Source organism: Gopherus flavomarginatus, chromosome 2 (assembly GCF_025201925.1).
Source record: "Gopherus flavomarginatus isolate rGopFla2 chromosome 2, rGopFla2.mat.asm, whole genome shotgun sequence".
NCBI classification, from domain to species: Eukaryota; Metazoa; Chordata; order Testudines; family Testudinidae; genus Gopherus; species Gopherus flavomarginatus.
The window spans coordinates 98,901,420-100,054,852 of NC_066618.1; the positions used below are offsets into that span (position 1 = coordinate 98,901,420).

At 41.7% G+C, this 1,153,433-nt stretch overlaps 2 protein-coding genes across 4 annotated transcripts; one reads left to right on the plus strand and one right to left on the minus strand.

The window, feature by feature from the left end:
* Nucleotides 1-14,678: 14,678 nt before the first annotated feature.
* SEC61G (SEC61 translocon subunit gamma) lies at nucleotides 14,679-21,033 on the plus strand. Its single transcript, XM_050937851.1, has 4 exons — nucleotides 14,679-14,838; nucleotides 18,100-18,199; nucleotides 19,047-19,149; nucleotides 20,806-21,033. The coding sequence occupies exons 2-4, from the start codon at nucleotides 18,106-18,108 to the stop codon at nucleotides 20,813-20,815; spliced, it is 207 nt and encodes a 68-aa protein (XP_050793808.1). The 5' UTR covers nucleotides 14,679-14,838; nucleotides 18,100-18,105; the 3' UTR covers nucleotides 20,816-21,033.
* A 1,216-nt stretch (nucleotides 21,034-22,249) lies between these two features.
* Nucleotides 22,250-519,283, minus strand: TPK1 (thiamin pyrophosphokinase 1). 3 transcript variants are annotated; one of them, XM_050937807.1, is made up of 9 exons: nucleotides 519,203-519,283; nucleotides 518,444-518,500; nucleotides 437,997-438,071; nucleotides 321,460-321,529; nucleotides 269,975-270,047; nucleotides 220,933-221,028; nucleotides 195,350-195,496; nucleotides 135,579-135,690; nucleotides 22,250-22,570 (listed from the first exon to the last, which is right to left on the minus strand). In XM_050937807.1, the coding sequence occupies exons 2-9, from the start codon at nucleotides 518,484-518,486 to the stop codon at nucleotides 22,440-22,442; spliced, it is 747 nt and encodes a 248-aa protein (XP_050793764.1). In that variant the 5' UTR covers nucleotides 518,487-518,500; nucleotides 519,203-519,283; the 3' UTR covers nucleotides 22,250-22,439. The 3 variants fall into 3 exon arrangements, with proteins under 3 accessions (XP_050793764.1, XP_050793766.1, XP_050793765.1); XM_050937809.1 differs by lacking the exon at nucleotides 22,250-22,570 and adding an exon at nucleotides 54,799-54,995; XM_050937808.1 differs by lacking the exon at nucleotides 22,250-22,570 and adding an exon at nucleotides 74,604-74,896.
* Between the last annotated feature and the right edge of the window lie 634,150 nt (nucleotides 519,284-1,153,433).

A 1,153,433-nucleotide genomic window follows, 5' to 3' on the forward strand; every position in this document is an offset into this window, starting at 1 on the left:
TATGGGGTTTGTGATATTTGGTGTTTTATTTAAAGAGTCAGCTGCTGGAGACATTTGATTTAGTGAGAATCACAGTTTTCAATTTTTCAAAAAGTAAGTTTCTAGTCCTTGTGGTTGCAAAGAAATCTTGAAAATGTGACCCAGGGGCCACTAAAGCCTCAGGAAGCAGCCAAAGAAGAAAAAGAACCCAAAGTGTATTGTTTAAACATCTCATGATTTTTAATTCACTCTTATGATTTTGGGGGCCTGACTCATGATTTTAGAACATCTGGAATTTATAATGCCAAGGGCCATTAAAGCACAGGAAAAACAATTCCTGAGGTCTAATCTACACTACAGACCTATATTGGTATAACTATGTCTCACAAGGGTGTAAAAAAATCCACAAACCTGAGCAATGGAGTTATACTGACCTAACCCCCTTGTAGATAGCACTATATTAGCGAGAAAGCCTCTCCCATTGACATAGCTACCGCCTCTCACAGAGGTGGATTAACTATGCCCTGACATTGATCTTTCCATGGAAGGTCACCAAAACATCTTTCTTATGGAACTTCAAATATATGAGTACCCTTTGAACGAGAACATTGAAATTTAGTTCCTTCATCCATTATGGGCCACCTTTAGAACATCTTGGAGCTGTTGAACCAGTAGGGAGAGGGAATGAGCCCAGCAGACTCCCGGGACATTGGCAAGCGGATTGGAGCAACTGTGTGTGTAGGGGAGAGAGGTGGCAGGCAGTAAATAGCACCTGTCTTTGATTCCATCATTTGCATTCCTTAATTTTATTCTAGTTCCTAGTGATTGTGTACCATATGAATACTAGAGGTGGGCGACTAATGACAAATATTACTTAAGAATTTTTTATTCCAAAAATGTTGTGAAACTCACAAATATTCAGAACTGATTTATTATTTTTACCCAGCTCTCTAAATTGGAAAAAATATTTGCAAAATCATTTATTGGAAAAATATTGGAAAATTCTTCAAATAAATTATTTACTGACTATTATCTGACAAGCTGTAATGATAGACAGACCCTGGCATGAGCAAAGATTGCAAGGTCAGTTCCAGTTTCTTCTTGAGGGAGCTCCTTGTACCATCTTGAAGGAAGCTTTTGTACAGTCTTCCTGAGAAGTTCTATCTCACAGGAATGAACTTTACTCTTATTGTGGGGGGTTCCACTGTGTCAGAGGGGCAAAGTTGTCAAACACCATTTTCATTCCAGAGCATTAGGCGGTCTCTTAGATATCCTGGGACAGGCCATGAAGCCTCCTGAGGTAAGGATCAAGACCTTGAACTTGATTTGAAATTCCATGGGAAGCCGGGATAGGGAGTGGAAGACAGGTTTGATGTGTTGGAGGTAGCCCATGTTGATGAAGAGACATGCCACAGCATTCTGTACTAGCTGGAATTTTCTTAGCCTTGAAGGCTTCATGCCAAGGTATATCACATTCAGACAAGAAGTGACAAATAGAGTGAATAACTGAGGCCAGGTCTTGATCCAGCAGGATGGGATGGGGTCAACTAGCCAGGCTGGCCGACGGGGGAGGTGGGCAAAGGGGGCAACTGCAAAGGGACCCAGGTGATTTATAAGGCTTCCTGCCTGCCCTTGCCCCACACCGATCCCAGAAGTGGTGGGAAAGGTCCTACAGCTCCTTGGGGAGGTAGGGGGGCAGGTGCTCTCCAAGCGCTGCTCCCGCCCCTAGCACTGATGGGAACTGTGAGGGCAGTGCCTGCGGGCAGCTGTACGGAGACCCCCAGGGCCCCTTGTCTAGGAGTTGCTGCAAGAAAAGTGTACCAGTCGCTTTCAGGAGCTGCCCAAGGTAAGCACCGACCCCCTGGGCCCCTCCTATACCCCAAACCTCTGCCACAGCCTAGAGCTCGCATCCTGCACGCCAACTCCCTCCCAGAGCCTGCACCTCGCATACCCTCCCGCACCCAAACTCCCTCCCAGAGCCTGTACCCTGCACCCCAACCCCCGTCCCAGCCTGGTGAAAGTGAGTGAGGGTGGGAGAGAGTGAGTGACAGAGGGAGGGGGGATGGAGTGAGCAGGGGGTGGGGCCTCAGAGAAGAGGCAGGACGGGGGTGTGGCCTTAGGGAAAGGCCGGGCAGGGCAAGGGTGTCTGGGTTTGTGCAATTGAGACAGTTGGCAACCCTATTGGGCAGGCATGTGGAAGTCCTGGCTGTACTGGAAAAGCAGCCGGCAGCTCACTGGGCACCAGCCAATGCAGGCGCAGCACAGCCCAAATTGTCAGGCAGACCATGTCCGCATGGGCACGGCTTGTGTGTGCGTGTGGGCCAATTGACTGTTCTGCCCTGGGGCCCGGAATTACTGTCAGCAGGCTTGCTCCTTGCTAACAGGAAATGGTAGAAAACACTACTTGTGAATACTGCTATGTGAGAGCTTCGTGTCAGCGAGGAATCCAAAAGTACTAAACTAAGGACTGAACTGACCAATTGTGGGGTAGCAGCTTCAACCAAAGGAGACTGCACCGTGGCTTCAAACTCTTCAGAATGCTTTCCTCTGCCCACCTGCATCTGTTGTGTTTAAGCTCAGCTTCAGCCAGCTGTTCTTCATCCATGAGCTGATTTCTTCCATGCACCAAGCCATCCTGGTGGTAGTAATGTGGCTGTATAAGATGTAGGATCAGGGCCCGGCCTTAGGGAAAATGGTAACTTGTATTTTGGCACACCCCTCCCCCATCACCATTCGTCCCCATGGGATCCCTGGGCTTCCCCTCAACCACATCGCCTCTGGGCCCTACTGCCTCCCCCAGTATTTAATCTGTATTGAAAGAGATGCCAGCGCTCAGCCCTGGCACAAATTAAGCACTGGCAGGGCAGCCTGATACCAGTGGGTGCTGGCTGGGTATGCAGCTCTGAAGGCAATGCCACCGTCAGCAGCAGCACAGAAGTTAGGGTGGCATGGCATTGCCACCCTTACTTCTGCGCTGCTGCTATTGCTTGTGGTGCCTGGTGCTCGCATGAGGCTCAAGGCGGGCATCGCGGTATCACATGGGGCTGCATCTTGGCAGCGCCCGCAGCCCTCCTGCAGCCCTCTGGCCATCCCTGGCTCACTGGGGTGCCATTTAACATTTTGGGGGGTGGGAGGAAACATCAAGTATGATTCCAGAGACTCTTAGGCACCTGAAAACTCTAGGGTTTTTGCAGATAATAACATAGGAATTAGCTGACAGGAGCACGTCATCTAATTGTTATATACAGAAAGAAAAAATATATAAACACACCAATTAAAGCCACATTTAAAGTTTATATGTAAGTTTATAACAATCAAAAGATAATACAGCAAGATATTCCCAATCCCAAGCCTTGAGGTATCAATTCTGGAGCTTTAACACAAATATCAGAAACACACACTTGATACTTTGTACTCTATCTTTAGTAGAGATAAATAAAATCTGCTAACTTTCTCTAGCAGACACACTCTGTTACACTGCTATTTTAGTCAATTGTTTTTCACTCCACTAAAAACATACTTAATTTTAACATACGTGATTAAGGGTTTTTTCTCTTTTATTAAAGAAGGGAATTAATTTTTCTAATTTCTTTGGCATTTATGTTTACCAATCACAATCATGTACATGACTCACTAACATTTGACTCCATCATTGCTATTGGTATCCTAGTTGGAACTTCATTTATTTTCATGAACATTTTAAGTTATTTTACAGATATGACTAAAAATACAATTTAAAAATAAGCAACCTTCATCTGCCCAGCATCTAAAGTTATGTGTTTAGCTAATGGTTTTAAAACTGCCACTGCTAAGGTTAGTACAAGCTAAAGTTACATTCTAGAAGGATACTATTATTTGATTGTACCACTTTAAATAATGAATGACAAAGCACAACACGATAATAAAAGTAATAATGATAATTACTCCAGCCAGAACAGGTTAAGCATTTTAGAACTCACTACTCAAGGAATTAAATGTAAGCATAAGAAAGAAACAAAATTATGAAATGCATAGACCAGTCAAAACACTGAAATAACTGCACTTGAAAGAATAAAATTACAGAGAATATATGTGCACTGGAGGATGTACCAAGAAGTAACACCACCACCACCAAACGTATGTTTTGAGGGTTGAGTGCAAAAGAGACAGTGTGTGTCTGTACATGTGTGTGTGTGTGTGTGTGTGTGTGTGTGTGTGACAGAGAGAGACAGAGAGTGTGAGAGAGACAGAGTGCTGTCCCTTTAAGCAGAGTGGCACTCACCAGTCTGAAGACTTGTTCAGACAGCAGCAGCCCCCAACAGCTCCATCTCACTTCTGAGCCCTGACCTCGCTCTTCCCCCACTCTGCGGAGATTGGGTATATGGGCGGGGGGAGGAGGACACCCTGATGCCAGTGCCCCTCCCCCTGCTCCGCCCAGCTGACAGGAATCCCCCAGGGAACAGCTGGCCAGGGGTGGCTCCAATGCAGGGGCCAGGAGAAGCAGCGGGGGGATAGGCACTCCTGCTCCGGAGGCGTCCCGCTTACAATGGTGCCCCAGGCTTTTGCCCCGTTGGCCCGTATTGAAGGCTGGCTCTGTGCAGGATAGGTAGAGATGTGTCACCTGCATATTGCTGGCACTGGAGTTCATGTCATCTGACCAGTTCTCCTAGTGTTTGCATGCAGACGCTGAAAAGGACCACAGAGAGAATTGAACAAAATTACTATTATCTAGTTTCAGCGAGGAAAAGAGAGCCAAAAGGAGGAACACTCTGGTTTTGTGGTCAACTGTTGCCCAGGGTTATTTTGTAATCTTTTAATCTTTGTTGACACTCCTAGATGATGCTGAATACATAAATAAAATTATATTTAACATAAAAAGTCAGCCCACAAACTATTAACTTACATGTGGCTGAAAATAAAGAAATACACTATATTGGAAATACAATCTTAGCCTTCAGCTGTATTAGCATCAAGCTGAAATAAAATATTGCAAGTATTTTATCAGGGAAAACGTTAATGAAATAGTTTCTCTTTAATCACCTCTCATACATAAATATGTCCTCTGTCTCACTGAGGCATCTATTTCTAAGTTAACTTCTTATCTTCTGTTTGCCCTTTCAAAACTTTATTCTGGATTCTTCACAACCTTTGAGTTTCGTTGTCATTTTTTTATACAATCCTTGTTTCTGTCAAAATCATATTTTTAATGCCAATGGAGATACAAATATTCAAAATAACCATGTTCTTCAGTTCTTCTGAATGTTATTGAATAAAAATTTTGGATTAAAAGGTCAACTTTAAAAATGCACACAATAAATTCACTGATAAAAATCTATTCTAACAGCATCCTGCACCTTCTCCACTGCCACACATTACATTATTCATGTCATCTTCACTGAATTTTAAGCAGTGCAAATCAAAAGATGGGGCTCGTTGACTGCTTGAGACTAGCAAAATTTCTTTCGTGCCCATAGTGCTGAAGGCTGATCTAGCGGCACTTAAATTAATGAAGCTGATGCAGGGAAATAGAGCACAGACACTTAATCACTTCCTTCAGAACAAAGAATCTTAGCTATCATTTTTCCTCACATTAATCCCTTAGTATGCCCTTCCTTCACACGCACACTTCCACAGCCATTATGGAGGGAAAATCATCATTCTTCTCATTGTAAATCATGTAGAGATGCTCAGCAAATAAACAAAGACTTATAATCACATTAAGATCCCTTAGTGGAATGAAAAATAATTTTTAAACCCTCAGAAGCAAAGATATTCCAAAGATTTCCCAGGATAAAATAAATCACAGATATTTACGATATTATAAAATTAAGAAATAAAGGCCCTATCTATCTTAGGATCTTCCATAGCAGTAGTTTTCAAACTTTTTTTCTGGCGACCCAGTTGAAGATACTTGTTGATGCCTGTGACCCAACAGAGCTAGGGATGAGGGGTTTGGAGTGTGGGAGGTGCTCAGGGCTGGGGAAGAGGGTTGGGGTGTGGGATGAGGGCTCCAAATGGCTCTTATCTCCTGGAAGCAGCAACATGTCCCTCTCACTCCTAGGTGAAGGGGTGGCCAGGGCCAGGGGGCTCTGCGCACTGCTCCCGTCTGCAGCACTGCCCTGCATCTCCCGTTGGCCACGGTTCCCGGTCAATAGGAGCTGCGGAGCTGGTGCTTGGGGCACTGCACAGAGCCTCCGTGGCCACACCTGTGCCTAGGAGCCAAAGGGGACATGAGGCCACTTTCGGGAGCCACATGGAGCTGGACACTGTGGCCAACCGGACACTTAAGGGCCAGGTCAGGTGTACTGACCAGAGCCGCCAGGATCCCTTTTTGACTGGGCGTTCTGGCAACCCTCTGTCAGCCCCATTCAACTGATTCTTCCCCCTTCCGCAGTTCTTCCAGTCAATTGAGCATTTGCCTCAGCTAACTGACCCTCTTCCTTTAATATCCTCACCTGATGTCCTGACCCTCCTGAGTCTGTCCCCACCAAGCCTCTGCCTCCCCTTTCCTCCCTCAGTCAATTGATCCCGTCTCTCATCCCTCTCAGGCTGCCCAAACAACAAAACCTGTCTCTCTTTCAGTAAAAAGAGCCTGTGCTCTCCCACATACACACACATCCAGCCATTTTAGACTGTGCCTCGGCCCCTATTCCAGCAAATTCACACTTTGCCTTCTACAATTTATCTGCTGGCTTTTTTCCAGGCTAAGTGATTCTCAGTAGCATCCTGTGGGCTGCACTGGATACGTGCAATGGGAGGGCAGCTGTCCTGTAGTAGGGATTCAGGACAGTGAGTGGAATACCTAACCTAATTCCCCTGTGAGCAGGAAAGAGCTGCTCTTTCTCTTCCCTTGCAGCCCCTGGGATGCAGCATGCAGCCCTTGACAAGCTGCGCTGGGGAGACAGAGGATATTCTAATCTCTCCTGGCTTATACGAGTCTGCTAAGTACCCAAGGGGCAGCAGGAAAAGCAGTGAGGAGGGGATGGGGAGGTGCCCTCTATTGCACCCCCCCTTGCTACCAGCCTGGTGTCTCCTCTGTGACAGTCTGAACTAACTGAATGCAAAATATTGACCTGTCTCTGCAGACAGCAGAGGCCTTAGAGATTTAAAGGTGCAATCCATGAAAAACAAAAGTGTTAACAGTTACACCACCAAGTATTGCACAGATCAAAACACTGATAATTTGATATCTGTCTGGTAGTCTATCTTAAATGAGTTTTGTGGTTTTAGTCTAATTCTTGTGGATAGGCACCCACATCTAAAAACCATCTCAGCTGACAGCGTCAACCTTGCTACAAGTTTCAGCACAGAACATGAGGCCTGGATGGCAGTGAAAACTGATTATCCTTTGATCCCAATCAAGGATGAGGCAAATCAGTGGAGCAGCAGTGGGAAGTCTGTGCTACGGCTCATACTATGGATAATTTGATTGCTTCACTTTTCAGTTCTGAAAATCTGCCCCGTTCAGCTGAACTCATTCACTCCTGCCTTCTCAAAAAAAACCCCTCAACTCTTTTTTAAAGGACACTGCTAAGTATTACAGTTGTTGTGTGTACGGGTTTAACTCCCTACAGTTTATAACAACATCTTTGCAAGACCTATTCTAGCCCCACCAAAGCTCTGTACGTTGTCAAATATATTAGACATGGTGTTGAGATATTTATACAACTTGCTTTCAAATGCAGTGTCTGACGCTTTAAAAGCATTGCCAAAAATACATAAGATGGCAGAACCACACTGTTCTATTTATTATTAATAATAATAATGTTTATTTCTGTAATACCTAGGAAGCAACCAAGAATGGGGCACTATTCTGCTAGGCACTGCACAAACACAGAATAGCAACCAGTCCCTGCCACAAAGAGCTTACTATCTAAACAGGGAAGATGGATAATGGATAGAGGCAAGGCATAGAACATACAAGCCTGGAAAACAATGTAATGGTTGCAAATGTTAGTTCCATGATTTGTTTCTAGTAGAGTTTAGTTAGGTGGAGATTAGCTAAACAGAAAGACAAGTGTAGGGAGAGGGGATGCTGAAGGGAAGTGGCTGGAGGGCAGGAGGGTAAGAAGTATAGGTTCATTCTCTTGTGTTTGTTTTTTAACATAATACCCATCACCATATAGCTGGGTTCTGCACAAAAGCCTAAAATACCATTAATTAAAACAAGGCAGGGGTTCAAAAACCCAGCAAGAAACAGACACTGCCAACAAAAAGCTAAAATAAAAATACTCCAGAAAGCATTTTCTCATCGTAAAAATGTATGAAGAGACACAAAATATAAGACAGGGCTGCCGCTTATAAACAATGAATATCCAGAACGTAATCTACATTAGCATATTACACTGTGGGACAATAATTTTTTCTGTCTGCTGAGAGTTATTATTTATTACTTATCTACTGCCACAAATTCAGCATTGTAAAACTCATGAAAATTTATAAGTACAGGCAAAAAACTTACTTGCCCATCCCCATCATGATGACAAGTAAAATGAAGAGACGTTGGGGTGGAGTAGTAATATTTTAGTCACAAAAAAAGTGCTTGTCCAAGGCATGTAGAATTTTTCAAACTTGCTGTAAGATTTGTAGCTGGCTCTTTATAAATATATAAACAGATAAGATCATTGCCCTGAAGACCTTAAAGCTTAATTCATGGAATAACTGGTCAAGGACAAGGGACTGTCCGTGGAAATATTCATGAAAGTGGATGGAAGGAGGAGAGAGAGCACTTGGAATCCAGACTTTCTAACTCCAAATCTAGTGCTCTGTCCACTGGACCGCATTGCTTCCCCTGACCTGGACCTGAATAGATAGCCTGTGCAAGCTGACAGAGATCTACCCCATTCAAAAGGCAGATTGCTGCATTCCACACAAGGGTCCTGATTCAGGAGAGAATCTCTGTTCATGAAGGGCATTTAAGCATGTGCTTAAAGTTATGTACATGCATAAGCCTCACTAATTTAAAGGGGCCTTAAGCAGGTGCTTGTGTGCCCTTCCTAAATACAAGCTGCTTTCCTGAGTCAGCACCTCAATAGCTCTTGCTCCAAGTAAGACATGGTATAGAAATTCAGCCTGGAGACCTAGGTAACTGGGATGAGGTATATTAAGATTTTTGTTTTTTCTGTCTGTACAGGTAAGTTGAACAAAGAAAAAGAAATACAGGTGGCCAATAATACAATTCATTTTATAATGTTTCCAGGCTGTGAAACAACAGCAGAATCAAATCTATAAAAGAGTGAATCAGTGAGCTAAGCAGATAAAATCTCACAAGATAAGTACACATAAAATAAAACTAAATTATTGTGCCAGACCAAAAATGTTTTCCAAACCAAAATGGTCTTTGTAATACAAAACTTGAGACCTCCCACTTTGAGGTGCAGAGAACCCACAACACTGAATCAATAGGAGGTGAATGCACTTCCAAGAGAATGCACTGAACACATTGCAGGATCCAGGTCTGAATTTATGGAACTTCTCAATACCAAAGAGATGGTATTCTACAAAGCTGAGAGAGCAGAAACAAAGATAATAAGTATTCAGAACCCTTAACAGCTTTATGTTCTTTCCATCCATACATCACTATCATCGGTTTTACCGTTTCCATTTTACAGAAATTAAAGAAGTTAAGTGACTTGCAGCAAATCACTGTTCATCTATTCTGCCCTGTAAGAACTTAGGACCTTGATTTTAGAAGGTGACATGGTATAACCCATAATTGCACATAATGATTTCAGATGTTCAAGGGTAAAATCAAAGACTTCGAAAACAGATTTATTCATGGCATGAACACAGACTGCAAACACATCACTGCAGAAGACATTTTGTTCCTCTGCTACAAGCATGCCATTCACTCCTACTCTGAAACTAAATGGCTTCTTGAGTAGTTTAGTTACATGTCCCTGAAAATCAAGAATGACCCACTTCCCAGGGCCTGACTGGTTTTAAAAACCCAGTATTTTATCTAAGTTTACAAACGTCCCCCCAATTCGCCCCCCGCAACTCTAGACAATTTTCTCGGTGCAAATTTCCAGCATAAAGACTGAAGAAATATGCACCTCAAGGACAATTCCTCCCCAAAGCTCTCTGTAATCTCCATCATCCAGATGAGACTTTGAGTCACCCCTCTTTGCCCACAGGGAGTCAGACACTAGACCTCATCTGACTCCGGGCAGTGTTCTGAGGGGCAAGCTTATAGACAACTTAGCCACGCCATCACCACATGCATCTAGCTACCAACCTGTCTGCTGTCCTCTGTACTTCTTCCATCTCCTCTGCATCAGTGCAGTGGCAAAACAAGACTGTAGGAAAGCACAGGAGGTTAGGAAGAGTGGTGGAGGGAGCATGTTTTTGGGCAATGAAGGGGAAGGAAGGAAAAGGATGGAAAGTAGAAAAGTGAGCACAGTTCTCTAAAGCTCAAAAACCAGAAGGCAGTAAGAAAAGGTTCCATATAATTTTCTTAAAATCTCATGAATTTTTAGCTATGATTTTGGTAGTCCCAATTACTGAATTTTGAATGTCTGGGGTTGGCAATACTTATGAATCATAGAAGTGTAAGACTGGAAGGGACTTCGACAGGACATCTAGTCCAGTCCCTTGCATTTCAGGCAGGACTAAGTAATAACTTGAGTCTAGTTACTAGACCATTCCTGATAGGTATTTATCTAACTTGTTCTTAAAAAACCTCAAAGGATGGAGATCCATGACCACCTTAGGAAATTATTCCAGTGCTTAACTACCTTGACAGTTAAGATGTTTTTCCTAATGTCCAACCTAAACCTCCCTTGCTGCAATTTAAGCCTATTGCTTCTTGTCCAATCCTCAGAGGGCAAATGTCTTACTAAAGTCAATATATACCACATCTACCGCTTCCCCGCTATTCACAAGGCTTGTTACCCTGTCAAAGAAAGCTATATTTGTTTTACGTACTATTAGAACTGTTTGTATATGTTATTTTGAGATTTTATTGAAATCGGCCATCTTGAATTTCATAAGTTGTAGTTGGAACTCCATATTTGTGTCCTTCTTCCCCAGTTAGTTTGGCACCCTTTCCGAGGCGTAATTCCCTGATTGGTTGCAGCACAGACTTACTCTACCTAGCAACCTAAAAGGTGAAAAAGTACTACTTGACCCTAACTAACCTGCCCAGAGACAGAAGGATATATAGAAACCCAGTGCAGCCCGTGTCCATTCTATCTGTGTGGTCTTTGAGAGGCAAGATCAACATCTCCCAGGAGTCAGAGTTTACCTGAGTATCATGTCTGATCTGAGTTCCTCCTGTGAGATTCCAGCATCACAGTAGAAGGTCTAGATCTATCCCGCTGAAGCTGAGGAAGACTGAGTTGACAAGCCATCTGTTTTGTGTCTCGGTGTCATCCATCTGAAAGTAACATTAATCGTTATTAATAGGCCTGTAGTCTGTTAAGGTAATTGGTGTTATATATACAGTTTGTTCTGTTTTACATACATTGCTTTCCCCTCTCCCATTACTGTATCTTACCCTTGAATAAATTACTTACCTGCTTTGCACCCTTATCATTATGTCCCTATTTTAAACAACACCAGATGATAGGATCTTTTATCCCTCAAGCTCTGTCTATAGGGGCAGGCGGGAGGAGAGGGGGGGCAGTCCTGCTAAGCAACTAAATTAGAACTGTTATGAGCCCATCTAATCTGTTACTACACAACATCTGGTAACAGGTTGGCCTGACATGTTGACTGTTACTTATCACCTTATTATCTTCTAGGTATTTGCAAATTGATTATTTGTTCCATTATCTTTCCAGGCACTGAAATTAAGCTGACTGATCTGTAATTCCCCGGGTTGCCTTTATTCCCATTTTTTATAGATTGGCACTATATTTGCCCTCTTAAAGTCCTCTGGAATCTCTCCCGTCTTCCATGAGTTTTCAACGATTATCGCTAGTGGCTCATATCTCCTCAGACAGCGCCTTAAGTATTTGAGTATTTCATCAGGCGCTGTGAACTTGAAGACATCCAATTTGTCTAACATAATTTTGAACTTGTTCTTTCCCTATTTGAGCCTCAGATCCTACACATTTTCACTGGCGTTCAGTATGTTACATGTCTGATTACTACTAACTTTCTTGGTGAAAACTGAAACAAAAAAGTCATTTAGCACTTCTTCCATTTCCACATTTTCTGTTATTGTCTTTCCCCCATCATTGAGTAACGGGACTTCCTTGTCCTTCCTCCTGCTTCTAATGTATTTGTAGGATGTTTTCTTGCTTCCCTTTGTCTCTAGCTAGTTTAATTTCATTTTGTGCTTTGGCCCTTCTAATTTTGTCCCTACATGCCTGTGCTGTTTATATTCCAGGATGTTTGTATTTATCCTTCATAATTCGACCTAGTTTCCACTTTTTGTAGGACTCTTGAGTTTCAGATCATTGAAGATCTCCTGGTTAAGCCAAGATGACCTTTTGCTATACAGTACTTCCTCTCTCTCATGCAATGGGATAGTTTGGTCTTGTGCCTTTAATAATGTCTCTTTGAAAAACCTTCTCTTGAACTGTTTTTCCCCTCAGTCTTGCTTCCCATGGGATTGTACCTACCAACTCCCTGAGTTTGCTAAAATATGTCTTCTTGAAATCCGTTATCTTTATTCTGCTGTTTTCCCTCCTACCATTCCTTAGAATCATGAACTCGTCACTTCATGCTAACTTTCACCTCAGCTGCCTTCCACTTTTAAATGCTCATCCAGTTCCTCCCTGTTTGTCAAAATCAAATCTAAAACAGCCTCTCTCCTAGTAGCTTTCTCCACTTTCTGAAATAAAAAATGGTCTCTAATGCATTCCAGGAACTTGCAGGATATCACCCTTGTTTTTTTACCCTTTTTTTACCCAGAGACTTTCAACAAGTTTGTATCCCATTTCCATCTCAATCCCAGTCCAAGTGTGTATACATCTTTGATATTCAAGGCATCAACTCTTCCCTGCCTGTCCTTCCTCAGCAAGCTGTACCTTTCTACACCAATATTCCAGTTGTGTATTATCCCAAGTCTCTAAGTGATCTCTCTCCTGTCATCCATCTCCATCCTCTGATGAACAGAGGTTAGGGACACTATTTTTTACCCTTCCTGGCTAATCACCATTTATGGACTTGCCACCATGAATTTAGCCAGTTCCCTTTTAAACGGCCATACCAGGTCAGACCAAAGGTCCATCTAGCCCAGTATCTGTCTACCGACAGTGGCCAAGGCCAGGTGCCCCAGAGGGAGCCAAGCTAACAGGCAATGATCAAGTGATCTCTCTCCTGCTAGCCATCTCCATCCTCTGATGAACAGAGGCTAGGGAATATCAGGGTTGGAAGGGACCCCAGAAGATCATCTAGTCCAATCCCCTGCTCAAAGGGGGACCAATCCCCAGACAGATTTTTACCCCAGTTCCCTAAATGGCCCTCTCAAGGATTGAACTCACAACCCTGGGTTTATAGCAGGCCAATGCTCAAACCACTGAGCTAGATGTGGATGACCTCTGTGAGGCCAACTATGTTATAGTTGTGTTCTAGTTCTTCCTGTTTATTCCCCATATTTCTTGCTTTAGTATACACACTTACGATAATGATTTCATTTCCCCACTATGTTTCCTCTTGTCTCCCCTCTGTCCCTGCTATAAGTGCACATTCTTTCTCCAGCCCCCCCACCCCCCAGTCTAACCCTTCTCTCAGGTTGCCATGTGTTTGACTTACCTGTGGGCTTTTGTCTCCTAGGTGTCTGAAGTTAGGCTCCTACATACGTATTTGGACAGCTGAATAAAAGAGGCCTCATTTTAGCGTGCTGAGCCCACTCACACTTCTCCCTCAAAATCACACTGAAGCCAATGGAAGCCAGGGATGCGCAGCACTTTTGAAAATTCTGTCCATTTCTGTGAAGGTGCCTAAAACAAATTTTGAAGCCTAAGTTCAGGTACCTGGATGTGAACATTTGAGCTCTATTGGGGCATAGGATTTTCTGTTGCCAACAAATAAAAAAAAACACCTGCCCCTGGGTTTGCATGTTATTTGAAAATAGCAGAAATCCCTTACACATCAAAACAAGGAAAATAACAGCCACTGTCCCACTGGCTGCCTGCCCATTCCCACGTCCACAATGCTGAGCTGTCTATATGACTCCCCTCTCACTGTACTGTCTGTTGGGAAGGGCCCACCATGGGAAACTGTAGCCCAGAGGCTCCCCAGCTGGGTAATGCCTGCAAGAGTGCATTGGGTTCCTATGCAGAGAAGGAAGCAGAGCCCATCTTTTTGTTCTGCATTTGTATAGCACCTTGCACAGTGGAGGGAGGCTCTTATCTGAATGGGGCTCACAGTCCCTCCTGCAATACAATTAACATAGTGGCTCACCACAGTGTTGCTACTACTATGGGACGCTGCATTATGCCAACGCAACCGCTGTGTAGAAACGAGAGCGGGAGCTGTTACTACCCCTAAGCCCCCTCCCACGATAAGGACCCACTGGAGAGCGCAGCACCACAGGGCGGGGGACAGACCGAGCGCATTGGAAGCTACACACAGCAGCGACAAATGTACGTGACGCGTCCACATCAACATTCCACCCCCCACCCTTCCCTTCTTAAACACGTAACTCTCCGCACCTGCGCACGCGCAGCTTGCAACACCCATCCTCTCCCTACCCGCGCGGGAGTGGGCGTGGCCTGCCGCATTGCCTCAGAGCGCATGCGTCAGAGAGGGGCCGGGCCTGCCAACATCCCGGCCGGGAGCAGGGGACGACGGCCTGGAGAGGGGGGCGTAGCGTCGGGGGCGGAAGTGCCGACGTAGTTTCTCGTTCCGGTTCCGGTTCCTCGCCGCGACTTGGGCAGTTGCTACGTGTCCTTAGCGCGAGCGGTTCGTTCGGCCCCGGAGCCTCAGGTGAGAGCGGTAGCGGCTCCTCCAGTGGGGGAGCGGGCGGGGCCCCCGCCAGGCCCCAGGGCAGCGCGCTGGGCTCCCCCCTCCCCCCCGGTAGCTCTGAGGGGGGCGGTGAGCGGGGGGCGCCGTCATTCCCCCGGGCCCTGGATGCGCCGCTGGGGCTGTAACGGGCTGGCGGGCCCGGGGCTCCGTGAGCTCGTGTCCGAGGGCTGGGGCCCGCCTGGAGCCCGCACGCAGCCAGCCCGTCTCCCCTCCCCCCGGGCCCGAGGCCGCTCCGCTCCGTACGTGGAGCGGGTGTCAAGGGAAACGAGAACGTGAGTCCGGCGAAAGCTTCGGCTACGGCTGGTCCGCGAAATCCCGGCCATAAACCAGCCCCTCCCCCATTCCCTCTGCCAGCTCCACTATCCCCCCACCCCCGGGGGAGAGCTTGACGAGTCATTGCTCTTCTTCAGGGAGAAGCCAGCAGTGAATCACAGCAGGGTCCTGCTCCCTGACCACGGCTCCTAGGGGGTGTGGTGATACAAATCCTAAAAGGTAGTGTGACTACATCAAATGTTGGGCCATCTGATTCCACGAGGAAAAGGGCACTAGTTTCACGTCTCTGCATGCTTAATAATTGCAGCTGACAGCAGCGTGTCGCCGAACTGCCTGCCCCCTGCTATTGTAGGATGGTTTGCCTTACTAAAGAAACTTCTGATTTGTATTTCATTCAAGCAGATGTGCGAACAAAACTGTAAAACGTAGTAGATTTGTAACTCATTGCACCCCTCTTGCAAGTTAAATTTTTGCAAAGGAATAGGTTTTAACTGATAACTTGAAGATATTTAGTATCCGAGGGGTAGCGGTGTTAGTTTGGATCTGTAAAAGCAGCAGAGAGTCCTGTGGCACCTTATAGACTAACAGACGTATTGGAGCATCAGCTTTCGTGGGTGAATGCATCCGATGAAGTGGGTATTCACCCACCAAAGCTCATGCTCCAATACTTCTGTTAGTCTATAAGGTGCCATAGAACTCTTCACTGCTTGAAGATATTTGAAAGGTATCACATGGCAGTTGGATCTTGCCCTTTGTGGGTACTAAAACCTCCTTTGCTATCTAGGATTTTGATTAATTGCAATTAACTCATGCAATTAACTCAGAAAAATTAATAGCACTGTTAAACAATACAAATCCAAATATTTAATAAATTTCAATGTTTTTCTATTTTTTAAATATATTTTTCTAATACATTACAGAATACAAAGTGTACAGTGCTCACTTTATATTTTTATTAAATATTTGTACTGTAAAAGATAAAAAGAAATAATATTTTTCAATTCACCTGATACAAGTATTTAGTGCAGTCTATTTATTGTGAAAGTGTAACTTACAAATGTAGACTTTTGTGTTACATAACTCACTCAAAAAGCAAACAATGTAAAACTTTAGAACCTACAAATCCCCTCTGTCCTACTTCTTGTTCAGTCAATTGTTAAGACAAAGAAGTTTGTTTACATTTACGGGGATACTGCCTCCGCCTTCTTATTTATGTCACCTGAAAGTGAGAACAGGCATTTGCATGGCACTTTTGTAGCCGGCACTGCAAGGTATTTACGTGTCAGATATGCTAAACATTCATATGCCCCTTCATGCTTTGGCCACCATTTCAGAGGACATGCTTCTATGCTGATGATGCTCGTTTACAAAAAAATATGCATTAATTAAATTTGTGACTGAACTCCTTAGGGGAGAATTGTATGTCTCCTGTTCTGTGTTACCCAAATTTCATGTTATAGTAGTCTCGGATGATGACCAAGCACATGTTGTTCTTTTAAAGAATGTTTTCACAGCGGATTTGACAAAACGCAAAGAAAGGTACCAATGTGAAATTTCTAAAAATACCTACAGTACTTGACCTAAGGTTTAAGAAGGTGAAATGCCATCCAAAATTTGAGAGGGATGAGGTGTGGAGCATGCTTTCAGAAGTCTTAAAAAGAGCAACACTCCACTGAGGAATCTGCAGAACCTGAACCACCAAAAAAGAAAATAAACCATCTGCTGGTGGCATCTGACTCATGATGATGAAAATGAATATGTGTTGGTCTGCTCTACTTTGGACAGTAATCAAGCAGATCCCATCATCAGCATGGACGCATGTCCTCTGGAATGGTGGTTGAAACATGAAGGGACATATGAATCTTCAGCGCATCTGGCACGTAAATATCTTGTGATGCTGGCTACATGTGGACTTGTAGGCTCTAAAGTTTTACATTGTTTTATTTTTGAATGCAATTTTTGTACATAATCCTATATTTGTAAGTTCAACTTTCATGATAAAGAGATTGCACTACAGTACTTGTATTAGGTGAATTGAAAAATGCTGATGCTTTTTATAGTGCAGCTACACCTCTACCCCGATATAACGCTGTCCTCAGGAGCCAAAAAATCTTACCACGTTATAGGTGAAACTGCGTTATATCGAACTTGCTTTGATCTGCCGGAGTGCGCAGCCTCTCCCCCCCCCCCCCCCAAGCACTGCTTTACCGTGTTATATCGGGGTAGAGGTGTACTTGTAATAAAAAAAAAATAAATTGATCACTTTGCATTCTGTGTTGTAATTGAAATCAATATACTTGAAAATGTAGAAAACAACCAAAAATACTAAATAAATGGTATTCTGTTGTTTAACGACACGATTACTTTTTTAATCATGTGACAGCCCTAATTTAGATCATGACACACTCAAATGTTTACTGTTTGTTGTTCTGGTTGTAGTTAAAACAAAAACACACCTCCTGGAAGACTATTCACGCAACTTATAGATGAAAACTATAATGTGATAGTATATCAGTACGCCAGTTAGATTCAGAATGTATAAACTGGTAAATATAGAAGGAATAATGAAGACACAAATGGAGGAACACTATGCAGGAGAATGGGAACATCAATAAGCCTCAAAGGATGTAAAAATTGGAAGTCAAAGTTCATGGTTCTTTGGATTGATTACTTGACTGTGCTAACGGGTGTGGCTCCATCTCCTGGGTACAAAATACATTGCAACAAACTATGGATTTTTAACAGCTTTGTAGACTTAAAAAAAACCTAGAATCCTGACATTGTATGTGATTAAAGACTGAATGTGAAAATGTTAACACTTTAATGTACATTAAATAAGACCAGCAGAAGGGCAAAGGGAGGATTTGCCTCTTTATGTAAGATGTGAAATGATTTTTCAAAATGATTCTTGAAACAATCTGTGTATTAAAATTGACCTTGCTCTTGCAGGCAGTCATGGATCAAGTAATGCAATTTGTTGAGCCCAGCCGTCAATTTGTAAAAGATTCCATCAGGCTTGTTAAAAGATGTACTAAGCCAGACAGAAAAGGTAAAGTATGCAAGAAGGAAGATTAAAGGGAAAAATACCCTAGGGCCGTAATGCTCATTTCACTTTAATTTTCTATCTTATGATATTGTCTGAACGCAAAAAACAGGAAGTTCATGTGTTTATAGGCATACTGATGTCTATTCATTTTTCATGTTGACTGATTCTCAATTTTGCACTTGTGTAGCAAACAACCTGTTTTGCACAGTTTTGTCTGAAAAATCATGAAATGCACTTAATTCTGTGTGTAACAACCAATTTGAAAGTTTTTTTTTTTTCTTTTTTCTGGTATACATCTTGCTGAAGTCAAACTTGTGATAGCAGTATGGTAGTGAGTTTCTGAAGCAGTCTACACAGCTGAAGTGTTCTCAAATGTAAATTGCTTAATTTCAGAATCCTTTTGATAATGGCTTCTATGGACGCTTCACATCCTGATGTTTAGTTAGATCAGATTAATCTTGTGCAGTGTCACTAACTTGATTTTACTTGCTTTCTTTTGGAAATTGAATACTTTAGTACTTTGTTTACAATATTGTCTGACTTAAAAGTTTAAGTTAGCTAATCTGGCTTTAAGTAATGTGTGATTCTGTATTTCATAATCCTACAAGTATTAATCCCTGGAAACCTAGTATTTCTAAAACTTGGGTTATTTTTAGAAATGAAATAACGGTGTCTGTCTCTGGGCATTTACCATCTAAAAGGCACTTCTAAAGCGCCTTTTATCTTAACGTTGGGAGAAACTTTCAAAGGCACAAATCTCTCCATGGTCATTGTAGTAACCTAATCTACTGCATTTTAAGTGGTAGATTTAAATTTACAGGACTAAAACCTATAACTTCTTAAATTGCAGAATTCCAGAAGATTGCCATGGCAACAGCAATAGGTTTTGCGATAATGGGATTTATTGGTTTCTTTGTGAAATTGATCCATATCCCTATCAACAACATCATTGTGTAAGTAAATCTGATAAAATGGTAATGCCAGTATCAGAACATGAATAACAAAGTGTTCAGAGTTGTATTGATAACTAAGCTTAATATTTCAATGAACACAATCATAAGGCCGTTTTGGTATTCATTTATCCAAGTACTTATGTGGCCCCCATCACTATAGTACAGTATAGTGAGCACTTCAGCAACCTTCATCTATATCTTGCAAACATTCAGGAGTTTTCAGTAAATCAGTTTTGCTTCAGATATATTAGTGCTTCAACTTTTGTTTACTAAATAATATACTGCAAAATTTTAGTGCTATTCATTGCACTTGTAGATGAGAGAAGGTGGCCCACAATGTTTAAATACTCCTGGGGGAATTCTTTACCACTGTGCAATGCAGAATTTATGCAGAATTCCATGTTTCCCCTGTGGAATTGGGCCACAGAGCTGCTGGCCGCCACTAGGGGCTGCTGGACTTAGCAGAGCACAGTTTACAGTGAGTGGTGTGCCCAGCCCAGTGGGGATAGAGGCTGCACGTTGTGGCTGCCCAGCTTGAGCCTTATTCTCCTGGAGACAGGAGAGGGCCTGGGAAACTCAGCTCTGGCATAGGGTGAGGAAGAGCAGGGTCGCACCACACCATGTCCCCTTGCGGGACAGTAAAGAAATTGGTGGTGCATGCAGCTGGGCTCTGGGAGGAGGAGTGTATGTGTTCCGGAGGGGAGCGCAGGTGTCTGGGATCTGGGGACCCCACATAGCCCAATCCAACACTCCTCAGTGGGAACTGGGTCATTAGAGGGTTTCTTTAACTCCTGGGAGAATCTTTTTAGTTATATGTGTTGTCGACAGGTATTCTGAAATAAATTACCAAAATAATTGAAACTGGAATGCTTTATTTGTCAAATAAAACAATATCAATATGCAGAATTTTTTTGGTGCACAATTGCCCCAGGAGTAATTACTCGTTGCAGGTTTAGGCAGTACAGTAGTTTGTTTAGATTTTGCATTCTCAACTTTCCACTTAATTTTTAATTAGAAATTTCACCAAGTGACTTGAACACTTGCAGAGAATGTAGTATAAATGAGGCATATAGTTTTGAGAAGTTAATGTTTTGAGATTGTATTGGAAGAAAACACCCAACAAAGCTAATAAATAATAGTACAAAATACGTTTATTAAAATAAAGCAGTGTTTCCAATATTACATAACTTTTGTACAATATACCACAATTTATGCAGTAAGCTTTTGCATATGAACATTGAAGCTTAAATCAATCTGGTAAGTAGCACTACAAAAATCACGGATAGTGAAGGTTTCAAACACTTCAATTAAGACTTCTTAATTGGTTAAAAAAGCAGTCATTTTGGCAAAGTTATTCTCAACCATTTCCCTAGTAGGGATGCATATTACAACAAAAGTTCCAGGACCCCTCTCCCATCTAATCAAAGAAAAGAGGGTGACTGTAATCCTCTGACATGTTTCCTGCCCCTTTGGGAGCAAGAGTGGCATAATGCTCAAATTAAGAAAACTCTCTCAGAGCACAGATGAGACTAAGGAACCATGTAATGTCTGTGCTGTTTTTAAGGCATAGTGGGGATTTAGTTCCAGTTAGAATGGGATGATATAATTTAAGATAGCAGTCTTACTTGAAACTGATCAAACTCTCTTGTTCTACAGTGGTGGTTGAACACTCATCAAGAAGATCTATTACCTGAAGTTTGGAGTGATGGACAATGGGCATGGGGTGGGGGTTTGTTTATTAATATTTCATAAATCTGTATCTTGTTTACTTACTGCTATAAACCAGGTTAAGATTTAAAAGAAACTTGCCATCTGAGTTAGTCTCATTTTGTTTTACTGACTCTTTGAACTCTCTTGGTTCAGTAAATAAATAACTTGTCACTGTGTGCTGCTTATTGTATGAGATGAGGTAAAGTGAGTGAACTGCCTTTCTTTCTTTCTTGCTTTCAGCAGTAGAATAATTCTTTACATATTTTGGCCCAGCATTAGATGGTACTAAAACCAAAATTCTAAATCCATTCATATTAAACACTAACCTACTGCCATTTTCCTATATTGTGTCTTGTAACTGGGGGAGGGAGACCCTTACAAAAAGGAATGTGCCTTTATAAAGTGCTGTCAGAAGCATAAAGCAAGCTGAAAAGACTTCACTCTAGTCTTTGAGCTGAAGTAACCTTTGGTTTTACCTATAAAAAGTAGGGTAGTTTTCCCAGATCTTGTTCTAAACACCATCTCTTTAAGAGGCAACAACTGAAATACATACTTACAGATCACATTATCAGCTGCAGGCCCTTGCCCTTCCTTACCAAACAGTTTTGGATTCCACTGATGTGTCTACAGTGCTTTTCAAGATGGTGCAGCTTGACACCAACATTAGCACTAAATTTGTTAGTGTTTAGCATCTATTCAATGACGTGGGCGTTCTGTGCCACCTTACGCTAACGAACTCTACAAGAAAATATAGCAGTTTGGTTATCACAGCAGTCTGTTCAAATGTTACAAATTAAAATGCAACTTTATCCGGTTGTTTAAAGAACTTGCATGAACTTCTGTATACAAAGCTCATACAGTTGTGACAAATCTAAACTTAATCTATAAAAGCTTGCACACTAACTATCACTTTATTAGTTTAATGCTGCTTACCTTCTGTTAATTAGAAGTTTGTAAATAGTACTTGATGCTGGAAAGTAGAAGTAAAATGGCAGCACAGAGAGCAGCATTAAAAGAAATACTCAGCCTTCTATTCTAAACTTCACTGCAGGGGTATTGCTGTTTTTCTTTAAAATTTGCAATTAGCTTTTACGTCTACTTCACTTGAGTTATGTTACTAAACAGCAGGGTAGAAGATCAGCCTGTTCTAGTCACATTAAACAGCAAAAGGTTTTCTTATACAAAACAAGAACATACATAATACATCATTTAAAATTTGACTTGGGAACAGATTCTTCAACCACTGATTTAACAGTAATATTAAAACCTAATATGTACATACTCCTGCATGGAGTAAAGTAGGTCAGTCTATGCCCATTAGTCCCTTCCGTGCTGCTGGTTTAGGAAGTGCATGTGTCCTACACATGGAACTAGAAGGAGATATTCTGTTTTGTCACTATCCGCCTAAAGATTTTTTGCTTGACCAGTTGATCTCCATTGTCTTTCCTTTCCCTCTGCTCCTCCAAAAATTTGTTTGTTTTTTTTTTACTGCTGGCACAGTAATTCTGTTTCTGTTAATGAGTGAAATTTTCCAATAAGTTGAAAGTCTTTGGTCAGCTGAAAGAAAGGCAGTTATCATCTTAAGCATTTTGCTTATTTTTGATACCCATTGTCCACAGCAACGGTTTATCTGTTTCTATGGTCACAACTTCAGAGTCGTCATAGGTATTTGAAGTGCTGACAAGTGTTCCAAACTTTAGCACATGGTTAGCTGTAAACAATAAAAATAATTTAAGTAAAGTCCAGGGAAATCTCTTTACAAAGGCATTTAAAAAGCAAACTGCCAAATAAGCAAATGAAGTGACATTTATTTCTGCTCTGGTTAAGGTGGTTTAAATTTCATGTTGACTGCAATGAGGACAATAGACTCTAAAAATCTGTATATATATCCCTTTGTCCCCTAAATGTTTATATCCAAACCATTCTTGATCAATATGTGCCATCTCAAAAGTAATTCTGCGTAAATTTAAAAACTAAATCCATCATCTCTACTACAGAATAACAAAGTAAAATACAACCAACATTAAAGCACAGGCCAGCAACTGACAGTAGCATGTAAATTTATTTTTTCTGCATAAACTAATTGAAAATAACAGGTGAGAGAGAATCCTTCATTTTCCACTGTAGGTTAAGTTAAGAATTCAGCTCTGCCTCAGTCATCAGTTCACATTTTTAATAATACTGGTGCTTTTGAAAGGCAGCTGAAGGAAACAACTTACATGAATCAAGTACTTTTTTGGCCCAGAGTGATTCATAAACAAAATACAGGCATCATCTCCTTTTGGAATGAAGAAAACCCAGGGGTAGAAGAAAGCAGCTGTTTAACAATGCACAGCAATAGTTTAGGAAGGGAACTGAATGTAGTAGCCAACTGAAATTCCTGCAAATGGTAATTACTCAAGTTGGAATTTGGCCAAGGTAGCAGGGTCAATTCCTTTACACTTGCATGAAGTACCATGGGATCTTTAAAGGCCAGTATGATTAAAAGAGGAGAAAATTACCATATTCCTTTCCACCAATTTAAAGGTTGGAGTGGGGAGAGGGATAGCTCAGTGGTTTCAGCATTGGCCTGCTAAACACAGGGTTGTGAGTTCAATCCTTGAAGGGGCCACTTAGGGATCTGGGGCAAAAATCAGTACTTGGTCCTGCTAGTGAAAACAGGAGTCTGGACTTGACCTTTCAAGGTCCCTTCCAGTTCAAGGAGATAGGTATATCTCCAATTAGAAAAAGTGTACTTGTACCCTTGCCACATATCACCCATGCAAGATGATGTACACCGCATACATTGGATCCCTAGTCATTAAAGCTTGTTTCTATTAGAATGATTATTTTAATGTAACTACAGCTGGAACTGAGATACATCAGCAAGGCTCCACATATCAAAGTTTGGGAACCACTATTCTAAGCAATTTCTCTTATAGCTGAGGTGCTCAGGAAGTGAGCTTGTTGGGCCATTTTTGTTCTAGGTCACCTTCCACTGCCAAACTGGCAGCAGTTTTCCAGGGAGAGAAGCAGCTTCTTACATTATATAAATGTGGATTCGCATCTGCCAGGATCAACCCACAATCTACTAGCTTTTACCTCTATCCACACCTGCGGCAGCAAGCCATCTGGAGGGGCAGAAGGGAGTGGGGGAGGGAAGAGGCAACACAAGGGCAGGGACTAGGGGGAAGGGGTGGTGTGGAGGAGGGGGACAAGCCGCTGGACAGCCCCAATTCTGACCTGATGCCCAGCTCTAGCTGCTGGCCGCCAGACCCGAGCATGCTGCACCCCTCAGGCTGCCCAAGCCAGACACCATAGGACAGGCACTGCCATGAGATATGGCACCGGAGCCCAGCTGCTGCTGCTCAACATGTACCTGCCAGGTACTGGGCCTGCTGCCTCAGGGGACAGGATGGGGCCCAGGCTCAGAGCCCCCACCACACACATGGGTCTGCCCTCCCTGCGGGTACCTGGCCTGAGAGGATAGGGATGGGCTCCCAGAACTTCTCACCCATTCCTGCTTCCTACGCCTTGGGCTCACTGACTTTCATCCCTTTGCTTCCCGAGCCGTCAGCCAGGCAGCTGGGCTCCTTGGCACTTCATGGACTCTCCATCCCCTGCCAGCCATCGACTTTCCTCCATTCTCCCCCTTCCCTTCTTGCTGCTCCCAGCCTGGTTGGCAGACTTTTTATCCTATTTAAAGCACTCCAGGCTCTGTCAGAAATTGGATTTCCTTTTCCTTGACATGTTGCCTGGCTTCATAACCCCAGCCGAGGGGAAGTGGCTGCGGCTGCTGCGAATGGAGACTGGGGAATGGCTGCGCTTTATAAGCCGCCCAGCGGGCGCTAGGAAGAGGCAAAGTGCCTCCAAAGTGGTTTGGGGCTTGGCTTGGCCCGGTGTGAATGCATCTCTGTCTTCACTCCAGATCCATAGAGCCCTGTGCTATTGTATCTGCATCCACTGCACTGTCCTCAAAAACGGTCCACAGATTTGCAGGGTTCTATATATAAAGATTATAATATCCATCCATGTGTGTATTTTAAGATCAGTAAGTCCTGTACCAATTTCTGCTTAGCAAGAGCATGAACTCCAAGATTATCCCCAATTTCTGCTAAGCAGTATCACTAGGCTAAGGCCTTTGCAGGCCACTTAGAGGAAAATATTTACAAGATGTGCTTATTTTAGCCATCAGTTACATTATTACTAGCTGATGGGTAAAATAAGCACATAATCCACAAAATGGTAGCAGGATCTACATGGCAGGGTACAGGGAGACCTTCAGAAACAGAGCTCAGGAGTGTGTAGAGACCAGCAAGACCCTTTCTGTGGTCTCTACATCCTGTCAATTTATGCAGCAAAAATGCATCAGTTCTGGTGGATCTGAAGCTGGACCCCTCTGGATTTGCAATTAAGTGGCCCAATGTAAATGAAAAAGTCTTTGCTTTCTGGGTGCACAAACCATGGAAAGTTACATCAGTCAACTAAGTAGTGGGCTGCTTTATTTGCAGCCCCAGACCCAAAGAAATTCCCATTCCAGACATGAATGGGGGCTGGGCCATTCACATGTATTGACTGGCTCCTTGCCTCCCACAACTCATTATGCGGGACTATCTCCCTCATCTTAAATCACAAACTAGAGGAGTTGCCATAAATCTCGGGCAAAGCAATCTCTGCATAGCCTCAAGAAGTAGGACAGACAAGAACTAGGCCTAACTTTATAATATACTTATTTTAAAGTAATCCTTCTGCAGGTCAAACCTTCAGTTGCTGTTCCTATAGGCCCTACCCTCACTTTAGTTGCTGACTTGGGACTGTTGAGAGGCTTCTCTGTCAGCATTCATTATGGTAGTGTCCAATTCACACAGCCCCTTCAAAATTCTTTCCTAAGTCGCTAAAGGTCTTGGAAACCTTTTGGATCACAGAGGGGTCTGCGTTTTTTATTCCCCTACCCTGCCAGGCAAGAATACATTAATTCAACAGGAAACAGCTACTGTGTTGGGTCAAGATCATACTCGCCCAAAACTGGTTACCTATCTTTCCTGTTGTTCTTCGAGATGTGTTGCTCATGTCCATTCCGTTCTAGGTGTGCATGTGCCGACATGCGTGGTCACCTGAGATTTTTGCCTTAGCAGTATCTGTAGGGTTGGCAGTGGCGCCCCTTTGAGTGCTGCACTCATGTGCCGGTATATCAGGTGCCACTGACTGTACAGCCTCGGTTCCTTTTTGCTGGCAACTCCGACAGAGGGGCAGGAGGGTGTCTAATAGAATGGACATAAACAACACATCTTGAAGAACAGGTATGAAAGGTAGGTAACCATTTTTTCTTTTTCAAGTGCTTGCTCATGTCGATTCCATTCTAGGTGACTCACAAGCAGTGCCAATGGAGGTGGGCTCAAAGTTCATGGTCTTGCAGCACTGCCCTGCCGAAGCCAGCATCGTCCCAGGCCTGCTGGCTCAGTGCATAATGAGATGTAAATGTGTGGACAGATGACCAGGTAGCAGCTCTACAGATCTCTTGGATCGGCACCTAGGCTAAGAAAGCCGCTGATGACGCTTGCGCTCTAGTCGAGTGCTCTTTGACTATAGCCACACTCGCCAGCTCATAGCAGTATCAGATGCAGGCTGTGATCCAGGATGAAATGCTTTGAGCAGACACTGGGTGACCTTTCATCCTGTCTGCCACCGCAATGAGCAGCTGTGTTGACTTACAGAACGGCTGTGTCTTATCGACATAGAAGGCCAGCGCCCTCTGGATGTCCAGGGCATGTAACCTGCACTCCTCTTCAGATTTATGGGGCTTCAGAAAGAAAATATCTTGGCCAGTATGAAACTGGGAAACTATCTGGGGCAGGAATGCTGAGTGCAGCCGCAACTGGACTTTATCTTTGTAGAACACCATATAGAGTGGATCTGATGTAAGCGCTCTTATCTCAGACACTCTGCAGGAGGATGTAACCACCACCAGGAACGCAATCTTCCAGGAGAGAAGGAGAAGAGAGCAGGAAGCCAGAGGTTCGAAGGGAGGCCCCATGAGCCTTGACAGCACAAAATTCAAATCCCAGGGAGGGACAGGATCCCAGACATGAGGGTAAAGATGCTCCAGATCTTTCAAGAACTGGGCCACCATGTCGTGTGTGAAGACCGATCTTCCTTGGAACGAGGAGGAGGGAAGTGTGGAAAACCGAAATAGCAACCAGGTGGACCCTGATCGATCACAGGAACAAGCCCTGATGTTTGAGGAGCAGATAATCAAGGATCACCTGCAGCGAGGCCTGCTCTGCCTAGATGCACCAATCCGAAGCCCAGCATATGAATCTTTTCCACTTCTCCCAGTAAGTCGCTTTGGTGGAGGGCTTTCTGCTACCCAGCAAGACCTATTGCACCTGGGTTGAACATTCACACTCTTCTGCATTCAGCCATGCAGTCAAGTGCAACACCTCCAGGTTTAGGTGCAGGAGACTGCCGTGGTTCTGGGACAGCAGGTCCGGCCAGAGAGGGAGTTGCAGCGGTGTGGCTACCGAAATGTCTAGCAGCATGCCAAATCAGTACTGATGAGGCCACTCGGGGGCTATCAGGATAACCCTTGCCCTGTCCCATTTGAGCTTCATGAGGACTCTGTGGTTCAACCGCCCAGCAGGAAGGTGTACATCAGGGCTCCCGCCCATGGAAGCAGGAAAGCATCTGACAGGGATCCCCTGTCCGTCCCCCAGAGCGAACAGAACACATGGCATTTCCTGTTCTGGTGGGACTCCGCCTGGGGAGTTCCCCACTTTTGGAAAATCAGACTGGCTGCCTCCAGATGGAGCGAGCACTTGTGGCAAGACGAGACGGTCCTGCTGAAGCGATCTGCTAGCACATCCTTGGTCCTGGGCAGGTACGCGGCTATCAGATGAATGGCATGCCGCACACAAAAGTCCCAAAGCTTGAGAGCTTCTTGGCAAAGGGTCAACAACTTGGCTCTGCCCTGCCATTGATGTAATACATTGCGGTGGTACTGTCCGTGAGGCCCTGCACCACCTTGCCCATCAGGTGGGGCAAGAACACTTGGCAGGCCAGGCGAACAGCACGTAGCTCCCTGACATTGATGTGAAGGGCCAGATCGTCTCTCAGCCAGCAGCCTTGAGTGCTGAACTCTCCCTGGTAGGCTCCCCAGCCCAGGTATGAAGCATCTGAGACCAGGGTCAGGGCTGAGGCTGCGAAGGTAACACCCTCCAAAACTGTCCCAGGGTTAAACCACCACTCCAGGGATGACAGGATGTGATCCAGCATCATGACTACCCGGTCTAGATCGTGTCTGTTGGGGGTGTAAACCAATGCCAGCCATGTTTGCAGATGCTGGAGGTGGAGCTGGGCACAACTAACCATGTATATACAGGCGGCCATGTGGCCCAGCGACTGCAGGCAGGTGTGAACCGGGATGAGCAGATGGTTCTTCACATGGGAGATCAGGTCCGACATGGCCTGAAAACATCCCTCCGGTAGGAAGGCCCTGGCTCGCATGGAGTTGAGAAACACCCCTATGAACTCAATGCAGTGGACTGGCCTTAATGTGGATTTTTTCTTGTTTATCAACAGGCCCACGTAGTGGCAGGTGGAATGCATGAGATCGAAGCTTCTCTGCATTTGATCCGAGACCTGCCCTTGATGAGCCAATTATTGAGATATGGGAAGACCTGGACCCCTCGATGTCTGAGTAAGCGGCAACTGGCGCCATTCATTTCGTGAAGACCCTTGGGGCTGATGAGAGGCCAAAGGGGAGCACAGTAAATTGGAAATGGCATTTGCCTACTATAAAATGGAGGAAATGCCTGTGACCTTGGAATATGGAGATATGGAAATAGGCATCCTTCAAGTCGAGGGCAGCATACCAGCCTCCCAGATCCAGGGAGGGGATGATGTGAAATTTCAACTTTTTGAGAGACTTGCTGAGGCGTTGAGCATTCAAAACGGATCAGAGGCCCCCTTTGCTTTCGTGATTTGGAAATAACGGGAGCAGAAACCTTTCCCTGCCATGTGCCAAGGGACCTCCTCCACTGCCCCCATGCGCAGGAGGTTTTTGACCTCTTGAAAGAGTAGTTGATTGTGAGAAGGGTCCCTGAAGAGGGAGAGGGGGTGGGAGGAAGGGGCAGCCATAAACTGCAGGGTGTAAAGTTGAGACACTGTGTCCAGCACCCAACAGTCTGAGGTGACTTGGGAACACGCCGAACAGGAGGGACAAAGATGGTTGAAGAGTAGGGTGGATCCTGGAAGATGACTGGGGTGTCGCTCTTGACCACACTCTCAAAAGGAGCACTTCTGGCCCCCGGGGTGAAGTTCCCTCTGCCTTGACCTCTAGAGTGCCTCTTGCACTGAGCCTAGTGCTATTGGTGCCACTAGCTGTTGGTCCGAGGTGGCGGCTGATGAGAGGTGTGAAGGAGGCATTGCCATAAGCAGCACTACCCACATGCTCAAATAAGGCCTCTGCGCTGGCCACTGGCCGTGCTGCCAAGTCGGTGCTGTTGATGTTGACCCGGCCTCAAGTGCCCATTTGTGCCAGTGCAGTCTAGGCAAGGGGCTGAACTAGGCTTCTGTGCTAGAGGAATCTCCTTCTGGTGACCACGGTGGGGCAGTCAGTGCCTGGGTTTGTTTGCTGACCATTACCGTTAGAGACCAGTGCCCAGAACAAGGTGATTGGTGCCTGTATTGAGGGGACTGGTGCTGGTGCCAAGGGAACCAGGGACACAATGAGGAGCACTCCCACAAGGCAGGTGATCGGGGCGTGTGCCGAGAGGATGACCGGCAGGAGGGTGAATGACATCGGTAGTACGGAGATTGGCGTCTTCCTCTAGGCAATCCGCGTTGAGATGACAGAGACCACAAACGTGGCACCAGTGACTGAGGGCGAGCCCCAGAGAGTCGGGGCTGTGACTCCAGTGATCTGCGGTGCGGTGGTGGAGAGCACTGCTTCATCTTGGGGGATTGGCGGCAAACCACGGCTCCCTGAGTAGTCTTAGCAGCTGGCTTGCCCTTGCGGGGAGCCTTTTCTGGTTCCTGAGGCACGTGCTGCACTGGCGGTGCAGATGGAGGCCTGGGCTTGGCGCTGGGGGAGCCTGTGAAGGTGTCGGTGCTGTAAAGGTGTTAGGTCCCATGCTGCTCCTGGGAGTTGGTGGTGGACCTTTCATGGGGCTAAGGACCCCAGCTGGAGAGGTACGAGCGTGCAGCTCGGGAGTGACCGGGCAGCCCATAGCGGGTCCCTTGCCCGATGACCCATGGCCCTTTTTGCCTGGTGCCAGGGAGCTATACTTTCTCGTCTTCTGTTTGGGCACCAGTGATGGGAGTGCACTGTGTACTTGGTGAGTCCTGGCAGGGCTGCACGGAGGCTGGATGCAGGGTGAACTCCATGAGGAGTGCCTGTAGCCGAATATCCTGCTCCTTTTGCATGCGGAGCAGGAAGTTTTTACAAATTCGGCACTTCTCTGTAATGTGTGGTTCCCCCAAGTACTTGAGGCATAGGCCTGCTGCAGTCCATGCAAGGCATAAACACTTGAGCCTGGGACATGCCCCACCTGGGGAGAAGTCCCCTCTGGGACCCTAACTGCTAACTACTAACTAAACTTAACACTAACTACTATAGACAAACTATTGACAAGGCCCTAAGGCGCGAAGTCAGTAGATGAAAAACCTCTAGCCCTTGCAATGTAAGGAAAGGCATTCTGACTAACTCCCATGGATGGTAAGAAGGAACTGAGAGGGCGTAGGGTCAGCAGCGCCTGATATAAAAGCACCTGAGTGCAGCATTCAAAGGGGCATCACAGCCGACCCTATGGATACAGCTAATGCAAAAATCTCTGACGAGTGCACATGTGGGTGCACGCACACCTAGAATGGAATCGACATGAGCAAGCACTCGAAGAACACCACAGGTTATAGTTCCAGGAGGGCTGTATCAGACAAAAACTACTCCTGAGGGAATTCTGAGCCAAAAAATTGAAAATTCTGCACCAAAAAAAAAAAAGTCTGCACATAATACTTTAAAATTATGCAAATTTTGGCAATGAAGAAATGTGAAGGCTCCATAGAGGTGGGCAATCACCTTGCAGCTCCCCCAGGATATGGACTCAGCGGTGAGACTGCACCTGACCCTGACACAGTGCAAGGGCCAAGCCCACCCCAGAAACTACCTGGGGCCCTGCTCCTCTGCACCAGGCGTACTAAGTGTGGGCAGACAGGCTCAGCCTGGCAGGATCCAAGTGTGGATGGACTTAGTGTGGGGAATCCAGATATGGACTGAGAGGATTCTATGTGGGGCAAACTGGGTGCGAGGGGGTCTGAGTGCAGCGGGGGCCTCTGGATGCACAGGGGTTCATCAAGGGGATTCCGGGTGCAGGGGCAATGGGACTCTGCAAGGGCATGTAGGTGAAGGTGGTTGGCACTCAGCGGGGGGTCTGGGTAAGGAGGGAATGGGGTTCGTTGGGGGGGGGTCTGGGTATCAGGGGCTCAGCAGTGGGATCTGAGTGCTAAGGGAGTGGGGCTTGCTGGGGTTGGGTGGGTGGGGGGTCTGGGTGCAGGTGGTTGAGGCTCAGTGGGTAAGTGTCTGTCTGAGTGCTCATTAGGGTGGTCCAGGTACAAGGTGGTGGGGCTTGCTGGGTGGGGGTTTGAGTGGAGGGGGCTCAGTGGAAGGTGGTCTGGCTGTAGATGTAGGGGGTTGGGGCTCAGCTGAGGGGTCTGAGTGTAGGGGCGGGGATGGAGCTTGCCCAGGGGCTCTGGGTGCAGGGGGTAAAGGACGGCACAGTAAGGGGTTGAGTGTGGTAGTCTTGGTGAGGACATTCCTGGTGCAGGGGGCCAGGCTCGGTGGGGGGGGTTTCGGTATGAGAGGTCCAGATGCACAAGAGTTGGGTGGACAGTGGTGCAGCTCCCTGTACAGTGACCCCTCTCCCATGGCTGAGAAGCAATGCAGTATGGACCTTCCTGCAGCCAGAAGAGGTTTCTGGGTGTGGGTCTGACCCAGCCCCAGCTGTTCCTTACAGGGCAAGAGGAAGTCCTGTCTTCCTCAAGCCCAGCCGGGACTAGCAGCTGAGCCTGGCACAGGGTAGGAGCCACCAGCCGTTGATTCGCCCTCCTCTCCTCCCCTCTCCCCCGTGATTTACCTCTCCAACAGCTGCTCCAGGCACCCAAAACAACATGACTGCTCTTACGGCTTCCCTTTGTTTCCCCGTCAGAAGTCATTTGTTCTGCAGGGAAGCAAAGAAATCTGCAGAGGACGCAAATTCTGTGTACACACAGTGGTGCAGAGTTACCCCTAATAAGACTCATGCTACAGTTATTCTTCGATAAAGGCCAGAAGAATGATTGCCATATTTGGGGTCGGGAAGCAATTTTCCTCCAGGGCAGATTGGCAGAGGCCTTGAAGGTTTTAAGTCTTCCTCTGCAGCATGGGGCACGGGTCACTTGCTGGAGGATTCTCTGCACCTTGAGGTCTTCAAACCACAATTTGAGAACTTCGATAACTCAGACATAGGTTAGGGCACTGGTTTCAAACCTTTTCGTCTAGTGGGTGCCAGACGAAGGACCACTGCAGCGGTGGAGCACCCGCCGAAATGCCGCTGAATTTTGGTGGCATTTCGGCAGTGATGCCTCTCGATGACGCCGCTTGCCATCGACAAGCGGTGTCATCGAGAGGCATCCCCGCCGAAATTCGGGGGCGATGCCTCTCGATGACATCACTTGTTGGCGACAAGCGTCATCACTGAGAGGGTCCCTGCCGAAATGTCGCTGAAATTCGGCGGCATTTCGGCAGGTGCTTTCCCGGGGGCCAGGACGCGGGCGCATTAAGATGCCCCCGTGGGTGCCATGGCGCCCGCAGGCACCGCGTTGGGGACCACTGGGTTAGGGGTTTGTTACAGGAGTGGGTGGGTGAGATTCTGTGGCCTGCATTGTGCAGAAGGTCAGACTAGATGATCATAATGGTTCCGTCTGACCTTAAAGTCTATGAGTTAGTGTCGGCTGACTACGTAATGGCTGGCTAGTGTTAGAGCACTGGACAGACATGTAGGAGAGACTTGGGGTTTATATGCAACTCTGCCACTGACCTGTTGGATGAATTTGGGCAAGTAATTCACATCTCTGGGCCTCAGTTTCTCCATCTGTAAAATGGGGATAATCGTACTGACCTTTGAAAGTGCTTTGATACCCACTGATGAAAAGCTCTGTATAACAGCTAGGCATTTTCATTAGATTGCAGACAATGGGAGAACTACTCCATCATAAGAGAGAGCAGCCTCTGCAGCTGTCTAGTCAGAGAGGCCTATGGAAAATGCTTTCCTCTGGAGAAAGCCTTAAAATAGCTTGCATGCTTTGTTTTGCAAGCTTTGCAGTTGATCTTATTTCCTTAAAAGCAACTCTGCATTTCTGAATTTTCATGCTAAAAACTGATGATCAAGTTAAACATTTATAATATACAGTCAGCTCGCAAAAGCTGTTTACAATCTGAAATGTCATAGAATTTCTTTACACTGTCTCACAGACATTTAATTTTGTCATCTTTGAATATAGTACACAGATTGTACATTGCAGCTTCAGGGAAAAACACCGCCCACCCCTAAACAACCTATCTGTTGTTCAGCCCAGGACTTTTCCTCTAGAAATCTGATGGTTTAATAGTAGTATTTATTGCACCTTCCTTAATATTTTAAACATGATTCCTATTGTTTCATCTCCAAGTATGAAATAAAGGCTCAGTAACAAACCAAGCATTAAGAACCTGTCAGCATAATAAAACAAAATTGGAAGCAGTAAATCTTCAGGAATAAAATATTAAAAATGAAGTACGTTAAAAGAGGGACAAGTCTCTCTAATATCCCTGGGACCAACACAGCGACAACACTACAAACATAAGTTAAAAGAAAGATTGTCCGTATAACTTCCTTTCTATCCAATAGGGGGAGCTTTTTATCTTCATCTACACAGGATTTTCTTCTTTGCAAGGATGGAAATAGAGGTGAATATGCAAAAGGATATAAACAACACTTTATTGATTCACACAGTTCAAATGGAAAAGTTCAAATGATTTGCTTTCACACCCAGCCAACATTTCAACTAGTGTAATTAAGAAAGCACATTTTTAAGACAGCAAATGAGCAGTAATGTGTGGCGAAGTAGAGTTGAGCTGGCAAAGGTAATAGAACTAATGCAGCTTCTATGTTTAACTGTTAGTCTTGCAGAGAAAATTTATTACATCTTAATGTTTGTGTTACAACATCATATGCTAAGTTATCATATTCTCAAAGTATCAGAAAATAGAAACAGTAAAGCTCTATTTGTTAATATCTGATCCTCATTCCCTGGCCAATGCAAGATTATTCAACATAGTCCATTTTCTTATGTTGTATCAAATCTAGCTTGAAAAGTCCCAAGTAATGGCTCATCTATTCTTTTCAGGAAGTTTTTTCTGCTATTCACTCTAATTAAAATTTTCCTTTTTTAAGTGCCATCCCATTACTGCTATTTATACCTCCATATAGACCTAGGCAGAGAACAGAAGTTATATTTTTGAGGGGATTTTGAGATTTCAAAATCTGTTTTCATTCAGTTTCAGAACAGAAAAATTGCTTTTTTTATTTTGACTTTACCTTATAATTATAATACAGAATAAGAAAATGTATAATGAAAGTCATTTCAAAAGGAAAAATCAAAAGTTTATATCCAATAATGTTGAAACATCTTATTTTGATCTTGGAAGTTCTTTTCCTCCTGTTCCCCCCTCAGAATTGGAATTTTGGTGAAAATGAAACAAATTTTGCAAAGTGTTTCAATTCAGATGGAACTGAATTTTCTGATGGAAAACCGTTCTGCTGAATTTCTTCTGACAAGTCCTACCTCTAATTGCTGTATTATTTTTTCATATCCCTCCATCTGTAAAGCCAAGCTACTCTAATACCATGAGTCTAATTGTCCAGGCTTCCAAGGGAAAGACAGTATAACATATATTTTCAAACTGTAAAAATTACCTAAAAGGAACTCTGCCATCTGTGATGCCTTGCTTTTAATGTGTGACATCACAAGACCTTCCAGGGCTAAAAGCAAATGCTAATTTGCCTTCGGAAAAGTGGGGATCTTTTTTAAATGTATACCTTTTCCACTGATAAAAAACTCCCATTTCTAGCCTTGATGAATCACAGCCTGTCTCTGGAATATTGCCTTGTCATTTGGGGGGGAAGTCAATATTTGGGGAGGGAGAAGGAAACAGTTCTCTCGTGGTTTTTATATGATATGACAGCCAGATATTTGGAATGCTGGCAATAATGTAGAAAGAGATGGATTAGTGGGGCTCATGATAGATGAGAATTTTGAAGGGGCATGATACATATAATTTATTACATGGAGATCATTACTACATATGTACATATTCTTTGGTATATTTTAACCTCTAATGATCAAATTATAAACAAAGCCTCACATAATCTGTGATAAACTCAGTGTTGGCAACACATGATTTCATTGCAGGTCTTGTGATATTTGGTGCTCTTCGTAAAGCCCCAGTCCCCAGGGACATGTGTTTAGGTGATAATCTCAGCCTTTATTTAAACCAAAAAACCCAGTAAACAAGTTGTTAACCCTCATGGCTGCCCAGAAAAGCTTGAAAATGTGACCCAAGGCCACTGTAAAGTTTCAGAAACTGGAAGGCAAATAAAAAGAACAGAACATTTATTTTTAAAATCCTTATGATTTTAATCTAATCTCATGAGGTACTGGGGCCTTACTCGTGATTTATGAATGCGTTGAACTGGCAATGCTGCAAGCTAGACCTAAATTCTGCTGCCAAGCCACTTGTTTTCTGTGGTTCCACAGCACTGCAGACTGGACATTCATCTGCAACATCAGAACAATTAAAACAATTGAGTTGGTTTTTTTTATTATTATTAAATTATAACCCTCAGCCACAATACAGCTTAATTGTGTTAAGCACTATAAAAACAAAGAGTAAATGGCAGTCCCTGATCCAAAGAATGGGATTTCAAATATCGTATACGTTTTAATAATTGTATGTATTCATATTTTAATATGAATAACCCTTTAAGGTTACTTTCATGGTTCCCATGTGTCATAAGTAGTATTGTGTAAAGATGAGATTCATTCCTGCTTGGAGGGGCCTGCATAGGCCTATGCACCTCTTACAACTCACTTAAATCCTTAAAATATCATGAATGGGAAATAAAGGATGCATAGCCCTCTGCACAAGGAAGCATTTCACCTGAATACACCATTGGATATGGCATGAATTGGAGCTGGCCACCCCCTGAGTGCCCCCTTTTCACTAGAGGTAGCTCTGCAGTGCTCCACCACCGTTGTTTCCTTCACAGAGGCCACGTCCACACTACAGAGTAAAATCGAAATTAATAAAATCGATTTTATAAAACAGATTTTATAAAATCGATTTTACGCGTCCATACTAGGGCACATTACTTCGGTGGTGTGCGTCCATGGTCCTAGGCTACCATCGATTTCCGGAGAGGTGCACTCTGGGTAGCTCAGTAAAAGAATGGGACCAATAACTTCGATTTCCATCCATACTAACCCTAAATCGATTTAGTAATATCGATTTTAGGGTTACTCCTTTCGTTTAGCTGGAGTACAGAAATCGATTTTAAGACCCCTTAAAATCGATTTTAAGTGCCTTGTAGTGTGGACGAGTACAGCGTTAAATCGATTTAACGCTGTTTAAATCGATTTAACGCTGTAGTGTGGACCTGGCCATAGTTCCTTAAACTCAAAAGTCCAAAGGAAATAAAAACAGTCCCAAGGGGGTCCAATTTATTCAGTCTTCAAGCACACGCTGGCCTTTCAGGCCTGAACACCAGCTCAATGTCTCTTTCCCCTTAGTTGGCGGGTTACTAGCTCTCTTTCTCAGAGCTTGACATAACTCAAAGTCTCTGTAAGAGCTAATCTTGCTTTGCTGCTGCTGCCACCCCTCTCCCCACCATAACTTCACAGTTTTCTATTTCTAGAACCACCTCCATCCCCTGCTGCTTTTTATAGGGAATCAGCTACTTTCTCAAGGTGTGCCTCCTTTAGTACTCACAGTTGGCTAACCCCAAGCCTGCCAGCCATTAAGCGGAGAGCCATTCTGTTACCTGGCACAAGGGAATCCTGAAATTCATCTTAAAGGGTTAATTGAACACAGTATTCTCCAAACTAGTTAATTGCATAAATAAATAGCATTAGATAAGAAATGAAATTTTGGGGTGGTGGCAGCAGTGAAGTTTCTGAAGATAATTATTAGTATTACCATAGCACCTCGGACCTCCAGTTACAGACGGGGATCCTTCTGTGCTAAGTACTGTACAAACAGAGAACAGAGATTACAATGACAGACCTCTCCCAACATTAGCAGTTATCGATGCAAATCAGTATTGTCCAAATGGGGAAAGGGGCAGGTTTAGTGGGGAAATTAAATGTTGGGAGTACAAAGAGCCAAACTGACCCCCAACTCTCTTTTCAGTCGTTTAATGAATCAGGTCCACAACATTTAGCCCTGATCCTGTAGCTGCCACCAAAGAATTGGGGCCTTACTTTGACCCAGAAGTTGAAGAGGCCAGTACCCTTGTGACCAGAAAAGTTGTTATGGTGAAGTGTCTGCCTCCCTTTCTCCTTCCTCCTCTTCCCAGTTCTGAGTCTCAAATACTTCCTGCAATATGTAAGGTCACACCTTGCCAGTTTCCATTATTGAAAATAGGCGCCAGGGTACAAGCACAATGCCTCTAGTGGCATAGATATGTGGAATATCAGAAATAATTAATAATTAATTACAAGCCTTATTAAAATGCATGCAATCCTCTCTCTTTCCCCCTAGGCAAATGTTGCATTAAAAGTGATAGAAAATGAAGATCAATAAGCTGAAACATACGTTAACGTGAAATATTGAATTACAATTTGCTATCCTATTACAATTTACCTGGAGAGGATTTCCCTGAAGTCCTGTGTAAAGAGCAAAAAATCTGCATTTAAATGGGGATATGTTAGTAATGCATGAGCTTGTGCTTTGCAAGTCACCGTGTGCCTGCAGAAGAGCAAGCATTCACTTTACTATTTATTTTCAAAAAATTATAAGGTTACAGCCCGATTCTCCTCTCACCTCCAATGTTTTTACCCTTGTGTAACTTGACTGACTTGGATTTATACTGGTGTGAATGAAAGGAAATATCAGGCCCTTAATCTCCATGTGCTGAAAACTGCAAGTCCTAAATAAAACAAAACACGAACTGCGATATTCTACAGAGCCATATAGAGAACAGCAATTGTTTCATGAAGAATTTCAGACTTTTGCTTTATTCCAGTTTGGAATGAATACCAGACATTTTAAAATTCTCTGCAAACGAGAATTTAAAAAAAAATTAAAAACCAAAATGGTTCATTTCGATCATTTCAAAATGAAATTCCATCAGGCAGGCTGACAGGGAGCCAGTAAGCACCAGTTCCCAAATGCTCAGACTCCTGGCACAGCTGGGGCTTCCAGGCTCTTGACTCCCTTCATCCTACCATCCCCTCCCAATCTCTCTCTGCTGGTGATACTTTAATCCCTGTCACCGACATACACCATTGTGTTTGTTTATTATTAGGATAAACTAAAGGGGAGAATGCAAGTTAACAGGTATCAAATGCATCTCCCTTCATTAGTGATTCACCTTTAGACAGCAGGCGATATTTTCGTCACCATGCTCCCCTGTTGAGCAGTTCCAGTGGGGGCGAAGCAGCGTTCATTTCTGCTGTTAGGCCCGCTGTTTCGAGTCTGCCTGAGGGCTGCACTGAGTTACCACATCCTCCAGTAAACACTACCCAGTCTGCAATCTGTGGTGTGGGGTAGAGGTGTGTGCGAGGGCGCTACATTGCCACAACTCCCTCTTCCAAGTGGACTTTGACCACAGGGGTCCTGTGCCTGCAGCCAACATCACCCAGGGGTGAATCAAACCCAAAGTGGCAGCTTTAACTCTTTGTTCCATTGTTTTCTCTGGCCTGAACCATTTATAAGCATGGTTTTCTATCTGGGTATCAGGACATGATTAATTACATTTCTCCTGCTCTCTACACTATGTTCTCTGGGTTCCTGATAATTTATGTTACACATCGACTCATGCCTTATTAAAAAGGCCTTCATTTTTGGTTTTTATTTTGTTTAAAATTTTCCAGGAAATTATCAATGTTTATTACAAAAATAAAAAAAGGGTGAAAATCCATGCAAAAAATTAATTTCACAGTTTTCCAGAGCAGGGAGTGAGGTCTGGGGGGGTCTCCCAGGTCTGATCAGGTTACCAAGTGGCCATATCTCCTTCCAGAGCAGGGAGCCAGGTCCAGAGAGTTTCAGCACTTCTTTATTTAGGACTTGAGCACTGATGTACATAAATGCATGTTCATGTGTGTATTTTCTACTACATTGCCTTACTTTAACAGACAGTCTTGCATTTATACGTAACCTAATTTATTATTAACATAAATATCTACTTAATATAGTGTTTTGGATTTTCTTAAGTTTATTGTTATTTTCATGTACTTGAGTGGTCCAAAATTTCCGTGAAAAAACAAACAAACAATAGCTTTTGTAAACTGGTTAAAACCCTCCACAGCCTTACATATTGAGAACATAAGAATGGCCATACTGGGTCAGACCAAAGGTCCATCTAGCCCAATATCCTGCCTTCCAACAGTGTCCAATGCCAGGTGCTTCACAGGGAATGAGCAGAACAGGTAATCATCAAGTGATCCATCCTCTGTTGCCCATTCCCAGCTTCTGGCAAACAGAGGCTGAGGACACCATCCCTGTCCATCCTGGCTATTAGCCATTGATGGACCTATTCTCCATGAACTTATCTAGTTCTTTTTTGAACCCTTTTATAGTCTTGGCCTTCATAACATCCTCTGGCAAGGAGTTCCACAGGTTGTGTGTGTGTTGTGTGAAAAAATACTTCCTTTTGTTTGTTTTAAACTTGCTGCCTATTAATTCCATCTCGTGACCCCTAATCCTAGTGTTATGGGAAGAAGTAAATAACACTTCTTTATTTACTTTTTCCACACCAGTCATGATTTTATAAACCTCTATCATATCTGCCTTAGTCGTCTCTTTTCCAAGCTGAAAAGTCCCCATCTTATTAATCTCTCCTCATACGGCAGCCATGCCATACCCCTCATAATTTTTGTTGCCCTTTTCTGAACCTTTTCCAATTCCAATATGTCTTTTTTGAGATGGGGAGACTACATCTGCAAGCAGTATTCAAGATGTGGGCGTATTATGGATTTATATAGAGGCAATATGATATTTTCTGTCTTCTTATCTGTCCCCTTCTTAATGATTCCCAACACTCTGTTCGCTTTTTTGACTGCCGCTCCACGTTGACTGAATGTTTTCAGAGAACTATCCACAATGACTCCAAGATCTCTTTCTTGAGTGCTAACAGCTAATTTAAATCCCGTCATTTTATATGTATGGTTGAGATTATGTTTTCCAATGTGCATTACTTTGCATTTATCAACATTGAATTTCATCTGCCATTTTGTTGCCCAGTCACTCAGTTTTGAGAGATTCTTTTGTAGCTCTCCACAGTCTGCCTGGGACTTAACTATCTTGAGTAGTTTTGTATCTTCTGTAAATTTTGCCACCTCACTGTTTACCCCTTTTTCCAGATGATTTATTAATATGTTGAATAGGACTAGACCCAGTACAGATCCCTGGGGACACCACTATTTACCTCTCTCCGTTCTGAAAACTGACCATTTATTCCTACCCTTTGTTTCCTATCTTTTAACCAGTTACCAATCCATAAGAGGACCTTCCGTGTTATCCCATGACATCCCATAAGTTCACTATATGAGCCATTGAGCCAAGATTTAAAAAATGTTTCCTAATAATAGAAAGCTCCCAGCTTTTGTAATGCATTGCTTATTCCTTTCACTTGTAATATGTTTGTATGGAAAAAAAAATCCTTATAACAGGCCAGACTTGACTGGGGTACAAATCTTAAATAAATGGGTATTGCACAGCTTGGGAGAGAAGAAATTCTGCTCACACATGCCAGGTGCAGGAAACCAGCACAGCTGTTACAGAGCCCACAGAGTGATGTTAGCCAGTGGATCTGCATAGGCAGCACTGCCCTCAGCACAAAAAGAGTTCCCATGCATGGCTGCTCCACAGCCTGCCTCCCCAAGCACTAGAACCACCATGGCTCTGCTATACATATGGTCTCTTGTGCCTGTGGAGGGAATCGAATGTGCATAAGGGCATCAACCTGAAGCCAGCTCCTGGTCTGCGTTTTATCTGAATTTAAACAGGTAGGCCTCATCCTCACGTATACTTACAATGATCTCCAACAATAATTCAGCTCTATCTCCAGTATCTTACATTGATACACCCGGGTTGATTTGCCACTCTGGGACAACGTGCAAATACGATTAATGTGTGCATGGAAAGGGCTCAATTATGCTTCGAAGCCTGTGGTGTTTTGGTGAGACAGGAGCACAGCACCCCAGTGGCAGTGACTGGACTCATTAATCATGGGTAAAGCAAACAGGTGGCTACAGTCGTTAACATTAATGCAAACAAACCCAGTACTTAACCTGTGCATCATAAGCCAGCTTCCAACTAAGGTGGCTTAGGAAGAAGCTTTCCCTGGGAGCAGGTTATCCCATAATTGTCAACTGCAGGGATTCTTCTTCAAACATCTGACACTGCCCACTGTTGAGGACAGGATGCTGGACTAGATAGATCTGACCCCATATGGCAATTCCTATGTTCTTAATACCTCCGTTGGCACTAGGAAGAATGTAGTCTGAAGTGGCGGCTGTTGTTCCAAGTGTTAGTGTGCACTGCCCTTCTTCAAGCACTGGCCTTCCAGCACTAGCCAAGGTGCAAAGGAAATGGACACCAGCTACATTTCCAACCCAGCCAAACATGCCCCTATTGGGATTTGCAATGCTGCTGGCAGTGCTAGTCATTGCATGCAAGGACTGCAGCCTGTCGCATTACGGTTAGTGGGCTGGAGGAGGGGGTGATAAAAGGCTCCCTACATGCAAAATTCCAGAGCAGCCACAATTTGGCTTTTAGTGCTCCGATTATACACAGCAGCCTTTGCTCAAACTAAACCTTACAATAAACAACTCTACTGTGCAGATTTTAACAGTAAACTGCCATTTAGTACAAGAATTTTATAGTGTTTATGGAAATATGATATTGCATTTACATAGGCAAATGAAAAGAGCAAACTAGAGCATTCATCCTCACGCACACAAGGTCATCACCAATGAAGCAGCTGCGCTTTTGTCTAAACCATTCCTGTTAAAGGGGTCATTATTATTATTTTAAAAATATACATTGATCTGCTGCAGACAGCTCACAAGGTGTATGCTCATCTCCTTGCTCTCTCTGGCAGCTGATCTATTTTTGAGCTCAGCTGAATGACAAATAAGGCCTATTATATGTCTAATAGAAAAGTGACAATGTTTATCTTTATCCTTTCTAGCAGCATTGGGCTGGGATGTTTTTAAGCTTCATATATGTAATTATTTTTTACTCCTACAACCACTACGTTATCACTTAGAATTTTAGATTACTGCACTTTCTTCATAAAAACAATTAGACACAGATAATATCACCCCAGGATGAGGCCAAGCTAATTATTTCTGTTACAAAATGTCCCCTTAGATTTGCATGTGAACTTTCAAGGTTTTTTGATTTTTAATTTTAATCACTTGTCTTTACATTAAACAAATTCCTTCTACTAGCAACACACTGTGTACATCTAACATCTACACTATTTCATTTATAAAATCATTACTGAAGCTTTTTATTTTAAGGCAGTCTGTTTATATAAAATCTTGCAGATGCAAAATATAGTGAACACTCACAAATTGTTGGCATTCATAGAGTGGCAGCCATTGCCAACTTGTTCTGCAGAAAATCAGCAAAGTGTCTATGGGCACCCAGAAAATACAGCAAGGAATTTCACAGGACCCCAAAGATAAAAAAAACAAAACATAACTGAGCCCATGATCCTACAATTAACTGGTTATTCCCATTGAAGTCAATGCAACTATTTGTATAAGTAAATGTTACAGGACTGGTAATTACTGGTATGCGTAAAAGTTGCGGGGCTGGGCATCAATACATTTTAGCTAAATATATTAGCCTAAATCCTAAGTGGTGCTGAGCACCAGTAACTCCCATTAACTTGAATGGAAGTGATAAACAGCTCTCAGCTCTCAGGATGTGCCTCACTGTACAACTTTTTTCTCGGTAAAAGATTATTCATTGGGAAGCAGGGCAGGAATGTGAGGCTTTTACAAGAGTCACAGAATTGTATGTTCTGCTCTGTTTTCATTTTGATACAGCCAAACTTGATATCTTTAACTTCTGCTTTGCAAAGTTAGGGCTTCCAAAGTCCAAAATTAGCAAGTGTTTTCAGCACTCAACAGAGATGGTTGGTAACGGTTCCAGCATGAAATCATCCTGTAATATCTTATGTGGCAACATTGTGACAGAACATATGTGAAACTATCATGACGTTGCCATCCACCTTGCAAATGGTTACACATGTGGAAGTACAGAAAGAACTGACAGGGATTTGTAGGGGATCTTAATGCATGACAGTTTCTGTTAGCAAGAGTTAGGCTAACTGTAACCCTAATAACGCGAGATTTGTAGAAGCAAGGATTGTGTGAGGCGAGTGGAAAAGAACTGTGTGAAAAGTTGATTTTCAACCTTGTGTAGATAATACAATATGTAGACTGGCATCTCTTAAGTGAGAAAAACAAGATATCAGGATGACCTATGTATAAACAAAATGAAGCTGTTGCTTATTATCGTCTGTAACAAAAGTATAAAGGCTTGCTGTAATTGTTTACCTGTTGAGAGACCTCTCCAGGAAGGGGAGACCCTATGTCCTAGTGCGCTCTCTCTCTGTTGTAGCTGCTAAACAGAATAAAGTATCTGACTCTGCTTCACCCAAGCAAAAAAGTGAGAACAGAGTTTTTCTCCGACAATTTGGGGGCTCGTCCGTGATGGCAACGCCAACGGACCCACAGATGGCTGCTATGGATCGTTCCCCTTCGAACCCCATGGTGCCACAAGAGAGGTATGAGACCTTTCGAAATCTCTATTGGGGTGTCGGAGGACGACTGTCCGTGGGGCCTTCTGTCTCTGTTGGGCTCACGCCATCTGAACTTATTGACTGTGCAGCAAGATCAGATGCAGAGTGGTATTGGGGAAAGGCCCCAACAAGGTTCGTTTATAGCAGTACTGGGCAACTGCTTAGTTGGCCAACAAGGGGCTCGTCCAGACTAGGGGGGGAAAATCGATCTTAGATACGCAAGTTCAGCTACGTGAATAACGTAGCTGAAGTCGAATATCTAAGATCGAATTACTGACCCATCCAGACGGCGCGGGATCGATGTCCGCGGCTCTCCGTGTCGATTCCGGAACTTCGTTGGGGTTGATGGAGTTCCGGAATCGAAATAAGCGCGCTCGGGGATCGATATATCGCGTCTAGATTAGACGCGATATATCGATCCCCGAGCAATCGATTTTAACCCGCCGATACGGCGGGGTAGTCTGGACGTACCGAAGATAATGCATAGGGAAATGCATTAGATATGCACCGGTGCTGAGGGGTTTTTACCACCTCAAGAGGGGTTGTTATACCACCTCACGGTATTGGGTCCTGATGTAAGGTACAGATGCATTGCAGTATATGGAAATAAAGGCCTTGGTGTGTGGGTGTGTGTGTACACCAGTGTGAATGACTATTACCGGAAGACGCTCAGAGTACTCTGTGAAGCGAAAGCTCGTGACCAGGACTACTCTAACGCAAGCCTGGTAACTAGAGGATCTTAGAAGGTCTGACCCACGGTGGGCTAACTCGGCCTGGCATTGTCCGGCAAGGAAGCTACCTGGGTCTAGGAGTGTGTGAACCCATCTTCCCTCCCGCTTTCCTTTCCATGTGGGCTACTGACAGTCTGATCATTTCACTGGATACAATCAGAGTAAGCAGCGCCGTCTCCTGAGACTAGCCGACGCTCTTTGCTGAAGGGAGATCTTGGAGGGTCGTGGCCATCCTCGTTAGCCTCTCCTGTGAGTACCCTGTAGGGAGAGATCCTGAGTTTATGTGCTGCTAGCGGGGACAGGGCATCCTCCCTCTGTGTGTGTGTGGTAAAATGGGTGGGGGACAGTCTAAACATTCCACCTCAACCCCTAAGGATACCCCAGCATATTTCATGTACGTACGTAATAGTCCTAAAACCTGCAGGTATTTCGAGAATTGGAATCTTTAAACGTGTGAAAATCCATCTAAAAAATGCCCACGAGAAGGTACCTTCAAACTAGATAAGATCATACATCTAACAGGAGCTTTTAATCACCAAAAAAAAAGGCTCTGACATAGTGTGAGCAATTTGTCTATTGAGGAAAGGAACGGGTTAATTTGAAATTCAGCTTGGGCCAGAGATAGAGAAAGTTGCTCTGTGTTCAAGGTCAAGAATCAATGCAGACCATGCTAAGTACAAAGAAAAACTGCTTTCAGCTCCAGCTGGCTGTGAATAAAAATATAGACAGAGGCAAACCAAAGGCAATACAAATTACAGAACTGAGATTACATTTGCAAAGTTTAACTGTCCAGTGAGCTCCAACAGTGTGCCTTTGTGACCTCGGAGCCGGTGTGGCTTGGTGACATCGAAGAAGCCAGAGGCAGCCGACCTGGACTGGAATCTCTGAAAGAGACACCGCAGGAGATTCCAGAGCGTAAAAGAACAGCCCTTCCAAGAGTGGAAGCATGTTGGAAATTCTGGACAAGCTGTATACAGGATAATCTCCCGTCCACCTCTCCCCCTTCTCTGAACGTTATACACAGAAGTGGCCAGTCTGGACATGTGAGAGTATGAAAATGGCTCAGGGCTTGGGGCATTAATGTTTTTCCTGAGTGATGTGGGAGCATTCCCAACATTCTCCGTTGTTCTATTATTTTATTAATGAAGCTTTAAAATTCAGTTATATGGTGTGTTTTCTTTATCTTCCCCCAGTGATCCTGTAGTGTCAGCCTGATCACCTGACACAGGGAATAGATTGGTAACAGAAATTTGTCACAGTTTGGTGAGCAATTGAGAAGGGGGAGCCCTGCAGAATTTACACCATTTATTTGTTTTACCCTTGTTATTTTAGGTTTGCTTTGCTTGGTACTGTTGGTGTTATATGTTGAGGACTGCATTATTAATGGTGAGCCCTAATAGGATAAGGAAATAATAGGGTTCTGGTTATATTCTGTTTACCTGGTTACTGTATTTCTGTCTTATACCTTTGGGTGCTAGGTCTGTGCGCGGAACTGAGCTTCTTGTTCGTAATTCCTCAGGGTGGAAGCCATAATGTGCGAGGAAGCCCTGAGGTCGTATTAAGATCCTTCTGTTCTGTCCCCTGTAGCAGTCAGTGTAAGAGAGATTGCTGGCTTGGATTTTTTGGATTAGACCATTATTCCCTCCTTCTTTCTGTTTAATTCTCTGAGTGCCAAAAAAGGGGATGGGTGGGTCTCAGCAGAAACCCTCTAAGGATAGCCCTTCGGATTACATGTTAAATAAATGGCCTTTACCCGGTGTTCAGAAAGGAATGCTAAAGAGGAAAGTTCTTGGTGTCTTTGAAATGTTTGTAAATAAATTCAGGCAAAGAAATTATTAGATTGGAATTATTTGGCTATGAACAATTTAGTCGAATTAGCTAAAGAAATGTATACAGTGCTATGTAATTGAAATCTTATTAGGCTCTAAGGGGCACTGTAAATAATGATGTTTTCTTTCAGTGTTTGAAAGCAGGAGTTAAAAGTAAAAAGCCATCAAAATTCTGGTAAAGTTAATTATGTCCCTTTTAAGGTAAGAATCTTTAAGCTGTGAATAGCTTTGGATCCAGAAGCAAGTCAGAAAGCATCTGTATTAATGCAAATTATCTAACTGATAAGGTAGAAGCCACTGAAACCTGGGCTGCCTATGAAACAAATACAAGAAAATATGGGGTAATTCCTCTGTTTTGCCTGAAATCAACAAGGGTATTTGTATATTTTAAGTGATGATTGACTGCCCAGACGGGGTAGATCTGTTTTTTTTGTCTTTCAGATAATCAGAGAAAACTGATGCCAGCATAACAGCATTCAACGTACCATGCATTTACTGGCACAATAGGAATTATGTTTTGTGTTCTATGTTCTGTCTTGTGGTGTTTGTCTCGTGGCCAGAATTGTAATGTTTAGTGTTTTCATGGGATGGTCTGGTTTGGAATCAGGCAGAGATGTTGGATTGGAATGTAGATGCTTGTTTTGCTCAACTTGGAATACAAAATGTTTGGATAAATCAGGAAAATGTGATATACTAAAGTCTAACACATTTGCTTAAGTAAGAAAAAGAAACTTCATTGGCCAGATTGTTAATTAAAAAAATTGTTATTAATATTTGCATACCAACAGTCTTTGGAAGCAAGGACATGAAAAGTTAACCCACTCCCCATATTGTCCATGGGATCCTTCTGGCTACCTCAGATTTCTAGCCAGAGGGCTGGGGGTGTTGGGAAGCTATTGGACACCAGAGGGTGTATTGAGTGAACTCCTCAAAGTGGGTGTGCTTGTCCCGGCTTGTTGCTCCAAAGCTCTGTAATAAAGTTATTTTAGTGGAAGGGTATATGTGGCATACATTGAATAATAAGACTGATGTACTGTATAATGGCAATGTTTATGTGTTCGTTGTTGGGAAAAAGTGTAAGAGTGAAGAGTGGAAGTTTCCTTTGCAGGTTAAAAGAAGCCAAGAAGGGAAGAAGGAAAAAGAACAGAATGAATTAACTGGGAAAGAGAAAAAAAATAGCTAGTATGCTCAGTCTAAAGATAAGACACTGGCCCCATTCAAGGACACTGCTCACAGTTAAGACTTGGCTGACAACCAAGAAAAGGGGGCGGGGGGCTTGAATGTGCCCAAACAGCTGTGAGATCTGCAAAACACTGCCAGGCACTAATGAAATGTGTTAGGTTTTTTTTCTCACAGGTAAAGATGCGCTACCCAAAGACCCTAGCAGCCCTGCCACTCTTTGAGACCAGGAGACTGGATCTATGTAAAGGTCCACCAATGAAAGACTGCTTTGGCTCCATGCTCGAAAGGCCCTTATTAAGTCCTGCTGACTACCAACACCACTGTGAAGTGCCAAAGACTGACTGCTTGGACCCATGATTCTCACTGCAAAAAGACTTCTTCACCTCGGGAGGATTCTCCTACTGATGATTAGCCTATTCCTCCTTCTAGCTCTGCTGTGCCTTCTGGACAGCAGGGAAAGAGGACAAGGTGAAGTGCTAGTAACATCTTCCTTGTCCACTGACAGACCTACTGTGCCTTTGAATTTTTTTAGAAGAAGCAAAACCATTACAGGGTGATGTGCTGGTAACCTCTCCCCTGTAGGATGCAGAACCACGACTGTTTCGGGAAAGAAGAAGGAACACTCACTCCACTGAAATTGCCAAAGTCCATGAATTCCTGACTAGAAAGGACATTAAGAACTGACCCTGGTGAAGAAACAAATAAATATACTCTGGCAGGAAGAAATTTGTGGGACCCATGCTTGGGAATGTGGTATTGATTGGATTTTGGGGTTTATTCTACAGGCTGCGCCCTTGTGTTCCTGATAAATCCTTCAGCATGCATAGCGCTTCCTAATTGGATTTTAAATAACAAATACCAAAGGCACCTTGTTGCCACTACCTCTGCCATCTCCTCCATTACACTATTACCTGTTTAATACATCCAAATATAGATAATGCTATATACCAATGGCCAAGGTCTTCACACTTTAGTGAATTATTTAAAGATTGTTTGGAAAAAAGAAAAAATACGTTTAAAGTTCAGGATATCCCATATAAGCACACAATTGAGTGGAGAATAAATGGATCTGTGGAAATAAAAATCTATGATATCACTACAAATAAACCCCAAGAATCTGTAATTGAAATTGATGGGTTCCACAGTGAAGTAGATATGACGGCTATTCCTGGAATTTGTACTGTGTTACATGAAAGAAGCCCTTATTGTTATTTGGTCACCCAATTAGTGATTAATTAAACAAATACCCAAAGAGTTTGTTCTGCCACTGGAAATTTTACCTGTATTGAAATTATTCCAGTGACTAATAATGTAACCTGTACCTTATTGCAATACACCCCCTCCTATGCTATTAATGTCAATGCCTTTTGAAAGTACCTGAGAATAGTTAAATAACAGATGTGATATAGTACTACACCAAAGAGAGATGTATTAGGATATCAATGGATTGTGATTAATAAAACACTAGGGACCGTCAAATTTACATTGCCCTTATCCAGTTTCCAGATCACCTCTACATACCCAAATTGCTCACAAGGGGCTGCCATTAGATTAGCGCAACAGAGGACCTGGGTTATTTCCTCTGGAAGAAGAGGGATTTGATCGGATCCCTATGGGATGGGGTCAATAGTGCAGCAGCTGTTTGGAATATTCTTAAAAGCCAAGAAAATGATGAGAAATTGGGCCAACTAGAAAAGGCCACTAGCCTTATTTCTGGAGCTCAGCTAACCCAAGTACAGGCTGGAGTTGGTGAGTTACATGTCATTTCTCCCCGTAGTTCAATGACCCAGAAGTTACTGACAGAGATGGTATTGAATATCACTGAGGCTGGGAAGGCATTGCAGTGGGATCTAATCACTAATATGTTTGAAATGCAGGATTTCCTGAATGGCCAGCTGATGGCCATTCGGAATGATCTTGAGCACCAGACTTCGCCCACTGCACTTACAGACACATCAGGAGTACCATCTGATCTGTGGTCATGGAGACATATTTGGACACTTTCTGAGTAGAAGTGTGGACATTCACAGTGCTCCTTCCAAGCATATGGACCGGTTGGGGGGTGTGGGCTCCCACATACCAAATACTGACGGGTCCATGGGGAGGATGCATGTGGGACTGGATTATTCACCGTGACATCTGGGAAATTAGAACACCTGGTATATCTAACTAATTTATAGTCAGTGCCCCTATAATAACACCTGACATTTTGGATAGGAATAGGGAGTCAATGAACATTTTGGCTGTTAGAACCCCTACAGCTTCAGTGTATCCATAAACTGAAGCCAGGGGAAGTTGTCACTGTTTATGATAATGTTTGCTGGGAGGCTAGAGGACAAGGAACTATCCTGACAGGATACCTACTTTTTCAAGCTAATGATAGCTGTGTATATGTTAAAACCACCACATTGCAAGATATACATTTTAATCTCATTACCACTGCAGGCAATCATATTGTTTATTGGCCTACAGATAGAATTTTGCAAGTAGCCCTTAGTTTCCAGATACCCTTTAATTGGACCAGCTTAGTACCTGAATGATTTCAAAATTTGCTTTCACTGTTACCAGAGGTTCAAAGAATCTCAGAAATACAAGGGCAAATTCATATGCTTCAAAATCTATATCAAGTTTATAAGCTGTATGAAAGGCATTCTTTTCGAGTGTCTACTTTATGTACTAAGTATGATATATTGTGCTTTTTGACCAAAACTGTACATCATATTATTGCTATGGGAATGTTATTGCTTGTATTGTTGTTTAGTTAGTTTAGGATTGTTATTGTTGTTGTAAAAGACATAATAGTAATACCTTTCATGTCCATGCTAAGCATGCATTGTCATTATATCCAACGAAAACCCCTAAGGTTGAAACATCTGATGTAGAATCAGAAATCCACGGCTTAATGCAAATAGAGATTTGAAAATATCTGTTGTACTAGAAGTACAAAAGGGGGGAGTGTGGAAGTACAGAAACAACTGACAGGGATTTGTAGGGGATCTTAATGCATGACAGTTTCTGTTAGCAAGAGTTAGGCTAACTGTAACCCTAATAACGCGAGATTTGTAGAAGCAAGGATTGTGTGAAGCGAGTGGAAAAGAACTGTGTGAAAAATTTCGACCTTGTGTAGATAATACAATATGTAGACTGGCATCTCAAGTGAGAAAAACAAGATATCAGGATGACCTATGTATAAACAAAATGAAGCTGTTACTTATTATTGTCTGTAACAAAAGTATAAATGCTGCTGTAATTGTTTACCTGTTGAGAGACCTCTCTAGGAAGGGGAGACCCTATGTCCTAGTGCACTCTCTCCCTGTTGTAGCTGCTAAACAGAATAAAGTATCTGACTCTGCTGCACCCAAACAAAAAAGCGAGAACTGAGTTTTTCTCCAACACACAAAACATCATTAAACTTTGTTTTCAAATAAAATGGAATTAATCTTGCTTCTTTCATTTTTATTTTTTTACATACAAAGTAGGTACGGTTTCAAGGGCCCCCTTTTACAAGGTGCTGAGTGTCTCCTTCAATGCCTTATCCTCAGTGTAGGTGGAGGGTGCTCAATTGCAGGTCAGGGCCTCAAAGCAAAAACTGGACTCAGGTGGGGAAGAGGTTGTGTCCTAATGAAAAATCCAAGCCAGCATGTGTACAGGGAGTTGAGTCTATATAAATCCATGGCGTGTCCAAACCCTTGAATACTGGCTAGTTCTGGTCATTTTGTCTTACAAAAAGAGATAGTGGACCTGGAAAAGGTTCAGATCATAACAAAAATGATCAAGGGTATGAAATAACTTCCATATGAGGAAAGACTAAAAAGATTAGGGCTGATCAGCGTAGAAAAGATGACTGCCTTACAAATTCTAGAAAGGACACAAATGAATTGTATTGGTATATGAATTTGTACTTCAGATTGCTTATAGCTCAGATATATTGGGAGATTTTTCTTAGTCTTGTTTGTGTACATTCTTTGGCTTATTTTGTCAACATACCAAGGGTTTCTATTTGATGTAAATAAGATAGGGGATTTATCAGCTTTAAGACAGAGCCAAGTCCCAAGGATCTTACTCTTACACTGAGCTGAATGCAAAGATCTTTATTCTAGCACTGAGCTCAACGCTGAGGTCTTTAACTCAGTTTTGCACTCTGGTGAATTCGCATTGGTTTCAGTAGTGAGTAGAGCCCACAGTGAATACAATTTTCAATTGAAAAAAAAGTTCTCATTCTCAATCTTCTTTAAAGTTCTCCCCACCCCACTTTTTTTTGGGGATAGGGGAGAGAGGGATTCCCTTTTGCAAATTGGCCTAGCAATATCTCTGACTTCAGAAATGTGTCACATACTCATGGGCCTGTTATCGTTAAGGATTCAGTGGTTCTGGATATATTTTCCTCCAGAGACCAGAACATAGAACAAGATTTCTGCCTAGGCTGAGTGAAATTAAAAGCCTCAGCATTAATCATGCAGTTTTGTATTAGATACCGACCAAGTCATGTGATGTAATCTCCCGACTCTTAAAAACAGAGGCTTAATGCACCACTAAATTAATAAACTGGGATACTCTGCAAAGACATTAATGTTTTAATAGTGCAACGATTACATGTAGTCCAACCTTCAAATATGTTGTTCAAGATGAATTACAACAGTAACACTGCAGTACAGTGATGTATGTCAGTGGTCTCTACAATTTTAGGATATGGAGGACCTGGTGTTGGCTTTCAACTTAATCATTAACCCAAAGTAAAAAAGAAATTTCACTCTCCACCTTAAGAACACTGGAGGAAATCAGAAAGAATACAAACTACAAAGACATTGCCACTAATTGGAATAAAATAAGAGACTAAATCAACTACATTATAGCTTGTCTGGATTTCTGTCAACACCAACTAATTTCTAGCACTTGGGTTTAAAAGACAATGACAACTGCAATTGTAGAGTAAGGAAATACACTCTCAAAGCGTATCTTTTCAGGACTGTTCTGAATTCTTGTCAAGTGAATCTGATTTATAGCATGGGACATGCCTCATCTTGCCTGAAATCTCTGGTCTTTTTCAGGCAGATATTACTCAACACCAAATACTAACATTTGAGAAGCAGATGGAAAGACACATATCAGCAATTACTGAAATCACCTTTCAATGTTTTATTTTAAATTTAAAACACATTTACAGGTGTTTAGTATTTTACTCCCACTGATTGGACATGGTATCTCCTATTTTGGCCACGGTGTTTAAACACGCCCTGATTTCAGTATCACTTAATAAAATATTTGATATTTATATAGCACTCCCTGTTGCTTTACAGACATTAGTCAATCCATCCTGACAAAACTACCAAGTAGAATATGCCTAAATCTACACAGAAAACGGTCATAGCTCGGATTATAAATCCTCATGGGGCAGGGACAGTCTCCTACATATGTTTGTATATTGCCTAGCACAGCAGTTCTCAAACTGTGGGTCAGGACCCCATTTTTTAATGAGGTCATCAGAGCTGGCTTAAACTTGTTGGGGTGGAAGCCTCACCACCCAGGGCCAAAGCTGAAGCCCACAGGCTTCAGTCCTGGATGGCGGGCTCAGGTTACAGGCCCCAATCCTGAGGCTGAAGCCCTTGGGCTTTGGCTCCCTCGTCCGGGGCAACGGGGCTCAGGCGGCTTCAGCCTTCTGCCCCCCATCCTGGGATCGTGTAGTAATTCTTGTTGTCAGAAGGGGATCACGGTGCAATGAAGTTTGAGCACCCCTGGCCTAGCACAATGGGCCCTCAAACCCAATGGGGGCTGCTAGGAGCTCTCATAATACAAACGACTAGAGCTGATTGAAAAATAGCTATTTTCTGTGAGAAATTTCCATTTTTTTGTTTTCAGAAAAAAGTTTCCCATGAAAATATTTTGTTTGTTTTTTTTTTCCAATGAAAAAACAAAACCTGAACATTTTCAGTTTTTTTTAAAACAGTTTTTTGGTAAAACTTTTAAAGATTTCATCAGTTTTCAATTTCCAATTTTTCATTAAAAATCTCAAAAAAACATTGTTGAAAATAAATTTCCGTGAACAAGTCTCTCAAATGAAAAGCCATTTTTTGTCACAACTACTTTTCAATAACAAATTTCAATCAGTTTTATAGACAAACAACAATGGAGAGCTCCTGCACTCATTCTGCACTCAGGTCATGCCTTCCTCAAAGCATCAGAGGGATGAAAATATTACACTGTAAAAAAGCTTCTAAATCAAAAATGCCATGGACAGCAGACTAAGGCAGTTCTCAAAGATATGGCAGGAATATAAGAGAAGGAAACAAGCCACAGACAAAAGAGATGATGATGATGATGATGAAGCAGCAGCAAAGCTGGGCAAGTATTAATACCATCTGCCATCTGAAATTTCCAGGTGATGGGGAAGATAGCTAGTGTGGGTGATTAATTCTAACTTTATTTTTTTTTGTTTGTTTCCACACATCTTTTAAATGTATCTGTCTGCTTAAAATTAAACCTGTCCCCAAGGCACAATTGTGTATTTTCAGTCAAGTTAAACTAATAATAAGAACATTCCAGCCTATTGTATCTTGAGGTTTAAAAGACACTCAGCACTAGAATGGTACCACATGGTGTCAAGGTTTTAATCCACTTTGAACTTTAGAGTACAAATGTGGGGGACCTGCATGGACCCTTCTAAGCTTAATTCCTAGCTTAGATCTGGCAAGCAGCCACCAGCCAGACGTCTGTGTCTGGCACACTTTCTGTTCCCCCAAAACCTTCCCTGGGGAACCCAAGACCCAAACTCCTTGGATCTTAAAACGAAGAGGAATTAACCTTCCCCCTCCTTTTCCCCCACCAATCCCTGGTGAGTTCAGACTCAATTCCTTGGATTTTAAAACAAGGAAAAATCAATCAGGTTTTTTTTTAAAAAGCTTTTAATTAAAGAAAGAAAAGGTAAAATCAGGATGGAAAATGCTTTACAGGGTACTCAGATTCATATAGACTAGAGGGATCCCCCTCCCCCCAGCCTGAGATTCAAAGTTACAGCAAATAGAGGTAAAAATCCTTCCAGCAAAAAGACACATTTACAAGTTACGAAAACAAACATAAGACTAATCCACCTTGCCTGGCTATTACTTACTATTTTGAAACATGAAAGACTGATTCAGAAAGATTGGGAAAGCCTGGGTGTACGTCTTGTCCCTCTCAATCCCAAGAGCGAACAATGAACAAAACAAAAAGCACAAACAAAGACTTCCCTCCACCAAGATTTGAAAGTATCTTGTCCCGCTATTGGTCCTCTGGTCAGGTATCAGCCAGGTTCACTGAGCTTCTTAACCCTTTACAGGTAAAAGAGACATTAACCTTTAACTATCTGTTTATGACACATGGTTTCATAAGAGTGGTTTTAATGCACTTCCTATGCATCACCTGGTGTGTTTAGCGATAGTTTTAGAGATATAATGTCACCTGCATTTTCCCCCTATGTTCTAATCTACAACAGGAACTTTCAATGAGAACACAGCAAGAATTCAGGGACATCCTAACAGAATAATCTTGTTACACCAGATGGAATAGATTTGACTAGTAAGTAAAATTAGTTGAAAATTTTCTGTGGAAAACCTTTTTAATCCAAAGTGAAATTTCCATAAAAAATGTCTGGTTTTGTTTTGGGAGATTGGAGGTCATCAGAAAATTTTTTGTAGTTTTCAATCAATCAATCTTTCTATGAACCTACCCACAAAATTAGAAAAAAACAAGATGAGGACAAAAACAGTCTTCATTTTTGTAGAAATTTTTCATGGAAAAAAACCCCATAATCTTTCCCCCATCATCTCTACTGCTAACAAAGCTCATCTCTCTGATTGGCAAAGCTTATTTGCTTATGAAGATAAGATTCCTTTAGATCCAGAACTCTCCTGATGGAATAGCTATTAAGCTAGTCTAATATTTCCATCCAGAAACACATTTGTTTGTTGTTTTAGGTCTAGCACTGCTCAGGTACCTCTATAACCTTTGGGGACCATAAAGAAGACTAAGTGCCTGCCAAAGAACTTTTTTGTTGATTCTTCACAGCACTTGTCCCCAAGTAATGGTAAATGTGCGTCTTCCTTTAACTGAATCTCCCTGGGAATTGTTGATGCTGTTGATTGCATGAATATTATAGAATTCAATGCAAATATGAAATTTCTGGGTCACCACCACTTAGAATCATAGAATATCAGGGTTGGAAGGGACCTCAGAAGGTCATCTAGTCCAACCTCCTGCTCAAAGTAGGACCAATCCTCTACTAAATCATCCTAGCCAGGGCTTTGTCAAGCCTGACCTTAAAAACCTCTAAGGAAGGGGATTCTACCACCTCCCTAGGTAACCCATTCCAGTGCTTCACCACCCTCCTTATGAAAAAGTTTTCTCTAATATCTAACCTAAACCTCCCCCACTGCAACTGAGACCATTACTCCTTGTTCTGTCATCTGCTACTACTGAGAACAGTCTAGATCCATCCTCTTTGGAACCCCCTTTCCGGTAGTTGAAAGCAACCATCAAATCCACCCCCCCAATTCTTCTCTTCTGCAGACTAAATAATCCCAGTTCTCTCAGCCTCTCCTCATAAATCACGTGCTCCATGCTCTTTTGATTCAGAAATTACCTCTTTCTGTATCTTTTGTTTTCTGATTTGTTTTCCTTTGCAGGCCTGTGATTTTCACTAGATTTCTTAGAAGAGCTAGAATTGTTGGGAGATGTTCTGTATCTTCTTTCAGTTTCAGTACAAATCCTGCACCACCTTAATGTCCCCTTTGGTCTGATAGAAGTATAAGATCAGAGATATTTCAGATTGTGATTTAGAAATCCTTGATTAAATGTATTTCTTGTCTGATTTCCTTGATGGTTGCTATGGCTTTTGGATAGTGTGTCTTATTTCCACAAATTGGAGTCTTTAGTTTTGATTGACATGTTCAGGAGCTTGGACTTTTGCTTAGGTTTTGTCTAATTTATGGTCTGAATCTTGCCTTTGTGTGAAGTCAGTGTGATGCTCCTTTCCTTGTTCCTGAGATCAGAGCTTTAACCAAGAGATTCTGATTCCTCTTCTGAGGGGAAAGTATGATCCTGCATAATCTTGAATTTCAGACTCATTGAGAGGAACAGCCACTTCAGCACATCGAGGTAATGAGGAGATTTGAAGACTGTTTTGAGGCTTTCCCATAAAGATGGCATCACGCATTTTAGCACTAAATGGGAAATTCTAAAAAAAAATTATCTAGTTGGGGCTCCCTTGTTATGAAAAAGTTGAGGAAATCCCCTTGTAATAGGGCACTTCTCCCGAGACACATGTATGACCAGAGCACCATTTCAAGGCCTCAACTGAAAGTGAGAGTCACGCAACAGAGTCTAATACAAATTTTGTTTTAAGCTGAGATAGAGAGGTGAGCCCATGCGTGAGTAGTGATATCACTACACTGCATGAGAATGTGACCTTACATGCAAGAATAAATCAGGTTATACATAAGCTTTATTCTAAGGAGTTCATTCTGGGGCATGTAAGTGGAGAGGACAGCAATAAATTGTAAAATTTGAAAGTGATGTGCAAAAACATAGCAACATGATGGTTTTAATGTCAGTGGCAGCCAGGTGGATAAATCTCTGCATGCTACTTTGAATGTGTATCCATAAATAGTCAGCTGATTCTTGGGCAAAGGGCAAGGACCTTTAAAGAAGGTGGGAACTCTGCATAAAATTGTTACTCTGATAGCAAGTCTAGAGTCAATCAGCTTCAAAGAATGATTTACAGAAATTCAAAGTATATTATGTTGGAAATGGACCTAGGAGCTTAATGCTAACGTTGTACACTAGGACAGTCCCTTGTTTAGACAAGGGGTTGGGCTTGCTAGGGTATTGCTAAAACCCATCAATTGGGGGCAGGAGGCAAAAGGCAGCCGTAGATTTGACATTCAGAAGGGAAAATGACATTTGGGAAGTCTGCTGACTTGATGCAATTCACTAGCTGATCTCTTTTGCCTGAGATAACCATAGGTAAACCCCCATAGGATTTTCATTCTCTCTCCTGAATCCCAGACATCAAGTCAGCAGAGGCTGAAAGCAACAAGGAGATGACCTCTTTAATTTGTAGAACAGAGAACAGACAATATCATTGACACAGTGTAATGAACCATTTCCCTCCCCCTCACTGTGATTAATGGTGTGGAGAGGAGGCCTGCTCTCTGAGCTGACAGACAGGATTCTGGTCCTAGGGGCATGCCCTATATATCGCTCTGTGTGAGCACATGCATGAGAGATTGGCAGCTTAGAGCTGTGTCAAGAACCTCTGCTATTGTCCAGCTTACCCTTTCCCAAACTCCTCACACAATCTGTCTAGCTTCCAGGGCGGCATCTTTAGAACAGTATTACTTGATGGAAGGAATTGCTCTTCTTGATGCACATAGTGCAAAGTAATGTGACAGTGACTGACAGCAAAAGGGCGGGCGGGGAATGAGTTAGAACAGTAAGAGGTGGTCTGGGAGGAACTGAAAAATAAAATATTCCTCATTACAACATCATGTCTGCACTGGAAGACATCAGAGTGAGTTGCTGTTTATTCTAGACACTAAAATCAGTTAAACTGATATAAGTGTAGTGCAATAAAAATGGTTTTCAGGTGAATACTGTGGGGCTTTTTTAAACCTGATTTTCCCCAAATGGAAATATTTAATATATTTAGGAATCTATCAATGCACTTCTCTCCCCTCAGTGTTATTGGGCATTACAATGAGAACAGAAACCTCAGAGCCTAATCCTACCTTAACTTAGACTGGTATGCTACACTCCCAGGCACCTCAGGCCCTGACTCTCCTCTCACACTGGAAATCCAATTATGAATTTTTATTAAATAAAACAATTAGGCTGATAAAATACACTAGACTGAGGTGCACTGTGTATTACTGGTGTTTTTGCAGTCATGTTATGGGTTTCAGGGTCCAAGAGCAGAAAATTCTTCCATCACTCATTTTTGTATGAAAAATGAAAAATATACCCTTTGTGCAAAATCTGCTACTCTAAAACAGGTGCTTTGAAAGCTTTGGGGTTTTTTTGTTGTTGATGTTATTTTGCCTTTAAAAAAAAATTGAGGAGTTGGAAAATGATAGTGAAATCAGAAAAACATTACAGTAAAACTTCAGTAAACTGCAATAATCTGAACCAATAGTGCAGTATCTTGTAGTATTTGTTTTCAAAAAGGGGGGGTGCAGTGGAAGAGAAGAATGCTATTACAAAATATTGCTAAAGAAAAGACCAGAGACATAAAAAAAGATGTTAATGGGAAATGGACTTATTTGAATGTATATTACAGCTGGATCTGATGTTCAGGGATTTATTTTTACATAAAACACCAACTTTTAAAGTGGCAGTAGTCATACCTGAAACCTCCACCCCTGCTGCTATTTGGAATGATGAGTTCTACAGGCTTTCCATAGAAAGCTGCCAAGCCTTCAGTCAGCCTCAAGGAACTGCCTCGCTATTAAGGTGATAGCACTGTACATTTCCTTCCATTGTACGTATATGCAATCTGTGTATATTTCAACCACACAAGCTAGTGTAGGACCTGGTCTTAAAACGTATACTGTCCTAATCGTGTCGGTCAGAGGCATGGAAAAACCACACTGCCTAGTTGACCGCTATGCTGAAAAACCTCCCACTGTAGATGCAGCTATGCCAACAGGAGAAGGCTTCTGTCAATGTAGCTAATGTCATTCAGGGAGGTGATGTTTCTATACAGGCAATCTCCTTCTTTCCGCATATGCTGCATCTACGGTAGGGGCCTATGTCAGCATACTGACGCAGGCATAGGCTCTGTAGTGTAAATATAGGTTTAGAAAAGGTCTTCTATGGTAACTGTCTCAATGCCAGTGCAGAAATCATTTGGTCCAGCAATAAGGATTGAATTCTAGACCCTCAGATTAAAATTTTCATGCACTACCAACTCAGGTATCCAGGTGCACATAAATAAAGCATTGGGCAATGTGCTATAGTACACTGCTTGATACAACATTCATACACACTATTTTAGGAGTGCTCTCGGAGTCATCATGAGGCAATGTAGCCAGAGCACTGATCTGGGACTCAAGACACTTAGGGTTTATTCTGACCTCTGCCACTGGCCTGCTGGATTACCTTTGGCAAGTCAGGTCATATCTTTGTGCATCAATTCCCTCATCGGTAAAATAGGGATAATGATACTGACATCCTCGGAAAAGCCCTTTGAGATATATGGTGGAAAAACACTGTATAAGAGCTAGATATTATTATTATTATAAATAAAATCTCCTCCACTAACAGATTAATTTGAGATGCTCCCAAACCAAAATGCTGGATGTAACTGCCCCTAAAACTTTACAAAAGTGGCCCCCATCTCAATATCAGGGTCAAACTTTCTACAGGTTTGAAAGTTCCTGTCATTTCTATTAGTATTCCCCATTCATATGTATGAGAAATCTCTTTCAACCAATAAAAACTTTGAAGCAAGTAGAGTGTGACCACTGCAATGGGATGTAGCAAAACACTGAAGTGAAACAGCTCTTTGGAGTTCAGTTGCAACCCTGAAGGGATCATGGCATATCTTTAGGATCAAGTCACACTCAGTTTGGACCTAGCCTCGTTGGATCAGCTAACTGCTCTTTCCTTTAGCCCATGACTTAGCAAAGCACTTAAGCATGTGCTTAAAGCCAAGTAAATGTAGAAATCCTATTAACATGGATAGGATAGTACACGTCCAAGTGTTTTGCTGAATTGAGACCCCAACCAGTATTAGATCCAGGTTTTGAAAAGGGACACGATGGTGTAGTGAAAAAGGATGGAGTTAAAAATATGGAGTTTATGAGGATTTAAGCAAAAAGGGCCAGGGGAGTGAAGAAGATCTTACATCTACAGAACTTCAGAATATCTGGAACCACCAGTGCCTCTAATCCTTAGATATTTAAAAACCTGTTTTGACTTAAGCTCTTTATTGATGCTCTAAATAATGGTGAAACAAATCAATAATTGTGGGGTCTGTAAACTATTCTCTTTTCCCCAACAGCTGTTTTCCTTACAGTGATTATGGGAATTTCCCCCTCCCCCCCCCCCGTCTCTTGAATAAATGAAGGACACTTGCTTCACTTAGATATGTCTTGTCTGAGCCAAATGGCTATACATTTTGACATGCACATTTAAGAAGCACATGGCTCTGAAACTGAAGGGCATTTGCTAAGAAAGGATTGGGGTTCAAAAACCAGTGAATCTGGAAACCAAAGTTGTCTCTCCCGTTTTAGCACAACTTTGTTCCAGAGGGTGGCAGCAGTTTTCTTTCACACATTAAAAGAAAAAGGAGTTAATTTGACCCTAGTTATGCTGTGCCAATTTGAAGGGCACTATGAAAGCCTGGTATTACTTTCTGAGGAAGTTAAAGAGAGGAGAGGGGAAAAAAAGCCCAGCCTTTTACACCAGCCTTTAACACATGAACTAGAAATGTGAACTAGGAAATACATTCCATGAAGTGATCTAGACATTCCGACAGCTGCAATTTATCAACATAAATTACTGTGCTTAGCTGCAAAGCTTCTGTCATACAAAGACAGTGCACCTCCTAAATTGCTTACTGCCCTCTTCAATAATAATCTTAGTTTTTAAGATCTAGATATTCACTGATAAGAGACAACTCAGTGCATACAGAGACAGAAAAATTCAAGTCTCATGTACATCATTGGACACATTCACACACTGCTCTATTAATCTTTAGATTTTTCTGCCTAGATGTGCCAACAGATTACATTTAGAGAAGAAAATGGAGGGGAGACATTTAGATAGGGTGCTGTTGAGCAGTAACCAAACCTGCCTGCCTCTCTTTAATTTTAATCAAAGAAAGAACCTTCTGACAAAAGTTGCTGTTAACACCTACTGATATCCACAGATAGAATTTGAGGAACACAACAGCATGAAAACATGAAGAGCTATGGTAGCTTTAGTAAATATACCTCCAGTTTTACTAACAAAAACACCATATCCTGTAGACCCAGGCAACTAATTATATATATTTTACACACTGCATCACTGAATTTTGCTTCCTCTGATCTCAGTTCATTGGGATCAAGTTATCTGGAAGTTCTAGAGGTGTTTTTCTTTTTTTAAACAATTTGGTGTCTCCTGTTTGACTCAAGTCACTTAGACAGCTCCTTCACATTTTCTCCATCTCTTTTTCAGTTGTCTTCCTGGGGCCCAAACTTCACTCACACAAAACAGGCATTGAAGTCTATAGGAATTTTACATGAGTGGCAGTGTTAAAATAAAAGTCACCAGTATGATTTGCTTTAGTGCAGTGCCATTGATTTCATACCACTCCCCATCATCATGTATGCTGATATAATTCCACTGATATCCAAGTAATGCAGTGGGGAATTGGGCACATATTTCTTAACAGTGTTATTACCAATATATTAGATTATGAACATGGAATGGATTTCAGCTATTCCATGGCCAAATCTTGCTCACCTTACTGAAGTAAACAGTAGGTTGGTACAAATAAGGGAAAAATGTTCTGTCCTCGCAATAGACTACTCAACATTTAGCAGAAGTCCTGGTGATAAAGAAAATACTTATGTTCTATATTTCAGGCAGCAGCACAAACTGTTTCAAATGTTCGTATTTTAAAAAAGAGTTTTAATTTACATTTAAATATTATTTTTTAAACATCTTTTAGCAGTTTTTTTAAATGGTCAAACAATTTTAGTCCCAAAATATAACTATTGGAATGGTACCACAAGACACCAGAGACCCAGGAAAAAAGATGTACATCAGTTATTTTTTTAAAAATAATTTTGTCTTTTAGCCAAGGAGTTAAACTACAAAGGGATTTGTGTCCACATTTCACAAAGAAACATGAAGGGCCCAATTCTATCACCCTTACTTACATTGAGTAGTCCCACTGAAATAAAAATCAAGCCTTTTAACTTTCAATAGTTGCACTGAGGGGATCATTTCATTACACAATGGCCACTTATTTTCCTTGGAGTAAAAGGAAAATGCTTATCACAAAAGGAGACTATACCAACTCTGGCTGCTTTCATTTTCCCTCTTGAAAGCCAAAGATCAGAATTCTAAGTGATAGTGAATTTTCCAGCTTCTAATTCTGTTCTAGTATGCTGGTAGGGATGGAGCAAGGCCCTCTATGACTGGATCTACTGTGGTTCCAATAGACATGGAGTTGGCAAACAGATGATTTTGCACTGCTGAGACTGGGTTCCGTGCTAGGGCTAGAACAGTGCCTCTGGAAGGACTCAGAGCTGCCCTTACCCAACAGGTGGATGGATTTTGCTACCAGCCATCCTGTAATTCTCTGTACAAAGAAAGAGGTGATTCACTCAGACTGTGCGGGGGAGAATTTTCACCTGTAATGAACTATGCCCTAATTTCCATTGAACTTTACAGAATGCAATGGAATATTTTTTAACCTAATTATGAAGGTTACATTAAAAATCCAAGGCAGATGAGTCTTTACCTGAAGTTTTAATAATGACCTTTTTGACAGCTTGTGGTAATTTTTTTCTAATGCCCATTTAGCTTCTTAATCAGTCATTCTCTTTAGTAGACACAATATGTGCTGTAGCTTTCCTGTTTGACAATTCATCACTCGAATGGCTTTGACTGTATTGAGGTGCTTCTAATGTGCCTATTTTTACAAACACTAGATGGAATAATAAAGTAGGCTGAACTATCAAACTAAAATATTTAAATACTACACACTGTCCAGTATGTAAACACCCCTCTTCCCTGACTGTGATAAATAAGCAGCAGAGCCTATGGTGATGGAGGCTGCGATAGATCAAATAGGTTCGTTAGAAAAACAGAATGCCAGCATTTCTCTGTATATATTTCTGACCCTTTCTGACGACTATGGTGTACACCAAATGTACACTATAGAGCCTATGCTGGCATAATGATGTCACCATAGCCCCCTAAGGTAGAGGGAGCACATGCTGACAAAAAACAGCTGGAACACCACCTCTCTGAACAATGCTAGCTACGCCAACAGACGTGCTTTTCTGTCGGCATAGCTGCATCTATACGAGGGGTGTGTGTGTGTTCTATCAGTGCAGTTGCTAGAGGGTGTGGTTTTTACTCCCACATTCCTTATTGAGATAGTTATGCTGTATATGTTTTAAGTGTAGACTAGGCCCAATGCTTTTCCCACTTCTTTGTCAGATGGAGGAAGCAAAGCAAAGAGCTTTATTTACTAACCTTCAATATAAAATGATAGAAGGTTGAAAGACCAGTTCTTGATTAGTCACCTATCATTCATTCTTGAGATGCTCAGTGCTATGGTGGCAGCAGCATATTCAACCTCCTGATTCTCATGGCTGCCCAAAGATGCAGTGTTTGCATGGGACGAAAACAACATTTTAAGTTTACTTCTTTATTGGAGAAAAACAATTTAACAAACGGCCCCTGAAATGAGGCATTTCTCGGAGAATTGACCAGTTGAGGTTAATGGCCCTTGGCCATGCTGTGGGCTATAAAATTTCCCAGCCAGCCATTAATTTCCAGGAAATGCTGTGTGCCTCATTACTGCTTAAACAAAAACACATATTGTATATGTGGCTGACTCAAATTATTATTGGAATTTTGCTAAGCACAGATAAGGGTGTAAATGTAATGTGCTTTAAAAAAAAGGAGGCTTTTTTTTTTTGGGGGGCAGACAACGACGTGTCTGTCAGTTGAAGGAGCATTTAGAAGTCAAATACATGCCCTGGGAAATGCTCTTGTTTTGTCCTTATGTGAAATGGTCACGTGATTAGAAACTGGAATTAATGAAGACACATCTTCATTAAATAAAAGCAGTCGATTGACTTTATTCTTCTTGCACATTCATGAAGAAATACAGTTGTGGGTTGTTGGGTTAAACCTTGTTTAAACTGAGACTACATTGTATACATGTAAAATGTCACAGCAGCAAAGCTACAGCTGCTGCTGTAGCACTTCAGGGTAGGTAGACGCTACCTATGCCAACGGGAGGGGTTCTCTATCACTGTAGGTAATCTACCTCCCTGAGAGGAAGAAGCCAGGGTGATGGAAGAATTCTTCCATCAACCTAGCATTGTCTATGCCATGGGTTAGGTTGGCATAGTGATGTCTCTATAATTATGTGGATTTTTCACACACACCCCAGGAGAGACATAGCTATGCTTATGTAAATTTTCAGTGTAAACCAGCCCGTGCTATGGCAACCAGAGGGGTTCTCAGTGCCAAGTCTTCTGTTCACATAGTGGCATCTACACAAGGCATTAGGTCAGCTGAACTGCATCTCTCAGGGGTGTGGATTTTTCACACCCCTGAGAAATGTAGCTATGGCAATGTAACTTTTGCAGTGTAGACCAGCCCCGATTGTAACAACCACTCTTCACTCAGGTCAAAGATCAGGCCTGGTCTACACTAGGATATTAGGCCAGCATAACTACATTGCTCAAGGGTGTGAAAAATCTATACCTCGAGCAGCATAAGACAACCTAGCCCTTGGTGTCAACATAGCTACCACCTATCGGAGAGGTGGAGTACCTATGCTGACAGGCGAAACCCTCCCGTTGGTGTAGGTAGCGTCTTCACTGAAGCAGTGAAGCTGCCCTGCTGAAGCGTTTTAACTGTAGACAAGCCCTATGAAGCTATAGCAGTCTCCAAGACAAAGGCACACCCAAGATCACTCAGTGTTGTAATGACTTGGGTAGAGGGGTTCTAGCTGGGAATTTTGTATAAGGGTGTGGGGTGAAGAGTAGAAGACAGCACAGAGAGAGACAGAGACCTGGTCTACATTTAAAAGTTAGGTTCACACAGCTTTGGTGCTCAAGATGTGAAAAATTCATGCCCCTGAGCGCTGTACCTCTGGACCTAAACCCTCAGTGAAAACATAGCTAGGTCAATGGAAAAATGCTTCCATCAATTTTCTATACAGTGTCAAGACTTTAAAGTTCAACAATTCAGGTCTGGGCCTATGACAGGTTTAAGGTCCAGTATCTTGTGATTATGAAAGACACTAATGTGTCTTGTGATTATGAAAGACACCAATGGAACAAGGGGATATACCAGATTTCCAGTGGGACACACAGCATACGTGTCTAGCCGTGGACTACCCAGAGATACCAGACTTTAAAGTCTTGAGAATTTTATCTAGAGGAAAGTGGTCCTAGCTCATTTTTAGAGGTGTTTTACAGTCATGAGCTATATTTTTTTCTCCTACTGAAACAGAAGGAATCATGAGGTGGATTGTGCTTTTAGACACAGACTTATTTAAAAGGCAGGACATAGCTATATCATCCCAGGAGTAGTCTGGGAAAAGAATTGTGACTTGTAGTCCTTACCAGCAGCAGACTACTTTCCATTGTCATCTTGGAGAGGCAGAGCAAAGACTCTGTCCATTCCACCTATCTGTAAGAAGAGGAAGTGAAGGGCGTGCAACTCTTACTCTGCCCCTTGCACCTCAAGTTGACGTGAGGAGTCTATGAGAAAGATAGAGAGGTTTTTTCATCATTCATTTGGGCGGATCTGTTACTCACTCATGGCTTTGCCACTCGTAAGTAGCTAGGACATCCTAAATTAATGCTAATAAAACCTACCTACCATAACACACCACCATGTATATCTTATTTATGCTGTATATACACATGCACATAGTGTCTCTAACCTCTTCTTCAACTCCTCTGTCTCTTATCTCTGCCTTTTCAATCACTCTCTCATCTTCCCCAACAATGCCCTCCTTTCTTTTTCCTCTGCTCCCCAATCCTCTTTCATTCTCATCTCATATGAATTCTCACAATTAATAAATCAATCCTTTCTCCAGTGAAAAGTGAATGCTCCCCTAACAAAGGAATGACCTCACTTTCAGAGTTGCTGAACACTTACACTTCCCACTGACATAAATCAGAGTTGGGGTTACACACAACCATTGAAAAATAGTCCACAATGGAAGACTTTCAGCTTTCTGAATTTATCATTTATAACATACAACCTTCCAAATTATTTCACCTCAAACCTGGCTTGTTTTGTAGATATCACCAAGACTTACTAAAGGTAGACCTGAAAATGTGGTAGTGCACCAAAGTTTGTGAAAGAAGGTCCAGTTAGTCGTCTTAAACTGTAAAAGACTCAGCACATACATTTTGTCTTGCTATATATGTGGACAGGGCCTAACACATTAGGCACTACCAGAATATACCATAATCAAGGCTATGTTTTAGTCATGGGTATTTTTAGTAAAAGTCATAGACAGGTCACAAGCAGTAAACAAAAATTCACGGCCTGGGACCTGTCCATGACTTGTACTGTTTACCCATAGCTAAAACTTGAGCTGGGACCCGTGGGTGCTTTTGGTGGGGGGAGGAGGGCGGTCTGGGGGCACTGAGGATCCTGGGGGGTGGCCTGGGTCCCCAGCTGGTGCTGGGGAGGCGTGTGGCGGTGTGCAGCCTGGGACCCTGGCTGGCACTTGTGGGGGTGGGGGTGGGAGAAGTGGGCAGTGGTGTGCAGCCTGAGAACCCCGCTGATGCGGGGGAGGGGTAGTGGTGGCGGTGGGGGTGGTAGGCTCCCCACCCAGCTCTGTGTATCCTTGCAACTCCTAGGGGGAAGGAAGGCCAGGGGGGCTCCACGTGGTGCCTCTGCTGAGCTCCAATTCCGCAGCTCCCATTGGCCGGGAACCACAGCCAATAGGAGCTGCGGGGGCAGTACCTGCAAGCAGGGACAGAGCGCAGAGCTCCCTGGCCCCTCTGCCTAAATCAGGAGTTGCAGGGTCATACCAGCTGCTTCTGGAGAGCCCCCCCAGGTAAGTGCCGCCTCGTACCCTAATCCTCTGTCCCAGCCCTGAGCCCCCTCCCACACGAAACTGCTGCTGCTGCAAAAGTCATGGAGGTCACAGAAAGTCACAGAATCCGTGACCTCCATGACAGACATCCAGCCTTAACCATAATTAAGCTTAAGATTTTGTCACAGACATTTTTAGTAAATGTCATGGACAGGTCACGGGCAAAACAAAAATTCACAGAAGCCATGACCTGTCCCTAAGTTTTACTAAAAATATCCCTGACAAAATGGGAATCTGCAGAGCCCCACATTACTTCAAGTGGGACAGTTGCAGGAACTAGGAGCTGCCTGTAGCAGCTGGGGGCTGTGGGATACCCCTACCACCTGCAGCTCCAGGTGTCCCCCACTACCTTGGGGGCTTGGAGCTTGGGGGTTCCCCACCACCCAGGTAGGCCAGGAACTTGGGTTCCTCCACAGCAGCCAGGAGCTGTGTGCCACCCCTGGCGGCCGCAAGCTTGGGGGTTCCCTGCCACCCCCAGCAGCCCAGAACTTGGGGGTTCTCCCACTGTCACTCGCTGGGAGTTCCCCACAATGCCAATCCTGGCAACAGAGAGTTCAAGGGTTCCCTTGCTGCCCCCAGTGGCAGGTAGCTGTGGGGGCTGCCAGAGGTGGCGGAGGCACCCCAATGGGCAGCGAGGAACCCTCCAGCTCCCGACCACCACAGGCTGAAGTCACGGAGACCACTGGAAGTCATGGATTCCATGACTTCTGCAACCTCCATGACTAAATCACAGCCTTAACCATAATACATCATCATCATCATCATCAGTTGACAAATAACTTCTAATAAAAGGGAGACCATATCTGAAGATAGACCAAAGGGAGCAAAGCTAAGATTGAGTTTTCAAACTTAATTCTGCATTTCCTGGACCATATTCTCCACTGAATTGCACTTAACGTAATAATTGACATCTGTGCAAACTGAATGTAAGTGACACCATTCAGCATTTTACACCCACTTTGCGCAGATACTAGTGACTACAACTGATGCACAGTAGTGGACAATTGGGGTCCACTGATTTTCAACCTTAACATTGTATTTCCTGACAATTTCCTGACAGTTTACATGAGCAAACACTTGTTTGCAAATATGCAAGTTTTGCGCACACACAGTATGGAAGCCTATAGTGGGGCGGTCACCCCGCTCCAGCCCCAAAGGGGTTAAAAACAGCCCTGGGAAAGGGCTGCCCTGGGGAGCCAATCAGGGCCAGGTTGGGCCCTATAAAAGAGCTGCAGAGCAGTCTCTCTAGCTGTGGAGAGAGAAGGATCTAGCTGCTGGAGAGAAAAGGGTACCTGGAATAGAGTAGTGCTGGGGAAAGGCAAGAGAAGCTGGAGAGCTCCAGCCTGGTAACTCCCCAGGCTGCAGGCCTTGTGCAAGGCCTAAGGAAGATAGTGGGGCTGGAGAGGTGCAGTCCGGGGTTAGGCAGGGGCAGCTGATCCAAACTCCCCTTGCCAGTGATGAGTGGTTTACAGACTGCAGTCTGCCCCAGTGAGCGTGGGTTAGATGACGACTGGCAGTAACCTTTAAGGCAAGGTGGGGACAGAGGGTTGGGGGTTCCCCTGGGAGGGGAGACCCAGACTGTGGGTTACTGCTGGGGGCAGAACCCTGAGGAAAGGGCAGCAGGGTCCGAGAGGGACATGGGGGCCCTAAGACAGGCAAGACACCAGTCTGCAGAGGGTGGTCCGGGCTGGAATCGAGCTAATTCCCAAGACGACCATCAGGAGGTGCCACACCGGTGAGTCTCACTTCACTACAAAGCCCTTTGAAGCTTTGTCCCCAAGTGCTAGCCATTAGTCTGTTCCAGGAGCCCACTGAGGCAATGCACCATGATTAGGAAAGTCAGTAGGTGATTCAACAGAAAATACTCTAGCTCTCTTTCTTCCATTCTACAGAAACTCAACATATTTATGCACGTATGTGAAGTCATGAAAGAATCAGGACACAAATATTAATTTTGTGCCATAAAGCTGATGAGCAGTATTGCAAATATTTGACATCTCTAATTGGTACTGCAAAAGTCACAGAGAAATGTACATCCACTTATGACAGCATGAACCTCCGACATGAATGAATTTTAGTAATTATTATTATATTTCATACACCAAACAAATGGCGCATAACAGATTATCTTAAAATGTGAAGTTGAAGAGATGGTGAAACAGTCTTTCTGCCCTGGCAGAATGAATAGAATGAAATTCTAGCCTGTGCCATCCCTCTAATCAGAGAGCTGGCAGTGGTCTTAGTTATGTATTAATAGTACTTCTTATTTTAGGTTTTAAGCAATAAACACAAAAAAAAAATACAAAAAAAAAAAGAAATGTTTATCCAATACACACCAGAAAAACACTAGAAAATGTTACTTGTATATAAGGACTTGTGTACACAGAAGTGCAATGTAGACTACGGGGGTGGGATTTCTAATGCGCACTACTGTGTTGTACATTAACTGGTCCATGTAGACCCTGATGGTGCATACTACTCAAGGTTCCCTAGTGGGCTTTCATGTAGTGCTGCGTGAAACAGTACTCCATTAAAGCACCTTAGGAAACAGTTACGAAGAGATTATTCATTACAGTATATGCTACTGTATTTACAAAGGAAACTAACTCCTCCAATTTGGGGGAATTACTAAAAACTCAAAAATTGCTAAAAATAAAACCCAAAATATGAAAAAACAGAAGTCCTATATATCTCTCTCTATAAAATATGTGTGTGTGTGTGTGTGTCTGTGAGAGAGAGTATATATAGACACATTTACATAACCATATATTTACATTTATAGCTAATTGCATTTTGTCCTTTTCTAACAGTTGAATCTCTCATTCATCTTTCATGCACATTATTAAGTGATATGCCTCTCAGAAACGCTATGGTTCCAGGAGAACAAGGGCACTTACTGTGACGACTGAGATCTTTGACAACTGATTTACGCAAATCCACCTGTCTCCACTGTTAGCATGTCCTCCCCACTTTTATTGTCGGTTTATTCACAAGTTACATATCTAAATCCTAGATGAGAGCTCCCTTGGGCAGGGTCTGTATTTGTACAGTGCCTCATAAAAATATTTGTTTATGCCTTGTTGTGGTTCCCACGCACTATTGCAACAGAAATAGTCAAATAATAAATAGTAAATTATAACAGCTTAAATATGAGTCACACTTTTCTCATCTTGCAAATATTTGGAAAAAAATCCTTTCTGCACCAGAGACCTTTTGAATTTTTTTGGCAAAACAAAAGAGAGATTGTGAGACCGCCCTACCTCAAAACAGCCAATACTCAGTGATTAGGGCACTCACCTGGAAAGTGGGAGTCATTGCTTCAAGTCCCTGCTTTGCCTGATTCAGATCAGGGACTTGCATTTGCATTTCCAATATCCCAAGTGAGTGCCCTAACCATCAGGTGTGAGGGTATTTGGGGCACCTAGGGCTATGAGTCACCGTGTTACTCCCTGTCTCCAGTGAGAGGAAATCTTTCTTGTGGTATCTGGGGCCTGGTCTACACTACGCGTTTAAACTGATTTTAGCAGCGTTAAACCGATTTAACGCTGCACCCGTCCACACTACGAGGCCCTTTATATCGATATAAAGGGCTCTTTAAATCGGTTTCTGTACTCCTCCCCGACGAGAGGAGTAGCGCTAAAATTGGTATTACCATATCGGATTAGGGTTAGTGTGGCCGCAAATCGACGGTATTGGCCTCCAGGCGGTATCCCACAGTGCACCACTGTGACCGCTCTGGACAGCAATCTGAACTCGGATGCACTGGCCAGGTAGACAGGAAAAGCCCCGCGAACTTTTGAATTTCATTTCCTGTTTGGCCAGCGTGGAGCTCTGATCAGCACAGGTGACCACACAGAGCTCATCAGCACAAGTAGCAATGCAGTCTCCTGAGAATAGAAAAAGAGCTCCAGCATGGACCGCACGGGAGGTACAGGATCTGATCGCTATATGGAGAGAGGATTCTGTGCTAACAGAACTCTGTTACAAAAGATGAAATGAAAAAATATTTGAAAAAATTTCCAAGGCTATGATGGAAAAAGGCCACACCAGGGACTCAGTGCAGTGCAGAGTGAAAGTTAAGGAGCTCAGTCAAGCCTACCAGAAAACCAAAGAAGCAAACGGAAGGTCCAGGTCAGGGCCGAAAACATGCCACTTCTACGCTGAGCTGCATGCAATTTTAGGGGACTGCACCACCACTACCCCACCCCTGTCTGTGGATTCTGAGGTGGAGGTTGTAATCTCAACCATGGCTGAGGATTCTGCGGAGGGGGAAGATGAGGAGGAGGAGGAGGAAGAGGAAGACGACCTTGCAGAGAGCACACAGCACTCCGTTAGCCCCAACAGCCAGGAGCTTTTTGTGACCCAGCCCTCCCAGCCAGGAGCTTTTTACCCTCCCAGCCCTCCCAAGCCACTAGCCCAGACAGTGAAGCCATGGAAGCAACCTCTGATGAGTGTATCTTTGTAAATATAAAACATGGTTTAAAAGCAAGTGTTTTTTAATGATTGATTTGCCATGAGGGCTTGGGATGCAGCGGAAATCCTCTAGGGACATCTCCATGAAGCGCTCCTGGAGGTACTCCAAAAGCCTTTGCAGAAGGTTTCTGGGCAAGGCAGCCTTGTTCCGTCCACCATGGTAGGACGCTTTACCATGCCATGCATGTAGCAAGTAATCGAGTATCATTGCATGACAAAGCATAGCTGCGTACGGTCCCGGTGATTGCTGGCATTCAAGAAACATCCGTTCTTTATCTCGCTGTGTTATCCTCAGGAGAGTGATATCGTTCATGGTAACCTGGTTGAAATTCAGGGATTTAAGTAATGGGACAGAGATGGCCATTCCTACTGGGCTGTTTGCCTGTTGCTTAAAAGAAATCCTTCCTTGCATGTAGCCAAGCGGGGGGAGGGAAATAGTGCTGAGCTTTTTCACATTTGGCTATCAGGGATCTTCCCTGATACCAGTCACGTGGTGGTGGTGGGGGGAAGGGGGGGTGATTAGCAGTGATCTTCCATGATACCAGCCATGTGGTGGGGGGAAGGGTAAAGCGATCATCCCACAGAATTGGAGGGCGGGTGTGTGGCTTCTGCTGTTGCATGTTAACAGGAAAGAAGCATCACTGAACGGGATTTGCTTGGTTTTTGGGAAAGGAGGGCACTGTGTATATGAAGGCTGCAGAAGCCGAAAGACAATGGCTTACTATGGCCGCATCCAAGCTGAATTCTGATGCCCGGGCCTGCGCTTGTGAGATCTGTAACACCAGAGCCACAGGCACTCAATATTAAGATGCAAAATGCGACCTTGTAGTGAAATCACATGTGCTATGTAAGGTTAATAGTGTTGTTCACTGTGAAAGAGTATAAGCATTGTTCTGTAAAATGTATCTTTTTAAATACTTCTCTCCCTTTTTTCCCCTCCCTCATGCAGCTGCACATTTTTCAAGTCTCCCTACTCCATCCTGAAGACTATCTCAGATAAGGCGGAGGAAAAAGAAGACGCGAGACGAAATGTTCTCGGAAATCATGGAAGTGACCCGCAATGAAAGAGCTCATCTGAATGAGTGGAAGGACGTGGTATCAAGTTACAGGAAAGATGCCAGTGAACGTGAGACAGGAGGGACGCTCGAGATGAGAGGTGGCGCCAGGAAGATAAGAGGTGTAGGCAGGAAGATCAGCGGTGGCGGGATGCAACGCTAGGGCTGCTGCATGATCAAACTGATATCCTCCGAGGTCTGGTGCAGCTTCAGGAAGAGCAGCGGGGTCACAGAGTGCCGCTGCAGCCACTGTGTAACCACCCTCACCACTCACCATGTTCCATATCTTCCTCACCCAGACGTGTAAGAAAGTGTGGGGGAAGGCTTCGTGTACCCGCCCACTCCACCCCTGTGGATAGCCCAACCAAAAGGCTGTCATTACATTGAAATGTTTTTAGTAGCCTTTTCCTTCCCTCCTATCCTCCTCCCAAACCACACCCGGGATACCTTGTCATTTCTATCCCTCTTTTTATAATGACTTTTAAATAAAGAATCATGATTTTTAAACGATAGTGACTTTATTTCCTTAAGCAAGCTGTAATCGAAGGGGGAGGGTGGGTTGCTTACAGGAAATGAGTCAATCAAGGGAGGGGTTCATCAAGTGGAAACAAACACAACAGTTACACCGTACCCTGGCCCGTGATGAAACTCGTTTTCAAAGCTTCTCTGATGCGCACCGCTTCCTGGTATGCTCTTTTAATCGCCCTGGTGTCTGGCTGCGCGTAATCAGCGGCCAGGTGATTTGCCTCAGCCCCCACCCCACCATAAAGGTCTCCCCCTTACTCTCACACAGATTGTGGAGCACACAGCAAGCAGCAATAACAAAGGGGACATCGGTTTAGCTGAGGTCTGAGCGAGTCAGTAATGTGCGCCAGCGCGCCTTTAAACGGCCAAATGCACATTCTACCACCATTCTGCACTTGCTCAGCCTGTAATTGAACAACTCCTGACTACTGTCCAGGCTGCCTGTGTATGGCTTCATGAGCCATGGCATCAAGGGGTAGGCTGGGTCCCCCAGGATAACTACAGGCATTTCAACATCCCCAACTGTTATTTTCTGGTCTGGGAAGTAATTCCCTTGCTGCAGCTGTTTAAAGAGACTAGTGTTCCTGAAGACACGAGTGTCATGAACCCTTCCTGGCCATCCCATGTGGATGTTGGTGAAACGCCCCTTGTGATCCACCAGTGCTTGCAGCACCATTGAAAAGTACCCCTTGCGGTTTATGTAGTGTGTGCCCTGGTGCTCTGGTGCCAAGATAGGGATATGGGTTCCATCTATCGCCCCCCTACAGTTAGGGAATCTGATTGCTGCAAAGCCATCCACTATGACCTGCACGTTTCCCAGAGTCACAACCTTTCGTAGCAGCAGCTTAATGATTGCTTTGGCTACTTGCATCACAGCAGCCCCCACAGTAGATTTTCCCACTCCAAATTGATTCCCAACTGATCGGTAACTGTCTGGCATTGCAAGCTTCCAGAAGGCTATTGCCACTCGCTTCTCAACTGTGAGGGCTGCTCTCATCTTGGTATTATGGCGTTTTCGGGCAGGGGAAAGCAAGTCACAAAGTTCCATGAAAGTGCCCTTATGCATGCGAAAGTTTCGCAGCCACTGCGAATCGTCCCACACCTGCAAAACTATGCGGTCCCACCAGTCTGTGCTTGTTTCCCGGGCCCAAAATCGGCGTTCAATAGCTAGAACCTTCCCCATTACCAGCAGGATCTCCAAAGTGCAGGGGCCCGCAGTTTGAGAGAATTCTGTGTCCATGTCCTCATCACTCTCGTCGCCACTCTGCCGTAGCCGTCTCCTCTTCCTCGCCTGGCTTTGCAGGTCCTGGTTCAGCATAGACTGCACGAGAATGTGCGAGGTGTTTACAACGCCCATGATTGCGGTATTGATCTGAGCAGGGTCCATGCTTGCCATGGTATGGTGTCTGCACAGTTCACCCAGGAAAAAAGGTGCGAAATGGTTGTCTGCTGCTTTCAGGGAGGGAGGGGTGAGGCTGTACCCAGAACCACCCGCGACAATGATTTTTGCCCCATCAGGCACTGGGATCTCAATCCAGAATTCCAAGGGGCAGGGGAGACTGCGGGAACTGTGGGATAGCTACAGAATAGCTACCCACAGTGCAACGCTCCGGAAATCGATGCTAGCCTCGGACCATGGACACACACCGCCGAATTAATGCGCCTACTGTGGCCGCATGCACTCGACTTTATACAATCTGTTTTACAAAACCAGTTTATGTAAAATCGGAATAATCCTGTAGTGTAGACGTACCCAGGGCGTCAGCTCCCTCACACCAAGAGCCTTCAGCCACTCAAGCACTCTCCTCTGGGCTATCTCAGTGCCCTAACTTTACCTTACAGATTAGCAGTAGGCGCATCCCTTTGAATTGTTCCCCTGTGGAATCCAGCCCCTGACACTGGCTACTCACAGAAATTCCAGATACACTGCACCGCAAGCTGCAATATATGCCAGTTTTACTTAAACCACTACTTCTGTAAACTACACAGCACTTGTGAGCACTTACAATAAAACCAAGTAGGTTTATTTGAAAAAGAATTAAAATTTGACCGCAAGTGAGACAAAGTGATGGAAACAACTGGTTGCAACACAATCATAAAATGTGAACCTGGGTCTACACTTATCTATAACTACCTTTCCAATCTAATAAAATAGGTTTCTGCCCAAAGTTGCAGAGTTGGGCGGTTTCACAAGAACCAGGATCTTCCCCACTCCACTTTTTAGGGTGTTTCCTCCATGAATGGATATAGAGTGCCTTTCCCTCTATTATAATGAAACAGTCGTTTTCAATTGTCTTTGATGGCTTTCTGTTGATGGTTCTGGGATGTGGCCAGGGCAAACAACAGAACCTTGTATTAAATTATTGGCTGGCTGGGGAAGGCTAGGGAAGGGTGGCAAGGGAGGGGTCCCTCTTGCTTGAATGGGACATCTCTGAGATCCATTACTTCTGGTGACTAATTTTTACTCTAAGTCCACAAAGTATATATTCAATGTAAACATGTTAATCCTTAAATGTTACCCATACATACATCTTGCAATGATTATGAGACTTGACAAGCCATGAGCTTTCTGTAGATACCTTACATATTAGTCTTTATGGATAAATATCCCATAAGACGTCCTTGCTCTAGTGAGTTTGTTGGGTCTGAGGTGAGTTATTTGCAAAGAACAGGGGACCTTTTGTCATGGAGCCTTTGTGTCACACCACAACCCGACACATACTGGCTATACTGGGGTAGGTCTCTCTCTCTCTGACCAGAAAGTTGATCCTGGACCTCAAAAAACTTTCCCAATAAAAATTTAGTCCAAACTAGTATGTTTGCACAACACATTTTGGTTTTGATGAATCTGTATTTTCCAACAAAAAAGTAACACTTTGTCCAAAAATTTCTCCTTAGCTCTAGTTGAGGATGCTCAGCTCCTTTGGAAATCTCGATTTAGGTGCCTAACTTTAGACACAACTTTGAACATTTTGGTCATGGGTAACTGATAAGTGAAAACTTCTGTTTTCAAAATTTAGTTGGCATTGACATTAAAATAGAAAGTTGTGGGAGGATGGTTAAAATACTGATTAGTTCTTCTCTATGATTAATTTTGATATCATTCACATCCTGGAGATGATTAAATGAATCATTAGCACACTGTTCTCTGGCATTTTCCACACACAAGCGCAAATAAATATTTTCCTTCTGAGCTAAATAAATACATATTTTACACCCCCCAGCCCCTCTAAAAACCTATGTTAAAAGAATGTAGTTCAGATTGCAGTCAAGCACTCAAAAGTTAAGAAATGTCAGAATTATTTGGCATCCTTGTGCATATGCATTAGGATCCATTTTTAATCACTTGATCGCACTATTTTTTTCCATTGCCTCACTGACTTTAGTGGGTTTTGGATCAGGCCCATAACCAATTAAATTTGCTAATTATTTTGCCAATGTAATACTCTGGAGCAAAATTACCCCTGCATTTATGCACTAGGGACTGAAAATATGCTGTAGACGGTGAGGCTCAAATTATGATGGTGCTGAACGTGGCACAGATGGCTGATTGGCACTGAAATAACATGAAATGAGTACTAGAGTCCTGCCTGATCTTGATATGATTCAACATACATTGCTGATAAGGTCTTTCGTTTGTATAAAGAATTTTGGGCCAAGCCCTCACAGTGATAAAAGGTCTCCTGAAAGGTGAACACGTTCTTCAGCATACTAAAGAGAGATTGCTGCTAGCAGCAGTGTGATCCACTTAGCTTCTGCATACAAAAGGAATTTTCCTACTTCACATTTCTGAATTAGTCCATCATTCTTTGTGAAGGATTGTAAGTAATGGACCATAGCCAGCACCTGGCCAGTCACTACCTTGTTTTTATTCTGATTTATAGACAAACAACTTCTTCCAAGTGTGATCAGGATAAAAGTTACCATCTGATGGCCTTTTCAGCTGTGAGATTTCCATAAAAGTATTATCTTGTGGAAATCAATCCTTTAAGATGTGCTCATGGAGAGGTAGGATTGAAAACAAGAATACCAAAGATTCTTCAGGGTTTGTGTATGGTTTACATATCTTGTAATTCCATAAAGTGTTCTCACGTACTAGTGATGAGCACATTATAAATAACCAATTAAAACTGAAAAAGAAAACAACTCTACAAGGTGGAGACAAAAACTGACAGAACCATTTCACATTATTAAGGGCTCGTCTATGCCAGCATACTGTAAAGTGCGAATTTAAACCTATGTAGTTTTACTGCTATAACCCTCACTTGGATACTTATTCCTTTGCATACCATTTTTCAGTTTACCTATGATATTTTGGAAGGGGTTTAAGCTAAACCACTCTTACTCTGGAATAAGTGTGTCCAAATGGGGAGTTATATGGATATAATTACATCTGTATAACCAGTAATGCTTTCCTCTTGTAGACAAGCCTTTAGGCTTGCTCAATCTCTACTCAACCTCAAATCCTTCTGTAAGGGTCCGGTGCTGGGGCTCGTCCCTCTCAGGTGCGGCGGGGAGCCAAGGCACCTCCCTACAGACAGCAGTCTGTGCAGGGTCCAGACCCTTCAGAAGGGCCAAGCAAACAAACAGTCTCTAAGCAATTCTGAGTCCTAGCCCTTCAGCAGGGGCTAAGCTGACACAGGGCCGATAAGCCCGGCCCTGGAGCAGGGGCAGGGCAACAAGCAGTTTGGGCTCAGGGCCCTTCAGCAAGGGCTGAGCAAGTACAGAGTCTCTAAGCAGTTTGGGCTCAGACCGTTCAGCAGGGATGAGCAACACAGTACATAAGCCCGGCCCTTGGGTGGGGCAGGGCAGTAAGCAGCTCACAGCTCAGGCCTTCCAGCAGGGCTGAGCGCATACAAAGTCTATAGCCCAGGCCCTTGGGTAGGGCGGGGCAACAAGTAGTTAGGCTGAGGCCTTTCAGCAGGGGCTGAGCAACAAGTTAACAGTATATAAGCCCAGGCCCTTGGGCAGGGCGGGGCAGCACGCAGTTCAAGCTCAGGCCTTTCAGCAGGGGCTGAGCAACAAGCCAACAGTATATAAGCCCAGGCCCTTGGGCAGGGCGGGGCAACAAACACAGGTAAGGGTCAGACCCTCAAGCAGGGACTGAACAGCGAGTTAAACAGCACAAAAGGCCTCCTCAGGCCAGGGGGAGGGGGAGTCTGCCACCCTCAGAAGGGTGGTAGGGGGGACGCAGGCCCTCCCACTCCACTGCGTCCCAGCCCGGGGCCCTAGCAGCAGCAAGGGTTCGCTGCAGTCAGTGGGGAATCCTGGCCACAACACACTGACATTGGTTCAGGGTCCCCTGGAGCCAGACTGGGGTCGGCTTCTACCGGGCCACTTCCGATCTCTCCCTCTCTAGGTACCTGTCCTTCGCCGGTGTCGTCCGGCGGGTCCCAGACCATGGGTTCCTCAGGATATCGGGCATAGGGAAGCTCAGGCAGCTCCTCTGGATACCGGGCACGGGGAAGCTCAGGCAGCTCCTCTGGATACTGTGCATGGGGAAGCTCAGGCCAGGGTTCCTCCGGGTACCGGGCCCGAGGCAGGTCAGGCCAGCGCTCCTCCGGGTAGTGAGCATGGGGCAGGCTGGGCCCAGTGGAAGCTCGGGCACCAGCGTCTGTCTTCTCCAGTAGCCTGTGGCCAACTGAGCGCTGAGGCCAGGCTTTTATACTTTCTGTTCTGCCCCTTGACTTCCGGGGGGGGGGGGGAGAGGGGGGACAGGTGACTGTGGCTCCGCCCACTGAGGCACCTGTTCTGGCTCGTCCCTCTCAGGCACGGCGGGGAGCCAGGGCGCCTCCCTACACCTTCTCTCATGAGAGACTAGCACAATTTCCATGGAAATCAATTTCCCACAGGGCTAGCACCAGAGACATGACAAACTCCATGTATAAGACCAAGGATGGATTTTTGGTTCCCAGTTTCTTGCTCCCCAGGCCATGCAGAATTGGGTGAATGCTGAAGAAGGTGACATAACTGGTTGTCAGGGACAGGATGCATTTCACATCACTACACAGTAGCCCCACCCTAGGCCAATTAAGGAAGGATATAGGAATTTCATCTCAAGTCATTCTGCAGCAGCAGAGCAGAGGTGGAAACATGGAGCTTCAAAGCAGTGGGAAACAGCCCAGATCCCTTATGACTCCAACCAGGGCCAACCAAACAACATACATTGTCTTTAAAGCTCTGATAAGCTGTGCTACACTCCATTAGCTCTGTGAAGTTTTATGCGACATGCTGTCACTCTGGAAGCAAACATGATCTAATCCAGTGTATCAGAATAACAACATTTAATCTGGACAGAATAGAAGCTGCTCTGCCCAGCACTGTCCGATTTACATTTCTGGAAGAGAGAAGACTTTTTCTGATTCACTGCCCAAGTGCTGCTGACAGAACCTGGGCCACAAGCCCGTGGGAGTGGAACGTCTACCAGGAATGGGAGCACAGTGCTGCAAGCTGCCTACAGCTCTCTCCTGAGGGAGCCTGGTTGGATTGAAGGGGCACTGATTCAGCACATCTCCTAGACAGTTGCCACTGGCAGAGCTTCTGGGGGGAAGTTAAAGCTGCCCCTCAAGGAGAGAGGTGGGGAAATCCCCACTCTGATACTTCTGTGCCCCTATGAGCCCCAGGGAATGCAGTTTGCTGTGCAAACCTGGCTTTATGTTTCTAGGGAAAGTACGACATTCAATTCATGTGGGGAAGCAACTGAAACTGGTGATTATCCATTCTAGCAGCCTCACGCATACCTACTGGGGAGCTAAAAATCAAGATAATTACAACGAGAAGAAGTTTAGAAGAGACTTAGTGAGCTTCAACACCATGATAGCAATAATAAATGCTGCTAACACAAGTCTTTTGCTGAAAGCCTGGTCTATGCACAAAGTTGTCCTGGTATTAATATAGATGTGACTTCATATCAATTTAGTTAAAACAGAGCAATAGGGGATATGAATACTCATTTTGGTCTACACCTGACTTAAATCTTATGTCATCTACACTTTATGTCAGTAAATTTACTGGTAGGCATGCTAAACACGTATGATCAGTTTTAAACTGATATACAATCAAAACCATTTTAAGTTCAACTGGTACAACTTCTGTGTCTACACAAGCTCTAAAGCAAAGGTTAATATTTTCTATTGCGGATCCCCTATGGTAGCTCATCAGGATGGCAGATGAATCCCCTATCTTCATCATAAGATGCCACTCCCATTTGTCTCCTATGCCCCAATCAAGTTTTTGAAGAACAAACCAGGACTTTCACCAGTTAAGGTTCCGATTCAGCTCAGCACTTGAAGCATATGCTTAACTTTAAACAAGTCAATAATTCCTCTTTGTCAAACACAAGTAGTCCCAACTAAAAGTACCTATATGCTTTAAGTTAAGTAACTGTGTGATCGGAGGCCCAGGGGAGCCAGCTGAGGTCACTCAATTAGGGTGAACTGTAAAGAATGGGGCAGACAATCCCAAAAGCTGATGGATATTTTAATATTTAGATTTACCAAATCAGCACAAAACACCTGCTTTATTACCTCACTGGTTACTCAGAAGTCAACAAAACAGTTCCCTTAAAGTAACCAAGCCTCAGGCCTCCATGTAGTACCCAGCTCAAATATGATGAGGATTAATGAAAATCTTATTCATCATATTAAAGAAAAGATTCTACCAATTCCAAAGGATCGGACACATTACCTCCCAAGTTAATGAATATTCAAGATCTTACCCAAACACATGCTTACAGCCAATTCTTAATAACTAAACTAAAATTTATTAAAGAAAAGAGAGAGAGTATGGTAAAAAGATCAATATACATTGTGACAGATCCAGGCCAATGGGGTACAGGAGTCCGGTAGAGGGCAAATATACTGGTCACTGGATGACTAGGTTTCTGTTCCCTGAGTGACCAGAGCAGGGGCTGTACTAGAGTAATCAGGAACCTGCTAGAACCAATTCAGGCAGACAAGCTGATTAGAACACCTGCAGCCAATCAAGGCAGGTTAATCAGGGCACCTGAGTTTAAAAAGGAGCTCACTCCAGTCAGGCCGGGAGGAGCCAGAGGAGAGGAAGTGTGTGTGAGGAGCTGGGAGCAAGAGGCACAAGGAGCTGAGAGTGAGAGGGTGTGCTGCTGGAGGACTAAGGAGTACAAGCGTTATCAGACACCAGGAGGAAGGTCCTGTGGTGAGGATAAAGAAGGTGTTTGGAGGAGGCCATGGGGAAGTAGCCCAGGGAGTTGTAGCTGTTATGCAGCTGTTCCAAGAGGCACTACAGATAGCTGCAATCCACAGGGCCCTTGGCTGGAACCCGGAGTAGAGGGTGGGCCCGGGTTCCCCTCACACCTCCTAACTCCTGATCAGACACAGGAGGAGTTGATCCAGACTGTGGGGAGGATCACTGAGGTGAGCAAATCTGCCAATAAGCACAAGACACATCACGGTAGAGGAGGAACTTTGTCACAACATACAGATATAGGTTCAATTCTTGAGGTTTAGATATATAGCAGAGATGGTGAGCTTTGTAGTTCCAGAGAGTTCTTTTAGAATTTAGTCCATAGGTTATGTCCAATATCATATTCAGGGTGTTCCACATTAGGACTGGGAACTCATCTTGCAACTCAAACTTCCCCTGATGAAGCTTAAGCAGATCTGAGATGACAGGATCAAGACCCAAGGGTCTTTTAGACAATGTTCTAGCCAGGGCCACCCAGAGGATTCAGGGGGCCTGGGGCAAAGCAATTTCAGGGGCCCCTTCCATAAAAGAAGTTGCAATACTATAGAATACTATATTCTCATGGGGACCCCTGCGGACCCCCCTCTCTCCCCGGGCAGCCCTGGTTCTAGCATCCATTTGACCATACAATACTGGGTACACAATAGGCAATCAGGGTGACTGAAGCAGATCTACTTCCTAAGCATCTCTGGTAATTATTCACACAGATTAACATAAGGCAATTGCCTATTTTTTCCACCATTCGCAGATGATTTGCTATACATTTCAAAGAGAGATTAAGACAGCAACATCCTATGTTTACAGTTCATTTAAATCATAGAATCATAGACTTTAAGGTCAGAAGGGACCATTATGATCATCTAGTCTGACCTGCACAACGCAGGCCACAGAATCTCACTCACCAACTCTTGTATCAGACCTGTGTCTGAGCCATTGAAGTCCTCAAATCACAGTTTAAAGACTTCAAGGTGCAAAGAATCTTCCAGAAAATGACTCATGCCCCACGCTGCAGAAGAAGGCAAAAAACTCCAGGGCTTCTGCCAATCTGCCCTGGAGGAAAATTCCTTCCTGACCCCAAATATGGTGATGAGCTAAACCATGAGCATGTGGGCAAGACTCACCAGCCAGACCCAGGAAAGAATTCTCTGTAGTAACTCAGATCCCACCCCATCTAACATCTCATCACAAGCTATTGGGCATATTTACTGCTAATAGTCAAAGATCAATTAATTGCCAAAATTCGGCTATTCCATTATACCACCCCCTCCCTATCAAGCTCAGTCTTCAAGTCAGATATGTCTTTTGCCCCCACTACTCCCCTTGGAAGGCTGTTCCAGAACTTTACTCCTCTGATGGTTAGAAACCTTAGTCTAATTTCAAGTCTAAACTTCCTGATAGACAGTTTATATCCATTTGTTCTTGTGTCCACATTGGTACTGAGCTTAAATAATTCCTCTCCTTCCCTGATATTTATCCCTCTGATATATTTATAGAGATCAGTCATATCTCCCCTCAGCCTTCTTTTGCTTAAGCTAAACAAGCCAAGATCTTTGAGTCTCCTTTTATATGACAGGTTTTCCATTCCTCGGATCATCCTAGTAGCCCTTCTCTGTACCTGTTCCAGTTTGAATTCATCCTTCTTAAACATGGGAGACCAGAACTGCACACAGTATTCCAGATGCCTTGTATAAGGGTACTAACACCTCCTTATCTCTACTGGAAATACCTCGCCTGATGCATCCCAAAAGTGCATTAGCTTTATTCACGGCCATATCACATTGGCGGCTCATAGTCATCCTGTGATCAACCAATACTCCGAGGTCCTTCTCCTCTGTTACTTCCAACTGATGCCTCCCCAGCTTATAACACAAGTTCTATGATTCTTGTTATTAATCTCTAAATGCATGACCTTGCACTTTTCACTATTAAATTTCACCCTATTACTATTACTCCAGTTTACAAGGTCATCCAGATCTTCCTGTAAGATATCCCGGTCCTTCTCTGTATTGGCAATACCTCCCAGCTTTGTGTCATCTGCAAACTTTATTAGCACATTCCCATTTTTTGTACCAAGGTCAGTAATAAAAAGATTAAATAAGATTGGTCCCAAAACCGATCCCTGAGGACCTCCACTAGTAACCTCGCTCCAGCCGGATAGTTCACCTTTCAGTATGACCTGTTGTAGTCTCCCCTTTAATTAGTTCCTTATCCACCTTTCAATTTTCAGATTGATTCCCATCTTTTCCAATTTAGCTAATAATTCCCCATGTGGAACCATATCAAATGCCTTACTGAAATTGAGGTAAATTAGATCCACTGCATTTCCTTTGTCTAAAACATTAAGATGTTCTTTTGATCTCTGAATTAACAGAATACAGCACAGACAGGGACTATTTGATTACATTGTTGACCACTACCAATATATATGTAAATACATAAAAACAAACATTATCTCCCCATATGTCTTTAAGGGTTGAATTTGAGTCATTCATGCTGCCGGATGCTTAGATCTTTCTGGTCATGCGTCACAAATGCTTAAGTGCTTTACTGAGATAGGGCCTAAGTTAATGAGAAATATGGGTGCTCAGAACCTCTGAAAGTCAGTTATTTAGGCCTTCAGCTTTTTTGCCTTTGTTTCCAAGTAGAATACCACCTACATAACAGATATCTTCTGAGGCTTTTCAAATTCACATTTGACCATTTTGGATTCTCTTTCTTTCACCTGTTTCCCCTCCTCCCCCGTGTTAGCTTCTCTCTTGGTCTCCAAAATTATTTTAACAACCTTAAGTTCTGTACCCAGGTACATACTGATGAGCACTGTATACATAAAAATTAATTGATCCAAAGCTGTACAACTCTGTCACACATTCTCAAAAGGTGCTGTATTCCTTGCTAGATACCACTGCAACAGACACTCTATCAAAAGCCTAAGATAGATAAATGTAAACAGTCATTATCATAGTAAGCAGGTATACCACTACTTATGGAATCCAAGCTTTTGAGTTTACCGAGGATCTGACTGAGGAAAAAAACCACAAAGAGGCTTACCATGGTTGGGAGTGATATACAAGTCCTACACAGATGTACACAAGCCAACATTACACAGACATGCGTAACAGCTAAGGCAGGTTTTGTGCCCCAGTAAATGGTAAATAAACTGCATTAGAACCTGAAGCAAACCCCACACCCGATCATCAGGCAATAATTAGTTGTTGACTGTGCTCAGATCACTGTAACTTGGTGACTGGTTAGGAAATGGCTAGGGAGTAGGCAAGGAAATATTTCTCTCAAGAAATCAATTCAGCTACCTCAGGAAAATATGATTAATGTTTTCTTGGGAAGCTGCTGCACTGGAGGGACAGCGATGTCTATAGACATTATTAATATAGAGTGCACTCCTGCTATAAAACTCACTCAAGTAAGGCTACCTAAGATTGAATTACCGACCTGTCAAGTCTCAAAGACTTGCCCTGTAATACAAAGTTTCTGTCTGAATCGTGTCCGCACAACAAATCTGTTATTTCTCTGTGTTTCTGCAATCTGATGCCATGTTTCTGCAAGTGTATGTGTAGGCTGTTTGATATATTCCTCCCTCCCGCCCCGTGCAACCACTTTTGCCTCTGTGATTAGGCTTAGATAGACTAAAATGGCCATGGAAAATAGAGAGGGACAATAGTGACCCAGGCAAAAAGGTGGCTAATGGCAAAAAAAATCTTGTCATATTAAATATTTAACTGTTGTGCAGGGAGAAGAGCAACTTAAATCTCACCCTTTATCAATGAGATAAAAAATACTCCTTCCTTATATTTTATAGCTTTATAGTATGGGAAATGGTTTCTTTATAGTGGTGTTTAACTTGCTTTGGAAGTTATTGTAGGACTCACACCCTCTACTGAAAACCAATCTGAACATAGCATTACATTTCCTTAACTACCAAGACACACACACACGCGTATTGTATAAGTATATACAAATGCTCACACTTGTCTATACACATGTACATATACAGCAAGTCCAAGAGAAGGACACTGTGTTTGAGTTTTTTTGTTTTAACTAACATGCTTACAATTTTTAATTCTCTTCTCAAGAAAAAGGACATTACAGAGGTTTATTGGAAGGCTTCTTGTTACTGCAGAATAAGACAATTTAGTCTCATGATACCAATGTCATGATAAAGTACAAGTTACTGTGAAGTAACATGAAACTTTTCTGCACTTCACTTTTTATCTGGGATATTTTTATACATGTGCAAATGAGCTCATATATCATCCAGCTTGTCATTAGTTTATCCAAAACTCGACACAGAGTATAATTGTTCATGATGTGCAAATAATATTGCAAGTACTAAGAGCTGTCAAAAGTATTTAGCAGGGCCAAAAGTCACCAGGACAAGGTAAATGTAAAACTTTATAATGTAAATATCTTCCTCCCACCATCTGTAAGCCCACTGAATTTGACCACATCTGGTTTGAGGTGTTGGCCTCTTTCCTCTGTTCAGAGAAAAACCTGTTTATCAACAACCCAATATGTCAGGTTTAAACACCTTTTAGTCACAGACTTTAAATTATAATATCAGTGAGTATCCATAATTCCGTGCACATCGCTGTTGCATACATTTCATATTGATTATTGACCACTGTGTTATTAGTTTTCACATGATGCCGTACAAGGCATATTTTGAACAAATAACATTGCAGTGTTGTGTAGGATGAGAACATGAGTGTGCCTAGAGGCACGGGGGTAGTTGATATTAATTGCACACCCTGTAGCTACTCTGGAAATAGACACATATGTTCAGTCTCCAGGGCTGTCAATCTGGTGCATTTTGCCAGCATTGAAGTTCATATTAAAAATAAATAAATAATTAAAGTAGCCACCTGGACTAATTTTCTGTGTGTCCCAAATTACTTCATTTACATAATGATCACTTGGGGAGGGCAGCTCCAGATCTCCCTAGGCAGGTGGAGCGGGACATCATGCAAATTGTGTTCATTACTCTCATGCAAAGTTGAAAATGATGAGAGAACAAACAATCATACAGGTAAACTACAAGGACCTAGTCGTCTTAAATTTTCTGTTTTCTGTCCTCACATCCCCTTTATGTTCTGGATGGGGAAAAATGTAAACAGGCATACAACAGATGGAAGATGAGAATTAATGTGAGAACAGGAGAAAGAGAAAAGAAGGACAAAGAGAATGGGGACCAAAGAGAAGTTGTGAAGAACAGAGGGGAAATCCCAATTTTACATATAAATTATGTAATAATCCTTCAGCTTTAGCCCCAGATTTCAAACCATACTATTCTTTTTAACCGAGAAATGGGTTTACCAAAAGTTGGCAACCTGAGCAGTCATTCAGCCGATACACAACACTGATTTCTGAACAGAGGAGATTCCAAACAGGCCTGCTATTAAGCACGGGCAATTAATTGGCCTTCTGTTCTAACAAATTAAAGGAGCAGAGAAAGTCTACATTATCTTGGCTTTTGCAGAAGTGACCTCCTAAATTTATAATAAACACTAAATTGAATGTGCTGATTTACAGCCAATAAAAAAATCTAGATGTAAATGCTTTATCTTTGGTAGCATGGAAATGCCACTAGAGTGCTCATTTTTTAGTCTCAAAGTTGCACTAATTCTTAATAAAATATTTTGAAAAACTCTGATTAAGTATAAGAAGAAAATGTTAGTCAACACAGCACTTGTTGCCATTAAAGATTATGCAAAAGTGCCAGATGACACATTTTCCTGTGCTACTGATTTCAAATGCTACATCAGATTTAATCCCTCCAAACTGCAGAGTTTAGACCATATGTCTTCAGTATGACAACATCAAAAGGTGCATGTAGGGGAGTGCTGAGGTGAGTTTGTTTTGAAAGACTGCAGAAATGGAGATGATGTAAAGTGATAAAGTAATCCTTCTGACAGTCGAGGAGTCAGCTGGCTACATGCCACAGCCTCACAGGGAAATCAACATAGAGGCTACTCTAGAGAGTTTGCAGCTGCAGCAATGCAGCAGCACTGCCGTAAGCTCTGTAACATAACTGCTTTAAGCTGACGGAAGAAAGCTCTCCCATCATCTTAACTACTCCAGCCCCACGAGGGGTGGTAGCTATGACGGTGGGAGAAGGTCTCTTGCCAACATAGCGCTCCTTACACTGGCGCTTAGGTCAGTGTAACTTAAATCATTCAAGGGGGTGTTTTTTTCACAACACTGAAAGACATAAGTGCTGGCGCAGACCTAGCTTTGGGAGCAGACAAACAACAATGCCTGCTGTGGAGCTCAGAGTACATACCTCTAGCAACAAAGGCTAGCCAGTCTACACAAGTTTAGCTCTCACTTGCATAAATGACAAAGGGGAGCCAAATTGTTCTGTTACGTTCAGGGACGGTGCAAGGAAGTTTTGTGCCCTAGGCGAAACTTCCACCTTGCACCCTGCACCCAGCTAACCCCATTCCTCCCCACGGCAGCTAACTCAGCCCCCCACCCGGGGAGCGCCCCTGCAGCAGCTACCCCCCCGCACTGTGACAGCTAACCCCTCTCCCCCTGTCCCCCCATGGCAACTAACCCCACCCAGGGAGACTCCCCCGTCCCCCCACGGCAGCTAACCCTACCTAGGGAGACTTCCCCCCTCTCCCTCCCCAGCCACGGCAGCTAACTCTGCCTGGGTAGCCCGCCCCAGCTCACCTCAGCTCTGCCTCCTCCACTGAGCACGCGAGTGCTGCTCTAATTCTCCTCCCTGCCCAGGCTTGCGGCGCTGATTGGAGGAGACTTAGAGCTGGGCTGTGTGCTCAGCGGAAGAGCCAGGGTGGAGGTAAGCTGGGACGGGGAGCTGTTTCCCTGTGCGCCCCCTCCCCCATTACTGCGGGGAGCCTTCCCCGCGCGTCCCCCACCCAGCTCACCTCCATTCCACCTCCTCACCTGAGAGGACTTTTAGGCGCCCCAGGCAGCCGCCTAGTTTGCCTAAATGGTTGACCGGCCCTGGTTATGTTGCGAGGTACTGGTGACTGCATCAATCTCAAATTCTTTGAGACTGAGTGTGAACAAGCCTGTCAATTAATGTAATAGTCAGGATAAAATAACCACAAGCCTCCCTCCCCCACCTAAGACAAAAGGAGTTAGTAACCTGCTCGAGAGTTTTGGACTGAATAGGCGGAGGGGTTTTGCTGTTTGGGGAAAGGGAAGGTAGGGCAGGGCAGGAGGCAGAACACACAGAATAAGAGATTCCGGGCCAGAACAAGAAGGCCCAGCAGAAGCCTGTAAGCACTGGTGTGGCCATGGAAGAAACCTACAGAGGTCACTGAGATCAGCACTATACCTACAGCTGGGGTTGACCTTGCCTGTGTTAGAATGAGAATCTCAGCCAGTCTTCAGGCAACTGTCTGAACAGGCAACTTTCCCCCTCATTATCTCATTATCACTGCTTCACCCAGTTTTCTTCTTGCAAATTGTAAGTACTTACATTTTATATGTACACATGCTACTACAAATATATATATGCAAAAATAAGGGTATGTCACCAAAACATACACATCTAAACCTGTACATAGAAAAAGAATACATAGGGCTGTGGAGATAAGGCAACAGTGTTATAGATGGTTACAAGCACATCAGGAGATTCATAGATTCCAAGGTCAGAATGGCCCATTGTGATCATCTAGTCTGACCTCCTGTATAACAAAGGCCAAAGAACTTCCCCAACATAATTCCTACAACATATCTTTTAGAAAAAATATCCAATCTGACTTAAAAATCGCCAGTGATGGAGAATCCACCATGACCCTTGGTAAATTGTTACAAAGGTTAATTACCCTCACTGTTAAAAGCATGCCTCATTTCTAGTCTGAATTTGTCTAGCTTTAACTTTCATGCATTGGATTGTGTTATGCTTTTGTTTGTTAGAAGAAAGAGCCCATTATCAAATATTTGCTCCCCATGTAGCTACGCATAGACTGTAATCATGTCATCTGTAACCTTCTCTTTGTTAAGATAGCAGCAAAGAATCCTGTGGCACCTTATAGACTAACAGACGTTTTGGAGCATGAGCTTTCGTGGGTGAATACCCACTTCTTCAGATGCATGTGAAGAAGTGGGTATTCACCCACGAAAGCTCATGCTCCAAAACATCTGTTAGTCTATAAGGTGGCACAGGATTCTTTGCTGCTTTTACAGATCCAGACTAACACGGCTACCCCTCTGATATTTGTTAAGATAAATACAGTGATAGACTCAAGGAGCTCAATCTCAAGCATGTTTTCTAATTCTTTAATCATTCTCACAGCTCTTCTCTGAGCCCTCTTCATGTATTCAGCATCCTTCTTGAATTGTTGCCACCAGAACTGGACAGAGTATTCCAGCAGCTCTTCAATTTAATGTGTGCCATGTTAACTTTCTTTCTTTCTAGTTTTTCAGTCAAAAGTCAAATGCCTTACAGAAGTCTGTCTATTACATCAATACTATTACCTTTATCAACCAAACTTTTAATCTCATTAAAAAAGATATTAAGTTAGTTTGACAGGATTTATGTTCCATAAACTGATGTTGATTGGCATTAATTATATTACTCTCCTTTAATTTTTTGTTAATTAAGTTGATTATCTTGCCCAGGATCAATGTCAGACTGACAGGCCTATAATTACCAGAATTACCAGGAGAATGCGTAAGAAATCGTAGCAAGCAACTCACTGACCTCCTGGACTCTAACAATTTCTAACCACTGTGACCTTAAGAGTACTCCAATGCCAGAGGGAAAGGGCTTCCTGCTATCTAGCAGTGAGTCTCAGCTGGCCTGATCAGCTCAGTGTACCCCATTTCACTGTTGTCACATAAAGTATCTTACGCTAACTGATAACAAGCTGGTCACTAACACAGTTACGTGGTGTATTTATGAGTGATATATGAAAAATTATAAATATGCGCTGGAAGTATGCTGGAAGTATGCCCTTGAAATGCATTTGGCAGGTAGGGCTTGAATCAGCTGACCCTAGACAAAGGAATGTGGTCTCCAGTGTAAACTGAGCCAAGACAGACAATGGAAGTACATTTATATAAGAGGTAAACAAAGCCGTCGAACCTGAGATTGGAGGAGATAGCCACTTAACTATCATGATATGAGGAGGAGACTGCAAAAAATAACATGACATCAGCTCCCTGATGGACACAGAAAACTGAACCCTCAGGAGGGTCTCCTGACTTTGAAAACAAAGAAACTTGGAGGATATAAGCAGAGAAAGCCATTTTGGCATCCTTCACCTGAAGAGACAAAGAAACCAAGTGCTAGGAGCTCTGTGTTAGATCCTAGCTAAGGACTGGCCACCCATGCTGGAAGAACAACTGTGGTGAAAAAACTACTCTGAACAAAAGGCTCTGGTTTGTTAAGTTTGGTTTCAGCCTTAGAAACACATTTTTACTTTTGCTTATTTGTAACCATTTCTATCCCAATTCCTTCTACTACCTGGTATCACTTAAATCTCAGTTCTTTGCTAATAAATGTAATCTTGTTTTATTACACATCCATCTCAGTGCGGAGTAAACCGAAGAGTAAAATCCTCAGCCAAGCTAACGGACTCGTGCTGCGCCCTGACTCTCGAAAGAAGCAGGGAACTTTTGTGAGTGATACAGCGCGAGGGGCTGCGCACTAGAGAGGAGACTTTTAGTGAGACTCAGGACTGGAGGGGCTGCTGTGTCACCTTGCATGGAGTAACCAAGCTGGTGGAAGCTAGGATGAGGTCACTGTGCTGTAAGCAGGCTGCTGGTGTCAGGGCTCTGAGCCAAAGCTGCATGGCACAAAGCACCCAGGGTTACAAGGCAGATGGTGACGCAATCCCTTACTGGTCTGGATGAACCCCCAAAGCATCACAAGCATTTATTTAATAGATCTATTAACTCTTTATGAACTATATATAAATGGAACCCTAATATAAAGGGTGACTAAACTTCTAGAGTGTTCTATTGCTTTAATCTCCCTGTAAGCATCCACTAGCAGTGTCTTTTCCACTTGTTTCCAACTCTGCTAACCTCTTTGCCAACACTTCCTTGTTTGTCTAGAGCAATTCAAGGGGTTGTGGGAATCAGTAACAGGGAAAGGAAGGTGTAAATGCACAAACAAGTGAATCTGGTGTAGCATTAGGGGGCTCCTTGAAGTGCAACCACCATGAGTCGCAGGCAGGTTAACAGCACAGAAATGAAAGCAGAGTTATTAAATTAAGCAGGAAGGCTGGGACACCATGAACTAAACAAACAGAGAAGGAAGCAGAAGGCAATCCAAGCTGTTGTGCTCACTCTCACGTGCACATATCTTTAACTTTCAGCAAAACAGTTTTATCATAATTCTGCAGTTGCTGGCAGGAATATCTGAAAAAAAAATCTCCCTCCACATGCACAAGTTCTTCCACAGCTGGCCAGCTGCTTTACTAGCAATACTTTGTGTTGTCTTGAGGGAGCAATGTCTATGCAAGATGCATTAAAAAAATTCTGCAGCACGTACCTGTGAAGAACTGTGTGTTCTATTTACTACCATCACTGGGGGAGGGGGAAGGGCAGGTTCAGCTTCTTTTGATAAAGCACTTATCTACAAAGCCATATTTATAGAAATTTAAATATTGACTGGGAAGGCAATTTTAAGTGCTGGAAATAATTAAAATACTGAGGGGAGAAATGGGAGAACATAGTGACCATTGGCTTGTTGCCATGCTGCAGGCTGGAGTCATCCCAGAGATAAGGAGGTATTTTTGAATTTTGGATTCCCTTCCCTCAAAGAGCTGTAGCTTAACAAATTCACAGAAAGCCAGCATTTAGCAAATAGGAAATGATGCGCCAGTTTTGTTGAAACATAGGTCAACTGCAATTGTCAGGGCCATTTATATTGCATGGATCCCCACTCTTGCTGCAGAACTGTAAAGAATCTCACTCTCAAAATATTTTTTCTAGCCCTGATCATAAATGTAAGGCAAAGCAATGTTACCCAAGCAGCCTGAAAAACCAACAGCTAGGAGATATTCAAAATGCTGCATTCATCACAGCACCTTGTTAACTATCAAACCTGAAGGTGACAATTTAAATATCAGCACAACTATTTCACTGAAATATTGTGCTTTTGCCACAATCTCAAGCTGCCTTTCAAGCAGCCTCAGGTGCGGAATTTAATATCAAAAGCCATAACAAAGAGAAACACTGTTCCAATTCCACACTTGTAATTCTAGCATTTATTTAATTAAACACTTACTTTTTTTTTTTTTTAAAAGGACTTGTCTACATAGGAAAGGCATACTGGTATAACTTCCCCCTTATTTCAATGTAAGAGGTGCCCTTTTCAGTTGGTTTATGTCGCTTGGGAAGGGAGTTAAGCTAAATCCAAAACCACACTCATACCAGAGCAGAGTGTCCACACAGAGAGTTATATTGTTATAACAACAGCAGTTAACCATACTAGTATAATTGGGGGAAAACGGGGCCTTGGGCTTTTTTACACTACAGATGCTACAGTGGCACAGCTACGATGCTGCAGACGTTTTTTCCCATCACTTTAGTTAACCCACCGCTCAGATACATTCTTCAACCTAGCCGCATCTACACTGGGGGCTAGGTTGACCTAGCTAGAATGTTTTGGGGTGTAAGTTTTTCACACCACTGAGTGACACAGATAGGTCAAGCTAATTTTCAGTGTAGACCAAACCTTGGATATCATTAAACTGCAAGTAATGTTCAGTAGAAAGTCAGTAATGGGTCCCATGGAAATTCCAGAGATCTCTGAATATGTATGGTACTGAGCAATGCAGTGGTACCCACAGCCGTATGTACATTACACATGGCACATACCATTGAAAGGGCTGGATTAAGGCAACCTAGGGACATGTCTCGGGCCCAATTCATTGGGGGGGATGGCAGGGCACCTGAGCTCTGACTGATCTGGTTCAGGTATTGATGCAGGAGCTGGCCCAACAGCAATGGTGAGGAGGAGCACTGCTGACTGCCCCACTGGCCACTCAGGTTTCGTCCCATGACCCTCCGTCATGAGGAGGAAGAAGTGGGGCCAAAATGGAGTGAGTGATGTTGAGACCTGGTGCACAGGGGTCACAGCACCACTCTGGTTTGGCTCCGCAACCCCTCCAGGACAGGGACCATAGAGCCAAATGTGAGTGGGCAGGGGTTGGGCCAGAGTGCTACTCCTTGACACTGGCATGGGGCTGGCTCCTGCACCAGGCTCCCTCCATCCTGGGAGCCTATTCTACCTCACTTCACTTCCAACAGTCTGTGTGTCCCCTGTCCTCCCTTGCCCCACTCTGCCTGCAGGACTCGCTCAGCAACAGCTTCAAGATCTGTTACAGCGTGTAGAGCTGCAGTGAGTGCCTGTGTAGGGAAGCCAGCCAAAAGAGGGGTGGCTGGGAGCCCTCACGGGTTGGGACCAACAAGGAGTTTTTGCCCAGGGTAGATGTCATGCTAAAGTTAAAGTGAGAGTGGTTCAGTGCACTGGAGTGATGTGAACTGGAGAATACAGAGGGAAGGGTGCCATGTCTACAAATCTCAAACTATCCTTCCAGGAACTAATTTTAAAAGAAAGGTAGTTTGTGAGACTTTGTGGAACACTTCCTTTCACAGCCACAGGACTACCTGCCCCTTTACTAGTCTTTGAGCACTCAAGTGTTCATCCTCTTGCCCTCACGATTCTTCCACTCCTAAATTGGGACCCAGGTACATTATCTGGTGTGTACCAACTACTCATCAGCCTGCAGGTCTGACTGGGTTTTCAACACCCACATTTCCTCCCTTTTGGAAGCTGAGAGCCGTGATACTCACCAACACCCTTCTTAGAACAAAATATTTTTACTTAGCACTTGGAACACAGCATTACAAGGGAAAAAAAAGAGAGACATTAAAATAACAGATAACCTATAGGCATATTTAATCTCATCTAATCTTACACTTCACTACAAGCTGAAGTTGGATAGGCTTTCCTCTCAAGTCCAGTTCTTCCTGTCTATGAAGGTGTCTCACTCTCTCTTGTTCATACTGGTTTGGGTTAGTGCCATTAAAGACACTTGCGCTGGCATTGTCTCTTAATAACCCTTACGAGTCAGATGGTGATGGTTACCAGGAAGGACCTCTCTTCTCAGTGGGTAGACTCTGCTACCTTGACAAACCCCATGGGTGAAAAATCCATTCCCATACATGGTACAGAAACACCACTCTAGTGCAGAAATAGTATGCATAATTATTAAAGAGAACTGCAATATTTGTCATAGTAATTACTGGAGAAGATCAGGGAAACTGGAAAAGTAAAACCAAAACAGAGTGAAAGGAATGGACAGGCACCAGTGTAAGTGCATGGAGAACAAGTCGGAGGGATGGAACAAGCTAAGGTGAAAACAAATGAAGACAGTGAATGAGGAGAAGAGGAATGGGAGGATAGTCTCAGTCTGGAATGTGTTTCCCTGAAATGGAGTGGTTGGTATAAACAAAATACCCAACTTAGGATGGTGGTGTGGTTACATCTAGATAAAGTTTTCTCTGACAGGAGGAATTCTGTTTGTCAGGGGAATCATTTTTAAAATTGTGGTTACATCACAGCTTGCTGCTTCAGAGAAAAGAGACAAAAGAAACTGGCTGTGGTTACAAATACAAGTGAATTTCCAGTAAAAATAGCAACAGTTGCTTTGAATCATTAAATATTACTTAAGAGTAGCATGTAGAATATCTGTATTATTGACAGTCCTATAACTTTTGATTAGTTCATAAAGCTTGATTGGCAAATTGATAAGGACTTATTCTGTTCTGTTAAATAATGAAAAACTTTCCAAAATATAGATGCAAGAGTGTTTATTCCTTCCTTTTTTAATGATATAGGTTGACAACTGAGTGCATTTATTATTGGATGTAGGTGTGTGCAGGGGCAGCTCTAGGTATTTTGCCGCCCCAAGCATGGCAGACAGACTGCCTTCGGTGGCCTGCCTGTGGGAGGTCCCCAGTCCCGTGGATTCGGCGGTATGCCTGCAAGAGGTCCACTGAAGCCGCGGGACCAGCGGACCCTCCGCAAGCATGCCGCCAAAGGCAACCTGCCTGCTGCCCTTGCGGCGACCGGCAGAGCGCCTCCCGTGGCTTGCCCCCCCAGGCACGTGCTTGGCGTGCTGGTGCCTGGAGCTACCGCTGGGTGTGTGCATGATTAGCCCCACCCTCTGACACACCTAAGGACTTCCTCACACTTCCAGAAAGTGGTATGATTGGCAGGGCCGGTGCTACCATTAAGGCGAACTAGGCGGTTGCCTAGGGCGCCAAGATTTGGGGGCGCCAACAAGCAGTGCCCTCAATTATTTTTTTACAGCTGTTTCTCCCCGAGCATGTGGTAGCTGCTCCACTTCTCCCACCTCCCAGGCTTGCAGCACTCATCAGCTGTTGGCGCCGCAAGCCTGGGAGGAGAATTAGAGTGGGGGCGGCGTGCTCGGGGAGGACACAGAGCAGAGGTGAGCTGGGGTGGGGAAGTGCTGCATGGCTCCCTGGGGGTGGGGGTAGCTGCCACGGGGGGGAGGGGTGCCTCAGGGCAGGGTGGGGGGCGCAAGATGGAAGTTTTGCCTAGGGCGGGAAACTTCCTTGCACCGGCCCTGATGACTGGCATGGCAAAGGACTTTCGAAATTCCCACACATATATTAAATGTAGCCACCACCTGTGACTCCCTCCATGAGACAAACTCCCCTTGGCTTTAGGAGTTACACCTCTTTCAGTGTAGTCAATCTAAATAAGATTTTCCTCTTTTCAGTCTGCTTATACAGAATATATGTAATTTGCCTAGTTGAAAAGAAAAAAGAAAGCACAAAATTAATGAAGTGCAAGGGCACCTGTGTGTATCTTTTGCTAGAACACAGAAGTTTTATACAGTAATTGCATAATGTTTTTCTTATGCTCCAAACTAGAGGTAAGAAAGAGTCATGTAAGTCAATTAAGTTAAAAAATTAGAAACAAATAGGCTGGTGAGGAGGGGAGAATAGGAGCCAAAGGCAGCAAAAGATTTACTGTTTTATGGCAACTTTATATAACTGAATTATTACAAAAGAATATTTAAGACACTTTCACATACAAAAAATTAGTACTTTCAGAGCTTGCAGTGTTGTTAGAGTCCCAAGATGGGGAACTATACTTCTCTCCTCCCTGCCCCGAGAGTCCATCAATAGGTAACAAAAGCAAAGCAGCAAACATTTCCACCTCTCCCTCGCTGAAAATATAAATGTCTTAAGTACTTTCCTAGGCCAGTGTAGATACAGTGCTGGATATACTGATTATCCTAAAGAAGTATTTGACATAAGGGGGAACATTACTGTTTCCCTCACATCAATGCACACAAACAGGGATTTGTGTGCATCTAGGTGGAGCAGCTGAGAGCAAGGAAACTCATCCAAAGCCAAGTTCTTAACCCTGAACTTCCCTGCTTCCCTTTTGTGCTTGCTTTACTTTTTATGTTATTTTTCCGAAGCATCTTTTGACTTTCAAATTTCAAAAAAAAGTTCATAGTTGTCTTTGAAAGATTGTGTTCCAGCTGCTGTGTCTCACTGAATTCAAACAGGCTGGGTAGAAGCCGCTAGAAAGAATTCCTTTTTATAATGCTCTGCTACAACCCACTGATTGCGCCATCTGTCCAACACACACTGAAGAATCTCTAAACAGAGAATAGCTGTAGGGGACACAGTACACTATTTGTAGATCTATGTTTGATAAGAGATAAGAGCTTGTATTAAAATAGCAAGCTTGGCTGCTTTGAACATGTTAGATATGCAGTATGTTTCTGGCACAAAGAGGGAGGAAAATGATAGAGCTGTCCAGATGGAAGGGGAAGCAAAGCCACAGGCTGGACAAGAAAAAGGTGATCCTGCCTGTGTGAAGACCACGTCAGTGAATTCTGCCTAGCATGTATACAAAGGAAGATCACAGAATGTGTGATGTTGGAGTTTTAACAGATGAGACTCTGCAATGCAGGAAGACGTGAAGGGGAAAAAAAATACAGCTTTAAATACCATGCAAAGGAAGTGCAAAATTGCACTAATAAAAATGGTAATGCTAAGGACTGTGGATAAGTATTTTATGTAATTATTATGGCAGTTCCAATAAATCTTTCCACACCAAATAATTATGTAGGAAAATCTCTTGTTGTGATAATAATTGCTATAAAAAGGCTCCTAAGTGGCTCTTCTATCATTATTTTTTATTAGTATGGCTAGGAAATACTTATGCTTTGGACTGGTATGCCATATGATAGCGAAAGAGTTACATATGGGCCACTGCTTAGGATGCCGGTTTATACCTTTGGAGAACAGAGTTCAATGCCCTGTTTCATCGAAGAATTCCTGAGACCCCCTTGGACAAGTCACTTAGCCTCTCTGTGCTTCAGTTCCCCCTCTGTGAAATGGGGATAGCAGCACTGCCCTACCTCACAGTGGTGTTGTGAGGATAACCACACTGTAGATTGTGAAGTGCTTTGAGATCTACTGATGAAAAGCACTATATAAGAGATAAGAGGCAGCTACTTATCTGTAACTGGAGGTTCTTTGAGATGTGTGGTCCGTATTCGGATTCCAGACGTGGGTGCAGATACGTGCCATATGCTGGAATGATTTGTATCAGTGTCATTTGACCTGCACATCCGCCATGTCTCACACTCGTGTCTGCAGCTGAGGCTATAAGAGATCATGTGGGTCGATGCCACTCCGGTATCCTCCTTACCATTCAGCAGTATAGTCCACAGCAGAGGGGACGGAGGGCAGGTATTGGAATCAAAATAGGGACCACGCATCTTGAAGTATCTCCAGTTACAGGTAAGTAACCTCCTCTTCTTCAGCAAGTGATGGTCCCTATAGAGATTCCAAATGTGAGAGAGTAGCAAGAAATGATCAGCGTGGAGATGGGTGTGAGGACTCATGAGAAGTCATAGCCTGTAGTATGGCGCGTCCTAAAGCCACATCCACAGCTGCTGCCAGGTCAATGGCATAGTGAGAAGTGAAGGTGTGAACAGAGCTCAATGTAGCTGCCCGACAAATGTCCTGCCATGGTATGCTGGCGAGGCAGGCCACATGCACCCACATGGAGTGAAACGTGACTCCAGGGGGTGGAGGTACATTACAGAGCACGTAGCATTCATGAATGCAATGAGAGATCCATTTGGAGATGCAACTCCACCACTGGGAGCTGCAAGGAGAGGGCCTGTCCCTTACAATGTTTGACAATGGCGACAAAGAGCGTGGGTGAAGCTGAAAAGGATGGGTGCATTGGAGGTAGAAGACCAGTGCACTTAGGAGATTGAGAGAGTGTAATGTTCTGTCCCTGTGGAAGGCATGGCGTTTCGGATAGAAGACAGAGACATGGATGCACTGGTTGAGATGGAATGCAGACACCACCTTAGAAATGAATTTGAGGTGCAGGCATATGGAGATCTTGTCCTTGTGGAAGACAGTGTTGGAGGAGGGGTCAGCCATCATAGTCGCCATTTCACTAACGCATCAGGCCACTGTGATGGCTACCAACAAGATCACCTTCAGTGAGATGTGGGAGAGAGCACATGGTGAGGGGATCAAAGGGTGGCCTGGTGTGGGCAGAGAAGGTGAGATTAAGGTCCCAAGAAGGGATAGATTTGAGCACCAGTGAAAAGGCATCAAGCAGAGCTTTGAGGAAGCCAACAGTGCTTGCGTGTGAAAAAAAGAAGTACTGTCCATTGAGAGGAAGGAAGGCACTGAGCGTTGCCAGGTGCACCTGGATGGAGTTGTGTGCGAGGCCTGATGTTTTGAGTTGAAGAAGGTACTCCAGTAGGCTAGGAATGGATATGGCATCCAGCGGGTAATAGTGGTGGTGAGCTCAGGTGTTGGATTGTTTCCATTTCTCTTGATAGCAGAGACTTCAGTGACAAGATGAATGAATCCCTTCATTCACGCAAAAGTTTGGGGGTGTCATAGGGAAGGTCCTCAAAAGTGGTTTGAACCTCTTTGGGAATCTGGAAGATTGTAGCCAGGAATTCCATGGAGTACAACGCTGATTGACAAGGAGCAGGAGGCAGTGTCAGCAGCTTCCCTTCATCCAACAGCACCTGGAACTGCCATTGCTTGTCCAGCAGCAGAAAATCATTAAACTCCAAGAATTTGAAATGTGAAAATCATATTTCGGCAGCATGGCTTGGTAGTTGGCTATACAAAACTGAAGTCCTATGGAAGAGTAGACCTTCCTGCCCCAAAGGTCCATTTTCTTCACCATCTTGGCTGGAGGGGTGGACTTGAGAAGTTGTTGGCGAGTGTGCTTTGTCGCCGCAAGGACCACCAATGAGTTAGTGGGTGGACAGTTGAAGAGGAAATCCACTCCATTCAAAGAGACAAAGTATCACCTTTCTGCTTGTTTGTGGGGGGTAGGGGCACGGGATGCCGGTGTGTGTCAGACTGTCTGCACCAGCTGCAGGGTGGCCTCATGGACGGGGAGGGTCCCTGCAGTTGGAAGATGTTCAGGAGTTGGTGTTGTTTGTCCTGGAACTCCTCCATTGGGAGCCCAAGATCTTCCACCATGCACTGGAGCAGCTTGTGATACTGCTTATGATTGTCATGAGGGGAGAGAAAGGTTGGAATCAGTGCCTCTTCTGTCAATGATGAGACTCCAGTGGGGACCAGCAGAACCAGTGGTACTGACTGCACTACCCTCCCCTTCTTCGTAAACCGATGGAGCTGCAGTTTGAACAGGGGATGGCTGGTACAAAGTCATTGATTAGACACCACTGGTGTAGGGCCAAACAGGTCCCTTCTGACCTTAAAGTCTATGATTCTATCAGGGTCTCGGACCAGTAGTGGGCCCTGCAGGTACTGGTACCATGGCTCCGCAGCAGGGTCATATGCTGGATGATAGGACAGTGTGCAAGACAAGGTAGACGAGAAGAAGGGCTCTGGCCCTTAGAGAGTCAGAGGATGGATCTGGCAGTGGCAAAGCCAATGGTGCCAGTGGTCCAAGGTGGTTGGAAGGGGTATAACTCTCCAGAAGGAGCAGCAGTGGTTCATCTACCGTAGACAGCAGGACCGAGGAGCCCATGGGTCCAGAAAGTAGAAGGGAAACACAGGTATGGCAGCAGAAGCTCCTCAGTAAGCAACAGCAGTTCCAGGTGGCCCAGCATGCAGAGAACCACGTGTGACAGACTGGAGGGGCCAGGCAGTGCCGATGGTGCAGGTGGCAGTACTGGAGCAGTGACAGAGCTGGTGAGGGCACCGCTGGATCATGCCTGTGCTTCACCTTGCCCTCTGTCCAGGATTTTTGGGAGCTGGAGCAGCTGGGTCGACACAGGACTTCTCACCTGACCTGGCTTGGCTCAGGGAAGCAATGCTGCATTTATGGGCAGTCTTGGACAGGGACCTATCCTTGTGCTCATGGTCATGCTTCTTATGTTCATGGTGGGGCTTGTTGGACCTCGGCAGTAGCAACGGAGCCAGTGCCCAGGAGGTTGATACAGGAGCACTGATGGATGTTGATGGACACTGCTCCAGCACTTCCACCAGTCCCGGATCCAATTGTGAACGCAGGTGCACAGCCTCTTCCATAAGGAACCTGCACAGACAAAGTTCCCTAGCTTCCTTCGTGTGGGGTGGAAACGAGAGGCAGATGGTGCAGCGAGCGATGACATAGGCTTTGCTGAGGCAGTACAAACACTACTGGTGCTCACTGCTCACAGAGGTGTGTTTGTGCATCTTTTGAAGCTGACTTGGTGTGGCATAAACCTCAGGGACAGGGGATAAACTCCAGAAGAGAGTGAATCTAACGAATTACACTACAAAAACAAGAAAAAAAAATACTATCAAGAACTATGTACAAGGAAAAAAGAATGGGCAAATCACTCCCTTAGCGAGACTAAGAGTATGAAGGAACAGAGGTTCTGACTCAGGCCATGCAGTGGTAAAAGGGAACTGGAGCAGTGTTGACCTGGACAGCCTCTCATAGCCTTGAGTATGGACACGAGGACAATACACAATGCATGTGCAGGGCAAGGGACATTGATATGAATCATTCTGGCTCCAGTGCATGGCACGCATGCACACCCACGTTTGGAATCCATATAGGGAACATCCCATGAAGAAGTAATCTTATTTTGTGTTACAGTCTTCTGACAGAGAATTTTTAGAGTTTAGAGCACTTAGGTACAATGGTAAAAAGATCTACAGACCAGAAAAGGGCCATCTTCAAATGATTTAGAAGTTCAGTTTGGATACTTATTTGATCCTTTTGAGGTATCCCTTCTGCAAACCTGTGCACTCTTACACCATCCCTTTGATGATCTCTTGCTCCTGGGGAAATGCTGGGTGACCCATTTTCTGCTTGGTTGCATGTGCTCTACAGAGGAAGGCTGGGCAATGTACTCCTTTTCCCACCCTGTTGTGACAGGTCTGTTGAATGGGCTCTTCAGCTAGGTGGTGGAAGCCAGTAGCCTGTCCACCGAGTCTTACCTCTTCAGTTTTAGCTGTATTCTTGGGCTTCCTTGGTAGTCATGCCCCAGAATGCATTGCTGACATCTGAAACCCCAGAGTGGGTGAGAGTCTAATGACTTTGTTGCTACTAATACTAAAGAGAATTGACTCCAAATTTCAAATATGTTGTGTAAACAGGTGCTAATGAGTAATACACTCTGTGCTAAGCTTCAAACAACAGCGATGAGAATGCAGTCACTAGAGCAGGGACTTGAACCCAGATGTCCCTCCTAGATGAGTATTCTAAACACCAGACTATGGAGTTGGTCTCATTCTCTCCCAATGACTAGTCAAGTAAATAGAACAGATTCAACAGGATAAATTGAGAGACCTACCTGAAACTAGCTAATAGCCTGGTGGTTTGAATGCTCAGGTGGTATGGAGAAGACCTTGGTTCAAGTCCCTACTCCAAAGCAGAAATTTAAACCAGGTTCTTCCATATCCCAGGTGAGTGCCTGAGCCACTGCGATATTGAATATCACGGGGACACCATCTGCTGTTTTATGATTCCAGCCATGTCTTTCCTTTCCTTTCAAGTTAAAAATGCCTTAAATCAAAACAATTTTTTCAATTTGCTGAAAATTCCAAAAAAAATATTCAGTTTCGGTTCTAGCTGAGCCAAAGTTCTCTCCCTCCCCCCATCCAATTTTTCAGAACTGCCAGTGAACCAAACATTAGTTATCCATACAGGTCTAGTAAAAAATCAGGAAATTCAACATGTTAAAGTTGCTCCTATTATACATAGCAGGACTGCTTATATGATTGTTTACAGGACTGGGACCTTAGAAGATTTATACATTTATTACCCATCAATTTAAGTTATTGTTTATTAGTGGCACAGTTCTGGGGTTAACTGCATCTCTGCTCCCTCCAGTGTTTCCTCAATATTGTCCTGTTAGGTTTCAGGCCTCCAGCCGTCATCTCCCTACAGGACAAAGTTTTAGGGTTGCAGTCCCCTTGCAATTTACTGAGCTTAACACAGCAGGTCTGACTTGAATCCAGTTCTGCTCGCTCCCAGGGGCTGTGACTAGGGTTGACAATTTTGGTTGGATGTATTCCTAGAGGTTTTGTCACATGACAATCTAATTCCTGGAGAGTCCAGGACAAACCTGGAGGCTCGGCAACTCTGACAGCACTTATCTGTGAGCGGCCAACTTTCACAAAGCACAGTACGTTTATTTTGGATTACCAAGAAAAAACATACAATAAAACAATAAACAGTGTACCCACACGCTAAGTTTTGCCAGGTGTTACCCATCCTCCATATGGAGGTTTCAAAGTCCTTCAAACCCTTCTAGCAAGGTTTTCCTCTCTTGGTGAAAGTCTCATGTCAGTTTGTCGATCAAGTGATGGTCGACGAATCAGTTCAGGCTGGCCCTTTATAGCAAAGCCTTGTTCTTTGTCTGCTGGGCCTCTTGAACCTGGTCAAACTCAGTATATGCTCTCCCCATCCCCGAGGGTGGCACGTCTCCAGAGTTGTTTACTTGTGTAGGGATTTGCACTAATTACCTCTCACTGATTTTAGTTCCAGTTAGTTGTACCTCTCCCCCATAGAATCAGAATACAATCCCTAGCTCACAAAGGTGCATCTAACATTTATAGCTATAGCAGTCTCAAAGATATTGCATGTGCCCATAATATCTGTCACATCTCAATAGACTAGTTTGTGAAGTCTCCCAACTACTGAGATCTCACCTCTGTCACAATTAGTATTACAGTAGTGCCTCGAGGCCCCCATTGTGCTAGCTATTGTACAGACACATGGTAAAGAACAGTCCCTGTCCTGCAGGGCTTAGGATCAAAACCAAAAAGTATGTTAAAAGAAGAGAAGAAAAACAAAGACACAAAGAGATACACTGACTTGTCCAAGGTCACACACAGCAGGCATGTGGCACAGCCAGGAATAATAATACCTAGCTCTTATAAAGCTCTTTTCATCAGCAGATTTACCAAGGAGGTCAGTATCATTATCTCCATTTCACAGTTGGGGAAACTAAGGCATAGGGAGGGAAGTGACTTGCCACGGGTCACCCAGAGACAAAGCTGGTCTCAATCCAGTGCCCTATCCACTGGACCACTTTGCCTCTTACTTAAATCACAGTTGAAAATTAACAAGAACATAACACACATTATGTTTCTATTATGGTGTTAAACCTCAGTGAGAGCATTCAAACCACTAAGAACACGACAAACTGATATTCATTGTAACATATAATTATTAATAGCAGCACTCATGAGGTGCTTTTTATATTCAAAGCACTTTGCAAACAATAGGGCCAATGCTCTCTCCCATCTGTGCAAGTCACTCCATTTGATGCTACTGGGAGATTTCCCTGTGTGAAAGGAACTTGAGTGTAGTGTTGCAAATGGTGCTTTTTACAAATGTCATAGTCCTGAAGTTCCCCCCCACCCCTTATTTATTTTTTATGCTTGGCTTGAGGAAGGTTAAGTTTACAAACAATATGAAGAACTGTCAGGTCCCTTTCTGTACATGGCTGAGCCATCTAGGAGCTCCTCAGCTCCCAAACACCCGTGAACACATGTGGGACTTGCTGATCAAGTCAATGACTCATTCCTCAACTGTCAGACAGGGAGTTTTCATTTTGACAAAGTTTAGCTTCTAAAGAAGAAAATGCTGACCCGTAAATTCTCTCTTGATATATATATGAGAGAGAGAGACGTCAAACACAGGTTTACATGCAAAGAGATAATATGTATAATCCTCAAAAAGGATCAACTACCCTTTCAGGCACAATTCTGCTGCTTTTTAAAATTAATCTTATGATATGTGTGATGGGTAACTCCACCCTGTCTGATTAGACAGTAGTTTATTTGTTTCCTGTGGAACAAAATAGCTTTATTAAAGAATCAGATACTGTGTAGCTCTCAGATGTAAATAATGTGTAAAATACAAGAAACTGCAGCATCCACTGTGATCTGGGAAGCTGCTCCTTCCCCAGCAGGGTCTGTGCTGGGGAGAGACCTTTATTGAAGTTCCCTCTGTGCCCACCCAAGGTGGGGACTTTCTCCAGGTGAAACTAGCCCCCCAAGGGCAGCCCTGGGCTCTGCTGAGTTTAACTCCTGAGCCAGAGCATATGCACAGACCCTTTAACAACAGCTAACAGTTGTCTTTCAAATGCTTAATGACCTAACTTTGATATCATCTCTCCTGCTGCGTACATCCAGTTTCCATTTCTGTTGAACACAGACATGTAACTTCTTAAAAAACAACAATAAGAAAACAACAATCCCAAACCAACAAAAATACCACCAAAGCTTTCTTCCCTGAAACAAGTTATAGATTCATAGACTCTAGGACTGGAAGGGACCTCGAGAGGTCATCGAGTCCAGTCCCCTGCCCTCATGGCAAGACCAAATACTGTCTAGACCATCCCTGATAGACATTTATCTAACCTACTCTTAAATATCTCCAGAGATGGAGATTCCACAACCTCCCTAGGCAATTTATTCCAGTGTTTAACTACCCTGACAGTTAGGAACTTTTTCCTAATGTCCAACCTAAATCTCCCTTGCTGCAGTTTAAGCCCATTGCTTCTTGTTCTATCATTAGAGGCTAAGGTGAACAAGTTTTCTTCCTCCTCCTGATGACACCCTTTTAGATATCTGAAAATTGCTATCATGTCCCCTCTCAGTCTTCTCTTTTCCAAACTAAACAAACCCAATTCTTTCAGCCTTCCTTTATAGGTCATGTTCTCAAGACCTTTAATCATTCTTGTTGCTCTTCTCTGGACCCTCTCCAATTTCTCCACATCTTTCTTGAAATGCGGTGCCCAGAACTGGACACAATACTCTAGTTGGGGCCTAACCAGCACAGAGTAGAGCGGAAGAATGACTTCTCATGTCTTGTTTACAACACACCTGTTAATGCATCCCAGAATCACGTTTGCTTTTTTTGCAACAGTATCACACTGTTGACTCATATTTAGTTTGTGGTCCACTATGACCCCTAGATCTCTTTCTGCCATACTCCTTCCTAGACAGTCTCTTCCCATTCTGTATGTATGAAACTGATTGTTCCTTCCTAAGTGGAGCACTTTGCATTTGTCTTTATTGAACTTCATCCGGTTTACCTCAGACCATTTCTCTAATTTGTCCAGATCATTTTGAACTTTGACTCTGTCCTCCAAAGTAGTTGCAATCCCTCCCAGTTTGGTATCGTCCGCAAACTTAATAAGCGTACTTTCTATGCCAACATCTAAGTCGTTGATGAAGATATTGAAAAGAGCTGGACCCAAAACAGACCTCTGTGGAACCCCACTTGTTATACCTTTCCAGCAGGATTAGGAGCCATTAATAACTACTCTCTGAGTACGGTTATCCAGCCAGTTATGCACCCACCTTGTAGTAGCCCCATCTAAATTGTATTTGCCTAGTTTATCGATAAGGATATCATCTGAGACCATATCAAATGCCTTACTAAAGTCTAGTAAGTCTATTGCCCAAATCATCTTCTGTTACGAAATATAAATCATTGCCAGACCCCAAGGCCCTACGCCACAAAAGCTCTTAAAATCTTCTCACCAGCTGAGAAGTTGTTCCAAATATTGTATTGCACAAAGTGTATTGTAATATTGATATTGTCATACAAGTGATTGAGATTGCCCAGAGTACATGAGGATATGCGAACAATTTTACAAACATTTCTGGGTGCTCTGTGAGGATTGCTAAAGAGGATTTTAATAATGAGATTTAAACCATTTTATTTAATTCACCTTAAAAGCTGTTCTGAGTCAAATGTTTTCAAAACTCAGATATTTTAAGGGAAATAATGAATACTGTTAAGAATCTAGTTTATAAAAGGAGAAAATCAAGGGGAAATGAGGCAAACTTTATGCGAGAATAAAATTATGGCAGAATTGCTAAAGAACATTCCCAAGTTCAGGAGATACCATGCTTTATTCTAAATTATTTAATAAAACAGCAACAACACTTTGTGCTTATAAACTTCCTTTGCATCCCACAGTCTCAACGTCCTTTATTAATTATTTAAGCTGCCAAATGCTCCTGTGAGATTCAGCAGGTAAGCATTATTAGACCTATTAAACACATATAAACCAAAATTACGATGCTAAATTATATGCAGAGTTATTTCTTTTTAAATTGATTTCTCTCTATAAAAGAAGATGCCGAGTTTACTATAACTTTTAGAACAGGATTTTATGGGTCAAATCTTTAGTAGGCAGAATTTCACTGCACATTTGCATATACAATTACCCAATCAGCATGCAAAACCTGGGTAATAGTGCACACAAATGGATAACAGGGCAAGCACAATCCAAACCAGAATTGGTGATGGGGTGGAGAAACTGACATGCTGATCAGTGGGTCCATCTGCTCCTGTTTCTGACAGTGGAAAGTTCCAGTCAATTCAGAGGCAAGCGCAAGAAACCCTGTATTAGGCAGTTATGGGATAACTTACCTCCAGGGGAAGTTTCCTCCTAATCCCCTACAGGGTTGGTACATGCTATGAAACAAATGTTTATACGCCAAAGTCTTTTTAAAATATTTACAATTTTAACTCTGGATGCATTCATTACCCATATGACTATACAGTAGTCTTGGATTCCCGCTAAGCTCTTGGCTTCAATAACATCTTTTAGCAATGAATTCCAAAGGCAAATCACACATTGTATAAAAACTGTTTTCTCTTATCAGTTTTCAATTTTCTACCTTTCAATTTCACTGAATGTCCCCTGCTGACTATGTAGTCTGTATTTTGTTTAAGTTCCAGAAGAAATGGATATTTACAGCAGTAATCATTGATAAGTAGTGCCATTTTAACTAAAGTTTCAGAGGCATACACTGAATTATGAATTGATAAAATGCAGTGCATCTGTTCTCAAATGTTAGGTACACAGAGTAGGATAATTTTACTTATTGTTTTGTTACAAAAGCTAATCTTACTGTATAAAACTACTCAAGCCAGCTATCAATACAGGAATGGCTAGGGTAACATGATTTCCTTCCTTTTGCATTCAGAAAAGCAACTGGTCCATTTCTTTGGTGCTGGCAGTTCTGAAGTTCACATGGAATAATTACTGTGGTTAGTGACAGTGGAGACTGAACTATGGTGTCTAGGCTGTAGCGGGAGCTATATTTTTGAATCATACTGTACCAGCACTAGCAAACCTTAATCTGACAAGGCCTAAGAACTAAAATACTAAATAGTTTCATGTATTTTTTTTCTTTCTCAGACAAGAAACAATGGCACATTTTTTCTTTTGCTGAAGGGAATAAGCAGCTTAGAAACTTAGACTCTCATTGCCAATACCATATATTAACTTGTCAAGCGTTGGGGATGCTGGCTTCAATGTCATCTGTTCCCACCAGGCTTTCAATTTATCACAGAGGAAAAAACTTGGACCAAACCATAGAGCCAGTTCATTGATGATGCTACACTCCTATACTCTACCTGGTTTCAACAATTAAAGATAATGTCTTTGAACTCCCTGCCAGAACGAGGTCAATACAATGAACACCCATGCAGATTTTGGACTGGATAAAATACAACTGTGAGAGGGCCTCTCCTCTTTCACAGCTTCTCAGATGTCTGCTGTCAGTGAATGCCTTCAAAAGACTGGCTTTTGCATTTTACTACTTTCAGCCTGCATAAAGTTTATAATCATTTTATTCTGAGATGACACGAACAAGCCGAAGTTAGCAGATGCAAGTCTCTGGTTCTAGAAAGTATGCAATGTCAAATTTTATCCCAATCTATACAGACAGTTCCTTTGATGCTTTATGTGAATGGAATGAAGAAATTCTTCCTCACCTAGACTTATACACACTGGTTTACATCCGCTCTCAGCTATACCCACACTGCTCTACTGACCTGCACTGTATTGCAGATAGTAGAGCAGAACTGTGTACAATTTTTCCAACTACATCCAGGTATATACACAAAACTTGCAAAAATGATTCTGCTCCCCTTATAAACATTGACTCTGAATACAGACACAAGGGTACACAGGCCCAAGAGCAGAAGTTAAAACAAGATAAAGTATTGACTACTCAGATGTTTTCTTTATAATATAGTACATGAACAAGTTCCCCATGTACTAATATGTATTTGTTACAAGGTATGTATTATTTATTTATATTGCTTGGACTATTCCCTGCATTGATTCCATTATATTTCTAGACATCTGATTGAAAAGTCAGTTAAGAGGGAAAGGGCAGATCCATTTATAGGGACCTTTGACATCCTTGGGGGGCTTTGTCCACTTGATGTCATGTAATTTTTTGCCCTCTACCTCATACATTGCTTTTCATGTATCTCCATTCCCCTATATGTAAGTCAAATGACCTATTCTAAAATCAAAAGTAGAATGTTTTAGCTTATGGGAGACTAATTCAAGGAATAAAAAAAGATCTTGAACTTCTAATTATTCTACAATGGCCCAACTGAACATAAAAAGAATAAATCAAGTAAGAAAATACTACAGCGGTAGTCAGCAGACATATTTCTCTCCGATTATTATATACTCTGTCAATGTCAAACTCTGTCATTAGCACGTGCACCTCCTTTTCTTTCCCTCCCTCTCCCCTATTACCCTGGGGAAAATGTTTGGTGGTGGCATAAAAGTCACGGAGAGAAAATGGCTGCAGTCAGAATTCTGACTCCTTAGGGTACTACTAGCTTCCAGTGTGTTTCCAGGACACCAAAGGGTTTATAGAGTAACTACAATATTGAAAACTTTTTCATCTAATGAGCTTAACACTACACTGCAGTTTTGCCTTTTCACTATAGGTGGTGCTATGAGCTACAAATGCGCTTATGGAAGTTTTCCACATGCCTTTTTTTCAAATCCTAAAGCGGGCTCATAAAAAAAATCCCTAAACGCAACATGCACTGGACTTGGGTCTTGTGTGTTCATATGTTTTGCTACTCTCATACTTCCCATAAAATGATTCTCAAAGACCAGCAGAGAGAGAGTACATCAGAGGGGCTACATTCAGAGATGAGTCTAACCAGACAACTTATTGTAGTATCTCCCTTATGTTTGTTTATTCCCCCATATACATCAGTCTCTAATTAGCCCTCAATCTGTGGAAGGGAATCAGTGATCATATTGGCTCAATTTAAAAATGGGTAAATTTAGATAGAATAATCAGTTAATTCTTCCTATTAGGGTTAGGCTCTGGAATAGTCTCCTAAGCACAGGTGCAAATGTCTGATTGTTTGGAACATTTAAAACCAGGCTGGTCAAAAGACTAGGGCACAGACCCTCAAGATGGTGTAAACTGTCAATGGATTATAACAATTTACAACAGCTAAGAATGTGCCCCAGATAATATTTTTAGAATACAATCCTGCATTGGCAGGGGAAGAGTCTAGAGACATTAAGATTTTACTCATAGACTCATAGACTCTAGGACTGGAAGGGACCTCGAGAGGTCATCGAGTCCAGTCCCCTGCCCTCATGGCAGGACCAAATACTGTCTAGACCATCCCTAATAGATATTTATCTAACCTACTCTTAAATATCTCCAGAGACGGAGATTCCACAACTTCCCTAGGCAATCTATTCCAGTGTTTAACTACCCTGACAGTTAGGAACTTTTTCCTAACGTCCAGCCTGAATCTCCCTTGCTGCAGTTTAAGTCCATTGCTTCTTGTTCACAGGCTCAGACATTTTCTAGATGTCTGAGCCTGTGAATTCACACCTCACATGGAAACACTGAGGATCTGTTACTGTCAGCTGCAAGAGATCAAAAGTCAGCAGCTGGGAAAAAAAATGCAATAACAAAAATTATATATTTTGATCTGTATTTTGATTTTTTAAACACCCCCTTCGAACCCCCATTGTGTGTGACAATAAGTGCTGCCCACTCCCCCCAAATTTATTGGGTAACATCAGTTCAGCTTCCTACCCCTGCAGCTCATTCCCCCGCTCCACCTGTAGTTCTTTATCCCCACTCCCAGGCCTGAGGGGGGCTGCTGCAGGCTCTCCCTTCTCCTTCTTAGTCTGGGAGGGAGAGCTCCTGGGGCTCTACACACCCCTTTCCCACAACTGTCCTGTCCCAGGAGGCCAGGGCATCCCTACCAATTATGGTGCCCTACGCAGCCCGAGCACCTGCTCCCTGCCTCCCCCGGTGGAGGGTCTGGGTGGTGTTCAAGGCCTGTGGGCCATGGTGGCAGGAACTGTGGGGAGCCCCACAGGCCCAGCATGGGGGATTAGTGGGGGGGGGGTCTGGCACTGGTAGCAGGAAGTGGAACGATGCTGCCCCAGCCAACTCCGCTCCCCCTGCCCCAGCCGTGTCACTCGGGGGAGGGGTCCCTCCCCTCTGGTGGCAGGAAGCAGACTGATACAGTGGGGATCCAGCAGAGTGGAGCAGGCTGGGGCTGGGTTGCTGTGCTGTCCACCACTGCCAGTGAGTGCAGGGGTAGGCCTGACCCCTGCTACCATCGCCAGGCCACCCCACTAATCCTCTGGGAAGGGGCTTGGGAGAAGTGGTGGAGGGAGTTGTCCCAGGCCTCACCCCCCCCCAAGAACACACAGGGGGGCCAGCTGGGGACAGGACTGGCTGCCAGTGCTGCTGCATACGAACCATGCAGCTGCATAGGGCACCATGAAATCTGGGGCAATTTGTGCCCTATGCACCTGCATATTCTGCATATGCCTCAGGACAGTCCTCCAGGAGGGGTGCTGCAGTAGGAAGGAGCAGATACGCTGTCCTGTCTCTCTCATGAGGGGCAAAGAGGTAGAAGAGGGAGCAGAGTTCCACTAATCTACTGGACTTTTTGCTCCCTCCTCTCCCCTTGTGAAAGCAGGGAGCATGGAGAGAAAGAATGCAAGATGCACTCCAGCACCCTCAGATCTCCTGTTGCCAGGGCTGCCTCCAGGCACCAGCATTCCAAGCAGGTGCTAGGGGCGGTAATCCGTGTGTTTTTGCCCCCAAGCAGTGTGCCGAATTGCTACCACGGATGGCAGGGGCAGTCCGTGTGCCCTTAGGGCGGCACGCACGTTTCCACGGCGGCGGCAATTTGGCGGCAGCTTCTATGTTCAGCTGTCGGCAGTGGCGCAGCTTCTGTCTTCCAGCTGAAGACAGAAGCTGCCGCCGAATTGCTGCCACTGTTGAAACACACGTGCCACCCTAACGGCACACGGACTGCCTCCACCATCCGTGGAAGCAATTTGGCGCACTGCTTGGGGCAGCGAAAACAGTAGAGCCGGCCCTGCCTGTTGTTTTTTAAAAAAAAAACAAAAACCAACAACCTTCAGTTGGCAATACTACAGATACTCACTTTCCAAAGCAGCTACCTCATCTCCTGGTTAACTTTATTAAAAATAGCAGTTTCGCTGGCAATATCAACAGGATGTTGACTCTGGGACCAATTTTATGAGATTTTGAATAAAATTTCTACTCATGGTTATGTAGAGCCTATGTAACATCTAAGTGCAATGGGCGTGCACAAGTGTAACAGAGCAGAATTTAGCCATCTATTATGAAAATAAAGTGATAGTGGTAGTAAAAACTCAGACATTTTCAAAATAATAAACTGGGTTTATTAAAAGTGAAACAATCAATTTCGTTGATCTATTTTCTTTCTTTCCAGGGGAAAAAAAGAAGAAGATTATTTAGTGCGGACACATGCTTGGGAGTTAAAAGACCCAGGATGGATTCCCCGTTTGTCCACAAACTTCCCATGTGACTTTTAGCAAGCTAAGCCCCCCATGCCTCAATTTCCTATTCTGTAGAACGGGAATCGTGACACAGAACCCATTTGTGGTTCACTACTCTGTCAGCAGCTCTTGTCACGCCCGACATACTCACTACACTTAACACATGTGTAATCTGTATCTAAAAGGTGGCATGTAAGATATCATTGGAAAACTAATAACTCACTGATCATGAATAAGCATGTACAAAATGTTATGAATATGCACTAGAACTATACTCTTAAAATTTCTTTGGCAAGCAATGTATAAGCACAATCTACCTTAGATAAAGAAACGTGTATTTGATTCTCTGAGCCACTACGTTGTCAGGCAGAGACAATGCAGGTCCATTTTTACATATGAGGTCAACAAAGTTATCAAGTCAACAAGTGTGGGAGATGACAATGGGGTGTCTACACCCAGTATGAGAGAGAAGCTTAGTATGGGTTTTACTTGTCAAAGAATACATTTCAAAGATTTACTGGTCTATAAACATGGGGGTTGGGGGAAGGGAGCTGAACCTCAAGTGATAAGCAATTCAATCAACTGATTGTATACAATATTACTATATTATTAAGGAGTACTGAGCTGGGTCTTTTATGAAAGCCTGTGTTACACTAGTGATTAATATCATTGCGAAGTGTATATATTAATACTACATAAGGAATGAGGAATACTCTTTAATATTATGCTTTACAGTCTGTAACCCAAACAAAGGGAGAAACAGGTCTCTCCCAGCCACGAGGGAACATCACAGCTATCTACCTGTCTCCAAAGAAATTAAGCAAAGTGTGACCAAAACAAAAATGAAAGCTCCATTTACACAGAAATCACACAGGGGGTTTGGAAGCCCACAGAAAGGGAAGAACAGCATGAAGTCATCCTGTCTTTTGAAGCAAGGTCATTGACCTATGGAAGATATAAGCAAAGACAGAAGCCATCTTTGGCATCCATCACTAGACAGACAAGGGAAGAGCACTCTTGCAAAATGAGAAAGATGGTTCCTTCAACCAAAAGAGGCTGAAGTCTCTGGGAGGTAAATATCAAGGAGGAAAAAAACAACCCATCTTGAACAAAGAGAGTACCTTGCTATGTTAAGTTTTACACTTTTAGATGCACATTTTCACCTATAGTTTCTTGTAACATTTCCTAACTTTATTCCTTTGACTTGGCATCCCTTAAATTTATTAACAAAAACATACTTTTTTTTAAGCTATAAACCATCATAGTGCTGTATTTAAGAGGAAGGATGTATTTACTACAGTTTAATAAATAAGCTGCAATGTGCTTTTGTGTCAGCAAAAATACAAACGAAATTTATTATTTCTCTGAACTGTCCAGGAGAGGGCTGGATACTGCAGAGCACATGATTTTCCCAAAATTCAGGACTGCAAGTGTGTTGGGGTCACAGTAACCTTGCTGGTTGTAACCAAGTTTGGTGGAAGCCAGAATGGGGCTGTAGCCAGGCTGCTGGGGTCAGAATAGCTAAACCAGTGCTGGCTGCGTAGCATGCTGACAGTCAGGAAGTAACCTGCATGCTTGCACAGTGGCTGAGAGTGTCCCACACTGGGAGCTACAACAGCAAAGCACTGTAATGGCACCCAAGATTGCAGGGCAAGTGGAAACACAGCCCCTTACTGGTCTGGATTGTATCCTAAACCCTGTCACAAGAATATAGTATTTTTCCTACCACACAGATGTTGTCAGGTTAACAAATATATTAAAATTCATAAAGTGCTTATAGATCATAAGATGGCAGATGCTATTTAAGTGCAATAAATCATTTCTTTATGCATTTCCACTTCCTCCTCTGCAGAGATGCAGTAAGGAAAAAACTTGTCATTCTTCCTTTTATTAGTGAATGAAGCTGGGAGCTAAATACACTGGTGACTCCGACTAACTGATTTGATAGTGTTTATGCACGTTGTAAGCAAGGAACACTAAATCAGAGTATAAACAAATCTTAGGTTAAACTCTAGCACATAATAAAAACGATGTTCTTGCAATTAGCAGTTCCCAATTTTATTTTCCCTGTTTAATTTTCAAATAATTCCCATATTAAAACATAACAGCAGATTGCACAGAGAGAAAATACTGAAATGGTTATTTCCCCCAAATTTAGAAACCATCTGTTTTGAAGTTTTATTTGGCTAAGCAAATTACAGGATTCACAGACCATCTAACTCTTAAATACATACAAAATATCCTTTTCCTAGTTTCTAAGAAGAATGTATTTAGATGAGTTATTTTGCATAATACGTCCAATTTATCCCTTTTATATTAACTCTGGCATCTGTTTTGCTGCTGCTATGTGTAACAATCGCATCAAGGGTGCTCAGAAAGGTTAATGCAGACGATAGACTGGCAGTACTTTCAAGTGTAAGGAAATAGGGATACCATTTCACTTGCATCTTAAAGGTCAACAAAATATAACCTAATTCATGTCTCATATTCAGACACAAGAACAGGCACACAAGATATGCACAGGCAAGTTTATTTTCAGTACTGCAATGACACAGTGAAAGTACGGTAAGTTAGATTTCAGCACTATAGATAAACTGAGGTCAAGAACCAGAGCGTACAGAGCAAATACATATAGAGCTGTAACAATTCTATGGTTATTCACTGGTAACTTTACCAAAGACAGTTTATGTACAAAGAAAAGTTACCTTCTAATTAATAACTGAGTTATTTATTATACAATACCAAGAGCCAGTGTTGAATCCAATCTGCTGTAATACAATCTCTTTCAATTAATCTAGTTACCAAATATTGTTGTAGTGATTATCAAGTGGCAAATCAAATGAAATTATAGTATAACCCTGATTACATGAGCCCCCATCATCCAAGCCTCCCTTTCTAAGGAACTGCTTGCTCATTTCGCTCCATCAGCTTCCAATTATCAAAACACACCTGGTGGTGCTCAAGTGGCTCATATAATGGGAACTCTACTGCATGCTCTCATACAGCCCTAAGCATTGCATTTTAAATTTCTTACAGGTCTCACCACTCTTACTGCCTGAAGTAAGTAATATACTCCAAGAAAGCAACACAAAACATTGGAGAGTAAGGAAAGAAATATAAAATATGAGAGATCACTAAAGAGTGATAAGAGATGGTTGTGTTCCCCTTTTTCTTCCCCCCTTGAATAATGAATGGGCTGGCTCCCCCAGTACACACAATTTACTGAAGATCAGCTGAGCTTAAAGTCTCCACGTGCTATGTCAAACTTTTAATTTTTTCCTTCCGCTAAACCTACTTACCAGCTTCTCTTGTGTCCATTGTCTGAGACTTATCTTGGTACCAGGCATGTTGACAGCAATGGCAAAGTTAATCAATCAATCATGCAACATCCCTGCGCATACCTCAGAATTATATTCTAGATCCCATATGCTGTTTAAAAGTTGTGGTTTGAATTCAAATTTGGTACATCAGCTCATAGACGCCAACTCCGAGGCTGGAGCACCCACAGAAAAAAAATAGTGGGTGTTCAGCACCCAACAGCCATCAATCAGCTGTTCAGTGGCGCCCTCTGATCAGTCAATTTGATGGTAAGTGGGAGGCGCTGGAGAGAAAAGGGGCAGAAAGAGGCGGAGTGAGGGCAGGATGTGCTTGGGGAGGGGAGGAGTGAGGGCAGAAAGAGGTGGAACGAGGGTGAGGCCTTGGCAGAAGGAGCGGAGTGGGAGCTGGGCCTTGGGGCCGAGCCAGGATGGAGAACCGAACTAGGAAAATGAAAATTGATGTCTGTGCATCAGCTTGTTGCTTACAGGTTCCATCCTTGCTATGGAAGAAACTAGTTACAAGGTTATATAATGGCAAACACATAAAGCCATCAATCACTTATCAGTTACAATTACCATTTGCATCCATTTATCTAATCACAGTCTGCAGTAACTGCCATACTTTAGCAGTTCAAAACCACTTTATTTAAAGATGGAAATGTTGAGCATAACTGCAACATAATTATTTTAACATTCTGTAGAGCTCTGTTAACTCATATTTCTGTCTCTTTTCAGGTTTAATATACATTAAAGAAAATGGTGTTAATTTACATATACATACCCTCCACTCTCTCACAAGCAGTGATATCTATGTGCTAAACTGCATTTGGCATGGAGCTTCGACCATCTCCTAGGCACTAAGCCCACTGATCAATCTCTGCTGGTACTACTACTATTTCAAACCTCTGTGCTACGTCTAACACACATCATCTAAAAAACAAAACAAAACAACCCACCATAAAAATATTTCTCATTTTCCCTCAACTGCAGCATCCTTCCCATCCTCCTTTCGCAACTACACTGGCCTGATGTGTAATACTGTCCCTTGGACTAGTGACAGCTTAAGTATGCTGCCTTGCAACCCCGGAAGGCTAGAAATAGAAGCATTTTATCTGTCAATGATGGGGACATGGGACCAGTCATGCCTGGGTTAAGAGCAGGAGTCTTGCCTAGTGGTTAGAGCAAGAGCAGCTAGTCAGGAAATGGAGCACAGTTTCAGAGCTGAAATCAGAAGTCAGGACTCAGAGCCAAGAATCAGCCCTGTGCTACCTGGAGCAAGGCAAGGTAGGAGCTAAGCTAGCAAAAGCAAGCGCAGAAGCTATCATAGCTATGGGTGAATGCTGAACTATGGCTGCTGCTGGGCTTAAGAGCTGGTCTGCTGACTTGTCCAACCAAGGACGCAACCTACTGCTGCTGTTAGATTGCTCAGAGACTGGCTGTGCTGCAGGCCCTGATTCCTGACATTATCGCTGGCGGAGTCCTACTTTTCCAATGACCATGACTCTCTTTGCTAGCTTGCAAGAGGATTTTTGCTATACCAAGTAAACAGTGAAACCTTGAAAGTGAAGTGATTATTCATCTATATATTTTTCCAGAGTAAGTGGACTATGGGTGTAATTCAGCCTTCTGCCCCAGGATTTTTGTGAACAACTTCATGGGAATTTGTAGGAACCAAAATCCAACTCCTCAATCAACAGAGAGGCCCACAAGGCTGCACTACAATTCCCACTCTGCAGCTGCTACACCAACCTAGATAAGTGCCTATATAATGCTGACAGACCCAGGTTGTTGAGGGGGCAGGATTGAACCTGGGATCTTTGGACCTAAATGCATGAGCCTCTACTGCATAAGCTAACCACCACATGGCTCTTAGCCAAGGCTGTAACAGATTCATCAATCTCTACGTGGCCTAGGTGCCACTAGAGAGGGACAGAGCACCACAGCAAACAGGTATGAGTTAAACCGCTAATTCCTTCATACCCCAGTGCAAGGTATTTGGATGATTAGATCCATGTCTTACACTGGAAGGTGCTAACGACTTACATCAACTGGGTCTTTGATTTTTATACAACAGACCTCATTAAAGTCAATGAGTGTCCTAAGTGCTCTTCATTCAGGGCTAAATGAGAAGAGCAGTTAAGCCCCTTTTACAGAATCACAGGTGGAAACAATGGAAGCCATGGCCAAGGCTTGGCAGGCCGGAGCAAGGACAGGGAGAATAAGGGGATGTCTACACAGCAAAAAAAAGATACCCATGGCTGGTCTGTGGCACCCAACTCAAACTCACGGGTCTTGGGCTGGGGGGTATTTCATTGCTCTGTAGACTTTCAGGACTGGGCCTGAGCTGTAGGACCCCTCCCACCTTACAGGGTTCTACAGCTTGGGATACAACCTGGCAAGGCCCAGAATATTAGCAAAGGGGAACACAGTTAGGTGAAGATTTAGGGTATGTCTACACTTAAAACACTAGAGCAACTCAGCTTAGCATGGGTCTGCCTTTACAAAGGGGTAAGCAGGTACCATAGTGCATTAAAACAATGAGTGCACTTTCTGTTTCACTACAGTATAAAAGGAGGTTTCTCAATATATTTCTGTGCACTGACACGCTCATTTCATCCTTAGATTCTAATTTAGCATTTATCTGCTATGGTTATGCTTATGATCCATTCTCTGACTGTGCACACATTCATGACATATTGTAACCACAGGTGTAATCTGTACTGCGACAAAAAAAAAAAAAAGATTGAAAGTACTTTCAGACTGCCTGGCCTATTCTGTAGATGGCACTGTATGTTAAACAATGATCTTTTCCCCCGCCTACTCTACAGATAGTGTGAAGCATTATCTAAACACAGTATCTAACACAGCACGAAAAACATGCTTACTTACATCCAAGGGATCATTCCACAATATTAACCTTTAAGCACAACTCTGGAAGGGATCTCAAATTTGTAATTTAATTACCAGATTCCCCTTGGTAGGTCACTTACACGCAGTATTGCCCCAGTGAACCTGCAGGAGGTACTGCGTAGAACAATTCCTAATCTCAAATTTTATATATTTTTTAAAACATTATTTCTAATTATAGCAAATGTGAAATATGTACTGAACAATGGCTCACATCCGGCCTTTTGAGAATCAAATGGCTGTGCATCACACAGTTAACAAGAGCCAGAAAGAAGCAGTGTGAAAACAAGACTGGTTGGAGCAACCGGGCATCAGAACCATGTAAATCGAAGATTGAGAGAGACAAAGGAAACAGCTGATTTTTGCAATGGGACACAATTTTTCAAGGTGAATTTAGCTGGGGAGCTGAAGTAATACTGGAGTCATTAAACCACATCCTTCACTTCCTACTCAGACCGAACACTCATTGAAGTCAGTCAATTTTGCCTGAGTAAGAGATATAGGACTGGGACTTTGACTTATAAAGCTGAGGAGGAAAGTCTTAGAACCATGGAGGAAAAGAAGTCCAAACTGTTTCAGGAGTACTTTATTTAGCTTAATAGCTCTTCCTCTGGCCTGCTAAGCTGGGTGACCTTGGGCAAGTCATAGCCTATCTGTGCCTCAGTTTCCCCATGGGTAAAACGGGTATACTGATACTGACCTCCTTTGTAAAGTGCTTTGAGATCTACAGATGAGAAGTGCCACATAAGACCTAGGTAGTAGCAGTATTTTATATGAAAATAGTTAGATAAATTACCAGTAGGTGGCACCAAAGAATATGTAGCATACTTCTTAAGTCTAGCAGAACCAAAAAACTTCTTGTGCACTGCAAGAGGCGTTTCCCAGCAGCTCTTTACATCAATTCTTAAGAAAAAGAAGGAAGAAAGCTTTATTTAAAAGACTTGCTCCAGATTTTTGGTATTTTATGTAGTTCTATTATGAAAACTTGATATTTCATTTTAACTACCATTACAAAAATGCATTTTTGCTTTGGCTAGTTTGTCTGCAGGTTAATATTTCATAGACCCCAACATATAACATTATGTTAAACTTCTTTTCCATCCCCTCCACTAGGAGTGCCTTTTGCTATGTAGGGTATTTGTATTAGTGGCATAAAAAGTTTCAATCCCAGTGAACAATTTTATAACCAAATATGAAAATAGTATGGCCATTTTTAGGTCACATGAAGGCACAACATGTGGCTGCTGGAAGAAGCAATTTCAAATTTATTATGGGTAATTCTTTAACTCAGAAGTGTTATGTGCACTTACAAATTTGCAGGTTGGTACTATACCCTATTACTTTTGGCTACTTGAGACAAAATATAATTGATTAGCAATATTTCCGTATGTCCTAGAGTACGTTGTCAACCAAATTGTCATAAGAGAGTGTACTTGATGCTTCAATGGCAGCTGTACTGATAGGATCTTATGTTGAGTTATAGGTCAACAAGCAAGAGAGTTGGGATATGAACAAGCTATGAACAAAATGTTTGAAGAACACTTGTTCACACAACCCAAGTCATGGTTTCATACTTCGCCCTGACAATCCAAAGTAAAATTAGGAAGAACTCATGTAAATTATGATTGCCATTCCAGAACACATAATATACGAGTCATGATTTTAAAGTCTGTTATTTTGCCAATTCGCAGAGATAGCAATGGGAGCTTTACAGCAGTAGAGAGAGGAGATATTAGGGGGACTCAGCACTCATGAAAACTCCTGAGATTTACAGATTTAAAGTTACTATTACATTTTAGGTTATTTTGGAGGTTATGTCTACACAGCATCTAGGAGTGAACCTTCCAGCCCGGGTCCACAGACTCATGTTAGACTGACGCTAGTACTCCAAAAATTAGTTGTACAAATGATGCATTTATGTTGTCGCTTGGGCTGGAGCTTGGGCTCTCAAGCTTAGAGAGAGGGGTGGGCTTGACAGCCCATGCTGCATCGTAAAACACCATCTACACAGTGAATAGTTATGCATGTGTTTAACTTTATTCAGTGAGTAATCCCATCTGGATTTAGCAGAGGAAGGATACACCAAGAAGTGCTACATAATTCCCTAAGCCTTCACAATTAAAGTGAGTGAGACATTTTCCCACTACTTCGATGAGCACAGAATCAAGCATCTATAAAATATTAATTCTACAACATATATGGCATATACAAAATACAAGACAGTGGGGTAGGATTGAAAAGGTTTTATTTTATAGGTTCCTTACTCATGAGTAGTAAAGCTGCTCAAATTATGCAGGTCATCCCAAGTTCATGTTGTTAAAACCTTTTTAGTCACGCACCATATCACCATGTATGCTGTATTTGCCATATACTTTATAGAAAATCTTACAAATGGATTAGAGAATTAAAAAAGTTACTGTTCCTATGACATAACAGAAGAATAAAGTGGCTACAGATAAAGTATGAAGAGCAATCAGTACCTTTTGCTAAGTAATAAAACAAATATAGATTCAAATCTGTAGAGCCTTTCCAAGTTTTACATCTAGATACTAGACAAAAAGTACAATATTTGGAACTGCTGTGAGCCTGACTTTTTCAGCTGCCCACCATACCGTGTAGTACAGCAAATAATGTATTATTGCTATTAAATAGGCTGATGATGGGAAACAAATCACCAGTTTACAAACGAAGATCCTATATTTTAACTAATTATCAGCCAATTTCAGAGCTGCTAAATGCAGTAAAAAAACCCTGAAAGATACTAATTCATTCACACCTCCAAATCAGTTCTGGATCTGACAATACCATCGTGCTAATAAGGCCAGAATACAGATTTCTGAGGATAAAAAATAGCTTTCTACAATTAATGAGTTCATAACATTTTTCTATAATACATCGTTTTATAAAATGAACATGACTGATTTTTTTCTTTAAAAATATAAATCCATGCCACCATCCCTGATGTAGCATCTCCAACTGATTTGCTTCAAAATTAAGAGCCTTATTTTTGATGAGTGCTCAGATAGCTGATTAGAAAATTGTCTTACAAACACAGTCATTAAACAGCAAGCCAATCAGGAGAGCTACAGTGCTGCTGGAGGCAGGGTGTAAATTATAATAAACTAAACTAATGTGCCACATTGGGGGAACCTAGCAGTGCAATTATGAGACATTTTTTATTGATCGTTAGATTATAACTGCTACACTCTGGCTTGTACCAGCAATTTATTTATATATATATATATAGTGTGTGTGTGTGTGTGTATTTTTTTCTATACTGTAGGTGCAGAATATAGAGAGGAATATGCATTCGCTATCTATTTGCTGTATGTCATTTATGTCATCGAGCTATAATCATTATAGATGAAGATGTTTTGACTGGTTTGAAAATGTTTACTGTTTTTATCAGTATTTCCTTATAAGAAGTAAATGAAATCTCTTTTCAAACAAAATATTAAGTTTAGTCATTATATACAGACATATATACACATACGCACATATTATGCATATGTGTAGATTACCGCTCCCGCCCCTTTGCCCCCCCAAAAATGGAAAATACCTTAAAAGAGCATTAAGGTTGCAAAAGCAAGAACTCCAAATTTGTCTCTGCAACTTTAATATTGCCCCTTTGTGTGTATGCATTATAACACAGTCTTTAATTACATGATCTCATACTATTTTTTTCACAGAACCCCTGATTCACTCAATGCATAGGATGGATCTGCTCTGGGGATGAATCTGAGTTATGTAGTGAATGAAGCTTTTATGTGTATGACCCCTGCCAAATTCCATCATGTGGAGTCATAATGACCTCTACATGTGTCAGCAGCACAGTTGGAACCTTCAGATCCACAGCACAGAACTAAAGGAATATCTGACAGCAAGATAAGATTGTCATCCTCTGTTTGGACCAGCCACTAACAGGACTATGTTAACATGAAATAGGTACCTTTTAAAGCATACTAACAGAGCCTACCTGGGCAATTAGAGAGCAGCACATTAGACAAGCCCACTGTTTGGGGAAAAACAGATTTGCCACAATGCTCTATATCTGGAATCTAAGCAGAAAACATATAATTCCAAATCATACTCATTTTAGTCAAGATTGCTACAGGCTACAATTAAGTGTCACACTGAATCATGAATGAGCACGGACCATATATTTTTCTGTGCATTGTATAGAGCCAAAAGCATGCATGGTGTTCAACAGAATATCATCACCAACACCACTATAACATCACATGGTGGCGAGGGAAAAAGCCTTTACTCCTCTATAGAAATAATTAATGGCCTGATGGCATAAACCAGAAGAGACCAGAATGCTGTAGGCACTAGAGCTGGGTGAAATTTCATTGAAAAATGTAATTTAGGAGGAACCAAAACTATTCACAAATTTGTGTTAAGTTTAGCAAATAGTTTTGGCCAAATAAAAAAAAATTAGATTTTTTTTTTTTGTATTTTGAAAAAGTCAGAATGGTTCACTTTGAGTTGTCATTTCGTTTGACCTGAAGGAAAGTTTTTTGATGTTTGTCATAAACAGATAGTTAAGGGTTAATGCCTCTTTTACCTGTAAAGGGTTAAGAAGTTCACCTAGCCTAGCTGACACCTGACCAGAGGAACCAATGGGGGAACAAGATTTTTCAAATGGAAGGAGGGAAGTTTTCCTTTGTTTAGAGTCTCAGTTTCAGCCAGAGCGAAAAAGATCAAGGAACCAGCCTCTTATTAGAGTAGTAAGTTTTAGAAAGAGATAAATAGGTTTATGTTTATTTTCTTTGTAACTTGTCTTGGTACCATTAAGGGAATTATCAAAATTGGGTATTTGGGTATTTTTTGTGTAACTAAGTTTTTGCCTAGGGGAACATCCTCTGTGTTTGGAATCTGTCGTCTGTGAGAGTACCTGGCATGCTAATCTCTACCAGAGGGTTTTCTTTTACCTTTCTTTTCTTTAATTAAAAGCCTTTTTCTTAATTCCTGATTGATTTTTTCCTTGTTTTTAGATCCAAGGGGGTTGGATCTGGATCCACCAGGAGTTGGTGGGAGAAAGGAGGAGGGATGGTTAATTTCTCCTTGTTTTAAGATCCAAGGGGTTTGGATCTGTGTTCACCAGGAAATTGGTGAAGTCTCTCAAGACTACTTAGGGAAGAAAAGTAGTGCTTGTGAGTGTTGGCAGCGATACCAGATCTAAGTTGGTAAGTAAGGTTAGAAGTGTCCATGCAGGTCCCCACATCTGTACCCTAAAGTTCAGAGTGGAGAAGGAACCTTGACGGTGTTTCATTTCGGCAAGGGAAAAAATAAAATAAAATCAGTTTTGTTTTGAAATTCTCCTTCGGTTTCAGCCACCACACTGAAAAATCAATTATTTACTCAGTTCTATTAGGCACCCCTTGGAGGTGAACCATTTAATCCCACACTGAAGTACCAGAACTCTGGAGTCTCTTTTACTGTTTGACAAAACACACATTTATCCCACTATACCGGTAGCTGGAAATTCTAACAACTGACAGAATGTGGGGAACAACTACACCAAGACACAAAATGGAAAGTGAAGGGTGGGGGCAAGGGAGGTGAAAAAAGGACAGGGCAAAAGAAGAATAAACCAACATAAACAGCACCACTTGGCACCTTTATTATGGCAACTTAGGTGAGGACAAGGGCACAGAGAAGGTAATGTTTCTCAGAAGCCCTGGGATGAAGAATTACACTGATTTTTGCAGTATACAGAATTAAAACATATGTTTGAAAATATGCTAATTGGAAACAAATCAATTTTTAAGCGTACAGTTTAATATCGAGCTCTATCCACAGGCAGTTTAAAAACAAATACAATAGGATAAACTATATAGTTCTTTAACTTAGCTCATGAGCTAACATATCTCACTTTTCAGTTACAGGAACTTGAACTAGACATGATTGATTTGTCCTTCTTTCAGTCCTTGCCCTTTTGTGATTCTGCAGAGAACACCAGGAACCAGCAATAACTCACTACATGCCTCAGAGATCTTTTTTATTTTTGGAAATCTCTCAGCAACATGACATCTCACATTTGTTATGGTTGATTCTGGGCATTTAAATATGCAAACAGTTAAAGTATATTTGCAAGGGATATGACAAATGAGCATTTGCACACTGGCCAGTTTTTCATTGACTTGCATTCAAGAACACGATTATATTTCAGCGTTGCCTCCACAGTTGTCTAAATGAGTTGATTTCCTAATATTCATGTGGGCAGGTTGACTGATGAGAATGACTTTAGTATAAACTCAAGAGTCTCTCTCTCTTGGATATATTCCACTTCCATTATACTGGTATAAATTCATAGTAACGGTTGAAGTCAGTGGAGTCACTCTGGATTTAAAATGGTGTAATGAGAGCAGAATCTGACCTTTTTCCTCTTCCGACATCTCTTCCCCTGCCACACCACAAAAAGCCTAAATTCACTTCCTACTTGGCCTATTTCTGTTGATTTTTAAGTGATTTTAGTATGTTAAATTAAGTCATTGAGCTATATAAATGAGTTGAAGAACCAGAGCTGGGACTGGAACTAAACTGGTCTTGAAAGGACATGGAAGAGATGCAAGGGGAAGATAGATTTCATTCTCCTGAGACCTCTCCTACACCAAATGTCTGAAGGAATGCACCACTGTATTTAACAGTAGAACACAGCAGGATTCAAACAAACATCGGGCAGGCTAATTCAGTCTGGTTTTACTTACAGTTATGTTCCCAAACCATATAAGAGGGGGCCATTTCTCTGTTGCAGAAGAGCTGGAACCTTCCCCCACATTTCAGTGGATGTCTGGATTTGGGGAGGCGGTCCAGACTTGAGGTTTGCACATAGACTCTGCTTTTACCAGGAGGTACCAAAAACCCAGCTCCAATGCCTCCACCACACACTTCTGATCCAAATTTTCCAGCTCAGTCACAATTGTAAACATTATTTTTAGCTTTTAAAAATTGCAGCTACCATACACTGAGCTGAGCATTGCTTTAGTGCGGAACACTTCTTAGTTTCAATATATTTTATGCATTAGGCAGTGCCCCTGTCGTTGCTCTGTGAACTGTTGCTCAGCTTTGACATCAGTCCGCCCGTACCAGGACACCAGCCTCACTGTGAGTATATTTCAGCAGGCCTTGTCTTATAACAACTGACCAGCCTCCTCAAAGGCAGACAACAAAATGCTTACAGCTAAGCAGCTAATTTGCTGGCAATAGGTGGACACTGCCCAAAGTGACTGTAGCAGCAGCACTGATTCTGATGCCCAGTGCTAAACGGAATTTTAAAAATAAGGAAACTGGAAGGAAGCAAGGTACTGCCCATGGGAGCTCTGAAAATGTTTCCCAGTTACTGAACTAGAAAGATATTTATTTACTAATAGAACAGAAGGAGAATGGATGCTTCAAACTGTTGGTTGTGAAGCCTTTCACCTATTGGTCACTAGTTGAAATCCAGCCCACGTTGGAAAATGCTGCCCTCTGACAGCCTGTAGAGATGAGTTTCATTTAGTTGTCTCTATCCAATTTCTAGTGGCCAAGTCTCAGTATCATAAAAGCCATCATCACTACCAGGACCAATCATTTAACACTCTGAGAAGGGGCACCAAGGATTAAAAGGGGGTGTTGATTATCTGTGCTTCCTAATTGGAAGGAGGCCCATTGGCAGGGCATCATGGGGAAGCCTGGATTGCGGTGAACCATACCGTATTCAATTTGGGGGATAAACATCTCTTCAGAGTCTCCACTGATGTTAATTCAGAACTTTTCCCTGAACAATAAACCCATAAAGTAAGAGAGACTCAATTGGTTTAAGATTCCAAATCAGTAGTTCAAATGCCATCTAAAATACACTTAAACAACAAGCCTGAAAATCAGCTGCTTCTTCTCTTTGGAGTTCCAAGTTCTATGTTTCCTTTGCAACACTTGGCCATAAACACTTAAAACAGTGCAGTGCCTTTAAAATAAAATTGTAACCCTAACAGTAATGGCAGCATCCCTTTTTCTTTTGTGGTTGGGTGGGAGGATTCTTCAATTTTATGAGCACAACAATTAAGCAGTTTAGAAACAAACAAGGAACACAAATATAATAAGTAATACAGCAAAAGTTTGATTTTTACTATCAATGGCAATATTTAAAAAAAGTTTTGGCTGATATTAGCAAAAGACTATTGACAACAACAGAAGTAAGAGCTTTCTCTTATTAATTATTATTATTATTCTTGCCTCCTTGTAGTCAAACAGTAGGGAGACACTGTTGCATAGAAATAGTTCACAGCAGTATAATTCCCACACTACAAAAGCCAGTTTGCACAAAAATTACATAGAAAAGAACTACACACACTGTGCTCATTTACTTGCAGAGGCTAATAATATAGGTATCATAAGGTACAGCATATGAAAGGAAATATGCATTGAGTCACAACTTACTATTTGCTAATGAGATCATTCTTTACTACAGAAAATTCTTAGAATGCCATTATCCTCCAGCCAGGTTCCCTTATCAATAGCAGTACTGCTGCTTTCTTTCTTCATTCTCAGTTAACCTCCATGAAGGGACCTCAGAGGATATATACTGGATAACACTAGCACTTGAAGATTTCTTTTCTTTTTAAATGGTATGAAGCGGTTATCAGCAAGCAGCCAGATGAGTCAAATCAGAGCTAGTATTATCTAAATTCTCTGTTGTAAATCAGATTTTAATGGAGAAAAGATTTATATCCCCTTGGGACCAGGTAAGGAATATGTTATTAGTGTGATCCAGAATGTGTACTTTACAATAGTAAATACAGCTCGGAATTGTTCCCCTGAGCAATTTTCCAACTTCTCCAAATTTCTTTGCTCATAAGGTGGAAACTAAAACAAATGAATCTCCCATTTTTTCCCAATACTAGTAAATGACAGTTTGTAAGGAAACATTTACACATATATATGCACATGTGCATACACACACACACTTTCTCTATAGTATTGTATGTGAAATCAAGACATAAGCTGCATTTGCTTGACCACTGGAAGGAGAGTTTATGTTTTAATTATTACATCATAGATGTAAGACTTTTGGTAGCATCCCTCAGCACAGTTTCTGTCAGATATTTATCCCTTTCATAGACTTAAGGTCAGAAGGGACCATTATGATCATCTAGTCTGACCTTCTGCACAATGCAGGCCACAGAATCTCACCCACCCACTCCTGTAACAAACCCCTAACCTACGTCTGAGTTACTGAAGTCCTCAAATCATGGTTTGAAGACCTTTCTATTCCTATCCAGAGCCTACAAAGTCTCACAGTATTTGTGAATTGAACGTAGATCACATTTGACTGGCATTTGAGAGCTTTTTATACATTTTCATCACATAGGAATTTACATATGCCCAGAAAGAACACTGTGTTAAACTCATAAGTAAGGTTGATAAGTGAACCAACACTTAAATATACTGTAGTCCAAGAAAGTTTGAGATAAAACAACAAAAGAAACTAAAAATGCTGGAAAAATGTTATTTGTATTACAATAATGCCTACATGCCCCAATAAAGATCCAAGGCTCTATTATAGCTAAATCATCAGTTGATTCATCCAGCTATTATAGCACAGATTCTAACTTAATTTATAGCTGAGACACTTAAAAATATGTGATGGTCCAGAAATCAAGTTTTTAAAACAAGCCTTTCAGATCTTTTTCTATTAACTGATGACAAAATGAGGAAAAGTCTTCTACTTTTTGTCACATTTAGCGTGAAAAATATCATCGATTTACACACCCAGGGTTGAATTTATAATATTTATAAGCATTCTGTTCATTAAGGCTTACCGGGGATGGGCATGTCTCATACTTCCATGCACAAACAAACAGGCAAAGGTCTGCCATACCCAAGCTATCAGCAAAAATGACGACACTTGAGTCACACTTCATAGCAATGTGTGGCTCCTTTGCTTCTTTATATTATCCTTCGTGGGTAAGTGCCATTTTCAATTTAAGTGTAAAATCATAGGCAGTACAGAAGTCAGGAGGATAATTAGCGATAGCTAGTACTAGTGCTATGGTATTTTTCCAGCAATTTTAATCTAGAGCTTGTCATGAGAAAAGAAGCTTGTTGCGATGGAAATTAACATGCATTCTAGATTTGGGGTCTTTGTTTTTACTTTGTTTCACTGCTTTTTGTTTCACCATCATCTGAATAATAATCAGATTCAGAATTTGAATTATTAATGGTTAGGTTCAGCCACTTACTTGGGCACAGGATCAGTTTCAGGCTTTAGAGTCTCAAGTTGCTTTTGGAATACCTACCAGGTCTTCGGCGGTATGGCTCCTGCGGGTGAAGGACCTGCCACCAAAGACCCGGTAGGGAGCCACCCAGTGAGTACACCTCTCACCCATGTCCACCCATGTCCTGCCCTCGACTGCCCCTCTCAGAAACTGCAACCCATATCCCCCCCCCGCTCCTTGTTCCCTGACCACTCCTACCTGAGACCCCCCCCACCCTTACTGCCCCCCAGGACCCCACCCTCTGCCCAACTCGCCCTGCTCCCTGTCCCTTGACTGCCCCGACCTCATCCACCAACACCCGGATACCCCAGTACTCCCACGCAGCACCTACCCAACCCCCCTTCCCCATCCCCTGACCGCCCCCCTCAGAATCTCTGCCTGATCCAACCCCCCCCACCCCGCTCCCTGTCCCCACCTTATCCAACCCCCCAATCCCGGCCTCTTACCCCCGCCGGGGACGGGCCGAAGCTGTGCCACACGGCCGGAGTCGGGACTGGGGACTGGAGTCGGGCCCGGCCTGGGCCAGAGCCACGCGGCCGGAGTCGGGGTCGGGGCCCGGCCCGAAGCCGAGGCCTGGGCTGAGGCCCGTCCCGGAGCTGTGCCGCGCAGCCAGAGTCAGGCCGGGCCACATGGCGCCTGGAGCCCTCCTCGCGCCCCGTCCCCGCACCAGTTCCAGCTCACCACTGCTGTACCTCCCAGAATTCAGCAGCTAATCACAGTATTGTTGGTATCATAAGCACTGAGGACAACTGAATTCCCAGTCCCATGCCATCTGCAAATTGTGTCTGATACCATTCCAACCCTCCAAGTCCACTCCCCTCAAACCAACCATGGAGTGGTTAGTAAACCATGTCTCCATAAAAAACAAACATCTCTTTGGCCAATAAAATAAGGTTTAAACTCAGATTTCTTCATACAGAACGTATCTGAATGGATCAAGCCAATTATGTGTGTGACAGATTTTTAGTATCATTTTAGTATACAGCTGAGTACACAGTCCCAGCCTAACATATTCTGAATTGCCTGTTCCCACTTTTCTCTTAAGTAAAACATCTATTAACATAAACTAGATTGTAAACAAAAGGTATAGGAGAAGAGGTGAGAGCACCTACTAGAAGACAATTATGCACCTATTACACAGATGACCATTTAGCAAATTCACTGGTCAGATGCTGCTGCTTATACTATTTATACTTTTGAAAATGATTCTGCACCCTCTTGCCCAAATGAAAAAAAAACAAGCAAAAGTGGCTCAATATTTACATACACAAAAAAGCAGACAGCCACTCCAGCTGCACTTCACGAGTTTAGGCTCCTTTTTTAAAATTCTAGCCTACACGAGTTTGGTGCCCCAAATCCATGGAACTTGGACTCCTAACTCTCAGGCTCCTTTTAAAACCCCAGTCTTATGTTTTCAAATAACCGCATTTGAGGTTATATAGTGTAATAATGACTGCACACAGTGCTATCTTTAACAATAATGATCCCCGTTAGCCTTTTGTGGCACTTATGTCATAGAAAGTTCTGGATCCCATTCACTTCATGCATGACCCTATGCTAGGGGATTCCCCATACCTCTGCATTTTCTTGTGATTCAAGAATGCCCAACATGGAATATGCCCGACTGCTATATATGTAGTTACTATAGCAAATATTTAGAATAACTCTTGCCCATTGCCAAACAATATTTATTTCTATCTGGTCAGGGTATATTTAGTTCAAGCAGGTCAAACCAGCACATTTTGGACATTCTCTTTTCTCTTTGATCAAAGGCAATAAACCTTCAATCTACCCTTTCCTTTCCCTGTTTAAATGTCACTATGGTAATAGCCTCACTGACAGACATGGCGGGTCCTTCACATGAAAATAAACATCATCAGGTTGGACATTCCCACTGGATTCTCTATCTGATTCCATAGAAGACTGGGAGTGGTAAGGCAAGTTTAGAATTGACTGTCTGCTAGCAATGGTCTTCGGGGAAAGAGCTATCACAACATTTTCCAGACTTTATTTACAATCAGGATCTACAAATGCTGCGTTACGATAAGCTATGGTGCTTTTGCCAAATTGCTATCATCGTTTTTTGCAAATTTTCTCTCATGAAAGAGACCACAGCTTTAGAAGCAACAGAAAATTCCATAGGACATATTATATGAGGTAGCAGGCAGACTCTCTAGAATTACCCTGACAATCCTCTATGCTTCCCAGACAGGGACCTTGTTAAGGTAACAAAGGTCATGTCATTCAACTCAGGGAAAATTTGATGCATTTGAAAAATAACTAGCATTTGAAACAAACAAAAAGTTTCCTCACAAAGTTCATCACATTTTGATACAGTGCAGTGTGTAACTTCAGCTGGCTATTTTACGAAATGATGTGAACTCCTAAGACTCTGCTTCATTAACTTAATGGTGGTTTAAGCTTCCTTCTCCTACTCTCTGTAAGTCTGGGAAATTTATTGAGACATTATGTTACCCATTTTTTATACAGTAGACACAAAATTCATTGTACAGCCAAAAGCATATGAGTGAGGAGGATTTAGAAGAATCTCATCCTATCCCTATCATTGAGAACACATTATCATAGAATATCAGTATTGGAAGGGACCTCAGGAAGTCAGCTAGTGCAACCCCCTGCTGAAAGCAGGACCAATCTCCAGACAGATTTTTGCCTCAGATCCCAAAATGGTCTCCTCAGTGATTGAACTCACAACCCTGGGTTTAGCAGGCCAATGCTCAAACCAAGTCTTTGAAATTAGAAGATGAGTGCTCCTTTTACATAGTACAGCCAACCCTTACAGACCAGTTGAACTGTGCCAGCCAGCCAGCTCTTCACGCTGATCTCCTGCATCTGGAAGCTTCCTTCCATTCTTAATTTAATGCAGAATTCAGAACCCAACTACTAGTGAGCCATTGCTAACTAACTAGTGATTTCAATTGTGCACACTCATATCTGCAGCGGAATTTAAGGCTTTCCAGATGCTGAAGTGCAAGAGACCATGTAAAACTATGTTTTGCCAAAGATTAAACCCCTAGTAAAAGATAAAAGCAGATAGCTAGATGTGAGGCAGGCAGCAGTGGCACAGTAGGCCCCAGCAGAGTGGCTGGACCTCAGATTCAACATTACGAAAGAGAAAGTATTCCTGTAGGGGCTATATATGTGAGTGGGCACAAGAGTCTACCTATGTAGATCAGACTGCAAGATTAGGACCTAGGTTAGAATCATAGGTCTGGAAGAGACCTCGAGAGGCTATCTAGTCCAGTCTCCTGCACTCATAGCAGGAGTACATATTATCTAGACCATCCCTGACAGGTGTTTGTCTAACCTGCTCTTAAAAATCTCCAATGATGGAGATTCCACAATCTCCTTGGTAAATTTATTCCAGTGCTTAACCATCCTGACAGCTAGGAAGTTTTTCCTAATGTCCAACCTAAACTGCCTTTGTTGCAATTTAACCCATTGCTTCCGGTTCTATCCTCAGAGGTTAAGGAGAATAATTTTTCTTCCTCTTCCTTATAACAATTTTTATGTACTTCAAAACGGTTATGTCCCCTCTCACTCTTCTCTTCTCCAGACTAAATAAACACTTTTTTTTCAATCTTCCCTCATACTTAATGTTTTCTAGACCTTTAATCATTCTGGTTCCTCTTCTCTGGATTTTCTCCAATTTGCCCACATCTTTCCTGAAATGTGGCACCCAGAACTGGACACAAAACTCCTTGTCAGCCTGGAGTAGAGAAGAAGAATTACTTTTCATGTGTTGCTGACAACACTCCTGCTAATACATCCCAGAATGATATTTCCTTTTTTGGTGTGCAAGTTTTACAGTGTTTACTCTTATTTAGCTTATGATCCACTATGACCCCCAGATCTATTTCTCCAGTACTCCTTCCTAGGCAGTCATTTCTCATTTTGTATGTGTGAAACTGACTGTTCCTTCATAAGTGGAGTACTTTACATTTGTCCTTATTGAATTTCATCCTATTTACTTCAGATCATTTCTCCAGTTTGTCCAGATCATTTTTAATTTTAATTGGATCTTTCAACCCCTCCCAGCATGCTATGCCATTATCTAAATCATTTAATGAAGATATAGAACAGAACTGCACCCAGAACTGATCCCTGGAGGACCCCACTTGATATGTCCTTCCAGCTTGACTGTGAACCGCTGATACTGTCTGGGAATGGTTTTCCAGCTTGTTATACACCCACCTTATAGTAGCTCAATCTAGATTATATTTCCCTCATTTGTTTATGAGAAGGTCATGGGAGACTGTATCAAAGTCAATTACTGAAGTCAATATATACTACATCTACCACTCCCCCTCTCCCCCCTTATCCACAAGGCTTGTTATCCTGCCAAAGAAAGCCATTAGGCTGGTTTGACATAATTTGTTCTTGACAAATCTATGATGACTGGTTTTAGAGTGGTAGTTGCGTTAGTCTGTATCAGCAAAAACCCTGTTAGTCTCTAAGGTGCCACAAGGACTCCCGGTTGTTTTTTTCTATGATGACTGTTACTTATCACCTTATTATCTTCTAGGTGTTTGCAAATTGATTGCTTAATTATTTGCTCCATTATCTTTCCAGGTACTGAAGTTAAGATGGTTGGTCTGGAATTCTCCAGGTTGTCCTTATTTCCCTTTTTATAGATGGGCACTATATTTGCCCTCTTCCAGTCTTCTGGAATCTCTCCATCTTCCATGACTTTTTGAAGATAATCACTATTGGCTCAGATAGCTCCTCAGTTAGCTCTTCGATTATTCTAGGATGCATTTCATCAGGCCCTGGTGATGTGGAAACATCTGACTTGTCTAAGTCATTTTTTAGTTGTTCTTTCCCTATTTTAGCCTCTGATCCTGCCTGATTTTCACTGACATTCACTGTGTTAGATGCCCAAGAAACACATTCACTCCCCCGACAAGTAACGGGCCTACTTTGTCCTTGGTCTTCCTCTTGCTTCTAAAGTATTTGTAGAATGTTTTCTTGTTACCCTTTTTATTTATGTTATTTGTTTATATTCATCCTTTGTAATTTGGCCTATTTTCCACTTTTTTTAGGACTGAGTTTCAGATCACTGAAGATCTCCTAGTTGAGCCAGGATGGTCTCTGGCCAAGCTTCCTATCTTTCCTATGCAGTGGCATTGTTTGCTCGTGTCCTTAATAGTGTCTTTTTCAAAAACTGCCAACTCTCGAACTGTTTTCCCCTTTAGACTTGCTTCCCAGGGGATCTTACCTACCAACTCCCTAAGTTTGCTAAAGTCTGCCTTCTTGAAATCCATTATCTTTATTCTGCTGTTTTCCCTCCTACCATTCCTCAGAATCATGAACTCTACCATTTCATGATCATTTTCTCCTAAGCTTCCACTTTCAAATTCTCATCCAGTTTCTCCCTATTTGTCTAAAACAGCCTCTTCCCCCTACTGGATTTCTCCACCGTCTGAAATAAAAAGATGTCTCTGGGTTAGTAGAAGATGGCCTTTATGGAAATTTCCAGTGCTTGTGAACCACTTCTTTGGTTCTTTTCTTTTCAATTTTAATGCTTCTCCACAACAACAAAAAGTTGACTTCATTTTCTTGGGTAAAAATACCCTGCATGACTCAAAGGAAAAATTTCCTCTTTCTATTTTTCTGTCAAAAGAATTTTTGTCATCTTTTTCTCTTATAACAAATACTCCTGTTTTAGGGCAAATGCACTTTACCCATTTTAAATAATAATAAAGAAAAGATATATTCATCCAGAGTTGACAAGTAGACAGTACATGTCAAGCAGTTCTCAGAAAGTGAGGTGCCTTTAATAATCTGTATCACACTATTATTTCTCTCTCATAACTTTATGGCTTATAGGCACGAGTTTAGGCACTTGCAGCCTTACCTCCCTGAAGAGTAATGTATCAGGATGGTAATGCATCATGACCTCAACAAATGTTCTATTTAAACAGTATTATGATTCCCAAAAGCAAAACATATTACAGCCTGTGATGTCTTAGGTTTTAATGTAATTCATGCATTTCCTTTTCTGACTGTTTTATTGCTGGAAAAACTTGCTCCACTAAAATTTACTATTTCCTCCTCCCCCCTTAAACATATAGGACAAGATTTAAATGTGCACGGGTGTAAATCTGAAATAACTCCAATTAAGCTATCCCTAATTTGACATGGTGTAAGCAATGAGACATCTGACTTACTGAGGTTCCATTTTAGGCCTGTTGTAGTAACGTTGTCACAAGGGTTCCCAACTGGAATGAGGCCACACCACTCGCTTTCAAGTCCTGTGTTTACATACAGTTTGTGCTTTCCCTGCAATACAGAAAGAAGTCTTCTTTAGACAGTAGCAACCAAGGACCAGGAAGTCATTTATACAACACATTTAAAAAATGCAGTAGACAGGGCCAGTGCAAGGAAGTTTCATGCCCTAGGCGAAACTTCCACCTTGCACCCCTCCCAGCTAACCCCCCACCACGGCAGCTAACTCAGCCCCCCCACCCGGGGAACCCCCCCACAGCAGCTACCCTCCCCGCCGCGACAGCTAACCCCTCTCCCCCCCGTCCCAGCATGGCAACTAACCTTGCCTGGGGAGACTTCCCCCTTCCCCCCTCCCCGACAGCTAACCCTGCTTGGGGAGACTCCCCCCACCCCCAGCAGCTAACCCTGCCTGGGGACACCTCCTGCGGAAACTAAGCCTGCCTGAGTAGCCCGCCCCAGCTCACCTCAGCTCCGCCTCCTCCACTGAGCATGTCGGCGCTGCTCTAATTCTCCTCCCCGCCCAGGCTTGCGGCGCTGATTGGAGGAGACTTAGAGCTGGGCTGTGTGCTCAGCAGAGGAGACAGAGCAGAGGTGAACTGGGGCAAGGAGCGGTTCCCCTCTGTGCCCCCCCCCTCGTTACTGTGGGCAACCCTCTCCGCGTGCCCCCCACCCAGCTTACCTCCACCTCCTCGCCTGAGGGAGCTTTTAAGCACCCCCAACCAGTAGGCGCCCTAGGCGGCCACCTAGTTTGCCTAAATGGTTGCAGCGGCCCTAACAGTAGAACACATCTGAATTAGAGACAGGACTGATCTTAATTCTCCCAAAGCTCAGAAGTATTTGGATCTGGGATTTCAGTGTGGCCTATCATACAGAGAGGGACCAATCAAAGATCCAGATTTGAAAGTATGGGATTTTGAACCTGGGCTTTTGGTTTGGCCCCATTTCTAATCTGAATCCAACACTGTTCCTTATTCCTCTGCACTAGCAGTCACATCCAAAGTTAGGTTGTTTTTTCCTCCATTTTGGAGGAATCCTGATCTAGTCATTAATTTTTTTTAAACGGTTGACTTTCCACATGACCTATGTAACCCTTTAGAAACAAAACTAGGCAAAACTAGTTTGGGGGGTTTCATCACAAAGCCAAAATTTTGGTCACGTTTGTAAGTTTCAAGTACTCTCCCTTCTGGAAAAGGTTCTAAACCAGTAATGAAACTAATGGGGTTCTACAAAGTTTAGAAGTGTTCCAGAGAAATAAATCTAAAATCTATGGAATTTAAGAAAATGACATCCCCTTTGTTAGGTTTTTAAACAGCATCCAAAATAATTCCATAGCAGGGATACAATTATCTTAAATATGTTTATATAGAAAAAGTCATTTTCCATTATGTATTATAGGACTTTTCCATAAGGGTTTGAGTGAATCTTAGCTGAATTATAATTTGGAGTGAAAAATTAATACTTGTTTCAAATGAAACTGAAGAGGTGTGAACCCATTTGAAATATAATGATATAAGAACACTACAGTAGGACATGAAGTGAAACACTCTCTAGTTGAAACTGAGTTTCTCATATCTCTAATGTTCACTCATTTCGTGGCTGTTAACATTCTCTGAAAGAGCTACTTTTAGTGATGTCTTATTTAGGCTTATATGTAGCATAATACCCTTCTATTAGCTGTCCTAGACCCTCAATTCAGCATATTACTAACTTTAAGCATGTAAGTAGTCCCAATGAACTAAAAAAGAGTGAACAGTGCAAAGTTCAGAGGGAAAGGAAAAGCAGCATTTCACAGTACAGGGACAACAATTATCTGTACTCATTTATATATGAATTTTTTTCCTGTAACAGAGCTAGCAGGAAACATCAAGGAAGGAAAGAAGGAAATTGTGCTAATATTTGTGGAAAAAATATCAGATTCTTCCTGTATAATTAATTTGTTCTACATAACAAAAGAGATAAGATGCTTCAGAAGTACATGATTTTGGTTTTTATTCTCTCAGCTGCATGGGAGCACTTCACTTCTGTAAGTGCTAATCGGAGTCACAGACATAATTCCCTCTCAGAACAGTGAAACACTTGGGTTTTTTTTTATGATTTATTAATTTTTCTATCAAAATGGGTATTTAAAAAATACAAAACCAAGAAACCCAAAATGTATCACTTACTGAGTGTATTACAAAGATTAAGATCCTGTTTAAAGCAAAAGAAAACTAGTTGTGTAACTCAAGCAATATCCTAAGTGGCAAGTAAATAACCTTTTACCGAAAGAAAATATTGTAAGCTTCAGCCTTGTATTTCATGTTTCCTCTCCCACAGCAGCCTCCACCACTGTGAAGTGACAAGTTAGAAGACGAAAATAAGGAACAATACCTTACTGCCAAGATGAATTATCTGAGGTGTTTGACAAATTCTACTGCTTATGCCAAATACCTTATAAAAATCCTCAATATGAGCCATGCTCTCAGTTATCAAATGAACTTTAGAAAAGTTGTCAATTAAAAACTATCAGAGTTCAAAGCTTTAACCTGTTTGGTTGTTTGCAAAGCAAGACAGAGAACAGTTCAACATTGTCTATCTTCTCAAATCACGCAATTTCACAAGGTGCTGAGCCACAGGTTTCCATGGGTACTGTGGATGATTCACAAATGCAGATATTTACAAATTCATGCCTAATGCCCTTTTAGCCATTCAACAGGCATAGCTATTTCTCTACTGCAATGTTTCTCATCTCTTGTGAGCATTACCTTCCTGGGAAATTGCTCTGGGCCCTGGTCTACTCTACAAGCTTATGTTGGTATAACGTCCCTAAGCAATGCAGTTATACCAACCCCTAACTCGGGGAGGTGGAGTACCTACATCGAAGGGAGAAGCTCTCCTGTTGGCACATGTAGAGTCTTCACTAAGCACTGCTGTGGCACAGCTGTGCTGCTGCAGTGCTTTAAGTGTAGACAATCCTGAGTTACTCCGCAAGAGGTTCAAGCTACACTGAAGTGTCTCTCTATTTTGACACCCATTGGTAAAAATATGAAAAGCAGCAAAGTAAAGATGGCTGGCCTAAGAGGGACCTGGCTTAATTCCTGGCTTCTCAATCTCAGTTTCTTTGGATTGCTAATCTTGAGATCATTCTCTTTTAGGCCCTGATTCAACAAGGGGGCTACTCACATGCTTAAAGTTAAACACCTGCTTGTGAAACAGATGCCTCTAAAAGTATGTTACTTATACAAAGAACATGAGATCTTTAAAACAAAAATACCTCAGGTTATTATCAAGGTGTTGTCAGTTCTCAGGGTTTTATCACAAGAGTTGTGATATTTCATGTTTTTCTCAAAGCCCCAGCTTACACAGCCGAATGAGTACAGAAGAATCTCATCTTTCATTTAAGAAAGAAAAGTTTCTAGCCTTTATGCTTGTGGAGAAAAGTCTGAAAACAAACACTAAACACTCAAAACCCAGATGGTAAATAAAAATAATTTACAAGCTAATTACAAATTTATCTTAAATTAAAATCTCATGATTTAAGCCACTCATGATTTTAGGGGTCTGATTCATGATTTTTGTATGCTCAGAGTTAGCAATATTTAAAGGTCCTTTGTTTTCAGTTTTCACCAATTTTTACTGAAATTCTGGAAGTGCTGGATCTCCGCAGATATACCTCTCTCCTTCTGGAATGGGGGGCCAGCTCCAGGGGATCCCTCTGGCACCTGAGGGATGCTCCAGAAGGACAGACGACCATTTGGTAAGCTGGGTGTCCTGTCCCACAATACTAAACCTAATATTTTCCCAGAAAACTGTGAAGTTAATGCTTGCATTGATTTTCATCTGTTTTTAAATTTTTGTAGTAAACACTGGCACATTGCTAGGAAATTTTAAACAAAGTAAAGCCAGAAACAAAGGGCCTTAGCAATACTGTACAAAGAATAAATTGACTTATTTAAAAAAAAATCATACATTCTTAGGGAGTTTATTTTGTTTTGGGAAAGAAATATCTTAAAAAGTTAACAAATGAGTTCATTTCTTTGGCAGAAAGATTAAAAACAACAACACATTTGTACAAAAGGGCTAGACAGTCGAAGCACTGTGAGCCGCCCACAGGGAAAATTAGGTGCAGAATGATCTTTTCAACTTCCCATATAGAAATCTTCCACAGAAGCAACACTTAAGGGAGAATTCACAAAAATCAGAGTAATCGTTATTGGTAAATTGCAACCACAAACATTAATTTGCTCTTATTTTTAAACTTTAAGATTAAATAAGCAAATAATACACTGGTGCTAAAAAATGAAACTGGTACTGTGTTTATAGAAACCTTTCTAGAAACTAAAGTTACAAAGTTTAAGAGTAAAAAGAAACCCAAAGATGGATTAAAATTACTTCCTTTTAAGTTTTTACCTCTGAAGTAGACAGCTGAACTGCTTTAGCATTTTAACTTACAAATCAAATATCATTTTCTAATGTTACTGGTGATAATAATGGCAAATAATATAGCCGTATTGATTTTTATCTTATAAAGTAGTTTTGAAAAAAAACATTGATCGGTTTTGAGGATTGATTCAATTTATTTTTCCCACTTTGTGTCTGGTGCTGGGAAATGAGATCAACTTCTAAGTTTAGCAATATGAAGAAAATGTCAGAAGGTTGTTTTTTTAGTGTGTTTTATCCACACAGGCTTAACTTTTACCCTTGTTTCTGATGTGTTACTCATTTTAGGTGCCATTTTAATAAGAAAGCACTAACCGAATAGGAGACAAACACAAAAATACTTGGTGGTGGTAAAGAAAATCTGAGAAACAATTTTCCCTCTGTAAAGTCTCCTAAGTCAAAGGGAACTAATGAAATAATCAGCTGAACACTGATACCTAACTAACACATCAAAGATAACAGGAATATATAACCTTTGGGGGTGGGCTAGCTCAGTGGTTTGAGCATTGACTTCCTAAACCCAGGGTTGTGAGTTCAATCCTTGAGGGGGCCACATAGGGATCTGGAACAAAATCAGTACTTGGTCCTGCTAGTGAAGGCAGGGGGCTGGGTTAGGCTCAGCTCCATGACTTTTCAGGGTCCCTTCCAGGTCTATGAGATAGGTATATCTCCATATATATTTGTTCAAAACTATGAAAGTTAAATGCGGGTAACAAGTAAAGAGTATCAAGTTGCAAGCAGCTGGGCTTTTAAGTCATTTACAGTGCCTAAGTGTCACTTCACAAAAACACAGAGGCAAGAACCCCATCCCAAGGCGCTTACAGAGTAACTTCAACAAATCCAATACAACGTGTAAACAATAGAATATATAATATAATTAAGGTGGTTCAAGCACAAAAAGATGTGCAGACATGATAGGTGCAGAGCTCAGCATAGGCTGACAAAACCAATTTTAGACAGATCTAATGGAGGAAAGGGGGATAGGAGTTGGTACATGGCAGTTGAAAGACTGTTCGAAATATAAGGTGGAGTTTGGAAAAAAGGCACAAGGAGGAGGAGACAAAAGATTGAAACAGTTAACAGAGAGGATGCTGGGAAGCATAAGAATGAGAAGGGGGGTATCAGCGGAGAAGTAGGAAGTGGATGTTATGGAAAGTATTGAAGGATGAGGAGTGTGAACTTTAACATGGAAGGAAAACGAAATCAATGAAGAGACCTAAGGACAGATGTCGTGGTCTGCGCAGGAAGGAAGATAGGCCTTAGCAACATCATTTGGGGTAGATTGGAAAGAAAAAAAAAAGGGAGATGCGGATAGTCAGGGAGGGTTCTTCAGTAGAGGAGATAATTAATGAATGGACTAGTGTTTCATTAGTGGGGATTCAGAGAGAGAGAGAGAGAGACAGATTTTAAGGTATTGGGGAGGAAAATGCCTCAATCTGGTGACAACCTATATATAATGAGAGAAAGAGAGGAGCTGGACATGACAATGAAGTTTTAACCTTGGGGTGTTTTTTCAGCAGTAAAGGGAAAGCGATGAGAGTGTTTATGCGGAAAGATAAATTTAGTTTGGAACAATATGGAGCGTCAGGAGATGAAAGGATATCCAGGAAGACACCGTGAGGACATATGGAAATGTGTGACAGGACAGATGATGGAAGATCACAAATAGAGGAGGCAGATGTAGGAGACATCAGCATCGAGAGGGATGTGATGGGCAGCTATTCTTCTTCTTCAACAGGACTCTGTTGTGGAGCCCACAAGGCTCAATATTATCCAATATTCAACACACACAACAAGTTAAGCCACAGACTTCAGTGACAGCAGTATGCAGTTGACACTCTGTTCTATGCAATATCAATATTTAGTTCTGCCATGAGTGCAGGAGACTGGACAAGACGACCTCTCGAGTCCCTTCCAGTCCTACAATTCTCTCTACTTCAAACACATGCAAAGCCATCATTCATCTTGCCCAGTGTCTGGGTGTGGTAGCTCTTTGATGAAGAGTAGATGGCTGAAACTAAATCTGGGTAAGATGGACACAATGGTGACAAGAGAAGGAAATCATTCTGAAGAACTGGCTGAAACCATATCATCATCCTCAAATGAAGAAATCTGTCCTCCAGTCAAAGCTTTGTATTGTGTCAGGGTTCTTCTAGTCTTCCAGCCTTCATCTAGATTCTTCACTGCTCCTGGACACCCATATGGCATTAACAGTCACAAATGACTTATCAACCTCTGGCTGGCCAAAACGTTGCACCCCTTGCTATTGCATGAAGCCCTGGCCACAGTAATGCACACTCAGGCTTGAGTACTGAAGCACTGTGTACTTTATACGTTAGACGTGAATGTCCTGAAGAAGTTCCAAATGGTGCATCCACCGGGTAGCAAGTCTTCTGAGTAAAATCAGAATTCACCACCCTGGTGCTCTGCCCACTGCCCTGTCACCCTGTCCAATACAAATTTAATAAATTTGTCTCAGGGATCACCTCTTTCCATGACCATGACTTTCCATGGCAGCTTGCTCTTCATCTGTGCCCACTGTGACACTCAAGTGCAGGGAATCAGGAGTTCATGCACTGATCGACGGCGGGACTGGCTCCTAGAGTCCCGGTGCCAGTATCGGCGGCTGGAACCAGACCGTGACCGTCTGGAGGCCGATCGGTGCCGCGAGTACGACCGGTACCGCCGAGGGGAGCGGTGCCGGGACTGCGAGCGGTGGCGGGATCTTGAGCGACCATGGTGTCGGGACCTCGACAGCGAGCGTGAGTCCCGAGACGGCGCTGTCATCATAGGTTTGCCCCTGGACGCTACCCGCACCGGAGGTACCGGGGGTGGAGGCTGAGTTGACTCAGTCAGGGCAATGAGGTCCCGTGCCGAGGCGAAGGTCTCTGGCGTCGATAGGACCAATAGCTCAACCCCAGTTCTTATGGGGGAGCTCGGCGGGACCGGACTCGACGGACCCTCCGGGCCTGGAGTCGACGGTGCCGGCAGCGCTGCGGCAGATGTTGGTGCCGAGCGCTCCACTCGAGTCTGCCTGGATGGAGTTGCAGACTTCAAGGGTCTTGCTTCTGCACCCGGTGCCGGGGAAGGTCGGTGCCGGGGAGTCTTTCCGGTGCCGGCGCGATCCAGTGCCGGTGTCGAGATGACGGCCTGCGAAGCTGCCGGGTCGAGTGCCGCTTCCATGAGGAGAGTCCTAAGTCTCTGGTCTCTCTCCTTCTTTGTTCTAGGCTTAAAAGCCTTGCAAATGCGGCACTTGTCCGACCTGTGCGATTCCCCCAGGCACTTTAGACATGCGTCGTGAGGGTCGCTGGTCGGCATCAGCTTCTTACAGGCCGCACATTGCTTGAAGCCCGGCGAACCAGGCATGAGCCCGGTGCCGGGTGCCGGGAAGGGCTACGGCCCAAACCGGCTAACAAATATCTACAATATTATTTACACTATTAACTATATAACTAACTACACTTAACTACTAACTACAACTATCAACCGTAGAACAAGGAGAGCTAGGGACGTGGAGGACAGCTATGCCGCGCTCCACAGTTCCAACGACCGACACGGCGGTAAGAAGGAACTGAGGAGCGGGTGGGCCGGCAGGGGTATATATCAGGTGCCATGGCGGCGCCACTCTAGGGGGCGACCTGCCGGCCCACTGGAGTTGCTAGGGTAAAAAGTTTCCGACGAACGTGCACGCACGGCACGCACACCTAACTGGAATGGATGTGAGCAATCACTCGAAGAAGAATCAGGAGTTCATGGGACCTTGCCAGTTGCTATACTGACTATGATTCCCACAATATTCTGAACAAAATTTAAGGCTGAACTCGTTATATTAGCTTTCTTTCGGTGGCAGCACAACAAAGTCTGAGAACAGCTGTCATTGTGTTATGTAAGGAAAGGGCAGAGAATACAATCTGTCCTACTGTTTTCTTTACATACGTTTGCACTTAGACATAATAATGCTGAGTACAAAAGATTACCTAACGACAAGCAGATAGTATTTGAGTCCATGGGAACAAATTAAATCTCCAAAGTTACAGTGTAAATGGAAGAGACGAAAGGAACAACGATTAAACCAAATAAGAATATGTTTATTTGTTTAAAACCAAATGTTTTGACAGGAATATTTTAAACAAATTCTGGATCCATTTCTATTGCTGTGGGATTTTATAAAAACTATTTTTTTCCAACCTTGAAATTTTAGGCCAGATTTGTTGCCAGAATCTTTCTGAATATGATAAAGCTTTCTGAAATGAATATCCTTTAAAAATGTAATATTGTAGTATTGGTATAAAGAGGTGTCACAAAGCAAGCGGTTGTGTGATTTGTCAAAGGAATCTATGATGCAGAGTACCAATTGTATCAACATTTAATTACACAATGGGGTTAGAGCTAGTCAAAAGTGGGAAATATTTGTGAATTTTTCTCTCTTTCTTTCTTTCTTTTTTTTTTTTTTTTTTAAATTCTGACCCGCCATAGATGGGATCTTCTTAAACCAAAAAAGTGAAGATCATTTACATCTGCTGTAGCGTCTATTTTAAATTAAATTGATTGATAGTTCTGTGTTACCCTACAATGGATTCAGCTACTGTTTCCCTTTACAATTCTCTTAGAATGGGATATTCTTAAGAGCACATGCAGAACAAATACAGTGACCACCAACACTGTTACAAGTAAAGTCTTGTTTGCATTATAAGGTATAATTGTAGCCAGTTAGTTCATTTTATCATTTAATTGTTACTGCTGTAGTTAACTCACATATTATATGTAATCAATGTGTGATGAATAGATAAGTAGGACAGGATTACACGAGTAGAAGATTGACAAGTATCTAGGAGTGATGGATTTGTATTACCGATATAAGTCGGGTAAGGCAGTAATGCACAGCCCACACTATGTTGGGAAGAGACTCTTCTAAAGTGCGTGATGGAATGTGTCATCACTAATATTACATGGTGCTGTAATCTCAGGAGAATCAATTATTTGCTCTTTGCAGATAATTTATATTTTATATATACAGCGGTGACCACTTAAATGTTTAACCTTGGAGGATACTAAATCTCATTTTACTGGCATTCACTACTAGAGGGGTTTCATCCCATAAACTTGTCATAAATTGTTTGAGGCAGATGTGTTCATTAATTGGGTCTAATAATCGTTATAATTCACTCTCTCAAGTACCTGGGATTTAATTCACTGTGCAATAGTTCCTTTATTAGGTGTGCCTCTTCTAGGGTAGCACTAGAAGTGTAAAGCCCTATCTCGCAGATAATTCAAGCAACCGGCACATGCAGTCCCATTAATTTCAATGCAATAGAACTATTTGCAGTTGATAGGAAGAATGTGCAGGACTAGATCCAAAGGTTGGACATTGTTTTGAAGTGCAATAAATTTACTATTTTTCAAGTAAAGTGTAGTTAATTTGATCATTTAATCGTGGTGTTGTAGTTAACTCTCATGTTATATGTAATCAATGTGTGATGAATAGATAAATAGGACTGGATTATAGGAGTACGAATTGACTCCTGAGATTACAGCATCACGTAACATCAATGATGACACTTTTCACCAAGCACAATAGGTGAGTCCCTTCCAAACATAGGGAATAGTGGGTAAAGTACCTTTCTACCTTTGGAACAGTAATTTTGTCCTCTGCTGTCAGGCCCATATGATGATTGGTGAGTGGTCAGCAATGGTAAGAGGAAAAAAAATGATGCAATCTTCAGGGGGAAAATATGTTTCCATCAGTTAAACTGCCAGTGGTGAAGACATTACCAAATATACACACAAATAAAGTGAAATTACAACACAGTCTGAAGTGAGCAGCATGGGAGTATGAAAGAGTTACTATCAGAGGGAACTTGGGAATTCAGTTCTTGCACACAAGAGCATCTTCAGGATTCACAGGTGCCTCATAATTTAACTGTTAATCTGCTTTATGAACGTCCCCTCCAAGTACTCATTTTATTAACCCTTATCTGCCAATTACACATGCATCTACACAACTCTTTTCAGATGATCAGAAAAGTACAGAGAGAAGATGTAAATTGGAAGTACAATAACCAAGAATATTGTGTTTCTTCTCAAATTTCCAAGCAGCTTTTTATTGGTCCATTATGACATTTTATCCTTAAGCTTGTGAGTTTGATGTCCTATACTCTGCAGGCCTATCATTATGGGCTAAGCAAAAGTATTAGCATTTTTAGTGATTTCATGCTTAAAAATCAAAACCACTCTAAAGGCCCTAATATTCTGCAATCCCAAAGTGATGAGTATTACAACATAATTTTCCTCACAATCCATTATTTTAGGACATTTAATATTATCATTCAGTCCTTTTTAGTGCATTTCTGTGTGGAAGAGTTTAGATAGTCTTTCATCTACATTCATTCTGTCCTTTTCCTACGATACCAGAGATCTGTGTGTTAATTCACATGGCAAGGATCTTTTCATATATCTGTGGCACAAATAACTTGCTGTGAGAGCCAAGAGGCTCAATTGCCTCTTCATTGCACTATTAAACCCCTATTTATTGCTGCCAGATGCCTCTGTACCAAGTCAAGATCAGCTAAGCTTCAAAGCGAGTAGACGGTTTCATTGCTTTCTTTGTAAGAACAATATCACATATCAGAAGAAAATGCTACAGTGGTTTCAAAATCAAGTTCGCAAATCTGTAGTACTCTTCTAAGGAACTATGTCAGGGTTTGGCTACACGTGGTAAACAGTATTCACTTGCTGATCTTAAGCATGATTTAAACAGTTGTGACTGAACTGGTTTGTTTAAGCTTGTTATTAAGCACGGGTTAAACAGAGATGTGGTCAAACTGGATTATAATGCAGTGTGGCCAGCTAGCCTAAATGCAACCAAACCATGTTATGATGAGTCAAAAATCAGTCTTCTCTTCTCCAGACTAAACAAACCCAATCTTCCCTCATTGGTCATGTTTTCTAGACCTTGAATCATTTTTGCTGCTCTTCTCTGGACTTTCTCCAGTTTGTCCAGATCATTTTGAATTTTAATCCTATCCTCCAAAGCACTTGCAACCCCTCCCACTTGGTATCGTCCTATAAGTGTACTCTCCATGCTATTATCTAAATCGTTGAAGATATTGAACAGAACCGGACCCAGAACCGATCCTTGTGGGATCCCACTCGCTATGCCTTTCCAGCATGACTGTGAACAACTGATAACTACTCTCTGGGGACGATTTTCAAACTAGTTATGCACCCACCTTATAGTAACTCCATCTAGATTGTATTTCCCTAGTTTGATTATAAGAAGGTCATGTAAGACAGTATCAAAAGTCTTACTAAAGTCAAGATATACCACACCTACTTCTTCCTGCCTATCCACAAGGCTTTTTAACCCTGTCAAAGAAAGCTATCAGGTTGGTTTGACACAATTTGTTCTTGACAAATCCATGCTATTATTTATCACCTTATTATTTTCAAGGTGTTTGCAAATTGATTGCTTAATTATTTGCTCCATTATCTTTCCGGGTACAGAAGTTAAGGCGACTGTTCTGTAATTCCCCGTGCTGTCCTATTTCCCTTTGGTCACTTGGTCACATGTCCTGGCAGCCATAACCCAGAGGCTGTCTGCAGCATCCCCAGAAAAGCTTCTCAGTGGGTGATTAGCATTCTAAGACCTATTGTTCTCCCTAACGGCTCTTCCCAATCGGCCATCCAGACTGATTGCATTCTGTCTAGTGGGCATTCCCCAGGTGTAAAAACATTTGTAATAGATCAGTGGCTCTCAAACTTTTGTACTGATGACCCCTTTAACATAGCAAGGCCCCCTCCTTATAAATTAAAAACTTTATATATTTAACACCATTATAAATGCTGGAAGCAAAGCGGGGTTTGGGGTGGATTTTGACAGCTTGTGACCTCCCCATGTAATAACCTCATGACCCCCTGAGGGGTCCCGACCCCCAGTTTGAGAACCTCTGTAATAGATGCATAGACAACATTCCTAACTTCAGATACAAAAATGATACATGCATACAAATAGAATGATCATATTCAGTAAATCATAACCTTTCAAATGATATTTTACATGACCCATCTTGCATAAAATATCTTAGTTATGCCATAATCATATCATAACCATATCTATGAAGAATATGGGGTATAGTGTCACAACTACATGTACACCTTTTTGGTTTTACTTCTGCTTCTAGGAAGGAGTAATCTGACGCCCTTGTAGCAGTGCTCTCATTGACAGACCTTGCTTCAAAAAACTGGGATCTTTCCTCTCCCAGCTGACTCTGAAGAGAAGTCACATCTCAGATGTCTGTGCTGAGGATGACTGATTATCCCCAAGTTCCAACCCTGCTAGTATTAAAGACAGAGCCCCATTCCCTAAATCAGGATATATTAAAGACTAGGTTGTCCTGCAGAAGCAGTTTCTTCCCTACCACCATCCCTTTCTCATGTAACAGCAGAGTCAATGCATAGAACATATTCCTTTTGGCAACAAAATGTACAGTGAATGTGGAATTTCTATTAAATATTTGTAGAGCACATGCTGGTACAACTCCATTCATTTCAAAAGGAATTGTACCCACTAATATCAGGAGTGAATTTGATCCTCAGAATCCAGAGCAGAATCCCTGTCACATTGAAATAATTTTAAATGGGCCACATTTGGTCCTAAACTATTTCACAGTGCTGTAAGTGTTACAGTCAAACTTGCACCCTTTCTCAAAGGTCTCTGACGGTCTGAAAGTAATATTTGCATTTTCCTGGCATGCCATTTATCATCACAGCCATAAATCTGAGAGATTATCTCTACAAAATTAAATTGATGTATTTAGAGTACCACCAAAAGGTAAAAGAAATTTTATTGGTTTGCAGCAAGGACAACAAAAAGCCCTGATGATATGTAATTGCTTACTGGACAAGGTGCTGACCTCCTGCACCTGGAAAAAATTAGTATTTAAAAACCTGAATCTACTGACTGACAGCACATCTAAGTCTTAACACTGATTTACACCTCATTTGCCTTTTATACACCAAACAGCATTTGCACTCTCAAAATACGTGACCAATAAAGGCAACCAGAATTAAATAATGCTGTACAAATTGCAGAGCAACATGAGGTAAAAAGAAGAACCATTACACAGAAAATATAAAACTAATGATCAATGTAATCATGCTTCATGTTGTAACAAAAAACCATGTAAGTATTGAGAGGTTGTAACAAATAATGTTGCTTATTCTATGCCTTTCATGTAATACTACAGTGATATAGGCTCAGTATACAGAAACTTTTAGCCAGTTTCAAACAGCAGCAGGTTGAACACAGAGGGTACCTTCCTGGAGAGAAACTAGACTTCAGGTCCCTTGTGTCCAAAAGCAATAAGGACTTTCGATAGGAGACAGGGGCTCTAAATACACAACCCAAAACAACACAACAGAGACTGATAAACAGAGACAGGTGAGATTATTCACAGCCTGTGTTTCCAAGGTAGGAAAGATAATTTTGACAAGAGCTGTCCAAGTCTAAAGATGAACAAAACAGTTTCTTCCCAAGAGAGAGATAGCAATAAAGAGACATTCTGAATAAAATAGGATGGATGGGAAGAGCACATACGGTTGAGTTGTTGAAAGCCTGAAAAGCCAAGCAATAAACTCCACATAACCTGAAGTACCAGTAACTTCTGGAAAAAAACTACATGGATGTGCCCAGCATTAAATAGCATATAATCAAGGATCATTTATTAAATAGGATGCAACAAGGAGCGGGCACCCCTGAATTCTGTATTCCTTTGTTCTAAATCTTGTCTGGCTATAGAGGCAGCTTCCCTTTGGAGAAGAGGAGTGCTCTTTACCTCATTCTTTCAGCCCATGAAATGAGAAGCCCACTTACACTAGTAGAAGAGATATTAAGCACAACATTTTGAACTGATATGAAGATTCTGTTTTCTGAGATTCCAGCCAAACACAAACTGTCAACAGACAGAGTATTCACGCAGAGCTGAAGAATTCGCATCCAACGTTAGCTTTAATTTGTTAAGTTCCAAAGACTTATATATTTATATATTATTCTCCAGGTGACGGACTAATTATTTTAATCAAAAAGGCTTAGATTATCATAATCATTTTTAAAGAAGAAATTAACAATTTTTGCAGCCTCAGTTTTTTGGAGGCCAATCTGATACACCTTAGAGAGGCCTGATTTTCAGAGAGCAGATACTTAGCACTTTTTGAAAATTAAGTCACTTTATGGTGTCTCAAGTTGAGTAGTCAAAATCTGAGGCACCAAAATAATTAGTCAATACTGAAAATCTTAGCAAGTGTGTAAATGAGCTATAGAAAGTCTATAATGGCTTAATCACTACATTCATCTTAATTGTATATTTATTTATATTTGAACAATAACTAGTTTTATATTGGATGTGTAGGGATTGAGAATAATTGTTTAGTATTTTGACACCTTGAAATTTATTGTGTGAAGTATAGGTAAAGAAGAGTATTGTTGTATCAGATGAACACAGCCCATTACTGTTTATAGGTCTAAAGCAGGTCTAAAGCAACTTATAACTCAAAGAGTTAAATACTTAAAATGACCTCCTAACATCTGAAACAATAAGAAATTGAAAAAAAAATCAATTACTTGACTTAATTATTTAAGGATTAGACTCCTGAAGAATTTACCTTTGTTTTTAGCTATGGTTAAACCAGGAAAAAGAAGTTAAATTACTTTTAAGTCATACCTGATTAGTGAATTTCAGAAGAAAGGAGAGAAAAAAAGTTTAAAAACTATTCTATATGAGTATCTGAGTTTGTAGTAGACTATCTACAGATGTGGAAAAAATTAATTATGGTTTGTTTTTATTACTGCTCGAGAAATAATTTTGTTTTAAACTAACACTTGAAAAACAATAATGTTCAAATAATTTCAACTTCTAACTTTAGAATAGATTTAACTAACAACAATAAATACTAATGGGCATAACTCTGATTACCAGAAGAGGGTCTGTATTAGGGTATTGTGTGAAAAAAATTGTCTTTCTAGAATGAGTAGAAGAGAATGAAGATGGATTAATACTGGGTAATATTTGAATTTCTCTCTGTTACTCTGCCACAGCTGCAATCAGTGGAAGCTACACGGAGCTGGAGCTATACTTTAAGGCAGCGTTTCTCAACCTTTCCAAATTTGTCTTGCGTACCCCTAAATGTCATCTAATTTAAAAACTACTTGCTTACAAAATCGGACAAAAATACAAAAGTTTCACAGCACACTATTACTGAAGAATTGCTTATTTTCTCATTTTTGCCATATCATTATAAAATAAACCAACTGTAATCAATATTTCAGTGTATAGTATATAGAGCAGTATAAATAAGTCATTGTATGAAATTTTAGTTTGTACTGATTTCGCTACTGCTTTTTATGTAGCAGGTTATAAAACTAGGCAAATATCTAAATGAGTTGATGTAACCTCTGCAAGACCTTTGCGCAACCCCAGGGTTGCATAACCTTTGGTTGAGAAGCACAGCACTAAGAGGAGATGGCTGAGGGTATGTGGGTGCATGTTCTCTCTGGGCTTGTATTCACTGCTAAAATGTTGTGGTTTTCACCTTGGTGCTGACCCACTGAACATACCTTGTGGTAAAAGTGAAGTACCTTATTTTCACTATGCTTTTATCTCAGGAAGAACACATACATTCGTAGCTCAAAGGAAAACAACATCTCTTTTTTCAGCAGCAAAGACAATCCTTGTGATGGCTACTCAGCTTTGGAACTCAGTATCATCCTTGGTCTGTAATAACCCTAGTTTATTCATTTTTAAGGAATGCTTCTGAATCTACTTCTTAACGACATATATTTCAAACAAACTGGTGAAAAACACATGGAATAGTTCATTAAAATTGTGTAACCCTTGTCTTTTCCACCTATTTGACAGGGTTTTTGGAGATGGCTGAGCATACTACAGACTGAGCATACTATGGCTGAACAGACTACAGAAGGTGGAAAGGAGAATTTTGTAGCTAATACAGCTGGCTGGCTGACCTTGAGATCATTCCTGTTCAGTTTTTTTTCCAGTGCTGCTCAGTGTATTATGCTGTTGTAAGATTAACTGTTATTAATTATTTGTATTACATAGCATTGAGGAGCCCTAGTCATGGATCAGGATGCTATCGTACTAGGTGCTGTATAACACAATAAGACAGTTCCTGCCCCAAAAAGCTTGCAGTCAAGTGTCACGGTACCTGGGTAGGCTGCCCTTTTTGAGACCTCAAAATGTACCTCTTTCAAATAGTAGGCCCATGCATCCACTTCACTCTGAGATGGTATCCTGCAATCTGGCCTCTCTCCAACTGGGTCTCTAGGTTACACCTCCCTGGGTGCCAATTGTGTTATCTAGAAGGTCCAACTGGGCTTGGACCCTGCCAGAATTCTCCTCTAGGAGCCTGTGACACAGAAATTACCCCTGTCAGCATCCTGATGAGCTGACCACTTTCCCTACTCTGCTTCTACAAGGAACAGCTTGCCATCCTCAGTGGCAACCACACCTCCACTGCCAAGAGCCCTGTGGATAGTTCGGGGGGACTGGAGGCAGCAGCCAGCAGAGCCAACCCTGAGGACAATGTGGTGGACAAGGATGTCAAGTTGGACGACGATGTGGGACAGGCGACAGGGTTGTCTTGTGGAGTGGTGAGCCAGGACCTCTTTTTGAATCTGGAGGGGTCTTGCCAGTCCCAGTACTCTGTCTCTAGCACACCTGAAGCAGGAGAGGAGAGCTCCGGTAAGTACTCAGTTTGCTTTTATATTGCACAGTGACATGAGGTAGAGATGTCCTTTATTTTGTTACATGGCGCACATGGAAGAAGGGCTAGAGATTAACACTGGGTACTGTTTGCATCTGCTTCTCATTCCTCTGTGCAGCTATGCAAAAGTTTGTTAATGCACACTGGGATCTCCCAGGAATCCTTCATAGAGATCTCTAGAAAACTTTCCTAAAGGTACTGTGCAATCCTCTGCCAAAGTTTCCTTGGCAGAACTACTTTGTTTCTTCCCCTGATGCAAGAAACTTTGCTGTGCCAATCAGTATTTACTTCTGAAGGACCCAAAGCAGCACATAGGCAAGCAGCCTACGGATCCGGTCTAAAGCCACATGCATGCAGGAGACGTATCCTTGCCCACCTCCATGATGCACTGCGATCCATTCTCAGAACTCCTAGCGACAGGTGGTGGTGCTTCGCAAAGTGGGATAGTTACCCAGATTGCACTGCTCTCTCAGTTGGTGCTCCACCGACACAAGGAGCATTGTGTGAATAGTCACAAATGATGTAATTACAGATGTTTATGATCATTGACATAACTTAAGTTGATTTAACTTTGTAGTATAGACATGGCCTAAAAAATAATCCAACCTTTTCCCAATTTGTCACATTAAACGTAAGACAAGGAATTACAGCTGGCTACAGACTGACTGACTGGGAGCATAAGGAAAGCCTGGGTCATGTAAAGAGATCTTTTTCACTTTTACTCAAATCTAAAATCATAAATCAAATATATATCCCCAAACCATGCTGCACTTTAGGAAAAATGCTTATATAATGAATCATATCTATACTGGTGGCAAGCAGGATGGGGAGCAATTGGCTGAATGGAACCAGAGAAGGCCTTTAGAAATTAACTGACTGGGTTGGGCAAGTCATCTATTTCTTCTGTTTTTCAACGGCTTTAAAAAGACACTTTGCAGAAGGCCAATGTGCATTTCTAATCTTAGGTCAGACGTACTTGTCAGTCAAACACATCCAGGATTTTTTATGCATATGTTAGATCAAAACACCATCTTCTCTCTAAGAGAGGGACATACTTCATTTAAAACAATAAAATAAAATTTGTTTTTTTTTTCGGAAAAAATACATAGAATAATCATTTTTTGTTCATAGAAAGCCAGTTCAGGAATCCAGGTTTTCTTTGGAAGAGTTTTCCAAGAAAGGTTTCCTATGCTGACATCATAATACATTGATTCAATTTATAGACTTAATTTCTATTCAACTGCATTAGTAGTGTTATAAACACTTTCCAATTTATAATTCCTATGTAATTAATGCATAACTAGAGTGGCTGAAAGCTAAACAATTATACACAGTCACTTAACAGATTTTATTATACTTAAGCAATAAGCAGGTGTGACACAGAGACCGCTTGGAAGAGGGTCCCCTGTTCTTTGCAACATCTCTCACCTCAGACCTGGCAAACTCACTACACCAAACATATCTCACAGGATATTTATCCACGAAGACCAATATGTAAGATATCAACAGAAAGCTCATAACTTGTTAAGACTCATAACTATGATGAGATACATGAACAGGTAATATTTAAGGAATATTGTATTTATATCCATGTATGCTTTATGGACTTGAAGTAGAAATTAGTCACCAGGAGGTAATGTATCTTGGTGATGGCCTATTCCGACAAGGGGGAGTTGTCACCCCAATCTGTTTGGCCAGTGGGAGGATGCAAGCCTCAGTTGTTCAACTTCACACTAAGACTCTGAATGGGAAACCATCAGAAGCAAGGACAAATAATCAAATCCACTTACAGGGAAAAAAGAAACTTTACAACAAGCCAGGGGTGTGCACCTTGTGTGAAGAAAACAAAAGGCTGTTTTCAGTATAACACAGGGAAGGAGAAGCCATTTCATTGATGAAATCCCTTGAGGAAGGGAGTGCTTTCATGGAAGTTTGAATCCTGGTTCTTAAGAAATGGATGGAACTTTGGGGAGGAAATCTACTGGATTAGATAGGAAAGTTAACTATTGTTACCATTTGCTTTCATCACACTCTCGTTTCTAGTTAAATCCTCATTCTCTTTTAAATAAACCTTCTTTTGTTTTATTATAATTGCTCCCAAGTGTTGTGTGATTTACAAGGTATAACTGGAGTACACTGCGCCTCTGGGTGTGGAGAATCTGGAATTTATGTGAGTAGCCAGTTTCAGAAACTAGGATGGTACAGTGGAATGATTCAAAGGGATTTGGGAATTTTGCTGCACCTATTGTTAACCTGCAAAGTGAAGTCAAGGTTAGCAGAGCCCAAGGGAGATGCTTAAGTGGCTGACATGCTGGTGGTGTGAGGGAGCTGACACCCAACACCATAGGAAAGATTCCTTCTTGCTGGAGGCAGAGAGAAACAAGATGCCTCACAGTCCTAGGTATCTCAAGAACCGTCACTGCAGGATGTTACATATCAGCATTTATTAGACATAGCTACTTGGCTAACAAGGTACTTCAAGCAACCACTGCTAAAGGGTTCTATTGGTCAGTATGAATTTACTAACTAGTTTCATGTTGATATTTGAAATTAATTAAAAATAGACCTTCCAATTAAAAAAAATCCTGAATTAAGTTAATCCAACTAATTAGCAGGAGACATGGTGTCTCCTTTTTTAAAATATAGACCTGTGTCAAGAATTAAGTTTAAAACGACAATTAGTAAGATGAAATATCTGAATTGTTATTAATTCTCCTATAAGCACAATGACATTTCTACATTTTGGTCTTTTAAAATGTCTAAATCCAAATTCAAATTAAGATTTGGAAAGGGATCATATATACAATGAAAAAGTGTATAAAATGTAACCAATTTTCATAGCTCTCTTACTCCTTATTTCAGATCAAAGTTTTGGATGTGGTCAGCTGGGAAATAAGGTAGCAGAAGTTTGCTTTCTCAATTGGTACAGTTATTTTCCCCTCCTTTCCTCTTCTACTCCATTAAAATTTTCTGTTGATAGTTTTAGGATAGTATTTTATCAGCCTCAAGGAGCAATAAATCCTTTGGAGTATTTCAGCTGGTTTTGAGGAAACCCTACTTCTGATAAGAGAGAGATGCCACTGTCTTGTCACTATCTGTTATCCTCCTGCCCAGAATTCCCCATAAAAGTTCTAAAAAGAATGAGAAGAGAGTGTTAATTTACCATACTTTCATTTTTTATCATCATGGATCCCATTTTCCAAATGGCTCCGCTCTCCACCCTTACCAGAGTCAAAGAGCCTACCAAAATAAATGCAGCATTGTTTCAGGACCTCCTTGTTCCATATGTTACAGACAGTATTCATGTAAAATCAAAATAAAAGAGAAATACCACTTAACAACTTTAGATTACTAACATGCAATACAACAACTGTAACCCACCTAGAATCAACCCCATATTGGCTAACAGAAGATTAGAAGCTTGGACTTGTGAACTACTCTTTTGGTGTTATTACTGTGATCATGCCGCAGTGAAATGGGCTTTAGAACATTGGAATTACCTTGCACAATCTTAATTCCCTTTAAAAGATTGAAGAGTGTAGGTCTCCACTGGAGTATTCTCTAACATAACTCTGGTTCCAAGTGCAGACACAGCTAGACAAAGGGAACTTTATCATCTTGATGCATGGATAAGAACATAGTATAAAGACCCTTACTATTAAGCACTAGAGAACTTTTTGAGGAAGAGACCTGAGTGTTCCTCCACACCTATCAGCTGTCCCCCCAGCTCCTGCTTTCAATAATGCTCAAATATTTTTTGGCTTAAACTACTGGTGTTCCTGATCAGGAAAAGGCTATTGAGTATCCAGTAGTGAAAGAGAGCCAATTAAATATAATACAAAGGTGTTAATAACTGATTTCAGCTACTCGCATATAAACGAGTCAAGTGTCACAACAGGGTAAGATTGAGGGAAGCAATTTCTTGAAACCTTAAAATGATTGCTGCTGCAGATGAACTGTTCTATAATGGCCTATGGATACTGAATGTTGACCTGCTTACTGGAAAGTTTATGATATACTAGTTTAGTTTAATAGTGGCCTGTAAGGAAAACCTGCAGAAAGAAACCAGTGGCTCAAGGTAAGCCACTCATTAGTAAACACTTAAGGCTTAAGAGTCAATGCTCTATTAGCTGGGGTTGAGGTGGCAGCCAAAAGCCTGGGAACTGACAAGAAAAAGGGACTCCCGCTGAGTTAAAAGGACTCTCTCTCTCTCTCTCCAGAGCAGGGGCTGTGACAGGCGAGCTGTTGGGAAACCAGACTGTTAGACAGGCATCCACTGGAGTATCTGAAGAAGCTAGGACTGCCTCGGCCACCACCGCAGGATGAAAGGGCTTTAGGTAAGAGACACACCTGCAGACCGCTGCTTTAAAATCCTCTCTCTCTAAATGCTTAACCCTTCCTCCCCCATAGTTAAAGCAAACAATACTTTGTTTGCAGAAGTCCGTCTGGCCTTTATATACACCACTGGTCACAGACTCCCAAAGGGAAGAACTGCACTTGACAAACCCAGTCGGACCTGCCAGGTAACCACAGTTGATAAACAGGGTACTGTAGCCCAGGGCTTGGCCTAAAAGTGGAAGAACTGCATGATTCCACCCCAGGAGAGGCCCAGCAACAGAAGGGATACACTCAGAGATCAGGAAGGGAAGAGAGGTGTAAATAATTGCTACTTGGAACCAGTCGCTTTAAGACACATAAAAGCTATTCTTGACTTATTCCTAAAGGGTCTAAAGTTGGTCACAATATAATTAAAGTAAACATCTCCAGGAATGACCACAATGAAACTAAACTCTTGTATTCTGGAGTCACATTGCTAAACATACTCAGTCATGTATATTGATTTAACAACATGTCATTGACACAGCCATTTATGCCACCTTTGATTTAAGAAAAAAAAGTGGGACAAATTCAGTCAGGCTTACTATGATAGAGCCTAAAGGCCAGCAAGAATCGGGCCCCATTGTTCTAGGCGCTGCACCATCACTGAGTAGCTGGCAGTTCCTGCCCTGAAGAGCTTACTATGTAAATGGGCAAGACAGACAGAGGATCGGGGAAGAGGTAGAACATACAAGTATGTTAGTGCCATTTATCGGGGGGTATGAATTCAGTTAGAAGGGGATAAGATAAGTGGAAAGAAAATGGAAGGGAAGAAAGGAGAAGGACAGGATAGGGGAGAAGAGGGTAAGAGGCACAGGTGAGGAATGAAACTGAGGTGAAAAGACTGTGATGGATGGGGAGGGTTGGTGCAAACAGCCAATAAGAACAGGGTAGAGAAAGTCCAGTCAAAACTATAGAAAGTTCTCTGACTGTTCAAAGGACCACAGGTCTCTGCGTTGGCTGCTTGTGCTCCTACTGGCTGGAATCTCTGGTTGGCTTCTTTCTGCAGTTCTGATTGTCTTAAACATTCTGCTTTACTTAGTGCTAGCTTTTTCTTTTGTTCCATCTTGGCTCGGGGGTGAATAAAAACCAGCAGCATACAGTTAAACTTGCAGTCTCCCACACTGCAAAGAATTGCATTGTTGAAAAAAAAATATACTAAGAACTTAAGCTTTTGGGGAAGGGACTGTCATTTATTACATATTTGCAAAGCACCTACCACAGTGTAGCCCAAATCCAGGAGTGGCCTTTAGAATACACATCATAACATAAATGTTTAATTATAAAATGAAAAGGTATATTATTTACTATTAAGAATCCCAAAACTCACTTTGCAATCACAATTATAATAATCAGGTGAAACAGACCAGAGATCAAATGGGAAGAAAGAAAAACAAAACAAAAACAAGCTACGAACACAGACTCAAGCAAACCAACCCAGAATCGTCCATTCTTCTGACATGGTTTATATTGACTACCAGACCCGAGATGGTCCTGAGCTGAATAGTTCAGATAACAGAAGTTAGTATCTGTATTTTAAGTTGGAGGGTGTTTAAAAGCCATGGTTAAAGTTTGGCCAGTTAGAGATATGAAGCTGCCATAAAGTTCAGTTCCCTTTCTGGATCCAAAATTTCCCCAAACTTTGTTGGCAGTAAGACTCTGGGTTTTCGTAAAAGTCTCTCTCTATACTAGACATTCATAAACCTGGAAAACATGTCACTATACAAGCTATAAAGAGCTATAAAGTTATTTTATGAAAAACATGGAGTTATCTTGAGAGAAAAGTTTGGGATTTTTTTAAGTAAGAAAATTTGAGAGTTTATCAAACTGTGAATTCCCCATACTTGCATTAATAGTTTTGTCTCTTTTACATATGTATTGGGTAGATAAATATTTTATGGAGACATTTTCTCCTACCTGCAATTTCTAAAGTTTGCAGCTTCTGCCACTCAAACAGGAACTATATTATATAGTCCAGTGATACTCACACTGAGGCTCGTGAGCTGCAAGTGTCTCATTAATGTGTCGATCTAAGTTATTAACCAATCACAATGCTTTTACTATGTTATTAATGCTTTTATTATATTATTAGTAAAAAATAACAGTACTTGGTCAGTCATTTTGCTGTGAGAATAATATAAAAACTAAATATTTCCCCTGTCATATTGTTTAAATACAAATATATAGTGCTATTGTAAATGAAACAATGAATTCTCACCATTGTGGCTCTTTTGGATAATGATGATCACTAATTTGGTTCTTGAATCACTGAGGTCTGAGTATCACTGATACAGCCAGTCTTACAATCTCCTGAGATGTTGATTTGTCTTCAGTCTAGAAAGATATTCATTACAGAAAATTCTCTCTCAAAGTACACTTGGGAATATCTGCTATAAGTCTACCGGTAGTTCTTTTTTAAAAAGGGCTTCATTGTGTGCATGGTTCTTTTGTTTTTTTAATGTCAAAGTTAATAGTTGCTTCAGAACAGGTATCTTTTTTCCTCTTGCTGCTTTGCAGTTTTCTTAGCAATCACATAATGCTTAGTCTTTGTATTATTAGTACTGTATATTCCTTAGGCAATTTCCATCAAAGCAGCTGGCAATTCTGTCCAAAAATTTCAAACACTCAAAAAATGTTTTCTATCAAGAAGTTGAAAAACAAGGGTAGAGAAAGACCTAACACAACATAACAAATCATAAGCTATTACCCTGACCTAAAGTTACTGAATGCATATATCAAAGGAAATTGACTGATTCCTTGAATGTCACAGTTAAAATGCTATGTTTTCTTTCAGCATGTTAAATGTCGGCAGCTTAAGATTCAAAGTTTAAAATGCCATTTTGTTTCTTAAGACTTGTACTCTCTTAACATCCTATGGGCTGATTCTGCCTTTTGATCCAATCTGCAGTTCTGTAGTTTGTGATTTTTCTTTTTTAAACTCCCAAACACTTTGGGCCAGATTTCGAAAGCTTGCCCTCTCTTTCAGTATTTGCCATTTGTAGGCATAAATAATTGCAGACACAATTCAGTTCATTTAGACATTTAAATACTTTATTGTAATAGGTCAAGAATTTAAATACATAAATAGCCAAAATTGCACAAACAGAGAGGCCTGGATAGAGCTGGGCTGAAGACCAGCCCTTTACATAGCTCTCTTCTGGGCCTGATCCAAAGCCAATCGAAAGCAATGGGAGTCTCTGCACTGACTTCAGTGGATTTTGGATTAGGCCCTTGAGGGGCTTGCTCACAAAATATTTGGCCAACTAGCAGCTTCTCATCAGCTTCAAGGCCTTAGAGATATGCATGTCTTTTACATCTAGGAGAGATTTTAACAAGATTGTTTTTCTATATTCCACCATCAGGAGCAGGACTATCCGGTGCAATTTATTAGATAATATCTCTAAACTCAGGATGGCCTTTTCATATATAACTTCTGTATAGTGTAAGAAGTGGCATTTGGCAAGTTACCACAGAATGAAATCAGATACTGCAGTTTTTCTCTATATTCAGAATAGGTGCTGTGAGATAAATGGAGAAGTTACTGCTGGGAAATGTTGGCTTTTTAATGGCAAACACTATAAAAAATGCAAAACTGGCCACTTAGGAACCCTACAAAGGATATGAGATTAAGCATGCAGGAATTTTGATACAAAAACTGTTGACTGTATTACACTAATCCATGGGTAACTATATATATCCAAACATATATTTCTTTAAAAACTGTGACCATTGTAACAGAAATAATAGTTCTCATTTAGAAAAGGCTGAATATAATGCGGTACAAGTAAATTAAATTACTCTGCAGTATGTAAATATGAAACACATGCTGGATGCTGAACTGGCTGATTTATACGTAATGACCCATACCACACATGGAGCTTAAACACAGGTTATATTTGCTAGAAGCATGTATATTTACCCCCTGTGCATAACCAGATAGATTTTAAAGCACAAGAGAATCACACATGGTGTATAATCACACACCCCTTAAGAAATGCAGCCATTTTTGTCTTGTGTACTCTTTGCATCTAAAAGAGCAGAAATCTACCCTTATTTCTTCTCTTTCACAGCATAAGTCTTCTGTCTTTCATACAAAGAATAGGTAAATGAAGGAGTGAGAAGGCTTAACAGGAGTCAAAGGCAGACCTCACCATAGGGACGTGATTTTAACAAAATAAATTTCTTAGTTAAGAGACACAAGGTGTGTGAGACAATATCTTTTATTGGAACAATTTCCATTGGATCAGGTCCAATAAAAGTGAGGGGTGGGGGGAGAATAAGTCAATCTTCAGCTCCAGTATGAAGTGTATGGCCATTATCCAGTTACCTGTTAATGTTTAACTTCAACAATCTTCCCTGTAAACCATGATAATGACTTCTGCAACTACTGGCACAGAGGCAGTGTCAGTTTGAGTGAAACAGCATTGCACATAATTATGCAACACAACTGAAATCCAATAGACTGCAGGCCAAACCTTTGTTCCAATGTAATCAATTGGACTTTTATCACAGTCTTCAATGGGATGAAGGTTAGATTTTGTTGCTTTAAGTAGCTCCTCCCAGAACTTGCAGATTTCAGTTGCTACAACATCCACTGCAGTGACCTCAGCATGTTGAAGTGGGCTAAGATTAATGGGTGGGTGAGTGAATGCCCCAGCTACATAAACTACACACGTCTCCTTCCCGTCCCTCCCCCGCACATTAGGGTTGCAAAGGTTTTATCATCATCTCCAGACTCAGCTTATAGAAAATGCTGCCACTTTTCTTCCTCTCAGACACAAAGAGCTCAACACCATCTATAGTTCCCCATTAATTTAAGGCATGATGCAAAGCCTGTTCAAGTCAATGGACTGGGTCCCAGATCAAAAATGCCGTCATTGTTCTAAAACACTCCATGGAATTACTTTGCTATCTTTCCTGGTCACTGCCCTCACCTAAAACTGGACTTCTCTCTTTCCCTCCACATAATCTCAATACTGTTGATGTAAGATACTATCCCTCTACAGCTCTGGTGTCTGCACAGAACAGCCTTCCTCCATCTCTCACATCTTCAACTCTCTATCTCATTTAAAAAAGAAAAAATCAGCTGAAAACATACTTTTTCTCCCTTGCCTATAAAATACCTCTTATTTTTTCCTCGCTCTACTGCAAAGTGTGTTGGGTGCAATTTGTTTGAAAGACAATGTGCAAAATATTGTTGCCAGGGCCTCGGTTACTATAAATTCTACAAGAGAGATGCAGCCATTTTGAAGAGGCAGGCTTTTTCTTGACACAATACTGTGTCATCTCTAGGCCAGTATGACCTCTGATGCAGCTGCAACTGTTCTAATTTCTTTTTTAACTAATAAAAACTAAATCTTACAGAACTCATTCCAATACTTTGTTACAATAATTTATTTGTAATTACATAGATGGTAAGTCACTGGCTAAACCAGAGGACAGTCCTTGATTTAACCACAATTTTTTCCGAAATGGAAGATCCTCATAGAGACATCCCTGTACAATTAAAAAAACAGCTAAGTACAAGTGCCGTAGGTGTGAGCCATTTACAATTATCTGCTCTACTCCTCACCTCCCTGCCTTTAGATTATCTACTCATTTTTTAAAAAGGCACCAAAAGATCCTCTTCCTGTAGTTATCTAAGCAGTTCCATAGTACATGCCTTAGGCAGAGAAAAAAACAAAACAAAACAGAATTTGAATGATTCCACTGACTCATATTCAAACTATAGAAAACTGCTTCTGAATGCAAAGAGTGTACATTAACTGATGTACCTTATACTTCCTTGCAGATTGGGGGTCTACACTACTTCTGCCCTAGTGTAAATAACTACCATAGAAAGGCCCCATCTCTGAGAAGTACAGCACTTCTGTAACTCTCATTAATTCTTAACCTCTTGGGATCATCCCTTTTGGATGTTGCACTTCAGTTCTTCATCCCATAGGTAGAAGGATGAGAGGTATCAGAATTAAACAGGTGAGTTTAGGCCACTGGCATCAGTTATAATTAGACTTGGAAGAATTAGATTTATATAGGCAAATGTCAGTAGACATCAATTTCACCATATATAAACACACACAGCGAAAAAAATTATAGATAGGCTTGAAAATGTATCTGAGTTTCTGAGTTTAAGGATACTTCTTTTTTTCCCCCTTTCATATTTTGATATGTGAAGTTGATAATGTGTTTTTTAATGGTTATACAGCTTTAACTTTTTGAATCTCATCATCTATTGTCACTAAATAATTGTTGTCTGGCTCTCTTCTTGTCTGACCTCCCCCTCCCCAATTTTTTTCCCCCACCACTGTGAAAATTTTAGGTAGATTAAAAAAATATATAAACATTGAGATCTGTCAAAATTATTAAAAATAAAAATTGAATTATGCTAAGTATAGTTATAATTATGCTTGCAACTGACAGCTGTGTGACTGCTATGATGTGATAATTCTGGCATCCTATTTACATTTAATTAATAGTCATTTGAGGGGTTACCAAACAAAATGTTTTCATTTGAATACAAAGGGACATCTTTCAAAAGACATTTTATTAATTCTTTTCATAGCGCAAGCTTGAATTCTGCCTAATATTTAAATATGAGAATGAAGGTCAAAAAGGAATATGTCTTGTTAGTCAAAGTTACTGAACCAAGGCCATTACATTAATTATTATGGAATGTATACCACCATTAGGAATTAAGATTGAAATAAAAATTAACAAGGATAGGCAAATTAATGTATGAAGTATTTCTCTGAAACCAAACTCTCGTTGTAATCTTTGCTCTGACAGTCATTAGTTTCTAAGCATGGTAAGCACTCTTGATTGTTAACTTGACATTTTAGAAAAATAGTCAGCAGCATAAAAGCCCCAGAAACTCTCCTGTCAAACCTTATTTTAGTACAACAGTTAGTGTTACAACTTGATGGACATGGTATCAGCATATACAAAATCTTTTCCCTGAACGGTTTGCCTGTTTTTCTTGTATTTTCCTATAATTTCTTTTTGATGTCTAATGATATCATTTTATTAATACCAGAATCAATTTGTGCTTTCAAGATGTGTTTCTCAGTCCTCACCCTTCTTTTTACCACATAAACATGGGAAAGTGCTAAGTTAAGCCAGTTATCTTTGAACGCCCAAACACTACAAGCAACTGAATTTTTTTAAAAGACCAAAATATAAAATTGTATATGTGGGGTCTCTTTGGTTTCATTGGGAGATGCAAGTGCACTGAAATGTGCACTTGACCTATACTCTTTAAGGCACATATTTTCTTCTTGACATGTAGTAGGAAGATGGCCTGAAACACAAGCCCATGTATCAAAGGCCTGGTACAAGGCCTGAGCTAAAGTAATCAAAACTTTGCTGATATAAAGCAAAGTTAAGTTGTGAGCAAGAGGCAGGCTCTGCTCACAGAATTTGGCAAGCATAGGGCTGATTCTGCAAAAACACATATTTCTAAAAGGTCCTAGGCACACAACACTCATGCAAGCACATTGCAGAAGGTTGGTACCACAACACCCCAATAAATGCATTCCCCAAAGATAACAGGAACATGCTGACCCATCTTAAGGCATAAGGTCAGGATGACAGCATGATGAATAGAGATGTTTTGATTGAACCTACAGGTACAAGGCAATGAGTGGTGACCTAAAACGTCAGAGGGTGGCACCCTGATATGTCAAGAGTAACATATAACTTGTTTGTATTGGTGTATAAAGAGGTATCGCAGAGACAGTGTCTTTGTCCAGCCAAGGGGGCAGTGGAAAGTCCCGCCACTGACTGAGCTGCCATAAATGTGCTAGCATAACTGTAGACATTGATCTGGGGAGCTAGGACTGTGCTTTGCTGACAATAAACCTGACCAAGCACCTTTGCACCTTAAGGGATTTTGTAGTCATTGGGCAGTGCACTCGAGATCTGCAGTGCCAGCTATCTGCGCAGAGCTGAGACAGCACACAGGGAGAACACACTCGCAGCCGAACATCTGACGACACGACACACAACTCATATTGAACACACAGAAAACAGGTTTGTTTCAGAGCCTGGACAAAAAAGTATTTTTATTTTACCAGCACTATACCACAGTTAATCATGTGAATGGTTTTTTTTCCTTATAAAAACCTTCTTTAAAGTGCTTATTTCTAGACCACAAAAATTTGCTTTAGGCAGAGATATGCAGAAGTTAACGTTCCTAGCTTCTGTAAGAAAAATGAGGTACTTTCCCATTCTTAAGTGTTAGTAGGTTCAGGCTAGTTTAGTAAAATTGGATTTTATTTTAATGTTTAAATTTACTCACTATTAGTATACAGTGGTATTGGTGCCCTGGGGTTCCTTTTTAAGTAAAGCAGCAAATTAGAAACAATTGTATCTGTTTAATTTATGGAAGGAATTTAATACAACAGAAATACGTGAACTGAAAAAAAAAATGCAGAGAGAATTTTTTCTCTCCATTTTTTCCTTTTCTTTTAGTTAAGTTTCCAATAATTTTTCACACTGGGTTTTGGTAACTTACCACAGAACATTGACCACAGTGATAAATCCATGATTTGGAGCAACCTTAAACCCATCTATATTGTTTCCAGCGGTCAGAGCTTTCATCGGTAAATTATTCAAGATGATGGATATTTGGCATTACAAAATAATCCAAGTATAAAACAGTCTTTTCTCTGATTATCCCAATAAGGATGATCATTTTGGGAGCACAAAACTTATTTAGTTTAATTCAGTGAACCTTCCCATCCAACATTAACATCTTAAAAACACTTAACGGTTCCAGGCTCAGCATGGTGTGGTTAACTGGAATCATGACCATCTTACTCTCTTGGTTTAAGTGTGCCGTTCTTTAATCACGGTTACCTTTTGATTTTACAGAGCTGTTTGAGTTCAGCATCTTCTTGCATATTAGTACCAAGATACTTGTCCTGATTTGCTTCCTGTGGTGTTGGCATTGCATGAGTACCACAAATCAGTGATTTCTTTGGCTGAATTGAATAAGTTGTCTCAGAGAACAAGCAACCTCTGGAAGACAAGAGGTACCAGTAATCCTTTGCCTCTGTAATTAGAAGACTGTCTCATACATATCAGGAGACTTTTCTACTCATGAACCCTTACCAACCACAGAGACTTTTGACAGGAGAAATTCAGAACAAAGAACTGCAGTAGCATGATGTGTAGGAGAAATTCTATAGTAGCATTACTGAAAGACGGTGTGGAATTTTCAAACACACTCAGTAGTGGTCTAATCTGTTCCCACTGAAGTCAATGGCAAAATAAATAATATAATAATATGAGATATACCAATCTCCTAGAACTGGAAGGGACCTTGAAAGGTCATCAAGCCCAGCCCCCTGCCTTCACTAGCAGGACCAAGTACTGATTTTTGCCCCAGATCCCTAAGTGGCTCCCCTCAAGGATTGAATCACAACCCTGGGTTTAGCAGGCCAATGCTCAAACCACTGAGCTATCCCTCCCCCCAGGGAAATGCTCATTAACTTCAGCTGGAGCAGAGTTAGGCCAATGCTGAACACTTAAAGCTACTCCTCAATTTTTTATAACACAGTGTAAATGTTCAAGTATAATTTCTATATGGTAAAGATTTCTCACTTTTTTCTTGATGATACTTAAAATATATTAGCAAACTGTACATTGTTGGGTTTTAGTTTGGTGTGATTATGGTCATTGTTTTTGATCATATATATAACAATGACCACAATCCCATAATTACACACACACACACACACACACACACACTAGTTAAGGCTACAATTTAATCAAGAGTCTTTTTAGTAAAAGTCATGGACAGGTCACAGGCAAAAATAAAAAAATCATGACCCCTGACCTGTCCATGATCTATATTAAAAATACTCATGATTTAATCTTGGGAGGGGGGAGAAACTCTTCAGATGGGGAGGGAAACCAGGGGCCCACTGTTGCTCTGGCCCTTGCCAAAGAGGCAGTCCCGGGTGCTCTGCCGCTGCCAGAGAGTCCCGGTGGCCCGCCACCGCTCCGGACACTGCTTGGGCAGGGGAACCCCAGGGGACCCGCCACCACTCCGGCGGTCCCTGGGCCGCTAACTCCCTGGGGCCGCCATAGCAGCAGCCGGTGCAGTTGGCTGCAGGACTTCCTGAATGGCAGAGCTGCTCCAGCAGTGGCCAGTGTGGCTGTCCCCTAAGGTCAGCCACACTGGCTGCTGCAGAAGTCACAGAGATTGCAGGAAGTCACGGAATCCATGACTTCAGTGACAGACACGAAGCCCTAACTATAATACACCCTCCCCCCTCGGTATGCCCAGAGCGGTGTGGGGTGGGGTGCGCGCGCGCGTGTGTGTGTGTGTATCTATAAAGTTTGCAGACTCTCTTTCCCCTTCCAATTCCACCCCAAAGTCAATTCAACTAAAAACAAAAAAAGGATCTCTAGCTAAACTGTGGTATGTAATCTATCATTTAAATCGGCATCTGTACCAGATGACTAGATGATAGCTAATGCAATGCCAATTTTTAAAAAAGGCTCCAGAATCGATTCAGGCAATTACTGGCCAATATGCCTAACTTCAATACCAGGGAAACTGGTTGAAACTATAGCGAAGAACAGAATTATCAGACACACAGATAAACATGATTTGTTGGACAAAGAGTCAACATGATTTTTAAAAGCTCCAGAGAGTCCTGTGGTACCTTACAGACTAACGGACGTATTGGAGCATGAGTTTTCATCCAGTGAAGTGGGTATTCACCCATGAAAGCTCATGCTCCAATACGTCTATTAGTCTATAAGGTGCCACAGGACTCTTTGCTGCTTTTACAGATTCAGACGAACACGGCTACACCTCTGATACTGAACATGATTTTTGTAGATTCTAACCTACTAGAATTCTATGAGGGGGTCAACAAGAAGGTGGACAAGGGTTATCCAGTGGATATAGTGTACTTAGATTTTCAGAAAGCCTTTGACATGGTCCCTCACCAAAGGCTGTTAAGCAAAGTAAGCTGTCATGGGATAAGAGGGAAGATCCTCTCATGGATCAGTAACTGGCTAAAAGATAGGAAACGAAGGAAAGGAATAAATGGTCAGTTTTCAGAATGGAGGGAGTTAAATAGTGGTGTCCCTTAGGGGTCTGTACTGAGACCAGCACTGTTCAACATATTCATAAATGATCTGGAAAAGTAAACAGTGAGGTGGCAACATCTGCAGATGATACAAAACTACTCATGATAATGAAGGCCAAAGCAGACTGCAAAGAGTTACAAGGGGACCTAACAAAACTGGGTGCCTGGGAAACAATGACAGATGAAATTCAAAGTAATGCAAAGTTGGAGAACATAATCCCAACCATACATATAAAATGTTGGGGTCTATATTAGCTGTTACCACTCAAGAAAGATCTTGGAGTCATTGTGGATAATTATCTGAAAACATCCACTCAATGCGCAGCAGCAGTCAAAAAGCTAGCCGAATGTTGGAAATCATTAGGAAAGGGATAAATAATAAGACAGAAAATATCGTATCGCCTCTATATAAATCTATAGTATGCCCATATCTTGAATAATGCATGTAAATCTAGTTGCCCCATCTCAAAAAACATATATTGGAATTGGAAGCTGTACAGAAAAGGGCAACAAGAATTAGGGGTATGGAACAGATCCATATGAGGAGAGATTAATAAGACTGGGACTTTGCAGCTTAGAAAATAGACAACTAAGGGGGGATATGATAGAGGTTTATAAAATCATGACAGGTGTGGACAAAGTAAATAAGGAACTGTTATTTACTCCTTCTCATAACACTAGAACTGGCGGTCACCAAATGAAATTAATAGGCAGCAGGTTTAAAACAAACAAAAGGAATTATTTTTTCACACAACGCACAGTCAGCCTATGGAACTCTTTGCTAGAGGATGTTATGAAGGCCAAGAATATAACAAGGTTCAAAAAAGAACTAGATAAGTTCATGAAGGATATGTCTATCAATGGCTATAGCCAGGATGGGCAGGGATGGTGTCCCTAGCCTCTGTTCACCAGAAGCTGGGAATGGGTGACAAGGTAAGGATCACTTGACGATCATCTGTTCTGTTAATTCCTGCTGAAGCATCTGGCATTGGCTACTGTCAGGAGACAGGGTATTGGGCTAGATCAGGGATCAGCAACCTTTGGCACGTGGCCCATCAGGGAAATCTGCTGGCAGGCTGAGACGGGAAACAGCGTCCAGCACATCCCTCGGCCCACGCCACTTCCCGCAGCCCCCATTGGCCTGGAACAGCAGACTGCGGCCAGTGGGAGCTGTGATTGGCTAAACCTGCGGACGCTGCAAGTAAACAAACCGTCCTGGCCTGCTAGTGGATTTCCCTGACGGGCTGCGTGCCAAAGGTTGCCGATCCCTGGGCTAGATGGACCTTTGGTCTGACACAGTATGGCAGTTCTTATGTTCTAAAGGTAAGCATGTGATAATTATTAGAGATTGGACAACATTCCCAAAGCCAAAATGTTTTGGTGCAAGTAGGTGCCTACACATAGTATAATGCATAAAGAAAGCATTAGACAACTTCAAAACTACAGGCATTACTACCAACTCCTCCTAAAATATATACTGCTTATATTTTTCATTAGCTTTCTCTCCACCTCCTCCCCCCGGTTTCGCTACAGTGATATTTCACTGTGGTCACTCTGCTCTAGTGTTCACTATGTTTATCCCCTGGTTATTTTCCTCTCCCATTTATATCAAGTCTAGTACATGGAATAAAAATCAACCCATGTTTGAGCTTAGCTATTTGCACCACAATGATCATAGCCAAAGATTAGCAAAACAAGTTCACTTATCCATAAATAAAAGAATAGTACAGATGGGCTTGAATTGAAACCACAAATCTGAATTCTAGAGTTTGAGGAAAGTTCAGATATGAGTTTGGAATTGACCTTTGTAATTCAGGCCTAGGAGCAGAGATGAAAGTCCATCAAATTTTGGTAGACGAGAATAAAATGAAAAAGGTATAAAATTTTGAAAAATATAGAAGGAATGAAAAAATGAAAAGTGTAGATATTTAACACAGGTAGAAGTGTCTTGTCAAGCAGTGGACTTTTTTCCTTCTTATTCTTGACATATAATGTCAGTAATGCCAATAAGAGTTGCTACACTAAGACATGTCAAGGCACCATTTCTTAGCTTGACATAACATTTTGACAAGAATTTTAAGCTCTCAAACTTTAATGAATATGGAACCAATAATATGAATACTCTGAATATATGTTTTGATTGCTTGCTGTCAATTAGCATCTTTCTCTACTATGATAAGCACTACCAGTACCCTCTCCAAATATGGGGCAGGGCAAGCCAATGAACTTGTGAGTAACACAATAATCTTTAAAATGCGTGTCACTAAAACTTTTACAGCACACAATTGCATATTTTCTATATTTTATGTATAAATATACACATACACCAGACCCTCGCTAGCATGCACGTCTATACAGCGCGAATTCACATATAATGTGGTCACGGCCATGGATCCTAAATTTAATTACTTTAATTGCAATTCATTTTAACATAGTCCCCTCTATAACACGTTAATGCGGTACCGCGCATGGATCCCAAATCCCAAGTTCTAGCGAGGGTCCAGTGTATATAGACATACATACCACAAACATGCATACAATTTAAACAGACATCTGACTAAATTCTGTCCTCTGCTACACCCAGAAAATCAATTTTACAGTTGTTATTTAGGCCAGGATTTTGCTCACTAAACACACATTTAATTTTTAAACAAACATATATATATATATACAAATATGCATGCCCTCAGAAATCCCATTATAAGACGTTAAATTAAAAGTGTTAGGAACCAAATTTCCCTGCTTGACACCAGGGTCCAAGAAATCATAATTTAAATTAACTTCTGCCACATCACTCACATGTTTTCTGCAGGCACTGCATTTTTAGAGCAACACGATGGACTCAAGTGCTTTAGGGAATGTGACTTCCATGACATAACTTTTTGAATAAAGCTAGAGAACGTCCATCTCTAAGAGCCTGACAGTCAGAACACCCACTGGGGGGGGGGAAGCACTGCATCCCTGACTGAGGAGACTGCTGAGGAGACCAAGGAGCACCAAGCTGCGAGTGAATTGAGTGACTTAACTACAGAGACATTCTAAGGTTAGGCTCCTCCCGCCTTACTCCGTCCTCCCACCTAGAGTGACCTGAGGCTGTGGCTGGACACTGCAAAAGATCCACAAGGGGCAATACTCGAGCCAAGCCACTACAGACTGTTTGAGGCTTGGCCTCTATAGTCCAAACTGAAGAAACAGAGGTAAGCAGCAAGGGGCTGGAAATCAGGCACTCCCACTAGGGAGTCCAGCCCTCTGAGCACCCTATTACAGGCATATCATGACAAATGGTCCTGAAATTAAATATGATAAAACGGAAACAGCCCTTTTAACCAGAGAAAGCATTGATCATCTTGGCAAGAACTATAATTCACAATGGAGTAGTATGCAAATAATTTGCAGTAGATATCATGTTGCTTTTTCCCCAAATAGTAATAAAACAGTGGCACGAAACACTGCTCCCACATGACTTATAACTGTACTCAAGTCATCCTTTCTATCCATTCATCTTATTCCTTTATGCACAATAGTTATAACATTATGTTTAATAGCACTCCCTTCAAAAATCATGTTCCTTTCTTGAGAACACATTATGGATGTATAAACATGATGAAATGTTCTTAGACAATACTTTTTATTTTTGAATTATGTACTCACTATGTATGTAAGAATATAGCTGGGGGGAAAAAGTTGAAGAATATTGTGTGCGTGCGTGCACGGGAACCTATAGCCATATTTGTCCACAGGCTCTTACTTTTTCGTAAGGCTAGTTTTAGCTTTGTGATAGATGTGAATTATGGATCTATGTGAATGTGTGTGTAATATACATCACAAACTACATATGTAAAAGCAGCAAAGAGTCTTGTGGCACCTTATAGACTAACAGAAGTTTTGGAGCATGAGCTTTCGTGGGTGAAAACCTACTTCGTTGGATGCATGTAGTGGAAATTTCCAGGGGCAGGTATATATAAGCAAGCAAGAAGCAGGCTAGAGATAACGAGGTTAGTTCAATCAGGGAGGATGAGGCCCTCTTCTAGCAGCTGAGGTGTGAAAACCAAGAGAGGAGAAGCTGGTTTTGTAGTTGGCAAGCCATTCACAGTCTTTGTTTAATCCTAAGCCTATGGTGTCAAATAAGCAGATGAACTGAAGCTCAGCAGTTTCTCTTTGAAGTCTAGTCCTACAGTTGTTTTGCAGCAGGATGGCCACCTTAAGATCTGCTATTGTGTGGCCAGGGAGGTTGAAGTGTTCTCCTACAGGTTTTTTGTATATTGCCATTCCTAATATCTGATTTGTGTCCATTTATCCTTTTCTGTAGAGACTGTCAAATTTGGCCGATGTACACAGCAGAGGGGCATTGCTGGCATATGATGGCGTATATTACATTGGTGGATGTGCAGGTGAATGAACCAGTGATGGTGTGGCTGATCTGGTTAGGTCCTGTGATGGTGTCGCTGGTGGAGATATGTGGGCAGAGTTGGCATAGAGGTTTGTTGCATGGATTGGTTCCTGACTTAGAGTTACTATGGTGCAGCGTGCAGTTACTGGTGAGAATATGCTTCAGGTTGGCAGGTTGTCTGTGGGCAAGGACTGGTGACACCACTGATTTCCTGAGGAAACTACAATGCATTGGTGACCTTCCAGAAAACACCATCCTAGCCACCAGGGATGTAGAGGTTCTCTACACAAACATTCCACATACTAATGGAATACAAGCTGTCACAAACAGTATCCCTGATGATGCCACAGCACAACTGGTTGCTGAGCTCTGTGCCTTTATCCTCTCACACAACTGTGACCTAACTAGATCAGCCACACCATCACCAGTTCATTCACCTGCACGTCCACCAATGTAATATACGCCATCATATGCGAACAATGCCCTTCCGCTATGTACATCGGCCAAACTGGACAGTCTCTACGAAAAAGGATAAATGGACACAAATCAGATATTAGGAATGGCAATATACAAAAACGTGTAGGAGAACACTTCAACCTCCTTGGCCACACTATAGCAGACCTTAAGGTGGCCATCCTGCAGCAAAAAAGCTTCAGGACCAGACTTCAAAGAAAAACTGCTGAGCTTCAGCTCATCTGCAAATTTGACACCATCAGCTCAGGATTAAACAAAGACTGTGAAGGGCTTGCCAACTACAGAACCAGTTTCTCCTCTCTTGGTTTTCACCTCAGCTGCTAGAAGAGGGCCTCAACCTCCCTGATTGAACTAACCTTGTTATTTCTAGCCTGCTTCTTGCTTGCTCATATATACCCGCCCCTGGAAATTTTCACTACGTGTATCTGACAAAGTGGGTATTCACCCACGAAAGCTCATGCTCCAAAACGTCTGTTAGTCTATAAGGTGTCACAAGACTCTTTGCTGCTTTTACAGATCCAGACTAACACGGCTACCCCTCTTATAGTAAACTACATATGTTAATTATGTACTACATTATATAGCGTATTTTTGTGATTCTGGTTTGTAGTCAACATTTCAGCTACATAGAGAAGAAACTACTTTTCAGAACCATTTTCTGTTGCTACTGCTGTATTTGCCCCTCACTTATTTTGATCAGTGGAGTAATTCCTTTCATTTTCTTTGATGGTTTCTAAGGTAGGAAAGACTTTCACATGTTTCTGATTGCCACTCAAGAAAATTAATTCAAGTTAAAGTTGTGAATTGAAAGTGGATAACTGCATAAAACCCTCTGTGGAGACTTTCATTCCGAATTAAAGTAGATTTAATTTGTCTTGGTGTAAATTAAAGTAATCTGAATTAAGACAAGTTTAATTCTATATGACAACGTCTACCACAGAGGGTTAATGCAGTACTTTAAATTCACACCTTTTAGTTAATTCAAATAGTTAATTATTCAGATAGTTTAGTTAATTTTCCTGAGTGTCCCTGTGTAGAAAAGTCCTCAATTAAAGGAGAAGAATGTTACATCCTGTGATACTAATTAGAACCAGTTCTGAGCAGGCTGACATGCTTTGCATGATTTGTTCTATCCTTGGAAAAGGAAAATTTTACTTTTATGATGGTGTCTGATTTGGGAAGCTCACAGTTTTATGCCTCTGGATGCAGTTGCCATTCAGACAAGATTTTTGTCTATATCTATTTAACCTTTGCCCACATGGATACTCATAACAATGCATCCTGTGTGTGTGAACCTACTCCTCCCTGAGCATTTCCATCAGAACATCTATGATTAGTTTTGAAACTTTTAAGATCTGCCTGTTCAGGCCGGATTAGGTCTCCACTTAACACTTTTTGCCAGTGGCAGATGGATTTTTATGCTAGTGATCTGTAAAACAGGATATTAGGCACAGTTTTTGGGTAATACACTGTTTCTTTGGTAAGTTAGATGTCCTGGAAAGATTAATGGGGTACTTAGTAAATTATTTAAATAGCCTCATGACATATGCTGTCTGAATACACATTATAGAGACAGAAATTCAATACATTACTATAATGCCTAAAGTTTCTAACAGGGATTGGGTCCCCTTTTGCACCAGCCACTGTACAAATGCATAAGTCTCTGACCTGCAGAATTTACATTTTAAGACCCAGATCCTGTGAATACTTACTCACATGAATTATTCCATTGATTTTAATGGGACTAGTCTCATGAGTACGTTTAAACATATGCATAAGTGTTCCCAGGATCAAGTCCTAAATAAATGGTGGGAGAAAGGAAACAACTTTATGTAATGTAAACAAAAACATCTTTTGAACATACTATGTGACAATGGTAGTCCACTGCATGCAAGTGTATTTTACACATATGTTGAAATATTAAATTATAAATAGCCTGTGTCTCCATAGTCTACACAAGTTTGTCAGATGCATCAGGTGAGCTCCCAGTAGAGGAGCTTTGTGTATTACAGCAGTATCAGCCATTGGTGGTATTTGCTTAATTTAATAAAATCAGTATTTTGAATCAATAGCCACTATTAGAAAACAATAGCACAGCACAAGGTGTGTGCACACACACATGGAGGAGGACAGTTGTATGATGTGGTAGGAACAATTCAGAAATTACCTCAGAAGGGCCTGACCAACATGTGCTATTGCTAATAATCTTACAATTCTTTTTCAAGGAGAATCTACTGCAATGAGAGTCTCAGATTGGAAAAATATTTTTCCAAAATAATGATGCTGTGATCTGGGGTCATCTTCAACTTCTCTTTCCATCTCCCCACACATCCAACATTAATTTTTATCCTGACAGCTTAATACCCTATTTGTTCCTCACTTGGACTACTGCCACCCCCTCCTCTTTGGGACCTACACTGTGTCCCCTACACTCCATTCATTATGTGGCTAAAATTATGGATGATCTGACCACATCACGTTCACGGATCTGATCGCAGAATCACAGAAATGTAGGGCTGGAAGGGACTTCAAAATCTGAGGCAGAACAAGTAAATCTAGATCATCCCTGACAGATGCTTTTCCAGCCTGTTCTTAAAAGACCTCCTATGAAGGGGATTCCACAACTTCCCTTGGAAGCCTATTCCACAGCTTAACTACACTTATACATTTTTCCTAATATCTAACCTAAATCTTCCTTGTGGCAGATTAGCCCCATTATTTCTTGTCCTACTTTCGGGACACATGGAGAACTCTTGATCACAGTCTCTTTATAAGAGCCCTTAACATATCTGAAAACTGTTATCAGGTTCCTCTTCAATCTTCAAAGGAATACTATGCTTGTGCTTCTCCAGTTTTCCGAGACCTCACTCATCCTCCAGGACTTCTCAAAGATAATTGCTAACAGTTCCAAGATTGCTTAAGCTAATTCCTTAAGTTCCCTAGGATGAATTTCATGAGGCCCGCCTAACTTAAAGACATCTAACTCATCTAAATATTCTTTAACCTGTACTTTTCCTGTTTTGGCTTGTTCCTTTCCCCTCATGTTATTCTTGTCTTTGCTCTTTTACCAACTGGACTTCTGCAACACCTCTAGTGGAAATATTTTTTCCTTGCCTTCAAGGCAATTGCATAACTGTGGCCCTGACTATATAGTTGATCTACATTCTTGCCTGTCTCCCCCTTGCTCTTTTTATTCTGCCAATATGTGACTGACTGAAATATGACTGTGTATATAATTGTTGCTACCATTGTTATACAATTGAAACAAATCTTGTACAAAGTCTATCTCGTAAGGTGTCAATGGAAAAATTATGATCTGCTAAGTATGTTGATCCCGTGATACAGAGATGATACATGCATAAAGTTATGAATATTGCTGTGTAGCTGCATTTCAAATGTGTTTGCTCCTGGAATAACATCCGCAAGATAATTTACATCCAGTCTCGCCAGCACATTGTGAATGGACTGTTCAAACTCTTGGTCCATTAAAGAAAACTTAACTCTCACAATGGGTCACAGAGGAAACTTGTCACATCCAGCAAGTCTCCCTGTGGATGCCTTAGCCTCCAAGTGGGCAATGGCTACTCCTGTGAGTCATCAAAGCCAGGTAAGGGCATGTGACCTGCTCATGTGACCCTGGACTCCATCTTGTAACTGTAATTTTCCATAAACTGAGACTGAGAGCTTTGTTTGGGACAGTGACATTCCATCCACATGGGAGAGGGTATAAAAGACCCTGGAAACATCACAACTGTGTCTTTATTTCCTGCTTCATTTCTCTGGATTGGATTTCTAACAAGGAAGCTCTAAACAAGAACTGATGACCCTCAAGATATTTGGGTAATTTCCAGAGAGACTTTTGCAAACTAAAGCAGTTTATTCCATCACTCCTTCAAACCTGATACAATCATTGCAAAGTTCTTGTAGGCATATAATCTACTGACCATATTAATTCTCCATTTCTTTTCTCTTAGAAACAAACCCTTAGATTTTAGCTATTAAAGGACTGGCAACAGCGTGATTATTGGGGAAGATCTGAGTTATATATTGACGGGGCTATGTGGCTGGTCTCTTGAGATCAGAAGAACCCTTTGTTTGATTAAATTGGTTTTGGAGCATGAGCTTTCGTGGGTGAATACCCACTTCGTCAGATGCATGTGGTGGAAATATCCAGGGGCAGGTATATATATGCTAGCAAGCAAGCTAGAGATAACGAGGTCAGTTCAATCAGGGAGGATGAGGCCCTGTTCTAGCAGTAAGTGTGAAAATCAAGAGAGGAGAAACTGGTTCTGTAGTTGGCAAGCCATTCACAGTCTTTGTTCAATCCTGAGCTGATAGTGTCAAATTTGCAGATGAACTGAAGCTCAGCAGTTTCTCTTTGAAGTCTGGTCCTGAAGTTTTTTTGCTGCAGGATGGCCACCTTAAGGTCTGCTATAGTGTGGCCAGGGAGGTTGAAGTGCTCTCCTACAGGTTTTTGTATATTGCCATTCCTAATGTCTGATTTGTGTCCATTTATCCTTTTCCGTAGAGGCTGTCCAGTTTGGCCGATGTACATAGCAGAGGGGCATTGCTGGCATATGATGGCGTATATTACATTGGTGGACGTGCAGGTGAATGAACCAGTGATGGTGTGGCTGATCTGGTTAGGTCCTGTGATGGTGTCGCTGGTGTAGATATGTGGGCAGAGTTGGCATCGAGGTTTGTTGCATGGATTGGTTCCTGAGCTAGAGTTATTATGGTGCGGTGTGCAGTTACTGGTGAGAATATGTTTCAGGTTGGCAGGTTGTCTGTGGGCAAGGACTGGCCTGCCACCCAAGGCCTGTAAAAGTGTGGGATCATTGTCCAGGATGGGTTGTAGATCCTTGATGATGCGTTGGAGGGGTTTTAGCTGCTAGAACAGGGCCTCATCCTCCCTGATTGAACTGACCTCGTTATATCTAGCTTGCTTGCTAGCATATATATACCTGCCCCTGGATATTTCCACCACATGCATCTGAATAAGTGGGTATTCACCCACGAAAGCTCATGCTCCAAAACGTCTGTTAGTCTATAAGGTGCCACAGGATTCTTTGCAAGTTTATGTTTGTTACTGGCATGGTATATCTAACATTAGAATAATCACCAGTTTGGGGTGGGTCTGCCCTATTTCTTAGGGGTTTGTCCTGAACTCATATTCTCAGCTGTAACCCACTGAGGCACAGCGACAGAACAGTACTAGCTTTGACTCCCAATTCATCTGCTTCTCCCACAACCGATTCAGTACCTTTCTCCATGCTTCCTACTATACTTTAAAATATTTTGGCCTGCGAAACGACATTTTTTTTTGTTTTTTTTTGTTTTTTTTTTTACCAACATTTAGATCACTATCTACTGAGCACACACCATATGCATTCCTCGGTTAGGGAACACCTAGAACTAGAGATGAGGTAAATTTAGAGTGTGGAAATTCTCCCTGTCCTCTCATCCACAAATGTTTTTTTTTCTGATTATGTATTAAAAGAGCAACATTACTGTGCTTCAGTATTTTGTGTGGATGACCGTTCATTGCACTGGCGACATAATGTAAGAATTTTCTGTGAAAATTCTTGGAATGTGAGCAAAACTGAAGTCTAACTGTAAACTCATTTCTATGCTGGTCTATACTTCTCTTGTGCTCATCCATCTGTGAAAGACTGTCACGTGTACAATTATTTTTATCCTTACAAATATTTTAGGCAGCTGAAGGTTAGGAATGCTTAAAAATGAATTTAATGAAATAAGCATGCACATAACCATCCTTTAACCTGCCATATGTGTGATCTATGATGACAATCGTGAGGGGTTTTGTAATATTTTGATGAGGGGAAAAATATACTTGGATGCTAAAACATCCACTACTCAAATACGAAGAGAAGAGGAGAAGGAGAACCTTGTGACACAGGTTTTCAAATGAGTTGAACAGTTTACCAGAATTTGACTAGCTAGTCCTCTTCCTCCTCTCTCTTTGATGAGGTTATTCATAAAAAAAAACTTATGAAATTAAATTAACAGCTGTGGATGTAAGATCGCTCGTGTTTTTTAGAATTGAGATTATTAATTTTCTGTATACATCTTATTTTCTCCTAAATGTAATGCTGCTGCAGCATCACAGAATACATTTCTGAATGCCATAATGAAGTTAGATCCAGACTAACATGGCTACCCCTCTGATACTATAATGAAGTTGTTACTGTTCAGGGCAACTGCTCCCGTACTCGTCCTGTGTGGTCCAGCAAGGGCACTTACTCTTTGGCTTCCAGCTCCCCTGCTATCTCTCTCCCTTCTAACCAGAGTATTTCCAGGCTGTACAGTTCCCTGCCTATACGGTGAATCCCCGAGAAAGTCAGTCTGCCTTAGCAGGCCTGCTTTGCTTTCGTCCTCAGAGGCTACAAACAGCACAATCGCCCACAATTAAGTTACCACACAGCTTTTCCTAAGCAAGCACATTTATTCTTAAGGAGAAAGCATTATGGAGAAAACATTAAAATAATAAAATAAACTACATACATGCTAAGAAGTTTACTAGACATCAACCTCCAACTTCAATAAGGGCTCTGGCATGTGAACAATCTTTCCAACCCCTCCAAGAGGTTCTTCTGTGGTTGCATGTTCATAACAGCTGTTAATGTACAACAAGCACACCCACAAATCAGTGAGTTTCTCCTTTGTAGAGTAAGGTTCAAAGACCCCAAAGAGACTCTGAACGGGTAATCATTCAGACAATGAGCTTCTCCTTAGAACATAATTTCAAAGGATTAGGTCAGGTGGGGATAGGGGGCAGGAGGAATTTGCATTCCCTTCCCCCTTTCCTAGGAAACCCACTTAACTTTAATTCACATTATTCCAAATAGTCCTTTGAAGCTCATAACACTGCCCTGGAGACATTAGTCATGTCTCCCCCTTAGAGATGTTATATATAGTCCCACAATAAACACACAAACATTTGTATTTTAATACAATGAACTCCTACGATCTTAATTTAATAAGATTTGTTTAGGATATTGCAAGACACTGCCATATTTATAACAGAAGTGATTTTATATTATGAACTTTTTGTTGCTTTTGTGAATTTCTGAGAATTCCTAAACAAGAAAAATAAATATTTTAGTGTGGGACTAGGTTTGTTTCATCAATAAGGTAACTCACGGTCAAGTTAGGGAGGCAAAATGACCCAGTGGATAAGATATTTAATTAGGACTCAGAAAACCTAGGTTTTATTCCCAGTTCTGCCAATGGCTTTACTGGGACTTTGAGCAAATCATATCACCTCCCTGTGCCTCAGTTTTCCAATCTATAGAATGAGGATAATGATATTGCCCGCCTTTATAAAGTCATCTGAGATCTATGGATGCAAAGTATTATATGGATTTGATCCTTGATTTCTGTGGCACAGGATCAGGGCCAATATAAAAACTAGGTATCAGTATTACCACTGCATCTTGCATCCTCTAACAAGACGAGAACATGGCCATGTCAAAACAATTATTCCCACCAGGGGCTCACTATGTCAAGCAACATCACAAGATCAACAGTATCATAGACAATTGATCGATTTAATGAATTCAGCATGGCAATACTCATTCGTTGCCAGCAAGAAATAAACAAAACAAACAAAAAACACCTTGCCATTTCTGTACCATACCCAGACCTAAAACTACAGTAAGCAAGGGCTGAAGAAGCCTGAACTCAACAAGTATTCTCAGATTTACTTTCCCACCATCTATCTCTAACTTTTCTCCCAAAGAAGATTAAAAGCAAGAGGTAATTAGCAAGATGACAAGTGTCAAAAGATGGTTTTTGAGAAGGCCCTAAAATTACTGCCTCTTTGTAACCAGTGGGGGCCTGCAGCTCCCCGAGCATCTCCAGAACCTCGGTGAGAAATAGTGGCACATTCGAGCAGAGAAGATACTTGTTTTTATCCCTCCAAGGAAACAAATCTCAATCTACTTTTCAGCAACCATTTATCTATAAAGTACAACAAGAACTCCTTCCCATAAGAGATTTTCACTCTGCTCCTAGGAGGACACAATGATGTTGTGTCAACTTAAAGCAACATTTGTCTGTGCCAGTCGCAAGTCTAGAGACTTGTGCCATTTTTAAAATGAGGAACTTTCAAATCACAGCACAAAGTTTCCTGACACTACACAAATAAGTTATTACCTTTTCTTTATTATCAGAAGATAGTGGTCAAGTAAATGTTGGTGACCAGGTGTACCAAAGGGGTGAGCAAGGAGGAGATATGTCTCATCAGTTCTATTTGAGTAGCACCATTTTGGACATGGTTAACTATGTCAGCTACCTCAGCCTAGTACTGACAGTTATTTCTGAGTGGTTTGCACTTTTTAACAGATTGCACTGAACAACAAACTATTCTCAGTTACACATGACTGGGGATAAAAGGTAAATGTTCAAGGATTGTTTGTTTTTTAAATATAGTTTCCTGAAGAATGGATTTGATATTTGAATGTGTCTGTTCATAGCAATCAGAGAAAGGCTTTTGTTAAGAGACCTAACTCCTAAATTCATGTTGGTATAAGACTTCCTCAAGGTCAAATGAGATATATAGCAGAATGTAAAGTGCAGCAGCTTGGTACCAGGTCTGTATGGAGTAGTTTTTACGAGGAGGAATTACTATTAGTAAATGAATAAACTAATGATGGTTGTTTGGTATTCACGCTGTGTCATAAATAGTGGATGTGCTGGGAAGAAAGGAGTTCCACTGAAAAGTCAAACACACAAGTGACCTAGAGGCAGCTAAGCCACGGACAGCATGGCACTTCAACTGAATTCATTGAACCACCACCTAAAGAAACTAAAAATGTCTGTAAGAGTGAGTGTGGTGGAGTTTCTTTAAATGGACAGGTTTCTAACTAGATGTAGTTTAATTCACAGCATACATGAACAGGCACAATGGATAATATTAGTATTTGTGTACTCCCAAGAACTTTGCTTTCCTCGCATAGGGGGACAAAAGTAGGCTCTTCAGCCACAGGGAGGTGTGGAGAACCACTGAGAAGGAAGAAGGCTTCAGAGGGTGGTTAGCAGCCCTGTACACAAGGAAACTTCTCTGCAGCAGCAACCAAGGAGCAAGAGGTTATTGGGCTTTGAATTCTGTCTCTTCCATCTTCCATCCATAGAAAGCAGGGAAGAGGAATGAATGTCCCTCATGGAGACGACTCTGGTATCTGCCTTCCCCACATGAATCTGCCAGTTGTCATTCATTTAATTACTTTAACATTTCCATTATCCCCAGGTGAGAAGTTATTGCCAGTGCCTTTCTAGTTCCCAAACTCCAGTGGCACAGATCATGTGGGTAGCTCTTCCTTGTATACAAATTTAACAGGTTTGCTGCTAATGATAAGCTCTTACTTCGGCATGCTTGAGTTAAGCCTACCACCATGACCTTCCACTGGCCTGTTCTTCTGAGGTATTTCCCCAGCTGAAAAAAGCTGCCAGTTGTTATAATTTGGAGGAAAATACCTATTTATTAGGAAGAACTTTTTAATGTTATTTTTCCCAAGAGAGATGTCAATGGGGACGGAATATGCTGGCCTCTATTTTGCCTCAGGAAAGGCATTGTACTGTACTACACTTTTTAGCGGAATATATGGAAGAGGCTTAAAATGGCTCAGATTCAAGAAGCAAATTCTTGTTTTACTGCCAGCACTTTGGTTTCTAGATGGGAACCATGCGAGCTAATTACTGGTCCATCAGATAATTTATTCCTCGAGTTAGATCAAAAGGATTCCGTTCTCGGTGTAGTTCTTTCATCTGCCTCAGGTGTTTGACATTGCTAAAACTGAAGACTATAATTCCATTAACAAAGAATGGGAACTTCTAATAAAATAATCATTCAGAAACAGATGTAGACATCAGTAAAGTTTAGATATTTCCCTATGAAGAATTCAATTAGTATTACATACTGATGGAAAAATACAGAGAGAAGACAGACAGATTAATTTAGCATTATGGACTGGATGGAAAATGGGATACTATACTTTTAAACCTGCAGGCCTTGATTCAACAAAGCACATAGCACATGCTTAAGTCTAATTGAATTTAACTGCTGTATGCTTAAATCTAACCTGTACAAGTAATACACTTTTGCCTTTTGCACTAGTATAATGCTCCTGGCTGTTGAGCTTCTTTTTAAAATTGTATTTCATTTATTACAGAGTTACATAAACATTATGCCTAGACTATAGGAAAATAGTTAATACAAACATAACCATCAAAAGTGAAGGGGAAAATATGTCTGCAACAAAACACATGAGTAAGGCTACAACAAATTTTAACCATTCTAAAACCACATTCAGAAGCCAAAGAACACCACAGATGTTACTGAGTCTGGTAAGATATCTCTATAACCTCCAGAAAAGTTAATAGCCTCCTGTCCTAACAGCAGTAGTTCTATGCCCATTCCTGCTCTGGGTAAAGACCACTAGAATTTGGCCATTGACTTCAATAGGAGCAGGTTCTCTGTTCCCATATGACTCTGGTCTCTTAACACTTTGTAGCACATGTTTGTTCTTCAGATAGCCACTATCCATTGCTGCCCAGAGGTGTGTTCTCTGTGCATATCTACAAGGCAGAATTTGCCTAGCAAGGCAGTGCAGCTGTCCTGGTTCACAATCCACTGCTCTAGCCATTAGACTGCTTCCCACCTCACCACTCCACTCCTGGAGCTGGGGATAGACCCCAGAAGGATATGAGTCGACAGCGTGCTCTTGTTGCCAAGAAGGCTAACGGCATTATGGGCTGTATAAGTAGGAGCATTGCCAGTAGATTGAGGGATGTAATCACTCCCCTCTACTCAACATTGGTGAGGCCTCATCTGGAGTACCGTGTTCAGTTTTGGACCCCACACTACAAGGAGGATGTGGAAAAATTGGAAAGAGTCCAGCAGAGGGCAACAAAAAAGATTAGGGTGAGGCCTCAGCTGTAGTATTATGTCTAGGTCTGGGTACCACAATTCAGGAAAGATGTGGACAATTTGGAGAGAGTCCAGAGGAGAGCAACAAAAAATGATAAAATGTTTTGTAATCCTAACCTATAACAAAAGATTAAAAAAACTGGGCATCTTTAGTTTTGAGAAAAGAAGACTAAGGGGCTTACCTGACAATAGCCTTCAAATATGTTAAGGGCTATTACAATGAGGACTGTGATCAATTATTCTCCATGTCCACTGAAGGTAGGAAAAGTAGTAATGGGCTTAATCTGCAGCAAGAGAGATTTAGTTTAGATATTAGGAAAAACTTTCAAACAATAGCCGGGGGGGGGATAGCTCAGTGGTTTGAGCATTGGCCTGCTAAACCCAGGGTTGTGAGTTTAATCCTAGAGGGGGCCACTTAGGAAGTTGGGGCAAAATAAGTACTTGGTTCTGCTAGTGAAGGCGGGGGTTGGACTCAATGACTTTTCAGGGTCCCTTCCAGCTCTACCAGATAGGTTTCTCTCTATATATATTTTCAAATAATGGTGGTTAATGGTGGAATAGGCTTCCAAGAGAGGTTGTAGAATCACCATCACTGGAAGTTTTTAAGAATAGGTTGGACGAACATCCGTCAGGGATGGTCTAGATTTACTTGGCTCAATGCAGAGGGCTGGACTTGGGCTTCTCAAAGTCCCTTCCAGTGTTACATTTCTATGATGTGAATCATTACAATTGGTAACCAATATGAATATCATATTTTTTTAACTATAAAAATGGGAAGCAGTAAGAGAATATGGAACGCAATGAGCAATCAAAGTTTCACTGGGTTTTTTTAAACATTTATCTCCAAAATTATATTTTGTTTGATTGTAATAAAATATATACTTCCAATGGTCAGTATTACAGGGCAGAACCTGTTCCTGCTGAAGTCAATGGATCGGATCATCAGCAAACCCTCTCAATTCCAACCAACTTAAAGATGATAGCCTTCTGCACGGTAGGGGGTGATACCTGATAACTGCACAGCTTCGGCAAAACTGGGGATATATCTGTACATGGGTTGGAATAATAAAACCATGTTGGTAATAACATATGAAAATTCAGATTTCAAAGTCACTTTCTGTGGTGAGACTGAATAGATCTCACTAAGTCAGTAAGGACGTGCTCATTTATCAGAGTAGTATAGCATTCTCCCCTGGGCCTCAGATATTACTGAATATAATCCTTCTTTCCAGGCTGATCCTAAAGTAACAATAAGAGTAAATGTAGTCAATCCATATATAGCTCAATCCACCAAGAAGGCAGAAACAGAATTAACACTGATACTAGAAGGGATTTGAAAAGCCTGAGCAATTTTACAAAGGGATCAAATTTAAGAGATAATATTTTTCAATATCGTTATGGGACCTGAGTATGGATGAACTCAGTACCCTGAGATTTGAGCGTTCAAAAACATTTCCAGTTTTTCTGTAAAGGACAATCCCAGTCATTAAAGCCTTGATCAGACTGAGTATTTTGTATTCTGAATTTTCTGGTTTTTGTAGTACATAATAATTGAACGTTGTTCTCTATCAGCTCAATTTTCCTGGCATTTACATTCAATCTAGGAATACAAGTACTCATTTTTCCCTTCTACAATTTTAATAACATGTAATAAAATACTTTTCAGACATTTATTTTCCTTGCAGAAGCAACTGTTTTATAGATTACAGATCCCATGACACTTGCCAATTTCTCTACAACACTCAATCAAAATTACATGGAGGACAGAGGAAGAATCTCACCTATCATGAGAGTCCTGCTAATATTAGAAGTGGGAACCAAACCACAATATCATGTTTCCCCTTACAGAAACTTTTAGGAGAAATTCACCTCAAATAAGGCAGTAGGATAAGGGAAAAGATGCTCTATGGAGAGGCAGTGTGACCTACTGGACAAAGCATTGGCAAATCCTGGGTTCTAGTCTCAGCTCTGCCTGATGTGCTGCATGACCTTGGGTAAATCACTTCCTCTGTTTTCTTTTCATTCTTTTGCTTTCTTGTTTATTTATGCTGTAAGCCAGGTCTATTTCTAACTATATGGCTTCTAACTGAGGTTTTCTTGGCAAAATCTGGAATTGATACTGTTTCCTGTATTTGGATAAACCAAACAAAATGATGATCTTCTAGTATTTATTATTAATATGAATTCATTGTTACAAGCATATACATGCATGAAAAGCAAGTTAATTCCAAAGCTGTAGTTGAGAATCTAAGAGTTGACTGAAAAGAAAAATTCTTCTGGCCTTTTTCTTATGAATAAAATCTTCTAGCTCAATAGAATCTGAACTGCTCACTGCAGTCTGCCTGTCTGCAGAGAGCCTAAATGTATGTCTACACTGAAGAAGAAAAAAGTGTTCTTAACTTGGGTTAGCTAACCCACATTAGCTCATTCAGGTTAAAATAGCAGTGGACACATGGCAACTCTGCTTTTAACTGAGGTCAGCAGTTCACATAAAAGCATATAGAGGAACCTGGGTTTGAACTCGAGCTGCTAATCTGAGTTAAAATCCTGTCTGCCAAGTCTTCATTGCTATTTAATCCAAGTTAGCATCATATCTTTTTTGCATGTAGACAGACCCCAAGACAAAACATGAAAGGTATGATCTATTTCCATCAGTTTCAATGGAGTGTTAACTCTGAAGCCTGAAGACCACAAAGTAAAAGTCATATTATTTCACTGTTGACTCTTTTAGTAGAAACACCTAATTAATGTGGTTATCCTACTACTTTAGGTCGCCTTCCCCATATCTCCTTGCTTAACAAATCCAGCTGTCCATACTTCCTACTATTTCCCTCAACCCATCATAACTTCTGAAGTGCAGTCAGGAACTAATCAATACAAAAGTCTGCAGCACAGTGAATAAAACCTGAAAGTGCAGAAAGTGTTAAAAAAGGCAAAATAAATATTACAGAGGCTACTATACTGAGTATTTTTTTTTCAAACATAACTCAATGGAAATTCATTTAAAAAGAAATTAAAGGAAGTTGCTGAACAATTTCCAGTCAGACGTGATATATGAAGAATTTGTTTGTATGGCAAAAGAAAATGTTCATATTGCATCACACACACAAATGAAGGGTATTGGAGTACTGCAAAAAGAAGTTAGTAAAAATCAAGATTACAAAAAAGTGAAGAACAATGGCAACATGAAAATCCCAGCCCTAAGAAAGTTAGTCTTTTAACAGAAAGCTTCTTTCGGTACAGTGCACCCTGTTTCCATGAAGCTGGAAGGATCAGTTATTAAAATACTAACAGAGTCCCATTACAACAGCTAGGGTCAACAGCAGAGGTAAACAATCTCCCAGGAAGAATTTTATTAGATTCGGGATGCTCCAATATGCTCATGTATGAATTGTTGTGGGACTAAATTAGAAGGTTGGTCAAAGATTGAATATTTGACAGCAGAACCATAGGAGAGCAATGAAATCTGGGTATTGACTCAAACAATAGCAGAGTCCAGATTTTAGAAATACAAAAGAAACCTAATTAGCTTATTTCTAGTTAAAACAGTATATTCTTTGGAAGATGCATTATCTGTGTGGTTAATCTAACTGGCCACAGGATATTACCCTTCTATCATAGAAAATATGGCTAAAAGAGGATTTCTTTAGTAATGAAAAATGTACCTCATTTGATAGTGGCGGTTTGGATATATAAAGCCTGTGTTAAAAGTTAAAGCCTAGCATCCTGCAAGCACTGTCTTCAAGTTTCATTGCAATTTAGAGCCCTATCCTGCAACCCTTACTCATGTGAACAGCTCTTACATATGCAAATTGACCTCTGAATTCAAAGCAGTCACTTGCATGAGTACAGACTATTCATGTATGCAAGGGTTGTGTATGCAAGGCACATACAATCTTTAATATTTTACATGTATGCCTGCATTAAATAGAAACATTTTGTAAGTATCTGCTGTCATACACTGCAAACAGTCCCTCCACTTACCCTATAAAGTGCTCTGTCACCACATTTGAATTACACCATCTCACAAAATTCAGGATTATTCTAAAACACACTTCTGAAAATTAGTGTAATACTGCACTTCTCTACTGATACTAATTATGCAATTCAAAAGGACAAGAGCGCTTACAAGGATATTTTTAACACTTTTTGTTTAATATTTTTAAATTTATTTGACAGCAATCATGTGACATACTGGAACAAAACAACTCAACAAAGTATCAGTGTGAGAAATTTGCCTTTAGATTTTCCTGTGGAAACAGCAAAAAGTAGAATAGCTCATAACTTCCATCCAACGCTTAAAATGGGAATGGGAAAAAAATTAATCACATCTGGATCAACTGAATTCAGTAGATGCAGGAAACAAATGGTGACAGTTACACAGCCTTGACCAAAAGAAATAGAGGCTTTTGTAGGCCACTTTTATACAGTGTCATCAAAGCTGTAATACTACAATAGTGAATGATTGTTATCCCACCGATATTTTCCTACAGGAGTTGGGCGGGAAAGGAATTCTTTCTAAAAAAAGTGTTGGAGTGCTGACTTGCATTTCTTTTAAGGATAGAAGCTGGGCAAAGCTATCTTCTTGTGAAATCAAATGAAGTTTCTGTTTCAGCAAGGAAACAGTGCCTTCCTCAGGGTAAGCTTCTTAAGAAGTGAGGGAGCAAGGGTACTGGCACTTTTAAGACTTTAATTAGGACTATATTTATATTAGTATATACCCATTTACATAAACATCACCCTCACACCCCAGCTGAGAGGCGTGCTGTACAAATGCATATAAAGACATGAAACTTTCAGTATATGGACTATCCTGTGAGTAGGCAAGCAAGTACCTCACATTGATAGGCTTAGCTACATCCAAAGACTTCAGAGGCAGCAAGACATTTGCCCAACACTGGAATTAGAGCATCATGATTAAATCTGACTGCAGGGAAAGCCAATGCAAAACAACTCAGCTTTAGGGATAAAATAAAATGGCCAGAGTTTCTATCATGTCTTATTCTCCTAGATACTTCTGTTTTAGCATTCCTCAAGCAGACATTCACTCCTCTGGAACCATCTTTGGTAGCCAATAACTAGGGGAGAACTTTAAGTGATTCAGTATTGTTTCAAGTATAAATCTACCTGCTAAGCAAGCCAAAGTAAAGTGTATCATAACCTTTTCTGGAAGGCATTAGTATATCAGTCTTATGAAGCCTTAGAAACACAACGTATTTCACAACAATCCCAGAACCCTCAGTGAAGGTTCAGACTCCCAGAGGAGGAATTCAGTCCATTTTCACTGTTGCTAGTTTTAGACATCAGCCATTCAGCTGGAAAGAAATTCTTTATTTTCTTCAACAGGCAGCCACAGAAAGATTTGCTTTCTTGAGACGGAGCATTTTATCCTTAAGAACTCCATAAAATGCAAGGTCCTGAATTAGGCCAGCTGTACAAAAAGAGGTTTTGGAAGTAGAAGAAGAGAGATTCGTTGCTTTGATTCGAGTGGTGATGTCCTCATGCTAGAAACAGAAACACTAAATGAGATGCAACCTTAGAGGAGAAGGAGGAAATTAAATATTTTGATATCTCTAGAACAGAATCTTAAAGAGCTCTTTCACTCAGACTACCATGGCTTCACTGTAAATGAGACTACCCTCACAATATGCCAAGAGTATATTCAAAATAGACATTGATGTTCCAAAATTTTGGGGAGGAATGATGAGGAGAGACTCAAGAATTGAGATCTGCCGATTAGGAACTTCAATAGGAGTGAGATCAGGACCTTAGAGACAGCCTTGTATCAGAAGAAAGGAGTGAGATCAGGAAACTCAGAGGCTGACCACATATTATCTGGATTTCCCATTATCTTTTACCATACAAGCAGGGACATCCTGGCAAACAAGGCAAAAGATGTTGCCACACCAAACTGCAACAACAAACCACAGGAGAGCAAGTACCTAATCTTATATTTTTTCTTGTTGATGCACGCCGCACTGACTATGCCTAGTCACAAAAGGAGCAAAAGTTTTGACTGGTGTGAAATCAGTTCACAGAACTTGACATGTGTGTATGTGTGAGAGTGAGAGAAAGACAGGCAGACATTTGCCTCTGTTGAGTAGTTTGCCTATTAATTGAGAGGATGGACTTGGGCCCCTGTCCTGCAAAACCCTGCACTGTGCAGAGCCCAAATGACTTCAAAGGCATATGAGTCTGCCCCTGTGGAGTCACTGGGAGGATCAGAGCCTAAATCTGTAGAGTTGAAGAAATGGTACTTCCCCCTCTTTTTTTGTGGGTGTAGCTCTGGAAGCTAATTAAAAGCCTGTTAGTTATTATTACAGCTATGACCAACAGCACTATCTTGCACTTCTATAGAGGTTTTCATCTCAGGATCTTATGGTATTTTACAAGTAAGTAAACTCCACAACACCCAGTCTGGTAATTGTATTTCAGTCACTTTATAGATGGGAACTCCTTGGCACACAGAGGTTTAGTGACTTGCCCTAGACTACACACTGAGTCAGCAGTGGAGCTGAGAAAAAAAACCCAGGAACCCTGACGCCGAGACCTTAGATTTAACCACAAGGGTTACACTCTTAATATTATCAGCATTCTATTTCCTTCCTCAGTTTCTATGAGCATTAATTACATTCCTCATTATTTCTTATGGGTAGGAAAAATATGAGGAAGTACAACACAGCATGGAAGAAATAGGTCAAACAGCATTTCTGGAGAGTTAGATAACTGACAAAAGTATTCTGGTGCAACATATTTTGAAGTACAAGTAGCAATACTTCTTCCCACAACTCAATGGTGGAATCCTGCATGGGGAACACGGAACTCCGCTCAGTATAATGAAAAGACATGCCTCATTAACTCTTGGACATCTTCTCATTTCTTGGTCATAAATCCTATTACCTTGTATTACAAACTGCCATAAAACTCACAGATAAAAGATAATTTATGCTCAGTGTACAGAAGCTAATGTTTCTGTACTCCCGAGAAGCACAGTACCAGAAAATGAGAAAGTATGTATGTGAAACCTTAATCCATTCATACTGAGCATGGGTAGCATGATAAACATGACTCTGAGGGCCTAATGTTCTTCAGCCAGGGTATATACTAATGGTAATTGACATTAGTAAAATTTCAAGCATAAAAAGTATGGACTGGTACATAAAATATCCTGTTCATAAGAAATGATTATTCCTTATTAAGGATTCTTTTTTCCACAGAGAGAAATATGATCACTCTTCATTGCAGGGACATGTATTCTATTTTTAATTCTTTGCTTAAATCATCACATTGGAAACTGCTTTAAAGGAAATGTCACCTGCTGGAGCATCTACTCTGCCTCCCTGTTTATAGTCAGAGGAATGAGACATACAAAAAAAAAAGATTCCACTAGTATGAAATCTTTCCTTTGAAGAAACCAAAGTGTTTTACAAGTGTTCAGCCTAAAAATGAAGCTCTCAAAGGTATTATTTTACCCATTTTACAGACAGGTAAATAAAGGCATAGAAAGAGGTTATGTGACTAACTAAGGGCACAAAATGAGTCAGCAGCATTGCTGCTTTCCTGACCTAATCATGTTGTCCACTTCTACAAACTCAGCCATACATAAAAGAATCAATTGACAGATAGATTTCTAAGATTCACAATGAATTAGGCAGGAGATCATTCTTAAAAAGTATAAAAAACTGACATTAAATTGATTAGGTTCTATACTTTCATATACTTAAAAACACATTTTATGAACAGGGATTATAAATGCTTTATCAAGCATTATATATCTGTCCTCTGATAGAATACTAATTTATAATACAGGTTACTGCAATTAACTCTACCTGGGGCTAGATCTTAAAACAATCCAGAAATTTAAACTGATTAAGACCGTGGCAGCCTGCTTAGCAACTGGCATATCTCAATGGGAGATGACACCAGTGTCCTGGGATCAGCAGTAGCTTCCAAATCTGTTGATCTTTAGGGCACAATGAAAGGATCACTGTTTATTCAGGCTTTGGGGGAATGAGAAAAATGATAAAGACTGATGTTTGTGGGTGAGGCAAGATAATTTTGGTGTGTGACTATCTCTGCTGATTATTTCTGAGGGGTAGGATTAGGGAAAGCTGCTGGCTTTATGTTGATGTCATCCTGTTTCTAACTATGTCAAAGACGTGTACAGCATGGGGTAAGTGTACTATCTATTTTGGTTATAAATAAAAAACAAACATAAAGGGAGGATACATAATATAGAACTATACTATACTCATGTTAACAAAAAAGTCTAATTTTATCTAGAGATAAAATGCTTTTTGCTCATACTTTGCTGTCCCAGAAACCTAACAACAAAAATGGATCCTTCCTCCTGAAAAGAGAATGGTTTCTGATCTGCATGCTACATGAATGTGAAAGATTTCCTTACAAGACGTTGTCACAGTTAAGGGCAACTGTCCTGTGATCTCCCCTCTGTGGTCCAGCAAGGGAACCTATTTTTAAGCTTTTGGCTCCCAGCAATCACCTCTCTTGAGCAGAAAACCCTATCTTTTCCCTACCTAACTGGGATTTTTCCAGGCTACACAGTTCCCTGCCTACATTGTATTATTCCCAGGTAGTCAAACTACCTAAACAGGCCAGAGTCAGTGCTTTGCTTTTCCTTCAGTAGCTATCAACATCATAGTTGCCCACAGTTATAAATTACCACAACTCTTTCTAAGCAAGCATATTTATTCTTAAGGTGAATGCAGAGAGAAAACATTAAAACAATAGAAGTACTTACTTGTACACTAATAAGCTTATCAGAGATCCCCTCCACCTCTGATAGGAGGTCAGTCCTTTAAATCTGACAAAGAGGTTTTCCTGTGGTTACAAATTCCTAACTGTTTCAGCTTAGAGCAAGAACTCAAACTGTGCATATCAATCTGTTTCTTTATACAGCTTGTGCCTTTTAAAGCTCCAGCCTCCAGGAACAGGTGAACTACAAACAATGGATCTCTCCTCAGAACATAGCTTCCAAAGGTTTCGATTCTGAACAACAGGTGGAGGGCATTTGTTTTCATCTCCCTCTCAAGTATTTCCCAGGAATTCCACTTCACACATACTACCTCCCCCCGCCCCCCCGCAAATCGTTCTTGTCTGCCACATTGTTCAGTATAGTCCTTCGATCATCCAGGCCCACAATAATAGGTAACCTTTGCATTTAATGCAATGGACTCCACAGATAGGGCTTTTCGAGAATATTGCAGAACACTGCCACATCTGTGTCAGATGTCCTTATTAATTTTATAATTTGTCTTTGTGTATCATGCTATCCCATTTCTTTTGTTCCTCACTTGTTTTATTTCAAAAAAGTCAGTTCATCTCCTACTGAGATCTAATTCTCTCCTACCTTGATTTTAAATTACAAAGAAAAAAGAGCTGTCATTTTCCTCAGCTATTTACAAGAGAAACTATCATAATGTAAACCTAAATTGAACAGAACAGGAAGAAAGTACTTCCAATATAGGATTATTTATTCCTATTTATAAACTACTTATTTGATTTTATCTGGAAAACAGAGAGTTAAAATTATTTTCCGAAAGGACCATGGCAGCAGATGGAAGACAATGGAGTGACAAGTTTAAACCAGCAATGAAATGGAATTGTGTGTCAGTTAGTTTTAAGATTGCTGTAAGATGCCTGCCCCCTGAATCTGCCCTTTATTTCTGAATACTAGAAACAGCCTGGAGTTATAAAAGTCATCAGCTGGCAATACTGTACATCAGCCAGAAACTGACTGAAAGTAGTATTAGCCTATGCCAATAAAAAACAGTGTTAACATGTTTGTAAAAGTGTAATAAAGGGGTAAAAAAATTATCAGTAAAACAAGAAAACTCAATTAACACATTGCATAAAAAAGTAATAATGATACAAAGGACTTTTGTTCAAGTTGTTAGGGGGCGAATTATTCCTCAAAATTACATAATCTTAGCTCTGACATTTTAGAAGCCATTTTTAAATACAAAGAATTAAAATAGCTACATGATAAAAGCAAATATTTTAATCGCTAAACTGGGCATTTCTAATCTTATCGAAACTCCTCAAAATGCTCTAGCTAGCTTTCTCAAAAGTTTCCTAAAATTAATTTGGTGTCAGTACAGTATGTGCAAATCATTCATAGGTAAATTACTTCCCACTTTCAGATCTCATCGCAATTATCATTCAGCCAAGGTTTTTCTTCCCTTTGTTCCATATCTAGCCTTTTAGCTCTGCAACTAATAATCGCAGTCATTCCTTGTCACAGTGGCAAATGAGCTCCTGTGCCCAGCATCCCTCCTACAGACAGAGTGCCTTGTGTTGATAATGTAGAATTCGCCTCTGTGGATTTAAATCTGCAATCTCTTATAGAACCCTATTAATACCTCTCAGATTACAGTGACGCACGCATGCATAGTGCAGGCTTGGTCATCAACCTTGCCAGTGAATCTCATTTTATAAGACAAACTGGATAAAAGTGTATAGCTAGTTAAACTTCCAGAAATCCAGCCATCAGAAAAAATATTTCCAAACAGAAGCCAATAAGTAGCTGTTAGAAAAAAAAGCTCTTTTACTCAGCTTTTGCTTCTAAATTCAATCTTAAAAGTGAAAGCTGCACAAGATATCATTTGTGTTATTTTCTGAATCAATAACTGGATAAAAACCTGATCACCACAAAATCAACACATTTCTAAATAGATTCCCTCATTAATCACATCTGGATTTCAGGCAAAATAAATTGCAGCACTCAGACTATATGAGAATTCTGTCTGACGTTTGTTAAGCCCTTGAATTTTCCTCTTGAGTTTCTCTCTCATGTGTCAGTCATATTTCTGTTTAAAATGAAAAAAAGGAGAGGGAGCTACATTTAATTCCATTGGAATTTAATTTAAAAGTTCAAAGATATTTCCATTCATAACCAATTACAAAACTGAATAAACTTTTAGCACTTACTAAATTTTCACTTTTTCAGTTTCCCACCCTCTATTTAAAATCTGTTCTTGGTGAGTTAATCCTGATCTCTACAGACAGAAGGTGCAAAATATACCACTTCTGCAGGCGTGCGGCTATAAGTCATCTCCCAGCTGCTAGAAATCTATTTTAAATCTAGAGTCTAATTCTACAGTCCTGAAGCAAGTGAAGCCCTGGTGAGGGAAATGGCAGTTTTGACTGTTGGAACTGCAGGATCATGTTTATTGTGGTCTCACACTTCATTTCACTTACAGATTGAAGTAGGCAAATGAGGGAGCACTCTTGAATAACTATAACTGGAGTGGGAGTGATATTAGTTGCATGAAAGAGAGTCTCCACTGATGCCATGATTTGGTCAAAGCGTCCTCCAAGTCCACCCAACGTCACAATCATATCAATCTAAAAGAAAAACAAAGGAGAACTTTAAGGACAATTCTCTAAATACAAAACAAAATATCAGAGTTTATGACAGGAACACAAACAATGCTTTAACTTTAGAGGCTTTCGCCCAGATGAACAGTCTTTGGAATAGGAATGTTACTTCAGGATTTGGCAATCTGTCTGCTAGCAACTTCTAAGTATCTATGGGCTATTACCGGTCTAATTGCAAATCCAGTGACTTCAATTAATTTGTGCCTATGTGTTTGTGAACTCACTGGCAGCTCAAAAGTCCAAATCTTCAGAGGGGTCCTTTAGCTCATGTTAGTTGTCCATGTGCTCATGAATTTAACCCAACAGCCACAGACAAGGACACTTTTGAAGATACTATCTGCAGAGGCACTTGCTCTGTGTTCCCTTAGCAAACATAGTGTCTCATATTAAAGTCATTTTAGTACCATTGAATACTATTATGTGACTCCTGGGTTAATAAAACTCCATGTGTTTGCCAGGGCTGTAGACTAATGCTTTATAAATTCATAGTCAGTGATGGTTAATCCAGTAACGAAAGAACAGCTATAACATCACACATGCACATAGTATTTTTCATCCAGAGATCTCAAAGTACTTTAACAAATACAAGCATTATCCCCATTTTACAAATGGGGAAACCAAAGCAAATAAATGCTGCCACACCCTTATTGCATAGTACCTTAGTTCAGGAGCAGACTCATCAACTGATTCGGTCTGCTCAATCAGTTAAGTATTGGTGAGTGTAAGGATGGCAGAATCTTGCCCTGATTGATCTGCATTTCGCCTCATAGCAAGTCAGGGGCAGAGCCAAGAATAATATTCAGGTCACTTGTCCAGTTGCCTGGCCGATAGAAAACACTGCTTGGAATAGGTCGCAGAGTCTGCAGACTGGGTTATAATCTCAACTCTGTCACTCAACAAGCAAGGCACAACCTCTTCATGTTGTATCTTTCCTTATCAGTAAAATGGGAACATTTGCCAGTCTTTGTAAAGTGTTTCCAGACCCTCAGATAAAAGGTATCTTCTACATGTAAACTATGATTAGTAGTAGTACCATAATATAGGTCAGTTATGATCAGTAATTACCTTTTTTTTGTAAGATGCTATTTTCACATTAGCCATAACTAGGGCCTTGCCACAATGCAGCTCTAAAACTTTTACGTCTGCTCTGAAATGGCCATCTGGTGGAATTTCCAGTTTTATAGAGCATTAGTCTACAGCCAGGGTGGCAACATGACATTTTATGCAACCCATGAGCCACATAATAGTACTTCATGTATCTGGAATGATATATTAATAAACATCAGCTTCTATTTTTATTACAAGGGCTAAGACTTTATGATTGTAGCATACTTGTTTGCATGCAAATTAAGCCCCTTTCCTTTAGTCAAGAATATTGCCACCTTTCCTACTACCCAGGGCAGGCCTTAGTGAAAATGATGCCCTGAGTGAACTTGTATTTTGGTGCCCCCCACCCCTTTTGGCTCCTACGGGCTACCTGGGCTCCCCCCCATCACCTCTGGACCATTATCTATACTTCATATGGAATGTCCACAGGAAAGTCCATTCAGTGTAGATGGGTGTCTCCCATGATCCATTGTGAGTTATATGTAGGATGACCATACTTCCCTATACTGAATACGGGACACCTGGCAAAATTACTCTTATTCAAGTGAGTTCAACAGCAATAAATTGTACAAACATTCAAATTAACATCAAGTTGACTGAGCCCCTGTTAAAAAGAAATCAGAGTATCAGGGTTGGAAGGAAGGTCATCTAGTCCAAGCCCCTGCTCAAAGCAGGATCAATCCCCAACTAAATCCCCAAATGGCCCCCTCAAGGATTGAACTCACAACCCTGGGTTTAGCAAGCCAATGCTCAAACCACTGAGCTATCCCTTCCCCCACAATAATGCTAGTTAGATTCTTTTTATTTACCTTCTTATCCTTAAGGCTTTAAGGTTCACATGGGGAAGGGTGACACACAAACCCCTACTCCCCCCCCCCGCCGGGAGGGGATGGACAGACACACACACTCACTCTCTCTCTCTCTCTCTCTCTCGGAGGGGAGGGGGTATGTCACCAACCAACCCAGCGTCCTCTGCCCGGCGCTCTCCACCTCCATGCCTGGCTGGGCACCTGGGATGGACCTGCCTCTCCTGGTACCTGCCATTGCATCTTCCTGAGGCAACATGTGTGTAGGGGGAGAAGGCAGAGTCACATGCCCCCTTTCCCTAGATTTCTGCTAGGGTTCACGCGAGATTGTGGCCGCCAGCAGCCTTTTGGCACTGTGCGGGAGGGAAGGGATAGGAGCTGCTTCCAAGCTGCAGGGGAGGGGAAGGGATGAACTGGCCCATGTCTTTGCAGAGCTTATCTCCCCCACGAATAATCCCCCATGGCTGAAAGCAGCTTGTCCCTTTCTGCCCATACCATGTCAAAAGGCAGCTAACACCTCCAGGCTGCTGCTGGCCACCAACATAACCCAGCTGTCTCCTATCCCCCAGCTACAGTGCGGGCAGGAAGGGGTTAAGCCCAAAGAATGCATTGTGAACCAGGGCCCAGGGAAGCTGACTGCAGGGGCTTCAGCGAACCCAGCCAGAGAGGTGACTCAGCAGGGGACGGTGCCTAGAGGACACAGCAGGCCTAGGCTCCCTGGGCAGGACTCAGGGTGGGGGGTTTGGTGAAGAGGTGCTAAGCCCCTGCCTGGGGGGGCTGCTGTGCAGCCTGTAGGTTCAGGGTGTGAACAGGCTGGAAATTGCTTTGTCCCTCCCCTCCCCTCCCTTCCGCTCCCTCCGGCCATTCCCCAGGTAGGCTGAAGGACAGAGAGGCTTCCCTAGACTCATAGACTCTGGGACTGGAAGGGACCTCGAGAGGTCATCGAGTCCAGTCCCCTGCCCTCATGGCAGGACCAAATACTGTCTAGACCATCCCTAATAGACATTTATCTAACCTACTCTTAAATATCTCCAGAGATGGAGATTCCACAACTTCCCTAGGCAATCTATTCCAGTGTTTAACTACCCTGACAGTTAGGAACTTTTTCCTAATGTCCAACCTAAATCTCCCTTGCTGCAGTTAAAAGCCCATTGCTACTTGTTCTATCATTAGAGGCTAAGGTGAACAAGTTTTCTCCCTCCTCCTGATGACACCCTTTTAGATACCTGGAAACTGCTATCATGTCCCCTCTAAGTCTTCTCTTTTCCAAACTAAACAAACCCAATTCCTTCAGCCTTCCTTCATAGGTCATGTTCTCAAGACCTTTAATCATTCTCGTTGCTCTTCTCTGGACCCTCTCCAGTTTCTCCACATCTTTCTTGAAATGCGGTGCCCAGAACTGGACACAATACTCCAGTTGAGGCCTAACCAGCGCAGAGTAAAGCGGAAGAATGACTTCTCGTGTCTTGTTTACAACACACCTGTTAATGCATCCCAGAATCACATTTGCTTTTTTTGCAACAGTATGTGCCAGTGCTGTGCGGGGCTTTGGCACAGGCAAGGCTTGGCTCCACCTGTCCAGTGCCCTAGGCCAGAGAGTCTTCAGCTTTCCCGGGGTGCTGGCCCAGCCAGAGGCAGTGGGGGAAGGAAGAAGCCTGCCGACCAGGATGTTGGTGAGCTGAGCGCTCTGTCCAAGGACTGCTTCTTTGCTCAGCACTAGGAGTGGGACACACTCTGCCGGGGGGGGGGAGGGAATATGGAGGAGCAGCAGAGCTGTGGGGCAAAGGGACAAAGCAAGGAGAGGAGAGCGAGGGAGGAAGTACGTAAAAGGCCCCACCATCAGCTTTGCACACCTACCTGCATCATTGGCCACTGGATCCCCCCCGCTCACCACTGGTGGGTAGATGACTGGCTAGCAGGGATCTGGCCAGCAGCAGGAGCCACCAGTACTGATGGTGGGTGGGTGGTGGGGAGAGACAGAAAATATGGGACAATTTGCCTATTTTTAAGAAAAAGTCGGGACACTTGCAGAAGGGCTTAAATACGGGACTGTCTCTTTAAAAACAAGACATCTGGTCACCCTAGTTAAGTGTCCCTTGAAAAGCCATTTACTTTGACTAGTCCCTCCAAGATGTGCTGGCTAATTACCTTGTGGGGTTACCCCAGGAGAAAACATTTGAAATACAGGTATAGAGTCAATATTCGTAACTTCAAATACAAAAATGATACTTGCATACAAATAGGATAAACATATTCAGCAAATCATAACCTTTTCATAGACATCTTACATGCCACATTTTGTACAAGATTTGTTGCAAATATAACAACAGTGGTTGCAACAATGATCTACATGGTCATGTTTTAATCAGATAATGTCACAATGAGTAACTGCTACAACTAGCAAATTCCTAGGCCACTGTCAGCAGAAGTAAGGGTGGCATGGTATATGGTGTACTGTCACACTTCTGTGCTGCTGCGGTGGCTTGTGGTGCCGTCACACAGAGGCTGCATCCTGCCAGAGCCCACGGCCCTCCTGCAGCCCCTGGCCACTCCTGGCTCACCATGAGCATTTTAACCCGAAGTACCAAGCAGTAATAACAATAGCAATAATACAAGAGTGTGTGTGTGTGTGTGTGTGTGTGTGTGTGTGTGTGTGTGAGAGAGAGAGAGAGAGAGAGCGCTAGTGTGTGTGTGACTGTGTGTTGGGGGATTGTGAGAGACACTGTGTGTGTATGTGTGTGAGACAATTTGTGTTGGAGGACTGTGAGAGGCAGAGAGTATGTGGGTGTGAGAGCCTGTGTGCGTGAGGGAATTTTGAGAGACAGTGAGCGCACTGTCACCTTAAGTCTCCCCTCTTCTCCTGCTTGGTCCAGCTCCCCCGTGGAAGTTTCGCTCCTCCTGACCCCAGCCCAGCTGGCCCCCGCTGGAGACCGAGCGGTGCAGGGCTACAGGCAGAGAGGGAGCTGGCTCCACTGCGGACAGCCAGTGGTGGGCCGTGCCGCTGGTGACCAGCCCTGGCCGCGCCGCTCTGGGCTCCCTAGGGATGGGACAGCGCCGGAGCCCTCAGCCAGCCAGCTGAGGAGCAAGGGGGTGAGTGGTCAGGGAGAAGCCTGCCGGCCCAGTGCAGGGGAGGGGCGGAGAAGAGAGGAGTCCGGCCACAGCCAGCCAGGGGAAGCCCGAGCCCTTTATGGCACTTCCCTGGCTACGGCGCCCTGGGCGTGGGCCCTGTTTGCCCAGCCTTGCTACTACTCCCAAAAAATGACATTGAACTAATGTAATAATTTTTATTAGCTGTGCACATATAAACGAGAAACACTGAGAGCCTTCCAATGAAGAAAGCACTATTTTCCAGTATTGATAAAGATCACAAAAATCTAAAATAGAACCAGCATAATCTTGGGTTTTCCTCCACTTTCCCTGCTCGTCTTACTGGTCTTCTGTTTAATAAAGTTACATAGCCTAGATCTCTAGCTAACTTAAGCTACCCTTTTCATTGTATTGATTCTATTGTAGAAACAAATGGTGTTAGCTTGACTGGTAGCAATTCCTATTCAACAAGGCTGAATCTGATGTTATATTGTTACAAAAAAAGAAGTCCTTTAAATCACTAACAATAGAAAGGCCCCAAACCCGCAACTGACAGCATGTGAGTGGATTGTTATATCCGTCCGGAACTTCACTGACATCAAAGAGGCTCTGCAAAGGCTCAGTGGGTGACCTGCATACAACATATGGTCAGCTATAGGATTGGGGCTTTAATTAGCCCCAGAGAGCCAATTTTCAGAGAGCTGCTCTTTAATTTTATGATATGGGTTTTCTACCATATGGGAACCTGGAAGGATTGTGTTCTTCTGTTTGACTTTGATATTTTCTGTCTTTTAATAAAATGGAAGGGAATACACTTTATTTTGACTTGTTGGACTGTTATGCTGCAATTTTAATATTCCACCTGACAATATTTAAGTACACTCTATTTAACTGGGGGTGGAGGAGAGGGATGGAAATTTGACTAGTTTTCCTCATACATTACACATTTCCCTCTACTGCAAAACTGCCAATTTGGATGCTGAATTTTGTTCTCAGATATGTACACAAATGTCATGAACTGTTTCAAGGGAACTCTTGTCATGAACTATAGGATCTATTGAAAATAATACTGTAAAGTCCTGGCTGAATTATTGTGTGATACCGGTAAAAGATTGCAAGTTACAAAAAAAAAAAAAAAAGTTTTTCTATTTCTATTAAAGTGTACTATAGTACTATACAAAAATGGTCTAAAATATGATTCCATTTAAAATAATGGCACCACACTGTTTTGGTAGATTAGTGAACAATACAGTACTTTTTTTAAAAAAAAAGTTTAGCTCTACTTTAGTGTTTTAAACATCACAGGAATATCCTGCTGAGGACAAAGCTATAAAATATCAGGGTTGGGTGAAAAAAGATGATATTCATTTTCACGTGATCCTTATATCTATTATTCAGGAACTATTTGGACTTGGGAAGATATGTAACAGAACTGTGATGAGTGGCAAGTGAAGACTGTGTAGCATCAGGAAGCAGGAAGAGAGAAGTCAGATTTTTGTTGCTTTGATTGTTGGCATCCCTGCCTTACAAAAGAATCCTGGCATCAGCAGTGACAAACAGGGCAGACAATATACTGATTTATAAAAGATCTGTCTGAAGCACTAGGTGTCAATGCAAACTTTTCTCTCTCTCTCTCTCTCTCCCCCCCTCTCCCTTTCTCACACACAAAAATGCACATCCACACCATCCAAAAATGATAACCTCCACTTAAAAAGTAAGATCATGAACCAAAAGACAAGAAACTCGATCCTGTCTTTGATATGCCAAGGGATATGCTTTGCAGTGTGCCCTAAAAAACACACAGACAAAAACAAACAGTCCCCCTCCCCCACCCCAAAATCTTGCTTGTTTTAGGTTATGGGGCAAAAGAGGAATGAATTCCAAAGCCCAGAACCTCTCACAGGTTCAGAGATTTTATGGCCAGAAAGAGACCACGAGATCATCTAGTTTGCCCTCATGTACAACACAAGCCATAAAATTCCACCCAGATACCCCTTTAATGAGCTCCCTAACTTGTGTTTAGCTAAAGTGCATCTTCCAGCAAATCTTCATTTTGATCATCAGCCCTTTATCTAAAATTTGTTTTCATAAAATGCTCTCCATTTACAGCAACAAAAATACAAAATATTTTTTGAAGTTTAAATCCTTAGAAATCATGGCCATTTAATAGCTGTGTGTGGGGAGGATCGTACTTCTCACATACCCACTGCACCTTCTCTAAGGCTTATCCATATTGTTTAGCATTTTACAGGACAACTCACTTTAATTCTGAGACAACTGGAGTCTAATGACCAACGTGGCAGTCTTTAAATGATGTGCTTGTGAATTCACAACACCAAGGATTTCAGGAGTTACTAACATACAATAAAGGAATACAGCAAGTGAGTCAAAAACATATTACTGTGTACCCGCAGCTCAAAAGAAACTGTTAGATTTCTCTCTCGCACAATAAGACTTGATTCTGAACACATGGTAACCACAGGGAACAAAGTCTGCCATCACATCATGATCAAATTGCCTAGTTTTTGCTACCTTTCCTATTGAGATTATTTAAATGCACAACTGGCTTTAAACAATATTCCTCCATATACATTGGTCTCGCTGACCTTCTTCCTTTTTGTGTGGACAGGTTAATTACCAAAAAATTAATTATGTAATTAAAGAATGTATATTTAAGGAACACAGGGCCGGCCCACAACATTTTGGCACCTGAAGTGGGGAGCTCAAATGATGGCCCCATGCCCATTCACTTGGGCCAAAACTTTGAAAGGTCTCAATTCTGCCTTCTTCCTGTTCTACTCTTCTCATGGTACTCTGCTCTCCCCAATAAAGGAGAACAAACAACTTAAAATGCCTTGTTCAAAAATTTTAAGTACTGTATACACTTGTTCATAAGCTGAATTTTTTTAGTAAAAAAGGGAAGCACCAGAGAAGGGTGTTGGTTTATGAACAGGTATAGAGAGGGAGAGGTGGGACACAGCCCCTCCCCCAAACAGAGGGAGCAAGGAGAGGCAGCACAGCCAGAAGGGAAGAGGCAGGGCCAGAGTCTCTCTGCTTCTGGCCACACTGCTCTCCCCCAATCCTCCGAAGCAGCTGCAGCTCCGGGGCTGGCAGGCTGCAGCCGTGCCGCCCGGCCCTGCCCCCTAGAGCATGCTGCGGCCACGATGCCCAGCCTGCCAGGAGCATGTTGCAGACATGCCGGTCGGTCTGGCTCACCAGAGCAGGCTGCAGCCGCGCTGCCCAGCCTGCTGGAAGAGCTCTACCCAGGTCAGAGACATTCTCCCCGGCCTTCTCCAGATAAGGTGGGAAGGGATGAGATGGGGAGAGTATAGGGGTCCTCAGCTAGGGGTGGGGTCATGTGGGGGGCGGTCACATGGGTTACTCCCCTGACTCCCAGCTTCTCCCCCTCCCCCCCAAAAAAATTTCCCCACCAGTTGCTGTCCCGGCTCGTCAGGGTAAGCAGCTGGAGTGCTGGGACACTTTTGTTTACTTAGGCTTACCTCCGTGCCTGAGGACACTTGAGGTAAACAAACCATCTCAGCCCACCAGCGGCTTGACCTGATGGCTCGGGAGCCAAAGTTTGCTGACCCCTGAATTATAGGGTTGGCTTATGAACGGGTTATAAACATTTTCCATTTTTACTTATCTATCGTGGGGGGGCGGTGTCAGCTTATAAGCGAACCAGCTTATGATCGAGTATATACGGTAACACTTAGCTTTCAAATGCCTGAACAGCAAATATAACTTTTCTTGTCTGCATAGTAAACACTGGCATTTTTATTTGTTTGAATAATCAAAGTAGTAATTTCTGTGCCTTCTTGGTTCCAAAGATTTGAACTGCTTCCTGCTGAAGGTCCACAGTCTGGGTCAGTTCATGCTCTATTGAGATGGTTGCAAGGCCGACCAGCCTCTCCTGTGTTATTGTGGAGTGTAGATGTGTTTTTATTAACTTCAGCTTGGAGAAGCTGCATTCTCCACTGGCAACTGTTACAGGAAGTGTTAGAAGTATGTGCAGAGCAACAAAAGCATTTGGAAAGAGGGTGGTCATCTTATTTCTGCACATATATTCCAGAACCGCCTTTGGAGTTGATCTTGCTGAAATGTATCTTGAAAGGGCTTTCAGTGCATCACCTAAATCACTCACATCAATATCGCTCATGTGATCATGTGTCAGCACTGTCTCTAGTGCCCTGCATTGCTGGTGTAGGTCTTCTTCAGGTATAGTGAGGAGTTTTGGAATATCATACAACATCCAAAATATACTGCTGTGTTCCTTGAGCTGCATGAAACTGTCTGTATTACACAATGTAGCACCTGGTTAAAGAATTCAACTTTGAATTGTTGTATGGGGTCTCTTATGGGATTATCCTGTGCCTCGTAATCAAAATGTCTTCTTCAGTGACTCTTGTATTCTTGAATGGGTGGGAAAATAGTTTCAGTGTGAAGTTCTTCTGCCAACTTCTGTGCACTCTTCAGAACGTTTTGAAATCCCTCATCTGACCGGTAAGACTGTAAGTATGACTTTGCTTTGTCCAGTTGTTCCATTGCTCCAGATACATCACAGTCAAAACCTTGGAGTCTCTTGCTTACAACATTTATTTCAAACAGTACGTCATGTCACAACACTAAGCTACACAGAAATCTGAAGTTATGTATGTTTCTTGTGAATCCATTTCCCTCTGCCCCTGTTCTCCCATGAACAGTTCCTGTCATAGCATTATCCTTCGTAATGGCAACTATGGGATCATCTATCTTCCCAATAGGGTGTTTGATAGGCTTTATCGCCTCCACTCGACTTTCCCATTGTGTGGCACTCAAAGGTTTCAGTGTCAGAGAGGATGTTCCCAGATGTTGCTTCAAAATTTGCCATCAATGAGTTGATGCAGAGAAAAATGCATAGATGCTTTTAATTACATTAAAAAATTCAGCAGCCTCACTAGAAGCTGATGCTGCATCACTGACCACCAAGTTCAATGAATGAGAACTGCATGGGACAAAAATAAGCTCGAGGGTTTAACTCTCTGATCCATTCTTTCCTGTCACGTTGGCACAATTATTGTAGCTCTGACCTCTCATGTCAGCTATTGCAATTCCCATATCTTCCAGATTTTTTAAGAAGCACATTTGTCATACCAGCTCCTGTAGTATCATCATCGTCATTACATTCTAGAAAATGACCTCTGACAGTCACCATTGCAGGTTCTGTTATTGCTACAAAATGCACCATTAAAGTCATTTGTTGTGTACGGCTGATGTCAGGTGTGCAGTCCAGAATAAGAGTAATGTCTTGCTGACTTCAGATCTGCTACAATCTTCTGTTTGACTTTTGTTGTTTCATTTTGAATTGTTTTTCCAAGGTAGTGATGTGTGTACATTTCTTGGGTGGTGACTCTTCTTAGATGCTCCTGGAATACAGCATCAAACTCAGCCATCAGCTTCACAATTTTAAGGAAGTTTCCATTGTTTGGCACACACAGCTGATCTGAAGTGCCACACAGTGCTAGGTTTTGGGTAGCAAGCATTCTCACAATGGCAATGAGCCTTTTTAGAACATTTTGCCAGTAAAGAGACTCTGATGCAATCTTCTCTTGATGCTGATCATCCATGGTGGCCTTTAACCTTAGTCTCATCTCAAGCTCTTTCCAACTATGGAATGCTCTCTGGTGATTTGCCGCCTTCTCACGGCATGACAGATTTCTAGCCAGATTTTTCCAGTTCTTTGTTCCTGTAGAACCCATTGTGGCTGGAACATTAGACTGGAAGAGTTTGCAACAAACTTTTTGTGTACATAAGCCAGAGTCTCTCCAGTTTGTCACTACTGGGGATTTCACGCCAGTAATGTGTTGGATGGAAGCTTCTATTTTCATTGTCTTTGAGGAACATGAAGTTTTTCACTTGCTGTAGCCGATGCAGTATAAGGAAGTCTCTCAGGCTCACGTGGGTCCACAGTCCTGGATCATTTAGATTTAAGGAACTAAACTCAGCAGCAGCTGTTTCTTGCGCCTCCACCACACTCTTCTCTGATCTACACTTTGCTTCAGGAATGAGCCTGGGTACATCCATTTGAGATGGAGATATGGATGCTGCAGTAGCTGCCAGGTCACCTGCACTCTAACTGGAAGATCAGGCATCTCCTCACCGCTCTCATCCTCACTGGGGCCAGAAGGCTCACCATGAACATTTGTGCCTATGTGTCTCAGGAGAGCTCCTTCCTGCTTAGATAGAAAACTTCCTTTGCTTTTTTTCTTTTTCTGAATGCTGCCCCAGAGGGTAGTTTTCTTCTTTCACTTATGACTGCTGTTCTGTGCCAGCCATAGAGGCTCTCAACATTCAATTGAAGGGGACAAATAAGCAGGCTGGCAGCAGGGCCTGAGTGAGGGACGATAACAGCATCTTAAGGGCCTAACTGTCTCCTACTACTTCACTCAGTTGCCTGTTCTCCTCAAGTGGGTTCACGGAAAGCATCAGGAAACAGGAAGCTCCCTGAGAAGCTGGTGTAAATCAGTCCAGGCGTCTTGGGGTGCTAGAGAGGTACATAAGAGGCTGCTTCCCCTCTCTCTCTCTGCAGCTCCTGCTGCTTTTGGTTATTCCTTCTCACCTTTTCGCCTGCTTGCCTGTTATGTCTCTTGTGCCCTCCTTCCTCCAGCACAGCACTCCACCATCTTGGTGCATCTAGAGCGGAGAGAATACATATGCACCAGCAGCAGACACAATTTTCTACACTCTGGGTCCTAGTGGCGCCCTCCCCTCCCCCCACCCAGTCTGGCACCTGAGGCAGCCACCTCAGTTTGCCTCATGGTAAGGCCAGCCCTGAAGGAACAGGTAAAAGGGAGAAGGGGAGGGCTCTAGGAAGCAGTGTGAACTGGGTGAAAAGGGTTTCCTATCTATATATTTCTACTATGACCATCACTGTGGTATCGAGATGCCAAATACAAAGCTAAGAATCACACTCTCTCCAATCTTTTGAAGCATCTTCACAGTCAGTGTCCGGCTGTATTCTATCTAGATTCTCATATTGTGCTCATCAGCATAGTACTGGATATCATGAACATGCGGATCATGGTGGCTTGGTTTTTTTTTTTTTAAAAGAGGAAAGAGCACAATCTCCCGATAACCAGATGACAGATAACTCTTACTTCTGTTGCCATCTTCATATCTTACAATAACCTTGAGACTGTGTGCTGTGGCACACAGAGGGGAAAATGTCCTCCTGTAGATGGTAAGTTTAATGCTCTGGGCCCAGTCCCAAAGGGCTTCACTCTTTCTACATGGGTTCAGCTCCAGTCAGCTAACTTTCAAACACACATGGCACTGGAACCTGTTCCACCTTATGATCTCCCTTAGCGAAAATCTGAAGGAGATATGATTGAAGACTGATCCTTCCATGATTTCACTTGTAGGCTTTTAGGGAAGAACAGCTGTTTGACCAAAAACTCTGAAATGTGTCTCAGAAGACTGGGCAAAACCAGTGTAGTGCTGCACAGTTCAGTCATATTACAGTTTATATGCAAGTCAGCAACACCTTCTGATCAACAGTGTCAAAAGCGCCCAAGAGATTGGTCAAATGAGCATGGATGTTTTGTCCCCTCTCTGTGACTATGGAGATCCTCCATCTCTAATGCCATTTCTGTGCCATATCCTGGTTAGAAACTGGATTGTGAAAGGGCTGAATGCTGTTTCCTTCTACTCTCCCATTCCTCTACTAGTTCTCATTCATAAAGAGATTATCCCTTTGTCCTTGATAATTTTTTTTAAAATTTCCCAATCGCCCATCCCTCACAGATATTGGAGAGCATTGCCCTTCATTTAATTGCTACAACACATAATAAAGGGGGTTATTTGGAGAGTCAGATACCTTAGCAATAACCAGATGCTTGCATTTACCTGCTGAAAAATGACTGTATAAATGGCACTGAGTTATATTTATTGTCTCCAGGTAACACTGTACTAAGTTTGATCAGTTTAGAAGAAAAAACACATTTTTCTCAGTCAGCCCTACAAATTCAGCCTGCAATCTCTATTTCCAGCTGTACTTTTCCTGCTTCATATATCAACAGCAGTATTCTGCCATTTGGAAAGTAGTTGATAATTCCTTTGATGATGCACGAGCCAGAACAGATTTCAGTTCACCTTCCCGTAGCTGTATTAGCTCTCTAGTGCTAGCTGGAGTGTAAAGAAGTCAATGTATTGTGATTTTTCTTTGCAGCGTGTAATATTTAAATGTAGTAATTTATAAATATGTCAACATTTTTAGGCCAAATAGTTGCTAAAAATCAATAATTTTTGTTTTCCAATATATGTTGGCCCTTCATTTCCTAATAAATCAATCATACATTGACATCAGACGTTTGCTCAGGTACAATCCTCTTACCTCTAGCAAGAACTTGCTCATTGCTGTAGCCAACTGACTCTCCAAGGGAAAAAACTCTCAGATGATGTCTGTCACTGTACCTAAGATGATAGCCCTCAATCAATTTCATTGTCACCTCACTGATTCCATTAATCTTGACATTATTTTGTTCCAGGTCAGTTGCCAGCTCCTTCACAGAGTCTCTCTCTTCTTATGTTCCTTCCCTTACATCTTTGCTACAGTATTTTTCTATTCATAGCCTTTTTTTTAATTTTAAGAAGGGAAGATTTAATTCACTGTGATAGCAGCAATAGTATGCCAATAGTATGGATTGCGTTGGTCTGCATAAACTGAGCAACATATTTGACAGTGAGCTACAGAAAGAGAAAAAGATGATCTAATGGCTAGATCATGGAATTGCAAGTTAAGGGATTTTCTCAGCTCTCTTACGCAACCTTGGGCAAGTTACAAATGTCCATACCTCAGTTTCTCTACCCGTAAATAAAATAAATAAATTATAAATATATTTGTTTTACCTGTATAATGCTGTAAAACATAACACAGCGTTTGACAGCCTTTGATTTAGGTTCTGTAAGTAAGGAAGGGCAGTGTCTGTGGTAAAGACGCTGGATTTGGAGTTCATTTTCTGACTCAGCCACAGACTGTGTGTGACCTTGGACAAGTTACCGAATCTCTTTGTGTCTCAATTCTCCATCCATAGAACAGAATAATAATATTCCCTTTGTCTCTCTTTTTGCCTGTTGGAGTGAAGTGCTATGGCCTGTGTAATGCAGGAGGCCAGACCAGATGATCAAAATAGTTCTTTCTGGCCTTAAACTCTATGGATGAAGGGTACGGTATTAAAGCAGTACACATCCTTGTTGCCCAGACTTACAGCATATATTTGCAGGTGGTTGCATTAACTTTCTCTCAGTGATCTCTACGGAGATTATGTAAAATCTGTATCTAGCACCACAGATGTGTTTACACCATGCACATAAATTAAAAGACAGTCCCTGTTTCCATCATCAATTAAGAGTCCATTGAAAAATTATCCAAATTGTTTCCATGGTAATTTGTTCTTTGTGAATGGTTTAAATCTCATGTTTCATTTAAATAAACTCCCTCATTGTCTGATTATTGGTTAAAGCAATAGAGGGCCTGATCCAAATAGAGGGCTCACTTTACCTAGTAAGTCTTTCCCATGTCTTTGACTTGGTTTGGTTCAGGCCCTACATGGTTTTCTAACCAAAGCTCTCAATTTAAATCTAAACAGACTTTCTTCTGTAAAATACACTAAAGCCTAATCAAGCTTTATGCCCGTTGAGCTTTTGCAGGTTTTAAAAAAAATAAGAGAGTGCAAGAGTTCCAGTGAAATCAACCACAGAAAATCCAGCAAAGCAAATCACTGCTCTCAGGAAAGAATTTAACTGAGATGATTAAACAGCTTCCCTTTTACTTTCAGAGACCAGTTCTTCACTGCACTGAGGTCTGAACTGAATAATGCAATTCTCTGGTCTGGTAGTTTGATGCTGCAATCTGAAAACAGAGGACCCTGTGAAAGACTGGAGAGGAAAAAGCTGGATCAAGTATGACTGAAAACAAATTAACTGACAAAGGTAGTAACAGTGAAGTAAGTTTTAATAAGACTGCAAAATATAACGCCAGCCACTGGTCAAAGGTATCATGATCAGCAGGAGATTATACCATAGGCTTAATTTTTTTGCATTTAATCATTAATAAAAATAGCTGTAATGAAAAACAAAAGGATGTGAACTATTTTTGACAACTTGTGGAAACTAATTCTGTCAGGATTCCCAATACCAGTCCATTTTAATATTTTAATCTATGACCAAAGAGTCATAGCTAAATGAAAATTGTATTAGTAACTCTGTTTTCTGAAGGGAGAGAGAAAAAGAAAGGGCTGTTAGAGGCCGACAACGAAGTGGAAGTTTTTGGAAACACTGCAGACAAACCCATGTCCCTGAATTTTTGTTCTTTAATACCGTCACCTATGTTAAATATTCATTCACTGAGATGTGATCCAAAAGAAACTGAGCACCCATGACCTACATTTAAAAACAATACCACAGTAGTTAAAATACATAGATCATCCAAAGCAAGAGGACTACGACTCCTAATCACTAGTCAGCAGACCAATATGATTCAAACCCACCACCTGACGCCAAACAGAAATCCTTCCCTCCTTTCCTCAGTGCTCCACCTGGGCTTGCTCAAATCACATTTGCTTTGCAGCATACCCAGGTGGTCAACAGATTCAAGAAATGTCAATCAGAGAAGAGAAGCATTCCAAAGGAAAGGCACTCTTCACTGCGAAGGCTCTGCCAGCAGTTCCCTGCTGTTTATACGGGGCGGCGGGGGTGTCCAACTTAAGCCTCTCTGCAGATCTTCACTGCAGCAGTAAGGCACAGACTGAAACAGTCTCATGTAGGAAGGTCCCAGACTATTCAGGGCTGGAAAGGGCAAAAGCACAGCTTTAAATTCCACCAAGTAGCTCAGAGCCAGAAAGCACAAATCCCAGGGCACCGATCAAAAGAGGATATACACCTTCTCACACCTCCCTTATCCTCAGACAACTCCCCATTCACTTCATGATAAACCACCTTTTAAAGTCCCTTTCTAAAAAAATCTTGCTTCAGCCTCACCTACACAGAGTCAATATTTCGTAAGTTATTTTTGTTCTCTAACCCAGATAAATATTTCCATTCACTTGAAGAGCACTGTAGCAGAATTTCGTTACAGCTTTGTGGGTAGAGTGCCTCCCGTTTCAAGTTCATATGTGTACATTTAACTTGTGTAGGTAGGGATAATTAGTTGTTTAATGTATGTAGAAGAGAATTGTAATAGGTTCTTTAAGTGACATGGGGAAAAATGCTCATGTTTGCCCCTTTAATTGGGCACAGTCAACTTTTAAAAAAATAAAACCTAACTATATTTCAAGATCAGTTTAGTTTCAGATACTACTCCTTAGCACTGCATCATCCCCACCTCTTTTCAATTTTTGTTCACATTCCTATTTTTAAAAATATTTCTCTCTTCCTTGCTGCTATATGAAACTGTTACAAAAGGCAAGAGACACTGACTTCACTATAAACTAACTAACTAGTCACAAATTTTTGTCCAATATATCAAGTAAACAAGGTGAAAAAATATATTTTTTCCTCTGATCTCAGTTATAACCAACTGAGGTGTTTTCTATCAGGCATGTATGTTTCAGGCTGACTGTGTCTCTTTAACATGAGAGGAAAAGTAAGTAATGGAAAATGGGTAATTTTCTCCCATTTGCTAAGCCAACCTTCAAACATTGGGGGGGGAGAGGGGACAAATCCCTGGGGTATTACTTCCAATAAAGTCCTTGCGACTCCATAGTTCTGCTTAAGGTCAAATTTTTAAAGGTAATTAAGTATCTAAACATGCAAATAGGTGCCTAGTGGGATTCTAAGCATGTAGCCACCTAACTCCTGTTGAAATCAATAGGAATTGGCCACCTACATGCTTTTGAAAAGCCCACTTAGGCATCTATCTGCATCTTTAAGTGTCTAATTACCTTTAAAAATCTCACTCTTAAGAACTAAGAACTATGATGAAAAGTAGTGCTGAATACAAGCTGCTGAATGGATAAAACTTGAGTGCTCTGATATGATTTGGCGTGATATTATTTCTCTTGCAGTAGTACCTACGAGCACAAGCCATAGATCAGGGCTCCATTAGGAGCAAATTTGGTAAGGATCCATGCTTAGTTTTCCCATAGTGCCATCTTTTATTCTTAGGGAAAAAAATCTAGACTTAGGAAAAATCCACATTGTAAAGATTTTTTGTTTTAAAAGGGTAACCATTTGTATTTGTATTTCAACATTCCATACCACTATGTAATGACATTCATCTCCAAAAATTACTTGTGGGGGAAGAGAGAGAAATTTTCATTAGCTAATAAGCGTATAAAATGGTAGCATTCTAAACACCAACAGTGAGACTTCTAACCTCGGTGCCTAAAGTTAAGTTCACCAAGTCTATCTTTAAGCCCTTAAATAAGTGGCCTGATTTTCAAAAGTGCTGAGCACCCAACAGATCACATTAACTTCAGTGGGTTTGGTAAACAGGTCTTTCTTGTGAGGGAGTCTATTCTATTTCTCCTGTGGCAAGGATGGGTTAGGTGTTGCAGCCCGAGGCCTCTTTTAGAACTACTGCAGTGTATTCAGAGTCATCTACGAGAACCAGGCCTATCTATTTGTCAACGTAAGTTAAATGTCTGCTGCTTTCTAAAGAGGAGCAGCAGAAGCTGGGACTTGAAGTGTTTCTTTATCACGATCCTCTAGGGACAATTGAATCAACATAACTAGTGTTCCAGCTGCGGATCATTGATGCTACAGACACATGTATAATCTGGGTCTGATTCTCCACTTGCACCAGTATCTCTAGTGAGATCAATGGAGTCACCTCAGTGGTATAAAACCAGTGCAAGAGGTGAATCGGGTTCATGTACAGCAGTAGTGGAATGGTTGTCAATCTGAAGCACAAAGGAACATGCAAGCCTATACCCAGGCCCTGCTTGAGTATTTACTCCTGGCAGTGAGGCTCCTGGTGGAAGTGTCTGCCATTCACCAGAGGGAATTCAGCCACTGAATTCCCAACTGTTTTAATCCTCCAGAGTATGAGCAGAGACCAGACAGTGCCACTGTCTTAGGGCCTCTGGGAGAGCTCTCGGGGTGAAGATCTTCAATCTGGCACGCCTGCTTAAGAACTGTGTCCATATGGCCCCCTTCCTAGTCCCCAGTGCTGCCTCCTCAGACACTTCCTGTAGCTTAAATGCATATCCTCTTCCAAAATCCCACTCAATGGTACGAGCCTCCTGGGTTACCTCTTCGAGGGGGCACATAGTAGGCATAACTTATAGAATTCACATACACGTTGCACAGAAATTTAACACCATTTATCTTGAAGCATATAAAACACACAGATCCTCAGAAAAAATCCTACATATATATCCCTGCCTCAGTTTCCTCATCACTCCAGAGCAGGGGTTCTCAAGCTTCATTGCATCACGACCCCGTTCTGACAACAAAAGTTACTACGTGACCCCAAGAGGAGAATTCAAGCCTGAGACCACCCAAGCCCCACCACCCCAGGTGGAAGATCCTGTAACCTGAGCCCCATCACCCATGGCTGAAGCCCTCAGGCAGTGAGACTAAAGCTTTGGCTTCAGCCCTGTGTCCCAGCAAGTCTAACGTCAGCCCTGGTGACCCCATTAAAACAGGGTCACGACCCACACTTAGAGAAAATAAACTGGGGGAAGTTTCCAGCCAGCCCATTGTCATTCAGAGGTTTCTTTTCGCATAGGCGGTCCTTGAGTTCATAGCCCCTGGTCTAACAAAAACATGACACAGCCCTGCCAGCTCAGGGTAGCTTCCACATTTACTTAGAGGCAATAATGCAGAAATATTTATAGTAACTTCATTATGTCAACCAGAATTCATAAGCTGTAAAGACAGAACCCCCAAATCATCACAGGTTGTCATTTAGTCCCTTCTGGAAAGGGCCAAGTGGCACATAGTGCTAATACCGTCAACTCTCAGTGATCATCATGAGAAATGAGGGTGTTCTGCACTCCTCAGGATCAGACACTGGGTTGATAACACTTCAGATTCCATCATCCAATCAGGAAAGATTTACTAAGGGCTTGTCTACATAAAAAATTAAAATGAATTAACTAAAGTTAAAGTTAATTTATGCTCACTAACTTCACAACTTTAGGGCATACCTACACTGCATGCTCCTTTCCGTGGTGTGTAGTGTAGATACAGGCATACTCCCCCTAGTCCGGATATGAACAGCAGCATAGACTGTGAGGTACAGCTTAGGAGAGTGGAGTAAAGACAGGCCTGAAGGGCCTGGGTATGCAGCCAAGTACATATACTACATAGCTCTCTGCTTACTCAAGCCATGCCTCCCCCAGCTACATGCTCTTTTTAGGAACAGAATGTCCTGCTGACTCCCTGCCACTGGAGCCCTTCTCCACTACAGAAAAGGCTCTGGCATTTGGGAACCAGCAGGGAAAGGGTACCCCCACTTCAAGGAAAGACTCCAGCAGCAGGGAAAAGGCTTTGGCAGGGCCAAAAGGTGTGCACGCGCACACACGCACGCGTGCGCACACACACACCCCTTTCGTCCTTGCCGTGAAAGGCTCCAGCAGCACTGCTTCCCCCCATCACAGCCTTTCACTGGCATGTGTAGCTACACACCGCAGCAGAAACACAGCCTGCTTTTCACTGTGACGTGTAGATACATGTACGCTACACGCCGCTGCCAGTGGTATCTAGTGTAGACATAGCCTTGTTAACTTTCCCGAGTGTCCCTGTGTAGACAAGCTCATAAAAGGACTTATTAATAACTAATGAAGAGACTTCAAATATAAACAGTCCTCAAAAAGCACAGGCTCAAGAAGTCAAAATCGGCTTTAATTTATTCATCCATTATTCAGATTTACAGGGAATTTTTATAATCTAGTGATAAGTTTAAAGTGTTATCTCTGTCTGGAAAGTACAGATTGTTCTTTCTTTAACTGTTCAATCTAAAATACCATCTACTTTAAAACTGATCTCTGAGACTTTTAATATAGCTTTATTATACTCCTTGCTAAAAACAAAGTTATAGCAGATCTTCATTTCCTTATATAGGCCAACAATATAAAAATGAATTTTACTGAAACTCCTATTGCCTTTCAAAAGGTTTAATGTTAATGCTTTTAAATTAATAAAACCATCAATGTCAGTGTGGAAAAGTTAAAGAAAAAAAGACTTTTTTAAGGTCACTGGTTATATATTAGCATTTTCATTTAAAAATCACATTTTTCAAAGCATCTCAACAGCTTCAGAACCTAGCTCTTTTAAATGGACAGTATAAGTCTGAATCTGAACTTTTTCTTTATCATTCTACAGAAAGTGTTTGCATTAGTTCAGTCCCTTTTCTATTCAAGAGAAACTATCACACACACACACACCCTAGTAAAGTCATGGGTTTATTTTGCAGTGTAAACTAATGTTGATACTGCTGGGAGACTTACCACCTTGGGAAGTGACTCATCAAGTGTCATACAGGATGTTAAGCTGAGTCTGGGTTACACATTACACCCATGGAAAATGTAGAAGGAAAACCCAGGGTGCTGTGTGAAGTGGTACTGGTGATTCAACAGGTGAGGGCTCATCTCTTTGAGTCAGTACTGAATCTATGGTCCACTGTGGTAAATACAGGTATGGAATGACAGGAGGTGCCAGAGTTTGACTGAATATAAGCCCAGTCTAGATCAGTCATGGTCATTGACGATTACATGAAATTTTTGCCAGAGCAGATGTGTTAGCCCCAGCACCTGAGTCAATTCAAACCTGGAAAATTATACTTTACCTATTTAAAATTAAGCAGGTAGTTTCAACTGGAGAAGTTATTCCTCATTTTTCCTCCTGGAAACTAATTTGTAAAAAGGAGGGCACCCAAAATAACAAGGGGTGTGGGTGGTGGTGAAGCTAGCCAGCAGCAGGGGCTGATGGGATAGGAAGGGAAACAAGCTGGCAAGTACCAAAGATGGGGAGAAAGACAAGCTAGAAGGCAGCAAAAGCTACATGAGGTTTGACTGCACCACTTTTTCTGATCCTGAAATTCCTGGCTGCCTCTCAGAATCCCAAGTGGAAGGGAGAGATGGGGCAGAGTGTAAACTTAGTTAGCTTTTGTGGTGTGGGGCTTTAAATACTCTATTGATATTCTAGATGAAGTTAAGTTGTATGAAGAAAAGGTTATTGGCCTAATTCTCCCTTCACATACATTGTTGCTAACTTTACAGGCTTCAGTGGAGTTACTAACTATTGTCACTAAGAAGCGGTGTGGCTTAATGGAGACAGAATTAAACTTGGACTCAGGAGACGTGGGTTCTACTTCTGGCTCTGCCACTAGCCTGTTGGGTGACCTTGGGCAAGTCACTTCCCCTCTTTGTGTCTCAGTTTCCCCATCTGGAAACTAGGGATAATGATACTGACCTCCTTAGTAAATCACTGAGATATATAGTGTTTTGCATCAGTAGATAAGCTAGGTATTATTACTGTTATAATAAGTGTGTTCAACGCCTAAGTTTAAAGGATTCCTTGTAGTAATATGCACTGCATGAGGGGGAGTGGGGAACGTGCTGTTTATCTAGGAAAGCCAGGTTTCATTAAACAGTAGACACAGTAATATATTACTCCAGAGAAGAATAATCCTAAATAAATTTATTGCAGATATTAAAATGAAATGAAATTGTCCAAATACTGATATGAAAAAGGACTTCATGATTAAAGTGGCAAAACAGGATGTGCATACTGAAACATCAAGTGACTTAAACAGTATAAAAAGGGCACATGCCAGAAGGACAGAGAGCTTTCCTTACATGGAACTGTATCCCATGGACCTTAAGAGAGCCATAAACTAGAAGAAAGATATAAAACAGAGATATAAAACCTTGGAAACAAAGTCTAGTGTCAAATTCCGTGTTTTACTTCATCCTCTCTCTTATCCATTCAACCCCCATTAAAGCGAATAGGGCATACAAGGGGAAAACAAGTCAGAATCTGGCTTTTAGAATTTAAGAAGTTTTGTCTTGCTTGTATCCTTCTGCAATGTACTACAATGTCTAATTATGCACACATATATAATTTGATGATTCAAAAATTACAGAATTATATTGGTATTTTATTGCACATTATTTGGTTATGGATACACAATGTAATACCAAACGAGGGCATGTAAAGCAAAAGCAAGCACTCCGGAGATGTTAGATACCATATTGAATCTGTACATGAGAATTTTTTTTTGGACTGTCTAAGGAAAAGTAATCACATGTGATTAACAAACAATGCTATGAATTATTTTTGTTAGTGAAAAATTCCCCTTAGAGACCTGCATAATAGATCTTGACTGACATTTAACTTTCCCTGAAGACATAAAAGAAGCAATTTCCATGGTGAGTATAGGCAACTCTCATGCCAATCCAGGAAAAACTCTGCTCAGATATCCAGGCTTCTAAATGTCGTATTTTGTTCTAAGACAGACTCTGTTACAGTTGATTGTGAGCATGCAACACATATTGAGTGCACTAGTTTCCTAGCTTTTTATCATTGCTTACCTGAAGAGCAAATGGGGAACACAGTGTAAGCTCAAAATATTTTGAACAAGTATGGATGTTACAAAAAGTAACTTCAACAGTAGTGCAAGGGAAAAGATGTTAGGGCCTTCTTTATACTTCTAGTTGACTAGTGTGATTGCCTCAACCCCAGCTGGCCTGAGGGTAAAAATGAACTTGCACACATAAGTTTAAGCTCTGGCACCAGGAAAACATCTTTTACTCAGTAACCATTCACATAAGGAAAAGGATTCTCTGAAGCCAAAATCCAAAAAGTACAAAGAAAGGTCTTCTTACATTCCCCAAAGGAGTATAGTATAATACCTTTCTGTTCTCGTCAAAGTTTCAGACACTAGGAGCTTCTTTCACTCTCTGCTGCTTTTATTTTTTGGGGAACAAAGTGATTGTGTGACTCATTACCATTCCCTTCTAGAGATCAAGCTGGCCATCATAATAAGCCTTCTGCCACAGAAACATGTGGTTGCTACCTTATCCAATGTCAGCATTGCTTGTATCTGGCTGTACTCAACCTCTGGTTTTGGGGTCCATTCGACTCATCCCTTGATATTTGTAAGCAAAATTTTCCAATTTGGGTGTCAAAGGCTGAGTACTGCATCTCCAATTGAAGTCACAAGAGCTGCAAGCACTTATCTCTAAATCAGGATCAAGCTTTCTCAGGCGAGACCCCTAAAAATTGAGGCACCCAAAATTAGTGTCCATGCTACTCCTGACAAATTACACTTAATGCTTGTAAGCAGAAGGAAACGTCAACAAAAACTAAAACTTTATATTTGTGATGCAGTCTGGGATTTCATGTGTGTCCTTTATGTATATCGAAGCAGTGATTGTTTCTGCCATAAGGTGGGTGCTAGAAAGAGAAAGGTCAACAAATAGAAAAATAAATGTATGTACTCCATCCAATTGCACGGCTCACAACTGATGGTAGCTTAGGTATTTTATGCAATAGATGACTCAAACAAGAAGTAGCCAGCATTTAATAAACACAGTAGCTATGTTTGGAGAAATCATGCCCTTTTCAGTTGATTGTATCCTCAGAAAAGCAAAAGGTTAGTATCAAATTCAAAGTCAACACCTCAGCTGTCATTACATATAGCAGCATAACAATCTAGTTGAATAGAAAAGTTAGATATTGTGCTATAGCAAACATTCTGAACAATTAATGCAATTATACTTAGGTTTGTGCTTCACAAAATATCAAGGATTTGAAGTGTGATATCCTTTATCAGTCTTAACAATATAATACATTACACTAGTAAATGAAAGCCAGATCACAGCAGTCAAAGATTTAAGGAAGAGGTTACTTGTTTCTGAAATGCCTTCGTAGACGTCACACTCCTACTGCACTCATTTCAACTGTGTGGTTATTATTCAGTTTTAAACCTCTCGTGACATCCCTTTAAAACCCATCTGTCCACAGTAAATTGGACTGATAAGAGCGTAGGGCACAGAACTCAATCAAGTTTAGGTTTACTGTAGTCCCTCCTCATCCTGGGTCCAATTCTGCCACCTTCATTCATAATGAGCAGCACTTGACTGGCTCAGTGGTCAAAGCAGATTCCGAAGCTTACCAGATCTTGGTGTTACAGGGTGAGGCAGCCTTACACTATCTTGTGCACCCAGGAGATGAGGTAGGGTACAACGGAGTAAACATATTTGAAAGGGTTTCCTGACTCATAAGTAGCCAGACAACAGCATCTGCAGTGTGTGGAGGGGAATCACCTACCCCAGTTTTTATCAGAATGGAGAATCTGTATTGATGGGAAAAGCACATAAAAAGGTGCATGGTGGGAGATTCCTCACCAGAATCTTTAGAAATGCCTCAGGGAATTGCTTCCCTATTAGAAGTTGAACACATTTCAAAAGGGATTTTAAGCAAAATAGATGCATTATGTATTTGCACAGAGAACAAGGGAGCAGGGTGGGGGTAACATTAACACTTCCTTCTTCCCCACTTCCACTGTAACAGAAAGAGAGCTGGTGGAGGCTGGAATCTTTACCCCCCTCTACCACCGAAGTGGAGAGAGTGAGTGAAAAGCTAGAGTCTCCTTCACCTCTCCTCTCTGGGGAAGGCAACAGTTGGTATTTCCTTTTTCTCCTTCCAGGATTTGCTTTTCGCCCTGTAGGTAATCCATGGAAGGAAGAGATCTTTCTTTAGAGGAGGAGTAAAAGGGGATTCTTTTTTCTTTCCCTATCAGGTGCTGTTGCTCTTCTACTGGAAGAAAAAGATGGGATCCCTAGTAACTTCTCATCATCAGCTCCCCCAAGCCAGAGAAGGGAGAGCTAAATTCCACCCTCTCACTCTTGGCTTAACCTTTGCTTACTCTGAAAATAGTCCCTTTGATTTCAAAGGGAGTAAGCCGTTGGTCAACCTGAGGTTCTTTGTTTTCTTAACTCCTTTTTGGAGGGCAGCATCAATGTCCAGAGTGCCAAGATTTGAAGAGTTATTTACATACCCAAGTGGGACTCTTGCTTTGAACACCAGCACCAGCAACCACCCACAAATCACTTTTCAACATGTTAGGCAGTTCATTAAACACAGATCAGTACAAGCTGTCTTAAGAAAGCTGTTTGTCCGTCTGTCTAGGGTAATTTCACCTAGCAAAAACAAATATTTACTCTCCATGCAGATTGTCAGGGCTACAGTAAATAACCATTTCATTTCAGTGCACGCTTAATGCAGTAGCCTAGGCTCTCTCGGGAGGAAGAGTTATAACTAGGTGACCAAGCAGCAAGCATGAAAAATTGTGTGAGGGGAATAGGTGCCCATATAAGAGAAAGCCCTGAATATTGGGACTGTATCTATAAAATTGGGACATCTGGTCACCCTAGTTATAACACTACCACAGATTGAAAGATTAGTTGGCTTTACCTGGAGACCTTTTTCTTCTATCTTTTTCTGAAGTATCTGAAGGCACTTGGTGAAGTCAGTGAAGTCTTGATCCGGTGTCTCTATCAACTCACACCCCTAGCAATAAAAATAGGAAATGAAAGAAAACACAAATGGTCAATTATTTCTTAGTTTCAAGAACAAGAAAAAATGGTTTCTCTAGTCATTTGCTGGTCTTATGATGTACATCATGACTATGTAGATTGGATTATATATTGGTGTATGTTGTTCTTAATTAAATGAACTGTGGCCCATTTGCCCACAAGTCTGTGCACAGAGATGCAGAATCAGAATACAAAAACTGTAAGGCGGAGAGATGCTGAGGACCTAAGTCCCACACCTAACTAGATACACAAGTTACCCTACTAAATTCAGAGAGAATATTTGAGAGTCTGGATACGCATGTCCTTAGGTGGTATGTTGGATCGGTGCCTTCCCAAGCAATGAAAGTTGCAAGTATTCAGCACCTTGCAGGATCACACTCTTTTCCAGTAGTTGCCCTGGTGCTGCAATTGTTACATTTCTACTATATGCTGAAACCTGTGTATAAATGTAAGGCCACAAAAACGTCAGCTTGCCGGAACTAGCAATGTTGTGTAAGTTAATCTGGAAGGATTTAAAAAAATCAAGCCTCCTTATACTACAGTAAATAATAGAGAACATTAAAAATGGAACAGAGCAGGAGTTTAGATTTCTTAATTCAGAGCTAAAATAATTCCTAAGCCTCTGCCAAAGAGCTGAGTAAGGAAAAAGTAATGTCTACCGTATAAAGTCACCATTCAAAGAGGTTTCAAGGATAAAACACCCCCGTATGGCATCATAAATTATAATAAGAACCATACTTGCTAGATTTAGAGGTTCCCTTACCTACCACTTCAAGGTCTCCTTAAAAGATTCCTGGCTCTATGTCTGTCTGATTCATTTTATATTTCTGCCCTACACTGTAGTGACCGATAAGAAAATTAGGTTCTCACCGCTCAAAACATATTATAAGAGTCTAAAAAAATATTGCATACAATGTTGGTAAGACAAATAAAACAAATCTTGTCAAGTTTCTCCCCCATCGCCATATTTAAAACATAGGGCCAGAAACTCAAAACAGAGGCAGAATTCACTAATGCAGCATGCAAGTAGCGCTTAGTCATTGGCTTACAGCAAAATGACAAATCTGCAATAGGAAAACGGGGTAAAATCTTATTTTGCTGACTGAAAATGTGTTTTCTGTTTACAGCTGGATACCATACACAAACAAACAAAATGGTAGCAAACTGGGGAAGGGGGGAAAGAAAGGGGAATCATTGAGAAGGGAATGGCACATATTTTGTTCCCAACACATGTGCTCCCCTCGAAAGCCTTTGAGGCCAAACCAGTTTATTTGTGAAGAATGAAGTAGTGGCTTTTCTGGCACCTGACAATACTCTAAAGTTCAGGGGCATATTAGGGTTGTTCCAATACAAGTGCACAGGGAGTTCCTTCCCCACCCAGCAGGCCTGTGAAGAAGGCAGCAATAATGCTATTGCCACCATAGAGAGAGAGGGAAAACCTAGCACTGATTGTAAGGCTCCAGGAGGTGTTAGGTAGTTTGAAGTGTGGCAGTGTTCCCACTCCTCTGTCCAACAGTGAAGGCTAGGAGGCAAGCACTGTGGGGAGCTACATAGCTCCTACAGGTGTAGAAAGAGCTATAATGAGCATGCTTTTGGAGGTTATATCCACTACTATCCTATGTGGGTATAACGTCTGCAAGCCACCAATGCCTCCCCTTCTCTCTCTCCCAAGACAACTATGGAGCCTTGACTGAGCATTAATTACAAGAAAGAGTCCTTTACTAAATCAGGATAAGGTGACTTGTAGAAAAAGTACAAGCAATGCTTAGAGCTGCTCAACAGCCAAGAAAACTTTTCAAATGTATTTAATGTTCAGACCCTGTGGGTAGCCGGGAAAACAAACAAAGCTGGGGGAAAAAAAAACAGCACTGCTCAATGCCTACACAAGTGTTCCAAATTAAACCTGCTGCCTGCAACAAGTGGCCACACTGGAGGCTGCCCCCTCCTGCCTTTGGATACAGCCTGTAGGACTGCATCCCTGCTGCTTCCTCCCACCTCGTCATACATTTCTTCGACTCCACAGAAGAAAAGTCAGACTGTTTTCTGGCTGACTTAGAATCTGTATCCAACTGTTTCTCACATAATCAGCAACTTCCCTGAGGCTGATAAAGCATCTATTCCTCAAAGCATTTGATCGTTGGACTTTCCTCTCTCTAAAATGACCTGAACAAATGGGAGCTTTTTTAAGGGAAAAAAACTTCTGGAACTTGTCTGCTTTTTTTCTTGTCTGCACTCTGAAGCCTTCTCCTCTGGAAAAAAAACTCACCTCAGGTCTTGAATAGCGTCATCTCAGCTCACCACTAGACACCCAAAGCAATTAGTGCCTCCACAGTCACTTCAAAGCATCCATCCTGATTACAACAGGTATCCAACCTGTTCAAAATACTCTACAGACAGCTTTTACACTCAAACTCTTGGACAACAGAAAAACTGTCCACAGAGTGTTTAGAAGAGGATGGACGCTCTTTAAAGGGAATTCCTCTGACCTCAATGAAGTCACTGGGATACAGCCCAGATCTGGCGAGATCCACCTTTAAATGCCTTCCTCTCATATTGTGCACGTGGTACGGTAATGAAAAAAGCCTCAGAGAAGTTGTGAAGATTTGTCATATTACTCCAAACCAGAAAGAATTTTCATCTTGACCAGAAAGATGACAGAAACCAAACCCAGGGAGGTTAGCGTGTGGTAGGGTTTCGCAGTGGAATGTTGCTAATACTGTGAGGTCCCTCTGAAGATATTGAACTGGCACTGAGTTGGACAATAATATTGCTAAATGTGATTCCTTAACTGAAGCCCACTTGAGAAGAGGAGTCTGCTCACTCACTAATAGTGGGGCAAAGTCATTGTTTTATGTCTCCAGTGACAGGAGAAACTAGGTTGTAAACAACTGCATGAAAAGACAAGAACCTCCTCAAACTGTTCAGAGTTCCCTAACCCGGAAATCTCAGACTACAATGCAAGGCTCAAGTCATGCTGGAAAACTCTGGAACACCATCCTAGCACTTCTTTGGGAGCTAGACTACCCTTCTGGCACTTTCAGTACTATCACTTATGGGTTATAGAAGTGCCAGAACACACTTCCAGTACCATTTTTCCACCTTGCGCATAGCCCCCATAGCCAGTCTTATAACAAAAAAGAAAGTGAAAATGACAGGTGATGACTAAATCAATGGCAGGAATGGTTACTCCCAAGCCTGGGGAGAAAGGACAGGAGAGTTTAGGACAGCTCCTAAATTCACAACAGAGAAGGAGGGTCTTATCTTTTGACAGGATCATTCCTTGGTTCCAGAGTGCTAGCAGAAGTAAGCAGTTTATAGGTTAATTTAACCCCCCCTCAACACTGAAGTATCCCTTTCTGCAATCACTGGCAGAGAGTCTTATCTACTCCCTGCAGAGTCAATTTCTGGCAATTGCAGGCAGACTATAACTCTGCATTAAAATCTAGGAAGGCTGAACTACTTTACACTCTATTTTTCAACTGAGGGTCTATGAAAGCTTTTACCATTTACCATTTTCTGTTATTAAGAAAGCCGTCTTGTAAGATGCTCTTGGAAAATAAAAAAAATATATAGATTGAAAAGAAGCTACAAGGCAGTTCTCATAAGACTCAACTACAGCAGCTTACATCCAGCAGCTTGCAGTGAAATATCACAGTTCTTAGAGGAACCAGAGGTATGCCACACTTCAAGTGCAAACACCAAAAATATTCTGAACAGTCTCACTAGAACCTTCACAGCATATTGACTGTAAAAGAGCTGGAAGAAAGATTCCAGGAGTCCAGTTCTCTAAATTCAAAATGGCATTTGAAGTGCTTAATTTAGTAACAAATCAAAAAGGTTGCTGTACCCATGGTATTGCTAACAAGATTAATAGCAAAAAATGAAGTCATAACTTGAAGAAAGGAACCCCATAAAAAGGAGGGAAAAGAAATATGTTTCTGCTCAAACTCCATAGCTGGTACAGCTTTGACAATTGCCCACATTATCCTGTGGGTCCCACTGTAAGTCATGTTGGAAAGTAATGACAAGAATGTGTAGGTAAAAACACCTGAGTGATCATGGAGGACTTCAATTTGAGTGACATATGCTGGAGGTCTTCTACTGTCAGTACTAAAACATCCTTGGAATTTCTAAATATTATAGATGACCATTTCTTAATGTAGAAAGCCTTGCATACCAGCACAGGGGAATTCTATATTAGACCTTGTCTTGATGGATAAGGAGGAACTGATCACAGCTTTAAAAATTAATAGTAGCTTAGGTACAAATGATCATGATTTGACCACTTTTATAGTGTGCAAACAGAATTCAAAACCAGCACACTGATATGAACACTTGGTGCTTTAAAAGGGCCCATTTCACAAAGCTGAAAATAATTATGACAAGTCAGTTTGGAAGAATGTAATCAGAAAAATGTGAATTTTAACTGGGAATTGTTAAGAACACTTTATTAGATGCCCCCAAAGCCACAATTCTACAATTGAGGAGAAGGCTGTACTGTTTAAAAAAAAACCTGATCTGGTTTAGAGGGGAAGTGAAGATAGTTTTTTTTTTAATATAACAAATGGAAGAATGAGGAATTAGCAGTAATGAATATAAATCTGAAACGAGGAACTGCAGAAAGTTAATAAGGGAAGAAAAGAGATACAAAGAGAAATTTGTGGCCAACAGAGTTAAAATAAACCTCCTTCTGACTGTCTTTATTTATGTTAGTAACAATAAGAATCCTAATAATGGTATTGATCCACTACTACATGGAAATGATAAAATGATCAATAATAAAGCAGAAAAGGCAGAAGTGTTCAATAAGTATTTCTGTTCTGCATTGGGGGGGGGCGAAGATAATGAGGAGGATGTAAAACATTCCATTCTTTCAATTCCACCAGTATCTGAGGAGGATGTTAAACAAAAGCTACAGAAGTTGGACATTTTAAAATCAGCAGCTCAAGACAACTTACATCCAAGAGTTTTAAAGAGCTGGCTGAGTGGCTCACTAGACCATTAATGTTGATATTCAATAAGACTTGGGACAATGGGTAACAATAAGTGCCTATGCCCCAACACTACTTATTTCCCAAAGAAAAGACGACTCAGTTTTATGGTCAGTTGAGTGACACCTTAAGAAACATACCCAACAATGACAAAATCTTATTATTGGGTGACTTCAATGCTTGCACTGGAAATTATTACATCACTTGGAAAAGAGTCATGAGCAAATTCAGAAATGGGTCTCTAAATACAAATGGAAAACTACTCCCTAGCGAGGGCAAACTCTGTGCAGAGTGTTATTACAAACACCCTTTTCAACGTGCCAGAAAAGTGGTTCTATTCTTGGAAGTACTGTCGGTTAAAATGAAGACACCTTCTAGACTAGTCATTACTCATCATAATGCCTGAGGAATGTTTACATTAACAGGGCTAGGCAAGGCACAGAATGTTTTGTGGATCACCAGCTTATCCATACTAGACAATCTCAGCATTCACAGTCCTAGACTGAAAATTGCCCCCAAACTAAACAGACGTGTCCAGGTCTCGAAATTTTGCACAGAAGAGGGAAGAACCCAGTTAGTAACTTCCATTCATGCCGCACTATTAAGCTGTGCAAATTCAAGAGTAAGCGGACTGTTGATGAAAAGTGGAGTGCCTTTCAAATTGCAGCACAATCAACAGCTGTAGTAGTCCTTGGTGTCCAAACTTAGCATCAAACCAGTCCATATTTTGTCAAGGACAATATTCAAGTACTCTTTGTGGCCCATCAGGCTATGCACAGAGTTGAACAACCCCTTCTCCTCAAAATCTGAAGTGCAGAAAAAGCTGCAGGAGATGGAAGACACTTAGTGGAGAAATAAAGGAACAGAACAACGAGCTCTTACTGATACTAACAACACCTGAGGTTTTTCTTCAGGTGTTAAAGTCCATTTATGGACCATGAAAAGCCAATAACTGTCCAATCCGGTCCACTGATGGCATCACCCTCCTGACTGAGCACAGTAGGATATCAGAAAGATGGAAAGAACATTTTGGGACTTGCCTCAATCGTGAGTTGAGTGCATGTGATCAAATAGACTCAATCGAGCAAAGAACAGTCCGATTTGAACTTGAAGGTCCACCAACCTTGGAGAAAACCAAGAACGCATTTATGGAAATGGCAAACGGAGTTGATGAAATCCCAGTTAAAGTGTTGAAACATAGTGGTCCTACACTTTGTAAAGCTTTACTAAACTTACTTTCTGCTGGGAAAATGAGATTTTATAAGCGTAAAGGGTACAGACATGATTGTGGCAATTATCATGGCATTTCACACCTCTCCATCACTGGTAAGACCCTTGGTAAGCTGTTGCTGAAAAGACTTCAGGCTATTGAAGATGATATACTCCCTGAATCCCAGTGTGGTTTTTTTTCATCATGCAGCACTGTTGACATATTTACCCTATGCTATTTATAGGAGAAAGCTTCTGAACAACAAATGCCCCAGTAGGTTGCCTTTGTCAACCTTAGTAAGGCGCTCTACTCCATCAGACGCTCTGTTCTGTGGTGACTTCTTGCAAAGTTTGGCTGCTCAGACAAATTAATCTTATATGCTGCTTCCATGACAACATACAGACCCATGTATCAGTGAGTGCCGACTCATCTGATCCCTTTCCTGTAGCCCATGGGGTTAAAGAGGGCTGTGTGCTTGCCCCTACATTATTCACTTTGTTCTTGGCTAGAGTGCTAGAAGTTGCCTCATACACTACCCCTACAGGTGTGACTTTAACAACCCTATTTGATGGCAGACTTCTAAACCCTTGCCGATTCAAGGTCAAAAGCAAATCCCAGCAAAATGAAATAAAGGATCTATTGGATGCTGATGACTCAGCATTTGTCACCCTTTCTGAGAATGACCTGCAGCATTTGCTGAATTCCTTTGCCCATGCTATATCCCTTTTTGGCCTTTGTATTAATATAAAGAAAACAGAAATCCCGTGTCACCCATCTCCTGGCAGAAGCCCATTACTTCCATCATCACAAGAAATAAAACCGAATGGCTGCCAATTAAATAATGTCAAGTCCTTCTGCTACCTAGGTAGCAGAGTTACATCAGCAGCATCGATAAAGAACTTTCAGCACATTTTATGTTAGTGGCCTCAGCTTTTGATAGTCTACAAAAAAGTCTTTGGACAAGATAGGGGTGTGAGAGAGGGAAGGTCAAAGTGTCCACAAAATGACAAAAACTTAGAGCTGTGCTCCCTTGTCTTCTGTGCTCTTTAGAGACCTGCCCCCTTTATTGTCACCATATCCCACAACTTGACTGCCTGCTACAATGCCACCTACGCAGCATAATGGGAATCAATTGCTCTGACACTCACCAACAATTGAGTACTACAGCTAGCAACCATGCTAGCATGGAGGCAAATGACTTGGGTCAGCCACATCATATATACGGATAACAATCGACTAAGAGTTCTAGATAGTGAATTTGAAAAAGGCAGTAGGAACTCCACTACAAGGACTGCATCAAGCAGCACATACAGTCTGCCGGGATGGACTTAATGACCTGGGAGGATATGGCACATGACAAGCAAGCTTGACACTCTGCTATGAAGGACGTAAAACGTGCAACAGAATAGCAGTTCTCAACCTTTTTCTTTCTAAGCCTCTCCCCCCTCATGCTATTAAAAAATCTACAACCCACCTGTGCCACAATAAGTGGTTTTCTGCATATAAAAGCCAGGGCCAATGTCAGGGGGTAGCAAAGCATGGTAATTGCCTGAGGTCTCATGCCACAGGGTCCTCTGCAAAGCTGCACTGCTCAGGCTTTGGCTTCAGCCTCCAGTGGAAAGGCTCATGGCCCAGGCTTCAACTCTATGTGGCAGAGCTCCAGCTTTCTGCCCTGGGCCCTAGTGAATCTAATGCTGGCCCTGCTTGGTGACCCCCCTCAAACCTGCTCGCAGTCTCCAGCAGGCCTCAGATCCCTGGTTGAGAGCCACTGCAATAGAAAATTGTCACGCCACCTTGGTGAACAGTAGGAGGGAACACAGACACCAACTTGCCTTGGCACGTTTCCTGAACTCTACATGTGGAAACTGATTTCCAACTGTAGTCATATTTAAAGACAAGTGACAGTCATTACAGGAGCAAAGGAATTACAACTGCGCTTGCCTGTTGCACAATGGGTTACAAGAGTGAAAGTCTGAATCCTTCTCCATCTACAAGCATCTTGGTACACTGAAATTTTTCTTCCAGCCCCATAACTTTTGAACCAAAAAGTTTTCATAGAAATACATATCTTTGCCACCATTTGTGTCCTTAAGTGCACCCGGCAGTATGGCTATTGAGGAATAAGGTACGAACCCATTTTTAAAATCTCGACATCAGAGTCTCCATAAGGCCACTGGCCTTGACTACCAGGTCAATGTAAGAGGGGGTTGCTCTGTGGCTTGAGAGAAAACAGCTCTAACACATCTTAGAAATGTTGAGATGCTACTCCTGACAACATTCCCTCTCAACATTCTTCTCAGGCTGACAGATCTTAAATCAAGTTGTGGAGTACTGCCTCATTTTACATGGTTCAAGTGCTCAGTGAGTGCCCCCAAAGCCTGAAACTGATTTTCAGATGGGGACAGACTGAAATGCATCATGAGGTTTTCACAACAGCGAGAGAGAGAGAGGATATGAAGAAATAAAGGAATATTTGGTTTAAGCAGCTGTGAAGCATGAGTGAGTCAAACATTCGCCACAGGCCAGGCTAATTTAGGATGGACTGGGATCTAAAAATATGTAACAGACTTGAGCTGATTAATTTGTTTGAATTATCAATCAGTAGGAAATTAAGGAATTAAATACTTTTTCAATTTTTGTGAAGGGACAGAGTGGGGCTCACTATTTTTTTAGGAATTCCAAATGATGCTGAGTAGAAAAACTACTGAATGATTTCCTTTTGGATCAGACTTATCCTAAAACTAAAAGAAATCATCTATTTTAGAGAACAAATCATTTAATTATTTTAGAAAACAAAACCAATTACTGTAATTGGTGAAAGGGACTTTAGAAGTCCAAAGGCACAAAATAATTAAGTGAAATGCATTCTTTCCAGTTTTTGGACTCAGCCTTTAGTTTATTGTTCAGCAGTACTACAGAGCTAATATTATGCAGACCACTTGTCTTAACTATGGGGTTATTTCATTTCAGACTTTAACTTTGGGGTGGGATGATCTGATTTGCTAAAACTTCACAGTGCAAGTGACATTGCAACTCAAGATTAACAAAAGCAATTTATTAATCAGGTTTCAGTATATGCAGCAAAGTCCAAACAATCAGTACTCCTGGGGGAATTCTGCACCACTGTGTGTATGCATAATTCATGAACCATGCATATTTTAATTTTTTTGTGCAGAAAAAGCTTCTGCTGGAATGTTGCTGCAGTTCCACCTTTTGTCCACCAGAGGGCATTGTGGCACTAGAACAGAGAAGCCATTCCCAGCTAGGGAAGAGAAAGAGCCTGCTTTCTTCACAGAGCCTGCCAGACCAGGTCAAGAGACAGGAAATATGGGGAGACAGACAGCATGGGGCTGCTGCAGGGTCAGACAGGGGCTCATAAGGGCTAGTGTGGGAGGAAAGACTGGGTCAGGGACTGAATGGGAGTTAAGACACAGGGCCACATGGGCAAAGGAAAGGATGCAGGGCCACATGGGAACAGGGGTGTGAGAGTGCAGGTCGGAGGGACATGTGGACAGAAGGTTCAGGGACACGAGGGTGCAGGGAAGATGTGCCTGAATGCATGGGAGAGGCTAGGGGTCAGCCAGAGTCTGCATGGGGGAAAGCTCACTAACAGTCCCTCCCCAACCCCCCAAAAATCTGTTCCAGACTTTTCCCACTCATACCAAACAATTCTTCAAGCTCACCCACAGACTTTTTCCCAGCAATTACTTCCCTCTCCCTCAACTCCTCCGTTACTCTGACTCCCCCAAGCCTTTGCACTGCCTCTAAGGGGTGTGGGAAATACAGTTCTGTACTGAAGTTTAAATTAATTATTACTCAGAGTTCTGTATTAATATGCCTAGTAAGGAATCAATTTGTCAAACATTTTTTGAATTTTTTTGTTGTCTATATTGTTACAGACATACTTGATGACAGGCATTTTGAAATAAATGACCAAAAATAATCAAAAACTGCTGTGATTATATTGACAAATAAAATATGCAAAATTTTGCAGAATTTTAAAATATTGTGTGCAGAACTTTTTGTTGCAGAATACCCCCAGGAGTAAACCAGAATTCTTACTCAGGCGAGACTCTCTTTAGCCAAAAAAACAAAAGTAAGGACATGACTTCTTACTAAGCAGGCATAACAATTTATCAAATAAATACCACCTGCTGGCATGAAAAAGAAAATATAAAACATATGTACCCCTCCACAAACCAAAAGCTACATCAACTTTCAGATTTGACAAGTGCTGAAAAAAGCTTCACAGCTGAAACTTTGACTTCAACATCTGCAGCCTCCTTCCCTGCTGGTTCCTTTCTCAAATGTTATTTTTTCAAAGTAAATAAGATGTGGGGTAGTTTTTGTTTGGTTTGTTTTATTTTAATGAAGCAGCATGTGGCTTCTGGTGGAAGATGGTTTTTTCATACCATATATTAGATGCTAAAACAGCAGCAATGAAAACATCGTCCACCATTGAGAAAAGAAGAACTGCATACTGTTTTAAGAGATTTCAGTGATTTCCTAAATGTGCAAAGTAGGAGAGATAATTTCCTTCTTCTTTATCCTCTCACACTTGCAGGTGCTTAGGGCATCCACCGGTTTATGCCATTTATTCCAGTCTTGTGCTGGTCTGTTTAGGCTTCTGATTGTCATGTTGATTGTTTTGGTTTCGTTCTCTGTTGTTCTGATTAATGTTTCTCTATACTGCCCTCGCTCTCTGTTTCCAGCTCGTGTCCATGTTTTGACATGAAAGCCATGATAGTGGCATACTTAAAGCGTGTCCTAAATATGTCCATCATTGTGTTCTTACAATATTTGATGTTTTAGATTAGTTTGCTCTACTTAGAAATTCTGATGTTGCAAGAAACTCTTTGCAATGGACTCTGAAGATCTTTCACAGACATTTAACTTTGGAATGAGTAGATCTTTCACCAATTTCTGTTGTGGATTTCCTTGACTATGTCCATAAAGGAGGACAGACATGATCCCTATGTTAAAAATTCATATTGTGCATCAGTGCCAATCATACTACTATTCCAAATATTTAAAATTCATGTAAATTATTTGCTACTTTTGATATGTTACTTGACATCTAGCGTGGTGTCAACTCACTGTTACATCTCCTTCCCTCAATATGTAAAATAACATCTTCTAGTGTTTCTTTCTCTACTCTAATTATTACTTTTGTTCCATATGTAAAAAGTATGTATAACAAATGTACATGTTAATGCACAAAGTATGAAAAATATTGTTTAATTACAGAGGAAAGTTGGGAAAGAAGGCAATTTGCTAACTATTAGAAATGCAAGATCAAAAGTAGAAATCTTTAGAAGGACCCTGGGCCTGGATTCTGCAGTCACTTATAGCAGTGTCCATCAAAGACACTGGGGTTACATGGACATAAAAACTGTGTAAATGGGAGAAGAATCAGGGCCTGTAAGTTTATTTGCAAGATACGGTCCCAGAGATTAATCACATCAAAGGAAGAGGCAAGCCAAAGACATCCAACTGCAAAGTAAAGACATGCAATAATAGTAATAGTCATCATTGTGATGGGTTCGGTCACAACAATCTTCTTGGGACTATCGCCTGATGTGCTAAAATTACCTCTGAGCTAGTTTTCCCTGCCAGCTTGGATCAGTCACAAAGCTGGGAAGAGAAACCACCTGACTCACAGTCCAGTGCCTTAACCCCTGCAGCACATTGCCTTTCAGGTGAGAAGAGATTACAGTACATAGTTTGAGGATTCTGAAACGTTACACCTTTTTCTGATACACGTAGGGTATGGACAAGTGTGGGATGGCAGCTCTCAGATATCACTTCTCAGAGGTTACAAAAGCAGGATTGTTCACATTATTTTGGATTTTTTGTAGCTCTGAAATGACTGAGAACTTCTTCAGATTTCATTAAATTATAAGCTATACTCAAATACAATTAGCTTATACTGTATTAATGTTCTTTTGGGGGGGTGGGAATGTATGCCATCTTGGTGACCTTCAAGACACTTGAACAGTGTCTCTTATTTTCACTCTAAAAATAGAAACTAGATATATTTTAGTCTCCAGCACTGTCATAAATTACTGTAGTATGCTGACTATCGCCCTCCCTGCACCTTAGAGACGTCTCTTCCACAGGTTGATGTGTTATTTTGCTTTGGCTTTTTCCCCCCATTCTTTTAATTCAATTTTGTTACTGAACAAACCAGCAAATTGTTCTGCACTGCATATCTTATACCTGTATGCAGATAGGTCAGGGGATCTTTCTCGTGTTACCTAGAAAATTTTAGGCTGTGCCTTTCAAAGGAGGTCTAAGAGGAATACAGGCATCAATATAAGAATAGGTTCCTCCATCTTATTTAGGGTCAGACTTACTCACATTAAACAGTACATTACTACACAAAATAGTCCCACTGAAACCAATGCACGGGGAAAAAGTACTCAGCATGAGTCAAAGTGTCAAAGTCTACACCTTTGGTAGGGCTGTGATTGTCACATCCCTGAAGAAACTTTTTGTAAAAGCATTCACCTGTATTCATTGTATTTCTTTAATCTACGGCCCTTGCAAATTCCTCTACTGTGAGACCTTCAAACTGTTGGGAGTCTATCCCAGACCTCTTTTCCACTCAGCTTCCCAAGAACTCAGTTCGACTTCAGACTTGGTCACTCAGCTATCTTTATTTGTCATACAGCAACGCTATGCTGAATTGATCAGATTCAAACACAGGGGGATGGGGTGGATGCAGAGTACACCACAGCTCCAAAGTTACACAGAAACTCTCTTCCTTATTATAAATCTCATTGCATTTACCATACATTGTACCACACTTTGGGATTTTGCAGGAACCAATCCCCTGTGTAGCAGGCACTGTCCATGTGCTGTCCATGCTTTGACTTCCTCTCTACCTCATACCTACACTCCTATCTTATTTTGTCCCATTATCTAGTTCATAGTAAATTGTTCCCTAGGCCTCCTTCCTCTTATCTTAGTTGGCTCAGAAATTCTGTATTCTTCACCTACTGACCCATTAACTTATCTTGTTCAGCATAAACATTCTGTTTTCAACCTGATGATTCATTTACCTCCCTAATTCTAATCTTCCAAGAAATGAGGCTTCCTCCATGTGTTAATTGCTCATGTCAGGCCAGGCCTCGGCTACACTAATAACTACTGGTGTGAAAATGTGTGAAATGCAGAATATACAATTTCTGAAGAAAGGTACATGTCTTAACTCCATCCACATTTATTTCAGTCTTTTATGCATTCTGATAACGTCTTTCCTTCTCCTCCCCAAACCTGAAACGCTGGCACTAAAAACTTTTTGTGTCACACATCAAGTCATCCTTGTGACCGCACAAACCTGATCTTTCCCTCCTTAAGCAGGCAAAACTCCCACCGACCTCATTGGCAGTTATGCCTGCATAAGTTGAACTAAGCAGGTGAGATCTCAGTAGTAAAAAAGTTTAGCTTCCTCCTAGCTTAATAATTTCATTAGGGTGAGCCAAGAAGCTGACTTCTCTAAAAATTCAGAATCTTTTTTCATATAATGGAAAAATAAATAAATCCAAATAATATTTAAACCTAACCACTCCTTTTTTGTCTAGTGCAAGTCATTAAATATAGCAACTTACACTATGCAAATTGTTTGTGGCGCGTAAAAAAGCTCTTATTCTAGAATCCTTTGCTTTACTTTTTAAAACAATGAATCATGATTCCTCTGAGGTAATGTCATGCCCCAAAGAAGTGGGGGGAAAACCACATTAGTATCATTTTCTCAGAATATATGCTGGCCCAAATAGTGCTCTAAACATGCAACTTTCATTTAATATAGACCAATAAGTATGTTTCTTTGTAGAAAAATATTTAGATCTTTTTGGCATGGGATAAAACTAGGAATTAAGAAATGCAAAATTTCCAGCGATATATTAAATTTATATATATTTTGGAGATATAATATAGACTGTGCTATTACCCCAACAGAAGCATAGACAAGGGATATACACAATTCTATTGAACATTAGATAACAAATATATATGGAATATAAACCCCTATGCTTCAGAGTGAAAGCCGGCTACTAGTTGATGAAAGTTACGAAGAAACTTCCCCTTTGGAAGGTTATTCCATAATTATCCATTGTTTGGAATCTAGTGTTATCTCTGCGGTAACTGGTATTGGCCACTTTTGGACATAGATGGGTCATCGAACTATATGAAACATTGGTCTGATTCAGTATGCCAGTTCCTATGTTCATGATTTTAAACTAGGCACTTAACTCTCCACTAAAGAGTACTTTGCCAGCGGAAACATGCTCCTTTGGTTTTGCTCTCTTATCCTTGAGTGGTACTTCTCTTACCTCTTGTATGAATGAAGGGCTGATTTTAAACCTTTGTCTCCCATGTGTTGGTCATCAGGAATAGGGATTGCATAGCTGGACTTAACTTTTTTTAATGTATTTGGTTGCTGAGGAAAAGTGTCAGGTTCATAATGCTGAAGACTGAAGTCTTGTTCATTTGTGAAACAGGGGCAGCATATCAGCAGGCTTACTCCCAGCATGATTCTGTCAGAACATCTAAACACTGAAGGAATATTTCTAAGTGTGGGATTCTTGAGTCTGAAATTCATAATGAGAAGGATAATTCAGATGAAAGTTGTTACTTCTCTCTGAAAGACTTGATTTCTTGGATTACCTGCTATAGCTACAATTAAAATAAAGTAGTGACCCCAAACTTTGACAAGAAAAGAATTGTAGAAATTTAATGGATTTTTCAGCTTCAGTGTTTTGTTACTCTCTTGGTAGGCAGATTTAAACAGGTTTTACCCATTCAAAAGAAAGTTAAATAAACTGTTCTGTGAATAAGCCAAATACTCTGAACCTAACAATGACAACAAACACCAAGAAAAGAATACTTTATCGGAAGCTTTATCCTCCTCCTCTGACAAAGATCACCAAACCATCTGGTAGCTCAGTACATGGTAACTGGAACACCGACATCTGGACAGACCCAAGGGAAACCTCAGACAAAAATTAAACCATTGGCCTGCAGAAATGTTTTGATACCATTACTGTTAAGTATGCCCTAGCTACCAATGAATTACAACTAGAAATGTAAGGTGCTTGCTTTAAGTTAGAATGCCCTCACTGGCTTGGTTCCAGTTACCTCAGAGGTCACCTCTCTCCTTTACAACACCATTGTGTGCTCAAGTTCACTCTATTTAAACAAGGGGATGATGAGAGACCATTTGCCATGAGGGGTCTTCAACACTGGAAATTTTTTCTCTTAATTGGTCTCCAGGAGACTGGATTTATTAATCTTCTGGGCATGGTTTGAAGCCTACCTTTTATCTCAAGTGGACTATGGAGGTTTGGCAGTTAGGCAGCATTCTTTTCCACCCTGTGTAGGACTCTACTCAAGTGAAGACCTGTTCAGCTCAGCTGAAGAACTGATTTAGTGTGTTGACACACATTTTTATGGGAGTGGGGTTTAAATAGTGTGTGAGGTGCCTCAAGATTGAGAAAGATGCCAAATGGATGAAAATGAATAAAATAATGTGCAGTTGGTTAACAGCAGCAGCTCAGCAAGCAAAGTGCATTACTATACAGTGTGTTAGGACTCTTCCTTGTTAGGTTACCATCACCTACATCTCACAGTTGGAATATTCCAATTCCTTAGATTTTCCTATACTCTACAAAACCTACCACTGGCATATCCAGTATTCCTGCAGGCTGTTTCACGCATGGTGAAGGTACGCTAATACTGTGTGTGATATTACACACCATATTATTTATGGAAATATGCTTATGTTATGGATATGACAGAATAGAGGTACTTTCTGCAAGATAGGTCTTGTAAGATATTAGAAAGGTTAAAGTTTACTGAATGTGATTATCCAATTTGTATGCACATATCATTTCTGTATCTAAAGTTAGGAATATGGACTATGTAACAATTACAACTGGGTGTGTATTGGGAAGACATCCACTAGATGACAGGCCATCAAATTTGATGGGCCATTAGGAAGGAACAATAAGACCATGAAGATACTAATCTCTCCCCCTCTTGGGATGTGTCCGGGGGATGTAACTGCGACACTACTAGGTCAGGTGGTCTTGTCACCTGATACTAAACATTTTCTGAGATTTCTTGTAACTTTCCACTTAAAGGAAACGGGGGACAAATTTGGGAAACAGAAGATTCCTGCCTTATGTAACCCTTATTAAGAGTGGGGAGGAAGGCAAAACGGGACTCCACTCCATGGCCGGTCTGCCCAAGAAGACAGATTGTTAAAGACATCTGAAGGGAAGGCAAGGGGGGAGACAAGGGTCCAGTTTGAAAAGAAATATAACTGGAACTCTAAGCCACAAACTTTGCAACCTGCCTAAAACAACATTTAGGGTAAGAAATTACATTTTGTAACCTGTTTCTTAACTATATTAAGCATAGTTTGCATATTTTATTTGCTCAGTAATCTGTTTTGTTCTGTCTATTACCTCTGAGTCACTTAAAATTCCCCTTTTTTAGTTAATAAACTTATTTCTTGTTTATAATATAACTCAGTTTGTGCAATTCATATGGGGAGGGGAAGACACTGCATTCCTTCCCCAACACTGAGGAGGCGACGGATTTCATAATATACCTTTGGGTCTGCACTCCAAGAGAGGTGGACACCTGAGCGCTGGGGCAAGTCCCTTAAAGCGGAGTCTTCCCAGAGCTGATCTCAGTGTCTGTGTCTTTCTGCTGCTGAGTGTAGCCCTGCCTGTGTGCTGGAGGAGGCTTAATAGCCTGGCTCAGCAAGACAGGTAAAAAGGGTGCCCAGGTTGGCAGAACAGGAGGGCTCACTGGTATCCCAGTACATCAGGTGGCATCCTAAGTGGTGCAACCTGACACACTGTGCAATACATAAACTATTTTATGCACACCTCTCTGTCCCCAGGGGGAAGAGTTTTTCCTCAAGCAGGTTTTGTTGTGGTGATTCTCACAGGGCCTGTTCAAATCTCCCTCTGTTAACTGATCCTGCTACACTAATATACTGTATCCACTTTAGTGGATACTTTGGGTCAGATTCTGATCTCTGCTACACTGGTGTAAATCCAGACTGAGTTACTCTAGCTTTGCACCAGAGTAATAGATCAGAATTTGATCATATGCACGCCAGGGTAATTCAGGTCAGATTCTGACCCGACATCCCCCAGTTGATGAGGGACAATGGACCAGTTAGTCCATCTACACATATATCAAATTGCAAGCTAAAATCCTTTGTATAAATCTTTGTAGTTATGGAAGTTTATCCTACTGTTTTTGGAACAGAATAATAGAAAAGCTTTGTAAAAAGTAACCAAGTGAAGGCTATAATCATATATACTACTTACTTTAAAACAAAGAAATTGTCTCTAAGATAAAAATGCACAAATTGTACCAAAGTCAATGAGCGTTGTGTGCAAATATCTGAGGCCCTACGTGAAACTTGGCCCTATGTGAGTCAATGTACTGCTCCGAAAAGGTAAACCTCTGCCTTGGGAAAGTGAGATGTTTCATTTTCTGTGGCAGTGTTCATATGTAAGAATCACCTTTGGAGGTATCCTCCTGTGCTTTTAATTCCCTAGCAGGTGCTTCTATTTACAGGTTAAGTTTACTGGTGTATGAACCTGACCTAACATGCCCTCATTCTGACACTGAAGAGAGCCTGGTGCTGAAGTGGAAATTCATGTTAGTGTACTGCTGTATAGACTGACAGTAATATCTCTGGGTAAGTGCATTATAGTAGAAATCATTTGCACTGGGACCAGGGAAAGAGCATATAGAACCTAAACAAGTCAGAAGGTGAAGTTTTCACATCCATGGTTTTGGCACATAAAACCAAGTTTTAGGGATTTCTTTTTGTTCCTTACATCTTTCCAGTCATATCTTAACAAAAATACTATTAAAAAAAAACAAACAGAATCAGGTTTAAGTAAAACTTCAAAGCCTGCTCCTCTCTGCATTTGTATTAATGATTCAAAAAAGCCTACAACTTGAGAAACCAAGTTATGGGAGGAGAAAATAGGACAGCACCACATTTGCTTGTGCACAATTTGAAGAGGTGGCAATTCCCTTACCACCAGGAAAACCATTTTCTGAAGAATATCTGTCAAAATAGATTCTAAAAATTTTTTTTCTTCTCAGGTCACAGTACACAGCAGCTCTGCACACACATCACATTTGAACATGTATGCTACGCACACTTTCAACATCTGTAAAATTCTGGATTTTCTGCACTCATTTAGCAAGCACCTATAGAAGGTTAAAAAAAATCAACATCCCCTCCTCTCCCCCACAAGCGCAATGGGATTATCAAGAAGTGAGAAATTTGAGAGAATTACCCTTTAACTACTCCGTTAAATTCTCGTCAGGCATTGCTCAAACAGTAAATATGCTTCCCCTCTAAATTTTCCGGAGTGGGGTGCCTTGTGTGACGGTGATTAATAGAATCAGATCATAGGAGCTAGAGATTAAATTGACCTATTTGTTCATCTTGTCCATCTTCCTGCCAGTGGGGAATTGTTCCATACAGTGTATTCTTAAATGCTGAGTGCAACTTAATTTTAAAATGTCTTCCCTTAGAAGGTATTTCACAGCGTAACAGATCCCACTAGAAGCTTTTCCTGATATTCAATCTAACTGTTCCTTTACTTAATCACATCCCATTACTTGCAGGCACTATAAAATAATAAATACTCCAACGCCTGTGTGATTCCAAAGGCTTTAATGAGACTTTGATGGCTAAAATACAGTATAACACTTTAGAAGTGAGTGTTCTGCCAGAGCTCACTTTTGCGAATAACAACTATATCATGTTCTCTTCCTCGTCAGCGCCTTTTCTTTAAGTCACATTTTGAAATCCCCAGCAAGGGGAGAAAAATTAAAAGCGTTACATGCATAAAAGAAGTGCATACAATAGATGAAACAATCTCTGTTGATGGAAGCCAGCAAAGCTCCTCCTTTCAGCTGAGCTCATAGTGCACTGATTTAGACAATGAGACTGCAGTTCCATGATTGAGTTCTGTCACACACGATTAATCTGGGAGCGGTGTGTTCGTCTGAGAGGTTCTATTTTTAGACTGGCAGGTACTACTCTGCAAACATTTGTATTAACCAGATGTATAAAGTATGAAATCCATTGACTATTTTTAGAAAGTGAGAACTCCATTCATGCATAAGGACGAGTTGTATGCACTTGGCATCTGGAAACAATTCCTGGGGCTTACTATTAACTACAAATAACAAACCGTTGGTGTGGCCTTCTTTTCACTCATCTGTCTTATCTATGTAGCAAAAAATGGTGTTGTGATCAAGACACTAGGCTAGTGTCAGAGTCATCGGCTGAGGCTGGAGTGGATGCAGGCCAGAATAGGGGCTGACTAGCAGGGAAAAAAGCATGATTAGAAGCAATCTGTTGAAATTACTGGCAATGGGAGCATTCCTAGCCAGATAGTGACCATTAGCAGCTTGGAGAGACTGCGTCCCATAGGAGCTTATATACCTGCCTTGGGATCACCTGGGGTGGGTTCTTACCTATGGATTGGCTGAACCCTGCTTGAATGGCATGGGTCCTATCATAATACCTGAAGGTAGTGGCCTATGATGATTCACCACACACTCCAGCTCAGGGATAACTCATCAGGCTTAAGCAGGCTCCAAGGTACCACAGCTGGAACTCCGGAGATGTAGGTTCACTTACTGACTCTGAAATGTAATTCCTGTGTGACCTTGTGCAAGTCCATTGGAGAGCCACTCAGGTTGCACAACGCTGTACAACAAAAAGATCTGCAACAGCTTCCTGTGTGATCAGCGTGCAACGGGAATTGCAAATGCTGGAGGATTTGCTGTTATGTGGACGACTCTCCTGCACTCCTACCAGTTCACAGAAGGGATGCAGGAAGGTCTCAGAGCCACAGCAGTAGCCAAATAATAGTTCCACAGTTGGAGGTGCGGAAAGAGGTTCCTCTGCACCATTTCCCTAGCTTAGCTCTTCTACTCTAAGCCCAGATATTCTATTTCTTTCTTCTGTGTCCAGCCCAGCTATGCTACTCAGGCTGGAAGCTGAGCTAATAATTTGGCCAGTGAGGTTGATCTAGGGTGAAATCTACTCAACAGTAAAATTCCCAGGAGACAGGATTTCACCTCCAATCCTTTACTTTACAGAAGCAAGTTTTGCCCACAGAGACAGCTATAAACATAGGAGGGTGCAGTATAGGAGTCTAATGCTCCAATAAACCTACAGAGCATATACAGTAAAGATATGTGCCCAATACTGTATGCACTGCTTAGTGTTATGGGCTAATTAGTCAATTTGTGTGCCTGGGTAGGGGTGCAATTACCTGCAATTACTGCCTGGAACAATACTGTCAATTTTGCATGCAAAACTTGCATACAATTTTTCAAGAAGTAGCTATGAATAGTCATCTGTGCTTTGGATAAATAATAAGCTCTTAAAACAAAAAAAATCTCAATCTTTATTTTTATTGGTGGATAGATTAGAAGGCATACAAATGCATCAATTAAAATCTATTCAACAGCTCTGTTCTTAGCCCTGAGGCAAGTTTCTGCTTCCGTTTCATAGAATGAACTCTCTCAAAGGCCAAGGCTGGAAATTAAGGATTCCATCAAGTAAAAACAACAGTTCCACTGCAGAGGATGGGAATTGCTGGTTTTCATTTTGAATATTTCATTGGGAGTTCATAGCAGAAAGAATTTAATAGCAGACTTAAGGCAAAGGTTGTGCTCACTAACAAATTATATTACTACTAAGTGAAAGATGTTACTATTTAATACTTTTCCTTCACGTAAACATTTAGCATCATTCTATTACACTCCTCAGTATTGTACATGACCAATAGCTTTTTCATACACCTGCTTTACCTTTCCTAACTTTATTGGTGTATGTTATGAAAATGGAATATAAACTGGAGTCTTCAATCTGACAGCACTTTGAATGCGACAACCAACTACTGAAATTACTATCTAAATGCAAGCTAATGGAATAATATATCCTATTTTAATGGTTTTCTTGAAGTGAAAAACTCTGCATGCTTTGTATTAATTTGAATGAAGTGAACAAAGGATCTGATTAGATTAATGAAAAAGGAATAAATACAAATTTAGCTAACAATGAATGCATTCTACAAGGTACAAGTACAAGATAAAAGAGGTATGTGCTCTGTATGTTTCTGGAACACACCATATTAGTGTGTCTTAATTATAGCAGAAACTTCTTCCTTCATAGCAAAATCATTCAAAATTTTGCTAATATCATGCTTTAGAGAGCTACAACATAGGACATTTTCATTAATTATTTATCTGTTCCCATAAAATTTGGCTCAAAGTGTTGAGAATGAACAGTACTCCTTATAAAACAGCTAAATTATACTACACAGGAAGAAATGTAGTTTTCCCTATGAGATGAATTAGAAAGACACTGTAAATAACATCTGTACTCTTACTGTACATCATTTTGGTGACAGACAGTACCGCCATGGAGTCTGATCAACGTTACCACTGAAGCAAAGCCAATTATCTTGATATGTTTGTATGACAAATTGCTGTTATTAGTCAACATTAGGATGTTCAATGAAGTTCCATGAGGCAGACATTAACCCCAGACAGACTTGTTTTGTACTCTCAAAAGTATCTATGTAAAAATTTAACAGGAGCGAGGGAGCCGGGAGGAGATTTATTCACTTTCAGTTACAGCAGGGGCGGGCAAACTTTTTGGCCTGAGGGCCGCAAGGGGTTTTGGAAGTTGTATGGAGAGCTGGTTAAAGGAGGGGGTTGTGGCCTGGTCTCCCCCCGGGACTCCTGCCCCATCCAACCCCCCCGTTCCCTGATGCCCCCCCCCGAACCTTCCCCCTGCTCCCTGTCCCCTGACCGCCCCCAGAACCCCCACCCCTGACTGCCCCATGCAACTCCTCCTCTCATTCCTGACTGTCCCCCACGATCCCTGCAAATGCACAGAAACTCACACTGTAATTAACCATTAAGGGCCTGTCCAGCACACTTTACTCAATGTATAAAATTCCTACTCACTGCAATGGGAAGTGAATGCACTGAACTACTTCCAGGAAACACTCCGCACCTTGCATGATCAGGGCCCAGCAACAGCCCACACAGTACAGGAGTTTCTATGGTATTAAACAGGAACACAGAAAAAGCAGCAGTTGTCATATTCTGGGGTTCAATTCAGACCAGTGAGAGACTGTGTCACCACTTGTATTACAACCCTGAGTACCTTGAAATATTTGTGGCTCCCTTCCTGGGACATTCACACAACCAGTACCCAGCATGCACTTGTTATTCCATATGCCATACAGCTCTGATTCAACCACGTTGAATCCAATGGTCTGCCAGCAGTTGTCAAACACTTGGTTGAAATTAGCAGGTGACCTGTGGAGAGTTATTTTCAGGTACGAGAACCGCATTATATGTAATTTGACGAGTTATAAAATTATATTATGTGCCTTACTGTTGTAAATAAATAATATGCATGCTTATTAAGACAGCACTGTAGATTTTCTGTGTACAGTGTATATGGTTAGTTAAATGTTTAGATGGCATATGTTTGCTCTTTACAAAATTCAGGAGTTTTATTTAAGTATCTTTGCATATTACTTGCAAATCATACCAAGAATCTTGTCAAAACTTAGGAGAAGTGGATTTGTGAAAAATGATTGCAAGAAACTTTGTGCTAATAAATCACTTTAATTTCCAAATACCAATAGATAAGTTAGCAGTGTCGTAGCTGTGCTGGTCCTCAGATATTAGAGAAACAGGGTGGCTGAGGTAGCTTTCCCCCCCCTCCTTTTTTTTTTTTTTTTTAATTGGACTGAAGTTGGTCCAATAAAAGATATTACTTCACCCACTTAGTCTCTAACTCAGGTATTAACACCCTACATTATTTGATAATTTAATTTATCAATTTAATTGTCATTAAAATAAAATCTATGTTCTCTACATAGCAAAAGCAAAAATAAATTCAAATCATATTAAGCTGACTATTAAATTGTAACAAACAAGCTAGGTGATTTTAAAAATACCTTTCTCAGAAGACAGGCAAAATTATTTGTACATATTAAATGTACACAGAAACGCAGTGTTGGCTAGGGATTAGAGTTTGGGACTGAAAATCATGACTCCTGGGTTCTGTTCTTTGGTCTGACACTGACTCTACAGGGGATCTTGGAAAAATTATCTAGGCATTTAAGTTGAGGATCCAAAAGTTAGAGGTTATATTTGAAAAGTTGGACTTAGCCTCTAAGTCTCAGCAGAACCATCTGAACAATAAAATACTCACAATGGTATTGCAAACATTTAATGAATGGTTATGGACTGTTTTGAGATCCTTCCATGAACACATCACATAAATATACTAGATATTACTACAGTGGGAACCCTCAGAAGTAATTGACACACAGATTTTAAGAACTGTGTGAATCAGGTACCTAGCAACAGCAAGTACAAAAATACATGCACACAATTCATGCTTGAAGTTACCATGACTTCATGTCTAATCACAGTAATTGGATATGCAGGTGACCAGAGGGAGGTGGCCAGTTAAAAGGCATTTCTGCAAATGGTTATCTGATTGCAAAATGAGCTGCAATCACAACATGCACAAATGGAGTTCATACAGTGTTATATAGACAATTTCAAAGCCTGGAATTTCTGTCACATTTTAAATTAACTCCTTTGATCAAATCCTGAGATCTTTACTTGTTGGTTACTAAGGCAGTACTCTCAGGAAGCAAGGATTAGATCTCTTCACTTTACCTTAGAAATAGAAATCTTTTAAAGAAGTTTGGGATTGTGCTGAAAAGTGTCCTATAAAATGGTTACAGTTTGTGACTCTGTTGTCCCTTAGATTTCCATATATATGGCTGTAGCGAGGAGACTCCTTTAAGTGTATTTAATTTAGTAGGAGCACACAGCTTAAACATTTGAACAAGTGATAGGAATAGACTACACATCTTTTATGGATATACATCTTTCTATATCCACCAGATAAAAATCAGATTTAGCCCAACTTTCTAATGCATCTTGTAATCTTCACGTGAAAGGCAGTACATAAGTGTGAAGTATTATTACCTAAAGGAATCTTATCTTGATCTACTGCTCTCTCTGAGCATTCCACTCATCGGGCACCAGCCTCCTCTCTGTCCCATCAACCATCTCGCTTCAGTCAGTGTGGGGATTTACAGCTGCTCTGTAGCTTGCACTATCTGGCAATCACCTTCTTGTATCCATCAATCTTAAGGAATCCATCTCTCATACACAAATCAATATTTAGTCCTTTTCCCACAATAGTTCATTTTGCTAACCCTCTCCCTAATTGTATGCAAGTCTGCAAAGCATTGAGGGACAGAGTTTACATGAAACAAACTTGTGTTGTATTATGTACTGCTTTACAGTAGATAATAAAGGAGATACAGGATACAGGAGATTCTTGAAGCTTAAATCAGAACATAACAATCTACTTCGATCCTCGGAATTGTGAAATCCTTCCCACGCACCTCTTCCCCAGCCCCCTTTGATAAGCCTTCCTTAAAAAAATGTTGTGTGTCATGTCATCATTTTAAGAAATGGGATTTAAGGCAAATGGTTGGCAAATTCACTAGCAACTTCAGTCTAATAAACCAATGCTTAGTTGCACTGCAGTTCTGGCTTCTGGTCCATTTTGCAGATGGCTGTATAGTTTTTGATTAGTTGGGAGTACAAATTGCACAAGTCACCAACAACAGGATTGTAGTCAAGTAGCTACATAAAATTATGTATATAATGAGATTAGTAAGTCACAAAGACATGAAGACTTTAGTTCCATACAAACCAGCATCATTGCAGTTACAGAAAAATAAATAGAAATATAGATAGCAAAGTAACCTCCACTGAATTGTGCACACTCCCTATTCAATGGAGACCATTAAAATGAGAGAGAGAAACACAGTATGTATAGGAAGCACCACAAGTGGGCATGGTTATAATACCAACAAAGTGCTACAAATACTTTATGTTGAGAATAAGCTGTTTTACAGTTTGTCTATTACAAGATACATACAGTTAAGTCTTACATCCCTTGGTCAAGAATTCATACTAGCTACTTATGTAAATTACCAGACCCTATAAGCCTCTGACTTTTTGCAAAACCTATTCAAATATTAATTTATGTATTTTATGTTTGCATTGCAGCTTTAATGGCTTTCATTATTAGCACCTCCTTAAGTATCCTAGCATGGGAATTACAGTTAAGTTTAGATTTCAATCAAAGATCAGGTTAGAGCTCAAAGGTCATCAGTTATTTCAGTCAAGACCAGACTGAAAATCCTGGCTCCAATGGCAGTTTTGCTATTGATTTCAGTGATTTCAATGGGGGCAAGGATTTCATCCAAGGACAGTTGAATTGTGTAGCACTGTTCAGGTTTCTTTGAGAAGTATGGCACTAAGGGCTATAATTAAGGCATTTTCCATAGCTATTGTAACAGCTTATTACCATCAGGTGGGATATTCCTGGTTGAAATATAAGCAGAAAGCCTTTCTACTGACGACAGAAGCTTCTTGACAGTTTGTAGCACCACTTTGATTCTCAGCCTGTCAGTCAGATTCTGAAGAGGGTTCCAACCTGTTCACAGGAATTCACTGAAGTTCTCAGACAATGCTACTGGGATGTTCCACTGTGGTAGAGGAAAGGACGGGAAAGAAATTGGCCCTGGTGCAGGACGTGGTGGTGGTGGTCAGATATTGTCATTATGAGAACAAATTCCCAGTCAGACTACATAGGCACCAAAAACTCTGAGACGGGGTTGGTATTATTGTGCTGGGTAGGTGTGCTGCCAACAGAGCTCCAGCTCTTCTCAAAGGGGAGTAGCAAACCTATGGGGGCGCTCAGACTATGGCCATATCTACACTTACCAGATATCAACGCTGCTGCAATCAATGCAGTGGGGGTCGACTGACCGGGTCTAGTGAAGACCTGCTAAATCGACAGCAGAGTGCTCTCCAGTCAACTCCGGTGCTCCACCGGAACAAGAGAAGTAAGGTAAGTTGACAAGAGAGCACCTCCTGTCGACGTAGCGTGATGTAGACACTGCAATAAGTCGACCTAAGCTACGTCAGCTCCAGCTGTGTGAATAATGTAGCTGGAGTAGCATAACTTGGGTCGACTTACCCCAGTGGTGTAGACAAGACGTATGAGAGCCCAGGGCTGCAGAATTCACAACCCAGATTTGAAGATCACAGGCAGACCAGTATAATAAAGGTAATACCAGAAAACTAAACACAATTTTCATAACTCACTTGGATCTGACTACCAAAGAAAGTAAAATTGTTCAAATTCATGACCATTGGGTTGTAGGACAACAGATGGTGACACTTCAGAGCATCTAGTTTGCAATAAACTGTAAAAATGTCTCTCCTACATCTGCCCACTCATCCTCTACCAACTCCTGGGACTGTTTTAATACTGCAAAGCCTTGAACATCTAAAGATGCTTTTTTTTCTCCCCTAAAATCAACTTGCCAAAGAAATCTCCCCTCCTCTGGAATGTAGAATTTCTCCCTGAAATTACACCTGCCTGAAGCCTAATACAGGCAAGATTCACATTGGCACCAGTAACAGCTTCTCTAGACAGAAGAATGTCACTAAAAAGTTTTAAAGTTTATTTTAACAGCTCCACAGAGACAAAAATAGGAACTTATAATATGAGACCTTGGAGATTCCCAGCAGGACACAACACATGCTTCTAGCTCCAGAATGGCCATGATATTGATCTTTAAAACTCTAGGGTACTAAAAAGCTATTTTAGGTTGGTTAGGGGTTTTAATAGCTCCTCTTAGGCCCAGCATGGTTAGATTTATGGCAACTGAGGCACTTTTTTTTTTAATAGACAACGGAATAAAAAAAATATTCCCAATACAGTTTAAGACCTCTCTCCACATACACAGTAGTGCAGTCAGCTGTCCATTCCATAGCCGTGAAAGTCCAGATCAGAACTTAAGGAGATCCTTCGTGGTTACATTAGGTAATAAATAATATTTTTATTTCCTCAGGGATTTTGAGAGAGCTACAAGGATCTGTACGTAATAGAACACTAGGTTAGTCTGCCCTGAAACTGCAGAAGAGATCGCAGAGAAGGACTGGGCAGATTTTGGAGCTACCATTTTTTTTTTCTATCTGCAAGTTTTCTACCAAAACATGATCATAGCTGAAATTGCAGGGGCTGGGCCTCTAGGGGGAATGAAGTTTCCAGGAACTCTTCCTGATCTTTCCTGGCCTTTAGCAAGTTGACAAGGTACACCTTAACGTCTTTTCACTTGCTAGGTTCCTAAATCTCAGTTTACTGCTCTAACTTATCTGATCACTTCAGAGGGGCCTTGCCATCTGGCCAACTATTTGGATTCTAAGGTGTGAACCAGGAGTAACACCCAGGCCCCTGGCTGGAACTCTTGGACACAGCTTCCCTTGCTGTACGCCTCAGCTTCCCTTGTTGTATGCCTGTGCTTGCCCCTTTTATACCTTGACTAGATTCTCTCTTGCAAACTTGCCTAAGAACTTTAACTTCTCTCAGCAATAGCACATACTGTACTAAGGCTGCGGCTTTGGAACTTCACTCCTCCCATGTTGCCTGAAGGAGGTTTAGGATTCCCCTTGGCTGTCTCCCGTAATTTGAATGGCGAGAACCCTGTTAATGCCTGACTGACTTCGCGGATAGTGAACAGGAGTTGCAGAAGTATTTGATGCCAGTAACTAGGTTCCATGGCTACCAACTTCCACAACATACTTTTCAACGTCTTATTACATTTCTCTGCCAGGCCATCAGACTGGGGTTGGTACACACCAATCTTATCAAGGCTTTTATCTTCAACAGGCTATTTAGTTCCTTCATGAATTGGGACTAAGTTGGTGTTATGATCTGTTATTTTCTGAGCAATTCCCACCCACACAAACACTTGCATGAGCTCCAGGGCAAGGGCTATTGCCTTCCTGGGGTGGAGTGGAATCACCTTGAGGTATTATGTGGCATAGTCCAATAGATGACTATTATGTGGTGGAATCCAGCTGCACTCGTCTCCAAGGGGCCCATCATGTCCATGCCAATCCTCTTTAATGGGGTCCCTATCAAAGGGAGGGGTATCAATGGGGATCGGGGTACCTTCCATTGACTTGCCCACTGCCATTCTGGGTAGGAGGTACAGTACTTTTGGTGGATGCCAGGAGTATTTTCTCCTGATCAAGGTTTTCCCTAGAGGGTATGGGCCATATGGCCTATACCAGGCCTAGTATTTCCCTGTGAGACTTCTCTGGGATGGAGGTGCTGATTCTCATCCCTCAGTGAGGGTTTTGGGATGGTGGCTGTAGTGGGGCAGGAACCCCGCTCCTGCCCTGAAGGGCTTAAAACAGCCCTGGGAGAGGGCTGTGGTAGGGGAAAATCTGCACTGATTGGGGAAGTAACCACAGCTGGGACCATGCTCAATGAGACTGCAGCTGGCCCTTATAAAAGGGCAGTGGACTGGGGAGCAGTCAGTCTATCTCTGCTTTCAGAGAGAGACAGGGGCCTGGCTGCTGGGAAGCTCAGGGTACCTAGAGTAAGGCAGGTCTGGGGAGCTCCAGGCTAGCAACTCCCCAGGTTGCAGGACCTTGTCCAAAGCCCCATAGAGGTACTGGGTTGTAGAGAAAGGCAGCAGGTACAAAATCCCCTTGCCTGTGATGAGTGGCTTATACTGCAGTCTGCCCCAGGGAGCGGGGGCTAGTTGGTGACTGGCAGTGGCCTACGACTGAGGCAAGGTGGGGATAGGGGGTGGGGGTTCCCCAGGGAGGGGAGACCCCGAGACTGAGGCGTGTACTGCTAGCGGGCAGCATCCCAGATAACGGGGCACCTGACTCCTCAGAGGGACACGGGGTCCAAGCAGCAGTGGGACACCAGCCTGCAGAGGATGCTCCGGAGGCTGGAAATGTTAATTCCCAGAGATGACCAGCAGGAGGCGCCGCAGAAGCGAGTCCAGCACCGCTACAGCGCCATATGAACCACTTTCATCCTCCAGCAGGAGAATCTGCATGAACTGTTCTAGGATCATTCTTTTGGCTAACTGGGCTCCTGTCTCTTTGCTGAGCTGGAGCCACGATCAACAATATTATCTCAGGTGCTAAGCCACCGCCCATGACTGTGCCCCAGGAATGAACCTTTCCTACAGAAACCGCTGATGGTACAGCCAGGAGCGCCGCCAGCTTTTCTGGCCCCCTAGGAGGCAGAAGGTCCTGCCCCAAAATCCTGCCCCCAACAGAGGCGGCGGAAGGTCCTGCCCCCAAAATACCACCACTGCCCAAGGCAGCTGAAGACCCAGCCACCGTGGTCACCGCCTCATAAATGTTAGCGCCCTAGGCGACGCCTAGGTCGCCTAATGGGATGCGCCGGCCCTGGGTACAGCGCAGTAGAAATTTCAAAGGCAACTAAGATGGGCACCATAAGTTGTGGATAGTCTTTTGCAGCCATCACATCTGCACTGCCTGGGCCACTCCTGTCAAGTACGGTGTTAGCTCTCTGCAGGTCAGCAAGCCACCATAGCAACCCTTGCAACAGGGACCAGGAATGCCTCAGAGTCACCCTGCAACCCCATTTTTGTTAGCTTTAGTGGAGGTCTCAAAACAGGGAGTGGGCTGTTTCCATACTCCCCAGTGTACCCTGATCTGAAACAGTATGCTGCATCACTTGTTGATCTCTTTGCTGATCTCTTTGCTGGGAGGCTAATTCCCCAGTAAGCTGTTGCAAGACTTGCTGCTGTTGAGGTGTGGTCAGCTGCTGGAGCAGTGTGTTACTGCTGCCCTTCATCCATACCCATTTCAACAGCTTGTCCACATTCATCTTTAGCTTGCTCTCCTTTTTTAGGTTGCCCATGTTCTCCACTACTTTGTAGTGGGCTTCACTCAGAGGCCAGCAGACCTAGTTGTCAGGCCATGACCAAAGAATCCCTTTAAGTCTGGGGACTCAGGGGTGGATGGTCAAGTCACAGTTCATCACCTTCCCTGCAGTCTTCAGACAGCCAGGGGAGGAGAGAAGGGTAGGGAGACCTTGGCCTACCCCTCTCTACCTGGTCCCAGCCCAGAGCCCAAGTAGAGAGAGGGGCAAGGGCTGGGTTAGTCTCTTTTTGGCTTCCACTCCAGACCTGCCTCCACTGAGCAACTTCCTGCTTTCTCTGTTTTTCCTTCAGTTTGGTGTGTGGCCCCGGACTTTTCCTTCCACAGGCTCAGGAATTCAGAGCATCAGCTCAGCCTCAGAATCAGTCGTATTGCCTAGACATGGCAAATGGGGAACAGGCCCTTGGCCTCCCACCTGAGTCTTACAGTCCCAGTCCTTCCCCAAAAGACGAGTCTGCTTTAGCAGCTGCTGCTTGTCTGCCTTCTTGCAGTCACTCTTCCTCCATCCGATTGCCAGAGCTCCCTATTAAGCAGGTCCTCCATAGAGCAGCTGTTGAGAGGCAGGGCCTTCTCGACGCACTATTTCTCAACCACTCCTTTTAATGTCTGTAAATCACACCACTTGCCCTTAGTGCCAGTTTCAGATCTCTCATGGCATGGAAGGAAATAGGGCTCCTAGTATGTTCCCACCACTCCAACAACCCATCCCATTAGAAGCACACAGTTTGCATTCCCTCACACTTACTGTTGAATTGTGGGCAGATTCTTCTCAGGCAGATCCACAACATAGAATGATTTGTCCCCAATTATGTGGATGAAGCCAAAATCTGGCTGTATGTTTTCTATGACTATGTTCCATTTTTTGGTATCAATGGTTCACTTAAATGTCAATGTCACCTAGACAGGCATACTAACTGCTGCCACGTTCACTCAAAACTTGGCTCACACTTACATCCCTTTCAAAAAACCTGACCTGCATTCTGAGTTTGTAGCAAAAACTAAGTGAGTTGGGGGGTTTGAGTCCTGCAATGTAAGAGCACAGCTCTAATTACTTACAAATAACCAACAGATACCGAACGTAAGCTCTTTGAAAGGTTCTGCCCTCAGAGATAAATAGTGAGCCCCTAAAAATGAAGACAAATTTTCTCTTATATTTGCTCCAAGGTGAAATAGATGGATAAGGCCCCCTACATCATCTATTCTAAGAGTCTTCTGCAGCTGGTGCTATATTAGAGCTGTCTTTTGCTTGAAAAGGTTTAATCACAAAATAACTCTGTTCAATTTTCTTCTCTAGATTAAGCAATCATTGTTTAGTACACTCCCCGCCACAACCCTTGCATTTATTTTCTTTCTAATGAATTTCTGCTTTTCTAAGTGTTCCAGTGTTTTCTCCATCACAGACTGACAGACTGGAGAAATGTCTTTTTAAGAGATCACAGAAGTAATTTCTTTGGAACTCTCAGGAAGAAGTATCTTCTAAAGCAATATGGTCTTTACTTTTTTCTAGACCGGGGTTCTCAGACTTTTGTACTGGTGATTCCCTTTCACATGGCAAGCCTCTGATTGTGACCCCCCCCATATGCTTTAAAATACTTTTTTATATATTTAACACAATTATAAATGCTGGAGGCAAAGCAGGGTTTTGGGTGGAGGGTGACAGCTCGCGACCCCTCATGTAATAACCTTGTGACCCCCTTAGGGGTCCCGACCCCCAGTTTGAGAACCCTGTTCTAGACTATTTATCAAGGGGAGGAAAAGAAAAAACACTTTCACTTTGGACTGAAAAACAACCCTATATTGAGGGCCCTACCAAATTCATGGTCCATTCTGGTCAATTTCACTGCCAGAAGGTTTTCAAGTTGGTCACTGTCATGATTTCAGCTGTTTATATCTGAAATTTCACAGCTGTTCTAACCATGAGGGGTCCTGACCCAAAATGGGATCATGGATGTGGGGGTGGGGGGTTGCAAAGTTATTGTGGGGATGGGATCCCCAAGATTGCCACCCTCGCTTCAAGAGCCATGGCGGATGAAACCCTGAGCCCAGCTACACTGAACCCGTCTGAAGCCACAGGGGCTGAAGCCCTGATCCCTGGCTGGAAACATGAGGGACAGAAACCTCAAACCCAGACTGCCCCAAGCTCCAGCTGGAGAAGTGGTGGGCGGAAGTCTTGAGTCCAGGCAGCCCCAGCTGCAGCTGCCAGGAGCAGAAGCCCTCAGCCCCGGCAGGAGACACTGTGGGAGGAAGCCCTGAGCTCCATACCCCGAGCTGCGGCAGGAGCCCCAGGTAAGGGAGAGGAGAAAGCCAGTATCTCAGCTCCTTGACTGCTCCAGTGCAGAAGTAAAGGTGTACCACTCTCATTGCTGCACTTCCTCTTGAGGTGGGTCTGATCTCCCCACCAAGAGTGGCTGTGCAGGGGAAGGACAACTCCTGTCCCTCCCCAGTCCAGCCCAACTGGCAGCTAGGAGCCCCAGGGTCCCAGCATCAGAGGGAAAACAAATCAGATTTCATGAGGAAGGGCAGATTTCATGGTCCGTGACACGTTTTCCTACAGCCATGAAATCTAGAGTTGAAGAATAAGATGGGGGATCACTCAGTAAGCTGAGTGGATGCAAACAATATGCATTAATACAGCTAACTGTAAAGTCACACATCTAAAAACAAATATAGGCTATATTTATAGGAATAAAAACTAACATGGGAAGCATGTAACCTGAAAAAGATTAAGGGATCATGTGGATAATCAGCTGAACGTGAGCTCCCCATGCAATATTGCGTCCAGAAGCGCTAATACAGTCCTCGGATGTACAAACAGGAATATTAAGTAGCAGTGGGAAGGTACCATAACCTCTATATATGGCAATGGTGCCGTTGCTATTAGAATACTGTATCCAGTTCTAGTGTCTACAGTTCAAGAAGGATGTTAAACGGAAGAAGGTTCAGAGAAGAACCAAACAAATGATTCAAGGATTAGAAAAATATACTTTAGTGACTGACTGAGGGAGCTCACTCTATGTAGTTTAATAGAGAAGGTTAAGGGGTAATGACTTGATGACTGTCTGTAAGGACCTACATGGAGAAAAGAAATTTGATAGAGGCTTCTTCAATCTAGCAGACAAAGGTATACAAGATTCAATGGCTGGAAGCTGAAGATAAAAATTTGCACCTTATTTACAGTCTAAATTTGTCTAATAATGAGCATAATTACCTACTGAAACAGCTTATCAAGGTTTCTGGTAGATTCTTCATTACTGGAAATTTTGAAATGAAGATTAGATGTTTTTCTAAAATATATTCTCTAGTTCAAACAGGAATACATTTAGGGAAGTCTGATGGAATGTGTTATACAGGAACCATAATTTTGACCATAAATAAAATGACCCTTCTGACCTCATAATTTAGCAATAAAATAATCAGTGTAGTTTTTGGTTGAACTATGAACAGTTTTGTTATGTAAATTATTGTTAAAGAGGTGCATGATCCTTTGCTCCTTGGAGAAAGCATATTTAAAATAAGTTATTAGCACCATCTAAAAAAAGGAAGAATTAAGGCTAGAGTTTTTAGAAGACCCAGAGGCGGACTGGCACTCAACTCCAACTGAAGTAGTCTCAGTTATATCAGCATAATGGCCTGATTCCAGAGTAAACAAAGTCTCTCATTGACTTCAAAACAAGCTGAAACTCAATGGAGTTACTCTGGATTTAAAATTTGACTCCATTTCTTCTCCTTTAAAGAAATTCCTACAAACAACAAGAATGAACCAAATTTTTATTTCAGGGAATATTCATGCAGTTGTATCCAGGAGCAGCGCCAAGTTTTTTGGCACCCTAGGCAGGGATCCTTCTGCGCTCCCGGTCGTTGGCGGCAATTCTGCGGTGGGGGGGATCCTTCCGCGCTCCCGATCTTCGGGGCACTTCAGCGGTGGGTCCCGGAACGAGTGAAGGACCCGCCACAGAATTGCCGCCGAAGACCCGGAATGCGGAAGGACTCCCTGCTGCCAAATTGCTGCCCCCCCCCAAAAATCCTGGCACCCGAGGCAACCACCTAGGTCGCCTAAATGGAAGCGCCAGCCCTGGTTGTATCCATCTATCTACTACAAGTCTTTTATGCATTGGAATAGGTAATTATTCTGCCTTTTCCCTTTTAGAAATACAGACACTAGCTTGGGAAGGGATGGTTAAAAATAGAGATTACAATCATACTTGGAGATTTAAAAACAAAAGCAGCATCTAAAAAGTGGTAACATAAGACCAGAGTCCTAAAATGTCACCAGTGCTGCATGTAAAGAAAGTGTCTATTTGACAGAAACTCACTCTTATTTTAGGATATGCACTCTGCAGGGCAGAAAGTGTCCTGCAAGACAGAGAATTCTCAATATTTTAAAAAAGAGGAGCCTAAATTATGCTCCTGAATAAGTGTCTGATTGACTTCATTGGGAATTTGTGGGCCATCACCACTTTTGACAAACTACACATTTATTTAGAAACTGACAAGCAGTATTTTCAAAAGCACTTAAGTGCCTTACGAGCATGTTGCAATTCCTTTCAATACAACATATATTCCTCAATCATTTAAGTGTTTATGAAAATCCCACCTGGATTAGGTCTCAGGAGTACAAATGTAAAGTCCTAGTTTTGAAAACATTGCCTCAAATGTGCAGAAGTGTACTATATTGTAAGGATATATGTTTTTAATAATATTATGGCATAAGGGAAATAAAAGGTATAATAAGACTGCCATTATAGATCATTCACAATACTTCCTGAATGGACAGGAAGTTGCAGACTGCAACAATGATAGTATTCAATAGAGCATTGTTCAATGTAGGCAAATGTTAAAGCCATGAGACGTAATCTCAAGAAATTTAAATCTAACTGTAGCGGTGCGACGTCACACAGGTGCAGTGCCTCCTGCTGGTTGTCCTGGGAATTAGCTTTTCCAGCTCCAGAGCACCCTCTGCTGGCCGATGTCTCGCTTGCCGCTGGCTCCCTGTGTCCCTCCCGGACCCTGGTGCCCTTACCCAGGTATTCTGCCCACCACAGCAACCCCAATCCAAGTCCTCCTCTCTCTACAGGCAGACTGTCTCTTGGCTTCTGGCCCACAGCCTTCTTATAAGGGCCAGCTGTGCCCTCATTAAGGCAGCCACAGCTGTGGTCAGCTACCCGCTCAACTTCCCCAGCCGTTCTTAATCCCTCTTACCCTGCTGCAGCCCTGGAGAGGGCTGCTTTTACCCTTTAAGGGCCGGAGCAGGGTGACCACCCCACTACACTAACACTCCTTGTCCTGTAGTTGAAATATTGGAGGCTCGACTGGTTTTAGTTGCCCCTGTACACTAAAATATTTTGGCTGTAAAATGGAGCTATCAGCAAGAGAAGTCAGAACTCCATCCTCATGGTGGCTGGTAGAGAAAGAGCAGACACACAACCAGTCATAAAGGAACTTACTGTACAAATTGTCCTCAACTGACAGTTTAATGAACTGGAAAGGCTATTGCAGTCTAGCTCCGTAAAAGGAGGGAGAGGAATCAAGACAAGTATCCACTGAGGATCTCCTGCATGCACACAGCCTCACATACCTGAGATATCTGTTGGACAGGTACAGAGCTTGCTTATACTTTGGGGCTTACTCTGTTTGTCCTTACAGTCATGTATGCAAACCTCCAGACTTAGCTGTTTGTAAAGAATAGCTAATGCTACCTATCTTTATTGTCATTCACTCTGGCAGAGAAAACAGAATGGGTGCAGTTCACATTCATCAGGATCTTAGGGAACTAATAATCTTATTTTAGAGTAAAACAAAGTAATTACACATTTAAAAAAAGACATTCCTTTGTTCTACTCGGGGAGCTTACCAAAAAAAAATAATAATAATTTCAGTAAACCTTTAGCAGGCCGCTATTGGTTTGTTTGGGTTAGTTCATCCTCATCCTCCGCAGTCACTTGATGAACAGAGGCCAATTAATATGTGTAGTTAACCCACTTCTACAAAATTGCCTGCCCATCACAATAGCTCTTGATAATTTGACAGACATTTCTGGAAGGGTACAATACTACTTCTATTAGTCTTCAGCAGAAGACCAACATAACCTAAGTCATCTTTTACCACTTGTTAGAAAACCTGGTCCCAACAAGATCTGAAAAACATCGTTTCAGAATAGAAAAATATATTAGTGGCATAAATACTATAGTTGTTAACACAGCAAATACTTTGGCTTCTGCTGAATAATTACACGGCATATAAATCAACCTAGTCACAGAAATCTCAATTGTGTCTACACTTTGCCCTGTGAAGAATGGAATTATCTTGTCATAAAAATATTTAATTTACTTGTCAAACTAATATTATATTAATGTAGTAAGGGCCCCTTAAATGAATACCTGTTAATGGAGGGTTTTATAAAAAGAGTTATTTAAGGCTTGGTTACACAGAACTATGATTTTTGCTATAAAATTGATGTGCTGGGTTGGCTGGGCAGCATTCTGTGGTGAGGAAACACTGGATCCCCCTAAAGTTCAGATATATCCAAAGCTTAGACACACTAACCTACTATCACTCCCTAGATCCAACCTCTGTTGTAGTAGAGCTCTGCCATATGATCTGTCAGCAGCCATCTGCCAAATGTGCCAGGTATCTCTAAAGGGAAGGTCTCACACTTTCCTCACACCCCAGGCAGCTGTTTTCAGCAGCCTTCCCAACATTATTTGAGGGAAGGCTTCACAAAGTGCCATCCCCAAAAGCAGCAGTAGTATCTTTTTAAAAGTGTTACAGAACAGAAGCACGTCCAAGAAATCAAAAGGACATGAAACGTGAGCTTTCCCAGAAAGGCTAAGCACTCTGGGACATCACTAGCAGGAAAACCACAAATCAACATCAGCGAATGGCCAGCACAGTTATAGATTGAAGGAGCAACCAGGGAGGCATTAGGAATGTTCTTCCAAACCTAAATTACTTTTCTATTTGAGTCCAATTTATGAATGGATGAAAGTTTGTGGTGCTGTGTGGTGACAGATCTTGGGCTGGTCTACACTAGAAAATTAGATCAAAAATCCACACCCGTGAGTGACATACTTAAGCCGACCTAAGTACTTGGGTAGATGGCATTAGGTGACCAGAATTCTTCTGTTGACCTAGTTACCGCCTCTTGAGGAGGAGGAGGATTTACTACAGTGGCTTTTATAGGTACACGTATGGAAAAAACCTGGCTTCATACTATTAGAGCAGGCCTGCACAACTCGTAAAGCAGCAAGGGCCACATTATTCCAAAGAAAACAGCTGAGGGCCAAAATCCCCTGGCCCCACGGAAACATCCCCCCCCCCCCGCTGGACCTCCAGCCCAGCGGAAACACCCCGCCCCAGCACCGCCCAACCCTGCAGAAACAAACCCTCCTTCCCCAGCGCCGCCCCACCAAAACAGCTCTGGGCCAAAAAGGTAGGTTGGGGGCAGGGAGGTGATACTTGATTTTAAATCAACCAGAGGCTCCCAGCTGAAGAGGTGGCTGGGAGCCCTCAGGGTCAAATTAAAGGGCCCAGGGCTCCGGCAGCTGGGGGAACCCAGAGCTTTGCGGGGCTGGGGCAGGGACTTAAAGAGCCCAGAGCTCCTGCTACTGAGGGGAGCCCGAGCCCTTGAAATCTCAGCCCCAGCCCATCCGCTAGAGTCGCGGCCGGGATTCAAATGGCTCTGGGCTGCCTGCAGCCACGGGGAGCCCTGAGCCCTTTAAACCTCAGCCGTGGCCGGGAATCTCTGCGGGCAGCCCAGAGCCCTTTGAATCCCGTCCGCGGCTGAGATTTAAAGGGCTCTGGGCTCCCCATGGCTGTGGGCAGCCCAGAGCCTTTGAATCCTATCCGCAGCTGGCAGGGCCGGCTTTAGGAAGTGCGGGGCCCAATTCGAACATTTTCGGCGCGGCCCCGGCAGGGATGACTGGAAAAAAAAAAAAAAAAAAAAAAAAGGAAAACAAAGCCTTTCATTTCTTAGCAACCAGTTCCCTATAAAAAGTTCTGCCACAGTATGTATTTTTTGTTCCAATAGGATTACCATACGTCCGTATTTTCTTCCCAGATGGCGATTTAAGAACCAAAAAGCCTGACATGTCTGGGAAAATACAGATGTATGTTAACCCTACCTAAAGTTCTTTTTTAAAAAGATGGGTCTGAACTAGAAATGAGCTCCAACACTCCCTGAGGGTGTGCTAGGGTGCATATGTATGGGCCCCAGCTGCTCCCTGCCCACCTTATTGAAGCAGGTGTGCAGGGTTACTTCCCTGGGAACTGCAGGACAACAGTGGACATGGGGCTGGAGGTAGGGTCTGGCTGCAGGCTGGGCAAGGGGTCTGGGGCAGTCTGGAGACAGGGGGTGTGGGTGGGCTGGCTGGTTTCAGGCAGGGCCACGGGGGGGTGCGGCATGGGTTGGCAGGGCTGGAGACAAAGGAGTGCGGGACTGGCCGGCTTCAGGCAGGAGGGTGCGGCAGGGGTTGGCTGGAGACAGGGCCGGGGGTGCAGGGCTGGTGCAGGCAAGGCAGGCGGTGCGGCAGGGGATGGCTGGAGACAGAGGCTGGTGCAGGGCTGGAGGTGCGGGACTGGCTGGAGACGGGCTGGCTGCAGACAGGAACTGGTGCAGGCAGGGGGTGCAGCCAGGGCTGGCTCCAGGCCCCAGCGTGCCAAGTGCGTGCTTGGGGCGGCATGCTCTGGGGGGAGCTCTGCCGGTTGCCGGGAGGGCCGCAGGCGGCTCCAGTGGACCTCCTGCAGGCATCCCTGCGGAGGGTCCGGTGGTCCCACGGCTCCAGTGTAGCATCCGCAGGCACGCCTACGGGAGATCCACCAGAGCCGCGGGACCAGCGGACCCTCTGCAGGGACGCCTGCGGGAGATCCACCGGAGCTGCGGGACCAGCAAGCAGCAGAGCGCCCCCCATGGCGTGCTGCCATGCTTGGGGAAGTGAAATGGCTAGAGGCAGCCCTGGGTGCAGGAGGGGTTGGCTGCGGGCAGCTGGTGCTGGTACAGGTGGTACAGACCATCCTGTATGGTGAATGCCCCCTCCTTTTCCCTCCCCCACCAGGGTAGCAGCAGCAGCCCGGCGCTCAGAGACTATTTAAAGGGCCTGGGGCTCCCCTGATTCCACTGCCCCAGCCCAGTAAATAACTGTAGGAGCCCTGGGGAAGTGACGGGGCTCCAGGGGCTATTTAAAGGACCAGAGCGGCAGAGGCAGCTGGAGCGACCCCCCACCCCCTGCTACCCCAGGGCTCTGGGGGCTATTTAAAGAGCCTGGGGCTCCCCTTCTTCTACCATCCCAGCCCTTTAAATAGCCACGGGAACCCTGGGGAAGCGATGGGGCTCCGGTGGCTATTTAAAGGGCCAGGGCGGTAGAAGCAACAGGAGCCCCGGACTTTTTAAAAAGCCCCCAGAGCCCCACAGCTCTACCCCAGGGCTCCAGCAGTGGGGATCTGGTGGCAATTTAAAGGTCCTGGGGCTCCAGCCCCTGCTGCGAGCCCCAGGCCTTTTAAATTGCCCCCTGGGGAAGCTGGGCCACCCCGGTACAGCACACTGGCTTTTGCGGAACACCATACTGGGGCTTGGGCCTGGGGCCCTCTTAGGGGTGGGGCCCAATTCAGGGGAATTGGTTGAATTGGCCTAAAGCTGGCCCTGGTGGCTGGGATTTAAAGGGCTCTGGGCTCCCCGCCACTGCCGGCAGCCCAGAGCCTTTTGAATCCCGGCCATGGCTGTGATTTAAAGGGCTCTGGGCTCCCCACTGCTGCGGTCAGCCCAGAGCCCTTTGATTCCCGGCCGCGGGCCGCACAGTGAGCCTCCGCGGGCCGCATATGTTGTGCAGGCCTGTATTAGAGGGTCAAACAATTCTCCCTCTCAAAATTCAATGCGAGCTGTACACCCAAGAGAAGAATTAGGTCCTAAATGCAAACCATTTTTACTTTTAAAAATATTCTTTTAATTAATTTTAATGACCCAGTTAAATTCCTCAGGATTCAGTTTTATCCCATACCCAGTCATAGAATTTAAGATTTAGAAAAAGAAATACATGAGAATAGACACGAGATATTTATAACCTTTAATATATGTGTTAAAACTGATAACATAACTAATTTTCATCAGTTAACATAGGGGATAACTGTTCATGTCTCCTGACTACAAGCATTTTCAGCCTCTAACACACACATGTAGCACTTAGTGAGCAAACAGAAAACACATTTATAGCTGAGCAAAACACTTCAGAGTAGAATGTAAACATACACATTAACATATTTGTAATACTGAGGCAATGTTCCTGAACCTAATACATACATTGGCGGGGAATGTGCTTTGTCAACACTGTATGCATTTGGCATTAACACAACCTTGATGAACAGTAAAAATCAGGAAATGTAACAGGAATGCCAGATGTGGAAGCAACTGATGAGTTATTAGAAAGGAAAGTTTTCCAGTTGTAGCCTCTATGTAAAAATAAGCAGTTCTCAAGGGCTTTTTTAAAAAAAGAAGATAGGGAAAACAAGCCTCTAAATTATCAATTAAAAGAGATACTGGACCTATAAATGCATATTCATAGTGTCTGATCGCAGATTTGAACTAATGCCCACAGAAATCAATGGCAAACCTCTCCTGTTGATTTCAATGGGGACTGGATTGGGCCTTCTGATTTTAGGCATAAGTGTGGATCCTGTATTATTTTAGGAACACCCCGACAACTTCTTTACTTTCAAAAACTTTTTAAACTGGGCTTTGTCTGAGGCACAACAGCAGTGCAAGTGCTTGTTTCATCTTTTAATGTAATGTTTAAACGATTTTAATAGAAACATTAGAAATATTGCCCTTATATAAATCCATGGTACGCTCACATCTCGAATGCTGTGTACAGATGTGGTCTCCTCACCTCAAAAAAGATATACTGGCACTTCAGAAAAGGGCAACTAAAATGATTAGGGGTTTGGAGAGGGTCCCATATGAGGAAAGATTACAGAGGCTAGGACTTTTCAGCTTGGTAAAGAGGAGACTAAGGGGGGAAATGATAGAGGTATATAAAATCATGAGTGATGTGGAGAAAGTGGATAAGGAAAAGTTATTTACCCATTCCCATAATACAAAACTAGGGGTCACCAAATGAAATTATTGGGCAGCAGGTTTAAAACAAATAAAAGGAAGTTCTTCACACAGCACACAGTCAACTTGTGGTACTCCTTACCTGAGGAGGTTGTGAAGGCTAGGACTATAACAGCGTTTGAGAGAGAACTGGATAAATTCATGATAGTTAAGTCCATAAATGGTTATTAACCAGGATGGGTAAGGAATGGTGTCCCTCGCCTCTGTTTGTCAAAGGGTGGAGATGGACAGCAGGAGAGAGATCACTTGATCATTACCTGTTAGATTCACTCCCTATGGGGCACCTGGCATTGGTCACTGTTAGTAGACAGATCCTGGGCTAGATGGACCTTTGGTCTGACCCGGTACGGACGTTCTTATGTAAACAGCTATATTAACAAGGTGACAACACTGGTGAAAGCAGTATCACCACATGTCCTCTCCATGTATGGTATCTTTTCCTCTAGATATTTCAAACTATGCAGGCTAACGGAAAAGATAGTTTAGTCTTTTATTATGGGATCACACAATATGAAGTTAGTGCCATTTCATATACTTTAATAATCAGAGGGGCAGGAGGAGTGAAGGATATATTAAATTCCTGTCTACCTCAGATATTATATACAGCAAATCCTAATTAAAAGGGGAAGTGAGATATAGTATTCCAAAAAGAATTATTTGACAGTTGCAGGGTAATTGTCCAATTTTAAAGACACTGAGTGCTTAAATGGGGCGGGGCAGGTTTTACATTAAAAAAATTATTTTAAGGTTGAATGATTTCAGGCAGCCTTCTTCTCTACTGAACTAGCAAAACCAAGTCTGTAGCATAGAAAAACAGCTCAGGTTGACCTTTTTATTGAGTAATAAAAGTTTGTTCTCTTCTGTCCCCAAAACAATGCGCTCCTAACTCATCATCTGTGCTTCACATTTATAATCATCCAGTACGCAATTAATATCCTGTTAAACTTCACAATCAAGTGGCTTTGTTCTCACACCTCTTCATCCATTACTACATGTCACATCTAGAGAAGATAAACCAAGAGAAATTGTTTTATGAACTTATTTAAACCAGGGGGCACTGATTTAAATTAAAGTGATTTACATCACTGATTTTAATAATGATTTACATCAGCATGCAGGAAGTCTTTATGTAAATACTTGATTTAGTCTTTGGAAAAAACAAATGTACAAATGTCAAAGAAGTTTTATTTTCATTTGTTGGTAATTAAAAAAACATGTTGATTTATAATTACATACAGTCCTTATACTAAAGGTGATGATTTTTGCTAACCAGAAAGATATTGTAGATCAAAATAAGCAATTTATATAGCTTAGCATACATTAATTCAAATTCTTTTTCTTTTTTTTTTTTTTATATTTATTACATTAGAAAACGGTGGCTCATTTCTTATTTACTAGAAAAAGTTTAATACAAATCACGAGTAAAAATTTATTTGGATAGAAAATGGAATTCAGTTAAAATGCACAAAATATAGCATTTTAAATTTTTTTCATTAGTTACATAAAGCTACCTTATATGTGCTGTGTACACAAGAAAAGTGTAATAAAAGACATTTGTATTCAAAACTGATTTATTAAACAAAGGAAGCATCATTGGCAATTAGTGAACTGAACTGATCACCATGTCCTTCAAAATTTTAAGAACTAGCAGATCCCATCTTCTCACACCTCATTTTTATTCATAGGTTAGAAGAGGAGAACAAGTGTTACTGTTTTTTCAACTCCCAATCAGTTTCTCAATTTTGAATGAACTAATCATTGAACTGACTGAACAGAAATAAAGAAAAGATTCTCTCTGCACCTGTGTAAGAGGCTACTGCTGTCAAAAGCTGGTTTAGCATTTCAAACTGATTCTTGGCATGTGGCCAGTGACTTCCACCAGCTCAGTGGCTTGACTTTCTTTAAAAATGTTTACTGCTTGAATTTTTAAGTTTAATTTAAATTTTAATATATTATAGTAAGTTTAGGCCTTCATATAGGTTGTCAAAATTAAATTTGAAGTGAATATATTACAAAAGAAAAATATAACTTAAATTAAAATCTGTTTTAATAAACTGCAACTTGATTAAAAAAAAAAAAGTGATTTTTTTCCCCACTCTGTTTTAAATGACTGCCCTGTAACACATGACATAACATTGCTGAGCCTGCTAAGGGAGAAAGGAAGGTGTTGCTGTATAATCCTGTATAATATTGCTTGCCTAGGAGAATGACAACAAATCAACTTAAGGATTCTGAAGGAGCTTATCTGTTCCATTTAAAACCTTTTGACTTTCTGAATATACCAAGGGATGCTGTATTTCCTATAACATTAATGTCATAATGAAGAAAATGGACCTGATTCTCTTCTTATTTACATCTGGGAAATAAGGAGTAAACTCACTGAGGTCAGTGGACTTAGTATGAAAATAGTGTGATGGAAAAACAGGCCCATAACTGTCTCTTGCTCCTTGACAAAACTGCTTCCAGAGCAATATATTTTATATCACACTTAACTTCATATGTGGGCTTCAATACTTCCTCTTAACCAGTGACAACTACTTGCAGATGAGTGTATTTTATGACATGATTAATTTCACATTTAAGCTTTAACAACTAACTCCTCTTATTCAGACACTTCAAAAGTGTCTGAATAAGACACTGCATTTATCTCAGTCAATCAATCAATGCTGCTTTCAGAAGTAGGGTTTGACACACTGACATTTTATGCTTAAGTGAAAATTAAATTAACTATAAAACCAGAGAGAAATGTAGCTTTAGTTTTACAAATATGAACAAATTTACATGCTGGTGTAAATTAGCAAAATGACACAATTTGTTTCGGATTAGTACCTTCAAATATTTGAACACAACTTGCCCTTTATTTAGCAAGTCATATCAAGAGCATATGATATATAAATTAAGTATCATACAAACTTTTCCACCATTTAGAGTCTGATGAGCACATGGGCTGGGATTTTCCAAAGCACTCAGGTGGTGGCCTAACTTTGCTCCACATGAACCCATACAGTTGTCCAAAGGCACGTCTACCCTCTAAACGAGCACAGCGGCACCTGTGTAGTGCTTCAGTGAAAACACAACTATGCCAATGAGACAGCTCCCCTTGCCCCATCAGTATAGTTAATTCACCTCCACGAGAGGCGATAACTGTTGACAGTAGCAACCCTCTCGTCAACATAGCGGCTGTCTACACCAAGGGTTTTAGGGCTGGTGTAACTGCGTCGCTCAGGCATGTGGATTTTTCACAATTTTATCCATCTATGCAGAGCAACAAAAGTTGCTCCGTTTTCCCATTTGCAATCATTCACTCAGTTTCCTAATAATATAAATGTTTCATTTAACAATTTATCTACATGCCTTCTTGACATCTTGTTTATCCCTGTCTCTTATTCCATGCTTTAGAAGCCGAGCTCAAAGGAAGGGGAAAGTTAAAGATCAATTATTTTTGTAGCAGTTGTCTTCCCATTTAAAATGTCCAAAAAACCATCTCAGATCAAACTAAATCAAAAAATGAGGGGTGGGGGCAGTGGAGCGCATGTAGGCAGGGCCCTATGAAATTTATGGCAATGAAAAAGAGTCACGGACTGAAATCTGATCTTTTGTATGCTTCTACCCTGTACTATAGGGATTTCACAGGGGAGACTAGTGTTTCTCAAACTGGGGGTCCTGACCAAACAGGAGTTGCGGGGGGAGGGGAGGGACAAGGTTATTGGGGGGGTGCTGTAGTATTGCCACCCTTACTTTTGCGCTTCCTTCAGTGGAAACAGGAGAGTGGTGGCTGGTGAGCAGCAGCCTGCCAGCAGCATCAGAGAAGTAAGGGTGGCAACACCATACCATGCCACCCTTACTTTGGCCACCCAGCTGTGACAGCAGCAGCACAGGAAAGTGGTGGCTGCTGACTGAGGGCCCAGCTCTGCATGCAACAGCAGAGCAGTAAGTGTGCTATACCATACCATGCCATCCTTACTTCTGCCCTGTGCTGGTGGGGGGCACTGCCGTCAGAGCTGGGCTCCTGGCCAGCAGCCACCACTCTCCAGCTGCCCAGCTCTGAAGGCAGCACCGTTGCCAGCACCAGTGCAGAAATAAGAGTAGCAGTACTGCAATCCCCTCCACCCCCAATAAGTTGTGAGGGGTCACAGGCTCCTTTTTGGTCAGGACCCCTACAATTAGAACACCGTGACATTTCAGATTTAAATAGCCGAAATAATGACATTTACGATTTTCAGAATCCTATGACCGTGAAATTGGCCAAAATGGACTGTCAATTTGGTAGGGCCCTACATATAGGGGAGCAGAATCTTAGCTGCTATAACTCAGCCTAGCTTCACTGAAATCAGATCAGTGTAGCTCCACCGATTTAAAAAGGAAACTGCCATTTTACACCAGCTGAGGACCTGTCCCAAAGTATCTGGGTAGGCATCATCTGTTTTTATGTGATTCATAGGTGTACTGTAAACAAAATGAGATGACTATAGGAACTGAGCAAACTACTGCTAGTCCTTTACTAGCTCAAATGTTGTAGTAGGAGACAAGAGTATGGAGTACTAGTCAAACTCTACTGTTTTGCCCCCAACAGAAAAATTTCATACGTTTACTTCCACATTTACATCTGAATTTCAGAGCAAATTATTTCAGGTTTTTTTTGTTTGGTTTCTTTGTTTTTATTAAAGTTTCTTTCCCTCAGCCAGGCACATCCTCACAGGATCTCAAGTCGAGCGGTGTCTTTTCTGGCTCAGGCACCACCACCAATAGCACAGATTCTTCAGGTTAGATTATGCCCTCAGTTACAGTCATACAATCACATTGAACTACTTGCTAGCTTTACATCACAAATACAAAGTTATAGGCTTACAGACACTTTTCGGAGTTGAATGGTACATAGGACCAAATTCAGAGTGGACTAAGTTACAGAATCACAGAAATGTAGGGCTTGAAGGGACCTTGAGAGGTCATCAGGTTCAGCCACCCCTGTGATGACACAAGCCCTAATACACTTAGACCATGCCTGACAAGTGTTTGTCCAACCTGCTCTTAAAAATCTCCAACGCAGGGAGTTCACAACCTTCCTTAGAAGCCTATTCCAGAGCTTAACTACCCTTATAGTTAGAAAGTTTTTCCTAATATCTAACCTAAATCTCCTCTGCTGCAGATTAAGTCCACTACTTCTGGTCCTATATTCTATGAACATGGAAAACAACTGATCAGTCCTCTTGATAACATCCCTTAATACATCCTCCCCCACACCCTCTCTTTTCTCTTCTGACTACTAAACACGCCCAGGTTTTTTTAAACCTTTTATCGCTCTCCTGTGTACTCTCTCCAATTTATCCACATCTTTCCAATTTTGGGTGCTATACTTTAGGACACAGTAGTCCGCCTGAGGCCTCCTCAGTACAGAGTAGAACAGGACAATTACCTCCCATGTCTTACATATGACACACCTGTGAATACACCCCAGAATATTAGTCTTTTTTGCAACTGCATCACGCTGTTTAGCTCATTCAATTTGTGATCTACTAACCCAAACTTGTTTTCAGTATGACCACCACCTAATCAGTTATTCCCCACTTTGTAGTTGTACATTTGATTTTTCCTTCCTTAGTGAAGTAATTTACACTTCTTATTGGATTTCATCTTCTTGATTTCAGACTATTCTCCAGTTTGTCAAGGGCATTTTGAATTCTAATCCTGTTCTCTCAAGTGCTTGCAACCCCTCCCAGTTTGAAGCCATCCACAAATTTTAGTCTCCATACCATTATCCAAGTCATTACTGAAAATATTGACTAGTACCAGACCCAGGATTGGGCTCTGTGGGACCCCACTAGATACATCCTCCCAGTTTCACAGCGAACCATTGATAACTACTCTGAGTACAGTATTTCAAACAGATGTGCACACACCTTTTAGAAATTTAACCAAGACCACATTTTCCTAGTTTGCTTAAGAGAATGTCATATTGGTTTGTGTCAAAAACTTTACTCAAATCAAGATAGATCATATCTACTACTTCCCCCATCCAGTAGGTCAGCAACTCTGTCACAGAAGGAAACAGATTTGTCAACAAACCAACCATGCTAAACCAACCTATGCTGGCTATTTCTTATAAACCTTAATATCTTTTAAGTGCTTAAAACATTCCTTTTATCATATATATTGTAACAGGAAAGGGAACTGGCATAAAAAGGTGCAACATCCCCTGATATAGCATACACCTTCTAACACTCTCCTACTAGTTCTTCCTCACCAACCCCACCACTACATTACAGCCGTCCCTTGTTTGAACGCATCGGCATGTAAGCTACACCCACTTACCAATGTGTAACTTATAACACAATATACACCCAACTATTAAGTCAAATATTCTCTGTGGTAACACTCTTCAAGCCTGATCTCCCACTACACTTTGAAATTAGCAGTTTACTTAGGCAGAATGAGTCAGATAAACACTAATAGTTAGCATAAACAACATTTTTTAAAACTTCATTTTGCAAACATTAACCAATTAAGCGTGAGTTCTTAGGAATTAATTTAGTTGCTGAATCTGGATCAGATTCACAAATTGTTAGAAGATGAAAACTCTAGATCTTAGCTACACAACACATGAAAACTCATGATCAGATGGGAGCTCTTTGATCAGAAGGCAATGCCAACAAAGCACCTTATATCCATTGTGCCTTAAGCAAGAACTCATGTTGGGCCTGGAGTGGTAGCATATTACAGTTGAACTAGCAGAGGGGAATTGGGCCATTAGCTATTTTCTATTTCAGTCTCAATAGGAGCATCCTTGTGTACGTTCTCCTATACAGCTGAAACCCAAAGAAGAAATATCAGATCTGTGAGTTTCTGAGGCTAAGTCACCCACCTCATATGGAACTCAGTTATTTAGCATGTCTGTAACTAGTGCCTGCGGTGCTTATAAGCAGAGTTCTGCAAATTCACAGAAGTTACTCCAAAAGGTCAGTTTTCTTAGGCCTGAGGGTAAGACTCAGCACACGAAGTCCCAGACAAACAGACTGCTCAAGTGTTATGTGCAGTCCAATAAAACATTCTCGCTAATGTACAGTAGCTTAAGAATAATGATTCTAAACATGATGTGGTGACTCTAAATAGCCAAGGCAAAGACCTAAAAAAAGGGAAAGTGTTAATATTAACTGTGCTGGTGAAAAATGTGCGGGCTGTATTAGCTACAAATTAACATATGCAGGAATCTGTCCAGAAGTCCCACTGAAGTCTGTATTAGTCAATGCAGGACTCACTGTTTTAATATGCGATCGAGAAAGTAGCAGTAAAAGAGTCTTTACATACTGTTTGTTGCTTGAAGGATAAAATCATAAAGCATGACAAATGACATTTCTGAAAATATCTGTAGAGCTTATGTGGGTGCCTTTCAAACTCAGACTTTCAGAAAGTTCACAGTAGTTTCTTGCCAAGAAAATCTCTACACATCTCTACCATATTGAGGTGATGCTGCAAATTCCCAACTAAAAGCCAACTGTATTAAAGTCGCTTTGTTTTTTCTATACATTATTACTTATTAAATTGTATTGAGCTACTCACATATAAACACAAGGCCTGGTCAAATCCCTCAGAAGCCAAGAGGAATTGAGGATGACCAATAGGTGGTAAGGATTTCTCACTAATGAGCTGGGACCCCATGGTGCTTTAACAAAAACCAGTGCAAATACACTAAAGGGATTGAATTTACCTTGACCTTGTAGTATTCCTTGACTTCAGACCTAATGGAATCAAAGTCACCGCTGATGTAATCAGGCAAGAAGCTGAAAGAAAAGCAATGAACAATACAATGAAAAATTAAGGCATCTTATTTTCTTAAATTAAAAAAAAATGAGGGAGGATATTCCTCTCTCAAAGGAAACGAAACAAGATTATGAAGTAGTCTACATCCAAAATTAATACTAAGTAAGCCCCTATCTTAATATGCTACAGGTCTAATAAACTGGTGTTCTCTCTTTTCAAAGGGGCAAATACTACACCTTTCCATAGACACGTGCAACTCCCAGATAGAGTTCAGCAGGAGCTGTGCATGCATATTTTAAGAAAGATTAGCTCTAAATATGTTTTTTGTTTAATTTAAATACATTGCCATCAACAAAACAGCTAAAAAGCCAATTCATTATACCATACCATCTAGTCTCTTAGAATCTTGTTCTTTTGCTAACAGCAGTAATAGTTTCAGGGTGTCAGACATTTAGCAGAATTTGTTCTTTTATCCAAGGGTTGCAAGACATTATAAGCAAGTGGAATCCAACATAATATCTCTGCTTGCATTGGCTTGGAAGAATAATGGATTACTTGATGGGAGAGGGAAACCACAAAAGGCCTAAGTGTGAGCTTCTATGTTGGCAAACAGCACATAGAAAGTTAGTTTTAAATCTCCCCCAAGGGATCTGAATTAGCCCTCTGCACCTTCAGATGTCATGAAGCCTTTAGAGCTTTTGTGGGCTGGCAGCCACTAAAGATAATTTGTTGCCCAATTTAGCACTCAGCAATCTGCTCCATACATTGCACCCACACACAAAAAATAGCTAATCAAATAAAAGTTACATGAAAATCCATTTAATTTGGCTTTCATCTTCCTAGTGATTTAGTATACTAGAAATGTGCTGAAGAAAGACAGTTTGGTTAATCTTTTTCCTGCTGTGGTGTGCTGGGATGCATCATATGAGATGCTGGGTTTATTTTCTCTCTAAATACCTATGGAGAAGAGGACTCCCTGTACTAATATTGGCAACTGATCATTTGGTTTTTCAGGTGGTTTGTTTTTTAAGTTATTACTGATTTTCTATTTTATTATGGTTCCCTATTGTCCCTCCCTCCCACCCCCCCTTTTTTTAAAAAAAAACAACTTGCCAGTGATAAGTACTCCTAAAATTATCTGTGCCTGAGGTTTTGGAAATATTATCTCCTTAAAAAAAAAAGAATGTCTAAGATCCATAAGAATTTAATTTAAATTAAATTCTTAAAAGCATATCTTCTAAAGTCTCATAGTCTTTGCTGTAAACAACAGAGGAATGGAGATTTTAGGGTATTTATTTTACCTTAAATGGGTTGGTTTCTCCCCAGTATAGCTTTTAAGTGCATCAAACAGATTTGTAAACTCCATTATTATTTTCAAACGTATAATGAAACTTTAACCGTGCTATATGAAGTATCATTTAAGGGTTTTGAAGAAAATAGTTTTCCCCCTTACTGAAATCTTGTAAGTTTAAATTTATATACGATAGCAAGAGAGATGAAAAGGCAAGATAGCATTATGAAAGTGCTGGTTACTGTTCCACAGATAACTTCAAAACTAACTTCAGCCTTAAGCAGGGATTGGGCCATTCTGTAACTTTCTCTTGAGGTCAGCATGATTTTTCAAAGACTTTATAAGTAAATTCACTCACTGGCTTATAACTTAAAAAAATTAAATTAATTTTAAAGAGGTCCTTAAAGAAATTTAGCACCACATCAGGAAAATTTTCTCCCACTTGATCTTAACAGAACAACACATCTTCTTTAAAATTCCCACATGATTAAAGCTCATAAAAATCTTCTGCACTAGTTTTATTAGATTTTTTTTCTTTAAAAGACTTAATAGTTATTGGCCATCATTGTTCTTAATAACTGAAAGTTGTTTTTCAGCAGGTGCTGAAAGTGATACTTTTCTACACAGCATTCATCATAGAACTACCCTCTTTCAAAACAGCCACCAGCATTCCCAACAAAAGCAAATCCAACCTGTTCTCAGGGAAATTAGCAATCCCCTATGCTGTCTGAGTTTTAGAAAGACTCTTGTATACTTGAGCAGGACACACCATGTTTTAGGTAATGGTCCTGCTTACCGACTGCAGTCAATCATAAAACTTTCTACACCTAATCCTCTCATTCTCAACAGTATAGCTTTACTGATGTCAACACAAGTGTAAGTGAGAAAAGAATCAGGCTCATTCACTTCAGTGGAAATAGGATTGGACTCCTGGTTTGTTCTGTTCAGACAAAGAACACCTGTTCAATAAAGCTGGTAGCAATTTAGTTTGCTATTGAGTCTAGGTATACTAATTAGAAGATCTCAGAAGCCTGAGAAACTTCAAAGGTCAATTCCTATCCTACATTCTTTTCCCTGCTTTCCTACTTGCTAATGCAGGGAGGCTATTAAAGCTAAGTTTACTCTAGATGTAAAAGATGGTCCCCCCACAAATCAATTCCTGCCCTTCACCCCACCCAAGAAGGAGAAACAGTTGTTATGAAGAGCATCATATGATATCTCACATTTACTTCTATGGCCTTCCATAGATCATTAGCTGTTTTATCATTAATCTTGCTCAAACAGCACACACAATCCAGAGGTTTTAATGTGGGAAAAACTGTCATTTATGATCACCTGCTTTCTCATGCTTTAATTCCTTACACTAATTACTAGCTGCAGTGTTTTTCTAGCCATTAAACATTTCCTAACATTGAAACATAGATGTTTCAAAAGACATATTGAGGGGCTAGGAGCAGAACTACAAGAGAAAGCGAAACAAAACACATCCTCTCCAGGTAGCAATTTACCTCAGAGAGTCTGGCTTAACCCAAATTGATACTAAGAAACTGTTGCTAGTTGAATTTCTATCCATGGAATTTTACAAACAGTAAACTCAAGAAACAAGTACAAACCAAAACAAGTAGCTTTGCTGTGTCCCTAGAACACACTGCTTTGGCTTCTGATCAATACAACTGCTACATAGTTCTCTCTCCTCTAGCCAAAATACATCTTCTTAAAATATTGACTTCAAATGGATTCAGCTTCACCTAATTATCTCAAAGATAGGCATACCTACCTGTGAACTCTGGCTGCAAATTAACTCCCCAAGCCCCAGGCCACTGCCTCCCCCTAGAAACACCACTAGGAGCTGGAATAGAGCACAGCTTCAGAATCCCCCACAGGGGGCACCGAACGGCCTGAGTGCCCAACTACAAGGTTACTGTAACGTCTCCTTTCTTCTCTTTCCCCAAAACATACAAAAACAAACAAAGGAGGAAAATCTTTGAAGGGATACAGCATTCCTGAAAGATGCAAAAGACATGCACCATGGATTAGATTCACAAAGTAACTTAAATGAGTATCACCATGACTATCTTTTAGGTGCCTGGAAAAGCACTGGGATTCACAAAATCAGGTTTAGGCATCTAGGCTTTCTACACAATGAATTGGGAGAGATGGGCATCTCAGAATGAGATTCACAAAAAACCAAGTGGCTCCTTGCCTAAGGTAGTCCAGGAGAGCTGCTAAGCCCTGCTGCCTCCCTCAGAGTTAGGCATCTAAATCTGGCCTGCAGGGGTGCAACTCTCTCTGCCTGGGAGTCTCAGCTGTAAACCCTGTTCTCTGTGACAGTCTGTACCTCAAAGCAGCACCCTGGAACCCCTATATTCACCACTGTCATATAATTATGATATCTTTTGTACAAAGTATGCCTTGTGAGGTATTGTTTTAAATGTCTTGATCTGTTGAATATTAATATCCTGTTGGATTGTATGTACTATAGTTATATGTGAAGTTATGAAGTATTGCTATATGTGTTACTGCAATATGTTGTGAGGTTGGGAACACCGAGGGCCAGCTTTTCAGTTACAACAAAGGAGTAGCCATCACTGGCCAGAGGTTCATTAATGGGTCATCAACACACAATACACTATCAAAGAGGCTCCTTAGAGAAGGCACATATGCAATAAAAACTGTTTGACCAATGGAACCTGCCTGGGCCTCACATCATAGCAAGGATCTTTGTAACAGCTGGAAGAAAGTATAAAAGAGGGAGAATTATATCATCATGTGGCTTCTCTCTCCCACTCCATCTCAACACCTGGAGAACCATCTGGAGGAAAAAAGATTTGAACAGTGAAAGAATGATCCCAGGCTGGAAAGGGAGTCAGTATGTGTACTGAGGAATTGTAAGCTGTTTTGCACTTTTCTTTCTCTCTGAAGGCTATGAACAGCTATAATTGCCAGCAGTTGCAAATTATGACACAGCTCTCTAAAAGCACGCACATTTATTCTTAAGGTGAAAGTATTACAGAGAGAACATATTTAAACAATAAACAAACCTACATGCATGCTAAAAAGCTTTCCAGAGGTCACCCGAACTCCAGCCTTGGGGTCTTATAGGTGTCAGTTCTTCAAAATCACAAGTGGTTTTCCCTGTAGTTACAAATCTGTAACTATCTCAGATTCAGAACAAAAAACACCCAGGAATAGTTCAGTCTTTCCTTTACACAGTTTGGTCATTTAATGTTGGCCTCAGGGAATAGGTGATCAGAAGACAAGGCCCACCCCTCAGGACGTAGCTTCAAAAAAGCTAGTGACCATCATGTTGAGTTTGAAGTGTTTGCAGAACTGGGACTGGGCCTTTCCTAACTCACTTTCAAACTTTAACTTAAAGAGTAAAATGCCTTTTTATACAATAAAAAAATCACCTTAGAAGTCACTTTATAATAAAATACAGTGTGGTTTTCTTAAATAAATTACTCTGGCATAACTACTCAGTTGTATCATTAATTCAAAGTTACAATTTCCTACTATTGATTTTCCTTGTGATGTAGCTCCTTTAGCATATAATGCTGTGCAATGAACCTTTTTAAAATAAATGTTAACACTGGAGACATGAACATTTGAAGACAGAGTACAGTACAGTTTGCTTTCAATTACAATACAACAAACACCTGCAGGCAGCCAGCCTGTCTAGAAGTCCATATTTCCACTTAACCCTAAAGTGGGCTCTTTGGCTGCTCTGTTGTGAGTTTTACCCTAAGGGAATGAGGGTTGGTTTTTACCAGGGGTGTTCTGTGAACTTAGCACTTAGAGAAGGATGCAGTAGGATAGCTGTGGGACTGACATGCCCTGTTCATTCTAAGAACAGGTACAGCAGGAGATTTGATTTTCTGTTTTTTGTTTTACATTCAGTTCCCACGCCAAATCAATCTATCAATTCTCTACTGAGATTATGCACAAGATTGTCTGAGACATGGAAACTGGTCACTAAGGGCTGAGACAACTAACTACAGTAACATTGTTACGTTGCTGATCAATTAGAGAACATGCTCATTTAAAGTTGCGCAATGCTCCCTTATAACGTTGTTTGGCAGCCACTGGCTTTGTCCACTGCTTGCAGGAAGAGCAGCCCATTGCAGCTAGCTGGTGGGGTCCTGGAACCAGAGTGGGCCAGCAGCCCCCCTATCTGCTACCCTAAGTTCCCTCTGCAGCAGCCACCCAGCAGGCTATCAACTGACGGGCAGTTCAGCTGTCCCTCCTCCCATTGTTGTGCGCAACTCCTGTCCTCTGCCTTGGAGCTGCTCCCAGGAACCTCCTGCTTGCTGTCCAGGAAGTGGGGGAGGGGAAGAGAGGTGCTAATGTCAGGGCGTCCCCTGCTCCTGTACCCCATCTCCACAGAGCTGCGGGAAACACAACAGGACTCGGGATGGAGGGAGCTTGCTGGCAACAGCTGCTGTCTCAACTTGCTGATCTACTTAAAAAGGCAATGTACTTAGAGTAGGGTCAGCGTACTTAAAGGGGCAATATGCGTCTTCTTTTCTCACAGACATGGTGTGTGTCTCTGTCTTTCCCTTGCTCTCTGACACACGCACACATGGTGTGTGTCTCTGTCTCTCTCTGCCATGCTGTGTCTCCTCTCTCCATTCGTGCTGCCTGTAGAGCGTGAGGCTACGTTAACAATAATGTGTTAACCCTTGAGGGCTCAGCCAAGTGCTAGTTCATCATTTAGCAGTAAGGCATTCCCTGGGACATATCGCTTCCTCTTCCACCCTCTTAACTTCACCACCTCAACCAAGCTTCACAATCATCATTGCTGTGTACAGTATTAAATTATTTAAAACTTATACTGTGTGTGTGTGTGTGTTTGAGCATTACACACACACACAATATAAGTTTTAAATAAACAATTGATTATATATATATAGTCTTTTGTCTGGCGAAAAAAATTTCCCTGGAACCTAACTCCCCATTATTTACATTAATTCTTATGAGGAAATTGGATTTGTTTAACATCATTTCACTTAAAGTTGCATTTTTCAGGAACATAACCACAATGTTAAGCAAGGAGTTACTGTAATTTCAAACATATCAAAAAAGCTACTAGATGACAGCAACTTGCAGTCACAGCACCTTCATCTGTATTTGAACTAGTCATCCAAGGTTAACAGACTCCATATGCTATAAATGTACTGTTACGTCTTGCAGAGCAGTGGCTCTCAACCTTTCCAGACTATTGTCCCCCTTTCAGGAGTCTGATTTGTCTTGCTTAACCCCAAGTTTGAACTCAGTTAAAAACTACTTGCTTATAAAATCAGACATAAAAATACAAAAGTGTCACAGCACACTATTACTGAAGAATTGCTTTCTTTCTCATCTTTACCATATAATTATAAAATAAATCAATTGGAATATAAATATTGTACTTACATTTCAGTGTTTAGTATATAGAGCAGTATAAACAAGTCACTGTCTGTATGAAATTGTAGTTTGGACTGACTTTGCTAGTGCTTTTTCTGTAGCCTGTTGTAAAAGTGAGACAATATCTAGATGAGTTGATGTACCCCCTGGAAGACCTCTGAGTACCCGCCAGGGTACACATACCCCTGGTTGAGAATCACTGCTGCAGAGAATAGTTTTTTAGCAGCATTACAAGCTCGAGTTCTCACGATTTTTCCATAGTGTGAACCACATCTTAAAATATAGATTATGGACACTTCCACTTCTGTTCATGATCCCACAGTCTACTTACACTTTCACTTGCAATCACAAAACTTCCCTTATTATTATTTGTATTGCAATAGCACATGGGAGCCCTCATCATGGACCAGGACCCAACTGTGCTAGGTACTGTAAAAACAGAACCAAAAGATGATCCCTGCCTCAAAGAGTTCACTAATTCTTAATGACAGCAACAGTAACACCTTACATAGAAAAGCAATATTTGGAAATTATATAGTGTACTTTTAGCTTCTTGTAGTGAGATTTAGCAGTTAGAAATGTGAAAGAGAACCAGCACACTGGCCACAATTCAATCAAATCACTTCAGCACATACATAACTGCTTTGCTGAATCAGGACGCACATGACCGGCCAGTCTGCTGTGGACTACCCGAAAGTGCTGCATAGACCACAATGTTAAGCTGTTTCCTAATATTTGGCAGTCTTGGAAATGAATTTCTTTCCAATGCCTTTGAATAGCCTTAACATTCAAGAACATTAAGTATTATTTAATTTGGAAATGTTATGATTTAAGGAAAAATATAAAATTGTGTGAGGCTATCACTTCAATAATGTATGCATTTACGCTTACCTCTAATGTAGTGTGCCACTCTGCAAATAATAAAAATATAGTACTTGAAATAAATTGTAGAATAGATTATCATCATCTCTAACTACTACCCAAAGCATACATCAGGGGGAAATTTTCTGCACAGGGACAGCCAAGCAACTTCCATTATCATTAATAAAAATCATGCTGCAAAATTCTCTGTTCTGAAAACCCTTTAGTGACAAGAAGAAATGTTAACGGTAAGTAGAACTGTTGGGTTTATTTTTGCTAATGTTTGAAATGGTTCTCCCATCACTAATGAGCTATGCAATATAAACTAAAATGCTACTCCAAGATTTCAGAACTAATAGCCTGCTTTTCAAAGGCGCAGAGCACCTGAAGATCTCATTGGCTTCAATGGGAACTGGTGTTGTCCTTCTGAAAAATCAGGTAATAAAATCTTCACAGAGTTGCTGAGCACCCTTAACTCCCTCTTAATTATTTATTGCTACTGACACATTACTTAAAAGGTAAGTATAACTGCATGCTCCACTGCAGTCATAAGTTTACTTAATTTGAAAGCAATGAGAGCTAAAGGCATTCAGCACCTTGCAGGAAAATTCTTACCAGCTCACAAGATCAAGCACTATACTTGGTTTTATTTGTTGGAGTCACAGTGGTTTGAAAAAGGAGGAATGGAGGTTAACAGAATCATCCATCCAAAATATGCCATCTTAGCTCAGGGCAGGCCAGAGGAATTTTGTAGTGGGATACACCCTGCTGTGTCTTCAAGAAAGGAGCATTGTAAATCCTTATCTAGCATGACTACATACCACAGCACATGGGTCTGAGAGCTCAGAGGATGACTACTTGTCCCTTGCTGCCAGACTATGGTCACAAAAAGCAGCCAGTGCAGAGGACAGGCTACGGATACAGAGTGATCTGGATTGCTTGGTATGCTGAGTGCAACCAAACAACATGCATTTTAACATAGCCAAATGCAAACATATACTGTAACCGAACGCACTCTATATTCACATCATACACGCTATTGTAATAATCTTTGTAAAACATATGCCTTGTGAGGCATCACCTAAAAACTAACAACTCACTGGTCAATAATATCCTGGTGAAAAGTATGTAGCAACATGACATGTACAGTTACGAACATAAGCTGAAATTATGACAGAAATAAGTTTACCAGACAAGTCTGGGTAGGGGTAAATCTGTTCCTCAAACACAAAAGAAAAGCTGATGCCTCTAGCCAGGTGTCACCAAAGCTGATTGTTAGTCACCTGTCAAGTGACCATTCTTTGGCAAAGAAGAGGGGCAGGAACAGATTGATCTGCATTTTAGCAAGCTACCACATGGAACCTCTTTCCCCATTAGATTCCATGTCTCCATCCTCACAGTGGGAAGCAACTTTATTTCTAGGGGTAACCCTCAGGAAAAAACATTTCAAAGGGTGTCTGGACTATTCAAGTGAGGAGGAATAACACTCCAGGGTTATCTTTTTTCCTCTCTCCCTATCTCTCTCTCTCTCTTTCACCTAAGAGGACAAAGGAACCAGCCCCTTGATTTTGGGAGGGATCCTGAAAGGTTGCTAGCAGTGTTGCTGGGTACATGTGGCAAGGATTTTACCTTGAAGCAAGAAGAGTTTGTTAAGTTGTAGTTACTAGAAAGCGTTTTATCTTTGTTTCTCTTGTAACCATTTCTGACTTTAATGCCTTATACTTGTTCTCATTTAAAATCTCTTGATAATTAAATAAACTTGTTTTATTTTTTAATCAAAATGAATCCAGTGTTGTGTTTAAACTGAACCGCTTGGTAACTCCTGTTAAAAAGCAAACTGTTGAATACTGACCCCTTACAAGGGCAATGGACCTCTAATATCTGAACTGTCAGGAGTGGGCAGGGCAGTACAGTGCAAAACACACATTTTTGGGAAAATTCAAGACTGAGGTCATCCTGCAAGTGGGAACTGAGGTTGGTAGAAGCCAGAGTGTGACTGGAGTGTTGTTGGCACGCTGCAGCTATCCACAGATGCTCAGGGTGTGACCTGCATGCTGTTTGTGAGGGGCCCAGGTTGGTAAAGCACTTTGAGGCACCGAAGGTTGCAGGGCAGGTGGTGACGCACCTCTCTGGATTGCACCCTGGAATCTGACATATATATCTATGAAAAAAGAATGTAGGCCATACTTACAGGATGGGAGACTCTATCCTCAGAAGCAGTGACTCAAAAAAAGATTTGAGGGGGAGGGGGAAGGTGGACTATCACTTGAGCATCAGCTCTCAGTGCAATGCTGTGGCCAAATGGACCATTGTGATACTTGGATGCATAAACAGAGGAACCTCAAGTTAGGAGTAAAGAGGTGATTTTACTTATGTATTTGGCGCTGCTAGAATATTGTATCTAGTCCCAGTATCCACAATTCAAGAAGCATGTTGATTAACTGGAAAGGGATCAGAGAAGAGCCACAACAATGATTTAAGAGTTAGAAAACATGTCTGATAGTGACAGATCAAAGGAGCTCAATCTATTTAGCCTAACAAAGAGGAGGTTGTGGGTGAATTGATTACAGTTGATAAGGACCTATATAGGGGAGAGAAATTTGGTAACAGAGGGTTCTTCATCCTAGCAGAAAAAGGTATAACACAATCCAATGGCTGGAAGCTGAAGCTAGACAAATTCAGACTGAAATATGGCATAATTTTTTTTACCATTTGAACAATTTACCAAATATTCTGGTGGACTCCCCATTAGTGGCAACTGTTAAAATCAAGAGCAGATGCTTTACTCAAACATATTTTCTAATTCAAACAGGAATTAAATCAGTGAATTTCTACAGTCTGTGTTATACAGGATGTCAGGCTATCTAATAATAGTTGTCCCTTCTGGCCTTGAAATCTATGAATCAACAAACTACACCTGTAACAGGATAAGGGAAAATGAAGAAAGAGTGTCAAGTTTCAGAACGGACTTAGTTCAGTGTGGCAACAAGGGGCTCAGCAATGCAAATGGAATCCCGATTGTTAGCTCTCAAACTCTGGAGCCTCAGCATATAACAATGGCATCCAGAATGCTTAATACGGGTCTCTTTCCTACCACTCTAATTATCTGATGCATCACCTATTGCTAACAAAACAATCACTCACCAGCACATCCCTGAAACCATGTGCTCAGGTACTTTGCCAAATAGAAATGGACTTAAGAAGCTGCTCAGGTGCTTTGCTGAACTGGAGTCCTAGTCCCTGATCCTACACTGAACTCCACATGGCAGAATTACAGGAGTGGGTGGGTGAGATTCTGTGGCTTGTGTTGTGCAGGAGGTCAGACGAGACAATCATAATGGTCTCTTCTGACTTTAAAGTCTATGATTCTATGATTAAAGTCTATGAATGCCATTGAACTCACTGGGACTCCACACAGATGCAGGCATCCACTCACCAGAGATTAGTGCAGGACTGGGCCCTTATGTCCTTAATGTGAGAGACAGGCTTGCATGTTCATTTTTCAGAATGCTTCTTGCTTGGGGGCACATTCTCCTCTTTATGTCCATACATAAGTCATATCAATGATTCAGTTGCCTAGATGCACTGAGCAGAGAAGAGATGCCTTATAATTATGGCAATACAAAAAGAAAAGAAAAAGGAAGAAAAACCACCAAGACAAGAACTACTGCAAATATATGTTTAACCTGAAGATAAAAGGGTTTAAAGAAAAAATAAAGTGTGTATCTAAAATGACACCATATCCTTATTGATTTGACAAGACGACTCCCCCGTGATTAGTTAAAATGTCTCTTGCTCTAGGTTCTAACCTAGCAATAAGTCAGCCACTGTGAACAAACTCCCTCCCCTCTATTAATTTAAACTCTTTCACTCCTCAGCATCATCAAGGATGTATTTGAGCATTTCAGATTTATTTCTATTCTTCTTTCCTTCCTCACTCCAAACAATGCTAAACATGGCGTAAAGGAAAACAGTGCATTGTGGGTTCTGAAATGTTCCTATTAAAAACATACATTAAAAAGAAATTGCTCCATTTCAGAAATACACATGAACACACGGGGAGACGAAGAGTGGAGGATGGGGAGAAGCTGCATAGTGTAGAACTGTTAACAGCCAATTGTATTTGTCTAACTACTGCACAGCTGACATTTGATAAATGAGTAGGATATGGAAGTCTTATGAAACTTTTTGCTGCTGTCCTCTACTGCAGCTTCCGTGCACTGGTGGAACATAGTGATGTTCCATTGGACCACTGGCATTTTAAATACGACCACAGCTAGTACACAGTGTATCACTGAAGCACATAATTGCAGAGACAGAAGATAAATGTATGTTCAGAATGAGCACTGAGTTCATGGTGGTGCCTAGTGATGTTTACAATATTTTTTCCTATTTTCAACAGTGTAACTCAGACAAATATTCTCCATTTTTCCATTTTCTACGTACCTTAATTATAACACACACACACATATGTCTGGGCTACCAAAAATGGCATTTGGGACAAGAAATAAAGGATGTAGCAAAATATTTAGTAGGGAGTTCCACTCTTTCGAGGTTAATACCTGGGTGAAAATTAGACAGCAAGAGGTCTGCAGAGAACACAGGGAAATTTGGATGTCTAAGTCAGGACTTGGACAAGGCTTCTGGCTTGTCAGGTAGTAAGATACATGAACATGTGGGAGAGCTGGGTTTGTTTTTTCTGTTCCAACACAGGGATCTCTGTCAGGACAAGATATGAAAACATCTTATGAGAAGGCGGCACATACAGTTGCTCCCTGACTTACGCAAGCATTCCATTCTGGAACACCTTGCATAACTCCAATTTTGCATAGGTCAGAAACATATACCCTACCATTACGCAAAAAAAAAAACCAACCAAAAAAACCTATTTCTAGCTTATGGAACTTTTTCCATAAGTACAGATTTGTGTAGGTCAGGTTTGCATAACCTGCATTGCTACTGAACACTACCAAGAAGATCAGCATGAGGGCGTGGGGCAGAAGGGGTGGTTCCCAGCTTGAGAGACACACTCGCACTAGTTCTCATCAAGCTAGCATGCTGAAAATAGAAAGGTAACCACAGTAGCACAGGCAGCAATGTGTGGAAGCCTATGCTAGCTGCCCCAAGAACAAACCACCCCAGACCCCAGGGGTACATACTCAGGGTGGCTAACCTGTGCCTCCGCACACCACTGCCTGTCCTACACAACTAGTTTGAGTGCACTTGCTGATGAGAGCTAACACGAGTATGTCTACTCAAGCTGGGAATCACACTGAGTTCCAAGTGTAGATGTAGCCATAGGGTAGTCTCTCGGCACTCTAAGCCTCAGGTTTTATACAGCCATAGAGCTGCAGCTGATGCACCAAGAAGGTTGCAATGACATCTCATGTGCAATGGAGTTCAATAACATAGAGGTGGGTGAAAACTCTCATCACATTTGAATTGGCCAAATATTCTGAACAAAGGTGAGATCTGTTGTACTTTCCAGGCCAGGTGGTGATATGAATCACCTTGAGCATTAGCTGGAAGATGCTAAAGCATATTACGTGTTGCTATGCTACTGTGATTGGATGCAATCTTTGAGAGTTAGAAGTTTCTGGAATGGTATGGTACTACTGCTACATTCTAATTTCAATATTAACTGTAACAGCTATTTATGTATAGTCATTATCTAATTGGTATAATTATGTATGGAAAGCATAATGTATACAATATTGTTCTCCAAAAACCATAAACTCCTATTCCTTGAGCAAGCAAAGAGTATCTTTATGTTGTTAGCAGTAGTGGGTGTAAGCCCCTTTTTCATGTGAGCAAGACAAACGCCAATCAATACTGTTGCCAACCAGATAAGTGGGACCATTATGAGGGTCTGTAAGGAGGCATGGGATGTGGTGTTGTCATTAGGCTGATGACGCCCAACTGTATGTGTCCTTATCCAACTCAGATGGTGTAGTACTGCTCTTCAGTCATTGTCTTGATGAGATTGGGGCATAGATGAGAGCAAGCTGGATGAAACTTAACCTAGTCAAGACTGAGCAGCTGGGAGAAGATGGCAGAGGTAGTATCAGTCCCTGTGATTGAGGAAGTATGTCGACAGTCAGTTACTAGGGGTATGTCTACACTACAGGATTATTCCGATTTTACATAAACCGGTTTTATAAAACAGATTGTATAAAGACGAGTACACGCAGCCAAACTAAGCACATTAATTCGGCGGTGTGCGTCCATGTACCGAGGCTAGCGTCGATTTCTGGAGCGTTGCACTGTGGGTAGCTTTCCCATAGCTATCCCATAGTTCCCACAGTCTCCCCTGCCCCTTGGAATTCTGGGTTGAGATCTCAGTGCCTGATGGGGCAAAAAACATTATCGCGGGTGGTTCTGGGTACAGCCTCACCTCGCCCTCCCTGAAAGCAGCAGACAACCGTTTCGAGCCTTTTTTCCTGGGTGAACTGTGCAAACGCCATAGCACAGCAAGCATGGACCCTGCTCAGATCAAGACCGCAATCGTGGACGTTGTAAACACCTCGCGCATTCTCGTGCAGTCTATGCTGAACTAGGACCTGCAAAGCCAGGCGAGGAGGAGGCGGCTACAGCAGAGCGGCGACGAGAGTGATGAGGACATGGACACAGAATTCTCTCAAACCGTGGGCCCCTGCGCTTTGGAGATCCTGCTGGTAATGGGACAGGATCTAGCCATGGAACGCCAGTTTTGGGCCCGGGAAACAAGCACAGACTGGTGAGACCGCATAGTTTTCCAGGTTTGGGACAATTCGCAGCGGCTGCGAAACTTTCGCATATGTAATGGCACTTTCATGGAACTTTGTGACTTGCTTTCCCCTGCCCTGAAACGCCAGAATACCAAGATGAGAGCAGCCCTCACAGCTGAGAAGCGAGTGGCAATAGCCCTCTGGAAGCTTGCAAAGCCAGACAGCTACCGGTCAGTCGGGAATCAATTTGGAGTGGGAAAATCTACTGTGGGGGCTGCTGTGATGCAAGTAGCCAAAGCAATCATTAAGCTGCTGCTATGAAAGGTTGTGACTCTGGGAAACGTGCAGGTCATAGTGGATGGCTTTGCTGCTATGGCATTCTCTAACTGTGGGGGAACAGATGGAACCCATATCCCTATCTTGGCACCGGAGCACCAGGGCACCCAGTACGTAAACTGCAAGGGGTACTTTTCAATGGTGCTGCAAGCACTGGTGGATCACAAGGGACGTTTCACCAACATCCACGTGGGATGGCCAGGAAGGGTTCATGATGCTCGCGTCTTAGGAACACTATAAACGGCTGCAGCAAGGGAATTACTTCCCAGACCAGAAAATAACAGTTGGGGATGTTGAAATGTCTGTAGTTATCCTGGGGACCCAGCCTACCCCTTGATGCCATGGCTCATGAAGCCATACACAAGCAGCCTGGACAGTAGTCAGGAGTTGTTCAACTACAGGCTGAGCAAGTGCAGAATGGTGGTAGAATGTGCATTTGACCGTTTAAAGGCGCGCTGGCGCACATTATTGACTCGCTCAGACCTCAGCCAAACCAATGTCCCCATTGTTATTGCTGCTTGCTGTGTGCTCCACAATCTGTGTGAGAGTAAGGCGGAGACCTTTATGGTGGGGTGGGAGGCTGAGGCTAATCACCTGGCCGCTGATTACGCGCAGCCAGACACCAGGGGGATTAGAAGAGCACACCAGGAAGCGGTGTGCATCAGAGACACTTTGAAAAAGAGTTTCATCACGGGCCAGGGTATGGTGTGACTGCTGTGTTTGGTTCCCCTTGATGAGCACCCCCCCCCGCTTGATTGACTCATTCCCTGTAAGCAACCCACCCTCCCCCTTCAATTACAGCTTGCTTAAGGAAATAAAGTCACTATTGTTTAAAAATCATGTATTCTTTATTAAGTCATTATAAAAAGAGGGAGAGAACTGACAAGGTAGCCTGGGTGTGGTTTGGGAGGAGGATAGAAGGGAAGGAAAAGGCCACTAAAAAAATTTCAAAGTAATGACAGCCTTTTGGCTGGGCTGTCCACGGGCGTGGAGTGGGCAGGTGCACAAAGCCTTCCCCCACGCGTTCTTACACGTCTGGGTGAGGAAGATATGGAACATGGTGAGGGGTGAAGGTGGTTACACAGGGGCTGCAGCGGCACTCTGTGACCCTGCTGCTGTTCCTGAAGGTCCACCAAACGTCGGAGGATGTCAGTTTGATCACGCAGCAGCCCCAGCGTTGCATCCTGTCACCGCTGATCTTCCTGCCTACACCTCTGATCTTCCTGCCGTCACCTCTCATCTCGAGTGTCTCTCTTCTCCTCACATTTGTCCCTCCTATCCGCACATTGGTACCTCCTGTCCTCACGTTCACTGGCATCTTTACTGTAACTTGATATCACGTCCCTCCACTCATTCAGATAAGCTCTTTCATTGCGGGTCACTTCTATGATTTCTGGGAACATTTCGTCTCGCGTCTTTTTTTTCCGCCGCCTTATCTGAGATAGCCTTCGGGATGGAGTAGGGAGGCTTGAAAAATTTGCAGCTGCGTGAGGGAGGGAAAACAGGAGAAAAGTTTTTAAAAAGATACATTTTCCAGAACAATGGTTATACTCTTTCACGGTGAACAACACTATTCACCTTACATAGCACATGTGATTTCACTACAAGGTCACATTTTGCATCTTAATATTGAGTGCCTGCGGCTCTGGTGTTACAGATCTCACAGACGCAGGTCCAGGCAGCAGAATTCAGCTTGCATGCGACCATGGTAAGCCATTGTCTTTTGGCTTCTGCAGCCTTCATATACACAGTGCCCTCCTTTCCCAATACCAAACAAATCCCATTCAGTGCTGCTTCCTTCCTGTTAACATGCAGCAGCAGAAACCACCCCCATCCATCCAATTCTCTGGGATGATAGCTTTACCCCTCCCCCCACCGCGTGGCAGGTATCATGGAAGATCACTGCTAAACACCCCGCTTCCCTCCCACCGCATGGCTGGTAGCAGGGAAGATCCCTGATAGCCAAATGCAAAAAAAGCTCAGCGCCATTACCACCCCCCTCCCCCCGCTTGGCTACCTGCAAGGAAGGATTTCTTTTAAGCCACAGGCAAACAGCCCAGTAGGAATGGCCATCTCTGTCCCCTTACTTAAATTCCTGAATTTCAACCAGGTTACCATAAACGATATCACTCTCCTGAGGATAACACAGTGAGATAAAGAACGGATGTTGCTTAAATACCAGCAATCACCGGAACCATACGCAGCTAGGCCTTGTCATGCAATGATACCCGATTACTTGCTACATGCATGGCATGGTCAAGTGTCCTACCATGGAGGACGGAATAAGGCTGCCCTGCCCAGAAACCTTCTGCAAAGGCTTTTGGAGTACCTCCAGGAGAGCTTCATGGAAATGTCCCTGGAGGATTTCCGCTCCATTCCCAGACACGTTAACAGACTTTTCCAATAACTATACTGGCCGCGAATGCATACCAAGTCCTCAGGGCAAATTAATCATTAAAAAACGCTTGTTTTTAAACCATATTTTATATTTACAAAGGTACACTCACCAGAGGTCGCTTCCATGGCTTCATTGTCTGGACTAGTGGCTTGGGAGGGCTGGGAAGGTAATTCCATCTGGGTGAGAAAAAGCTCCTGGCTGTTGGGGAGAACGGATTGCTGTGTGCTCTCTGCAAGCTCGTCCTCCTCTTCCTCCTCCTCATCTTCCCCATCCGCAGAATCCTCAGCCATGGCTGAGATTACCACACCCACCTCGAAATCCGCAGACAGGGGTGAGGAACTGGTGGTGGACCTCCCTAGAATTGCATGCAGCTCAGCATAGAAGCGACATGTTCTGGGCCCTGCCACGGACCTTCCGTTTGTTTCTTTGGCTTTCTGATAGGCTTGTCTGAGCTCCTTAACTTTCACACAGCACTGCACTGAGTCCCTGGTGTAGCCTTTCTCCATCATGGCCTTGGAAATTTTTTCAAATGTTTTTTCATTTTGTCTTTTGGAACAGAGTTCTGTTAGCACGGAATCCTCTCCCCATATAGCGATCAGATCCAGTACCTCCCGTGTGGTCCATGCTGGAGCTCTTTTTCGATTCTCAGGAGACTGCATTGTTACCTGTGCTGATGAGCTCTGCATGGTCACCTGTGCTGGTCAGCTCTCCACACTGGTCAAACAGGAAATGAAATTAAAAAGTTTGCGGGGCTTTTCCTGCCTACCTGGCCAGTGCATCCGAGTTCAGATTGCTTTCCAGAGCGGTTACAGTGGTGCACTGTGAGATACCTCCCGGAGCTCAATACCGTTGATTTGCGGCCACACTAACCCTAATCCGACATGGCAATACCAATTTCAGTGCTACTCCTCTCGTCGGGGAGGAGTACAGAAACTGGTTTAAAGAGCCCTTTATATCGATATAAAGGGCCTCGTTGTGTGGACGGGTGCAGGGTTAAATCAGTTTAACGCTACTAAATTTGGTTTAAACACAGTGTGTAGACCAGGCCTAGGATTCTCAGCTTAAGGGTTATTTTAGACTCCCAGCTGCTGTTCCATTACCATATTACAGCTGTAAGCTGGTCAGCTTTTCATCTGAACCAGACTAACGGGTTGTGACCTTTTCTTTCAGATATGGACCTTGCCACTGTTACCCAAACCTCAATTACTTCAAAATTAGGAACGCTGGATGTGTTCTATATGAGGCTTCTCCTTGCAACCATTCAAAGACTGAAACTGGTGCAGAGCACAGCAGTTCATTTACTGAGTGGGGCATCTCGCTGGGAGCATGTCACCAGAGCTCCAGGAACTACACTGGCTGTTCATTGGTCTCCAAGTGGACTTTAAGGTGTTGCTTATGACCTACAAGCCCTAACTGTCCTGAGACCAGGCTACTGGAGGTATCCCCTCTCTTTCCAGGCCATAATGCCACATCTATGGTCAGCAGGGCACTTGAGCTGGATCCCCTTCATTATAAATGAGACAGGATGGCTGCCAAGGTGTTCTCTGGGAGGGCTCCAGGATCCTAGAATCTGCTCCTTAAGTTTTGAAATAGCCCAAATTTGGTGACCCTTCCAGGACAAGACAACTGTTTAGTAGGTGTTTGGAGAGTGCTGAGAGTGATCTTTCCACAACAGTGCAGGGCCAGAGAGGAGTTTCTGTAGGTAGCTGGCTGAGCTCTGGTTGCTATGATTAATGCTGCTGGGATTTTGTATTATTAAGGCACCTGAGACCTTGGATAGACATCTTTTTAATTATTTTAAATCTAAATAAACAAACTTACCATATTAAAGCTGAAACCCCTCTTGAAAGACAGATTTTCCTAGTAGGGTACAGCACAAATTCCCTGATCACTGTGGAAACCGATCCCATCTTCCCCCATTCCCATCAAGGCTATTGCTAGAATTTTTTTCTAAGAATTCTCTATCTACAGAGTATATAGTACAGTGTAGACATTGTACCCAATGCTCTGAGAAACTCTTAGCAACAACTACATTTTAATAGGTAGGGAAGTGTTAAACTGATCTGTACTTAGCCTGTGTCTTTTTGTTAGTTTGTGTCTTTTGGGACTTGAGCATCAAACTGGAGTAAACAGTACCAAAAAATTATATGAGTCAGTAAAGCCAGCTGATGTGAATTTGAATAAACATGAGGAGCTGGGCTCGTAAGAAAGACAATAGTATTTTAAATAAGTTTGTTTCTGACCATAACTGCACTTTGACCTCGCTGCTCAAACTCTAGTTAAATTTCAGAAAACAATAGAAGAGTTTCTCAACCCGACTTCTCACATGTAAAAAACAAAACAAAACAAAACCACACTAAGCTGTGCTCTGTTCCACTGAAGTAAATTACTCAATCCTTAGGCTTTCTTCAGTGTGATTAAATTTAAGATTATTTGCATATACAAATGTATTTCTTCTTTTTTTTTCCTAGTGGGGTTGAGGGAGGGCAGAATGGACAACATAGTGTGCATCCATTGGAATGAAATCTGCCACTGCCATCTGTAGCAGTTTACTCCTGTAAGATGTTGAAGTCACTGAAGCAAACATCCAGATTTATGCCTACGCTCTGCACTTTAATCAACAGAACAGGCCGTTCGGTTGACAGTGACTTGCTGTGGGTTTGATTTGGTTTGATTCTTTTTTTTCCTCCTCCTTCTTCTTCATCCTGTTCCTTTGTGAACGAACTGAGATGTAACACATAAAATCCAATAAACATAGCGGGGGCAATTCCACACCGATCACTCCTGGGCTGTCTACTTTCCCAAAGACTGACCACTGAATATAAGAAGAAAAGTCAGTCTTGTTAATGTGTTGCTTTTGCTGTGTTTGCAGGCACAGATTCCCTCTTGCTTAGCAGTCAGTACAGCTACTAAATGTTCTCCGCAGACAAGTAAAATATTTCTACAAGTTAGCCATCCCCTGTGCCTAAATGCCAAAGCATGCAAAAGGGACAAGGCGAGGCGGGGGGGAGAGGGAGAGAAGAATAAGATAATATCTTTTACTGGACCATCTTCTTGTCTCTCTCACCAACAGAAATTGGTCCAATAAAAGATATCCTCTCACTTATCTTGTCTAATATACTGGGACCAACACAGCTACAACAATACTGCAAACAAAGCATGCAGAAGAAATCTATAAACATCATATTTTAGAGTGAAGAGGTATCTGAAAACGTGTGTAATAGTTAATCAGCCACAGAGTCTAATGTTATAAGGAGGAAAGGCACTAGTTTAGATAACTAGATAAAAATCACAGGACCAAATCCTGATGTCCCATGGACAGCACACAGAGTTTTTTTTGAGTGTGGACTGAGGGGCCTATCCTCAGCCGGTGTAAACTGTGAGAGCTCCTTCGAAGTTAATAGAGCTATGACAATTCACAACAGCTGAATATCTGCCTTTGAGCGGGGACTTTAGAATTTGGCTTATAATAGGTAAATGTTAAACCAGGCAATGTAGTTAAGGAGAGGTTGTGTAATATTTTACAGAGTGTTCATTTGATTTCAGAACATTTGACAATTTTGGAGTAAAGTTTCTTTCTGCTCATTACATAATCTACCATACTGAAACTGCAATGGGCATCATCAAAACATTAGGTATTTGCCAAAATGTACCTTTACCATGTAGCACTTGTAGTAACTATGTGTAGAAAGAGAAATACTATAAATACTGCAGTAAAATGAACTACTCCAGATGGTAAAGGTTTTTAAATAGAACTTACTGAACTAGAACATGTATTAGCAACTAGTTGTCAGTACAAGGATTTAGCAACAACACTCATTAAGAGGCACTGTGGATCTAAAATCCCATGTTGAAAATTCATCTGTTAGGGCCCAATCCTACAAACACACACTTGATTAACTTTACACACATTAACAGTCCCACTGAGTTCAATGAAGCTACACATGTATGAAGTTACTTGTATGCATAAGTATAGGATCAGGTCCTTACTGACCGATAGATATTTACGTTAAGATTTCCAATATTTTTGCTACTTTAAGTATATGTAGGAATGAGAGAAACATAATAGACACCAAAAGTCTCCATGTCAAAATTACATGTTTTTATACTTGAGAGTCAAGAAAGGATTACAGTTCAATACAACATTATTGGTTTAGAAAGAAAAGATGCATTACAAGTGCTATGGAGCCCCATATTGTGTTAAATTTAATGTCAAAACTTTGGCTGCCACTTGTCTGCTAAACTCGTTCACCCTTCGTAGATCTAATTATCGTCATTAAAAGCAGTGACATTCATTTCTAAGGCCAACTTTTAAATAAGCCTCAACCAGTCCTTTATTGTATCTGCACCTTTAGTCTTACATCAGTTCCTGATGTAGAATTTTGAGTGCAAATGCCAGCATTTAGCTATCTAACCAGCTGATGAACAATCCGGTAGTTAAATGTCTAAATTCAGTCATTTGCACTCACAAATTTGCACAGACTATCAAGGGACTCAAATTATAGGCTGTTTTTAAAAATACTACTGTTAACATTTACTTTTCATAGATGCCTTAGCGTATCATATGTTAAGAAAGTGTAAGGATGATATTTTGATTTTTAGTTCCCACACTTTGTTTTGACTGTAATCTTACAGTCTTACTGTGTGTATGTATAGTACCCAGCACAAAGTGCCCTCATCTTTAAAAAAAATATATCAGAGCAATCATAAGGGCTAAACATACTTTTCATTTTAAAATACTGAATGTTGTTAATATCAGACGCAGAGTATGAGAGTATAACATCCTTCCTCACCAACCTTCATTATGGATTAGGTTGAAAAGGGGTTACAACAATTATTTGTTGCCTTTTAATTAATTTATGCTATTGTATAAATACTATATGTAGCAACTACCATTTTTATTTATTTTATTAAATTTCAAGCACTCATTAATGCTTCATATGGAATCAAAAATTCCATTTTACAGTTTAAGGATATAGATATATAGTTACAGATACATATAATATATAATAGTACAAGAAGTTACCAAATATAGTAATCTGACTTGCTCCTCCAAAGAAGACATTTACAGCCGATTAAACACAGCCTCACTCCTTGTTCAGCCATTTACACTCATCAAAATTGGGTATAAAATGCCACCATTCCAATTTGGTAGCATTTTACATCCTTGTTTGCTCAAGTGTAAATGACTACACACAATGCAGATGAGTGGCGAATCAGACACTTTGAATTAATTTGTACTGAGCTGCCCTGAGGAGGAGCCCATAGACCACTTCTGATGACAGTTACATTACATTCAATGTCATTAGAGATGGCATTTAGTAGTTGGTAGAATACTATGGATGACAGTCCATTCTTTCTGTGAAAGACTCATTGCTAACTAAATTTTTCACATCATTTTAAAACTAATATTTGCATCAGGCTGTTTATTCATGAGTTTGAAAGATTTTCAGGCGTATGCAAAGTTGTGAGGGATAATCCAATCTGCCCGATAATGAGACAGGTGAAGGATGCATATTTTAACAGGCTGCTAGAAAACATTTTTCTAGCTGAAGATACTTCCTTAATGGTGTTGAAGAGATGATGAAAGTAGCGCTGAAGATACAGAGGACTTGATTTCATCATGTTACCAAAATATGAGCCAAAGTACAAATATTGCAATTCTAGATTATTAAATATATATGTAAAATGGGTGCAAAATAAGCAGTAAGATTCTAACATGTGTGCCCGCAAAACAGGGTTTGAGCTTGTGTATTGGCGTTCATATGCAGGCCAAGGGGCACAATTTAGATAATTCGCTTGTGAAAATTTGTCCCTAGAAGATCTAACGGATGAAACCATCCAGAGGCAACTAAGCAGCTTCAAAATATAATGTTGGTTAGATTGTGCCACCCTTACTCATGCTCGTTAGTGTTCCACTAAATGAGCCTACTCACTTTCTTAAGTGCTTACTACTGTGAGCAAAGACTGCATAGGCTACAAATAGAGGAAGGCAGAATCAGATTAAGGCAATCTGCTACCATACACATAACCCACGTGTCCCACTAATGCTATCCTCATGCCATGCCCCATCCCTTCCTTAGATGGCAGTAGCTGGTACCACCCACAGAATCGTTGTTCAGTGGGAGTCCACCATCACTCCTCTTTGGGCAGAATATTTGTTCACCCTTTCCAGAACACCATCCCCATTATCTTCAGGTGCACTGAGGTTCAACTGGAGAAAGGAGGACACAGCCCTCACTACCCCTATAAGAGCCATGATTAGGTGGCATTAGTGAGGGCCCCCTACCTACAGAGTCCTTTCTAGAACTCAGGATGCTGGGAGTGCCCCAGAGCTGCAGGTTTCAGATTTAACATTGTACTGCGATGAATGGGGGCAATTAACAACTCTCACAGCTATTTATTCAGACTGTCTGCAAACTCAGGCAGACAAAGCATCGGTTACACTCAGGCCATATTTGAAGGCTAGAAACATTTAATGTGAAAGCTGACATTCAAATATCATGTGATTCCAGAAGCCAGGCCCCTTCGTGTATACCCACAGTGTTTCTGTCTTAATGTAGCCCTGAGTAAAAGTAGGGTTTCTGCAATTTCCCATGTTGTTTTTTATATAATATGGCTTTGCTTATAAATGCAATTTATTTTGCCACACAAACTAACTAAGGTTTTGACTCCTAAGGGGGGAGGGATAGCTCAGTGGTTTGAGGCATTGGCCTGCTAAACCCAGAGTTGTGAGTTCAATCCTTGAGGGGGGCAAAAATCAGTACTTGGTCCTGCTAGTGAAAGCAGGGGGCTGGACCCAATGACCTTTCAAGGTCCCTTCCAGTTCTAGGAGATAGGTATATCTCCAATTTTTTTTTTAGCACAGAGTAAAACTGCCAACTGCTGGTACCTTAAGTTTCTGTCTAGATAGTGTAGTACATACAGTATAGAAGATTAATTAATTCTTCACTGATCTCTGAAATTACAAAGTGCAATATCTGGGCACAAGGCTGTGAACAGAAGTCTGAATCAGCTAATTTATACCATGTTTTCAAAAAATCCACATCTGGATTGACAACTTGTCTCTAACTCTTGTACCAAGGTCCCCCCCAATACACTTTAAAATCTTGAAATGCTACCGAAAGCACAAGGACTATAAGGAAAAATCTGATGGGACTCTTAAACAGGGACATGGCAATGTTTCTATAACACTGGTGTGAAATTTAAAGGCATGAAAACTTGTGGCAGCCTTTCCAGTGTGAACACAGTAAAAAGCACATTACACTCTGATTGGAAATGAAGTTCTACCTAGCTGGAAAGGCACTGCACTTTTGATGAAAGTTCTCTTAAGTATGTCAGGAATGTTATTAAAGTTCCTAGAACCATTCTTGAGATGTATTATGATTACACATATGCATGGCAGAGCTGACCACTTAATCCCCCTTCTGTCATATCCAAGTTCAGGATAAAAATTACACTGACACCCAGGGGTATTTTATAATAGAATATGTAATAAAATAATAAATTGGCAGATGATTTCAGCTTTGTCTTGTGGTACTGCATCATACACCAAATACTTCACAGCTCCTCATTCATTACTATTTAATTACAACATAATACCTTTCTTTCAGACTTAATTAACCTTTCAAAAAAAGTTTCTGACCTTGGGGCCCTTCTGCACATTTGCAATGTGCTGTTAGAATATTACCCTGCCAGGAAACATTTCCTCTTACACTGAGATTTAATGAAATACAGAGGTATTCATGGGGAATGTATGAGAGATGAGATAGATCCTTGCACATGGCTGCTTAATAAACACGATACGATTAGCATCCAAAATCAACACTGAGATGGTAAAAGATGATAAGAGTTTTTGAAAAAAAGAGAACAATTTCTTTTTAAAACAGTTATTACAGAGAACAAGACCATGGAAGCTGTTCCTGCCACTTCCACAAATGCTGCTATCATTTTTGCCTAGATAATTCTTATTTGCTTAAAGCAGCAGAAGATTAAGTAGTCCAGTGAGTCCCACCATCAAGAAACAGGGGATGGAGAAGAAAACAGAGGCATGGGTCCATCTCTCAGAAACTGCTGTCCAATTTGAAATTCTTTGATTCTAAAAGGAAATCAGAGAGCAATAACCTTTTTACAAGATGGGAGGTGGAACCACAGAGCATGAAAGCACTTACATTTCTTTACAGTAAAGCTTAGAATTATGGAACAATGTTGGCCCCACAGTGCCAATCAGCACAGTTGCATTCAGAGCATGTGTAGGTTCAGTAATCTGCTTGCTAGCACAGCTGTTAATTCCTCTAAAAAGATTCTTATCATATGAATTCCCACAGAGAGTCAATATCTCCGGAAATCCATCATGCACTCCACAACAAATCCCCTCCACACATACAAAAAGCCTCAAATCATCAGCCATCTTATACATAATGTTTATGTTATCTAAAATAGAGATCCATTTTTTAAAAAACAAAGAGATGGTTTCCCTCTTCTTTGTCCATTTGGTGATTCAAAGGACAGTTGTCAAATGCAACTCAAAGTTGATTTTTTAAGAGAAAATGTCACTAAAATTATTTAGCACTTCTCTTTTCCTGAATTATATGTTTGGGATAGTCTCTCCCTCTACCACTTGTTATGCACAAATTCAAATGGACCTGCCCCCAACAGTGAACATTACCTGCTGAAACCTACTATATAGGACAAGAGCAGCAATCCTATTGCCAGTTGTGTTGATGCTTGGATAGCCAAACACGTATTTTGTTTTACCTATAAAGAGCCCCACTTGCTTTCTTAAAGCCCAACAGTGGAGCAACCACAGTGATGTTGAGTAATATTTGCTCCTCTGGCAATTGCACATCCATGGGTAGTCATGAACCCATCACAGTCCAGAGGCTTTGTACCATTTTCTTCTTCCTACATCAGGTCTTTTGCCTTTCCTGGGTTGAGCTTCAGCAAAATCGCTTGATTTCTAACCACTGGAGGATGCAGATGATGGCAGAAGCTGTGCTGGCAGAGAGATAGACGTACAATTGGGTTTCATCAGCACATGAGTGTCACATGACTTCACAACATTTCATGATCTCTCTCAGCAGTCTCATGTAAATGTTGAAAAGTCTACAGACTGAAGGCAAAAAATAATGGCCAGTTCTTGAAATCTGGCCCAATATTTGCATGTCTAGCAATTTGAAGACTATAAATGAATTTTAGAGCTCCCAAAATATTACGGTTTCCAAATAAAGAACACCACAATCTATTCCCAAATCAGATGTTTAAAAAAAATTGTACTAACACCATGAATCTCAGCCATACCTGAATACCAAAATATTGCTCTTTAGCCATTTCTGCACTGCAGAATAAGATGAGAGAATTGTCAAAGATATCATCCTTTATCGACTTTGTCATTACTTCATAGCTCAGGCAGTCTAAAAATACTTAACTACAGCTCTGCTCCTTATCAATCTTCTTTCTGACATTCTATTAGTCCTCTTCACAATAATGGGATCATCCTCTCTCTCAAGCCACAATGACCCGAATAGTCTACAGTGAGATATCCATCCCTCTCTGTCCCCAATGTTAATGACGGATAATTGAGTGGGGCATATAAGTAATTATTTGCTGTTCTAACATGCCAATCACCTCTTTCACTGAGCTTAAAAGATAAAGTACTTTGTATTTTGGGGGGAACCCTCCCACACACTGTGACCCAGATTCAGGAAGGTATTTAAGCACATGCTTCACTTTAAGTGGATTTCCTGAACTAGGGTCCTGGTGAGGGCTCTTCAACTTTGAGATTCACTTCTGTCTTTAATCTGAAATAGTATGAATCTGTCATCTACCAGGCCATGCTGCAAGGCCTAACCATTTGTTTGGGCTTTTAGAAAGCTATGAGATGCTTGGGTGGATGGGATTTCAAACAGAACAGGGATTGGAACATTTCTCCAAGCAATTGCCTATTTAAGGAATGATTATTATAGAATGATCTGCTGCAGTTATTATTTGTGGTAGGTTGAGCCCAGGATAAAGTCTGGAAGCATGTGTAATCCAATGGGCAAGTTAATGATATAAAGGTAAGGGAGGTGTCATTTGAGTTGTAAAAATATATAGTATCAATTTCAATAGAGTCACCCTCTGTGGTGTGGCAGGGGGTACTCACTAGGCCTCTGTTCGGTGGAAATGTTGATAATACAATGTCATCAGACACAGGTCAAGTTGGATGTCATTCAAAAACCTTTATCCCACGAACACTATAGTACCAAACATGACAAACCTAGAACAATTAGGTAGTTATAGATTCCAGAAAATGTTTAAAAATCAATATATATACTCTAATATAGCCATGTCAAATATGGAGCCCCAACAAAGTTACTTGTGACTGACAGTACTGTGTTATCAGATAATGCTCAGAACATGATAGCTGATAAAAAAAAAATTAATGTTACAGATTACAATAAACTGAAGGAGTGCTTCAGTATGATTTGCCATCACTGAATCAGGACACAGTTTAGTGGTACTGATTATCAGTTTTGTTTATTATGCCAAGAATTGTAATAAGGCACAGGTTAAGACATCAGCATCCAGCCAGAAATTACTGGAATCCAACCGCAAACAATATGCACATATTTGCAGAACTACACAGCACATCACATAATTAATTACAATCCCAAAGTAATTTATTACAAAATCCTTGTTTTTCCTTTGGTCATGATCATTTTTAGGCATCAATGGCAAGACAAAGGGTACTGACTAGTAACGGAATCTTTGGAGAATATGACCCTGGAGGACCTGGTCAAACACTGCTCAGTGGCCCCTTACATGCTGTAAGAAGTGCACCCATAAACTGAATTTGCCAAGATTGGAGAGGAAGTACATAGAGCATCAGGAAAAAAATTGAAGATGCCAGGACAAGTGCCACACTAGGCCCCATGACATGCATTTTGAGAAGATCACCTTCTTTTGCCATAAGCTAGAAGCCAAAAGACATTCCTTACGCACAGTTTTAATATTTAAGACAGGTGAGAAAACGTATGAAGCAGTCACTCTTAAAGAGAATGTTGCACAGGCGGTAAAGTGGATGTATTGACCCAAAAGATACCCATGCATATGACATTGCATATCACATCGAGTGCAACACCAAGAGTATATGTAAAGTGTCTCATCAAAAGGTAAAAGCAACAGAAACCAACACTAACTTTATTACTGAGACTCAGCTGGAGTTCATAAATTGCCTCACAAAGATTCTAATGAATGGGAAAATAGCAGCAGTGGCTGATGCAGAGGCAAAATATAGAGAAATATGCTTTGAACAGGATTGGAGAGGAAAAAATGCTTAGCAGAAAGATTCTTAGAACACTTATTGAAGATGAACTGTGGGATATGGACATAGTTTTTAGCAAACCTATCCAGAGAAATCAATTACAGCACATAACCTTCAAAGCTGCAAAAGATCGGGCACTATCAAAAGTGGAAAAAAGCACTTATGTCAGGGATACAAATGTTTCCAGATGCTTTTTCTTTATTTAACAGAAAAGAATTTTGCCCTGAAGTACACCAAAGTTTTCAGGGATCTATAGCTGATGCCCTACCTGAAAACAATACTTTGTGGCCTGTACTTCTTTAAGTTGTGTACTGGTGTTTGCAGTGACTTCAGCATCTGTGAGTGTGACAGTAAGCAAGTGGAGCACAAGGCAGCCCTTGTATCACAAAATCTCATGTACAAGTCGAAAGGCAGGGTTCCAACATATACATGACAACCATGCAGCATATGAATAATGTATCAGTAGTGGCTGTTAGCTCAACGATTCATTCCAAAACCCACAGTAAATTCCTTGTGCAGCTTTCACACAGCATTGGCGCTTCTATCGACTACAACAAAGTACTCTGCCTGGAGACTGCAAACGCAAACGTTGTTCACTGCATGGAACTTAAGGAAGGATTCTACATTCCCCCAAACCTCATCAAGGGTAGGTTAGCATTTTGTGCTGCTAATAACCTAGGCTTCCTTGAAGATACAGCAGATGGCAAAGGTACCCCTTATTCTACTCTGCTACCAGGAGCATATTAATAGGGACCTGTCATAAAAGGATAGCTACGGGGTTAATGTTCTTTTATCTGTAAAGGGGTAACACCAGTAACCTGAAACACCTGACCAGAGGACCAATCAGGAAACAAGACTTTTTCAAATCTGGGCGGAGGGAAGTTTGTGTCTGAGTTCTTTGTTCTTTGTGCTGTGTCTGTGCCCTCTCGGCTCTGAGAGTGATTTCTCTATCTCCAGCTTTCTAATCTTCTGTTTCCAAGTTGTAAGTACAAAGATAGTAAGACAATAGGTTTATATTGTTTTTTTTTTTTTGTATTTACATGTGTGTAGTTACTGGAGTGTTTTGAAATGTATTCTGTTTGGATAAGGCTGTTTATTAACTTTTTTTCTTAAGCAATTGACCCTGTATATTTTCACCTTATACAGAGACTATTTTTGATGTATTTTTCTTTCTTTTTATAAAGCTTTCTTTTTAAGACCTGTTGGAGTTTTTCTTTAGTGGGGACTCCAGGGAATCGAGTCTGCAGCTCACCAGGGAATTGGTGGGAGGAAGAAGTCAGGGGGAAAATCTCTTTGTGTTAGATTTACTAAGCCTGACTTTGCATACCCTCTGGGTGAGGGGGGAAGAGAGATTAGCTCTCGGTACTTGCGTTTCCAGAACTGGAAACAGGGAGGGTGGAGTCCCTCTGTTTAGATTCACGGAGCTTGCTTCTGTATATCTCTCCAGGAACCCAGGGAGGGAACACCTGGAGGGAAGGAGGGGGAAGGGAAATGGTTTATTCCCCTTTGTTGTGAGACTCAAGGAATCTGAGTCTGGGGGTCCCCCAGGGAAGGTTTTGGGGGAGACCACAGTGAGCTAGGCACTGTATAAATCCCTGGCTGGTGGCAGCGTTATCAGGTCCAAGCTGGTAACTAAGCTTGGAGGTTTTCATGCTAACACCCATATTTTGGATGCTAAGGTCCAGATCTGGGAAAAAATGTTATGACAGGACCAGTCCCAGCATCAAATGCTGTTTGGATCAGCAAAGAAACATTCTTTGAAGGAGCTTCCCGACTCATTCACTTGCCAATCAAAGTCCAAAAATTCTGAAGCCAAGAAGTCCAGTTTTCAATGAAGCAGTAGTTACGCTGACTGCAATAGAGTCTTCTACATTCACCAACCTGGATCTCACTTGGTTATTGTGCAAAGGTGGGATGCATTCCAGAGGCAAAAAAATCATTGCTGAACAGATAGAAGAGCTGGATACCCATGACACTACATATCACACCACATAATTTCAGGAGAAAAGGTACATTTCAGCATGGTCAGCCTTTAATTTGGTGTTAAAGCTTTGAACTACAAAAGGTGCCAGAGCAAATGACCTATGTATGCATCCTACCAATTATACTTACTAGCTCCACGGATTGCTCACTTTAGTTAATATTTCTTATGCAGCTGGAATGCATGAACAAATACATTTGTGGTACTGAATCAAAACGTGTCACAACACTAGTGTGACGTTCCTCCGGAGTTATCTGGACCAGTGATCTGCTAGGTCCCTCCAAGCCTCAACTCTGGGAGCCAGCCATACCCTGCTCTGCTGTGAGAATCCCCACTCACAGGCTGTTCACGCATAGCCTCTAGCATGTAAGCGAATCCCAGCTATATGAGTGAACACTTTTGGCCAGCCGCTGCTTGGATTGTGCAACCAAATGACACTAGCCAATATCTCCGGTCTCAGACACAACTCTAGGAACCTCCGTCTTGCAATGTCCAGTTACACCCACTGAATGCTGCAAGCTTGTATGAGTTGATCAATTTAAAAAAGAAATTGATATTTACCAGGCTTGTTATCCCAAGGGAAGTCTCTGACATGCTTCAAACCAAACGCACTGCTTCAAGTATAACAAACAAACAAATTTATTAACTACAAAGATAGACTTTAAGTGATTATAAGTCAAAGCACAAGAAGTCAGATTTGGTCAAATGAAATAAAAGCAAAACACATTCTAAGCTGATCTTAACACTTTCAATGTCCTTACAAACTTAGATGCTTCTCACCACAGGCTGGCTGGTTCCCCTTCTGCCAGGTTCTCCCCTTTGATCAGCGCTTCAGTCACTTGGTGGTGGTGTCCGGAGATGGAGATGGAAGAGAGAGAGCATGGCAAATATCTCTCCCTTTTATCATGCTCTTTCTTCCCTCTTGGCTTTGCTCCCTCTCCCCCTCCCCCTTCAGAGTCAGGTGAGCATTACTTCATCGTAGTCCTAAACTGACCAAGGGAAAGGAGGTGACTCACTCATGAGTCCAACAGATCCTTTGTTGCTGCCTAGGCCAGTGTCCTTTGTTCCTGTGAGGTTGGGATGGGTTTGTCCCATACATGCCCTGATGTGGTGTGAACTGCCCCTCTGCTCCCGGAGAGTTTTGCCTGGGCTTGTTTTAAGCCATGAGCACACATGTTAGCCTCGTAACTATATATATAAAATTACAACCTATAACATTACTATAACAACAATGCTCAGTGCATCATGAGCCTTCCGAAGACACCCGACATGACAAACTTTGCACTGGATAGCACATAATCATATTATAAGGATGAACATGGAGGTGCAGAGTGTTCTCCCGAGGTACAGAGTGTCACAACTAGACATGGGCCTTTACAGGCCTGTGTCCAGCAGTGGTGGCCCTAAATAGAGATGTCACTGATGAAGACTTTGATAAATGAACGTTTTCAGGTCTACGTGCCAAGGTTAACTCTCCTAGGACTAGTTAAGATCAATGTCTCTTTTAGTTAAGCAATACATCCCTGTGTTTAAAGTATAACTTTAAAAAAATGTTACTTTTTTAATATTTGCTCAAATATATATCTACATAATTGTTCTAGGTTTGTCATATTTGGTACCATTGTGTTCATGGGAGAAAGGACTTTCTAATGATACCAACTTGACCCATGTCCGACATCACTCTATTATCAACATTTCCCAGCTGATTGACCTGAGCTGGGAAAGAGTGGCAGATAGTCCCACCTGCCTTGCCACAGAGAGTAGCACCACTGAAAATGCGGCAAAGAATCCTGTGGCACCTTATAGACTAACAGACGTTTTGGAGCGTGAGCTTTCGTGGGTGAATACCCACTTCCTCAGACTTCCACTTCTGAGGAAGTGGGTATTCACCCACGAAAGCTCATGCTCCAAAACGTCTGTTAGTCTATAAGGTGCCACAGGATTTTTTGCTGCTTTTACAGATCCAGACTAACATGGCTACCCCTCTGATGCTTGACACCACTGAAAATGTGATTCTGTAGATTTTTTACACAATCAAATGAGACCTCCTTTACCTTTCTCCCAGTAACTTGCCAATGGGAGGAGATTTTAACTACATTACACTCCCAGATGCCTTTTACTTTTTGTATACAGATCATAAATAAATACATTTATCTAGATCCCATTTTATACTTCAATAAAGTCACTTAAAACTACAGTGAATGAGAACTATCTGTTAGGAATGTAAATGGTGGCCTGGAATCTGACATCAGAATGGCAGTTATCTGCAGTTCAACTGGATGGCTAAAAAAGTTTGCTCCTGGAACACTGTAGTTGAATATATGTGACTAACAATTATGTGTGAATCGTTACAATGACCAAAAGTCTTTCTATCAAGTGGTTTTGGTTCTCCTGAATGTTCAAGTCAGCTTCCAATGTTGTGTTGCGTTTTTTTTTACTCCTTCAATTTACTCTTTCAATTGGAGCTACTTGAAAAATGGGTGGGAAAATGTCACCAAATTTTTTTTTTTTCTTTTGCAGTCTACTTTTGGAAAATTTCAATGAGATAGATAAGTGGTCAAAAACAGAATGATTTTTTTTTTCTCTCTCAGGCATACCAAATCTGGAAAATTCATCCTTTTCTTTCAATAGAAATTCAAACCGAAAATTGAAAAAAAAAATCAAAATTTCAACATGCTGTATCTACATTAGTGATTGTAGATATCTTCCACACCTACCCTAAAATAGCTTACTTTATCTATCCATTAATAGTATATCTAATCTCCAGTCCCTGAAGTATCTAGTATTTGGTTGAGATTATAGGTGAGATCCTCACCCCCTCTTTAGCCTCTTATGGCAGGGAACCGTCTAGAGCTAAAAGCCTCATGTCCAGGTGGGGGAAGATTCCCCAGTGCAGGCATTATGGAGGACAGCTCAAGGACCGCCTCACAAGCCTTGACATAGGGGGCATGCCAAAGTAGGAGGGGTACGTTGTGCTGTGGAGGTTCTGGGCAGTACTGCAGCCTATAAGGCAGCCTGGAGAGGGGGCTGTAACTCAGATAGGCCTGCAGCGCTGTCAAAGTTATACTAGAGACCTCTCCAGCTCCCAGAGCAGCCTCCAGTCAGAAGGTAACAAATGTGGCTTAAAGCCACCTTAGCTAATACATCCCCTGGGCTGAGAGTTGTGTGCGGATCTCTTCAAGACTGCAGTACAGAATCTTACCCTATGTGTTTCCAAAATTTGCATCCAAGACCTAATGTCAGATAATCCAAAAATAAAGTGATCTAAGGCATTTAAGGTTTGATGCACTTCCTAATGAAATCAATAGGACACTTTGCATTGATTTCAATAGGAGTTGGATTGGGCCCTTATTTGACAACTGCTGTCTCTGTCTATTCCTGTGTTATGAAGTTAATACAGGAAAAATCACCACCACCAAAATTAAAATAAAATCAATTTCAGTAGAGCTCGAAGTACACTCATATAACTCATTGGAGCCACAGCTTCCCCATACTCACCAGCTGCTTTTTAACACACAAAACAAAAATAAAAATTGAATATAGCGCAGAAGCAATTTGCAGTGTGACCACAGATAATCACTGGTCATGGTTTTCTCCTACAAAAAAATAATAAGAATTGCGAACATGGAGAGTTTTATTAATTCTCATATTATGTTTGCTTCCAAGCATTATTTATATGACCTTTCCTTTACTCTGCAATCAATTTAGTTCAACATTCATGGGCAACTCAGAGGAATAAACCATGAAAGGAGTGCATATCAAATAGCCTTGCGCTTTCCCATGGAACACATCTCTTTCCAATACAATTTCAAGATGTTCTGTATACAGCGCATTCAACCTGTCAACAATACAATATCGGTAAAGCTGTTAAAGTTAGGCAGGCAGCCCATCCCCCTCCTTGGGGACCTTTTGTAAATATTCAGATTGATTTTATTCAAATATCTAAATGCTGTAGTTATGAATATGTGTTAGTTTTACTTGATGTATTTTCAAACTGAATTGAGGCCATTCACTGCAGAAAGGAAGATGCCAGAACTGTTGTGAAACTTCTGCTTAAGGATTTTGTACCACGATTTGGCATTCCTGTGAGTATCAACAGTGATCGTGGAACTCATTTTACTGGACAGATTGTAAAAGAGTTATGTGCAGCTTTGCAGATTCAACGCAACCTTCACTGCCCCCATCACCCGCAGTCTGCTGGGACAGTGGAACGTCAGAATGGGATTTTGAAAAATTTTGAAAAATAAGCTAGCCAAGATCTGTGCTGAAACAAACTTAAAGTGGCCAGATGCCCTCCCACTGGCACTGATGAGCATGAGGGCCATTCCCAATCAAAAGACTGGACTCAGCTCTCAAGAGATTCTGACAGGGCGCCCGATGCGATTACCTGTTGCGCCTCCACTGACCTTAGCCCAAATGGACATTCATTTAATGGATGACACAATGCTTAATTATTGTCAGGCACTAGTGAAATGTGTTAAGTTTTTTTTATACGCAAGTGAAAGAAGCCCTACCCAAGGACCCTGAGCATCCCTGCCACTTACTGGAACCAGGAGTCTGGGTCTACATAAAGGTCCATCGGCAAAAGACTGCCCTGGCCTCATGCTGGAAAGGCTCTTTCCAAGTTCTGTTAACCACCAACACTGCTGTGAAGTGCCAAGGACTACCTACCTGGACCCATGCTTCTCACTGTAAAAAGACCCCTTCACCTGCAGATGAACCTCCGACTGATGATCAGCCTATTTCTCCTTCTAGCTCTGCTGTGCCTTCCGGACAGCAGGGAAAAAGAACAAGGTGAAGTGCTAGTAACCTCTCCCTTGTCCACTGACAGACCTACTGTGCCTTCAGATTTTTCTAGAAGAATCAAACCATTACAGGGTGATGTGCTAGTAACCTCTTCCCTGTACAATGCTGAACTATGACTGTTTCTGGAGAAGAGCAGAAGGAACACTCACCCCGCTGAAACCACCAAAGTCCAGGGATTCCTGACTACAAAAGACATTAGGAATTAGCCCTGGTGGAAGAGATGGAGTATTGTTACTTGGCAGGGAGGGATTTGTGGGGATTGTGCTTGGGAATGCGGGGTCGAGTGGTGGTTTGGATTTCTTCCAGGGGAGGGACTCTGTGCTTAGTGACAAGTACCATTAGGATGCACTGCCCTCCCTAATTGGCTTCCAGAAGATGAATACCAAAACCGCCTTGCTGCTACGAATGTTACCCCCACCAGCCCCTCAACCCTTGCCACCACCACTGTAATTTACCCAGATACAGGCAATACTGTATATGCTAATGAAACCCATTGGCCAAGGCCTTCACAGCATAGTGATTTATTGAAATTTTGTTCAAAAAGATTATTTTTTAAGGTTCAGAATAGTTCGTATGAGCAAACAATTGAGTGGAAAACAAATGGGTCAGTGGAGATAGAAATATATGATATTACTACAAATGCACCCCAAGAATCTGTAACTGAAATTGATGGGTTCTAAAGCAAAGTAGATATGATGGCTGTTCCTGGAGTTTGCAATGTGTTAGATGAAAGAGGCCCTTATTGTTATTTGGTCACCCAATTAGTGAATAATCAAATGAATACCCAAAGAGTTTGTTCTGCCACCAGAAACTTTACCTGTATAGAAGCTATTCCAGTAACTAATAATGTAATCTGTACCCTACTACAATATACCCTCTCATGCCATTAATGTCAATGCCTCTCGAAAGTATATAAAGATGTACAACCAAAAGACATGGTACAGTACTACACCAAAGAGATGCATTAGGATATCGATGGACTGTGATTAATACTACACTAGGGACTATCAAATTTACATTCCCTTATCCAGTTTCCAGATTACCCCTACATACCCAAATTGCTCACAGGGGGGCTGCCATTAGATTAGCACAGCCAGATCCCTGTGGGATGGAGCCAATAGTGCACCAGCAATTTGAAATGTTTTTAAAAGCAAGAACATGACAAGAAATTAGGACAATTAGAGAAAGCCACAGGCCTTATCACTGGAGCACAGCTAACCCAGGTGCAAGCTGGAACTGGTGAGTTACATGTTATTTCCACCCTTAGTTCTATGACCCAGACCATGACAGTCTGGATTTTTCACTACACAAATACATGTGTGCAAGTTCATGGCCAAACATATAAGAAGCTAGGGTAGCTAATTTCCCTAAATGGTTTATTTCTGGGAGTCTAAGTATACATTTTCATCTTATTCTTCTTTATTCATTACAATAAATATTCTGTCATAGTTATAGGATGCAATTCTTTGTTCTTAATAGCATTTTCTGTGAAAACAATTGTGATGCACAACATTTTAGAATGAAAAAACTGAAGGAGGTGATTCGTAAAATGGAAAGACTTGCCTGGGACTAAAATTAGATTAAAAAATCATAGAAGAGGAACTAGGAAAAACAGTTTAAAAATAAATGGATTTACATTTGAAAGTTATATTTCCTCATTACCGTCAAGTATGTACAAAATCTCTTTTTTGTGAGCTACTGACTTCACTAACAACACTAAATTTAAACAGATTTGTAGTACATAGAATCTGTTTTCAAAATGAAGGTGCATATTTGAATGCAAATTGTTTAAGTTAGAACTTCAGGCTTTCACATATTTATAAAAAGCGAGCAGGGCCTAGAGGAGAAAGAGAACGGAAAATCTAAGAAACATTCAGAATCTATTTACGCTCTAACAATCACTAATAAGTTTACTGAAAAAGCACTACAGTGACAGCAGAAAGTAATCTGAATAATTTGTGTTCAGGTGCCATGCTTACTCCCATTACCCAACTTCCCATAAAATTTGAAGTTTTGTGGCGTTCTCTCTCCTGCCACCTTCAGCTTCTCTCTGGGCTATGAGTACAAAAGCTCTGAAAAAGAAAACAGGTACTGGAACACTGCTAACCCTTGTCTAGTTCTCCACGTGGCAGCGCAGCATAGCTCACTTTAAGGCTTGTATGTTGAAGCTGTTGGCATCATGCACAGTTCTGTACCTATGGCTTGAATGCTCTTCCGTCTTCTTGGCATTCTTCTCAGCCCTTCCTTTAAATTGCAGATAGATGTTGTTGAGTCTGAGTTAATGTTGTTTTTTGAAAATTTAAATATGAACAAAAAGTCATATGAGCTTCCTGTTATGTCCATCTTTCTTCTTCTTTATTTATTTTTAATAAGAGAAGCTCTTTCCCACATGGTGTTAAAATTAATTTGTAATTCCTTTTTCTTCTATTTTTTTTAAATATTAATCTATAAAAGACACTATCACCCACCTGACCCTTCATTTCTATTGATATTCAGGGCCGTAATAACTCCACTGGCACAATTTTCAACCTTAATGCCACACAATTAACGAATTTCTCAGACACTGGCAGTTACTCCTAATGCACAATGAACTGGAACGCTAAACAAGAGTTCTTTAGACTAACTCAGATTTTTTTCTGAACTTCTTTTCCACTAGTGACTCAGTGCACAGTATTTCATTACTAGGAAATCCTAACTCCTGTCACCAAGATGGCTATAAATGACTTACCATGCCATAAAGCTGGAAATCACCCAGACTGCAGTGACATTGCTCTACTTACAGTATGCTGGAGGCACAAAAGTAGTCTATCTGCCCATGGAGCTGAAGCAATAAAAACCATTAGATTGTGGGAACAAAGTTTAGATGAATGTATCCCTATTTTACCCCAAACAGGTTCTCTGTCTGGCAGCTGTCACAGCTTCCCTCACTCCCCAATCTTATTATCCATTGTGGAGTAATTGTATTTTCATGAATTGCTATCACGTATAAAACATGATCCACTTAGCTTACCTCCTCCTAGTCTCTTTTCTAATAGAGAGGCAGAATTATTATACTATATTATATTGTATCGAGGGAAGTGATTATTCCCCTCTATTCGGCACTGGTGAGGCCACATCTGGAGTACTGCATCCAATTTTGGGCCCCCCCACTCCAAAAAGGATGTAGACAAACTGGAGAGAGTCCAGCAGAGGGCAACAAAAATGATCAGGGGGCTGGGGCCCATGACTTACAAGGAGAGGCTGAGGGAACTGGGCTTGTTTAGTTTGAAGAAGAGAAGAGTGAGGGGGGATTTGACAGCAGCCTTCAACTACCTGAAGGGGGTTCCAAAGAGGATGGAGTTCGGCTGTTCTCAGTGGTGACAGATGACAGAACAAGGAGCAGTGGTCTCAAGTTGCAGTGGGGAAGGTCTAGGTTGAATATTAGGAAACACTATTTCACTAGGAGGGTGGTAAAGCACTGAAATGGGTTACCTAGGGAGGTGGTGGAATCTTCATCCTTAGAGGTTTTTAAGCCCCAGCTTGACAAAGCCCTGGCTGGGATGATTTAGTTGGTGTTGGTCCTGCTTTGAGGCACACTAAGGCACAGGATGGTAAGCACCTGTACCACTGACTCCTGATTCCTAGTTTCCTGCTCTGACCACTAGACAACACCACCTCGCATAAGTGAAATTTACTCCATTATGCCTGATACTTCTCCTTAATATACATAAGGATTCAGTTAACTTATCATAGAGCTGATGTGCATGAAGGCATTACTCTAACAGTCCTAGAGAAATCACAGCCATTTGTCCATGGCTTATGTTATAGTTATTTTTGCTCCCATAACATAAAAAGAAGCAATCTACACTGAGATGGAAGAAACTACCATTTCATGAACTTTACAATAGTGTGTACAGAAGATGCCATCTTCTGGTTAAGTTCTGATTTTGGGGAGTTACTTCTCAGGGCCGTAATTCACCTGCGACCTCTCTCATGTGTTTTCCTATTGAAGAGCTATGATAATTTGTTGGAAATGAGCAACACTTTCTGATAATGCTGGTTATGTGATTTCCATCTTTAATTGCAATAGCTGCAGACATTCAGCTAAGAAAAGCAGTTCCACCTCAGCCTTGTAGTATAACTGGTAACTCACATTTCCTTGCAGCTGACTTTCTGGTATTTTACTTCCAAAGGACCTACCCACCTGAATAAAGTTTCTCAGGAACATACTGTATGTAATATAACTATAATCACCAGTGCCTCTAAGTAAACTTAGCTGTAAAATGGCTTTTGCAGCTGCTTCCAATGATATCTCCTTCAAAATTTATTCTCACTTTGTGCGATCAGAAAACCATACTACTTCTGGCCTTCCAACAATCTATAATGAATCAGGATAATGCTTAGGCAAATTTTCGATCTCCAGTTTACAGCATCTGATAACCAGCTGTCTAGAAATATATCATACTGACTTAGTCAATAATTCAAGATAAATACATCCTGATGCTTTGGATCTATATTGCTCTTTTATACCAAAAATCCAGTAGTAAATCCTTCTCAGATGTACCAATCATTTGCACCACTCATCATTTCTGTGAATGTCTGATTCAGAGACCCAGTAAGACTGATATGCTTACACAATGTAGCAATTTTATTGATCATAAATCTTTAGGAAATATTTATTGATGCAGGGAGCTAATTTTTGCTTAAATTTAGGATTATAACCACCAAAATTTTTAAAGAGCTTTGCTAATTCTGAAACAAACTTTGAATTTCATTATCAGAGTAAAACTATGGCCATGGCTACACTCACACTTTACAGCGCTGCAACTTTCGCGCTCAGGGGTGTGAAAAAACACCCCCCTGAGCGCTGCAAGATACAGCACTGTAAAGCATCAGTGTAATCAGGGCAGCAGCACTGGGAGCGCAGCTCCCAGCGCTGCACGCTACACCCGTAAAGGATGTAGTTTACATGCAGCGCTGGGAGACCTGTCTCCCAGCGCTGCCGCTCCGACTATACTCACACTTCAAAGCACTGCCGCGGCAGCGCTCCCGCAGCACTGCCGGGGCAGCGCTTTGAAATTCCAAATGTAGCCATACCCTATTAGAAGAACAATATATTTGAAAATGTACGGATGTGTACCAAAGTTTAATTAGTAAAATTTTAAATAAAGAAATATATGTAATCTTAATTGTTCCTACTATTAGAGGCCTCATCTGCACTAGAAAAAAAACAAAACAAAAACACATAAGCTAATTCCACTGTTTTTGTAAATAATCTTTATCCTTGACACAAGGATTTAAAAAAGACTCAGCCAAAAAAAAAAAAAAAAAAGAACCCGTTAAAACCATTTTTTACTCTAGCCATGGGGATACTGTGGAAATTAGTTTCCAAAAATAAGTTTGTTTTTAAGAATGCAGACCAGATCCAGCATCTCCTAAGAGATCAGGCTGGATGGTAGATCTACCAAACACTGATCTTGCATGAATCAGAAGGAGGCTGAAACCCTGATATTGGACCTTAACAGCTGTCCAACAGTCTTTTTTAGGGTTAGGCAGAGAATGTTTAATGCAAAAACACCTTCCCTAAAACTCTTGCCAAATAAACTGATTTCTCTCTTTCAAACTTTTTAGTGGTTTCTAGAGGTTCTTGAACTCTGGGCCTTGAGTTCAAAGGACAATTCCCAACCATCAGCTGACTGATGGTGCAGAGAGTCATTTCAAAAGATATTTTTCTTTATATTCTGCCTCATAATTTTCCTCAATTACAGAAATGTACTTTGGGAACAGACATATGTTGCTCTTTTTTTTTTTTAAAGACAGCTTGCATCCTCCTGAACACAAATGCTTCATAGCTTTTTAAGGGATCATGATGATCATCTGACCTCCTGTATATAAGAGAGGCCATAGAACTTTCTGTATCAAGCCCATAACTTCGGTCTGAGCTCTAGAATATCTTTTAGAAAGACACTCAGTCTTGATTTAAAGACTTCAAGTGATGCATGAACCACCAGGTAAGACACCCCTAGGTAAGACATTCCAATGGTTAATTACCCTCACTGTTAAAAACTTACACCTTATTTCTAGTCTAGAATTTACAATACTCTGTTGTTTTTAAAACACATAAAATTTTATTCTCTGCTGCCCTATTAAAGAACACTTCTGTTGTTCTTGTCCTCTCAATTCTACTCAGTTTTCTTTACACTATGCTGCCAGCAGTGACTTATGCTTCTTCCTCGGATTACTGATGAGGACAGGAGCCTCCTATGATTAGGCAAATTCTAAATTAAAAAAAATCTTACAACTATTAAATCAAAATAAGACAGGCTGGCTGCTGAATTGGCACCACTAAATTGTGCTTACCTCTGGAGAACAAAGGCAAGGCTGTTGAGATTTACTGGCTCGTCTCACCATATGTGATCTTTCCATATTTCATTCAAGGAAGCATGCTGTTCACCCTTAAGTAGAAGACTGCTCAGTTCTTCATTTCAGTAGTGAGTATGCTGCTTAACTTTCAAAATCCTATGGTGAAATCCTGGCCCAAATAAAGTCAATGTGAGTTTTCCCATTGACCTCAATAGTGCCTGGATTTCACTGCTGATCTCTTTATGCATACATAATCTCCTAGTTATTTCAACTTCAGCAGACTCAGGCTCTGAGTGACCTGCCCACGGTCACACAGGAAGTCTGTCACACAGCTGGAAATTGAACACAGGTCTCCTGCATCCTCTGAACCACACCACCATCCTTCCTCTCAGACTGTCCAGTTCTACTTTACTATGGCCTTAAGTTCTAATTAACAAAGGTCTTAATGCCTGCAAATCTGAAGTAAAGACTACAGAGCATTTACCACCATTCTAGAAAGTAGTATTTCAGAGACACGTGAGTGTAACAATTGCTTTTTCCAGTGTCAATATTATAACAGTTTTTAAGGCAGCTTCACCTTTATGTGCCTCAGACTGCTAGTCACATGGAATTAATGCCTTAAATCTTAATCAGAAAGTGTTTTAAAAAAAGTTGTTCAGAGATGGACAGTTAAGTAGTAACCTACCTGTAGAGTGGATACTATCACTCTATAACAATTCAGTGAAATGTGCAGCAGCATAGGATGATCAGACACAATAGAATAGAACTAAAAGGTTAATTTTCTTTTTTTGTAGTGGGGGGAACCCCCTTCTTGCTGTACATTAGAGCTGACAAAAAACCAGGAAATATATTTGCAAAAACGTTCACAAAATATTTGTCCTGTATTCTCATTGATTCTAAGGCCAAAAGGGACCATTATGATCTAGTCTGACCACCTGCATAAGGAAGGCCATAGAACTTTCCCAAAATAATTCCTAGAGAATATCTTTAAGAAAAAAAGCCATCCAATCTTGACTTAAAAATTGTCAGTAATGAAGACTCCACCACGAGTTTGGGTGAATTGTTCCAATTGTTAATTATTCTCACTGTTAAAAAAGTATGCCTTATTTCCAGTCTAAATTTATCTAACTTACATTCCCCGCCATTGGATTGTGTTATACCTTTTACGGCTACACTGAAGAGGCCATTATTAAATATTTGTTCCTCAAGTAGGTATTTCTAGACTGTAATCAAGTTACCCCTTAGCCTTCTCTTTGTTAAGCTAAACAGCTAAGTAGGCAGGAGGGATAGCTCAGTGGTTTGAGCATTGGCCTGCTAAATCCAAGGTTGTGAGTTCAATCCTTGAGGGGGCCACTTAGGGATCTGGGGCAAAAATTGGTCATGCTAGTGAAGGAAGGGGGTTGGACTTGATGACCTTTCAAGGTCCCTTCTACTTCTAGGAGATTGGTTTATCTCCTATTATTATTATTAGATGGACTTTTCTGAGACTATCCTTTAATCATCCCCAAGGCTCTTTTCTGAACCCTCTGCACATTAATCAGCATCCTTCTTGAACTGTGGGCATCAGAACTGGACACAGTATTCCAGCAGTGGTCACATCAGTACAAAATATAGAAGTAAAATAACCTCTTTTCTCCTGCTCAAGATTTCCCTACTTAGGCATCTCAGGATTGCATTAATTTTTTGACAACAGTCACCCTTGGTCACCAGTGTCACCCTTGGTCACAACAGTGTCACATTCAGCTGAACATCCACCACAACCCCCAAATCTTTTTCAGTCACTGTTTCCCAGGATAGGGTCCCCCATCCTGTAAATATGGCCTGCATTCTTTGTTCCCAGACATTCATTTACATTTACATATGTATTTACTACATTTAATACATATGTATTAACATGCATATTGTTCGCTTGCATTCAGCATACCAAGCAATGCAGATTGTTCTGGATCAATGACCTACCCTCTTCATTATTTACCAATCCCCCAATTTGTGTCATCGGCAAACTTTATCAATGGGTTTATGTCTTCTTCCACGTCACTGATAAAAATGTTAGATGGTGTAGGGCCAAAAAACAGCCCCTGCTGAACCCAACTGGAAACAGACCCACTTGATGATTTCCCATTTCCCATTATATTTAGAGATCTATAAGTTAGACTATTTTTAATCCATGTAATGTATACTGTGTGCATTTTATATCTTTTATGTTGCTGGAATTTTGAAATATACTGTCTCCATAACTGGCTGAAAAATGGGATTTTTTAAAATGAAAACTGTTATAACAAATTCATCTAGATTTCACTCCCACCCCAACTCCTCCAATTTAACAAAATCCTAATTTGGAAAATGTCAGCAAGCTCTAATGTACATTCCTATTTCAGAAAAACAAAATAACTTATTTATAATAAGAATTCCATGTGTAGTTTTTAATATTTTAAATATTTTAAGCTAATGATTTTGGGCCAGGGTGCAACCTAATCTATGTGCTGCAGCCTATAAAGCACCCTTTCCCCCATAGCCATAAGGTTTAGTGGTTCTTAAACTTTTGTACTGGTGACCCCTTTCATATAGCAAGCCTTTGAGTGTGACCCCCCCCTCAAATTAAAAATACTTTTTTATATATTTAACACCATTATAAATGCTGGAGGGAAAGCAGCGTTTGGGGTGGAGGCTGACAGCTCGCAACCCCCAGGTAATAACCTGAGGAGTCCCAATCCCCAGTTTGAAAACCCCTGGTTTAGCCCAGCATGTGGGGGAGAGAGGAGTCAGGAAAAAGCATGGTCAGTGGAGCAGCTACACCTGGATACCTCACCTGTGAGCAGAAAAGGGGCACTGTGATGGGGGTAGACTAGGACCCAAAGCTCCCCTGTTGGAGGCCTCAGGGTCCAGCCACACCCATCCCAGGAAAGGAGCAGTGGAGAGATCCTCCAAGCAGGCTAGATTGGCTGCAGGGGAAGCAGCCAATCAGAGAGGTTGCAGGGAGCAGCCAATGAGGGCCCAGCAGGCTCATATAAAGGGAGCTGAAAGAGCCTAGATAGAGCCATCTGCTTGCAGGGACTGAGTCTGAGCATATGGCCCTAGTGAGGCTGGGACTACTTACTGAAAGAACACAGACACACCCTGTCATAAATATAAAGGGAAGGGTAACAATCTTTATGTATGCAGTAACATAAAATCTCTCCTGGCTGGAGGTACAGAATCACTTCCCTGTAAGGGGGTAATCAGTTCAATTAACCTAGTTGGCACCTGACCAGAAGGACCAATTGGGAAAAAAGTTACTTTCAAATCTGGGAGGAATGGGGAGAAGGCTTTGTTTGTGCTCTGTTTGTTGGTTCCTTCTTAGGACAAAGAGAGAGACCAAGTAGGTAAACCAGCTCCTAACAAGATCCTGAAATGATAAATCTAGAATTACAGAAATTGTAAGTAATTGTAAGAAAATGTTAGATTCTTTTGTTTTAGCTTGTGAATTTTCCCTAGGCTAAGAGGTAATTTTATTCCTGTTTTGTAACTGGGAAGCAGAGTCAGAGGGAATCCTCTGTGTTTTAAATCTTTTTATTTACCCTGTAAAGTTATCTTCCATTCTGAATTTGCAGGTGTGATTCTTTAACTTTTTTAAAAATAAAATAAAATTCTTTTAAGAACCTGATTTTCAGTGTCCTAAAAACCAGGGATTGGTTTGTATATTATTCTTAAACCTCCCCAGGAAAGGGAGTGAAAGAACTTTGGGGGATATTTTGGGGGGCATAGGGCTCCAAGTGGCTCCTCCCTGAATGTTTGTTTAAATCATTTGGTAGTGGCAGCAATACCGTCCAAGGACAAGGAAAGGAATTTGTGCTGTGAGGAAGTTTTTAACCTGAGGCAGTGGAATATAAAACTTAGGGGGTCTTTCATGTGGGTCCCCACATCTGTACCCAGAGTTCAGAGTGGGGAGGGAACTCTGACACACCCAACCAGAGGGGGAACTCACAAGAGCTGGGAGCTGAACCCATTACATTAGGTACCAGGAGTAGGATTCTTCAGACCAACCCGATTAACAAGGGACATGTCTATGGAGGAGGATATCTGCCTATTGGTGACAGGCCAACAGCAGCAGGTAACTGAAATGCAGCAGCAGCAATGCACACAGACCCTGCTGATGCAGCTGATAGCCAACAGAGGCAACAGGAGACCTAGTTTGAGACACAACAGTGGTGGTGTGAGATCCATTCCAAGAAGCAGAAGCGAATAGAAAGACACTTGAGCCACATGACACCTTGTATCATAGGCCTGAAGCCCAGCCATGGAGATGCCATGGGTGGGGACAGTAGAGGGGCCTATGCTGGCAGGAACCAGGGAGGTATGGGAAGGTTTAACTGCTTTTATAGTGGAGAGACCGGCCACATAAAAAGATTTTGCCCTTTAAAGAGCTGGGCTCAACGCAAGAGGAAAGGCAAGGGCCTGAAGGATAGGCCGGATGAAAAGGGGACTCCAGGCACAAATCCATATGATTTAAGGGTATGTGCCCCAGAGCTGACAGAGGAACCAGACAAGGGTGTCTCTGGGCAGCAGAACAGTAGGGCTATTGAAAGGGTCCCGAGAGATACGCAGCCTATGGCCAAAGCAACGGAAGAAGTGGTATGTCTTGCCTGCAGGATGGCAGGGCATTTAAAGAGATATTTCCCTCTCAGAGAAAGGAGGGGCAACAATGGAAAAGAAAGATATCCCAAGCTGAGGAAAGACTAGGAAAGTCAAAAGAGACTGGGTGGGTTTCTCATGCAGGAGAGACCAAGACAGTGGCCTAGGACGGGGAGGGTCCGAGACTGACTACGTAAGAAAGCAGAGGGATTGGGAACCAGAAGAAGGATAGCAAAAGGGGTTCAGATGGTGCCCCAAGTACAGAAGTATAGTCTGGGGATCAGGAGGGGCAGGAGCAGCAGGATACAGTTGGACCCCAGACAGCTTTTCAAGTTCAGCCAGTTACGGTGGGAACCCAAGCTAGACTTCACAGTGAACAGATTAGCATAGGGGCTCAGACAGGGTCACCCCAAAAGAAAAAGGTAGAGCAGAACAGTTCTACAAGTCCCTCCTAAATGTTGATGAGCTAACCAAGCATCTGGAGTCAATAGAGCATGAAGTGGGGATCTAAAATGCCTCAGAGAGCAGCTGGTCATGGAACTCCAGCTTGCTAAGGCAGAGTAAAAGCACCTGCTTCACTTGATATTTGACCCTGAGATGGAAGCAGAGGCTCAGCATACAGAGATGGATAAGCTGTGGTGTGCAGAGACCCCAAAGCCCAGGAGGCAACAGTGAACTGAAAAGACTCTTAGATGCTCTCCAGGTAAGAGAGACCTGGAAGAGCAGATCCTGACTAAATGGGGCAAAATGACAAAGAAACACTCTCCGGTCAGGGAGGGAGGAGCCCCTGCTAGACCAGGGCAAGAGATAGTAGTAAAACTACTGCCTTGATCCTATTGGGAGGGGAGGAATGTAAAGGGGTGCACTAGGCCCAAAGGCCCCCTGCTGGAGACCTCAGGGTCTGGCTACACCCATCACAGGAAAGGAGCAATAGAGAGGTCCTCCAAGTGGGCTAGAGTGGCTGCAGACGAAGCAGCCAATCAGAGAGGCTGCAGGGAGCAGCCAATGAGAGCCCATCAGGCTTGTATAAAAGGAGATGAAAGGGCCTGAATAGAGCAGTCTGCTTGCAGGGACTGAGCCTGGGGATATGGCCCTACTGGGACCAGGACTACTTACTGAAAGAACGCAGACACACCCAACCAGAGGGGCACTCACAAGAGCTGGGTGCCTACCCAATAGATACAGGCACGAAGTGGGCAAACATAGACTCTGCTTCTCTTCCTACCCCCTCCCCTCCAATGCACCTCCCAGCATGAGATGGGAATAGGAGGTATCCTGTCAAGGGCTGCAATAACTTACTACATCTCCAGAGCCAGATGAAGTCCTCTAAAGACCCATTAAAATGTTGTAATATACTCTCATTTTAAATGATCTTTCATGCTACCAGGACAATAGTAAAGTGCCCTTTGTGTGAATGAGAATCAGACCCAAAGTCTCAGTCTAGTATTTTTAGTAGTATGCCTTAACATAGGGGTGGGCAAATCCGGCCCTTCAGGGCTTTGGATCTGGCCCGTGGGATCGCCACTCCCAGAAGCGGCCAGCACCACGTCCCTGCGGATCCTGGTGGAGCGGGCAGAGGGCTCCATGCGCTGTCCTCGCCTCCAGGCACTGCCCCTCACACTCCCATTGGCCGGGAACGGGGAACCTGGAGGCATGGCAAGAGCAGCACACAGAATCCTCTGCTCCCCATTCTCCAGGGGTCGCAGGGATGTGGTGCCGGCCACTTCCGGGAGCAGCGTGGTGCAGGGCCCAGGCAGGCAGGCAGGGAGCCTGCCCTGGCCCCGGTGTGTGCTGCTGCCACCCCAAAGCTGCTCCAGGTAAATGGAGCCGGGCCAGAGCCCAAACCTTTCCTGCACCCCAACTCCCTGCCCTGAGCCACCTGCTGTACTCCGGACCCTTCCTGCACTCCCAACCCCATGCCACACTCCGCAACCCTCCCTGCACCCCTGCCCTGAGCCCCCTCCTGCATTCTGCACCCCAACCCCCTTCCCTGAGCCCCCTCCTGCATTCTGCACCCCTCCTCTGCCCCAAACCCTTGCCCTGAGCCCCTTCCTGCACACTGTATCCCCTCCCACACCCCAATCCCCTGCCCCAGCTCTGCATGCAATTTTCCCACCCAGGTATGGACCTCGGGTCAAAAAGTTTGCCCACCCCTGCCTTAACACTATAATTAATTTATAATTAACATACTGTGGCTTTTAGTTTTTGATACAATACTATTAACTACCAAAGCTGTAAATTAATAAAATAGAAGACTATGCCTACATTAAAAAAAAATTAACATGTCAGTAGTCTCTGAAGAGACAGTTCTTTAATAATGTTGGACAGGGAATTTCAATAAAAAAAAAATCTTAGAAAAGTAAATGAATATTCTTTCCAGCAGACTTAGTTTCTTTAAAGGAAAATATAAAGCCCTGCTGGATTTAATTTTTAAAGGTTGACTTTGATGGTATAATTTACCTCCCCCAAAAAGAACACCCCAAGGGCCAAGAGAGTTTATGAAACTATTCAGTCAAGGTACAATCAGCTATTTTTCCTGAATTGCATTTATATTAAAATAATTAAATGTGTGCAGGAGAGATGAATGGGGCATGGAATGAAGTAAGATGAGAGTTATAGAATATTGTTGTTCATATTTCACAGCTCATTTTGTCTCTATCCGCAAAACATATCGTTTTTTATCAATCAAAACTGCTTGCTTTGAATCAAACAGGTTCTAGTTCACATTAAGGGTCAGGTTGTGTCTGCTGATGCACTGGGGCAGAGGGGAAGGGGAATACAGAAAGTAAAAGAGACGCCTTCATTCTTGCAACCCTAGGCAGTGGCCAGCCTCCATCACAGTCATTGCAATCACTGATCTTAGGCATCATGTTCCCCATGGATGCCAGGTACAGCTTGCATTGTGATTTCCCCCAACTTGGCAAAAAGGCAAAAAACCCATCAAAACAACACACCACACACTGCACCTTTATTTGGAGCTGATCAGGAAAGGAGGAGGGGGAATCTCATGAAGTTTTAAATAATTGAAACACAAAATTCATGCTATGGGATTCTCTTTGCAAACTAGTAAGCTTGCAATTCTGTAAGGAAAACACAAGGCTCAGGAGTGAATCCCCCTGTTTATCAGCTAGTTAGGCTTATCTCCCTTTCATATCTGCCCTTAAATATAACTTTACTTACTTACTTGGTTTATTGTACTTATCTATTCATGAAGCTTTGACCAAGCCAATCCAAACATACTAAAAACACACTCAGTTGATCCAGAGCAGGCTTCAAAAGAGTGCACATCTTTTAACATTGACAAGACTCTGAATCCAGTTGTCCTGTCTTCCATTATTTTACTTCCAAAATATTACACCATTTTGATGCAATGCACTGTGAAACAACCTTCTTTGCGAACAGACATGGGAGAGAAATCTGCTGGAAGAAAAGGAATGAACCTCGGGATTACGTTCCATCAGTCACATCCTTTCCATCAGTCACAGCCTCTTCTTTTCAAGACATTGTGACATTTGTATTCAGGTTTGGTCATGTATAAAGCTGCAGCATTGGCTCAAAGGTGACTTAAAGTAAGTATCACTCTTCCTCCTATCTCCAATATCATCTCCTACAAGCACCTAGATTTTCCTTAGAGACATCATTGAACCTTTCTTGGGACACTGCAGAAGCACCTTCACTAGGAACCCACCAGTGGATGGGATTTGCAAGGTTGCTCCACATGCCCAACTCTGATGAGCATATGAGGAGTGACAGGATCATAGTACAAAGTAAAGATGTCAAAGGATAAGAGGACTCGGCTTACAATAAAAAAAGAGAAAAGTTTTAGGCTGTTTCACATTTCTAAATGTGTAATATAAGGCAGAGCTGGTAAAATCATTAAATACACCAGGAAAAATTGCTATCCAGTGCCTCTTCTATACAAATCATTACATAATTGTATACTGAATATTTAATTAGATGAAGTGGTGGATAAGACTAGTAGATCTCTTACTTAATACAAGTATACAAAATACAAGTATCACTACAAGGTTAGTAAAGAATAACAAATCAATTGCTTATAAACAGTCCTCTTTAACTCTCCCCACCCTCAACCACACTCTCCTGTTGTGTCCTAAGCGTGTTGGCTAATGTCTCATCATATGAATGTAATTTTAGCGCCCTTGTGGCCAAGATGGAGTCTGCTCTGCAGGCAGCTTTGGTGAAGAGAAAGCACGCACAGGAATTCAGCAGGAGAAATCCCTTCCACCCCAGGGGCACCTGTTCTAAACTCCCCAGAGTGAACACACACACACACACGAAAAGTACAATGGATATAACAAAGAGAGGTATTTATTTACAGAGGGATAAGAGGAGAAATTACAACAAGGGGAAATATAGGGGGAGCAGTAAAACAGGGTTGCATCCAAACCAAGGCCCCATGGGCCCAGCGGTAGCACAGTCTGGAAGGGCAGACACTCAGCAATGTGTCTGCACACAGAGTTCAGGAGTCCTAAGCAAAGTTCCAGCCCAGTGGTGAGTCTTGGACGCTCCTGGTGGTCTTCAGCGCCAGTGAACTTTCCCCCAACAAACCCCTCCGGTACCCTCTTCTGCCACTCTCTGCAAAGCCACACAGAGCGATCACCTCCCCACTTAACTAGCTAACAGCCTCCCTCTTTATTCCCAATGCAGAGTCACAAGCCCCAGTACTCACAGCCCCATGCAGTTCTGGGCAGCCGTGATACTGGGTCCAGCTCTGGCTTGTCCTTCTTGGACGATTCCTCCCCGGCACAGGGCACCTCCTGTCCTGGGGTGTCCCCAATCGGCCACCCTGTCCTTCCCAGGCTTCAGGCAGGTTCTCTGTTGCTTCCATTGTGAAGGCCTGGGGGATGCTGCCCCTCTCTATCTCACAGCTTCAGAGTCACCCACTGGAGCTTCCCTCCTTTTTTCTCATTCTCCTCCTCCCCCGGAAAAAAGATTTAAAGGGGCCATGCTCTCTAAACTCTAAAGGGGTTACATGAAGATTTAAGGAGGAAAGAAGGAACATGGCAACTTGTTATGGGATGTACCAATCATCTCTCAAGACAGGAAAATGCTCAGAACTCATAAGTAATTACAGACAAATAAATTATACTGGTCTTTTCTTGGTAATGCTGTAAACGTCCCCCCAGAAAAAAAAAAGTCAATTATGTATTTCAGAATTTTAGGGAACTGGGGGGCTACTTCCTTTACTGTGCAGATGCTGTATGTTTACACTCTACCTCAGTTAAAATGATGGTGAGTTTAATGAAAATATATTGATCAGAATAGAGGAGAGGGATTAGAGAAAGACTGTGCAAACAGAAAGTGTAGGCCCATTGATGCACTCACTCAACATTAAAGGTAAAGTATTAGAAAATTTTATTATTAATGTACCTCTCATGATTTCCTTCTGTGATATCATACAGGTGATTAGCACCTCCATCAGCGCAAGCTCTTAGAACAGCTGAAAATAAAGAAATATGTTGTTAAAATACTGGCTCTGTAAGCAAATAATCTTATTTTTTTACTTCTAGACATGTCTGTGATGATCAGCACAATAGTGACTGAGACCCTTACAAACATCAGTAGACAAAGCTTCACAACAATTGAGTGGTGAAAACCTATTGTTAGAAGCATTATCCCAATTATATGGTCTATGATACAGAGGTACAGATGTTATTGTGAGACCTTGGGTAAATCAGTTATATCCATGGCGGAACAGAGAATAAACTCCAGAATTCTTTGGTTCCCAATCCTGCATCTCAACCACAAGACCACTCTTCACCTCCACCTTTCTCAGGCTTTAGGACTTCTTATGTCTACATACAAATTTGCACCAGTTTAATTAAACTGGTTTTCTTAAACAAGTGCAACCCTCCATGTGAACAGTTTTGTTTCAGTTTGGCTTTAGCTTGCACTTGTTCCCAATGAATGCAAGGTAAACCAAATAAGGCACTCAAACCAAAATAAGAATGTCCACATGGATTTGCACTTGTTCAACTAAATACACCTCTACCCCAATATAACATGACTCGATATAACACAAATTCTGATATAACGCGGTAAAGCAGTGGTCCAGGGGGGCGGGGCTGCGCTCCGGCGAATCAAAGCAAGTTCAATATAACGCAGTTTCACCTATAACGCGGTAAGATTTTTTGGCTCCCGAGGACAGCATTATATCGAGGTAGAGGTGTAGTATTACTCCTGCAGGAATTCTGTGTCACTGTGAATGTGCAGAATTTATATCCTCCACAGATTTCTTTGCTTCCCCAGAGAAAAATGACTTTCTGACAGGGAAGCAAGGGGAAGCCACAAGAGCAGTCATGCAACCCTCCCCAGCAGTATGTTTCAGGTGCCCACGGCAGCCAGCAGAGAGGTAAATCACTGTGGTGCAGGAGACATGACTGGGGAAGACCCAATTGCCTACCCTGTGAAAGGCTATTTCAGATGCTAATCCTGGCTGGGCTGGGGAGGACGGGACTTCCTCTTCTCCTGCACGGCATCCAGGGCTGGGTCAGACCCAACCCCGATTTCTACCCCCGCTGCAGAAAGCTCTGCAAACACCTCTCCCACTCCCTGCTTCTTAAACTCATCGCTCCTGTCATAAACAGATAGCTAAGGGTTAATGTCTCATTCACCTGGAAAGGAGTAACCTGAAACACCTGACCAGAGGACCAATCAGGAAACAAGACTTTTTCAAATCTGGGTGGAGGGAAGTTTTGGGTGTGAGTTCTTTGTTCTTTGTCTTGTGTCTGACCCTCTCGGCTCTGAGAGTGATCCTTCTGTTTCCTGCCTTTCTAATCTTTTGTTTCCCAGTTGTAAGTACAAAGAGATAAGACAGTAGGTTTATATTGTTTGTTTTTTGTATTTACATGTGTGTAGTTGCTGGAGTGTTTGAATTGTATTCTGTTTGGATAAGGCTGTTTATTCATATTTCTTTTAAGCAATTGACCCTGTATTTGTCACCTTAATACAGAGGGACCATTTTTATGTCTTTTTCTTTCTTTTTATATAAAGCTTTCTTTTTAAGACCTGTTGGAGTTCTTTCTTTAGTGGGGACTCCAGGGAATTGAGTCTGCAGCTCACCAGGGAATTGGTGGGAGGAAGAAGTCAGGGGGAAAATCTCTTTGTGTTAGATTTACTAAGCCTGACTTTGCATACCCTCTGGGTGAAGGGGGGGGGGATTAGACCTCTCGGTACTTCTGTTTCCAGGACTGGAAATAGGGAGGGTGGAGTCCCTCTGTTTAGATTCACAGAGCTTGCTTCTGTGTATCTCTCCAGGAACCCAGGGAGGGAACACCTGGAAGGTAGAAGGGGGGGAAAATGGTTTATTCCCCTTTGTTGTAAGACTCAAGGAATTTGGGTCTTGGGGTCCCCAGGGAAGGTTGTTGGGGGGACCAGAGTGCCCCAAAACACTCTAATTTTTTGGGGGTTGGCAGCTTTACCAGGTCCAAGCTGGTAACTAAGCTTGGAGGTTTTCATGCTAACACCCATATTTTGGACGGTAAGATCCAAATCTGGGAAAAATGTTATAACAGCTCCTCAGCTGCAGAGGGAGGGATCCCTGTACAGGGAGCTGCTCCCCCATCCACCCAGTCCCTGTGCATCCAGAACCTCTCATATCCAGACCCTCCCACCGATCCTCACCCCGCCATACACTCAGAAACCCTCTAATGAGTCCCACTCCCCCTGCACCAGGACCACCCGAATGAGCCACCTATACTCAGATCCCCACCTCACCACTGAGCCCCACTCCCCCAGCATCTAGACCCCCCTTGAAGCCTCCCAGACCCTCCTGCCGAGCTTTATCCCTGCACATCCAGAAACGCCCCCTGCTGAGCTGGAACCCCCCCCCTTCACCTGGACCCCCCTGCAGAGTCCCATTACCATTACACCCAACCCCCCCAACAAGTTTCTGTGCATCCAAATCTCCCCGCACCCAAATCCCCCACTGAACTGCCCACACCCAGATTGCCCCTCATAGAACCCGCTCAACCCACACTTGGATCCCCTGACACTAAGCCCCTGCACACTTGGATCCTGCCTTGCTGAGCCTGCATGCCCTCACCTGGTGCACATAGCACGGAGGGTCAGGGCCCTGGGATGTTTCTGGGTCAGGCCTGGTCCTTGCGCTGTGTCAGGGTTGGGTGCAGCCTCCCCACTGAGTCCGTGTCAGGGGTGGGGGAGACGGAGGGGGAGCTGCACAGTGATCTCCCACCTCTGTGCAACCAGTGGCCTATGTTCCCCAATGTCATGCTGGAGCCTCAACATTTATTTGGCAAATAAAATTTGCAGAATTTTAAAATATTGTGTGCAGAATTTTTAATTTTTTGTTGCAGAATTTTAAAATTTTTGGCACAGAATTCCCTCCAGAGTAAAATAGGTTTAAGAGGTAAATTTAAACCCACCAACTTTCCCATGCTGTCAAGTAATAGTACCCACACTGGGTATGTCTACACTGAAATTAAAATCCTGCAGCTGGCCCATGCCAGCTCATTTGGGCTCACAGGGCTTGAACTGCAGGGCAGTTTAATTGCAGTGCAGACTTCTGAGCTTGGGCTGGAGCCCAGGGTGTAGGATCCTGTGAGGTGGAAGGGTCCCAGCGCTCAGGCTGCAGCCCAAGCTCTAATGTCTAAACTGCAATTAAACAGCCTCGCAGCCCGAGTCCTGTGACCCCGACTGAGCTGGCATGGGCCAGCCATGGGTGTCTAATTGCAGTGCAGACATACCACAGACAGTGATTTATGCACAGAATGGAATAGGCTGTTAAAAGCACTATGGTCTGGTCTGATCCGATCCCTGTTTTTCTTTGTTTGCTTTCTTTCTTACATTCTCTGTCCCCCAAGGTACAAGTCTGGCTCTACAAATGGTAATCAAGTAGGCAACTAGTTCCTGTACTGTTCCACAGATGGTTTGACTCAATTGATATACCATGGCATTAGCTTTAAGTATTAAATCTTTAGCTAGCCTGGTCCAGAAGAAGCGAAATCACAATCAATTTGGCTGCTATCATTAGGTCACCAATTGATTTAAATTGTACTAACAAACAGAGACATGAGGCTTTATTTTAATCCTGTAATTTGCCATATTTTACCTTACATTTTATAAGAGGGAAATGTATCCTAACTGTATCATTACAACAAACACCCAGACATTATTCATAAGCAACCCTAGTAATGATAAGCTACTAGGCATACAGCCTTCTCTCACACAGGGCTTTAAAATATGACATGCTATTAAAAAAGTAAATGACCATCTTATATTACTTACACTCAGTGAGGTGCAAGCCTCTTAACAGCAATATCCAGGATAAAAGAGCCCTTAGACCTACATAGGGTCAGATCACTCTCTCAGCTTCCACAAGTAGAGGATGACTGATCTCATGATCTGAGGTGGGACGGGTGATGGCTGAGGAGGGGCAGGGGCGAGGGGAACATCTTTCTCCCTTCCTTCAAACTCCAAAGAAGCTCTGCAAGTGGGGTAGTTTGCAAGATTTTGGAGGAAGAGCATTGCATAATAGCAGATCAGCCTGGATTGGCTCCTGCTAACCCCATGGATTTCAATGTGAAAATCCAATGATGAGTTAAATACTGCTCCTTCCCGCATCCCTTTTTCAATCAACCAACACAGCCCATACCAAAGACACAGCATGGTCCAGTAGGTAAGTTACTGGACTAGGATCTATTCCTGGCTTAGCCACGGACTTCGTGTGTGATCTTGGGTAAGACACTTAAGCTTTGCGTGTCTCCTCTCACGCTGTGTCTGTCTTAACTATTAAGATTGTAAGCTCTTTCATAGAATCACAGACTCATAGACTTTAAGGTCAGAAGGGACCATTGTGATCGTCTAGTCTGACCTGCTGCACAATGCAGGCCACAGAATCTCAACCACCCACTCTTATACCAAACCCCTGGCCTATGTCTGAGCTACTGAAGTCCTCAAATCATGGTTTAAAGACTTCAAGAATCCTCCAGCAAGTGACCCGTGCCCCACATTGCAGAGGAAGGCGAAAACCCCCCAGGGTTTTGAGATAGGGAGTGTCTTACTAGGTGTCTCCATGGTACTTTGATGATTCGATCCCAATCTCAGCTGATGCCTTTAGGTGGCTGTGGAATAGACATACTAAATCATAAATGCATGGCCCCTTCTGCCCCTGGACTGGGCATACGCTTCCCTGCAATTCACTAATATCTGCAGGATTATGAGGCACCGTGCTAGACATTTCAGTCTCTCCCCAAATATTCCAGTGTTTCTTGGAAACTTTTCTGTGCCAGCCTATGCAACATTAGTGGTTGTTTTTTTCACTTGGGAATTAAACACAAGGAAGCTAAGTTTTTGAAAAAGCTATCTGAAAACCAGAAACTCCATCATGTGTATTCACACTGACACCTACATTGGCCATCAGTCGGGCTGGAACCTTTCAATCCACCCCACAGGCCTTTGCCACTTGAGCTAACAGAGTACATGATGACAGCTGGCATTCTCTATGTGAGCCAGCTGCAGGGTGGGAAGAGAATTAGACACATATATTTTGCTAGTGGGATTCAGATATTTGTTGACAAAGGAATGGCAAGGATCAAGAATTTGGGGTTCCATTCTAGATTTTGAGCTCTAGTGGTCACAGACCCTTTTGCTACTTTCCCCAAAACCCAATCCCTTCTGCCCATGACTCCTCCAGACTCTTCTGGTGCAAATCCTGTCTCCCCACCACAGCAGCTCATCCCCATCCCCCTATCACAGGCCAAGTCTACACTATAAACTTACATTGGTATAACTGGGTTTCTCAGGGGGGTGAAATATCTATGCCATCACGGAGGCAGGAGTTATTCAGCTGACAGGAGAGCTCTCTGCCGTTGGCTTAGAGCATCTTCACCAGAACCACTGCAGCTGCGCCGCTATAAATAATGTAGTGTAGACATGTCACAGTCTCTTTAGCTTCACCCACCCCAGTCTCCACCCCCTGAAGCTCCTCATCCTAGTATTAGCCTGCTCAGTTAGTTCAGTCTCCCTCCCTGGGATCCTTGCCTAGCCTGTTGCATTCCTCCTGCCTACTCAGAGAGCTCCTTGTCCCAGTTTCCCCCAACCTTCAGGCTCCTTGTTCAACCTGTTTCTCACCCACAAGCTCCTCCTCACACTGGTGCCCAGTCCCAGTAGATTTGATTCCAGCAAGACAGAGTTCATTCTTGTTAGCAGGAGCAAACAATCAGAAGACCTGACAAAGGTTGTTTCAGAGTCTGTCCGCAGTTTGTGATACATTATCAGGTTCCTAACTGCTTCTGAGTAAACAAATAGCTTATGGCAAAGAATACATCTTTTTTTCACCTGCGTTTGGCTGGAAGGTTGTAACCTTTTCTCTCAAATGAAGATATCATTACAGTTACCCAGTGCCCTTGTTATCTTGAGATTGGATTAGTGTAATTTACTTTTACACAGGGATAGTTGTAAAGATAGCTTCAGCTAGTATACAATTGGAAGCTTCAGCTAGTATATAACTTGGCAGTCCATTCAAGCAGCAGTGCTCCTTGCAAGAGAGCATATAGCAGCTGTGTTACGTGATCTACACTAGCCATCAGCTTGTTTCAGAGCACATAACGATCTTGTAATCTAGAAGCCGAGCAATATTTGGAATCTGGCTACGAGCCAGGTTCTTTCTCTTCTTACGATACCACAGCTGTAGATCAGCTGCAACATTTGTCCTAGCTATAGCCACAAGAGGACTGCAAGCAGGGCATTCTCAGTGAATGGCCCATCGATTTGAAATCTGCTTCTCTCCTCAGTTCAATAGAACCTCAAGTTTGTTGTCTTTCTGGGCATGCTCCAATGTCCATCTCTTTTCCCAGAGCTTAAAAAAGTGGACAGCTTAGAATTTATGGGGATGTTTATATTGATAAGTGAGAGGGAAGAGCCCATTACTAGTCTTTGGATTATTTGGAAGTGGTTTAGATCCTCAGCTGCTGTAAAGGGGATGACTTCATTGGAGATACAACCATTTATACCAGCTAGTGATCTGGCCCATTGTTTTTTAATATGTATGCACCCAAAAAACAAACCAAAATAAAATAACACTCTTTTGTTCTGGTAATCACTGCTGGGATTCTAATGAAGACCTGAAGCTCAACATGTTTTCCCTCTCATGTGCCACTCTCAAATGACTTACATTGGTATGGACCAAAGCCCAGGTGCTTTAGGTAGCTAGCAGGTAATTAACTGTTGGGCAAAAAGTCAATAACTCACAGTATGTTTACAGCTCTGGACCAAATCTTGCTTGATAAAAAGTAATTATATGTATTAGCTATAAGAACATGCAGCACTATTATCCACAGGAGTTTAAGCAGACAGTCAGCAATCTTGACCTTACGATTCAGATGGAAAAGTTTTCTATGCAAAGATAAAACAAGAAAAGAGAAGCTTATTTTATACAGTGCCTTTTATATTAAAGATGAAAGTGCTTTACAAATAGCTAATTGGCCACTGCTTAGTGCACCAACTGTGTAGGCAAATGTAGCAGGTTCTAGGCATTCATCAGCAGCTCACCCAAAATCGTTAAGTATTATTATTATTTGCATTATAGCAATGCCTAAAGGCTTCAGCTAAGATTTAGGCCCCATTATGCTAGGCACTGAGTACAAAGCACATAGCAAGAGAAAGCCCTTCCCCTAAAGAGCTTGCAATCTAGAGAGACAAGACAGACCAAAGATGAGGGGAAAAAGGCAGAGGTGCTCAAGGTCACAGCAGAGCTGAGAACAGAGCCCATTTCCCTTGCTAACAAAGACGCTGGGGGGGGGTGAGATATGGAATATCAGCCAGTATACGAATGTTATCCCCTGCTCTTTAACATCTACCTACACAGCCCTTAGACAGTTTAATATTTAATCTGAAAGATATCTCTAGCAGTGCAGCACTATGATCTGGACAACATCCCAAGGGAGGCAGACTCGAAGAACACAGCAGCCATTTTGATAGGCCTCTTGCAAGAGATACAAGAACAAGAAAAAAACACTAAACAAATGGAAAAATGATCCAATGGTGAAGCTGTCAAAGAAAGGAGACCTCAGTCAGTGCAAAAACTGGAGGAGCATTCAACTACTGTCCATCCCAATGAAAATAATTGCACAGATTATCTTAAATAGACTAAAGAAGGCAGTAGATCAGAGGTGGGCAAACTACTGCCCAGGGGCCACAACCGGCCCTCCAGACATTTTAATCCAGCCCTCAAGCTTCCACTGGGAAGTGGGGTCTGGGGCTTGCCCTGCTCCGGTGCTCCAGCCGGGGTCTTGCCTCACTCCACATGGCTACCGGAAGCAGCAGCATGACCCCACTCCGGCTCCTCCACATAGGGACAGCCGGGGGCGCTGCACGCCACCCCCACCCCAAGCGCCGCCCCCACAGCTCCCATTGGCCAGGAACTGCAGCCAATGGGAGCTGCAGGGATGGTGCATGTGCACAGGGTAGAACGCAGAGCTGCCTGGCCACGCCTCTGCATAGGAGCCAGAGGGGCGACATGCCGCTCTTTCTGGGAGCTGCTTGAGGTAAGTGTCGCCTGGAGCCCGCCCCCCTGATCCCCTCCTGTGCCCCAACCCCCTTCCCGCCCTCCAAACCCCTCAGTCCCAGCCCCAAGCACCCTCCTGCACCCCCAACGCCTCATCCCCAGCCCCACCCCAGAGCCCGCACCTCCAGCCGGAGCCCTCACATTCTCTTGATCCCCAGCCCCCAATTTTGTGAGCCTTCATGGTCCGCCATACAATTTCCATACCCAGATGTTGCCCTCAGGCCAAAAAGTTTGCCATCCCTGCAGTAGATTCAAGGCTATGGCAAGAACAGGCAGAGTTCAGACAGAAGAAATCATACATAGATAAGAACATAAGAACGGCCATACTGGGTCAGACCAAATGTCCATCAAGCAGTGGCCAACGGCAGGTGCCCCAAGGGAATGAACAGACAGGTTATCATCAAATGATCCATGCCCTGTCACTCAATCCCAGCTTCTGGCAAACAGAGGCTAGGGACACCATTCCTGCCCATCCTGGCTAATAGCCATTGATGGATCTATCTTCCATGAATCTATCTAGCTCTCTTTTGAACCCAGTTATAGTATTGGCCTTCATTAACACTCTCTGGGAAGGACTTCCAGAGGTTGACAGTGCATTGCATGAAAAAATACTTCCTTGTGTTTGTTTTAAACCTGCTACCTATTAATTTCATTTGGTGGCTCTTTGTTCTTGTATTATGAGAAGGAGTAAATAACACTTCCTTATTTATTTTCTCTATGCCACTCAAGATTTTATAGACCTCTATCATATCCCCCCTTAGTCGCCTCTTTTCCAAGCTCAAAATTTCCAGTCTTATTAATCTCGCCTCATACAGAAGCTGTTCTATACCCGTTGCTCTTTTCTGAACGTTTTCCAATTCCAATATGTCTTTTTTGAGATGGGGTGACCACATCTGCATGCAGTATTCAAGGTGTGGGCATACCATGGATTTATATAGAGGCAATATGATATTTTCAGTCTTATTATCTATCCCTTTCTTGATGATTGCCATCATTCTGTTCGCTTTTTAGACTGCCACTGCACATTGAGTGGATGATTTCAGAGAACTATCCACAATGACTCCAAGATCTCTTTCTTCAGTGGTAACAGCTAAATTAAATACCATCATTGTATATGTATAGTTAGGATCATGTTTTCCAATGTGCATTACTTTGCATTTATCAACGTTAAATTTCATCTGCCACTTTGTTGCCCAGTCACTCAGTTTTGTGAGATCCTTTTGTAGCTCTCTGCAGTCTGCCTGAGACTTAACTATCTTGAGTAGTTTTGTATCATCTGCAAATTTTGCCATCTCACTGTTTACTCCTTTTTCCAGATTGTTTATGAATATGTTAAATAGGACTGAGATCGGTACAAATCCCTGGAGGACACCACTAACATAACATTCTGTGACCGTGGCAAGGCAACAGAACCACAGAGCAAATGATACCACAAGGAAATGAATCCAGCTGGAACCAAGACAAAAAGTCATGCACCTTATAGGAGAAAGGCAAGCAACCTACAGATCATAACTTTGGGTGTTCAATACTATTGCACATTCATGTGGGAAAAAAAGATTCTGTACATGTACAGCATGTTCAACTGTGATGCTCTGAACAAAAGATAAGGTAAAGGCACATAAGGTAAAGAGAATAGGTTTTTATAACCACAACTAGCCCAGGAATACAAACTTAACGGCAATCATGTCTTGTAATTGCAATACTATGTATTCAATTCTCTTACAAGAAGGGCCTTTTAGGGATGTTGAAATTAACAAACATAATTAACTCTCCCAGTTATGAGGAGATGGGATAAACTCTCATATTGTCCCATAACTTTCTCTTGCCATCTTTTCCAAAGCATAGCTGTTAACATCTATCTCGCCCATTCATTTATTGATTTGGTAACCTAGTTACCATAATTAACCTACTGAAATAATCTACATGTAAGACAACCCCTACCTAATTAGTGACTTGAAAATGTGACATTTATACATAAAACTATGTGATAGAAATACACAAAATTGCTTGGATTGTTTGCTACAACATATGACTAACAAGTTCTTTGCCTTATCATTAAAGTAATAATACTAGTGATCAGGAGCAATGGAAGTCTTTAGAATTGTGCATTTATGTTTTCTGCACATTTTTGCTTAGTTCTACAGAAGTTATGAGAATACAGTCACAGAATCCATGGATTTCTTTTGCTCCAGCTCTCCATGCAAAATCCGCCCCATACAGTAAATCCATGTAATTTTCTGCTCTGCAGCGAGACATTAATGTAACTATAATGTCTACTTTTGACCATTTAAAGTAAGTATATTTTAAGCTAATTCATCTACAAGTAAAAATGTCTAGTCTTGTCACTGATATTTAATTGTACAACATTTATCCCTATATTTTCAGTGCTGCACAGGGCTTGAAATAACCATGATTAAGCATACCATCTGTGCTCAGGTTACGCTGTGATATCAACCAAATTAACAAGATATAAGGTTCTTTCCTAACCAGTAGTTACAAGTGTGCACTCACGTTGTTGTAAGTCAGTGGGAAATGAGAGCAGCATCACAGACAAGCACTCAGGACTACACAGGATTGAGCCAATAGTTATGACTGTGTCTGCAATTGCATTTACAACTTTGCATACGCCATTTCAGCCTCTGAACAAGTTTTGTTTTTAACAAGTGTTCTAAACAAAATGATGGCTGCTATTTTAAAATTCTACACGTGCAAAAAGAAAAAGTCTTATCAGTTGCAGATGTTTTATATGAACATCATTCAAGTGGGCAATTTAAAAAAATCACATCCGTCAAGCATATGTCATAAGTACTGTAGCTGAAGGTCCACTTCTATATGCCATGTTGGTGCCCAGAGCAAAAGACAACAATGTACTTCTGGTGAGGCAATTTTGGGTTCTCTTGCAAAACTACTGAATTCCTCCTGCAGTTATTGCACTGGGAGTTGTGAAGTCTTTAGATCTCACAAGCCAAACAGGGGCAGGATTGATCAAATAGTTAAATGGGAGACCATGAAAGAAAAGCCAGGATGCTGCACAGTTTTGTTACTGATTTAGTAAATCGCATTTTTCTCTCAGAGTCAATACTGAATCAATGAACTGCTATATAGTGTTCCAGGAGGGCAGGAAAAACACAACATACATCATTATAAACTAGAGTTGGTTTCCCCCAGGGAAATCTGATGAAAAAAAATATATTTTTGTTGACGTTTTTCATGGACATTTTTGTGTTTTCAGATGAAAAACCAAGATATTGGCCAAAAGCTGACAAATATCAGCCAAAAACACACTCTCTCACACACACTCACAATTTCAGCTCTAGGAGATGTTTTAAGGCCCTGTCAAAGGCAAAATTCTATCATCTACTAAAATTTGTGAAGCGGAAGGGACTCTGAAGATGAAAACTGATAGCGCCTATAAAATCAAATATATTCTTATTCAACTTTTTCCTCATATTTATTTATATTTTAAGATGTGCCTATACATCACTCATTGTGCATAAACAGCAAAAAAAAATTATGAACGAACCTGGTCAAAAAACTGAAAAGTTTTTTATTAAAATCTTCACCAAAAAAACCACTGTCTTCTGCTTCACTGCCCCGATCCCTTCATCTCTATTTATATGAGTTATGAAATCCTCCTTTCCCAATTACCCTTTCAAAGTCAACAAACACCACATCTTACCCCTGTTAAGCCTGTTCAGCAAAATACTCAAGTACATACCTAACTTTAGGCATAGATTGTTCCACTGAAGTAAATGGGACTGGTCAAGTATCAAATATTAAGCACATTGCCTGGTCAGACCGTAAGTTCCAAATCAATCGGTGCTTTAACAGGATCAAAACGTCTTGAATTGTGACCAGAAACTAAATGGAAATCAATGCAGATCGCAAGTATAATATGCCTAGTTGAAATTAGGAGGTATGATTCCCCGCTTGGTTAGAGAGGCTGACGCTAACTCTCATTGAGCTAGCATGATAAATATAGTAATGCAGTCCTGGTCGCATGGGCAGCAGCAAGTGGTATGGGCTAGCCCTGCACAATACATATCCAGAGGGTTTAAGCTGGTTTGTACTCAGCACAGCTAGCTCATGCCGCAGCGACACTATTTTTAGCACATTGGCTCAATGAGAGCTAGCACAGGTATGTCTATATGATCCCAAGGAACCTGATCTATTGGGAACTGATTGTCCACATCAAATTCCTTGAGCTGAAGGCAGTACAATTGTTCCTCCAGGCTTTTAGGTCTTGGGCAACAAACCCAAGGTAGCGCACATGTGAATAAACAACAGTGCAGTGTGTTGTTTATAAGCCAATAGGGTGACACAAGGAGCAACAAGCTAGCTCGGTGGGCTACACAGAACGCCATGCTCGGATACCTTTCAATGCTACTGGCCTACCAGTTCTGTCCAATCTCAGTCTGCTTGCAGTTATCATAGGACATTATCAGGAAGAGCTGACTGCAGTCAAGCAGACGTCTCAGAGAAAGAGGGATTCTGGTGGCATCTTGTAAATTGCGCTTTTGCGAAGGAAGCCACCAATCTGCAAGTCTTACCATTTTTTCCTCTCCCCTCCCTCCATCCCTTTCTAATCATAGACTCATAGACTTTAAGGTCAGAAGGGACCAATGTGATCATCTAGTCTGACCTCTTGCACAAAGCAGGCCACAGAACCCTACCCAGCCACTTCTATAACAAACCCCTATGTTACTGAAGTCTTCAAATTGTGGTTTGAAGACCTCAAGCTCCAGAGAATCCACCAGCAAGTGACTCGTGCCCCATGCTGCAGAGGAAGGCGAAAAACCTCCAGAGCCTCTGCCAATCTGCCCCAGAGGAAAATTCCTTCCCGACCCCAAATATGGCGATCAGCTAATCCCTGAGCATGTGGGCAAGACTCACCAGCCAGCACTCAGGAAAGAATTCTCTGCAGTAACTCAGATCCCATCCCATCCAACATGCCATCACAGACCATTGGACATACTTATCTGCTGATATCAAAGATCAATTGCCAAAATTAAGCTATCCCATCATACCATCCCTTCCATAAACTTATCAAGCTTAGTCCTAAAGCCAGATATGTCTTTTGCCCCCACTACTCCCCTTGGAAGGCTGTTCCAGAACTTCACTCCTCTAATGGTTAGAAACCTTCATCTAATTTCAAGTCTAAACTTCCTAGTATCCAGTTTATACCCATTTGTTCTTGTGTCTACATTGGTACTAAGCTTAAATAATTCCTCTCCCTCCCTAATATTAATCCCTCTGATATATTTATAAAGAGCACGCATACCCCCCTCAGCCTTCTTTTGGCTAGACTAAACAAGCCAAGCTCTTTGAGTCTCCTTTCATATGACAGGTTTTCCATTCCTCGGATCATCCTAGTAGCCCGTCTCTGAACCTGTTCCAGTTTGAATTCATCCTTCTTAAACATGGGAGACCAGAACTGCACATAGTATTCCAGGTGAGGTCTCACCAGTGCCTTATATAACGGTACTAACACTAATCAGAGTTCTCTGTTCTGAATTTGTATTTGAGGAAAGTCTGGCTACTTGCACATTTAGTTTGTACAGAGCTTGGAAATCTACCCTGCACTGCACTAGCCTACCACGCACTAATTGTTCATGTGGAGCCTGCTGGCATACGCTAACAGTTCTGTAGTGCTCTTTTATCTACTCCGCTTTGAAAAGGAACTAAATCAAAGTGCACTAAGGAACTGTTAATGCACAACAGCAGGGTCCAAATGGACAGCTGGGCTAGTGTGGAGTAGATTCACACCCCAGCTTGCCGCCACTGTGAACAAAACGTTTGTGTAGACAAGCCCGAAGGGATATTTCATGGTATCTGAGAAAGAGAGGTTTCTATGAGGAGGGGTTATACTGGGCTTCAAAAGCTTTGCGACCAGGTAAGGGGAGCTGCTACCTGCAGCAATAACATTTAGCAGCAGCCCTGATTCTAGAGTGCTGCTTTGTGTTGTATAAAGGCAGTTTACAAGATACGATCAAAATCTCCCTCTTATGTGCAAAAAGTCAAAGAAAACAAAACAGTTAAAATTAGGATATCTGAAAATCAGAAGTCAGATGAACATTCATTCAGGGGGAAAGTGCTTTTCTTTTCCTGGTTTCAGGGTTTTCACTGAATTTCTCAGCTAACAAATGTAATTCTTGGGCAAAAAGGAAGAGATAGTTGAACAGAACATTATTGGCTCATGTCATTTTTCTTAATATTAATCCCCCTTTTAGGACAGACATCACCCATCCTCCCACTCACCCACATGGAAAAAGAGAAGATAAACAAGGACAACAAATTTTTCTGAGGCTTCCTCCACTGGCAGGTGGCAAGCAGGACACATGGCCACACAGCCATGATCCCTCATGAAAACTATGGGAGCCACCACCAGGCTCTAGGGCAAGGGTTGCCAGCCTGAGCCTGAGAAGGAGCCAGAATTTACCAATGTACGTTGCCAAAGAGCCACAATAATACGTCAGCAGCCCCGCATCAGCTCCTCCCACCCCCAGCGCCTTCCACCCACCAGCAGTTGATCAGCACCTCCCCTTCCCTCCCAGCACTTCTCGATCAGCTGTTTCGTGGTGTGCAGGAGGCTCTGGGGGAGAGGCAGGAGAAGCGAGGGCACAGCAGACTCGGGAGGGCACAGGAAGGCATGGAGTGGGGGCAGGGCCTGTGGCAGAGCCAGGGGTTGAGCAGTGAGCATCCCTCAGCAGACTGGAAAGTTGGTGCCTGTAGCTCTAGCCCTGGAGTCGGTGCCTATATAAGCCGCATATTAACTTTGCTTGACGCAGAGCAAAGTCTATTTGTGTGATAGATATTGTTAGATGCCTTTACTGTGATTTGGGAACAGGAAACAAGGAGGAAAGCTAGCATCATCTGCTCAGTCAGGTGTCTGCAGAACAGCAGCAAGTCCAACCTGAGTCACTAGTGATCCATAAGCCACGGATGGGATTCACTAATTACCAGAACCTGGTTAGCTCTGAAGGGACTTTGCACCTGTTAATGCCAGGACTGAATTTAGTCCTGCATTCACAGTGTTTTTCTCTATTAAGTAGTACTTCAAATATCACTCTCCTTCCACTGATTTCTTAAATACATCCTACCAATACTCCAAGACTTTATATCCATTTCACCACAACTTGTCTACAGGTGTCTTGAACTTGAAGAGAACATGCACATAAAATCACAAATTAAAGTTAAAACTACTGAAAGTGTTTTCTTGCTGGGTTTATTCTATATCTATTACCTGATGTTGCAGATTAAATTGAGATGTTTCAGTGCTGATGGTATTTGTGAAGTTTTAAAATTAGATTGTTTAATAATTCAGAGCAACATGCAATAACTTTAGGTTTTGACTGACTTTTTATTTCTTCATTTCATGTTGTTTTCCATAGCAGCATCATTGATTTCTGACACAATGAAGACAAACAGCTACAAGTATGATGGAATGCTCCCACTATCTGTGATTTTAATTGCCATTCAGGATTTCCATCAAGCAAACTTTAAAAGCAAACTAACTTCATCCTTAATGGAAAAAATAAACTCTCAACGTTGACAGCATTTATGAAAACATATTTGTGAAAAGCAAGATTGTGTACGCACCCACTCGGGAAGTTCAGCAGCCTCTTATTCCCTGCACAAGCTACAGGGCTGCCAATCCTCCAGGTTTGGCCTGGGTCTCCAGGAATTGGCATCAACCCCACCCCTATTGAAAGCAACCCAGGAGATTTTAATAGGATATTTTAAGAAAATGACATTATGTCATGTTGTGAAAAAAAATCTCCTGGAATAGCTTCAGTCAGAGTTGGCAACCCTAATGAGCTATTTCTGAGGATGGACTCAGCACAGGTGGAGGAAGAGCAGGTATTTCAAGCCCACCACTCCCATCACCATGGTGTGTGGGGAGGGGTCAGACAGACCTGGTGAATGGGCAGGCTTTGATTCCACACTTGAATATGTTGACCAGCAGAGCTGAGACAGCATGGAGAGGAAAATAATCTGCTACTATTATAGACCAGTAGCAGAGTATTTCCCCGCTGAAGCAAGCATCACAATTTCTTCTCTAGTGTGCTCCTAGGGCAGTGCGCCTAGATGCTGTCACAGATCCACCCACCACACTGCCATGAGGGAAATCCAAGCCTCTAGATCCCTGGGTTTTTTTAAGTCTGCTGGGGCCTGAATGGGGTCCAGACATTGCCCTGGTCTTTGGGGTCCCTAAGCACGCTCCTGGGGTACAGATCCTTTGTCTACAATTCCATCCCGAGAGCTGGGACCTGCTGTCCAGTTGCTAAGCCCCTTGGCTCAGTGCTGATATTTCAGACTCCCCCATGCTTAAACAAGCCCTCTCCCCAATGTATGAGTCTTCTGGTTTACAGTTTAACTCCCTCTGGAGGCTTGTGGTAATTGTAAACCATTTACCACACACTTTGCCCAGAGTCTAACACAATCATATAAAGCACAAGAGAGCACAAATAATTTAGAAAACAAACATCCTAACGGCAATGCCCCTTACTAGCTTACCCTACCCTCAGGACTTCTTGTAGGGGGCAGGAGGGGGAATATGGGCTCAGGAAAGCAGGCAGAGGCCCAGCCTCATGAAGCCCCCTATGTAACCCACACACCTTCTGGGTGTGGTGTTCTGTCCCCTCTAGTGGCACCGAGATCACTTACAGAGAGATATTAATGAGTCTGCTCTGCAGCCTTAGCTAACAGCCAGTTAGCTTTTAGCTCATGTGGAACAGGTTCATGCACTAAGCTCCAGAGGTCCCAGGTTCGACTCCACCCACCAATAACCGGGGTCTGTTGGCATTTCACTTACATGCTGGGTTGCTTCTCTCTCTTCAGTTGGAGACCAAATGGCCAAAGACCCCACATAGATCAGCTCCTTATATAACTTTTAGTCCCTCTGTCAGATGATGTCCTGCTTGGCCTCCCCAGGTGAGCATAAACCCCAGCAAGGTGACTTCATTTTCAAGGTGACTTCTCCTCTGTTAAGCCAGTCATCCTGGCTGGGAGCCAGTCTATTGTCTATAGCAGTTATATTTCCATAGTCAAGCGCTTAAGTTCAATGACCCTCTATTGTTAGGCCTGTGTCCCCTACCATTGTTGGAACTTTCTTCCAACACGGAGTTGAAAGGACAACTAAAGAAAGCAACTAGTCCCCACCCCCATTCAAAATGGAGTTTGCCATCTAATAAAGATACATACAGAGAAGCATTAGGGATACAGCAGTTTTCATAGTAACACTTCATAATCAGTGGCGCCCTCAGCTATTTGCACGGTTTTTACCACTGGCAAGGGTGCCCAGATTTCAGCCTGTTGGAATAGGGGTGAGGGCTGGGCAGGCCACTTGACTGCCCACTCATGTTTGGCCCACTTATCCTTTTCATGGAGAATAGGTCTACCAATGGCTATTAGCCAAGATGGGCTGGTATGCAACCCCATGCTCTGGGAGTCCCTAAGCCTCTGACTGCCAGATGCTGGGACTGGACAATGGGACAGATCACTTGACAATTGCCCTGTTCTGTTCACTCCCTCTGAAACATTTGGCATTGGTCACTGTCAGAAGACACGATACTGGGCTAGATGGACCATTGGTCTGACACAGTATGATAATTCTTATGATCTTAACGCTGCAGCCCCTTCACCACGTCGTAATACCACTCATTCAGTTTTGTCCCCACTGCCATGTGAAGGAGTTTGGGGTAAAACTTGAATGGGCCATTGGGCAACCAGTGCTGCTCCTCCTTGCCGCTGCTGTGGGGCCAGCTCATCCAGCAGAGCTCCCTCCCAGAGGCCTGCCTGGCTCCTCCACACTTCCAACAGCGCGTGTGCCTCCCCCACTCTGCCCACAGGACTTGCTCAGTGACGGCCTACAGACCTGATACAAGCAGGTAGAGCTGAAGTGAGTGCCTGCATGGAAGAGCTAGTCAGGAGAGGGGAGGTGGGGAGCTCTGAGGAGTGGACACGAGGGAGATCAGTTATGTGTATTATGTGAAAAATTTCTGGGGGGCACCCCTAATCATAATATCAACCAGAATTCATATAGTTTGTATAGACAGATTCTAAATTGTCACGGATGCCATATTTCACTCTGGGCACAATGTAAACTTACAGTCTAACCCAAAATAAAGAAAATGTAAGATGAGTACTCTGATTTCAGACACAGTTATGATTTGTTTTTAAACATTTTTGGCTGATCAATTGATTTGATTTTGTTTTCTGACACTGGATTATACATGGCTTGCATTTGCTAAATCTGGTCATTTTTGATCCCTCACTAACATTTAGCAGCATGAAATATATTAACCATGGTATCCCCAGGACCAGAGTAAAATGTCTGGTTCTCCTTATCACTACAGAATATATGTCCCAACAAGCATCTTATTCTAGAATCCATCTGTAACCCTAAATGGCAACTTTCTTTCACTGAAATTTCAAAACAAAAATCAGATATTCCAATTTTCTTAGAAGGAGACTGGAATACCACAGTGCATGAATTCCTGAACAAACCCAACTCAAGTGGCACCTTGTTGAAAAACAACCCAAGATAGCCTGCCTTTCAAATTGAAAGATCTCCATTGAAAGTTGCTTGGAAACTTAAACATGTAAAAGAAAGTGACCACCAAGTCCAACTAGAGATTAAAAGGATCTATTAGAGTAAATCCAATCCCTCAGCCAATGCACAATTTTTCCCCATAGTATATTTTGAAATGCTTTAATGGGGTACATCAGAATCATTTGCTCACTTCTTGTATAGATTTCCCATCCACCCCCAGTCCTGCATGGATGCCAAAATAAGTAATTACTCCTTTCAGATCACATTCAGCACTCATATTCTCAGTTAGTTTCAGAGTATGGGATTGCACCCCAGGCACACAATGAGTGTGTGAAGGCTTAAAGAAAAAGTGGGAAACACAGAGTAAAAGTAAACAATAAAAGTAAGAGAAATGGAGCACAGAAATAGGAGAACAGAAAATGGGATGGAGATAAAAAAAGAAAGTTGTTAATTAAGGTACGCTTAATTAAGGTAAGCTTAGTCAAAAGAGCGAACAACAAATAACCCAATTAAAAAGATTGTTGGTTTCTGTTAATGGATGGAGTAGGCTAGTCTGGGGGTGGAGATTATACATTTTAAGTTAGCCACAGTTAACAAATACCTAAAACTGTCTAGTCATGCTACTCCATTCGAGTTATGCTCCTGGGGGAATCCTGCACCACTGCGCAATGTGGAAATTAGCAGAAATTAACATTGTACATGCAGAATTTCCTTTCCACCAGAGAAATGGGCTGCAGTGCTGCTAGCCGCCACTAGGGGTCACTGGACCTGGCAGAGCCCAGCTTGCACATAGAAGACACTGGGAGGGAGAGGGAGTCAGAACAGTGGTTCCCAAACTTGTTCCGCTGCTTGTGCAGGGAAAGCCCCTGGCGGGCCAAGCCGGTTTGTTTACCTGCTGCGTCTGCAGGTTCGGCCAATTCAGGCTCCCAGTGGCCATGGTTCACTGTTCCAGGCCAATGGAAGCTGCTGAAAGCAGTGTGAGCTGAGGGTTGTGCTGGCTGCTGCTTCCCGCAGCCCCCATTGGTCTGGAGCAGCAAATCGCAACCACTGGGAGCCGCGTTCAGCCGAACCTGTGGACGAGGCAGGTAAACAAACTGGCCCGGTCCGCCAGGGGCTTTCCATGCACAAGCGGTGGAACAAGTTTGGGAACCACTGAGTCACAGGGTTCCTGGCAGCTGCAGTTCCCAGCATGCCCTGAGGGAAGGAGAAGGCAGCGCACAAGAAATTCTGTGCAAGCCTGGGACTGAATATCAGGTTATTTCTTCCCCTGAATCCCAGAGCTCGGGGGTGGGGGGCAGAGGGGGACAGGAGTCTTGGCTCTGGGGTGGAGGGGCAGAGGTGAAAGTAAGCCGGTCCGGTCCAGCGTACCAGTAAGAGCCGGCAGGGGGCAGCTTCCTTGAGGCCAACAATTTAAAAGAGCCCGGCGCTCCTGCCAACTTTGCCACCACATTGTTTACTCTTTTTTCAAGATCCACTCACTATATAAACTCTTTCCATTCTAGATCTGTCTCCTCTGCTACTGGAGGCCTTCAGCCACTTGTCTTTCCCTGATATCTATTGGAAGAGACATCAATATCTTGTTGAAACAAGTGACTCAATGGCTGTAAAATGACAGAACCTTCTGCACTCCATTTTATGTAGACTAGAAATTGCAATGATGAACACAGCTTTGTGTTTGACAGTCTACCGCACTTCTCAAAATCTTCTTACAATTAGTAGTCAATAAACTAATCATGGACTTCATATGGGACAAGAATAGCAATGGATATCAGGTCCTTATGTCCTCAGGCCCTAATTCGGCAGTGCATCATTATTCAAAGCAGTCAGATGTGCTTTAAGTTAAGCACATACTTAAATGGTTTGCTGAATAGGGATGAATTTAAGCATGTGATAAAATGATGCTTTCATGATTTAGAGCCTTACGGAGGACTGATGGCCTTTTAGAACCTGATGTATAACTGTATTATTTTGCCTTCAACATCAAGAATCACAAATCAAAACTTTTGTTCAATATGGAAGAAAAATACTGCTCTGCTTTTTTCTGCATAGTGGGATCTCATCCACCCATTAAGTGAAAACCTATATTTAGCACACCCGGAGCTGTATTACAATATTGCTTCAAGAAATTCACTCCAGTTGAAAAAATTCCCCATGCACTTTGTTGTCTGAATTGTAATGCAGAAATATGATGTTTTTTGTTCACTTATTAAAACTGTTCAATAAAAACCATATTTAATAGGTGTGAATTCTATTACTGTGATTCTTCCCTTTAAACTTTGCTAGCTAATAAGAGCAGGTGAATGTGAAGACGAGGGTTCTTAAAATGTGACTTGGGTCACCATTACATCAATCCTGTGTCAACCTAACTACCAGATGTGCTGCATTACAAAATATTTGACGCTTTTCATTAAAAAGTAGTATGTTCCACTCCCACTCCATCCCAGTTTAAATACACAGCACTGAGAAGACAGCTTTGAATTATTTAACTGGGATTTTATCTTTCACAGACCCTGACAGCATACAATTTATATTATAGTTATTGAACCTTATAGCTTAAAAATTATAGTTATTTCCTTATGTACGTTCTTATGTTCTTTCATCTGCCTCTTGGTTCCTTGTTCTACAGAAATAAGATTTCATTCTTTCCCCCCTTGCCTATTTTGTCCCTGCACATCCATCCTCACTTCCTTCTGTCCCCCTCAAACCACCAACACTTCTGGGCTTTACAGGGAAAACAACTTAATTTTAGGGCTAGTATTCTTATGTGCTAATAGATCTATCTATCTACATAATACAGTAGACAGGGGCAGCTCCAGGCACCAGCGCAGCAAGCACGTGCCTGGGGCGACAAGCCGCGGGGGGCGGCCTGCCAGTCACTGTGTGGGTGGCAGTCAGGCAGCCATCGGCAAGTGTTTCTGTGGGAGGTTCGCCAGTCCCGCAGATTCGGCAGCAGGTATGCCGAAGGCGCAGGACCAGTGGACCTCCAGCAGAACCACTGACAAATCCGCGTGACCGGGGCAGACCTCCTGCAGAAACGTCGCCAATGGCTGCCTGACTGCCATGCTTGGGGCAGCAAAAAAATAGAGCGGCCCCTCACAGCAGAATCTCAGAGTTACAAACACCAGAGTTACAAACTAACTGGTCAACCACACACCTCACTGGAACCGGAAGTACGCAATCAGGCAGTATCAGAGACAAAAAAAATAAAGTACAGGACTGTGTTAAATGTAAACTTCTAAAAAAGATAAAGGGAAAGTTATAAAAAAGATCTGACATGGTAAGGAAACATTTTGTGCTTGTATCAATTAAATTAAGATGGTTAAAAGCAGCATTTTTCTTCTGCATAGTATGAAAGCTGTATAAGTCAATGTTCAGTTGTAAACCTTTGAAAGAACAGCCATAACATTTTGTTCAGAGTTAAGAACAACCTCCATTCCCGAGATGCTCATAACTCAGAGGTTCTACTGTATATAAATGAAACATCAGAAAAGCAAAAAGCCACACCTGAAATGAGGCAATTTCTCCTTCTCCTGCCCCATATCAGCAAAGATATCTATATACTAGTCATCTTCCCATTGTCTGCAGCCAGTAGAATGATTCCAAAAGCTAATTTTGACTATTTCAGTGGTTCTCAAACTTTTTGTATTGGTGATCCCTTTGAATACCAAGCCTCTGAGTGCGTCCCCTCCCCAAGAAATTAAAAACACATTTTTGATATTTAACACTATATTAAATACTAAATTTAAACTCTATTACTTAAAATGAATTTACCTTTTCTCACTGCTTTTAAATTAAGACAAACACATTTTTATCAAAATTAAATATAAGTGGAGAAGTTATTTTTAAGTAGAATTTTATTTTCATACTTGACAGCAATTAATGACCTGAAGCAAGTAATAAACCTCCACATGGCTGGGCTCCACCTGACAACCCCAGTACAGGGGTGGGGCTCACAGCGTCCTGGATGCCCCAGCTCAGAGCTCACAGCCTCTCTCCTGGTTGGGGTCAGGACTCGCAACCCCATGTGGCAGTTGGACTCAGGGATTGCAGCCCTACTCCTGGCCAGGGTTGGGGTCAGGGCTCGCAGTCCCATGGGGGAGTCGGGTCAGAGATCGCAGCACCACACCTGGCTGGAGCTCACAGCCCCGCTCCTGACCAGGGTTGGGGTTGGGGTTCATAGCCTGGTGCAGGGGTTGAGGCTCACAGCCATGCATCCCTGTCGGGGTTGGGGTTCACAGCCCGGTGCCGGGTCAGGGTTCGCAGCTCGGGGTCGAGGCTCGCAGCCATGCACCACGGTTGGGGCTTGCAGTCATGCCCTGGGATCGGGGTCAAGATTCATAGACTGAGGTTGGGGCTCGCAGCCATGCGTCCCTGTCGGGCTCAGGGCTCACAGCTCGGGGTCGGAGCTCACAGCCAAGTGCTGGGGTTGGGGCTCGCAGCTGCACACTAGGGTCAGGGCTCGCAGCCATGCGTCCCTCTCAGGGTCGGGATTCACAGCCTAGTGCCAGGATCGGAGCTCGCAGCCATGCGTCCCTGTCGGGGTCGGGACTCACAGCTTGGGGTCGGGGCTCACAGCCCAGCGCAGGGGTCAGGGCTCGCAGCTGCACACTAGGGTCAGGGCTCGCAGCCATGCGTCCCTGTCAGGGTCGGGGCTCACAGCCCGGCGCAGGAGTTGGAGTCAGGACTCAAAGCCGCTTGCCCAGGTTGGGGCTCGCAGTCCTGCAGCTCCACATAGGGGTCGGGGCTCGCAGCCATGCATTGCAGTCGGGGCTCACAGCCTGGCACAGGAGTCAGGGCTCGCAACTTGCAGCCACACGCTGAGGTCGAGGCTTGCGACCCCCCGCATAACTGGGTTGCGACCCCCTCAGGAGGTCATGACCCCCAGTTTGACAACCAATGGACTATTCTGTACCTGTAACACTTCACTATCAAGTTCAGTTTATTCACAAACTCCTCTTTGGTATGGTTTTCTTGCTGTAGACCCCTTCTTCTTCCTAGGATTATTGACAGGGAGGCCAACATCTTTTATATTTGATTTGGTCTCAGAAGATCATAAGCCCATTGGAACAGCCACTTGTATTTTTGTTGTATGTGTGTACAGTGCTTAACACAATGGTGCTCCAATCTCTGACCAGGTATTCTAGAGTTTGCCACAAATGCAAACAACTACAACTAGAGCCTGTCTGATCAGTCAAAAATATTTCATAATCTGTCTCCATGTATGATTTCATCACACAAAAATTTAAAAGCATCTTTTTTACCTGTTAGAGGCATACTAAGCCCAAGCCATCAGCTGCAAATAGATTTCCTAACTTGCCTCCGTGAGCTTGGATATTGTTTTTATACAATAGAGAGAAAGGTAGTTTCACTGACAAAGTGAAAAAGGACCTTCTGTTGCTATCTTCAACAGCAGAAGGCCTTGGCACCTGCTTGAAATTTTAAGTGGAGCAACAGTTTCAAACAAAAAAAAAAAAGATTAAATGATTCCTTTATGAAAGCAGATCAAACTTCCGTCTTTATAAAGTTAAAAAGACACCATGGTGATCTCATTTATTCATCATGTGCACAGGTAAAACTGAACATTATTAACTCACAGTTCAATCTATCAATATTCCCCTGGTAGAGAAAGAGTTTCATAAATTTGGTTTAACAGCTAGCCTTCCAGTCTAAGAAATATTTATTGCTGTTGCCCTTTTAGGAAACCAAAATCAATAGGCATGAAAAACAAAAAGCATATTAAAACCAGAGAAACTAGGTAGGTGAGTGTGGTGACATACTTGCTTGGGTCCAGATTCTGAAACCCTTACTCGTACTAAGTAAGTTCCTCACCCCTTGAGAAGTGCTACATGCAGTATTGGAGGCTTTTTCCTGCTCCTGGAGCCTCCTGTAGGTTGTCAATCTCACTTGTTGAACGTTCAGTGACTCGGCCCTCTGGTTCGGTCACAGACAAAAATGAACCCCTTCTGGGGTAGCAGAGTTCAACAAACTGTCTGCTTTCACCAAGGTCGTCAGCCTCAATTCTGGGCCCTTTAAATCCAGCCCTTCACTTGGGCATCTAAATGACTCTTACCCCCTCTCAGGGCTTAAAGGCCACTTTGCCAGTAGCCAGTGGGGGAACCTAGATCTGCCCTATTCAAGGTTCCAATCAGGGACCCTATGAACAGCAGCAACCTACTGCTCTCTTCAATTAGTTGCCTCTGCTTTCCTGGGTCTCTTCCCATCTGGTCCCTTTATCTTCCCCTTTGTCTTAGGGTCCTCTTTCTCAGCTTAAGCAAATGTAGCCTCTTGAGCTCCTGTGGACAGAGAGGAGCACCCTTCCTCGCTCCACTGATTCCAGCCAGGAATTGACCTGCTAAGGCCCTGCAGCTACTTTGATCTAAGCCTGCAGGGCTCTGATTGGCTGCTTCCATGCAGCCTCCATAGGCAGAACTGGAGAACCCACCTTTGCTTCCTCTTTCCTTAGGCAGGGTGTTGGAGGACTGGCAGGCCTTGTACACCCTATCATAGGCTACTTGAGTATTACTCAACATGAGTAAAGGTATCAGAATCTGGCCCTTACTGAATACTTACCGTACTATGTTCAAATATAGTGTGCCCAGAACTCTGGTGACATACCTAACTTCCACCTATTAAAGCTCCATGCCTCAAACATTATTTCCTCTTCTCCTTCTGCTGTTTTGCCCCTATTATCTTTAATCCCCTTGGCTTCTCCCTTTGTTGTTTCACCGATTCTTGTTTCCACATTGAATATCACCAGGCCTTCAATTCATCAACACTACAAATGTAGTCAGTCAGTCACTTTCTTTGCACAGCTCACACAAAGCCATGCACTGGGTGGTCTCCCTTCTACTGTAAAGAACTGTCATCCCCGCAGCATCTCCTATTGCAAGAATGGCCATACTGGGTCAGGCCAGTGGTCCATATAGACCAATATCCTGTCTTCTGACAACAGCCAGTGCTGGATGCTTCAGAGGGAGTGAATAGAACAGGGCAATTTACAGAATGATCCATCCCCTGTCGTCCAGTCAGAGGCTTAGGGGAACCCAGACAGAGCACGAGGTTGCATCCCTGACCATGTTGGCTAATATGAATTGATGGACCTATCCTACATGAACTTATCTAACTCTTTTTTTAACCCAGTTATACTTTTGGCCTTCACAACATCCTCTGGCAAAAAGTTCCACAGGTTGACTATGCATTGTGTGAAAAACAAATTCCTTTTGTTTGTTTAACCTGCAGCCTATTAATTTCATTGATTCATGTGTTATGAGAAGGTTAACAAAACACTTTATTCACTTCCTCCATACCATTCATGATTTTACAGAGCTCTACCATTTCCCCCTTCAGTCCTCTCTTTTCTAAGATGAACAGTCCCAATCTTCTTAATCTCTCTTCATAGGGAAGCTGTTATATACCCCTTATCACTTTTGTTGCCCTTCTCTGTACTTTTTTTTCAATTCTAATATATCTTTTTTTGACAGCATGTGACAGAACCGCACATGGACATACCATGGATTTATACAAAGGCATTCTATTTTGTATCTTATTATCTATCCCTTTCCTAATGGTTCCTAACGTTCTGTAAGCCTCTTTGACTGCTGCTGCACACTGAGCAGATGTTTTCAGAGAACTATACACAGTAGCTCCAAGATCTCTTTCTTGAGCGGTAACAGCTAATTTAGACTCCATCATTTTGCATATATTTTGGATTATGTTTTACAATGTGCATTACTTTGTATTTATCAACACTGAATTTCATCTGTAATTTTCTTGCCCAGTTACCCAGTTTTGTGAGATCTCTTTGTAACTCTTCAGTTAACACTGAACTTAACTATCCTGAGTAATTTTGTATCATCTGCAAACTTTGCCACCTCACTCTTTACCCCTTTTTCCAGATCATTGATGAACAGCACAGCCCAGCACAGATCCTCTGGGGACCCTGCTATTTCCCTTGCTCCACTGTGAAAACTGATCATTTATTCCTACCCTTTGCCTCCTATCTATTAACCAGTTACTGATCAATGAGAGGACCTTCCCTCTTATCCCACGACTGCTTACTTTGCTTAAAAGTTTTTAGCGAAGGATCTTGTCAAAGGCTTTCTGAAAGTCCAAGTACACGCTATCCACTGGATCACCTTTGTCGGCACATTTGCTGATTTCCTCAAAGAACTCTAACACACTGGTGAGACATGATTTCCCTTTACAAATGCCATGTTCATCTATGTGCCTGATAATTCTGTGTGATATATTTGCAGTATTTCCTAGTCTCTGTGTAAGAAAATACCACACATTCAGCAATTAGGTGAAGTAATGCCAATTGTTTAATAATGCTCACTGCATTAGAGACAAAAATATTAGAAAAAATTATGGCTGTGTAACAAAAGATAACTAAAAACATTAGAAATCATAAAAAATTAAAATAATTAAAGCTAGATCTTAGAAATAATGATTATTACAGTTTGGCTGGAGAACTACAGCAAACTTTAATAATGATGTTTGTAACTACATCACTCACTTTGCTCTTGCAGAAATCCAGTTTTGGCAATGCAGTAGTAACATCTCACGAACAACATTAAGTTTCCACTTTATTAAAGTAAAATGATATTAGTGTGGTGCACTATATCTACTCCTGCTGGGATTATTTTCATGCTGGAAAAAACAGTGTTATTTTTCTATTACCAAAATATGTTATCTATTTTAACAGTAGAAAATATATTTCACCAACACAAAACCTTTGATCAAAGAGGATATCAATAAAGTTTCTCTCATTATGAACTTAAAATTTGTAGCCAGCAGTAACATAGCTAACTTTTTTTCATTAATCAGTATGATTTACATAACACTAATGCACTTGCGTACTAAAATTAATAAATCAGCATTCAGTCCTAACATTCTTGCTCAGTTCTTACTCTCACTAGGAACTTTGCCTAAGTAATGTCTAAGTAATATGATTTATAATATATTTACATCAGAGTAGAGCCCAAAGACCTCACTCGGGATCCCATTGTGCTAAGCACCGTTCAGTAATAGTGGTAGACACAAGGTATGTCTATAGTGCAATCATGGGCTACGACTGCAGCTTTAAGTAGACATACTTGAGCTAGCTTTAATTTAGCTAGTTTGGTTACAAGAAAAGTAAAGCCACGGCAGTGCATGCGGGCAAGATGCCTGAATAATGCCTCAGGGTTCCAGTGCTGAAGTGCGTGTGGGGCTTGGTGGTTCGAGCAGCCAAGGTAGCTCATTAAAGCTAGCTCGGGCATGTCTGCTCAAGCTGCAATCACACCCATGATTTACAAGTTTACAATCTGAGATGAGCAACAACTGTAAGCTCCTTGGGGCAGGAACTGTCTTTTCGTTCTGTGTCTGTGTAGCACAAGGGGGTCCCAGTGAATGACTGGGGCTCCTAGTGCGTCCTGCAATATCATAATAATATAAAGGGAGAGAGGGACAAAATCAAATAGACACATTTATTACACACACATAAACAGGTCAGATTCTGAAAAGCACACAGTGTTGGCTTAGCTCTCCTCCCAGTTTAATCAATGGGACCACCGACTTCCGTGGAAGTGGAGTTAAGGCAAGTGCTTGTGAAAGTCCATCTTATGTTCTGAAAGCTCAAAACTTTTATGTTTTGTAATAACAAATAAATATCAATGCCTACAACTGTCCCTTCACTATTAAAAAGTGGCTCATTGCTTGTAGGTTCTGTGGTAGAAATGAGTTTGGATAAGAGACGTGACAAGGAGGTGGTCGGTGGCCTTACGTTTCAGTTAGGGGAAGGATTAGTTTAGAATAAAGTGCAAACGTATCTATGGCAGGAGCAGAATAGGTGATGCAAACTGGTAGCATTTCGAGGATGAATGATGTGGGGAGACTAGGCTGTGACAATCTTCACATCACTTTTGTTGCTGAACTCCACTGACCCATCTGAATTAGACCTTGATATTCAGAGTGAAATTAAATGCCCCCCCTCAAAAAAAGTTATGTGATAACACTCCAGATTATTATTTTTCTTAAATGTTAGAGTCAATTTAATGCAGGTAAACAGTGCCAGCCCTGGAAGCTGAAATCCTCTATATGTAGCAGGTGACAAGGAAGGTGGAACAGATTACATGTCGGTAGGTGGGCGAAAGGAGTCTACAAAATTGTACAGGAATGACAAGGGACATTAAGAGCAAGACTCACTATCCACTAAGTTCATTTTGCACTATTTATACAGTGCAAAGTGAAATTAAACTGGCCAGGGATTCCTCCTGGAAAAATCCCCCTATGTAGCAGGAATCTCTACTCGTGTAAAGCTCGGTGGCGGTGATGAAACTGCCTCCTGTGCCAGCTGCTCAGCACTCCAAGGTGTAAACAGAATGAAGGGAGATTATCAGGGCTAAGCTAGGGAGGTGGGCAGGGGGTAAGCGCCATGGCCCTCCTGCAACTCTAACATCTGCTGGGACCAAGCAGCCAGCCATAGGACTGCAGCCACCTCCCTATTGCCACCACTATTCACTACATCCAAGCGAGATGTGGGACCTGAAAGAATCAAAGACTTGGTATGTGTCATAGGTATTTAAGCACAAGCCTAACTTGTAGCACTTGAACTCAACGGTACTACTTACAGGTTTTAATCTAGGCACATGTTTAAGTAGCTTGCTGAACTGGAGTCTTATTCCATTGTGCTGGATAATATTAAAGTAGTGGGTGAGCTACATGAATCTACACGTTCTTACACCCTTCACTTAGTTACTTTGTTGGCTACACTTCCCTCTTCCAGACCCTTAATAGGCCAGTTACACTTGCACACTTTCTCTTGCATCCCTTTACCAATGGGTAACTTACATCACCTTACTATGATTTCTGAAGCTAACATGATATTCATATTGAGCCTGATTCTCATTCAAGCTGAGGCCGTTTTACATCACTTTGGCAATGTAACTAAGCCTAAAAAAGTGGGAGTAAATTATATTTGCACTCACTTTACGTCTTCTTTAAATGACTAGAGCAGTGTAAAGAATTAGGCCCAATGAAGCACTAAATGGACCAGAACTGCTGGCATGAAGGCCATTCCTTGCCTGGTGATAAACTGGAGACTGGAAGATAGGAAACTTAAATATGTCCAGGATAAGCTGCTGGCAGGTGATACAGGTGCAGAAAATTAGACACTAAAGATAAGAAGCAACATGTTTATTCTAGTCCTGTCTCTGGCAGCAGGTGTCACTATAAGGCAGCTGTAGGAGAACTCTGGGAGTATTGAGATACGAGGGCGAGCATAAAAACAAAGGATGAGGACAACTGAAAAATGAGGAGGAAAAAAAAAGTATTATGGATGGTCAGGCAACAGCATCAAGAATAGTGACATGGAAATTCTCAACAGCTGGTAACTGGGCACAGTTCTCACGTTAAGTGATATTTTGTTTGCAAACAAATTCAGTGGAGAGCAGCTTGCTAGTATACATCTGATAAATAAATACTTAAGTATGGAAAATCTCACATTGTTAGAATTAGAAGCAGCTATAAATAGCAGATATTATATCTGAGGGGTTTTCCATTTATATGCAGACTGTTCACTCCTTTACTAGTGTCAGTTGCCTGCTGTGCATTTAAACCATAACTACTATATTTAGTGAAAATAAAAAGCTATCTACTGCACAAATAAAGCACCTCTCAGGTGGAATAGTTCATTGACTTCCATGGGAAGAGGTAGGACAATGTGCTTCTGAAAAAAGCCATCCTAAAGCTTTTTCTAGCAGTGGTTCTTCTGAACCTAAAACTGCACATTTAAAATTCCAATCAAAGTTTATATAAATTGTTTTAGTAAGAAACACATGAGCGGTGGTGAGGTGGGATCACTGAAAAAGTCACAGCTGTCTTTTCCAAGTTCTTTTTGGGTTTGTGAAATCCTGAACTCTGGAAAAAAATGAATAAAAGCCCTGCCTTGATAAAACTATCTATCTTGATAAAACTATATCTATCCAATATAATCAAATAATTAAATGGGAAATTTATATTAACCTAGCACTGAGTCACTGAATTTAACTCTCAAAGGCTCCTAAATTATAGTGCCTATAAAGGTCAAGTGATCACAGATTTAGGATTAGGTGGATTATTTCCAAAAATCTGAACAGATTCCCATTTCCTCTCCCCACCAAAGGGTCCCTCATTGTTTCTGTAATTTAGGGGTGCTACCTTGTGGCTTTGCTGGTCTGGTCTTTTCTCATGGTGATACCTGGGATAAGCCACTCTCTACTTTAGACCACACATCATCTTGGGATAAGTCTGTTAAGCATATCATTAAAATGTGAGTGTAGCAAAATTTATTGAGACTCTTGAGAGTGCAGTTTGAAGACACTAAATAAAACTCTTGCAGTGATCGTTGAAACCACCAGAGCAAAAGAACCATCCCAGTAGACTCAGCATAAACAGGGTCTAAAATGTTGTATGAAGTTATAAGTAGAACAATGGAACAGAAAAAGGGAGCCGACTAGAGGGCAGGACAGAAGGATGAGGCCCTTTTAGTATCTGTAAAAGCTTTTCTTAATGTATTCAAATAGACCTCAACTTAAACCCAGATATCAGGACAAAAATGGATCTTAACTACCACATTATCCTAGAAAAATAGAAGACAGAATTTCTCACACAGAACATAATGTAGTAGGATCATGAATTTATTTAGGCATCAATTAAGCAGGGTCGTAAAGACATGATTAATTTTAAGCATGTGAATAGCCCCTTACCGAGCTCCAGGGGACCACAAGTGCCTAACTTCAAGCCTGTTATTAAAGTACGTACCTTTCTGAATCACGGACTATTACCTAATCTGCTCCTATTTAAAACACTTCCCCCTTTTTTGTTCCTTTATTGGATACTAAGAGCAAGGTGAATACAACTGAAAAACAAATCATTGGCCTGAGGAATGGTTTTCTAACCAACGGCAAATATGCAACTTTGAAAATGAATTTCGCCATGTAATACATAAAAGAGAATCTAATACATAAGCTGAAACAGGAGAGGAGAAAACATCATAGGTGAAAATTATTTTAAAATGTTAAATAGATCAACAAGTGCACAAGGAATAGTTTCCTAAAATTCTGAATTAACATAATTGGCAAAAGAAGAAACATGGACCCGGGAGATCCTCAGTATTGGGGGTGCATCTAAATACAGTGGATAGGTAAACTAACTAGTCTTAAACTTTTGAGATCCTAGCATCTTTACATGCTCTTTAGTTCAAGAAGTGAAGGCACTTTATCTGGCAGTAACACCATTACGTTCAAACAGGCTGATGCCAGTTCACTTCTGTTTGCCTTAATATGGAAATTAAGTATTTATAAATCCCCTGTTCACTTTGATATCTAAGTACTGGGCACAGTTTAAAGATACAGTAAGAGAATGTCCAGAGGACAGTCAGTTTAGTTCTCTATGTGTAGTCCAGACACCTGATTTGAGTGTGTTCAGGTCTCCATCCTGCTATCAAGAGCGCCGCCAGCTTTTCTGGCACCCTAGGCAGAAGGTCCCGCTCCCAAAATGGCGCCCCCAACAGGGGCAGCAGATGGTCCCGCCCCCAAAATACTAACGATGACCAGGGTGGCCGCCGCCCCGCAAATGTTAGCACCCTCACCTAATGGGTTGCGCCGGCCCTGCCTGCTATACATTCAGGCATGTGTTGTTATTAAGGAGTATCCTTTTGGGCGTCTGCTCCTCCAGTTCTCGGGGGAATCTTTGAAGGGTTTTTTACAGCATGGGCTGAATGTGGCAAGAATTGATTCTTTCCCTGGTCTAATTTGAGAGCGGAGACTGACCTGCTGTCAAGAAGGCTCTGTCCTCTGCTGCTTCAAGTCTGAAACATTAGTTGTCAGTTATCATAGTCACAAGGCCCATGTTATAAACAGACTGCCAAAAAAGTAGAAAACAACTCATTTTTAAACAGGTGCTGCAAAAGCAATCCCAACACTTCCACAGGGAAGAGCGAATAATTACTAGACTGGAAAAGTGCTGCATCACCAGTCCAGAGATTGCTAGAACATTGCTTCCTTGATTTACTGAAGCTGATGGAAACAGGACTGCTCAAACTTAATATGTTAGAAGCAGCTTGCAATTGGTCTTGCTTTAATGATTATAGGCATGGAATAGGAGTCAGCGCTGTTGCTGCTGCTGCTAGAGACAAATATTTAGTTCAAGAGGTAAAGCTAATGTTTACAAAGTAGGGTCACATTCCAGTAGGGGCACATAGGGCTGAAGCTTAAACAGAGACTGACACCGATCACAATCCTGAAAGTGCTGTGCACCTGCAACTCTTATAGAAGCAAATGGAAGTTGCAGGCGGTCAGACTCTCTCAGTATATGGCCATAATTCCTGCTAGGTGACCCATTAAAGTAGAATCAAGAGTGCGTGTAATTTTCCCATGGATGCCAGTGTGAATTCCCCTTTCAGCTTTAATTGAAGTGAACATTTATTTAGCAACTGTCTTTTTCAAGGGCACTGATTTTATGTTGTTTCCCATGAAATATTCTTGTCGCCCATGTTTTCCTTGGGGGAAGATATGAGCACTTACATGCCACACAACTGTACAACTGAGGTATTCTATGAGACACACAGACACTACAGAGCACAGAAAATTGCTCATTGACATGACTTTGACCCATGAACCACCCAGTACCAATTGGAAAGGGAGTTCCAAGAACATCCTTCTTCTGGTATGTACACTCCAGTTCACAAAAGAATGTCATGAGAGGTCTCAAAAAACCAAGGTCATGCTGGTCATTAACATCATTGTGAAATGCATGTACAGATTCTATGTGTAAGGAATTCTGGATGTATACTGAGAATATGTTTTAAAGTCTGGTTCTAGGTATAGTTGACAAACGGGTTTCCTGTTAGACCAAAGATGTTTATTCCCCTGTCTCTGGTTATCACAGTGAAAAGTCATTTACATATGAAGGGGCTCAGGGATTGGGGTGCACCTATTGTTAATCGGCATGGGAAGATGAAGGCTGGCCTAGCCCAGAGGAGGGTGCTTGGATGGCTAACAGACTGGTGGTGTCAAGGAGCTGATATTCGATTAAGCACCAGCAAGTAGTCTCTCTCCCTGGAGGCTGGCGAGTAACAAGTTGACTCAATCCTGAGTATTCTGAGAACTGTCACAATGCAATAGCAACACCTCAAAAGAAGCACATATGGTTTATTGCAACAATGAACTTGCGTAAGTCTGTATACAAAATTATCTTCCGTAAAAGTTTTTTTAAAAAATGTCTTTCATATCTATGTCACATCTGTTTTCCCTCTCTGAGATCAGTATGAAAACTTTGTCAGCCAACAGTTCTATAACACCATTCCATTCCCCTTCTGCAAAGGCTTCAGTGGAGCAACAGCATGTACTACCTTGCAAGTAATGGCAGTCAGGTCTCTTCAGATGTGAGCAATGATGCTTCTGCAGGGAGCAATGTTGCATGTGTTTTCTCTTGATGCTGCTGGCTGGCATAGCTTTATATCTAGTCAAATCTTTGCAAGAATGAACTATGAAGCTCTGCTCTGGAAATGGGGAAAGTATTATGGATTTTCAGCCTTCTCAGATTATTGGTGTGATAGACAGTCAGGAGACCACGGTTCTGTTCCTGGCTCTGCCACTCACCAGCTATGAGACCATGGGCAAGACATTTCATATTTCTATGCCTGTTTCCACTGTCATCATTTGTCTTGTCTATTTAGACTGTAAGTTATAGAGTGGCTAGCACAATAGGGTTCCAATCCAAGTTGGGAACTCCAGGCACTACTGCAGTACAAATAACATACAAAACACATGCCAAAAATAGACACCTTACAACATTATCTACAGCAGTAATCACCAAACGGTCGATCCTAGAGGACCTCCCAATCGATTGCATTCTCCGGTGGCGCAGCGGGGATGCCGCTAAGACAGGCTCCCTGCCTACCCCGGCCCCTAGTTCAGTGGTAAAACCAGAGACCACTTTCCAACAAATGTTCTATTTATTTTAAAGTAATGATTATAAGGGCTTTTTGGGGGGAGAAGGGAATGTAATTATGATGTCGCAAAAAGATATCAGGACATGTAATGAAAAAATACTGAATTAGTTCCTAAAATATTCAATATATTCAGTACATTCAGAACATTTCTGTTCCATGGAGTAGGAAAAGCATATTAAAATTCTATCTGTTTTCCTTATTTACTTTTTTCTAACAACATTAAGAGGATTGTACTGTAGTAAAAATCTAGTATTGCAATTTTTTATTTATTCTTCCCTCTCTTGTGGTTGCAAAGACTTTTCTTAAGCTATCCATATGCATGTGCACACACACACTTCCGGAAGGCAATACTGAACTTTGTTGTCAAAATGCCAGGGTCGCAAAAGTATGGCTTTTAGACAAAATGCAGATGTTTCAGTTCTAAAACATGGATTGTTACAACATGTTGCTTCACTGCTTGTGATGCCATATCTTAACCTGAATTTAAATCTCCACCTGCACAATAAAATGAGAGCTATCAGGTTGTATTCCATTTTTTATGCAAACCAGCTGTAGCAAGTTGCCAATATGTCCCACAGTTTGCAGAAGTTGGAGCTTTTCTGTCCTTATGTGAATCTAGATATGTAATTTATCTATCTTTTTAAATGTTCTACAACAAAAGAGCAACCATCCTAAGCTCTGGGCACCCTTAACAATCTCTTAAACAAAAAAAATCCAACACAGACTCTTACAACAAATAGATTCCCTCAATTATTCCACACACACAATTCAGAAATTCAGAGCAAAGACAACAACAAAAAATAAAATTCTCAATAAATAAATCCCCACCAGAGTCCCTCGCCCATGACTCCCAGCCTCATCCATCTTCTCAAAGGTCAGGGAGACAAGATGGACCTTACATCATATTCTGGAAGTAAAATTCAAGCCATTATAGGAGGTGAGGAAAGGAGAGGGGAAGAGTAAATTCTAATGGTGCAGGGTCCTAACAGAGTACACCCTGGCAGCAACCCCCTCTCTTTTACACCAATGGCAATCCAGCCCAGGTGCCACAGCTCACCACAGTTGTGGTAGTTTCTCAGAGAAGGGCTGGGTCTCAGGATCTGAACCACAGCTTACTAAAGTCAATGGGAGTCTTTCTATTGAAATCAACAAGCATTGGATCAGGCATTTAGATGGAAAGATCCCAGGCCATTTAGCTGCCATGTTGGATAACCTGTGCATGAGCTTGCACAGCTGTTTGTTTTTGTTTTTTTGTTTTATTTTGGGGGGGGAAGGAGAGAGGGGAGGTGGCTGTATATATAAAATCTTAAAAATTAAAACACTTAATTAAATTTCTATTCCCCATCTGCTTAACTATGGATCAGCGCTCCAATAATACCTCCAGAGACTACTCTAGCAAACAGTGGCATACCATATACAATAACAATACAATTTACAACAGTATACATCAATATAAAGGAAGAGCTTAAATAAAGTACAAGGACATATATACTGAACAACATATTTGACTGAATGAATTGTCCTATTAAAAAAACATTCCGTGCAGTATGGAATGGGAAAACCCAGACCTCACAACATCTGATGAACTTTCAGTCGGGACACTGTAAGCAATTATCAATTTCTGATTTATTTCTTCTATTAGAGCCCATACTCCTCACTATTCATTCATACGTACATTTGCCCTTCAAATCTAGCCTCTCACACTTGAATTTTTCCCATGATGCTGCTCTATTCCTGCCTATGTTTCTCCCCACCAATACCAACATTGAGGAGGAGAAGAAAGCAGGAAGACAACAGAAAAAAGAAGAAAATAAACTAGTGCAGCCAAAGATTTGTGGAAGTTTTTTTTTTAAATGCATACAAAAATCTTTAGCTTTAATAATGTTTCTTTAGCTAAACATTTCAAAGAATCTTTTCCTTATTTCTTGCCTGTCACTAGATGCTGTGGGTGCTGGTCCTGTCAACAGGGTGACTTGCATGGAGTCCTCAGTTCTGTCTGTTTTCTTCTGAGTATGATGCTGTGCTACCTATCTTCTGTACTTATACATGGCCCCCATTTCCATAGGATAAGACTGCTTCCCAATTTTAAAAATATTTATCCGCACAGCACTCCTGTGAGGCAGGGGAGTAATATTATCCTGATTTTACAGGTGGGGAACTGAGGCATAGACTTGGCCACGGTCACACAGGAAGTCTGTGACAAAGCAGGGACTTGAATCCAGGTCTCTCAAGTTCCAGGCTAGTGCACTAACCTCTGGACCACCCTTCCTCTCTAATCAGAGAGATACTGATACTGTCCCTCTGCAAATCCCATGAGTTTACTGTTCTCATGCTTCCAGGGATTTGTAATGATAGACTAATCTGCTAACCCCTTGCCATAATGTACACATTTAGGGTGAGATTTTCAAAAACAACCAGTGTTGGCCTATCTCTGCTCCCACTGACATCAAATGTTTCCACTGACTTCATGGGAGTGGAGTCAGGTCAGTGCTGAGGACATTTGACAATTCTTTCCACCCTTAAATTGCCCTCCAGAGACAATCTTCAGAGTGGCATTCAAACAGCATAAACAAGGGCGGGGGGGAGAGAGTTCTGCAGTGAACTCAGAATAGTATCAGTTTGCACATAATACAACTTTGATATGTTTTCTTCATAACTCTAAAGATGTGAATTCCCCCTTAAATAACAGATTTTACAGATATTATCATGTTGTGCTGCCCTTCCTCCCTAAATCCACCACTGAAAAAGACCAAGGACAAGTTTTATATAATATACATATGCACGCACATGAGGTTAGATGCATCCAAAGCCTGAATACCATATTAATAAAATTCAGAAGAACAAGACAGAGTACAGAACATTACTGAACCATAATTTCTTTGTTTTCCCAGAGTTATCTTAAACCAAGAAACACATTTTTCATGCTGAGACTGTCTGGAAGAGGATATCAACGGTATCAAAAATTCATTACGTTTGTGAATATCTGGAGATCAAAATTTCTCCGTTGTAAAATATCACAGGTGGTTTGAAAGTGAAAAAGCATTTGTATTTTTGAAGACATCAGATAATTTACCAGCACCAACCAGCACACATTCAGCAGCCTGTCTACCCAGCAACTAATCCATCCTGCACCAAGGCCGCCCGGGGGCGGCAAGTTGCCCGGGGCCCCATGGGGGCCCCGCGAGTCCTGGTCAAGAATCCCTTTCCATTCACCTGGCAGCGGTCCGGGTCTTCAGTGGCATTTCGGTGGCGGGGGGGGGGCCCTTCAGTTGCTCTGCCGAAGACGTGGAGCAAGTGAAGGACCCGATGACGACTCGGAGCGCCACCTGGTGAATACAAGCACCCCCCGCTTTGCCCCAGGCCCCCTGAATCCTCTGGGTGGCCCTGTCCAGCACATATCTCCCTCCTCCAAGCCTGACCCAATATAAACCCAATCTAGAAACTCTACTCAAGCAGACAGCGAGATTTGGGGGCACAACAAGATTCTGTGGCAGGATTTTGGGGTCAAGAATGGAAAATATTGGAGACTCATTGCACACTAAAGTGAGCACTTCTGAGATGCCACAAGACTGAAAGCAGCATTTTTATACTTTAAGCTCTAATGCTACTTGTCGCCTTCAGGAGACATGGGTATTCATGTGCAAAACACTACTAAAGGTGAAGATAATTTACCATTGAAGATGGCTGGAAATACAGAAAACTGAAATTTTGACAAAAAAATGTAAACAACTTTAGTGGATTCTTTTTAACATTTTAAATTGAACAGTAAAAAAATTCTCATCTCAAAATAAAATAAAAGACTCTACAGAGGGTTGTTATCTTAACTTGGAAAATAATGAAACTGTTATTACTCCAGTTTTATGTTTGAAATATCCATGCTCTAAAGAGACACCTGAGAATGCAGAGCAGAGTCTGATTTTACAGAGAAAGGTGGGGGAACTCATTTCATTCATTGCTCATTTAGGGCTTGATTGTGCAATGTGCTGCACACTCTCTGCTTCCACTGCAGTCAGCCATAGTTAGGCCTTGATCCAGTAAACAACTTACACACATGTTTAAGTTCCATTGGAATTAGTGGGGCTATACATGTGCTTGAAATTACGCATGTGGTTATGTCTTTGCTGACTAGGGATTTATTCATGTGCCTAAAGCTAAGCATTGCTTTGGTGACCTGGGGCTATAAATCAGCGGGCTTTGAGAGAGGTCAGCCTGTCACAGGAGTGATCACAACATGTTACAGATCTAACTCCCTCCACTTCATTTTATTCTTACATGTTCTGTAGCTTGTTTACATAGCATCTCACTTTCCGTAACACAGAATGGCAGACAAACTGACCAGGCATTCTCCTGCCACAGGCACAGACCCAACTAGCAAGTCATTGCGTTAGTCCAACGCAGCCCATTTTGAATTTGGCCCTACAAGTGTGATAACATCCACAGATAAACTAAGACACAATGTTTGGTGACTTTCCCACAGTTTACACAGCGTGAGTGGCACAGTCAGGAATACAACCCAGGATACCACCGCCCCTCTTCACCTCACCCACATAAACCTTTTCCTCTCCACTAGACACACTCAAGCACAAGCTTCTTGTCATCATGACAATAATCAAAAGTAACCGTTGTTATATTCTGGTTAATTCTTAGGGGGGGGATATATTAAAGTATTTTATTGAATGTGTACTTCTCGACTTCTACCCTCTTGGCGGGAGGAAGGAACATGCAGGCACTCAAAAGACATGAAGACCACCTGCACTGTGAGCCCTCCCCGATCAAACATCTGCTTGTCTAGGGTGGTGCTCTACATTAGCTCCCCCCACCCCACCTCCACCCCACACTCCAAATGATACAGACTCCAGAGACCGAGAAAGCAATAGCTGAAGCTACCACATGGCCCCGGATTTCCTGCTTCCTCCCACTGAGGCATACAAGCCCACACCAGATTCTCTATTCCATGGAAGAAGGATTTAGCTTACAGGGTTAGTGCAACTTCTCAATAACAGACTCTGTGCTATTTCTTGCACAGCAGTGACGGCCTGATTTGTGACTCCTTTACACACACTGGTGAGTAGTTACAAACACGAGTAGTCCTCCTGACTCCAGTGGTGCCATTCAAGTGTGTAACTGCTCACCACAGTGCATAAGGCAGTTGCTATTTGGCCCTTTGAGCATTCTCTGCATGGTGATAATCTTGCTTTTATGGGAGTTCTGCCACGGCTTCTGGGCTGGGGTTTGCTCATTTACAACCACTCTTGCCAAAGTACTCTCAGCAATGAAAGGGAAATACATACCTATATTTCAATCCCTATCCTATTAATAAAATCGGAATGATAAGACATTATTTAATCATTATTCTAAACTGAATATAACATTAATATAAGCATAAAAACTGAGGAAGTCTGAGCACACAATTTTACTTTTTTTTTTCTTTTTTTTTTTTAAGGATGACCATTAAACTCCACTTTCCACTGCCATTTGTGAGTTATGTGGTAATCCCAAGCACATGAAAATAAATTATTTACTCCACTTCCTCCTCCTCCCCTATGTTCTCTGTATTTATGGTGGTTGTAACTATGCTATTCATAAACAGAGATGGCAAACACAGCATTAACTAATGCAAAAATCAGCATTAACTAATAAAAGAAAATCTCATCAGGGAAGGGCAAAGTTATCAGCACATTTAAAAACACTTGAAGTTAGCACACAAATCCAGTTCATAGTAGCTTTTGAGTAAATTCAAAACAAATTCCCCTCACTGAGCACTGAATTTAGACAGAGGGGGTGTGGGGGGGAGGGAAGGGAGTAGAGAAATATGTGAGCAAGTAGAGCCAATATGTATACATTCTTCTTTTTGGCATAGTTACTGGGCAATGCTATTTCCTCTGGTTTTAAATATACAGCTTTAATTTATTATTTCCTGTGCTTTTTAAATATACAACTTCAAGGGCTTCCAAGTAATTATATTTAATGCAAACATCTGGGGGAAAGGAAATTTAATTTATATATATAAAATGAGCAATTTTAGAATGAAGATAGACCAAGCAGAATTTCAGCTAAAACTTTTTTCAGACGCAATGGAATAATCCAAACAAATTTATCACCGATGAATGATTCCTTCTGCTCATGTCCTTCTACAAACACATTCTGATTGATTACTGTCTATCTGGGACCATCTCCTTTCTTTCTGATACTACTTTCTCTGGCATGATGTATCTGTAAAATCTCCTGGAACCTCAGGAAATCTCCTAAAAGGCAGATATACTTTAATACCTTACATCAAAAGACACAAGGAATTTTTAAACATTGCAGAAAAAAGCTGGTTTGTATATTTTGAGAGCAGAGAAACAATATCTATTGTCACTACCATGTCTCTTCAACCGTAAATGCAGTTTCAGAAATACTTTGATTCATTAATTAACTAAAAAAAAATAGCATTGCTGTTCTACCACTGGCCCTGGTGAGTCTCAGCAAAGCAGTGGATGACTAAATAAATCATTCTAACCATGTAATAAAATAGTAATAAATACAGTAATATAAGGGATAATCAAATATGCTTAATCCTCCTAACTTGGGCAAAATACTAAATTTTAATGGGGGGGAGAGATAGCTCAGTGGTTTGAGAATTGGCCTGCTAAACCCCAGATTGTGAGCTCAATCTTTGAGGGGACTGTTTATGGATCTGGAGCAAAAATCTGTCTGGGGATTGGTCCTGCTTTGAGCAGGGGTTTGGACTAGAGGACCTTCAGAGGTCTCTTCTAACCCTGATATTCTATGATTCTATATATAAGGTAAACAGAGTTTGATGTTAACTTTAGTGATATTCCAGCTAATATGATATGCTAATATATTTGAAAAAATGTATTAATATGCAGAAATAATACATATTTCTGGTACAGTTACATAATAAAAGAACATATAGCCTCTTAAAGGAATGCCCTGGACTGCCAATCAACACTTTAGAGCAGGGGTCCCCAACGCGGTGCCTATGGGCACCATGGCACCCACAGGGGCATCTAAATGCACTCGCGTCCTGGCCAGTGGTGGAGCATCCGCTGAAATGCCGCGGAATTTCTGCGGTGTTTTGGCAGCAACACTTCTCGATGATATCACTTGTCGGTGGCAAGTGACATCATCGAGAGGTGTCGCCGCTGAAAAGCTGCAGAAATTTGGTGGCAATACCTCTCGATGACATCACTTGCCACCGACAAGCAATGTCATCAAGAGACATCGCCGCCGAAATGCTGCACGAATTCGGCGGCATTTCGGCAGGTGCTCCACCGCCGCCATAGTCTTTCTTCTGGCGCCTGCCAGACAAAAAGGTTAGGGACCACTGCTTTAGAGACTCACCTGGAGGGTGGAGGTATATATGAGAGTGCATATCCCACATGGTCTCTATTTACCCCTGTCTACATAGCTATTTTTAGCCATGTAGCATTCCGCTGCATCCTTGCTGCTGGAGCCTTTCCCCTCCATAGGAAAACAGACTCTGGGAGCAGGGAAAAGGTCTGGCAGGGAATGGCAAAGGGGAAAGGCTCAGCTTTTTCATATCGCCAGACTCTTTCCTTGCCACAGCGAAAGACTTGGGCAGCAGGAAGCTGCTGAAGCCTTTTCCTACTGCCTCCCCTCTGCCAGAGCCTTTCACTGACCTGTGTAGCCACACACTGTAGTCTGGATGCAGCCTACTTTTCATTGTGGTGTGCAGCTACACATACCCAATGAGCCACTGCCAGTGGTGTGTAGCGTAGGCATAGCCTAAGTTTGATCCCACAGATGACTCCATACTGTGAATTCCTGCACCTACATGAAGCCCCACTGAAATCATTAATGTCAATTTAAGAGGAATTTTCTAAATGCCATTCATCCTTTTCCAGTCCTATATTACAAGCAAAACAACCAGAGTTTTGCTATTGGGTATACTGCAATAATAACTTTATATTTACATTCCCCTCGCCCTTTTCCCCATTTCAGTCTTGTGCTGCATGTATTTTATTTGTTTATATTAGCACACTTACTGAGCCCATATCGCAAATTAAACTGAAGTCAATTTGGAGAGCAGTTCGGAAGGTTAATTAAGTGCTAATGATTTTAGCATTTGTTTAGATTAGTCTCTTTACTTAATTTATTGATGTGACAGTATATAAATGTGACATGGTTTATAAAAGACACTTGAAAAGTAAAAGGGTTGGTCTTGGAACATTCAGTTTTACATACCCAGAAAATCAACAGGTGTAATAAAAATTATGTTAAAGAGAAACTGTTAGGTTAAAAATCAGTCTTACAAACCAATTTTTTCCCACTTATATAACTGTAACACTTCAGAGCAGAATTATTAGATTCATTGACTGCAACGGGAACAGTGAGGTTTTCCCTTTTTCCTACAGCCCCTGTTGTGTATTATAGCTGAGTGAAAAATTTCCATCAGAAAATGCAGTTTCATCCAAATGTTTCACAGGAACGTGTCGATTTCAATTAAATTATAGATAGAAGAAAGTTAAAATGAATCATTTTGATAATACGTTATACATTATGTTTCTACCTTATAAAAAAGAAATGTTTCAATGGTTCTAAATCGAAATTTGTTCAGAAGTTCTATTTCATGGGAAATGTTGAAATGTCAGCTTTTCATTCTGAGACAGAATGAAACCAAGTTTTGAAATGTCAGAATTTCCAGTCTTCTGACCACCTCCAGTAACAGGTCATGCATCTTCTACCAAGAGGTACTGCATTTCAGTTGAGAGATTGTATTTTGGACAACATTTTCATTGGGAGCTGGGGGTGCTCAGCATCTCTAAAAATCGAGGCACTTACCTAGCTACCTAAATATGTGGTTGGATTCCTAACTTCAGGTGCCCATATTTGAAAACTCTGAAGATAATTTTGGGAGTCTTTGAGATACAGACATTATACAGTGAAATTCATCCCTGTACAGAGGACCCAAGACAATGCCTGAGCACCATTTAAGCCACGCATAAGCCCTCTTTTGAAGCTTTAAGTGGAATTTACTGTACAGGCTCTGTGTTGATTTCTCAGTATGCACAAGAGTGCATTTCATTCTCAAAAAAACCACTAAATTATTTTATTGTGCTTTGAGCAGAGAAAGTAAAAAAAAACGTCTGATGAAAACCTAAACCCCACAGTATCGGGACTGTATATTAAAAAGACCTTGACAACATTTCTTAGTAAACATTCTAATCCATGAAGACAGGCCACATGGGGAAAGAGATGCAATAAAAACAAAGTGTTTATATAGCAATCCAGAATATCTGCATAGAAGATAATGAAGAGATAGTGAACTTTGACATCAATCAGCTATATCTATCAAGAATGGATTATAGCTAAGGCAGAGGTAAAGGAAAAAAATTAGAGGAGTCATTCTGGAAAGCATTTTAAAAATGGCTTTATAGACACACAACACAGAGCACACAGACTTATACAGAACATGAATTTCAAGATGGATGTGTACTAACAAGTGTGGCTGCTTGACCAACAAACTTGTTATTAAAAGATACAATAAAGACTAATGACATTGATTGTTTGGAGAAAAGAGCAGGAACAAAAAAGGATTTGCCTTATGTAGAATAATAAAGTGACAAAGGAGCCATTTGATCAAACAATCTTCAATGGACTTATACAAAACTAAACATTAGCACACACTCAGCCATAATCAATAAAATTGCAAGAAATAAAATAGCAAGCTGCATCGAACCAAAACAGCAACTCTCAGTCTCACTGCTCCAACAGAACACTAGTAACAAAGGAAATCATATGCATCACAAGTGAGACAGTTGCCAGCTTAGTCTCTGCTCCAGTTTCTTTGTCTGCACAGCACTTGTCACGATAGGGTATCACTCCAGTTAGTCTCTAGGGACTTCCACAGTATGTATGTTAAATAATAAGATTTTGAGAGGAAGAATGGTCTTACGGCAGTGGACTGGAACTCAAGACATTGAGATTCAATTCTCAGCTCTGTTACAGCACCCTCTGTGACTTTCAGTAAGTTACTTGGTTGCTACATGCCACCGTTTCAGCATTTGTAAAATGGGCATACTACTACTTCCTTTCTCTCACCTTTTGACTGTCTTGCCTTTTTATTTTTAACGTTATATTTATTGTTTTAGATAAAATATAAACACATAAAACAAAACATATATAAACGACATGGACAAGACGGAAATACCATACAAATAACTAAATTCAACGCTGCTTGTTTGTAAAACTTTGGGGAAAAACCAACCAATCAACAAACAAAATAAAAACACCGGAACCTACAGAGGTTATGCAGGGCATCAACTGTTGAAGGGACTAAATAGATAAATAAGTGAGAACATAACCTATGCGTATTGGGGTCTAATATACCCGAAACTGCAAAAGTATGCAATAGATTCATGTGTCACCAGATGTCTTCATATTTTTCCAAGCATTTCTATTAGACAGTCATTTTTTTTCTATTAAGGCAGTAGTAGAGAGTTCACTAAACCAGTTTGTGTATGAGAGAGGAATGGCAGATTTCCATTTTCTTTAAATAACTCTTTTGGCCACTAAAATAGTTACTGCAATCCATTTCTTAATGTTAACTGGTAATACCAACTCATCCAGCACTAATAAAACACACAAGCCTAAGCTTTAAGGTGGTCATTTCTTTAATTTCCCTGGTTTCAATGGCAGTCTTTTATAGCTCATTTTCCAAGCGAGCCATTTGGGACTTTATATCACATACATCTATACAGAGGCAATTCATATGTTTTGAGACTGAATCTGGTCATTCTGTGAGGAATTCTTTCAGTGCCACGATATCATGGCTAGGTTCTGTGATGGCCTTGCGGTCTCCCCCTTCAGCTGCTTAAGTGATTCAGGCTTAGCTCTTTTGTTGCCTCTCATTTGTCCACTGGAATTCATATTCAACAGTTTGAAGTTTATCCAGGGGATTAATTTAAACTTTTATGAAAGAAACTTATTGCTAATTTGCTAGAAAAGTAATTATAAAAGATGAACTGATCTGTGAGGAGTGAGGTGGTCTGGGACTAGGCAACCATCTTCTTCACGGATACCATGTGACCTCCATCTTGTCTTTTTAGATTGTCAGCTATTAGAGGTAGTGACTGTCACTGTATGTTTGTACAGTGCCTAACACAATGGAGCCCTGATTTTGGTGGAGGCCTCTAGGCGCTACTGTAATACAAATACTAAACAACATAAGTAACGATATGAGCAAGAAAGAACCTTGCTTCCCGCCTACTTTTTGTCATATTAAATCCACGCAGCACAAAAGAACACCAGTACGACTCACTCAAAGAATCAGATCCCTGAGGGTGCTGCAGGCAGTTCAACGGGGACACTTATTACAGAAGTGATGCCCCTTGTGGGTGGTGTCAAAAGGATTGTGCTGCTGAGATGACATCTCTGTGACGAGATGCAAAGCAAGGTTCAAACCATTTGCAGTCACCGAAGATATCTTGATGTTTTCCAAGGGATGGGGTACTGTCTTTAGTGCCAAAATCTGCTATCAGCTATGTCTGTGTAAATCCAAAACTCCATTAGCTTCAACTAAGTTAGCCTGGATTTACGCTGGTGTAACAGAGAGCTGAACGTGACCCATCATTTCCTGGCCCAACTCTAATTTAGGTAATAACATCCTGTCAACCTGAATTTCCTGTACAGTATCAAGGGGATACCAAAGACTTCTTCCCTAGTTACCATAAACTGTTGTAAAGTAAGGTTATGCCTGAAATAATCTCTACTTCTACTTATTACAATTCTACATTCTAATCCCACTGGCCAGGAGCCAGCAAAAGTGTAATATTGCTCATATAGCTCTCAGAAAACAACAGAACATTTAAAGGGGATGCTGCACATATTTCAGCTGTTTTCATCCCTCACTACCCCATCTCAGGCAGCTACCAACTGCTGCCCCAGTTAAATATGTATTGATGTAAGGAAAGAATACAGCTGCCTCCTTTGCACTCTGGCTTTTCACATAGCTCTTCATTACTCAACACATAAAGGTTCAATGGGAATTTTGCCTAACGACTCCTTTTCCTATGCAACAGCAAGCAGGATGGGAACTCCAGGAGGCATTCCACATTATCCCTACACATTGGCTGTGCCTAGATAGCACAATTGAGTTCTTAAGTATCTCCTGCCTGGATGCCCAGTGTCCCATGAACTAACACAATCATAAAAATCCAGGGCAGGAATGGATCTCAAGTTGTCATCTAGTCCAGTGCCCTGCACTGAGGAAGGTCCAGGTATACCTAGACCACCCCAATAGGTGTTTGTCTAACCTGTTCTTAATCACTCCAATGACAGGGATTTCACAACCTGTCATGGGCCCCTATTCCAGTGCTTAACTATTCTAACAGTTGGAAAGCTTTTCTTAACATCTAACCTAGCTTCCCCTTGCTACAGATTAAGACAATTATTTCTCTCTACCTTCAGTGAATATGGAGAAAAACTGATCACAGCAGTACATCACTGGATACGTTCCATTCTCCCCAGTTTGACAGCTAACCTCTGATAACTATTCTATGGTCTTTCAAATAGTTTTGCACACATCTTATAGTCATTTCGTCTAGATCACATTTCCCTAGTTTACTTAAGAAAATGTCATGTGGCACTGTGTCAAAAGCCTAACTAAAATCAAGATATATATCAAATGTACAGCTTTCCCTCTATCTACTCGGCCAGTAACCCTGTCAAAGAAGCAAATTAGTTTGGCATGCCATCGTTTGGCATGATTTGTTCTTGAAAAACCCATGATGGCTAATCCTTATACCTCTATTACCATCTAGGTGCTTACAAACTGGTTGTTTAATAATTTGCTCCAGTATCTTTTCATGTATCAAAATTAGGCTGACCACTCAATAATTCCCTGAGTCCAGTTTGTTTCCCTTTTTAAATACAGTTACTATGTTTGCCCTTCTCCAGTCCACTGGGATCTCACCCCATCCTCCATGAGTTCTCAGAGATAATCACTAACAACTCTGAGATTGTTTCAGCTAGTTCCTTAAGTACTTCATGGTAAATTTCATCAGACCCTGCTGACTTGAATACATCTAACTTATCTAAATAGTCTTTAAACTGTTCTTTCCCAAATTTGTCCTCCACTCCTTCCTCCTTGTTAATATTGATGGTGTTAAACATCTGGTCACAATTAACCTTTTTAGTGAAGACTGAAGTAAAACAGGCAGTAAACACCTGGGACTTTTTGATATCATCAGTTATTAACTCTCTTTCACCACTAAGTAGAGGACTTAACACTTTCCTTCATCTTTCTCTGGCTCCTAGTGTATTTACAGAACTTTACTGCCTTTTATGTCACTTGCTAAGTAACTCATTTTGTGCCTCAGCCTTTCTGATTTTGTCCTTAAATGCTTGTGCTATTATTTTGTACTCATCATTAGCCATTTGTCCATATTTACACTTTTTGTAGGTTTCCTTTTGTTTTTCAGCTCATTAAATAGCTCCTGATGTAGCCATATTGGCCTCCTACTGTTCTTCCTATCTTTCCTTTGCATTGGGACAGTTTTCTGTGAAGTCTTTAATACTGCCTCTTCAAGAAACTGTCAGCTCTCCTCAAATCCTTTTCAGGAGACTCCTTAGAGTTTCTTCCCATGAGACCTTAATTACTAGTTCTCTGAGTTTGTTAAATTCTGCTTTTTTGAAGTCCACTGTCCTTATTCTGCTGCTCTCAATCCTTCCTTTCCTTAGAATCACGAAATCTATTATTTCATGATCACTTTCACCCAAACTGTCCTTTATCTTCAGGTTTGCAACCACTTGCCCCATATCAGTCAGAATCAAATTTAAAATGGCTGTCCTTCCGGTTACTTCCTCATGAAAGAAAAGTTGTCCCAATATATTCAAAGAACTTATTGGACATTTTCTCTTTTGCTGTGTTACCTTCCCAACAGATGTCTGGGTAATTAAAGTCCTCCGCTACTACCAGGTTTTGTGTTTGGGGTATTTCTGTTATTTGTTTTAGAAATGCTTCATCATGAGTAGAGCGTGCCTCCGGCATTTGGGGCGGCTGGGTGGAGCCCAAACTGAGCCCCCGCCCACTGGTCCGCCCCTGCCTGGCCTCCTCTCCCGCAGACTCCACCCATGTTCTCCTGCTCTGCCCCAGGCCCCGCTCCCGCTTTGCCCCCTCCCCATAGGGCCCTCGCCTGCTGCTCGCTCCCCTCCTCCAGCCCTCTCCCAACCCCTCCTGCCCAGTGGCCCCTCCTTCCTTAAGGGTGTGACAGGGTAGGGGGTGAAGAGGAGTGAGTGGTGGGGCCCTGCCTAACAGCTGACGGGTGGGGCTAGTGCTGGGGGCCTCAAGTGGTAGTGGCAGCGGCATGCCAAAGGTAGTGGGTCGACCTGTTTAGGGAGGCTTAGCCTCCTCTGGCCTATGATACTTGCCACCCATGTGCTTCATCCACCTCATCCTCTTGATCTGGTGGTCTATAGTAGACCTCTACCATGACATTGTACCTGTTTTTTCCCCTTTTATATTCACTCAGAGATTTTCAGCTGGTCTGTCTGTCACCGGCTTCTGGACATCAGAACAAGTGTATATATTCTTGATGTTGTATGCAACACCTACTCCCTTCTTTTCCCTGCTTGTCCTCCTGAACAAGCTATACCTCTCTCTACCAATATTCCAGTCATGAGGTTTATCCCACCAAGTCTCTGTGATGCCAATTAAGTCATAATTTAGCTTACACACTAATACTTTCAGTTCTTTCTCTTTGTTCTCCATACTCCTTGGATTTGTGTATGACCATCTAAGATTCGAGCAGATTCTCTCACCGTTACCCCTGTTGTTACTCCCATAACCCTACTGTATTTTCCATTGTCTCCACAAAATTTAGCCCTGTGTTAAGGTCACCTTGTTTTATACTTACCTGGTGGCTTTTGTCATCTGCTCCTTTTGGACCTAGCGTAAAGCTCCTCAGTGGGCTGACAAGTCAGTGTGCAAAGATGCTCTCCTCTTCTTGGTCACATGGACCCTATCTCCTCCAGTGTGAAATAACACGGCACAACTTTGTTAAAGAGAAATAATTATGTAGGAACTGAATGTTTTCAAGTGCTTTACTAAAGCTTTTAGACCCTACAGGATGTGCTTTATTGACTGATTTATATACGACTGATGCACTGTGAGGTGACCTCATGCGTTTAACTACTCAAGGCTTGTATGAATGGACAAAGAAACACACTCGAAACTCTTAACGTTATTCTGAAAATCCTCCAGTTCACCACTTCTTTTGTTTTGCTGCTAACTTACTTTGAATCCTACATGATATTTTCTCTCTACCTTTTTGTTCCCTCTATCACTTTTTTCCCTTTCTCCTCTTCCGAGTTATTCATCCCACCTCTTCCCTTTGATTCTTCCACAGCAGTAGCACTTTAGATCACAGTTTGCACAGAAGCACAGGCCTGGCTGGCTGTATTCCTCCTTTGTGCTGTGCCAGCAGCCAGGCTGCTCTCTAGCTTACTTCCCCATTTTTTTTTTAACCTAAGAAAAAAAACTAGAGACTGTGATTTATCTTCTTAAGTAAAAGTTCAAAGCCGCCTAGTTGCTTGCAAAGTGCTGAGGAGTGCAGTGGCTAGGCTAGGGGACAAACATGGCATTTCCTTTTGAAGTTCAGGCGTCTGAGAAGAGCTGGCAGCCAAACCGCAAAGGAAATTGCTACATCTCTCCTGCTCTTGCCAGCCAGCCCTCAGTACATTTTGACTTTCACTTAGAAACCTAAGTCTGCAACACTTAAGAAAAGGCTCACTTTAGCCTTAGGTAAAGGCAAACCTTCAAATATGCCCAGCTAGCCCCAGAGTGCTTCTGAGACAGCGGATGGAAGTCGGGTGGAGGAAACAGATGCTAAAGGCTGCCTTTATAACTACTGGCTCATGGTACATTTTAAAGCAATAAAAAGATCACGAAAGAATTTCTACTGTGGTTTCCCCCCACCCATTTTATTTGTGTAACAGGCGTCTCAAAAGCAATTATGCAAATAAGAAGGTTAAATCCTGTTTCTTCTGTGTTAACATGTTCTTGGGAACTATGGTCCTCCAGGGCTCCAGAGCTGCAAAAGAGAAATCCTTAACATCAGCCAGGTACAGGAATGGAGCTAGGATTGTAGCCACCAGCATCAGTCAACTCCTCAGTATCAGCCAGGCTTGGCCCAAGAAGAGTTGGTGTTAAGGGCTGATGTCATACTCACTTGCTCCACAGCAGATTTAAACACAACTACAATCCGCCCTGCCCTTCACCACACATGCACGTGCACACACAGAAAAGGTCCAATCAGTTAATCAGAACTCAGCTTTGCCAATAAATGTCAAAAGCTATATTATGATGCTAGAATTCTAGTAGCCAGCATATTAAACTTCAGATTTGTCAAGGAGGACACTGCATTTTTAAAAAGGGCACATTCATTTTGTAATATATAATATGTGGAACTAAGGAAAGGGGATCAGGTTTCAGGAGAGACCTGGACTGGAGAGGGACTAAAAGCTCAGAAATGCAAGCTTGGGGCAGGTGGCTGGGAATGAAACAGCAGTGCCTGACTGACTAATGCTGGCCTCTCCTCACATTTTATAAAGCTGTTTTTTACAACTCTGCTTGCTTGCTTGCCACATCACTTATTGATATCAAACAATAGGGAGAATATTTTCATAAACAGCGCTCTGGCCAAAGTTCAGTGTTATTTATTACTTGTTGAGCACTAATCACATAGTCACTGCTGCACAGAATACAACAGAGGTAAGAGTCTACATTTTCAGAACTGACAAGTGACAGTAGAGGCCAAATCTGAGACACCAGAGGGGGCTTATTTTCAGCAAGCACTGAGCACCAACTCTTCTGCTCCAAGGAATGTATGGCTGAACTACCAATAGATAGTAATTCAGATATGCAAAATGCCACAAGACCAGAAGGTGAAGCCAATCCGTAACAGTGCAGCAGGTTTTTGTTTCCTTTTTGTGAATAAATGACAACCTTTTGGGGGGTGATGGATTAACAGAGATAGGCTTCCTTGATCACATGTTTTGAGAAAGGATCAAAAGGAAGAGGGAGTAGAGATTTGGTACCTCAAGAGAGAGAAGTAATTCTAGGAACTAGGGGTAGATAATTTTAAGCTGTTCTTCAAAACTGAAGCACACGATACTACACAATCAAAGTTATGTCCTGGCCCAGTTGGAACAGAGTGATTCATATGGCAATGGCTACTAACTAACAAACCTGGAAAATATTTCTCAGATTTACAGTCAAACCCTTCCATAGCCCATTTCTGCTTTGCTTTACTTATCTCAGCCACAAGAATTCCAAAGCCAGAAGAGAAACAGGGATACAGTTGACATTCCTGCTGCAGAGCAGGTACAGTGGTTTACAGGTGTTCACTAATGAAAAAAAAGCAACCTGAAAGCTTTCAACATGCCATGCACATTATTACATCCAAAACCAGCAACAGCTTTTGAAGTGTCTCCTTACCTACTGTGAGAAGTCAGCAGTTTATATGTGAATACATTTTTCTTTCAGTCAGATAAACCACATGACAGCTAAAAAAGACTTACGCTGGATCAAATGATATAAGACAATTTAGAGAGAGCCAGATAAAACAAGGCAAAATATTGACTAACAGTTCAGCTGCTACGGTTCACTAATGATTATAATGATTAATATTACATTTTAATTTATATATAACCATAAACTAATAATGAGCTAATATAACTAATATATTTTAATGTATATGGCACCTCGTGGCATGAAGTCTATGGGTGCCTAACAACCACAGCTAATGTTGCGCCTGCTGCCCATTCTCTTCAACCCACCATAACTTGACATCATCCTGAGAGGGGGAACACAGAATTCAGGTTCTTCCTTTCTGCAGCCAGCCTGCTGCTCCTGCCATTTAAAGTATGTTCTCCAACAAGCAACCCTGCTGGGATAACCAGAGATAGGGAGCCTTTTAGACCCAATCTCTCCCTTGCTCCAGTTGGTCTCCTGCTCCACCTGTGGCTCAGACCTCATCACTCAGGCTGGACCTGGCCTGGATATATTTTTTTGTTAAGACCGGGTTCTAAAGAATTTGAATTCTGCCTCTGTCTTTGTACTGCAAGGAATGAAGCTGATACCTCAAGAACACGTTTATTTGTGCCTTGAGGCTGCCTTAGAGACAGATGCCAGCTTGAGTCTCAGTTTCCCCTGTAGTGCTGTCTATTGGGTTTTTTCTACTTGTTTCATTGACAGATTTATACATCTGATAGCTTCTCAAAAATATCCAAAGAAGAAAGCGAGATCCCTAATGCATTTTTGGCCCCTTTAGTAACATAGTTTGTATGGGATAGAAAAATATTAGGAGAAGTACTCCACGTCAGCCGCCATCCCACATAGCCAAGCATCTACAAGGAGTCCTGCCTCATTCAGAGCTAGATTTTTCAAAGGGCTACAATTTGCAAATGGCCTGGCCTCTCTATTATATAGTGCTAATTCTTCAGGCAAAATCTGCACCACAAAATAAATTACAGGCCTAAATCTAAGTACTGGTGCCTCTGGCTACCTGATCTGTGCCCACAGTTAGGCAAATAGAAATGAAGTTACTCCAAGATACCTTGAGTCTTTGGCTACATTGGGGGCGGGGGGAGGAGGGTCGTTGTAAGATACACAACTTCAGCTACAAGAATAGTGTAACTGAAGTCGACGTATCTTACTTCGATTTACCTACTGTCCTCATGGTGCGGGATCGACGGCCACGGCTCCCCCGTCAACTCCGCTTCTGCCTCTCGCCCTGGTGGAGTTCTGGAGGTGACCGGGAGCGCATTCGGAGATTGATTTATCGAGTCTATTATCCTTGTATTCCAACACAACTGAACCTTTTTGTTCAGTTATTTTTAAGTTTAAAATCACCATTGTACAATTACCAAATCTAGAAAATTTCATCTCAAAAGATGAAAGTTTTAGCAAGTTATAAGCAACTGACAAGGGGCTACAACAGAAACTTTCACACAACCTTGACTACAGATATCTTTAGTGCTTCAGCCATAATAAAGAGAAAAGAGCTGTTTTAGGCCTGGATACAAGTACTTGTCTAAGCTTTGCTATGCTTTTTTTCTTTTTATGTTGTACCACTATGTGCATGTTTATACACTGTTATAATCCACAGAATATCAAAGTTGGAAGGGACCTCAGGAGGTCATCTAGTCCACCCCCTTGCTTGAAGCAGGACCAATCCCCAGACAGATTTTTGCTCCAGATCCCTAAATGACCTACTCAAGGATTGAACTCACAACCCTGGGTTTAGCAAGCCAATGCTCAAATCACTGAGCTATCCTTCCCTCCCATTAAAATTTAGCATTTTGCCCAAGTTAGGAGGATAAAGCATATTTGATTATCCCTTATATTACTGTATTTATTACTTTTTATTACATGGTTAGAAGGATTTATTTAGTCATACACTGCTTTGCTGAGACTCACCAGGGCCAGCTGTAGAACAGCAATGCTTTTTTTTTTTTTAAGTTAATTAATAGACAACATGTTTTTATTGTGGAAGGTAACAAAGACAGTGAACTCCCGCTGTACCTGCAAGGTGGCGGGGGTCACAATTCCTTGGCACACATTACTAAAGGGATCTGCATGAGCCTCCATAGCCATGTAGGAAGCATCAACACTTTTATTTCCTAAATTCACTCTAAGTTGTATTTGCCACAGGTCTGCAGAACTGGTTGAGTTAATAATACATCTGAGTGCTGGATATTTTATCCCACATCCATTAAACTTGCTTCCTACACAGATTAGCCTCACAGAGTCACTAGATAGGTTTCTATTAAGTTTACAGACTCACTTGTTCATCATTACCTCTTTTTAACTAGCTTTGATTCAGCCTTTTTTTTTTTTAAAGCCCATTAAGATGTTTCTAGGAAGAGTCTTATGCTCTCCAAAGGAGAGCAACAAAAATGATAAAAGATTTAGAAAACCTGACCTATGAAGAAAGGTTAAAAAAAATTGGGCATCTTTTAGTCCTGAGAAAAGAAGACTTCAAGGGGAATCTGGTAATGAAGAGGACAGTGATCAAATGTTCACGATGAAGGTACGACAAGAAATAATGGGCTTAATCAGCTTAATCAGGTTATATATTAGGAAAAATTCTGTAATTATAAAAAACAGTTACCTACCTTTCGTAACTGTTGTTCTTCAAGATGTGTTGTTCATGTCCATTCCATTCTAGGTGTGTGCACGCCCACGTGCATGGTCATGGGAGATTTTTGCGTTAGCAGTATTCATAGGGCTGACTGTGGCACCTCCTTGAGTGCCACGCTCACGTACTGGTATATCAGGCACCACCAGCCCTACACCCTCTCAGTTCCTTCTTGCCAGCTATTCTGACAAAGAGACAGAAGGGCAGGTAATAGAATGGACATGAGCAACACATCTAGAAGAACAGTTACGAAAGGTAGGTAACCATTTTTCTTCTTCGATCGCTTGCTCATGTCGATTCTGTGATGGGTTGGACCCCCCCTCGTCTGTGGTGCCACCTGATGTGCTGGTGTCCCACTGAGCCTGCCTGTTACACCAACATGGGCTTCCTCATCCTGTCCTTACTGTGCCAGTCCCTCAAGCCTTCTCTGGCACACACAGGTAAGGCCACATCCGGCTGCAGACACAGACTTTAACCAGTTCTGTGTGGGAGAATTCAGCTCGGGGATTTACCCAGCACTCATGTGCACACCTCCCTTCGGGGCACAAACCCAAAATAATATTGTCTTGCGCTGTATAGAGAGATCTGTACCACCCAAGCTCATAAAAATCACCTTCTCTCTCAATGTGGAGGGAGATATGCACAGCTTGCCCCCTGCCCCCGATATGAATTGCAGAAGCTGGGTTTTGGAATAAACAAAAACAAGTTTATTAACTACAAAAGGTAAAATGCAAGTTATTATAATTGATAATAAACAGAACAAAGCAGATTACTGAGCAAATAAAACAAAACACACAACCTAAGCTTAATTCACTAAAGAATCTGGTTACGTATAGTAATTTCTCACCCATAATGTTATTTTTAGGCAGGTTGCAGAGTTTCTGCAGCGTAGAGTTCCAGTTATTTCTCTTCACAGGCTAGACCCCTGTCTCAGCCTGGACTCAGCCCTTGCCTTTCCCCAGCTTAGTTCCTTTGTTTCTTCAGGTGCTTTCAGCAGTCTTCCTTCTTGGGTGGGGAGGCAGTGGAGAAGAGCCTTGATTGACTCACTTCCCAGGCTTAAATAGGATTTACATAACGTGGAAATCCTTTGTTTCCAGTGGAAAAATACCAGCAGTGTCCAAGGTGGTACTCCATACCACGTGACATTATCACATGACCTTGCAGTATTAAAGCAACCATGAGACAAGGTTTATTTGTAACATCCACAGGAAGGAACTCCAAGAAGACTAGAGATCAGCATCTTCAAAGACCCATTGTCTTTCCTAATGGCTCATCCAGGCTGATTGTGTACTGTCTGGTGGGTGTAACCAGGTGTAACCACAGTTGTAATTGTTACATAATCAATATTCCTAACTTCAGATACAGGAGTGATACATGTATACAAATAGGATAATCACATTCAGTAAAACATAATCTTTCCATGACCCATCTTTCATAAAACATATTAGTTATGCCATAGTCATATCATAACAATATTTCTATGAGGAATATGGGTTGTAACATCACAGATTCCATTCCACTCACAAGCAGTATCAAGAGAGGTGGGCTCGGAGTTCACGGTCTTGTAGCCTGTAGCACTGCTTTGCTAAAGCCAGCGTCGTCTCAAGTTTGATGGGTAAGCATACAATGAGATACGAACATGAGAACAGATGACCAAGTAGGGGCCATACAGATCTCTTGGATTGGTACTTATGCCAGGAAGGCTGATGATGATGCAAGCTGCAATCCAGGACGAAATCCTCTGAGCAGACACTGGGTGAGCTTTCATTCTGTCTGCCACCACAATGAACTGCATTGACTTATGGAACAGCTTCATTCTATTTATGTAGAAGGTGAGCGCGCGCCTGATGTTCAGGGTGTGTAGCCTGCTCTCCGCATGAGGCTTTGGAAAGAAGACGGCTAAGTATATGTCCTGGCCAGTATGAAACGGGGAAACAACCTTGGGCAGAAAGGCTGCGTGCAGTCACAGCTGGACCTTATCCTGGTAGGCTATCCATATAGGGCGGCTCCAAAGGAAGCGCTCTGATCTCGGACACCCTGCGGGCTGATGTTATTGTGACCAGGAATGAAACCTCCCAGGAGAGAAGTGAGAGAGCAGGAAGCCAGAGGCTCAAAGGGAGGCCCCATGATACTTGACAGCAGGAGATTCAGGTCCCAGGGAGGGATGGGCTCCCAAACGTGCGGGTAGAGACACTCCAGATCTTTCAAAAACTACCATTATGTTGTAAGCGAAGATCGACCTGCCCTGGAACAGAGAATGGAATGCCAAGATAGCAGCCAGGTGGACCTTGATCAATGACGGGGACAAACCTTGCAGTTTGAGGTGCGCCAGATAATCCAGGATTTCCTGCAGCTGGGCCTACTCGGCCAGGATACGTCATTATGAGGCCCAGAATGTGAACCTTTGGCCAGGAAAGTTGCTGTGGTGGAGGATTTCCTGCTATCTAACAAGACGTGGTGAACACAGGCCCAGCATGCCCATTCATCCGCACTTAGCCATGAAGTAGCCAAGTTGTCAAGTGCAGCATCACTAGGTTCGGGTGCAAAAGGCTGCTGTGGTTCTGGGACAGCAGATCCAGCCAGAGGGGTAGCTGAGGTGGGGCAGCTACCAAAAGGCTCAGCAACATGCTGAGCTAGTGCAGGCGAGGCCACACGGGGGCTATTTGAATAATTTTCACCCTGTCTTGCTTGATCTTCACAAGGACTCTGTGAGTCAAAAGCACTGGCGGGAAGGCATACATTAGCGCCCCCAAACATGGAAGGAGAAAGGCGTCTGATAGGGAGCCCCTGTCCATCCCCAGGATCAAACAGAATACATGGCATTTTCTGTTCTTCCTGGACACGAACAGGTCCATCTGGGGAGTCCCCCACCTCTGGAAGATTATGCTGACTGCCTCCACATGGAGCGACCACTTGTGGTGAGAAGAGAAAGTCCTGCTGAGGTGATCTGCTAAGACATTCCCGGATCCAGACAGGTATGCAGCAATCAGCTGAATGGCATGCCACACACAAAAATCCTAAAGGTGGAGAGCTTCTTGACAACTTGGCACCGCCCTGCCTGTTAATGTAATACATTGTGGCAGTACTGTCCATCAGGATCTGCACCACCTTGCCCTTCAGGCAAACTGCTCTGAGCTCTCTGACATTGATGTAGAGGGCTAGATCGTCCCGAAACCAGCGGCCCTGGGTGTTTAGCTCACCCAGGTGGGCTCTCCAGCCAAGGTTTGAAGCACTGAAGACCAGGGTCAGCGATGGGGATGTGATCACGAAGGGGACTCCCTCCAACACCAACCCAGAGTCCAACCACCAATCCAGGACGATCTGATGTGGTCCGGACCCTGATTACTCAGTCTAGGTCATGCCTGTTGGGGATGAAGACCAATGCCAGCCACGCTTGCAGAGGCCAGAGATGGAGCCAAGCATGGCTGATCACGTATGTACACGCGGCCATGTGGCCCAACAATGGAAGGCAGGTGTGAGCTGTGGTAAGTGGGTAGTTCTTTGGCAATCAGGTCTGACAAGGCCTGAAAACGTACTTCGGAAGAAAGGCTCTGGCTCACGTAGAGTCAAGAACCGCCCCAACAAACTCTATTCACTGGACAGGCGTTAAGGTGGATTTTTTTCTCATTTATTAACAGGCCCAAGTCGCAACAGGTGGAACGCACCAAACCGAGACTCCTCTACACTTGCTTCCGAGATCTGCCCTTCATGAGTCAGTTGTTGAGATATGGGAAGACCTGGATTCCTCAACGTCTCAGGTAAGCAGCCACTGAGTTGGTTCCAGACATTTTGTGAATACCCTCGAGGCTGATGAGAGGTCAAAGGGCAGTGCCATGAATTGAAGATGGCGTCCGCCCACTATGAAATGGAGGAACTGGGTCCTTTGTCCGATGACCCATGGCCTTTCTTGGCCAGTACCAGGGAGCTGCGTTTCTTCGCCTTCTTTCTGGACACTGGTGACGGGGTGCACTGTGCACCGAGGCTGAGGTACTAAGTGAGTCTTGGCAGGATGACTCGGAAGCTGGATGAAGGGCAGCCTCAATGAGGGGAGCCCTCAAACCAATATCCCGCTCTTTCTGAGTCCCGCGTCAAAAATTTTTACAAATACGACACTTGTCCTTCACATGTGATTCCCACCAGCACTAAAGGCCAATTCTATGTGGGTCACTTACAGGCATAGACCTGTTACAGTCCATGCAAGGCTTAAACCCCAGTGACCAGGGCATGCCCCACCTGGGGCAAAGTCCTGGCTGAGACTTTAACTTCTAAGTCCTAACTACACTTAACAACTACTAAACACTAATTACTATCAACAATTATTTACAAGGCCCTAAGGTTTGAAGTCAGAAGAGACAAAACCTTTAGCCCTTGCTATGCAAGGAAAGGTGCTTTGACTAACCACCACGGGTGGTAAGAAGGAAATGAGAGGGTATAGGGCTGGTGGCACGATATACTAACACATGAGCACAGCATTCAAGGGGCCACCGCAGCCGGCAAGGCAAAAATCTCCAACAGCCACACAAGTGGGCGTACACGCTCTTAGAATGGAACCAACATGAGCAAGCACTTGAAGAAGAAATACTGGATATAGGTATATCTGTTCCTGCCTCAGTGCAGAGGGCTTGACTAGATGACCTCTTAAGGTCTTTTCCAGCCATGCATTTCTATGATTCTTTGATAATCAGAAGATATAAGAGATTACTATACTCTACAGTTTGATCAATCAATTGATACACTGCAGATTAATCTGGGTAATTCCTATGAGCTTTAATAAGTGTTATATCTAAATCCTAAATGCACTGCTGATATATTCAGCTTCTTTGAGTACACACCCCTGAAAACCAGCTAAAGCATGCAGGATACAATATTATTGCAATTAGTGGAATTTGTATTTCCTTGTCAATTTTATGCTGTTGCCCCACAGAAATCACTGCTGGACAGCTGTGGGAGGGAGAGATGTGTTTATGGCTTTTCAATAGATAGCCAGTTGTCTACAATCCAATCTCTGTATGTCCTGGGCATGCAGACTATGATTTATTAATTCCTGAATGGACATTCCAGTATTTTGCATACTAGCCATTCAGTTCTGTGCCATGTATTCCTTTTCGTTTGTGATGTATATTCCTGGGAGGGAATAGAACCCTTACAATAAAAAAATATCATTGGGAACCACTAAAAATACTATAATATTGTATGGTCATTTAAATCAATCTAGTTGGGAATGTATCTGTCACAGAAAAATTATACATGAAATATGATCAACAGCACAGTAATCATGTCATGCTAGATATACACAAGGGGTTGAACATTCAGGAGTTGGAACGAACAGCAACAAAACAATTATTAGGATGAGATTGTCACCCGGGATAGATCGGTATATCTCCATGGACTTCCACTGAGTAACAGTAAATCAGCATATGTGGGATGTTTATTTTCATCTAAACTACACCTCTACCTCGATACAACACTGTCCTCGGGAGCCAAAAAATCTTATCGCGTTATAGGTGAAACCGTGTTATATTGAACTTGCTTTGATCCGCCGGAACATGCAGCCCCACCCCCTCCGGAGCGCTGCTTTACCGCGTTATATCTGAATTCATGTTATATCGGGCCGTGTTATATCGGGGTAGAAGTGTATATATGGCTTTCTTCTGTTAAAAAACAGTCAACACAGTGGGAAATACGACAAATATGTATAAAATAATACCTGACAATGCACAGTAACAAGGCAATCCTGGATGTTCAAAAACAATTTTTTCTTCGTTATTGTGCACATTTATATTATTTTATACTAGCTTCCTTTACGATCCTCAGCCATGGATTTTAATTATTGCCAATAAGCACTAATGAGATCAGGGAACCAGAACAAAAATCAGTGTACACACATCAAAAAGACTGATTAAGTATTATGCATAAGCTGTGCAAGTGATTAGATTAGAGAGGTTTTAGAAAGAAAGTTTCTCATAATAATGCTGAATTACAACTCCTTTATTTCTCTCTTTTAAAAAAAAAACATTATTGTTCAGTGCTTTCTCCTGCTATTAGTCAAGACTATTTGAAAGTTCACTTTTAAAACAAAGGTTTCATTTTCTATCTTTGCACTACTGGCATTGCCTTTTTTAGTAGTTTAAAAATATAATTTCTTTCACCTACCACAAGCCTGTCCTTTTGCACTTAACACACATTGATTTTTCTCCCATCTCTTTAAAGGAACACCAGCCTTCATGGCTCTATTTTGTTTACTTCATCAATGAAATCAGTGGAAACGTGCACCAGACATTTGAGAACAGAGTTTGGTAGTTAATTGCTGTAGCAGAGAGAAAGTAAGGAGAAAACAATATAATGCTCTTCCGTAGGTCTTACTAAAAACAACAGCTTTTTACATACTTTATTGCAGGGGTCAGCAACCTTTCAGAAGTGGTGTGCCGAGTCTTCATTCATTCACCCTAATTTAAGGTCTCGCGTGCCAGTAATACATTTTAATGTTTTTCGAAGGTCTCTTTCTATTGTTGTATGTAAAGTAAATAAGGTTTCAAAAGGTTTAAGAAGCTTCATTTAAAATTAAATTAAAATGCAGAGCCTCCCGGACCAGTGGCCAGGACCCAGACAGTGTGAGTGCCACTGAAAATCAGCATGCGTGCCGCCTTCGGCACCCGTGTCATAGGTTGCCTACCCCTGCTTTATTGCAAGGTCTTTCTCTGAACCAAGAGAAATGAAGCATTCCTGTGACAACAAACTTCTTGAAGCCAGGAGAAAATCCAACCAAGCATTTGTCAAAAAATCATGTGAGTTCCTGGGTGAATGTTAAAGTATGACACTCAGTGTGAATTCACACAAATAAAATCAAATACAACTTACCTACAATAACAACAGCAGAAATAAGACAGACAGTGTACTATAGTTCGTTTTCTTCATCTTAAGAAGCGTATTCAATAACATTGGGCCAGGTTGGGGACACAGTGATTTAGTGAGGCAACACTTAAAACAGGGATTTCAAACATGCGGCCCATGGGCTGCATGCAGCCTGCAGAGTTATTTCCTGCGACCCGCCATAGGCGCCGACTCCATGGGTGCTCTGGGGCTGGAGCACCCATGGGGAAAAAATTAGTGGGTGCTCTGCACCCACTGGCAGCCAAGCTCTCCCCCGCCACACCTCCTCCTTCCTCACCCCCAGTGCACCGCATCCCTGCTCCTCTGCCTACCTCCCAGTGCTTCCCACCACCAAACAGCTGTTTGGCAGCGCTTAGGACTTTCCAGGAGGGAGGGAGAAGGAGCGGGGACATGGTGTACTCAGGGGAGGAGGCAGAAAAGAGGCGGGGTCAGGGTGGGGATTTGGTGAAGGGGTTGGAATGTGGGCAGGGAAGAGGAAGAGAGGTAAAATACAAATTAATGGATACTTGCAGCACAGCTACATTTAGCATTTCTTCAGCAGTAATTTAGCAGGGGATATAAAGAATATAATTTGCACTGATGTCTTTGAGCTACTCATTAGAGGAAGAGATTCTTGGGGCAGCGGTATGAAGGAGGTAAACGGACTCATTCTTGTGAATGATGTTAGTTACTTTAAATCCGTCTGTTCTGTGGAACAGGACAGGAGCTCTCTTCTTTCTGTATGACTCAATTCTTTTCTTCTCCCATGTCAGTGAGTTTCCCTCATTCTGTCTCTTCCCATTCTCCCAGTCACTTTCATTCTGCTTTTTGGTTAGTCTTCCAGTCACTTACTTTTCAAATCCTGTGGTCTGACTCTCAGGGCCATTTCCAACAAAGCCTCAAGTCAGAGAGAGAGAGGCAGGCAATTTTAGACCTTAGGGCTAAACACGAACACTGCATACAGCTGGGCACACCATCGGCTGGGATAAATTGTCAGAGTTCAGTGGAAGTCAGTGGAGCTATGGCAATTTACACCAGCTGAGGATCTGCCACAGCATTTCTATTCTGTAGGGCTATTATAACATATCTAAGGTTTCAGTGATGCGATCCTTGGGCCAATGTACTAGTCCTCATGTGGCCCTCATGATGATTTGAGTTTGAGATCCCTGACTTAAAATAATGCCAATTTCAAATGCTTAATGTCCATTCCAACAAATGCTCAAATTCTTAAAATAATGCCAAATGAATGCTTAAATTCCAATTCCAACAAACAATTTTTTTTATTAAAGAATTACTAAGGGTAAAACCTGCTCACATATGTTATTAGAAGCCAAGTCACAAAACATCTCTTATGCACACAAGTGAAGCACCACATTACACATGACATTAAACACTGGCAGTCTCTACCCTGCACAGTAAATTCACTTCCCCCTCCTACACAAAGAAACACACTGCACACAACACAATAATTTAGTCTGCATGATAATGCAAAGCCTTGACTAGAACCTCAGTAACATAAACATGTAGTCTGCATGGACACACATACACTGGTTATGTGTGATCTGTCATGCGGTAGATGGGGAAATATGAGGTCATAGTTAAGGTTTTATGTTACAGTGTTGGAAAAAGGACCAAAAACATTTTATGTCTTGGCTGTACACACATACTTTCCGACCCCAGCAGATCTATTTTTGGAAAACATTTATTTTTTAAAACATAATTTAAGTTTCTAAATAGTTTTGTGTCTATTTGAGGATGGATTTCTCTTGACTGGGAAAAGGCATTTGATCGAGTGGATTATAACCATCTATTTAAAATGATTTGTGCTTTTGGGTTTGGGCCCGGTTTTGTTTCCTGTATAAAGTTACAAACAGCATTGTATACAGGGTAATTAAAGTGAAAGGTGGTTTGAATTCTCTTTTTTAATATACACAAAGATTGGGCAAGGCTGACCTCTCTTCAGGAAGTTTTAGCCTCCCCCCCCACCCCCCACCACAGAGCCTCTCTTAAAAAAACTGAGAATTTGCTATAATAGCACTTTCCTTTCAATTCCAGACTGTGAATCAGTTTGTCAGTCTATGGTGAGAACCAAAATGCTCGTTGCTCATAAACACAATGTACAGGACTTACTAGATAGTCAATGTTTTTGAGAAAGTGTCATCTGCTCCCGAGGGTAGAGGGCTTGAGCCACCAAATCACTCAAAAATGTGTTTAATTTTAAGTAAGTGAGGAATTCTGCTGAATTCAATTCAGTGGAAACGTTTCCTCACCAGGTTTGCTGGGGAGTTTGTGTCTGAGCCAAAATGGTTAATAAATATTGGGTGTTATCTGTGGGGAAATGATTAACATAAACAAAACTGAGAAGCATCAGAAAGAAAGAAGGATTTCCCCTGCCTACGAGAAGCCAAGAAGAGTTTGTAATGAGGAGTGGGAGAGAGGGAGCAGCTGACACTATGCTCACAGGAGGATGGAGAGGGAAGGAGCAGAGACCCAAGCAGCTCTCGATGGCACTTTTCTCTCCCCACCCCTCCAGTAATAATTAGGTCAGCAGCTCCTTACTCTCTCCCCAAAGCTTGGGAAGGGGAATATCCTGAGACCTAGGAAGGGGCAAAGGAGGGTGAAAACCTCCTGGAGCTGCCCCTCTCCATACCTGTGGAGAAGAAGTGGAGCACCTTGCTACAGCTGCCTCTGCCCCACAGGCTGGGGAGCAAGGTTGCAGGGTGGGGCCAGAAATGAGGGGTTCAGGGTGTGGGAGGGGGCACTGGGCTGGGGCAGAGTGTTGGGATGCAGGGGAGGTGAGGGCTCCAGCTAGGATTGCAGGCTCTGGTGTGGGGCTGCAGATGAGGGATTTGGGGTGCAGGAGGAGGATCCAGGCTGGGACTAGGGGATTTGGAGGGCGGGAGGGGGATCAGGGCTGGGGCAGGGAGTTGGGGGGCAGGGGAGGATTGGGTGCAGGCTCCAAATGGCACTTACCTCAAACAGCTCCCGGAAACAGTGGCATGTCCCCCTCTGGCTCCCACACGAAGCTGTGGCCAGGTGGCTGTGCGCTGCCCTGTCCGCAGGCACCACGCCCGCAGCTCCCATTGGCCGTGGTTCCTGGCCAATGGGAGTTACAGAGCCAGCGCCTGGGATGAGGGCACGGCACACAGCCCCCAGATGCCCTATGTGTAGGAGTTGGAGGAGGGGCATGCTAGTGCTTCCGGGAGCCGTGGCAGGCAGGGAGCTTGCCTTAGCCCTGCTGCGCTGCCGACTGGACTTTTAAGGGCCCAGTCAGCAGTGCGGGTGGGTGGGGCAAGGGGCTGACTGGGGGGGAGCTAAGTTGAAGGATGGGCAAATGTAGAGCTGTGTGAGCATCACCGAATATGAAGGAATACAGAATTAATTAGAATGCTGGTGCTTGGAGAGAAGCTGGAAGCTCTACACACCTTCAGCCAGCCAGAAAGAGCTCCTGCCAGGTGGGAGACAAAAATCACTGGAGTCGATACATTGGGAAAGTTGGCAACACTAACTGCCACACTCAAGTTGAAGGTGGGCAGGTGAGTTCAAAAACCAACAAACCAAAATCCACAACATAATCTTAAACAAAAAGTCAAGATTTTCGGTGGCCTGACTTATGTTTTTTGAACTTTTGGGGGCTGGCAATCATAGGACTGATAGTGGTCAATTCCTAGCTTTCTACAACTGTTTTACATGTTTTGAGATTTTTGAACAAGGTTATTGGAAAGTGCTTCCACAAGACTCCATGGTAACTGCAAAAGCCTGAGCTACTTTCTAACCTTCGGAAGTCTCAAAACATTCAAAAAGCTTATAGAAAGCCAGTAATGCTTGTTTTCTGTTAACTTTATAGATTTATTGGTACAATAAGTCATAAGAAAACTGTACAGAATTGTAAAACTGTGCCACGTTCAGAGATTCAATAATGTTGCTAGTGCTACCTGGGAGGGAACAGTTGATGGTGGATGGTCTATAAAATCACATATGCAGTCCTGCATGTAAACTTATCACTCAAAAGAAATCCAGTGCACTTCACCAGAGGACTCTTACTGCCACAAATATGTTTGGGAACCACCTGATTCATGAGGTGTCTACGTCCTACCCACTGTGTACAGAAGAAGCCTCTATTTTTCAGCTGTTTTCTAACGTGTCCTAGATTGCAACCCCTCTTTGATCTGATTAATTCATAGTCATAGATTCCAAGGTCAGAAGGGACCATTGTGACCATCTAGTCTGACCGCCTATATAACGCAAGCCATGGAACGTCTCTAAAATAATTCTTAGAGCTTCTCTTTTAGAAAAACATCCAAACTTAATTTAAAATTGTCAATGATGAAGACCCTTGGTAAATTGTTCCTAGTTAATTACTCTCATCATTAAAAACATATGCCTTATTTCCGTTCTGATTTTGTCTAGCTTCAACTTCCAGCCACTGGTTGGTACTTCTAGACTGTTCCCAAGTCTCCCCTTAACCTTTTCTTTGTTAGGCTAAATAGACTGTGTATATCACTATAAAGGCATGTTTTCTAATCTTTTAATCATTCTTGCAATTCTTCTTTGAAACATCTCCAATTTATCAGCATCCTTCTTGAATTGTGGACAACAGAATCGGATACAGTATTCCAGCAGCAGTTGCACCAGTGCCAAATAAAGAGGTAATATAACCTCTTTACTCCTATTCAAGATTCCCCTGTTTATGCAAGGGTTGCATTAGCCCTTTCGGCCTCAGTGTCATGCTGGGGGCTCATGTTCAGCTGATTATGCACCACGACCCCCAAACCTTTTTCAGAGTCACTGCTTCCCAGGACAGAGTCCCCTGACCTGTATGCACAGCCTATATTCTTTGCTCCTAAGTTTATACATTTACATTTCACCATATTAAAACAATTGAAAACTGTTTGCTTGTGCCTGGCTTACCAAGCAATCCGGATGGCTCTGCATTAATGACCTGCCCTCTTCATTATTTGCCACCTCCCAATTTTTGTGTCATCTGCAAATTTTATCAGTGATAATTTTATGTTTTCTTCCAGGTCATTGACAAAAATGTTAAATAGCGTAGGGCCAAGAACTAAGCCCACCAGGACCCCACTAGAAACATCTGTTTGATGATGATTCCCAATTTACAATTTCACTTTCACACCAATCAGTTAGCCTGTTGTTAATCCACTTACTGTGTGCCATATTAATTTTATATGTGTCTAGTTTTTTAATCAAAATGTCATGCAGTATCAAGTCAAATGCCTTCCAGAAGTCTATAAAATCAACACTAATACCTTTATCAACCAAACTTGTAATCTCATCAAAAAAGATATCAAGTTAATGTGACAGGATCTATTTTCCATAAATCCATGTTGATTGGTATAGCAAGGTTGCTGGCCCATGAAATGAAATTGGGCTCAGCAATCCTGTTCCACAAGAGGGGCTCCTAGTTGAGCCAACTAAGGGGTGGCAGGGCAGAACCTGGGGGCTATGACACCAGGGTGTTAGAGCGGACTGAGTCAGACAGGAGTCAGACACAAGAGGGACAGGAGATGATAGTTGCCAAAGAGAGAAGGCGGTTCCTGCAAGCAGGCTGATGGCAGGAGAGCACCAAGAGGAATTTGCTGGCTGGCATAGACAACCTAGAAAGCCAGGTCTGGGCAGGGCTGAAGGCAGGAGCAGCAACAGAAGATGCTTGCTGGCTCTAGGCTGGAAAGCTGGAAGCAAGGGCCAGAGAAGACTGAAGGAAGGGAGAGCAGCAGAGGGACTTTATGTCTTGATATCTCCTCTCTGGAGACCTGGGCCCTGGAGGAACCAGGTGAGGTTCCCATCAGAGAGGCTATGGGAGCTCCCGCTGGGAAAAGCAAGGTTGCATCTAGAAAGAAAAGCCGGATTGGCTGTCTTGGCAGCGTGACAGAGGAGAATTGACAGAGTCCAGGTGAGGCAGAAGACATCAGGATGGTGAGAATGAGCCGGGTTTTAAGACTACTTGCAAGGGGGTGATGTGGACTCTGTTTGGGACTTTAGGTTATGGACTTTTGCATTATGGTTTTGTGACTAAATTATGTTAATGTCCTTGAATATCCGCTTATATGGAGTTACTGGGAGGGAAAATGAGGTAAGGGGCAAACATGCAGAGCTACCACAGGAGTGTGCCTCACAGGAGGCCACATGCCTACAATTAGCATTAATTATATTATCTTCCTTTAATTCTTTATTAATAAGTCCTATATGAGACTAACGTTTTCAATGTTCTGTGTATTGGCTTTTCACCAGGTGTATTATCTTTGGCATTAAGTAGCAGTTTAGCAAAAGATAAATAATAATGGATAGATTACTATTTGTAGCGTATCAGGGAAAGCTGGTAAATGTAACAGAAGGTAGTAAAGAATTCTAGCTTCAAGTGTGAATGAAGTTCAATGTTTACCCACTTTCTTGTGGTTTTAATAAATAATGTTGAAATTACATATTTAAAGATATTTTTCTAATTTGACATGTTTTGAAAAGGGCTGTTTAGAATGAATGCAGAATTAATGTTATGAATGGAGAATTGTTTGCATTTTTACTGTTCTATGTATGTGATTTAACTGATTTGGGCTGGAGTTTTAAGAAGAGTCCTCTGGGAATTAGGAGGCCAACTTCCAAAGGCTCCTCAGGTCATTCAAGTCTCTTTAATGAACTAGAAGGAGCACTTCAGAGGGCCAACCAGAAGAGTACATGCATCTCAGAAGAAATTCTAGTGAAGAGCTTATGTCGGACATTTGTTTTTCAGGGTTTACTAATTTCATTTTTCTGGCTTTATTTTTAGCAATATTTGAGTTTTCTGTAGATGTCCAAAAAGCAGGGGCCTTGGGAGCTCTCTCTTTATATACATTGTAATGACAAATGTATATCTTATACATGACTCAGTACAGCAGTATATACTGTAACACACAATGTCTTTGTGTAAGGTTCACTATGGGGAAGGGCGGAAAGGAGGTTAAAAAATCATGGAGAGTGGAGCCAGTGGGAAAAGGGCAATTAAGTACCTGTACACTGGTTGGCCCATATACTAGCCAGTCCATTAAAAGCTACATTCAACAGCATCAGGATTTCAGACCCTTTTCTTCAGGGTTGAATTCTATTTGTCCCAATAAAACAGATCAGCATTTAAACGGGGTCCTTTCCCCTGACCCAGGGTCTCCAGCAGGAGCCTACCCAGCTTTTTGTAGGTCTCACTCCCCAGGCTCTCTGCTTGGGAGTTAAGGTGAGTCTCTCTTCTTCCTCGCTAAAGCAAACTGACTTCATGTCTTTCTAAACTACTCCTTTCAGAACTGTACTCCCTAGGTCACCTGCCTAGAAACTAAGAAGAACCTCTCTGTACCCTTCTCTGCCCCCAAACTCAGGCAACCTGTTTCTGATACAGCTTTGACCCAGACTTATTCCCTTCACCAAACAAAAACCCTTTTCTTCTTTTTCACTCAGGGTCACCAGGCCCCTCAGGACTAGTTCTGCATTGTTTTCTGTAAATTATTCTAGAAACCTGTTTATCCAAACACCCACTTCCCTTTCTAATAAACTGCCAGCCTATTTCTCTGTTCTATTGATTTCCATTATCTGAACTCCCAATTATGCAAACATATTTAGCCTCACCCAAGCAGTTTGGATTACCAGGATTCTCCTGTAATTTAAATTACTGCCATTGTTAGTACTCATTTATTATTCAGACTCTCAGTCCCACTGAAATACCAGCCAGCTCTCTGCAGCAACTGTTTCTGGTTGTTTGCTTGCTCTTTTGTTTCACATATGAGCAATACTTTTTTTCATTTTGTTTTTACAGCTACAGTTAGGAACATTTGCTCTCACTACTCTTCTCCCCCACCACCCAAAAAAAACAAAACAGAACACCACCACCACCACAAAAACTAAGTAATTTTTAGAGAGATAGGAAACAGGTACTTTGGTGACTCAACAAACTGACCACGTAGTCTTTCCTCTCTATGTTATTGGTGTGAATCCAGCTCATGTCAGTAGCAAAAGTATGCATAGCTGTTGACTATTTTGTTTTTAATTGATATGAAAACAATTTGATGTTTTCAGTGTGATTCCAAATGGATAAGTTTCCAAACTATAAAGAATTACCACAACAACTGATAACTGGGGATCACCTCAGCAGAGATTCCACTGAAAAGACATTTACCTTTTTCTGTAACTGGTGTTCTTTGAGATGTGTTGCTCATGTTCATTCAACTTAGGTGTGTATGTTAGCCACATGCATCAGTGCTGAAAGTTTTTCTTTCAGCAGTATCCAAAGGGGACCGGCTCTGGTGCCCCCTGGAGCAGCGCACCTATGCCGCAGCATATAGGGTGCTGCCGGCTCCCTCCACTCTCAGTTCCTTCTCGCCAGAAACTCTGACACTGGGGAAGGAGGGTGGATTGTGGAATATACATGAGCAACACATCTCAAAGAACACCAGTTACGGAAAAAGGTAATTGTCTTTTCTTCTTCGAGTGATTGCTCATGTCCATTCAACTTAGGTGACTCCCAGCAGTACCCCTGAAGCCAGGTAAGGAGTTCACGGACATGCAGATTGCAATACAGCTCTGCCGAAGCCAGCATTGTCCCTGGCCTGCTGAGTGATGTGAACGTGTGCACCGAGGACCAAATCATTCCTTTACAGATGTCCTGGATTGGAACATACGCCAGGAAGGCCACCAAGGATGCCTGCGCTCTGGTCGAGTGGGCTCTGACTATCAGCGGTGGAGGGACTTCCACTAACTCGTAGCAGCTCCGAATGCAAGAGGTGATCCAGTTAGAAATCCTTTGTATGGACACTGGGAGGTCCTTCATTCTATCAGCTATAGAGATGAAAAGCTGAGTCGAATTACGGAAAGGTTTTGTCCGATCTAGGTAGAAAGCTTGGGCTCTTCTTACATCCAAAGTGTGGAAGCACCTCTCTTCACTAATCTCATGGTGCTTAGGGCAGAAGACTGGAAGGAAGATGTCCTGGCTCATGTGGAAAGCAGACACTACCTTGGGAAGGAAAGCCGGGCAGGGCCAGAGCTGGACCCTGTCCTTATAGAACACTGTGTATGGCAGTTCTGAGGTTAGGGCTCGCAGCTCAGAAACTCACCTCACCAAGGTCACCACCACCAGGAAAGCTACCTTCCATGATAGGTGAGATAGGCAGCATGAGGCCAAAGGCTCAAAGATCGGGCCCATGAACCTGATCAGAACCAAGTTGAGATCCCACTGAGGGGCTGGGGACCAGACTTGAAGAAAGAGCCTCTGGAGGCCTCTAAGGTACCTGACTGTCTTGTCATGGTAGGACACAATCTGCCCCTGGATTGGCAGATGAAAGGCTGAAATGGCCGTCAGATGCATCCTGACAGAGGAGTGCACCACGCCTTGGTTCCTTAAATGAAGCAGGTAGTCCAAGATCGACTGCATCAGAAAATGCAAAAGAGAGATGCCCCATTGGGATGCCCAGCGGGAGAACCTCACCTACTTTGCCAGGTAAGTCAGTCTAGTCAAGGGCTTTCTACTCTGGAGGAGGACCTTCTGGACTCCATCCGAATAGGACCGTTCATCCGGGTTCAGACACGCAACATCCACACTGGAGGGATGTGAGGCTAGGGTGCAAGAGTTGAGTGAGATCCGGTGACAGCAGGTCCGGTCGGTTTGGCAGGGGCCAGGGAGGGATTGATGACAAACTCGATAGCGTCCCGAACCACTGCCAATGGGGCTACCTCAGGGCGATCATGATAACCTGCGCCTTGTCCCTCTTGATTTTTGCTGGGACCTTGCTGATGAGTGGAATCAGAGAGAATGCATACTTTCAGCTTCCTGTCCATGGCAGGAGGAAGGTATTGGAAAGGGAGCTCTTGTCAGACCCCGTCTGGAGCAAAACCTGTGGCACCTCCTGCTCTGCCTGGTACCGAACAAATCCACTTGGAGAGTTCCTCACCTCTGGAAGATCATGCTGGCTACCTCCGGGTGGAGCACCCACTCGTGGTGAGAGGAGAAGTCCCTGCTTAGGTGATCTGCTAGCATTTTCCTGGCACCTGGAATGTGACATGCTTATAGATGGATTCTGTGGTCGATGCAGAAGTCCCAGAGATGGAGTGCCTCTTGGCAAAGGGCCAAGCATTGTGCTCTGCCTTGCCTGTTGATGTAGGGGCCTGGCTGCAGTGCTGCCAACTTAGTCTGCACCGTAGGAGCCGAAGCTTGACCTGCCACTAGGGAACCTGAACCTGAGCTAGAGCCTGAGCAGTCGCTCCTCTGCAACCAAGACGGGGCTGACTGGTGGCTCTGTTCTGATGGGTACCCGTCGCCCCTCCCGGAGTTGGATCTGGCTGACCTTGACGAGCGTCTGGATCGGGGCCTCAGCAACTGGCGGCACTTGGTGGATCCACGATGGCACCAGGACGGTGATCTATGCCTCACACTTAATGAGCAGTGTCAAGATGTGGTGTGGGATCAGGAACTAGAGAGGGCTTGACTTTGTGAAGATGTAGCCACGTGCTGTGACACCGCCCTGGGGGATCGGTGATAGTCCATGGAATGGTATTGTTGGTCCCTCGACCTGTCCCTAGAGCAGTACCGGTGCCACAGAGATTCCGGACACTGACTCTGAAACTCCTGCTGTCTGCACCCAGCTATCAGCAAGCCACGCTTGAGCTCCTCTGCCACGTCTGACGTCCGGAGACCAGATGCGGCTTGAGGCTTCTGCCTAACATGGTCAGAAGCATGTCAGCTGCAAGAGGGCAACCAATGGTGGGACATCCCCCGCGATGGGGAGCACTGCCGGAAAGGTTTACCCTGGTTTATCCCAGGACAGGGACCCTGGAGGGGCTGGAGTGGGCAGCACTGGGAGGGACATAATGTCTTGCACTATTGGCAGGGCATCCAGCGTGGATGGCACCACTATCCAGAGTAGTCGGCGGGGAGCGGGGTGGGCTACACCGCTCGACCTGAGCTGGGGCCCAGGATCCCAAAGGGGGTGAGGAGGGGCCTGAGACAGGGTCTTGGTCGATCCCAGGGCTTGTTCTTTCCCTTGCAGGAAGCTGGAGACCTTCCTCGCCCTGTCTTCCTGGGCTTCTTGTCTGGAGCCACGGAAGAAGACCAGTGCCAGCTTGTAGACGGTACCAGCGGGGCGCTGCACCGAGGTCGTGATGCTCTGCGCCAAACTGGAGCACTGCTCTGGCATCGGGGTAAGGACAGACTCCATCAGGAGTGTCTTCAAATGAATGATTTGCTCCTTCTTCATCCTGAGCTTGTAGGATTTGCAGAGTTTGCACTTATCACTAATGTGACCTTTGCCCAAGCACCGTAAACAACTATTATGTGGATCGCTAATGGGCATGGGCCTTTTACAGCGATTGCAGGGTTTCAAGCCCCATCCTGAGGTAAAGCCCCTTTAGGGACCTATAAAGTCTTTAACTTAACAAACAGGTTGAACTATTTAGAGGGAAACCATATACAATCATATTTGGAAGAGGCGAATGAGTTCGATCGAATGAGAAGCAACAGCTCTAGCTGAAGCAGCACCAGTTCCATGCACCGTCGCTGGCGGCAAGGAGGAACAGAAGGTGGAGGGGGCCGGCGGTGCCCTATATGCCACAGTGTATGCACGCCACTCCAGGGGATGCCAGAATCAGTCCCCTATGGATACTGCTGAGGGAAAAACTACTGGCACCGGTGCATGTGGCAAGTACACGTTATACTTATAAGAAGCACACAGGATCTTTTTCGGGGGAAAAGGCAATACGCCTATTTATTGAAGATACAAAAATTAGCATATGCATTTAATCAATCACACACACACACACACTCTGTCCCGCCAGTTGGTGTCATAGTTACCAGTCCAGAGTCCTGATCAATCTAGTGGCCAGCTAGGTTGAACACATGTAGGTAGGAGCCGGGTTCTGTTGGTCATGACACGATGCTCCAGGGAAGTCTTGGCAGGATGAACCAAAGTTTCATGGCAAGACACTCTGTTTATATAGTGATTTTTCTTCATTGGGACCAATGAGTTTTGCACCATCGTGCTGTAATCAATTGTTGTTTGATGAGTGCTTGTTTTCTTAAATTATCCTTTGTATTATTTTTTTCTATGAAGTCTTTTAGGGAGTTATTCCATGCTGGTTTTGATTACAGTTATTTTGTCGCCATTGATAGGTACCTGTTTCATTTTTAGAGTCCATAATCTGCCCTCCTCCTCCTCTATCTCAATAGAGGTGTGTTGAAGCCCTTGTGTCTGTCTCTGATTTTTCACTAGAACATCTGGTTCAGCGATGGCCTTCAAACTTCTCTCTGAACACACATTCTTCATTCATACACAAAACAGAATTAATTTACCTAGAACATGTTGAACAGGAACATCAAATTGCAATGCAAAAGAAAAACAATCATTGCATTTTTTTTACTTATTTTAAAATGCTAAACCTACAACAAAGTGGTGACCCTGCAAAGGTCTGTTACTGCCTTGAAATCAGCCCAGCCACAGATTCTGGCTAATGCATCTTTACCAAAAGGCCTATTAGGCCATTCCTTTCTGCTATTCAAAAAGGGTAGCTGGAAGAATATGGTCAAATCATACATGAATACATTTAATACATGCTACATTATTATTGTTTTTCATTCTTTAGTCTAAATTATACAAAATACAAACATAAAATCCTACTACTACCCACCCACCTAAATTGAATGGACATGAGCAGTCACTCGAAGAAAAACTAATATTTCTCCCACCATGACACAAAGTGTCACACTAGATTTCTGTTGTCATTTGCACTACAAGAGAATGCCTAATAGTTGATATTAAGTTTGTGCTTATTTTTTCCATACCAAGTTTGTCAGCCCTTATAAAGATGGAATCAGGTGTCAACATAGACAAAACAGTAGTAGTACTCGCCCAAGTTCTCTGCCAAACCCAGTCCCACCCACTTGTGATGAAATAATGCATCTGAACAAGATGCCAATTACAGAGATTGAGCAGATCTTCATAATATATGTCCTGCTTCTTTCTTAAGTATCTTGATCAGCAGGGAAATAATTCACAACATTAATATTTAAATTGTCATTAAGCTTCAAAGTCAACATTCCTCCGATGTCAATAGGAGCAGTTTTTGCAGACAGATTCAGGCAGTTTTCACTCTGCTCTCAATTCAATTATATCATCAATAATAAACTCCAGAATTTTTTTTTTAAGTTTAAATTCTGGAGCGCAGCAGAATGGAAGTCTCCAGAAATCATACCAGCTTGTCGAGTTGCCATGACCTGGCCCAATTTGTCCTCTGACAGGAATATTATATTCAGGGTTATGTCTTCTTTTAAGAGAGTTGCTACCAAAGCTTTATGTGGGTGTAAGAGAAGAAAGGGAAGTTTTGGGTGGTTTGGTGTGTTTAAAATGTTTTACCACTGATCTCGACTCTCCTGAGGTAGTGGTCATACATTTTTATAGAGAGATCTGTGTTGAGCTTTATATTAAGGGTACATGTTGTGATAAACTCAAGACAGACAGCTGCAAGGGAGAGGTAGGAATCAGTCCCAGAGGAGTAAAAGGCCCTCCTCCTTATCAACTGAGAGGCAACCACAGGTCAGTCAGGTTCAGCTGTGAAAGAGTTACCAAGGTAGCAAATTAGAATCAGCTGAGGGGGAGCTACCTGACGTTAATTAGGATCAGCTGATTCCAACTTGGGGCTGCCTGAGACCTTTTTAAACCCTTCCCTGGGAAGAAGGAAGGGGGGGAGAGTGGAGAGAGAAGGAGCCCTGCTTCCAGAGCAGCAGAACAGCGAGACTCACCAGGAGAGGAGGCAGTACTCTCTCCCACAAAGGAGTAACAATACGCTAAACAGAATGGGTGGAGATACGGGGAGCAGACTTCCTATGTGTCCCAAGGGGGACCGCATTACCCAAGCCTGTCTCACCAGGGCTAAAAGCAGCAGAGGCCGGGGAGACTGAGAAGGTGCCTTGCCACTCATGGTATCAGGTGTGGGATGTGAGTTAGCCGTCTCGGGGCAGGGTAAAGCAGCCCATAGGGAAAAAAACCCAAACAAACAAAAAAAAAACAAAATGGAGGATGTAGTGAAGGCATTGGTGCAGGCCACTGCGGCCCAACAAGAAGCTACCAGGGTGCAGATAGCTGCCCAGCAGGAGGCAGTGCGAATACAGCAGGAGACAAATCAACTACTGATGAGCCAGGCGGCTCAGGATCGAGCCACCCTGCATGAGGTTGTGAACCAACTAAAGGCCCTGACCACCCTAATGCACGGCCCCCATGGGACTCGGCCCCTGCAGGTAAGTCACTACTTACAGAAGATTACGATGGAGGATGACGTGGAGGCATACCTCCTTGCGTTTGAGAGAATGGCTCAGCGGGAGGCCTGGCCCCAAGACCGGTGGGCCAGTATCCTGGCTCCTTTTCTGTGTGGGGAGGCACAGAAAGCATATTTTGACATGACAACGGAAGCAGCTTCAGATTACCCCCAGCTAAAGGCGGAGATTCTGGCGAGGTCTGGCGTGACGACAGCCATACGGGCACAGTGGTTCCATGAGTGGAAATACCGAGTCAACAAAGCCCCGAGGTCCCAGCTGCTTGACCTGATCCATTTAGCCAGGAAGTGTCTGGGCCCCGAGACCCACCCACCGTGGAAACCATAGTTCTGGACAGGTACATGAGAGGGCTACCGCCGGACATATGAGGATGGGTCAGTCAAAATGATCCCTCCTCCTATGATGAGCTAGTTGCCCTTGTAGAGAGATATCTAGTAGAGCAGGAACTTTCTTGGACCACCAAGGAAGGGAGGCACCAGAATAGGAGGCAAGTCTATGTGCCACTGGCCCGAGTTGCCGTAGCTCCAGGCCGAACTATGGAGGGGAGGAAGGAGGCCAAAGAGCGGCCAGAGTACTCAGAGGGACTAGGGGACTGGGAGAGAGACTCGGGGGGTAAGGCCTCACAGCCCGAAAACTAGGGGGCTGCCCCGAGCAGGGTACCGATGTTATGCATGTGGAGAGATAGGGCATATAGCTGCCCAATGCCCAAACCTAGAGGAGCCCATGCAATGTGACCTGGGAAATCTGGAAGAGCCATGTGATCGGATAAATCTAGTAGGGGTAACGATGGTCTCCCATAGATATACTAGGCCAGTTAAAATGAATGGCATAAAGACCACCACGTTAGTAGACTCAGGAAGTGCAGTCACGCTGGTCTCAGGAAAGCTGGTCGGGTATGATCAGCTATCCCGGGCCAAGCGCACAGGGATATCCTGTGTCCATGAGGATGTCAATTACTACCCGACCGTCCCTGTAAAAATAGAGGTCCTGGGAAACCCAACTAAGGTGACGGTGGGGGTGGTCCCGAAACTCCCCTACCCAGTCCTCATAGGACGAGACTTCCCAGGGTTCGGCAGTCCACTTCCTGGAGGGGAGTCAGAAGGAGGTAACGACCCAGAGAGCAATGGGATAGCCTCAATAGTTAGCGACCCCCCGGCCTTCCATGAATTTGCCCAGGATTTATTCTCGCCCCCTGGGAAGACCAGGACTCGGTGAGAAAGGAGGGCAGATAAGAGGAGAGGAACGAGAATCTTGACCCAGAACCGGAAGCCTATACTCATAGGGGAAAGAGTTGGTCCAACTGACAAGGGAACTAAGCAGGAGGTTCGGAGGCCAGCAGCTGGACCCAGTTCCCCAGGGACCTCCCTCGAGGAGGAGGGGGAAATAGAACCCCCTGAGTTTGGGCAAATTGGACTTTCGCTAGAGAATTTTGGACAGGAACAGGCCAAAGATCCAGTATATAATAATATTCGCAAAGAAGTAGTTGAGGTGAATGGAGTCCCTGTGGAAGGAAGAGCCAAGGGCCCAGGGCCATATTATATGATCAAGAAAGATCTGCTATACAGGGTAGTCCGTATCCAAGAGTGAGTCATAGAACAGCTCCTAGTACCACAGAAACATCAGAGGGGAGTGATGGAGCTAGCCCACAGCCATTTGTTCGGGGGCCATCTAGAGGGTAGATAAAACCCTGGATCGAATTCTGCAGAGGTTTTTTTGGCCTGGAATATATGCGGCGGTCTGACGATATTGTGCCTCCTGTCCGGAAAGCCAATTACATAGGCCCCAACCACGCTTAAGGGCACCGTTGGTACCTCTGCCGATTATTGAAAACCCCTTTGAGCGAATAGCTATGGACTTAGTAGGGTCACTAGAAAAATCGGCCCGAGGCCATCAGCACATACTGGTGGTGATAGATTATGCCACTCGGTACCCCGAGGCCGTTCCCCTACGGAACACTATGTCCAAGACCATAGCTAAAGAATTAATCCAAATTTTTGCTAGAGTGGGAATATCCAAAGAGATCCTGACGGATCAAGGGACTCCTTTTATGTCTAAATTAATGAAGGACCTATGTGCAATGCTCCACATACAGACCCCAAGGACATCAGTCTATCATCCGCAGACAGATGGCCTCGTCGAGCGTTTTAATAGAACATTGAAGAACATGATACGAAAGGTGGTGAGCCGGGATGGGAAGAACTGGGACACCCTGCTGCTGTACCTAATGTTTGCAATACGGGAGGTACCTCACACTTCAACAGGGTTCTCCCCATTCTAACTGTTATATGGTCACCACCCCTGCGGCATACTGGACACTGCCAAGGAAAGTTGGGAAGAACAGCCAAACCCAGGGAAAAACCTCATCGAGCATGTGTTGCAAATGAAAAACAGGATAGCCCAAGTCACCCCCATAGTGCGGGAACACATGGAGAGGGCACAAGGGGCCCAACAAACATATTACAATCGCCAAGCAACGATCTGAAAATTCCATGTGGGAGACCGGGTAATGGTGCTCGTATCCACAGCGGAGAGCAAGCTCCTGGCCAGATGCCAGGGGCCATATGAGATAATAGAAGCCATTGGAGAAGTTGATTACAAGGTCCGACAGCCTGGACGCTGGAAGCTGGAGCAAATCTATCATATAAACCTGTTGAAACCTTGGCAAGACATAGAAGCTCATGTGGTCACTCTAGGGTCACCTCCTCCCAAGAGCAACCTGCCTGGCCAAGTGGGAATATCCTCAGAATTGACCCCTGACCAACGATCTGAGGTGATCAACATGATCAAGTGCAACCGGGACGTGTTCTCGGAAAAGCCAGGCAGGACTACTGAGGTTCACCATCACATTCTTACAGAGCCTGGAGTGAAGGTGAATGTCAAGCCATACCGGATCCCGGAGGCGAAAAGAGAAGAGATCAAAACAGAAGTCAGGAAAATGTTAGAGTTAGGAGTCATTGAAAAGTCTCATAGCCAATGGTCAAGCCCAGTGGTCCTAGTACCTAAACCGGATGGCAGTATAAGGTTTCGCAATGACTTCTGGAAACTGAACGAGGTGTCCCAATTTGGTGCGTACCCTATGCCCCAGGTAGATGAGTTAATTGACCGACTGGGGAAAGCATGATTTTTGTCCACCCCTGACCTGACTAAGGGTTATTGGCAAATCCCCTTGGCCAAAGCCAACAAAGAGAAGACGGCCTTCTCAACATCAGAGGGACTGTATCAATACACTCTCCTCCCTTTTGGTTTACATGAGGCTCCTGCAACCTTCCAGCGGCTCATGGACAAACTGTTGCATTCACACGGCAAGTATGCAGCCGCCTATCTTGATGACGTCATTATACATAGTTCAGATTGGGAGATCCACTTGGGGAAGGTGGAAGCAGTCCTGGACACCTTGAGGAAGGCGGGGCTGACTGCAAATCCCTCCAAATGCGCAACTGGGTTAGCAGAAGCCAAATACCTTGGGTATATAGTGGGGAGAGGCGTGGTGAAGCCCCAAGTCAACAAGTTAGAGGCAATTCAGAATTGGCCCCGACCAGTCCGGAAGAAACAAATCAGAGCATTCCTGGGGCTGGTTGGGTACTACAGGCGGTTCATCCCCCACTTCGCCACCAGGGCGTGCCCGCTAACAGACCTAACAAAAGCCCATGGCCCAGACATAGTAGGATGGTCTAGCGCGGCTGAGGAGGCTTTTGCAGACCTGCAGATCACCCTCTGCACCGATCCTGTGCTGGTACCTCCAGACTGGGAGAAAGAGTTTATCCTGCAAACAGATGCCTCTGAGGTTGGGTTGGGAGTGGCTCTTTCCCAAATGGTAGAAGCAGAAGAACACCCAGTCCTGTTCCTCAGTAGGAAGCTCCTGCCCAGGGAACGTAAATATGCCGTAGTAGAGAAAGAATGCCTGGCCGTGAAGTGGCCCTTAGAAAGCATTCACTACTACCTACTCAGACGGAGGTTTACCCTTGTCACGGACCATGCCCCTCTGAAGTGGATGTACCAAAACAAAGAGAAAAATGCAAGAGTGACAAGGTGGTTCCTGTCACTACAGCCTTTCCACTTCAGAGTACAACGTAGGTCCAGAATCAAGCATGGCAACGCGGATGGCCTTTCAAGGGTACACTGTTTGCCGACCCACGTAGCCCAACCCTGTAGTGTTGAGCGGGGGGTTGGGGATATGTGATAAACTCAAGACAGACCGCTGCAAGGGAAGGGTAGGAATCAGTCCCAGAGGGGTAAAAGGCCCTCCTCCTTATCAACTGAGGCAACCACAGGTCAATCAGGTTCAGCTGTGAAAGAGTTACCAAGGTAGCAAATTAGAATCAGCTGAAGGGGAGCTACCTGAGGTTAATTAGGATCAGCTGATTCCAACTTGGGGCTGCCTGAGACCTTTTTAAACCCTTCCCTGGGAAGAAGGAAGGGGGGGAGAGTGGAGAGAGAAGGAGCCCTGCTTCCAGAGCAGCAGAACAGTGAGACTCACCAGGAGGGGAGGCAGTACTCTCTCCCACAAGGGAGTAAGAATACGCTAAACAGGACAGGTGAAGATACAGGGAGCAGACTTCCCCTGTGTCCCAAGGGGGACCGCATTACCCAAGCCTGTCTCACCAGGGCTAAAAGCAGCAGAGGCTGGGGAGACTGAGAAGGTGCCTTGCCATAATGTATAAATTATTTATTAACCCTTTATAAACTATTAATAGATGTTATATGCATATTACAGACATGAGTCGTACGTGTTATAAATGTTAAACACTTTAATAAACGGTAATAAGCAACCTAATGACCTGCTGGACTCAAGAACTGAATAACCATTTATTAAAACATCCTATTATTTATTTACTAACCCTTTATAAATTATTTATAACTGTACAGACTGTGACCAAGATCTGAAGGAGTTCTCCAGATCTGCTCTCACCTATGGAAGAGTTTCTTTTCGGGGAAAGCTCAGGCCTCATTACTACTTGCAGCACAGACTAAACTATGATGGTAACTTTATTAAACGTCAGAAGGCTGTCTACGCTACTCAAAATGACATAGAGAGAAGCAAGAGGAAATGTCACACCTGGTGGGTTAGACAGAGTCGGTTCTGATAAATTGCAGCCAAAAACCACTCACACAGATTGTGAGAATTTATTAAGTGCTATTAGGCAAACAGAGTTACACTGAAAAAGAGTGAGCATAAAACAGAGCAAGCTTCTACATCTTGGGTGAAATCCTGGCTGCACTGAAACTGGTGGCAAAACTCCTATATACTTCAGCAGGGTCAGGATTTTACCCACAGTCTTTCTAATCCTGAGGTTCTCAGGGCATGCCTACACTGCAGTGTAAGCCCATGCCTGAGCCCATGCTCCAGGCTAACTCCCTTGCAACCAGGCACCACTAAAGTTTTATTGTTATTTTTCTTGTAACCATCTCTGATGGTTATGCCTCATTATTTGTACTCACGTAAAATCTCTCTCTTTGTCATTAACAAACTTGTTTCATTGTTTTATCTAATCCAGTGTGTTTAAATGGAAGTGTTTGGGAAACTCCATTTGGGATGGCAAGTTGTGTGCATATTATTTTGATTTAAGAAATAACAAGCTTAATATAACTTGTATTCTCTGGGAGCAGGCTGGGAAGTACAAGAGATACATTTCTTGGGGGAAATCTAAGACTGGGGGTATGTTGGGGTCACCCTGTAGTATAACACAGCCTGGTCAGAGCCAGAGTGTGACCCAATGTGGCTGGCAGGCTGCAGTTACACAAAGACACTCAGGATATGGTTTGCATGCTGGAAGGCTGTTTAGAAGTGGCCCAGATGGGAGTTTCTTCAGCAAGGCATTGTATGGCACCCAAAGTTGTATAGAAGGGTTGACACATCTGCTCATTAGTCTGGATTGTACCTGGTATGTCACAAGCACATTTCAAAAGAACTAAATTTAAATTTAAAAAAATTAGACAGCAATGTCACTACCCTCAACTGGTATTTAGTACAGATAACAACAAAGTTGTGGGAGATAACTGAAAGCGAGACTGGAAAAAAACTTTGAAAGTGGCTCTTTAATAATTTAATAATAATTTTACATAACTTTCCCCCATTCTTTCCAAGAATTAATATATTGTATTAACTACTTGTTTACTTTAGGCTTTTCTTTTTGTTTAGTTAAAACCTGTGAATCCGCCATTTTGCAAGTGCATTTGATGTCTTCATGTGGAAGTGCATATCTAAATCATGTGCCAGCTCACAGACATTTCATGATAGTCTGAGAAAAAGGACCTGCTTTCAAGCCTACTGAAATCAGTGGAAAGACTCCTGTTAATTTCGGCCTGGCTTGGAGCAGAGCCAACAAGTGCTTGTGTGTATGTGTCAAGTTCTTTAGAGTGTTTTGCTAACAAGAGCTGTGGGAAGCTATTTCCACTGTTAATCTCTACACACTAATAAATTACTTTCTAAAATAAGGTGGTAACATGATTAAGGCTGTATAGCCATGCAGCTATGTACAAGCTTCACAGGTGCTGAAGGCATTTGGCCTCTTGCCTTATTACACCCAAAGTGTCCATATAAGTCTTGCAGCCATAAACTATGTTGAACGTTATTCTTTATACAGTTCTCAATAGCCAGCAAAAAATCTATGTGTTGCTCTTCAGGGATACCCATATTTTAGCATGATGGTAGCTTTGTGCCATCTCCTGCCTATTAATCAATACTAAATGTCAAAGATTCTCACTTACATCAAAATGTATATTTACATATTTGGCTGAGATTTTCCAGTTGAAATTCATTGGGATATGGGCATCAAAGTCCCTTAGGTTCCTTTGAAGATCCCATCCTGTATTCATGTATGTGCAGTTAGGTTATTAATCTATCGGCTTCTCTGAAAATGTCTGTATTGCTTCTCTATAAGGATATTACATGGCAGCATTCTAACCATTTAACTATTCCTGCCATGGACACAGGATGAAGCTTGTAATCTGTATACACCTATAATATTAGGCCATTTTAATGTCTCAAAATCAAATGAAATAACATTCTGAAAAAAGGTTTCAGAGTGGTAGCCGTGTTAGTTTGTATCAGCAAAAACAACAAGGAGTACTTGTCGCACCTGAGAGACTAACAAATTTATTTGGGCATAACCTTTTGTGGGCTAAAACCCACTTCATCAGATGCATGGAGTGGCAAAAACACTAGACAGGTATATATACACAGTACATGAAAAGATGGGAGTTGCCTTACCAAGTGGGGGATCAGTGCTAACGTTAGCACCCCCCACTTGGTAAGGCAACTCCTATCTTTTCATGTAATGTGTATATATACCTGTCTACTGTATTTGCCACTCCATGCATCTGATGAAGTGGGTTTTAGCCCACAAAAGGTTTTGCCCAAATAAATTTGTTAGTCTCTCAGGTGTGACAAGTACTCCTCGTTGTTTTTATTCTGAAAAAAGTGACTATTATCTTAATCAGAATGTGTGGCTATTTATACAATACTAGTTGATGATAAATACCAGTGCTAACTCATGATCGTCAGGTTTTATAGTCAAAGAATTATCCCTCCTTGAAATTCCCCAGCACACAGAGGACACTATGCTACTTTTAGGACAGTGTCATAACGAGCCACCCAACAGGATAGTGTGAAAGGGAACCATGGCCCCACTTTCTCCCTGCCCTTTTGGGGCTACTGGCACTCATCACAGTGCTAAGAAAAAAAGTCCTTCAGTCCCATGGGTTCAGGGAGTGCAGTCCAGGCCCCTGCATGGGGAGGGGGAACTATGGAGGAAATAGCTTTTTTCGTCTTCCTCCACTCCCCACATCAAGGGCAGGAACATTCTAGCCCATAGTATAGGACAAGTTTTGTTTCCAATCATGGCACCATTTCTCAATGCAGCTTTTAGGCCTTCTGTGAGGCTTAAAGCCACGATCAGCTGGTATCTGCTATTGCACAGCTCGCAGTGCTGCCTCTCACAGAAGTGCCAGCACTAGATCCTACACACCTGATGAGGAAGAACAGGTGAAAATAAAAGTTAGTTCCAGGTAATCTCAATGAATGATCTCCTTTCTTTCAATAATTTAATGATTATACAAGTCGGACTGAACATTTTCCAGAAGACATGCAGTAGCATATCTCCTGAGCTGATGTTGTTTTAAGTATCCAGAATAGCGAATGGGAAATATCTATGTTTTTCAATTATAATACAATGTTAGATGCCGTAAAGCAAATAAAATATGAATGATGCTGGGATGAGGAGTAAAACAAAAGGTCTACCTATTCTTTCCTTAAAAGAGCACTCTAATTGATGGAAAGCATCTTCTGGAGCTTGGGGACTACTAAAATGGATGCCTCCTTATGGAATCTAAACAGACACAAAATCTAAGTCAAATCTGGTGTCCAAAAAGGGGCTTCAAGACTCATTTTCCCCTGCTTTATGGTTTGTGAGATGAGTCATCAACTAAAGGATGTTACGCTGTCATGATAATAAATGCTTAGACTATGCAATGCTACCATAAAAGCTGGAGCCCAGGTTTAATATGTAGTTACTCATGTTACTTTAAAAAGTCCCAGAAGAACTCACTGAGATGGCAAGCTTGTAAAATAAACGGCTATGACTTGCAGCAAACTTGAACAAATTCTGCACATCTCTAAATTTAATATCTAAATATGAAACTGAAAAGCAGCATGCACCAAGCTTTTACAGTGCATACTAGAAACCTGTTTTAGCAAAGATTTATTGAACTAATAACTTTGGAGCCTACCTATTGTCCTGCATGTTTCAGAAAGGACACTATACTGTGTCTATTAAATTATCAGAGATGGAAGCTGGATTGCAGACAAACTGTAAAATGTTCAACTGCGTCAGCCAAACTGATGATGTGTTTATTATTTCTATCCTTTCTCCGACTTTCCATCTAGCAAGATCTGTTGCCAAAGCATTTTCAGAAGGTGAATACAAAGAGTATCTTAGCATTGTAAGTACTGAACGAAATCTGACTGATGCAGTAATGCTCATTCAAATCTCTAGATCTAAAAAAAAAAGCAATAAAGTTAAATGCATGATTTGGAAGTGATCTTAGAAAACAAACCTGCTCCTAAACTCACTGCAGAAAGCAAGCTTCAAAAGTCCCTAACAAGAGCATTACTTCTCCCTCTCCCAACCAAAAGGTGAACCTCAGAGGTATCATTAGTACATGGCTTTTAGAAAGCTGCACTGAAGGTTTCACTCCATGACAAAGATGCATAGCATTCCAAAGGGATGGTCAAGAAAAAAGGCAGCCCAGGCAATGTAAATTCAGATTTAGACTACTGGTTTTCAACCTGGGGGCCATGACCACCCTGCCTTTCCCAGATTATGAAATGGGATGGGGGGAGTCTCAACTAGCCAGGAAAGGGGTGCAGGGTGGCAATGGTGTCCTGGTGGGGAAAAGGTTGAGAACCACTGAAGTAGACTAAATGTAGACAGCAGCTCCCACATGGCTTTTGGTCTTCCTAGCAAATTGACCAAAGAAGCAGGCTAGAACAACATCCTTGCTGTTAAAGTGCACCTCTCTTTCTTTAATGAACAGAAAGCAACAGATTAAATTTGGCTTTCACTGGCCATTTAGGTCTCCCCACTTTCTCCTCCTCTTCAGGAACTGGAGGGAAGTCTGCTCCCACACATTCCTACCGAGGAGACACGGGCAGTGAAAATTATTATTAATAGTTATTTATATTATCGTAGCGCAGGGGTAGGCAACCTGTGGCACGTGTGCCAAAGGTGGCACGCAAGCAGATTTTCAGTGGCACTCACACTGCCCGGATCCTGGCCACCGGTCTGGGGGGCTCTGCATTTTAATTTAATTTTAAATGAAGTTTCTTAAACATTTTAAAAACCTTATTTACTTTATGTACAATAGTTTAGTTATATATTATAGACGTATAGAAAGAGACTGCCTAAAATTATTAAAATGTATTACTGGCACGTGAAACCTTAAATTAGAGTGAATAAATGAAGACTCGGCCATCACTTCTGAAATCCTGCTGACCCCTGCTGTAGCACCTAGGTGCCTCATGAAGGATCAGGGTCCCACTGGGCTAGGTACTGTAGAGACATGTAGTACAAGACAGTCCAAAACAAGAGCTTTTATAATCTAAGTAATCCTAGTTGCTCATAATCCCTCCTTGTCCCAATCCACAGAGTTTAGTTCTATTACTGTTATTTGTATTGTGGTTGTGCATAGGACCCCAGCCACAGACCAGAACCCCATTGTGCTAGGCATTGTACACAGAGAACAAAAATATGATCCCTGCTGTAAAGAATGTACAGGTTAGGATGGGGACACCATTCTCCTTTAGATTATTGCTCCTGTCAAGAGGCAAGAGTTACTGCAGATAGTCTACAATCTTTTAGGCAATTTGAGTATGTCTTTTGGTTATCAAACCAAAAAAAAAGGAGGGGGGGCACATATCATCCTAGTATAAATTTACCTAAACGATGGGATAGCTCAGGGTACTGACAATGAGACACAGAGTTTCACAGCTGTCATCTGGTAACTGTTTACTGGGAATTTGACTGAGATCAACAGACAAGTGAACATATTGGGCCCCACACTACAAGAAGGATGTGGAAAAATTAGAGAGAGTCTAGTGGAGGGCAACAAAAATTATTAGAAGGCTGGAGCACATGACTTATGAGGAGAGGCTGACAGAACTGGGATTGTTTAGTCTGCAGAAGAGAAGAATGAGGGGTGATTTGATAGCTGCTTTCAACTACCTGAAATGGGGTTCCAAAGAGGATGGATCTAGACTGTTCTCAGTGGTAGCAGACGACAGAACAAGGAGTAATGGTCTCAAGTTGCAGTGGGGGAGGTTTAGGTTGGCTATTAGGAAAAACTTTTTCACTGGAAGAGTGGTGAAGCACTGGAATGGGTTACCTAGGGAGATGGTAGGATCTCCTTCCTTAGATGTTTTTAAGGTCAGGCTTGAGAAAGCCCTGGCTGGGATGGTTTAGTTGGGAACTGGTCCTGCTTTGAGCAGGGGGTTGGACTAGATGACCTCCTGAGGTCCCTTCCAACCCTGACATTCTATGATATCACAAACAACCCCCAAATGTTGGCACTTCTTGACATCTTTTATAGTAGCCAAGACACCAAAGCTTAAATGAACATGGCAAATGCTTCTTTTACTTGGGGAGGTGCATCCAGGTGAAGACTGAGCCACGCTGACATAGATGTTTGCATTACCACCGTTTGTATTGTACCAATAAAGGAGAACATTAATTTCCCACAGCATTAAGTTTGTCAATCGGTTTCATTATCACACCAAAGAACTTTTTTCCTGACACATGGTCAGTAGATCTTGAAGCTCATTCAGGTGGACCAGAGTTAGTGGAAATTGACTATGACAGCTAGGCCTGGTCTACACTATGCATTTAAACTGAATTTAGCAGCGTTAAACCGAATTAACCCTGCACCAGTCCATACAAAAAATCCCTTTATATCGATATAAAGGGCTCTTTAAACCGATTTCTGTACTCCTCCCTGATGAGGGGAGTAGCACTGAAATCAGTATTGCCATGTCGGATTAGGGTTAGTGTGGCCGCAATTTGATGGTACTGGCCTCCAGGGAGTATCCCACAGTGCACCATTGTGACCGCTCTGGAAAGCCATCTGAACTCGGATGCACTGGCCAGATAGACAGGAAAAGCCCCGCGAACTTTTGAATTTCATTTCCTGGTTGCCTAGCGTGGAGCTCTGATCAGCACGGGTGGCCATGCAGTCCCAAATCCAAAAAGAGCTCCAGCATGGACCATATGGGAGATATTGGATCTGATCGCCGTATGGGGTGACAAATCTGTACTATCAGAACTCTGTTACAGAAGACGAAATGACAAAGCATTTGAAAAAATCTCCAGGCTATGATAGACAGAGGCCACAGCAGGGACTCAGCACAGTGCTGCGTGACAAGTGTAACGGAAAGCCAAAGAATCAAGTGGACGCTCAGGAAGGGAGGGAGGGGGTACTGAGGACTCCAGCTATCCCACAGTCCACGCAGTCTCCGAAAAGCATTTGCATTCTTGGCTGAGCTCCCAATGCCTGAAGGGTCAAAAACATTTTCCCGGGTGTTTCAGGGTGTATGTCGTCAATTTACACTCTTCTACCCACCCCCAAAAGAAAAGGGAAAAAAATCATTTCTCTCCTTTTTTCAATGTCACCCTATGTCTACTGCATGCTGCTGGTAGACAGGATGCTGCAGTGCTGAACACCAGCATCCCCTTTCCGGTGGTAGATGGTGCAAAATGACTGGAAGCCATTATCATTATCAGCCCGTGAGTGTTCCTGGCTGGCCTCAGTGAGGTCGGCTGGGGGTGCCTGGGTAAAAATGTGAATGACTCCCGGTCATTCCCAGCAGACGGTACGGAAGGCGTGGTAACCGTCCTCATCATAGCAGCTGAAGGCTAAGCCCCATCAGCGCCCCACCTTTCATGTCTAAAGAAGACTCTGTGCTCCCTGGACTATCATAGCAGCGGGAGGCTGCGCTCCTCTCCCCCCGGCCACCCTTTAATATCCTACGTGGATTATCATAGCAGCTGGAGACTGTCTCCCCCTCATTTTATCTCACTAAAAACTCAGTGTTTCTTATTCCTGCATTCTTTATTACTTCATCACACAAATGGGGGGACACTGCCATGGTAGCCCAGGAGGGCTGTGGGAGGAGGGAAGCAACGGGTGGGGTTGTTGCAGGGGCACCCCCTAGAATGGCATGCAGCTCATCATTTCTGCATGATCTCTGGGGTTCTGACAGGGAGCAGCTGTGCTCTCTGGTTCTCTAGTACATTTACCCCATATTCTATGCAGGACTGACTCTATTTTTAGACAAAACATAAAGAAGGGAATGACCCGGGGAGTCATTCCCTTTTTTGTCCATGTGCCTCCGGCCGACCTCAGCGAGGCCAGCCAGGAGCACCCATGACAGCAGCAGACGGCACAAAAGGATTGATAACCGTCATCGCCAATTTCCAATTGCAAACGGTGCAAAATGACTGATAACCATCATCTCATCACCAATTTACAATGGCAGACAGTGCAATAGGGATGGTAATCGTCTCTCCTACCTTGCAAAGGCAAATAAATGCTGCTGTGTAGCACTGCAATACCATGTCTATCAGCAGCATCCAGTACACATACGGTGACAGTGACAAAAGGCAAAACAGGCTTCATGGTTGCCATGCTATGGCGTCTGCCAGGGCAATCCAGGGAAAAAGGGTGCGAAATGATTCCCTGCCGTTGCTTTCACAGAGGAAGGAATGAGTGACAACATTTACCCAGAATCACTCGTGACAGTGTTTTTGCACCATCATGCATTGGGATCTCAACCCAGAATTCCAATGGGCAGGGGAGACTGCAGGAACTATGGGATAGCTACAGGATAGCTACCCACAGTGCAACGCTCCAGAAATTGACGCTAGCCTCGGTACATGGACGCACACCGCCGAATTAATGTGCTTAGTGTGGCCGCGTGCACTTGACTTTATACAATCTGTTTTAAAAAACCAGTTTCTGTAAAATCGGAATAATCCTGTAGCATAGACATACCCCTAGAAAAAGATCATTTGAGTGCCACACTCATGATCTGAGTCTGCATCTTAATTTAAATAAGGTTTATAAATCTGGAAAAGGATTAAGAGTATTTTGCAAACTGAGCGAGAGAGTAGAACTGAGATGATTTATATCATATTATGTAATACCATCTACAGTCTAGTTTACTTTTGTGTTTGCTATCAGAAAAGTAACTGGACTGGTCAGACATTAAATATGTAAATAAAAAGGTGAAACAGTGCTAAAGGATGATAAAACATAGGCCAAGATTTTGAACTAGCAATTTTAAAACTAGTTATTAGTTGTTTCGAACTAGTAATTTTTAAAGCCTCAATTTCTTGCTGCCTACCTTGACACACCTTCTGAGAGTCTGATTTTCAAAGGGTGTGCAGGTAACTCTTTTTGAAAACTGAACCCTTTTAAGATTCAATTTTGGCATTCTGAGTCACTTGCCCTTTTTTGAAAATCTTGGGCAAAGTTCCCACTTTCTTATACTGAGCTCCCACATACTTGAGTGTTGGTGTGAACACATACAACTTAATTGACTTCAGTGCACTTATACCTGCTTAAACCAGTGTTGAATCTAGCCCTTGATGTTTTGTTTAACTTTAAAACATTTTAATGGATTAAAATAACTTGATTAAAAGCCTTAGTAAAGACCCAAGTTAATTATGTAAGTACAGATTTGTACAGACTCCAGATAATTTTACATCACTTTGAAAGCATCTTCTAGACTTACAAATATATTTTCTTTCTGAAGCTGCTCATGCAGCCAAAATTGTCAAGCCCAGGTGAATTCTGAGCTTATCAAGTTCCTTAACTTCAAAATATTTGGGCTTCCTTCCAACATCTGGAGGAAAGTCAAATTCAACTCAGTGTCTCTGGATACACCAAGATGTAATCTTCCAGGTTCCTCTACCTTGTCCAGAGTGAAAACACTTCTTTCATAGCCTATCATTCCACACAAACGCAATGTCCTGCCAACACTGAGGGTTAATGAGAGTTAAGGACTAAGCCAGAGTGCTTAGTGTATCTGACACTAAAATAGAGAAGAGTTAAATTCAGGTTCAAAGATGAAGCCAAACTTTTGTTCATTCATGCAGTCACTCCTCTTGTAAAGGGCCAAATGTCAGCCTTTGCCTTGACTTTTGTGGACCATAACATGTATCTCCCAGTAATCTTGTGCAGCAGCTTCTCTGTCAAGTTTCACAAAGTTGAAAGTTTCAGTTGTATTAGTGTACCAGTGATATATTAGTGTACCAGTGATAATATAGCCTGGAACTGATAATTTCTTTTTCCTGTTTGGGGAAAAATACACGTTATCCATCATCTCTCATTCACTACCGAGCTGTCAATGCTCAACTCAGATTCCATGATGCCAGTCTCCCTCCACTTGTTAAATTTTGAAACAAACACATTCATGCTTTTTCCTGTGCTGCCCCACACCTTTGCCCCATGCTTTTTGTAAACATCTGCAAAGTTCTACCTCATTATCCATCTTTATATCCCTCTGCAAAGCTACCTCATTATCCATCTTCAAATCCCTCTGAAAAACTCTCCTTTGCCCTAATGGCTACAAAAAAATTGATACCCGTCAGCCTGGTGGTGTCCTGACACCACTGCCTATCAAGCTGGCCAATACTGTCTCATTGTTCACTTGTAGTCTCCCATCTGCCTGTATCCATCTGTTGTCTCTTGTCTCAGACCAGTGGTTTTCAACCTGTGGTGACTGGAACCCTGGGGGTCTGCAGACGTCTAAGTTAGGGTCTGCAAAAGGCTGTCATTACCACAGAACAGTAGTTTTCAACCTGTAGTCCCCAGACATCTGGGGGTCCATAGACTATGTCTAAAATTTCCAAAGGCGTCCAAACCCCCATTTGAATTTTTTTTTAGTGTTCCACAAATGAAAAATAGGTTGGAAACCACTATCTTAGACTGTAAGCTCCAGGGGGCAGGGACTGTCTTTTTGTCCTGTGTTTATACAACACCTAACACAATGGAGTTTATGACTAGGGTTTCTAGGTGCTACACTAATACAAATTATAAATCATCACCATCTCCTGGATACCCTGGCCTTGATCTTGCTCCCATCCCAAAATCTGACTTCATCAGAAGCATGAGCAAGCCCCCTGTATGCCAAGCTTCCGACTAAGGGCCTGATCCAAAGTCCATTAGCTTGAAGGAAACTATTCTCATTGACTTCAGGGGGCTCTGGATCATGCTCTAAATTATAAACTCCTGATAACAGGGGTTTAAAATAAAAAATGATACTAGAAACCTATGGAGTGATCCTACTCCTCCTACCATCAGTGGAAGTTTTTGCTATTCTCTTGGATGGAAGCAGGGTCATACCCATAACTAGGGCTATGACTTTGTCAGGGAGGTCACGGAATCCATGACTTCCATAGACCTCTTTGACTTGAGCCCCCAGCGCCTGGGAGTTGTACGGTCCCTGCCACCCCTGGAGGCTGGGAACTGCGGGCCCAAGCTCCTATCTGCCGCGGCCAGCGGAGGTACCACCCAGCTCCCAACCCTGTGGCCACCAGGGGTGCCCCGGAGCATGGAGTGCTGCAGCCAGCGGGGGTGTCCCGGAGCTCCGAGCCAGAGCCACTGAAGATGGCGGGGGTGCCCCAAGCTTGGAGCCACCAGTTGTCTGCAAATTTTGCCACCTCACTCTTTACCCTCTTTTCCAGATTATTTATGAATATCATAAACAGATCCTTGTGGGACCCTGCTATTTACCCCTCTCCACTCTGAAAATTCACCATTTATTCCTACTCTTCATTTCCTGCCTTTTAACCAGTTACTGATTCATGAGAGGACCTTCCCTCTTATCATATGACTGCTTACTTTGCTTAAGAGCCTTTGGTGAGGTACTTTCTGAAAGTCCAAGTACATCATCCACTGGGTCACCCTTGTCCACATGCTTGTTGATATCCTCAAATAACTGATGAAGCATGACTTCTCTTTACAAAAGCCATGTTGAACATGATATGTTGAGGAAGAGTCATCTATGTGTCTGATAATTCTGTTGTTTACTGTAGTTTCAAGCAATTTCCTTGCATGGAATTTAAGTTTACCAGCCTGTAATTGCCAGGATTACCTTTGGAGCCTTTTTTAAAATCATCACATTATCTATCCTCCAGTCATCTGACACAAAGGCAGCTTTAAGTGACAGGTTACAATCACAGTTAGTAGTTCTGCAATTTCATATTTGATTTCGTTCAGAACTATTGGGCGAATAACATCTGTTCCTGGTGATCAATTTGTTCCAAAGCCTCCTCTATTGACACCTTAATCTGGGACAGTTCCTCAGATTTGTCACCTTAGAAGAATGGTTCAGGTGTGGGAATCTCCCTCACATCCTCTGCAGTGAAGACCTATGCAAAGAATTCATTTAAACTTCTCTGCAACTGTCTTGTCTTCCTTGAGTGCTTCTTTAGCATCTCGATCGTTCAGTGGCCCCACTGATTGTTTGGCAGGCTTCCTGCTTCGGATGTACTTAAAAACATTTTTGCTGTTAATTTGAAGAGCAACTAGCAAAAGAGACAAAAACTCTTTTCTGTCCTACCTTATTATACTTTTCCACTTAATTTGTTATTTATATTCCTTTCTATTTTCCTCAGTAGGAGCTGACTTCCAATTTTTAAAAGATGTCATTTTGTCTCTAACTGCCTTTTACTTTTGTTGTGTAGCCATGCTGGGGGGTTTAATCCTCTGATTTTTGGTGGGTGTGTTTTGCTTGTTTGTTTTAATTTGGGGTATACAAACTGTTTGAGCCAGTATTATGGTGTTTTTAAAACGTTTCCATGCAGTTTGGAGGCATTTAACTCTTGTAACTGTTCCTTTTAATTGTCGTTTAACTAGCCTCTTCATTTTTGTGTAGTTTCCCTTTTTGAAATTAAATACTTTGGTATTCCCCCCCACACACAAAGAGATTAAATATAATTACGTTATGGTTGCTTATACAGAGCAGTTCAGCTATATTCACTTCTTGAACCAGATCCTGTATGCCACTTAGTCATAAATCAAGAATTGCTTTGCCCATTGTGGGTTCCAGGACTAGCTGTTTCAAGAAGAAGCCATCAATGGTGTCTAGAAATTTTATTTTGGCATCCAGTCCTAAGGCGACATGGTCCCAGTCAATATAGGGATAGCTGAAATCCCCCATTATTATTGAATTTTCTGTTTTTGCAGACTCTCTAGTCTCCTTCAGCATTTCACAATCACATTCACCATCCTGGTCAGGCAGTTGATAATATATTCCTATTGCTATACTCTTATTATTCAAGCTTGGAATTTCTATCCATAGAGATTCTGTTGCACTTTTGGATTCACATAAGATTTTTACTATATTTGAATATGCTTTCTGTCACATACAGTGCCATTCCCACACCAGTACCCTGGTATTACTGTGTCCCATTGGTTATCATTGTTCCTCTGCATTTCTGTGATGCCTGTTATATCAATATCCTCATTTAAGACCAGGCACTTAATTTTACTCATGTTAGTATTTAGACTTCTTGCATTTCTATACAAGCACTTGTAAAATACCTCAGTGTTTAGTTATTTGCCATATCTGTTAGTTATGATGCAACTGAATGGGACTCTTTTGTTTGACTGTTTCTCTTCAGTTTCTACCTGTATTTCATAGAATCATAGAATATTAGGGTTGGGAGAGACCTCAGGAGGTCATCTAGTCCAATCCCCTGCTCAAAGCAGGACCAACCTCAACTAAATCATCCCAGCCAGGGCTTTGTCAAGCTGGGCCTTAAAAACCTCTAAGGATGGAGATTCCATCACCTCCCTAGGTAACCCATTCCAGTACTTCACCACCCTCCTAGTGAATTTAATCAACTTCTATCTTCCTCTTTAGGAGGACAAAGCGTATCCCCTTTAATGAATGTCTGTCTGAACCACGTGCTACTCCACACCCTGTTGGCTTCCCCCAGCTCTTAGTTTAAAAACTCCCCTACAACTTTTTTAGTTTTACATACCAGCTATCTGGTTCCATTTTGGTTTAGGTGGAACCCATCCTTCCTTGATAGGCTCCTCCTTTCCCAAAAGATAACCCTGTTCCTAATAAATCCCTGCTGCCAACATTGTCTCATCCATGCATTGACACCCTACAGATCTGCCTATCTAACTAGCCCTGTACGTGAAACTGAAAGCATTTCAGAGAATGCTACCGTGGACATCCTGGAATTTAAATCTCCAACCTATCAGCCTAAATTTGCCCTCAAGGATCTCTCGCCTACCTTTCCCTATGTCACTGGTAGCTACATGTACCACGATCTCCGGCTCCACCCTAGTACTGCACATAAATCTGTCTAGATGTCTTGAAAGGTCCATATTCTTCACACCCAGTAGGCATTTCAGCAGAAAGTTCTCCCAGTCATCACAAACCCAACTATCTATATTTCTAATAATCAAATCCACCATTACTATTACCTGTCTCTTCCTAAAAACTTGGGTTACCTCCCCAGGAAGGGTATCCTCAGTATGTGAAGATACTATGACACCATCATGAAGGAGGGTCTCAACTATGGATCATTTCCCTCTGCTCCAGCTTGATGTTCTCCTTCCCCAAGACTTTCATCCTCCTCAACAGCACAGATACTGTCAGCTGGAGGATAAGACTGCCCTACTCTGTCCCAAAAAGTGTCATCTATGTTCTACCGTCCTTCTTAACTCCTCCAGTTCAGCCACACTGGTCTCAAGAGCCCATGCTCTGTCTCTGAGGGCCATGAGCTGTTTGCACCAAATGCTCACATATGCCACCAAATGCTCACATATGCCACCTACCACAACGCAGGTAATCATACAAGCTACAGTCAGTGCAATAAACTGGACAGCCCCTAGACTTCTGCCTGCATTATTCTTACTCTAGCTGGAGTTTGTTTATTCTTTGTGTGTGTGTGTGTTTGGTCGGTTTTGAACAGTGTTCAAGAGTACTGTACAATATACAAAATATATCACAAATAATTTTAGAGCACTTAAAGGATAGGAGACAGTTACATTAAATCTATACTGATAACTTGCTTTGTTTTGGTAGGTTCGTCTGTGATTCTTTGTTCTTTAATTTATCACACAATACTTAGTTTCAAACTCTAGGCAATGTGACAAACCATTCAGCAAATAATACAACATATAATGGAAAAATAACTGCATGTCTTTCCAAAACTTTAGATGTGCATACTGTTTTTAATACTACATATATGTAGCGAGATCACATAATGGAACATCCTATTATAATGCATCTGCACAACCAAGCAGTGTTGTAAGAGAGGTGAGAATTTTGACACTGAATTTTGTGACCTGTATGATTTAAAGTTCAACCTTAACATTGCACTGCAAATATTTTTCTGACTATTTACATTTTGCATGAGACTCACTTGCCAGCTTTATTTACAGAGACTGCTTATATGTAGCACAGTTTACTTAACAGACCTTAACCGAACATGTAAATTGCTCTTAAGAGTTTAAAAAAAAAAAAACCACCAAATTTCATTTAAAATGTAGTTGAAGCACAAACATTCCTTCAGACAGTAAAGAATACACATTGCATCAACCAAGTAGCCCAATAAATATCGTGATGATCCCAAATATTGCAGAATAGTTCAACTATTCAGTGGCTGAGTTCCTCAGTATTAGAATCACAGTCACAAAGCCATCAAAACTCTTAAAAATCTAAAGTTGGCAAAATAACAAAATCTAAGTAATTTAAAAAGGGGAGATCCACTTTTAAAAAGCAATCAGTGATTGAAATAAAACCATCAGGCTAAGACTAGTGGAGAGGTGTTTGCATCAATAAAAGCCTTTTTTTGTTCCATTTGTCTGCCCCAGCACAGGCCTGGAGTAACAAGAAGAGAGACTAAAAGGTGAGCATCTGATTCAAACCCCAATGAAGTCAATGAAAAGACTTTAGACTACTATAAGGTCTCACACTTTGGGCCTCTTTGCTAATGTAGTGGATTCATACTAAGATCTGCCTACAGAAACAATATTCTTGATAGGTATTTACTCCTGAAGCGCAACCCCTCAAACCCTGGACTGTTAAGATGAAGTGAAGTAGCCACTGGATGCCTAGTAATATCCCAACTAACTGATGTGTCACTAAAATGTGGAAACCTCCTCCAGAACACGGCACAACTTTTTCAATGCACATAAAGTGACCTCTCCTTATGTGAGTACTCATGCACTCCCCAATAAGCTTTTCTCATCCACTCTCACTCCTGCTTTCTTCCCTAGTCTCCTGATCTTTACTTCTACCATCTCACTTTTCCACTCTATCCTCTCCTCTCCCTCTACCCGCTGACTTCCCCCTATGTAGGATGATCATCTGCATTTCAAAGAAGGACAACGGCATGCAAATTGCATGACAAAGATATTTTTTAAAAGGATGGCACTTCACAATGTTTTGTCGATAAAACAAACATAACGGCCATACGGGGTCAGACCAACGGTCCATCTACCCCAGTATCCGGTCTTCTGACGGTGGCCAATGCCAGGTGCTTCAGAGTGAAACCAACCCCCCCCCCTTAGTTTAACCCTTAGTTTAATAGCCTTGTTTATGTAAGTTTTACGGGCCCACATATAGAGGCCTTAGGCTTCTGCTAACTAATACTTGTAGGAGTTAAAGGTTTAATTGCTTTAAGGATAAGGAAACGGGGTATGCAGCACTGACAAAAGAGGACCTGGAAAAGAGACAACGGGACCCTTCGAAATCTGTTCTGCTAAAGATAAATATATTTGTTTTGACTTGCATATGATGCATAAGGTGGATCCCAAGGAGGGGTCACCAGGTAACCAGCTCAATACTGCCCTATCATATAATACTCGATAATGACTTCTAATGGAATTCCCCTTTAGCTTGAGTAAGTTTTATAACAAAGGCTTTGTTGGCTTTATGCTAACTTGCCTTAATAACTTGTCTGTCTGTATAAAGTTAAAAGCTTGCTTATCAGTATAAAATTAATACTTGTCTGTCAGCACAAAAGCCATCTGGCCGGAACTGGGGAAACTGGACTTCAGAAGAGGATCCCAGGAGATCATGTGAAGCTTGCTCAAAGTAACCGTAAATAGGGGTAACAGAACAGTCAGGGCCACGTGATGGCCAAAGAACATCAACAAGGAAATATAAAAGTCAGTTGCTTGCAAAATTGCAATATGTATGCCATATAAGGAAAATATTAATTGTGTTTTGCAGTGTAAGCTATATAATAATCCAAATAAGGTTGTATTAGTACGTAGGCAAGATATAATAATTTGCAGTTTTAAGCTTTATAAGGTGCAGAGAAATTTGTAAGGGCAAAGCAGCTTACCCCTTGCTAGGGGATATGCTAGCTCTCCCGGTATGCATATCTGTGTAACAATAAAGGAACCTCAGGCTGTCTGATCAAATCATTGAGGTGGTGGTTTTTTCCCCGACAAGAGGGAATGAATGGAACAGAGCAAATGTCGAATGATCCATCTATGTTGTCCAGTCCCAACCTCTGGCAATTAGATTAGAGACACCCAGAGCATGGAGTTGTGTCATGATTCATACATGTATCAGTCAAAAATTTAAAATTCACAAGTTCAGCAAAAACTTGACAAAATTTTGAATTTTAGTGAAAAAATAGCATGCAATGTTTGTAAATATTTTCACAAATTATGCCCCTCTTTTCAACCAGGTCTAATTCCAGCATCTGATCGTTTGCATCATTATTGCTTGAAACCATAGGTTTTATCTGCTCAATTGTTTCTTTGTCATTTGTTACTGACCTAATTCATGGACATTAGTCATTGAATGAGGAGCATCCCTTAAAATAGGCAATCCCACTGCCATCAGCCTATGGACTGCCTCCCTCTGCTTCATTGTCCATAGCCGCATAACTCCCCACACTAACTGTTCTTCAGTCTGGCAGCAGAGTTCTCCCGGCCAGCTTGTCCTTCACCTCACTGATCCTCTCCCTCCCTTTATTCTGAGGTTGTTTTGCCTTGATGAACATAATTCCCTTCTAGATGGCTATAGCTCTAGCAGGCAGGTCAGTTCTAAGTGTAATACCAGTGAAAATCCAACGGATATTTTAAATCAAGAACTTTCTCCTTTCTCTCAGCTCAGGCATCTGTGCCAATTCTGTATACTTACTCCTGGCCCTTGGCTTCCCATGCCAGAGCTCTGCAGCCAAAGCACTTGCTGGTTATATTCTTTTTTTAGCGGCTCATCCCTTCCATCTTTGTACTGGGCGCTGTGAAGTTTCCTCTTGATAATACTTTCTGAAGCTTCATGTTTTAAATATCCTCTGCAAAATGTGATGGCAACAGGATATATAGTAGGATACTATCAAAGGCTTCCATATAGCAAAACTTTTGACAAGAGAAGTTCCCTAATGGGATCTGCATCCCAGCTCAGTAGTAAAAAGCATTGTAATAGCCTCCCTCCCCTATTTTTTTTCCGCTTCTGCTCTAATCATCTGTTAGGCTTTTCCCTAGCACTTCAAAGCAATTCTCTATTGTTCTGTTACTCTGAACTAAAGCTCAGCAAGGTTTAGCTTTTCAAAGCACCACAAAGGGAGTTCTTAATTATTCATCATTGTTCCATTTAAAAAAAAAAAAAACACAACGAATCTGCAATTCTTTAAACAAATCATCTCCTCTTAGAGCTCAGCATTTCCAGTTGCTGAAATTGTGCAGAACTAAAAACAACACAAAGCTTACAGTCTAATGGCCATCTACCATAGCTACTAGCTAAGGACTTTATTCTGTCCTACATATTAAGGGAAACAAGACTGAATGGTGGTTACAGCATGAAACAAAGTCAAGAGACTTGCATTCTGTGCTCAGCTCTACCAATGACTTACCGAGTAACCTTGGGCAAACCAAATTAGACCTTCATTTTCTAGTGTCCACTAGTTTTGGATAGCTCAATTTTAGAATGTGCAACTTGAGTCACCTGAGCTATGATTTTCAAAGTGCTGAGTAGCTGTACTTCTGAGCAGGAGGCATTTGCTGTGACTCTAACCTCTGAAGCCTCCCATCTTCATGAAAAGAAATGTAAACCTCTGGGAACGTGACAGAGTTAATGTTCTTGATTTGGCCATTTGGGAATGGAAACTCTTGGGACAGAGCCTCAGCTGATGTAAAATGCTGTATTACCAAGGATCTGACCATTGTTATTGTTTTGTTTTCAAGTTTAAGGTGCAGTAATAGCCCATGCTAACCTTGACCACCTTTTCTTGTTTATAGTAATACGTTCTCAAGCCCATATACTCAAGAAAGATGATAACTCCGCTCAGATTCCTGTAGTTAAAGAAAATTAACTCACTGCATGAAGTCCAACATCAAGCCTTCTCTACTTGGAAAATATTAAAGTTTTAAATCTATAGCAAGTGTATAGAATGGTGAACTTAAATTACTAAACATGAAAAAGAAATTATATTCTTGATTCGATTTAAATTTTTCAGAAGGAAAAACATACTCCATTGTTGACTTATCAGGTGCCTAGCATCACCTCAGAAAGGATGAAGAAATTTTGCTGAGGCCAGCAATAAGGAGTTACTGCTAGCCCAGATGCCTGCATGAAATTGCAATAAAGCACATAAGTCCATGTGACATTCCAATCACCATTTTATGAACATTTTCCTATTTATTAATAGTAGCTGCTCTAAATTCTCTTAAGTTTTATGCCAGCTGCCAATTCTGGGTCTGGTACAAATTTGAAATGTATTAGAAGTATGTTCAGCTGGAAATGATGAAAATAAAAGGTGAGGACAGAGTACAGCATATGCCAACACAGTAAGTTCATTGCAGACTAGTAACAAAGAGCAACTGAATGTATGTATGTATTTAATAATTTAAAAGGCTTAGGTGAATTGCTCCAACTATTTTCATCATGATAAATTGAAGCAATGAAGGAAAAGATGGCAGTCACAGGGGAGAATAACCTAGATTTTCAGCCTCAACCTCAGAGATTTAAAAAAATAAATTGCTGGGTATATTGCGGACAAAAGCATATGGAACATGACATGTAAGATGGTATATGGTATTTGCAGAACACCTGCACTGTGATACTTAATACATGCTTCTAACTTTTTCCTTGCAAGAGTTTTGGTAAGAGGTAAACAACAATATGAGTCATAAGTAACACAAATTACTCAAAAAAAGAAGTAACGTGCAGTTATTAAACAACTTCCAGTGGTAACTTACTCCCTTCAATAGCTGCCCTATCATAGTTCAATACTGAATAAGACTGACCAGCAGTTGCATTGGCACAATTGTTATAATGGGGGTTGCTGAAAGCCATTGAACGAAACTTTTAACTCTGTGTATCAGGGGTTCTCAAACTGGGGGTTGGGACCCCTCAGGGAGTCACGAGGCTATTACATGGGGAGTCATAAGCTGTCAACCTCCACCCCAACCCCCACTTTGCCTCCAGCATTTATAATGGTGTTAAATATATTAAAAAGTATTTTAAATTTATAAGGGGGAGGGAGGGTATCACACTCAGACGCTTGCTATGTGAAAGGAGTCACCAGTAAAAAAGTTTGAGAGCCACTGCTGTATATGATGGACTCATAGACTTTAGGGTCAGAAGGGACCAATATGATCATCTAGTCTGACCTCCTGCACAAAGCAGGCCACAGAACCCTACCCAGCCACTTCTATAACAAACCCCTAACCTATGTCCGAGTTATTGAAGTCTTCAAATTGTGGTTTGAAGACCTCAAGCTGCAGAGAATCCACCTGCAAGTGACCCATGCCCCACGCTGCAGAGGAAGGCGAAAAACCTCCAGGGCCTCTGCCAATCTGCCCCAGAGGAAAATTCCTTCCCGACCCCAAATATGGCGATCAGCTAATCCCTGAGCATGTGGGCAAGACTCACCAGCCAGCACTCAGGAAAGAATTCTCTGCAGTAACAGATCCCATCCCATCCAACATCCCATCACAGACCACTGGGCACACTTATCTGCTGATAATCGAAGATCAATTGCCAAAATTAAGCTATCCCATCATACCATGCCTTCCATAAACTTATCAAGCTTAGTCTTAAAACCAGATATGTCTTTTGCCCCCACTACTCCCCTTGGAAGGCTGTTCCAGAACTTCACTCCTCTAATGGTTAGAAACCTTCATCTAATTTCAAGTCTAAACTTCCTAGTATCCAGTTTATACCCATTTGTTCTTGTGTCTACATTGGTACTAAGCTTAAATAATTCCTCTCCCTCCCTAATATTAATCCCTCTGATATATTTATAAAGAGCAAGCATATCCCCCCTCAGCCTTCTTTTGGCTAGGCTAAACAAGCCAAGCTCTCTGAGCCTCCTTTCATATGACAAGTTTTCCATTCCTTGGATCATCCTAGTAGCCCGTCTCTGAACCTGTTCCAGTTTGAATTCATCCTTCTTAAACATGGGAGACCAGAACTGCACACAGTACTCCAGGTGAGGTCTCACCAGTGCCTTATATAACGGTACTAACACCTCCTTATCTTTGCTGAAAATACCTCGCCTGATGCATCCTAAAACTGCATTAGCTTTTTTAACGGCCATATCACATTGCGGCTCATAGTCATCCTGTGATCAACCAATACTCCAAGGTCCTTCTCCTCCTCTGTTGCTTCCAACTGATGTGTCCCCAATGTATATCTAAAATCTTATTATTAATCCCTAAGTGCATGACCTTGCACTTTTCACTATTCAATTTCATCCTATTACTATTATTTCAGTTTACAAGGAAACCACTTCAAGCCACCAGGTGCTACTGCACCCCATCTGACCCAAGCTGGCCCACATTTAGCTCTAAACCTGATAGTGATTTTGACAGTGGAATGGCCTTTGTAAGATTTCTCCTATCTTGGCTGTAGAGCAGAGTCCAGTTTCTAACACCCCTGGTCTTCTCCTTAAGCTGTTCATCTCTTTTTCTTGCTTTTACCTCTTATCTGTGATCAGAACTCTCATAATATACCTGTCATTAACGGATAAGTAAGAGTTAATAGAACAAAACTGCTTCATATCTCTTTTGCCTGGAAAGGGTTAACAAGAACAATGAGCCTGGCTGTCACCTGACCCGAGGACCAATCCGAGGACAGGATACTTTCAAATCTTGAGGGAGGGAAGTTTTTGTGTGTGCTGTTAGTTTTGGTTGTTGTTCACTCTGGGGGCTCAGAGAGAGCAGATGTGCAACCAGGTTTCTCTCCAATCTCTCCAATACAGGCTCTTATAAGTTCAGACTAGTGAGTACTAGGTAGATAAAGCGAGTTAGGCTTATGGTTGTTTTCTTTATTTGCAAATGTGTATTTGGTTGGAAGGAGTACAAATGTGTATTTGGCTGAAAGAAGTTCAAATTGGTATTTTGCTGAAAAGATTCTAATTTGTACTTGTATACTTAGACTGGGAGGGTATTCCCAGTGTCTATAGCTGAAAGACCCTGTACCTATTCCATTTTTTTTTTTAATTTACAAAGATAATTTTTACTGTTTTTTCTTTCTTTAATTAAAAGCTTTTCTTGTTTAAGAACCTGATTGTTTTTTTATTCTGGTGAGACCCCAGGGGACTGGGTCTGGATCCACCAGGGAATTGGTGGGGAGAAAGGAGGGAAGGAGGGGAGAGAGGCTAATCTCTCTCTGTGTCAGGATTACTTTCTCTCTCAGGAAGAGTCTGGGAGGGGGAAAGAGAAGGAGGGAGGAAGGTGAATTGTCCTCTCTGTTTAAAGATTCGAGGAGTTTGAATCACACAGTGATCTTCCAGGGTAACCCAGGGAGGGGAAGGCTGGGAGAGGCAACGGTGAAGGAAAGGGTTTACTTTCCTTGTGTTAAGATCCAGAGGGACTGGGTCTTGGGGGTCCCCAGGCAAGGTTTTGGGGGGACCAGAGTGTACCAGGCACTGGAATTCCTGGTTGGTGGCAGCGCTACGGGTACTAAGCTGGTAATTGAGCTTAGAGGAATTCATGCTGGTACCCCATCTTTTGGACGCTAAGGTTCAGAGTGGGGAATTATACCATGACAATACCTATGGATCGTTTTGGGAGGTAAGAAGGAAATTGCTGGCAGGAAGCATAATAAAACCCAGATAGATCTCAAATTCCTGCAGAGAGAGGAATCCCACATGGAAGACAGGAGGAAGAGGGAACCTTCCTCTTGCTATCCCTACCTAGGGAGTGCTCCCAGAAGGCAAGGAATTTGGCTGGCCAGTTTTAGGAGGAAGTTGAGATTAGCCCCACCCCCACATTCATAGATTCTAAACCAGAAGGAACCATTATGGTCATCTAGTCTGAACTTCTCCATAACACAGACTACAGAATTACACCCAATAATTCCCTACTCAGGAAGTCCTGATCCATTCAGCTGCTTACTCAGCATGTGCCCATGTCATGGTATAATTCCCCAGTCTGAACCTTAGAGTCCAAAAGATGGCACACCAGCATGAATTCCTCTAAGCTTAATTACCAGCTTAGATCTGATCAGCTGCCACCACCCAAAAATATAGTGTTTTGGGGCACTCTGGTCCCCCCAAAAACCTTCCCTGGGGACCCCAAGACCCAAATTCCTTGAGTCTCACAACAAAGGGGAATAAATCATTTCCCCTCTTTTCTTCCTCCCAGATCTTTCCCACCCTGGGTACACTAGGAGATCACCATGATTCAAACTCCTTGAATCACAACGCAGAGAAATCAGGTTTTTTTTCCCCCTTCTCTCCCCCTCCCAGGCTTTCCCTCCCTGGGCTATCCTGGAGAGTTAGATTCAAGCTCTGTGAATCTAAAACAAAGGGATTCCACCTTTCCCCCCTCCCTTCTCTCTCCCTGTCTCCCACCAATTCCCCGGTAAGTACAGACTCAATGCCGTTGAGCCTCAACAAGGGGAAAAAAATCAAACAAGTCTTAAAAAGCAAAACTTTCAATTAAAAAAAAGAAAAAAGTAAAAGTTATCTCTGTAATTTAGATGGTAAAAGTTACAGGGTCTTTCAGCTTATAGACACTAGCGAGAAGCCTCCCCCCAGCAAAAATACAATTTAAAATACTTCCAGCAAAATACACATTTGCAAATACAGAAAACAATCAAAAGACTATAACTGCCTTTCTACTTAATACTCACTATTCTGAATATATAAGAGACTGTTGCAGGGAGATTGGCAAGAAACCTGGCTGCTCGTCTAGTCCATTTCAGGACCCAGAGAGAACAAAGCAAAACCCAAAAAACACAAAGGCTTCCCTCCACCGAGATTTGAAAGTATTTTGTTTCCTGATTGGTCCTCTGGTCAGGTGTGTCCGGTTCACTGTTTGTTAACCCTTTACAGGTAAAAGAGACATTAACCCTTAACTATCTGTTTATGACAGCCCAGTACCCAGAAGTGCCTAATCACTACTGAATATGCAGCTCTCAGTCAAGGTTTGGCCAGCCCCGGTGCTCTGACAGTGTGCTGGTAATATATTTCAATATAGGATCGGAAGGATATTTTGCAGCAAGAATGCTTAATATTTAAAAGAAAATAAGAACCTGAGCTGTTCTGCCTGATTTATAACTTTCTGTGACAGCCTTTATTTTCTGATGAAGTCAAAACCTGCTTCAGGATTGGACAGCAGCTAATGCTATGGAGAACCAATGGATCAGCAAGATAACCACAACCATGCCTTTCTTACACAAGGCACAGACATAACATCTGTCAACAGCCTAGAAACAGGACTTGATTAACCAACACTCAAACCTGCAACCAGATTTTACTAGTAAGTCCTTGGATACAAACCCACCCAATTTGGAGCAGGAGAGAATCTAAGGAAGAACACTTCTGTAATACATCTTTCCCCACTCACAAACGTAAAGAGACTATTTAACAGCATAGCCTAACATTTCTAGAAATACAATACTGTATGGGAATTTTATCAAATCCCTGTACAACACTAACGTATTATCCTGACTCTTTAAGTAACAACCCTATTTTTTCAGTGCATAACTGCTGCACTTTATAGCTTTCATCATTAATCTTTCAGCCATGGAGAGGATTCTGAATGCACAATTAGCATTCTGCCACCAAGTGAGGGCACATGGACAATGCCAGAGCATTAGGATACTAGAGATTATAAGGGCAACATTTTCAAAAGTGAGAATCCAGTCCTGGTGCCTCAAATTCAGGTGCCCAACTTGAGATACTTTTCAGAAGGCAGATGTTCAGCATCTTCTGAAAAATCAGATCCCTTTCAAGTTGTCTCAGAAGTTGGGCATTCAAAAATGAAGGCATTTAAAATTGCTAGTCACTTTTGGAACAATCCGGCATAAGTGACCTACATTAATGAGAAAAATTAGTCTTTTAGAAACTTTTAATTTATTGTACCTTTCATATGGACTTTGTGATTTTGCTGTCCTTGGGCTTCCTTGGGTTCTGAATTAAAGTGGAAACTGCTTCAGTCTTTAAATCCAGAATCCATCCTTTTGTAGGCATGTTATATTTCAAGTGTTACCATTTTTTCACACCATCTGTAGACCAGCAGTAGTAAAATACAGACTGATAGTATTTTAAGTGAGAAGCAATATTGATACTGAAAGCTGCAGAGGTTGGTGAAGTTTCTTATGAAAGCAAAGATCCATGTACAGAATGACTGAAGAACTATCAACAGAAGACAGAAGGAAGTGGTACTGCTCTGGTCCACAGTATCCTACTACCAGAAACTGTAAGACCTCATGTGGGTACAGTGGTGCATGTTGCTATATTTATTCCTTAAAAAGGGCTAATTAAGTGCAGAAATCACATTATAGTGGCCTTCACAAAGCACAGACTGGAAATAACTTTATTCAAACCTATGCAATTTGAAGTAGCTCTTTGCAAATTATGTCAGTAAAAATATCTGCCAAGAAAGTCACAAATAAAACAGAGGCTAATTAGCTGTAACGACGGATTCTTGAGGTCAAGCGAAATTACACCACGGATGGATTTAGCCCAAAACGTGCACATTTATCCATGTGACTCGATAAACTCGGGACAGAGCAAAATGCGTAGATCACCTCACATCTTTGTTCTCACCTATTGCTGCGATGATAGGACTAATGAAACAAGTTATCTTGTTAAAGGGACACCATCTACTTGAAAATAATATTTCTATCTGAACACTTTGTATCTGCTGTAACACCGAAGACTGCTGTAACTGAAAGAAGTTAGTCAAAAAAATATTTTTCTCCATTTTTCCCCAGGATCTCTCCTTTATTTTTTCACTTTGGGAATTTGACAGCATGTTATGTACAGCCTCTTCTGTATCAGAGGGGTAGCCGTGTTAGTCTGGATCTGTAAAAGCAGCAAAGAATCCTGTGGCACCTTATAGAAGAAGAAGAAGTGGGTATTCACCCACGAAAGTTCATGCTCCAAAACGTCTGTTAGTCTATAAGGTGCCACAGGATTCTTTGCAGCCTCTTCTGTGTTTCTCCTGTAGTCACAAAGAGTGGTATTTTGAACAGATTCTAAGGGACTTATGAGAACAAGTCCTATTGGCTTTTAATGGGAATTGTGCTCCTAATTCACTTAGACACTTTTGAAAATTTCATCCTTCCTAGTAGGAGTAATTGTTATTTTCACTGCAGTAGCCCTAAGAGGACTGGGTCCCATTGTGCTATGCTCTGTCCAGACACACTGTTGTATTAAATTGTATTCAAGTTGTTTTTTCACTCTCATCACTGTAGTGTAGCAAAGGAAGTATTTTGTCAAACAACGCACAGTCAACCTGTGGAACTCTTTGCCAGAGGATGTTGTGAAGGCCCAGACTCTAACAGGGTTCAAAAAAGAACTAGATAAATTCATGGAGTATAGGCCAATCACTGGCTATTAGCCAGGATGGGCAGCGATGGTGTCCCTCACCTCTGTTTGCCAGAGCTGAGAATGAGCAACAGGGGATGGATCACTTGATGGATTACCTGTTCTGTTCATTCCCTCTGACACACCTGGCATTGACCACTGTCAGAAGACTGGATACTAGGCTAGATGGACCTTTGGTCTGACCCAGTATGACCGTTCTTACAGTAAAAAACTGTCTCTGTCCCTACAGCTTACAGTCTAATGATCCTATCCTGCAGTGGTCCTGTGCAGGACTAAGAGTCACCACACACAGATCTGATTGCAGGAGCAGGGCTTAAATATCAAAGAACAGACCAAAGGAAAGGTATATAGAATACAGTATACAAGCAATAGGGTCAGGGTATTGCAATACTATCAGAAGGCAATTGTTGGTATGTCTGGTATATAGCTTATGGGAGAAAGAGACAATTGCATGGTTAAAAGCAACACAAGACATAGAAGCAGATAAGAAGGGAGCGGCCCAGCTGGTAAAGGACTTTAGGATACCAACAAAGAAGCTTGTGCTTTGTTGTGGAAAACAGGGAGCCACTGGAAAGATTAAGAAAAGTGATGTGGTGAGTAGAAAAGACGATCTAAGCAGTGACATTCTGACTAGACTGAAATGGGACAATGCAGGCTACAGGAAGGCAGAGAGGAAAAAGATGCAGTAATTAGGACAGCAAGTGACCTGGGTCCTGACAAGAACTTTAGCTCCTGAGATGATCAGTTATTCTTATTCATGTTTAAATTATAGTAGAGCCCAGAGGACCCGATTATGATAAAGGCCCCATTGCGCTTGGTGCTATACAGCTATAAAGTCAGAAATATTCCATGCCCTGGAATAGTCCATGCCCTGGAAATTTTATAACCAAAGTTTCTTCCCAGACTGTATCATTATCCTTTCCACAGAGCACCACCCTTCCTTGGGACAGCTGTACATTGTAGCCATCCTGCCAAGGAGGTGAGGAACTGCTTGGGGCCAAAACTGGTGCATAAACCTCTCCCTCAGCATGGCTATTCCTATGGTTTTTCTGAAGAGACTTCTCTGTCTCATACCCTAGTTTCCTACAACCATGGAGCCTCTCTCACCCTCCCTCATGTCCAAGGTAGAGTTATTAATTCACACCAGCCACAATGAGTCAGCAGGACTGACTCTCTGCAGGATTCCAAACTTGTTAACAGGTTACACCAGGGGTCGCAACCTTTCAGAAATAGTGTGCCGAGTCTTCATTTATTCACTCTAATTTAAGGTTTCGTGTGCCAGTCATACATTTTAACATTTTTAGAAGGTCTCTTTCTATAAGTTCTATAATGTATAATTAAATTATTGTTGTATGTAAAGTAAATGAGGTTTTTAAAATGTGTAAGAAGCCTCATGTAAAATTAAATTAAAATGCAGAGCCCTCTAGACTGGTGGCCAGGACCTGAGCACTGTGAGTGCCACTGAAAATCAGCTCGTGTGCCGCCTTCGGCACCCATGCCATAGGTTGCGTACCCCTGGGTTACATCCTGCCCCAGTGCTTTATCAGAAGCTAGATTCTTTTTTTAAATTGGTCAATTAAAAATATTCAAACTGACAGCATCTCTTTAAGTCAAGCGCTGTTCGTAGCAAGTAAGAGTAACTCCATGAATGAATATTAGAAATTAGGTTTCTGTCTCTGTGCTGCAGCATTTTAAGAATATTTTAGGCAGGAATTCCTAGCAACCTTCTGAAAGATTGAGCTTCTCCACTGAAAGAATGAACAGCTTAAAGCATGTAAAAACTTGTAACAAAAAATCCCTACAAAATATTAGACTAACAGACGTATTGGAGCATAAGCTTTCGTGGGCCAATACCCACTTCATCAGACACATGTAGGTGAAATTTCCAGAGGCAGGTATAAATATGCAGGCAAGAATCAGTCTAGAGATAACAAGGTTAGTTCAATCAGGGAGGATGAGGCCCTCTTCTAGCAGTTGAGCGTGAACACCACGAGATAAGAAACTGATTTTGTAGTTGGCTAGCAAGTCACAGTCTTTGTTTAATCCTGAGCTGATGGTGTCAAATTTGCAAATGAACTGATGTTCAGCAGTTTCTCTTTGAAGTTTGGTCCTGAAGGTTTTTTTCCTGCAGGATGGCTACCTTTAAATCTGCTATTGTGTGTCCAGGGAGATTGAAGTGTTCTCCTACACGTTTTTGTATATTGCCATTCCTAATATCTGACTTGTGTCCAGGGGGGAGGAATAGCTCAGTGGTTTGAGCATTGGCCTGCTAAACCCAGGGTTATGAGTTCAATCCTTGAAGGGGGCCACTTAGGAATCTGGGGCAAAAATCAGTACTTGGTCCTGCTAGTGAAGGAAGGGGGCTGGACTCGATGACCTTTCAAGGTCCCTTCCAGTTCTAGGAGATTGGTATATCTCCAGTTTATTATTATCCTTTTATGTAGGATTGTCCAGTTTGGCCAATGTACATAGCTGTTGGGGGAATCCAGGCCCCAAGTAACTGGCAATATGGCATGGGGTTAAAAGTTTACATTCTCAGGCCTGCTAGCTAGCATGAGTATATGTAATCATTTATCATTTTCTTTTGTTCTTTTGTTTATGGTACAAGATGTAATCGATTAAGGGGGGGGTCAGTAGTATGGGTTAAGGATATAGTTAATTAAAAGATCCAGTAGTTAATGAATAGTAAATGATGAATTGTAGCACCTGTGAACATCTTTGTAAACAAGTAAGGTATATAAGACATGGCAATGGATAGTGATTCGTGCAGGATTTGAGACTGATTTCCCCCTGTGCCTTATTTGATTCAAATAAACTTGCTTCTCCACTCTGGTGTGGTCATTGGGAATACGTACACCGGGCAAACAAACCCCAACTGTTGCCCCCCTGCAACAGCTTTGGCGAGCCAGGTAGGAGGTCTGAGGCTGAAAAAATTGCCTTGCCCGGACCCTCTCCGGTGGCCGACGGCTTGTGACAGTCGCTGATGCCCAGCGCGCACCGGTGCTTTCACCGGGGGTTTCGGCGAAGTCTGGTACGGTCGACCCCGAGAGGCACAACGGTGCAACGCCCCAGAAAGTGGAGAAGCTTTGGTCCCGAGCGACAGTGAGGAACTGGTCTCGGGGATAAGGTAGGATATAAGTTAAAAGGTTTAATCTGTCACCTGTTAGGAACTTGGGGACGCCCAGGGTCTTCCTGTAAGGAAATGGGGCAGGGACAGTTACAGGATAAGGTAGCATGCACGCCTTTAGAATGCATTCTGGTTGCATTCTGGGTAATTGGAAAATCTTTGGAATGGATCCACTAACTAAAGGTAAACTAAAAAGATATTGTACAATAGACTGGCCTCAATATCAGCTGGAGGATCAGGAATGGTGGCCACAGGAGGGTTTGATTAATTGTAATACGATCCTTCAACTTCTCTTATTTTGTCAGCGCACAGGTAAATGGAATGAGCATATGTATGGTCAGATATTTATGTCATTATGGAACAGAACAGATATTTTGAAGCAGTGTAATTTGATTCCAACAGGCTTAGGAAAAAGTTGTGAAAATGTTTAAAACTCATTATTTACTGTAATAGCAGGAGCAGGGTCACATTCGGCCACAGCACCCCCACCGTATGGTGACAAAATCCCCTCAGCCCCGCCAACTGAGCCCTCCACAGGTTTGTACCCTTTAATTACTGAAACCCGAATCGCTCGCAGTGCTACGGCTACTCAGGATGCAACCGCTATGCAAGTGTACTCTCATGTTCTTTTTAATCCTGTGGATTTAGCGGCTTTCAAAGCGCAGGCAGGGGAATTCTCAACCAACCCGTCCCGATTTATCTCAGTTTTTGAAGGCTGTCTGGTTAGTCATAAACCTGACTGGGATGACTGCCAGGTACTTTTACGAACACTCCTCTTTGAGGTGGAGCGGGACCAGGTTTTAGCTAAAGCACGGGCAGAGGCAGAACGGAGACATGAGCAGGATCCTACCACTAAGGAGGCAAAAGATCAGGTACTCTACACCCATACACGCTGCTAGCCTCTGTGGGGGGACAGTATTCATGTTTCTCAGTTCTTGATTTAAAGGATGCCTTCTTCACGATTCCGGTGGACCCCCAGTCCCAGGAAATTTTCTTCTTCGAATGGGAAGACGCAAACAAGAATAAAAGGCAGTTGCGTTGGACGGTGCTGGCACAAGGATTTAAGAACTCCCCCACTCTCTTCGGTCAAGCTTTATCTCGGGACTTGGAAGAATGAGAAAATGAGAACAAAGTCCTTCTCCTGCAGTACATTGATGATTTATTAATAGCAGCAGTGGGACTAGAACTATGTCTCCAGGCAACCATAAGTCTTTTAAACTTTCTCGGGCTGCGGAAGTATCGCGTGTCAAGAAATAAAGCCCAAATTGCCCTCCCTGAAGTACGTTACCTAGGCTTCCAGATCTACTCCCCGGAATCACAAGCAGCTTAGAGCATTCCTGGGAATGGCAAGATTTGGCCACATGTGGATTTCAGATTTTGGACTGCTAGCTAAGCCACTGTATGAATGTGTTAAAGGGACCGATCAGGAACCATTTTTCTGGACAACAGAGGCAAATAATGCCTTTACCTTAATAAAAAGAAAATTGATGGAAGCCCCAGCCCTGGGTCTGCCCGATCTTTCTAAGCCCTTCCAATTGTATGTACATGAAAGAAGAAGGGTGGCCCTGGGACTACTTATACAGTTATTGGGCTCTTGGAAACGTCCAGTGGCTTATTTCTCCAAACAATTGGATCAGGTTGCTAAGGGGTGGCCGGCATGCTTACGGGCAGTTGCAGCTACAGCTCTGGTGTTAGAGGAAGCAGAAAAACTGACTTTGGGGGGGGCTGTCCAAGTATAAACTCCACATATGGTACAAGCCTTACTGGACACAAAGGGGGGTCTCTGGCTCACCCAAGCTCAGGTAGCCCGGTATCAGGCTAAGCTCTTAGAGAACCCCGAAGTTACCCTGCAGGCTTGCCCCTCCCTTAACTCAGCCTCCTTGCTGCCAGAAACAGAGGGTCAAGAACATGACTGCTTGGAAGTTATAGATGCCCAGTATTCCAGCCGTCAGGATTTAAAAGATCAACTTCTCCCTAACGCAGACTATGAGTGGTACACGGATGGCAGCAGCACTGTTGTAAATGGACTTAGAAGGGCAGGCTATGCTGTTGTGTCTCTCCATGAAACTGTGGAGGCAAAAAGCCTGCCCTCCCCCAGGACCTCAGCCCAGCTAGCTGAAATAGTGGCTTTAACTCGTGCGCTTGAATTGTCAAAAGGAAAAGGAGTTAATATCTTCACGGACTCTAAATATGCTTTTGGTGTGCTGCATGCCCACGCAGGTCTGTGAAAACAAAGGGGATTACTGACAGCTCAGGGCTCTCCGGTCAAGCATGGGTTACAGATTCTTCAGCTTTTGGAAGCCGTACAACTCCCCTTAAAGGTAGCAGTAATGCACTGCAAGGCTCATCAAAATGAGAATCACAGTATTAACCGAGGAACACTGCTAAAACTGTGGCTCTTAAACTTGTTAAAAAGATTTTTCCTAGATTTGGCCTGCCTCGATGAATGGAGTCTGACCAGGACAACACTTCACCTCAAAAATTGTCCAGAATGTCTCGGATATCCTCCAGCTCAACTGGAAACTTCACACCCCTTGGAGGCCACAGGGCAGTGGAGTGGTAGAACGCACTAATCAGACACTCAAGAGGCACTTAGCAAAAATATGTCAGGAAGCGTCTTTAAAGTGGCCCGATGCCCTACCCTTGGTTTTACTTCGCATTCGGGCTCTTCCTAAGGGTAGAACTGGTTTAAGCCCCTTCGAGATTATGTTTGGAAGGGTATGGCCTATGAATGGTACCCCGATCCTGCTAGGGGAATGGGAGGTTGGGTGTGGACATTTGTCTCAGTATATGTGTTCTCTGTCTGCTGTTTTATGTTCTCTTCACAGGTACGTGAGGGACTCTCAGCCACTCCCTTTGGATGCACCTGTCCATTCCCTACAGCCTGGTGACTTCGTCCTCGTCCGTACCTGGAAGGACGAACCCCTCCAGGAAAAGTGGAAAGGACCCTATCTCGTCTTACTGGTGTCCCACACGGCGGCTAAAGTAGAGGGACACAAAAGCTGGATTCACTACTCCCGACTAAAAGCTGTACCTCCGCCACAGAATCCAGACCCCGAGCAGTGGACGGTTCAGCCTACTGGGACCGGAGCACTGGAAGATTTGGGACTCAAGTTATTATTTACAAGCAAATAACTTTAATTTGCCATGTTTTTAATACTTGTATGGGTGTTTACTGTTTCTGGACAGCTGGCCCCTTTATTCTTCCGCTCCCCGGAAAATAACTGGTGGGCCCTTTTAGCTGTCACAGCCTCCAATTCTTCCCACTTTTGTGTAGGGAGTGGTTACACTTTAGGGTCTGTATTTGCTACTTCTTTTGTGGGGGTGGCTATGCCCTTGCAAGAAATTCACAAATATACTGAACTTGCTGGTTTCAATATTAAATTGACAGCTGGGCATCCGTCTCAGTTTGGTTCTATCTCAAGTCCTAAGCCCTATACAAACCAGCATCGTCTTCAGATTAGGCTAATGGCCGTGTCCTCAAATGTTACTTCCTGTTTTACTATTGTAGGGGCATGGAAGGTTGTACTAATTTAACCAACCATGAGATGAATTGTTCTGTTTCCCCAACCCCAACTTCTTATTTTTATGCACACTTATACCTTCCCCGTGGGTGGTTTTTGCTCTGCGGACTAACCGCATTTACCTATGTCCCAGCTAACAGTTCAGGAGGCCCTTATTCTCTCGGACGATTAACCATGGGGGTTGTCCCTGGCCATGCTCTAGTTTTACAGACACCTGGACCTACCCGAGCCCGGAGGGCTCGGCATGGCCTGCCTCTGGACGAAACATGTGATTCTAAGGTAAATCTGGTGTCTAAATCTCAGGCCATAGCCCTTGATACTTCATTGGTCGGAGTCCCAGGCCTGGCCTTATATGCAGAACTCCAGCTTGCAAAAGTGGCCTGTGCCCTCGCCAAATCCATTAACCTAACTTTCACTTTAATCTCTGACTTGGCCTTGGAACTCACAGGGGTTCAAGAAGGGGTACTCCAAAATCACGCGGCAATAGATTACCTCCTCTTAAGGCATAATCATGGCTGTGAGGAATTTAAGGGTCTCTGTTGCTTTAACCTTTCTGATCACAGCCAAAGTATTGAAAATAGACTGGCTAAGTTGCGTGACATTGTCACTCATATAACGCAAAATAGTGATAATGATTGGTGGGGTTCTTGGGGTTTTCGTAATTGGTTTGGGTGGCTCAAAAGCATTTTTACCTCCCTGCTAGTGGTGATAGCAATTGGTTTGCTCTTCTGCTGTGGTCTGCAGATAGGAGTGCCTTGCTGTAAAAGTTGTCTTTCTGCCCTCTGTCAGCCAACAGAAATGTACCCCCTTAGGGCAGTCTCGCTGCCAACATCAGGTGGCCTACCTTTCAACCTTGTTCTAAGTAATGAATATGAGAAAACTCAACGGAAGGCCTTTGAGTATTCTCAAAGGGGGGATTGTTGGGGGAGGCCAGGCCTCAAGTAACTGGCAATATGGCGTGGGGTTAAAAGTTTACATTCTCAGGCCTGCTAGCTAGCATGAGTATATGTAATCATTTATCATTTTCTTTTGTTCTTTTGTTTATGGTACAAGATGTAATCGATCGGGGAGGGGGTCAGTAGTATGGGTTAAGGATATAGTTAATTAAAAGATCCAGTAGTTAATGAATTGTAAATGATGAATTGTAGCACCTGTCAACATCTTTGTAAACAAGTAAGGTATATAAGACATGGCAATGGATAGTGATTCGTGCAGGATTTGAGATTGATTTCCCCCTGTGTCTTATTTGACTCAAATAAACTTGCTTCTCCACTCCGGTGTGGTCATTGGGGATACGTACACTGGGCAAATGAACCCCAACTGTTGCCCCCCTGCAACATAGCAAAAGAGGCAATGCTGGCACATGATGGCATATATTACATTGGTGCACATGCAGGTGAATGAACTGGTGATGAGGATGATCTGGTTAGGTACTGTGATGGCGTCGCTGATGTAAATATGTGGGCAGCGTTGGCATTGAGGTTTCCTGCATGGATTGGTTCCTGAGTTAGAATTACTACGGTGCGGTGTGTGGTTGCTGGTGAGAATATGCTCAAGGTTGGCGGGTTGTCTGTGGTCGAGGACTGGCCTGCCACCCAAGGCCTGTGAAAGCAAGGGATTGTTGTCCAGGATGGGTTGTAGGTCACGGATGCTGCATTGGAGAGGTTTTAGCTGAGGACTGTAGGTGATGGACAGTGGAGTTATGTTGGTTTCTTTCTTGGACTTGTCTTGCAGCAGGAGGTTTCTGGGTACACATCTGGCTCTGCTGATTTGTTTCCTTATTTCCTTGTGCGGGTATCATAGTTTTGATAATGCTTGGTGAAGATCTGATTCTTGCCTGCATATTTATACCTGCCTCTGGAAATTTCCACTACGTGTGTCTGACGGAGTGGGTAGTCACCCATGAAAGCTTATGCTCCAATACGTCTGTTAGTCTATAAGGTACCACAGGACTCTGTTGTTTTTTACAGATCCAGACTAACACAGCTACTCCTCTGATACTCTTCAAAATATTAATAGAGTTACAGCAATCATGACAGAGACGATTAGCTCTACATTTACTAAACAAAGCAAATATGCCCAATAAGTTGCACATTTCCAACTGAAAAAAATTCCCATATTTCTATAAATCTTTGTACATGGTTCCTTTGATTTTGATTAAAACTAACACATTTTGCTGATGGCTTATCAGGAACGTTCACTTCCTAAGCGATAAATGCTGCACTGATCTACTGTACTCTGTCAGCAAAACCACTATCATTCCTGAGAATGCCTCTGAAAAGCTGCAGCCTTATTTTACGTAAGTGCACATACATGCACCCCTTCCCAGTCCATGAAGTTCCCACTGAAATGCATAAGAGATGCAGAATTTGACTAATCTGCTCATTTGCTGCACTCAGCAACAAGGAATGTATTCTGCTGATTCACATTCTCACCCGGTGGTTACTCTAGTTAGTGGAAATTGTCACATTGAGATCCAATGGATACAGTGTAGACTAGCTAGGCAGCAGCTAAGTAAATAAGCAAATGAAGATATATGTAAGTTATTATTACCTTTGCTCCACAGAGAATGAAAGTAACCTTTGTCCAAAGGCTGATTAAGAATCAAAAGGCAAAATGTCAGGTTTCCTATAAAAAAAGAGATGATAGTGCTCATTAACAAGTAAATTGACTTCTCCCCTAATTGTCTTTGTTTTGTTTGCACCTAACATCCCTTCCTATTTAATGTTAGGCTAGAAACTTTGGAGCACACTTCACTAATTGCCCTTCTTCTTAGGTATCATCATTTCAGATATATAGAGGCAGCCAGACATTCATTAGAAACATTTTACTTGGTAGTTATTTTAGCAAGTCCTTTTCATTTATAACAGTTTTTCTTTGCTAATGGGCCCCCTCAATAAGATCCCATGTCTGTGCTACAATCTTGTTCAAACCTCTGTCTTCCTGTTGCTGCCTGTGCTTGACATTTAATGGTATTAGCATTTGGGGAGTGCATGTGTTCTATCAACAGCAGAGGCTGTTGCTGTCTCAAGATAAAGTTCTCCTCTCAGATCTACTCAGAAGATCTAGGCTCTGATTGTCTGTTCTCCCTTCAGGTGCAGTATTCCTGTTGACATCAACAGCATCTGCACCTGTGTGGAGAATGGATAACAGCAGTCAAGATTTGCTAAACGGAGCTGGAAGAACTTTGCCATTAAACTGTTAGTTAACACACTTAGGGAGCACTGTGAAAAAAGTTATACAAGCTAAGAGTTCTGAGAGACAGAAAAGACTGCAGGTAAATTATTCAGCATTACTGTTAATTATTTATTAGTATTACCGTCTGGACCAGAGCCCCACTGTGCTAGACACTGCACAAACACAGAACAAGGAGATGTTCCCTGCCTCAAATAGCATACAATTGAAGAAAAAAACACAGGGAACATACTTAACAAGATATAAGTATTTTACCAACACATATTCTTTTTAGCATATGTCTGTTATCATGGTGATTCCACCGCCTAAATCTTACTCCTGGAAACAGACTATCATCAACATGCAGCTCAGCAAGTAACTAGTCTGCATTCCCACAGCCTGAACTGGCTTATAAGCCCCACCATCCGTAGACTTTGTCCAACACAAGCAACAAAAATTAACATACAAAATGCTAAAGTTTTTAAATAAATGGATACTTGCTATTCCAGACTGTGGCTCCAGGGAGCAAATGTAACCCCCATGCCTTATTAGGGTTGCATATGCTGGGAATAGCGTTTATTTCATTTCCTAATTATCTATCTTTGAATAGAACTTTCCCCTGGAGCTTGATTTCCTTAAGCTACCAGGTTAATGAAGTCTATTTGACCATGTGAAGCCAATGTAATTGCAAGGAGAAATGATCTATCCCTAGAAGGTCTTCCGTGCCTCTTAGCACATTTAGTAGGGCAGAAGAAAGAGTCATGTGGGAGTATGAGGAAACAAAAGTGAAGAAAATCTCTGCAATGTGCATGAAAATCTTGGCATAAGTTGAGCCACAAATGAATGTGCATGAAAGGTAGCAATGGGCAATTCACTAAAAACTACATCAGTCTCACAACAGGGCAAATCAGACCATGAATGTACAAACATAAAACAACTTTTCACCTAAGTATCGTTATATGCTGTGATGTGGCACTGGAATGATATGCTGGAAGAATCACATGCTCACCACCAATGGGGATGACATTATTGAGATAAGAGCACCAGAGCTCTGCTATAAATGAGAAGCTGCAGCCTGGCTCCTGCTAGACTCAACAAAGAAGACGATCAGAAGAGAGGTCAGCAAAGCATAAGATTCAATACTCACTTATCTTTTATTGCAAACATCTGAACTGAGTCGTCGTAGGCTTGTATTTACTTACATACACCCTGGGTGTCATTACAGTCTTGGCCTTTACCTCATCACAGTACTTTCTGATGGGTGGTGTTATGCAGAACCTAAACTGCTGAGCATGATGAGGACTGCTCCCCATTTCAGCACTTTGTTGATGTTGCTCTACTCTTCTGCCCATTCGCTCTATAATCTGCAGTAGGGTAGAAGCTAACACCAAATATGTATGGTAAGAGAAGAGAAGAGTTGAGGAGACCACAGTAAATAAATGAGAGGTGGGTGTAGAACTGTCTTCCATCCTGAGTTTGAATGTGTCTTTACCGTGTACTTGAACTGACAGAGACAGATAGGAACAACACAGCTGAGAATGGTGAACCATGGCCACTGGGAGCTGTGGGGGGCCATGCCTGTGGATGGCCAATGTCAGCAAAACATTTTGTGGTCCGCAATCAGACTACTCTGATGAGCCGCATGCGGACCAAGGGCCACAGGTTGCCCACCGCTGCTTTAAACCACAGCAAGTGAAAAATGACTAAATATTAATATTTGTGCCACCAAAGCAAGCACAAACATTAACATTGTAGCAGTGCTCCCTGTTCTGATATACAACTAACCAAAAAGGACCAGATCCTCAGCAGGCATAAATTGACAGTGAAGTGTAAACTGGAGCTACAACAATTTACACTCACTGGGAATCTTGACTAAAAATGGCTATTAATAAAAATGGAGATTTCTGATAAATGTGAAGACCACAGAGAAACTTCAGCTAGTGCAATCTATAGCAGCCCTCTTGCTAATCAAGAATGATTGTTAAGAGTACACTACAGCATTGCTCCATGAGCTCTATGGGTTTCTCATTTGAAAAAAATCCACTTCCACCTCTTCATCTTTAAAATCTTTTAATAAGTTACGAAGAATCTATCTCATGGGCCGCCTGTCCATCCATTACTCAAAAACGGAATTAGCACGAACTGAAGGTTAACCAACCTGGGCTGGGCTGGACTAACAGGGGAAGAAAATTCCATAGTCAAGGGTCCAGCAGGGAAAATAACTTGCCGGCAATCCCCTGATATGGAGCTCTCTCCTGAGAGGACACGTATTGATCTCAATTGCTGCTGAGGTGCACAGGGAGAGAGTTGGTCCCTCACGTGGCTTCTTACAGTTTTAGTGCAATTCTCTTTTATTATGTACTTTTCCTGTGGACTTTATTATTGCAGACTTTACAAATCAAGCCATCTGTAGCGTGAGGAGTAAAAAAATAAATACTTGCATACAACATAAAGCTTAAAATATAAGATGCTCACTTTATTTTGGTCCTTATGGCATACACAAAAAAGAAAAGGATCAAAATCCAACAATGCCAGTCCCTTCATAATCTCAGGAAACCGATCCTGTGGGATTTCACGTTTGATTCCTAATTTTGGTTTTACCTTCTGATTTTTAAAAAACCTCCATCTATTTAACCAACTACATGTTTGTTTGTTAATATCCAATCGTATCCATGTTTTCCTATTTGCTGCTTATAGATCCTTACCCACTTTTCTGTGACAATACACATCATTTTCAAACACTGTCCTCAATATTCACGGGCATAGTTTATGGGCACAAATTATTATAGATGCACAAATGTGTCACAGTCAGTTATACCCATAAAACTACAGGTATAAATGTGGGGACAGAGTTCAGGCAGAACTGATCATTTGGCTCACACTGTTTTGTTAGGTCTTCCTAAAGGAACTTTCAGTCCTTAGTCTTGAATAAGTCCTGATAATTTTTATGTCAACAACAAAGTATGACTTCTGTTCACTCTCTTTTCTAGATTGCAAATAAGTATGTTAAACAGCAATACTCGTATTTACCCCGGCATACTCCCACTTAACTATTAACCCCTTTCAGTTCTGAAAATTGGTCACATATCTGTCCTCTTTGCTTTCTAACACTTACCCAATATTACTCCTCCTCTGAGTTTTCTTAGTAGCTGCTTGTAAATGACTTAATCAGCTTCTGAATCTCTATATAAATTATATCTAATATTTTCCCTTTATGCATTATTTAATTCTTTCAAAAGAATTCCAATGTCTTTGAGAGACACAAATTTACTATTATAATAGCCTTTCTGGCCTGTCCCTATTATCTGACACTTACCTAGGTGCACCATAAATATTTATAATATCATTATACTTTTTTTTAATAGATTGTCCCTTGCTATACACCAGTCTGCAGGCTATCTGGCTCTCACAAAATCAGCACATATATTTTTAAATATCAGCTTTGTCTGAGATCTAACATAACATATACCCCTTCCTTATTTCCCTTGGGTATCAGAAAAATATCTTAAGTTACCTTACATACTATGAGTTTCTTTTCTGTGTTTTGAGGCTAGAAGAAGTTTTTATTACATCAAATAAAAAGGCCTTTGGGGAAGACAAGTACTACACTTGTTCTTAGCGGAATGATTTAAGCAATAAGACAAAATAAGACATGTGTTGTGCTAAGATACTGCCATGCCTTTGGGTGCTACTGAAGTATGAATCCAAAGGCTGAGCAACTTCAACCATACAAAGGGTCTCCTGTCAACAAATAATATTTACATTTCATTGCTTGTCTAAAGAACCACCATTTCTTTACCATTCCCAGTGATCTGATGGGTGGTATTCTAAAGGGGGAAGAGGAGAGGAAAAAGGAGAAGAGATGCTCATTTCCATGAAAAGAGGAAATTTTACCTTCTAGAAAATACTGCATGAGTCTAAACAGAAAGTTGCAAAGTAAAAGGAAATAAGATATACAAAAATGAAAATATTTCCTCCTCCCCTGTAAAGGATATTTCAGGGATCTGGACCATATAAATACCAAGATAGATAGAAAATAGATGGTAGTCCAAATCTAGGCTGATTTCTGCACCCCTCATCAAAGACTCTTAAATAAAATATGCTGTCATGGGATAAGGGAAGGTCCTCTCATGGATGAGTAACTGGTTAAAAGATAGGAAACATAGGGTAAGCATAAATGATCAGTTTTCAGAATGAAAAGAGGTAAATAAGCAGTGTCCCCCAGGGCTCTGTACTGGGACAGTAATGTTTAACCTATTCAAAAATCAAGCACAAATAAAGTCATAAATGATCTGGAAAAAAGGGTAAACAATGAGGTGGCAAAATTTGCAGATGATACAAAACTACTCAAGACAGTTAACTCCAAAGCAATCTGTGAAAACTTACAAAAGGATCTCAGAAACCTGGGTGACTAGGCAACAAAATGGCAGATGAAATTCATTGTTGATAAATGTAAAGTAATTCACATTGAAAAACATAATCCCAACTATACATACAAAATGATGGGAGTATAAATTAGCCATTACCACTCAAGAAAGAGACCTTGAAGTGATCATGGATAGTTCTCTGAAAACATCCACTCCATGTGCAGCAGCAGTCAAAAAAGCTACCATAATGTTGGGAATAATTAGGAACACATAGATAAGATGACAGAAAATATCATTATTACCTCTATATAAATCTATAGTATGCCTACATCTTGAATAGTGTATGCAGATGTGGTCACCCCATCTCAAAAAAATATATATTGGAATAGGAAAAGGTAAAGAAAAGGGCAATAAAATTATTAGGGTTATGGAACAGCTTCTGTATGAGGAGAGATTAATAAGACTGGGACATATCAGATTGGAAAAGAGACGACTAAGGTTGGATATGATATAGGCTATAAAATCATGACTGGTTGGAGAAAGTAAATAAGGAAGTGTTATTTATTCCTTCTATAACACAAGAACTAGGGGTCATCGAATGAAATTAATATGCAGCAGGTTTAAAACAAACAAAAGGAAGTATTTCTTCACATGACACACAGTCAAATGGTGGAACTCCTTGCCAGAGGATGTTGTGAAGCCCAAGACACTAACAGGATTTTAAAAAGAACTAGATGAATTCATGGAGAATTGCTCCATCAGGGACTATTAGCCAGGATGGATGGGGATAGTGTTTCTAGCCTCTGTTTGCCAGAAGCTGGGACTGGGCAACAGGGCATGGATCACTTGATTATTACCTGTTCTGTTAATTCCCACAGAAGCACCTTGCATTGTCTACTGTCAGAAGACAGGGTATTGGGCTAGATGAGCCAGTATGGCCATTCTTATGTTCTTATTCAACTGTAATGATAGAAGAGCTATGAGACCTGGCTAAAAAACAAGCTTTATTCTGGTGGGACAATGTAACTTACAGTGAAGGTAGTACATGCTTTGTGAGGATAGAGGGCTTCAGTCTTCAGGTACTGTCATTTCATGGGTAAATACCCACTTTGTCAGACATGTCTTGTTTTCTGCTTACCCCACCACATCTATCTGCAGGAATGGATCCCACACTGCTCTCCACTACTCCGCTAGCTCACGCTAGCACGGCAGTTATAGTTGCCTGACGCGGTATCCAACATGGAAAGCAGCAACATTAAATTGCTTTTGGCATTCACGGAGGAGCTAGCACAGAGTGGTGGGATCACATAATTATGCAAGTTTGGGATGATGAGCAGTGGCTGCAGAACTTTCGGATGCAGAAAGCCACCTTCCTGAAACTGTGTGATGGTCCTGCCCCAGCCTTCTGGTGTAAGGACACCCAAATGAGCGTTGCCCTCTCAGTGGAGAAGTGCGTGGTAATCGCAGTGTGGAAGCTGGCAACTCCAGACTGCTACCGGTCAGTAACGAACCAGTTTGGAGTGGGAAAGTTGACCGTTAGGGCTGTGCTAATGCAAGCGGGCAAGGCCATTAATTGCATCCTGCTGCAGAAGACCGTGACTCTTTGCAGCGTGCACGAAATTGTGGATGGCTTTGCAGAAATGGGTTTTCCTAACTCTGCAGAGGTGATAGATGACACACATATTCCAATTCTGACACCAGACCACTTTGTGACTGAGTACATCAATCGGAACTTTTCCATGGTTTTGCAGGTGCTTGCGGATCACCATGGGCATTTCACTGATATTAACATGGGGTGGTCCGGAAAGATGCATGACACACACATCTTTCGGAATACTGGCCTGTACAGAAAGCTGCAAGCAGGGACTTTCTTTCCAGACCAGATCACTAAAGTGGAAGTCAAAATACCCATAGTGATCCTGGGAGACCCGGCGTACCCCTTAATGCCATGGCTCATGAAACTATACATGGGAAACCTAGACAGCGGTAAGGAGCAGTTCAGCAACAGGCTGAGTAGAATGACCATTGAATGCGCATTTGGCCGACTGAAGGCATGCTAGCATTGCCTATATGGCAGGTAAAACCTGAATGAGGAAAATATTCCCATTCTAATAGCCATGTGTTGTACACTGTATAATATTTTTGAAGGGAAGGGCGAATGGTTTATTCAGGGATGGACTGCTGAGGCAGAATGCCTGGCTGTTGATTTTGAGCAGGGAGACACCAGGGCTATTAGAGGGGCACAATGTGGAGCAATAAAAATCAGGGATGCCTTCACAACACTTTGAAGATGAAAACCAGTAATGCTTGTTGCAATGCTTTGGACTGCAATGGTTAATTACATTTGGTATGCTAGAAAGCAGTTGTGATTGTTAAGGCCTAGGATTCAATGTAAGGAACTAATAAAAGTGCCTGTTGATTTGCAGGTGCCATGAGGTATCACACCTTGCATGGAAACAGAGTGCTTATATTTCAATTTTTTTTTGCTTTTATTGCCAAATAAACAACACCACCACACAGACACTGTTGGTGGGGGAGAAGATACTGGGGGATTAGGGGGCTGATTTTAGGTGCAGCTTTCATTTGAAAAGCTGTCTGCGGGGGTGGAGTGTAGAGGAAAGCATGAAGTGCCAGAAAGCAGAAAGGAATGCACAGGGGGAGTTTTGAGAGTGCATGGGACAGAGTTCTGAATGTGCTGAAGGGGAGGCCGGGCCTGCATCTGCGCAGTTTGGAGTGTTATGAGAGTCTGGAGTATGTTGGTTTGACGCTCCAGAACTTTAATCAGCCTCTCTGTGGCATCCCTGTGTAAGAATCCTTCTCTTGTCTTTCCCCTCCACTTCTTGCATTTAGTGTTTTCTGCCTCTGACTGCTGCAGCACCACCCAGAACATATCTTCCTTCATCCATCTCAGCCGTTTTCTTATCTTGCACAAACGCTCTACTGCTGTTGAGGATTGGTTCTCAAGGTCAAGTCTGGAGAAGCATAATTAACAATAAACAGAAGCATTACTGTCAGCTACACACAGAGCATTGAAACAGTAACACTGTTGGTAACATACCGATCACTTTCTCGGTGACCCTAGGCAAGTATACATGAGGCAGAAGACCACAAGAATGGTGAGTGAACCCAGGGACAGAGGTCTTGTGTATCGCAGAAAAGCAATCTAAAAAGGTTGCAGGCACTTATGGGAGCAACACTCGAAACTTTCCCACTGTTTTACACAGGTGTCGGTCACTATGGAAGATATCTCACTCCTGAAGGTAAGCAGGGAAGCAAGGGTACATCTGCTACATGCTTGCGGCTTCTGCCCTAATCCCTATGTTGCTCACCTGTGTGCACCTTTGGTCCCTACCCAAGTAATTTCAGAGTGGCACGAGAAATTGTCTCTCAGTGGGGGAAGGAACAAAGCAGCTCTGCCAAGGACCTTCTGGCAGAGAACTGCTGAGTACCTGCAGGACAGTTTCCTAGAGATCTCTCTGGAGGATTCCCGTGAAATCTCAGAGTGCATCAACTCCCCATTCCGTCATACTGCCTAGCTGTGCGGGAAAATGCCCAGCACACAGAAACAAAGCCAGCCTTCTACATTTCTCTGCCCTCAACCTGCTTCAGAACTTCACAAAGCTAAACCACTTGCCAGGGGTCTCCTCTCGTGCTTCTGGCTCACCAGAGAGTGACTGCAGAACCTGGCTAGACACCTCTGGAGTGGAGAACAGTTCCTGACTGGATGCATCACAGGACTCCACATCTTCAGCCTCCATCTCTTCATCAATTACTTCCTCCTCTGGGTTAGGTCCACTTTCCACTAGCTCTAGACCGGCCAAAATATCAATGGTGCTCTTTGCAGTGGAGGTGGGGTCACCACCTAAGATAGTGTCCAATTCCTTATAAAAATGGCAGGTCTGGGGCACAGCACTGGAGGGACAGTTTGCCTCCCTTGCATTCCTCAGCTCCTTCACCTTTGCTCTGCACTGCAGCATGTCCCGGTCATATCCCTTTTCATGAAAGCTCCACACAATCTAGCCACAGGTATTGAAATTCCTATGGCTGGAAAACAGCTGGGACTGGACAGCTTCCTCTCTCCAAATACTTATCAGATCCAGTAACTCTGCAGTGATCCAAGCAGGAGATTGTTTGCTGCATTGAGCCGCCACAGTCAGCTGGGAAGATGTGATATGAGCTCTGCACACCAAACAAACAGGAATGGGACTTTTAAAATTCCTGGGACTTTAAAGGAGAAGGGGCGAAAGGTTGTTTACCTGGTGTCAGGGCAGCAGAGTTGAAACTGCTGACCAGTGTGGTCAGGATGGGCATTGTGGGACACTGTCCAGGGGCCAATAATAGCGCTAAAGTCAATCCCAGTATCGACACTGGCACTACGGTGCAAAAAGCCTTATGACTCTCGTCGGGGTGGTTTTATTACAGCGGTGCAACTGAGAAGTTTCGGCACAAAAAGTGGCTTTGTAGCGTGTACCCTCTGCTGTTTCATCGCCAAAAGTTGCCTTTTGGCGAAAAAAATTGGTAGTGTATGCCAGGCCTAAAACAAAGAGTTGAATGACTTCCTGGAATGTGTTTTTTTTCCTGTGATGGGTGATGTCTCCACTATTGTATCAGAATTTCCACTATAGCCTGTGATTCTATTGCAAAGAATTCATTTGCAGTGGGAATCTGTCACAACAACAACATTGGGATGGCTAAGAACACAGTGCTTTATAGAGCCAGCAGATAATCACAAAAGAATGCTCATGCAAACTTGTATCCTGGAAGTGGAAAGAGTATTACTAGAGCTGGTCAAAAAAATTCACTTTGAAATTTTATTTTTTAAAAGTCAAAATGGAATGTTATTGAAATAGGATTTTCCAATCAACTCAAAACATTTTTTTAAATTCCATTTTGCAGAAAATTTCAAATATTTTCACAGAATAGAAATCCTGGTTCCTACACAGTTCTAGGTACTACTAATCTTAAAAATGTTAGAACAGGAATTTTTCTTCTGTTCAGGAATGAGAATTCCACTAACACAGAATGACTCAAAAACATCTACTCAATATGAGTGACTTAGTGAAAGCATGGGATACATCATCAAATAAAACCTGGCTTTTCAATTCCAGGAATTCTAACAAGCTGTTTTTAATGAAGGCTTAGGAAAAAAAAGTTTATATGTCATCATTCCTGAGATTAAAAATATAGTTGGTGGCAGAATAACGTTCTACCATTTTATCAGAGCCCAAATTTTTGGCTAATGGTCTCAGTTCTGTTCTTATTCACACTAGTGCAAAGCTAGAATTACTTCATAGGTATCACCTCAGTTATTCAGGCTTCACATAAGTGCAAATGAGAAAAATTTGGCCCACGACCTTACCAGCTCCCGAGCACCAGGGTATGAATGCCTTTAACTTGCAGAAAGAAAGATCATTCAGACCACTAATTATGATCTCATACTTCCTCACTAGGTCAATTTCTTCATTACTCTTAGCTAATTTAGGTTCTTTCTTGACACCCCTCAGCCTTTTGATTACAGACATAACTGGTCTTCTTTTATATAGCTCCAGACTTTATTCTAAAAAAAATGCATTTTACATTAATCAAATGAAGATGCAAGGTATGCTCATTTTGCCTTGTAAGAATGAAGGAAAGAGAACAAACACTTCACACTTCTAGTATGTGAAGGGCTGTAAGGGTGTGGACTCACCCGGCGGTGCCTCCTGCTGGTTGTCCTTGGGAATTAGCTCACCAGCCCTCTAGAGCGCCCTCTGTCAGCCAGTGATCCACTACCACTGGGCCCTCCTGTCCCTCCCGGACCCTGGTGCCTCTTTCTCTGGGTTGCTGCCCCCTGACAGTACCCTCACACTCTTAGGTTCTGGATCTCCCCTACCCAGGGGAACCCCCACCCACTAACCCCACCTCATCTCAGTCTGGGCTACTGCCAGTCACCATCTAGCCCCACTCTCTGGGGCTGAGTGCAATGTAAGCCACTCATCACAGGCAAGAGGGGTTCGGACCTGCTGCCTTCCTCTACCACCCAGTACCCTTTTAGGCCTTAAATCAGGCCTTGCAGCCGGAGGAGTTGCCAGCCAGGAGCTCCTCTGGCCTTTCCCCAGCCTAGCCTCACTCCTAGTATGTTTTCTGCTAGGCAGCCAGGCCCTGCTCCCTCTCAGACCAGAGAGAGCCTTCTGAACCCCTGGCTGTCCTGACCTTTATAGGGCCAGCTGGGTCTGTTTGGGGCATGTCCTCCAGCTGAGGCTGCCTCCCAATCAGCCCAGCTTTTCTCTCAGGCCTCTCCCAGGGGTGGCTTTAAGCCCCTCAGGGCAGGAGTGGGTGTCTACCCCCGCCACAAGGGCATTTAGGAGATTATCTCACAGCATAAGTGTGGATTCTAAGATGGTGTAAATCAATGCAGTTCCACTGGAGCTATGCCAATTTGCACCAACTGAGCATCTGAACCAAGATTTTTCAAAGTCAGAAATGTAATTTCTTTTTCTGTAGTGCCATGCTAGTTTCTAAAAGCGCTATTGCCGGCTCACTCACCTCAGATCAAACAGATCATTACAAGATTAAAACCTAGCCCAGAGTATTGATAAGTTTCTTTCTATGACTCTGCACTCCACTTTAACAGTTCCTCACCCTGCCCCCTATCTATATCTATATCTACACACACACACACACACACACCCCAACTGAATTGTCAGTCCAGGACCAAATTCTGCTTTCTCATGCCCAGGAGACTGCAGAGGAACAAAACCTCTGTTTCCAAATCAATTACTACTGGTGAATTTAGACCCAAGAACCCAGCTTGACCCTCAGATCTGCAGTTACAGGGCTCACAGCTGGGAGAAAAAAAATGTTACCTGAAAAATAAATATTGTAAGTTACTGAGATACAGCAGATATGGAACCTTGCAATGCCATTTTGAGAGTCACTTTTCAGGAAGAAACTCATTTTATATGAAAGTCAACAGAGAGACACTTCTAACATACAACGTAACACAACTGATGCTCAGTCTTCTGCTCTATAATTTGAAGCTACTTATGTCTAATAGTCTGTACCTTATCTGCTTTAAGAACTAACACTCTGGAGTGTTATAAGGAGTGATAAAAAGAATATGGGACACATAAATACAAAATTAGCCAATATTCTACTATTTAATATTTAAACAAATTCAATAGTAAACTGATTTCCCAAGTAACTGGTATTTCTAAATCTGAAAATCTTCCATAGCATCAATTGCACTAAAGTCTGTGCCCTGTGTCTGTGCACTTGCTAACAAAGTAGTTGTCAGCCCTAATTCTGAGATGCAGTTAAGTTAATTATACCCACTATTTATAAATTATTTCTGTAGTTGCATTTTACTAGCCTGAATCCCAAGTCACCAAATGAGATGTTTACTCTTCCTCTTAAGAGAGTGACAACTCCGCTAATAAACCAGCAAAAATTATGCCAATGGATCACAGCCCCTACAAATATGTTCTCAGACTTTTTAAAATTAATAATTCAAATCTGCACAGCCAATTGCTTTTCCTGTGAATACAGTGTTAGAAAATGTATTTTCAATTTATTTTGCTGTTAATTTTTTAATGTACATTCTATTGATTTTTAAAAGTATTTTACAGCCATTCATTCTCAACATAAATTCTAAGAGGGATAGGAAGACAGGGATTTGTGCAGATACATGTATATCAGTCTTAATGAAAAGGAGGGAAGTGGCATTCTCTCAAGAGCTTAGCAGTAGAATATATGTGGAAGAATTCAAAACAAATCAAAAACTAATTCCTCATAAGAATCCACTAACACGGCCATGCTCATTTATATTTTGGGCTCACTCCTGCTCGAGTTAACGGCAAAACACCTAAAAAGAAATCCTGTTAACTATATTTGGGTGCCCAATTTGAGACACTTAGGGCTGGATTCTTCCAGAGCATTTAGTATTTCATAGTACTTTGTGTGTCCAGAGCAGAGCTTCTATTGACTACAGTTCTGAGTGCTTAGCATTTCTGCATGTCAGACCCTTGGTGTCTAAATTTGGGTACTGAGAAAATGAAGAACACACAGTGGCCACCTGGAAAAGTTTGATTTCAGTGACTCGCCCAGTATCATACAGGAACTCTGTGGTACAAGCAAGGCTAGAATCCAGTTCTCCAGGGAGCATGCAACTCCTTTTAACCACATCCTTTCTCTTCCTAGATATCTAGATATTTTAAGTAGTTACGTAAGAAGTAGCCCAGAGTGGTGGACTCTCATTCTCTGCAGTGAGGACCCTGTCAGTTTTACTTGCCACAAGGCCTTGGGTGGCGATCCAGTGGAGGGAATCCCAGGTCTCCCTACTACACCCCACCTGAAGGGAAAGGCCCAGATGTGGGTGGAGACCCATACACTCCTGACCTAGGATCAAGAACCAGGCACCTCTACCATCCCCACAGAGAGAGACAAGGAGCTGGTGGTCAGGTGTGCTAACCACTAAGCCACCTGGTCCTCCCTGTACCCTATCATTTTTATCATCTAGTAAAATGCTTTAATGGGCAATCCAGGCCAATACTGAAATAAATCTCTGAGCATAACACTCATGAACTGGTTTTTAGCTACTGCATCTCCCAATCTCTCAGTCAAAAAAATTGTTTAAGTAAATGAAGATGCACAGAACTAACAAAGTTTGATTATCTAGGTTGTTAGATGGTCCTCATCACCATGTAACACAATCATTTCTGGACTTTACCTTCATAAAACCCTGTGAGGTGTCAGTTATCACCATTACATTACAGATGGGAAAGTCTGCGGGGAGATGTTGGATAGGATGGGAACTGAGTTACTGCAGAGAATTCCTTCTTGGGTGCTGGCTGGTGAGTCTTGCCCACATGCTCAGGGTTTAGCTGATCGCCATATTTGGGGTCGGGAAGGAATTTTCCTCCAGGGCGGATTGGCAGGGGCCCTGGAGGTTTTTCGCCTTCCCCTGCAGCGTGGGGCACAGGTCGCTTGCTGGTGGATTCTCTGCAGCTTGAGGTCTTCAAACCAATTTTGAGGATTTCAATAACTCGGTCCTGGGTTAGGGGTTGTTATAAAATTGGATGGGTGGGGTTCTGTGGCCTGCCTTGTGCAGGAGGTCAGACTAGATGATCATATTGGTCCCTTCTGACCTATGAGTCTATGAGACTGCCCAAGGTCACAGAGGAATTCAGTCCCAGTCCAGTCCCCTATAAGCTAAGACCATCCTTCTTTCCTAATACAGCATAGGAACAACCAGCAAGGAAATATGGAGCCATTTGTCATAGGTATAGCATCTTCCTAATTTGCCACCTTATTTCTCAAACGCCCAGGAGATTTTTATACAAGTTCTATGAAATCTAGCAAGCATCCTGTATGCATAAACAAAGTAATTCTTTGAAATGCTACCATTTTTCTTTTAAGTCCTTCTAAGTGGCAGTGACCCCCTGAAATCCGTTTGCAACCCCCACGTGGAAAACCCATGATCTGGAAGCAACATAGTTAAGCGGTTAGAATAGGGGTCAGGGAGTCTGTAGATCATTAGTAGTGGCCAAGTCATTTAATGTTAATGTACTGTGACAGACCCAGGCCAGTGGGGTGCAGGAGTCTAGTAGAGGGCAAATATACTGGTCACTGGGTGAGTAGTTTTCTGTTCCCTGAGTGACCAGAGCAGGGGCTGCACTAGAGTAGTCAGGAACTTGCTAGAACCAATTAAGGCAGACAGGCTGATTAGAACACCTGCAACCAATCAAGGCAGGCTAATCAGGGCACCTTGGTTTTAAAAGGAGCTCACTCCAGTCAGGTGAGGGGGAGCCAGAGGAGAGGAAGTGTGTGTGAGGAGCTGAGAGTGAGAGAGTGTGCTGCTGGAGGACTAAGGAGTACAAGCGTTATCAGACACCAGGAGGAAGGTCCTGTGGTGAGGATAAAGAAGGTGTTTGGAGGAGGCCTTGGGGAAGTAGCCCAGGGAGGTGTAGCTGTCACACAGCTGTTACAAGAGGCACTATAGACAGCTGCAAATCCATAGGGCCCTGGGCTGGAACCCGGAGTAGAGGGCGGGCCCAGGTTCCCCCCAAACCTCCCAACTCCTGATCAGACACAGGAAGAGTTGATCCAGACTGTGGGGGAGATCACTGGGGTGAGCAAATCTGCCAATAAACGCAGGACCCACCAAGGTAGAGGAGGAACTTTGTCACAGTACACATGTATTCTAAAGCACTTCAAGATCCTGTGATGATAGGAGAGAGAGGGGAAACACCTTAGAAGAAAAATATTGATATGGAGAACTACAAGGGGCACAGTAAAGGTAGAGATTGAAACCTTATTGGAATATTTTCTAACTTGCTAATGTGAAACTGTTTTGCTAAAGTGCTCCAAGTGCTAAAGCTCATGCTCCAAAATGTCTGTTAGTCTATAAGGTGCCACAGGATTCTTTGCTGTTTTGCTAAAGTGACTTAATTTCCAGTCTTCACTGTGCATCAAGAATCATTTTTGCTGTGGGATAGGATGTTAGGTACATAAACAAGGGAATAAATTACAAAGCAAGGGAGAAAATTATTGCACTAGATAAAGCTCATGCAAGGCCACATTAAAGAAACTATACAGAATTTTTGCTAATAACTTTAAATTAGGATATTCTTTGTATGAAAAGCAAAAACTGAATTGGCAAGCCCTAAAAAAAGTGGAATTATTGAACTAAACAAAGAAAAAATAGGCCACTATTTTCAGACAAGCCTAGCACTACGTTCCTATATCCATATTTAGGGATGTAAATGAAAGTGGCTTAGTGCCTGTATCTCCTCTTGGAGTCACCGTCACCATCACACCTGGCCATGGACAACAATCATGGTAAGCAAAATATTGCATATTGCACTGTATTCTCCACCCTTCTCACTTTATGCCATTTGTGAACACAGGGTCTTTGATTTGGTTTTTGGATTACCTAAATTGCTTGTCTTCAGGAATGTGTTACTGGGTCATTCTTCGGACACCGTATATTTTCGGAAGTCTGTGCAAAGAGATGGGTCTTCCATTTCACTCTGAGGGTGTTGAAATTCAGACTTATCTGAAAGGGAGTTATATAGCTGAGGCAGTATCATGTTGCCAAGAAAATACTCTCAGGAACAAGGCCCACATTTATCTGGCTCAATCAGCAATAGAGTCCTGTTGGCTTGAAAGGAGAAGAAACAACTGATGAAGCCAAGGCCCAGCCTATTGAGGGCTCAGAAGATAGGGGTCTTGAAACAGATCCATTCTTAGCTAGTGAAGTATATACACGGTAGTACACAAAGCACCAGACTAATATGCTATTGTCTCACCTAATAGCCAGGCCATGCTACACTGAGCTGACTGGAATTTCTGTGAGGGTTTTAACTGTTATCCTCACCTAAAACACTTTGTAGGAATCAAGCTTTGAGTTAACTAATTGGTCTACAGCCAGTAGAGAGAGATGTAGCCTCCTACGAGCCTGCCAGTGGGGAAGAGTACAATGGACTCAAGAAGGGCAGGCACAGTGGCTAGAGAACAATTCCCAGATGGTTTATGGTCTCTAACTTGCACCTTGGAGTGCGACTGAGAAGAGAACTCAGTAGCCACAACTGACCGGCCCCCAAACCAATGCTGTTTAAGCAGGGGTGAAAGTAACTTACAGGACTTACTGGTACTGCCGGAGTCCTGAGGGAGGCAAGGCCTCTCAAGATTGAAAGGCCCTGGGGCACCAGTTGTGGCTGGGAGACCCAGGGCCTTAATTCAACCAGGGTCTCCCAGCTGAAGAGGTGGCTGGGAGCCCCCCGGGACTCAGGGGCAAATTAAAGTGCCCGGAGCTCCGGGCACCAGGGGGAACCCCGAGCTTTGTGGGGCTGGGGCAGGGATTTAAAGGGCCCAGAGCTCCTGCCGCTGATGGAAGCCCTGAGCCCTTTAAATTCAGGCCCCAGCCCAGCCACCAGAGTCGTGGCCGGGATCCAAAAGGGCTCTGGGCTGCCCGCAGCCCCGAGGAGCTCTAAGCCCTTTAAATCCTAGCCATGGCAGGGATTCAAAGGGCTCTGGGCTGCCTGCAGTGGCAGGGAACTCTGAGCCCTTTAAATCCTGGCCCCAGCCAGGCCGCCGGAGCCGCAGACGGGATTTAAAGGGTTCGGAGCTCTCCGCCGCTGCGGGCAGCCCAGAGCCCTTTGAATCCCGGCTGTGGCTGAAATTTAAAGGGCTCAGAGATCCCCACCGCTGCGGGCAGCCCAGAGCCCTTTCAGTCCCTGCCGTGAAGTCGATGCGGTCCAGCACAGCGTACTGGCTCTTGCCGGTACACCGGACTGGACCGGCTTACTTTCACCTCTGGAGCAGCAGAAATACTGTCTCCCCTGTCTTCCCACCTCTCAAAAGGGCACTGGTGCCCTCCCCACGGGATAGAAATACATACTGTATGTATGTGTACGTGTATGAAGGTGTCACAAACAATGCAGCTGCAGCCTGCCACCGACCAGCAGCGATCCCAGCAACCGGCCTCTGCGGGCTGCTGCCTGCAGAGAGCCAGCAGGTGCCGCTGGGCTGGGTCTGCCAAAGAGTAAGTAACCAAGGCAAAAACCACAGCCAGCCAGCCAGGGAGGGAGCCGGGGGGTAGGGGGGAGGTGAAGTCAGGGGTGAATGCAGGACAACTGGAATAGCCTTCATGAAATATACAAGATATTTAGAGAAAGTTTTGTCAATTTCAGCCTCTGCACTCTGCAGGCAGGACAAAACAAAACGAGATCTGAGACTGCATCCGATGTCCTAAGGACATTTCAGGTGTTTAAATCAATATATAAAGAGGGTGGATTGGAATGAAAACTACTATTTCTTTCGAAGGAGGCACAATAATTTCCCTGAATATTCAGTTTTCCCCTCCAATCCCTTTGTGGTTTTGTCTATGGGGGCTATTTGCTTTCCCAGTGAATCTTTAGTTGTTTTAGCAAAATTGCTTTGCCCAAAATAAACCCTAATCATCATGACACATCTTTCCACCATGTTCTCAAAGTTTTTTGTGTTTTTTTTTTAAACACTAACATTTCAAAGAGGATTTGCAAGCAGTTTGGACATCACGACCATGATCCTCTGCTGGGGAGGGAATGAGATAGATTTGAACTTGGAAATGGCTCCTGATTTTGATTGTGTTTAGGAGATCCCCTCATCCCGGGGGCAGAAAAGAACTGCCCCTGCCATGGTCACACATACCCAACAACAACTGGGAGTGAAATTAACAAGGATGCCAGAAAGCGCTTCTAACTCTGGGCACTGAACTGCACAGGGAACAGCTGAGTTTAAACTGTTCTTTTGCAGGCAGCAGCAGCAGGTATCTCAGCCAGTCTCCCTACTACAAGCTAGAGCCTAGAGGAAAACCCCTGCTGGGAGGTGAGGGGGGGAGAGGAATGCAGAGCCTTGTCTGCAGCCTGGCTGGAGGAGGGGGAGGGAGGAGACGAGAAACCAATGTGTCAGTGAGTTTTACCCTTCCACCTGCTTTTATTAGCTCTGGATTTAAGCTGTGCAGCCAAATGCTTGTATTTGTTGTGTATATTAGTATTGGAGAGATCCCCTCATCCCCAGGGCAGAAAAGGACTGCCCCTGCCATGGTCAAATACACCCTCCCCCCTGCTACTGTGAGTGAAATTAACAAGGATGCCAGAAACCTAGCCCTGGGGGCTGAACCATCAGGCAATAGCTGAGTTTAAACTATTCTTACGCAGGGAGTAGGCTTCTCTCTCCCTCCCTCAGTCAGTCTCCTTTTCTTACCAGTCCTCTGTACAGGCCCGTACCCGCTTACTTTCACCTCTGTGTTCAAGCCTGACATAGCAGAGAAGCTGACTATAGGATTGCAAACCATCTTGATGATCTGAGAGATGGACGGGCAAGTCAAATTTTTTGCCAGTTCTTGGGAATACTACTCTCTTTTCACAACGCCTGGGGTGAGTTTTATCCACCTGCTTTTGACCAAATCTTTCTCTCTCTCAGTCACTGGGATGGCTGGGTAATGACACTCTCTGCATTTGACAAGAAAAAGGGATGTAGACTTGGGTATCTGCAGTAACCTGAAGGCACTGAATCACACTGTAAATTCGCTTTTATAGTACAATGCTAAATACTCAGTATGTTTATCTTTGAGGTAATAACGGTGAGCTCTCTGCACTTTTGACAAAGTTAATCATTTAACAGCTTGTTGGCAAAAGGATCTAAGAAAAGTTAAGTAAATCTAGACTTATATAGCTGACAAAGATTAAACAGGAGCTGGTAACAGTGAACAAAGCAACTGCACATATTAGCCTTAAAGTGATATTAAACAACTGTAGTATCAAGTAAGCTAGATCATTTAGAAGTTCTATTTTTGTAGCGTACTGTATTTTTTTTTAACTTTTTAAATGCAAAGCCAAGGATCAGTGCTTAATCCAAATAAAAATATACAGACACAGACAGACAGACAGAAAGGGAGAAAAATTAAATTTTCTCTACATTCTTTCCTATAAAGCCTCAACTTTTAGTTATTATTTCTTTCTTCTGAACAAGATATTGAAATATCTTCACTTTAATAAAATTAGTGACAGGAGCCCTCTAGACACGTTACTCTAGATATGCCTGCAATTTCAAAATTGAAAAGAAAAGAAAAAAGGTTGTGAACTTTCTAATTGGTCACTAACAATCCCCCAAAGCCATGCTGCAGGGTGTTAGGCCTGATGTCCTAGCCAATTTCCCGTTTCGATTATAATTACAATACTTCCCATAACGTTTACCTAGCTCCTTCTGCAGTTTCAGTGAGATATAACAGTCTTTTACTGCACTAGACCTTGATATAATATTGCTGTGCTGTTCAGTAGCTACTGCATGCAATCAAAGAGGGGACTATTTATCAGTTGTGAATTAACTGATTTGTGAAGTGCACTGAAATCTTTTGAGATTAAAGTAGATAGGTAAATGGAAGGTGATCTCTGCGTTCACAGAGGATTTGATCCTAAGGAATTATGGGTGAAATCCTGGATCCATTGAAGTCAATGGTAAAACTCCCTTTACTTCAATGGGGCCAGGATTTCACTTTATTCTTTCTGACAAGCACTCATTTGCCTAGGCCTGTGTTGTGAGGTACTCTTAGGATCATGGTCAATCTAAGGCACATATTAGGACCACAGAGAATAATGCTACTATAGTAGTAGCTGCTCACAGGCCTGGAAAGCCCCATGACAATCCTCAGTAAGTTTGCAGTCTGGGAGCTGGACTTGGGCTATACTGCACAAATAGCCATGGTTCTCAATGTTGTCACATGCAATTTGTCCCATATGTATCCACTAGAGAAAGCTGTGATTAATTTTTAAACAGAACAGACTTAACGACAGTTCTCCAAGTGCCAGTTGAAACTTTTGAAGTTCAAAAAAAGAAAAAAAGTTATAAATACCCTAAAAAGGAAAATACAGACTCCAAGCCCTCAAAGTGAGATTCTGTTAAAAATGTAAATATTTCCTTGATTTATATTTTTATCCCACAGTTCTTATCCTAACAGATGAAGGACATAAAAGGAACAACTCTATTTTGGCAACAACATTTAAAAACATTTGACTTCTAAAACAATGTCTTTTGTCTTCATTTGCTTCTCTTAGAAGTTAATACTTAGAGGCTGAATTTACTACCTAATGAAGGTATAATGCAGATCTATTGCTGGTATGAGACATTCTACAATTCTAAATCCATTACAGGCTCCTTCTGACAAATGGCTTTTAAGATCAACTTTTGTTTACTGCATCATTAGATAAATCTGCATCTACAGAAAATAAGCTAAAATATATTTTAAAAAAAAAGCCAGAAAAATCACATTACAATATCAGAGACGCAAAGGAATTTTTATGTACTCTGGAGAAGGGCTTGACTTCTCATTTTATTGTACGTGTCATTCATGTTGCCTTATGATAGAAAAATACGATCAAAAACGAATGTTGTAAGCATGCTGACACTCCATTAAATGGGTCTACTAAAATCAGAAACTGGCTAACATTTAAATCCAGTAGTTTTATTCCAAAATGTTAAAGAAACGGCTTTAGGCTACTGTTGCAGTATTGACATTCCTTCTAGAAGTTTCCAAAACTACATGATGTAGAATATTAATACACATCACCCCTTGCTTAAAATCTTTCATCCAAGAATCTCAAAGCACTTTACAAAAGAGGGTAAATAATATTAGTCCAATTTTATAGCCAGAATAAACACTATGAGGCATATGACCCCACCCCTGCAAACCCCATATTACATATTTAGTTTTACTTATACAAGTAGTCACATCACAATTAACGGGACTATTTGCATGAGTAAAATGCTATTCAAATGATTAGAAGTTTGCAGGCCCAATCCCTACACAAAGGCTATATTTAAGACTGCGAGTCTGTCATGCAAGTCATGGATTCCATGACTTTCCATGATCTCCATGACTTCTGCAGCTGCTGGGCTGACCGGCCAGGACCTGGGAGAGCAGCAGCAATTTGGGTGCGTGGAAGGGGGCTCAGAGCTAGGGGCAGGGGGTTGGGGGAGGCACTTACCTCAGGGTGAGGGGCCCTCCAGCTCCCACTGGCATGGCCCTGCAGCTCCTAGGTAGTGGAGGAGCCGGGGGGGGGGGGGCCTCTGCATCACACGCTGCCCAAGCCTGCAGGCCCCACCCCGGCAGCTCCCACTGTCTGCGGTTCCCAGCCAATGGGAGCTGTGGCAGTGGGTGCTTGTGGCAGTAGTGCGCCAAGCCCTCTGACCCCTCTGCCACCTAGGAGCTACAGAGACACAGAGCCGGGTAGGGAACCCATGCCAGGCCTGCCAACCATCCCGCCCTAGCACCGGTGGGGGTCCCAGCAGTGCACTGCAGCCCTCCCCTCCCCTGCCAGCAGCAGCGGGGTCCTGGGCCACACTACCCGGCCACCCCCCCCACCAGCAGGGTCCCCCAGGCCACCTCCCCCAGCACCCAGGGTGCCCCCCCAACCGCCCCCGCCCCGAGTACCAAGTTTTAGTCATGAGTATTTTTATTAAAAGTCATGGACAGGTCACGCTCCATGAACTTTTGTTTACTGCCCGTGACCTGTCCATGTCTTTTACTAAAAATACCCATGACTAAAATGTAGCCTTAGTTATAACAACTGCTTTTATTGTAAGCTGCTTGTGCTTATTATCTTTACGTGCTTTGACATGTTGCCTATCACGACGATAATTAAAGATAACTATTACTTTCTTTCTTCCTCCAAAATACAATAAAGACTGTAAATAAAGACAAGCTTTAGGGCCTGTAAGAAAGTTCCTTATTCGCAACCTGTCTTTCTAACTAGATCACTCAACTTTAATACTAAAACTGTCAGATTTAATTAAGACTTATGGGGCATAACCATTTCAATGTCATAAATCCATACTGCAGAAAAGTAACATGACTGCCTCAGTGAACATCTCTTTTTAAATAAGCAATGTCTCTCTCTGAGATCTAATTTATGTTCTCTATACGGAACCTCACACTGTAAATAGCTTTGGTTCTCTTGCCATGAATATACCTGCAGTCAGGAAAGAATTTCATTCTGATGTTTTCTGGTTTATTTGACTATTTAAAATGCATATTGCGAAGCTTATGCTGCTATTCTACCCAAACTAACTGTAACTTTCTGAGATTATTCAAAATTCTGCAAAGCATTATACGTGTCTCCTATTCCCTTTAATCCTTGCCTTTTAAGGTCAGATTTACAGACTTTCAAGTACATACAGCTGTATGTAATTAAGTAGAATTATTATTAAAAGATGATATATCAGCAAAGATATCCTAAATTAAGCCTGATTCTCAAAAACACTTCTAAAGTCAAGCTCTGAGGCCTGGGTGCTAAGCACTCCAGCCTGGTCCAGGAAAAAGACTTCTATACATGTTTATGCATGCGAATAGTCTCATTCATTTCAGTGGGATTACTCCTGCGTTTAACTTTAAACACATGCTTAGATCTTTCAGTGGATCAGGCCAAAATGCTCAGCACTTCTCAGGATCATGCTCTACTAGACAAGTAACCAAATCATAAAACCCACTGCAATTAGCAATTTTGTTGTCATTTTCAACAGAGAGATTAAAAACTTGACAGGCACGTAGACTGAACTACTTACAGTGTATCCAAGTCTGGAGTTTCACACTATTTGGTGTTTTTCTTAGTCTATAAAATTTTGCAGGTTTTGGTGGATTTTTGTTTGTTTGTTTTAAAGCCCTAGCTCCTGGAGTCATGTGATTATGTGAGAATCTTAAGTTTTGTTTTTAAAAAATGAATATTTCTAGATGGTGTGGCTGCTGAGAACTTCAAATTTGTTATTTTTAAATCGTAAGATTTTTAAACCAGGTTCGGGATCATTTTGGTGTGGTCAAACCCTCTCATGCTACAGACTCAACCTAGTCTGTAGATAAACAGAAGTCTTCAGTCTAGAGGTCTGCCAATCCATCATACTCAATTTATTGAAATAATAATAAAATTTTTAAAACACCTCTCCTCTTTTGAACTAAACATTTTTCTCTCTAATTTTTAAGTGGGTTCTGGAGGTCTCTTTTATGCAGTGGCCACCATCTTATCCTGAGGATTGAACCAAAAACCTCCAGAGCTAGCACCATAAACTGCTACAGCTTGAGTTTATGATCTCTCCAACAAAGAGCTCACAAAGACCCATGCTGTGTGCAGATCAGTCCCAGAGGGCAGCACATAATAGACACCAGCGGGGCTGCAGGCATCCAGGAGATTATTTTAAGAAAAACAGCCAAGTCGCTGAACCTTTCTGTGCCTTATTACACCATCTGAAAAATGTGTTTAATAATGCTGCTTTGCACTTACATAGTATTTCTATCTGTAGATCTCAAATCACTTTACAAAGGTGCATACACATTATCTTCCTCATTTCACAGTTGGTCTCACTAAGTACACAGATTTGAAGTAATTTGTATGAGAGGCACCGTGTTTTAATGAATATGCTTTGAGACTGAAATTATCAGCCAGTAGTTCTGTTCCCAGCTCTGCCACCCACTTTGATCTCAAACCTACACTGAGATTCACTGGGATGGACCCAGACAGAATCCAGCTGAAGTCAGTTAGACTCTGCAGAGGAACAGGAATCTGTACTAGAGAATCCCAATGCTGATTCAAGGCCTTTCTATGTAATGTTGAGCAAATCAATTAAACTTCATTACTTTTCCCATTTGGAAAATGGGCCTTTGCACATTCCCCCAGGTCACTGTTACTGCCAGGCAGGAAGAATGACAATACACAAGGGATGTGGTTTTTCAGGCTGCAACACTGTTAACTTAATGCCTCACTAGTTATCCTGCAATAACTCATACAGTGCAGGTCATGATCCATAATAGTTTCCCCTGGTGGAAGGCTGTTGCCACCTCCCTCCCCTCCACAGAGGGTCCCAGCCTGTTACTGGGATTCCACCACCCACACAGGAATGGAGAAAAGGGGGTTATCTCCTCGCTGTACCAGAGATGAAGAGCCCCAACCCCATTCCCTAGCTTCTTTAGGGGATGCCTTCCCCTAAGTCCATTTCCAATTCTGGAATACGAGGAAACCAGGTCCCCTGTGGAACAAGACCCTGGACAGGACACTTGTCATCAGGTGTCAGAACCCCAACAAGGCAGAGCCAAGAGTCAGAGCAGGGGAAAACTTGAGGCTGGAAGTAGCCTCAGGTTTCATAGGGAGTTCATAGTCAGGTCCACGCTATGACTGATACCTAGAGTGAGCGTCCAGGTCAGGTTTCAGGGTCTGAGTCAGGATCCAAAATCCAAATCAAGCCAAGGTCAAGCCAGAAATTCAAGAGCAAGGAGCAGAACCATAAGACCAAAAGGGATCTCAAGAGGTCATCTAGACCAGTCCCCTGCACTCATGGCAGGACTAAGTATTATCTAGTCACACACACAGGTGTTTGTCTAACCTGCTCTCAAAAATCCCCAATGATGGAGATTCCACCACCTCCCTACGCAATTTATTCCAGTGCTTACCCACCCTGACAGGAAGTTTTTCCTAATGTCCAACCTAAACCACCTTGCTGCAATTTAAGCCCATTGCTTCTTGTCCTATCCTCAGAGGTTGTCTGGACACTTTCTGGAATGCTCTTTGGGTTTCTATACGGCAAGGAGCCAACCTGGAGCCATGGGGCTGCTGTCTGTCAACTCCTTGGGGCAGAACTTCCCCGGTCTGTGTCCTCAGCAGGTCAAGGGAAGTGGAGCACTGGTTGCTCTACAAGCCTAGGTTCTAGACCCGTGAAGCCTTACACCAGCAAACAGCTTGTCGACTCCCCATACCTCCAGCTGGGTTCCCAAACAGTTAACAACTCCCTCCCTGACAATCAGGCAAAAATACACCGGGCTCCCTGGCCAGAGAGGTGAACCCCATCATTCCCTGAATAACTCAGGTACCAAACATAGTACCGTTAGTGGATAATCACCAATTCCTACATAGTATTGAGAGGTAGTTTTCAGACTAATTTTCCAAGCCAAAGTTAGGGGTGAGGGAATGCTAAAATCTTAAATACGAAGAGGCTAACCTTTCTGTATAATATAGTTTGTAGATTTTTAAGGGGCCCATTAGAAGGGACCATTACATCATCTAGTCTGACTTGATACATAAAACAGGCCAAAGAATTTCACCCTGTACTGAGCCCAATAACATGTGTTTGACTGAAGCGTATCTTCCGGAAAGGCATCCCATCTTGATTTGAAGACATCAAGATAAGGAGAATACACCACTTCCATTGGTAGTTTTTTCCAGTGGTTAATCATCTGCACTGTTAACACAGAGCAGCGGAGTCAAGATCTATGCCTGTGGACCAAATCTTGTCCACTTGAGGTAGTTATATTAAAAGAGCATCTTCTGCAGAATATACACATGGAACTTCTACACTGTGGCACTCACTATTTCTAGCATTCATAGGTGAAAATAGAGTAAGTCAAAATTCACCTTATTTCCAGTTTTTGATGGAAAAAAGGGCTGAATTTTTCATTTTTTGAGAAAAATTCATCCATTCTGACTCGCTTTTGAGCCAGCTGAAAATTTACAAAATTTGAAATTTCAATGAAAAGTATGAATTTTTCACAAAAAATGTTCCTGACAAATGTACCCATTTTTCAACAAGCCCCAGTTTCAAGTACTGTACATAAACCATCGCTGAGTCTGCTGCAGAGAGCCCGATACATTGGGCTTGTTGGGTTCTTAATGCGAGAACGTAATGACAGTTTAAATGTCAATTGTCAATGGCACTTTAAATGTCAATGTTAGCTTGTCATTGCTATTATTTTAGTAGATCGGATGGCGAACGGTGGGGGAATGAAACCCATATGGTAGAAATAGGGAGTTGCAGCAGAAAGAAAAATGAAGAGAGACAGAAAGGAGGAGAAAAACCAAGGCAGAAGGGGAAAGGAGAAGAACTAAGCGTGGAAATAGCAATGGTCACAAAGATGAGCATATTTTCCCACTGAGTGTGACAAGAGGGTCCTTAACAGTAGTAACTAAAACTTTCATTACTAAATAAAGGACACATTCTTGCCTTAATCTTTGTGTAAACTTCCCACTGAGGTTAGCAGATGTTATGCCGTAGGCTGGGGACAGTACGCAGTCCTGAACTTATACTCAGCCCATGAACCATAACTAAAAATGGTCTTTACTTCTTTTAGAAATGGACTAATCATTGTCTTTCTTTGTCTAGCATTAAGCATTTTTATTTTACACACCTATATGGACTATCAGGGATACACTCTTAAGTGGTGTTTCTAACATCTGTCTCTTTGCCTTTTTTATATTAATTATTATTCCTCTAATCTGCCTCCTGAAGTCGCCATAGACGATCCTTCTCCTCTACCTGACACACTCTTCCTTTACTCTATCCCATTTCTCTTTATATCCATCTTCATTCCTACAATAAAGAAATACAGCAATGATTTTGACTCAAAAGAGTCACTGAGGGTAAAATTTTCAAAAGTGCCCAAGTCCCATTGAAAATCAAAGGAGCCTAAGGGCTTGTGAAAATTTTACCTTTAAGGTTTCTCCGATTCTCTTGTTTCAGTTTTCTGCCTACCTGTGTTACACTGTTCATATTCATTAAAAAGAATTGAGACTTAATTTTTCTTTAAAAAAGGAATTTGGTCTTCTCCTTGGAATCGTTTAGCACTCACGCTGCAGATCAAAGAGGGAAAAAATAGAGAATGCAGTTCTCTTTAATGAAATCATTATTTTCCAATAGAAGAACTTTGCTATGGGTTCTGTTCACTTCCTAGACAGAGTGGGCCTGATCCAAAGGCCAATGAAGTCAGAAAGAATCTTTCCAATTACTGCAATAAGTCTGTGTAGGTGAAGTACAGAGGCTTTACAGAAGTGAAATACATTTTCACAACTCAGGGCCAGAGTACTGAAGACTATGAAACTTGAATATCAGCTGCAGCCTTCCTGGTGACGTCTTCTGTACATTGTGGCCATTGGATCTATTAAGAAGATGATCATTTTTCCCACCCTCCACGCAGGCCCACATAGGAGTGGCCCAGGGGCCTTTTCCTATGGCATCCAAGGGGAGTAGAGGCCTCTTTGTGGAATCATGCTGCCTGCAGACTTCCTCAAGCAGACCCAATGTGGGACTTATGAGATTCCGAGAGTCTTTTGTTGAGGTTTTGCACTATGGCTGAATTTCACCAGAGAAGTGGATGTCTTGCAATCTGTGGGCAGGTCTACACTTAAAATGCTGCAATGGCGCAAGCTGCACCAATGCAGTTGCACTGCTGTAGCATTTTAATGAAGATGCACTAAACCAACAGGAGAGAGTGTCTCCCATCAGCTTAGTTAATCCACTTCCGTGAAAGGTAGTAGCTATGTTAGCGAGAGAAGATCTTCCATCAACATAGTGCTGCCTACACTGGCGCTTGGGTCAGTGTAACTACCTCTCTCAGGGGTGTGAATAATCCACGTCCCTGAGAGCGTGATGTAGTTATACCGACGTAATTCTGTAGGGTAGACCAGGGCTGTGTATTTTAGTGCACTGAAACCATGAAAGACTTTCATTATATTGCACTATAACTGGATGTTAACTATATCCAAGTTCACTTTAAGAGATCTCCTATGGAAACACATTGTTATTTTTTGTTTAACAGCTTTTAGGCTTTTTATACAACTACTACACTGCCACTGTATCACTCCCACCCCCAAAAAAACCAACCCAAAATTGTGATTCTCATTGACAGATGTGATAACCATTACCAAGGTCAGAGCTGATAAATTGCAGATTTGATCCAATCTACAAATTTCATATGCGTCCAGCAGATATAGATTTTTAATAGGTGGCTGAAATTTTATCTGAATGTAGTTAAAATAAATAAAACATATGAAATACAAGTGACGTATTCATATAGCATGTTCAAACATCAATGTGGAGTAATGTGAACAGCATCACTAACGGTGAAGAGAAGAAATAAACAGCTGTCTCTGTAGGACTATGTCAATTTTGTACTTGGAATATAACATATACTTTTAATAAAAGTTCATACTTTCCTTAACAGTTTAGGACAAACTTATTTTGACTCCCATTGGTTTCTATTTAAAAGCCAATGAGGAGAAAAAACAACTGGCTAAACATATCTTGCCCTATGAGATGATAATGCTGTATTCAGTTGGCAGACCAATTCAATAAGGTTTTTGTTTTGTTTTGTTTTTAAATCAAACAGCCAAATAAAATTTTCTAATATGAATAAACCAAGGATTTAGAAAAGAAAAGCATTTTTAATGAAGAACAAATGGCATTTAAAACGTAATAGCCTTGAGGCCTAACAGCAAATGTCAAGTTATTTATTTAAAAATATATTTTTTTAATAATCACAGTCACCATTATGTGTAAAGGGAACCATTTTTAATGAAATGGGTGCTACTTATACCAGCCTGACTCTCTGAAGACTACTGGCTGTTCTAATGGAAAATGAAAATACATATGCCTGGAAGCAATATAATAAACATAATAAAAATCAATGAAGGAAAGAGAAACTCTAGAACTTAATACTGTCAGTATCTCTGCTGTTCTTCATGCTTCATTGCAAAAAGTTCCATTGGTTATAAATTCACAGCTTGCACTTCAGCCCACAGACATCCACTACTTTTGCTTGCTGTCCTGACACCCTTCATATTACTTTTCTCAATAGAACCAGTTAGAATGCAGGCAGCAGTTAATGTTTGTTTAAGGTACACAAGAAGTGCATATTAATGACAACCATAATTGACATGATTACATCAAAATGGAGGTAGTATTGATCTCAGTGGCGAATAACTATTTCTTTTAAGATCAGTTTTATCATTGACAATTCTTTGTTATTTGTATCAGCCACAAGGATAAATATATTTGGTGACCCTTATTTAATAGTTATGTGAGGCTGCATATGGGGAAATTTTCAAAATTAAGTATGTGCAGTTGCCCAGACAACCACCTTAGCCCAAAACCTCCACTCCTGCTATTACACAGCCTATTTTTTCTCTTCACTAGGTATCTTTGGCCCTTTTGGAATACTCTAGTCTGAGATAACCAATACAAGAGTGCACACTCAACTCACGTACCTTTAAGAGTGGCATTAGATGTGCCCACATGAGCTACTCCTGGGGGAATTCTGTGCCAAAATATTAAAAATTCTGTACCAAAAAATTTAAAATTCTGCATCTTTTATTTGTCAAAACAACACACTATAATCAAGCCAGTTTCAATTATTTTGGTGATGTATTTAAACTACAATACAATGAATGGAGAATGGGAGTGGGAAGAATTGGAGGAAATTTCCCAAACTCCTTTATCTAATAGTAATGTAGCTAGGTTTGATCCATTATTTCTAGTTCTTAGTCAAATATATGCAGCCATATGCTCAGTATTACATCATAGGCAACTGAAGAGCAAGTGAGGGATGGAGAATCAAACTCACAATTTATGTAGGCTACTAACCATCTCAGAGAGGTCAGTAGTAAACAGTTCATGAGCACATCTTGATTTCAGTCCAAAAATTCAGACCAGTTCTAATCACTAAAGCACCATAAGCATTATAAGGCCATATCGTCATTTACAATAAGGCTCCTTACATCACTCTGGCAATGTAAAGGAGCATTAAATCTTTTGGGGATTCACTAAGAACAGTGGGAACAATTGACTAAGCAGGCAGGCTGCTACATTCTGCTCTGCCTGAGGGACACAGCCTGCCCAAGTGGACAGAGCCTGCCCCATGCCTACCTCCTCAGAAACACCCCAAATCCCTGCCCCTCTATGTCAGGTGTGCTGCAATAGCGAGCTAGACAAAGTCTTGTTTGCTCACACACAAAGCTCCACCCCTCAACAGTGATTGACATCTCCTCAGGAATGCATGCTTGCCCAGCCCCACACCCACACCCCAGCGGTCATTTACGTCTCCACAGACTGCTCTGGGTGCCCAAATCAATGCACCTGTGCTGCTGGGGAGGGGTGCATGACTGCTTCTGCGGCTTCCCTTTGTTTGACAGTCAAAAGTAATTTTTCTGTGGGGAAGCAAAGAAATCTGCAGGGGACATGAATTCTGCATGTGCACAGAGGTGCAGAATTCCACCAGGAGTAATGAGCCAGCTATTATCGAATACTGTGAAGTAACTTTTGCCAGATCTCCCTTAGTGTAATCATTTTTATGAAAAGTCAAGTTCTTTTATCTCAATAACTCAACAATATGCATTTCTTTACTACCTTTGCCAGAACCATAATTTTGTAAATTAACGTGATTTTGTTATTTTACTAAACAAAGAAGTGCTTTGGATGGGTTTGCCCAATCAATTGTGGTAAGCAACTGAATTTTAAAAGTTTAGTACCTGTGGTGTAAATCAATGGAGTTTAGATGGTGTCAAACTGGAGTAAGAGAGTGGAGACTCTAATTCCCAGTTCCTCAGAAAGCCAATCTCACCACCAACAAAATATAATTATATATGGTACTCACCTCTGCAAAACTCTTCTTGCTGAGTCACTTTTTAAAATAAGTATAAACCTATACTTCAAGTATTTTTGAAATTCAAATGACAATCCACTAGGCTGCTCAGTGCATTTTTACAGACAAGCAAATGAATCTTTTCTTCTAATTATCTCAGTTCTGTGATGTGGAATGCTAAAAATCAAGTAAATTTGTGCATTAAAAAAGTGATTAAAATGCCCCATTTGGCACCAAATGCTACCATCATAAAAACAAACGAAGGAACCTAAAATGCATTTCGACTTTCTGAATATCCCAATGAAATCTAAAAGCCATGAATTTCAGATCCATATGGATTCAAGAGTCTGGTCACTTTTTTGAACATTTACATTATTCTGGAATGACAGCATCAAAACTGTTCATAACATCAGACCGTCAACAGCTAGAAGATACTAAAATACTAGTTGCCCCATAAGGGACCAGACTTTCAAAAGGGGTAATACACTCTTCACATACCTGACTGCTGTATTTGCAAAAATTGATGTGTATGTATACATACACCGATTTTGCATGCACCCTTTTGAAAATCTTGCCCAAACTAGCCATCTAGCAGAGGGACCCTTTGTAAACTCAGTAGTAAACTAAATGGCAGGCTTGTTCTTGGAACATCCATGTAAAGCACTAGACTGGTGTGAATATAAAAAAAGATAGAATGTCACTATCTCAATTATTTTGGTGACTATGACGTTCTTCTTGCAAAACAGTTCCATTCACTAAGTAATGTACTTCCTAATGAAAAGCAATTAAAAACAATAAATTAAGTTAACTAAATCCAACACAAAATATTGTGTTGCAACACTGCAATGGGTCTTTTTGCATAAGTCTATTTGTATGAGGAATGACTTAGAGAATTGGGTCCTTTTTTACCTAATAGCCCAATTTCACTCCCATTGAAAACAAATGGGAACCCATTGCCTAATAATGTAGAAAATTATAATAATCTTAATATACATGTTCTGTTTCTGTGATAAAAAACAAACTGTCCATTTAAAGTTAACTTGTCGCCTACCTTAAGACATATTTGTAAATATCATTTGTGTTAATGATTTTGAGCATAATTTGTAGTTAGGAAATCTTTGTAAAGTGTTTATAAGTCAGCAATATTAAACTGATAATAAATAAGATTTATCTGAGTTAGGGCCAGTTAGATGATAGGAGACTCATTTTGGAGGGACTGCTAGATTTGAACATTAGTTCAATTTGTACATTTTGTTTATTAATACATTTTGTATTTTCCCCCAGAATTCTGGATGGTAGGGGTTTTTGAAACTAAATCAAAATAAGTCATTAGTAAGAAAATTGGCAGCAAATCTCATGTTCTTTAATTAGAGGGATGCCTCTTATGAAAGATTTACCTTTGTCTGATGTAGCCACTACTTCTCGTGGAGACCTGGCCAATCTAATTTCAGAAAGAGCAGAACATGAGGTTTTTGGTCCAAAAGAGGGAAAAAATGAAGAATGTTCCATCTCTTAGTCTAGTTCATTTAGTGCTTTGAGCAGGGGGGTTGGAGTAGATGACCTCCTGATATCCCTTCCAATCCTGATATTCTATGATTCTATGACTAAGTCACGAGCATCTCCTAAAGCTAGAAGTGTGCAGTGCTCTATGAACTTTAACATGAGGGATTCAATCTTGTCCTTTGCTGTTAGTGGTCATGGAAGTTTCTTCTGTTTAGAGAAGCAACAAAATGCACCCACAATACACCATTCCAACCTGGCCTGTCAGATCCTATCCTGGCAGGATTCCTGGGGCTGAAGATATACTAGACAATGTATCTGTTCTGCCTCCTTGCAATAGCTAGGGCAAGATTTGCCCACCTGTCTACCTCTACATCCCATTTATAAAATATATTCCAAATGAGTATATGTACAGCCCTTTGAGTAGTTTGGTCTAGAGGATGCAAAGCTTCTTGTTGAGAAAACTGTGTAGTAATTCTGTTTTCAGGTAGGTCAGTTCATCACTTGGGCCATATGAAATATCCAGCCATGGAAAGAAGAAAAGAGACACTGTCAACTCAAGAAAGTGAGAGAACAAGGAGCTGTGTTTGCAGTCCCCACAATATATCACAAGCATTTACACTGCATTTTCCAATCTGTTATGGGCATACTGCATGTGGCTCAAATGCAAAAGCCTCTCTTTACAACACTAGACTTCTTTTTTGGTGTGTGTGTATGGCTGCCCCCTTGCCACTTCCCATTGCACATGATCCATGCTGCTAAACAAGACAAGACTGGTGGTAAAACATGCTTAACCCCCACAAGTCCTGCAAAGACAGAAAGAATATTATAAGCCTACACTTAACCATTCTGAAGTGACTCCATGTCCACATCTGGATCCACTAGCAGCAGATTCAATGCCTGACCCCAAAACTTGCGTAGATGTACTCTGTTGGACAAGATTTGCTCTGCCATAAAGAAACTTGTGAAAGGGGTGTGCTGCCAGACCCGATGGCATAATGCCTGAACTTCTCAGCTATGCCACAGAGTCCCCAAGGGTAGCATTATACCAATTTTGTGCCATAGCCTGGACTACTGGTAAGGTACCTGCAGCATAGAAGGAAAGGATCCTAATCCTGCTCTATAAGGGGACATGCACTGTGTGCAGTAGCGATAGGCCAATAACTCTGCTCTCTAGTCTCTGGAACAATCTTCACATATGTCCTATTCACCCAGCTCCAGCCTCTCTTTATGAAATACCATCACCCAGGGCAATCGGGCTTCACTGCTAGGCAATCTACAATGGGCACTATACTTGCTCTCCATCTTTTATCTGAGATCCACTGTGAATTGAACTGGCTTCTGGCAGCAGCACAGTAGTCCCAAAGGCAGCCTTCAGTTCTGTCAATGCAGCTGCCTTGTGGAAGGCCTTGGGAGGCATCAGTGTTCCTGACATCCTCTTGAGGCTAATTCAAGATCTACATAATGACTATGGGGCAGAGGTGCACTGGGGAACCCATAGGTTTGACAGGTTTCACAGTAGATCAAGGCTGAAACAGCGATGTGTCCTGGCCCCAGGCCTGTTCTGCAACGCAATGAATTGTCTCCTTGAACATAGCTCCACAAATATCGGTATAACTGTCAGCTGAACCTCTTTTACAGACCTGGATTATATGGATTATGTTGTCCTCTTTGGTGCAGACACAAGTGATCTCAAAGATGTGAGAGCTGCCAGCATAAGGCAGCTGCTCTTGGGTTAAGTGTTTCTTGGCCAAAAACAAAAATCCCAAATGTTGGCACAAAAGTTGTGATTCAAGACATCTGTGCATCAGGTCACATGGTGAAAACAGTGGTTGACTTCAGCCGTCTAGGCAGATAGTCATTGAACGGGCACAGCCAGCCAGACATCCTAAGGAGAATGGGTTTAGCCGCCTCAGCCAAGAAAGACCTACATAGGGTCTGGAGCCAAAAGAAGGTGAAACAGATTTATCAAACCTGAATACTTCTGATCCTCTTATATGGAACTGAAAGGTAGATGTTGCTTAAACAAGGCATGGAGCCATTTCATATGCACTGCCAGTGGTAACCACTGAGTATAAGATGGTTTGACTTTATCAGTAACAGGGATGTATCACTGAGAACTGGTCTTGAGAGGACCTAAGTCATCATCATTGGCCAGCTTGCCCTTGTTTGGTCATGTTGCCTGCCTCGGAGACAAAAGTCCCAACCCAAGCTCTGAAAATAGGACTGGAGGTAAGGAGGGGGCACTACCCAGTCAAAGACCCGATAGTCACTCATGATTAACCTGGCTGGACCAGATCACTAATAATATCCCTGTGGAGCTCTTAGAAACCTGGAACATAGCTGTGTGTGGGCATGGACACTCAGCAGCACACACCTCTGCTATCTAGGCATATTGATGCTAAGAAATTTATGCATATACTTTAGGTCAATATGGAGCAAGAGCTGTGAGATGTGAAGATAAGCATTAGCTGCAGAGATTTTCAGTGAATACAGCAACGCTGCTATCTACGAAGCCGGCTCCCCTTGCACAGGTATTTCATATTTCTGGTATTCCAGTGGAAAGTCATTTGATGTCTTTTGAAAGCAGCACTTTAAATTATTCCCCATGGGGGACCATTTTCCTCCAACACACTTTGTTTACTGTCTCTGCTGCTTCTAGCAAGCTGCTTGATAGATGCCAATATAGATAAGCTCTACAATGCACATTTTTCGATGGCTGAAGACAAAATTCTCTACTTCTTGGCATAGTTTCCCGACTGATTATGATTCCTAAAGAATTCATTACTGTGTGGTGAGGTGATCTATATTTCTGTCCAATCATGGTATTTCCAACTTATGAGGAATCAAGAGAAATATTTCAATGTACAATCACATACTACATACTATAGGAATGTTTTCTGCGCTCATTTTTCCCCGTGACCTTGGTGTCCTTACACCCAAATGACAACAAGGGGACTTTAACTACCACCAGATATGAAACAGGATTGCCCAGAATATAATAAAGCACGCATACCGCAGTGAATGCATTCAGAGATTGTGGTGAAAGCCTATTAAAATCACAAACAGACAGACAGGGTTAGAGCACTTTAGACTTTAAGATCTACTAATGCAAAGCATTATATAAGACTAAGTATTATTATACCCTTATTATAATTTTTTCTTTTACTGGACATTTTTGCTGTATTGTTATTTGTATTACAGTAACAGCTAGCGTCCCAGTCCAATGATTCGTGAATGAATCCTCTGGTCCATGCTACCTCTGCACATTCAATCAACAAAAAAGTGAAATAACCTGCATTTTAAAAATGCTCTGAATTCTGTAAGATAAATTCATATGGTAGCACTGAGGTACCTAAGTAGGAATACATTTTTAAAATCACAAATATAAAGGCTTAGTAACGACTTTAAGGTCACTACAGTCACAATATGGTGCTGCAGCTGTGCTGCTATAGTACGTAGATACTTCCTACATCAGTGGAAGAGGCTTGTCTGTCAATGTAGGCAATCAAAAGCCTCTCAGTGAGGTGGTAACTAGGTCAATGGACAAATCCCTCTATTGACCTAGCCATATGTCTACACCAGGGGTTAGCTTGACCTAACTATGGTGCTCAGGGCATGAAATTTTTCACAGCTCTTAGCAATGTAGCTGGTCAACCTAAGTTTTAGGTGTAGACTAGGCCTAATACTTTAGCACTTGTATGTTGACCCTGTTGATTCCAGAGGCATCGAAATTTCATGTCCAAGCATTGCTGCATAGCTATATTCATAATTAATGCTCATATACAACACTAACAGGTCAGATTCTTCCTTATTTCCAAACAATATCTTCTGTTTGTGTAGTTTGCTTTGCTGTGGAGCCAAAAATCCCTTTTGGTTATATAGTATATTTTTCTGTGTAAAGATTCCCTGCTTTTATGGCCAAGAATAAACTACTGTATGTGTTTTTATAATTTGGTCATGACTGATTCATGCTTACAGAGTAGAGCAATTTCCTACTATTTATTTAACTTGTGAGAGTTCTAATTAAAAACAAAACAAATAATTATTTTGCAAAATGATTTTCACAAACCCCATTTCTGCAGTTTCTTAAAGACTGACTATTCCTCCCTAACATAGACTTCCTAATTGCCATCCACACCTTTTGTCATCTCCTGAGTAAATTGCTACAATGACTAGGGCTACTCAATTCTGCTCTCTCTTCAGTTCGTATAAATCTTTTGCCTTGTACTTAAAAAGGTGACTATATTTAGCTGATGGAGAGCTTTCAGACACATGTATTTCATAACTTTGACATGTTTTGTCACAACAAAGTTCATACTTTTTCTCCAGATTTCTCCTGATGTACACATAAACCATAATTATAGGCACACAATTTATCTCAACTGCATTTTCTTCATCTGATCTACCTTAAAAATACAATTAATGTGGCAAATCAAAACTGTTCGCATTTGCCACTAAAGACAACCTTACTAAATATTTCCAATCCCTTTTGGTCCTTACTCTTAAGATTAGGATTATCTTTGTTTCCCTACAGTTCTCAGATATTTCTCTTCTATGTCCTGGGAATAATTACAAATCTGTCATTGGCTCAGTAATCTCTTTACAGCCTGAGTTCTTAACTGATTCAAGGGCTGGCCTTGAAACTCTATCCTCAGCAATTTTAGCTTATATAAAATTTGTTGTAAAATGAGATGGAATTGTTGGGTTGAGAAACATATAGAATTTAAACGTTTGTATCAGGAACTCTGCACCTGTGAATGTTTTGCAAGAAAAAGGCCTTTCTTAGGTAGCATTTACTTTAAATTACCCACGTTTCAGGTGTCATTTAACCATGTCACTGAATGATCCTAGAAACAACTGTTGGCAGGATTTTTTTTTAACAGTTTTGGTTACAGGTACAGCTCACATGGCAGTAAGGGCTGAGCAACCTACACAACATCCTGCCCATTTTAAGGAAGGGAGAGGTCATTTCAGCATTTCCACCTTTCACCCTCTTCTTCCTCAAATGTCCCAGTTCACAGTAATTCTCTAGAGCACAGGAGAGTTGGACGTGACTAACTCCAGAGCCCATGACAATGTGCAGTCAGGGGTGCCGGAATGGGGGAGACCAGGAGGCCATGGCCCCATTATTTTTAAAAGTGGGAAAGCTATGCCCTCCCGCTTTTTACCTGCCTTAAGGACAAGTGATGCGGGGGATGAGGGGCAGAGAGGAGTAAGCAGTTGGTAGGGGCGTTGGGGTGAAGAGGCAGTGCACAGTCAGGGCCTTGGGGAAAGAGTCAGAGCAGTGGCGGTACGTCCGGGAAGAGGTGGAGCAGGGGCTAGGACCACAGTTCAGGCACCGGTGGCTCCACCACTTCTAGGGAGCTTCCAGGGCTTCTGTATGCAGAGGTAGGACAGACACCAGTACAATGATTACACAGTTGGCCTGAATCTGATCACCTGGTGAATCTGGAGCAGCTTCAAGGTAAACTGATTTATAGCAGTGTTTAGTGAGAGAAAAAATTAGACCCTTCGTGCACAGGAAGGACAGATGGTTTGATTCCAAAGCAGTCTAATTTTTATAGCCAATTAATGCTGATGTTCACGGAAAAACGGTCTTTGAAAGGAAGAATTTGAGGTAAGAGAGAATGGATGCATGAGCAAGAAGGGCCGTTCCAGGCCAAAGAGGTAGCAGGAAATCAGGCATGCAGACAAGAGTGGGAAGAGGATACAAAAGGGAACAATGAGGTGGCAGGCTTGGAGGAACAGAGGGAACATGGACTGAGATGGAGAAAATGATAGAGTTGTGCAGAGCCTTTAAGGCATGGGCAAAATACTGAGCTTGATGGAAGATGAGGAAAAAATGTTACTGAAGAGTTTCAACATAAGGAGTGGCACTGTGCAAGCAGTGGGCAAGGAACATTTTTTAACAGCTCTTCCAAAGGTCCAATGTGTCTGATAAGGAAAAACACTGAGAATTTTGCTTACAATTTTGCTGTTGGATAAGTGGTGTAACAATTTTCCATAGGCAAGCATGGAGAAAAACTGCATGTTGCCTCTGTAACTTTATTCTATTCTATTTTTATTTTTCACTTAGTCACCATTAGGTAGCAAACTTTGGTAGGAAGCTTTCTGACAATACACATCAGAGCAATTAAATAGAACAGGTTTTAATACAAAACCTCCTTGTTACACATCTCTGGATTGCTACATTTCACCTCACAAAAATGTTTTCATACATGACACCAACTGGGAGGGAATAGATCAACTGAAACAAATATATGTGATTTGAGTTCCTTCACATACCGGCTTGATTAAATTTTTAACACAATCCTCAGGTTTATGGTCTATTGCAGGGGTCGGAAACCTGCGGCAAGTGTGCCAAAGGTGGCACACGAGCTGATTTTTAGTGGCACTCTGCTGCCAGCTGGGGTCCCAGCTGCCAGCCCTTCTCAGCCCGCTGCCTGCCTGGATGAACGGAACCCAAGGCCGGCAGCGGGCTGGATGGACAGAACCCCAGGCCAGCAGTGGGCTGAGCAGGGCCGGGAGCTGGTACCCCGGCTGGCAGGGACCGGCGAACGGAAGGAACCCCAGACCAGCAGCAGGCTGAGCCGCTCAGCCCGCTGCCTGCCTGGACGGATGGAACCCCGGGCTGGCCCCACTGTCGGTCTTGGGTTCCGTCCACCGGCCCCTGCCAGCTGGGGTCCCGGCCACCAGCCATGCTCAGCCCGCTGCCGGTCTGGGGTTCCGTCCATCGGCCCTTGCAAATGTAAAATGTATTACTGGCATGCAAAATCTTAAATTACAGTAAATAAATGAAGATTTGACACACCACTTCTCAAAGGTTGCCGACCCCTGGTCTATTTGTTACAAATTAAGACATTTTATATGGATTCAAATAGAGGGAGATGGGATAACAGGTGTGCATGGATATTGAGCACACTTGTCAGACACATCAGTTGCCACATGCCCAGCTCACCAACAACCACAACATACACCCAAATCTCATTGAAAAGAAATACTCATAGGAGGCATAAACTGGCATCCAAAGCAGAGATCACTACTAAGCACTTATGACTATGAAGATACAATAATTTAATATCTGCTTTACGCAAATTTTTAACAGGTGAATCTGTAACCTACTTGTCAGTGTGTGTTATCTGTCCTGCTCTGCACTCAATCCAGAGAGGACGTGGGTCTGTTACTACATCCCCTGGCTAGAGAATCTGGCTCCTTTACTCTGGCCATTAGAGACTCATGCTCTCAAGCTCTGGATGCCTTGGGTTCAATCTCTGATATTGCAAAGGTGGTGGCCATCACAAAGACAAACACCAGGATGTCAAATACTCTCTCCTAAGAATGAAACCACCAACCTTGATAAAGCTACAACTGGTTCACAACACAGAAGCCTGTCTGCTCAGTAATATAGGCTGGTGAAAGAATATCACATCCATGCTCTGCTCTTTTCATTGCCTTCTCCCTGAATACCAGCACAAATGTAAGATTTTGGACTTCATCTTCAAAAACTACCCCCTGAAATTAACCGAAATTGTTAAGGGGAAGTGCCTCAAGTCTATACTACCATGAACCTCCCAACACTAGTTCTTTCCACTGTAACTATTCACCTCAGGAGAGAGAGCACTTCTTCAGCAATTGGACACAAATCTAGAACTTGTTACCAAAAGATATCTAAGCAACCACAAACCTTGGAACCTCCCACTTCTTTGACTCAGCTTAAGCTAAGTTTAAAGCAGGAGAAACTGACTCTCAAAACAAGAATGGAAATAAAAGTATCCTATAGACTCAAAAGCATGAAGTCTACAAAAGCAATTAACTATATGAAGAGACCAGGTTACACATTATTGTCCTCCAACAGAGTCAAAACATGGCTCAATTTTGCCATGTAGATATGACCTACACATTTTAAGAATCATGTGAAAGCTTTACCAAAGTCCCCTGAGCTGTATCACAAATGATTCAAAATATGGATCAAATCCTGTCTATACAACAAAACCACGTTTGAACCATGTTAATATTGTTATCTGGTCTCGCAGCATAGTAGCATTCTGTACTACAGATGGAGATGTTGCTAAGCTCCATTGTGTTTAACACTCCCATAGATATTTCAGCTCCCCACAGGATTCATCCATACCAGATACATCTATAGAATTTTCTTTGCAAAGAAATGGATAAAAATATAATGCCAATGGTTTCTATTGCTATTAAAACTTGCTATCTCCATATGTAAAAAGAAATCAACATACAAACTTAAACTGTTAACTCTGGAACTGTTAAAGGCAGTTCTTTCTGTGGCAAAGAAACTTCATATTCACAAGAGCAGCTTTTTGGGCCAGACCCATAGCTGGTGTAATTAGCACAGCTGCATTGAAGTCAGTGAAGCTACATTGATGTGTGATTGCCAAGGGTCTGGCCCTATTTTATTTTATTTTATTTTGCTTAATCTCTGTGCAGTATGTAAAGGGAGGAGAGCTAAAAGAGTTGTTTTAAAAAACAATAAGAACAGAGCCAGCATCAGTGTAGGAAGAAATATGACAATAATACATTCAAAGAGCATTCCCAACAGACCAGCAGCAAGATATAGTTTTTATCTCAAGGTTTGTAGTCATTTTCGATAGCATAAAACCTCGCATGGTGCGGCATGCCACCAGCTTGTAATATTTTGAAATCATCCAGAAAAGAATACGACTTTATTGCATCTGCCTTGCTAAGCAGAGAATTTCATCTATAGGCTGCAGAATGGGTATGAATTGAAATATTAATGAAAGGCGATTGTAAGGGAAACTAAAGGGATTCTTTTGTCTTATTTCAAAAAGTTGGCAAACTTTCTTTAATTTTTAGTTTTAAGCAAATATTAGCAGGCTGAACAGGTCAAAGAAGGGTGGATGGAGTAATTGAGTACAGTTTAAGAACATGAGCAGTTTGTTCTTGCTGATAAATTAGACAGCTGCTCTGAATTACATTTCATGCTGTTTTCACACAACAGCTAATTTCCTGCTGCTAGTTCTAAATCTACTTGGAACTGTATGCAATTAACTCCATCACCTTTCCTTTATCCTTCAAGAAAAGCATCAATTTTATTTGCTTACAGTTAGTTCTCAACATATTTTCTTTTTTCCCTCTCCTAAAATATCATAGAAAAAATACATACTTGTAATAGAAGAAATGTGTTAGCATCCAAATGTACATTCTAAAATGGGTAGGTACAATACTTTTTTTTTTAAAAGGAAAAGTATCTATACTCTTGTATTATGGTATATCCATTTCATTGCAAGCTTTATTAAACTAATGGATTTCTTTCACTATCTGCATATTTTACAGTTCATAAAATATTTTTCTGTATACAGAAAAATTAGTCTTTAGTATCAGCCTTTTTGATTGCTGAATCCAATTTACATTTTTACATCAAACCACTTCCAATCAACATTATGCAAATTATACCATAATTGAATGCAACATAAAACTGCAATCCTTTCTAATGAAGATTTAGGAAAATGGGGAGGAAAATACCCACAGTTATAAAGAGCATTTATCAAGAATAAGATCACTTTGCTATAATTCAATATAAAGATACGTACAAAACATATTTTTGAGAGAGATGCCTCTTTCAATGGTTTATTTGTCATTAACCTCAGTGTATCTATGGTACAGGAAGAACGGTGGTTCTTTGGTGTAAGGATACTAAGGTCCAGATTTGAAAGACAGCACTTAATTAAGTTCTTAATTTTAATCAGAGGCTTAAATCTCACTGGTTCGAGTGGGACTTAAACATGTGCTTAACTGCTCTACTGAACTGGGATGGATTTAAGCATTCATATAAGTGCTTATCTAAGTAGGGGCCCAAAGACCTGATCCAAAGTTCACTGAAGTCAATGGGAGTCTTTCCACTGACTTCAATGTGCTTTGGAATCAATCCCAACAGACACTACAGCATCATATACATTCCTATAAATAAACACATTCATTCAAAATAAATTATAATACTTCTCTCACACAGGAGTTGAAACCAACTTCACTCTCTCTCTCTCTCACACACACACACAAGCTGGTTATTATCTTTGCCATCATTAATAAAAACTTTAACATAGCAGTATGACTTTTTTATGAGACTTTTTAAAACAAAAAAAATCTTATTGTAAATGCAAAACAGTAGATTTTTTGTAGTAGGTAACTTGAGTTATGTCATATTAAAATAATTTATCTTGCAATTTAAATTTCATTCTGATGTTTCTTAGCTACGAATGTAGAGAAATTTTAATTTACTTACAAATGTCATATTACACACTAGAGGTTCAAAACAAAAATATTCCTATAACAATGGCATAAATTGCTTTCCTCTCCACTCATTCTCTCTCTATATATACGGTTCTATTTAAGTCAGTTTTTCTATTTGCCACCATAAATTGTTTGATACTAAAATAAAAGAGCTTATTTCAAATTCTGCCAAGCTATTAAAAAAACTGGAGCATGTGCAAGTTGAAATTATTTGTACTAATTCATAAAACATATCCACACATTACAGCTAACTTCTCTGGGAACAAGCAATGTCTGCTCACAACATTATAATTCAAAATTATTGATCCACATTTAATATAGTTTCTACAGTTGTTTTCTTGTTACTTGTTTGAATGCTGAGAGTGCAATCATAAGGTATGTTTTCAGCTGTAACAGCCATAACAGTTCAGCCATAACAGCAGCAAACACTATTCCCAGTGAAGTCAATGAGAGCTGTTCCATCAAGGCTAGATCTGGCCCAGAATTTATCCACATTCTCCTAATAAAATTCTTTTATAAATACATAGTAGGGTTGTCTATTAATCACACATAATTCATGTGATTAACTCAAAAAAATTAATCACAATTAAAAACTTAATTGCAATTGCAGTTTTAATGGCACTGTTAAACAATAGAATACGAACTGAAAATTCTTAAATATTTTATGTTTTTCTACATTTTCAAATATATTGATTTAAATTACAATACAGAGTACAAAGTGTACAGTGCTCACTTTATATTATTTTTATTACAAATATTTGCACTGTAAAAATGATTTTAAAATAGCATTTTTCAATTCACCTCGTACAAGTACTGTAGTGTGATCTCTTTATCCTGAAAGAGCAACTTACAAAACTAAGGGTTTTCTTTGTTACATAACTGCCCGCATAAAACAAAAGATTGTAAAACTTTAGAGTCAACAAGTCCACTTAGTCCTACTTCTTGTTCAGCCAATTGCTAAAAGAAATAAGTTTGTGTACATTTATGGGAGATAATGCTGCCCACTTCTTGTTTACGTCACTTGAAAGTGAGAACAGGCTTTTGCATGGCACTTTCATAGCTGGCATTGGAAGTTATTTATATGCCAGATATGCTAAACATTTGTATGACCCTTCATGCTTCGGCCACTATTACAGAGAACATGCTTCCATGCTGATTATACTTGTTAAAATATTAATGTGTTAATTAAATTTGCCACTGAACTCCTTGGGGAAGAACTGTATGTCTCCTGCACTGTTTTACCCATATTCTGCCATATATGTCATGTTAGAGCAGTCTCGGATGATGACCCAGCACGTTGTTTGTTTTAAGAACACTTTTAACTGCAGATCTTGCAAAATGCAAAGAAGGTACCAATGTGAAATTTCTCAAGATAGCTACAGTACTTGACCCAAGGTTTAAGAATGTGAAGTGCCTTCCAAAATCTGAAAGGGATGAGGTGTGGAGCAGGCTGTCAGAAGTCTTAAAGGAGCAACACTCCAATGTGGAAACTACAGATCCCAAACCACCCAAAGAGAAAATCAACCTTCTGGTGGTATCTGACTCAGCTGATGAAAATGAACATGCATCGGTCCTCAGTGCTTTGGATTGTTATCGAGCAGAACCCATCACCAGCATGGACGCATGTCCTCTGTAATGGTTGAAGCATGAAGGAACATATGAATCTTTAGTGCCTCTGACACATAAATATCTTGCGACATCGGTTACAACAGTGCCATGAGAATGCCTGTTCTCACTTTCATTGTAAATAAGAAGCAGGCAACCCATCCTATATCCTCCTGGGGCTCATATTTGGTGGTGTAATCTCTATTGACTCTTCCCCTTTTCCTATAGGACTAGCTGCTCTTCTGTTCTTCCTTGCCCTCTCATCTTGAGCGACTACCTGCTATGCCCCTTCTTCATTTTCCAACACCACAAACCTATTTCTGAGCTCTACTTCTCCTTCACTAGTCCGTCTTTTCCTCTGCCTGGTTCTCTTAGTCACTGTTTCCACTGTCCACTTTCCTCACCCCAGAGGCGTAGTGAGCACTCTCCGTACCCTCCGACCGGAGGGGGCCCCGCAAGGAAGGGGGCCCCTAAAAGTGGCAAAAAAAATGTAAGGTATAACTAGGTAAGTGACCTTTATTGACGCTATTGCACAATCCATGTCGGTTTTACTGACAAAACCGTGAAGTCATTATGATACATCACAATGCTATTGGCTACATCAGTTGTCTGTTGGTCAGTTTCGAATTTTAGTTGGACCCATTCAAAGAATATGTATTTGCGTTCATAATGGCGGTCGGCAGATAAATGTTATTAATTTAGTTGTTTAGTTTTTGATCGTTTCCAATGCAGAAGCGTGCTTTGTGATGTCTAAGAGAATGTATAAGAGCGGAGCTAGTAAACGAAAGGCAGCAAAAGATGCCGAGAAGGAACTTGAGAAAATTCCAAAGTTGTCAACGTATTTTGCGCTGCAATCCAACGTACAGGTACAGGCACATAAAACGGACAGCGCTAGCAGCGACGAATCGTATCCAGAAGTATCCAGAAGTGCTTCAAGTGAGGTCGAAGGTGAAGCCAGTTGTTCTACCAAACAAACTGTGACAGATATTCCAGCTGCTGCCGGGAAAGAAGTATCTGAATCTGAACCACTGACTGATGATCCAGGAGATTGGCCGTCTATAATATTGGACAGGCAAGTGTGTGCCATTGTTGCACGTGGCCCACTGCAGCAGAATGAAAGTTACGAATTTCCATTTAACGAGGAAAGACGGAGGTTCACAAGTACTCATTTCTATCGAACCATGGCAAATGGCGAGAAAATAAGATGTTCATGGTTAATGTACTCAGTTCAGAAAGATGCCATTTTTTGTTTTTGTTGTAAATTATTTGGCACTGGCGACATACCGCTACGTCGTGGAACATCTGCTTGAAAAGCACTGTCAAAAAGACTTCAGCAGCATGAAACAGGCAAAGGTCATCAAGACTGTATGGTGAAATGGTCTGACCTTCGGTCAGGCATAGTAAACCGTACATCTATTCACCAACTCAAATTGCAGGCTTTTCTGAAAGAAAGATTTCTGGAGAAATGTTGTCAAATGCATAGTTGATGTCATTATTTTCTTGTCCGAAAGAAACTTGGCATTTCGAGGAAGTAATGAAAAGCTCGGCGATCCTTAGAATGTCAACTTTTTGGGACTGTTTGAATTGCTTGCAAAGTATTGAGGTCCCTTCCAGTCCTACAATTCTATGATTCTATGATTCTAAGATACTGTTCTCAGCGAACTTTTACAGAGGATTAAGAAGGCAGAGACACATATTCAGTACCTCAGTCCACAGATCCAAAACGAGCTGATTCAACTTGTTGCCAGTAACATTCAAGAGGCCAACATAGCGCAGCTTAAAAAAGCAAAATATTATTCAGTTATTTTGGACTGTACTCCCGACGTGTCACATGAAGAACAGATGTCTGTGGTGTTACGCTTAGTTGAATGCAACGGTGAAGATGGTGTCAATATTCGTGAAGCATTTGTTGGTTTTCTTAATGTTCATGATACAACTGGCGAGGGCTTATTGGAAGCGTTTCTTGAAAAGGCAAACAACTTAGGAATAGACATTGCTGACATGAGAGGCCAAGCTTATGATAACGGCACAAATATGAGAGGAAAGAATAAAGGAGTTCAAGCCCACATGCTAGAAATAAATGACCGTGCCTTGTATGTACCATATGGAGCTCACACTTGGAATCTTGTGATCAAAGTCATCAAAATATGCCGTTGACTTTTTCGGTCTGATTAACAGAATATACGTTATCTTTTCTTCTTCACCTTCACGTTGGGATATACTTCAAGAACATATGCCAATATCTGTTAAAGGGTTATCGGACACTCGTTGGGAGTCGAGAATTGATGCTGTGAAGCCATTGCGTTATCACCTTGAAGAATTGTGCAATGCTTTGTCATCTTTGCGAGAATATGCGCTCAAAAAGAAAGATGGCAATACAGCAACAGAAGCCGGTGCGCTTTTAGACCATGTTACTACGTGGCCTTTTGTTCTGACTGTGTACACGTGGTACGATAAACTATTTCATGTCAATAAAACCAGCAAATTAATTCAGTCACCAGATGTGTCAATTGACGTACTGCAGGCAGAAGTCGGTGCTACAATGAAGTTTTTGGAAGACTATCAAAATATAGGATATAACTCTGTGGTCACAAATGCACGTGAAATAGCAGAGCATATGGGTATTGAGCAGGTGTTTCCAGAAAGCAGGGTGCGACGTAAAACGACAATGTTTGATTACGAATGTGCTGATGATTCGAGTCGTCTTTCTGCTGAAGAAAAATTCAAATCGCAGTTCTTTCTTGTTCTCACTGATCAGGCCATATCTTCTGTTTCGTCGCGATTTGACCAACTTGTGGAGTGGTATAAATTGTTTAGATTTCTGTACAATGCTAACAGCTTGAAGCAGTGTCACAGAGAAAATGAACTGGAGAATCACAGCCAAAATTTTGAAAGAAAAATGGGAGACACTGATGCCAACGAACTCATAATGGAATTGAATTGTTTTATTTATGTCATCGAGAAAGAGAGAGCACTTGTCACGGCAAACAATTTTTTAATGTACATATACAAGAACAGCCTTCAGGAGATATATCCGAATCTTTGCATTTGCATCAGAATTCTTCTGACCACACCAGTTACTGTTGCTGGTGCTGAAAGGAGCTTCAGCAGAATGAAACTGATCAAGAATATCCTGCGCTCAACCATGACAGATGACAGGCTTTCTGCGCTTGCATTTATCTCAATCGAAAACAAGATTGCCAGATCTCTGGATATGACGCATTGATTAACCAATTTGCAGAGAACAAGGCTCGAAAGAAGCGCTTTGCATAAATACGGAATACATGTACACAGTAGGCCTATGTATACATAATATGAACCCTGTATATTGTATAAAATAAATACTGCATTCCAGTTTCTGCATTGTAAGGGGCCCCAGACATATGTTCGGAGGGGGCCACGTTCTTTGTTGCTACGGCCCTGCCTCACCCAGCAGTCTCCCCTCAGAGTTCTTTGGTCCTGCTTCCATCTGCAAGTCTGAGCTTTTCCAATCATCCTCCTCAAGTCTTTGCTCCGTTATCCGCTCAAACCCCCTTTTAAACTCAACCAGTTTCCACCTGCATCTCCAATCCTTGGATCTTTTCTTCCATCAGCTCTAACAGGTGGCTTCATGCAGACAAAACTCTTTTCAGGTACCCCTTCCAGGATCATGTATATGCCACAGCTTCCACATCCAGTCATCTTCACTGTGTCTTCCATTGCTTGGGTCATTACCACTGCTGCCTCTGTATCTGTCATAGCCTTCTCACCTAAGTCCTGTTAGTTCGGGAAACACAAACCAAACCAAAACACCACCACCCACAGCAACACTAACTCCCGAGCATCAAAACACCGCTAGACCACCACGCACTCCCTTCTGTTCCTGTCTGTTCCTCAGCCTGGCTCTCTTAGTCTTCCCCTCAAGCTCCCCTGGCAAACTGCGGCTCAAATTCCCTGTTTACAGCTTTGTTTGCTGGCTCCTGTGCTGCTGCAGCTGTCTAATTCTACATTTGTATATTCATCTTTCATGATAAAGAGATTACACTACAGTACTTGTATTAGATGAACTGAAAAATACTATTTCTTTTGTTTTTTACAGTGCAACTATTTGTAATAAAAATAAAGTGAGCACTATACACTTTGTATTCTGTATTGTAATTGAAATCCATATATTTGAAAATGTAGAAAACATCCAAAAATATTTAAATAAATGGTATTCTATTTTGTTTAACAGTGAGATTAATCACATAATTAATATTTTTAACCGCACAATTAATCACAATTATTTTTTTAATCACATGACAGGCCTAGTACCAAGTAATAAATTAAGGCCCTGATCCTGGGGTGAGCTCAATGTTGCCAGCCCTCCTGCGTGTATAATAAATCTTCTGATATTTGGGTCTACTGGGATATTTGAAACACACAAAATTTTGTACAAATTTAACTACACCTCTACCCCGATATAACGCTGTCCTCGGGAGCCAAAAAATCTTACCGCATTATAGGTGAAACTGCGTTATACTGAACTTGCTTTGATCTGCCGGAACGCGCAGCCGCCCCACCCCCCCGGAGCGCTGCTTTACCGCGTTACATCCAAATTCATGTTATATCAGATCACGTTATATGAGGGTAGAGGTTGAATTTTGGTTAGAGCTGTGATATTATTGCAGCCTTTGTTTTCATATTTTATTTTATTTTCCTCAGGAATTTATCAGTGTTTATTACCATAACAAAAACAGGTGGAAATAACTATTAATTTTTCTAGGTAAATACCACGGTTTATTTTGGTGGACGGAAAGACGTGGGGGGGGGGATATTCAGTAGATTAATGCTCTGAATTCCGTTCATCAGTGTGGTTTGCTGCAGAACTAAAACAGAACTCAAAACACAATGCCACCTCTGAGTTTAAGAAAACAATACATCTCTAATCCCCAAACAAAACTTTTCATTTGAATAAACAGTTTACTGTTGTAGACTTAGAACTATTAGCCTATAAATATTTACATTTAATAATTGGGCCATACCATTTGCAGCGCATACACTCAACTTCATCCTTTTCTCCTGTTTTTTTTTTTTAAATTTTCAAATACTTCCTTGTGTTCTGAAACGTATTCTGACGCAGATTTTCATTTTCTTCCCATTTAAGTGTGTCAAATCTTTAAACCATTATCTGCTAGCAGCTTGAAATGTGTACGTGATGGACGTGAGATTCATCAGTACGTTCAGATGCGCATGCTCTTCAAAGCTTGCATACGTGCCTGTTTTTTTATTCTGTGTATCTAAAGAAGAATCAGGCTCAATGAGTTAAATTAATCTCCAGTGCAACCCACCAGGCTTACAACAAGGAATGAATTGTGAAGCTCATTTTTTGCCTTTCCATTTTGTTGTGATCCATTCTTGTTTGTGCTAACAGCTAGCCAGCTACACTTTATTTATTCTTTTTCCTTACATAAAATGATGGATCTTGTGATTATCCCAGAAGAAAAAAAGCCTATTAAAAGTTGCCTTTTTTTTCAAACTGTGTTTATTTATAATGAACATACAAATGTTAGATTTTTATTCCACTAGAGAGACACTTTTTGCTGCTGCTAGTTTTCACTATTATTTATACAGCAACCTAGCTGCACATGGTGCTTGGCAAGAAATTTTGAACAAAACCCACAGCCTAATTCCAAGCACAGTTTGCAATATAAACATATGTACAAATAAAAAGCAGAGCACACAGGGCATATGCACTGCAGTAGCTGTTAGGCTGTGTAAAGGAGATGACAATTCAGCAATGACATGGCAGAGGAGGGAGCTTAAGTGTATAGGTGGTTTGGAAGCTGTTCCAAAGCTGCAAGGAAGAGGGCATGAAACTGGAATAGGACAAAAGTGGCAGTGAAGAGAGATTTGGGTAGAATAAAGGAAGCAAATGAGGAAGAAGAAATAATAAGGGTACAGATATGTGGCTTCATACAATGATTAACATGGTAAACATTAAATGAATTAAAAACTGGCTGATAGGTCTCAAAATGTAATTGTAAACAGGGAATCATCAGCAAGTGGGTATATTTCCAATGGAGTCCTGCAGGAATCAGTTCTTGGCCATATAATATTTAATATTTTTATCAGCGATGTGGAAGAAAACAAAATCATCACTGATAAAGTTTGCAGATGGCACAAAAATTGGGGGAATGGGTAAATACAGAAAAAGACAGGTCACTGATTCAGAGTGATCTGGATCATTTCGTAAACTGGGCACAAACAAACAATGTGTGTTTTCACATGGCGAAATGTAAAATGTGTACATCTAGGAACAAAGAATGAAAGCCATATTTACAGGATAGCGGACTCCCTCCTGGGATGCAGTGAAAAAGATTTGGGAGTGGAGGTGGATAATCAGCTGAACATGAACTCCCAGTGTGACATACTGGCCCCGAAGAGCTAACGCGATCTATGAATGCATACACAGGAGAATCTTGAGTAGGAATAGAGAGGTCATTTTACTTCTGTATTTGGCACTGGTGCAACCACTGTCACAATACTGTGTTCAGTTCTGGTGTCCACAGTTCAAGAAGGATATTGATAAACTGGAGGGGGTTGAGAGAGAGTTACAAGAATGGTTAAAGGATTAGAAAACATGTCTTATAGTGATACGCTATATGGATTGAGTCTAACAAAAGAAGGTTTATAAGTACAGTATATAAGTACAATACAATGGCTGGAAGTTGAAACTAGACAAATTCAGCTGGGAAATAAGGCATAATTTTTAACATGAGAGTAATTAACATTTGGAACAATTTAGCAAGGGTGGTGGTGGATTCTCCATCACTGAATTTTTAAATCAAGATGAGATTTTTTTTTTTTAAAGATAATCTCTAGGAACTATTTTGGGGAAGTTCTATGTCCTCTGTTATACAGGATGTCAGACTAGATGATCACAATGATGCTTTCTGGCTTTAGAACCTATGAATCTAAATAATTCATAGCTAAACATCCTTCCTTAACTGATTTCTGAAGTTACAAGATGGCTTTCCCAAAAATTCTCAGATAATTTGCTTTTATAATTTTCTACTATCAGAACCACAATACCTTGACCTACATGCAACTTTGAGGATGGAAATGGAGAAGAAAAGGCACATCTCTCAGCATCACCATTAACTATCCTGTTAGACAGCACATGGACCAAAATGTTTCTGTTGGCACCATCTAAGACTGTGTGTGACTACATTACAAACACAGCCATGCAAGGAAACATTGCTTTACAAAACACGATTGAGGTTTAGGACAGTAAATACAAAGTAGGGTCATGTTCATAACTTGTATAGAGGACAACTATATCCTAATCAGGTTTCCTGGCACAGCTGGATGTGTAGCATTGGCAAAACCAATAATGGGAAAGTGAAAAGGTAGTTATGGCTTGTGATTGGGGTTTGTGGATCTATATTATAGCCCACACTCCAAGTGCATTTCCACCTGATCATAAGTGGAAATGTAAATCTGTCTTCCCAAGTGGATGATTTAGTCATAGGTATTTGGAAACATTACAAAGCTGTAATTAGATGCATTTAGGAAAGAAACCTTTGTCTGCATATTAGCACATAAGATTGGGAGTCTGGAGACAAGAGTTCTGTTCCCATCTCTACAAATGACTTGCTGTGTTACACTGGCAAGTTAATTGGCCTCTCTGTGATTCAATTTCCCCTTCCTTAAAACATAGGTAACACCTAATTCACCACCGTGTACTAAAGTTCAATATACTTACATTTGTAAATCATTTTAATATCTCATATGAACAGCTCTGTAAAAGTGCAAAGCACTATTGCTAGAGAATTGCAGCTTGTGGAATTTCTGCAATATTAAGGTAGCTCATAGTTGACTAGAAAATTACTTTGCGTAAAAAGCTGAATGCTACACTCAAAAATCTTCTCTCATTTTCACCAGTTTTACACAGCTTAACTCCAATAATTTAATCTGAGTCAATGCCAATTTGAACTTCCATGACAGGAAATAAACCATCTGCTTCTGTGGTGTTAACCACTATCATACCTTGTGAAGAGCTATTGACCTACTGAACAACTGACAGTGTCTCTTCTGTAAGAAGATGCAATTCTTGGGGGGGTTAAACCATCAATTACACCTGCAATCATTCTTTGGGAATTTAACATTCTGAAATATAGAGGAACACTTTTAAAAATTTTTTTCCCTTGAAGTAAGTTGATAAGCCAAGAAGTAAGAGGCAGAAATGGGTAACTCAATAAGTAAATTATGAAAAAGAAGTGAGTCAATACATCCACAGGACTGTTTTTTCTCTCTCCTCTAGTATGCAGATTTCCACAGCTGTCCATGCAGCGGAGGAGAGCAAAAGGGGTAGTTTTCCCCAAGGCACACCTCCCTCAAACTGAGTGCCATTGCAACCTGCTGCACTGGGCAGCAGTACCACTCACGTTTACCAAAAAGTGGCCACCAGACCAAATTTGAGTGAGTGGTATGACCTGACATACTGGGTCACAGCACCACCCAGCCTCCCCTTCGCAAAACCTGGGTAGTGTTGCGACCCCATGCGTCAGGTCACAACGCCCAGAGCAAGCAGCCAGGTCTGGCTCTACGGTATAGGAGTCATTACCTAGTGAATGCAAGGTGGGCTTACTCGTCAATCTCTCCACCAGCACCCGGAGCCTCCCTTCGTTGTTTTTGCACCCTTGGGGGGTTTTTTTTGGAAGAGTGGGCAGGGACCTCTGTTTGAGATTTTGCCCCTGGCTCCCAAAATCTCTGTGTAGCCCTTAAAATTTCACTGTGTAACAGACTATGTTTCCAATATTTAGTTACAAGATTATGTAATCTGGTACTGCAAAATTTAAAAAAAAAATTTCAGCTAATTGTTTTTAATCGATTGAAAACAGTTTAGGGAAAAATACATCACTGTCTGTCAACCCTCAGGAAGCAGCTAGGATCTAAAGAGAACAGTAAATGTTCTAATAATACAACAATCTAGCTCGAGATTTTGTTCCATATGATGCTATATTTTTTTAACTCACCTCTTCCTCAGTACACAGATTCATGAGGCTTTTAAAGAGAGAAAGTAAAAAAATAACTGTGGGATAAAGCACTCCTAAACACATTTCCATGGCTTAGCATCTGCTGGCTTCTGTAAATTTCACAGGAAGTCTGCTGGACAGCAATATGAAGTGGAAGCTAGGTGGAGATCAGTTTTCTAGCTTGCCTAAGGTCTAATACTGAAGTCCATGTTTCAAGTGAATCTTCATTAGATGTCACTTCAATAAGATCCGAACAGTAATTAAACCAAAGAGAACACATTGCTCCATGCTCCGTGTTCTGTCCTCCGGAGACATCGAATAGAACTTTTTCTGTAGTCAGCCCATCATATTGACACACTGCTATGAATATATTTACATTTTAATTTCAACGGTGGTTAGGAAACAAGTTTCATCGGTTTGCTCTGATGGGAAATTCCTCTTACAAATTGTAATGCTTTGTGGCTCACAACAAGCTCATAACATCTTCATTGGCTATGTTTAATTACAGCTCTCTTTTAAAAAAAAATCTATAATATTGTGTAACGGATGAAGGTATTTTTGCTCGCCTTTTGATATAGACTTGTTTTATTTTTTCCAGCCTCAGATATTAAATTATGTGGCAGGTGGAATGAAAATATGAAGATTAAACATTTCTTCTAACTTCCCATTTCCAGTCAGATTTACTTTGCTTCCATACCGCTTTTATCTCTTTTGAATGATTAAAAAGTACAAAACTGCTCACACACATATGGGGGTTTGTTTGGGGGCTTTTTTGCAGTGGGGAGAAAGGTGTAATCATTTCCCTGCATCATTTTCCTAGCTGCTTTGCCATAATAATAATAATAATAATAATAATTTTCCATTTCTATAGTCTTTCATGCAAGGAACTCAAAGCACTTTACAAACCATTAAAAATAAGGAAGAGTGAGATTTTGCCCTCTGAATTTGTGTCAAATGGTGCTTTACTCCAGGAGTAGTCACACTAATTTCAATGAGGGCTATTCACAGAGCAGGGTTGTATTCAAAGTGAATATACGGTAAAAGAACCTGGCCTTAAACAACATATGCCCTCTCTGTTTTTATTTCATTTTATATTTTACAAAATCAGCAATCAATGTAAAGGTTCTGCACCAGTGGAAGTGAAATACATTTGATGTACTCAGGGGAAAGGACTGGAGATACAGGGTTCTATGACAACATTCTGCATTGGGAAATATAATAAACCTGTGTGCAGAAAAGCATCCAAGTGTTCAACCCCTTCAAGAAAATTTTTCAACAGAAATATTTTTTTCCACTGGAAAATGTCAATTTATCAAAGCTGAAACTGTTCACAGTTGTGATTAATTTCCTGTTTTGAAAATATTTTGGAAGAAAGATTCAAAATTGTCAAGATGTTCCATTCCAACATTTTCTGAACAAAAAATTCCAGTTTTGTAGTTCAATATGACAACTTGTTTAGAAATTTAAGCTAGCTATAGTAAAAATAAAATAAAAATAAAAGAGGTTGAAATCAAACCAAAACCATATGAAATTATCAAAATGAAATATTTCAGTTGACATGAGTCTTTCTGCTTCAGTGCATCGCTTACGGGCTACAATATGGACCATTTTTTCCCCTTGGTCAGCTTGTTTCCTTTGTCCTTGATCAGTCTCACCCCTTCCATAGAGAATCCCTAGGGGAATCTGGGATCCAGAGAGCAGGCAGGGGCCCCTGACTGATTCAGGCCTCTGCTAAAACATTTTCCTCTTTGGGAGCCAGTCTAGTGTCGAGAGCAACTACATTTCAATAGTCAAAGCTCTTTAAATCAATGACCCTCTTCTGATTTTCTTTTGGAATCGCAACCCAACATGGAGGCAAACAGACAATAGAGAACCCAAAAAGGCTGAACATTCAAAATGGAGTTTGCAGCTTGGTAAAGATACAGAGTTCATAATCTCACACAGCATTCATCTATTGTACAGATTCTCAAATCACCACAGATGCCTATTCTGCGGTCTTCCTGTGGTCCACAGGAGCAGGGACCCTGCTTCTGTGGACTGCTCAGCTGCCTAGGTATCATCATTTTTCTTTCAAAAGAAGCAATACTGTACATTTAAGTCACCAGAGTGATTTATTCGATCATTTGATATATAATCTTTTATCCATTTCCATGACACAGACACAATAATTACTAACAATGCTAATAATTTCATTCTAGTAATTGTTTTTATTTTTTTTCAAATCCAATTTATGCACAACATTTTATTTAGTTCTACATCCATCAGAAGTTACAAATGGATTTATTTTTAACAATTGTATGATAGGTGGAATCTAGAAAAAAATGGAGACACCGGTTCCAGATTTTTGAGGAAAGGGGTGATTTTTCAGTTTTAAGCCTATAAACTATTGCAAGGATTGACTTGTAAGTTTCCAGAAAATTAAATATTTACTAAGAGAAATTTTTTCCTATAAATATAAATATTTACTAAGAGAAAATGGAGAACATTTTGTAATGATCTTCATTTATTTTAATGCCTAACAAAGTGATTTAAAATCCAGTCCAACAGAAAAATAGAACACAAACTTTAACTATGGATGTTAGTGTGGGTGTGGCTTCCATAACATAACACCTTCATAACTGAAAGATTCCCAACATGCTTTGAACAAACTAAGGCCCCAATTTTGCAAACTCTTATAAGTGTGCTTAACTTTAATCCCAGGAACAGTCTTTCTGAAGCCAGGATCGAGGCATACTACACAGACATGGATCACTTACTTAATCCACAAATGAAATGTAGTCAACTTCCGGAGTGGAAAATGGCAGGCGATTACCAGTGCACAGCAAGACTGAGTATTGTTAATCCCAACCATTCAAAAATCATGACCGAGACCTGAGAATGTAATATCTCATTTGGCCAGGACACCAGAATAAACCTCCCTAGTCTTGCAAAAAGTGTCATGTGATCTTTAATACCCCAAACTGACACTGATTGTACATCATTTCAAAAAGATTACTGGAACATCAAAACTGAAAACTGTATCAATATCTAAGTCAAAATTAAGACACTTTCTACCTGAATGGAAATCTAACATTCCCAGCTAAAGGTATTAAAGAAAGCTATCTCTGGTAGCGATGAGAGTGGTGGAGCACCATTACTTAACTGTCATTATGTACCATGTAGAATTAAGGAGGGAAAACAATATGTTTGTTACAGCCAAAGAATACTTTAGGTGATAAACCCCATTTGATTGCAGCATCTGTTTGCTATCTCCCAAGACTAATTATTTCTGACAAATTTAACAAAAAAATGGTAATAAAATGCTTACTATGGGCAACTTAATGTTTATATAGACCTATCTTCCTGTAAAACCACTAAACACAACAGGCATTAATGTATGAAAAAATAACAAAAGATTTTAATTTAGTGCTATAAAATAACAGTCTATATATTTTAACATTTCAAATATTCCTTTCCCAATTTTTAAGATCCGTTTCCTCCTAATTCTGGAATTGCTCCATCAATAGGAATCCCCAGATTTCTAGTGATGTTTAGAAAAGATCATCAACTGATAATACTTATTTTGTTAATTCTCTTCAGAAGCTTAATTCTTAAAGAAAAAATCCAATACAACTATAAAAATGTTAATTAGAAAAGTTTTGGGAAAAATGCTGCAGACTTAATACCACTATATGCACAGGAAATTAATTCTGTAGATGATGTGGAAAAGATGGCTTATAAAGTTAACGAGATATTACTTAAGGCAAGAGAAACAATTAGACTATTAACAGTGAAGATAAACCAAACATTGTGCCATCAAATATAATGAAACTAATTAAAAGTGAAATGAAAATTAAGACATGAATATGAACACAAAACCAAATGAGATAAACGGGAAGAGTTAACAGACTACAAAACTCCAACTGTGCTGTAACGGGTATCATCTAAAAAAGCTAAAGCAGGAGTAGTAGTAGTTGGGTTTTAGTTTTCTGTTGTGTGTTGTTGTTTTTCTTTATTTCTTTGTTTGCAGATGCCTAAATAGAAAGATCTGTTTTCCTTTGGTGTTTTTTGGAAGGATAAAAGACATTTTTATGGACATCAGAAATAAATGATCTTCTCTTCTCAAAGACAGGATATACCGTAATTATTATAATGAATTCTGAGAAAGCAATAAGCTGTAACTACCCTTAGCTAATCATTATGAACAATATACAATGTGTAGGGATAGATTCTCTTGTCAGATATGCAGGTATACAACTCATATGCTTAAGTGACTTTACAAAATAGCATCCTGTCACTGTAGAAAGTGCAATAGGTGCCAAAATACATTACTAGAGCCCTGCAAATCTGCGGATATTCGCGGATCATTTTTGCGGATCGCAGATCAGACGCAGATACAAATTTTGCATCCACGCAGGGCTCTACACATTAGACCTAATTCTGATCTCACTTACACTACTTTTTAAGCTGGTAAAACTCAAGTAACGTCATTCAAACTGGAGTAAATGAGATCAGTATTGGAACCTTTGGTCCAGCAAACTAAGTTTCCTACATGCAATGCAGCCACCAACTTGGATTCCATGTGGCCCCTTTAGCAATGTAACAAGCATACTTTCAAACAGAGGTTTGTACAGAGAAACAAAGCTTTAAAAGTAGCCATGGAAATTCAACCCTCCTGATTGCCTCCAACACATTTGTCATAAACAGATGGTTAAGGGTTACTGTCTCTTTTACTTGTAAAGGGTTAGGAAGCTCAGTGAACCTGGCTGACACCTGACCAGAGGACCAATAGGGGGACAAGATACTTTCAAATCTTGGTGGAGGGAAGTCTTTGTTTGTGCTGTTTGTTTTGTTCGTTGTTCTCTCTTGGGGCTAAGAGGGACCAGACATACACACAGGTTTTCTCCAATCTTTCTGAATCAGTCTCTCATGTTTCAAAATAGTAACTAATAGCCAGGAAAGGCGGATTAGTCTTACGTTTGTTTTCTTAACTTGTAAATATGTCTTTTTGCTGAAAGGATTTTTACCTCTGCTTGCTGTAACTTTGAATCTCAGGCTGGGAGGGCGGGGAGTCCCTCTAGTCTATATGAATCTGAGTACCCTGTAAAGCATTTTCCATCCTGATTTTACAGAGAATTTTTACCTTTTCTTTCTTTAATTAAAAGCTTTTTCCTTGTTTTAGGATCCAAGGGATTGAGTCGAAACTCATCAGGGATTGGTGGGGGGAAAGGAGGGGGAGATAGTTAATTCCTCTTTGTTTTAAGATCCAAGTTGTTTGGATCGGTGTAAGCCTCTCAAGGCAACCCAGGAAGGGGAGAGTCTCGGGGGAAAAGGAAGGGGGGATGGTTAATTCCTCTTTGTTTTAAGATCCAAGGAGTTTGGATCTTGGGTTCCCCAGGGAAGGTTTTGGGGGAACAGAAGTGTGCCAGACACAGACTTCTGGCTGGTGGCAGCGTGTGGCGGATCTAAGCTAGGAACTAAGCTTAAAAGTGATCATGCAGATCCCCACTTCTTGAACTCTAAAGTTAGTGGGGAAAAAACCTTGACATGGTGAGTAGCGTTGGGATTTCTAGGAACCAAAAGCCAGTAGGATTTTTTTCTCTCCTTTCTAGCTGCTTGGAAAGCAGCCTGAGGGCAGAGGTGTTAAGTTTTTTTAACAAGGGTCTTTGTTAAGAGGAGGCTTCAAGCTATGAGCCAGCAGACAGCCAGCAAAAGGCATTTACAAGTTAAATTGTCTTTTTTTTTTTCTTTCTACCTCTCGGATATAGCTCGTTAGAAAATCTCTGTTAACCGTCAGCGGTTCAGAGCCCTAAGGTGGAAACCAGATGTGTCATTTACCCGACACGCCTACCACATTGGAAAGAACTGGGATGCCTGGGTATCAGGAGCAAATGCTAACTCTCTGGCAGAGCTGTCCCTCCTAATGCAAATGGAGCAGTTATTAGAGGGGTTCCTGAGGAAATAGAAAGGTACATCCTAGATGGGAAGCCCAAAACTGTAACCGAGGCGGGGGAGATTGGAGCCAAATGGGTGGAAGTGGCAAAAGAAGAAAGCTACTAGCAAGGGGAGTGAATATCACAGGGGGCAAACAGAAAATAAACCCTATCACAGAGGGCAACCCAAGACCCCACCTACAACTCAAGGAAAGCCCCAGACACCCTATTGTCCCACCTCACCAGTCTCCAGCAACCCACCTCGGCCCAGTGACCAGTCAGCTGGGCGATGCTTTAAATGTAATGAACTGGGACAAATAAGGACCAACTGCCCCAAGAACCCCAACCGAGTACACTTCATTACACCACCATCACACCAAAGATCCCCAGGCCCAGATGCCTCTCAAATACCCTCAGAGCCAAGGGAAACCTTGAGAGTGGGCGGAAAGAAGGCTATCGCGTGGAGAGACACGGGGGCACAAGTGTCAGCTATCCACCAATCCTTAGTGGACCCCAAATTCATCAACCCAGAGGCCCAAGTGACAATTTACCCATTCATGTCAAAATCTGTAAACTTGCCTACAGCTGAACTGCCTATCCAGTACAAGGGCTGGTCAGGAATGTGGACTTTTGCAGTCTATGACAATTATCCCATCCCCATGCTACTGGGGGAAGACTTGGCCAACCAGGTGAAGCAGGCCAAGAGGGTGGGAATGGTTACATGCAGCCAAGCCAGGCAAGCTTCCAGACCCATTCCTGTTCCTAAGCTGTCCACAAGGGCCTCGTCTGTGTTACCAGAGACCCAGACAGAGGTGGTGGACCCGGATCCCCTGCCAACGACGGCAAGAGCCATAGTGCATCCAGTCCCAGAACCGGAACTGGAAGAGCAACCAGCACCAGAACCATCGCCAGCACTGACACCAGCGCTTGCAAACCCATCTACCACTCCAACGCCAGAAGGCATCAGTGGGCCTGAACTGGCAGAAGCAGCAGACAACCCTACCCAAGAGGCTCAGCCAAAGCCTGAAATATCGCATAGTGCACCAGCAGAAAGCGGTTCACCATCAACGAAAACAACCCCATCACCTACATCGCTTCCAGAGGGACCAAGCCCAAGTCCACAGTCTAAGGAGGAACTGGTGTCTCCAGCTTCAAGGGAACAATTCCAGACTGAGCAGGAAGCAGATGATAGCCTTCAGAAAGCTTGGGCGGCAGCACGGAGCACCCCATCGCCTCTCAGTTCTTCTAACCAATCCCGGTTTGTTGTAGAACAAAGACTTTTATACAAGGAGACTCTTTCTGGTGGGCACCAGGAAGACTGGCATCCTCAAAAACAGTTGGTAGTTCCAACTAAGTACTGGGGAAAGCTCTTAAGCTTAGCCCATGATCATCCCAGTGGCCATTCTGTGGTGAACAGAACCAAAGACAGGTTGGGGAAGTCCTTCCACTGGGAGGGGATGGGCAAGGACGTTGCTAATTATGTCCGGTCTTGTGAGGTGTGCCAAAGAGTGGGAAAGACCCAAGACCAGGTCAAAGCCCCTCTCCAGCCACTCCCCATAATTGAGGTCCCGTAGCTGAAGTTGCGTATCTTACATCAACCCTCACCCCACGCCCCATAGTGTAGATCAGGCCTAAGGCCCAGCATAGAAGACAGTCTCTTAACTTAAATTGTGTTCCCTGTTGGTGTCCTTAATAGAACTGTTTGCCAAATTTGTTCTTTGTGAGGTATATAGAACTAGCTTTCCTAATTATTTTTGACATTTTGTCATTCGTGTATCTCTCATATTGCTCCCAACTGTCTTATTTTGGAAACATGACCGCATTATTTTAGGATCTGGTGCCGATGCTAGCACATTTCAGCTTTAAACCCATTCAGTTCAAGCTATGCTCTCACAGGAGACTGGCTATTTACTTCTATCCTCTGAGGTCTGAAATGTGCTAGCATCGGCACCAGATCCTAAAATAATGCGGTCATGTTTCCAAAATAAGACAGTTGGGAGCAATAGGAGAGATACAGTGTATGCTTGGGCACAGATAGAGTAGTTCCACTGAATTTGATACATGAACATTTTTCAATGTGAAGTTTTGGAGGAAAAGAAATGGATGTCAGTGGTCATGAAGGTTCATGAAAGGATTACATCTCTCGCTATGGGTAGCTGAGGAAAATGAACTTGCAACAAGCCAGCAGAGCGGTGGTCAGGGGCTTCTGACAAATAATATATGCCATCAAATACTGACAGATATCATGACAGATAAGTGGGTAAAGCAGCAAGAGGGAAGTTCAGGAGCATGAATCTGGATCATTTTGTAACCTGTCAGTTAATGTTTCAGCACGTTTAGCCACTGTTCCATTGAATGTGTATAAGACTTTGATTTGTATTAAACTTTAGGCCCCAGTGTTGAAATAAGCTGCACAAAGACCTCTAGGTCTGCACAGAACCCATTGATTTCCCCTAGGGTTCCATGTGGACACAGAGTTTTTCCATTTCCATTTATTTTCAAATATTCAGGGGAATTTTAAATTTCCCACTAAATTTATCTGTTTGGCTCATCAGCTCTTGAAGCAATCCCTTGTCCTGTGTGATAGTGATGACATAACTCTACTGTAAATTATAACATCTGCTTCCACCCCTTTGAATGTCACCATGAGGAGCAAGGCAAATTATTTATTTTTTTTTGTATTAAGGCTGAATAGACGTGATGTGAAAAAACAGCAATTCCACCAAAGTTCTTTTCTATTTCAGGCCAATCTGTTGTGCATTTTGTTTTGGCTGCTGCTGTCTGGTCATGATGCAGCAGAGCTGTTGGACAGAAATCACAAGAAGAAAACTAGTTTAGGGAGTTACAGAGAATTATGGTGAAAGGTTCAACTTCTTTGCTGTGTCCTGTCAGAATTTAACTGATAGTTGTGTTGATGGTGCACAGCATGGAATAGAATACAACTGACCACAACTGAATTGATCCAGTTATCGTAACAGAGATAGAAAATTGTTGTGTCAGTATAGCACATAGAAAGATAAATGTTTGGAAACTCGTATCGAATTATAATTTCATCTTTATACAGTAGTATCATAACAACACCATTTTGTTTATATACTGATGCAACATGGTCTGATGGATGATACTGGGTGTCAAGTGTACTTTCCATACTCTACCACTGTATTGCTGTGTGAACTTAAGCAACTCATTTAGGGTACATACACACTCTAAATGAAGGTGTGATTATAGCACAGGTAAGAATAGTAGTGAAGGCATAGTGGCATGTACTCAGCATGAGCTCCCTGCCCCAGTACAGTCCACTGAGGACCCTGGGTATGTATTTGAGTTGCAAGCCTGTGCTGAAGTCTGTGCTGCCATGTCTTCACTGCTATTGTTACCTATACTAGCTGGATTAAAGCTGTCATGGATCTGTGTACCTGTGCTACAATCACACTTTTTCTGTGCATCAGTAGCTCCACAGGCAGTGTATTTTATCCACCTTTGTAAATGTATTGGAGGTGTTTGGATGAAAAGCTAGATCATATTATTATTATTATTTTATTAAATTAATAGTATAATTATGATTATGAGTGTTATTCTGTGGCATTTAAAACATCCCTGTAGTATTAGAACATTGCTAATTCAAAGTGACTGATAAAAAATTCTACATCAGTCATGGACAAAAAAAAAAGACTTTATTCAAAATTGAATTGAAGACATTGTTTAAATTCTGTTCTCTGACATTATCCCTTGTCTTCTACATTCATGTACATCCATCTGTAAAGGTGCCAGGAGAGAGGCTTTGCTTCCCCTCCCCAGTGAAATCACCTATAATACTAGCTACTCCAAAAATGTGCGATAGCTTCATGGTATATAGCAGTTCTGAAAGCGCTCTCTCTTTTTCCAGTTGTGTTTTAGGTTATGCATACACTACAGCTTAGGTTGATATAAGTTATGTTGCTCAGGCTGCAAGTCTGGGGGCTGGGGTAATTAAGTAGACGGGAGAGCACTCTCCAATCGGCTTAAGGCGTCCACACTGTAAGCTCTGCAGTGTAGCCATAGTCCCATTTTTGTGGACAACTATTAACATTTGCCACACCTACTTAGGCGTTACATTTACAGACAGAAGGTGAGATACAATTGATGGTGTGAGCAGAAATGCCTCTTGATGCACAATATTAGGGAAACTGTTATACGGACATAACCCATTTCTAATAACAATCGTCTTTTTGTTATGTTTAGTAGGTAAAGTGTTTTTTGCTTTGTTTTTATTTAAAAAAAAAAGGAAAGAAAAGCAAAAGCAACAAAAAACCCAAATATGAATACTATGAGATGAGGCTGACTCACCTGTTTTAAAACCACACCTAATTCATAAGAATTTTCCACGGGACAGAAGGCCATCATGAACCTCCCTTCAAGTATTGCTTTTGTGATGCTACCAATTATGACCTTAAGCTAAGTAGAGGCCAATCATTCACCTTACTCACTCTCCCATGTACCAGTTTAGTTTATGGATAACATGATTCACAAAGGCAGATCTCACAGATAACTGTTATGTCCCAGCTCACTGGGAGCTCCTTAAATCAAGAAACTGTGACTTCTTAGAGAAGCACATTATTATATAAGCAGTATTGACTATGTCTGTGTTGTAGGAATATTCGTTCACATTGTAAACTCTCAGGGTAACATCAGAGCTCGTTTTCCCAGTTTTCACCCTCTAAGTCCGATGAGGGTAAACTTTGGGAAAGATTTTGTTAAGGATGTTTTTTTTTCTCTATTTGTTCAAAGTCCCATTTAGGAACTTAGGATGTCCCAGAAAAGCAGAGTCAGACTCTTTACAAGCAACTTTGCTGACACTCTGTTATAAATGAATCTTTGTATTATAACTAATATGTGCATAATAGAACCCATGAACCAGAAGTCCATTATCTAACACTCTCCTGCAATGCATTTACTCACTTTAGATCAGTGGTTCTCCACCAGAGGTACATGTCAGAGGTCTTCCAGGGGGTACATCAACTCATCTAGATTTTTTACAACAGGTTACACTTGGTCTGAGCCAGAGGCCCGAGAAGCCCTGGTGAAGTCAGTATGTAGAACTGATAAATGAAATTGTTTTCAATTGTTCACTTTATTAATGTAACTTCTGTTCACCATTCACTACACTTGCCTATACTGTAACTTCTGTTCCATATTGTAATTCAAACCCCATTTTAAAACACTCACTTCATTTTGTAAAAGATTCCTCCAACCTTCTTTTTTGCAAACCCTGCTGTAATCTTATTAGTTTAGTTTAGATGTGTGAATGAGGTATGTATGAATGATGGAATCAACCTCCAGCCCCAGCCTGTCCTGATGAGATAAAGTTCAAATACCATTGGCTGAAGACCTAGACAACAGCCCTAAACAAAGTAAGAAGCATCCACCCTAAAAAGAAAAGGACAACAGAACAACAGAAGGAAGATCAAAGCCAGGTCCAAGGCTGAAAGTCACGCCTGCAATTCATGGGTGATCAATCTAAACCCAGAGGCAGCGTGACACAGCAAGACCTATAGACTTTGAATCCAAAACTAAAAGTCTATAAAAAAGAAGGGTGAGATGAGAAACTCTGGGTAACATTCTGCTGCCAACATGGAAGAACATTGGTGCCTGCCCAACAGAGATCCAGCTCAGCCTTGTGCCCAGCTTTCCTGGCCAGTTAGCTGCCACAAGCTACGAACCCAAGCTGCAAAATCAAGCCATGAACTTAAGCTATCTTCAGGACTGGTAACTATGCAGCAGCTGCAGAACACCTAATAAGTGTGTGTGTGTGTGTGTGTGTGTGTGTGTGTGTGTGTGTGTAGGTATTAGGTATAATGTGAATGTGTGTGTGTGTGTGTGTGTGAGAATAGGTATTAGGTATAATGTGTGTGTATAAGAATTAAGATATTAGTTATTAGTCATAAATTGTTATTATAATAAATGTGGCATCTTTGCCTTGTCCCCTTTAATAAGATCCTGCTGGTATTTACTGGTCTAATATAATTGGTACAACAAGTAGAAACTAAAATTTCATACAATGACTTGTTTATACTGTTCTATATACTATTCACTGTAATGTAGGTACAATAATTTATATTGTACAACTGATTTATTTTATAATGATAGAATAAAAATAGCGTGCTGTGACACCTTTGTATTTTTTGTATGAAACTTGGGGAACACAAGTCAAATTAGACTCTTGAAAGGGGTACACTAGTCTGGAAAGGCTGAGCCACTGCTCTAGATACTCTATCTAATGTATGCAAATATATTAAGTAAATGCTGAATATCAGTGGCAGTGGTGCTAAAGCGAATTTAACTCGGGAGATTTTGCCATCTGGTGCACCTCACCGTACACCCCATCATCTCCCATATCTCACCCTTTACTTTGATCAGGTGGAGCCTCAGACACAGTCTCAGTAATTCCTACATTTACATACCTTTAGTTTTATCTCTGTGATTAACCCCTGTTAGAAATCATGTTTGGACAAAGCAAGTAAGTCTTAAAAATGCAAATTTAGAATGATCTAATGTAAGGCTTGATCCTGCAAACCTTTTTTATGCGTGATTGTTCTTCCCACTTCTTTGCCTTTTGCAGCTTTCTCCACTGGACAAACAATTGGACTCATAGACTTTACATTATTTTTAACCAATTCTTTGTGCACAACATACATATTCTCCTGCAAAGATTAACCATGCAGATGGGAATGGAAACGGAGTGACAGAGTACTATTAGGAGCATCCTGGTCACTGAACTTACTGCAGCACAGAAAAGGCTACAGAAGCAATTGAATACTTTTTGTTGAAGGATTATGAGTACCTGGTGATAATCACTGGGCTAATGATGTAATTGGCAGTAACTGAGTGGATGCAAGTAGGAAGCAAGGAGAACTCAGAGGGGAAGCTTAGAAGGTGAGCTGTGCTGAGGCTGCATGGAAAGCTTCTGCTACACCAGGGGTCAGGAAGCTTTCAGAAGTGATGTGCCGAGTCTTCATTTATTCACTCTAATTAAAGGTTTCATGTGCCGGTAATACATTTTAACGTTTTTAGAAGGTCTCTTTCTGTCAATTTATAATATATAACTAAACTATTGTTGTATGTAAAATAAATAAGGTATTTAAAATGTTTAAGAAGCTTCATTTAAATTAAATTAAAATGCAGAGCCCTCCGGACCAGTGGCCAGGACCTGGGCAGTGTGAGTGCCACTGAAAAAGCAGCTCGTGTGCCGCGTTCAGCACGCATGCCATAGGTTGCCTACCCCTGTGCTACACGATGCCTGTGGCACGTTCAGTGTGTAAAAGTCCATAGGTTTAAAAGATAGATATGGTGAAAGGAAAAGAGCCTGGGCAAGTTTATGACCATTAGGTGACAGAAATAGGCTAGATAGTGTGGCACAATGAAGTAGCTGAGGGAATGCCCAGTGACAGGGTGAAAAACTAATGCAAAGATACCCCAGGGTAACAACAACAGTCAGACTACAAAGCTTAAAACATTTGTACAGTCAAAACATTCCAGTTCTTTATTTTGCCACCTAAATTTACATTTCTTCTCTCCTGTTCTCATTTGCATCCTGTAGGCTGTCTGACTGCTCTACTTTAGATTTCAGTTCTTTTGTTAGCACTCTGAACCCCTTACATTTATTCAGTTCCAGCTTTGTTCTCAAATGAGACTGGCTATTTATTTCAGTAAATGTATTCAGTACATGTAAATTTGGGTGAGAAACTGAATAGTTTGGCATAATGGTTATACAAGTTCAGCATAACTATTTCCATTGCTGTCTACATTAGGCTTTTTCTTCCCCTCATGGAATTTACAATTATTTATAGATAAATAAGGATACAAACTATGGAAATAATATAAAAGGTTTTCTGATATCTCGCAATAACTGGCAATAAATACAGCACTATATGCACAACAGCTTACTGCTGCAATCAGTTCTTCTGACTACTTACAGGATTCTTAACTGATCACTACTGCTTTTATATTTTTACATGTATTGTACATGTTCAAAATGTTGAGAAGAAGGATAGTCATATAGTGAAAAGTCCCTAGACTGAGAGTCAGGAGAGCTAGGTTTAACCCCTAGCTCCATCAAAGACTTCCTGTGGGATCTTGGGCAAGTTACTTGATCTCACCTTGCATTAATTCCCCATTTGTAAAAATTGGGATAATGTTCTCACTCTGTCTGTCTTGCTGCAATGGAGCGGCTACCCCTCACTGGCAAAAAAGGGGTTAAAAGCAGTCCTAGAGAGGCTGCGCCAGAGGCAGCCAATCAGGGTCAAACAGGCCCATATAAAAAGGGAGATGAAGGACAAAGGCTGGCTCCAGGGCCGTCCTTAGGATTTATGGGGCCCTACGCAGTATTATTAAACTGGTGCCCCTATGCTGGATGGCAGCCCAAGCTCACAGCCTGATGGGGGAGGGGGAGGAGGGACTTGACAGCAAAGGATAATGAGATGCCCAGCCTGCCGCATGGTGGCGGAGAGTCACAGTTCCCCGCAGAGACTTCCATGCACTCTCCCTCATGCAGAATGGACATGAAGAAAGTACCTAATTAAAAGCACTAAAATTTGGGAATAAAAAATGTCAGTCACAGGTTTTTTGATATGCCCTGAAGTTTGTCAGAGATTTATTTGCAAAAACTTCATAGTAAGGGTGAGTCAGCTGTCCTGCTGAATACAACATTACATATAATGGATGCAGCTCTTCTCTGTTTTACATTTTCTTCATCAGTATTTCTAAGTTGAATTTATATTTTAAATGTACTCAAATCTTAAGCCAGCATTCCAGATTACTACATATTTAACTCACTGAAACAAAGACATTCTTTTAAATTAATCAGAGAGGTTTAGTGTGTTCATAACAATGTTCATTGCTTTTAGAAAAAGGGAACAGTAATTTACTTTGTGTGATCTCCATAACAAGAGACATGGTTATGAAATTTCACCAATTTTAAAAAAATATGTTTCCAAAGATTTTAGGAATAACAAGGATTTTGTCTTACTAAGGTACTGATTTTGCTGGAGGGTTCTTTTAAAACTAGTTTGTCGGATAGTCAGAAGTAAAGAAAGGGAACTCTTTGTCCAGCTATCTGGAAGGGAAGGACTGCTGTCCCTTTAAGGGCTCTCTTCAGTGGGGAGAGAGGTGGTGAAGGGATGGACAGAAAGGACAGGAAGACTTGGAAGCACTTTTTTTTTTAAACTATAGTAATTAAAATGTGTATTTTAGATAAGGGAGGTCTTTTGAAGGATTTATTTAAAAAACTATGTGTGAAGATCCACACATTTAAGGCTAAAGATGATTGTGCATCTAAAACTCTATGCAAGCATTTTTTAGAAATGTGATTTTATAATCTTCACCAGCTCATTAATGAAATATTTTTAAAGCAAATTTTAAACTAAGGTCCTGTAGACTGACATGTTCTGTGTAAATATTACATTAATGCACAACTGTTTTTGTCAGTAAAGTCAGAAACTGACAGTATAAAAATTTATTTGGGCATAAGCTTTCGTGGACATCTGATGAAATGGGTTCTAGTCCACAAAAGCTTATGCCCAAATAATTTGTTAGTCTTTGAGGTGACACAAGGACTCATCCTTGTTTTTGCTGATACAGACTAACAGGACTACCACTCTGAAACCTGTCAGTATATACCTTGGGGTTGGCAAATGCCTGTTAAATGGCTTTATTACCCCTTGAATGTCTCTTTAACAGTTTCAATGTTGTGCTAAAAGGTCTGGCAGGCTGGAGGTTTTTTCACTTTTAACTACTAGATTCCCTCCCAAGGAAGACTCACCAGGCTAGAGCAGCCATCTGTGGGAGCCTGCAGGAAGGGTCAGAACAGGGATAGGAAAACAAGAGGGTGGACACTAAGACCCAGTGGTGCCCCAAATTTTCAGGTGCCCTACGCAGCTGCCTATGTTGCCTATGCCTAAGGATGGCCCTGGCTGGCTCTGCTGGGAGCCCAGAGAGGAAGGACTGTGTCTCTGGAGGGCTGAGAGAACTGCCAGCACCCTGGACAGAGCAGTGCTGTGAGCAGTAACCGGGTGAGTGAGACGTAGCTCCTGTCTGGCTGCTGGGGTATGCAGGCTGAGGCAAGCGCAAAGTGGAAGCTGGGGCCTTGAGGAAGCGGCCAGACAATTCACTGCAGTAGCCACTAAGGGAAGTGGCTCAACAGCAGATGGCAGGTCCCCCAGAAGGGGGGAGCATAGTGTGTGGCATGGCCAGAGGGCTGTGTCGCTGAAGAGGATGCTGTGGTTCAGGGAGAGATGTGGATCCTAGAGCAGGAGTGACAGCGGTGAGGTACCACCTGAAGAGGGTGCACTAACATGCAGAACTAATTCCCAAGAAAGCCAGCAGGAGGTGCCAGACTGGTGAGCAAACCCCATTACACTTGCCTATTTAGACAGCAAGCTCTTCAGGGTACGGTATTCTCTCACTATGTGTTTGTACAGCACCTAAGTACATCTGTCCTTGGTCTAAGCACTACTGCATTATAAATAATAATATATAGTACTCTCAGTCTAGGGACTTTTAACCACACGACTATCCTTCTTCTCAACACAGCATACATACAATTGACCAAATTCTCACGAGTGGTCGTCTTCAGCATAAACACCCTCATGACATGAACATACTGACCCGGGAAGCCTTTTATTTAGTGCATCGAGCAAATTTATAGGATCTGATGAGTCAACTCAGCTGCCCAGGGCCTTGAGATGAACACCCATTCTGCTTTGAGATCTCAAATACATGGGTGACATTGTCTTGTTGGTTCAGTTTGGTGAATCGCTGCAGGTGAAGGCCAATCTGGTCAGGCAAGAAGCAATGCACACTGACATGGCTATGAATCCAGATAAAACTAAGTCTTTGGCCATGACCATCAAGCAGCCTCCAGTCCCAGATTACAACCAGCTCAGTATTACCCTGTCCGCATGGGACATCGAGCAGATGGCAACTGTCAAATATTTCAGCGGCACCACAGACTGTACTGGAGGATGCATAAAAGATATGGGCACTTGTGTAGCAGCAGTTTCTGCCTTGTTTTGGACCTTCAGCTTGCTAGGAAACTGCAGATCTATAAAACCAGCTACACCAACTTCTCCTGGATTTGGATTAGTCCCCATAAATTTATGAATTGAAACTGTGATTTTGTAACAGGGTAGCAAACTAAGAATGTGAAGAAAAGAAGGTCCTTCTTTTCAGTGACCCACAGGCTCAAGTGATAAAACACTGAATTAAGAGTCATGCTGGTAGGCGGGCACGACCATCTTGTATCAGGACATGAAGAGAACCATTAGGGAGCTAGGAAAAAACAAGGAAGTTCAAGCAGGAAACTTAGGCTAAAGTTTATGTTGTACTATTGTTTTTGAGTTACTATCAGCACAAAACCCCACGAACGAGGTGAATTTAGCCCTTAAGGGTTTGATCCTTGACCTACTGAAATCAATGGAAGAGAGCCCCTTGACTTCAGGATCAGGCCCTAAATCAAGATCTGTGCACTTTGTTGAAGGAGTCAGCCTGTTTATGGCCCTGCTCTTGAGGTCCTGGGAGTGAAGAGGAAAACGGCACATTCTGGCCCTGAGAATTTAAAGGAAGTGTCAATTTAGAAATAATGTTACTAATAACAATTACTAAAGATTAGTAACCCTGATGACATTTTTCAAATTCCAATTTACTCTTCCCTGTTTAGGCTTTTCATTTACTTTTTATTTCTCTCCACTTGAACAATGAAAAAAATGAACAAAGTCACTTTTGCTTTTGTTTCCAGCCTGTTTCATTTTCAGGTTCTCATCGCTATAAAATTTCAGTTTCAAAGACTTCAAGCAAAAGCCTATATGATTATCAAAACATTCACAGAATTATTACTATTGGTTTTGTAAAAGCTTGTTTTTTTTCAGAATCTAAATTTTGGGTCAAGGATGAGATGACAGAGTTGGGCCTCATTATTCAAGTTTTAAACCAGTTAAATCAGTTACACCAGCTTAAAACTAGACTAATGAGGTGATACGTCAGACCCATTAATTTTAACAGCAAAAATGTCAGGAAATTCAAACATTATGGTTCCCGCAACAAAAATAGTGAAGCCATATTAATATATTAAATATATTGTTGCCTCTTTAACAAGTGGTGGCTGATTTGGGGGCCTTGTTGGTTTCCCATCAGAGGAGAAATCTGAGATACAGGATCAAGGTTTTTTTTAACCTAGTGTAATTTGTTTAATTACAAAGTGTACTCAAGTCCTATAGAAAAGGAACAAAGATGGTCACAAACAACACAAAGGCAGAAACCTCAGCTAAAGTACCACATGTCAACTTTCTGCCAAGCAGCTCCTTTGGGCCCTGTCTCCCTAGTTCTCCTATTTAACACACTTCCTTTTCTTGAGGCTATGTCTATTATGTACACCAGCAAAGCACCCCTAGTGTGGATACAGTGTATACAAGCAAAAGCCCAGTTTGGCCAGCATAACTGTATCGAAACTAACGTATTTTTCCTGGCACAGCTATGTTGGTCAGGGATGACTCCTCTTGACACCCCTCATTGACACAGCTATGTCAGCAGAAGCTTGTATTGTAGCCATGGAGCTTTTTCACCAAAGAACCACTAGGCAAAACCACTTGCAAGAAGCACCAGATCTCAAATAGATGAGCCTGAAAAATAACTCTCCTGTTGTATGGTCATCCGGCAACACAAAGAAACCTCAAGAAAGGTTGGAGTGCCTATCCAAAGGAGAGTGCTTTAATCGACACAATCTGTTTATTGACTATCTGGGTGACTGGGGTTACAGTATGTGGTGCCTTTAACTCTTTCTATAGGAAGTTTCCTACTGTGCTTATACATTAGCAACTCATGACATTAACGTCTTTTGCTAAAACAATATTTACCTCTTTTTAAAAAAGAAATGCGTCCAACTCTTATCACAGAAGCAACTAAGTACTTCTGAGACAAATTACAATCATACATTTTTCCAACTATTCCACTACCACTGTGGCTGCCAAAAAATAATTTGTTGGGGGAGAAAAGAAGAAAAGTAAGAGTAAAGACCCCAGGAAAATCCTAAAAAAAAAAAAAAAAGAAAAAAAAAGGGGTCATCAAAAAAAAATTAAATAAAACATAAGAGACCAAAATCCTGCTCCCATTGAAATCTGTGGGAATATAGTCAGTAACTTCAATCAGAGCAGGATGTGGCCTGACAGACAGGCCTTACATCGTACCCTGAAGCCTTCCAGATGTAGGTTCTGGCAGACAATCCATGAAGACAAGGTACAAAGGCAGGACACTCTACTGAGAAAATGCTGCTGGAGTTTAAAAAAAAAAAAATCAATCCCAGGAAATGACAGCAAGAGCCTCTCAGTAGCAACTGGGTATAGGGCAAGATACAAATTTAATAGCGTTCCAAAAATGCAGTTTGTAGCTATCTATATATAGCGTAGCTGAGTGAATGTTGCTGAAGAAAATTTAACTTTTCAATTTCCTAACTTTTTAATGATGCAAACTTAAAGATGCATTAACATAGTTGTTTGCATTCATCAAATATAGAAGTCACTTGTCCCAGTAGAATCCTCTATTCACATACACATGCTGGAACACACATGCATACAATGATGTTTTAAAAAGCATCTTTTCTCAATTACAGAAAGACATAGGCCAAAATAATCAGATTTGGATGTCTAAAAGTGGGTGGTAGCTCTGGGCTGTGATGGTGGTGATGAGAGCCATTTTAGGATATAGATAGGAGGTGTAGGGAAGGATAATCTCTTTGCCTTTAACATTCGTTTGACCCTTAGTCCAAAACAGTACAGATCGTCTGACCTTTTGAGCATACTGCAAACTCCATCTATTTGGATATGGGGTTAAGAATAGTGGGGAGAGGACTCATCTATGGCAGTAGGGCTAGGTGGGTTGTATGCAGAGTAAAGATAATTGTTTTCTTGCGGTATTTTGTATTGGGTGAGATCTGCCACTACTTTTCTTTTTTTATATTTTTTTTATTTTAACAGAACTTCGTCCATAATAATTGCCAAGGAAGCCTCTAAGATAGGCTTCTTTTAGTGTGTTAAATTGAGCTACATTTTCACTAGCAATTGAAAAAAAGTTTTCTGGACTAAGCTGTCAATCAACAATGTTGTTAGCAGGAGGCCGGCTCTTAGATCCATGCCTAATAAGCTTATTAAATTTGGAAGCCAGTAGAAGAAGGATTACCAACCATACTTGGCAGCCTGATACTGTGTTTTTCATTGAATGGGGGAAGAATTATATTCGTATTAGGTTTTAGTCTAAAACTTGGGCATCAATAAACATAAATGTGATCAAGTGCAACATTTTAACTATCCAAAAACTTGCATTGAACAGGGGCTAATGGTCTTCACATGTACAAGCTGAAAACAGATGACAAATACAAGTATTGTGTTTGGGGGGGAAAGGGGGTTTGAGGGTTCTGTAATTTTTGGAACCCAGGACTTTCAAGCCTGGACCAGTCACCTCATATAGTTTTTCCTGTGCAACAAATTTACCACATGTTCCTACTTCACATTCAACTTCTACTTTATTCAGACTGGGTTAGTATTTGCAAACAATTTCTTATATTGTTTTCCATATTCAGATATCAAGCCTCAGTGTGGACTTGTATCTGAAACCTTTATGCAGTTTGTATATGATTTTATAAAAAGGCTGCTGTAAAACCACAAAATATGTATCTTTAAAAACTCATTGTGGAGAGCACCAACAAGACTAAGGAAAGAAGTCAATATCCTTCTGAAAGCACGGTTGCTTCATTGACTCCTGGTCCTTTCAGCAGGGCCATTATACTGTTATGAGCTGGGTAAAACATTTTTATAGGTCAAGTTAAAACCTTATTAAAAATTGTGTGTGTATGTGCCGTCCATTTAAGATAGTGGTAAGAGATATTTAAGGAGTCACATCTAAAACGAAGAGAGCACAATGGAGTCTGCCCAGAAATCAGCAACATGTGAGAGAAGGGTTTTTCTGATCAGGAGGGTGAGTGTAGAAAAAGTATAGCTTGGGGAGATGTGGGGGCAGACAAGAAACTGAGAGAGACTCAGAGGCAGGAAGAAAGCTAACACAAGGCTCAAGCAATAGCCTGTAAGAAGGGGGAGACCCTGGAGAAGCCTAGTGGACAGTTTTGGGTCTAGCGCTGGCTAAAGAGGCTTAGGGCTATAAGAAGATGTCCCACTGTGTGGTTCCGCCTGTGTTTAGGGAAGCAGGACTTTGTACATTCTTTGTAAATAAATAAGATTACATCATAGACAATACCAGACTCCAATATCAATTTCTACTCCCAACTGGACCATCCCAGGACTCCGAACTTTGACTAGCCACTTAGAACACAAGAATGGCCATACTGGGTTAGACTAAAGGTCTATCTAGCCCAGTATCCTGCCTTCCAACAGTGGCCAGTGCCAGGTGCTTCAGAGGGAATGAACAGAACAGGTAATCATCAAATGATCCATCCCCTGTCGTCCATTCCCAGCTTCTAGCAACTTACCTTTACCCATTTGAGTTATAAGATGATGAATAAAAATGTTCTTGCCCCACCTAACACCATTTTTTGAAAAAAGATTAACAGCAGAAATAGTTTCTATTCACTTGTTTGAATGGTAAAATTCTCATATAATTCAACTGTCAATTAAAAACATTGTTATTCACATGTTATATCACTTCCAAGTACAGCAGTGGTTCTCAACCTATTCACCACTGTGGGCAGCATCCAATACTACCTGTATGGCCCTGAAGATGTCACATGGGCCACAGCCATGTGCTGATTGGGCCGCAGGTTGAGAACCACTGATGTATAGTAACTCTGTTCTCTGTTAGAAAATAGTTTACCCCTGACTACACACAACATTAAGCTATAGGGTGGGGGGTTTCAGGTGATATAATACACTCATAGAGCAAAGTTTAAGTGACAAGCGGCTAGTCAAATTTCAGGGTCCGGGGAATGGTCCAGTTGGGAGTAGAAATCAATGATGAAGTCTGGTATTGTCTTGGGTGTAATCTTAATTATTTACAAAGAATGTACAAAGTCCTGCTTCTCCAAAAGGAGGTGGAACCAAAAAACAGGGGACAGCAGAAACAGTTTCTATTTCTAATTGATTAATATGCCATCTATAGCCCACAATTATTGCACCTTTTTCAAAAATCCCACATAGCCCTCCTCGCTGTTCGCCATCTCTGACAGAGGCATGGAGCCTGCACAGCTCTGCACTACTGTCATAAGCATTGCAAGCACAGGACGCATGATACTCCGGTATTTGCAGAGCCACAAGAAGAACCAAGAACATGATGATTTCTTGGAGAACAGATCACCATGGGACATAGCAAGAATCAATTCAAGTGTGTTGGTGGAGTGCCACTTCTGGACCTGAAAAACTGACTGCTGAGCACTGACTGGTGAGGAGGGAATTGCTCAGTTGCATGAAACTATAGGTACAGTATAGAGCAATAGCACTGAGTACAGCCACCACTTTCCACAGGTGGGCGTGATTTTAGCTGGTATCTCACTCCTGAAAGTAACAAAGGCATCGAGAGCACAGCTGCTCGGGCCCATGTGCAGCTCACCTGTCTACTGCAGTGGTGCATGCTCAAGAAAGTGTCCTACTGCTGAGGAAGAAATAAGACAGCCCTCCTTAGACCCTTTGGGAGAGGACTGCAGAGTACCTCCATAAAAGTTTCATTGAGATCTCTCAGGAGAATTCAAGGGACCTCCCTGTGCATGTAAACAAATTGCTCCTCATAGCCTCCACTCCCTAATTCTACAAGGGAATGGAAAGCCTATAACAACTCTACCTCTCTTTGTTGTACCGCTACCTCTTCTAGTTAGTAGAAGCAAATCAATGAAAAGTCAATAGCTGTGTCCTGCTAAGCTGGGGTTGCCATCAGTATCATTGTAACGCGAAATACAATTAGACACTTTCCTGAGGTTCCTTCCCCTGCACTGGGCTTACCCATGCTCGACAACCAGGGCTGATTAGACAGTGGTAAAGTCTCAAACAGGTCCTGGCTCACGACATAGCTAGATTCTTTGGTCGCATGTCCTCCATCCTCTCCTTGCTGTTTAGGCCAGGGACCTATGGTTCGGGCTTCTTGAAAGTATCCACTGTGATCAGCAGGACAGAGGTGGGGTCTCTCCAAGTATGGCACACTGTAAAAGCAGCATGTCTACGGCTCAGCACACTGTAAAAGCAGCATGTCTACGGCTCAGCACCAGAGTGACTGTAAGCCTCCCTGGCCTTCTGATATGCCTGCTGCAGTTCCTTCACTTTCACGCAGCCCTGCTGCTGATCTCTGTTGTACCTCCTTCTCCTGCATTCAGTGTGCAAGTTGCTCATAGATGCTGATGTTTCTATGGCTGGTCCTTAGCTGTGCTTGCACAGCTTCTTCTCCCCACAGGCCCGGGAGAACCAACACTTCCTGTCTACTCCAAGCTAGAGAGCATGTGGCCAGTATGGTCAGCTAGCAGCTGTACGCAAGAATGGAGAGCAGCTCGGTATGCTTGCCAAACTGGACAATCAGAGAAAAGCATTTTAAATACGTTGCAGGGCTTTACAGGGGAGGAGGGCTTTTCAGTCTCTGTGACCCCTAGACAGTGGAGTTCACAATTGTGACCAGAGCAGTCAGTGCTGGGCATTGCAGGACAGCTGCTCGAGGGCTATTAGGGTTGACATAAGTAATGTAGCATCCACACTCGTGCTATGTCGACCTCAATATTTCACCCATGGATCAAAGCTTCTCAGGCAGCTGGTGTTACAACGTCAGTAACATCGTTGGGAGACAAATTTTTAGTTTAGACAAATGCACAACTCGGTCGATGCAAGGTGCCTTATGTCAACCAAACTTTGTTGTTTAGACCATATCTAAAGTCTTGTGGATTTATGGAAGAGCAGTCAGGTTGCACTGTTGCTTCCTCCTGCTCTCCTTCCCTTAAATTTAATGCATAACTTCATAGTTTCTGTGCACAAAAACAACTATACTGCTATATAGTTGTAAAATACTCTTTATTCTCTCCTGTGGCTCGCTTGTGACATACAGGTGACCTTGCTTTAACAGAACAAAGCTCTAGTTTCAAATGGAGAGGGCGGGAAAGGATGCAAAGGGTTACCTGCAATAAATGGACATTTCAGCTTTACAGACAGTTTACCTGGCGATATTCTTTTAAAGCTGAAACAGCTTTGGCTCATTTAACTAGAGACAATGTGATTCCAGACACCAGTGAAATAACTATAACATCAATATAGCCCATATCAACTTAAGTTTTAAGAGGTACTTAAAATAATCATCTTGATAAAACCTCAAAGCCCATTCAAGTTGATGAAAAGGGTAAAGAGACTATCAAAGAATACATCCTCTTCTGAAGGAATCAAATCCAAGTCCCAGCTACCACCCCTGGAACTGGTGTGGTTCTGATGCACAGTGGGTATGGGGAATATGATATAAGGGAGACAGCCCCTACAAGCGGCACACACTCCCAGTGACAGTGCAAGGATGTTTCACGCCCTAGGCGAAACTTCCACCTTGCACCACCCAACCCCCTGAGATCTGTGGCAGCTCTCCGCCCCCCTCTCCACCCTGAGGCACCTCTTCCCACGGCAGCTCCCCCCCTCCGCCCTGAGACGCCCCACTGCGGCAGCTCCCTCCCGGCCCGGGGAGCCGTGCGGCAGCTCCCCGCCTCAGCTCACCTCTGCTCCACCTCCTTCCCGAACATGCTGTCACTGCTCCACTTCTCCCCCCTCCCAGGCTTGTGGCGCCAATCAGCTGTTTGGCGCCGCAAGCCTGGGAGGGTGAGAAGCAGAGCGCGGCAGCGTGCTCAGGGGAGGCGGCAGAGCAGAGGTGAGCTGGGATGGGAAGCGGTTCCCCTGCATGCCGTGCCCCCCCTTACTTGCTGCAGGTGGCCCTCCCCATGCCCCCCTGGCCCAAGTCCCTCCGCCTAAATGCTGATGACGACCGGCCGAAGATCCAGTAGTCACTGAAGGACCTGAAATGCCGCCCCCCAAATGCTAGTGCCCCAGGCGACCACCTAATGGGTTGTACCGGCATTGCACACTCCCCACATGATGTGAGAAATAGTTTCATGGAACTCTTTGTGGGCTAGGATAGAGAGCAAGGCAAGAGGATTCTCTGCTATGCAGAGCCTTCCCCTCTGCAGGATGGCCGATAAGGAAGTGGCCACCAGGGAGCTACCTTGCTGGCGGACTTGAGCAATGAAAGATGCGTCTCTCTCTTTCATCCTTCTCATTTGGCAGAAGTTATGAAATGACAGAAGTTGGCCCCCTTAAAACTAAATAAGGTCAACATTTATGCTGTAGATGAAAGGGCTTTTGTACATCAAAAAGTAAAGTTTGAGTTACACATGAGAACAAACAGAAATCCAGCGTAAATTATGGCATACAATGCTCCACAATAGAAATATTGCTGAGTAAGTGGACCTAGCATACCCTACTACCCAAAGATTCCAAGTACTAATCATGTGAAGGCCTGTCTAAAGCATACAGCAGCACACCAATGTTAAGGAGACAAAGACATGGTATGGAGCTCTCAAAGTCCACTGTAGTTTAAGTTTAGTAAGACTAGTCTCACTGCAGAACCCACAATGGGCAATCTAGGCACAATACCAAGGTCACCAACCCACACAGAAAGGTTTAAACAAACCATAGGAAGGAAACAAAGGGTGGTACACTGTAAAAGTCCCTAGATCTTTTAGAAAAAGAAAACAGAGCTGCTTTTTAAACGAGTTCACAAACTGTAATGTGACAAACTTATGAGCCCCGTGCATTTGCTGTATCACACTTGAATGGTTATGTATACAATCTACCTCACGCCACATAACTGTGCCGCAGAATCTAAGTTTTTATTTTTAAAAAAGTATCTAGGCCCCCTAAATAACGTCCCAAATGTGAAACAATGGAATACTGTCTGTAGAGACAGAGTGTCTCAGAGAAAGCTGGACAGCCGCTGAGTACCTCCCCCCTCCCATTCATTTCAATGGAGCATTAACTGATGCCTGCCACTGACATTTTAAATATCACCATTTGCTATGCCTTCACTGCCAAAATAAATGTGTTTTCCATTTCAGGATGACTAACACACCTTAGCTATCCTGCTGCAAAATCTTAGTGAAGACAAAGGACTGTAGTTTTACATTGAGATAACTAGGTGAGGCCCACTGTGTGAGTTGGATGGGAGTTGTGGGGGACGGGGAGATGGTACAAAATATATCGGAAGAACAGAACAGGTTGCGCTGGTGTGGGAGTGGCACTGCATGTGAAAGGAAGTGTAGAATCAAATGAAGTAAAAATCTTAAATTAACCAAACTGTACCATTGAGTCTCTATGGATAGTAATTCCATGCTCTAATAAGAAGACTACAGCAGTAGGGACATATTAACCACCACCTGACCAGGATGGTGATAGTGACTGTGAAATGCTCAGGAAGGTTAGAGAAGCCATTACTATAAAAATCTCAGTAATAATGGGAGATTTCAACTATCCCACATATCGTCTCAGGCCAGCCTCCTCATCAGCTTTAGGCCTTGTCTACATATGAAAATTTCATCAACTAAACTAAACTAAAAGGTGGCATTTTAAACTGATTTAGTTAAGCCAGTGCAAATCCTTGTGTAAACACTTTTACGGTTCAAATCATTTATCTTATTTCCAGTTTGAAATATACTGAAATAAGTGTCTACACAGGAATTTGCACTGGTTTAACTAAATTGGCTTAAAAGCAAATTTAAATTAAACCAATGCAACTTTCTAATATAAACATAAATTGGTGCAGTTCACCCAAGGCCTCAGGCTAACAGAATATGATTTGAAAGGGACATAGTTAATCCAGTGTAAACTCAGGTGCGCACACACTCTTATTTCAGTTTAAGTTAAACTGAGAAAGGTCTATCTTAAACCAAAATAAGCGTGTGTACACAGGCACTTGCACCAATTTAACTCAATCTGTTTAAAACATTTTTTAAATTAATATAGTACAACTTTGTACCCCAGTTGCATAACGTGCCCCTCTCTTTACCTCCTCAAGGGATGATTCCCATCACAACAACATCAAATTGGCTCTACTAGCAACAAATGAAGGGGAATGTTAGGCCTTATATTAACCTTTCAAAACAATAGATAATAATCAAGCTGTCCTTCAAACCAATAACCTAATTCTTAATGTTGTGCACACAAAATATGCTTATTTGCAGGGTAAAGACTCTTGAAAAAGATTTAAGTAGTAAGAAGAGGTACAATACCAGTGGGAAGGAGACATTCCAGCGGAGTAAACTCGTGTTCCATAGCTTATTAACTTTCTGCTTGTAAAAAACTAAAAACACAAAGAACAATGTGTTAAAAAGATTCCAAGTTCTTTCAAACCTCAGCTGTCAATTAAACCTCGCTTATTTTATTAGCATATTCTTGAAAAAGCACAGTTCAAGTTTACTCTGAGCAGAGAAAATGTACAGACAAATGTCTGTTTTCCAAAGAAATAAACGAACAGCTTTAAAAGCGTTGTAGGCTGAGTTGTGGGTCACTTCCAGCACGCAGGGCGAGTCCGTTTCACATTTGGCTCTTGCCAAAACCTGAGACGTTTCGCCACACAGAGCCAGCGCTTAAAGCCACGCAGAGCGGGACAGGAGCAGGAACCACGAGCATCCTCTATTTGCTGAGCTGAAACAGCTGCTTTTAGCTGCAACCTCGGCTAGCAAACTGGGAGGGGGCTCCACGTTTAGATCCGAAAGGCAGAAGTGAGAAGAGGAGGCAGAGGTGTGAGGGGGGGCTTTCTCCCCTAGGAGCCTGTACCCCACTGAGGGGGACGGGTAGGTCTCCCCCCCCAACCCCCAGGGAAGCAAAAGGTGACAAGAGGCGCCTTGGAAACGGCAGGAATAGCGGGGGCTGCTGAGCACGCGGGTTTCAGCCTAGGAAGCAGCAGCAGCAGCAGCAGCTCCCCCTTCCCGTGCAGCGCCCCCTGCACCAAGCACGGGAAGGGGGAGCGAGGAGCTCGCGCCAGGTACCTGAGACTCTGTTCCCTGCTGCTGCGGGGCCTGGCGCTAGGGCGGGCGCGTGCAGGTGCCCGGGGGAGAGGAAGACAAGGGAAGGGGAGGAACGGCGATGGCATCGATTCCGGCGCCTATCTGTTGCTCCGCGATCGATTTAGAACGGCGGCAGCAGGAAGCGCGAGGGGGAGAGTGGCCAGCCCATGCAGGCAGAGAGCGGGAGGATGTGTGCAGAGAGTGCAACTGCAGATGTCCTCGCAGGCTGAGCACCTTTCTCCGCTGCTGTTGCTGACGACGACTCCAGTGGGAGCTGCAGGTGCCCAGCCCCTGCGAGATCATTCCTGGCTTGTGCATTTTAGATGCCTGACTTCAGGCACTCACCCACCTCTGTGACTTTTGGCCCACCCGGCTAAGCTGTTAAAAAAAAAAAAAAAGAGAGAGAGAGAGATGGCAGCTGTTTTTATTTAGGCTCTGCCCTCTTGTGTGAATGCTTTACTAATCCCACGTGGGGCACTAGTAATTTGCACTGGCTTGAAAATGTTATATTTTTGTCTTTGCGGGGGTGAGGGATGAAAGATGTCTCCCATTCTCCCAAGGAAAAATATTAAGCCTTACAATCAATCTGTAAAGAAAGTCAGCAAGAGGACAACAGCTACAAAAAGAAAAGGGGTGCAAAGACAACTCAGATATTCTTGCATCACCTATAATAGTGTAGACTATATGAGAACAGCATGCTGAGGAGAGTGGGAATGACCCAGTTCTGCTCCCTGTAAAAGCAAGTCAGACCAGCTTTCCACCACAACCCGTGCCAGCAAACCAAAAGTCACAGAAGAAATAGGTGCAGAAAAAGAGTTGCAAATAATACAAAAAAGCTTTTGCTGATGTTTGACTATTTTATATATTTTTTCAGTTAGTGTCATTACTGAATGTGTGTAACAAAAAACAACTTGGTAAGAAAAAATTGTGGGAGAGCCCATTAGTTTTTTATTTCTCTTGAACTAGATTTGGGTAGAGTGATATTTTTGGGAAAAAATTTTAAAGCTGGAGGACTGCAAAGAACAGTGTTAAAAGCATTGTATTAAGATGTGAGGAAGCACAGTTCTAGGGTTGCAGATTGCAAGATCTCTGGGACAAAAATTATCTGAGTTTGATTCTGCAAACACTATAAAGCATGGTCCATTGACTTCAATTTAAGTACTTATATTGCTTTCATCACTGTAGTATTTGAATGTTACTGTCATTAATGGACTTCTTTCTTCAGAATATTTCCCTGTGAGACAGGAAAGTACTACCTCCATTTTAGAGATTGGGATCAGAGGCACTGGGTAGATTAAGTGACCTGCCCAAGGTCACACATGAGGGCTATGGCTGATCTGAGAATTGATCTCAGATCTAAAGTCCCAATTGAGTACTTTATCCCACTAGACCAGCCATCCTACCCCAACAGAACTGTTAGGGTGGTATACTCTTTGGGCCTGATCTAAAGTGCATGTAAGTCAATGGAAGGGCTTTAACTGATTTTAGTAGGCTTTGGTTGAGGGCCTGTAGCCAGTAGAAAGTACATCTCTACCCCGATATAACGTGACCCAATATAACACAAATTCGGATATAACGCGGTAAAGCAGTGCTCCGAGGAGGGTGGGGCTGCACACTCCGGCAGATGAAAGCAAGTTCGATATAATGCGGTTTCACCTATAACATGATAAGATTTTTTTGGCTCCCAAGAACAGCATTATATCTGGGTAGAGGTGTATGTGTTTAATTAATGAAGAGCCTGACTCTGCACAGGCTTACAGATTATCAGTGCTTAAATTAGTAATAATGAATGTAGGTCTGTGTTACTCTGAGATGTAAAGGTGAATATATTAAGATAACTTCAGATGTGTACTTGTTGGTATAACAAGTGATTATCTAATGGCTAATGCTAATAGAAATCAATTTAAAATCTAAAGGTGTTTTTTAAAAACGAAAAAAAAAAAACTTCTTTGTGTTAACTTTTTCCAAACAAATGGAGGTGTTGTATGAAGCAAATGAGAGAAACCATCATGCTTAATCACACAAAAAAACCCAACACCTGTTAGAAACATTCTGGTTTAGGATTCTTTATATGATTGTGCAGTCAACATACAAATAATAACTATCATCCTAAATGATTAAAACTAAAAGAATCTGGGGCCTAAGGTTGCAATTCTATAACATGACTCCTGCATTTGTGTGGAAGTTAATTGTCTTCAGGGGGATTCTATGCAGGCATAAAGGTGCACTCATGGATCAGGGCCTGGATTACTGTATCCTTTCTGAGGTTTACTTTTTTCAATGCTTTTGGCTTGGATCATGAAACTAGACTTCACATAACAGGATTTTGTTCCTAGTCAGTTTCACTTTCTAGTTTCCCTGCACTCACAATACAGAAGGATGATCTTTAAATCTAAATAAGCATATTTTCATTTATATTTAAGAAAGTCATGGAAACTGTTTCCATTTAATATTGGGTTTTGTAAATGTATGCAAAATATATAACAACAGAAAAACAAACAAACAGCATGAGGCCTAGAGTATCTGACAATGTCTCTTTAAATTTAACTTTTAAAAAGTTCTGGATGGTTCTGTCATTGTTCTTTGAGGCCCTGAAAATATGGCTTTTAGTTGCCATCTTTTACTTTGGTGTCTGATTTTGCTGATATTTCATATTGACACTTCTAGAGCTGGTTGTCCTGTAACTAATGCCCTTTCTTACTCTGTTACTTCTCAACATCACCTACCATCTCTTTCTTTTTTGAGTTCTCAGTGTGTTTTCCTGGATTTCAAGTCCTGCTTTGACTGGCAGCCTCTCAGAGGCAATAGCAGATTGCTCTTTGGCAATTTAGAGGAATTATACTGAGCCTTGCAGCAGAGGGCAGCAAAGGAACATGGCTCAAGGATTCAGATGGCAGTTGCTATTTTCAAGTTTGCTAGTTGCATTTATTTCCAGAAGAACAGAGACTGTTGAAGCAATGGGGCTCCTGCAAACCCATTCAACTGGAACACCTTGCTCCAGGATTTAACGTGCCACCTTCTCTTCCGTTCAAACTCTGTATTATGTTGGTTCAAAGGTCGTGTCAGAGAAGAGGAAGAGAAATAGGTAATGTATCCAGAAATGATATATGCATTGAGGAAATTAAGAAAGGCAAATTAAGCAAACAGAGGTTTGCAGTTAAACTGGAGGATAATGGAGCTAATGTGCCCAATATAAAGGAAACAACATCCCAGTTCCCTAGAGATATCAAGCTCAGTTATGACGCAGCCAGTACTGCGTAACATATGGACCTGAGGCATGATCAAAAACACACTGCCCCTGACGGTGGACCCCATTAACAGACTCCAGTGGCTTTAGGTTTGGCAACATTGGTATGTCTACACAGCAAAGAAAAACCTGCGGTTAGCCCATGGCAGCCAATTCAGGCTCACAGGGCTCGGCCTTCAGGGCTGTTTCATTGCTGTGTAGACTTCCAGCTCAGGCCGGAAGCTGAGCTCTGGGACCTTCCTATCTACCAGAATCCTAGAGCCTGGGCCCCTGCCCAAGCCCAGAAGTCTACACAGCATTTAAACAGCCCCTTAGCCTGAGCCCCACGAACCCGAATCAGCATAGGCCAGCCAGGAGTTTCTCTTTGCTGTGTAGATGTACCCATTGTCTCTGAAAAAGGATGTAGCCTTTAGGCATTTTTGATCTTTCAGGAGTGTTCTCCAGCAGTTTGCAAAGACATTAAGGATAAAGATTAAAATCTTCACACAATTTTACTCTTCAAAGTTAGCAAGAAAGTCAGGGCACTGGTAGTTGAAGTGCTCTTATCTCGAAGAAGTGGTGGGGGAGGGAAATAGATGCAGTCTGGAAGCATTTTAATGAAAGATATTAAAAAATGGTGATGGACTTACTTTATACTACACATACTAGCAAGGCCATCCCCATGACAGCCCTTAGGATCAAATCACCTCCCTATTTCCAAATTGTCTTCCCAGTCTTGAGATTCTATATTTCAATCGAAGGATCGATCAGATATGGACAGTATTTTGGAGCATATCAACATCATTCTTTAGACAGGGTAAAGAGCAAATTTTACATAGGCTGAGTATGCTGCTTCCACAACTATCTGGCTAAGGGAGCAATAGAATGGATGGTAATTCATACCTTGCTACCACTAAGCTTCTGTGGTGCCTCTGCTCTCATCTTCTTATTTAACATTCTCATTGTCTTTTTTCTTTCAGTTTTGCTGATTGTTTTCCCAACCATGAGTCCAGTGATTCAGTCTCTCCTGATGCTGCTTCTGGGAACAGTTTTCTGCCTGTCCTCAGTGGCTAATCTGTCCAGCTGATGTGAGGCGCTGATTTGGAACAGCATGCCTTTTGGTCTCCCTCTTGTGTGTCTTTTCTGCCCCCCCCCCTTTCACCAGTTTTCTGCTGCTGTTTCTCTCCTGTCTTTGTCCTCCTCTCAAGTTCTGTACCTCTCCATTTGTCTTCCTTACTTCTTCTACTTTAATTCCTTCTCTACTCCTTCACTGAGTTCTTTATCTGTGCCTGTGAGTATGGCTACATTGCATCTAGAAGTGAACCTCCCCACGTGGCGCCACACACTTGTGATGGTCGGGCTTGCACTAGTATGCTCAAAAAGTAGCTACAACATATACACAGCTATTTTTAGCACAATAGCAGGGGCTGCACCACTTCAAGTCTGGGAGGCTCCATCCCAAATGCAATGTAGACATACCCTGAAAGATCTGGGTGTAGTGGTCAACTGCCGGCCAGCCACTGTTGTAACAAAGTAACCGTTTCTCTTTCTAACTGTTTCTATCATAAGGGAAGTGTTACAGGGGGAAATCAGTCATGAGTGAGTGAGCTGACAAAGGAACCTTTCAATCTCGTCAGCATGTGCAAGAATTTGTAAGGAAACATACTTTTATCTGCAGGCTCTGCTGCAAGGAAGGGGAGGATTTCGTGCTATCCGATCTTCCTTCTTGCTGATTGATGAGCTTTTTGAAAAAACGCTCATCTTACTTGGATGCACCTCTTTTATCCAACATAATCTTAAAGCTTTTTAGGAGTTAGCAGCAGCAAAAGTCCCTTGATTCGAGGATGATCTCTAGCACAGATTTACATTAAGAGTTAACTATACAGGAATCAGCTCACTCCACAGTGAAATGCCATCACCTTTAGGGGTAAAAAGTGAGGTGGCAAAGTTTGCAGATGATACTAAACTGCTCAAGATAGTTAAGACCAAAGCAGACTGTGAAGAACTTCAAAAAGATCTCACAAAACTAAGTGATTTGGCAACAAAATGGCAAATGAAATTTAATGTGGATAAATGTAAAGTAATGCACATTGGAAAAAATAACCCCAACTATACATACAATATGATGAGGGCTAATTTAGCTACAACAATTCAGGAAAAAGATCTTGGAGTCATCGAGAATAGTTCTCTGAAGATGTCCACGCAGTGTGCAGCTGCAGTCAAAAAAGCAAACAGCATGTTAGGAATCATTAAAAAGGGGATAGAGAATATCTTATTGCCCTTATATAAATCAATGGTACGCCCACATCTTGAATACTGCATACAGCTGTGGTTGCCTCATCTCAAAAAAGATATACTGGCATTAAAAAAGGTTCAGAGAAGGGCAACTAAAATGATTAGGGGTTTGGAGAGGGTCCCATATGAGGAGAGATTAAAGAGGCTAGGACTTTTCAGTTTGGAAAAGAGGAGACTAAGCGGGGGTATGATAGAGGTATATAAACTTATGAGTGATGTGGAGAAAGTACATAAGGAAAAGTTATTTACTTATTCCCATAATACAAGAACTAGGGGTCACCAAATGAAATTAATAGGCAGCAAGTTTAAAACAAATAAAAGGAAGTTCTTCACACAGTGCACAGTCAACTTGTGGAACTCTTTACCTGAGGAGGTTGTGAAGGCTAGGAATATAACAGTGTTTAAAAGAGAACCGGATAAATTCATGGAGGTTAAGTCCATTAATGGCTATTAGCCACGATGGGTAAGGAATGGTGTCCCTAGACTCTGTTTATCAGAAGGTGGAGACAGATGGTAGGAGAGAGATCACTTGATCATTACCTGTTAGGTTCACTCCCTCTGGGGCACCTGGCATTGGCCACTGTCAGTAGACAGGATACTGGGCTAGATGGACCTTTGGTCTGACCCAGTACAGCCATTCTTATGTTCTTAAGTTCTGGTAGTTATCGAACAGAGAACAGCAACAGTATCACACAGTTCACGACAGAAAGAAAGAGAAATGCAGTGTCCTGCTAAACACTGCAAAGGAATTTCATGTAGACAAAGTGTGTGGAAAGTGCCATGGGTCCTTTAATGACAACAAGCAGTCTGGCCACTGATTTTGCAGGAACTCTGACAAATCAAGCATCTCCAGCAGCATCCTGCACCTTATCACTTTGCTGGGTCATCAGTTTAAAATTCCAAAGTAAGAGCTCACTTAATGACCACTAGCACCACTTCCCACTGCACAGAGGAGGTCCTCCGTTAAGTACAGACCCAGTACATCCCTGGTTAGCATAGAAGATTTGGCAAGATTTCCTCCTCCTTTCCAACTTGGCTATCAAACCTAAAAGGTGGTTTTTTTCTACTGTATTTGTCCTTGCCCAGCCCCCATTACCTTGAAAGGGCAGTGAGAGGTTGCTGCTGTGAGGCTGCTCAAGAGTGCAGTTGGTGGAGGGGTGCCTAAAAAGTAAAGGTCTATATCTTTTGGAGGTTTTTTTCCTTTGGTTTAGTTAAAAGGGAAGAATCTTGGGAAGGGTGGAAAGCTGTACCCTATATAAGAAAATACATTAAACAGACAATAGAATTAATATCTGATAGAGGAAGTTCCTCAGATTGGCAGAAAACCTTATTGAAGAATTCATGGACCCTTTAAAATTTCCCTGATAATCAGTCAAGTCAGGCCATGGACTCAAAACATTTTTCCTTCTCTTAGTTTTGCACAGGTTTAGTGAGCTGGCATTTATATGGAGACACTGCTTTTAAAAAAAACAACCTATATTTAATTTTGGATACATAAGACTTAGGGTGAACTAATTTTGTTTAGGAAAACTATCAGTTAGTTGGGCAATTGCCACAGAATGCAGTTGTTGCATCACTAACACAGCACTTTAGCATTACTGAAACCAATCAAACAGGAAGAACTGTAGGATGATTAGTAAGGAGGTTCTACAGTATTTACATAGACATGTGTATTAGCCCCAGAGGTCCTTCAGGCTCGAGGCATGCTGGTTGGCTAGTATGAAGAAATTTGCACTGATGCTGCCTGTGCTATTCCTATTTTGTAGCTAAACAGAGAAATTCAATCTTCACGGCTGTCAATCTGACACCCCCATCCCTTCGAAACTAAAAGTGAAGAATATTTTCTCCTTGTCTTCCTCTAAAATAATCCCACAGTTAAAATGGAGCTGCCTAGGAAGAGCTCATTCCAGTGTCTTTATGCAGAATAATCTGGTTAGGAATGATTAGCTAGCTCAGCTGTCTGATTGTCTGAACTTCCCTAAATGCTTTATAATTCAAAAAGTGCAGACATCTGTAGATAAATAGGATGCTTTATTATGGATATTATATCTGTGCAACTCTCCTGTGTCAACCATTTAAGTCACCACAACTCCCTGAAGCACCATTTTGAGAGGTATGACAATTCAGTGCTTAGGTCAGTGTAATTCATGTTACTCGGGGACGTGGCTTATACCCCCCTGAGTGACATAAGTTATATTGACAAAACCCTAAGACAACCAGTAATAATATTCTGTGGTAAAGATCTGTCAAGGCAACTTTCTGAAAGAAGAGGATGATATTCTTATGGATAAGTAGTATAGCTTTTAACACTATAATGCTTTTTTAAAAAACCAACTCCGGTCTACAGACGACTGAGGCTATTGTCCGCAGATGGCATCTTATGCTTTTCAGACATGTCGCAAGAATACCAGAGGATGTGCCTGCAAACGCTGTTATCGGGGGGGCTTGTACATCCGGGTTAAAATTCCACCAGCCAAGGGGTGGCGGCGGCCCAGCAGCAGATCCCCGATTACATGGGTTCATCAAGTCTGTTCCAATGTTGGACTCTCGGGCTGTCAAGCCCTTGAGCAGCGAACAATTGCTATGGCTGACTGTTCAGATAAGTGTTGAAGAAGAAGAAACTATTATAAGTGTGGAAAGTAGTATATGGTGACCTCTGAGGCAGAAGATCTGGATTCGATTCCTGATGCTGCTCAGAAGATTTGCTGTGGTTTTAGGCAAGCTGGTTATCTAATCTAGCTAGGAATTTATGAGATGCCTCATTCGCTGTGATGTCTAAGCACAAGAATGAAGACATAAGAATATTCTAGAGAAATGCTGCAAATGGGGAACTCTGCACTCTGTTCTGCCTATTGCTGTTACTTAAAAGGAGGGTATTCTTTTGGGTGTATTAATTTTGTCTGAGAAAAAAATTATCTCCTCAGTGCAGAAAGGCCAATGTAATGAACTGTTTTGCATTTTCTTCTAAACACCTGTCTCTGACTCAGTCTAATGTCTTGTGGCAATATATTCCATAGTCTAGGACAGTGATACTCAGACCTCAGTGGTTCAGGAGCCAAATTAGCGATCAACATTACCCAAAAGAGCCACATCAGTGTGAATTCATTGTTTCATTTACTATAGATACATATTATTCTCACAGCAAAATGACTGACCAAGTAGTGTTATTTTATCAACTACAATTGGTTAATAACATAGTAGAATCATCCTGATTGGTTAATAATTAAATCTCATAGTGTTTTAATATCATGTGCTGCAAAGAACCACATTAAAAAACTACTTGCAGCTCAGGAACCTCAATCTAAGTATCACTGGTGTAGGACCTTTCACCAAAAATGCCTTGCCTCCTGTTCTTGTTAGCTTCACCTCAAGTCATGATAGGGGCTCTATCCCTGGCAAGTATAGTTCTCTCACTGGCTACTAGATGAGGAGGCAGTCTTTGGTAAATCAATACCAGGCACTTGATTGAATTAGGCCTGGAAGCAATTTTAGAAGGTACATAAAGCCCCTGTGTGATACGTGTCTGTCCCACCCAGAACGAAGTGCTTCTGCATTCTGAATGAGATGTAGTGCATGTGGCCAACTGGTAAAGAAAGTTACAGTAGCTAAACTTAGCAGTGAGGAAAGCATGTGTCACAGTTACCAGGCCCCCAACCCATAAAAAAAACAGTTATTGCTTCCATCATTTCAGCATACAGGAGTCAAAATACCAATTCCGAACCCACAAACTTGTTGATGATAGGAGGATGAATGATGTCTATGGCAATGTTAGTGAACTGAGTGAACTCCTGTAAGTGCGTTCGTCTTAGAATTAGCATAATTTCTCTCATATGTGGTTTTAGCTTGAGTAACTTGTGCTTCTGAGCTTTGTGATATGTGCATAACAGTATTTGACATGTCTGTCGAAAAGAAGACAAAGCTGGGTAACACACATGGCTGACATTTACACCCGTACTGTGGTCTGAGCAATTATGCTTGGCCCTTCTCCATTGCCACTGAGAGGTCATCCATTAGTGCCACCAGGGCCGTTTCTGTACCCTCTTCGAGCCAAAATCTATTTTGACTAACATGCTTGCTGGTTTTGAGTTTGGGACCCAAGCTGACAAAAGCTGCACATGCTACAGGGGGCACGGTGTCAGAACTCAAACCCTCAAGTATATCTACTGGGGACTTGAGTTGAGGAAAGTGTCTCTCTCTTACTATAGTACTCTTCAGCTAGAGCAAGGAGCAGCACTGAGTAGCTGCTGAGGATTTCCATTGGCATTTAGGGATTTGAGTAAAAGGAGAAATTACTGATGTACAATATTTAACAATAAAAACCCCACAACACATTCTGGCTGTCACACCACTTCCTGGTTTACTTTTACAGGTTTCACTACAATTAACACCTACAGGCAGAGTACGCACACACAAATATGCTTATAGATAAATATATTGCTTCTACTTTTAGTTTAGTTGTTTAAGGTAGCTGCAGGCTAACCTATGAAAGCATTCATATTTAAATCTTCAGAGTAAAGCACTTTGAAAGCAAACCTATTAAGGTTAATAGAATGAACTTACAATGCCCATGGTTAGGGAAGGGGGGAGTGAGACACTCAGTAAATTGTTCAGCAAATAGCCTGTCACCTCTGAGTTTGCAGCTCAAGTCCTACCAATGTATCACTCTATTATCTTTAATGAGCTTAATTTTAAAGTGCTATGCTCTTCAAATTTCAAATATCAGTGTCAGCTTTGCTATCTTCCACCTGACTCTCCCCTTAAATGCTATAATAGAGAATGTATATGGGATGTAAAATGCAAGGATATTCTAGATAAATACCAAATGTCTTAAAGTTAACAGAAATGCTTTTTTTTTTTAAAAGGCCCACTGATCCAATCTAACTTGAATTAAACATTCCTAGAAAGAAATCTTAAATTGCATGAACCCACAAAGTTAACTTTTTCAAGGTGAAGAACATAGGGGGAAAATACAAGTTGTAACAAGTAGCTTTCTAGTTAACATTTCTTTTCTCTTAAGAGTCAGAAATTTGCTATTTACTGAAGAAGTAAGGCCAGATTTTCAAAGGTATTTTGAAGCCTAAAATACAGATAGGTCCCTAGTGGGATTTTCAAATGTGCCTAATTTCCAATGGACTTTTGAAAATCTTACGAGGTACCTATCTGCATCTAGGAGCCTAAATACCTTTGAAAATTTGGCCCCTATTGTGTGACCACTGCACTTAGTTGTACTATACCTCTATTTGGAGGTTCTCTCTCTCTTTGGAAACTGTGGTCTGCTCATCATTGTACTAACCATATTGGTTCATTAAACATCCCATGCCACATTTGAAGAATAGGTATGTTAATCCCTGTATCCTGGTCAAATTGCAGTGCATTTCCTAATGTACCCTTTGCCATATGACTAGTATTCATAAATTAATATGATCATCTAACCTGATCTCCCATATAACACAGGACATACAATTTCCACAAAATAATGCCTTTTGAAGGAGAACATTTTTTTTAAGACAATTTGATTTGAAAATTGGCAGTGATGGAGAATCCATCATGACCCTTAGTAAATTGTTCCATTGGTTAATTACTTTCACCATTAAAAATGTATGACTTTTTTTCCAGTCTGAATTTATCTAGCTTCCAGCCATTGGGTCGTATTATACCTTTCTCTGCTACGCTGAAGAGCCCATTCTCAAATTTCTGTTCTGCATTTAGGTACTTGTAGATTGTACTCAAGTCATCCTTTAACCTTCTCTTTGTTAAACTAAATAGCTTGACCTCCTTGAATCTATCGCTGTAAAGCATGCTTTCTAATCTTTTAATCATTCTCATAGCTTTTTCTGAACACTCTCCAATTTATCCACAATTATCTTGATTTGTGTACACCAGAACTGGGCACAGTATTCCAGCAGTGGTCACACCAGTGCCAAATACAGAGATAAAAATAATCTCTCTACTCCTACTCAAGATTCCCCCCTTTACAGAGCCAAGGGTTGCAGTAGCCCCTGTGGCCACAGCATCAGGGCCGGTTCCAGGCACCAGCACAGGAAGCAGGTGCTTGGGGCGGCACGTCTGGGTCTTCAGCGGCAAGTCCCTCAGTCCCTCTTGGAGTGAAGGATCTGCCGCCGAATTGCTGCCGAGGAATGAAGTGCTCGGTTGAGCTGCTGCCGAAGTGCTGCAAAAAAGCCTGAGCTGGCCCTGCACAGCATCACACTGGAAGTGCATGTTCAGCTGATTATTCACCATGACCTCCAAATCTTTTTCAGAGTCACTGCTTCCCAGGATAGAGTCCTCCATCGTGTATATGTTGCCTACATTCTTTTTTCCTACACGTATTCATTTACATTTAGCTTACCAAGTGATCCAGATTGCTCTGTATCAATGACCTATCCTCTTATTTATCACTTCTCTAAGCTTTCTGTCATCTGCAAACTTTATCAGTGATGATTTTTTGTTTTCTTCCAGGTCATTGATAAAAATATTAAATAGTGTAGGGCCAAGAACTGATTGTTGCAGGACCATGCTAGAAACACATCAACTCGATCATGATTCCCTATTTACAATTACATTTTGAGACCAAGTCAGTTAGCCAATTTTAAATCCATTTAATGCATGCAATGTTAATTTTGTATCATTTGTTTCTTTTTTAATCAAAATGTAAGCGCAAAGTCAGTCTATTCTATCAACACTTACATTTATCAACAAAACTCATCAAAAGAAGATATCAAGTTAGTTTTACAGGATCTGTTTTCCATAAACCCACATTCATAGTCATTAGTTATATTACCCTCTTTAATTCTTTATTAATCAAGTCCCGTATCAGCCACTCTATAACCTTGCCAGGGATCGATGTGAGACTGACAGGCCTATAATCAACTGGGTCATCCCATTTACCCTTTTAAAATATTGGCACAGTTCCTTTGTCCCAGTCTTCTAGAACTTGTTCAGTGTTCCAAGAGTTATTGGAAATCAGCATTAATGATCCAATGAACTCCCCAGTCAGCTCTTTTAAAACTCTTAGATGCAAGTTATCTGACCCTGCTGATTTAAAATTGTCTAACTTTATTAGTTGCTCTTTAATATCCTCCTGAATTAGTATTGGAATAGAAAGTGTTTCATCATCATCATGTGGTACAAATATATCATCTGTTTTTCTCCCAGATACAGAACAGAAAAATGCATCAAACCCTTTAGCCATTTCTGCATTGTTACAGACTTCAAAGATGGAAAGGATGGTGCAGTTGTCAGTGACGTAGAGGGGAGAGGTCACGTTAAGGTCCATCTAGTAATGGGCCAATTGTTAGGATTTTTTTGTTTCTAGCGCACTTTAAAAACTCCTTATTTTCCCTTTACTCTGCTGATGATAGATTTCTCCTTGTGTACCTTTGCTTCCCTTATCAATTTTCTGCAGCGCTTAGTTTCTGATTTTTATTCATTACTGTCAACTTCCCTTTCTTCCATTTGTTATATATATTTGCAGCTCCCTTCACTTTCCTTTTAAGCCAGTTGTGTTTTTAAGCAGCATGTCCTTCTTGATTATGGCTTTTGGGGCATCTAGTAAAGTATTCTTAAATAATTCACAATTATCATTTACCTTGCTCTGTTTAAATTCTACCTCCCAGCTGATTTGGCTCATAAAAAGACTAAGTAGAAGAAGGTGTGAAAATCCTTCTGCCAAACAATTTGAGGATGCTCAAATCGCTCCTAGTCCCATTAGTGTAAGTGGTGTATGTGCATGTCACTGTTTCCTAGAGTAGATATTAAATGCCTAAAAGCTTGTCATCTAACTAGTAAGAGCTCTCTGGGCTAAAGGAGTGTGTAACTGGGGTGACAGCCTCCTTTTGCATTGGGTTACACTACAGCAGCCTGCCTCTGTTTCTTCTCTTGGATTGTTCAAAAAACTCAAAAAGACACTTTTGTCCATTCCCAGCCCTTCTCAAGTTATGCTTCATTACATTAACAAACTTTCAAAATAAAGTTTTCAAGTCTACCCAAAAGTTCACCGAAACAAAGGTTTCTCTTCCTCTACCTAGGCCTTCCTGCCTGGGGCTTTTCCTGCTTTGATAGGCCATTCCAGGCCCTACTTGGCTGGAATCCCAGAACCTTCTGCTAGCGCTTGCTCACTCCTAGTAGTCTCTAATCCTCTAAGCCTCCTACTGCTCTTTATAAGGCAGTCACCCTCATCACTCCCAACTGCAGCTCATTCTGTAATCAGGGTTGGTTAGCCCCAGCCTTCCAATTTCTTAAGAGGCAAGCCACCTTGTTACAAATGTCATTCTAAAGGTGATGGATGTGTGGGATTCTAAAAATCATTTTGTTACTATGCAAAATTGCCAGAAGGACTTATTGATTATATTTCAATGATAACCTTGATTTGACTATTGCATAGTATTATTGTAAATTAAGCTCAGAAACTATAAATTAAATGTGCTAGTGACATTTCACTTAAACTCATATTCGTTCTTATAACTGCTTGCTTATTCTTTTAATAAATTTATTAAATAGGAGACACTGGACTGGTTTATCTCTAAAAACTTCCATGCAAAGTAACCAACCTAGAAGAAAAAGATAAAATCGTGAAAAATGATTCCTGAACCCTGGATAATATTTTAGTTACTTAAAATAACACATTATTATCCCCTTGAGCCACTCTTGGAACGTTGACCTAGTCAGCATGCTAAGCAAAAGGAAGCTTGGGTTAAAGTTGAAAACTGCCTTAAAAATGCATGTGAAGGAGTTGTTCAAAAGTTCGCAAAATGTTGCATTTTTTAAATTATATTTTTGTTTATGCATCATTAGTGAAACGGATTTAATAATGTGATAGATTTGCCTGGCCTCAGTACAGGAAATGGATACAACAGAATACTTAAAAAGATAATTCTGAGGGAGAGGAGATGCAGTGTAGTGCAATTTTAATTGAATGTGGATTTTACATGAACAATCATGCTCTAAGATTTAAGAGCAAAACCCATCCCAGATCAGTAAATATTAGAGATGAAAGAGAACTAGTATTAGGTCATCTATTCCATCCTGCTCCTTGACGGTGAGGTGTATGCTTCTGAGCCCTTCAAAATCAGTCTAATCCAGAAACACACTGCTGTCTTGTACCTAAAAGGATTCTCCCTGAGCCTCACTGAGTAACCATGATAGTTCTCAACTTTGGCAAAAAATGGAGTAAAGACATCAAAAGTTTACTTTTAAATACCCATTCAGAAAGCATAATGTAACAATCTGTTGGTGCTGTTTGACACAATGTTCAGCCTTTTTCCATTTGGTTAGTCACCTGTCTAAACCACAGGTCTAGCCTCCTACATCACGAGATTCATTTAAAAGTGGTCTGCATAAAGCACTTGTGAGTAGAGTGTAGTGAACAACCCAACAGTGACATGGGGTGGATAAGAGGTGTAATAGGTCTTCCCCTCTCTCCCGGGGCAGCTCCAGGCACGAGCACGCCAAGCGCGTGCTTGGGGCGGCAAGCCGCGGGGGCGCTCTGCCGGTTGCCGCGATGGCGGCAGGCAGGCTGCCTTCGGCGGCATGCCTGTGGAGGGTCTGCTGGTCCCACAGCTTCGGTGGACCTCCCACAGACTGCTGCTGAATTCGTGGGACCGGGGACCTCCTGCAGGCAAGCCGCCAAAGGCAGCCTGCCTGCCATGCTTGGGGCAGCAAAATACCTAGAGCCGCCCCTGCCTCTCTCTAAAGTCTGTGATTTAATGGGAGTCTATATTTTAAAATGCAGGCTTGCAATGAAAGGTTAGCATTCTGAGTCAGAATCTAATCAAGTGTCTGGCATACAACATTTCAGAAAATGTCTCTTGTTACTCAAAAGTGAACATACCTTTCCTTTTCAAAAATATACAAACAGAGACATGTAGTATATGATTTTTTCTTGATATTACTGGTAAGTTATTTTTTAAAAAATATATGTATGCAGCATGGTATAGCGGATAGGGCACTAGATCATATCAGACCCGAAGAAGAGCTCTGTATGTGTGGAAAGCTTCTCTCTCTCACCAACAGAAGTTGGTTCAATAAAAGATATGATCTCACCCACCTTCTCTCTCTCTAAGGCACTAGATTATGAGTCAGGAGTCAGTGGTCTATTTCCAGCTCTGCAGCGTGACCTTGGGGAAGTCACTTCAACTATCTCTGACTCCATTTCCCATCCCACCCTGTCTCTTCATTTGAGATCAGGTCCACATTATCCTGGATGTTGTAGAAACATAGCAACAATACAGTATGTTATTAAAAAATACAACTGGTACATGAAGAGTGGAGAAGAAGATACAATCACATACACGTATTTTTGGTATTCATTTGCTTGGTTTTAAAATTATTATGGATAGCCAAATACCATTTAACCACATCTGCCCTTCAAACCAGCATTAACTGGCTCACTTCTTACAGCCATAAAACTAGAGGTGAATCATTTCCCTACAGATCAGTTCAGACAATGTTCCATGTATAAGGGGCATCGCAGAAAAAGGCGCAGAAAAAGGCACAGCAGACTATTGCTTGAGCAATGTGATAAAAGGCAGACACCTAGGGATGGGCAGAATTGTGAATGGCCATGAAGCTGAGAAGAAAAAGCTTGAACGTGGTGCAGGGAAGGGATTCAAAATGTGGTTAAAGCAACGGGCAAGGATGGTGAATTTGGCAGCTGCATTTTATATGTACTGGAGCAGGATGACAAGGATGTTAGGGGAGACCAGAGATGTGGTGGTGGTGGTGGTTATAGTAATCAAGGTGGAATAAAAATAGCACAAATGAGAGTTTTGGCTGGCTGGCTGGCTGGCTGGTGAGAAAAAGATGGATCTTAAAAATGTTGTAAAGCAGTAGGAGCAAGATTTGGACACAAAATGGCTGAATGGTCAAAGAGGGAGAGGTTGAATATTTAGGTTACAGACTTCAAAGATGGAAAGGATGGTGCAGTTGTCAGTGACGTAGAGGAGGGAGGTCACGTTAAGGGGAAGACGAAGGTAAGACCCCAAGAAGGAGATGTAAAAGGGACAAGCTAAGATGCAGCACTTAATATAAAGAAACAGATCAGAAGTGTAAAGATAGATCTGCACATCAATGGCATTGGCAATGTTCAATGACATACTTACCTTTTATTCTACAGTAATTACCCTGAGCATTGCAATAGCACTTTGTAAAATGCACTGTTTAATACCTTTACTGTAAAATGCTACAGTGGTTTCTTTGTAAAGGTCAAAGATCAGCAAGCTTGACCTGGGAGAAATTAATAAAGGAGATAACAATTTCTGTAGCAAGCCCACATAGTGAACCCAGAGGTACAAAGTATCCCCAATAGTCAGCATCAACAAGCACAAGATGTTGAGAAAAAAGCACCCTTTTAAGTGATATTCCGCCTCACGCAGCCCAAATGGTTGTCCAGTTTGATATAAAGTGAGTGCTTCAACTTGCCTCTCTTCCATTTGCTCAAATGTTTAATTTATGCAGCTCTATGTAAGGCAAGTATTAACTCTGTGAAAATGGCATTCTTCAAGAAGGAGCAGAACCAAAAAGAAATTCAAAACTATGTAGCTAAATAGTCACCCAGAGCTCCATGTTTGATAAGGATCATCCCCTGTCCATGTGAGAAGGAGTCTTAATCACTTTTGCATCATGGCTCCTAGACTACAGAGAAGAACACCTCCCAAATACAGATCCTTGACTTGATGAACAGGACAGGAGAGAGAGGCATCTCAGCCTCAGGCTGAATCACTTCCTTTCCGAGCCCTGCCTGGAACAGCACATACAGGGAGCTACACAAGAGCCGTGTTGATGGAGGGAGGTCATGGAGGGCAATGTGGGATATAGCCTCTGTGCAAGTGGCTCTGGACTCTGACAACTTTCTGAGGTCCCATGAATCTTAGGGCAGATTCGAGGTGCTGAAATTCTTTTGCACATAAGGATGTGGGCACAGAATGATTTTCTGCCCTCTTCCCCAATAAAGACATATGGAGTAGAACTGGCTTGCCGCACATAAAAAAGGAGGTTTTAAAATATATATACACATTGTGACGTTATTGATATAAACTGGGACCATATAGAACATGGGTTGCAACCAAGGTCCTGTAGCGGCACCAAATCCTAGGTAAAGGGCGTCATATAAGGTGTCTAAGACCAGGTTACGGATTACTGGTTATGATTATGCTGTCTGTATGTCTGTAGCATTTTGGTAGTTGAAGTTATGAATATTGGCTGTATGCTGTCTGTATGGCAAACTTGTGTTGTGTTACTGGGAAAGATCCCAGACAAGTGTGTGTCAGCTCTGTTTAGCCTGCTTGATGGCCCATTAAGGACCATCACCTACACAATTGTCCCATCGAGAGAAGGCAGTTACGCCCTGTGACTCAGCAGGGTGTGCAGAAACTGGCCCATGTGACTGCAAACTCCATTTTGCTGTAACTTTCCAAAGCAGGAACAAAGGGGTGTTCTTACACTTGGAAAAGCCTATATAAGGCAGAGGCCTCATCTCCATTTTGTCTTCAATCCTGCTTCTTACCTCTGGAGGGATTTTGCTACAAGCTGAAGCTCTACACAAGGGACTGAGGACCCATCCCAGTGGGGGATGTTCTCCAGAGACTTGATTTGCACCTGCAGTTTACTCCATCACTGCTACAAGCCTGAACTAAGAACTTTGCCATTACTGTATGTAATTGATTCCATTTAACCAATTCTAGCTCTCATCTCTATCTTTTTCCCTTTATGAATAAACCTTTAGATATTAGATTCTAAAGGATTGGCAACAGCGTGATTTGTGGGTAAGATCTAATGTGTATATTGACCTGGGTCTGGGGCTTGGTCCTTTGGGATCTAGAGAACCTTTTTCTTTTACTGGGGTGTTGGTTTTCATAACCATTCATCCCAGGACGGGTGGCACTGGTGGTGATACTGGGAGACTGGTGTGTCTAAGGAAATTGCTTGTGTGACTTGTGGTTAGCCAGTGGGGTAAAACCGAAGTCCTTTTTGTCTGGCTGGTTTGGCTTGCCTTAGAGGTGGAAAAACCCCAGCCTTGGGCTGTGACTGCCCTGTTTGAGCAATTGGTCCTGATTTGGCACTCTCAGTTGGCTCCCGCCAGAACCACTTCGTCACAGTGGCGTAGTCGGCAGGATCCACAGAACCAGGTCAATTAAGCTTTGGGTCAGAACCCCACGCTATCCAAATCTGAATTTTGGAATTGAGAGTTTGGTTGGTTAAAGATCAGTGACCATGAGCCAGAAAGCATCAGCAAAAGCAATGAAACTGCAAGCCCTGATGGACAGACTGCAGTTTGAATATGAGCAAAAACTGGCAGAAATTCGAATGAAAGAGAAGCAAGCCTTGGCCCAGCTGGAGGAAGAGGCTGCTGAACGAGAGAGATAAGCTGCTGAACGAGAGAAAGAAGCTGCTGAAAGAGAGAGAGAAGCTGCTGAAAGAAAGAAGGAGGCTGAGGAGAGAGAAGAAAGAGCTCGTAAGGGGCGTCTGGAACTGCTGGCTGCTGAGGAGAAAGCTCGACAGAGGCAACAGAAGATGCAACAAGAAACTGCCAGACTTCAGCTCCAAGTCAAAAATGCAAGGGAAGAACAGCAGAAACTGTATCCTCTTGAAAGTCCAGTTTATAACAATGTTGGTATGTTGTATAACTCTGAGCAGTTGTCTGGGTGTAACCAAATGTACCCCAACACTGCCACCTTTTATGTCAATGCTGTTACTGTGGGTTCAGTAGAAGGTGAGTCCATAAATTGTGCCAATGCTATGTATGAGAAGAGTAATGAAAAATTCATAGAGTGTGTAAAAGTCAATGGTAAAAGCTGTTTAGGGCTAATGATGGCATCTAACATCACTCTTGTTAAAGCAGATCTGGTCAAAGAGGAAGATTATTTACCAAATCAGAGTGTGAATGTTGTGATCCTCTATGAGTTTACTGTCCGTGTGCCTTTAGCCAAAATCCACCTCGAATGGAATGGGGCTAAGCATGAAGTTATAGCTGAGGTAAGGAAGTTATTGCCTAAAGATCTTTTAATTGGGGAAAATGTTAAAGCTTTGTTCAGTTCAGGTAGCCAATCACAGGACAGGAATGATCTTACACCTGTGTCTATTGTGGGCAATGGTTTGCCTGAGGAGGGTTGCTCCAAAGGTTTGTCTGTGCAAGAAAGCAATGTGTCTATGAATGGAGTTTCTGAATGTCTGTCTAATGTCTCAGAAGTGAATCTGGAGTTAGATCAAGAGCAAAAAGATCTCATTGGGGAGGAAAATGTTTTTCAGGAGCAGATTAAAGTAGATGGTCAGGTGAAAACCCTAACTGAGGGAGGAAAGGGTAAATTTGTGATTGGTGATGGATTGGTGGCTAGTGCAGCTTGTAAAAGTGAACCTGAAATGGGTAACTGTGATTTGCTGGAAGTAGTTCAGTGTGGTGAAAAAAGCAGCAGCTTATCTGTTGGGAGTGGCAATGTGCCTGGTAGGGAAAGTCTAAATGAGCCTAGGCAGCCTTGTGAGCTGATGGCTTTGTCTAGTCAGCAGTGTGGGAAAACAAGGATAGTGGAAGATGAGTGTCCCTATCCCTTACCTGTTTCCTGTGGAGAAATGTGACAGAGAAGGGAATGTGCCTGTGTCTGTCAGGGGTATTGACTTGCCTATGGAGGAAGCTACCCCGGTCTCCAAGCAGTTGTCTGTGAACAGCCCTGTGTGCCGGGACAAGGGAAGTGAGATCCCAAGCTGTGTGTCTGGTAAAGGAGAATGTGTCTCCGGCTCTTCTGTATCTGTGCAGCAGACAGAAGGTGCCTTTCAGCCTGTGATGGTTGAGGGTAATTCAGTTGTCTCTGAGTTGGCTGTAAATACAGCTAAAGTCCAGGAAGGGAATGGTCCTAAGTTTGTGTCTGCTGGGGAGAATGGCACTGTAACTAGGTTGCATCCAGTTAGAGTCATAGCAAAATCCCAGAGACCAGACAATTCTGGTGCTTGTAATTTGCCAGTTGCTAATGTGTGGTTGGAAAAGGGTGTAGCAACTCTGTCTGATCAGGGTGATGCCCTAGCCAGGGCACAAGGAGAGCAGAAAGATGATTTAATTGTGTTACCTACTGACAGTTTAACAACTGGTAACAAGGAGGAAATGATTCCTAAACTTGTGTGTGTTGAGCCTGACAACTTGCAAGTTGCCAGTGACTATACGGAAAGTTGCAGAGGGAAGGAGAGTACCTCTAACCTTTTATCTAGTGAGTCTATAGGTTTGCCTGAAAGGGGATTGTGTAGGAATCTGCCTGATGAACCAGAGGTAATTCTGGATGTAAGTGAGACCCAGAAAGAATCTGTGGGGGCTCAGAGAAGTGTTCCTTTAGAGCAAGCCCTAGGTGAAGAAGGTAAGAGCAGAATGTCTGTAAGGGGTGAATTGTTGCTTAGAGAAGCTGCTAAGGAAAGAAATCCTCATGGTAGCCTGTGCAAGCAGTTTGCTGCAACGGAAGGGTGTAAAAGTAATTTAATCAATGAAGTTTCAGTTCCTAATAGCCAGAAATTTTCTGTTGTGAATGGATCCACAGACTTTCCTTTTGAAAGATCCAGTGGGGGCAGCTTTGAAAAGATCTCAGATGAAGTAGAAGCTGTTAAGGAAGCTGCGCAGCCATATAACCAAGTGCCTGGGTTTGACCAGCTGGTTGGGAAGACAATGGTGTTGGAACAGGACTGTCTCCATGCTGATTCTGTGAGTGAGCAGTCTGTGCTTCAGGATCTGAGAACAGATTGGGTTACTGGTGTTTCAAAGCAGAATGTTTTTATGGATAAAGGCTTGAGGATGCAGGGGAGAGCAAACAAACTCTCACTCTCAGACTCTTTGGATTTGTGTGGTATCTCTGTAAGACAGAGTCCAGCCTTGGAATTGGTGGCAGCTAAGAAGTTAAAAGCTGGTGTTTGTGTTAATGCAAATTACCTGGCTGGCAGGAAGAAGAACTTGCTAATAGCTGTGAGCACAGAGAGCCCACCCCATCAGCCAGTAAATTTGGTTAAGCAAGAGAAATTAGGGTTTAACCCTGCAGGACAAGAAGGAAAGAGAAAACTAAATTTTGCAAAGGGAAGCCAAAAGTTAACCCTAAAATGCCCAAACTCCAACGGTATTGAGCCAAAGGTGTGGCATAACCAACATAATTGTAAATGGACACCGGCAATGAATTTGTTGTTATTGCTAATGGTGATTTTTGTAACTAATGTGTTGCTATTACCGAGAATTGTAAGAATGTACAATGTGCCCAATCCTTTGGAAAGTCCCTTGAACGTGTTGAAAGCAGTACATGAGAACACACTTTATGTTAAAAGGCCTTGTTATACTGATGTTTCACTGCTAGTGCCTTTAAACAGTATTGAAACTTTTCACAGCGGAAAAGACATTCCAGACCTGATGTACACAAGGAAAGATGAAACTGAGGCACACTACCATATGGCTTTCATGGCTAAATGCCAGAATTCCTGGACTATGAACAACATTAGTATCTACATTGGTTTAATGTTAATTTGGTTCCAAACATTTGCCAGAGCTTGTAAAGATAAAATAGCTAGTTTCTTTAGCTCTTGGCAAGATCATATGAGACATACAGGAATCCTGCTGCAAGAGCAGATCCGATCCACTGTTGTTCAAACTGACTTTTACCTTGAGTTTGTAGAGAGATTCAATCATGTTATTAAACATGACTTTGATAAACCATTTCTGTTATACACTAATATGGCTTCTAGCCCAACACTAGCTGTAGTAAAACAGACCCAGGGATGGGGAGCTCTTGGGATGCAGTCAGTGATGTCTGTGTCATCCCTTCCTGCATCAATTTTGCTTTGGGGGTGTGACGTTATTGATATAAACTGAGACCATATAGAACATGAGTTGCAACCAAGGTCCTGTAGCAGCACCAAATCCTAGGTAAAGGGGGTCATATAAGGTGTCTAAGACCAGGTTACGGATTACTGGTTATGATTATGCTGTCTGTATGTCTGTAGCATTTTGGTAGTTGAAGTTATGAATATTGGCTGTATGCTGTCTGTATTGCAAACTTGTGTTGTGTTACTGGGAAAGATCCCAGACAAGTTGGTGACAGCTCTGTTTAGCCTGCTTGATGGCTCATTAAGGACCATCACCTACACAATTGTCCTATCCAGAGAAGGCAGTTACGCCCTGTGACTCAGCAGGGTGTGCAGAAACTGGCCCATGTAACTGCAAACTCCATTTTGCTGTAACTTTCCACAGCAGGAACAAAGGAGTGTTCTTACACTTGGAAAAGCCTATATAAGGCAGAGGCCTCATCTCCATTTTGTCTTCAATCCTGCTTCTTACCTCTGGAGGGATTTTGCTACAAGCTGAAGCTCTACACAAGGGACTGAGGACCCATCCCAGTGGGGGATGTTCTCCAGAGACTTGATTTGCACCTGCAGTTTACTCCATCACTGCTACAAGCCTGAACTAAGAACTTTGCCATTACTGTATGTAATTGATTCCATTTAACCAATTCTAGCTCTCATCTCTATCTTTTTCCCTTTATGAATAAACCTTTAGATTTTAGATTCTAAAGGATTGGCAACAGCGTGATTTGTGGGTAAGATCTAATGTGTATATTGACCTGGGTCTGGGGCTTGGTCCTTTGGGATCGAGAGAACCTTTTTCTTTTACTGGGGTGTTGGTTTTCATAACCATTCATCCCAGGACGGGTGGCACTGGTGGTGATACTGGGAGACTGGTGTGTCTAAGGAAATTGCTTATGTGACTTGTGGTTAGCCAGTGGGGTAAAACCAAAGTCCTTTTTGTCTGGCTGGTTTGGTTTGCCTTAGAGGTGGAAAAACCCCAGCCTTGGGCTGTGACTGCCCCGTTTGAGCAATTGGTCCTGAATTGGCACTCTCAGTTGGCTCCCGCCAGAACCACTTCGTCACACACATATATAACATACCAAATATAATTTAAATGATTTAAAAAATCTAATATGCCCTGATAAGCCCTAGTGGAATCTAGTGCAACTGCACTGACACCAGTGGGTCTGTATCTCTCTTCACAGGGCTGGAATTTGACACAGTTACTTTATCGATCCAGCGGAAGCTGAAAGCATTTGAAAGATGATGCTTGTCATTCTTTGTGTGCAAATGCAGGAAGAAAGGCTACCACCTTAACAACTGGCACTTGTGCTGTAGAATCAAAGGTTCCTTGCCTATCCAGCTTTAGTACCAATATGGCTACCAGATAACTGCTGCTACAAATGGAGAAGATGTAAGTTAGAATGGGGAGGGAGGAAAATGACCAAAATGAGGCATGGATTAAATCATTTAATATTCTCTTTTACAGGTTAAATAATTCTCCCTCCTGTAACCATTGCCTAGGCAAAGTGATAAAAGCAGTTCACCTGTAGCAGACACCTTTACCTGAGTCAGTGAGGGAATGAACAGAGGCTTCAGACTGCTCAAATGGAAAAAAAGGCTGGAGTTCGACTTGTATGTTTGAAAATGAAATACAGAGACACCAATTTATTACTGCTTACGATTTAAAGATACATATATTTCTAAATCTGCTCTTGCAGTAATTGGTCTTCTCAAATGATGGTGTTTAGCACATTTTCTCACTCTCTCCCCTGCACGTCAGCCTCTCTCTCTTACAAAAGCAACATAACTTTAAATCCATCAACACCATGTGTGGCTCTTTCCTTTGCTCTGGCTCAGATCCAATATCCTGATTATTATTTTGGACAGAGCCATTCATAGGACCATTGTTTCTGACAGAATAAATGATAATCACTGCTCATTTGTCTCCCACTACTGAAGCTATTTAAGTTGGACCATGGCACCAGTCGAGTGAAGACAAATTTTGGTAGTTTCTGCTTATTATTCATTTCCACAGTGCTTTCTCATCAGCCAGTGGTATCCATACAGGGATGAAAAGTGAGGCTAAATTTGGAATTTTATTAGTGTTTACTTGACTGCCAAAGACTATCAGCAGGATACTAATTCTTCTCCCAAAGTATTTTCATGCAACTTTCTACAGCACGGAGATCTCAAGCCATATACTGATCTCAGTTAGGTGTTTCAATCAAGCACAACTCAGCTGAGTTTGAATTTATAAGAGTAACTGGGATCAGAATTTGACCCTTTAACTGCAGAATGTAGACATTCTTGGAATAATACAAGTTAGAGGCCAACGGGTCTGGGCAGGTTTGTACTTGGGGTGGCTACTCATTGACTTTAAGGTCAGAAGGGACCATCATGACCGTCTTGTCTGACCTCCTGCACATTGCAGCCAACAGAACCTCACCCACCCACTCCTGACTCACCGCTGCCTGTGCTACCATGACTATACTTTATTTTTAGTACACTAGGTTGATGAGAGCTAGCACAAGTACGTCTATTCGAGCTGGGAATCACACCCTCAACTCCAAGTATAAACATAGCCTTAAAACCACCTAGCCCGTCCCCTACTTTGTTACCTTTCATGTTCTGTTGTTTTGTTCAATTTAATTTCAAGTATAAACATGAAACAAAGAGGAAGAAAAAGAAAACTAACTTCATCCCTTACCATGAATGTGAATAAACTACCTTTGTAATTTAAGGTAAACTTTACTCACTAGTCTACCATTAAAAACAAGTAGTGGGATGTAGTAGCAGCAGCAACAAGCTCCAACTATGGGACCTACAGAAGGCTATCTTAACCTGCTGCTGTGTTCCACTACTCAGAATACTTGCTGGAACATCTGTATTTGCTATACTGCATCAGACCCAGACATAATATCAAATATCAGGTATTCACACTCTGCACAAGTTTAAATGAACACATTGAGGGCCAGAGTTTCAACAGAACTCAGCTCCCACTAAAACACACTTTCAGCTGAACTCTTTTTTTCAATCAAGTGTTTTCATATGGGAACACAGGTAGCTTCAAGGCCAGAGAGAGTTCTACTCTCATTTAGGCACTTAAACGAAGCATGTTTAATGGGAGTGACTGGTTGCTGAGTGCTTCTGCAAATTCACAGATTCCACGGCCAGACAGGACCACTGTGATCACCTAGTTTGATTTCCTGTATAACACATGCCATAGAAATTCCCCTTAATAATTCCTAGAATACATTTTTTAGGAAAACATCTAATTTGATTTAAAAATTCTCAGTGATGGAGAATCCACAGCTACCCTTGGCAAATTGTTTCAATGGTTAATTACTCTGACTGTTAAAAATGTACACCTTATTTCCAGTCTAAATTTGACTAGCTTCAACTTACAGCCATTGGATCTTATTATACCTTTCTCTGCTACACTGAAGAGGCCATTATTAAATATTTGTTCCTCCTGTAGGTGCTTATAGATTGCAATAAAGTGTAATCTCTTTGTTAAAATAAATATATTAAGCTCCTGGAGTCTATTATGATAAAGTGTGTGTTAATCATTCTCATGTCTCTTCTCTGAATCCCTCCCCAGATTATCAACATCCTTCTTGAATTGTGGACACCAGAACTGGACATAGTATTCCAGCAGTGGACGCACCAGGGCCAAATACAGAGGTAAAATAATCTCTCTATACCTGCTCATGATTCCCCCGGTTATGCATCCAAGGATCACATTAGCCCTTTTGGCCACAGCTTTGCATTGGAAGCTCATGTTCAGCTGATTATGCACCATGACCCCAAATTTTTTTCAGAATCACTGCTTCCCAGAATAGAGTCTTCCATCCTGTAAGTACATTCTTTGTTCCTAGATGTATACATTTATAGTTAGCCATGTTAAAATGCATATAATTGTTTGCTGGTGCCCATCTCTTCAAAAATCTTACTCTGACTCAATAAGATTTCCCAGATAACAAAGTATAGTTTAAAAAAGGAGTTAACATTGAAAGTGTGTTCCACAAGAGTCCAGTGAACACTCAAAAGAAATACTTCTATCTTTACAAAATTCGACAAACTTGAAGTGAACCATTATGGAGTTCAATCAGTTTATCATTATCATATGATCCATTTTCACCCTCTCTGATTTACAATGCCTCCCCAATTTTAACACTGTCTCTTGATTTATTCTGGAATACATATGTATTGCTTGATAAGTACTGTTGACTTTATATATTTATTATTAAGTGTGTAGTATAGAGTTCAAAAGAAATACAGTGTGTTGGAACTCTGGTCCATAACAAGGGCTCCTAAGTACTATAGTAATAGAAATAGTAAATAATAAAAAGGGTGTGTTAAGTCAATCTAAATTCTCACAGTGTGATGTGATGGTGGAGTAAAATACTCTTATGAATAGAATTGGAATGACTGATCTGTTCTGTATTAGGAAACGTACTGCATGTAAGCATATTAACACTGTAAGTGGGCACTTTTAACTGTTGTGTACCTAACATGTTATATTTTTTGAGTGAATAATAATATAGCATATATTACTGTTATAATATATAGGAAATTATAATCTCCTAGTCAGTTGTTATTTTGATATTTACATAAAACTTGCAAATTTTTTAAGTACAGAGATAGGATTGCATGAGGTGATAGACCACAGTGAAGAATTACATGGCAAGGGGGAATTGAGATATCTTCACTGTTCATTTAATTTATTTAAAAAATTCTATACTTTTTTTAAGGTAAGTAATATTTTACATATTAGCAGGACTCCAGAAACACACTTTTAACTGTAACTATCTTAACCAAATGCTTTGTTTGGGCATTTCCCTGCTGGGTTCTTTTTTTTTTTTTAAACAAAGCATCAAAAGTTGAAATTTGACTGGTGGAGAAAGTCCATAGGAGGGAAGCCGTGCTCTGTTTCTTCTCCTGCAAGACTATAAGGGGGGAGTGATTAGGTGGAAATAGGTAGTAAGGGCATGATTTTATCCACTGAATATTTTAATCATTTAGTAATGTGTATATATAGAGAAGTTTTAGAAGTCCTTCTCTCTGCTTCCCTTAATCTGGGGAGATCAACGAGTGGCAATCAATGCATCCGCAGTTAATTTAGCGGGTCAAGTGATTGCTCTCCTGTTGACTCCTGTACTCCACTGGATCGAGAAGAGTAGGGGGAGTCGATGGAGAGCATCTCCTGTTGACATCGTGTAGTGTGGAGCCCACAGTAAGTAGACTCATAGACTCATAGACTCTAGGACTGGAAGGGACCTCAAGAGGTCATCGAGTCCAGTCCCCTGCCCTCATGGCAGGACCAAATACTGTCTAGACCATCCCTGATAGACATTTATCTAACCTACTCTTAAATATCTCCAGAGATGAAGATTCCACAACTTCCCTAGGCAGTCTATTCCAGTGTTTAACTACCCTGACAGTTAGGAACTTTTTCCTAATGTCCAACCTAAATCTCCCTTGCTGCAGTTTAAGCCCATTGCTTCTTGTTCTATCATTGGAGGCTAAGATGAACAAGTTTTCTCCCTCCTCCTGATGACACCCTTTTAGATACCTGAAAACTGCTATCATGTCCCCTCTCAGTCTTCTCTTTTCCAAACTAAACAAACCCAATTCCTTCAGCCTTCCTTCATAGGTCATGTTCTCAAGACCTTTAATCATTCTCGTTGCTCTTCTCTGGACCCTCTCCAGTTTCTCCACATCTTTCTTGAAATGCGGTGCCCAGAACTGGACACAATACTCCAGCTGAGGCCTGACCAGCGCAGAGTAAAGCGGAAGAATGACTTCTCGTGTCTTGTTTACAACACACCTGTTAATGCATCCCAGAATCACGTTTGCTTTTTTTGCAACAGTATCACACTGTTGACTCATATTAAGCTTGTGGTCCACTATGACCCCTAGATCTCTTTCTGCCATACTCCTTCCTAGACAGTCTCTTCCCATTCTATATGTGTGAAACTGATTGTTCCTTCCTAAGTGGAGCACTTTGCATTTATCTTTATTGAACTTCATCCTGTTTACCTCAGACCATTTCTCCAACTTGTCCAGATCATTTTGAATTTTGACCCTGTCCTCCAAAGCAGTTGCAATCCCTCCCAGTTTGGTATCATCCGCAAACTTAATAAGCGTACTTTCTATGCCAACATCTAAATCGTTGATGAAGATATTGAACAGAACCGGTCCCAAAACAGACCCCTGCGGAACCCCACTTGTTATACCTTTCCAGCAGGATTGGGAGCCATTAACAACTACTCTCTGAGTACGGTTATCCAGCCAGTTATGCACCCACCTTATAGTAGCCCCATCTAAATTGTACTTTCCTAGTTTATCTATAAGAATAACATGCGAGACCGTATCAAATGCCTTACTAAAGTCTAGGTATATCACATCCACCGCTTCTCCCTTATCCACAAGGCTCGTTATCCTATCAAAGAACGCTATCAGATTAGTTTGACATGATTTGTTCTTTACAAATCCATGCTGGCTATTCCCTATCACCTTACCACCTTCCAAGTGTTTGCAGATGATTTCTTTGATTACCTGCTCCATTATCTTCCCTGGCACAGAAGTTAAACTAACTGGTCTGTAGTTTCCTGGGTTGTTTTTATTTCCTTTTTTATAGATGGGCACTATATTTGCCCCCTTCCAGTCTTCTGGAATCTCCCCTGTCTCCCATGATTTCCCAAAGATAATAGCTAGAGGCTCAGATACCTCTTCCATTAACTCCTTGAGTATTCTAGGATGCATTTCATCAGGCCCTGGTGACTTGCAGGCATCTAACTTTTCTAAGTGATTTTTTACTTGCTCTTTTCTTATTTTCTCTTCTAAACCTACCCTCTTCCCATAAGCATTCACTATACTAGACATTCCTTCAGCCTTCTCAGTGAAGACCGACACAAAGAAGTCATTAAGCATCTCTGCCATTTCCAAGTCTCCCGTTACTGTTACCCCCTCCTCATTGAGCAGTGGGCCTACCCTGTCCTTAGTCTTCCTCTTGCTTCTAATGTATTGATGAAAAGTCTTCTTGTTTCCCTTTATTCCCATAGCTAGTCTGAGTTCATTTTGTGCCTTTGCTTTTCTAATCTTGCCTCTGCACTCCTGTGTTATTTGCCTATATTCATCCTTCGTGATCTGACCTAGTTTCCATTTTTTATATGACGCCTTTTTATTTTGTAGGTCACGCAAGATCTCAAGGGTAAGCCAAGGTGGTCTTTTGCCACATCTTCTATCTTTCCTAACCATCGGAATAACTTGCTTTTGGGTCCTTAATAGCGTCCCTTTGAAAAACTGCCAACTTTCCTCAGTTGTTTTTCCCCTCAGTCTTAATTCCCATGGGACCTTGCCTATCAGCTCTCTGAGCTTACCAAAATCCGCCTTCCTGAAATCCATTGTCTCTATTCTGCTGTACTCCCTTCTACCCTTCCTTAGAATTGCAAATTCTATGATTTCATGATCACTTTCAGCCAAGCTTCCTTCTACTTTCAAATTCTCAACAAGTTCCTCCCTATTGGTTAAAATCAAGTCTAGAACAGCTTCCCCCCTAGTAGCTTTTTCAACTTTCTGAAATAAAAAGTTGTCCGCAATGCAGTCCAGGAACTTATTGGATAGTCTGTGCCCCGCAGTGTTATTTTCCCAACATATATCTGGATAGTTGAAGTCCCCCATCACCACCAAATCTTGGGCTTTGGATGATTTTGTTAGTTGTTTGAAAAAAGCCTCATCCACCTCTTCCGCCTGATTAGGTGGCCTGTAGTAGACTCCCAGCACGACATCACCTGTGTTTTTTACCCCTTTTAGCCTAACCCAGAGACTCTCCACCCTTCCATCTCCTATGTCCATCTCCACCTCATCCAAGTGTGTACATTTTTAATATATAAGGCAACACCTCCTCCCTTTTTCCCCTGTCTATCCTTCCTGAGCAAACTATACCCATCCACACCAACATTCCAGTCGTGTGTATTATCCCACCAAGTTTCAGTAATGCCAATAATGTCATAGTTGTATTTATTTATTAGCACTTCCAGTTCTTCCTGCTTATTACCCATACTTCTTGCATTTGTATAAAGGCATATAAGATACTGGTTTGATCTTGCCTCCCAGCTTTGCCCTGACCCTCCTTCCTCTCTGCCATTATAGCCCGTGCTCCCTCCTGTTTCCAACCCATCTCCCAGGTCTTGTTCCCCACTTACCTGTGGGCTTTGCTCACCTGTCCCCGTAAAACCTAGTTTAAAGCCCTCTTTACTAGGTTAGCCAGTCTGTGCGCAAATAAGGCCTTTCCCCTCTTCGAAAGGTGAATGCCATCTGTTCCTAGCAGTCCTTCCTCAAATAGCATCCCGTGGTCGAGGAAGCCAAAGCCCTCCTGGCGACACCATCTTCGCAGCCAGGCATTCACCTCCACGATGCATCTGTCTCTGCCCGGACCCCTACCTTCAACAGGAAGAATCGAAGAGAATACCACCTGCGCTCCAAACTCCTTAACCCGTACTCCCAGAGCCCTGTAGTCACTCTTGATCTGCTCAGCGTCACACCTCGCAGTATCATTTGTGCCCACATGGATGAGTAGCATGGAGTAGTAGTCAGAAGGCCGGATAATCCTCGACAATGCCTCTGTAACATCTCGGATACGGGCCCCTGGCAGGCAGCATACCTCCCGGGATGAACGGTCAGGGCGACAGATGGGTGTCTCCGTCCCCCTCAGCAGAGAGTCTCCAACCACCACTACCCTACGTTTCTTATCAGTGGTGGCAGCAGACCTCCCAGCCTTAGGGGTACGAGGCTTCACCCCCTTAACTGCTGGGGGTGATTTCTTCTCTCCTGTATCAAGAAGAGCATTATGGTTATCTTTTACCACAACAGGAGGGTTTGCAGCAGCAGTGGAGCACTGCCTGCTGCTAGAAGTAACCAGCTGGCTGTGTCCACCCTGAGCCTCCTCCTCCACTGGTGATCTAAGTAGATCTAAACTACGTCGATTTGAGTTACACTATTCAAGTAACTCAAACTGTGTTGCTTAGATCATATTTCCCCTGTAGTGTAGACAAGGCCTGAGCTCCCCACCCCGACTTTCTGTCCCCAGGAAGAGTAAAAAACATAAATTTGGTGTTCACAGGCCAAGCCATTTTCTGAACTATAAGGAGGTAACAATTTTTTTTCTGCACAATAAGTGAACAAGAGGAGGATTAAAAGCAAAATAAGCCCCACTCCTCAACAAACCCTTTAAAATGACTTTTCTGGTATTTTCAAAACTTCCCCCCAAAAGTCTACTATTTAATGAGATATGGCATGTGAAATTTCAGGAGGATTTAATAATTTTTGGGAGGATGCAATAATTTTTGGGAGGATGTTAGGGAGAATTTTTTTGAAAAAATATTAGGCAACCACTGCGTCATAACATTTTTATGTATAGGTTATCACTGCAATAATATGGGAAGACACCCTTAGCACTGGATCAGATTTTACTTTCCGCCTTCTTATGTCAAGACCGGTAATATGATGCTCATCTAAACAGCTGCAGAAAAGGTAAGTTTTAGAAGTCGTTCTCTCTGCTTCCCTTAATCTCCTGTACCTCCCCTCACTTTTTGCACACCTCCCATGTTTAAACAATGTATTTTACAGTTCTACCCCCTTAAATAGGAGGAAATATGGTCCAGTTTTAGTGGGGTACTGGGTATCAGAACCCCCTTGGTTCTATCCACAGCTTTGACATTGACTCACTGTATGATCTTCAGCTAGTCCGTTAAGCTCTCAGTATGTGCATTTGCCAATCTGTAAAACCAGTACCTGCCACGGGTTTTATGGGGCTTAATTAATGTTAAGCACTTCGAGAATCTTGTTGAAAGGCATTTCACTCCATAAAGGTAGGCTATTATGATAGCCTCTGACAGGTAAAACCTGCAATTATATGGCATTGTTTTAACATTCATAATATACAGCGCTGTCTTACCCCTCTTATGTGTGATGCTAATTTCCTTCAACTGTATGGTTTGAACCGGTTCCCCTCTTTTGGGAATCTAAACAGGGGATACTGACCTAATGGCTCTTTGTTATAATGCTTTATTGAGAGAGCTATACACCCTTACACACTTTTTATGCATTTTTCTTCTGAAAACTGTTTTCAGTAATTGTTTGTTTTCCTAATAAAAGACTGTACAGTACATATTTCTCTCCTTTTCTTCCTCGTGCCATCTATTCTCTAGTCAAAATGGGTCCCTTCCTCCAGACTTCCATTTAAACACCATGTACCTTCAAAAGTGCTCAGACTCCAAATTCAGATCCAAATTCAGGGGCTGGCCTGTATCTATAGAAATCCATTATTTGCCAGATAGAAAAGGGTTTGGGGGAAAATAGATTCCAGGGGGAAAAACAATTTTTGTATTTTGAGGCTATTATACACCAATGTACAATTAAAAGAAAACACCTGAACAGAGTTACCAGAGAGTGAGACCTTTAAACTGGGTAAGAGCTAAATATGATGGGATTGTCCTATTGCTTTTTTAAAATTTGTTCTTTGTTCTTCAGAGAGTGCTCATGAAACATTAAGCTACAAATGCTTGCCAAATTAAAGCCCACACGGCGATAGTGTAAAAAAGGAACAGTTATAATCACAGATGTACTGTACATAAAGTAGCAATTTCCTTCTTCAAGGATAATTGCAAAAGTTGTTTGAAAATAATCAGGTCCTTATTCAACAGATCTGAAGGACAGAAGGCAGCTGTACAAATAGCAGCAGCCATGACAGAGTGTAGCCAAAAAAACAAAGCTGAGATTGAAATGTGTTGGTAAAAAAAATAAAAAATCATGTTTTAAATGATGTATAGCTACCTCTGAGCTTTTTATGTGTCCATACACATGCGCACATCATATGGTGACAATATTCATACATTAAAAGCAATTTAACATGCACTCTTTTATCACCTTACCTGTCCTCTGCCCACTAGCCACCTCCTCCATGACTAACATTCAAAATCTCTGAAGAGCTTCTAAAAGCCACCTTTCTTGTCTTTATCAGCTACATTTCTCTCCCCTCCTCCACCTTCTAAAATGGGGGGCTTCAGTTGTACACTAGGAACAGATTTAAGGTCTGATAATTTGTGGACTAGAAATAGGGACCTTATGCTCCTGGAAAAGAAGTGATGCCATTTCAGTGATTCCCAAAAGGATACACAGTACTTGCTAATGGCCTGACACATTTTAGCTGTAGCACAACTTTAAAGTCTAATTTTTAATATCTAGCAAAGTTATTTTGAATATTTTAGATATTATTTCTTGCCTTTTGGACCCTATGTGACTGAGTTCATGGTAACTAAGGTCTCCAGTGGAGGGTTACAAAAATAGTTCTAATCATTTAAAAAAAATCTAAAATAGTTCTCTGTAAAATATGATACACAGAATTCATGATGATTTAGTGCGGCATGAAGTGTTTATTGGCACTCAGTTGAGACGACCTTTAATTCACTCAAGACTTGACAAGGTCAATTCCTGACAACCTTTGTACAACACTATCAGGTACTTAGAACAGAAGCTGTCTCATGTAGACACACAAACACACATGATCCCCTAAGGCTGACCAAAAATGGAAACAGATTGAGAATATTTTTGAGATCAAAATGCCTTGTCACCAGTTTGTTGGCTCAGGAACCTTGGAACATCTCAACTACTGCAGTGTAGTAGCAGGATTGAGGTGTTCTCCAATGTAACCAGGACCTAACCTGTTTGAGATTAAAACCCAACACCTTAAATTGCACTTAGAAATGAACTGGGAGCCAATGTAGACTGAAGAATACAGTGGGATGTATTGCAGATGTATTGTTCTCCTTGCAGGAAACATTTGTAGCATCTCCAGCACCTCTCTGAGGAAATAGGGATGATCCTGTGTTTGGCACCTCAGTCCCTTTGACAACTGGGAGTTCAGTCTGAATCCAATCAATCCATCAAAATATAATGAAAAGTCCTTATAAGAAATCCTTATCTCATCTTTAGAGGCAGCAAGCACTTATAAAACCACCTACAGCCGGGAGCAGGTCTGCTGGCTGGGACTTTGTGGATATTACAACAGAGGCAAGAAACCCCTTGGCATAGAGAGCACATTTTTATTCCTATACAGATGGTAATGATCCTGCAAGGCTTGACCTCGGACTAGGAGTACAACCACTGGCAGACAGGGGGCAGCTGGGAGTTGCAGAAAGGGGAGGCCTAGAGTGATGATAAATGTATTAAGCTTTTTTTCAATGAAGAACAAGCAGTTAATGGAATGGGAGCATTTGATAGTCAATAAACAGATAAATAAGAGACTGACAGCTAGAGATTACTAGGGTTCTGGTGACATAATAAATCACAGGAGCACAGGTCATCTGGATAAGGACAGTACCGAGCCCGTTCATGTACTTCCTTGTAATTTATAGTGTACATATTACAAAACAAGCCTGTGAACAACACAGACTAATAGAATTCCTTTTTTATTTTTTAACCCAGGAGCTATAACCAGCTAAAGATTGCAAGTGTCAATTATTTTTTTCTCCACGAGCAATTGTTCAGGGTGAGTCTTCTCTATAAAACTCAATAGTTTACTTTTTGTGATACAAGATCCACATATATTTATAATTCACCATTGGTATGTCATGCCTGTGAATGACATTTTTCACAGCTGTATGATAAATAATACTTTGCAGTCTTTTTTAGCATCTATTAAGGGAGGAACTCAAAGCACCTTACAGTGATGGAGATTTCCATTTTAAATCTGGAGAAATAGCTGTGCCTAGCCTGAGGTTTTCTTAACACTTTCCACCCTCCGTTGCAATAGTGGTAATCCTTGTGTAGATAGACAAGGTGCTGCCATTTTTACAACCACATCATCTATTGCTGTTCACAGCAAGTCTAGACAACATACTGTTAAAAAAATGACAGCAGCTAGAGCTGATTGTGACAACATAGTTAAGGTTGAGGCAGAAGTTTTTCCTGAGTTTTTAAGTTTTATTTTGTAAAAAGTTCATAAAAATGGCAAAAAAATGCAATGTGGAATGTTAATATTGAGTAGTATTTTATGATTTTACGATGGTTTGATGAAAATTGAATTCTACAAAGAGAATAATGAGTTGTTAATTTTAGACGTTTGGAAACATTGGACTGTCTCTCCTTTTATCAGACATCTTTTGCAATAAATCTAAGGCATGGTTTGTTCCACATGTTGCTCCTCATGTGCTCATTAAAGCACTGAGGACATTCCAGCATTGCAGCCTACAGAGCAGCTTGAGGAGGCTGCTGTGATGTACACAGGCCCCCAGAGTGATGGAAGTTACGTAAGGAGGCATTACAGTCCTTGTAGCAGCCCAGGATTGGGAGGAGACAAAAGATGTTTTATAAATCTCCTTTAAATCCCCACGGTCTTTGAGTTGTGAGTTCTGTGCTGAATTAGAGACCTGGGGTAAGATTCTAAGCTGCTCCTCTAATATGGTAAACCTAAGCCATAAACACACTGCTTTTCATTCTTGATTGTGCTTCAATTATTCTGTGTCAAAGAACTAAACCATGTACTCTTTTTCCAGAGCCAGGAATAGAGGCTAGGATTCCTGATCTCCAATATCTTACTGATGTCTAGCAATCATGTAACCCACTAGGAGGCAGTATTAATTAGTGGTTAGAGCACCGGACGAGGGTTCAGGAGACCCTAGTTCTATTCCCAGCTCTTTCACTGGTCTGCAGCATGATCTTGGGTAACATACCTTCCCTGTCTGTGCCTCAATTCCCCATCTGGAACATGATACTGAGTTCCCTTTGTAAAGTGCTTTGAGATGTGATGAAAAGAGCAATATCACCTCAGAGATTGGATCAGTGAGCTACTGTCAATGTTCAGGAAGAGGAGATCAAGCCAGGAGCTGGGTCATTGCCACCTGTGCTTATAATATCTGTATAGTATTTTAAGTACACTTCCCCCCCTCTCAACATGGCTGTACTTTTGGTTTCCATGTGGTAAGATATTTACAAGGCTGCTCCTGTTATTTTTGAAGCTGGGCAATGAATCAGTGAAATGAATTGCACAGGTAACATCGATGTAGGTCGGGCAGCCCCTTTTACTCAATGGCAAGTGCTTACATGAACAGTCTCACTGTTCTCCAGTGGGAGTAAGGTCTGTGTGCTGTGAATGTTAGTATTATGCTTCCCAGTGATACCATTTTACCGTTCATTAACATTCATTACACGGCTGTGCCTAAGTGCTGAACTGCACCACTGCTCACTCGGGCCACGTAGTTCAGACAAGTACTTATGCATATCAGATACAATTTTCAAACGTGTTTTAGGAACCTATGTTCCTTTTGAAAGTGGGATGTAGGTTTCCAGCTCACTTAAGCACTTCTAAAAATTTTACCCATCCTCAACTTCAAGCATGTGATTAGTTCCAAAAAATTAAGCATCTTCCTGAATAGGTCTTAATCATTGTGTGCAAATTACTCTATGCACCTAGTTACACTAAATTTTCCAGTTAATAATATTATTATTACAACTTGAATTTTCCAACATAATCCATTAATATGTGAAGGATATTTTGGAGGGCTTTTTATTACTAATAAGCAGGATCTTATTACTTTATTGAGATGTCATCAAGAGATATTTTATATACAATTTTATTTTTTCTCTCTACCACTTTATTGACATGATTTTGTTTCTCACTTGTCTGATTCATTTATTTTACAGCAATGGTTCCCTCATTAGTAAATACTATAAAGTGTTTTTTGTAACTGCTTTGTGGGGTTTCTTTGAGGAACAAAATAGGTACCCGGCCTAAATTTGTATTGATTTCTACACCCGGGGATGTGCCAAACAGAGTACTGATTACAGGCTAGAGGAGCAAAGGAAACTGCATGTTGTTCTCTTTCAGTTACAGAAAATCACTTTACATTTTAAAATGACAAAAAAATCTTATAGCACCTGTCCTTTGGGGGATGATCGAAAGTCCAATGGTGTTTAATCTATCCAATCTTTGGAGTCTGCATGCTTCCAAGCTTACTGGGTCTGAACAGCATCCGGACACACTAAGTCTGGCCTGCTAGGAACATTCCTGGGATATAGACTGTCTGGCTCCCTCCTTGAAAAGTGGGACCCCTCAGTCCAGCTGCCCTAGTCCCTAGGATCCGTGCTGAACCTTCCAACTCTCTCCAGTAGCTTATATACAGTGTAACCAGAACTCCATGCTCAAGTTGCGGGCACTCTGATTTACAGTCTAACTCTTCCAGAACCCCAAACCTAAAGAAGAATGGAGTTCAAAAGCTTGTCTCTTCCACCAACAAAAGTTGGTCCAATAAAAAGATATTACCTCACCTACACTGTTTCTCTCATATCCTGGGACCAACAGGGCTACAACATTGTCCTTCAAGGTCAGACTCCAGATTGGTCCCGTAACACATGAGTGATGAGGCAACCCAACATGGTGGTACAGCAGATAATGAAAGACATAATCAAGGTTACACTCAAAATGGAGGCTGAAATACAAGATTTTTTTCAGAAAGTCAGAATGGGGACATACATAAGCCCAAAATGTCATAACCTTAACTAGCTAACAGCGAGGAAAAAATGACCTATGCCTGGTCTCCAGTAGAATTTAACACCAAGATAGCTATCTCGCTATTACCACACTATTTTTTTTGCAGAGAGTCAAAGCTTTAGTTTAATACAAGTATTTAATGAAATCAGGAATCTCGGAGACTATTACTTTACACCTCCCCTTGAATTTTTTTCTTTTATATATAAAAGCTAATACAGGGTGACAAATATTTAATGGTTAGAGAAGGTTGCTCTGAGTGCAAACTCCCTGCTTTGATTTCCAGCTCAGCTACTGACTAATTGTATGACCCTGAGAAGACCACTCAGTCCCTCAGTTTACCCACCTACAAGAACAAAATAATACAAACACTAAACTGCCCCATAGTGAAACCTACTATTTAGCATATATAGCATTTTAAAATCCTCAAATGAGAAGTGCTATATAAGTAAAAATATTTCCTGAATCTTAACTTTTATGTACAATCCTAAATAGTGGTTTTTAGGTGCATGCTAAGCCAGTATCACAAGTCTTGCAAAATCAGATCCCCACAAAATAGTGAACATTCTCTTTTGCAGGCCAGTGCCCACAGAGCTCTCTGTCAAATTCCAAGTACAATTTTTCAATGGAATTTGTAGCAAGGGATTGTGAAACTTTGTTAAAATGGAATTTGAGTAACTTGAGCATTTTGATCTGTTCTCTTTATCATGGTTTCAAAAAAAGACCACACCAGAGTTAGTTCAGATTCAGGCCACCTAACATTTGGGGTTGGGGGATATAAACTGTTCAGGTTTTGATCCTCCTTAGCACCCAAGGCCAAGTATGTTCTGAACTTCAGTGTTACATCAGAGATAGTTTGGCTAATATGCATTCTAGCTCTGCTAAAAGTGTACCAGTTGCTTTGTTATGCTATTGCACAGGCGAGCCAAAAATAATTTGTTTTTCCAGGTTTCTTGATGTAGCTTTATAACACATATACTTGGTGAATGTAAATTAGTGGTTATTACAGCATCTGCTCTGCCTTTCACTTGTTTTTATAGTGAAAAACTGACTTGATTTTTTGTTTTAATAACACAATAGTCACACACCTGCTGGAGCCCTGTTATATTGCTACTCCAGGGAAAGATGGTTAATTGCATTTCCTGCCTATTGGAAGTAGGGTTTGCTAGATTTAGTATCCTATTCGATGAGGTTCTTTAAGCATCTTATCAAAGCTTTTTACCACTGTTAAACCTACTCCTCCTTAGCTTGCTATATTTTCTTAAAAGGCCATGGTTGAGATAAAAATCATGGTGCTCAATTCTGATTTCAGTTATAAGGTTTAAGCCTCGAAAAAGGAATTCCATTTTTTATGATTTCTTTTGAAACACCACTACCACCACTAACAACAACACAACACCGTGGATGGCCTGAAAGCTATATCTGGCCCGGGGAGTAATACAATGCAACTGCAGGGTGACAAAGGAACAGGGTTGTGATTATTGGCAAATCTGGAGAGGGGAAAAATCAGTTTCAATTCAGTTAGCAAGTAAAAGAAAACATTTAGTATCTTTTATTATATTTAAACGTATCTGCAGTTTAAGATAGGTAGGTAAAACATGGTAGATAAAAACACCCCTTAATGTTAACAGGAGAAGCAGAGCCTAAGTATGGAGTGAGCTGCTGAGACTTTTAATATAAGGAGCTATCTATGGCTGGAGATACGGAGGTTAGTGATGAATAACTAGTCACAGCCCCCAACTTGTCTGAAAAGGCCCATGGATTTTGCAAGTCCACTGCCACTAGGAAGAAAGTGGAGTGCCTAGGGCCATGCTATTTTGGCTGATCTGGGCAATGTTCATTCTTATTCTGTCCCTGACACAGAGGGATATGGTCATGTGCTCCTCAGTCACTGCTCTAAAGAATAAGGAGCAGGTGCTGGAGACACAAAAATCCTGGAGGGACTATGGCAAATTAGAAGCAGCAGTGATCAGGCACCCACATTAAGAACAGCTGCTTCATGATGCCAATTAAAAAAAGAGAGAATGAAAGAAATAAGACTGGGGTAGCGAATAAAAAAGGAACAGGAGCACAATAAAGTAAAAATCTGGAAATTACGAAGTAAAGCCAAAGCCAACTTTTGTCGTTCAATATGATTATCAATGGAACCATTAGCGAAAACACAAACGCTAACCATAAAAGTTTCCCATTGTTTTGTCAGTTCCTGGGGACTCCCCACTTTTCCGAAGACAGCACACTGCTGCACAGACTGGTATGGGTCCCTGTTATGGGATGCATCATAACACTGAGTATAAATTAGGAACCTCATTTAACTGCCTCTATCTACATGAGAGGGAGGATGTTTATGTTGTGTATGTAGGAGACTGGCTTTGAAATCCAACTTCAGTTGCACGAAATTGACTTCCTTATGGTTTCAGGCAAGCATTTCCCTGTACTGAAATAATTACACTTCTAAAATCCCTTTTACAGTAACAGACCTACCAAGTATCACACATACATTGGGCCAAATTACTTCTAAGTCTAGAGGGAATCAAAAGTGGTATACTTTAGGATCAACTTTTAGCCTGTGAAACATGAATGTTGCATCCGTGTTCTTATACTACAGCTTAAGTATGCTTGAATCCTAAAGCCACGTCTATGCAAGTCACATTGGAGTATAGCCACGAAAGTTTGTATATTGCTCGAGTGCATGCCTTCTTGGCCACTTGCATCAGTACTGCATGTACTCACCAGGCGTGAGTGTGTCAATGCAAAGTGCAGTGCACCTTGGGTAATTAACTCAGTGAGCCACATACTTCTGTTCAGTGCAATGCCTTTGTGGAAATTTTTGCAATACGTTGTAGGATAGAAATGACTTGTCCAGAGAGGTAGGGATCAATCTTCCATCATGCAACTGTCTCCATCCATATCCCATAATTTTAATGCTTTTTTAATAAAAAGAAATCTTACAAACCCACATGGCATTTTTTGGTGTCCGCCATCTTTTTCAGAAGAATGGAGTCCACAGAGCTCTCCACTATCTTCATACATGTTGCAAATACAGGCTGCACAGTTCTCCTGTGTTTGCAGACTTCAAGGAAGTATCACAAAAATGGGGCCATGATGATTTCTTGGAATTTGCAGTGTTATTGTAGCCATGTTGGTCCCAGGATATGAAAGACAAAGTAGGTGAGGTTATAATCTTTTATTCAGGGAAAGAACAAGCTTTTGAGCTACACAGAACTCTTCTTCAGATCTGAGCAAGGAAGCTGGGTAACTCAGCTAAATACAAATTGGGACAGTTTGTTAAGCATATGGGGTAACACGTTGTAGAAGGTCACTTGAAATGGAGTGGGCAATAAGGGTTAGTTTAGATTGTTATACTTAAAGGGTTTGAAGTGGGTCATTAAGGGTTAGCAGGCAGGTGTGTGCTACAAATTATTGTAATGAGCTGTAAAATCAGTGTCCCTGTTAAATCCATGGTTTTTGGTGTCTAACAGACTTATGAATTTTAGTTCACAGGCTTGCATCTTTAAAGTGTCACGTTTCCTTTAAGGACAAGTATTGAAAGATCAGATATAGTGACCACCTTGTCATAGGTGTTTTCCCATGGGTGATAGGGTGTTCTTTTCTTTTATCATTTTAATGTGTGAGTTTATTCGAGTGTATAGTGATTGTCGCATCTCACACACTCAGTTTTTATTAGGGCATTTGATGCACTGGATGAGATACACAACATGTTGTGATAAGCATTTGTAAGACCCATGAATCATGAAAAGTGTGTTGTGGGGGGGTGTTGATCATCAGAGGAATAGCAATATGTCTGCATGTTTTGCATTTGGTGTTCTGGCAGGGTCTGGTGCTGCTTTGATTTGATGTCTCTTGGTCTGTGGAGAGCTTGCTTCTGATGACTAGCTTTGTGAGGTTGGGGGGTTGTTTGAAGTCCAGAATGGGGGTTTAGAAAAGATTTCTTTCAGGATGTGGTCCTCATTACGTATGGGTAGTAATTGTCTGATGATACCCCGCCTGGGCTCTGGTCCGGCAGACCAGGCTTATTATCCTGGGCAATTGGGCAACTGGTGTAAGAGAATGTCACTCTGAAAACAAACTCCTTCAGTTTTCTCTGTTTACCTTGCCACTGGAAGTGTCAAGGGAGTGTCCAAGTTGGTGCACAACTGCTCATTCACTTTAAACAAATTCTCGTGGAGCCTTTGACAAACCAGCAAGGCCTGCTGCTATGGTGGAATGGTGAAAGTAACAAGTAATGGAAATTTTTGGGAGTCATAGCCATGAACTGCACAGGTCAAGACTTTGGTTACTCTGTGTTGACCTGGGATGACACCATAGTCTGGCAGCATCTTGATTGATTCAGCTGTCCTATTTAGGGACAGCACGGCTGATCTCAATCTGAAGAGGGATCTTAAAAAGGCCCCTAAAATTGCTCATCCTAAACAGCTCTGATTAGCTTACTATAGCTGGAGGGTGACCCATCATGTGGTCAAAATTTAAACAAGCCTCAAAAAGTTTCCTTTTCTCTTTATGTTGTGAAGTGGACTGTTCGTACATTCCTTGATTATCCAAACCAAATTAAATGTCCTGCCAGGTGGACTGCTCTTATTGGTCAAGTGCTTGAAAGATATTGTATAGATGTAGTGCTACTGAGCAAGATGTGACTTGCTGAAGAGGGTCAGCAGAGAGTGCTGGGTATACTTTCTTCTGGAAGAAATGCCCATAAAACTAGCCATGGATGCAGGAATCAGCTTTGCAATCAGAAAGAAGCTTGTTTCTAGTTTGGAGAGCCTACCCATCAGTACAAATGACAGACTGGAGAAGCTCCAACTTCCCCTAAGAGGTGGACGTTATGCTTCACTGATCAGTGCTTATTCAACAAAAATGGCTAACTCTGAAGTTAAGGAGCATTTTTATTTTCAACTAAATGATCTGATCGACTCCCCCTGAACACAAGTTGATTATTTTAGATTACTTCAATGCTCGTGTTAGCTGTGATGATTCTGTGTGGCATGGTGTTCTTGGCAAATGTGGCATTGGCAAGATGAACAGCAAAGGCCTACTTCTGCTGACATGCATCAAGCACCATCTAGTTATCGCAAACACTGTCTTCCAATTCCATGACATATACAAAATGACTTCATTTTGCACCCTCATTCACATCACTGCCATCTGATTGACTATGTGTTAGTCCAACAGCATGACCTATAAGATGTGCACATAACTCAGATAGAATGAGGAGATGATTGTTGGACTGACCATCATCATGTTTAATTAAAAGCTTTCCCTCTCTATTTGGCTGAAAATGGACTAAAAATCAGTCTGTTAAGCATGTAAATATTGCCTGGCTGAAATATCTGTCAATCACCAAACAATTTTCAGCACAACTAACTCCTGTTGAATGGGTATCCCTGCATGGAAAAACTTGTAGCATGGCTGTGGGTTGTTTTGGGTATATAAAACACCATCATAGAGACTGGTTTTAGGATAATAACCCTGAAATATTGAATCTTCTTGATGTCAAGTGACAAGTGCATGCCACACTCTTAGCTGACCCACGCTCTGAGTCGAAAAAGGCCTGATATAGGACAGCTTGCATCATACTCCAGTGCAAACTCTGCCAAACACAAAATATGTAGTTTGACTGTAAAGTGGATAAACTACAGGCCCTTGCTGATAAACATGATTCCAAAGATTTCTATTATGCAGTTAAAGTTGTGGATAGGCCTATCCAATCTGCCTTCACATGGCTAACAAGTGCTGATGGTGAATCTGTCAACACAGATTGCACTACCATGCACCAAAGTGGCACAAATATTTTAGTGAACTACTTAATCATTTTTCTACTGTTTCTGATGATTTACTAGATAATGCCCACAAATTGCCTACATCTGGTGCAGTTGTATGTCCACCCACGCAAGCCAAGTATTGAATGCTGTTCAAGTAATGCAAAACAACAAATCTGGTCCTGTTGCCATTGCAGTTGATGTTTTCAAATATAGAGGAAATCTCATTGACAGGCTTTTTGAATTTTCCTTACATGTCTGGCTTCAAGAAATCATACTGCAACTACTGAAAGATGCCAACATCATCACTATCTATAAGCATAGAGTCTGAAAGAGCAACTGTGGTAATTACTGCAGTATCTCTTTCTTCTCTGGGGCTGGCAAGAGTCTTGCATGGATCTTCTTGAACCAACCCTAACCCAAATGATTGACAAGGTTGTACCTGAGTGTCAGGGTGACTTTGTGTTAGCCAAAAACTGTTGACATGATTTTCATCATTTGACAATTACAGGAAAATTGTTGTGGTGAGCAGCATCAACTTTTGAATATTGTGTTTCTCATTCTAACCAAGGCATTCAACATGGTCAACCACACTGCCCTCTGGAAATGACAACATTTGGATGTCCAGACAAATTAATTAACATCATTCAGCAATTCCTCAAGGCCTGGCTGGAATAGTTAGTGTTGATGGTTATCTATTGGACCCATTTCCATTCACGAACAGGGTGAAGCAAGGATGTATTCTTGCTCCTAACCTTTTAAATTTATTCTTTGCTTTGATACTAGAGGAACCCCTTCATGGCTCTTCAAATGGTGCCTTTTGACACTTCTGCCCTGGTAAGCTTTTCGATCTTTCCCATCTATGAGAAAACATGAAAGTGATAGAAGCATTGATTCAGGAACTGCTCTGTGCCTACAATTGTGTCTTGATGGTGCACTCTAAAGAAGCACCACACAATCCCACAAACTGCTTTTCTGCTGGGGCTTGTAACTGTGGTCTCACCATCAGTGGAACAACCAAAGTTATGTACCAGCCAGCTTCTGAACTACTCTATCAAAACCCATCAATAAGCCTGGATGGTACCATGCTCCAACCTGTCAAACAGTTGACTTATCTTGGCAGCATGTTGAACAACGAAGCAACAATTGACCACAAAGTGGATGTGCATATTAAGATATGGTTGTCTCCATCACTGAATCAGGAATTAACATGGAATCTGTCTATAGACAAAAATTAAAGCCTATAATGCTGTTCTCACAACATTGCTCTACCAGTGTGAAATATAGACCTGTTATCAATGACAAATTAAAAAGCTTGACAGTTTCCATTTGTGACAGCTGTAATTATTACAGGGAATCAAATGGCAAGACTGGGTTTCTATCACTGTAATCATGGAAAAAGCTGTTTTAGTCAGCATTGAGGCCTACTTGATCTGCACCCAACTGAGATGGACTGGATATTTAATTCATATGCCTGAGACCTGTCTATCAAAACAAGTCTTATATTCCAAATTAAGCCCTGGAAATCTAAACATAGACGGCAGATGAAATGCTTCAAAAATGCTCTGACACAAAATCTGCACAAAATAAATATTTCTGATTTGATCTCTGAGCAACTGGTGATTGATTATATCGCATGGCACTACACCTAAGGGCAGGCATCTGTGACTTTGCAAAGCATCATGTTGATCAGCTGGAAGTACACGCCAGGCATGAGAACAATGTGCAGCTCAATCAGCACTACTAGGCAAATTCTTCTTTGGCCTATGCAGTAAGCATTGTTCTTCCCAAATTGGTTTATGGAGTCATGGAAAGAGCCATTAGTACGAACTATGATTGTTGATGTTGCCCTTGAAATGAAGGTGACTAGCATCATCACCCCATGGGTTTCAGTGTTGGGTTGTAGGTAACAACTAGCGATAGTGAGTTTTAATTTTTTTCCTTTATGGAAGCTGTTTTTCCTGGGGTATTTGGATGGCTTCTTCCATGATCTGAGTCTAACGGAGACTAAGTTGCTGTAATTTACATGCTAAGGGGCATGAAACAATGAGTGTAGCTAATAAGGCTCTTCAGGGACTGGAATGGTGTCATACTATGTGTATGAAACAGCTGTATGTAATACCTAGTGCAATGGAAGGCCTCATTTGGGGTCTTTAGGTGCCTCTGTAATACAAATAATAAGAATAACTGACTTCATTACTTGCTCTAACCATTAGTTATATTCTCTCCATACTGAAGAAACCTCTTAACAATGGAAATGGTGTTAGCAATCTACATAAACAGTTACGAACAGTAGTTGTCCTTTAAAAAGGTACAACAAAGACAAACCTAAGAAAGAAACCAACAGGACTCCACTGGCCATCACATACAGTCCCCAGCTAAAACCTCTCCAATGCATCATCAGGGATCTACAACCCATCCTGGACAATGATCCCACACTTTCACAGGCCTTGGGTGGCAGGCCAGTCCTTGCCCACAGGCAACCAGCCAACCTGAAACATATTCTCATCAGTAACTGCACACCGCCCCATAGTAACTCCAGCTCAGGAACCAATCCATGCAACAGACCTCGATGCCAACTCTGCCCACATATCTACACCAGCGACACCATCACAGGACCTAACCAGATCAGCCACACCATCACCGGTTCATTCATCTGCACGTCCACCAATGTAATATACGTCATCATATGCCAGCAATGCCTCTCTGCTATGTACATCGGCCAAACTGGACAGTCGCTACGGAAAAGGATAAACGGACACAAATCAGATATTAGGAATGGCAATATACAAAAACCTGTAGGAGAACACTTCAACTTCCCTGGCCACACTATAGCAGACCTTAAGGTGGCCATCCTGCAGCAAAAAAACTTCAGGACCAGACTTCAAAGAGAAACTGCTGAGCTTCAGTTCATCTGCAAATTTGACACCATCAGCTCAGGATTAAACAAAGACTGTGAATGGCTTGCCAATTACAAAACCAGTTTCTCCTCCCTTGTTTTTCACACTTCGACTACTAGAACAGGGCCTCATCCTCCCTGACTGAACTACCTCATTATCTCTAGCTTGCCTGCATATATATACCTGCCCCTGGACATTTCCACTACATGCATCTGACGAAGTGGGTATTCACCCACGAAAGCTCATGCTCCAAAACGTCTGTTAGTCTATAAGGTGCCACAGGATTCTTTGCTGCTTTTACAGATCCAGACTAACATGGCTACCCCTCTGGTACTTAAGAAAGACAATGACTTTTCAAATATGTAAATGGAATTAAAGTACATAATACATGAATGGGGAAAAAAATCCACCTTGGTTCTCCCTAAGGTGGCACATTGCTTTTAAAAATATCTGAGCCATGACCAAAATAAGACAACAGAAATGCCCAAAACAGGACACTTTGGATAATGTAACAAAAGCATTACTAGCCACTAGTAATAGTTTTCATAGGCCTGCTCTTTGCCAGTCCAGAATAAATGACTCATTTCATTAGGGCATTAATACTAAACTTTCAGCAATGTCACTGAGTTTGAGTAAGGCAGCCTCTCCCATACAGTGTCACCAGCATGTTCCTGAGATACTTGCCCAAAGGAAAAGGAAAACAGCAATTTAAGAGAGACAATTCACCAAAGACAGAGAGGCTAAGATGGTCTTTGCCCTTTTAGCTGGTTAAGATGAATGAAAATGTCTGCTTTGATGTTTTAGCTTGGAGAAAGTTGCTCTAATGAGGAGTAATTATGAAAATGGCTCTGGGGAATAGGATGAATTATGTTATGGAAAGGAGTAAAGTATAGAGGATTTGTCATCAGGCTCCTTGTCTCTAAGTGACTGCAGGCTACTGTTTCCCTGTATCTCAAATGAATTTAAACATCTGTAAAATGGTATAAACTGTTCTGACCTACTTCACGGTGGTGGTGTGTGGCTTAATTATTGGACTGAAAAGTAAGAGATCATCAGGTGTATAGTGCTATAGAAATCACACTATTAATGTTAATTGAAAATAGCTTACCATGGGGAATGTAGAAGAGAAGGGATGGTCTGAGCAACTGAACTACATTTCTCATGAAGCACCACTGCGGCATGTCCAAACAGAAATTGTTCAGTTTTTGGGTGTTCAACATTTTAATAAAAATTTGAAGTTTACTGCCAAAACCAGCCACTTTTCATTAAAAATTTTGTTTAGCCCAAAATCCAATTGTGTTAAAAAACATTTTTGATGGAAAATTTTCAGCTAGCCTGTAAAGGCATGGCACACCTCTCAGGAATACTCATTGTTGGAGTGTGTATGCCTGCCTTTTCTTTCCCTGTAGCTCTCTTTGGTCAGGTCCTTAATTAGTCCCACACTTTAAATGATCTTGTCCCGAGTATCGCTCCATACTCCAGGGCTTGCCTCGCTGGAGGCAATGTCCTCACCCTCTCTGGGCCTTTCTGGCCCCAGCTCTCCTACTGGGCCACTAAATCAGTTCAGTTCCTCTTCTGGGGTGCATCAAAGTCCAGGCCTCTTCCTCAGTGGCTAATGGAGGGGACTCGGGTCTCCCCTCTACTCCAAGACCCAGCCCAGAGAGCCTATAGATAGCAGCCAGTCCACATTGTCCCATTATCTAAACTGTATTGCTGCTATGATACTCTGGGCCACTTCCTTGCAGTCCCAGCAAATTCTTCACCCTTACCTCAGGACCTTGTTCTGGTTGAATCCCATCAGCCAGCCATGGGCTCCTTCTTGCTCTCCATGGTCTCTGCCCATACTGCTCTGTCCAAAGTCCTGTAGCAATCTCAGCCAGCACTCCACCATCCACACTCATCCAGCAAGGAAGTGCCCTCGCTTTGGCCCTGCAGCTCTTTTATACTAGGCTGCTGGGCCCTAATAGGCTACCTATCCTGCAGCCTGTCTAGGCTGTTGGAGGACCCCACTCTGCCTTTTTCTGAGTCGGGCTGTGATAGGACTGCAGGGCCTTCTGGAGGGCCTCAAAGGGTCTGGTGCACCCTCTCACACAGCCCTATTTGTCATTTTAGGTAGAGTAATAAGCAAAAGGGAATTTGTTCCTATATTAGACAGCAGTACTAGGAATCTGATGCTAAACTTCAGTGTGGTAGGCCTTCTCTTCAGAATGTTTAACAATGCTTGCCAGTTAACCACCTTCATAACCCAGGAGGCAGCCACCTTTGGGGCAGAAATGCTCTTTTACAAAAGTAGTAAGAAGTCACTTATAAATTATATAGGACAAATTTCATCAACTCAGCTATGGAAGCATTCAAAGCCTTCCTAATCCTAGGAATACAGTACCAGTTTGAATCTTCCGTAAAGCCAAATTTTAACCAACCTGGGAATGGAAATATTTTGAATAAATAGCTGAAAGCTCTTTCATTAATACCTATTAGGCAGTGAAGTAACCTAGCCACCCAAAGCATGAATAGATCAGAAATGCATAATTAGTAAAGGCATCTGTATATGCAATCCTGTAATATTGCAGAAGGATTGCATGTGTGAACCAGAATATTTATGAATCTATAAGTGTTTAAGAATATCCAGATTTAGGAGTTAGCAGTGTTGTCAGGACAGTTTTAGGGTAGGATATATTTTAGATGTAGTCAAGCAGAAATTGCAAAAAAATAAATCAACACTTTACAACATCTATCAGAGGAAAGAAAATTAGAAGGTGCAGAAGGCACTTTTCTAAACTGCCCTTTTTCAACAGCTGAAAGTTGCATTCATTTAAAGAAGATTTTCCTGGCCTTTGCTCTATGCCTTATATCTTATTGTTGTCATGTGTCAACAGTTACCAAGGAACACTGAATTCACCGCAGTAAATAGAGCACAGTGCTGTGGGCACACAGGGTTAAAACCAGAGCTTGTTGAAAATATTTCAACAGAACAGTTTTCCATTGGAAAATGCAGTTTTGTTGAAATCAAAATGTTTCTCAGGAATGGGAAAATGAAAATAAATTATTTTGACTTCATCGGTTCAATTCAATTTGTTTAGATTTTTATATTAAAGTGTTTTTATTAATATAACTATTCTGGTTATATATTAATTACAATGTTTCAGCATTATTGAAATGAAACCAATTTGATGATCCAAATCATTTTTAGAAGTTTTATTCTATGGGATATTTCAAAATTCTGATGTTTTGTTCAGAGTCAGAATGGTTCCCATTCCTCCTGTCCTCGAAATGTCAGAATTGCCCATAGAATGCAAATTCTAGTTTCTAATAAGCTCTAGTTAAAACTTAAACTCCTTTCCCATGTGAGAGTTGCATTCTTTTGTGCCCACTCTATAGAATGTAGGCCAGATTCTGCTCTGTTATACTTGTGTAAATTTGGAATAACTATGGGATTCTTTGGAGCCTTTTCTCTAATGTAACAGAGGCTATGTCTACACTTTAACTGCTACAGCTGTAGTGCTTCAATGTAGACACTCACTGCAGTGACAGGAAGCGTTCTCCCATTGCTATAGTTAATTCACCTCTCCAAGAAGTAGAATGTAGGTGCTGTTTACACCAGGGTTTAGGTTGGCTTACCTGCATTGCTCTAGGGTGTGGATTTTTCACACATCTGAGCAATGTAGCTTGGTCGACCTAACATTTTATAGACCTGGCCTTAGAGTGCTGTTGGGCCCAGTGGATAATGTATTGGTCCTGGTAGGGGCCAAACAAAGTTAGTTTACTGGAAACCATCCCGATCTTCTGCATGCGATTCCCTCATCCTGAACTCATTGGCCTCAGAGTCTCTCCAGTCAGTGCCCTTTGTACTTTGTCAGCATCTTTACTGTAATAATAAATGATAAATAAATATCAGAGGGGTAGCCGTGTTAGTCTGGATCTGTAAAAGCAGCAAAGAAACCTGTGGCACCTTATAGACTAACAGACGTTTTGGAGCATGAGCTTTCGTGGGTGAATACCCACTTCATCAGATGCATTTTGTCATGAGACAAAACATGCTGACAGCTTGTCCCCTAGGTGAAGGATACTGTGTGTCTCTTCGGAAACTCAGATGTATTAAAACAGTCCTTTGATCTTTATTCCTAAACGGGACATCCTCCTGCCTTATGTTCCTTCCTATGGATTTCCTTCCCTGTGATCACTTGTTGATTTCATGGTCTTGATTAACTAGTGGCTTAGTATGCAAATAGATTTACATTTTGAAAGGCACAATACACAATGACAGACAGAGGTAAACATCTGCTATCCCCTGCCTGAACAGAATATGTCCAAAGCATGTCGCCTTTTGGTGACCTGTTTTTAACATCAAGGTTTTAAGAACATATTTTCCAGTATAGGTATATTACTTCTTAAATGTTATCCATTTTGTAAGGATTATAATGACCATTGTACTACTGGCTCTCAGTAGAGACCTTATATTCACAATAATCCACTAAAAGTTATCATGTACTTGACCCAGGGGATCACTGTAAAACTCTTGCCCTTCTGTGTCCTCTGCCAGTTGGCATAAATTGGGTCCTGAGTCTTCTACATTCCAGGGGAGTGCCCTGACCACTGGGCTACAAGTTATAAGGAGATCACCTCCCTGTTGTCCTCTTCTGTGAATCTAATTCTCCTTTGCGTTTGTTAAAATGCCCTGTCATAGGTTTCATCCCTACTCTGGACTTTAGAGTACAGATATGAGGACCTGCATGAGAAGCCCTAAGCTTAATTACCAGTTTAGATCTGGTTTTGCTGCCACCATCCAAATGTCTGAGTCATCTGGAAAACTCTGTCTTCCCTCCCAAAACCTTCCCCTCCCTGGGTAGCCTTGAGAGTCTCCTCCACCAATTCCCTGGTGAACACCAATCCAAGCCCTTGGATCTTAAAACAAGGAAGAATTACTCCTTCCTCCTCCCTTTCCCTCCCTCACCAATCCCTGGTGAGTCCAGATCCAATTCCCTTGGATTTAAAAAACACGGGAAAAAAATCAATCAGGTTCTTAAGAAAAAGGCTTTTAATTAAAGAAAAGAAAGGTAAAAGAAACCCCCCACCCACCCCAGGAGACAGCATACAAGCTGATCTCACAGACAACAGATTTAGTACACACAAGAATACCCAAATTTGATTATTCCCCTAATTGCACAAAGACAAGTTACAAAAGAAAATTAACATAAACTTATTTATTCCTTTCTAAAACTTACTACTCTGATAAGAGGCTGGTTCCTTGATCTTTTCCACTCCAGATGAAACTGAAACTGACTCTAAACAAAGGAAACTTCTCTCCTTCCTTTTGAAACATCTTGTTCCCTCATTGGTATCTCTGGTCAGGTGTCAGCTAGGCTAGGTGAACTTCTTAACCCTTTGCAAGTAAAAGAGGCATTAACCCTTAACTATTTGTTTATGACATGCCCCAAATCAAAGCAAAAAACATTGAGTTGGAAATTTTGAAAGACATTGTTTTTGGTTCGATCCAAAATGAAATTTGATTTTTCACAATTGTTCGTGAACTGAATAATACATTATCTGCCCAGCTCTAGTTAGGAGTGCATATATGTCAGGAGTTAAAAAACCAGCTACTGCCATCTTCTAACTAAGGAAGAGAAGATAAAAAGATGTTTTTCCTTAGAATACACCAACAAATAAGAATCTGGATCTAAGTAAATGCAAAATGATTTATTTTTCAGTCCATGTTTGAGATGCATTGTTCTTTGTGAATATTTGTTCTTGCTAACAAAGAATACATGTGCACGAGCAGAAATAAATCCAGAATCTAGTAGAGGGCCTCCTTTCCCCAGAAATATTTTCAACTCTGTAGAGCTAGAACCTTTGCCAAACTCTCATAGAGGGGCATCTGTATGATAAGTGGGGGGAAAACATGCTGGACAGACGGGTTACAGCCAAAATAATCAAATTTAGATACCTCATGTTAGGCACTTACATCCGTATGTAGACAACTTAAGAAGTGGCCCAATTTTTAGAGGTGCTGAGCACACTGTCCACCATTGAAAAAGTTCACATGGCTACTCTTTACCAAAAGAGCTAATCAGCAACAGAGTCAAGAAGAAAACTCAGGAATAGGTTCTGAGTCTTGCATTTTAACTGCACTGCCTCGCTATAATCTACAGGAGATTAATTCAAAACCGGAGTGTAAAAAATTCAAAACCCTTTTAAATAAAATTCCAGAGGGATTTATACATTTTACTAGCCTACTCTCTAGGGATATAGTTTACAAATCCAATTTGTGAAAGATCCTTACAAGAAAGTATTATATATATTTATTTTTTAAAATGTTTGCCCCTCTCTGCCTCAAATTAAATTAAACATGAATTGACTGTAAATTAAATAGAATTATTTAAATTTATTAAGTGGCCAACCTGTTTCTCATAATAATAATAAACGGAAAATTATTATTTACTTCTCATTCACTTGTGTTCAGTGTCCATACAACAGGTGAAAGCATACAAAAAAGTTTAACATAAACCAGCGGCATCTGATTTAATGTCTGGGGGAAGAGGATTTAATACATACAGAGCTGACACTGAGAGCTTGGGGAATAATTTATCTAAGAGATTTGGAACTGTTTGATCAGATGAAGATTCAAAGCCCCCCAAAACTCTGCTGTACTTATGGAATTACTACATTACAGGATTTATTACTTTTAGAGGAGCAGATCAATAACAGTCTGTGAAAAGCTTGAGTTAGAAACAACTTGAACTAAGACAAGCATTCAATATAGAGTTTAGAGTTCACAGACTTCAAATTGTCCAGTAAAAAATAGACTGATTCTTGACCTTCACCTGGCATCCAGTGCTAGAGGAAGAGAACATTTATTTGTAGCAAAGAAGAAAAAACTGGAATCTGTGTGAGAGGGCATGTACACTTGTTACAGACACTTGGTAGCCATTTCGAAGCAGAGACTGGTACAGCAGCATAAAAGCTGATACTCATTTTAAAACAAATTTGTATATGTTGAGCTAGCTTTGCCTTTCTCCAAGCTCTGAGGTGCATCAGCCAATCAGCATAGGTATGTGACAAACATTAGGCAAGAATTTAGATTACTTAATTACTAGTAGATGGATATTTTGAATTTAATTACAGATTTACTGCTTTGTCTTTCTCAGATCCTAGCCTCATTGACTTCAGTGGGACCAGGATTTCACCCAGGGGCTTTGGTGAAGCTCCATGTGGATGCTACAGTTGGTCTGGGCACAATAAATTGCATTATTCAAAAAAGTCATTTTATTATGTTTCATCCCTCCCTACTCCAAATCCAGTCATTTAAAAATAAACATATAAAAACTGTAGGATGTGAAAATTTAGATGCTGAACCTGTGTGGGCAGAGAGATCTGCCCTCCTAGATCTGGTTCCAGAGCCTGGGTCTAACACTTTATACCAAGGGCCCTATCAGTGGGAGGTTCTGCCATTGACTCCAGTGGAAGCAGTAGGAGCATTATTACTGAACACAGAAAGACATGATAGATAGGGACACAAAGTGGAGGAGGTGTAATGTCTTCTACTAGAACCACCTCTGTTGGTGGAAGATGAAAGCTTTTGAGGCACACAGAGCTCTTCTTCAGGTCTAGAGAAGGAAATGAGGGTGTTTGAGCTAAATTCAAGTTGAGACAGATTGTTAAGCAGAAGGGGTAATGCATGTTGAAATGGAGTGAGCAATAAGGGTTAGATTGTTATGCTTAAATAGCACTGCTCTACAGCCAAAATGCTTCTGAAATAAATGTAGTCCAACTTTACTAATTCTGGGTCACTGAGAACGAAAATGATGCTTAAAATTGTTGATTGGCTCTAGTTTTCAAGATATGCTATTGGGTCAGTATATACGACCCTTGACTTGGGAATGGCGGAGGATAAGTGAGTTATAAAGGGAAGAGATCTCAATTTAAACCAGAAATGACTAAAATACATCTTTGACTGGATCTATGAATAAATCTATGACTGGGTTTGGACAGTACTTGCTTTTTAGGCAAAACAATGAATGATGCAATCTGAAGCTGGTATTGCGTCATACATGATATGAATTGATTCATGTTATTCCTAGAAGTCATGGATGATGCAATCATAACGAAGCTTACATCACTCTGCTGAACAAATTGCCCTATATCAGCTCTAGAAATCATACAGTGTGGTGCTCTCTTATTTGTCAGTGTTTGATTTTGCAAAGGGACACATTTCTGTTTAGCCAAAGTGAGCAGAGATGCCTCGTACTTGTGTGAACAGTGCAGATAACTTCTGCTATGTTTGTGGTGAAGTGACTTTTGCATCACAAAAGCGCAGTATAACCACTATGGTTAAGAAAGCCTATCACCTTTCTTTTGGCTGCAAAATTGGAGATCAGGACAAAAGGTGGGCCCTACACATATGCTGCAACACTTTGTGCAACAAATCTTTGCCAGTGGTTGAACAGGAAAAGGAAATCTACGCCTTTTGCAGTGCCAATGATTTGGAGAGAGCCAAGAGATCATACCAGCAATTGTTACTTCTGCATGGTGCCTCCAGTTGGGAAAGGTGTGTCAAAGAAGAAAAAGTGGACTGTGCTTTATCCAAACATTCCATCAGCTATACGCCCGGTACCCCACGGAGAAGGACTGCTGGTTCCTGATGCACCAGAATCCTTCTCACTTGAGTCAGACGAGGAAGAGGATGAGGATGAAACTTCTGGTCCTGAACCATCAATGTCACAGGACCCACATTTTCTCCCATCCTCCTCTGAACCACACCTCATAACACAAGGTGAACTGAATGACCTTGTCAGGGATTTGGAACTACCCAAGAGTAAGGCAGAGCTGTTGGACCCCAGACTACAGCAGTGGAATCTCCTGGCAGGCTATCAGGGCAAATGGAGCCCATCAATGCTTGCAGACTATTGCTGGACAGTGACAAAAGATGCTCCATTTAGTGAATACAAGAGACAAGCCAAGAAGTGCCGAGTAGACACTGAATAGGACTAAACTATGTACATAATAGTTTTTTGCCTTTTGTTTCACAATAAATTTTATTTATATAACCTTTTTGCTGATTTTAAAAGTGCTACATAAACAGGACAGGTGAAATATTATCATGTAAAGCAACCATAAACACATGAAAAGACCTAGGTTTACGATTTATGATTAAAACTCTACTATCTACACAATATACATAGACATAAAATGTAAAAACTTAAATATCTTAGAAACAGTAGCCAATCAGTTGTTTTAATTGTCATACTTGAATTCAGCACATCAAAATACATAATAAATATCACATTTTATCTCTGAAGCAGATGATTTCTCAAAAATTGTAGACCAGTGTAGTTAGAAGAGGGACATTAAGGGTTAGCAGGCAGGTGTTGTGCTACAAATTATCGTAATGAGCCATGACATCAGTGTCCCTGTTGAGTCCACAGTTTTTGGTGTCTAGCAGAGTTAAGAATTTAAGTTCCCAGGCTCATCTTTTGAAGGTACTGTTGTACCAGTTTCCTTTGAGGATGAGTATTGAAAAAGCAGATATGGAGTGATCACTTTGTGAAATGCATTCTCCCATGGAGTGAGAGGATGTTTTTGTCTGTTATCATTTTTCTGTGTGAGTTCATTTGAGAGCATAGTGATTGCCTAGTTTCACCCATATAGAAGACATTGCTGGGGCATTTGATGCTCTGGATAAAGTAATCATATTGTGATAGACATGCATGGGATCTCAAAAGGTGTATTGATCAATATAGCAGTGGAGATATGTCTGCAGGTTTTGCATATGCAAGAACAACAGATGTATTAGAGGTAGGGAGCCAAAGGGAGGCAGATGTCATAATGGGGAAAGCACTTTGACTGCATTGCTATCCCTACTTAAGCAACACTTCTTTTTACCATAGATTCCTCTTGTACACTCCTGACCCTTTCAGTGGCTCCCAACATCCCCCTTTTGAAGTCTATTGGGAGGACTGGTAGGTGGGCCAGACCCCTCGATCAAAGAGCAGTGTAGCCATTTAGGCTCAACAACTTGAAAAGAAGAATATGTTATGCTCAGAGGTGAGTGACAGGCAACATAATCAAGGCCAGTGGCAAATGTACAGAGCTATCTTGCATGGCCTGCACTTCTTAGTTTTTGAATTTGCGTTAGCTGCTTCAAAAACTGCAAGGAAATAGGTGTAGCTGGAGATTTTTGCTAGGTTAGTGTCATTTTGGGTTGAATCATATCCCTGGACTAATAAACTCTACCTAGAGAGGGGGTTTTCGAACCTGAGCTTTTGGTGAACTCTCTCCTCTTGTTCTGCTTCTTACCATGTTACCAGAACTAATTCTGTATGTCTCATACAGCATCTACACAGAGGAAAGAAGAGGATGCATAGGAGCTTTACAAGCACCAGAGTAATCAAAAATTTTATACTCTAAAGGACTTATTTAATCTGTCCTACTGCCGTGAAAGAGGTTCCCTATTCCTATGCCTTTGGGCAGACTAGTTTTAGGTGCCTCTACATGACAAATATTCTGCTAGCTTGCTCAAAAGTTTAATCCAATCTAACGTGTTATCATTCTGTCCCCAGGTACATCTCTGCATTGACTTTGAAGAGTCCAGATTGTGGCTCACTGGAGAGCAGGGGTGGCTCCTAGCACGGATATCAGAGATGGGAGGGGGAAGGGAACAGGTCAGTGCCCTGGGGAGGTGGGTCCTCTAACCCACCCCTCCACTGCAATACAGCACACCCACACCCCACTGCCGGCCACCAAAATGGAGGGGACAGCTCAGAGCACAGGGTGTGTGTGTGTCCACGATGTTCCCAATATAAAATAGCAACACCTGCTGCCTATAAGCCAGAGACTGAGGAAGGGAGGAGGAAATCTTCCAGCTGTGCCTCTACTGCTCTCCTGACCCCAGCTTCCCCCTCTCCCGTGAAAAATTCCTCTCTTCCAGACCTTCCGCCCTACACATGCTTTCCATGCAGGCTCTGTCAGGAAGGGCAAGTGGATGGGGCTGCATGCCCTGGAACTGTGTTGATGGACCAGGTTTGGGAGGTGAGTGGAAAGATGCAATTGGGGAGGAGAGGAGCAACACCCTTATATGTCCCTCAAATCTCCACCCTCTGCCAGTGGACCACCCAGGACTGTGTCATGGCCCATCTTTGGGCTGTGACCCACTGTTTGGAAAATAAATGTTCTGTCTTACATGGAATAATCGAGACTCAAGCAAACGTGTTGGATAAATAATAGACATGAAAGTAGCATTCATATCTAGTAGGAATGGACCAGCCTTGTGGAATTCTTTTGCCTCATACAAATACATCTCTCAGTACATTTTGGGCATCTGCAAAACTAGTTAGAACTTTATAATCTTTTTTAAAGACAAGCCTGTGTAATTTATCATGGGCAATGCTATTAGACAGCCAAAAAACAACTACTGCCACTGCATCATCTTAGAGCTGCAGTGTATCCATCTTGCCTGGTGATAAGCCCAGACACTCCACAGGAAATCATAAGCAGCCCTAGGACATACCAGATACAGTAGCACATTTTATTAGAAAAGGGAGAGCGTGACATCACCAGCCAGAAACAACTTCAGAAATCTTAATTTAGAAGTTGTATGGGCCTATGAATGCTGGGGAGAGAGGAGAAAGACAGCACTAGAATAAAAGTAAAGTTCCCTTATGAATCTAATCCACTACATTTTCCATATTCATTAGAAAACATTCAAGTTCTTAGTCATATCCAAGAGATAATAGCTGCTGGACATTTTAAAAGCTCCTGTTCCTGGAAGTCTACCAGCAAGTCTTTTCTGCTCAATCACCTTGGGGCTAACAGCACTCTTCACTTTGTCCTAAAATCCTCTGAATGATTTCATTCCATGAATTACTCATTGTCTTAAGTATAAAAAGCCTTGGTCCATAAATAGCTCTTATGAATATACAGCCTTCATTGCCAAGATTATTAAACACAGCTAAAAGTGAGCCAAAAAACTTTTACCAGTGCACCTGGGTGGCCATAAATAATAAATTGCATACAGTTCTGCATGTAGAACAGCTTCCACCCATTGAACATGCTGTTCTTTGCTTTGTTCTTCACTCTGAGGGTATATCGACACTGCAGTCATGGAGTGTGATTGCAATTTGTGTACACACACCCAAACTAGCTTTAATCTAGCTAGCTCAGATACTGGAACAGTGATGTTGCAGCAGCACATCCTTCAGTGCAGGCAGTATGCAGCTGCCTGGAATCCTGGGTAACCACAGCTAAACTGTGCTGAACTCTGTGCTGCCATGGCTTCACTTCTCCAGTATGTAATCTAGCTAGGGTATATCTACATGTGCTACACTCCAGGGTACGTCTACACTCAAATCCTAAATTGCTTCTATTGATTTGGATTCATCCAAAAGAAGAACAGGTACACATGCTACATTTTGTAACTAGAACCAATAAAAGGAGTTCCTTAAAAAAAAAAAAAGTATATGCTTTAGCTTTTCAGTAAAGTGAGCAAAGAACTGGGGGAAACCATGTACTCTATCCCTATTCACCTTATTATTTCCCTCCAAGAACAAAGAAGCCTTAGAAATATAGAATGCTTTTTCCTCAAGAAAAGAATACGTGAAATGGCAGTTGCATGTCCAGGATATGAAAAGGTTCAAATCTCACCTCTCCCACATAAAAGAACACAGTATTCATTATTTATTTACTGAGCACCAAAGAGTGTGCTAGGTGCCATCCAGGATCATAAAGAAAGACATGGTTCCTGTCTCAAAGATCTCACCATCTAAGGCCCTGATTCTGCATCTGGATCCATTAGCACAGAGCCTGAAATCATGCAGAGTGCCGTCAACTTCTGTGTGATGCTGCGTGGCTACTGCTGTCCATGCAAGTAGATCCAATACAGAATTGGGCCTAAAAACGACAACAAAAAAATTGTTACCAACAAACAAATAATGGGGCAGGGCAAAAGGAGAGGAGGACAAGTCTTACGAATACACAATAATGGGGCTATTTTATGAACCCAAGGGGGTTTCTTTTCCAGGTTATTTGGGGTCTGGTCTCCCCAAATGGCCCATCCCACCATGATCATACATCCAGTTGACTGCTCATGAATTGTTGTAATCATCATGAGATTCTGTAGAAAAGGGCAGGGTAGATAGATTGGAGAAGTGACAGCAGGAAAACTGGAGAAAGACAACGCATGAGGGTTACAACTTCATGGAATGGGTATTCTTCAAAACCTTCCTAGTCTAGCAGGACGCCACTTGTCTGTTTCAAGAGCTGGTAACTCCTGGCCCAGCTTTCTAGTTCAAATTCAATTATATACATTGACCCCCAGTTCTGGTATCATTCTTACAGATATCACGTCTGTGTCATCTTCCTCTGCAACAATTCTGAACAAGCTGCTACTGGGTCAGCCCGACAGACTTGGTTTAGCTCAGTCAAGTCATCAAGTGTAGTCTCTGAAGCTCCTCACCATTGCCTCTGACCTCACTATGGACAATCTTAGGGTCTGCACAGAGAAGTGGCTCTGCTCTTGTAGGGTCCACCATCCCAACTACTTTAAGCAGTCAGTTTTTAGGGCTCCAGACAGTGAGTCCCAAGACTTCAGACTATCCCTAGTGGCAAAGAGAGACAGCACAGATGTTCTACAAGAGAACTCCTGTCATTCTCAACACAATGGTCATAGGGTGGCTTTTTGTAGCCTTATTACACAGGGTTGTGTGGTATTGACTACAGGGTTTGGTATTCACCCTACAGGAGTGGGTAGCAGAGCCTCAGTGGCAACCTCCAAGAAGTAAGGTGTTACTGGCTGGCACCTGGAGAGGTTGAGATCTCTATAGTGCTGCCCTGGTAACTAGATCCAATTGGGAGAATCAGCAGTGAACGATGTCTTCTTCCCCTAAAAGATTCAGGAGTAATGAGAGAACTGGCAAGCCTCAGGAGGAGAAGTGCAACCTCCCTACCCAGATTGGTTATTAAAACGCCAGCCACTCAGGAGGAGTCAACCCCTCTTCGGCAAACCAAGCTGCTTCTTCATGCTTCAAGAGCCTCACTCAGCCTAAGGAGAACTGTTAACACTGATAGTTACTCCCCCCAAGGGAGCTATGGTTACATCTTGAAAGTACTACTAAATATTTACCTAGACATATGCATGCCTACATGTGTATAGTTGTTTGGATATAGGTACCCACTTAAGGTATGTAGGAACTTCAGTTATAGAATAACATGAAAGTCATTTGTTTGCAGTTTGTGATGGGAGAGGAACAGAGGAGGAATGTCAAGGGGCAAAACTCAGACGGATGGAGAAGCATGGTGCTTGGCAGAATAATGGGATCCAGTGAGTAGGGTTCTCGCACACATCTGAGGATTATGGTATGAAAAAGAACAGCCTGTAATTGGAGGAACTGAACACATTCTGTAATATTTACCCGGCTGGTTTCTTAATATCGAATTAGAAATAAATGTATTGTACAAATTACTGACATGTTTACTACCCACTTGATGTGTGAGTAAAGAGGAGAGATGCATCATTAGCAAAGGCAATAACAAGGATTTACAAATAAGGAAAAAAGGGAAAAATCATTATTCTCTATTTATGGCTGTAACAAGAGTGACTGAACTTTTCAAATTGGTCTCATATATCAGTTACTTTCAATGACAGATGCATATATTTTATCACAAGAGGTAACTTCAGGATTTGTGTTAAGCCAGATGAAAGTTCATTTTATCAGGCATTATTGTGTACAGGAGGAGCATTAAAAAAAAAAAAAGCAATCCAGCAGAGTTGCTTCATTTTTCTGAAGTAGATATATTGAATTCTATGAAGTTTACTGTGTGTAGTGTCTTTCAAATGAGACATTAAAAGAGCAGCCTTGTTGGCATTCCGTAAACATTAAGTTAATTAATGTAAAAATAGGGTTGTGCCCCTGAGCGCTTGGTCAAAACTTTCCCTTCAGGCTCTGCTGTGTGGTATGCTTAATAGTTACTTCTCTGCCATGCCAGAGATGACTGCATTTGAGTAGTGTTATATGTACTGTATATAGTTAAGCATGTTTGGGGTACAAGGTTATAATACATTTATTTTCTGCATCAAAGAGAATTCACATTTAATTAATTTTTACTCTGTGAAATTATGGCAGATTATAGAGGATAATATCTTTTCAGACTATATACCACTGTGACTCAAGGTTTTTTGAGATGAATGCAAGAGTTTGGCACTTAAACCACAAAGGTCTAAATTGTTTTTCTATTGCTCATTTTGTAAAAACAGAAGTGGAGAAACAATCCACTTGTCCTTGGTAAAGTTGAGATATTTTACCATAAAAACATTACAAAATACAAAAAATCAAAAAATGGCCAAAGACGCTGAGCCTCCATAGAGAAATTCAGATGGAACCACAAAATTAACATTTATGTTGTGGTAGTACCTTCATCCCATGGCATTTAGACTCAAGTGTCTAAATCCCTTTTGAAAATATGAGATTTAATTTCCTAATTCAGGTAGGCATTGCAACGCTGAGTGCAGCAATGCCTACATAACTTTAAAAATCTGGGTCTAATGCCTTTGTGTGGGGAGAGAGAAATTTCCCCACCCAGAATAATCAAGTTCCCAATCCTTATATTGGAGATAATGTCAAGGTAAACCAATGCACTCCTCTCCTGCAGAATGTGCAGCTAAATTGACAAACAATAGCACTTAGCAAAGTGGGAAGAACCAATTCCTTTCACCACAATGGAGTATTAGCTATGAACTTTAATTATCAGGTTCAATGAGGAATATGGAGTTAAGAAGATATAGCTGCTGCAACCATAAGCATACAACTGATAAAAACTGACCTTTTGCTTCACAGTTAAGCAAGGAAACCCAGAGACCGTTCGGTGGAAGAAGACCACTACTATTCAAATAAACTTTAGCATGACCAGGGCTAAGCAAAGCATGTATATGCACAATTAGCTCCCATTTCAAGGAGTTCAAAGAAATGCTTGCAATTTAACTTGGGAAGGAACAGGAGAATGACGACACCAGAACTACTCATGGAAACAGGATGCTATGCAATATTGAATGACCCTATAACTGGCAGTAGATATTGGAAACCACATTATTCTCAGGTGCCTCTAATCTAGATGGTATATCATTGTGACATTTCGGAATCCAATCCAGACCAGTAAGGGGCTGCATCACTCCTGCCCTGCAACCTGGCATGCCTTACAAAGCCTTGTTGCTGTAGCTCCTGCCTGAGCTGTTCATAAACAGCCTTCTAGCAAGAACAAAGTTTACTACAAGATAGAGTATAGTGTGTGAACATAGGGGTACATTCCATCACAATCATATAATCTCTCATATAAAGGTTCATAGAGGGGGCAACAAAAAGACAGTAAAACTTGATGGTATGGCATTAAAATCTGTGTAACAATTTCAATGCCTTGGTTCAGTGTTGAGTCATGTGGGGATGTGGATGTGGATGTTAGGAGCTTCATGAAGAGCGAGTGGTGTAAATGGACGGAGTTGACAGGAATTCTCTGTGATAAGACTATACCAAGTAAACTAAGAAGAGCAAAGTGTACAAGATCATGATTAGGGCAGCTGTGATGTACAGGTCAGAATGCTGGCCAATGAGGAAGAGAGAACAACAACTGCTTCACAGTGCTGAAATAAAAATGCTCAGGTGGAAAAGGGCTACTCAATGAAATGGTATGAGCCATGATGCAGGTAGCCTCCATCACAGAAAAGCTGAGGGAGAATACTGAGATGGCTGGGTCATACGAAGCCATGAGATTGCATATGTTGGCTAGAGACAGAAGAGCTAGTAGTCTCAGGACAAAGATCATGAGAATATTTTGAAAGAGATGGTTTGAGGTGCTGATGGAGGACATGGAGAAGGTTGGTGTCAGCTTGTAAGACCCACTTGAGAAGAATTCTTGGACATGAGAACAACAGCTGGAAACTCCAAAAGTGGGACAGGACAAAGAAGATGAAGATGAAATAAACCAGGAGTCATGCATCTGACAAAGTGGGTATTCACCCACGAAAGCTCATGCTCCAAAACGTCTGTTAGTCTATAAGGTGCCACAGGACTCTTTGCTGCTTCATGAAATAAACCATCACTGCAGCATCTGACCACTTATTGCACAAACACTATGGTCAGGATGTTGACCACTAAGGAGGAATTCATTCACTCCTTACACCATAAGAGTGACCACAGCTTTTACTTTCAAAACTTGCTGGTATAGGAACAGAGAAAGAGAGAAAAAGTGGGCAAAAACACTTTAGAGGGTTGATAAGGTCAGTCTGATCTACATAGGGGTCAGTGATGAACAGGTTCAAGTACTGACCAGCAAGTATTTCAACATGAAGAAGACACAGAATGTAAGATACCTATCTTTTCTGAACTGGGAAAAAGTGTACCTATAAATTATCATTGTACCTGCATAATTTTTGCTTCTGTAGGCACTAAAAGGGCTTTCATTAGATTTGATAATTACCTTTCAGGTTTTTTCCTAAGTTGTTTTCATTATGACTTTTGGGTTTTAATCTGTTTTCTGAGGTAAATTCACACAAAGGTGCCCAGTGGAGGAACAGAATAAGCTTCCACCCTCTGAGAAGAGATGATAAATCATTTTCATTCATAGAATTGCTTTGGATTTCAGTAGAGCCGGTCCAGAAATGAGTTTTCCAATCCTGCAAGTGTTTGAGGTTTCAAAGTTTTGCCCAGATCTGAATGAAAAGTCAAATTTGTGACTTTTCATGAAACAATAATCTAAAAAAACTGGATCAAGTTAATAGGAACATTTAGAGATTATTGTAACAAAATATGTTTTGTTTAAATTTTAATCTTTGATTTTTTTTAGACTTTTTAGGTATAAATAAGTAAAAATTCAAAACCTGAAGACATAGGGGCATTGACAACTTCCTTCTTTTCAAAGTTGTTTTGAACTGAGAGATTTGCCAAAAACTGACTCTTCCCCACTAATGGTTTCAGTTTTGAAAAACTGACGTTTTCTAAAGAAAAAATGTTTTGTTGGAAAATTCCTGACCACCTCTAGACTGCAGTGAAGGTCATGGAGTACAGATTCCTGTCCCAAAAGGTTGATCAATGCCAGGAGTAAGGTCTGCCCCATGCAAGAGAAAAGCCTGAAAGTCATGGCTGAGAGAATATGTCCACACTGAAGCTGGGAAATGTGATTCCCAGTATGAGTAAACAGATTCGTGCTAGTTCATCTTGAGCTAGTGCACAAAATAGCAAAATATTGTGGAACAGGCTAGCCACCTGGGTCCAAGCCTGCCTTACCCAGAATCCTAACTCAGATGACTAACCTGAGCTGCTGTCCATATGGCAAGTACATACTGCTATTTTTAGTATACCAGCCTGAGCTGAGCCAGTGTGAGTCCACCCCACAGCTGCAGTGTAGATATATCCTCTTGAGAAGTGAAGTTATAGCAGAACTTGTTCAGCAGGAAACATTAGGTGCTCAGTAGAGTACAGCCACAAAATTAGTTGGGACATCCTTGCAGGGAAGCACAGAAATAAGGGCTAAATACATTTGTCAACGTATTCAAACCTGGGTGACATCAGTGGTTCAGCACCTCTGAAAAATCAGGCCACTTCCATTCAGGTGCCTAAATATGGCTTTAGGAGCCTAACTTTGTGCAGTCTACAGAGTAAAAGAGGCCAATGGGGCTAATATGAGGGTGGTACAGAGTAGGCTAGGAGAGGGGAACTTTTTCTTAAGCCATCAAATACGTTCTTTGAGAATACAGGAGTTGTTGGGGATGCTTTTCATTTAAATAACTGAACTTTTATATATGGATGGCTAGTGAGATGCTTATATTATATATGCACATATACCCAGTCAAATTCCAACAAGCGTACATCAGATATATATCACCATCTCAGAACTTCGTATCGCAGAAACAGAATTTGTTGTTTTCACTTGCCATGTTTCTCTGGAGGGGGCAAATTAAGCCGACAACAAAAACATAAAACACACTGGGCAAAACCTCATCCTGAAGAAAGTCTGAAAATTTCTACTATGGTAAAGGAAAGTGACAATCACACCTTTCATTCAGATCTAGACTAAAGTTTTCAAAAGCCCCTAAGGAACTTAGGCTATTAAGTCCCATTTTCAAAAGGAACTTTGGCATTCAGTAGCCTAAATCTCATTGAAAGACATTGAGAGCTAGGCTGATAAATGCTCAAAGGGCAGATTTTCAGTGGTATTTAGGCACCTAAAGAAGCAGATAGGGACCTAGAGTGATGTTCTCAAGTACCTAAGCCCAGGCACCTATGGGAGTTAGACCCTTAACCAGCTTAGATGCTTTTGAAAATCCCACTAGACACCCAACTGCATCTTTAGATGCCTAAATATCATTGAAAGTACGGCCCCAGAAGAAGTTTGGAAAAAAGAAGTTTTAGGGTTCTAAATCACTGAGTTGCTTTTGAAAATCTTACCACTACTGTTTTCCCTTCAAACTGAAGTGCCTCCAGGATTAATTAGTTAATTCTAGTAAAGGATGAATTCTGACTTTGAGTTTTATTATTGCAGGCTGGATTTTCTCTTCTACAAGATTAAGATTTTTGTTCTTTCACAAAAAATTGAAATGGACTAAACTCAGAAAATAATGATGTACAAGAGATATCCAGGGGATATATTATGGAGTGGTACATTTAGAATTTACTGTAGCTCAGAGGGTCAATTATTTATTAATGCCTCTACAGAATAACATTAAACAGGGCAAACCAGAATGAGTTAGAATTCTTTGGTGTTCAGTTAGCTGCACATCTAACATGCAACTACAAGCACCAAGACAAGTCATTTGGCAAAGAAACAGTCTTTGTACTAAATATGTCTAGTAGTTATATTTTTACATACAGAGACTTAATAGCACTTTTCCATCCGATATACTCCTCCTGGGAGGAGGAAGAGAAGCCAAGCAAATTTTTAGCATTTAGACTTTAAGCAATCGAATAAGCGATACCTTATTTTGTCAGTCTGGATAAATGGAGACAAGTTGATGACAGGTCAACAGATTATCAATTAAAGATATACAGCTTCTTTAGAGCCAATCTCTGGATTTAGGAAGGATAAATGACACCAATGTGCAAAGTGCCCTATTTCAGAATGAAAGGCTAGAAAGCATTAATGAGGAGGAGTCTGAAAGTATACAGGAATTTCCTGCTGAATTGTACGAAACTATGCCTGCTTTATTAAAGCCCTCTCACTGGGATCACACTTTAAGAGAACATTGATATTAAAAAAAAGAAAAGCTTTTGGCTTTTCCTCAGCTATGTAGTAACTAACAGAAGTATAGAAATGATATTCAGATATGAATATACCCAAGTAATTCTCATTATGCTGTTTTAATTGAACTCTGGTTGGTAGGTTTAGCTGAAAATTCTATATCGTAAATGATAAAATAGGAAGGTAGCTCCCTGGGTTGAGTTTTTGGCTAATAAGGAAAAATGGAGAAATATTTGGCAATTCCTTCATGTCTTCTAAAAAGATCTCTATACTTCTCTTCCACACATGTATTGGCACTGTTTAAGCAAGGGTGGCATTGCACAGTGTTAGGTGATGAATTTAGAGGACAGATTCTGATGATACACAGTGATCCATAAGCACCTGTCATTTTTCATGCTTCCAGCTAGCTGCACTTATGGACTGCCATCTCCTCTCTTTCTTTTGGCTGGTGAGCCATTGGCAATGAAGAAATATAATGATCTGCAAGTGACAGGGAAAAATGTAAAAGAAAGAAAATACACATACAGAGCTGTTTTAGATGATTAAAGACTTAGAACATCTCTATCAATTAAGCTCTTATCAAATTCTAGTAAAGCTTTTCTCTCACCTCCGCTGTATCTAAAAGATTTCTGATTACCATATCACCAAAAATAATCCCCATACAGTATGACTAGAAGGTCTGTTTACTCTGTTTTAGCAGATATGCTTTTAGTGGGATTCAAAGATTGTTTCTTGTTACAGTCCCAGAAATCATCCTATTTAAATAAACCTACACAGCTCTATCCTAATAGGATGATCAATGTTAGTGCATTTTAAATTAGTTATGTTTTCTAAAATTAAATACACAATAATTAGCAACAGTCTTTATAATTTAAAGAGCCAGATGAGAAAGGGATAGCTCAGTGGTTTGAGCATTGGCTTACTAAACCCAGGATTGTGAGCTCAATCCTTGAGGGGGCCATTTAGGAATCTGGGGCAAAAATCTGTCTGGGGATTGGTCCTGCTTTGAGCAGGGGGTTGGAATAGATAACCTCCTGAAGTCCCTTCCAATCCCAATGACATAGATGTGGGGTGGGTGGCTGTAGCATGTGACTTTTTGTGCTGCAAAGTCTGTAGTATATAGACTAATATTTATAGCATCAGACGTGTACATGGTACCATACAATGGGTAAACTTTGCCTTAAAAATAATAGGGTCTTGCCCCAATGGGCTTATCTTCTAAAGACACAATTTTGAACAAACCTTGAGTAGCATATGGTCATTAAATTATTATATATTTCAGGACAAATGCTGATAGGCTTAGTATTATTTATACACTGCCCAAAGGTATGCTGAGCATTTTACAGCACAGCCATAGTTCCTTCCACAAAGATCTTATAATCTGATTTTAGGCATGATGCAACAAGCAAGAAACAAATAAGCAAGGATGAGGTGAAGAAGGACAAAGGTTACAGTCATAAGGTCATAAGTTATGGCATGTGCACATTTTAAAGTTAACTTACTGATATCATGTTACACATTTCAGAACAACCCTATAGCCCCTCAGAATCAGATCTGGAATATCTCACTACGCACACTTATTCTGAGAAATTTAGGAGAGAAGAGGGGGAACAAACTTGGTGAATATTAACTGAGATGTGATTCCAGTTTTTTGGAGCAGTATGAAGGACAACATGGCATCAGCAATAGGTGAAAGAGCGAAACAGAGCTGGAAGGAACTTTGAGGTGGACGTTGTTGCCAAGGAAAGGAAAGTGGTGTCAACAGCACAGAGTTAAAGAGTGCTTTGTAGGGGACAAGAAAACTTGAACTTTATGGGGAAGGGGAAACTTTACTACCAAGAGAAGTGGCAATGAAATCAATGGAACTTCTCATAGTATTAAGGTTAAACGTGTGTTTGCAGAATTTGAATGTTAGTAATCTAATAAGTCTTTTTCTGGTTCACAAACCATTCACCTTTAGAGTTATTGGCTAATATCACTGCTCTCTTCTTTAGACTTTCACTTGATGTATTCATGGAATCATAGAGTATCAGGGTTGGAAGGGACCTCAGGAGGCATCTAATCCAACCCCCTGCTCAAAGCAGGACCAATCCCCAACTAAATCATCCCAGCCAGAGCTTTGTCAAGCCTGACCTTAAAAACCTCTAAGGAAGGAGATTCCACCACCTCTCTAGGTAACCCATTCCAGTGCTTCACCACCCTCCTAGTGAAGAAGTTTTTCCTAATATCCAACCTTAACCTCCCCCGCTGCAACTTAAGACCATTAGTCCTTGTTCTGTCATCTGATAACACTGAGAACAGTCTAGATCCATCCTCTGCGGATCCCCCTTTCAGGGAGTTGAAAGCAGCTATCAAAGCCCCCCTCATTCTTCTCTTCTGTAGACTAAACAATCCCAGTTCCCTCAGCCTCTCCTCACAAGTCATGTGCTCCAGCCCCCTAATCATTTTTGTTGCCCGCCGCTGGACTCTTTCCAATTTTTCCACATCCTTCTTGTAGTGTGGGACCCAAAACTGGATGGGCACTACATTAGCCTTTTTCCAGTCATCCGGGACCTGCCCGATTGCTATGATTTTTCAAAGATAATGGCCAATGGCTCTGCAATCACATTCGCCAACTCCTTTAGCATCATCAGATGCAACGCATCCAGCCCCTTGGATTTGCCCTCATCTAGCTTTTTAAAATAGTCCCGAACCACTGTTTCTTCACAGAGAGCTGGTCATCGCCTCTCCATTCTGTGCTGCCCAGTGCAGCAGTCTAGGAGCTGACCTTGTTCGTGAAGACAGAGGCAAAAAGAGCATTGAGTACATTAGCTTTTTCCACATCCTCTGTCACTAGGTTGCCTCCCTCATTCAGTAAGGAGCCCACACTTTCTCTGACTTTCTTCTTGTTACTAACATACCTGAAGAAACCCTTCTTGTTACTCTTAACATCTCTTGCTAGCTGCAACTACAAGTGTGATTTGGCCTTCCTGATTTCACTCCTGCATGCCTGAGCAATACCTTTATACTCCTCCCTGGTCATTTGTCCAAGCTTCCACTTCTTGTAAGCTTCTTTTTTTTGTGTTTAAGATCAGCAAGGATTTCACTGTTAAGCCAAGCTGGTCGCCTGCCATATTTACTATTCTTTCTACACATCGGGATGGTTTGTTCTGTTACCTGGGGTTCTTTCAACCCAAGGCTCTTGGTAACTTTTACTCTGTGTGAGCTGGTCAGGAAATAAATCAGGGGAGACACGGCCGTCCAACTGAAAGATGGCTGGCACAAACAGGACAACACAAGAGTGCCTTCACTTAAAGCTAAACTTAGTCTCAAGCACTTACACACATCCACAACAAGTAACTAATACACCCCCAGCCCTTGATAATTACCTAAGCTGAGTGTGGCTCTCGAGTGACATAGCGACAGGCTTCCGGTGGTCAAATCTTCCGTCTTCTGGTGGGAACTGCAAGATGTATCCAGAGGGAGAGTCCAAAAAAAGTCCAAAAGAGTCCCCAAACGAGTCCAACTATCTCAAGCTTTTCCCCCTTATTTATACATTAGTAATAGAATGACATGTCCCTTAAAAAAAATTGATATATACCTAGCTTAACCACTCCATAAACTTTCCATATTAAACTTATCTTCCATCTAGTATTATCATGAGCCTAAATTTTTCCATTAAATATTTAACATACACTTTTATAAATACTTCACGTATGATGCATAAAAACAACCAAATTTATTTTTCCCCCTTCTGCTACTAAGTTGATATAAGTAAGCAGTTTCAGTGGTCAAGCAAGAGGTTCCTTCTGATTATTGATTAACCAGGTGTGGATTTTTCCAGAGTTTGCAGCCTTGAGACCCCAATAGACATTCCTGGGGCACATCCTGCTCTTTTAAAATGCGTGTATCAGCAACTTCAACACAATTCTTATCAGGAAGGCTGCAGGGTCAAGCTGCCCTTTCTGTGGCACCCCAAAATTCCCCGCCCCTCCTGTCTTGGTCAAGCTGAGACTGCTGAGTGGCCAATTTACAGCTTGCTGACTAGGCTGCCTTTAACAATAAGCCATAGTGGTTTCAGGCACTTTACCAGTTTGCCAAAGTCTCCCTGTACAGTTTCTGCAACCTCAATAAGGAATTCTGTTTAACTTCATTTATTCAGCATGTCTATTTTTCTCACTTTATATATGTTTGTCATGTCAATATTACAAGAAGTTTCAGGAATGTTAAAAGGAATCTTCAATCCAAGTGAAGTTAACTCAAAGTCACAGTTCTGAAAGTTGTCTGGATAGGTTTAATATAGATTTAATATAGGTTTAATTGTACTTGATTTCAATCACAAGAAATTGATGAGGAAATGTTTTTTGTCTATTCATCTTTTAAAAACAAACTTCTGACATTCTTCTTTTCCCACCTTAACACTTACAGAAATCCATTCCTGTTTTGAGGCTTAAGTAGTGCCATAGGCCTTTTGCTGGTTCTCTGCACTAAGGTGAAATGCACTTTTACTGAGTAGTATAAATAGTAAGGATAAAGATGGTGAACATACCTAGCTTAACCACTCCATAAACTTTCCATATTAAACTTATCTTCCATCTAGTATTATCATGAGCCTAAATTTTTCCATTAAATATTTAACATACACTTTTATAAATACTTCACGTATGATGCATAAAAACAACCAAATTTATTTTTCCCCCTTCTGCTACTAAGTTGATATTTCACACTTTAATATATTTTGTGAAACAGGACTATAAACAACACTACACTAATAATGTCTACTGGGATAAACAGTAAGACATCGTTATCAGGTATGCAGAAGATTTGAGGCATAGGAGACATAAGACCAAGTAGGAAGAAGGTTAGAGGCATCGGTATAATACAGAATTCTTCCAAGATGCATACTGAGACCTAGGAGTTTCTATTTTATGAGATACTTAAACCACACATTACTCAAGTCATCTGCTGTTGAACTTTATCTGATCATAGCCTCTCCAAAGGCTTAGTATTCTTCCACTATGAAGTAGCCCTGCAGAATTTTATAAGAATGAAACCAACAGAATTCTACAGAAATTATTCTTTAAAAAACGGTAAAGTTTAATAGAGAATGATATCCATTTTATAGGTGTTTCAGACTCCCTTATATAACAGGCATATAATTATCTATTAAATTGTTTAAGATGGTCAATAGAAATAGACTTTAAGAAATAACTTAAGCTTTAGAAAAAATGGATAGTCGTCTTACAGTAATGAATTTGACCTTAAATCACTGGCATCAATAAAACCATTGCTACCAATTTCAGAGACAGCAAGAACTGGCTCAAAATTTAATTTAGTTCCAGGAACTTAAACTCAGATTAAAATCATTACATGATAATCATATGGTGTGGAAATCTCCTGAAAAGCTATTTTGTATCATTTAACAACTTCCATAATGAGGGCTCACCCCACCCAACTTCCTCCTAAACAATTCTCCATCCATGAGTCTTCTTTGTGCTTGTATTTTGACTACAATTTTATTTTTAAAATGTTGCTTATTGTAAGCAGAGTCAGGATGAGCTCTACCCTGACATCTGGTGGTGAATTGTGGCGAGTTGTGGAAAAGAACTTCAGGGGCTGATCTTGTTTGCATAGGCACACCCACCCCGCCTAGCACAACCTACAGCAGCCCAAATACTCACTTTGGCTGCTGTGGGATCCCCAGTGTCTCTGTTATTAGGGCAGGAAGAATGAAGTGTTGTTACTTTGATTATGTGAATCCAGGACAATGAAACTGTTTTATGCTAGAGGGACTTGCCGTCAACTAAGTAGCACTCGCTAGACAACGGACATGGGTTCCAAAACCTAGTGAATTGAGAGGGGCTGGGGACAGGTATTTGTACCTGATAGTATGGGCCCCCTTTGAGGGCCTGAAATGCCAGTTGCACCTCTGCCTCTCTCTCTACTGTGGAATATCAGAGCTAATTTTAATTCTATTAGGAGTCTTGTTACAGGCTGCTGAGCTGAATTTATGTTGGGCCAATGGTGTACCAGCACTGAGGTTCCCCTACTACAAGCTGAAATCACTAAAGGGCTAAAATCACTGAGTGCTGTGGGTGGGGGGGGGGTTAAGCTATGTTGCTGAGCAGCTGGTGGAGTGGAGCAGTTTGCAGGATGACTGGAGGGGCTCATGGGACAGCTGGCAGAGCAGAGTGGAGCAGTTCGTGGAATGGCTGGAGCAGCTCATGGGATGGCTGGTGGAGTGGAGTGGCTGGTGGAATGGCTTGTGGTGAAGGCTGCAGGGGAACCCCATGGAGAGGAGAGGCAGTCGGCCTCAGACCACATAAGGTGCCCTTAACACTGCCGTGGTGCTCCCCCCCTCTGGCTGGGAGGTAAAAATCTGCAGATAAACTTTTGAACTCTGGGGCTGCACTGACCAGGGACAGAGACTTTTGGGTTGCTGGACTCAAGAGACTTTTGGGGTGTTGGACTTTTGGGACTTTGGGTGATCTTTTGGGTTGCTGGACTTAAGACCCTGAGGGGAAAAGGATACTGCCAAATTTACTCAGGGTGGGTCTTTTGCTCATGGTTTGTGTTATGAATCCTATTTGTGGTGTTTCCCCAACATAATGCTGCATTGTTTCCCTCCTTTATTAAAAGGATTTTGCTACACTAAGACTCTCTGCTAGCAAGAGGGGAAGTAATGTCTCCTAGGGGCACCGGGGGGGGGGGTGGTATGTAATTGTCCCAGGTCACTGGGTGGTGGCTCGAGCCAGTTTTGCATTGTGTTATTGAAACGGAACCCCCTAGATACTGAACCGGCCCTTGTTGCTGCCAACTTAGACGGGCATAAGGGTTACATATTATTGAAGCCATATCCATACATCTCAAACCAATCATGTGTAAAACTTTTTTTTTCCTGCTACACTGTGCTTGAACTTTAAACTTGGACTTTCTGTTATACTAGGGCTATAACTTCCCTGCTCCATATTGGAAGAACTGAGCTGAAGTTAAACCAAAAACAAATGCTTATTAAATAAACTAACAAGCCATATCATAATGCCCTGAATTGCTATTGTACATTATAAAATATGCAGCCAAAGAAGAATTCTCCATTCTATTCCACTGACCCTTGCAAGTTTTTACTCTTTTCAGAACATACAATTAACACTAGTCCAATTTCAGTTTAACTTTTTCATCAGTCCATTTTTCGTGTCTCTTTACTTCTGCACAACTTAAGGATTATTGACCCCATAACTTAAAAGAGCCTGTAGTTTTAAGCTTCTTTTATTTCACTACACGCTATCCACTGCACAGCTTGTCATTCTGGGTTAAATTCATCCCTGTGCAGAAAGCCTATGCATGACTTAAGTCCTATCTGAAACCTATTTTGAGGGCTTATGTGGTGCATGGGGCTCACATTGGATTGTTCCTCTGGATGAATTCTTTCAGAGGTTGACACTGTGGGCCAAATCCTCATTAACTGGTGTAAATCTGTGACTCCAGTGAATCTACAAAAAATTTAATCAACAAGATTCTTTACCTCAAACTTCCAGGTTCTTACAATAGTACATTTCTGTGCTAGAAATAACATTCTCAGAATATTGGTGGCTTTTGCTCCGGCTGTTTTGGTATTTGGTACTTCAAATATGACTATCTCTGGGGAGAACTTTATATTTCTGATTCCAGTAGTATTTTTGGTAACATTTATATATTTTTTACCAACCATTCTGTATTTTTGGGAAATACACAATTATTTTCTAAGTTATTTTCTCTGTTGCAATCTTCCTAGCACTGCTTCTGAGGCAGTAATTTTATGCACAACAGCCTTCCCGGTGTATAATAGAATCTATTAGAGGTGGTTGGGAAAAGCTATAAATATATTTTCCATTAAAATTTGAAATGAAAATGACACATTTGTCTTTTTTTTTTATGAAACCAATCTCTTTAACTTTTTGTCCTTTTTCCATTGGAGAAGAGAGGAAGACTGCAAGAAAGTGTGGGTGTGTGAAGGAAGAAACTTACTTCTTTTGAGTTTTGAAAACATTAGTTTTTGCCAGGTTTTGGGTCTATGTTTTGGTAAAAATCTTTTTTTTTAACTAATATTTTCTGTGTTCAGTTGAAGAGCCATTTTTCCATAAAAATATTTTGACCAAAAAAATTTCAAAAAACAAATTTCAATTTCCACTGAGTTTTCATCCAGCGATGGTGCTTCTCGTGTACATAATTTATAAGTCAAAAGCTTTTCCTGCTTCTTCTTTAACTTATTTTGATATTTTTATTCAAAACAATTTAATTTAATTTATCCTATCTGTAATCTCTTTCCTTGAGTGTCCAGGAATAAAATTATCCCCAAATCAGACATTAAAAAAGTTATATAGATTTATCACAGAAAAAATGGGGAAGGGAAAAGGAATATTAAGTCCCTTCCTATTTCTTATATTATTCAGTGTAGTTATCTTCTTAATTCTCTAACATATTATTGTAATATTTTGTGCCACTTTCGATTAAGCTGCTTTCTCAATTATCTTAAAAATTTTGGAGCGAGTATTTTAAATTCAGTAACTGGAGTAACTGTAGTTATTTTTATTCTTTATCTCTTTTTCTTTATTAATGGAAGACTGTATCCTTTCTATTGTCATAATTAAGAAATGTTGTTGGAATGTTAGAATTCTCATTGGTTTCGATGGAAGCAAAATGAGGCCAACAGAGATTGCTTTTTGAAATTCCACACCTAGTACATATTCTTTACTCTTGGCCTATGGAAACTCTTTCAGTATGAATCCAATAAATTCATTGACTAATAATATAGCTTGAAGTTTGGGAGCCCCGTGACTCCATTTTTTGGATATTACTATAGAATTGTCCTTTCAACTTGTGGATTTAAAAAGAACAAGCAGGAACATTTGCAGTCTTTTCCTTATTTCTCAAAGAAAATCCTATGCAAGCATAGAAAAGACAGCCAGTTCACATGTCTACTTAAGTAGGTACATGGCTCATTACTAGTTTTTTTTCCATGCTCTGGCTTCCTTTCTGAATTGTTGCAGGAGGAGGAGGAAGATGATGTTACAGGGCCAGCTTTTCTAGAATGCTGTGGCCCATTTACACTGTGATGGTACAAAAGGGTGTCAAACCAGCTAGATCACTTCTTCTGCGCATATCCCAGGTTTGTATATATGTGTGGGGGGAAAGATAGATCTATCACAGCCCTCTTCCTCTCCTCCAGTAACCTTCATGTGCTGAAGGGTGGAGTGGCATGGCCAGGGCAAAAGGATCTTTGGAGACATTAGGCAAAAAGGCATAGGATAGAGCAGCCCCAAGGCTGTTCTAAGCTACCCATGCATAGAACTGGCTCCACAATGAGAGAATCTTAACAAGCTCCCTTGTGCCCCTCTTCTCCTCTCCCTGATCCTCTGGCTAGGCCCAGCAGACTCTGAGCACTGTGGAGGATCTGGGCCATAAATGTAGTCTGCTTTATCTATTACATACACATTTAAGTATTTAATTTTTGCAGAAGCCCATGAGAAATTGCATGAAGATTTGAGCTTACCTGTGTTTTGATTTATTAATATAGATGATAGTGCTAGTTTTTGATGATTTATTTTATAACCTGACACTTCACTAAAGCTAATTACAGTAGCACCTGGAGAATTGAAGGTAATGAGGATAAGAGCAGTGCAAGCTGATATCATCTATTTACAAACCTTTTTTTTGTTCTTTGGTTTCTATTTTGGGTTGTGTAAAATAAATAGATTTTTAAAGCCAGAAGGGAGTATTGGGATCATCTAGTCTAACCTACATAACACAGGCCATAAAAATCTCACTGAGTACTTCCCACATCAAGCCCAGAACTTTTGCTAGAACTGGAGCATGTATTTTAGAAAGATAGCTATACCAACTAATTTTTCAAGCTAGTAGCTCTATTGCTACAACAAATAGAATTGATGACAATGTACTTTTATTTTTCTATATTTATCTTGCTGGATACTTACATGGTCCTCCATACAGTAGTATCTAAGCTCCCTAAAAACATTAATTGAGTCTATCCTCGCAAAACTCTCATGGCATTATCCCGTTTAAGGATGCAGAACTGAGGCACATGACAAATTAAATGATTTGCCCAAGTTTATGGATTGCCACAAAATGAATTTAGGCCTCCTAAATGCCAATCTAGAGTACTATATTTTGGTGTTAAGTACATAGCATATTACTGGTTTTCTAAATTTGGAGTGAATACACAGTTTATAATAGTCCATTAAAAATAGCCACTCAACCACATCAAAGGCCTTCTATGCATCAAGGTGATTAGACATGTTACTGATTCTTTAATCAGGCCAAAGAGATTAAATTAATTGTAGGCAGTAAATTATCTGATTATTACCCTCCAATAATAAAGGCTGGTTTTTTGGTTAGTTTTTTTTGGTCCATTCTTGCTGCCTATATTTTAGCACGATTTTAAGATCTATATTTAAAGAGAAATTGGTTACTGAGAACCACAATCGCGTAGCAGAGCTGGTCAGAAACAGGAATTTCAATTCTGCAGAATATTCTGACATTTCTAAACTTGTTTTCATTCATTCCAAGTAAGAGCAAAAAAGAGTGAAGTTTTCTGCAGAACAGACTTTCCGAAAAATTTCAATGTAGAACCATCATAATATTTCATTTCACTAACGCTGAAATATTATAACAGTATAAAATATTACATATATTATGATAATAAACAATTATAATAGAATAGTCTAAATGCAATGAGAAAGTCAAAATTATTTTTCAATGGGGAAAAAGTCAAAATGTTCTCAAAATCAAAACGTTTCTGCAACAAAGTTTTGATTTAAAAGAAAATAGCATTTAACAGCAGAAATCTCTTCCATTGAAACGTTTTGACCAGCTCTACTCTATAGGTTTGATCTCCTTGAATAACAATGTAATGGCAGCTTTCTGCTTTCCAGGGGACGACCCCCTTTTTAAAGTTTCAGCAAAGGAAAGACGTTCTTCCTAAAAGTTTTTAAAAAAAATAGATGTTTCAGTCTCCACTTGAAATATTGGCTCCTCTAATCTAACTGCATCTTCTGATATAAATGGCAGCTTCGCTTTTTAAAATATTATTGTATCTACTCTGTATTGGGATGTGATATGACATAATAGGTATAGAAATCCTGAAAAGCAGATTTAGTAGATCTACGATCCCTTATCATACCCCTTTTCCGTTCCTATTTGACAAATTGCTTTCATATGAGCTCTCCTAGAGAGATAAGCCAATATTTTTTTCAGCTTTGTTGCCCTTTTATAAAAGGCATTTTAGCTCATTTTCTTTACCGTGCTGCTTTGTCACTCAATAGCTTAAGTCCTTCCCTTAGAAGTGCTCTGCATTCCTTTTGATTTCATACAGTCTTATGAAGAGGTTCCAATCTTTGTTTTTGGGGGGATTTTTTAAAAAGAAGCAATTATTTCCTTAACTTAAGTTACCACATATACCAAGCAACCTCCCTCAAATTACTCCCTGGACCACTTTCCATAGGGTACAATCATTGAGTTTTATGTAGTCATATATATTATTTTAGCAGCTATTCTTAGGCTCTATAATAAGATATCATAGAATCGTAGGACTGGAAGGGATCTTGAGAGGCCATCTAAGTCCTGCCATGAGTGCAGGGGACTGGACAAGTATTATCTAGACCATCCCTGACAGGTGTTTGTTTAACCTGCTCTTAAAAATCTCCAGTGATGGAGATTTTCCTGCATTTTCCTCTGCTATTTCAGAACAGCCGACATAGGGGCATAATCTACAATAGTATTATCAACCCCAACTTCATGCACTTTTCAGAGATGTTTTGGTTCACAAATATAAGCTCTATTTTGAGTATGAGCACTGACTATTTGAATAAAACATATACTCTCTCTATATATTATATTCGCCACATATCTATTTGTTACAGTTCAGCTATGATTTGGGGCATCATTTATGTTTTTTGTTTTCTACAATATAACCCCCCTCACACACTGATATTTTGTACTATGCCACTAAGCAATTAAGATGGCTTTGTGCCCTTTTGATTCTGGGCTGCTGCAGGGGCTGGAGAGTAATTTAGGTAAACCACAACAATCTATTTCCAGCTGCCTATGTGTTGTGGCCCTGCTTCTTATCTCCACATGCCCCTTACAACTGGAACTGTGGTGGGGGTCTCAGAGGGCAATATATGTGCCCTTGCACGGGGAAAATATTCTCCTGGCTGCAGCAATCTAAGGAGGCTTAATGGAGAAGGGAATTCCTTCTTTCATGTCTAGCTTTAGGTGTGAGGCCCAGTTAAGTTCTCTTAAAATACCCTTGACATGTGGGGCAAAGGATAATTAATGTATTCTTTTCCTCCATTTAAAGAAAGCAATACCTTGCCCTCACATACACGTACATATCCACCACTATCAAATAAAAGAGTGCTTTTTTCTAATTAAGGTAGCAACTTTTGTTTCTTCTTAGAAAATGCAGGCTCTCTTATGTCCAATCCAACCCTTTCTAGTTTAGCTAACTCTTTTCAAAGAGATTAATTTTTGTGTATCTATGATATTTGGAGGCAGTTTTGTAAGATGTTGCTTTCCCCCTTTTTTTCCTTTTGCTGGGTTATCTAGATGTTAAGATTCCAAGAAACTGTGTTATAAATTCTATTAGTCTCTATTAGCAGGCAGAATTAGGGAAGGACATATTTAAACCAACTTTTTTTTTTTAATTCTATACCAGACACTATACCAGAGATGAAGATCTCTATCAAATAGAGTCATTATCAGTGAAAGAAAAAGGGTGTATAACAAGGAGGCAGTCTAGCTTAGAAGGAGGAGGGTTGGGTTGAGAAAAATGTAAATTGCATCATTTCTAAATTTTTGATAAACACAGTGAACAGGGGGATGTCAATCTCTTCCCTTTCAGGGATAATCTTAGTGGACATTTCATACCCCAATCTGAATTTAGTTACCTTACCCCTTCAGATCTTTATTCCATTATCCTTGCCTGAATGTATGAATCACAGGTAAAGAGACATGAATTAATTAAAATAAATAGGACAATGTGAATTTGCAACAAACAAGAAAAAAATGAGCCCTTAATTAAACACGATTTTTTCTTAATATTGCTGGCCAGCCGGTTTCATTCATCCATCACATACACTTTTAAAACACAAATAGCAAGGAAAAAGAAAATAAAAACAAACCCAAAACTCATCCATTCTTCATTACCAGAACCCTGAGCAATCCCCCAATATCTCCTAGTTATTACACATGCTTAATACATAGCATGTAATTTGTTATTTTAATTAAAAGTGGAACAATTATTTCTACTGCCCTCTTGTAATCATACCCTTCTTTTGCTCCTTTCTGGATTTTCCAAGAGATCCGGCAATGGCAGTGCTTCCGAATGTTTTACTTTATTTCCTCTTCAGGGATTCTCAACCAGGATTCCACAGCCCCGGGGGTGGGGCGTGAGCCAGTTTCAGGGGGCCATGGGGCCCCCACGGCTAAAGCCCAGTACCCTGAGACCCAGTGCCCTCAGGGGGCTGAAACTGGGAATGGAACTACGGGGAGCCCTGAGGCCCAGTGCTTCCCTCCCCCTGCTACACCCTGAAGTTTTTATAGCATGTTGGAGGGGCCTCAGAAAGAAAAAGGTTGAGAACCTCTGTTCTAAATAACAGTCTTGCAGGACCCCAAAGAGCCAAGGATATACAGATTTCCTTCATTCTTCCTTAAGAGAATAAGGGGCATTCTCTTCCAAGTGCCACCAAAGACTTAGAATTTATAGCTGTGTCCCCTGTTAATGGGAACTCAGATCAAGGAAATCAGATAATGGGGGCAAAGAAAGTCTTTTCCCAGCAGATAATAGGCTCAGTATAAAGCTGGGGAAGGCTTCTTTGGTATGGTCTCTTTATAAGTTGCTTTATATGTTGCTCAGTCCTGATCAATATGGAGGAGATATCCACAGAACATTACAATCAGAATAAAATGCTAAGGGCTAGATTGCAAACCCTTATTCCCATTGATGAACAGTTAAACAGTCCCCAAATCAGAAAAGCATCCTTGGCACTTAAGGTCACTTAAGTATGTAGTTTCATTGAAATCAAATGGGACTTACGAGTATGCCTAAGTACTTTCCTCTCTAAAGGCCACAAATAACCACACTGACTTTAGTGGGACTGCTCAAGTGAGTAACTACTCCCATTAGTGAGATAGAGTTTCATAATCTGGCCCTAAATTTGTGACCAATCTTACAATGTTATTTTAGTTTTAAACAAATTTAAGGGTTTAGGGTACTATCCAACAAAGCATGTAAGCACATGAATAGTTCCATTGACTTCAACAGAATTACTCACATGCTTAAAGTAAAGCATATGCTTAGGTACTTTGCTGGATCAGGGCCTTACTGTCTGCTCTTCACCATAACACATAAGCATTCATTTCCAATTTTGACCAAACATTTGCAGAATTTCAGGTTGAATGCAACATTTAGTTTCATTTTAAAGTTTTTTAAAACTTAAATTAAATTCAAATCAAATTCAAAATGAAAAGTTATTGCAAATCAATTTTTTTTTAAATCAAGACAATAAGATGAATTTGACACAAGTTTTGTTTTTTTAAATTTATCGCCAAATATGCAAACACCATTTGGCTGAAAAGTTTCATCCAGCCCTAGTTGATATTCATAGTAAAGTGAATAACTGAAACATTTGCAAAAAGTCTTCAGTATGTTGCCACGTATTGTTAGGCTACTTCATGATCTAGTCATTTAAAAACGTCCTCTTGCCCTCATGTCATCCTTATCACAAACAGTGGAGTAGAAAAATTAGATTCAATCTATTCTTCCCCCCTGAGGAAACACATACACCAACTCATACCATTCCTATTATTAAATGGCACAATAAGTGGAAGCATATGAAAAGAGTACAGTATTCAAGAAAAGGCACAAGGAAAGTGTTTTTAAATGAAAGTTCTTAGCAGCGAAGACACAAGAAGGCTGCAGCCATCTTTCTTTAAAACATTCCTCTTTTACAGGCAATGGGAGCAAATGGACTCACTTTTCAGAAAAGGTCAAATCTTTGGAGTCAGAGAATCCTCAGTATCATTTGGGAGAAAAGACAGTGCCACCTGGGAGGCACTAAAATGACTACATTCCCATTCAAGACTCAAAAGAGACACATTTATAGAAGGAACAGGAGATTTTCCCCTCCCCCTCCCCTCTGCCATACTCAGGGCCGTCCTTAGCCATAGGCAGAACAGGCAGCCGCCTAGGGCACCACTAGGTCTGAGGGCACCGCTCTGCCGGGAGCCCCGACCGACGGCAAGCAGTGGAGAATGTAAGAGCAGGGCTGCTGGGTCCTAGAGAGAGCCAAATACAGCACAGTCTGAAGGAGGGGATTGACTGATGGGGTTTCTGGGAAGGGGTGGGGGAAGAAACTCACCTGTGAGTGTGACTCCTTCCCCTGGCGTGTGGTGACGCAGGCCTGGCGGCTCTGGCAGTATCCTTTGTTGTCCCCCATAACATTCATTCTTCTCTCCCCTGCCCTACAGAGCACCCCCCCTTTTCTCCCTCTCCTCCTACGGAGCACCCCTTTCTCCCCCCTTCCCTCCGTCAGGGCTGGGTTGGGTGGGAGGGGAGGCTGGCTGGCTGAGGAATGACAGTGAAAGTAACTCCTTTCCTCACAGGCAGCCAGGATTGGAATGGTAACACACAGCTGGGCTGGAGATATCCAGATAGCATGTGTAAAAATCAGGACAGGGGGTTGAGGTAGGATGAGCAGATGTCCCACTTTTATAGCGACAGTCCCAATTTTTGGGTCTTTTTCTTATATCGGCTTCTATTTCCCCCCACCTCCCATCCTGATTTTTCACACTTGCTGTCTGATCACCCTAGGTGGGGGTAATTGGTGCCTATATAAGACAAAGCCCCAAATATCGGGACTGGCCCTATAAAATCAGAACATCTGGATCTGGTCACCCTAGCTGGGGAGCACGTCTCTCCCCCGGGCTCGCAGTGATCCATCTCATCCGGGGGGAGCTGCACAGGGCAGGATGAGGTGCTGTGGCTACATGGGTGCCCCATCCCTGAGATCAGATGCTGTGCTAACTTCACCATGGTCAGTTGGGCTGGCAGTGGTGCCCATTGGCGTGTGATCAGACCTGAGAGTTTGCTGCTGCTGTTGCCACTCTGCGCCCCAAGAGATGGATTTTGAGGTCCTGCAGTTTTCTACCTATCTCCTCCTGTACTGCAGCTGTTAGACCAGCAGCCTGGGGGATGAGCCAAGCATGAAAGCAGTACTGTGTTGCCATTTAGATTGTCATTTAACAAATTTGTTCACCACAAACTCTTGCTAACAATCCTGAACTCAATTTCAATATTTTTTTAAATCAATATCTTAGCCAAAAACAGAAAATTAAGTTGTTGACAATTATTTGTGACAAGTTTGGTATGGGGAAGGGAGTGGGCCAGTTTTCATCAGAGAAACAAAAAATGTTGACTGACTTTCCTATAGCCCTCTTACTGCTAAATACAGCCCTCCAATAACTGTAATATGCTCATCTCCTTACTAGTGTATAGAGCAGGGGTCGGCAACCTACGGCACACGTGCCAAAGGTGGCACACGACCTGATTTTTAATGGTACGCAGCGGCAGGCTGAGCGGCTCAGCCTGCCGCTGCTCTGGGGTTCCGACTGCTGCCCCATTGCCACCCAGGGTCCCGGCCGCAGGCCCCACTCAGCACCCACTGCTGGCCTGGGGATCCCCAAGGAACCCCAGGCTGGCAGTGGGCTGAGCAGGCCAGCAGTTGATACCCTGACTGAGCCACTCAACCCACTGTCAGCCTGGGGTTCCATTCACTCAGCTGGTAGGTGGCTGAGCGGGACTAAATTCAGTGAAATAGGAAAACGAGCAATTAATGACAAAGTGCAAGAACCTAGAGCAGTGGTCCCCAACCTTACTGTGGTGGCGGACGAGCATCTGCTGAAATGCTGCCGAAATTCGGTGGCATTTCAGCGGTGATGCCTCTAGATGATGCTGCTTGTCACTGGCAAGCGGTGCCATCCAGAGGTGTCGCCACCGAAATGCTGGCGAATTTTGGTGGCATTTCGGCGGATGCTCATCCGCCGGCCAGTACACGGGCGTACTGAGAAGCCCCTGAGGGCGCCACGGCTCCCACAGGCACCGCGTTGGGGACCCCTGACCTAGAGAGCCTCCTGAAGCACGGCGATCGTTTTGGTTTAAATGGACTTGAACTGTACGAAGAATTGAGTACACTGTCACAGTGTTGCCTCATGCAAAATCGATGATGGACATTGTACAGTTTATTCATACCAGCAAACTTCTTGAGATAGATATATATATATATATATATATATATATATCCTAATATATATATCCTAATATATATATCCTAATATATATATATATATATATCCTAATGTGTACATTACCACCCATATTCTACTGACAATTCCTGTAACAGTAGCATCAGAAGAACAGAGTTTCTCAAAACTAAAGCTCATTAAAAACTATCTCCGCTCTACAAGGAGTCAGGAACACTTGACTGGTCTTGCTATTCTTGCAATCAAACAAGACATCACTTTGTCTTTGTCATACGATGACATTATTACTGATTTTGCAGCCAAAAAAGCCAGAAAGCTTGCTTTTAATTCAAAACAAATCCTTGTTTCAATACCTCTTCATATAAATTTCCAATAAAATGTTGACAAATTTAAAAAAATATATTATTTGCATCATTCTGTCAGATCAGAATTTTTTCTATAGTGCTACTTCTTTAGTGCTAGTCCATCAGCATTACAGTGTGCTTCATTAAGTTAAACTGGTTTTAATAACATGTATGTGGCAAGTTTTCCAATAGTGTAAGCTTATGTTTGTGTTGCTAAGAGCAAGACAGGCACAGGGGCACCAGTTTAATAATCCTGCCTAGGGCACCATAAATCCTAAGGACGGCCCTGGCCGTACTGATGAACCTGAAGTTGTCAGCACTGGATGAGCTGCCCTTGACTGGACTGGGGGATACAGTGGCAATGGAAATTTTGAGAGCTTAAAAACTTGAGATGGATACCAGTTGGGGAACAAGTGACAGAAATAAAAAGAAGCTGATGAATGGAGAACATTTTAATCTTTGGGTCTTTAAATATCTACATATATCCCTGCATCATCTTATGTAAATTATCTTTGTAACATTTAAACTATAATAACTACACTAGAAACAAGTTACCATGCTACATAGGATTGTGTAAGCAATTATTAGAATTGATTTTTCTTTCTTCAGAAAATAAAGAACAAACAGAATATTATGGTGAAGTAGAATCTTTTTTCCAGTAGGAATAAATCTAAGGACAAGTTCTTGCAGCTTTTTCTGCTAATCTGACTCCTCTGAATGGTCATAAAACTTTACAAACACTGGCTTTGAGATAAGCAGAAAGTTCTTGAGTAAAGATACCACAAATGTGATACTTGTTCCAAAAAGATCAAATATAATCTAAAGCCTATATGACCTCTAATGACATCTAATAAAAGAATAAGTGGCTACAACTGTGACCTTACTACTGTAGCATAACATTTTTAAAAGAGTGATCATAGATTACTACATAAGGATCTAAATTAGATAAAATCTGTTTAGTTAGTGTATCTGACAAAGTGCAGCCCATAGAGCACTATATGCTAACTATCAATAATAAGTTGCAAGTATCATGATATTTAGCATTTTTCTTGAAACCTCTGCTCCTGGAGTTATGAGAATCTCAGCATGCTTTATTTATTTTCTGCTGGTTGCAAAGAAAAGCTTGAAAACATGAATCCAACACGACAAAACCCAGATGGTAAATAAAGAACCATCTTGCCTTTTTAAGCAGAAAACAGCAACAACAAAAACCACCGAAAAATAAAGCCACTTAGTGATGACAATGCTGAATCTGACTCATGGCCATCATAATCATTAACTGGGCAGTGTAACCCACCATGATTAATTCTATTAAATAAGAATATGATGATTAGCATAATTAGGTTGCCAGTGTGGTTCACAGCGAGGCAAAGCTTGGGCATTCAAGAATAAAATAGGCCAAGGCGGTTTTCCACTCCCAGCATTTAAACTCAATAACAGCACATACTTTATAATCAAGCCCAGGACCAGAGGCGTCTGAGCAGGACTTTCCCTATCATTACTGCTTCCAGCTGTGGCAGGTCTGGGTCCATGCACCAGAATCGAGCAGAAAGTCTGTCTCACCCCTGAGCTGAAGCATTGCTCATGGACAGTATCTTTGGGGAATTAAGCTGCAAAGCTCAAGCAAGTCTCCCCTGAGCATCTGCTAACTGCAGTTTTTAAAAGGCTTATATCTTGGCCAAATTTGGATAGATTTTCATGGTGATAGTAAAAAGGCCCCACACAGCCAAATCTCAAGTCCCTGCTCTAAAGCCTGGGGGCGCTAGAGCTTCTCAAAGAAAAGGTTGCCAGCATTTTATAATATGGGCAAAACAATGTATTCTCCTCCTCCCCCGCCACCCCAAGCTGCATTTTTAAAAACAAGAGATCCATTTTGAGTGAAAATTTCCCAAAAAAATTCAACCCGAGGCAAACACCTGGCATGTGAAATTTCAGCCCAGCCAGTTAAAGTTTGGCAAAGTTATAAGCTTCTGAAAAATGGTGTTATAATGTGCAGCACTGGGCAACCTTAATAATAGGCAATGTGAGCAGCCTACACACATACAGGACTAAAAAAAAAAAAAAAGAATTAAGACCTTGCTCGATAATGAGGCAAAAATAAGTTAATAATTTATCTTTTACTGGTAGATACTTAAAACCCACTGAAGAGAAACTGAGAAATCTGAATGAGAAACTCTTGCTACAGATTTTGCTTGGTTGTGAACAAGGTTTAAGATTTAAATGAAACATATTTCATGCCCTGGGAAATCATTCTGGTGATGAAGCCCTCTGAATCTGACTGTGTTGTTGAAACAGAAGTTTGTTTTGCCTCTAGGAATTACAAATTGCCTGCTTGAGAGTAATTGAGCCAAAAGGTAGAGTTAGCCCCCACGTGAAATTAGTCCCACTATATGGAGTTTAAAGCAGCTACAAATTTGTTCTATGTTCCTGACACCTGAGGAGTGACATTATTACTTGGCAGCAGTTAGCCAAATACCAGCATCTCTTTTTAGTTAAGATATCATTGCTGCACTCTTTTTGTAGATATATATATATAAGCAAGACCACTATAATTTTCATTATGTCAAGGCACTGCACATGCTAAATAATTTTTTTTACATCCTCTATAAGAGAAATGACCTCATCACCAAAACATACTCTCATCTGAAGTGAAATATAGATTCAGGTTTCTGGTTTAATTTACATTTTATTTTAGTGTTTTAAAAAAATCATCTACAAATAAAGTAGTTCTCTCTGTATTTCGTGTGCAGGTGACAGTGTGAGAAAACAATAGGCCTAATACTTGGGCTCTGCTTCATGCTAAATTATGGTGGTGCAAGAATAAAGCATACAATACTGTATTATACATACATGCATCACAAAAACATAACTAGAGTAAAGGATTACTTAGGCTGCAAATTCAACCATTCAGAAGTTAGGAAATGCCAAGATTAAGGTTGCCTGTGCAACCTTCATTGTCCCCCTTGTGCATATGCATTTTGACACAGTTTTTAATTACATGATAACATACTATTTTCTCCACAGGCTCTGTGGGTCATTCAGGGCACAGGATGGACAGTGCTCAGTGAACAAAGGAGTATTGTGTAATGAATGAGGTGGATGTCTATTGATCTCCCTAGCATGCTTTGGGGATTGTTTCACTTGTAAACTAAATGTATACCTGAGGCTTATAGTGCAGTTGGCTGTGGTGTAACAGATTCTCAAATTTGAAGACAATTTAACATAATTTCCTTTATCAGCTTTTAAATACCATTAGTATTGATCATTCCAAAGACTCAAACATACATACTTTGTACTTACACAAAAGATAGAGAGATCAGAGGCATCTTGCTCTGTTCTGTGTGTGGAACTTCAGGTTGGCTAGTGCTCCCCTCTTGTGGACCTTAGGAATTCAGCAGAGTAGGGAAGGCACTAGCATGGAGCAGAGGGGTATTTTAACAAACAACTAGGTTCCTAAGCCACTACCAACTATTGGGATGGACTATCAATTATTGCGCTTATTGGTAAGAATAATTATGTAGTAAATCTTTGTAATAACTTAGTTAAGGCAAAGCCTGAAGGGAGGAAGGGTGAACCTGACTCTCTGTACACTTTTCTCGATGTGCGGAGGGTAAGTGTCAGTGAAAAACAGGCATACTGGAAATATTTACACCTGCCAGACTAACCACTGGAAACCACAAAACCGCATCCTGTTTTCACTTCCTTTGTAACCAGCAACTGATTCTATGTGATCAGCTATGTTACATCTTTGATTGACATGTCTTTGTAACTTTGGGGTATAAAAGAGGAAGTGTGAGTCAGGGTTAAGTGGATCTCATCATGGACACATTGAGAAGATCTCCAGCCACAGACGGGGAGCTAGCCACTGGAATGCTGTAGCTGAAGAATCACCCGAAGACCACTACAAACTCCTGAGGAGTGTTTTGCAGTTTGATGGTACTCTATTACCTATTGTATTTGTGTACGCTTGAGACTAGATAAAGCAGTGACTAAGTAGAGGCATTCCATTGGGAGTGCAGGGAATTAATTAAATACTAAGTATTAAGTATTAATTAATAAAATACTGTCTTTAAGTGAAAGCATGTGGTTTTGATTTGTTTGGGCCAGCCACATAGCAGACAGAGGTGCTGCATCTCCCTTGGTTTGTCCTGATACCAACTCGGACAGAGAAAAGTTACCAAGGGCTTCACATTCATAGGAACCAGGGTACTGAGAGATTAGGGTGACCAGATAGCAACTGGGAAAAAACAGGACAGGGGGAGGGGGGCAATAGGTGCCTATATAAGAAAAAGTCCCCCAAAATGGAACTGTCCCTATAAAAATGGGACATCTGGTCACAAGACATTCGGGTTCACTGGAACCCCAGGTAATAAGGGTTACAGAGAGCTTGGGGTTCACTGAAACACAGGTACTGAAAACTTCAACTTCACTGGAACCCCAGGTAACACATGGCAGCACCCTTAAGAACTATATAGGATTGAGAACTTAAGCTATATATAAGTCAGTGGTCCTCAAATTGTGGGACACCTCCCCCAAGAGGACACAGAGGAACACTGAAGGGGGGCACACAGTGCGGCCTGGACAGCCCCCATGCAGAGTAGGGAGGGAGCCACTCAGCTCTGCTCTGCCCCCAGGCCAGCTCCACCTCAAGCCCCTTTTCCTCCCCCAGCTCCACCTTCACACCAAGCTCCCCTGCTGAGCCAACTGTGCAGTCATGAGGGGAAGGGGCACAGATAGATTCCATTATTGGTAAGTAGTGGCCATTGCAGGAAAAGTTTAGGCCACACTGGCTGAAGAATTATATAGGCCAGGGTCCCTCAGATCCCTGAATGATATTTGGTTGCTTTGAACACCTTCTATGTTTTTTGAAGGAGGATTTTGCTCTGACTCCACATGTGAAATATGGGCTCAGGCCCATCTCTAATTTCAGCACATTACACAATGAAATGAGGGCCCATGAGAGTGAACGTATCTTCTGCCAAGGTGATTGAAACAGATAGTAAGATGAAGACAGAGAGTGTCAGAGTTTATGTGGAACAAACAGAGGAAGTTACTTGAGATATGGCAGATATAACAGTATAGGAAAGAATGGTAAGGAAAGAGGAAAAAGTACTGCAACCATACGACACATTTCTGAAGTGTCTGTACATGCAGGTGACAAGAGGGAAAACTAGTTACCTCCTCCTGATGAGGATATAAGAACAGGTATATTGGGTCAGACCAGTGGTCCATCGGTAAAGGTCTGTGGACCAGAACCCAGGTCTGCAGAGCCTGGGATGGCTGGCTTTTCCACCATGCCACCGGTAAGCTCTGGGAGCCCTGTGGTGAGCACGTGCTCCAGGAAGTACCACCCAAGGAAGCGAGAGTGATAGTATCTTGCAGCCCTCTAATTGGCCAAATGCCCTATTTAACCCTAGGGATTACCCCAGGAAGTTGTCTGGACAATTACACAGACTTTGACCTGCTGTGACTACAGACATTGCCTTGTCTCCTGATCTCCAATAAAAAGCCTGACTCTGACCCTGATTCCTGCCTGGTTCTACCACTGACTTCCAGTCTCTGATCCCGGCCTGAATCTGACCCAAACTCTTGCTTATTGAACCTGACTCTTGTGATTCCTCTGGCTCCTGCTCAGCAACTATCGCCCCTGATGTGCAGACCCCAACCCAGCTGTGACTGCTCGGCCAGACTGCATACACCCCAGTCCCTTATACCATCTAGCTCAGTATCTTGTCTTCTCATGGTGACCAGTGCCAAATGATTCAGAGGGAGTGAACAAAACAGGGCAATTTATCCAGTGATCCATCCTTCCATCCAGTCCCAGCTTCCAGCAGTCAGAGGTTAGAGACACCCAGAGCACGGGGTTGCATCCCTGACCATCTTGGCTAATAACCATTGATGGACCAATCATCCATGAACGTATCTAATTCTTTTTTGAACCCAGTTATATTTTTGGCCTACACAACCATCCCTTAAGCCTGTTGCCTATTAGTTTCATTGGGTGACCACTGGTTCTTGTGTTATTTGAAGGGGGGGGCACACAGCGGGGCCTGGACCCCTTATTCACTTTCTCCACACCAGTCATGATTTTATAGGCCTCCATCATGCCCCCCACCACCACCTTGGTCATCTCTTTCCCAGCTGAACAGTCCTAGTCTTTTAAATCTCTTCTCCTATGAAAGCTATTCCATTCCCGTAACCACTTCTGTTGCCTTTCTCTGTACTTTTTTCAAATTCTCATATATCTTTTTTGAGACAGAACAACCAGAACTGCACACAGCATTCAAGGTGTAGGCATATCATGGATTTATATACTGGCATGATGATACTTTTTTTGTCTCATTATCTATCCCTTTCCTAATGGTTCCTAATATTCTATTAGCATTTTTTTTAACTGCTGCTGCACATTAAAAACATCTGCTCAGAGAACTAGCCACAATGACTCCAAGATCTTTCTTGAGTGGTAACAGCTAAATTAGACCCCATCAGTTTGTATGTATAGTTAGGATTATGTTTTCCACTGTGCATTACTTTGTGTTTAGGAACTTTGAATTTCATCTGCCATTCTGTTGCTCAGTCACCTGGTTTTGTAACTCTTGATCCCTTTGTAACTCTTGACACTCTGCTTTGTACTTAACTATTTTGAGTAACTTTGTATCATCTGCAAACTTTGCCACCTCACTGTTTACCCCTTTTTTCAAATCATTTATGACTATGATGAACATCACTGGTTCCAGTATAGATCTTTGGGGGACTCTACTATTTACTTATTTCTATTGTAAAACTGACCGTTTATTCCTACCCTTTGTTTCCTATCTTTCAACTAGTTACTACTAATCTGTGAGGGGAGCTTACCTTTTATTCCATGAGTACATATTTTGCTTAAGAGCCTTTAGGGAGGGACTTTCTGAAAGTCCAAGTACACACTGTCAACTGGATCACCCTTGTTGACACATTCAAAGAATTCTAAGACTGGTGAGGCATGATTTCCCTTTACAAAAGTCCTATTTACTGTTCCCTAACAAATCACGTTAATCTTGGTGTCTAATAATTCTGTTCTTTACTATAGTTTCAGTCAATTTGCCTGCTACTAAGGTCAGTCTTACTAGCCTGTAATCACCAGGATCACTTTTGGAGCCTTTTTAAAAAGTCAGCATCAATTAGCTATCCATCAATTAGCTATCTGGTACAGAGGCTGGTTTAAGTGATAGGTTACATACCACAGTTTTAGTTTGTAATCTCCATGCAGCTTGCACACATTTCATTCTTGTGACAGTTCCTCTTAATTTCCATTTAACTAGCCATCCCATTTTTGCATAGATCTCCTTTTTGAAGTGAAACCCTGCTATGGTGTGTTCCTTTGGTATTTCCCTCCCCTACAAGGATGTTAAATTTAATTACATTATGGACCCTTCTACCAAGTGGTTCAGCAATAATCACATCTTGGACCATATCCTATGTGCCATTTAGGACTAAATCAAGAGTTGCCTCTCCCCTTGTGGGATCCAATGACAACTTGCTCTAAGAAGCAGTCATTTGTGGTGTTTAGAAATTTTCTTTCTGCATCCAGTCCCAAGATGACATGTTTACAGTCAATATAGGGATAGTTCCCTATATTGTTATTGGGTTTCCTGTTTTTGTAGCCTCTCATATCTTCCTGAGCATTTCCAATCACCATCATCATCCTGCTCAGGTGGTCAGTAGTGTATTCCCACTGCTATGATCTTATTATTCAAACATGGCATTTCTATCCATAGAGATTCTATGGTACTGATGGATTCAATTAAGACTTTTACTGTATTTGATTTCTCTCACATAAAGTGCCACTCCCCCTACTCTATCATTCCTATGTATTTTTAACCAAGTATTACCATGTCCCATTGATCATCATCATTCTACCAGGTTTCTGTGATGCCTATTATATCAATTAATCTCATTTAATACCACACAAAGTTCACCCTTGTAGTATTTAAGCATTCTAGCATTTATATACAAGCACTTATAAAATCTTTCAATGTGTAGTCAGCCTTCATATAATGTAACTGAACGGCACTATTTTGTTTGACTGTTTCCCTTCAGTTCCCACCTGCACTTTCCCAACTTTTATCCTCTTCTCTTTACTAGACTATAGAGTATCCCTTTTAATAAATCCTCCCCTAAGAGATCAGCTGTCCAAATCGCATGCTGATCCATGCCTGTCAGCTTTTCCCCAGCCCTTAGTTTAAAAATTCCTCTAGGACCATCTTAAATTTACATACAAACAATCTGGTTCCTTTTTCATTTAGGTAGAGCCCATCTTTCTTGTATGGGTTCCGCCTTTCCCAAACAGTTTGATTGTTACTAATAAACCTAAATCTTTCCTTCCAACATCAACTCATTCACACATTGAAATCCTGCAGTTCTGCCTACCTAACTGGCCCTGGGTATGGAACTTGAAGCATGTCAGAGAATACTACCATGGAGGTCCTGGCCTCTAACCTAGCAGTTTAAATTTGGCCTCAAGGACCTCTCCTATCTTTCCCTATGGCATTGGTATGTATCATGACCACTGGCTCCTCCCCAGCACTGGACATAAGTCTATATCTAGATGTCTTCAGAGGTCTGCAACCTTCACACCCAATAAGCATTTCACCATGCGGTTCTCCCAGCCATCACAAACCCAACTTTCAAATCTTCCATTACTATTACCTGTCTCTTCCTAACAGGGATTCTCTCTCCTGGAGAGGTATTCTCAGTAGGAGATGAGTCATGACATCATCTGGAAGGAGGGTCTGACTATGACAGCTCACAATGTCCTAAAAGTGTATATCCATTTCTACTCTGAATAAGAAAAAGGTAACAATATATTTTCAGATTTGAAGATAATTTCATTCCAAGGAAGACAGTCTTATGCCTCATACATTTTTCAAATGTATGGAAGGAAACAACTGATCAATATTTTAAACTTAAATTCAGACCATGCAGCGATATACAAGGATTTAATGAAGTGGAGTCTTTCAAAATGACAAAGTTTTCCGTGGGAGTATCGTGGCATTAGGAGCAATTATATAGGGTTTATTTAATCAAACAAGATATTTGCTGGCAGATCTGACTGAATTTCTTTCTCTGAAAGCATCTGTCTAAACTTTTGAAAGCTTTTTGTACCCTTTGTTGTATGGATATTAGGGTGTTTAGAAAAAGACACCAGGGTAGAGAATAAATCTCATGTAAATGAGGTTGAGAGTGTGCATATTTAAAAAAAAAGTTTGCTTGTAAGTAGAATTGTGCTGAAAAAAGCCCATTTCCACTTTGAGCATTTGCATACAAATTGATGGAGCAATTTGAAGTCTATTTACAACTTATTAATTCTGTTTGATTATGAACTCTAAGTTTATCAAATTACAAGTGCTGTTTTGACTGAAAGGCTAGTTTGCCTTCTCTGCTGTCTTTTTATCTCCACCCTGAGTTGAAATTCCAAGAGATAGTGCTAATAATGTGGAGGAGGAGGTGGTCATTAAGCCTTTATGGTCCTCTATTCAAGTGGAAGCACCTTTGGACAAAAAGTTCACTACTGCCCAGAGGAACCAGTCTACCAGGTGACCTGGTAACTAAGCAACTGATCAACTGATAGAGGTTTTGGAGCTCACCAGGATATTATCTGACAAAGGAAACTGGAGACCTATAAAAGGAAGGCACTCTGATCAGCCATTTGAAAGAGTTGAAGAGACCAGGGCCCAAGCCCAGGCTCACCAGGAGGAAGGAAGATAATGAGTGTAAAGCAGAAACTGTGAACAGATACTGACCAATTCCAAAGAGCTCTTGGAGTGTAACGAAACAGAGGCAGGGATTTGTGTTCAGCAAACAGTAAAGAATGCCCACAAGCTTAGAGCTCTCGGAAAGGGGGTGCTTAAATTACTAGTGTGTCTTACGGGTCAGCGGTGGTCCTGGGTAGGGTTGCCACCTCCAAAATGCAGAAAAACTGGTCACTGGGCACTCTCACCAACAAAAGGGTCCTGCTGTCAACTCTGGCTAATTATTAAAATGTTTTAGAGAACGATGTTACACAATCAGTCTCTCTCTTACATGCAGTTTTTTTATGTTAATTTATCATTGTTCTGGCCTTATGCTAACATGGCTCTGCAGTCCAGTCTAGTGGGTGGGAGCTGTATAGCGAGTTAACATGTCCCAAGTTGTGGAGAGGGAAGAAGCACATTAAATCTTTTAACTGGGAAGGTAGTACAAGAACTGGCCAGGCCAATTAAAAACCAGCCAGATGGCAATCCTAGTCCCATGGACCTAGGGCAGCTGGTTTGCAAGATCACACTTTCACAAAGGGGTAGCCGACAGAGGCTGTGCTGAGGAAGCATTCCAGAGTGACCAAAGACAGACAGTGCTGGACCCTACCCTCATTAAGGGAAGCTTAGTTACATTATGGTGGGACTCAAACACAGCAGCTCAGTGAACGTGCAGAAAGGGGCTCAGTTAGGGCTGTGATTACTAGTATAAATGATATATTTTGTGAAGATGTGATTTTTTTTTCCTATTAGTGAGAATTTTATCCAAATACAGTCCCAGATGCTGAGCTGGGTTCACTGAAACCTTATGATTGCTTCCTCCCTGAGCAACCTGAGCTATCAAATACCACAGTTGTGGGTTCAAAATACTTGTACTCTGCTCCACCTTGCCTATTCACTTCAAAGTGCCTTGCCTGAAACCTGACTTTTGGAGGAAGGCTGTTGGTACTGCAGTCCCCAGCCGCTGGATTAAGCTATGTTACCTGTTCCAATGAGAGGTAGCAACACAGTGTTGTTTTAAGACATTTTTCCATCTTTGAGAGTTTTTCGCAGGGAAATTTTGACTGAAATCTTGTCTGCTGTTCTAGATTATGTCCTTTTTTTATATTTTGCTATTCAATATTATGGGCAGTTTCCTTAATAATGCCCACATGAAAATGAGATGTGTATCTAATGAAATTGTCTCAGCGATTAAGTATGTACATAAATAGATCAAGTACTTTCTTGCCAGGGGATTCAGTCTCTATTGGCCTCAGGACAGCAGGAAGACATTCCTTCCCCTCTTCCCCACTTTTTTAAAGGATATTTTCTCCCAATCTTAAGGAGTGTTGAGCACCTGTATTTTTTTTCTAGAGTCAATGAGTTGCAGGTGCTCAGCAACACTCAGGATTTCTATGTCTCTTATGAAGGGAGACTGGCTTCATGAACACGCTTGCTAAAGCCTGTCTAGAGGAGAGGGAAGCATTTGAGATTTGAAAGATGCCAGAGACTCAGAGTTCTCTGTGTTCAGAATTTCATAGAACACGTGTCTTGGGCATCCCCCCGGGGGATAAACTGGTGACCACTAGAGCTGAAAGCATGAGTCTCTATAGCTTGAGCTAAAGACTCTAACTGAAAGCAATAACAGAACCACATCCTCTGTGGAGTGAGCAGAAGGGGATGCTAGTGCATGCTGACCAGTAGGTTAAACCACCATGCTGGAGAACTTTGCACTTATGCCATAAGCCAATTCTGTGGATGCATACTGTAACATTTAATAAGCACTCAAGATGGTTGGAGAGAAGGCACTATTGCATGGCACTCACCTCCATTAGATTCACATAGGGCATGTTCTAGGCAAATATGCCTCTGTCACTTCCATACCCATCTTACATCATCTTATTAGAATAGCTGTTCACAGTAACAATAATCCCTATTCTGAAAGGTGCACAGTTCAAGAAGCTTTTGGAATTTATGATGAAATCAGCCTCCAGAGACACATTTAACTTTGAATGAGAGTCCTTTGTACATGCAAAAGCTAAAGAAACTGCAAAATCGTAGGTCAGATAACTTTAAAAAGAAAATGGGAAATAGTTCTTGGTTACAGCAATGAATGTGACTAGAAAGCAGCATGTTGTAGCTTAGCCTAGAAATGAATAGATGCTCAAAAAGCTATTTTGTAGCAGGTGGGGGAACTAACAGAGCACTAGATCTTGTTCCGCTTTTGGCAATGATAAGAATGTGGATGGAATAATCCCTTTGCTTACTGCTGCAGCATAAAGAGCAAAGCAAACTGAGCACATGCCATGCAAAAAAACAAACACAAAACACCCCAACCCCCTCACCCAAAACAAAAACAAAAATCTTCAGCTGAAGAACTTTCTGTAGGCTCTAAAGGGCAAAACAAGAAAGAAACAACTGAATTTTATCTGTGGCTCTAAAAATGTGACTTTCATTTAAAATAGGATAGAAACACTCATATAAATTTGGATTTAGTTGCAAGATTAACTTAAAAAAAAGACGAAGGAGAGGGAGTAGAAGATATAATATTCCACGCAAAAAGCAGATAGAGTCCATTTGAAACAACCCAATTTCTTTTTCTAGCAGATTGAAGTCCAGAGATGTTGATGAATTCTAATTTAGGCAAGGAAAGCAGTAGGCTATAAATCCAATCAGGAATTTACTGGTCTTGTCAACTGTCTTGTGTAAGATAATAAATACCTCCACATCTACTAAGAAAGTGAGGAATGAGACTAAGGTCTGGTCTACATCTAAAACATAGGTCGACCTAGCTACATCTTTCAGGGCTGAAAAAAATCTTCACATCCTGATCAGTATATTTAGGTTGACCCAACTCTCAGTGTAGACACAGACAGGAAAGGTGGATGACTTACATTGATGTAAAACCCTCCTCTGTTGCTGCAGGCAGCAGCTATGCTATGGTTTACAGTGGCACAGTGCTGTAGCTGTGCCACTGTAGTGTAGGCATATCCTAAGAGCCAGATCCTGCTTCCATTGAAGCCAAATGGTAAAATATGCATTAAATTCAGCAGAAGCAAGAATAATCACTGTTGCAAAGTCATTCACTAGCTGGTGTGCATCTTTGTGGTTGGGTGCAATGTAGCAGGCCCTCTGTCTCTGTTGCCTCATGGGCCACAGCTTGGGCCACTCAGTGGTCTATTTCTTTTCTCAACTCAGGCCTCCAGACAGATTGCTTGGAGCCTCATCCCTTCCAGGGTAACAGAAAAGTCCAAAGAAAACCTGAAGTTCACTCAAGGCCGCCCAGGGCGGGGGCAAGAGGGGCAATTTGCCCCAGGGCCCCACAGAGAGTTTTACGGGACTCCTAAAGTGGGTCCTTCACTCACTCTGGGGGCCCTGAAAAACTCTTGTGGAGCTTCTTCTGCTCCTGGTCTTCGCTGGTGGGGGGAAGGACCCCCCGCCAGCGAATTACCACCGAAGTGGGATCCGCCGCCGAAGTGCAGCCAGGTCTTCGGAGGTAATTTGGCAGCGGGGGGCCCTTCCATTCTGGGACCAGCCGCCGAAGTGCCCCGAAGACCCGCGGCGGGGGCCCCCCCACCACCGAATTACTGCCCAAGACCCGGCTGCACTTCAGCTGCGGGTCCTGCTTTGGTGGTAATTCGGCAGCAGGGGGCCCCTGCCGTGGGTCTTCGGGGCACTTTGGTGACAGGTCTTGGAATGGAAGGACCTCCCCACCGCCGAATTACCGCCGAAGCGGGGGCCTCCGCTGCCGAAGACCCCAGGCCCCCAGAATCCTCTGGGCGGCCCTGAGTTCACTGACCTTATCCCACCTCTTCAGTCTTGGTTCAGGTGCAACCACCTGGGGTGCTGGGATTGGGGGTGCTGGCATTAGGGTGACCAGACAGCAAGTGTGAAAAATCAGGACAAGGGGTGGGGGGTAATAAGAACCTACATAAGAAAAATACCCAAAAATCAGGACTGTCCCTATAAAGTCGGGACATCTGATCACCCTAACCGGGATTGGGAGCACTGGGCTCAGGGTGCTGTTTTTGTTTACGACAAAAGGGAAAATAGAAAGGCTGAAGTAAAATGTTTCAGGTATTCCATATGTGGACTCATTTTTCACTAACATCCTAGAATGTTCTGGACCTTTGTAAAATCTCATGAAACCTTCCAGACTTTGAGAACCACATTTTCCTCCAACTTTCTAGAATATTGTCAGCCATGCCCTTGTAGGTACATAAGGGGTGGGGCCTCACCAGTCAGTCAGCACGCAAGATATAAGTGTGACGGGTTGGACCCCTCCCCTGTCCGGGATGCCACCTGATGTATTGGGGTTTAACTGAGCCTCTCCTGCTCAGTCAGTCTGGGTTCCATCTCCACACACACGCAGGTAGGGCCACACCTGACTACAGACACAGACTGAAGTCAGCTCTTTGTGAGAGGGCTCCACCAGCACTCACGTGCCCACCCAAAATAATACTGTCTTGCACTGTATAGAAATATCTGCACAACACAAGCTCATAAAATTCACCCTCTTCCTCAATGTGAAGAGAGATATGCACAACTTCTTGAGCTCCCCCCTCCAAGTTAGAAATTGCATAAACTGGGTTTAATAATAAGCAAAACAAATTGTATTAACTACAACAGGCAGATTTTAAGTGGTTCAGGGGATAGAAAACAGAATAAAGCAGAGTACTAAGCAAATAAAACAAAACACAGAAACTAAGCTTGACACACTAGATAGGGTGAGAATTTGCTTATTTGTATCCTGAGTGATAAACAGGCTGGCAAATTCTTAAGGCACAAGCTGCCTTGTCTTTCCCTGGTTTTCTTACACAGGCTAAAAATCCTTCCAGCCTGGGACCATCACTTCCCACCATTCAGTCTTTGTTCCTAAGGTGTTTGCAGGTGTGTTGTTGTAGGGAGAGTGAGGCCCCCTCACAATATCATTGTCCCTCTTTTATATTTTCCCCTCACTTGCTGGAAAGCTTTTTTGCTTTGACCTGGGTCAAACAGTTCCCATTGTATAGAGCTATCTGACCTGGGTCAAACAGTGCCCATTGTGTAGACTTATCTCTGAGAGGTTTCTATTGCACACAGTTCCTGGGGTAATCCTTATGCTTGTGTGCATTTCTTCAATAAGCCACTAACACTGTTTGGCATCATCCAACGTAGCACATTTGAAATACAGAGACATGGTCAATATTCCCAGCTTCAGATACAAAAATGATACAAATTGGATAATCACATTCAGCAAATGACAGCTTTTCCAATGGTATCTTATAAGACCCATCTTGCATAAAGTACATCTCAGTTATGTCATATCAGTATCATAAGCATATTTCCATAAAAAATATGAAGTGCAACATCACAATAAGAACAAACTGAAGAGAAGTGAGAGCCCAGCTGCAATATTGTGAATCTTGTTTTATAGTGAAAGTGTACTTGTGTTTTAAGACTTGAAGAGTAAGTAGCAACTAATAAAGGACATATTTAATGAGACGCCATAGAGATCTATCGAATGCCGTCTACCCAACAATATAAAAGAAATACTTTTACTTCTTTTATCATGCTTAACACGAAATGTTTGATGACTGTCTAAGACTGCAGAACATAGACTTTTTTCTTTCCCTAATACTGTCTGTTTCCCCCCATAGAAAATAAAAGAAGCAGCCTTCAGGAGCTCACCATAGGAAGCAAAAAGTTCAACTGCAATCTAGCTTGCAGTAAGGGGCAAACTTGATGGGAAACAAATGAGGTAGGGAGCACCAAAGATGCTCCTTGTCTGGGGTGCCATTTGGTCTAGACCCAGCCCTGGAGGAGGGCAGTAGGGAACGCAGGCTGAGACTTTTTCTCTGGGGTCTAGTCCAGGGCCCTTCTGATAAGCAGCTAGAGTCTATTTCTTATCATCCCTCTCTAGCTCCTTGCACTGCTTCCGACCTTTACCTCTATCATAACATTTTTTCCCAGATCTGGACCTTAGCATCCAAAATATGGGGGTTAGCATGAAAACCTCCAAGCTTAGTTACCAGCTTGGACCTGGTAAAGTTGCCACCAGCCAGGAATTATACAGTGCCTAGCTCACTGTGGTCTCCCCAAAACCTTCCCTGGGGGACCCCCAGACTCAGATGCCTTGAGTCCTACAACAAAGGGAAATAACCCACTCCCCTTGTTTCCTGGTTACTTCTTCCCAGGCTCCCATCCCTGGACGACCGTAGGAGATTCCCTGCTTCCAGTCCTGCAAACACAAGTACCGAGAGAGCTAATCTCTCTCCCCCCTCACCCAGAGGGTATGCAAAGTCAGGTTTAGTAAATCTAACACAAAGAGATTTTCCCCCTGACTTCTTCCTCCCACCAATTCCCTGGTGAGCTGCAGACTCAATTCCCTGGAGTCCCCACTAAAGAAAAACTCCAACAGGTCTTAAAAAGAAAGCTTTATAAAAAGAAAGAAAAGTACATTAAAAATAGTCTCTGTAATAAGATGACACTATACAGGGTCAATTGCTTAAAGGAAAAAAATGAATAAACAGCCTTATCCAAAAAGAATACAATTTAACACATTCCAGCAACTACACACATGTAAATACAAAAAAACAATATAAACTTATTGTCTTACTATCCTTGTACTTACAATTTGGAAACAGAAGATTAGAAAGCCAGGAGACAGAAAGATCACTCTCAGAGCTGAGAGGGCACAGACACAAGACAAAGAACAAAGAACTCACACCCCAAAACTTCCCTCCACCCAGATTTGAAAAAGTCTTGTTTCCTGATTGGTCCTCTGGTCAGGTGTTTCAGGTTATCCTTTCCAGGTGAATGAGACATTAACCCTTAGCTATCTGTTTATGACAACCTCTCTGAAGACATCTACCATGGAGCTGCTTTCTCCAGTCCCCTCTGCCTTATGTTTGTCTCTCTGCAGCTTTCGCCCAGTCTGTAGCCAAGGAACTTTCTCGGGAGACTCCTAGTCTCTCTAGTAGTTACCCTCTCCTGTCTGAGCCGCAGCCTTTTACCCCAGCTGTGGTTAATTGGCCGGTTAGTTGCAGCTGGAGAGGCAGCTGAGCCATCTACTAAACCCTTCCTGGCTGCCACAACCTGGGGTCTATACATCCTTCACAGCCCCCTGTTATGAATGGGGCTGAATATAGCAGACATGCCATTTATAATGGAGTTTACTTTGTTTCTGCTGTGTCAACTTGAGCACTGTAGATCTGTTCATGCTTTCACCCACTTAAACATTTTAGTTTAACCCTTTCCAGGATCAAGTCCTTAACTGTGATTAAGAAAATGTTGGTCAGCAGGTGAATGCATGATAAAGGCCGGAGACCCTCACAACTGGTAGAAGATTATTTCTATTATTTTTCAGGGACAAAATAGAGGATACAGAATTCATGGTGAAAGTTTCAAAGCTATTTAACTGAGTTGGATATCCATTGATTTCTAGGGACAACTGGACATCCAGATTCATTCAAGTCCTTTGAAAAATCCCAGCTCTAACCATCCCTGCTTCCATGACCTTACATTTGTCTCCTTGTCCAACCAATCCCAGTCTCTCCCCGCCAGCTCCCAGTGTCTTCCTTTTGCCAGTTTTCTGTCTCAATCTATTCCATCTGCCATTCCCTGTACAACCACCTCTTGCCCCCTCTACTTCCTCTTCTATGCTACCTGGGAGTCAGTAGGAGAAGCACTGAAAGCACAGGGAGAGACAGACTTCCTGGTCTCAGTTCCTGAGATTGTTTCGCTTCCTGAGCCATGGAACTGGTGGGATGAGAACCCAGGATCTCTGGCACCCTATGTGAAAGCACTGCTTCTAGGTCACTAAGTGTCACAGCAGTCCACTCCCACTAGGAGCAACAGTTGCAGGGAAAGCCCAGCTCAGCCCCTACAGCTCTGGGATGGCACATGCTCCATCCTGTGGGGACCGTGCATGGGCAGGCCAGTCACGGGTGCTCCGAGTAGAAAATCTTTGCAGAATTTAGGTGCCAAGTTATAATAAATCTGAGCATATGCAAACAGCTTTTTTCCCCCAGAGGCTCATAACTTGATCAAATTTGGGTAGTATTCCCATAGAAACAGCAAACTGATGATACAGCCCCAATTTTCAAAATGTATTTCCCTACTCTTGTTCTTGCAAATGAGGAACCATTTTTTTCTGAACTGTTAAAAAATATTAAACTAACCAAAACAACCTCTACCTCTTTCCTGCCTCCTCCCACAAAAAACAAAACAAAAATAAAACCCCCAACTCAGCCTGAGGCAGACACCCAGCATGGAAAATTTCAGCCCAAATGATTTAAGTTTGGCAAAGTTATAAATAACTGGAAACAAGAGTTTTATAAAGGAAGTGTTCAGGCAATATTAACTGTAGGCAGGCTACTAGCCCTGCCTATAATAATGCAGACTGTGCAGAGAGGATCCACTGTATGCTTTCTCATGGACACTTAGTTATGCTTTTCTGTTTTGTTGTTCCCTGAGATTAAATTCAAATTCGTTTAGTCTGAAATGATCCTTTTGCTGTATCAGTAGGAGAAAAGCAATAATAACCATACAATTCATAAAAGCCTGCTAGCTTGTATATATGTATAAATGTCTGCTTTCAATGCAAACTGACAAATCCAAAAAAGGAGGAAAATACAGAGGAAGTGTTTAGTCTTCCCTTTAAGCACAGAGAGATGTCTGTATAGCATAGCAAGTATACTTGGTTGAAAGCCAGGCTACTCTTCAACATATAAAATGTGTTCTTATTAAAGGCTATATTTCAGCAATAAAAGACAATACTAGTTGAGAATTGTGGGAGTGTGTTGTCAAATGTCAGATTGTTTGCAAGTAAGTGGATCCAGATGATCTTTTTGCAGTTATATGAGCGGGTTCAGGTATATACACTTTATATTAAAATATCAGTTTGAAGAATGAAAGACAAAGCATGGAAGTGTGGGGGAAAGGTTTACGAACGAAGGACTAAATTACAGAAATTATAAATGAAATTTATAGAAAGTTACAGGTCATTTTTCTGAACATTGTCCATAAGTTTTAATATATAGATCTCTTCTCAGCAAAGCTGGTTACAAATGCTGTCAATTGTTTTTACAGAAAATTAGGTTTTCAATACAATTTCCCCCCGACAAAAAGTATTTGCTTTCTATTGAAAATTTTAATTTTGTCAAAAACAAAACAAACCACCCAAAATGGACACATTTTTATTCATATATGCTGCCGCAATGCCTCACAGCAGTTGTAGTTCAGCTACTTTATGCCCCACTTCTCTTCTTTTGGCCAGGTTCCCCAACCAGACTACATCTCCCATAATGCACCTTGGCAACTCAGCAAGAGGGGAAAATCATGGTGCATCATGGGAGGTATAGTTGAGAAAGGGAGCCCATGTAAAACCTTGGCATGCTGCACCTGTACTACAACTCTTACGAGAAACTACGTAGCCTTTCTGAATCAAAATTTTGGGGTTTCAATTTTTTTTACTAAAGAGTTGAGAGATTCCAGTGAAATTGTGAACAATTCTTTTTCATCTAAGTTTTTCTGAGAAATGTTTTTCCCATCCAGCTCTGCTTTTAGCTTGCTTCTATTATTTAGTATCTGATTCAGAGAGTCACTGAGCATCTCCCTGGGGGGAGCTGAGGGCTCTCTGATGAGAAGGTGAGTCAAGCATGCTCGGTGTCTCATTGGATTGATTCTTTATTCCAATGATAAAAGATCAATTGTCACCGACACCTTGTGAGTGATCACTTATGAATAACTTGATTTCAGTTTACCAGGAATAATGAGCTTCCGTTGCAAACTGGTATTAAAAATCATAATTTCCCTACCTGTCAGGCTGATGCTCAGTGCAATAGATACTTCTGTGAATATTACATATCACTGCATAACTAAGATGAGCAATGATTCTGCATTTCAAATGATGCCCCAAAAGCAAGTCAGATACAGTAGATTCTTATATATTTTATAATTTTGAAAAGGCTATTATGCAGATTCCTGAGCTTTATCTTTTACTCGTCCCCATAAACAACATACACTATAATTAAAGCAAAGCATGTCTTAGAAGAACAAAATAGATTTAGCATCTCCCATAAGCACAACTTTGTGAAGGGAGAGAACAAAAAACTTGTAAGACAATAAGAATATACTCAGTGATTATGTGCTCTGGGGCCTATATGAGAAGAATTCATACTGTAAGCATGAAAGGGATTTCAAATTTGCTTGCTCTGGCAGCAAGTATATGCCTATTAACCGCATCCAGCTGTTCCAGAAAAAATGTACTGCCAAATATTTAAAGGATCTCATGATTTAGCTTCCGGCCATGTTTCTTACAACAGAAGAGACTGGAGAAACTGTGATTTCAATACAATTAATAAAATACCAGTTATTCTACACAAAATATAAAGAATAGTTCACTGTATCTTTTATATGTCATGTTTAAAGCCACTCTCACCACCCAAGATGTCTTTTCCCATAGTTGATCCTCGAATTTACAAGTGTATGACTTACAGTTGCAAGAAATCCTCTGCCTTACTACTGTGTAAATAGTATAGTATGCAACAAGTATAGCCATAAAAACTCACCCTCTGCCATGGTCTCCTTGCATTGCCTGAAAAGTCATAGAATGGTTTCCACAGAGCAAGAAAGAGAACGTGTGTTGGGTTAGAACTAAATTTGCTATAGAATAATCCACTCTTCTGCCCATCCTTCACTTCCTCCGATAACAGAGAGAAAGCAATATTATAGAATCAAGGCCTTGTAGGTACATCTGCACCGCAGTAAAAGACCTGCAGCATGGCCACAGCTGGCCTGGGTCAGCTGACTTGGTCTCATGGGGCTTGGGCTGTGGGGCTATAAACTGGCAGTGTAGAAAGTTAGGCTTAGGCTGGAGTCTGGGTTCTGATACACTGCAAGGAATTAGGGTTTCAGAGCCCGGACTCCAATCTAAGCCTGAACATCTACACTGCAATTTTTAGCCCTGCAACCCGAGCCCTGCAAGCCTCAGTCATCTGACCTGGGCTTGGAGGCTTGGTGCTGCAGGTTTTTTTAATCACAGTGTAGGTGTACCCTGAGACAAGCTGCAATTCCTGTTACCATTGAAGACTGCAGTGGTCTCTTCCTTTCCTAAAGGTTCCATTTTAAAAAAAATTCCTAGCCCTTCTGTGGAATCATCATTATCTACCACACACTTTTTAATTTCTACTTTTAAATTAAATGAGACTTGCGGGAAAAGATTTCAATAATTCAACTTGTTTATGAGGTTCCTAAAGAATCCCAGAAGTTATAGATGGAAGATCTCATGCTAACCTAATATTATCTTGTTCAACCTCTTACCAAAACAGTGTTGCTTTCCACAACATATTCTGATGTGCTTTATTCAGTCTAATTTTAAAGCAGCGAGACTTCACAAGTTTCCTTGGAAAACTATTCCAAAGCCCAATAGTCTTTTTTGTTTGGAAATGTTTCCTGAAGCCCCAATTTCTGTGTGGTCAAGAAAGACTCAGCACTGAGGAAGACTGCTGGGCATGCCAGATCATTTGCAGAAAGGACACATTGCTGTGACTTGTTGCATAGTTTAACAATCAGCAACACAGAATAACTTCCATCCAAGAAGACATGTCTGAAGGCTGAATCTAAGAAAGGATGGCAAGCAAGAATTCATAATGTGGAAAAAGACAAGAGCACTAGTCAAACTGATCAAGACCTAACACTGAATGTGTTATCAGAAGCTGGAGTCAGAGATGGCTTGTGGTCACAGCCTTGATTGAGGGAATTCCTACAAGAATGGAGCTTGATACTGAAACTGCTGGACTATAGCAAACATTGTGACAGATTTTCGTTACCAATCTGCCTGGAGAGTCAGTTGATCAGGCTGATGCCACAGGATCGTTTGGGGAGAAGATGACAAAACACATCAAGTGTTTATATTTTAAACCTTTTTGACTAAATAATAAAACAACAACAGACAGTGCTGGGAACGCTCCCATGTTACTCAGGGGAAGAAAGCAAGCATTTGAGCTCCAAGCCCTAACCCACTTTCATACTCACACACACACTACCCAAAGCTGGCCAGGCCTGTGTGTAACATAAGAAGAAGAGGGGAAGGGGTAGACGGAAATTCTTGCCCTGGGCCCAGGTCATTCGGGGGAATCCGCTGTAATCGCCGAGTTGCTCCAGCTCTCAGGAGGGTTTTAAGTCCTGGGCTCCTTGGGGCGTGGGGGAGGTATTCCACTCAGGGACCTCTGCTTCTGGTGCTCTTTGTGCCAGTCCAAACTGGCTGGCTGTGGCCTTCTCAGTTGCCCAAAACACACTGGCTCCAGAGAATTTGTTTTCCCTTCTGTTGGTCTTCACCATTGCCGTCTCATTCACTCTGTTTTCGCTGCTATCTTTGCAGCTCTGCTCCACCAGGTTCTCCTCTTCTCACGACTGGGCAGCTGTAGATTTTTCATCTGTAGATTTCTTGTCAAGTCCATGACCTTGGGTTGGGGCCAGCATCTTATCTTCACACAGAGTTAGCTAAAGTGCTGAGTTAACCTGTTCTCTGCTTTTTCTTTCTCTCCCCCTCACTTGGCCTCTTGTACTCCTGCAAAGAAATCTTCCATTCCCCACTCACCCCAAAATGCTTTGTGATGTTTGCAACAACATTAGCCACATAAAATGCTAATCTGCCTTCCCCAGGGACTCCCTGAGGGAGGGGGGTCATTGGGGTGTGACAGCATCTTCTTTTGACAAGTTTTCTTCTTTTGACATCTCTACCCTGTCTAATACAGCAGTGCACCATTGCTATGATAGAACTTTACTATCTCCATATGTCCTGCTTTTGCTGGGACAACCCTGGTTTTTCCATATGGATGTCCTACTATCCCAGGAACTTCTTTCAAGATACTTGAAATATCCCAGTTTATTTCATGCAATCAAAACACATGATATAAATAACTATAAAATATACCACTGTACCAAGTGGATTGTGCCCTGTCCTATATACATTTTCTTAATTTTTTTTAACCAACTTAAAAGTATATTGATATAGGACACATTTCAAAATAAGACTGTTCATACACAGACATCAGCACACTGGACTTCTATCTATTCAGAGGAAATTTGAGAATCACATGTATATAGAGAGGGACCCATCATTTCTTTTGTCCCCTGCGCCTTCCCACTGTCTTGCTGTTTTCCATACCTTGTATATTACCATAGTATCTAAGCAACTGAGATGTCCACTACTCACTCATTTTTCCCTGAACTAAAGCTATTGCCATATCCACCCACTTGCTCACCTCCTGGCATAAAGGCACACCATACACTCTTGTTTTTCATTTCTTTCCTGTCACTCCAAGCTCTGGTGCTTTCTCAGTCAGAGGACCTTTATCAACAAGAATATTTCACATACAGCTGCTCATTCACAAATCGTTGGGACCAGCTCTGATGAAGTGTTATAAATTAAAGTCAAACTACTCTTGCTAATATAAATTGACAAGTTACATGCCACTATGCCATTTATAGCATTTGTCCACTCGCCATTAAAACAAGCATGTGGTAACCTGCAATGGTTCTTCTATTCATTAGAGCAAGTGAGTGAAGCTTTCACTCCAGTTTCCAGATTTTAGTTCAACATATGGTTGGAAAGCAGTAAAGCATTTAGCGAATAGTGCAGTTTTATCCATGTATGTAGATGGCGTGGTTCCCATGGTGTACATTAAAGGAAAGTGTGTTTGCAGAAGACGTCTATGATCAGGAAGCCCTGGGTGGCACCCCTTGAAAGCTCCAAAATATAGGAAATGGTTTTTGGTAGCTAAATTGAGAAATAAAGAAGTGGTTAGTAGCTGTTAACATTGTGAACTCATGTACAGTCTCTTATTCCCTTAAACTCCCTGTTGAGGGACCTTACACATACTAAATACCTTTAAAACTTTTTCAGTTACTATACTTTAGAGCAAAAATAGGTCAGAGACAAACCTCTTATAATAAAAAGTTTGTATTTAAGTGGCATTCTGGTTGGGCAGAGGGTACACACATCTAAATTGTTGCTATTGAAAAAAACCAACGCTCTCCTTTCTAGTGTTAACTATTATACACCTACTTATTCTGAGACTTTAGTTGAGTACAAAGACTATGTGTATATTAACAATAACCAGAGCAGGTGGGAAGGTCCCAGAGCGCGGGCTGCAGCCCGTACCCGGAAATCTACACAGCAATGAGCCCCGCAAGCCCGAGTTGGCTGGGATGGGCCAGCCCTGGGTGTCTAGTTGCTGTATAGACATAACCAGAGAGAAAAGGGTGAGAATCAAGAGGGACCAGGACAGCATGAGTCCGGGCTCCAGAGGAACAAATGGAATCAAAGAAAGGAAGACATTTGAGATTGTAAGCTCTTTGGGACAGAACCTAGCATGGATGGGACCCACCTGATCCTGGACTGTAGGTATTATTATAACTCATTGGTGAGTGGGTGTTATATGTCACTGTAATGGGGGAACTCATCACCAGAGTTCCCCCATGAGCCAGAGTGTGGCATTGCAAGAATTTTTGTACTCTACCACCTCCTGTCGTCTGATTCTAGTTCCCCAGTAGTCTGCAGCTTCTATGGCCCAGCCCTTCAGCCAGGTCACCTTTCCAGGGATAAAAATACATTGAGAAAAAACAGTTTAATTGTCTTCAGCCCTATCTGGGACTATCAGTTTTTACCTCTTTTAATCCTGAGGTTTGTGCTTTTCTTGCTGGGGAAGGGGAACCCAGGCCAGCCTTGCCCTCTGGGTTCCAGCCCAAGGATCTTGTATTAGGCAGCTAACACCTGCTCCTTCCAAACTCTCGCCACTTCCCTGGGCTGCTCCTACTTTATTTGCTGTTTGTCTGAGTCTCTCACAATGCTGCAGACCCCACTACTCCAATTCTGGAGTTCTGTCTCCTTGTATGGTTTCTTCTCAACCTGCTACTGAGACACATCAAGGCAACATTCAGCCTCTGAAGACACCTTTCTCTGCCTGAGCAACAGCCTTTATGCAAGCTGTTTCTAATTGGCCCCTTCAGTACAGCTGGAGTATTAATTGGTTCGTATATCAACTCTCTCCTGGCTTTACAATGTTGGGTTTATCTACCCCATAGTTCCCCTTTATGACAATCCATAGAGGATATGGATTTGTTGCTGCACCTAATTACAGCTCAGACTGTAACAGCTCATGCTTTTAGCTATAGAGGTCCCTGGTGTGTTGGGTAAGACGGTGCTCATCACATTACAACATAAAATTATTAAACATTTGCCAATATCAAAGGAGAGGGGAAGAATAATATAGTCAAGAAGGAACTGAAAAAGGAATGGGCAAGAATGTAATTTGTCTGACTAGCAATGGCTTCCTCTTTCTCCTCGGAGGCTGTCGTCTTGTTCTCTAGAGTTTCTTTTATAAATTATTACTTGAAACCTTTCTGATTGCAAACAGAATCTTCAGATTGCGTCTTGTAAGGTATCATTGGAAAGGTTATAATTTACTGAACATAATTATCCAATTGTTATGCATGTATCATTTCTTTATCTAAAGTTAGGAATATTGACTATGTAACAATCACAACTGTGTGTGTATTTGGGACAGACCCACCAGACAACAGGCCACCTTTGATGGGCCATTAGAAAGAAACAATAAGACTTTGAAGATACTAATCTCTCTCATTCCTGAGAGGCATCCTGGGACATAGCGGTGACATTACTAGGTCAGGTGGTCCTGTCACCTGTCACTAAATATCATCGTGGACCTCTAGTAATAATTTTCCACTAAAAGGAAGGGGAGGTCAAGACTGGGAAACAAAAGATCCCAGCCTTATGTAAATCTTATTTCAGTTTGGGGAGAAAGGCAAACAGGACTTTTCTCCATTGCCTCCTGCCCAAGAAGAATGGCTCTTCAGGTACTTTCAGCAGTCTAAAGAACTAAGCTGAGAGGAAAGGCAAGGGCTGAGTCCAGACTAAGACAGGAGTCTACTCTGTAAAGAGAAATAACTAGACCTCTAAGCTACAGAAACACTGCAACTTGCCTAAAACAACATTTAGGGTGAGAAATTACTTCTTGAAACCAGTGTTTAAGATCTTAAGCTTAGTATGCGTGTTTGAGTTTATTTGTTTGGTAATTTGCTTTGTTCTGTTTGCTATCCCTTATAGTCACTTAAAATCTGCCTTTTATAGTTAATAAACTTTATTATTAAACTCAGTTTGTGCAATTTCTAACTGGGGGAGGGGTATTGTGCATATCTTCCTCCACATTGAGGGAGAGGGAGAATTTATGATCTTATGTTGTATAAATTTCTCTACAGTACAAGACAATATTATTTTGGGTGTATTTTTCAGAGTGGAGTCTTCTCATAGAGAGCTGTTTGCAGACTCTGTGTGATTCTACAGCTGGTGCATCCCTACCTGTGTGTGTGCTGCCAGAGGACGGAGAGCCTAATTCAGCAAAACGGGGAGAGGGAGCCCAGGCTAGGGGAGAAGGCAGGCTCAGTGAAATCCCAGTACATCAGGTGGCATCCAACCCATCACAAGAACATTACATTATGAAGATCTGTACAATATTGTAGTGATCTGGTTTGGAAGAGAACACTGTTTCTCAAGAGGGCAGAGCTTGATTTCTAGGTGAAGGTTAGGAGAATGTCAGGCAGGCCAACCTTTTAAATGTATGATTAAATGATTGATAGGTTGTTTACATGGGTAGGAGAAATCATGTACAGAATATGCAATACTCTCCTCCAAGACCAAACAAAAAAGCCTTTGAATTCCATACATCATCCTCATTTTATCTCTGACCTATGGTGTGCTTCAGTGGACATTATTGCCCTTATTAAAACATGCTTCCTTGCCTTCCTAGAGAGTGATTTATTTGCTTCTTGCATGGGGCTCAGAAAGTTTTACTTTATTTTAGAAGTTACTAGACCTATTCGCTTTAAGAGGTTTGTTCCGAGTGTCCTCCACCAGGATGGCAAGTCATAAGCTTATATTATTGACTTAATGGTGTGGCCAGTGGTTATGCTACATGCACAACCGCACATTTTCCCTATGTTCTGTCCTCTAGTGAGAGCATGGGATTTGGAGATCTGAGTGGACTAGCCTAGGAAGGTGTGGAGAGGAAGACAAAGTTTCACAAGTTATAATAGTTTTAATTGAAATTTAAAAAACCTAGCTCCTGCATCATAGAGATGAAGTAGACTCTCCCTGGTTAAGATTGAGAATCTATTTATTTTATTACGCTGTGAAATTCTTCTTTTCACTTCAAAGTTTGCCTGTGTAATCTGTTGCTAGCAGATAACTTTTGTCCTAATTTAAGGTGATTTAGACACATTTTTTTAGATAGAGGACTATAGATCATAGAATCTAGAGGTGGGAAAGATTCATGCAATTGTCAATCCATTTCTTGCTCTCTATAGGATTGTTCCTCCTGTTTTAACTCCATTTTATGCTCCACTTTCATCTCTCAGTTTGCACAAAGCTGACTTTTAAATAGAAACATGTATGGGTAGAGCAGTAGAAAGCTACCAATTTCCACATGCTCTCTGATACCAAAGAAAGTCTCACTGAATGTAAAAACATATAATCTCAGTCATAACCTTACCCTAAATTTCAACAGGGGCTCAGTTCTTGCTTCACACAGTCAGAATTTGCTGTTAACACACTAGCATAAATTTAATCTTTTTTCCTCTCATTTGTCACTGTAAACTTAGTAGGAGCAATGAAGCTGAGTTACGATGAAGGACTAATACCTAGGTGAATCAAAATAATTTCACTAGGTTTGGTTGCACCAGGTCTCCAGAATCTGCAATTGTAGAGAAACAATTCCAACTGTGCCTCTCATTCATTATTTGAACAATCATCTCAAACATATGCTTTCAAGCTAGCAAGTTTACATTTTAAATAGCGACAGATCAAGATGTTGCCCATTTCTATTGTGAAAGTAGAATGAATTATATAGTAAGAATAGAAAGGATTAAAGAAATGTTGTCTGTACCTTTAAGCAAAATTGTTGGAATGTTGCAACCAGGTGTCAGGAATACAGACATTAACATAGAACAATTGCACCGTTTAAGGGCAATTGGTGAAGCATTAGCCTTAGATCGATAACAGTTAGTAAGGAAATAGGATATGCATGCTGTGCCCCAGGTGAATTTTACTGTTTTGATTTCTTTGTCCCTTTGTCTAATTCCCGCTCTTTTATCTGTATAAATAAGACTGTTTGGGCCTTGCACGGCCACTCACATATTCTGAATGTTATTGGTGGAGCACTGCACTAATAAACAGAGTGGTCTGACAAATTGTGAGTCCTGATTCTAACTTTGACACTATACACTGTCTAAGAGTACCAAAAAGAAATATTCAATCCAGGGCATTAAAGTCAAAGATGATAAGAGAACCTTGCAAGTCAACTGCTAAACATTTAATACTGCTGCTTGGCATGAGGTTTGAAAGCAGAAACAGTTTAAGCTTTCTGATACCTCTAGTGAATTGGGTAAGTGAGGGACTTCTATCCATGTCATTGATTAAACACCATTTTAGGGACAGCGTGAGATGATACCGGATTAAAAGAAGTTTGAGATGGTGTTTTTATGTAGAAAGTTCAGATAGGAACAAATAATATATACATGGTAATCACTAGTAAAGCAGAAAGTATAGAAACCTAAGAAAATCTTATACTTCCCTGGAGCAGACAGAAAGAAAGAGGAAAGGAAAAAAAAAAAAAAAAAGAAGACGAATGACCTCTGACTCTCAATATAGGAAAGATTGTTCATGTATACATTCATATTTATCTTCTCCTCCCACAGCCTGTGGATTACCTTCTTGCTTGATGCAGCTTCTTTCTATTAAAGAAGCAATTCATTCTTGTAGTGTCAGCTTCACATTTTTTTCTAGTGTCGCAGGAGAGCAGTCTTTGCTGTCAATGTGATAAAAAAATAACCCAAGAGATTTTCTTTTGACAGCCCCTGGAGCCTAGACTCATCATATAGGATACATATTTGTGGTATGTCAGGAAGCTCAACTTTCATGGTGATCTATTCTAGCCACTACAATTCTTGGAAAAAAAAAAAAGAAAAGAAAGAAAGAAAGAAACCAAACCATTATTTTTCACAGCCTAACAAACATGTTTATAATTACCAGACAGACAAGGGCAGCAGCAACATGCAACAAGATCTCTCGAACCCAAATGATTGGTTTTTGATGTAGTAATGCTATTGTGAGGGGCAGCATCTGGAGCAAATATTTTTATTTTAATGTGGTTTACTTCCACACTGGCTCCCTATTGTCTTACATATCAAGCTTAATTGTCTTGGCTGAGATCTTCAAAGGTTTTAGCTGAATTTCCATTTGAATTAATAAGACTTGTATGGTTGAACACCCTAATGGGCTTTAAAAATCTCAGCCCTTGTCCTTGCTGTATACCACACACCTCCTGCCTATATCTCTGACCTGCTCTACTTCCATATTGTCTCCTGCCCTCTCCACTACCCCTTCATTGCCTTCTATGGACCTTCTTCCATGCTGCTCCTTTGAAATGCCAACCCAATACAAAGCAAATTGCCTGACCTTATTCAGTTACCTCCCAAAAACTTGCTTCTGCCATTAAGCTTACAGAAGGAGAAAGGGGAAAAAAACCAACACCACAAGAACTCAGCAGCCAATTGAGAGGTACACTGGCCTCTCTGACCCAGGGACCCTTGCAATCGTATTGTTCCTGTTATGTCTCCCTTACCTCTTTTTATATGCTTAGGATCTTCATTTATGTCATGTCAAATTTAGTCCCTGATCCTGCACATACTTGTATATGTGAGTAGTCCCATTGACTACTAGGGAAACTCACTGTAGATAAGTACTCTCCATGACTGTTTTTTGGCATAAAATACTGTCATTTTCAGCTACCTTATCTCTGCTATCTATGTCTTCATCTCTACAGCTATTACTGGTGTAGGTATCAATCAGAAGCAATGCAGAAGATTCAGCATCTGCATCTTTCACTCCAAATATAAAGCTGGGCAGCTAAAAGAGTAGATCTTTGGGATCCACACTAAGTGAAAGTCTACTGTCCTATACTGAAGGCTGGCATCACATGTGAGTGCTCACACGCAGATCTGATCAAGTATATTTTTGTATTTGATGATAGAGAACAGGAAAGGCCTGACTCAAAGCCCATTGACGTCAGTGGAAAGACTCCCCTTTGCTGGTATCTGCTCCTGGTATTACACTGGTATTACAGTGAGTTCCACCCAAATTCACAGAAATTGCAGTTTGCAAATAAAATTCATTGTAATATAAAACATACATGTATAAGTTAGATTGGGTTACACTGCTATGTGTATTGCTATGCTATTAAGAAAATCCAGACTATATACCTCAAGAAGGGAAGTTTAGAGCTTCATGAAGGAGCTGGCCAATCCTTGTTCAAACAATAGTTATGAGGATGGGGGTGAAGGGAGTGTGAAACAGTGCTCCTTACTGGCAGTACCCACAAATATAGACCTCACTGAAGACTTAGGGAATGGGCTGCCAGACCTAGAGATAGTAAAATGAAGGTGGATCCCCCGTGTTCCTCATTACCATCACTTCTGCAACAGCAAAGGTACATTGGTGGGTTGTAAGGCTTGCTGGAAGGTAGGAGGACAGCTTTGGTGGGGGAGGAAGGGCTGTGATGTGGCTGGTGTTGAGAGGATGTTCTCTGTATGAGTTTCCTCCCTACAGATTCTCAAAATATACTGTAGCTCAAAATCAGGCCACAGGCCCCTGTGCAGCAGATTCAATGTTTATTAAAACTGAAATTAGTTAAATATCAAACACTTACCCAGAGGACTAGGCACTGTATAGGTATGGTGTTTCTTTTAAAGCATACCTTATTTCACACAACGTTGCCAAATCCTGCTTGTGCCAGAAGTGAACATCGAGGAGCACAATAAAACTTTAATTGTTTTTAAAAAGATATCCTCACCTAACCTAGCAAACAAACTTTTGAGGTAGTAGTAAGCACATTTTTGTATGGCTCAGTACGTACCACTCACAATAGAGGGAAACATGCATGCCTTTTCAAGGGAGCACAGGACTCCACGTGGGTCAAACAACCTGCATCTGCTTTTTTCTATTTAGCATTTTGCAGACCATGCTGCCTGGCACCACCCTCACTGCAAGCTGCCAAAGCACTGGCAGAAGAACGAGCTATCTTGGCACCAGCCTATATATGTTTTCTAAAGCCATACAAAAAGAGGACTTAAAGGATATGCAAATCACTCTTCCATTGCAAAAGGTTTGTTACATATTATCCAGCTTGCCTCATCCAAATCTGTTTTATTGTGTTTTAGTAGCCAAGTTGAAAATGGAACAACACATAGACTGCATGTTCTTGTTTTATGTCCCAGCAGTAATGGAGCTTATTTTGATTTATGTCTGTGTGTATATGGTTATCCAGTTGCAGTTGCTACATAATTATTTGAGAGAAATCGCTGCATGCAGGAGTAAAGCTTTTCATTAATTTCCATTGTGCTTTTTTCAGATTTGTAAGAATACAGACAACTGTAAACTGTTTTTTGGCAGCATGTGCCAATAGTAGGTGTGTGTGTGTGACGACTCTCAGCTATCCTGTGCTGGAAAGACTTAGAAATGATCATCATCAAGCTAGAAATGATTAGTGGCTTCACAAGGGACATGCCAGAGTGGTCATTGACATCCAATCCTAAATGGTGATGAAGACTGGCAAACAGCAGTAGTTTCACGGTTTGTTTTACAGAAATCAGTCCTCAACCCTTATTCTGCCTCCTCTGTTATTCCCTTTGTTGCACCTCTAAGCTCTATGTATGAATATTTGCTTCTAAGGCATGCCATGCAATTACAGGAACTTTCGCAGAAGATCATTAACCCGTAACCACAATCTTCTCCATTAGACTATGGACTTGATTCTCCTCTGCCTTGTACCTTGTATAGTCATTTACATTTGTGCAGAGCGAGAGTAAAATGCTACCTCTGATATAAGTGGGCTGCGAATTCTGCTATGGCACTATTCTATACCCACTAAGTACTTATTTTGAATGTATATAAATAATTATATGTAATACCAGTAATAAGTACATGAAGCAGCTGAACTCTTAAATCTGGCTCACGTTGCACTGAGCTTGCAACAAAGGGCTAATCATACACTTCCTGAAAAGATTTTTTTTTAAAAAAGACTTTGCAATGTTTAGGCCTCTGCTATGCTGTGACTCCCTACTCATCATGCTAACTAACGTCGTCTCTTTGTTTCTTTGCTCTCCTCATCTGTATCCAGCTGTTGTCCCATCTTATACCTAGATTTAAGCTCTTTGGGCATAAGGACTGTCTTTTTGCTCTGCATTTATACAGCACCCACCATAATGGGGTTCTGGTGTATGATGGGGGCTCCTAGGCTTCAAATAATAATAAGTGTCACTAGTTCCCCCAGTCTGGCAAGCAATTCTGCAATATTAGGTGTTTTGCACATTTCTTGTCCAATAGTAGCAGTTTATTAGTTACTAGGTTTGCTCTCACTAAACACTTTGTATGACATGATCTCAAATGACTGTTAATATCAACTAGTGAAAGAGTTTTAGGTCATATGGAATAGCAATAGCCAACACCCCCCAAAAAATTATTCATAATTTCTTCCCTAAAGTAATTTTACTGTAGATGTAATTTTTAACTGGAGATTAGCTCTGATTCTGAAGCTCTTCCACTCAGTACCATTTAGTCTGATTGGTGTGAATAAAGATTGCAGAACTGAGCCCTCTGTGAGCACAATAATTTGGGCAATTTCAACATTAGGGCAAGGAAAAGTCTGGACACGTCTCCCTTTGGAGCCCATCAGGGTCAGTTGGCCAGAAAGTTTGCACAAAAGACTCTCTGCTCCTCGAAGGCTAAGTGGCGTTCACGATTTTTGAAGCACTTCTAGCTAGACAGCAAAGGACAGAGCTTTGAACCCAAAGATGTCCTAACAGGCCAGTCCACCTTTGTCTTTGTTTTATTTAATATCAAATTCTAAGTAATGGTTTAGCAGTTGGCAACAAAATGAAGGGAATAAAATCAGAGTTTAGGACCTATGCTCATTTCCTAGATCCTAGGCTGTCAGGACCCCAAGAACACTGCTGGGATATTTTACTTTGCTAACAAATGGAACATCTGACTGTTTTTACTGAGAACGCTCAGCTGGAGCAGCACTGATGCAGGGTGTCCTCCATCAGCTGTTGTAAATGGCTGATATCTTTCTGGCCACTTACTTTCTGCCCAGCAAGCTAGCTCACAGTTAGCTGTTCTGGGTTGGGGAAATCCAAGGATTTTGGCCCATCAGAGCAGCCCCGGCTGCAGTGGAGGCTCTACTACCTAATCCAGCTGGGGTGGATTGTTACTTTAGTTACTGGATAGGGATGCCTGCACCTGTGTCCCTTGGTAGGCTGCAGCTCTCTGTTGCTTCAGCCCAAGTTGCCTAGCTCTGCACTGTCCATCCCCTCTAAGGTGTCACCACCACTGCGCAGCCTTGGAGCTAGTGTCACTGCTCCTTGGCCCCATCCACCTCTCCCCAGCTGCTGCTGCTGCTTCCGTGGATCTGCGACCACTCTGCATGGTTCACCATTCAGCAGTCTCAGCTCAGATGTCAGGGAGGAGGGTCAGTAATGTCTAGGACCTTTGCCTTGATAGAGGCCTTATGGGTGAACTGCTCCCAGCTAAAGGCAAAACCATATTTTCTCCTGTGTCCTTTCCCTACATCTGTCCAGGCTCCCTTCACCACTGTTGTCAGCACAGTTGGGTATCAGGGTGACCTCCCAAGCACACTTGATGCTGATGACTTATCCTTGTATCTCACAACATGGGCAATTGCATGGCCCCCAGGCTCAAAACTTAACTGCATTTTAACCAAAGTGCCCGAAACAGTCCTGTAATTAAAATGACATGGAGGTCTGGCTTAGTCAGTCAGCTCTCCTACAGCTGGCACTGAGTTCTGTCAGTGGAGCCCTGCCCATCTGTGGTTCTTAAGCAGCTCTGCACTGCTCCTTTTCCACTTCACTAATAGGGGACAGCACTGAGCTCCCTTTTCTTTTGGGCTTCAGGTCTCAGGGTGTACGTCATTGGGGGAGGGGAAATGCAATTTGAGGTTATAGCAGTGTTCCATGTGCACAATCTCGAGCTGTTCTTTAATAGGCCTAGTGAAACATGCAACTACTTCCTTGGTGCCCTAGCCATTAGAGCAAGAAAGGTGACAATGGCACTGTAGCTGACTCACCATCCCAGAGCACCCCGTTGTGGACTTTTGGACAGTCTCCTATGCTGAGGACCTGACCTTCTGGCCAAGTCCCTCTAAAGTCCCACCCTTCCCAGTTCACCACTGTCCTTAGAGTCTCAAATAATGTTCACCATGACTGGTTAAGCACATCCAACTCAAACATCTTCAGCCCTTCCTTCATTCCTCACTCGTCTCTGCAGAATGGTGACAGATACAATATCGTCAAGCCATGCCCACATTTTCCAAATTAGATATGCACAATGCTAATTTTTAGACTTCACTGAGACTACTCATGTGCTTAGAGTTAAGCACATACCTAAGTGTTTACAGGACCAGGGACTTAGATATGTGATTTTAGGCACTCAAGTGTAGACAAAAGTTTGTAAACACACTGGGGAGAACATGAAGCCTCTTTTTCAAATACTTAACTTCATGCAATTATGTACTCCTGATATGTATTCATGATCAGCAGATAACATGCTCTGTCACAGGAAACTTGGGGGAAAATGAATTAAAATATGCCTTTAGACACAAAGTGGAAATATTTAGATATAAACATGGGCATTTAGTTTATTGCACCTTAGACCCATTTAGGCCTCACTAGAATTAAAATTTGTTAATTATGACTGAAGTGTGCTACAAATCCAGGATGGAAACATATTTGCCATGTACAATCAAAGCTGACAAAGGCTCTTTATAAAATGAAAAGTAACATAAATCTAAACCAAATTAGAATGCTTGTAATTATGAATAATTTAGAGAACTGATATGCTGAGGATTGTGTACTTGATCATGTACTGTATTTAAACATCACAGGGAAAATGAAGGAATCTCTCAGGCAGAGGGGTGGGTAGGTAGGAATACTTTATCAAGTGGAGCAGTGGAGAATAGGGAAGAAGAATCTATTGTGCGGAGGGGGAAAATGGACTGAGGGAGAAAGTATCTCTAGACCTAGTGCCTTTGAGGACATTTTGATTGACAGAGAAGGTAAGCTGGCCTTAGTGTAAATGGAAATAAGGATTGTGTGCATTGTGGTTCCGAATTGAGGGTCTGGGACATACTTATAGTTCAGTTAGCGATACTGTCAAGTGTCAGAATTCAAATATGGATCCAAATTTTGAACTCACAAAAGTTAGGGATGGTAAAATTGGTGCCGTCAATTTTATAGATGAGGTCTGCTGCAATGGACACATTGGATAACGGGTTTAATTTTGGACCCCCCGTGCCTGCCCAAATCTCAGTTCGTGGGTTTCTCATCAGAATCCCACAGTGTATGCAAAGCATTACGGATTCTTGAAACTTTTACAGTAGAATTACAGACAAACAACAACAAAACATGCAAACATCAATGTCAACATGCGCAACCTACATGCAGAAGCAATGTGTTGCAAAGCAGCCTGAAAACTATAATCATGAGCATAATGGCATGAACTAACCTCCCAGTTATACACTAATGAAAGAACAAGTACAGTCAGTCTCACTGTAACTAGTCCATAAACTTAGTATCACCATAATAAAGCTGTACATCTAATAATATGGGGATCCTCATGAGTTTCAGGGTCTGAATGCTTATTGGAACTAACTGTTATGGAACTTTGCAGGCTAGACATTCCCTGATCTCACAATAACTTCTGTGAGAAACATCTTCTTCAACAAACACACTAAAACCTTACCTAATGGGGTCTTCTTGTGGAGAGAGGTGGTTGTCATCAGTGCTCCCTACAGTATTACTAGTAGTTTCCTCTAGTGTCTTCCAGGAAGCCATCAAGCAGGGCATCTGTTCTGGTCCCAGATGGCATTGAGAATCAAAGATATTATGAGCCAATGGCTAACACAATGTAACAGAAAGCTACACAAAAGCCGCTCACTAATGTTTCTGCTCACTGCTTTTTTCTGACTAGCTCAAACAGGGCACACAAAACACACACACCACCCACATAGTCTGAGAAAATGATTGCTGATCTTCCTTCCTGACCACCTAGGCTTATTCAGTCAGGGAACCCAAGCTAGTACTAGTACCATGTAACAGATGTCACCAATCATAAATCAAGCAACCCACTAAACTTAAAAGTGCAAAAAATAATTCAAAACGTGCAATATTTTTGTCCTCATACGAAACAGCTTTGGTGCAAAATTTCATTTTAAAGATGTGGAATATCATGTAATTGCACTACATTCCAAAAGCCCAATGACAGGCATATTCTAACAAAAATTATCTTACTATGAAAGTGTCACCCAGTCCTAACTGTAAGCCTGTGGAATGAAAAGTTACTATAGATAAAAATTTCTGAAGTGCCTAAGTCCCATTTTTAAAAATGACTGAAGTACTTAGGGCCCAGATCCTCAAAGGTATTTAGGTGCCTAATTCCCACTGAAAGCAATTGAAGTTAGGTGCCTAAATATTTCAGAGGGTCTGGGGCCTAAGGGTATGTCTACAGTGTACCTGGGAGCAAGTCTACCAGGCCTGGTAGACAGACTCATGCTAGCAGACTCACCTTAGTTAGTGTGCTTAAAATAGCTTGTGGATATTGGAGTCCTGGCAGAGGTTCAGACCCATGCTCAAATCTGAGCTCAGGCAGAGGCTTGGGCTAGCCACCCATATGGCAACATTCACCCAGCTATTTTTAAGCACTTCAGCACAAGCACTGCTTGCATGAGATTGTCAGCCCAGCTTGGGAGGCTCACTTCCAACTGCAGTGCAGAAATACTGTATGTGCCTAAATCATTTCTGAAAATGGGACTCCGGCACTTATGAAAATCTTACCTTATGGACTGCACCCTTCTCAAAGGAGACTATCACCTTCTTGGTCCCGAGCCTGTGGTGAGAGCCATGTAGAGGAACACCCTGAGCCTGCCTGGATCTGTATTGAACAGGACTTCTGTGGTTTGTATATTGGGGTGCTACAGGAAATAATAATAATAGAAACTCCAAGAATACACTGAGAGTTTAAATTCTGATACAGATTTTTAAAAGGCAGGAATATTTAAGGTCTTTATTCAGCAACTGCTTATGCGTATACTTAGCTATACTATTGTGACTAGTCCCATTGATTTCAATGAGCTACTTATGGGAGAGCATGTGCATAAATAGTTGCAGGATTGTGATCTAAAATGGTAATTATGTCCTCTATATTACTAAAATACTTGCAGCTGTGGTACATCCAGTGGCAGATTGGATAATATTATGTGGGTTCTGTCCAACCCCCCAATTTTGTTTTCTGTGATTATGAAGAAGACATTTAGGTGTGATATTTATCCTGAGTGTATATTTATCCTGTAATCCTGATTCATGTGAGTAATCCCACTGAAGGTAAACACAGCAGGACTGGGCTGATGACAATTTGTTAGGAAAGACTAGATATAAATGTAGATAGAGATATAGACAATATTTTTAAATAGCTGGAATGAATCTCAATAAACCAAGTCAGAAAGGAGCTCATGGTGATAAATTCTTTTTTATTTATGAAACCTAACCCCATTTAATTGAAAATTATTCAAAATAGAAATTCCTTTGCTGCTAATTAAATTATTAGGAGTAATTTAAGATGTTCTTAAATCTGTCTTTAATCATATATTTGTCCAGACCTCAGTGATATAATCACAGTTACAGAAGAAGCTACTTCTATTAAAAAAATAGCAGAATATGCTCATTCATAAAGTAATTTCTCTTTGAAGGTGTGAAATAGCAGCAAGAGGTTATAGAAAGAGATTTTAAGCAAATCTCTCTTCCAAAACACGTTTTAGGATATACTTCCTGATATTTTTCGATGGATAATGTGATATACACCAAATTACAAACACTTTGTATGTATAAAATGCAAAAACAAAAAGACCTGCATTTATGTAATATCAAAGCTGCAATTTTAAAATAAAGCGCTGTAACTGTGCCTCCGTGGGTCACAACTGATAATACCAAATTCAGGACAAACTGCTGAGAAGTAGGGCAGACACACCCCAAAACTGGTGGTTATCCTCCTGTAAGATATACCAAACCAGCAACAAAAGTAAATTTCTGTTTCATCACACTGGCTAACAGAAGTCAGAAAAGCAGTCTACTTAGGCATTCCAGTTCTGGATTCAACACCTAGATACTAGACTTAGGCCTGGTCTACACCGGGGGGTGGTGGTGGAAACCAATCTAAGACATGCAACTTTAGCTACGAGAATAGTGTAGCTGAAGTCGACGTATCTTAGATCGACTTAGAATCATTTACTTCGTGTCCTCGCGGCGCGGCGCGGGATCCCCATTGACTCCGCTTCCGCCTCTTGCCCTGGTGGAGTTCCAGAGTCGACGGGGAGCGTGTTCGGGGATTGATTTATTGAGTCTAGACAAGACAAGACAAGTCAATCCCCAATAGATCGATCACTACTCACCAATCCGGCAGGTAGTGTACACATACCCTTAAAGATGAGTGGTTATTTAAAACAAATTAAATCAAACAAAAGGGTTCTTCTGATCCCAAAGGACTAGCCACATACCCAGATCAATATAGAACTCAGATCTTACCCAATAACCATGCTGTTGCCAAACCTTTAGTATCTAAAATCTAAAGGTTTATTAATAAAAAATATAGAAAGGTCAGAGTTAAAATTGGTTAAAGGAATCAAATACGTACAACAATTGCAAAGTTCTTGGTTCAGGCTTGTAGCAGTGATGAAATAAACTGCTGGCTTGGTAAGTCTGGTTGCTTCCAAATCACTGGAAGGTCCTTGGCAATGTTCCCTCTAATTTTTTCAATTCATGTGCAGAATAAATTTTGTTATGTGCACCAAGATATGCACCACCAATAGAAACAAAAAACTGAGATAATATGTATTTTTAAAAGGTTACCTTAGGGATAATTATTCCAGCCAGGACAGGTTAGGTATTTTAGAACTCACTACTCAAAGAATTACATTTAAGCATCAGAGAAATAAAAATTATGAAATGCATTGACCAGACAAAACACTAAAATAACACACTCTGAAAGAATAAAATTACAGAGAATATATATGCATTGCAATAAGTATCAAGAAGTAATAACAATAATACAAGTATGTGTTGAGAAGTGAGTGTGAAAGAGACAGTGTATGTGACCCAGAGACTGTGTGCATGTGTGCACGTGCATGTGACACACGTGCTTGCTGCTGGGGAAGTTTCTGAGATATGTCGTGCACTGTCTCTTTAAGGCACTCACTGAAAGCTGTCCTGAGCCCTGTCTCCCCCTCCCCAGCTCTGCGAAGATGGGATACGTGGGCAGAGGGGAGGAGGAGAAGAGAGAGACTGTGAGTTTTAATTTTCCACTTTAAGAAACAGTATCTTCCAACCTGCTCTGTGGAGATGGGGTATAGTGGCAGGGGGAGGGGGACACCCTGACATCAGCACCCCTCTCCCCATTCGCTCTGTGCCACCAGCAAGAGGGTCCCAGGAGCAGCTGTAGGATGGAGCAACATGGTTGCAAAGCAGTGGCATGAGGGGCACCTGAACACATGCTGCTGGCTGTGCATGCTATGCTAATCAACTGGGTGGCACTTAAATTGTTCCTTGGTAGCCGCCCAACCATACAGCTTACAGGGAACACAAGACTTCAGTCCTTTGTTTAGAATGCTCCCATTAGTACAAGTTCATAGTCCAGAGGTTTGAGCAGGAAAGAGGCAAAATGGAGATGTTTCCAGTGCCTTTTATAGCTTCTGCCAATTGAAGGGAAACCTATTGTTCTCACTATGGAAAATTAAGGTAGCAAGATGGTGTTTGGAGTTCACATCGGCAAGTCACATGTCCATGCATGATGTCACTTAGTCAAAGCAGAAGCCATTAACTACACTCCAGATGGAACGTTCATGAGAAAGTCCATTAAGTGTAGATAAGCATCTCCCACAGTCCACTGTGAGTTAAGTGTTCCTTGATGAGCAATTTAACTTGAATAGTCCCTTCAAGATGTGCAGGCTAAATACCTTTTGAGTGTTACCCAAGCCCAAACATTTAAAAATCCAGGTATAGAGCCAATACTCATAACTTCAAACACAAAAATGATACATGAATAGCATAATCATATTCAGCAAATCATAACTTGTCTATTGACACCTTACTTGAAACACTGTGTAAGATTTGTTGTAAACATGTAACAGTGGTAGCAACAACGATCTACATGATCATATTTTAACCAGACAATGTCACCTGCGCTAACACTATTGTAGGAATCTTAACTGAGCCACATTACACACATCAGTAGGATTCTCTTCCTAACACTGGTTTTACACTTATGTAACTCCATTGACTTCCATTGAGTTACTTCTTGTTTACACCAGATTAAATGAGAGGAGAATCAGCCCCATGCCATCTTGTAGCATTGTGGTAACAATTCCATAGTGAAGGCAGTAAGATTACTTTCCCACCATTCTGTCTGCAAGAAAGCCGAGTCAAGTGCACTTTACACAAAAGAGTATATATGTTTTCTCCATAAAACATATTGAATTCCACTTTGCCCCACAGCAATTACTAACTCCCCCCGCCCATGGTACAACATGCCTACAGAAGCTACGGGAGAGGAAAACTCTTCAGGGATCCCCTTGTGGGGATCTTTCCAAAAAATCGATGGGAGTTTTGCCTGAGTGAGGACTCTAGGATTGAGCTGCTTGGGGTGAAGGTAGGTCCAAAAGAGATGGGGATGGGACATAGTAGAAGACTAAAACAAAGATTGTGAGAGGAGCTATGACAGGAAAAGGGATCATGAAGGAAAGAAAAGAGGTCAGACTCTGAAGTTAAGAATGGGAAAGACACTGCAGAAGAGAACAGCAAATAAAAATAATACTGATAAATGAGAAAAGAAAGCAAGCGGAACCAAGAAAAGAGCTGTGAGAAACGGAGTTAATGAGAAAGAGGAAATAAAGACATGAAAAAAGCAAACACCAAGCCAACAAACAAACATCTTCCAGAGCCATAACTTTGAGGTTAGTGCATTTTAACTACTGAGGCTATGTTTACACCACACACCTTACAACGGTGTGGCAGTGCTGCTGCAGCTGCGCTGATATAAGGTGCACTGTGTGGCTGCTGTTTATCACCAGGAGACAGATCTCCCAGCGACAAAATAAAACCACCTCCAACGAGGGGCAGCAGCTTCATTGATGGTAGTGCAGCTTGTGCTGTCCACACCAGCGCTTTTCACTGCTAAAACTTTTGTCATTCAAGGGTGTGTTTTTTCACGCCTACATTGTGTTGTGCTATTCTTTTACAAAAACAAAGTTTGATAGGCGTGTGTGTTGAGGGAACTCCATTACAAATCCAGGAGACCAGATTACATCTCTCATGATGCACTGCAGTCTTCTTTCTGGTGGAAATGTCCTGGTATACTCTGAGAGATGCAGGCCACTTGGAGCCCAGACTGTAGCAGGAATAGGGACATGAGGCATTCATACAGTTACTCCCATGAGGTACCACAACTGCTCAGGAGGACACAGATTAAATGTCAAATGGACCTGAAACAAAAGTTTTAATTCAGTTTGGACAAACCAACATTTTGACACTTCCAAATAAAAACTTTTCAGGACTCTTAATTCCGTAAAACCAAGATTTGATATTTCAAATTTTTCATCTAATTCAGGAGGGAAACAAGTGTTGAAATATCAGAAATTCTCACTGCCTGGAAATTCAGATTTTCAGACACTCCAGGGAGCAGTGAAGGGGTTTCAGGCTAACTGTAGACAGACTGGATGGGAGACAGTATTCCAGGAGTTTTAATTTTCCACATTAAGAAACAATATCTTCCACTGCTTTCCAGGATCTTTGCCACTCACAGGCACCTCTCTTCACTTCTCCACCTTATTTTGTCCAGTCTTCCTCCTTTTCACACCTTGAGGGTCTCTTTTATCTCTTCTATGGATACTCCCTGTCCCTGGCTCCATTGCAGGACCTTTGGCTATCAGAGATTCTCAGATGAACAGCCCCTTCAAAGTTTACAAGCCTGATACTACTTAGCTTGTGGGCTGATGTGGCAAGGTTCAACCTGAAGAGTAGATTGGGTGGGGAAGATGCATTCTCCTGAGCTGGATTTATTATGACTCATCTAAGGAGAGGTTGTAGCAGTGCATGTCTGGGATTACTATTTGTCTTGCTAAGCTTTTATAAGGTCATCCCTCACTACAGTATTTGAGTGCCAGCCACAAAAACAAATCTCCTACAAAAATCTTTCTTAACCCATCTAGTGGGAACAAGCTTAAGATTGTTGGTAGGTTTTTAAAATATAAAGGGAACTCTTAAATCAAGGCACTGAGATATAGAAGTGAGGTACATACTTATGAGGTTTATTGATCCTGTTGGCATGCAGAGCAGAATCACGTATCAAAGATTAAACTCCCAAAGTCATGTCCCAGCATGCTTTGGGCCCAGCATAAAACCTGGGGACAGCCTCTTTTATGGTTATTCTGATCAGGAATCTGAATAATCCTGAGGATATCTCCTGTGCTAGATGTCAAGCAATGAACATCAAAAGCAGGAAACAGCTTTCATAAACCTGAAAAAGATTTGGCAAAGTGGTACAATTGGCATGGATACAAAAGTACAAATTCTTAACAGCAGCATCATGCCTGTCCTTCTGTATGGAGGAAAGTCATGGAAATCTACAGCAGAAATGGATAAGAAGATTAATTCAGAGTCCATCAGAAGAGTTTCCTGCAACATCAGAAATTCTAACCAGAGCAAGCCAATCTAAAGCATCAAATTTGGTAAGAAGGAGTTGATGGACATATTTAGGACATGCTTTAAGGATCCCACCAACAAGAATTCTGTGGCAACTGATAATATGGACACCACCTGGCAAGAGGAAAAAAAGATGGTGACCTAGAGAAAAACACTCAGAACAATAGAGAAAGGCCAAATCCAATCAACATGACACTCAGAAGCCTGAACAGACCAGCACAAGACCGAAATAAATGGTAGAAACTGGTGGATGTGCTGCGCACCAGCAAGTGTGGGAGGGTAAAGAAGAAATCTCCAGTGACAGCAGTTTCTCTGATTTAATTCTGCAATTCAGAGAGCCTGCGTATGTGTTGTGAGAGGAATAAGTGGGGAATGCAGGCAATCTGAGAGATTTGAAAGTTTTGTCCATTTCATTACTCTAAAGATGTTATTGGGCCAAATTCTATGCATGTAGACTAGTGCCACTGACTTCAGATTCAATTAAAGTCAATCTAGATTTATACCAATCTGAGAGAAGGATTTGTCAGTGTATGTGTTCTGGATAATGATGAGTTAAGTATCAGAGGGGTAGCCATGTTAGTCTGTATCCACAAAAACAATGAGAAGTCTCGTGACACCTTAAAGATTACCCATGAAAACTTATGCCCAAATAAATCTGTTAGTCTTTAAGGTGCCAAAGATGAGTTAGGTACTTAATTGGAACCCCAGAGTGCAGGGCTGACCTAAAAATTCATAGATTCATAGACTCTAGGACTGGAAGGGACCTTGAGAGGTCATCGAGTCCAGTCCCCCGCCCTCATGGCAGGACCAAATACTGTCTAGATCATCCCTGAAAGACATTTATCTAACCTACTCTTAAATATCTCCAGAGATGGAGATTCCACAACCTCCCTAGGCAATTTATTCCAGTGTTTAACTACCCTGATAGTTAGGAACTTTCTTCTAATGTCCAACCTAAATCTCCCTTGCTGCAGTTTAAGCCCTTTGCTTATTGTTCTATCATTAGAGGCTAAGGTGAACAAGTTTTCTCTCTCCTCCTGATGACACCTTTTTAGATAGCTGAAAACTGCTATCATGTCCCCTCTCAGTCTTCTCTTTTCCAAACTAAATAAACCCAATTCTTTCAGCTTTCCTTCATAGGTCATGTTCTCAAGACCTTTAATCATTCTTGTTGCTCTTCTCTGCACTCTCTCCAATTTCTCCACATCTTTCTTGAAATGCGGTGCCCAGAACTGGACACAATACTCCAGTTGAGGCCTAACCAGTGCAGAGTAGAGCGGAAGAATGACTTCTCGTGTCTTGTTTACAACACACCTGTTAATGCATCCCAGAATCACGTTTGCTTTTTTTGCAACAGTATCACACTGTTGACTCATATTTAGCTTGTGGTCCACTATGACCCCTTGATCTCTTTCTGCCATACTCCTTCCTAGACAGTCTCTTCCCATTCTGTATGTGGGAAACTGATTGTTCCTTCCTAAGTGGAGCACTTTGCATTTGTCTTTATTGAACTTCATCCGGTTTACCTCAATGTAGCAGTGTGCCTTCCCGACATTGATATAAGCATGCTTATATCTTGCCATGCACTGGATGGAAATCCAATTCAATTATAAAAACATATCAGAAGACAGGAACTCTGGCATTTTGGATGCTGACAGACTCAAAGAGATCATAGTGCCTGTCCCTGTACATGAGTGGCTGATAGGTCCAAACTTAAATTCACTAATGAGAAGTTCTCTTTTTCTACTGCAGATGAGTCAAAGCACTACTGCACCAAGGAACAACACAGATAGTTTGAGTGTCTGCCATCTTGCTTCTGAAAGAGTCACATTTATGTCAAGATCCTACCTAAGTCCTGGGGACATTCTGTCATAGTGTAATTTTAAATATAGATTGATCCCCACACAGAGAGAGAGAATTGATTTTCTTTAAGATCCAATTGTATTAAAACTAACTGTCTGAAATGGATCAAAGGCTAGATAAACTTTTTAAGCATATCTTTCTTCATGGGTTTTATTGATACAGGTTTTTGGATAGGAAGAGAGAAAATAATCTTTCTGCATTGAGCCTTTATCTGGTCCATTAAACTATTCCCAAACCTTTAACTGGTTGACTTTGAAGTTTTAACCTCAGCATCTTTCGTCTGATTCTTTAACTTTAACTTCTTTAGTCCCCTCAGCCCCAATGCAGCCATCGGAATAGTGGTTAACAAGGGAAGAAAACAATCAAGGTGAATGATCTGTGGAGTTTAAGTAATTCTCTACCTTTTACTTGGCATTAGAGTGGGAAATTGCAGTTTTTTATTGCAATGCTCTTTTGTCTCTGGAAGGACATAAAAGCTGTACTTGAAATGATTACAGAGACGCACAACGTTAGTAAACTTCCAACTAGAGGGAGTCTATTGTTATTTTTGTCTGGCTGGGAAATGGACAAATCTGAAGGGAGCACCACTAGAGCTCCAGTTTTAATGCACTTTTTTTTTTTCCTCCTGGACCTGGGAAATGAGGGGACATCAGATTGGATTCTTTGCCATAAAACAGGGCTTCCCTAAGCTGGACAGCATGCAGACCATTGAAACTCAAAGGAATCTCCAACCTTACCTGAAAAGGTGATACTACTGAAAAATATTTAGAAGTATAGACCGAAATGTACATTGAAAAAAAAAAAAGATAATTCACATTCTCCAACTGAATCTACAGTGTGCTCCAGCTTTCACCAGCTAGCATATGGTCCCTAGAAAGCCATACCCAGTATGGAAAATTAGAGCAGCCCCTAAACTGCTCAAATTTGCACAAGAGTTGGGGCTGCAAAGAGAGCATTAACCAGCTCCCAGGGACCCAGTGGACACAGCATAGGATCCACCTCATTGTTTAATATTGAACAATCTGTCCCAAGTTTACAGAGCTGCTCAGTTTCAGGAAGGAGCCCCTGTTGCCTCCTATCAAAACATACCTGAGCTACCACTACAGACTGTGGAGATTTCAGAGACCTAACGCAGAATCCATGTTGCTAGCTATCGGGAACCTTGGACAAATTCTATCTGAGTCATTCTTCCATCTGCAGCTCATCTCCTCTTCACTTCCTGCCACATAGGCCAGGACTTAAAGCCATACTTTGTTAACTTGGAGTTAAGGCTGTACATATCCATTTACTGAAAGGAAAACAAACTCTAGGAGAATGTCATAGTTGAAGAAATATTACCTTGAATGTCTCAAATCAGTATTACACTTAAAACTAAACTATGAAATAAACTTAACTCTGCCCTACCTGCATAATTTTGCTCATAGAACAAACAATCCCCCCCCACAAAAAAACCCACTCCCCCCCGCAACACATACTGGCACACCTTCATCAGGAATCTGATCTCCCAGTTATCTAAAACTTCCAGGTGGCCCTGCAATATTGTTGTATGATACAGTGTTTAGTATTTTTATATTATAAACAAATTAAGTGCAAACTTCACTGCTTATCCCTACACTGAGAACTTGCATGGCATTCTCTCCTCTCTTTTATAACCTGTGAATGAGAGATCTGCAGAATGGACAGAAGAGGTGAAATTTTCCTTTGTAATCCAAATTGTTTTAATGCATTAGAGTTAAAAGATATTCTGAATCTGGCCTCTGAGGTACATCATTAATAAACACTTTGCTTTCAGACATTTCTTTACCTCTCACTGTTTCCCTCTTCAGTTAATTTTCTATCCTGAAGTTATTATTTTAACACATGTATCATAACTCTCTGCTTTATTAAATTATCTTCAGCATGGAATCTTATTACTTTCTGAAAATGTAAGTATACAAAACACAATGTAGTTCCCTTGTTTGCCATGGCAGCAATATCTCTCAAGAACTAAAGCGAGTTAAAACAAAGACTTATAAATCCTTGTTAGATATTTAGAATCAAATTATGTATTTCAAGGTCTTTCACAGCACATTCTTCAAAACATTTCCACCATTTATGAAGCTAAGAAATCTATAATTGCCCGTGACAATATATTTTGTGGGGTTTTTTTTGTTCAGATAGTGGTATTGTTTGCCATTTTTCAGTCCTCTGGAGTATGTCCCATCATTAGAAAATAGCTCTCCATATTCTTTGTCCTCCAAAAAGGCTGAAGCAAAAAACCTGTTTAACTAATCTGCCATCTCCATCCTTGTCTCCAATTCCCTACTATAATTTTTTAGTGGACCAATTTTCTCTTTTATGGTCTGTCGACTGAGACTATATGTGAGGAAACCTTTATTGTTAGTTGAACATGCCCTTGCAATTTGGACATGGAAACACGAGTAATTTTTACAACTCTAATTGTGAAAAGAACATGAATTCAGGTTAGCCTGTAATACCACCAAATGGCAATTAAAGGCATCCTGGTCAGGCTCTTTACTGATATCACTTAAAAACTAATTCTACTCCATTATCCGCCATTAGAGTGTGGCCCAATCACATCAAAAGCCAGGATCATACAAACCCACATTTTTGGGAAATTCACATCAACATTCAGATTTGAAGTTTGTGGCTGATCTCAGTATCAAGTAAGGGCTGGTCTAAGACCCATCCCCTCACCCTCATATCTGATCACCCCAGCTGTAGGGAAAGTTTGATCCAGATCCTATAGTGTAGTCTGCAGGCTCTTCTATGACTGTTTGGCCCAGAGGAGCATTTGGGCAGACTTCGTATAGGAAAAGTAGGCAACGCTGACTCTGTACGTTTAATATAGGCACTAAAAAGCCAGGGAGAGAATGCCAGCTTTCTATGTCCAGCAGTCTCAAATAAAGCTTCTCTTTTACATTGATCACAGCAGAATAATCTCTTTCCTGGTGTGAGGAACATTATAGATCTAATTCTTTCATTGAAAATGTCATTTATTTCCTGACACATTTGATGTGACCACTAGTGGCCAAATCCCGCTTTATTCACAAGAGTAGGGGCTCTTTTGCTTTAGACTGTTTCCTCTGTTATTTCTTAAGTGACATTTCCATTGAGCAGTTATTGAATAACTTTAGACATTTCCACTGAAACAAACCCTTTCAAGATTGACAACAAAATTTGTTTTTATATTCACTGTAAATCTTGCTTTTCCTCAAAAACCAAACACTTTACCTCTCCTTTTACCCCCAAAGGCAAAATGGCAGGAGTTCTGCAACACTGAGTAACTCTGTAATGCCAAAATCTGTGTTTATGCTAGAATGGGAATGACTATGAAAATGGATTTTAGATTCAAGCTTCTTACTGAACAGTGTTGAGGAGGGTTGGGCCATGTTACTACCAAAAACCATGTTACTACTATCCACTTTTGAGGAGACTAGTGACGGTTCTTCTCTTGAGCAAATACTCGGTTCCCCATGAAGAGCATGGCTGGGCCCTGTATCCTCTCACCCTCTCTTAGGTAAAACCACATTTTTGTCCTGGGAATTAACAATGATCAGCATTGCAGCAACCTGCATGGAACGTGGAGAGAGGAGAACAGGTTGCAGGAGGGAAGAGTATGGAAGAGGCAGCATAGTGCCCCCCCCCCATTTCTGCTCAGCCTGCTGTGCAGGAGAGAGACGGACTCTGTCCTTCTCTTACCACTTCTGGTGCCTGGCATGTTTGGCCCCTGTCACCGGGTAGGGAGTGGAAGAGGTAGGGCTAGCCACTTCTCATGCTGGCTGCTCTGGGTCACTGCTCTGTGTAGCGTGGCAGTTGTCTTTGAGAAAGCGTGGCTAGGGGGGCGGCCTGCTCCACGCCTGGGCCCAGCTGCTGGGGACAGGGTCTGAAGGAGCCGGAGTCCCCTCTCCCTCCATGCACATTTCCGGCTCATTCGGCCCAGCCCCAACAGCTGGGCCCAGGTATGGAGCTGGCCACCGCTGTCACCTCCCCAGGTGGGATCCCTCTCAGGCAACTTCTGTGCTGCACAGAGGCAGCGACTGGAAGCTGCCAGCTTCAGCCGGTGTGAGAAGCGGCTCCATCCTACTCCCCAACCAAGGTAAGGTGAGCAGATGTCCCGATTTTATAGGGACAATCCCGATTTTTGGGGCTTTTTCTTATATAGGCTCCTATTACCCCTCATCCCCTGTCCTGATTTTTCACACTTGCTATCTGGTCACCCTAAACCAAGGCCTGCCTGCCAGGGGCCGAACATGCTGAGGGGAGGTAACTCTGGTGGGGCAGGGAGAGCGCAGCAGCCCCAGACTGGGTGCAAGGTGGAGTGCAGGGGTCCCTAGGCAGAGGAGACATGGGGCAATCATGTGTCCTCCCCTTTAGACTGTGCCATCCCCAGTATCGGGAGGCACAAGTCATCTGTGGGCAGCAGTCAGCCCGTTTGCACATGGCTTAACTGCTAGTTGCAGTTGTAACATCTCTAAATAGTTCTCTTAACAAAGAGCCAGTTTAGAGTTACAAGCAAGAAGTCCTTTTATGTTATTACCCAGTAAGCAGTACATGAAATAGTCGGGTATAAATGCACACTCAGAGAGCCAGGTTCAGGCTGTAAGTTGTTCTGAAATTATGCGTAAGTGGCAAAGGAGTAGAATTTGCACTCATCTGGCATTCAGTGGTCATGCAAAACCAGTGGAAATAGGTGTGAAATAGGAAAAGCATTGAATAAAAATGTGCACGTTCAAGCAGGCTTCCCATTACCTGGTTTTGCCCCCTTCTGTTAGCTGCTTTTTCTGCTGTGACAGCCCCCTGCCTATGTATGTTATGCACATTTTCTGAAAGCCAAATCTGTGCATGTTATACTGCTTTATTTTTCTTTAGAGCAAGTTGGTAAAGGCACCTGCTGACATGTAAAACATGCCATTCTGTTCACTTGTGTTGAATCTGGAGAGCTGATTCTTCGACGGCTAAAACCAGGGGAGAAAAAAAAAACAATTACAAAAACCAGGCCAAACCCTGAAGTTCTGACTCAGCAACACAAAGTTGCACTGACTCCAGTGGGCATTTGGTCTGAAGAAGAATTTAGAAGGTCTTCAGAATGTAGATCTTTGTATGGACATACTTTAAAGTCGTCTTTTATTTCCTATTCACTCACTCACTGAAAACATACTTCAATGAATTAATTTAATTGGCTTGCTAATGGAACTTGTTTATTATGTTTTTCTTTTTACATAAAACATTCTATTTCCCAGTGTGACATTAGTTAAGTCAGAGGATTTTTTTATATTTTATTTAGCTGCTCTATAAATGCCAGCATACAAAAGCCACAACACTCTTCTGAATACCTCTTTTTTTAAGAGAGAGAGAGACACATAAAAATACAGTCCATTCACCTAATCTGTTCTTTAGTAAGCTAAGTAGCAGCTTGGCTCTTCTTTCCTGATATTTTTCTTGCTCTGAGCCACTGACATTTTTGATGACTTTGATAAAGAGTCCCTCAGTTCAGTGCCAAGTAATATTTTCAAGCATTACAGATTGAAACTAAAGTTCAAACTGATTAAAAGAGCATTACGTTTTATACCCAGAACCAGTTCTAATCAATTGTTGGAAGGTGATTTAAAAAAAAAAGTAATAATTATACTAGGGCAATTCTGAATTGGACACGTATACCAAAGCCACACAAATTGCACAGGTTTCAGAGAGCTATGGGATTAAGAAATAAAAATAAAAATATTTAAACAATAGTAAATCTTCTGATGCATGTTATGCAAGGAGTAGGTGAGCAGAGAAAATGATGTCTTTTGCAAATTGAACTGCAAATAAAGTTTTTTTAGAATAAAATATTTGTCCTAAAAGACTTGTTTAATTAGAATCAGAGTTTAAGGCCAGAAGGGCTCCAGATAATCCAGATGACTCTTGCACATCACAGGTTACTAAACCCCACTCAGGTACCTCTCTGTTATACTCAGTAACCTGGATTACACTAAAATGTTACAGGAGACTAAACTATATGGCGTACCACAAGCAGAAAACAAGAGGGACCAAGGTGTATCAATACCTGAGGCCCTTGCAGTGGCAGGGAATTCATTTGGGGATATATATACCCAGATGATCCAAGCAAGCAAATGATCCACACCTCCCACTGAATAGGAAGACAAAAATACCCAAAGGTCCTTGCCAATCTGACCTGGGGGAAAAATTATCCCTGAGCTGGAAAACAGTGATCGGTTTGACCTTGTGTATGTAAGCATCTCCCACCAGCTATACACCTGAGAAAGAATTCTCTATACTGCCTCAGGGCACTGACCCACCCATTTGCTTCAGAGTAAGGAGACTAACCCCCGCTCCTAACTCTCCCCAGGATAAACAAAACAAAACAAACCCACTGCACCACATACACAAAAAACAGAACACATCAACAGGAAAAAAATTGCTCCCTGACCCCCTGCAGGTATCTGGCTGAAGCTCTGAAACATGAGATTTAGGAACAGAAGACATGAACTGGAAGAGTGATCCAGGGCTGCCAAGCCCAGCACCCTGTTACCCCCGATCCACACAGCTCATATGATTCCATTCACAAATTTATCAAGCTCTATCTTAAAACTAAATATGTTGCTTACCCCTGCAATTCCTGTCACAAGGCTATCCCAGAACTTCACTCCTTTGATGGCATCATAAACATAGAGATAAGGGCAGCTGTACTGAATCGCTTTACCTGTAAGGGGTTAAGAAGCTCAAATAACCTAGCTGGCACCTGACCAGAAGGACCAATGAGAAAAGAAGATATTTTCAAATCTTGGGGCGGGGGGAGGTTTTGTTTATGGCTCTCTTCGTTTGTTCCCTCTCCAGAGACCAGGCAGGTACATCTCCTCCTGAAAACACACCTGAAATGAGCCATCTAAGATTACAAAAATTGTAAGTAAGGCAAGGAAATGCATTAGGTTATCTTTTGTTTTAGCTTATGAATTTTCCCTGTGCTAAGAGGTAGTTTTATTCCTGTTTTTGTAACTGTGAAGCTGAGTCTAGAGGGGAGTCCTCTGTATTTTAAATCTTTTTATTACCCTGTAAAGTTACCTTCCATCCTGATTTTGCAGGTGTGATTCTTTTACTTTTTTCTTAATAATAAAGTTCTTCTTTTAAGAACCTGACAGATTTTAGTGTCCTAAAGATAAAGGGTCTGGTCTGTACTTTCATTAAAGGCAATTGGTTGGTATATTATTCTCAAGCCTCCCCAGGAAAGAGGGTGAAGGAACTTAGGGGGATATTTTGGGGGGGGGGGGGGGATAGGGATTCCAAGTGACCCGTCCCTGAATTTTTGTTTATGTCACTTGGTGGTGGGAACAATACCATCGAAGGACAAGAAAATGAATTTGTGCCTTGAAGTTTTTAATCTATGCTGATGGTATTTAAGCTTAGGGGGGATTTCATGCAGATCCCCACATCTATACTCCAGAGTGGGGAGGGAACCCTGACAGATGGTTAGAAACCTCCTTCTAATTTCCAGCCTAAAGTTTATTCATGGGCAGTTTCTACACATTTGTTCTTGTGCCAACATTTTCCTTTAACTTAAATAGCTCTTTTCCCCATCTAGCATTCACTCCCATGATGGATTTATAGAGCATAATTCATCTCCCCTGTCAGCCTTTGTTTTACTAGGCTACACAAGCCAATTTCTTTTAGCCTATTCTTGTATGGTAGGTCCTCATTCCCCTGATCATCCTAGTAGACTCTCTCTGCACTTGTTTCAGTTTGAATAAATCTTTTTTGAACATGGTGACCAGAACTGCATATAGTATTCCAAATGACATCTTACTATTACCTTGTGCAGTGATATTAATACTTCCCTGCTTCTCCTGGAAATATATCAACTCATTGTTTTGTTGTTATGTTGCTGACTGATTAGAGAACATGTTTGTTTAAAGTTGTGCAATGCTCCCTTATAATGTTGTTCCGCAGTCACCTGCTTTGTCCACTGCTTGCAGAAAGAGCAGCGCATTGGAGCTAGTGGTGGGGGCTTGGAACCAGGGAGGACCAGCAACATCCCTATCAGCTCCCTGCCCCCTTAAGTTCCCTGTGTGGCAGCCGCCCAGCAGGCAATCAATTGCCAGCAGTTCAGCTGTCCCTCCCTGCACTGCCTGTGCTGCTCCTGCTCTCTGCCTTGGAGCTGCTCCTGCTTGCTGTGCAGCGGGAGTGGGGGAAGACGGGTTAGTGTCAGGGTGTCCCCCTCCCCCTGCCCCTGCTTACCCCATCTCCATACAGTGTTGGGGGGGACAGGACAGTGCTCAGGACAGAGGGAGCTTGCTCACAACAGCCTCTGTCTCAGCTTGCTGATCTACTTAAAAAGGCAGTGTACTTAGAGAGGTGTCAGCATACTTAAAGGGGCAATGCACATTTCTCTCTCTCTCTCACACACAGGATGTGTCTTTCTGTCTGCCACGCTTTCTCCCCTCCCTCCATTCATGCTGCCTTGTAGAGTGTGTGGCTAAATTAACAACATGTTAACCCTTGAGGGCTCAGCCAAGTGCTAGTTCATTATTTCGGAGTAATCATTTAGCCCTGGGAAATATCCTACCCTCTGACTCACCACCTCAGCCAAGCTTCGCAACCGTCATTGTTGTGTACAGTATTAAATTGTTTGTTTAAAACTTATACTGAGTGTGTGTGTGTGTGTGTGTGTGTGTGTGTGTGTGTGTGTGTGTGTGTGTGTGTGTGTGTGTGTGTGTGTGTGTGTATAGTCTTTTGTCTGGTGAAAAAAATATTCCTGGAACCTAACACCCTCCCATTTACATTAATTCTTATGGGGAAATTGGATTTGCTTAATGTTGTGTTGCTTGAAGTCGCATTTTTCAGGAACATAACTACAACATTAAGCGAGGAGTTACTGTACCTCATTTGATATATCCTAGAATTACATTTGTCTTTATCACAGCTGCACCCCATTGGTGATTCATAGTTATCTGGCAATTGACTAATACACCAAGGTCTCTTCATTGATATTCATCTGAGTCCCTAGCTTATAGCAGAAATTCTTCTTATTAATTCCCAAGTGCATGAGCTTGCACTTTGTACAATTAAATTTCATCCAGGTTCTAATATTCCAGTCCTCTAGGTCATCCAGTTCTTCCTATATATTATTCCAGTTTTCCTCTGTATTGACAATGCCCCCCAACTTGCTATCATCAGCCAAATACAGTGGCATACTTCTACTTGTTGTGCCAAGGTCATTAATAAAAACATTAAATAAGATCAGTGGCAAGACTGATCCTAGAGGGACTCCAGTAGTAACGTCTCTCTGGCCTGATAGCTCCCTCTTCAGTATCACCTCTTTTATTAAGTTCCCTACCCACCTTACAGTTCTTGTCCAAAACCTCATCATCTTCAGTTTAAACAACTAATTTTCCATGTGGTATCATACCAAATGCGTTGCTGCAGTCCAGATATATCAGGTTTACTGCATTTCCCTTACCTAAAAAAAAAAGAATCATATCAAAGTTAAAGTTAGACTGACATGATCTGTCTTTGGTGAGCCAATGTTACAATTCATTTCCTTTACCTCCATGTACTTAATTATTTTTTTCCTTCAAAATTTCTTCAAGAACCTTTCATCCTATTAAAGTCAGATTAACAGGTCTGTAGATGCCTGGATCTTATTTCTATATCTTAAATATAAGTACAACATTGGCTATTCTCCAATCGTATGCTACCACCACCAAGCTGATAGATTTATTAAAAATCTTTGTAACTAAACTTGCAATTTCATGTGCCAGTTCTTTCAATATTCTGCAATGGAAATTATCCAGTCCCTCTGATTTGAGCACATTAAGCTTTCACCATTTCTATACACATTTCTATCAGTCATCCTACCTTTGTGTCCTTATTCTATATTATCCACCTTATTAAACGGAGGCAAATATTCATTTAGTTTTTGGGCCACACCCATATTACCTTTAATCTTTACCCCCATTTTACTGTAGAGTGGCCCCACCTCTTCCTTTCTTGTTCTCTTTTTACTCGTATATTTCAGAAATGCAAGAACAATATTTAATATTTTTGTGCATGTTTGGAGACAACTGCAAACAAGTGGAAGCTGCTGTAGAACAACATCAGCAGCATGGTCTTCTGTTGATGGAAATATGGCTATGAACATACAGACCTATCAAAATGAGATGCGTCTGAGCTGTGAGTTCAGATCACCAGTCAAATTCAGATCAGAACTTCCCCACAGTTTGAGGCTGCGCTTGCATTTGGAATTTTGGCTTGGTCCCACTCCTAATATGCCTGAAATTCTATGCATAAAAGGTTTGGTCTGTTCAAGAATATATTGGTGCACTGAAGAAACTAAATGAATCTGTAGCTTCTGAGGTATTTGCGGTAAAGTATTAGACATCTACATTTAACAGCTAGCCCTTCAAACTATTCCACAGGGACAGAGAATTATATCTTCATAGAGCCCCATTGATTTCTGTGGAGATCCATATTGATTCACAGGTCTGGATGCATGGGACAGTGTATGCGATCTGGCTCTTAAACAGGTGGACTCTTAAGATGATCTGATGGATGAAATTCTGGTTCTACTGAAGTCAGTGACAAAACTCATTAGTTCAGTGCTGCCAGGATTCCAGGCATTGAAAGGAAGATAAAGAATAATGCAAAGAAGCTGGTTCTGATGATAAAATAATCAGGAATAATGTTAGGATGGTCAAGTTGCCTGAAAGACTAGAGAAAGAGAATATTGTTTTTGATGCAGACCATCCCCTTTGCTTCTGAGAACACTAAGGGGAGGAGCAGGATCTGGCCTTTGGCTTTCCTTGTGTCTGACTGACTGCTATAAGGAAGTCTGTTCTACTGTCCCTGTCTGTGCCATCCCCTGGAAATTATTTTGTCTTTGTGCTGCAGTACATACATGACCTGGCCTATGCTCCAGGATTTCTCTATGACACTACACACCATTTCTCTCCCCTCCCAATCCTTTATCCATGACTCTAAAAAAAGAATTAAAAACAAACGACCGGCTTTTAAGGAACAGGGATTTTAAATGCAAAAGCTGTAAACCTACTAATTTCCACATGAATATTTTAGAATATGTATTTCAGCAAAGATTACTTAAAATTATTGCTTTTGAAAATGGTTTAACCCCATGCTATGCTGCTGAACTCTAAACACAATGACCTTAAAGTCAGGTATAGTTGTGCCACATACCCATACCCAATGAGATTCTTTCATATGGAGCAACAATTGCTGCAACATTGCAGCAATCCTATTAGACTGTACATAGGCAGTAAGGGTTGTATCCATGAAGGGACTTACGTGTTGCAAGGTTGAGCATCACAGCATCATAGGCATCTAGAAAAATCACAGGCACCACACTGGGATCCACAAAGTTGAGTTAGGAATCTAGGCTCTCTATATAACACAGGGCGAGAGACACTCCTAAGAACATGATCCACATGCTAGACAGGGACCCACCTAAGCTAGCCAATGGGAGATGCTGACCGTAGGGATGTCTGCCAAGCCCCATCCCCTCTCAGATATAGGTGGCTAAGTCCAGGCTCAGGGAGGCACCTATCTCTGCTAGCACTCCATGAACGGGAACCCACTGTCTGGAGTCAGGCAGCTTAGGTGTCTAAGCTGCTTTTTGAAAGAATGAATTAGACACCTGTCTTGCTTCACACAAAGTGTCTGGAGGAGGTTGTGGTGATGCCTACCTTTTATCTAAGCCAGGGGTTAGAGCACTCACCTGTGATGTGGAAGACCCAGCTTCAATTCCCCTCTCTCAGCCAGAGAGGGAGAAAAGATTTGAACAGGGGTCTCCCCACTTTCAGGAGAGTGCTCTAACCACTGAGCTACATGCTGCTCTGATGACTTTAATAAGATATTGAAATGCTATAGTTTAATGTATTACACAGCTTTTCCTGTTGGAAGCCCTATTGTTTAGATTGTGTACTTCTGGAAAGGAGATGTAAGCCAACTTTGATAAAGAGAGAAATCATGGGATTAATTTGTATTTAAGATTTTTAATATTTATTAATTTGCCTGTCTCAAAATGGCAGAGAAACCCATCTCACTAAAATACTGGGAGTCAAATTCCTGGACTGGCACTAAAAGACAATTACTACAATCGGGCCTATCATTTCTTATTTCTCTAAACTAAGATTTTAGTAATTTTAAAATACAATTTCCTGGTGTTTGACACCTTAGAACAGTGGTGAGCAACCTGCAGACCGCACCTGGCCCATCAGGGTAATCTGCTGGCGGGCCGCCTGCAGCTTCCAGTGGCCGCAGTTCACTGTTCCTGGCTAATGGGAGCTGCGAGAAGTGGCATGGGCCACAGGGACTTGCTGACTGCCACTTCCCGCAGCTCCCATTGGCTGGGAACAGCAAACTGCGGCCACTGGGAGCTGCGGGTGGCCGTGCAAATGTAAACAATCTGTCTGGCAGCCTGCCAGCGGATTACCCTGATGAGCTGCATGTGGCCCATGGGCTGCAGGTTGCCCACCACTGCCTTGGAACACACTGACCCCACACACTGAACACTGCTATCTTAGCTCCACCTGGCCATCTACCTCTTCAGGTTACTTTCTGTGAGCCCCTTTGGCCAAATTTTAACGACTGTTGCAAAGTTTCCACCATATCACACTCTCTCATGGCTCTATATGGTGGCTGTACCTCCATTTCTCCAGTGACCTTCTTCAACCTATTTGGGCCATTGGTATGACCTGACTCTCTGGCCAAATCACATAACTGAGTCCAACCCCTTACAGGGCCTTAAAGTCTTTCAATTAAAGTCCAAGAGAAGATAGCAATACAAATCAAACTTCAGCCCATTCGGGCTTAGCTACTAGACTTCTTTGAGGGCTAGCCCCATCTTCAAAGTATCCCAACTCTGGCCCCAGATCTTGGGTCTCACTCTCACTACTTGGGGACTGTCATGTTCTGCTTATAGCCAGGATTTCAAGTAGGTGGCAGCTCCTGATTAGCCTCTCTCTCCAGTCAGGCTCCCAGCTCAGGACTTAGCTTCATATCTACAATGGCTTCTCTTGCTCTTGTTTCAGAGCACAGCTGCTCTGGCTTCTTTCTGTCTGAAGGTCCCTCTAGTTCTGGCTCTAAACCTTCCCAGCTTCTCTCAAACCTGTGCCAGAGAGAAAGCCCCCCCAACTACCTCTTGCTTCAGTCTCCTTCCTGGCCCCTTTTTTGACAGCCCTTTGCTCCTTCCTTTATGAAGGCTCAGCTCCTTTCTAGCTGGGCTTGATCACCAATTAGGCCCCAAACCCCTCCTGGTTAGCTCAGTAGGTCAGTTGGCCTCTCTAGTCACTAACCTTTTAAGATACCTGTGAGTTGTGGGTACAACCCTCATGACAGACTCTATACTCTTTCCATCAGCACTTTAACTATCTTAAGAAATGTCAGTTTTGAAGTTAGAACAGAATCTTTGGGTAAAGCATCTCCATACTCCTTGATGAGTCTGTCCTTGTGTAATAGTTCATGCAGTCATTTGACTCATTTGCTTGGTCAGTCACCAGTAGGGGATTGCAATTAATAAATACATACAAAACAGCTGTACACACCTGTCACTAGTTAATTAATCTCTGCACCTCACATCACATTATATGAGAAACTCTGTTCTACTGCCAGTTGTAGAGTTAATCAGGCCTTATGTTCATGTAGGCTGTATAAAATTGCAGTTGGTTCACCTTAAAGATGTGCACTTCATAATGAGAAGCTAATGTACCACTTCAATTTGTCAACTTCTTTAATACAAAACAAATACTTCATGGTATTTCTTAAATACCACTAATATTTAACAAAGGTATCTTATTGATCACATTTCTAATTTATATAAAGACAGCCTGGTCTGAACTATTTGCAATACTTTGTGATCAGGTTGCCTAGGCAATGAAACTTCCTTGAACTGAAGGGGATTTTTACAGAACATTTTGTATAGAAAATTAAAGTCAAACCTTAACAGACACTAGGAATTGAGAGTGGTTAAGTCAGCTGTTGGAGTTAGTCAATCTATAGCTCCTGGGTGGGAGGCTTAGACCTAAATTGTGTCGAGGATTCTGGCCTATGTGTGGAAGCATATATCATTAATAAGATCCACCTTGTTTGTATCACTGCTACATAGGATGGCATTAAAAATTAGAAGCATTTCACAATTATAAAATTGATCTAGTGTTGATTTGTAACGTTTTAGTTCAAAAAGACACTTACCTAGGAATATGTTTTATTACGTAGTGCTCAGCAAAGGCTGATTTTGATTACTGAGAAAGACAGGCTAGGACATTTTTATGTTACTTAACCCAGTTTTTGTGAGGTTTCATGTATATAGTCATGTCTGTAGGTGCCACAGGTAGTGGATATCAATATTTCTGGGAGCTCAGGCACTGAAGAGGTGGCTCTGGGTGTACTTAGTGTTTTGAAAAGTAAAACAAAAGAAAAAAGGGCAGGAATAGTAAAGCGGGTCCAGATATGATCAAATTTGTATTATTCGGGGACTCCTGCAAGGCCCAGATGCTGTACAATGACTCCAGCAAACTTTATAAACCGATAAAAATCCCTTTGGGTTTTATAATCTCTATGGGGACTTTGGCAGAAATGACTTTCAGTGACTCCTAGGAAGTTTGTAAATCCTGTGTGATTCCTACAGGGATTATTAAATCTGCCTGAGTCATATAAAGTTTATAATCCCTGCAAGGGTTCTTGAGAGGATTGTGGACGTGATCCAATACTCACTGAAATTAATGAAAATCCTTGCATTGATTTACAGGGCTAATCCAACACCCAGCGAAAGCTTGGTTAGAATCAGGCAGGGGTTATAAACCTGGCAGGAGTGATGCAGTGGTTTATACAACATCAATATTTCACAGATACCAAATACTTTCCATCTTTTCAAACCAATAATGCATATTCAAGTGTCACAAAACAACATTAAAAATGAAGTTTCTAGTTACAAATCTTGATTAAGCCATAGTTAAAATACTTAATCACTTATACAGAGGAAAAAGCTGAAAGAAGGTTTAAACTTCCCTATCCACTGGAAACTGAAAAATTCTAAATCAAAGATGAAATTAAAACAAAAAACAACCACTAGAAATAATGGTGATATAATTAAAGTACATCAAGGAGTCTTCACTTAGTACCTGTATTCCCTGTCCATCATCCATCCCAAATTATAAGTCAGCTTTGTGTCCACGCATCCCATGGTACATCTTCACCCCTGACAACAGGAGCCACATTAATACTCTATATCATACTCAACATACTGCAGCACCCATACATTATATATGTGCAACCCAGCACAACCATAGATCCTCTTCTCCAGTTCAGCCTTTATTCTCAGAACAGTAATAGTGTTTCACTTCTTACAATTCTTATACATGAGAAATTCCTACCCAACACCCATTGTACCGTCCCAACATGTTTGTCCTAAGACAGACCTTGATAACTTTTACAACCATTTTAACCATTTGTTATTCATAATTTGTCAGCTACCTCCAAATGTTTAATGACATCTACCTTATGTTATTCTGCTGGATAAACCTCATCCCAAGTAAAGATGGTTAAATATGTCTGCAGACACAGGCTGTCGAATTCTTAAAGTTCATAGATCAGCCGCCACATGGCTGTGTGTGTTTTTTAAACCACACTATTGTTATTCTGAGAGTCTTTAATGGGAGTTGGTTTGAGCCCCTCTGGCCTCTTCCTTCCCCATTTCACTTTCTATGCTCTGACAGCTATTATTTGGACTCCTATAGGTTCCTGACCTGCCAGAATTTCTTCCTTCTGCCCCTGAAGTCTAAGCAACACAGAACTTTCCCTCTGATTAGTTTCCTTTTTTTTTTTTTGACTCTCATTGTTCTGTCTCTTCACAATAATGTGAAATATTAGTCTCTTCTGAGTTGATGGGGTTAGACAATCATTATCCTTGTATCGCACATACCAGAAAAGAATATGGGTTTTAGAAGAAGAAGTTGTTGTTAGGAAAGCACATCATGATAAAAGCTGAGGACTAAAATAAAAGCTCTCACTGACAGGAATTATGTTACACTACAGGAGACCTAGCTTCTTTAGTTTTCAAAGAAGCTACTTATATTTTGATTTATGAAATTTCAAGGTAGCACTTAGCTGTCCCTTGGTTGATCAGTAAGCTTTGCCCCCTCCCCCATACATTGCTTTTGCCAGTAAACCATATTGCCATGGCAGAAATGCACTATTTTCCATTTGCAATGGGGAAGAAAACTATTGCTCCATTGCTAGATAATTAATTCTGATTTACACAGTTCTGCACTTGAAAATAAAGGTGAATGTCCTCTCGGTCACCCAAAATGCATAAGGTTCCTCCAACATGCACTGCCATTCTCTCCCTGCTGCTTGTGTTGATTGTCTAGATGGGAGATTGAAATTATTTCATTAACAGTCTATTTTAAATTGGACCTCTGTTAGTTAAATCTCTCATTCTATCAAACTGCTGAGTGTTTTCTGAAAATAATCAAGACATTTTGATGACAAATACGGTTCTGTTGGTTCACTTCATACTGTTTTACTGTACTGGAGATTCATATTTGTTACATGATTGCAAAAAGACACAAAAAGTGTCATTAAGCCAAATTAATTCCTTTAAGGACTATCTTTAAAAATGTATGAAACAAACCTGACTGTGTTTGGTTTTCTAAAATATTAAACAGCCTAAATCTGAAGCTGAGGGTCTATTCACAAATGGAAGGGATAAAGGAGACTCAGAAAAACAGAATTTAGCCAAACTTCATATTAATAATGCAGACTTTAAATACTGGCTTGTCTAATATTTTTCTCTTTGTGCTTTTTGTGCCATGTCATTTGTAACAGAGGATTAAAAGGCTATTAACATTTAATATTTCTATAGAGATTTCCTGAAAACTAGAGAGAGGGCCTAGCTTTGTGTGGATCTAGCTTTGTCAAAGACTGAGGTTATTGCAATCTGGGGTTTGGTCCCATCTTGTTTATAGGCCTTGTAAAAGTGAAAAAAAAAAATACAAACCCCCACTCCCAAAAAAACCTTTCCAATTCATGGACAAAGATCACAGAGTTGGAGTGCTGTGATTTATACTCTGTTGTCCTAAGAAAGATCATATCCATCGTATAGCGTTAGACTTGTTAGAGTTTGGGATGTGGTTTCTTGTAACTTCAGTATATTTGGTCCTTCCTCAGCTCAGGGGGCTGGACTAGCCAACCTCTCATGGTCCCTTCCAGCTCTACATTTCTATGATTAGAGCAACACACAATGGATTTGTTTCATTTCTGCCAGCAGATCCTGGACTGTGGGTGGCAAGTCTGCCTGGGAGATAGAATTGTAGTGGTGCAAGGTGTCACTGGAGGGTATAAAGCTACTCGGTGGAACCTGTCACAAGGAGGCTGGCTGCAGTATCTGAAGTAGAGCCAGTATCCCTGGATAAGAGCTCCCATTTGGCTAGTTAAGCGGGCGAGGCAGCACTTGGGATATGCAAAGGATCAAGAGAGACCAAGTGAGTCAGTCAGGAGAGACCCAATGAGAGGGAGTCCCAGTGAGTCAGAGCAAATTACTTCAGTCAGAAAGGGTAGGTAAGAACTACCGAAGACTAGTGGACTTGAGGAGTCCTGGAAGGAGGCCCAGGTGGTTCCTGTGAGAAGGCTGAAGATCAGTAAGAGCTGGCTGGTGTCCCCAATACAGGTCTAGCAAAGGATGAAGGTAGGGGAGCAAAAGAGGAGCTTACTCACGGATACCAGGAACAGAGAGCTGGACCCATAGGACTGTGAGAGGGCCCCTGGGAATGATAGATGTTCCTTTGGCAAGGAGGCTTCCCAGTAGAACTGGCTGGGTTGGGGTTCCTTCTGAAGAGGTTGTACTCCACTTGAAGGACTAGGGTGTCTGTCCTGGTACAAAGAGAGGGAGAACAGAAACTGGGAGTGGCTCGAGGCACTGGTGTATGGCATGTGCATCATGCTGGGACAAGCCGTCCTGTGATCTTAATGATTATTTGCACTGGGGGTGGTGGATAGAATTATTTGGAATTTTGATTATGGACTGTTTTGAGCTGTATTCTGGTAAAAAAACCATATTGATGCACTAGAGGACAGTCTTGCTACTATGGACTCTGAAAAGGCAAACTAAGGCAGGTGTGCCTGCCATGCTGTGGCATGCAGGAGGGTGTTCCCTATAACAAACCCCTGAAAGCAGTCATAGTTGGGTAGGAAAGAAGTATGAGCAGTTCCCAGTGAGAACTGTGCTAATTGGTTGCATCTAATAGGGATTGGCGGTTGGTTGGGAGGTTCCATACTTTTAGACCTGCTTTCTCTAGCAAGGGTGACAACAAACATCTTCCAACGGGGAGCAAGTTTCCCACAAGGCAATTGCCTTTTTGTTGGATTAGAGCAGTGGTTTCATTTTGTGCTCAAGGACATTGAGGGAGATCTCTATTTTGTATGATTATATGCACCTCAGTTTACCTGCTTGATCTTATCTATCTGACTGGATGGAGTTAAGCCAAGGGGGCTGTTAGGAAGAACAAGGAGAAAATGAAACAAGGGTCAGAGTGGAGACATCTTGGGGTAATCTTAAAATGGGTAAGGAAACAATGGCTGTGCCAGTAGTTGGGAAGGTGCTGTTTCCAGGCACCAAATGGAATTACACAGCTGGTTTGCCAAGGCTAGATCTTAGAGCACAAAAGGGGCATAAACCGTTAAAAGCACCCCGTGCAGAAAGTGGCTGCAGGGGAAGGGAAAAGAGTTGCTAGCTTCTGCTTGAGGGGAGACACTGACAAGCAGACAGAGAGAGACAGAGACAGAATACAGCAACACAGCCTCCCAGTCAAGAAGCCAGGGAACTTGGGCGAAGTGGAATTTATCAGGAAAGGAAAGTTTTAGACCCAGGCCTTTTGTTGTTTTAACCCTCTTCTCCACTTGTTATGTATCTTTGGCTGAATAAGCTAGTTTTGAAAAAGCTGTTTTGAAGCACTGTAAATCAGGTAGTGCTCTCATCTCCAGAAAGGAAGTTTCCTGCAAGGGCAAAACCCAGATGGTCCTGCCAGAAGAGCAATAGTGGGTAAACAGTGGGACTGCAAACCACAATCCAGGCTCAGAGTGGTTGAACGGCAGCTTTCAGAGAAGTGAATGAATCCAAGCTTAGCACCCAAGGGGAGACTTGAGCAGCTCTGCATAGGGGTGTAAAGCATAGTTTACCCTATAAATCTGACAGTAACCATCAATCTTCATGTGTTAAATGTCTGGCACCTCTTGGTGCCTACCATCAATACTATGCAGCAGGATACATTAGGAATGTCGTTGATGCATTTCATAGTGTCAACTGCGTAAAGACTGCCATGTGGCTTTGTGCTAAGGAGACAAATGACCACAGTCACCTTAGTTTCATCTTCAGTTAAAATAAAAATAAACTGCATGTTTAAATGGGAGCTTATGGTACTTTTACATCTCCTTAGATCTGTAAGATATTCCTGCAGCAATACACATAAACAATATCTAACGCAAGTCAAGGAAAGTGACTCAGTTGCCTTAAATGTAAGTTTCTGAATGCCCCCCATTGTCATGAATCTCTGCTAACCTACCTAGGTAGAGTCTGTTCCTCCCTGCAAGAGCATGCTGCCTCTAGCAATTTGAGATTTGTACAACATTGACAGCCATTTCTTCTTGTCCTTCTGCACTGCCAGCTGTAAAGCACCATAATTGTGCCAAATATTAATGGGTAAGTCTACATTGCAATTAAACACCTGTGGCTGGCCCATTGTCACATGCTGGGATGCAATCCAGACCAGTGAAGGATTGGGTCACTACCTGCCCTGTGATCTTTGGTGCCTCACAATGCTTTACTGTTGCAGTTCCTAACCTGGGCTGCTCCCAAACAGCCTCAGGCCACACGCCAAGGGTCTGTATGCTAGATAGCCCTGGGTCAGTAGCTCTGACCCCAGTAGCCTGTCTGCAGCTCCTCAACAGCTTACACCAACCATGATTATTATTTGCAGGGTGACTCTGGCACACTCCCCATTCCAGAATTTTCCCAAAACTGTGTGCTCTGTAATGTCCAGCTGTCTCCTAGAATGTTCAGAGAAGTAATATGGTTACTTTGCTCCTTTAAGGAGCATTCACTTTATTACAAACACAGCACTGTTGGTTTAGAGTAATAGTAAAATAAGTTTAAACAAAAAGAAAGGATGATAAGTGAGTTGAAGTATCAGAAAATTAGAGATAGATACAAGCAAATAAAGTAAAACACATCTAAAAGTCTAAAACTTAATCTAGCAAGTTTTGGTTCAAGGCTTTGTTCAAGATAACCTCTTTTATTCACAGTTTTCCAGCAAGATGGTGACTGACCTCTCCTTGATCAGGATCTCTTCCAGAGGTCCAAAGGAGCTTGTGCCTTTGTCTTCTTAGGTGAAAGACATAACTTGGGGTTTCTTCCCCTTTCTTTTATATTCCAGTGAACCTTTGAAGTGAATTCTTCTGAAGGATATCCCTTAAGTAAAGTTTATTCAACTGCGACCTAAGTTCCCTCTAAGCTGTGTGGCTGTGCAGGTGGGGAGAGGCTCCCCCACCCCCCGGTCCCAGCTCAGCCGTGGCCATGGAAAAGTGCCTCTCACCTGGCCGCAAGCTGCAGTGGCAAGAGAAGGCTGGAGGGAGTCCTTTCTCCTTGCCACAGCCCCAGGGCAGCCCAAAGCCTACATCCCCAGCCAGAGCCCTCACTCCCCAACACTCTACCCCAGCCCTGAGCCCCCTCCCACACTCCAAACCCCTCAGCCCCCTACCGGCTGCACATCACCTCCATATTGGTGCACATAACAAAATTAATTCCTCCCAGAGATGCGAAAAATTAGAGAGACTACTGACTGTGACAAAGGCATCATACAGCATGGAGCTTTCTTCATTATCAGATTCCTTCTCCCCGTACTTGTGATTGCTGAAATGCAAATTGTTCTTTTTCCTGCCATTTCCTGCTGTCTTGATGAACCTGTTTATAAGTATGTAGTAAACACCCAGACCCATTCCTTTGTTTAGGATTGACCTGTTTAATAACTTTTGCTTAGGCAAGGCTGTCTTGTTTTGAACATGAGCTTATAACATTGTACATGGGGAATTCTGAACCTGGGATCTGAAACCAATTGAGCTGCCTGCCCTCATAATCCAACCTGCTCTGTCTTTCCTTTCCAGGACTTCTTCCTAGGTACTCATCTTATAACTTCTTGCTGCAACTTTCCTATCCAGAGTCTACCTTTTTAGTAGAACATTTGCTTTTTCCAGCATTTCCTCTTACTGAGCACAAGCTGCCCTTATTTCTCCGAGGAGGCCTGGTTCTTAGTCACAAGCTCCCTCTCTCATGAGACCTGTATTCATTCCCTTCACCTGGGAAGGCAGGCTAAAACTGGCACAGGTGAGACTGAGCCCCAACCCCACCCCCCGGCCCCCCTTAAAGGACCAGCTCACTTTGTGACAAGGAGCTAAAAACAGGGCTTAGAACAGAGCACTTTAAGTTTGACCATTGTTCCATACTAATATTTTTTGTACTTCAGTGCATAAAGTGTTATATGCAGCAGTCTCTATTCTGAACTATTTTAATCACTTACTGAGTTTAATGCACATGAGCTTTATGGTCTAGGAAGATTTTATGACTGATTCCAGCCTTACAAACTCTGCATACGGCAAAAAGACCTATGGCTTTAAAATTTCCTGCAAGGCTCCCGAAAGGCTTAGAGTAGATATTCACTGCAGAGCCCAGCTAGAACATCCCTGCTTCAAAGCCCTATCTGTGCCAGAGCTGTATATGTGCATCCATGCTGGGGGAGGGATAGCTCAATGGTTTGATCATGGGCCTGCTAAACCCAGGGCTGTGAACTCAGTCTTTGAGGGGGCCATTTAGGGAACTGGGGTAAAAAATCTGTCTGGGGATTGGTCCTGCTTTGAGTAGGGGGCTGGATTAGATGACCTCCTGAGGTCCCTTCTAACTCTATGATTCTACTAAAACATGTCCTGACCTGGACTTTTGCCTGGACAGCCCATGGCTCTGAGTTCTGCACAAGCTGCACTGTGCTATGAAGTCATTCACTGCATATTGTGGGAGAACTTGCTTGTCCTTTCTGAGCCCCTGTGCAGAAGCTCATCAATTTTGTAAAGTTAAACCACAGATGGCAGGGCATGGACCTACTCTGGATAATGACCTATTCCAGCAGTTGTTAATGCACGTCACATTTTGGGAAAAGTAGAAGAGGAAAAAGGAGACAGGTCCAGGGCATAGGACATGGTCAGGAATAGTAGTTTGTTGCCCTGTGAATGCAGTGGTGTGTCTTGCTAAGGAGTTCACAGACATGGTGAAGTGAAGATAACTGATGCAGGGTTTAATAGCTGGGGAACCTGCCTATGCTGACCCGTGGTTCTGAAGCAGGATCACAAGTACAGAGTGGTGGGCTCATATCATTATGCAGACCTGGGATGACCAGCAGTGCGTCCAGAATTTCTGCATGAAGTTGTATGTGCAATGTGTCTGATCTGTCAGTGCCTGGACACAGAGATGAAGGAGGCCATATCAATCCAAAAGTGGGTTGTGATTGCCATCTGGAAAGTGACTGTCCCAGACTGCTATGGGTCTGTGGCTAATCAGTTTGGTGTTGGCACATCAACTCTTGGTGCTGTAGTGATTAAGGTTTGCAAAACAATAATTATTCTGGTTCATCCAGGGGTGGTGAAGATTGCTAATTCCCCCCTGCAAAGTCCTCAGATTGTGAGGTTTCAGCAAATGGAGCTCCTGAACTATGGTAGAGTCATTGATGGCACATATGGCCATAGTCTACCTTCAATGGGTGCACATGACTGCGTAAACTGGAAGGGGTACTACTTGCTCATTAGGTAGGTCTTTATCAATCATAGAGAGCGGTTCAAGAACACCATGGAATTCAGTAGTAGAGTTCATGATTCCAGGTTATTTTGGAAAACTGATGTTTTCAAATTGTCACAAGTTGGGACTTTCATATCCCTATTAGTGGTTAGGACTAATGGAGTGTCTGTGCCCAATTATTTTGGGGTACTGAGCTTATCTTCTACAGCTCTGGCTCATGATGCCTTAGACTATTGGAAAAGAGACTGATGATAGTTTAATTAAAACAGTGAATGGTTGCAGGATTATTTTCATTTGGAACACACTTTGGATTCTGGGAGTCCAGCCCAAGAAACTCATAGGTGTGCCCTAAAGCAGTCTGTGGGGTAGAGGCCGCACCAACTCCTGTCCTATCCTTCCTCCACGCTCCATAGCCCCCCTTTCTCATCCAAAAGCCCACCCAACAGGAAAGTGGGGTACAAATTGGGAGGGATAGCTCAGTGGTTTGAGCTATCCTCTTTCTAAACCCAGGGCTGTGAGTTCAATGCTAGAAGGGGCCAACTTAGGGATCTGGGGAAAAATCAGTACTTGGTCTTGCTAGTGAATGCAGGGGGCTGGCCTCAACAACTCTTCAGGATCCCTTTCAGTTCTATGAGATAGGTATATCTCCATATATATATATATATATGCTCAAGGCAGGGCCAAGTACCCAATCAAATTCATTGTTGATCAGGCACATTTTTAGTGAATTTCTGGCTGTGGCATTGTGATCCTTAGCCTTACCATATGCCATCTTGAAGGCTTTTGTATTCTCCCTGCACTGAAGGAGGTAGGAAGTATAGAGGGAGAGGGTAAGAAAATACAGCCCAGGTAGAACCGTGAGGAGGCACTGGAGAACTATCAGCATCCAGGCTTGACTAGCCTTCCTCCTCACTTCAAAGTCAGTGGGTTGGCACCGGGGCCAAGGCAAAGCCTGGGCTCAAGCCCATACCCTCAACACTGTATGGTAGCAAGGGTTTATAGCACTCTCAGGCCTGTGTGAGAGGTTTTTGTGTGTAGATAGCAAGGAGTTAGGGGCAACACCCAGGTTAGAATCTGGGCTAACTCTGCTGTGAATACATATTTACAAGCAGTATGTAGCCTTCTGTAAATATTGGACTTCAGCTCATAAAGGTTTATGGTACAAAATGTCCAAGTTGTCCCCTTCATCTGAGCTAGTGCTTCTCTCTCTGCATGAAATAAATTCTGGTGTTTCTGTTCCACGCTCACTCTCAAAGTCCACATGGAGATCTTAGGCTTTTCATGGATAGAATTTTTGAGCATATCATCCCAGTTATGTGGTAGAACTTGACTTGTAGCATGGAGTCCCACACTCTGGTTCATCAGCAGATATCTGACAGGGCTGGAAGGGAGGGAGAACTGGGCACCATTCTTATTAAGGCCAGGGCATGAAGTATTGTATACAAATGTTTTCATGTGCTGAAGTCTCTCCATCGCAAAATTGTGTGTATAGTATATGCTGAATTATGTTTTGGGCATGAGAGTTTATGAATACAATTAACCCCAGTACAAAAGGCCAACAAAAAGCCTATGCAATGCACTACTAGGCCCTCAAATAGGACTTATACTGAGGACATAAGTGAGACTTAGATGAGGTATAAACTTGTCCTGGGACTCCCAGCCCTTTATACAAGAGTAAATTTCATCCCATGTGCATACCACTTAATGCAATGAGAAGACTACAAAACTTAATGGCTCCTTTTCTCCTCCTCCCCCTCAGAAGACATTGATCTAAAAGATCCCTGTTACCCCCTACCTTATAGCTGCCATAGACTTTCCTCATCAAAACTAAGTCTGAAGCGGCATCTCCCTACTCTCTACCAGTTGCTCCAGTCCATATGATGCTTCCAGCCTTAGCCTGAAATGAACATGAACTTAGGGGCACTATAAAGACTGGGGCTACTGTATTTCTAAGTTCTGTGGTGGTCCCTGAAGTTCTTAAAAGCACTGCATGGACCAAATCTGCTGAGAATGTGATCCAGTTTCATCAAATTTAATTTTGTGTGGGCAGAAGACTAGCCTCATAGAGCACATGGAGAGTAGGAACAATTAAGGCCCTTTTGAAGAGAGCACTTAAGCCCATATTTAACTTTAAATCTGAGTTGCTTCATTGGTGCTATTCATGTGGTTAAAATTAAGATCGTATTGAAGTGCTTTGCTGGATTGGTCCTTAACGAATAAAGATTTATTTGCCACAGTTCAACTTTTGCAGGAGTACACTTAACTCAGGAAGTGTTTTCCTTGTCAAATGCAATGAAATTCAGAATTTGCCCTATTGAAACTGCTCACATTGAATTTTTTGTACACCGAGCATTTCTAAAAATATGATCTTTATGTTTAAGCATCGGGAGCTCAGAAGCATTAAAAATGAAAAATGGTAATATTTCTTTAGATTTTTGTAGTTAGGCTATGCAAGATGTTTTATAAAAAACGTCTTATACTGAAAGACAAGTGCAAGATGCAAGAAATTTTGGTGTTACAGGGATTCCAAAAACATTTTGATCCAAATTTCAAACAAAGATCACATTTAAAATCCTACAGCAGAAAATAATGGTTTCATCATTTTAGACGAAATTAAATTTAATTGAAATTAAATTTAAGTTGAACTCCTACCATTGACAAAGCAAAGACCACAAAAATGTTGCTGATGTCACCCCCTCCCACTCCCCCCTTCTCTCCATTTAAACTATATGGGTAAAAATTGGGCTTGTAATTGAGACCTGATTCTAACTGTAAGTATGAAGTGACAGTGGGTCTCCATAATGATGTACCATGTATATATCTCCTTCCTTGTGTTCCTTATATCACTGATTATTAGAGTTACATCTCTAGCAAATGTAAAATTTATGGAGCTCCCCAAAAGAGCTATGCATTTGCTAGACAAAGAGAGAGGAAATATTATTGCACATAAACATTGTCAAAACCCGCTTCTTTCCACATGAACATTTTTTCTTCATATTTAAAGTTTATAGCAGACCACAGGGTACAGAGTTTCTCTTCATATCCGAAGTTTATAGCAGAGCTTGAAATACATATTAATATAGAAGCTGTAATGTATTCTGAGTTAAGCTGTCATAAAATCTAGGGCTTTTCACATCATCACTTTTGAAGGTCGGTGACATAGAGAAAAGAGGCATCTGTATTGGATCACCATGAAGGTTTGTAATACATTGCATTAAATACTGCAATATATATCATTTTTATATGTTTTTGATGAAGAGGCAAAAGTGCATCTTCTACAGTTGCTTTTCAAAAATTGCTCATTTGTTTGGAACGAGAGTAAAAGAGATTGAAGCTAAACATTATTTATGGATACATTACCACTCCTCACTCCCGCCAGAGCTGAAATGAGAAGAGGATTCCAATGACATTTCATTTAGAGTATTGATTTTTCTGAGCTCATCCTATGAAGCTATCATATGTGCATTCCAGACAAATATGAGAAAAATGTAGATATGCTAACTGGGTTTCTGTATCCCATTTTTTTGACCTAGATTCTCTTGTGTTGCTAATTTTGTGGTTTTTACTTTCCTAGAAACCTTACCGATAGCAAAAACTCTGCACTGCTGTTCTACACCTGTTCCTATAATGCTCATGTGAGCCTTCCATTCAGAAGGTACCGAAATGACTTTACAAATGATGGGTCAGAAGCCTTTTGCCCACCAATGAACAGCAATAAATGGTGGCAGCTGTTTAACAGCACACAAACACTGGTCAACTGTTTAGTATACTGCAGTCATTAGGGAATACATCTGGACTGTTAGAGGAGTTTCAACCTAGAGAACCAGCATAAGAAGAGAGTGCTGTTTCTAGTCTTCCTCCATATGTGGTCCAAGACAAGGTAAAGAGGTGTGAAGACTAGGGGCCAAATTCAGAGGTAATGTGTAAGGAAGTCCAAGTTATCCCTGGTAGAATTGACATGCTTAGACCTGCTTCCCCACTTATATATAAGTGGATGTTATTTAGAGGTCAAAAGGATGGAAGGAGTAACTGTATTTATGTTAAAGCTAGGTGGAAGCTACTTTAGATTAAGACTCCATGTGTTAACATCTGATTTGTACCAACATACATCCCTCATAATCAGACTCAATGGACCAAGACACTGACAAATATGAGAGTTACATATTGGTAAATATATAGTAACCTAAATAAGTAATTTGGTCAAAAAAAATCTTTCTATTCTATTGTTTTTCCCCATAGCCTACAAAGGTTGGGCCTCTCATGGTCTCTTAATGTGGCCTTCGAGAGGGCCCCAGCTTCTCCTGGCTAACCCTCCTTAGCTTGTCTTCAACCAGCTCAATACCACGGCCATCACCTTTAATTAAGGCAAGCAGCCCTTCAATTTTAGGGTTTTCAGTCTGCTTCAGTCACTTGGTTATTTTCTTGGACGCAGCTGGTGAAGGTCTGTCTCCTCTTTGCTGTCCCAGGCTTTTCTGCCTCCCCTTCCTTCTCTGTACTCCTTGCTTTATAACAGGCCTTGTTTCCTCTATTGGTTGTAGCTGTCGGTGCCTGTCCCCAAAATTGTCAGCCTTTAAACAGGAGAGGTTCTCCTCGCCCCTCTGTCTAGGCTCAGAATGGAGTTTGTAGACCTCTTTACAGGTTCCTTTCTACAAAAAAATTTCAAAAAAAAAAGTCATGGAACTAGAATTTTTCTAGATAATCTTCTATTTCTTTAATGTCTGCAATAATTTAGATAATTCAAACTCAGATACTCTTAAGACAATTCTAAGGAAACATTTCTGTTGCCTTTCTGAAATTTCAGAATTTGGCCTTACACCTGTATACATTGGGAGTATCTGGTAATCCAACCCTTGACCTCTCTCTGGATGAAATAGCATGGGAATGAGGGGAGGGGAATGACAGATTAGTTTCTCTTTTGCTTCCTTACAACTTAGTTCCTCCTGTGCTGTAGACACATCGGGCAGTCCAATTCTTTGATAGACTTGGCCAATGAGAGTGTCTAACAAAAAGAATGGAGACTGCCCTTCACACATGGCTGAGGGAGATACTACAAATTTAAAGGAAAGACAAAATAACAAATGTGAGAGGAAGAGAGCTGATAGAGCAACACGTTAGGAAATATCAAAGAGAGCAAGTTTTTGCCCTCCACTACAGAGAATTGCTTGAAAAGTCTTGAGGCATACATCCAAGTTCCACCACTGAGTTCAACTTGATTTTTTAAAAAAAATTATCTACCAATTTTATCTGAGTGAGGTCAAGGGAATGATAGAAACTGAACATGAAGTTTCTGTTAAAAATAAAAAAAACTAACACAATTTTTTGAGAAAGCATTTTTTCCCCAAAACTGTTTGAAGAGCACCAAAAGGAAGAGTATTTGGTCTTAGTTTACCCTTCTCCTCACCCTCCATCTCAGCCTACTTTTTCAGTTGCAAAATTGAAAAAAAGAGTGGGGTGCGGGAAAAGTTTAAAATGTGAAAAGTTTCAAATAAATCAATCTATTCTTGTTCTAAACCTGAACAAAAAACCCAAAACCAAAAAACCCAATCAATTTCCCCCCCCCTAGAACTCTCCACTATTTATGAGGTGGTCCTAATACAAACCAAGGCCTAGATCTTCAAAAGTATGTAGGTGCCTAACTCCCATTGATTTCAATAAGATTTAGCTGTCTAACAACCTTTGAGTATCTGGATCCAAATATTTCAAAGCAGAGTTATTAACTTTCTCTTAATCTCAGGAAATCACTTTTCTCTGGGAATGCATTATTGAGATTTCTTTACCATTAACTACTCAATATGTAGGGCATTTATACAGAGCCGGCGCAACCCATTAGGCGACCTAGGGCGCTAACATTTGGGGGGCGGTGACCGCGGCGGCTGGATCTTTGGCTGCCCTGATCGTCGTCAGTATTTCGGGGCGGGACCTTCTGCCGCCTCTGTCGGGGGTGGTATTTCTGGGGTGGGACCTTGTGCCGCCTAGGGCGCCAAAAAAGCTGGTGACGCACCTGCATTTATACCAGTACAATATTATCAACTCAGCATAGTAGTGCTGTGCAACCTTTGTGCATCAATGTAAGTGACTACATAAAGTATCAATTGGTAAATTAGGCCCATTATGTTTGGTGGGTCCTCTTGTGACTTTGGCAGTATTAGAATGGGACATGTCCACACACTAGGACCACTAGTTGGAAAATGCAGAATGCACCTTTTTGACCCAGCTTATTATTTCCAGGGGATTCTAACAGTTAAACTATTGTACTTATTCTGGAGATTGACTAAGGAATGAATGGACAACTGAGCTCCTTTCAAGATGGTCTCTCCAGGTCAAGATTGATGCTCAGTGACCAGCAGAGCAAAAGCTAGTGTTATTGCTGCTTCTCAGGATAGTTTAAGATTTAGTAATCTGAGGGCCAATGAGACACCTAGGATAGCTTCATGGCTGCCTACGGGCTACTCTTCATCCTGGAGCAGCCCAGAATCTCCGTAGCAGTATCAACTATCAGGTGTTGCCTCTTGATACCTCCCATCCAACCCCTTTGCTGGGGGTTGCAAGGGTGCTTGTGTTGGCTGCCTATGTTAACTCTAGGGGAATTTCTCCTGATCTAAGTGTGGGGCTTTCATGGCCTCTGTATAGCAGAAAACAGAGGTTCATAGTGTTGGGGAGAAACCTTCCTGATATTTTGCCAACCGCATATGGGACTTATGAATAGGAAATGACCAGCTTTTAAGCTGTGGCATGCCTCAGTAGAAGCCAGAGTTGACTTGCCTTTCTTATCACAGGGATGCTACAAGAAATCAAATGCTGCATTCCACTTTTTTTTTATACGCAATATCCAGTCTGAGTTTTTTTCATATATGACTTTATGGAACAGATCTATATTAATACTTCACACTGATTTATAATTGCATGACTTATTAACTTAAGAACATTATCAATATTACTATACATCTGTTACAGATGAAATGGCTACCTGTGTGGCTGAGAATAACCCAGTCACTGTTTTATGGACTCACGATCCTCTATAGAGAGTCACCAGTTTACATGATATTCTCAAGTGTGGATTTTATATTTAAATCTTCCTTATTTGAAAGATGTGTAAATAACAAATAGGCAGAGTTTTTCTTTTTGAGTTTTTTCCCAAGCATATTTTAAAATAATGATACATAACTAAACTTTAGCATTTTTGCATTACTTTTGGTCCAAAGGTCTTAAAATGCTTTCAAAATCTGGGTGTTTGCACTTTACAGATGTGTAAACGGAGACTGCGGTGGCGCAACCGCCCCACTTCCTGAGAAAAGGGCTGGAACAGGTCTTTGAGGCTGCGTAGGCCGCCAGCCAATTGACAAAGGCCTGTAGGGAGTCAATCAGGGCAGAGGCAGCCAATCAGGGCCGGGCAAGACCCTATATAAAGTCTGTCTAGCAGAAAGAGAGGCAGTCTTTCCCTGGCCGACAAGGGAGAAGAACTGGCTCCTGAGGAAGGAGCTAGCACCTCCAACAGAGCAGAGTTGGGTAGGCTCGGGGGAGCAAGAGAGAACTCCAGCCCTGTTACCTGCCAGGCTGCGGGCCCTGCTATAAAGGGCTGAGGAGGAGCACAGGGCCAAAAGGGAAGTGGACCAAGGAAGGAAAGCAGTCAGGAGAGGAATGAAGGAGGGCAGAAGGAGGCTGCTGCTAGAGAGTCTCTGGGTTGGGACTCAGAGTAGTGGGTGGGTCAGGATCCCCCCCACCATTCCCCATCATACTGCACCTGGCCACAGAAGATGGTGGCCAATACAGACTGCAACTTGCCCCTGAGCTAAGGGGCTAGACTGTGGGTTGTGGTTGGCCACTGAGGCAGGTGTGAGTCCCAAAGATTGCTGTTAACCCCCTGCCCCAGAAGAGGGTGAGTCTGGAGTAGTGAGCACTGCCTGAGGGAAGTGTCCTGAAGAGGATGTTGCCGAGCAGAGAGCAATGCGAGTCCCAGAGCAGAGCAGAATGAAGAGCGGAAAAGACAACATGCTGAGGGTGCTCTGCAGTGGAGATAGCTAATTCGCAGAGCAACCAGTGGGAGGCGCCGCTGGTGGTGGTGAGTCTTCACCTGTCAGACCAAGATTTTCAAAAGTGACTAGTGATTTTTGCCTCAGGTTTTTGGTGCAACTTGATACATGTTTAAAGGAGCCCAGTTTTCAGAAAACAAGGAGCACAGCACCCCTCATCTGAAAATCAGGCCCCGTAGGTATCTCAAAGTGGGCACTCAAAGTCTCCATTCACTTTTGAAAATCTTACCTAAGGCAATTCTTATTTTTAAAGGTTTTATTATTATTGTATAGAAACACATGGAATAGGCTGAGACAATTAGAGGTAAATATTGAGCTGGTTTATTTCAAAATCTGTATCTTCATTGATAGCTGCAATAAAGCTTTCAGTTGTATAAAAGCCTAGAAAAAAACATTGCCTGAAACTGTGCTCAACTTAGTTCATATTTCATTCAAACTGCATACTGTATGTGGGCCATAAACTGCCACAGGGTCATTTAACATGGGGAACCAATTCAAATAAAAAAACCAACCATAACTTTGTCTCAAACTTTTACCAAACATAGATTTTGTGGTTTGAAGAATTCAGTTTATTTTTAGCAAAAAAAGAAGCAGCACACGCTTTGGCACATTCTGAATTTGGCTGGAGGCAAAAATACTAAACCTTTGAAAAGGTTAGTTCTTGTGCTATTTCTGACAGAGTCCAAAAATCCAGCAATAATGGAAATTGAAAGAAATAGACTGATTCTTCTGAGATTTCAGTCCGATTTCAAAGACCAAAGAGGTAGAATATATATGTGAATAAGCACACAAACTAATGTACTGAAATTCCAAACTAACACAATCACTGTTTTCACATCTGAAGTTCCTCTGTTATGGCAGAGCGAACAGACATGAAAATTAAGGCAGAAGTTCACTTCCCTAAATTAGATGTAAATTTTTACACCTGTCACATTCCATACACTCTTACGTGCCTCCTGTATAGACTTATTGCCTATTTCATCATTAAGATGCTCATTATATTCACTTAGTTTTTTAAAACAGTGACCCTGGGTAACTAGTGATTTTTAATAGGTTTTTAGTAACATTTTATTCCTGTCTATTAATGCTAGTATATGAGCAGCAGAAACAATTCCTAAAGGATTATTTTTATGCTGACAATTTTATTACTATAAAAATTTCAGGGCAGTTTAAGTTAAGACCAGGAAAATGGCTAGTAGGGTGCCTTAAGAAATGACATTTAAACAACCATGTGTCTAGTTTTACTAAATGAACCTATTTAAAGCTTCCTTTACAAATTTAAAAAGATTTTAGTAAATTTTTAAAAAAAACAGCAAATTCTGGAGATAGTTATCTTTTTACATGTTTCTGAAGTGTAATAATTAAAGTGATCTGCTTACCAAGCAAATTCTATTATTGGTCACTCTAGCCTGAAAAATCTTTGGTAGGCAATAAACCAAACAAAAAAGCTTTCCTAAATATATTTAGGGGAATATGACTGCTGACTTTTCAAAGGCCTGTATTTACTACCTAAAACAAGTTAAGTATTACAAAGTTACCACCAGTACTGTTACCATTGGAATTTCTGCAAGAGAGGGATGCTAAACAGGAGTTGGATTCTGCTCAACCATTTCCTTGCCGACTTACAAACTATTGCAAAAACACTTCTCAGGCTATCCTGAAGTCCTTACCCAGTGAAACCTGCAAGTCATTTCAAGGCAAAATGAAGTCAAGTTATAAATTGTGATTATGTAAGAAAACAGAACCAGATCTACAGACAGAGCGGATATTAAAATATGATACTGAATCTTAGCCTACACACTAAGCAGCAGCAAATAATGGAGTGTAAAGAGTAATGCTGATGAGAAGTTTTTTGGAGAAGGGAAAACTAGGGAAGGAGAACAAAGGATAGGAAGGTGTAGGGAGCCAGGGTAGCTTCCCTCTGAACCTGAGGGTAAAGAGCCACTCTCTCAGCATGAGGGGTGGGGCAAGACCAAACTTACTCCACCCCCCGGAAGGGAAGGTGTGGAACAGGACGTACAAAGGGCGGGGCCCTTAGCCCAGTCAGGGCAGCACCAGGGAGGGAGGCAGATGCAGATAGCTGGCTTCTCCCTCCAGACCTTGCTGCTGGTCCAGGGGAGAAATCTGGACCTGGAGGAAGGATAGGGGCTACCAGGACTGCCCGCCACCGAGTATCTGGAGGAGCCTGAGTACCTGAATGAGCTGGAGGGACTCACTCAAGGGACCAGGTAGGAAGGAGCCCAGGGACAGAACTGCGCAGTGCGGTGAGTCTGTTTGGTCAGTGTGTTGCGGATGGACCCTGCTGACCCAGTGGTGGGACCCTCGCCCCACCGCTGTCAGGGCCCTGGGCTGGAATGCAGTGGAGTTGGGTGGGCCTGTGTTCCCCTACCCCGCCAACCTGCCTCGGGTAGCAAAATCCCAATAGTGCTACAGACCTTTGCTGACATCCCTCCCTCTGCTAATGCCCTAGTGACAGATGGCCTGATGCAGGCTGGCCAGTGGGACAGTAGCTACCCACTGCCCTGTAGTGGCTCGGTGGGCCAACTGACATGGGTCACAGAAGGACTGTGGAATTTCCATCTCTTACGCATTCAAGGGCACATACTTAGTTTTTCTCCTCCTTTATGTTTATAGACTCAGGCCAAGATTTTAAAAAATGATTAGTAATTTGGGTGCCTCAATTTTTAGGTGCCTGCTGAGTACCATTTGCTGAAAATCAGGCCCCTCTAATCAGGCCCCTCTAATCTGTCTCTAGTGGAGTATCCAAAATTTAAGTTGGTCAATTTTCACTAGTTACTAGAGCTGGATGCTTTAAGAGAATAGTTTATTCACTGAAAAGTTTAGTTTTGGTCAACCTGAAACTATTCATGAGTTTGTGCTGAGTTTGCCAAACAGTTTTGACCAAACAAACTGAAATTGGCTGGTAATCTTGCAACAAACTATAATGTTGCAATCAAATGGTTTGTTTTGACATTAGTGAACCATTTTGATATTTTTCAGTCTGGAGTCACAAGCAGTCTGGGGGAAGAGGTAGGAGCAGCGGTCTCCTTCTACCTTTTAGCTCAATGGTGAAGACTCTTACCTGGGATGTGGAGAAATTGAATCTGGGTCTCCCATATCAGCTAGAGGTAGAAGGGATAGGAACTTGGGTCTCCTATACCGCAGGAGAGTGCCCTAGCCACTGGAGCAGTGACCTGAACTTGAGACACTCACCTACAACAGGGCAGCTCTATCCCCCAAACTATAGAATCAATCTCACTCTTTCCCTGGCCTAATGACGAGTCATTATTACCAAATTTCCTCTTTCTCCTCTGTGAAGCTAGTCCTCCTTTGATTTCAGGCCATTAACAAAAGCAAATATTTCTAGTTGGGCCAAATGAAACTTTTCATTCAACTCGACTTGAAACGTTTTCTGACTTTTTGGCTCACTGACAATCAAAGAGGAAAAATCATTTTTGGATTGACCTGAAATGAATTTTTTTCCCTTCCCAGAATTGCTAGTGAACCAAATAATCCATCATTCCCCCCGTTCTACTAGCCACAGGAAAAATTTTGGCCTTCAAAGATATCCAAGATGCATTTTTCCTCCAGTGTGATCACAGGGTACTCAAAGATACCTACTAATTTTACCTTCTGTAAGCGCCTTTTTTCACAAACAAGCACATTTCAAAGATCAATCACAGGGAGGCCTACAGATCTTGGAGCCTGTCAACACAGCTAAGAATTCATTCACTAGGTGAGGTTTTTTTTTTTTTTTTTTTTATAGAGCAACGCCCTCCCAAGAGTAAGTGCATCACTACTGTGGTTGCAAGGCAACAGTTCTTGAAAGACCTCTGCCTGTGTTGGTTGAAGTAGTATTCACAATATAAAATACCACAATATGGAATGTATTGCAAAACTATTCAGAGAGTGCTCTGCCTTTGCAAAGATACAGCCTGCACTATGTTTTCCATGCATAAATTTTGAATCAATGTTTCCCCCTTCTTCCTAAACCAGGTAAATACATCACTTTACAGTTAATAGTGTTAATATTGTAGTTATATTTTAGTGACAAACTTTCTATAATTTCATTTTTACAGCTGCAGCAGCATCTTTTTGGAACCTTTGAGCTTCTCAGCTCAGCAGAGAGATTCATTTAAAAAGGGGCCCTATTTTCTAGGGGGTATTGTTGGCCAGGTTTAATAGTTTGTTAGATTTCATGAGATAGAGAGCTTTTTATATTAATTGCCCTCTACTCGGCAATACATACAGAATGGGTCCTAGAATCAAACCACCTTGGTTTTGGAAAATGAAAACTAACCAATAACACATTGCAAAAAAATCAGAGAATTCTTCCCTGGGTGTTGGCTGGTGAGTCTTGCCCACATGCTCAGCGTTTAACTGATTGCCATATCTGGGGTCGGGAAAGAATTTTCCTCCAGGGAAATTGGCAGAGGCTCTGGAAGTTTTTTTGCCTTCCTCTGCAGCATGGGTCTCTTGCTGGAGGATTCTCTGCACCCTGAGGTCTTTAAACCACAATATGAGGGCTTCAGTAGCTCAGACATAGGTTAAGGGTTTGTTACAGGAGTGGGTGGGTGAGATTGTGTGGCCTGCATTGTGCAGGAGGTCAGACTAGATCATAATGGTCCCTTCTGACCTTAAAAATCTGAGTCTAAAACCAAAGCATAGCTTCTGCCACCCATCTCTAGGTTTAGTTGTATTTTTAAAAGGAGTCTAAAATACTGATTGGTAAATGTTAAACATACATTTTAGTAATATTATACACAATATCACAAGAAGTTTATGGCTGTTTATGTTTGGATACACTTTGCAATAAAGCCTTGAGCTCTTTCCCCATCTTTCTGTACTTGCATTTTCACATATATGGAGGGGGTCTGTACAGCCTGAAATGAAAGAGCAGAGCATGAGCTTCCTGACCAGAGTCGTCCTCTGTCTCACAGCAACAGTAAGAACAGGTTGCCTTCCAAGGAAGCCTCACAAACTGCCCAGCAACAATGGTACACAAAACATGCATCTGAAACTACAGATTTTTCGTTTCCATGATCAGACAACTATAAACATGCCCAGAATGTTTGAGAGAATCAATGGAGGAAATACACCTGCTTCCAAGACAATTCAGTGCATCATCTCACCTTCTGACAGAATGCATAGCCATTCTGTTGCCCAGATCTTGAATTTCCTTAATGAGTTTTCTGCTGGAATGTCATAAGATGCTCTATTAAATCAGATGCTATTACACAAGCTAAAGACCTAAACAAGATGTATTTTTAAATTATTCCCTATCCATCATTTTACTAGTCAAAATTCAGACTACAAAAATTAAATAGGTACAATCCCTAAAATAATAAACAACTTTGATATTTACCTAACTCTTCTCATTACTGCTTTTACCTGACCTGAACTCTGCTATTTAAATAAAGCTCATTCATGCAAGAGAATTGATTGATTCAGACAACTAATTGAATGCTAAATTCTCCATTCCTTTTGCCTGACATATTTCCTGCGCCAACACTCAGTGTAAATCTGTTCAGCTCAGCCTATGCTGACAAAATGCTGCGACAGAGGTCAGTAGACCTTTGGGTTGCTTGGTTTCAGTTCAGATAGTTCTGTAGCCAACAGTAGTTAGTTTCAGCTTGATGTTAATTTGCATTTCACACAGTAGCAAACATTAAGAGATGCTAAGTAAAGACGTTAAAGTTTAATTCATTATGTAATTCATGCAGGGAAGAAACTATCACATAACAGGCTTTCCAAAGGTTGTATTTATGTACTACGTATTGGAGTTGTGCAGCACTTTAAGAAGAAAGAAAGGGTGTTCTTGTGCTTAAGGCATTGGACTAAGCCTCAGATGATCTGGGTTGAATCCCTTGATCTACTCTAAGCTTCCTGTGTGACCTTACCACTTTTATTTTACAGATCACAGACTGAGGCACAGGGGAGTAATATTTCCTCTCTCTTATCTTTGCTTGTCTTGTCTATTTAGACTGGTTGTTAGTTCCTGCCTCAAATAATGGTTTCCTAGTAGGTGTATGTGCAGTGCCTAGCACAATGCAGATCTCCACAAAGGCACACAGGGGGAGAATACCCTGTCACATATCACTGCTCCTGCTCACACACTAGGGGGCTCTATAGCACCATGTTCAAGCACATTCCATTTGCAGACTGATAGACCAAAGCAAGGTGGGGTGAGTTGTGCTTCTCTGTTTTAGGAAACAGACTTTTCCTCCCTACCCCAGGGTTACTGAATTCTAAAAACAAGGTGGCGTTACATTGTAACCTTCCAGCAAGAGTATTTGTGTTTTTAAACAAACTTCTCTGTGTACACGCTGCAAACATAACACTCCTCACATGTAGCAGAGTGGCCAGGACACATTATTATTCTAACCTAGAGTAGCCTCTGAGCAGCATGCACTTACCCTCCCACCTTGGGGAGTAAGTGCAGCGGAAGGATGGTAAGCACATGGGGGCAGGAACTGTTTGTTGGTTACAGGGCTCTGGTCCATGAATGGGGTTTGTCTCAATACAAATAAATAGTAATTCACAGACCCTGGCATTCTGTGGACCACCCTTGATTCCCCACTGCTCTCTATAAGGCACTGGAAGGTGCTTTGGAGCTGAGCCTTGTAGCACTCAGAAGATACATCCCCCTATGCCAGCTTTCTTGTGGAGAGAGAGATTCCATTGTTTCTACTGCTCACTGGAGGGAGGGATTTGTTCCATAGGGTCTGGCTCTCAATGTGAGCCCTATTTGCCTGATTCTGAGAAGCCATTTGAACCCGAGTCTCCTACATCTTTGGGTTAGTATCTGTCCCCTCTCCCTCGCCCTCTTCCACCATTGGAACGGTTCCCCTTTGTATAAATAATAAAATGCTCATTGGGGCCAGAGAGAGACAGACTGACTTCATTGCACAGTGATTAGGGCACCCAGTCAGAGCCTAGGAGGCTCAAGCAAGTGCCCTAACCACTAGGATATTGGCTATTCTTGGGTCTCTATCTCCCCCTCCATCCTGGACCTGAGAACTTTTGTAGAACCTGATACGCATTTCTGTGGAAAGCTTCAATTCTGATAAATTGGCTTTGAAAATTTCCCAGCCAGCTCTAATTCTAGAGCATTAGAGACAAATGGGGAACTATGTAACTATAACTTTCCATTTCCCTTCCTTTATCCAATCTGGGGGAAATGAAAAATAAGCAAAATAGTCAATGAACCTAAATTAGGCATTAAATATTCTTTTAACTTTAATAATCTATAGAGTAATGTTAAAATTCTAAAATATTATAATTTATTTGGACAGTCCCTTTAGCATTTACCTTAAACTGTACTACTATTACAATTTAAAGGAACAAGCCACAAGTTAAAGACCAACAAGAGGACCTTGATGAATAATCAAGGCTAGATTGTCTACACTCTAACAACTTTTCACCAAAGTTTAAGTATATATACTTAACTATAAATAAATAAGTGAAGAACTGTATAAAGTTCACTTATTTAACATACTGATACATGCTGTGTAACCTTGGATACGTCTACTGAGTATTTTGTTTTACTTACTTGACCTAGTATTTGCTGCCATTTGTGGCAAGAGTTAGAATTGGAGCCAGTCAATTTCTCCCCCACCCCCTGCAATTTAGGTTTTTGACAAAACAGACACAGTTTTTGCAAAATATTTGTGGAAGATGCTCCCATTTTCCCAAGCAAACCTAATTTATCTTCCCTCTGTTGCCAGAACTCTAATGGCTGGAAGATAATGTGGACCAGATCCTCAGCTGGTGTTAATTGACGATACCGCAACTGAAGTTACCTTTAAGCACGTGTGTAAGAGCTTTGCTGAATCATGGCCTCTATGGCCTGGTCCACACTACGCAGTTAAATCGATTTAAACAGCGTTAAATCGATTTACCGCTGTACCCATCCACATTACAACACACTTTAAATCGATTTTAAAGGCTCTTAAAAATCGATTTCTGTACTCCTCCCCAATGAGAGGAGTAACACTAAAATCAATATTACTATATCGATTTAGGGTTAGTGTGGACGGAAATCAAAGTTATTGGCCTCATCATTTTACAGTAGCTACCCACAGTGCACCGCTCCAGAAATCGACACTAGCCTCGGACCATGGACGCACACCACCGAATTAATGTGCCCTAGTGTGGACGCATAAAATCGATTTTATAATATTGGTTTTATAAAACCGGTTTTAGTTATTTCGATTTTATGCTGTAGTGTAGATGTAGCCTAAGGGTGTTTTTACACTGGAATAAAAGACTCAGGGTGCATCCATGGCTGGCCTAGGTCATCTGACTCAGGCTCACAGATCTAATAATTGCTGTATAGACCTTTGTGGGGTCCCAGAGCTCAGGCTCCAGCCCAAGCCTGAACATGAACATTGACACAGCAATTTTACAGCCCCACAGCCCATGAGTCTGAGCCAGAGAACTGGGGCCAGCCATGGGTTTTTAATTGCAGTGTAGACCATACCCCAATAGCAAGAACTCTGTTTACAGAGTGTAGAGCAGGGATCGGCTACCTTTGGCATGTGGCCCGTCAGAGTAAGCCCCTGGCAGGCCGGTTTGTTTACCTGTCACGTCCGCAGGTTCGGCCCATCGTGGTTCCCACTGGCTGTGGTTTGCCATTTCAGGTCAAAGGGGCTGCGGGAAGCTGCGGCCAGCACATCCCTCAGCTAGTGCTGCTTCCCACAGCCCCCATTGGCCTGGGATGGCGAACCATGGCCAGTGGGAGCTGTGATGGGCTGAACCTGTGGACATGGCAGGTAAACAAACTGGCATAGCCCACGAGGGGCTTACCCTGATGGGCCATATGCCAAAGATTGCCAATCCCTGGCGTAGAATTGTTATAAACAGATGGTTAAGTGTTAATGCCTCTTTTACCTGTAAAGGGTTAAAAAGTTCACCTAGCCTAGCTAACACCTGACCAGAGGGACCAATGGGGGAACAAGATGTTTCAAAAGGAAGGAGGGAAGTTTTTCCTTTGTTTAGAGAGTTTCAGTTTCAGCCAGAGTGAAAAAGATCAAGAAACCAACCTCTTATCAGAGTAGTAAGTTTAGAAAGGAATAAATAGGTTTATGTTTATTTCTTTGTAACCTGTCTTATGCAATTAGAGGTAGAATCATATTGGGTATTTGGTTTTTTTTTTGGTGTAACTAAATTTGTGCCCAGGGGAACATCCTCCGTGTTTGAAGTCTGTTGTCTGTGAGAGTAGCTGGTATGCTAATCTCTCCCAGAGGGTTTTCTTTTACTTTTCTTTTCTTTAATTAAAAGCCTTTTTCTTAATACCTGATCGATTTCTCCTTGTTTTAAGATCCAAGGGACTGGATCTGGACTCACCAGGGAATTGGTGAAGGAGTCTCTCAAGGCTGTCCAGGGAGGGGAAGGTTTTGGGGGGACAGAGTGATCCAGGCACTGAAAATTCTGGATGGTGGCAGTGATACCAGATCTAAGCTAGTAATTAAGCTTAGAAGTGTCCATACAGGTCCCCACATCTGTACCCTAAAGTTCAGAGTGGGGAAGGAACCTTAACAAGAATATGAACTGCTATCAATATATTTGAGGTAGCTTGCACTTTCCTTTGCCAGGCACCCTCTCCTGCTATAGTTCCCACTTTTTGGGTTGCTTTGTTTAGCAGAATCTGCCACTACAAACACTGTGTCTGGCCCTTTGTCTTTCTGCTCGCTTTCAAGGTGAATCATCCTCCATCCAAATTGCTTCACTGAAACAATCTAGGCCTGTCTATTAATCTGCTTCAAATACATGGCGTTGAAATAGCTCTGAGGAAAGTAATCTATTAATAGTATTGATCCTAATTTGTCGCTTTTTATTGCTAGTATTTTCCTCAGGTAGATACTGTTTAATCTAGAGATTGTATTAAATTAAAAACACCACATACAAACACATGACCTCAAAGTGAGAGTTTAAAAACTTGATGTAGATTTTGTAACTTGGGTCCATCACAGGTTGAATGAGATAGTGACTTTTAAATCACTCAGCCACAACATATAATGTCCCCTTTTCCAAGGTGTGACAGGGTGTGACTCACCACCCCATTGCTTCCTGTTTGCTGTCATGGGGATTAGCTCTTCTCACTAGTGCACCCTCTTCTGGTGGTGCCTCTCCACCATCACTTCTGGTCTGGGACCATGTCACTCCCAGGCCTGTGGCATCCTCTCCAGTGACACAGCCCTCTGGCAATATTATGCTTTGAGTTCCCCACTTCTGGGAGCTCTGCAATATCTGTCCAGTCACTTCCCTGAGTGGCAACTGCAGTCAAGAGTTCTGCCATTTCCCCAGCGATGACTGGGGGAAGGAGGTGTGTGGAGTGGAGACATAGGCCTGCCCACTACTCTGGGTCCCAGCCCAGGGACCCTGTAGATGGTCTCCACTTTCTGCCTCCCCTCTGACTCCTATGTAGAGCTCCCTGGGCCACTTCCCCATGGCCCCAGCACTTTCTTTGCCCTTGCTTCAGAGCCTCAACTTGCAGGTTCCTGCAGCCCACCAGGAGCTGCCTTTAGATTCCCAGATCTCTGCCTGCAGCACTGCTGTCCAGGGTGCTTGCTGTCTCCAGCCTGCAAGGCAGCCAGTCTTCCTCCCTCCTCAAGCTCCAGGGAGTGACTAAAGCTGCGCTGCTCTGCAACCCTTCTTATGTGGGCCAGCCCAGCCCAGACTGGCTGGCTCCTCTCTGATTGGTCGCTTCCCAAGGACTCTGTTAACCCCTTAGAACTCAGTGTGGGGCAGGGGGCCCATCACACAAGGCAATAATTAAGCTCTTCTTTTCTTATCAAGTCAATAGCTAAACTCCCATTGGTTTCAGTGCAAACGGGATCATTCTGGTATGGATCTTGGTATTTACTGGTGACTGCAATTATGGGCCTAATTACTTAGTTACACCAAATTCAATAGAATTACTCCAGATTAATCCTGAAAACAAAATACGGCTCATGTCTATTGATCATTTAAAATTATGAAGAATTATCAATAATATTTTAGGTATTATAGGAGAAATTAACACACACAAATTTCTGCAAGTCCACTCAACATATTTATCTTCCTACCTGTGGTTACTTAGGGTCAGATTGAAATTCCTTTACTAATACTACACCCCACAAATACTACAGTGGACATTAATGAGACTACTCATGGTGAGAGGTACCAGGACATCACAATCTGGTCCTTAGATTTTAATAGTAGTTAAAGGCTCTTTTCTCCAGTGTTGACTAATTCATTTTACTTTTTTCATTGTTTCATCATTTAACAATTCTGATTGCTGCCTGTTCCTGGCCAATAGGCCATGCAATACTATCACTTTCTAAGTTATTGATCTCAGACCAGCACTAACATGACTGCTGTCAGAACCTGTTGTGGCTCCTACTTTTTCTGCATTTGTACCAATGATCAGCCTGATCCAGAAGCCAAGAGTAGATGCCCCCCTTTTTTTAAGAGGGCATGTTTAGTTTAAAATATAGAGTACTAGAAATGTATTATTTGAAGAAATGAGCAGGTTGCTTTGCTCTTATTATTGTTTGCAAAATGTTCCTTTGTCATGGTAACTGCAAACAGTGTTAACAAGAATATTTTAAAAAGCACTCTTTATCGCATCTGCCAATCTCTTCCCTATATATTTTTTACCATAATGGCACTCTCTATCATCTTTCTGCATATATTTTGGCACTGCCATCTGAAGTTTCTCAATCTTTTGAGCTGTAGGAAATACAAAAGAAACAAGTGTATGAATTCTCAATGTTTCTTTTTTACTGCTGTGCATGGAAAGACAAAAATATTTATATCATCTATACAAGTAAACAGTCACATGATAGCAGTATAGTGCAGAAATAAAAGTAAAAGGATAAAGATGCAATTAATCCTGTATTTCAGCAGTTTTACCACTACTTTCAGAGATTACCCTACATATTTATTTGCCCATTCTGTTATCACCTGTATGAAGGCTGGAGCCTTAATACTTTATGAATATGTAATGAAAACAGCCTGTTTTTGAAATGTTACTATCACTTTAGCTAGTTTTAAAAACATACAAAATTGCACATCTTCACACTTGTTAACACTGTGATGTACTCAGGGTACAATATAGACTAGTGAGTAGCTGTATCACCCCAGCCCTTTAGCCTGGGGTGTCCTTTACACTGCTTTACTCTTCTTGCCTCCACTCTTAGCCCTGATCAACATTACAACTTTAGGTCGAATTCAGCAGCATTAGGCCCACAGTATAAGAGGCAAAATGTGACCTTGTACTGAAAGCAAATATGCTATGTAATGTTAACAGCTTAGTTCACCATGAAAGAGTCTACCCATTGTTCTCTAAAATGTGTCTTTTTAAATACTACTCTCCCTTTTTTTCCTTCTGCAGCTGCAAATGTTTCAATGTTCCCCTAACATCTCCATCCCAGAGGCTAGTGCAGATAAGAAGGTGAAAAAAACCCACTAGTGATGAAATGTTCTCTGAGCCCATGCAGTCCTCCTGCACTGAAAGAGCTCAGCAGAATGCATGGTGGCAAACAATGTCAGAGTCCAGGAAAGCAGAAAATGAACACGAAGGAGGGACAAGGTGGTGGGAGCAAGAGGAGAGGTGGCGGCAGCGCGATTACAGGAGACAGGATGCAATGCTGAGGCTACTGGAGAATCAAACTTATATGCTCTGGCATCTGGTGGAGCTGCAGGAAATGCAGCAGGAGCACAGACCACCGCTGCAGCCCCTGTGTAACCACCTTCCTTCCTCCCCAAGTTTCATATCCTCCTCACCCAGATGCCCAAGAACACGGGGTGGAGGAGGCCTCTGGCCACCCAGCCACTCCAGCCCAGAGGACTGCCCAAGCAACTGAAGGCTGGCATTCAATAAGTTTTAAAGTGAAGTGTGGCCTTGTCCTTCCATCCTACCCTCCTTCACCACCCCACCCAGTGCTTCCCTCCTCACCCATCCCTCCCAGGCTATCTTGGCAGTTATCCGCCTATTTATGTAATGAATTAATAAAGAATGCAGGAATTTGAAACAATAATGACTTTATTGCCTCTGCAAGCAGAGATCAAAGGAGGAGAGGAGGGCAGTTGACTTACAGGGAAGTAGCGTGAACCAAGGGGGCAGGTTTTCATCAAGAAGACACAAACAGAACTGTCACACCATAGCCTGGCCAGTCATGAAACTGGTTTTCAAAGTTTCTCTACTGTGCTCTTCTAATAGCCCTAGTATCTGCCTGTGCATAATCAGTGGCCAGGCGATTTGCCTCAACCTCCCACCCCGCCATAAACGTCTCCCCTTTACTCTCACAGATATCATGGTGCACACAGCAAGAGGCAGTAACAATTGGAATATTGGCTTTGCTGAGGTCTAACCGACTCAGTAAACTGCGCCAGTGCGCTTTAAAAAGTCCAAATGCACATTCTACCACCATTCTGCACCTGCCTATATTTGAACAGCTCCTGACTACTGTCCAAGATGCCTGTGTAAGGCTTCATGAGCCATGGCATTAAGGGGTAGGCTGGATCCCCAAGGATAACCATAGGCATTTCAACATCCCCAACAGTTATTTTCTGGTCTGGGAAGTAAGTCCCTTCCTGAAGCTGTTCAAAGGGACCAGAATTCCTGAAGATGTGAGTGTCATGTACCTTTCCCAGCCATCCCACGCTGATGTCAGTGAAATGTCCCTTGTGATCCACCAGTGGTTGCAGCACCATTGAAAAGTACCTCTTGTGGTCTATGTACTGGCTGCCAAGGTGGTCCGGTCCCAAGATAGGGATATGCATTCCGTCTATTGCCCCATCGCAGTTAGGGAATCCCATTGCAGCAAAGCCATTCACTATGAGCTGCACATTTCCCAGAGTCACTACCATTGATAGCAGCAGCACAGTGATTGCTTTGTCTACTTGGATCACAGCAGCCACCACAGTACATTTACCCACTCCAAATTGATTACTGACTGACCAGTAGCTGTCTGGCGTTGCAAGCTTCCAGAGGGCTATCGCCACTCACTTCTCAACTGTGAGGGCTGCTCTCATCTTGTATTCTTGCGCTTCAGGGCAGGGGAAAGCAAGTCACAAAGTTCCATGAAAGTGCCCTTACGCATGCGAAAGTTTCGCAGCCACTGGGAATCATCCCAGACCTGCAACACTATGCGGTTCCACCAGTCTGTGCTTGTTTCCCGGGCCCAGAATTGGCGTTCCATGGCATGAACCTGCCCCATTGTCAAAATGATGTCCAAATTGCCAGGGCTCATGCTTTGAGAGAAGTCTGTGACAATGTCCTCATCACAATCGTGATCGTGCTGTCGTCGTCGCTTCCTCACCTGCTTTTGCAAGTTCTGGTTCTGCACATACTGCAGGATAATGTGCAAGGGGTTCACAACTGCAGCGATGAGCTGAGCGGGCTCTATACTTGCCATGGTATGGCATCTGAAGGAGAGCAGAAAGCAGAGTTGCAGTCGAATCAGTGGAATGATGATGGATGCCATGAGAATAGATATTTATGCCGAACGATGAGAGGACCTGCGAGGTGGATTCATGGCACCAGGAGAGCAGAGTTGCAGTAGAAGCGGTGGCAGATGACAGTTAGCACCACACACATTTCCCAAGGACCCGGGAGCCCATAATAGACAACATGGAGAAATTCGCTATCAAGGCAATATCAGCAGAGTTGCAGTGGAAGCAGTGTATGCTGATGATGATGGTTTGCAGTCCTACTGCACCATCTGCTGCCAGCAGCACCCAGGACACAACAGCGATGGTGTCATTGAGCTGAGCTGAGCGGGCTGCATGCTTGCTGTGGTATGGCATCTGAAGGAGAGCAGAAAAGCAGAGTTGCAGCTTAAGCGGTGTATGACAATGATGATGGTTTGCAGTCCTATTGCACCATCTGCTGCTGAAGCACTCAGGACACAACAGCAGCAGTGTCGGTGAGCTGAGCTGAGCAGGCTGCCAGCTTGCCATGGTGTGGAAAATAGGCGCGAAATGATTGTCTTCTGTTGCTTTCACAGAGGGAGAGAAGACTGACGACATGTACCCAAAACCACCCGCGACAATGTTTTTGCCCCCTCAGGCATTGGAAGCTTAATCCAGAATTTGAATGGGCAGCGGAGACTGTGGGACAGCTACCCACAGTGCACCTCTCCATATGCCAATGCTAGCCATGGTAGTGAGGACGCATTCCGCCGACTTAATCTGCTTAGTGTGGATATACAGAGTCGATTGTATAAAATCAATTTCTAAATATCGACTTCTATAAAATCGACCTAATTTTGTAGTGTAGACATACCCTTAGACTGCTCACAGCCACCAGTATGTAAGTCACTCCCACCTATGTCTGTCTGTGAGTGCAACCTGAATTATACTGCAGGGTAACCCCAACACACTTCCAGTCCCAGATTCCTCCCCACCCCCGAAAAGTATGTTTTGGACTGCCTAGCCCTCTCCTGGACAATACGAGTGCATATAAAGTCGGTCATTTTATTAATAGAAATTATATGCACAAATCTTGTTACCCCAAATGGAGGTTCCCAAACACTTCAGTTCAAACACATTGGTTTAGATAAAACAATAAAACAATTTTATTAACTACAAAGAGAGAGATTTTAAGTGACTACAAGTAATGAGGCATAAAAGTCAGAAATGGCTAGAAAAAAATAAAGATGAAACACAACTAATATGTAACTTAACAAACTATGTTAAATTCAAAGCAAAAGTTTTCTTACCACACGCTCTCAACAGTTTTATGGACCAAACTTCTTAGGCCAGGCTCCCTTCCTTTGTATGATGGCTGCTTTCTTTGTTCTTCTAATGCAGTGAATCAATGGACAGGAAGAGAGTGAGGAGGAGTGGTCCATTGAGATGTTTTCCCTTCCTTTTTTAGTCTTCCACTCCCCTTTGAGAAGCATTTCCAGCGGGGATCACAGTGATCAGCAGTCTTTGTGGACAGGAACCCTATGCCGTTTCTTTGCTAAGATGTAGAGTTTTCAACCATGATCCCTTTCCTGCCAAAGAATGGCCATTTAGCAAGTAATGGTCCATTGACTTTGTTGACACCCAGCTCAGATGTCAGCTTGCCCTTTGTCTCTGTGGGACTGGTTTGGCCACTACCCAGACTTGGGACATGTTTTAGTAACACCATACAATGGAATCTGATAACTCTATGTATAATGTTGCTACCCATATTTTACCAGGACAATAGTGACGAGCAAATTATAAGTTTTCTACAAGGCATACTTTATAAATATATTACTACAGTAGTGTGCAAGGAGTGAATATAGGGGTACAGTCTGTCACAAACATATAAACAAAAACATAATTAACCTTTTAAAATATTCCCTGTTATTTAATGGACAGCTATTTTAACCAGGGCACTACTGTAACTTTTAGTCTCCTATTCCCACCATTCCTTGTGGCTGGATGGCTTTTCTGTGCCCTGCTTATCACAACTAACAGAACTGTTGACAATAGGGCTAGTAAGAAAAAGGTAGGAAACATTTTCCAAACTATTCGCCCCCACTTTTTTTATAAACTTCATCAACATTTTCAAAAAGTGACCAACTCTAGTAAAAGATGGCACAAATTTATCATAAAAATTTCTCTCATTCTTTCACAAGGAAAGTTCATGGGAACTTGAAGAGTTTCAGCTAGCTCTGATAGGCTTCATCAGGATGCCTTCTGTTTAGGTGTTTGTTTGGCTAAGCGATTCCAGGATAAGTGTCATTACCTCCCTAATGGGGTCCCAAAGGGAAGAGATTGTTTGGCAGTAAAGTCATTGCAGAATGCTCCTAAAAAGAAAAAAAAATCTAAATTATCTCACATTTATTAAGGATTGAGAGAGAGAGAGAGAGAGAGAGGAAAAAAAAAAACAGGTAACAAGAGAAACTGCGTTACATATTTGTTCCTAAACTCTGCCAGAGCAAACCAAGAGAAGCACCATTCATGCAGATACAAGGAATAAGCTATAGCTTGTATTTTCCAAGTGCCCATCCTCTCCGCTTCTCTTGTCTTTCAGTGGCTCTTTGACAAAACGTGTGTAACACATCCAGGCTCTGACATCAGGTACCCTCCCTTCTTCCTGATGTCCCCCAACATTTTACAAGAGGCAGTGGGGATGTAGCAGAACTCAGTTTAAATTCTTGTCTCTGTTCCTCTAAGGAAGAAAGAAGCACCTTGTGTCACTGAAGAGATATATCTCTAGCCAACTAAAGAGCTTTTTCTGCTCATCCAGGAGACTAGCAGCAGGACATGGGATCTCAAGGACAAGAAAGAGAAGAATGAGAAAACTGGGATGAAGGAGAAATACAGACAGCCTGAATTTGTGACTGATCCTACCAGATGCTGGTCAATAAAGTCAATGAGAGTACTGAATTTAGTACTGAAGGTGCTGAGAGTTGAAGTTAATGAGAATGGAGGGTGCTAACACCACACAGGAGGCTGTCAGCACTGTGAAGAATTGGGTCCCAAAATAGTGGTTATTCTTCACCTGTCCTCTCCTTCAAATCTGTCAACATTAAGTGTCAGATTTAAAAAACCAAACAAAACAAAACCACAACTCAACACACAAAGTCAGTAAAAATATCACCTGTTTTGCTTGCACTAAATTAGACACTGTAATAAAACTATCACTTTATAATATTAACTCTCAAAGTCTTCATTTCCCTCACTGCCACCTCCACTAACTCATAGAAACATAAAAATTAGTGAAAGGAAGGATCTGCAGACAATTTCTATTCCATCTTCTTCTCAGTGCAACATATACCGTGTACTACTTCAGCTTACACTTTGATTAATTGTAACTAATATTTTCAGAAAATACGAGTTATCTGCCAGTGCAGTTAGTTTCACTCTTGCTGTTTTACTGACAATATTTCATTTATCTCACACAGGTGGGTTTTGTTGACAATGATACCCTGTTCTTTATTGTGGTTTATGTAAAATAGTAGTTCAGTTTGGATAACTCCTAGTACACACACAACAAATCTGTAGTAAAAATCATAGGATCTGATTCTTTTCTCGCTAACTCCCGTGTAAGTTTATTGACTTCTGTGGAGTGATCCCAGATTTTATACCAACCTGAAAAGAGAATCAGGCTCATCATATGGCTCTTACTCAAATCTATGGAGGGTATCACTCTTTATTATGAAAAACTCATCAGACCATATTTTAGAAGGGAGTGAAAATATTCATTGACGAGAATAAAAACTCTTTTATAATGTACCTGACATTAAAAATAGTAGCACAGTAAGCTGACTTGTGCCAATTACTTCTCAGCAGGACTATTGTCATTCAAGTATAGGTATGACAGTTAAAGTACAATAAAGTATGATATTAGTTGTATTATTGAGGACATTTTACCTACAGTTACAGCTATTGAAATGATCTGCATTGTTGTTGAAATATATGTTGTTTTGGAAGCCCTGCCTGCAAGGCAGAACTATGATCCATTTTTTTCATAGCAATATGTTATGCCACATGCTTTGTTCTCTGGAATTTCAGATGAGTGGGTGAATAAATGACAGGAGAGAGAAAGCTATTATTTTGCAAGACTGGAAAGTCAAATCATTATCTTTGATAATTATGGCAGAACACTAACAAGGCACAGAGCACAGTAAGTGCTGTTTGCACGGCAGTGGTAAGATTGCTTACCCACAAAAGGAAAGGAAGGCGAAAAAAAGACAGACTATTTCTCTAAACAAAAGTTGGTTTTCTGAGTTTTCAAAGATGCTGAGCCACCCCAGCTCCCATTCATGCAAGCGAGAACTACAAGTACTCAGCACCACTGAAAGTCAGGCCACCTCCCTTTAAGCATCTAACTAGGGACTGAAGCATGGTTGCTAACCCTCCAGGATTATTGTGGAGTCTCCAGGAATTAAAGATTAATTAAAGATTATGTCATGTGATTGAAACCTCCAGAAATATCTACAACCAAAACTGTGAACTATGGATGTTTGTGCAAATCTGTTGTCCCTGAAGAAATCTGCTACTGCAGTGATTTCCTTTTCAAAACTGATGCAGTAGCAGAAGAGGAAACAAATCCAGAGGATAGATTTTTTTTTCCTGTTGTACTAGCCAACATGATAGGAATGGCAAAAAGGAAGCTTCTATCAGTGAAATTAAGATGCCCTAGGCCTCAGTTAGCTGAATTTAAAAATTTGCTGCTGCTGGACTGTGGTTACCATACTATACTATACACTTGACAAGCTGCATAAGACTGATGACAAGTGCCATAATTAAGGAAAAAGAAATTTTACTGATTCTGGATAAGGGTGCAGCACATTTTAAAGTTTCCTTGAGAAATGTGTCACCTTTTTCTCTCCATTGCTTAAGGCCACATATTTAATCCAATGAATAGACGAGGGAATATGCCAGAATCTTAAACAGCATTACAAGAAAAAGAACATCAATGAGGAAGCTACGTATCATAGATGATGGCAACATGCTCACATGACCCAGTACAAAGGCTCAAGAAGTGTTGCTCTTCGGTACTGCAAGTTGTGTTTTCCATTCAAACATAAAATGCTAGATAATAATCACAACAGTCAATAAGTCTTTAACAAAGGCCAGAAGCAGTTTTGTGCTAAAAGCAGCAATTGTTGGCCCCATTCATACTACAGTTATAACTGTGATTATGTGACCTATTAGAAGCACAATCAACTTAGGTTAGAAGTTACAAAAAATAGCTTGTGTCCACAAGGTGACATTTTTCATCAGAACCATACTTTCATATCCCCATCCGGCATTCTGGGCAGCTACCTCCAAGTACCTCAGCAACCGTTTCCAGTGCCACAACAGGGATGCTAATGGTTTTTCTGTCCCAACTGTGATTTCTGGGGACCCTGCATCCTCAAAAGGCAGGAATGTGTGGGGTATTGTCCCAAAGAGGAGTGAGTGCTATGACTGGTAAAACAAATGTGGAGCATTTTCAGCCTGGTCATGGCTTGTAAGTGACATATTCAGATAAGTCCTGATGCATGGTACAAAGTTACCAGAGGTCACGTATACAGAGTAGTGGGATAGCTAACTGCCGAGAGTTTTGGGAGGTAGGAGAACCTGGTTTGACAGCTACAGTGGCTCCCATTAGAGGCGACCATCTATACAACAATGTAACTAGAGCTGGTCAAAACTCAGCATTTCCATGCTGCAAAAATATCCAACATTTCAAAATTTGACTTTTGCCCCAAATTAGACTGAAAAGGCAGAAATAGCTTGTGAAATGAAAATTCTGAAAAAAATTCATTTTGGAAATACTGGAATGACCTTATTTAAGTGTTTTGTTTCTATAAGGCTGAAGCCCTCACTTTTTCCTTTTATAATATAATTTTGAAACAAAGCACTGCAGCCTTATTGAATTGAAATCTTTTGATACTTTTTTTTGTTGGAAATTTTGACAAAGTTGGCATGTTCCCACAAAATGTTTCAATTTCAGCAAATAGGCATTTCCTGGTGGTTTACTAGTCTGTTGGAAAATTTTCAACCAATTCTAAAAATAGCCACGTGTCTAACTACTTACAGCTACTAAAGTGTGTGCTAGATTAGCCCACTAGCAGGGACTGTGCATGGTCAAAATTAGCTAGTTATTAACTAATGGCTAAACATTTGCTGTATAGACATGAACAGTGGTTTTTTCCAATTGTGCCCCTAACCAAATAGTATCATGGGGAAAAAGTGGTTGTGTGGACATTTCCAAATTTGTGAACTTACATTTGTAATACCAAAGTGGCTTATGGCCATAGGCTTAACTGATTAATATATTAGTCATCTGACAGACTGAAATCTAGAAGTGAATTCTGGAAAGATATGAAGAGCTGAGAACAAATAAGCATGGCATTTACCAACTTTGTACATGGTTACTAGTATCTGGAGATACTCAGCCAGTGTACTAAGACTGAAGACTTAAAGAGATGTCACTCTTTTTAGCACTGGACAATAACATGCAACAATCATCTGTATGCATCATCTGGAAGTTAACAATAACTTATATTATGTTCAACTATTGGAAACTGTTACTAGTTGTGACAATGGCTACAATATATTTTTATCATCAAATAGAACTCCCAGTAGTCATAAATGCCTTCCTTGGACACCTGTAAATAGAAAAGGTGAAGAAGCTTTATTCATATCTAATTAACTTTGGCATGAGGTAGACCAGATGGTGGAAACACCAGCTCTTCAACATACTGTACTAAGGAGAGAATAAACTAAGATGGATTTTCATTGCCTGCAGGTGAAATAATTGCATTTTTTCTGACTAGAGTGCATTTGCATAACAGTACAGTTAAGGTAGCTGATGAAATACAGCACAGTACTTTTGAAATTGGCTTTTCAGATTTTTAATTAGATGTGTAGGTGGCAACTCATTCTTTTTAGAATGAAGCAACAACATCTTCAGTTATTTCTAATTGCTTTCAGTATTACAGCATAGCACAATATTGTAAATGCACAGAATATATGGGGATTTGAAAGAAGGGAATAATTTCCCTGATTTAAATGAAAGCAAGAATAACGCTATGTTCTTTTTTGACAACCCACAGTTCAGTGTGAAGATTATTTGCTTCTTCCTACTTTGTGAATTGCAAATTATAGCTAATATTAAAAGACCAAATTCTGAAGTCATTGATCAGTTTTGCCTTAGCTGTTACTCAGACAAAATTCCTCTCTAACCATAATGTTTTGCAAGTTCTTGCCTTTCCAATGAATATTTTCATTTCACAGGCTCTTTAAAAAGAGTACATCATACTCGATTACGAATGGTATTAAAAAGATGGTGGACAGACAACTCACTTGTCTAGAGTGATGACAAGGAAAAGAGCAACATTTGGAATTATGTCACATGGGCAAATAATTAAATGATGCAATTAGTAACATTGCAGTCAACTGAAGTAGCAAAAACTCAATTTAATGGGACCAAATTGATTATAGACCGGATCCTGCAAGGGACTGAGCACTCCTAGCTCCCAAGGAGGTCAATAGGGACACTGAGTCCCATGTGTATAAAGAGATCATGAACCAGAGCCTTAAAGGTACCAGGCAGGGCTAGTCAAAAGTTTATGCTGGAAAATGCCACTTTCCTTGGGCATATGTTGATTTGGTGAAATTTTGGTTTTAAAAAATTGAAAAGAAGCATTTTGCTAAAGTCAAAAAAATTGCATTTTGTCCGTGTCATAATGTTTCTATTTTTCTTTTTGAAATCTCTTTGCTTCCAAATTTCATTGTATGCATAACAACATTTAAAAAAAGTGAAAATCAAAATAAAATGCCACAATTTTGATTGGTCTAAAATGAATTTATTATTAAAAGGTTTCAGAGTGTGAGTGTTCTGCAGAATGGAAACTCAGATTCCAATATTTCACAAAGCTCCCCCTGGAAAGTGCTTCACATTCTCAATTTCCATTGAAATCAATGGGAGGTGAGAGCATTAGCATTTTACAGAATCTGCCTCTGTGCTGGTTAAGTGTATTGCAATGTACTTACCTTTCATCATTTGAGAACAAAATTTGAGATATAGAATTGTGCAAGGAAAGTTACAGTACCACCCCCCCGCCCAATATCTAGTAAAACATGAGTGAATTTGCTGCAATATTAACAGATTTGTGTTTGTTTTCCTTACATGAGAGTGTTTTTATGAAGAGGTACTGATTTGTTAAGAATACAGAAAAAAGATGTTAACCACATTACATTGTTTTCTTTCAACTTTTACTCTAAATCACATGGCACTTGATGCAATAAATGAATGTTCACCTGTCTGGGTTTAAAAAAAAAAAGGTTCATTTTATAGCAAATTAGAATAGATCATCTGTCTCTGTTTGTAACTTCATCAGGAACTGAAGCCTCACCTCAACACGTAGTCTTGTAGTTATGTATTTATAGGGACACTATACAGTTTAGAATTCTTAAGTGTCTAGAATGATGCAGTTCCCTTTTTGCTGCCTAAAAAAAGGCAAAGTGCTGAAGTGTAGCAATCATGCACAGAGCCATACTTCTTTCAAACTGGCTTTGCCTCTCCCTTTAAATTTGCACTCTAAAGTCATACTGCTACCCCTTTGGCCTGAGTAGTCAGCCAGTATTTGGAGCCTTACTGGGTTGTGTCTATTAAGAAAAGTCAGTGATATAAATCAGGTATATTCTTTGGTGGTGAGGCTTGCATGTTTCCATGACTCCAGAGTGATGCTGCCTGGAGTCATGTACTCCCTTGGGGCTATCCATGGCAGAATGGTCAAAGCCGAGGTTCCAGACAAAGTGTGATCCAAGAAGTCCCTAATGGCAGAGCAGATGGAGGATAAATGCACAGTGGAGGTAAACTGTTGTGTAATGTTACTGTTCATACAGCCTAACCCCCTCCCCCACCCTGTGGTTTTGGTCAGGCCGCCTCTCGACCCCGCAGCAAAAAGGGGGAAAGGGGCCCACGATAGGCTGCAGGACCTTATTAGGGCATAGTGTTCATCACAGGAAACTTATGTGGGTTGTTTCCATAGTGTTTACTGCAGAAACCACTTCTTCAGTTTCCACATTGTACTGTTCTTCCTAATAAGGGAAAAAACAGTTAGGGCACTAAGCAGCCAATCAATGTGTGCCACACTCACCTTCTGAACTATATACTTAGTAACCCTTGTAAAGTAATCAGAGCGTCCCAAAAAATGACTCAATGTCACTGCCAGTCCAGGTCTGATCAACCAGGACTTGACCCTACCGCTCCCGAATCCAGCCCAAGCGCTTGTCGTGGAACAGCCCGAACTCACTATGTATATACTCTCCTATCTGGCTGTCATATGCCTGGTCATAAGTAACTAGCTAGACCAAATTTTCGGTTTGTTTTTGTTCTGCTTATTTTCCCCCATTGTGTTTTTGTTGGGGGAAGAAGGGTTTTTTTTTTTGTTTTCTTATGTGCTTCCCCTCCTTTGCCTTACTTGTTTAAATTTACTCATACAGTATTGTAGTTGTTTGATAAGGAATCACAGCATTAATAATTGTTATACTTACCATCCTATAATAAAATTGTGTTGTATCCAGTTCTCCTCATCCTGGGTCATTCATCTCAGTCCTTCACCGAGAATCCCAAAGAACCCTTACCCCCAATTGAGTGGAACAGTTACAATGGCTGTGAAGGTGGATTAAGGCTGCAGCAGACAGAGGGTCTCCAATCTTCATGGTGTCCATGCCATTGGTTTCAAGTCCTCTGTATGTCAAGGACAGTGGGGTGACTGTTGTGCACCAGTCTCCCCACTTTAACAGAAGTCCTGCACAGACATCTTCCAGTTTTTGGGAAAATAACATTTGCACAAGTCAAAAGTCCGTGGGCATTGATGAGTGGCAACAAGAACAGGACTGTAAAATCCAGAAGTTCCTATTCACAGACCAACACAGTGGGTGTGTGCTCGAGGATTGAGGTGGGTCAAGCATCTCAGCAGCTGCACCAATGACTGAGCAGTTCTTTTTAGGATCCACTCTGCTCACTCCACATGGGGAGGAGATTAGCAAAGATATTGTATAAATAATCTTGCCTCTGTTTTTCCTGGATGGACAGCTGCATCCAGCAGGATCACCACCTCAGCAGTTGAAGATGTAAGAAACTTTTTAACCTTTGGAACTTGGAACATACGTTACCCTGATGGACAACTTAAACAGCAACCGACCAGAGCGACGTAAAGCCATTATTGCTCTTGAATTGAGTCGATTTAACATCGATATTGCTGCTTTGTCCAAAACTAGAAGAGCTGATAAAGGACAGGTGAGGGAGGAGAAAGGAGGATGCACCTACTTCTGGAACGGAAAATCTACAGATGAACCCTGATTGAATGGAGTGGGTTTTGCTATAAAGAATAAGCTTGTAAGGTGCCTCTTTGAGGTACCAGTTGGCATCAATGAGTGGTTTATGACACTCCGATTGAGGCTCACCAAAATCGACAGACAATTATTGTGAGCACCTATGCACCAACAATGGATGCCGATGAGAATGTAAAGGAAGATTTTTATTCTCAGTTGGAACCCATTTTATTGGCAATCCCTACAGAAGACAAGATCATCCTTCTGTGAGATTTCAATGCATATATTGGATGAGACTCAGACCTGTGGAAAGGAACAATTGTGAAAGAAGGAGTTGGCAAAAGCAATTCAAATGGAATTCTGCTCCTGACCAAGTGTGTTGAACATGAATGTATTATTACGAACACTCTTTTCCTACAAAAGGAAAAGTTCAAAACATCTTGGAGACACTCATGGTCAAAGCACTGGCATCTCCTCAGTTAAATCTTAGTTCGCGCCCAAGATCATAGTGATGTACTTCTCACAAGAGCAATGACAAGTGCTGATGACTGGTGGACTAATCATTGCCTTATTCAATCCACAATGAAAATTAAGGTTGCTCCCAAATGGAGGCTGCAAAAGAAGCAGGTCAGGTGCAAGTTGAAGATTTGAAGGACCCTATTAAGCATGACCACTTCTTCTAAGCAGTCATAGAAGAAAAGTTCCCATCAGAATTTCCGGAAGAAATTGAACAATGGAGCGAGTTGAAAGCAGTAATCATCAATGCCCATGAGGAAACCATATCTACCAAACTAGAAAAAATTCAGGACTGGTTTGACAAAATGATGCTGAAATTGAGCAACTCATCAATGAGAAGAGAATGGCATTTCGTGCTTGGCAGAATGACAAATTGTGTTATAAAGAGAGAAGCCGATGCCAAGGTGAGGGCAGAAGTCCTACATAAAACCAGAGAACTCAAGAACAAATGGTGTATTGAGAAGGTGCAAGAACTCCAACATCTTGTGGATATCCACAATACATGTGGTTTCTTTAGTACCACTGAGGCTGTTTATGGACCAATTTGCCACGGTATGAATGCTCTTTGCTCTAAGGATGGAACCACACTTCTGAAGGACAACAAAGCCAAAATTCTCACTGGAAAGAACATTTTGAAGATCTCCTTAACCGTAATTCTATGGTTGCAGGTGAAGTCTTTGAGCAAATCTCTCAGCTACCATTTAGGGATGAGCTCAGAGACCCTCCCAATTTGTACGAGGTACACAATGCCACCAAGCAGATGAAGAACAACAAGGCAGCAGGTCTAGATGGGATCCCTGCTGAAATCTTTAAAGACAGTGGACCACAGCTAATTTGGCAGCTTTACCTGCTTATCCTTAAAATCTGGATAAAGGAGGAGATACCTAGTGAAATGAGGGATGCCCGGATTGCCACCCTCTTCAAGAAAGGGGATAAAGTAGATTGTGGAAATTATCATGGTATCTCCCCTCCTAGCCATTGCAGGCAAAGTTCTGGCATGGATTCTTGCAACCTGCCTTCTGCCCCGTCAGAAGAAATTTTTCCAGAGTCACAGAGTGATTTCTGACCATTTTGTGGAACTGTGGATATGATCTTCACAGCGCAGCAGCTGCAAGAAAAGTGTTGGGAGCAAAAATGACCACTGTACATGGCTTTTATTGATCTAACTAAAGCCTTTGATTCAGTGAATCACCGTGGCCTCTGGACTGTACTTTCTAAAATTGGATGACCTGGTAAATACATCAATCTCCTAAAATTGCTTCATGATAACACGAAAATGACAGTTCTGAGCAGCACTGGCTCCCAGAGTGAACCTTTCAAAGTACAAACAGGAGTCAAACAGGGCTGTATCATTGCTCCAACCATGTTTCCAGTTTTTATTGCAGTCTTTCTTTACCTAATCGCTGGGAAGTTTACAGCTGGCACTGAAATCATTTACAAGCCAAAAATAAGAGCTCCACAATATCTATTGTGGAACTTCAGTATGCGGATGACAACACAGTCTTTGCCCACTCTGAGAAAGATCTTCAAACTATCTTGAATGTGTTTGCTGATGCTTACGCATATCTTGGTTTCACTCTTAATATCAAGAAGACTAAAGTGCTCTATCAACCCTCTCCAAATAAGGTATTACATGCCCCATCTATCAAAATCAATGGAGTGGCACTGGAGAATGTTGATCATTTCCTCTACCTTGGAAGTCACCTTTCATCCAAGGCAGATACTGATGCAGAAATTCAACATCGCCTGAGCTGTGCCAGTGTACGTTTATGGCACAGGGTTTTTGACAATCGCAACATTCAAACAGACACCAAGCTTCTTGTTTATCAAGCCGTTATCCTCCCAACACTGTTATATGGGTCCACCACTTGAAAGTCCTTCAGAGGCACCATCAACGCTGCCATCGTAAGATTCAGAAGATCAAATGGGAAGACAGGCACACCGATATTAGTGCTCTGGAAGAGCCAAAGACCACCAGTATCGAGGCAACAATCATCTGTCAGCAATTCCGCTGGACTAGTCACATTGTCTGGATGCCAGACCATCGCCTCCCAAAACACGTCCTATCTCCTCAGCTGAAAGAAGGGCACTGTAACGTGGGTGGACAATGGAAGTGTTATAAGGACTTGCCAAAGGACAACCTAAAAAGGTGTAATATTGACATTGACACTTAATGGAGTGAAGTCTTACATGATGGCCCCTGCATTTTGAACTTGCTCTCCAACAAGCTGAAGAGGACAAGAGGCGCAGGAGGAAGGAGAGACTAGCTCCCAGTCATGGTCAACAGCCTCCTGCTAAGCCTGAAATCATCTGCCCTCATTGTAATAGAACTTTTGGTTCAAGGATTGGCCTTATTAGCCACCTGAAGACCCATAACTCCCATGGAAGATGATTATACTTGGTAATGAGTGATCTTTGGTGTAATCTCATTTCCAAAATGAACAGAAAGTTCTATTTCCCTGAACACAGTAGAAACAGCATGCAGTTTCCTTGCTCAGAAATCCCATATGTGCCACTCCAGCGAGTTCTGTGCCCAAGAAGCACTGTCCATCTGCTTTCTCTCAAGGTTATTCCGGTCTCTTTACCTCTAGCGCCACCAGCCTGTAACAGCAGTATCCTAAATCCTGCATTTACAACCTGGAAACCCCCAGTCCACCCAACTTAGCTCTGAATAGAGCTGGTCAGAACTCAGATTTCCTGTTTCACAAGAAATTCCAAACTTTTTTCATTCTGAATTGGAAGAATTTTTTTTCCCATGTGGAATGAAATACTAAAATTTTGTTTTGAAAAAAATCAAAACATTGACTTGTTTAGATGTTATATTGTCACTTGATGTAATTACACGTTACATCAAGTCATGATATAATAGTCAAAATGTTTCAACTTTTATCTGATAAATTATAATATTTTTACTTTGTTCTATTTTTATTTTTTTTAATTAGGGTTTAAAAACTGTTTCTAAATTGCAATATACAGTGGGTAATTGGTGACTGGTACTTGGTATACTCATTGGTAATTGGTATTCTAATCGGTGGTTGGTAATTTCCCTGTTTACATGCTATAATATACAAAGATAAATAACAGAGAAACAAATTTTAAAAACAGTCAACCTGCCTGTGCCAGTGAGCCAGCCCCCCCACCAGACAGTCACTCAACTGTGTGCCTCCCACTGAAAGTTTTGATGATACTGACATTTTCTCACAGAACATTTTGATTCCATCAGATCAATATTTTCAGACTGAAAACTGTTCTGTTGGAAAATTTTTGAGGAGCACAGTTGCCATGTGGCCTGTTGCCTTCAGCAGTAGTCCTCATTGTCTACAGTCTGCTTTCATTTTTCATTGTGGCTGACCAAAGACACAGAGGGCTAGATTTTCAAAGGTGTTTAGGCCCCTAAAAATGCGGACAGGTGCCTAATTCCCATGAAATCAATGGAAGTTAGGTGTCTTTGAAAATCTCACTAGGCAGCTATCTGCAACTTTAAAATTTGGCCCTGAGCCACTGCAGTAGTGGCAGTGAGCAACATTCAACTCATTATAGCAACACAAATCCATGGAGAAATCTGTGAAAACTGGAATTTTTCAGGGCCTCTTGAACAAATTATGAAGTACTTGTTAGACTGGACAAAAATAGTACAACAATCAGAATAGTCATGCTGAATTCAGCAATGTTAATGGCTGTTTGCCAGCTTGTCAGCACTAAATGTGAGCAGACAAAGAAAAGGAAGGTGTAACTAACCTTAGCAACGAGGTCAGACTTCATAAGCAGGTATAGTATCTGCAAGGAACACCTAGCAAATCAACAATGGGAACCACTCATAATGCACAAAATACCTGATTGACCATGGAGCAAGCAAGGCACAGACTGATGTATTTTGGAAAATAAAGTATAACTGTGATGGTTGATTACTATTCAGATTTTTGAAGGAAGATCTCTTACATACAACACCAGCATCTTCTATTCTTGAAGAGACTACAAAGCTTAGTTTGCGAGGCATGGAATTCCAGAGGCTGCTCTCACAGATAATAGACATTGAATTTCCTGGCAGCAGAATTTGAACACATCACACCCTCTTCACATTACAGCCAGTCTAATGACAAAGCAGAAGACACCATCAAGATTGACAAGAATCTATTATAAGGCATACTGGGGAGTACAGAGATCTACTGGCAACATTACTGAAGTAAACTATACATCAAAAGAAGGTGTGGATAACAATACAGTATAGTGTCTTATATCCCACTGCACAAAACTCCCACTGTCTAGAGAAAATAAACATTTAAAGCCAGCAGTAGTGGAGAAGGTGACAGAACAAATCAAGCATTGGTGACAGCAAGCCAAATACTACCATGACAGAGGTAGAACAGCCAGTGAGAGTACAACCAGCACCTAAGAACTAACACAATAAATGGAGCGGTGGTGACATGGTTGCAAAGAGTACGGCCAAGCTCATGGTAGAAGAAGAAAAACAACTCTACTTCCCATAACCACTCTTGCCTATGAATCACCAAGGAACAACACTCCTTTAGAGAAGCTCTAAATGAGTGTCACCAGATAGGGGGGAAACAGACAGTGGCTACAATAAGAGTTCACTAGTGACCCTCATGGGTTGGCAAAGGTGATGCCAGAAAATCTAGTAGCACAGGAATCTCCTGAAGGCAAAGAACAATAGAAGGGACTTAAATCAAATTATGTGAAGTGGAAGAGCAGAAGAGGGGCTTCATCATTTCAAAGACTATATTTTTCACTGAAAGTATATGTTTGTAGGTATGGAGGTGGTGGGAGAGTGCTCTACAAAAGAAAAAGTCTGTGTGCATGTAGATAGTTAATAGAAAATGTTTCAATAGAGAGTGCTCAACGACATGCAGAATTGTACAGAGATTTTGTAGGACCAACAAAAGTTGTTATGCACTAAAAATGCCTGTTAGCCTCCCCTCAAAAGACCTCTCTGCACACTGTGGAAAGGCTTACCTTATATAGTCCTGCCCCTTTTCCCAACAGGCCTGGCCTTAAAGAGACAACACACTTAAAAAACACAGGAAAGTTGAAGGAAATTCTGGGCCAAGTCCTCAGCTGGTGTAAATTAGCATAGCTCTATTGATATCAGCTGAGCATCTGGACCATTGCATCAAATTCAGTCACAGACAAACAAATCATTCACATCTTAATTTTCTGACATTACTCAGTGATATTGTGTCAATTCTGACAATACAGGGTTAGGATCACCTAATGTCATGACACACGTCACAATTCTATGCCAAGGTAATCATAACACAATTATTTTGTGGTTCTTTGCAATAGATTAGATGACAAAGTGGCTCTCCAATTCAAGGCTGAATATTACTATTCTAGCAACTTCTCCAATATGGATTAAGCTAAGAAAGAAGAGCTTTGGGGCCCAGTAAATAGGAAATGGAAAGGCTTACCTAAATAAGAAAACCATGCCCCACCTCAATTCAAGGCATTAGTTCTATGGGTTGCTTTGGCAAGTTTAACAGAAAATGGGAGATTTTCAGTTTGACTGCAAGATGTCCAAAAAGTGATCAGTGAATAAAGAATGCTGAACTAAGTGGAAAAACACAGATTGCAAACATAAATGAGAAGTGCATGCAAGGATAAGGAAAGAATGAGTGGTGTACAGTAACAAATGAAAGATGAGGAGCAGAGAATAGAGGAGTTAGATGAAGTATTCCTGAAGAGAGAAGAATGGAGAGACAGACCACAAGATGAAGTGTAGAAATACAAGATGTTGAAATCAGTCAAATCAGAGCTGTAGAAAATAGAGCTTGAATACAAGGATGGGAAGCAAGCCAGCATTTGAGAGTCTGGACAGAGATTTAGAGGAAGGGAGAACTGAAACTTTCTGGAAGAAGTCCAAACATGACAAGTTGTGAAGAGAGGGGGAATGGGGTAGAAGTAAAAGATAAAAGAATGAAAACAACTTTGGAAAGTAAAAGGAAAGAGAGAACACAAGCTGCAAGAATAAACAAAAGGTGAATCTGTAAGAACAGGAAAGGAACAAGAAAACAACTTTGGAAAGCAGAAAACTTGTAGCCATGCTGGGAGAGATACTGTATTAGTGACTACTGATATAAGTGAGACTATAAAGCTGGCTAAGGATAAATTGTTGAGCTGAAGTTAGAGGAAAAAACACAGAGAAGAAAGTAAAAATGATTAAAAAAATGAATGGATTTGGTGTGTTATGGGATATAAGACATCCCTCAGCTTATCTGTACACTAAAAGGCACTAGACTCTCCCTTTGAGGGACAAGTGCATAATATGGTCCCCGTTGCAGTCTTGCTGTGACGAAAGACTGCCTGAATTTCTGAAAATGGTATTGCATGTTTCATATCTGCAACAGTTTCTCAGTGGAAACACTGCTAAACAGCAGCTGTTAAGCAAACGCTGTTCCTGTGGGTATATTCCAAATAGATAGAATGATGTGAAAATAAGACAATACAATCCATTTTGGAAGGTTGAGAAAAGGTTTGCGTGTTCCAGTGAATACATTTCCCAACTGGACAGACTTCCTTTTTTCTTGCTATTTTATAATGCCCAGCTTAGGTGAAATACAAATTATTGTAGTTATAGTAAATGATTCATATTCTCAATTAAAAAGCCAACAGCAATCATAAGGGGGGAAGTTTTTAGAGACTGGAAGCTAATCTGTACCTGCAAAAAATGCATGTGTACTCTTTTCACCCTCAACTTGAGTGCCATTTTGAATATGTAAATGTGTGTTTGCACATGCAGCTAGATGCACATTGCTTCTGGGGCTGCAATTCAGATGCCAATGTCTGAACATCCAGGCTTGAGTTTTACAGATACGCACTTTGCATCTCAATGAGTGAGCTAAAAACAACATCAGTTGTGTTCCTGAAGCAAGATTAAAATTATTGTTATTCATTGCATGCGGACAGAGTGCTCAGTGCTGTACTGAACATGTAGAAGACGTGGTCTCCAACATGTTACTATTCTTGGGGGGTGCTACTCTGAGGTGCTCAGCTGACTTAACATGGGAAATGAAAATGCTCTGCTCCTGATAAGATTGTGCACTCTGAGCCCTTGCAGAATTAAAGCATATGCTATTTATGTGTGGGCTGCTCAAGTTTTGAGGTAACCAGAAACAAATTAAAATGGAAATAAACTCAAGCGAAGACCAATTGTAGCTGTTGGATTACTGCACATTAGGGGCAGGCTCAGCTGGATAGAACCAGTAAAGTTAGGGAAAGGCGGCACAGGTGCTTTTTATTAGGAGAGAAAATCTTTTCAAGTACGTTGCCTGAAGATGATGTTAAATTGTATTTCCAAAAAAAGAACAAAACCAGACTGTCAATGGCTCTTAGGTGTAGTGAGATGCCTTAAGGAGATAAAATGTTCTGTTTTAAAATCTTTTCTGGAAGAACACTGTTCACGCTCACCAATTAAGAATCAGGGAATACATGACTTTTCTTAGAATATCTTTTGGTAGGCTTCTAGAGCACTCTGGACCATGGCCTTGATACATGAAACATACAGATCTGCAGTAATGGCTTAATGAAATCACTATATCTGACTCCTCAGTGAAAGCTGTAAGAGCCTATTTTATTTCTGCTTCCCTTTAACTAAAAATATATTGCTTTGCAATTTCACACACTGCTTTTCAGCCCAAAGGGGGCTTTGGGTTTTATTTGGAAAGTTTGAACAGTCCCCAGAGGATTTTCAGATCATTTTGGGCTAAAGGTGGTCCAACTCTTAACCAGGCTTCAGAATCAAAAGATGACTCAAAGCCACCTTCCTCCCACTCTGGACTCTGAGCATAGCTCAGCCAGATTGGAGGACCTGAGTCAATGTCTGTTAAAATGGGGTACCAGAATTCATTTGCAAACTGGATACCATCGGATTAGGACTGAATAAAGACTGGGAGTGGTTGGGACATGGCAAAACCTAAACCTAATTTCCCCAATACTAATTTCCCCCTATTCGCACCTTTTTGTCAACTGTCTGAAATGTGCCACTCTCATTACCACTTCAAAAGTTATTTTTCCTCCCTTGGTATTCTGCTGTTAATTGAATTGTTTCATTAGACTGACCTTACACTTGGTAAAGCAACCCCCATCCTTTCATCTATTTATACCTGCTCCTGAATTTTCCACTTCATCCATCTGATGAAGTGGGTTCTAGCTCACAAAAGTTTATGCCCAAATAAATTTGTTAGTCTCTAAGGTTCCACAAGGATTCCTTGTTGTTTTTGCAAATGGAGAAAGGTGAATCTGACATAATTTGTGTCAATAAAAATATTGTCCACTGAATTAAGGAATTCCTGAAAACTTGCAAGGAAAAAAAGAAAACACACGAGAAGAACATTAGCCAGGTCCGTATTTTATATCCAGTCTTCCCGTCTTAAAATACAGTGGTGACGGGACTATTTTTTCTGCTGGGAAACATTTCCAGTATTTCACGACTGAGTACAAGAAAATTAGGTGGACTCAGGGAGGTGATTATATTTATGGGAAAGAACTTCTTTAGAACAAAGGAAGGACATAACTAGTATAAGATGCACCTTTCTCCCACAAAACCTTGGGGGTGGAGGGGAAATCTGATCACTTGTCCATGGGTAACTAGGACTTTAGATTTGGTTCTGATGCTGCTGGGATTGTCTGAGGTCATTTCTCTGCCCACCCACACATTTGTTTGTTTTGATCTTCCTAAGAATGCTAGACTCAAATTACATCAGCCCCAGCTCAGTTTTTGCCAGTTGTTCCAAGTGAATGGCAGCTGAGTGACAATTATGGATCATTGCTCTGGCCTGACTAGCAACTCAGCATAGGTGACAGACACCTCCAAAACAGTAAACTCAAACGAATAAGCTGAATTTGAGGTTGTCATCTCCTTTCAGGGGTTAAAAAGTAAAGTCTTACAAGATCTTCCAAAGTAAATTCAGACTTGTAATGATCCAGACTAGTAATCTCAGTGGCTGATATGGAGCCAAACTACAACATAAAATGTATTTTGTCTAAAGTTTGCCCTGCATAAAGAGCCCATATTTACTGCTGTACCAACTAAATTCAGGCCAACCAGTTTTCATTTGAGTTCTCCTGACTTGATCCCCATGGTTCTTAAATATATCAGTATTCCCTGTGTGGTACCACCAGCTGTCTTCTATTTTCCAAGTCTAGTATGTCAAAGAGATTACTATGTTTCTGTGATACTACCTCTACCTCTCTGACGTCAAGATGGCATAGTGCCTCAGTTTCCCCTTTTTCCTGGGTAATTCAGCTTTTTGGCCAAATTCTCTTCTCTTTATGGGGTAGATGGAAGTACAAACACCACTACCACAAATATTAAGCCTTTATTCTGGGTGCAGGGGCTCCACAGAGTCCTCCTTCTCAAAGGAAGCCCTCTCACTAGGGTCTACACAGGACCTTCATCCCTTGCATCAGAGGACCACAAATACCTTCACTTTGGTTGCAAAGTGATCAGCTCACTGCCTCCAGTTGACACAGCTAAGTTGGAGCCCTTGCTCTCTCTACACCTTGGGCACCAGCCCCACAGTCACTAACCCTGATTTCACTTTTGGAAATTTCGAAACCCCTTAAAAGGAAATCATGATTATCAGCTGCACGAGTGGTGTTAAAGTAGTAAATGTTTGGACCTTCTAATCTTGCATTACAGAGAGAAAAAAATCAGGTAATAAAAGCTTTCTGTGGACAATGTAACACATTTTCTGCTTCCATGAATCACCTGAACTCCAGATCTGTCAAGTGCATGTAGAGACTCATTTCTAAAGGTCTTACTCCTGACCATAAAAGAGCTGCTTTTTTTTTTTCTGGCAAATTACATAAGACATTTGATCTTTCTGATGTGAAACCCATGTTTTGGCTTTCCCTGAATTCTGGAAAGTGTGTTTATGTCCAAGTTTCTCAAGTACCATATACTTATGCTTGCCTGGCCCAAGGTCTTCAGTTCTGGGCTGGCACTTTGGCTTAATCTCAGCAGGGTGGTTTGATGTGTCCTAGACATTTTTCAAATAAATATATATTTAAAATCAACCAAGTCTGCATGCATACAGATTATACACCAATGTATTTGAAAAACAAAACAAAACCCACACAAGTCAAGGATTGATTAGCAAATTAAACTCTGTAGTCCTGGCTGCAGCAGTTAAGTTTGTAACTCATAGGCTATCATATAATATTATAGAGAAGGCATTGCCCTCCTAAAAATCCAAATTAAATTATGGTTGTAGCAGCAGGTAACCCAGTTGTAGTTTATTTTGTTACAAAGCTTAGGTTTTGGATTTGATGTCAAATTAAACTACTGCTAGCCTTTCTGGCTAGCTTGAACTATCTGGCTGCAGCCCACATCTTGCAAGCTTTCATTTCTTTTTAACAAACAACAATTAAATTGGTTAAACAACAACTATTAAACCAATGTTTCTTTTTGCTGTTCAACCACTCTGACATTGGCCTGAGTTGCTAAATTGAGAGCTGCATTTAGATATGAATTTTCCCTAAACATGGGGGTGGCTAGCTCTGGAATTTAAGTTTCCTCCTATCTCTCTTCTGTTGTTTGTTGTTTTCTGATTCTGAATATTTCTTATTTTCAGAGATGCCTGCAGGGAAGGTTTTAGTTAGATGCAGATTATTTTTGGTGTTGATTCATCATCAATTTATTTTTGCAGGAATTTTTTTCCTTTGCTGTCGGGCATTCTTTCCTGCATCTCTGAACTTCAAAAGTTTCACATCCAACTTCAATGACTGAAAATGAAACAAAAGGGATTAGAGGGCTATTGAACCACCAGGTGCAGTAGCAAAAATGTGACTCCCCTTCCTCTTCTTCCTGGATGTTATTTCTTAGAATTATTTTGCTTTTTCTTTGTATTATATTTCATATACCTCAAGTGTTGGAAAGAAAAATAAGAATGCCACTTACCTTTTAAGCAATAAGAGACTGTCGTCCCCCATGTTTTGGTGTGAGGTGTCCAATGCAGCGGTTGTTTCATAGATGTGTATGTGCCAATTTTCTGATAAGCGTATTATGTTTAGCTCATGGCATCTCCCCCCACAATGCTCTATTCACCACAGGTCCAGATCCAGCACAGACAGACCTGGGGGTAGAGTAATCATTTTATTCCTTCAGGGGCTGAAATACAGAAAGAGCTCGTTTCATTCATTAATATGATCTGTTACTTATATTACCATAGCACTGAGGAGCCCTAGTCATGGACAAGGACCCCACTGTGCTAAGTGCTGTACATAGAACAAAAAGACAATCCCTGCCCCAAGAAGTTTACAATCTAATTAAAAGACAAGAGATGAACACAGACCAATGGGGGAGTAAAAGGAGTCAGCGTGACAGACTGTCAAGACCACAGCCTACAAGTGTTTTGCAGGCATCATGGCAAAGGAGAGTTTTGAGAAGGGATTTGAAGGAGATCAATGAGGTTGCTTTGCTGATGTTTATGGGAAACGTGTTCTAAGCATGAGGAGCAGCAGGGGGGAAAAAAAGCACAAAGGTGCTTGTTGGAAATTTAGCAAGTGGGCAGTGGAGGCTGGTATCATGGGCTCATTTAGATCCTTTGTGTGTTCACTTAATCAGACAGTGAAGAAACAGAACAAACCTGGGCATCTTTCTACTGTATAATCCCTCTGACACTGAAGGCTTCCTAGAGAAGCTGGTAAAGTTGTTGTCCAACATGGAGGTGATGGTCAGCTCTTTCATTATCTCAAGAAATTTCAACCTCTGCCCAGACTTCAGATCAGGTAGGCTAGTCCAAAACCTATTCCTGCTCCCAACAGTAGGATCCTCAGTGTGGTGCTGAGTCTATTCTAAGTCACAGTATTATACTGAATAGGCATTTCTGGAAATAGCTCTCAGCCTTTCTGAAAATGTTCGTTCACCAAGGCCTGGAGTGGGATTTCTCACTCCGTGCCATTCTGTATTCAACTCATTGACGGGCATTCCTGTGCCAGGATTCTGAAAACTGCAACTCCCAGAATAATTTATCAGGTTATTGTCATGGTGGAAGGTGATGGTAACAACCAACGTGCACCTCTTTGATCTGTGGGCAATCAGAGGCCTTGGTGCAGGCTGATGGGCATGTTAGCCACCTTTCATTCAGGATAATGTAAGAAGCAATTAAGCTCCTTATGGAGTAAAATGGCTGAAATGATAGAGGACATCAGCCAAGGGACTAGGCCACATGCAGAAGCTGAATCATATGGGCAGAGCAGTTTCCCTGGGGGATGGTGGCAAAGTCAGCAACTGAGAGTGTCAGAGGCAAAAAAGCCGAGAATTATCTCTGCAAAAAGCACAGAAAAAAACCAAGGAATTACTGGAAGCATGTCTCTGGGAGGACGCTGAAAGAGTGTTCTTCTCTTGGGCAGAGTAGTGTCTGGAAGCAGGCTTGGATTTCTGAAGAAGGAAACTGCCTCCTGTTGTTTTATTCCTGCTGTGTTCAAGGAAACGGTACTTTGGACATTCTTTGTAAAGAAACAGGATCACACCCAAGAAATATCGGACTATCTTCAATTTCTCCTCCCAGCAGAAATGACCCATCAAGGTCCAGAATATTGGGTAACCACTCAGGCTAAAAATGGCAACACTATTTATGTTGTGGATTAGCTAAGGAGGAAACTCAGTGTATTTTCAGTATCTTAAGAGAGAGAGAGAGAGAGCAAAAAATAAAGGTATACTGCTTACTGAGAGCAGGTGTCAGACAGCTCTCTCCATTCTCATTCAAACCATAATAAAAGCTTTTACACCTACATATGGAGTAATGCGAAGATGCTGCCACAATTTTATCTAATAATTTCCTTGCTTTTATAAGTTTGTCTTGGGTGTAAAATTTTTAATATCATTATACAAAATTCCCCAGGCAGCTCCAGTTTCTGTATACTGGAAACAATGCATCAGAACATGTCTGAAGTTCTTCACGTGGCTCAAAATTGTTGTCTCATCACCATATCTGCCCAGTATCATAGGCAGCTAATGTTAATGATATTTATTTATGGCTTTTCATTCAGAAAGATCACAGACTAATATAGAGACTGCATATAACCATTTCACCTGTTACTGAAACTCATCTACCTCTAAATATAGCTGTGTGCCTCACAATGCGCACATAGATCAAATAATATATCCTCTCATATTTTAATGCTGCAGAACATTCCTTCCTGTAGTTTTCAGGGCAGTGAAATAACTATCATCTTACTATTTTTTTTTGGATGGTCATTTTTGTTTTTGACACATCTGAGCTCAAATAGATTCTATTGAAAACAGTTTGGTTTCTTTTGTTCTATAAAATATCAGAGTCATTAACACCTATGCATCCCAGGTCTCACAAGGGCACTTTCTCTCTTCCAAAGTGTCTCTGTCACATATTGTTAAAAACAAATTATTCTTACACTTCAGAAATGCCCTGTCAGGTTAAACCAAAATAGTCTTATACTTGGTTTGCTACTTGATCTTACATTTTATAATCCAGCAAAGCAATTAAGCACATTGTTATGACTCAGCACAACATCAGGAATAAAAGAGACTATACAGTCACTATGAAATTTCAATACACTAAACATGTGCTTAAGTTTATGCACATTAAGCAGTTCTATTGAAGTCAGTGGGGACTACTCAGGAGTTTAAGTTAAGTACATGCTTCAGTGCATTACTGGACTGGAGCCAGGCATTTCTTTTGCTGTCAACCTCTTCTCTCTGCTTAATCTGAAGGGATTATAAAACAACTAGTGATTGACTTCTTATTAAGGGACCAATTCTGTGACCCTTACTTATGTCAAGTAGTATCTTACTCTGAGTTCTTCCACTGTAAATCAGTGGGACTTCTAGTGAAGTAAGGCCATGATCCACAAAAGAACCTAGGCACTGCAATGCTGAGAAACATGGCACCTAAAAGTTATCACAGGAGCAACACTGCCATCCACAAAGCCAGAGTCAGGTGACTAGGCTCACTGCGCAATTAATAGGTGCCACCTTGGAATGAGAGCTACAAAAGCCAGCATATTGGGGGAGGGGGAGCTGCCTAAACTAGTAACTGGGAGATACCAACCAGATGGGGGTGTCCTAAGCCCTGTCCCTCTCACATCAAGGAGTACCTATCTCTGCTTAGCAATCCACAAACAGGAACGCAGTTCCTAGACTCAGGAACTGGCTAAGCAGTTTCTTGTGGCAATGAGTTAGGTGCCTGCCTCACTCCACACAAAATTGCCAAGTGGGAGCAGTCCATGTTTTAACTTTTAACCCAGTGTTCAGAACACTCACCTATGATGTGGGAGACTCAAGTTCAATTCCCTTCCTTGCCTGAGCAGGAGAAAGGATTGAACAGGAGTCTCCCACGTCTCAGGAGAGAGCTCTGAGATGCATGATGTTCTGATGAGAGAATCCGCTATTAATGCTGTTCCACTGTGGATAAACAATGAAAGAGTGATTGGACCGTAGGTCTCCCATTTCCAAGTGGGAGCCTTAATCATCTGACTACAAAGTCATTCTCTCTCTTTTTCTGGCCTAACAACAGTTCCACTGTGGATAGATACTTAAAGAGTCATGGGGCCAAGAAGAGAACCGCTGTTCAGACCCTTTCTCCTCATCAGGCAGAGGCAGGGAATGTGGGTCTCACTCATCCCAGGTAAGTGCACTAACCACTGGGCTTAAAGTTAGAAGGTGAACACCAGCACCTCTTCTACACTGGACAGATTTTGAATGAGACCCAATCCAGTAGCCAGCCTAGGAGCATAAGCCTCTGAAGATAGGTGGACAGAGGCCTATCTTCCACCAGTTTGTGAATTACTCTGCGGGTTAGATGGGAGATAGACCTCTGGACACCAAGCAGAAGGTAGCAGTGCACACACCTAGAGGCAAGAACTTATGCACCTGTGGAACTTTTACCCTAAAAACTTAGTTACCAAGTGAGTTTAGTGTATACCAGATTCAGTGGAAGTTTTGTGGATCACAGTGGAGCCAAAACTAGGACTTAGTTGCCTAAGTCTTGGGTTTAGGCACTGAAGTATCTTTGTGGAACAGTGTCTAAAGTGCTACTCAGCATTATGAAGAGTGGCAGAATCTGATACTTAATGAACAGACCATTTTTTCCATTAATATTCTCATGGTCTTCCAGGGTGGTGAACAGGCTTGCCTAGAAAGGAGCTAACCCTTGCAAAGATAACTGTTATTAGCTATGTGGGTGGGAATTTCTGAAGGAGTATTTTTTAAAAGCAGATGTTAATGGTGGTAATGATGATCTTAACGTTTCACATGCTGAGGCTATGTTCGATTCTATGCTTCCTATAGCAGGGGTAATATTAACTATTTTGGTGAAAATTTGAATAATAATGGGAAGTAAAATAGGAGGACAATGTAAGTTGGCTCTAGCATGGAATTTATTTATAAAAGGCCAGATTCTAACACTGTCGTGTTGAATAACACCATACTCCATGAGTAGTCCCACTGACTCCAATGAGACTACTCATGGAGTAAGGTCCCATAATCAGCCCATAATGATATTTAGATTATTAAAGAGCACATTCTGATACCCTTACTCAGACTGGCAGCATGGTACTCCACAAGTGGCGCAGTCGATTTCAGTTGCACTTGTAGTGGGGTAAGGTTCTATTCAAAACTGAAATCTTGAATGGAGTGAAGCAAGGCTGCATACTTGCTCCAGTGTTGTTCAACTTTTCTTTTCCTGTGTCCTCAGCCATGCCACAAGGGACTTGGATCAGGGGACTTGCTACCGATTCGATGACTCTCTTTGATCTTGAAGATGTAATGCTAAGACCAAGATGCTGGAGAGATTTCTCATCGAGGCACTTTTGCAGATGACTGTGCCTTGATGGTCCATAGACATAATAACCTTCAGGTCATCCTTGATAGATTTTCTGAAGCATTTTAGAAAGCCTTTGACAAGGTCCCTCACCAAAGGCTCTTACGTAAATTAAGCTGTCGTGGGATAAAAGGGAAGGTCCTTTCAGCGATTGAGAACTGGTTAAAAGACAGGGAACAAAGGGTAGGAATTAATGGTAAATTCTCAGAATGGAGAGGGGTAACTAGTGGTGTTCCCCAAGGGTCAGTCCTTGGACCAATCCTATTCAATTTATTCATAAATGATCTGGAGAAAGGGGTAAACAGTGAGGTGGCAAAGTTTGCAGATGATACTAAACTACTCAAGATAGTTAAGACCAAAGCAGATTGTGAAGAACTTCAAAAAGATCTCACAAAACTAAGTGATTGGGCAACAAAATGGCAAACGAAATTTAATGTGGATAAATGTAAAGTAATGCACATTGGAAAAAATAACCCCAACTATACATACAATATGATGGGGGCTAATTTAGCTACAATGAGTCAGGAAAAAGATCTTGGCGTCATCATGGATAGTTCTCTGAAGATGTCCACGCAGTGCACAGAGGCGGTTAAAAAAGCAAACAGGATGTTAGGAATCATTAAAAAGGGGATAGAGAATAAGACTGAGAATATTTTATTGCCCTTATATAAATCCTTGGTATGCCCACATCTCGAATACTGTGTACAGATGTTGTCTCCTCACCTAAAAAAAGATATTCTAGCACTAGAAAAGGTTCAGAAAAGGGCAACTAAAATGATTAGGGGTTTGGAGAGGGTCCCATATGAGGAAAGATTAAAGAGGCTAGGCCTCTTCAGCTTGGAAAAGAGGAGACTAAGGGGGGATATGATAGAGGTATATAAAATCATGAGTGATGTGGAGAAAGTGGATAAGGAAAAGTTATTTACTTATTCCCATAATACAAGAACTAGGGGTCACCAAATGAAATTAATAGGTAGCAGTTTAAAACAAATAAAAGGAAGTTCTTCTTCACACAGTGCACAGTCAACTTGTGGAACTCCTTACCTGAGGAGGTTGTGAAGGCTGGATTATAACAATGTTTAAAAGGGAACTGGATAAATTCGTGGTGGCTAAGTCCATAAATGGCTATTAGCAAGGAAGGGTAAAGAATGGTGTCCCTAGCCTCTGTTCACTACAGGATGGAGATGGATGGCAGGAGAGAGATCACTTGATCATTGCCTGTCAGGTTCACTCCCTCTGGGACACCTGGCATTGGCCACCATCGGTAGACAGATACTAGGCTAGATGGACCTTTGGTCTGACCCGGTATGGCCGTTCTTATGTTCTTTTGTAAGCATCCCAGCGCTTTAGCCTTATCACAAGTCTCGAGAAGACAGAGATCTTGTTCCAACCAGCTTCTCATTCCAGTACCCCAGTGCCAGCCATCTCCATACAAGGCACACAGCTGAAAAATGTGGATCAGTTAAAGTATTTGGGCAGTACCGTATCTAGTAATGGTCCCCTTCATAAGCAAATTGCCTCCAGAATTTGTAAAGTCAGGCAGGCTGTTGGCTGACTCCAAACAAAAGTCCTTAACCAGCATAACATTTCTCTCTCCACCAAACTGAAGATCTACAGTGAAGTGGTCCCAACATCTCCCCTGTATGTTTCTGAGACATGGACTTTTTACAGACAGCATATTAAACAGCTTGAGCAATTTCACATGTGTTCTCTCCACTCAATAATGAGTGTTTGCTGGCAGGGCAGAGTGACAAATATTAAGGTCCTTGAGAGAGCAAACACAACCAGATCAAGGAAATGCTACTGAGAGCATAATTTAGGTGAACTGGACATGTCATCAGAACAGAAGACCATCACTTCCCGAAACAGATCCTGTATGGGGAGTTGAGGCAGGGCAAAAGAAAGAAGCATTGTCCATATAAATGTTTCAGGGATAACTTGAAGAACAGTCTCCAGTGCGCTGGCATCAATCTCAAATGGCTCAGAACACGGCTAACTGGCAGTTTCTGACAAGATTAGCATGCAACAGGTTCGAGTGGGATCAATGAAATCGTCTCCAGGGTGCATGTGAAAGGCCTCACAGAACTGCATCGTCAAATATCATGGATGCAGAGTTCTCATGCCCTCAGTGCGGCTGACTGTGTATCAGGGTTAGGACTTCAAAGTTATATGCGTAGCCAATATAAGAAAGCGACAATATTATCATCATCAGTGATGGACTATTGCTGCTACTAACATGAGCTCTAGTATCAAAATGTAGCCCTAAAAGAGTAGTCAAACATTTTGGGCCAGATTCTATCACCTTTACTTAAAGTGAGTAGCACCTTTCTCTGCAAATCATTGCACTCACTTCAATGGAGTTACTTGCTGAGTAAGGTGCTATTAAATTTAAGTAAGGATGGGAGGATATAGTTCTTTGTCTGATTGTATTAAGTACACTTATTGCTTGTCTAATTTCAGAATATATTATTGACAGGCTATTTTCTCCTCTATGGAAATTTCTTAATCATGATGCAAAATATATTCTTATGAGACTCCTGTGGTGTTGTGTCTTAAGAAGAGATTCGTTTTCATGGTTGCATTGTCCTTGAGTTCTTTAGAAGTTTTCAACATTGACAGTGTTTTCCTGGAATACTTTTGACATCTCTTTATTGACAAGCTTTAGGTCTAAGACCCTTTCCTTCTCTCTCTTTCCCTATTCTTGTTTATCAAGATGAATCAATATTTTTTACTGATGTGATACAGTTAAAATAAATTTTAAAAACACTAAAGAGAAAAGAAGTTCTCTAATACACAGTTCTTCCAGGAATTCTGCCTGCATTTTTAGCCTTACCAATATCTATCCCTATCTCCTTTGCTTGAATTGATGTCTCTTGTCTTGTAGAGTGCAAGACAGACTAGACAAACAGCCTGATTCCTTGGGGTACTGAGTACTTTTACCTCACATTGATTTCAGTGGGAGTTGAGGGTACTCAGAGCCTTGCAGAATCAATCTCTTAGATTATGGCAGTTTATTTGGCTTCAAGATGTTTAGGATCAGGCCCTAGGATAGGGAGTGTTACTTAATCTATGTTTATGAATTGTGTTGCCAGTTTACAAGGCTATGTGCATTATTTTAATTAAATCATTATGAAAACTAATTCCTCTCCTCAGAGAACAAATTCCTTCCTTTCCCACTTCTTCTGGAGAGGCACAAAGAAGGAATGTCACAGACTGTCGGAATACCAGCAATTTCCTTTACACAATATAAACAGCAATGAGGGTCTGAATCTTTTCTATATAAAGTTGAATGGGGCTGCCTTCATTTATGTCTCTGTACTAAGTTGCTTTGCTGACATGATGACACCCTGAGGCAATTCCCTTAAGTCTTCAGCAAAGTTGTAACATCAACTCTAGAAATATTCCTTTGTACACCTGGCTCAGGGTCCCCTATCTCATATCATTTGTTACCTCAGGACCCTTTGAGTATTTTCTTAATGGATATAATAATGCAGGTGTTTTTAGAGGAAATTCAAGACAAAGTGTGGTCTGTCAGGCGGCTGAGAAAAAGCAACCTTTGCCTTCATTTTATCATTTACCATTCTTTGAAAAGCAGAGCGCTGGGTCAGTTTTTTTCACCCCAGCACTGATGCCTTGTTTCATGCTCTGTTGACGTTTCTTTGACTTCATAACACATCAAATCATCCATCACTGATAAGAATGAATGCACACTTTTTTTTAAAACAAAAGGCAAGGGACTTTTTCACGGTTTCCCCCCTGCACCTTTGTCAAGTGTTTAATCCAGCAGCTTTGTAGTACAGAGATTCTCACTTTTTTGTTTTCCCTATGTGTTATTCTCCATATTTCCCTCTTTTTCCTGGCATTTGGGCAACGTCAGTGTTGTTTCTGAAGTATTCCTCATTATTCACTTTGTCGCCTAATGAGCAATATGAAATAGCAGAAGCATGTACTTTAATAAGTTTCCAAAAAACAGCATAGTTGTTTTAAAAATATTATTACTAAAGTTGGTTAGAAAAAGGGTTTTCCCATGGAAGATTTTTGATGTTTTGGCAAAAAAAAAAAAACCCTCACTAAAAATACAAATAAAGCCTGTAATATTTAAGCTGAAACCTGAAAACATTGATTTGGAAATTCTTCTGCTGTGCCTCATGCTCTCATTCTCTGTCATCCTGGCTGGACTACACCTCCCATTCTGCACCATGGTTTTCCCTTTTTGGTGAGGGCAGATAGTACATTGCGGAAGTCCCAGGGCCACAGTGCTTCATGGGACATGAAGTCCAGCTGGGAAGCTCAACCCATAGGGGAGAATGGGTCATGAGTTTGGGGACATGAGTCAACCTAACTACCACTCCTATAAGAGAGTGTGTGTGTGTATACACATATAGATAGATAGGTAGATGTTGTGAACAGAAATATTTTGGATTTCAGGCCTTTATTTTCAGTTAAAAAATGTGAAAGTTTCCACAAAAGACACGTCACAACATATTTCATTTAGACAAAAAGTCAATTTTCTGTGGAAAAACAGCCATTTTTTTTTACCAGACCTAATTGCCAATCGTTCAAACCAAGATACAATTAATTGGCAGCTTGTTTGCTGACACATATATCTGTACAGCTACAGTTAGATGGGGCCCCTTGGAATCGGTATAGAACAGGGTGCTCTAGATTCTATTCTTGGCTCTGCCACTCACTTGTCTTGGAAAGGTCTCTTCATAACTCTGTGTCTCAGTCTCTTCATATATAAAAAGAGGGAGAATGAGATTTACCTTTTTCTGTAAAATGCTTTGAGCTCATTGGATGATAAGTGCCAAGAACTATTTTATGCACAAGTTTGGTTACAAATTAACACACAATACCCATCAGTTAAGCTGCTGTGGTTTTACTGGGAGTATATTTTAAGAGCTTTAACTAATGTGTACAGCCTTCTAAAAAGAGACATTACACAGAGTCAATTTAGTTAGTGCCTATAAATATATTAAATACAATTAAGTAAAAAAGACAATTAAGTAAAAATAAAAACACACAAAAAATTAAACAAAATACACATTTAGGCCCCTATCCTGTAACTGGAGTTAAATGAGGGCTCAGCTAGACTCAGGAGTCTACTCACATGGATCCCTTTGCAGGATCTAGTCCTTAGGTATAAGGTTTGGATTAAAAAGATAATGTTCAATAAGTGTGTGTGACAAATGCAATGTATGAAACTAGAAAAAATACAAATTTGTTTTAAGATAATGGATCATTCTAAAATGACTTCACACCAAATAGCATGAATTTCTCAAACTTCAGTAGTAAAACTACCCACTTTAAATATCTAGATACAGATTTAGGTGCAAGACCCTGATCTTGCAATACTGGCCTCAAGCCTGCAAATTCACACACATGCTTACCTTTATGCATTGGGAGTATTCCCTGTGAAGTCAATGGGACCAGTCACTGTGTATAGCATTAAGCATGGGCATAACTCTTTGCAGGATGGAGGCCAGAGTGAGCACCTCTTGTGAGGAGCAGACTGCTCTCAAATCCCCTTGGTGTGGCTAGTAGAGATCACTGATATCTTAATTGTTTTTTTCTATGCTGTTACTGTTCTTTAAATATTAATGTTTCTTTTGCTTTGACACTAGCTAACTGCACGTATAACTGGAAGAGCTCACTACTTAGGCTTGGTGGATCAAAGTCAGGTAGCCCCCCTTCTGTTGCTATTGATGATGATTCAAATGAATTCCTAAAGACTACTAGGAGGCAGAAGACCCATCATCCCTCCTTTCTTTTCCCCACAGTAGGCACTCTTCTTTAACAGGACGCAGACAAGCTGCACAAGATGGGAAAGATTATGTCTCTGTAAAAATAACATCCCTTGTGATTTAATACAGACAATGAATCCCTTTCATACAATTGCAGAGGAATGCAGTAGGATATTGCTAATGAATAATTGGATGTATTATGTGGTCAAGACTCATATATACCTTACAGTTTAGGGAAATAAGCGGTCATCAAAAAAAGGAAGAGAGAGAGGAAACAATATAACACCCCCATCCACTGTCCCTCATGCCACATTTAATCTCCGACCTCCTTTCCTCCCCTTCCCTCTTTCTGAAATGTCTCCTTTCTGTTCAGAAACTAATTACACAAAGGGCACTAACCCAATCTCTTTTAAATGTTAAAGTCATGAAGAATGTCTATTAGGCCAGAGAGCAATTAGTAGTCCTATAGCTGTGAAGGTTTAGGAGGAAATGAAGACACACTTTCAGGAAAGAACTGAGCTCAGTGATCTTATGAATGACTCCACCCTCACCATGATTTGGTTATTCCTCAGTGGATACATTTTATACGCACACACATGTAAAAGGGTGAGGCCCTAGGAATGAGAGCACAACAGCAAGTAACACCGGCATTTTCAACATAACTATTAGATTTTCTTGTTGTTTTTTTTTTAAATCTCTGTTTGGGTACAAAGGACTGAGAAGAGGCTGTAAGCCTGTGCAAGTGGAGGGACCTGTGCTCCTCTCCCACAGATCCATGGAAGAAAATGGCATAAACTGACACAGCCTGAGGCTCACAATCCCTTTTGGAGGAGTCCACCTGGAAGAATCAGTAATGCAGGCAGCAGAGTAGAAGCAGGGCAACTGACATCCTCACTTTCTTCTGTAAGGGCTAGATTCCACTCCCAATGGAAGACTGGGAAGGAAATTCTGCAACTTTAAACCTGCTCAAGTTCTTATGGCTGATGGGGGCTACTTCCATTCAACTATAGCTATGCGCATCAGCTTTCCCATGTAGGCATGGCCTTATGGGAGAATAAGGCTTATCAACTGATAGTATTAGCGAGCAAATATCTCTGTGTTATTGAGTTTGTATGTAACTTGTCTAGGATACTTAACTAATGTAAGCCTGGGGAACTGTTATGAGCTTTAAAAGACTCTTTTAAACAAGAGGCTAAGACAAGAACAAACTGTTAGTTGAATAGGTTTCCTAGAAATTATATGAAAGGAGGGGAATGCAAATGCCCACCTTTGAACCTAATCTTTTGAAGCTTTGCCCTAGACTGGGGACCTGGCTATTCAAATTACCTGTTCTCAGGACGAAAAGGCCCAAGGTGTATAAAAGAGGAACTCATATATTTATGAGTGTACTGGTTTTGAACCAAAGCTGTTATGGACTGGGGAACCACAGAACACCCCCTGGGTGAGGTTTGAAGGGCTATTCACCAGCCAGAGCCTTCAGTGGAGTTGGAGTGATCTCTGGCAAGCTTATTAGAATGCCTGTAGGTTTTTCATCGTTTTAATGTTTTTCCTACAATGCTTTTACCTTAAGAATAAATGTGCTTAGTTAGAAAGAGCAGTGTGGTGACTGAACTGTGTCAATTACACCATTTACTGTATCTGAGGAAAAAAAGTAAAGCAGACCTGCTTAGGAAGTCTGGCTTTTCTGGGGAATTCAGGCACGGAGCTGGGCTGCCTCAAAATATCCCAATCAGGAAAGAGAGAGAGAGAGAGAGAGACATCTCCACCCAAGAGAGGTGATGGCTGAGGAGCAGGAAGCCTAAGAGTGGGTGTCCTTGCTGGACACCTAGGAAGAATACAGGTGCAATTGCCTTGAACTGTGACAGTCCTCTCTTAGGCTATGTCTACACTATTGACCTTACAGAGGCACAGCTATACCATTGCAGTGCTCCACTATAAGGTGTTCTGCATAGTAGCCATTCTATGCCAGCGGGACAGAACTCTCCCACTGGCATAATTAAACCACCCCCAATGAGTGGCGGTAGCTATGTCGGTGGGAAAGCATCTCCTGCTGACATAGTGCAGTCCAAACCTGTGTTTTTGTTGGTGAAACTTTTCAGACCCCTGACCAACAAAGTTTTGGCAACAAACATGCTGGTATAGACAAAGCCTTAGATTCCATTTAGCCCCTGAAAGAATATGTTAATGGCCTGTCACTAGAAGGACTCTCCTTCCCTTAAGGTGCAAACAGCCTACATCTAAAGTCTTTTGGGGACACAACCAAAAATTCCCACCTGAACTGTCCTTCCTATGGTAAAATAACAGTTTAGATAAGTGCCCAATGTCCTTTTATTTCTACTAGGATTCAGCCAAAGCTTTAAAATAAAAGTTCTTTCCTTTGCCCATGGGATTCAAGCAAAAGAACAGCCTTCCCCCACCTTCCAGCCAACCAAAATGCCCCTCTGCTCCTCTCTTCCTTCTCTTTTGATAGAGAGCAGATAGGTCTGATCAGTGACTGAACCCAACTGCACATGCTTCACTTGGCTTAACCCTTCACCAGCTGCTTTCTACAGTAATCGCTGTGGTACTTTTCAGAACATTAGCCGAAAAAAATGTTTTCTTAACAAAAGGTTATCTAAGACCCAGTTTTTCTTGCTCTCTGTTAATATTGGTGCAGAAACCCCCTGATCCTCTTCAGGAATTTGTGACAGTGTGCATTACCCAACTATAGTGTTGCCAACTTTGGTAATTATTTTGTAAGTTCTATGGTGTTTGGTGTGTCTCTTCTATTTCTAGGAGCTGAAGCCTGAAGAGTTGTGTAATTATGCCAGATCTTCAGCTTTCATAAAGAAGTGTTTCTAGCCCATGTTTCCAAGTTAACTCTGCAACCATGAGAAACCTACAGGCTCAAGAGCCAGAAGACTTGCATAAGAACTCCAAGTTTACCATTTTAAAAAAAGAATTCTTATACTATCCCTTTTGCTAGGTGCCAATGGCAGCAACACAAGCTCAGTTCACTCTGTCCAGAAGTCCTTTTCTAAAGTAAAAGAAACTGTGGCTTAAGTCCCCACTCAGAGCCCTACTGTTGGCTCTGGGAAATTAAAGTGAAACTTCCATGCTCACCTTTCCAGGTGGTTCTTCCCCTTCACAAGCACTCAGAAGGCCATGGGAATATGGATCCACAATATCTTTTTGCTTGGCAAAAAAGGGAAACATGAAAACTCAGTACATCTGTTTACATGCAAGAAAATTAGGAGCTCAAATCAGTGCATCAGAGAGTTGGTTAGTCCCAGGGGTTACTAATATTAATTGTCCATGTGATGGCAGCCACCCCGCTAAAACCAGTGTCACTCTTAGTTCATCAGTTAGTGTCAGTAATTCTCCAATTGGTCTCAGTTGTAACTGAAAATTAGGTCTCCTCCAATCCAGAGAGAACTACTTTGTCAGATTGTGCAGTTTTGTGAAAGTAGCTCCCTTTCTGCTGGCTTAGAGGGCCACGTGCTGCAGAGGTGGTGGTAATGTGGGTTCATGGCTCAGTTGCACCCACAGAAATTATTAAACCAAGAGTGTAAGAACTGGCAAACATATGTTTCTCCTGGCCTGGTATGGAGGGGAGGCCACAGGGGACGGTTGGAGAGTGAGCCTGCCCTGTACTCACCCTACAGCAGTGGGTCCTGTGCTGCAGGGCTGTGCCTTGCTCTCTGCTTTAGGTGTTGTAACCTGGTGCAACGGGTTGCAGTGCCTCATAGGTTTGGCCTGGCCACTCCTCCGTCACAAGAGAGGGTGACTGGGCCAGACGTTTGAGGGGCTGTGACCCCACTTGTCAGGTTGCAATGCCCAGAGCAGGGAGCTGGGCCCAACCCTGCAGGAAATGAGCTGCCGTGGTGGTGAAAGTGTGGGGCAGGGTCTCTTTCCAGGTCCCCCCACTCTCCCCTCAGGCCTCTGCTACATACCAGGCCAAGACTGGATTTTCTGTACCAGAGCAGAGGGTGCTCCTGTGGGTAATCAAGGCCCCCTCAGCTTTTTAGCATAGTGGACCCATTGAAGCTGGAGGCTACACCTCTCTGAGGCATTACAAAGTAAATTTAAGACTGCCACCATCTGTCGGGTTGCTGTGCGTCAGCTCTACATTGCTGATAGTCCAGTTGGTTCTTACTGCAAAGTCAGCTCAGCTCTGTTACTGCCACCACTGCTCTAGTTAATCCTCATTGCAAAGCCTGCAGCACTGCTAGTCTAGTCAATTAACTCCATACAGGCCACAACTTCAAGATAGGAAATGCATTCAAACCATGCAGGATCGGCTCTAGACATTTTGCCGCCCCAAGCACGGCAGCATACTGCGGGGGGCGCTCTGCCGGTCGCCGGTCCCGTGACTCCGGTGGATTCTCTGCAGGCATGCCTGCGGGAGGTCCACCAGAGCCGCGGGACCAGTGGACCCTCCACAGGCATGCCGCTGAAGGCAGCCTGCCTGCCGCCCTCCCAGCGACCAGAAGAGGGCCCCCTGCGGCATGCTGCCCCAAGCATGCGCTTGGCGTGCTGGGGCCTGGAACCGCCCCTGAAACCATGGCCCTATACCTCTGCTTAGCACTTCTGATCAAAACCTCAAACTAATCTCATGTATAGAGCTTGCATTTTGTTATCCAATCAAAGTCTAGTACCATATTCTTAGGCTGACCCCTCACTCCCAGGCCTATCCTACACAATTCCTATGCTCTTTCATAAGTATACTAGTGGTAATAACCTATTATCTCTTTAGCACATGAATATATAAATAAATTCCAACCAAAGCATCAAAATTCTGAAGGTGGAATTCATGTAAATGAGACTGGCCAGAACTAGTTGTTCCCTTTGTCCCCTACAGAGAGAGCTGTGAGTTCCATCCCTCTAGGTCAGGGCTGGCCAACCTGTGGCTCTGGAACCACATGCGGCTCTTCAAAAGTTAATATCCAGCTCCTTGTGTAGCACCAACTCTGGGGCTGGAGCTACAGGTGCCAACTTTCCAATGTGCCGGGGAGTGCTCACTGCTCAACCCCTGGCTCTGCCACAGGCCCTGCCCCAACTCCACCCCTTCTTGCGCCCTCCTCTGAGCCTACCATGCCCTCGCTCCTTCCCCCGCCTAAACCTCCTGCATGCCACGAAACAGCTGATCGGTGGGGCTGCCGGTGGGTGGGAGGTACTGGAAGCAGTGGCGGGGGGAGCTGATGGAGGGCTGCTGATGTATTACTGTGGCTCTTAGGCAATGTACATTGGTAAATCCTGGCTCTTTCTCAGGCTCAGGTTTGCCACCTCTGCTCTAGGTCTCCTAGCCCTTACATCATTATTTTAAAAGACAATCTCATGATTTTTTGAATGCATAGTATTGGCAATACATTCAGTAGCATTGATGGGAAGACAGAAAGTTGGGCTGGCACTATTCAGATGGAGCCAAGGCCCAGAGACAGAGAGAAAGAGATTTGCTAGTCCAACCTGAGATCTTTTTTCTTAAGAAAACACTTGTTTTGGGTGGTGTCCTAAAAACTGTCAGAATGACTGCTGAAGGAATGCACTGTTCGGCTTTATGTTCCACTTCTCTTTGAGTAGAACTACTATGTCCACTATATTGAGAAGGGTTAAGAATTTGTATTTGAGAGAATACCTCAGAAAACACAGTGAAATGAAACACAGGACATCATCCGCCCTCCCGGCCCCCATATACTGTTCTTTTGTTTTAAATCTCCTCTTTCTCAAGGAGCAGAGTAGTTTCAAAGTACTGTGCCTTTTGTATATATCTCTTTTAAATAAAATCTCCTTAAGTTTCTTTTTCATGTCACTCCCTTCCCTTTGCTTTACCTTGCACTCATTGCTTCCTTTGCTCCTTTATGTGGTTTAGCTGGCAAGGAGTGAGTTACAGCCACAGAAGAAACAAGATAAATTTCTGCTGACCTATGAAATTTGTTTAGTGGAGTTCCTCTGCTGTTTAGAATCCTAATGCTATACTCAGGCAGCATTTTCAATCCATCAGTTATCTTACAGCTGCATGTGTGCACCACAGCAGGAAGATTTATGTGCTACTATTTTTAGGATTTTAGGTTTTGGCATCTCCGTACTGTTCATTTACCCAAACTGTAATATGCTAATTAAACCTTATGACCTAAATTATAAAAGCACTCAGGGATGTTCAGCCAATCCTATTGCTTGATTGGCTGAACATTTCTAAACCTATGATTTTGCACATGAGGCACCTTGCATTGTGAAGCAAATTGTTTTTTGGACTATGCCATTTCTCATTTTGAAAGGAAATACATTCTCACAAAACCTTTCATTTCATTGTTGCGGCTTTTGTTATTTCAGTACTATATATTAAATGGATATGGATAACTTGTTTTCAATGATACGGCAGTGTCTAGGTTGCTACTAGTTGGGTCTTTGGAATCAGGCTTCATAAATGAACATTATCTTGGGAAATGACACCAAAATGGAGACTCCTGAGTGGATGTGACAACAGCTAGGGGGAGGTACTGGGGTTAAGGTAAACAGTCCTACTCTGTAAAAGTGATGTGAAACTGATATGTAGGAATCAGTTTTAAACTAACAAACTCACCCTTAACACAACCATGCTTAGATATTGATGCACTTCAGGTGATGACTGATGTTCATTAGATGCCTGTCATGGGGTGGTCCCCTGAGAGTCCTCTGCAACCTCAGCCACTGACCGCAACCATTCTTATCCACCACTATGCTTTTATTATATTGACAATCAGTAGCCAGCTTCCCTCACTTGTTTCTGGGGAAGGGTACAGGTGCAGGAGCCCAGCCTGCCTACTACTGCCATCCATCAAGCTCTCTCCCCAGCACTGCTGTCTGATTTATTTATATAGTCCTAGGTGTTGGGGATACGTCCAACCAATTAACCCCTCAGGTGTAGCTCCACTCAATTAATTGGCCTCCTCTGCCAACTGCCTGTCTTTCAATCAGAGCTCAATTACCATAAACTGGCAGGGATTTGAGTGACAGGGTGCTAGATAGTTCCTGAGTCAGCTCTCCCAGTTGCAGTGCCCTTTAGCAGAATAACAAGCCACCACTCTGTGTTCTAGCTCCCACTAATAGCTGAGTTTCCAGTGACTGTGGTGATACGATGCAATATCTAACATTATCAAAGGAAATAATACAGCCCACTGTTTTCTTCAACTGAAATTGTAGCATCCATAATGTTCTTCAACTGAAATTGTTTGCAAAATGTTCAAAATCTTTTTAATAAAAACAAATAAAAATCAATACTATAAATTTAGATTTCTCAAGAAAAAAAGGAATTGCAGTTTACTTTATTCATTTTAGGGGCTCTGGAAAGTGAAAACTGTTGTGAATAAGGGAACTCAGAGAACACACATTACTGTTTTCTTTAGTCGCAAAAGAGAAAATAAAGAGGCTGGGTAAGCTAGCAATACACAGATGTACTTGAAAACAACCTATTGTACAGGAGTGAGCTACTGGACCCATAGCAGACTAACACCTAGGTATAAGTACCATTTTGATTTTATTTCTATGCATATTAAATAAAAAATACAGACTATAAAAGATAAATTTTCCCAAAGGCAAAAGTTACTAACAAACTCAAGGGTTTCCACATTTAACGGGGATCAGGGTTTGAATGAGACTCAAATGGCGAAAACTGAAATAATGCTTGTGAGCTGTGGAAACAGAGAAATGACCAAGGTCTGGATCATCCTCTCTAGCTTAACATACAGAGAGGCTCCCTCTGCATATGGATATCTCACTTCCCTCATGCAGTGGTAAGGTCAGCTCCCCTGTCACACTGCCCATTCTGCCTATGGAAATTGTAGAAGGCCCTTATCAAACTTCTTGAAAGGGAGAGGGCAGGTGTGCATGGGAGGTCCAGAGGTGGCATGTGACAATGATGACAAATCACAGAAAGAGTTGCTTTTTTCTGGAGTCGAACACAAAATGTTATGAGAATAAGGAAAACAATTTCCTGAAAGCTACTCTCTCTTCTCTCTCTCCCCCGCCCCAACTTCTCACAAGAGAGCTTCTGCCTGGCCTCCTACTTCAGATTTAAAGAAACAGTAAACAGATCGTCACAGGCATGGACATACGTTATCTTCCCTCCAGTCCTAAGGAGCTTAGGCCAAAAAATATACTGCATCCTAAGATATTTATTATCTGTTTTGTGGAGGTCCCCAACCCATAAATTCCAGAAGTTGCTGCAGACAGGGGAACCCTGATAATGTGGTTTCAATGAAGCTGTGCAGCCAGAGACATGGTGGAGCTATTAGGAAAGGGAGACAGTGATGGTGTGGAGGCCTCCTGTGAAACCCTGCAGACCTGCCGGGTTTTGAACAGAACCTGGGCCTATTCCATCTGAGGAGAGAAAAACAGACACACACATACAGGAGGAATTCTTCATGGGAGTCTTCACAGAGATTCTGTCCCCTGAAGTCCCCACCTTTGTCTGTGAGATCTAGGGTGGAGATTCAGCCCACTCATTTGAAGGTTGAGTCCACTCATTTGAACGATTTCCTATTCTGATTCACAACCTTAGGGTCGCATTGGATTTTCACTTTCCCCTAGAAATTCAGGGTAACAGGATCAATCCAAAGGGTGATATTTTAGATGTGCATTTGGTAAGAAGGCTGTAATCTTTTCCTTCTGAATGGGGCCTGGTCCCAGTTGTTTAGAAGCACCTAACACCTCTATTTAGTGATCTGTACTGGCTTTATCAGTGCGTTTCCAGATATTGATTTTAGCATATTCAGCCACAAAAGTGGGATCAGGCTGCTCCCTCCTTGTGTGATACCATGGAGCTAACAGCCCCAGGGTTTATACAGGAGGTGATCGATGGGAGTGTATTTCTGATGAAGGGTCTTCACTTGCTCAGTTTGTCACTGCAATCATAGCTGTCCACAGGTTAGTACTAACAATAGGTATTGCATAAACTGAAGGGAAAACAGTGTGGTCTAAGAGACTGGGCATAGGAAGGGATACAGTGAACATAGACTTTCTAATTCTGACTGCCACTGACTCACTAGAGAGGACATCCCTTATCCTACCTGTGTCTCAGTTCCCCCCATAGTAAAATAGGAATAATATCTCCTTACCTTGCAGAGGTGTTATGACTATTACTTAGTCAACACTGGCAAAGAGACAAGAAATACCATGCATAAGCTAGATATTTATATTATTGTTAATTTATTATTCATATGTAGTAAACTATTTATGAACTGGATGCAGGAACCACTTGGTGAAATTCTGTGGCTTCGGCTATGCAGATCAGACTAGATTATCATAATGACCCCTTCTGGCCTGAGAAATCTCTGAATCTAGCTGACAGAAGAAAGACCCTTGAGGAAATAGGCCTCGGTTTTGGGAGGTAACACAAATAAGCAAGTATATGGAACAGGCTTCTACCACTAGAAGAACACTTATTTGTTGTTACATTCAAATTCTCAGTGCATCACTGCAATAACTGCTGTCCACATATTAGCTCTGTTGTGAAAGATAGGATATTATTAGCACCAATTAACATAGTTATTTCATCAAAATAATGAATTATGGATTAGTAGAGAAGGGCTATAACCTCTCTACAGTAGATTTTCAATACTGTCATAGTATTGACAGTGACTAGTTATCAAAGCTAGCAGATGGTATAATGTGTCTGCTAAAGAATATGTTTCCTAAGAGTCAACCAAGCAAAGGGTGAGTGTTGTTTTGTGCGACAACCTTCATTCTCATCTACAGGTGACAGGAAGACACAGTTGTTATTAGCCATATATGACTTTCTGTGAGTTTTATTTGCTGGCACTTTTTCTTTGCTGGCTTTATATCAATGCCATGAGATATCTCCAGTGGCCCATGCAGCCTCTTTGATCACTGTTATAGGCCAGAATATATGCAGCATGTGCATAAAATGTCCACAATTATTTAAGCACAATATCCCACACAGTATAATGAAAACTGACTACATTCACAGGATGAGCAAATCTTCATATGCACTTTGAAATATTGTATTAAAAAAAACCTTCGGTGCCTTATTTCTATTCAAAGTCATACTGGTTGCTTCAGGGCATAATTGGTTGGTTCACTCTTCAGTGCTGCCAGTTATTTTACAAAATCATAAAATTGACTTTATCTTGGAGATCTCTGTAATGCACAGGTACTGATGGGATTAGCCTTTGTGAAAGCACATACAATAAAGATATATACCCAGCGTTTTTATTAAACCATGGGATGTTCTGTTTGTTCCACAGAGATGAGAGTCTTGGAAAAGTTTCTCGCATTACAGTTTTAAAAAAAATGTTTGAAAACTAGTATTAGTTGTGTGAATTCATTAAATACATGTTCATTTCTTTGATAGTTTTCCCTATGACATTACTTTCATTTGAAGTGGAATAATTATTTACATTATTGCCATTAATTAAAAGTAATAGAGCAGGTATGTCCACAAACTTCAAAGAGGTATGAAACCTTTCTGAAGATACACATACGCTATGTGTGCATGTGTGTGTATTCATATTGTTTGCATACACGTTAATTCAATATCATATGTGGCTGCAGCTGACACCAAGATCTAAAAGACCATGTCGCTCAAAGCCATTGTTTCCTAAACTGGCTCATGATACTGATATGCTCTGACGATTTTTAAAAAAATGTAATTGGCAGATTCAGCAAAAGTGACCCTTTACTGTGAACATTTCTGTTTCAACAAACCGGCATTTTTGGATGAAAAGATATGTAGTTGGAAAATTCCCAACTTGTTCTATCCTTTTGGTTATGGGAGCAATGCTTGATCAAAAAAGGTTTTCTAGCAGGATCAGACTCTGGATTAATCTAATCTGCTCCAGAAATTAGTTTCACAGCTGAATCCCCTTGTCTGAGCTTTATCTCTGGGTGTCAAACACTTTGTGGAAGCAAGAGATAGTGTCCCAATTAGTTTTTCGAAGCATTTCCACCTCGAGCATCACTTTGTTTTCACCAGGCTTAATTTGAGTTAGCTATGTATCCAGGAGCTGAGGTCTTCTAGGATTCTTCTGACCACATATTCTGCTTTGAGAGAAAAAGATATACAGATGAGTGGCATCTGCCTGTTATTGGCAGCAGGAATAGAAGAAATCCCACAGCATTTAAAGAACATGGTTGTGGTAGGAAATAATTTACTGACAAAAATAAAGTTTTGTGACGCTTCTCTCCTGTGAGCACTGCACAGCTATGGGAGAGTAGATGTTATTCTGCCGTATGCAATCTTGAGAAGAAGTGTTCATTGAGTTCTACTTGCAGAATAGTTATTGCTGGGGATGATACATAGGCCCAAAGAAACAAGGATTTATATCCAGATTCCATCTATGTTATTTTCCATGACCATGAGTAATCTATGATTTCTCTAAATGTTTCCTAATGTAAAGTCCCAGGTGTACATTTCTGATTAATTATTTTGAAACTATTAAATTTTCCCAATTAAAGACCAAGATGACCTTTTTAATCAGAGCATGAACTGTAGAGGCCTTCGTTTAGAAGGCTGCAACATCATATGGTTAGCTATTCTCTTGGCCATTAATGATTGCTAATTAAAGTTTTCATATGGTACACTTTACATTATTTTGATTCCAAGTAAGCTTTCTGTGAGAGAAACAGTCTGACTCTGTTAGTGGAGGATGTATTTATAAGCCATGAAAATGGTGTGTTAAGATTTCAATATAGTTTGTAAGCATTATGGATGAGGAAATAACCCATTCTAGACATGATTTGTCCACAGTAATGCAGAGGGATTAGAGTGTACAAAGAAATAATGTGCTTTGAAATTTTACTAGGCAAGATATTTTTATTCCTTCAGGATAAAAATATTTATAAACTTGTGAGCTAAATCCACATTAACATGGAGAAGTATTCTGCAGACTGGGGGCCAGATTCTTGTAGCCCTTTGTATGGCTACATTGTGTGTATATGCAAAAGATTTGTAAGAATTCCAGTCCCATGTCTGGTGTGGTGAAGGAGGAGGCAGGATCATGGCTCCATCTTCCAATGCCCTGGCCTGCAGAGCTGGCTGGTGCATGGAGGGTAGTCAGCTGCACTCCAAAAACTCTGTGCACTTGGGAGGTCCAAAAGGCATTCAGACAACAAAATGCCTCCCTGTGTTCTCTCTGGGGAAATACCACTCTGTACTGCCTATTACTCTATGGGCAATGCGTAAAGGGCACAATCTAACCTTGGGGTACTTAACATTACTCTGAAAATATTTGCTGATTTATAAGGTGTTTTTGTTTTTTAAGCTCATTACAGAAACAGTCCTGGGTTTTCAAAGATTTATAGCGCAGTGTCTGAAAGTTGCTTGCAGAACTCCACTCGGATAGGAATATTTTTGGATTCTCTTAGAGTATTTCAAAGAGCATGTCAAATGTTACTACATGACCACCAAGAATTTTCATGGTATCTCAGTTTCTTAGGGAAAGACAAGACAGCACAATGACTTAATTTTTTACTTTACAGCCTTCCCTTTATGAAAGCATCAAAAAGATACGAGCATTGCGTGGAAGCCCTACGGATATTTATGAAAAAATAGATTCATTAATGCAGTTGAACCACTCTGTACCATCTAGGAGTCCCAATTTAAGTTTGTGTGGGCAGAACACCAATGAGAAGTCTACTTTAAATTCGAGCAGTGGATGAATAAGGGATTTTTTTAAATTCCTCACTTCTGAAGTAACTGGCATCATGATGGAATTTCACCTGAGATTCCAACTTTATTCTCATTAGAATGATTGAGGTGGTAGGTGTAATGGGGGAGACCAGAGGAAGCAGAAGATAGGACTGGGCATGGGATGGGGGGCAGCCAAGAGGGGATATCATACCTAACTGTATAGTCACAGGGTTATAATTCAGTTAGTGGTAGGACATGGCTACATCACAAGACTGGAGCTCAAGTGAGGTTGAATTTAGTGAGAGTGGGGTGGGGAAGGGGCTGTTTGGGTAGCTAGGAAATTGACATGGGGAGAAGTGCAGGTTGGAAGTGGTAGCAAAGGAAGGTCAGATTCAGCTGCCTTTGAGAGCACAGGGTGTTGGCCCTGCAGCAGGTAGTCTGAGTCAATAAAGAAGCAGACGTACCATAAGTTTTAAACCAGGTGATTTCTATCACATGACCAGCCCAGCTCGTACTCAAAGTGCATCATGAAACAGCTGCTCCCATTTTTTACAGACACACTTATAAAGCAAGAAAATTGCAGTTTTTTAAAACAGTTCAATTCCCATTTAGACTCATACATTATTTTATGTGCTATTTCCAATCAGAACAACCGGGTGCTGACAGTTTTGAAAACAAACCTAACTTGTTTAGGTGTCTAGCAGGGATGGGAGCTCTTTCAAAAGTCTTGCCCATAATCTCTAACTTTGGTGAAATTATTCCATGTTAGTGGAAGAAGACGAGACTTATAAAAATGCTAATTTTTAGTACCATAGAGTTTAGAATTGAAGATTTAATATAGCTCTTTATCCTTGTAAACTGCTGGAATGAAATCAGCTAGGGATTCCCCTGATTTAACTTATAAGACAGTGAATTATTTAAAAGAGTTCAAATCTTCAGCCTCCAGAAAACCTCTTATTTTCTCTGCAAATTGAAAAAAAAAAAAACCTCACAAGATACTATTTAATTAAAAGGTGATGTAAAGTCAAATGTATATATACTTTGGAAATGAAAATGTCCACATCTTTGCACAGGATAGGTACTTATTGTCACACATTTAAAATACCAAATGATTACATTTTCCACTAAGGGTCCAATTTGGCTTTCACTGAAGTCAATGGAAATTCTGCAATTGACTTCAGAAGAAACCATGTTCAGGTCATAGTGTTTGCTGGTATAAATGAGATCATATTTGACTCCTGTTCTTTATCTCTCTCTCTCTCTCTCTCTCTCTATATATATATATATGCAGTCTTAGCATAGGTCTAAATTTCATTAAGTTAGAAGTCTTACAGTCTGGAATTCTCAGCATTAAATTGGGAACAGCATTAATTTTACAGTGTCTAAGATTTCTAAGGTTCCTATTATGATGGCTGACTTTTACAAGGGAATAGTCTCCTATGAAAGATCTTAGTTCTATTTCTGTATCACACACAATGTTTAGTTATGTCATAGAAAACTATTATTATTAACCCCCCTTTTTTTTAACACAGACTGGGGAAACTGAGGTAGTTTGAAATACTCTAAGAGAAAAGTGACCCAAGTTCAGATAGTGATTCCAGTGATAGAGTTTAACCACAAAGCTATCCATCCTCCTGGTACTAACACAGAGAAGAATGCCATCTATTGAACCACCAACACAACTTCCTGAAGAAGCTAGGTGCTCCTTGGAAGTCTCCTACTCAGGTACTGTACAACTTCTTGCCTGAGGCTCTCAAAATGGCCATAAATACACAAGGAGTCATTGAGAGAAAAAAAGCGAAAGTGCAGCATTTCCCACCTTGAAATGAGAGTGCTCAGCATTTCACAGACAATGTACTGTATCAGTACTAAGCGACAGAGTCCTGTGGCACCTTATAGACTAACAAGTATTGGAGCATAACCTTTAGTGGGTGAATACCCACTTCGTCAGACATATTCACCCGTGAAAGCTTATGCTCCAATACTTCTGTTAGTTTGTAAGGTGCCACAGGACTCTTTGTCGCTTTTTACAGATCCAGACTAACACGGCTACCCCTCTGATACTGGACCAGTACTATTTAACAGCCAACATCTCATAACTACTGAGAGCAAAAAATAAGGGATCTGACTCCGATACTCCATTAGTGTACTTGGGAGGAGGAACAGGGTGTGCGGCGGTGGGGAATGGGGGATTGTAGTAGGGTATACAAATCCCACACTTGACAACTGAGGGTTAATGACCTCCAGTCTTCAGCTCCTGAAGAGAGGGTAGGCTGAAGGCAAGAGTTCCTTGGATGACCGGTGCCTGGCTGCTCCACCCGGAAGACAGACAGACAGACAGGCAGGCCGATAAGGTGCTAATCTGCCTCTGTTGGAACTATTTCTTCATTTGAGCCTACTTGGGGCCACAGCTTAACAGAAGCCTCTCTGAAGGAAGACAACCATGGCCCACCTCTAGGATAATTTATTTGCATTAATTCCTTTTTGTGTCATGGACAACCCTAGAAAGGGCAGACTGTCCATGGTGCATCCAGAGGGTTAAGCGTCTTATGACTGGACTGGTGTGATGGAATACCTGGATGTCGCCAATCTGAGGCCTGGGTGGGTAAAAGGGCCCAGCCCAAGGGGCACCATGGGAAAGGAACCCAGTGCAAGGGACGAATGTGACTTTAGGCCACCATTGCACTTCCTGAGTGCTAGGCCCTGCTCATTCCTGGCATAAGTTAGATCAGCTTCTAAATTCCTCTTATTTATATTTAGCTTCTTATGGATCCCTGTGTTCCCTGGGAAGCAGGGAATAGCCAGAGGGCAGTGCAGTCCAGCTAAGCCGCTAGTATCTCCCTGACCAGGGACAGGAGGCAGGAAGCAGGGCCAGTGTAGAGCCCTTCTCACAGCTCTCTACCAATTAGGGAGGTCCTCTGTACACTAAATATTCTTAGGGGACTATTTCCACCCAGTTCAAGATCCGGATCCCTTTATGCTGCCAGAGTAGCTTGAAATGGCCATTTTGTAACTCAGAATCATGCCCTAAGAATTTTAAACCAATGGAAATGGGAGATTAGAAAAGCTTCCTGTAAATAATTCTAAGTTTGGTTTTAATTAATTAGTATTAAAAAGCTGTCCACATTTTGATTTCCCCTGAAACTCCTTTTATTGTATTTTAATGCTTTAGTCATGAAATAAAAATAATGTTGGTATAAGTTCATAAAAATGTTAAAAAACAGTAGTGAGTTTAGCACTATCCAGGACATCTTGTTTGTTACAACCCACCTCATCTTGTAGGCTATCTTGTCATTTTCATTCCGAGTGGAGCAGGCAAGAAGAAGCAGTCCTGCCCTAAACAGAACCATAAATAGCAGTGCTGCCTCCTGAGATTTAGCACCAAAACACAGATTGTTAATGTGGAACTAGAAACTGTTAGACAATGATTCCTGTTCCATCTGCTAATTAATTTGATCTATAAATCCTCAAGGAAGATCTAGTGCTCAACAACAGGAGTCTCTTGTTTGTTTGGAAATGCTTTTCTAATACCAAAAGTAAAAATAATAATAATTAGCCAGTTGACTTGGCAGTCTTTATATGGAAAATACATAGTGTTATACTGTGACCATATTGCCAAATGTAGCAGCTTTTTATTTATTGGGGTATTTTGATCAACAAACTAAACAAAAGGGGAAAATATTTAAAGACTTTATATATTAGATTGCAATTTGCATCTGCATATTCACTGAAGTGCTTTTCTACAAGGCAAATCACATATATCTCTCTGGGCCAGATTCATCCACTGAAGTAAATGGATTTACACCATGGATGAACATGGCCTGCCTGTGCTTCAAGTGCATCATCCTTAAAATGGAGATAGTAGTTCCTATTGTCCTACCTTACTGGGGTGTGGTGAGGATGAATACAAATATGTGTATTAAATACACTGAAAATTTCACATGGAAGATGCTATACAGTTGAAAAGAACTATATTGTCATGTTAACTGCATACTATTTTCCTCTGTGTAGAGTGTTTTACCAGGATTTTCACCAATGAGTTGAGAACGTAGGTGGTCACATTACAAGAACTTTTCATCTCCTTTTAGAACCCAGGAACATATGCCTAGATAAATGTTGTTCTAGCTAGTGAGATGATGAGAAATTCTTAGCAGTAGCTTGTGACTATAATTCCTGTATGTTATTGCTTGTGTTTCTTCTTCAGTGGACGTACCTGACTATGGTCTGTTTAGGACCAATTTTATACTGCAACAGCGTGTCAGATTTGAAGACCCTACATAGGAATGCAAGGCTCTTCTTCTCCTAAGACTCAAGATAGAACCTTTCTTAAAGATGTTGTGATGCTCTGTACCTCGGGGGAACACCCTATACCCCCATGTTCATCCTTATAATATGATTGTGTGGTATCTAACACAAAGTTTGTCATGTTGGGTGTCTTCAGAAGGCTCATGATGCACTGAGCATTGTTGTTATAGTAATGTTATAGGATGTAATTTCATGTGTATAGCGATGAGGCTGAAAAGGTGTCCTCATGGCTTACAGCAAGCCCAGGCAAAAACTCTCCAAGAGCAGAGGGGCAGTTCACACCTCATCAGGGCATGTATGGGACAAACCGAGCCCAGCCTCACAGGAACAAAGGACACTGGCCTAGGCAGCAACAAAGGATCTGTTGGATTCTCGAGTGAGTCACCTCCCTTCCTTTGATCAGTTTAGGTCTATGATGAGGTAATGCTCACCTGACTGTGGCGGGGGTGGGGGGGCGGAAACCAAGAGGGAAGAAAGAACATGATAAAAGGGATAGATATTTGCCATGCTCTTCCTCTCTTCCACCTCCATCTACAGACACCACCACCAAGCGACTGAAGCGCTGATCAAAGGGGAGAGCCTGGCTGAAGGGCAACCAGCCAGCCTGTGGTGAGAAGCATCTAAGTTTGTAAGGACATTGAAAGTGTTAAGATCACCTTAGAATACATTTTGCTTTTATTTCACTTGACCAAATCCAATTTGTTATGCTTTGACTTAAAAAAATCTGTCTTTGGAGTTAATACATTTGTTTGTTTATTCTACTTGAAACAGTGCATCTGATTTGAGATAAGCCTGGTGCATATCAATTTCTTTGTTAAACTGATGAACTCATATAAGGTTGCAGCATCCAGCGGGCATAACTAGACACTGCAAGATGGAGGTTCCTAGGGTTGTGTCTGGGGCTGGAGATATTGGCTAGTGTCATTCGGTTGCACAATCCAAGGAGCAGCTTCCATGCCAGAAGCTGTGTGTGAACAGCCCAGGAGTGGGGGTTCTCACAGCAGAGCAGGGTAAGGCTGGCTCCCAGAGTCAAGGATTGGAGTGACCTAGCAGATCACTGGTCCGGATAACACCAAGGGAACATAACAGATGTAGAGTTATTTCTGCTCATTCTTGCTAGCAGGTGTGACAGCCCAGGATATGAGCTGTGATACAACTATCTTATACCAGTCACTGAGGAGCTTCTTTGAATCAGGGGGAACTAGAGGTAGGAATATGGGAGTCCTTCAGGGGATAGCAATAGCCCTTGGAATAGCTGAACTCAGGACAAAGTTTAGGCTGGAGTCTTGTGTTCTGTTTTTATTTAAAATTAACTATACAAATAAACCCCAGGCAGAGGATAAACTGGACTATTCACTGTGTGTGTGATCCATGTCTGAGGCAGAGTGGGAACTACAAGTGCTTACACACTCCTCAGTATTGTGTTATTGGGGGGTGATGCTGCAGTTACAAAACAAGGTCTATTCAACTCTACAGCTCTCTGGAAGCTAAAGATGGAAATGTTACTCCAAGCAGCATAAAATCAGACCCTACCAAGTGTTCGGTCTGCACCAACTAATTTCTGATTTCAGATACTTTAATGAAGATGCATACCTCCAGTTGGAACCCCACTGCTAGCACAGGGCCCTGGGAATCCCTTAGCAGCACACCAACTTCCCTATAGCAGGTTAGCAATAGGCATAGCTGTATCCAATCAGTAACCTGCCTTCTGTTCAGGAAAGGCAAAAAATGATCACTCAAGTCCAGAGAGAAACTTGGAATAAAACCAGGAACTCTTGCTCTTGAGCTACAGGCCAATGTCAGTGACAGTCAAATTAATACAAGAACATGAATGATGCCCACTAAGATCCCCATAAAATCTAGTAAGAGAGGTAAGTCCCAGTCCAAGCCTTGCTGGTTCTTTTGAAACCAAACCTTTGTGAACCCTCTACATGGTCCCTGCCACATAGTTGGGAAGTGAAATCTCAGAATTGTTTTTGCATAGTTGCTAAAGAAACCCAAATCCCTAAATGGTGTTTACCTGGAGACTGTTATTCCTCATATTACAAGTGGAGGACAGTGGTAAACTGGAGCCTTGGAAGCAGGGGCGGTTCCAGGCCCCAGCACGCCAAGCGCGTGCATGGGGTGGCAAGCCGTGGGGGGGCGCTCTGCCCGTGCCACGAGGGAGGCAGGCAGGCTGCCTTCAGCGGCTTGCCTACGGAGGGTCCGCTGGTCCTGCGGCTTCGGTGGACCCTCCGTGCTTGGGGCGGCAAAATGCCTAAAGCCGCCCCGATTGGAAGAACTATTTGGAGAGAAGTAGTAGGCCACAACAAAATGTAGGTGGTTAGTGGTCAGGACTCTACTTAAAGACATAAAGGTAAACAGGGGTTCTTTCAGCCTTGGCAGCTAAAAGGAGATTGAAATGTTGAGGAAGAGTAAGCTTTGCAAATAACATAAACCCATGTCTACAGGCTTTCATAGACCTGGTGTGATGCAATAGATTAGTGTGTGTGACCATGTTACTCTCCAATGACCAATCCAGAGACTGGATGAAGGGGAATAATAGTAGTTCCTTCCCCTTCCAGTTAGTTCAGAATGCCATTGGTTAATTAGGCAGCCTGAAGGAATAGCAATTTGCCTCCATATTTTCTAATTAGAATGGATGTTCTAGAAAAGGCATCAAGAAAAAAAACCAGTGTCTGCTTTTAAGACATGTTTGGATAACTGCCTCAGCAACTCACAAGGACATTTTTACATTGTCTTTACTATCTCTACGATCATAGTCAATAAGGGCTATTTATGCCAGATTATCATTCCCCACCTCCCCCAAACACCATATTCAACCCCTCACCCACCTCCAGGCCAGTGATGTAACTATCCTGTGTCAATCACTGCAATTTTTGTTGTGATCTCCCTTATTTGCTAGTATATCACCCTACCCCAAATCCTACCTTCTGTTCCTTCTATTTCCCCCTCTTCCATGTTATTGAGGAAAAAGAGAAATATTAGGAAAAATCACAGGCTGCTGAATACCACAAACATTGCAATATATATAAAGATAGATCTAGATATATCAGTGATACTCAGACTGAGGCTCAAGAGCCACAAGTGGCTTTTTAATGTCTGCCCTGTGGCTATGTAATTTAATTAACCAATCAGGATGCTTTTATCATGTTATTAACAAATTGTAGTTGATAAAGTAATACTTGGTCAGTCATTATACTGTGAGAATAATTGTATATAAATAGTAAATGGAACAATGAATTCACACGACTCTGGCTCTGTTGAGCAATGCTGATCGCTAATGTGGCTCCTGAACCAATGAGGTCTGAGTATCATTGGTACTGCACCCCATACTTTTCACACTGCATTTATTATATGATTATGACATAATTTTGATGCATTTTGTACAAGAAAAGTCATGTGCGATGTCATTGGAAAAGTTATGATTTGCTGAATATGATTATCGTGTGTGTGCGCGCATGAATCATTTTTGTATCTGAAGTTCTGCATTGACTATGTATCTGAATTTCAAATGTAGTTACACCTGGGTAACGACCACTAGACAAGATGCTTTCAATCTAGACGGTTGGGAAGGGCCTATTCAGGGTAATGGACCATTAGGGAAAACAATAGGCCTTAGGAGGAGCTTATCTCCCACCTGGTAAGCCTTCCTGAGAATGCTCCAGAAAGTCTGAAAGTAATGGCTGCTGTGACTCTACAGGGACCTGTGACCAGACCACATGTTTCTGGACTCCATCTTGAGATGTCAGTATTTCTCCACAAACTGGTCTGGAAACCAAATTTTGAAACAAAGGGTTCCCGGCATATGCTAAAGTTATATATGGCAGGGAGTGACATCATCTGTGGTTCTTCATTCCCTACACAAGAAGACTCCTGGAAACACCTGAGGAACAAAGACTGAACTGGGGGAAGTGCTGGACTCTGGCTAAAAGGATTTCTAGCCTGCATATGAAGACATGAGAAACCTAAGCTGTAAAGCTAATGCAGCTTGTGCCTTTAGAATCTACAGGTCTGTTTGTACTACCAGTTATCTTGGAGATGAATAGCAGATTCTCACCCTATCTAGCACATTAAGCTTAGGCTGCATTTTTGTTTATTTGCTAGATAATATACTTTGATCTGTTTGCTATCATGGATCACTTACAATCTGTCTTTTATAATTAATGAACTTGTTTTAAGTTTTAATCTTAACTAGTGAATTTGGAGTGAAGTGTGTAGAAATCGTAGCTCAGGGGGAAAAGCTGTTGCATATTCCTCTCCACATTGAGAGGGGGAGGCGAACTGGATAATAAATTCATACTGATTGGGGTTTGGACCAGGGCATGACAGTATCATTCTAGGGTTCTAGGCTGGAAAGCTGGGGTCATTTTGGCTGTAGTCTCTCTGTTGTTGGTTCACAAGCAGTGGTTGGGCCGAGAGTCTGCATGTAACTGCAGTTCCCTGGAAGTGTAAGAGTGGGAACATGTTTGCAGCTTCTCTCAGCAGCACAATATGAGAGGGAGCCCAGGCTGGTGGATCAGAGGGCTCAGCGGTACCCCAGTTCCAGGTGACTCTCTGGGAGGAATCCAACATATATATGTATATTCTGAAGTTTGTGGAGTAATGGCAGTCCTCGCACAGTCAAGGAACTATGATGTGATTGGAATAGCAGAGACTTGGTGGGATAACTTACAAGAGTGGAGTACTGTCATGGATGAATATAAACTGTTCAGGAAGGACAGGCAGGGCAGAAAAGGTGGGGGAGTTGCATTGTATGTAAGAGGGCAGTATGACTGCTCAGAGCTCTGGTATGAAACTGTAGAAAAACCTGAGAGTCTCTGGATTAAGCTTAGAAGTATGAGCAACAAGGGTGATGTCATGATGGGAGTCTGCTATAGACCACCAGACCAGGGGGATGAGGTAGACGAGGCTTTCTTCTGGCAACTAGCAGAAGGTACTAGATCACAGGCCCTGGTTCTCATGGGAGACTTTAATCACCCTGATATCTGCTGGGAGAGCAATACAGTGGTGCACAGACAATCCAAGAAGTTTTTGGAAAGTGTAGGGGACAATTTCCTGATCCAAGTGCTGGAGGAACCAACTAGGGGGCAGAGCTCTTCTTGATCTGCTGCTCACAAACAGAGAAGGGTTAGTAGGGGAAGCAAAAGTGGATGGGAACCTGCAAGGCAGTGACCATGAGATGGTTGAGTTCAGGATCCTGACACAAGGAAGAAAGGAGAGCAGCAGAATACGGACCCTGGACTTCTGAAAACCAGAATTTGACTCCTTCAGGGAACTGATGGGCAGGATCCCCTGGGAAAATAACATGAAGGGGAAAGGAGTCTAGGAGAGCTGACTGTATTTTAAAGAATCTTTATTGAGATTGCAGGAAAAAACCATCCCCATGTGTAGGAAGAATAGTAAATATGGCAGGCGACCAGCTTGGCTTAACAGTGAAATCCTTGCTGATCTTACAAGAAGTGAAAGATTGGACAAATGACCAGGGAGAAGTATAAAAATATTGCTGAGGCAAGAGTGAAATCAGGAAGGCCAAATCACACTTGGAGTTGCAGCTAGCAAGAGATGTTAAGAGTAACAAGAAGGTTTTCTTCAGGCATGTTATCAATAAGAAGAAAGTCAAGGAAAGTGTGGGCCCATTACTGAATGAGGGAGGCAACCTAGTGACAAAGGATGTGGAAAAAGCTAATGTACTCAATGATTTTTTTGTCTCTGTCTTCACAAACAAGATCAGCTCCCAGACTGCTGCACTGGGCAGCACAGTATGGGGAAAAGGTGACCAGCCCTCTGTGGAGAAAGAAGTGGTTCAGGACTATTTAGAAAAACTGGACAAGCACAAGTCCATGCGGCCAGATGTGCTGCATCCAAGGATGCTAAAGGAGTTGGCGGATGTGGTTGCGGAGCCATTGGCCATTATCTTTGAAAACTCATAGTGAACGAGGGAGGTCCGGGATGACTGGAAAAGATGGGGATCAATAAAAAAATTGAAAGGTGGATAAGGAACTGGTTAAAGGGGAGACTTCAATGGGTCGTACTGAAGGGTGAACTGTCAGGCTGGAAGGAGGTTACTACTGGAGTTCCTCAAGGATCAGTTTTGGGACCAATTTTATTTAACCTTTTTATTACTGACCTTGGCACAAAAAAAGGGAATGTGCTAATAAAGTTTGCGGATGACACAAAGCTGGGGGGTATTGCTAACACAGAGAAGGACTGGGATATCATACAGGAAGATCTGGATGACCTTGTAAACTGAAGTAATAGTAATAGGATGAAATTTAATAGTGAAAAGTGCAAGGTCATGCACTTAGGGATTAATAATAAGAAATTTAGATATACATTGGGGACACATCAGTTGGAAGCAACAGAGAAGGAGAAGGACCTTGGAGTATTGGTTGATCACAGGATGACTATGAGCCGCCAATGTGATATGGACGTTAAAAAAGCTAATGCGGTTTTAGGATGCATCAGGCGAGGTATTTCCAGCAAAGATAAGGAGGTGTTAGTACCGTTATATAAGGCACTGGTGAGACCTCACCTGGAATACTGTGTGCAGTTCTGGTCTCCCATGTTTAAGAAGGATGAATTCAAACTGGAACAGGTTCAGAGACAGGCTACTAGGATGATCCGAGGAATGGAAAACCTGCCTTATGAAAGGAGACTCAAAGAGCTTGGCTTGTTTAGTCTAGCCAAAAGAAGGCTGAGGGGGGATACGCTTGCTCTTTATAAATATATCAGAGGGATTAATATTAGGGAGGGAGAGGAATTATTTAAGCTTAGTACCAATGTAGACACAAGAACAAATGGGTATAAACTGGACACTAGGAAGTTTAGACTTGAAATTAGATGAAGGTTTCTAACCATTAGAGGAGTGAAGTTCTGGAACAGCCTTCCAAGGGAAGTAGTGGGGGCAAAAGACATATCTGGCTTTAAGACTAAGCTTGATACATTTATGGAAGGGATGGTATGATGGGATAGCTTAATTTTGGCTATTGATCTTTGATCATCAGCAGATAAGTATGCCCAGTGGTCTGTGATGGGATGTTGGATGGGATGGGATCTGAGTTACTGCAGAGAATCCTTTCCTGAGTGCTGGCTGGTGAGTCTTGCCCACATGCTCAGGGTTTAGCTGATCACCATATTTGGGGTCAAGAAGGAATTTTCCTCCAGGGCAGATTGGCAGAGGCCCTGGAGGTTTTTTCGCCTTCCTCTGCAGCGTGGGGCATGAGTCACTTGCTGGTGGATTCTCTGCAGCTTGAGGTCTTCAAACCACAATTTGAAGACTTCAATAACTCGGACATAGGTTAGGGGTTTGTTATAGAAGTGGCTGGGTAGGGTTCTGTGGCCTGCTTCGTGCAGGAGGTCAGACTAGATGATCACATTGGTTCCTTCTGACCCTAAAGTCTATGAGTCTATGAGACTGGAAAAAGGCTAATGTAGTGCCCATCTTTAAGAAAGGGAAGGAGGAGGATCCGGGGAACTACAGGCCAGTCAGCCTCAACTCAGTCCCTGGAAAAATCATGGAGCAGGTCCTCAAGGAATCAATTCTGAAGCACTTAGAGGAGAGGAAAGTGATCAGGAACAGTCAGCATGGATTCACTCAAGGGCAAGTCATGCCTGACTAACCTAATTGCCTTCTATGAGGAGATAACTGGGTCTGTGGATGAGGGGAAAGCAGTGGATGTGTTATTCCTTGATTTTAGCAAAGCTTTTGATATGGTCTCCCACAGTATTCTTGCCAGCAAGTTAAAGAAGTATGGGCTGGAAGAATGGACTATAAGATAGAAAGCTGGTTAGGTCGTCGGGCTCAATGGCTAGTGATCAACGGCTCCATGTCTAGTTGGCAGCTGGTTTCAAGTGGAGTGCACCAAGGGTCGATCCTGGGGCCGGTTTTGTTCAATATCTTCATTAATGATCCGGAGGATGGCGTGGACTGCACTCTCAGCAAGTTTGCAGATGACACTAAACTGGGAGAAGTGGTAGATATGCTGGAGGGTAGGGATAGGATACAGAGGGACCTAGACAAATTAGAGGACTGGGCCGAAAGAAACCTGATGAGGTTCAACAAGGACAAGTGCAGAGTCCTGCACTTTGGACAGAAGAATCCCATTCACTGTTACAGACTAGGGACCGAATGGCTAGGAAGCAGTTCTGCAGAAAAGGACCTAGGGTTTACAGTGGACGAAAAGCTGGATATAAGTCAACAGTGTGCCCTTGTTGCCAAGAAGGCTAATGGCATTTTGGGCTGTATAAGTAGGGGCATTGCCAGCAGATCGAGGGACGTGATCATTCCCCTCTATTCGACATTGGTGAGGCCTCATCTGGAGTACTGTGTCCAGTTTTGGGCCCTAAGCTACAAGAAGGATGTGGAAAAATTGGAAAGAGTCCAGCGGAAGGCAACGAAAATGATTAGGGGGCTGGAACACATGACTTATGAGGAGAGGCTGAGGGAACTGGGATTGTTTAGTCTGAAGAAGAGAAGAATGAGGGGTGATTTGATAGCTGCTTTCAACCTGAAAGGGGGTTCCAAAGAGGATGGATCTAGACTGTTCTCAGTGGTACCTGATGACAGAACAAGAATTAATGGTCTCAAGTTGCAATGGGGAAGGTTTAGGTTGGATATTAGGAAAAACTTTTTCACTAGTAGAGTGGTGAAGCACTGGAATGGGTTACCTAGGGAAGTGGTGGAATAGCCTTCCTTAGAGGTTTTTAAGGTTAGGCTTGACAAAGCCCTGGTTGGGATGATTTAGTTGGGGATTGGTCCTGCTTTGAGCAGGTGGTTGGACTAGATGACCTTCTGAGGTCCCTTCCAACCCCGATATTCTATGATTCTATGATACTACAAATGTCCAGCGACAAAGAGTCCTGTGGCACCTTATAGACTAACAAATAGATTTATTGGAGCATGAGCTTTCATGGATGAATACCCACTTCATCAGATGCAAGTAGTGGAAATTTCCAGAGGTAGATATAAATATGCAGGCAAGAATCAGTCTAGAGATAATGAGGTTAGTTCGATCAGGGAGGATGAGGCCTTCTTCTAGCAGCTGAGGTGTGAACACCGAGGGAGGAGAAACTCCTTTTGTAGTTGGCTAGCCATTCACAGTCTATGTTTAATCCTGAGCTGATGGTGTCAAATTTGCAAATGAACTGAAGCTCAGCAGTTTCTCTTTGAAGTCTGGTCCTGAAGTTTTTTTGCTGCAGGATGGTTACCTTTAAGTCTGCTATTCTGTGTCCAGGAAGTGTGAAGTGTTCTCCTACAGGTTTTTGTATATTGCCATTCCTCATATCTGACTTGTGTCCATTTATCCTTTCATGTAATGTGACAAAGTTCCTCCTCTACCTTGGCGGGTTCTGCGCTTATTGGCGGATTTGCTCACCTCTGGTGGAACCCACAGTCTGGGTCAACTCCTCCTGTGTCTGATCAGGAGTTGGGACGTTTGGGGGGAACCCGGGCCCGCCCTCTACTCTGGGTTCCAGCACAGGGCCTTGTGGATTGCAGCTGTCTATAGTGCCTCCTGTAACAGCTGCATGACAGCTACAACTCCCTGGGCTACTTCCCCATGGCCTCCTCCAAACACCTTCTTTATCCTCACCACAGGACCTTTCTCCTGCTGTCTGATAATGCTTGATTGTCTGATAATTCCTCAATCCTCCAGTAGCACACCCTCTCAGTCTCAGCTTCTTGCTCCCAGCTCCTCACATGCACTCCTCCTCTGACTCCTCTCTGCCTGACTGGAGTGAGATCCTTTTTAAATCCAGGCGCCCTGATTAGCCTGCCTTGATTGGCTGCAGGTGTTCTAATCAAAGTAGCTATCTCCACTGCCTTCTAGAAAGATCTTAATTGGCCCGAGGTGCCTTGATTAACCTGGAGCAACTGCCATTTGGTTACCACAGTACTAGGGATTTGTTTAGCCTAGGGATAACATACCTGTTCCTCAGTATTTTACTGTAGCCATCTGTCCTTGCCCCATCACAGTAGGGACTGCCCAGTTTGGCCGATGTACGTAGCAGAGGGGCATTTCTGAAACATGATGGCGTATATTACATTGGTGGACGTGCAGGTGAATGAATTAGTAATGTTGTGGCTGATCTGGTTAGGTCCTATGATGGTGTCGCTGGTATAGATATGTGGGCAGAATTGGCATTGAGGTTTGTTGCATGGATTGGTTCCTGAGTTAGTTACTATGGTGCGGTGTGTGGTTGCTGGTGAGAATATGCTTAAGGTTGGTGGATTGTCTGTGGGCGAGGACTGACCTACCTCCCAAGGCCTGTGAAAGCAAGGGATTGTTGTCCAGGATGGGTTGTAGATCACGGATGATGCGTTGGAGAGGTTTTAGCTGATGACTGTAGGTGATGGACAGTGGAGTTCTGTTGTTTTCTTTCTTGGGCTTTTCTTGCAGGAGGAGGTTTTTGGCTTTGTTGCTTTGTTTCCTTATTTCCTCATGCAGGTATCATACTTTTGAGAATACTTGGTGAAAATATTGTAGGTATATTTATGCATATTTATACCTGCCTCTGGAAATTTCTATTAGATGCATCTGACAAAGTGCATATTCACCCACAAAGCTTATGAACTAACATACATCTTGGAGCATAACAGTGGTTCCCAAACTTGTTCCGCCACTTGTGCAGAGAGAGCCCCTGGTGGGCCGGGCCAATTTGTTTACCTGCCACGTCTGCAGGTTCAGATGATCGCGGCTCCCAGTGGCCGTGGTTCGCTGCTCCAGGCCAGTGGGAGCTGCTGGAAGAGGCAGCAGCTCCTATTGGCCTGGAGCAGTGAACCGCAGCCACTGGGATCCATGACTGGCTGAACCTGTGGATGCAGTAGGTAAACAAACCGACCCGGCCTGCCAGGGGCTCTCTCTGCACAAGTGGCGGAACAAGTTTGGGAACCACTTGTCTATAACGTGCCATAGGACTCTGTCGCTTTTTACAGATCCAGACTAACAGACTTGATACAAGTCTCCAGTGGACCAGAGGCTGGACACTCCAAGGAGGGCTCAGGGATAGGAGTGTGCCAATCACTGACCTGTAGAGAAACAGCAGGGCCTGCAAGGCCTATAGAGGAATGCCTGTGTGGACTATAGCCAGTGGGGTTGGGGAGCTGACTTACAGCAGGCACAGGGAAGGCTTTCTAACATGAAGGGCAGGTGGAAGTGTGGTACATCACAGCCCTGGATACCCCTGGGAAGCATCATACTTAAGAACATAAGAGTGGCCATACTGGGTCAGACCAAAAGTCCATCCAGCCCAGGATCTTGTCTACCGACAGTGGCCAATACCAGGTGCCCCAGAGGGAGTGAACCTAACAGGAAATGATCAAGTGATCTCTCTCCTGCCATCCATCTCCACCGTCTGACAAACGGAGGCTAGGGACACCATTCCTTACCCATCCTGGCTAATAGCCATTACTGGACTTAATCTCCATGCATTTATCTATTTCTCTTTTAAACCCTATTATAGTCCGAGCCTTTACAATCTCCTCAGGTATGGAGTTCCACAAGTTGACTGTGCACTGTGTGAAGAACTTCCTTTTATTTGTTTTAAACCTGCTGCCCATTAATTTCTTTTGATGACCCCTAGTTCTTATATTATCGGAACAAGTGAATAACTTTTCCTTATTCACTTTCTCCATACCACTCATGATTTTATATACCTGAATCATATCCCCCCTTACTCTCTTCTTTTCCAAGCTGAAAAGTCCTAGCCTCTTTAATCTTTCCTCATATGGGACCCTTTCCAGACCCCTAATCATTTTAGTTGCCCATCTCTGAACCTTTTTTAATGCCAGTATATCTTTTTTGAGATGAGACCACATCTGTACGCAGTATTCAAAATGTGGGAGTACCATGGATTTATATAAGGGCAATAAGATTTTCTCCATCTTATTCTCTATCCCTTTTAAAATAATTCCTAACATCCTATTTGCTTTTTTTGACTGCCTCTGCACACTGCGCGGAAGTCTTCAGAGAACTATCCACGATGACTCCAAGATCTCTGTCCTGATTAGTTATAGCTAAATTAGCCCCCATCATATTGTATGTATAGTTGGGGTTATTTTTTCCAATGTGCATTACTTTATATTTATCCACATTAAATTTCATTTGCCATTTTGTAGCCCAATCACTTAGTTTTGTGAGATCTTTTTGAAGTTCTTCACAGTCTACTTTGGTCTTAACCATCTTGAGCAGTTTAGTATCATCTGCAAACTTTGCCAACTCACTGTTTACCCCTTTCTCGAGATCATTTATGAATAAGTTGAATAGGATTGGTCCGAGGACTGACCCTTGGGGAACACCACTAGTTACCCCTCTCCATTCTGAAAATTTACCATTTATTCTTATCCTTTGTTCCCTGTCTTTTAACCAATTCTCAATCCATGACAGGATCTTCCATCTTATCCCATGACAACTTAATTTATGTAAGAGCCTTTGGTGAGGGACCTTGTCAAAGGCTTTCTGGAAATCTAAGTACACTATGTCCACTGGATCCCCCTTGTCCACATGTTTGTTGACCCCTTCAAAGAACTCTGATAGATTAGTAAGACATGATTTCCCTTTACAGAAACCATGTTCTTCTATGCGTCTGACAATTTTATTCTTTACTATTGTTTCAATTGATTTGCCCGGTACTGCCGGTAGACTTACCAGTCTGTAATTACCGGGATCACCTCTAGAGCCCTTTTTAAATATTAGCTTTACATTAGCTAACTTCCAGTCACTGGGTACAGAAGCTGATTAAAAGGACAGATTACAAACCATAGTTAATAGTTCTGCAATTTCACATTTGAGTTCTTTCAGAACTCTTGGAGGAATGCTATCTGGTCCCGGTGACTTGTTCCCGTTAAGTTTATCAATTAATTCCAAAACTACCTCTAATGACACTTCAATCTCAGACAATTCCTCAGATTTGTAACCTACAAAAGATGGCTCAGGTTTGGGAATCTCCCTAACATCCTCAGCCGTTAAGACAGAAGCAAAGAATTCATTTAGTTTCTCTGCAATGACTTTATCATCTTAAAGTGCTACTTCTGTATCTCAATCATCCAGGGCTCCACTGGTTGTTTAGAAGGCTTCCTGCTTCTGATGTACTTAAAACATTTTATTACCTTTTGAGTTTTTGGCTAGCTGTTTTTCAAACTCCTTTTTGGCTTTTCTTGTTATATTTTTACACTTAATTTGGCAATGTTTATGCTCCTTTCTATTTACCTCACTAGGATTTGACTTCCAGTTTTTAAAAGATGCCTTTTTATCTCTCACTGCTTCTTTTATATGGTTGTTCAGCCACCGTGGCTTTTTTTTTAGTTCTTTTACTGTGTTTTTAATTTGGGGTATACATTTAAGTTGGACCTCTATTATGGTGTCTTTGAAAAGTGTCCATGCAGCTTGCAGGGATTTCACTCTAGTAACTGTACCTTTTAAATTCTGTTTAACTAACCTCCTCATTTTTGCATAGTTCCCCTTTCTGAAATTAAATGCCACAGTTTTGGGCTGTTGACGTGTTCTTCCCACCACAGGAATGTTAAATGTTATTATATCATGGTCACTATTTCCAAGTGGTCCTGTTATAGTTACCTCTTGGACCAGATCCTGCGCTCCACTCGGGACTAAATTGAGAATTGCCTCTCCTCTTGTGGGTTCCCATACCAGCTGCTACAAGAAGCAGTCATTTAAAGTATTGAGAAATTCTGTCTCTGCATTTTGTCCTGAAGTGACATGTACTCAGTCAATATGGGAATAATTGAAATCCCCCACTATTATTGAGTTCTTTATTTTGATAGCCTTTCTAATCTCCCTTAGCATTTCATCGTCACTATCACTGTCCTGGTCAGGTGGTTGATAGTAGACCTCTACTGTTACATTCTTATTAGAGCATGGAATTACTATCCATAGAGATTCTATGGAACATGTGGATTCATTTAAGATTTTTACTTCATTTGATTCTACATTTTCTTTCAAATATAGTTCCACTCCTGCTGACCCCTGCATGACCTGTTCTGTCCTTCTGATATATTTTGCACTCTGGAATGATTATGTCCCATTGATTGTCCTCACTCCACCAGATTTCTGCGATTCCTTTTATATCAATATCCTCCTTTAACATGAGGCACTCTAGTTCACCCATATTATTATTTAGACTTCTAGCATTTGTGTACAAGCACTTTAAAAACATGTCCTTTTCTGATGTGTCAGATTCTTTTTTATGCAAAAGTTTCTCTTCTGATCTGGCCTATACTTTATCCTCTTCCATCCTCTCCTTCTGATTAAAACCTAGAGAATCTCTATCAATAGACTCTCCTCTAAGAGAAGTCTCTGTCCGATCCACATGCTCCTCTGCAGCAATCGGCTTTCCCCCATCTCTTAGTTTAAAAACTGCTCTGAAACCTTCTTAATGTTAAGTGCCAGCAGTCTGGATCCACTTTGGTTTAGATGGAGCCCATCCTTCCTGTATAGTCTCCCCTTATCTCAAAGTTTCCCCTACCCTTCCCTATGTCATTGGTTCCTACGTGTACCACAACCACTGGATCCTCCCCGAACACTACACATAAGTCTGTCTAGATGCCTTGAGAGATCCACAACCTTTGCGCCAGGCAGGCACGTCACCATACGGTTCTCCCGGTCATCACAAACCCAGCTATCTATGTTTCTAATGATCGAATCTCCAATTATTAACACCTGCCTTTTCCTAGTGACTGGAGTTCCCTCCTCAGAGAGGTAACCTCAATGTGAGAGGATACCCTAACACCATCTGGAAGGAGGGTCCCAACTATGGGAAGGTTTCCCTCTGCTCCCGTTGACTGCTCTCCTTTTCTGAGCCCTTCACTGTCCTTAACAGCACAGGGGGTGTCTGACCAGAGGTGGGACAAATCTACAGTGTCCCAGAAAGCCTCATCAACACACCTCTCTGCCTCCCTTAGCTCCTCCAGTTCCATCACTCTGGCCTCCAAGCCCGTATGCAGACTCTGAGGACCAGGAGCTCCTTGCACTAAATGCACACAAATGCCACCTGCCCGCAGGGCAGATAATCATACATGCTGCACTCAGCGCAATAAACTGGATAGCCCCCACTCTGCTGCTGGGCTTCTGCCTGCATTCTCTGCTACAGCTACCTAGGTTAATGATAGTGTTTTTGTTTAAATCAGGAAGTTTTGATTATAGTTTAGTTTTAAGGTTTTAAAGAATGACAAGTGTACCTCACCCCCTTCCCACTCCCCTTCCAAACTCCCTCTTGAAACTCCCTGTTAGTGGCCTCTGTTCGCAAAGGGCTTGGATGCACGGTGGACACTAACGGTCCTTTAGAAGAGATACAGTAGATCATCAAGACATGTGCAGTGGGTGATACTGGTCTCTTATTTGCAAGTGAAAAGGTTTTACTGCAAGTTTATTTACATTTATGGGAGATAATGCTGCCTGCTTCTTATTTACAGTGTCACCTGAAAGTGGGAACAATCGTTCGCATGGCACTGTTGTAGCCGGCATTGCAAGGCATTCATATTTCAGATATGCTAAACATTCTTATACCTCTTAATATGTTCACTTCTAGGCACTAAAGTTGTGCATGGTTTTGTTTTTGAGTGCAGTTACGTAATCTAAAACAATATAAAGTGAACACAGTACACTTTGTATTCTGTGTTGTAATTGAAATCAGTACATTTGAAAACATAGAAAAAAAATCCATAATATTTATAATGAATTTAAATCAATATTCTATCATTGCTCATCAGGGCAATTAATCGCAACAATTTTTTTAATCTCACAAGGAGTTGCAATTTAAATAAATTGTTTGACAGCCCTAGTTTTTATGTTAAACCGATTCATGAACAGAGTTAAAAGGCAAGGACTGTGTCAGTGAGTATGGCTGTATTTGTAACACATTTTACCTGCTGATGGTTTATAGCATTGTCATACATAATGGAAAATATTATAAATTCTTCTACAAAATAGGTTTCCTGGGCCAGTACAAAGCTGTTTAAAAACCCCAAAATGCATGTCACATAAGCAAGGGCTCCATCTTCTAACATAGCACAGTGCATTTTATTGCATGAAAAATCTCTTTTAAAGTCACACCCAGAAACACTGGAAGCCTAATCCTGTTGAAAGACTTCCATCAGCTGTCACATTCTTTCACTTCACAGACAGCACCACATCTATGTACAGAAAAGTAATGACAAACAGAGAAGAAACTCTGAAAGAACAGCAGAGCTCTTTAAATCTTAGCAAAGGGATCTTTCCTCCAAAAGAAAAAGAAACGGATGAACACAATATTTTGTTTCTTTTATTCAAACAGAATCCAGATCTAGGTATTACATTCTATAAACCTGGTTAAATAGTATTCACATTGCTAAATGCACACATTTGCAATTTTAATACACTTAAAAATAATAAATAGACAAACGAATTGGCTAGCATACCAAACAGCAATTGCTTCCAGAGATCCTTCCTTCTAGTATAGGTGCAATAAACTGCACAGCTGTGAACATGAGAATAAAAATGTGTTTTTTTTGTTTTGTTTTTTTTACAGGTACTCTGGAAGGATTGAGATCCACTGCTTCAGACTACTGTATCCTTTTCAGGAGTCTGATTTGTCTTGCATACTCCCAATTTCACCTCACTTAAAAATACAAAAAAGTGTCACAGCACACTTTAACTGAAAACTTGCCTACTTTCTCATTTTTCTCATGTAATTATGATATAAATCAATTGGGATAGAAATATTGTACTTACATTTCAGTGTACAGTATATAGAGTATGTGGTGGGGTGGCTGCCCTACTCCCACAGAACAAGGATTGAAAGCAGCCCTGGTGTCAAGTTTTTTCCCCCACTTTGAACTTTACGGTACAAAAAGTGGGGACCTGCATGAACAGCTTTAAGCTTAATTACTAGCTTAAATCTGGTATGCTGCCACCAGCCAGAATTTAGTGTCTGGCACACTTTCTGTTCCGCCAAAACCTTCCTTGGGGAACCCAGACCCAAACCCCTTGGGTCTTAAAACAAGGAGAAATTAACCATCCCCCTCCTTTTCCCCCCAGACTTTCCCCTTCCTGGGTTGCCTTGAGAGGTTTCACACAAATCCAAACTCCTTGGATCTTAAAACAAGGAGGAATTAACCATCTCCCTTCCTTTCCCCCCACCAATCCCTGGTGAGTTCAGACTCAATCCCTTGGATTTTAAAACAAGGAAAAATCAATCAAGTTCTTAAAAATAAAGCTTTTAATTAAAGAAAGAAAAAAAGTAAAAATAATCTCTGTAAAATTAGGATGGAAAATGCTTTATAGGGTACTCAGATTCATATAGACTAGAGGGACTCCCCCCCAGCCTTAGATTCAAAGATACAGCAAACAGAGGTAAAAATCCTTCCAGCAAAAAGACACATTTACAAGTTGAGAAAACAAACATAAGCCTTGACTGGCTATTACTTACAATTTTGAAACATGAAAGACTGATTCAGAAAGATTGGGAAAGCCTGGAATCATGTCCCTTCCCTCTCAGTCCCGAGAGCGAACAACGAACCAAACAAAAAGCACAAACAAAGACTTCCCTCCACCAAGATTTGAAAGTATCTTGTCCCCCTATTGGTCCTCTGGTCAGGTGTCAGCCAGGTTTACTGAGCTTCTTAACCCTTTACAGGTAAAAGAGACATTAACCCTTAACCATCTGTTTATGACACCTGGAGAGGGCTGCGGCTGGGAAAAAGGGAAAGCAGCTGAGGGAGTAGCTGACCACAGGTGTGGCCAGCCCAATCAATCCACAGCTGGCCCTATAAAGGAGCTGTGAGCCAGGAACTGGGAAGTCTTACTCTAGCCCTGGAGTGGGAAGAGCTAGTTGCCTAGGAGCAAGGTACCTGAGGTGCAGCAGTGGGGAGCTCCAGCCTGGTAAACCCCCAGGCTGTAGGCCTTGATGAAGGCCTATGAAGCGGTACTGGGGCTGCAAAGATACAGCCTGTGAATAGGCAGAGGCAGCTGGTCCTAACCCCTTTCCAATGATGAGAGGCCTTTACAGACTGCAGTTTGCCCCAGTGTGTGGGGGCTAAATGACGACTGGCAGTAGCCACTAAGGCAAGGTGGGTGAGAGGGTTGGGGGTTCCCCTGGGAGGGGAGACCCAGAGTGGGGGTACTGCCAGAGGCAGAACCCCAAGGTAAGGGGCACTGGGGTCTGGGAGGGACACAGGGCTGGTGGCAGGTGAGACACCAGCCTGCAGAGGGTGCTCCTTAGGCTGGAAAAGAGCTAATTCCTAGATGACCAGCAGGAAGTGCTGTGTTGGTGAGTTTTCGCTTTGCTACAGAGCAGTATAAACAAATCATTGTAGGAAAATTAAGTTTGTACTGACTTCACTAGTGCTTTTTGTGCAGCCTGTTGGAAAACCAGGCAAATATCTACGTGAGTTAATGTACACTCGTACCCTGAGGGATACACGAACCTTTGGTGAAGAACCAGTGCTCTAGAGCAATGCATCTGGGCATGGTTACATTGCCTATTCTAGAGTAATGAACAGGAAGACTTTACAATGGACTATACAGAAAAACTTAGCCTAGAACACTACAATAAAAGTCCCGTTTCCCCCGCCCATTGTCCTATTGGGGAGTAGATGAAACCAAGGGACAATAGAATGCTGCTGACTATTGGTTAGGCAAAATAAGAATGCTAGGTAAAGATTTTTGCATGATTACATGACTAGATCTTCAACATCCATAAGGAAAGCTTAGTTAAAGGTTTCATTCTGCCTCAGAGACCACTGGCTGTCCTCTTCAGATACTGCAGTTTTTGCCCAGCTGTAAGTTATTCACGAACATTGGATTTGGATTAAAAAAAAAACCTTAATTATCACGTGTGACGCCCTTAATTCCTTACCCATCACCATGCCTATGAGAATTTTTGTTGGCACCTTTGTTTTTCAAAGGTCTGTCTAGCTTCCCTCCAACCACACAAGACCAGGTTACAGTGTGTTCACATGATTTTATTCAGGTTCTTATCCCACCCACCTCACCATAGCCTCTAAGGTGCTAGCTGCTAAGTGGTGTTTCAGATCATGTTATTTAAATTGAGTTAGATTGCTCATTTTCCCTGGTCTAGACAGACCCGAAGTCCCATCTACATGGTCAGAAAAGATCTTTTTCCATTGAGTTACATGAACTGGACCGAACCCCTTTTCCTCCCCCCTTACACATAGTTTAATATCTTTTTGATTATTTGAGCTGATTGTGCTATAGACTGATCTATTTTTGCAAGTGTTTCTGTGAATATGTATTTAGAAGAGTATTCATAGCAGAAATGTTCATGGGGATGACATCTTGAAAGTCCTTTCTCATTTGAGACTCAGGGAGGAGAAACAATACCACGTGGTTTGGGTGAGCAATGAAATGGTTTGGGCAGTGGACAGAAAGTGTTGGAACTTTGGCTTTGCCCTCCCCATCTACCAGATAACACAGATGAGCCAGTGCAAATGGGAAAGTGAGCTGCAGCTTGTATTGTTCTGCATTAACTTATTTCCCCTTTCAGAGTTCTCTCTAGAGGATGCAGCCAGGTGCCTCCTCTTACACAGGGCTAGGAGTTAGATTACAATCTAGTCCAAGATAATTACTCATGGGAATTGATACTTACCATAAAATGTTTGCTGATTTCCTAATATTACAGAGAAAGAACAAGCTCTATTTGACATTGCTAAATATGTTATGTTCACAGTCCATTTCTCATTAAAGTATTTTGGGCACATTTATTCTGTGTGTAACATAACTGAACAAAATTGAGTTACACCAGCAATGAATTTGGCCCATTGTTTGCTGCTGTTCCCTAAATATGTTTCTATTAAAAAACCATAAAGAGTGTGATTCACTCTAATAATATTTGTGCCTGCCAGCTTTTTATTGAATTTTGTGTTTTATCATCTTATTTTATAGGATTGCAATTGAAAAATAAGGAAATCTTTCTGTGATATTTTTAACTTGTGTGTTCTGGTGTTTGTTTATAAGTGATTAAATTCACTACTTAACGCAGGATGGACAGAACCATGAGAAGGTTTGTTTTAAAGGATAAAGTTGGCCTTCTTGTTTGGAAATGAAGTTGATGACTACTTTGGACTCCATAAGATGGAAAATGCTAGGAAAAACCCTTAAGATGACATCATAGGAGATATAGCAGTCCCTCTCACCCCCTAAAATTTCACGACATTGCTAGGAAGGGTGCAGCTCCAGGTGTAGAGTAGCAGAGAGAGTTCTAGTGTAGATGAGGTTCAAGTATCTGATGTTTTTATAGCACTGTATTGTCTAGACGTACTCAGAACAGGGTTAGATAACCAGTGGCTGTGGGAACGCTCTTTGCATTAATGCTTCCATTGGTGGAACTGCAAGGGCAGTGTAAGCAAGGGTAGGAAATTTTTAAAGAAAAAAGGCTAGTGTAGACAAGCCCCTAGGGAACATTCAGCAAACTACATGTGCTGATTAACCTTTCTCACAGCGGAAAGCATTTACTACCTGGTCACCTATGGCAGAATCACACCATTTCCCGCTTGGATAATTTGCAAACACAATTATGCTCACAGGAGGTTAAAAAAAAAAAAAGCCTGATATCCCTACCTTACTTCTCATAAAAGATTAAATAGTGGAGAGTTATGGTCAGGTCTGATAACTAAGACTTCATTACTTTCAGAAAATGTGCAACAATAAATTTACTCAACTACTATGAATTACTGTCTTTAATAATTAAAAATCCTTAAATAATTAAAAACTAAAATTACATTTGTCAACATAAAAGAACAAAGTACAGTCTGTGAACAGTATCCTGACTAGTCACTCAGTTGCTGGGGTGAAGAGCACACTGGATAGGTCTATAAATAAAAATCAATACATCTTCTACTTTTAAAATTAAGTTGACATTCAAAAAATGCAGAATTTGGTGATTTGGGTGGGCCTCCTTGTCATTCATGTGAATTAGTTATTTCACGTGTTTTATAGTTGAAACTAGAAGCCCTAAGACCCATTGTACTAGGCAATGTACTGAGAGACAGATCATCCCTGCTTCAGTGAGTGTACAAACTAAATAGAGAAGACAAGCAAAAGGTTGGGAGAGGAAATAGGGGCACGAGTGGTGAAGTGACTTGCCCAAGGAACCACAGCAGAGGACTGGCAGAACTGAGAATCGAGCACAGCTCAGCTGTCTCCCTATCTAAAAGTTTATCCACTAGGTAACACTGCCTCCCACAGGGCTTACTTTTAGTACGGGGATCAGAGAGTCACAATCTGCCTCCCCTTTTCTGCAGAAGTGGGATGTACTTTGAATCATCTTCATTCCTGGTGCAGTTTTTATGGATTGGTGCAATTTCACTGGCCAGTTCATTGCGGAGGCAGAGAGCCAAGGCTCTTTCCATTTCCCACTCTTTGTCAGCCACCTGTTCATGGTGGGGCACAGTAGTCACCTGGAGGCTAGTCTCCCCATACACTGCCACCCAGAGTCTAGAAAACTTATACAGAGAATTAAGAGGGCCCTGTGACTGTCCCCAGTGTGAAGTGTGTACAGCCTGGCCTAATGTTATAGCATCTCACCCCCCACAATCAGCATTCAGAGTTCTGCAGATTTTGGAATGCTTTTATTTCCAATAAGAACATCATCCCTCTCAACTCCAAGAAGACGGGGCAATTCTGAGAAGCTGGTGAGGAGATGGGACCCAAATCTCTTTCTTGAAAAGCTCTATTGGAAGCTTTTGAATTTTGAAAGGAAAAAGGGGACACATTTTCCCTCAACATTTTCACAGAAGTGTCTTTTTTGCACTTTTCACCTACTGGACTTGTGTGGGCAAATCTTCAGCTAAAGTCAATAGAGCAATGCCAATTTACAGCAGCAATGGATCTCTCCCCTAAACTTCAATCAGCCACTTCAACAAGGAAGTTTGAGAAATAATTTATATTTCAAGTTCACCTACAAACCACTGAACCAGAGTATGAAGGAGATCTAACTGAGCTTATCAACTATCTGAGGTCCTTTCTGACCTTTCCCTTCACTGTAATCCATCCTTCTCTCTCCCCACACAGCCCAACCTTTCTGACAACACCCTAGCTCTTCCTCAGACTATTCCCATGGGCTGGAATTTTCAAAAGAGGCCCAAATATAAGATTGGGCATCCAAGTCTTCTTTGAAAAATTACTGCCTGAAGTTTTAAAGATCCCACTTTACTTCCTCTTTTTTTTTCCCCTCAAAGAAAAATCTCTCAGATTCCCATTTTCTCTCTTCTCTATGATGATTTTCATCCCACCTTTCACTGAATTCCTTATTACACTCATTCCCCAGTCTGATCCAAGGAGTGTCACCAGCAGGTCTAGACTCTCTTCTGGTCTACTGGCTCGGCTGCTATTTTCGAAGTCGTTTTTCTCCAGCATTTATTTGGCTGAGAAAAGGAACACACTGTGAGTTTCCTACCCCTGAGAAACCAAAGTGCATATGACATTTCAAAAGAGCATGTAGACCTGCTGAGACCTTCAATAGATTTTGTAAGATAACAGCTAAAGCACGAATGCCTTGTTTAGGACTGAACTGATCATGACCTGGGTTTTTTAGGGGATTTTCTTAAGCAAACTGATCTAAAGCTTCAAAGAGTTTCAGAATTTGTTTAGTACACGATCAGAGCTGTAAGACAGTTTTCACTGTTTCTAAACTGGTTTTCTCAACCCTTTGTTCTTATATCTTTGGTTGAGGATAAGGAGGGTTTTTAGCTCATGGAAATAGAAGCAATGTTTCAAAGAGTAAAGGAGGAAGATTCCTGAAATTCATTTCCATAGAGAATACTGTGAAATTTAGCCTTGACAAAAATAGTAAGGATATCACTTTGAAGAATGGAAACAAGAAGAAACTGTTTCTCCAAGATCACTTTACTTCTTCCTAGAGATCTTCAGAAACATTGGGAAGAAAAGGACATTGAGATCAATGAAGATTAGCTGCACCACTTCAGATCTTTTGATGGCATACAACAGTCATCTCTGCTGAAACCTTTAAGAATGTTGAAGTACAATAGAATAATCAGAAGTGAGAATAAAATGTAAAGAATCAGAGGAAAAGAAAAGGAAGAGCATGGAAAGCAGACTCAAGAGGAACGTATCTTACCTCATTTTTGACATATATCGTGGGACAGATTTTCAGCTGATTTAGATCAGCTTAGCCCGATTGAGTTCAAGTGCGCTGCACTGATTCACACCAGCTGAGAATATAGGCCACGGGTCTAATTTTCCTCTTACTTTCAATGGTCTTAAACTGGTGAAACGCCATTGGCTCTAGGGCAGTAACTCCTGATTTCCGCTGGTGGAAGTGAGGATAATCAAATACTCTGAGCACTGCTTATTTTAATGAGATGTAACACACATTTTCTATATCAAACATATTTTAACTGAGTATTCAAAATCAGTGTCATTTTATAACAAAAAATTGTACATAAAATAAGTTATTTTTCCACCTGGGCAGCTGTTTAATTTAGGGGAGAAATATATAGTAGCAGAGATGGGTTGCATGAGAGAAGATATGAATTTGAAAATGACAGCTGCTACTGGATTACAAGACTTTTTTTTTTAATTTAAAAAACTGGAGTAGTTCAAGATAAGTTATGACACATCCTTGCCATCTTAGTCTGTGCAGATCAGCCCAGTGAGACAGATTTCACAAAAATAAAATAAAATCATTATAATAGTATCTGGCCAGAATTAAGACCTTTTTCATTTCTAAAGTATTTTTTCCTTACTCTTTTCAAAGAAGAGCATTTTATATTCTTCCTGATTTCTAGCTTTTATTTCTAATGAGGGTTAAACTGATTTTTTTGGGTTTGTTAGTGAAAATATAACTTTTTTTTGGAACCATGCCTTTATCTCCCTAGTCTGTATGCCTTTGAAAACAGTCTACACTAGTTATTTACTTCTCTCTCTTCTTCCAGTGGGTATAATTATGAAATTTATCAGAGGCTTAATTTGAAACTGTGGATGAGGTTTCACTCACTGTAACTTGCAAACCTCTCAAGGTTCAGAGTGCATAAGCCCTGTAATAGTCAGCTCTCTACCCAAAGCTTTTCAAAAACTGTTTGCTTTATGTATATTTTAGGATAGGTGGTGAACAACTTAAACCTACTGTCAAGGGAGGAAAGGTGGTCTTCTGGGTAAAGTGGCATATTGGAACACTGAAAACTTAGGTTCAGTTCCTACTATTGTACAAACCTTCTGTATGGTTAAGGCACTCAGGCCCAGATCTTCAAGGGTATTTAGGCACCTAATTCACCTTGAAATCAAGGGGAATCAGGCATCTAAATGGTTCCAGGACTGTGCCTCCATTCCTACAATGTAAAAATGGAGATGTTTCCTTTGTCTGTCTCATCTATGTAAGTTATAATGCCTTCAAGCTGGGACCATCTCTTAACATGGTTCTGTCTACACTGGAACTGGAGGTGTAATGGTCAGCCTGGTAGACATACCACTGCTAGCACTAGATCAAACAAGCATGTTGAAAATAGAAGGGCCACTGTGGGGACCTTAGCAGTAGGCCAGAGTATGTACCTAGAGTTTGAGGGAATTATACTTGGGTGGCTAGCCTGTCCTATTACTTGTGGTGCCTTGGCAAGACTTCTATTTTTAGAGCTGATCTTGATTAGCACATTTACCTAAGATGGAAATTATACCTCTAGCTCCAGTGTATATCTATGTCTTTGTGCAATAATTCATGCGATAAGGCCCTGTTGTCAGTTACGGTAATGCAGATAAGAATTCATTTTGTACTAAGCATTTGATATGGAAAAAAAAAAAAGGAAAACGGTGCCAAGTTGGATAATATAGATAATTTACAATTTTCAAGGTGTACTAGAAATATTAAATACATCTTCATAATATCCCAATGACTTCAAATTTATTATTCCCATTATATAGAAGGGGACACTGATGTGCAGAGAATTTAGGCTACTTGTTCAAGACCATATAATGAGTCAGTGGTAGAGATGATATTAAAACTCAGGAAGCCCTGGTTCTTCCTTATACACATGCTAGACAATAATGTCTCATAACTGAATGCCCTACAACACCCTTCCATGGAAGAAAATAAATACAAATCTTTCTCCTCTATTAATGACTTATTTATTCCCATAAGGCTATGTTAAGATTTGAAATGGTTAGTTCCTCCGTATTGTCAAGCTTCAGTCACAGCTTCAATTAGTTCTTTTGTCACTGACAAAACTATGTAGTTTAATGAATAATTCACAATAAGTAATAAGTAAGTTATTTGTTGAATTTGTGTCTCCTTTCCTGCTTCTATAACTGTTGCTAATAGATAGGAAAATTCTCAGATTAAGGTTCCAATCCTGGAAACACTTCATGTGCTTAACGTTCAGCACATAAGTAATCTCATTGATTTCAACATGACTACTCCAACTGCTCCTAGTCAAGCAAATGTGTGTTTGCAGCACTGGAGCCTAATTTTGGATTCGGACTAGAAAATCCACTTTCCAAGAAATTTGAGCTTAAAATTTCATTTTTGAACCTATTAGAGCTAGTAATAGTTGAATGTGCAAATGTTCCCAGATAATGAACGTGAAAGGGATACACATGCAATTTAAAAAAATTCACTTTTGAATTTACATGAATGAATATTCATTTCTTCAGCTCTACTATACGTCTTCTCAGAACTGATGCTGAAAGGTGGGCACATAAGATACTGACTACAAAAGCAAGGGATGGAAAAAACCTTTCCTTTGAAATCCAGCACAAAGAGAGAAATTCAGTTTTTATATCAATTTCTGCTTGGTCCACTAACTAGTTCTGGCTTTCCTCTTAGTTACACCCATGTAAAGCAATAGTAAAGCCATATATATCAATGAAGTAATAAAGTTACAATTACATAAAACACAAGTAAGTTAGGCCTATTACTATAACTGAAGATAAAGATACACATTCCCTTGTAATGTTTCAGCTATTTATATCCCCCCACCCCCCGTACACACACACCTGTGCAGATCTGTTAAAGTTAGTGGGGTTGCCGTCCATGTAAATCAGGACAGAATATAGCCCATATGTCTATTAATTTGTATTCACTTGTGTCAAAGATGTACTAGGTATGTGAAGCACTGTTTTTCTGCTGGAGAGTATGAATAGGGTTCATTGGAGGCAGTGATGTTCTCACTTCAGTTAAAAATGCTGATCGTATACATCTGTGCCAGTAGTGAGAGCAAGATGCTTGTCCCAATGGTCTAACATACCAAGTAAAAGTCTATTTTTCCATGGTTGATGGAGAGGGATAATTCTTTTGGATCCATGGATAAATGGACTAGTAAGATCAGGAGGCATAGTAAAGCTGGTCCTGACTGAGGTCTTGGTTTGACTGCATTATTTTTAATAGGTGCAGGAGTAATATAACTTGTCATAACGTTTCTCACCAGAATGTTTGTGCCTACATCCCTCTGGCCTGGTCCATTCAACTCCACTTTTAATTCTTATGATACGTATTCACTGCCAAACTAACGTGCATTAGAAATCTCGCTGTAAAATAGTGGAGAGAAGGCACTTTTAGTATTTACCATAAGGTAGGTCTGGTCTACACTATGAGGTTAGGTCAAATTTAATTGCATTAGGTAGATTTCTATAAGCAATGTGGCTACACATCCAACTCCATTCCACCTACCTAAACGGCTCTTAAAATCAACTGCTGTACTCCTCCCCGACGAGGGAAGTAGTGCTAAAATCAACCTTCCTGGGTTGAGTTTGGGGTAGTGCAGATGCAGCATTGTGCAATTTGACGGTATTCGCCTCTGGGAGCTATCCCAGAGCCCTCCAATGTGACCGCTCTGGACAGCACTTTCAGTCTGATGCACTAGCCAGGTACACAGGAAAAGCCTCGAGAACTTTTGAATTTCATTTTGTGTTTGGTCAGCGTGGCGAGCTCAGCAGCACAGGTGACCATGCAGTCCCAGAATCGCAAACGAGCTCCAACACGGAGCAAACAGAAGACACTGGATCTGATTGCTGTATGGGGAGAAGAATCTGTGCGGGCAAAACTCCGAACCAACAGAAGGAATGCTGATATATATGCCAAAAATCACATAGGGCATGTGGAGAGAGGCTACACCAGGGACACGCAGCAGTGCCGTGTGAAAGTTAAGGAGCTCAGGCAAGCCTACCAAAGACCAAGGAGGCAAATGGTCTCTTCAGGTCAGAGCCCCACACATGCTGCTTCTATGATCAACTGCATGGCATTCTAGGGGGCAGGAGACCCTACCCGTACCCCACCATTGTCTGTGGACACCTGCAAGTGGGGAGTCTCATGCAACACAGAGGAAGATTTTGTGGATGAGGAAGAGGAGGAGAATGTGCAGCAGGCAAGCAGAGAATCTGTTGTCCCTGGCAGCCAGGACCTTTTCATCACCCTGGAGCCAATCATCTCCCAGGGCAAATTATTCCTGGACCCTGAAGGCAGAGAGTGCACATTTGTAAGGACGCTACAGGAGTTAAAAGCGATTGTGTTTAATGTTTTATTTGGGGATGCATCCCCAGCCAGTACAGCTAATGGAAAAGTCTGTTAACGTGTCTGGGGATGGAGCAGGAATCTTCCAGGGACATCTCCATGAAGCTCTCCTGGTGGTACTCTGAAAGCCTTTGCAGAAAGTTTCTGGGGAGGGCTGCCTTATTTTGTCCTCCATGGTAGGACACTTTATCACACCAAGCCAGTAGCAAGTGGTCTGGAATCATTGCAGCACAAAGCATGGCAGCGAATGGTCCTGGGTTTTGGTTGCATTCAAGCAGCATTTGGTCTGTATCTTTCTGTGTCAGCCTCAGGAGAGTGATACAATTCATAGTCACCTGGTTGAAATAGGAAAATTTTTGTAAGGGAAGATTAAAAGGACTCTGTTCACACTGGGCTGTTTATGCTTGGCTAAAAGGGATCATCCTGGAGAATAACCATGCGGTGATAGGGTGTGTGTGCTGCACATCCACTCCAAAACCCCAGCCCCTCCTTTTAAATGGCAAACCCAACCAGCATTTCTTGCTATGGGAAAGGAGGGGGCTGCAGTTTGAAACCATTTCCAGATGTTCTGGAGGTGGAAAAAGCCAACCCTGCATACCCTTTGGCTTACCATGGCTGCCTGGAAGCTGAATGCTGTTGCCCAGCTGTGTGTGATGTGTCACCACGCCAGCAGGCTCTCAAAATAAAAGGCAAAATGAGACCTTGTACCTAAAACATGTGCTGCCTGCTGTGAAGTGCTTGATTCACTATGAAAGAGTCTCCCTTTTGTTCTCAGAAATGTATCTTCTTAAATTGTACTCTCTCTTTTTTATCCCCCCTGCAGATGCAAATGTTCCTATGCTACCCATATCAACTCCATCCCTGAGGTTATTTGTTTTATTTTTTTCACCTTCTAATCTGCAATCACAATAACATGTTTTCAGAACTCATGCACTCCTTTCGCACTGATAGGGCACAGCTGAATGCATGGAGGCATTTGGTGGTAGAGAGCAGGAAAGCATACAGTGAGTATTATCAAAACACACAAGAGGAGATGCTGAGGCTAATGGGGAAGCAAATGGACATGATCAGGCATCTGATGGAGCTGCAGGAAAGCTAACTAGAGCACAGACCCCCATTGCATCCATTGTGTAAACACTTGCCTTCCTTCCCATGTTCCATAGCCGCCTCACCCAGATGCCCAAGAACATGGGTGTAGGAGGCTCTGGGCACCCAGCCCCTCAACTCCAGGGGATGGCCCAAGCAATAGAAGGCTGTCATTCAAACAGCTTTGATTGCTTACTGTAGCCACACTACCAATGTGGCCTTGTCCTTCCCCACCCCACCTGGGCTCCTTACTACTGTCCAGGCTGCCTGTGTACAGCTTCATGAGCCGTGGGAGCAAGGAGTAGGCTAGGTCCCCAAGGATAACTATTGGCATTTCAGCATCCCCAACAGTAATTTTCTGGTCTGGGAAGAAAATACCTTCTTGCAGCTTTTCAAACAGCCCAGAGTTCCTAAAGATGCGAGTGTCATGCAACTTTCCCAACCATCCCACACTGCTGTCAGTGAAATGTCCCTTGTGATTCCCTCAGTGCTTGCAGTACCACTGAGAAGTATGCCTTTTGGTTTATGTACGAGCTGGCAAGGTGCTCCAGTGCCAAGATAGGGATATGGGTTTCGTCTATCACCCCACCACAGTTAGGGAACCCCAGTGCAGCAAAGCCATCCACTATGACCTGCACATTTCCCAGAGTCACTACCCTTGTAAGCAGAAGTTTATTGATTGCCTTGGCTACTTGGATCACAGCAGCCCCCACGGTAGATTTGCCCACTCCAAATTGATTCCCAACTGACCAGTAGCAGTCAGGTGTTGCAAGCTTCCACAGGGCTATTGCCACTCGCTTCTCAACTGTCAGGGCAGATCTTATTGTGGTATTCCTGAGCTTCAGTGTTGGGGAAAGCAACTCAGAGTTCCATGAAAGTGGCCTTACGCATGTGAAAGTTTCACAGCCACTGGGAATCATCCCATACTCACAACACTATGTGGTCTCACCACTCTGTGCTTGTTGTCTAGGCCCAGAATCAGCGTTCCACTGTGTCACCCAACCCCCATGCCACCATGATATCCCAATTGCCACATCCCATGCTTTCAGGAATGTCTGTGTCCATGTCCTCCTTTCAATTGTCCTCATGCTGTGGCTCCTAGCCCGGCTCTGCACATACTGCACGATAATGTGTGAGGTGTTTAGAATTCTCACAACAGCACTGTGCAGCTGAGCAGGCTCTGTGCTATGATGTCTGCACGGATAACCCAGGAAAAAAGGTACAAAATGATTGTTTGCTGTTGCTTTCAAGGATGGAGGGAGGGGAGACTGACAACATGTACCCAAAACCACCCACAACAGGGTTTTCCCCCCCATCAGGCATTGGGAGCTTAACCAGAATTCCAATAGACAGCAGAGACTGCAGGATAGCTACCCACAGTGCACCTCTCCATGAGTCGATACTAGCCACGGTTAAGAGGACGCACTCCACAAACCTACTGTGCTTAGTGGGGACATACACAGGAGCGGTGCCAGAGTTTCTGGTGCCCTAGACAGAATTCGGGAGGCGGCATTTGATGCGCCCCCCACAGGGCGCACGGGAGCTTCCGGTTTCACTCCCATCGCACTGCCGAAGAAGGACCCTGTGCCGAAATGCCTCAGGAGACCGCAGCAGCCACTGAGCTGCTCAATTGCCTGCCACTGTTTTCCGCGGCACTTCGGCAGAAGGTCCTTCTTCGGTGGCACGATGGGAGTGGAACCGGAAGCTCCCGTGGAGAGCGCACAAAATGCCGACCCTCGAATCCTGGCCCCCTAGGCGACTGCCTAGGGTCGCCTAATGGAAGCGCCGGCCCTGAACATACACAATCGACTGTACAAAATTGTTTTCTAAAGATCAACTTCTATAAAAATCAACCTAATTTTGTAGTGTAGACATGCCTGTAGCTAGATGAGGTCAATACTATGCCTGCACCCATAGCCGACATCGCCTAATTCGTCTTGTGGTAAAACTACAGGTCTCAGTAGTGCCTTGTCTCCATTAGAATTTTACACCAGGACAAGCAATGCATGTCAGTCAGTCTGTGGTAAAACACACCTCTTTTTTCGGTAGTTCACACATTGCAACACTGAAATTTAGGGGTAGTGGAGCTCGGAAAAAGTGTCAGTATGCTTTATCAACATGTATCACCTCACTGTGTCAACTGAAGGAAAAATGTGTTCTGTTTAAGACATATTACATTTAAGATCTTTGTTATTCAGGAGGAATATCTTCTAACAGATGCTTTACTAAAATAGGCATCCAGTCACACGCCCTTCATTGTACAAGTATGTATAGTTACTTAGATCTGTAGTTCAGGTCCTTGTCTGAATCTTCTGAGACCTGGCCAATCCACAAATACACTATCACACACAACACCATTAAAGCATAAACTTCCTCATATGCTATATGCTGTCACCTCCATTAACAACAGCCTGGATTGTATCAGCTTAGCAAAGCAAAATTTTTTAAAAATGACAATGTGAGCAGAAATATCTATTTGATGATGCTTTCTCCTCCATCTGTTGTATCCTATTAAATAGCAGTGTTAACAGCTGTGGCTACACATGAGGTACATTGGCAGATTGAACACCATTAGGCCAAGTTCTCTGGAATGGATCTTTCCAATTTTTGGCAGCATATTTGATTCTGTTGTAAGTGGCTTGGCTGATCCCATTGCTGATTATGCTATCAACCATGAAGCTGCTTTTGGGGCTAACTACTGGTTATGTTGACTGAATAATGCTCTGTATCTTTGTCTCACTGCTGAACATGATCAACATGGCCACAGTTAAATTTGAGTAAGAACTCCATGTTAGTTTATTCACAGATTTCATGGATTATAAAGTCAGAAAGACAATTGTGGCCATCTAGTCTGACCTCCTGTATAACACAGGCCATAGGACTTCCCCACATTCATTTCTATTTGAACCACAGCACATCTTTTAGAATCTTGATTAAAAATGTCCAGCGCTAGACAATCTACTATAATCCTTGGTAAATTTTACTGGTGGTTAATTATGCTCATTGCTAAAAAATATATACCTTATTCTTAGTCCAGCCACTACGGTGCCTTTTCTACCTGGAACTGTTTACTTCAAAACCATTGTGTTTGTATAATTTTTTGTTTATGAGTTATTTTAATGAGAGAGGGCATATTTTCACTAGCTAAGGAGTTGACAAAGCTTTCCACAGTAAGGCTGCCTTGATCACCATGACCCCACATTTCATAACAGGAAATCCTGTGCACTTTACATTTTTCATGTGTAGGGAGTGGACAGAGCAGATTTTCTTTTTAGAAAAAATTGAGGTGAATTAGAGAAATTGTTTCTGAGATATGGGTCTTAATAGATTGAAAAGGCCTCTAATGCTTCCATGCCACTTCTCCAAAATGGCATGTACTAAAATTTTGTTCTATTCAGGGGAGTATCTATGAAAAGCCAATGATTTTTGGGAAACATCACAAAGATAGGCTTTCAGCCCTAGCAACTGAAGTCTTCTTTTTCTCATGAGAAATGGTTATAAATGTCTTCTTAAAAAATGAAAGCCGTTAGAGCATTATCACTGGAGGTATCACAAATATTAATGATCCCATGACTGCAGGCTTTATGGACCCAGAGGATGGCCCCTTTCACAGCCCAGGACAACTGCATCTGTGTTCCCCCTCTTCAGTCCCTGGGGAACACCCACTATAGGCTTCTGGCTCTTCCGTTGTCTCCTCTCTTGGGCATTTCTCTCCTTCTGACAAGGACTTTTCCAAACCTCATAGTTCCCTGCCTATGCTGTGATATTCCCTGAAAGACATAGTACCTAAAAAGACAAGTATTTGCATTATGCTTTCTCTATAAAGGCTTATTACCAACATAATTGCCAGCAGATACAAGTTACCACACAGCTTTTTATAAGCAAGCACATTTATTCTTAGGCAGAAAGCATTACAGCAAAACCACAAAAATCTATAGAAGTTCCTAAAAGCTTACCAAACATCACCATCGTTTTAATAGGACTTTATTAGGCCAAAGTCCTTCCAATCATTCCCAGGAAAAATTGGGGTCATTCCCTCTCCAACAGAAGGTCCAGTCCATTTGCTGGATCAGAAAGAAAGCCCTATGTCAGTTTAAATTCAAGCTATTTAACCAACAGTCCTTTCTTTCTTGGTCTCTGGAGAATCCAATTTGAACTAGTATATGTGAGCCTCTACAGGGGGTGGTAGCTCTCTGTAGGTGTTACAACGTGAGTGAATTTGCCTAAATCAACCCAACAGTTCTTAATTCCTAGAAGTGCTGTGATCATCCTCCCCAGACAGCTACAGCAGCACAGGAACCAGTGAACAGAGCTGTAAACAGGGGAGTTTGAGTGGGACTTCTGTTGGAGGAGAAGGTATTTGTAGTTGTATTTGTATGTGTGGAGGCTGGTAGGGGCAGAGTGCTGGGAGAGAAGCTGAGCCCTGATTGGGGGAGGGGCTTCTCTGACTAGGGGTCCTATAAAGGTAGCCAGCCAGTGGCACAGGAGCCAGCCAACATAGCTGTAAACAGAGGAGTGAGAGTGGGAATTTGCAAGGGGAGAAGATTAAGAGAGCCAGGTTAGTGAAGGGAGCGTATGGTGTTCTAGCAGAGTTTTGGTGCTCGTTGGGGGTTTGTTTTGCTGTGGGTGGTGATGTGGTTTGGTTTGTTTCCCAGATTTACAGGATTTAAGTGTGAAGCCTATGACAGATACAGAGGCAGCTGCGGTAGTGACCCAAGCAGTGGAATATGCATTGAAGATGACTGGATGTGGAACCTGTGGCATGTACATGATCCTGGAGTGGATACCTGAAAAGAATTTTGTCTTCATGAAGTGCTGCCTGATAGAGCTGATGGAGGAAAAGATCTGAGGATTGGAGATGCAGGTGGAAACTCTGGTTGAGTTTAGAAGGGGGTTCAAGCAGATGATGGAGCAAAGACCTGAGGAGTCTGAAGGGAAAAGCTCAGATTTGCAGATGGAAGCAGGACCAAAGAACTCTGAGGGGAGACTGCTAGGTGAGGAAAGTGGATGATGGAAGCATGTGACTAAAAGAACCAGGTAGAGGAAAAGATGGGCTAGTGAAGGAAAACAGCATGGGGCATGGGTCACTTGCTGAAAGATTCTCTGCACCTTGAAGTCTTTAAACCATGATTTGAGGACTTCAATGGCTCAGACATAAGTTTGATACAGGAGTGGGTGGGTGAGATTCTGTGGCCTGCATTGTGAAGAAGATCAGACTAGATGATCATAATGGTCACTTCTGACCTTAAAGTCTATAATACCATATACAATCCCTGGCCTAAAATGATAAACAAACTTAATACAGCAAAATCTCCTCAAAACATTGCAGGAAATTGCCATAACTGTCACAGCCCCTAAAGAGAGGCTTTAAGGGATCTTCTGGGATGCATATATTGCATGTTATGACCCTGCAGGCTTACCAGTTTCCCCTCTGCTTTGAAGCCAAAAAGGAGAAGAACAAATAAAAAAACCTGCCATAATTTAACAGGCTTCTCAATCCTGTTCTAAACTGTGTGGAATTTCAGAGGCAGGTCCTCAGATATAATACACCTGTAACTCCATTGATTTCAGTGACTTCAGGTGAGCTATACTTATTTACTCCAGCTGAATATCTGGCTTTCATTTTCTAACAGCTAGTCACCAGCTACTTTTGCCATCAGTAGTAGGAAAGCTGCAAACACTCCAATATATTCCCCAAAAGAAGGAATATTTTTGCCCTAAAGTCCCAAAAGCTTGAAAATGCCTTAAAAGTGGCATAACCAATTAACTTAAAATAGGCATTGGCATTTCATCCTTATTTATGACTAGTTGCTTCAAGTTTTGAGGGAAGCTGCTCTATAAGCAGTATTTCAGATCTATTCCCTTGGAGAAGCTCAGGGTTGATTTAGCTGGATTGCAGTGCCTCACTTTTTCATTTTAAAAGATTAAATACAGAGACTTAAAGGTCAAAAGTAGCAGTATCTAAAATATTCATTGCAAACAGGCAAAAATAATAATAATTATTATTATTATTGTTTCTTCACAAATATGAGAAGAGGCCCACTGGGCTGAAGTGTTTTTCAAGCAATTTGTTGAAGTTTTTGCTAGACAAATGTTTGACTGAAAGTGAGCCCATTCTGAGCAACTATACTTCCTAATCCTAAAGTCCAATACTGAAATGCAAACTCTGCTATTTTCAATGGAAAACCCACTATTTTGTTTCAATAGAAAATTAAATCTGAGGGAATGAAATCAACTCAACAAGGCTAGTGGAAAAAACATTCAATAGTTTTACAATATTCAGTTAATGAATATAGGAGCAGACACCAAGGTGATATAAATTTGTGAAGCTCTATTGAAGTCAGTACCCCAATTTACTTGTTGAGCACCTAGCCCATAGTTTTTGCATCCATATATTATTTGTTGTTTTCTCTTAGTGGAGAGAACGTCTCTTCCTACAAGACCCCTAGGAATGCCGCCTATCAACCCCCTTCACATAAATATGAGGACCTTTGGAAACTGTTAATGCTAGCTTTTACTTAGCCAGACAGGACACTGCCAAGACACACTAAGGCCCTGATTCTGATTTCACCTCAACCAGTGGAGGTGCTCCTGATTCTCACTGATGTCAGTGGAGTTATATTGGTGTAAGCTAGTGTGAAATAAGAATGGGGCTGGGCCCTCTAAATTCCTGCCAACATGGGACCCTCATTCACTTCTTTTGAAGATATCTGACCACATCCTACCCTGTTGCAGCTCATTTACATTTTCACTCCAATACAAAGTATAACTGGTTTACCCTGATATCAAGAATTATCTTGATGTAGGGGAATCCATTACCTCACAGACAATGATTTATGGGCCATGGTCAAGAGAAGGATTTGTGGCTTAAATTCTGCTGTACTTTTTCAACCCCTACTGCCAGAATAGCCTATAAGAAGCTGTTGAAGCTGGCACAAATATAAGCAGACCCAAAATAATTAAAATCTCAACATCCTTTAACTAGCAGGTGGTCTGAGAGTTCCTTAGTGAGCCCCAACCTTCAAAGTTTCTTGACTTCAGCGTAAACCAGGACATAAATATTCCTCTGAGAACTCACCTATCTTCCATAAGTTCTCAAAGATAATTGCTTCAGTCTGACAGGGTGCTGTTTGAAGCTATAAATAGAGCCCTTTGGAGGCCAGCATCCTGGTCTCTTAGATCACCCAGGGCACTGGGTATGATGAAAATAGGAGAGAGCTAGGTAGTTTGATTGGGGTTGGAAGGGTAGATGGGATCACTTATACCTGTAGGGAGCCTGAGGAGCTAATGAGGTAATTAGCTCACCAGATAGGGAACCCAAAGAAGAAAGCAAGCAGTATAAAAAGCTAACCCAACAAGCAGGCAGGGACTTCCATCCACCTCATGCTATACTAGGTTGTACTTTGAGTTTGAGGAAGAAATAACAACACCACAATCAGTGAAGGTACCCTGATGTACTGTGTGTGCAGTATAATTCACCAGGACAGCTTATTAGCCTGCATTTGAAGGGGAAAGCTGTTTACATTCAGGTAGTTCCTTGAGTATCCCAGGTGCTGCTGACTTGAGCCCATCTAACTTATCTAAATATTCTTTAACCTGTTTCTTTCCCCTCTTGCTTTTAATATTAATTATAATGAGAAATTAAAGTTAAGAGACCAGGTAGGATCTTCTAGACCAATAGCTCTCAACCTTTTCCTTGATGTAATGCCATGATACAACAGAAAAAGGGATTAGTGCTCTCCTCCCATTGAGCTATAAGGTAAGGGATCATGGTTGTGATCCCCTTCAACCTGCTTATGTTCCCCATGGGAACTTATGGGTTAGCATCTCCCCCTGCCAGTATTTCCTACAATACATTTTTTAGTGATTTAAACATCTCTAGCAATGGGGCTTATGCCATTCCTTTGGAACATCCTATAGATCTCGCTATTTTTCCTTTCTTAATTTCATCTATTTTCTTCTATTCCTGCTTCCTTGAACCACCCTGCATAATTCCTTCTCAATATTTGCTGACTCTGTGCCAATAAATTATTAGCTGGAATTTGTCATCTTGAGTCTTTGTGCTGTTTTCTGTCCTTACCCTCTCAAGATCACTTTATATTATTTCTCTGGGTTGTTGGTGTTACTAACTGCTCCCAAACTAATATTATCTGAATCTTTAATTCCCTTGCTGTTTGCTCTCTGCAAAGGACCTGGGAGTTGCTGTAATATTTTATGAATATTATGTTTCATCTGTTTGATTGTTATTGAATGGTTAGCTGGCTGAGAATAAAGGGTTAATTCAAGCAAGAACTGACTGTACATATGCAGTAAAGCAGACAACAGCCTCAGATAGCACCTAATTTATGCATACTTAGGGTACATCTATATGATGAAAAAAAACACAGCATCAAGTCTCAGAGTCTCAGATCAATAGACTCAGGCTTGCAGGCTAAAAATAGCTATGTAGAAATTTGGGATCCGACTGGAGTCGGGCTTTGAGATCATCCCCCATCATGGGGTCTCAGAACTCAAGCTCCTGCTGGAGCCCAAATATCTACGCTACTATTTTATAGCCCTGCAGCTGGATCCCAAGTTAACTGACCTGAGCCAGATAGGGCTGTGCTGCGTGTCTTTGTATCACAATGTAGAGGACAATGCAGATGTCATTCTTGTTGAAGTTTTATTTCTGACTATGGTGGGTGGGAGGGGGAGTTCCTGTCAGTAGCCACAGCATGGGGAATCTTTGCAGAAAAATAGGAACAATGAACTTTGGGTGTATTAAAAAAGAAAAAACCACACCAAAACAGCCTCTGAAGAACAAGGGAAGGGAGGCAGAAAGTGGACCTCCAGCCCCCAGAAGTTGGGGTGTTTGGGATAAACTAGGCCTACCTAAACCTATGGACATGGATATACCTTTTATTATCTTAAAACCCCTTTTTGCTTGTTGTGCTTTGTTCCTATTATTGAGATTTAAACAGTACTTTATTTTAACAAAGGTTGTTCTGGGTCACTGTATTCACCACTAGTTGCAGCTCCCAAAGGCACGAGTGGCAAGACCCGAACAATCAGGGCTGGTACCCAGTTGGCTGCAGGCCAGGGACCCAATCTGAGAGTGAGAGAATCACAGGATTAAAGGCAAGGCCTGACACCTAAGGGCATGCACTCAGACCAGAAAAGGGTCAGAAATAGCCCAGAACCATGACACTTCCTTTTCAGATTATTAATTCATATGCCTGATAAGATGTGGCTAGTCTAACAACAGTCTCAGTGGTTCTACAGTATGCACTCATCCCTCCCTCCACCTCCTACTTATTTCTGTAAGATTAGGGTCCTTTGGCCAGTTTTAATTCCTGACACTGTTCATGTTCAAAAAAATGTCAATTAATTTTGAGTGTAAGGTTTCACGTGACATTATTAAGTGCTTTAAAAACTTATTACCTCCACCGCATTCCTTTCATCCTCTTATTTGGTAATTCTATCATCAAAGAAGTCCATCACCCATTCTATCACCAAGATGTTCTTTCTAGAGCCACTCTTGTTCTGATGCTCTAAAGCTTAGAGGCTATTTTGTTATCATTTGTGTGACAAAGTTCTTCCTCTACCTTGGTGGGTCCTGCACTTATTGGCAGATTTGATCACCTCAGTGATCTTCGCCTCTGGTAGAACCCACAGTCTGGGTCAACTCCTCCTGTATCTGATCAGGAGTTGGGAGGTTTGGGGGGAACCTGGGCCCTCCCTCTACTGCAGGTTCCAGCCCTGTGGATTGCAGCTGTCTATAGTGCCTCCTGTAACAGCTGCATGACAGCTACAACTCCCTGGGCTACTTCCCCATGGCCTCCTCCAAACACCTTCTTTATTCTCACTACAGGACCTTCCTCCTGGTGTCTGATAACGCTTGTACTCCTTAGTCTTCTTGCTCCCAGCTCCTCACATGCCCACCACAAACTGAAGTGAGCTCCTTTTTAAACCCAGGTGCCCTGATTAGCCTGCCTTGATTGGCTGCAGGTGTTCTAATCAGCCTGTCTGCCTTAATTGGCTCTAACAGGTTCCTGATTACTCTAGTGCAGCCCCTGTTCTGGTCACTCAGGGAACAGAAAACTACTCATCCAGTGGCCAGTATATTTGTCCTCTTCCAGGCTCCAGTACCCCACTGGCCTGGGTCTGTCACATTTGTTATATGATATTAGCAGGGATTGAAGCTAGACTTGCTAGCCAGGATCTTTCTATTTTTGCATATTGGCACCACACATCTTTTTCTGTTATTTACCAGCACCTCCCTGGTAAAATGCACTGTAGCAAGGATATGAGAAGTAGAAACAATGAGACTCAAGACATGACTGCCTTCTGGTGGACAACTGAAAGAGCTACGTTGGTGTTGGAAGAATATGCCCTACAGTGCAATGATCTATTATATATTCATGACTGTCTGAAGTACTGTACAAGAAAATACACCTAACTTGAATAATTAAATCAGACATTTAAATACCACTTATGATTTCTTATATTACCTACTTATTTATATATCTCATCACAGCTTCTGAAAGATACTCAACAAAAGTTGTAACCACATATACAAAGTGTATTAAACCATGCTAGGTTCTGTACAGCAGCCATTAAATACTTCAGGTCTTGTACACACATGTGAAGAAACCCACGCATGGTAAATGAATGGAAATACTATCTATGCTATCAAATAGACCAGAGGTTCGTACAGTTTTAAACAGTCTGGATCACATTGTAGAAAGCTTGGTCAGTGCCCATCCAGTTGCAATCCCATGGATCACCTTTTCACCCATATGCAACTGTGTTAGTTCTGTGGGAACTACAGCAATTGCTTACATGGAAAAAGGAATATTGGGAAAGTAGTGCATTTTTAGCCATCCTTCTTATGTTTTGTCATTTTGGAGAAAATAGAGTTAATCATATTGTTTTGCTTCTTTACTTCATCCCCCACCCTCATGGATCTGTTCTGTTTCACGCATCCAAAAACTCTTATGTTTACAGCATAGACTCAGAGAAATTAGATTAAAAAAAAAACATAACTACCTTTCCTGGAGGTTGCATCGTAACACTACTTTGTCACTTAAAATGCAGAACACCCAGGAACCCCAAAACAGAGAGAGAACAGACTGCTCTTAAGGCAGTGATGCACAACTCTTCTCATCTTAATTTAAGCTAGCTATTTCCAGACTGACTGAAGGCTAACAGTTTCCCACAGAGCCTCCTGGCTGCAAGTAGGACCAGGATCCCCTCTCTTTTCCCCCTGCCTCCACTCTGAAAGTGATAGCTTGCAGATCCAACACAGTCCTCAATACACTACAGGAACAAGGAGGAAAACTGAACCACGTGACCAGCCATCTCTCTGAAGACCATAAGCAAGTGGCCAATGGGCCACAATTTGGGAATGGCTGAAATACTGGTTTAAAGAGGAGAATCAGGCCAGTAATGACTGTGTAATAAACTAGCTTTATCCTGGTCTCAGTCAGTTGACATTAATATTAAAGTGCTATGAGAATTGCCAAAGGTCACGTGACAGGAGTCAATATCCACTCACTGCACTGAGTGCTATTACAGCCAGTATGATCTTTAATATTGACCCTACATAAACTATCACTAGAAGTAGTCACATGTGATAGCTCTCTCTCTCTCATGGACAAATGAATTCCACTATAATATGCAACAGAACTCTTTTTCTTCCCCATTTCCTGAGATACTGATATTTAGGCAACTTTTTCCCTCTGAAGAGAATTACCAAATAAATCTACTACTATAAAATGGATTTACTGCCTGATTCAATGTCCATAGAAGTCAATGGGAATGTTTCCATCACTGAACAGTGAAAAATTTCTGACAGCTCCTGACTGGGACAGATATGACACTTTCCTGCCATATCCTTGGGAGACCTTATTGAATTAAATTTAAGTATCTCCGGAGTCCATTCTATTAAATGAATGTTTTATGTATTATTGTGGGGCAGGATTGTATGTAACCTCTTGAGCGAGGAGATGTGACAGATGTGAGACTTGGGTGTTCAGAAGACTATATTGAACCAAATGCCAGACAAGAATGGGTATATGGAGCAAAAAGTGTACAAGTGTGAAGCAAAAAGAATATGTATGGGAGGTGAATGCAAATTCCCCCCCTCTGGTTGTGCAAAAATCCAGCCTTTTGAAGGTACATCCTGAGGAGTGCATCATTGTCTGCTGAACAGCTGTTACCTCAGGCCAAGCTGTATAAAGGAAAGACTGAACTATCTGTGGGTATTCTGATTCTGAATCTGAGATAGTTATGAACTTGTAACTATGGGGAAAACCCTTTTGTGGGCTTTGAAGGCCTGACTCCTACCAGAGCCTGAAATTGGAGTTGTAGTAACCTCTGGTAAGCTTTTTAGTAGGTGTGTAGGTTCTTTTGTTGTTTTTAGTATGTTTTCTCTGTAATGCTTTTACATTAACAATAAATGTGTTTGCTTATGGAGAATTGTGTGGTAAGTTGTAACTGTGGACCCTTATGCTGTCCATTGCTTCTAGAGAGAAAGCAAAGCTCAGACACTGGCCTGTTTAGGCAGTCTTGCTTGCGGTCAATCTCACAATGTACTTAGCGAACCATGCAGCCTGGAAAAACCCTTATCAAGAGGGAAAGAGACATGGTTCTGCACCCAAGAGAGGTGAAAACTGAGGAGCTAGGAACCTAGAGTGGGTGCCCTTGGTGTACACAGATGCAGTTGCACTGAACTATGACACCAACAATTTAGCTTAATGAGAGCTATTGTCCAAATGTAAACTTATAATAGTTTTTTCTAGAGAAAAAACTAGGATATAGGCACATGTATTAGCTTTGGCTAAGAAAAACAAATTAACGAATAACTCTGACTCCTCTAGGAGGAAGAAATTCAAATGAAAAATTGTAAGTACTTTTGCACATTCAAAGCTTGTATTAAGTTTAAATAGGTAATTTTTTATTTCAAAATTACTATATTTGGAAAAAAGAGTAAAAACAACATATATTTGAGAAAAATAATTACAACAGGCTGCAATTACAGAGACCCATTCACCCATGTAAAGGATGGAGCATCCTTAATGTATATCACCAGCATCTTATCAACTTTCCACAGCTTAATAATACTGAAAAAAATAAATGAAACGGAAGAGAAAACACAGAGAAGAACAACAACAGAGGTGTGGGAGGAAAATTCTGCTCTATGTGCCAGAGGAATGATTCATTGGTTTTAGGATCAGGTTTGAAACATGTAGGGCCTAATTCATCTGTGGTGTTAACTGCACTGGAATTAATGGAGTTAAAGCAGGGATGTTTTTGTGCTCCATGCTCCTTGGTACTAAAATTCAGAACCCAGCAGGAATAACTAAGCCCTTCATTCTTCCAAGACAGATAAATTGACTTCTATGCTGTTTACTTCCTTTGGGTCTTTCAGATTGTGGGCTAGATTCACTATAATGTCTGTAGTAGTTTCCGCTACCACAGACCCTGGCAGAGGGACCTTGATGGTAGGAAATCTTCTCACAGGAGGATTACTACTGAAGAAGGTGACTGCTACTTCCTCTTTCCTGGCCAAAAGTGGGCAGCACTACCAAAGGAGAGGCTTTGGCCAGGACAGCTGGTATGGAAGAGTTGTACTGACTCAATCCGTTCCTCCTATAGAACCCGTAGTGGGGAATAAAACTATCCCCAACTGGTGGTAGAAAAATGGCCTGCTCTCCCTTGGGAATGAATTCCATGCCATCCCTGGGCCACAATGACTCTTTTGAACAAGGAGGGGAATCTTGACTGAGATGTTGAAAATCCAAGTCTTGAACTCTCTGCGTGGACATTAAAGTTCCCTTGGCACTTTTGTGAGAAGTTTATCCCACTGTCCTTTGCTAACAATTCCTTTCTTCATTTGTTGGGCAGTGTAATATGTGGTGCTTATTGGATTGTCTCTGTCAGAAAAGGGTTTAGCAGTGCTGCTGGAGGATTTTGTTGGCGGACTTGCAGTGAGGGGTGCCATATAAATTAGAGGTGGTCAAAATGACAACATTCAGATCTAAGTTTGGGTCTTGCTTTCCATAAACTCCAGTCTGATTTAAGCTCTAATATAAAACAAGATAACTATAAGCTAAATTGTATGTTTAACACCTGCCCCCCCCATCCCAAATAAAGATTAGTTCCTATAAGAATTACTTGCCATTGTTTGGACAGAAACTGGAAGCTTAAGCAGACTGTAACCAATTTAGCACTGCTGCCAACACTGAAATACTGCTCCTCCTGTAATAAACTAGCAGTGATAGATGGGACAGTAAATTTACTTGTTATGACTTAGGACTGAGAGCATTTTGGGAAGCCTGCCTAGAGAAAAAGCTCACTTTTAATTATTTTTTTAAAGTTAAGTTTGCTTGACACACAGATGAAGAAGGGGTGTGTGTGTGTGTGTGTGTGTGTGTGTGTGTGTGTGTAAATAAGTAGTTTGGCCCCAGTTCAACACTTTACTTAAGCATGCATCCAAATAAGTATGTGAATAGTCTCACTGACTTTAATGGCACTACTCAGATGCTTGAAATGAGACACGTTTAAATAACTTGCTGAATCAGAATGAATGCATGCTCCCCCTTTCTTCCATCCTCAATATTGCAGTGACACAGAGATATTTTTGAGTAAAACAGAGCATTTGAAATTGTCGGAATGGGTCTCAGAAGATGTTGTCTCTACTTGTCATCCCCCCACCTCCCCAGTCTCTGAATTGGAAGATCAAGTCCTTAGGAAATTCAAACTCCCATAAGAGTTTGATTGTGTATAGAATATGGGAATAGCTTGTCGCACTCAGTAACCCACAACAGCTATTTGGTGATTTGAAGATGACGTGTCTGACACTAGATCTTGTGAACTGCTTTCTGGAGTAGAGCTAGCTATGGAAGAGCCAGCTAGTTGCCTCCGTTAATGCTGGAATTATACAGTATGGCATATGCTGGTTGAAATAAGAGGCTAACAAACGACTTTACTTCTCACCAAATATCTTGTGAAAAGCTTCACCTTAATGAGCTTCATCAGAAAGGAAAATGGTTCAGATACGTCTACATATCACCACAATCCAGAAAGAACCGCAGGTACATGACAGCTCTTTAGCCCAGGAACTGGCTCTTACCATGTTTGTATGGTGCCTTGCACATAGGCTCCTGATCTCAGTTAGGTGCTACCATAATCTCAATATTAAGAACTATAGAAATACCTGAGGCAGAGACAGATGGCAAAAGCCAGGAGGCTGGATTCTCATTCAGACCCAGTGAAAGAGAGGGACAGTTAGGGAGTTCTCTGCAGCTCCCTGGTTTCAAGCTGTCTGGCCCTGGTACAAGTTGGAGCTGCAAAGATGCTCAGGGACCTTACACTAATGAAGGACTAGTCATAGGACAGCCATGTTCTGCCAAGCCAAACCCTACCCTCAGCCCATTACCACCATGTCCCCACTCTGTTATGCTGATGCAGAGGCAGCTGGCATAGGAGGTGGCAGAGCTGTCTCTGCCAGCTTCCCACTGACTGAGGTTCCCTGCACAGTGGAAGTTCTCCGCTGACCAGCTCACAGCACTTTAAGTTCACTTGGTGTTGCTCATAGCAGTTGGCAGTAAGATAAGTTACTAAGTGGAAGAAGATGCTGCTTAACAGCCAAACACACCTAAGATGGAATTGCCTTTTCTTAAAAAGGATGTGCCTTACCAGCTAAATAATAAAATGACCATGAACAAAACTTTGAATTCAATATATTGCCTAATAATTAATCAGTGTAAGTCTACTAGCAGAATAATCAGACTTTCCAGTGAGGGGAAGAATTTACAAAAAGAAGTTATTGGCTAAGTTTAAAATTGATTTTTGATTTGCCCTGGGAAATATAAATATTGTCAAACAATCACATTATTTTCTTTTAATTAAAAAAGATTGATCAGCCTTTGTATTGCAACCAGAGAAAATTACATAAAGTTTCAGTACACATTAGGTTTTGGATTATAAAGGTAAGTATCATTTCACACACACACATGAAAAGAAGAGGACAAAAATAAAATTGCATATCAGTGTATTAGTTTCTTGGCTATCTTTTCTATTGTCATTTGAAAATTTTTGTAAAAATGCTACAAGAACCCAATTGCTATTCATTTAACTTGTATGATACCACTGCTTCCTCACTGCAAATTATTTTCTAATGCCACTGAAATAGGTAAATAATTTGAGTAGTTCCCAAAATTACTTTATTTTATCAAGGGTCACTATGATTCATGGGGTCATATTATTTAATATTTAACAACTGTTTGTAATTCCAAAAAGTCACATGAATTTTACCATATATTATTATTCCTCTAAAAATCCACTCCCTGCATTACTATTTATTTGCCAATCATCAAATCAGAGAGCAGAAACAATATCATGTGATTTAGGGTACTGTAAGCAGATGTCCTTTTCACACTGGTCTGAACAGACTGTAGACTCTATACGGAGTCCAAACTTGAAGATTTCTGGCTTTACTGATAACTCAAATGACAATGGAATATAAGCCTTAACCTTATTTTCCCCTATGCTTAACCTACATTTTTCCCCTGCTCTGTCTCAGTCGCTACTGCCCTGTCCCAGTCCCTACTTTCCTTTGTCTCTTAGACTCTTCAGCCCATCTTATATCTTCAAGCACCTGACCTCACAATACTCAGAGGAATCCTCTACTCCTTTGTAGGGTCCTAGAATCTGTTGGCCTGATACAGTGGCCAACCATGCAACACAAATAAAACAGTGAACCTCGGGATGCTTCAGAACTGTATGATGCACAAGAAAGGGTAATAGCTAGTTGAATTGTTCTGAGGAGACAGGCAATATCCTGCTCCTTGAGAATTGGCATAAAGGGAAAAGAAAAGGATCTTTACTGAGCTTACAGAAAGATCACTGCTACAGGCTGAGAGACTTGTTTGTCTGTGAGCAGCACAGCCCAGCTTGCCCCTGGTGTCACATTAAACTAGGTTCCTTCTGAAACCTGATCGTCTTTGTCCACCTCAACTCATACTATAATAATAATCTCTCCATTAAGGTCCAAATCCTGGACTCACTTGCTGAAATCAATGAGGTTGCAGGAAATATAAGAATTTGTTCTTAAATTATATACACACTTTTGATGGCAGATTTTAAATTACCTCCCACAGATTATGTTTCTGTGGCCCTGACTTTGCTCTCATACCAATTTAAATCAGGAATAACTACACAAAAGTCAATACAATACAGGTGGAAGTGAGAACAGAATCTAGCCGAGTATGCCTTTTGCTGTCCGTCATTCTTCAGGAGCCTGCATTTCCATTTTAGCTGGATACTTTATGAAAACCTAATGTGAAATGAAAGCTAGAAGCTAACCCTATTTTCACTCCCTAACTCAATCACTATTTCTTCCCAAAGCTTCATTGGATATTGTCATTACAAAGTAATCTTGCTCTCAGCCATGGTAAAAAAATTCTCCTTGGATTCAGGATAAAATGGATCTTAACCACCAGTAACTTGTGCTCTTATATTACTGTTGCACCCAAATTAGATTAGGTCCATTTGTATATCACAGAACTTCCTGTGCTGGACAGACCTTCTGTGGTGTCAGGGTGGCTAAGATTTGGAGTATTTCTATTGGAAAACAGTTTGCTCTAACATAAAACTATGAAGCAAGCTCCAGGTTACTGAGATATCTGCTCTCAGAGCTCCTTGAACTCAGCTGCTGCTTAACAGCTAGAGTTAATGAGAATCCCTGGCAATGTGGATAACAATACAGAAAATTTAAACAGTTTGGAAGGAAAGGACTGGAGGTTATTATTTTTTTGGATGTGAGAAGAAAAAAATCCTCATAAAACATTTATCATGAGCTGAAGTAGCAGGTGTACCTAGGAATATGCAAATCTTAAATTCATAAGGAGCGTGTCCCAATCAGAGCAAGATTTACATGTTTAAATGGAGAACAGTGAAGTAGTACAGAAGGACATTCTGCAAATGGCACTTCTGCTCCAGTACAGGTGGGCTACCCACCTGTATATTTCGAGCCTGATCCTCAGTTCCCCTGCAAAGAGTGTTTGTGGCTGAATTGATTCTTGATCATCACAAAAATCGGTGATGGGAGTAACATCAAGTAGGTGTGTTTTGGTCTGAAACTGGGTGTATTACAAGTTTATATTTGTATTGGTTTAATAAAAGGTATTACGCGTCAGTGTGGGATGGACAGAAGACTTGCGGAAAAGTGCAAATCATCAAACTGAAAAACATCATGTATTAAGTTTCAGATACACAAATAGCCCAGCCCCTGGTGATCCTGCTGGGAGACCAAACAGCTTCCCAAGACCTGGCCCAAATTATTGAAATCGCTGGGAGTTTTGCTATTGAGTTCAATGGGCCAGGATTTCACTCAGAAAGATTCCTTGTCTCTGGGAAAGACTGGCTTCCAACTCAGAGATATTAAAGAGTGACCGGGAGTGAACAGAGGAGCTCTTCTGTGTTCAAAACAGAAGAGGTTCCCCGCCTCACCCTAGTTTGTGTAAGTGGTGCTCCCTCACAACTCTCTTGGCCTGCTGCACTGACAGCTTTCAGTCCACTTTAACCACAGCAGTTAATGTTGCATCTACTTCTCTGTAGTCCTGAAAACTTTACATTTCCGAAGTGTAGCACAGCTTATAGGTAATGTTCTCTTGCTGCTATAACAACAAGGGTTTGTCTTTTATGGATGTTAGTAACCTTATCAATTCAGAATTCTTCAGGCTACACTTAATAAAGAGTAAGCATTTTGTTGTTTTACCTATATCTGACCCATAGTTGTACAGATTTATATAATATTTTCTGATTCTAAGAGACTATCATCAAGAGATCATAGCTGGTACTCGCAAGTGAAAATCTGGAAAACATATTACACAATTTTTGAAAAAATGTTTGCACAAATATTAAAAGAGAAAACCTAGTCAAATACACAAACTGTATGAAAATTCAACTAAAAAAGTCTCTGGTCTTAAATGGCAAAAATGAGGAAAATCAAGCCATGTCATAAAAGTGAGTGACATTCACTACCAAAATGTTTGTAAAACATTGAATTAAGAATGGGATATTTAACCCTCACTCTTGCATTTCCCAGTATTATTGGCTCAGTAGCAAAAATTTTTGAGCTCCCATTTGGCAGTTTATATATGCTGGTGCATTATATCTATTACTTCAACGCAGTTTTCTTATGAATTTGTATGTGAATTATAACTACTGTGCCTGGCTGGCTGTTCTGAAGTATAATGGATGTAGACAAAGGCTGCCTAAAGTAGAATATTTTATTAGGTCAATTAATATACCTGTCACATCTTGTTCCTGGGGTTAATCACTGGGTTGAATCCTTAGCTTGCATTTAAATTTGGGTAAGGCCATAAAAATGACTCAGGAAAAAAATGACATCTGAGTGTTCTCTATTCATTCTCTTCCAATGACTTTTACATCAAATGCATTCAGTTTTACAAGTCAAAACTAGATTTTCCCAGCTGTCAAAACTGCAAGCTCAACTTGACATTGGAAAACAATAAAGTTGTGTGCTCTGTCTCTCCCCATCGTCATGACCAACAAGGATACTGGAATATGAATTAAGATGGCCATTTTTTCATGACACATGAAGCAGAATTAAATATGCCTGTGGAAGAACAAGATGTAGCAACAGTACACTTCATGACTATCCTGTGAGTCATGTAGTACCAAGAGAATTTCATCTCTTCTTTTGATCCTAATTTCATGTTTTCCTTCATGAAAGAATTCTTAGATGCCCCAGGGGTTGACTATACTCAGACAAACTCCCATTAAACTCAGTAGGCTAGATTATGGTCTCCTACTATTGGAAGTCAGGAGGAACTCCACTGAAGGTAATGGAGTTATACTAGTGTAACACTGGTGTGGTGAACTAAATTAGGCCTAATGGGAGTTTGTTTGAGTAAAAAAGTCAAGAATAAATCAATACTCTCAGCTTTTGCCTGAATTTACTTCTAAAAATATTAAGTTGTAGAATCCAAAGACAAGGAACACTTTTAAACTTGCCTCCACTAAAAAGTCAATTTTTTTCTAATAGTGACTATACAGTGGTACTTGAATTACTGCACATATGTTCTATTTAAAGAGTATAAGGAAATAACCCTGTATTGCAGACACCTTTGTATATGTTAACTATTGGCAAATTCTCACAGTGGTGACTCCTTATACCAGAGTTACACATATGGGTCCAATGGGACTACTCAATGAGTTAATTTAGCAGAATTTGGCGAGACATCTCAGACCAATAAATCGAACACTAACTATCAGAACTATATTCCAGAGAACAGAGTGAAGTGCAGTATATTACATATAAGATCAAACATTTTTTAAACATGTCTTTACATATAAAAAGCTGAGGCTACTGTACTAGCATTTCTGACAGAAAGACAGGTATTGTTGTTTGAAAACTTCAGTATTTCTCTGTTAAAGTATTACACATTGATTTATGGTCTCTCTGTTTCATATCAGGTGGCTAATCAGGAGGTTTAAATCAAAGTTTCTTAAATACTTTTGAAAAAAAGTTTAATCCTGATAAAGTAACACAGTAAAACAACCTCAACCTTTAGTTTAGCCATACCACAAAATGAAGCTTAGAAACAGGAATTGCCACATCAGAACGGATCAATTGTCTAGCAACTCCTGTAGCCTTCGCCCACAGGTCTAATGCTGAATGCTTTATAAGAAGGCATGAAAAAGCCTTACAATATCAAACTATGTAATACTGTACCAGTGGGTGAGATTTTTCTTATTCATATAACAAATGCTTTTTAATACCATTATGATCTAGCTCAACCACAAGATATGGGCTAGGTGCAGGAGTTTACTGGGTGAAATTCTATGGCCTGTGTGGAGATTAAACCAAGTAATTTTTGTTGTGTCTTTGCCCTCTACACAACATGAAGGAGAAGGAAATTATATGGACACAGTTGTGTTTCAAATAATTGTGTTTACTAACTATATATTTATATAAACATGCAAGGCTCAACTACATATATATACACATAGAGCTACACTGCTGCTCTGTTAATTTCTAGTAGCTTCTGCTAACACAAGATAGGAGGTCAACTAGAGAGCTCCCAAATGATGTTAAGGGATGCTACCCAATTCATATACACTACAATCATAATGATCACTTCAGGTCCTATCATCTACGAATCGAAACTTTTTCTCAGCAATACTCTGTGGCAATGAAATTCACAAGTTAACTACACAAAGTGTAAAATAGCATTGCAGTGGAAATGGCACAGTATCAGCAAATAATGAGTTGACAGGAAAATAAATACATTAATTGTGTGAAGGAAACTTTGTAGACAAGGGAGGAAAGAAGTTGTAAAAACAAAGTTACAGCTGCAAACAACTTTTTAGAGGTGAAGAACTTGTGATAGAGAGGTTATATGGGGAGAGCACACATCAAAGCCGGGCTCAGAACACAAGCTAACTACTCATAATATTAGAGACAACTTTCTCTTAAGGTAGTGTAACCCACACGCCTTCTGGGTGTGGTGTTCTGTCCCATTTAGTGGCACTGAGACCACTTAAAGAGAGAGAGAGAAAATGCCTCTCTCTATAGCTTTAGCTAACAGACAGTTGGCTTTTGGCTCTGCACTAAGCTGCAGAGGTCCCCTCTGTTTGATCCTGCCTGCCAATGACCGCTGTCTGTCGGCATTACAGTAGCACAAGGCAGTTTTATTTTAAGATTTTTTTTTACTTTTTAATTATATGTCTTACATAAGACTCTAGAGGCTCAAACCAATATCAGGGCCCCTTTGTTCTAGACACTACATACACACATAGCAAGAGAGAGTTCATATCCCAAAGAGCTTACTGTCTAAACAGACAAAGGAAATATTATTCCCATTATAAAGAGGGAAAATGGAGCACAGTGAGATGAAATAACTTGCCCAAGACCACAAAGACAGCCAAGAACAAGATCTCAGATGTCCGAAGTCCGAAGCCAGCGCTTTAATTGCAAGGCCATCCTATCTGTAGACTAGGAGTGGTTTTCTATTTAAAAGTTTCTAAATTGACAAGCTTTAAATATTTTATAACACACTCTAAAAGGGAATAGGGTTTTTTAAAACTGGCTATAACCTCCCTCCCACACACATTTGGAGATGACAATTGTTTTACTAAAATTACTTTAATATGGGTGTAACACTATGAAAATACTATTACATAAGGCCACAAACTATCTAGTTACTTGATGTGGAAAGTTATGTTGAGTCTAGCAATTATTTTCTGAAAACTAGAATTTGCTGAAGAACTGACACTAAACATGCTACAAAACAAAATGACTGTAATTAGTGACTCAGTGCTTTTTGAAGTGACATATACCTCCAAGTAAAATATTTATCACTTGTGTTTCAAGTGTGGGAAGATGAACCGAAAAGTAGCTGCAAGGCTATTATTTTGCTGTTTAATCACAGTTATCATGTGGCAATGGGACAATAGCTGGACACTGGTCCTCAACTCCTCTTTCAAGAACTATAAAGAATATTTGTAATGGTGACATGGCCTGCTTTCTTTGCTGTTGCAAGATAGTTTCTGTACTGTCCTGGGAATATCCCTTCAAGATTCTTAAACAGAATTGTGGACTATCCAAACTGAGATTCTCTCAGAGATTCGATTTTAGGTACTTATATGGCTCCAATTACAGTAGTATCTGAGCACCTACCAATATTTATGTATTTATTCTCACAGCATCCTTGTGAGATAAGGAAGTGCAATTTTACAGATGGGGAACAGAGGCACAGATTCTCAAAGATATATAGATGTCTAATTCCTGTTGATTTCCATAAAATCATGGACTATCAGGGTTGGAAGGGACTCAGGAGGTCATCTAGTCCAACTGCCTGCTTAAAGCAGGACCAATCCCCAGGCAGATTTCTTCCCTACATCCCTAAATGGTCCCCTCAAGGACTGACCTTACAACTCTGGGTTTAGTGGGCTAATGCTCAAACCACTGATCTATCCCTCCCCCCAAAAAGTTAAGCCTTTAACTACTTCTGAGGATCTGGGACAGAGAAACTAAATTACTTGCCTTAGATCAGTGTTTCTCAAACCTGGGACAATGCTTGCGTAGGGAAAGCCCCTGGTGGGCCAGGCTGGTTTGTGTACCTGCTGCGTCTGCAGGTCCGGCCAATCGCAGCTCCCACTGGCCATGGTTTGCTGCTCCAAGCTAATGGGAGTTGCTGGAAGCAGCGGTCAGTATATCCCTTGCCCTGCACCACTTCCTTCAGCCCCCATTGGCCTGGAGCAGCAAACCACAACCAGTGGGAGCCACAGTCAGTCAGACATGGCAGGTTCACAAACCAGCCCAATCTACCAGGGGCTTTCCTTACACAAATGGCATCCTAAGTTTGGAAAACACTGCCCTAGATCATACAGGATGCCTCTAGCGGAGTGGAAGCTTAACCCTACATCTCCTAAACACAAAGCTAGGGCACTTACCACTGGAACATCCTTTCCAAAATGCATTTTACACTAAGTCTATAGCATTATGAAAGTTAATTCAGTACTGGTAGATACTCATGGAGTAAAGGTATGATAAATAAAACCCAGATATTACCTCATTTTAGGCTCTCAATGCATTTATTTTAGGAACTCCCCAGTAATTAGGGACACAACAGGTACATCATTTTGCATTTGTATGTATGCAGCACAACTGGATCCAAAGTAATGGCTCTGTGGATCACATCAAATCATTTGTGTATGATGTGACTGTCACAAGCACTGCTCTGTGGTGTCATGTTATATGGAGTCTATCAATCTACATCCAGATGACAATCTTTCTATTTCTCCCATGATCTCTGGCTCATATCAATTTAGTGGGAGTACAATTTGAATGAGACATTCTGTCATGCCTTTTTCTCTTATGACTCTTTCTTATGTACAGGCAGGAACTTTAAAATAAAAGTGTCTGTGGCAGAAATTCAGTTCTTAAAGAATTCAAAAACTATAAAACTAGTCTATACAGCCGATCAAGAAATAAAAAAAAAGTTTTTTAATACACTTCACAATATTGAAGTCATTTGCATTGAGAAGTGTTTGAAATGGATCCACATTTTGTTTTTTTTCCCACTTTTTTTGTGAAAATATTTTAATAAAAAATTTGAAACAAGACCAAACATGGTATGAAACATTTTACTAAGTAAGACAGAAATTTCAAATATAATTTTTTTCCAACACTTTTAAAAAAGAGAGTGAGTCCTGCCCCCACCTTTTTTTAAAAACAAACCACCAACCAATTTGTTTTGAAACATTTCAACCAGCTTTTCTGCTCTGTATTACAAATAGGCTTGGAAGGATTACAGTTTTATCAGTAAATGTTGGTAAACATTTATTTCACCGTACTGTCACAAAATGATGAACAAATATTTCCATCAATAGTATCTGAAATTTACAGATAAGCAGCAGTTTTTTTCCTTGCCTAGGAACTTATTAGAGTTTGAGTTAAAGATATTTACTTTGTATATTTTGACCTATGATGTTGGCCATTTGTGGTTTAATGGTTATAAAGCTTTAACTCCTTGAACCTCAGCATATAGTCCTTAAATTATTGTCTAGCCTCCCACCATAATTTCCTGCAACTGTGAAAATTTAAAATTGATACAAGTAGAAAACTGCTTAAAATAAACATCAATAATATGCACCATAATTATGTAAAAAAATCATTCTCCCAAACCAACTTATAAATGATGGGATAATTAAGGAGTCAGTAGCTCCCATTGCAGAAAGAATCACTGTCCCGAAGTTTGTAAAATGGCTTGTTGAAAGTTGCATTCTGATTGGATGGCAGTATTTCAGAACCCATGGAATTTTCTTCCAACAAACACATACTTCAAGAGTGTGGCCACTCTTTATCAACATCATGCCTCAGCTTGCCCACAATCTGCATGCAGAATAGTACCTGATGAACAAACACCACTTTGTATTATTTTTTATGGAACAACAATTCCTCTCTCTCTTTACTTGAATCTAGTGAGGTGGATGTGTATGCACAAGTGTGGTCTAGTGTCTTTCCTACTCAAGGTGGAGCACAGAACTGTACTTAATAATGAGGGATTGACAGCACAGGGATTCCAACAACTAATACAGAAGCCATAACACACTCAGATAGCACACACAGGCCTAGATATTAGAATATATTTTACTAATAGAGGGAATGTTGCTGACCATAGCCTGGTCTTTTTTCTAAGTACCACCATGGGACCTTGAAACTTTCACGTAGGCAGCCACTGAGATGGGAAGAAGGCAAAGCCAACCATCACACTCGCACAGAGTGCTGGCAGACTGTCATGAACCGGGACGTGTGCGCTCAGCACAGTGACAGCCAGAGGCCAGGAATGGTATAGAGAGTCAGAAACAGAGGCAGGCACCAGGAGTCAGAATAACGGGTCATAGCCAGAGCTGGGAACCAGGAGCTAACGCCTGAGTCAGGAACAGAGTAGAGTTGGTCACAAGGCAGGCATGGAAGTGATTGAAGTTGCAGATACAAGTGTTGAGCAGCCATTGACTTATTACGGCTTCTGGGTTTAAGAGCAGGCCTGGGATGCCTCTCAGCCACTCAGCGTGTCTGGTCAATCAGGGTGTTCATCTGTAGGTCAATCAGCTGGTCCCAGCTACAGCTGCAGACCCTGATTCCTGAAAAAGACAGACTAAGCCTGACTCCATATGGCTGAACTAAGGAAAGGACTCCATGGCCTGGTATCTCATGTCTAGCATCCCAACGCAGGAGTATCTGTACTTTAGTCCTTAAAATGTCTGCTTCACACTAACTCATAGAATCTAGAAATAGAAAAGACCTAGCAGGTCATCTCATTAATTCCTCTACTTAATGCAGGATTTTTCTCTACAGGCTGCTTTTGAGCGTTTTTCCCAGTCTAGTACTAAGTGAATCAGAGCAAAAAGATGTCTTTCCCCGTGGGAGATGATTCTACAGTCTAATAATTCTCACTGTTCGGGAAATTTTACCGGTATTTTCCGTTGCTCTGAGAACTGTTTTTTATTGTGTGTTCCATTTCAGCATAAACAAGCTGGTTATTATTTTAATTATATAAATACCTGGCAGAAACTACTTAAATTATTAGAGAGACAGATTTATTCAGCTTTATTCATTTGATTTTTAAATTGCTCATGGAGTTCCTATTTCAACCACCCCACCTCCTTGATCTTAATATTTCTTTCACTTAACCGATCTGATATTATATATATTTTTCATCTAGGGAAAAATTAGACAGACCAGAAGCGATACCTTTGCCAATTCATCTTCACTTACACTTTCTTCATTCAGCCTGTCAGACGCTACCAGGGAAAGGAGACGAAGCTGGAGCATGACAAATAGGGCCTGTGACTGTTTTCAACATGCCACAGAAAAAGTAGGACAAAATATCTTAATGTTTTCCTCTTTTTCTTCATCCGTCATTCAGCAGAGATTTGCTGTCATTTATAAAGGTCACTGGCCTATGAAGCATCAGAGAAAGTGAAAAACTTTTTTTGTCCCTCTAAGTATGCATTTAAAGTCCAGCAGTAATACAATGCCTGTGAAACTAGGACTGCAGCTACAGCTCAGGAGGATCAGTTTAGTGCAGAGGATTTCAGAAGACTGCACTTAGCCTAATTAAGTCTGCCCAGGCTACTTACAAGCCAGATAAAACAGCAGTTGAATGTAAAAACCTCAGAAGTGGTAATCACCCTGACAGTTCTTATTCTAAAGCTCACAAAGTGTCTTATACCAATTCATTCATCCCCATATAAAGGGCCAATACAGAGTCAATGTACCACTCCAGTCTCACTTAAGCAATACATAAGCTTTGTACTGGCACTCTGCACAGAGGTCTCTTACACCCAGGGTGTGATCCTGCAACTAGGGCTGGTTGAAAATGTTTTGTTGAAACAGTTTTTAAGTGGAAAATTGGGATTTTGACTAAATTATTATTTTTTTGTGGGAAACTGAACAAATGCCTAAAAACTTAAATATTTTTATTTGGAAATGCTACTGCTGATGTCTCATGGGAGTTGTAGTTCTGGTACCTCATGTCCCCGTTCTTCTCTATGAGCCAGCTTCCTTGGCAGACAATACATTTCCCATGATTAACCAACGGTTGAGGGACTAGTTAGGGTTTTATCCACACTGGAACAGTCACTTGGCCAGCCAGAGAATGACAGTAATTAAATGAGTAGGGCAGCCATCTTGGAGGTGGGAGATCCAGGGTCCAGTCCCACTGCTCCAATCACTCTTTCATTATCTAATCCACAGTGGAACAGCTTCAACAGGAGACAATGAAGGAGCCCCACACCAGACTATCTCATAGCTCAATGGTTGGAGCACTCCTCTGAGAGGTGGGAGGTATGTTTGAATCCTTTCTCTCCATCTGGCAGAGAGGGGAGAATTTAATCTGAGTCTCCCCATCCAAAGTGGTTGCTTTAACCATGAGGTTAAAAGTTACAGTGTGGGCAGCATCACCACCACTTTCTCCTCCTCTGGCAGCCACATTTTAATGGGACCTGATCTGGCTGGCAGCCTCTGAGCATGCCTATTGGATTGGGTCCCTCACATGAGATTGGTGGCCAAATGCCCATCTTCCCCCAGTTTGTGGATCACTCTGGGGCTTATGCAGGAGATAGGTTGTCTGGACACTTAGAGTGAGGCAGCAGGGAGCATGCCCAGAGGCAGAAACTTGGGCACACAGGGAACTTTTATCCTGAAAACTTAGGCATGGAATTTAGCACCTATAGGGTTGAGTGGGGGTTCTGTGGATCACAGTGTAGCCTAAACCTGGGATTTAGGCCCTAATCCCTAGATTTAGGCACCTAGATAGTGTTGTGGATCAGGACCTTAGAGTCTGCCACTCTGTGACAGGCACAATGGTGAATGGTGCCAAGTGCACCATACGGAGAAAGGATGAGCATTTATCATTGAGCTAAAAGCTCACCCACATCCTTCAACAGCCAAATATTCACATGCATTTGGCCTCAATCATGAGAGCGCTTATGCATAGGCCTCACTTAATGTCTACTTGCATGCTTAAGGGGCTTTATTGGAGACTGTTATATCCACAATACAGAACATGGACAAGATTAATTATTAGAACAGTTTTTTTTCTTTCACTCTGATGATGAACCCTAATCAGTTTTCAAAGTGCAGGTTTAGGGCTGCCTTTACATTGCTGTGATGATTACTAACCTAACGTAGCCCTGAATTTTACCAAGACAACTGATTGGTTCAACAAAGACATTTTAGTTTTGGATTTTAAGAAAAGGCAGTTTTCGGAACAATAAAATAACTTCGTAAAGTTTAAAACAATAATACAGACAGAGCATGTTATTCAGGCATTCATGCATCTCAACTGTATTTATCTAGAGGAGACTAGTAAAAAACTAAGACTCTGAGTACACTTGACACACATCATCATTCTTGATAATGTAAGAAAATATAAAGTCTGGGATAATTTAAGGCAGTTCAAACCAGTGATGCTTGAGATTATCTGAACCTCTTCTTAACTCATCCAGGAGCTGCCTGAATGAGACTGCAAGTGTAACGTAAAATTACAGCTTCAACTAAAAGGGCTTGGTCTATACTGGCATTTTTCTTAAATCATCTCACTGTTGCACTACAACTCTATAAGTGGTAGCAACAGTGGGAGAGTCAGTACAAATTGGTCACTGGCTTTTTCAGTGCCATATTGTCTAGCCCTGTTGTACATGGGGCTCGATGGCATGGTGGTCACAAAATGCTTGAGTCCAATCTTCACTAGGCTCTCGCCATTGCTACCCCAGGTGGTAGCACAACAGTAAAATGCTAGTCTAGGCAAAGACAAGAAGTCTATTCATGGGCTCCAGTCCTTGACTTCTGCATTCTCCAAGAGCCTGACAATTAGAACTGGAAAAATACTACTAAAACTATTTGTAAATTGGATTTCTACCATATGACAGTATGATGGGCAAATGATTAAATAAACACATAAAAATGGAAAAAGATCAATTTTGTTTAAACATGTCCTCCACCCAACTTCCCTGCCCCAGGCATTTCTAATGTAGTGTGTTGGGTCCCAGTCCTGCAAGGAGCTCCACACAAATGGATCCAGGTGTCTGTCTGGCACCTCACTAAAGTCAACAAGCTCTGCGTAAGCACAGGGGTCTGCTCATGTAGAGCTCATAGCAGGACTAGTTCCTTACATCTGGTCTACACTACGCGTTTAAACCGATTTTAGCAGCGTTAAACCGATTTAACGCTGTACCCGTCCACACAACGAGGCCCTTTATATCGATATAAAGGGCTCTTTAAATCAGTTTCTATACTCCTCCCCAAAGAGAGGAGTAGCACTAAAATCGGTATTACCATATTGGATTAGGGTTAGTATGGCCGCAAATCGACGGTATTGGCTTCTGGGCGGTATCCCACAGTGCTCCACTGTGACCGGTCTGGACAGCAATCTGAACTCGGATGCAGTGGCCAGGTAGACAGGAAAAGCCCGGCGAACTTTTGAATTTCATTTCCTGTTTGTCCAGCGTGGAGCTCTGATCAGCATGGGTGGTGATGCAGTCCCAAATCCAAAAAGAGCTCCAGCATGGACTGTACGGGAGATACTGGATCTGATCGCTGTATGGGGAGACAAATCTGTTCTATCAGAGCTCCGTTACAGAAGACGAAATGCCAAAGCATTTGAAAAAAATCTCCAGGCTATGATACAGAGTCCACAGCACAGTGCTGAGTGACATGCGTAACAGAAAGCCAAAGAATCAAATGGACGTTCGTGGAGGGAAGGAGGGGGTACCAAGGACTCCAGCTATCCCACAGTCCCCGCAGTCTCCGAAAATCATTTGCATTCTTGGCTGAGCTCCCAGTGCCTGTAGGGTCAAACACATTGTCCGGGGTGATTCAGGGTCTATCTCGTCAATTTACCACCCCTCCTCCTCCATGATTGAAAAGAGGGGGAAATCATTTCTTGACTTTTTTATATGTCACCCTATGTATACTGCATGCTGCTGGTAGACATGGTGCTGCAGCAGTAAACAGTAGCATCCTCTCTCCTCCTCTCCCCGGTGGCAGACAGTACAGTGCAGAAGGACTGATAGCCATCCTCATCATGAGCCCGTGAGTGCTCCTGCCTGGCCTCAGGTGAGGCTGGCCAGGGGCGCCTGGGTAAAAATAGGAATGACTCCCAGTCATTCCCAGTTGATGGTACAGAACGGCTGGTAACCGTCCTCTTCATAGCAACTGGGGGCTGAGCTCCATCAGCCCCCTCCCTTTTATGTGTAAAGAAAAGATTCTGTACTGCCTGGACTATCATAGCAGCAGGATGCTGGGCTCCTCTCCCCCACACAGCTTAATGTCCTGCCTGGACTATCATAGCAGCTGGAGGCTGCCTTCCCCTCATTTTATCTCACTAACAAGTCACTGTTTCTTATTCCTGCATTCTTTATTACTTCATGACACAAATCGGGGGGACACTGCCATGGTAGCCCAGGAAAGTTTGGGGATGAGGGAAGCAACGGGTGGGGTTGTTGCAGGGACACCCCCTAGAATGGCATGCAACTCATCATTTCTGCGGGATCTGACATGGAGCAGCTGTGCTCTCTGATACACTGGTTCTCTAGTACACTTGCCCCATATTCTAGGCAGGACTGACTCTATTTTTAGATACCATAAAGGAGGGATTGACTCGGGGAGTCATTCCCATTTTTGTCTTTACGCCCCCGGCCGACCTCAGCCAGGGGCACCCATGACAGCAGCAGACGGTACAGAACGACAGATAACCGTCATCTCATTGCCAATTTACAATGGCACAGCAGACGGTACAGAACGACTGATAACCGTCTCTGTTGTCATGAAAAGGCAAATGAATGCTGCTGTGTAGCGCTGTAGTATCGCCTCTGTCAGCGGCATCCAGTACACATACAGTGACAGTAAAAAAAAGCTGAACGGGCTCCTTGGTTGCCGTGCTATGGCGTCTGCCAGGGCAATCCAGGGAAAAAGGGTGCAAAATGATTGTCTGCCGTTGCTTTCCTGGAGGAAGGAATGACTGACCACATTTACCCAGAACCACCCGCGACAATGATTTTTGCCCCATCAGGCACTGGGATCTCAACCCAGAATTCCAAGGGGCGGAGGAGACTGCGGGAACTATGGGATAGCTACGGAATAGCTACCCACAGTGCAACGCTCCAGAAATCAACGCTAGCCTAGGACCATGGATGCACACCACCGAATTAATGTGCTTAGTGTGGCTGCGTGCACTCAACTTTATACAATCTGTTTTACAAAACCGGTTTATGTAAAATCGGAATAATACCGTAGTGTAAATGTACCCTTAGTCTAGACAGCCTTAAGCAAAACACAACACAAAAATAGGTGAGGTTCTTCTCTTTTTGGGACTCAGATTTTATGGGCCAAATAACTCTTCCATTCTGGTACAGGGACCCTGGGAAAGGAATCTCACTACATGATACCTCCACTAGCGGAAATGTTGAGGGAGGCATTTTTTCCTCTTTCTCCCTATCCAGCAGGTTGGGGCTTTGCTAACTGTATTCACTAGTTATGCTAAATGTATGGATCCCATCACAGGTGTGTCACAGAGTGCTATTATCTCGTTTACAGATGGAGAACTGAGGCCTCAGGGCCCAGATTTTTTAAAGTATTTAGGCACCTAACTCCCACTGAAGATCTGTGCCTGAATAACTAAGGTTGTGTATGCATGGCAATTAAAAACCCAACTCGGGATTGTACTGTGGAGCTGTTTAATGGCAGTGTTGATGTCTAGGTTTAGCCTGAGTCAGCTGGCATGGGCCAGCTGGAGGCGTCTAATTGTGGTGTAGACATAAACTAAGTGACTGGCCCAAGATCACACGTAGATTCAGGGATGAGAAGGGGATTGAACTTCAGTCTTCAAAGTCAAAGACTAATACCCTAACCGTGGCTCAAGTCTTTCTTCTTGCAGCTACTGAAATACAGGGTATAGCTGGTGGAAAGGGAGGATGGGCTGGACTTCCCTAAGCCTTAGTGATTCTAGCTGACACATAAGAGGCTTTTGGGGTAATTAGCTGTGGGTGCAAATTGCACCAGCCTTCAGGCTACTGTAACTGACACAGGGGGACTAGCGCAACATGTTGTTGACCCAGAATTGAGGGCACTCTCATGCTCTTCTTGCACCGTAAATGCCTCAGCCATTATTTTTACTACCAATTAGTTCCTAACTGCATAAGTTTTGTTTGAAAATGAGACTTAGGAACTTACTGAGTACGGATGTAATCTTGAAAATTTCACCCTGAATTTTACCACAATGAAATCAAATAACATAGCAACAATGTAAACACCCCAAGTTCTAATCAACCTACATACACGGTTTCCACCAGAGTCTCATATCACCACTAATGAGCCTCATCTGACACCTCCCTCTTCAAAAGCAAGAGAGAAAAGGTGAGCTTTGAAGACTAAAGCTTAGGATGTCACGGACATAGGGCATTCCAACGATCCAGAGCCCTAATAGAAAATGCCCTGCCAGCTGTATTCTCTCTCTTATATCAATGGGGCATCAGCTCAAGAAGCTCCATTGATCATACCTGTGGAAGTATATATGGGGGGAGGAGGGTGTCTTAAATGGATGGATGAATGGGTTCAATAAAAATAAATAAACTAAGAACTGGACTTGAACCTTAATCCCAACATTTAAACCAAACCCTAGGTTGACGTCCATGGGAATGGAATTGGAAGAAAACTTTTTCTGAGGTTTGAAGAAGCTTGGTTCATTTATTTCTGGCTTATTTTTCACTTTCACATGGTCTGAGTAGAAGTGGAGGCATCATAATAGCGTGAGAAAAAACCATTATTCTAGCATTTCAAACATGAAAAGAGCAGGATTCACTGAAAATCTCACAAGAGAACTATTTTGGCAGAGCCAAGAAGGTCGATAAACATATCAGAATCGAACTTCCTAAACATTTATTGAGGGTCATTAATCACCAATTTTAAACAATACTGAAGGTCATTCACACCTGAAAAGAGACCAGTGGTAATACGGACCTACTTCAAAACCAAATTTGTCACTTTAAATAATTTGTTTAGTTTTCCCTTACTTATTGTAGCTTTCCTTTACCTTTAGTAAAATGAAACATTTTCAATGCAAATGAAGCAAAAACACTATGCTACTGTTATGTTTGAAACTTACTACACTATTTCAAGCCCCCTGAGCGTTGGTATATTGGCCAAATAAATCTTCTAGATAGGTAATAATATAGTACAGGTTATAATGCTTTCTTGTTTCCATGTCATATCATTTACCTTTACTGCTTATCAGTAACTGCATGTTTGCTGAAGAAATATACTCTGGCATAGGCAATTCTCACTTAATCTGCATAATTCCCAAATGGAGCATAGCAAAACTTTTGTTTGAAAGTATTAATAGGTGATAAGAGAAAGGTCTGTTCAAATATCCCTGCAAAATGCTCTCTGCAGGTGAAATTGTCCTCTCTGCAGAGAGCCAACATATGGCCTATGCAGCACGTAAGCCCCAATTAAGCCATACATTGACAATTTTAGTGGCTTTTAAGTGGTGCATAGGCCTGCTAGGTTGTCAACTTTCCAATTATTCAAAATCAGACACTGCAATCCCACCCCACCTCCATCCCGTCACTCACTCCCCCCTTCCCTGGGACTCACCTGGTAGAAGCTGCAGCAGAGCCTACTTGCCCAACTGGGACATGGGGGAGGGAGGAAGGCGGTTCTCAAAGTAAGGGACAATTGGGGCATGACATGGCAGCTCGGTCCCTGGAGTGAGGGTCCGGGGCAATTGGGGAATGGCAGGGTGGAGCGGGGGAGTGGTCTCCAGAGCAAGGAGCCAGGGGGCAATCGGGACATGGTGGGGAGGGGTGTTGGGCCCTGGAGCTGGAGTCCCAGGAGTCTGAGAAGGCAGTACCTACGCCTCCTCTCTGCTGGAGTTGGAAGCCAGTTCCTAAGCTTCTCTCCAGTCCATCAGCTGACTCCTCCAGGAGCATCTGCTCTTCCAACCTTCCCAGCAGCAGAAGCCAGTTACTGCGGCAACCGGAGTTTTGGTGTCCAGACACTGACCAGACACTGCACAGGTCCCCTTTCAACAGGACTTTCCGGTCAAAAAACAGACATCTGCCAATCCTGCCTGCTCAGGGATGAATATCGCTGTGACCAGAATCCCAGGGAAGCCAGCTGAGGTCACTCAATTAGGGTGAACTTCCACAAATGGGGCAGACAATCCTCAAAGCTGGTGGATATTCCAATACTTAGATTTATCAAGCCAGCACAAAACAGCTTCTGTTATACCTCACTGGTTACTCAGAAGTTCACAACACAGTTCCCTTCAAGCCTCCACCTAGTTATCCAAGTCAGATATGGTGAGGATTAATGAAAATCTTATTTCATCATATAAAAGAAAAGAAAAGGTTCTACCAATCCCAAAGGATCTATCTCCCAGGTTAATGAATATTCCAGATTTTACCCCAATACACACTTACATCCAATTCTTATTACACATACAGACATGAGTTATCTTCAGATTCATAGCAGAGATGGTGAGCTTTGTATTTGCAAAAAGTTCTTTCAGAATAGTCCATAAGTTATAGTCCAATGTTTATATTTCAGAGTGGTCCAGTCAGAACTGGGATCTCAGTCCTCATGGCTTAGGCTTTCCCTGCATAAAACCTCCAGCAGATCTGAGATAAAAGGGATTGGGACCCAAGGATCTTTTCTACAATTTCAAGCCTTCTTTGAGAAGTCAGAGTACCTTGGCTTACAATAGATAATTAGGGCGACTTTGAAGTAGGTCCATGGTACTTAGCTATACAAATTAACATAAGGAAATTGCCTGTTTCTCACCATTCCCAGATGATTTGCTATACATTTCAAAAAGAGATGAACACAGCAATATTCTATGTTTACAATTCATTTAAATGCTTTTGATCTCTGAATTAAGAGAATACAGCATAGACAGGGACTGTTGATTACATTGTTGACCGCTACCCATATATATATATGTAAATACACAAAAACACAAACATTATCCCCCCATATGTCTTTAAGGGTTGAATTTGAGTCATTTATTCTGCAGGATGCTTAACCCTTTCTGGTCATGCGTTACAATCGCCTTTCAGGCCAGACTGTTTAATCTAGACAATGACCCAAGTGTGGACATTGGGGGAGAGCTCTGCAAGGGATTGTGTTTCCAAAGCACAGGGGAACATGCACACTGTACCATTGCTTTGGATGAAAATGACACCACCTTGTCCTAGAGAGGATTTGTAGTCAGACTTTAAATATCCAGCTTACTTAATCATCTCCTCAAGAGATGGAAGAACATAGCCATGTCTCATCTGTACTTCATCCTTGCTCATTTGGGGATGAATCAAGCCCTGAAAGAACACAAGAACCACTATTGTGCCTCGTCCTTGCATGGAGTGGACAGGAGGCAGGGGAAATCACAGTCTGACCCTTAGTGAAGCAGGTGTAAGAAGCCTTGTAATAACTAAAAAACAGAACTCAGCATAAGCCTATATTTTCTGTGATGTATCAGATGTTGTCTTACAACCGAACAAGAGGAGCTGTAAATCAATGAATATGAAATGGTAAAGAGTGTTAAATGTTAAGATGCATTGAAAATATGCCAAACAATATAAACAAGATTTCTTCATGACACCTTAAAAGGATACTGACAGGTTGATAGAAGCTAAAATTTTAGTGTTTCTTAAAACAAGAGTTAACCTTAAGACAATAGAAATGTTTTCATACACCCCATTTTTTAAAATTCTAATAGGAACTTTTAAAAAATATTTGAATTTAAACATTCCTTGGATTCTGCTAATGCATGATGGGCTGAATCTAAAACTCACTGAAAAGGCAGGTAAAATTGACTAATCCATTTTCATTGCCCAACCTGAGCAAAATACAAAATGTAAATAACCAACATCGATAATAAAAAAATAAATTAGTTTTTGAGAGCTCGTTCACTTTGTTAATGGTCTCAGGTGTTGTTAACACAGATAAGGACATCATGTTTTTTTAAACATATAGGGCCAAATTTTGTTCTCAGTTAGACTGGTGTAAATTCTTTCACAGAATTATCTCACATTGACACAGGTGTGATTGAGAGCACAGTTTGGCCGATGCTTCTTAATCTGAAAATGATAGTTTAAAAATACTCAGTGTTATAAAGTAGATGATAGGACCACACTTACATCTTTTTCAGCTTTGATATATTACATCATACCAAAGTGAAACCAGGAGTCAATACTACTGGGAATTAAATAACATGAATAATAACTGAAAACATGTTAAAGTACTGAAATAATTGAGACAAGTCTCTTCATTATAATATGCAACATAAGAGAAATTATATCAGATTCAGGATAGGATAGGATGTGAGGAAACGTGAGCTCTTTATGAATGTGATCGAAAGCCCATTAGGGTTTTTCCACTGATTTTAGATCAAGCCCTAAATCTTTTATTAGAGCATGGCTTGAGCTCATTTATAGGTGTAAAAGGGACTCAATTATTTGGAAATAGGAACTCTGGGAATTCAGCCTTAATATTTAAATTAGTCAAGTCCTTGATTTTGAAAGTGGAGAAACAGGAGCACTTAATTTCATTGCCTTTTCCTTGCATGTGAGTTGCCAACCAGCTGACTGTAAATCCCTGATGAGATTTGATTATATGTGATAATTTAAATAGATTTGTAAAAGTCTTTGAGGGCCTCAGATTATAGGTGTCACATAAATGCAAAGAGGGAGGAGTTGCAGTAATAGTTTATTTCTCCACATATATTTCCATTTTATTTTATTCCTTTCCAATGCAATGGATGTTTTCTCCTATCCTTTCCCAGTTCTAAGGTTTGCTAAAATATGGGCCTCACAGAACATTCAAGTCCCTGATCCTAACTGAAATCATTGGCCAAATTCCCATTGACTTTCAACAGAAGCTGGGTCAGGCCCACAGCAATTTCCTTTCCACATGTTATTGCAAGCACCTCTGTTTTCCTTTTCTTTCGCTTTCATTTAGACTCCCTGCCACAGATCCTGTTGCATTCGCTACAGAGTGGACCATGGAACCTGACAATCCCATTCAGTTACTGATAGGACTTTCCATCATGAAGACAATGTATTAAATCACAGGGAAGACTGAAGACAATGTATTAAATCACAGGGAAGACTTGTTTATGAAACATTTGTATTTTCACCCAGCTGTCTGGGAAAAGAAAGGATTTTAAAAAAATTATAGGATAGGTTTCTAAACCTCCATTAGAAATATAGAAATGGGGACAGATGATTTGATCCAAATATAAAAAGACTGGTAAATACTCTACCGTGATGTACACACTCAAATCAACATTTGCAGATGATCCCTTCATGGTGTACAGCATACTCCCCATTTGCTTGTCTGGCCAGTTCTCCTATATGGACCCTTTGTGAGACTGTATGTTGCCAGGGAATAGTGAGTGAGCAGGGAATGCATTCCATGGGAGACCAGGAACTGGAATACTCCCCGTCCCCTAGGTAGGCTATGCAAAGGGTGACTGGATTCTCCCACTATACACCCATGTAAAGCCCAGGCAGAACCTGGCCTATGGTGTCTCTGAAGGAAATACATTTACATCTCTGGCAAAATTAGTGTTACTCCTTTTGACCTGAGCAGGTAGTCAAAGTTTGAGGCTCTGCGGGTGTTCCAGGTGGGAGAAGATATTGATGATGGAGTCTGGTATTTTTGCTGATGCAATCTTTTTTATTTACAAGGAATGTACAAAGTCCTGCTTCCCTGAACACAGAAGAAGCCAAACAGGGGACAAGGTCCTTGCCCACAGCACCCAAAACACTCTTTTCAGCCAGCTCTCTCTCTAAGCTTTTTCCAGGGTTCAGTTGCCAGCTGCCTGTTCAGAGTCTCTGTTTCTTGTCTTCAACTTGTCTCTCTTTGACACACACCTCTGGTCAAATAATACCCAACAGAACCCTCCACCCAAATGATGATAACTTCTGGGTGGGCTCATGTATCATTTGTCTTAGCTGGGAACTCATGATGAACTTATTTTAAAATGAAGGGTGGAGGTTAATCTCATAACATTATTATTTAACAATTTGCTAACCATTTGCTCTGCTCTGTATAAACACACATGTTGATATAGTCCCTGTCTCAAACAACATATGTTCTAGCTGAGACTCAGACTAAACAGTTCTCACATTCTGGCCTAATTCTTCATTGCTTTCCATTGTGCATAGTCACTTACATCAATGCAAAACTGGCAGCATTTTTCACCCAACCAGAAGGGTTATACACCTACACTCTGCACTGATGTAAATGACTGAGGCACAATGTGCAAGACACTGGAGAATGAGTCCGACTGCATAGGCTATGCTGGGTGAAAGAACCACCTAAGGGTGTTGGAGAAATTCTGCAATGAGCATCTTTAAGGGCAAGATTGTGATTTGTCAAAAAAAGATTCTTAATATGTTTTCACCTGTGGAAATTCAGGAAGTGAAAACTTATAGTTATTCATAACCATATGTAGGACTTAGGAACTCCCTAGGAATTCTTTCATCTGCCCAGTTGCTTCATTTCCTGGAATTAGAGCATTAACTCAAACTATTCAGCAGCTCTTCATATATTGCAGTGTCATGACTGCACAGACAAGGCACACCTCTGATCAGAATTTGAATGCACAGTTGGTTTCCTTATGAGGAGCAGGAGATAATTTATTGCTGACTACATGAATTTTTCCAATGCCCTTTAATCACAAGGAGGAGGTCAAGTGCTGCTGTCATTCCTTCCCTGGCTTTTTGGCCAATAAACTTTAGCGATGTTTATTTAGGCCTTAATGAGGATATAGTGGAGCTCAAGGAAAGATGTTTATCCCAGTCTGAAAAAAATATTTCCTTCACTTTTTTTCTGTTATATTTAAAAAGAACAGAATTTGGAAAACATTTGTCAAATAGAATTGGACTGTGGGCAGCTTCCTTAGAAATGGTTGGCCTATTATCATGCACCGTTCTGCCTGGTGAGAGACCATCTTCGAGAGTACTAGCATAAGCCACCATGTTTTTCATTACTACAAATTGGATTCAATTGCTTCTTCATCTTCCCTTACTCACTTTCCCTTTTTTTTTTTTAAACTTAGGATGAGAGAAGCAAAAAGCCAAAACACAAGTTACCAGAGAAAATCTGAGCCAGGACAAAGTGGGAGGAATGGAGGAGTTGGAATATTACCCCGGTTATTTCCTGCACCAGGTCAGCACGTTCATATCCAAATTCAAAAATAAGTGCTCACTGCTAGGCACTTAAATTCATATTTGGGCATCTGTGTAGACTCTGTTAGTTGTCGATGGTCTCAATCCTTAAGTAAGTTGTGCCTGCCTGGAACCTCATTAAAGTCAAAGAAGTGGGCGCAGTGCCAACTCGTATACAACACAGTGTATCGGATTCTCACTATAAATTCAGCTGACAAATTTAGGTATGTCCATTTGAAAATGTTGGTCCCAGATTTTGTCAGGAACACAGTGACATTCTGACAACAACAGAGTTATGAATTTTTCCAAATTTGGCACAGGATGAAGTTCCACCTTTTTTCAGCAAGTCAGGTAATGGAATAACCATTTGCCTCCTTGGCAACTACTTTTTATATCATGGGGGGGGTGAGATGGGGAGAGGGAAACTTACTTGTGCTCAAATAGGTGTCAGCTCCCTGGCACCCCTAGCCTGTTAGCTACCCAGACAATCTCCTTGGTGCTCTGCCAACCCTTCCTTTGCCTTGAAGGTTCACAATAGGTGTATCCCAGTCCCCGAGCCCCTTCGATGTATTCCCTTGTAGTATCCAGTCCCTTATCCCCTGAACACTCACCGAATACCACGTCTGCTATTCCCAAAAGGACAGCGTATACTAAATTCAACTCAGGCTCACCACTTAATATCACAGCACGAGGTATCTTTATAGTGAAAACAATCTAAATTTATCATCAAAGACCAAGATTTAAGAGATAGTGAGTAAGGATAAAACGAACAGGTTACATATAAAACAAAAGTAATAACATGCTTTCTAGAAGCTGAATTTAGCAGATTAACCTTCTGCCTAAAGAAGCTAATTTCATCCCAAATCGTCTTCTGCAGTGTTTCAACCAGGCTGGGTGTGGTCCCGTTTTAATGAATGTAATGGCACTGCCTGATTATTTTGTAGATGCAGGATAAAGAGACATCTTTGTGTTGCATTCTTATATTCCCCAAATTTCATCCTCTCCCCAGAGACAGGACAATCCCCTAAGGTTCCTTCTCTGGTGTTCTGTATTCCGGCTGATATCCCATCCCCCTGTTGATTTTGTATGTAAATAGGATTTCCATTGTCTTGTCTTCAAAAACTCAGTTTACATGTGAACTAAGAGACAGGTGAATATACATCCTCTGTCTGGCAGAAACCGGTTTGTCAACCTTGCCTTGGTATAGACTTTAGGAACATATTTTCACTGTACGTATGTACCTACTTACATAGTATATGTACATACATTTCACAATAATATTAATGACCAGTGTTGATCCTGGCTTTCATTTAAGATCTTACATGACAGTCTTTGGTGAACCAGCATGAATATACCAGGATTAGGTACTGTGTGGGTAAATCCCTTGATATCTGGCATTGAAGAGTTTTAGGGTCACAGCATTAGAACTTTAGAATTTAAACTCTATGGGACAAGGACTGTCTCTTACTATGTCTTTCTGCAGCACAATGGGACCCTAATCACAATTATAATACACATCATAATAAATAAAATAATAATAATAATCCTAGCGCTTATATGTTTCATTAGAAGATCTCAAACATTTTACAAAGGAGGCCAGCATCTTTATTCCCATAGTAAATGTGGGCTGATGCTGCTCAGACTGTTCTCAGTATATTCTATGATTCTTGTAAGCCGTGGAAAATATATTATGGGAAACATCCCTATACTGGTAGGGGCTGAACTAAATGGAATAACAAAATTTTTGCACCTCAGACATTAATGATGATGACAACATTTGGACATGGATGTGAAAACCGCATTGAGACTGCTAACTTGCTAAACATAGCCTGCCAGACCATCTTCATGAAAACAACTTTTGGTCACCACTAATTTCATGCCTTTATAGGCAAGAAGGTTAGTATGTCACTGAATGCACTGCTGACTGCAACAACTTTTATAGAAATAGTACAGGCCAGATGTAGACTATTAGACAGCATTAGTGATTCAGCTTCAGAAAGGCTTAGGAGCCTCTTTTTATGCTGAAGGCAAAAATTGAAGATACTAATTGTACTTCTTATAGTGTCAAACTCTTCATCTGAATGAGATGCTCTGTGATTTCCATAAACCCCTGGAGCATAACGATTGAGCTGAAATACATTTCATGACAGATTGACAAAAAGGGCAGATTTTTTTCTTATTAAAACTATTGGAATACATCACCATAAAGGGAAGCCCCCAGAAGACATATATATATACTCTGTGTGTGTGTGTATGTGAGTATGTGTGTGTATATGTGTGTGTATATATATGTGTGTGTGTGAGTGTATACATGTGTGTGTGTACACACACACACACACACACACACACAGACACACACACACACACACACACACACACACACACACACACACAGAGTGGTATTGTTTCCAGAAATGTTCTGCAAGATTTTTTCTAACAATAAACCTCATATTGTCTCCTCCTTGTCCCACCTAGTGAAAATATTTTGAAAGTGGTTTACATATATAGATATAGATACACACACACACACACACACATAGTGCAATTTTTTAAACCACTAAGAATGATCCATATAGTAAAGTTTTATTCTGACGTCAGTTATGCTTGTGGAAATGAAGACAGACTTCACTGAAATAAGTGGTGTCATATCGGTGAAAGAAACATGACATTCATGCCCCATATTTAGGTAACATCACATTTCATTTGTTGGTGTTAGTTACAGGAAGCGTTCCCAAGAAGACCCCCAAACCAAACAAAATTCACTATGACAGGCGCTTTTTTTTTTTTAAATTAAAGAACAAACCTGAAATGCAAACCAGATTTGTTGGAACATTGAGTCAGGATTTTTACAGTGGAACCGGATCCAGTTTGGAGAGACAATGTGTGTGTTTTTGTTGTTATTTAGTGTGGATATAACATGTTGTGACTGATTTTTAATTTGAGCCTTTGAGTTTGATTGAACCCAAAACTCAGAGCAAAAGTGCAGGGCAGTGAAAGCCTGAGCAGAATAAAACCAAAGAGAATATTTCCATAAGGCTGTATGAAGTGAAACCACCAAGGGTTGACAGCACAGTTGCCAGCTTTCATGTGGTAAATAAACACCCCAACTTTCACAATAAGCCAAAAATCAAGCTAATCCCATTTCAAAACAAGGCCAAAACAAGCCAGTCCCTATGAACCCCAACACTCTATGTGACTAGATCCCCCTTGCGTGCAGTCTGGGACTGTGGTGAGCCCGCTGTGCACCCCTGATTCTCTCCCCCTCTTGCCCCTGCTTGCTCCCCGTTGCCGGGAGCTGATCAAAAAAAAGAAGCAACAAGCTACAAGCCGAATAAGCAGCAAGCTAAAAGCCAAAAAAACAACTCACAAGCCAATTAAGCCAAGAACTAGCCCAATTTCTGAGTTTTTTTTACAGGTTTGGCATATCTGGTTGACGGCTTTAGTCCGAATGCTTTGTGGATAGGTACATCCTCTGCTGCTTAGAAAATGTCACAACTAGTACTGAACTCAAACCAATCCCCTGAGCCTTTTGAGGGTTTGGCATCCAACTTTGAATCTGCATGCAGAGAGGGGTTCTTCCTTGTGCTATGACTCCTCTAGGTCACTGCAGCGCTTGACAGAATTATAAAAGAATTCACCTAGTGCAGGCAGTGAGTAGGGAAGATATAAGCTGACATATGTAAGATTCCTTACAACTCCACATATACAGTGTAGGTGGGTGGGTGAAAGAAGGGGATGGGATGGGGAGCACTGGCATAATGCTGAGGGGCTCCCTGGGCTCCTCTACACTACAAAGTTTTTGCGCAACAAGTTATATCACTGTTATTAAAGCACTGGAATTAAACTGCTGTCGTGAGCGCACACTGCTCCTTGTGACGGTGGAGAGCATCCACTTTAGCAGCTCTTGCCACAGAAAAGACAGCAGTGTATTGTGGTAGCTATGCTACTGTGCAACTGGCCACAGGGTGCTTTGGGAAGGGTTTGCAATGCATCATGGGGCAGGCACAACACCACATGATGCAGGGTTCCCAATCCCATTGTTCCATGGGCATCCTGCTACATTGCCAGCTGCTTTGCAACTGAAGTGGAAGGGGGAGTGTGTGTGACAGGGAATGTGTATGTGTGTGTGCAGGGGGAGAGAAAGACTGTGTTTTGGGGGACAGAGAGAGTGTGTCAGCATGCTGTCTAATAAGTTTAGACAGCAGCAGGAAGCAACCAGTCCTGAGGCAGGAGGAAGTCAAAAAACCCAACATCAGCTCCTGCCTCCCTCCCAGGGGCGGCTCCAGGCCCCAGCACACCAAGCGCATGCTTGGGGCGGCATGCCGCAGGAGGCGCTCTGCCGGTTGCCGGGAGGGCGGCAGGCAGCCAGCCTTCGGCGGCATGCCTGTGGAGGGTCTGCTGGTCCCATGGCTTCAGCGGAGCCGCGGAACCAGCGGACCCTCCACAGGCACGCCTGCGGGAAGTCCACCGGAGCCGCGGGACCGGTGACCAGCAGAGCTCCCCTGCGGCATGCCGTCATGCTTGGGGCGGCAAAATGTCTAGAGCCGCCCCTGCTCCCTCCCCAGCTCTCTGCACAGCAATCTCCCTTCCTCCCCCACACCTGCCTCTATGTTCAATAACACGAGCATTCCACAATAATGGTTTACTTTGTGGCCTCGAGCAGATCTGCACAGCACAGAAGGGCTGTCAGAAACAGAGCTTTGAAAGGGGAGAGGAGCATGTCTCTAGGGCAGCCAGCCGAGTTCAAAACAATGGTACTTCCGGAGGCCAATTACAGCACTGAAAGGAACTGATGTGTTTACACTGGTAATGCAGCCCGGGAGCATCTGCGCTGTGGTAGTTTCTGCGCACTAAGGGTATGGCTACACTCGAAACTTCAAAGCGCTGCCACGGAAGCGCTGCCGCGGCAGTGCTTTGAAGTGCGAGTGTGGTCGCAGTGCCAGCACTGGGAGAGAGCTCTCCCAGCGCTGCACGTACTCCTCCTCCTCATGGGGATTAGCTTGCAGCGCTGGGAGCCGCGCTCCCAGCGCTGCGGCACTGTTTACACTGGCGCTTTACAGCGCTGTATCTTGCAGCACTCAGGAGGGTGTTTTTTTCACTCCTCTGAGCGAGAAAGTTGCAGCGCTATAAAACGTCAGTGTAGCCATGGCCTAAGAGGCTTGGCAGTGTCTACACCTCAGGAGTTACACTGTAGAAAGCTGCTTTACTGCACATTAACTTGCCAATGTAGACAAGGCCTAAGTTATGAAAGTGACTGTTTCAGTCTCTGACCAACCCAGAATTCCAAGGATGTAAAGGTGGCTTAAAGCTACCTTTGCTGCTGTTATCGGTGGCTATGTGCTGAAACTCCTGGGGGCTTAGCACAATCTGATCTCATCAGAGAGTTTTGCCATTGTGTCTTATCTCTGTCATGACTGAACCAAAGCCAGATATCCAAGCTCCTTTTAAAAAGGGGGTTGGTGAAAGTCCAGATTTTGTAGCTATAGTCTCCAGCAGCCCCTCTCTTGTGTGTGTGAGTGCACACACACATATACACACGCACACACACACACACTGCTATCTAAAGGATGGAATATGTCCAATCTGTTCAAGTGTTTATCAGCTTTTAAACATTTCAATCTTTAATGCCTATCTTGAAAAAAGGGGCAAACCCTATTGATAGTCAATGGAGAAAAATAGCAGGTGCTACATGGAAGCAGTAGAATCCAATGAAAAGGGCACTGAAGTAGGAAGCAGAAGACTAGGTTCTATTCCTGCTTCTCCATGATTTACCCTAGATCACACAAACTCTGTGCCTCAGTCTCTTCATCTGTGAAATAGGATGATAATGCTTAACTGCCAATATATGATACTTTGTGATTGATAGATGAAAAGCACAAGTTTAAATATTATTTCAGTGTCTTCTTCCTGCCCACTCACCAATAAAGTATGTGATGAGTATTATATAGTGGTTGAGCTCTGAAGTAGAAAGCAATGCATAGCTCATTATATGTAATGTATCTCTGTCAAGATGGAGAGGAGAATGGTATTAAAACTCAAAAGAAAGCATAGTTAGTAGGCTAAAAATGGCCACACAGAATGCAGCACAGTTTTGGTTTTCCTAAATGAGCAAGAGGCATATGCCACAAGCTACATTCCTTCACAGAATTCTTCAGGCTTGGATTATAGAGCAATAAAGAACATTCATCTGTAGTTGGTAGAACACATTTTGCACCCTATGCAGCACACAGATGGATTGCTGGGCCCTGTCACCGCTGAATTACTGTGAGGGGAATGAATAGTTAAATACCACATCTATTTTTTCCAATGATAAAACCAACCTCTGCTTTTCTATTTTGTTAAGCTGCTTTATAATGCAATTAGAGAGCTCCTGGAGGCACTAATTGGATCATAAAGTGTCTTGCTCGAGTTCCAGCTGAGGAGAGGAAAAAACAGCATTACTTCGCATCCTCTCTGCACCTGCAGATATGTTTGTGAGGCACCTCAGAATTCAATTATAAGCACCTACAGCAGCCACTAAATCACATAATATAGAGTCAGATCCTTGGCTAAGACAGCAGCATCCAGAAGCTCAGAGCCTGCAGGAGTTTCATCTCCAGCTCCGGACAGTGGAGAGGTTCCTCAGGTTGTAGGGTCCCTCTGTTGTGCATCCATCTATGTCTTCTCCCTTCCTGGAGATGAGGTCTGAGACTCTTCCTAGCCTGGATGACATTTATGACTGGTAAATCCTTGGGATGACATGGTCGCTGACCACACAGAGCATCTTTTCAATACCCCAGCACAGGTTGGGTTCTGACAGAGTATCTGGGAAAATATGAATGGGCCTCACAACTAATGTAGATGGTTGAACAGAGCTTTGAAATGGTGCTGCCACCCAGTGTCTTGAGATGGGGACTTCTAGAGTTCTATCTTCCAAGGCAATTAGGAGGTGGAGAGGAAAGGCCTATTTTATATCCTCTGTTAAATTTGAAGAAGACGCCACAGGAGCAAAGTGGGCTTCAGAAACCCCCAATGCCTTCTATCTGTGGCCCCAGACAGCTGAGCAAGAGAAGAGTCAAGGACTCATCTAGAGGTGCTTTCCAGACAGATCTCTCTGAAGTTCCTGCCCTCATCCAAGCATTATCCTACCTCTAGATCAGGTGTGCGTCCCCTTCTTGCACCATGCATAAGCACTGTAAAATTTGCTTAGCCCAATGCATAGCCAGTTTATAAGACCTTTAGGCCTTACATATCTCTTACTGTTGTACAAACTGGCATAAGCACCGACTCCATGGGTACTCCAAGGCTCAAGCACCCACAGGAGAAAAAATAGGGGATGCTCTGCACCCACAGGGCCAGATTAATCTTTTGTGGGCCCCAGCACCCTGACCGTGGCACTGTCCCCTACTCTGCCCAAGGCCCCGTCCCTCACTCAGCCTCTTCCCCCTGAGACTCCGCCCACTATTTGCATTGGGGGGAATGTAAAGGAGAATCTACCAGCAAAAACAAAAGCCAGAACCTGTGCAAACTAGTATGCAGATTGGGCTCATACTTTACAACCCTGTTTACACAAAGGATGCAGGAGAGACACAAAATCCATGGACAAAGTTGAATTTGGATAATAGGGGTAGTTGGTCAGAAGACACTGAAAAGACTGCCTGCTGGGTCCCGGACTCCACAGTACAGAAAGACAACACTGGCCAGCCCCACTACAGTTGGCCAGCATTCAGCATCCCCCAGCATAAGAGCACAGAGAAGGAAATTCTGCTTAGCTTTGCAGATCTACTGACTTTCACTGGGCCATTCCAACTGGCTGGCACAGATACAGTATCTGTACCATCATGGTGGGGCAGAACCATACTTTGGCCCGGTCTATGCTCTCAGAATGAGAGAGATGGAGCTTCCCAGTAACACCTTGTATGATCGATAGTTTTCATAGTCCTCTATCCAGCAACAGAATCATTAGTGGATAACATAGGGCATGTCTATACTACAATCTTAAGTTAGGTCGATTTACAGCCACAACAGTTGTCCACACTACCCTCCTTCTGTCAGCAGTGTGTTTCCTCACCAGGAGCGCTTATACCAACTGAAGAGGGGCAGTGCGAGGGACTGAAAGACAGGGTTCTCAGCTCCCTGTTGGGATCCCACTCCCCCCACACTGGGGCTTCTCACCTTCCTACACTCAGCTGGGAGTGAGGGGGAAGTCACCTGGGGCATGTTACCTCAGGTAGGGAGAGCCGCACTCGGAGTCCCGTAAGCTGCCATGCTCTTGGTGGCGAACAGAGAGCCTGAGAGGAGGGGGCAGCTGGGTTCCTGGCTGGGAGCCTTGGTACAGTCAGTTGACAAGAGAGCCAACAGCCAGTGCAAGGAATTCAGTGTCTACACAGACACGGCTTCACCCTAACTACACCAATGTAAGCCCTATGCCTCTTGTGAAGGTGGAGTTATGTCGTCGGTGTAGCAGGGCCCTTACTTCAGTGGGATATGTCTGTAGTGTGTACACTAACATAATTAGGTCAACAAAAGCTGCCTTCTGTCAACTGTCAACCTAACTGTGTAGTGTAGACCAGACTTCAGCCTCCATGTGCTGTTCAGTCCTTAACTCCTCTACTGAGACTGCCAACAGGACACCCATTTCTGGTGATGAGTCTTGTGCTATAGGCTCCTACCTGCTGAGAACTGGAGTGAGATCACCAGTCATTTCACATAGACCACTAAACAGGCATCAGATGTTGACAACTTTTGAGCACTAGTGATATGGACCGGATGTGAAACAGTGCCGCTGGTGAATGACTCTATAGCCCACTACTGATGCTGTCATGCCACCCAGACCTACTGACTAATACCCTCTGCAAGGTTGGCAGCTTTTCTCAGCTTTGTTTCAAACTTTGGCCCGGTTATGTGATTTCAGGCTTTCCATCACTGCAGGTGGTATCCTTCCAGCTTACACACACACAGTTCTCCTTCTTCTGATTAAGAAATACAAATATAATTTTCGCTGTTGGACCATGCGTAAATAAAATGTAGTCATATAGAAGTGTTGAATTATTTTCAGTTAACCTGGATCATCCTATTTCTAACACACACTGTTTTACTATAAGATAGCCATATTTAATTATGGTTTCCATATGTTGACTATTCTGCTAGGTAGTTACACTGTGACATTTATTCTATGTGGACAATGTGCTCTTTGTTTTGATAAGAAATTATGTGCTTTAATGTCAATTTATGTTGACATTTATTCAGTTAAAATGATTCCCAGAAGAGGACTACACACTCTTTTCTCCCCATTCGGATACATGGGGCCTGATTCACAACTGGGTTAATTTAGTTTTATACCGGTGTGAATCCATTGAAATCAAGAATCACACCACTAAATGACAGGATTGAATGTGCCTTTGCTTGGCATGGCTCTAAACTCTACATTGTTTCAAATAGCAGACCTGCCCCTCAAATTGGCAGTAACCACAGACCTCCAATTATCCTGCTCTGGAGCCACCCAAACTCTATTAGGTGCCCAGACTCATCCATCACACTTCAGCTATGTCACTACATCCTGTCCATACTGATGATCCTGATCTGGCCAATTCTGATGCTTCTAGTAAGCTATGGCCATACACTCTGTGTTGCTGGTAGTAGTGCATATCAAGAGCAGTGGAGTAATTATAACAGTGAAAATACATGAGCTGTGGACTCAGCTGTCAAAATGAGGATGTATAAGCTGGAATTGGGGTATGTCTGTGAAGGGAGGAAAGAATGGGTCAAAGGTTACTTAGGCAGTGTCCTATCTGGAAGTTACAGCCAAATAATATCACCAGAGCTGATTCAGAATGAAATGGGCAGAGAAGTGATGCCGAGGTGTAACGTTCCTCACTTGGGGTCTGGTTAGGGAGTGCGGCCTAGTGGTCACAGCTGCAACCCCTGACTGCCAAAAGGGATGCGGTGAGGGAAACCTGGGCCCTCCCACTCCACCAGTCTCGGATCCAGGCCCCTTTGGGCTACCTGGCACCAAAGCTGCTTAAGGGTGTCCCCGCTGGCCTCTTCCTCACACAGACACAGATACAGACACACACACACCCTCCAGCTTAGTCCAAGGCCTTCCCCTAGTGGGGAAATCCAATCCAAAATAAGTAAGAGGGAGTTACCAGTGTTCAAGGTCCACAGGATACTTTCCTCTCCAGGGTGGGTTCTCCCTTCCCTCAGGGTAGGCCGCTTTGGGCAGCTGTGTCAGAGCCTTTAGGCTTCCCACTGCAGTACAGGAGCTGTGGGCTGCAGGTCTGCTCATGCATTGGACAGAGATTTAAAAAAAATGGAAGTGAATATCTGCATCTTAGCTGTGATTCCTTCTCTCTTATGCAAAAAAAATATTGACAGTTGAGACCACTGCCTGTCATGCTGTTTCATTTTTTCATTGTTGGCTCATCCTTCGTTTTTAAATTTTTTGAGGGAGGGACATTTTTTGTTATGTGTTTGTACATCCCCTAGCACAATTGGGTCCCAGTGTTGAGGCTCCTAGGCACTACCACAAGTAATAATTATCAATAAGAACAACAAAGGACCCATCGGTAGCCATGGCCACTGGCGTCAGTAGAAAGGGGTTTAACTTTTTGTAACCTTTGTGGAATGAGTCCTGTAGGAAGTGTACAGGACATGTAACATCTCTACACTAGTCTAGATGCAGTCTTTTGTTTCCCGGGACACCTCCTAATAGGGAGCAGAAACAGAAGCCCGGACAGTGCACTTACAGGCTGCAACGACACAGAGCAGTAGTTACCTCAATGCTGTACATGGTTTTAATAAGAAAAGGCTTTTCTTCAAACATATCTGCTCATCCATAAAATACATCAACCCTGACCCGTATCGGAATCTGTAAGAGGGTGCACTCACTTCTCACGAGCACACCCTGGCCGAGTGCATGTGCCTGCACTCTCTCTTTGTTTGTGGTGGCTCTTCAGTGACTCAGCCCTCTGGCCAAGTCACACACAGTCTGTACGTGAAATAAAACAAAGCAAACCCCTTCCAGGGCACAAGTCCAACAGGGGCCTCTCTCAGTGCCTCTGTAATGTCACTCTCTGTTTGTCCCTGCTCTGGAACAGAGCGTGCCCCAGGGCTCCTTCCACCCTGTCACAGAAACCAAGAACATTTTCTTACCAGGAAATCTGAGTTCCATGCTGCTGCTACCATGATAAAAATGTCTGGTTTCCACATTCCAGAGGAGCTACAACCGTCCTGTGAATATTTTCCATGGAAGAAATATTAGACTAAAAAAAAATACAAGATGAAGGCCACTAAACTTTGCTGGGCTACTGTGAAGATGGAAACAGTGACTGCTTATGAGGACAGTTCACAGCAGCAGCATGGGACTTAAATAGCCCTACACTTTTTTGGGAGAAATGCTGGGTGAAATTTTTAAATTTTGATGAAATGTAAAAAATTTTGGGAAAAATATATTGATTTAACAGCCTCTCCACCAATTTTTTTCAGTCTACAATAAAGCTAGTCACAATTTTTCAAATTTCAAAATTTTGAATCTGGATACATGGGAAGTTAAACACTCCCCTCCCCTCCAAAAAACACATTTTAACACTTTTTGGGGGACCAGCTTAGGGTTGCCAACTGTCTAACCACACAAACCCAAACACCATTGCCCTGTCTGCTGCCTTGCCCCTTCCCCAAGGACACTCCCCGCCCTGCCCCTTCTTGGAGGCCCCACTCCCTGCTCCCTCCAGCCCCCCATCCCTTGCTCTCCCCCATCCTCACTCACTCTCACCGGGCTGGGGCAGGGGGTTGGGGTGTGGGAGAGGGTGCAGGATCTGGGCTGAGGGGTGGGGTCGAGGGTTTCAGAGTGCAGGAGAGGACTGGGACAAGGGGTTGGAGTGCAGGAGGTGATGTGGAATCTAGGAGAGATTTTGAGTGCAGGTGGGGGCTCAAGGCTGGGGCAGGGGTTTGGGGTGCAGGAGAGGGTGGGGTCTCAGAGGGAGTTTGGGTGCAGGATCTGGGCTGGGGCAGGGGAAAGGGGGCTGAGAGGAGGTGAAGGGCTTACCTCAGGCGGCTCCCAAAAGTGACTGGCACATCCCTCTAGCAGCGACCCCTAGGCCGGGGGTCCCAGGGTCTCTGCTTACTGCCCCTGTGGCCAGTGGGAGGTGTGGAGTCAGCGCTTGAGGTGGGAACAGAGCATGGAGACCCTCTGCCTCCCTGGGGCTGCAGGTACACGATGGCTGCCTCTGGGAGTGGCATGGGGCCACAGCAGGCAAGTAGCCTGCATTAGCTCCACTGTGCCGCTGGACTTTTAGCAACTTAGATCTCCTGGTTTGGCGTCAGTAGCCTCCAAGAAATAGGTGAAACCAGGAAGGCTGGCAACCCTAGACCAGGTTTAGTTGGAAGAGCTAAGAGAAATGATAACATTACTCCAAGTTTTATGAAGTTGCTGAAGTTTAACATAATTAACATTCAATCATGAAAACAGAGGGCAAAAAATGTAATAATTTAGGTGCCACTTTTGCTGTAAGGTCTAATGCTTTGTGGCTTGCTAGGGTGAAGAAACATTTTGGCAGAAGCAGTACAAATGCAATCAGGACTAAACCCTGCTCTTAGGCCAAGGATCAGAAGAAAAAAAATTCAGTCCTGAAAGCTTGGTAACATCACCCTCTTTCACCCACTCACCAACACCAACACCGTTCAGCAATTACATTTCCCAACACCCACCAGTACTCAGGACTGGTTAAGAGTGACAGCTTCCTGCATTATGAAAAGAAAGGAGGAATATGGTTATTTTCCAGTATTGTGAAGTGGAGGTGGAGGAGGAGGATGCCAGTCTGCCTGAGGCAGGGTGATCTGAGGAACACATCTGCTGTGGTCTGTGATAAGACAACAGCCTCCTGGCCTGTGTCCCAGCTACTCTGCCCTGGATTTAATTGCACTAGGAAATAAATAAATAAAGAATATGTAATCTCTGGTAGCACTCTGCTTGTTTCATTAGCAGTTTAGAAGAAAAATGTTATCTTTGCGCTGATTTTTGGATAGGGTCTGAAAACCATCCAAACTGTTTGTCCTTTAAGTGGGAAGGAGTCTCTTTGGTGGATAAAGGCACTCCTTGTCCCTTCTGTAAATTGCACCTATTGTTTAGGTGAAGTCTAATAGTTTCTTTCTAGGTTGTAGGGGGCAGTCAAGAGACTGATGATTGAAGGAGCTAGACAAGATTAGAGAGGGAAAAAAATCAATGAATGTATAAACAACAAGTATTTTAGATTTTAATTGGGTGATTAATTGCCCATTTTGTGCCTCCTTTTGCATTAATGTTGTTAACTTATTTTACACAGGGAATTGACTGTACACTTTGCATTGTCTTCTGGACTCTGTACAAAGACTAAAAGCATAAAGACCTTGTTTAACATATGAATTGAAATCATTACTTTTGGAGAGCTTTTTTTTTAAAGAATTATTGACTACAGTTGATAATTATTGACTACAGTAGATACTGTCACAGAACTGATTATACCTCCACAAAGTGATTTCTCATCCCATTTACTGAGGACAGGTTTGAAAGTAAAATGCTATGTTACCTTACAAAGAACCAACAGTTTATGGAGAAGGGCAGCAGAGAATGGTTTGCAAGTTTGCAAGTTTGGGTGTGTGGGCTACAGTAAACTTTGCTACTTTAGTCCTGGAGGGTAAGTATAAACTGCTTTGCAATGCCAGGAAAATAGCTACTGGAACAAATATTGTAAAAGCTTTTAGAAAATGAAAGAATTATCAGTTAATTATATGGATAAGTGCCTATAAAGTAGACCTAACCAGAGGAAAACAATTTCATTTCACAGCCACTTTTGAGGATTTGAAATTTGTTTTTGTTCCACATTGGAATGAAATTTGATTTTACCAGAAATGTCCTATCCAGCTCTAATATAAAGCAGCCTTCTGTAACAGTTTTCACTGGAGTAACCCTGATCCATGCCATATGACTGGAACATGGATAGAAAGTCCAGTCTCTTACCTGTAAGCAGAGTCAGGATAAGCTCTACCCTGACATCTGGTGGAAAGAATGTGAGAGAGTGTATTTGCATAGGCACGCCCACCCTATCCCAGACTGCCAAGCTGTGGGACTGCTTGGTGACAAATTGCTCACCCTCAGTTGGGTGGTACTGGCTAGACATGGGACATGGGTTCCAAAACCCAGAGAACTGAGAGAGGCTGGGGACAGGTATTTATGCCTGGTGGTGCAGGCTCCTTGTGGAGCCAGAAGCACCAGTTCCACCCTCTCCTCTCTCCACTGTGGAATGTCAGAGTTGTTTTTTTATTCCCTTAAGAATTTAATTACAGGTTACTGAGCTGAAATCACTTTGGGCTAATGGTGCACTAGCACTGGGGCTCCCCTACTATGAGCTGGAATCACTAAGAGCTGAAAATCACTAAAGAGCTAAAAATCACTGAGCTGAGAGCACTGAGTACTGTGCTAACTAGTGGGGAGCCCAAAGCTATACTGTGGAACAGAGCTGCTGGCGGAGTGGAGCAGTTTGTGGGGACGGCTGGAGCGGATCACGGGACAGCTGGTGGCAGCGCAGCGACTGGCAGCGTGGAGTAGCTATGAGCGGCCCGCAGAGCTGAGCAGTTTGCAGGGACAACTGGAGCAGCTCACAGGACAGTTGGTGGAGCAGAGCAGCTGGCGGAGCGGAGCAGTTTCTGAGAACGGCTGGAGCAGCAGAGTGGAGCGGCAGGTAAAGCGGAGCAGTTCGTGGAGAAGGCGGGAGCAGAATCCACGGAGAGGCAGGGCAGTTGGCCCCGGATCACGTAAGGTGCCCCTTTCTACCAGGCTGGGGGGGGAGACCTGCAGATAGACTCTCGAACTTTGGGCTGCACTGACCCAGGACAGAGACTTTTGGGACTGTGGGTGATTTGGGGGTTGCTGGACTCAAGAGCCCAGGAAAGAGGACACAGCCCAATTTCCTGGGGTGGGTCTTTGCTCACGGTTTGGTCTATGAACTCTAGTAGAGGTGTTTTTCCCAATTTAGTGTTTGTTGTTTATCTCATGTATTAAATCTTTTCTGCTACACCGAGACTCTGTGCTTGCGAGAGGGGAAGCATTGCCTCTTTGAGGCGCCTAGGGGTGTGTGTAAGATTTTCCCAGGTCACTGGGTGGGGGCTCGAGCTGGTTTGGCATTGGGTTATTGAAACGGAACCTCTGGATACTGAACCCGGCCCTTGTTGCTGCCAATTTAGAGGGGCAGAAGGGTTACATTTTGGGGGCTCGTCCAGGATATCCTAGGTCAGTACCCCTCGCAAGCACATTTTGAGTGATCCATTGAATTGGGAAAACCCCTAATTACCTTGTTGTTTTGATCTGTTATATTGGGAAAAGATTAGAGTTTGTATAATGGCTCTACACTTGTTAGAGGATTGGTGCAAGGGGATGAATATTGACCCCAGGAACTGTCTTCTGGTAACGGGGGTGCTGGAGGCAGTCGATGAGGGCTCAATAGAACCTATCTTAAGGTCATCCACTGAGTACTTGTGTAAGTGCAAAATGCGTGGGCGCATTTTTGTGAGGGAAGAGGGCGCTTTTGCTGTATTGTGTGAGCTGCCCTCGGCTGTGGACCCTCTACAGGTTCCAGGCACGATAGCAGTGGATGATGGTGAGTGGAAGGTAATAACCACTGGGAGCCAGCCCTCACCAGCCCCTACTGCTGATGTAGAGTTTTTAAAGAAAATGTCAGACTTTTTGGGGAAAGAGGGAAAAACTTTGGCTGATATGCCAGGTCTGTTGGGCCTTAAGCCGAGAGCCCCACAACAGGAGACTGCTCCTTCACCTGATGAGTGGGTGAAGGCTTTGGGGCAAGCATTAGGGAAGGTCATGCCACCCCACCCCGAGTCAAGCCCCTATCGTAAATTGAGGTTGTTTTCTGGGGGTCCCACCCCAATACCTGGGGAGGAAGCATTTGAACCCTGGCTGGAGCACACCACAGAGATGCTGCAGGAGTGGGCGGTGCCTGAGGCTGAAAAGAGAAGGCGACTAGTAGAGTGTCTCAGGGGGCCAGCTCTAGATGTGATTCGCACCCTGAAACTCGGTAACCCTGGGGTCAAGGTGAGGGACTGCCTAGAGGCCCTGGACCATGCTTTTGGGAGAACTGAGGGTTCAGAGGATGTTTATTGCAAATTCCTCAATGCCAGGCAACAAAAGGGAGAGAAGGTTTCTGCCTATGTCCAAAGATTGGAGAAATTATTACAGAGAGCCATCATGAGGGGAGCAGTAGCCATTGAGCAAATGGACCGGACTAGATTGGCTCAGATTGTGAGAGGAATTCAATATCAGAACCCAATCCTTCTCCACCTTCGATTAAGGGAACGGCAAGATAATCCACCAAGTTACTCTCGCCTGATAAAAGAGGTCCGAGAAGAAGAAGAGAGGCAGGCAGCTGGCGAGGTTTGGGAGGTGCAGCAACACCAAGCATCTGGCACAACATCCACACGGATACCCAAGGCACTAATGGTGAATCCTCAAGAGGAACTTACTCAGCGAGTGCAGGCCTTAACACAGAAAGTGACTGAACTAGAGAGTACTCTCGATTCAGCAAAGACTTCAAGGTGCAAGGAACCCTCTGCTACCATGGTCCAGAGGACTACGTTTAGAACATCTGCACCCCCTCGACAGCAAGGGAAAGGACAATCCTTCTTCTGCTACCTGTGTGGCCAGAGTGGGCACATTGCTGCAAGGTGTCAGAATGCAGAGAATCCCATGCTGGTATATCAAAAGCTGAGGACCACCTGGGGAAAGCCGGGAAACGGCCCCAGGGCCTGGGAAGGGAGCCGCCTAGGCCTGCAGGATGCGGAGGCTCCCCTGGAAGGAACCATGCGGCCCGAATCCCCCCAGGATTGATAGGACCCCGAGCGGAAGTCACTGTAAAGGTTGAAGGGACAGAATGTAGAGCAGTGCTTGACACTGGATCCCAGGTGACTATCATATTCCAGTCTTTCTACCAGCAGATGCTTGGGCATCTGCCTATACAGCCCCTGACAGGGCTTGGCCTATGTGGCCTCAGCATGGATGAATACCCTTATCAGGGCTATGTCATAGTACACCTGGAATTCCCAGAAGAGATTGCTGGGGTAAGACAGGAGGTGGACACTGCTGCTTTAATATGCCCTGACCCCAAAGGAGCCTCTGATGTGTCTGTGCTAATAGGGACCAACTCCAGCCTCTTTAGGATACTGGCCAATTACTGCAGACAGCAAGCAGGAGACCAATATCTGAACACCTTGGTGATACACACACACTGTGCCGCGGCTTACAGAAAAATTGAGGACACAAGAAAAGTGATGCCTGATTTGCCAGTAGGAGCACTGAGGTATGCGGGCCCGGTCCCTTTAGTGGTGCCTGCCATGTCAGAAAAGGAGGTGATTGTCAGGAGTACCTGCCTAAAAGGCAGTAAGGGAACATTAGCTGTGGTAGAGCAGCCAACCCAGGGAGGGCTCCCAGAAGGAGTGCTGGTTCTCAGTGGAGTCATAACCCTACCTGCTGAAGCCCAGGAGGAGGTGACGATACTGGTTGCTAATGAAACACGCCGTGACGTGTTTGTAAAACCAGGGCAGAAGATTGCAGACATCTTTGAGCCTGAAAGCGTTGTGAGACCCCAGTGTGAAGCTGAAGTTCCAATGATAGATCCTGCGAAGTTTGACTTCGGGGACTCACCGCTGTCTGAGGAGTGGAAGGATCGCCTGAGGAAGAAGCTTTGCGAGAGATCCAAGGTGTTCTCACTACATGAGTGGGACGTGGGATGTGCAAAGGGAGTGGAACACCATATCAGGCTACAAGATCCCCGACCCTTCAGGGAGAGGTCTAGGAGGATTGCCCTCTCTGAAATGGAAGACGTGCGCCATCATCTTCAAGAGCTGATCGCGAATGGTATCATCACAGAGTCACGAAGCCCCTATGCCTCACCCATTGTGGTCGTTCGTAAGAAGAGTGGAAAAATCCGGATGTGTATTGACTACCGCACCCTAAACAGGCGCACTACAGTTGATCAATACACCATGCCTCGAGTACAAGATGCCTTGGACTGTTTGCTGGGCAGTCAGTGGTTCTCTGTGTTGGATCTTCGGAGTGGATACTACCAGATCCCTCTGGGAGAAGAGGATAAGGAGAAGACAGCCTTCATCTGCCCGTTAGGGTTCTACCAGTTCGAACGCATGCCACAAGGGATTTCTGGGGCCCCTGCCACATTTCAACGACTTATGGAAAAAGTCGTGGGAGACATGAATTTACTGCAGGTGTTAGTTTACTTGGATGACCTGATTGTGTTTGGAAGAACCCTGGAGGAACATGAAGAAAGACTTCTTAAAGTGCTCGATAGGTTGGAGGCATACGGTTTGAAGCTTTCAATTGATAAATGCCAGTTCTGTCAAACCTCAGTGAAGTATGTAGGTCACATCGTGTCCCAAGAGGGTGTGAGTACTGACCCCGATAAAATAGAAGCACTCACTACCTGGCCACGTCCCATTAACTACAGAGAACTCAAGACGTTTCTTGGATTTAGTGGCTACTACCGCAGATTTGTGAAGAACTATGCTACGATTGTAAAACCTCTGAATGATCTTACCAGGGGATACCAGTCCAACAAGAACAAATCTAAGACCCAGAATAAGCGAAGGCCTCCAAAGACTCCTTTGCAGAGACACTATGGCCCCTTCGAACCATTTGGGCAGCGGTGGGATGAAAGATGTGAGAGCGCTTTTCGGGAAATCATTACTCGCTTAACTCATGCTCCCATCCTAGTCTTTGCTGACCCAAGCAAACCGTTTATCCTGCATACTGATGCCAGTTTGGAGGGTCTGGGAGCAGTACTGTATCAGGAAGTGGAAGGCAAACGCAAACCGGTAGCCTTTGCCAGCCGAGGACTGTCTGACAGTGAAACTCGCTACCCCATCCACAAGCTGGAGTTCTTGGCTTTGAAATGGGCCATCACTGAGAAATTTCGAGACTACTTGTACGGTGCTCAGTTCCAGGTGTGGACAGACAACAACCCACTGACCTATGTGTTAACAAGTGCTAAATTGGATGCTACAGGCCAGAGATGGGTGGCTGCCTTGGCTAGCTATGAGTTCAGCATTCAATACCGATCAGGGAGGAGCAATGTAGATGCAGATGCCTTGTCCAGACGTCCGCAGGCACCTGACGTTGCTGTGATACCCACGGATGGCGTGAGAGCTATCTGCAGTGTGAGTCGCCGAGAGCCAGAGGCCCCTGAGAGCCTTCATGGATGTGTTGCTGAAGCTTTGGGCCTGCCCCCTGAATGCGTGCCTTCTGCTTCAGTGAACTATATTGCTTTGGACCAATCTCCCTTGCCCATGCTCAATGCGGCTGACTGGCAGGAAGCCCAGCTGCAAGATATTGACATTTGTGATACACTACTTGCCAAAAGAGAGGGGCGAGGCCCAGCTGCGGTTGTCCCACCTACCCCAGAGGGTAAACTACTAATGAGAGAATGGACCAAACTGAAACTGATTCAGGGAGTGCTACACCGCGTGACCACAGACCCTCTACAAAAGCAACGGAATCAACTAGTGCTGCCAAAAGAGTACAGAGCCCTGGCCATGAGGGCCCTGCATGATGATTTTGGACATTTAGGGATGGAGAGGACCCTGGAACTTATCCGTAGTAGGTTCTATTGGCCTCGGATGGCCGAAGATGTTCGCAGAAAATGTGATACCTGTGCTCGATGTGTTCAAAGGAAAACTCTGCCCACAAGAGCCGCATATCTGAAGAACATCACCAGCAACAAACCTCTGGAGCTGGTTTGCATTGATTTCTTGTCCTTAGAAGTAGACAAGAGGAATATTGGGAACATTCTAGTAGTGACCGACCATTATACGCGATATGCGCAGGCATACCCCACACGTGATCAGAAGGCCACTACTGTCGCTCGAGTACTGTGGGAAAAATATTTCTCAGTTTATGGATTCCCAGCCCGGATACACTCGGATCAGGGACGAGACTTTGAGAGTCACCTTCTGAAGGAGGTGCTGAGGATAGCAGGAATTAAAAAGTCAAGGACAACGCCTTATCACCCACAGGGTGATCCGCAGCCAGAGAGGTTCAACCGAACCCTGTTAGATATGTTAGGGACTTTGCGGCCAGAACAGAAGGCAACCTGGAGCCAACATGTCGCATTTCTAGTGCACGCCTACAACGCCACAAAGAACGACGCTACGGGAGTCACCCCATATCTCTTAATGTTTGGGCGAGAACCAAGATTACCCATAGACCTGTGCTTTGGTGTATCCGAGGATGGAGATAGCTATGACACTCACCAGCAATATCTATCCCGACTACGAGAAAAGCTGCGGGACGCTTATCACTTAGCTACATCTGCAGCTCAGAAGAATGCTGGCCGCAACAAACATCGATATGATGCTAGGGTACGTGTGCAAGAGCTCCAGCCAGGGGACAGAGTCCTACTGCGAAATTTGGGTATTGCTGGCAAACACAAGATAGCTGACAGGTGGAAGGCAATACCTTACCTAGTGATGGAAAAGCTAGGAGACCTGCCGGTTTATAAGATCAAACCTGAAGAGGGTACAGGGCAGACCAAGACCGTGCACAGAAACCTTTTGCTCCCTGTGGGGGAATTGGTAGGCAGCCCTTATGAGATTGGCCACAACCGGGCAACTGGGCAGAACAAAGGTGCTGTGCCAAAGCCGCCTTCCAACGTGGGCAGCCGGCTCCCTGCAGCTAACCTACCCCTACTCAGCACATCTGAGAGTGAGTCTGAGGAGGAAGACACAACCATGGTGTATCCTGGGATGAAGACAAGATTTCAGTCTCGATCCGCTGAATCAGAAGAGAGCACATCCCCTTCCGCCCTAAACCCTATGGCAGAAGTATTTAGGCCCATTCCTGACATCCCTGAGCCACTGGTGGGACCCCCGTGTAATGACTTACACAGACTATTGGACAGTGGTGACATACAGATGGAGGATGTCCAGAGCACCTGCGACCCTCCACTGTTAGAACTAGAAATGCAGGGGCCTATGCCAGTACCCGAGGGGAACTCACAGGAAACCTCCCCATCCATCACTCAAGAGGATGTCCCCTCTACCATAGCAACAGAGATTCTCAATAGGCGAGACAGGGTAATAAGACCAGTGAAACGGTTAACTTACGATGCACCTGGAGTGATTAGTGAGGAGCCTATACATTTAGCACACAGGTTTGTGAAAGCTAAAGTGGGCTATCTAATGCCTTTTGGAGGGGACCAATAAGTTGGTATAGTAGGGAATGTGATTTGTCGGGACGACAAATTCTTGGCTGGGGGGAGGATGTAAGCAGAGTCAGGATAAGCTCTACCCTGACATCTGGTGGAAAGAATGTGAGAGAGTGTATTTGCATAGGCACGCCCACCCTATCCCAGACTGCCAAGCTGTGGGACTGCTTGGTGACAAATTGCTCACCCTCAGTTGGGTGGTACTGGCTAGACATGGGACATGGGTTCCAAAACCCAGAGAACTGAGAGAGGCTGGGGACAGGTATTTGTGCCTGGCGGTGCAGGCTCCTTGTGGAGCCAGAAGCACCAGTTCCACCCCCTCCTCTCTCCACTGTGGAATGTCAGAGTTGTTTTTTTATTCCCTTAAGAATTTAATTACAGGTTACTGAGCTGAAATCACTTTGGGCTAATGGTGCACTAGCACTGGGGCTCCCCTACTATGAGCTGGAATCACTAAGAGCTGAAAATCACTAAAGAGCTAAAAATCACTGAGCTGAGAGCACTGAGTACTGTGCTAACTAGTGGGGAGCCCAAAGCTATACTGTGGAACAGAGCTGCTGGCGGAGTGGAGCAGTTTGTGGGGACGGCTGGAGCGGATCACGGGACAGCTGGTGGCAGCGCAGCGACTGGCAGCGTGGAGTAGCTATGAGCGGCCCGCAGAGCTGAGCAGTTTGCAGGGACAACTGGAGCAGCTCACAGGACAGCTGGTGGAGCAGAGCAGCTGGCGGAGCGGAGCAGTTTCTGAGAACGGCTGGAGCAGCAGAGTGGAGCGGCAGGTAAAGCGGAGCAGTTCGTGGAGAAGGCGGGAGCAGAATCCACGGAGAGGCAGGGCAGTTGGCCCCGGATCACGTAAGGTGCCCCTTTCTACCAGGCTGGGGGGGGAGACCTGCAGATAGACTCTCGAACTTTGGGCTGCACTGACCCAGGACAGAGACTTTTGGGACTGTGGGTGATTTGGGGGTTGCTGGACTCAAGAGCCCAGGAAAGAGGACACAGCCCAATTTCCTGGGATGGTTCTATCCTTAAGAATTTTTTAAATATAATTGACTAACCAGACAATGGTTGCACAGGAATAAGAACGGCCATACTGGGTCAGATCAAAGGTCCATCTAGCCCAGTATCTGTCTACCGACAGTGGCCAGTGCCAGGTGCCCAGAGTGAGTGAACCTAACAGGCAATGATCAAGTGATCACTCTCCTGCCATCCATCTCCATCCTCTGACAAACAGAGGCTAGGGACACCATTCCTTACCCATCCTGTCTAATAGCCATTTATGGACTTCACAACCATGCATTTATCCAGTTCTCTTTTAAATGGTGTTATAGTCCTAGCCTTCACAACCTACTCAGGCAAGGAGTTCCACAAGTTGACTGTGCGCTGTGTGAAGAACTTCCTTTTATTTGTTTTAAACCTGCTGCCTATTAAGATCTTCACAAATGCAGCTGTGACACAGATGCAGCTCTCCCCAGCATCTCAAAAAGCAACTTGAGTCAGGAATAGGAGCACGCTGATCTGGTTACAGCAGGTGGTTCACTTCCATTCCCCACAGGGAATTAAGCCAGTGGTGGCTTTGCTGCACCATATTCTCTTGGCAGGTGCTCCTCTGTGCCTGTGAGTGCAATACTGCTTAAATAGAAGGAGTTTAACTGGAGTATTTATTTTTTTCAGAAAGCTTTTGATCTTTCTGCTATTATCCCAGAACTCAGTGGTGAGAGCAGCACATTTCTCGTATATCCATGTGGCCAGCAGATCTTTCATTGCATCAGGATGAGCCCTCCTTCCCCACACCCTGCATAAGCTTGAATGCTGCTTGTAATATTATACCCTGATGTAGGTGGGTATCATCCTATTAAACAACTGAATGGCAAAGCTAGCTAGTGAGTTATCTAACAGTGGTTCTCAGCCAGGGGTACACGTACCTCTGAGGGTACACAGAAATCTTCCAGGGGGTACATCAACTCATCTAAATATTTGCCTAGTTTTATAATAGACTACATGAAAAGCACTAGTGAAGTCGGTACAAACTAAAATTTCATATAGACAATGACTTGTTTATACTGCTCTATATACTATACACTGAAACATAAGTACAATGTTTATATTCCAATTGATTAATTTTATAATTATATGGGAAAAAGGAGACCATAAGTAATTTTTCAGCAATGGTCTGCTGTGACACTTTTGTATTGTTATATCTAATTTTGTAAGCAAGTAGTTTTTAAGTGAGGTGAAACTAGGACAAATCAGCTTCCTGAAAGTAGTACAGTAGTCTGGAAAGGTTGAGAGCCACCTGGTGTATAGTAGATAGTGGACAGAGGAATGCTGAGTAGAAATCTCTGCTCGTGGTGTGCCTGATTGTTATTTCTGCAACAACTCAGGGGAGGGGATGTCTTGAAGACCTGCTGACTTCAGAGAGCTTCCCCTCCTGTCTCATGTCCTTTATGCAGATCACAGATCAGGACTTATTCTAACATGCCTGTTTCCTGATCACTATGGTTTCCTGAGTAGGATACTCTGCACAAGGGATGATTCCTAAAATGGCCTTGTATAGCTTAAGGTATAATGGGACTGAGATATAACATTATATGTGATTACTTCCCCTTTCCTGCACTTGAGCCTATTCCTCTGCTGATGGATAGGATGGAGATTTAACATTGCACAGAATTGACTTTGAGAGGAAGAGCATGACAGTTTCTTAAAGAACAACATTTAATAAGTATAAATAGTCAACTAGCAATATCTTACTCCGGGGAGAATTCTGCACCACAGCGCAATGCAGATTTTTGCAAAAATTAACGTTAGGCACACAGAATTTCCTTTCACCCACAGAAATGGGCTGCAATGCTACTAGCCACCACTAAAGACCACTGGACTCCACAGACACTGCTGGGAGGAGGGAGAAGAAGTTAGAGGATTCCTGGCAGCTTCAGTTCCCAGCATGCCCCTAAGCAAGGAGAAGGCAGCTCACAGGAAACTCTGCTCAATCCTGGAACCAAGCGTCAGGCCATTTCTCCCTCTGGATCCCTGGTTCTGCGAGAGCAGGCATGTCTGGGCAAGGAAGGGCCCTGCAATTGAGCTCTGGAGGGGATGAGGTGTGGATATCTGGGCTGTGGGTATGTGGTTGGACTCTGGGGACGAGGGAGTTTGGATGGGGGGGCACAGGTGGGCTCTGTAGGGAAGGGGGCAGAGAAACAGTAACTGGGTTGTCATAGGGATTTCTTTAACTCTCTACTCCCGAGGGGGATTTTTGTGTATCTGTATTGTTACAGACATACTTGCTGACAGGTATTTTGAAATAAATTACCAAAAAAATTGAAACTGGCATGATTATATAGCATTATTTTGACAAAATTTGCAGAATTTTAAAATATTGTGCGCATAATTTTTAGGCGCAGAATATTCCCAGGACGAATATCTGACCTGATTGTGACAATTTATTAAAACCACTATTATAGCTCTGGTGTTTCTCATCCAGACTTCTACACTAGTTACTATTAAAAAAAATCATATACATTGTACTTACCTATATGCATACACTTCCCTCCAACTTTCTCAGGGGGTGAGTCCTCAGCCTTTCCTTGCAGCGTGTGCAAGTCAAAGCGTAGTATGTGTATGTTCTTTGAGTTTCTTACAGCTATGGCAGGGTGGCTGTTCCATAGTCTTGCCCTAACACCTTCACATCACTTTGGCAACATCAGTCAAATTCTAACATCCAGTAGTTAGTTTAAAGGTATGTCTACACCGCAATAAATGACCTATGACAGCGAATCTCAGAGCCCAGATCAGTTGATTTGGGATCACAGGGGTCAGGCTGCAGAGCTAAAGGTAGGTGTTGATGTTCAGGCTCAGGAGGGAGCCCAGTATCTAAGACCTTCTCCCCTAGCAGGATCTCAGAAGCCAGGCTCCAATCCAAGCCCAAACACTGATACTGCTATTTTTAACCCTGCAGCCCAAATACTGCAATTGACCCAGGCTCTGGAACTCACTGCTGCAGGTTTCCATTTCCAATGTAGACATAACCAGTCTCCTTTCAGTACATCATCTGGATCCAGATGGAGTTTCACCATCTTTGAGACACGCACCTCACAGCAGATACCTCTCATCCCTGCATGATTCTGCTGCTGAGCTCTCCCAGGCCATCTCCACTTCCTTACTGAGCACTAATTGGCTCAGCCCTCAGATGGTGACTATGGGTATATCTTATCAGGTGATTTGTCCACAATGGAAGCTTCCTACATAGCCTCAGAATAGCTGAACATGCTAGTGACTGCCACACCGAGAGTCTAGATGCTGCTGCCCACATCTGCAGAGACAGAGTACTCCAAACTAACAAAAGGGGAAGGGGAATCTATGTCATCCCTCCACTACTCTCCCATTTTTGAACAACTGAACGGTACCATGAAAGCACATGAGTTACACTGAAATTTTTATTATTATAATATTATTGATTATGTTCTTTTGCTGAACGCTTTCTCTTGTAGCTAGCCTGAGCAGACATGGTATGAGCAATGGGGTAGATTTTTTTTGTATGCATTTGATCAGTATTTGCCTCTGTGAAGTCCTGCTTATTTGCAGGACCTATGTGGGATCTTCCTATTATTCCTCATATAATATTCCTTCTATTGACTGTCTGCTTTCCTACTCAGTGCTTGAGATCCAGAACATCGGAAGATCTCACAAGCATTTAGCATCCTGCACTCAGAGCAATATCTCAGTCCCCGGTGAAGCTGCCTTTTGAAAGTCTCAGTGGTTGGAATTACGGCATGCAGGCAGTTCAGGCATCCTGGATTTTCAGAACTCCCGTACTGTTCCTTTGAAAAGACCTAGTGCATCCAAAACAGAGCACTCACATTCCCTGACTCTTTTGAAAACCCCTCTGCTCCCAGAATAAACCAATAATCACAGATAATGGATTTCATGAACTCATGATAAACTACTTTCAAGTACTTAATTTTGAATTTCCTTTCAATTAATCTCTTTGTAGGTTTTGCTGACCTAGCAGGTTTGGAGGACTTGTTTGAATAATTGAAACAGGCTCACTTGCCAAGGTGGATTTTGCCCAGTTTCTCTTCTTTCCATTTCCAATATTAAGGCCTTAGCTAAGAGTCATTAGGGATATGCTGTACATGGGTTATTAGCATTCAGGAATAATATGAATTTAGAAATAGAATGGCATAAAATCCACAAAAATAAGCTAGTGGAGGGGACTGCTGAGATGAATATTAGGCTAACTAGGGCAGTGGAAAACAGCATTTTGCCTCAGTTACATCAGACAGAGCCCACTTTTTAGCCCATAGGTGTGAGGGACTGTTTTGTTCAGATCTCCTCTGAACAGAGTTGGTTATTTTGATTGCAAGAATAGGGCAAAATTCCATTATTTTTAATGTGTTTTTTTTTAAACAGATGAATCAAATTTTATGAATAACCAAAATTTTCAGGTGTGAAATAAAGGCAAAATATTTCCTGTAAATCATAAGTTACAAAAATACTACAGTTTTGCAAAGCAGTAGCACTGATTAGATTCAGCTATCTGCCCATAATAGTTCAGAACAAATTCTTGAATATATCATGATGAGATGTATGCCCTTTGGCTCTCATATGTATTCATATATACCCACGCCCTGACTTTCACCCCATTTGAACAGATCTACAACAATTTTTAAATATTGTTACCAGTGAAGCCTATAAACAGCTGTGTAGCCAGATCAGTTAGCACATCTTGGTCAGAGCCAAGGATTGAGGGCCTAAGACTTTGCTTACACTGGGGAATTCAGCCATTGGTGTCCTGTACTGGTGGAAATCTTTACAGAAAACAAGGCAGAACAGCTATCAACTACATTTTGCATCAGTAAAACAGGATGTGATGCTGTATGATTGAAGATGACAATTTATATCACTGTTATCACTATTACACAGTTTCCAAATGTCTAGTACAAAGTATGTTATGTAAGGGATCAATAGAGAAGTTATAATTTCCGAAGTTTGATTATCCTTTTATATGCATGTATCATCTTTGTACCTGAAGTTATAAATATTGGCTATGTACTTGTATCTTAAACATGTGTTATATTCCTGGGTGACACTCCCCCAAACAGATTTACATTACAGCTATGTGTTGATGGTCCATTAAGGACACTCAACTCACAATGGGCCATTGAAGAAATTCATTCCACCCAGTAAGACTTTCCTGTGGACACCTCAGAAAGAATATGGGCAATGGCTGTCCCTGTGAGTCAGCAAAGCACGTAAAGACATCTGATAGAGACATGTGACTCTGGACTCCATCTTGGGCCAGTAACTTTCCATGCACCTAGGCTGGGGGTTTTGTTTGGGACAGTAAATTTCCATGCACATGGCAAAGGATATAAGAGACACCTCAATTTTGCCTGTTTTCTGCTCTAATTTTCTGGACTGTGGATCTGGGAGTATTTTGAACTATGGACTGAGGACCTTCCAATCTTTTGTAAATTACCAGAGAGATTTTTCAAGCCAGCTGATTATTCCATCACTGCTACAAACCTGATATAAGGACTTTGCAATCATATGTATGTCTATTATCTATTATCCATTAATAATTCTATTCTTTTTTGAATTAACAAACCTTTAGTTAGTTTACTATGGATTGGCTGACACTGATATTTGGGTAAGATCCGAGATTCATGTTGACCCGAGGATACGTGTCTGATCCTTTGGGATTAGTAAGAACCTCACATATGGTGATTTGGGTTTTTTCTCTCACTAGATTAGCCCTATTTGTCTGGATGGAAGCCAAGCGCTGGAATGCCTAAAGGGGGTCTATGTTTGGCTTCTGGTTAACCAGTGTGGTACTGCAGAAGCACTTTTGTTACTGGCTTGATGAATCTAATTATAGAATAAACAGCCAGTTTTTGGGAATTGCCTGCCTTATTTCTTGCAGTTTGCCCTGAGTGTGGCATTCTCAGTTTGGTCTATTTCAGGTAGCCAGTCACATAAGGTACCCATGAAAAAGGAAAACTGCAAGAATGTCAATCTCAGCTTATAGCAGCTTTACGTTGTTTACAGCAGGCATTTTTTTAAATATAGCTACACTAGTGGCTGGTCACCAATAACTGTAACTGGAGTAAATTCCAACATAGACAAGACATAAGATTCTGTAACAGACAGTACTTTGGAATTCCTGTATTGTTCATAGATCAGTCTAAGGGTGGCTTTTCCCAGCCTTTTGTCACCAGTGTTTCTGCAATTAAAACATAAAGATACAGTACAAAATTGTAATGATGGGAGTTGAAGTTAAAGTGAATGCTTCGGATTGAACCCAAGCAAGTTCTTAACTGCCATGGATGTTAGCAAACAAATCTTTTGTTTGTACTGCTTTCCTGTCTAAATTGGTTTAGAAACAGGCTGTCACAACTCTCGTTAAAAGTCTTCAGCTTCAAGGGGTTTGTGAAAATCAAGTTGTCTTCTTCCTTTAGCTAAAAATCAGTCATATAAGAGGAAACTTGTTCTGATTTTAAGAGAACTGTAGGTTTGCATGTTTTTGTTGGTTTGGGAATTATCTTTTGTTTTGTTTGTCAGTGACGTAGGAAGGGAAAAGAACAAAGCTTTCTTTTTACTGACTAATTAGACTCTTCAGAGCCAGAAGAGGAAAATAACTCTGCTTCCCTGGAAAATCTGAGACATGATGAGATAGTTATAGGGAATATGGTATCTTTACAAGTTCACAACATCAAAATGTCATTGTTTAAAAGTTATAGGACATATTGTCTCAGTCTATGACAGGATATACACAGAGAAATCACTGTCATAGGTGCTGCACTTGACATTGGGAGTAGAACTCATAATGAGAACTATGAATGTTTCAGTTTGCATGGTTTTACCATTCCCTTTGCTTCCATGATTCACTTTGAGTTTTAGATTTGAGAGAACCCAAAACTCAAAGTGAAACTCTATTCCTAGCAGTCAAGTTTTAAAAAGAGTCTACATGAAACTATAAAACCAACCTAGATTCCTCCAAAAGGTGCATAAAGTTTAGAAAACCTTCAGAACAATCTGCCTTGTGTTGAATATGAATTTACCTAGTTTCAGGTTTTGTAACAACATTTCTGCACAGCTGAACTCATTAATTTGGCTTCTAAATACATGTTTCCACCACTTGAACTAAGACAAAAATGTCCTTTAGTGTACTGCTAAAACATGTATGACATTCTTTTAAGCCAGCCACTAGACAATGTAAATTGTATCTGGGAAAAGGCATATCAAACAGTACCCAATATATGAGAGTAGATTTTCATTCAGGAACACCACAGTGTAGCAGATACCACTATTAACAGGTGGAAATGAAGTATTTGTGCACAGATAGGTAACTAAGTTAAGTACAAATAGATGCCTTTAATGTATACATACGGTATTAACAAGTATGTATTAGGTGGTTATGATCTTTGCTTGCGAGGAGCATTATCTGGTGGTCAGGGCTTAGGACATTCAACATTCAGAGTGGGGGATTGATAGGGGAGTCCGAGCCATCCCATTTCATTTAGCTCTAGCCCCATGAGGGCAACACAAGGGTCCTATACCCAGAAGTACGTTAAGGCTTCCCTCCTTGGACCACTGCCTACCACCCCACTATTGTCCAAAAGTCACAGTCTATCACAGTAGGCTGTGAAGGGGATCAGCTCACCACTTGGCATCTCTTCATAGCCAGGCATGGTAGATTCCTGCCTCTTGGGGAAGCAGCTGTCTCCTCTCATGTCTTTAGAGTGACCAGATGTCCCAATTTTATAGGGACAGTCCTGATTTTTGGGTCTTTTTCTTATATAAGGTCCTATTACCCCCCACCCTCTGTCCCGATTTTTCACATTTGCTGTCTGGTCACCCTACCTGTCTTGGCCCTTCAGCCAGGTCATTTCCAAGTCTTTCTCCATTCAGGGGTAGTTAATAAACAAAACAAAACACAAATAAACTGGGTTAGTAGGTGAGAGGGGAAATGTCTCCCTCTCCAGGTATAACAGAAGAAGGTCCTCCCTTGTCTCAGAGAGGAACCTTCAGTCAGTTATTGAGGAAGAGATCTTACCTTCTCTCAAACCTTTTATCAGGAGCTACAAGGTACAGGTCCTTTCCATTCCCTGGCCTGCCCACAAATAAGTTGTTCTGCTCCCTTTTAATTCCTCCTCCAGTCTGTGCATCTCTTGCTGGTGTGGCAGGGTGGGGCTGGATGAGTCCAGAGCAGGTCCTTAACCCCTTGTTGCCCAGTGTGGGTTTTGTATAGCATCCCATAGGTACACACAATTCTATGTCACCAATGTTAGAAATTTGGCCCAATACCAATAAGAAACATTGTTGAGGCATTGACTGTTTGCCATGATAACACATAGCTTCTAATACTATATTAATTATTATTTCTATGATAGTAACAACTACAATTCCCCCTTGAGCTCAGGGGCCAGTTGTGCTAGGATCTGTACAAACATACAGTAAGACACAGTCCCTGCCTTGAAGAGTTTAAGAGCCTAAGCAGACAAGACAGATGGCAGAAAGGAAGCACTTTTATTCCCATTTTTACATGTGAAAAAAAGGAGGCACAGAAATATTAAGTGACTTTGAATATAACCATATAGGAAGCCTGTGCCAGACCCAGATTTCTTGAATATTAGTCCATTGCCTCAAACTTGAGACCATGTTTTGCTATATTTAAATAAATTTGGCCTTAGCAGGTAGGCGGACTTTGTAGTCCATAACCATATAAGAGAGGAGCTGGTTATTCAAAAGATTTAAGCTTGAGACTGTAGGTAATTTTGAAAGTTTTAACAGCTCAGTTTTAAGTACCTCACAGGATTGAATGCAATAGTGCACGGAAGAGCCAAAAGGTCTTTACAACATTTATATTTAATACAAGCTGTTGAGAAAAACCTAAAATACATATGGTCCAAAATAGAGTGGATTTTATATCAGAATGGCCGGCTAATTACACTTACTGCCATGTCCTAATAGCCTCTGAATTATTCCATTCACTCATGACAGAACTGCTCCTTAGAATACTTTAACTTTAAAAAAAAAAGTTTTAAAATTTCCCCCCAAATATACCCTCTACTGCTCATAAAGCTAGATACTAACATCATTTTGGAGAAAGAGTGGAGGGGACAGACTGTAGCTCTGGTCAGTGGAGATTTATGGCATGTGACTGAGTTTAATCACTGCCAGGATTCTGAGATTTGAAGTGCTGAGATAAAAGTAAAAACATGGAACATCCACTACAGTACTAGCCATAGGGTTGATTACAGAGGGAATTTATTGTATATCGGTAGAGGAAAGCCATTGTCTCCTTGAAGGATATATATTCTGAAGGCTGACTTGGTATAGCAAGGCTAGGTACAGATAAGATGAAAGATTTATCTTCATACATAACAAGAAGTTAGAGGATCATACACTTCTGGGGGAAGTGCTGGGGGAGGGGTTGATAGGCAAAATTAATGATATCTTCATGGAATACCATTAAGTGGCACAGAAAACACACTGGGACAGATTCCTGCATGAAGTGCTGATGCTTTCCACTGTACCTTTGACAGAATCTGATCATACAACTCGTGAATCCAGCCCAGGAGGATCATTGTGATGCACAGAGATCTCTGCTAAAGGCTCTGGGTAGATGTGGAGCCAATAGAGGAAGAACGACTTGCCTTACTGTAGTTTTGGCCTGAGTCTCTTCTTGTGGCAGACATCTTATGAAAAGCTTGTTCTCACAAGATTCCCTTTCCAGTTTTGCAGACACAAGACTTAAGTATTCACGTTTTTCTAGTGCTTTTCTGGACCAAAAGCTTGATCCTATGGAATTCTGCATCCCCTGAATATTTTGAGGTTCATTGCTAATTTAAAATCAACATGAACCTTAACATCTGTAGTTCAAAATCAGGAATCCTGCTGACACAGATCAGTTAAGACTTTTATTTCATTTAGCTATTTCAAAATACATGGTCTTATACAGCACCTATTTCTTACAAGTCTTTTCTTCTCACTTATACCCATAACTGCACATGCTATCTAGAGATGACATCATCCTCTTTCTCAACTGAGATTTCCTCTTTTCCTCTTTTCAAGGGCTTCTATATTTTGAATATAAATTGACTTCTTCACTCTCGTTTAAAACTTGACATCAGATTTTTTGAATCGTGCCTATTATATTGCAGGTTAATCCATCTCTTTGACTGAATGCATGGAAGTTTAACAGGTAAAAAAGTTGAAGGATAAACAATGAATGTAGAAAGAAAAAAGAGAAAAGGGATTTTGAAATATACTTTTGCTTAAAATCTAGTCTGAAGACTAGAGTGCAAAATGTATAAGCTGCCGTACAATGGTCCTCAGTTTTTATCTAAGAAAACCAGAAATGACAACTAAAATAAATGCTTTAAAACAAAGAGAAAAAAAGTGAGTGTGGAGTAGTTTCATGGCTTCTAACTAACACTAATGGATGACAAGGTAAAGTTAATTAAGATGCGTACTTAGCAAGTCAGTTTTTTTTAAGTGATTTTTTCTTTCAAATGATTGAGCAAAAAGCATATAAAATGCCATTTAACTGGTTCAGGCAACTGATCTGCCAATCAAAACAGTTCTTGGCTGTTGTCATAAAGAGACTTGGACATCAATAAGAGCTTTGACATGATATATATATATAAAGCACTTTAACAATCCATGATAGCAGCCACAGACAAAGCCACAGAAAATATGTTAAACCAGATCAGGCTTTCTAGTCTGCTACCAGTTAAAGTTTTACTTTTACATTTCCCATATCTATTCATGGAGTTTGGAGTGCAGTAATGGCATTATATCCAGGAAGGAGAAAGAAAAAAATGCCTAGAAGATGGGCAGCCACAGGAGATCTATGAATATTTTAAAGGGCACCTGTCTCCCCTCAGACTGGCAACTTTGAACAGTTCTTTACTTGCAGAAATATTTTCACTGCCTCTTCAAAGAGAAGAAATATCTGAAAATTCTCAAGGAACTTTAGACTTAAAAATTCTCAAAATTGCAGGAAAACTCCATTTTTATATAAACTTTTTGAACTTACAATATGCATATTTTTAACCATGAGGGTAATTAACCATTGGAATACTTTGCCAAGTGATGTGGAATTCTCCATCAGCTGGAGTCTTTACTTCAAGATTGAATGTCTTTCTAAAAGATAGGCTCTAGCTCAACCAGAGGCTGTAGGGGTAGGTGCAGAAATTACTAGAAGAAATCTAGAGCCTGTATTATGCATGAGGTTAGGCTAGATAATCATAATGATTCCTTCTGTCTTTAAAAATCTATAACTATTAATATGAAATCTAATTACAAAGAAGAGTAAATGCTGTGGCTGAGTAAAATTAAAACATTTGCTAGGTGGTGGATCGAGCCTGCTGGTTGAGCAAAAAACAAATCATAATAATAATATATAAAGCTGTTAGTGTAATACATGTTATGAAGCATTGGTGAAGGTATTCAATATGAAATTCTACACAGAGAAAGTTAAAACATTGAGGTATTTTCCAAGGGCTGCTCCTCAAATTTGTGCTACAGCAACTGCACCTGGATCATTATTAAGGGTAGTGTGTGGTCTAAGAATTCTCTTCTTGTCTGGATGAATACTGACAAGAAGGCTCTAGTGGGACACTGGGTATGGATAGAAGAGTCAGAAAAGTCAAAACAACACTTCATTTTGACCTTATTAGACTATTTCATTTTCATAAGGTTGAAACTGTTTCCAGCTTTTGGGGAGCTGGCTGGTGGGCTTGCCAGCTCCCTGGTTACCTGGCAGGCCAACCACCCAACAGACAAACAGGGAGCCAGAAAACTGGCCAGCCAGTCAGCCCAGAGAGACTGCCAGCTTACTCATTTACCAGGCAGGCAACTGGGAAGTCAGCAAGCCAGCCAGCTGGGGAGTCCAGGGAGCCAGACAGTTCAGAGAACCAGGCAGCCAGCCCCCTCACCAATGGGGGAGACAGGGAGCTGGGCAACGTGGTTTCTTGGCAACCCTTCATCTTTCTCTCTTACACAGCACTGGGAGTTGAAAGTTGTGCTGTTGTAAGCATCTTTGGAAAAGTAACTTCCCTTACATTTACTATAAAGTGTGATCTATGAACTCAAATATCACGTGGTTTCCATAAAGTTTAATGTACTAGCAAATTAATAGAATATGTAGTAGGTGCTCTTGTGCTAGAACTATTTCAGGTTAGGAGTTGAAGCTCTTGCTATGTGCTTTTCAGAATGTAATTTTCCGCAGCACTATACAAACTTCTTGGATTTCACCTATGCCCGCCATGTCAGAAGGTATACAATTAATGATCTTTACATAGGCAAACAACATACAATATTTTATATACTAGATAGAATTTTATTAAATTACAAAGATGAACTCACTCAGTAAAACTCATTATTTCCTAAGATTTAATTTATTTACATTGAATATATCTGTTCTTTGGATAATTAACCCCTGTAGTAATATAATGAACCCTTCTATTACTATTCAAAAGAGATATTGCAAACTAATCTCTTACAACATGTAAACAAATTCAGAAGGAAAACATGCTGGGAGAAGACAATTGTATTTACTTTCCAAAATTGTAACAAGGCTTTCAGAAATTGTTCCAATACCTCATTTGTGGTAAGCTCCATTTGCAGCTGAAAAGAAACTCCAGATACAGTCAGTTCCACTTACAATGGATGTGTATTATTCAAACAATTTCAAGACCCAGACAAAATTAATCTTTTGTAAAACAAACTGACAATGAAATATTCATGTTATAGAAAGCCTATTTATGCTACTATTTTCCATACCCATTTTCAGTTTCCCTGATGGCTCCCTATCCTGCACTCTTTTCCACATCCTTTGTGGATTCCTCTTCCTATCCAGACCTGTCCATAGCAGGAAAACCTGATAACTACACAAGTTGGACATTGGGGAAGACGAACAAATTAGGCTTTCCCTAGTGAGTCCATCTTAATAAGCATTGACCTGTCATTACAACAAGGAGTATTTAGCAATAACAGTATTTCCATTCCCAGGCATGACGGACAAGACATTTTCTAAAAAGTTTTTGAAGAAAATCATCAATTTTCCCCTGATGCAAGAACCCAGACATACAGTATATAAATCACATTGGTATAAAATCCAAAAGATGCTAGTTGTGAGAGAACCATAATCTTATCAGAAGAAATTCTTAGTAACATCTTGACATTGACAATGGCAAAATATGCTAAATTTATTTATGCACCACTAAGGGAAGCCACTAGATGGAGCTGTTGCAGTGGGTCTTGTTAGTTTTGTTTGAACTGGGTGGCTAGGAGTTAGATCTTGGATAAATGCTAATTGTCATCTTTTCAGGTGCTGAAGTTGTCACCAGTGAAGTCTGTTTTCCTTAAAATCTGTCTAGCTCAGTAATTTCAAGAATAGAGTTGCCTCCTACAGATTATACCAACACACACAAACAGAAACATCACATCACACCAGAACATTAGTGTATCAAAGTCAATTTAATCCATGCTTTGTGCAATCACTGTGCATAGTTTGCATTTTCCAGAGTATGATAAGCATTAGAAGCAACCCCTTGGTACTCCACTCTTTGCCTACCTATAATTGCTTTGAAAATGGTAACTGATGCCTGGGTATGACATTCCATAACGCTCACCTGTACCTGCAGCAGCCCTTAATTTTCTTCTTTTTATTAATAAAAGCTCAACTGGGAATTTGTAATTCTGCTAAGTTAGCACTCTCTCTCTCTCTTTCTCTCTCTCTCTTTTTAATGAAAACCCAAGTCAAAGTTAAAAGCTAATGCACCCGTAGGTAACCAATGTGGAGAACTGTAGCTGCCAGGCAGCGTGACTTGTGAAATGGCCACTTAATACCTACTGGATAACACATAGCACACAACTGTCTTTTGTTATGTGCAGCATTAATCACTGATGGATGAATCTTACAACTTGCTGATTTAGGCCCCAATACTGCAGACACATTTAATTCTTACTGCATGAACAGTCCTACTGAATGGGACTACTCAAATGTTTAAAGACATATGCAGTGCAGTTGTAGCTGTGTCTTTCCCAGCATATCAGAGAGACAAGGTGGTGAGGAAATATATTTTACTGGACCAACTTCTGTTGGTAAGAGAGACAAGCTTTTGAGCCACACCGAGCCTTTCTTCAGGTCTGGGACAGGTATGTGCTAACTACTTATGCTTAATCTGTTCCATCCTGCATTTAGCTGTGATGGTTGGAGTACCTTTCCCAGACCTGAAGAAGAGCTCTGTGTAGGTTGAAAGCGTGTCTCTCTCACCAGCAGAAGTTGATCCAATAAAAGATAGTACCTCACCCTATGTTTAAGGTTAGGCACATGCACAAATGCTTGCACGGTTTGATCTTCAGCTTGGAAAAGGCCTGATTAGTCTGCATAGTTAGCCAAACAGTCTAAGATCTTCTTTTCCTTGGCACTCTTCTCCTACCTCTTTGGGTCTTGTTCTCCTTTCAAAAAGTGCCTCATGTGTTAATATCCCAAGTGAAACCACAACATATTGCACTTCACACAAAATTGCCCCAAACATAATGTCTCAGATCTTTGCCTACCCCTAAAGGAGTGTACAGCGTGGCTCAGGAAGGGGTTTCAAAAGTGGCCTGTGTGCTCCCTTGTTCCTGGTTTCTTGTACCCTAGGCTAGTCCCTGAGCATGATTTAGAGCAGGTGGCTGCTCTAAATTAGACTGGAGCTCAAATCCTCAAAGATATTTAGGTGCCTAACTCCACTGATTTGAAATTCTGGACCTGGCTGCCAACAGTCCCAAGGGATTGATATGGCAGCCAGGGACGACTGTGGGATTGTGAGGAAGTCTTGTGCCTGTCCCTTTTCCCCAGCCATAACAGTTAGGAGGACAAAGGAGGGGTAGCACAGAGGCTTGCTAGACTAGCTCTGCACACTGTGGGACCACTCACATTTATGGCTATTGCAACTTCACAGTGCACAATCTGATCTGTTTACTGTTTTTCCTCTTGCTGAAAAAGTTTTGTAGTAGTCTTCTAGGGCTTGATCCTGGAACATAATGAACAGTGTCAAGGGGATCTGTACTAGTGCTAAAGTTAAGCACATGCTTAAATGCTTCACTGGATTAGATCAAAGTGCCAAGCACTTTGCAGGATCAAGTCCCTGTGTAATGACAGTTGTTATACATGTGGAGTGAATGCATCATACAAGTTCATGCCTGCAGTCTTATTCCGCAGGGAACAGTGGAGAGTTATTAATAAAAAAAGCCAACTGAAATAGTCTTGTAAAACATTACTTTCCCTCCAGAATGCTGCAATTCAGCTTTATGGAGACCTGTTCTCTGTTTGAGCCAGGCACATTTTGCACAACAAAACCCCAAGCCATGAAACACAGGGCTGGCTCAAGGTTTTAACATGGAAACAAAAGTTGCTAAGTTGGGTGCTAAATTTTGAGGGTTTACAAACTTTGAAATGCCAAGCAATTTTTTTTTTTACTGTCCGTCCAGAAGAATGGACTTTTCAAGACTATCTATCACACTTTTATTTTGGTTTTGTAATGAGATGTGTGACAGTCACACGGTGAATCTTGGGATATGTCTACATTGAAGCAAAGTGTTTGTTTCACAGTTTGGATAGAAAGACACATTAGTTTTGCTTGAATTACGGTGCTAAAAACAGCATAGTCAGGGATGCCAGCTCTGGCTAGCCACCTGAATACAAACATGCCTGGAGCCCCTGGGAATGTACTTGGGTGGCCTTATTACCCTCAGCTATACTGCTACTTTTAGCGCTCGAGCTTGTGCAGAGCTAGGACATGTTTGGCTCCCTGAGCTGGGAAGATGCTCGCAGATGCAATGTAGATGTACCCTTAGTGGAGTTATTCTTAATAGGCACTAATCATCACAAAACCACATGCAATGAAGATTTGTATTTTTTGAATTTCATCTTCACCCTATAGGGTCAAATAAAGCTGAAACTTTAAGCACAATCCAAAGGGAGTGAAGAAGCTCAAAACAATACTAAGGAAAAGGCTTCTTTAAATGAGTAGGAGCCATGCAGCAAGTATTGTACAGCTCTGTTCCATGTCCTTTTCAGAAATGTTTGATCTTGACTATTTTTTTAAACATTGGATTTATTTCTCTATTTCATTTTGCCCAGATGCCACATCTGTATGCCAACGGCAGGCAGGGCAGGGCGCAACATGCTCTTCATGCCTTCTCCTTCACTTTGCTGTACATCCAGCCTTCACTAAGTGAAGGAATTAGGTCATCCTGAAATTTTCTTCTCCCATATGGCAATGAAACAGCAAGCTGCTCCCTCATACACGACTGACAGAGTGAGTCAGCAGTGAATGGGTGGAAAAAAAGAGTTTGTTCAAAATCCTTCCATTTCAGTAATTTGAGGTGCTGTTATTGACACAGGGGAGGAAATTTAAAAATACAATTCTGAATCCGAGGTGTGAAAGGCTAGAATTGCTTCAGAGCTGGTGAATGGAACCATAGCATAGCTCATGCATGTTAACAGAAGTAGGCATAACGAAGTCCCATAGGTGGATGCTGAAGGTAGACAAATCACTAATCAGACTGCATAATGTGCACATTTTTAATAGTGAGAGTAACCAGTAACTTCATATCATGTAAGTCTTAAATCAAGACTAGACATTTTCTAAAAGATATAGCTCAATTAGGAATAATGAGTTTAATGCAGAAATTACTGGGTGAGGTTTCATGGCATCTGTTATGCAGGAAGCTAGACTAGAGGATCATAATGGTCCCTTCTGGCCTTAAACACTGTGCATCTATGAGTAAGTTTATTCCTTTTATAGTGACTCCTTATTGTGAAATTACAATCCGCTGTAATCATGTTCTACTCTCCTAATTCCAGGCATTGGATTACACACTGTATTTATTGGTACTTCACACTAACACTTCAATAATGGCACCATCCATTTGTGTAGAAGGGACACTCTTTTTAATATAAATTTTATAGCAAGAACATCCAGAGTTACTATTGTGAACAAAAATTCTGGCAGAGATACTACATATCATGCTTTAGGGTTTAAACTAATCTCTAAACATTAGGGATTAATAGGAGACCTAATGTGGGAGGAAAATTATTTCACAGCTGCCTACTGTTAGAGTCTTACACCTTCCTCTGACGCACCTGGTGCTGACCATTGTCAGAAACAAGAAACTAAACTAGATGGAGCTCAGATCTGATCCAGTCTAGCAACTCTTATGTTCCTAGCCATTATGACCTCAATGCCACAACAAACTCCTTGTGGGTGGACCTACATGTAAGAAAGAAAATCCTTCTGAACACTGAATCCATGATTTCCCTTTGCACTGATAAATCCCCAAAATCAGCAGGGCTTTGTCTTCAGTATTTGTGGGCTTCAAAGCTCAACCTATGTTAGTTTTCCAGTTGTGTCCTTTTCCCCTCTCCATCTTGACCCCTTCTCTCATGCACAACCAAGAATCTTCTTCTTTGCCTATTGTAATTTTGGAGCTAAACAAAACCAGCTGAAGCTTGGGGGCACCTTCTGGGCAAACACAATGAGTAAACACTCTGCCCCATACCTTTTCCTAAAAGCTTGTGGTCCCAAGCGAGGAGTCTCCTTAGACGAGTTAACCTCCTCTCCTGGCATATCTGGGGGTGCTCTCCCAACCACAGGCCTTTTCCCTATTACTATTTTCACACTGATAACATCACTCCCCTTGCCTGGGCATGCAGATAGGTAGGACAGAAACCACTCCATCACAGGCTTTGATGTTATCTGAACAGATAAGGCGAAAGTGGGCGGATAGCTATTACAATTAGCTACTGAGCATGTGTTGCAAAAACATATTTAATTAGTTGTCCTTCTCTTTTTAAATTAACAAAAAAAATTTTTGCAAAGAGACTGTCCTGGCAGATGTCACATTATCTGAGCCTCTGTCCATTTTTTTAGTTACTGGTGAGCAAAAAATCATAATAAACTAACGAACAATCTGACCAAAAAGTTACTGCTGGAGATGAGGAAAATCTTACTGATGAGAGGAGAGAGAGAGAAAACCTACACAAATGGACTCCTTGAAGTCTTTCCATGGGAACACCATACAGTCCGTGCAGTTTTGGAGTGCCAGAGCTGGACAGACAGTATAAGGGACAAGGAAGCAGATGTTCACTTTGGCGCATTGTGGCAAATTGGTGGATTTTTTCAAAGTGGTAATGGCTTCATCTCAGCAGTTGATACTCGTCCCTCACCCATCCTTAGGAAAGATATCATGTAGACACAGCTGAGACATCAATGACAGCATGATTTATGAGTGAGCCAATGTGGGGGACTATAAGGCAAGGGAGACAGCCTTCTAGGATGGCAGTCCTTATCCTCCACAGTCTGGGAGGCTAGAACTGGATTTACCAATAGCTCCATGGTCCCTGTGTGGTTACAGGTCTACGCTTCTTGCTTCCTGTATGTAGTGATGAGTTGCAATACTGTTAACTATTACATTGTGTTTAAGTCCTGTGCTTAGAATTAAGCATATACTTAAGTTTCATCCTGAATAGGAGTGCTTTTCTGAATTGAGGCCTATGCCATGTAGTGCATGTACAGAGGACTGGACCCTTTGAATAGAATAGTTTTTTTCCTTTCCATGGGTTTTCTACAAGTGGGAAGCATTTGGCTCAGTGCGTGCAATGATAGGGTAGCATTGTCTTCTGAGGTAAATGATGGGAACCATCCCCGGAGACAGAAAGTTAAGAATGACTCAATCAAAGGTTATAATGGAATTTAGTACCATATGGAATCTTTATTCTAGTGTTCACTATAGCAGCCTCCATACTGGAGTATATAAAAAATTTAGAAGACTATAAATCATGCAGTATTTTAGTGTTTCTGCTATCTTCCTAATTTTTTCTGCACAATTACCCTAACTTTTCTGATACAGTGGATGAGAAAATTCTCTAGATAATGTAGTTCATTTCCTGCTGAGAATACATACTCTGAGATGGAGACTGGTATCTGAAAATTATCATTAATTCTTCCCCTATTGCTTGTCAATCAGTAAAGTGGATACAAAACTTGGGTTTTTCCATGTGGATCTGCTTCTGAAATGTGGTAATAAAGACTTTGCTTTGCCAGCCTCAATTCTGGTGAAATAGTTAATATAACCCCATTGACAGCCACAGCTATGAAACAGCTCTTATAATATCATTTAAAACATGGAAAAGGCTTTGCTTGTTTTGCTTCTGTATTTTGGAACCTACTGCAATTCAATTTAGTGCGCTAAATGAACTCATATCATATCCCATTATTGAGGAAAATGACCACCTGCCTCCCCCATATGTTGACTTCAGTTTTAAAAACCTCCCTTTGAAACTCCTGAAACTCATTAAAGTGACAGTGCTTTCAGTACACAGAGTATGGCACTCAGAACAAAGGATTGCAGGAATCATTATTTTCTAATCTGGAAGCTTGTTTTTTCTTTTAAAACTCTGCTTTATTTTCCATCCCTCCAACTACGTGGTGGCCTTATGGATACATTTGGTGACAATCATCTGCACACAGCCATCTATTATTGGGTCCTTTGTATGTGTGTGTGTGTGTGTGTGTGTGTGTGTGCAAATGCTATACCTTCTATGGCCTTCTCGTCATCTGGTGGTATTCATTCAAAATACTGAAAGATGATAGTTTCATATATTTAAATTAAACAATGCTTCAAAAAATACAGCTCAAAACAGCTCCATAAAATAAATATAAATATCTGAATCTGAACTTTCGTAAATTTGGGTGGTCTACCTTTGATGATCTGGCCAGACTAATATAGAGATTTTAAAGCTACGAACTCAGATCCAAAGGGAGATCTAGATCAGACATTCAGGTCCAGAGCTTCTTTTCAGGCCCATATTTATTATTAACATGGAGTAGGATTGTAAGCAAAGGTAATGGAAATCTACAGTGTGATTCTATGGATTCGACAAAAGTTTCCTATGGGTCTTTATTAATTCTGACTATGAAATTACCAATACAAACGAGCTTTCATTTGGTGGAGCTTTTGTTTCTCTATTTCTTATGATCATGAATTTAAACTCTGAGCAATGCAAAAATGAGCTTGGTCAGAATGTTTTAAAATTGATCAACTTGTTTCTTTTAAGACTTACTGGACACTTTCCTTCTGAGCACCCAGTAGGAAAGCCAAATGCTGCCCCCCTCTCCCCCTACCATGGTCGTACAAGTCCCAAATGCAACACAGATTGTGCTTCCATTGCATGGGGCCAAGCAGTTATGGAGAGATGGCAGAGCTTCAGTACCCTGTGTCACAGAGCAGTTTCTTTCAGTTGATTTCCAATAGGTCATTGGGGGAGGAAGGCACAGGGATATAATTAATGTCTTCAGGAATCAAAAGCCCTGTATTGTGGCTCAACAGCATAGTGTCTTCAACCCTGTAGAAATCCACTGCAGCACACTGTTCTTGCTATTGGGTGCAAACTCTCTTTGTCATCTCGCCATGAGCTGCCACTGTGCTGAGAGAGGCATCCATCATAACAAGCTCCATATACTGGTATACTGCCTGGTATAAGGGCCATTCTGTGATGGATGAGCATTTGGCCTAGGCCTGGTGTCAGAAATGACTCACAGGCTAGATTACATCATTTAAAATCACAGCCTGGCATTGAAAGTGGTACATGCTTGCACCAAGATAGAGGGAACGTCAGAAGCATCTCGCTGCAAAAAGCCAGAATGCCTTAAAGAGATCCGTGGTACACAAGGGGAGAGTGCACACTGCTATACGCTCTGTGCAGTATATTGCCTTAATGTGGCTGGACCAGTGTTGCTGGCTGACACAGGGTGAGGAAAGGAGATCCCTTACACCACCTACTCTCTGATGCTACCTGTACCCTATGGGGGTCTGGCAAAGCCCCAGAATATGGGAACAGCAAATGTGGCTTACAGCTACCTTTATCTCCATGTAAAGGCTCCCTTCCTGCCCCCAAATAACTGAGTGTCAGGCCCTACGTCTTTATAAAGTGACCAGATTGTTCCAGATATACTCACTGAGTTAAAAACTAGCAAGCTTAAATTAAGAGAGGAAAGAAGGCTCAGTGGTTCAGGTGCTACCCTAGGATTTAGGAGACCTGGTTCAATTCCTAACTCTGCCATAGGCTTGCTGCATGACGATGGGCAAGTCATGTAGAGTAATATTTCAAAAGTGCCATAATCCTATTTTCAAAAGACTTTCAGTGAAATTTAGGCTCTTTTAGAAATGTTATTTGTAGTCTTGCTGGGAATGATTTCCCCGTCTGTAAAGCAGGGATAATGGTACTTCTTTACATCAAAGGGGTGTTGTGAGAATGATGTCACGCTGTCTGGAGTACCTAACTCAGGGCAGACTGTCAAAAACAGGGCAAAGTGGTGGTGTGTGCTATAATTAGATTTCACCAAGCCAGTAACAAATTTAAACTCCTGGATCACTATGACAGTCTTACCGTGGAGTCACACAGAGTCCCTTTAGACTGTCCAGTCTATATTGCCAACCGGACAAACTGCATTTCATGACAAATGGTCATGTACACTGAAAAAAATCACACAATGTTCAGGTTACTTCCAGTTCTGAGAAACCAGTCACTTATGCCGAACCAACTAGTACCCTAGATCCTACACTAAAAACCACCTCAGTAGCCAATCCTGTAATGAACCATGTAAAGGTTTCTTAATTAGGAAAAAGAAAAGACGGTTACTCACCTTTGTAACTGTTGTTCTTTGAGATGTCTTGCTCATATCCATTCCAGTTAGGTGTGCGCGCGCCGCGTGCACATTCATCGGAAGACTTTTTACCCTAGCAACACTCAGTGGGTCGGTTGGGCACCCCCTGGAGTGGCGCCACTATGGCACCAGATATATACCCCAGCCGACCCAGCCACCCTTCAGTTCCTTCTTGCCGGTTACTCCGACAGTGGGGAAGGAGGGTGGGTTTGGAATGGATATGAGCAAAACATCTAGAAGACCAACAGTTACAAAGGTGAGTAACCGTCTTTTCTTCTTCGAGTGATTGCTCATATCCATTCCAGTTAGGTGATTCCCAAGCCATACCTATGCAGTGGGGTCGGAGTGAGATGTGGCAGAGTGCAAAACCGCTGAGCCCAAGGCTGCATCATCTCTAGATTGTTGGACCAGAGCCTAGTGCGAAGCAAAGGTGTGGACCGAGGACCAGGTAGCTGCGCGACATATCTCCTGGACTGGTACATGGGCCAGGAAGGTGGCTGATGAAGCCTGAGCTCTGGTAGAATGTGCAGTGAGATGGCCCGAGGGAACATGAGCCAGGTCATAGCACGTGCGGATGCACGCTGTCACCCAAGAGGAGATCCTCTGAGAAGAGACAGGTAGGCCTTTCATCCGGTCAGCCACAGCAACGAAGAGTTGGGGCGATTTCTGTAAGGGCTTCGTCCGATTGATATAAAAAGCGAGCGCCCTATGGACATCTAAGGAGTGTAACTGCTGTTCCCGCCGAGATGAGTGAGGCTTCGGGAAGAAGACTGGAAGGAAGAGGTCCTGATTGGTATGGAAGGCCGACACCACCTTAGGAGGAATGCCGGATGCGGTCGCAACTGTACCTTGTCCTTGTGAAAGACAGTATACGGTGGGTCCACCGTTAGCACTCAAAGCTCGGAGACTCGTCTGGCCGATGTAATGGCTACTAAGAAAACTGTCTTCTAGGACAGGTATAGCAGCGAGCAAGTTGCCAAAGGCTCGAATGGTGGAAGCATAAGCCTGTTTAGGACTAGACTGAAGTCCCAGGTAAGGGGCAGGGCGGTGTACCTGGGGATGGAGGCACTCCAGGCCCTTGAGAAATCTAGTAACTAAAGGATGGGAAAACACGGAGTGTCCACTCTCCCCTGGATGGAATGTGGAGATGGCCACCAAGTGCACCCTCAGAGATGATATTGCCAGGCCCTGCTGCTTAAGGGACCAGAGGTAGTCCAATATAGTGGGAATGGAGACCTGAGAGGGAGTAGTATTCTGCATTTCACACCAGCAGGAGAAACGTTTCCACTTGGCCAGATATGTTGACCGAGTGGAAGGCTTTCTGCTACTCAGGAGTATATGTTGTACCGGAGAGGAGCAGCGTAACTCCGACCTGTTTAGCCACGCAGGAGCCACGCCATGAGGTGGAGGGCTTGCAGGTCCGTGTGGCGAGGATTGCCGTGGTCCTGCGTTATGAGGTCCGGGTGGAGAGGCAGGGTAATTGGGCTGGCTATGGACAGGTTGAGCAGTGTGGTGTACCAGTGCTGTCTGGGCCACGCTGGCGCGATCATGATTAGGTACGCTCTATCCCTGCGGAGTTTTATCAGGACTTTGTGAACCAGCGGGAAAGGAGGGAAGGCATACAGCAGCCGGTGCTTCCACGACATGAGGAATGCGTCCGAGATTGATCCCAGTGAAAGACCCTGGAAGGAGCAGAATGCTTGACATTTCCTGTTCGTGCGAGAGGCGAACAGGTCTATGTGGGGAAAGCCCCACTTCTGGAAGACCAAATGAATAACATCTGGTCTTATCGACCATTTGTGGCAGAGGAAGGATCTGCTTAGCTGCGCTAGAGTGTTCCAAACCCCTGGGAGAAAGGACACTACCAGGTCTATTGAGTGGGCTATGCAGAAGTCCCAGAGCTGGATGGTCTCCTGACAGAGGGGGGAAGATCCAGTCCCTCCCTGTTTGTTGGTATAATACATGGCCATTGTGTTGTCTGTAAACACTGAGACACAATGGCTGTGTAGATGCTACTGGAATGTCTGGCATGCCAGGCGGATCGCTCTCAGCTCTCAGACATTTATGTGAAGCATCAGCTCCTATGGTGACCAAAGGTCCTGGGTACGAAGGTGTCCGAGGTGAGCCCCCCATCCGAGAGATGACGCGTCCATCGTCAGGGACAGTGAAGGTTGTGGCGGATGGAACGGTAACCCTGCACATACCAGGGAGGGTGTTAACCACCAGTTGAGGGAGCGTAGGGTGCTCGGGGGAATGGTGACTATTGTGTCTATCGGGTCCCTGCCCGGAGGGTAGACCGAGTTGAGCCATGTTTGGAGGGGTTGGAGGCGGAGCCTGGCATATTTGTTCACATAAGTACAGGCAGCCATGTGACCTAGGAGACCAAGACAGGTGCGAGCTGAGGTCGTCGGGAAATTCTGCAGACCTCGAATGATCGTTGCCATTGCCTGGAATCGCGACTGGGATAGGTAGGCCTTGGCTAGATTGGAGTCCAGGGTAGCTCCTATGAAGTCTAGCCTTTGTGTGGGGACCAGTGTGGATTTCTCCACATTGAGCATCAGGCCTAAGCGTGTGAATAAGTCCCTGACAATGTCTATATGCTGTCTGACCTGTGTCTCAGAGGTCCCTCTGATGAGCCAGTCGTCCAGATATGGGAATATGTGTATCCGACATCGGCGGAGATGTGCAGAGACTACGGCCATGCACTTTGTAAACACCCTTGTGGCCGTGGAGAGGCCAAAGGGGAGGCCCGTGAACTGGAAGTGCTGGTGGTTGGCTACAAAGCAAAGGTACCTTCTGTGTGGAGGAAAAATGGCTATGTGAAAGTACGCGTCCTTCATATCGAGGGCAGCATACCAGTCTCCAGGATCCAAGGACGGGATAATGGTCCCTAGGGAGACCGTGCGGAACTTCAACTTTATCATGAACTTATTGAGGCCTCGCAGGTCTAGGATGGGCCTGAGGCCTCCTTTCGACTTGGGGATCAGAACATACCGGGAGTAAAACCCTTTGCCCTTCTCGTTTTGCGGCACCTCCTCTATTGCTCCTATGGCGAGGAGCGTCTGCACCTCTTGTAGGAGGAACTGCTCATGAGAGGGGTCCCTGAAGAGGGACTGGGTGGGAGGGTGGGAAGGCAAGGATGAAACAAATTGGAGGTGGTATCCTTGTTTCACAGTGCGTAGGACCCATAGGTCTGAGGTCAATTGGGACCATGCCAGGAGGAAGTAGGAGAGGCGGTTGGAGAAGGGAGGAAAATGATCCTGTCCTGAAACTGGTACGCCGTCCTCGGGCGTATCTTCAAAAGGTAGACTTAGGCCCTGCTGGTGGTTTTGAGGAGCTGTGGTTTTGGGCCCCTTGGGGTCCGGACTGGCATCTACGGCCACCCTGCCCACGCCGTCTACTAAAGTCTTGCCTATGTCTGGGCACAAAGTAAGGGCGGTGAGTCTGGGGACGGAAAGGTCTGCGTTGGGTCACAGGTGTATGCATGCCCAAGGAGCGCTTTGTAGCCTGGGGTCAGTCTTCTCCGAGAACAGACCCTTACCATCGAAGGGTAAGTCCTGGATGGTATATTGTAATTCAGGCGGTAAGTTGGACACCTGTAGCCATGAGATGTGTCTCATGATGATACCGGAGGCCAGAGTTCTGGCTGCTGAGTCGGCCGCATCTAGAGAAGCCTGGAGGGAGGTTCTGGCCACCTTTTTACCCTCTTCTAGGAATGCAGCGAATTCCTGTCTGGAGTCCGGGGGGAGTAGCTCTGTATATCTACCCACCTGTGCCCAGGTGTTTTAGCTATAACGGCTCAGTAGAGCCTGCTGATTTGCCACCCGGAGCTGTAGGGCGCCTGCCGAATACACCTTGCGGCCAAGTAGTTCCATTCGCCTAGCCTCCTTTGACTTTGGGGCTGGCGCCTGTTGGCCATGGCGCTCCCTCTCATTGATCGATTGGACAACCAGCGAGGAGGGAGGAGGGTGGACATATAGATACTCGTACCCCCGAGAGGGTACCATGTATTTGCGCTCGACCCCCTTTGCCGTAGGGGGGATGGAGGCTGGGGACTGTCATAAGGTGTCTGCATTAGCCTGGATGGTCCTGATAAAGGGCAAAGCCACCCTAGTGGGGGCATCTGCCAACAGGATGCTCACTAAAGGGTCCTTGACCTCCAGGACCTCCTCCACCTGGAGGTTCATGTTGAGCGCCACTCTCCTGAGGAGGTCCTGATGGGCTCTTAGGTCTATTGGAGGCGGCCCCAAGGAGGAAATCCCTGCCACTGCCTCATCTGGAGAGGAAGAAGATGAAACGCCGGGGACGAGCGGGTCTTGTATGGCTTCTTGCTCCTGCGCCGATTCCTGCTCCAGTGACACCGGGGAACCCGGTGGGTGGAGTAGTGGTTCCTCCATCCCGGGTGGAGGAGGACGAGTAACTGTGGCCTCTGGTGCTCGGTGCTCTGATGAAGTGGAGCGGGCCAGAATTATGCCCAAGGTGTCCAAAAGGACCACTGGTGAGGTCCTGGGTCCTGAGACCAGGCTTCTTGAAACACTCCGGTGGGCACATCGGAATCACGGCCTTGGCCATAGTAGCTGTCCACATGGGAGGACACTGACATATGCCTGGATGGCCATGGAGGAGCGGAGAAGCCTTGTGCGGATGTTTCAAGGGACCTGGCTCCCCTCGGTATCGGGGACCGGTGCCAGGATACATATCGGTACCGGGATCGAGAGCGGGACCTGAGACCAGATCGGTGCCGGGAGGTCGACCAAGATCTCGAATCCAGGCGTCGTGAATGGCTTCGGGAGGCACGGTGCCTGGAGTGGTGCCGAGAACTGGAGCGGTGCCGCAAGTAATGAGCCAGTGAACAAGAGTCCAGCTGGTGCCGTGAGTCTGACCGGTGCCGTGTGGTAGAACGGTGCCGGGACTACGAACGGCGTCGAGAGCGGGAGCACAGTCTGGACCTGGAGCATCTGCGGGACCACGATCTTGAGCGGTGCCAGTCAGCTGCGCCGACAGAGGGTGGTCTAATCAAGGTCGGCTTGCCTATGGATTGGATGACCCTCACCGGCAGTGCCGGGGGTAGAGGCAGTGCCGAGTCTGTCAGGGCGATCAGGTCCCTCGCCGCTGAGAACGCCTCTGGCATGGACGGCATGGTGAGCTCTACCGCGGCACGCACCAGGGAGCTAACAGGCACTGGACTCGACGGCCCTTGTGGGACTGGAATTGACGGTGCCGATTTAGTCGGCGCCGCAGTGGGTGTCGGCGCGGGGCAGTCCGACTTAGGCATACTCTCTGGCTGCGGTGCAGTCGGTGCCTAAGTAGCAGGAGTCTTGGTCTTTCTCAACCTCGGGGAGAGGGAGCATTGTTGAGCCGACTTCGGTGCCAGCGACATTCAGTGCCGTGAGTTCTTGGGCGTATTGGTGTGGTCCGGTGCCACAGAGGCGCTTCTGCTCACCGACTGACCAGCGCTCGGTGCCGAAAGTGGAGGGGCGAGGGACGCCTCTGTGAGGAGCTGCTTAAGCCTGATGTCCTGCTCCTTTTTTGTTCTTGGCTTGAAAGCCTTGCAAATGGGGCACTTAGCTGTCAAGTGCGATTCCCCGAGGCACTTCAAACAGGAGTCGTGTGGATCTTCTGTCTTCATCGGCTTGTGGCAGGCCGAGCACAGTTTGAAACCCAGTGAGCTGGGCATGGGCTCTGGCACCGGGTGCAGGGAAGGGGCTAGTTCTCGAACCCCGCTAACTATTACTAAACTAACTATGCTAGTAAAGAAAAAAAGTATAACTATATATATATGAAAGGATTATAACTATATAAGTATATACACGATAACAAACAAGAACTACGAGTAGCTAGGGAAGTGGAGGTCAGCTAAGCTGCGCTCCACTGTTCCAACGACCAACATGGGCGGTAAGAAGGAACTGAAGGGTGGCTGGGTCGGCTAGGGTATATATCTGGTGCCATAGCGGCGCCACTCCAGGGGGTGCCCAGCCGACCCACCGAGTGTTGCTAGGTTAAAAAGTCTTCTTACGAATGTGCACGTGGCACGCACACACCTAACTGGAATGGATATGAGCAATCACTCGAAGAAGAAATAAGAGTTATTTACAGGTTAAAGCAAGCAAACATATATACACAAATGAGTTATCATCTAAATCCTAAGAGTGACAGAGTTATAGTCATCTGTCAATTCAAAGTGTCTTTCTCGGTGAACCCAGGGGAATCTTTGCTTCAGGCCTTGTCTACACTACACGCTTTTGTTGACAAAACACTGGAGGTGTACACACTGCAGTGCTCCTCCCACCAGTTTAACTTATCCTCGATGCCAACATAATATAACCATCTCCATGAGAGGCATAGCACTTTTTGTGACAAAATTAGAGTGACACAATGTCAGTATAGACACTGTGTTGCTTACATCACTGCAACTGGCCTCCAGGAGATATCCCATAATGCTCACCATGACTGCTTTGGTCACTGTTTTAAATTCCATTGTCCTGCAGCCAGTTACAAAGCTATTCACCCTTCCCCTTTCAAAGCCCCATGAAGTTTTGAAATTGCTCTCCCTGTTTGCTCAGCTGAAGAGCTCACATAGCAACTGTGAAGCTGAGCAGGCCTGCTCCAGGCAGCAAACACACCCCTGCCAGGACTACATGGGAGAGTGTGGATCTCCTGGGTCTGTGGGGAGAGAAGGCTGTGGCTCTGTGGCTGGACCTGTGGGGAGAAATCACTGTAGGGAGGCAGGAGGCAAGAATCACAAGAACCTCTCTACATCTCCCTTTCAATTCCATGTGTCTTCTGGGGCCATAGCACTACCCAAGGCACTCCACCCCATGGGAAATTAAACACAACGACAGCAGCAGGTATATAGGGCTCTAGGAATCTGTGTTAGTGAGAACACAGATGGAATCACAGGATCAAAATATTAACACTGAATCCTGCTCTCCGCACCACATGAATTGCAGAAGCAGGCAGGTAGGGCGGGCTGCATGGCTGACAGCATGCTCACAAACTCACTCAGGCACACACAACACGCACACCATCTCTCTCTCTCACACACTCACTTGTGGACTTCTTGAGTTACTGTTCAGCCATGTCAGTTTGGTTATATTAAGGAGTACTACTTTGAAAAGTGATTTAAAATGTGTTATTTTTCGAGTCACCACAGCAATCAGTACAAGGTTCATAGCATGGTGCAAACAAACAATGCCAGGCTTAGTACACATTACTGTGGCTCTATGTTAAAATGCTTGTTCAAGGCCTCCCTCAGCGGAATAGCCCTGATCTCCTCTTATAGCCTTGTGTTCATAACCCACAGCACAATACTGAAGAGCAGTGCAGGATCCATGCTTTCTGCCAGAGCTAGCTAGCTCCCAGGTTACCAGAGCAGTTGAAAAGTGACTCGAAGCCTAGTAGGGTGCCCGTGAAATGATGGAATTGAGAAACCTACATCATGTGAGCTGAACCTGCTCCCAGGAGGCCTTGCAAACCCTTCCCAAAATACCCTACGGCCAGTTGCACAGTGAGATAGCTACTCATGGTGCACTGCTCTCTGTGTCAATGCAAGATCCTGTATAGGGTGTGCACTCTCCCGACACAAGTAACACAGTGTGGACATGCAACAGTGGTTTAATTACAGTGGTAGCTGTATGTCAATGTAATGTAGGTCGACTTAACTTTGTAGCGTAGACAAGGCCTCAGTTTAGAGTATGTGGCCCTGTCATAGTTCAAGGAGTGAAGGGAGATACGGAAAATTTTCCTGTGTCTTTGTTTATTTCCTTCATTCAGCTTCCAAGTGCACTGGACACGCTTGCATGTAGCATTTCCAAGGTGCCATAGGGCCATTAACAAAGCCTTTGTATTTCGAAGTTCCTTGATGGCCCATCTGATTTTGATCATCCTTCTGGATGGGCAAGGGGGGTGATATAGAGAACAACAGTTTCTGTTCCTGGGTTCACAAAAGTTCAGAGCCAACATTTTCTAAATTGTTAAGGAAATAGCCAAGTTTTGCTTTTAGCATGGAATATCGATATTAGAAGTGAGATTAATGTGTGCAGCAATTTACAAGCATTTCATAGAGTCTAAAATACTACCTACATTCTTATAAAACTAACATCTGTTTTGAACTAAACTAACATAGAGCTCCAGCCATGAGGTTGTCAGTTCTGAGCTAACACCTGCTGCCTAGGCAAGAGCTGGCACCCAGTTTACCAGAGTCACAAATACATAAAAAGATTATGAAGTGGGGCCATATAAGTACCTAAGATTGATGGAAATGCTGTACTTACTTATAATACATATATCTAGGCCTGAAAGGATTAGATTATTACTGGTAAATGTCAGTTTCAGCACACACACACACACAATCTGATAAAAAATATTTCCTTGATAAGAATCGAACTTTACAGATGGGCAAAGAAAGAAAAACGCTGCTTGGGAACTTATTAGAGTTTGATTTAATATATAAAGACTATTTACTTTACATATTTTGACATGTGAAGTTGGCCATTTGTTTTTCATTGGTTTATAAACTATCTTTTTGAAGCTGAACGTCTACTGTCATTAAATAAATATTGTCCAACTCCCCTATTGTCTGACCCTCCCCCTAATTTCCTGCAAATGTGAAAATATAAATCTAGAACAAGCTAAAAAAAAACCTAAAAATAAATACAATATTATCCATTGAAATTATATTAAAAAAAATCAAATGCAACCAACTGTACTTGTATCCCTCCCATTCTAAAGTCAGAATTTGCTCAGCTGTGGTCTGATGGTGGGCATAATCCTCTTTCCACTGAATTCACTGGTAAAACTCCCATTGATTCCATCAGGAGCCTCAGTTAAAATACATGCTTATTTGTAATGTCAAGTTCTATAGTTCAGTTAATGTAATGTGCAAACGCAGTGTTAAGATAGCTTCCCAATAAGGGGTGCTATAATATGATTATGCGGTTTTGAGAAGTGCTTGAGGACAGCATATGTGGAAGAAGAATTAAAGTTGGAATGATCAACTCTCTTGGGTCTTTCTTCTTTTGTGCTTAAACAGTGAACATACAGTGCAGGCTAATATTTCTATTTGTTCTATAGGCCTGTTGACCTTTGACATATACACATTCGGAGCATGCTCTTGTAGAACTGTTCATGTGTGTAGGGATAGTACAATCCAGTCCTTAGACGACAACAGCAGATTAAGTCTATTTTTGAACCTGGAGCTAGGGAAGTTATAGATTTCTGAGCTGATTTTCAAAATCAGAAGCTCCTAAATGTAGCTGCCTGCAATACATGCAAATGCTGCCAAATTTCAGGTCTACAGGAGTGTAGCAGAGTGGGTCTCTGCTCCAGCCCTGAAAGGGTTAAAACAGCCCTGGATAAGGGGCTGGGGCCGGAGAAAGCATCCTTTTATGCTGAGCTGATTGGGGAAGAGGCAGTAGCTGGGGCCATGCCCCAAACTGAGCAGCAGGCCCTTATGTAAGGGCAGAGAAGCTAGGAGCCCAGACAGTCTCTCTTTGTGTTCAGAGAGAGAAGGGCCTGTCTGCAGAGAACCAAATAAGGTACCTAGGGTGAAGCAGGGCTAGGGAAAGGCAGAGGAGCTGGGGAGCTCCTACCTGGAAAGCCCCAGGCTGCAGCCTAGCAGAAGGCTAAGAGGTACTGGGGGTTGTAGGGTGCAACCCAAGGATAGGCCAAGGCAGCAGGTCCAACCCCCTTTGCAGATGATGAGAGGCTAATACTGCAGTCTGCCCCAGGGTGTGGGGCTAGCTAATGACTGGTCAGTTGCCAAGACACTGAGGCAAAGTGGGGATAGAGGGTGGGGGGCTCCCAGGGAGGGGAAACCCCTAAGAAAGAGGAAGGGGTTACTGCCAGGGGGCAGAACCCCACATAAAAGGGGCACTGGGGTCCAGGGAGGGACACGGGGCCAGTAGCCGAAAGGTGAATCACTGGCCTGCAGAGGGCGCTCCAAGCTGGAATTTGAGCTAATTCCCAGGACAACCAGCAGGAGGTGCCGTGTGGGTGAGTCGTGCCTGGTTACAAGGAGCATTCAGAGTGTAGTGCCCAACTGATCAGTCATTCCCTACAGAAGCTCACAGGCTTCTTACAAGTCAGAGTGAGTCTTCCGTTCCCTTGAAATCAGACCAAGAAAAAGCTTGCTGTGAAAGTTCACATGTCCCATACAGTCTTGTAATGTTTGCTTCAAACATGCATTGCAAAGGTGGTGGGAAGGCTGGACATGGGGGAGGATAAGGGAGGCAGAAATCATGCCCGGTTAAAAAATATCAGCTGAAACCCCCCACACATTTGTAAGTGCTCTTACAATGTATATTTGCTTGACAATATCAAAGATTCCTTCTTGATCAGAGCCATGTAACATTTAAACTCTGATGAAGCATGGAATAGAATAAGAAAAAGTAGAGCTGATTTCTCAGGAAGATTGTTTCTCCTGATACGAAGTTCTTAGCCGTAAATCCTTGTAAGATTGATATATTCTGAAAGAGAGAGCTGAAAATATGAATAGTAAATGTAAATATAATATAAAACGAAGACACACAAAAAGGAGAAATTATCACTGTGTATCTTTCATTGGTTTTAGGCTTTCCCAGTGCACAGCTTGAGGGGGAAGTTAACTGAGACAGCCAAATTAATCAAAGTGCAATACAGGAGTTCCTGATAGCTGTTGCTTGCTAGCAGTGATCCAGATTAGCGAAGATCTTACTTGGCAACACTTCCATTGATATTAATTAGGGAAGCAAAGCTCCCATTGTGTAAGAAGTTGGCTGAGAGAGCTCAGGGCTCTGATGTGGCATTCAGGATAGTCCTCTGTTGAGGAACACATGGAGCTTCTTCACTCCTGTGCTCAGATGCATTGTGTCTCTGGAATGCACTGTTCTTCCCAGAGCTCCAAATCATAAGTAGGGAGTGTGCTTGCTATGACACCCTTTTAGGGATGTACCATATACTCCCCTGTGTAGGTTGCCAGGTCTTTAGGACCACGTGGAGAGAAGCTTGAGGAGCTGTCTCCACATACATCCTGTCCATTCCCAACTATTTTGAGGTAGTTACAACCCTAGCAAGGAGTACTACCTGCTTTTAAGCAGGAGCAGAGACTGCATGTATAGCTTTTTCTCTGCATGGAGAACAGAAACACAGGGTGCCTTGCACCTACACAAGACAGAGCCACAATTTTGCCTTTTATAGTATCAGTACTGCTCCTTCGCTGTGGTAGTAGATGTTGAGGTCTGTTTCCCATTGAAAAAATAATCAGAGACAAGGAGCTTGGATATTTCTTAGTGTATTTTTTTATTTCTATATTGTATGAAACAGACACACGCACACACACACCAATCCTAGAAAAGAGGTAATCACCATGTAGACAATCCCCTCTTTCAGGCATTTCTGCTCAACACAATGCCTGATTCTCAGGGAACAATTCTGCCCAAAGACTTTACTATAGGCAGAAAGCAAACTCTCCTGTACCTCCAACAACTGCCTCAGCATCACAAAATTAATAACCGTACCATATTTTCTCAAAAACTGAACACAGCTCGCAAGCCATGAACTTTTGAACAAATAAAAGAACTTTAAAACAGCACTACCTGGTGATTCCTGTTAAAACAATGTTTAACACTTCCGTCCTTGGATGTCAGAGTGCTTTAGAAACATTGATTAAACCTTCTCACATTCCTGTGAGGTGGGTATGTTATGCCCATCCATACACCCATTTTAGGGATGGTGAAACTGAGGTTGAGACATGGCTAAGTTGAGATGGAAGTTTACTATTTTTACCAGAACTCTTTCAACCTGGTTGGTCTGAGCGAAGCACCTGGCTTCTTAGGTCATCAGTGAAGGTGTGTATTATGCACCATAGGCAATATGTCTGGTTGCATTGCTAGTAACACAATTACACTTACAAGCATATACATAAAGAAGACTACAAAGGCCTCTCAATACAAAATCACTAGGAAATCCTGTATTCCAACTGGCTGGTTTTCACCATAACACTAGCTTAGCATAACAGACTGCGTCAGAGTTACTTTTCTGTTTGCTGAACCATGTCACCAATAATATCAATAGCTATTGATCAATCAAAATGTAGGGTTTTAAAATGTAAAACTAAGATATAACTGTATGCATTAACTTTCCCTTTATCTTTCTTCTCCAGGCGTTCAGTTCATTTCCTTGTCATCCTCTCTGTGTTTCCCTTATCTTTTTCCCCCTCCTTCTCAGCCAGGCTTAGCCCTTCCTCTCCTGCTGTCTGCAATAATAGGATTTTATTTTTTGGTCATTTAATTTCAGATAAATGGTGAATTGGGAGTTGTACATTGCTCCTGATTCAACTGTCTCATGGGAAAGTCATTGGGGGACTTAGGTTGAGTTCCATGTGAACCACCTCTGAGATACATAATATATAACTGGAAGGTCCGATGGGGAAAAGAGGAAGTTTTAAAAAGGCAAAATTGTTGCCACCAAGATGCAGCTTGAGAGTTATCTTTGCCTTTTTGGCCTTTCTAACAAGAATGCTTGAAGGTAAAATCTAGATTTTATGAAACTGACAGTGATACAAAAAAATTGTCATAAATGAAGGGATTCATAAAATGAAGGGAAAGTGCAATAGCTTACTATTAGTCAAACAAACATCAGAGGCAGATTCAAGTTGCAAACTTTAGATCTTGATCCAAATACAAGTGTCACAAAGCCTTAGGGGCCAGAGGTCAGATTTAGTATTTCAGGTCATGCCCATCTGTAATTATTACAATGGCTTTTATAATTTTTCTATTCTCTACCTCCCCGCCTCCCAACCACAGACTTAATACTATAGCAATCTGCGCCATAGCTGTATTCTAATCCTAATATGTCACTTCAAGGTATATGTTAAACCCGTATGTTACCACTTCCCACATGGTTGAACACTCAGCATTTGAATTCATGCCTAACAATCTATCAAACCCAGTATGACACATGCGGTCTGTCAATATGCATTGCTGAAATGTAAAGCTTAACGGTGGGATGTTCAGAAGAACTCAGTGTTGGCCCAACAGTCCTTCCATTGAAGTTAATTGTAAATTGCCCACTGAATGCAATGAGAGCGGAGTTAAGGCAATGTCAAGTGCTTTTGAAAATCCAACTCTAAAGGCATCCCCATGTTCCACAATACTGTTCTATTTGTGATGACGACTGAATGCCACCATCACTTTCAGAATAGCCTGGCAAGTTCTGCAGCTAAGTTAATCTGAGAGATCAGAGATTTGTTAGTTGCTGTTAAGAATTAACATGAAAAATAGAAATGGAAAGTTAAAAATGCATTTTCATGCCTTATAAGGCATTGCAAGTTTTGTTCAACTGGTCAAGAACTAATAGTGATGTGTCTCTAATTTTCAAATTATTTTAAAGTGGTTTTGAAACAAAAAAGTTTGTTTAAGAGAGACATTAAAGCTATCCATATTTCTATCAGACTTGCTAGCTGTATTTCTACTTACTACATGCAGTTGATACAGTGAAAAATAGCTGTGTTGACATCTGTAAAATCTATTTTTTTAAAAAAGGTGCGTTTTAATTGTGTTATTTCATTGGTGAGAAGTTTTAATACTAATTCTACTACCTTGCTCTTATTTAATGCTTTCTATCTATAGCTCTCAAAACCATTTACAGAAGATATAAGTTCATTATCCTCATTTACAGCTATGGAAACTGAGGCCTGGTCTACTCTGAAAAGTAATATCAGCATAGCTTCGTCAGTCAGGGGATGTGAAAAAACACCCCCTGACTGTACAGCTCCATTGCTCCAGGATAGCGTATACAATAGAGGAAGAATTTGCACTCCCTTTCTCATTCGCTCAAAGAACCAAAATAGACTGATCAGAATTTTGAAAAGATATTGGGTGTGACTATATATCACATAATTAAAACATAGGGCCAAAATATTCAAATTTGGTTACCTAAAAGTGATGTACCTAAATGTCTACAAAGACACCAAAATAAGTAGGCTAATCTTCAGAGGTGCTGGGCACCCTCTTGTGCCCTTGACTTCAGTGGAAATTGTGCATGCATTTATTTAGTTGCCTAAACATGTATTTATATACCATTTTTTAGTCACCTAACTATTTTGGTCCAACTGAACCCCTCCAAATCTGGGCTGAGACACATTTAGGGGAAGGTTACATTGATGCAGTTGGGTTGCTATTCCTTGTAACTAGAATGTACTTTTGTTCTTTCTGTTTTACAGAGGGTTTAATTGATATGGTGTCAAAAACAACGAATGTTCAGTCTGTGGTATGGGCTCCCACAAGGGTAATTGAAGAGGCAGCTCCAGTGGGTACTTTTGGCTCAAACTCTCTACTGTAAACTAAGTCACATACTCCTGCCTTCTCCCTCTATGGGGACCAATGGACCTTGGGCAACATCTATTTTTATTAGCAGCATCCCACCAGTCAGCACAGGGACCACAACTATTCTCAGTCCTCAAACCAATGATTTCCCATTTACAGAGATACCCAGAATTCATTCAGTACCATTGAAATTGGTCCTTTTCCATATACAATAAAGCCTTCAGACTTCTAATTATTTTGTTCTACCAAGATGAAACCCCCATCTTTGTATTTGGCAACAATTACACCATCAGAATTACCTTGTGTGTGGACTACCAAACCCCTAATTTCTGGTCTGAAGAGGGTGAAGCCTCGTCCTCCAGGCAAGTTCTTAGTGCTTCTTTGTTTCAGTTATTTCTGTATTGGAAGGTTCCCAACAATGACAAGGCTACACTACTGCTGGAAAAGCTACTTGGTTGTGGTTGACTCCTAACCCTTGATATTAGTGCCTATTCTGAAGACACATCTCTTGTTATTGCCAATGACAATTGCTAATGCTGCTGCCCTGCTCCTCTTCATTTTGTGCAGATGTTTCAAATGACCAGGATAGACCTCAGAAGACAGCTGCACTAAGGACACAGAACCAGCTTCTCAGCTGCTGTACTTGGATGTAGCTCATTAACTTCAATGGAGCTATACCAATTTACACCATGTGAGAATACAGCGTATATTACATCTAATGCAGACAGGATGCCGGTAAATAGGAATTCAATGGCAATAAATGTGTAATATGAAAGGTAGAAGGCAGTTGGCCTTAGAACAAGGTGATATGCTCCTGGATAATATACTCTGTAAATGTAATGAAAAATAAAGCGTACAGAAAATAAATATCAGATAGGAATATGCAGTCAGTTTGTTGCCTAACAGAGGAATCAACCAAGAGAAATCTAGACAAGAGACTCCTGTCTGATTCCTGGCTTGTTCAGGGGGATACAAAGAAGGCTAGGTGGTTTAAAATAACATGTATCTGAGTGTAGCCTGAAAAATGGAATGGAAAGGAATCAAAGTAAGAGCGCAGTTGGCCTTAGGATGAGGAAACTCACATGCATAGTGTATTTTGTAAATGTGATGTAAAATAAATATGAAGTGTGCAGCAAATAAGTGTCAAAGACAGAAAGGCACAGTGGCTTAAATGTGAACAGTACAAAGAATGATCTAGCAGTTGTGAGCTCAGGACTGAGAGATGAGAAACCTGCATTCTATTCTGATCTCTACTACCAGCCTAGGAATTTAGGATTTCTGGGTCTCGGGCCCTGTTTACACTGAAAACTTCAGTCGATATAGCTACAGTGCCGAGGGGTGTAAAAAATGCTATGTCAACTTAACCCCAGTATAGATACAGCTAGGTTGATGGAAGAATGCATCAATCAACTTTACTACCATTGCTTGGGGAGGTGGTGTTCCTACAGTAATGGAAATATAAAATCATTCCATTGCTATAGTCTGCATCTACACTATGGGATTACAGAAGCATAGCTATGGCACCGTAACTGTGCCACTGTAGTACCCAAAGTGTAGAGAGAGCCTCAATTTCCCTGTCTCCAATAAGGGGATAATAATATTTTTGGTGTCTCGAGAGCATTGGGTGAAAAGCACTATGAGAGCAAGGTACTAATTATTATTCTACCACCAGCAGTTTTGTCTCATATGGTCAAGACAAAGTCCTGAAATAATGGCCTAGGAAGGACCACAAGCAGATGGAGTACTACATAATGGAGATGAAAACCAAATATAGGTAGTAAAACAAATAAATAGCCTATAATAAGTGGTATTTTGATGGTTAATACAAAAAACCAGCACAGACTAATTTTGTGTATACTGTCTTGAAGAAAGATAAATATAGGCCAAAGAAACATATTCTGCTACTAAACAGGGATCTAGAAGCAATACCATATAATTTATATGACTGATCACAAACAGTCATGGTCCAAACCATACAGCCAGTAGTTGCCAAGACTTCTGGAGTGAGCTTAATACTGAGAAATTTCCCCACAAAACTTGGTTAAAATTTTTGATGCAAATGTGAAAAATGTAAAGAAAAGTTCAGAACTTGTGCAAATTCAAATGCAGGCAAGTTTCAACAGAAAATGTTTTTGTGACAAATATTTCACTCTGCCCACTAAGAACAGCATAGCATATGAATCTAGAACCTTCCGTCCTCTCTCATTGTTCATAGGCTGGAGGTCAAATGAATGCACAAGCATCGAGGTGCTAAACGCAAGTATCAGGATCAGTAAGATGTTAGCTGTTGTGTCTTCTTAATTATTCCTAGTACTCTACCTGGCCTCTGGTTACTTACAAGATTTAGGTCTCCACACAGATTGTCACATTCTCCTTGAAACTTGTCATGTCAACCTAACAACTTTCATAAATGCTAAATTAACTTTTTTTAAAAAATAATTAAATAAACCAGGAAAAATGCTCAGACCAGCTGCAGGAGACTATATGACCTTTGAATGTGTCAGTAATGTTTGCTGGTGATTGTGATATATGGAGACAGAAATTTCTGACTCAGATGTGAAAAAAATAACATCCAGGAACCCAAGTAGAAAATGGGACACTGTTGATGGATAGTTTAAAGGAATAGTAAATTCCCAAACAGCACAAACATCCACCCTATTAATAACACTAGGGTTTACAGCTATCCAATCAAAAATATTTGGCTGCTGGATATTTTTGTGCTGACTCAAAGAATAAGGGTTGACTTGAGATTTCCAAATGTCATGAAAGCATTCCAGTCAATGAGGTTCCTTTGGATTTACCATAGGGTAGCAGTGTACCCGAGTGCAGAATTTGTCTCGTAGCCACATAACTACACAATTAAGCTATTTGGAAGTTATTGCTCATTCTTTTTGGTGCTGTCTGGAAACAAATGTCTTTCAGTTCTGAAATATCATTGTTGTGAAACTTCCACACAACAAATCTCACTAGATTTCCTTGAATAGCTATTTTCATCATTGCTTCCTCTTGTAATGCTGCTGCCCATCTTCTAGCCATTCCCATTTGCTTCTGTTGCTGCATGTGCTGACCTCCTTCTGCCCACTACCCAATAATGCCCCATCATCAATACCTTTTTGCTGCTGACCCTGAGCCCTGGCTTCCCAATGCTGCCTGCATCTTTCCTATGGACACTTATAATTTAAAAATAATCCTTTAAACTTAAACAAAAAAATCTGAATATCCCGTCTCTTTTTCTGCTCTTACGTTTTAAAGCTGCTCATAGTCTCTTGCCATTAGAGTTCATGTTGTGAACCTGTTACTTCCCTGATAAATTTTTCCAAATCTCAAATCAAGAAGTTTCTAATTATCCTCCAAATAATATGAAGTCCAATTACAAATGAATATAATTCAGTTCTAGATATTTGGACATCCCTAGTGCAAACAGCATATTTCAATTTAGTTGGCAACCCCTTGCTGATTACCCCCCATCATTTACTTGGTGAATTGATGGTCCAATGATGTCAGATACTAGGACAGAGCAGGGACCTTTACCTTGAAGATGCTGCAAATTTGAATACATTTACCAGTCTAACAAAAATGGGATTCATTCTTTATAATCATCTTGCTAAAGATCACTATGCCAGGAAAGGTTTCCAAGAACTTTTAAATTATGCAAAAAAGACCTGTTAAATATTTAAGGACTTTAGAAAATAGAAATACACATCTGTCCACTAGAACTGTGTGAAAGGACACAGACACAATTGGTAAAGGTGAAAAGCCTACATAATTAGAACTGAATCATATGTAGGCAACTTCTTTCCTGGAGGTACCCATCTATCTGCACACATATAATTTCCTATATATAGATAAAAATAAAGGTATATTGAAGGGGAAATCTTGTATTGATGTGTGAAGCAATGTAACATCCAAACTACATACAAAAATATGACTGCACTGCTACAGAAGTGTAGGATTGGAAGGGACCTCAATATATCATCTAGTCCAGTCCCCTTCATTCAAGGCAGTACCAAATAATAATTAGACTATTCCTGATGTAACTAACCTGTTCTTAAAAATCTCCAATGACAGAAATTCCACAATCTCCCTAGACAATTTGTCCCAGTACTTAACTACCCTGACAGTTAAGAAATTTTTCCTAATGTCCAACCTAAACCTCCCTTCCTGCAATTTTAAGCCCATTGCTTCTTGTCCTATCCTGAGAGGTTAAGGAGAACAATTTTTTACCCTCCTGCTTGTAACAAACTTTTATGTATTGAAAACTGTTATCATGTCTCCGCTCAGTCTTCTTTTCTACACACTAAAACTCATTTTTTTCCCAATCTTTCCTCATAGGTCATATTTTCTAGATCTTTAATCATTTTTGTTACTTTCTTCTGGACTTTCTCCAATTTGTCCACATCTTTCCTGAAATGTGGCACCCAAAACCAGCCACAATACTCCAGCTGAAATCTTATCAGCACGGAGTAGAGTGGAAGAATTACTTCTCATGTCTTGCTTACAACACTCTTGTTAATACATCCCAGAATGCTGTTCACTTTTATTCCAACAGTGTTGACTCATATTTGGCTTGTGATCCACTATAAGCCCCAGATCCCTTTCCACAGTAATTCTTTCCAGGAAGTCATTTTCAGTTTGTATGTGTGCAATTAATTGTTCCTTCCTAAGAGGAATACTTTGTATTTGTCCTTATTGAATTCATCCTGTTTACTTCAGACCATTTTTCCAGTTTTTCTAAATCATTTTGAATTTTAATCCTATCCTCCAAAGCACTTGCAACGCTTTCCAGTTTGGAATGTTTTGCTATTCCAAAGTACAGACAAAGCATGATAGATAGACAGTTATGCACAACTGAAACATATTTCCCTGTTGATTGACATGTCCCTTAACGTAAACTAGGAAGTCTGTACTGCACTACTGGCACTTCTCTAGTCATATGCTCATAGCACTATGCCATTTTAACATGAATCTGATTAATTCAGTCTTGTAGTCTGAAAGAACACAACTGAGCTTTGCTTATCAAGGAACTAAAGCAAGTAATTCGAGCTCCTGAGCTGTTACAACTGTAGTTTAATGCTGAGCATGATGACATACTGACGTAGTGGAGATGAGTCAGTAGTTTAGAGTAAAGGGTACAATCTTAGGGTCCTACAAAATCTTAAAAACCTTTTCCTTTTTCTTCTACCCTCAAAGGAGAAGGTAGGTAGAGTATATTTGCTTTTTTTCAGCATTACGGCTAATCATTTTCTCAATTCCAGCTATTTACCTTTAAGTTGTAGCTTCTGAAAATTGCTAGCACTAGCCAAATGGGTGGACTTCCCAAGGCTTACTAGCTGACAGCCAGATCACAATACTCTTACTGCACAAAATAGTCCCTTTGACACCAGTGAGGCTACATTTATTTGGAGAAAACAAATTAGGCAGATGGGGGTGGAGAGCAGGGAGAGAGGGAGTGTGGCAGCATGTATTAAACAGCTGCTGGTGTGCCATATGGCTTAAGGGAGAGTCTGCAAACGTGTGCTGGGCATATCAGAGAAGTGAAGAGAGGGATGCTGATGCAGCATAGTACGAGCATCACAAAATGATGAGTTCTGAGTTGTTAAAAGTGTTGCATGGGGATTAGAAGTCTAAGGAAATAGGAAGGAAGCACACAATATTTTAGGGTTCATGGATGGGATCGTTTGAACTAGAGGTTAATTTACAATAAAGAATGCGGTCCATAACCAACCAACTACACACACACACACACACACACTGAACAGGGATGCTGCACAGAAATTAGAGACAGAACAGAAGAGAGTGGCAGGTCATCTTGTCTATCTACTTACAAGTACTGATTGCCCCTCACAACATATTCTCAATAGGCTTGTCCAATAGGCTTGACCAATCTAGTTTTGGCTATGGCCCCTACACTTAGAAGATCCCTACACTTAGTAGATTTCAGTGTTAGGAAACATTCCTTCTACTTACCCTACATTTTCCTTTGTGTAATTATATTCAGTTCTTCCTAAATTTACACTCTGGTACCAAGCCACCTAATTCTTCCTTGGTGTTGCCCTTAAACACATCAATTTATACCAATATTAATTGTCATTTAGCATAGCTCTACATATTTTGTTCCCTTAATCCTTCATCATAGATAAGCCACTCCAGCCTCTTACTCGTTTCTGAGACTCTTCTCTTTGTGCTCACTCCAATTTGTTAACATTTTATTTTTGAAGTGCATAGAATTGTATTCAATCTTCCAGGCATATTCTCACTATGCTCTTATTAAAAAATGACCATTACCACCTTTCCCCATCAATAGATGCCTCTTCATTCACAGCTCAAAATCTCTGTGGATATTTTTTCCCAGCATAATACATTGTAATGATCATATGGAACTTGCTATCTGCTATGACTATAGGTCTTTCATGGCATTACTACTTTCTCCATCAAATAAATATGTGCTGTTTGAATTATTTCCACCCCAGATGCATTAGCATTTATTTTCCAGGTTAAATCTCATTTCTTTTATTTACTGCCTATATTTAATTTCTTTAGGTCCCTTTGTATTATTTTTCTGTCCTCTCTGAGGTTTGCAGCAGCTCTCAGTTTAATATCTTCTGTGAGTTTATTTGACAATATTATTTTTAATCAAAGATGATCACATTTACGTATACCACACAATAAAAGCAGAGACAATGCTGATATACAATGGTTATACACAGAATATAAAGAACAATTTAAATAATGTCTTTGAATTCCTATTTTTAAAATGACGGAACAATATAAAGGGAGCTATACATAGTGAAAATTACAGTGGTAAGGGACCATAGTCAGTAAATTTACAACCAGGATGATTGAATTTGACTCATTCATTTAAAAAAAAAACAACAATCTCAAAACAAAACCTGATAGTGTTGACTTTGGCTTTCAGTGTGTCTTCAATGTCTTTTTCTTGGGCAATGTCATTTAAAAACTAGTTTTAAGAAATTGATCTCTACCAATATCCTGGGCCACGCATAATAAAAATTCAATCTCGCACATGGCATGGATTTGGCTCTAGTAGCACTGCTGAACGATCTTCTTTTGGTCATTGACAGAGGGTGGAACTCTGTGGTGTCACTATTAGATCTATCAGCACCTTTTGCCACCTTCAGTCATAGCACTTGGATGAATGGTTGCTGGCTCATATGCAAAACCATATGTCAGTCCAGGTTTACTTCAAAAGTTTTATGACAATTATGAACATAGTCTGGGTTTTGATTTTATAATGAAACACACAGCCAAGTTAGTTCTGTTTGGGTTTGGATGCCATAATGAATTGCTGTGAAGTTCTACAGATGACCAAAAGTTTTATAATTTCTTCTCTGCTGCTTTTTGCTGCTTTTCTAACTAAGTACACTATACAAACTAAAATGGTTACTGTCACATTTCAAAAGTTCATAATCCATAATAGTTAGAATAATTAAGGTTTAAATAAAAATGATAAACAGAGGATGTGTTAGCAGAGTTATCGCTATTGATTTTTATTTCCTGTCCGCTTAGTAAAATACTTGTTGGTGTCAAACTAGATTTATCAGCACAATGTCCTGTGAGTATAGATTCCCAGGGTTATGGAGTAAAATTTCCTTTGACTTCAGTGGGACTGGTATTAGGCTCATGGTGTCTGTTTCCTCAGAATTAACAAGTATATTTGCATTGAAATTTCTATCAATGCTCTATGGTTTGCATTTTATTCTCATTGATGTGTAAGAAGCCTATGCCCAAATTGCTGATTTCATTTGAGACAATCGTGCTGGGATCAACTGCAGGATGGCTCGGAAGAACTTGGCCTTACACTTTATTGTGAGTTTCTTGGGTGGATTCTGATCTCTGATTTCAGTGAAGTTACTCCAGATTTACATGGTGTAACAGAGATCAGTACTGCCCCTCCAGTCTTCTAACATACTCAAGGCTTCTTGTTTTACATGCTTTTGTGAGTAACATACAAGTTTAAATGGTTTGACCTGTAAAACAAAGAACCTTAAAAGGCTGTCTTAGCCTATATAAATAAGGCAGTATATTTTTCATTTATAATTCAGAGCTACTGTATTTCCTCTGATAATCAGCCATGTGTACGGTGTGGGGTATCAGTAGTAACTGCTCATAAGTAGTCACCACACACTGAATTAGAGCTCTGATACATGCTTATTTGCTTTCACCTCACCCCTCTCCTGTCTTGCTTGTGATCTTAACCTAGGAGTGGAGTTAAGAGAATGTGCCAGGAGCTGCCTTCCCCCTGCATGCTCCATGCTAAGGCCAGTCACAATTACAGTCCCCTGCACATGCCTCCTCCAATCCCCAATCCCCAAGACACCCAGAGAGGTGACGCCACCTCCCTCTTCTTCTTCTGAACAGGCTTTCTGAGATAATCTGGCACATCAAGGAGAGCAGGTTGCACTGTCCCAACTGACATGGCATCCTGCACAGTCCTGCTTGGTATCAGAGAACTCACTGAAGCATCCTCACTCCCAGTGCTCCCTCTGCGGTGAGGTGGCTCCATAACACCCCCACCACAGAACTGCATAGAAATCACAGCCTGCTGTAAGCTACACATTCTTTAAACTGTTTGGGTACAAAGTATGTTTTTAACCTAAGAGCTATATCAGTGCCATCATACCATTTTACATGGCAATATTCTAGTTCCCTTATTGGGATAAACAACTCAGTTGAACCAGATTATTGCCTCATAAAACACAGCGGCAATATTATCATTGCTTAACTGCACCTGAATTCAGGCAGAACTACTTCATTCAAACAGCAGTAAACACATGAAGTAAGTTGTTAGGTAAGGTCATTGAAGCAAATAACATAAAAGAATGTTAGAAACACTGGTCACTCTCCTGAAGGAGACTGAAGGATTCAGTGACAGATGAATTAAACTAACCAAGGGCATGCTTGGATGGCAGTATTAAAATTCACTGCTGCGCAGAATGATTCTGCAAGGCTCATGCAGCACTTCTTACATCCTCAAAATAGGGCTTTAAGTGTGATGGAAGTGGCAACTAGGCCCTCTGCAAAGAAGCCTAATTTCAGCTTGGATAAACAGAGGACTTTGGTCATCAGGGCTGCCAATGAAATGCCTTTCAGGAGCATTACATTCAGGTTTGGTTGTGATTTCAAAGAAAGCATGTCTTTGAAAGGTGTGTAAAGTAGAACGGACACTGAAATATGAAGCATGTGCTTACAGCTTGCAGCTTCACAGTATTCACTTCCTATGCATTACCTTATCCACTATCAGCCAAGGTACGGTCATGTAATGGTGCTGGCAGGAGCTTTGGTTTGTATGCTGATCTGGCCATTTGGGAGAATATGTATTCATAACACACTTTTTTAGAAAACAAAGTCAGGTAACAGATACCTCAAAAGCATGAATGTTGCCATATGGCAACGACCATTTTAAAATAGTAGCAGTCACTTGAAGTATGTCACAGCTTTATAGCCCAGACCCTACTTGTGCCCAGCCTGCCTACTGCCACCTTACCTAACCCCAGCGCTGGTTTCCTGCTTATTGGAGCTCCTCCTGCCAGCCCATCTTTGGCCCCAGACAGCTCCATCCACTCCACTGGGTTCTTTCTGCCACCTTTCCCCATCCCTGACATGTCTCATTTAGTCCTTCTAACACGGGCTCCCTCCTCTAGTCTATTCCCTTATTCCATAATGTTGTCCCCTGTCTCCCACCAACTCATTTTTACTGTGGCTTCCTTTGGCCTATCTCTTAACCTAGCTCAAGTTCTCTTACCTGTCTGGATTCCTCCCAAAAGCCCTAATCCAAAGCCCATTAAAGTAAATGGAAAGAGTCTCATCAACTTCAATTCACACTGGAGCAGGCTCTGTAACAGCAACTGTACTTAGAATCAACTTGATACTGAAGTCCAATCAGGGCCGGCTCCAGGCACCAACATTCCAAGCAGGTGCTTGGGGTGGCAATCTAAGCATCAGAGGGATGAGGTTCTGCAACAACCTGACAATAGGAGTTCGCTGGACAAATTTATGGGTACAGTTGGATGACTGGGTTGCTTGTGATGATGGGGTACAGGGCTTAACTCCTGGTTTAGGTTTTATGTTGCTAAAAGCTTCAGAGTTTCAGCTGATCACCAACAGAGGATTTCCTCCCTGCACCAAATGTATTGTGGGTATATGTAAATATATATACATGTATATGAAATATCAGAGATGGGCACAGGTGGAGATGGGACATAGGACCAGGAGGGCCAGTGCTTTAAGCTGGCACAAAGCATTCTCTTGCTCAGGTGCTTGGCTGGCTGGTTCTTGCTCACATGCCCAGGTCTAACTGATCACTCAATGTGGGATTGGGAAGGAATTTCCCCCCGGGTCAGATTAGCAGTGACTTTGGAGTGGTGTTTTGGTTTTTTTGTTTGTTTTTTTTTGCCTTCCTCTGGAACATGTGAGTGCAGGTCACTTGCCAGGCTTATCTGAATCACTTATCTCACTGAATCATTTCCTTGCCATTTTAGTTGCCTTGTGCACTGTTGCTCCTTGGTCTCCCCTATTCTCCGCCTATGACATGTGATCATTGAGTCTCCTGTGGTCTGTAATACTTAGTTCTAATTTTTGGTTGTTGGATTTAGTGTGTGGGTGTTGGCCTTTGGAGGTCAGAGTAAATGTTCGGGTGGTCCCTTCTGTCCTTTACCACTATGATTATATGAGAATGGTTGACTGTGTATATTTTGACTGTATACACGATAACAGCAGAATGTTTAATTCTGATGTACATTGAAGTAATCACACATTCCTTTGACCAGGATACACCTGTTTATCACCTTTATCTAGGTGGGTTGTCTGGTCTTAAACATGTTCTTGTAACATTATACAAAGGGAATTCATGACTTCACATATAATGTTAACACATGCATTTTAAATGATCTTAATAACCAGCATGTTATTAACTTTCATATGATACCTGGGCATATTTTGTACAAATATTATTGCAGTAGAATGTAGGGTGTGAATACAGGGGTACCTAGAGTCACTTAAGATAGATAGGATTTCTGCACCATCAACTCACTTTACATATGTCACCACAGATGGTAATGATAATGGACTTCTGGACTTAAAGTTTTTGGATTATTTTTAACTAAAATTGTAGAAGTGGAAGGCTCCATTTAGTTCCTTCCACTTTAATTTTTTTAAAAGTTTGTATAGCCAAGAAAAAAATATTGAATCATATTGAGAAAAACACTTGGCAACAATGTGGTTTGCTTCATGGCAGTGTCAACATATTTTTGTCAACTTCTGATGGACTTGAAAAGTTCCGTTTTATTGAATTACTATAGAGGGTTCAGAGAGAAATTACATCAACTTGTTCTGTAGGCTGGGTCAGTAGCCAACTACACACAAATATTTCAATAATTAAGATTCACTAATAAAAAAACACTAAACCAAACCTCATCTGTGTTACCATTGACATAACACAACAAGACTCTGAAGAGCTGCTTAAGTAGGCTGAATGCTAAGTAAACACGTTTACAAGGCTTGAGCCTGCCAGGATATAGAACCAGTGAAAGAGATGTAATCAAACTTCATGTGTTTGCATTTTTTATCTACAGTGAATTAGCTTCCTGTGGTGAATGACAATTTAAACATTAGTCTACTGATACTTGTGTCCTGAAAACGCTGTTGGTGGCAAAATAGCTCTGTGATTCACTGTCAGCCTTTATTTATTCCCCATTAGTGTGTGTCACCATATGCCTGTATGTGATCTGTCCAAGAATGTCAACTTATCTAAAAAAGAATTTTAGAAATTTGTTTGAGAGAAAATGTGTTCTAGAGAGGACTTCACATTTAAAAAATGTCAAAAAATAATGGAGATAAAAATCTTAGGCCAAGATTTTCAAAATAAAAGTATTTTTGGGTGCCTGAGATTTCAGTTACTCAATATACACATTTAAAGGGGGTGATTTTCAGAAATTAAGTGTTCAGCACCACCTGAAAAATCAGCCCCCTTCCAGATGTCTCTAGCTGGACACCCAAACCCTAATCTATTTTGAAAATCTTGGTCTTATGTCATCCAGTGATGATACCACAATGCTGCCACATATCATGTTTCTGGATTTCATCTATTGAGCTTAGCTGCTAACAGGACTCTGTTATGCCATCTTATGATCTAAAAGTTGAATTCAGAAGAGTTATGTATTCAGTCTGTGGCAAATCATTTCAGTTGTTCAGTCACTGCAGACATTTCCTCCCATATATCAGGGGATAGAAATGAGCAAAACCTGCTTAAGAGCAAGAACTATCTCAGAAGAAAAAAAGGATAACAACACTGAGGCCCTAGGCTGCACTGAGCATGGCTGAGCTGCGGAACAAGTTGCAGTATTAGAGTGTGTGTCAAAGAAGATGAGGACCCTTCATGTATTTCAGGTATACACTAATGCAAGACACTTAAAAGCAAAAATAGTTCAACCACAATGAATGACAGCATAAGAGCATGTAGATGTAACTCTGCCCTTCTGTAAGTCCTCTTTACAACCCTGCTGCATAGCCAACTATACACCAGCTACTCTGACCATCAGGCATAGGAGGCACTCTAAGGCATGACAGAATGGGACTAAAACGCCTGCCTTTCTAATACACGTTAAGGCTTTGATTCAGCACTCCAGTGATCCATGGGACTCTTCTTTTGCTAACATCATTTTATTTCATAATTAACCATTTGGTATGTCTTGCTTTCCTTCTAAAGCTTTGGTACAGGCCACTGTTAGAGAGAATATACTAGAGCTAGATAAATGATTGGTTCGATCTCGTGTAGTAGATCCTAGGTTTCTTCGTTGTGACTGGGAGCCTGCAACAAAATGGTATGATTTCAGGAGCAACTCTGAGGGCTATAAAAGATGTGTGGGGTAGAGGAATAGACAATTCCTTCAAAGTCTTCTTAAAAATTCACTTCCTTTGTCTTGTTTTATGTCATTGTCAGCGCCTTTGCCCAAACTGATTTAATACTAAAATAAAATGGGAAGCAAAACATAAAAATTTAACATAATATGCAAACAACCTGAGAAAAATACAAAACAGAATCAGATGACAGGAACTGACACTTTTTAAATGAAGCACCTCACAAGGTGTTCTCTTTTCCCCTGATCCCCTTAGTCTGATGCAATTGTTCATTATATTAGGATAGTTGCCTTTTTAATTTAGATTATAAGATCCTCAGAGCAGGGAACTCAACTTTTAAAGTGTGTACGTAAACCTTCATGAACAACAGTGGCACTATAAGCATTATATTGAGAAACAGATTACTTTCAGTTTATTTAATTTATTCATAAAGAAGATTAAAAGGTGACTTGATCGCCATCTATCTACAGAAAATATTTCTAATGGCAGATGGCTTTTTAATCTAGTAGAAAGAGAAATAATGAGCTCTAAGGATTGGAACTTGAAGACAGGCAAATTTAGACTAGAAATAAGGTGCATTTTTTAAATAGTGAGGGTAATTAGTCATCAGAACAATTTAGCTAGGGATTTGGTAGATTCTCCATCACTTGAAGTCTTCAACTCCAAACTCTGTGTCTTTCTAAAAAAATATGCTATAGCTCAAACAGAAGTTATGGGCCTGATGCAGAAATTATTGGGTGAGGTTCTTTGGCCTGTGTTATGCAGGAGGTCAGATTAGATTATCATAATGGTACCTTCCGGCCTTAGAATATATGAATAGAAATAAAAAATACAAAGTAGTTAATGTGTCTAAAATATTTAATTACAGCAAAGAAGTAGGGTAATGGCCATGAATGCAGGAACTAAGAGGAGTTAGAGATGGCTGGGAGGGCTACATCAGGGAAGAATTCAGCTATGAAGAAAACTTGGATTATGAGTTGGAAAGTGAGGCTCTGTTTCCAATTCCAGATGAAGTCAGCAAAGACAAAATCTCAAAAGATAAGAAAGGACTGTCTCAGGAGTAAAGTACTTGCATTAAAAACGAAGAATGGCGATACACTGTAGAGTATATAAGCTTCAGATTGATTTCCAGCATCCCACTTTTGGAGCTTAATTGTTTAACACATCATAAAAAAATTAATTGCAGTTAGGAATGACAATTCAAGAGCACAACATTATTTAAACATTTGGAAATTGTTCACACATTCTAATGGTGTGTGGCTACTGATTAAAACTTGTCCAAAAAAACTACAAATATAAGAAGAGCATTTTAAAAAAAGAATTTTTTTTGTTACGCAACTTTAAGGTACTTAGGTGCTTTTGTGTCCTATAGATATTCAGAACTACTTTCCAAAACAGATTGCACTTGTATATGGGTCTGTGAATTAACATCAAATATCACAAACATCTTCTGAAAGTCTCATGCAGCCTGATCCAATGCCCACAAAAGTCAATGAAAAGCCTCCCACTGACCTGAATGGGCTTTTAATCAGGCCCATGGTGCATTGTTATCAAAATGGACAATTTTATGGTCCCTAGTTGTGTGCAGAATGTACTACTCAACGGAACATGTTACTACTGACCTTTCTTTAAAAGGATAAATTAATAAGAGTAAATACTAGTCAAGCATCTATGCTGCAGGCACATAAGCAGAAGTAACATCTGTGAGTCAGCCTGATCGATGTTATTGCTGACCAGCTAGTTCATGCAGCCTTCGGAAAGAAAATGTCTTCAGGCTTTTTAGGAGTTGCATCAACACATTGATATTTGGAAGAAAGGGTAATTAGAACCCTGCTGATTTTAACCATAAACAGCATTCACATTTTAATGGCAAAGACATTCTATTAGTGAGGCAATAATTAGAAATATTTTCTGGTTTGGTGCATCTCATGTTGCAGCATCTTAAGAGATTTTTGCCAATCTTGGTGACAATTTCTCTCACACACACACAGCGCACCCCCCCCCCCCGAATCCTCATCTGAACTTTTTCTGTGTAATGAATGCTCCTGTGCCTTCATTTGGCTTCAGAAATACATCCTATCCTTCCCCTTTGCACAGCAGTAGGTGCTGTCAATCCTTTACAGTATGACATTTTTAAATGTTCAAAAGCAGCTCTGTTTTCTCAGAGGCTATTTGCCTTTGTCACATAAAGAAGAAAAGGGTGTATGGGTTCCCCCCACCCTAGGACTTGGGAAAGTAGTCACACTGGTTCTGAACTTTAAAATAATCCTGTGAAACATTAAAGACCTCCTCTTTAACCACCTGTAAAAAGGATTTAAAGAAAAATAACCCCTGCAACCTTCTTGCCCCTCTATTTTCCATCTGCAGTGACAGCTGAGCAAATAATTTATTCAGTGATTTTCACCTCTTCCTGTTCATAGGTTGTCCACAAATGATTGCAATTTTTCCATTTGTGAAGAAGCCACACACATAGATTACATTATGAGCCGTCTACACTCATGTTTTTCAATCAGCTGCTACTGAACATGAGCTATTGTTTATGCACCTGCAGAATCTGGCATGAGGGACAGAACTATTCTCCTGTGGTTTAATGCTTTCAATCTGAAAGACCCCAAACTGTAGCATTGGGCAATTGCTCATCTTCTCAGAGGGTTCTGCAAAGTTCCATTGTGTCAATCCTCTTATTCAGTGTGTATATTTAAGGTCAGAAGGGACCATTTTGATCTTCTAGTGTGAACTCCTGCACAACACAGGCAATAGTGGTTCCTGCATCAAGTCCATACCGTCTGGACATCTATAGCACGTCTCTTGGAAAGAAATCCAATTTTGATTGGAAAACCTTACCTAGGGATGTAGTGGATTGTCCATTGGTTGAAGTTTTGTAATAGCTAATTACCCTCGTTGTAAAAAAATTGCTATTTCTATTCTGAATTTGTGTAACTTCAGTTTCCAGTTATTAGATCTTGTTATGCCTTCATCTGATGAATTAAAGACCTTTCTATATGAGCAATCTTATCCCCATGTAGGTACTTCTAGATCATGATTAAGTCATCACTTAACATCTCTTTTCTAAGCTAAGTAGTTTGAGTTCTTAAGTCTGTCGCTACAAGGCAAACGTTCCAGCTGTCAGTTTATTCTTGTAGCAAAACTGGAAAGGGTTCAGAAAGAGATCCATCCCTTCTGAAATCTCGACACTAGAACTGGACACTGTATTTCAGTAATTCTAATAATGGTCTCACTCATGCTGTATAAAGAGGTAAAACCACCTCCCTAGTCTGGCTGATATTCCCATATATCTCCAAAGATTGCATTTGACCTCTTAGTTACAGTGTTGCACTGGGAGCTGAGGTTCAGTCAATTGTCCTTCAGGACCTATAAGTCCTTTTTCTAAATTACGGCTTTACAAAACACAGTCCCTCATCCCATAAGTGTGACCTACATTCTTGGCTTCTAGATGTAGGACCTTTTATTGAGCTGTATTAAAATACGTTGTTCAACTGAACCCAGTTTACTCTGTGATCCATTCAAAATTTTTGTCTCATCTGTAAACTTTACCAACAATCCTTTTGTGTTTTCTCCAAAATATTGAAGCCAATATTCAATAGGATTGGCCCAGAATTGGCAGATCCCTGTAGGATTCCAATAGAATCGCTCCCAATGGACAATAAGTCCCCATGTACAATTACTTTGAGATCTATCAGTTATTAAATGGATGAAAAACAATGTGCTCTATTTATAGGATATAGTGCTAGCTTTTTTTAAAATCAGAATTTTATGCCTTACCAAGTCAAATGCCTTACTCACAAAAGATGTAATTCCAAGTACACGAGGTCAACACAGTTACCTTTGCCAACCAAGCTTCTAATTGCATTAAAAAAAATCAATATCGAGTTTGTCTGACAAAGCCATATTGATTGGCATTAATTATGCTGTCACAAAAAATGTACGGCCATGTTGGCTGGGGCACAGGCGAAGATGCTATGCTACGAGCACAGAACTCAACAAACATGACTTCTCCCTCAAGGAGGCTCACAGACACCCAACCCACCACTTCCACCTCTCCCTGCACAGATGGCAATGGCCACTATCTTGGTCAATGCACCAAAAACTGAACCTGACCACCAGACCTGAAAGCATGAACTGCTACAGCTTGAGCTAAAGCGCCAAGCCTCTATAGCTGGGGGGCTGTAATAACTCAGAACACACACTCACCAGTTAGTTACATAGCCCTTTACTGGTCACATATGCTGGCCCTGAGGCTGCTGTAGATGAGTGAATGTTGATTTTGTTGAGAGGAAGAATGATCCAATAGTTAGGGAACTTGCCTGGATCCTGGTTCAAATCCCTGTTCTACCCCAGACATTCTGGGTCTTAAGCAGATCATGTAACTTCTCTGTGCCTCAGCTCCCCATTTGTAAAGTAGGGCAGTACTATTACGCCTGCGTCACATGGCTATTTCTCCTCATCACACTTTAACAATTGTGGGGCACTCAGATATTACAGTAATATCTCCCGCTGACATAGAACATAGCGCTGTTCACACTGGTGCTCAGGTTTGTGTAACTTATGTTGCTTGGGGGGTATTGGGGGGGAAAGCTTTTTCACACCCCTGAGCGACATGTTATATCAACATAACCTGTAGTGCAGACAAATCCTGAATCTGTAGGTGGGAGTTTGTAATCTCCTCCTTCTGAGTACTTCCCAGAAACTCCACTTCACACATATTGCTACATTGTTCTTCTGAAACTCACAATACGGCCCAGAGATTGCATGATCCTGTTTTCCTCCTAAAGAAGTTCCACACAATCTCACAGTAGTATATAAAAATGCAAATGTTTACTACAATGGACTTCTAAAACACCTAAATTTAATTCAGTAAGGTTTGGCCAGCATATTGCTGTACCTGTCACAGTATACATTTATCCATATTAAAAAAAACAAAAAACCCAGAACATTGTTTGCTTGCACACACTTTACTAAGCAATCCAGAAACTTTTATTGAACACTTCTGCCTTTCTGCATGATTATTGATAATTCTACCATTTCCATCTAGTAATGGACCAATACCTATGTTAGGATTTTTTTGTTCCTAATATACTTCAGAAACTCTTTATTGACCATTGGTCAGCAGAGAGAAGCTGTCTTCTTGTGTCCCTTTGCTTCCTTTACCAATTTTTTACAATGCTTACCTTCTGCTTTATATTCATGCTATCAACTCCCTGTTTCTTCCATTTCTTACCAAACCCTCCCACCCAAAACCAAAAGAATAATAGCTGGCTTCACTTTCCCTCTATACCAGGTTGATTTTTAACCAATACAGCTATCTTCCTTGATTGTGGCTTTTTGGGCATCTAATAAAGTGTTCTTAAACAATTCCCAATTATCATTCACATTTTTCTGATAAAATTCTTCCTCCCAGCTGATTTGGCTCATAACTATTTTCAGATTTGTGAAATGGGCCCTTTTAAAGCACCAGGTGTGTACAAAATACACACACACACACACACACACACACACACACACACACACACACACACACACACACTGGTTTTAACATTCCAATCATGGCAATCATCCCACCAGATTTCCATAATACTGACTAGATTAAATGTGTTCCTAAATGAGCAATTACAATTCCTATTGCTTGTTACCCAGGCTCCTAACTAGTGTATAGGCACTTGAAGAGTGTCATCTCTTTATGTCCTTTGGCTCTTTGATTAATTTTGTTCTCATCTGATTTTATGGGGAGTGCTCATATCTTCCCTCTTTTTACCCTGATTTTTTGTCATTAGTGTAATGCCCTTCTGACTACTATAGCTATCTGGTCCCTGAGAAGATTGGATGGCCTCCATTTCAGTAGACGGGGAACCAGACTATACAGCCTGTCTCCCCATGGAAGTTGAGCCCATGTTCCAGAAAACCAGAGCCTTACATCTTACACCTCTTACCTACTCAGCCCTTCACTTCCAGAATCTTCTGATTTCCTTCATTTCAAGTGCAGGAAGGAGCTCAGAGCAGATTGCTTTGACATCCTTCTTCTTCGTAAGCATGCTTCCGAGTTCACTAAGGCAATCTACTATCTATGAGATATCCTGTGATGCGGCATCATTAGTGCCAATATTGACCTTTCCTGTTAACTTCAAAAGCCTAGCTCATCTTAGAGTGATGTCTCATGTCTTGGTTCTGGAAAGACAGCATATTGTCCTGTTGTCCTCCTGTCCCTTGCAAAAAATGTCCTTTCGATTCTTCTGAGTATTGAATCCAATAAGAAGCATCTGTCTTCTTAGACCCCTGGAGAACTCTTTGTGGGCAGCTTGATTTTCTTACAGCAACCAAATTTTTTCATGCAACACACTGTCAGCCTCTGGAACTCCTTGCCAGAGCGTGTTGTGAAGGTCAATACTATAACAGGGTTCAAAAGGGAGCTGATAGATTCGTGGAAGATAGGTCCATCAATGGCTATTAGCCAGGATGGACAGGAATGGTGTCCCTGGCTTCTGTTTGCCAGAAGCTGGGATTGGGTGACAGGGCATGGATCACTTGATGATAACCTGTCTGTTCATTCCCTTTGGGGCAATTGCCATTGGTCACTGTCAGAGGACAGCATACTAGGCTTGATGGACCTTTGGTCTGACCCAGTATGGCTATTCTGATATTCAGGTTGGGCCAAGCTGTCATCCACAGGTGTGTCCCACAAATCTCTCAGTTCCCGTGGACCAGCTGGATCTTGAGAGGTATCTTCCACATTGAGGGCCTGGTATCAATTGGAAACGTCTAGATGTCTGGAATTCCTCCCTCTTCTCTCTGGTGGCCACCGCCTGGTCATCCTTGTCTGTCTCCAGCCATGTAAAATGCCATCGTGACCTTTTTCCTTTGGTGGTTAGGAGCTGCCAGTCCTCCTCTTTGACTTCATGTATCTCCAGTTCCTGGCTGGCTAACTCTTTTCTTCCTTGAACCTGGTGTACTGATGTATCCTGAACGTGTCTGTATAGGATCTCCTCAACTTCTCAGTAGCATCTCTACTTGCCCCTCCAATCTAAGAATCTTCTCCTCCAGCAGAGCCACTTGCTTGCACTTCATGCACAGAAAGTCCCTTCCAGCTTCAGACAGGAAAGAAAACATGGCACATCCATTGCAGAAAAGAAAGAAGTAATGGAGGAAGTGAGTGAGAGTGGCAAGGAATAAGTGGAGCCTTGTCTTTAAGAAAAAGTGTGAGTGGGCCACAAAGCTGCTTAGTGGGGCATAGGAGTGTTAATGCTTTATTTTTGTCAAAGGCCAGTTTTAACCTCCTAAGATCAAGAAGCTTCACTCCTGGTTTCTCGTAAAGTAGGCTTACTGGGTCAAATTTTTAAATATGTCCCTAAACTGTATCCACAAAAATATATGGATACAATGGCAAATTAAAAATGGACCTGAGATGGAATGTTGAATCCAAAGCCAAAACTTCCTTAAAGTTTGGAGGTATTCTGACCAGGGGAATGGTTAAGGTCCACCTCTAGTGCATAGATTAATTTATTTGCTTATTAGCATATGCAATTATGTTATATCTGCAAAGAATTTTTATGTGCAGCCACCAAATTGGTGCATAAATAGGAATCTATATTTTAACAGTTTGAACAGTTCATTCTTCTAGTCCATTTGACTTTAGTACTTTAAGCTCTATGCAACATGTTCAATATTCCCAATACTCTGTAAAAGCTTCAAACTTTTTCTTAGTACATTATCAAATATTTTCTGAAAACACTTTATGAGAAATGCCATATCTTCCCAAGATAGAAGTATCACTGTTTCAGTGAGAATTTTTATAGAAGATTGAATTCAAAGTAGCCTGAATATGAGTTGTTTTGTGTACCACATTCTGCATAACGTGAGAGAACATAAAATTTTTATTAATGGAACTATCTACAAACAAGGTGCAACTGAATTCTTGTCAGTGCACACAGACTGGCTTAATAGTGTCTTTTCCCAAAACTCTTCCTTCCTCCAACCTGTGCTCCTGCAAACATGCAGGTAGCCATCTAATCTTGCTGGTCTGTCTTCAAAATACAAGTTCATAATTTTGCAAGTTTGTTTTCTGGTATATGCAGAGGATGAAAGTTTACAATACCCCATGTAAGGGACTCTATTATCATACAGTTGGGGAAAATGAACCACAATGAAGGGATATGAGTTGTTGATTGTCACAGAGCAAGTCAGTGGCAAATATAGCAATAAAAAACAGCAGTCCTGACACCCAGTTCCCTGCTCTAACAACTGGACAGCAGTAATTTTGTAAATTATTATGCTATTTCACTGACATTCAACTGGCTGACATTTACTGACAGTTTTTTATGCTTTTTCCATGATACTTTGTAAATGTATTGATGGTTACTCAGATGGATGATAGACTTGGTGTCCTCTGTTAGCCAGAAAGGCTGCCCATTTAAAGAGTAGCATCATTAGTGGAAGAACATTACCACTGAGGCCTGTAACTGTGCACCATTACATATTCAATAGCCACAGGAGACTTTTTTTGAGGAGTTGTGCTACTTAGCTCATCATAGTAGTTTTGAAGCAATTATAGAAATGCCATTAATTTAAAAGATGATGTGTATTAAGTATTGCAGATGACCAAATTCTCTGATGGCTTTTTGTCAGTCTTGTCCATAATTCAGGCTAAAAGTATGAAATATTGCAGATGAACCAATTCTTCAGCAGCTTTGGTCAAGCCTAATGGAGAATTTAAGCAGTGTGTGTTAGAGTACAGGCAGTGGAATCATGTATACCAAACACAGCCCCACCGTGAAAGTGATTAAGTTGTGATTTAAATAAGACAGCGTGAAGCGGAAGCCCAATGACGCAGAGTTTTGTTTTCTAGGTGTAGTAAAGCTTTGTTGGTTAGCTGCTATACACTGAGTCTGAACATAGGAACTCAGTCCAACAGCTAAGCTATGGTAAATCCAACTGAGCCAATGACCAAAGGGCAAATCTCAGCCACACCTTTTATATAAAGGAGAAAATGGTTAGTTTTAAGTTGAACATTTTAGGACAAAAACTAGCATGCATCATATCAGTCTGAACTTAGCCGTGCAGTTTTGTGTTTGGAATATTTCTTTATTCAAAATGCCTTTATAGCGACTGCACTTTTTGCACTGAGTCAACTGCATTTGGAGATCCCAAATTATACAGCTTTGCAGATGCCTCAAATTTTGCATTTTTTCCCCTTTTTTATGCCAGCTCAGAATGATCTCACTTCTAACAAAATGCCAAGTGACAATGGTAAAGAATCACAGAAAGAGTAACTGTCTTCTAATACTGGACATGGAACTTTATCAAAGTAAGGAAAACAGTACAGTTTCTCTGCTTCACTGTACAGATTCTGGATAAGTTTCTGGAAGGCATGGAGCACAGAACTTGCATACCAGAGAGAGGGATGTTAAGTTACCTGTAAACCACCTTTGCACCCTCCTGATCCTGGATTGCTCTGGGGACCCTGGAATAACTTTAGTCTCTTGAGACTTGTTATGACAGGATTCTAGAGCTGCCCCTATGGGCTGCAACATTGCCCTGAATCTACACAGACCTGTGTACTGTGGCCCTGCCCCTGATGTGCCCCTCCAGCTTCCAGTATACTCCCTATCCCAGAGCTTGTGGAGGGGTCTGAGGAAGAGGTCTCACGGCTATTTCCCCTCCCCCTCCCCCAAGTGCCTGCATCAAATCATGGTCAAAACTGGCACCTTTAGGGTTCCCTTTACGCTTGTCTGGCCTTTTACATTGTGTAAAGGAGTCAGAGCAGGGATCTCCCCCATTGCCTCAAACCTTCCCCAGACTCTGATGCTTGATTTCTTATTCTAAAGTTTAAAGTAGCAGTACACTCATCCTCACAATATTCACTATGGACTATGAATATGTATTGTATAGGCTCCTTGAAGGAAAAAAGTTCTGTTTTGTAACATTTGCAATATTCTTATCTTATAGGCCAAACCATTATGTAATCAAGCAATATTAAAGAAAAACCTAAACAGGTCTGACCTTAACTCAGTAGATTATACTTTCAGAAATAATTTGTACTTCTACTGTACCTTCTGTAGATGGTGTCAAAACAGTTTAAAAGAAACAAATTAATTTAGCTGCACAACAATGTCAGGTAGGAAAATATCTTCATTTTACAAGTATAGATAGTGAAGTAGAGAGAATTGAGGATATGTCTACACAGCAAAGAAAAACCCTCAGTTAGTCTGTGCCAGTCAACTTGGGCTCATAGGGCTTGGGCTGCTAGGGTCCTTGATCCTGGGCCCCAGCCCAGAAATCGACACAGTGATGAAACAGCCCCACAGCCCAAGTCCTATGAGCCCAAGTTGGCTGGCACAGGCCAGGCATGAGTTTTTCTTTTGCTGTGTAGACATATCCTTAGGTTTGACATTTTCAAACGTATGTGCCTAAAGTTAGGCACCTAAATAAATGGCTAGATTTCAGAGCTACTGAGCACATACATCAGCAGCTGTCTTAGCCAGCACCAGGGACTGATTAGCTCAGGCTGAAAAGACTTGTACTTAAGAGCCAGGCTATAGCTGAGAGCTTCAACAGACTCACATCTCCTGTGGATTGGACACAGAGGAGAACACATGCTCATCAGTGGATTACACACTCAAAGTTCCTATTTGTTCCAATAGGAGTGCATATGTTCAGCACCCCAGAGGATCAGATCCCTTTTTAATGCATGCATGTAATCCCACTCAGTGCTCCTGGGTAAAAGTTACCAGGATTGGGGCCTTTGAAAGGAGCACTGTGGTTTGTTACGTCACCGTTACCATGTTATACTCTTGAATATATGCCAGCCACCCTTATTTAACAGAAACCAACTGTGTCATTTTTAGCAAAAACTTACCCATTTTTTTCCCTCCACTGTCTTCAGAAATTTTTTATTCCTGTATATTTCAATGGAGGGGAAGTTTTCCCTATTTTGCTTCCCAGTTTATTCTATTTATAGCTTTCCAGTGCTGACAGTTACTGTATATTCCTCTGCTGTAACAGTTGGGAGAGGAGGGGAGCATATGAATCTATTTTCAGAAAAATAATCCATCTTGTGCAGAAATAAAAAAATGGAATTGGAGCTGCTTTATGTATTGTGCTTTGAGGCTCAGTCTTTCTAATGAAGAGTCTAAGACAGTCAGCACTGATATCAGTAAGGACACTGTGTTGCAGGCTCCGTAAGGCAAAAAAAATGCCAATGCAGTCTCAGTAACATAATAATAATAAAAGACAGTAGTGTGACTAAGACTAGGGAACTTCTTCAATAAAATGTATTTACTGTAGAAGTGGCTTTACGAGGCAGCAGGGTGGGTGTGTTAGCAGCACGGGATATAAACATTTGTGCTGTCAACTCCCCTCCCCCCTATGCAGACTTTCTGAAGTCAAAAATAAATAGAAGAAAGTCACTTGCATAGTCACAAAACAGCAACACTGATCACAAAAAATGCTTTGTGCATTTGGAAGCAAAAAAAATGAGCAGCACTTAAAGCAGATCAGGTCTCTTCACTTTCTTGGTAAGTTAGGAGGGACTGTCATAGAGCCAGTTATGACTTTCTAATTTCTAAAACCAACTACATGTCAACTCCAGCCCGAGAGGAGTTAGAGTTGTTTTAAACCACCAGCTGGGCGCAGTCACAGCACCTCACACTCAGGCTGCACATTAGAGGTCCCTACACACAGAGCTACAGAGACAATGGTGGATGAATTGGCTCTACTCCGTACCTGCAAGGGACTCTTCTAAACCAAGGGAGTCTGCAGCAGGTGAAATGTATTCAGAATGGTATAAAGGATGCTGAGTTTACCAGAGAATCTGGTCCACACTTTCTATGTTGTTACCAACAGCTGGTCATCTCATTCCAGATCCTTAAAGACACTTCCTTATTGCTATAATTAGTGTTAATTGTACCTTATTTGGCAGTATTAACAGCCAGGCCAAAGACCAAGGTGCTGTACAGTTAAATCCAGGTCCAGATACAAAGTCTCTCACAGATCAGGAACATTCAGATCTTGAGTTTTCATCCTGGCCCATTTTAGAGATAAGAACCAGCTACAAAGTTTGGATCTGAACCCCCTCAAAGTTGACTAGTGTTGGGAACTGGGGTTTTGTTTCAGACACGTTGCCAATGGAGGCTGATCGATCCTTTTACCTTTAACGATGTCTCTATAAATCAGCATTGAGAAAGCCTGGTGCAGTGATGTGCAAATGCTTACACTGCAACTGTATACCATATGGAAAAAGTCAATGCCAAGCTGAACTAGAGTTTTATATAGTTTGCATTGGCTAGCTACATGCTAATCACTAATTAATATATGGCTATCCAAATTAGGGACTGATTGAAGAGTTCAACCACATGGAGCCTTCAATCAGCCTGTGTATTTCTGCACCAGAGAGTTATTTTTGTTTAAGCGCACAGAGATAAAGTCTAGTGAGGGTGGTACATTTAGGGAGCCTGCCCCTTTGTAGAGCCCAAAAACCATAGAATTCTGAGCCCTCTCCGGCATATCAGATCACTTGTGATACCTTCAGCACACTAACATACACAGAGACACAGGTCGCTGAAAGATCAGTATACAAATTCCTTCAGCTTCATTAACTTGCTTTTTAAAACACATGTTGCATTGTCACAGCTTCACATTAATATGTGCTTTAACCTCACTCTTAGTAACCATTCTTCACTAAAATACAGAAGTGGACTGTAACTAATCCCCACAGTCCAGGGATTTCCACTATCAGCCAGCCAGAAAGGAGTATGCCTGAAAAATCCTCTGACTGGGATAGACCGTGGGCAAGAGTCACAGGCAGGAGTTAAACATTGCTTGCAGCATTCAATGTTGCACCACCTAACTTTCAGATGCCCTACTGCCAAGTGCAGTTGGGCCAGAAAGAGATCAAGTACATCTCTGCAACCCAGTGGTAAGTTCCTGTGGGAGAGGCAGAGAGCTGGGTTCCAGTCCTTGCTCTACATCATCCAGAGGAGGGATCTGAAGCCATATCTCTCTCATCCTAGATTGAGTACTCTAACCACTGGGCAAGCAAAAAGCAAGAGGGCAAGGGAAGTAGGGGCTCCTTCTGCTGCTGACACCTCAAGCAAGACAGGCAGAGAACACCTAATCAGTGGATCCCACTAGGGCTCAGTCATGAGTGAAGCACCAAGCAGCTTGGCAGTGTCACAGCTTAGGCACCTGAGGGACTTTATTACTTAAAACAGGTCCCTTCAAGGTTAGGTGGCAGCTGAGCAGTGGTTTTGTGAATCCCAGTCACACAAACATTGAACTTAGGCACCTAAACAGGCAAGCAAGCTCCTAACCCTTCCTCTCATCCTGTGAACCTAGCCTTATGTCTTCCTCTGTAGCTGGGAAGTTCTTACTTAGCAAATTTTGGGTGCTACACAAGGCTGCACCACAGCAAAAACAAGAAGCTAGGAGTCCACCTGTGACAGTGCTCAACCAGCACTCATCTGCCTTTGAGAGCATTCTACCACTGATCAGCTGCTTGGCTAAGGAGCCAAACCTTCGATATGTTTAAATTAGTTAAATGGGAATGCTCAGGATTCAGATGAGTGCTGATTAGCACCTAGCAAATTGTTACTTGACTCTCAGCTATTCTTTGTAATTATAGGCAGGACTGATAGCACAGGCAGGCAAATACTGGCATTTCCTAACATCTGACTGCTTGATTTTGCAACCTTAATAGTCTTTTCACATAGTTTTGGAGCATTTGATATAGGCATATGTTATACTTACTGGAGGGGACTTTAGCCTTCAAGGTTATTATTCCATCACCTGTTGAGAGAACTACATTCACTTTTTTTAAAAGTGCTTTTTGGGCCCAGTGCTATGTTTAAAAGATTAATTGCTTCAGAAAGTATTACTATCACCAAAGTCCAAACTGTCAACTCTAAAACCCCACATGCTGTTTGTAGTGAGGCGGTGTGGCTCCCCTCCACACCGGAGGAGGGAGAGCCCAGCCAGAGACCAGAGTGGGTGGAGCTAGTGAGCTCTGAGCCCGCCCACCAAAGGATCAGGTGGCAACCCGGAACTATAAAGGCCGGCCCTCAGAGCTCAGTCAGGCTGCAGCAGTCGGAGAGAGCAGACGTCCCTCAGGGAGCTCGAGACTGGGAACCTCCTGCAACCCAGGGCAGCCGCCCAGACTGGCCTGAGCGCCCCCATGCCCGCTACCCGGAGGAGCCGCCGGAGCTACCCTGGGATGACTATCTGGAGGAGTTGCTGGACCTACCACTCAGCCCTGGCAGCGATGAGCCCATGCTCCTGGACCCCGCAGAGGCGGACGTCAGGACCCAGGTAGGCTCCAAGGGGGAGTACAGAAGTAGCCTGGGGGCAGCCGACCCCAGTCTGGCTGCAGCATTACCAGAACCTATGTCAGTGTGTTGCAGCCAGGATCCCCACTGACTAAGCAGCGGATCTTCAGCCGCTGCTAGGGCCCTGGGCTGGGACGCAGTGGAGTGGGAGGGCCTGCGCCTCCCCTGCTACCCAACTCCTGGGTGGCAGACTCCCCCTCTCCCTGGCCTGAGGAGGCCAAAGCCTATCATTGTTGCCCCACTCTGACCTAGGGCTGGGCCTGAACTGCTATTGTTGCTCAGCCCTGCCCAAGAGCCTGAGCTTCCTGACTCAGTGTTTGCTGCCCCACCCTGACCTAGGGCCAGGGCCTAACGGGTATTGTTGCTTGGCCCTTCCCCAGGTCCTGAGCCCCCTTGCCCCGCAGAGCAGGCGATTGCCGTGAGGACCGCCAGACTATTTCCCAGACCCACTGGTGTGTACTGAGCCAGTGTGGCTCCCCTCCTCCCCCTCCCCGGAGAGGGTCGAGCCCCGACCGCACTCAGTTACACTGTTCAAAATAGGGTAGCTATTGCCAACTTAATAGTCAGACATTAAAATGACAAAAACTGTACCAATATCCCCATGACTTCTGTTACTGTGCAATGGAGAAAGCTACAATTTAATCAAATACTAGGTCCTGACTTGTCAGATAGGCTTGCTGTGTGTAAGATCTCATCTGTTGTACAAAATCATTTTCTTTAAGAAACTAGAAAGTCTATATGGCTGCTTATAAACATTGCAAATGCAAAGTTATCAGGGTTAAGCAGAAGAAATTTCTTTCAGCTTCTAGCCTCATATATCACAGTCTGAAAAGACGGTGCGCTAATTATTCTGCTGATTTACAAAGCAACTAGCATCCTTTTTTAACTCAATCAGTCTTTGTGCAGACTATTGCCCTGATTCTCCACTGAAGAAGCACTTAAAGCAAGTCCAGAGATGGATGTAAGACACCTTTGGATCCCCTTGATTTGGAATCAGTCCCCATGCAGTTAGTAGGCGAGGTGCTTGACAGCTGGCAGAGACATTAAAGCCATCTTGGATGCTTGGGAAGAGAATTATGAGACTGCATTGGGAAGACCAGTACAGATTCTATGTCAGTGGTTGCTATCTGGGCCGGCTCCAGGCTACAGTGTGCCAAGCGCGTGCTTGGGGTGGCACGCCGCGGGGGGCACTCTGCCGTTGCCGGGAGGGCGGCAGGCAGCTCCAGTGGACCCTCTGCAGGGAAGCCTGCGGGAGGTCCACCGGAGCCGTGGGACTGGGGAGCGGCAGAGCGCCCCCTGCAGCGTGCCACTGTACTTGAGGTGGCGAAATTGCTAGAGCCGGCCCTGGTTGCTATCTTCACTGGCACTGCAATGGCAGTGAATGACGCAGTGTTGAATGCCATAGTAATTAGCCTTGTTCAGTTATAATGGTGGCATGAATACTTGTACACCATTGCATGATATTTTTGTGAGGGGTTGTAGTGTTTTATAGGCACATAGAGGGGTTGTAGTGGTGACTACAATAGTAAAGTGCGTTCATACAGCTACTTTTCCTCCATGAGCAAATTATGATTAAATAGAGCCTAGATCCAACCAGAGTCCCCAGTGAATCAGGAGCTTCTCTGTAAAATCAAAGGATCCCTCAATATGAGTTCTGAATACACTTTCTGTCTCCTCTGATCTCATCCAAGTGTTAAAAGTCTCCTTTCTTCTATTAGGTCCTTACCTTTAACTGCTGCCAAGCCTTACGTTTTGATTGGAGTCTGGATGTGGGTAGCTGGCTTAAGCTCCTTGTGATCATGGACTACAGGAAGGAATCAGCCGTAGATTGCATTCCACAGCTCCTACATATGTTACAGCTGGCACACACAACTGGATCAGGTGCAGCTGGCTGCTGCTTTTATCTGCTCCCTTAGATCACCTGTGTAATTATTCTGAAGAGGATGCAAAACCTCACCAATACCTTGCAATCACATAAGCAGGCAAGCTACAGATTTGTAAGGAAGGAGAGTACCAATGGGAAATGTGGGAGAACACATGCCAGAGGTGTGTCTAGAAATAGGACCAATTTGTCATAAATATAATTTCTCTTTTCTTATGCAAAATGTACAAATCCAAAAGAATGCTTTAGGTGAATGAGCAGCCACAATACAGTACAGATGATATTTCAATGGAAGCAGTCACCCATGGAAGGGTGGGAATAGCAACAGGTGTTTGAGAGGTTACCGGGGAGGAGAAAAATCACTAAGTTAAATTTAAATTGCACATTGGTGCACAAAACACTTCGTATGAAGAGCTGAAGGTCTCACACCCACCACAGAAATTGTTTAGTTTAGGAGCTGAGCTGCTAGCTGTGCAGGATACGTGCACAGTTTTGTGTAAGCACAATAAGGATGCGAAACAGTGGACAAAAAATGAACATTATAAATAAATAAGTACCAGTGTTTGGTATCAAAGTCTGCTTAAAAGTATTGGGTCGGTCAAGTCATCCACATTTCTACTGCCACGAAGACATCTGACCTAAGAAAAATGCACAAAGATGCATTGTGTGTATTACAGCTGTTTCCTGGAAAATACAAGATTAAAGTGAGTACCACTATAGATCTCATAATACACTCTATGAACATCTCAGTTGCACAGTAAGACTAATTGACTAAACAAGTATCGAACCTGAAAAATGCAGATGTCCTATGGAGTGGGTAAGCTACTTGTTGCAATTTGGGAAACCACGTACAACTGCGCTGGGACTGTGCTTAGGTCCATGATAGCTGAACACAGCAATATAATGAGAGCATTACCTGTGTGAGGATGAAATTATTAAATTGGCTAACGCCCAAACTTTTAGTATTCTGGATACCAGATATGGTAGATAAAAATGGTTGAAGAAAGTTCAATGCTAAGCAGATTTAGTACACCCAAAAGAGATAAAGATTGATCCACATACTCAATAGTGTTCAATCAGCCCAATTAGTGTTTCAAAAGAAAGTGGACATCACCTATGACAGGCTTCATGAGGTTGCAGCCATTGTGGAAAATATATTGATGTCAGTGCTACTGTTAAAAAATATGAAGCCAATCCTGTGGTGTTGTAACAACTTGTATAGTGGGGGTGCTGAAAGCCAATGATCCAAAGTGTAAATTATGTATTTAATGCAAACCACTCTAAGCCAGGGGGAGGAGGAGGGGGCGGCAACACCCCCAGCACACATGAACCAATCTACATCTCATGCTCCCAAATCATGTGAAAAAGGGAGTCAGATTAAATCTGGACAAATGCCTATTCCAAGCAACTGAAGTATTTTGTTCATATTATCTAAGGGACAGAAATAAAAACTGATGCTGGAAAAGTGGCAGCAATCACTCTGATGGGGCCATCAGAGTATTGTGCTGAGTTAGAAACATATAAGGAATAGCTTTGTTGTGTTTGTACTACACCTTGTAGAAATTTTGACAGACAAGGGATCTTCTGAGAAAACATTCAGTTTCCATGGGATGGTCATCATTATTCTGTCTTCACCAAAATGAAACTAGTTGTCAAGGGGAGGTATATTGGTACAGGATGATATTTAAAAGAGGTAATGGTTAAGGTGGATGCATCCAAACAAGGACTGGAAATGTGCAAGAAGAGAATCCAGTGGTTTATCCATCCACATCTCTCATAACCACAGAAATAAATCATGTCCAACTTGTGAAAGAGATATGCACACATTCGGTTGTGAGTACTTCCACCCATATGAGTGTGAGACATTTATGTCCCTTGTGACATGCCATCTTTCCACAATGGATAATGAAAACTACTTGATTATCACCTGTTAGTTATTTTTTTTAAGCTGGACGAAATGAGAAGCACAAAGGGTAAGATCATCAGATGGTGTAAACTGATCTAAATTCACTAAGGTAAAAGGAATGGATTTACACAAGCTGAGGATCTGCTCCTAAAACTGTCAGAGATTGCCTACAGGATAAAGCCCTGCCAAGAAGTGAAGACATTACGTTGTGTGGAAACATTAAACATTTCCAGCAAGCTGATCTCTAAAGTGAGAGAATTCATATACTACCACTTTGAAAATGAGCCTTGACAACAGTTTTGCTTTAAAGTTACTAATTATCTTCCCATCATCACGTTTGAGAGAGACGTGACAATGTAATGTCCATAAAATGGGCAGCACTGTTCTTGTTCAATAGAACCGGCAAGCAAAAGAGGCACTCACTAAATTAACATTAGAGAATTATTAAAATGGCTTTTTTACTTCTGCTTTTAGACTATATTGCTTTTATAGACTCAGACTTTAAGGTCAGAAGGGACCATTATGATCATCTAGCCTGACCTCCTGCCCAATGCAGGCCACAGAATCTCACCCACCCACTCCTGTAACAAACCCCTAACCTATGTCTGAGTTACTGAAGTCTTCAAATCATGGTTTAAAAACCTCAAGGTGCAGAGAATCCTCCAGCAAGGGACCCATTCCCCATGCTGCAGAGGAAGGCGAAAAACCTCCAGGTCCTCTGCCAATCTGCCCTGGAGGAAAATTCCTTCCTGACCCCAAATATAGCGATCAGTTAAATCTTGAGCATGTGCATAGAATAGAAATAGAGGACTTTCATGGCTTAAGATATATACAGCGAGGCTTGCCACTCTTTTTGTTAAGGAAGCATAAAGGATTTAGTTTAGTCCCCTTACTTTGTATCTGACTTGCTATAGATCTCTGCCTGTTACAGAATGGGTTTATTCTCCTTAGAAATAAGGAGACTTTGATGTGACCTAATGGTTCTCCAAAATTTGGGAGAAGTCCAATAAAGATGATCAAAGTAAGTTTTTCTAATGGGGTATGCTTCACAAACTAGGGGACATAATAGACAGTTAAGACATTAGGAGTAAATGGAAAATTCAAGCAGAACATTATTCTATTGAAAGTACTAAATAAGTGCCCAAAGGGAACCATGAAACTAAATAGAAGAAATGGGTATGAGAGATAACAGTTGGGCACATGGTATCTCTGGAGTAGGAAAGAATATGGGTTGTGCTGAAAGACTGGTAAGATGAAGACATATGCATTAGTTATTTGTATGAACTGTGAAAATTTTGAATATTTATCTACCTTCACTTAACTGTTCATTTCAATAGTCAAATTTAACTAGCATTTCTTTCAGTATATATGTATGAAAACTGTACTGGCCTCCATTTCCCATTAGGATGCCAGGGAGATGTTAATTTTGAATTGTAATCTCTCCTATGATTTGGGACCTACATGTCAAAGATACCTTCTTTCTCTCTGCATACAAGTTATGGTGGTTGAGATCAGGTGAGGGACTCTCATGCATGGTTTCTAGACTGGAATAACCGAAGCCTGGGTATTCTTGATAAGGGCCTATGGCATTAGAACACACGTCACTGACAGAGTGAATGATTGTTGACTATTAATAACTAATTTAAACCCTTCAGTTTTGTCAAGCTTTTTCCTGAGCGGAGGAAGTGACTTGTTTCAGGTGACTACTGCTGAGAGCAGCTAACTCTAGATTGCTAACATTTTTAAACTAAGTTTTCTATACTTTTATAAATTCTGTACACATGCTTAGAAAATGGTTTGGCAGCTGTATGCTACATCCTGACTAAGTAAAAATAAATATATAAAGTATCAGAAATGAGAACAGATTGTTCTAATTAAAGCAGGAAAACAGTATTTTATGGCATTGTTCACTATTGTGGAGTGACATAGTTATGTTGGTAGCTAAAGGTCTTACTTAAATAAGAAGGATAAAGGGCATGTGAAAATGAATATCAACCAACAACATCAGGGGAGATTCTTAAACTAAACCAAACAATAGAATTGTCTAACAGGTCAAATCTAAAATAAGTGACAGAGGCTAATTCTAGTGGTTGTTACTTCTGATTTTGTAATATCATCATAGGATTTCAGTTTGTTTTTCTCCACATTTCAAAGACCTATATCGTCTGCTAGAACATTATAAGGAATTACCACCTGGGAAGTATATGCACATATTTGCAAGGTGGGATGCAATGGAGGCTGATCTGGTTGAGAGAGCACCATCACCTGCTAGGGTGCTTCTTATGTTTTAAATTCACATTTGCTATATTTCCATAGTGAAATTTTTGCCACCATTTATACCCAGGGAAATATTGACACATTCCCAAGAGCTTGGACATGGGAAATTATTTGTCTGAAAACAGAAAATAAGAGAATAAAGAAATAGAATTTAAGGATATAGGAAGCTCCATTTTCCTTGCAACATAATTTTTGGGTACACCACTTCATTAAATATTAAAATTTATATTTTTTTACAATGCACAAAAATGTGTGGGGTGCTTCCCAGAAAAAAAAAAAGATACTGGCCCCTTTCCTGAATTGCTTACTACCAAAAATCACCATCCTGCAAAGACTTGTGTACATAAATTGACTTTGTATACATGAACAAAGTGAAGCATATGAGTAGAGCCCTACCAAATTCATCGTTCATTTTGGTCCGTTTCACAGTCATAGGATTTTAAAAATAGTAAATTTCATTATTTCAGCTATTTATAGCTGACATTTCACTTTGTTGTAATTATAGGGGTCCTGACTCAAAAAGGATTTGGAGGGAGTGGTCACAAGGTTATTGTAGGGCTGGTTATGGTACTGCTACCCTTACTTCTCCACTGCTGCTGGCGGCGGCGCTGCCTTCAGAGCTGGGCAGCTGGAAAGTGGCAGCTGCTGGCCAAGACCCCAGCTCTGAAGGCAGAACCATCCCCAGCAGCAGCGCAGAAATAAGGATGGCAATGCATGGTATTGCCACCCTTACTTCTGCTGCCTGAAGAGCTGGGCCCTCAGTCAGCAGCTGCCACTCTCCGGCTGCCCAGCTCTGATGGCAATGCAGAATTAAGGATGGCAATACCATGATTCACCCTAAAATAACCTTGTGACAGCTCCCTGCAACTCACTTTTGGGGCTGGACCCCCAATTTAAGGAAGTCTGGTCTCCTTCATGAAATCTGTATAGTAGATGGTAAAAGCACACAAAAGACTAGATATCATGGGGGGAGAGACCAGATTTCATGGTCCATGATGTATTTTTCATGTCTGTGAATTTGTTAGAGCCCTGCATATGAGTAAACCTTTGCAGGATTGCGGCCTAAATCATGCAGTCTGAACTGTGAAGGCACATTCTTACATGTGCTACTCCACGCAGTTGTAAGAGTCCACTCGTGTTAATCAGGGCTTATCAAGACGACTGCCGAGCGCTCTCCCGTCGACTCCTGTACTCCACCAGTGCGAGAGGCACAGAGTTGACGGGAGAGCGTCAGCTGTCGACTTACCGCTGTGAAGACACCATGGTGAGTAGATCTAAGTAGGTTGACTTCAGCTACGTTATTCATGTAGCTGATGTTGCATAACTTAGATTGATCCCCCCTCCAGTGTAGACCATGCTTAAGTTGCAGGATCAAGGCCTACTTTTAGACATGGCATAATGAGTGAGCGTAACAAAAGAGGGTTGGGAGGACAATGGTTAGAGCTATATCATCATACGATGATTCAGTTTAGGTACATTCACATAGTCTATTGTCTCTTTTAAGAGATTGTAAGCTCTTTAGGGCCATGACAAGGTGTCATGGTACAATTCCCCACTCTGAACCTTAGCGTTCAAAAGATGGGGTACCAGCATGAATTCCTCTAAGCTCAATTACCAGGTTAGAACATGTGGCGCTGCCACCAACCAGGAATTCTAGTGCCTGGTACACTCTGGTCCCCACAAAACCTTGCCCAGAGACCCCCAAGACCCAGACCCTCTGGATCTTAACACAAGGAAAGTAAACCCTTTCCCTCACCGTTGCCTCTCCCAGGCTTCCCCTCCCTGGGTTACCCTGGAAGATCACCGTGTGATTCAAACTCCTTGAATCACAAAACAGAGAGGACAATTCACCTTCCTCCCTCCTTCTCTTTCCCCCTCCCGGACTCTTCCTGAGAGAAAGTAATCCTGGCACAGAGAGAAATCAGCCTCTCTCTCCCTCTTCCCTCCTTTCTCCCCACCAATTCCCTGGTGCATCCAGACCCAGTCCCCTGGGGTCTCACCAGAATAAAAAAACAATTAGGTTCTTAAACAAGAAAAGCTTTTAATTAAAGAAAGAAAGAACAGTAAAAATTATCTTTGTAAATTTAAAATGGAATAGGTACAGGGTCTTTCAGCTGTAGACACTGGGAACACCCTCCCAGCCTAAGTATACAAGTACAAATTAGAATCTTTTCATCAAAATACCAATTTGAACTACTTCCAACCAAATACACATTTGCAAATAAAGAAAACAAACATAAGCCTAACTCGCTTTATCTACCTAGTACTCACTATTCTGGATCTATAAGAAACTGTATCAGGGAGATTGGAGAGAAACCTGGTTGCACATCTTATCCCTCTTAGCCCCCAGAGTGAACAACCACCAAAATCTAACAGCACAGCACAAAAATTTCCCTCCCTCAAGATTTGAAAGTATCCTGTCCTCTGATTGGTCCTCAGGTCAAGTGACAGCCAGACTCACTGTTCTTGTTAACCCTTTCCAGGCAAAAGAGATATGAAGCAGTTTTGTTCTATTAACTCATACTTATCTGTTTATGACACAAGGGTTTGTAGGTGCTATGATAATACACATAATAATCTTGATGTTTCAGTGTATGTTTGTAATATTCAAATTATGATTATTGACTCAGGTTTTTTAGGCACACGCATATGCTATGTGCAGTGTACAAACAAGTCAGGGATGCTGGTGTTTTAATGTTTGCAAAGTGCCATACCCATCTATAATATGGTATTGGGTAGATAACAATACTAATATCGATGTTTTTTTGTACTGCAAACTGGAGCATCATGCTTTCCTTCATGAAGTGGCACGGAGCGACATGTGAGTACGTACAGACTATTCACTTTTAAAACAGCATTTGACTCCAACTTCGAGGGATACTTCTGAAGGCTGTTTCAGAGAAGAGCTCATTTTAGACATCATCCATATTTATCAACTTCAAAAAGCAAGCCTAAGTGCAGAAGGCAAGAGAATTATGAGAGCAGTTGAGGCATATTATTTCAGCACCTTGTCAAATGCTTGTTCCTGCTGAGAGAAAAAGTCAATTCTGTAATGATCAAACAAGCCTAAAAGTGCCCCAGAATGGGACTGGGTGAAACAGAAGTTACATACGTGCTCTCCTCTGAAAGTTCTTTAGTGAAAATTCATCTTTAAAAACAAAGGTCTTCTCCATCTCCAGTGAGTATGATCAACAAAAACTGATTGAAAATGACAGTGTCTGCTTTTCCCTTCTCCTAGTGTCTAATCCTTGCATGCTGCCTTCCCATCACATTTGTGCGCACAGCTCCTGGGATGCTACTAACTGGTTCTCTGATTCTTTTCACTTCAGGCTCTGAGAGGTGTAATTTATTACTTCACAGCTGCAATCCTTTTACTCATTGTGCTTTGTCACAATTACCAGATTGATCCAGTGCCTTCCTTCCAAGAAACCAGGTAACCTTCATATCTATCATCTTGGAGTGACAGAAGTTCAGGGGTTAAATGTCACATAATTCAGCCTTTGGGTGTCCAGGCTTTTGTGAAAAGTGATAGGAATATTAGTCTGTGTTTTTACTAGAATGATAGATAACAGAAATCTTAATACACCCTACAATGGTATATTAAAGTTTTACAAGCAAAAGCATCCTCTATTCTGGTTGGTGAATAATGCACCATTAACTTTGAGGTGACTGATTTTTCTACTGCAGCTGTGCAGTTTGTTGTACATCAGCTGCCAACATTTTTAAAATACACTTTTGTCGTAAAAAACTATTCACTGTGATTCATTAATTATCACTTAGCTGCAGTTAACTACTAGTTTGTCAGTGTTAAGTGCTCTTTTCTTTATTTCGGGCTGTTGACTGCCAAATAAACCAATGAATAACGGTAACAACTGGTTTCCCAGAAATCATTGTTCAAATGATCAATATCTCCTTTTTTATCATTTTGTTGTCCTTTCCTTGTCCTTGCCTGAAATTCAGTTCTATAAGCCAAGAGGATTTGAAACACATACAAACAGTGCAATAACCAGCCATGGCAATGTAAATTGGATACACTAATCATATAAAGAACAAAGAACAACACACTTGTATATACACACGGCAAATTGTCCTCAGAAATGATCAAACTAACAATTTATGTTCAGCAAATTAAAGATGCTACTAAGTGCAGGCTGAGTGGACAAAGATCAACTTATACTTAGTAGGAAAAAATACCACAAACAAGTAAAAGAGAAATGACATGATTACACCTCCTTTCCCTATATCCTAAATGTGCAGTCAACCTTTTCGCTCAGCCTTTAGTTCTGCTTAAATTGCCTTTCTTGCTCCTTCTTTTCTGAACAGAGTCCCTTTTTGTAAGAGGTTCTGTTTTTTTGTCTGACTGATTAGGGACATCCCTGTTACATTTGTTCAGCTTTAATATTTTCAGAGTGGAAATTCTGAATGATGAAAACCAAATAAGGAGGGGCATTTTATTTCAAAATTCAATTATTTTGGTTTTCCTCTTTCAGTCAGTGCCAGAGTTATCGTAAAGAAAATTCTATGAGGCAGCCGATACAAAGCAACTCCAAATCTTAATTTAAAATCCCATGTGTTCCAGAACTTAAATAGAAGCCTGATCCTCTTCAAAATGAAGACAATGAGAGCTTGCCATTGAATTGAGTGGAAGCCAGAACAGGCTCTTTGTGTTTAATTTTAATACAGGAGCAGTTCTTACGTATCAGAACTCTTGCCCCTGTCAGTTTCTAGCAGCAGCACTGTCTCTGGGAGCAACAATTCAGCAGTGGGAAATAGATGAGGGACAACCAGCGACAGGCCTTGGTGAGTAGGATGCTTGAAAATAACATGATAAGAAGAGAAGGGGAAACTGACTTGGATAGAAAACACTGTACACAAATTTTACTTTCAGATCATAGTTTCTTACTACATAGTAGAATACTTCCAGTCTACAGCAATGTGTATATATTGGTCAGTTACCATATGTATTCTATATATTAACTACACAGAAATAAAAACTATGTTAAAAGACTATTGTTAAAGTAACAAAATCAAGCACTCAAGTTAGGGAATGCCAGAATTAAGGTTACTTTTGCATCCTACAAGCACAAAACCCAGCAGGACCAAGTCAGTGCTGAGCCTTAGTGGGCAGTGAAGCCTAGCACCTTTTCAGAAGGGACAGTTCAGTGCTCCTACTAGGAACAAGGCTGCTGAGTACAGTCTCACGGCCACAAGAACACAGAAGAAAGTGAGGGTACAGCTGGGATCGACGCTCTGAGATCCACTGGTGGTTGATTCAGTGAGTTTAGCCAAATTGACAGCAGATTGCTCTCCAGTCGACCCCTGTATTCTACCCCCATTGAGAAGAGTAAGGTAAGTCGACAGGAGAGTTTCTCCCAATAACCCCCCGCAGTGCAGACACTGCAGTAACTCAACTTAAGATTTGTTGACTCCAGTGACGTTATTCATGTAGTTGGAGTTCCATAGCATAGGTCAACTTATCGCGGTAGTGTAGACATACTCTGAGGGGGAGAAATTCCACCTTTTCCAGGGAAAACTCAGTGTGCAATGACAATGTTTCCATACTCAATCCTCCCACTGGGTTTTTTGCACAGCAGTTTTGTGGGGAAGAAAGTGAGTCTCCCTTATTTCACTGACCACCCTGATTTAAACCCCCGGTTTTGGGGAGACCAAAATGAGAAATGCAGAATTGTCTCAAAGTGTTAGGTCTTGAGGCTCTGCAGATTTGTTCCGGTGCGGAGTTCTGTATATGGAACAGGAAATGAACATATAGAGGTGCGGATTCACCCCTGTGGCACCTCCTGCTGGTGACTTCCAGGAATTAGCTCGTTCCAGCTCCAGAGTGCCCTCTGCCGGCCAGTGATCCACGTGTCCTCTGCCCCCCCTCCCCCGTGTCCCTCCCTGGACCCCAATGCCTTTTTAACTGGGGTGCTGCCCCCGGCAGTACCCTACCAATCTGGGTCTCCCCTCCTTGGGGAACCCCCAACCCATTATCCCCACCTTGCCTCAGTCTTGGCTACTGCCAGTTATCACTTAGCCCCATTCCCTGAGGCAGACTGTAGTGTATCAGCCACTCATCGCAGGCAAAGGGGTTTGGACCTGCTGCCTCTGCCTACCTGTGGGCTGCCTCCTGTAACCCAAGGGACCCATTGGCCTTATCCTAGGCCTGCAGCCTGGGGCTTTCCTAGGCTGGAGCTCCCCAGCTCCTTTGGCCTTTCCTCAGCCCTGCTCCACTCTAAGCAATCGGTGAAGCTCCCTGCAGCCAAGCCCTTCTCTCTCTGAACGTAGATAAAAACAGACTGCTTCAGCCCAGCAGTCCCTTTATAGGGCCAGCTGAGTCCATTTGGGGCTTGGCCACAGCTGCGGCTATTTCCCTACTCAGCCTGGGCTGTTCTCCCAGTCTGCTAGCCCTCTCCCAGGGCTGGTTCCAACAGTGTCAGGGCTGGAGCAGGTCACCACCCCACTACAGAACTGTATGCAGTTTTGCCTGCCCCAAAATTCAGATGACAGTGAGTCAGATGCCCCAAAATCATGAAACTGTTTCCTATATCAAGAAGTCAGAACAACTTTTTCCAGGCAACCTATCAGGAGACTATAATTCCCTTCCTTTAGCTTTCTCAGCTGGGCTTCTGGTGAGTTCCTGAATGGGTTTTGTATTGACTAAATTCCCAGACAGCTGAAAAAGAACTGCATCAAAGTCCTAATGACTGCAATTTGAAGTCTATGCTGATTATCTGGTACCAGGTCATAGCCTGGCTGGGTGGACACAAATGGAGAAAAAGAAAGAAATCCTCTAACAGGGTGCCCCCTTGACTCCTGTCTTCCTCTGCACATACAGATCACTTGAAGATTCTCTACTTGTAAACACCACATGTAGTTTATTTACAGTGATCCTCTGTCACCATCACAGCATTCTACAGTATCCTATCCACAACACCACCTAATTCCTTAAACCCAGGATAAGAGAGACAGATATTTTCTGGCTCTCGCTCTCAAAGCTTATCTGCCTGTCTTACTCTGGTTCTCTCTCCCCTTCCAAATCCTTCCTGTCTTCTACTACTCCCTGAGCAAATGGATAATTAGAGCTTTAAATCTACCCAGTCCATTCTAGTCTATCAATGAGGCACATCTTTGCCAGTCAGGTTTACAAGGTGATTTAATTGGTGATACAATGATCAGAGTGCTGGCACAGCTGTGATTGTCCAGCACTCTATCACAGATCCCCATCTCCAAAGTGTTGTGAATCATGTGGAGGTCAGACCAGTGTCTGCTGTTCCCAGGCTGATAGTACATGTAAGGTACCACTGCACTGGGTGCCCAGACAGTGTTATTTCTCCAGGGTGCTGTGGACGCCAAGACCAGTGTCTGTTCATCCTAGACAGATGGTGCATGAAAAGTAAGGCCCCTGTGGACATCCAGGTCTCCTAACCATTTCAAAGTCTCACTGAGAAGGCAATTTGAACTTCCATGTAAATATTATGGTAATTTGGGTCAGTCTGGCCAGGTGGGTTTCAAAGAGAGAAGAAGGAAAGGGTCTACAAGTGTCTGGGGACTATTACATCACCAGGCTGCTGTGGATCACATGGAGGACAAGATTAGTGTCTGCTGAAGCTGATTTCATGAAAGGCAGGGCCCCTTGAGGCAACCAGAGGCCATTACGTCTCCAGGATGCTGCTGCTCCTGGGTGAATAATGCATCAAAGGCCAGGCTAGATCACAAAGGGAAAAAAAGAAAGTGGTCCCTGGGTGGCTGGAGAACATTGCACCTCCAGGATACTGCAGGCACATGGAGGTCAGGATTGGTGTCTGCTGCTCCTGGGCAATTGATGCTTGGTCAGCCCCCCTCCAAAGTGCCGGGCCATCTGCTGTCCCCCATTTGTCAACATTCAGAGGATACCAGAGGCTGCAACTATCTGAGAAAATTCCTTCAAGCCCTCTGTAAAGGAGCAAGATTCTTAGCAATGTGTCCATAGAGAAATCTCTATGACAATTAATATGGGTAGGGGAAGCAGCAGTGCTGACTCATGTTCCCCTGGTGGGGGAATAGATTGCTTCACTCTCTCATTGAGCTTGCACAGAGTCTTGGATGTCTTTTCACCTACCAGATGGGACCCTAATTGTGGGACCTGGCATGCAGAACAGGCCAGGAAGCCTTCTGCCAACTCACTCGATCCCTTCCTCCTCCCATGCAGATGGAAAGGTGGTGCCAGAAAAGGGGGTTTCCTTCAGGGCCACCTTGCCTGGCATCCCAGTGAAGAACATCTATGATGCTTAAGGCCAATCAGTGCATCTCTGGCTTCCAACCAACTGCCAGCTAATGGGGTATTGCATGTCCCCCAACAAGATGTCCAAAGGGGTGGGTATTGAGGATAATTGGTGAGAGAGTCTGAGGTGAAAGCTAACCAGAATATACACAGTTCAGCATCCTAATGTCCTCCTGGAAGAACTGGCTCAGATATGGTGGGAGCACTTCATTGAGGAAAGCCCCTGAAGGTACATTTACATGGGAATAATATAGCCCTGTGACGTGGCCATGGCTTGCCTGTGTCAGCTGACTTGGGCTCAGGGCTAAAAATTGCTGTATAGATGCTTGCCCTCCATCCTTGCAGGGTCCTAAAGCTTGGACTACAGTCCCAGCCCAGATGTTTACATGGCAATTTTTCAGCCTTGGCACACAAGCACAAGTCAGCAGACCCAGGCCAGCCACAGGTCTTTTATCTGAGGGTAGACATAAGCTGAGTGCCAAGTCCTATTGTTACCTCCTTGTTGTGAGAGTGGGTAACTGACATGACCTGCCAGGTGAAGATCGCTCCTCGCTTTCTTCAAGTGGAAGGGGTCCCTTCCCCCCCCCTTATTATCAACATATACTTAGAAAAAGTATTGCAACCCACATTTTGGTGTTGAGGTTGCTATTGTCTCATTTAAGCATTGCATTTTCTATCAGTAGTCCCTTTGCATGCACTGTCACTGCCCTTCTTGCCTCGCACTTTTGCTAACTTGTGGCAAATTGGATAAACATATCACTATAGTTCATAAATATGTATTGGGGTGGTGTGCAACAAGTGTGGTAACATTCCCACTTGCGCTGTACAGGCTACTACTATGGCAAGCATGAGATCAAAGAGAACAGATCTGACTCTGAATATTGTTTCAGCTGGCATCTTAGATTGAACACCAAGCCAACTGATATTCTTAACTGCGGCTACTGCTCTTCCAGAACTGTTTTACAAGGATGTTAGAAAATTCTCAGCCAAATTTCAGCCATTTACGTAGGGATTAAGCACTGTGAGCCACTTTTACTCACCCAAGAAAATGCTGTACATGGGCTAGACTATGAATGACTTTGTTAACCCTGGTTCCTGTTCCAGTTCATTTTTTTCCTGGAGGAAATTAATGGCTGCTATGTGAGCAGCTTTCTGAGATGTAATATGGGGGAAGCTTACAATAATATGGTTCTTTGGAGCACGGCAGATGAAAGCTGACAAATTACTGATCTGAATGGCCATAACAACATAGAAAACTTATATTCCTTTCAGATACACAAAAGCAGCTTCATATATTATTGTTTGATTAAAAGCCTGTATGTGTTTCTATTGTTCTTTTTCCTCCAAGCCTCTTTCTCAACACTCATACTCTCAATCTTTTACCCTTACCAGACTCTTTCCCTCTCACCTGTCCCTTGGCTTTCTCTCCCTCTTGTCTTCATGTATGCTTTACTCCTAGCGATTCCTCCTCCTCATTCCAATGCTGCCCCCTCAATATGGAAGATGAGGCAAGGAGAATGTCTTCCAATGGGCAGGAGGAGGAAGCTCTGCAGTGTCTATGCATCTTCCTTCCTTTGCAGTTTTTGCCTGCTACAGTACCCCAGGAACTGGCCAGCACCAACAGAATTTGACGGCTCTGTGTGTGTGAAGACTGAAAATGGTCCAGCTCAAGAGGCATTAGTCATGGCCAGGCTATGTCACAGCCAGAATTCACAGTCATGAGACAGGATACCAGTATGTCAGAAGCAGGAGACAAAACTGGAAATTAGAATCACAAGTTGGGAACCAGAGTCACACCAGGTTAGAGGCAGGAGACAAAGTGCAGCTCAGAACCACAAATCAGATGCCAGGAGTCCCACTAGGTCATGATGCCAGGAAATCAGGAAGTGGGAGCAGAAGTGAACTGGAACCCCACTGCTCAGACAGCTTCCTGTTCTTGCTGCTGGCTTATGTAGGGTCAGTGGACCAATCAGCTGCTCAGGACTCTGTAGGTAGGGCCTCAGAGGCAGAGCCTCAAACTGGGGCAGGGCTTCATGGGTCCCAGGTAAGCAATTGTCTGCAGACTCGTAGGTGGACGGTTGGAGTGTGGCTTCTTCCATAAACCCTCAAGTGCTGGGTTTGAGACCTGTGGGTATGACAATATTAAGTGTAAGAGGAGAGAAGCTGCAGCAGGATGGCATGTGCTAGGTGAAGTAAGAGAAGCTTTTTCATTTGTTACTCTGATTGCCCTATAATTGGGGTTAAGGAGGGATCTTTACCAGGGAGAAAGAATGTTGTGGATAAACTAATCTCCACCAGTGGCTGCGGAGAAATCATAATCTGTTCCTGGATAGTTCATATCCGGAGGTAAGGGGATGCTTAGGCAATAGTATTTATATTCTTCCTGCACCTCCCCTTCTGCCCGCATCTCAGCTTAACACTTTTCTGAAGCTCAGGCCACCGTTCTATCTTTTCTGGACTTTGCACAGTGTTAAACTTCAGGGCTATTGGATGTAAAACCCTGATAAATAGATGTTAATAGTTCCCAGTCGACGGTGAAGAGAGAGAGTACAATTCCTTAATAAAACAAACTTTTAACACACACAGAAAACATTGGAATACTATGAATAACTTCTAAACAAAAGCTATTAGGAAATCTACTGGTTTTCCTCATATAGGCTTCCCTACTGAGTTGCTGTTACATATATTTAATCATAGATTCATAGAAATGTAGAGTTGGAAGGGACCTCGAGAAGTCATCAAGTCCAGCCCCCCAGTGCTGTGGCAGAACCAAATAAGCCTAGACCATCCCTGACAGGTGCTTGTCCAACTTGTTTTTAAAAGCTTCAAATGATGAGGACTTCACAGCCTCCCATAGATGCCCATTCCAGAGCTTAAACTGCCCTTATAGTTTGAATGTTTTTCTTAATAAGATCTCCCTTGCTGCAGATTAAGCCCATTGTGCTACCATCAGTGGACATGGGGAACAACTGATCTCCATCTTCTTTATAATAGCTCTTAATATATTGGAAGACTGTTATAACACACACATTTTCTCTTCTCAAGATTTAAGATGCTCGGGTTTTTTTAAGCTTTCCTCATAGGTCAGGTTTACTACACCTTTTATCATTTTTGTTGCTATTCTCTGGACTCTCTCCAAATTGTCCACACTTGTCCTAAAGTGTGGGACTCAGAACTGGACACAGTATGCCAGCTGAGGCCTCACTAATGCCAAGTAGAGTGGGAAAATTACCTTCTGTGTCTTACATACAACACACTTGTTACTACACCTCAGAGTCATATTAGCCTTTTTTGCAGTGGCACATTGATGATGCATTTAGTTTTTGGTCCACTATAACACCCAGATACTTTTCAGAAGTAATACCACCTACACAAATTATTTTCCATTTTGTAGTTATTCATTTGATTTTTCCTTCCTAAGAGAAGTACTTTGCACTTGCCTTTATTTAACTTCAATTTGTTGAATTCAGATCAATTCTCCAATTTGTCAAGGTAATTTTGAATTTTAAAACTGTTTCCAAAATGCTTGCATTCCCTCCAAACTTGGTTTCATCAAATTTTATAAACATACTCCCTACTATAAGTCATTAATGAAAATATTGACTAGTACCAAACCTAGGACTGACCCCTGTAGGGCCCCACTATATCCATCCTCCCAATTGGACAGCAAACCATTGATAACTATTCTTTGGGTACAGTCTTTCAACCAGTTGTGCACGTATGTTTCCCTAGTTTGCTTATGAGAATGTCATGCCGAACTGTGTCAAAAGCCTTACTTAAAATCAAGGCATATCACATCTACTGCTTCTCCTCATCCATCCTATAAAAGAAGGAAATTAAGTTGATTTAGTATGATTTTTTCTTGACAAATGCATGATAACTATTCTTTACAACCATATTATCCCCCAGATGCTTACAAACTGATTGTTTAATAATTTGCTCCCATATCTTTCCAGATGTTGAAGTTAGGCTGACTAGTCTATAATTCCCTGGGTCCTCGTTGTTCCCCTTTTTACAGATAGGTACCAGATAGGGACCTCTCTCATCCTCCAGAATTTCTCAAAGGTAATTGCTTCAGCTAGTTTCTTTGGTACTGTAGAGAGGTTAGCCAGGGCTTATCCCTCTCTGGGGTGGTGGGGACCCACACCACCTCACTAAGTTCAGAAGAAGGCCTAGCAGGGGATCAGTCCAGCTGCAGGAGTCTTTCTCCACGGCCTTTGTGAGGGCAGAAAAAAAACAGTTAGTCGTAAGCCCAGGCCCTAGGTCAGGGTGGGGCAATGGTGATACAGGTGCTCAGGCAGGGGCTGAGCAATAAGAGTATATAACTGTGAGCCCAGGCCCAAGGTCTGAATGCCTGGGAGAGGGGGAGATTTCCACCAAAGAGTTGGGTGGCGGGGGGACATGGGCCCTCCCACTCCACTGTGTCCCAGCCTCGGGCCCTAGCAGCAGCAGACAACCCGCTGCTGTGCTCAGTGGGGATCCTGGATGCAACACACTGACATGGGTTCTGGCAGTGCTATAGCCAGACTAGGGTCAGCTGCCCCCGGGCTACTTCCGCACTTCCCCTCTTGGGGTACCTGGATCAGGGTGGTGTCCTCAGGGGGGTCCAGCACCATGGGTTCCTTGGGATAGCCGGTACAGGGCAGGCTCGGCCAGCCCTTGTGTCCTCTACAGGTCACTGGGGCTTCCCAACCGGGAGGTAGGTCGGAGGCGTCTGGTCTCCCCAGTGGCTGCTCTCTCACTGAGCTCTGGGGTTGACCCTTTATACTTCCTGTGCCATGCCTGACCCTCTGGGGGGTGGGTTCAGAGCTCCCTAGCTCCGCCTACTCTGGTATCCGGAGGGGCTCATCTCTCTCTGGGGTGGTGGGGTGCCCACACCGCCTCACTACAAGTACCCTAGGATGAATTTCTGCTGACATGAATATATCTAACATACCTAAATATTCGTAACCTGTTCTTTCCCAATTTTGGCTTGCATTCATTCCCTGGTTGTTAATTGTGTTGAATACCTTGTCATCATTAACCTTTTTAGTTAAGACTGAAGCAAAATAGGCATTAAGCACCTCGGCTTTCTTGATATCATAGTCTGGTCATAATATGTAGTATGTGTCACTTGGACTCTTCAGAGCTTGAGATGTCTGACATCCTCTCAGTCCTTTCAAACACTTCAAAACCCTGTCAGCAACCAAACAGCCTCGAGATCACAGCTAACAGCATTCCAGCCCTTGGGTTTATAGTTGGCTTGTCCTCTCAGGGTACACCTACACTGGAATAAAAGACACATGGCATGGCTGTGGCTTAGCCCAGATCAACTGACTCAGCCTTGTAGGACTTGGGCTGTGGGGCTAAAAATTGCTGTGCAGATGTTCAGGCTCAGGCTGGAGCCCAGGCTCTGGGACTCTCCTCCCTTGGAGTCCCAGAGCTCAGGTTCTAGCCCGAATGTCTACACAGACATTTTACATCCCTGCAAGCCAACCCCCATGAGCCTGAGTCAGCTGACCTGGGCCAGACATGGGTTTTTAATTACTGTGTAAATGTACCCTAGGTTGCTGGTGAAACAGACATCTGTAGCATGTATCCAAAGTGATACTGGGACTGGGCTAAGCATATAAAATATCCATTCTCTGGATCTCTTTTTTTTTGTCAAGGTCCAAATTTCTTGGTCAAAGTATAGACAAGGTCCAGACTTCAAAGAAAATTTAAAAAAAACAATAATGATAATAAGTAAATAAAAAGATCTCAGGGTCCGTCCAAAGGCATCTGGCAGTCCAGATTTGCCTGCCATCAGCCTGTTCACTAGCCCTGCTATAAGGCTTTCACTCTCTTTGGCACTATGTGAAACAAAAGCTGGGATTGGGTGACAGAGGATGGATCACTTGATGATTACCTGTTCTGTTCATTCCCTCTGGGGCACCTGGCATTGGCCACTGTTGGAAAACAGGATACTGGGCTAGCTGGACCTTTGGTCTGACCAAGTATGGCTGTTCTTATGTTCTCCCCATAAACTCTGCTAAGTAAGACATGAATTTAACACCCTCACTTCACTCAGCTCTGCCCCATTCTCCATTAACTGAAACAGAATCCCAATTTAAAGCAGTTAGCTAACAGCCAAATGTAAATTCCATAGACTGTGACATAAAATTGACAAATGCTCCCCTCTCCGTTTTCTTTCCCTCTCTTGGTTCAGAAGACACATAGCACTGGATGAAACATTATTCTAATGGAGGGCTTCTCTACTAGGTAAAGCTGAAATAGCATTCAGTTGTATCCATCATAGCAAAGGGATTGAGACCCAGACAATACAGCAGACATATCTCTTGGTGCTGTGTGGATCAGTTGCTGAGTCCACAGGGCTGTCTTCAACTCCTATATTTATAACCTTTCCCTTCTTATTGGCTCAGGTCTTGAAGTGTTGCTGGGTGTGACCTGCCATGTGAATTACCCACAATGAATACTTCCTATACAGGTTCTGAAACAGCTAATGAGCATGTCTAGTAACTGCCACACCCTAATTCTGTATTTTTCTAGGCCCTTCTAGTTGTGCTATCTTGGAACGTATCATATTCCAACTAAGAGCCATGTCTCCTCCCCACAGCTTCTCTCCTTTTCTTTGAGGGAGAAAAAAAGAAATGCTGCAGTATAAAACCTGTGGATTACATTCACAGAGAGAAAAAGAGGCAAAGCTTGTTGACCATATTAATTGCTGCAAATTATTTTTCTAGCAATATTCATCAGCATTGTGGAGTATGCTTGCACAGAAAGTGCCTTCTTTAGACAGGTGACTGGATTAAAAGACTGAAGGTTTTCTTTACAGATGTTATCCAAACTGAATAGTTTGTGTGTACATTCCATAATTTAGGCCCCAAATTTGCAAGCCTTTCCCTTGAACTCAGGTGGAACAACTTGAAAATCAGGGCCTTACTTACTACTATATTGGAAAAAAAATACCTCAGTGTGAGGAGCTTTCTAATACCAACTTGACAGAAAGCCTGATGTTTTACTGTTTTGTCTTCCCCAATGTAAAATGTACAGTGTACTCCTTAAATAAGTGAGTTGTGCCAAATTACCATGAATTATTGAGAAATAATTTACAAAACACAGACATGGTCTGGAAATATAAAAGTGTTATAATTTTACCCCAAGAAATTGTGAAGAAAAAAAAAGTCTTGCTCTCAGAAACACTTCAGAAGCCCAGCTCAGTGTGTTGCAGCAGACATCTTCAGATGCATCTTGAATAGACACAATTATCAGTAGGAAGCATAAGGGTGTACAGCAGGGGGTAGGTAGATTTAATATTATTATAAATATGTATTATTCGTTCTTTGAATACCAAATAAACTCCTTTTGACACACGGATAGCTGGTATGTCATCTGATTTGTTAAATTATTGAACAATTCATTAATAAGATGGTGAGAAAGATTTCTCTTTTTATTATTTTCTTTAAAAACCCTTTTTTTTCCACAGTGTCTTGTATTTGATGCAATCAAGAGCAGTCTTAGTTTCCTAATCCTTAGTGTTTTCTATTTTGAATACATGCAAAGATCGAATTTGCTAATGGGGCCTGTCAAGCCCTGAGAAGGTTTGATTTTTATAGGTCTTTTCAAGTAATTCTGAATTAAACATCTAAATCTGGTTGCCTAAAATTAGACATCTATATTAACATAGCCTGACATGCAAAGGTACTGAGCACATGAAGCTCCCATTGACTTCAGCAGTATTTGGTGATTCTCAGCGCTTCTGAAAATCAGGTTATTTTTATTTAGAAGCCTAACTCTAGGCACCTGAGATGGGATTTTTCCCATTGTTTTTCCCCAAAGGAAATTATTTAGAAGGCAAGAAAAGTCTTTTTTTTGTTTGTTTGTTTTTAATAAATGGAATAGTTTTTGCATTTTGAAGGACAAATCCTCCACAATAGTAGCCATGCTCTTGGATGAAATGCACCCCATGTAGAGGGCCAGTACAGGGCCAGTCAGCCTCTTATGACCTCCTAAGCCTATGTACCACTTAAGTTCTGCTTCACCCCAGATGTTCAGACAGATGCATATGTCTCTAAAGCTACATTAAAGCACATGTTTCTGTTTCCCCCCCCCTCCAGTAAACAGTTAAGCTCATGCTTTACTTTAACACTGAAATCAGTGGAACATGCTTAAATCCTTTGCTGAACAGGGATGTTTTGCTGAACCAGGGCTGAAGTAACTGAAGATGTTTGGAGAGATTTTAGAAATATATCTGAACGCAAAAATATGGCTCTAAAATTCCTCTGATTGTGAAAATCACTAACCTCTTGTCACGGGGCACATTCCTCACTTCGGGCTTGGCACTTCCTCCTGGTCACTGGGGAGCATCAGCCTCAAGCTAATCCCCAATCTGCAGTTTGTACACCGGCGCTCTGGCTCTCCCCTTGTCCCACAGCGCCAATCTCAGCCTCAGGAACCACTGCAGCCTCTTCATGACTCAGCCCTCCAGCCATCTCACCATCCACGTTTTCCCCTTCCGGGAATTAGTATCACAGTCCAATAATCATGCCACTTTCCCAGTGGCAAGTGCGGGGGTGGGGACCCAATGGCAGCCTCACGCTATTCTCCTTAGAACTGCTCACTACTTTTCCGCAGAACTCTTCCTCAGTCCCTGCACTTACTTTGCCCTTACCTCAGAACCTTCAACCACTGCACTATCCACAGTGCTAGTGCTCTTTCCATCTGCTGGGGCCCAGCCTTCACTCCATGAACTCCAGGCAGCTACTGATCCTGCTGTCCCCTGCAGCTCATCTTATCTGAGCCAGCTGGGCATGAATTGGTTGCTCCCTGCAACTCCTCCCTGATTGGCTACACCTCATGCAACCACTCTGGGCTGCTCAGAGGACTCACCTCCACTGCTACCTGCTGAGGTTAAACCTTTCTACACTTGTGTGGTGGCAGACACCCCATCACACCTCTTCTTAAGGATCTATAAAATAAATCACACAGTAAGAGGAAGAAGTGAAAAGGAACAGTTCGTGTCCACTAATGAAGGAAAGAGCTTTTTAAGCCCAGTTTCACTTAGTCCATAACCTTGGTTCATAACCTTTTTTTTAGCGATTAAAGCCACATTCCGGGCATGGTTTGAGGCAATAAAGTATGATCAATAGGATTACAAACTGATAAATCAGTCACAGTTCATTATTTGTGTGTCATTTTTCTCCCACTTTCTAACTTTCACTGTTTTCCCTCTTGTATTCTAAAAAGAATCACCATAGTTATGTGGGGGGCATCTCCACTATGCTGCTACTGCCTCCTGCAAGATATTTCACACTAAAAATAGTTTGAACTGTCATTTTTATAACCCCCCTAAATTTACTAAAAATGACCCCACAGTACCTGAAAAGCTCTCCTCAGATGGAATGTGTCATTTTACATTACTCAGGTGAACTAAAGGTTCATAAAAGGGCAATAATGTTTTATTGAAATTTCTCTCTGCTACAAGCAAGTAATGAATAAAAATATTGACTAGCAATGTGGGGGGAAAGGAACTTCGATAGGTTACTCCTATATATATCACCTGTGACAGCAGTTCAAGTAAAGTCAAGCCATATTTTTATGACTAATTCAAATCTCAGCCATTTGTAACCCCTTCGTTCTGGCCTTCTGCTTCTCACATCAGTTCTGTATGGACCTGATCTTAGCTCATTGAAGTCAATGGAGAGGCTCCGATTGACTTCATTGGCCTTTGGATCAGGCCCCATAGGGTAGATATTCTCCAGTTTGTTAATTCTGAAGCTCATGTTGTAAGCAAGAGAGATTGTTTAGTGAACCAAACATTTCCCTACCTCACAATGCCCAATCTCCCTTCTGTGTGCTCTCTCTGAGTGGCCTCATGGAACAAGAGAAAGAGCTCTGAGAATCAATTTAAGAGCTGCTGCTAGTAGAAGAAAACAAAGAAAGAAGTGGGACCGCTAAATGCTCAGGATGGAGTGGAGGTTAAGGATAATCTAGGCATGGCCCAATATCTAAATAAATACTTTGCCTCAGTCTTTAATAAGGCTAATGAGGAGCTTAGGGATAATGGAAGCATGACAGATGGGAATGAGGATATGGAGGTGCAAGTCAGCTGCAGCGGCACAGGAGGCGGCGAACAGAGCGGCTAACAGGGGAGTTTCAGTGGGAGTGCTGTTGGAGGAGCAGGTTTTTGTGGTTTTTGTAGTTTGTGGTGTTTGTGTGTGAGTGAGTGTGTGTGCAGGCTGCTAGGGGCTGTGTGCTGAGAGCGAGGCTGAGCCCTGAGTTGGGGGCAGGGCTTACCTGATTAGGGGTCCTATATAAGGAGCCAGGCACTCAGGCAGCGGCACAGTCAGCTGCAGCGGCACAGGAGGCGGCTAACAGAGCGGCTAACAGGGGAGTTTCAGTGGGAGTGCTGTTGGAGGAGCAGGTTTTTGTGGTTTTGACTTCTCGAGGGCTAATTTTAAAGAGTGAAGGAAATTAGTTAGGGAAGTGAATTGGACGGAGGAATTAGTGGATTTAAATGTGGAGGAGGCCTGGAATTACTTTAAGTCACAGCTGCGGAGACTGTCGGAAGCCTGCATCCCGAGAAAGGGGAAAAGAACCATGGGCAGGAGTTGCAGGCCAAACTGGATGAGCAAGCAACTCAGAGAGGGGATTAGACAAAAGCAGAAAGCTTACAGGGAGTGGAAGGAAGGCAGGATCAGTAAAGAAAGCTACCTTGCTGAGGTCAGAACATGTAGGGATAAAGTGAGGAAGGCTAAAAGCCGCATTGAACTGGAACTTGCAAAGGGAATCAAAACCAATAGTAAAAGGTTCTACAGCCACATAAATAAGAAGAAAACAAAGAAAGAAGAAGTGGGGCCGCTATACACTGAGGATGGAATGGAGGTTAAGGATAACCTAGGCATGGCCCAACATCTAAACAAGTACTTTGCCTCGGTTTTTAATAAGACTAGTGAGGAACCTTGCGATGATGGAGGGATGATAAACGGGAATGTGGATATGGAAGTGGATATTACTGCAACTGAGGTAGAGGCCGTACTTGAACAGCTCGATGGGACGAAGTCGGAGGGCCCGGACAATCTCCACCCGAGGATATTAAAGGAACTGGCGCGTGAAATTGCGAGCCCGTTAGCGAGAATTTTTAAGCAATCGATAATCTCGGGTGTTGTGCCGTATGACTGGAGGATTGCTAATCTAGTTCCTATTTTTAAGAAAGGGAAAAAGAGTGATCCGGGTAATTATAGGCCTGTTAGCTTGACGTCTGTAGTATGTAAGGTCTTGGAAAAAATTTTAAGAGAGAAAGTACTTAAGGACATAGCGGTCAATGGTAATTGGGACGAATTGCAACACGGATTTACTAAAGGTAGATCGTGCCAAACCAATCTGATCTCCTTCTTTGAGAAGGTGACGGATTACTTAGATAAAGGAAATGCGGTAGATATAATTTACCTAGATTTCAGTAAGGCGTTCAACACGGTTCCGCACGGGGAGCTGTTAGTTAAATTGGAAAAGCTGGGAGTGAATATGAAAGTTGTAAGGTGGATAAGGAACTGGTTAAAGGGGAGACTCCAGAGGGTCGTATTGAAAGGTGAACTGTCGGACTGGAAGGAGGTCACCAGTGGAGTCCCTCAAGGATCGGTTTTGGGACCGATCTTATTTAACCTTTTTATTACTGACCTTGGCACAAAGAGCGGGAATGTGCTAATAAAGTTCGCGGATGACACGAAGCTGGGGGGTATTGCTAACACGGAGAAGGACAGGGATACTATTCAAGAAGATCTGAACCACCTTGTAAACTGGAGTAAGAGAAATAGGATGAAATACAATAGTGAAAAGTGCAAGGTCATGCATTTAGGAATTAATAATAAGAATTTTGGATATACGTTGGGGGCGCATCAGTTGGAAGCGACGGAGGAAGAGAAGGACCTTGGGGTACTGGTTGATAGCAGGATGACTATGAGTCGCCAATGTGATACGGCTGTTAAAAAAGCAAATGCGATTTTGGGATGCATCAGGCGGGGTATTTCCTGCAAGGATAAGGAGGTGTTAGTACCATTGTATACGGCGTTGGTGAGACCCCATCTGGAATACTGTGTGCAGTTCTGGTGTCCCATGTTCAAGAAGGATGAATTCAAACTGGAACAGGTTCAGAGACGGGCTACGAGGATGATCCGAGGAATGGAAAAACTGCCTTATGAAAGGAGACTCAAAGAGCTTGGCTTGTTTAGCCTGGCCAAAAGAAGGCTGAGGGGGGATATGCTCGCCCTATATAAATATATCAAGGGGGTTAACGTTAGGGAGGGAGAGGAATTATTTAAGTTTAGTACTAATGTAGCCACGAGGACGAATGGGTATAAACTGGATATTAGGAAGTTTAGACTTGAAATTAGACGAAGGTTTCTGACCATTAGGGGAGTGAAGTTCTGGAATAGCCTTCCGAGGGAAGTAGTAGGGGCAAAAGACTTTCCTGGCTTTAAGACAAAGCTTGATAAGTATATGGAGGGGATGTTATGATAGGATCGTTAATTTGGGCAATTGATCTTGAATTACCACCAGACAGGTCTGCTCAATGGTCTGCGGGGAGATGTTGCATGCGATGGGTACTGAGTTGCTGCGGAGAACTCCTTCTTGGGTGCTGGCTGGTGACTCTTGCCCACATGCTCAGGGTTTAGCTGATCGCCATATTTGGGGTCGGGAAGGAATTTTCCTCCAGGGCGGATTGGCAGGTGCCCTGGAGGTTTTTCGCCTTCCCCTGCAGCGTGGGGCACGGGTCGCTTGCTGGTGGTGTCTCTGCAGCTTGAGGTCTTCAAACCATTTTTGAGGATTTCAATAACTCGGTCCTGGGATAGGGGTTGTATAAAATTGGATGGGTGGGGTTCTGTGGCCTGCCTTGTGCAGGAGGTCAGACTAGATGATCAGATTGGTCCCTTCTGACCTATGAGTCTATGAGTCTATGAGGTAGCTATTACCACATCCGAAGTAGAAGCCAAACTAGAACAGCTTAATAGGACAAAATCAGAGGGCCCAGATAATCTTCATCCAAGAATATTAAAGGAACTGGCACATGAAATTGCAAGCCCATTAGCAAGAATTTTTAATGAATCAGTAAACTCAGGGGTTGTACCGTACGACTGGAGAATTGCTAACACAGTTCCTATTTTTAAGAAAGGGAAAAAAGGTGATCCGAGTAACTATAGGCCTGTTAGTTTGACATCTGTAGTATGTAAGGTCTTGGAAAAAATTTTGAAGGGGAAAGTAGTTAAGGACATTGAGGTCAATGGTAATTGGGACAAAATACAACATGATTTTACAAAAGGTAGATCGTGTCAAACCTACCTGATCTCCTTCTTTCAGAAGGTAACAGATTTTTTAGATAAAGGAAACGCAGTGGATCTAATTTACCTCGATTTCAGTAAGGCATTTGACATGGTTCCACATGGGGAATTATTAGTTAAATTGGAAAAGATGGGATCAATATGAAAATTGGAAGGTGGATAAGGAAATGGTTAAAGGGGAGACTACAATGAACTGTCAGTCTGGAAGGAGGTTACTAGTGGAGTTCCTCAGGGATCAGTTTTGGGACCAATCTTATTTAACCTTTTTATTACTGACCTTGGCACAAAAAGCGGGAATGTGCTAATAAAGTTTGTAGATGACACAAAGCTGGAAGGTATTGCTAACACAGAGAAGGACCAGGATATCATACAGGAAGATCTGGATGACCTTGTAAACTGAAGTAATAGTAATAGGATGAAATTTAATAGTGAAAAGTGCAAGGTCATGCATTTAGGGATTAGTAACAAGAATTTTAGATATAAATTGGGGACACATCAGTTGGAAGTAACAGAGGAGGAGAAGAAGACCTCGGAGTATTGGTTGATCACAGGATGACTATGAGCCGCCAATGTGATATGGCCGTTAAAAAAGCTAATGCAGCTTTAGGATGCATCAGGTGAGGTATTTCCAACAAAGATAAGGAGGTGTTAGTACCGTTATATAAGGCACTGGTGAGACCTCACCTGGAATACTGTGTGCAGTTCTGGTCTCCCATGTTTAAGAAGGATGAATTCAGGTTCAGGTTCAGAGCAGGGCTACTAGGATGATGCGCGGAATGGAAAACCTGTCTTATGAAAGAAGACTCAAAGAGCTTGGCTTGTTTAGTCTAACCAAAAGAAGGTTGAGGGGGGATATGATTGCTCTTTATAAATATATCAGAGGGATTAATATCAGGGAGGGAGAGGAATTATTTAAGCTTAATACCAATATGGACACAAGAACAAACGGATATAAACTGGACACTAGGAAGTTTAGACTTGAAATTAGATGAAGGTTTCTAACCATTAGAGAAGTGAAGTTTTGGAACAGCCTTCCAAGGGAAGTAGTGGGGGCAAAAGACATATCTGATTTTAAGACTAAGCTTGATAAGTTTATGGAGGGGATGGTATGATGCGATAGCCTAATTTTGGCAATTAACTTAGCAACTGATCTTTGATTATCAGCAGGTAAGTATGCCCAGTGGTCTGTGATGGGATGTTAGATGGGTTGGGATCTGAGTTACTATAGAGAATTCTTTCCTGGGTGCTGGCTGGTGAGTGTTGCCCACATGCTCAGGGTTTAAATGATTGCCATATTTGGGGTCGGGAAGGAATTTTCCTCCAGGGCAGATTGGCAGAGGCCCTGGAGGTTTTTCGCCTTCCTCTGCAGCATGGGACAGGGAGTCACTTGCTGGAGGATTCTCTGAAGTTTGAGGTCTTCAAACCACAATTTGAAGACTTCAATAACTCAGACATAGGTTAGGGGTTTGTTACCGGAGTGGGTAGGTGAGATTCTGTGGCCTGCATTGTGCAGGAGGTCAGACTAGATGATCATAATGGTCCTTTCTGACCTTAAAGTCTATGAGTCTATAAGTTGCATGTGATATTTTAGGATGATTACCATTTATTATTATTATATTTTTTAAGAGACCTTTTTCAGTAATTGCTGTGAGATCTATCCTCCTGGTACCCAGGCATACACATATGTTGAGGCTATATTAAAAACACAAATATACACTTGCATGCGGGAGCCTCCCTCGTAACACTAGTATCAGTGCTACTGTATTGCCAAGTGTATCCTGTGTCTTCTTGTTGGAACCCTTCAAGATAATGCTGTGGCATCTGCATTAGGCATTGGTGCTGGGCATTTCCATCCATTTTGGCTGCTCCAACTAATGCTGGGACGCAGCAGCCCAGCAAGCAGCTGCTTGGGACGGCCAACGGTGAGGGGTGGCACATCTGGGTCTTCGGCGGCAATTCAGCAGAGGGTCTCTCACTCCTTGTCAAAGCGAAGGACCAGCTGCCGAATTGCCGCCGAAAACTGAAGCTGTGGCAGTAGAGCTGCAGATTGCTATTGCAGCTTTTTTTTTTTTTTTTTTTTTTTTCTGCTTGGGGCGGCAAAAACCCTGGAGCCAGCCCTGGCTGGGACAGATCCAATGTAGAATTACAGAGTTACTACCACCCTCCTGATGGGCTCCTTTCTTCCCCCACTAGGGTGACCAGATGTTCCAATTTTATAGGATTTATAAAACCATTTTGCATGCTTGTATTTTTTACACTATACTACTGATAAGCCTTTTAAAATATTAAGTGTTGTAATATATGTTTTAATGAAATAGGACCTGGTTCCAATCTCATGCTGATTTTTACAGTGGTCTACTTCCATTGTCTGAAGCTACTCCTGGTTTGCACTGAAATTGAGATAAGAAACAGGCTCATGCTGAGTTAGGAAATTTCAGTTATATGCAGGGAATTATAAGTGATTTGAAAATTGTTATATAAAGTTTCCTTCTAGACTAAATAGAAGGGGAAGGAGAAAGCAGCTAAACGTCTGTGTGACAGAATCTTGTTCTTTCTGCAGTTCTACAATGCTATCATTGTTAAAGAGCCTTGGTTTTGTTCTGAGCCCTGTAACAATTCCATTAGACTGGTTTTCTATAGTTTATCGAGAATAAAACTAATTTAGAAATATTTTATTATGCTAATTAATGTCCCAGAGGTTTCCTCTGTGTGACACTTTGTACTCTTTTTTTTTAGACTGCAGAAGTCACCACTTTATTTTACAATTTTTCCAGCTGAGTTCTCAGCTCCTTAAATATGTGATTTCTTTTAATAGTGGACTCTCAATATGGCAGAAAACAGAAAAGCCACTTCCATATTTTCTTGAGTGAAGGATTTCCTTATCTCCATCAGTTCTTTCCTTCTGTTTTGAGTTACTGAACTCAGGGAATGAAAATATCTTTTTTTCACACATAGAATTTCCAGAGACACCCAATTTAAGAAGTGTCTCTCTGTCCCCAGCAGACTCAATGTGGCAGTGAAAGCATCTCCAACACCTGCAGTCCTTCTCACAAGGATCCTACAAAGTTCTTTGTTGAAGATGATCTCCAGCAATTGTGCTAGTGTTATGGACATAAATCCCACCGGATCTCATGTTTCTGGTCTAGTCGGGAATCCTAAAATACAGATATCAAAGTTTTAGAAAATGACTAGTGATTTTGGATGCTTCAGGTTTTGGCTACTCTGAGATACCTTAAGCAGGCCTGAATTTTTTTAAAAAGAGTTGTCTCAAGTTGGATACCCAAAAATTGAAGGACCCAAATTCATGTGTGACTTTTTAAAATCTTGGCTAGGTATTTTTTAGCCCTAATTTGATTCTCAGTCATTTCTAATCTTTCCATTGCACAAAAAATGTTGATCACATATTTTCGAACGGCTTTGTCTTCACTATGCATTTCCTTAGACTCTAGCGCCCTCTGTTCTGTCTTCTCACTCATCTCTTTTCTAGTGGTCCAACCATTTTGTTTTTAATTATGTTTTTAATTTTTCAGCTGTCTAATTACCAAATAGGGGATAATTTAGAACTAACAGCAGTGGAATTTTCTGCTTTATGGGGTACAAAATATATTTTTCTACTTCACCTTTATGTTTTGACATTTGATGCAGATAATTTCAGAGACCTGAAATTCCATTTATTATTTGGCATTATTTGGAGAGTCTCCAATATCCTTTATAGAGCTATGCAAATAAGTAATCTTTTGATATGCTGACAGTTCTAAAAAAAATCTGTTTGGATTGAAATGAAACTGAATTTTTTCAGAATTTTCAGCTAATGAAAAAATTAGGAAAAAATTCATCTAGCATCAATTGAAATGTTTAGTTTGGAGGCCTTATTGATAAAAGCAAAGGTTTTAATAAAATGGAAGGCTAGATTCACAAAAACTGAGGAGGAAGAAGAGGTGATGCCCTCTCCCTCCTTTCTGCTCTATAGCCCAGTGATTAGGGCACTTACCTCAGATATGGGACACTCATATTAGAATCCATGCTCTGGAGCAGGGACTTACACTCAGGTCTCCCATATTCCAGAGGTGAGTGCCCTAACTACCCAGCTATCAGCTATTCTCAATCTGTCCTGTTGAAGCTGTTCCACTTTGTACAAATAATTAAATATTCATTAGAACAGGGAGTGGAACCTGAGTGGCCCCCTTTCTAGGTGAGTATTTTAAGCACCAGGCTATGGAGTCACCAGCACTCTCTTTTGCTGTCGCGATGATCATTCAAGTATTTTAGACAAAATGGAACAGCTTCAGTGGGAGAGACTCACTCCAGAAAACCTCCATTTTGACAGAGGCAATTCACCAAAATCAACTTGAATTCCTGGAATGGTTCAGACGACTGAATTCACATTTTTCTATGAAAAAAAGTTTCATCCAAAAATCTTTGCCCAGCTCTAATCCTTTATTAATTGTTCTGTTGTCTTGAGTTTATGGAAAACACTGCAGCTGGCCCATTATGAGCCTACACCCTTCAGAATGGTTTTTTCTAACTAATTTAATCAAACAGAATATATACTTCTGTGTAAATATCCTAAAGGTATAGTTGTTATTATACCTTGGTAGCTAATATTTTTCTGGGCTTAATCAAGATGGACACATCAAATAACAAGGTTCTGAAACGTTGAGTCAGAATTTTAAGTAGTTTAAGAGAATCTCCTGAATTTGACAAAAATCTCTATATACTACGTCTGTAAACTTTCAATCTCTCCTGCTGCCAAAAGCTCAGGAGCATTATGTTGTGCATCAACCAAGGGTTTTACTACTAGGGCAATTGGACATCCCTGAAGAGTGCCTTTCTCTGACTCAGATAATTCAGAACAGTGCCCATTTATTACCATTTCTCATGACAGATTTGTAAAATATGAATGCACTTAATTTCCTGCTCTGTGCTGAACCTCTCTAGTATCTTGAACAGATATCCGCATTCAGCTCTGTCAAATGTGTTTCTTTACATCTAGGACAATCAAGCCTCTTTCGATGTGAAGAGCTCCAATATACTGTTGTCAAGAGGCACTTAAAACAGAGTATCAGTCAGCAGTGAAGCTAGTCAGGTCTGACTTGAATAATAAAGCTAGTAGGGCCCACTACGTGAGAAGCCAGGATATTAGCCTAAAGCTTAAGATCAATATTGAATAATGAAAGCAGAGAGAGCAAACCACACTTTTCTACATCTTTTTCTTATTTCAGAACTAAACTAAGAGCCAGGCTGGGTAACTGGGGAAACATTCCCATTATAGGGAGTACTATATACCTTTAGTCCAAGGGCACAACAATTGATACAAATAGAATCCTGAGTAACTACATCACCTGTTGATTATTTCATGATCAAAAAGGCATGAAGGTGAGAAGTTGGGGATTCCCACCCTTTATTAGATAATCAAATAGCTAAATAGTTGATAGTTGGAGAGATATTGGGAAAGGGAACGTTTTAAAAATTATAAATCAGGGGTATATTCATCAGTACTTCATCTGTTAGGGCTTGACATGGGGTGAGCTGTCCCTTTAGTGGTCCTTTCGGAACAGCCATTCTGACACCGGCAGTTAACAATCATGTGATTTCAGCTTACAATAAATTATCCTGGGGGAAGGTGCCAGCTTACAACTGTCTGTTTCTCTGTATAGCTGAAGCTCCAGCAAGAGCACATAGGATGCGTGAAGTGTGTTCAACACCTGTAGGTTATTTTTGGCTAGCATACCATCATTTATCTCTGGTACAAAATAGACAGCTTTTTGGGGGGCAGGGGAATTGTTCTGGTGAATAGTTTGTTTGCCAAAAATTGCAGCTTCAGGCCAACCAAAAGTGTTCATAAATTTGGGTCAAAGTTGGCAAATAGTTTTAGCTTGAAAAAAGAGGGGGAAAATCCCAGAAGTCAAACAATTTTGTTTTGACACTTTCAGAATGAAATATTTTGAAACAATGTTTCATTTTGAAATTTTGATATAACTTAAAAAGAAATAGGCAAGGTTAAAAAAAAACAACCCCAATTGAAATGTTTTGGGTCAGATGAATGTTTCATATAACCAGGGATGCTGGAACAATTTTTATAGTAGGGGTGCTGAGAGCCATTAAATCAAACTGTAAATCCTGTGTATAATGGAAACCACTTGAAGCCAGGGGGAGTGGCAGCACCCTCAGCACCTCTAGTTCCAACACCTATGGGTATAACCTGAAAAAAAAACAAACCTGGTATTTTTTTGTTTTGTTTTTGGCAAAAAAACCCAAAACAGTTTTGGCCCATGTTGACCTGCAATGAAAAAGTTTTCAGCTTCCGTCACTGAACTGAGAAATCAATTGCTTGCCCAGTTCTTGCAGAAATAGCAGGAGTCAATTTTTATCATTCCTTTTGCATCCATGTTCCTACTGTTTGAATTAATGTGAAAGTTAGTCACTTGGCTGTTACAGTGAATTGTCTCTTGTCATCTCCAGTTTATCTTCTGCTACATAATTTCATTTAAGGCTAGTTTCTGATGTATGATCTTAGTCCACAAGTAGACCCATTCATTTCAGTGGAACTATTTGTAGAGTAAGATGCTCTTCAAGGGTATCAGAATCTGGCCCTTAATATCTAGATACATGACTAACAATCATAGAATCAGACTCATAGACTTTAAGGTCAGAAGGGACAATTATGATCATCTAGTCTGACCTCTGTACAGTGCAGGCCACAGAATCTCACCCACCCACTCTTGTATCAAACCCCTAACCTATATCTGAGCTATTAAAGTTTTCAAATCATGGTTTAAAGACTTCATGGTGCTGAGAATCCTCCAGCAAGTGACTCATGCCCCACGCTGCAGAGGAAGGTGAAAAATCCGCAGGGCCTCTGCCAATCTGCCCTGGAGGAAAATTCCTTCTCGACCCCAAATATGGTGATCAGCTAAACCCTGAGCATGTGGGCAAGACTCACCCACCAGACAGCCAGGAAAGAATTCTCTGTAGTAACTCAGATCCCACACCATCTAACATCCCGTCACAGGCCACTGGGCATATTTACTGCTAATAGTCAAAGATCAATTAATTGCCAAAATTAGGCTATCCCATCATATCATCCCCTCAATAAACTTATCAAGCTTAGTCTTGAAGCCAGATATGTCCTCTGACCACACTGCTCCCCTTGGAAGGCTGTTCCAGAACTTCACTCCTCTGATGGTTAGAAACCTTCATCTAATTTCAAGTCTAAACTTCCCAATGGCCAGTTTATATCCGTTTGTTCTTGTGTCCACCTTGGTACTGAGCTTAAATAATTCCTGTCCTTCCCGGGTATTTACCCCTCTGATATATTTATAGAGAGCAATCATATCTCCCCTCAGCCTTCTTTTGGTTAGGCTAAACAAACCATGCTCTTTGAGTCTCCTTTTGTAAGACAGGTTTTCCATTCCTCAGATCATCCTAGTAGCCCTTCTCTGTACCTGTTCCAGTTTGAATTCATCCTTCTTAAACATGGGAGACCAGACCTGCACACAGTATTCCAGATGAGGTCTCACCAGTGCCTTGTATAATGGTTTTAACACCTCCTTATCTCTACTGGAAATACCTTGCCTGATGCATCCCAAGACCGCATTAGCTTTTTTTCATATCACATTGGCAGCTCATAGTCATTCTGTGATCAACCAATACTCAAAGATCCTTCTCCTCCTCTGTTACTTCCAACTGATGCGTCCCCAGCTTATAACAAAAATTCTTGTTATTAATCCCTAAATGTATGACCTTGCACTTTTCACTATTAAATTTCATCCTATTACTATTACTTCGGTTTACAAGGTCATCCAGATCTTCCTGTAGGATATCCTGGTCCTTCTCTGTATTGGCAATACCTCCCAGCTTTGTGTCATCCACAAACTTTATTAGCACATTCCCACTTTTTATGCCAAGGTCAGTAATAAAAAGATTAAATAAGATTGGTCCCAAAACCAGTCCCTAAGGAACTCCACTAGTAACCTCCCTCCAGTCTGACAGTTCACCTTTCAGTACTACCTGTTGTAGTCTCCCTTTTAACCAGTTCCTTACCCACCTTTCGATTTTCATATTAATCCCCATCTTTTCCAGTTTAGCTAATAATTCCCCATGTGGAACCATATCAAATGCCTTACTGAAATGAAAGTAAATTAGATCTACTGTGTTTCCTTTGTCTACAAAATCTGTTACCTTCTCAAAGAAGGTACAATGGTGCTTGTGGAGATGTAGCTTTTGAAAGATTTGTATATGGTATTATTATTTGGGAACTAATATTTTTTAGAAAGTTCCTCAATATTCTTCATTAATGGTCCAATACATTATGAGCTAAAGTCTAGTCTTAGTCACATTCATGCAACCCCACTAAAGTCCAGAAAGGCTAAATGGACATAGTTTGCAACAATGATATGGCATATGACTGTAGAATATTTTAGCACATTGTTGCAGTTTTATAAGTGAAATCTGATGAATTTCCATATATATTTTACATTGTAGACTTCTGCATAAATCTTAGATAATACTGCAAATTCAGGGATAGATTTATATGGTCTATATCCCTCTTGCACCAGTAAATTTAGGAAAAAATATGTGCTATCTAAGGCCAGTAGCCTTAACACAGATTTTAAACAAAGCATGAGCCATCTGCAGTACGCTGTAGGGTTTCACATGATTAACAGTTACATGTTGCTTCTGAGTCATTCCATATATTTCAGCACTCAACTAAAATTAAGCACAGCATTGTTCAGAATGCCTTTTGTTTGTGTTTATAACTGGCCAGGATGCCAGGTATTCATAGGCCCTCTTTGAGCAAAGATGTATTGTAAATCTCAGGTTGCAGTCTCTGGTTAAATAAAGCAGAATGAATTATAATGTCACAGGGCTGCTGTACTTCACTCAATATGTAGTTGAAATCAGATTGGAGCAAATTAAACATTGACATGAAGAATTATTTCATTTTCAAAGCTTTTGTTGCACAAGTACATTATGCTACTGTGTGCTGTGCAATAACAGATTTATTCTAACTGGCTAGCTCAGAAGTGGAGAGGAACCTAACACACACTAACTGGAGTTGTACAAAAGATTGGATGCCAGGATTCTTTTTTCTGAGCTACTGAAGTCTAAATAGATGAGGGAAAATAACTTGTTTCTGCAGTAAAATACTCCTCTGAAATCACCTCGGTACTCAGTAACACCTCCTGTTGCAACATTTGATGAAGATGTGTACTTACCAAAATTTATTTCAGTTCTCAGGGAATTTTCTAAATGTATTCAGTCCTGTAACCAAGATCAAGTTCTAAGAAGAGTTCACAATGTCTTTATTTTTTGGTTGAGTTTGTGCATTGATTTCTCTAGATACCTTAAAGTTATTGTTATAGCAAGAATCATAAAAGAAGAATATAAAGAATTTGAGACTGGACAAGGCTATTGGTCTATCATTGAACAAATTGGCCAACACATTTCTTCAGAAGGCTATCCCTTTCTCCGTTCTCTACCTAGATAATTGAGCAGTGCTGCATATGGGAAAGAATAAATTCCTTCCTTATTCCTTTGATGATTGTTTTTTGCCTTGAGCAATAAGGGATGATTACACTTATCATTATCTTGCATAATTAAAGATGCCTTCCCCTCACATACCTTAACTCCAGACCTTCTTTAACACAGTTTCTTATATCAGGAACCCCAGTCCCTGAACCAGCTGGCTATGTCTCTACCATTTCCTTTTTTAAGAAGAAAAGTTCTTACAAACTATAAGACTTAAAATCTTTAACAAAAATTCCAATCAAAAGCTGTGTAATAAACAAGATGCATGCTGCTGTCTGGTAAACTTCACTGAGGCTGGAATTCACCTATGCAGAGGGCCAGCGCAAAGTCTATGCACAACTTAAACCCTCAAAGAAGGGTTTAAAGGAGAATTATGCTGTGCATGGACTTTTTGAATTGCACCTTGTTTGATTACATTGCTCATGTTGCTTCTCATTCCTGCCTCTTAACATTTGTACTTTCTCTCTCTAAAGAGCAAGCTCTTCTGAGCAAAAGGACTTCATCCTGGTACCTACTTGTAAAATACCTATTGTAACACACTGTTGGCCCTGCACATAATTGTTGTTAACTTCAATATGCACCTCTGAACTCTCACTTCCTTGAGTCATTATTATGTTTCATTAGTTACACAGATTCAAAACATGAAAAGTACAGTTCACATTCAAGAAAGATAATTTCATCATTCTATTCTTTCCTAGCTTTGATATGGGGCTAATGACACTTGTCTTCCTTTGTAAAGAACTATTGGTTCAATGGATGAACCATATTATAGGAGGGCCAAGTATTATTATATCATTATTCATCCAAATAAACTTCCCTGTTCCAAGAAAGGCTGGCTGGCACTGTAATGTAATTTGAAGAAGCAGTACTCTTTTCTGGAGGAGGTACAGATAGGAATTCTATGGTGCTCCTCTTTGGCCAACTTGTGACTTTGGAGTACGTGGGGGGTGGGGATTTTAATTTGCTTTGAAACAAAATAATTAGGAACTTATTCAAAAAATGAGACCTTCACCTTAGTCATACACACAGGGGCGGCTCCAGGCCCCAGCATGGCAAGCGCATGCTTGGGGCGGCATGCCGCGGGTGGCGCTCTACTGGTCGCCGGGCGGACGGCAGGTGGCTCCGGTGGACCTTCCGCAAGCCCACCGAAGCCACAGGACCAGAGGACACGCCTGCGGGAGGTCCACCGGAGCTGTGGGACCGGCGAGCAGCAAAGCACCCCTCCACAGCATGACGTCGTGCTTGGGGCGGCGAAATGTCTACAGCTGCCCCTGCATACACAAATCTGTTTGCTCACTGTGTGTCCATTCATAAAAATTAAATCCTTAAATTTCACTTTCTGATTTTACCAGCGGTTTACATTAAAATGCAACTATAACCTACAAGTACTGTACAGGCAGCTGTACAGTGAAAGCAGTCTTGATGGGTTGATCTGTTTTTCTTTTTAATTATTAACCATGCTATACTAGCTATGGGGCATTAGAGAGATTTTTAAGGAGGAATTGATCAATGAGAACTTGGTTTCATTACTTGATGCCAAGCAACAATAGAAGCAATATTTCTATGATTTTATTTGTACTGGGCTTGGTTGAAGAGTGTTATGTTTTTATTCTCTGGTTTTTTTCCCTGCTAAGGTTCATTCACATAAAACTAAAGAATAGCATCAAGAGTTTATTTTATTTTTTCTTCCCCCCTTCCAAAAACATAGTTTTGTATTTTGCAGTTTTAGATGTGCTTCAATTATTCTGTTCCCCTGATTCTACATGCAGGCAATGGTTATAGATGCTGTGGCTAATTAACAGTCTAAGAGCACAAAATATATCCTTGAAAACAAGGTCTGGTACAGTACTAACTGAGCATTCTGATTGCTCATTAAATGCAGTAGTTTCTCTGGAAGTATGGTAGCACTGACAGACATTCATTGTTTTACCTCCTATTTCCTCCCACCCCACCCTCTCTTACCATTTTTGTGGGCTTATTTTTTTTTCTCCTCTTCCACAGGCATCAGATAAAGATGACCTTATTTTTCTCATAATATATTCTCCTGTCATACCTAGTCTTCTCCTCAGCTTCTTTTTTAGTGCAATGTTCACTCACAAGCCAGGACTGTTGAAAGCATCTTTATAACTTTGTTAGTGGCACTTCCTCAGCTGGCCTATCAAGAATATTCATTCAGCATTCCAGCTGATATGCTTCCTTAAGAGATTAGAGGTGTCACCTGTAACCTGCTTGGCCTCCGCTGCTCTAGAGAGGGGTCCCAAAATCACTTATTCTGCACCTATAGCATAGCAAAATAATATACTCCTACCACAAAGGGCCAACTGCAAAGTAAATCTTCCTAGTTTTGCTTTGATAATGTTGTCTCAACGTAAGAAATATTCCATATACTCCTCTAGATATCATATGTTTTAGTAACATAAGCCTTGAAGGCAATAGAAATAGTTTTGAGGGAACCCCTCTGTATCTACTTTTATGAGTCACTTTTCAGCCTTCAAATTGATCTATGCTGTTATTTGTTGAAATTATTGCCCTTGAAGATTGACCAAAAATAGTTTAATTAATGGCAAAGTTGTTTGGACACTAATGAAAAGAAGTTTCTAGACCTTGCTATCCTCAACCCTTTCCTGGCTGCAAACTCTGTATAGTAGAAGTATCTGTCTGTTGCCTTTAGCATGCTGGTTTCTTAGCAAAAGAATGATCTTCATTTTATGCCCACATGTACATCACATAAATTAGGTGTTGCTTTTGAAAGTTATTTGCCTTAGAAAGGGCTGCAGCATAATACTGAGATTATTTATGCCAAGAGAAATTAATATCATCTAAATTTGAATCTTCCTACACTACTTGTCCCTTTAATTATGAATCTTGGTCCCATGTTTGGGCCCTGACAACCTGAAAGCTACATCTGTTAAATTTGCTTGTTTATTTCTAAATCCAGAAAAGCACTTAAGCCAATGCTTAACTAGCTCCAAGAGGACTATTCATGTTCTTAAAGTTAAGTATTAACGTAAATGTTTAGTTGGATAAGGGCCTGACTTCATAAACACTGGGTCAAACAAATCCTTAGTTGTATAATTCTGTTGTCTTTATGGAATTTTATCAAGGGTTAGTTTGGCCTGTTATTTTGGAGATAATCCAAATTTTCCTACAAATCTTACAAAAAATCACTAGTAAAATCCTTTACATATGCCCTGGCAAGCAATTAACATGACCACAATATCTCTGTCATTCCCTAGGTATTCCTTTTATAAACATATAAAGAATATCCCAAATTACCTACATGCAAATATAAAATTGTAAATGTTAATAACCATCCACTATGTATGAACATGTGAATTTTTTTATTCTTCTCCCCTTCCACCAGAATGTTTAATTTTATTTGCTGTTGTTAAACAATTGTGTATTGTACTGCCGCCTGTCACTTCTCTTATATCTTATGAAGACAAAATACTATCAAGTATAGATGAAATGATAGACTCACCGCTGTATTCTGCCTTTTTGAATTCATTGTGAAGAGCTGGCTTAACACCAAATGCTCAGTAATTAAAATCTGGTTAATAGATGGGGTAGTTCCTTTGCTTGCCATTTTAACACTCGATTCGGGATCCTCCAAAATCACTGGGGAACTGGCCTAGACAAATGACTGGGTTAGAGCCAATTTAGTAACTTTTCAGCATGTGACTAAGCGAGGAAATCTCTGGAAAATGGTGAAGTCATTAAAATACATTAACATTAAAAACCTACTAAAATGGAAGATTGCCAATTATTACCTTTTCCCTTTTATTTCTATTCAGCAGAGGGTAAATACAATGATGGCTGGGCAGAAGACAAAAGGAAAAAAGCAAATATCACTTGCTAAATATCAGACTCTGATCAGAATATGACCAGAGTCTGATTAGAACCTGGCTAAACGTAGTTTCAGTCTCTTTTGTTAGAATTTTGGCCCATCTGGAGGGACATATGCTATAGAAATATTTGTGTAACCATTCAACCTTCACTTGAGCCAAGGGTGAAAAATAAACTTGTGAAGAAGAAAGGTATTTAAATTCTTAAAGGCACAGCAGCAACTAGTTCAGCTGTGGTATCAGCACTGGCTTTATTATTCTCCTAATGGTTTTGTGTATTTTATTACACAGTTATCTTGTAATGTTAGTAATCATGTCTATGAAATCAGTCTCATATGATTTTTATTTTCTGACGTATGTTTGTTTATACAATATCTCTATTTTGTATTAGAATGGTTATACAATATCTCTATTTTGTATTAGAATGGTTGGCATCTCTATACTGTTGCAGAGAGTTAGAAATAGCTAATTATTCTTCTGACGCTGTGAATGAGATTGTACTGGGTGATCAATAGTACTTCTGTAAACTTTTCTTGGAGCCAATATTATAGGGGTACAATCTCTTTATTTGTCTCCAGTTTCAAACAGAGCTCAATAGACTTCAGATGCTGGGCTATATGAATATTGATAATATCTAATCCTTATCTAGCACTTTCATCAGTAGATCTCAAAGCATTTTACAAAGGGGGTAAGCATCATTGCATACATTTTACAGAGGGGGAAACTGAGGCACAGAGGAAAAGTGACTTGCCCAAGATCACCCAGCAGACCAACAGCAGAGGTGGGAATAGAATCTAGGTTTCATGAATCCCAATCCAGTGGTCTATCCACTATCCAACATTGAAACTCTCAGACTGTGGTGACGGTGATGATGGTGGCATTGGCTAACTACGTAGCAAATCAAACTCTGGATCATGTAATAATGCATTATATTTTACCAAAGAAATAGTAATAATAGTTCCTCCTTCTCATTAATGTAAACAACAGAACTGCTGTATGAGCCATTTCACTGGCTGAGGATCAGGGCTGGCTCCAGGCACCAGTGAAGGAAGCAGGTGCCTGGGGAGGCCAATAGAAAGGAGGGGCGACACTCTGTCCATTGTTGGGGTGACATGTTCGGGTCGTTGTCAGTGGCACTTCAGCGGCAGTTCAATCGGCCCCATTTCAGTCTTCGGGAGATAAAGACGGTTCAGTGGTTTCAGCCATGTTCAATAAGGGCAATGCATTTTTGCAGCTACAGAGTACAACTATCATACATCAAACATTTACAGCCAAAACCTCTGCTGCATAACTCAGCGATGACAATGGAGTCATCTGCCAACACACTTGTCCAATAACATTAATACCCACCCCCTTCAGAATTTTAAATCTATTTTAAAAAATAGGGCAGCTCTTCAGCAATTATTAAACGGTGTAGCTCTGTCTTCATTTTAGTTCATTAAAGACGAAAGAGAATCTTAAAACCACGTTCCAGAGATTATGTAAAGATATCTGGAAAATATTAACATCAAAATAACATTCCCTGTGATACTGATAAACAAAAATATATAAAACTAAATGACTTAACCTGAAATAGACTACCTAAACCCAGAAATGTAGTCACAGAAGAACTGTTCTGACCCATCTCTCATAAGTGATCTGACACTTTTTCTGAAGTACTGAGATCAGGGAATCTCTAAATGTATGGTATCTCCAGGACTGATTCCTTAAAAATCAATATGGTTTTGATTTTTTCCAAAAATACCTGAATTATTAGATGGTACACATATTCTTCTGTCTTATAGGTAAGTGGTAGAAAACTGGCAACAAGAAAAGAAAACAGGAATATCAATATGTCTTTAACATTTGCCATGTTATCTAATATAATTCTAGAAGGTTTTGCACTTATGGCAAGCTGTATAATTATGAACTGTACTCCCAGAATGCGTCGTACTCATGCTATGTTTTATAGTGGAATTTTACTGCTCAGTAAGCTTTGTATAACCTCTGCTCTTTGTTTGTGTAGAATTTGCCAGAAAAATGTATATTCTGTGGAGGCTTGCCAAATTTGAATGGTGTGCCAAATAAGGCTGGTACAGTATGCTAGGGATGGTTGGTAAAGATGTCTTTGTACCTTGAAAATAGATAAGAAAAGGAGAGTGAGGTCTGTAATAATACCTCAACTAGGAGATATATATATATATATATATATATATATATATATATATATAATGTAAATTGAACTCATATTTTGGAAGAGCAGCAAGACAGTCTGGTAATGTATGAAACTCTCCTAGTGCTAATTTATCTGTGTTTAAAAACTTGGCTCAGTTTATCTGGAATCTTATCAGTAAAGGAAGAGAACCTTCAATAACCAGTTTCTGTTAAATATGAATCACACAACTAACCCTCCCCCACTTCCAATTTCTGAGTTGGCCACTTTAACCTTTTTCAAGTAAGATCCCCTACATCAACGAGATATGTCCAAATCCAAGCTGCTTTCCCCACTTTCCTTGTCACAAACTAGTAGTGTAATTTATCTTCTAAATATCTTGTTTACTTTCTACAAAGTATATATTAAAAAATATGGCTACTCAAATTGGCCCTTAACTTTCAATCTGTACATGTATGTAAATATCCGATTAATAAGTTCTGTAGGCATACATTTTATAGAACTATGTCATTGTTTGACAAGATAGTAGGAAGGAAGATATTTTCTCTCTTAAAGATTGACAAGAGAGTTGAACTGTTTTAATGGCAATGATAAAGGTTCTTACAAAATTTTTAGCTATGAGAGCTGACATGATATAAGGCAGATGAAAAATGTAGAATACTATTCACTTGCAACAAGTTAACAATATTCTTGTTAATAAGTAAATTGGTGCCCATTATAGATCAGTTGTGTTCAACATGGGTCATAGGAATGAAGCACAAAGCCTTTATTGTGCCATTGATATTAAACTGAGGACATACAGGTAGCCTCTAGGAAATATGACTGTCCACCTACAATTACCAAAGGATTATTAACATAAGAAAAGGTTATCAAAATCAACAAGAATTTGCTGCTGTAGGTATAATGTTCATGCAAAGAAATTTGTTGGCGGAGGACAGTTCTTTGGCAAATTTTAAAGTTAAACTGAATCTTCGATATGCCCTTCCTTCCTTGATTGTGAAGTTTATGAGACGTTCATGCGAGACAGTATCAAAAGCTTTACTAAAGTCAAGATATGCTACATCTACTGCTTCCCCGATCCACAAGGCTTGTTATCCTGTCAAAGAAAATCATCAGCTTGGTTTGACACAATTTGTTTTTGAAAAATCCATGCTGACTGTTACTTATCATCTTATTATCTTTTAGATGTCTGCAACTTGATTGCTTAATTATTTACTCCATTATCTTTCCAGGTATAGAAGTTAAGCTGACTGGTCTGTAATTCCACAGGTTGTCCTTATTTCCCTTTTTATAGATGGGCACTATATTTGTCCTTTTTTTCAGTCTTCTGGAATCTCTCCTGTCTTCCATGACTTTTTGAAGATAATCGCTAATGGCTCAGATATCTCATCAGTCAGCTCCTTGAGTATTCTAGGGTGCATTTAATCAGGCCCTGGTGACTTGGAAACATCTAATTTGTCCAAGTAATTTTTAACTCGTTCTTTCCCTATTTTAGCCTCTTCTGATCCTACCTCATTTTCACTGGCATTCACTATCCAATCACCCCCAACCTTCTTAGTGAAAACCAAAACAAAGAAATCATTAAGCACTTCGGCCATTTCCTGTCCTTGATCTTCCTCTTGCTTCTAATGCATTTGTAGAATGTTTTCTTGTTACCCTTTATGTCTCTAACTAGTTTGATCTCATTTTGTGCCTTGACCTTTCTAATTTTGTCCCTACATATGTGTGTTATTTGTTTATATTCATCCTAGTTTCCACTTTTTGTAGGACTCTTTTTTGATTTTTAGATCATTGAAGATCTCCTGGTTAAGCCAGGGTGGTGTCTTGCCATACTTCCTATCTTTCCTATGCAGTAGGACAGTTTGCTCTTGTGCCCATAGTAATGTTTCTTTGAAAAACTGCCAACTGTCTCCTATTGTTTTTTCCCTTAGACTTATTTCCCATAGGATCTTACCTACCAACTCACTGAGTTTGCTAAAGTCTTCCTTCTTGAAATCCATTGTCCTAATTTTGCTGTTCTTCCTCCTACCATTCCTTAGAATCATGAATTCTGTCATTTCATGATCATTCACCAAAGCTGCCTTCCACTTTCAAATTCTCAACCAGTTCCTCCCTATTTGTCCAAATCAAATCTAGAACAGCATCTCCCCTTGTAACTGTCTCTACTGTCTGAAATAAAAAATTATCTCCAATACATACCAAGAATTTATTGGATAATCTGTGCCCTGCTGTGTTATTTTCCCAACAGCTGTCTGGGTAGTTGAAGTCCCTCATCAACACCAAGACCTTCGCTTTGGATGATTTTGTTAATTGTTTAAAAATGCCTCATCCACCTCTTCTTCCTGGTTATGTGGTCTGTAGTAGACCCCTACCATGATATTACCATGCTTTTTACCCCTTTTATCCTTACCCAGAGACTTTCAACAAGTCTGTCTCCTATTTCCATCTCAACCTCAATCCAAGTGTATACATTTTTAATATATAAGGCAAAACTTCCTCCCTTTTTTCCCTGCCTGTCCTTCCTGAGCAAGCTGTACCCTCCTATTCCAGTCATGTGTATTATCCCACCAAGTCACTGTGCTGCCAACTATGCCACAGTTGTGTTTATTTAATAGAATTTTGAGTTCTTCCTGCTTATTTCACATACTTCTTGCATTAATATACAGCCATCTAAGAGACTGATTTGATTCCCCCACCCCAGTTCTGTCTTGTCTCTCCTTTATCCCTGCTATAACAGCTCATGCTCTCCCCAAATTCCAAACCTTCTCCCAGGTCTCCATGTTTTTGACTTACCTGTGGGCCTTGGTCACCTGCCCTCTTCAAACCTAGTTTAAAGCCCTCCTCATTGTGTCCAGATATGCTGTTTTCCTTCCTCAATAGGTGGATCCCATCTCTGCTTAGCAATCCTTATTCCTAGAACAGCATCCCATGGTCAAGGAAGCCGAAGCCCTCCTGGAAACACCATCTTCGCAGCCAGGCATTCACCTATGGGATGAATCTGGCTCTTCCTGGGCCCCAATCCTTGACTGGAAGGATCGAAGAGGACAGCACCTGTGCGCCAAACTCCTTCATCTGTACTCCCAGACCCCTGTAGTCACTTCTGATCTGCTGAGGGTCAAATCTAGCGGTATCATTAGTACCCACATGGATGAGCAACATGGGGTAGTAGTCAGAGGGCCGTATGATCCTCAACAATCCTTCCATAACATCTCACATACGGGCCCCTAGCAAGCAGGATACCTTCTGGGATGACACGTCAGGGCAACAGATGGGTGACTCTGTCCCCCTGAGAAGAAAGTCACCAACCACCACTACTCTACGTTTCCTCCTGGAAGTGGTGGCCGTGATCCTCCCAGTGTTGGAGGTACATGGCTTCTCCTCCTCCTCCTTTGGGGGTGATTCCTCATCGTTCCCTGCCAGGGCAACATATCGGTTTTCCATCACCATGGTGGGTGGGTTGGGATTAGGGATGGAGCACTGCCTGCTGCCAGAAGTAACCAGCTGCCAGTGTCCTCCCAGTGACAGAGCCATATCCTCCTCTCCCGGTGGTGTGACTGCAATCCTCTGTAGCTGGATAGCATCCTCAGCCTTTGATGTCTTCATATGAATACTCTCGAGGAATTCCTTATGGGCACGGATGCTCCTCAGCCTAGCCACCTCCTCCTGTAGCTCTCCCACCTGCTTCCTGAGAGATTCCACCAGCAGGCACCTTTCGCACTGGATGGTCCCCCCCAGCCTGGCTTTCTGAGAGTGGGAAATGTAGGTCACAGTCTCTGCAAATCCACACCAGGATCTAGGTAGAGGCATCCATGGTTAGGCTGTGTGTCTGGGTACAGGTGCATGTGGAGGAGACGGAAGCAGCATTGGCACTGGTGATCCAGCCCTTCCTAGCCACAGTGAATCATAGTTTACAGTGAATCAGTAAACTCGGGTTGTACCATATGACTGGAGAATTGCTAACATAGTTCCTATCTTTAAGAAAGGGAGAAAGAGTGATCCGAGTAAGTATAGGCCTGTTAGTTTGACATCTGTAGTATGTAAGGTCTTGGAAAAAATTTTGAAGGAGAAAGTAGTTAAGGACATTGAGGTCAATGGTAATTGGGACAAAGTACAACATGGTTTTACTAAAGGTAGATCGTGCCAAACCAACCTGATCTCCTTCTTTGAGAAGGTGACAGACTATTTAGACAAAGGAAATGCGGTAGACCTAATTTTCCTAGATTTCAGTAAGGCATTTGACACGGTTCCACATGCGGAATTATTAGTCAAATTGGAAAAGATTGGGATCAATATGAGAATTGAAAGATGGATAAGGAACTGGTTAAAGGGGAGACTACAATGGGTCATACTGAAGAGTGAACAGTCAGGCTGGAAGGAGGTTACTAGTGGAGTTCCTCAAGTTCCTCTGGGACCAATCTTATTTAACCTTTTTATTACCGACCTTGGCACAAAAAGCGGGAATGTGCTAATAAAGTTCACGGATGACACGAAGCTGGGGAGTATTGCTAATACGGAGAAGGACCGGGATATCATACAGGAAGATCTGGACGACCTTGTAAACTGGAGTAATAGTAATAGGATGAAATATAATAGTGAAAAGTGCAAGGTCATACACTTAGGGATTAATAATAATAACTTTAGATATAGATTGGGGACGCATCAGTTGGAAGCAACAGAGGAGGAGAAGGACCTTGGGGTATTGGTAGATCACAGGATGACTGAGCCGCCAATGTGATATGGCCATTAAAAAAGCTAATGCGGGTTTAGGATGCATTAGGCGAGGTATTTCCAGCAAAGATAAGGAGGTGTTAGTACCGTTATATAAGGCGCTGGTGAGACCCGACCTGGAATACTGTGTGCAGTTCTGGTCTCCCATGTTTAAGAAGGATGAATTCAAACTGGAACAGGTTCAGAGACGGGCTACTAGGATGATCCAAGGAATGGAAAACCTGTCATATGAAAGGAGACTCAAAGAGCTTGGCTTGTTTAGTTTAGCCAAAAGAAGGCTGAGGGGGGATATGCTTGCTCTTTATAAATATATCAGAGGGATTAATATTAGGGAGGGAGAGGAATTATTTAAGCTTAGTACCAATGTAGACACAAGAACGAATGGGTATAAACTGGACACTAGGAAGTTTAGACTTGAAATTAGACGAAGGTTTCTAACCATTAGAGGAGTGAAGTTTTGGAACAGCCTTCCAAGGGGAGTAGTGGGGGCAAAAGACATATCTGGCTTTAAGATTAAGCTTGATAAGTTTATGGAAGGGATGGTATGATGGGAGAGCCTAATTTTGGCAATTGATCTTTGATTATCGCCAGATAAGTATGCCCAGTGGTTGGTGATGGGATGTTGGAAGGGATGGGATCTGAGTTACTGCAGAGAATTCTTTTCTGAGTGCTGGCTGGCAAGTCTTGCCCACATGCTCAGGGTTTAGCTGATCGCCATATTTGGGGTCGGGAAGGAATTTTCCTCCAGGGCAGATTGGCAGAGGCCCTGGAGGTTTTTCGCCTTCCCCTGCAGCGTGGGGCATGGGTCACTTGCTGGTGGATTCTCTGCAGCTTGAGGTCTTCAGACCACAATTTGAAGACTTCAGTAACTCAGGCATAGGTTAGGGGTTTGTTATAGAAGTGGTTGGGTAGGGTTCTGTGGCCTGCTTTGTGCAGGGGGTCGGACTAGATGATCACATTGGTCTCTTCTGACCCTAGAATCTATGAATCTATGATTATATTATCTCTCCCTCCCACAAACTCCCTCTCAAAATCCTCTGTTCCCTAGCTCCTCTTAGTCGCGTAGCCTCTGGCTTTTAAAGCCTTCTCTCCTAGGTCAGCCCTATCCCCTCTTAAATCACCCAGGGGAGGGTGATCACGAGGTTGACTGATGCTGATCAAATATGATCAAGGATTATCCAGGGAACAAAGGCTCAAACCGTCCTCAGACGCACATGGTATTGTTTCTGCTCCCTGAATGGCTGAAACATTTTACACATGACTAATGACCATTAAATGGCAAATGAAAGGTAATGAATAATCAATGCCCTTGTTGGCACATGAATACCTGTCATGACTCATGGGTCTCAAACTGGAGTCTGCAGGAGAGGGCATGGTCTAACCCTCCACTTGGCAGCCTGCTTTCAATTGCTTATCTAGGATCCATGAAACCCTGCTCCATGAAGTCCTGCTCCAGTTTGAGGCTCTGCCCCTGAAGTCCTATTGGTGGAGTCCCAGAGCAGTCCATTGGCCCACTTGCCCTACTTAAGCCAGCAGCAGGAACAGGAAGCTGTCTGAGCAGCTGACCTCCAGTTTGTCTCCTGTCTCTGACCCCCAATATCCTTGCCTGGCCTGATTCTGGTTACTGATTTGTGGTTCTAATCTCACGCTTGTCTCCTGCTTCTGATCTCCCACTATCCTGACCCAGCTGACTCTTGACTCCTGTCTCGTGACTGCGGACTCTGGCTCTGACCACTATGTGTGGCTGCCCATGATGCTGCTGTGACCATACCCTTGTTGGCACATGAATGGTTATTCAGATAAAGAATGAACACTCTGAAGACATTCATTCAAATAAAACATGCACAATTGTATGCTAAGATGGAAATATCATGTGAGTTGAAGATTCATAGTTTGGTATTCAAGTTGTAGATTTTTTAGTGACTAAATCTTGTTTAAGCTGGTAAATACAGATGTCACCTTGCTAACTTCTGACATGACTTTCTTCTGGGCATACCCATTTGCCTGCATATTACTGCCAAAGGATGTAAACTGACTGACTAGCTTCTTGTATTCCTTTACCTTCTAAAGTAATAATGCCTCAGTTGGAGGCTAATGGGGTTCTCATTAGACATGGTTTCAAATAACTGACTATTAACCCATCTTTGACTGCAGTGTAGGACAGTCTTTTGGTCTTGAATGTTGGTTGAGCTGTCACTTAGAAGAGTTATGGCATCAGCAGTATCTAGATCTTTTAGTGCGTTGTTATTGAGTCATGAAATGCCTGTGTTGTATCCATCTAAACTTTTTTTCATAATGAAGACCATGGCAATGCCAAACAGTAGAGATCAGAGACCACAACCTCGTCTGACACCAGTGTCTCTCTTGAACCATACATTCAGGTCTGTGTTTAATTTAATTGTGCAAATGGCACCTTTGTTTAAAGCATCTTCATATTTTGTTGGCATACCATAACCCTTCCAGATGTTTCAGAGTGAATTCCAGTGGAGGCTGTCAAATCATCCAATCGGCAGTTTGGAATTCAAACTAATGTTTATGGACAGTTTTGTAGTATTCAGCAGGTTCTAATTTTCATGAAGTTTGTTTAAAACCCAACCATGCTTTTCTGTAAGAATGATTCTTATTCTCTGCTGATAGTCATCTTCCTATACTGAAAGTTTAGGCTATTTGTAAAAATAAAGCTCCATCAATTTATCATGACATGAAAAACCTTTAGATAATTTATTTGCATGTGCTGGTAGATTTGCTTGGCTACAGTGGTAACTGGTTGAGTTGGGACAACATTCTGAAATGAAAATCCTTTTGACAATCTAAAAAATCCATCAGTGTTATAATTTTGTGCTGAGGAGCAAAATTTGATTCCATATAGATAGACTCCATTTGTTGGGATTAGTGCAAGGAAGAAGGAGATTGATCAGCCATCAATGTAGTTGCCCACCTCAGAAGTTTCAGTACACTTAAAACTGGATTTTCTTTTCTTCAAGGATCAAAGTAAGAAGGTTGTGATTATTGTACATAGAAGTACTCTTGACACTTCTGTATTATGTAAATAACTGCTAACACCTCTGTGTATAACTTTGGTTGGCCGGTGTTAAGCATTTTGTTGCATAATCAGTGGGGTGGTCCTGAAACTGGCTAGTCTGAGAGAAATATTCCTCTCCCAAAAGAGAAGAGCTGACAGCAAGAAGTGCTGGTTTATTCCATTTTAGTATTCACTGAAGACTTGGTAAATTATGTTGCTATCTTCACAATCTGAAAAGGGCTTATTGGTGCCCACTGCCATGGAACTTGCTTTAACTTTCTTTCTTTCCCTTAAGGTATTTACCATTGGCAATGTTTTAGGCATTTTTTTGTAGTAATTTACAAGTACATGGAATATCTGAAGTATATCTGGGCAGGAAACAATTTTCCCAATTTGTGGGAAGTATCAATATTTAGGAAGAAAAAAAAATCCTGTACCAAATTGAGATAAAAATTAAAATCTCAAATTCTTATGAACAAAAATCTAAAAAATGTATGAGGCCAATGCAAACATTTTGATTTCAATCTTTTAAAATTATGTTAAGTTTTACTATAATAAATTTTAAAAAAACATTTTTTTACAGCAAACACAACTTTTTCATTTTGAAAATGTCAAAAAAGAATGTTTTGACAATTTTTGTAAAACTTTTAAAAGAATTAAAATGGGAAATTCATTAAAAAATGGACCCTTTCCCACTAAAAGTTTCAGAAAGCAATGAGCATTTTCTGACAGAATAACGTTTCAACGATAAAATTTCTGAACAGCTCTACTCTCAAGATTTGTCACATATTTTGGGTTATTATAGTTTTCATAGTTTATGGCTTTGGGTGGAATACTTTGAAATTTACAATGACTCCAAACCACTCAGTTTCATAAAATATCACTTGGACTCTTAAAATAGTATTCCATACTTCTCTAAACTTCTTACCGTGAAGACAGCCTGTGAATTCTGGTACCTTCATCACTTTCTCAAATCACCATTAAGTTAGGCTTGTGGAAATTTAGAAAAGGAAATTCCACTAATTTGAATTTTCCTGTCATCCCAAATCAGAACAGAAAGCCAGATTCAAAATTTAAAAAAAATTCTTGTTGGAGAAATATCAAACCCCCATGTTGAAGAGCTTCATTTCAAATTTGTTTTGATTTTTGTTATATATTACAATGTATAAGTCAAAGTGATTAAGTTGCATTGAAATGCTTTCACCTCATTGAAATTTATCAAATTGATATTTTTAGTCAAATTTCAATGTAATCAATACATTCTCAGTAAACACTTTTACTTAAAACAGCATTTCCCAACTGAACTTATTCTATTAGATTTATTAACCAAGTACAGTTGAATGTACAGCATTACACTAGTAGACGGAATTTTACTCACTGATAGCCACAAAACAGCTAGAGCAAAAGCATCGTCACCTGATAATCTCTGTTAGTGATATAAATCTAAATGACTATTTTCAGTGAAGTAATCTCTGGATTTTCCATATGTTATTAATTAACAGATCCAGTTACAATTTTAGATCCTGAGGTAATGTTCCCAATGTCCTGGAATTTATGACACTTTTCTTTTTTATATATTACCCAAGTCATGTAGTTTACCACAGTGAGAACATCGCTGTGGATGGAGCTGAGTGGTGTAACAGTGAGAGTAACAGAGCCCTGTGAATGGAGACTTGGAATATATTGAACTCATCTGTCTGTTTCTCTGCAATCTTATGAATTAACAGTACATTCACAGGTTTTTTCAATGTAAGATCTTTCTGTTTCAGATGAATGTAACTTGGACCCAAATGGGTCCTGTAAAACTTTCTCTAGAAGTGATTCGGATTATCAGTGCATTTCTTAGCTGTGTTAAAAATGAACTACAGATTTACTGTCAGCCATTTTTAGTGGATTTGGGCTCAGGTGCTCTTTAACTATAGGTCAGCTGCTTACTTCATAAAATCTTACTTTAGGTCATTCGGGGATGCTAATTTTTAGGGCCTGATTTTCGAAACATGCATTTGCTTAACTTTACCTATGCGTAGTCCTATTGAAGCCAATTACTCAAGTATATAAAACTACTCATACTTCAATGCCTGAAGGATCACAGCCTATAAGTTTGTCGACTTGATTCTCCCATTATGCTAGTTTTATGCTGGTGTAAACCCATTCACTTCAGTGCGGTTTCTCCTGATTTACACTGGGGTAAAATGAAAGGAGGATCTGGCTCTTGTCCAGATTTTCAGCTGCTTGTAAGGTGACATAGTTTCATTTATTTCAGTGTCAATTTACCGTAGCTGAGGGTACGGACTTCTGTCCATATGTCAAATGAAGTTTACTTTTCCAGCAGCTTCTTTGTTATTATATCACTTTTCTCAGAGGACCAGTCTAACTTTCAAAATTTTGTCCTTCTGTATAATCTATTTATTTTTTCATATGACATGATTTTCACTTGTTAAAAATTTTACAGGATTTTGTTTTCCTTGTTCAGTTGCACAATAACAAATATGTTGCATTCTATGTTAACTGCTTTTAAGAAGCCTGCCTGAAATGATGTCTGCACTTACAGATCAACTCTGGTATAATTGAAAAAGAAAATAGCATCAAGGAAACATAATACAAAAACCCAAAGTAACACAACAAATATTTAATTATGGGCTTTTCATTGAGGCAAAGAAAGACATAACACCATCCAATGGCTGGAAAGTGAAGCTAGACGAATTCAGACTGGAAATAAGGAGTACCTTTTTAACAGTGAGTAGTTAACCATTGGAACAATTTACCAAGGGTTGTATGGATTCTCTATCACAGACAACTTTTAAATCAAAGTTGGATTTAAAAAAAAAAGAGATATGATTGAGTTATTTGGGAGAAGTTCTACGGTCTGTGCTATGCAGGGGGTGAAACTAGATGATCATAGTCGTCCCTTCTGGCCTTGGAATCTATCAGTCTATGAAAATCCCAAACCAACAACAACCACCATATCCTAAAATAAGATTTGATCTCTTTTTCCACTCTTACTAATTGGATAACCTACTTTACAGTTCTGATAAAAACACATCTGCTTCCATTTTGCATGTTTGGACAATTATTTATAGGGAGGAGAAACATTTAAGTAACGATCATTTCCATTTTCTCTCAGTTTAAGTTTCATTGCCCAAACAACAACAAAACCACTTAAAGAACTAACAGTATTTCAGAACTGATCCTATTACCACTGTAGCCAATAGCAATCTTTCCACTGACTTTAATGGCAGTTGGATGTGAACTGTAGGGCTTCCACCATCAGCAGATGCAGAACCATGCTGGGGATGAGAAAAGATTCACAGAATGGGCAGTGGTGCCTGAAAACATAATGCCCCAATTCAGAAGCATAGTTAAGCACGTGCTTAACATTGCACTCAAATACATGCATTAAGTTAAGCATGTATTTAAGGCAAGACTTAGGGCCATAAGTTCTTTGAAACAATGCCTCCTCTTATTGAAGGGAAGGGAAGAGGAAGGAAAAAACACAGAGATACCTAGCTATACCTGTGAAACAGGTGTCAGTGGAAGTCCTCCTAGCAAAACCTACCCAAACACTCCACATCCGGGGACTGTACTAACTGCTCCTGAACTCTGCAGCCAGTGTTGTGCTGGGGCAGGGAAAGGGCTTTCCACACCTCCCTCCTTCTCCACCGTGCACATCAGTACTGGAAGGGCCATCATCTGGCCTTACAGGGTTTTTTCCAGGATAACTAAATAACTCCAGTAAGAGGCAAAAATCTATGTTCTCTGTTTTAAAATGCAGGAAAAGTTGCTTCAAGCAGATGGCTGGCAGCTTTGACTGTTTTTTTTTCTCTTCCCAAGGGTAGAGTTTTCTACTGAAATACATTTTAGCATTCCTACTGGAAATTATGTAGGAAAATATGTTGAGTATTCTTTTTAAGAAGCCATATTTTCCTATGGTATAAATGTATATCCTCATCTTTAGGACAGAATGAGAGGGGGGAATGAAAGTCTTTCAATTGTTGAAATGTGTCAATGTTATTACTCAGATATTCTTTTTTACCCATATTTTTGCATCATTAAGATGTCATTCAAGATGAAGTATGGAATAGGATTATCACACTCTCATGATTGACTGCTGCACAAATCCTTTCCCATTTGATCTTGGGGAGCCCAAATGCATCCCCGATGCACTTGCACAGACTTCAGTGAAGTTACAATAGGGATAAATTTTGTCCCTTTGTTCTAGCTTGTTCTGCTACTCTCTCTATATACTATACCCCAAGAGTTTGGAACAACTGAAATATTGGCAGTAATTCTAAACCCATTTAAATACTGTAGTTATGCAATAGTGAAGGAAATCAGTTTTGTGTAAAAGTAAATTTCCCCTTTGATTTAACATATGTTTTCCTGCCTCTAATCTCTGGACAGTAAGTTGATGTCACCCAATCAATTTTTGTAACATTCAGTACTTTGTTCTCACTAAAATGAGGTTAAAATGACTATGCTTGAAATTATTGCATGCAGTGTTGTTGTAGCCATGTTGGTCCCAGGATATCAAAGGGACAAGGTTGGTGAGGGAATATCTTTTATTTCACCAACTTCTGTTGGTGCGAGAGACAAGGAAGAGCTCTGTGTAGGTTGGAAGCTTGTTCCTCTCACCAACAGAAGTTGGTCCAATAAAAGATATTACTTAACCCACCCTGTCTAATATCCTTTAAATTAATATTCTTATGCCTTTCAAGATCAGTTTCACTAAGAATTGCATGACACCTTAACACTTGATTTAAAAATAAATGGCAGTTTGTACAGTAAGGTTAGGATAACCTACACACTGCTTTCCATTCTGAATAGCTTATTTGGAAATGTAAAAAAAAAATTACTTGTTGTAGCATCAGAATGTTCTTGTTTTTCAGCATTGTGTGTATATAATTCCACATTCAGGGCAGGGAAGACATGTTTAAGTATTTATATGGCTCTCATGATCACTGTAGGATCTAAGTACCTTGTTTCATCCATATACCAAGGCCTGCAGTTTTTGTTCAGAGTTTACTCAGTCCTTAGTCATTAGGGTTTGGGAACGGTTGTGTTAATTTACGGTCCTATTGATATTTTTAAACTAATAAGTAGCTAAATACTTAAGTCCTTACTTACATCTTGTCTGTTACAGCTATCCCCCTATTCCATTTTATTTCTTACAGCTGTCCCCATACTCCATTTTGTTTTTGTTCTCCTCCTGTGGCCGCCCTTCCCTGGCTGTTAAGTTGTTTACCAGGGCCACTGCCCTTCTCAAAGGGATGGCCACTTGAGCTGCGTGCTAAATGGGACCACTGCCCTGTTCAAAGGGTTAGTCCCATTATCACCTTGTTGAACCTGGGCTCGGTGTAGGGCAGGCAATGTCCAGAGCTGCAAGACCTGTTGTGTTTTTAAGATCCTGGGCATGAGTCATAGGCCTCATGCGCTTTTGAGTCACCTATTGCACAGGACTCTGCCCAGACATGTTTCTGTGCTCACCTGCAGTCTTTTCCCTGTGCCTCCTCCCCTGTGACAGAGGGAGCCTATCAGGATTACTGGCGGGAAACTGCCTGAGTTTGCCTTTAAAAACAGACATTTTTTAAACAAACATCAGAAAGGTTCCTGCATTGCTGCCTGGTCTGATCAGCCAGGGGTTTTGGGGGGTTCTTTCTCCACTCTCGTTTTATTTTTGAGCGTACCCCCAGTTTTTAAACCCCCCCCCCCCATGAAGAACGAATTGCTACCTGAGAGATCTCCTGATTATTGAGACTGTACCGAGCCCTCCTTGCTTCTTCTGATGTTGCTGCTGCTTCTGCCTTTGCTGCTGCCTTGGGGACTGGTAAGAATCCCTCTGTAAAAACTTTCCCTACTTTTATTTTATTACTTTAGCTGCTGGCTCTGTTTCCCTAGCACACAGACTCAAGCTAAACCTTGGTCTGTGTCTTAAAACCTCTCTTAAACTCCACAGCGCTTTGCTGCTAAAAATAAGTTTGTGCTGCTGCTAAGCTCTGCTCCTGTGGGCTTTGCCTCAGGGCTCCCTGCTTTCAGCTGTATCCCTTGGCTTCAGCCACCATCCCTTGGCTTCCTTGGGAGCTGTATCCTGGGCACATACCACTCTGCCCTCTGTGACTTCCCCATAGCATAAGGTGCACCATAGGTTTTGTTTTTTTAGTTTAATAAGTCATAGTTTGTTAAGATTGTAGAGTTTGTAAGTTCACCTACCTTGTTATAGTTTACTGTTTTGTTGCTCCGTATAGTTGCTTGTTATAGTTTTGCTTAGAATTGTGATATTTGTTGTTTTGCCTAGTCGTTGGTTAAGATAGATAAGGCTTTTGCTGCTTAAATTCGTCTTCCCACTGTCCCGATCTCTCCCTGAACTTTCCCGTGTCTGTTTTTCCCCCGCTCCAATCTCCCCCTCTGTGCTCTTCTCCGTGTCTCCGTTATAACCTTTTGCTGCTTTTCCCCCCCGCATCTGCACTCTCTCCGAACTTCCCGACTCCTTGCTGCTCCTCCCCCGCGTCTGCATCACCATCCGAACTTCCCAAACACCTCGCTGCTTCTCCCCCTGTATAACTTCCCAAACTCTTTGCTGCTTTTTCCCCCGCATCTGCACTCTCTCCGAACTTCCCAACTCCTTGCTGCTTCCCCTCCCGCGTCTGCATCACTCTCCGAACTTCCCAAACCCCTTGCTGCTTCTCCCCCTGTGAAACTTCCCAAACCCTTTGCCGCTTTTTTTCCTTGTTTTTGGTGTCCACTTGTTGCTTAAACCTCTCTCTAGCCCTTCTCTACACTTCTCCGCTGCCCCTCCCCTACCGAAGATCACCATCACACTGCTCCATTGTCCTTACCCTGCAGGGCTTCAGAGTCTCTCGCTGCTTCCAGCCGCACTCTCCTCTCATCAGTTGCCACTAATCATTCACTCCGCGCCCCCTCCTGTTCCTTGACAGATTATCTGCTATCCTAGCCTCACAAATTAAGTCATTACTTTTCTTTTATATTGTTACATTGCATAATTTCACTTATCACCCATATTGTATTATTGCATTGTGATTCACATTTTACTTGTAATTATAACACCCCATTGGTTGCTTCCACTTTTCTGATATACTTTGTATTTGCATTGATACCATTGTGTTACATTGTGTATAAGGCCACTAACCACTTAATACATTCTATCTAAGATTGTTGACCATTTTATATAGAAGCTACCATTTTATTTTGCATTTCTTTTTGATACGCTTATTGACTGTACTGTATCTCATTGTGCTGAACCCCACTTATTGCACCCCACTGTTAGAACTCCCTACACTGTTCAATAAGAACGCCCCCCCATCATTGTCTATTGTAAACACCCTATACACCCCATCCCATCGTATTTCATTGTTAAATTCCCGCCACTTCCTTTTTCCTTTAATAAAAAAATTAATTGGCACCACACCTGTGTGGTAATTGCTCCCCAAGATCCCATATACCTGCAGGCAGAGACACATCTGACTCACTTACTCCCTCCAGCAAAGCTCCTTTTGACATCAGTGGAAGCTTTGCTTGAGTAAGACTTGAATTATATCTAATACTAATACCGTACATTACCATCCCTGTAGCAGATAATACAATAGACCTAATGATATGTCTGTTTTGGATGTTGCTACCACCTCTTTCAGGGCCAATACTAATGCACCTACTCTTTCTTTATGACTTTTTTTACTCAATTCGTAATTCACATTGGGGAGGGGGGGAGAATCCCACTGAATATTGATGGAAATATGTCTGATATGAACTTAATAATAACTGAGTAGGGGATGCCTCCATGATTTGGCTCTGAAGTTGTTTTCTAAATAAGCATTGTAGAAGACATGCAGTGTTGATCAAACTCTGCTCCCATTGAAGTCAATGCTTGACTTCAGTGGAAGCAGAGTTAAGATAGTGATGAGTTTGGGTTTAGTTTTTTTTGAAAATCCTAACTATAATGAATTATGCACAAAGTTTCAGGAGTTTGAGGTGAGTATTTGTTCCATTCATACTTGAATGAACAAAAAATAGAGAATAGTGATACTGGTTTTACATTCATATGAAAACCATCTCCCAAGGTAACTGGACCTATTGTTGCTATATTTTATTCATGTGACTTATAATATATTTTAAATACTTGGTGCCCTAATGTCATTAGTATCTTAGAGGCCTTGCATATATCAACAATTAAGATCAAGAAAATCACAAGCCAATGCGTCAAAGGCCAATTGCTCGTTAAAGACAAGTCTCAGTAGTTCAAAGCACAATATAGATTCTCCAAAAAATAATGTTTATGAATTCTATGTATCACTATATGATGCCATAGGTTTCACAAATGGAACCTACAATGTCTGCACATAGGGCCTATCTGTGGTAGACATTGTACTCTTGGCAGTTTTTGCTCTTGCCATAACAGATGCATAAGCACAAGCTAAATATTGTCACAAAAGTCTACCAACAATAACAACTGTGCTCAGTATATCAAATGCTAGATTCATGGTGTCATTCAGGAGGTCAGACTAGCTTATCATAATGGTCCCATCTAGCCTTATAAACTATGAATCATATACTTGCCCCACGGAGCACATGCATGGAGATGGTTTTACATCTGTAGAAAATATTGTTTATTAATTATATGAGGATTGGAACCTCATTGTATTGGATATGGTACAAACATATGAAAAGACAGTCACAACACCAAAAAGTTTAGATGTGTATAACATACAGGTAAGTGATCATGGAAATTATAATAGTGAGCAACACTAATTAATAGAAAGACAAGTGGAGGTTGAACGATTAGCCACAAAGCAATCTTCAAGTCTCAAGTTCCTCAGAATTTGAACTCTGTCTCTTAATGTATTTCTTCATGGACAAACAAAAAAAAAGTGGGGTGGGTTCAATCATCAGAGCTAACTTGATTGAAAAATCCCCCTTAACAACCATGTAGACGCAGTTCAACATGTTTCAGAAAGTCTGAAAGGGTCATATTGCAGCCTAGACTATCTGACTGAAAAATCTACTCTCTTGCCCATGTATGTAGGGCCTTAGGGAGGGCAGAACTCTCTATGGCCTTGTTGTTCCTCTGTAGTTGCTCCCCACTCAGGATTCACGTAGTGCTGCATAAGCATACGATCAGGGCAGGCTTTATTGCTCTGGAGAGCTCCATACCTGTAATGCATACAGTTGGGATCAGCCCAGTATTTTTATATGAAATCTTCCATTCCTAACATTTAAGCCATGAATGATGAAAGACAATACTTTGCCCCTGCCAAAGACAGAACATTGATTTTGCTTTGTCAGTCATTTTATACATTGTGACACTAAGCACAAATATTTTGGCTTTCTTCCACCCATTCAGAAAAAAAAGTAGCTTATAACATAATTTCTTATTGATATTGACATGATATATGTAATATAATGCCCCTGGATGGACAGCAGCAGGAAGGATTGAAACTGTGACCTTTGCATCTTCAAGCATAAGTGGATATTACTTGAGCTAATAGACCGGGGTGGGCAACCTTTCAGAAGTGGTGTGCTGAGTCTTCATTTATTCACTCTGATTTCAGTTTTCGCATGCCAATAATACATTTTAACATTTTTAGAAGGTCTCTTTCTATAAGTCTATAATATATAAACAAACTATTGTTGTATGTAAAGTAAATAAGGTTTTTAAAATTTAAGATGCTTTATTTAAAACTAAATTAAAATGCAGAGCCCCCTAGACCGGTAGCCAGGACCCAGGCAGTGTGAGTGCCACTGAAAATCAGCTCGTGCCGCCTTCGGCATGTGTGCTATAGGTTGCCTACCCCTCTAATAGACTTCTCTGTTTTAACCAAACTTGTAGCACATGCAACCTCTCTATCTTACCTAACCAACACTAGAGAGGGACTGAATAGATGCAAGTTACATGTACTTCTACATTTCTGTGCTAATCTCTTTTATAAGCTAATTTCTGAAATTTAGACACATCTTATTGGCACAGATAACAAGTGTTCTATTTACCAAAGGAAATAGAGAACTCAAGAATATAAAACACACTTTAAATCAAGGTCCTTGACCTCTTCAAAAATATATTTCAACTGATGATCATGTAATAAATAGGCTATCTACTCTGGGCAGTGTGTCTTGGCCTTTACTAATGAAACCCCTTTCATTTCTCTCACACAGACAATGGAGCTTTGGCCTTGACTCTATCTAGGTGGTCCCGACACAGATATGTGTTGTTTCCCAGAAGTGTAATGTATCCTATTTTTTTTTTGTCTGCATAGTATTTTTGTCTTAATATTTATTTTGGCTCAGAAGGGCAAGGACTGACAAAGCATGACCGCAAATCATCAAGGAAACTCTTGTTAAAGCAGAATGACGAAAATGCCATTATTTTTGCCTTAAGTTCTTGGACTTATTTTCAAGCACAATAATTTCTGAAAATTTGTCCTATTGTTGTCGCTCTTAAGGGATCAGTCTTAAGATTTTGATGTGGTTATATATTTATACATTTTAACTTGAAAATGACAGTTAGTCAAATATTTCATATAATGCAACTAACATACTTTTAAACTCTTGTATTTAAAGTAATTCACCTTTAGTTATACTCATTTCATTGAGGACAAGCCAATAACTTAATTACAAGGATATGATCTGAACAAGAAAAAAATACAACAGATGTGTGGATACATTTATCTATTGTCAAATACTGAGACACTACAATAAACCTTAGCCTTTGCACAAATACAAATCAAATTTTTTTTAGTCAATTAAATGTCACTAAGTAGGTTATGAAATGGATTTGTGCTACGTATTTGCATATATCTCTGTTCTGCAGAAATAATTGTTTTGATTTCATGCAAGCTGAATATTGCATGGTAGAATGACCTTGGCAAAACTGAAGTGGCCATATGTCCTCTGAATAAATTTATGGTAGTAGGCATTTAAAATAATTAACTGAGAGATGTGAGCTCTTTTTTTGATGACCATCAGTGGAATATTATAGCCATCTTCTCTAATTTGAGAATTCCAAAATGCATCACGGAGAAGAGATGGGAACCTTGCATCTCAGTACTGGAGAGCTCGAACTCCCCAGTTAAATATCTGTTAAAACTGGTTTGTGACTTCTGTTGTTCACTCTCCATACAATATGCCAACTCATTTTTGTTTAAATGTTTAAAGTGGTAACTGAATGTGAGTGCAACCCCATGCTCTGGGTATCCATAAGCATCTCATGGCAAACTGCTGGGACTGGATGACAGGGGGAGGATCACTTAATGATTGTCCTGTTCTGTTAATTACCTTGGGAGCATCTGGCATTGACCACTTTCGGAAGACAGGAAACTGGGCTAGATGGACCATTGATCTGATCCAATATGGCCATTCTTATGTTTTTATGCATCAGGAATGAAAACAAGTTTATTTATCTTCAGTCATAGCAGGACAGCTGGATTCTGTAAGCTTCCCTGTGCTCACCCTCCAATGACCACAATTCTTCACTCAAACCAGTTTAATGCCGTTTAAATCAATTTAATTTCTCCTAATGAATAGTTAGTGCTATACCTCTTAAAACTCACTCTCTTTATAAGTATGAGGCAGAAGTTTAGTCTGTGTTTACCACATATGTCCCAGGTTTCTCCTGAGTAAACGATTAATTTCAGTTTATTGTATGGAAAATTTTTGTACCCTAGAAGACTAACTGAAATCAAACTCATTCATTATATACTTCTAACTGAGACTAGAAGTCCCATTGTGACTTTTATACCCTTAAAGTCCGAGAACAATAACATGTTCATGATTCTACTTCATGCTAAATAAAGAAGGGATATTCAAGTAAGTATGCAGAATATAAATGTTTGTACCATTCTGTACTGAGTTTTCAAAATCTTGAAAATTCTGACAGAATGGGAAAACTGTTTTCCACCCACCTTTACTACACAATTTACTCTTAATATTTTTCATTGGATCAGTCTTCTCTCCAGTGACATAAATGGACATTTCCAGCAGCCAGAAGCAAAATCCTCCTAATCACAGTCATCTAAGGAATTCTTTCTGAGATTAAGATGAATTATTAGAATATAACAGACACTTTATCTTGTATATAGGCGAGCAGCACAATAATTTAAAGGTAATTATTAAATAATTAATAATTAATATATTAATAATTTTTCACTTTTTTCTTTCTGCAGCATCAGCACCATTATTAGTTATTATTAATGTTTTCCCTATTATTTTCTAAGCAAAACTCTTTAAGAGAGCAGTTAACAGGCAGCTGAGTCAAATTCATAGGACCTATAATGAATACAGGTTTGAATCAAAGTGACCAATTTTAGGAAGCAACTTAAATTTCTAATTTGAAAACAGATGTATTTCTTCCAATTGCCTTATGAGGCAGATAAATGATAATTTTTTATTTCACTCTCCTGAAATCAATGTGGAGGAAGGGAAATGGTGGACATGCCAAATGATGCATTTTCGGAATTGCACCTATTTTTAATTTTTTTCTAATGCTTTTCAAAAGAAACAATTTAACATATCACTCAAGTTTTCTACTTAGTTTTGTGCTTCAAAGTCAGTTCAGGATCATCCAGGATCGCACACTAAAGAATCTGCTATGACTTGCTGAGTTAAAAGGAAATGGTCTTTTCTTTAAGTGGTAAATACAAGCACTGGTTTCTGCCAAACACTCTTTATGCTACGAAACCTATGCGGGATGCATGCCAAAAATGAGCTAAACACATCATGGTACAAGATGCTTGTTTGTCACGTTGAGCAAAATTCACAATATAGATAGTCATATGTTCAGTTATGTATCATATGGCACGCCAAGGAACAAGAAAGGGGACAAAGTTGTCACAAAATCGGGTGTTCCAGACTCCTAACCAAACAATTTTCTCTCCCTCTTATCTCTTCCTGCCTTTTTAAAAAATCTGTAAGAGACAAATGACTCCTGGTACAATCAGGCCTGGCATTTGGAGTGCATCCTTCCTTTCACCTCCTTCCAAAAGAATCAGCAGATTGTTCACTCTTCAATGGCAATTCATGTCAGCCACTTGGTGAACCAGCCTAAGAGAGATCTGATGATGAATTCCAGTGCCTTGGGGTAGAAAGACACTAGGCTCATCCTAGAGCCTAGTGGTAAGTGATTGGCCTGTTCGCCAAAATAGTAGATTGGCCCCCGCCTCAGAGTTTGCATTGGCATCTCCATCATTGTGGTATGAGCATATGCAGCTGGCAGTAGTCTCAAAGGAGAACTGCATTTTCAGTTACAGACAGATCACTTTTCTGTCCCTTTAAAACTGCAGACAGTTTGCTGAAAGCAAATAAAAAATGCATGAAAGAAGAGGTAGGTAAAATCTGTGGTGGAGAAAACCCCAGCAAGAATGAGTAGCCAAATTCCAGGACAGAATAAAATAAGAAGGAGAAGAATATGCTCATTTCCTTTTATGTCAAACTGTTATTGTTGGCAAAATGATTTGTGGGCCACAAAATACGTTTCTTTGGTTATCTAAAAACTTCAAACTCCGAGACAGGTGAACTGGTTGAGATAAATGTAGCTATCTTGAATCTTCCCCTTTTCTGATCTTAAGACAAGTTTAACTTCCTTTCTCTCCCACATTTTCATCTGCATCTTCACTTCCCCCCCAACCGCCCAGAATAGCATTCCTAGAATCACACAAGAATGATTGGTCTTACAATATCTACAGTCTGCTGGAACTAGGAAATCATGGAAATCTCCTTAGGAAGCCTGTTCTTGCAAGATTTCCAGAGTGACCTCTAGTCTCCCATTGACTTCATCTTCCATTTTTTTTAAATGCACATTCAAACAGAATTGCCAAACTGTAAGAAACATGACTATTACTGCTTGAAACCTGCTGAGTTTTTAGCACTTTATGAAGCTTTTTTCCACACAAAGTTTTAGTTATGGTAATAAGGATATTATCCCATGCAGTTTTTATCAGATGTGTATAGACGCTGTATGCATAATTTCACTCTAAAAGAGGAGATTGCCAGTAATATAAACATATCATTATGCAAAGTAATTAGATGCAGAAAGGTAAATAGAATCAATACTGAGAGCTTATGGAAGTGCAGACAAATAAGTGCTCATAATGTTTTTTAATAGATGTTGAGAAAAATCCATCATATCCTTCAGCTTAATGATTGACTTCCATCTAGATCTACTCCTCCAGGTTCAGAAACTACAACTATAAAATTTGTAAATCAAACTAGGAAAAAAGATGTTGACTGAGACAACACAGTCCACCAGGCTATAGAGGCTCAACAATCATCTTTTGAAAGGTAAAAACAAGATGTAGAGGTTGTGTGGTGTGTCATGTTTGTGGGTTTTGTGCAAACTCAGAGATCATTCTCAGAAGAGCATTTTTTTTTCCTTTTATAATTGTAAACTTGTTTGCACTACCACTCGCGGAAGTACTTTTGGTGAGGAAGATATGATTGTTCTTCTTGTTCTGAATGGCAGCCCAGTACTACATTTCACAGTGATCGTCTATCCATTTCCTATTGAGGATTGCTTATTCTGGTGGCTTCAGCTACTACTATGAAGTTTCAAAAGACTCTCAGCCTTTTGTCAGCATTTTAAAGCAGTCGCTGAGTCTAGTTACCCTTAGTCCTTTTCTTCTATTGTTTGCTTGATTGATTGGCTCAGAGTCCCAAGATCCAAACATATCTATAACTAAAACTCTAATCAGCTGTGCTATATCTCTCCAAATCTAAGGGCCAGGTCTTCTTCTTTTTTTAAATACATTTACAGATTTTGCAGAAAGAAGTTTTCCAGGACCAGTAAAAAAGGCATGAGTTTTTGATAGTGGTGACGTCAGAAATATTGGATTTATACAATGCAGGCCACATGGATAAGAGGAAAGAGTTGTAACCTTTGCATACATAATGAAAAAAAGTTGAGGATTATTGGTTTTGTAGTGAAAAATATCAAAGGCATTTTTCAGAGAAGGACAGAGAAATAATAGAAAACAATAAAGTGGTTTGTCAGTCCTAAAATGAAGAAAGTCAGTCTTGTGAATCAGGAATATTAAAAAACTTCATGATGTAATGCTACATAATTTTGGGTCCAAGAAGAAGCAGCCGCTTTATGCTGCTGTCATCTAATGGCTACATACACCCAGTGCATTTTTAATTATAGTTCTACCCAAGAGATGCTTATAAGCAGCTCTGTTTCTTTGTTTGATGAATCAATTCCTATATTCTGCCTTGATTCTACTTTCCTTCTTGTTGTGCAAATGTGTGCATAATGATTGGCCTTCCTATATTTTATGCATTTTTGTCTGCACACTGGGGAGCTTCTCTTACTACCTATCTCTTAGATAAAGTGTTCATCCATACATTTCATAAAGGAGGCAAGTATCATTTTACAGGTGGGGAAACTGAGGCACAGAAGTGAAGTGACTTGCCTAGTGTCACTCAGAACACCAGTTAAGAACAGAACCTAGGTCTCTAGAGTCCTAGTTCAATACATGAACCACTCAACCACAATACTGTAGACCTATCTTAACTGCTGAGCTTTTCCCCTTGCTTCTTTGTCTTCTATGAATGCCTTGTGTATTAATTTAACTACAATGATTACAGTTTGCTCATCTATGCATGAGCAATGAAGCCCTTGTCAGAGCAAGCAGTGTTTCTGCCGTCCTGGCTGTCTTGCACACTTCTTCCAGTACCAGTATCTGTGTTTCCAACCAAAGAGGGGGAGATATAAAAAGCTTTTCTGGTGGCATAATTGGGTCTACAGGCCCCACACTGACTCAGGGCTGAGACTGGAGAAATACTTGTCTAGAGAAGTCCTAATGTCACCCAGCAGACCAGTGGCATGGTGCTGGGCATGTTCCCAGTGGCAGAACAGTATAAAAGCACACTGGTAGCCCAGGCAAAGGAGGAAGCTGGTGCTGGTATCAGGAAGTGAGCCTAATGCTGAGAACTGTCAGAAGAGGCTACAGCTTTGTGAAGGTGGCTGTAGCAGCAAGGGTTTGGATTCCTCCCTCTATGGGAGCTGAAATCCCTGAAGGAGATTGCTTGAACTGGAAATTAGGAGACCAAGGAGAATCTTGTAGCCATAAGCACTATTATGCCCCAGACTGAAGAGCTCTAGACTGGTAGGAGATGACCCAGGGGAAAGCCTAATTTGGGGTAGCTCAGTAGCTGGGCTGGATGTTTTGACAAACTCTTCAGGTCCTGAGTTGAGAGCTGCTAGCGTGAGCCTGCATCCCCTTCCCTTCCCTTCCCCCTGGACCCATTGCTCTTTGATAGGGACAGAACCTGTGGGTGGAAGCAACTGGAGCACACAGGAGTAATTGAGGCCACAGTGAGGGGCCCCCTCTGAGACGGCTAGGCTGTGTTGCCTGATTTAGGGTGTTAATATTAATTTGGATAGTATGGGTTTTAGGCTCACCAATCTCTTTGATCGGAAGATAAAAGTTCTTGTCCTGAATCAGGCTCCACAGAATTTAGAAAGGACCCTCGGGGGTATGACATGATCTCACACTGACACAGATGTAGCCGTAAAGACTTTTCTATTAAAATCAGTGAAATAGTGATTAATGGTAAAATAATCAGAGTTACAAAGTTACAATTGCATTACTGCTATTCAAAAGGTACATATGGTATTATATGTTACAAAGCTTTGGTTAATATACTCACACCATATAATAACCTGGTGGTAAGAGACACAGGACCAGCCTCGTGGTTCAAGTTTCTTGATTCTTGAGTGAGAGGTGCAGCGCTTAGAGGAAGCTAATGCTAAGACTTTGTCTGTTACAGCTATCCCCCTACTCCATTTTGTTTCTTACAGCTGTCCCCATACTCCATTTTGTTTTTGTTCTCCTCCTGTGGCTGCCCTTCCCTGGCTGTTAAGTTGTTTACCAGGGCCACTGCCCTTCTCAAAGGGAGGGCCCCTTAAGTTGTTTACCAAGAGCCATTGCCCTTCTCAAAGGGATGGCCACTTGTGCTGCGTGCTAAGTGGGACCACTGCCCTGTTCAAAGGGTTGGTCCTGTTATCACCTTGTTAAACCTGGGCTTTGTGTAGGGTAGGCAATGTCCAGAGCTGCAAGACCTAATGTGTTTTTAAGATCCTGGGCATGAGTCATAGGCCTCATGTGCTTTTGAGTCCTGAGGCATGAACTCACACCTATTGTTCAGGACTCTGCCCAGACACGTCTCTGTGCTCACCTGCAGTTTCTCCCTGTGTCTTTTCCCCTGTGACAGAGGGAGCCTATCAGGATTACTGGCGGGAAACTGCCTGAGTCTGCCTTTAAAAACAGGCATTATTAAAACAAACATCAGAAAGGTTCCTGCATTGCTGCCTGGTCTGATCAGCCACGGGTTCTGGGGGGTCCTTTCTCCGCTCTCGTTTTATTTTTGAGCGTACCCCCATTTTTTAAAAAAAACACCCTCCCACGAAGAACGAATTGCTGCCTGAGAGATCTCCTGATTATCGAGACTGTACCGAGCCCTCCTTGCTTCTTCTGATGTTGTTGCTGCTTCTGCCTTTGCTGCTACCTTGGGGACTGGTAAGAATCCCTCTGTGAAACTTTCTATACTTTTATTTTATTATTTTAGCTGCTGGCTCTGTTTCCCCAGCACACAGACTCAAGCTAAACCTTGGTCTGTGTCTTAAAACCTCTCTTAAACTCCAGGGCGCATTGCCGCTAAAATAAGTTTGTGCCGCCGCTAAGCTCTGCTCCTGTGGTCTTTGCTTCGGGGCTCACTGCTGCAGCCACCATCCCTTGGCTTCCTTGGGGGGCTGCCTTGGGAGCTGTATCCTGGGCACATACTACTCTTCCCTCTATGACTTCCCCATTGCATAAGGTGCACCATAGGTTTTGCTTTTTAGTTTAATAAGTCATAGTTTGCTAAGATTGTAGCGCTTGTAAGTTTCACCTGCCTTGCTATAGTTGCTGTTTTGTTGCTCCGTATAGTGGCTTGTTATAGTTTGCTTAGAATTGTGATATATGTTGTTTTGCCTAGTCGTTGGTTAAGATAGATTTTAAAAAGCCATTGCCTGGTCGTATTCTGTACCTGTTTTGTTACTTTGTATAAGCTGCTTGTCATTTTATATAAATTTGATTAAGTTAGACGATAGATAAGGTTTTGCTGTTTGAATTCTTCTTCCCGCTGTCCCAATCTCTCCCTGAACTTTCCCATGTCTGTTTTTCCCCCACTCCAATCTACCCCTCTGTGTAATTCCCCGTGTCTCCCTGTTGTAACCCCTTGCTGCTTCTCCCCCTGTGTAACCTCCCAAACCCTTTGCCGCTTCTCCCTTTTTTTTTGGGGTGTCCCTCCAGCCCTTCCTTACACCTCTCTGCTGCCTCTCCCTGTATCCCCTGTGTTCGTGTTCCCGCTTCTCCGCTGCCCTTCCCCTACCGAAGATCACCATCACATTGCTCCGTTTGTCTTCACCTCGTTGCTCTGCAACTTCCCTGAAGTGCTCTCCGCTGCTGCAACCTGTTTCTTCCCCCAGCCGTCGCCCCCATTCTCCATGTGCCTTCCCATCACTTGCACGTTCAGCGTCCTCCCCTCTTGCTGCTCCCAGACTCCCCTTAAGTGCGCTCCAGCTGCTCTTGTCTCCCGTACGTCCAGCCCGCAGGCTCCTGAAGACTGCTCTGGGCTTCACCCTGCAGGGCTTCAGAGTCTCTCACTGCTTACACTTGCACTCTCCTCTCATCAGTTGCCACTGATCATTCACTCCCCTCCCCACTCCTCTTTCTTGACTCAGCCTTTAGGTACACTCTTGCAGATTATCTGCTATTACAACCTCACAAATTAAGTCATTAATTTTCTTCTATGCTGTTAAATTGCATAATTTCACTTATCACCCATATTGTATCATTGCACTGTGATTCACATTTTACTTGTGGTTATAACACCCCATTGGTCGCCTCCACTTTTCTGATATACTTTGTATTTGCATTGATGCCACTGTGTTACATTATATATATAGCTATTAACCAATGAATACATTCTATCTGAGATTGTTGACCATTTCATATAGAAGCTACCACTTTACTTTGCATTTCTTTTTGGTACATTTTGCATTCCACACTGTATCTAGAGTTGTTCCTATATAAAGTTGAGTTGCTTATTGACTGTACTGTATCCCATTGTGCTGAACCTCACTTACTGCACCCCACTGTTAGAACTCCCTACACTGTTCAATAAGAACCCCCCCATCATTGTCTATTGTAAACACACTATACACCCCATCCCATCGTATTTCATTGTTAGATTCCCACCACTTCCCTTTTCCTTTAATAAAGAAATTAATTGGCACCCCACCTGTGTGGTAATTGCTCCCCAAGATCCCATATACCTGTGGGCAGGGACAGACTTATCAAAGCTAACTTAGGGTTTACTTGACTAATAAACTTAAAATCAAAACCTAATAAACAAAACTAAGAACAAAAGCTTAGGGAAACCAAGCCTAGCCTAGTTCCCTTGAAACTTAGAAAGTTAAGAAGAACAAGTACAGCCTCCTAATAGTAGTAGTAGTTGTAGTAGATAGATAGAATAGAATAGAAGAAGAAGAGGAATACTCTAGCAAGGTGGGCCACCTCTTTTATAGGGCACAAGTGCTGGAAATCCTTCCTCCTATGTCTAAATTTCATTCCTCACCCACAAAATGTTAGGGTACAGTTACTCCATAGGCTAGTATGTTTGTGCATATTCTTATGTACATACGCATGTATATTATTTCTGTTCTTTAGTCATTTCAGTTTTTTCCTTGTGGTGTACCTGTTAAGTCTGTGAGTACCAACTTGGAAACCTCCTTATACCATTCTTCCATTGTCTATCCATCTAGCTAAAAGGTCTTAGACATATGCATGGGTGCTTATCTAGGTAAAAGATAATATAGATATGCTAACGTTGCCTTAGCTTAGCATACAAGATATGGCCTGTAGGTCCCTTGGCATTACAGCCAAACTTACTTTAATATAAATCTATAAACCTATTACAATAAACCAAATACTTAAAATCTAAGAAAAGATAAATATATACATAAGGTTAATCCTATAGGCTACAGCTGGTAGAAACTGTAGGATCAAAGCCTGACTACTAGGCCGGCTGGTCATCAGACCACCTTGATACAGATGGGAAGAGAACAAGTTGTTCATTTGATGCAGACTTCATGGGTACTTTGGGCTATGCATATGCCAACCACTATGGTGGCAGGGAAAGTGGTTGCATTATAAAAGAGAATTTAATTTCATGATCACATACTACTTTTCCCTGGGACCCTTCCCTCATTCAGTGCACAGAATGGACACAAAAGGGGGCAGAAATAAGTTTGCACAGGAAACTGTAAATCTGGCATTTCTTAACTTTTGAGTGCTGGAATTTTCAACCTAAATAATCTGCTAATAAAACAGGTTTTCTTTGCAAGTAATATGTACTTACGTCACATATATGTGTGATCCTGAAACCAATCTCTTTTAAACTAACACATAAGTGGCTTTATCTTCATTTGAGCCTTCTCCCTGAGTTGAAGAGTTTCATAGGACCAGAAGAACTAGTATTTGTAACGTCTTTAATGGGAGAGTTTAGGTGAGTGGAGGACAGTTATGCATGCAAGTTCTGTTTTGTTCTTATAGCTGCAATATAAAATAGAGAATCAATTCTTGTCTCGTATGACTTCAGTTATTTGGTCCTTGATATAGCAGATCAATTATACAGAGTTTCACAGGAAGTGTGGATCAGTACAGTACTCTACCAAGACGCTAAACTCCTCTTGTAGCAGGTTCCTGACTATGCGTGTCTCATACACAACTCCCAGAGGGATGGAATCATTTTCAGTACCTAGTATAAAGCATTTCCCTTTGTTCCTTCGTTTACATGAGCCAAAATAAAATCCTTTATATTTGTTTCAAGGCTGAATTTAGCTACCAATTAAATCTGAGCTCTAGAGTCAAATCAAACTCCAGATATTTTTAGTATGCTTTTTATATTTTAATTTGTTTCAAATATATTTTAATACTTTTGAAGAAAAACTTACATTACTTCTCAGGAGATGAGCTTGATTTGGAGATATTATAATGAAGTATAACATTTTGTGCATTGACACTAGCAAGAAATAGTATCAGGGTAGAGTTGCTACAGAATAAAAAGCCATTCCTGCAGGTCATATTTTCCAATAGGTATGTAATGATAACTCTCACAAAGGCTGCAGATAAAAAGAGATGAGATGTCTACTGTTGTAAAGTTACATTGATCTAGAATTTAGATTTTTTAAAAGGAGGCAACGTTGCTGAGTTAGCTCGCTGACTGCTCTGTGATGGTGTAGGGACCCAGGGCTACTGTTGCCATTGGAAAGTGAGTAAGTAGAAAGTCGCTAGACAGTGTCCCACCACCCAGATTCTCAGCTGGTATAAACTGACTTACTTTCCTTTGAGTTGCATCAATTTTCTGCAGTTGGGAATATGATCCGGAAGGGAACCTAAGGCATTTTTGAGACGGGAAATTTGAAAGGTGGATCTGGGTGAATTTTGTCCATTTCAACAAAACTCGTACAGGTTCTGATGGTTTTGGTTTGAGCTGAATTTGAGACTTGAACAAACTTGAGTCAGGCTGCCTTTCCACACTTATTTATGTATTTTAATTCAATATAAAAACATCTGTCCAGTGTTCTAAGCCCCATTGCTTAGCTCTTACTAATGCAGTATACTAGTATAAACAAAAGAAAAACAGTTAGATTCTGTTTAACTCAGAAAGAAAAAGACAACTCAGGTACCACTACCAGCTTTCAGCACACCCATCCAATCCCCCTATGCACCCTTTGCTCCCCAAAATCAATACCTTTGGAGGACTTTGGAGTAGAGTTGTGTGTGGCAGAAGGAAGTGGTAATTAATCCCTCATTAGTCTTGGGCTATTTAGGGCTGTATAGGTCTACAGTCCCTGTTCACAGGGTAGCTCGGAGCACTGGGGTCATGTGCTCACAGCTTTCTGCACCAGCTTCATTTTTTAAAATGGTTAAGGTATAGCCCCATGGTGAGTATTTTGTAGTAATCTGAACTATAGGTGACAAAAGCAAAGATGAGAGTAACATGGTTTGCATCCTAAGGAAATTTGACCAGATATAGGCACAAGAGCCATCCTGATCACTGTTGCTAATAGTAGCTGGGGATACAACAATATGCTCCGACTGCAAACTTTAGTACGGTGTGGTAGGCATGCATCCTCAAGTAAGAGTTATAGTCATCTCTATACCTTAGGTTTGCTTCCCCCATCCTACTAACATCACTTAGTTTTAGCTGGTCTGAGCTTCAACCAGTTAGCTATCAGTCGATAGGCAAGGGTCAAAGAGGTCTAAGGTAGCCAGATATCAAGAGTGTCCTTATCAAAGCCTCAGTCATCTTAACCAGATAGAGAATATTAGAAACTGGGCTAACACTAGCCAGCTTGTTGGCACTGAGTGATGGCTGCACAGCTGCTTCTTTTATAGAAACTAGCAACCTGCTCTCCCTAAAAGAGGCAATGATGATCCCCACAGTCAATGGACCCAGGTCTTTCCCACTAGCCTTCTCCAGTCAAAAAGAATGTTGGTCCAATACACAGATTGTGACAACTTAGCAGGCAGCACTTGCCTAAACGAAGGGAAGCTAGTGTTTCTGCCTTCTATATATTGCTCTGTACTGGTGGCACCCAATAGTTTTAGCCTTCATCCATGTTTGTTTCTCCACAAATATAGTGTTTTTGCACAGCAGGACGTTTAATCACGCTGTTTACAACTTGAAGCTAGTCTGCTGCTTGATGGACGCAATGTCACATCCAAATTCCTCATTGCCTCTCCCACACTCATGACATAAGCTGTCAATAAATATTTAGGATGAAATTCAGCATGAAACTTCCAGCACTGATTCTCTAGCATCTTCTGCCTCAGTTGCTGTGGGTTGTCCACAAACCGTGGTGACCTGAGAGGAGGAAGCCAAGGAAGAGAGAACCTAAGGACCACTTCATTGGTATTTTGATGAGAAAATCATCACTACATGCCTGTCAAACCAGCAAGAGAGTGTGATCTTTTGGAGGAGCAACATTCTCCCCTCAGAGAATTCTCCCCTCCTGCCAGAAACCCTCAAATTTAATTAAACTCTGAAGACAGATCTTCAGTGAGAGGTGAAAACAGTTCTTTGTCCCAAGATGAGTTTTGTCCAAGTAAGGCTTGGATGAAAAGCCTTTAGGATTTGGCCCATAAAGAACAACTCTGGATTTCCAAGACTCGGTTGTTATAGCCTGTGCGGTCCGTATTTCCTGAAAAGAAAAAAAATGTGTAAACAGAATAATGTATTTTCAAGCAAAAAAATCTTTTTTGACTGCTTCTAATTAACTTAATGCTTGCTCTAATGAAAAAAAGTGTAAAATCAATACACACATTTGAAAACGCATTAAGTTGAAAAAGTGCGCTTGCTGCAAGCCCACAACATCTTAAAAGATGCACAAATCATGATGCATCGCATGATGGATTCTTTATTGATGGGCTATTACTAGACATCGAGTCAAAGTATTCTATAGAAGGGGAAAATGATATTAAACAACACACTGTGTCTGTCTACTTTGTGGTTTATTTATCTGCATGAGGTTTGTCCAACCTTTCTTTCTTTCTTAGTTCAGGGCTTATTTTACAAATGTCAAGCAAAATTTTCCTCTCTGCTGTAGAAAAAATCAGCCAGAATATTTTTTTGTTCTGGTTTTGGACTTATTGGGCACAGTAGCAATTCCAGCACTGGTCTTGGGGTGTGGTCTTTAACTTCTTTTTTTAATAGCCATATTTGAAAGCTCTTGATGGTATTGAAATTACACCGTGAGGAAATAAACCAAAATTAAAACTAAGCATTTCTAGCACAGAGTTGAAGGATATGGTGCTCATCCCACAATGATCATTCAACACTGCTACACATTTCACTTAATAAAATGTAATAGGATGCTGTAGTAGACACATGGCTATGTGTGCACAGCCTCTTGTATTCTTGATTGGAGTGAAAAAATGTGTTTCTCTGGCAGTGAACAAAGCATGCTCAGCTGGCTTATTTAAGAACTGGCATCTGATATGGAAAAGAAAAACACCAGCAAGAAAATGTCACAAAGAAAATAGCAAAGAAGGGGTAACAAGGTCAAGTTATACACCAGTCCGTGTTGGCCAACTATTGCTGAGCAGTCGACTAGGGGCCAAGCACAGTATGCCCTGGGGCATAGTGTTGGACAGCTATGATCTACTTAAATTACAGGCTCATAACTAGGACCCTACCAAATTCAGGGTCCATTCTGATCAATTTCACAGTCATAGGATTTAAAAAATTGTAAATTTCATGATTTCAGCTGTTTCAATCTGAAATTTCACTGTGTTGTAATTGTAAGGGTCCTGACCCAAAAAGGAGTTGTGGGTAGGTTTCAAGGTTATTGTGTAGGGGAGTGTTGCAGTACTGCTACCCTTACTTCTGTGCTGCTGCTGACGGCAGTGCTGCCTTCAGAAGTGGGCAACTGGAGAAAGGGCAAATTTGAAAGGTGGCATGGTATGGTATTGCCACCCTTACTTTTGTGCTGCTGCCTGCATAGCTGGGCCCTTAGTCGCCAGCCACCACTCTCCAGATGCTCAGCTCTGAAGGCAGCACAGAAGTAAGGGTGGCAAAACTGTGAACCCTCTACAATAAGCTTATGACTCACCTGTAACTTCCTTTCGGGTCAGGACCCCCAATTTGAGAAACGTTGGTCTCCCCTGTGAAATCTGTATAGTATAGCATAAAAGCACACAAGACCAGATTTCATGGTCTGTGACGTGTTTTTCAAGGCTATGAATTTGGTCGGGCCCTACTGATGACAGTGGAAAAGCATGAACAACGAGAAGGAGGGAAGCAACAGAAAAAAATTATGAAAGACAGCAATTAATAAACTAACAATATCTGTTATTAGGTAACACTCCCTCCCCACCAGGGTGTTGAACAATAGTCCCAACCTGACTACTCCTCTTGCAGTTGCAAGTGGCTAATCCATTCCAGCCACTTCCCTCCTCTCCAGCTCACCTCCCATAGTTTGTTGTCCAGAGCTGGAGTAGTCCAAGAATTCTGGCAGGTCAGTTTCCCGCCCTTAAAGCACATGCTGCCTGGGGTGCTCCAAGGGCTCAGTCACCTCACCCAGCTGAGGTGATTTCAGTTTTGATTGCTGGGTAAGGAGATTCTTTCCAGAGTCCCTCAGGTAGGCTATTACTTTCTAGGGCTTCAGCCAAGCCACATCAGTGCTGTCACCTGTGTCTGCCCTGCCTCGACTCAGCTCTGTCCACTGCTTTGAAGCCAAGTATCAGAGGGGTAGCCGTGTTAGGCTGGATCTGTAAAAGCTTTGAAGCCATCCACTGTCCTGAAGCGGTCTCTGTGCCAAGTCTTTGGGGAAGAATTAATGGTATATAGGACCCTTAACAAGGTCCTTACTGCCAGAGAGGCACTCTCAGCAGAAAGCAGGTGCCTCTTTCCCCTTTTCTCTCTCTTTCTCTTTCTCTGACACTCTTTTTAGCTGGATATGTTTAGTTTGGAAAAGAGGTGATTAAGAGGGGACATGAAAGCAATTGTCAAATACTTGAAAGGCTGCCATAGAAAAGACGGAGAAAAAATGTTCTCTTGCCACAGAGGCCAGGACAAGAGGTGATGGGTTCAAATTACAGCATCACAGATTTAGATTAAATCTCAGGGAAAACTTCCTAACTAAGAACAGTAGGACAATGGAACAGACTGCCTCGGGAGCTAGTGGAAGCTCCTTCACTGGAGGTCTTCAAAAGGAGGCTCAATAGTCATCTGTCTTGGGTGGTTTAGACAAAAGAAATCCTGCATCTTGCCAGGGGGTTAGACTAGATGACCCTTGCAGTCCCTTCTAGCGCTATCACTTTATGATTCTATGACACTGTTGCAAGATGTAAGGGTTTGGAAAATACTACAAAATATTAGAGTACAAACTAGGATTCCTGAATTTAACTTTCACTTCAGTCTGGTTCATTTAGAAGCAGCATTACTTGTTAAGAAGGAGTACTCAAAGTATTCATTCTGCCATAAAATAAGCAAGGCAGAATTGAGACACTCGTACCCCCTCCCAATTTGGTCTTTGAAATTGTAATTTTGGTCAAAAAGTGACTATGTAAAAATGGCACCTTCTTCTTAAAGTGATATGACCCCTGTGTATATTCAGTATCATGTCTACTGATTTTAGTGACAAAAGTGAGGGTTTTTTACTACTATTCACTCCTCTTAGTTGCATTGATTTTCCAGTGCTGGATTCTAATTTGGTTCATGCATCATCAGCAAATTTGTCAACTAATTGCTAACTCAAACTCCATTTTTGTGCCCTCAGTTACACCTGTGCAACATCCTTATTTGGTCCACAGAATCTTTCTTTCAGGTGATGATGGAGAAGCCAGAAATAACACAACTTGAGTCTTATCTGAGCAGGAATTACAGAGGCACTGTTGGAGAGAGAAGGAAGGAATGGATGGGAAAAAAATGACTTTTAGACTGTGTCCTCTCCCTTTTCCCATGAGGATAACTGCACTTTAGGCACCAGTGCATGACTTTCTGGACACTTGAATTCTCCATTTCTATTACAAGAATTCAATGAGGAACTATTAAAGTATTTCCAAATTTAGCTTTTATAATAAAAAAGTGAATTGAAAGTGGCCATTAAGCCACAAAATCCTGCTGAAAGAGCACCAGGGCTCATGGGACATAAGGAAATGGTTACAAATAGAAGCTTTTTAAAATATTCAAAATTATCCTAACCCTGTATACATTAAAACACTATGGCTATTTTCTTTTTATTTTCTACTTGGAGCTACTAATCATGGTGGAAAGGGAGATTATGTCAGTCCCTTAATGATTTTAAAGAATTTTTTTAATGAAACTTAAAATTGGAGCCAGTGAGAGAATGCAGAAGCTTTGCTTAGTACCAGTGAGCAGAGTATTGATTAAGAGCCTTAAATACCATCTGTTCTAACGGGAGACAGTTAAATAAGCACTGGACTCCACTAAGTTTAACAGAAATGTATTTGGAGGCACTAAAATTTATACTATTAACTGTGTAGTTACCACTTGGTACTGTGTGCTTTGAGATGGTAAATCACTAAGTCCTATCTACCTATCCAAAAAAGCCTCTCGCCTTCCAGTGGTGGCTTCATAGTTTAAATTGGTTAAGGCCAGAGAAATCCTTGTTTATTTGTGAATACCTAGATTTTCTTCTTTGAGAATTGAATATTATTCTTTAGAAAACAGAGTGCAATGTACTACCTGTGACAAAGTCACTGTAGTTTAGCAGTTTAGATTGAAGTTTTACCTTAAGTCAGATTTTTCCTGAAGGAAAGCTTTGTCTTGTATATCTGGAGCTGATTCCCAAGGGACAGCAAGGCTGTGTGTTCTACTTCAGTTATAGCATGCATCTGACGAAGTGGGTATTCACCCACGAAAGCTCATGGTCCAAAACATCTGTTAGTCTATAAGGTGCCACAGGATTCTTTGCTGCTTTTACAAATCCAGACTAACATGGCTACCCCTCTGATACTTCAGTTATGATATGCACCTGGGGAAGCCTATCTTCAGACTACCCTAATAGGAGGTGAGGCTATAAAAGGGCAATGGTGACAAAGCTGAGAGTGTTATTCAAGAAAGCTCTATACTGAAAAGTTGCTAGCAAGAGACTGTGCTATTTATAGATAGGGGTGTATGTGTTATGGATGACCCATTAGATTGTATTGAATGTTTTTGTGTGTGTTTGGGGAAATGTTTACTCATTCATAACTTTGAATCAGGGGTTAGCAACCTTTCTGAAGTGGTGTGCCAAGTCTTCATTTATTCACTCTGATTTTCACATGCCAGTAATACATTTTAACGTTTTTAGAAGGTGTCTTTCTATAAGTCTATAATATGTAACTAAACTATTGTTGAATGTAAATTAAATAAGTTTTTAAAATGTTTAAGAAGCTTCATTTAAAATTAAATTAAAATGCAGAGCCTCCCACAGGACCCGGGCAGTGTGAGTGCCACTGAAAATCAACTCGCGTGCCACCTTCGGCATGCGTGCCATAGGTTGCCTACCCGTGCTTTGAATGCATGAATTTGTGACACAGTAGCAATGAAAGCACCCTACATGCTATAAAACAGACTGGGAACTGAATCTCCCCCAACCTCAACTTTTCTTTACTTCTCCTTCCAAATAACTGCTGCTATCACAATGCCATATTAATAGTCCTCTATTTATACACACATTGTACTGGTATTATACAGGATGATATGCCGGTACCGCAGGCTTCCACTACCATTTTGTTAATATGTCTTTCCTATGGGCCAGAGGAGTCATCATGAGGAGTATGAGGATAGTTCAGTTTCCAGGCTAATTGAGTCCTTGGTCTCTCTGACGAGCTTGTGAACAGGGATCTCAGTTGTCATGAATGGTGAAGGTGGGTTCTTCTGTTTCATGATGAGGCTATCTATCCACTAGGAACTGGAATGTGACCACCAGTGCATTTTATTTAGCATATCAATCAAGCCCCAAGATGGCAATGACTCTCGGCCACTATTGATCTGAACAGGATTTGAGGCTAAACTTTTACAGACTAAAGTTGCCTTTAAAGCGATAAAAATAAGGACAGCTGTATTAGTGTCATTGTGAGAGCTCAAGAGTGTATATATAGTAATAATGTTGGTAAAGGACAAGTTGGCCTCCGTGAATTGTGAACTTCAGGTGTCTGTAGTGGCATCTTTGACTTTCACATGGCAACAACCATAAACACCCTCTAATAGCATGTCTGGTAATCAGAAGAAACACAGTTATCTCACCGACTGAAATACACTAGTGAGTGTGTCACTAAAGTGAGGTGAAAGGTATTACTGTGCCATGAACCCTTCCAAAGATCTGCAGTGGACCCTCAAACACATACAAGTACTGTACACAATAGGCTTGAGTCACCTGCATTACTTCACTTTCACACTGATGTAAATCCACTGTGATTTCAATGTAAAAAGTGGTGAAACTGGATGGAATATCAGGCCCACTATCCCTAATCTTCAGCAGATTTGTATACCAACCAATAGAATTCAACACTAGGGATAAAATTACCTCTAAAATGGAATAGAGAATTCTAACAATCTATAGGAAGGATAAAATTTTCTATGAGATTATATAGCAGGGGTTCTCAAACTGGAGGTTGTGATCCCTCAGGGGATCGTGAGGTTATTACATGGGGGCTCTACGCTGTCAGCCTCCACCCCAAACTCCGCTTGGCCTCCAGCATGTATAATGGTGTGAAATATATAAAAAGTGTTTTTAATTTGGGGGGGGGCGCACTCGGAGGCTTGCTATGAGAAAGGCACAGAAGTTTGAGAACCACTGTATATAGGTTTATAATTCTAGTGGGATTCCACAGGGCTGTAATATTTCCATACCTATAAAATTCACTACCCTTTCCTGTAAGGGTGCCATGGATGAATGGATGTTTGTTTGAATCATAGGTCAATGCTTTGATCTTCTTAGATCTGAAAAAATGGGAAATCCAATTAAAAGGCTTTTTCATTTGATTTCCAATACTTTCTCAAAATTGAGAAAGAAATATCACAAGGACAAACCCTGTCATAGAGTGAAATCCTGGTTCCATTCATATCAATGTCAAAAATGATTTCACTGGGGCCATATTTCACCCATGGTGTTTTGGCACTTCTGATTCTTGGCCTGGCTAGATTAAGGATGTTTAGAAATGCACAAAAACGTAAACTAATGCTGAAAAAAATAATTTTGATGACTCTCAGCAAGTTGCAGGTTCAGGTCAAGTCCTGGGCAGATATTTGGGTTTGTTATTTCATCCAAATCAATTTACCCATTTTTAACATACAGTAAGATTTCTGTAATTAAATACAGATTATAGTACAAATTATAGTACCATACTAATGGCCCATTTCTAATAACTGCTAAGAAATCCAGTAACTGTAACTGAAAACTTATTACTAAACATAAACTATATACTGCAGAAGCATTCTACAATTTTATAAACCTGTGTGATAGATGATATTCTAAACCTTTCCAAAACTGCACATTTTGCAGAAACCATAGGCTTCTGTGACTGCTTTCTATGCACTATCAGGGTTCCCTGGTTGTTGAAAAGTCAGAAGTATGGCACATGCTATAGTATCTCTTCAGTGAGGAGCTGGTGGTCTTTAGCAGGTTATATGTCATAAGAGTCAGACGGGTGTTAGAGTTGGGGAATAAGTTCTGTGTTATGTGATGACACGCAATAAACCCCAACCTTCTGTTTCAGTCTGGCTCTTATATGAAACAGTTTTATGCCCACGAATCCAGGCAAAATCTTGTAGTTTGAAAAACAACTTAGGATTCTTCAGCAAATGGATTGTGACATCAGTGACAAAACTAGTTATATTCCAGATATCCCATGGAAAATGTTTTTTGTTTTGTTTTTAAACAACTGCACAACAAATCCTTTTATATTTCACATCCTGCCTTCTGCACTGGTGCTGTGATTCTTCAGAAACAATAGCCGGTATGTTTTACCATCATTAGCTCTTACCAGAATGGTGAGCAAGGAATGAGGTACGTGTATGTGACAGAGAGAGAGAGAGAGAGAGAGAAAGAGAGCAATGGACTGTGGAAAAAATAATCAAACCTTTGATCCTTTGCTTTCTTTTACTCTACACATTCTGTTTATAGGTTCTCTTATGGATTCCAAATGTTCACATCACTCTTCAAAATAGTTACAAGCTCTGCTTGGGTAAGAAGTTTACATAACTTCTGCTCCATTGTATTTATTACCTCAGTTAGCTCATGTCCCTTGAAGCGAAAGCCCCCACAGAGGACAGAAAAAGCGGTGAGCTTCCCCCATGTAGTTGTGAGACAATGTAGTAGTTGTGAGACCCTATAAACTCCCATGTAAAAGGGGTTAATAACATGGCTTGTTAAATGCATGATTGGGGGTGATGACATAAAGTATGAGGGTGCAGTGACTGTGGTGTTAGTTTTAGGTGGAAAGCTGTGCACTATTGTCAATCCCAAATGTTCAAAAAGCATAAGTCAGGTCTCCCAAGATTGGTTTAAAAATCATGAGATTTTAGAAATAATAAAAGTTGCTGTTCTTTTTATTGCCTTCTGGGGTTTATGCATTCTAAATGCATGGGCTTATGTTTTCAAATTTTCCTCTGTGGTCATGAGGTTCAGAAACTTACCTTTCTTTAGTGAGAGTTGAGATTCTGATGAAATCACTTGACTCCAGGAGCTGGATCTGTTAGTAAAACATCAAATAGTATGATAAATTTTTGAGAGTTGGCAACATGTGGCACATAATTTTCCCTCCTAGCTGGCTAAGACGTTGGAAAGGACTCTGGCAATTGGTACCTACTTTTCTGGAATAGTTTGCTTTTGTTTATAACTTCTTTTTTTAAGGACTAATAAAAGAGAGCCCTGAGGAAAGGGATGGAAACGCTGTCGCAAATAAAGATGTTGTTCATCTTCACCAACTGGTGGTCTTGCTCGCCAGCCTACAAGTGTTGGGGAAAGGGTTAAGGATTAAGCCTTTCACAGATTGGGCAAGGGACCTGGCCCAAAGAACTCATAGATTTCCTGACATAGTTGGAAGCCAGGATAGTCTGCAGAGAGGCCTTCCACCTTCACACTATTTCATGGCTCTGTGTTGTTCCTCCATCCCTCTATCAGCATAGCTGCACTGAATATGTCCTAATATTGTGTCTGCCACATGCAACTCTACTGGGAACCCCCTCTAGGGGAGTATTTCTTGGCATGACAGGGCTTACCCCTTACAGCAAAAGTTGGAAGTCTCAGGCTGTACTTTCTTTACAATGGTCTCCATTGGGGAAAACGCATGCAGCAGACCCATCTCTTCCATTCTCCATGAGGTCTGGGATCATGAGAGTTCAACACAGTGTAGGCAGCACTACCTTTTTTCCCATTCAGGCAGAGGAAAATCGCACACCGAGCAGGCTGTGTCTGAGCCAATATTGTGAGGTAAAAATTTTATTAAATCCAATGTTAAAATTATATAATACACAGGTTAAGAAAAGTGTCTGTACATCTGAGTATAGTGCTTCAATTATCCAAAAGTACAAAGTTTGGTTTAAAAGTCATAAAATACATATAATACATAATCTGCAATAACCCAAATTTAGGTTAATCAATTTAACAATACAGTTTAGATATTATCATCCAAATATTTGGGTACATCACTCATAAAAACTTATACTAAAAGTTGGTTGTGGAAAGCAAATATGGCAGTGAGTATAGATTGTCCCTCAGTCATCACAGAGGCAAAATAGCAAATCGTTTAAAGTGGGAAAGGGTGGGTGGGTCTATGTGTGTACTGGAAGCAGGACCGGCTCTAGGCACCAGCAAACCAAGCATGTGCTTGGTGCGGCACAATTAGGGGCGGCATTCCAGGTGGTAAAAAGGGAGGGTGGAAACATGCTTACAATAGTAAGTTAGACAAATTTCAACCACAAACAAGAAGGAGGCACTTTACAAAAAGAAAAAAAATGTGCTTCACAAAGGCACGACGTGTGCAGTCCAAAGATTTCAGAGCACAGGTGTGGATGTGCATGCATCTGTTTGTATATGAGTCAGGGAGGTGGAGAAGTGAATTCACCAAGTTATTATTGCTTTAAAAATATCTATTTTTTATCAGAATGTGAATAGTTGTTATAAATGGAACCTTTTTATTTTTTCATAGCACATGGGTATAAATCTATTTATATCCATGTGTGAGCATTTGACTCTTCTAGTGAAAACATTTGGTTCTATTGCTATCGATGAAACTTATATTTTCCAAATTGTAGTATGATGATTTTACCCCTGCAGCTACCACTACAAACATAGCAAGCAATGAGCTCAATTTCCAGAGCAATTGCTTACTGTTTATTTTCCTTTTAAAAACATAAAAACAAAACAAAAAGGAAATGCACAAGGACATTAATAAATACTGTGCTTGATATTTTACAAATGCAGAAGCAAGGAGTTCCCTGCTTGTTAAAGTCATGGTCCCTTCAGCAACTGTGACTCAGCCACATTACATTTATTGTATATATATTTAATATGTATCGTGTCTCCATGCACTGCCTTAAAAAACTAGAGATGGAGTCAAAACTAGAATAATTTCTCTGATCTATCCTTCTCACCTTAACTATAGGACTGTGGATAAAATACCACTTCTTTAGTTTTGCATAATACAAACTCCCCTTGTTTTTGCCTGTTACAAAATACTGTAGTGTGGACTAAATTCAGGGTTTTAAAGAGTTATAAGAACACCCAATGCTGTAACTGAAGCAGTTAATTTTGGCTTATATTGGGCCTGGCCCAAAGCCTGTGATGGTCAGTGGAAGGACTCCCACTGACTTCAGTGGGCTTTAGATAGGAGGCTGCATATTAAAACACATAGACCATACTCCCTAACCCCAAACCTCACTTTGAAAGGTCTCGCCAGCATAGAGGACCTTTGAAGCCCATTTTAGATTTTAGAAGTGTGGTGAGTAGGTGCAAAAGCTGCCTTTATACACAAGTACACACAAGAGGCAACTTGAATTCGGTCTGTATTTGTCCATAAAAAGGCTAAGTTGCAGCTTCTTTTGTTGTTGTGTTATTTAGTATAATGCCAGTGTAATAGGGTCCTTGGTGTGCTGGATGGCCTAGTGTTTAACACCCATACAGTCATGGGGGCAGTGGTAGCAGAGTCTGGGCCTGCCCACTCCACCAGGCTAAAACACAGGGTCCTAAGAGGGTCAGCAGCATTTGACCTCTGAGGGGGCCTGCTGAGCTACCCTCCCTGGGTCACTTCCTGCCACTGCTTTCCTCCCTCAGCTTCTGTCGGAGAGAAGGAGAAAAAAAAAAAGAAATCCAACTGTCAGCCCTAACCAGGCTCAGCATATAGTCCTATTCCCTCAGGGAGGTTTCTCCAGGACACTGCTTTCAAAGTCACACAGGTACTTTCAAGTCTCTTGAATACTTTGGGCTTGTACAGCAACTCATACTGAAGATCTCAAAGCACTTCACTCATGGAAAATGTAAATGTGTAACATCAGCAGAGGTGTTTTAGCTTGTCTGGAAACACACAACAAAGCCAAACTGTTCCCTTTTTTGTTTTTTTTCAATGAGTCTTGAATAATTAGATAAAATGCAATATCCAGAAGAAAAAAGAGGGACTTGTCAAAACAACAACAAAACTATGGAGACAGTACCTGATATGGCATTAAATCACAAAAGAGTCCCAGAAAATATCCTAGGTGTAAGTACAAAAGGAAGGAATGAGTTACCAGCCGCAGTAAGCTCTCCATAAAAACAATGGACAGAAAAACATTCACTCCAAAATGAATTCTGCCTTAGAATAATAACTTGAAAGTCTGCAGAAAGTAGAAAATAAATGAATATGTCAAATACTATTTTACAAATGTGCTTTACCCCCCAGTGATGAGACCAGTGGACAATAGCCATCTTTGTTCCCTCTCTAACTTTCGGAATTGCACCAAGCACACGTCAAATAAAGCCCAGGTTTTGACCCTAAATTTTCTTTTTCACCGTAGATACAGTGTAATACACATACTGTATTGTCAGCTTGTATACAGTTGAACATTGTCCGAAGGATGTGTGTGATAAGAATACTTGGATAGAGGGAGAATAGATGAAATGAGAAAGCCTGGACAAACAATTTGCCTAAGTAATTTGTGGGATCCACATGCAACAGTGTCTAAAGCCTTGACTATGCCAGCGCTGCCCTGGGTGGGGGGGCAAGTGGGACAATTTGCCCCAGGTCCCGGGCCCCACAGGGGCCCCCACGAGAATATAGTATTCTATAGTATTGCAACTTTTTATTTTATGGAAGAAGCCCCTGAAATTGCTTTGCCTCAGGCCCCATGAATCCTCTGGGTGGCCCTGGACTACACTAGAAAAGGTTTGCCAGGATAGCTATACCGGCAAACCCTCTGAGTGGACATGCAGTTTATACCAACAAGAGTTATTTGCTGATACAGCTTATACCAAAACAAAATACTCCATATCAGCAAAAAGACTGCAGTTATAACTGTATCTACACTAGGGCTTTTGCTGACATAGCTACATCAGCTAAGGTATGATTTCCCCCATCCCCAGCATTCCTAGCTGACACAGCTATGCCAGTAAAGCTTTTAAGCATAGACCAGGCCTTAGAAAAGTTCTCTAACTTCAAATGGCAGTGTTTTGTTTTATTTTGGTTTGGTTTTTAAAAGCACAAGGCAAGCATAACTAAATGCCTGCTTGTAGCCACAAGACAGATTCATGTTCTGATTGTAAGCCAACCATGCCAAATTGGTGATATCTGCTGAAAACAAGACTCATTGGTTGCTGTTTGTTTTTAACCAAGTAATTACTTAATGGTCTTTAATACTGAATAAGAATTATATTTATTTCCAGTATGAGCTACAGTAATTGTTCGGCATTGCTGTGCATTGCAGTTTGGGTAACGTCCTGATGCTACAACAGAATAGAGTCAATTAAGCGTTCATGGTGTTGTCATACAAAGTCACCAGAAGTTATTTTACTATATCTTAGAACAGATCTCAGATTTCTTAAAACCTGACTGCATCTCCATTCTTTTAGGAATATTAATATGGTTATTTTTCTGTAATAATTAACTATCTTCAGTCCTGTTTCTCTGGGTATAAATTGACAGGTATTATGACTTCATTTATCTGTTTTATTTATAGCAATTAAAACTTGTCAATCTAATTTATAAAATGTGCTTGATATGAGATGCTTTATCATACATATAAATATAGAATTTTCATGTAGGTTTTTTAGAAAAAATATTTTGAATACATTATAAAATATTCACAAATGTATTTTTACTACAAGAACTATACAGACATTTCTATAAAAGCTAAATAGAAAAATATACATTTTTCCATAAAGTTCCTATATTACATTTATAGGTTCCCCATCCATTTTGAAGAGATGTTACTGAACACTTTTCTGCAAGGGTTATTGTAGTTAGTAAAATATTTCCATAGATTTATGTTTGCAAGCCTGTAAACTGAATTGCCAAATAGACATGAAGAAAAACAAAGGTTGTACATGTTTAGAAATACAGTGTGGATACTGATTATTTAAAACCAGTCTAACTTCTGTAAAAACATCCAACATATATGGTTAATCTGCTTTTTTATAGCACCACTTTTTAGCACTGTAGCTGAGTGCCTGCAAAATATTTAAAGATAGAACAATGATCTCTCTCGGCTTCTTTTGTCTTCCCAGAAGATACAAGAAAATGCTAGACCAGAGTTATGGGTTTGTTTTATTTTATTATTTTGTATGTGAGAGGTACTTTGTTTCAGGAAAGCTCAAAGAGATACTTTTGTAGTTAGTGTCACAATTCAGGGTAACTGTACCTGTACCTGTAGACCCTCAGGGCACCCACTCTAGGATCCTGTCTCCTTACCCACATCTCTCTTGGGTAGAGATGTTTGTGTCTTTCCTTCCTGACCAGGATGTTTCCAGGCTGCACAGTTCTCTGCCTACACCGTGATATCCTCAGCAAGCCAGAGTGCCTGAATAGACCAGTGTCTGCACTTTGCTTTCTCTTCAAAGGCTGTGAACAGCTGTAATTGCTAGCAGACACAAGTTACTGCACATCTTTTCTAATCAAGTACATTTATTCTAAGGTGAAAGCATTTCAGAAAACATTTTAAAACAATAAAAGTTCCTATATACATGCTAAAAGCTTACCAGAGCTCATCCATCAGCCTTATGTGGCCTGAGCCAAAGTTCTTCCCATGAAGGATTGGGGGCCCCCTTTGGCCAGAAGTTCCTGTCCATTTTCTGGATCAGAAAGAATGTCCCAAGTCAGTTTTTAAATTCAAACTATTTATCCAAACATCCAGTGGATGTGAGCCTTTCCAGATGGTGGCAGCTTTTTGGAGGTATTACAACCTAAGTGAATTTTCCCAATCTCCATCCACTGTTTTTAATTGCTGGAGGGCTGTGGTCATCCTCTGTCCCCCCATAGAATTATATGTAGTCCCTGATCAACTATGATACATAAACATAATACAGGAAGGTCCCCCAAATATATTGCTGGAAATTGCCATAGCGGTCACAGTTAGTTCTGAACACAGTGAGGCCAGATAATTTATCTCAGTCTGTAGAAAATTCCATAGTTCAGATCCAGTTCCTATAGAAAAGCCTATTCCTGCACCACTGAAATAATGGAGCCAATGGGAAAAAATCCCAGTGGGTGGAGGATTGAGCCCTAAATTCTGTCTCCTACACTTATGAGTCACCCCTACGTTGGTCTACAGTAGGGGTCGGCAACCTCTGGCACGCGGCTCGCCAGGGTAAGCACCCTGGTGGGCCAAGGCAGTTTGTTTACCTGTCGCATCGGCAGGTTTGGACAATCACAGCTCCCACTGGCTGCAGTTCGCTGTCCCAGGCCAATGGGGGTGATGGGAAGCTGTGGCCAGCACATACCTCGGCCTGTGCCGCTTCCAGCAGCCCCCTTGGCCTGGAGCGGCGAACCATGGCCAGTGGGAGGTGCGATCGGCCGAACTTGCTGATGCGGCAGGTAAACAAACTGGCTCAGCCCACCAGGGTGCTTACCCTGGCAAGCCACATACCAGAGGTTGCCGACCCCTGGTCTACAGTATCATTGTTCCAGGGAAATGTCACTGTCAGGGGAAGTTACAGGTGAAGAGAGAGAGACAATTTCCTAGGCTGATAAGGACAATCCTATAGAGGACTATAAGCAGCAGGTCAAAGACCTTGAACTGGGTTCTGTATTCACTGGGGAGCCAGTACAGAGAGTAGAGCACTGGAGTGATCCATTCATGGTGATCTGCATTGCTAAATCAGATGGGCTGTTGGGCTTTGACCAAGTTGGAGCCAATGTTCCTTGTAAATTGTGCAGCCTTGGAGCAATCTTGTATATAGAGCGCACATATCTGGCTTTCCTCTCAGCTATGGGTTGCAACAATCAAGCCTGGAAGTCACTACTACAGGAGCAGTAAGGCCAGAGTGATTTCCGATAGAATAGGGAATAGGATTCTAAATAGTGGCAGATAGAAGTGAGTGAGTTTGGGGTTTTTTGCTACTTTCATTATTTGGGGAGACAAAACCTATGAGGAATCTAGAAGCCAAGTCTGTGGGCTCCTGTATCTCAGAGCAGAGGAGATGGTGATGCAGAAAGCAAGTTCTTTGAAGTGCTTCCCTCTTCCCATCTCACTCATGCCTGGATTCAGCAGTAGACAACTGCTCTTCAGCCAGGTGCTTTCCACAAGAATTGGAAAAGCTGGAAATAGTGTTTTATTTTCAGCATAAAGCTGAGGTAGAGCAGGGTACCTTGCATGCTGCTAATATGTCAAAGCAGATTGTCTCAGTTTCAGCCCTATGACTTTAAAAAGATGTTAAAGAAGAGAGGGGAGAGAATTGAACCTTGTGAGATGCCTTAAGCTTTGGAAATGGAGGAACAGCTACCCATAGTGATCCTTGGTGTTGGTATAAGGTGGAGGACCTAAGGGTGTTTCCATTCACTCCTGCAGCTTCTTTGTGGCCATTCAGCTGTGTTTAGTGCTCAGTGGTAAGGAATGGTGCATGAGCATGAAGGTATTTTATCAAAGTTTGTGCACTTTAAACCTGGTGCCATATGCTCTCATTCCTGTGTAATCCCACATGGGAGAGGACGGGAGCCTCCCTGCAATTGTACAGCCTTTGCTGAGTTCCTGCTCCATGACATCATCGCCCCTGCTAGTGGCCCAGCAGAAGGGCCAGGAAACGCAGCTGCCAGTTGTTGCCAAAGGTAAAAGCCAGCTGCTGTGGTTCTTACCCAATCAGTGCTCCTTCAGGCCCACTGCAATGCCAGCTGGTTAGAAGTTTACCATGTTTTTACTTCCACAGGTTGGATCAGTGCCAGCTGCACATCCACATCTCTTGTAAAATCCATGAATGGGTAACTACTAATATCCTGAGAGGGAACCAAGCTGCGCAGAATGACTGTTTTTCTCAGGGTAATCATGTCCCCACAACTGCACCAAGCTGAATTCTCAAGTTACAGCCAGATCGATGGTGCAGGCGGTTGTTTGCTGTGATGTATATTATAATTCAGCAGCCTTTTCCTTTTGCACAATGCCCAGATCCATTCTCATGGTGTTAATGAAATTCTTCTGCCCTTCAGGCCAAGTAGTGGATCAGAACATTTGCCTGACTATTGTATTAATTTTGATCAATGAAAAAGGTATGATTTTGCAAGGTGTTTAGAGTCCTCAACTCTCCTGAAGTCAATGGAAAAGAGCTCAGCACCTCAAGGAATCAGGTTTGAAGTTGTTGGGAGTTAAGGATGTTCCACATAAGAACATAAGAACGGCCATACTGGGTCAGACCAAATGTCCATAAACCCCAGTATCCTGTTCTCTGACAGTGGCCAATGGCAGGTGCCCCAAAGGGAATGAACAGACAGGTAATCATCAAGTGATCCATGCCCTGTCACCCAATCCCAGCTTCTGGCAAAGCGAGGCTAGGGACACCATTCCTGCCCATCCTGGCTAATAGCCATTGATGGACCTATCTTCTACGAATCTATCTAGCTCCCTTTTGAACCCCGTTATAGTATTGGCCTTCACAACACCCTCTGGCAAGGAGTTCCAGAGGTTGACAGTGAGTTGTGTGAAAAAATACTTCCTTGTGTTTGTTTTAAACATGCTACCTATTAATTTCATTTGATGGCCTCTTGTTCTTGTATTCTGAGAAAGAGTAAATAACACTTCCTTATTTACTTTCTCTATGCCACTTATGATTTTATAGAACCTCTATCATATCTCCCTTTAGTAACCTCCTTTCCAAGCTGAAAAGTCCCAGTCTTATTAATCTCTCCCCATATGGAAGCCATTCCATACCCCTAATCATTTTTGTTGCCCTTTTCTGAACCTTTTCCAGTTCCAATATATCTTTTTTAAGATGGGGCGACCACATCTGCATGCAGTATTCAAGGTGTGGGTACCATGGATTTATAGAGAGGCAAGATGATATTTTCTGTCTTATTATCTATCCCTTTCTTGATGATTCCCAACATTTTTGACTGCTGCTGCACATTGAGTGGATGATTTCAGAGAACTATCCACAATGACTCCAAGATCTCTTTCTTGAGTAGTAACAGCTAATTTAGACCCCATCATTGTATATGTATAGTTAGGATTATGTTTTCCAATTGTGCATTACTTTGCATTTATCAACATTGAATTTCATCTGCCATTTTGTTACACAGTCACCCAGTTTTGTGAGATCCTTTTGTAGCTCTTTGCAGTCTGTCAGGGACTTAACTATCTTGAGTGGTTTTATATCATCTGCAAATTTTTCCACCTCACTGTTTGCCCCTTTTCCAGATCATTTATGAATATATTAAATAGGATTGGGCCCAGGACAGATCCCTGGGGGACACCACTATTTACCTCTCTCCATTCTGAAAATTGATCATTTATTCCTACTCTTTGTTTCCTATCTTTTAACCAGTTACCAATCCATGAGAGAACCTTCCCTCTTATTCCATGACTGCTTATTTTTCTTAAGAGCCTTTGGTGAGGTACCTTGTCAAGGGCTTTCTGAAAATCTAAATACGCTATAACCACTGGATCTCCTTTGTCTGCATGCTTGTTGACCCCCCCTCAAAAAATTCTAGTAGATTGGTGAGGCATGCTTTCGCTTTACAAAAACTTTGCTATTTCCCAACAAATTATGTTCATCTATGTGTCTGACGTTTTTGTTCTTTACGATAGTTTCAACCAGTTTTCCCGGTACTGAAGTGAGGCTTACCGGCCTGTAGTTGCCAGGGTCACATCTGGAGCCCTTTTTAAAAATTGGCGTCACATTAGCTATCCTCCAGTAATTTGGTACAGTAGCTGATTTAAATGTTAGGTTACAGACTACAGTTAGTAATTCTGCAATTTCACATTTGAGTTCCTTCAGAACTCTTGGGTGAATACCATCTAGTCCTGGAGACTTATTACTGTTTAGTTTATCAATTTGTTCCTCAGATCTGTCACCCAAAAAGAATGGCTCAGGTTTGGGAATCTCCCTCACATCCTCAACAGTGAAGACTGATGCAAAAGAATGCATTTAGCTTTTCTGCAATGGCCTTATTGTCTTTGAGTGCTCCTTTAGCATCTCAATCATCCAGTGGCCCCACTGGTTGTTTAGCAGGTTTCCTGCTTCTGATGTATTAAAAAAAATTGTCTATTTCTTTTGGAGTCTTTGACTAGCTGCTCTTCAAATTCTTTTTTGGTCTTTCTAATTACATTTTTACACTTCATTTGTCAGAGTTTATGCTCTTTTTTATTTTCCTCATTAGGATTTATCTTCCACTTTTTAAGGGATGCCTTTTTGCCTCTCACTGCTTCTTTTACTTTGTTGTTTAACCATGGAGGCTCTTTTTTTAGTTCTCTTATTATGTTTTTTTAATTGGGTTACACATTTAAGTTGAGCTTCTATTATGGTGTCTTTTAAAAGTTTCCACGCAGCTTTCAGGAATTTTACTTTTGGTGCTATACCTTTTAATTTCTGTTCCACTAACTGCCTCATTTTTGTGTAGGTTCCCTTTCTGAAATGAAATGCTACAGTGTTGGGCCACTGTGGAGTTTCCCCTGCCACAGGGATGTTACAGAAGTGGGCCCTAGGAGAACAGTTTGTAAAAGGGAAGAGTTTTACAGTATTTGTCCAGCTACTATGATTTTTTTCCCCTCACCTCTTTCATTTGTTCTGAAGCCACCTGTCTACCACTCAGTGGCTAGGTCTAACATATGAACTAAGGGTATGATTCCTCAGCTCATGTACACATAACTTGCAGTAGCTCAATGAGAGCTAGCATGAATATAAATTGTAACATAGCCGAAGTCGCATGAACAGCAGGGGCACAGTTTAGCTGGGCCGAGTACACAACTGCAGGCTAAGCTAGTGAGGAGGGCTTTAAATTAGGTTCGCCGGAGGATGCTGAACTAAGCCCAGAGGTAAGTGGGGGAGTGCAATACCAGGAGGAAACAGAAGGAGTAGGGTACAAGATGGGAAGCCTTCTGATTCATACTGAGAAAGTAGGGCAATCAACAGTTTACTTAGGTGCATGTACACGAATTCAAGAAGCCTGGAAACAAGCAGAAAGAATTGGAAGTCCTGGCACAATCAAGGAACTATGATAAGATTGGAATAACAGAACTTGGTGGGGCAGTTCACATGACTGGAGCACTGTCGCAGATGGGTATAAACTGTTCAGGAAGGACAGATGTGAGAGGAAAGATGGAGGAGTTGCATTGCATGTAAGAGAGTGGTATGATTGCTCAGAGCTCTAGTTTGAAACTGGTGAAAAGCCTGTTGAGAATCTGTGGGTTAAGTTTAGAGGAGAGAGAAACAAGGGTGATGTCGTGGTGAGTGTGTGCTATATGCCACCAGATCAGAAGGATGAGGTAGATAAGGCTTTCTTCGGACAACTAACTGAATCTCCAGATCACAGGCCCTGGTATTAATGGGAGACTTCAATCACCCTGACATCTGCTGGGAGAGCAATACAGCAGTGCACAGACAATCCAGGAAGTTTTTGGAGAGCGTTGGGGACAACTTCCTGATACAAGTGCTGGAGGAACCAACTACGGCTGTGCTTCTCTTGACTTGCTGCTTACAAACAGGGAAGAATTGGAAGTGGGTGGTAACCTAGGGAGCAGTGACCATGTGATGGTTGAGTTCAGAATCCTGAAAAAAGGAAGAAAGAAGAGTAGCAAAATACAGCCCTTGGACTTCAGAAAAGCAGACACAGACTCCCTTAGAGAACTGACGGGCAGGTCCCCTGGGAGGCTAATATGAGGGGGCAAGGAGTCCAGAAGAGCTAGTTGTATTTTAAAGAAGCCTTATTGAGGGTGCAGGAACAAACCATCCTGAAGTGCAGAAAGAATAGAAAATATGGCAGGCGACCAGCTTGGCTTAACAGTGAACTCTTCAGAGGGCTTAAACTCAAAAAGAAAGCTTACAAGAAGGGGAAATTTGGACAGATGACTAGGGAGGAGTATAAAAATATTGCTAGAGCATGCGGGGGGGTAATCAGGAAGGCCAAGGCACGACTGGAGTTGCAGCTAGCCAGGGATGTGAAGGGTAATGGGAAGGGTTTCTACAGGTATGTTACCAGCAAGAAGAAGGTCAGAGAAAGTGTGGGACCCTTACTGAATGTGGGAGTCAATATAGTGACAGATAATGTGGAAAAAGCTGAAGTACTTTTTTTGCCTCAGTCTTCACAGACAAGGGCAGCTCCCAGACTGCTGCACTGGGCAACACAGCATGGGGAGTAGGTGAGCAGCCCTCAGTGGTGAAAGAAGAGGTTAAGGACTGTTTAGAAAAGCTGGACATGCACAAGTCCACGGGTCTAGATCTAATGAATACAAGGGTGCTGAGGGAGTTGGCTGATGTGACTGCAGAGCCACTGGCCATTATCTCTGAAAATTTGTGGCAATCGGGGGAGGTCCCAGATGATTGTAAAAATGCAAATATAGTGCTCAAAATCATGGATCAGGTCCTTAAGGAATCCATTTTGAAGCACTTGGAGGAGAGGAAGGTGATCAGGAACAGCCAATATGGATTCACCAACCTGATTGCCTTCTATGATGAGATAACTGGCTCTGTGGATATGGGGAAAGCGGTGGATGTGATATATCTTGACTTAAGCAAAGTTTTTGATATGGTCTCCCACAATATTCTTGCCAGCAAGTTAAAAAAGTATGAATTGGATGAATGGACTATAATGTGCATAGAAAGCTGGCTAGATTGTCAGGCTCAATGGGCAGTGATCAACGGCTTGATGTCTAGTTGGCAGACAATATCAAACGGAGTGCCCCAGGGGTCGATCCTGGGACCGGTTTTGTTCAATGTCTTTATTAATGATCTGGATGATGGGACTGATTGCACCCTCAGCAAGTTTGCAGATGATGCTAAGCTGCAGGGAGAGGTAGATATGATGGAGGGGAGGGATAGGGTCCAGAGTGACCTAGACAAATTGGAGGATTTGGCCAAAAGAAATCTGATGAGGTTCAACAAGGACAAGAGCAGAGTTCTCCACTTAGGAAGAAAGAATCCCATGCATTGCTACAGGCTGAGGATCAACTGGCTAAGCATCAGTTCTGCAGAAAAGGACCTGGAGATTACATTGGACAAGAAGCTGGATATAAGTCAGTAGTGTGCCCTTGTTGTCAAGAAGGTCAAAGGCATATTGGGCTGTATTAGTAGGAGCATTGCCAGTGGATTAAGGGAAGTGATTATTCCCCTCTGTTCGGCACTGGTGAGGCCACATCTAGCTTACTGTGTCCAGTTTTGGTCCTCCTACTACAGAAGGGATGTGGACAAATTAGAGACAGTCCAGCAGAGGGCAACAAAAATGATTAGGGAGTTGGGACACATGACTTACGAGGAGAGGCTGAGGGAACTGCGATTGTTTAGTCTGCAGAAGAGAAGAGTAAGGGGGGATTTGATAGCAGCCTTCAATTACCTGAAGGGGGATTCCAAAGAGGATGGAGTTAGGCTGTTCTCAGTGGTGGCAGATGACAGAACAAGAAGCAATGGTCTCAAGTTGCAGTGGGGGAAGTCTAGGTTGGGTATTAGGAAACATTATTTCACTAGGAAGATGGTGAAACACTGGAATGGGTTACCTAGGGAAGTGGTGGAATCTCCACTCATAGAGGTTTTTAAGGCCCGGCTTGAAAAAACCTTGGCTGGGATGATTTAGTTGATTTTTTTCCTGGTTATGATTCTATGCTGGTGCTGCTGTCCTTGCTTCCATGGCTACTTTATTATTTATATTCATACTAGTTTTCATCAAGCTACCACGAGTTTGTGGACACAAGCTGGGGACTCACGCACCTAGCCTGTAGTGTAGACATAACCTATAATACGTATCTCCAGATTTGAGATACTAATTCAATTTCCTATTGCATATATTGGCTGCCTATAGTCTGCCCTTGAGAGGAGTTTGTAATCACTACAGCTAGTTCATGAAGGTGACAAGCTGGTGTACACATCTTGCAGTTCAAACAAAACAACAGTCTCTTTGGAGAACAATATTGAGGATAGATGTGTTTGCATACCAATATCAAACTGCATGCACCATTGAAACACAGGGAAGTAGGAAGAAGCCACATTGAGAAAAGGAGCAGAATAGTTCACTGTGTGGTTTGTTTCTGTCTGGACAGTAAAAAGGGTTGGATAATGAGGTCTGCACCGGTGTCAGACAGACAGGAGATTCTCTCAGTACCTTTATTCGCCTCTAAGGAGGATAACTTGAAATGGATTTTTTGTCCCTTTGAAAGAAACTTGGGCTCTGGACTGTGTACCAAATACCAGTTACAAAGGAGAGATTATACTCTGAGTGTGTGGCATTATATAGGTGACTGCATGTTCCAAATAGATTGACTCAACAGTATAGTTTTCTGAAATCTTAAAAAAGATAGCAAAGGATCAGCTGCTATAGCTTTGTAATGTGTAAAGCCATTTTGCAGCTTTATTACAATGGATAATTGTAATGCTATGCTTTCAACCTCTCTGTCATTTAAGGTGTTTTGATTAATACTGACCATACTGCACCATACTGTGATGAGATGGAAGAAGAGATGGATTGACAACATAAAAGAGTGGACAGGAATGGACTTTGCGGAGAACTGAAGCACTGACACAGAATTGTCAGGGGTGAAGACAACTGGTTGATTGTTCATCAATGATGGTGCCCAATAACCAATGCGGTTATGGGAGTGATAATGATGACCATACTGCACTGTACTGTGATTTGCTGGAAAAAGAAAAATGCAAAAGACTGTATATATTAGAGATGAGCAAAACATTCATAACAAATTAGTTGATCAATGTAGCCTCCTTTATGCTCTTCTTTCAGATCACATCCTTGTGGTAATTGCTTTCCCTGCCATGTCCCTTCAACATATGGTAGATACTCCTGTCCAATTGGTGTAAGTTACACTACTTTACCGCTTATATTCTCTTATACTTGTTTTACATCCATTGCTTCAAACTGTTAATCTGGTAGAACCCTTCTAGGATACTTTTGCCCCTTTGACCTGAGCAGTTAGCCAATATTCAAGGTCTTGCAGAGCTGTTTCCGTTAGGAGTATAATTATTGACAGAGTCCAATACATTCTTTGGTGTGATTCTGTTTATTATCAGGGAATGTACACAAAATCCTCCCGTTTCTCTGAACATGGTAGAAACAGACAGCAGGTAGCTTTCTTCCTCAGAAATCACCAAGCCTACTTCTCCAGTGAGTTCTTTGACCAAGAAGATCTGGCTTTCTGCTTCTGCTTAGGGTTACCCTCCCTACTGTTTCTCTCACTTTCTACCTCTATCACACACCCTTTCCAAACATTCTCCTAGACCCTGCCTTTGTAAACAGTCCCAGGGAAATACCTCAATATCCCTGGGTTGATTTCTTGCTTAGGCCTTGCCCTGTGGTCCATTTCCTTGGGCAACAGCTTCTGTTGTTTTCAGCTATCTTCCTGCATAAATGAGCATTTAATTGCTCCTTCTATTTACCATGAAAAGGAAGGTGTTTAGCATGCCCATCAGCTTTAAACAGCTCTGTGACTGTCTATTTACAAAGGACCTACTTGATGGCACCCATTAACACCTTCCAGCATAACACCATATTCAAATTCCTCTCTTGCTAGAAAGATGCTAATACCACATAAATTCAGGCTAACTGGGGCCAACATCTGCAAAAAAAAAAAAAAAAAGATTTCTCTCCCTTCCTCTCTTTGCCTTTGTTGTAGCACAATATACTCTGCTGTGTTCTCTTAGGAAATCATTGTAGTGTCCTTGCTGGCAATGTTCTGTGTATGTTTCAAGAGTACTTAAAAATTGGCAAGCTGTTTTTCAGCACTATTCTGAAATTTGCCTGGATCGATTTCAGTAGGCTAGCTAGTAAATGCTTTTGTGTAATTTAACTGAAGATGTTCTAAAACTTCCCATACTATTATAAAGTAGCCAGATTAAGGGAGAAATATGACTAGCACATCAGCTGGTACATGAGCGTTCTTGAGGTGAAATTATGCGAGCTCTGATGTCATCACTGATATATTTCTTCCCTCTTCGAAATAATAGATCACATATATAACAAAATAATGCCTTGCTCTTATGTAGTACTTTTTATCAGATCTCAAAGTGTTTCACAAAGTACTATTCCAGTTTAACGAAATAAAAAAATGTATCACATGGTGTTTAAGATCCTAACTATTGTAATATCTTTCAGCTGACTCATCCTTAGACCAAGTCATTAGAATAATAGAATAGAAAGGTAGTGAAGAGCTATTTGGCCACCTAGTTCATCGCCCCTCAGTGCCAGAGTTCTCTTTTGTACACCTACTGGGATTTTAAATGTGTAAAACTATGGCACTCCAGTCACTTTCTTTAGATTGCTCCATAGACTAATGGATCTCACTGTAAAGATGCTTATCTGATATTCAGCCTAAATTTTATATTTCTACATTTCACCCCATTACTTCCACATTTCCCCGCCCCTACTTATGGGGGACAGATTATGGTGAAGGAATTACAGGCCTCTGCCTTGGTAGGGATCTAACTCTGACTGATATGATGAGATCAGAATATCAGCTTTCATTTAAGAAAAAAAGTATTTCTAGCCCTCATGTTAGCAAAGAGAAGCTTGAAAATGTGAGCAGTGTAACCAGTGTCTGCCTGATTCTGTGGCAACAGCTTAAAGTGGTGTGAACTGCCATTTTAATCTTAACTGACACCCAGCACAGGATTGGCAGGGTTAGGGGGGGTCTCACTGCTGCAATTCCATCCTGCTGGGATGATGTGGGCAGGGCACCCGTCAATGTTCCCTCTAACTTTTCCATCCATGTGTGGGAAATGCAGCCACCGCCCCCAGCTGTGCCACCAGTGAGTGCTGGGAGGCGGTTCCCCGCTGCCTCTCAAGCCATCCCCCCACTCCTCAGAGGCCTGCCCCCCCGGGGGGAGGGCTGCATAGGGCCCCAGGATAGCTAGGGATGGCGGTGCCCAGAGACACTGTGTGTGTTTGTGTGTGTGTGTAACACCAAGACAGTGTGTGTGCTGGCTGTTGGGGAAGGTTCTGAGAGATGCTGTGTGCTGTCTCTTTAAGGCACTCACTGAAAGCTGTCCTGAGCCCTGTCTTCTGCATGATCTGTCTCTTTAAGAAAGGCACTCACTCACTCACCGTTCAGACCTCAGACCACAGCAGCTCTGAATCCTCCTGAGCCAGGCTGCACAGCCAGCAGGAAGGTCTTAGGAGTAGCTGCAGGATGGAGCAATGTGGTGCAAAGCAGCGGGGAGAGGAGCACCTGAACACATGCTGAAGGACAGGTATTCTCTGCTAATTAACTGGGTGGCACTTGCCTCTCTCCTGGGTGGCCACCCAACCACGCAGCTTACAGGGAACACAAGTGACCATACACAGTGTGTTAGGGAGGGGTCTGAGTCCAGGGAGTGGGGGAATCCCCTAACCTGTCCAAAGTAAAGTGACATGAACCAGCTCTTGTGTTACTGGCCCCTGCAAAGTTGGGGATGTGGTTATGGAGGAGGGAGGCTGGAGTGCCTTGCTACTCCTCCACATAGTTGCATAGTTTTCGCTCACATGAGAACACTCACTTGAGTAAAGGACTTAGGGCTTGTCAAACTTCTGATTTCAAAATTTCAGTGACAATGACAGCTAACACTTTAAAACGATGAAAATAAGCCCCACACAATTTCCACACACTCCCTGATCATATTTTTTTATGAGCTCTACTGACATTATTAATCATCTCTACTCCAATAGTGTGTAAAGGTCTCAGCTGAAATGGAGCCCCGTTTTGGTGCTGGGTTCTTCACAGGTGCAGATGAAAGCCAATCTATCGGATGAATGGATGGGTATGTAACAGAAGAAAACTGATATGGGGATTAACTTATTTACAACTTTACTTTTGTTTTTCTTTTTTGTTTTTAACTGGGAAAAGAGCCAGGAATGGAAAGTTAGTAAGATTAAGGGGATAGGAAAAAGGAAGTAAGGGAAGATGGATAATCATAGCTCACCATTTGCTTGGCCAAAATCAGATTAGAGAATTTGATGGCATTATGAAAGACACTAGTCATAGCATCCGATCCTGCCAAGATTTATACACATGATAATTTTACATATGCTCATTGACTTCAGTGGGACGTGCATACAACTAAGCATGTGTGTAAATATTTGCAGGATTAGGGCCTGGGAGGGGCATTTGGAGGGATCATAAGGTTGGAGGCTGTGTGGGATCATATGGGCAAGAACTCTCTAATGTTCCCACTGATAGTGCTGAACTGGTGTAGCAAAAGTGGGACAGTTTAGGAAAAATTTCCTAGTGTGGACAAGGTCTGGGGATTCTAGTTCCTAAAGAAGTGTTTGGTGTTTGGATTCATGAATTCCCTTGATGACTAGCATGAAGTACACATACGGCTCAGTTTGCAATAGTGTCTAGCATTTGAATCTGGTTTAGATTCAGACCAGATCCTGGCTGCCTGTATCCAGATAAAAATAGGAAAAGGAGCCTGAATTCTTGAAAGGGTTGTGTGATATCCTTTTGTAATATTATGTTTCGTAAAATAAAAATATTAACAGGAATAAAAGTTAGCCGTTTCATTCAGAGTGTACTGGTCAGCAAATATCATATTAAGAATGAAAACCCTGAGCAGGCATTTTTGGAAGAAAAATTCAGATACACAACCTTCAGCACTGTTGATGATCCACCTTATGAAACTTAATAAGCAAAAGCCAAACCCACCCAAAAATATCATTTGATAATAGGTAGTGAAAGTGATGAAACTGCATTCTGTGTGGAGAGTGTAACGTGGTTCAAAAGTTCAGCTGGCCAATTTTTTTAAAAAATTCTCGTGAAAACTTTTATTGACACTTCTAATTTAACCCCCCCAGAAAGGAAGAAAAATTGGCAAAGTTTGGAACATATTTTCCCCTTGTAGTTCTATTTACAACAAAAAAAGTAACGTATTTAGTTACTCTGAGTTTGACCCTATGAATTTCCCTTCCCCCCCCCCGAAATACTTTACAAAACCAAAAGAAAGATTTCCAAATATGTAAACTCATCATCATTATCATCATCATTCCCACATCCCCATAACTGCATTGGTTGTTGGGGCACTGTCATTGATGAACAATCAACCAATTGTCTCCACTTCTGATGATTGTGTGTCAGTGCTTGAGTCTTTGCAAAGTCCATTCCTGTCCAGTCCTTTATGTTGTCAGTCCATTTCTTCTTCTGTCTACCTCTTCTTCTCTTCCCCTGTACTGTCCCTTGGAGGATGATCTTGGATAGGCCAGATGATCTTGTTACATTGCCATACCACTTCAGTTTGCGCTTCTTCACGGTTGTCAGGAGGTCTTCATATGACCAAGTGCATTGGGTGATGATGTTGCGGACCTCTTCGTTTGTGATATGGTCGAAGTAGGAGATGCCCAGGATTTTATGGAAGTATCTCATCTCTGTACTTTCTGTTCAAGTTCTGCTGTAAGGGTCCATGTCTCGCACATATACAGAAAAAAATGGAGATGACCAAAGTGTGCAGCAGTTTCAGTCTGGATTCCAGGGAGATGTTCTTATTCTTTCAAATTGACTTTAGCTTTGCCACTGTTGCTGTTGTTTGTGCAGTTCTTGTCAGAATTTCTGCCTTTGATCCTTCATCAGTGATGATTTTACCCAAATACTTAAACTGTTTCATTGTCTCCAGCTCTTGTCCACTGACAGTGATATGTGAGCTGATCCTGTCACGTTTGTTTGTCATCAGATTGGTTTTCTCTGCACTGATTTCCATGCCATATTTTGCAGAGGTTTCATCCAATCATTTCACAAGGTTGGCAAGTTCATCTTCGCTACCTGCCGTCAATGTTTTCAGAAAACTGAAGATTTGAGATTGTTCGCCCCCTAATGCTTACTGTGCATATGTGATCTTCTAGGGCATCAGTCATTATGTGCTCCAAGAAGATGTTGAACAGTGTGGGCAAAAGAAGGCAGCCTTGCTGGACTCCATCAGTGGTACAAAAGCACTCTCCTATTGTGTCACTGACGAGAACTGCACTGCTGGCCTTGGCATACAGTTGTTTAATGGTAAGAATAAGCTGATGACCAACATTATACTTCTTCATGATTGCCCAAAGAGCTTCGTGCCATACTCTGTCAAATGCCTTCTTGAAGTCAGATGTGGTAGCTGTCCTGCTGGTGTTGTAAGTACTTCTCACATAGAACATGAATATTGAAAATCTGTTCTGTGGTACTTCTTCCAGCATGAAAGCCAGCCTGTTCTTCAGCAATGATATTCTCCGCTTGTGGCTTCAATCTGTTCAATGTGACTTTCAACATCACTTTTCTGGGATGGTTAATTAAGCTTATGGTCTGGTAATTTTGACACAATTGCGGATTACCTTTCTTTGGTATAGTGATGATTAGTGCCTGTGTCCACATGGAGGGCCACTGGTCATCAGTTTGGCTGGGATGTTGTCAATACCTGTAGCCTTTCTGTTCTGATTTCACAGCTGTCTCCACTTCTTCATGCGGTGCTGGAAAGTCATCCTCCTCTGTTGAATCTGGGCTGACTAGAACACTAGGATCTCCATTTTCTGGTGGATTATGTCCTTTTCTTCTTTAAGACTGTTCTGTTATTTGTCTTGAATTGTGTTAGCTTTCGTCCATCTTTCCTTCATCTGAACTTTTACAATCTGGAAGCCTTGTTTGGTATTTTTATTATTAATACACTCTTCAATTTTAGAGCATTGTTTTTGATCCATATCTCCTTTGCCATTCCTTTCTTGATCTTTCTGCTAGTCACTCTGTATTTATCAGCTCCCTCGGTGCTGTTCTTGTCTCTCAAGTTCTCTTCTAATGTCACTTTTGTAGTATTTCATTTGTGACCCAAGGTTTTGTCTTCTTATGGTGTTTCCCAAGGGTGCCCATTGCTGCCTCATTCATTACAGTGTTGAAATTGTTGGTCATTATTTCTATATCTAATAATAATAATTGGAGATATACCTATCTCCCAGAACTGGAAGGGACCTTGAAAGGTCATTGAGTCCAGCCCTCTGCCTTCACTAGCAGGACCAAGTACTGATATTTGCCCCAGATCCCCAAGTGGCCCCCTCAAGGACTGAGCTCACAACCCTGGGTTTAGCAGGCCAATGCTCAAACCACTGAGCTATCCCTCCCCCCCTCTTCCTTGAGAGCAAGCAGCAGAGCAAATTTTCCCCAATCATTGCTTGGAATGACTCTGCAATGCTTTGGTGTCTAAGCCTTTCTAAGTCAAACTTGATTCTGGTGACCTGTGGCCTGATGATTTTCCTTAGCCAGAGTCAAAATTTTAGCATCACAAAGTCCATGGAAGCTCCTTGCTTTAGCTCTGTTGATCCCAGAACGAAATCAGTTTTGCACCATGATGTAGTCAATCTAACTGTGATGTAAATCATCAGGTGTATGCCACATTGATTGTCTGGATTCTTTATGTGCTCCTAATGTGTTTGCAAGAACCAGATTGTTAAGGCTGACAAACTCCGAAAGCCTCAGTCCTCTCTCATTGGTTACCACATTACAGAAAGGGCCACAATAAACTCTCCAATCTGCCTGTGTGTCAGTACCCACTTTAGCATTCCAATCTCCCTATACAATCAGGATCTCTTTCTTGTATACCTTATTGATGATGTCTTGGAGCTGATTGTAAAGATCTTGAATTTGCTCATTGTCATAGTCTGTTGTACTGTGTATCACTGTACTGTGATACTGAACAGTACTGCCTATAGACAGATAGAAATAAGCCTGCTGGCATCTGAATACTGAATTCTTGATATCTTTATATCACAAGAAATCCTATGCTGCTGACATGTTTGTCCTCTCTACTGTAATAGAGTACATAGTCTTCTTCCGTTAATGCCTCTCCAAGTTCTTCCATCTGACCTCAGAAAGTCCTAGGAAGTGCCAGCTGTATTGTTCCATTTTGTACATGAGTTCTTTCAAACCTCCCTATTTGTCTCAATGTCCTTACATTCCATTTGGCTATGGTGATGTTATCTCTTCCATGGATCCTCTTTGTTGGGGTTACAACAGTAGTATACTTGTCACGTCCACTCTGGTGGGAGATGGTTGGCATGGTTGTTATTAACCTGGGCTGCAACCAATCCAGTATAGACATGGTTGACTTGCTCATCATATGGTGGTTCTTGGGCAAATTTCTAACCTGGCAGAGCCCATCTCTCTCCAGGCAACTGCCTTTTAGGACATGCAGGAGGAACAGTGGGCCTATTCTGTCCACGAACCCCCAAGGGGCAATATGCAAATATGTAAACTAAAGGTCAGAAAATAATTGAGAATACTTGAAAATGGTTGCTTGAGAGAAGGGTTTGCTTAGTCGAGAGAGTCCTCCTTACTGTAAGTTTCACAGTATGTCCAGGATAAGACTTTTAAAAATGGGTATCTAATGTTAAGATGCTAGGTCCATAACTAAGCACCTAAAAAAAATGGACTGATTTTCAAAAGTATCTAGCAGCTCCCACAGAAGTCCCAATGGATATTTGGAAACCGTGGCCTCATTATCTAACACAGGATTTGAAATGTTCCCTCCTCCCAATTTTGATGCAAATAGTTCTCTCTGTTGTAATATTAATTGAAACATCAATTTCCTAGGGAAAATTTCACCCTGCTTTTCTGAAATGCTTTTGTCAGTTAAAAAAGCCTGACAGATTTTCTTTTATCGCATCTTACTCTTCAGTCAAAGCCTTTAATTACACTAAATCTCCGTTTTTCAAATGATAATTATTTATGAAGCAAATAGCATAGCTGCTGCGAGAAGAAATTTACTTATGAGTTATTTCTTTTTCAATCAACAATTGGTAGGGACTCTAGCTTGTGATATTGTACAAAACTATGTAGGTCCTGTCTATGATAATGCTATTTTACAAATGACTTGTCTCCATGCAAAACTGTGTTGTGCAACAATTCAAAGGGGAGGAAAAAAGCCACTATTTCATCTTTCTTAGAAACTCTCCATCATTTACATTCAGCAGGAAAAGCCTGACATACACCTCAAGGACTAATGATAATGAAAAATGTTGTATTAAAGAAGAGAAATCTTTCATAACTTGCATACTAACACATTGAACTCATTACAGCTTGTCCTACTACAGCATGCTCTTTTATGTTTGCCGTAATGCACTTCATTTTTAAGAGACTGACATTCACTGATTCTGTAAGGATTTTTCCCCCCATTATTTTTGAAAACTGCCTTCAGTTGTCGTAAACAGCACACTTATCTGAGACAAATTAGACACCAGGGTTTTCTGCAGGTTCTGACTAAACATGGAGATCTGGAAAATTGTATTTAAAATGTATCTGGGGCAAGTACTTGTTTTCATTGTCTCAGAGCAGGGTATTTGTGACGCTGTGGTTGAAGATTTATCAGCTGTTTTAGCATTTCCACTAAAAATTGTAAGCCCTTTGGGGCAGGGATAAACCTGGACTGGTGTTTCTATGCACTGCTGCAATACCGTTAATAATAAAACCAACATGTTGAAATGATTTATAAGTGAGTTGATGTAATTCATTTCAGGAATCAATTTGGTAAAAAGTACTAGAAAGGGAAACCTTCCTTTTTGTTTGCTACACTTTATTCAAATGGGTTTGTCCATATTTGCATTACAGCCATGAGACACACCACAACTATCACTGCTGCCATTTTGGACACTCTTTTGTGCTTCTGTAATTTTAAAAATCTCCTTGCAAATGAAAGGCCAAATTCTGGCAAGTGAAGGAAAAGAAGAAGCATTATTAATGTTCACTACTGTTTTTACTGAAAGCAGTGTCTGGGACAGCCCCTTGCTCTGCAACCACCTTCTAAGGCCTTCTGTACACTATAGCTGTAAATCAATCTAAATTACGCTACTTAAGTTATGTAAGTAACATTACTTAAGTCGATGTAACTTACATCGACTTAAAGCTATGCTATGTCAATGGGGGACGTTATTCTGTTGACATAGGTTCTGCCTCTCATTGAGGTGAAGTACTGAAGTCAACAGGAGAGTGGTCTCCCATCAACTTAGCACATCTTTACCAGACCCGCTAAATCAACGCTGCTGCATCGATTGCAGCGGCACCAATTTAGCTCTGTAGTGAAGACTAGCCCTACTGCATGAGCAGTTCCCACTAAAGTGTTAATCCCACAAAATACTTGAAAATGTACTTTACTTTAAACCAAATCTAGAAGACATGAGAACAGCAGAAAGTATAGAGAAGAGGATATTATGCATATATATATATATACATTGATATCATCTTGAAAGTAAAAGAACTTAGTCTTTAGTTGAATTTTGCCAACAGACTTCAACTAGACTAGGTACATGATTAAGTGGATCATGACCCTGGAGCAGGAACAATCTGCATATAATCATTGCTGGGTTAGACAGTGTATATGTATTAACATACAGACCATGACTTCTGGGCTCTTGACCATGCTGTATTCTACCCTTCTGCAGCTCCTGCCATTGAGCTCTTTGACAATGGCATCTCCAGAGTGTTTCAGTGGAATTTATCTCATGTCTCAAACTCCCATCACTGATTTGTACCTGTGATACAAAATATTGCAGGCTTTTAATTCATGATGGTAACCAGACTTTTATGATCATTTTGAAAAACACAAACACAACTAAGGAGCCTCAAAAATAAGAGAGGATTTTCCAAAATGCCTAAGTGAGTTAGAAGCGCATATCCCATTGGAAATCCTCAAATCACAGCGATAAATGATGGCTGAAAATATTGTTGCAGTACTTGAGTAACTGCTTTTCATACATTTTTGTTACATTCTTGAAGAAAGTCTAGTAATTTACTGTACTAGTATATTGAACTAGTTTTAAAACTTTTTGCCAAAAATATTTTACAAAAATAGACTTTTAAATTCAGTGGAAAAATTCTATTTTGGTAGAAATATCTTGAGATTTTTGTCAAACCTGAAAACTAAAAAAATCAAGTGGAAAAGTTTCTAAGAAAAATATTATTGAAAATGAATTTTTTTCCATGGAGGAGGGATAAGAAAAAATTATTTCCCAAACAGCTGTACCACTGCGTTAAAAGAAATTGGCCAGAGTAGGTCAAAACAAACATGGCTAAGTTATGAAAGCATCCTAATTGTGATGTTATAAAAGATTGGTCTATTAGACATTTTACATTGCAAAAATTCTTTGAATATGACTGAGGTAATTTACAGTTCTGTGATAGGTATTCACCCTACACCAGCAAGGAAGGTTGAGAACCACTGAGCTGGAGATTGCTCCTGGCTGGCTGCCGGGACTTGCAGGCTCGAGGCCCTGAGAAGAGGGTGAAGAAGGTGCTGATGCCGTGGGGAAGAAGCCTAGGGAATTGAAGTAGCATTGGTGGAGAAGTTAAGAGGCAGCAAGAAGTTGCTAGCTACAGGGTTCCTCAGCTGAGACTGGGAGTATTGGGCAGGTCTGAGTCTCCTCCCCTGCCCCATTGCCACTGGGGAAGTGACTAGAGTATAGATGGAGATACTTCTGGATGGTGGCAGGTCACAAGGCTGAGTCATAAAGAGGATGCTGTGGGATTTGGACTTAGGCAGGTCTGCAAGTGGAGATGAAGACGAGAGAGGCACCACCAGGAGAGGGAGAACTGGCTGAGAGAGCTAATCCCCGAGATGGCCAGCAGGAGGTGTCGCTGTGGTGAGTGAACCCAGTGACAAGTTCTAAAAGCTCTGCTCTGTCTACGTTTTTCCTAGTAAAACACAGCTATCTCAAAGGAAATTCAAACACAATTTTTTTTTTACATAATACGAGACTGACCTAAAATGCTGTTGCGATAAAAGTGATTGTAAAAATGATATCATGGAGTTTATATTTATTCCCCTTTGACCCTTCTGAAAGGACAAAAGCATATTTAACGTCAAATTGAATACATTCTTAAACTTTTGAGAAGCCTGCCTTTACTACATTAACATTCTAATTTCATTAATGCTCTGTTAAGATACAGGATTCCAGGCCTATATAAATATGCTAAACAAAGCTTTATTTTATAACTACAGTAGAATTGGATACATTGAATTGGAAGATAACCAGTCACATGGCATCTCACAGATTACACAACAATGAGCAATAAAACAACATTCTGAAGAAAAGTGAAATAGTCCCATAAATAATCAGTTGAATCATCTTTTTGTTCTGGGTTTGTGCAGTGCCTGGCATGATTGCTTCCTGGACCATGACTGTGTTTCCTAGGCACTATCATAATACAAATAGTAATGATATTCATTAATAATAATGAAGATAGCAACCAATAGTAGAACCAGAAATAAAGTAATCAATAAGAAGAAATGACAGGGAGGGATTATAGGAGAAAATGGCAGGAGTGCGATTGGACAGGACCCTGCAGGGGAGACTGAGGAACTTAAACTTTATAAATTTAAATGAAACTAGTGAAGGGATTATGTAATCAGAGTAAGGAGGAGAAGATCGTTGTAACAGTGATGTTTTGGAAGGGCTGGCGAAGGAGAGGTGAGATATTAGGAGACGAAGGAGAAAGAGAGTTACTGTAAATAAGGTGACAGATGACTGAAAGGAGGAAATCACAAATTTATTTTTAATTTTTTTCCTCCAAAATTCATTTTTCCTGTCCAATTTTTGAATTCCAAAATTTTGAATTTAGGAGTTTAACCTGCTCTGGGTTTTAGCAGTGGGCATAAAAAAGAATTTGAAGAACAGCTAGCCAAAAACTCAAAAAGTAATAACAAAAAAATTGTACGTAGATCAGAAGCAGGATGCCTGCTAAACAACCAGTGAGGCCACTGGATGATCCAGATGAAAAAAGGTAGTACTCAATGATCATAAAGATGCTGCAGAGAAACTAAATGAATTTTTTGCGTTGGTCTTCATGGCTGAGGATATGACAGAGATTCCCAAACCTGAGCCATTCTTTTTAGGTGACAAATCTGAGGAATTATCCTAGAATGAGGCATCATTAGAGGAGGTTTTGGAACAAATTGATAAATCTAACAGCAATAAATCACCAGGACCAGATGGTATTCAGCCAAGAGTTCTGAAGGAACACAAAAAGGAAATTGCAGAACTACTAACTGTCATATATAACCTATCATTTAAATCAGCTTCTGTACCAGATGACTAGAGGATAACTAATGTGACAATATTCTAAAAAGGCTCAAAAGATGATCTCGACAATTCAGGCCGAGAAGCCTAACTTCAGTGCTAGACAAACTGGTTGAAACTCAGGGCCAGCTCCAGGCATCAGCCCAGCAAGCAGCAGTTTGGGGTGGCCAATGGTGAGGGGCCGGGTGTCTGGGTCTTTAGCAGCAGGTCCCTTACTCCCTCTTTTAGAGAAGGACAAGCTGTCAAATTGCCACTGAAGCAGCGATGGTAGAGCTGCAGATCGCGATTGTGGGTTTTTTGTTTTTTTTTCTCTCCTTTTTGCTGCTTGGGGTGGCAAAAACCCAGGAGCCGGCCCTGTTGAAACTATAGTAAAGAACAGAATTATCAGACACATAGATGTATATGATTTGCTGAGGAAGAGTCACATGGTTTTTGTAAAGAGAAATCATGCCTCACCAATTCTTTGAAAGGGTAAACAAACATGTGGACAAGGGAGATCCAGTGGATATAGTGTACTTAGATTTTCAGAAAGCTTTCAATGAGGTCCCTCATCAAAGGCTCTTAAGCAAAGTAAGTTGTCATGCGATAAGAACGAAGGTCCCCTCATGGATCAGTAACTGTTTAAAAGACAGGAAACAAAGAGTAGAAATAAATGGTCAGTTTTCAGAATGTAGAGATGTAAATATTGGTGTCCCTCAGGGATCTGTACTGGGACCAGGGCTGTTCAACATATTCATAAATGATCTGGAAAAAAGGAGCTAAACAGGGATGTGGCAAAATTTGCAGATGATAAAAAACTATTCAAGATAGTAAAGTTCAAAAGAGATTACAAAGAATTACAACTGGATCTCACAAAACTGGGTAACCAGGCAAACGAAATTCAATGTTGATAAATGAAAAGTAATGCACATTGGAAAACATAATCCCACCTATGTATATAACGTGTTGGGTTCAAAATTAGCTGTTACCACTAACTAAAGATCTTAGAATCATTGTGGATACTTCTCTGAAAACATCTACTCAATGTGCAATGGCAGTCAAAAAATAGAATGTTGAAAATCATTAGGAAAGGGACAGATAATAAGAAAGACAATATCATATTGCCTCTATATAAATCCATGGTACTTCCGCATCTTGAATATTGCATGCAGATATAGTAACCCCATATGAAAAATAGATAGATTGGTATTGGAAGAGGTACAGAAAAGGGCAAAATATGATTAGGGGTATGGAACAGCTTCCACATGAGGAGATATTAATAAGACTGGGACTTCTCAACTTGGAAAAGAGACAACTAAGGAGGGATATGATAGAGATTTATAAAATCATGACTGGGGTGGAGAAAGTAAATAAGGAAGTATTATTTACTCCTTCTCATAACACAAGAACTAGGGATCACCAAATGAAATTAATAGGCAACAGGTTTGAAGCAAACAAAAGGAAGTATTTCTTCACATAACTGACAGTTAACCTGTGGAACTCTTTTGCCAGAGGGTATTATGAAGGCCAAGACTATAACAGAGTTCAGAAAAGAACTAGATAAATTCATGTCAATGGCTATTAGCCAGGATGGGTAGGGATGGTATCTCTAGCCTCTGTTTGCCAGAATTTGGGAATGGGTGACAGGATAGATCACTTGATGATTACCTCTTCTGTTTATTCCCTCTGAAGCATGTAGCATTGGCCACTGTTGGAAGACAGGATAATGTTCTAGATGACCATTAGTCTGAGACAGTATGGTCATTCTTATTTCTTATGATAGAGAGGAAAGGGATAGTTTTGTTGACCTCATAATGGAATCAGTGACAATTTTTTATCGAGGGCTAGATATTAGGAAGAAAGAGAAATACTGAGGTTGTGAGCCTGGAAGACAGGATTGTCTCTTGAGTTATCGGTAGTGATAAAGAAAGAAGGAAATGGAGTGCGGTTAGGAAGAAAGTTGAGAAGAACATTTGTGGTCCTACTGAATTTGAGAGGGTGGCAGGAAATCTGTGGTAAGGTTTCAGATAGAGCTGAAACATAAAAAAAGGCTATACATTGGTACTAGAGAAACAGATTTGGGAATTGTTGCTTGTAAGGCTACAAAAAAAATTAAAAACTGAAATGACAAGAAAACTTTGGATATAAGCCTTGCTCAATCTCCAGTGAAACATATGCTTTAGTTCTTTGCTGAATAAGAATGGATTTCAGGCACATGATGAAATGCTTTGCCAAACTCAGGCCTAAGCAAAGGATCCTTAGTTGATGTTTTTTTTCCCCTTCCCAAACTTGGATGGATAAAATCATTTGAACTAAAACTCTACATGACAATAACACACCAAATATACTTACAGTTTGACTTTTTCAATGAGGAGGAAGAAATTCAAAATGTGAATTTAAATGGAAATATTAAACAAATGTATAGCGCCTGAGCCTAAATATTAGTTAATGGGAAATTAGAGTGTGAAAATATATCTTCATTTAAATGTAAATCCAGCTTTATGCTACTGAAAAAAAAATGTTTCAACTGCAAAAAAAAAAAAAAAGCAAAAAAAATCTCAGCCATAGCTTAATATATATTTAGCAAGATTGATACTTTAAGCAAAAGGAGTTCTACTGAGATGCATTTCACTTATAAAAGCAGTAATAAGGGAAGAGAGACTTAAGATGAAACTAAACTGTACATTTCAATATAAAAAAAAAAGAGGCAGACAAGGTACTGGGCAAAGGTACTATTCCTAAAATAATTGAAACAGTTAAGCTGCCCCCCACCCTCTAAATATTAAAGAGATTCTTTACTTGTCTTGCTTATAACATCTTAGGTTATTAAAACCATACATTTAAAAATAGAAATTTAGTCTCGTGTTGTGTCATGAGTCTCTGTCCACAAAACATGACTGAAGAGTGAAGACAGACAAGAACAGAAAAGGAAAAAAATATCTTCTCTAGACATCTTTGTTGGTAGGAAGAGCACTCCAGAAAGAGGGAGGGGAGAGAGTTCAACATGAGGCCTAAAGTGAATCTGAATCCTATAGGATAAGGTTTTGTTTGATTTGCCACAACTAAAAAGGATGAGGGTGAATTATAGAGAGGCAGAAATCAGATGGCACTGAGGCAGAACTTTAATGGGAATCCAGAAGACAAGGAAAGGGCAAAGCCCAGAAGAGGGCTAAAATGTGTTGCAGTAAACTAAGAGAGAAGCCTTGGAGCAGCAGCAAATTTCTTACCAGTAATACTGACTTACTCTGAAATTGTGAGCTCCTCCCCCACCCCCAAATCACGATATTTGTTCAAAACTTAAGCATTATTATTTTTAAAATCTCATAAGTTCTTTTTTTTTAAATGATGATTTGTAGACCAGTAGGGGTTATGTTTTCAAGTTTTTCTCCACAACCATAAAGGATAGAAAGTTACTTTTATTTTTAAATGAAAACTGAGATTTTCATGTGATAACATTAATCCAGGACCTGGGACTTGAGAAAAACAACACATATTGTGAGGTTCACAGTAAAATCATGATAGCAGGCAATACTGCACCTGAAAAAGGGAATAAATTAACACAACAAATTCATTTTTCAGGCTTGCAAGAGGTAAAACATAAGCCCTCTGGAATTCATCTTTTCCTAGGTAACTTCCTTTGTTTGAATTCAACTTCCACTGACATAAAGAGCCACTTTGGCTTTTTAAATTCAGCAGATTCTGATAGGCATCTCATCTAAATCAACAACTAGAAACATCTAACCCAACATAAAATGCCTGCATTGACAGGAAATAAAATGTCCTTTGTCCTACAACTTAGTCTACACAAAACATAGTAGAGTAGAGTAACATTGAATCAGTATTTCACAGACTTAAAAGGACGAGGTGAGGTGAATAAAAGAGCTCACCAAATTAATGTGCAGATAAATAGTATTTTCCTGAATCTTACAACATCCCTCCAAGTAAACAATCTGGAGTATCTTTGCCATGGTAATCTATCTTGTAGTTGGGCCCATGTAACAAGTAATGATCTGCTAAATAATAAAAGAGCCTGACAGATCAGCAGTATTTTACTATCCTGAAAGGCTGCAGTGATTAGCTAGTTTAACAACAACAGGAAATGCCAGACAAACACAAACAAGAAAACTCAGTGAGGCCCTGACTCTACAAGGGTAGACCCCAGTGGCTCTGTATGACCACAAGAGTATGCTAGGCACAGCACTATGCAGGACGGGGGCCTGAGAAAGAGCTATTTTAATGGGCATAAAATCTGATTCCAAACATGAGTTATTGCAAAGGTGAACAAAAGTTTCAGTTACATGTTGAATTTTACCTGTGGAGCAACACAGATTTCTGCTCACTGTATGGCATTGCTCTATGTGGAAAGAGTAGGGTGACCAGACAGCAAATGTGAAAAATTTGGACAGGGATGGGGGGTAATATGAGCGTATATAAGAAAAAGACCCAAAAATCAAGACTTGCCCTATAAAATTGGGACATCTGGTCACCCTAGGAAAGAGTACCGGGTAGATAAGGTGACATCATATCTGACAATCAGAACTAACAATGCTAGGGACACAGAAGCTCTAATAAGCTAAACTTGTCTAAAACACAACAAGAAACTGCTTAATCAAACTGTGGAAACCAATTAGTAGTTTAAATGCTCCAATTCTGTAAGCAATAAACTGCAGGCTTTTACTTTGTTTTGCAAATTTGTTTTAAGGGACAATATCAACTAAGGCCAGGTCTACAACTGAAAGCTATACCAGTGTAACTATGTCAAAGAGGGGTGATATATATTAATCATGATTTAGTCTTAATTTCTCTCTTAAACAATAGAATAGAAACTATGTCAAAGAGGGGTGATATATATTAATCATGAATTAGTCTTAATTTCTCTCTTAAACAATAGAATACCAATTTAAATTTACTAAATATTTTGGATGTTTTTCAACCTTTTCATATATATTGCATTCTGTGTTGTAATTGAAATCAAAGTGTACATTATTTTTATTACAAATATTTGCACTGTAAAAATGGCAAACAAAATAAATAGTATTTTTCAATTCATCACATACAAGTATTATAGTGTAATCTCTTCATCGTGAAAGTGCAATTTACAAATGCAGATTTTTTTTGTTACATAATTGCACTCAAAAACAAAACGATGTAAAACTTCAGAGCCAACAAGTCCACTCAGTCCTACTTCTTGTTCAGCCAGTCACTAAGACAAACAAGTTTGTTTACATTTATAGGAGATATTGCCACACTCTTCTTATTTACAGTGTCACCAGAAAGTGAGGACAGGCATTTGCATGGCACTTGTGTAGCTGACATTGCAAGGTATTTATGTGTCAGATATGCTAAACATTCATATGCCCCTTCATGCTTTGGCCACTGTTCCAGAGGACATGCATCCATGCTGATGACACTTGTTAAAAACATAATGCATTAATTAAATTTGTGCCTGAACTTCCTGGGGGAGAATTATATGTCCCCTGCTCTGTTTTACCTGCATTCTGCCATATATTTCATGTTATAGCATTTCATGTTATAGTCTCGGATGGTGAGCCAGCACATGTTCATTTTTAAAAACGTTTTCACTGAAGATTTGACAAAACACAAAAAAGGTACCAATGTGAGATTTCTAAGGATAGCTACAGCACTTTACCCAAGGTTTAAGAATCTGAAGTGTCTTCCAAAATTTGAGAGGGGCAACATGTGCAGCATGCTTTCAGAAAACTTAAAAGAGCAACTCTTCAGTGCGGAAACTACAGAACCTGAACCACCAAAAAAAGAAAATCAACCTTCTGCTGGTGGCATTTGATTTAGATAATGAAAATGAACATGTGTCGGTCCAAACTGCTTTGGATTGTTATCGAGCAAAACCCATCATCAGCATGGACGCATGTCCTCTGGAATTGTGGCTGAAGTATGAAGGGGCATATGAGTCTTTAACACATCTGGCATGTAAATATCTTGCAGTGCTGACTACAAGAGTGCCATGCAAATGCCTGGTCTCTCTGTCAGGTGACATTGTAAACAAGAAGCAGGTAGCATCATCTCCTGCAAATGTAAACAAACTTATTTGTCTGAGCTATTGACTGAACAAGAAGTAGGACCGAGTGGACTTGCGGGTTCTAAATTTTACATTGTTTTATTTGTGTATGGAGTTTTTTTGTACATAATTCTACATTTGTAAATTCTTCTTTTATGATAGAGACTGCACTACAGGACTTGTATTAGGTGAATTAAAAAATACTATTTCGTTTGCTTTTTTACAATGCAGATACTTGGAATAAAAAATAAATATAAAGTGAAGACTGCACACTCTGTATTCTGTGTTATAATTGAAATAAATATATTTGATAATGTAGAAAACATCCACAAATATTTAAATAAATGGTATTCTATTATTTTTAACAGTGTGATTAGTCACATGATTAATCACGATTAATTTTTTTAATCATGATTAAAAATGCTTGGCAGCCCTAATATATATATGATACTTAGACCGATTCAAGTCCTGTGGTACTTTATACCAGTATAGCTGTTGCCTTGATGTACCAGTATAAAGCACCTGAATACCAAAATAACTGTGTCCACACTAGAGAGGTTATACCCCTTTAACTATACAGGTATAACTACTTTCAAGAATAGACAAGGCCTTATACCATCCTGTTTAAAATGTGTCTGTTGGGGGTAGGAGAGTGGGCGGAGTCTGTAGGCAAGTATCTACAGAGTCATCTCCCTCTCTATAAACACCATACATTTTAATTTACTTTTATTATATAGTTCAGAAATAGGCAGTAGCTATAGCCCCCATCCTGCAAAGAAGCACATGCTTAACACTCATTGTAATCCCAAATCAGTGGGACTACTTATAGTGCATAATGTTAAGCATGTATCTGTGTTTGCAGAATCAGGGCCTGTGTTAGTCAGTTGGCATCTACTCATTTCATTCCTTCACTCCAGAACTACAGGTAAAAATTTCCAAAACCATCTAAGTAACATAAGAATCTGAGTCCCAATGTGACCTAGGTGCCTAAAGCTATATTTACATTACAGAGAATATACTGACATAGCCCCAAGTGTAGATGCAGCCTACGTTGACAGAAGGATTGTAGGAACTCCACCTCCCTGAACAACATTAGCTCTGTCAACAGAAGCTCACTTCTGGTGACATCACTACATCTACAATGGGGGTTTTGTTGGCATAACTATGTCAGGCAAACTATGTCGGGGGGTGGAAGGGTGCACATCCCTGACTGACACTGGCTACACCAATATAACTTTTCAGTGTAGACCAGGTACTTTTGAAAAAAAATACCCCCTCCCCCACACATTTTACCATTTAATTTACCTTCAGTTTATGGTGCTATATTGCAAAGATTTATATATACAGTATAATTACAAAATCCTTTATTGTGTAGGTAATATTCAGAATCAGATATGTTAACACAATAGTTTATGAAAACAGAGTAAAACTGCTGTGATATATTAGAAACAGTGAGCTTTGCTTTTTGAGTTTCCATATATATGTCCAAATGAAAATGTTCTGGTTTCATATTAAAGTTGACAAGTGCATTTTAATAATGAATATCTGAATTCAGTGTAAGTCACAGCTTTAGTGGTACATTCATAAAAAATATGCCTGCTCTTTGACACATTGGTATAGTCAATAGATTGTAGCTGGCAGCTCAGAGCATTTTTTGTTAGAAATATATAGCGTAGAGAAAGTTCATTCTAGTAAGCATTCTAAAATAAAAAATGTAGCAGAAAATTAACATCCCTATTCCACTGGATATTCCGGTTATACTTTTTCTGCGTTACAATAAAGGGAGCATTGTTTAATGGTTAGAGCAACACAATGGGAAATCATAAGAATGGATTCTATTCCCAGCTCTGTCATGAGTTCACTGTGTGACCTTGGGCAAGTTGTATTCTATTGTGTATAGTTTCTTATACTATTCTCATCACTATAGAATCTGAGCACCTTCCAGGAGTGCACTAAAAGAGATGTGACCAATATCTGTCATGTGATGCATTCACACTGTCATCAAGGGGAGAATTAAGTGTGCAGTTTATTTGGTTTCAGCAGGGTTTCTGATTTGGAGGGATTCTTTCTTTCTTTCTTTCTTTCTTTCTTTCTTTCTTTCTTTCTTTCTTTCTTTCTTTCCACACTACAATGTGTGTGTTAGAGAAGTCAAGGGCACAGAAGTGTGCCTTGCACCCGGAGTGGAAGGTGGTGAGGTATGTGATGGTCCTTAATTTCTGTCAGCAGGGCCGTCCTTAGGATTTATGGTGCCCTACGCAGGATTATTAAACTGGTGCCCCTGTGCCTATCTTGCTCTTAGGCCACGTCCAGACTAGGAATTAAAATCGATTTTAGATACGCAACTTCAGCTACGTGAATAACGTAGCTGAAGTCGAATTTCTAAAATCGAGGTACTCACCAGTCTGGACGGCGCGGCATCGATGTCCGCGGCTCTCCGCGTCGATTCCGGAACTCCGTTCGGATTGATGGAGTTCCGGAATCGATGTAAGCGCGCTCGGGGATCGATACACCGCGTCCAGACTAGACGCGATATATCGATCCCCGAGCAATCGATTTTAACCCGCCGATGCCGCGGGTTAGTCTGGACGAGGGCTTAGCAACACAGACATAAGCTTACACTATTGGAAAACTTGCCACATGCATGTTATTAAAACCAGTTTAACTTAATGAAGCACACTGTAATGCTGATGGACTAGCACTAAAGAAGTAGCACTATAGAAAAAATTCTGATCTGACAGAATGATGCAAATAATATAATTTTTTTAATTTGTCAACATTTTATTGGAAATTTATATGAAGAGGTATTGAAACAAGGATTTGTTTTGAATTAAAAGCAATCTTTCTGGCTTTTTTGGCTGCAAAATCAGTAATAATGTCATAGTATGACAAAGACAAAGTGATGTCTTGTTTGATTGCAAGAATAGCAAGACCAGTCAAGTGTTCCTGACTCCTTGTAGAGCGGAGATAGTTTTGAATGAGCTTTAGTTTTGAGAAACTCTGTTCTTCTGATGCTACTGTTACAGGAATTGTCAGTAGAATACGGGTGGTAATGTACATATTAGGATATATATATATGTATCTCAAGAAGTTTGCTGGTATGAATAAACTGTACAATGTCCATCATCGATTTTGCATGTGGCAACACTGATGATAGTGTACTCAATTCTTCGTACAGTTCAAGTCAATTTAAACCAAAACGATCACCGTGCTTCAGGAGGCTCTCTAGGTCAGGGGTCCCCAACGCGGTGCCTGTGGGTGCCATGGCGCCCTCAGGGGCTTCTCAGTACGCCTGTGTACTGGCCGGTGGATGAGCATCTGCCGAAATGCTGCCAAAATTCGGCAGCATTTTGGTGGCGACGCCTCTGGATGGCACCGCTTGCCACTGACAAGCAGCATCATCCAGAGGCGTCACCGCTGAAATGCCACCGAATTTCGGCAGCATTTCGGCAGATGCTCGTCCGCTGCCACAGCAAGGTTGGGGACCACTGCTCTAGGTTCTTGCACTTTGTCATTAGTTGCTCGTTTTCCTATTTCATTGATTTTAGTCCTGCTCAGCCAGCTACCAGCTGAGTGAATGGAACCCCAGGCTGACAGTGGGTTGAGTGGCTCAGTCAGCGTATCAATTGCTGGCCTGCTCAGCCCACTGCCAGCCTGGGGTTCCTTGGGGGTCCCCAGGCCAGCAGTGGGTGCTGAGTGGGGCCTGCGGCCGGGACCCTGGGTGGCAATGGGGCAGCAGTCGGAATCCCAGAGCAGCGGCAGGCTGAGCCACTCAGCCCGCCACTGCGTACCATCAAAAATCAGCTCGCGTGCCACCTTTGGCACGTGTGCCATAGGTTGCCGACCCCTGCTCTATACACTAGTAAGGAGATGAGCATATTACAGTTATTGGAGGGCTGTATTTAGCAGTAAGAGGGCTATAGGAAAGTCAGTCAGCATTTTTTGTTTCTCTGATGAAAACTGGCCCACTCCCTTCCCCATACCAAACTTGTCACAAATAATTGTCAACAACTTAATTTTCTGTTTTTGCCTAAGACATTGATTTAAAAAAATATTGAAATTGAATTCAGGATTGTTAGCAAGAATTTGTGGTGAACAAATTTGTTAAATGACAATCTAAATGGCAACACAGTACTGCTTTCATGCTTGGCTCATCCGCCAGGCTGCTGGTCTAACAGCTGCAGTAGAGGAGGAGATAGGTAGAAAACTGCAGGACCTCAAAATCCAAACCCTCAGGTCTGATCACACGCCAATGGGCACCACCGCTAGCCCAACTGACCATGGTGAAGTTAGCACAGCATCTGATCTCAGGGATGGGGCACCCATGTAGCCACAGCACCTCTTCCTGCCCTGTGCAGCTCCCCCCGGATGAGATGGATCACTGCGAGCCGAGGGGAGAGACGCGCTCCCCAGCTAGGGTGACCAGATCCAGATGTTCTGATTTTATAGGGCCAGTCCTGATATTTGGGGCTTTGTCTTACATAGGCACCAATTACCCCCACCTAGGGTGACCAGACAGCAAGTGTGAAAAATCAGGATGGGAGGTGAAGGGGAATAGAAGCCTATATAAGAAAAAGACCCAAAAATTGGGACTGTCGCTATAAAAGTGGGACATCTGCTCATCCTACCCCAACCTCCTGTCCTGATTTTTCACACATGCTGTCTGGCTATCTCCAGCCCAGCTGTGTGTGACCATTCCAATCCTGGCTGCCTGTGAGGAAGGGAGTTACTTTCACTGTCATTCCTCAGCAGACAGCCAGCCAGCTTCCCCTCCCACCCAACCCAGCCCTGACGGAGGGAAGGGGGGAGAGAGAGGTTCTCCGTGTAGGGAGAGGGAGAAAAGGGGGGGTGCTATGTGGGGCAGGGGAGAGAAGAATGAATGTTATGGGGGACAACAAAGGATACTGCCAGAGCCGCCAAGCCTGCCTCACCTCACGCTGGGGGAAGGAGTCACACTCACAGGTGAGTTTCTTCCCCCACCCCTTCCCAGAGACCCCAGCAGTCAATCCCCTCCTTCAGACTGTGCTGCATTCGTCTCTTTCTATGACCCAGCAGCCCTGCTCTTACATTCTCCACTGCTTGCCGTCTGTCGGGGCTCCCGGCAGAGCGGTGCCCTCAGACCTAGTGGTGCCCTAGGCGGCTGCCTGTTCTGCCTACGGCTAAGGAGTGCCCTGTCCGTCAGTTTATTCCACTACCTCAGACCGGTCCCTTATAAAGTGCTGTCTCCAGCCCAGAATAGCCTTACCTTGGTAGTAGAAAGTTTTGCCCTGAGGAGCAAAGTTGTCAACATGGTCTTCATCCCAAACTTTAGCCAATATTTTAGGTATGCTAGGCCCAGGTCATTGAGTGACTTGAAGATGAGGACTGAGACCCAGGGTATGTCTACACTACGGGATTATTCTGATTTTACAGAAACCGGTTTTTAAAAATAGATTGTATAAAGTCGAGTGCACGCGGCCACACTAAGCACATTAATTCGGCGGCATGCATCCATGTACCGAGGCTAGGTTCGATTTCCTGAGCGTTGCACTGTGGGTAGCTATCTTATAGCTATCCCATAGTTCCCACAGTCTCCCCCGCCCACTGGAATGCTGGGTTGAGATCCCAGTGCATGATGGGGCAAAAAACATTGCCGCTGGTGCTTCTGGGTACAGCCTCAGCCCTCCCTCCGTGAAAGCAGCAGCAGCCAACCGTTTCATGCCTTATTTCCTGGGTGAACTGTGCAGACGCCATTCCACGGCAAGCATGGACCCTTCTGAGCTCAAGACAGCAATCATGGATGTTTTAAACACCTCAGGCATTCTCATGCAGTCAATGCTGAACCGGGACCTGCAAAGCCAAGCGAGGAGGTGGCGGCTACGGCAAAGCAGCGACAAGAGTGATGAGGACATGGACACAGAATTCTGTCAAACTGCGGGCCCCTGCGCTTTGGAGATCCTGGGCAGGTTCTAGCCTTTGAACGCTGATTTTGGGCCTGGGAAACAACGACAGACTGGTGGGACCCCATAATGTTGTAGGTGTGGGATGATTCCCAGTGGCTGAGAAACTTTCGCGTGCATAAGGGCACTTTCATGGAACTTTGTGACTTGCTTTCCCCTGCCCTGAAGCACCAGAATGCCAAGATGAGAGCAGCCCTCACAGTTGAGAAGTGAGTGGTGATAGCCCTCTGGAAGCTTGCAACACCAGACAGCTACTGGTCAGTCGGGAATCAATTTGGAGTGGGCAAATCTACTGTGGGGGCTACTGTGATGCAAGTAGCCAAAGCAATCATTAAGCTGCTGCTACGAAAGGTAGTGACTCTGGGAAATGTGCAGGTCATAGTGAATGGCCTTGCTGCAATGGGATTCCCTAACTGTGGTGGGGCAATAGATGGAACCCATATCCCTATCTTGGCACCAGAGCACCAGGGCACCCACTATATAAACCACAAGGGGTAATTTTCCATGGTGCTGCAAGCACTGGTGGATCACAAGGGACGTTTCACCAACATCTACATGGGATGGCCGGGAAGAGTTCATGATGCTCGAGTCTTCAGGATCACTACTCTGTTTAAACTACTGCAGCAAGGGAATTACTTCCCAGATCAGAAAATAACAGGGATGTTGAAATGCCTGTAATTATCCTGGGGGACCCAGCCTACCCCTTGATGCCATGGCTTCTGAAGCCATACACAGGCAGCCTGGACAGTAGTCAGGAGCTGTTCAACTACAGTCTGAGCAAGTGCAGAATGGTGGTAGAATGTGCATTTGGACATTTAAAGGTGCGCTGGCGCACATTACTCACTCGCTCAGACCTCAGCCAAACCAATGTCCCCATTGTTATTGCTGCTTGCTGTGTGCTCCACAATTTCTGTGAGAGTAAGGAGGAGACCTTTATGGTGGGTTGGAAGGCTGAGGCAAATCACCTGGCTCCTGATTACGCACAGCCAAACACCAGGGCGATTAGAAGAGCACACTAGGAAGTGGTGAGCATTAGAGAAGCTTTGAAAACCAGTTTCATCACTGGCCAGGGTACAGTGTGACTGTTGTGTTTGTTTCTCCTTGTTGAACCCCCCGCCCCCCGCCGACTGACTCATCCCTTGTAAGCTACCCAGCCTCTTCGATCACAGCTTGCTTTCTAAGGAAATAAAGTCACTTTCATTTAAAAAGCATGTATTCTTTATTACTTAATTATAAAAAGAGGGAGAGAACTGACAAGGTAGCCCCGGTGGGGTTTGGGAGGAGGATAGTAGGGAAGGAAAAGGCCACTAAAAAAATTTCATAATAATGAGAGGCTTTTGGTTGGGCTGTCCACTGGGGTGGAGTGGGCGGGTGCATGGAGTCTACCCCCACGAGTTCTTACTTGTCTGGTGGGTGAGGAAGCTAAGGAACATGGTGAGGGTGGAGGGTGGTTATACGGGGGCTGCAGCGGCACTCTGTGATCCTACTGCCATTCCTGAAGCTCCACCATACGCAGCAGCATGTCAGTTTGATCACGCAGCAGCTCCAGAGTTGCATCCCGCCAGCGCTGATCTTCCTGCCTACATCTCTGATCTTCCTGCCGCCACCTCTCATCTCGAGCATCTCTCCTCTCATCTCGAGGGTCCCTCCTGTCCTCATGTTCATCCCTCCTGTCCTCATGTTGTTTCCTCCTGTCCTCCCGGTCACTGACATCTTTCCTGTACTTTGCTACCATGTCCTTCCACTCATTCAGATGAACTCTTTCATTGCAGGTCACTTCCATGATTTCCAAAAACATTTCTTCTCACGTCTTTTTTTTCCGCCGCCTTATCTGAGATAGCCTTCGAGACGGAGTAGGGAGACTTGAAAAATTTGCAGCTGCATGAGGGAGGGAAAAAAGATACATTTTAGAGAACAATGGTCATACTCTTTCACGGGGAACAACACTATTCACCTTACATAGCACATGTGTTTTCACTACAAGGTGGCATTTTGCATCTTAATATTGAGTGCCTGCAGCTCTGGTGTTAGAGATCTCTCAGACGCAGGTCCAGGCAGCAGAATTCGGCTTGCATGCGGCCATGGTAAGCCATTGTCTTTCGTCTTCTGCAGCCTTCATCTATCCAGCACCCTCCTTTCCCAAATAGCAAGCAAAGCCCATCAAGTGCTGCTTCTTTCCTGTTAACGTGCAGCAGCAGAAACCACCCCGTGGCTGGTATCATGGAAGATGACTGCTAAACACCCCCGTTTCCCCCCACCCCCAACTTCATGGCTGGTAGCAGGGAAGATCCTGCTAGCCAAAGGCGGAAAAGCTCAGCGCCAATCGGCCCCCCCACACACACTTCCCTCTGCTTGGCTACCTGCAGGGAAGGATTTCTTTTAAGTCACAGGCAAACAGCCCAATAGGAATGGCCATCTCTGTCCCCTTATTTAATTTCCTGAATTTCAACCAGGTTACCATAAACGATATCACTCTCCTGAGGATAACACAGTGAGATAAAGAACGGATGTTGCTTGAATGCCAGCAATCACCGGGACCATACGCAGCTAGGCTTTGTCATGAAATGATACCAGATTACTTGCTACATGCATGGCGTGGTCAAGTGTCCTACCATGGAGGACGGAATAAATCAGCACTGCCCAGAAACCTTCTGCAAAGGCTTTTGGAGTACCTCCAGGAGAGCTTTATGGAGATGTCCCTGGAGGATTTCTGCTCCATCCCCAGACACGTTAACAGACTTTTCCAGTAACTGTACTGGCCGCGAATACATCCCAAGTCCTCCGGGCAAATTAATCATTAAAAAATGCTTGCTTTTTTAAACCATGTCTTATATTTACAAGGTACACTCACCAGAGGTCCCTTCCATGGCTTCATTGTCTGGGATAGTTGCTTGGGAGGGCTGGGAGGGTAATTCCATCAAGGTGAGAAAAAGCTCCTGGCTGTTGGGGAGAACAGAGTGCTGTGTGCTCTCTACAAGCTCGTTCTCCTCTTCCTCCTCATCTTCCCCGACAGCAGAATCGTCAGCCATGGCTGCGATTACCACCCCCACCTCGGAATCCACGGACAGGGGTGGGGTAGTGGTGGCGGACCCCCCTAGAATTGCATTCAGCTCATCATAGAAGCGGCATATTTTCGGCCCTGCCCCGGACTTTCCATTTGCTTCTTTGGTTTTCTGGTAGGCTTGTCTGAGCTCCTTAACTTTCACATGGCACTGTACTGAGTCCCTGGTGTGGCCTCTCTGCATCATGGCCTTGGAAATTTTTTCAAATGTTTTTTCATTTCATCTTTTGGAACGTTCTGTTAGCACGGAATCCTCTCCCCATACAGTGATCAGATCCAGTATCTCCCGTGCAGTCCATGCTGGAGCTCTTTTTCAATTCTCAGGAGACTGCATTGTTACCTGTGCTGATGAGCTCTGCGTGGTCACCTGCGCTGATGATCTCTCCACACTGGGCAAACAGGAAATGAAATTCAAAAGTTCGAGGGGCTTTTCCTGTCTACCTGGCCAGTGCATCCGACTCCAGAGTGCTGTCCAGAGCGGTCACAATGGTGCACTGTGGGATACCGCCTGGAGGCCAATACCATCGAATTGCGGCCACACTAACCCTAATCCGACGTGGTAATACCAATTTGAGCCCTACTCCCCTCGTCGGGAGGAGTACAGAAATCGGCTTCGTTGTGTGGACAGGTGCAGGGTTAAATCAGTTTAAGGCTGCTAAATTTGGTTTAAACGCATAGTGTAGACCAGGCCCAAGTAACATAGGCCCCAATCCACAAAGATATTTAGGCTCCTAATTTACATTGATATTAATGGAAGTTAGGAGCCTAAATACTTTGTGGATATGGGTCTTAGTCTCTCCATGTCACATTTTTCCTATCTGGAAAATAAGTTCCCTTTGTAATCTGCTTTGAGATAATACTCCCCCAATCCCCCGCCCCCCGGCCCTTTGGAATCTGCTTTGAGATCCTCAGATATAGTGTACTATATACACACAATGCATTGTTATATTACATTACACATAGTAAAGAAAAACAGCAGCTTTTTGGAGAGTATAAAAATCTGAATTTATACATTCTACTTCAAATTGTGTACATTTGGGATTTACCTACATTCCAGGTTGTGCATTCAATTGGAGACCTACATATAGCACACAAATTATTTCCTTATCTGACAAGCACCAAATTAATATTGATTACTGTGCTTTTCCAAAGAAGCAGATGAAGGAAGATTTTTAAAGCTCCTGTCCTGCCTTGTTTTAAAGAGTGCCTGAGGGAGTAAATAGGGTAATTTTGTCCCCAAGCTGGTGCACAATATGACTTAGCAGGTTCAGACTGCAGTAAACTCCGCACTTTGTACAGTCTTTCTTACCATGCTGCTATATCCCAACCCTCTTCACATCCTGATGTTTCTCCTGGGCAAGTAGCATGGAAAAGGGGAATAACTGAGCAAAGTAGATAGGTTCTGGAGAACATTAATCTAAAGCCAGTGATGCATGTTGTGGTTTGCAGGATCCACACCTATATTTGCAATCCTAATGTGTTCAAAGTTAGGAACACAACATTCATTAGGCACAGTCTGTTTTCCAGTGAGCATACATTCACTTGTAGAAAACAGAATGGAACCTCCTTTTATCATTTCATTCTTTGGCTCTGATCCTGCGCCTCTGCAGAGCCCCATTAAAGTCAGTGGGGAGCCACCAGGAAGCAGGGGTCTTCTCACCTTGAGCCCTGTAAAGGACTGGGGCCTAAATTGAAAGTTCTCCAATTTACAGGAAAGAAATATAGCATAATACAATGGGTTTCCATTGTTGGTAGTAAATTTTCCCTAGCTTTTATTAGATTTTACTGTGCTAATCCTCTTGGATACCAATTATCACCTACCAGATAGGTGTTATAGGTTGTATTCCAGTGGAATTATCACCTTTCTCTTTCAGCAGACCAAAAGAGAAGTTATCACTACCTTCCTGGAAAAAGAGAGAATCTGTTTGACAAACAGCTGCTCCTAGCTTGGTGGATAGAGGGACTGGTATGCCTTTATAGCTGTTCTCCACTGGAAATAAAGATATAGGCTAAACTCTTTCTGAGTATTACTCCATTGCCTTCAACAGAATAATATCATCAGCTTTCAGGGCCACTGTCAAAGCAAAATGTACCCTATAAATGGGTTTGCTAATGTTTTACTCCCTCAACCATAGCCTCAATCCAACATTTTATTATAGAATTCTAACACTGATGCTCTAAAAATGTAGAAAATCCATTTACAGCCTCTTCCTCCCTCTTTCCTACTCCCTGAAACTCAGGGCACAAGTCAGACTAAAGGTAGGAGCTTGTCTGCACATGTTCAGTATCAAAATGAGCTATGGCATATTCATTGCCAGTGCTCCATGGAAATTATGTTGTGAAGACAGGCCCTGCCCCCATGTGTGGTATGAAGAAGAAGAAATATTTTTGCCAGCTAGACCTCCTCCTCTTATGAGGAATCTCCACTTATGTTTTTTTTTTAGTAGAAAATAAATCCCACTTCACTGTAAAATTGCCACTGCATGTAACATAAACTCCCAGTAGTAAAAAGACAAATATCTAGATATATTTCTGGATCTGGAAGAGTATGAAGAAAGAGGTGATGGAATAAATTCTGGATGGGAAAATGCTTCTAACTTAGAAATATTTGTTGTATGCAGTGCTGTTGTAGCTGTTTTGGTCCTAGGATATTAGCGAGGGTGGGTGAGGTAATATCTTTCATTGGATCAACTTCTGTTGGTGAGAGAGACAAGCTTTCAAGCTCACGTAGCATGAAGAAGAGCTCTGCGTAAGACTCTCACCAACAGATAAACAATTAAAGATATTATCTCACCTACTTTGTCCTTCTTAGAAATGTTTGCTCATGTATCAGCTTTAAAGGCTTTTATTTAAGATTTTTTGGAGATGGGGTGTTTGTGGGGGTACTTCATATTGTGTTAGCGTTCTTTATTGAACTTCAGCAACCACAAAATACATGTTTCTGTGCAAAGAAGTGTTAAAACTAATTGTCTTTTTGAAGAAGAATTTTCTTTTTTTCTGTTTTTCCTGTTGTACAGTTTGGCTAATTGATCTCTCTCTCTCTTTCTCTCTCTCTCTCTCACTCTTTATTTTGCTCTATGTTTCATTTTAGTTCTACTTAAAACAAAGAAAAATGATTCAGGGATTGCAGAATAATTACTCTCAATTCAATCGGTTTTACCTGTAAAGAAAAAATAAGTCTGCTTTGAAGATTTGGGTGAGCTAGACCTTACCCACAACTTAAGGAAACCAAAATAGACTTGTTACTTAGTGCTTATTAGGGTACTAAATAACACCACCAAGGCCATTGTCCTTACTCTGGATTTACAGCTGGACCCCAACGCCTGCTGATTAAACCTGCCATATTTCAGCCATTCAGCATCCCCAACTTCCTTCCTGTTTGGGATGCTGCCATCATTCTTTTAGTAAAAAAGGCACATATGTTTTCTCTTGCTTTCAGTCATTAGCTTTGCACTCCAGATTGTTGCATTAAAAGATTCTGAGCCTTCTGTATAGCACCTTGAGAAGTTTTGGCATGTTAGTGGGCTGTGTAAATTGCAGCTGCCACTGTTGTCTGTGTTATGTTTGTAGCTGTCATGTGATAATTTATTTAGAAACAGAGGAAGATGGAGCTCCTGCAGTGAGAGGGTGAGTCTCAGTGCGGAGAGGGGGAGAAAGAAACACCCTCCTTACTGTGAATACATAAACACTGAAAAGGTTTTTTCATGTTAAGAGGAAATGTTTAAACATTGTGATAAAAGAAATTGAAATTTTTTTTAAGGTAAAAACTAAGAGTTTGAGTATTTTACTTGGAAACAATTATTTAAATATGTTGGTACAGTTAGAGATAACTTAAAAATAACTTCCCTTCTGAAATCAACTGTTTGGTTCTTTTATTTGCTACTTCAAAAATGTTATTTTCTTCTCTGTCCTTTAACTTTAGAATAGCTAGAAATAAACCTGTGGCTTCCTTACCATGTGGAGAAATTTTGTGTGGATGAAAGGAGACAAGACATTTAAAAAGCACTTTGAAAAACTGGAGCGAGTGCACAGAAAAGCTAAAAAAATGAGTCAAGGGCTTTAAAAAAATGCCTTATAGTGAGAGAATTAGGGAGCACAGTCTGCTTAGTTTATCAAAATGAAGACTGAGAGGTGATATGAATACAATGTATAAATACCTTGATGGGGAGAAAATACCAAGCACTTTAATCCCGTCGAGAAAGTTATAACAAGGACAAATGGCTTAAACCTTTCAACCCATTGCTAAAAAAACAAATTCAGTAAAGTAAAATTTTTTAACAGTGAATGTGATTAACTATTGGAATAAACATCCAAGGATAGTAGTCGTTTCTCAATCTTTTGAAGTCTTCAGATCAAGACTGAATGCCTTTCTAGAAGATATGTTTTAGTCAAACAGGTTATTGGGCTCAGATTACAAGAATAAATATAAAGATAAAATTCTATGTTCTGTGTTCTATTGCAGGTAAGACTAGATCTAATGCCCCCTTCTGGCCTTAAAATCTATGAATCTCTTACATGTTCCACACTTGTCAGGACACACCACATTCAGACATTTTCCTACCCATTATCCTACTATTCCAATACCATGTGACTAAATACTGCAATCCAGGAGAGGACCACTGGGCTTGCTCCACTTCTTCTTACCTATCCCATCATACCCACATGATGAAGGCTTAAAGGGAGTTGGAAGGCTTAAAGGGAAAGGTAGGAAAAATTGATAGACTGGAAAAAATGTGGGTTCACATAAATTGTATTGCTTTGAGAGACTTAAAAAGCAACATATTAATAAACAGATAAAGGGAAAGACCTTTTTTATGCAATATACAATTAATCTATAGAACTCATTACTGCAGAATAATGTTGAAGGATTCAGATGCTTTATTAAAGATTGGCTGGAATTAGAGCGCAGTGGCCCTGAAAATTAGGCCATTCTTCTTTAAGTATATATATATGGATTTGGGAACCTGTTGTTAGGAACTGAATTTTGAAAATATTGGTCTAGCACATTATTGGCATTCTGCTAATGTGAAACTATACTCTTAAAATTAAAAAAACATTAAGGGTATCAAAACGTTATGATAGAGAGGTAATTGATTTGCTATTAAAATATCAATAAATGTGTAATTCCAAATATCATCCATCATATTAGTGTGTTTGCTTAAAAAAATCACAAAATAGCTTTGTTCTCAGGGAGTCAGTCCAAGAGTGAAATGAAGTTAACGTGTTTCCAATTAGACATGATAATGTTGAAGCTATGGATAAATTACTTTTCAGGAGAATTAAGCATATATTGTAAAGACAGTATAATAGGATTAGTTGATGCCTACCATTCTTCTGAATGCTGTTATGTTTTGTTTCTCATTCATAACAGAGCAGTGGTTCTCAAACTGGGGCCGATGCTTGTATAGGGAAAGCCCCTGGTGGGCCGGGCCAGTTTGTTTACCTACCGGGTTGGCAGGTTTGGCCAATCGCGGCTCCCACTGGCCGTGGTTCACTGCTCCAGGACAATGGGGCTGTGGGAAGCGGCGACCAGCAAATCTCTTGTCTCACACTGCTCCCCGCAGCCCCCATTGGCCTGGAACAGCGAACCGCGGCCAGTGGGAGCCGCGATCAGCCAAACCTGCGGACCCGGCAGGTGAACAAACTGGCCCAGCCTGCCAGGGGCTTCCCTACACAAGCGGTGGCCCCAGTTTGGGAACCGCTGTAATAGAGAGTAAATATAACTTGTTTATCCAAGAGAAATCATAACATTACAAACAAAACGAGACAAAGATGGAATTAAAACAAGTGAACACATCAATATCTGATTACAATTCTGAGGAAAATGAGTGGGGATCTAAAAATACCTGAAAAGAGGGAGATTATTGAACAGAAAGTGTCTTCTCATAGTTAAAGCCTCAATCTTAAGTTATGTGTCCTTTTTGGACAACAGACACATGGACCAAAAATGTCCTAAGTAACTAATGATTTTGAGTGTCCAACTGAGGGCTACTTAAAGTGGCCTGATTTTCAGAAAATGCTAAGCTTCTACCCTCTGAAACTCAAGCCCCTGTAAAGGTAGCTCAGATTTGGTAGCAAAAAATAGAGCACAATATTCACTTTTGAAATTCTTGGCCATGATGTACAAAATATACTTTTCAGACTCATTGATCCAAATTTGTTTATCTGCAAAGACTGCAGAATAAGTGGACATCTTAAGACCAGCCACCAGAAATTTCACAAAGCAAGTGTGTCTCTTTGCTTCTTTTCACTTTGAGCTGAATAACTCTGTCAAGGGTTTTTCCCCACTTTGAACTTTAGCATCCAAAAAGTGGGGACCTGCATGATTACTTCTAAGCTTAATTTCTAGCTTAGATCTGGTATGCTGCCACTAGCCAAAAATATAGCATTTGGCACACTTCCTGTTCCCCCAAAACCTTCCCTGGGGAACCCAAGACCCAAAACCCCTTGGGTCTTAAAACAAGGAGAAATAAACCATCCCCCCTCCTGTCCCTCCCCATTCTTTCCCCTCCCTGGGTTGCCTTGGGAAGTCATACAGATCCAAACACCTTGGATCTTAAAACAAAGAGGAATTAACCATTTCCTTCCTTTTCCCCCCACCAATCCCTGGTGAGTTTAGACTCAATTCCTTGGATTCCAAAACAAGGAAAAATTAATCAGGTTCTTAAAAAGAAAACTTTTAATTAAAGAAAGAAAAAGTAAAAATTATCTCTGTAAAATCAGGATGGAAAATGCTTACAGGGTATTCAGATTCATATAGACTAGAGGGACTTCCCCCGCACCCAGCCTGAGATTCAAAGCTACAGCAAACAGATGTAAAAATCCTTCCAGCAAAAGACACATTTACAAGTTAAGAAAACAAACATAAGACTAATCCACCTTGCCTGGCTATACTTACAATTTTGAAACATGAAAGACTGATTCAGAAAGATTGGGAAAGTCTGGGTGTCCGTCTGGCCCCTCTTAGCCCCAAGAGCGAACAACGAACAAAACAAACAGCAAAAACAAAGACTTCCCTCCACCAAGATTTGAAAGTATCTTGTCCCCCCATTGGTCCTCTGGTCAGGTGTCAGCCAGGTTCACTGAGCTTCTTAACCCTTTACAGGTAAAAGAGACATTAACCCTTAACCATCTGTTTATGACAAACAGTTTACATAAAAAATCAGAGAGACACAAGCTTCTTGGAGGATCTTCTTTAAAACTGTCATGTGGTAACATCAAGAGGACCTATTAACATGAACATTCTTTAACTATCTTTCTTATAGTAGAAGTCTGTGACATTAAAATTGTGGATACACAGTTCAGTCCTGAACTGAAATTCCGTAGCTAACAGCTCCATCTATAATGTGTAACCAGAGCTGAGACTGAAGGACATCGAAACTACATACTGGAGTAACTAATAAATAATCAGACTCACTTATCTGGGTAATTGTAATATCACGCAAAATTTTGTTTTAAATACTGAAAGAATATCTTAAGCTATTACAATAAGAATGATAGTATTGTCAAATATTTGATTATAATACATGCAGATAGTGATTTATTTGCACAAATTGCTACAGATAATCCTTACTAATATGGGAAGATTACAACAATGTACATAATTTACAGTGACTTTAGGACTGCTACTTTAATGTATTAGGAAACTGTCTGTATGACATTTACCGTTGTTTTAATTGTATGGAAAGATTAGTTTTGGATCAAATAAGTATTTAAGTAACTAAAGGAATTATATTTGTTAACTTTTGAATTATGTTTGCTTGTACTGTTATGTTGAAGGTCATAGAGTTTAATTGACATTGCTAACGTCTTATAGTCAGGTTACCCACAGTTAACATTAATAATGACGAAATTTTCTTCACAGAACAGGAGGATTACACTGGTAGACTTTAAACACTTGAGTGTTTGCAATTAGATGATCTCAATATTTGCATTATTCAAGGCATTTCCTATAGTAAATATAGGCAAATAGCAAGGAATATTGCTAATTCTTCTCATAGGTAAAATTGGCAAGTCCTAAAATAGCTACCACTGTATTTGAGACTACTGCTCAGTGACACATTTGCCTATTCCATTTTGATTACATTTGTAACATTTCATTAACGCTCCTTAAAATTTGAATATATTGGCCCATGCTTCAGCCCCTTTGCTCTGCTCCAATGGTCCAAAAGGGATGTAAAGTTGCCAGCTGTGTGTTCCCCCAAGAATGGGGCCAGTGAATTGATTACCATAGCATTCCAAGGCATTTTGAGTAATACTTAGCAATTGCAACTGCCATTGCCTTCACTGGTGGGGGAACTTGGCACTGCAGCTGACTGGAATCCAGTACTGACAACTCTAAATATTCAAAAATCCATGAGTCAAGCCCAAAGAAATCATGCAATTGGCTTAAACTGTGAGATTTAAAACAAAACCAAAACAATACATTTTGTGTTCTTTTTATTTACCTTCCGGTATCGGAATGGCTTTTGGGGGCCAGGGTGGCACACTGATTCAAACTTTTCTCTGCATCCTTGAGCACTAGAACCTTACCTAGAACCTTACCTTATCTCAGCTTATAACCTGATTCCAGGAGCTGGGGCACTAAAAATATCAAATATCTCAAGACTCCCATTAAAATTAGGCGAATTGGCAATATGGGGTATATAATTCTTAGGACTGGTCCACACTGGGGGGGGGAATCGATCTTAGATACGCAACTTCAGCTACGTGAATAACGTAGCTGAAGTCGAATATCTAAGATCGGATTACTCACCTGTCCACACCGCGCGGGATCAATGTTCGTGGCTCTCCGTGTCGATTCCGGAACTCCGTTGGGGTTGATGGAGTTCCGGAATGGATATAAGAGCGCTCGGGGATCGATATATCGCGTCTAGATTAGACGCGATATATTGATCCCTGAGCAATCGATTTTAACACACCGATACGGCGGGTAGTCTGGACGTGGCCTCAGATCAGAACCTCATATTAAAAACATAGGGTGCTATCCTAGCCCCACTGAAATCAGTGGGAGGGTTGCTATTGACTTCTGTGAGACTACAAATTCACCCTTAGGTAGCAGAGCATAAAAAGTGACCTTTCAAAGTGGCTTCTCCCAGAAAGAAAGCAGGCACCTCAGGATGGAGAATACAATGTAATATCTGGACAGTAATGTAAAATTGTCACATTCTACATTGTTGCTTTTTTTATTTTACACGGAATGTTAATATTTTGAAAGAAAAAAGGAGCGATTGTAGTTCTATGGGTACCTCTAGCAAAGGGTAATCAGTCTCACCCACATGCAAAAATGCTGTATTGCTATTGCCAAAAGGAAACCTTGAAAATTTTAATATTGGCATATTGATAGTGATGGTCAACTGTATAATGACATAACCTGTATTTAAAGTAATGCTATTACATCTCACAAGAACATTCAAAGTAAGAGAGAGAACATCCATTCAAAACATCAACATTTTGATACCTAATCTGCCAGGTAGAGGCTGTATTTTATAAGAGAAAATAATGCATTCAAAAATGTGTGTGTAGATACATGTAACATTCTGATGTTACATTCATCCTATATGACTTTGTCGTGCTTAGTTTACTAGCAAAGCTACAAAACATTTTTTTTCTTTTGTGGGTGGTGGTTTTTGCTATTCTTAGCACTAAAGGGTGAGACTAGTTTATGAAAAACAAACTCTGCTCTCTTTTTTGGCTTTACACATTGCCATTCTGAAACTGCCAACACAAAGCTTTCCATAATCAAACTCTATTTTCCATTATCAGGCTGCTGTTGTTTATAATTTATGAAGCAGACGGGATACTGTTTGATTTTCATAAGCTTCACTGATCCGGTAGGTTTGAGAGCAATATTCATTTTGACTGGTAAGCTGAATAAACACAATTTTGCAGTGATAGGTGGAGAACATTTATCAACACTAGGATATCACTTTAAAGAAGCAACTTTTCTAATCTAAGGCCACGTCCAGACTAGAAATTAAAATCGATTTTAGATACGCAACTTCAGCTACGTGAATAACGTAGCTGAAGTCGAATTTCTAAAATCGAGGTACTCACCAGTCTGGACGGCGCTGCATCGATGTCCGCGGCTCTCCGTGTCGATTCCGGAACTCCGTTCGGATTGATGGAGTTCCGGAATCGATGTAAGCGCGCTCGGGGATCGATACACCGCGTCCAGACTAGACGCGATATATCGATCCCCGAGCAATCGATTTTAACCCGCCGATGCCGCGGGTTAGTCTGGACGAGGGCTAATACTCTTAAGTTATCTTTCCTCTATAGTAGTAAATACAATATATTGTAAATCTCCAGGTAGATTCAGCCATTAGCATTTACAGGTTATGTCAGGAATATGTCTCTATACCAGGGCCTATAATTCTGCTTTGGTGAATGCTTGCTCATTTTTTATGATGTCTTTTCAGTTTGTAAACCCACTATTTGGCTTACTAGCAGCCTCTTGAGCTGAAAATAATTGTCACTTGAAAGGTTCATTGTCAGGCATTGGATTGACTTGGCAGACAGAACAGCAGTGTGTTTCAACAGGAGAACTAAGTTTGGGAAAGACAGAGTCCGTGGTCTCTAGGATGGTAGAGGCCAAGACATAGCTTTCTAGCAGAGAAATTGTGGGGTGTCAAAAACAGTTGTAAACTTGGTTGTTTTGTCTAGAGCAATAATAGTCTGTGTCTCAGAAGCAGGCTGCTGTTCATTAACTACAAGTCTCAAGCTCTCTAGATCTCTACCATGGTATGTAGATCCCTACAGGTCCCTACCTTGTACTTGTGTGGCTCTAAATAAGGGTCAAATTGTGATCTGGCCTTGTATGGGCCTGAAAGAGTTGGAGGGCACAAGAAGCCTCTCTCCCTTTGGGCTGTGAAAGGCAGATCACAATAATAGGGACTGTTGCTGACCCATTCCTCACTACAATGGGAAAACAGCCCCAAGCCCTCTGTCCCCCTTCCAACCCAGCACACAGGCCAGGCTAGTGCACTGGGAGAAGTCAAGGGTGCTACTGATATGCCCATGTCCCTAGGTGAGGTGTCAGCTGCAGAGACTGAGTGACAGATGTCTGGAACTTCCTGTGAGGAAGAGGAGGCCTCTGCCTACTCTACATAAGAGGGACAGGAGGAAACAGAGATGTGCAGAATAGTCTGGTAAGATGTCAAGCCTTTCTCACTGTAGTTTAGGATCCCTTACAGTGGCCTGGGGTAGGAGACTGTACCTATTTTTTTTTCTTGGAACTATTTGGGAGACTCAAAAGACTGGGAGTGAGACACAGTCTGAAGAACTAGGCCACTGCTTTGAAGTAAACAATTCTCTCTTTTTGGTCTGTGAAGGAAAGGATTGTTGGTCTGGCTCAAATCACGCAACCAGCCGGAGGGAGATTGTTCACTGGAGAAACATTAGCCTCAAAGTATGTTAGCCTCAGAGACTTAATCTGCCATTCTCATAGGCACAGTCTTCACTGGTGCTTCTCAAGAAGTGGTGCAGTGGTATCAGGTTCTTATACATAGCTTGGTGCAAGTGGTACAGTCCAGCCCTAATATCCATCTTGGTGGCTGTGGCTTGAGAGGCTGGTCTAAGCATTGACTCTTACATCTGCTCCTGTAAAAAAGGTGCTCTCTAGTAGGGTTTGCAGCATATAGGGTATAAAACTGCACATTCTAGGAACAGAGCTAAAGATAGTACATAAAAAAGATGGAAAATATCAGCTTTGTCGCGAATGAGGGAGGATAAAAATGAATCTCCATAGGAGTGATGTATAACATTTTGGCTGCATCATTAACAACTGTGAAAAACAAATGAATCCTGTGAACAAAAAAAGAGTTCTATTCTGCATCAGGGCTTCAGCTCTGATGAATACTAAATTTGGTGTCCAATCGTGTCTAAAAAGACAATGACACTGAATAAGTTCACTCACTTAATCTTTATGGTATTTTCCATTAACAAATGACTATGTTTAAAAATAATGGTATGCAGTGAAGGAAAGATCTTTGCAAGGCAAGATTATTATTATCTGAAAGCTACACTGGATATTCACACACATGAATTAATAGTGTTAGGCATCCAGCTGGGTGAACTATTTATTGCAAAAAATGTTACTAATTTAGTTCTTTTCTGCTTTAAAACTGTTTGCAAACCAGCCCCTACTTTAAAGAATGACTTCATCAGTTAAACAACTCAGTCTGAAAGTTGAGGACACTTGACTTTTAGGGCTAGATTCACAAGGAAATGTAGACTAGTGATGCTGAGTGTAGCCATGCCTAAAAGTTAGGCACGTAGAACATCACTGAAATACACAAAGGCCAAATTTGGCACCTATCCTCCTGGTACAATGAATATGGGGAGAGAGGTGCCTCAGAATGGGATTCACAAAAAGCCAGCACCTTGCCTAAGCTAGGCTATGGGAGATGCTAAGCCCTGCCCCACTCTTGGGCATAGGGGCCTTCCTCTGCTTGGGCTTCTCAGCTATAAACTCTCTCCTGGGGGTAGGCACCGCCACCATTTTGGAGGGGAGAAGATACACCTGGGATATGGGAGATGTCCAGTTCAACCCCCATCTCTGCCTGAGAGGGCTCTGCCACCTCTTAGGTAAGTGCCCTAACCTCTGGGCTATTATAATCAGGGAGTGTGCTCTCTTACTCTTGTTAATGCTGATAAAAAAACAAAAGAATCATTGGGCCAGAGAAGGACAGCAAGCATGACAATGACATTGTATCCTGGTGGTTAGTGCACTCAAATGAGAGACCCAAGATTCAGTCCCCTTGCTCCAATGACTTTTTAAAGTTATTTATCCACAGTGGAACAACTTTAACAGGAGAAATTGAGAGGCCTCCCCACCCCAGTCAGAATTTTGTATAGCCTAATGTTTAGGGCACTTATCTGAGAGTTAGCAGAGCCCAGTTCAGATCTCTTCTCCTTCTCAAGTGGAGGTGGGATTTGAATTGGGATTCTCCCATATCCCAGATGAGAACCCTCCACTGGGCTAACACTTATGAGGGAGCTCCTGCTCTCCCTCACTGGCTGTTTTGTACATGCTCACCTAATCATACATGCTGGACCTAGGGGTGCTGGAGGTGTGGCAGCACTCTCTGGTTTGAAGTAGTTTCCATTATATACAGAGTTTGGTTCAATGGCTCTCAGCACCCCCACTATACAAATTGTTCCAGCACCCCATGGCCTATCAAAGCCCACTCTGGTAGGTGGGGTCAGAATATGTTTATTGGATGAGGTCCTGCAAGCCAGTTAGGAATGCTTCTTTCCCTGGTTCATGCATCACTCTGAGCTTAGCTGTCCGGATGCCTGGCATGAGGCATGCTGAGGGAATTTAGACATCTACAGCATTCAGCAGTAGCTGAGCAGTGGTTTTATAATTCCCTCTGGGGCCTTATGCTGGGATTTAGGCACCTAAAGAAGTAGTTAGATTGCGAAATCCTTTTTTAATTCTAGCCCTTAATATTAACCAAGATTTTAGTCAGATGTAAATTGAGGTATCTTCCTTGCCTCATTAGAGCTATACCAATCTGCACTAACTGAGGGCCTGGCCCGTTGTGTAGTTCATCCCAATATTTTTCTGCTGTTGACTAGGTGAGCGGAGAGCTCTGGAGAGGATGATGAATAGTAAATAGCAAATGCCTGGTAGGAATCTAGTGAGAAATAATTATTTGTGCCTTAACTTGTAAAGCTTTCACGGCTCTGTTTTCACGAACACCGTTAGGTTTTTTGAATGCTTGTGAATATTATCCCATGAGTTGTAATGAACCAAACCAAGTGATTTATTTTTTAAAATTAATGAATTTTAATACTATCTGACCAGTTCTTGTTAAGAGGAAGATGACTACTTGGTGATGGGGAACAGGGAAATGTGAAGCTGGTATTTGAATTGTGTTGCACGTGGGAATAAAAGTGCTTTCACAGATTATTCCTGCTTTGACTAGTGGTTGGATACTTTTTTCCATTGATGCTGGAGAATTTTAAGCCAGTCAGCTATTCTGCCACCTCTCAATCTAACTGCCAAAGTTGAAGCCTGCATGGACCTATCTGTATCTGATGCATTTTCAATGTCAGCTAGAAGGAGTCAAGAAGCATTTCACAATTTGACATGGAGCATGCTGCAGGCATTTGAGGAATAGCCCAGAAGCAATATAAACTGAGCCAATAAAACCTCCTATTAAGAGACCAAGAGAGCCATTTCAAACTGGGGCTTGGTTCTGTGAAACCAGGGCATGTGGCAACTTTGTGGAGGGGGTAAAAAAGAGGATAATAAATCAGATTATCTAGGTGCCTGCTATATATACACGCCATGCATACTCTGCACAGTAGTCTTCAGATGGGAGCTAGAAGGGAGAAAAAGAGAATAAGAGCTGTAGGAGGGATGTTCTGACCCCATCAGAAATTATTTAGGTGCCATACATCACCACTAATCAGAGAATAAAATAGATCTAGGAAGACACATTAGCAATATATTCTTCCTACATTACCTCCACCTATAGCTGACTTTCAAGTTTTATAGATTTTGTCCCCAATACTGTGGATTTACTGTGATCAGACAGAATACACTCATCATCATTGTTGTACAAAAAGGAGTGTTAGAGTCTCGGCACCAATTTATCCTATTGTACTCTTCTGGCATTTATTTATAGTTCTGATATGATCTAAATCCCAGTCCTGCAGACACACTCACATGCTTGGCTTTACCCCTGACTAGCCATGTGAAGTCAAATGCAGCTTATCATTTGCAGGACGGGACCCTCAGTCAGTAGTTTATATTACATAGCAGGTACCATATTTGGGGGTGGGATTGATATTTTTTAAGATGAAACTTGAGATATTCTCTTACACATTTTAAAAATTAGCTTTTGGCATCTACTGTTACTATTTCCAACCCAAAGGCAATATGAAAGCAATGTGTGAATGTGTAATAAATCCCATGGCCATAGAATTCCTCTTTTCATGACTTAGCGGCTTTGTCTCATATCACATAGATTCACAACTGAGTATACTCATGTTTGCACTCATTTCTCCCCTTTTTATTTATTAGTACAAGGTTCAGGGCTCCATTGTGCTGGGTACTGTATAGATAAATAAAGCAATCTCTATCCCAGAAAGCTTACAGCCTAGGGGCATGGCTTCACTGCAGAGTTATCTCTGGTTACCTACAGTCAGGTTACTCCTCTTGAGTTAGCCCAGTTCAAGTGAGGACAGCCACACTGAGAAGTTGACAATAAACCTGGTGAGGTGCCTTCGTATCTTAACAGATCTTGTGGTCATTGGGAAGTTCACTGGAGGGCTGCTGTTTTAGCTACCTGCACAGACCTGGGATGGCTCACAGAGGGAACACACCTGCAGCCAAACATCTAACCACACTGGTGACCCCCGACTGCAGATCTGGTAAGTAAGTGTGTTGCCCTTTGTAGGAATCGTGATCTAACATGGCAAAGAACTATGTGCTAGGGAACTCCCTTAACCTTCCCTAAAAATCCCCACAGAGTTTAATAAGGTATGGACATGCTGGGTTGCTAGCAAAGGAGGTCCATATGAATTTAAAAGAGATACTGAGAAAGAAACATGGAATGAAGTCTGTAAGGCTAGTGCAAAGATTGTAGCCTTGAAGTATAGAATACTGCAAATTATAACCATGGCTATTAAATGGTTAAAACAATATGCCACAAAATTGGCGGGGCAAGTAACAAAAACAATAATTTCAAAGGCGTGATTGAGGCATCACAGAAGAAGTAGATTTTTATTCTGTAGTAAATAAGACTTGTGAAGTAGAGTATTTGTATTTGATTCTTCAAGGTTGCTTTTTATTTACAACATGGTAGGATCAGGATCAGGGCCCCAAGTGCTAGTCAATGTACACATACAACAAAAAGACAGTGCCAGCCCTGAAAGAGTCTACAATTTCAGCGGGAATCCAGCCCACATTAGTAATGAATCTGAATCCTTTCCATGCAGTGAGATGTCAGTCAGGGTATGAACAAGGCTGTGTCATCCCTCTCTATCATTCTATTTGCCAGAATGGCTCTCTCACTGAGTTTCTGTAGCTGTTTTTACAAGGATAGGTTGTTACCCTATATAGTTCAACGCCCCTACCTGGAGGACTAGTGGACATCTAGTCCCTATCCTGGAACCTGTCAAGCTTGGGATGCCCTGCAGGGAACAGTTAAAACTCTTGCTGGCATAGCTCTTGCGGTCACTGGAATGCACAATGCTTTCCCTCATGTGAAGGTGCAGCCTCCAGGGAAGGCTAATAACCAGTATCAAACCTGCAGGCCTTACCTATGTGGCTAGCCTTTGGCTATGTGCATGATAAGGCTGCAAAACCAACTTAACTGCAGTTAAGCTAACGCGTGGCTATTTTGCAGTCGGTTGGGTTGAGTCAGGTCTCAGTACTGTTCACAACCCAAAAGCTACCAGCACATTTATCACTAATTGTTGGCAGGCTCTGCAGGAAACAAAGTAGCTTTTTTGTGTGTGCCAAGTTCAGGACAGAAGGCTTGTGGAATTTAACAAATGCTGTCTGGAATCTGTGTTTGCAACAGACTCCACAACTTTAAGTCAGCCAAAAGTACTACTAGAACTTGGCTCACTAGGGGTTGAACTTTAATTCTAACTGACCCTGCTGTATTTCAGTATTGTAGTTCACCTGGCCTATAAATTCATCTGCTTTTCTGATAACTTGACAGATGATCATATTGACTGCAAGTATCATGCAGGACAGGAAAAATTAAGCAAGGAATGACAGCCATAACTCAGAATTCTCTTGATATTGTGAGGTTTTAGCAGATTTGAACACCAATTTTTTGTCTTAATAAAGTTGTAATGAGTAATTTCACTGTCTAAAAACTCACTGAGACAAAAACTAAAACTGACACTTGCTCAGTATTGTGCTCTTAACGCATACTCTAACAAACATCTGACTGGAATCACTTTCTCTAATGTTGATTTAGCTTTAAAAAGTATCTTTTAATTGGATTATATTGCTGTGAAATTAATGATCTTAACCCACGAAGATCATATACTATCTCCTGCTGTTGGAGAAACTAATCATTGTGTGCTGCTGTTGCTTGATCTTCAAATCTTTTTTCCCTTTGAAAGCTTTGGGTAATAATAAGATCTAATTACCCCAAAGATAAAGCTATAGCTAAATAGAGGAAACCATCAATATACACATAGGGTGGTTTCTGTTAACCATCCTGTGTGTGAGTGTAATCTACTTCCCCCAGTTGCACACACATTCAGATTCAATTTGGGTTGGAGTGGAGGTCAGGCCTATGGGTCTGAGAATTGGTATGGCAGCAAAAGACTGCTACACAGCTCAGTGATGCATTCTGAGTACAGAATCTTATTCATTCTGCAGCTGGAATACAGTATAACCTACAGATGTGTAGGTGAGGTAAGAGAGGAACCAGGCCATTTCACAGAGATGGGAGGAACAATTGTTATTAAATCTCGTATTGTCAATCCCAGAAGTTCGAAATCCACAAGTCAGACCCCAATGAGTTGTGTGTGTGTGTAAGTGAGAGAGAGAGAGAGAGAATTGCTGTGGCCAATGCTCCCAAAGTTGAGTTAAGTTGTGTTGACACCTGCTGCAGGAGCTCTCACTGGCTGCCTGAGGGGGGTAGCTTCAGCTTCTCTCCAAACCTCCAAATTCTAATTATTCCCATGTTTCCCCCCTCCCCAAGTCCTCATTTGTGCCAGTTCTCACATCAGTTCTGTCCCCCTAGTCCCATCTTTGCTCTTCCTGCAGCTTCTGGGGTTCTTTACTCCCTCTTCCAGGGCTAAAAGTGCAACTGCAGGGGGTCCTCTTTTCACCTTCTCATGCCTGGATGAGGGGTCCCCTTCCCAAGTCTAGGGTTGCCCTGGGGAGGGAAGCCATAGAGCTTCCACTAGACCATAGAGGTGGGGGGTGCAGGCAGGCAGGGAAGCAGAGACCAGATTGACTCCTTGTTCATGGGAGGGACTAAGAAGCAGAACTGCCCTGAGCTGTTGGGCTCTTTCTGTTCCCTCTGCCCCTTCTGTGAGAATGGTGTTAACTGTTTCCTCCCCCTCCTTCTCTACCCAAAAACTTTGGCTGCTGTGGGGAAGATACAGAGCTGAGGCTGCCTCCTGCAACACCTCTTATCGCCTTCTGAGGAAGAGGATCCTGGAAAGGGAGAAAGACAGTCAGCCAGAAAGGGTTCTCCATAAACTGGGATGAAATTTGAAGCTGTTCCTTCGCTTGGGAATATGGCTCCAGTCTCAGCTGAAACCAGGTGTCTCGTGAGGAAATTTTGATACTTGGCAATATTGTAAATCTGATACTAGGTGTAACCCACACTTGCATAGTGTGGTGCTCTGTCCTGCTAGGGGCTAATCTGAGTCTGCCATAGCCTTTTGCCAACACACATCCATCCTTTTTTGTGTAGGCAGTTGAGACTCATGGTTTTAGATCCAGTGGTCCAGGGTTTGTTCCCCACTGCTGCTGATCTACCTAAAGGCAAACATACAAACCTGAAACTTTGGGCCAGCTTCCTGAGCATTTCTAAAGAAACTTGTACACCTTCTTAGGAAATGTTGTACTGCTCTATGGCTTTGTATCAAACACAGTGTAATACTGAGTAGTTTGGCATGATGATTCATAACCAAAAGCAAAGAGAATCTGATAGTTTCAGTTAAGGTTTCACTTTCAGTTTGTGGTTTGTTTGAACCAAAATTAAAAACAAAACTAATTCTGACTCTGTGGACATTTCAGGTGCATGTAGCTAAGCACATGTGTAATAATTCCACTGAAGTGAATGGGACTGTACATGTACACAAAGATAAGATTATGTTTGGAGGACTGGAAATTTAGGGGCACAGTCCCAAGGGAACTAAAACCCCCTGAATTCCCAAGGCCATAAAGCTTAGCTCAGCTGTGTGTAAGACCTGCTGCAGCAGGGGACAGTTGCTGCGATTTCAGAATCTGGTTATGTTAATTTGGTCAGTTGTATTTTGACATTTGCCCAATGTACTCAAAGAAATTGGGCCAAATTCATTCTTGATGTAAGCCCAGATGCCTTCTTTTAAACACTTATTCACTCTAACATATTTTTATCAAGTATACATAGTACATGTTGTTTCTGAGTCAAAAGCCAGTGAAATACAGTGAAACTTGTATTAGAAAACACTTACTAGGTCTTAGGTGACTTCAGTGTCCTAGAAACACCTGGTTATAATTCTGCTTTAATAAAATATTACCTTCAACCCTTTTTGGCCGCTCTGAGTTAGCACTCTGTTTGAACTACACTTTTATTGTTTGAAGTGCACTTCCGAAAGACATATAGTGAAATCTGTTAAGATTTTTTTTCTGGAATTTACATTCAGAGACCAAAAGATGAATATGTAATTTTAGTGTGAAATTCTCTGTTTTCCTGCATCATTTGCAGCCTTTTATAGGCACAGCTGCATGAAAAACAAAATCTCTGCCAAGGCCCAATGATAATGCAAATATCCTATAACGATCTTAACTGACACCTTTCATATTCACCAATAAATGCTAAGAAAACAAAGCCATTCCTGCACTTTCTCAACTTCCCTCTCCAGCCTCTCTCTCTCTCAAAAACAAAAAAATCATGTTTTGACCATTATAGTGATCTTCCATATATATAACTACTTTAATCTTGAAGCACTTCACATATAAAGTGTCTTGCAACCACTGCCAATGGACACAGAAACTCTTTATATAAAGCTCTCTCTCCAGCCACAGTTGAAACACAGTAGTTAAATAGCACACAGTTAGGAGAGGAAATTTAGAATACCTTTTTCAAACTAAAACAAAGGTGATTTTTAGGTTCACTGAATGTTGTCAAGCCGGGAATTTAGACAGGACATCAGTCTGAATTCCTCAGTGGTTTAGTAAAAATTGCAAGCTATCAGTTTAAATCCTAAGTTTTAAGAATACGAGAATGACCACACTGGTCAGACCACTGGTCCGTCTACCCCAGCATCCTGTCTTCCAAGACTGACTGGTGCCTAATGCTTCAGAAGGAATAAATAGAACAGGACAAACTTATCAAGTGATCGATCCTATTGTCCAGTCCCAGCTTCTGGCAATCAGAGGTTTAGGGACACCCAGAACATGGAGCTGCATCCCTCACCATCTTGGCTAATAGCCATTGATGGATCTATCTTTCATGAACTTATCTAATTCTTTTTTGAACCCACTTATAATTTGGCATTCACAACATTCCCCCCGCAATAAGTACCATGGATGAACTGTGTTGTGTGAAGTACATCCTTATGTTTGTTTTAAACCTGCTGCCTATTTTCATTGGGTGACCCCTGGTTCTTGTATTATATGAAGGGGTAAATAATACTTTCTTATTCACTTTCATCACAGTAGTCATGATTTCATAGACCTCTATCAGATCTCCTTCCCTCCCCATCTTTTCTAAAGATGAACAATCCCAGTCTTCTTAATCTCCCCTCATATGGATGTTGTTCCATTCTCCTAATCATGCCACAGTTGTTAGTTCTTCAATTTCATATATGAGTTCCTTCAGAACTCTTGGGTGAAGACCATCTGGCCCTGGTGACTTATTACTGTAAAATGTATCAATTTATTCTAAAACTTCCTCACTGACACCTCAATCTGGGACAGTCCCTCAAATTCTTCTAAAAAGAAGGCTCAGGTGTGGGTATCTCCCTCACGTCCTCTGCAGAAAAGACCAAATGTGAAGTATTCATGTAGCTTCTCTGCACCTACTTTGTCTTCCTTGAATGCTCCTTTAGTATGTCAATCATCCTGTAGCCTCACTGATTGTTTGGCAGACTTTCTGCTTCTGATATACTTAAAAAAATTATAGCTAGTTTTTGTGACTTGTGCTAATTGCTCTTCAATTTTTTTTTGGCCTGCCTAATTATACTTATACCAGAATTCATGTTTTTTTTTCTATTTTCCTTAGCAGGATTTGACTTCCTGTTTTTATGGATTTTTGCTGCTAACTGCCTCTTTTATTCTACTATTTAGTCATGGTAGCTTGTTTTGCATCCTCTTACTGTTGTTATTTTTTTTTTTAAATCTAGGGTATAGAGGTCCAAACTATATGTAATATGGTGTTTTTAAAAAGTTGCCATGCAGTTAGCAGGCATTTCATTCTTGTGATTGGTTCCTTTTAACTTCCATGTATCTAGCCTCCTCATTTTTGTGTAGTTCCCCATCTTGAAGTTTCCTGGTCCTGCTTGCAGGCTGGGTGGTTTTGTAGGGATGCATAACATCAGAATGAGTTCTTCAGTGTCCCTGACTAGAGTTAAGTGAGCTGGATTGTGCCTCTGTTTTAGAGAGCAGCTTATCTTGTCTCTCTGTGTTGGAGTTCTTGTGTGTTATCAGTCTGAATTCTAAGAAATAAAATAGTTCTACATTGCAACCTTCCAGCAAGAGCATTTCTGTTTTTTATCTAACTTTATTTGTATGCTGTGAACAAAGGACTCTACACTGGTAGAATGGGCCATGAATGACCCCCTGGCCAGTTTGGTTTGAGTGAAACCCATACAAATTAATAAAGTAAATGTCATACACTCTATGGGGAAGATCCTCAGCTGGTGTAAATTGTAATAGCTCTAACTGCACTGCTATGAGGATTTGCTCCAGCATATCTTCTGCCGGGAGAGTTAGCTGTTGATGACATACATCTATGTATTTGCGTATTGTTTCACTCAGTACAATGTTTTGTAGGGGGCGATTTTCATTTGCTGTTATGCCATGTACTTGAATTAATCTATCAGAGAAGCAGTTGCTCTATTTCACATTCAGGTGACTCTTGGCTACTGTTACTTCAAACACCAGTAGTGCCTGCAGCCATGTGCACATTACACATGGTGCATACTATTGGCAGAGGCACCAAGTCATTGGCATTGGGCCCTCTTATCCCAATGGCTGGGGTGAAGAGAAGTAGAGTGACCAACTTACTGCCTGCTCAGGTGTGTCCTTGTCGCCCCTCTGTCAAACCTGAGTGGCGCTGCATAAGCAAACCTTAGTGGTGCTGGGAACTCCAGGTAGCAGGTCACAATACCATTCACTCAATAATGGCCCTTCTATGTCCCTTCTCCCTGTCACGATGGAGGGGCCGTGGGGCCAAATCTCAGTGGGAAGTGAGTCTACGAGGGCTGATGCTCCTTGCCACTGTCATGGGGCCAGCTGCTGCACCAGGGCTCCCCCTCTAGGGCCTGCCCGACCTCGCCCCACTTCCACCAGCCTGTGTCTCCTCTGCTGTGCTTGCAGGACTTGCTTAGCAACAGCCTCAAGACCAGCTACAAGCCTAGGGAGCTGCAGTGAGTGCCTGCACAGGAAAGCCAGCTAAAAGAGGGGTGGCAGGGAGCCTTGGTGCACACTTTTGGAGGGTACCCCTGCCCAACACAACTGGCAGAATGTAAGATTTGAATCTGATCTGAAAAATATCACCTTCATTAACACAGTTCTCCTTCTCCCCTACATATGGGACAAGGGGAATGTGTTCAATTTAAGCTATTAATTCATGTGATCTACGTATTGATGCACCAATACCACTTCGTGCCTCATGCAGGTTTTATATGGGCATCTCCTGTCCAAGCACTGATCCAGCCCAACCCTGCGTAACTAATGAGAATTGAAAGTATTTACTTCTTGTGGTAGCATAGACTACAGATTACATTTACCATAATCAGAGCCTTGGGAAGAAAATAGATAATGAAAAAAGTCAGAGAGCTAGTTTTACCACTACTCTGGGAAAACCTTAGGGCATTTACTGCTCTTAAAAGAACCTGCATTTTCATGATTAAAAAGCATAGCACTGGCAAGCTACTACTATGGCAAAGGAATTGTATGTTTAGTGACTGGTCATTATGTTTTTCAGCTTCAGTAAACAAACCAATATTTCTGACACTGAAAAATAATGCGTCCTTAACATCCTCTTCCTATGTCTTCCAAATGTTCAAATTGTTGTATCTATCTACTCATTTTGCCTATTGGCCTTCTTTGCCCTAGACGAAAAAAAAAATAGAGCCAGTAATGACATTTATTATAAAGATTAATCAACCATAAAGGCTATAATTGAATACACAAGTGTAGTCATTACTTGATTAATTATTCCACTAACATAATCAGCCTCCTACATATATCAGAATAATATTCAACAAAGTGTACAAAGAGCAGGGCTGTCATCAGGGCAATTATTGCCATCACCACTGTAAGTTTGTTTGCAGAACATCCTTTGGCTTGAATGGTTCTCAGCTTCAGTTGTTTTCTTTCCAAATAACCATTCTATCCTCTCACTTTAGGCTGCAGAAAAAATGTTAAGAGGCTCTATCACCAGGCAGAAGCTTCTCTCCCCACCAGCTATTGGCCAAGCATGTGTGTCCACACCCAGTCTCTTTCAAGCAAATTTATTCTCTCGATGCAAACAAGTAAGCAAACCAGTCTTGTAACTCCTTCTAGGCTTTCAGACTTCTGGGCCACCCCACTCAACAGTTTGTGATGCCCTTCTTTTGGAAGCTTCCCAGTCCTAGTCTGCAGGGCTCCCTTCCTCAAGCAGTAGTCCTCAGGGCTGCTTCCCTGAGTACCTGGCTCCTTGCTCTAGAGACTCACCACAGGACTTAGCTCTGCTCCTGTCATAAACAGATAGCTAAGGGTTAATGTCTCTTTCACCTGAAAAAAAAGTAACCTGAAGCACCTGACCAGAGGACCAATCAGGAAACCGGATTTTTTCAACTCTGGGTGGAGGGAAGTTTGTGTCTGGGTTCTTTGTTTTCTGCCTGAATCTCTCTCAGCTATGAGGAGGATTTTTCTATTTCCTGCTTTCTAATCTTCTGTTTCCCAGTTGTAAGTACCAAAGATCAGATAGGGGATTTTTATGTTCTTTTGTATTTACATGTCTATAGTTGCTGGAGTGCTTTGAATTGTATTCTTTTGAATAATAACTGTTTATTCAATATTTCTTTTAAGCAATTGACCCTGTATTTGTCACCTTAATACAGAGAGACCATTTGTATGTATTTTTCTTTCTTTTTTATATAAAGCTTTCTTTTAAGACCTGTTGGAGTTTTTCTTTAGTGAGGAACTTCAGGGAAATTGAGTCTGTACTCACCAGGGAATTGGTGGGAGGAAGAAGTCAGAGGGAAATCTGTGTGTGTTAGATTTACTAGCCTGACTTTGCATTCCCTCTGGGTGAAGAGGGAAGTGCTTTTGTTTCCAGGACTGGAATTAGAGAGGGTGGACTCCCTCTGCTTAGATTCACGGAGGTTGCTTCTGTGTATCTCTCCAGGAGCACCTGGAGGGGGGAAGGGAAAAGAGTTATTTCCCTTTGTTGTGAGACTCAAGGGATTTGGGTCTTGGGGTCCCCAGGGAAGGTTTTTGTGGGGACCAGAGTGCCCCAAAACACTCTAATTTTTTGGGTGGTGGCAGCAGTACCAGGTCCAAGCTGGTAACTAAGCTTGGAGGTTTTTCATGCTAACCCCCATATTTTGGACGCTAAGGTCCAAATCTGGGACTAGGTTATTGACAGCTCTACAATGACTTCTCTTCCTCAGGCATGGCCTGTCCCCATCACTCCCTTTTTCACTTGGTCTCTAGTTAACATTAATAGGCCCCAGGTGTATCACAGAATCATAGAATATCAGGGTTGGACGGGACCTCAGGAGGTCATCTAGTCCAACCCCCTGCTCAAAGCAGGACCAATCCCCAACTAAATCATCCCAGCAAGGGCTTTGTCAAGCCTGACCTTAAAAACCTCTAAGGAAGGAGATTCCACCACCTCCCTAGGTAACCCATTCCAGTGCTTCACCACCCTCCTAGTGAAATAGTGTTTCCTAATATCCAGCCTAAACCTCCCCCACTGCAACTTGAGACCATTACTCCTTGTTCTGTCATCTGCTACCACTGAGAACAGTCTAGATCCATCCTCTTTGGAACCTCCTTTCAGGTAATTGAAAGCAGCTATCAAATCCCCCCTCATTCTTTTCTTCTGCTGACTAAACAATCCCAGTTCCCTCAGCCTCTCCTCATAAGTCATGTGCTTCAGCCCCCTAATCATTTTTGTTGTCCTCCACTGGACTCTTTCCAATTTTTCCACATGCTTCTTGTAGTGTGGGGCCCAAAACTGGACAAGGTACTCCAGATGAGGCCTCACCAATGCAGAATAGAGGGGAATCATCACGTTCCTCTATCTGGCAGCAATGCCTCTACTTATATAGCCCAAAATGCCATAAGCCTTCTTGGCAAAAAGGGCACACTGTTGACTCATATCCAGTTTCTCGTCCACTGTAACCCCTAGGTCCTTTTCTGCAGAACTGCTGCTTAGCCATTTGGTCCCTAGTTTGTAGCAGTGCATGGGATGCTTCCGTCCTAAGTGCAGATCTCTGCACTTGTCCTTGTTGAACCTCATCATATTTGTTTTGGCCCAGTCCTCTAATTTATCTAGGTCCCTCTGTATCCTATCTCTACCCTCCAGCCTATCTACCACTCCTCCCAGTTTAGTTTCATCTGCAAACTGTAGCCTGTTAATAGGCTGAATTGGGCTCACCTGCTTTGACAGCAGGGCACTGGATCCAGTCTACTCACACAGGCCAGCTACCCTGTGACAGGCTCTTAAGGAACAGCACATGTTTTATGGTTTTGCACCAAATGTATATGAAAAATCCCTTCCAGTGATGTGTTTAAAATATACTGCTAGCCATTAACCTGATATTTTAAAGTTCTCAGACAATATTCCCACAGTCATCTGTTTCAAGTTGTGGTCAGTAAACTGCAATTATAATCGGTGGGTTTTATTCTAATCTGTTGTACCTGAAACCACTGCAATTCATGCAACTGAGCAGAAATACCACCGTTAAACCTGGAATTAACCAAAAGGAAGTTCTATTCTGGTTCTGAATGTTCATGACCACATAACTTCCTGTGACCCATATATAGGAGGGATTTTGGAACTCTGTCTAAGTAACTCTTTCATTGATATAGCTAAGGTCATACAACATTAGAGTTGAGATCATGTACTTGCAAATCAGAAAGTTTTGAAATTAGGATTCTTAACTTGGCCATAAAATGCATACAAAATTAATTTATTCCTAATATTGTCCCGGTGAGATTGCAAAAGTAGGGTAGCATTTTAAACAATCCTTACTCCTTTAAGTTTTAACCATTATATTAATGTAAACTTTAAAAATTAAAACAAAGGAATAAAATGCCAGTGCTGCACTGACTGGATCGTGAAAGAACTGTGCATACCACATATAACAAATATACAGCAAACAATAGCCAGGGGGCAAATAATTTCAGACTGAAATGTATGACATATGGGCCAATGCTGACTGACCTTTGGTCAAAGTCCAAGTGAAAACCCAAGCTGCAGGACAGCAGCAGATTTCTAGCAGCTGTTACTACACTCCCAGAGCTCTTCCCAGTATTTTTTTTTGGGGGGGGAGGGGGCGGGGAGGAAGGGAGGAGGTTGGTTGTTTTTGTTTTGTTTGTCTACAGAACATAAGAGCTGGCCCAGTGTGCACTGATTTCAATGTTCATGCACCCAAATGTGTATGGCTTATGCACATGAACATTCTCATGTAAGCATCACTCATTTATTTGAAATCATAGAAAATAATGCAGCTGTTTATTTTAGTGTGTGGACTTTGAGATGTGGTAAATACATTTTTGCCTACACCTCTAAAATGCCCTGTTCAGTGAAAGCTTTACTTATTCAATAAGCGTAGCGAAGTACAGCTCCTCTGCAATTTGCAGTTTTTCAGTTTCTAGCTTCATTATTTCTCAACTAAAATACATTGAAGGTAACAAAAACATGATTGTTTCTTGAAGTTCATGCTTGCCAGCTTTTAAAATAAACCAGTTTTTTGACTGACTTATGCACCAAGAAGTACTGACATTCTTAAGCATGATTTTTTTCCAGCTTACGTCATTTATAATAAGACATACTGTTGTAAATTAACAGAGTGCTTCAGAGGTCATAGATAAGATGTGTTCCTGTAAACGTTGCAGGGTGAGCTGCACCTATGTCCTTCCCCTGAGTGTACCCACTTACTGTTAGGCCTCATGCCTTTACTTCTAGGAAGTCCAGGAAGATTGATTTGCTATTTAATTTGTAGCAATATCTCTTCACTATGGCACATGTGAAAGGGGCAAAAAAAAAAAAATTATTGCTGCTCTGGATCATGGTTTCCAGGACAGAGTAAGAAGAATGAGTGGATTTTGTGGCCTATGAGAGGAGTTTCACTTGGATAGGTGTACGTATTGTAAAATTACCACTGTATTTGGTGGACTCTTCAGAGAATTCAGCGAATGAATGGGCTCAGAACTCCTCTTTCACTCCTTAGTCCAAATTGTGATCACTATTACAACAGAGTAAAACCAGTGCAACTAATTTGGTTTAAATGGAGTTATTATGGCTTTAAATTAGTATAAAGAGAAATCAGCAGGGACAGAAGTGGCTCTTCAAAAGCATACTGTTAGGGCAACATGAAGCAAGCTTGCACTGTCGCTGCCCCTGTTGTGCCTTACTCTGAAGAAAGAGATTGACGGCCTCGCAAATGCAATCTGCCACCTTTCATAAGCAATGAAGCCAGTTTAAAAAAAAAACAGTGAGTAGGGGACAGCATGCTATTTGTCACTCGTGGTGTTTTATAATTGTGTGGTATTGCTTGTGGAAAACAGAGAAAGATAGCTAATAACTTTCCACAAAGAGAACCTCCTGTAAGTAGGGCAGAATGTGGCCTTGCATGTTACAAACCCCAGTATGCTGGTAAAATGCCTCAGCTATTTGTTCCTATAAAGGGAAGGCCCTCTGGATATCTGTTCCTTTAAATATAACAGGTTGCCACTGAATTTAAATTATGTTCAGTACTGTCTTTATTTCAGCACAATTCTTGATACCTTTGCAATATGAAACAAATGTTTAAATTAAGCAGTAGCACTTAGGTGAAAATCTGTTCAGGGATTTAGCGCTCCAAAATGTATTGCAGAATATCTATTCTCATTATACCTCAAGATGGCCATCTCATCTTCCAACAGAATTTAGGACTGGGAAAAGCTCTAGCAGTTTGACTTATAGAACAGGAAAGCAATAAGTGAACAGCTTACAGTGGCGTTTCTGTGGGAATTTGGGGGAATTTTTGGCATCTCTTTCTCTAGGAGTACAGACTAGGAAGGGAACATAATGACCTGAGGAGGGAAAAAAGAGGTGAAGATGTGGGATGTACATTATCCTTGAGTGGGTATCTGATGGAAGCTACTTATGCATGATATGCCACTTGATAGAGCTCATGGCAGAGAGCATCCAAGGATTAGAAATGCACCTGGAGACAAAGATGGAATTCAGATGGGGATTTCAAGGTATTATGCAGGAGAGGAGAGAGGTGGTGGCACTGACAACTCAAGATTTGAGGACAGCGGCTGAACTAAAGGACCTGAAGGTCAGACTGCCAGCAGAGGAGTGACCTTCAGAACAGAACGGAGAAAGAGACTGGCTAATGGAGGAGAAAGATTTAAGTAACAAGTTTTCTGCACTGGGGAACAAGGAGGAGAAACAGGCAGAAGATGGAGTAGCAGGGAAGAAAAGAAGGAAAGTCCATCACTACAGAAGAAAAGAAGAGACAATGAAGATAGTCAGGAACTGGAGCCTGGATAATGCACAGGAGACTATGAAAGAAAACTGGAGAATAACTATCACCATACCAATATTTAAGAAAGGGGGGGTGGGTGGAAGGGGAGAAGGGGGGGTGAATCTGGGCAATTACAGACCCGTTAGTCTGACCTCAGTAATATGAAAGACTTTAGCACAAACTGTGAAGGAAAGAATATTTGATAGAGGTAAATGGAAAAGGAGATGTAACACAACATAGATTTACCTAAGGTAGATCATGCCAGAACAACCAGATTTCCTTCTCTGAGGGGGTAACGGATTTATTTTGGTTAAGGGAAATGCAGTAGATGTAGTATACTTGGACTTCAGTAAAGCATTTTACGTGGTACGATGTGGAAAATTATTAGTAAAATTAGAGATGCTGAGGATTAGTACAGGAATTGAAAAGTGAGTAAGGAACTGGCTAAAGGGAAGAAGGCAACAGGTTGTGCTGCAAACTTTTGTACTGAAGGGAAGCTACTTTTGGATTTCTTTGAGGATCAGTCTTGGGACCAAGCTTATTCAATATTTTTACTAATGAGCTTGGCACAAAAAGTAGCATGCTAATTGTGACGTTATTGAAATGAACTGTGACCATATAGATCACTGTGGCAACCAACGTCCTATAGTTGCATCAAATTTTGTACAAAGGAGGTCGAGTAAGGTGTATATGGAAAGGTTGTAATTTGTTGGTTATGATTACACTATCTTTATGTGTGTATCATTTTTGTATTCGAAGTTATGAATATTGGCTATGTACTTGTATCTCAATGTGTTTGATTCTAAGAAACCTCAGTGAAGCATTTGGTCAGCTTTTTGAGAAAGGACTGTTCTGAGTAAGTGCCCAATCAAGAAAAACTCAACTGACAATGGACTTTGGGAGATGCCAATCCACATCTGAGCTTTCCTGGGAACGTTCAAACTAACACGTAAACAATGGCATCAGCCTTCAAAAAGCTGAATCATTCATGGACATGTGACTTGCCCAGGTGGCTACAAATGCCATCTTGTTGCTGTGATTTTGCACAGAAGAACAAAGAGGTTTCTGCCCACAAGACAGCGAATATAAAAGGCCCTTGAAGCTCCTCCATTTTGTCTTCAGCTGGCTCAAAGGATGGCCTCTTCATCCCAAAGAGATGCCTGAAAGAAACTGGGACGACGGACTGTAACTAAGAGGGTATGAGTGATTGCTGGACCCAGGCCATAAGCCACAATGTTGGTCTGAAAAGGATTGGGCTCAGACTAGGAGAGAGTCTAGTCTGTGAAAGAAGCTTATTGGTACATATCTGAGGGTGAGATTTACTGAATTCAGATTCCTACCGTATTAGGTTTAGACTTGTATGTTTTGTTTTATTTTGCTTGGTAACTTACATTGTTCTGTCTGTTATTACTTGGAATCACTTAAATCCTACTCTTTATACTTAATAAAATCACTTTTGCTTATTAATTAACCCAGAATAAGTAATTAATACCTGGGGGAGCAAACAGCTGTGCATATCTCTCTATCCACGTTCTAGAGGGCGGACAATTTATGAGTTTAACCTGTATAAGCTTGATACAGAGTAAAACGGATTCATTTGAGGTTTAGGCTCCCAGAAAAACTGAATACTGGTGCTGGTAAAGTCCCTGTTAACTGAGAAGCCCCTGGGCTAAGTGAATCTTAGTTTCTGTGCACTGCAGGGAGGTGGCCCAACCTCTTGGTCTGTGCTGTAGCTGACTGGAGTGTCTAACTCAGACAGATGGGGTGGAGGGAGGCCTTCTCTGGCAGGGGGGTTTGCTCTCAGTGGTATCCCAGCACATCTAGTGACAGTCTTGAGGGAGTTTCTGTGACCAAACTCGTCACACTAATGACATTTGCTAATGCTATGGGAGGCATTTATCAGAATGGAGGATTGGAATATTAAGCAGGAAGAACTGGATGAGATTGAAAACTTGAGTATAGAAATGGGATGAAATTTAAGTAAAAATTGCTATAAGGTTGGTGCTCATCAGTTGGAAATGACAAAGGAAAAGAGATGTGTGTATGTTCGTCAAACACAGAATGACTATGAGCCACCAATGTGGTATGGCATGAAAAAGTAAAATGTGATCCCAGGCAAGGCATTTTTAGTAGCAATAGACAGGTATAAAAGCCATTGTATCAGGCACTGGTAAGATCTCATTTGGAATACTTCATACAATTCTGATCATCCTTGTTCAAGAAAGACTAATTCAAACTGGAGTAAGGGCAGATAAGAGCTACTAGGAAACCAGGGAAGTGGGTGGCCTATCAAAAAAGATATATTGGAATTGGAAAAGGTTTAGAAAAGGGCAACAAAAATGATTAGAGGTATGGAATGGCTGTCGTATGAGAAGAGATTAATAAAACTGAGACTTTTCAGCTTCGAAAAAAGATGACTAAAGAGGGATATGATAGAGGTCTATAAAATCATGACTGGTTTGGAGAAAGTAAATAAGAAAGTTTTATTTACTCCTTCTCATAACATAAGAACTAGGGGTCACCAATTGAAATTAGTAGGCAGTAGGTTTAAAACAAACAAAATGAAGTATTTTTTCATATAATGCACAGTCAACCTGTGGAACTCCTTGACAGACGATGTTGTGAAGGCCAAGACTATAACAGGGTTCAAAAAAGAACTGGATAAATTCATGGAGGATGGGTCCATCAATGGCTATTTGCCAGGATGGGCAGGGATGGAGTCCCTAGCCTCTGTTTGCTAGAAGTTGGGAATGGGCAACAGGGCATGTTGGACTTCACAAAATCCTCTGGCAAAGAGTTCCACAGGTTGACTGTGCATTATATGAAAAAATACATCATTTTGTTTGTTTTAAATCCGAATGGTAGTCAGTTTGGTTCACTTTGTACATGTGTAAATGACTACTCAAGTGGAAAGGCAGTGGAGAGTTGAACCTTCAATCATTTCCTCTTATAGTTTCTCTATATTTAAGGCAGATTTTTTGCCAAAGTGCCAATTCATCTGAAGCTGAAACACAGCAATTGTTCATGGAGTAGCTCTGAAATGGCTAAAATGCATTTTTCAAAAGCGCCTTAAAAAACAAAAACAGGAATAATCTTTAAGAAAATAATTTTATTATTCCAAATACTATTCATCACTCATATATAATTTACATGGAGAAATCCAGGGGCTAATCTTCAGAGACTCTAAATACCCACAACTCCAACTGAAGTCAGTACTAGCTGTGGTTGCTCAACACCTCTGAAAATTATGCCCCAATTTTCCTCACAAAATATAACATTCATTTTTTCCTACATAAATACATTAAAAATGTAGCTTCATTCTCCCTGGTTAATATTCTTTCATACTCTTGTAATAATCCACATTGATCCACTGACCAATCTTAATTTTGTCATAGATGAAAAGCTTCTAAAACCATTTAGGAGAATTTCATGCCAGTGAAACTGAAGCAATGAATGGGCTTTCTCCGCTGCCCTTTGATAGGAAAATGATAACATGGGACATGTTGCCTTTGCAGTTTAGATTTGCTTTCAATAAATAAGCCTGTCCTCTATTTAGAGCAACAAAAATATATCCAACATCTTGCACAGGGTTAGTCCTTTATGTTTTTTTCCACTGTCTGGCCACCAGTGTTTTTTCCTACTAACATATAGAACTTTGTGAAATTTTTCAGATGGATAGTTTATTCACTGGAAAAATGCAGTTTCAGGTTGACTAAAGCTGTTCATCAATTTGACACAAATTCACCTAATAGTTTTGGCCAAAACAATTGGGGAAGGAGCACTAGATTCACAAAGGACCTTAGGCACCATTCGGAAAACAAGGGAAAGAGGTGGCTCCCTGATGCCTTATAACCCCTTGCTTAAGAGCAGTAGCCTGGGAGGGGGGATTTTGGTTTGACTTCCCCACTCTGCCTAATTTAAAACAGGGATTTGAACTTGTGTCTCTTATCTTGCAGGTGAGTGCACGAATCACTGGGCTATATGGTACTTTGAGATAAGGTTTAGGTTTTTTCAATCTCTGCAGCTGAAGTTTTTCCGCTTCATATAAAATACTAGAAGTAAGGGTGGGGGGAGGGCTAGGGCACTCACCTAAAAGGGGGATACCAGGCTTCCAGTCCCTGTTCCAATTATTATATTTTTGTTTCACTGGGGAAACTGAACATTTTTCATTTCAAGTTGATCTAAAACTGTTCCCCTCTCCCACCCTCAACGCTTTGGCCAGCAAACTGAGCAATCAGTTATTCACATATCTCTACTAACATAGCACCACCAGCCAGGACATTTCATGGGCATAAGTAGAGTGCAGAAGAGAACAGAGGAGGGAAGCTACTCTTGTGTTTAAAGCCATGAAGAAGTGTGTTCTATTTCTAGAAAAGCCACACACCTTCGCCAAATCACTTAATGTCTCTTTATCACTGTAAAAAATATTTGTGTCACATGGATGTTAAATGAATTCAGCAGCAAAGAATCCTGTGGCACCTTATAGACTAACAGACGTTTTGGAGCATGAGCTTTCGTGGGTGAATACCCACTTCAGATGCATGTAGTGGAAATTGCCAGGGACAGGTATATACATGCAGGCAAGCTAGAGATAATGAAGTTAGTGCAGTCAGGATGACCACCTTAAGGTCTGCTATAGTGTGGCCAGGGAGGTTGAAGTGTTCTCCTACAGGTTTTTGTATATTGCCATTCCTAATATCTGATTTGTGTCCATTTATCCTTTTCCATAGAGACTGTCCAGTTTGGCCGATGTACATAGCAGAGGGGCATTGCTGGCATATGATGGCGTATATTACATTGATGAACGTGCAGGTGAATGAACCGGTGATGATGTGGCTGATCTAGTTAGGTCCTGTGATGGTGTCGCTGGTGTAGATATGTGGGCAGAGTTGGCATCGAGGTTTGTTGCATGGATTGGTTCCTGAGCTAGAGTTACTATGGTGCGATGTGCAGTTACTGGTGAGAATATGTTTCAGGTTGGCAGGTTGTCTGTGGGCGAGGACTGGCCTGCCACCCAAGGCCTGTGAAAGTGTGGGATCATTGTCCAGGATGGGTTGTAGATCCCTGATGATGCGTTGGAGGGGTTTTAGCTGGGGACTGTATGTGATGGCCAATGGAGTCCTGTTGGTTTCTTTCTTGGGTTTGTCTTGCAGTAGGAGGCTTCTGGGTACACATCTGGCTCTGTTGATCTGTTTAGTTATTTCCTCGTGCGGGTATTGTAGTTTTGAGAATGCTTGGTGGAGATTTTGTAGGTGTTGGTCTCTGTCTGAGGGGTTAGAGCAGATGCGGTTGTGCCTCAGTGCTTGGCTGTAGACAATGGATAGTGTGATGTGCCCGGGATGGAAGCTGGAGGCATGAAGGTAGGCATAGCGGTCGGTAGGTTTTCGGTATAGGGTAGTGTTAATGTGACCATCACTTATTTGCACCGTGGTGCCTAGGAAGTGGATCTCCCGTGTAGATTGGTCCAGGCTGAGGTTGACGGTGGGGTGGAAGCTGTTGAAATCGTGAAGGAATTTTTCCAGAGTCTCCTTCCCATGTGTCCAGATGATGAAGATGCCATCAATGTAGCGTAGGTAGAGAAGGGGCGTGAGTGGACGAGAGCTGAGGAAGCGTTGTTCCAGGTCGGCCATAAAAATATTGGCATATTGTGGGGCCATGCGGGTGCCCATAGCAGTGCCACTGATCTGGAGAAATATATTGTCATCAAATTTGAAATAGTTGTGTGTGGACAGTCTCTACAGAAAAGGATAAATGGACACAAATCAGATATTAGGAATGGCAATATATAAAAACCTGTAAGAGAACACTTCAGCCTCCCTGGCCACACTATAGCAGACCTTAAGGTGGCCATCCTGCAGCAAAAAAAAACTTCAGGACCAAACTTCAAAGAGAAACTGCTGAGCTTCAGTTCATCTGCAAATTTGACAAACCATTCCTAGTAACCACAGATGCATCTGAGCGTGGTGTAAGAGCAGTTTTAATGCAGGAAGGACCAGATCAAAACTTCCATCCTGTCGTGTTTCTCAGCAAAAAACTGTCTGAGAGGGAAAGCCACTAGTCAATCAGTGAAAAAGAATGCTACGCCATTGTTTATGCCTTGGAAAATCTACGCCCATACGTTTGGGGACGGCGGTTCCAGCTACAAACCGACCATGCTGCGCTAAAGTGGCTTCATACTGCCAAGGGAAACAACAAAAAACTGCTTCAATGGAGTTTATCTCTCCAAGATTTTGATTTTGAAATTCAACACATTTCAGGAGCTTCTAACAAAGTAGCTGATGCACTCTCCCTTGAAAATTTCCCAGAATCAACTGGTTAAAAATTGTCCTTAAAATGTGAAAAGTCTTGTAGTTTACATAATTAGTAGTATATGTAAAGGTACATGTGTTTTATTAATCTGTTTATTCTAAAGTTCTAGGAAGAAATCACCACCAATGTGGTTCCACACTGTCTGAGATTTGGAGGGCGTGTCATAAACAGATGGTTAAGGGTTAATGTCTCTTTTACCTGTAAAAGGTTAAGAAGCTCAGTAAACCTGGCCGACATCTGACCAGAGGACCAATAGGGGGACAAGATACTTTCAAATCTTGGTGGAGGGAAGTCTTTGTTTGTTTTGTTTGTTGTTCGCTCTTGGGACTAAGAGGGACCAGATGTACACCCAGACTTTCCCAATCTTTCTGAATCAGTCTTTCATGTTTCAAAATTGTAAGTATAGCCAGGCAAGGCGGATTAGTCTTATGTTTGTTTTCTTAACTTGTAAATGCGTCTTTTTGCTGGAAGGATTTGTACCTCTGTTTGCTGTAATTTTGAACCTCAGGGTAGGGGAACAGGGGTTTCCATCTAGTCTATATGGATCTGAGTACCCTGTAAAGCATTTTCCATCCTGATTTTACAGAGATAAATTTTACCTTTTCTTTCTTTAATTAAAAGCTTTCTTTTTAAGAACCTGATTGATTTTTTCCTTATTTTAGAATCTAAGGGATTGAGTCTAAACTCACCAGGAATTGGTGAGGGGAAAGGAAGGGGGGGATGATTAATTCCTACTTGTTTTAAGATCCAAGGAGTTTGGATCGGTGTGAAGCTTCCCAAGGCAACCCAGGGAGGGGAAAGTCTGGGGGGAAAAGGAGGGGATGTTTAATTTCTCCTTGTTTTAAGACCCAAGGATTTGGGTCTTGGGTTCCCCAGAGAAGGTTTTGGGGGAACAGAAGTGTGCCAGACACAGACTTCTGGCTGGTGGCAGCGTTACCAGTTCTAAGCTAGGACTTAAGCTTAAAAGTGATTATGCAGGTCCCTACTTTTTGGACACTAAAGTTCAAAGTGGGGGGGAAAAACCTTGACACCCTCTGATAAATGAATTAAGGTTTGTACAGCACTTCAAAGTCTTCAGATAGATGGTTCTTTATAAGTGGAAAGGTTTAAGACATAGTGACCTGGGGTACAATGCCTATGCCTACTGGTACGCGGCTTGGTACTCTTAAGCATGGTTCATATGCTTCCTCCTTCTCTAGCTGTGGAAAACTAAAACAGGTACAACTCAGACTTTGTAATTATGAGTAGATCATTTATAGTAAAAGAATCAGTTATTGACACAAGTCACTAATAAAAGATATGGAAAAGGCACTGGCACAGCAGTTGGAATTCAAAGAGGAAGATGGAACCTTTAATCCCTTCTAAAGAACTCATCAACAGGATTTCATTATAGCATAATTTCTAGCCCTCCACCTTGGAAAAATCTTGGTTTAAATTCTGCATTGATGAACAAAACCAAAATGAATTTAGCTGTCTCTTTAAAGTCTCTAGGAGACACTCATCCATGTTGAAAAACTAAGCTATGCTTCATTGCATTTGGCAGCCTCTGCTGAAGAGAAAATGAGGTGGAACAGGAGAGGGACGTTGCAAGTTGGGGTTAAACTGCATTGGCAAAGCTGTGTGCATGTATTTGTGGTCAGGGACTGGATGACCCTAGACAGTGCTATCCATCCCTCACTTTCATGAGCACATCTCAGTCCTTTTTACAATATATTACATCTTTCTGGTTGTGCACAAAAGATATAGAAAGTGACACCTTACAGAAGGGGGAGGGATAGCTCAGTGGTTTGAGCATTGGCCTCCTAAACCCCCAACTGTGAATTCAATTCTTGAGGGGGCCACTTAGGGAGCTGGGGCAAAATCAGTACTTGATCCTGCTAGTGAAGGCAGGGGGCTGGACTCAATGACCCTTCAGGGTACCTTCCAGTTCTAGGAGATAGGTATATCTCCATATTTAAACTTTTCAGAATGATAGTGGGTGAGGTTTTCCTCAGCACCAATGTGACTTAAGAGTACTCGTCCTGTTGACTTTCAGTGCTACATGTGCTCCTACATCACATCAGTGATCTTTGTATCATGCTAGATAAACATGGAAGGCAGAACAATTTTATCATGACTAGTTAGGTATGTGATTGTGAAGCCTGTTTGTGTGAAGGTGCTAGAGATGCAGATGGGCCAGGAGACTCCCAATGTTTGCATGTAGGGGTTCTGATTTCTGATTTATTCCTGTGTGGAAAGAGAACTTGCAGACTAAGTTTTTGAGGGTAGAGAGGTTGCAAGGTAGCACAAATCTGAGAACTCCCCTGCCCAGATTACTTAATCCCATGTTTAATTTCAATAGTGAATCAGTTTAACAGATTTTCCAGGAAAGTGGGGCCCTTTCTGGACAGAAAGACTGCTCCCTTTAAGACATATATGCAGTGTGACCTAAGTGGATTTTTAATTAAAATCTGCTTCCCATTTCCCGCACTTGCCTCAGTCTTTGTGTTAATTTTCCTGTCTGCTCCATTTTTCATAATCGCTCCTTAGTGTAACATAAACCCATTAATATATCTGAGCTGAACTTTCAAACCTATCTTATTAGAGCACTTTTAAATTTCACCAAACAACCTCACTTGTAAGACACTTAAAAAAAATGAGCCAACAAGATATAATGTGATGAAACAAACCTAAAGTTCTATCATGCTCTTAAAACAAAAAACCAAAAAGAAAAAAAAGAGTGCGACAACTGGTTTGATACTTTTTTTCTGAATTGGGGATTTTATGGCAGCATTGTACTGTATTTTGTTCTTGGGGGGAAAATGCCAGCTAGACAGGCCTAGAGGCTGAAATGTTGAAGCATTAATGAATAAAAAGAGAATATAGGCAGAAATTCTGCCTATGTGGGGGGAGAGGCCGGAATGTGTGAGGGATCTTGAGCAGCCAGTGGCCTGGCACAGCACACTGTGGCTATCAAGAGAATAAGGGTAGCTGACACAGCAGAGGAAAGTGCTCATTTGGGCAGCTGTCTTTTGTGCATGTCATCTCTTACTTCTCTCGTTTCACTACTCTTTCAGCATCACGCAAACCAAGTCCAATTAGGTCCGATCCTGTGCCTGAACTCCCCAACGGCCAAGGGACAAATGTGGGACAGACCCAAAGGAAAGGAACCCCAAAATTGTTCTTGCAGGAAACTCAATATTTAGTCATTTAATGTAAATAATGTTGTACTTTTGTCCCAAGCAGTTAGCTAAAATTTGGGCCTTGCATAGTTGTTTCTGTTAGGATGAGAAATCTGTGAGTTGCAAATACTCTTGGTTTATTCTTGTTCATATATTAAAAATAAACCCCACCAGGTCCTGGTTTTTATATATTATAAAAATACATACCAAGTCCTGTTTCCCTGAACACAGTAGAAGAAAACAGCAGGCAGCTTCTTTGCTTAGAAATTCCCATGTCTGCCACTCTGTGCAGAAACAGGCTCAGTCTCTCTGGTTCACATTCACAGCAATGTCACCTGGCTTTCTGCTTTCAACATATTGAGCCTGTTGCCAATATCTCTAGTCCCTGCATTGGCAACCAGAAAAAACTCTAATTGTATAACCTAATCCTTGGGCAGTAGCACCACAGACATCAGCTATTGGTTACTACATAAAAGGAGCGACAAAGAGTCCTGTGGCACCTTATAGACTAACGGATGTATTGGAGCATAAGCTTTCGTGGGTGAATACCCACTTCGTCAGACGCATGTGACATAAGAGGATCTTGTTTATGCCTTCTTTTGAGCCTGAGGGAGAATGCGTGGCATGGTCTTTGCCTCTAAGGCAGGCTGTGATTGTCTTTATATCAGAGACCCACCTGTTGGCAATCATTAGCATAAGTTTCTATAACCTCAGTTTAATGATTCATTAACTTTGATGTGAATAATTTTCAACCATAAAAATGAGGGAACTCTGAATCTCTGTGGACTGTAAAGAATGAGGGGGCATTAAAGTGAGGGAAACTGGAGAGGTGTGTCCTGTGCACCTACAACTGTCACTGAAATTAGTAAAATATCAGAGGGGTAGCCGTGTTAGTCTGGATCTGTAAAAGCAGCAAAGAGTCCTGTGGCACCTTATAGCCACTTCGTCGGATGCATTCGCCCACGAAAGCTCATGCTCCAATATGTCTGTTAGTCTATAAGGTGCCACAGGACTCTTTGCTGAAATTAGTAAGTTTTGGCTGTGCAAAAAATCGCAGGATCTGTTGTTTATGACATGTCTGCCAGATGCTTAATGAAATTTCAAAATCCACTGTTGCTAAGCCAGATGCCAATAAAATAACCAGGAATCCAGTGTGTTAAGTAGACAGTTATCTTTTGGGGGGCAGGGGAGGGGAGGATTTCATTTTTAACGATTAATTCTTGGTTTGAATGTAGGCCAACTCTCATGCCTGTTTTCTCAATGCTTTTAACTCTTTTAAAAAAAAATAAATGGTACGCTTGTCTCTTAAAGGCACACTCTTCAAAACTTATGGTCTTTCTAAACCTGGGTTTCCAGCTTCAGTGAACTACAGTATATGATTGGTTTAAAAATGAAGGATAAAACCTGACATTTTTGCTTCCCCGAAACAGTCAGAAATCTATACACTATATGGGTAGAACTAAACTATCACTGAGGGAATAGACAATCCTTTTTGGTTTATTACTTTTGCCATAGTAATCACTGTGGGTAGAAGACAATTTTTCTCTAAAGGCTTATTAATTGGGAAGTGTCTTGTGTTAATAGAATGACACCCAGTCTAGCTGACAGCAGTAGCCAAATATAAGCCCTGTTTAACAGGAGTTCAAACTTTAAGTATTTAAGCTGCTTCAGACTGAAACCTGACGTTAAACCAACAAAAAAAACCCAAAACCAGCCCTGATGCACATTCCACTCCTCAGAAGAGAAAGTAGTCTTAAATCAGATGTCACCACATGTCAGTAAATGACTGTGTAAAGAACTATGTCTACATTTCCCTCCTACTAACACTGTCTTATTTGAATGGTCTTTTTCTTTTTTCAGAGACAAAGGCCACGTCCAGACTACTCGCCGTATCGGCGGGTTAAAATCGATTGCTCGGGGATCGATATATCGCGTCTAATCTAGACGCGATATATCGATCCCCGAGCGCTCTTATATCCATTCCGGAACTCCATCAACCCCAACGGAGTTCCGGAATCGACAGGGAGAGCTGCGAACATCGATCCCGCATGGTGTGGACGGGTGAGTAATCCGATCTTAGATATTCAGCTACGTTATTCACGTAGCTGAAGTTGTGTATCTAAGATCGATTTCCCCCCCGTAGTGTGGACCAGCCCAAACACTATTTACAATACCCTATGGAAGGTAAATCCCTGTAGACTTGTCTCTTTTCCAGAGACACAATTCCTGACAAAAGGCAAATGGACACTTTTTCTTCAATTCAAAAAATTAAATGTGAAATGAACACCCAAAACAAATATTTCAGAGTTTCTCCTGCTCCCCGCCCTTTTTTGTGTGTGTAATGCCAGAGATTCCATGAAGTCCGCTAGGGACTGAGCTATTACTATTGATTTTACATGGAAGGCACTCAGGTACTATGGTGGTGGGTGGCAGTACAAAACCCTATGATAGCTTTTTAACAGGCTTCCATTTCCTACCCTGGCACAGATGGAAAAAAGCCCACTCAAGTGACTGCTGTGATATAATCTAACAATAGCTGTGGGGTATAAAACATACTTTGGCATTTAATTTACTAATTAGTTACTTGTTACTTATACTACAAATGTGCCGTTGCATGAGGATTTAACCTGTGAGTATAAAACGTAATTCCAATTTAATTAAATAGGTACCTGCTCATAATCCTTTGGTTGAAGTGTTTCATTCCTTAGGCTATGTCTACACTTAAACCACTACAGCCACAATTCTGCATCACTTCACAGTAGACGCTCACTACAGCAATGGGAGGGATTCTCCTGTTACTGTAGCTAATCTGCCTCCCTGAGCCCTCGTCCAGACTAACCCGCGGCATCGGCGGGTTAAAATCGATTGCTCGGGGATCGATATATCGCGTCTAGTCTGGACGCGGTGTATCGATCCCCGAGCGCGCTTACATCGATTCCGGAACTCCATCAATCCGAACGGAGTTCCGGAATCGACACGGAGAGCCGCGGACATCGATGCAGCGCCGTCCAGACTGGTGAGTACCTCGATTTTAGAAATTCGACTTCAGCTACGTTATTCACGTAGCTGAAGTTGCGTATCTAAAATCGATTTTAATTTCTAGTCTGGACGTGGCCTGAGAGGCAGTAGCTAGGTCAACAGGAGAATTCTAGGTTGATCAACCTAACTTTTTACTGTAGACTTGGCCTTAATGAACCAAGTTTTATCAAATGTTCTATACTGCTGCAAAATCAACTTTGGCCTAAGACTGGAAAGGCTATGGGTTAACTAACAGATGGATACACCTCATAAGTTTTGCCGGCTTGCTACAATTCATAAAGATTCAAAAGCTATGCTAAACCACAAACTTGGTGTAGAATATGATCACTGTGGGGCCTCTGATTAATCTCATATCAGTGCAAGTATAATTGAGCCCTGTGGCTCCAATCCTCTTACTATTTTTAGGTTCTGTTTTATTATAAATGTTTACTACTACTAATAGGACAGTGCCCAAGGACCCCAATCCTGATTGGGGACCCGATTAGGCTGAGTGCTGTACAAACACAAAAAAGAGACAATCTCCAGTCAGAGGTGCTATTACTATGCTATGTAATATTTATATTATAATAGCATCCAGAGTCTCCTACTGAGATAGTCTCCACTGTGGTGTACAAAGCACAAAAGTAAATGTAGCCCCTATTGTGAAGGGTTGATAGTCCTAATAAATAGGATAGTCCAATAACAATAACAATGTGGTGGCTATTGAATGGGTATAATTGGCGACCCCTTGATTACACTCCAGGCCCCAAACTCACCTTTGTGCTACCTGGATGTGTGGCAGTTCTGCTGCATGGGGACTTTCTAAGGTTCTGAAAGAAGGATGGTTGAATTGCAGCCCTAACAGAATAATCTACATAATTGCTGTCCTCTGCTTCAGTCTAATACTCAGTTCTCCCTTTGACCATCAATCCCCTCATACAAGAGATTGGCCTTGGCACCAGTCCTCACAAGGGTTCTCCATTGACTGACTTCAGTGGGTTTTGTTCAGGACCCAGCATGTTAGGTTGGTTCAAACTACCCTATAATTAGCATCTCATCTTATGTTTATCCGGCAGCATGGCTGTAGTAGCCCAAATGGTGGTTCAGGCTAGACACTTGATCATGTGGCCAGGGTGGTTGGCTATCCCATGCTGCCACAGCAACACTGCTGTTTTTAGCATGCTTGTTCGAGCAGAGGTAGCATACCTCAGCTGCCATGTGTAATGGACTGCCAAACTATTATATTCTAGACCCACAAGGTCAATATACCCCATTTATCTGATCTAATTGGCACCAGTGCCAGATCGGATAATCAAAATTCCAAATAAGCCGGAGAATGGGAAAGAGTGATGGTGCAGTACCATCCATTGGCCACAGGAGAGATCACCCACTTCGGGCCCTAGCATCCTAGTTGTTCGGTTAATGCAGCGAGCTGGATAATGGAGGGTTGGATAAAGAGGGTTCTACAGTAGCCTATTTAAGCTAACTTCAGCCAGACCTGGCAGTTCTTTTAGGGTACATCACTACTGCAATAAAAACCTGCTGCTGATCATTGCCCACTGACTACAGCTCGCGGGGTTCAGGCTAAGCGGCTATTTAATCGTGCTGTAGATGTTTAGGCTCGGGCTCAAGACTGGGCTCCAGGACTCTGCAAGGTGGGAGGTCCAGCCCAAACCCCAATGTCTACATCGTAATTAAACTGCCTGGCAGTCTGAGCCCCATAAGCTGAAATCAGCTGGCATGGGCCAGCCATAGGTGTCTAAATTGCAGTATAGACATATCTTAAGGCAGGGGTAGTCAAGTGGGCCAAATCCAGACCACCAAACACTTTTGAATGGATCCCAAAATATTTTTTAAATTTTTTCTCTGGAATCTGGGCTTCAACTATACCGAGATCAAGAGATTTGGACCTTGACAAAAAATAATTTACTACCCCTCCTCTAAGGGAAGATCTACACAGCAATTACACACCTATGGCTGGCCCGGATCAACTGACTCAGGCTTCCGTAGCTTGGGCTGCGGGGCTGTCAAATTGCTGTGTAGATCCTGAGAGGGAGTAGGGTCCCACAGCTCTGTCTACAGCAATTTTTACACAGCAATTTTTAGCCCTGCCACCTGATCCCTGCAAGTCTGAGTCAGCTTCAGCTGAGCCAGCTGCAGTTGTGCCACGGGTCTTTTACTCCAGTGTAGATGTTCCCTAAAGCAATGGCTCTCAGTCTTTCCAGAATACTGTGCCCCTTTCAGCAGTTTGATTTGTCTTGCATATGCCCAAGATACAATACACTTAAAAACTACTTGCTTACAAAATCAGACATAAAAATACACGTGTCACAGCGCACTATTACTGAAAAATTGCTTACTTTCTCATTTTTGCCATATAAATATAAATATTGTACTTACGCTTCAGTGGATAGTATATAGAGCAGTATAAACAAGTCATTGTCCGTATGAAATTTTATTTTGTGCTAACTTTGCTAGTGCTTTTTATGTAGCCTCTTTTAAAATTGGCAAATATTTAAATGAATTGATGTACCCCCCAGAAGCCCTTCGAGTACCCTTAGAGCAGTAACAGGCAAACTACGGCCTGTGGACCAGATCTGTCCCAACACGGCTTTGGATCCAGCCCATGGGATTGCCACCCCCATGGCGCCATGGGCCCCATGCTGCTCCTGGAAGTGGCTGGCACCACATCTTTGCAGCTCCTGGGGGGGTAGGAAGGCAGAGGGCGCCGAGCTCTGTCCTCGCCTGTGGGCACTGCCATCCGCAGCTCCCATTGGCCAGGAACAGGGAACCACAGGCAATAGGAGCTTTGGGGGAGGTACCCAGAGGCGAGGGCAGCAAGCAGAGCCCACTGTCCCCTCTCTCCCAGGGACCGCAGGGATGTGGTGCCAGCTGCTTCCGGGAGCAGCACAGGGCCAGGGAGTCCCTGCCACCCCAGAGTCGCTGCAGAGCTGGGTCAGAGCCCGCACCATGAACCTCTCCTGCACCCTGCCCCTCCAACCCCGAGCCCCCTGCTGCACCCCTCCTGCACCCCAACCTCCTGCCATGAGCCCCCTGCCTTACTCCGTACCCCTCCTCCACCTCAACCCCTTGCCCTGAGCCCCTTCCTGCACACCGCACCCCGTCTCACACCTCGTACTCCCTCCTGCACCCCAACCCTCTGACCCAGCCCTCCATTCATGGCCCCGCATGCAATTTCCCCACCCACATGTGGCCCTTGGGCCAAAAATTTTACCCACCTCTGCCTTAGAGGTGCACATACCCTTGGTTGAGAACCACTTCACTAAAGACATGATGAACACATCTGGTATATATCTTGCTCTGTAGTCAGACTATATCTGACACAGGATCATGACATCATATCATAATGAATCATAACACTGTCCTAGCCTCCTTGCCTCATTGTATCCTTCCTCACCCAAAGAAATAATTTGTAAAAGCCAAGTTGGTAGTCCTAGCACCTCATATCTCTTTCCCTCTTGCCTTCAGTCTTCCAATTAAAAGAATAATCATTGTCCTGTCTTAAATATCTTTTACTTCTTATTTCTTCTGCCATCCTGTGCTGGGTTTTGATGTCACTCTTGAAGGAGGTGGAAGCTGCCATCACTTAGGGAAAGAGTAAATCAGAGTTTATGGCTGTCTCCCTACTGCTTGAAGCCAGTACAGGGTGGCAATGAGAGGAGAGCCAACCCAAGAAGTAGCACTGTGAACTGATTTTCAGTTCACTGACAATTCCAAAATACACGTAACAATCATTTGCCCCACAAGGAAACTTTTAGATTTGGAGCCTCTCTGTGTTGTTAGTTTAAAAAACATACGTTGTTTTGAATGAGAATCAAAATAAAACATGTTAAAACAAAACATTTTGACTTTTTTTTAATTTTGATGGATTTATTTTGACAAACAATTTGGTGAAATAAAAACAAATTTTCAGAACACATTGGTGTTACTGAATTTTCATTTTTGGGTTAAAATTTCATCCAGCTCTATCGAGAAGTAAGAACCTTTTGTAGTGGTGGGAGAAGAGAATTGCATAGGACCTGTAGTCCCAGAGAGTGTGACCTGTTGCAGAGGATCCCAGGGTTGGGTTGCCCCAGGAAACAGAAGACTGCTGGCAAGTACAGGGACATGGCTTTGAAAGCAGAAAGTTTAAAAATTAAATAGAGAAATGTGGAATATCACTGTGTGAAACAGACTTCTTCAGGTAAGTGTCTTACAAGAAAAAGTGGGAACACAGGAGACTTTATAAAACTTTGAGGGAAACTTTCAGGAGAGTATCCCATATGGCTCTTTCATGTGCTGTTTGAGGAAGGAGAGAGAGCTCCTAGAAGATGTATTTTTGTTTGTTTTAAATACACATATACCAGTGCACATTTCCACAAATACTAATTCACACAGCTTTAACATTGACATGTTTCATAGAACAGACTACATAAAGTGAACCAAACACATTGAAAAAGCATTTTTCTTAATGTAAAATCAAATACAACAAACTACTTTGTTAAAGGTGCATGATCCAAGATGCTAAATTGTTTAGTTACTATAAAATATTGGTATTACAAAACACCACTCTCCATAAACTTTGTTAAAATAAAATGGAGGTTGTTGAAAATATGGCATTCATGAAAATTGAACCACTTATTTCAGTGCCTAAATATGGAACTGAGAGTCTTATTTAGACTCCTTTTGTCGGACAATCTGGGCCTATGTTTCGAGAATATATAGCATAGAATGAAGGCAAAATATAATATAATAATTGTTCCCCTTCAATGCCCATAATTATTTTACCTAGTCATAAAATTAAAAGTAGTTAGTTTTATACATTGGCTAATAAATAATGCCATAAGTTTGTACTTAAGACTTGTAGCTGTTAAGGTGCAATATCCCACCCAAAAGATGAACAGCAGAGTAGTGAATAACTGATGTAGCAGATGTAGCTTTTTTGCTTGTTAAATATCTGAGACTTCCTTAATTTAACTTGAGAGGGGTAGCCATGTTAGTCTGGATCTGTAAAAGCGGCAAAGAGTTCTGTGGCACCTTATAGACTAACAAACGTATTGGAGCATGAGCTTTCATGGGTGATTATCCACTTTGTCACTTCGTCAGGTATGCATGCATCTGACAAAGGGGGTATTCACCCACGAAAGCTCATGCTTCAATACGTTTGTTAGTCTATCGGGTGCCACAGAACTCTTTGTCACTTCTAATTTAACTTGTTTCGATTACTTGGGATGAATTGGAGGAGTCTTTATTAAGTGATTTTTAACTAATAGAAATCCCACATAAATGTGATCATATGTGCACAACACTTAGAGCTCTGGATATATATTCACATTAAAATGAATGAATGTTCTCCTTTACCTTCTCTTTACACTGGAAATGAATCGACTTGTACTACAGAATGGGAATTCAAAATGTGGAAATAAAAGCTGCTTTGATATTCAGCTGACAACCCTTACTGGTAAATGATCATGTGGTATGAACTCAGCTTAGGTTTTCAACCATGAAAACGATCCACTTAAAATAAGCATGATTTTGTGAAAAGGTTGAGCATTAGAGTATGGAAAAGCTCTGAACCTGCTCCAGTGATTAGGGCTCTGTACTGACTATGAAGAGACTTGGCAGAGCCAGTTTTAGAGGCTGGTGAGCAGGTCAGTTGCTCTGGGTGCCAACTTGGGGTAGGGGACAGGGAAGGAGGGAATGGCCTTGTGCTATTCAGCTGTTGTTGGGTTGTTTTTTTGTTTTGTTTGTTTGGCTCAGCCACTCCAGAGTGGTGAGCAAAAAACATGTTCCACTGTGGATAGCAAAACTGTTAGAGCCACTTTTGAAACTTGGATTTTATTCATAGTCTTGCTGCAACTAGTAACCTTGGTAGTGTACTTCGGCTTTCAGAAAGCCTTTGACAAGGTCCCTCACTAAATACTCTTAAGCAAAGTAATCAGTCATGGGATAAGAGGGAAGATTCTCTCATAGATCAGTAACTGGTAAAAAGATGGGAAACAAAGGTTGGAATAAATGGTTCAGTGAAGAGAAGTAAATCGCATGGTCCCCCAAGGATCTGTACTGGGACCAGAGCTAATCAACATATTCATAAATGATCTGGGAAAAGGGGTAAACAGTGAGGTTGTAAAGTTTGTAGATAATATAATATTACTACGGATGTTGATTAATCACAGTAAAGTCATGCAATTAACAAAAAATTAATTGTAATTAATCGCAGTGTTAAACAATAGAATATCAACTGAAATTTATTAAATATTTGTGGATGTTTTTCTACATTTTAAAATATATCGATTTCTATTACAACACGGAATACAAAGTGTACAGTGCTCAGTTTATATTATTTTTATTACAAATATTTGCCCTGTAAAAATAATAAACAAAATAAATTGTATTTTTCTTGTTACCTCATACAAGTACTATAGTGCAATCTCTTTATCATGAAAGTGTAACCTACAAAGGTAGATTTTTTTGGTTACATAACTGCATTCAAAAACAAAATGTAAAAGTTTAGAGCCTACAAATCCATTCAGTCCTACCTCTTGTTCAGCCAATCATTAAGAATGAAGTAATCATAAGTGAATCCACATGTCCCCTAGAATCTCTATGAATAGCAATTTCATGCTCTAATAAGAATATAACCTTAGGGATCTATTATTAACCTGACCAGGACAGTAATAGTGATGATGAAATGCTAAGGGAAATTAGAGAGGCTATCAAAATTAAGAACTCAATAATAGTGGGGGATTTCAATTATCCTCATATTGACTGGGAACATGTCACCTCAAGATGAAATGCATGAACAAAATTTCTCAATATTTTAAATGACTCCTTCATGGAACACCTGGTATGGGAACCCACAAGGCGAAATGGGAGAGGCTACTCTCGATTTAGTCAGAGTGGAGCTCAGGAGTTGGTCCAAGAGGTAACTATAACAGGACCGCTTGGAAATAGTGACCATACTATAATAACATTTAACATCCCTGTGGTGGGAAGAATATCTCAACAGCCCAACACTGAGGCATTTAATTTAAAAAAGGGGAACAATGCAAAAATGAGGGGGTTAGTTAAACAGAAATTAAAAGGTAGTGTGACTAAAGTGAAATCCCTGCAAGCTGCAGGGATGCTTTTTAAAGACACCGTAATAGAGGCCAAACTTAAATGTATACGCCATATTAAGAAACACAGTAAAAGAACTAAAAAAGATCCACTGTGGCTTAACAACCATGTAAAAGAAGCAGTGAGAGATAAAAAGGCATCTTTTAAAAAGTGGAAGTCAAATCCTAGTGAGGTGAATAGAAAGGCACTTAAATACCAAATTAAGTGTAAAAAATGTAATAAGAAAAGCCAAAGAGTAGTTTGAAGAACAGCTAGCCAAAAACTCAAAAGGTAATAACAAAATTTTTTTTAAGTACATCAGAAGCAGGAAGCCTGCTAAACAACCAGTGGGGCCCCTGGATGATCAAGTTACAAAAGGAGTACTTAAAGACGATAAAGTCATTGTGCTTCAGTCTTCACGGCTGAGGATGTTAGGGAGATTCCCAAACCTGAGCTGGCTTTTGTGGATGACAAATCTGAGGAACTATCACAGATTGAAATGTTACTAGAGAAGGTTTTGGAATTAATTGATAAACAACAGGAACAAGTCACCGGGACCAGATAGCATTCACCCAAGTGTTCTGAAAGAACTCAAATGTGAAGTTGCAGAACTGTTAACTAGGGTTTGCAACCTGTCCTTTAAATCGGCTTCTGTACCCAATGACTGGAAGATAGCTAATGTAACGCCAATATTTAAAAAGGGCTCTAGAGGTGATCCCGGCAATTACAGACCGGTAAGTCTAACATTAGTACTGTGCAAATTAGTTGAAACAATAGTAAAGAATAAAATTGTCAGACACATAGAAGAACATAAATTGTTGGGCAAAAGTCAAAATGGTTTCTGTAAAGGGAAATCGTGTCTTACTAATCTGTTAGAGTTCTTTGAAGGGGTCAACAAACATGTGGACAAGGGGGATCCAGTGGACATAGTATACTTAGACTTCCAGAAAGCCTTTGACAAGGTCTCTCATCAAAGGCTCTTACTCTTAAATTAAGTTGTCCTGGGATAAAAGGGAAGGTTCTTTCCTGTATTAAGAACTGGTTAAAAGACAGGGAACAAAGGATAGGAATTTAAGGTAAATTCTCAGAATGGAGAGGGGTAACTAGGAGTGTTCCTCAAGGATCAAACCTAGAACTAATCCTATTCAACTTATTCACAAATGATCTGGAGAAAGGGGCAAACAGTGAAGTGGCAAAGTTTGCAGATGTTATTAAACTGCTCAAGATAGTTAAGACCAAAGCAGACTGTGAAGAACTTCAAAAAAAAAACTCACAAAACTAAGCGACTGGGCAACACAATGGCAAATGAAATTTAATATGGATAAATGTAAAGTAATGCACACTGGAAAAAACAACTCCAACTATACATACAATATGATGAGGGCTAATTTATCTACAATGATCTTGGAGTCATCATGGATATTTCTCTGAAGATGTCCACGCAGTGTGCAGAGGTGGTCACAAAATCAAACAGGATGTTAGGAATCATTAAAAAGGGGATAGAGAATAAGACGGAGAATATATTATTGCCTTTATATAAATCGATGATACTCCCACATCTTGAATACTGCGTACAGATGTGGTCTCCTCATCTCAAAAAAGATATACTGGCACTAGAAAAGATTCAGAGAAGGGCAACTAAAATGATTAGGCGTTTGGAATGGGTCCCATATGAGGAAAGATTAAAGAGGCTAGGACTTTTCAGCTTGGAAAAGAGGAGACTAAAGGGGGATATGATAGAGGTATATAAAATCATGAGTGATGTGGAGAAAGTAAATAAGGAAAAGTTATGTATTCCCACAATACAAGAACTAGGGGCCACGAAATGAAATTAATGGGCAGCAGATTTAAAACAAATAAAAAAGAAGTTCTTCACACAGTGTACAGTCAACCTGTGGAACTCCTTGCCTGAGGAGGTTGTGAAGGCTAGGACTGTAACAGTGTTTAAAAGAGAACTGGATGAATTCACGAATGTTAAAAAAATAATGCATTAATTAAATTTTTGACTGAACTCCTTGGGGGAGAATTATATGTCTCCTGTTCTGTTTTACCCACATTTCATGTTTTAGCAGTCTTGGCTGATTACCCGGCACATGCTCATTTTAAGAACACTTTCACTGCACATTTGACAAAACACAAAGAAGGAATCAATGTGAGCTTTCTAAAGATAGCTACAGCACTAGACCCAAGGTTTAAGAATCTGAAGTGCCTTCCAAAATCTGAGAGGGAGAATGTGTGAAGCACGCTTTTAGAACTCTTAAAAGAGCAACACTCCGATGTGGAAACTACAGAACCAGAACCACCAAAAAATAAAGTCAACCTTCTACTGGTGGCATCTGACTCAGATGATGATGAAAAGGACTGCAGAAAAGGACATAGGTATTACAGTGGACGAGAAGCTGGATATGAGTCAACAGTGTGCCCTTGTTGCCAAGAAGGCTAACAGCATTTTGGGCTATATAAGTAGGGGCATTGCCAGCAGATCGAGGGACATGATCATTTCCCTCTATTTGACGTTGGCGAGGCCTAATCTGGAGTACTGTGTCCAGTTTTGGGCCCCACAACTACAAGAAGGGTGTGAAAAAATTGGAAAGAGTCGAGCGGAGGGCAACAAAAATGATTAGGGGGCTGAAGCACATGACTTATGAGGAGAGGCTGAGGGAACTGGGATTGTTTAGTCTGCAGAAGAGAAGAATGAGGGGGGATTTGATAGCTGCTTTCAACTATCTGAAAGGGGGTTCCAAAGAGGATGGATCTAGACTGTTCTCAGTGGTAGCAGATGACAGAACAAGGATTAATGGTCTCAAGTTGCAGTGGGGGAGGTTTAGGTTGGATATTAGGAAAAACTTTTTCACTAGGAGGATGGTGAAGCACTGGAATGGATTACCTAGGGAGGTGGTGGAATCTCTTTCCTTAGAGGTGTTTTTAAGTCATGACAAAGCCTTGGCTGTGATGATGTAGTTGGGAACTGGTCCTGCTTTGAGCAGGGGGTTGGGCTAGATGACCTCCTGAGGGCCCTTCCAACCCTGATATTCTATGGTTCTATGAGTCTATGAAAATGAACATTTGCCAGTGCGCACTGCTTTGGATCATTATCAAGCAGAACCTCTCATCAGCATGGGCACTTGTCCTGTGGAATGGTGGTTGAACCATGAAGGGACATATTAATCTTTAGCGCATCTGGCATGTAAATATCCTGCAATGCCGGCTACAAAAGTGCCATGTAAATGCCAGTTCTCACTTTCAGGTGACATTGTAAACAAGAAGTGGGCAGTATTATCTCCTGCAAATTGTAACCAAACTTGTTTGTCTGAATGATTGGCTGAACAAGAAGTAGGACTGAGTGGATTGTTTAATTTTTTGTATAGTTTTTTGTACATAATTCTATATTTCTAAGTTCAACTTTCATGATAAAGAGATTACAGTAAATTACTTGCATTAGGCGAATTGAAAAATACTATTTCTTTTGCTTTTACAGTGTAAATATTTGTAATAAAAATAAATATAAAGTGAACACCTTACACTCTGTATTCTGTTTTGTAATCAAAATCAATATATCTGAAAACGTAAAAAAATCAAAATATATTTTGATAAATGATATTCTATTATTTACAGCATGATTAATTGTGATTAATTTTTGTAATTGGTTGAGAGCCCTAAAAATTACTCAAGATAATTAAGTCCGAAGCAAAACATGAAGTGTTACAAAGGGATCTCACAAAACTGGGTGACTAGCAATAAAATGGCTGATGAAATTCAATATTTATAAATATAATTCCAACTATACATACAAAATGATAGGGTCTAAATTAGCTGTTACCACTAAATAAAGAGATCTTGGCGTCATTATTGACAGTTCTCTGAAAACATCTGCTCACTGTGCAATGTCAGTCAAAAAATGTTAACAATCATTAGGAAAGGCATAGATAAGACAGAAAGTCAGCATAATGTCGCATCACATTTGTTGCATGCCCACACCTTGAATACTGCATGCAGTTTTGGCTACCCCATCTCAGAAAAGGTATAGTAGAATTGGAAAAAGTACAAAGAGCAACAAAAATGATTGTGGTATGGAACAGCTTCCATAAGAGGAGTGATTAAAAATACTGAGACTGTTCAGCTTGAAAAAAAAAATGACTGAAATCTATAAAATCATGCTATCATGTAGAGAAAGTGAATAAGGAAGTGTTATTTATGCCTTCACATTACAAAAGAACTAGAGGTCACCTAATGAAATTAATAGGCAGCAGGTTTAAAACAAACATAAGGATGTACTTCTTCACACAACACTCAGTCAATCAGTGGAATTTGTTGCCAGGGCATGGTGTGAAGGTCAAGACTTATAACAAGGTTCAAAAAAGAATTAGATAAGTTCATGGAGGATAGGTCCATCACTGACTATTAGCCAAGATGATCAGAGGTGCAAGCCCACACTCTGGGTCCCTAAACTTCTTACTGCTGGAAATGGACAACATCGGGTGGATCACTTAATACAGTGCCCGGTTCTGTTCACTCCCTCTAAGGCATCTGGCACTGGCCACTGTCAGAAGACAGGATACTGGGTTGGTCTGACCCAGTATGGCCATTCTTATGTTCTTATGACCTTCAGCAAGTCTGCTTGGCTCGCTATACATTCATTTCTGTATCGTGAGGAACACAGTGCCGACCCTCTTTTGTACAGTGCTTGGGGATCCAGGGATGGAAGCAGGGCCGGCGCTTCCATTTAGGCAGCCCAGGCAATTGCCTAGGGCACCAGGATTATTGGGGGGCGGCATTTTGCCGGTGGGGGGCAGCAGGCTGCTCTGGTGGACCTGCCGCAGTTGTGCCTGCGGAGGGTCCCCTGGTCCTGTGGCTCCAGTGGAGCTGCCGCAGGCATTCCTGCGGACTGTCTGTTGCTCCCACAGCTCTGGTGGACCACCGGAGCCGTGGACCAACAGACCCTCTCCGGAGGAATGCCTGCGGCAGCTCCACCGGAGCCGCAGACTAGCACACGGGGCAGCGAAATGGCCGTGCGCCTAGGGCGCTAAAAACACTAGCGCTGGTCCTGGATGGAAGAGTGGTATAAAAGAATTAAGTATTTATATTATATCCCATTTATTGCTATGCCAGGAATTGCTTCATATGAATATCTTTATAAGACTGTAGAATTCCAAGTCGTATGGGAAAAATGTATCCCTGTTCTAAAGGCAAACAGATGTCTGAAGTATATGAGATTATGAAGGATGTGTTCAGGTGGGATGGCAGTCCCAGACTACATTTGTAAAGTGCTTACATAATGCAATTACTCCATACTTCAATAACTTTTAAAAGAAATCAAACATGATGTCTAGAATATAATTTATATACTGAGGGAAGTGTCAGACCCAGCTGTTGCAAGATGCTGTATCTTCTTCACTAAGTCGGGTTACAAGGGTTTACCTAACAGTTACCTCTGATGTCAAAAATTGGATCTGTTGGCCTATTTCTGGCAGAACAAGAGACAGAAAAAAGCCACTATTTTTAGACAGTGCTTAATTAATATAGAAACATGTAATTCTGATTTGATTTCCAAAACACTGTTTAAAAATAGCTAAACTGTCTTTCCAAACTGCTAAAATCCTTAGTAAATCTAAAAATATACAACCACCTGTGATTAAAATGGTAGTAACTCTACTTGTAAATCACCAAGATTATTTACTATTTTCTGATAAGAGTTTTTTTTCTTGACACTCAAATACTACACAAATCAACCTGGTGTATACAAATCAAAAGTTATGCAATTAGCATAAAAATATCGGATGTTGCCTGAAATGTCATTTAATGTCAGGGCTGCAATGAGCAAATAAATTGCCTCATCAGTTTAATTAACAAAACAAGTAACCAAGTGAAATTAATATACTTCAAATCACTTTTAAAGCCAGTTTGAATGGGATTACTCCCATTGAATTTTAATTTGAAAATCCTTTTAAAGGACAAGGAACAAAAATATTTTGAGTATTCAGTTCTTGACTGGAAGAAGTTAAAATCTTCCAACTGGCGATCTAATGAAATAACAAAAAAATTAGAATGCTGACATCTATAAATAACGAATTTGGATGTTAGCAGTTAGCTATGCCTCAATTATAAATATGTTACTAAAAATCTGAACTCAGGTAAGTAATGTTAAGGTTCTTCCTAGCTGTGTGGAATTGTGTGGTTCCTGTTGATTAGTGAAGCCATGGAGATTGAGGGCCCATTGTGGTATGCACTGTACCAAAACAAAGTAAGAGTCCCCATCCTAAACAATTTACAATAGAAATAGTAGAAAATAGAACAGAGGCAGGAGAGAGGAAATATTATTGTCCCATTTTAAAGATGGAGAAGTGAGGCACAGAAAGAATAAATGAGCTGTCAAAGGAAGTCTGTGGCAGAGCCTGGATGTGATTCTGCGTCGGACTCTTGGTGATTTAACCTCAAGGCCATTCTGTCTCTCATCCTTTTATTTATTTATTTGTACTTGCTCTTCAAGAAAAACAGGTGTCATTAGGAGTTAATAAATGATCAAGACTGAGCTCATATCACTGAAGGAACTTATTCAGTAGAGTACATTTTCTCTCAACATCTCTCTCTCCTTATACTGAAGCAAGATAAATTCACTGTAGCGTCAATACATGGACCTTGGCAAAAGTTAACAGCAGCAGAAAGACCACAAGGAAGGAGGCTGTGGTTGCAAAAACACCCTCTTAGGAGCCTCAGCTGGTGGGGCTTTTATGAACCCATAGTGGAAATTGAAACTGCTCTTGCATAGCAGAAGGCCTGTGGAAAGTGTTGTAAAATTTCCTGTATACATCAAGAGCAAGGGGCCTTAATAGTACAGAGAGGTGAATTTATACATCCTTGAACATCATGCTTCAGTGAATCCGGTTCAAAGGATTTTAAAAGGAAGCAGCACTTCAGGACGGTTTAATGGCTTGAAAAGCATAATTACGTGATCAAACAATCATATTTTTAGACCTGCCAAGTATTGCCATTTGCTAGCATCTGAATCATGCTTTGAATGTGACTTGTCTGACTAACCTCACCATCTGATTTGTATTTTGCACAAACAGTTCCCTTTAATGTCTAATCCAGTCACCTTTGTGCATTTGTAAGTGGGTTCAGCATCATGTTTGTTGTTAAAAGCTGACATGCATATGCACTAAGAATCGGAGTTATCTTTTCATGTAAATTGTTAATATTTAGCACCTACACCAGACACTATAACAGATAGCATTAGTCACTTGGGCATGTGTGTTATACCCAGTTTCACTATTGTTTCCGTAGCTAAAAATAACTACATTCCTTAAACAATTTAAGCAATAAAATGAACTCCTGAGCCCATGTATTTACTCAAAATCCATGAATAAAGGACTGCAGCAGTAGAGAGAAAGCAGACCACTACTATGGCCACCAAGTGAATGTTTCCAGGATACATGATGTACAGAGACTTTATTTTCAAAATCAAGCTAGAACTCTTGGTTCAAAACCCCCATCTCTAATCTCTACTGTCATATTTCTTCTTTTACAGTGGGATAGATTTGTGTGTCCCTTTGAACTTCGGTTTAAAAAAATTAATGTCTTCATTGCTAGAATTCAAAATATCTTCAGACAGACAGGTCACAGATTCACTGAGTAAGCCATCACAAAGATATGGAATTCTCATGTTATTCTCTTAGATTAAACATGTTCATCTGATTAACATTCTAGGGATACAAAAGGCACCAGTTAAGACACTTACTGAAGAGGGCAATAACAAGGACGCTTCTACAATGCAGTTACTTGGCCTTCTAAAGTATCACATCATTTCAGTTTATTTTTAACTGGCAGCATGATTATATCCCAAAATCTAAGCTTTCAGCTGAAAATGACTAAGGGCTTGTCTAGAGAGAAAAGTCATACTGATGTTAAGCAAATTGATTTAGAAATTGATTTAAATATGCCAGTTCCCTTAGTGTGGGCACTCTTACTTAAGAGTGCCCACACTAGGGAATTGGCATATTTAACTAAAGACACAGTTAATATCAGCACAATTTTCTTGGGTAGACCTGGCCTAAGTCTCTAGCCCTTGTAGCTGTGGAGGAACTCTTCAAGGTGTGAATTGAATTTAACCCCAATGCAATGATGTCACCTTCTAAGGCTGATTCATTTACAAAGAAAATGCAAAGAGAAAACAATTAGTTTAATATGCAACTCTCCCCTTTTCTCAGTGGGATGTTCAGCCATAGCAAGATAGCTGGACTTTTCATGAGAGTTAGAGGTGATGAATGGCTGCACTTCCATGCCGAGCAATGTTATCTAGGCAGAAGGAGGCAAGTTTAGCATAAATTGGCCCTGGAAACTCTGAATTCCTTTCTTTCTTCTGCTTCATATCTGGCCCTTTGTTATTTTCATGTAGCTAAAGACATTAGGAAAACTGATTCAGCATCTCAGGGATTGCATTATGATTTACAAGATCTCAAGCAAGAGCTGAGTCTCAAGATGCTAAAGGAGGATAGGACAGTTAGACCATGGGATGGTTCAGCTATGGAAATCAGAGCTAGGAGTTGCTGCCATTCCATACTGAAGCATTGGGAGGGCTCTATGATACAAGTAGTTTGGAATTTGACCTCTAAATGTTTTTTTTTTCCCATGGGAAATGTGGCTTCTTCAAAATCAACATTTTCCATAGGAAAAATGAGTTTTGCTGAAAAATATTCAATTTTCTGTTTTGAGAAGGGGAGGGGGAACTGAAATAATATTTCATTTCAAGTCAGTTTTCTATTACTCTGCATCTCTGTGAGGTGCTGCAATGCCTCATGGCAGTGTAGTTTGGGCACCTCACAACTCCATTCTTCTCTAAGGGCTCATCCAGGCCTTCATCCTCAGCCTGAGCTGCTGTTCTGCATCAGGGGAGATGGATGACAGAGGTGGATCATGGAAGAGGTAGTGTGTTATGGACCATGATGTAGGCAGTCTTGCCTAGTAATCAGAGCAGGAGTCAGGTCTAGTGGGTGGAGCAAGTGTCCAGGTTGGGGAATGAAGCCAAGGATCAGCACAAGAGTCAACTGCCAATTACCGGAGCCAGAGGTCCAGCCAAGGTCAGAAATAAGAATCAAAGCTCAGGGTCAGAGCTGAGGTCAGGTACCAAATGCCAGAGCCCAGAGTTCAGGCAGAGGCAGGCTCAGAAGTTGGAGCCAGGACTGGTGAATGATGAGTGAAGGCAAAGTGTAAGGGCAGGAACTGGAGAAGAGGCAAGGATCAAGCAGGTAACAGGGGCATGATGGGAACAGGAGTGAAGTGAGGAGGGAGGCAGGATCCAGGAGTGGAGCAGGAATCGGGAACACAGTTGGGTGCAGGAGGCAGATAGGTTTGCTGTGCCTTGGCTGAGGTTATAGTCCTACTAGCTTCTCGGCCCACTATGTTTCAGCAGACATTGGGTGGAAATTAGGATGCAGCAGCTGTCTGGGGACTCCTAAGACTGGATTTAAGACATGGAACATCCCATCATCCAGTCAGAGATACCAGACCATATAAAAGAATGGGGCCACGAGGTACCAGAGCCGTCCTTAGGCATATGCAAGTGTGTAGGGCACCCGAAAATTTGGGTCACCATTCGCCTCGCTGGCCACGTCTGGACTCCTCTCTTCTCCGACCCTTCCCCCACACTGGGCCAGCAGCCTTCTCTTCGACCCAAGCCCATCCCCTCCCTCACTCACTCCTCAGCTGGCCAGCTGAGGTCTCCAGCCTCCGGCTCTGCCGCCCCATCCCTGGGGAGCCCAGAGCGGCGCAGCTGGTCACTGGCAGCATGGCAGTCCAGCCCACTGCCACCCAGAGCTGAGTCCCTCCCTGGACCCTGCTTGCCTGCTCCGCTGAGTCTCTGTCGGGGGCCGAGGCCAGGAGCCAGGAGGAGCAAAACTTTCACTGAGTCAGTGAACGGGGAGGTGGGGGAGCCAGGCCAAGCAGGCAAGGGACTGGGGAGGACTTAAAGTGACAGTGTGGCTCACTGCCTCTCACACGTCTCTAACACACACTCACACGGTCTCTCTCACACACAGACTGGCCCTCACATCCACAAACACTCTGCCTCTCACAAGTCACAGTCCTCCAATACAGAGTGTGTGTGTGTGTGTGTGTGAGAGAGAGAGAGAGAGACAGAGTCTCACACTCCCCAACACACAGTCTCTCTCTCTCTCTCTCTCTCTCTCTCTCACACACACACACAGAGCATCTCTCTCACATGCACTGACTCTCTCTCTCACACACACAGTCACGCACACACATGTATTATTTTTGTTGGTATTACTGCTTGGTACTTCCTGTCAAAATGCTCCTGGTGAGCCAGGAGTGGCTTGGGGCTGCAGGAGGGCCGTGGGCTCTGGTAAGATGCACTCCCCATGTGACAGTGCAAAGCCTGCCTTGAGTCCCCGCTGAAGTGTCTGCTATGTATGAAGCTTGGTGTGTGTTAGCAATGGGGGAGAGTTTCTGGGGATCTGTGGGCGGGAGTGGTGGCTGTGCCCCCTCGACACCCTGGGGCCAGTGGTGCCGGCTGGGGACTGCCTTGAGTGAAGCATAGGGACACCAGTTTAATAATACTGCGTAGGGCCCCATAAATCCTCAGGATGGCCCTGCAAGGTACTCACCCTACAGCTCCTGTAATGAACTGTGACAATTAAGATCAACCTAGATTAAGTTTGATATTTAACATTGTGACATTTCAGAATCAATTTTTTTCTGAAATTTTGTTGCAGAAAAAGTTTTTTTTTTCTTTAACTTCAATGGATAAGGAAAACCAATGTTGAGAAATATCTACTTTCAATCGGTTCTGCTTTAGGCCAAGCCTCAAGCAGACACTTCGTTTAGGATAAGGTCTGACCATGATGTGTATACTGTCCTGGTCTGTAACTCAGTTTTCTTAAAGAAACAATATCATCTCTCTCTTTCTCTTCTTTGCTGAAATTCATCACTTCCCCACCCCCTCACTCAGTCACTCTGCCCTCAAACCCCTCCTGATCCCTCCACGGATTTCTCTGTTGTCAGATCACCCACCATAAATCTCCTTGCTCTCTCTGTGGCAGAGATGGAGCTACCATGTCATTTATACATACAATCTGATTTGTAATGATTTTATGAATAGTGCATGACCCGATTTATGAGGGTCACTGTATACCTGTGTTGGGTTGTTGGGCTTTCCTGTATGAATGTACTGACTCTCTTTAATAGGAGACACTTGGAAAAACAAGCCAACAATCAACACAATGTATCTAGATAAGCAGCCTCCCAACAAACACTTGGGGGGGGGGCAATTACAAGACAATAGCTGCTAGGGTTGAAGATGCTACTTCCAGACTCCAGCCAAAAGTCCCCCAGTTGTTTTGCCAAGGCTGAGAGCCTAGAGATCAAAAGGACACTAAATGGCTAAAAAGACTGTCTGGAGAGAAGGTGGGGGGAGGGAATTGTCGCACAGAGACAGATGTGCACGATCTGTCTGAACCAATTGGGGTCTTCCTTTGCTTCCAGAGAATAGTAAGCCCTTGACAAAGGCATTCATGCACATAGCTTGTTTTAAGATCTTTCTTTGAAATGCTTTAGCTCTAAATAAACAAAGTTTGCTGTAAGAAGGTTGTCAGGATGGCACTGATTGTAGCTCCTGGAGGGAAGAGACCTGCAGGTACTGTACTTAAGTTAAGCCTGCTGAGGTAATCGCTGTTGTTACACAAGTAACTGCAGCCCAAAGCCTGGTCTTAGAGTGGGAGATTCATGTGGTTCCACCCTGAGAGAGGAAACAGTTCAAGACCTGAAACCTGAGAAGGAGGGCATTCAAAGACCAGGAGGCCTCAAAGATGCAGTTAGCCTGGTAACTGACACACACTCCCTCTGTTCCCTCCGCCTCCATTCTCTCAACTGAGCTGCCTCAGCAAATGACTGTAGATGGCACTTTGTCTCTGTACTGTGTAAGTTGAAGCACTTGCACTGCAGTTTGCATGCGCATTGAAGGCAGTGAGATTTGGCCAATGGATTCATTGGGACTGGGCTCTCTGTGCACTCAACATGCAGGAAGGAGTAGAACTGCCTAGTGGTCGAAGCAAGAGACTAGCCCAGCAAGCCAATGCCTGATGGTCCAGAGGTCTTGTACAGACACAGAACTTGGGCAGTTCTTTCAAGGAATCTGAGCTCAATTTCAAATGAACTTGTGCTGATTCTGTGGCTGCATTTCTATTCAAAACTATGAACAATGAAGTGAGTTGTCTTCACTTCAGTTTACACCAGCTGAAGAGCTGACCCAAGATGTGCAAATTAAAACCAAATGAAGTTGACATAACCCTTTTTGCATCAAAAAGTATTGACTTTTGCACAGCACTGCTTATGCATATATGAACTGCTTTTCTGTACTTCTTTTAGCACTACTTTCTTTTTATAATGTAGATGTAATGAGGCACTAATTAAAGCTTTGATATTGATACACATTTAGTTACAATTTGTGACCTTTTGCAAACTGATTTTAAATGTAGGAATTAACACAAGATCTCAGCGTGAATGAGCATTCTCTGAATTAATTTGTCTAGAAAAAAATAATGTTGGCAGGGTTATTTAGCTGAGAAAAAAATAAATGAGTTGGATGAAAATATAAACATATGTTGTAGCAAACTTAACAGCTAACGGTATTTAAATCCTGTTTGAACTCGGCTAAGATAAAATTTTACATAAGAGTACACTGGGATAAGAAGCAAGTAGAATTTGTAAAGAAAAAATAATTAGATAAAAGTCAACTAAAAAGCACTTGGCCATATATATATATTGGAATGTGATTATCATGTTGCATATCTTGGCTCTAGCTGCCCAATTATTCCATCTGAAGAATGGACTCAAACTCTAGCAAATGAAGTTAACTGTTGCTGTATCTTGTGTCATCTACAAAGTAAATGGCTTTTTAAAGTTATTGGAGGCATGATTTGCATTCACCCCATCACAGAGGAATTACATTTTATCATCCTACATTTTAATAGCTGGAAGGTCCTGTGATTTACAGTTGTGTGAACAGCAACATGTAGAATTTCTGAAAGTTCTTCAGATATAGCCTGCACTTCAGCAAGACATTCATCTTTCCTTTCATTTTAGCAAAGTCAAAAGAAGGTGGATGATTGTGACTTTGAGTCCCCTCTGCACATAAAGGCTGAAGACCTAAATTTATTCAGGTTATACAACACACTGATTTAATCTTCTCACTGACACCTACGTTTATTTTCCAGGGACCTGATCAATGGCCTACTGAAGTCAGTAGGAGCCTTTCCAACGACTTCAGTGGGCTTTGGAAAAGACCATTGGAGAACTGGAATTCAGTTTCTTCTGGCCTTACACTGTGCCTTGCCTGCAGTAGAGCAGGCTTTCCTGAAGTAGTGACAAAAATATCTCAGCCTTGTCTATGCCTGTGTTTGGTTTTCAGCCATAATGCAGCTGCAAGATGGCACAGTTTTCTAGTGCAGATACATCTAATGTGGCCAGTTTTAAGGCTTAACAGAGATCTAATTATTGTTCCAGTTACTTATTTCTTGCTGAGTTCAAGGGCCATTATTGCCTATGGGACTACCTGTTAAAGTAATTGAACCACTTGCAACTTTACCCATACAGCCCAGTAACTAATACACAAGCACATTCATCACAGGATTGATGTGTGTCCCACTGTTATTCGATATTTGTGCACTTTCGGTCACATCCCACAGAGGCAAGCAATTTGCATCAGGGTCTCATCCTATTCCTCAAGTTATGCTGCATTTATGAAGACATATTTAGAAGAGAGGTCAGTACTGAAGTTCCAATTAGAGTTTTCTTTTACTGAACTTAAAGTATCAAATAGTAGGAGTAGCAGCTCCAAAAACACAAGTCATTAAGACAATTCTCTTACATCTATAGTTGAAACTCAGATCTACATGCCACATTTGCGGAAAAGCACCATCAGAGACAGACATGTCAGCAAAATGAGTGAGGACAAACAGTTGCATTGTGTAAGTGGGACTCTTACTCATCTTGTTTTCCATAAGTCAACTAGTGTGTAAAAATAGAATATGTCTAGATAAAAATCAGGCCTTCAACATACACAGAATTTACCAGCTCATATCATTTGGTGTATATGTACCATTATTGGGGCGGGGAGACAAAAACTAAAACCTAACAACTGATCTCTTTCACTCCCTTATATCTTAAGAAAGAAGGTGCCAAAATCAGTGCTTGATTAGGTCTTAAAACGTGCATGAGCTCACCAAATCAAATGAGTAGGTGTTCAGTCTAGCTAACCAACCGACTGGTTGTATACTCCTGTCTAGTTGAGGAAAATGCTTGGCAGACACGGCAAAAAAGCACTTAAAATAAACTTGTCAGCTATACTGACTGAACATCAGTGAAGTAAACAACAAAGCAAAAGATAGGAAATGGACGACTGACAGGCAGAAGAGAGAAGCAATCTACTATCACACAGTTGTCTCAAAGAAAATCTTCTAGAAGCAGAAAACGTGAATGTATAACACTTTCTATAGTTTTCTGAAAGTTCTGTTTCTTTAATTATTAGCTAATGATAATTACATCTCTGGAGTTACCTGTGACAGCCTCTTCTAAACATATTTGACTTGTGGTGGTGGAAAGAAATGAGTGGTTGTAAACATCTATGTTATGAATAAGACTGGTCAAGTCTATTGATTTTCCAAGCAGACTGTTGTTCTTTTGGCCCTTTCTACTGATAAAATCAGTATCAGTGCGATTATGCCTGTTTACTCCAGTTGAGGCTTCTGCCTTGTATATTCAGGGCAAAAGTACAAATATGGATCTCTGTAACTGCAATTGATTATTCTTAATCTCAAGTATTTTCCAATTATTAAAGTTAAAGTTTAAGGTGCAGTATTCCTTCTGCAGACATTTGCTTTTAATTAACAAAGGATAATCTGTTATCAGAAACTAAATGTTGAACCTAGCAGAAATAGATCCGGCTCCAAAGTAGTCTATAAGGTCGTATGATGTAGAGATGAAATTTTTTTTGCAAGTGAAATGTAAAAATGTTTTAAAAATTCTGTGATGGTATAATTTGTTTGGCTCTTCTGTGCCAATAACTATTTTGTTATAATATATATTTAAAATCCTTTATTTCATGTCAAATGGAATAAGGCCTAGGATGGCTGCAGACTGCAGTTACAGGGCAGGGTTGAGCTAAATTTAAAGAGTAGATGGGTTAAACTAGGTGCATTTATCTACCAGCATTTGCCAATATCTGGTATCTTAAACATGCCAACATAAAATAAAATTTAAGAAAGACAAATGCATCTAGCCAAACAATTTTCCTACATAACTCAATCCAGATTAACATAGTTAATGTTTGTTGGGCAGGGAAAGCAACTGGAGAAAATGGCTAACATCACATCTGCAGCTCTGTTTAAATGTGCTGTGTCTCTCACTGTTTCTAAGGCTTTTGACCAAGCAGGCCTTTAATTTGTTGGTTCCCAATTGCATCCTGAGATGCAGCAGCAGAAGTAGCCAAGTGCTCTTGTTATCATAACCACATTGCCAAGGGCATGTATGTTTGTTCCTCTGAAATGTGATGCTGTAGATGTTATCCATGCCTTTGGCACTTTTTTGCAACATTACTGTAATGGCAGGAAAGGTGTCCCTAGCCTCTGTTTGTCAGAAGCTGGGAATGGGTGACAGGGGATGGATCACTTGATGATTACCTGTTCTGTTCATTCCCTCTGGGGCACCTGGCACTGGCCACTGTTGGAAGACAGGATACTGGGCAAATGGACATTTGGTCTGACCCAGTAGGGTCATTCTTATATTCTTCTGGTGCCTTCTACATGGGTTTACACCTTCAAGTACTCATAAATTGCATCCATCTGCTTGTTCAAGCAGAGCTTCAGCTTCAGATCATGTTATACCCATGCTTATTCAGCTGGCTACCAGCTGATTTACAACAAAGTTGAAAGTATTGGCTTTACTATCTAAAACTCTTTCTGGTTTGGGTCCCAGCTATTTGAGAGATCACCTCTATCCTTGTGTTATATCATAGCAATTGAGGTAATCGGAAGTGACAGCTCCAACTTGGTATAAATAGGAGAGGACCAGTGCCAGAGCACTCTTGGCTCAGAATTTACTTTCCAGCTTGATCCACAGAACATGATTTGGCGACTTTCAGGACACAGTATGACCACCGTATTTTCCCAGACTTCACTGAGGAGGAGAGATGGATGATTGGGGGATGCTGTGGGTGTATTTGGGGCAGTGTGGGGGGCAGGGTAATTGTTGGGATGGGGAAGATGGAAATGAGAAGTTTGAATACCTGAATAGCTGTTATGAGCTATTAGAGCTAATTAGGACTGTCTTATAATGGGCAGTAGGCCACTGAAAAGGAGTCAAGATGTGTGGGGTTTCTTGTGACTTACTGAGACTTCTATTTCTCTATGCTACCCAGAGAAGTGGAGGGGGTCCTTTACAAAATTATTAGCAGGATCAATAGAATGATTATCCTGGGTCTAGTGGGATGAAATTTTTTTTGCAAGTGAAATGTAAAAATGTTTTAAAAATTCTGTGATGGTATAATTTGTTTGGCTCTTCTGTGCCAATAACTATTTTGTTATAATATATATTTAAAGACTTATTTATGAATAGAATTTTCTAAGCCCCTGGAAACACTTTTCATGGCCAATCTTCCTAGATATTTTCCTCATATAATTTCAGGATTTGGGTCCAGATGTATTAATAGTAAATATCTCCCTTTGGATATAGTTATGTATTGCTTTTTTAAAAATAAATTTTCTTCCTTTACAAGTCCACATGCTAATCCAGTGTATGCAATTTGGAGATTCCCTAGCTGATATTCCATGCCTGTTTTATTAGGTACAAATTCCCCATCACTGTTTATGTTGCTTTGCAATTTTTTCAAAACAGGGATTAATTGACCCACAACTTTTAATATTCAGAGCTTTTACCCATTCCACAATCAGTTCAATTATGGAACAGACCAGGAAGTCTAACTGAATAGCAAAGGGGTTGTAGGAACAAGTATGTTGTGGGTCAGTATCAGATTGGTTTTAATTTTGATTTTATTGCACAAGGCTTAATTTCCTCCATTTTAGAAATATAAAGTTTAATAAAAGAATACATGCTAAGGAAAATAATAATGAATTAAATTGGTATTGCCTCAAATTTGGCTTCATTTGGACACATCAGTACTTGTGTTTGTTCATGTCATTTTTGATTTTTTTAAAAACTTCTGTTATAATAAGAACTGAGAAACCGGGAAAATCTCAAGTCCAATGATTCATCCAAACAGCAATTTAGTTCAGTTAGGGCCTGCTTCAAAGCTTACTGAAGTTAATGGAAATATTTCAGTTGACTTCCCTAGGCTTTGGATGAGGCCCTAAATCTGAGCATGCATTTAGTAATATATATATATATATGATATCCACCTTATCTAGTTAAATCTAGAAGTGATTCCTGGACTGGTATCTAAAGGAAGTGATCATAGATCAAGGAGTCATCAGAATGCCTCAGTGATAACTTACAGTTTTGGTCTGTGGCTAGTAGAATCTTCACATATTTGTGCATGCACATGCATCTGTGTATGCACATTTAAAAACACATTCTTATATGTCCTAAAGATAAGGATATATAAAGTAGAAAGTCTGTATCAAGAAAAGGTGAAATCAATTATATACCCTCCATCACATGAGATAATTCAATTGTTACCCCCAAAATTCAGACCTAAGGCACCCTGCACTAGCCTTCCTACCCTAGCAACTCAATTATAATCTTGGTCTACTTTGGTGGGCAACAGGAGGTGGCCCTCCCTAGAGGAATTGTCCAGGTTTTGCCAGGAAGTTTGTCTCTAACGATCAGAGGACTCCCCAGAACTGTTTAGTTCTGTTAACACTTGGGAGAACATGGATACATCCTTCCGCTCAAAGAATTAATACAGAGGCAGTACTTTTTTTGAAAACAATGCAACTTTTATTTAACACATAATATTCCCTAATACAATAAATCAAATGCATATACCGCAGTGAATAAACCATAAACCTTCTAATATATGCCTGCTGTGTTAAGAATAGAAACAACTCTGTCAGCATATATGCACATTCAAATACCGAATATTATATTATCTGATACTATAATATTCAATACTCAATACTATAAAACTGTGTTAGTTGTTTAGTATTAGCTAGTTACATTATGCATGCAATGGCCAGTTACATGCAGAATGTTGACAGCAAGGCATTAAACATATAAAAACACACATACACAGACATCCAGATTCATTAGCTCAGGCATACACATACATGCTTCAACAGGAGTCTATTAAAATCATCAGGCTTACTTTCTTCGCTGTCTTCTTTCTGTCCCTCTGATTTGGTCCTTCTGCTCTGTCAACTGATATTGCTCCAAGCTCTGCTTCTCTCTTCTGTCTTCTGTGATTTCAGCTCTTTCTTCTTCTTCTTCTTCTTCTAATCTTCTCCTGAGGACAACTCCTCTTCTGCTCATTGGTGACTTCCAGTTGCATGACATGGACTGACTGAAGCCTGTCAGCACCTTGCCTTATATACAGTTGGCCCACCAAGCAGCTTTGAGATGTTTAGAATGTGGACCTGATTGAAAACATGCACCTTTGGAGCTGGATCTGTTGAAGACCCATGTTATACTTGCCTCACTCTTCCTTTCAGGTGTTGGAGTGTCTCACTCCTGTTTGCCTGCTCACCATTGACTGAACATTCTAAGGCCACAATTTCACAGCTCTGATTCCTTTCAGCTGCCATTTTGTTTTCCCTCTCTGTGACCACCTACAACTATCTTTATTAAATTCCTATACACCTTAACAGTGTGCTTCCCTGACACCACTCCAATTTCACTAATTTACTTAAGTCCAGATCTAGATCTCTCTCTCCCTCCTTCAGCTAATGATGACAGATCAGCACCATTGATGCTGTACAGTGCCTAGTGCTGAACAGCATTTTCAGCTATGTTCAGCACACAGAGAGCAGCTGAAAAATCCTCTGTATCACACTATTCTGTTCCCATGCATTATGGACGTTAGTCACCAAAGGCGCAAAGAGATAAAGATGTTGCAATAAGATGCCAGCTCTAGATGGAAGCCACATTGATCATCAGCTCTATCAGAGGCTGCTGTGTATCTGTTGAACTTGCAATTATGACGTTATGGATTAGTTTAGAGTCAGGGGAGTTTACTAACAGTAACACAAAGAATGCAATCAAAGTATAGAAACTACATTTGCATGTCTTCATGTCTATTTTGGTATAACATGATAGAGCCTGCAAACCAAAGGAGAGGGTCTGCTTCTTGGAATCTAATCTGCAGAAAGAAGAAATCTCAGGGAGTTGCAGGGAAATCATTATGTTTGCAGAGTGCCCACTGCAGGAGACTGCTGATTAAAATCAAGAGAACATTACTATCCTTGGACTACACCAAAAAAGAAAGAGAAATTAATAAAGTAGACCTTTTTTTATACTATGAGAATCTACATCTTGGCCCTGAAGCAGATGTTATCTTAGGTTCAGCAAGATGAACTTAGCCACCACAGTAATCTTCAAATAAGCCGAATCATTGCTAGGAGAGTTAAGATTTGCTCCATATTAGAATAGATGACATTAAAAGAAGTTCATCTTCACTGAAGGGAAATGAGGATTTGATGAAAACTTGTGCACAACGATGAAGTGTGGGTGGTGATGGGGGACTGGAAGTGAAAATATATCCATGCAAAAATAAAATGACTAATATTCCTAGAAGGGTGGTATGATGCTTTCCCAGGGCATCCAGAATTGTAAATCCCTTTGTTACCCCTCTGCCTTAGCTAAATAAATTTGCTGGTGCTAAACTGAGTCATATCTCCATCACCCCAGTTTGTTTGCCAGCCAAACAAACTCCTTAGGGACTCTGCCAGCCTTTACTTTGCCATGCAGATAACACTTGGTGTACCCCAGTTCCCAACCCCCTGGTTCCTCTGCAGTATCCAGCCCCTGTCACTGGACACTCACGGAAAATACTAAGTCTGTTGTCTCCAAAGAGGCAATATACACACCGGCCTGTTACCTCAGCAGCGTATTCACACTTTAGTTTAATATTGCAGCACTAAGATGAATTAATGGTAAAACAAAGAATAAGTTTATTAGACGTGAACAGAGATTTAAGTATCAGAGGGGTAGCTGTGTTAGTCTGGATCTGTAAAAGCAGCAAAGAATCCTGTGGCACCTTATAGACTACCAGACGTATTGGAGCATGAGCTTTCATGCGTGAATACCCACTTTTAAGTGATACCAAGCAAAGATAATAGAAACAGAAAATGGTTACAGATAAAATGAAAGTATATCATGCTTTCTAGTCTTTAAAACTTAACCAGCTACAATTCTTAACTAAGATAGTTTCTTATCCAAAGCCACCGCTCAGCATCACCAATCCACATGGCTGGGGATCCACTGTTCATGGATTCAAAAGCTGCTGACTTCTTTGTTCCCTCAATGATGGTTACCCCAGGGGTTCCTTCCTTTTCTTCTGAGAGTCCAGAAAATCTGTGGAATGTATGCGTTTGAAGTGTACTCCCAGACAATGTTCTTCTTCCCCACTGGTGTGCAGATTCCATGCTGTCTATGCTGTTTCTCATCCTTCTGTTAATTTACTATTCCTGTTGACTTCATATGCAAACAAACCTTACTATGCATTGGCTTTTACCATGATCGATTTACATCTAAGAGCTAGGTAGAAATTAAATCAACATTCCTTTGCCTAGGAAGATCTTACCTATCTACCCTGCCTGGTTTGCTCTGTTTAAACATATACATACAGCTTTTTAAATGTCACCTATACATATATCACCCAATAATTTAAATGACCAGTATGATACATGTTTTCAATTGATACCTTACATGGCATTCTTCATAGATGAAAACCATGACAGCAATGTATTAGGTGCAGTGAGTTTGTCAGGCAAAATAGGAATTGCTGTTACATGACAGTGAGCATTGAGGGGCTCTTAGGTCCACAGGTATACTTGATAAGAAATTCTCATTTTGATGATCATCAGCTAGACATGTGGGAGAATTAAATATGTTTGAGCACTAGGGATATTGGTCTGAAGAGACAATATAATAATCAAGTTATGGTTTTGGAGTGTTTAACTACAGAGACTTGGAAAATAGACTCAAACAATCTTTAAACACAGATCAGAGTACAATGATCAAAATCAAGCGAGCACCATGATTTCAGAATTACTTGGATATCCAGGATCATGACAGTTGCAGACAGGAAAACTAGAGAAATTCCATATCTCTCTGATGGAATTTTCTTCCCAAAAGGGAAAAGACTAATTTGTGATACTTGTCCTGTTGAAAGTGACAGTTCAGTCTCAGAATGTGGTTTTGTTTGAAAAAGGATTTACAAAGCTCAAGATCAAGAGAAATGTTTCTTTATTTTCTTAAAGAGTTCACTGACCACAGTTGTTGTGCTTATATTACACATTATTAACACCACTCTGCTCCAGTATATCCTGCTAATCAGTATGTGGGTTATGAAGGTGGATCTTTCTAGGACAAAAATTGCATGCCGAAATTTCTGGAGAAAGGTTCTAATACTTCAAAGTGCTGAACAGTGCTTGCAAACCTCCAAGTCCCTTAACTCCCACTAAACATAATGATAATTGAAGGTGCAGGGTTTCTGAAAGGACTGGGCTCTAAGAAAGAGGAAAATAAACTGAGGTTGGCTTAGAGTTTGGTAACTGAGGACAAATAATCATTACAGCCCACTATATCTCAGCATATCAAAAATAGTGACCGTCGCCACTCCACTCCGCTGTAATCAGATTGCCAATCTATAAGGAGAGTAGATTCACCCTACTCCATCTATCCATAAAGGACCACAGCATTCACCCTGTTCTCTCCTGCTGAGAAATGATAAAACTGTGCGAGAATGATGAGAATTAAGATTTTTGCAGCAGTTCTCCCATGTCTGGTAACTACCAATGAGAATAGGAAACATTTTGTCAAATTATAAATTACCTGGTTAAAATGAAAATATAAGTTTAAAAGAGTAAATTTTTAAAACAATCCTTAGTAGAAAGATGACTTCATAGCATTCTTTAAAAATATGTCTAGAACAAACAAGAGTCACAGCTTTTTAATTTAAAAATTGCTTAATTTTGAAAACCTTCTCATAGAATAGATAGCTCCCTCTATAAAGTATTCCTATAGAGCATAGTCAATAAAGAAATGAATTGTTTACATAAGTAAACACACAATCTCAGCTCATACTAGTTTAATTTAATTAATCAGTGGGAGAGAAAAATATTAAAATATTAAACAAATTTTGTATCTCTGCCCAACCAAAGTCAGTGTTCTTTTGGTTTGTTCAGAGGCTCAGCTTGCTCAGTCTCTGCATTGTGGTTTCTGCTTCCTTCCTGCTGTATGTGCAGAGAGCACAGGCTCTCTCAAAAATGAGTTTTAACATAGGGAATGACCACTCAGTTTAAAAGAAAAAAGAATACAAATCTAATGGGGGAGGAGGGATTGGCGAACCTCCAATGGATCACTTACTTTTCTCATCTATTCCAATATTTATAAAATGCCCATTCACCTTTATATCAAGTTGCTTGTACAGAATGATGAACCATTGACTCCAACAGAGTGATGATACGGCACATCAGCTGAGGAGCTGGCCTGATGGGTTGAGCCTGAAGAGGTTCTGGGTGAGAACGAACTGTCCAGTGAAGTACGATGGCACAGGACTGTGGTAGAACATTGAGGAAGTCCAACGGTCCTGAGCTTCCACTTCTTAAACCAGATATGAAACTGCTAATTGCATCATATGGAGATGTGTTCAGCACAAAGGTCTATTTACTAGTGACATACATGGTACAGTTACAGTGGACTGACATTACCCCCTCCAGACTATTCCAAAAGTGGGCACTTTCTTCCTTCTGCTTCATCAGTGGAAGTTGTTTGCCAATTCCCCTTCCCACTTTGTCATGAACAGATAGCTAAGGGTTAATGTTCTTTTACCTGTAAAGGGTTAACACAGGGAACCAAACACCTGACCAGAGGACCAATCAGGAAACAAGACTTTTTCAGATCTGGGTGGAGGGAAGTTTTGGGTGTGAGTTCTTTGTTCTTTGTCTTGGGTCTGTGGCCTCTCGGCTCTGAAAGTGATTTTTCTATCTCCAAGTTTTCTAATCTTCTGTTTCCAAGTTGTAAGCACAAGGATAGTAAGACAATAAGTTTATATTGGGTTTTTTTGTATTTACATGTGTGTAGTTGCTGGAGTGTATTCTTTTTGGATAAGGCTGTTTATTCATTTTTTCTTTTAAGCAATTGACCCTGTATATTGTCACCTTTATACAGAGACCCTTTTGTGTCCTTTTTCATTCTTTTTATATAAAGCTTTCTTTTTAAGACCTGTTGGAATTTTTCTTTAGTGGGGACTCCAGGGAATTGAGTCTGCAGCTCACCAGTGGATTGGTGGGAGGAAAAAGTCAGGGGGAAAAATCTCCTTGTATTAGATTTACTAAGCCTGACTTTGCATACCCTCTGGGTGAGGGGGAGAGAGGTTAGATCTCTCGGTGCTTGTGTTTCAAGGACTTGAAGCAGGGAGGGTGGAATCCCTTTGTTTAGATTCACGGAGCTTGCTTCTGTATATCTCTCCAGGAACCCAGGGAGGGAACACCTGGAGGGGAGGAGGGGGAAGGGAAATGGTTTATTCCCCTTTGTTGTGAGACTCAAGGAAACTGAGTCTTGGGGTCCCCCAGGGAAGGTTTTGGGGAGACCACAGTGAGCTAGGCGCTGTATAATTCCTGGCTGGTGGCAGCAATTACCAGGTCCAAGCTGGTAACTAAGCTTGGAGGTTTTCTTGCTAACACCCATATTTTGGACACTAAGGTCCAGATCTGGGAAGAAATGTTATGACACACTTCCTAGGGCAATAGTTGATAGTCCCACCCCAACTCTGCACAGGATTCAGTACTTGACATCTTCAGGAGCCACAAAGACTTACTGCCCTAAATAATTTAGAACTAGGAATTTCCCTAGCTAACCCTACTGCAGTTATTGCTTCCAGCCTTCTTTCTCTGGGTGTATTCAAAGTGTAAAATCCCTTCACATCAGCTCCTTAGCCCCTGAAAATGAAGGGATGAGAAATTGGCTAACAGGCTGCTCCAGAGACTAAAAGCGGTGGATTAATGGCCCACTATGCCTTTTCCCAACAAGATCTCATACTGGAAGTTATGTTGTGACTTGATGAACAGGAATGAGCAATGCAGAGGAGATTCTCATTTGAACCTTCCCAAAGTTCACTGATGTCTATGTCGGGTGTCCTGGTTCAGTCCCATATCTAATCAAGATTCTGGCATAAGAACACTAATAGGAATTTTGGTGATGATGCATGAGCCAGAAAAGAAGCCCAGCTCAAAGCTGGATTGGCTCTGCAGTGCTAAGAGGAGTAAAAAAAATGTAGTAAAAACTTACTTTTCTCAGTAAAGTCAGTACAGTAGGTATGACTCTGAATACACACCAGCTGCAAATTAACTGAGTTCTGTAAGAAGGTGCCCTTTTTAGACAGAATTTTGATCAAAACTGTATGGTAATATTGTGCATGTGTGAGAGAGGAAGGAATCAGAGGGAGAGTCTATTATTTTGGAATAGTCTAGAAGAACATATTGTGTATGATTATATGTGGAGCTAAACAGCACAAATCACTATTTAGATAACCAAACCAAAAAGAAAGGTTCATAGAAGACCCAGAAAATCAAACTGTATTTTCCAGCAACTGTGAAAGATCTAGCAGGAAGATCAGCCTAAAAATAAAACTGAAATCAAGTGTACAGCAGAAACATCATGCCCAGACTTCTTGCTGGTGTAGATAGGCATGCATCATGCCAATTAAAGTGGATGGAATAAGAGAGCTCTGGATGGTTTTAACAGCCAGTTACTGGAGAGAATTCAGATGGCAGCAGCAGTGAGATTCTAAAGGAGATGGCAAGCCAACCATTTGTATCTGACAGAAATGTCTACCTTATCGAAGGAACCTGCCATGCTCTTCTCATCTAAGTAGCCATAAAGAGAATGAACAGAGAAGCTGTTGCTGTAGTATTTCTAGTCTGGTATTAACAGTACCTTCTCTCTCACTAGAAAAAATTTTGAGTTTTCCAAAACAGTGTTACAAACTTAGCAATTCAGTGTGTCTGGTTAAAAATCGGGATCTTCTATGGTTGCATATTCATACCTACTCGTATGTAGAGTAAAACAAAAATTTACACTTTACCTGAGCAAAATGTGGCTTCCAATTACAATTTTTCAGTGGTAATATTTCCTATTGATTTCAAGTAACATAGTCTTCTGTTTATAGGATAAATAGGTGTACTATATCTATATATTATATATACAGTGGGACAAATGCATGTACCAAAAAAATCACAATTATTGCTGGTGAAACTATCAACAGCTGCTTCACTGGATCTGGCCAATTTTTCTGTTTAAGTATCCATGATTTCATATTTCGGATTCCATGACTTCTGCAACCTCTGTGAGTAAATCATAGTCTTACCAATCACTGATTGAACTGCAATTCAGATTTAGCAATCATTTTCAGGAATGCTTTTTTCACCACCTCTAGCCCAGTATAATCACACTTAAAAAGAGAATTCTGGTTTCTGTCCATTTTTAACATGCATTTCCAAGACTGTTCTCAGGAGGTTGTTTCTCCTTCTGCCATCAAGCTGCACGACAATATAACCAATGACTAATGCAAGAGGAAAATTACCAGATTCATCAGCTGTCAGAATTGAAGCCATATGGTCTAGACACAAGAGGGGTGCTAAAAGATGCACTAGTAATTCAGATGCAGAGGAAACCTCTTTTACAGTATAACCTTGAGGCAAGAAAAGTATACTTGCTGTGCAAGTTAGTGTCTAATAGGTATTCATATTTAAATTTATTTATTTGAGGGGACTTACTTTGGTTTAGTGTATTAAATGTTTTCCTCCTAAACAAATTTAAAATTAAACTTGCTAAACTATTGTTCTGTTTTATAATTTGATGTATAAGAACTTTAAATCTGCCCATTTCTTAATGTGTTTGTGTGCTAGGCACAAAGAAAGTCTAGTTCAAGTTGGGTTCAATCTGTGGTTGGTTCATTTTCTGGAACACTGAACCTGTTGTATTGTATTGTACAATAGATCCAGATCTAGTTGCTAATACCACTGGTGGTAGCTACAACCTTATTGAAAAGAGAGGGCTGGAGGCACATGCTCTCAGCATAGTACTATTGTGAATTACCCCTTTATTCACTTAAAAGAGCAGGACTTCTTGGCAAGAAAATGAAATTATTTGTATATATAGTAGGACAGCATTTCTTTCTTTGGATAGTTTTACTTTTTCCATTCTTTTCTTCTGAGTTTTTTTGAACTCCTCTTTGAAGGTAACATTATTAAATTTTGAAGCAGAAAAAATAATGCAAGTCTATTAGCTTGTTTACTCTAGTTGACTTTCTACCATTCTTTGCCACTGAGACAACTTGATCAATGATGAGGAGGGGAGGAAAGAAAGATGAAAGCTTTATAATCAATGCAAACTCCACAAATTCACCTAAGATCAGTAAAATATAACCCCATAAAAGGTTCTCTGTTCAGTTTTTCTTTTTATTTACATTTATTTGGTGGCCCTTTCCCCAGTTCCTACCTTAACTTCAGGGAAGTTTGAATCTAGAGCCAAACTTTGAATATCTTGGCCATTTCTAATATAGTGAATACAGGAAAGAGAGGATTTTTCCTTCCTGCCCATTTTTTATATCTGCTGTGTTATCATGCTTCGACATAAATTGAGTTAGCCTCACCAACAAAGACAGAGAGCCCTGTTCATTCCACCACAAAGCTTCTGGCTTTCTAAGCCACAGAAATATCTCCAGTAAAGTGCCTCCTTTACCAGTTCATGTGACAGATGCCAGCTAGTTGAACCATATGGAGCAAGCAGAGTGGAATTGGTAGTGAGGCATATCACATGCTAGTAAGAACCTTCTTATTCAGGAACTCTAAAAAAGCTTCTGAAATGGTCATTTCTTATTACACCATATTAGCCTTTAGAAGTGAGTTCTCCAAATGGCACTAGCCCAAAGGAAAGAGATACAAATAAGATGCAAGTCAGAAATCTTTACAGATCTAATTTTGGTTTCCACCTGGTAATGCGTCCATAATGGATCACAAGTCTTCATAATTTATGAGCTTATAAAACCCATTATGGTTGAATGAGAAATCAGAATAAGAAATGATATTTCAAGTCCACTGCACTGTTCAGAGAATTTTTTCTTAAACTGGCAATAAACTGCCCAGATATTATTTTAAGATGTTTTAATATGTATTTGTAAGTGTGAAACTAAGTTTAGTATTGCTAGGTCTTTGGTCTTCTTTAACTTATTTACTCTTTTTAATTGGTGTTAGGTAAACCTGAGAGTAAGTTTACAGCATTATAGCATTTGTGGAAGCAAACACTACAGATAGAGTGCAAGACAACTTGCAGTTATAACAAGGAATAAATGGGATGAAGTTTACTCGACCTCTGGAACTTTTCTTAACTATCTGCATTTTGGTATACTTTTTTTTAAACGTTCATTAAGTACTTTTTCCATTAATTAAAGGAATGGAAATTGTTGTACAAGTGTAATGTTAAGGTAGAGGTAGGTCCCTATGCCAGATCCTGAGAAACCCTTGAACAAAGATGCCCTTTGCTCTCCCCTAATCTTTGCTAGCTGGTATTTCTCTCATAAATTAAAGTGGTGTGCAGACTCCATGAAACCTATAGCACCAAATGGGTTTTCTAGGCAGCCTGGCATCATCTGGGCATGAGGAGGTCCTGTTCATATTCCTTGGTCATTCCTTGGGTACTGGCAGCAAAGGCAGGGAGAGACAGGAGTCACTATAGCAACTGTATACTGGATCCCCTTATGTAGAGAAAATCCTTTGGGAGCCTGGTAAGGACCTGGAGTGGCACAAAGCTGCCCTAATGCAGTTGAGGATTTGCACATCTCCCTACTGTATTGCTAACTACATGGAAGACTGTATTATGCAAATAATGAATATTCTTGTTTAAAGGTAGTAGATTTATATCAGCTCAGGATCTGATCCGCAATATATATTTGCTGTATTTTAATTAGAAATTTAGTGTCCAAAAGTACTTCCACCCTTACTCCATACACTACCAAGCTGGGCCTAATGTGTGGTCTGTAGCTATGACGATTGCAGAGGAGTTCCTCTGATTGACAGTTCAGGATGGATGTGACTATGGAGTTATCTAGTGAAGTAGAGGAAGTCTAAGTATACTACAGGAAGGTTTGATTCATTTTAACTTCTGTCTGCCTCACATGCGTTCCTCTACTACAGAAATGTGGAATGGCAGCAAGAAACTCGCAGTAACTTTGAGCTTTAGTGAGCAGAGCCTGCAGGCTAGAGTTCAAAGTTACTGTGAATTGCCTGCTTCTGATCTGCATTTCTGTAGCAGAGAGGAACACCTGCAAAGCAGATAGGAGGTGAATTTAATTTAACAGGACCTTTGCATACTCAATTTTCACAGAGGCTGAACTCTAGCCTGTAGGGTCTTCTCACAAGAAGTCATGTATTGCTAGTAAGTTGCTGCTCATCTAAGTTGTTCTAATAGAGTAGTACCTTGTAGAACAGCTAGTTAATTATCAAACCTTCTTTGAAGAGGCTGGGAATTATTTTATTGGACAAGATAACTGCATAATTTCAACTAATGTGTTTGAGAGTTTTAATCAACTATATTTCTGCAGTGCCATTGTGGAAGCTGCTACCAGTGGATGGTAACTAGAACTGTGTACTCTTCCCAGCTATATTTAAAAATCAGTTCTCTTTTGCAGGACCACACAATCAGGGTCTGACAAACACATGCAGAAGGGCTCAGGGCTGAAAGAACCTGACTTTTCTATAGTTAAAACTCATTAAGGGAATAACCTTTAGGTTCAACCATGGTACGTTCATGGGGGTTTTCTAGAACTGGGCCTAGAGGTATGTTAAATAGAACCATGTAACATGTCCTCTGTGACCTGTCTTATTTAAATCATAAATAGTCCAAAAATATCACTGATCATGTGGCATGATCTGAAGCCTCTATAAACTGACTTTGCTCTGTTCCTGCACATTAATCTCTTTTCCTGAGACCTGTAGCAAATCTGCAGAATGACGGCATGCTGGAATATACCATAGCTTCTGCACGGAAAATGCCCGTGTGAAAATCCTGAAGTTCCATAAAATATTCCGAAAAATTTCTGAGAGTGTCTCCCTTCTCCTCAGAACCACTTCCATGAGGAATGGCAAGAAGTATTGCAACAGGGCTTGAAGACAGCAATAGTGCAAAGTTCATAGGAGTAATAAATCTTTACAACAGCGAATTGACAAAGATGTTTAGGCTATTAAGCAACCTGTTCTATAAATTGGACTCACTATTCCAAAAGCATATGAAAAAGATGGAGGCAAAAATCACTTATCTTGAGGTTCTGAAAAAAAGTGATCCAGGCTTGCTTGTCCCGTTATTGTAAGTAGAATGTACACTTCCTAAAATTCCTTTTGTAGGAATTTGTATAGGAATTGTTTTGATATGATGGCCTTCTGCCATAATCCATTCCATCTGGCTTAAAGCACAAGGAATCCAAGTGATGAGTCCACCCATACAACCTTGAGATACAAGAGAAAACCTGAAGCATAGCTATGTGCGGTGATAACCACACGTGTTCACACTTCATGAATAAACTGAATTTTTGCTGGAGACTAGGAAAACCATCTCAAACAATATGTAGAAATCCTCTTTTTATACCTAGACCTTTACATGAGGAAAATGCATAAGTAAGGATAAAGTAACAACTGTAGGGAGCAGCTGATTAAACATGATGTGTAACCACTATATGGTTCATTGAGCAGCTGACCACGTTCTATGGTTTAGTTAGTTGTAAGTAAATAGATGCTTTTATCTAGCCTCATGCATGTAGTTCCTCCAACCTTGCCTACACTGGAGACCTTTACAAAGAACATTCCAGTTAATGTGGGAATCATAATATAGAAAAGACTCCTGCAGCCCTAACTTAGACATCTTCAGAGACTAACACTTTACAGTAGCCAGGATTCAGACAGAACTTGAAAGCTAGAAAATCTCTGAAAACTATTTTCACTCTACTTCTTGTTGTTTCCCTGTTAAAATCCCTGCAATCCTATCTGTTATTTGTCCCTGATTAATAAAGTAGATGCCGATGAACGAAAATAAACACTAGGATAACTGACTTTGATGGCACAGGGTTGACAGTCACGTTCAAAGGCTTCTGAATCTGAATTATCTAATTTATCACAGCCATTGACTCATGATATCCTGGAGACTGAAGTTAGAAACAACTTTATCATTGTTAAAATATTTAGTTATTGTTCAAAAGTTTGTGATTTGTTTATTCAAGCAACAGAAAATGGAATGGTTTATTTTTCATAATTGTCAAAGTCAAATGGATTGCAGATCATTGGGAAAGCAACTTAACTGGGACAATCTCCAGCACCAATTTTTTCCCCTTTCAAGTTGAATGCATGTTCTCTGGCTTTAATGGTATCATCATAATTGGTCAGATTGCTTTGCTGGGATGATATTCAACCTAACTGCCCTTTTAATTCTAATCATAGGTGTTAATATGGCACTTAAAGGTCAGAAATTTCTCCAGGCTACTGCTGTATGACTGTCTCATACACTAGCAACCAAGAAATTGACCTGTCAATTATAATTAGAGGTGTTAATATAATGGTTAAAGGTCACAACAAATACTTTCATAGAATGAATTCAGTTGCAAAGATATGTAGTTTTAAATAATACTAAGTAATATTTAGATACATTTTGTTTAAATATTACTTAGTATTATTTAGAACTACATATCTTTGCAACTGAATCTCTGGTTTTCAACCTGTGATCTGCAGACTCCTGGGGTTCTGCAGACTATGTCTAAAGGGGTCTTCACCTCCATTCAAATTTTTTCACAAGCATGCAAATGAAAAAATGTTGAAAGCCACTGGCCTAGATCATCCCCACAGGTTTGTCCAACCTGCACATATAAACTTCCAATGCCAGGGATTCCACAGCCTCCTTTGGAAGCCTATTATACTGCTTAACTATCCTTATAGTTAGAAAGAATTTCCTAATACCTAACCTAAATTTCCATTACAGCAGATTAGTCCATTACTACTTGTCCTGCCTCCAGTGCACATGGAGAACAATTGAACATTGTCCTCTTTATAACAGCCCTTAACAAATTTGTAGTTTTATCCAGTCCTCCCTTAGTCTTTTTTCTGAGCTAAACATCCCAGTTTTTCCTAACCTTTCCTTTAGGGCAGGTTTTCTAAACCTTTTCCTCATTTTTGTTGCTCTCCTCTGGACTCACTCTAATTTGTCTACATTTTCTCTAAGATATGGCACCCAGAATTGGACACAGTACTCCAGCTGAGGCTTTACTAGTGCCAAATAGAGCAGGACAATTACCTCCTGTGTTGTACATAACACACTCCTGTTAAGACACCCCAGGATGATTTTTAGCCTTTCACAACTGCATTACAATGTTGACAATCAATTTATGCTCCCTTGTAACCCCCAAATACTTTTCAGCAGTACCACTGTCTAGCCAGTGCATTTGATTTTTTCATTCCTAAGTGTAAGACTTTGCAATACTTTGAATTTCAGTGTGTTTATTTGACTAGTTCTCCAATTTGTCAATCTCATTTTTAAATCTAATCCCACCTTTCAAAGTGCTTGCAAGCCTCCCATCTTGGTGTTATCTACAAATTTTATAAGCATACTGTCCACAAACTTACTTGTTTTGTCCTCTTCATGCACTGGATCTGCTGCTGCTGCTGCTACCTTCATATGAAGTTTCTTGTATTTTGTCACTCTGTTCATACCTCCAAGAGTTTTGTATACCAAAAGGGTAGAAATCTGCTTTCCCATGCACTCTCTGACACAGGCAGGGAATATGGAGAAAAACAGTAAGTAGACTTTGTGTTGGTTGACCAGTTAGCTATTCATAGTCCATTTTTTCTTGTATTTTAACCTTATCCATGTCTTAACTCTCTCTGTTACCTTCCCCCAATCAAAATACATTCTCAGACTATTTTCAGCCCTTTGTTTTGTCTCAGTATAGTTTGTACAGGCTGGATTAACATGCAAAGCTAATGTCACCTTGTTATGGCATCCTCTTTAGGACCATCAGGAAACAATTTTTCAATTGTAGATACTAGAGCTGGTTAGAATTTACCCTCCCATGAAAATTGTTCACAAGAGTGACTTTCTTGATATTTCTGGCAACTGAAAACCAATCTGACATTTTCAGTCATCTAAAAGAGAAATTTCATCCATTTGGGCAAAAGATTTTACTTTTACTGAAAATTCTCACTTGAGAGGCCAAAAGTTTTCAGTACAAAGCCCACAACATATATTTTGGGGGCGGGAAGTTTCCAGTTTTTTTTCTTTTAGGTGAAGGGTGTTGTTTTGTTTTTAAGAAAAAAATGACCATTTCCTGCTGAAATTTACATTGATAAAAATACTCTTTTTCACCAGAAAGTTTGAATGAAAACTCAGTCAGCTTGAGTAAATTAATCTGTGTTCAGTTGTGACGTAACTCATACTCTACCTAGAAATTCAGATTGTCTTGATCATATTCCTCTTTGAGAAGGCTCATCAAGGCCCATTAGCCTTCCACTTCCCTTGCTGCTATCCAGTTGATGTGTTCATACTGAGTGCTGGTTTATACCCCCTCAGGGGAGTGTAACAACCAGTATAACTTGTTAAAATCAGATACTGTAGTTAGATGGCTTTCATTTCTGTCTCGGATTCCCCTTGCCACTTATTTGTCTATAAAAGATAAACACCAAAAGGAATTAACATCCCTTTATTTAAGGCCCAGTCCAATAAGAAGCCACACCCACTTAATTCCTGTAAAAGTCCAGGTGAGTTGCAGATGCTCAGCATGTCTCAGAAGCACTCAGGTAATTTAAATACATAAAAGTCAGGAAGTGAAAAAGTTCTCAAAAAAGATTAACTTTCTTCCACACTGCAATATGGAATGTTTGTGATTTCTGCCTTTTGGTATACACAGTCTGTGCAATGTGAGTGAGTACCAGAGGCAGACTGGACTTGAGTCTCCTCCACAAGGACAGGAATGTTAATAGTACATTCCTCCCTCCCCAGTACTGCACTGAAATTGGGTGCGAGCCCAAGTTTTAGTCTATGTAAGAGTAAGGAAGATCTCTCTACTGTTTAAAAGAAACTTGTGATAGTGTATTCCTTGAACAGATAAGAAGCAGGCTATTAATACTTACATTAATAGTAGGGCTGTCAATTAATAACAGTTAACTCACGCTAATAATTCAAAAAAATTAATCGTGATTCATCGCAGTTTTAATTGCACTGTTAAACAATAGAATACCAACTGAAATTTATTAAATATTTTGGATCTTTTTGTAAATTTTCACATATATTGTATTCTGTGTCGTAATTGAAATCAAAGTGCATATTATTTTTATTACAAATATTTGAACTGTAAAAATGATGAAAAAATTGTATTTTTCAATTCACCTCATACGACTATGGTAGTGCAATCTCTTTGTTGTGAAAATGCAACTCCAATGTCGTTTTTTGTTACATAACTGCACTCAAAAACAAAACAATGTAAAACTTCAGAGCCTACAAGTCTACTCAGTCCTACTTCTTGTTTATCCAATCACTAAGAAAAACAAGTTTGTTTACATTTGCAGGAGATAATGGTGCCCTCTTCTTATTTACAATGTCACCAAAAACTGAGCACAGGCATTTACATAGCACTTTTGTACCTGGCATTGCAAGGTATTTACATGCCAGGTACACTAAACATTCATATGCCCCTACATGCTTCGGCCACCATTCCAGAGGACATATTTCCATGCTGATGACTCTCTTTAAAAAAATAATGCGTTCATTATATTTGTGACTGAACTCCTTGGGACAGAATTGTATGTCTCCTGCTCTGTTTTATCCACATTCTGCCATATATTTTTAGTCATGCAATTAATCACGATTAATTTTTTTAATTGCTTGACAGCCCTAATTAATAGCAATACAGGAATCACCAATGAACTTCTCTACTCATTAGTTATTTTAAAATGCTGTCCTGCTAAAGTAGAGTTCAACCTAAAGGAAAACATCTTCTCCCTTCTCTCTTAAATGCATTGTTATTAAGGGAAGATGAAGTTATAAAAATATGCAAATGTTAATAACAATGCCTATCTCTTATAATAAAATATCTAGTTATTTTAATCAGTAGAGCTCAAAGCACCTTATAAAGCAGGTCAGTATCATTATTCCTATTTTACTGATGGGGAAACTGAAGCACAGGGTAGTGAAGTAACTTGCCCAGAGTCATCCAGCAGGGCATTGAGTGAGCTGGGACTAGAATTCAGGTCTCCTGAGTCCCAGTGCAGGCCACATTGCCTCCTACAACATATCTAAGTATTTGCAGTGAAGTCACTACTCCAATTGCATAGAGGTGTTTAAAATGTCTCACACTGGGGGAAATGTCAGTAATATTCAACAGATCTCTCTTAAAGGTCATATATGTTACTGAAAGAACTTCGCTAACTTTCATTATTTTAACCACAATTATTTGGTGTTTTTCTGGAGTCACATGCTTAGATACAAATATCACATTAAATAAATAAATAAATAAATGAGACTAAGTTTCTAGCCTTCAGCATTGCTGATAAAGCTGGAAGAGGCAAACCCTGAAGGCACAAAACCCAGAAAATAAATAAGATGAGCCCAGATTTTCTTTTAAAAATTGGCTTAAAAGTAATGACATCTCATTATTTTGAGCACAGGATATTGGCATTACACATGCACAGCCCCTGTGAAAACACAAAACTAAGGTCCCGCATCACTGGTCCTACTATGCTCCCTCCCACCTTTTTTTGAGCCCTCTGATGGCTGTCTGGGGATAAGCAGAAACTGCTGCTCAGTGTAGTCTACAAACTTAAGGCTATCAAAGGGAAAAATGGAGAAACCAACTGACAATAAGAAAAACCAAACCAATCTGCAGCTTGCACTACTACATATTTCATGTTCTGTTAGACAAGGAGAATCCTAGGGAGCCTCAAGGAATACAGTTGCCCCAGTTATTATTGAAATTTAGAGACAGGATATTAACAGAGTATCTTAAGTTCTGATCAGGACCACAGCAACAAAGAACTTGGCCCCCTCCAAACATATGTCTGGGGCCCCTTACAATGCAGAAACTGGAATGCAGTATTTATTTTATACAATATACAGGGTTCATATTATGTATACATAGGCCTACAGTGTACATGTATTCTGTATTTACGCAAAGCGCTTCTTTCGAGCCTTGTTCTCCGCAAATTGGTTAATCAATGCGTCATAGTCCAGAGATCTGGCAATCTTGTTTTTGATTGAGATAACTGCAAGCACAGAAAGCCTGTCATCTGTCATGGTTGAGCGCAGGATATTCTTGATCAGTTTCATTCTGCTGAAGCTCCTTTCAGCACCAGTGACAGTAACTGGTGTGGTCAGAAGAATTCTGATGCAAATACAAAGATTCGGATATATCACCTGAAGGCTGTTTTTGTATATGTACGTTAAAAAATTGTTTGCCGTGACAAGTCCTCTCTCTTTCTAGATGACATAAATAAAACGATTCAATTCCATTATGAGTTCGTTGGCATCAATGTCTCCCATTTTTCTTTCAAAATTTTTGCTGTGATTCTCCAGTTCATTTTCTCTGTGACACTGCTTCAGGCTGTTAGCGTTGTACAGAAATCCAAACAACTTATACCACTCCACGAGTTGGTCAAATCGCGACAAAACAGAAGATATGGCCTGATCAGTGAGAACAAGAAAGAACTGCGATTTGAATTTTTCTTCGGCAGAAAGACGACTCGAATCATCAGCACATTCGTAATCAAACATTGTCTTCTTACGTCGCACCCTGGTTTCTGGAAACACCTGCTCAATACCCATATGCTCTGCTATTTCACGTGCATTTGTGAGCACAGAGTTATATCCTGTATTTTGATAGTCTTCCAAAAACTTCATTGTAGCACCGACTTCTGCCTACAGTACATCAATTGACACATCTGGTGACTGAATTAATTTGCTGGTTTTATTGACATGAAATAGTATATCGTACCACGTGTACACAGTCAGAACAAAAGGCCACGTAGTAACATGGTCTAAAAGCGCACCGGCTTCTGTTGCTGTATTGCCATCTTTCTTTTCGAGCTCATATTCTCGCAAAGATGACAGAGCATTGCACAATTCTTCAAGGTAATAATGCAATGGATTCACAGCATCAATTCTCGACTCCCAACGAGTGTCCGATAACCCTTTAACAGATATTGGCATATGTTCTTGAAATATATCCCAACGTGAAGGTGAAGAAGAAAAGATAACGTATATTCTGTTAATCAGACCGAAAAAGTCAACGGCATATTTTGATGACTTTGCCACTACTGAGCTCAAAGATTCCAAGTGTGAGCTCCATGGTACATACAAGGCGTGGTCATTTATTTCTAGCATGCGGGCTTGAACTCCTTTATTCTTTCCTCTCATATTTGCACTGTTATCATAAGCTTGGCCTCTCATGTCAGCAATGTCTATTCCTAAGTTGTTTGCCTTTTCAAGAAACGCTTCCAATAAGCCCTCGCCAGTTGTATCATGAACATTAAGAAAACCAACAAACACTTCACGAATATTGACACCATCTTCACCGTTGCATTCAACAAAGCATGACACCACAGACATCTGTTCTTCATGTGACACGTCGGGAGTACAGTCCAAAATAACTGAATAATATTTTGCTTTTTTAAGCTGCGCTATGTTGGCCTCTTGAATGTTACTGGCAACAAGTTGAATCAGCTCGTTTTGGATCTGTGGACTGAGGTACTGAACATGTGTCTCTGCCTTCTTAATCCTCTGTAAAAGTTCGCTGAGGACAGTATCATACTTTGCAAGCAATTCAAACAGTCCCAAAAAGTTGCCATTCGAAGGATCGCCGAGCTTTTCATTACTTCCTTGAAATGCCAAGTTTCTTTCGGACAAGAAAATAACGACATCAACCATGCGTTTGACAACATTTCTCCAGAAATCTCTTTCTTTCAGAAAAGCCTGCAATTCGAGTTGGTCAATAGATGTACGGTTTACTATGCCTGACCGAAGGTCAAACCATTTCACCATACAGTCTTGATGACCTTTGCCTGTTTCATGCTGCTGAAGTCTTTTTGACAGTGCTTGCCAAGCAGATGTTCCATGATGTAGCGGTATGTTGCCAGTGCCAAATAATTTACAACAAAAACAAAAAATGGCATCTTTCTGAACTGAATACATTAACGATGAACATCTTATTTTCTCGCCATTTGCCATGGTTCAATAGAAATGAGTACTTGTGAACCTCCATCTTTCCTCGTTAAATGGAAATTCGTAACTTTCATTGTGCTGCAGTGGGCCACGTGCAACAATGTCACACACTTGCCTGTCCGATATTATAGACGGCCAATCTCCTGGATCATCAGTCAGTGGTTCAGATTCAGATACTTCTTTCCCGGCAGCAGCTGGAATATCTGTCACAGTTTGTTTGGTAGAACAACTGGCTTCACCTTTGACCTCACTTGAAGCACTTCTGGATACTTCTGATACGATTCGTCGCTGCTAGCGCTGTCCATTTCATGTGCCTGCACCTGTACGTTGGATTGCAGCGCAAAATACGTTGACAACTTTGGAATTTTCTCAAGTTCCTTCTCGGCATCTTTTGCTGCCTTTCGTTTACTAGCTCCGCTCTTATACATTCTCTTAGACATCACAAAGCACGCTTCTGCGTTGGAAATGATAAAAAACTAAACAACTAAATTAATAACATTTATCCGCCGACCGCCATTATGAACGCAAATACACATTCTTTGAATGGGTCCAACTAAAATTCGAAACTGACCGACAGACAACTGATGTAGCCGATAGCATTATGATGTATCATAATGACTTCACAGTTTTGTCAGTAAAACCAACATGGATTGTGCAATAGCGTCAATAAATGTCACTTATGTAGTTATACCTTACATTTTTTTTTGCCACTTTTAGGGGCCACCTTCCTTGCGGGGCCCCCTCCAGTCGGCGGGTATGGAGAGCTTTCGCTACACCTCTGGTTCCGATTAATCAAATTTGAAAATGGAAAGAGATGGCTAAAGGAAGAGTAAGAGGGCAATGGACCTTCTTGTACTTCTGACCTGAAAACTAAGTTAACCCTGCCTGACACACATCTGGTTTTACTTCACTGCTGATTGCTAGAACTTCACGTGTAAGAGGCAAAAATTAAGAAAGTTGGTACCTGTGCATGTTATAGAAGTCTCTCTTTTGCATCTTTGACCCGCATGTTTTAAAGCCAGTGGGAGACACAGACACGTGGTTGTTGGATGATTCAAAGACATAGTGCCACCCGTCAGACTGCAAAGACAATTCAGTTAAAAGCAAGAGGCTGGAAATGCTAAATCCTCTCGAGTCATGTGAGCCTTCCCCACCAGTTATTAGTTTGGGCCATTAAATAGAAACAAAATATTTTTAAAGAGCCTAATATGCCCTTAAAAAGCAGGGGGAGGGTGGGGACATGAGAAGGGTTGAGTAATAGTTTTCATTTGTAGACCACATAGCCTTCATTGTCTTGCTCTGCTGACACTAGGTAGTGCACAACTGAGTGGAGCTATGACCATACCCTTTCTGCATGGGCAGACTTCACTCATATTGGGTAACATTTACTGCTGGCAGTACTAGCAATTCCCCACCACAGCCACTTTGTGATGTGGAGCACTTTTAGCTGTATTATGGCTGTCTCTTTGTGGGAACAGTAGCACAAGGTGGGAGATTCCTGTGCCTTCTCACCTCACTGTGAACCCATGAACAGTGGGACTGTAATGTGTAGATATGAAAGCCTTCTTAACTGGAAGTTCAGTTTTGAGTACGATTGTTTACATTGCAGCCAGACAAGAATACAGTTTGAGGAATCCCCGTGCATGGAACAAGCTGTACTGGTAGATTTTTATACTGAGTTTGAATGCTACATAAAAAAGGAGTTGAATGTGACAGAAACTACAATAAAAAGTGTAGAAGGACTATCTGAATTTGGAAACAGCGTATTGAATTTGTAATCGTCCCGTTTCAACAAGGAATCTTAAGCAACTCTTTACTACAGAAGGTTTATTAACCCCACGCAACATTATTTTTTTTCAGTATTGCAGTATAACTACAAAGCCTAAAAAGCTGAAATTATTGTGCAAAAAAAAAAAATAAAAAAAAGTTGCAAAGTAACCTGCGATTGTAAGCAAAGCTTATTGTCATCAGTTGTATAGCTACCATTTCTGAAAGATGGGACAGTTGCAAGTTAATACTCAGTTACAATACTCAATACTGTAATACTCAGTTACAATAAAATATAAGCTATGTCAGCCTTTAAAAAGAACCATTTAAAATCTAATCATTATGCTCCATTTCAAATTACTTTTGTCAGCATGTTGCTTTTCTTCGCCAGACTGAAGCTATAGCATTATGAGGTGAATATGAAATAATTGATTGTGCTCCAAATGAAAACGTCCTTGATTTGAAAGTCATATGTAGAGTCACTCTGGTTGTAAAGCTGCTCTGGCATATAAGCAAGAAGGGGCAATCAGTCAAGGAAGCGAAATGCAATAGCTCTTCATTAGATGGGACATTTTTCTTTTTGACATCCAAAGTTCTCCCTGCCCCATAGTGGAAACATATGATAACAATATGTCTGATGTTTAAGCTAAAAGCATCCATAGTTATAACCACAAGGAGTGCTTGCTTTGTTAAACACTGATTCCCAATGCCTCGGACTATACTAAACGACAGATCAGCTGTTTTGCAATGCTAACAGGCAGCTCCACAGCTTTTGGTCAATTTTTTTTACTAAAACCATGTTACATTAATATACTTGTAATTGTTGTCATGAGAGTGTATTCCTTTTGTGCCTTACACCACTTCCTCATAGGATATTGAGGCAGTAACTAGAAATAGAAATGGCCAGGAAACTAAGAACATTCAAAGAGCAGAGCTACACAATCATCCTATTCTCTTTTACAGATGTGCACCAAAGAAACATGTCTTATTTGTCATGTGTTCTTTGGAAGTTAAAGTGTAAGATCACTTCAGAGACCTTTATATGAATACCTTTTGTAGGGAAGGTGCTTGGGAACAGTATCACTGGACAGCAGTCAGAAATGGTGGAAAAACTGAGAGGTCAGCAAAAAGGAAAGGTTATGGGGAATCTCAGAAATAGCTGATTTGTAGGTATCAAAGTCATTGGATACAGCATTAGCAAAGGCTCCAAATTCAAACTGGACGCTAGCTCTGCATATTTCAGGTTTAAAGGTAAACACAAACGACCCAACTTTGGACTGTCACAAGAGTCTGCAGTATGTTAAATTCTGACAATTTTTATAGCAATGTAATTTCAACTGGCTGCTCTTCTTGGGATGGGATTCACTTGCGGTTCTAGGTCCTACATAGCAAAGCACTTAAGTGTGTGCTTAACTTTAAGGAGGAAAGTAGCTCTACTGACATCAAATAGAGCTGTGCACTTTTACATTGTTTTGAGTACTATTAGATTATAGCCCCATTTCAAACATGTTATGCAAAAGAGGATTTTTTTTCCCAAACTGTAATAATGTACATGAAAAAATATGCATTTGTGCTCCTGCAAATGAAGAGCTCTGTCTAAGCTTGAAAACTTGTCTCTCACCAACAGAAGTTGGTCCCGTGAAAGATATTACCTCACCCACCTTGTCTCTCTAACGTCCTTGTAAATGGTTATTTTGGCAAAGAAATTGAGTAGTGGTACATTCATGTTCTATATGCAGAAACAAATAAGATTTTTAGATACTTTTGCAGGTGCAATCATTGCATCTTAAGATTTAAAATATTTTAAATATTCAGGAGTCGGGGTATATTTTCGCTACCAATTGTGGATTATATATGTGGCCATGGGATGGCAGCATGGACTACTGGATAAAACAGTGGATTATTAGTCAGGTGACCTAAATTCTATTCCCAACTCTGATCTGCTCTGTGACCTTGGGCAACTCACTTCACCTCTATTTAACTTCCCATCCTTTGACTGTCTTATCTACTTTCCCTATATTTTCTTTGGGGTACAGACTGTCTCTTATGTGTTTGAGATGTCATTGTGCTAGGCGTTGTTCAGTCTCAGTTGTGGTCTGTAGGTGCTGCCATAACACAAATAAACTAATAATCATAATATGGAAAACCATACACATTGTTATACACAAACACAGACATCTCATTAAGTGCCTCATGGATCTCATAGGCAGGGTTTGATAAGATACCTGGGTTTTTTTTAAATGGCCTCCAAATCTCAGTGCAAAATATATATCCAATTCCATTCAAACACAGATTGTTTTACCTGTTATTATCATAAGTGCAGTGAGTTTGGTCCACTTTTTGTGTGCTTCTTCCAAAACCACCAATTCCACCCAACTGGTTTTCCATGCTCACGAGAGGCCTAAGTGATGAAATAGCAAAGCTGCTGCAGGACACTGCATGAGGACAGGCCTGTTTGGAGGCCCGTTGACTTCTGCGGACTCTGCAGAAATAGAGGGCTCTGCCAACATGAACAAAAATGAATAGGACAAACATCTTCAGCTGAGCCAGGAAGCAATACATACAGTATCTGTTCACAGTGGGCTTGGCTTTAGGCCGTGATATCAGTCCCTCACTTTCAAGAGCATTACAGTCCACACAAAAATGGCATAAGAAACCTAAAAAAAAAAACCCAATAACTCCCACATTTCTTTAAATAGGTTACTTATCAGTCCAAGAATTTTAAAGTAATAGCCACTAATGGACTGTTAGGATAGAGCAGGGAAACTATATATTATTAGCATAGTGAACCTTCACAAAAGAAAATTCCATAAAATAATATTGAGCACAGAGAAAGGCATTTTTCACATATTTTGTTTTTAGTTTTCAAACTTTACATTTTTAGCAGAGTCCTTTTATGAAGAAATAGGATTCAAATCTAATACACATGCTCCATTAAAGCTAATAACTGTGGTAAGAGGTCATTAAGATTGCACAGTTAAATACTCAAAAATCAGTAAAATTATGGTAATCTGCACACCTTGACTTTTCCTATCATGCATATGCTTTACCATGTAGTCCTTAATTACAAAGTAGTTTACATATTATTTCCATGTCACTCCTGCTAACTCTGTGTACAAGTGGATAGTGTGCTGTGAATGAAATAACTTGCATTTATGAGTGGACAAGGGGTCCTACTGCTGAGATAAAGCAATATATTAGCTCACTTTATTCCATCAAGAATGAGTTATAAACTAGTTCCTGTACTACGCTTTCTGCTCTGCAATCAGTTTCTTGAAAGAATGAAATTTTCAAATGTATTAAATAAAGAACTTGAATTTTGAAATCTAAAGGTATTGCTTAATCTCAGTACAAGAACCCCATGTCGAAGCACAAATGTTGGTCTTTCAGCAAAAGTTCAGTAATGGAGCTTACTAACAAGAGAAAAAAGGCAGTAGTTTGTTCTGGAAAAAAGAGTCAAAAAGAAAGAAGCATGAATGAATAGCTGGAATTTTTTTACTCATGCTCAGAGGCATTCTAGAGAACTCTCTCTAGCAAATAATAAATTCAAAACATTAGCAGTTCCTTGCATCTTCAGATTCCCAGTATTCAAATGCCTCCAAGAACTGTGTACTTCAGCAAAAGTAAAAGATATTAAGGGCACAAGATACACTTAACTCAGTTACAGGCTCATTAAAAATCCTGAATGTGACATCAAAATCAGATGATTCCAGCACTCTCCCCCACCCACCCACATTTCTCTTTACTATACTTTAAAAAAATCTGGTTCATTGGGTTAGAATAATGCACGGAAGAAAAGCAGAAAATGAAGGTATTTTCAACTTGAAAGAGGAAGAGAAAGTAAAAGAAACCACAGCTGTAAATGAAACATAAACTCACTAGTAATGAAATTAATGTCATGCATGCACAGCTCAATTGCACTCTTTGCTGTGAGTCTTTACAATATTATTCATGCAATTTATCTTTTCTGTTTCTCTGATCCTACTAAAAAAGGAAGTCAATGGCACAGCTCCTGCTAAGTTTAGTGGGAATAGGATAAGACCCATGGTGTTTGTTGTTTTTAAATACAAATATGTTGATTCCCTTGTGATCTGAAGTTCCAGCTTTTGTCTATGGCAAGTAAACATTTAAAAAATCCTAACTTTTTTAGGAAGATGAGCTGAAAGGGGGGCATAAAATGTAAGATACTGAGTGCATAAGAAGGATGAAATGCTGCTATGGTGTTTTACTTCGGTGATGATTAAGGCAGGTTTCAGGATAACGTAGTTATGTAGCTAAAATTGAAAAATGTAATGTAGTCTGGCTGTATTTTATGTATTTTGGATCTTTTCTGGCCCCCATTAGCATAGTATTGGAGCACCTCGCAATCTTTATTGGCTTTATCTTCATGCCACTGTATAAAAGGGAACTTCCATTATCCTTATTTTACAGATGGGGAACTGAGATACAGTCTATGGGACAGATTTTCAAAGGTATTTATGTGCCTAAAGGTGCAGATAGGCACCTCGTGGGATTTCAGAAGCACCTGCAGGTTAGACAGCTAAATATCTTTGAAAAATCTGGTCCTACCTTCCTTGCCCCAGGTCTCACACACACAGTCTGTGGCAGGAGAGGAACTTGAACTCAGGACTCCCAAACATAAGGCTATGACCCTAACCACTAGGCCATTCTTCCTTTCCTTTTACTGAATCACTGTCTGGTTCTTCTCTTGGTGAGAGAGAGTCTGTGAGTGACAACATGAAGTGTGGCACTGCAGAATGAGTGGCAACTTTCTCTGATGAAGCTTAACTCTGTAGAGCACATAATGTTTCCCCAAACAAAACAATATTTTATAAAATTTGAAAATATTGAATTTTCTCATGGAAAACGTTACATGCAAGCAACTTCCTCACACATTTTTGACAGTTCATATATCTTAGGTGTAGTATATACCACATTAATAGGTATTATGTTTATGGTTTTAAACTATACATAAATAAAAGTGTTGAGAAGTTATGTTAACTGAAAGTTATGTTAACTGAATTTATTATGCTCTCCCTGCAATTCTGTTCACCCATGTTGAGTACAAGCTGAAGAGGTACCTTCATGGACCAGTACCTGTAATAGATAAGAAAGATACAGAGCAGCAAGTTAAGGAACTGGTACAAATGTGTGGGTTGAATTTTAGGGATGTGTAAAGAGTTTTATAAACTCATCCTATAAATACTACTAGCTGAACTGTGTATCTTGGAAGCGTACCTTTTACTTAAGGTTAACATGCTGTGTGAATATGCTTCATGGAAAGAAGATCTGTATGTCTCCTTTTTGTGTTGTACCGTTTTGTCTTTTGACAATAAAGCTGGAGAAGTTTGGTTATTTGGTGTCTGAACACTTTTAAGAATGAACTGCTAGTGTAGTTAAACAATTGGCTACACCTTTGAGCCAGTAACTTCAATCCTGATTTCCATTATCCCTCTCCGAACATTCCTTCTCTTGTCCTGACCAGAGGATACTACTTGTACCAAATCATGTGATGAGGTTTTGTGATGTGGGTTAACATCTATTAGAATAACAAGGATGAAACCCTCCAGAATTAATACTTTCTGTCAGTGTTAGTCACTTTTGAACTAAGGTCTTGCTGATAGGGAAAGCCCAGTGCACTTTAGCACCTAGGCTTCTAGTGTTCGTTATAATAGTTAGGAAGATCACTGGGTGATTGCAGACACTTTAATGGAGTAGGGGTCAGATTCTGTTCTTATGTATATTTGTGTGAATCCAGGATAACATCACTGATTTCAATACCAAATTTATTCTACTGTAACTGAGATCAGAATCTAATTCTCAGGAAGAAGACTTCTTAGATGACCCAGAGAGAGACAACAGTACATAAAGCTACTCCCTCAGCTTGTTCTCCCCATCTTAAGAATCAACACATTGACCTCCCTTTCTCCTTTTCCTCCTTCAGTGGGTGGTTTATCTCTTGGTGATAGCAGAAAGTTGATGTCCTGTGGCCCACCCTCTCTGGATGGATTGACAATCACAGAGCAGAGGGTACAAATACTTTTTAAATACATGGCGGCCTCTAATGACTAGATTAAATTTTCTCTTCTAAATTTTCTACTATCAAGCTTGGATAGATGGCAAATCGCATGTTAACTCTCAGATGCCACTCTATGATTTGGCATTTCAGGCCATTTTAGTTCTATTCAATTTTAGAACATGTAGAGGCAAGCACGTACCACTCAATCTGAGGAGTGGCAGCAGAGCCTTTACAGTTATTACTGCAGCTTCACGCTGCTTTGCTCTAGTCAGATTCCTATGCAGCTGTTGGGACATTTTGATTGGGAAGGGAGCATCAGAATTTATTCCTTAATGTCTCACAAAGAAAGCCATCTCTGTCAATTCTGGGCTTCATTATAGTAGTCTTTCTAGAGGTAAAGCTCACATTGAGGTCACCAGGAATCTCACTTGCATCTGGACTGCATATGTGCCATTTAAAACAAACATGCTACAAAGATGCTGTTCTAGTAAGAATGACACAGAATCCTGCACTTGGCTGATATCTCAGTGTTTGATTTGTAGAGTGAAGAAATCACCCCTCTGCTGTAATAAAAGCACCCTGATTCAACTAGTGCTGACTAGGTGATGCATAACAATAAATCTTACCTGGAAGAATAATAGATCTTGTCGAAGATAAACACTGGATCAGAGTACAAGACTGTACATGTCATTCATTTAAAACTGTAACTCTGGCTCATTCAGGGTTGTGTTGAATTCCTCTGTGTTCATTTAGAGCCCCCCAATACAACACTCCTTAGTCATCAATGGCAGGCTCAGAAACAGTATTTCTCTATAAATCTACATTATTCCGTTAATTGCAAGATCATTGTCTTTGCACATAGTAATGCTTCCCTGTAAGGGAACAACTTTGAAAAAAACTCAAACATTGGGCTCAATCCTGCAAGGTGCTGAGCATTCTGTAAAACATTTGAATATGTGCTTAAGTTTCCCCAAAGCCCATTCATTATGTGTGTGTCCTCTCCTCCTCATATAAGAAAGTGCCACATAAGGGGCTACAGAGACTATTTTGTGGATGCTATTGTAGGTCAGTGGTGGGAGCAGCTCTGTGTCTGGGAAAGGAGGATTCCCTCCTTGCAATCCCAAGCATCTACCCAGCGTGTGGATGGGTTACTGAGTGAGTTTATATCTGTCAGAGCTATTGTTCCAGAAACTTTACAGAGTCAGCTGCTTTGGTTACACTTTGTCACATTTTTGAGGTTTTCTTTATAATCATAAGCAGTAGAGATTTACTTAAACAAAACACAAACAAACAACCCTTTCCACTCCCACCCCAACCCCAAGATTCTGGAGAATGAGACAGTAGCTTCAGAAAAGTGCTGATATTTCATATGGGTGATTGCGAACAGTTTTCTGAGCACTGATTTTAACACATAATATAGTCTAAAGCCCTACACAATTCCAGTTTAAAACCAGAGCTAGACCCACTTAGAGAAATCAAGATGCATAACCATGGAAGGAATTTAAGCTTCAGTTTTGAGAACCTCCCCAAAATAATTCCCAGAATATCTCTTTTGGAAAAATATCCACTTTTGGTTTTAAAATTGCCAGTGATGGAGAATCCACCACTACTCTTGCTAAGTTGTACCAAAGTTTAATTACTCTCCTTGTTAAAAATGTGCACCTTTTTTCCAGTTTGACTTTGTCTAGATTTACCTTCAGCTACTGGATCATGTTATACCCTTCACTACTAGACTGAAGAGCCCATAATTAAATATTTGTTCCCCATGTAGGTACGTACAGACTGCAATCAAGTCACCCCTCTCAACTTGTTCTTTCTTGAGCTAAATAGATTGAGATCCTTGAATGTATCTGTCATGTTATAATTCCCCAATCTGAACCTTAGAGTCCAAATGATGGGGTACCAGCATGAATTCCTCTAAGCTTAATTACTAGCTTAGATCTGATAGGCTGCCACTACCCAAAAATATAGTGTTTTGGGGCACTCTGGTCCCCCCAAAAACCTTCCCTGGGGACCCCAAGACCCAAATTCCTTGAGTCTCACAACAAAGGGGAATAAACCATTTCCCTTCCCCCTTCTTTCTTCCTCCCAGATCTTTCCCGCCCTGGGTACACTAGGAGATCACCATGATTCAAACTCCTTGAATCACAACACAGAGAAATCAGGTTTTTTCTCCTCCTTTTCTTCTCCTCCCAGGTTTTCCCTCCCTGGGCTATTCTGGAGAGATAGACAGATTCAAGCTCCGTGAATCTAAAACACAGAGGAAATTCACCTTTCCTTCCCCACTCCTCCTTCTCTTCTCCCACCAATTCCCTGGTGAGTACAGACTCAGTTTCTTTGAGCCTTAACAAGGGAAAAAATTTAAACAGGTCTTTTAAAAAGAAAAGCTTTTAATAAAAGAAAGAAAAAAGTAAGAAATCTCTGTAAAATCAAGATGGAATATTACAGGGTCTTTCAGCTTATAAACATTAGAAAGAAGTCTCCCCCCAGCACAAATACCAATCAAAATCCATCCAGCAAAATACACATTTGCAAATACAGAAAACAATCAAAAGACTATTACCGCCTTTTCTACTTAATACTCACTATTCTGAATATATAAGAGACTGTAGCAGGGAGATTGGCAAGAAACCTGGTTGCACATCTAGTCCCCTTCAGGACCCAGAGAGAACAAAGCAAAACCCAAAAAAAACAAACAAAGGCTTCCTTCCACCGAGATTTGAAAGTATCTTGTTTCCTGATTGGTCCTCTGGTCACGTGTTTTTGGTTCCCTGTTTGTTAGCCCTTTACAGGTAAAAGAGACATTAACCCTTAACTATCTGTTTATGACAGTATCACTATAAGGCATGTTTTCTAATACTTCTATCATTTTTGTGGCTCTTCTCAGAACTTTCTCCAATTTACCAACCTTTTTCTTGAACTGTGGACTCCAAAACTGAACACAGTATTCCAGCAGTGGTCAGACCAGTGCCAAATGCACAGGTAAAATAAACTCTATACTCCTCCTTGAAATTTCCCTGTTTCTTCATCCACATATCACATTAGCCCTTTTGGCCACTAGGAGCACAAGTAAGCTAATTATCCCAAATATTTTTCAGCGTCACCCATAGAGTCCCCCATCAGGTAAATATGGCTTACATTCTTTGTTCCTAAATATATATACATTTATATTTAGCTGTACTAAAACACATTGTTTGCTTATGCCCAATTTACCAAGCAATCCAGATCACTCTCTTTTAGTGACCTGTCCTGTTTGTTATTTACCACTCTGCTGATTTTTGTGTCATCTTCAGACTTTATCAATGATGATTTTATATTTTCTTCCAGGTTATTAATAAAAATGTTAAATAGTATAGGGTCAAGAACCAATCCCTGTGGGATCCTACTAGAAAAATACCTGCTCAGTGGTGACTCAACATTTACAATTACAATGTGAGGCCTATTATCAGAGGGGTAGCCGTGTTAGCCTGTATCCACAAAAACAACAAGGAGTCCAGTGGCACCTTAAAGACTAACACATTTAGTTGGGCATAAGCTTTCATGGGTAAAAAACCCACTTCTTCAGATGCATGGAGTGAAAATTACAGATGCAGACATTATTATACTGACACATGAAAAGAAGGGAGTTACCTCACAAGTGGAGAACCAGTGTTGACAGGGCCAATTCAGTGAGATTGGATATGGTCCACTTCCAATAATTGATGAGGAAGTGTCAATACCAAAAGAGGGAAAGTTGCTTTTGTAGTGAGCCAGCCACTCCCAATCCCTATTCAAGCCCAAATTAATGGTGTTAAATTTGCAAATGAATTTTAATTCTGCAGTTTCTTTTTGAAGTCTGTTATTGAAGTTTTTTTGTTGAAGAATGGCTACTTTTAAATCTGTTATAGAATGTCCAAGGAGATTGAAGTGTTCTCCTACTGGCTTTTGTATGTTACTATTCCTGATGTCTGATTTGTATCCATTTTACATAGAGACTGTCTGGTTTGGCCAATGTACATGGCAGAGGGGCATTGCTGGCACATGATGGCATATATCACATTAGTAGATGTGCACGTGAATGAGTCCCTGATGGTGTGGCTCATGTGGTTGGGTCCTCTCTTGGTGTCACTTGAGTAGATAGGGGGACAGAGTAGGCAACGGGCTTTGTTACAGGGACTGGTTCCTCAGTTAGTGTTTCTGTGGCGTGGTGTGTAGTTGCTAGTGAGTATTTGCTTCAGGATGGGAGGCAAATAAGGACCTTGAGATTTGGCCAAGATTTTCAAAAGAGCATAGGCAAGATTTTCAAATAGCTAGCACACAACATGAGCTAGTGTCCATTAGCTCCCATTATGGCACTAATTGCCAGGCTTTCAAAAAAGCTGAGGTGGCTGCTTATTTTGGAGCCTAAAGAGAAGGAGAGCTATTTTAAAATTCACTCTTATTGACTCCCAGTAATGAAGGATAAACTTCCTTCTGTTCACTGCATATTGTGCAACACTTCATATTACAGATCTTCCATTCATCCTGGTTCACTATTTTCATACTACATAAAGAGATAATGCTTCCTTAATATCATTTGTAGATTTTTTTCAATAAATCAGATGTTTTCACAGTAAGAAAAAACTATCATTTGGTTCTATGTCATCAGTATGTGTCTCAAGAAACAAATTGAAGTGCACGACACCTCTCTCCAGCCAACAGGGGTGAAATCATGAATAATCTGGGTCTGAAAAGGCTTGTCTGCCCAAAGAATGGCTATTTTACTTTTTGTTCATCTTTTGAATGTTGTAGCTTTTTCAATTTGTGCTCAGCATCCATTGTGATCTCTTAAGACAGCTACAGAAATACTAAAAGAAATGCTTTGTGCCCCTGGTTAGTCATAAGAACTCATAATGCTATATCATTCTGGTAGCTGAGAGTATTTGGGCAATAAGTGTGCTAAAGAACCAATTTTGTTATTAATCATTTGCTGGAGCCAAGGCGCTGCTACAGTATGAGCTATTCCGAGACATAAACTGCATAATATTTACTATAATAAATCAGTCTGCACTGGATACCCTAAGGGATCCCAAACCACTGGACCGGATCCAAAAGATTCTAAGTGAGACATTTTACAAATCCATTAATAGTTGAAAAACAGAAGAAAAACTGCTGTTTATGACAAATATGTGAGGCATATAGAGGGATATGATTTATTATTTTGGCAGGTCTATAATGCTATGCATGTTAATTAAAAGAATCAGTTTTTCATCCAAGATGTTTTTAAGTCTATGATGGGCCATAGCTAGGGAAAGCATATTTGGGTTTCAGTTTGTTTCAAACTTTCAGTTTTTTGATTTACTTTATATAGAAATACTTCATAACACAAGTAAATCTGCAATAAACAATTATGAGTAAAAGTGACAAATAACAAACAACAGGATAAGAATCAACTGAAAGTACAATGTGTCTGCAGAGCTCAATGCAGTGATTCTCAACCAGGTGTACGTGTACCCCTGGGGGTACGCAGAGGACTTGCAGGTGGTATAAGAACCCATCTAGATATTTGCCTCGTTTTATAACAGGCTACATGAAAAGCACTAGTTAAGTCAGTATGAACTAAAATTTCATACAGACAATTACTTATTTTTACTGCTCTATATACTATACACTGAATGTAAATACAATTTTATATTCAAATCGATTTATAATTATGGTAAAATGAGAAAATACGCAACTGTTCAGTAATGGTGAACTGTGACGCTTTTGTATTTTTGTGTGTGATTTTGTAAGGAAGTAGTTTTTAAGTGAGGTGAAAGTTGCTGGTACGCAAGACAAATCAGAGTCTTGAAAGGGGTACAGTAGTTTGGAAGGCTGAGGACCACTGACAAGGCATTTTTTTTAAACTTGAGGTGGAGTGGAATGAGTTAATACACACTATGTTGACAAGTCTGTGAATATGTGTATTGCACACACACACACACACACACACATACACACTTGTTAAAATAACATTATTAAGGTTTCAGAATCAAGCACTAAAAAATTTTAAAAATGCAAGCACTACAGTTGCCAGGACAACCTTAGTTCAGCCGTTTTGTGAATATATATTGTGACAAATCATTAATTACATGATCACAGACTATTTTGTCCAGAGGACCCCTGCCTCATTCAATGCACAAGATGGACGGTGTTCAATTAAATATATTAATAGACAGTCCTTTGTTCAGTATGAGGCCCAGTGCCTTATTTACACTACTTAAATGCTTCTCTGAAGACAGTACTAATAATTTCCTCATGGGATCTGTATGGCATTCATCAATACAGTATCTGAACGTTTCACTAACATTAATTTATCCTCACAACACTGCTGTGAGGTTACAAGGTGGTGTTATTCCCATTTTACAGATGGAGAGCTGAAACACGGAAAGATTAAAATGGAAAGTTTACCACTAATTATGGGTGCCCAATTTGAGATGTCTAGGACCTGATTTTTCAGAGTACTTACTTAGCAATATATAGCACTTTCTATGTTAAGAGCACAGCTCCCATTGACTTCAGTTGCAGCTATGAGTCTTAAGTTGGGCACCCAGGAAATGAGGGACATGCAGTTAGTGACCACCTGTGAAAAGTTTGGTTTAAGTGACTTGACGTGCATCACATAGGGAAAGATTGGGATAAAGAATCCATTTTTGCAGGGCAGCATTCAACTGCCTCAAATATGACATTGTCCTTTCTTTTCCTGAAATCCTCTGCCTCATTCACTACACATCTTTCAACTTCTGCAACAAATTAAGAACGGGCCCTGCAGCCAACAGTCTCCTTCACTGCACAACTCTGACTGATTGCCATAGCGGCCACATCTTGTACACTGAATGAGCTAGGCCTCCCACGGAAAATAGTATATGATCATGCAATTAAAGACTGCCTATGCACAAGGAGTAGAATTTAGGTTGCAAGGGCACTCTTGATTCTGGCATTTCCTAATCTGAGTGGTTGACTTTACTAACTTAATAACATTTTTTTTAATATAGGTTGTGTATGTGTAATTTCCTACCTTTTGTAAAAAAAAACTTGGAAAACAGAAATTCCATATTGTAACCTCATATTGACTCCCAGGTGGGTCATCTGCAGGGTTGGAACTAGACCTAGTCAAACATTTTCCAAATGAATGTTTTTGTGTTGAAAAATGCCAATTAGCTGAAAGTAAAAAGTTTTATGCAAATGGACTTCGTATGACAAAAATGTATTTTGATTATGAAAACTGAACCCCCTCCCAACACTTTGATAGTTCAGAATGTTTCACTTCAAGCATTTCAGAATGAAATGTTTTGATTTTCCATTTCAAAATTACTTATTGCCTCAAATTTTTAATTTTATATTATAAAATGTAATATAGAGTGAGAAAAAATTGAAATCAGAACAAAATGCCTTGACTAACTTGAAACACATTTTTTTTACAATATTTCATTTTGTGGGAAATTTTGGTTTTGTTCCATTCCAGAACAGAATACATTCAAAAATTGTAAAATTTCCCCTGAAAGGAAAACTCAGTTCCTGCTCAGTTCTAGTTGAAACCTTTAGATCCTCTGTTTGGATGTCTGCCATTTAAGCTAACAGAGTAGGCTGTCATCCACTACCATTAGTTGAATTGGATGAGACAAACTTTACCAGTGGCTTTCACAGACGTTTGCTGACAGTGGAGGAATGCTGACACTCAGACATCTTGGATTCTATTCCAGGGTCTGGAGAGGAGTGTGCTCTAGTGGTCACAGACACTTCTCTCTCCCTCCAAGGCTGACTTCTTCTGCCCCATTCCCCTCCAACCTGTTGCAGGTCTGTCTTTCCACCAACCCTGGCTCCCTGTCCCATTCTCATTCTCTTTACCAGTCTCAATCTCCCCCATCTCAGGCTTCTCATCCCAGTCCTACACCCCTTGTCCAGTCATTCTCAGTTCTCCCCCCTTGCATCTCAACTCCTTGTCCCCAATCTCTTTGCCCCCCCCCCAGACCCAGTTCCCCTCTTCTGGCTCCTCATCTGATCTTTCTCCACTGGTTCCCAGTCCTAGTATCCCTTTTGAATCTCATCCCCACTCTCTCCCTAGCCACTTGTCTCAGTTTCCCCCATCCATATTCTTGCCCCATTCTTTGCCCAACCAGTCAAAGTCTTCCCCTGACCCCCACCCTCGCCTGCTCTCAGTTCCAATGCCCAGCCCAACCCTGGCCCAGGGAAGCTAGGAACAAATATGACAGGGAATGTCTATCTTCACCCCTGTAGCCCTCGGCTGGAACAAGCTCAGTTGCTCTTTGGGGATGGCCAATGCACAGCCTGGTCAGCACTAGGAGCTGTGAGAGGCTGGAACATGTTCACTGAAGATGGACTCTTCGGAGATTTAGGCTGCTAAAATCTATGTCTCTACTGATCATGTGCTAACCTTTTTCAGAGGATGGTAATTCGGCCATACTTAGATGGACTTTTATAGGGACCTCAAAAGGTACATCCATGACAAAGGCATCGCCCGATCCCATCCCACCTCTTATCCCTAGCTAATTTCAAATCAGTGTTCAAGCATGAAGGCGTTATTTTGTTTTTTAATAAAAAGCAACCAGAATTTTTTAACATGGGAAAAATAATGTATTTTTCCTAGCCTCGTTTTTTGAAATAGTTAAAGTGTTTTGGCTAGAATTTTCAACAATGTTTTGGCTTGAGCATACATCTAGCATGTAAAATTTCCACCCAAGCAGTTAAAGTTAGGCAAAGTTGTTGTAAGCAACTAAAAACAGGATCTTACAATATGAGGTGTCAGGCAATCTTAATAATAGATGGTGCTCCAGCCCTCCTCATAATACCATTGTGCAACATGACATAGTATGGTAACCCTTCTTAGATCTTCATTCCAAGCAGTGGCTAATGTCGAGGTTATGACTCATCGAGTACTACAAAACCTGCTTTATGATCAGTGTTTGGGATATTGATTATAACTCCAGAATGTACTTCGTCTGGATGTAGGTCAGACAGCCTTAATTAATTCTTACACTGTTATATCCTTGTAATCTCTATCACCTTTCTATTTCCATCTTCTCTTCTCACTTTCTTTCTGACTTTAAACTTTTACTAGTTCAGAATGTCAAACAAACCTTTTAAAGAGCTATCTTTTTGCCGATAGGATGCTGTCTCATTTTACTTTGCAATATACTTCCTATATTGTTGGGTTTCAATGGGAAAGTATTTGAAATATAATTAAACCAAACAAGAAGAAAAATGGAATAAAAGTCTACTTTGAAGGCATAGGCTTAGTTATCTGCATTTTAAATGAAACATATCTAACCTTGTTTTTCTCTTAAGATAATAGGTGTATATTTTTCTCTTTTATATAAATGTTGGATTGATTATTTTGCCACACAATATTCATACTGAAGGATTTGCCACCAGGTGAAGTTACAAGACTCTTAACTTTTTTCCATTTCTTTGTAAATTCCAAAAGTAGGCGCTTACGTCACATGGTGACTGCAAAGCTGCCAAGCAAGTCTTAGAAATACAGTACTAATAAGATGAACAGATAGATTAAAAAACATTCATTCTCTTATAAAATGAATAATGGAGATGATTTTACATCACTTCCACTGAAAGATGTGATGCTCCTATATATAAAGAATGGGACTTCTCTATAAAAGTATGTGGAATTCTTCACGACTCCTAGCTATGACACTCTAAAGGTGTAAGATGCCAAATTTCTCAGTCTATTTACTTGTACTATGGACATACTTAACACTTGATAATTTTGTTTTAGATGAAGATGGAGCTTAAAATAAAGGAGAGGATGGAGGAAAGTGGTATCCTTTCCTCTGCTAAAAGCAGAGACACAAAGCACCCCCTCTTCTCTTTAGATTGTGAAGAATTATTTCTCCAGAGCTTCCTCTTGGAACACCTCTCTGCTGGACTGTGAATTAAGGACTTACCAAGCAGGAGAAACTATACTGGGAGTAATGGGAGGAGTATGTGTCCAGCTAGGGACTTCCCAGACAGTGTCCCTAAGTGGGAGTGTGGGGTCAGGATGAGATGGAAGACAATGGAGAAGAAAGGAAGGGAGGGATGACTGGGGAGACTGGGAGTGGGATATGGTGGATAATGGAAGAGAAGAAATGAAAGAAAGATTTAGAGAGAGAAAAGAGAACACAAGCTATTCATAGGGAAAATTTTAAAAGTTGAAAGACTGAGGAAAACAGATTGGCAGACAGAAAAAGAGAAAATACACTGAATTAAGGAAAAAAATGAGGTGCCAAAATATTAGGCTGAAATACCTATTTTATTTAGATGACAGAGGGAACGACTGTATGGAAGGAAATGGCTCAAGACACATAGTTGAGGAGGAGAAGAAGCACAGGAGCCCAGAGAAGAGGATAACTTGCTTTGATTAGATATGGGTTTTTTTTATATATTGGTAATGCTGGCATTTGAGGTGGTTTTGTCTCCTAACATGAGTGAGTTTGGCTACTGGTGCTTTTGACTCCCCATTTGTTGTTTAATAAGGCAGAACTTCCCAATGATGAGTTGAAACTGAATACAGGTAGGTTTACTATTTTACTTTGCACACAATCATTTTCTGAAATCCCTTAAAATCTTCTGAAAGACTGGGAACTGCAACAGGAATTGTTCAGTTTAGGAGTTTGTGACCCCTAGATCCTCCATTTTGATGTGACAGTTTATATCTACACAGGCTCTCCATCTTGTTCAAGTCTATATGGTATCACTTATTGGGGTGTGAGATTCAGGGATGTGCTTTGTGAGTAAGACATACATATATAGACTTAAATGGAGCAAGATTTCACTCCTCATACTTCTGTCTGAGCATGGATGTGATTGGGAACATGGACTTCTGGTGCAGGAAAATCTGCATTAGTATGGTGGGGTTGCATCATTCTGGAAAACTGGCATGACTGGCAGTGGCTTCAGAAGTTCTGAATAAGGGAACAGACCATCATGGAGCTGTATGAGGAGCTTGCACCAAACCTCCAGCAACAGAACAGTTGATTTAGTAAAGTCATACTGGTGCATAAGCAGGTTGTTACTGCTTTGTGGAAGCTGATGACACCAGACAGCTGTAGGTCAGTTGAAAACCACTTTGGGGTTGTAAAGTCCACTGTTGGAATTTTGATTGTGTCCATGGGTGTGTAACCCTTCTCCCCCTCTGAGTTGGCAGCAACAAGGGCCGGGTTCAGTATCCAGGGGTTCCGTTTCAATAACACAATGCAAAACCGGCTCGAGCCCCCACCCAGTGACCTGGGACACTTACATACCACACCCCCCTGGGCACCTCTAGGAGGCAATACTTCCCCTCTCGCAAGCACGGAGTCTGAGTCTAGCAAAATCCTTTTAATAAAGGAGGGAAACAATGCGGCATCACATTGGAGAAACACCACAAACAGGATTATAACACAAACCATAAGCAAAGAACCCACCTCCAAGTACGTTTGGCAATGTCCTTTCCCCCTTTAGGGTCTTAAGTCCAATCACCCCAAAGTCCAACAACCCGAAAGTCTCTGGTCAGTGCCACACCAGAGTTCAAAGGTTTATCTGTAGAGTTTTACCCCCCAGCCTGGGTGGAAATGGGGGGGAGCCCACACAGGGTGTTAAGGGGCACCTTACATGGGCCAGGGCCAACTGCTCTGCCTCTCCGTGGAGTTCTGCTGCAGCCTTCACCACGACCAGCTCCACTACACCAGCCGTGCTGTTCCTTCAGCCGACCCGTGAGCCACTCCAGCTGTCCCTGCAAACTGCTCCACTCCGCTCATTGTTCCATGGGCTGCTCCAACATGCTGCAAACTGCTCCGCTCTGCCAGCCACTTAGCGATAGGTCTTCAGGCTCCCCCACACAGCACTCAGTGATCTCAGCTCAACTCTTTTAGTGATTTCAGCTTGTAGTAGGGGAGACCCAGTGCTGGTGCACCATTAGCCCAACGTGAATTCAGCTCAGCAGCCTCTAGATGGACTCCTAATGGAATCAAAATTAGCTCTACTCTTTAACAGTGGAGAGAAAAGGATGTGCAATTGGTGTTCCAGGCCCTCAAAAGGGGCCCATAACATCAGGTACACGCAACAGTCCCCAGCCTCTCTCAATTCACTGGGTTTTGGAACCCATGTCCCTTGTCTAGCAAGTACTACTTAATTGAGGTTGAGTCATTTCTGTCATAAAGCAGTCTCATAGATCCTCATTCACATAATCAGGGTGACAACACTTTTTTTTTCTCCTGCCCCAACAACAGAGAAATTGGGGATCCCAGAGCTGTCAAAATAACCATCCAAGGCTGCCGTGGGCTATGTAGGTGGGGTGGGTGTGCCAGTGCAAATACCTGAAATTCCTTTCCACACTCCCTGAAATTCTTTCCACACTCCCCATAATTCACCACCAGATGTCAGGGTAGAGCTCATCCTGACTGTGCTTACAGGTGGTTGCCATAAGAAAAGTTCCAGAAATAATAGCTAGATTTCAGAGGATGGGGTTTCTGATCTGTGCAGAGGCCACTGATGGCACCTATATCCCAATACTTTGCCCAACGCAAGGAGTAAGTGAGTATGCAAACAAAAAAAGTCACTATTCACTCGTTCTGCCAGGTTTAGTATACCACAGAGGTAGATTAGGTAATACAAACATAGGAAACACTGGAAAGGTTCATGATGCCATGGTGCGAAGAGAACAGGTTTCACTTGAAGTGGGGAGAAGGGACTTTATTCCCCAGAAACAATATTGTTCTGTATGATTTGTCTGAACCAATTTATTTTGGGGGACCCTGTATACCTGCTCCTGCCTTGGTTCATGAAACCGTACCCTGACATCAATGATCCTGGGAAAAGGGAATTCGATTACCAACTCAGAATGGTCATGGAGTGTGCCTATGGTAGGCTGAAATCTTGTTGGCGCTGCCTATGCACTCATCTGGATGCCAATAAAGCTAATGTTGTTTCTAGAAGCATCACCTGCAAAGCATCACCTGGAATAGAATAACATTTGTGAAGATAAAAGAGTGTGTTTTCATCCTGAGTAGGCTCAAGACATGTCTGGTTTACAAACTCTGTACAGGCAGCCAGATCCTGCCTAGGTGCTCACTGATCCTGGTTCTCAGTGGACAAGGGCAGTCAGAGATGTCATATGTGCACAGATCCACACCCCTGCCCCCTGACCACCACCCCAAATTCCCCTGCTCTCTATCCAACTCCCCCTGCTCCCTGCCCCATTACTGTGCTGCACAGCAGGGATGCAGAGGATGACATCTGCCTATGCCGAGGGACCCTTTACATCCTAAGTCACTGAAAATGAATGAGGAAACATTGGTACATGTGGGGCTACCTAGCTTTTTGTGGGTTTTGTTCCCCTGTACTCAGGTCATTTGTTTGTGTGACATTGCATACATTAAATAATTATAACAGGACACCTCCACGGGGTTATCACTTTGAGGTCAGGTTTGTGTTCTCGAAGATGGTGGTCAAATTGTTATGTGGTTATTGTGCAATTTTTTTTGTCTTTGCTATTCACACTTGTTTACAAACTTCTATTATTGATAACACTCAATCTTTCTTAATGAGCAGGGCTGGAACCTGGAGGACTGAAGGCAAGAGGAAGAGCAGAGGGAGATGCCTGCTGGCTATAAACTGGACAGCTGGAGCCAAAGGCCAGAGAGGGCTGAGAAGGGGCAGCAGTGGAGGGCTTACTTGTCTCCTTCTGAATCCAATTCTCCAGCAAGAATAGTGAGAGGGGCCAGAGAGTGATGGATACTCTCCTGGCAAGAATGCTCCAAGCAGAGAGACTGTGGGAATTCCAGTGGGCAGAATGGGGTTGCACCCCAGAGAAGGGCTGCAGTGGCAGTCCTGGCAAAGGGACAAAAGTGTGGCAGAAGACACCAGGGTATGATGAGATCAAAGTCAGGTGTCAAGGACTACACAGAGTGTAATACGGACTGTGTTTTGAGACTTTTGTTATTAACTATCTGCACTATGTTTTGTGAATGAACTATGTGTGACAGACCCAGGCCAGTGGGGTACAGGAGTCTGGTAGAGGGCAAATACACTGGTCACTGGATGAGTAGTTTTCTGTTCCCTGAGTGACCAGAGCAGGGGCTGCACTAGAGTAATCAGGAACCTGCTAGAACTAATCAGCCTGTCTGCCTTAATTGAAACATCTGCAGCCAATCAAGGCAGTCTAATCAGGGCATCTGGGTTTAAAAAGGAGCTCACTCCAGTCGGGGAGGGGAGAGCCAGAGGAGAGGAAGTGCGTGTGAGGAGCTGGGAGCAAGAGGCACAAGGAGTTGAGAGCGAGAGGGTGTGCTGCTGGAGGACTAAGGAGCACAAGCATTATCAGACATTTCAGGAGGAAGGACCTGTAGTGAGGATAAAGGTGGTGTTTGGAGGAGGCCATGGGGAAGTAGCCCAGGGAGTTGTAGCTGTCATGCAGCTGTTACAAGAGGCACTACAGACAGCTGCAATCCACAGGGCCCTGGGCTGGAACCCGGAGTAGAGGGCGGGCCTGGGTTCCCCCCAAACCTCCCAACTCCTGATCAGACACAGGAGGAGTTGATCCAGACTGTGGGGAAGATCACTGAGGTGAGCAAATCTACCAATAAGCGCAGGACCCACCAAGGTAGAGGAGGAACTTTGTCACATATGTTAATGGACTAGAAGACCAGCTTGCATGGAGTTACTGGCAAAAGGACAGAAGGGGGTGCCTGGGAGAAGACTATACATTTACAGAAGAATTTAGTCAGCTATGAAGATGGCCTATACCCCCATTCCACTTGGCTCTTGTTTGTCAGGGGATGGTACGACTGTGGGGTGGAGAGACAGAGGGGAGAAGCACTGAAACTTCTAAGGGACAAAAGACAGTTGTTACTAGCTTTAGACAAACTATATATTTTCTACAACTGGACCATCCCCAACTAGGACCTTTGCAACCCGACTCCTCCCTTCCCCTGGGACATTGCTGCCTGACTGTTGGCTGAGAAATGCACAGACACAGGGGCATGCTGATTAATAATCAGTTTTTGGGTTTATTTTTTTAGAAATAGCTTTAACCAAATGCCTAACAGTGGTTCACCAGAAATCTGTAAAAATAATTCATTTATAACAATTCCTTGCCTTAGGACCATTTCAGGGTAGAGCAGACCATGAGCTGGATGGAGGGGGAAATCTGGAGAAGTTTGCTAATGGATTGCAGCACAAATGCGCAGAGACATAGGCTATGCATGGCATATTATCCAAGGAGGAAAAGTCAGTGTGAAGTATGTCTCATGTCTTTCATATTAAAAGCAGGAATTTAGCACCAGAGAAAGAGAGGATGTTGGTGGAGCAGGTGGGGTTCCAATTAACTTACCAGGCTCAGGTTTTGGTTCCTCAGCCAGCTCCTCTGGGTAATGGTGCAGAATCACATACTCCTAAGCATACAGGAGCATCATACATAATCTCTGCTGCATCCCATCAGACAATGAGGCCATCAGATTTGGGGTGGGGTGGGATCATGAGTCACTTCAGGCTCTGTACTGGGCAACTTTGACAGTACCCAGTCAAACGCCTCATAGGAGGGGCATGTATGATGACCCCTGCTGGAGAGACTGTTCGAGTCTCTGGCCTTTCTGTACAGAAGCCTCAAGTGCTTGATGTGTTCCCTGCACTGGGATGGAGTTCACTGAATGCCCACCTGCTCCAGTCTCCATGAAATTGCGTAGTACAGGTGAATGTTCCTGCCATTCCAGGTGAAGTCATAGAGGACGATGTACGCTGACCACATATTGATGAGCATCTCGGGATGGTTGGTGGCCAAGCAGATGATCTCAGAGCTGGATCTATCTTCACCTATATTTATCTGTAGAGTGCAGCAGAAATCTATTCTAATGTGGTCAGTGCAGCAGACAACTACCATTGAAAATGGGTGGAAAGGGACCTTTATGGGCTGGGTAAGAGTCAGGAAGAAAAAGGTTTAGTGCATTATGGCAATGGGGATGGAGGATGACTACTGAAACTCGAGACCTAGTGTGCACCTCTTACACCCATCCACACTGCAGACTGGCATGGGTTTGAGTCCAGATGAGGAGTGTACTTATTCAAACCCCCTAGGCATGCTATCTTAGTTGCCCTCTATTCTCCTTCAGACAATAGAGGGGGTTATAGTACAACCACATGCATGGACACTTGAACAGTTACTTGTGTAGAGGTAGATTATTAGTGATCAACAGTGCTTTCTGAACACGTAAGAGCAGGTCAAGGCCCAATTCTGTGTTGCAGAGAGTATACTATGCCCTTTCTGTAGCAGGCACTAGGTCTTTCCAAAGAGCAGCTAGGAATGTCATCTAGATGAATCAACCATCGCTGTCAGTTCCTTGAATAACAAGCTACAATGCATTCAGATATTCATAGATTCTTCAACATGAGCAGTGAGGAAAAGAAGGGCTTTTATATTACATACATTTCTGCCAACATTTCTGTGTGAATAACTTTAGTAAAGCTCTTGCTGTGACCCTGGGTGAGAATGAATGAAGAGATAAAGCGTTACAGGAAATAAAATCATCAACACTCTACGGATCTGAGGGATGGGGAAAGAACCTCAGCTTTGCTCATGACTTCTTATATCTTTGAAGTGTCCTTAATTAGCCTAATGATAAATACTGAAATAATCAGCTCAAGATGCTTAATTTGTGTGGATGTTTGGGGCTTTTTAAAATACTGATTTAATTAGGTGCAATTGATCCATATTTAGGGGATAAACGAGAGCCACTGAAGACTTATTTATTGACACCATATGGCAGTTCCTAAAAATTATGCTCAAATTATGTATAATGAGTCATATAAAAAGGAGGACATGCCATAAAAAGGACTCTCATTCTAAGATGATGTTAATGTCTCAGGATTTTAGTTCTAAAATGCTGTTTTAGATATCCGCTACATATAGAAGTGCCCTACAGTTCACTTTGCTCTAACAAGTTCAGTACTGGGCATAGCATGCATATTGCATGATGTGGTTCTGAAAAGACAAAGTCCTGTGATATAGTACAAGCAACACAGTCAATGGGAGAAGCAGATGAAGAAAGAGACGATACAGAAGCAAGACATGTACAAAGCAATCAGAGAGGGAAAGGTCAGCAATCCTTTCCTGTGAATCAGATTTCATCCTGGCTGATTGTTGCTCATCTTTTGCTCTAAGCAGGCTTAGATAACTAAATAAAGAGACAGATAGTCTTTAGTAAAAGTTACGTTAAACATTATATTGAAATAATGTTAAGATTGTGAACTCAAGTACTCAGAAGTAGGAAATGTCAGAATCAGGGTTGCCTGTGCTATCTGAATCCTCCGCCCCTTCAGTGTATACAGTATGATACAGTCTTTAATTACATCATCACATGCTGTTCTTTGCACAGGACCCCTGCTTCACCTATCCGCATTTGAGTCAAGTGGCTTCCTCCTTTTCCAACATGTTGCCTGAGCGCCAGCAGGGGAAACATTGAGAATCCATGAGGAACAGTATCCCCATTCCCAGTGCTAGTGTCCAGTACTACCACAGCCCCTGACAGCCAGGAAGGGGAATTACAAGTCAAGTTCTTTTCAGCCCTTCCAGCCCCAGGCTGCAGCAACCTCAGTCACTCTGTGGGGATGGTGCCTATTCAATTCAGTTGGCACAGGAGCATGCTCAGTGCAGATGGAATCTTTGGAGAATGTAGCTGCTAAATTCTAAGTCTCTATTGAGCATAGGCAAACTGAGATTTTTCATAGTCTTATGACTTGGCCAAAGTTGAGTGGAGTTTCACTGAAACATAAAAGATATCTATGACATAAAGGCCACATGCTGCCAAATTTAAGTCCCTGCTCCACAGAATGAGGTGTCTAGAGCTTCCTAAGAAAAAGTTGTAAGAACTTTTTTTAAACAAGGGCAAAATAACAGTTTTCCTTAAACCTGTTTTCAAAAATGGTTACGCCATTTTAGCTGACTCTTTCCTCAACTGTTTAGTCTGAGGCAGACACCCCGCATAGAAAATTTCAGCCTGAACAGTTTAAATTTGGCAAAGTTACAAGAAAATGAAAACAGAGTTTTGTAATGGAAAGTGCCCTTTCACTACAGCCTTTTCTACCCATGCCTCCTATAATACAGGAAAGTGATGGGAATATTGTAGGTACTGAAGAAAAAAAATTATCCAGTGTCTTAAGCAGATCAAAATAGGAATGGAAGCACACCAGTATTGGTGAGCATCATCACATGGTTGAATGTTGTGTAGCAATAGGCATACTGCGGCAATACTAACATTCATCATATCTGTACCATGAATAAATTGTCAATGACTTTTAAAATCAGGTGTCCTCAACTTGTCAGAAAATTCTTCCAAAATTCCATCTAATCCACTCCAGCATTTCACCAGTTGTCTACTCCACTGCAGACCCATTTGTCTCACAATAATGAGCAGAAGCAGACCCAGATCATCATCCTCTTGCTGCATGTTTTTAACCCAGTTTGGCAGAGAACACCATTTAGGGGCATCATGATTAAGAACTTTCATCAGCAAATATGTGAAGTCAAGGGACGGTACCAACAACACACAACAAAGCGGTTCCTAAACTGTCTCCCTGTGATGCAGAGAACCTTGAAATGGCAGAACTAACATTGGTTAACAGCATATACAAGCATACACAGACCTGTGTCCAGCACAGCTTATGTGGACAATTAGCCCAGACATGGGTAGCATACGTAAGCAAATGCCTAATCTAGTATTCGAGTATGAGTGCTAATGTAGACATAGGCATAGACTGATGTAAACTCTCTGGCCTGGATCCAGTTGCTTTTTTCTGACTTAACAAGAAAATAAATTTTAACAGACCTTGAACTCCTAAAATCCCAGATCCCACCTATCTCACTCTATCACCAGCAAAGCACACCCTCTCCAAATCCAAAGACCCCATCTGGTTCCCTGTACTGTCCAGAGAACAATATCACTTCCCAGCCTTTCCACCTCCCCAAACAAGCCGGCTCAGCCATCTACCTGACTACTTCCCCCTGCCTCTACACACTGGCCTTAACTTGTTGCTTCTGACCATAGGCCCTTTCCCCATTAGTTACAAAAACTGTCCATAATCACTAAGATGGAGACCTGTGACCTTCTCCCCATCTTCCTCACACCACTGCGCTCTGTTGCTGCCTTGCTCTCACTTACCCTTAGCTTTCCTTTCCCTTCTGATGCCTCTTATATGACAGGTTTGTGAGGCTGTTAGTGAATGGGGTACTGCAACAAGATAGGTGCAATCTCACCACGACTAACTCTGCCTCTGCCTATTCTGAAAATTCTATTCCTTTACCTCCATACTTGTATCTTGCACATTGGCAGCCTACGTCATCCTGGCAGGATCCTTTAAAAATCACTTGGACATTAAAATTTACTCACAGTTAAAGAGCAAGATAGTAGATTAGGTATCTTTAACAGCCTCACATAAAATCACATAGATGCTGGCATTCAGGCTCACGACTAAATGGATGCTTAGAGGATACATAGATACCTATCAGCACAATTTGCTCATGTGTCTGAGCATGTCATTAGACATCTTCTTGGGTGACTAAATGCCATCTTATCCACCCAGATATCTTTGACAGTATCGCCCACTACACTTCATCTATTAGGCTACCAGCTGTACAGTTTAATTGACGATAGTAGCACTCTAGTATTGTTATCTGTAGAATCAAGTTGAAATTTACAAGGAACTAATTAATTGAAAAATCAAATACAAGAGCTATTGAGATTAAACAGTTTAAGATCTAAGTGCTTGAAAGACATCATGCAAAGCCATGTCGTTAGAAAAAAACAATAAAAATTATAGCTACATGGCTATAGAACCAATATTTAACGGTAGATTTAAATAGCTGTTTCTTTTGTTACTACAGTTAAAAAAATCCATATACATATCTCCAGAGCAGAAACATCCCTTAGAGTAATCTTTCATTTGTGTTATTAGAGTGATGCCTTGTGCAGAAACAAGCACACATACATGGTAGTTTTAATATTTGGTATTGGATGGTCTTTGGCTAAGCTGCAGGAGGTCTGGGTTCAATTTGTATTTTATCCACTTATCTCTCTGAGTGTTAGTTTCCCAGTCTGAACAATGGATGATGATACTGCTTCCCAACCTTACAGGAGTGTTGTGAAAATAAATCCATAGATATTTCAGAGATGCACAGTTCACCATGAATAAGACAGGGGGTCCTGTGGAAAAAACAGTAGATGATCATGTAATTAAAGACTGTATCATAATGTGTAAGCAGAGGGGGTAGAATTACTGTTGCTTGGGCACCTTTCATTTAGTCATTTCTTGACTTTGGAGTACATGACTTTGCAACTTAGTGACAGGGGGTTTATTATGGAAATAATTTATAGCCAGTTCAACTGAAACAGTTCAGTGTTAACATTTCTAAGCAATGTTTATTTTTTCCCTTCATTTACATTTTCAAATAGCTGAAAGATATTTTTAGGGTTTTTTTTTTTAAAAGAAGTTGATTAATGTTAATTATCTCATTAATTACTTTCCAATGGGATGTGGTGATTTGAAGAGAAAAGGGTCAATATCCTCCAATATCCAATACAAGATATGGCAGCTGTTTTGCAATCATTTCAAGAAAACAACCCATAGGGTCATCTGAGATGGCTTATAAGTTTAGAATAAGTTTAAAGATCTAATATGTGAGCTTGCTGTTAGCAGCAGCTCTATTATATTAATTATAATTAAACTCATTAGCTCACAGTGAGTATGTCTACACTGCATCTGGGAATGAGAATCCCAACCTGAGTTCACAGCCTTGTTCCAGTAGAACTCATGCTAAAGTGCTAAAATCAGCTGTGAAGATGTTGCTTTGACATTGCAACTTGAGCTGGAGCTCAGGGTCTCAAGCCAAGGCAGGGATGGCTAGCCCAAGTCAAGCTAACACAAGTCTATGTACCCGGACCGGTAGGCTCCCTCTCAGCTGCAGTGTAGACATACCCAGTGGGTCAAATTAGCATCCACATTCCCTTACACACAGCCTGTAAATGAGCGTAGTGTGGAAAAAACTGGAGAAGTGTGGAGGGAGAAAATACACCGCAAACTGGTAGACAGGGCAGTGAGAAGTTCCACAGCTTCTCTGTTCTTATGGAAAAATCTGAAAGGGATTGATGATAGTCAGGATATAGAATCTTTAAAGCAACCTGTAGAATGTTACAGTATGGATATAGCAATCTATTATTTTTATAGCAGAGTTTACAAAATCTATGAGGTGAATTTCATATTTTGTTAAATTGTATGGGGGTGTAGTGTATTTTCTATAGAATTGTATTAAACAGTAGTGGAACCCTCTCGTTTTCATCCTTGAAAACATTATTTATGAGACTTTTTCCATAAAGGTGTGGATGTTTTTTCGAACCCAAGTGGTACAGCGGCACGTGTATCCAGTGCCACTGCTGCCCTTGTATACAAGAGTTCCCAATCTCTGTTACTCTTCTTTAGAAAATATGCATTGAGAAGATTATCTAGTGGGTGTGGGGGCCTTGGCCCTGCCCTATGTGCTTGCTGGCCTGGTGTGAGAGGGCTATAAGGGATAAAAGCTTTACTCTTTCAAGGACTGGAGTAATTTCCTCCACAGGCGAGAACAAGAGGAAAGCAGGGGAAGGGTTGTGCCTCAGAGAGTTATCTCCAGCACAGAGGACCAGATTTTCAAAAATATTTAGGTGCCTAAAGATGCAGATAAACACCAAATGGAATTTTCAAAAGCACTTTGGTGACTACCTCTCATTAATTTCAATAGGAGTTAGATGCTCAGGCGATTTTGAAAATCCCACTAGGTATGTCTCTGCAACTGAAAGGGCCTAAAAATCTGGTCTAGTGTCTCCTGCATTGCCCCCAAAGTAGCCATAGCTTGTGAGCCACACCTTGCTCATGTACCTAAAGGCACAGTAGCCCTTAACCTTTATGTGCTTCAGTTTTCCCCTCAATAAAATGGGTACAATGTTGTAATGTGTGCATATGTGTCTCTCTGCCACCTAGTGGGTGCAATGTGAACTCCTCTGTTATCTGTCATAGGACATGGTAGGAGCTTGGGTTTTTGTAGAGGCAAATGATCTGAATTCTACACCTTTTGCCCACGTCGGTGTTCCATTCTGTTGCCATAACATTCTGAGTGACCACAATTGTCATTGTACTGTACCCCTTGAAGTTCCTAAATGGCCCCCAAATTTGTAGTACTGTTTACACACTTCAAGGGAAGTTAATACTTAATTAATATTTGTAAGGCATTTTGAAATCCTTAGTTGAAAAAATGTGATAGAAGTGTGAAATATTTGTAAATATTATGTAATGTCCAATTGTCTTTTTTTTTTGTCTACCAACCATAAATAAGTTTAACTGTAACATTTACATTTTTTTTTGGTATTTGAAATAAAAAGAGGAATATAAGTCATCTTAATTTTTTTTGGTTGAGAATGTTAACCGATATTGGAAAGGGGATTTATAAAGTTAGGGTACAAAGAGGATAGGAAAATGTTTACAAGTTGATATAGATCTTATCTTCTCTTGATATGTGCTTAAGCACTGATCCAAATAGATATATGGATACGTACAGCCCATTGAAATCAATGGGAGTTAGGCACCATATCTTTGAGGATCTGCGCTTATTTCTTCCAATAGGTAGGTCTGGTTTACACATAGCTTTATACTGGTACAATTATTCTAGATAGGGTCTGTATCACAAATCAGCTGGCCCCTGTAAATAAAGTAGATCCACATGCCTATGCCAGATCAGAAGCTCCCAGCTGGGCCAATTAAGAGGGTGAGGCTACACCTTGGGTTATATGGGGTCCAAGAGAGCTATAGTTGTGAGTGGAAACTGGCTGAGCAGCTGTAGAAAGCAGTAGGAGTTTTCAGAGAGTCCCTGTTGAGGGGAGGCAGTCAGAGCCTAAACAGTGAAGCGTAAGCTGAGTAACTGTTGATTTGGTTTGATTATTTAAATTTGGGCAATAAACTTGCCCAAAAGAGAGTATAGGCAGGTATAGCAAGTAATTAGAAAGCTGGGGAGAAGCCCTGCCTTGTTACAGTGTGATTATTGCTAAATTAGTTAAACTGGTGCAAATACCTAGTGTGGATGGAGTTATAGTGGTGTAAAGGTGCCTTATACTGTTATAGCATATCCCTCCTTCCCATACAAGACTGAGTTATATCTGTACAAGTACCTTTTATATCCTTAAAACTGACTATACTAGGGGATTATACTGCTTTCACTATACAGATATACTACACAGGTATAGTGAAAGCAGCACAGCTTTTGTGTCTATTCAAGCCCTTAGGAGAGTGAACCTGCTCAGCAATGGGAAAACAAGCCCAATTTAGTTATTTGTACTGTGCGTGTGTGTATGTAACTACAGAGAAGAGTTTGGTGTATTAACAAAAGGTCCTTGGAGAGTGTCTGTGGTGGGTTTAATTTACGGAGTACAAAATGTGATACAGTGGATATAGCGGTAGCTCAGTGTGTTGCAATTAGGGGGAGTTACATTCAGGTGAGGTTTAGACTCAGTAATGACAAAATGATGAGTGAGTCACGGAGGCAACACCTCTATTTTCCAAAGGTAAAGGAGGTTGGGAAGGAAAGGGTGGCTCTCGTCTTCAAGCGTGAAAACATTTCTTGCTTACCAGCCAAAAGAGAGACACATCCTATTCCCTTCTTAAATAGGAGAAAGCCAGCAATTAAAGAAATGGGAGGTGCACAGCAATGTGAGCAAAGAAGATTCACGAACAAGCAGCAAGCTTAAGAAGCAAACAGTCATTTTAAGAGTTTTTATAATTAATAATGCCTTGCAATAGTATACAGCCACTATCATCAGATTATTATTATTATTTATTTGTACTGAAGTAATGCCTAGAGGCCCCAACCAGGCTCAAAGCCCCACTGTTGTAGGTGTTGTATATACAGACAGTAAGAGAAAGTCCCTTCCCCAAAGAGATTTTCTTGTCTATTTAGACATCAGATAAAGCATCTAAAAGAAGAACTTTGCTATCCCCATTTTACAAATGAGTATTTGAGGTGCAGAGGGATCAGACATTTTACCCAAGGACACATACGAATTCTGTGGCAAAGCTTGGAATTGAACTTACATCTCTTGAGTCTCAATTCAGCCTTAACAACAAAACCATTCTGCTATCAAGGCCATTGGCAGAAAAACTGAGACCCTTACCTTAGAAAGGAAGTACAAATGATAAGTGCTATGACAATGCAAATAATATGAATAAACTCATTTTATAGATAGGTAAACTGCCTCATAGCAATTAAATGGTTTACCGTTTTGTAACATAAAATAGAGGTGTTAAACCAGAAAAGGGTCATAACTTTTCACCTAAAAAAAGTGAATTGTGTCAGACAAGTGGGCAACATAGTCACTCTTACTTTTATAATGAATGTTTTACATGCCCATTTTATCAAAGTGAACCAAGTGCTTTCAGAAACTGAGCAGAGGATACTTTCGTTTTAGAGATAACAACAGCATATTGTGGTGTTTCATAGCTTTAATAATAATGGAAAATGGAGCTTGCAAAGCTTCTGCTTGAATTACTTTGATTTGTTCTTCTTTCTCATACTCAATAGACTGTGATATATTTAAAATCACAAACACTCATTCTATTTTTAATTAAAAAATGTTAAATTCATTTCTTGCCAGTAAAACAAATATTGGTAAAAATGTCATTGGTAAAAATGTATTTTAAAGGCAAGCATAGCACCTCATTCTGTTTATAGGAACTGTAAGTACAACAGTATGAATTAATGTCTATCATTTCACCATTACCCTAGAACTTAAGCATTTTTTTCCCCATTCACAAAGGAGAAATTGAATTATTTAAGAGAATTCAGGGACACATGACCATTGGACCTTCAGATGTAAATGCTAAGAAAATACATAGCATTTTCTTATGGTGTTAGTAACATCAATCACTCCCTAAAATGCAAGGACATTTTCAAAAACTAACCAAAAAACTGAATTGAGTTGGGCAGCCTAGATCAGCAGTGATCCATCACCTACCAACAATTAATGTCACTACTATTACTGCCCGTGTTTCCTGCGTTAGTCTCTGTCTTTTTGTCAGCTTTCCCTTTCTTTCTTGCTTCCCTTACCATGTAATGGCTTATATGGGAGTTGCACCCATTTATTAATACCCATTAATGCAGTAGTTGATGTATAATGTACTTATGAAGGATTATGTTTAACGTTTTGTTAAAATTAGCCCAAAAATTTCTTCTGTAATGGCAGTGTAGACTTCTAAAGGTATTTTTTTCTATAACTGATTATTAGATTAAGAAGTTTCTTTCTTTTTTTTTCTGTTTTGTTGTGTTTTACAAATGATATATGTAATACTATTCATAGATTACATGGCCAGAATGGACCATTGTGATCTGACCTCCTGTATAACACAGGCCACAGAATTTCTCCAAATAATTCCTAGAGCATACACTTTAAAAAAAAAAACAACACTTTCAATCTTGATTTAAAAATTGTGAGTGATGAAGAATCCATCACAACCCTTCATAAATTGATCCAATGGTTAATTACTCTCACCATACAAATTTACACTTTAGTTTCAGGTTGAATTTGTCCGGTTTCAACTTCCATTCATCAGATCATGTTTTTTGCTAGATTGAAAAGCCCATTATCAAATATTTTTTCCCCATATAATTACATATAGATTGCAATCAAGTCACCCCTTAACCTTTTCATTGTTAAGATAAATAGATTGAGCTCTTTGAGTCATCACTGTAAGGCATGTTTTCAAATCCTTTATTCATTCTTGTGGTTCTTCTCTGAACCCTCTCCAGTTTATCAACATCCTTCTTGATTTATGGGCACCAGAACTGTACACAGTATTCCAGCAGCAGCCACACAAGTGCAAAATATAGAGGTAAAATAACCTCTACTCCTACTCAAGATTCCTCTGTTTATATGTCCAAGGATTGCATTAGCTCTGTTGGTCACAGTGCCACTCTGGGAGCTGCTGTTCATCTGACTATCCACCGTGGACCTCAAATCTTTTTCAGAGTCCTTGCTTCCCAGGTTGAGTTTCCCAGCCTGTAAGTACAACCTATATTCTTTGTCCTCGGTGTATATATTTTCATTTAGCAATATTAAAACACATACTGTTTGCTTGCGCCCCATGTATTAAATGATACAGATCACTCTGGATCTGTGCCTTTTCCTCTTTATTTTTTACCTCTTCCCCAATTTCTGTGGCATCTGTAAACTTTAACAGTGTGGATTTGATTTCTTCTATGTCATTGGTAAAAATGTTAAATAGTTTAGGACCAAGAACTGATCCTGGTGGGACCCTGCTGGAAACACACATACTTGTTGCTGATTCCCTATTTACAGTTACTTTTGAGATCTATCCTTTAGCCAACTTTTAATTCATTTAACGTGTGCCATTTTAATTTAATTTTACATTGTCATCATTTTTTAATAAAAAAATTGTGTGATACCAAGTCAAACGCCTTACAGAAGTCTAGGTATATTACATCAACACTACTACTTCTATCAACCAAACATGTAATCTTGTCAAAAAAAGATATCAAGATAGTTTCATAGGATCTATTTTCCAAAAAATGCATTGATTTGCATTAATTATATTATCCTCTTTTAATTTTTTATTAATCATGTCCTGTATCAGCTGTTCCATTATTTTACCCAGGATCAATGTTAGCCTGACAGGTCATCCTGTTTACCCTTTTTCAATATTGGCTCCCTATTAGCTTTCTGCCAGTCTTCTGGAACTTCTGCATTACTCCAAGTCTTATTGCAAATCAACATTAGTGTTCCAGTGATCTTTTCAGCTGGCTCTTTTAAAATTATTGGATTTGAATTATCTGGACCTGCTGATTTAAAAATATCTAATTATAAATATCCTCTGTAGAATTCTGACATACATTGATATCTGGAATGGGCAAACCAAATCAGAAACAAATAAGAACTGGCCTGAATCTTTCATGATCACTCATATTAGGCCTGAAACCATACTTCAGAATAGGATCAGGGCAACTTCTTAATGGACTTGTGTTTCCATAGTTTATTTCTGGTTTCCAGTTAGGACCAGAAATAGTAGTCCTGAAATACCACAGTGAAGATGTTGGGTGCAGTATTATGACTTGACCATGACTATAAATAGGAAGTGTTGTTGTATCTGTTTTGGTCTCAGAATATTAGAGACAAGGTGGGTGAGGTAATATCTTTTATTGGACCAACTTCTGTGGAGACCTGAAGAGCTTTGTGCAAGCTGGAAAGCTTCTCTCTCTCCAACATCAGAAGTTGGTCCAATAAAAAAATATTACCTCACCCACCATGTCTTTCTAAAGCAGAAGTTATTTTTACTATTACTGGTGAACCTGGATACAAATAGCCCCTGAACCTCTGAATGAAGGGTAAGTTGGGGAGAGCAGCAATGTTTCACAGTCCGGACTCCAGGATCATAGGCTGGAGATGAGAGTTCTGTGGGCACCTAAAAACTCTTCCCTTGAATGGAGGAGAGTTGCAAAATCATGGAAGGCAGTGGGAAGATGCATCTCAATCTCATGCATTCAGAGGACTTCTGGAATTGGGAAGCCTTGTCCCTGCACAAAAATGTTTGTAGGATTTTAGAGACCTCTCTCAGCAAAGCATGAGGTTGAGAGGCTGCCACAGAATTCCTGGAGAAGGGCACCACCAGATCTTTTGAGCTCCTAGTCCTGCCTGGGTAAATGACACTTTGGCAGCTGAGCTTTGCCTGTATTCCACTGAAGGTGCTAACTAGCAACTGAGGCCTGGTCTACACTATGTGTTTAAACCAAATTTAGCAACGTTAAACCGATTTAACCCTGCACCCATCCACACAACGAAGCCCTTTATATTGATATAAAGGGCTCTTTAAACTGGTTTCTGTACTCCTCCCCGACGAAAGGAGTAGCGCTGAAATCAGTATTGCCATGTCAGATTAGGGTTACTGTGGCCGCAAACCGAAGGTATTGGCCTCCGGGCAGTATCCCACAGTGCACCATTTTGAACGCTCTGGAAAACCATCTGAACTCAGATGCACTGGCCAGATAGACAGGAAAAACCCCTCGAACTTTTGTATTTCATTTCCTGTTTGGCCAGCGTGGAGAGCTCACCAGCACAGGTGACCACGCAGTGCTCATCAGCACAGGTAACAATGCAGTCTCCTGAGAATCGAAAAAGAGCTCCAGCATGGACCGCACGGGAGGTACTGGATCTGATAGCTATATGGGAAGAGGATTCCATGCTAATAGAACTCCGTTCCAAAAGACGAAATGAAAAAACATTTGAAAAAATTTCCAAGGCCTTGATGCAGATAGGCCACACCAGAGACTCAGTACAGTGCCGTGTGAAAGTTAAGGAGCTCAGACAAGCCTACCAGAAAGCCAAAGAAGCAAACGGAAGGTCCGAGGCAGGGCTGAAAACATGCTGCTTCTACGCTGAGCTGCATGCAATTCTAGGGGGGGCTGCCCCCAGTTCCCCACCCCGTCCATGGATTCCGAGGTGGGGGTAGTAATCTCAGCCATGGCTGATGATTCTGCGGAAGGGGAAGATTAGGAGGAGGAAGAGGAGGACGAGCTTGCAGAGAGCACACAGCACTCCATTCTCCCCAACAACCAGGAGCTTTTTCTCACCCTGACAGAGTTACCCTCCCAGCCCTTCCAAGCCACTAGCCCAGACAATGAAGCCATGGAAGCGACCTCTGGTGAGTGCACCTTTGTAAACATAAAACATGGTTTAAAAGCAAGCGTTTTTTAATGATTAATTTGCCCTGAGGACTTCGGATGCATTCGTGGTCAGTACAGTTATTGGAAAAGTCTGTTAACATGTCTGGGGATGGAGTGGAAATCCTCCAGGGACATCTCCATGAAGCTCTCCTGGAGGTACTCCAAAAGCCTTTGCAGAAGGTTTCTGGGCAGGGCAGCCTTATTCCGTCCTCCATGGTAGGACACTTGACCACGCCATGCATGTAGCAAGTAATCTGGTATCATTTCATGACAAAGCCTAGCTGCGTATGGTCCCGGTGATTGCTGGCATTCAAGCAACATCTGTTTTTTATCTCGCTGTGTTATCCTCAGGAGAGTGATATAGTTCATGGTAACCTAGCTGAAATTCAGGAATTTAATTAAGGGGACAGAGATGGCCATTCCTACTGGGCTGTTTACCTGTTGCTTAAAAGAAATCCTTCCTAGCAGGTAGCCAAGCAGGGGGATGGGGGGGGGGATTGGCACTGAGATTTTTTGCATTTGGCTAGCAGTGATCTTCCATGATACCAGCCACACGGTGGGGAGAGGGGTAAAGCAATCATCCCAGAGAATTGGATGAGGGGGTGGTTGCTGCTGCTGCATGTTAACAGGAAAGAAGCACCACTGAATGAGATTTGCTTGGTATTTGGGAAAGGAGGACACTGTGTATATGAAGGCTGCAGAAGCCGAAAGACAATGGCTTACCATGGACCAAGCAAGCTGAATTCTGCTGCCCGGACTTGCGTCTGTGAGATCTCTAACACCAAAGCTGCAGGCACTCAATAGTAAGATGCAAAATGCGACCTTGTAGTGAAATCACATGTGCTATGTAAGGTGAATAGTGTTGTTCACCGTGAAAGAGTATAAGCATTGTTCTGTAAAATGTATCTTTTTAAATACTTCTCTCCCTTTTTTCCCTCCCTCATGCAGCTACAAATTTTTCAAGCCTCTCTACTCCATCCTGAAGGCTATCTCAGATAGGGCGGCAGAAAAAAAAGACGTGAGACGAAATGTTCTCGGATATCATGGAAGTGATCTGCAATGAAAGAGCTCATCTGAATGAGTGGAAGGATGTGGTATCAAATTACAGGAAAGATGCCATTGAACGTGAGGACAGGAGGGATGCTCAAGATGAGAGGTGGCGGCAGGAAGATCAGCGGTGACGGGATGCAATGCTGGGGCTGCTGCATAATCAAACTGACTCCTCCGACGTCTGATGGAGCTTCAGAAACAGCAGCAGGGTCACAGAGTGCCTCTGCAGCCCCTGTGTAACCACCCTCACCCCTCACCATGTTCCATATCCTCCTCACCCAGACGTGTAAGAACGCGTGGGGGAATCCTTCATGCACCCACCCACTTCACTCCTGTGGACAGCCCAACCAGAAGGTTGTCATTACTTTGAAATTTTTTTAGTGGCCTTTTCCTTCTCTCCTATCCTCCTCCCAAACCACACCTGGGCTACCTTGTCAGTTCTCTCCCTCTTTTTATAATGAATTAATAAAGAATACATGATTTTTAAACGATAGTGACTTTATTTCCTTAGAAAGCAAGCTGGAATCAAAGCGGGAAGGTGGGTTGCTTACAGGGAATGAGTCAATCAAGGTGGGGGTTCATCAAGGGGAAACAAACACAGCAGTCTGACTGTACCCTGGCCCGTGATGAAACTAGTTTTCAAAGCTTCTCTGATGCGCACCACTTCCTGGTGTGCTCTTCTAATCACCCTGGTGTCTGGCTGCACATAATCAGCATCCAGGTGATTTGCCTCAGCCTCCCACCCCGCCATAAAGGCCTCCCTCTTACTCTCACAGAGACTGTGGAGCACACAGCAAGCAGTAATAACAATGGGGACACTGATTTGGCTGAGGTCAGAGTGAGTCAGTAATGTGCGCCACGCGCCTTTAAATGGCCAAATACACATTCTACCACCATTCTGCACTTGCTCAGACTGTAGTTGAGCAACTGCTGATGACTGTCGAGGCTGCCTGTGTATGGCTTCATAAGCCATGGCATCAAGGTGTAGGCTGGGTCCCCCAGGATAACTACAGGTATTTCAACATCCCCAACTGTTATTTTCTGGTCTGGGAAGTAATTCCCTTGCTGGAGCCATTTAAACAGAATAGTGTTCCTGAAGATGCGAGCGTCATGAACCCTTCCTGGCCATCTCATGTGGATGTTGGTGAAACGTCCCTTGTGATCAACCAGTGCTTGCAGCAGCATTGAAAAGTACCCCTTGAGGTTTACATACTGGGTTCCCTGGTGCTCCGGTGCCAAGACAGGGATATGGGTTCAGTCATCGCTCCACCACAGTTAGGGAATCCCATTGCAGCAAAGCCATCCACTATGACCTGCACATTTCCCAGAGTCACTACCTTTCGTAGCAGCAGCTTAATGATTGCTTTGGCTACTTGCATCACAGCAGCCCTCACAGTAGATTTGCCCACTCCAAATTGATTCTCAACTGACCAGTAGCTGTCTGGCATTGCAAGCGTCCAGAGGGCTATCGCCACTCGCATCTCAACTGTGAGGGCTTCTCTCATCTTGGTGTTCTGGCGTTTCAGGGCAGGGGAAAGCAAGTCACAAAGTGTCATGAAAGTGCCCTTACACATGCGAAAGTTTCGCAGCCACTGCGAATCATCTCAAACCTGCAAAACTATGTGGTGCCACCAATCTGTGCTTGTTTCCCGGGCCCAAAATCGGCGTTCAATGGCTAGAACCTGCCCCATTACCAGCAGGATCTCCAAAGCACAGGGGCCCGCGGTTTGAGAGAATTTTGTGTCCATGTCCTCATCACTCTCATCGCCGCGCTGCCATAGCCGCCTCCTTTTCGCCTAGTTTTGAAGGTCCTGGTTCAGCATAGACTGCACGAGAATGTGTGAGGTGTTTACAATGTCCACAATTGTGGTCATGATCTGAGCAGGGTCCATGCTTGCTGCGTTATGGCGTTTGCACAGTTCACCCAGGAAAAAAGGCACAAAATGGTTGTCTGCTGCTTTCATAGAGGGAGGGGTGAGGCTGTACCCAGAACCACCCATGACAATGTTTTTTGCCCCATCAGGCACTGGGATCTCAACCCAGAATTCCAAGGGGCAAGGGAGACTGCGGGAACTATGGGATACACAGTGCAACGCTCCGGAAATCGACACTAGCGTCGGTAAATGGACTCACACCGCTGAATTAATGTGCTTAGTGTGGCCGCATGCACTCAACTTTATACAATCTGTTTTTAAAAAATGGTTTCTGTAAAATCAGAATAATCCCATAGTGTAGACATACCCTGAGAAGGGAGATTGCACAAGGCTGGATGTTGCCTGAAGCAGCATTAATTTCCATGTGGAAATCTGGGGGTTGAGCAGGGGATGATGCCATGGAGAATGTCACCTGATGAGTGTGCTGAGAATGTCATCACCCCACTGAATGAGATCCCCAGGAAAATGGGGGGACTATACAATATATTATAAACTATACTTACCTGTATGCAATGGGACACAACATGCATACACCCTCAGTTCACATAAGCAGAGGAATCAGTCTTCTTTTTAGACCAAAAAAACCCAAAAGCCCTGTTCATTAACCACAATCGCTTTTTCTGCATCTTGGTATCCATCCAATAACTTTTCACTTTCCTCTGACCTTTAAAAACAGAAGGTTTTCAAGAGGAAACTGACATCTGAGGAAAGGGGAAGGGGCTTTGTAAATGAATGTTTGAGTACATTCAGTGGTCCCCTTATGAAATGCTTTAATCTGTTGTCCAACAGTATATTTTAAAATGGTGCAGGAGTGAGGCAATTTACAACCAAAGTATCATTTCTTTCTTTTGTCCCAAATAAAAAAAAGAGTGAGTCTCATTACTCAAGACTCAGTCTTGACAGGTCTGCAGATGCTATTTATTCCAAGTGCCTCTCAAGATAATTTGTCCTGGTATTGACTCCACTATTTTGATTTCTAAATTAACTCTTTGAATATCAGTTCCAAGGGTACTCTGCTTTTAAATGAATAAGCTCTCAAATTTGTAAGTGCATTAATATGCCTTCAAATTGTATTTATAAATGTGCATAGTGAAACAGGCTTTTCATTGGTAAAGTAATAAATATTTTTCTTCTAAAAAATGTGGTCTGTGACAAAAGGTAAAAAATATAGTATCAATAGGTCTAGAAAGACAATGAACACATATACTGCTTTTTGTCTTGGTTGACAGGCTGGAGTAAAAAAAATTTTTTTAAGTTTGAAGATCTGTGCAAAGATTTTTATTTTTATTTATCTTTTATTTCCAATCTACATTTTCCTCCCTCAGACACTGTAGTTCTTCCTCCTCCTGGTCTTAGGTTTATCAGCACCAACTCAAGCACGTGCACTCAGCAATAACTGGCACTAACACCAATTCACATTTCTCTTCCTCATCTTAATGACCTAGAGGATAAACTCCACTGTGTGAGATCCTTTATGAAACTTTCATTGATTTTCCTTCTACCCAGGAAACACTTAACCCCCATCAGACACATTTTAGTTATCTTTTATATCCACTTCATAAAAGGAAAAGATGAACTAAGCAGGAAGAAATTACCACTTTACTAGTAAAGTGCTTATTTCTTTGTTTTTGCATTGTCTATCTTATTAATACAAATACAATCAAGTTCTTTTCTATGTTCCTCAGTACAGAAACAAAATCAGATTACATATCATTAATGTGTGTGGTTGACATCTTCAAAGCAGTCTAGGGGATTTAGACACATCTTTTATTAAAATTTATTAACTGTTAATTTTGCTACATAGTCTCAAGACAAAAACAGAAGAGATTTAAAGATGACAAATCTTGGGTCTTTTCATTTGCTTTCTAGGTTTTAAGACTTCAGGAAACATTTGGCTCATGTTTTCAAGCTTTTCTCTGCAACCAGTAGAGCTAAAAGATTGTCACCTAATCAATTCACTTCAAGAGCTGGGACTTTAAGCAAGATTACCAGAAGCACTCATTTGCAAAAGCAAAAATAGCAAATATCACAAGAATCATGGGATTGGCAACATTGAGCTCTACTTCCCCAGAGCCATTCCTGCCCCTCTATCTGTAAATTATGGGGCTGGATGTAGGATGTGAGGACTTCCCTGGCTTCATGAAGGGATGAGGAGTCTCAAAAGGTGTCAGGAAATCCTAATCCTGACACTTTCTCACTAGCCATGTTCCCACTGGAGGAGAGGGGATGACTACCATGGAGGAAACTGATGTAATAGGGAACTGATTAGGTTGAGCAAAAGTAGGATGGCATAGGCCATAAGTGAGCCATAACCCAGTGACAGCATACCATACAAGGATGTCTTAACCAACCACCATAAAGGGAAGTGGAGATTCCACCTCTCACAGAAAAGTCCCTGATAGAGAATTCTGAAGAAATATATTTATAAAGGAATGGTTGTTGTTTTATTTAAATTCCCAGAAACCCTGCCAGAAGGAACTTCTCATCCCTTCTCCTCATCCCCATTTTTGAGGAGCAGGAAGGAATAACATAATTATTCATAGAAAGTGGAAAATAAACAGGGAGAACCTGAAGAGCTAACAGAAAACTACTACAGACCTAAAATAAAAATCTCTGCCTCAAACGAAACTGAATGGTCAGCTGGCAAATAGATTGCCCTTTAACTTCCCAACTGAGGACTTTCTATGCATCCCATCCTTCCAATATGAGGGTTCTGGAAGCTTTTAACAGTTCCCAGTTTTTTGCCTTCAAGACTGTTCCCAAACCCATGGGCTACAGACATAGAAACAAAGAATGGCAGAATCTGTCCTGAAGACTTACTGTAGTTTTGAAGTATGCTTGTGTTTTTAAGGCCGTGATCCTGTGAAGACTTATGCGTGTGCTTATTTTTAAGTAGATGACATGAAATCTTGGCTCTCATGGCCGTACTCACAGTGTCTGATGTTGAGCATGTGTGTAAATCTTTGCAGGACTGGGCCTTAATCTTTATTGTATTTACAAATGACAGTGGGAATGTCAAAAAATGATGTGCAATATTATTGATGAGGGATAGTTTTCTTCTAATGGCTGCCAGCAGTGGGTGAAGTCCTGGTATTTACTCTGTGCTACCCCGATGACGTTTATGTGTAATGTAGGCTGTGTGTTGCATTCACCCTTTCAAACAGAAACTTTGGCACATGCAAAAAGGTTAATGAAAGCTTCTAGAAGTGATTAAAATGTAACCTTTTTCTTTCACGTTTTCCAGCTGTTGCTAACATATCCTTAGTATGGGCTGAATTTGGTCCATGAGTTGTGAGTCTTTTGATGTAAATATATTATAGTTCTATGTATTTCATCTTTGTTTTGTTTTCATTAAGAACTTAGAAAACTTGAGTATTCCTATGTTTGCTATGGATTTTGTTTTTAAATTCTCAGTCATCTTGTGATAATGTAACCTTAAAATAGGTCCATGAAAAGAAATTGTTTAGGTTCATTTTAGGTTGGTATTGGAGGCACTGTCTCACCTCACCCCCCTTACTGCAAATATTGTAGATAGGAAGGAAATGTGTTTTCTTGCTGCAGGCTGTGTGTAAAGAAGTCTGTCTGTTTGCATTGTGAATATGAAGTCATTGTCAAACATCAAACTACATTGAGCAGGAGGAAGTGTTTTCCGCACAGGAGGAAGCCAAAAAGGCACATTAATATTGCATGAATCAAAAAGGCCACAGACAATAGAAAACATCATCCTTCTCCAAATGTTATTTGCTTACATGTCTGGCTGCAGGTTACTCTCCTCGTTTACATGGATCCAACAGTATATTAATACAAGCAAAAAGAAATTAACTTCTCTATAATGCCGCACTAGGGATCTGCAACCTGAGTGAAAAATCCAAATGTTTGGAATAGTATTCACAGAAACTTCCAGAATATTCAGGTGGCACACTCAATGCCCTACCCCCTACACTCAGCTATTCCTTTTGTTTTCCAGAAATTTACTATTGTTGATGTGGGTGAAGGGATTGGAGTCACTCACAGACTTTCCTATCCTTTGTTCCAATGGCCACTCCAAAGATAGACAATCAGTGGTTCTCCAGGGATCCCCACTGGCTGCTTCTTCTAGAAGCCATAGAGGATGCATGGTGTGGCACCTTGAATATGTCCACTGGAGATCCCTGAAGATTTGTGGAGAACAGAAGCAGGCTGGTTGGCCACTGCCCCTCCAGATCCCTCAGACAGGGATGGAGGCAGTCTGTCTCCACCAAACTACAGCAGAGAGAGCAGGAAAGACTCTTGCCTTGCTAGTGAGACACTGCACTTACTGTCCAGGTATCTTAACCTCTTGTTACTAAGAGAAAGGACGGGGTTTCCCTAGGCATAAGCCATGGCCTATGTAGGGGAATTATAGAATTATAGGTTTGGAAGGGACCTTGAGAGGTCATCTAGTCCAGGCCCCTGCACTCATGGCAGGACTATATTATCTAGACCATTCCTGACAGGTGTTTGTCTAACTTGCTCTAAAAATCTCCAGAGATGGAGATTCCACAACTCCCTAGGCAATTTATTCCAGTGCTTAACCACCCTGACAGTTAGTAATATTTTCCTAATGTCCAACCTAAACCTCCCTTGCTGTAATTTAAGCCCATTGCTTCTTGTCCTATCCTCAGAGGTTAAGAAATTTGTTTCTCCCTCCTCCTTGTAATAACCTTTTATGTATTTGAAGTATGAGCTGTTAGAGTTGGAGGAAATGAGTAGGTGAGAGTCAGCTGAAAAGTAAAATCAAAGATGTGTTGTGGCTCCAGAATGCTGTACAAAACCTTTTGATTTCAAAACGATCATGACAATCTCTAACTGGCCACTGGGCAAACCTCTTCAATACCCACTTAGACATATTACCAGACACAAACCCATATACATCATTTGGGTGTAGCTATCTTATAATTACATATGTATGGTGATTATTAGATTGCCATATTGACTATAGGACCCCTTATTAAAGAAACTCCACAGAAGAAAAATGTGGTGCCATCTATAGGTGAAAGGCATAAATTGAAAGAAATATGTATTAAAATGCATATGCAAAGCAATGAAGTGATTGCTGGGTTTTTAGATTGCATTTCAAATGAAAATCTTTGACAATGGGTTAATTTTTGTTCAATTCACTTTAGTGTGGGTTTAGGAGTGTATTGTTGCTACACAAACAATTGATCATATTTGATAAGAGCCTAAAAGGAAACTGAGTCCTTCAGATGGAGGGAAACTAGTAATACGTGTGAGGCTCCCTAAGGGTAGGCACAGTTGTAAGGGTCCCCGCCACCCTCTGCCCTTGGTGTGAGAAGTCTTGGCTGTGCCTGCTGTGGATCAGCTCCCAGAAACTATCAGTGTCTAGCAACAAAAGCACTACCTTCCAGGCAGGCAACAAGGCATACTTTTTTTTTTTTAACAGTGAGGGTAGCTAACTATGGGAACAATTTACCAAAGGATCATGGTGGATTCTTCATCACTGACAAATCAAGACTGGATGCTCTTTTTCTATAAGATATGCACTAGGAATTATTTTGGGAAAGTTCTGTGGCCTGTGCTATATATAGATGGTCACAATGGTCCCTTTTGGCCTATGAATCCTTAAACAACATCTGTATGTGTTTTGCTATGATATCGATGACCAGTGCGACACTGGCCTTTATTTGAGATATCACATGACATTCTTCAGTGAACTAGAAAGTACATAACAGAGTCAGGAGATTCCTGAAACCCCTGTGAATGCCTTTAAGCCCCTTTCCAGTTAGCACTAAGAGGTTGCTGAGCTACAATACTACACCAAAGTATAGACCAAGTCCTATTTTTAAAAAATATTTTTTTATTTTACTTTTGTGTTCTTCTCCAGAATATCAACTACTAAAGTAAGAGGCTGAGCTGCAAGTTGGAGCTGCACTGAACAAAGTCAGATCAGATTGGGCTTGCCAAGGAAAAGTGGGACCTGACCGGAATTGTTCTGAGAGAAGTGGAAACAGAGTGGTGTCACCCAAAGCAAAGCAGCAAGACCAGTGTCTGTTACAGCTATCCCCCTACTCCATTTTGTTTCTTACAGCTGTCCCCATACTCCATTTTGTTTTTGTTCTCCTCCTGTGGCTGCCCCTCCCTGGCTGTTAAGTTGTTTACCAGGGCCACTGCCCTTCTCAAAGGGAGGGCCCCTTAAGTTGTTCACCAAGAGCCATTGCCCTTCTCAAAGGGATGACCACTTGTGCTGCGTGCTAAGTGGGACCACTGCCCTGTTCAAAGGGTTGGTCCTGTTATCACCTTGTTAAACCTGGGCTTTGTGTAGGGTAGGCAATGTCCAGAGCTGCAAGACCTGTTGTGTTTTTAAGATCCTGGGCATGAGTCATAGGCCTCATGTGCTTTTGAGTCCTGAGGTGTGAACTCACACCTATTGTTCAGGACTCTGCCCAGGCACGTCTCTGTGCTCACCTGCAGTTTTTCCCTGTGTCTCCTCCCCTGTGACAGAGGGAGCCTATCAGAATTACTGGCGGGAAACTGCCTGAGTCTGCCTTTAAAAACAGGCATTTTTAAAACAAACATCGGAAAGGTTCCTGCATTGCTGCCTGGTCTGATCAGCCACGGGTTCTGGGGGTCCTTTCTCCGCTCTCGTTTTATTTTTGAGCGTACCCTCGTTTTTTAAAACCCCCCCCACGAAGAACAAATTGCTGCCTGAGAGATCTCCTGATTATCGAGACCATACGGAGCCCTCCTTGCTTCTTCTGATGTTGTTGCTGCTTCTGCCTTTGCTGCTACCTCAGGGGACTGGTAAGAATCCCTCTTTGAAACTTTCTGTACTTTTATTTTATTATTTTAGCTGCTGGCTCTGTTTCCCTAGCACACAGACTCAAGCTAAACTTTGGTCTGTGTCTTAAAACCTCTCTTAAACTCCACGGCGCTTTGCTGCTAAAAATAAGTTTGTGCCGCAGCTAAGCTCTGCTCCTGTGGGCTTTGCTTCAGGGCTCACTGCTTTCAGCCATATCCACTGCTGCAGCCACCATCCCTTGGCTTCCTTCGGGGGCTGCCTTGGGAGCTGTATCCTGGGCACATACTACTCTGCCCTCTATGACTTCCCCCTAGCATAAGGTGCACCATAGGTTTTGCTTTTTAGTTTAGTAAGTCATAGTTTGCTAAGATTGTAGCGCTTGTAAGTTTCACCTGCCTTGCTATAGTTGCTGTTTTGTTGCTCCGTATAGTTGCTTGTTATAGTTTGCTTAGAATTGTGATATTTGTTGTTTTGCCTAGTCGTTGGTTAAGATAGATTTTAAAAAGCCATTGCCTGGTCGTATTCTGTACCTGTTTTGTTACTTTGTATAAGCTGCTTGTCATTTTATATAAATTTGATTAAGTTAGACGATAGACAAGGTTTTTGCTGTTTGAATTCATCTTCCCACTGTCCCTATCTCTCCCTGAACTTTCCCGTGTCTGTTTTTCCCCCGCTCCAATCTCCCCCTCTGCGTACTTCCCCGTGTCTCCCTGTTGTAACCCCTTGCTGCTTCTCCCCCTGTGTAACTTCCCAATCCCTTTGCCGCTTCTCTCCTTTTTTTTGGGGGGGGTATCCCTCCAGCCCTTCCTTACACCTCTCTGCTGCCTCTCCCTGTATCCCCTGTGTTCGTGCTCCCGCTTCTCCGCTGCCCCTCCCCTACCGAAGATCGCCATCACACTGCTCCATTTGTCTTCACCTCGCTGCTCCGCAACTTCCCTGAAGTGCTCTCCGCTGCTGCAACCTGTTTCTTCCCTCAGCCGTCTCCCCCATTCTCCACATGCCTTCCCATCGCTTGCACGTTCAGCGCCCTCGCCTCTTGCTGCTCCCAGACTCCCCTTAAGTGCGCTCCAGCTGCTCTTGTCTCCCGTATGTCCAGCCCGCAGGCTCCTGAAGACTGCTCTGGGCTTCACCCCGCAGGGCTTCAGAGTCTCTCACTGCTTGCACTTGCACTCTCCTCTCATCAGTTGCCACTGATCATTCACTCCCCTCCCCACTCCTGTTTCTTGACTCAGCTGTAGGTACACTCTTGCAGATTATCTGCCATTACAACCTCACAAATTAAGTCATTAATTTTCTTCTATGCTGTTACATTGCATAATTTCACTTATCACCCATATTGTATCATTGCACTGTGATTCACATTTTACTTGTGGTTATAACACCCCATTGGTCGCCTCCACTTTTCTGATATACTTTGTATTTGCATTGATGCCACTGTGTTACATTATATATATAGCTATTAACCACT

Bases quoted from the DNA above. Each gene is read 5' to 3' on its own strand.
- SEC61G (XM_050937851.1), top strand. From the start codon at position 18,106: ATGGATCAAGTAATGCAATTTGTTGAGCCCAGCCGTCAATTTGTAAAA. The intron at 18,200-19,046 runs GTAAAGTATGCA...CTTAAATTGCAG, and splicing joins TACTAAGCCAGACAGAAAAG to AATTCCAGAAGATTGCCATG.
- TPK1 (XM_050937807.1), bottom strand. From the start codon at position 518,486: ATGGAACACGAGTTTACTCCGCTGGAATGTCTCCTTCCCACTG. The intron at 221,029-269,974 runs GTAAATTCAATC...TTTTATTGCTAG, and splicing joins AGGAATACTACAAGGTCAAG to GGGTGTGAGTTGATAGAGAC. The intron at 135,691-195,349 runs GTAAGTGAAATG...TCTGTATTGCAG, and splicing joins TCATTTGCCTACTTCAATCT to GGAAAGCACAAACTGTATGT.